Source organism: Acipenser ruthenus, chromosome 2 (genome assembly GCF_902713425.1).
Source record: "Acipenser ruthenus chromosome 2, fAciRut3.2 maternal haplotype, whole genome shotgun sequence".
In the NCBI taxonomy this organism is placed as follows: Eukaryota; Metazoa; Chordata; class Actinopteri; order Acipenseriformes; family Acipenseridae; genus Acipenser; species Acipenser ruthenus.
In genome coordinates this window covers 94,737,089-95,875,292 of record NC_081190.1, presented here as the reverse complement: position 1 = coordinate 95,875,292, position 1,138,204 = coordinate 94,737,089, and the positions used below count along the sequence as shown (strand labels likewise).

General features: G+C 38.2%; 2 protein-coding genes across 3 annotated transcripts; one reads left to right on the top strand and one right to left on the bottom strand.

Annotated features, from left to right (window-relative positions):
- Nucleotides 1-284,087: 284,087 nt before the first annotated feature.
- Nucleotides 284,088-804,379, top strand: LOC117409054 (catenin alpha-2). 2 transcript variants are annotated; one of them, XM_034014607.3, is made up of 18 exons: nt 284,088-284,267; nt 303,198-303,304; nt 380,434-380,629; nt 410,348-410,514; nt 416,837-416,956; nt 420,822-421,088; nt 467,393-467,596; nt 719,938-720,018; nt 729,077-729,229; nt 768,239-768,331; nt 772,417-772,573; nt 777,316-777,516; nt 782,852-783,003; nt 786,582-786,695; nt 788,833-789,014; nt 792,632-792,737; nt 796,888-797,022; nt 803,207-804,378. In XM_034014607.3, the coding sequence occupies exons 2-18, from the start codon at nt 303,203-303,205 to the stop codon at nt 803,492-803,494; spliced, it is 2,718 nt and encodes a 905-aa protein (XP_033870498.1). In that variant the 5' UTR covers nt 284,088-284,267; nt 303,198-303,202; the 3' UTR covers nt 803,495-804,378. The 2 variants fall into 2 exon arrangements, with proteins under 2 accessions (XP_033870498.1, XP_033870497.1); XM_034014606.3 differs by having other exon boundaries at nt 284,215-284,267; nt 792,629-792,737; nt 803,207-804,379.
- Nucleotides 662,695-669,895, bottom strand: LOC117409055 (leucine-rich repeat transmembrane neuronal protein 1-like). Its single transcript, XM_034014608.3, has one exon. It carries the CDS (start codon nt 668,989-668,991, stop codon nt 667,414-667,416), a length of 1,578 nt encoding a protein of 525 aa, XP_033870499.1. The 5' UTR covers nt 668,992-669,895; the 3' UTR covers nt 662,695-667,413.
- Nucleotides 804,380-1,138,204: the final 333,825 nt, after the last annotated feature.

Genomic DNA, 1,138,204 nt, shown 5'->3' with positions numbered 1-1,138,204 from the left:
TAAACGAATAGTTGATTGTTACATCATTAAACATGTAGTAAATTACATCACACATTAATAGATTTAAATAGAAATAAGTGAGTGTAGTTACCATGGCATCAAAAGCCTATAAGTACCTCCACTGTTTGTCTTCAAATACACTTTCCCTTGTTAAACTTAATGTTAAACATACCAAAATGGTTGGGATGTTGGCTCTTTTGAGCAACAACTATATACAGTATAAATAATATTGGATAGTGAGCTGTACAATACAAACTCATATCCACCAAAGGCTTAATGGTCACTCTGACCTTAAGTAGGTGAAAATCATCTTGCATCTAAAACAAACAACCTGATACAAAAATAAATAAATAAAATTTAAAAATCAGATATCTGTATAACATCAATATCAGGGTCTGCTATAAATATTTAATTAAACAAATTAATTAAAAAGAAAAAAACATAATAATAATAATAATAATAATAATAATAATAATAATAATAATAATAATAATAATAATCTCCACACACCAAATAGCGTGGAAGAAACATCAAACACTGCTGATGCAGCGGCTGTTCAAAAAGCATTTGGTCAAATTGGGCCACTGATGAAAGTTTAAACAGATTTGAGAACATTTGGTTTGTCCTGTGATTCTATTAATATGTTCAGAAATTAGTCTCAGTCATTGCAGCATTATTTATGAGAATCTCTTTTCACTTGACATTAAGTAGTGGGGTTCCAAAAAATATAGTGTTACACGTCTCCAGGTGTTGCTAAAATTGTTTTTTTCAAAATGGCCACTATTGCACTAATACTGTGAGGATTATTGCTCACATTGTCAAACAGGTAACACAGCAGTAACGATCCATGATGTGGCACGGAACAGAAAAGCCAGAGCACTTGTTGTTATGTTTTTTTTTTTTTTAGTCGCTCTTCCTGCAGTGATTTAGAGGCTTTAAAGTTATAACAGACTTTAAAGTTTTAAGTGTAAAAAGTTGTCAGGATGTTAACAATGAAAAGAAAAATCACAGGTGCGTTATTTAAACAGTTGTAGCAACACGTGGGGATGTGTAATGCTATATTTTTTGGAACCCCGCTACTTTTTAAAAGTGTTGCTGCAGGGCCTTACAAATGTTGTTTTCGGTTTCATACAAAAATAAGATTCATTGACACCTGCTCATAAATACCTCCCATAGGGTATCCTTCTGTGCACGAGAAAACCTTACAGTCGGTTTACATTCCCCAACAGTTTCTTCAGCAGGAATACAATCCTCCTCCCTCCTTGAAGCCTCGCCACTCTGTAAACTAACCAAGGATGAATGCTACAAATGTTATCACAAACTGTAATCTAATGAAAAGAAAAAGGCTCAACTATTTTTCATGTGCTATTTTTTGACTGCAGTGACATACATATGACACTTTTCCATTTCAAATGTGGTACTTGTATCTGGAGCTTTCATTTTACACTGACAACATGTTTACAATGTTTTTATAGTCTGTAAATGATGCTTAAAAATGTTGAATATAAATCCATTATACCAAATGATCGAGGTTTAGACATGTGCACCATTGAAACTATTAATAATAAGCTCATGGTATGTCTAGTTTTTAAAGAGTAATCATTTACAAATGTAATTCTAATTGTATCCAAGGGCTCTTCCCCCTTCCAGCTCGCTATTTATTCATTTGCAGTTTTTGCCTCACTTTTCCTCCCAGTCTCCCTCTGTGGTGGCAGGCGAAGCTCGCCAGCCAGCTGTGGAGGCTCGGCAGTGCCGGGCCTCACCTCCTCAAGGGCTTCTCTTAGTGAGAGTGAGGGGAACACAGGGCCAAATCCATACAAATCAGTTGAGTACAAAACCACACAAGCACAATCATATCTGACTCTTCACGCAAATTGTTCTATGGTGTTTCCAATCATTCAATGCGCATCTGGATTCTGTTTCTCCAATGCCAATGTAACAGGGCGGAGACTAGGCATGAACCGGCGACCCTATGCACCGCAAAAGAGCCGGACTCATCTGCATTCATGGTTTTAGAGCTTTTAATCTCATCTCACCGACAGAGGGCGACATAATCTGTAACGGCAGCGTATCACACAACAGTGCCCGTAACTCAAGCACATAATAAAAGAGACAGATTGGAGAAAGAACAAGCAGAGAAATCCTAGGGCAATCACAACTGAAACAGAATCAAAGCGTACAGCTCTCAGCATGGCAAGTATAAAAAAACACAGTACATTCTAAAGTCTTGTTTATTGCCATAGCTTAATATTGAAATAAGCATTCAAACAGCAAATTAGTCTTCAATTGAAGTGTTATGAGTTGGCCTCTTTTCAACATGGGCTGCGTGGATACATTTTTTTTTTGTTTTAATTGTTGGTGGGTATTTATTCAGCACAATGGCACCACTTAAAAGGAACATTTCTAAAATGTGCATTTGACTTTAATTAGCCTGTTCACACTTCCTAAATAATGCATGCATAATGCATGGCTGTGAATGAAGTGAGATTGTTTGCAGATTATTATTCAACAACTGGACACCGCTCCATTATTTTCTATATAGGTAGGCATTTCTGCTGGGCTGCGAGATGACACTAAATAATGACACTTGTTCTAAATCCACTGCTTGGTGATTAAATGCTCAAGCTCTTTGTTGATATTTTCTTCTTAACTGAAACTGGTCTTGGAACTGATGACAATGTTTGCTTGATCGCTTTACTGGGCGAGGAGGTAGACTTGCCACTATCTTCTGCACTGAACTTAGAATCAAACAGGAAATTGTTGAAGGTTATTCATCTTTTGACCATTGTTAACTTTAAAATAGCCAGGTACCTGTTTATATTGTAATTATATATCAAATCACACTCGCTATTTTTGACCAGATTTGGTTTTCTCTATATTGTTCTATATATAGTCTGTGTGAGAATTCAATTCATCTACGTTAAAAATCACCTTTTCTTTACAGCAAATTAGTTTTTAGGTACCGGTACTGTATGTTGCTGGACAATTAAAACAATTACTTTGTAATGAACAGAAATTAGAGTTAAGTGATATGAGCATTTTTTTTATAAGACCTTTATTCAACCACTAGATATATATCTCCAGTAGTTCCCGTGGTCGTAACAATGGTGGGTCTTAATACCATTCAAATGAATAAGTAACACGCTGCCCGAGTGTTCTACGACCTGTCTGAGGTGATAGTTGTTACAAAAGTCTCTTTTGAATTTCAGGGGTGGTGATAATAAGATCTGACTGCTTAGAACAATTGAAGATACCCTAGGAAGTTTTAACATCTCATTAACTTATTACCCATTACTGTTAACTACATTTGTTTCTCTGATTTTATGAAAACACGAAGGGAAATTGATGAGGTCTGCTTGTGCAGCTGATGAGTAAGGCAACACGACTGAACAGTATGTATTCTACAAACTAGTTATGGAATGCAGAATTACAAAATTAGGTTGTCACCTTTAGAAGGGATAAAAGACCAGAATGTTTGCTAATTGGTTAAAAGGTGCGAAGTAGCTAATTCAACATTTTGTAAGTTCAAGCAATAAACCCTAGTGGTAGCCTAGTGTGTGAACAACCTGTGTAATTGTCATGGTCATGTTTGATATATGCATTTTTACATTCACTCGGAGCATAGAGACAGGAATGCATATGTGGCGCCCCCTCTATAAGACTGCTGTTTTAACTATGTCACCCCTTAATTATACAAGGAGTAAGTGAAGCTCCAAATTAAAATATCTCATAGATTGTAACCCCTACTTGAGTCCCTTTCAACCAAATGAATGAGGAAAACATGCATGTGGTTTAAACCTTACCCAACATAGACAAGGTGTTATTTAACTACAACACAAATTCAGACAAAAGAGTAAAGAGAAATGTTTGCTTTCATAAAGGTATCTTCTTTACTAACTAACAGCAGTTATATGCTAAGGTAGGTTCAAACCTAAACAAAAGTAAGAATGGGTTATTATTATTATTACTATTATTTATTTCTTAGCAGATGCCCTTATCCAGGGCAACTTACAGTCGTAAACAAATACATTTCAAGAATCACAGTAATGCAAGTAATAATACAATTAAGAGCAAGATAAATACAATGATGAATACAATGACTTTGGTTCAAGCAAGTACAAGTGTGACAAAATACGATTCAATAATACAGCAGATAACAGTGTCAGTGACAGTTACATCAGGATAGGATTAAATACAAAATACTACTGATTAAATGTTAGCCTTTAGGCGTAATTCGGGGGATGCCGTAGAGGGCGCTCTCCCGCTTTGCGCTCCTTTTTTTCTTCTTATCCTATTTCCTTTTCTTTAGCCTGTCTTACCTTCCCTCCGTGGCATCCTGCCCGGTAGCGTCCGCGATCTCTTCCGGGTGGAAGCTGATCCCAGTTCAGCCTCATTTAGTATTTCCAGCCAATCGCACAATGCAGCGCTCGCCACGTCAATTATTAGGGCATGGCCAGCGCTGCTCCACGTATGTGTTATTGGCTGCCCCTCCTGTCTATCTCGCTCTCTTTTTCTACTTTAACCCAGCACTATTTCCGCTTCCTTGTCTGTGTTTGTTTTTTGTTGTTCGTTTCTTTTACTGCAAGCCGTTTCTGTGTCTGCGCTCGCAAGATAGTATCAGCTATTTTCCTACCTGCTCAGTCTGCGCCGTTCAAAACGCACCGTCATTCTCAACTTGGTCTGCGTTTTCATCAGAAAGACTGTTTCAATGTCACCGCTGCACTGCAACTGTTTTACACCGGCGCCTCACAGACCATGGTTACCACGGCAACGCCTCATCGAGTGACTCCTGGGAGTGGTAAGTTGCTACGGCGACCTGGCAGCTTTAACAGGCAATGAGAGCCTGTGCCACACGACTGCAATTTTCTGGCTCCTGCTGCAGCGCTTGCAACATGACAGCTTCAACTCACCGAATTGTGACATCTAAATACTACAGGCTCCTCTTCTAGACCTACGTTAACTTACTTATATCATCACTAACTGTTCTAAAGCAAATGCTTAATACATAGACAAGGATTGTAATCGCAATAACCAAATATATGCTACCCTGCTTCACTGAAGCCAATAGTTTCAATTCCAATAAAAACCTCTAGATGGCAGCATAACACCACAAGCTCTACATAATTTAAGATGATTTGCTATCGCTGCGAATCTGGCACTCTCCAAACCTTCTATCAATTCCTGCAGTTCGTTGTCTTTTTGAGGGATTCTCAGTACCCTCCTGCCTCAACCTCTTTTTCTACATATATTAACTTGAATTTTTTTTTTTTTTTTTTTTCAAATCCAAACTCCTCCCCTTGAGAACCTTGTCATGAAGCCATGCTTATCAGCTTTCTGAGATGTTAAGAATCCACCGTCACATTAATTTACAGCTTCCCTGCATCAGGCCATTCCTGCAACCTTCTTGTTCCTGGATTTGCACTTCCTTATTTGCCCCCAACTTCATCAAGGCACTTAATATAACTTTCAAAGTCCATTTCATTCAATTTGAGCTACCAGTCACATTCGGAAACTATGTGCTACGACTATCAACATTTCAGTCAAGCGTCCTCGTATCCCGCAATGGACAATACACTCTTAGACTGCTCCTGATCAAATCAATAGGTTTTGTAGCAGCCTCCGAGCAACGCATTCCTATCCTCTCAGGTTCTGCAGCGGCCTCAGATCTATGCATTCTTCATTTCTGCCCAAAGGCAGCCTCATCGCCGACATCATCTAAAAACGCCTTAACTCTCAAATACCAATTTTCACCGCATTCAGCAGCTCTCTGCTCTCTACAGCAGGCCACTGCAGACTACTGACAGCATTCCATCGTTTACCCCTCAGATCTCTGCCTGTTCAGCAGATCTTGCCTCTACTGTTAATATCTCCTCATTACAGCAAATCTCGGCTCCCTCTTCAGATCTGCTTCTATTGCAGCATACAAAAGTGGCTTTAGTTTACTGTTTAAATCTGCAACTGCTCTCCTCCAGAGCTTCCAACGCTCCAGCTTTCCTCCAATACCTGGATCTAAAATATATATATACACGGAGAGCTTGACTTCCTCAGCAATTTAGTCATATGTCCGCTCATCCTTTCAGATACTACAAGCTTTAATATATGGTACGAGACTGGAAATCTGTTTGATTTATGAATTAAGGAGTTCCACTATTTGGAGAATGATTGGAGTTGTGAAACCCAAATCTCTGATTTATGAGTTTACCTTTTCCATTCCAAACAGACAAGATGGTAGCAAACCACTGATCAATCCCGTATTAACTAACACAGGATGGTTGGCATCTCAGCTCTCTGCCTTAGTTTTAAAAAACATCTCAGCAGTCGATTTCATATATTTGTTCAGGTCCAGCTGCCACCTCAGCCCTCATCAAACTCTGCAACACCAACATCTGCCGTTCAACTAAATACAACACTCTCCAACCTTCTGCAATCTGCTCATCACTACATGGCCACACTCTTAGTCCCAGCGACCAAATCTTCATTTACCTCTGGATGGAAAACATTTACAACTTTCTGCACTCAAAATACATCCCATTCTGATTTAATGAACAGCGGATTGTAGCCTCCATCGCCCATGCAAGGGATTCTCTTCACTTAGCCCCCTCTACCGTTAAAGCCTACATCTCCAGAATTTAGTATTTCTGCCGCCTCATCTCCGTCCCTTCTTCAACACTTCTATCCATCCCATCAGTTTGCTTGACACTCGGAGAGATCCTCAAGAGCCCCCCCCCCCTCCCTGCTGCTCTCTCCTGGCTCCCTATATCAATAGACATTCTTCACTCTTTAATATCTACCCTCAGAAAAAGCTGCTCTGTCTATGCAATGACCTTACCTTGGAAGTACTATGTCTAACTGCTCTTGTGAAGCACTTCCTCTGCAGGATTCCTGAAGGAACAGAGTGCACCCTGTGAACTTACCGTGACAACACCTGTGATTTACCGGTTTTTAAAAAAAAAAAAAAAAAAAAAGCAAGAGTACCAAGACATCAAGGGGAATACAATGGATAGACTCTGACAGTTAAGCCATTTTCAACCATGAGGTCTTGTGAACCATTCCACGCACCCAGATACTGGACTTTGGCCAGCTGTAGTAATTTTACTACAGAACACTACACCTTGCAGTTAAAATAAAAATAAATAAATTAAAAAAAAAAAAAAAAAATCAGGACTTCTCAGGACTTCAATACAGACAGTTACATCAAGATCCAGAAGTTCTGCAACCTGGTCCCAGGAGCAGACCCCAACCCTCGTCTCGTACTACCTTTCAGCAAAACAATATTCAACTGAATAACTCTCTCTCCGGCCTCCTTCAATCACTACGTGGATTCATGGAGAACGCTCTCGCCCCATCTACCCGTTCCTCCTACTCGACTGCCTGGTCTTCATTTACTCACTTTTGCGAGTAAAAAAAATAAAATAAATAAATAATTTAAAAAAAAAAAAAAAAAAAAACCGGATCTCAAACCTCTTTCAACCTACAGCACCTCCTCGCCTTCATCACTCACCTCAGGCTGTCTCTATGTTTAGCCCCCTCCTCTATTTAGATGCTACCTAGCGGGCATTCAGTATCAATTTCGCCTCCAATCTTTCTCCTCTCGTCCGTTCTAGAGATAGCGGATCTCTAGAGAGAACGCTCAGAGGTATGGAGAAAAGCCTGCTCCCCTCCTCTCCATCAAGTTAATCAATCTCTACTGACCTTCTCCTTTGTCTCATCACTGCTCTCTGGCAAGGATGCTTCAACCTATTCAACGACATCGTCATGGAAACCCTGTGCCTGACCGTCGCCTTTGGATTTCTCCGCTGTGCAGAATTCTCAACTCCATCAATTTCCAACTTCCCAGCTCTAGGCCTCAAGTGCTCAGATCTCTCTCAAATCCCCGGAAACCACTATCCTCCTCATCAGATCTTCAAAAACGGTCCAATTAAGCCGAGGATTCAGTATCTTCTGTCAGATCCCCTCTTTGACAGCTCCAGATCTATACTTACGAGTCACTGGTTCTCATCCCGTTTATGCACCCTCTCGTCACGGATCGGACTTTCTTCTACTATTTTTCCCCCCATTCATTCTGGATCGGAGCAGCTGCCTCCGCGGCTAGCGCAGGTATCAACACTTTGATTAAGTCTATGGGGCGCTGGATCTCTTCAGCTGTGAACTTTTATATTAGATCATCCTCTGCAGACATCGCCACAGCTCACCAAGCACTTGTTAGCTTGCCCGGAGTGGGGGGCGCCCTCTCCGCCAGGCCCACCAGAGGTTTCCTCCCTGCAGGGGGGTTTTTCCTCTCCACAGTGCGGACGGCTTATAGGCATAGGTTGTCTACTAACATCTCTTGTCTTTTCTCTTTTCTTCTAGCTTTTGTTTATGTGTGCGGCTCTGCGATCTCTTTTCTATCCCACGGTGTGGTTCTTGCGGGGAGCCGGGGGTCCTCTTTTGGGGGGAAGTGAGTCTCACTCCCCCGGCTGTCCGGGTCGGCCTCTCGTCTCAACCACTGCCGCCCGGCTGTTCCTCGCCGGCCTGAGGGGACCCCCGGCCACATCCTATTCTTCTGCTGCTTATGCGCTAAGCCTTCCAGGCCTCAACCTTGCTGTCCCATCTCCTCTCGTGCCTCCACCTGCCGAGCGGGCCCCGACCGAGGGGGGGGGGGTTTCTCTGTTTTCGTCTCTCCTAAACGGACCCGAGACACTTTTTCCTAAGCTCTCCACGCCGCCCAGCTGCCAGCTTAGCTGCCTGAGGATGCTGCACTGAGTTGCGAAGGATCTGTCCTTTTGTCCTGTTCGTCCCCTTCCTGTCTCTTGCTCCACTAAACGCCCAGCAGCCAGAGGATGCTGCCTGACCCGTCGGGAGCGAGAGTCAGTTTGTTGTATGTTATATGTCTAAACTTTGCTCTCTCTCTCACTTTTACGTCACCCAGCAGTCGGAGGATGCTGCCTGACCTGGCGGAAAGTGTTTATATCTAATCCTTTGCTCTTCTCATGTCTCCCTCTCTACGTCGCCCAGCAGCCAGAGGATGCTGCCTGACCCGACGAGAAGGGAAAACTCTTCGTCCCCCCTATCTCGTCCTGCTATCAGTATCTAACCTCAATGTTACTAAGCACCATTCCCAAACTCCAGCCCTCAATCTCGCCATCCTTCAAACTCGTCTCACTCTTAAACTCTCAAATGTCTCACCCCTCTCAAGCCTCCTAAGCAACCGGAGAAATCCTCTCATCTGGTCTCATTCTTAATATCTCACTCCCAATTTCGCCTCCTCTCAAGCCCTCGTAGGCAACCAGTGAAATAACACTTGGCAGATTACAGTACTCTAAAGTACAGGATTAAATGCAGTAAAAAATAGGGGGCAGATAAGAGCAAGTAAAGTGCATTTAAGGAAGGGTGATATGTGTCCCAGGGGAAAAACAGAGGAGTTCTACAGGTGCTTTCTGAAGAGGTGAGTCTTGAGGAGGCACCGGAATGTGGTCAGGGACTGGGCAGTCCTGACATCTGTAGGAAGGTCATTCCACCACTGCGGGGCGAGGGTGGAGAAGGAGCGGGCTCTGGAGGCAGGGGAGCGTAGAGGAGGTAGAGCCAGTCTTCTAGTGCAGGCGGAACGGAGAGGTCGAGTGAGGGTGTAGGGAGAGATGAGGGTCTGGAGGTAGCTGGGTGCAGTCTGGTCAAGACATCTGTAGGCTAGTACAAGAGTCTTGAACTGGATGCGAGCGGTGATCGGGAGCCAGTGGAGTGAGCCGAGTAGTGGAGTTGCATGGGAGAAGCGAGGCAGAGAGAACACCAGGCGAGCAGCGGAGTTCTGGATGAGCTGGAGCGGACGGGTGGCGGACGCAGGGAGGCCAGCCAGGAGGGAGTTGCAGTAGTCTAGGCGGAAGAGTACCAAGGCCTGGACCAGGAGCTGGGTGGCGTAGTTGGTGAGGAAGGGTCGGATTCTTCGGATGTTGCTCAGGAAGAATCGGCAAGTGCGTGCCAGAGTGTTGGGTTGATAAGCACAATGAAGTCATGGCAGCCTCTCCCATATGCCACCGTCACGTGGAGAAGAACCTGCTACACATGTATATTGCTAATACAGCAGACACTGGGGTTAGTGATGAACCCAAGTACTATAGAAACTGCACTTCATTATGCAATTCTTGTTTCATTAACCTCTTCCTCGGATAAATATTGCTGCAGGACATTCAGATCTGTCCAACCTTCATCTTCCAAACCACCCATCACAAAGAAAACAATGTTTGTCTCCACAACTGTGGGTACTACAGCCTGGTAATCACCATCAAAACCAGTTCCTGATACAGTATCGGACCCCGCATTGAAGAACTTTTAAACAAGTAAATATGATAAATTAAGGGAAGGAGAAACCGTGCTCATTGCTCAAACTAATTCTGTTTTCTGTCCCCATGCTTCCATGCTGAGATATCTGGCCTCCAGACCCCGATCCGCATCTCCAGACCTGCTGTTTCTATGACCTTTCTTCATCAAACTATTCGTGCCATGTCTTCAGGATCGGAGTTGGAACCAGCTGTTTCAAGAAACATCTCGCCGCACCTGATCAAGTCACTGGGGCGATGGACTTCGGGGGTGTATGTACTGTACATATGGAAAAAATGATTCAGGCATTTAAAAAAATATATATATATATATATATATATTCTTCTAAAATCAATTTTAATATGAATACATATATATATATATATATATATATATATATATATATATATATATATATATATATATATACTGTATATATATATATATATTGTTTGAACCCGGAGGAAAGGTAACCCTCGGCCATGGATTCTCTAAGGTTTCCTCCTGCCTTTGGTTAGTAGGGTTTTTTCCTTACCTGAGTGCTGAGCGGTTTAATTTTGCAAGGTGAGGAGGATGAGACCAAACTCCATCTTATTATCACTAATAATCTAATTATGAGCACGCAGTTTATAGTACAAGGTTGGCTGGGCAGCGCTCTTGTGTTTAGTTTTTTTGGGGGTAGGTGGCTTAGCGCCACTCTCCTCAGCTGATGACATGTGGACATAACATCATTAGACCATTGCAGGCAAGAGATGGCCTTGTCCTTTTGGGGGAAGGTGGCCCAGAGTGCCACTGGTCCTGCCGCTGACATGACATCCATTCCATCACAATCAGCCAGCACATGGGGCAGTGGAACATGGCCCAGAATGCCACTTGTCCTGCTCGCTAGCACTAGCGTCATCAAGCAATAATTATCATCTCAGCCAGCCAGCACACGGGCAGCTCTAGAGCTCAATGGACAACGCCACGGGCCAAAAAAGTATGTTACGTTCTCTTGGTCCTTCTCTCAAAACACAATAAAGATTCGGTCAAATCAATCTTTGACAGATGTCTCCTTTCTGAACTAGCAGGCTAAATAATAGAAGTACCTGACTCTGTGACATGTATGCGAAAGAATGGAACTGTGAAACTAGGCTATGCAGAGGTATCGCCACGGATACAAAAGTGAGGGGGCCACAATGTTGGACAGAGCAGACCTATAACACAGAATAAATCACAAATCTGCATTATCACTCCGCTGCAGCAACACTCCTATAAACAGTAACCTTCAGTAAAAAAATAATAAATAATTACCTTTAGAGTTTTCCGATTAGGTCCCTCCGCTTCTACTTTTTTGATGCAAAGACGTTGCCAGTCTCTCTCCGGTCAAGGCTGGTACACCTGTCCTTGTGGGTATGGAGCACGGCAACGCTGTTTAGACTTTGAGCAGTAGTTGTGGCTCTCAGGTAGGTTTGCAACCTCCTTAAACCTCTCTGCAGAAGCTGATGATGCTGGAATAACAAGGGAAAGTCTGAGCAATTTTGCCACTTTGGAGTATAAACGGGTAGCAAGGCCAGGCTCATTTATTTCCTTTGCTATGTCATGCACTGAGTTGGCACTTTTTTCTCACATGAGTTCTGGCAAGACAGCTAGCTGGTTCTTCAGTCGTTCAGAATCTAAGTCACTTCCAAAATGAGAAGTCACTTCTTCAAATGCTGTGAATGACATATTGTTGGCAGTGTGGCAGAAAGCAATAGGCTCTCTACCTTCACATAGATTTCATAGGTATCCTGACCAAATCTTTCCTTAATTTGGTTGATTAATACATCTAAAATCTGAAAATAAGTTTGTCTATAGTAGTCTTCTAGGGTGCTGAAGCTGTAAGCTGTGTCAGAACTTGAATTCCTCTTTCTGGGAAGACGCCATTGCCGAGGAAGCTGAGGCTCATTTACTTCAAGCTGTCTTGTTTTGTTCATGCAGTCCTGCCACAGGGTAGCAAATTGTTCATCTGAACAAAGTGCAGACAAGACTTCAGAGGTTTTTGCTTCAGCAGCAAACAAATTGGGGTTTTGTAAAATGCAACTGAGTGTTTCTACTGGTTCAAAGGTAATCTTAGAAGCCATTAAGCCAAAAAAATTGGAAAGTTATCATTACCTCACAAAAACCATCTGCTTTTGTTCCACTTTCACTTCTGTCTGATGAGGCAATTGTTTCTAAAGTATTTCTTAAAGCTTTGTAATGGTGCAGAAGTGCAGCAACAGACTTGACACGTACTGCCCATCTTGTGGGAGACAGAGTTTTCAGTTTACCAAACCTCGCAGAATCTTTGCTGTTTTCAGCAGCATGGTCTTTTTGAGCTTGTTCAAAAACAGATCCACGTTTGGCAGACATATGAATGAAAGCTGATATATCCTTGGTGTACTCTATGGTATCTCCAGCCAGAGGTACGGAACGAGCAGCACAGTGTATAAAAAGAGCTTTTGGTTGCTCAGCTGCAATCTTCGCTGGCACACCACAAAGATGACCAACCATATTCGCAGCTCCATCATAGCATTGGCCTCGAAGGTTAAATTCAGATCAAAGTAAATTAACGCAACTTTTGTCATCTTTACAATGCTTGCAGAATAATTAGCAGCACACTCACAGAAGCGAAGGAAGTCTTCATGTATTTCAAAAGTATCTGAAATGTGGCAAATAAGTATTGCACTTTGTTCTTTCATTGAAGCATCTGTTGTCCCATCAACAATGAGGCTAAAGAATTCATTGCTTCTTATTTCAGCTGACACTTTGCTCAGAAGTTCTACAGACATAAAATTCAAAAGCTCATTTTGTATTTCATGAGAACAGAATGTTTCCCATCTCTGAAGCCAAGTTGCTGGAACTGGAACATTCTTTGCTCTTAGCTGAAGCAACTTCATAAAATTGCTGTCTTCGTCTGTGCAGCCTCTAATAGCTAAACCTTGCTCACCTAAGAAAAGCAATGTTTCCGTTACCTTCAAAAAAGCCTCCTGGGCAGTGGCTTGGTCTTTCTGTTTTGATGAATGTAAGTGATTAATTACAGAAGTCGACTGTGTATAATTAAGCCACTTTATTGCAGGTTCTTTGTGGCAGGCAGAAGCCTCATGTGTTCTAAACTTCTCTGGCCCTTTCTTACAGTTACAGAATCCTTTTGTGATGAAGGCGTCATTGGCACATTTTGAAAAATGCAGCATTTTAAGTCCATAACACATTTGACATGTGTGGCAAAACACTGTGTTAAGCACCAATCAAGCCAATTCCAAAATTCAAATCATGATGTCTAAAATGGTTGTTCCCTATTGCCTGTCTTTTGTTTCTGACCTGCCATGTTATGGGGTTGGTGGGGTTGTAATGTTAACATAAATTGTTGTTTAGAGCATAAAACCTCATCTCCTTCTGCAAATGTGCACAGATGCACACCGATGCTATCTTCTACTGTATTGTTTTCAAATGTGAGACTTTCATTGCATTCTTCTTGTCTGTCTGCATTTGCAGGAAACACTTCACTGCAGATGGCCTCAGAATTCTGACCCTGGTCATTGATGTTCTCTCTATTATCTTCCTGTGAAGTAGTACTGGCGCTCGCACTTGCAACTAATCTGCTGCTATTTGTGCTACAAACTTCAGTGCTCTTGTTGCTTTCACTGTCCAATGTGTGTACTGCCCTGTCTGTCCCTGTGCTTGACTCAGGTGCTGATAATCTAAAATCCAAAAGTAAACCTAAATGTAAGCATGTACTACTAGTCATTTTAACAAAGGCCTACATTTTAACATACTTCCCATTTCTATTTAACTCAAATATTTTTTATCATTGTATCTATTTATTTCATATTGAACCAATGCAATATTGATATTATGGAAGTGGTTAAAATGGACTAAAGGGTCAAATGCACTACTAAACGACATTAAAACCTACATTTTATTTGAACTCAGTACTTGTTTACTATACCACATGAGATAAGAAAGGTGTCCATTTACAGTCAATTTACTTTTGCTCCACTTGTGTAAAATAGACAAAAAACAGTAAATAAAAATAAATAAAACGTTAGTATGTCCATCAATGCAATACAACTTAAAAATGCTATTCTTGCAATGTGTCATTACTAACCTTTTAAGAAACTTGAATAGTGATGTTTGGCTCTTTGAAGTTGGGGCTGCTCTTTTCATTGTAGTTGTAAAATACAATACTGCAATCTATAATAATAACACTTTACTTGGACAGGAAAAAATTACAGTATTGCATTGCGCTTTTCAACAAAAAGAGTATAGCAAAATGCTATTCATATTTCAGACATGCACAGAAACACACAAATAATAACAGTTACCTCTAGTATACAAAGAGGTATTTTTTGACACACATTGCAAATGTAGTTGTACTAATTTTATTATTTAAAAAAAATAATGAACCGGTTTGCACATCAGTACATTTTGGAAACGATTTACACTAGCAGTGGAGCGGAATGTGAGTGGAGCTGGCTGCAGAATTAGAAGCACCGGAGAGGAGCGGACTGGGGAAACAAAAGCCTTGGAGTGAGCGGTTTCAAAGAAGAGAGCGAGGAGCGGCGTTTATGAACACTCCACTCCGCTCTGCAATGGAGACATCAAAACGGTTGTGCCTGTTAACGTGACAGTATTACCCTTTACAGACAAAAAAAAATAAAATCACGAAAGCATTTTTTAAATCCAACGGGTCTGTTGACTTAGTTCTAGTGATGTAATTTACCTGCTAGATAAACAGGTACACAGTTAAAAACTTTACACTCCAGCCTCGTTATTATTATTATTATTATTATTATTATTATTATTATTATTATTATTATTATTATTGCCTGCACAAGCCACTGTGTAAAAACCTGTAGGACCTGTTTACTTTGTGTAGCACTAACAGCTACAATAAGCCTCTGTGGTGATTGCTGACAGAAACTGTTATTTCGCATTTTTTTTCCAAAGTAAATAATGATTACGACTTTATAATTTGGGCTTCTGATTTTCAGTTTTAAGCGATAAAACCCAATAAAACACCCCAGATACAAAAAATAAATAAATCGGTGGATAGCCAATAAACACCGGAAAACATCGGAAATGGTTAATCAATTCACGTTGACTTTACCCTTTTCACATTAAAAAAAATAAAACCTACTACAAAAATAATAATAAATAAATTTCCCAGTGCTGCTCAATGTCCCGCCTTCCTGACTTGTATCTATCATTGATTAGTTCTGAATACTTTAAACCTGCCCCAACTACTGAGTGACAGCACATTCCTACATTTCTATTGGGGACTCCGCTTGCGAGATTTAAAACGAGATTACAATCAGGATGGAGGCTTGTTAGCGGGATTTAAAACTGTATTACAGTTAAGATACGGAGGATTTAAAACAGAATTGTGCCGAAATGTACAAAAATGCCTACACACAAAAACCCCTGAATAATGTGTCCGTGACCATAGGGATTTTACTGTGGAAGACAGCAAAGGAAAGAAGGTACAACTTAAGTGTGCAAGTACTGTCGAGTTACTATACATATTTTGACACACACAAAAAAAAAGTAACCGAAAACACAGATTTCATACAGTATATCAAAAACGAAAGCCCCGAAAAAAAACGATTTACATAAAACTCGAAAATAGCTAAAAATAAGCACAGAAAAATACAATTAATAAAACCCGAAAAACAGAAGCCCTATTTATAATTATCTAAATGTGCATGTGCATGTGTCAGGATCACCATTTCTAAATCCCATGAACTATATATCAAAATATATCTGTTACAACTCCAAACGATTTGTAATACGTTATCTAATCTGTTGTGATTGTTTGACGCGTATAACTACACAGACAGAGTCCAATCCTCCCCCTCTTACTGTCTCTGTGAGAGGGACCTTCCAAAGGCCATGAGCAAAAACCTCATTGACTTGTTTAAGATGGATTTGCACTGCAATGTACCTCAGTGTGGGAAAGCTGACAGAAAGTGTTTTTCTAGATTCCACAGAAAATAAGGTTTATGTGAATTACAAACACATGTATGTATATAGTTTTTTATTTATTGTATATAAATATATAATATAGTTATTTTATCTGGACAGCCCCGATTTTATCAGGACATCTGGTCACTCTAAAATGTCAGGGGGCGAAATCATATATTGGCCCCCCCAATTTGAAAAGTGAGGGGGCCGTGGCCCCCCTGAAGTTATGTGTGTTCTGTTGGCTACTAAAGAAAATGTGCTTGTACTTACAATCTGGACTGGACTCTCTATACTGCCTTCTGGCCTGTATTAACATTAAACCAGCCTACCGTCATTACATTGTCAGTCCACTAACACAGGTCTCTCTTTCTTTAAGAACAAGGGGGGGGGGGGGGGGGGGGGGAGGGAGGGACCCCAAGTCAGTCCAACAGACATCGCAGGCTGTCATTTTAATTTAGATTGCAGAGGCTCTATGAAATGGGCTGTTGATTAAATGTTGCAGCACAAGTTTATAAGAATCTGGTTACACATGTATTCTCCAATGCACAGCAGTAAGGCAGAGATTGAGCTGATTAGGATTTCAGGCTGGAAGAAATAGGTCTTTCAAACTCAATCTAATGAAGCAGGTTCCCAGGCATTTCTCTAAGGTATTATTCCCAGGAAACAGCATAGAAAATGTATTGAAGCTGGATCCATTGTTTATGTGTGGGTCATTAATATGCAGGTTTAATATGTAGGTTTTTAATGTCTTTATTTTTGTTGTGTGTTTTTATTAGTGAATCTGTTGTTTTTAAACTGCTGCTAGTTCTCCTGTGCACTGTGATCTGACGTTTGGGTTAAGCACTTTCCCCACAGAAGTCCCGCCTTACCTGCCAGTCCAGCCAATGATAGTCATGGGCTGACTATAAAAAGGGAGGAACAGGGACCAGAGGAGAGGAGAGGGAGGAGTGTAATGTTTGGAGAACCGTTATGCCCGCCTGCCGGTGGACCTGGTGACTGGGGTAATCCCGACAGAAACACACCAGACTTTACCAGGGTGGGTACATTCCCACCACGAGACGCTGGAGCGGGCATGCGGCACAGTGCGAGGGAACATGCAGCAGGAACGGGATGGCAAATATTACAAATACTACAATCGACGGACTCAGAACACCCCCTTACTAACAGGCGAGTGAGTCCTGGTAAGGAACTTCCGCCTCCGTGCAAGGGGTAAGTTGGCACCTCATTGGAACCCTAACCCCTCTGTAGTTGTTTAGGGTTACCATGTGGCTCCAGATTAAACGGACGCTGTGAGACAGAACGGGATTTCAGACTTGCCCCTAAATTGAAATAAATGAAGGTGTAAATGAACCATCCTTAGCTACAATTAAGAATGGTGCTTAAATACCCGCATGCGCGTCAAATAATTGTATTATACTAAGAATGAATTGCAGCCAGTCGCTATTTTTTTCTGTTTGTTAAAATTCAATCGGCCATATTATTCTGCAAATGCAATCGCATCATCATCTCGTTGCTCTATCGATAAATTAGCTATTTGTTCATTAAGATCTGATCAGAAGCAGCTGATCAGTGTGAATTGTTTGCTGCGCCCAAGCAATTCCACCACAGCAGGATTAATCTCAGCAAAGGTGGAGCTCAATTATACGTGAATTACTTTCAATTTAGGGGGAATTTTGAAATCCCGGTCTGACTCAAAGCGTCCGGTTAATCTGGAGCCATATGGTAACCCTAAGTTATTGCACTTTTAGGCATCGGTAGCCCCCTATATTGAGTGCGCCGGGAGCATTAAGAGGGACCGGAAAAGACAATCCACCTGAACAATTTAAGAGCTTGCCCATGGACTGCAAGTCCCCCCGAAACCCCTGAGAGACCCCCAGTACCCCAGCACCTCCAGTGATAGGAGTGCAGCCACCTGAAATAGTTGGTATGAGACTTTTCTTTATGCAAATGCGGCCGCTTGTAATTGCGCCCCCACCTGAGCCCGACCATATGTATGACGACATGCCCGCATTCGAGGGAGAGCCCGAAATTGTAGCCCCACTTGTTGAACCTCCACGGAGGTCTCAGCAGACCAAACTAGGTACAAGACCCGCCCCGCTATACAGATTAACTAGTACAGTTGTCGGGACGACAACGATTGAAGTGGGGGGGGGGGGGGGGGGAGTGTCACAAGTGATGGGCTTTTAATGTCTTTATTTTTGTTGTGTGTTTTTATTAGTGAATCTGTTGTTTTTAAACTGCTGCTAGTTCTCCTGTGCACTGTGACCTGACATTTGGGTTAAGCACTTTCCCCACAGTCCCGCCTTACCTACCAGTCCAGCCAACGATAGTCAAGGGCTGACTTTAAAAAGGGAGGAACAGGGACCAGAGGAGAGGAGTGCTTGGGAAAGAAGCACACAATGCAGTATTGGAAAAGTACAGCAACAAGGAGAACACTCTTGGGAGCAGTCTAAGGTTGACTGCAGGAACAAAGGAACGGGTTTGGAGTTTTGTTTTCTATTTGGGACTTTGTTGCAGTGGGACTTGCTTAGGATTTTTGGTTCTTGGATTTTGTGTTTTTTTGGGGGATTTTGTTTCATTATCACCTGCCACTGTTGGACTCTGTTCGAGCTACTTTTTCGTGTTAACAGGTTGGTGTAGAGAATTATTGACACTGAAGACATTTTTTTGGGGGGAGGGGGGGGGGGGTTATAAACAAATAGATTTTTATTTTAGGTAACTGCCTTGCTGTGTCTGGTTGGCACTCCTTGGACAATCCATTCCCCAGTAGAGTCAAGGTCATGGTCCCGGAAGATGGCCAAGGGTCTGAGGGTGAGAAGCGATAACATTATTTGCACTTTAATCATTTCCAGAACTGCTCTAACTTTAATATTTTTGTATTTTGCACTTACCTACGCTAAGTGTCCTCTTTGTAGTCATGCCAGGACACGCTCAATGTCCGCCAGCGTTCTACTTCCCGTTGTCCCAAGGTTCGAAGTCCAGTGCCGGTCTCCAGCATGCCATGTTAGGTTTCCAGGAACGGCGGCGAAAGAGAAAGGAGACACACGGGGTTTAAAGATAGGCTAAGGCGAAGTAACCAGAACCCCTGGGTAGAGTGTACATTTCCTGACAGCCATTTTCTTTGCCCCATTCCTTTCCAGGTTCATCGAAGGTGTTGGCCGGTTGGCGGTTGGAGGTCCGCGGTGGGTTCAGGCTGCGAGGGAAGCGGACGTTGGGTAGAGGGGTCTCTTGGGACCCCCTGGAGCTATCAGAGACTGATTCCTTCTTTCTGGCTTATCCGCCAGTAACCTTTCCTTTTTTTAGAGAGCTCCTTTTTTTTTTTTAAACTTGTTGCAGTGTGGTTTTTAGTATTCTATTTTAACCCTGTTGAGAAACAATAAAAATTGTTTTTACCTATCCAAGCATCCAGTGTGTGTATATTGGAACCCGGGGATAAAAAGAACCTGCATAGGGGAAATTACTATCTACTCGGTCATCAAGGTCCTTTTTCTGGCCAAACCCAAGGTGGTGTAGTCATTACAAATTCTACAAGCAGGTTTGCTATGGTTACCCTTGGTCACCCCACCCATGACACAGGCGTTCACTGACTCCTACTTTATTATTTTACAGATTTTATATAATAGAATATTGTTCAGAAAAGTGTGTTTGTTTATATAAATACATATTAAGTGGAATTCGGTTTTATAACTCAATTACAATTTTCCAGTTTTAATAACTTTAGTCAGTGATTAATTTTGGGACTGAAAACATTATACAAATATTTAAGTGAAAGAAAATATAAATGTGTTTTGGATTAAAATTGTCTGCACTATTCAAATTATGAAGAAAACATTTAGTGGTAATTATTATTATTGTTTCCAGACCTTTCTGAACTTGTTCCATGCTTACATTTTTTTTTTTTTGTAACAAAAACTGCATTCGCAAAAGCTAGTACACCCCAGGTTGATGCTAACTTTACAGCAGAGCTTAAACATTAAGCATAGGGGATTGCATATAACAACGAAATGTATAGAAAAATAACTCAATAACAAAGGTATATACTCCTGCTTTATATAAAAAACGAATCTGGCATTAGTCTTGTGCAAGACAAATTCATTTAATTTGAAAGTATATATTATGTACGGTACAATAATAGGCTGCAAAATACAATTTTTCCCCATAATTTCAGTAGTTCACAACTTGAGTGAGTAGAATTTATGTTTATGGCAGGGAACAAGAACTGAAGAGCATTGAACTCATTGTCAAAGCACCTTGACGTAATAATGATAATGATAATAATAATAATGTAATTTTAAGATACTTACTCGTTTAAACTAGACAGCAGTTGACTGGGTTCCTTTGGGACTTTGTCACACGCATAACTGAACCCAGGTTTCTTATTTACCCCTTTTCAGTGATTTGATTGACACAGAGCTGACAGAAATTTAAGCTGCCACCACCCCCATCACCACCTCCCCAGCTCAAATGATAACTGAAAACTTCATTCTCTGAATCATTGAGCATAATAATGGCTCCCAGGTGTACGCCTGACAGTTACAGCCTGTATGAAAATCATCTTCCATAGCACAGAAATGTTATCCTGAGGATTGGCTGTGACAGGTGGACTTTGGCCTAAGATGACTGCCTATGTAAATTTATGGGTAAAAAATGGAACTGGTCATTGTTATCAACAAAAATGCCCTGAAGATTCTGTTATTTTGCTTCAGTCTAGATTTAAATGTGGACCCCCTTACTCCTTCCCTCCCATGGCAGGGCTTACACCAGTAACGGTATACATTATTGTTTTCATTTTGTAACAATTCAAAAATAGTTATAGACTTACAAAATATGCCCCATACTCGACTACCATTTCCTCTGTATAGTAATGATTATGTTCAACAATACAGGGGTTCTGTACAATAATTACAATTACAATAATTATGTGGCTTATCTATTATTACATCACTTGCGGCGCACTTTTATTTTACAAAATGTCCACACAGAGCACAGAGGCAAATGCCAGCTAGATGCTGCTCTCAGTCTTTTCTCTAAACTAACTTAGCTCCTGTGTTGTAGCCTGTGTCCAGGTGCAATTGATCATCAATTAATCAATTACCACCTGGCCACATTCCACACATGTTTTTAGCAGGGATGGGGTTCTAACCCCAGACCTGCCATGTTTAACACTCTTTCTTCAAAAGAAAAACAAATATTTACAATAATTATATGTGGAGGGCCCCTGCTCTGTCATAGTCCTCACCTTGGCGGAATGTTCTGTCGTGTACAAAACAGGACTCCTAGTGTATTAATGTACCGCAAACACGCTACAGTAGTTTTCAATTGAACATAGTCTTTAATCGTCTAAAGTACCACTTCATTCCTTTTTAAACCAATGTGTTTGGAATTATTCAGAGCTGTTTTGTTGGAGGAAGTGTGTGACTCAATTTAAAGGAACAAACACACATTTCACAGTGAAATATGTCTTTTAGTTTAAATAAACAACACTGACATAATTTCAATAAATTGCTTATGGCTTATGTCAAGTAATCATGCATTTTCCCTGCAATTTTTGCATTACACTATGTATCGGTATCCAAGGAAGTTTGTTTGCACAGTGGGTATGAGGGGCCAAAGCAAAGTATTTCCTTTTATAAATATTATTTAGAAGTGGCTTTGCCCCAAGTAATGTGCATTTGGACATTTTAAGTACTGTAATTAGCTAATCACTTTTGCTATCAGATTTATTTATAATTCTTTATTTAAAAAATAATCTTACTAGAACTCTGTTGTTGAATGTGTTGGATGTGACATGACTTTCACTTTCAAACGTGTTATAATGGAAACCTATTCTCCACAGTGACGAATCATAGAAGACATAAGAACATAAGAACAATTTTGAACGAAAAAATTGATTGATCTCAAAACTTTGTCAAGTCGGGTCTTAAAGGATCCCAATGATTTGACATCAACAGCGTATCTAGGTGATAAATTCCATACCCCCACCACTCTCTGTGTAAATAAGTCTCTCCTACCTCTTACTAAGTCTGTCTCCACTTAACAAGCCAGTATCTTGTCCATATAAGTTATAACAATACCTGTAAGATGTATTGGACATTGCTGTGGTGTTTCCAATCTTCCCGGATCACTTGAAATAACTTTCAGTAATTTTTTGTCATTATGAACTGGTTCCAGCTTCCAATTGTTTCCTATCCTTGTCTTGGTTGCATTTACATTTTTGTGTAAGCTGCAGTCTTACCTGTCAAGTGCACCCAGATAATAGTCAGTACATGCACCTATTATTCTCACTCGAGAGTTCTCTTGAGCTAACTTTTACAGACAGTATCTGCTCAGTTTGTACTCGGATGCAGGTTGCCTGATACAGCAGAGTTATCTGGGATGGAAGAACTCAATGGCCTATCAGTTAGACATGTTTCATTCTTGTATTTTTAGACACCATTAAAACGTTATTTTTACATTTTCATAAAACACCTACTGCAATGGTAATTGCATACAGTAAATTAAATACCAAGATTGCTCTGGTTATGATTTGAGGTCAAAACCAATGTCCAGTTGTCATCTTGTGCCCTGTTGCTAACCCGAAGTCTTGTCATTCAGAACTGTCATTCTAGTGTAGGCTGTTTATTCATTTTTTATGCTACTGTAATGTGACTGTAATAATTGAAAAAAAGGACTTACAAAAACACGTCCTGGTTTTTGTGTTGAGCTGTAACTTTGTCAAATCCTTCAGATTTTTAAAGACCAATCAAGCTCCCTAATTCTTCTTTGTTTAAGGCTATATAGATTCAGTTTCTTCAATCAATCTTCGTAGCCCATTCCTAAGCCAGGGTGGGCAATTCCGGTCCAGGAGGACCGGTGTCCCTCCTAGTGTTTCTTCCAACTGACCAATTAAGCTTATAATAAGCACTTAATTGGTGCAATGAAGTAATTTAGGGCACAGTTGGAACAAAAACCAGGAGGAACATCGGCCCTCCAGGACTGGAATTGCTCACCCCTGCTTTAAGCCCTAGGATTAGTCTTATTGCTTTTGTTGGATCCATTCCATGGCCACAGTGTCATTTTGGTAATGTGGTGCCTTGTTGACTACTCCCACAAGTTTTGTGTCATCTGCAAATTATACAAGCTTGCTAATTATCCCACAATCTAAGTCACTGATGTAGATAAAAAACAGCAGGGGTTCATGTACGGGTGCCTGCACTGAGTATATGGCTCTAACTAGAGATTTCTCCTCTTACTACTCCTCCAGTGTTATTAAATGTTGGTGTTAAGAAACGTAAATGTTTTCATTTTAAACAGTACAAACCTCCCATAGTTCACATTTTTGAGGGACTGTGACTGATTTTACATCCAATATCCCTTCTTCCTCTTTATTTTAGTCCTGTACTCACTGGAATTGCAACCACTCTCTTCTACCCGTCGTACAATGAAATATTTTGATATGTGTTCATTAAAAAATGCCTTTAAGGTATTCAATTTGTTGCACATCATATACAGGTGTGATTTTCAATAATTGAAAAAGTAATAATGGTTCAATGACTAACCCCAGTGGGAAAACCCCAGCTTGATAAATGTGTGTTTAAAACTTGAAAGTGTAAAAAAAAAAAAAATAATAATAATAAAGTGAAATGAAAAATGACAGAAACAGACCTTAAACAGCTGGAACAATATGTTTGCTGTATTTTCTGTATTTTACTACTCCTGAATATATGCCTTTTAAGTAAAACAATATTGTTTTACAATATAACAGAATTGTAGTGACTGGTTATTCTATAGGATTTGCTTATTAGAAAAACACATTTTTCCTTAATTGCACGAATGTTCCCCTTTTTTGTGTATAAAGGGTTAAATGGCAAACAATATAAGTAGATAAAGATCTAGGCACAAAGCTAAATACAAGCATGAGTCTGACTTACAAGGCATACTCAGCAAAGCTTTTACATTCTTTCACTTGACAGAAAGTAATACTTTTTGGACTGTAATATCAGTGATTCAGAATAAAAAAACATAAAACAATTACCATTTCAATATGAAAAAAGTACATGTCTGCCAAGACATCAAACAAACTGCCTATCTAGTAGTGAAATTGTTGGTTGTGTGAATACTTCACCTATCATTAACTGAACTAACATCAGATGTTTAATTTGAATAAAAAACACAAATAAAAAAAAACATTTTGAATATAAAACATGACTGAAAATTACTTTGACCTGACAGGCATATGGAAAATAAGTGTGCATGACAAATGTTCAGAACATATGGTAATTTTTGACAAAGACCTCTAACATGCATCAGAAACTGGGGTTGGTAGACTTTATTAGCTCTGTCAAATTCCAGTTAATGTAAAGTGCACCGCAGTTTGTGTGCCTAGTGCTTGATTCATATTCCCAAACACATTTTTATAATACATTATATTGGATTCTATTGGATTAGCCTCATTTAAAATTTGATTTACACTGCACGCATGTGGTTGTGTGCTGATGTACAAATAGTAAGTTTGCTGCTGTACCGTATTTATTTATTTATTTACACAAGTGCATGTTTTTGCAAATCAATTATGCTGCTTGCTTACTTTAAGTTACAGAACAAAAATGCATGCATTTAATAGAAAATCCCATTTGTATCGTTCTAGCTCCATCTCCTTGTGTGATTATTGTCTCTACAATCACAGTATTATGAAAGCTACCACAACCAGACAGAAATGTGCTGTTAACAAATGAAAAGTGTTGTACAGTAGGCCAGATATAAAAATGTAGGATACAGATACCAAATGAGTTCTTCTGAACTACAGCAGGCAAACCAAAAGAAAGACCTTATTGTCAGCATCCAGGCATGAATGGAGCCAAGCAAAAGGCTACTGGAATGCTTGTTTACAGTATATAGCAAACAAAAGTGTAGCGTATATGTGGCAGGGCAAAAGCCCTAAGGTTGGCAGGGATGGGGTTAAATATTTCCCCTTAGGCTGGGCAGTAGCCTTCACTAAAGGTTCAAAATCACCAGACCAATGCTCACAACAACACTCAAACACCACCAAACAAAGGATTTCTCCCCTTTTATACATGTGGCCACTCCCCAATTAGCACTCGATTACCTAACTGGGGAATGGCCACACCTGTGATTGTTGGCAGGGACAGATTTAACCCCATCCCTGCCAACCTTACATTCCTACACACACACAATTTACATTAAGGGCTTTCACCATGCCACAGTATAACTCAAGGGATGTTGTATAATGCATGGTTGAGACGATACTTTGAAAACAGTTATCAGTTTTGGTCCCCACACTACAAAAAAAAAAAAAAAACTTGAGAGGATTCAGAGAAGAGTAACGTGACTCAAGGTTTATAGAAATGGGAGGCTATACGAGCAAGAGGCCATTTTGCATCAACTGTCAGACTGTGAAATAACCACTTACCCACATGCCAGATAACATGGCAGCCAACAAATAGAAGAGTTAGGGGAAACTTGATCAAAGTTATTAAATACTAAAAGAGATAAAAGAAAACCCCAGTCCCATTTTTAAAACATTTGGAAGCTTACTGGAGACAGATTAAGGACATACAGTGGGGCAGTATATGAAGTGGATTGCCAAGCCATGTTGTTGCTAGGATCCTCCAAGAGCCGTCTGGATGCTTTTCTAGGAAAAATGAGCTATTAGGAAACGGATAAGATTCAATGGGCTGAATGGCCTCCTCTGCTAGCAACTTCTATTATGTTCTTATAACTCTTTATTGATATTGTAACCATATGGTAACTGCTTATTTAGTGTTATTTAGTGTGCTTAGCCCATATTTGACATGTTAAAGCTTTATTGGACAGAATACAATGCATTTTGTTGTGATTGATCATAAACATACAGTATGAGTTTACAGACACCATTCTGTGCATCACGTTACTGGCTGAGTGACAGGACATGAACTGAAATTTTATTTTTTTATTCCATAAAGTTATGAGGGAGGGTGTTAACTGGATAACATTCCTGGTCTTATCATGAGATTGAGTTGATTAGAAATCTATTTGCAGAAAACAAAATAACTTCTTTGAAGTTCTCTGAATAACATATTATTTTCACTATGGGGGATAATTAAGGGTGTTCAGATCAAACCTTGGCAGTTTGTCACACAATTTCAAAACCGTTGATGTAGCCTGAACTAGATTTAAAAATATCTCCAAACAAAATATACAGATGTCTGCTTGCAGCTCCTATATATCCAATCAGTTTACTTAATTGGGTTTTAATATTAATGGGAAGTCTAATAGTTGTAAATCCAGTATAGTACACAGTGTTCATTGGCTATTTGTCCAGCAGAGATTGATTACCTGGAGAGGCTTGTGAGTGACCGCATGCATGTGACCTGAGTGCGGCCTTTCCAGCAGCCACTAATGCCTTTTCTCCATACTGTTTTCTGGTTTATTATTTGAATGTTTCTTGTGTTTTACCACACAGTATTACATGTGTGTGTTTAGAATATATGGTGTTGCAACTTTATGTTGACTCATCTTAAATACCTCTGACTACAGGTCTGGCTTGCTTACTGCAGGTCTCGTTTGAAAAGGCTGTTTCCCCTTTAGTATGCATGTGGAAGGGTGGTGGACAATTCACTGATGCACAGGAGACAGAACTTTATTTGTAATGCCGTTCAGGCGCACTGATTTATTTTAGTCCGCAGAGGGCGCTGTTGTCCGTGGCTTGAATACCAGAAACGGTAATCAGGTCCACAGGAATACCAACACAGGTAAACACAATGCGGGTGCACTCACAGGTGCTCTGAAAATGATAATAATTAATGACAAAAAAGTGAAAGAAAAAGGGAAAATAAAACACACTTATAAAACTATAAAATAAAAGTGCTGCTTACGCAGTCCCCGCGACTGCCGCTAAATTGGTCAGCTCGGGTCTCCGCCCTACGCTTCACTATACACTATACACGGGGGTGGCCAAGGTTCCCCTCTATTTACACCCCTCCCTTGGGTACGTAACAATTTATTTAAATTTTTAATTTGAATTATTCTTTATTTTCTTCCTCAGCCGTGCTTGCCTGTTTCGTTCTCTCACTCCAACCACTGGCGTTCCTGCCTGGTGTTTGTTTATACTGGCGTCCTCCGCCAGTGTCACTAAGTTTCTCCTGTCTATGGTCACCCAAATGCATGACCAAGTCCAGTACTTATGTGCTGAGCAATCCCCCAAGGCCCGCCTCATAGCCACTCAGAGAGCGGGAAAGCCAACCCACCCTCTTCCCCACCTCTCTGTGTCATCGCCATGACTGACAGGCGGATCTTATGAGACTGCTGCCCTCTTCCTGTGAACCACAGATACACCGGATAGTCAGCACAGATCTCCCCTGTTACAATGCACTATAATCTTGGGGAGCAACAGTAAACCTTCATCTCACAAACACAAGTTTGGGACCTAGGTCGACACGAATTCAATAAGGTTTGAAAGAGCATTCAAGCCTCTAGGTTAAAAAATAAAATGTTTTAATAACTCTTAAAGCTTTTGGGAGTCAGTGAGCTGTATTGTATTTTGCACATTCCAGGATAAAGACTTTGCAGTTATGCCAACAAACAATATATTACAGTAATTAATACTTAATTAAATAAGAGAAGACAGAAGCAACAGCCTGAAGCAGTTCACAATAGCACTCTGTTATGCTGAACAGCATTCCTCATGTGGCACAACCCAAGCTTAACAAGACAACCTAACACAAGATTACTGGAAATTTAATTCAAGGAAGACATATTGATTCCCCATCATTATGCAACTACTCCTGCTTTTGGACAAGGGCTGTCCTTCAGGATAAACGGTCATTCTTGGAAGAACTAAAGGCATGTGAGCACGCAGGGAACAAAGAGAGACAACTGTCAAATTGAAAGAGGAGGGAATTCTGAGTGACGTTTATACAGTAGAGGAGCAGGGGGATGAGAGAAGCTGGACTCAGCAGATGTAATGGAATCTTGAACTGTCATTTTTAATTACTGAATATCATACTGTTTATAATAAATGAATTGTTAAGCAATATAAAACAGATATATTCAGTGTCTCACACACCCTTAAAGGACACTGCTCTTTACATAATGTGATCTACTGTAACACTCCCCTACTCTCTTTGCCCAGTGACTCAAGAGATCTCATGAAGAAGATTTCGAGCAGTTAGGGCATTCAGCTAAACACATACCCCTTGAAGAAAATACTATTGCTATGTTTACGATTCACTTCACAAATAGATGTTGTTTCAGGAGGAAACTCTTTTAAATCGTCTATCCAGTATTTTCAATTGTAAATTTGTAAAATGTAAATTTAAAAGGCTATTTTTTGTTGTTTTGGAGTTGATTTGTTTAATTGAATTATTGTTTTCCAGACGGGCGCTCGATTGAGACTTGCTGCCTGCTAGGTTTGGTTGAGGGGAAGGGCAGCAAGTGATTGGCTGTGCTGGACCTCAGTCAGCAGGTGGGCGGGTCTTGATCAAGTGTCCGTCAGTTCAAAAGCATCCGCGGGAGATGGTTCGAGGCGACTGTAACACCATGCCAGAGGGGAGCGGCGTATACTCGGGAGGAGAGGGTCCGCTCTGCAGGAACGACCGCTACGCAACCCTGAGACTGCAAGCGGCGCTTGTGAAGGCAATGCCCAGCGAAGGCCGTATGAAGCAGCACGAGTCGTTGTATGAATACCGGCTCATGAGTAGGTTAGTTTAGAGCAGGGGTGCCCAATCCTGGTCCTGGAGGGCCAGTGTCCTCCTGGCTTTTGTTCCAACTGCCCCCTAAATACTTAATTGGACCAATCAAGCACTTATTAGAAGCTTAATTGGTCCAATTAAGCAATTTAGTGTACAGTTGGAACAAAAACCAGGAGGGACACCGGCCCTCCAGGACCAGGATTGGGCACCCCTGGTTTAGAGGATAGTGATCCCATGTGATGTATAGCGAGGGTTACGTAGTGTAGCCGGTTCCTGGAGCGGGACGCCTCGTTTTAAGGCTAGCGCTCGCCCTCTGGGGCACCTTTTATTTGTAGTTTTTGTACTGTGTTTTATTTTGCCTTTTGTACAGCTTGCTGTATGTGTCCTCTGTGCGTTACCATCGCTGGTAACGTCACATGACCACCTTTACTTTCTTTTCTGTTTGTGTTAAGAAATCCTGTGCGCCTGTGCCGGCGTTTCAAATCCACCTCCCAGTTGTCTCTCTGTGTTGTAAACCTCGGCTATCCACGCAAGTGACGTAAGACCCGGTCACAGTAGTATTAAAAACAAAACAAAAACAAAGCAAAATGTTGCATATATACTCACATGTCCCATCAGCGCCATTAGAACATTTAGAACAGCAAACAAATGTTTAAACGTCCTCACAATGAGTTATCTCTTGAAAGAAAATGTTCGCTTATCAAAAAAGATGCATGTTTACCAAAACCAACACAAATAGAGCTGAGTGAAAAATTCAAAATCACAAAGCAAACCGTTTCAAACATTCTGAAAAGAAAATACAGTATGTCTACAGTACTGTGGCAGAGTAGGGGGAGGAAAGATGTAGTCCAGGGATTTGCTGCAGGAGTGCATCCCCCAGAAGTGGAATCACCTGGCTCTAATTTAATGAGGGACACTTGCCTGAGATTTAGCAGACAGGTAAAAATTAGCAAGTCAAACTCTGTTTCACAGGTCTGTGTGTATAGGCTAAGGCCTGGGAAGCCTGTGGGGACAGGCCAACATAAAAAGGTGTTGTGATACTTAAAAGGTATATGTGTTTTGGTTACTGGTAACCTGCTAATTCAGATAAAGGTAATTACAGTACATGATTATTGCACTACATATATGAGATACGGTCCACAACACTTGATGTCTCTCAATTTACACCTTCAGAATCCACAATCCTGAGCACAGAACTGGAAGGCGACAGATTCAAACGCCTACAGTAAAATGTGTGATTGCAGTCTGGCCAGACTATTATTAATGAACGAGCTGAACTAAAAAAGATGGTATATTTCTATTTTGAGAAAGTTAACTCAATATAAAACGAGTTTACTATTTCATTGCATTGACATTGTTTACAATAGTATTATGAAGAATATAAGCTTTATATTTCACAAAACATTTTTTTGCAGAGCTATATATATATACATATATATATATATATATATATATATATATATATATATATATGTTGTGTTTGTTTGTATTTCTAGAAGGAGAATCCGCCCACTAATCAACATCTCCAAGCGCATAAAGGCTCCGCTGGGCTTTCATTCATGTAATTTCTTTTGCTCGGCCTCCTCCTCCCCTGCCCCTGCTTTGCAGCATGCCTTGTCCCTGGGTGGAGGCGGCCCACGCGCCACTTCCTATCTACAGCACTAGCCTACATGATGTCATTCGTGCACATGCTAACGGCCAGCATTGCAGGTAGTTGTGGAGCACCCAGGGACAAGGTCCCTGGCCAAATTTATTATCATCATTAATTTGTCTGTTCAAGTGCAATTCAATTCATTCACATTGTGGATTCTCCGTCCTGAATTACGTTATTATTTGCAACGTTGGTAGAAGCAGCTTTCTCAAGGGGAAAAAGAGAAGTGTACTTTAACAATCTGCAAGAAATAAGTAATTGTATGCAGGCATATTATTTATTTGAAGTTGTTTAAAGTGAATATGCAGGAATAATATTAGAAAATGCCTTGCTTTAATAAGAAAATATTTTTTCCAAGTTTGTAGCAAAAAGAACAAAAGTTACTGAACTACTAATTGTTTACAGATTGGATCGCTGTATACTCTTCTTACTGCTGCTTCAAGTGCATTTTATTCTTCTGACAAAATAAACTTTTTACAAATCAATATCTGGACTTGAGAGTTGTAACATAAACACTGAAAAAGCAACATGAACTTGTAATGCATATCCAGCTGGTGGCTGATGAATTAATAATACTGAGAGCAGCATAAGACCCATACTTACATCTCGACGACAAAGCCTTCTGCTTAGTCGAATGGTAAGACATTCGTCTTTGAACTGCATGGTTTGCTGTTTGCATCCAGCCCTTGCTTGTAGTCTTTAGTCCTTATTATTTTTTTTCTGTAAAACTATAGGAAACTAAGATGAAGAGACTAATACTTAAACAAAAAAAATATTTTTCAATGTCTCTCTTTGTTCAGTGCTGGATGATTAATCCATTTTTAATAAGCGATGACAAAAATCCACAGTAAACAAGACAGATGGATTAGGTTAAAAGTATCAACCTCTCCTTTATACGCTCAGAATGCTCTGATTAATTACATAGAAACTGCCTGGAGACAACAAAGTGCATCAGTGACTGACAGCAATATCAGTGTTTTAGTAAAGGAACAAAAAAATAACAAGAAATGCCAAGGTGCTTTAGAAAATAAATGCCAAAGTGCAATGAACAAATAAGAAATATCCAGCTGCTCCCCACAATATCTATGACCCTAAGCTTTGTACTGTATAATATATTTTCTGTTGCAAATACATGTAAATATTATGCTGATATTTATAAATTAGTATGCAATAGTTTCAGTAGTTTTAAAGATATAGATGAGCTGTATCTAGGGGCAGTATTGAAAATGCAGGTAACAAATGTAACAAAACTGTGTATTGAAATTACGCATTTCAAACTATTTTGTAGTATTTTGTTGTATTTTATGTTGAAATTATGTTGAAATTTCTCTAATTTCTAATTTCTCGTATTTTGTAATTTACATTTTGTAGTCCTCAACATACATTTTAAATAAACTTAAACTGACAATATTTTAATGTGGTAAAAAACATTTTACTTGTCTGTTTACAGTTACTATTCCATGTTTATTGTGCATTCAGTTTGTCCTGCTTTTTTTTTGTGGCCTTCAAGGCATTGTATCAAAAAAGTATGCGGTTCAATGAGACCTCTAGCCGTGCATTAAAACATTGTAATTTGTAATAGAGTAAACCCCAGCATGTAGTGATATTTGTGGTGTGACATATGTTTCCTTATTTAGCTCACTTATACAGCATGCTTACTCATGTATTGGTACACCTGAATATATAATCCTCCGATTCAAATCTATCAATTCTCAGCAATATGGGACAAACCTAACTCATCTATTTAGCTGAGCAAATATGTTGTAAAGAATTATGTTATGTGAGCCTGAAGGACTTATATATGTTTTCAGCAATCAGTACTTTTTTTTGCTCATTTTAATATTTCAAACGAAATTATGCATTCTGAAGTTTATCACTCTGCGACTGAGGTTTTGAAACAGAAGTGCATCTGTTTGCAAAAAAAGAGTTGTGTAAGGCCACAGGTACCCTTTATTTGTTTGTTGCGATTGAGTTTTATCTTTTAAATAAATGTTTAGCTTTTTTATATACTTGATTTTTAATATATGGGTCTAAAAATAAGAACTGTTCCAATTAATACATCTAATTGTAAAATGCGGACACCCCAGCACAGCACTTATACAGGATCCCTTAACCTCTCTTACTCATTATTTAGACCAGGCACACTATATTCAGACTTTTTCATTATTAATCTCTCAAGGGTTTCCTGCAGTTATTGTATTCTTTGCTTATTTGTATGGGTTATATATATTAATAGGAGCAAAACAGTTAAATATTCTACACAGGAAGTATGGAAGCGATGCTCTCCCTGGCCAAGAAGTGAGAGGGGGTGGTGCTCCCTGCCATCCCCACAGCACTACACCTCTGAAAGCGGCACTAAAATGAATGAAGTGCGTAATTGAAAAAACAAAACTGTCATTAGTCCTCATAGTCTATTCACACGTAAAACAAATGCATTTGTTTAGGTGTAGCCCATATTAAAAGGTGTAAATGAAATCACAAGCAATGATAACGGATGGATATTCAGGCAGACTGTACTCGCCAAGCATATGAAAGTCTCTCGTAGTGGCTCCACATTATGAAAGCAGCTGTAGATAAAGGCAGGAGCCCGCTTTATAAGGGGAACAGCTTGTTAAAAACAATTGAACACCGCTGAATGAATGATTACATCACTATATTTATGAGCTTCTGCACAATAATATTCTGATTTATAATTTACATGCATGTTAATGCCACGGCTCATTGTACCTGTGGTTAACTCGACACCTTGGATAAATAGCATCTCCGTGGGGTGTCGAGTTACATATACACACACATACACATACAAACACATCAGGGATGGAAATAAGACTCCTATTACGATTGCATAGCAGTATTCCAGATTTTACAACGCGCTTGATTAGCCCCAGTGTGAACAAGTTCGGGGTTTGTCTTATTAAACTTACACTGCTAAAACCAAGCAAGGATCAAACTGCTATGCAATGCCAGTCTTATTTCCATTCCTGATTGTGAAAGGGTTGTGGAGAATTTAAATGTGCTTGTAGTGTAATTGAGCTGAAAATAATATTTCATAACCAAAGGCGAAAGCAAAAGAGAAAATAAAACACAGTAATAAACCTACAAATAAAAGGTGCTGCTCCTGTCAGTATTTCATGGCTGCCGCTATTCAATGTGGCTCCGGTATTATTTGTGCATTGCTACTTCCTTGCTATAACTCTTGGGGTTGCCCAGACCTCCCCAGCTACTTCTACACGTCCCACTCGGGTATGTAATAATAAATCTAATTTATTTGGCAGCGGCTTTCTTCCCCAGCCACGCTTGCCTGCCCCTTTTCTTTCTCCAGACACTGGCGTTCTATTACGGTTTTTAATCCAGGGTTTGCTTTTGTTTGTCAACACAACTCCTGCTGTCCGTTCCTAAAAGGGCAAGACCGAGGAAATAGAAAAGGGTTTTTTTTATAGGTCTAGCAACCCCACTTTGTAAACAGGGTAGTAAGGTAAAGTTAACCACTATGATTAAATGACAATAGTGTAACGTGTTGCACAAGAGGCAGACAACAGCAGAGACACTTGGTTTCTTTTCAATCCTTTATTTGGACGCTCTCTCAGCACCCACCATAGTCCACAGCTCTGTCAGCAACACGGGATCCAGGAACAGTGACACAGTATGATGGACACAGACCCTTTTTGTAGACCTAGCTCCGCCCCCGTATGGAAATCAAGGTGCAGAGATTACACAAATCCCATTGGTCCTTGGCCATACACTTTGGACCAATGGAACACACACACAGACGAGACCAATCACAGGGGGAGACAGAGAACACAAACAAGCAGGCAGAGGTAAACACAGCGGCGTGGGAATACAGAACATAAGAAGAACATAAGAAAGTTTACAAATGAGAGGAGGCCATTCAGCCCATCTTGCTTGTTTGGTTGTTAGTAGCTTATTGATCCCAGAATCTCATCAAGCAGCTTCTTGAAGGATCCCAGGGTGTCAGCGTCAACAACACTACTGGGGAGTTGGTTCCAGACCCTCACAATTCTCTGTGTAAAAAAGTGCCTCCTACTTTCTGTTCTGAATGCCCTTTTATCTAATCTCCATTTGTGACCCCCGGGAAACACAATTACAGCGGGTAAACACATTAGAAACAGCGGGACAATCGGGAGGGAACAACAAACACTAGATCGCTACAATAGATAAAACATTTTATTATTAAAACAATGTGATTTGTGTCTATAATACATTAGCGAAATATTTTTTCTTATAAAATGTAGCTTTAATAACAGTTTTCTATATTTTACAATGTTATGGTATAGTATGGATGACATCACTGGTCAGGCTGTTGTAACCAGAGGCAGAGAATGCAGGTTTGTAAGCTCTGGTGCGCACGTTTAATAATACTAATAAATAAAACAGAACACTAAACATTAAACAGAACAAAACCACATTAACAAACGGCACACGGGCCAAAACAAAAGACAAGACGAGACAGCACGGAACACAAACAAGACGAGACAGCACAGAACACAGACAAGACGAGACAGCACGGAACACAGACAGGATGAGACAGCATGGAACACAGACAGGACGAGATAGCACAGAACACAGACAGGACGAGACAGCACGGAACACAGACAGGATGAGACAGCATGGAACACAGACAGGACGAGATAGCACAGAACACAGACAGGACGAGACAGCACGGAACACAGACAGGACGAGACAGCACGGAACACAGACAGGACACGTTTCATATGTACAGAACGCTATATCATTATTTTGTTGGTCATTTAAGTTTAGCAAATTGTCAATTGAAAGTACTTGATTGTTGTCGGTCTATCTCCTGCCTTAACAACTTTGTTTAGAACATATTTTATGCAAAGTATGTTAAAGTGACATGGTCTTAAAATCTAAATGTTATATTAATGTTTTATAAAATGGCTTGGGTAAATTAAATGCTGTGATTGGCTGAACAAGATCACATGATTGTGCAATAAGAATTGTCTTACACATGGCTAGGGGCGAATCACCTTTGATCTTAATCACCGTTTTGTTTTGACAAGGCCCACCAGTTTACTTCAGGTAGTTTACAAGCTTAATACCAGATTACTGGTAAGTTTGATCCAAATGTAGCATGTTCAGGGTCAGTATTCTCAACTCTTATGCTGCCCCGTGCTCATGTGCTCACTGGATCAGGAATCTTATCTATTTCTTTAAAACTGAAAAGTCAATGCTCAAACCCAAAGATTCTCTGAAAATTATTTATTTCTCCCCCTCCATAACATTCATTGCTTTTTAATCACAATTATTTTCTTTTAACTGATATTTATACCAGTCAGGTTTTGTTTTTTATAGACCGATTTACAGTATTTTCAAGGTTTTCGATAGATTAAAATGATTGAAATCTAGATTATTGTTTTCTTTATCCTGCTCACCTAATGGCTAAACAGCGGCAGGTACTGCTCATTAACTGTATATTAATCCAGCTGGGGGTTTGCCTATTTGTTATACTAATTTGCTGCTAAACTAGTGTGTGGTTCTACATAAACAGGGGTGTTGATATAATATTCATTTGAGGGGGTCTGAAAAAAAGAACAGTTGTTTATTTCTAAATAACCTCAAATGTGATTCCATTTCCCATTAAGAAATTATTGTATAATGCAATGGGGGGTATTGTATAATGCAATGGGGGTGAGCAGAAAAACCAAGTAGCCCTACTATAGCCAAACACTGTAGACAGTAAAATATGTGTAACAGTTGGGGTCTGGGCACAAACCTGTGACCTCACAGTATCTAAATCACAAGAGAAAAATATCAATTCTCCTGTTTTTTTTCAAGCTCAGAACCTATATCCTGGTCACAGATGCAGGGTTCAGCAGAATCAAAGTCAGTGCATCACACATCACTGCCCTACAACTTCAGCTATCATCAGCTGCTTCTGACAGAGTTCAGTACCAGACCAAGAATGTACTGTTAAAAGTTTTCCTTGCACCTCATAAACATATTTTAACGACTGCATACAGACTGACACACTCAGAAGTTCCAACTTGGAAAAAGGTAATCTGGGGATTATTTTTCTTTGATCCCTAGCCAACAATAGGACGGGGTTTCCTCCGGAGCCCATACGCTGCTGTGGGTGCTGCTGGATTTCGGACTTCGCTCAGAACGCTTTTCCATGCTTCTCGATCTATGGCAATGGCCTTGGCATCACAGGGGGTGGATCGCTGGTTTTTCAGGTCTTCTTCGATTTGTTTTGACCATGTCTTCTTGGGCGCTGCTCTTTGAACTTTCCGCTCTGTTGGACGTTTTCGCCAGAGAAGCTGGTACGGTGTCCTGGTGATGCTCATTCTGCAGATGTGCCCGAACCATCGCAGTCTTCTTAGTTGGACCGCTTCCACGACCGTTGGCTGGTGGTCGCATCTTATTCGGATGGTTTCATTTCAGTAGAGTCCATGTTTCTGACCCGTATAGGAGAATTGGCAGGATCAGCGTCCGGAAAAGGCGTATTTTGGTCTTAACGGAGATGTTGGCCCTTTTCCATAGGCACCACTTAAGCGAAACGAATGCCGCGATTGCTTGGCCGATTCTGCCGTGGACATCGGTTGAGGACGCAACTTTCTTCTCCTGCACCACGGATCCCAGGTACTTGAATTCCTGAACCTGTTCGATCTGGGCTCCGTCGAGGTGAACATTGGCCGGCGACTCATCCGTTGTCAAAACTGTGGTCTTGTCTGCGTTGATTTTGATGCCATACGGCTCGGCGACACGGACGATGCTATAAAGAATGTCAGTAGCTTCGGCGTCAGTATCGGTGAAGATCGCGCTGTCGTCGGCGAACATCAGAACGGTCACGTAGGTGTTCTCGTCGCACTGAACTCCACGCCTTCCCTCGAATGCTTTTCTCATGACAGCGTCAATCACTGTGTTGAAGAGCAGAGGAGAGGCAACATCCCCTTGGCAGACTCTGGTTTGGATGGGAAACTCCTCTGATAGTTCGTTCCATATCCGCACGCAACTGGTTAAGCCGTCGTATGACATTTTCAGGAGTCGAGTGATCTTGTCGAGGACATGCTCGGTCTCCAATGCCCTCCATAGGGCTGGCCAGTGGACACAGTCGAACGCAGACTTGAAGTCTATAAAGACGATAATGGTGCGCTTCCCACATCTAATCCTTTCTTCCATCAGTTGGCGAATGGCGAAGATTTGATCACAGCATCCACGGTTCGGCCTAAATCCCGCCTGTTCTTCTCGACTGGTCTGTTCACGATGTTTCTGCAGCCTGGATTGGATGATCTTCATAAAAGCTTTGCCGGTAATGGACAGGAGGCTGATGCCGCGGTAGTTTTTGCACTCCCGATTGTCGCCTTTCTTCAGTATTGGCACTATCATAGCTTTTTTCCAAGCAGATGGTATTCGTTCGGAGTGCAAGATGAGTGACAAGAGTGAGTGAAGTCGGTGCAGCAGGACATCTCCTCCCGCCTTGATCACCTCGGCGGTGACCTGATCGACACCGGGTGCCTTTCCGTTCTTCAGTGATCTGACTGCGGTTTTCACTTCGTCAGCTGTAGGTTCGTCGTCGAGGAATGGATTCGCTGGTGGGTCGATAGGCGGTGGCTCTGCCGGTGGTCCTTGAGGGGGATCGTGATTGTATAGTTCTTGGAAAAATTCTTACCACCGTTGCAGGCGTTCGCTGGGAGACCTCACATAGGTTCCATCCGCTTTCTTGATGTTGTCATTGGTCGACTTGGTCTTTCCACTCAGTCTCTTGAGCGTTTGGTACAGAGTCCGGTACTCGTGTCTGGATGCAGCTTCCTCGAGATCAGCTGCTACGTTATTCCAGTAGGCTTCTCATTCTGTCTTCATCATCTGCCGAACTTCTCGGTTCAGGTGCCGGTATTGCTCAAGATCTACGTGTTTGGCTCGCTTTCGCTTGTCCACCAGGTTCAGGCATTCGTCCAAGATCCACGGCTGCGTCCGGCGGCGGTTTGGTGGGCAGAGAGGAGCTGCACTTTCTAGGATTGCTTGTGATATCTGCTGTTCTTCGTCGTCCAGATCATCCGACTGAGCTAGCGCTGCAAATTTGTTGGAGAGGGCGATTTGGAATTCTCGCTTGATTGCTGGGTCCAATTCGGCTTGGCTGGTGGTGGTGCCTTGCGCTTCACCCGTTGGAGTCGCAGTTGCAGCTTGGCACAGACAAGATAGTGGTCAGATCCGCAGTCAGGTACCCTCATTGCACGGACGTCCTTTAGCGATGATCGAAAGCGGGAGCTGATCAGAAAATAATCCAAGACAGCCGTGTCCGTGTAGACCATTGTCGTTGTTTGTTCCCACGCCGAACCTGCCCAACGTCCCTTCCCATCCGGCCCTGTCCGTACCAACATGGGCATTGAAGTCGCTGGCAAGGATAACCAGATCACGTCCAGGGATCGTACCCAGCGCGTCTTGTAGCTGGGTGTAGAAGTCATCCTTCATGTCGTCAGGGCTGACGTCAGTGGGCGCATAGATGGAGACTATATGCGTCGTGACTGTGCCGTCGATGGTCAGGATTGCCAGACGGTTTGAGAATGGTTGGAAGGCTATCACGCTCGGGTCGTCCTGCTGTCGACCATGAACCCAACACCACCTTGTCTCTTATCTCCACCGGAATAGTATAATGTCATCGTTTCGTCGCTGTCTGGCACGCGGATGGTTGTAGTTCCGGAGCCAGTGAGTCGAAGTTCAGATAATGCAGCAATCGAAATTTTGCAATTCGTAAGTTCCCGGGCAATGATCTCTTTCTGCCCAACATGATGTCCTGTCAGTACGTTCCACGCAGCGAGTCGAATTTCCATTTTCGGCTTGATCGCTTTGATACTTCGGCCAGTAGTCCATTTCTCACCAGCACCCTGGGTCCCCAATGCTGGCGCATCGGCTGCCCTGGATGCGGTAGCATGAGTGCATGAATTTGATCCATTTTCCATTTGGTTTCTTGTCGGGTTTTACGGCCCCTTGGCGGGAGACCAACCCTCCTCCTTTCTCAGCCGGGCTTGGGACCGTCCATGGCGGAGTTAATCTGGGGATTACTTTTTATATCTTGCAGCCAGTAATGCTTCTCATCAGGATTTTGATTGCTTTAGATTTTCAAAAAGCAACATTAGTGTCGGGATTTCATTTAATTTTTGTCAGTCAATAAAATGATGTTGGCTTAGGAGCATCTTAACTTTTCATCATAACTCAGAAGAACAATTCATTTTCTGGGCTCAAGCATCCGTGAAGAATGTATTCCCTGGTGTGATTAAGGTTCTTCTGAGTAATTATAGGGCAATGGTCTGTCTTGATGTTAGGGAACTTCTTATAGTATATACTAAAATGAGCTTATATAAATGCAAACTTCACTGCAGGGAATGTCAAGCACAGTGACATTTATTTAGTGTTACATGGATAATGGATAGTCAAGCTGTTCACTAAATGTTGTCATTTGCCCATCTGAGATACTATTAATCTATTGATTAATTCAACCTTTTAGCATGCTAAAAGTTAAGCAAACAAGCAAAACTCACAGACTATGGAATAAAACATATATACAGTGCCTATAGTAAGTATTCACCCCCCTTTGACGTTTTCACAGTTTGTTGTGTTACAACCTGAAATCTTGATGCATTTAAATTGGATTTTTTTTTCCTTTGATTTACACAACCTACTCAACACTTCGAAGAGGCAAGAGAATTTTTATTGTGAAACAACAGTTCATGAAAAATAAAAAAAACTGAAATGTCTTGGTTAGATAAGTATTCACCCCCCTGAGTCAATACTTCATAGAACCACCTTTGGCAGCAAATACAGCTGTGAATCTTTTGGGGTAAGTCTCTACCAGGTTTGCACATCTGAATCGTGCAATATTCACCTGTTCTTCTTGGCAAAATTATTCAAGCTCTGTCAAGTTGGATGGGGATCGTTGGTGGACAGCAATCTTCAAGTCTTGCCACAGATTTTCAATCGGATTCAAGTCTGGGCTTTGACTGGGCCACTCTAGGACATTCACTTTCTTGTTTTTAAGCTACTCTTGTCACTTTGGCTGTGTGCTTGGGGTCATTGTCCTGCTGAAAGGTGAATCTCCGTCCCAGTCTTAGGTCTTTTGCAGACTGAAGCAGGTTTTCCTCAAGGATTTGCCTGTATTTAGCTCAATCATTTTTGCCCTCTACCCTGACAAGCTTCCCAGTCCCTGCCGATGAAAAGTATCCCCATTGCATGATGCTGCCACCATCATGCTTCACAGTAGGGATGGTGTTACCTGGGTGATGTGCTGTGTTGGGTTTGCGCCAGACAAAATGCTTTGTGATGTTTTGAAAGCTCCTTGGTCTTCATGGCAGTTTCTTTGCTTTGAATGCACTACCCAACTGTGGGACCTTACAGAGACAGGTGTATTTAATCTGAAATCATGTGAACCACTTTTATTGCACACAGACAGACTCCATTTAACTTATTGTGTGAATTCTGAAGGCAATTGGTTGCACCTGAGCTTATTTAGGAGTGTTATAGCAAAAGGAGTGAATACTTATCTAATGAAGACTTTTCAGGTTTTTATTTTTAATTGTTTTTTCACACCCCCATTTTTTCACACATTGAACGTGTTTAGGTTGTGTAAATCAAAGGAAAAAAAAAAATCCCATTCAAATGCATCGAGATTTCAGGTTGTAACACAACAAACTGAAAACGTCCAAGGAGGGTGAATACTTACTAAAGGCACTGTATGTGACTTGACTAACTGGTTCAGCAGGGGTGGCTTTACTTTTTGCTTACAATGACATTTGTGTTGAAAATGCTATGGGGCACATTATTGACCCAGGCCACCATCCTTAGCCATCTATTTAGATCTGCAACTGTTCAGATCTCTTCAATATCCTCTCTTTTAATCATGATATACTGAAGCATTAAGGCACAACAGGGGGGTGGGTTGTGATGATATAACCACACACTTAAGGTGTTATAAGGCACAACGTGAAGCAGAGTACCTCTATTCCTTAAGTGTGTGGTTATATCATGTCAACCCACCCCCTGGAGTGCCTTAATGCTATTATAAAACAATTATAAAATGATTAGATGTACTTACTTTTTTAATTAACACAGCACATTTAAAAACATCTTTCCAATAGTACTAAATATAACTACACACAAGAAAATAGTTCCAGTGAAAAGTAAACAACATTTTTTTTAAAGTGTTTTATTTTAATAAATGAACATCAGTTTATTAATAATTATAATACATATTTAATTAACTGTTTTTTTTAGTAAATTGCCAGATATTGTGCAGTTTGAAAAACTGCCAAAAGGGGAGCTGCGGGTGAAAGCTTTGTGCCTTGAGGGAATTAGTTTTATATATAGTGCTAAATTCTATAGCGCCGGAGCCCTGCCAAAACCTGTTAGATGTGACGTCACCATCGGGGTAAAGATGGCATATTTAAAACCTAATTTCCATTTCTGTGAGTCCATTTTAAATAAAGAAAATATATGCAGCACTAATTATTTGAGACTACTTACATTAGTAATACATTTATGTCGTGAATGTCCACACATCAGCACATGGGTACAGCAGACTTGGATCAGGCCCTGCGGATGTTAAAGCCGCTGGATTCGAAGGACCCTCGTTTTCAGCTGAAGCCGTTGCATTCAAAGGCATCTGTGTCTCGTTTCCAGTTGAATTTACTCCGGTATTGCTGGTGTCAGTGTCTTTGTCGTCTGCTGTTCCAGGACATTTCTTCTTGAAAAAGGTAGTAATAGTTTTTTGTTTAGCAGCCATTGCTGTTTTCTGTCCACCCACCACGATTCAACCGGCACTAGCAAAACCTTGTGACACAAACTGAAGGGTGATGCATTCATCCTGTTGAGGTCATGACGTACCTAGTGCGTCCAGGGTGCATTCAAAAGTGAATTTGAGGAACGTATTTTTGTGTTCTCTGACACTCTGTGAGAGTTTTTTTTAAGTATCACGGCTCAGCTCCGCCTTTGATGGCTTTTTAGGTGCCGGGTTGGCGCTCCGGCAGCACTACACCCCATATATAAGAACATAAGAACATAAGAAAGTTTACAAACGAGAGGAGGCCATTCAGCCCATCTTGCTCATTTGGTTGTTAGTAGCTTATTGGTCCCAGAATCTCATCAAGCAGCTTCTTGAAGGATCCCAGGATGTCAGCTTCAACAACTTACTGGGGAGTTGGTTCCAGACCTTCATAATTCTCTGTGTAAAAAAGTGCCTCCTATTTTCTGTTCTGAATGCCCCTTTATCTAATCTCCATTTGTGATCCCTGGTCCTTGTTTCTTTTTTCAGGTCAAAGAAGTCCCCTGGGTCAACATTGTCTATACCTTTTAGGATTTTGAATGTTTGAATCAGATCGCCGCGTAGTCTTCTTTGTTCAAGACTGAATAGATTCAATTCTTTTAGCCTGTCTGCATACGACATGCCTTTTAAGCCTGGGATAATTCTGGTTGCTCTTCTTTGCACTCTTTCTACAGCAGCAATATCCTTTTTGTAACGAGGTGACCAGAACTGAACACATTATTCTAGGTGAGATCTTACTAATGCATGGTAAAGTTTTAACATTACTTCCCTTGATTTAAATTCAACACTTTTCACTATATATCCGAGCATCTTGTTGGCCTTTTTTATAGCTTCCCCACATTGTCTAGATGCAGACATTTCTGAGTCAACATAAACTCCTAGGTCTTTTTCATAGATTCCATCTTCAATTTCAGTATCTCCCATATGATATTTATAATGCACACTTTTATTGCCTGCGTGCAGTACCTTACACTTTTCTCTATTAAATTTCATTTGCCATGTGTCTGCCCAGTTCTGAATGCTGTCTAGATCATTTTGAATGACCTTTGCTGCTGCAACAGTGTTTGCCACTCCTCCTATTTTTGTGTCGTCTGCAAATTTAACGAGTTTGTTTACTATACCAGAATCTAAATCATTAATGTAGATTAGGAATAGCAGAGGACCTAATACTGATCCCTGTGGTACACCACTGGTTACCTCGCTCCATTCTGAGGTTTCTCCTCTAATCAGTACTTTTTGTTTTCTACATGTTAACCACTCCCTAATCCATGTGCATGCATTTCCTTGAATCCCTACTGTTGTATGCTTTGCAATTATCCATTTTCATTGTTGCATCCTCAAAAAAGTCTAGTAGGTTAGTTAGACACGATCTCCCTTACCTAAAACCATGCTGACTGGCTCCCAGGATATTGTTACCATATAGGTAATTTTCCATTTTGGATCTTATTATAGTTTCCATAAGTTTACATATAATAGAAGTCAGGCTTATTGGTCTGTAGTTACCTGGTTCGATTTTGTCTCCCTTTTTGTGGATCGGTATTATGTTTGCTATTTTCCAGTCTGTCGGTAGAACCCGTGTCAAGAGACTGTTGCATGATCTTGGTTTAGCGGTTTGTAAATAACTTCTTTCATTTCTTTGAGTACTATTGGGAGGATCTCATCCAGCCCAGAGGATTTGTTTATTTTAAGAGCTCCTAGTCCCTTTAACACTTCTGCCTCTGTTATGCTAAAGATGCTTGTGTTTTGTGTTACGTGTGGGTGTTTAGAAACGGGATTGTTATTATTTCAGGACCAACCCGTGGATTAAAACAGAGCAATACACAGCACTGTATTGCCTGTTATCGTTGTTATTGTTTACTGTCTTTGTGTCATCAGGCCAATTGGAATACACATAAAATATTATTGCACCTGGATTATCGTTGACTGTCTGTTTCTTGATCACCGCTGCACTCTTGCACCTGCACACTGTTAACCACTTTGCCACAGTCTGACATAGATTACAATGTAATTCTAGATCTGACAAAGATATTAAATGTTATATGTAAGCCTCGTGGCTTGCAATGCACCCAGGGCATGGTGATATTAGGGTATATCGCACACCCTGAAGTGCTTTATTGCGCTTATAAAATGGGTTAGCTAACTAACTGAACTGACCACATGTCAGTTCCTGCTGGCATCAGTACAGCGCTGATAGCTACTGAGGTTTGTAATTTGAAAAGGGATTGAAAGCAGTCATAAAAATGGAACGTTTTTTAATTCGCAAAAAACGAACAAGATATGAAAATGAAGAGCTTTCTACTGAAGCCACCGATACAGCTCCCACTCAAAGTACAACAAGCAAGTCCCCAGCACTCTCTGATTCTGAGGACGTTTCGTGCCTGGCAGCAAGTCCTCACATTCAACCGACACAAGTAAGGCACACATGTGTGAGGAGTAGGCCTAATAAAAATACAGAAAATCTAACTCTGTCTGGGAAGATGAGTTTTTCTTTATCGAGTTAGAAAATAAACCCATCTGTCTGATTTGTCAGAAATCCGTGTCAGTATTGAAACGGAGCAATCTGGAAAGGCATTTTAAAACAATGCACTGCGATTATTCAGTCTGCTTTCCGATGGGATCTAGAATTAGAAAAGAGCAAGTAAAGAAACTGAAAACATCCCTGAATTACCAGGAGCAGTTATTAACTCAGGCAACTGGGCAGGAATCGGTTGTTACTGAAGCGTCTTTTCGAATTAATTGGATTTTACTCAAACATAAGAAAGCTTTGAGTGACACGGAAATCATAAAGGAGTGCTTCATTGAATCTGCTAAAATTCTTTAAGCTAACTTTCCAAACAATGAAAATATTGCACAGCTACTTGTATGGGTACGTTTTTCAAATCAGTCAGATGTGAAGGCCACACTCGGGGGCGAGATGTGAGAAACTGACAGATTTCTTTGATGATCATGTACGGTGTGAAAACCTAGTTTCAGTTTGTAGAGACAGAGCGCCTTCAATGACTGGATGTGAAAATGGTGCAGTGTTGCTGCTCAGAATAGCCAAAGGTGTTGGAAAGTTTATTTCATACCATTGCATAATTCACCAGCTCTGGTTGCAAAGATAAAAGAAGGGGAACTCTCTCAAGTCATGGATCTTGTGAAAACAGTAAACTACCTGCGTGCACGAGCCTTAAACCACCGCCTCTTCCGCGAGTTTCTCAGTCACTACGATGCAGAGTATAACTACATCATTCTGCACAGTGAGATTCGTTGGTTGTCTTGTGGACGTGTACTTGAGCGTTTTTTGTCTTTGCTTCCAGTAGTTCGGGATTTTTTAACCGAGCAAGGCAAAAACGAGGCAAAGTTTTCTGACACTTACAGGGCATTTAAACACCTTGAATTTCTCCCTGCAAGGAAAATGTAAAATGGTGAGTGACATGCTGCAGTGTGTGCTTTCCTTCCAAAGCAAAGTGGGGCTTTTGATCAGCGACTTGCAAAACGCAGAGTTCACACACCATTTCCCCAAATTTGCGTGCATCACCGCTGAACGACCTGAGATGAAGGATCACTACAGACCTGACATATTTGTGACGTACATGACTCAACTGAGGGAGAGGTTTGAAGCATGATTTGGTGACTTTTGCAATAGGAAGGTTTTGTTCCATTTTTTGCAAAATCCTTTTGTTGTACCAGTGAGAGCCACCTCTACTGAACTGGTGCAAATGGGGGCAGCAACTGCCAATTCTCTGAACTTTTGGAACTTCAAACTGACTTTGACATGCAAGTGATACATTCGACATGCTCTGTGCATGAATTCTGGTTTAAAGTACCTCAAGAAAAATACCCCACATTGGTATCCTGTGCTTTTAAGGGACTGTCCATGTTTGGTAGCACATATGTGTGTGAAGCCAGCTTTTCAGCAATTAACTCAATAAAGAACAAGCACCATAACAGACTGAGGCACGACCGCCTGCAACATTGTTTGTGCGCCGCAACCACCTCCTACGAACCACGTTATCAGAATATTACAAACAAGTTCACTCGTTTCCAAAGTTCCAATGAGTAAAGGTAAGTTAAAAAGTATTCCATGGGCTCCCGAGTGGCGCATCCAGTAAAAGCACTTGCTAGAGTGCAGGATGTGCTCTATAGCCTGGACGTCGCCGGTTCGAGTCCAGACTATTCCACAGCCGACCGTGGACGGGAGCTCCCAGGGGGCGGCGCTCAATTGGCTGAGCGTCGCCCGGGGGGAGGGAGGGTTAGGTCGGCCAGGGTGTCCTCGGCTCACCGCGCACCAGCGACCCTTGTAGTCTGGCCGGGCGCCTGCGGGCTTGCCTGTAAGCTGCCCAGAGCTGCGTTGTCCTCCGACGCTGTAGCTCTGAGGCGGCTGCACGGTGAGTTCGCAGTGTGTAAAGAAGCGGGCGGCTGATGGCACACGCTTCGGAGGACAGCATGTGTTCATCTTTGCCCCTCCCGAGTCAGCGCAGGGGTGGTAGCGGTGAGCTGAGCCTAAAAAATAATTGGGCATTTCAAATTGGGGAGAAAATAATAAAAACTAATTGGCAACGACTAAATTATTAAAAAAAAAAAAAAAGTATTCCATTTTTGGGCTCCCGAGTGGTGCATCCAGTAAAGGCGCTCCACGTGGAGTACAGGATGCGCTCTATAGTCTGGGCGTCGCAAGTTTGAGTCCAGACTATTCCACTCAGGACACTCAGTACTGCATTTCCAGCCCCGCCCCACCCCTTGTTCACTGTATTTTTCACATACCTCTTCATAGTCGTGAATACCGATAAATCATTTCCTGATCACTCGTTTTATCACCAAACTCCTCAATAAAGCGATCCAAGTCATTATTTTATTACTATAGCATCTAAAAAAGCTCTGCAAATGTCCGTAATATTCTTTGAGCGCTGGATGCAGAAGCAGCTATCTTGTTTGTTTATGTCCGTGTTATCTCTGTGGTGCCGGGGCTTTTTTTTGTTTGTTTTTTCGGCTTCTCTCGGCTCCTATCGGTCTCACTCGGCCATTGAATGGTTTTGTTGGCTTTTTCTGGAGAAAAAACGACTAGGGACCTGTGTTTTACGTCTTTTTGATGATGTTGGACAGGATCTTCTGTGGGAAGAACATCTCTGTGGAACTGAAAAAATGCTTCCATACCTGGTGGCTGCGGGACATTACAAATACGTGTCCTGTCTCCCACACTATTTGGAAGCTATGAAAAGATTACCAGTTGCAGTAGATGTTTACTCTGCATTCAAAGAGGGACACTTCATTGTGCACCAAACACCTGGAAAGTTCAATGGTGTATGGCGTGACATGGCACTTGAACAGACCTACAACTGTGATGCCAAGACCTGGATGTTTAATGGAATTATCAAAACCGTGCTGCTATGGAGAGTGATGACTGCCATTACAGGACAAATCAAGAAGATGGCACACATTGACCAATCCAGCAAAAAATATCATGAAGATTCACTATACCTAGCAGAGAAAGAATGTGATACCATCAGGCAAATAAAGACTGTGTGATCAACCCATTCATTTACAGTGGTACAGACTTGCTGAACATCTCTACAGGTCAAATAGCAGACTCTGTGGCCCTGGTAAGTGCTCGTGATAAGGGTCTTGCTGCACTGGCTAAAGCACAAGAAAATGGGAGCCAAAAGTAAAACTCCCAACATTTGCAACAAAAGTAAAAAAAAAGTGAGCATCTGCTGAAAAAGCAAAAAGAGTGTACGAGAAAGAGAGTGCCATTATCAGGAACCTCTACTTTCTTCAAGACATGAATGAGATGCAGAAAAAAAACAAGTCATGAATGGACAGCATATCCATATTTATTATTTGAACCAGATCTTGATTATGACCAGGATACTTTATGCGAAAAGGCAACAAACCTGATTATGTCGTTGGTCTCAAGATGTACCTAAAGGAAAGAGGAGGAATACCCAAATTTACCAATACCCAAATTATCTGAAGGGAGTGTTTTTGTTGTTGATGTCATGGCCTTTGTTCAACTCTATCAGCAATGTGGAAGCTGTACATTCTTTGACTTACAAAAGAACTACAGAAACAAATTGATCAGCATAAAGCCACATGTCACAATCACATGTGATTCCATCCCTTTTGTTGGAGGTCGTTATTATGTTAATCCAGCTAAATGCCTTAAAGTGAAGAACGGGGAGGACGTACCAAGGTTGGTAAAGGGCTTAGCAAAGAGTATGAACCAAATGATGCTCTGACTGGAGTTTATTTATTAAATCCAAAGAACAAAGCAAATCTTCTTACCTACAATGGTGTTGCATGGACGAGCCATAATGAAGAGATTCCTCCAGGTCTTCACATTGTCATTGGAGGTGTCCTAAAGTATCCTGGATGCATATTGATGCTATCTCATAAGGATGTAATACATTGACCAGAACTGTCATGCAGTTTGGATGTTTGCACATATTGCATACTGTGCTAGACATCATCATTATTACAGGACTGGTCTTCAAGCGACTGACACTGATGTAATAATGCTGTGTATATATTACTCTGTGCGAATCCTCACATCATTTCAACAGCTACAGCTGAGAAGTGTAAAATGGAGCGCTCCTTAGCACCTACATCCTTAGTGGTTATGACACAGTTAGCTATCCATACAAGAAAGGGGGGAAAAAAAGAGCACTGAAAATTTCAGATATGTGTGGTCGAATCTCATTGGAGCACAATGTACAGTACAAGAAAGAAATAGTGACTAAATAATTCGATTCTCATAACCTTCTACACATATGTCCCTATCTACTGAGGCATGACAAATAACAAAGCAACAAATAAAACCTCTTTATTTTAAAAATATATTTATAGGAATTATCTTTAATTTATAGAAAGGAACTACTGCAATGATATGGGATCCTGTTATCTCTGACTTATATTACCAGAACTCAGACTTGCACACAATGTGAGATATACAATAAAAAAGTGCCCATAACTTATTATATATAATAACATTATAAAGCTATATACTGTAGAGTAAATTAAATTAGGTGCATGAACAGTGAATATTTAATTTGTAAACCATTTTTCAATATTTTATTTTTAAAACATTTTTAAAACATTTGATCTTTGGATTATGCTATGCTTTATTTTTGTTTACAAAAGCTACCATTTCTAGTTAAAAATGTCTTTACAAATGCATCTTATTTAAAACAAGCACATATATAGTGCTCAAAAGAAGAATTTATGAAGCTATAAAGAGCTCTAATAAACATTTGGGAAAAATGGGTAAACGTCAGAAAAGGCCCAAAAAGTGTTCTATTTACTATACAAGTCTATGGAGTTTTATTGATATCTTGAAAACCATGTATATCTGTGATTTAAAACAAAGTTCAAATCAAAGAAAAGGTATTTGCCTGCAAAATAAGACTTTTTTTTTTTGATTTTCAATATTTTTTTTTATAAAAATTTTGACATAATTGAAATAGTGATTTTTATAATATTTTGCAACAGTTCCGACAGAGCTGGCCACTTGATTCTTATTCCTGAGGGTCTAAAGTTTAAAAATAAAACTGGATTGAGTATTGCAGACTGAGTCAGGTACATCAATTTTTAGACCACTTTTATCTGCCTGGATCCCTGGCTATTAAAAGACCAATTTTATAGAATTAGGACAGGTAAGTGGCGGAATCAAAGGTGATGTGTCTGTTGAAAGGTTGTGTGGGATTAACGTGTGGCTAACAGAACTCAGCTAACCAACCAAAGAGCAGAATTTTTCCAAGCAGTTTTATAATCAATTTCAACAAAACATGTTTGTCGGTATCTTGTAACATGAAAGCCACTAACTATGACCCATGCTGAACCATTTGTCAAATCGGATCTATAATTACAGGTACACAGATCAAATTATTTACCTATGCTATAAGCTCTAATGAAAAAAGGTTAATGTAGAAGTATAGTAAAACAATAAGATAACTATTCTCCATCTCATGCTGAGCTTATAAAGTGTTAGCACACAGATGAACATCAAGAATTGAGTTATTCTACGAGGTCATATTTGTACGTAGTGCACTTATATATATATATATATATTACTTATTCATCTGTTTCTGTCCAAGAGGAAAGCACTATTAGAGTGCATCTGAGGGCAGGAAACCTCTTCATTCTGCTAATACTCCTGGGCTAGCCTAAAAACAAACAAAGCAAGAGAAAACCTCAGGAGCCATCAGCAAACCAAAGCAGGGGTTTTATTGTTAAACTAAGATCCTAAATAATATAAAGTATATATATTTTTTGTAGGAGCACAGGTTACCTAAAAACCAAATTTTCATCTTAATTCCCTTGTGCAACAGTTAATGGTAGTTTAAAAAAGATATGCAATTATATTTTATTCATGACGAAATCACAGAACAGCCTTTTTTTCAATATTTGTTTTTATATTACTGTACTTACAGCATTATAAAATGTATGACAGCAAAACTGTCTCAGATGTGTTCTCACAGTGGTTCTCAAACTTTTTATATAGGTGACCCCTTTTACACAGCAAGCCTCTGAGTGTGACCCTCTTACTGAATGAGTGTCGACCACATTAGGCGACACGCTCTTGACTTTCTGCTGAAAGTCAGATCGAAAACCCATCTTTGCTGGAGCACCGTCGGTACATATACCACAAAGATTTTTCCACTCAATGCCATTGCTTTTGAGAAAGACATTCATCTTATTGAAAACATCTTGTGCTTTTGTGATTGTTTCAAATTCTTCATAGAGTTGGAATTCATCCTTAAAATTACCATTGTGAACTGTGCGCAGTTGCAACATCAGTAGTTTCATCGAGTTGCAGACTGAACATACCAAACACGGAATGTTTAATTTCATCCACAACTTGTTCCTTGATATCTTCAGACATCTCACATATCCTGTGTTTCACACTATCATTTGAGAGTGTATGAAGCTTTTTGGCATTGTCACTGCCAAGCATAAGTGACACAATGTCTTTTCATGATGGCAAGATAAGTGCCTCACCTAGTGTGCAGCTTCTTGGTACGAGCAATTCATTGAGACAGCATGACTTCCACAGCTGAGGATATTTGGTGCCGAAAACACCTGAATCAGGCCTGCCTTTCTTTCTCACTTCATCTTTACGTTTGAAGAAATCAAAATTTATTTTTTATGCTTAGGATGTCTGGTTTCAAGTTGACTCTACAATTTACTTGGTTTCATTGATTCAACTGACAAACCTTTGCAGCAAATGACACATTGTGTTTTTTCAATACCAGAGGTAATGGTGCTGTGTAAAGGTATTGTTACCGAGGGATTCTGGCAGTGCAGGAAGCAAACTGGAGTCTAAGGTTCAGTGATAAAGTGCAGTCTGTATTATTTAGCTGGTGCAGACAAAAGAACACAGAGCTCTGGAACAAAATAAAATAACTGAACAGAACAGGATAACAAGCTATCCTTAGACATTTTCTGAGGCTATCTATCCTCACCTTGCTCTCTCTCTCACTCTCTCTCTAGTAACAACCCCCTATATGGCAGAATGCAGCCTTTATATAACTTAGCCCTTGGTAGCTTCGCCTGTGGGCTAAACTAACATGGAGGATTAATGAAGACATTCCCCTAATGAAATACATATTAAAACACGGTACACAGTATACCTTTAAATCAGGGTACAACCAGCAGGCTTGAATCCTCTGGTTACCTTTTAAATGTTTTACCTTGAAAGGCACGTATCAGCCTAACCAAGTAAAACATTAGAAAAAATCCCCCCTCCTCACTGGAATCAATGGTACGCACTCACAAGGCTAAATACGCGCACTGACTTGTGCTCGCACCCCCAATCTAGTTCCGGCTAATGGCAGCTACAATGTTTACTCCTGGTAAGTTTCAGTTTCATTTTGCCTATTTTCAAACAGTTTTAATGGCCCGTTTCCCCACCAGAAGACCCCCACATTCCCATCTGAATACAGGTTAGTAAATATGTTATAAAATTGTCCAGGTTTACAGGCAGTTCATATTCCAAACAATATGGGTAATTTAGTGATGGTAATCGGCTCCTTCATCTGCTGGTAAAACTGCACTTAAGACTCCAGATACTTTATCTTTTTAGCGGTTTTAGCGGTAGAGGTTGCCATTATTTTCAGCGGTTTTAGAGGAGAACCAGCTCAGTGCACTGTCGCTGAAGATGTCGCTTTATTATAAATGCATTTTTTGTCAAGCAGAAACACTGTCGCTTCCCGGACGATTTCAGCGCTCTGATTGGTCTGCAGTTAATGCACTGCTTCAGCTGGTGTTGTCTCAGTAGGCGAGCTGACGCTCAACTCCAGCCAATAGTTATCAGCCCGTCAGCGGGTTGAACTTGAACTACATGGAAACAACATGCTTTGGGGCTTTAAACAAAACCAAACCTGCGCAATTCAGACAAACCTCAATGAAACTATAAGACCCAGAGTGCCGCATCAATGGAAGAATTGTGCGGTCATTATTTATGGTGTTTTCTTTCATACAAATCATAAAATAAACACCTCAATAGCAAGTCAGGTTGACAGGATTCTACCATCTACTAAAAAAGCGATTTCTGACTGAAGAAGAGGAAGAAGAATTAGTTTTCCAGTAAGAATTGGATACAGGATTTGTAAGAACTTTGAAGTAAATATATTGCTGTGCAAAAGTGTGTGTGGCGTAATTGTTTTTAAACAACATAGCCATTGCATATCTTGTATGATTTTTGCATGTGCTTGTGAACCCTGAGAACCCCTGTGTTATCATTAAGTTTTTTTTTTTTTTTGTATTCCCAAGGTGATCATGACCCATGATGCGGTAATAAAAATATAAAAACAGTACAGATTATTTTGAAAAATATTTAACCTCTGTACCACTGCAGGGTGTTCTGAATGTAAGAAAGGTGCTCGGACCTGGAAAAGAAACTAGGGAGATTGATAGCAGGTTGTGGCCTGCGGGAGGCTAGCGCATAAGTTGTGAAAGTATAGATGTGGCCGGGGGTCCCCTCTGACCAGTGAGGAACCGTTGGGGATGGCAGGGACTTGGGCAGGAGTCCGACCCTGTCGGTCAGTTGAGTGGGACTCACTTCCCCCCCAAAAGAAGGACCCCCAGCTCCCCGCAGAACCACACCATGTAGATAGGAAAGAGACTGCAGAGCCGCACACATAGATGATAGGAAAAGCTAGAGAGAGAAACAAAACAAAGAGAAGTTAGTATGATGGGCTATGGATTGGAGGCCATCCGCGCTGTGGAGAGGAAAAAAACCCTATTGCGAGGAAACCTCATGTTGTATTGTTTATTTCGGAAATAAATAGTACATAAAGTTGACTCTGCATTTTATTTATTTTTTACTTTTTTTCATTCTGCCATTGACGTTTCTTCGCAGTACACAGTGGACATAGACACATTTTCATAAAGTAATAAAGGTTTACTTGTGCCTTTTTGTAACTGAACAAGCAAATGGAAACTGAAATTTAACTTTAAACACTTCAAATAAAACAAATGTGGAAATGGCGTTGTAAAATGAAGGGGAAAAAACTCACCGTTTTGGTTCTCGTTTATTATATTCCACATAACAGAAAGTCACAACAAAAAATATATAATATATACAATCTATATAAAAATCACTACACAACATTTCCACTGTTTAATCAAGGCATTTCAGAGTGATATGCATGCCTTTTTTATCCCATGAGATGCTGACTCGCTCTAAAGCAGCACAACGCTTTTTTGACCCAGATGGCTTTCCATAGAGATCACTATCCATGCGCACGCCAAATCTGGTTGGTTTACTTTTTGTTCTCTAAAACTTTTAAATAGAGGCTCAAGAGCTGCTGTGTTGATCATGCGTTTATATATATATATATATATATATATATATATATATATATATATATATATATATATATTAAATCTTACATATCACAGCTCTTTCATTTGCCATGCAACTTCTGGTGAGACGGTAAGTAATTTCTAGCGAATACGAACATCTGATTTTTGTATCCGAATACATGTCAAAAAATATTTGTTCCAATATTCGGATATTTGTCCCAGCACTAATGTTTTATTATAATATTTTGATTGCACATTGATGCAGTTAGTGTTTTATATTTTTTGTATGTTATTTTATAAAAAAAAAAAATATATATATATATATACAGGTATATATCACTTGAAATCAGCTTCCCCCCTCGAATCTCTGTAATATTCCTGATTGGGTACTAACTGAATATATGTTATGTTTCAGCACAAATTATGATCAGTCTTTGTGTGACAGTCTGTCTGCCTGTGCATACCTGTGTGACTATGACATGTATATCATTATGACTTTGAAACAACTTTTATGTTATCAAATGAACTGTTGTACTGGATGGGCTAAGCTACAGTACTGTAGATGAGCAAAACAAGAATAATGTAACAGCTAAAATTATATGCTTTAATGATAGTACCTCATTGATACAGTAATAACAGTGCTGAAGTCATAGCTAATGCTCTAGATGTGACAAAACTACATTTAATAGGTTATACACAAGGCATGGTTTTATTTTTGTAAGGAATTATCTGGCTTTTAGTAGTGTAACAGAACTCAGCATCCATTAGAAGAGTCTCTCGAAAAAAGGGGCAGCTGTAATAGGCTTTTTGCTGCCCTTGGAGTGCTGTGTAAAGGCTGCATTAAAACAACAGTTATTATAATAACACAACTCCTGTTCCAGCTCAGCTATTTTGCAGTTAGATGACAGTTAAACTGTAGTCTAACCACACTCACATGTTCCACACTAAGGGTTTGATTTACAGAGATCTCTGGTTACGTTGGTGAGTTGGACATGGACCTACTTAGATGCTATAGATACATAGTGGGGGTGCATAGTGGTGCCTTGTGAATGTTGCCCAGCCAAAATAACGATATGTATGAGCACAAGCTGAACTAATAATAATAATAATAATAATAATAATAATAATCTTTATTTTTAATATAGCCCCTTTCACAATAAAAATTCCCTCAAAGCTATTCACATGAATAAAAAAAATTGACAAAAATGAATAAGAAAAAGCAAGAAAAACTAAAGAAAAAACACATAGAACAGTAAAACAAGGGGAAGAATAAAAGGAAAATAATTTTAGCATAAAAACTCTACATTATAAAAGTGTGTTTTTAATTTTGTTTTAAGAGCAGTGACTCTTGGTGTTTCCCTTACAGAGCTAGGCAGATCATTCCAGAGTTTTAGGGCCCTATTGTATCTGAATGCTCTACCACCTGTGTTTAAAAAAAAAAAAAAAAAAAAAGCGTGGAACGGTAAGCAACCTGGCATTCTGTGATCTGATTAGGTGTCTAGGAATATATGGTATTAATGCCTTATAAGTTAACAGCACCTTAAAATCTATCCTGAATCAGACTGGAAGCCAGTGCTGAGATGCTAGCACAGCAGTAATGTGATCTCGCCTCTTAGTCCTGCTTCAAATTCTAGATGCAGCATTTTGTATAACTTGCAGTCAAAATATAACATGGCTATGAATACCACAGAAAGGGCATTATAATAATCAATTCTAGAAGATATAAAAGCATGCACCAATCTCACAGTATCTAAGTGGGAAAGTTTACTTCTCAATTTGGCAATTTCTTATAGATGATAAAAAATATTTTTGTAATATTCCTGATGTGTCTCAAAAGAAAGATTTGGATCGAAGATCATTTCATCTGTAAGTTCATAAGAGAAGCCACCAAGGAGCAAATCAGACATACAGTCAGCACTCACATATCCTACCCCATACAATTTTGACTTCAGTGATGGTTACATGAGTGTGACCCATATCTGATTACTTAATTTTGGCCTGTTCCAACCCTCAAAGGACTGTGTTTTAAATAAGTAGGCTTCCATTTAGATGTACTGTAGTTGGTTTTGTTGATACAGTACTATTGGACTGTAATACAGTACATACTTTTAAATCTGGTACGTAGTGTAGCAGTATGTAAAATTCCCCATTAACGACCCAACAGTAAAATTAAATTAAAATGTTACCCATGCACAGAACTGCATAAGACGTAAAAGGGAATAAAATTTAGAAAAGATTAACAAAACAACACCAGTTTCCAGAATTAAAACTGCACCCAAAGTCAGTATTCAAAATTGCAGAATATAGAGCTTGATATGGCCCTAATCATGTTCAGTTCACTTCCAAATGAACATTCACAAAAGCAACTAAAGAGCACAGATTTAAAAAAAAAAAATGCATCACAGTATCTAAAACTGTTTAACGATTAACTTTTACATTATTGTAGCTTGTCTCGTTTGTTTTTCCTGCATTTTTGTCATGTGAAATTGGAGGTAGTGCTGTGTAACTGCACAATAAAGACAGACTGATTTGACATGTGAGAAAAACAAACAAACCAAAATAATGCGAGCTGTGAAGGATAAACAAGTACATTGTAACATTGAAGAGATGGGCTTTGTATCAGAAAACTGGTGACAGAGTAGGAAATTGTGTGTTACGGGTAAGTACATTAATTTGTTACATATATATATATATAATGGGGATTTATTTTATTCCTAATACAAGGGTGGTAAAATCCGACTGACATGTATCTGGGTAACAGATATCCAAGCGCTGACTGTATTACTTTGTTGTTTCTGAGATCCCAGAATCATCACTTCTGTTTTATCTGAGTTAAGCATTAAAAACATCAAACATCATTTTTTATTTATGTTAGCAAGACAGGTGTCACCCTGTTTCAGGGATAAATACTGTTGTGTATCATCAGCGTAACTATGAATAATATTGCCCAGAGGCAGCATATACAAAGAAAACAGAGTTAGGCCAATAACTGAGCCCTGTTGGACCTTGCATGTAACCTTCGACAAAAAATAGGTCTCCTGCTCTATTTTAACAAATTGCAACCTGTTCGAGAGATAGGATCGAAACTAAGACAGAACACAACCTAACAATCCTACCAGATTTTCAAGGTGATCAATTAAAACAGAATAATCAATAGTGTCAAACGCAGCACTTAAATCTAATAGAATAAGAACCGAAGGTGTGCCCGTGTCAGAGGATGACACCATATCATTAACCACTCTAATAAGTGCTGTCTCTGTGCTATGATAACAATGCATCATTAACCACTCTAATAAGTGCTGTCTCTGTGCTATGATAACAATGTATCATTAACCACTCTAATAAGTGCTGTCTCTGTGCTATGATAAGGCTGAAACCCAGACTGAAATTTTCATCTGTGTTATGAACTGCAAGAAGTTTGTTAAGTTGCTTGGCAACTACTTTTTCTAAAACGAGAAATGGAAGATTTGAAATAGGCCTGTAGTTATTAAGAACATTGTGATCTAAGGTAGATTTATTTAACAGTAGTTTTACTATTGCAGTCTTGAAAGAGTTAGGAACAATACATGATAAAAGGGAGCTAGTCACAATATTTAATGCTGTGGTATTTATTTTGGAGAATACTTCTTTAAAAAAGTGGAGTAGGGATAGGATCTAACACTCATGTAGTGGATTTCATCTTCTTAACTATATTAGCCAGATCCATTTGACTAATCGAAGTACAATGCTCAAAGATTTGGATTGGTGTAGTGCAACTGAAGGTACAAGTAGCATAGTTTGGTGACACATCTAAATTTGGTACGCTGTTGAATATCTGATTCCTAATGTAAGTGATTCATGAAGTCATTACAACTTACTGATAACAGAGTGTTTGATTGGACAGACTCTTGAGGATTGGTTAACTTAGCTGTAGACTGAAATAGAAATTTAGGATTATTCTTATTTGTTTCAATGAGATTTGAGTAATACGCTGATCTTGCTGAGGATAGTGCAACCCTGTATTTCAAAATATTATCTTTCCAAATTAAATAATGGACCTCAAGTCTAGTAGCGCTCTATCTACGTTCTAGTTTGCGACACATGCGTTTGTTCATACGTGTTGTGTCGTTAAAGCATGGGGAGAACATTTTTATACCCACTTTCTTAATTTTGTAAGGTGCAACAGTATCTTAGGAGTTTATTAGAATATCACTATAATTTTACACTAGCTCTTCAACCGATCCTGACTGAGTAAAAGATGAAGCGGACAATGCTTCCAAGAACTTGTCAGTAGGTGATGAATTGTGAGATTGAGTTTTAATGCATCGAGCCGAGAGTTTTACAGAACCGGGTATTAGTACTTAAAAATAATAGCAGAGTGATCTGAAACCGTAAGATCAATGATGACCAAGTTCTGAATGTTTAGGCCACAAGAGATAAGTAAATCTAGAGTATAGCTGTGAATGTGAGTAGGGCCAATAACATGTTGAGTGAATCCAAGGGACTCAAGCAATATCATAAAATGTCTTCCATGGGGATCTCATTCTACATCAACATGTACATTAAAATGCCCTAACACCACAATCTTATCATTAAAATTCCCTAACACCACAACCTTATCATTAAAATCCCCTAACACCACAATCTTATCATTAAAATCCCCTAACACCACAATCTTATCATTAAATCCCCTAACACCACAATCTTATCATTAAATCCCCTAACACCACAATCTTATCATTAAAATCCCCTAACACCACAATCTTATCATTAAAATCCCCTAACACCACAATCTTATCATTAAAATCCCCTAACACCACAATCTTATCATTAAAATCCCCTAACACCACAATCTTATCATTAAATCCCCTAACACCACAATCTTATCATTAAAATCCCCTAACACCACAATCTTATCATTAAAATCCCCTAACACCACAATCTTATCATTAAAATCCCCTAACACCACAATCTTATCATTAAAATCCCCTAACACCACAATCTTATCATTAAAATCCCCTAACACCACAATCTTATCATTAAAATCCCCTAACACCACAATCTTATCATTAAAATCCCCTAACACCACAACCTTATCATTAAAATCCCCTAACACCACAATCTTATCATGGTAAACAGCAAGTGTCGATAAAAGCTCACCAAATTCTGATAAATGAAAAAAGACAAATTAAGTCTTGGAGAACCATAGATAACTACAACCTGAATAGGAATTTGGCTACAAACCACAAACACTAACATTTCGAATGATGAATAACCGTCCATATTCTCATTGTTAAGAGCAAACTCCTGACCAAAAATGGCAGCAATACCACCGCCTCGTCCTCTAGGACATGTCTTATTGTAAAAAGAGAACCCATTCGGAGAAGCCTCTACTAGCGGGGCATTTTCATCCTGTTTCAACCACGTCTCAACCAAAGTAATAATATCTAAATTTGATTCCAAGATGAAGTCTTATCAGGACAGATTCATTACCCAGAGATTATTATATATTTAATAAAGCTAGATGAACAGTTGTCGATACAGTGCTACATAAATTGTCACAGAGTGACGCTATCTTGATTTTAATTAAATTCTCAGAATATGAGCCCTGGGAAGCAGCTGGAAATAGTCAGTGGGGGACAGACACTACCTGAATAAAACAATTCAATTGAATATGACACAGCAAGAAAAGCTTCCCTTCTTACGAACATTGTTTTGACTTCGAGCCTTTCATTTATGACAAAGTTAAATAAAGAATATATATATATATATATATATATATATATATATATATATATATATATATATATATAATTTTATTTATTTCTTAGCAGACGCCCTTAATCCAGGGTGATTTACAGTCGTAAACAAAAATACCTTTCAAGAATCACAGTACAAGTAATAATACAAGATAAATACAATGACTTTGGTTCTAGCAAGTACAAGTGTGACAAAATACGATTCAATAATGGAGCAGATAACAGTGTCAGTGATAGTTACATCAGGATATAATTAAATACAAAATACTACAGATTAAATAACACTTGTGACAGCTTACAGTACTGTAAAGTACAGGATTAAATGCAGTAAAATAGGGTGCAGATAAGAGCAAGTAAAGCGCATTTAAGGAAGAGTGATAAGTGTCCAGAGGGAAAAAAAGAGGAGTTCTACAGGTGCTTTCTGAAGTGGTGAGTCTTGAGGAGGCACCGGAAGGTGCTCAGGGACTGGGCAGTCCTGACATCTGTAGGAAGGTCATTCCACCACTGCGGGGTGAGGGTGGAGAAGGAGCGGGCTCTGGAGGCAGGGGAGCATATTTTACCATTTACAGAGTAGTGTTGTGTGTGTGTGTGTTTGTGTGTGTAGATCCCATTATGGGATCTCACTCTGGAGGGCTGGGGGGCTCTCAGCTGCTGACACGTGGTTAGCTGCTTGCCCGATACCGGCGTGTCGGTGGAGGAGTGCCTGCTGGCAGTGGGAGAGGTAGTCGGGTGTGACAATATAGTGTTGGAATCCCTGGTCAATTAACTAGTGGAGGAAGGTTTTTCTGTCAAAGGAGATTTTATTCAAGTATCCCCCTTAGTAACCCCTGTTACCAAGGTAATTATGTCTAATGTGCCGCCGTTTTTAAAAAATGAGAACTTGGAAAATGAACTTGCCCGATATGGCAAACTGGTGTCCCCAATTAAAAACATTCCTTTAGGGTATAAAAATACTAATGTAAAGCACGTCCTGTCTTTTCAGAGACAGGCGTTTTTACTGCTGAATAAGCCGGGGCAGGTGATTGATGTCGCTTGGAGCTTCAGTGTGGAAGGGACGGGCTGCGCTGCGTTTGTTAGCTCTGACACAATGCGGTGCTTTAACTGTGGGGAACAGGGACACCAGAGGAGAGCCTGCCTGAGGAAAAACAGGAATGAGGAAAGGCAGGAGCAGGGTACTGATGGCAGGGAGGAGACTGGGGATGTTGGGGGTGAACAGGAGGATGAGACTGCTTCCCCGTCACAGCAGCAGCCGGAGTCTGCAGAGACCAGGGAGCCGCCGAATGGGATGGAGCCGCCTACACCACAGCCGAGGCTGAAGAGACTCAGGCACGGTCCGTCACAAAATGAAGGTACTGAAAATGATGAGGCGTTTGTGATGGTAGCAAAAAAATAAATAAATAAATAAATAAAGAAGCTGCAGATCTGCCTAACAGCGAGCGGGGAACGGAGCAGAGCCCCGAGCCTGTGCTGGAGGGGAGCCTGCAGTCTCAAGCAGGGGTGTCTGTCCCTCCTGACATAGAGGGAGAGGGGAGCGGCACGGCGACAGGCTTAAAACCCGGCGCTGTGCAGTGCTCTTCTCTCTCTGAACCCCAGCAAGCCGAGGCAGAGGCATCGATGACGGCTGTGGCTGTGCTGAGAGGGGAAGAGGAGAGCGGCGCTGCAGAGGTGGAGAGAGTTGTGGAGCAGCTGGCAGCCGTTGACAACGGAGCAGACAGCGAGGACGGAGCAGAGGAAATGGAGGGGGAGCTCTCTGACTCCTTGCTTATCTCTGACATCCCCGATAGCCAACCCGTTAACGGGAAACAAATGTATATCTTAGATGAATTTAAACTGTTTATGGAGAGTACAAAAGGCAAAAGGGGGGTTGAAATTGAAAACTTCTTCCCAGATTTGAGATTATTCCTCCACTCAGCACATGAAAGGCAACATTAGAGGAATTTGACCAGCAAAAAAGGTACCGTCTTAAAAAATATGTTCAAATAATAAAGAAAAAGATTGCTAATGTTGCTAAACAATAATTTTAAAATGGATATTTCTATAATTTTTTTTATTGTTGCTTGTTTTACACTGTCAGTTTTATTTTTTCTAGCCACTATGGAAAAGTGCGTTTTTATTTATTTGAATGTGAATGGCTGCTGACAGTCTTTTAAAAGAGCACAGCTGTGTGAGTTTTTAGAGCAGAAGCGGTCGGGGGTTGCGCTGCTGCAGGAGACACACTCAGACAGGGAGGGGGTGGAGGGGGGCCGTGTGTGCTGAGCCACGGCTCAAGCACCAGTGCTGGAGTGGCAATTTTATTTAAGCCCAGCCTAGGAGCAGCAATTTTAGATATTGAAGAGATTGAAAAGGGGAGGTTACTAAAAATAAGAGCAAGGTTGGGTGGCACTGTATTTGTTTTTATTAATATTTATGCACCAAATAAGGGGAGAGAACGCATTTTAATTTTTACTAAATTAAAGCAAGCTCTTTTAAATATTGATAATGATGATGTGGTGGTGGTGGGAGGAGATTTTAACTGCACCATTGATTTTACAATGGATAGAAACAATGAGGAACCCATTCCCCAATCCACAAGTGAATTAGCTGCAGTTTTTCAGTTCAGTGGCCTGGTTGATGTCTGGAGGTGTATGCATCCTAATGCAAGACAGTACCACCTGGTCTCATTGTCGCTTACAACAAATATATAGAGCCAGGTTAGACCGCTTCTACACATCACACACTCATTTGAATAAATTCATTAAAGCCAACATCATCCCCAGTAGCCTCTCTGACCACCACTGCCTGTTAGTTACAGTAATACTTACCACTGACTCTCACAGCACCTCCTACTGGCATTTTAATTTAAAGTTGTTACAGGACACAATTTTTGTAAAGCAATTTAATGATTTCTGGAACATATGGAAAAAAGAAAAAACACATTATAAAAATATGATGCAGCGGTGAGAGAGCTGGAGTTTAAAATTCTCCAGTTAGAGAGCAGCCTGGACACAGACCACCAGGAGCAGACCCTGCAAACCCTGAGGAAGCAGAAACACATGCTGGGCAGTCTGCTGAAGGAAAGAGTGAAGGGGGCACTGGTGCGCTCTCGCTTCATTGAGCTTAAAGACATGGACACCCCCTCCAGTTTCTTTTTTGGCTTGGAGAGACAGAGAGCAGACAGCCGGCAGATGCACTGCATCCGAACGCCTCGCAGCAGGGAGCTGTACAGTCGGGAGGAGATCAGCAGAGAGGCAGTAAAATTCTATACTGAACTATACAGCAAAGAGCCACGTGACCAGAAGGATACGGTCCTGCTGCTCTAGGATTTGCCCACCCTGAGCAAGGAAGAACAGCACCAATTAGATAAGCTGCTAACATATCAGGAGCTGACCACTGCTGTTACACAGCTTTCAAATGGAAAAGCTCCTGCCATTGATGAAATGCCTGCTGAATTTTTTAAAAATTTCTGGACTGTGATCTGGACTGTGATTGGTAAGGACTTTTGCAGCTGCAGGAGGGCAGTAATCACACTACTGCCCAAAAAAGGAGACTTGTGCTTACTAAAAAGCTGGAGACCTGTTTCGCTTTTATGTTCTGATTTTAAAATAATTTCAAAATGTCTGGCCAATAGACTAAAAATGTGTATAGGAGCACATGGATCAAACTTACTGCATACCGGGACGTTCCATTTTTGATAATTTGTTTTTAATTCAAGACTTTTTATCAATGGCTAATACATGTGATTTGAATGTTGGGCTGGTTTTTTTAGATCAGGAGAAAGCGTTTGACAGGGTTGACCACACATACCTATTGGAAGCCTTTGGGTTTGGCCCTGTTTTTATTTCTTACATCCAACTTTTATATTTGAATGTTTTTAGCATTTTAAAGATTAACAATGGGCTGAGTCAGCCCTTCCCAGTGTGCAGGGGTATTAGGCAGGGCTGGATTTTGAATTTTTTAAACTCAGTAATAACCCGGAGGACGTCCAGGAGAGGTGGTGTGTAGGAGACGCCTTGTGTGCTGTGAGTGAGGAGGGGGAGCTCCAGTTTTTGTTCTAGTTTTTAATTTTATTTTTATTTTTTTATAGTGTTTTTATTAATTTTGGCTTTAATCTGTTTTTAACAGAAAGAAAACAGTGTTTTTTAATTTATTTTTTAATGATCCTTTTATTTTGTTTAAAATCTATTTTTAAGGAGAACATGATGTATTTTAGGATTTTTAAAATATTGATAAATCTTAATTTTGTTGTGTTTTACCTTTATTGAATTTTAATGGATTTTAATTGGAATTTTTAATAAAGGATCTTAAAAGTCAAGTCTCTCTCTCTCTCTCTCTCTCTCTCTCTCTCTCTCTCTCTCTCTCTCTCTCTCTCTCTCTCTCTCTCTCTCTCTCTCTCTCTCTCTCTCTCTCTCTCTCTCTCTCTCTCTCTCTCTCTCTCTCTCCTTGTACTCCTCTCCTTTTAGTGCTGTGACCCAGCCCTTTTATAGGTGGATGATTATGTCCGATTCTGAGCAGGTGTGGCTACTACACCCTGGGAACCTTGCATTGTGGGAATTGTAGTGTGCTGTGGGTGGCCATTTTGTGAATTGTAGTCCTTTCCCTGCTGCCATTTTGTGATGGTAGAAAGTGCACCCTTTGCTTTGTCACTATATATATATATATATATATATATATATATATATATATATATATATATATATATATATATATACACATATATTTCATTTATAATTTGTTTTTAAATAAAGTAAGAAATGTACTAACTAAAGACAGGACCTGAAATACACAATACTACTTTGTAGATAGGACAACATCCTGGTTATTATTACTGTTTTTTATTATTATTATTATTATTATTATTATTATTATTATTATTATTATTATTATTAATAATACTACTACGACAACTACGACTAATAATAATAATAATAATAATAATAACAATAATAAAACATCCTAAAATGAATGCAAACTGCGAGGGTACCATATTAACCTGATGTTGGTTTTGTATAGAAATGGTTAAGCTTCTTAAACAATATAAATCAGTAAAGTGAGTAATTCTGTTTTGCCTTATTACTTCACTATCACCTTAATTTACAACATACGGCTTGAAGGCTGGGACACACATATGCGGCACAATGCTGTTGGCTAACAGGCAGCCTTTTACCAGCAATGTTACTGAACAGCGATATAATACTGCAGTATCGCAGTGTTGCTGAGCGTTGCCGCTCAAATCAAATCCAGAGCGATTTTTTTTTTGTTTTTTTGTCGTCTGTGAATTTACCAATCACAGCCAAGCAGTGACAACATGTGCTTGACAGGAATATTCATGGATGACAAACTGTTGTTTATGGAGGTGTCCAAGCACCTTTGATCCTTCCCATCTCCTACAAGGATGCTTAGATAAAGGCATCTGGGAAGCCATAGCTGCAACAATTAGAAAGATGGGTCAGTATTTTATACATCACTCCTGATAAGCATCTTTCCTGTAGCCTATTTAGTAAATGGTAAACAATATTCAATATTCCCTCACATTATCAAATGATACTTTTTTTGATCATTTCTGTAGTTCACTACAATTTTGACTAAATAACTGGCTGAGAAGGTAAATATATTTTTTTAGCACTTCAGTGATAGTAGGCTACTTGCTGTTAGCAATGTATTGTATGTTTCTTTGCCAAGTTGATTGTTCTTTTCATACACTTGCATACAGATAACAGAAGAACAACTTTGATGAACAACCAGTGTTTTTATTTGACCAGACCATTATTTTAAGTCACTTTAGTTTCTATTAGCACATTTATTACCCAATCCACCTTTTCTGAGACTCACTTTAAGTTGGTATTAAAGCAGCAGGGAATCACATTTAAGGCAGAACTTGCTATGTTCAATTTAAAAACAGAACATTGGAGGATTCATAGACAAAGGGTTGAAGAGACATTACTGAGTATTGTCTGTGGCAAGAGATCACCTGTGATAAATGGATTGTGACAGTGGCAATTAAGGAGCAATCTGGTGTACAGTAGATATGAAATAGCAGAGTTATCTAAAGTATTTTATTAACCCTGTTGTTCAGATTCACTTCCTATAAGTTTCTGCCACCACACCATTGATACTTTTAAATCTCAGAAGCTTAAAACACCCCTGTGGTCTCAAAAAGAGCTTTCAGATTCATGTGTACATTTGGTACACCAGGGTGTAACCATCAATCTGTCCCCATGCAACACACATGTGGTATTTCTTTAATCTATTAGGGGCAGAGTGAAGTGGTATTTACTCTCCACAATGATTAAATCAATTGAATACAAACTCTTGGCCTAATCTTTTGCCGACCATCCCTTTTCATACCAGACTCAGAATTAATCATATAAATTGTTTTCCTGAAAACGTTACTGTTACCTGTCTTACTCCAGAAAAACTGTGCCTGTTCTGCAATACAGATCTAGCAAAACAGGATGTCATAATGTTCCTGATGGTGTGTTTTGATTAGCTTCTTGATGATTAATAACAAACTTAAAAGCCTCGCTCTAGTCTCTGGTGTCTACAGTGTGTAAGAGGTGCGGATGGATGAAATAACGTCTTCCTCTGGATGAGCAATGACATTCTAGACTTAATTTATGGTGCAAGTTTGTCACTTTAGACATTTCCTAATGCCTGAATTGTCCCTGCAGTTATTACCTGCAAGGATCTGACAAGGCTTTCCAAACTATTCCATTGTATAAGGTTTGTAGCTCTACTCTATAAATCTCAGACAACAGACATTAACCAATATCAAACATTTCTGATATTTTTGCAATTACTGTACTTCTACTAGTATACCATATTTGTGCACTGACAACATTAAAGTACAATCAAAGGTATTAGCCTTCATTATTAGAGAGCAATGATTTTAGAGCGCTCAGGGCTGGGTGAAATTTGCTTGTGGGTGGGAGGGAACAACCTTTAAGGACAGTTTGACGGGAATATGTATATACAGTAAACATGAAAACCTACATCTAGTACCATACTCGTTTTAACCATTCAGAAACAAACTTAATTACTAAAATTCAGATTAGTAGGACTCGAGTCCAGGACTTGGACTCGAGTCGCATTTTTTATTTTCTATTACACAAATAATATTACAGTTACTAAGAAACCTGTGCACATTAAAAACCCACCCAACAAAACATTATCCAATTAGCATTAGGTTAACCCTGTTGTTTTTGCAGCCAATCATAGTAAGAATAAGAAATTGAAAGCGAGGTAGGTTGCAGCGTACACCCCCCCCCCCCCCCAAATTCAACTGGCTGTAAAACACTCCTTCACACAAAACCAATTGCACCTATCACAGACTAAGTTATATCAGATATATCAGACTGATAGGACAGAAGGGCTGATTCATAGCAACAAAAAAAAAGTAATTTACCAAAATGAAAATGATTTATTATGGATTAGGGAAAAACACATTAACAATACGCTGTGCATCGTCAACCTAGAAATCTGTCTTGTGTGAACTTCATGTTTTTGTTCCATTATGAACATACACAAAGGGGAAATACCAGGGGTGGACGATTAACAGTGTTCGCTTGCTTGCGAAACCCCCAGTGTCTTATTAATGAATTGCGCTTTCCTTCTGGGTGATGTGCGTTTCATTTCCCCTTCTCACGTGACACTGGCACATCAACAATGCCATTCACCCCATCTGTTTAATGGGCTAAAGTCAGGCTGTGCTCGATCAGAAATGCGAGCACCCAAATCTGCCGTGCACATGTACAGTAGCAACCAACCATCAGCCAGGACTGTCTATGATTGGCTTAAAAATGTCTGGATGGAGCGCAGCCGGTTACGAACGGGGTGATCAGGTGTTCAGCGCGCATGTGCCAAGACAACAAAGGCTATAAATATGAGCAGCACGACTTCGTCCAGGTTTTCCCTCCAGATCTAGAGGTTTTTAATTTGTTTTCAGGGAAATCTAGAGGGACAGAAAGGGGCAGAGGTTTTTTTGAAAGGTAAACTTTTGTTTCAAAGGAATTTTTTTCTGCAAATTTTTACGTTTGCAAACATTCTTTACTAAGATGGCAGATGGCGAATAACACATGAATTGAATTGACTTGTGTGCCAACGGCACAAACAACGTTGCATATCACAGATGATGTGGCAAAACTTACAGCCAGGTTGCAGTCGATGGGCTAACGTGCAGATGTGTTAGCATGCACATTGCAAGGTGAAATCAAAGGACTAAGCCCCATAATAATCTTTCCCGCTCAGTCCCCGGACAATTGCTTAGCAACTCTTAACTATTATTATTAGTCTCCCAAGATGAATTGGCAGTGCTCAGAAACGTCATTTTTAGCACTCAAGAGAAGACAAAACCTGTGTTAGCTGAAAGCTTTTTCCTGGATCTGTTGATGCTATTGAAAGGGAATGGCAAGCCTTATCAAACCATGTATGTTGCACTTTGACACCCGATCTGGAGCCTGTTGAATTTTGGTTAGAGCTTTAAAGGAAACAGACGCTCTAGGGGAGCCAAGGTATGGGAATGTGTCTCGGCTGGCCCTCTTACTGAGCCTTCCTTTTTCAAATGCAGTTGTTGAACGGGCATTCTCACAATTTAATGTTGTCAAAACTAAGCACAGAAACAGACTTAATGTACCAACTACTGCTGCCGTCATGACAGTATGTTTTGGACTTTTGCACTGCAACCATGACTGCAGCAGTTTCACTCCTTCAGAAATGATGCTGCAGGATTTCAGAGCAGATGTTGTCTACCCACAAGAGAAAGAGGAAGACTGGCCTGAGGGCCTGTGATATACATTTGTAAACCACATGTATTATTACATTTATACCAATTTTATGCTCCATTTTATGTTACCTACAACCCAAGTTGAACTCAAGGCCTTCAACTATTTTGACATACACAACACTGCGAGCATAATGCTGTAAATGGTTTTCTTTTTTTTATCTTTTAACCCAATCATTTTCTTTTAACTAAATTAAAAATAATGTAACAACTGGAAATCCTGTTTAAAGCCTTATAAACTTTGACAATTACAATCTTTGAATACAATCTGGGCCAGGATCTTGATTTCTGCCTGAAGGAGCCACAACCATATGTGAACTGAGGCTGGCCGCCTAGACCCCACCCCCTCACCTGCATTTTGGCCACAGCCGCCACTGGGAAATACATAAACATAATATTTTTGCGTAAAAGAGAAAAGATACATGATCTGAAATCAAATGAACTGAAGCACAATCTCGTAAATGCATCATTGTATTAAACTTAATAAAAGTGCAAATTCAATGAAAGTGAAACATAACGTTTTTGTTTTGCAAAACAAATAATAAAAATAATACTAAATTTACTATTTAAGAACACAGATTTTACTGCAATTGAAGTCAAAGTAGATGCTATAGCCAGGGGTGAAAGTATCTTTAATTTCTTACCGCTGTCGTGTTATTTTCAGGAACACGTTAAAAAGTGGTACTCAGCGCACTGCGTTTCCTCGCACACGCTTAAACAACTTCCGCTAAGCAGGGAAGTGCCCATTCAAATACAGTACATTATGCTGTTTTCGGTCATTTACATATTTTTAAAATTTAATGTATCATATTTTCCAGTCTTTTACGTCATTTTTAATGTATTTTTCCACCATTAAGAAAATAGTATGCGCATATTTATTATATGCAATACATTGGGTCTTGTACATTTTTTTTTTTACTTGTGCAACTTTTGGTGGACTTCTCGTTAATTGTTTTTTCTTTTTAGAGAAATCAATTGTCTGTTGCCAGTTTAAGTTTGTAAAAAAATAATGTATAATTAATGGTAAATGTACCTCTTTAGACAATAGGAAAACACCCATCCGATCGCACTCAGATGTACCACTTTCTAACACTACAATGGCTCTGTAGTCCAGATCACGGCTTCTATCAAAGTAAAAAACAACATCCACAAACTTGAACTTAAAGCTTATCTATAAACTTCAGGTACATTCAAACAGTATTCCAATTCCAAAAGAAAAGATAGTTACAGACAAGTTGAAAAAGGCCTGAAATAGAATAATCTAGCTATAAAAAATAAATAAAATAATTTTTAGTAATTTTATTTTTTATTATTTATTTATTTTATTTTATTTTCTTTAAAATTGAGTCATTGCCAATTATTTTTTATTATTTTCTCCCCAGTTTGAAATGCCCAATTATTTTTTAGGCTCAGCTCACCGCTACCCGCCCCTGCGCTGACTCGGGAGGGCGAAGACGAACACACATTGTCCTCCGAAGCGTGTGCTTTTAGCCAACTGCTTTTTTTCACACAGCGGACAAACAAACAGGCAGGTAACACACACACAAAGCGAACAGTCAAGAGCCGGTCCCTCCTGGAAGTGCAGGAGTCCCATCCGGAGGTCGAGCTGACTGCCCGTACTGCGCAGGAAGTCCAGGCCCAGGATACAGGGGTCCTGGACGGCGGCGACCCACACAGGATGGTGGATGATCCGATCATCATTCCCCTCCCTTGCATCGGCGCCAGCTCCCTGATCACAGTCCGCAGCTGCACCGTCATTGGCTATAACTGGATGGGGCCCTGGGTGGCCTGTTGGAGGACATCTGGCCTTACCAGGGTGATGGTCGACTCTGTGTTGACCAGGGCAGTGCAGGGGATCCCCTCAATACAGATAGGGACATGACAGTAGTCCCCTACCATGGTTCTCCCCACCAGAACAACTAGTCCCAGCGGTCGCTGTCAGTTACTACTGGGGGGAGTGGAGCCCCACTCCCCCACCTGTACTGTTGGGCTGCCCTGGCGGTCAGTGGCTGAAGCAGCGGCACTTTGTAGGGCGACGAGTGGTATTTGTCCCAGTTGCCCACAGCCCCAGCACAGGCATGTGTGGGGACCGGCCGACCAGGGGTCCTGTGTGGACGTGGCCTTGGGCAAGGTTCGTCTGCCTCGTCGTCACAGTATATATGGCCATAATTCCTTTATTTATTAGTCAGTTTTTTTTCATGTTCCCTACATTTTGAAGTTTCATTGTACACTGTCAGATTTGAGCTGGCCAGGTAAAATACATTTTATAAACAATTTTTTTTTTTCTTTCTAGAAAGCATCTCATTTTTCTGTGATTTTCTGTTATCTGTGTTAAACAGGGTGAGTCTCAGACTTTTTTTATGGAAGCCTAGTGTGTGCACATTCATTTCATGTATGACATGTCCCTTTAACCTTTATAGTTAAAGAGTTATAGGCACAAATCTAACAACAGTAAAAAAAAAAAACAGGTAAAAGAACTATAGAAATATAATGCCCCTCTTTACATTAGCACTGTAATTTTCTTACACAGTTTAAAGCTGTGTGTGGCCACTATAAGGGTAGTGTTAACTGTAATGTTATTCCAACTGTTAGGGTAGTTCGCCTGACTGGCATGTTACTAACAGTTGTGATGGGTTTTATGTTCATCATAATTTCAAAATGGTATAAAGACATAAGAAAATGAACATTTTTAGAAGAAATCTGTGGTCACTTTGATATGAACATTTACCCAATGATCTGGCAAACAGGAGGCACTAAGCTCCTCAACTCTCTTAAAACTCTACAGTCAGTTTACCATCATGTCCGGACCTAACACAAAGCTAAATTAGTTCCTTAGCATATCACAATTATGTGTTCTGAAATTACAGGAAAGACTGAATCCAACAAGTTTTGCAAGCTCGGATGACAAAGATGTTGGCTGACCTGCAGATCAAATTGTCGTACTACTTCTACAGAAAATGAAAATGTACATTTTATCCTTGAGGCCAGGACTTCGATTAGCTTGTTTGGATATGCGAGTACGTTTCACACATTTCACTCTGCAGTCTTCCCCAGGGGAAAAGGGGTTTGTCATATAAACAGCTTTAGCCTTTTGATTAATGGTCCCTCCTGCAACAATGGTATTCCCACAATACCATTCATTACAGTCAAAGCAATGGCAGTGTTGCAGGGGCAGCATTGATCTGAATATTTTAATAATCTTCATATAATAATTCCTATTACCCCTGGTGAAGGCTGCCTAGAGATAAATCATTTAAATTATGACCAGGAAAATGTATACAGTATATCAAAATATAAATACACATATCAAAGTTTAAGTAGAAAGCATGGCTTTGTTTTGTTAACCAACAATTTTCTCTGCAGAAATATATTGCTTTCTTAAAAAAAGCTATTATTCCACCTACATGCAATCTGAATATTTGTCACCTGCTATTTAACCTATTACTGTATGCTTGTTCTGTATTACTTTCTATTGTTGTTTGTTCTTATTAGTGTTCTCACAGCTCTGCTCACTGAAGGTGAAACCAAAGCCTGTAGCTTCACTCTGAGGAAGCCCATAGTTTTCCTGCTATATCATAACCAGCTCTGTTATTATTCCCATTGTTTATGAGGCTCTCGTTAAATTGGGCATGGTCGCTGGTTCACGCCAATCCTTCCCTTCTGTTACATTTGTAAGTGCTTAACAGCATGGCATGGGCCGAAGTAAGAAACAAAATGAAGTTGTAGGTGTGAGTGAACTAGCAACATGAGCTGGGTGACTAAAGGCTTATGAAGAGATTTGTTTACAATTTTCAATTAAACTGCTTTTTATTTTTCCACCTGCTGTCTATGTCTCTCTATATTCTGAGCATTACAATTACATTTGTTCAGGTTTGTTTTGTTCTTTTCTTTCATTTCCAACTTATTTTCAAATAAGTTTTGGTCTTCTGTGGAAATCCTCAAATTGATTTATGCATTGAATTTTGGTCTGTCACATTGTGTTTTTTGTCACTTTTTCAGCTTCTGACAATGTTGTACAGTGGAGACAATCTCTTTCCCATTGTATTCATCCTGGATAAATGTTTAAACAAATAAATGTTAAATATATAAATATATGGAGAAGGAGTGACATTATGGTTTTGTAAAAACACAAGAATAATTGTGTAAAATGATGAAAGTTCCTCAAGTCATTTAACATCTTTAACCTAGAAACTTTTTCACTTCTTAAAGTCAGTTAAACTTGGTTTGAAAAGCAAATGTTTCTTTTTCAAAATCAGTTCTTGAAGCTTAGATAAATGCAATATAAAAAAAACTGAAAATCAGGGTAAAACTAAATAGTAACTAATCTGGTAACTTTATTACTTACAACTTATTATTTCAGCTTGACATGCACCCTGGCCAACATTATGCAGACATGAATAAAAAAGCAGTGTTGACAAAAATGTGTCCAGTCAATTAGTTCCAACTACTTTAGCCTTCGGTAAGGGCTGTACGCTTGCCAAACCACCCTTGTGCTGCACGTATGCCCATTGTTTTTCAAGTGCCTATATACAAGTAACACTGCAATTGGCTATATTTAATTGGTAACACATTGGCTGACTCTATAAAGTATCTATACATTTTTTTCATGGTTTAGTTGTTCTGTGCCCTTATCTTTCAACAATGTTTGCATCTTTCCCACTTATTCTGATTCCAATTATTAGTGGGTTTTTTGATAAGTTTGTGTTAAGGTGCTTTCACCTGAGTTCAGTAGCTACTCTTCCATTCTAGTTGCCTGCCATAGATATATGTTAACCAAGGCTAGATCTTCCTTTAGCTTTGTTGGCAATGCACTGCTGTGCACTAGGTGGTGCTGGTGTATATTTATATATTATTTATTTATAAGACACTTTGGCTGATCTAGCCTACATTACATACATCTATGGCAGGCGAACTGAAGAACAGATCTCGAAATCACAGCTAAGGCACTTTTACACAGACAGTACATTTATGCAACTGGCTCACAGAAGGTTGCCGCCCCACCTGTACCGAGATATCGACACTCTCCCCAGCGGTCAATGAGCTGTGGGATGCCTTGGGACTCCTGGTGCTGTATCAGGCCTGGGTCCATCCCAGTAGACCATTTCTACTGGGGGTGCTGTCGGTGTGATGTAGAGACCTACTGCTGATGCTGTGACATCTGCAGGAAGGGACCACAGGGGCAGTCACCACTGCAGCAGTACCAGCTGGGGCCCCTTTGGAGCACGTGACCCCTTTCTGAGATCGGAGAAGGGCAACCGGTTCGTATTGGTGGCCATGGACTATTTCACGAAATGGCCCGAGGCCTACGCCCTTCTGAGCCAAATCACTTCCATGGTGGCCGACACCCTCCTGGAGGGCATGTTCAGCCGGTTCAGTGTGCCCGAGGACCGCCATAGCGACCAGGAGCGGAGCTGTGCCGGCGGCTAGGTATTCATAAGATGGGCACCACACCATTACACCCCCAGAGCAACGGACTGGTGGAGTGTTTTAACTGGACCCTAACCACCCAACTCGTCATCTGGACAAGCCGGGACCAGCGTGACTGGGATCATCACCTACCCCTGGCGTTGCTCGCCTACCAGATGTTTCCTGCTGTCTCCTCTTGTTGGTGTTTCCTGCTGTATCGTCTTGTTTGTGTTCCATGCTGTCTCGTCCTGTCTGTTTATGTACCTCCCTGAGTGTTTTTTATAGTCATTTTGTTTTGGCCCTTGTGCCGTTTTGTTTGTTAATGTTGTTTTGTTCTGTTTAATGTTGAGTGTTTTGTTTTATTTATTAGTATTATTAAATGTGTACACCAGCCAGCTGGTTACAACAGCCTGACCAGTGACGTCATCCCTACCACAATATATTGTGGCACAGTAACCGAAGGGAAGTATGTTAGCTTACGGCTGAGTAAAGCATTATTCCCCTGTACATAAGGTGGCCAGATTTTTAAGTCTTAAACTGGGACAGTATAGAAGTATTGTGAATAAATTCCAGCTTCCAAGCTACGGAGAAGCTCTAGGGTTTTTATTTTCACTTTGGCAGTGTTTGAACTAATTTCATATTGAAAGTGAATGCAGAGACTCATGGTGTTATTCAGAGTGGAATATTTTACTTTCCAAAAACTTTGTTTTGTGAATAGATGGTCTTATTGTCTTGTAATTTCATTTCTACACAACAAGTATTGTTATTACACAGTAGCAATTAAATAATATCACATTCCAAGATTATATTATATTCCTGATCACTGCTGCAAATCTTGTCCCTTTTCTGCCTGTGACAGGCTGGCTCGCAGTGGTGAGGTGTGGTGACGTCACGGACCAGGAAGTAACTGAAACCAAAACAATGGATGGGCGGGTGAAGCTGAATGCTATGGCACTCAGCTGGATTTATTAGTAAACAAAACAAAATGAAAGATTTAAACAAACAACAAAACACAAAACAAAAAGGCGCGTTGGCCAAACAAATAAACAGCAACAAGTATATTAAATATAGCAATTATTTTTGCTCGCTCTCTCGTGTTCTCCCGTACTCTCCTCTACACTCCAACCCTGCAGCACGGACAGCTGCAGGTTCTTATACTCTGGCCGAGGGGTTAACTAGCTGTTAATTATCTTATTACCCCTCGGCCACAGTCTGCACGAGTTTGGTAAGGATGCATGACTGTCAGCTAGTTAAATAATCAGTAGCTGATCAGTCATGCATCCTCACGGGGTTTTTAAATATAAATATAAAAAACAATAACAAAAGATGCGGCGCTTTTATCCGCGCCGCAAACAAATACAAATAATAATAAATAAATACATAGGGGCGGGACACTCCGCCACACATGCCCCCCCTTGTGCGCAGCACACATGGCCTTTTCGGCCACCTCCCCCCTTATTCCCTAAAGTCCCGGCTAGCAGTCCCGGCGCAGGAACAGGGGCAGCAACGGGCCAAATGTGGCGGCCACGGTGGGATGTCCTCCTCCCACCCAAACAGCCGTAGCGTTCCGATGGCCCGCGCACAGGCCGGCTCCTCTGGCCAAAAAAATTTTGGGGGTGGTCTCCTGACCTCCCCCCCCTTCTTCATGGCTGGCAGTTGCCCTTCATGGGGCTCCAGCCACAGTATTTCCTGCCGCGAAAGTGCGGCTGGGGGAACTGGTCTTCTGACATCCCCCCCCCCCCCCTTCTTCATGGCCGGCAGCTGCCCTTCATGGGGCTCCAGCCACAGTATTTCCTGCCGTATGGCAGGACTGGTAGCGACCCCAGGCAAAACAGGACCCTCGGGAGGCGACGGCAGCAGCTGCAGACCCTCGGCAAGCAACCAGCAGGCATTCACCTTGTGCTGGTGGAGCTGGGAGCGGCAAGCAGTCCTCACACGGCGGTTGAGGCAGAACCAGCAGGCATTCACCCTCTGCTGGTGGAGGTGGCGGAGCCAGAGGCAACTCCTGCTGCTCTGCTCCTGGCGGTGGTGGAGACAGAGACAGCTTCTGCTGCTCTGCTCCTGGTGGTGGTGGAAACAGAGGCAGCTCCTGCTGCTCTGCTCCTGGTGGTGGTGGAGACAGAGACAGCTCCTGCTGCTCTGCTCCTGGTGGTGGTGGAGACAGAGGCAGCTCCTGCTGCTCTGCTCCTAGTGCTGGAGACAGTGGCGATGACTCCTCTCCCTCTGGCGCTGGAGACGGCAGCACTGGCTCCTCTCCCTCTGGTGTTGGAGATGACAACAATGGCTCCTCTCCCTTTGGCGTTGGAGACGGCAGCAATGGCTCCTCTCCCTCTGGCGCTGGAGTCGGCAGCAATGGCTCCTCTCCCTCTGGCGCTGGAGACGGCAGCAATGGCTCCTCTCCCTCTGGCGCTGGAGACGGCAGCAATGGCTCCTCTCCCTCTGGCGCTGGAAACAGCAGCGGGGCCCCTCCCATATCTGCAGCCAGGTAGTTGAGCACCATGGCTGCGATGTCTGGGAGGGATGCTGGGTGGTGTTTCTGTTCCCAGGCCTCCCAGCGCTCCCCATCTCTCGCCCACAGGAGGTTGATCACAGCAGGGAGGGCGTCCACGATATCCCTTTCAGGCTCCACCAGCCAGTCACAGATCCCCTCTGAGGAGAGTGGACCAGTCCGCCTCGGAGGATGCAGAGGCAGCTCCTGCTCCTTTCCCTCGGATGGTGGTGGTGGAGGTGAAACCAGCAGGTATTCTTCCCCTGCTAGTGGAGCCTTAGGCTGTGGACGCTCGGCCTCCCCCCTCTTGGGCTGTGGATGGACCGACCCCTCATCCTCCGGTTCTTGCTCTGGGCCATCCTCCTCCCACATGGGCGCAGGATGTTCAGGCTATTCCCTCACCTGCCATGGTTGCTCGGGTGCTACATGCCCAACCTCACCAACGGCGAAGCACCATTCCTCACCCCTCAGACAGGTGAGGCAGACGTCCAGCACAGCAGAGACCCGGCAGGACTTGCGACCAGCCCCGCGCTGTTGCACTTGCTGCTGCTGTTTCTTCCTTCTTCCCATTATTTAATTTGAGAGAAAAAAAAACCGAACAAACAAAAAAAAACACACTTTTCTTTCCTGGTCCGGCTCTTGGAGGCGTTGTTTTGTCCCACGCAGGACACCATATGTGACAGGCTGGCTCGCAGTGGTGAGGTGTGGTGACGTCACGGACCAGGAAGTAACTGAAACCAAAACAATGGATGGGCGGGTGAAGCTGAATGCTATGGCACTCAGCTGGATTTATTAGTAAACAAAACAAAATGAAAGATTTAAACAAACAACAAAACACAAAACAAAAAGGCGCGTTGGCCAAACAAATAAACAGCAACATTAAATATAGCAATTGTTTTTGCTTGCTCTCCCGTGTTCTCCCGTACTCTCCTCTACACTCCAACCCTGCAGCACGGACAGCTGCAGGTTCTTATACTCTGGCCGAGGGGTTAACTAGCTGTTAGTTATCTTATTACCCCTCGGCCACAGTCTGCACGCATTTGGTAAGGATGCATGACTGTCAGCTAGTTAAATAATCAGTAGCTGATCAGCCATGCATCCTCACAGGGTTTTTAAATATAAATATAAAAAACAATAACAAAAGACGCGGCGCTTTTATCTGCACCGCAAACAAATACAAATAATAATAAATAAATACATAGGGGCGGGACACGCCGCCACACTGCCTAAGAAACTGCATCTTCTCTCTTTGATTTCCACTTTCCATCTTACACTATCTCTATCTCTGCTATCCTCCAGTGTCCAATCTGCAAACCAGGCTTTTCCTGTATGAAAACATTACATATCTCAATATTTCTATTTATTAAATGGATACTTCATAGAATCATTTTTTTAAAGTATTTAGTTTCTTACCATTTACTATGAAATGGTATTTGTTCTGTATATTTTTTTCTATTGCAGTTTCTGCTTGGATCATTAGTGTGCCGTGATTAAGAGATACTAGCAATTCGTTTTCAGCTACTTTCTACTATTAAACTATTACTATTAAAGGTGATGAAATGTGTTAAATATCCCATCTTTTCACTGTGTGTAATAAATGAAGCCCACTAATCAGCTTTTTTTGTTTAGAAGCTGCACTGACTGCAGAAGCAGGAATTTCCTTCTGAAGTAGTTATTAAGTATGGTAAATAGTAATTCACGTAGGCAAACCCTTTAAGTTTCTCTGAATAATTGATTAATTTATTGCTAGTCTGGAGATGGTCACCAGTATAAAAGCCTGCAGATTTCCATGTTCGGGGTGGGTGTTCAGAGGAGTACTTGTTTTGTGTTCGAGATCTGTTTTGTTTAAATTTTTATTTTCGCTTGTGAGCACTGTTTTTTTGTTTAAATATTTAATTTATTTTTATTAATAAAAACAGCACTGCAGCGAGCTTCTCACCCACAGTACCTGTCTGTGTGTTCCGTCAGCTATCTGGTCTGGGGATGTCATCAACCCTCGGAAACCCTGTCACAACCTGTCATACAGTAAGAGAAATAAGTCGTTAAAGTAAGGTAAAAACGTCCTTCTCCTCCTCCTCCTTTTTCTCTCAACATATTTTTTGCAGACCCCAGGCACTTTATTCCATGCATATGTATATTACAGGACAGTTTAATGACAATGAACTTGTTTTGTCAACATGGAAATATACTAGGGAATGCGTTTATTTTTACGTCTGTATCATCTATATTTAACGATTTATTGATATTTTAAAATGGACTAGTCGCACGCATCGCACAAAAAAAACAACAACTTTTTTTAAGACCCCAAGGTGTTTAATAACAATTAACTTGTTTTGTCATCTTGGAAATATACTAGAGAACACACTTATTGTGACATCTATATCATTTATATTAAATTATTTATTTTTGTTTTAAAATTAAACATTTGCCTGTAATTTTTATATATATATATAAATATAAAAAAGGTCTGACATGCGTGGGATTTGATGAAACTATAACCTTCTGTTTGCACACATGTTGTGTTATTCTGTCAGTGCTACACGATTAGTTGAGACAAGCAGTATTTTGAAAGATGAAGTCAGCCAGCTGAGAATTCTCGGGAATTTGTTATGTTGGTAAAAGTAAAAAATTAATAAATATTGAAATTATTTATTTATTTATTTTTCACTAAAACTTCTTGACCAAGAGAGAAAGTCTGCTTCTAGTAATGGCACATGACATCAGTCAAGCAAAGAAGCTACCCAGAGCTTACTATCTCTAATAATTCAGCATCGTCCTGAAGGCACAGTGTATATAATGTCTAAATATTTTTTTCCCAGCATTCTGATGGTGTTAAAAGTTGTTTAACATTTCATTTCTACTGTAAAGGGTGTTCTTCATACCTTGGGACAGATGACATTGATTATGAGTGTAAAAACTGTAAACAAACAATAGAAAAGGCTGAACTCCTAAAAGAGGGGAGTTATTTTATTGTGTTTGACTTGCAGAACCAATTAAGAAATATGTTAGAAAATCCAGATGTTCAGACACATTTAACAGCAGACAATGTTAAAAAAGGTAGGCAAGGGACACAGTTTAAAAATCTACCACTGACTAATGATGAATTAACATTTACATGGAATACAGATGGTTTTTCAGTGGCGCTGACTTCTGTGGGAAAACCACCTGTATGCATGCGAAATCAAGTACTCGATATTCCTAGGCAGCGTGACATGTGAACACTGAATTATGCCTCCCGATTATCACGTTGCATCCATCAGTGCTAATTCCAAAGCATTTAGAAAACAACTGAAGCAAAGCAGTCAATGACCTGAAGCAAAGCAGTTGAAATGGCTTCATTGTTCTCACCTTCCAAATGCATCATCCCCAAAAAGGTTGAAAATATATTGTTCAATGGCTTGCTGAAGTAGCAGATAACTACACACAATTGCTTGTCAGTCGTAATGTCTGTTGTTTCATCTATTACAAGCGAATACCTGCCAATGTCTTTAAGTAAATCTTGTTGCATTTCCAGGCCAATTACTTTGTTGATGAGTGATGTGCATTTGGTTCTGTGTAGTTTCACATACTTTCCGCACAATTTTTCAGCTAATTCTCCAAGTATAGCAGGCAACGAAAGCAGCAATTTTCAGTTCCCTTACTTTCTGTGAAATGGTTTCTACTGGTCTGACTGCCGAAAACCTTTTAAAAAGAAAAAAATATAAAATACTCATTATTATTATAACATAAAAATATGCATAGTGATGGCATAACTTATAGTAGGCCACATTTCTGTTTCCAGTTGCGTGTGCATTTACACAGCAACTCGAGCTGTATTTTCTGGAACAAATACTCATAATACATCAATGCCTCGTACAGGTCCTATCCATTCTTTAATTCCGATCTCTTTTCCCAGGCTTTACTGTACTTCCCATATTTCACCCACTTATTTGCCATGTCTTTTTTTTGCTGTGTACATAACACACTGAACTGAAATTAAAACAAAGTCGAATGTCTAGCTGCAGATTAATGCATATATGCAATTGTTTTATCGCGGGTTGCGGACGGGAAGAGGAGGTCTAGCAGTGTCTGCTCAAACTCCACCCCTTTCACTGGGTTGTGACTTCTGATTTGACCTAATACACAATGGAAAGTGCTGAATGGCTTGTATAAAGCACAACAAAATAATGGGACAGTCCAATCAAAACATGCAATTTATACAGGTGCGTTGTTAAATTCACCGCTGCATGCACCTATGTAAAGCGGATTCACCAAACTGATGTTAAATTCACCAGGAGTTGCTCAACGAACTGTTTTTAAATTCACTGGTGCGTCACTGCTATAGCAGCGGATTCACTGGGGTTGAGAGTCGGTGAACTGCAGCAAAACCAAAATGGCCGCTCCCAATGTGGAAGTTTGTCTTGTACGGAGATATTATTATCAATGTAATTGTAGATTCCGAGACGCCATCTTTTGAAAATGGGTATGGAGTAGTTTCAATAAATATGTAAACATATTGATAAACAATATCACATTTGCCAATTTATCCAGAGTATCTGACTGAGCTGGTGATGTACAAGAAGGCGTGTATGTTATTTGTTCTTTTATACTTCAAACAAATATGTTACAAAGTTGTGAAAAGTGAAAACATATGATACTTGTTAGGTAGGAAATGTATTATATAGTACATAGTGCCAAATCAGAAGAGCAGAACCTCTTGAGTTACCTGATTATTAGTTCATTGAATCTGCTGACCCCAATAATTACTTGTAATGGACTTGAACCATAAGCAGATGCAAGCACTTGAATTGAATACTCCAGTGCCTCTGTCTTCCATATTTAATATTAGTGTTCATATATAGTAAGTACACAACAAAATGTAATGCCTGTTCAACCATGTTTACCTAGTCTGAACTCATTTGTGATAAATGTAGAAACATAAACCTGTCCTAAGAATAACAACAATGGTGAAAGCATTTGCCCCCAGTGGGATCTACATTGATTCAAAGTCTAATTATTCCAACTTTCATTAATTACAGTGACTCAAATTTACCTAATCAGTGCATGGAAGTTACTGGCACTGTGTGGTTTTGTACTGTTAACCATATATAGTACACAATCAGACCAGTAAATCAATACTATAAGAACAAAGGCAAAGGCACTCCAGGGTCATACTTCATTTTGCAAGAAACATACATTTCTGGAGATTTTTTTTTTAAATAAATAGAAACTGTGTGGTCAGCATGATGCAGTTAACACTACATTCATGATATTTGTACCCTGACATTCAGCTGTTTAAATGGTTGAAAACATTGTATGTAAAAAAATAAATAAAAAATAATCCTTTGTCTTTAATACTGCTCCATCCTTCTTTTCATCACTTAATTTTTAATTTCATCCTTATGAAATCTTTCCCAGATAGTACTGTAACTACTGCATATTGTCTGAAACCTAGCAGGTATTGTAAGGATGAGGCAGACGAACCTGGGGGGAGGTGCCACTTGTTACGAACATTCTCTCACGCACACAGCCAGCCCAGGTTATTAAGTTCGGGGTCCCCTTCACTCGGACAATGGGACTGCAGCCAATCACAGACATGCATTTGCAGGAGAGCCCCCATGGGGATTGATTGATTATGTGGGTGCACACAAAATGGAGGGGGGGATTTAAATCTGGCAGAGGGAGGGGCTGGATGGAGCGTGTGAGTTTGGAGCTGTGGGAGAGAACCTGTTTTTGTTGTATTACCAAGTCAGACACACAACCTTTTTATTTCCAGCTCAGATCAAAGTGAGATTTAACATTTGTTTAGTCCTTAGTGACCAATATGCTTAAATTAACAAAATAGTGACCAAAAAGAATTACTATTTTATAACTCGAAAAGCCATGTACAGTATGCTTGTTAAGTGATTTAGGTAGTAAAAGATAAAAAAGAAATAATAGCTGTATTTTATTTAATGCAAGAAAAGCAGCTGCTGTGAGAATGTTAAGTTGAAACAAGGTTAACTTTGTGACACGTTAGCAGTTTGACTGTTGGAATTAAAATTCTAATTTACATCTTGAAATGCACAACTTGAAAATATCAGGTGCATAACCTTTTTTTTTTTTTTTAAACAGAACAATTGCCAGTTTGGAACATGTTTCAATTGCATAAATCAAGAATACAAATTGAATGTACAAATGTTTTATGGCTGATGGATTTTTTAGTGGTTTGGAATTTAATTTGAACAACATGTTGAATAATAAGTCTTATCTAAGTGAAGCCAGTTCTTTTTTTTCTCCATCAGAACAAACAGTTGTTTATTTATATAAAAAAAAAGTACAGTATTTGTGTCTGTGTTAGTTTGTGTAATATATTTCACTTCCGAAGACAAGGTCTGCAGAAAGGAGGGAATGTGAGTTTATATATCTTTGATATGGAAAACAAATCCTCAATGAATACTGTTTAATTGTATATGTTTCAGAAAACAAAGCAAATGTCAGTCTCCACGATGCCAATGGGAAGGAGCTTGGATTTCTGCTACCCGTCAATACAATCTTAAGGAAATTTATATGCATTAAACCACAAAGGTTGAGTGACGTCAGCTATCAGCTTTGTTACAGTTTAAATCGTAAAGACAAGCTGCTCAGTTGCACTGATTAATTTAGCATTCTGATTATTCTTTACATTGATTGTAATATTTTACACTTTCCAAGTCTAAATACTGCAAGGTCCCTGGGTGCCAATTAAACAATAAATCAGGCTGGCATTTCCAGATTGAATTTTTAAAAGCTATTGCATAAAAACCAGAGAAGCAGATCTAATTCCCCTGTTCTCATGATAACACATGGAAAATAATACATTATAATTTAAACAGATAGCATAGATGTCACTCATCAAAAAACGAATGTACGTGCTTGTGACAGGGTGGATGAGAGGTCTGACGTCAGGCAGAAGCAGGAAGGTAAAAAATACTGACACCAGAGAGTACTGCAGGTAAAGGAAAGAATTGGCTGGCTGCCGTCTTTATTAACAAATACAAAAATAAATCAAAAGTTTAAACAAAAAGAAACTGTGCTCACAGAGCAAAATAAAAGGGTAAACAAAAACAAATCACGAACACAAGTAATAACAAAACCCAGGTCAGGCTGAGCAAATGCCTTCACTGTTCCTGGAGTTTTAAGGTTAGTTTCGTTTTTGCTCTTCAATCGCCGTCTCTCCGCTCTCGCTCTCTCCGCTCCTAACACCCATTCCTCGAGTGCTGAGAGCTGCAGACTTTTATATTCAGGTGACCATCTCCTGATTAGCAACAAAATTAATCACTTAACTAATTCGGGAGATGGCCACCTTCTGCACGAGTTTATCAATTATTGTGGATGGGGTTTCCCATCCACGCTACTAACCAAAATAATCGACTATGCCGTAAAAATACAAAATAATAAGCCCCGCGGCACTCGCCGTCATAGAAATACAAAACAATAAAACAAACAAACAATACAAAATAACACAGGGGCGGAGGGGGACCCCATTCTAGAATAAAATAAACAAAACAATGTACAGGGCACCTCGCCCTGTTACAGTGCTGTAAAATGATTCATGATGCATATTATAGTCGTCTCAGTCATTCATAGATTTCATAAAGTGTGTTTAACCATATTTATGCTAAATATTAACAGTTCCCATCCATTTTTATCAACAGGTATTTTCTTTAACGAGTCCTACCAGTAATACGCTGAAAAGACTGAAAAACACAAGATATGTTAAAGTTTTTTTAACACCAATGCATAATCTAAACCGCATGCATACATAGATAAATAACCATACATACACACATACACACACACATACATACATACATACACACATACATACATACATACATACATACATAATAATAATACTACGACTAATAATAAAAATGCAGCAATAAAAAGTTACATTAAAACCGACTAAGACAAGAAAGCCATTTTATAAAAGTAAGTTTTCTGTCTTGATCTAAAAACTGTAACGTTCCCAGCTTCCCTGACAAAGGCAAACAGAGCAGTCCATAATTCAGGAGCTCTACACGAAAAAGCCCTACCTCCCATGTTGCTTTTGTTGACCCTAGGAATAACCAGCAGCCGAGCATCCTGTGATCTCAGAGTGTGATTCGGAAGATACTTGGTCAGTAACTCCTGCAAATAACTAGGTGCTAATCCATTCAGGGCCTTATAAGTTAACCAAAATCTATATCAATTCTATAGTCCACAGGGGGCCAGTGCAAAGAGGCCAAAACAGGGGTAATATGTTCAATTTTTCTGTTGTCAAACATCCCCACATGTTGCTACACTAATATTTTAATAGGTGTTTTTTCACTGATTTAATGTAAATCACATATTTTTTCCTAGATTTAACCAAAAAAAAGTCCAGATTTAGATAAATACAACCGCGTTTATCATTATATAATTTGCTGTGATCAAAACAAACGTGTCACAGCACAATGGCAGGTTACATTGGCAGAAGAGAGCCATTTAACAGTACTGTAGAGGACTGGACAACATATGTAGAAAGGCTTGAGCAGTATTTTGAAGTAAACGAGATACCTGCTGAAAAAAAAGAGTGCAAGCTCTGTTAAGTTTGATGGGAGGAAAAACATACAGCTTGCTTCACAATTTAACAACATCAGATAAACCTGCTACCAAGACTTCAAGACTTAGTAAACATTTTGCGTGATCATTTCTCACCCACACCTCTGGTCATTGCAGAAAGGTTCCACTTTCACAAAAGGAATCAACAAGATGGAGAATTTCATGTTAATATCACAGACTTCATTTACAAATTTGCCCATGCATATAATTAAGGCTTGACATGCCTTGAAATGCATGGCTAATGAGCGGCGGAGCGCATTGCACAGCGGAGCACATTTTGGCGGTGCTAACTAGGCCTTAAGTTGCCTTAATGCCGTCACAAATGCTTGATACATGACCCCCAAAGTGCTGAGTCCAGTCAACTGTACACACTTTCCTCTTCAGAACTAGGGGTCCAGAGAAAGAAACGCAGTGAGAGTCAGTACAAGACTTACCGTATTCCTTCCAATTAAAGTCAAACTTTTTAAACCAAATTTGTCTTATCAAAAATGGCCTGCGTCTTAAACTCAAGTATAGTGATGCATGTATTAAAATCAGCAATAAAATACGTGACTGCCTGTGGCAGTGTGGAAAGCTGTGCCGAAACACAGGTGTGTGTGTGTGGGGGGGAATATTGGGTGGCAGGGAGGGAATTAAAATCCTCCCTGCAAAAATACATGAGAATGTCGCTGGAGCCAGGAATTGAATAAATGATAAATGATTACCATATTCCTTCGAATGTAAGACACAGCCCAAATTTCCCACACTCATAAAAAATCTAATAAAGATGCATTTACAAAAATGGCTGCTTCCAGACAGCTGCTGGAAGCAGCCATCTGCTGTCACACAGAGCATTACAGTTATGCGCTGCTTCTCATTTTCAGTTGTGATTATTCACACCTGTTTTTCTCCATTTTTGTGAACTGTGGTATTGCTTGGCAAGTAGAAAAATATGGGGGTCTGATTAAAACTGAGCCTAATAACGAAACGCTGCTGCTGTGGTAAACAGGAAGGCTTGCACGGAGCTGATCAGGAGGTCCTGATTGGCTGGGGGGCGTGCCCAGGGAGCCTACATCTGCTTAACGCAGCAGCGCCAGTTCGAGGCTACTGCACCACAGCCATAGCTACACAGGTGAGCACTGAGCAAAAGCTTGCTTTGTTTACATCGAGGAGGAGAGCATCCGCTCAGCAGGATAACTACTACGGAACCCTTCAATTGCCAGACACGTTGCTGTTTGTGTACTCGGGCAGTCACATCTTTTGTTGGTGATTTTAATACACGCATCACTATACTGTACTTAAATTCTTAAAATCGAAGGATTACGGTAATTAAGGCCAGCCACAGGTGTATAAATACGGTGCTCACAGGTGTTAGAGGAGTTAGAGCTATTGGAGTTAACCTTTTATTTTGGCCCTTGTGCCGTTTTGTTTGTTAATGTGTTTTGTGTAGTGTTTAGTGTCTGTTTTATAATGAAACGTGCACATTAGTGCTTGAAACCTGCAACTTCTGTGTCTGAGTCTTACCCCATCCCAAATGTATTAACCAGTTACTAAGGGGCGTTACTGAGTAAAGTAAGGGCATCTGCTAAGAAATAATTAATAATAATAATATTCGTGCAGTTGATTTTTATTTACAACAGTGTGGTTCTCAGGCAATGCCACCTAATTCATACTTGATAGAATTGTTTTCTTTAATTTTAAATAAGAATTTTCAGATTTGAGAATACATATTATCTCCAAATTCAGGGTGTAGCAATGGGTTCAGCAATGGTGCCCCATTATGCCAATTTATATATAGGCAAATTTAAACATAGTAATAACCCTTTTAAACCTTATTTAAAGTGATGGTTACATTAAATTGATGATATATTTTTTATATGGATTGGACCCAAAGATATTTTGAGGGAGTTTGAAAAATATGTCAATGATCTTAAACCCACACTTAAATTTACTTTGGAGATTAGTTCTAGTATGGTTACTTTTTTAGATGTTCGAGTTTTGAAGATGGGCCTTCACTTGACAACCACTTTGTACAGGAAACCTACGGATCGTAATAGTTTTCTAAATGTGTCTAGTTACCATCCTCCTCCATTGAAACGTAATTTGCCATATAGTCAATTTCTTAGATTAAGACGCATCTGTGACTGATGACGATTTTGCATTACAAGCTAAGGAAATGACAAACAGATTTTTGAAGAAAGGATATAAATATACTTGGGTCAATAAGACATTATCTAAATGCATGGCTCTTAATAGCGATCAGTTACACATCAGACTAGGAAAGATAAAAGTAAACATTCTATAACTTTTGTTTCTACTTATTAATATGATAAAAAAAAAACATAATACATACTCATTGGCACAAATTGTCAACCGATTCCAAAAACATTTGAGAAATGTATTTGTTAAAGCAGACACGTTTATTCCACCTTCTCATTTTTTAACAATTATTCTGCAAGGTAACTTTCCTTGTTACAATTGCGCGTGTTGCAATGCAATGATAAAAAGTGATACAATTACTCATCCTAAAACTAATAAACAATTTAAAGTAAGAGGTAGGATCACTTGTTTCTCTAAGTTTGTAGTCTATTTGTTGAAATGCCCTTGTGGTCGTTGCTATGTGGGCAAGACCATTAGGGAATTAAAAACAGTATAAGTGAACATAAAAGCGCTATTAGAAATAAGGACATACGATCACCTGTAGCTAGACATTTTAATGAACAACAACATAGTGTTTGCACTCTTAGATTTGAATTTGTTAATACCCCATGTCGGGGTGGAGATCGTAATAAACTTTTATTGCAAAGGGAAGCCTCTTGGATACATACTTTACAAACAGAATCACCTGGTGGTATGAATGAGGAACTGTTGTTCACACCATTTTTGTAATTTCTTTATCCATGAGAGTAACATCTTGCTTTCTGTTATGGATCTATTGGCTAGTTGTTTTTTATGTTTGAATAGATATTTTAACTGTTTTGGACCTACAGAGACTGAAATTGCTTGTTATAATTACTTGATGGATGTTATTGTATAATTGAAAGTTAATTGGATAATTAGTGTCTAATGCACTGGAATGTCTGTCCGGTGTGTGCGTTTTTTGAAATATTTGTACTGCACTGACAAAGGCCAGTGGTCGCAATGCGTCTGCATGAGCATGAATTCTCTTGCTCTATAGTTTCTATAAAAATAATTTTTTAATAATAAAGATAAAAGCTTGACAGCTGACATTTGGTGAGTGCTTGGCGTTTGACTATTTAATTATCTTATTAACCACTCAGCCATAGTCTGCACGAGTTTAATAATTCTGTGTGACTGTCAGCTAATTAAATAATCAGTAGCTGATCAATTCTATATTAAAAATAACAATAATGGCGGATGAATTTTCGCCCGTCCTTCAAAACATAATACGTAATAAAATACAAAACATAATATGCACAGGGGCGGGGGAGTACCCCGTCACACATCCCCCCCCTTGTGTGTAGCACACATGGCCTTAAAGGCCACCTCCCCCCTTAAAAACCCAGCAGTCCTGGTCATAGTCCTTACTGGGCCCACAGGCTGCAATGTTGTCGCACAAATGCCTACAGCAGGTTGAGGCACTCCAGCAGCAGAAAGGCTGCTTCCTCCGGACATTTGGCCTGCAAAGGCAAGGCTGACAGCGCAATTGCTGCTAGCGGCACAGGGCACTCCGGCAGCGGAACTGCTCCTGGTGGAGGTGGTCTCTTGACCTCCCCCCACCTCTTTGCAGCCGGCGGCTCCCTCCTACCGGGCCCCAGCCATAGAACCTCCCACAGCGAAACTGCTGCTTGTGCAAACAAAGCATCCCCGTGCAGTGTCGTGCAGGCATCCCAGGGCGGTGTCATGCCGGCATTGCCAGGCGATGGCGAACAGGCATCCCTAGGCAACGGCAAGCAGGTCTCCCCAGGGGAAGACGAACAGGCCTCCCCAGGCGACAGCAAACTGGCTTCCCCAGGCATTGCAGGCTCAGCAGCCCTAGGCGGTGCAGGCTCGGCAGCCCTAGGCGGTACAGGCTTTGCAGGCTCGGGCAGGAGTTGATCCTTGGGAGGCGATGGCGGGAGCAACAAGTTGTCTCCCTCTGGTGGTGGAGCCGGGGGCAGCAGGTATTCTCCCTCTGGCAGTGGAGGTGGGAGCTGCAGGTAGTCTCCCCCTAGCAGATGAGGCAGGAGCAGTAGGTCTTCCCATGGTGGCAGAGGTGGAAGCAGCAGGCAGTTTTCCCCTGGCGGTGGAGGCGAGAGCAGCGGGGGACTGGTGCGGCTCTCCCTCAGTCACGGGGAACCGATGCGGCTCTCCTTCGGTCGCTGGAGACTGGTGTGGCTCTCCCTCGGTCGCTGGGGACTGGTGTGGCTCTCCCTCGGTCGCTGGGGACTGGTGCAGTTCTCCTTCGGTCGCTGGGTGCTTGCTCTATAGTTTCTATAAAAAGGATTTTTAATAATAAAGATACAAGCTTGATAGCTGACATTTGGTGAGTGTTTGCCATTTGATTATTTTCATTATCTTATTGACCCCTCGGCCATAGTCTGCACGAGTTTAATAATTCTGTGTGACTGTCAGCTAATTAAATAATCAGTAGCTGATCACTCACGCATTCTCACAAGGTATTAAAAATAACAATAATGGTTGTCCTTCAAAAAATAATACGTAATAAAATACAAAACATAATATGCACAGGGCCTGCGGCCTACCTCATCACAGAGCCATAAATTGAATAAGTGATTAAATGATTAATTAAGACTCCAGCTACAGGTGTATAAATAGGGTGAACACGGGTGATACAGGGAGTTTGTGTTCAGAGGTGGAACGAGACGTGAGTCGTAAGACAAGAAAGTCAAATAATAGAAAGCAATTGCTACCCGTGCTGGGATACTATTTTTTGTTTTATGTCTGTGGTTGTCTGTTTGTTTTGGCCAACGTGCCTTTTGTTTTGTATAAGTGTTTTGTTCTATTTTGTTTAAACTTTTTATTTATTAATTAAACCACACAAGCAGTGCTTTCATTCATACCGCAGAGCTGTCTGTGTGTATGCTACTTCTAGGTCTGACGTCACCACAAGCCAACTTGTCACAGTCCCCAAGGGATGCAATGAAAAATGTTTTACCATTTCTGTTTAACATGACATACAGTGCCATATTAGTAAACTGTTTTCTTTCACTGGACTGGAGATCTGTCCTCTAAATCACTGCAGGAAGAGCAAATAAAAAAGCTTTAAAGACAAATTACAGGTAACTAGTTGTAGCAACACGTGGGGACATGTAATATTACATAATATATATTTTTTGGAACCCCGCTACTTACTCTTTAAAGCTCATTAAGTATACTCCCTTATTAAAATAGTGCAAATAGTATAATATAATGCTAACCAATTCAGTACACTTCAGTAACACTGTTACAATAAAGAAATAGAGAAACATTTCTTCCAGTATTGAAACTGGTGGTGAATTTTATAAGTGATGGGGAGGAGGAGGTTGCTTTTAAAACAATGACAGATTCACAATGAGCTTTGCAGAATAATCAAAACACCATGTGTTTCTCCACACATTTTTAAGCTAAATACATTCTGAAGGTCAAATTTTCAAATCCCACAACCAAGCCAATTAATTCTATACACCCAGAAACTCTACAGCGGTACTGGACTCTTAAACCAAGGCCAACCCTGTAGTTGTTTGTGTGAACTCAGGGGCTGGGTGGATTTGGCATGATAAGGGGATACGGCCCCTGACAATTTTGCCTCCCTCACCTTGACGTTGTCAACCCCAATGAAGGTTGTCAACTTCGCACTGACTGTATGACACCCTGCACACCAGGGCCATGATGGTAGGGCCATGATGTAGTGGTGTTACAATCTGAACTCCTGATGCTTACAAATGGAACGATTATAAGCAGTTGACCATATCCACTCTAGTGGTTTTGCCTTCAAAGAAAATGACTATTGGGCCGCATATGGAATGTATTATGGTTTGCTTCTGTTTTACTTCACTACAAAGCTGAGTCACAGATAATTGCATTTTTTAAGTAACTGAATGTCAATCAATTTATTGCCAAACAGGTTTGTCTTCCTGAAAACAAACAACATACCAGGCAATGCGGATCTTGCTGGTGAAACCAATGATATCCAGATGTTCTGTTCACAAATCTTTGTGCTTACAGGTTGTAATGTGTCCCATAGTTCAAAGAATAAAAGAGAAACATTGTATTATGCAATGTTATCTTTAAAATAATGTAATCAGTAAGTCTTTGCCTTCTACAATAGAAAGCAAATATTTAGCTTTTATTGGAATGCTAACTTAATTTGTTTTAAAATTTACAAGAAACTCATTACTTTGTGTTGCTATCCTCACTTTAAAAGGTGTGGGGGGGGGGGGGGGGGGGGCATAATGTCTGCCTCTATGAGACTGTGATTTTCTAAAGAGATTTTCCATTTACTAACTTACCGTTGCTGAAAGACAGCTCCACACCCCTTGTAGTCAGCTTAGTTTCCGAAATACAGGCAATCATTTTGTTTACAAAAAAAAAAAAATTGAAATAATTTGAAATACTCATTTTGGGCTCCATTTCAATTCCAGTGTGGCTGGCGCAATCCAATCACATCCAAAGGCTATATGCTGATATTATTCAGCTTAAAAGGCAGATAATTGCCTTCATAGAATTTTATCAGTGAGCTCTGCATCATCCCATTTTGTGTTTACGAGAAGGAACTACTTAACTCTGCATTCATGAATCTGTTTTATGTTAAGGGAGTGATAAATGCATTCAAACACATGTTCTTAGTTCTTGCAAGCTGATTGCAGACAGACCATTAATTGGTTCTTGACTCCAAAGCCAGTCAGTTCAGCTTTTTGATTGGGTCCTCTTTCAACTGTCTTTGCCAGCATTCTGATTGTTTCATACTGTCTTTTCTTCACACAGAGCTTATATAAGTGTAGAAAAGATGCACAACTGAGATGCCACTTTGCAGGCAGCGGAAGAAGAGTAGAGCAGAGGAGGGTCACCGCACATCATCATCATCATCATCAGAAGAACAAGAGCACAGGTTTCAAAAGTTAAATTATGTTTCAGTAAAATATAGTTGAAGAAAACTTGCCTCCCAAGGCACAATGTTCGAAAGAAGATTATACGGTTTTGATTACAAACACATATTTGTTTCAACAATCAATGTAAGAACCCACAGTAGTTAAATTAATATATTTCTTTTTATATATATTTGAAAAGTTTTTTGTTTTTTGTTTTTTTAAAGAAGTACCCAGTGCAAAGGAAAACATGTTAATCCATGCAGATATTCAGTAGAAAAAGATGAAAATGAAGAAAACTTGGAAACATTGTTTGATGAACTTCTACAACTTTTCAAAATATATTTGAGCTCCAACCTTTTGTTCTACAAACAATTTTAATTCATCTTTTCTGATGTCATATTCAGCTGAAACAGTCAAGATCAAATGAATCGGTCGGTGTCCTGTGAAGCTAATGGACAGTTATCTCTGTGGAATGCTGTTTCTCTTATCTCCATGAATCCTTACAATTAGTCAGAAAATGATGTTTGAAACACTGGTATGTCCAGTCCTTGTGTGCATGAGGTTTGTTCTGTGGGATGAGCCAAAAAACATTACAGCACAGGTCAGGGAACCACTTTAAGTAATGTTCATGTCAAGAACAGTGAGCTCTCTTAACTTAAAGGGAAAAAAAGTCAGTGGTAGAAATAAATTAATTCTTGTCATTGATCTAATGATTCTGGGCACTGTTCACAAACCTTTAAATAGACTAACTCCGGTCTAAAACAGTTTCCTAAACAATGTTAAACAGTAAGTTCCTTGTTTTTTATTTTTATTGGCATATTAGTTTATGTGTTAAGGTGAATTCACTTGAGTTCAGAGCTGAGCTTCTGTTCTAGTTGCTTGGCATAGACATACTATATACAACTAGGCTAGAGCAACAAAAAATGGCTTTGTAGAAGAACTGTACAGTGCACAGCTCTAATTGACAAAACAAAATACAGAAAGTTGATCCCAAGATGGGTCTGACTTATTTGTATCATGACTGATCTGACCTACACTACATAAGTCTATGGCAGGAAACTAGAATTGAAGAGCTTCTACTAAACTCAGGTCAAAGAAGCACCTAGTTGTTAAAGTCACTGGCTGCACCATATCATTATAAAGCTTAGCAATATAAGGCAGTGCCATAAACTTCAAGTTTAACCCAGTTTAAGATAAGAATGTGTAAGTGAAGAAATATAGAATATAAAAATTAAACTGCACTCCTCAGTCCTTTTGTTTAGTATACCAAACATTTTCATTTGAAATTGCACACGCTGTCAGCCAGACAGCCCTCGGGTACGGACGTTTAGTATAGACTACTGAATGTTGAACATTTCGGGATCCCATACATTGGTTTCATATGTTGTTTGTTTTTGTGGTCTCATGAAAAGCAAATAACATGTTTTCACAGCCAAATTTTCTCTTAACAAACTTGGTCTCAGGATCGAGGAGTATTAACTTTAAGGAATATTTATATAAGCAGCAAAGAAAAAAATGACTCCTAAAAAATAAGATGTATGAACAGGATGTCCAAATTTATTTTAGATTTTTGAATTTGCTGTTATAAATAAGCAAATGTTTTTTTTAAAAGAAACCTGATATTTACCCACATTAATAAGGTAATTATCCCTTACCTTCCATTGAAGGCTTTTAATGCTAAAAGAGGAACCAAAATGGTTGTGTTTGATAACCACTGAATCATCTCTCAATTATGTGTATGATGCATATGCAGCACACATCATTTCTCTTGTTAAAATGTTAGCATGTTTGTTCCAAGGAAAGCTTTTGATGCCAGTAACTTCAGAATACCTTATTGGGTTGATGTTTGGTGGGGGAAATTTCACAGCTTTTCAGTTAGTCTTTTGCGAGCACACATTGGTGTTATTTGCCATGTTAGGTGTTTGTTGTCATGCAGCTTATTGTATTTGCTAAACTTTTCAAGGCTGTAGTAGTAAACCAACTACAGTCTTCTGGATGTGTATATATGTTGTGATGATTTGCGTTCCTATCGCAGACTTTGCTTCAATCAGACACTCGACAACCAGATGCAAAGAAACGCCGTAGCATGTGTTTATTGTTTACACACTGAAAATAAAATAAAGAAAACAAAAACCTAACCCAGTCCCGGGTCCTAACTAAACAAATCGTTCCCTAACTAATGACGGGGCAGGCTAAGCCTGTTACCTCGTTTCCAAAACCCAAACCGTAATCCAAAATACCTTTCCAAAATGTCGTTAACCAGTTCTCACAATACGAATACTCTTTTTCCTTGTTTTCCTTGTTTTACTCTCCCACTCTCCCACTCTCCCACTCTTCCACTCTCCCACTCTCCCACTCTCCCACTCTCCCACTCTCCAACTCAGCTCCTACCATCACCCTCGTTCAAACACTCACCAAACAGACATTTTAAATGGTAACCAATTATATCATTAAACAATTGACATGTCATTAAATTGGATAATTAATTTGAACTGGAGCCAGCCTTGACTCCAGTAGCTTCCACCTGGTCCTAGTGTCCCCCAGGTATTGTCTCTGAACAATAATAAATATTTGTTTTAAACCATACTTTTCTTCATTTGTACTTTCCCTTATTTAACACACAGGTATTATTTACAAAGTGTATTCTTTAACCCATTCATTTTTGATCCCAAACACTTTTTATTAATTTTCTTTGTTTACCAACCAGTTGGTTTACGTTGCCTTTCACCTTTTTTGTTCGTTTCCTTTAACCAATCCCTCACAATGTGTATATATACTTTTATTGAAACCCTCGAAACAGAAAAGCAGTCTAAATAACAGTCTAAGTTAAATTATTTTAATTTAACAAATGATCAATGTCAGCAACTTTTGCAGCCTGCACACCAACTTTAGGGTAACTCAGACACCGTTAATAGGGCAAGGGGATGACGTCCCAGAACATCCTACTCTGGGCGAAGGAGGCTAACTGTGCAGTGCACATGACCACGCGAGTCGGAACGGAGGTCACAGAGCCTTTTCAAGCAACAGTTTGAAACCACTCACAGAGCCATTTTTATCAACTTTGTCAAGACATTAAGGAAAGGGAAATGTATCTGTTAACATGTTTTTAACGTGATAAACCACAGAGATGCAGTGTGGCCACCAAAAATGTTTGTTTGAGAATCACTGGCCTAAGTAAGTGTTACGTTGCAATTGACACCATGGGTTTCGCTAAGCACTTTCAACCATACAGACACCGGGAACTCGATAATACAGTGACAACACCCAGAGCTATGGCGTCGGAGGACAACGCAGCTCTGGGCAACTTACAGGCAAGCCCGCAGGCTCCTGGCCAGACTACAGGGGTCGCTGGTGCGTGGTGAGCCGAGAACACCCTGGCCGATCTAACCCTCGCTCCCCTGGGCAGCGCTCGGCCAATTGTGCGTCGCCCCCTGGGAGCTCCAGTCCTCGGTCGGCAAAGGAATAGCCTGGAGTCGAACCGATGACGTCCAGACTATAGAGCGCATCCTGCAGTCTACGCAAGTGCTTTTACTGGATGCGTCACTCGGGAGCCCTGACGACACTGTTTTTAAGGGGAGAGCCAATAAGACTCACCAGAACACATGTTTTTAAAATGTCAGTACATTGACATCATTGTCATTGCTATGCTCAAAACGCTATTTTTTCAAGTTCTTGAAAGTGCTTGGAGAAACACAATCATTCCTGCTAAAAATGGGCCAGCGTTGAATCTTTTAAAAATCGTAAAGTAAGAAAAATGAAGAGAAGCAGCCAGAAATCAATAGTAGATTTTTTTTAAACAATTGTTAAATAAGTAACTTGTATTGGTTAAACTATGTTTGAAATGTGAGTCTACACCTTTACAGGTTTGAATTAATGTGTGTTTGCATTTGGGTCCCTGTATATTGGTCTGAGTTTGAGCATTATGTAGGGGACACAGGAAGTGAGAATGAGAGAAATGTGAGTAATACTTGTAAACAGGACTAAACAGCTGCACTATCCCTTTTGCTCAGTATACATCCTCATACAGTGTGCTCTTGTTTGGGATTGGCGAAATTTAGCAGCGGTTGTTTGGAACAGAACATAAAATAGCACAGAGGGAATTAAACTGTCTAGTACTGCAAGACAGGTACATTCCATGCTCAATTATTCTTGAGGTAAAAATACACTTCTTACGGGAGTAAGTTATCAAGGAGGTTATGCACAATTACTTGTCCTATGTGGTTTTAAAAATAAAAATGTTTGGTTGATTATAAGTGCACGTTGTTATTGCCTTTTAGCTATCGAGAATAATGATAAAAAAAACAACTTTTAAATACCAATAACTCCATTTGCATGATGGCAGATGTTGGCAAATAAGTGATGTGTCTTTATTATAGGCTTTCCTACTGTTTTGTTGTTTGTGTATTGTATCCCCCACCACACAGGAAATTTAACAAATCGCACCCTGCATATCATTATGGTGCTTCTGAAACTAAATTATTCTTATTCCACACAAACAAAATAGAAATATTGTATTTGTAAGCTTTTAAGACTGTTAATTTAAAATGGTATTGGCAGCTACTGTCCAGTGATTTTTATCTTTCATTTTCTAGCAAATGCAAATATTGAAAATAATTTGTATTTATTGTTATTATTGAGAACAAATAATAAATTACCAGGTTGGTTTATTTCCAAAATCCCTTTAATTCCTTATCTTTCTCTCACAGCATGTTAATCCATTAAAAACACATGATATAAACAATGTCTGCATCCTGTCCTTTAGCGCTTTATTCTGTTTACCGTAAACATGGCAACAAAAATGCGCACAGAATAACCTTTTACCCATCGTACAGACGTGCTCAAATTTGTTGGTACCCTTACAGCTCATTGAAATAATGCTTCATTCCTCCTGAAAAGTGATGAAATTAAAAGCTATTTTATCATGTATACTTGCATGCCTTTGGTATGTCATAGAATAAAGCAAAGAAGCTGTGAAAAAAGATGAATTATTGCTTATTCTACAAAGATATTCTAAAATGGCCTGGACACATTTGTTGGTACCCCTTAGAAAAGATAATAAATAATTGGATTATATTGATATTTCAAACTAATTTGTTTCTTTAATTAGTATGACACATGTCTCCAATCTTGGAATCAGTCATTCAGCCTATTTAAATGGAGAAAAGTAGTCACTGTGCTGTTTGGTATCATTGTGTGCACCACACTGAACATGGACCAGAGAAAGCAAAGGAGAGAGTTGTCTGAGGAGATCAGAAAGAAAATAATAGACAAGCATGGTAAAGGTAAAGGCTACAAGACCATCTCCAAGCAGCTTGATGTTCCTGTGACAACAGTTGCAAATATTATTAAGAAGTTTAAGGTCCATGGAACTGTAGCCAACCTCCCTGGGCATGGCCGCAAGAGGAAAATCGACCCCAGATTGAACAGAAGGATAGTGCGAATGGTAGAAAAAGAACCAAGGATAACTGCCAAAGAGATACAAGCTGAACTCCAAGGTGAAGGTACGTCAGTTTCTGATCGCACCATCCGTCGCTTTTTGAGCGAAAGTGGGCTCCATGGAAGAAGACCCAGGAGGACTCCACTTTTGACAGAAAAACATAAAAAAGCCAGACTGGAATTTGCTAAAATGCATACTGACAAGCCACAATCCTTCTGGGAGAATGTCCTTTGGACAGATGAGTCAAAACTGGAGCTTTTTGGCAAGTCACATCAGTTCTATGTTCACAGACGAAAAAATGAAGCTTTCAAAGAAAAGAACACCATACCTACAGTGAAACATGGAGGAGGCTCGGTTATGTTTTGGGGCTGCTTTGCTGCGCCTGGCACAGGGTGCCTTGAATCTGTGCAGGGCATAATGAAATCTCAAGACTATCAAGGCATTCTGGAGCGAAACGTACTGCCTAGTGTCAGAAAGCTCTGTCTCAGTCGCAGGTCATGGGTCCTCCAACAGGATAATGACCCAAAACACACAGCTAAAAGCACCCAAGAATGGAGAAGAACAAAACATTGGACTATTCTGAAGTGGCCTTCTACGAGTCCTGATCTGAATCCTATCGAACATCTATGGAAAGAGCTGAAACTTGCAGTCTGGAGAAGGCACCCATCAAACCTGAGACAGCTGGAGCAGTTTGCTCAGGAAGAGTGGGCCAAACTACCTGTTAACAGGTGCAGAAGTCTCATTGAGAGCTACAGAAAACGTTTGATTGCAGTGATTGCCTCTAAAGGTTGTGCAACAAAATATTAGGTTAGCGGTCCCATCATTTTTGTCAATGCCATTTTCATTTGTTTTATTATTTACAACATTATGTTGAATAAAAAATCAAAAGCAAAGTCTGATTTCTATTAAATATGGAATAAACAATGGTGGATGCCAATTACTTTTGTCAGTTTCAAGTTATTTCAGAGAAAATTGTGCATTCTTCATTTTTTGTGGAGGGGTACCAACAAATTTGAGCACGTCTGTATGTATGGACCACACAAAGTGAGGCCAAATGATTACAATAAAATACCAGGGATGCCATTTAGGGGTGGCAGGGGGTAGGGCAGTCCCCCGTCCCCCGTCCCCCATCCCCCACCCGTGTTGCATACCACCTGTTCATTTTAGGAACAATACACATTAATGCAGACCTGTCAACTCTTGCTTATTTGCCAGGACACTTTTGGACACTTCTCCCAGACAACTCCTGGGACAGAGTCTCCAGTATTTTGCTCAAAACTCTGCTGTTAAACCCCTTTATGTCAGAAGACTTTTAATTTCTGCATGTATTGTCTGTGGTTACTGCAATCCCTGTCTGTACCTAGCAGGGTTTAGAACCAGAGGAGCCCTGTGGCAGGGATGCATTCGGTGTGTGAGGCAAGCTCACAAAGTTGGCTATCTATAGATAGATAGACAGACAGATAGACTGATGCAAATTTCAAACTCAAACATATTCTCACATAATCCTAAGCAATGTTGAAATAAGACATACTTCCTGTGAACTATGCAGGACTGATTTTACCGGTGGGAAGTCAGAGCATGAATGATGATATTAGTGGTAAGCACGAGAGATCACAAAAACACCAAAAAGCCAATGATGCTCAGTAAACCAGCGTGTCAGTAATATCTTTTGTTGCCAAAGAAAAAACGGAGCTCCAGAAAGTTACATAAGCAGAGACCTTTGCATGTTGTGACTAGTTTGGCAAATCTGTAGTAAAGTCAAAAAGTCAAAAAGTCACACAAATAGTGAAAACATTTCTATTACAATTCAGCATCAACGTTGCTTTAGAAATTCAGATTGATTGATAGTAAGTCGAGATATGTAGGGTACTCCTTGAAGTAACATGATATAAAATTGTGTATTTATTGGGAACAGAAATACAAGATAATTGGATTGAAATGCCAACAAGAAGAAGTGAGGAGATTTTTTTGTTTTGTTTTTATTATTATTATTATTATTAGAATTTTGCTTGTAAATTGTAATACAAGTGAGATGAGAAGGTACTTACAATAAGGTTACAGAGTGAACTGTTATCAGTCTAGAAAAATAACGCCACCTGTGGCCACAGCAGCAGCAGCAACCCTGCAGGACAGACTCGCAGAGTTCCAATATCCTTCACCACCTGGACAGAGCCTAGCAGAAGTGTTTGAAGATGAGCCAGATAAAGGCAGAAATTGAAGATAAACACTTTAAGTGTCATTCACAACTAGGCTAAATTTATCCAAACAGATCAGTATAAATATTGTTGTTATTATATCCTTATAGATAATGCGATTTTCTTCCCAAATAATGGGTTTACTTAGCATAAAACGGATAACAAACTTTATAAATATGTAAAAATCCATATGGGACAGAAAACAGTTCTAAATTAGGCTGCCAAAAATGTTTGTGAACCTTTTCAGCACAATATTACATTTCTTGCTCGTAAGTGCTTTTAAGTAAAACACTCATGATAGCAAAGATTTTTCTTTTTCATCTTTTTTTTTTTTTTAAATCTCCATCCAGCATCATTTATTTTATTACTTAAGTAATTAAGTACTTAAATAATTAAGCATGTCAGTAGGTGGGATATTTATATGCTGTTGGTGGATTTTATGAGATGAATATGGTTAAATAGCATACACTACAAGCAAATACCTTTCCTCGTCTTTTTTTTTTCTTTTTTTTTACTGTAAAAATACTAAACCAATACAATGGAAATTAGCAATTCAGATTCTTATAAACACTGCTTAGTCACAGAGTAGCAGATGCAGTAATTGCAGTAGTCTTTTTTCATCACCAGCAATTTAACTCTCTTATCTGTGTTTAATGAGATAACCTGGTAATGTTGTTAATTGGGAATTATTTTAGAAATAAAACTTAAATGGAAGGTGAAGTGACCTTTGAAGAAGAGATTTTATAATTGGGATCCGAGTGCTCATTCCATGTTTGTTTTCATCTCAATGGTTTACCCTCCTCAGGATTATAACTGTATGTTTTAAACATCAGTAGGCTAAACATATTGCATAAAACTGCCTGGTTTTCTGAGTCATTTCCTCCCTCTCTGTTTAAAGACTCCTTTGACCTGTCATTTAGGATAATTCATCAAGGCAGCCAATTTAGGCAGATTTCAGAAGAATATTGAAGCTGAAAAAAGATGGTAACACCAGAAAAAAAAAAAAAAAAAAACTTTAACTTTACTATTAAGTCAAAGGTGAAATTCCTTTTATGCATTCCTGATAACATTTAAACAAACCCTCTGAGATTATTTTACGTCTGTGTTTATCTTTTAGTAACAGTCCACAGTAAATGTCTGGAATTGTATAATTTGAACAGAAATATCTCCATAGACAGCTTAGGGGCACCTAGATGTCGTTTCTAGTTTTATCTAAATTATGAGTAAAAAACTATTGGAGACTGAAAGTGCGACTAAAAGAATATTACGTATGATATAAAAGGGCTTCTTCGAGTGGCTCGCCTGGTAAAAGCACAGCCGTGTGATGGGCAGGGTGAAGCGCAGGTAAGTGTCCTGGCTGAGCGAAGTCGCCAGTCTTCTCTGGGGATTCCAGAGGGAGCATTGCATTGGCTCTGGCACTTCTGTCAGTTAGTGTGACAAAATTATATTATATTAATATAAACCTTACAGGGTGCTGACATCCATGTTGTACTGTAAATATCTCCCTGATTTTACTTTAATGTTTAAATAATATTTGTGTTAACTGATGGCTTTTTTCTTCTGAACAATGGTTGTTTCCTATTACTAGCACACTACCAGTAAATCAATAATGGACTACAACAGGATTAAAAATCATATTTTTGGATAAACAACATCACTGAGTTAAACCGAACATTAAGGGGCTGTGTGAGGCGTGTGAGGTGTGTGAGTATTAATGGAATGTCCAGACAGCAATTTATGTGCAATCAAATATTTTTTTTTTATAATTATTATTTTTAGTAACACGATAAAAAAACAAAAAGAATGGCGTGAGGGAGGGGGTGCTGGAATAAATAACAAAAGAATGGAGGGTTTGTATTTTCCTCAGTCCTCTTCATGATATCCCGGACATGGAAGGGATAAAAACAAAAGAGACGTTATTACGTATTCCAAACACCGTGATAAAAACAAACAAACCAAAACAAATGATACAGTGTCTCCCTCAAGCCCAGTAACCCCGCCTATGCTTTCAAGGACTAACCCCGAACACAGTAGCACGTTCCCTTTAGTGTGCAAAGCCCCACCCTTGTAGTCAGTGGAACACCAATCCCAAACTGACAAGTGTCCTTACAACTCACTTGACTCGAGTGACCGGAATTTACATACTCGCACTTCCGCCCCTCACCAAGGTGACGCCCCTCATAAAGATGACTTTCGTCATGGTCACGAGACCGTGGTAAGTGAAGTCCTGAGTTAGCTTGATGCCTTCTACTGTCAGGAGGCTGAATTACAGACTGAATCCCCTTTGACTCATCACAGGCTGATATAAGGATAGGTGCAGTGTAAACAATTCAAAATCCAAATTTCCGAGTGGCCAGGCAATTATTTTGCACTGCGGCCTATGTAAGCTTAAGAGCAATGCAAATTACTCAACACACACAAATAATGTTGCACAAAAATCAAACCAAACAAAAAATATGTCAGAGGAAGGTCAGCAAAGTCCTTTTGGTGCACAGAAAATAAAATAAATGTTTTCTGAGGAGGAGCTGAGAGTCCTTACGGCTGAGGTCACTCAGCATGAACTTGAGTTATTTGGAAAAGCCTCAGTCAACATCAGTTATGCTACCGAAAAGGCCATAGGTCTATAGTGCTGTTGGTGTTACCAGGAGGACAGTCAACCAGGTGGTGAAGAGGTGGCAGGACCTAACAGGGCTAACAAAAGCAAAACTGATGATGGCAAAGTGCTAATTTGGTATCGGGTGCAGAACAGTGTGATAGAAGACGGCTGCAAATTGCCTCCATATGCGTAATTGAGGTTGTATCTGTAAATGCATATTTATTTTATGTTTTATTTTTTCCTCAAATTGAGGGTGGGAAATTTGTGCTGTGTCTTAAATTGAAAGGAATACAGTAGATACCTGAACTCTATCATCCTTGTGTTTCCTCTTCCACATAACAAAGGCATCCATCTTAATTAAGTACTTGATAAGCCATTCCGATTCTCAGCACTAACAACACGTCTTTTAACACTACACTGTGTCGCAAAAGTGTCTTACTGTATATTGAAATGATTGTGTTTCAAACTCACTGCTAATTTAATTTTTCATTTAACCTTTATTTTACCAGATAAGAAGATTGAGAAATCTGGTCAAGAGGTAAACATCACAGCAGCACAAAGCAAACAATACAACATAGAAAAAAAAAATAATAATAACACATTAACAAGTACAAACACATGCATCGGACAATAGTGAATTCAGATTCTGATTAAAAATATCCTCCGAAGGGCTCCTGAGTGGTGCATCCAGTAAAAGCACTCGCGTAGAGTGCAGGATGCACCCTATAGTCGGACGTTGCCTGTTCGCATCCAGGCTATTCCTTTGCAGACCGAAAACTGGAGCTCCCAGGGGGCGGCGCACAATTGGCCGAGCACTGCCCAGGGAGAGGGAGGGTTAGATTGGCAAGGGTGTCCTCGGCTCACCGCGCACCAGCAACCCCTGTGGTCTGACAAGGCCCCTGCGGGCTTGCCTGTAAGGTGCCCAGGGCTGCATTGTCCTCCGACACATTCTTCGGAGGACAGCGTGTGTTCATCTTCGCCCCTCCCGAGTCAGCACAGGGGTGGTAGCAGTGAGCTGAGCTAAACAAAATAATTGGACACTACTCAATTGGGGAGAAAATAACAAAAAACGAATTGGCAACTATTAAATTAAATTTAAACAAAAAAAAAAACATCCTCTGAAACAAAATTATGTAGTTTTAATTTGATTTGAAATTCATTCTAGTCATGAGCAGCCACAAACTGAAATGAATAACACCCAAAAAACAATCTAATAAATTAATCTGATCTTAAATTGTAAACTGAAGCAGAGAACTGTAATAGGTTGTGCAGATATAGTGGGGTTTTCCCAGTCAGGGTTCTATAAACTAAACTAAGCCAATGATCCAATCACCTAGTGTGCAATGAATGCCATTCAACCATAATATAAAGATTGCAGTGATGAGTAAGATAAGAAACAACAGTTATAAATCTTATAGCAGAATGGTATAAAGCATCAATCTTCCCCAATGCAGCTTTTGAGGCCATTTTATAATCCAGTATTGGAAGAACAGACATCTGGACTAGGGTATACCTAGAGGAACAAGTAAAACATGATTTACTGCGAAATAGAAAAACAATTCAAGATTTTACTTTAGACTGAACTTTATCAATATAGGTTTTAAAAGACAAAGCACTGTCCAGCCAAATACCTAAATATTTATAAACTACTACTTGCTCTAATTCAATCTTACTAGAAGCAAACACTTAGCAAACATTTAAGAGAACCTGTCATGTTTTATTTTCTGTTAAAATGCATAAGTTTTGTTTTATCAATGTTCAGCAAAAGACGCAAGTCATAAAAGGCCTGTTGAATTTTATCAAAGCTAAGTTGCAAATCAGACATTACTAATGGCAGAGTAGGACCAACTGAATACAAAACAGTGTCACCTGCATAAAGATGAATATGAGAGTTGTCTATTACCTGAGCAATATTATTCATATAAATTGAAAAAAGAGTAGGGCCCACTATCTAATTGGCTGCATTTTCACATGCATTACAGCATCTGTTGTCTGCTAAAGCCACTTAACTGTCAGCAGACAACAGGATGTCATAACATGGGTGAAGATGCAGCCAATTAACGGTAGTGGGCAGTGCCATTAGCAATGAGTTTAAAAAAAAAAAACACAAAAAAAATTCTATATACAGTAAGTCACTATGGGGGGATTTTCAAAAGTTTATAAATGATAACTGTTAATTAACAAATAGGTACATAGCATTGATTTAAGCATTTTCAAGTGCTCATTATGCTTATTTTGTTATTAAATAATCGTGCTAACGTGATTTCCGAAATTGTTGATTCATGGAATAATGTTAATATCTTAACGAGCTGTGCTTCTTGCGACTATTTCTTTTGTTTGCGTGGGAATTTAAAAGGAAATCCGTGTTAATTGTCATAATTTATCAGGAGTTCATTTGCACTTGCAAAAGGAGGGTTTTAATTAACGAAAAAGTATTTAACACCTTGAAACAGTATTTAAGTTATTTTGTGTTTAAAAAATGGAATAAACAAACTACAGTATGGCTTTGCTGGGAGTGGCAGCAGTAGTAGCAGCAAATGCAATTTTAGAGCTTGAGTGCGAGCCTGAGATTGACTGACCCCGGCTGCGATACCGACAATACAGAGAGAGGGTGTACAGGACCAGGTTAATTTCTTAGATTCACCAGATGACGATCTAAAAACTTGATTTCGTCTGGATAGAGCAACTATTGTCGACCACTGTCAGACTGAGGGAGGACCCTGAATTGCCCATGAAAAGGGTCCGTGTCGTACCCCCGCATATGAAGGTGGCAGCACTGTCCTTCGATGTCTCCGGGTCATTTCAAAGGTTCACAGGTGACTTGATAAAGAGGGTTAACGATTATATCAGTATCCCACTTAATCAGGAGCAGCTACACAATATTAAAAGGGAGTTTTATGACTGCTAGATTTCCCAGAGTGATGGGAGCCATCGATTGCACACACGTTGCACTCAAATCACTGCAGCACCATGCATATGTGAACAGGAAGGGGTTTCATTCACTAAGCGTGCAGGTGATTTGTGATGCATCCTATAACATCTGGAATGTATGTGCAAATTTCCTGTCATGACTTGCTTTTTGACACAATCCGTTGTATTTAATCATTTCAGATACCCATTACACCAGGTGGCATATTAGTAGGTCATTGTTGTAAGACTACCTAGATAATTAAATAGTTTAGCATTTTCTATACTTGTGGTTATGAATGAGATTTATTCACTTGTTTTAACCATTTGTAACCTTACAGAGTGTTTGTTGTATTGCTAAAATGACATACTGGTATTTGCACCCAGTGTAAGCTACTACCAAGAAATTATCAATGCAACTGTAGCCTATCTGAAATCTGGATACATACATTATATGACAACTGACCTCTACTTGTAGATTTTATTTGAATTATGCAAATACAAACCTAAGAGTAAATAATAAAATATTGGTATAGAAAACGGCATATTAGATATTACAATAAAGTTTCCTTAGGTGATTGCAGATTTGCAATGCGTCCTTGGCTTTTAACACCTGTGTCTAATCCACACACGAATGAAGAACAGGTGTACAAGGACATACAGATCCACTAGGAATGTAATAAAGCACACCTTGGGTTTACTAAAAATTAGGTTTTGGTGCCTCGACAAATCAGGTGGTGAGGTTCAATGTGACCCCCAAACCGCAGATCTTTGTAGCATGTTGTATCCAGGATGAAGAAGTGTCTGTCTCTTCTTGAACCATTGGAGCCTCCTCAGAATATTATTATAATGTTGAGTTTATTTATCACGGAGGTGAGCAAAGAGTACCAGAGAAAATTCATGATTAGAGGAAGTAACGAACAATTAATTATAAACAAACTGTGTATTGGGTTAGGGAGTTCTATTGTAATTTTAAAAGCTTAATAAATATATAATGAAGTGTTACACACATGATATACATGTATACTAAAATACATACAAAAGTAGATGTCAACATAAGAAAATAAATTCCAACCAAACCTACATTGATAGCTTAATCTAACACTGTACTTCTTGTTATAAGCTGTCAGACTCTGATATCTGTGTTAGTGCCATGAAAATGAGTTTGCTGAAGAACAGGACAGGAAATGTAACACATAAATCCAGGTACATTTGCTACGGATCACATTATCTGATTGTAGCTAGACCATTGGAGCGATTCTGAACAGTTGGAATGATTAGGGATTATCATTTCAAGGGAGGTGAGGTTAGAGGAGTTAGATTTGTACTGGCAGGGAGAAGCCAGAGGACAGGAACAAGAGGAGAGGATTACAGGGAAGAAAGGAAAGAAGTGTATGCAAACCTGGTCTGGAGTTGAAGCCTTCACATTCGATGCTTGAATAGAAGATTATGCAGCCGGTCCATGCAGGCCTGTCCTCGTGTGGACTACCACAGTTTAGACCACCAGCCCCAGATATTGATCGCAAGGAGCAGTGTATGCTTGGCTTAAGGCTCATATTTTTTATGGAAAGTCATCAAACAATGCACAAACAATATATTTTAAGAAGAAACTAAGAAACTAAAATATTTCACATTAGAGTGAGCTTTAAATGGAAGGATGACTGTGATGCTATGAAAACCGTGAACTCAATAACTGGGTGATTTAACCATTTCAAGACCTCCTTTTAGGTTTTATTTTTCTGATGCAGTTTTTTTTGTTTGTTTGTTTCAATGATTTTAGGCTTTAAACAATAATATCTAATTTCCACAAACTGTCCAATTATGGAATGATGAATCTTGAAGTTAATAACCTAGTCAGTATCAAGTTAAAACAAATACAGAAAGCATAACACAAGAGACATTGAACTGAGTCTGTTTATTGGGTCACACATAACATAGAGAGGTGCCAAAAATATTGTTTGTCAAAATATTTTAAAACACTTCTAATACTTCTGCCAAAAGTTTGGGTTCAAATGCTTTCACATGCATTTCTGTGTCGACACAGCATTTGTACTTGGAGTATGGCCACTTTGTGAGTGCCAAAAAAGCAGATGTGTAATTTACAGTTGTTAATTAAGTGTTTGAAATTGTACCTCAGGGGCCACATTTTTGATTATGGTGTTAAATAAAGTATAAACTGCAAATGAGCCCCCAAATATCGGCCCATTTAACTAATTTGACTTAATGGCAGTGGCTATAGGATTCCAACTCAGATGTTACGAATATCATCATTACCTGGTAATGTAATCGAATGTGCAATGCAAGAGCTACAGTGCAAGGTAGAATAGCATGGGTCCAGGAGTATTTGGAGCACCCCAAGTCTTCCCACTGTGGGTAACTTTTAAACATTTTTTTTAATGCTGTGAAGTGGATGTTATCTGTTTACAGGATAAGAGGTAAGTGAGTCTTTTTGACACTTAAAATACGGAACAGTGTCTTCCCTGACACGGTCCAAAACAATAATAACTAGAGTTGCCAGCAACTATAAGGATTCCAAGGTACTAGTGAAGCGTTAGAATATGTGTTCCATAGTAAACATGGCCTTTCTGCACTATCTAATGAGTAACAAGCCATTTGACCATTAGGAAAGATCAGAGGTCACAGGCTAACTATTTTATAGCGCAAACATGGGTTGCTATAAGTGTTCCATAGTAACTATGGCCCTGTGTGCACTCTATAAGGAGTTATAATCAAGTTTTGGATTTGTACTTTAGGAGAGGTCAGAGGTCACTGCATTGGACATATTTTCATAGAGCATGTATGGCAAACAAGTGGATAGATAGGAAAAAGAAAAAAAATACTACCATGAATTTGCACCATCCCTGTGGAATCTGTATTATTATTATTATTATTATTATTATTATTATTATTATTATTATTATTATTATTATTATTATTAAAACTTTGTACATATTACATGTATTATAGTTTGTAATAAATATTGTAGCAATCCGTGCAGTGTGTTTGTGTACTGTATTCCCTGCTGTCTATATGTGTTTATGTGCTGTGTGGTTATTCCTTCCCCGCTGTATTCCGCACTGCTTTGTTTACCTTTTGTGTGTGTATTCCCGTGTATAATGTAACCTGCCTGTTTGTTTCCCCAAGTCTGTTATGATTGGTTGTTATCTGTGTGTCCCCATTGGCTGTTGTTTGTCTGTGCCCATTGGTACTAGTGTGCAGCTGAGGGCCAATAGGATGTGCCAGAGCCCTATTTGAATAAAGGGGCAGGCTGAGCATATAAGAAGGCGCTTCAATGTCATTCTGTGGTTGTTTTGGTTTCGAATGCAGAGAAACTGACAGATTAGATGACTCTGGCGGGTGCAAGTTAGCATCCGAATAAAGAAAGATTGAACACTATGTTACACTATATATGCAGCCAAAAAAAAAATATATATATATATATATTTTTATTATTATCTGTGTAACGCTACAGAATGTATGTGGGACTTTTTTTTCATGTGTTTTTTTTTTTTTTTTTTTATGGCCAAATGAGGCAGGATGTTTTTTAAGACAACCTAAAAACTTAATGGAAACCCGGTTTAAGATTGTATGATATCAGTGAGTCGCGCAAGGCCAATTGGAACTCAAGCACAAACACTGAAATATACCCTCCTGTATTTTTATATTAATTAGGTTATTTGCGGGGCTCCCGAGTGGCGCATCCAGTAAAGGCGCTCCGCGCAGGATGTGCCCTATAGTCTGGAGATCGCAGGTTCGAATCCAGGCTATGTCACAGCCGACCGTGACCGGGAGTGCCTAGGGGGCAGCGCACAATTGGCTGAGCGCTGCCCGGGTAGGGCGGGCTTAGGTTGGCGTTGGCGCATCAGCGACCCCTGTGGCCGATAGGGCGCCTGTGGTTCTGCAGTGGAGCCGCCAGATCTGTGTTGTCCTCCGGCACTATAGGTCTGGTGGCATTGCTGTGGATCTGCAGTGCGAAAAATAATGGCTTGGCAGGAGCACGTTTTGGAGAACACGTGTTCCAGCCGCCGTTTCCAGAGTCGGCGGGGGGGTTGCGAGCGGTGAGCCGAGGATACAGATAATAATTGGGCATGCTAAATTGGGGAGAAAACCGGGGTAAAAAAAAAAATTGGCGACGACTAAATTTTCAAAAAAAAATAAAAATTATTTGCATTTGGAAAAATAATTTCTCAGGCTAAAAGAAAACTACATAGAAGCAGATATACAGACGTGCTCAAATTTGTTGGTACCCCTCCACAAAAAACGAAGAATGCACAATTTTCTCTGAAATAACTTGAAACTGACAAAAGTAATTGGCATCCACTATTGTTTATTCCATATTTAATAGAAATCAGACTTTGCTTTTGATTTTTTATTCAACATAATATTGTAAATAATAAAACAAATGAAAATGACATGGACAAAAATGATGGGACCGCTAACCTAATATTTTGTTGCACAACCTTTAGAGGCAATCACTGCAATCAAACGTTTTCTGTAGCTCTCAATGAGACTTCTGCACCTGTTAACAGGTAGTTTGGCCCACTCTTCCTGAGCAAACTGCTCCAGCTGTCTCAGGTTTGATGGGTGCCTTCTCCAGACTGCAAGTTTCAGCTCTTTCCATAGATGTTCGATAGGATTCAGATCAGGACTCGTAGAAGGCCACTTCAGAATAGTCCAATGTTTTGTTCTTCTCCATTCTTGGGTGCTTTTAGCTGTGTGTTTTGGGTCATTATCCTGTTGGAGGACCCATGACCTGCGACTGAGACAGAGCTTTCTGACACTGGGCAGTACGTTTCGCTCCAGAATGCCTTGATAGTCTTGAGATTTCATTGTGCCCTGCACAGATTCAAGGCACCCTGTGCCAGGCGCAGCAAAGCAGCCCCAAAACATAACCGAGCCTCCTCCATGTTTCACTGTAGGTATGGTGTTCTTTTCTTTGAAATCTTCATTTTTTCATCTGTGAACATAGAGCTGATGTGACTTGCCAAAAAGCTCCAGTTTTTACTCATCTGTCCAAAGGACATTCTCCCAGAAGGATTGTGGCTTGTCAATATGCATTTTAGCAAATTCCAGTCTGGCTTTTTTATGTTTTTCTTTCAAAAGTGGAGTCCTCCTTGGTCTTCTTCCATGGAGCCCACTTTCGCTCAAAAAGCGACTGATGGTGCGATCAGAAACTGACGTACCTTCACCTTGGAGTTCAGCTTGTATCTCTTTGGCAGTTATCCTTGGTTCTTTTTCTACCATTCGCACTATCCTTCTGTTCAATCTGGGGTCGATTTTCCTCTTGCGGCCGTGCCCAGGGAGGTTGCCTACAGTTCCATGGACCTTAAACGTCTTAATAATATTTGCAACTGTTGTCACAGGAACATCAAGCTGCTTGGAGATGGTCTTGTAGCCTTTACCTTTACCATGCTTGTCTGTTATTTTCTTTCTGATCTCCTCAGACAACTCTCTCCTTTGCTTTCTCTGGTCCATGTTCAGTGTGGTGCACACAATGATACCAAACAGCACAGTGACTACTTTTCTCCATTTAAATAGGCTGAATGACTGATTACAAGATTGGAGACATGTGTCATACTAATTAAAGAAACGAATTAGTTTGAAATATCACTATAATCCAATTATTTATTATCTTTTCTAAGGGGTACCAACAAATGTGTCCAGGCCATTTTAGAATATCTTTGTAGAATAAGCAATAATTCATCTCTTTTCACAGCTTCTTTGCTTTATTCTATGACATACCAAAGGCATGCAAGTATACATGATAAAATAGCTTTTAATTTCATCACTTTTCAGGAGGAATGAAGCATTGTTTCAATGAGCTGTAAGGGTACCAACAACTTTGAGCACGTCTGTATGGGATATGTTTCCAATTATTAATAACAGTCTCTTGGTAATTCCAAAAACCTGCAAGGGCATTTAGTTATCAAGCTCCTCCACTTTGGAACATATTTTGCTTTGAAATTACAGAACACCACCGTCCTTAGAAAACTGTAAGGTAATCCATTAGGCGAGATATAATTTGTTGCCATGACAAAGCAACTGTTGATATGACAACGAGGACATATTACTTATTTTTTCACATCGGCTAGGACTCAATTACTGAGATTAGCCAAATATATTTCCGTGACGTATATATCTCTCTGCCATGATTATGAACTACCGGTAAAAAAAATGTTGTTCCCAGTGAAAACAATTATTTAAATGTGTCATCAATTAACTGTTCGATGTGAAACAGATACCTGCAGGACACAAAGGGAAAATACCTCTTACTGTATAGAGCTTGCAATACTTTCATTGAAGAGGGGGATGCCTGAAGCATTTTGCAATTCTATGGAAAACCAACCTTTTACTATTACACCGGTAGTCATGTTAAAAACACCTATCCATAAAATAAACTGATTTAGTGTGAGTATACACTGTCATGCATTGTATCAATAAAATAAAGTTAGATACTCTAATTTCAATTAAATTCAAGCTTGTCGGAAATTGCTTTGTGAGACATTTTTGATAACACATACATGATAAATGAATAATTATGATGTTACTAATGTAACAGTCCTGTAAGACTGAATGTTTACGAATAGAAAGCGCTGCCCTTTTGTGACCAATGATCTTTTGTGTTTGCTGTTTTTTTTATTACATTTCCTTCTTATTAACAAGGCCATTCTTTATGGTGTAGTGTAGTAGTCCCAAGGTCAAGGCTGGTCAGTGACAAGAATAGCAAACCCAGACTCAGAAACTGCAGTTCAGGGCTTTTGCACACTTTCATTCTTTCACAAAACAAAAGGTTTACACACATCCAAATAAAACACTTCAAACAGCATCTAAGCTATGGCTATCTTTGTGCATAGACCGGGAGGACAACCTGCTGCTCCCAGTCTTCTCTCTCTCTTACTCTCCACACTTTTCAGGCTTGGTGTGAAAGGGTGCGAGTTGCCAAGGAGACTCAGAGACCAGGAAGTTGCAGTTAAGTGCTCACACGAGCCTGTTTATTTACAATTTACACACACAAAACAACAAACCGAGAACACCATCCACTGCACCATTCCTTCACCAACACAATTCAAACTAACACCTGTGATCACCCTGTTTACACGCCTGTGGCTGGAGCCTTAATAAATCATTTAAACATTTATTCAATGGACGACTCCAGCCACATTCCCACATGCGTTTGCAGGGAGGATTTTAACTCCTTCCCTGCCACCCAGTACTCCCCACATAAACACACCCGTGCACTGGCACAGCTTTCACCCTGCCGTGCTGCCACACATGGCAACACTTTCACTGAACTATCTCCTCTGCTGCTGCCACACAAACAAACATGTCTTTGTTTTTATAGCATGAGGCCAAGGGTTAATTGACGATCAATAAATAAATGACAACAGTCCACACTTTTCTAATCTATCCAATTAAAACTGTGTGGCTCTGCAAACTATGGCCATCTTGGCTCCAGGCTGTTTGCCCACTCTTGAGCCAAGATGGTTGCCAGCCACAATATAGTAGTTTTATACGGTTCACAAAATGACCATCGAACAATTAGACATAATGTAATAGAACTAATGGAAAGCAATATAAAACAATATGAAATGTACATCGACTCAGTGACCCATATTGAAAAAATGAAATCAAGTGATGGGAGTATAGATTCTTGGGCTACAGAGGCAGAAGTTATGGCAGCTGTAGACCTCCTAAATAGGCCCATACACGTATACATAGACTTAAGGAATAAGGACTGTTTTAAATACGAAGGCACAATAGAATATATTAAAAATAAGAACGATCCAATTAATCTTTTATACAACAATAACCATTTCTCAGTTATTGTATTTAAAGACAATGAAACCGGAAGAAAATCTGAATACTGTGGCATAATTAAGAAAGATAATCAAAATAAATCTAAAACAGTAAAAATAAACCAGGTTAAGGTAAATAATAAAATGCAAAATAGAGAGTTAAACATGAATAGGACAGAGAATTCAAAACAGAAAGATAGGAGACCCAAAGATAGACATGGTACCAAATACACAAAAGATAAGACAGAAGACATAGTATTCAATTTATCAAGTAAAACTTTAACCACATCCCAAAAAGCGGTACTGAGTAAAGGACTTAAATTTATACCGACTAAAAGATACATCGATAAAGATAAACTGGCCACTGAATTAAAGGAGTGGGAGAGACGCATGAGATTAGCAGAATATTTTTTCAATGAAAATATCTCGGATTCAGAGGGTAATTATGAACATGGGATTAAGGTTAATAGTACAAGCACATGGACTCCTCCGGATGGAAGAGATAAATGGTTAGATATGTATATTGAAGTAGTTAAACAAGAAATAATAGTAGGACTAAAGAAAAGATGTAAACTTAATTTAACCAATATTGAAGAACAAGCTATGACTGAGTTGTTAAATGATGATGATATAATGATAAGACCAGCAGATAAAGGCTCAGGAGTAGTGATAATGAACACAGATGACTATATGAAATCTGTAGAATGTGAATTAAATAATACATATACATATGAAGAAGTTAAAAGCAATAAGATCAATAAATCGGTAAAAGAGGTTAAGGAAATTGCGGAGAGACTATACAATAAAGGCATTATATCAAAAGAATTAAAAAAATACATGCAGCCACATAATGCAAGAACAGGCCTAGCAAGAGGAAATCCTAAAATGCACAAAGAAAATCACCCTATGCGAATGATAGTCAGTACAATTGATAATCCAACACACATAATAGCTGAAATAGCAGAAAAACAACTTAGGTCGCACGTTGAGAAATTACCAAGCTATGTTAAGGATACAACACAATTTTTAAAAAGACTTGAATCAATAAAACACAACCTTCCAGAGAATACAATTTTATTTTGCATGGATGTAAAATCCTTGTACCCAAGTGTCCCTCGTAAAGAAACTTTAGAAGCTTGTCAAAAAGCACTAGATAATAGACTAGATAAATCAATACCTACAGCAGAAAACAGTTATTTTACATTTGTTGATAAGAATTACAAACAAAACGATGGTACCGCAATAGGATCTAAATTAGGAATGCATTTTGCCAGTACATACATGGGGAAATGGGAAGAACAATTACTTAGAAAATCAGAAAGAGAACCTTTAGAATACATTCGGTTTGTAGATGATATTTTTGGGGTTTGGACACATGGAGAAGAATCTCTTTTCCAGTTTCATAAAATGGCAAATGAAATACACAGTAATATTAAGGTGGACCTTCGATGGACAAGGAAAGAAATAGAATTTTTAGATACCATAGTAAAACTTGAAGAAGGTTCAATTGAGACTGACCTCTTCTGTAAACCTACTGACATGCACCAGTATTTACACATGTCCTCTGCACATCCGATACACACTAAAAGGGCAATCCCAAAGGGTCTAGGAATAAGAATACGAAGAATATGCTCAAAAGAAAGTGACTATGTAAAACAAAGAACTGTATTAAAAACAAATCTTAAAAAAAGAGGATACAAAGAAAGAATTATAGAGACGGAGTTAAGAAAAGTGGATAAACTAAAAAGAGATGATCTACTAGATTATAAAAATAGAGATAAAAATGTCAAAAGAGTCCCATTAATAATGACTTACTCTAAACTTTTGCCCAATATTTCTAAGATAGTTTGGAAACACTTGCGGATTCTACATAATTCAGAAAAATTAAAAAAAGTATTTCTTAAGGCCCCAGTTGTAGCATTCAAAAGAGAAGCTAATTTAGGTTATATTTTAGTTCATAGTAAACATAAAAGAATAATTGACAAAATAGGTTCTACTAACATATGCACTAGTAGATGTAAAGTGTGTAAACACATAGACAAACGTAAAAATATAATTAAACATAAGAACACCACATATCCACTAAAAACTAATACCTACTGTAAAAATAGCAATGTTGTTTATGGAATAGCCTGTGAAAAATGTGATGAAATCAAATATGTTGGAGAGACTGGAACTACTTTATATAAAAGAATTCAGAACCACCTTTCGTTAATTAGAAATAAAAAAATGAATGAACCAATAGTACAGCACTTCACCAGTCAGGGACATGACATAAATGATGTAAAGTTTGTAGTATTAGAACAGCTCAAATTAGACAATGCGACATATAGAAGAATAAAAGAAAGTAAATGGATAAATAGATTGAACACGATTATGCCAGCGGGACTCAACAGAAAAGAATGAACTAATTAACTTCAATAAATATATAACATTTAAATAAATAAACAAAATTCATTCAAAAGTTGTGCATGCTGATGCGCTGGGGAGGCCAAATCTAGACTGATCCTCAGAACCAGCATTGCATGACATAATAAAAATATAAGTTTATATAAAGTAGTGTTAATTAGAATTAATACAGATTCAAAGATAGAAGTAAAAATGATGTCACAATATATAGAACACCATTACATCATGTAAGAATAAATCATGAATTTGAATGTAAACAATAACAAGTAGTTGTCATGCCGTCAAAAACCTATAAATACCTCCAATGTTTGGATTCAAACACAGGCTCCCTTGAGAAAGATATGTACAACATATCGAAACGTTGGGCAGCTGGCTCTTTGAGCTAAAATATATATATATATATATATATATATATATATATATATATATATATATATATATATATATATATATATATATTTTTTTTTACTTGTGCAGTGTCTCTGCCCTGCCACAATGGGTATTCAGATATAGTGGATTCTCATCTCACACTCATTCACTTCAATGGGGTACATTACATGACATCCAAAGTCCAAATCCAACCACTGATCAATATTCAATCTAATTTTTGTTGTTGTTGTAGGGGTCTATTTCATTGATTAACACAGTGGCAAATGCATTAACCTGGATTTTTTTTTTAGTTGCCATGCTGGATATATCAATATGTAACTCCTATGAGAATACACCCGTAGAACTAAAGACTGCTGGTGTTTAAATCTGCCCTGTTTAGATCATTAAAATGGACCTCATCCTGTTTCAAAGGAAACTATTTTTTTGGAACATGTCAAATTCAGCCCTTTGATTAATATCACCTACCTTATTCCAAGTAAGAGAATAAACAAAGAGAATTTCACATGTATTGTTTTTTATACAAGCAGTTTCAAGGTTAAATTACCTGGTTTGCCCTTACAAATAGAGGATTTCCATGCCACCTTATGTATGAAAATGTGGTAGAATCTCCCTGCTGCCTTGGATCTCTATCGCTCACTCCTCTCTTCATTCTCTTCTACATTCACCTCTGCCAAACGCCCCTACTTCCACTCTACCATTCAGTCTCCCACTAAAAATCCCTGTAAACTTTTCTCTACCTTCACCTCCCTCCTTAGCACCCCCTTCCACCTTCCTCTATCTTAGCTGATGACTTTGTCTCCTTCTTCTCCAAAATCACAGACATCTGTAAACTTCAGTACCTTGCCTCCTTCCCCACCCACCCCGTTCTCTGCTCACTCACTCCCCATCACCCTCTGCAACCCCTACTAATCTACCCTCCTTCTCCTCCTTCTCGCCCCTCTCAGACTCCGCTCCAGAGCCATACACCCACCACATGTGCCCTGGACCCTCTCCCCACTCACCTCTTCCAGGCTGCTGCCCCTGCTCTACTCCCTTTCATCTCCTCCCTTCTCAACACCTCTGTGCTCTCTGGTTTTTCCCCTCTGCTCTATCCTAATTCTCCTCAACCTCTCTGCTGCCTTTGACACAGTCTACCACTCTATTCTCCTGTCCTCCCTCGCTGACCTGGGACTCTCCGGCACTGCTCTTGCCTGGTTCTCCTCATACCTCTTTGTTCGCATGTACCGTGTGTCCTGGTGTAGCTCACTCTCCGCCTTTTTCGACAGGTGTCCCCCAAAGCTCAATCCTGGGACCCCTCCTGTTTTCTCTCTACACCTGCTCCCTAGGTCCCGTCATCTCCTCCCATGGCTTCTCGAATAATTTCTATGCTGATAATGCCCAGATCGTCCTCTCCTTTCCCCCATCTGACTCCAACATTTCCTCCCGTAATTCTACCTCTCTTGGCCATCTCCTCCTGGATGCACTTGTATTATCTTAAACTCAACCTCTCCAAATCAGACCTCCTTTTCTTTCACCCTCTTCCTCCCCCACCGCTGATCTCTCTATCTCTATTCCTCTTGAATCCACAACCCTCTCTCCCTCATCATCCACCAAGAACCTCGGTGTCAGCCTCGACCCCTCCATCTCCTACTCTCAGCACATCTCTACTCTGACATGCTCCTTTCGCTTCTTCCTCAGCAACATACACAGAATTCGCCCCTTCCTCATCGACTACTCCACAAAGCTCCTAGTTCAGGCCCTGGCACTGTCCTGCCTTGACTACTGCAACTCCCTCTAGCTCATTCAAAACTCGCCTTGTCTTTTCCCTTCCTCGTTTGCCCTAAAAAAGTCATTTTTTTCAAATCCACTTTTTGACCTGGATTATAAATGCAATAAGGCCCTTCGGGGTGTTGGAGGCACTCGACTTCGTCTCATGCCGCACAACACGGTGTCCATATGTTCGACTTATACGGAAACCTTGTTGGGCCTTATTGCCATGAAAAGCACTATACAAATAAAGTTTGATTTGATTAGAGCCTTTTACAGTGGACAAATAGAGAATCTGCACATTTATGGGCCCAAAAAAATGACAAAAAATAAATACAATAAAAAATAAACTCATCTACACAAGAAAATGAGTGGGAGATGCACCTTTACCACAGGACTTACAAATGAAAAAACATAGAAACAATACTAAATGCAGAAACAGCAAAGCGTTCAGCTATGTAAAATTATTTGTGTCAGTAAGCAAGTTTTCTCCTTTTTCTTAAGAATATACTGTATCAGCTATTTGTGATATATTCTACTTAAACTACAGAAATTACTACACATTATCTCTGGTGCCAAGGTCAAGTTGTGGGGACTGGCACCAAAACAGTTTACAAGGACTGGCACTTTTTGTGGGGTTTTAGTCCAAACCTTTTGTCCTTATTTTCTTTTTAAGTGTGACAGCAAGATAGGGATGGGATAATTAGTCTCATTAGGCATTGCAAGAGCTGGCATTTGTTTTTTTTAAGACAGATTATTCAGATGCCAGAAAGATAATCAAGTCTGAATTCAGAGCATTAGCAGTGCAGAAAAGTTGTATGACACAAAAATGACTAACCAGCAACGTACAGTGCTTCTTCAATATTCCACTATTTGACTTGGACATACTGTCATGAGTATTACTGCATTCAAATCAGTAGATTGTGCTCCCTTCTTGGAAACTTGTACAATGGTTCAGCACTTTTTTTTACTGACATCAATCTACACTAACTAATCATATAAAATAGTGACACCATAAAATCTACAGGGTTTATTTAGTCAATTTACTATGAAGTCACCAAAAGTTACTATGTGGGTTCTTGTGACATTCAACCTCACACTAATGAAGCACCAGCTCTTAAAGGCTATAGGAAGGGAAGTTAATTATTCCTTAGGGAGTAAATAAATAAAGTGCATTAGGCACACACGTATGATTTTCTCCACAACACTTATCAGGCCATTGCTCTTCAGCCAATAAAGTAATCATACCATTTGTCATTTAAACAGGCTAGAGTGTACACACATTTTTGAAACAGCTAAAGTGGTCCCTCCTGACTGCTTCCCTAATGCCTAGGGATAGTAACTAATACTACATGTGCTAGAGGTTGGCTTGAAGTATTTAATGAAGAAAACACATACTCACCCTTTGTGGATCTTCACAGATCCAGAAAAGTATCTGACAGAGAGTAAACTGTTCACTATGTCATTCTCTATAAAAAGGCCATATTAATTAAATGTAATTTTCAGTAAAACTATATATATATATATATATATATATATATATATATATATATATATATATATATATATATATATAATTCTCGCAAGACCCCTATTGTTTGAATGTGGATCTCAGTTTTTAAAAACCTTTGGGTAAGGTGAAGAATAGGAAATACAGGGAACGAAGGCCCACTTAATCATCCTGTATTGCACATGGGTAACTGTGTGGGGTCTGGAACACAGGCAGTGTATTGGTAGAGCAAACCAAGTGCTTCCATCAACAAAAACACCAGCGACACAGTAAGGGAATTGTTGATGTGTAAATGTGGATACAATGTGGATACAGTTAAAAATACAGGTACATTAAGTACAGGTGGCTACACTGTACTTGAACCTCTGTTAATACAAGAACATACAACAACATTATATAATCAGGAAATGTGTTAAATACCTGTTTTTAATGTATAGAGTTCCATACTTAGAATCCCAGATTTGTGTGCTAAGTGCTAGAAGTAAAATGGTACAGAGTAACTACAGTTAATGTACTTGTATTTTCAAATATACTTTAGAACAGAGTTGTCTACCTTTGTTGGTGAAAAGATCCATACTTATTACCAAGTTCATACTGCATAGAGCCATACAGAAGACTGCTTCACTAGTTTTCTGCTCATTAAATGCTGTATGCTTAAAAAATGCTGCATTTTATCTGAATATAGCGAAGACTGTCTGTGCAGTCTTTCTAACCGATTAATAGCCTTGAATGGGTTACATATTGTGAAGCTGAATGTGCCACAAAGTCCAGCTTTATAATAATACAAAGTGTGCATGAAGCCAAAACCTCCACCTTAAACCCTACAGAGTGTTCACCACAAAACTTATTGATCCACCATTATTTTATCATTTTATCTTCTATTCTAACAAAAAATGAGTTGGGTGTTAGGGCTGAGTTAAATTTAGTTTTTATAATTATTTCTACTGTGTTAAATTAACATTTAAGGGTTTAGCGTTAAGACATGTGATTATAAAATACACCACAATACTGCCAGTACAGAAAATTATGAGTGGTAGGCTAGAAATAACATGACAATTTGACTTGCTTATATTATGCTGTCAATGCCTTGGCTGCACTTTCTTTCCACTGAGTAATAGTCATCGGGTTGGAAAGAATATTCATTAAACAAATAAACTGCTCACCTTTCTGGAAAGATTCAGTAGCATTCCTAGACAGCCATATGAACCGAATATACTCAAATATGCACATGATGCTTTTTGTCCTACATCCCAATTTTATTCCATGAGTCTGGAAACATACTAAAGTTTTACCATATCATAACAGATTAAATCCGAGTTATCCAGCATTTATTTCCCATTGTTTATTTTTTTACTTTCCATTTGGATTTGTGGTTGAACATCCCAGCTGTCTGCCTGTGACTACATTTCCCATCATCCTCCTGCTCACTGGTAAATCCATCTCAGTTACATATGTGAGCAGGAGGATGATGGGAAATGTAGTTCTAAGAGGTCCATGCAAGTACATGTGAAGCCACCTTGAGGCAGAGAATGCAAGTTACAAGTTTAAAAAAGTGGTCAAAATGTAAAAAAATAAAATAAAATACAATAAAACAATACACACACCTTACGTAAACAGCTGTAGCAACACATGGGAACATGTAACACAATAAAATAAAAAGGTCCTTACGTACCCTTTAAGCATGATTGTGACTAGGAATTATGGTTCAACTTCCTGGTGTCTCGGCCTGATGAAATCTGTTAGGTAATTTTGTCTCAATAACAACAACAAAAAAGAAATAGATAAAAACGTCACCAGCCATTAGGGGTGGGTATTGGGAAAGAGGATCTATATTGCAATACTGAAGACAATATTGCGATATATTGGGATACATATTGGAATTGAATGCCGAATTATGCTGATGTTGACTTTTTGCTACCTAAATATAAACAGTGCTTTTTGTCATTTTTCTGGAATCTAAACTATTAGAATGTAACATGACAAATTAAACTCTCATATGAAACTTTTTTTTTTTTATCCTCGAAGTACATGTGCTCCCAATTTGAAAAACAGAAAAATTGATTATAACTGTAATGTTTAAATTTGTATTATAAATAATATATTTATTTTCATTTCATAATAAACATTTTTTTCAAAAGTGCATCCCATGACTGGCCATAAACACGGCTTTAAAGATGCTCTATATATTGGTCAGTGCAGAGACCCGGGGTTTGGAATAAACGACTGACCGTGCTTTTAAGATTTAATATATATTACAAAAGCATAAATAAGTGCTACACATTTATTTAAAATAAAAAAATACTGGTAATAATGTTATAAACTATGTATTTATGTGTCTACTTTTTTTTTTTTCCTCACAACTTACCGTACCAGAACTGCTGTTTTTTTTTCTTTTTTTTTTCTGATGAGAACAAATGCGTTCAGGGAAAGAAAAAAAAAAAGATATTCAGAATATTGTGTAAAATTACATTGTCCAGAACTGTCAGCAGATCTTTAAAAATAAATGTAAAAACTATTAAAATTGCACTGATAAATTGGTGTTTGTATAATTTGTAATTTTATTGGAGGCAGATCTCCAGAAAGACTGTGGTGATTGAAGTTCTGCGCTGATGATGACCTCATAATCGAAAGGAATAGAATAAAAATGCATGCTAAACATAGTCCAAAAATAACCCAACCACCAAAGACAACATTTACCCACTAGATGCTTTAAAAACAAGCCACATTTGGTTGGAAAAACGGCAGCACTGATCAAGGGGAGTAGCCTAAAAGTCGCATGCGAGATGCATGCATTACCTATTAAATGTTACCTCAAGTTCAATGTACAAATAAAATGTGAATTTGTATAATTTGTGTTAGAAAAATCAATATTGTAATTGGTGTTCCGGTACTTTAAGATGCAAGACTACACCGATATATGTAAGGTTGGTGGTACCGCCAGTATATTTGAATTCAACCTTGCATAAACAACATACCACAATGTTTGATGCTATACAGCCAACCCTTTTAGAGGTTTTTATTAGGAAATGATTCCACACATGTGACTTTGCTTTGCAGAATTTATGCAGCTCAAAATCTGTGTGCTTCTGCCATATTTTCTTTTGTATCAGCACAGCTCGCATTACGAATTCTCACAGGAAGTGATTATCTCGCGAGATAATAGCTGACATTTTCCAGTAGACGTTTCCCTGAATCAGTTTAACCAAAAATACAGATATTGTTCAAATACTGGTTATTGTATTGCCTGATGAATATTGCAATATACCGGTATATTGGTGTTATCGCGCACCCCTACTAGCCATCAATTAAAAGTAAATCGTTTATTATAGTTAGCTGCATCTTGTGCAGTGTCTCAAAAACATCTTCAGTCAGTAGCCATAATTTGGTTTTAACTTTCAAGTTTAGTTACAATACGTGGGCATTTCTTTCTCCTCTCTCAGTTTGTTAATTCTTCATTTACTATGTAAAGATGTGCAAAATCACAGCCCCCAGTAAAATACAGGTTATAAAATGCCTTACTTAACAGAGTGATTATATTTACAATAATGGAGACAATTAATTAATTCATTAAATAAAATAGAAAAGTTCAATTTGTAACAGTTTTCAATCAATCAAAGCACATATTACATTGCCAATTGAAAATATGAAACAGGCGTAGTTACAGAGAGTGTAACTATATTAAGTTATAACTTATCATTAAAGCACAGTGGAAAATAGGGGCCATAACATCTGTAAACCATCTCATTCAACATTTCATAATACACATAATTATATTACAAAGGTGACATGAAGAATATCTCCTTATAAGCCTAAATAGAAAGAAGGACTGGCTTTGGCATGTATGCTTTTTAAATGTACTGCCAACAGTTCTACAACAATTTTTGCATGTAACCATCTTGATTTTCACACAATGTCAATGGACTATTTACACACTGACTACCTGACAGCATGAATAAAATGGTCATTTTCCAGTGGCATGGTTAATTACAGTGTTTTATTGTTTTATTTTTAAATTTATCACAATTACCTCAGCAGATGTAGTTCCCTTGTTACATAAGCAAGCATTTTCTGTACTGGTTTTGATTTCCACTTCACTTGTAATAACACCGATCCTGTATATACATTACACTGTACCAGTATGGTTTGATTTCTCCTTTTTTGTTTATTATTTAAACCTTTTCAACAATTGTAAAATAGCATAGACATTTATGAAAACAGTAACATAATTGTAGGAAACCCTTATTGCAGTTGTTTCTATTTACTTACTAAAATCCACAAACCAAACATTCCAGGCCGGTTCAGTACCAGCCTGTTCCTGCCCCATTAAATTGATCTCCAAGTTTCTTGACAATATCTTCAAACCTCTTTTTGAATCACTGCCCTCCTATGGGAAAGACTACACATTTCCTACAAAAATTTGATGATTTCAGAGAACAGTGAATCCTATTCTTTTTACAATGGACATTAAAAGCCTCTACACCGTTATCCCCAGCAGTGAAGGTTTGATTGCAATAAAATACTTCCTTGATGAATGGATAGTGAAAGAACCCCCAACAGATATCCTTCTGAGACTGGCTGAACTTGTGCTCACTTTGAATTGTTTTTCTTTTAATGGAAACTTTTACACTCAATAGGGGGTGTCAGCATGGGAACTAAAATGGGACCACCATATGCCTGCCTTTTAGTGCAATCAGTTGAAAAAAGATTTTTACAGCAATACAATGAAAACAGCTGTATCTCAGATACATTGATGATATCTTTAGAATTTCAACAAACTCTTGTGAAGATTTGAAACAGCTCATCCTGTCATTAAGAAATGTCCACCTAGAGACTACATGGCTGTGACGTCAGATAATGAAAATGAACTGAAGGGCAATTTTTGACACGTTATTCTTTATTTGGATCTTCATTGATGGAATATAGAATTACTCAAGCATTGATGGCCATGCAGTGCCTATAACCTGCCCCAAGCCTGAGGCAAGGGCATGTAACGAAAGCTAATGTCATCTATAGGTAATGACCGCTCCAGGTGATATTAATGTTATTTATCAAATGTGTTTTTAGGTTACATTTTGGACTGGATTGCTTAGACTACATGAATGATTCTAAAGTACCGTTAGATTTTGTAGGGTGATTGCTCAAATCATAACCTGATTGGCTGAGACAATCAGTAACATTTATAAGTTACATCATGCTAGAATTTAAACAATCAAAAAGGAACCTCACCAGATATACCACTTTTGCAGAACAGAAATGTGGTTAATACAAACGATGTGCTCATGATTATTTCCCTGTGGTTACAGAAAGCAAAGCTATCTTGTATTTGCTCCCAACAAAATCAAGCCTTTATCCCAGATAAATTATGTGCCTGAAATACTGTGGCACAGTGTTATTATTTTACGACTCCAATAACATTGCTATTCTGATTTAAAATTGGTATTTACACAATCCTACCAATACGTGGTATATTTTACTTGAGATTCTCACAAACCCATACAGGATATACTCATATAAATGCTAACCAAATAACAGCTTTCTGTTTATTTGAGCAAAACTGTAATATAAAGAAGGCTTCAAATGAATACATTGCTATTATGTGTATGAACTGAGAGTTCAGAAATCAATTTTAAGTTTATCCCCCTTCAGACAGACCTCCCCCTTAAGTAATATCTGCGGTCAAAATATCGACTAGTACTGGGTACATTTTAAATAGGATTGAACCAGATGTGCGGCCAACTACAATTGTAATTATGTAATTCATAAATAATTTCAATTGCAATGTTATTGTATGTAATTGTAGTTGAACCTCGGCACACTTGCAACATTGTAATTGTAATTGTAGTTATACCATAATTGATCAATTACAGTTCAATTACACTCCTTTCCAAGCTTAATCATTCACATTTCTATGTTGTGTTTTAAATTGAGTGATCATTATTCTCGTATTTTCAACCGATTTTAGTGACCCCATTTGTTTGAAAAAATAAGTTATATAGTATTGTAACATTGCTGGGTTCCAGGATGAGTGGAGTCAGACAAGGTAAGTGCTTAAAAGCTTCAGCCCATATTTATTTAAACAATAAAATAAATATAAGCAAGGGAAGGGTACTGGGAGCAAACACAAAATAAAGTGGTGATTCGCTATTTATTTCTTTTCATTCCTTCTTTCCTTTTCCTCTTTACACTTATCTCTCACTTTCACTCTCTATCCTGTCACTCCTACCATTCACACCAAGGATGGAGGTTGAGGGCAATACGGCCCCTATTTATGCCCTCGCTCGACCCCTGCCCCCCACCAATCACTCACATCCCTTCATCCCTACACCCCGCCCTCCCGCTCCTCACAGTCAGTCACCCCCAACCGCATTTCCCCTACCCCTCAACCACTCACACAAGTTAACCCCTGAGGGACACCCAGAGATTGTCACAGTATGTTTTTTGATTTGTATCTGTGATTGCTTGGTTATTTAAAATAAGCAGAGTACACATATTAATGTGTGTAGTTTTATGTTACTTTTTAGTATAATTGTAAATATAATTGTAATTACTGCAGCATAATTGTAATTGTAATTTAACAAAATATCATTTTGCAGTTGTAATTTCAGCAAACAAGACTGCTGTAATTCTAATTCTATTTATTATATATAATTATAACTGACCCCAGGTCTCGATTGAACCCTAGATTGCATTTTGGTACCTATAGTATACATTACATGAACACACCTATAGTATACATTACATGAACACAAAGCACAAAAGGAATACAATGTGAAACAGATCAACGTGAGCGAGTTGTACTTATGGGGTCAATTTCAACGAAGATTTGGGGTTAGTACGCATCAAGCGTACTAAATTGCAGACTAGCTAGTATGATATTTTCCTCAGGATCATCCCCAGCTGTTAGTTCCAATTACACTTTTTTTATGACATGAGATCGTTTCTTTGAATTATTACAGTTAAGAACATAAGAAAGTTTACAAACGAGAGGAGGCCATTCGGCCCATCTTGCTCGTTTGGTTGTTAGTAGCTTATTGATCCCAGGATCTCATCAAGCAGCTTCTTGAAGGATCCCAGGGTGTCAGCTTCAACAACATTACAGGGGAGTTGGTTCCAGACTGTCACAATTCTGTGTGTAAAAAAGTGCCTCCTATTTTCTGTTCTTTTTTTATATATATAATTTAGTTGTTGCCAATTATTTTCATTATTTTCTCCCAATTTGATATGTCCAATTATTTTTTAGGCTCAGCTCACTGCTACCACCACTGTGCTGACTCAGGTGGGCCAAAACAAACACACAGTGTCCTTCGAAGCATGTGCCATCAGCCAACAGCTTTTTTTCACACTGCGGACTCACCACACAGCCACCCAAGAGCTACAGCGTCGGAGGACAACGCAGCTGTCGGGGTCGCTACAGGGGTCGCTGGTGCGTGGTGAGCCGAAGACACCCTGGCCGACCTTGCTGAATGCCCCTTTATCTAATCTCCATTTGTGACCCCTGGTCCCCTGGGTCGACATTGTCAATATATTTTAGAACTTTGAATGCTTAAATCATATCGCCGCATAGTCTTCTTTGTTGACTGTAAACTGAAAAGATTAAATTCTTTAGGCCTGTCTGCATATGACATGCTCTTCCTTGCACTCTTTCTAGAGTAGCAATATCCTTTTTGTAGCGAGGTGACCAGAACTGAACACAATATTCTAGGTGAGATCTTACTAATGCATTGTAAAGTTTTAACATTACTTCCCTTGATTTAAATTCAACACTTTTCACTATATATCCGAGCATCTTGTTGGTTTTTTTTATAGCTTCCCCACATTGTCTAGATGAAGACATTTCTGAGTCAACATAAACTCCTAGGTCTTTTTCATAGATTCCTTCTTCAATTTCAGTATCTACCATATGATATTTATAATGCACATTTTTATTGCCTGCGTGCAGTACCTTACACTTTTCTCTATTAAATTTCATTTGCCATGTGTCTGCCCAGTTCTGAATGCTGTCTAGATAATTTTGAATGACCTTTGCTGCTGCAACGGTGTTTGCCACTCCTCCTATTTTTGTGTTATCTGCAAAATTAACAAATTTTAACAAGTGCTCACTATACCAGAATCTAAGTCATTAATGTAGATTAGGAATAGCAGATGACCTAATACTGATCCTTCTGGTACTCCACTGGTTACCATTTTGAGGTTTCTCCTCTAATCAGTACTTTCTGTCTTCTATATGTTAACAATTCCCTAATCCATGTGCATGCATTTCCTTGAATCCCTACTGCGTTCCTTGTCAAAACCTTTCTGGAAATCTAAATAAACCATGTTGTATGCTTTGCAGTTATCCATTGTCAGTGTTGCATCCTCAAAAAAATCAAGCAGGTGAGTTAGACACAATCTCCCTTTCCTAAAACCATACTGACTGTCTCCCAGGAAACTGTTAACAAATAGGTAATTTTCCATTTTGTATCTCCCTTTTTGTGGATCGGTATTACGTTTGCAATTCTGCAGTCTGTCGGTACAACCCGTGTGTCAAGAGACTGTTGCATGATCTCGGTTAGCGGTTTGTAAATAACTTCTTTCATTTCTTTGACTAGTATTGGGAGGATCTCATCCGGCCCAGGGGATTTGTTTATTTTAAGAGCTCCTAGTCCCTTTAACACTTCTGCCTCTGTTATGCTAAAGTTATTTAAAACTGGACAGGAACAAGTCGACATGTGGGGCATGTTGCCTGTATCCTCCTTTGTAAAAACTTGTGAAAAGTAATCATTTAATATATTTGCTATTTTTTTCTCTTTATCTATGATTTTGCCATTTGTATCTGTTAGACATTTTACCTCCTCTTTGAATGTTCTCTTGCTGTTATAATATTGGAACATTTTTGGAATTGGTTTTAGCGTCCTTAGTAATGCTCATTTCTGTCTCTCTCTTGACCTTTTTAACTTCCTTTTTGACTTGTGTTTGCAGTTCCAAGTACCCTTTCTGTGTACTTTGTTCTTGGTCCCTTTTAAACGCTCTGTAAAGTGCCTTTTTTCTCTGAATATTTGTTTTAATTGATCTATTAAACCATTTGGGCATTTTTGTTTTAGATTTTGATTTGTCTACTTTTGGGATGTAATTGTTTTACGACTCTAGTACTACATTTAAAAAAAAAAAACAGCCATCCTTTTTCTGTGGATGTTTTCTCTATTTTACTCCAGTCTACTTCTGTTAGTCTCTGTTTCATACCTTCATAGTTTGCCTTCCTAAAATTATAAACCTTAGCTTCATCTGTTGTGCTCCCCACCGGGTTTTCCCATTTTATATGGGGGACTTTGAAATCCCCCATTAGTAGGGTGTCTCCTTTGCTGCATGCATTTTTAATATCATTGTATAACAGATTATTTTGCTTGGTGCCTGAATTTGGCGGTCTATAGCATGCCCCTATTATTATGCCCTTTGAATTTTTGTCCATTATTCTGACCCATATTGATCCTGCATTGTTTTTTTCTTCCAGATTTAACACCTGGGCTTCAAGACTATTTCTGATGTATAGCGCTACCCCTCCACCTCTTTTGTCCTGCCTGTCTTTCCTATACAGTGTATACCCACTAATATTATATTTGTTTCCATCAAGTTTCTGTTACATCTATCACATCGTAGTTACTTGTTAGTGCAGTAGCTTCAAGTTCTAACATTTTGTTTCTGAGACGTCTAGCATTTAGATAAATACATTTAATGGCTGTCTTACCTGAGTTGTTGCCCTTGTTTTGATGTAATCTCCCTTGTGTTTTTTTGTTGATTTCTTCCCCCTTCCTTCCTATGTGCACCACGTTTTCAGCCATGCGTTTAGATTAATTATTTCCAGCTGTCTATATGCTCCTTTGCAAGGTGCCGACAGTATCCCAGAAAATACCACAGTTTTGGTCTTGTCTTTTAATTTCCTTCCTAGCTCTCTGAATTTGTTTTGCAGGGATTTGCATGTTGTTCCTTTCGTTCTCTTGATATTGGTTTTGATCATCTAAATTTTGAAGTGGCTCATATTTGTTGGATGTTTTAACTTCTCGTGTTTGTGTTTGACGAAGTTTCTTTTTTACCCTGCTTCTGCCTACCTGATCCCAGCTGTTTTGACCCTCTTCTATCTCTCTGGTGGCTTTCAGTCTATTGGGGGTGCAGATTTCCAAGAATTGTGGGTGTACCAGCTCCTCAAGTTCCTGTTGCTGTCTTATTTCCTGCAGCTCCATTTCTAGCATACTTACTAGTTTCAGCAAGTCCTGGATCGTGCGGCACTTTACACACACTTGGGTTAGATCTGCTGGGTTTTCTCGGATTTTCCACATCATGCAGGTGTCACAGACTACTGGCTTGAAGGCCATGTTATTATTATTATTATTATTATTATTATTATTATTATTATTATTATTATTATTATTATTTGTAAATTTAAGTTTAGTTTCTGCAGTTGTCAATCTGCTTTCAAACTGCTTCTAACTGCTCTGCACATTTTAAACGATGCACTTCTCACACGATGTTGCTGGAAGAACTGCCTCGCTTTGTTGTGTTCTGTTGTGCTGGCAGCTCCGCCCCTTTCCCTTGTCTCAGAATAGCGCTGAATTTGAATCAGCTGCTCTCGGTTTTAGTTTGTGATCAGAAAAAGACATGCAGCTGTTAGAATTTAAGCTGCATTAATTTTCCAATTAATGTATTTTCTGATGAAAGCAATTCCAGGTTTAATTTTTCCTTACTGTCTAACTGCTCTGCACTTTTGTAGGAACAATTCAATAATTGATAATTGAATGTTTATCTGGGTTGATTAGTTCTCTAATTAATATCTTATTAATGGTATATAGATTAAGGATATGGCAAGTTTATTTTTAAATAAATTCTTCATACAACAATATGAGGTAGTTACTTCATCAAGTTTCACTAAAAGTTATTTCACACGCAAAGGGTGCAAACTAAATAATTAACAGTTAAATTCTATGTGAATGTGTTACAATTAATTCATTTAGCTCCATGAAAGGAAAATGCAACTGGAATTATACTCAGTGGTTCCTTGAAGCTTAGACTTTTGGTCTGCTGGCTTGGAAACTCAATCTGTTGAAGTGTCGTACAAAAACTCTCCTCTCAGCAACAAAGTCTTCAATCCTATATTGGATCAAACTTGACAGAATCAACAAACAGCTGCAACAAAGTCTTCAGTCCTCGATATAGGATCCACAATAGCGCTTGTCCGCTCTGACCTCTTCGCTGAATCTTTTGAGCTACACAGGTAGCAGGGCACAGTTTCTTTTGGATACTGTTGTTTTTTTATTATTATTATTTATTATTATTATTATTATTATTATTATTATTATTATTATTATTATTTATTTCTTAGCAGACGCCCTTATCCAGGGCGACTTACAATTGTTACAAGATATCACATTATTTTTACATACAATAAATTTTTTTTTTTTTACACATTATTTTTACATACAATTACCCATTTATACAGTTGTTTTTTTTACTGGAGCAATCTAGGTAAAGTACCTTGCTCAAGAGTACAGCAGCAGTTTCCCCCACCTGGGATTGAACCCACGACCCTCCGGTCAAGAATCCAGAGCCCTAACCACTACTCCACACTGCTGCCCCAGGTGTACAACAGACCAAGACTGGTTTGTCTGATAACAGTCTCTGTAAGTTTTATGGCAGTCCTCCAGCTGGGCCTCAGTCTCGTTGGTTGTTGTCGTTGACTCGCTTGCAGCTTGCTTCCTTGTCTTGGGTCAGTTTCAGGCAGAGTCCCTTCTTGGGTCAGTTTTTCAGCAGAGTCCCAGAGTTGCAGCTTTGCTTAGCAGAGTGACAGCACCTTGTTTAGCATTCAATGTGGAGTGCAAAATGTTTAGTTTTGCTTGGATATTTATAGTCTTTTTTACCTAAATAGCCACTTTCATGAGATCATTTGTGTTTCTTGTCTTTTTTTAAACTCACAGTCCTTTTATGTTTTAATGTCCTTTTCCACTGGGACATCACTAGTTTATGCCTTCCTTACGTCAAAATGATTGTTGTTGCTTGTGTGAATTATCTGTACATAATTCAACTGTCCGCTCAGCCTAATCCAGTCCAGACACAGGTCACCTAATCAGTAGGTCACATAGTTCAGTATGTCTGCAAGCCAGAATCCCCCTATTCAAGACACAGCAGTTTGCCCTGTTTCTCAAGACACACCGTTTCATTAATAAATCCAGTTACATTTCTAATACACGTTCATGTATTATTATCATATTCAGGGAATATGTCCCACATCATCCCCCCCTTTCGTTTGAGAACTTATTTCTGAAGTTCAGCAACGACAACATAAACCCCACATGGACTTGTATTATAACACATTCAAAATCACATTAACCCTTTTTAATGAAACTTGATACATTTCTTAGCATTTGCTAGATAGATATATGTATACATATCTTAACCCTAACAGTATGTGTATATCACACTAAGGTTTATATATATATATATATATATATATATATATATATATATATATATATATATATATATATCCTAAAAAGCTAGAGAGATAGAAGAAAAATAGAAAGATAGCACACATTGGGTTTATATCTGCTTTCATGCTTGTTACAGTGACCTTTTCCATTTTCACTCTGACCTGCTCCAATTGCAGGAGAACTATTCCCTTCCTGTTCATTACTCTCAGACTTTTCCTTTTTCACTAAGTGAATTGTCTTAGATCTAATTAACATCCACTAGAGGCAAAACCAGAAATATTACATCCATGGCTGTCCTTACCACCAGGTATTTTTGGACAATTAACCCCACTAATATGACCAAGGCAGTCACTAACCTAGACAATATGCTCAGAGTGAATATAACTCCAAACTCTGTCCTAGGGATAATCAAGTTGTCTCTGGGTCCCAGTCTCAAATCCGAGACTTGAAGGTCAGTTGGAGTTATGGTAATTTCCACTGTGTGGAGCTCCTTTTGATTCAAGAGCTGCTCTTGAAGGGATCCATTTGAAACTTGTGTCCTCTAAAGACATCTAATTTTTCAGCTTCTGCCTCGTGAAAATCAGTCTCCAAGTAATAAAGGGCTAACTCTTCAAATTGGCAATCGCCCTCCTCGGCACCATGAGTAACACAAGGTCTGTCGGTAGCTTAATAACTTCAACAGTATCATGCTGGTCATGTGACAAGGTCACGAGCCACTGAGCATTAGCTATTTCGGCTCAGGCTTTTGCCTCTCCCCTCGGCATTGTCACAGTAACTTTGCATTTCTCAGCAGTAGCATCTTTCCTCAAACCACACAATATCTGAGCCGCATCCCTAATAAAGGGTTCACTAGGGCAGAGCCAATAAATGTCCCGAATAGTGCTGCACATGTCTAAGTTAGGCACGGGTGGTGTGACTAACTGCACATGCTTATCACCTTGCCAGAATCCAACGTTTAAGACAGCTTTCAATCGATAGCCATTCACGGATTCCACCGCCGGCAAATTAACCAAAAAGTTGACTTCTCTTGCCCTTGTATCCACATATATTGGGACGGCACTTCCTAAACTGTACGCTAAATGCACTTGCAAGGGCTGTACAATTTCTTGTGTTGCTTGCTGTATGGCTGTGAGAGTCATCACGACATCCTGTTCTATGGGGAGAGAACAGGACCTGGCTTTGACTGATTCTCGCTAATATACTGTACTTGAATCCATTGACGGGGTTTAGTATAACTAACCTTTTCGTCCCCCCTTTCCAAGTATTCAGGACAAGGTCCCACAATGGGAAAGGTCAATTCAAAATCATAAAATGACTCACCCACGACCATGCCTACGTCCGTGTCATGTATGTCTCTAACCCTTGCATGCAGTATGCCTGATCTAAATTCAATCTGCACCCCTATCCTTACAAGATAGTCGGCTCTGACCACACAGTTTACTGGCAAGCCTCTGACCACATGCACATAATGCGTAAACATCCTATTTCCAATCCCAACACCAGTATCACTAATACATGTGCTGAGGACGGGGTGCTTACTGTGGAGGACATAATTTAACATCTCTCTTTTGTTTACCTGTACCAGCTGTGGGTTACTCTCCTGAATCTGATCAAACAGACACTCACTGACCAAAGTGTCCTCATACTGTGGAGTTACAACAGCATCAGCCACTTCAGTGGTTTCTACTTTCACACACGCACACATCCTGTCGGCTCTGAGGTCAAGAGAGACATGCATTTGCACTGAGCCTCCTTCGGCCCCCCAATCGCCTTCAGTCCTGTCAGCTATGGATGCTGGAGATATTAATTGCCCCTGCAGGGTCTTTCTGTTTGTTGTGGTTTTGGGGGGGGGAGGGTCTGCTTGAGCTGTTTTTCTATCAGGTCCACGGACTCTGCTCATATTGAAATCGAGGGCTGTAGGGGACCATCACAAACTACATTCAACACTGACTCTTCTCTTTTTATGCACCGTTTTTTTTTTTTTTTTTCAAACTTCCTACTTCACTTGCCAAACCCAGTTTCTTGTAGGATATTGGTTTCTTTACACTGGCCCACAACACTTTACAGCTGCAATCAATCAGGGGTCGCAGTCTCATCAATAGATCCACCCCAATCAACACGTTTTCTGCAGCTGCGCTTGTAATATACACAGGATGGGTAACTCTGAGTTTCCCAAACTCAAAATTATAGGAGGCTGTGTGGTCCAGTGGTTAAAGAAAAGGGCTTGCAACCAGGAGGTCCCCGGTTCAAATCCCACCTCAGCCACTGACTCATTGTGTGACCCTGAGCAAGTCACTTAACCTCCTTGTGCTCCGTCTTTCGGGTGAGACGTAGTTGTAAGTGACTCTTCAGCTGATGCATAGTTCACACATCCTAGTCTCTGTAAGTCGCCTTGGATAAAGGTGTCTGCTAAATAAACTAATAATAATAATAATAATAATAATACCCAGCTAATTCCAAGGGGGTGGATACAATCATTGGTATAGCTATGAAACTCCTTCTTGCTGGGTGTCAGTCTCACCTGTCTATTTCAGTCTCCTAATACCTGATTCAAATGATCAAACATCTCTTTAGTCATTAGTGTAGCATCCGCACCTACTGTAAATCCAGTAACGCCTCGCAAGTTACAGCTCCCTGCATCATAAATGGAAAATATGGTCGATTACCTTTGATTATGATATCTCCCAACTTTATTCCCGGTATTGTAACACCTACCAGGTCTGACACAGTATGCATTTCCATGCTTCCCACCTCACTTTCTGTTTCAGTGGCTCCTCTCTGCCTGACTGTATTAATCTGGGGAAGCTGTATTTGTTCCCCGTATAGTCTTGTGGTGGTAGCTGTTGGTGCTGTAGCCTGTGTGTTCTGTCTTGGGTAGTGCTGACACCCTTGTCACTTAGTAGTCAGCTGCTTCAAAGTTTCCTGTATCTGCTTAAGTGATTCCCTGAGTTCTTTAATCTCTGCTTTAGCCTGGGGGTTCTCTTCCTGATATGAAGTGTTTTTAAACTTACCCCCGTTATTTCTATTCTGAATTGTTACTGTAATAATTTTCAGACTGCTGGGGTCTGGTCTCCCTTACCTGGTACTGTTGTTTATTTGTTTATTAGCAGCTGGCAGTTCTGATCCCTCTATCTGCAGGAACGGCTCCTCACTTGCTACTGCATAAATCATATCTGCAGCTGCTGTGTCTTTCCTATGGAAACTCCCTATTTTATGGGACCAGATTTCTCGTGCCTTATCCACTATCACATCCATTCAGGACGCAGAGTTCACAACCAAAACTGGATAACTCTCCAATCACTGGATGCAAGCTATTCAAATACAACTGTCTAAACTGTACCATTTTATCAGGATCGTCACCTGGACCACATCCTGCTTCACGAGGATCTTCCTTTTCCCTACATTTCATGTTGTAAGCCCTAGTTAGAGCTACACCTGGGTTGGAAAAAGGGGAGTGTTTCTTTATTAACTCCTGATATCATTTTGTGTTTCCTCTGGTATTTACCCAAGCAGCATGCAGTAACTTTTGTTTAAGAAAAAAATTACTTTTGCTCCTCTCCTACAATTCCAGCCGATTTAACAAAACCTCTAGTTGTAGCGATGAAGTCTTCTATATGATTACCTTTTTTTCTCGGGTAGAACTGTGGAACTTTTACAGTCATGCTAAACAGTTTACTGAATGTAATTTTATACCCTAACTGCGTTCTGTGTGTGTCTCTTGCGTTCGGAAAGCCAGGTGTATTCGGGTGTTGGTCTCATGGAGACAGCACTGACAACTCAGGCTCCTCTGCGCATGTGTTGCGGATATCTCTGGGATATTGAAAACCCGGAGTGCGAGCCTGTGGGTTTCGGGGAGGCAGTGCTACACACTCAGCCTCCTCGGCATCAGCCTTAGTTCTATCCCAAGTGGCCATTGCTCTCTCATGTTCCAACTCTTCAATTCTATATTTTAATGCAGCCTTCTCACTGATCAAACCACTATTCACCTCATTATTCCTACACATTGCTTCATTAAGTTTTGTGTTACGCAGTTGACACCTATCCAGGCTAATCCTCAGATCTTGAATTTCGGCAGCTGTTTCGTCTCTAAGCTTAGCATGCTCTCGCCTCAAAGGCTGATTTTCTCCACTTACAGCCTGAAGCTCTCCAATCAAATCCTGATTTTTGCTCCTTAAAACCTGATATCTCTCCTGCACAACCTGACATTTGTCCTGTGCCAAGTCCAACCTCTTAATCAACAGGCATACTATAGTAGAAATTGCGCCGACAAGTCTCACAGCCTTAACTTTAAATTGCTGAAACACATTTTCCGGAGCCCTCCTGAGATTCAACTCTGTGGGAGAAATGACAGGATCCCCTGGTGTATCCTGTTTAACCACCTCTACCAAATATTCATATACAGTGCCTTGCGAAAGTATTCGGCCCCCTTGAACTTTGCGACCTTTTGCCACATTTCAGGCTTCAAACATAAAGATATGAAACTGTAATTTTTTGTGAAGAATCAACAAGTGGGACACAATCATGAAGTGGAACGAAATTTATTGGATATTTCAAACTTTTTTAACAAATAAAAAACTGAAAAATTGGGCGTGCAAAATTATTCAGCCCCTTTACTTTCAGTGCAGCAAACTCTCTCCAGAAGTTCAGTGAGGATCTCTGAATGATCCAATGTTGACCTAAATGACTAATGATGATAAATAGAATCCACCTGTGTGTAATCAAGTCTCCGTATAAATGCACCTGCACTGTGATAGTCTCAGAGGTCCGTTTAAAGCGCAGAGAGCATCATGAAGAACAAGGCACACACCAGGCAGGTCCGAGATACTGTTGTGGAGAAGTTTAAAGCCGGATTTGGATACAAAAAGATTTCCCAAGCTTTAAACATCCCAAGGAGCACTGTGCAAGCGATAATATTGAAATGGAAGGAGTATCAGACCACTGCAAATCTACCAAGACCTGGCCGTCCCTCTAAACTTTCAGCTCATACAAGGAGAAGACTGATCAGAGATGCAGCCAAGAGGCCCATGATCACTCTGGATGAACTGCAGAGATCTACAGCTGAGTTGGGAGACTCTGTCCATAGGACAACAATCAGTCGTATACTGCACAAATCTGGCCTTTATGGAAGAGTGGCAAGAAGAAAGCCATTTCTTAAAGATATCCATAAAAAGTGTCGTTTACAGTTTGCCACAAGCCACCTGGGAGACACACCAAACATGTGGAAGAAGGTGCTCTGGTCAGATGAAACCAAAATCGAACTTTTTGGCAACAATGCAAAACGTTATGTTTGGCGTAAAAGCAACACAGCTCATCACCCTGAACACACCATCCCCACTGTCAAACATGGTGGTGGCAGCATCATGGTTTGGGCCTGCTTTTCTTCAGCAGGGACAGGGAAGATGGTTAAAATTGATGGGAAGATGGATGGAGCCAAATACAGGACCATTCTGGAAGAAAACCTGATGGAGTCTGCAAAAGACCTGAGACTGGGACGGAGATTTGTCTTCCAACAAGACAATGATCCAAAACATAAAGCAAAATCTACAATGGAATGGTTCACAAATAAACATATCCAGGTGTTAGAATGGCCAAGTCAAAGTCCAGACCTGAATCCAATCGAGAATCTGTGGAAAGAACTGAAAACTGCTGTTCACAAATGCTCTCCATCCAACCTCACTGAGCTCGAGCTGTTTTGCAAGGAGGAATGGGCAAAAATTTCAGTCTCTCGATGTGCAAAACTGATAGAGACATACCCCAAGTGACTTACAGCTGTAATCGCAGCAAAAGGTGGCGCTACAAAGTATTAACTTAAGGGGGCTGAATAATTTTGCACGCCCAATTTTTCAGTTTTTTATTTGTTAAAAAAGTTTGAAATATCCAATAAATTTCGTTCCACTTCATGATTGTGTCCCACTTGTTGTTGATTCTTCACAAAAAATTACAGTTTCATATCTTTATGTTTGAAGCCTGAAATGTGGCAAAAGGTCGCAAAGTTCAAGGGGGCCGAATACTTTCGCAAGGCACTGTATCAAACTACAGACATGGATATACTTTCTAACTTGGTTTTAAGTCAAAATTATACAGCCCGCAGTTATACACCATTAAAAATACACAAGAAATCAAACAACACTGCGGCAATCATTATTTGATAAATGTGGTTTGCGGAAAGATTACTGCTCTGTGATTTTCTGTTCTAAAAAAGTTCTTTACAGCACTCTGGTTTTCGATTCCAACCCTGTTTGTTATATGCAATTGGAAGGGAAAAACAACTACTACAAATTAAATTCCAAGTTTAATTCTTTGTGTCTGTATGTTCATAAACCCAGCACTTACTGTGCTAAATCACTCTTATCATGTCGGGGGTCACCAATTAATGTAGGAACAATTCAATAATTGATCATTTAATGTTTATCTGGGTTGATTAGTTCTCTTATTAATAATATTTAATTGATGTGTTACAAAGATCGAGGATTTACTATGAACACACATACAGGCGCAGACACAAGGAATATTTAATCAATAGTAGTATTTTGTTAAGTACACAAATAATAAACAGAAATTAGAAAAGTCAAAAAGTAAATCTCTTAGTCTCTAAGCACAAAACACAATTCAAAAGCTCTCACTGCACTCATGCTGGCTAGCAGGCAATTGAAATATGACACCACCTGTCTCCTCACACACAAACAGCAGCTCGAGCAAGCTGTGACGTAGCTAGTAGCTTGCTCACATACACACACACCTACATACGAGCACAGCCTCAACTGAGAGGATGCAGACAATCTTAGTTATATATCACATTAAGCTTAATAATGGTATATAGATTAAGGATATGGCAAGTTTACTTTTAAAGAAATTCTTCATACAACAATATGAGGTAGACTGCTTATAGTTACTTCATCAAGTTTCACTAACAGTTATTTCACATGCAAAGGGCGCAAACTAAATAATTAACAGTCCAATTCTATGTGAATGTGTTACAATTAATTAAATTAGTTCCATGAAAGGAAAATGCAACTGGAATTATACTCAACGGTTCCTCGAAGCTTAGACTTTTGGTCTGCTGGCTTGAAGTGTCCAGTACAAAAACTCTCCTCTCAGCAACGAATCCTCTCAATCCTACATTGGATCAAACTCGGCAACAAAGCTTTCAGTTCTCGATAGAATCAACAAACAGCTGTAACAAAGTCTTCAGTCCTCGGCATAGTATCCACAACAGTGCCCATCCGCTCTGTCCTCTTCGCTGAATCTTTTAGCTACACAGGTAGCAGGGCACAGTTTCTTTTAGATACTGTGGTTTTAGGTGTATAACAGACCCAGACTGGTTAGTCTAATAACAGTCGCTGTAAGTTTTACGGCAGTCCTCCAGCTGGGCCTCAGTCTCGTTGCTTGTGGTCGTTGACTCGCTTGCTTCCTCGTCTTGGGTCCGTTTCCGGCAGAGTCCCGTCTTGGGTCAGTTTTTAGGCAAAGTCCCGGAGTTGCAGCTTTGCTTAGCAGAGTGACAGCACCTTGTTTAGTATTCGATGTGGAGTGCAAATGTTTAGTTTTGCTTGGAATTTATAGTCTTTTTCACTCTGCTAAATAGCCACTTTCATGAGGTCATTTGTGTATCTTGCCTTTTTTTAGAATCACAGTCCTTTGATGTTTTACTGTCCTTTTCCAGTGGGACATCACTAGTTTATGTCTTCCTTGCATCAAAATGATTGTTGTTGCACGTGTGAATTATCTGTACATAATTAAATTGTCCATTCAGCCTAATCCAGTTCAGACACAGGTCACCTAATAAGTAGGTCACATAGTTCAGTATGTCTGCAAGCCAGAGGCCCCCTTCTCAAGACACAGCAGTTTGCCCTGTTTCTCAAGACACACAGTTTCATTAATGAATCCAGTTACATGTATTATTATCATATTCAGGGAATATGTCCCACACTTTTAAAATGATGCACTTCTCACACGATGTCACCCCCACGCTGTCACTGGAAGAACTGCCTCGCTTTGTTGTGTTCTGTTGTGCTGGTAGCTCCGGCACTTGGTGATTAAGATTAATTTACAATATAGAAATACTGTACTCACATGTCACTATGAAAAGTGGTGATTTAGAACAACATGCGGTGCAACTATCTTGTTGCTGTTCTTCATCGGGCATGACGATGTGGCATTCACGAAGTGCCGCTATGTGAACAACACGGCAAATGGTGCTTTCGTGGATGTAATCAGTCCCCCCCCACCCCCCCAACCCCCCAACCCCCCAACCCCCCAAACATTCAAGAAGGATCCTGTGGCATAAAACTAGTTTGCAGCCATGGTTCCAGCAACTCTTTCAGTCTCCTGACTGCTGCCTTCTATAAACAATATCGCCTTTTAAACTCCTGTTCATTGTATTGTAACAAAAATGATTGTAAACAACGATAATATCTGGCAATCATTTGGCCAGACCGTACACTTCAAGCACATAAAACGTAACCGTAGTCACCCAACATCTTTGCACCTAACAAATTATGGGAACAATTGACACGTAGGCTAAAGATAATATCCACCTCCAAGATTTCAATTTAGCGACCTTGGAGTGATTAATAAAAGCATATCATTATCAGATTTTATTAAATTATATTTCATGCCTTATCAAAAATTAAAAGCTCTGCTAAATGTTATAAAAAATATTCAGTAGTCTATATATTTGATATAGGTTTTATTAATGGTTTCATTTCACAAATTTTGCTTTAATGAGGTTTCTCGTTTTAACTTCAGGTAGTACGGTAACTCGTCTACTTAGTCTAAGAATTGATGGTTTAATTTAGTACCATATATCAGGAACATCTAGGGGGCAGCAGTCATCATCTGGAGTTTGTTGCATTTGGGAACATTTTTAATACACACCTGGGGACTATCTGGAAGTTCTTGGTTCGTTGCAATTGATCCTACCTAGCGTACTAGTTTAGTATAGCGCTGAAGTACTAACCACTGGATCATCTGCAGCTTTTTGTTTGTTGCAATTGATCCATCGACACACTAATATGCTGGTTTGAAAATAAATACTATAGACGAGTATCAGGATAGCGTCAATAATGACAGAGACCAGAACGCTGCAGTTAAAATTGCTGGTGCACACATTTATTAACAAAATAAACACACAAACAAACACCGGATGAAATAAATGGGCACAAGGGCCAAAATAAAAGATAAAACAAAAACAATTCTGCTGTCAGGCTGGGCATTCGCCTTCACTGACCATTTTCTAATATTACAGGAACAAACACCACCTCCTACACAAAGGATTTTTACTATATACCATTCTCACATGTTTTCTGGCAGGGAGTTTAACCCCCTCCCTGCCAACCCTATATTCACACACAAATCTACAAATTTACATTTAGGGCTTTTACACTGCCATAAGACGGTTGAATAATAATATAAGATCACATGTTAACCTGAGAACAGTCACCCTTCAATTCAGGTTGCAGATAGCTGTGCCTATTGTAATGCACATCAGTAAAGAGCACTGTGACAGGGTCACCTCCACCGCTGGGTGTATTTTGGTTTATTGTATATAGTGTGGGTTATGCAGCATGGGTGATTTAAAATGTATGTTGGTATGTGGGCACGGGGATGTCACAATTAGTTCACATGCAGACTGTGTCGGGGCCAGACTGAATCAGAACAGAAAATAGGAGGCACTTTTTTACACAGAGAATTGTGAGGGTCTGGAACCAACTCCCCAGTAATGTTATTGAAGCTGATACCCTGGGATCCTTCAAGAAGCTGCTGAGATTCTGGGATCAATAAGCTACTAACAACCAAACGAGCAAGATGGGCTGAATGGTCTCCTCTCGTTTGTAAACTTTCTTATGTTCTTCTTATGTTTTTATGAATGATTAGCAATTGAGTCACAGCTATACTTAAGAGTCACAAATTTCTCACTCGGTGTTGAGTGTTCAGTGTGGAGAGAATGGGACAGAGAGTCGGGAAAACAATAATAAATAACAATTGCTACGCGTGCTGGTTTACACCAGCCTGCTACTTGTTAAAGGTCAATGTTTCTTAAGCCTGTTTCTTTTGGCTGTGTTTTTTGAGTGTTGTGTTTTGTTCAAACGGTTTGTTTTATAATAAATCTGTGCAGCAGTGCCTTCACTCAAAAAACTGTGTCTCTGCATTTCCTGGTCTGTGACGTCACCATACAAGCTATCCGTGACAAGCACATATTTAATTACTGAATGCCCATAAACCACATAATGAAAATATAATGAGCATGTCAATCCACACTCTTCATATATCATTATGTTTCCTGCATATGGGTTTGGCCATTCCCGGGTTTCCATCTACTAAATCCTTTGACTAAAGTCTTATGGTTCATATAATCCTTGCATAGGAAAATATTACATCAGTTGTTTATAATTTAATTTATTTTATGCTTTCACGTCAGCTGCACAAATATGTCAAAAAAATACTGTTCATTTTCTTTGGGTTTGCATAATTAAATTATTCTCAGGTTTATAGGCAACAGCAATTGTAACCTAAGAGAACACCCGAGAAGCATCAACCCAAAACCATATGCCTTTGTATGCACATGAGATGCACACATGAATCAAATAAATACAAGCCATTATCCAGTATAATCAGTAATTAATATCTATGAATTCACTGCACATGAGAACCTCAATGCTTAAGTACCAAAAGAGTCTCTAAAACTTTCTACATTGTACTGGCTTTTTTTCACTTGCTGTGATGACAGCATATTAAGCAGTTCTCTAAGGTTTTGTGTGTGTCAGAGATCCAAAATTTATAAAGAACCTTATTTCCAAAGAAGGTAAAAGATTTCGGGTTATTCACCATCCGCTCTTATTACAAATACAAACCACATACAGCCTCATATAACCTTTCTTTTTGTAATGGTAGGGTGGTCAAACAAAACTTTTGATTACAACAAACAAAATCTAAAATAGATTACATTTTGTTTTTAACTAACTTAAATATATCTGAAATCAAAATGCATCAAAAATGTGTTTTAATCATGTAAAGTTTAGTTTTAATCATGTAAAAATGTGTTTTAACGTCAGCCATCCAGGATTGGAGTTACGCCTTCTACTGACTTGGAGCCTTAATAACTTAAAAAAAAAAAAAAAAAAAATAGTGTATGTATACAAAAAGAAAAAAAAAAAAACTTCTTTAAGCTAGATGGTGGATCAAATGTATTTTTAGATTTCAACAAACAAATCTCAAAATAGGTTATTATCAATAGTTGTTACTTAAATTAAACACATCTAAAATTATAATGAAAAAAATAGGTTTTAAAATGTGTAAAAATGCTTTTTTCCTCACCAAATTCGACTACATTTCCTGCCAGCTGGCCATCTTGGATTTAAGTTTTGCACTCTACTGACTTGCTGGTTGTAACTAATCTTGGCTCTGGAGCAAAGAACATTCCAGAACACTGTATGAAAGCAGACCCAGGGTCATTACAATATTACAACTTTTCAAAGGGAGAATTCACTCCAAGCTAGATTGTGATTTTAAATTAAAAGATCTTTTTTTTCTTTACCCTACAGCCGGCCCCTAAAAACACATCTGTCACTCTGCTGGTGCTTCAGAGAGCAGAGAATGAGTTAAATTTCCACAGGGTTGTTTAGTGTATTGTTGTTAACTTGTCTTTTCTGGCCATTCATACTTCTTGTCATGAGTAAGCTGAGAAAACAAGGTCCACACAGCTTGCACAGGAGCCTGACCTTCAGTGCTCCCCAGCTGTTGTAGGTTTGCAGTTACTTACAGTAAAACATCTATTAAAGACCATCATTTCAACTGATTTTGCCCACTTCCAAAAACTGCACAGTTGTTGCTTTTGAAAAGATACCAATTTAGTTATAAATCTTCATATTTTAGATTTATTCATCTCTTAGAAAATTAGGCTTGGAAGACAAGCTATTAAGAAAAAAAGTGTAAGAATAAAGTTAGAATCTGCACAAATAGCCTAAGGACAAATCCTGTGCTCCGTACCCCACATAGCCAAGAATACAATATGGCCAGTCCTTGAATTGTCTCAGCAAATCAACTAATGTGTGCAAGGAACAGTAGCACACTGTGTTCGTTATGACCTTTAAAGGTTTGTTTTTTAAAGAATGTTGAGTCTGGCTGAAATGAAAGCCTTTTTAAAAAGTACAATATTATAATTGCAATGATCTCTACTGTAGACTGAGTATATACTATGGTATACTATTTTAGTAAAAAAAACAAAAAAAATCATTCTGAACTTGAATTTAGAGTTTGGAATGTAGAAGCTGAGATTACACAAATCCTTACCAAGGTCTGAAAGTAATTGTGTGACTGTAATGTAATCTTTCTGTACCCTTTGGTACCAAGTCATTATTAAACTAGTTTTAGAGTACTGTTTCTACCTGCAACTTTTAGTTTTATAAAAATGTAATGGTTTTTCTAAAATCATACATTAATTGTACTCGTAATTCTTTAAATACAGTCACTGCATTGATCCTGAGCAACTATTGGCAGCCATAAGTGATTAATTCAAATGCATGAGAGAATTAAAACTGAGCATTATTATTATTATTATTATTATTATTATTATTATTATTATTATTTATTTATTAGCAGGCGCCCTTATCCAGGGCGACTTACAGTCGTAAACAAAAATACATTTCAAGAATCACAGTACAAGTAATAATACAATTAGGAGCAAGATAAAAAATACAATGACTTTGGTTCTAGCAAGTACAAGTATAACAAAATACCATTCAATAACGGAGCAAATAACAGTGTCAGTGATAGTTACATCAGGATATAATTAAATACAAAATACTACAGATTAAATAACACTTGTGACAGATTACAGTACTCTAAAGTACAGGATTAAATGCAGTAAAATAGGGGGCAGATAAGAGCAAGTAAAGCACATTTAAGGAAAAGTGATAAGTGTCCAGAGGGAAAAAAAGAGGAGTTCTACAGGTTCTGTCTGAAGAGGTGAGTCTTGAGGAGGTGTCGGAAGGTGGTCAGGGACTGGGCAGTCCTGACATCTGTAGGAAGGTCATTCCACCACTGCGGAGCAAGGGTGGAGAAGGAGCGGGCTCTGGAGGCAGGGGAGCGTAAAGGAGGTAGAGCCAGTCTTCTAGTGCAGGCGGAGCGGAGAGGTCGAGTGGGGGTGTAGGGAGAGATGAGGGTCTGGAGGTAGCTGGGTAGCTGGGTGCAGTCTGGTCAAGGCATCTTTAGGCTAGTACAAGAGTCTTGAACTGGATGCGAGCAGTGATCGGTAGCCAGTGGAGTGAGCAGAGCAGTGGAGTTGCGTGGGAGAAGCGAGGCAGAGTGAACACCAGGCGAGCAGTGGAGTTCTGGATGAGCTGGAGTGGACAGGTGGCGGACGCAGGGAGGCCAGCCAGGAGGGAGTTGCAGTAGTCTAGGCGGGAGAGTACCAGGGCCTGGACCAGGAGCTGGGTGGCGTAGTTGGTGAGGAAGGGTTGGATTCTTTGTATGTTGCTCAGGAAGAATCAGCAAGTGTGTGCCAGAGTGGAGATGTGCTGGGAATAAGAAAGGCAGGGGTCCAGGGTGACTCCGAGGTTCTTAGCTGAGTAGGAGGGAGAGAGTATGGTAGATTCCAGAGGAACGGAGATAGAAAGATCAGAGGAGGGGAGGAGGAGGAGGGAAAGAAGAGGAGGTCAGATTTAGAGAGGTTAAGTTTGAGGTGATGCGAGTGCATCCAGGAGGAGATAGCAGACAGACAGGTAGAGATATGGGAGGTGATGGTGGAGTCAGAGGTGGGAAAGGAGAGGAAAATCTGAGCATCATCAGCATAGAAATGGTATGAGAAACCATAGAATGCGATGAGGGGGCCTAGGGAGCTGGTGTAGAGAGAGAACAGGAGAGGACCCAAGACTGACCCTTGGGGGACTCCTGTTGAGAGAGGGCGAGGTGTGGAGCATCACTCAGGTTTAACTTCCACTTCAGGAGTTCAGCTTCAAGTAAAATATTAATTTGGCTTTCTGTTATCTATAAAAGTTATGCACTGGGTCCAAAAATGTATAGCTAAATATTGGAACAGATACATTTCAACATTACCTAATCTGAATACCGGGAAAAGTAATTTGGCTTCTCAATTCTATGCATAACTTTTTAGGAATCTCACCTACAACAAGCAGTTATGATACTATGCTGTTAGAAAAATGTATGTTCCCTGATTACAAACACATAAAATAGTAAGGGGAAATTCAATTACATTTGAAGCTACTCTTTAATGTAGAATCAAAAATGTATCAATAACTAAATATAGTTTAAAGAAATATCACAGATAATTTAAATGGTGTTTAATATGGAATGCAATCTAAAGTTGTTCTTAATACCCGGGGATACAGTTCATACAGGTATACATTAAGTGCAGTTGTGGCCAAAAGTTTTGCAACAACTTTAGAATGAACTAATTTTGCATCATAAAGTAAAATGAAACCTGTTGAATAATGTTATGTTAAGATATTGAATTACATATCGCTTTGTAGATTTCCATATACTTAATGAAACACTGACACAAATAGAAAAATGTGACATTTTTAAATCTAAAATGAAATAATGTACTACTATTATGGCTTCCGGTAGGCTTTTGTGATATAATTTTGTAGTTTCTTTGATTACATGATGTTAAATAAAATATCTAAATCATGTTCACACATATATATATATATATATATATATATATATATATATATATATATATATATATATATATATAAAAAGAGAGAGAGAGAGAGAGAGAGAGAGTGAGAGAGAGGGGCTAACTTCACTATAATGAACCCCCATGGGCCCTGGAGAAATGTTTGTTATATCAGGGTGTTCACTATGATAGGGTTTGGCATTTTTCTGTATCAGAATAATGACAAAATGGCAAATTTGAATTGAATATCAATATATAGTACTGTGGCGGCGGCTTGCCATGGGTTCAGCGGGAAGAAAGAGACACTACAACAAGGGATTTCTTTGCCGTTCATTGCTGAATTGGATTGGTGCTTATAAGTGCCGTTGTTTTAGCTCGCAAATGATCTTAGTTCTTGCTGCTGTCACTCTCTCAGAGTCATCAGGCGGGAAAGAGTGGACCTGGTTCGAACCAGGCTGCAACAACTACAGAGACAGACAGACACAGAACACAGCAAAACAATTATTTACAACACAAATCCCGCACCCCAGCAGTTCTGCAGCACCAAAAAGTCCTATTCATAAGTCCTGCAGGACCCAACGCTACACTGCCCCCTGCTTAAACACCTCCCAGCCCGGAAAGAACCTGCTTCAGTCCAGTAGTGGGGGGTTTTGAGAGCGATGCAATATGGAGTCCCTCCTAGGTCTGGGTTCCCTTGGACTACTACCCCTCTCCACACAGCGAGGCAGAGGCTAGACAGAGCAGCCCCAACAGCAACCTCGGAACCTGGCTGTTGTTTGGAGAGAGCTGGACCTGCACGTACTCAGTGTTGTTGCTTGGCTGCTCACGGAGTTCGTAGTCCAGCTGGGTCTCGCTCACCTTGGCTGGAAGCTCCTCATTGCTGTTCGGCTGCTGCTGGGTCCTGTTGATGGCGGGGGCACACGCCGCCTCCGCACCTCCGGTCTCCACCATGCACTCGTCCGCGCCTTGCTGCTGGTCCAGCTCCGCTGTCTCTCACTCGAGTGCTTCTGTGACAGCTTCTCGCAGGGACATATGGGGAGTTCCAGCGAGGCGGTCACTTAATGTTTTAGGCGTTGTTCCCCACAAGAACTGTTGGCGGACAAGCTCATCGCGCTCTCTACAGCCGACCCCGGGATGACCTTTTCCTCAAGGTCCCACAGGAATTCCTCGACGGTCTGCTCCAGCTTCCTGTATTCACCCACAAACGCAAGCTGTCTCACCTTTTTCTTCAAATCTCCTTCTGAGGTCTCCATATTCAGCTTGCTTCTGACACCAGTGTGGCAGCAGCTTGCCATGGGTTCAGGGTGCTGGAAAGGGACGTTTATTGCTGAATTGGATTGGTGCTTATAATTGCAGTTGTTTTAGCTCGCAAATGATCTTAACTCTTGCTGCTGGCACTCTCTCAGCACACTCTCACCAACAGCACACAGGCTGCAGCTTATATATACAGTGCCGAGAAAAAGTTTGTTAACCCCTTAGGATATTCACATTTCACATATTTCAAACCTAAAATGTTATTATATCTTAATCTAAGTCCTAATAATAGATAAAGATAACCTGATTAAACAAATGACACAAAAACATGATACTTTTTCAACATTTATTTATCCACAAACGATTCAACATTCAATATCCATGTATGAAAAAGTATGTGAACCTTTAGATTCAGTAACTGGTGGCACCCCCTTGAGCAGCAATGACTTCAACTAAGCGTTTCCTTTAACTGTTGGTCAGTCTCTCACATCGGTTTTGAGGAATTTTGGCCTATTCCTCCTTACAGAACTGCTTCAACTCGGTGACATTTGAGGGCTTCCTTGCATGGACAGCTCGCTTCAGGTCCTGCCACAACATTTCGATGGGGTTTAGGTCCGGACATTGACTAGGCCATTCTAAAACGTGGAATTTCTTCTTCTGCAGCCATTCTTTTGTAGATCTGCTTGTATGTTTAGGATCATTGTCTTGCTGCATGACCCACTCTTGGTTCAGCTTCAGCTCACGGACGGATGGCCTGACATTCTTCTCTAGAATCTTATGAAACAATGCAGAATTCATGGTTGTGTCAATGATGGCAAGCCGTCCAGGTCCTGAGGCAGCAAAGCAGTCCCAAACCATCACACTCCCACCACCATGCTTGACGGTTTTCGCCAAACATAACGTTTCTCATTGAGGCCAAAAAGTTCTACCTTTGACTTGTCTGTCCAGAGAACATTGTTCCAGAAGTCTTGTGGATCATCTATGTGCTCTTTGGTGAACTTCAGATGGGCATCAGTGTTCTTTTTAGAGAGCAGTGGTTTCCTCCTGGCTATCCTTCCATGAACACCATTCTTATTCAGTCTTTTTCTGATAGTTGAGTCATGAACACTCACATTAGCCAAGGAGAGTGGCCTGCAGATCCTTGGATGTTACTCTGGGGTTCTTTGTGACTTCCTTGATGATTTTCCAGTTTGTTCATGGAGAGATTTTGTAGGACGGCCGCTCCTGGGTAGAGTGACTGTGGTCTTGAACTTTCTCCATTTGTAGACTATCTGTCTGACAGTGGATTGGTGGAGCCTCAAATCCTTAGAAATGGATTTGTAACCCTTTCTGGACTGATGAGCATCAATAACTGTTTTTCTGAGGTCCTCAGAGATTTCTTTTGATCGTGGCATGACGTGTTTCCACACACCTGTATGGTGAAGACCAAACTCACAAAGTTTATGATCTTTATATAGGGTGGGGCCTCCCAAACTCACCCCTGAAGATCTACCTAATTATTTAAACACCTGATTCTAATTATCCCCTTAATTGAGCTGATAAAACCAGGGGTTCACTTACTTTTTCACATACTCTGAATCTTAATTACTCATTGTTTGTCTAATTCATACATCATTTTGTTTCAAAAGACATGGAATTGGTTAATATAAATCCTATTGGATATTTAAGAAAACACTGTTTTTGATTCAAGAGGGCTATCATGGTAAAACTATGGAATTTCCATAATTATCATTGGGGTTCACAAACTTTTTCTCGGCACTGTAGAGTCAGCAGGTGGGAAAGACCGGACCTGGTTAGAACCAGGCTGCAACAGCTAAGGAGACAAACAGACACAGAACACAGCAATACAATTATTTACACAAATCCCGCCCCCCAGCAGTACAATGCAACACCAAAAAGTCCCATTCATAAGTCCTGGGGGACCCAACGCTACAGTACTTATATGAAGATTCCTTCACATTGTTTGAGAACATTGGGTTTGGTTCCAAAATCTGGCGTAAATCAAACATTCATAGAAACAAACATTGAAAAAAAAGCCATTTAAATTGCTTGTTTTAAAGCTTTGTGAATAAAGTACTTACAGTAGGTATGAGAAAGGATTTACAGTGCCCCTCCTTTATAACACTATTATTTGTGTTTTGCCTTACAATAAGAAAGCATGTGCTAGTGAATGGCATTATGGGGCAAATGGGAAGCATGGACATACCGTCTAATGATAAGCTGAAGCAGCAGAGAGCAACAGCAACTAGTTGTGATTGAGACAGAAAGATTCTGGTTGGGGATCTCAAGCACAACAGAAAGAAAGAAATGCTGATGTACGGGTAAGTAAGCTGGGTTGAGTTGAGTGGGGGACGGAGGGGGGTGATGCTGGGACGCCAGAATCACCGTCGAGCCCTCTTGAGGTGTCGTGGGCTAGTCGACGAAACACTGAGGATGGAAGCTGCCCACTTGAAGACCCCAGAGAAGTACCCTACTTAGCTCAATCCAGATGGTTGTCATGCTGATGCGCAGGGGAGACCGCACTGTGGTTATCCCCGGAGCCAGCATCGCAGCCGTTGTGTGATGATGCGCTGGGGAGGCAAAATAATCTGCTCCCTGGAGCCAGCATTACACTTCAGCCATCAACACCAGACAGAAGGATATCTACATCATCATATGGAAGGAAACACAAATGGATGGAGATACAGATGGATCACATTAGGTTACTGTAAAGCTACGTCTTAGTTGGTGCTTATCTTGGCGAGAGCCGAGTTCAAATCAGCATGAAGTTTTAACATCTACTCTCATGTAATGGAAATCATTTAGTGCTTTACCTCCACCAAGTAATGGGGATTTTCTATTGGCCCGGTTGATGGCTGAAGTGTAATGCTGTCTCCAGGGATCAGCCTATTTGCTGCCTCCTGGCGGACCAGCACACACAATGATGGCGATGCTGGCTCCAGGAATCAACCAAAGTGCTGCCTCCCTAGCGCCTCAGCACCTCACCTGGGTTGGATGGGGCACTTCTGAAGGGCTCATCAGGTGGGCACCTCCGGTCTTCTGTGTTTTCTCGACTCAGAGTCAAAGTATTTTATACCAGGGAGGGAGACTGGTGTCTCCAAGAACAGTATGCGCCCTGTAGTTATAGCTGTTATATGGCAAGTGTTTTGGCCCGTCCAAGTCAATTATGTGCTGCTTCTGTTAACTTGTCTCAAAACATTTGAAATCCTAATGAAAGTCAGATTTTCCACTTGTCATATAATGTTCAATACAGTCGACATACTGTGATTATTTTAATACTGTATGTGGTGTGATAAAATAATGCCTCATCTGGATTTAAACTATGATCATCAGCTGTTTAACAAGATTAGGTATTTTATCTAGGTTTTGCCATCTCATTTAAATGGCTTATCCCAGTGGAGACAGTAGTGCAGCACCACAAATTAAGCAAAGTGATGGTTCTGACAGAGAACTCACTTTAACCTTAGATCAAATCATGTAAATATCAAGCATATGCTACACACTTCCAATACCAAACTAAATTGCCAATCGAATAGCTAGTCAATTTACTACATCCCCACCATGGCACCACTTATCTGCAAGCTAATTTATGGGCAGGGGTACTTCGAAAGGCGAGGCCAAAGGCCAAATAATCTGGTATAAATCATGTACATCGTAGTAGTGTTGTCTAGTCTGTTTTCATAAATAATCTATAATCACCTGTTTTCTGACTGAACCATGTATTACAAGATGAACAAAAGCCTCATAAAAATGTCTGCCTATATATTAATCCCTCTCAGATGACATTGTAGGTCATTCCTTTTAATATTTTAACCTTGATGCAGATGCCAACAGGGCATTCTCTATAATTAAGATGTTGAACTGTAGGGGGCAATTTTCATATTTGAATTGCCGGTTTACTAGTATGCTCTTTCTTAATTGTGTTTCTGTTGTGCCTTTATCAGTATGAAATGAATATAGTGGTATGCATAAGAGCCATCTGATGAATGTACAGTGTGTATGTATGTATGTATGTATATATGTATGTATGTATGTATGTCGTCATTGTTAGTGAAATTATTGTTTAAAGTCTACTTCAGTAAAGAACAGGCACAAACAGGGGGTAACAACCATATTACATATATGTTCAATATATAAAGTTACCCAGATATGTGTAGATTTTGGAACAAAGAGAGACAGCACTGATCCTGACAACACAGTAGCACTGCAGACTTATAGGCTGTCAGTTGCAGCTAAAACTACTAGGAATTTTGAGGGTTATTTTCACCTTTTCTGAATGTTCTTATTGTCATTGTTATTTTGGATCTGAAAGCACTCTTAACTAACTGGGCCAGCTTAATATAATCTATATGGGTCTTCTATGAGAACAATGACATTTGTCTGTGTTTAAATCTTGCGTGCAATGAACTAAGCAAAGAAAAATAGAATTGCAACTCCATACCACGACTGAGGTAATTCGATTTTCTGTACAGCTGCAAAGCAAAAACACATTTTAAAATTAAAAGAAGACATTACAGCCACATTTTTGGAAGTGAAAACATAATACTGTGACCCTGGGCTAAACTTAATCCCCTTGCCCTACACTGGGACAAACTATTCATAATGAGAGAAAACCCCAGGGCCACTGAATGTGTTCACATGAGAATCCACAAGGCATTTGCCCATGTATAATATTTTAATATCTTAGTCATCCCTTTCTATGGTAGTTAGCTGAATTATGCTGTGGGAAACATAACATGAAAGACAAATAAAGAACATTTGTATCACTAGAGCTTGGTTAAAAAAATGTTCCACCAAGCTGTTATGCACATTGGTAGGAAATATATATATTTTTTTTCGTAGGATGGATTGCCCATTCAAAAATACTTTTGTGTTAATTTCAAGATGAGACAATTACCTATTTAAGGATACCAAGTAATTTAGTAATCAACATTGACTGAAGTTGACTGCGGTGTTCCACGGGGCTCTATTCTTGGTCCCTTGCTATTTTCTATATATATGCTACCGTTGGGTGACATTATCTGAAGACATGGAGTGAACTTCCATTGCTATGCAGATGATACTCAGCTGTACCTGTCTTTAAAGCCAGGAAATACTTCTGCTGGGGCGTTACTTGCTGCCTGCCTTGAAGATATCAAGTGCTGGATGTCTCAAAATTTTTTAATGTGGGATTGCATGAGTTTGACCCTAGCAGTCTCTCATCAAAACTTAAACTTGAAATGAAAAATTTGGGGGTCATTTTTGATCCTGAGCTATCATTTGAGACTCATATTAGGGAAGTTACTAAAGTATCATTTTATCATTTGAGAAATATAGCCAAACAGACCAATTATTTCCTTATCCGATGCTGAGAGACTAATGCATGCCTTTGTTTAATCAAGAATTGATTACTGTAATGCACTCCTCTCTGCTATCCCAAAACATGTGATGTCCCGCCTACAGTTCGTTCAGAATACTGCTGCTAGAATTCTGACTAAAACTAGGAAAGATGAACATATTACCCCTGTTCTAGCCTCCTTACACTGGCTCCCTGTACAACATAGATTGATTTTAAGATTTTACTATTAACCTATAAAGCCCTGAATGGATTAGCACCTAGCTATTTGCAGGAGCTACTGACTGCGTATTTTCCGAATCACTCTCTTAGATCACATGAAGTGGGGCTGCTGGTTATCCCTAGGGTCAGAAAAACTAAGACAGGAGGTAGAGCTTTTTTCTTTTAGAGCTCCTAAACTATGAAATCCTCTGCCTTCGTTCGTCAGTGAAGCTGGGACAGTTACAATATTTAAGTCTAGACTGAAAACATACTTTTATAAAATGGCATTTTTGAATCTTTTTTAAATCTGTTATTTTAATATGTTTTTATTTGTGGCAGATAATATGTCTGGGCACTTTTATTTGAATGTATAGTGTTTTTTGTTATGTACAGTGCTGTGTGATAATTCAGTATGAAAAGTGCTATATAAATAAATAAATAATTAATTAATTAAATAAATAAATAAATAAGCCAGTTACAGCTGGCCCTTATCATCCAGAAGTGTTACATAAATAGATACTTTTAAAGACTCCTATCAGAATTTATCACTGCCTAAAACATGGCACCTATTGTGACAAATCTCTGCAGTTTCCCATTTTTACTGTAGTGTGGGGAGGAGGGAGGTGATGAAGCTGCACATTTATAGTAGACATTAGTTTGAGGCTAAGAAATACTTTAAATATTGCATCATGCATTTAACTGCATTAGTTAAATAGACACGTGCTATCTGTCTATTGCCAGACAGCATGAATAATTTTTTACTTACGATGATGTATTACATAGTTAACGTTTAAGATGTTTAACTGGATTTGTTTATGAACTAAATGAGAATTAATTCAGTAAAAAAAAAAATGATGTTGATGTCTGTCTACTTTCCCATTTCCAAACTTGGTAATACTTTTCTTAATGTGTCTCCAAATGCTTAAAAAAAAAATAACTTACCTATAATTAAAATTAAATTATTTTGGATGCACAATAGCATGCCATCCTTTCAAGACAAAGATAAAGTCACATTTTCCTGATTTCTTGTAAAAATTTCTTCTTAATGGATGTTATAGTTTATGTGCCAAGTATGCCATTCTTGCCAGTAGTCAGTAGTGTTTAAAAAGGATTGATTGAATAAATAAGTAGGCTTATAATGCTTTAACATACTATGGACTTGCTAAGCTTAATGAAAGGTGACAGTGCCACACAGTATGCTTTGAGGTCATGTATTTGAAATGAGTCATGTATTATTGATGGGGTTTTTTTTCTGTCTTGCACTTTGCCAACGTCCACATGTTAATCTAAAATATCCTTCATATTATATTAATAGTAGATCTGTTTTATATTGCACATAAACTAGTTCTAGTAAGACAACATCTGAACAGCCAGTTCTTTTAGGGTTAGTGACACCCAACTTAAAGCATGTGGTCTAATTACCATGAAATGACTGACCATCCGAGAATTTGTTGAAAGGTATTGATGTTCCTGTGTAAAGGAACTAGGCCTACAGGTTACTAGTATGTGGTGCTATGTGAAGTCTGAAAACAAAAGACAATAATATGTGCAGTAAACCGGATTCTTTAAACATACCCAACTGTTTTTTTTTCCTTTTTTTAATTGACCTTCTCTTTATATATGGGAGAGCAGGGGACTTTTTTTTTTGTCAGACATGTAAGGATTTTCATGTGAAACACATTAACACGAAACAACAAACTGAAATCATTACTGACGGATTCTCTGAAAAAAAAGAATACAAAATTTAAAAAGTAATACAAATGGTGGCTCCAGTTAATTGATTGCTGCTTTCTTTTCTGATGCAATTTTTCAGAAAGTGAGGGACAAAATCTATGGGCTGGGGGCAGAGATACGATTGGGAAGTTAATGCAGGATTTCTTTAAGATATAAACATATTAAAGTGCAAAATTGCATACAGTATAACATGTTTGTTTTGTATCTAAAGCAGTCTTAATAGAACAATTTCTGTTAAGCAGAAGCAAATGTAAACATAGAAGTGCTTTGCGGGACAGTTTCTCTGAAAGAAAATGGTAAAGAAAAAATCCTACTCTGCATCCATTTTTAACTGTGAGCGCCATCTTAAAACAACTCCACTTGTCAGTATGTTGTTTAGCATTATGAGATGTGATCAATATTAAAATATGAAATTGCTTAAAGGTGGCACTCACATTAAGAAATGGATGCAAAGTTGGAACAAATACCTTAGAATGATAGACCCTTTTCTTTTAACAATAAACAACCTACCAAAACCACTGTTAGACACATAGACTTATACCTTAGATAACATACCGTGCTAGCAATTTAGAATCAGTGTAGGTCTGTATTTAATGAACTTTTCTGGCAGGTCATCTATTTGATCACTTCTTTCTGAGCAGGGTTTACAGAAGCCTGTGTTATCTTAGCAAAGTTAATTCAATAGATTCAGATCTGAGCTACTAAAATCAAGGGGGGAAATTCATATGGTTTCAAACAAACTGAGAGATGATTAATTAAATGCATTGCGTTTGAAGCCGGGAAAGCTGTAGTGCCTCTTTGTCAGCTGAAAAAGCCATACCTGCTGCTGTATACAGCTTGCAGCTGTTAAGTAGGAAAGAGTCTGTAAATAAGTAATAGTGGCATGAGCTAGTTTTGAAAGCACATTTATCAATATTTTTCTGTTTTTGCTATTACAGGTACGTAAAGAGTAAGTAGCAGGGTTCTGAAAAATATAGCGTTATACAGACGTGCTCAAATTTGTTGGTACCCCTCCACAAAAAACGAAGAATGCACAATTTTCTCTGAAATAACTTGAAACTGACAAAAGTAATTGGCATCCACCATTGTTTATTCCATATTTAATAGAAATCAGACTTTGCTTGTGATTTTTTATTCAACATAATATTGTAAATAATAAAACAAATGAAAATGGCATGGACAAAAATGATGGGACTGCTTACCTAATATTTTGTTGCACAACCTTTAGAGGCAATCACTGCAATCAAACGTTTTCTGTAGCTCTCAATGAGACTTCTGCACCTGTTAACAGGTAGTTTGGCCCACTCTTCCTGAGCAAACTGCTCCAGCCGTCTCAGGTTTGATGGGTGCCTTCTCCAGACTGCAAGTTTCAGCTCTTTCCATAGATGTTCGATAGGATTCAGATCAGGACTCGTAGAAGGCCACTTCAGAGTAGTCCAATGTTTTGTTCTTCTCCATTCTTGGGTGCTTTTAGCTGTGTGTTTTGGGTCATTATCCTGTTGGAGGACCCATGACCTGCGACTAAGCAAAGCAGCCCCAAAACATAACCGAGCCTCCTCCATGTTTCACTGTAGGTATGGTGTTCTTTTCTTTGAAAGCTTCATTTTTTCTTCTGTGAACATAGAGCTGATGTGACTTGCCAAAAAGCTCCAGTTTTGACTCATCTGTCCAAAGGACATTCTCCCAGAAGGATTGTGGCTTGTCAATATGCATTTTAGCAAATTCCAGTCTGGCTTTTTTATGTTTTTCTTTCAAAAGTGGAGTCCTCCTCGGTCTTCTTCCATGGAGCCTACTTTCGCTCAAAAAGCGACGGATGGTGCGATCAGAAACTGACGTACCTTCACCTTGGAGTTCAGCTTGTATCTCTTTGGCAGTTATCCTTGGTTCTTTTTCTACCATTCGCACTATCCTTCTGTTCAATCTGGGGTCGATTTTCCTCTTGCGGCCGTGCCCAGGGAGGTTGGCTACAGTCCCATGGACCTTAAACTTCTTAATAATATTTGCAACTGTTGTCACAGGAACATCAAGCTGCTTGGAGATGGTCTTGTAGCCTTTACCTTCACCATGCTTATCTATTATTTTCTTTCTGATCTCTTCAGACAACTCTCTCCTTTGCTTTCTCTGGTCCATGTTCAGTGTGGTGCACACAATGATACCAAACAGCACAGTGACTACTTTTCTCCATTTAAATAGGCTGAATGATGGATAACAAGATTGGAGACATGTGTGATACTAATTGAAGAAACTAATTAGTTTGAAATATCACTGTAATCCAATTATTTATTATCTTTTCTAAGGGGTACCAACAAATGTGTCCAGGTCATTTTAGAATATCTTTGTAGAATAAGCAATAATTCATCTCTTTTCACAGCTTCTCTGCTTTATTCTATGACATACCAAAGGCATGCAAGTATACATGATAAAATAGCTTTTAATTCCATTACTTTTCAGGAGGAATGAAGCATTATTTCAATGAGCTGTAAGGGTACCAACAAATTTGAGCATGTCTGTATATGTCCCCACGTATTGCTACAATTGTTTAAATAATGTACGTGTAATTTTTCTATTCATTGTTAACATCCTTAAAGTTGTATTTTGAAAAGTCTGTTTCAAAGCTTTTTTTTCAAAATGGCCGCTGTAGTGCACTGGGGTTTGAGATCTGTCCTCATGGAATCGTTATTGTTGTGTTACCTGTTTGACAATATGGTCAATAATCCTTACACTATCAGTGCACTAGAGTGGCCATTTTGAAAGAAAAAGCTTTGAAACAGCCTGTAGTGTTTTAGTGTTCAAAGTTGTCAACTTGTTAACCATAAAAAGAAAGAACCATAAAAGAATTACAGGGACATTGTTTAAACAGTTGTAGCAACAGGTGGGGACATGTAACTATATATTTTTGGAACCCCACTACTTACTCTTCAAAGTGATACTTAATATTGTCTGCATTTCATAATATTAAAGTGAGTGTAGTTTCAAATACAATTTTCCTATTTTTTTCTACTGTTCCCTTTTTGTCATGTTTCCATTGGTAATTACTTGTGTTTTTTAAGTATGTGTTAAAGTGTTGAGTCCAGTAGCTGCTTTCCACCTTTGGATGCCTACCATAGACATATGTTTGTAGGCTAGATAAGCCAAAGTGTCTTTATTTTAGTACGCGCCATCTAGTGTAAAGATGCGTATTGCTAGCAAAACAAATGAAAACCTACTCCAAGACTAATCAATGAAAACAGATATCTTGGTGGCCTATCTCTTAGTACTTCTATAAAGACACCTATAGTAAAGGCAGGGAACTACAACTGAAGAGCAGTACCATAGCCATTTGAGTAATTGCCATAATAACCATTGAGAATGATTGCAAATATATGGATGACTGATGGTAATGCAGACACACATTTGCTGTATTGTTATTTCAGTGAGTATGGTCTACTTAGGTCTCTCTTTGTATTAGTGCTTACACTCTGGAGATGCACCTGTGCTGGCCCTATGGGCACAAAGTGAATAAACTAAAATAGTAATTTCCTAAGGTTTTGTTTAGTCAGTAAAATGAAAAGGAAAGCATGAACATCTAGTCACATCATTAATCTTCTGCCGACTCCAGTTTGCTTGAGCTGATACCAGCAACATACAGCTGTTGAAGTGAAGAGGATTGTCCATGGGGCTATGAGTATGCTTTATTACATTGTGTATCTTTCTGGTGTCCGAAACCGCATTAAATGGACAATTCATCGCAGCTCCTATACTATTGTCTAACATGGTACTGAACAAAACAGAAAACTACTCACACAGATATGTAAATATGCAAGGGTTTATGGCATGCAATAAAGCATTTCAATTTCAATTACCATTGAGGTTACAAAGTTACAATGGTTCAAAGTAACTAATCCTACCTTCAAGTTATGTTACTTGTTTTATTGAATATTTTCTGAACTTCAAATGTAATTGTATCAGTAGAGCTGTAATAATTCTCATAGAGGCTGATGAGTTAATGACACTGACATCTAGCTTGCGAGACATGTGACTCTCTAAATTTGAAACTGTGACAAGATGGCTTCGTGGTGACGTCAGACGCGGAAGAGAATAGCGCACACAGACACAGACAGCACTGGGGTGTGAAAAGCGCTGCGGCGCATTTTAATTATAAATAAACAAAAGGTTTTAACAAAACAAAACATAAAATAAACGGCATGGTGACCAAAACAAACAGACAAACAAAACAAAGCAAGTATCGTGCTGGTGTATAATCAGCAAGCGCTTTCTTTCATTCATGTCTCTTTCCGCCTCTGAACACGCTCTTTTCCATCAGCCAAAACTGCAGGTTTTTATATTAATGTGGCTGTCCTCAAACTGACAATCAATTAGCAAGTCTGAAGACAGCCACAGTCTACAAAAGTATTTTCTAGCAGGGAAAGTTTTTTTTAACTCCTTCCCTGCCAAACAATAAACAATAACTAAACAATACAAATACAAAATAACACAAATACACACAGGGACGGGGTGTACACTGTCACAGCAACTAATCCTTGGGGACGGCGAGTGGTCGCATTGACAAGACTGAAGTTGAAACTTCCTGAACCTAGTTAAACATGCACTTGTGTTTACACTCAAAAACGATCTTTAATTAAGTAATGGATCTCCTCCTAGTGGCTGCTGAGTGAATAATACTGATGTCAGCATAAGACATGTACTTGCCTTGAGCTTGCTCTTTATTTGAATGAAAAGACATCTGTCTTTGAATCGTGAGGTTTGCAGTTCCAGTCCAGCCTTTGTCTCTCCGTTAAATTCATTGGGCTTAAATTCCAAGCCATTACAACAGACATTTTAATCTCCTGATAGGGGGAAACTAATGAATTAACCAGTGCAGTATATATATGATTGTTATTAATATTTGGGCAGTAGATATATGATTGTAATTAATATTTGGATGCTGTGGACAAATAAGTACCTATTATTTAGCTTACTACTGATTAGAAATGATCTAATCAAAGAACACATGTTTAAGAGTAACATGAGTGCTTTGAGGATGTGATGACAGAAACAGAAAATGCACCTAATAATGTGAATGCACCTAAGCTGATATCTACTTGGCAAATATTCAAAACCTCAGTGTTTCCAGCTCTCACTAAACAGCGACCTTTGAGCTTTTTATATACACCCGTCTTTATTAGTCAGGCCAGCATCTGGGAGTTTCCAACATTATTTAGTTTTTGTATTCTTTTGGTCAGAGCCAGAAATGGTGTTGGGAATGGTTTCTTTGTTGAGTTTTAGAGGAAAGGCCATGTTCCTTCAAAATCAGTTTTTTTGGACAAAAGTATTTTGTTTTACAGTAGGTCTGTTGAAGCTCAGTCACCACTGATTAACATCTGTTTAAACATCTTCAGGCTAATGGGCTTATGGGACTAAAGGTCAAAGCTGATAAAAACAATTTTGCACGAATGACGACTGCACTGGCTGACCCCACACATTTTAATAAATGCAAATAAATGCAGCACTTAATAAAAAAATGCATAAAAAAACACAGTATGGCAAAACATTACCAATAGAAACAAAATGAATTGAATAATGAATAAAATGAATTTAAAATAATACAATTACACACTGGAGCATACCGGTATTTTACTGTAAAGTTTATGGAACCCGCCCTTGAATAAGCACCACAGCTGTTTTTTTTAGCAATTTAAAATAAACGCTGCAGCGCTAATTCAAAGTAATATGGTATTTACATTCCCAAAGCATTGACCAAGGTCTGACTTGAAAAATTTGAAGTTCTGTTAGATCTGCGATGAGCCACTAACACCACATTGTGGTCATCTAGGTATTCAGGAAGTACAAGGCACATGACACACAACCACATAATTGTGCATGCATACACAGTAGCAGACTTAGCAGTTTGTCCAAGGAAGAGAGCTCTAAAGTAAAAGTTTCTGAAAGAAATAAGAACATGTATGATTCAGAACTGATTTCAGTCCTAACATTTCAAAAAGCACTTTGATTTTCATGGTCAAGGCAAGCACCTAAATGACTGTATGTCACTTTAGTTATTGTCTGTCTCGTTCTTGACATCATCTGTCACATTCTTGAGTGGTTGCTGGCTCCACAGTGCCCAACCCACCCCCTCATAAGATGCCCAATTAACGAGTGTCAACTCTAAGCCGATCACAGTGGTGAAAAATAGGCTAGATCATCATGAAGTGCTTATTGAGGTGCTAGGATTGAAATCGGGTCTGAATTATTCAGACAGCAGAGCCTCACATATCTAATCTATATTTTTACACTGGCTGAAAAAAGCAGTCCTTTTGTAACCATGGGTATTTTATTTGTTGTGCTGTTTAATGTATTGTTTACTGCGACTACATGAATGTGCTTGTTAAAGTGAAGACAAGTCCCTAGTTTTGAACCACTAAACATAATTTTCATTACGAATAATTGCAATATTTGGCCCGTGTTCACCAGACTGAAAGAGTTATTTTAATCTGTTTTTTTGAATGAAATACATTATAACATTTTACAACTTTGTTATTCTTTGACAAATCTAAAGATATGTTCAAGTGATAGCAACTATATCTCAAGTTGAGCTGAAAAAACTGTTTTCCACATGTTCTTTTTTCTTAGTTATTTTTTGTTGTGTATCTTATAACCCTCACATTAAAAAAGCAATGACACTTTATATTAAATGTCTATAATTATTGTATATTTACATATACATGTACACTTGCATATAATTGCATATAATTGACAAAATTATGATCAAGACTGGTACATATTCGTCTACATGATGTGGTAATTATGAGTGCCTTCTCTGACGGTATTTCAACATATATGGCAATAAATCATAGATACCAGGCTTATCCAGTTCCTTCGAAATGGACTTCCATATATTACCTTTCAAATCTGTATCTTTATAATTGTGATCATCTTTATCATAAAACTGGGTATTTTTCCATGGCAAGTATTATTGTTTCCTCCATCATTTTGGATACTGCTTCACCTTTCTGGACCACGTGCATTGAAGCTGTTCTCTGATTGGTAAATAGGATTCGATTCTATTCATTTAATCAACAAAAAAATTATTTTTATTAAATATCCTTCTACCTAAAGCTGAGCTAAGAAAATAGTTCCATATACAGTAACGTTTAAAAAAAATAAAACCAAAAATGCATTAATTAAAAAAAAGCGATTTATATATTGAACATTGCCATTGAAAGTGTAGCAGACCCTTCCTCAAAAAGACCAGCAACAGTATCAGGTGAGAATGTGTTTTTTTTTTTCAATCCAAGGTAGTAACAAGAGGTATCCATGCCAGATTTGTGCTTCCGCTTCACAGTGGCGAGAAAGACATTATTTGCATGGAATACCCGGTTACTTATCAAACTGACTTTGCAGTTTACGGTTGGACAATGTGGAGAATTACTGGGCCTGTGTTAAGAAACAATTTAAAACAATGCAGGACACAGCAGAAGAGATGATACCATCGTACCTGGACAAATTTATGTGGAGAGAAAGGTACGGCAGGAATTGTCGAGATGCATTTATAAATATTCTGCATCCGATCACACAGCTGTGCAGGGGCTGGGACCAGTAACAGCAGGCAGGCAGACCAACCAGAGGAGAAGGACAGATTGACCAGGAATAATGGCAGCAAAACATCCATTTAACCACCAAAGTCTCTTTTAAGAGTGACCCAAATATTTTGTAAAAAGCTGAAAGTTTACGATATATTTTAAACTATTATTTCAAAATGGGATACAGAAACACTGTAGTTCAGGGAGAAGGGGCAGAGAGTGATCACAATGTCGAGTTTTGAATTGATTTGAATACTAACCTTTGCTTTTTTCACTACTTTAATTAATCATTGTTGTCTGAGTCAGACTCATTCAATATCTCATGCACACTTCGGTTTCCCAAAAGGTCAACATTTACATAAATCTCATCAGTCATGTTTATTGCGATAAATTCCAACATGTCTGCCTTTTTTTTTTTGTTCTTCAGAATTCTAGTGGTGTATGGATATCTACCAGTGATTTGCCCCTTTATTAAAAGAAGTAGCGACCCATGGTGATAAGATATAATAGCAACACCCCATGTGACCTGTTTTGACCAATCAGGATAGAGCTTTTAAAATACCCATTTTATAATGAAATATATCATGCAAATAGATTTACACATTAAGTACATTATAACTATGCATAATAACATTGCAATTATATGTAAGTACACATGTATTTACCAAGTAACTACTATGTAAATACACAGTAATTTGAGACACAATGTCACAAGTGTTACCAAAAAAGCTACTTTGGGAGTTTGGGATAAATTAGGAAAATCTATTTTATTAAGCCATCAAAATCAAGGAACCCTTTACTGTACTGTACATCAAATGGAGACATTTTCAGTGTTCAGTATTAGTCCCATGTTAATGCATGTGCTGGCAACACACGTAGCATTGGTAGTCACAGCATCAGAAAAAAGTTCAAGAATGGAAATCAATCTTTCACTCTATAACTGTCCCCATAACAAAGCACAGACTTAGAGAGCCATCTGCATTAAAATCTTGCAGAACTCTCTGCCAAGCCACCACCCTCAGCTATGCATTACATGTGGAAAGGATTACAACTGTTAGTAGAATCATGAACATCTGTCATCAGCCCTGCAGTCAGCTGGTGAAGACAAATGGTGTTTTAATCAGAGATGCTTATTGGTTTCAGATGCAACTTGTAAAGGGCTTGTCATATTCTATGTTATTAATTTATGGATCGTAATCCTGCAACTTTAGGACACAAGAACTGTAGATTTACTACTCTCATTTCCTCTTCTATTGCTATTCAGATTTTTTTTTTTCAGAAGACGATTAACTTATAGCAAACCAGTAAAGCTCATGAATTTCCCAGGTTCCTCTGCTTGTAATTTCTGGGGTTAATTCACCCTAACCTAGACGGTAAGGTTTCAAAAGCTAACATTGCCAGCGTAGTATAATCGTTTGACTCCATGGTCCAGATGTACGATGGTCATTTCACCATTGCACCACTTTTGTGAAAGAAAAATAAAACTGTTAAGATTACTTAACTGGTACCAGACAGCATATTGAGTGTAAGCAAGCCTTTGAGTCTATAAATGATCATTTGTTTGTCTCATGTTTTGTAAGAACAATAGTTGCATATTACTTATATAAATGTATGTAGCTTTTGGCTTAAAGAAGACTTTAATAAATCTGGCCCCCTATCATCTTAAGAACATCAGAAAAGCTGATTGATGCCAAAACTTATTTCAGGGTCCCAATGATGACGATTCTACACCACCACCATTCTCTGTGTAACAAATGGTCTCCTGCCTTTCTGTCCTAAGTCTGTCTCCTGGTCACAGGATAATAGTAATATGTATATAGTAGGTGGTGACTGTAATTTATTCTTATTATAGTGATAGTTTCATTCACCCATCAGGATAAACTCTTATTTATAAGTATACATCAGTACTGAAAAGAAACATTAAAATATACACTGACAAAGCATATGTCCAAATGGATTACTATTAAGTTTATTTTTACAAACGACCATTATATATATATATATATATATATATATATATATATATATATATATATATATATATATATATATATATATATATATTTCTTTTTTGATTTTCGCTTTTTTTTTTTTTTTTTGCTTTGCTTAGTTGTTTGTCTTTGCTGTCAGTAATTATGCCACTTTCAAAGAGCTTCACTTGATGGACAACATCCTGTGAACATCCTTAACTGAATTATCTGGGGAAGAATTTTTCCCTGGTATATATATATATATATATATATATATATATATATATATATATATATATATAAAGATGCTTAATAATGTGAGCAAAATGTTAAAAAATGAAATGCTATTGAACATGCCTGAAAAGGCTTCTGCTGTGTAGGTGACATTAATTGAGTAACTGAGCGGAAATCAATACCTGGTAGTTAATTTACTCCGCTCTCATGTTAACATATGGAGACGAAAACAAGATTCATCATCATCAAGGAGAATTATTCAGCACCCTCCCCTTATTCTCGTAATAAACCTACAGTCTGAAACTCATGTCATCAAATATACTTCCATTGTTATTTCCGTTTTACTTGTCGTTGTGTGCAGATTCATTTTTAAACAAAACTGTTCGCAATTGTTTTGATATTTTTATCTGCATGTCTGCACCTCTGACTTTTTTATAGGGTTTGAGGCAAAAGTGTGTTTTTATTTTAACAAATAATACTGTGTGTTGTAGCAAACTAAGTAAAAGAACGCTGATGAATTTCCCTGTTTCCTCTGCTTGTAATTTCTGGGGTTAATTCACCAGCATTTTCTGATCTGAGCCAGAATTGGTGTTCCTGATAAAGGGCCTCAATGACTGATTGCTAAGCATTTCGGTTTAAAAGGAAGTCACCAGTGAGCATGAAAACTGTATGAAGAGGGTGAGATTACCCAAACCAAATTACAAATTTCACAGACCAAACACGGAAAGCACTGCATCAGCACATCAACCTACTAATATGTTGTTAAATATTCACTAGTTGACCAATTATTGACGAATAATTTGGAGAAAAAAAATATTCTTGATAATATGCAATATTATATATACTGTGAGCATTTCTGCAGTTTCTGCAAATTACAAAATCTCAAAAATATTGAAGCGGTACTAGACTATTCATCTTGTATCACAAGCAAACATGTCAGCATTCCGTACAGTGCTATATAGGCATTAAAGCACTTCATCACTGACATTTGTTTTTTTAATGTACCAAAGCTGTTTTCTCTTTTTGATGTTGTAAGGTATTTTGTGGTTGGGGAAATATATGCAGTAGTTACCAACATAAATGGATACAGGGTAGGTATGATGTTGTTTAGTTTTTGATAAAACAAATGATTACAAGATCTGGTCAAAGCATCGTTGACATTTCTCAAAGTGAATGTATTATAATGTCTCAGAGGAGACATCTTATTCATTGTGCATATGGAAAAGTCGTAATTGACTGCTCTCCTGTCAGTGTTGTTGATTTAGAGAATATATTTTTTGAAAACCAAAGTCCTTTTGGTCTAATGTTAATAAACCTTTAATTCTCCTCGGCTGATGCACTCATGGGACACCTTCATTTTACAGATTGACAAAATCAGATTTTCCATTGGAAGCTCTGGGCAGGGCAGTGTTATTGTATCAACCTTGTGGTATAGTAACGAGACCTTTCGAAGCAAGTGACTTTCAAACAAAATCATTAATGAACACATTTCTCGTTAAAAAGCTAAATTGTCGCAGGTCAACTACATCACTTCCTGTCTCAACGACTAGAAGGGGAGCTCATTAATCAAAATGCATGTTAATAAGATCAAGAAAAATGAAAGGAAGCATAATTCGCTGGCATGGAAACCACTAGCGTAGAGGGAGGCAGCTCTCCCACCAGCGAGCAGCAGCCAAATGAAAAAATAAAAAATACTGGGAATATCTATGTTGTGTATAATTTGTAAACTTAATTTAAAATTGCACATTTTGTCATGCAGAATGTACATTTATTTAGAACACTCACATATATAATGCTTGTTTATGATTATCTGGCGTGTGGGTAGATATCGGACAGCACCGTTTAAAAAAATAAATTAAAAATTAAACCCCACTAGTCATTTACTCTCATTCAGGGGGATATTTTGCCACAGCTTACTATATACAGCTCTTTTAATGTGCATTTTACAATCTTTATTTTGGTTAAAATACCGTAAGCCATCTATCTATATTGGTTGGAATTTATTTTCTTATGTTGACATCTACTTTTGTATGTATTTTAGTATGTACGATTGTAGGCTATAAATACATACGTTTCAAGTGCCATTGGTGTTTGTAGTTGTTAGTTATTAAGCTTTTAAAATATTAGAATTCCCTAACCCAATACACAATTTGTTTATAATTAATTGTTCAGTGACTTCCTCTAATCATACATTTTCTCTGTTACTCTTTGCTTGCCTCCATGATAAAAACATACAAGGAGGCTGTGTGGTCCAGTGGTTAAAGAAAAGGACTTGTAACCAGGTGGTCCCCGGTTCAAATCCCACCTCAGCCACTAATACATCATGTGACCCTGAGCAAGTCACTTAACCTCCTTGTGCTCCGTCTTTCGGGTGAGACGTAATTGTAAGTGACTCTGCAGCTGATGCATAGTTCACACACCCTATGTCGCCTAAGTCGCCTTGGATAAAGGCGTCTGCTAAATAAACAAATAATAATAATAAATAAATAAACTCAACATGATTAGAAGTAGCCACTGAACACTTACAGTATTATAAGAACATTTTATATGCATACAAACGTGTGAAGGTGAAAGTGTACATTGTACATAAAGTGTGGGGGGAGTCTGACAACATACAATATGCTCTTATTGTATTACTTGTATTGTAACACTTGAATGTATTTGCTTGCGATTGTAAGTCCCCCTGGATAAGGGCGTCTGCTAAGAAATAAATAATAATAATAATAATATCCATGTCAATGATCTCAATCACAGTCCTAGTGGATCTGTGTGCCCTTGTACACCTGTGCTTTGTTCTTGTGTGGATATGGCACAGGTGTTAAAAGCCAAGGACGCATTGCAAATCCACAATCACCTAAGGAAACTTTATTGTAATATCTAATATGCTGTTTTCTATACCAAGATTTCAGTTGTATAATTCAAATAAAATCTACACTAGATGTCAGCTGTCATATAATGTACGTATGCAGAATTCAAATAGGCTATAGTTGCATTGATAATTTCTTAGTAACATTACACTGGGTGCAAATAACGGAATATCATTTTAGCAATACAACAAACATTCCGTTAGGTTACAAATGGTTAAAATGAGTGAATAAATCTCATTCATAACCACAAGTACAGAAAAGGCAAAAATATTTTCATAACTACAAATATTGAATTATCGAGGTAGTCTGTAAGAAATTAATCATAGTCCTGTACACTCTCTCGTTGGCGTCACAGACGCAGTCTGTTAAATGTCTGCTTCATGGTGAGTTATATTCCCTTTTGTTAATTAAAACCCTCTTTTTCCAAGTGCAAATGAACTCCTGATAAATGATGACAATTTATTATTTATATATTTATTTATTTACTTACATTTTTATAGCACTTTTATACAAGGGTATCTCAAAGCACTGTACAAAACATGGCAAAGAGAATGATACATTAAGATAAAACCATACATTACCACTGTCAGATCATAAGACAGATTAATAACAGTGTAAAATAAATACATACATATAAATATACAGTAGGTGCCAATACAGACATACATATATACACCTTTGCATAATAGTACTACTACTACTACTAATAATAATAATAATAATGATGAAAATAATAATAATAATAATAATAATAATAATAATAATAATAATAATAATAATAATAATAATAATAACAATAATAAGATAAAATGCAATAATAGCACAATAAAATCTGCAATTAAATGTTACATTCAAACCCATTAAGATAAAAAGGCCAATTTATAATAATATGTTTTCAGTCTTGATTTAAAACTGTAATGGTATCTGCTTCCCTGACAAATACAGGCAGAGCATTCCATAATTTTGGTGCTCTACAGGAAAAAGCCCTATGTCGAATGATAGATGCATCTGCTTTTTTGGAGAACGATATATCGATAGTGAAAAATTAGGCATCGCCCCAGCCTTACTTTTATTCGTTCTGAATCTTGTTAGAGGTACCCAAGAATACTGTGGCTATTGACAAGCGATTGCTTAACATGCTGTCGTAGCCAGAAATCAGATAAAGTAATTCCACATAATTACCTCTATTTGAGCAATTGGTGCCTTCATCGTGTCCTCTGAATGCCAGTTCTTGCTTGCCGAGGTAAACAACAAAATCAATCAAGCGTTTTTTTCTTACTTGCTCATTGTGATGTATTGTATCCTTACGCTTCTGCTCATCCAGTTGAACATTAATCCGGGTTTTTCCAAAAGTTTTGAGTGTTACAGTGGCTCGCAAGTGACTTTGGGAACGCTCATGTTTTTGCGCTGACTTCGATAGACATCCTAGATTGCTGTAGCCAGTGCTGTTCCATATCGCCTTTTCTGTGCTGAACAAAAGTTCCAACAGTATATTTTTCTTTAATTGATAGCTACCGGTAAGCCACTGATACCTTTCATGATTTGAATGTTATAAGTGGCGAGTATATCCCTTCTCTTCCTGTGTCAGTTCGGGTATTTGTGGTGTATAGCTCCATTTATAACAATCTCCAATTTTTCGATGAAAGTTGTTCTTGAAAATTGATTCATAACTAAATCAACTACAGGGTCTCTGTTGTCTGATGACATTTTTTTTTAAAATTTGTAAAAAGCAATTCTAAATATTACTTTGAAGTTCTCAATATAATTCTCAATAACGGTCTCTATACCCTTACCCTAGCATATTTATGTCCTGCCTCTGCTCACTAATGATTGGACAGCTGCAAAACTAGGCCAGATCTTTGACTTTACCATTGGTTAAACTCACAAGACCTTCAACTGAAACTGAAAATATCTTCAACGTAGAGCCTTGCTGGCTGACCCAAGCCCGATGGGACCTGACAATAATCTTCTGTCCCATTCATATGCAAATCTTCATTCTGCTTCCTTCGAGCCCAGAATCAGTGTGTCCAATTCAAGCCGACGAGTCTCTAATCAGCCGAGATGGACAAAGAATGAATTGCCGGCCCCTTCCCAGTTCCGTTCCCCGTCTTCAGGATTAGCCCCATCGGAATAACGACCAGCAAAATATCGGGAAAAGCACCTAATTATCGATAGAGGCAGTTCCACTTCCAGTCTCAATGCCCTAATTCCCTACGATCAATTCTCCCTTCATTACATTACAGCTTCCAACGCTATTAAATCCATCAAAGCAACAGGCCAATGTGCCTGGCTTGCAAAGAGGATTTTTCAGGTGCTTTTAAGTGATTATTATTATTATTATTTATTTCTTAGCAGACACCCTTATCCAGGGCGACTTACAATCGTAAGCAAATACATTTCAAGTGTTACAATACAAGTAATACAATAAGAGCAAGGTGCCCATTCATATCTCCCTCCGCCACCTGTTTGGGATCTGCTGGGAAGATCCTTTTTCCTTATATCCCCCCCTTCGGACCCCCTTAAGCAATCTCCAATTTGCAATCCCTGTTTTATTCAGTAGGTGTCCCACTTTCTGAAGATAAAACCACATTCCCAGCAACCCGACTAGAATTCCTCGAAATCACCTGGGACAGCGTCAAATCTGATGCCAGCCTCCCACTCAACAAACGGGAGTGCTTTAACAATTTCCAAGTATCAAAATCAATCTCTAAACTCAACCTGTTATCCCCCCTCGGCCACTTCAATTCGCAGTATTCCCCATTATTCATATCGCGATTCTCGCTCTCACCTCAACTGCAAAACCTGGATTCTCACGTAAACATCTTCAGAAGCAAGAAAAGAAACTGTGACATTTCAAAATCTAACATGAGATACTACTATTATGGCTTACGGTAGACTTTTGCGATATCATTTTGTAGTTTCTTTAATTAAATGGTGTTAAAAGATCTAAATTATGTTCATGTAGTTTCTTTTTTTTTAATGATGTCTCAATCCTAAAATTGTAGGTGATGCAAAACTTTTAACCATAGCTGTAGATTTGATTGACATATGATATGTGTAATTAAGTTTTAATTAAGTGCCCCGTCCGGGTAGAGATGTGTTGTGTTGACCAAGTAAATACCACAATATGACTGGAATAAGTGTGCGCTAGCTCATACAATTTGTTCGGAAACTACTTCCATTGCATTTGTGCACATCATTTATCATACAGGGTACATTTTTAACCACCCCTATCAAACGTATTTTTTTTTGTTCACTTGCATAAATTAACCGAATTTCGCCTGTTTCCATCACAGTTGTCAAGCTTTTTTTATACGCATGACTTTAAGCACATAAAAAAAGTTTGATGGAAACATAGCTACAGACTACAGCAACGCCATACAGCTCAGCTCATACCACCATAGCCACGTTAGTTAAACATGTTCGAATGGCTTCGAAACGACTAAGGCTTAGATGGGCAAGTGCCTTGTCATTTTTCATGTCTGGCTACAGCCCTGCAGTGGCGTGCCGTCAGGACCTTCAAGGTATTCTCTGCTGACCAGACAGTGCCAAGTAAACCGTCAGTCAAATGACATTACGTTGCCTCACTCACTTGCATACAGTGTGCTTGCTTTTACTATGAAGCATACTACTCTAATTATTATTTGTTCATTTGTCTGACGCCTTTATCCAAGATGACTTACAGGGTTTACTAGAGGTTTTTAAGAGTCTAGGGGTTTCCTGAAGGGGGTGTGATCAGCCAATAAGAGATCTGCATTTCCCCCGCATAAGTCTAAAACAATGACCAGACGCTAGAAAAAAAACAGTTGAGGGTATCCTCCATTTCAGTTGAAGATCTTGAGTGAGTTTAACCAATAGGCGAGTCGAAGAATGTCCTTTTTTTTAGGCAGACGACCAATCAGGAGTGAGCAGAGGTGGGCCATAAATCTCCCAGGGTATTCGCTGCCTCACTTGAATGCCCTGCTTTAGCAAGCAATGGGAAAGTCAAAGCTCTAATAGCTGACCAATCATTAGCAACCCCAAAACATGAATATTCCTTGGTTAGCACTGTAGTTAGGAGGATACAATATTGCTTTTAAATATACATTGATAAATACAAATATCTTTACAACATCTAAGTATTTCGAATTTTATTTTACACTAAAATAAAAAAAATGTGAGAAACCGGAGACATCATAGTAAATTTGGTTACAAATCCTTTTTCAAGGAGAACTTTCTCTGAAAAATAGGAGATTGTTAAAAAAGGGAGATCCCTGAGCTGACACAGGAAGGGAAAGGATATACTCGGGGGATGGGGGGGGAGGGGGGTTGCGACGACTCTGCTACCCCAGTCCATTTTGTCACGGCACGCCACTAATACCTGTATACAGATATATTGGTGCTGCATCGATGATTCCATTGTGGCCAATTAGCACCTACTCTCAAATAGACGCTCCAAATAACCGCCCAGGTAAAGAGAAGATTGAGAAAATAAGCGAGCATATATGGTAGTATTTGCTTTTGCTTTTGCCGATGTAAATAAGATGTATTCTCTATGCAGCATGTGCAGCATGCAAAATAAACTATGGTGTCCTAAAAAAACATTGTATTGAATTATACTAACAGAGGACATAATACATGATTTCGGGCAGCAACCTATTTCTAGCACATGATTTTCACATTCAGAATTAAATACAAATTACTTATTTATGTAACATCGAAGTCATAACAAATTTGGCGCCTGATATTGTTATATACCAAGGACTGTAGCTTAGACCACTTTAATTTGTATTCTGACATGAAGTTCCAAGGCTTTCAGATTGCTTCAGTGATGAAATACAGACACTTCAGCTGACAGAACGATTTACTGTTTAAATTGCGACCTGTACTCACCACACTTCCAGATCTCTATGTCTGGGCTTTTTTTAGAACTGCAAATAAATGCAACTGTTACAAAAAATATATACCTGACAGCCCCCAGAACAAAGAAAAGCTGTTGTGCACAAAACGTCACTACAGGAGAGAGCAATCTGAGTGCAATTTCAGAAGTTTTTCTTCTTAATTGCTTTGCTTTATTCTTTCTTTGTTGCTAATGCAACTTGTAGAAGCAGACATGCAAGACAGAATCAAAGAACTGAACACACAAAGCTAATTGTGAATATTTAACCTGAAAGCTTATAGGCAAGTTAGAGCATAATACATACTAGACAGTGGAATATATATTTTAAAAAAAAAACATAAAAGAGATGGTTGAGTAATGAAGCTCTAGTGTTGTTTTTGTTGGAATATCATCTGAATTACACAGCAGGGACTGTCCTCAATATTTTTATTTATTATATATATATATATATATATATATATATATATATATATATATATATATATATAATGTATTATTAATAATAATAATAATAATAATAATAATAATAATAATAGTATTTGTTATTTAGCAGACGCCATTATCCAAGGCGACTTACAGAGACTAGGGTGTGTGAACTATGCATCAGCTGCAGAGTCACTTACAACTACGTCTCACCCAAAAGACGGTGCACAAGGAGGTTAGCACTTTGTGATGGTGGTCCACTATGAAAGGCACTATATAAAATAAAGATTGATTGATAAATGACTTCCTCAAGGTCAAGTCAGTGAGCGAGCCGGGATTTGAACCGGAGTCCTCCTGGTTACAAGCCTTTTTATTTAACCACTGGACCACACAGCCTCCTGTTGTTTTAAGTTATTGCTAATCTAATGCCAAAGGTAGCATATTTATATTGTGGGTGTGCATCTGGAACAAATTCTTTCACAATGACACATTTAAATGAATGATTTCAGCATGTCTGAGTAGTGCCTCTCATATGGCTCAATATTTTTTAGTACCAGCTGTGGAACATCTGCTCAAACTATATGAACCTATAACCAGGTCCAATAGATAATTGTGTAAATATTTGCCAAAAATTGCGGGGTATTGCTGAAAATTGTGCTAAGGGGCAAATTAATACTGTTATACAGCATTTTTTCAACTTCTTTTATTGATGCATACAAAGAGTCAAAACGTCAGACATTGTTGCAAAAAAGCAACTTTATTATTTTATTTTACAAAAAACAGAATACATTTTTAAAAGGTGCAAAGAAGCTGTATGTATGTATGTATGTACGTATGTATGCATGTACAAATGAATGAATGTAAAAAACCAACTTCAGTGTTGCATCTGAATACATTTTTGATAAAGACATTTTTTTTTTAACCATCTAAAAAGTGAAACAGATTAAAACTACATATAGTGGCATATGTTTCTTCAAAACGTAGATGCATTTGAAAGAATGCTTTTAAAAGTTAAAATTTGAATAGTACAGTGAAGTCTTCAGTGTTCAATATTGCATGCTACAGGAAAACAAAGAAGCTGTTGCTAGGCACTGACGGTTTCTAGGGTTACCTTTTTACGTCTACCTTAATCCAAAGGTATATAGGGAAACATGGACCCAGGAAGGGGCATGAATAAGTATTTGAAAGAAGCATGGCAGACAACAAGGAATGAAAGAAAAACAAGAAAAACTATTTACCTACAGCGAGAAATTAATAGCTAGCCTGGTGCCATTGTCAACGTGAATTAAAAGCATATTTTGAGCTAGAGGCTTGTAAGTCATCATCGCTTAACAAGGTAGGGATGTATTTATATACTTTATGCTGAAATAGTATATAAATATGAACATTTGCAGATGGTTGATAGGTTTTTTGGGGTGTACTGTTTATGGCAAAATCTGCAAAATAAATGCTGACACAATTTTCTATTGGCCCAGCCTTTAACTTTAAAACTCCGGGTTGAGGAGGTCAGTTGGTACAAATATTCTGATGTGTACACTTTTGATCATCTACACTTCAATACCAGTAGGTCACTTCTTTCTTTTCGTGATTTGTATTATACGCTGTTAAATCTTATATATATATATATATATATATATATATATATATATATATATATATATATATATATATATATTGGGAGGGGATTAAAACCTCTCTGCAGAAAAAACATGTGCGGAATGCACATTTGTCTTGTTTAATTGTTTTGTTAATTGTTTAATTGTTTTATTGATTAATCATTACCTGCACCTGGCTACTATTGAAAATTGGAGCCAGGTGCAGGGTATTTAAGGAGAGCAGTCAGTCTGCTCTGGGCGGCTGCTGAAGAGGGCAGAGGCCCGACTGTGCTGGTGTGTGGGTACAGCCGTAATTTGAAAAAGAAAAAGGTAGAGTGAAGCCTTTTTGTGTGTGCTGTTTTGTTTCTTTTTTGTACAGGTAAACCCTCACCGCGGTTCGTTGCCCCTTTAAAAACACCGACCCAACACACAGAAATGGATTTTTGAAGCGCGGTTGCGCAATTTTAAATAAACACAAAAACAAAAATAAACAAAACAAACACCTAGCTCTCTTTGAGCAATAACTAAAACAAAACAGGAACCCAAACTAACCAGGACAGCTAAGCTGTTTACCTGTACAAAAAAGAAACAAAACAGCACACACAAAAAGGCTTCACTCTACCTTTTTCTTTTTCAAATTACGGCTGTACCCACACACCAGCACAGCCGGGCCTCTGCCCTCTTCAGCAGCCGCCCAGAGCAGACTGACTGCTCTCCTTAAATACCCTGCACCTGGCTCCAATTTTCAATAGTAGCCAGGTGCAGGTAATGATTAATCAATAAAACAATTAACAAAACAATTAAACAAGACAAATGTGCATTCCGCACATGTTTTTTCTGCAGAGAGGTTTTAATCCCCTCCCTGCCATCTCACTATATATATATATATATATATATATATATATATATATATATATATATATATATATATAAATTGATATATATCAATCAAAGGTAGGACTTGATTCCAAGCAGAACAATTATGTAAAGTACAACTCACTTTTACATTCATCCTCAAGATCTACCAATAATACATGTCTTAAAATGCAAAAAAAAACAATCACACAACACTGAGGAACTGCATCGTAAGAAAGTAATAACAGTAAATTGCCTTAGAATTTAGTGATATACTGTAATTAATTTTAAGTTTTAAAAACAAACAAACAAATAAACAAAAAAAATGAAATAAAAGTTAAAATAACAGTGTATTAAGCTTTCTGGATAACTCAGGGTTTACAGGTAAGGTTTCAACAGCTTATACACAAGCTCCAAATGTATATTTTCTAAACTGACTGCTCTACCAATGTCTTTCCTCAAGTCAATTTTTAAATTATAAAAAAAGAAGCATCTGCACAGCGATTAACTTTTGTGCTCCTCACCAAGGGGGAAAAAGAGGGGGAAAAACATACTTAACTGTTAACTGGATGCCGGTTGTGTTGTCTTGTACTGTATTTGATTGAGTCTTGCGGTATGCTTTCAAAAGAGAACAAAGCACAGTGTCTGCACAATATTTTGTCAACCTTATCCTAAATGTGTTTCTGGGCAATACACTAGTGATGTTAGATATGTGGGTTACCCGTCACCTTGACTTTGGTACCAACTAATTACTATTTTTCAGTGTGCTTCGATGTTGAGAAGCAGCTGAACTTTAGAAGACATGATTCAGCCTGGCCATTAGCGGTTGCTCTGGTGCAACAATGTGGACAAACCTCAACCAATTTTCTCTTCTTTGCCCATGTAAGAGAAAAGTCCAATAATGTGCTTCTTACAAACCCCCACCACCCCAGAAAAATGTCTGCGTGCTACAGCCTATACTGTACTTCCCTGAATATGTTAATAATACATGAACTTGTATTGGAAATGTAACTGGATTAATTAATGAAACTGTGTGTCTTGAGAAACAGGGCAAACTGCTGTGCCTTGAGAAGAGGGCCTCTTTCATGCAGACATACTGAACTATGTGACCTACTGAACGAGGTGATCGGGGCTAGATGACGCCTGGCCTGGATTAGGCTGAACGGACAGTTGCATTATGTACAGATAATTCACACGTGCAACAATGTAGCAGGTCTTTATAAGAGCTAAATTTATGTTAATAATTTGACCACGCCACCTTGTGTTTATTGAGGACAAGAACCTTGTGTGGTTGGTTCCCACACAAACACTTTTATCTAGGAGAAACCAAGCAATCATACACCAAAAATAATCTTTACAAGTTTTTATTAGTAATAACTGTTTTAAAAATCTCAAGAACATTAATAATGTAAACCATATGATAATGCCACCTTCAGTTCCCAGTCTATAACAATTGTCTAGTATATATAGGGATGATACAATAAAACAAACTTTAAACCTATCAGTTTCTTGTAGTGAAGTTAATTAAACTAGTTACAACAGATTATATTATTACAGTTTGTATAAAATACTTGTATCTATCAGCTTCTTGGTGTAAAGTTATTTAACCAGTTTACAGCAGATCTGTTCTTTTTTTGATGTATTCAGAGTGGACAACAACATCAGCAATTGAATGGTCTCGTTACAAACTAGACTACATTTGTAAGGTGCACAGTACAAATCAAATTCCCCCCAATCTATTTAAAATAAATATATAAAACAGCTGCGTGCACACAAGAATAAATAGAATATAACAAATTCAACACAGAGGATTCCTTGCTGCAGGAGCGGGACAGCTATCAAATAAACCGCACAACGTTAACAATAACTAACAGGCTCACTGACTCGGGAACCCCAACACACTATACATCGTGTTGGAAATGATACACTCACGGTCAAACACAGCCTTCCCTGGTGTGCTACACAAAGTTATAAAGTATCTCCACGTTCCAGCTCCAATCTGAAGCAAGGAATCCCCTTTACAGGTAAGGGTCTCCCTATCACAATATTCTTCCACATTTATAAAGGCAGTAGATAACTGGCAGGGCGGGGCGATCGAGCAGCATGCCACTGGCTAAGCAACACGGGGTGTGTGTTGGGCAGAGACAGTCCTTCAGCCAATCGTAGTTTAGCTTGTATAGTTCCATAGAGGAAAGAGAGAAAGTAGTTTAGGGTGTGTCCAGTGAAAGCAAATACATCAAACCACACTCGTGATGAAAAATAAAGTGCTGTACAAAAAAAAAACACATTTGTATATGTAATCAATACACATTTATCAAAAATAATATGAGAAACACAATACACACATGAATTATAATAAAATAATAAGACCCTACTACAACAACAATCGTTTTGATGCAAGGCAGACATAAACTAGTGATGTTCCAGTGGAAAAGGACATTAATACATCAAAGGACTGGGAGTTTAAAGAGGTAAGATACACAAATTATCTCATGAAAGTGGCTGTTTAGCAGAGTGAAAATACTATAAATATCCAAGCAAAACTAAACATTTTGCACTCTGCATCGAATGCTAAACAAGGTGCTGTCACTCTGCTAAGCTGAAGCTGCAACTCCAGGACTCAAACGGACCCAAGAAGAGGAAGCAAGCTGCAAGCGAGTCAACAACCACAAGCAACGAGACTGAGGCCTGGTTGGAGGACTGCCGTGTAACTTACAGTGACTGTTATCAGACAACAAGTCTGGGTCTGCTGTACACCTAAAACCACAATATCCAAAAGAAACTGTGCCATGCTACCGGCATAGCCAAAAGATTCAGCGAAGAGGACAGAGCGGACGGGCACTGTTGTGGATACTATGCCGAGGACTGAAGACTTTGTTACAGCTGTTTGTTGATTCTATCGAGAACTGAAAGCTTTGTTGCCGAGTTTGATCCAATGTGAGACTGAAGACTTTGTTGCTGAGAGGAGAGCCTTTAGTACTGGACATTTCAACAGACTTGTTTTCAAACCAGCGGACCAAAAGTCTAAGCTTCAAGGAACCGTTAAGTATAATTCCAGTTGCATTTTCCTTTCATGGAACTAAATTAATTAATTGTAACACATTCACATAGAATTGAACTGTTAATTATTTAGTTTGCACCCTTTGCATGTGAAATACTGTTAGTGAAACTTGCTGAAGTAACTATAAGCAATCTACATCATATTGTTGTATGAAGAATTTCTTTAAAAGTAAACTTGCCATATCCTTAATCTTTATACCATTAATAAGATTAATGTGATATATAACTAAGATTGTCTGCATCATTTTAGTTTAGGCTGTGTGTGTGTGTGTGTGTGTGTGAGCAAGTTAATAGCTACGCTGTGCTTTATTTTGCTCTTATCTGCCCCCTATTTTACTGCATTTAATCCTGTACTTCAGAATACTGTAATCTGCCAAGTGTTTAACCTGTAGTACTTTGTATTTAATCACATCCTGATGTAACTATCACTATTTAATCATATCCTGATGTAACTATCACTATTATCTGCTGTATTATTGAATTGTGGTTTGTCACACTTGTACTTTGCTTGAACAAAAGTTATTGTATTTCTTGCTCTTATTGTATTACTTGTATTGTAACACTTGAAATGTATTTGCTTACGATTGTAAGTCGCCCTGGATAAGGGTGTCTGCTATGAAATAAATAAATAAATAATAATAATAATACATCACAGCTTGCTGAGGCTGATGAATATTTCAGTTGCCCCTGCTAGCTGCATGAATGCAGTGAAAGCTTTTGACTTGTGTTTTGTGCTTATAGACTAAGAGATTTACTTTCTGACTTTTCTAATTTTTGTTTAATATTTTTGTACTTAATAAAATACTACTACTGAGTAAACACTCCTTGTGTCTAGCATGTGTATGTGTGTTCATAGTAAATCCTCGATCTTTGTGACGCGTCAATTAAATATTATTAATAAGAGAACTAATCAACTCAGATAAACTCTAAATTATCAATTACACCGTGTAACAATTTTTTTTTTTTTTTGGTTCCTGGATATTAAGTGTTATTTCCTAATTGCTTATGCCTCAAAAGTATAGAAAATGGCTATTATTCCCCACAAACTTTGCTTTTGTGACCAGGACAGTGATATTTTGAAATTTACCTATTTTCCAGAACATTCCAGATAGATTCAGTGCTGAGTAAACTTGGAGTAACTTCTAGAACTTTCTAGAACTTTCCAGTAATATAAATAGTAGTATAAATACAGGGGCCTTAAGCCCACCAGTTCAGTTTAGTTCCAGCTGCCTAAGTGGATACATATCTGCATTTTTCTGAGATGGCATCAAGGTCATAGGAGACTTCAAAATGGTGGCATTCCTGATGGGTCTCCAAGGCGGTTTTACCAAGTTTCCCTGCTATCTTTGCCTTTGGGACAGCAGGGCAAGGCGCACTACCACAGGCGGGACTGGCCACAGCGGACCGAGTTCTCTGTGGGGAGGAACAACGACAAGTGGGAGCCACTGGTGGACCCCCGGAAGGTGCTGATGCCACCACTGCACATCAAATTGGGCCTTATGAAATAATTTGTCAGAGCTCTAGATAAGGAGTCGGCAGCCTTCAAGTACCTTCAAGACTTCTTCCCTAAGCTGTCTGAGGCAAAGGTCAAAGCCGGTGTCTTCGTCGGACCACAGATAAAGAAGATCCTGGAGTGCAATGAATTCCTCAAGAAGCTCACTAGTAAGGAGAAAGCGGCTTGGAACAGCTTTGTCGCAGTGGTTCGGGGCTTCCTGGGCAATCACAAGGCCGAAAACTATGTGGAGCTGGTTGAGACTGGTGAAGAACTACGGCACAATGGACTGTAGGATGTCCCTCAAAGTCCATATCCTTGATGCTCATCTTGATAAATTCAAGGAGAACATGGGAGCGTACTCGGAGGAGCAAGGCGAGCGCTTCCACCAGGATATACTGGACTTTGAACGTCGCTACCAAGGACAGTATAATGAGAACATGATGGGAGACTACATTTGGGGGCTGATTCGTGAAAGTGATTTACAGTATAATCGTAAATCTCGAAAAACTACTCACTTCTAAATCTTGTGTAGTCATTTTTGTATTACTTTAGTATAAATACATGTTAATTTGGATTCATATGTTGTTTTTTTCTGACTTTATGTGAACAAAAAGACACAAATTCACCCGTTTTCTCATTGGAAATAGGTAAATTTCAAAATATCACTGTCCTGGTCACAAAAGCAAAGTTTGTGGGGAATAATAGCCATTTTCTATACTTTTGAGGCATAAGCAATTAGGAAATAACACTTACTACCCAGGAACAAAAATTGTGTTACATAGTGTTATTGAATTGTTCCTACAGTATTTTTCTTATAGTAGAGTATATATGAGGTGCACATTATACAGGAAGATAGTGTTATGCAAAGAATGTTATACACAAGGTGCTTGCTATACACAAAAAATTATGGTACACTTCAGCATATGAATCTGGTTGAAGTTAGACATTACTCTGTCTTGCTGTAACTGGATAGTGTCAGGAATGAGACTCAGAGACCAGAAAGCTGCAGTTCAAAGTGCTGGTGCACACGTTTATTAACAAAACCAACACAGGAACAAAGCAACTGGCACAAGGGCCAAAATAAAAGGTTCACACAAAACAAAACAATTCGGCTACCAGATTGGGCATTTGCCTTCACTGACCATTTTCTCCAGTACACAGTAACTCACCAGCACTCCCCTCAAACACCAACCTCTAACAAATGATTTATCCTCCCTTATATCCCATGTAGTTTGAGCCTAATTAACCATCAATCATTCAATTAAGGCACCAGCCACATTCTCACGTGTATTCTGGCAGGGAGGATTTTAACCCCCTCCCTGCCAACCCTATATATATATATATATATATATAGACACACACACACACTATTTACATGGAGGGCTTTCGGTGCGCCACACTTGCTTACAGCAAAAAAGGCTTTTTAGCATTGACAGGGGTTCTGTTTAGATGATCTACAACATTGCTGGCTTGTGACTGTCTTTTTGAATCCCATGGCCCCAAATGCAATCACTTTTAACAGTGTATTTCACTGACTCCAAAATGCACTTCAGATGAATATATTTATAGATTGAATAATCTGCTAAAATTCACCAGAATCATATGGACTGTTAATGCTTGTCTCTACATTGCATTTGATAATTAAAACCATTTGTATAGGGAATACAATCCTAACAAATCCCCACAGTGGATGTTATCTGATTTTCAGAAGTGTGATAACAAGCATTTTAAATTACAAGATGCCTTTTGGCAAGTAGAAAAGCACTCTTTTGCCCATTTTATGCTCTACCGGCTACTCTGTTGATTTCCCCTAAGAAGGTTCCTGGAAGAAGTATGCATGTTTTAAATTTAAGTAACAGTAACAGACAGAGACGAGGAGCATCCCGCAGTCCTTGCAAGATTCTCAAGTGAATCTGTTCACTACTGTACAAAAGAATAAATACACGGGCAAGTGTTCTTTAAAACTCAGGAGGCAGTGTTGTCCAGTGGTTAAAGTCCAGGGCTTGTAACCAGAAGGTCTCCGGATTCAAATCCCACCCCTGCCACTGACTGACTCACTGTGTGACCTTGAGCAAGTCACTTAACCTTGGATGAGATGTTAAATCAATGTCCTATTGGAAGTGACTGCATATAATGCACAGTTCACAGCCTACCTCTGTAAAGTGCTTTGTGATGGTGGTCCACTATGAAAGGTGCTATATAAAAATAAAGATATTATCATTATAAGAACATACAAAAATCTACGAACAAGAGGAGGCCATTTAGCCCATCTAAGCTTGTCCAGTTCCTACTAGCTGATTGATCTCAGAACTTTTTCAAGTTGTGTCTTAACCCTTTAAGGTACAAGTGACATAATGTGCCCCACATATGCTAACCTTCTTATTTTTGCAATGATGTGCAAGAAACAGGGTTTAACCACTTCAACACCATGACGTACGCACATACGTCAAATGAAAACCTACTTACAGTACCATGCCGAACCTGCGCACATCAAGATTCCCATTCTATTCTATGATCGGTTTCCAGTCTACCTGTGGGCATTTAGAAGACTGAGATATATTGCGGGAAGCCATTCAGCTTTTACAAGTATGTATATATAGTGTTCTAAATTATTATTTTTTGTTTTATTATTAGTTTTACTTGTTTAGTTGTAGTTTATATAGTTTTTAGCAAAAGCTAAACATGGCAACGTACGTGGTCTTTCTATAATGAGCAACGGGAGTGAAGTTGGTTTGGAGAACAGTAATGCTGACTTATCACTCAGCGATGATGATGATGAAGAGGATGTGGAGCCAAGAACAGTACACACTGTACAAACAAAAGAGCTTGCAGCTACTTTACAGGTAAGCCAGCTGCAAATGGGAAGCTGTTTGGTTTGAAATGGCAGTGCTGTGACGAAATACTATCAAAACGCAGCACTGGGTACAGGCAATGCGGCAGCCAGATCCATCACAATGCCTGAGCAAAGCAGCTGTGTACACACATTTGTGACTATCACAAGGGATGCAGAGACTGCAACAAAGGTGCAGGGTCTGCTATGAAAATGAAAACAAAAGAAAAGACACAAGAAAAATGTGCAGTGGTTGCGAAGGCAACCCCGGGTTCTGTTGTATTGAACATTTCAATAAATGGCACAGAGCAAGTCGATAATGGCACACGTTTTGATGTTGTTTGATTTTTATTTGATAATTACTGTTTACTGATTATTATTGTTATTAGTGTTATTAGCAGCAGTTTTGTTTTCATTGTTCAAAAAAAGAAAAAATGTGTTATTATCTCTATATTGAATATAGGTATGTACTACACAGCAGTATAAAGGGTTAATGAAAAACACAGTTTAGGTCATTTATTTGTGTTTTATTCATCATATGTTAACATTTTATAGCAATTACAGGTTTGAAAACATTATTATTTTCTAAATCTGGTACCTGGGAAGGGGTTTCATTTTTACATCTGGAGTTGAAGTGGTTAAAATGTACTGACAGGTTGGATCTGGTCATCCAAATTGTCAGTTTCCTTGAGATAGTCACACTCAAATGTATTTTAAGAAGAAACCTTAAAGGGTTAAAGGACCCAAGTGATTCTGCCTCAACAACATGACTAGGTAGCCCATTCCCTAACCACTCTATGGGCCCAATTTTCATGATATGTCAAAGTAGTATCGCAAGCGCGAAGGTCGTTTGAACACGATTTTTGGAGCTCAAAGTCAGCCAAACTTGTTTTGCTCTGGAATGTGATTTTGGAGCCATGCTTTGCATCGTCTTTTAGGGCTAGCGTCAGTGTCGGAGTAACTTAACATTTCGTTGTGAAATTATTTTGATACACCGCAAAGCCGGTGTTGGGTACTGCGTTTGCATTTTGAAAGAGACATCTCAGGCAGGCTTGTTCGGAGAGCAGTCATCTGCGCCAGGGGTTGGAGGAAGAGAAACTTGACGAAACAAGAGAAGGAGAACGTAAAGACAAAGTGTAAGTATTGTGTTAGCGTGGCTGGCAGGTGGTAATAATAAACTCAGAAACCATGTTTTGAAAGTAAACAAAACAAAGGTTTATTGAACATACAACAAATCTGGTCAAAACCAAAACAAACTAGGGGTCTAACTAAACAATAAATGCTCTTTCTCTAATAAACGGGGTAGCTACGTTGTTTTCCTTATCAGGGATCCTAGTTTTCCGCAATAAAAAAAAAAATTCTCCAATCAAAAAAGAAAAAAAAAAAATCACGTTATTCTGCAATTAAAATAAAAGGCTAAAATAGAGTGCTCCCCCCCCCCGTCAGATTATAAGATACACAAACAGTACTATTGAATAACAACAGGAAGTATTTATTAGTACACTTTCAAATTCAAAGGAAGTTACAAGCTCACCAGCGTGCCATCAATCAATAATATAAACAAGCGTACCATTTTACTTTACATTACAAATACGTCTGTGTACTAATAATAAAAATCAAAAAATAGTATTTATATTAGTTTATCTCGAGTTAAACTTTGTCACCCGGATGGCTGTTGCCAAACTAATTGACACAATCTTTAGGGGTGATTTTTATCATTTTCGGCATCTTTAAACAGCTTGTTGAGTAGTAAAAACGCACAGAAGTAAATTGCAGCTAAGTTTCATGAATATGACGTGAGTGTGTCTCGTTCACCAGAAGCAGTTTTAAGTATGTTTACTAAATTTAAAGCAAAATTGCCTTTTTTTAATGATTATATATGATACGTGTATTGATTTGGTTATAAACAACCAAAAAAAGCCTTGCATGTTTTTTGCAAATGTAAAACAAAAAAATTACAGCATAGGAAATCCATGTTTTTCCACGTAATTCCATAGCAAACGGATTCCTAGGATCCCTGGTTATTATTATAGTCTTTTTGTTTTCCCACATGTACCGGCAGGGTTTTAATAGTTAAGTCAGTTACGTTAATTAGTATTATTATTATTTGTTTCTTAGCAGATGCCCTTATCCAGGGCGACTTACAATTGTTACAAGATATCACATTATTTTTACATACAATTACCCTTTTATACAGTTGGGTTTTTACTGGAGCAATCTAGGTAAAGTCCAGAGCCCTAACCACTACTCCACACATGTTACCCATTACCTGTTAAATTGACAATCATTCATTGGATAATTTCTTTAACCCTTTGTGGTCTTATGTTGGACCAGGTCCGACATTACAATTTTTCCTTTCTGGTCCGATGTCGGACCCTGTCCGACATCATGAGAAAGACGTCAAGCACAGGTCTCTAGTCGTTGTTTCTCTGGAAAAAGCCGAGAAAAGCTTTCAGTGGTCGAGTCAGGCCGATAGAAGCCGAAAAAAAAGGAGGCGGATCTGACCAATACGCATAATACCTTCACCACAGACATAATATGGACATAAACAAACAAGATAGTTGCTTCCACATCCATAAATAATATCACGGACATTTGCCAAGCTTTTTGAGATGTTATTGTAATAAAATAATGACTTGGATAGCATTATTGAGGAGTTTGGTGATAAAAACGAGTGATCAGGAGATGATTTATCAGTATGCATGACTATGAAGTGATATGTAAAAAATACAGCGAACAAGGAGTGGGGCAGGGCTGGAGATGCAGTACTGAGTGTCCTGTTGATATGCAGTGCCTTTTAAACCTGTTTTACTATGAATAAAATTACTTTTAAACAGCACGTGTACAATAAACAGTGTGTGTGAAAATAAATTGGACCTGACGTGCCTGACAGGTGCTGAATAAATGGACCGCAAAGGGTTAAGGGCAGGATTTTCAAAAAACAGTGTTATTGTATCAAACTCGTGGTATAGTAACAAGAGCTTTAGTAGCAAGTGATTTTCAAACGAAATGTAATCAGTCAGTTAATGCTTTGAAATGGAGTCGATGAGGTCGTTAATGAATGCATTTCTCATTAAAAAGCTTAACCCTTTGCGGTCCATTGTCGGGCCTGGTCCGACATGGCAATTATTCCTATCCGGTCCATTGTCGGACCCTGTCTGACATCATCAAAAAAACACAAACGGGTTTCTAGTCGTTTTTTCTCCGGAAAAAGCCGAGAAAACCATTCAATGGCCAAGTGGAAGCGACAGGAGCCGAGACAAGCCGAAAAAATATATAAATAAATAAATAAAGGCGTATCTCATGAATAGGCATACCTGCCCCTGGCATCCCTTATGGGTGGTCATAAGGAAACAAGCTGTCTGATACTGCATCAGCGCACAGAGACTATCACAGACATTTGCAGAGCTTTTTTGAGATGTTATAGTAATAAAATAATGACTTGGATCGCATTTTTCAGGCGTTTGGTGATAAAACGAGTGATCAGGAGATGATTGATCGGTATGTACGACTATTATTATTATTCTTATTATTTATTTCTTAGCATATGTGAAAGCTATAGCGAACGAAAGGGTGGGGTGGGGCTAGAGATGCCTAGTGAGTGCTTTGTTGATATGCAGGGCCTTTTAAACCCGTTTGACTGTGGGAAAAAAATACTTTTAAACAGCGCGTCTAAAATTAACTGCGCGTGTGAAAATAAATTGGACCTGATGCGCCTGACACGCACTTAATAACTTGACTGCAAAGGGTTAGAGATGTTGTTATATTGTATGCATTAGTGTATTGGGTGCCTTAGACTGCTTAAGGAACGTGATGTATCCACATTGCTTTATATAGTAGTAATGCTGTTAGTTTGCAAAGACACCAGACTGCCTGGACTGTCAGTAAGCTAGGATTCAAAGTAGATCTGCAATCACTCGAACCATTACTAATAAACTGAAGGAGTAAATATCTACTCTGATTTGTTAAACTTTGAATAACCAAGTATGTGTGATTATTCTTGATTAGCTGTTGTCTGGGAATGTGAAAATCTGTGAGCCAGTATGCGAACAAAGCACTATAGGAGTTTATCCAATGGATTTGTCTTCCTGTATGCCTCCCCTTATTCTACTAGAGAATTAAAGAAGTGCTCTAACATGACATTGGGGTATTGCACTGTTGTGTTTAAAGTTTGAGAAGACTGAAGGGTGTGCCAGCTTTTAAAAAAAAAAATCTTCCCCCTCATTAGCAGAACAACTTTCCTGCAAATCCTTTTTCATTCTTCTGAAGATTTCCAGACTTTATTTTCACTTTGATTCTGGTCCATTTATCCACCTACCACACTATTGATTCACTCCCTGTGGTATTATGAAAGTCACAAAGCCTTTTAAACCAAATTGTCATTAGAACTATTTTCTGAGAGCTCACCCAGTATTTCATCATAGATTTATTTGTAGTGCCCCATATGATTATAAAATTAAGATATTATAATCATATGGGGCACTACACATTCTGCTGTCTTAGAACTTAATTTCTAAATTTAAACCACAAACATTTTATTTTCGTTTGTAATGTTTTATCCAGACACCTTTAAGTAAAGTGGCCCATAAAGTAAAAATAAAATAGAATTGCACAAACAGCAAAAAGAGTCACAAAACGGTCACTTTCCATAAAGGTACTTCTGACTATACACAATGTATTCTGAGAGCTGAAGAGTTCCTTGGCACTAACAAGTTGACTTGGTACTCATCTCCTATTTTTAAAAATGTTCTGATGTGTGTTTAGGTTAATCGGCTACATTTTATAAACTGAAGGGATAACAGAATGCATTTGATATTGAGTCAGACACCTTTCTTCTTGAGCTGCTGAAAGGAACGACAGGCAAGTATTGGCAGGCTTCATACACCCAGCAATTTCAAGAATAAGACTTCCCTCAGCCAGAAATATGATTCAGTCTTTGTTTGAATGTCAGGTATTATTTTATGTTATATCACGTTATTGATTTTAATCACGTTGATTTACAGACTTAGTTTTAGGCTATGAGTGCAGACCAAAAAAAGAAGGACAAGGTTTTGGTTGTCAGTGTCTGAATTTTTGCTACTCTGGTAGTTCTCTTTGTCAGGCAATACTGGAGCCAGGACTTGGCAGGAAACATGTGCTGTAATTTAATTTAAGAGGTACAAGTCTAAATAAAGTAAACCTGACACTGATGGAATGCAAAACAAAATATGGTAATATATGGTAATACACTTAGAGCACATGGGGTATATTTTATACCCACTACAGACAAAGTGTTGCAGGTGGATAAAAACATCACTGTGCTAATTCCTATATAATTAATGCACATGACATGGCCCCTTTTTTTCAAAAATGGGGGGGCCAGGTCTTCATTTATTTAGCTATTTTTATACAAAATCATTACTAATTACATTACCAAAGAATCCTAAAATGAGATCAAGTACACAGAAAAAAAAACACTTTTAATGCTTGCTACCATGTTTGAAATGGTATGGATCTCAAGTGGAAAGAGCGCAATATGTAAAGGACATCTTTCTATTTTCAGATTATTTATCAACAAGTGAGTCGATATAGTATGTTCACTAAAGGTTATACCTCGTTTCCACTGCCTTTCCCTAGGTATAGCTGCTTGACTGAGTTCCAGTGTCATTTTTTCCGGTATAGCTGATTGAGGAAGTAGTGGTGCGTTGTAAAAGGTCACAATAGATTGCACCTCACCCAGGCATTATAAAACCAAATGACTACCTGTAAGGCTCAGTTTCATTGCTTTCTCAAATTGTACTTACAGATTCCCTTTTAAGAAAGATGAAGGCTTATAGAGCCCTTCCACTTTATCTTCAAGACTCCTTTTTTCACTTCTGTTACAAAAAACACCTAATTTATAATAATACTCTGGAGGCAGGGCTTATCATTTCTGTCACACTTTGTAGGTTCTTGAAGAAAAAACCTTTTTTTAAAATATATATATATATATATCATAGTAAATGATTTGTCTGCTTATTTTTGATGTTTTGTTTTTTTAATGAATTTAAAAAATATACCGTTGCCCGTTTTTTTGCATGGCTGGACTAAACAGCCTTCATCGTTCAAATCATGTAATTGCCCCTGCAACAGAACCTCTCCAAACGATTGCAAATACCGTAACATAATACGGAAATTGTATTAAATTGTATGGTAACACTTTATATTAAGGTGCTGCTTATTAATGTTTTATACATAACTATATAATAGATGCTTAATAACTATGTTATAGAGTGTTAATAATGTAGATGGTTTATAACCATGCAACAGCCATAGACAGAATTACAGTTTTATAAAGAGGACAGTTTCGAGCCACCTATTCTACTTTGGGATACTTAACCATGCACTAGCCATAGACGGAATTACGTTTTTATAAAGGGGACAGTTTTTAGCCACCTACTGTACTTTGGGATGTTTAAATGCAATTCCATCTATGGCTATTGCATGGTTATAAACCATCTATAATGCTTTATTAATACTCTATAACATAGTTATTAAGTATCTATTTTATTAAGTATATATTTATAAAACATTAATAAGCAGCACCTTCATATAAAGTGTTACCAATTGGATTAAAATGTAAATATTTAAATTACATTTTTATTTACTTACCCTTACAAAAGCAGAAATAGCAGTTTTTCAGCACTGTTGGGTTGTTTGTTCGGCATGTCAGCATTAGCGCTGGACATGGGCTGAACTTTAGGGGAGTGACTTCAGTTAAATACAAATGTAGCGATTTAGCAAACCATCAACAGTGTTAGCATTTGCATTTCAGTTGACAATGTGAAAACCAGGTCTAAACTGTGTGCAAATTACATGGTCGACTACAAATACCAATGAAACTACCAGGGAAGCAGGCAAAGGAGAGAAAAAAGAGAAATTAAACAAATATGGAGATTAATGTGCTACTTTGTACTGCGATTTTGAAACAATTGTAAGTCGTCCTGGATAAGGGCGTCTGCTAAGAAATTCATAATAATAATAATAATTTCTACATGGCTAGACAAAGAGAGGAGGAGGAGATGTCCCCAAATATTTAGAAGTGATCGGTCTTTTCTGAGCCTGTCTGACACAAAATGTATGCAGCAATTTTGCCTCTACAGACAAACAGTTTCAGGCTGACCTGGAAGGAGACATGCAGAGAGCACACTGTTTGTCTGTTGGCACTAAGGTACGCCCACCAACACAGAATAGGCACCTCTACGTAAATTGTAAGGGGACCTATTTTGTCAACGTGCAAGTAGTGTGTGATCTGTGATGCCAAAAACTCCGCTCATGACTTGTTTATCCTCGCTAATTTGCAGGTTAGCTGCGTTTCAGCGCTATGACAGAGTGACAGGCTGGTTGATAGGGGACAGCGGGTATCCACTGAAGCGGTGGCTACTGAGACTGCTGCTCAACCCCATGACCCCTGCCGAAGGTATAATCATACCTTTAAATGTGCTCGTACTGTAATTGAGCGAACATTTGGAATCCTCAAAACGTGATTCCGATGTTTGATGTCACTCCTCAGAAGATTAGCAATATCATCCTGGCTTCTTGCGTTTTACACAACATAGCTCTTTGTAATGGATGTTGAACTTACAGAGAAAAGATTACAGGGTTTGAGGGAAGCAGATGCTGAACTTGAAGCACCAGTGTTGGAGGTTGCAGATGCTGCAAGTGCCAGGCAGGTCAGACAAAGCCTTATAGGCAGGGGTTCACATAACTGGTACACAGGTATGGATGCAGACCAGTTAAAAAAAATGCAGACTTAGTTATTGGTGTTTAAGACGCAAATGCGTACCGTCACTATATTTTAACAGGAAAGCATTTATAATGAAGGCAGCGACAGTGCTCACAGTTCAAAGGTGAGCTATACATTCCTAACATGAAAACCTATACATGAAAACCTCATGTTCTAAATCCCCCCCCCCGTCACTCGCTTAGCAAGTGAAACAGAAAAAAAAATGTATGTAACTTAATTTTGCTTATAGATCCCTTTTTAAATTTCATATTCACTCTCCTCCTCCAAGCTGCTAAAAATAAAAGTAGCCTTGCTTGAGGGGCTTGGTCATCCTCTTCACTGGGCTGCTGGACATTTTAAAAATGTTTGTGCTTTTGTCTTCCTTCTTTTTTTTGGTTTCAAAATATCCTCCATTTGCTATCGCAGACGCACAGGTGCTCTTAAAGGGAATGTTGAATCCTTATTGGTTGTAACCTTACTCCCCCCACTGTGCTTTGATTGGCTGGGCGCATGATTCACTATTTGATGTGTGTTAGCCCATTCGTGAGACCCGACTTCTAAATCACGTTTTCGCAAACACAGTCATTTTTGTCCTAGTGATAGCAGCTGCACACATATTTGCTAAATAGGGCCCATACTGTGTTTTGTACCAAGTTGGGGTTGTGAATTATTTAAAACGAATTAGGAAATTAGTTTGGCATCTTATTATTATTATTATTTATTTCTTAGCAGATGCCTAAGAGTACATGAAATAGTCCATGTCTTTGAAAAAACATAAATAATCAGAGATAATTTCTCCAGACCATCATATGAAGAGAGGAGGTAAAATTCACTTTTAAATGACTGTTTGAGTTTCTTTTCTTGAAAGAGCTTTCAAACTCCCAAGAACAACCCTGGGGATGTGTGATTAATTTAAATCAGTCAAAGCTTGACATATTACATTAATTAAACAGGCTTTCACAAAGTTTGAATATTTTATTTTTATTAAACAAATCATTCAGCTTTGTAAGTTTAATCCGCACACATTATTGTCATTAACAGAGCAATGCAATCGAATAAAGTGTACCAACCAAACTATTCCCCCAAATGAGAGTAAATGTCTGATGGGATTTAAATGTCTTTTTTATTAATTTAAACCCTGCTTTCCCACACCCCAGAGGAAGGAACAGGAGATAGGTAGGATCTGTTTGTTGGTTTTAGTGTCTGGGTGTTACTTTCCTATACACAAATGTAACCAGGTGATGCTCTGATGTTTAAAGCCTTTACAGGGTAGGTTGATTGCAGGATAACACCAAAAAACGGATCCTACCCATTGCTGTTCCTTCAGAACATCTAGTACCTCTTCTATAGATCAATGACCCTGCAAGAATTCAATAATGTCATTCTCTTTGCTAGCTATCTCAAACAGGGCACCTACAGACAGGTTTCATACCAGATCACAGTACAGTATAGCCTACAGTAACGCATCACAAACAGTCAATTCAGGGGCACTTTTTTACACAGAGAATTGTGAGGGTCTGGAACCAACTCCCCAGTAATGTTGTTGAAGCCGACACCATGGGATCATTCAAGAAGCTTCTTGATGAGATTCTGGGATCAATAAGCTACTAACAACCAAACAAGCAAGATGGGCTGAATGGCCTCCTCTCATTTGTAAACTCTCGTTTGTAAACTTTCTTATGTTCTTAAAAAGTAAAAATTTCAAGATTAAAAGTCAAACTGTTATTTAATTTGTTTTTTTAAAGCCCTAGTACATTTCCGTATTTGAACCACCCTTTTTCATTTTCTATGTAATAACATAACTATTTATTTATTTGTTTATTGGTTCAAACTTAAATCGGCACCATACAGACATCAATGAACACAATAAATATGAAATATCTATGTGTTACTGTGGACTGCAGGAGATGCATTGGCATGGTGTTCTAAGCAATTCCTAAATATGATCTTTAAAACCAGAGAAACAAAGACTATCACATTCCATCTTCACACCATGATGGAAACATAATTCTCCCAAACATGTTCAAACCCTTGAAACATCCACATGAACAGAATCCCGAGAACATAAACTAGATAATAGTTTATGTTGATAATATCAATGAAAAAGCCTACGGTTCATAAGTGAAAGCCAGACTAGTTTTATGTACATATGACAATGATGTGTCAAAGGGAAACACTCTTTAACAAACCTGCCAGTAAATGGTAGACATAATATTCATATTTGACATTATGATTTGACAACAGAAATCAACATTTTAATTTTGCCATGACTCAAAATTATTTCAGCCTTGACCTTGTATTGCATTTGAGAGAGTGTGTATTTTTTATAGCACTGCTGTAATTAAATTGATTGCTGTATACTGCTTCCATTAAAGCAAGATTGGATAATCTGGCAGAGATTCCATTACATGTTGTGTGTTCCTATTAATGGCTTATTGATTAATTCATTGTGTGGGTCAGACAGAAGTTTTTCATTGCAACACATTCCTGGGGGAAACATTATCTTTGGGCCAAAGCTACATACAGGTATTCATTCAAATGATAATTATTTAATTGTTCTTTTTGTACTGTAGAAGAAAAATACAAACAAGCATATCCCTATTACATTGGCTATTGAAAAGAGGAAAGAAAACACATGGTAAAGATCTGGTGCACTATGCACTGGGATTCATTGGGGAATACACAGTGTGTGTGTAAAGCTAAAGGAATATTGTATACCCTTCAATTTGAGTAAAATTATATATATATATATATTTGGAACTGGACCGCAGTTATTTTGGACATGGAAAGAAGTTAAGCAGCACTGGAGCCTAAGCAATAAATACATTGAAGAGAAGCAGAAGGAAACAAAACGGCACAACTAATTGCAGTGAAGACTGTGTCACAGACAAGAAAGTTAAGTACTCTTTGCATTGTTCAGATGAAGAGAGTTACACGACTCCAGTACATATTGATTGTGAACAGAATAAATATACTTTTGGACTGGAAGACATCTTTATTGTATTATGAGCGCTGACGCATTGTAGTTTTGTCCCAAGGCTTGCCTTCTCTCTCCCTCCATTCAAGAAGAAGGATTGCAGGGAAGACGGACTGCTGTATTACCTGCAGACACCCAGATAAGTGAGGCTCTCACCTACTAGAGTTAAGTGTCAGTGGCTGGGTCGGAAGACTAATGCTCTTGTAGGGAGGGTCCGAATGCGGGGAGCGTTTGAATTGGCCCCGCTCAGAGTGAGACGGGGAGGGGAGAGCGAGTATTAAGGATGGATTCTTTTCATTTTTCCAGGATCGACGTCATGGAGGGAGGGAGGAAGCACCCCCTGGAGGCGGCTGTGGGATCTGGATGCAAAGTATTGGCAAGGAGCCAGAATTTTGTGGACAAATTGAAGTGCCTGCGTTATGGTGAAGACCACTTTGGAGAAGATTGTTTTTTGTCCTTTGAGGAATGAGACACTCTGCGGCCATTGAAGGTCAGGTGACATTATAATGGTATTGTGGACATAATTAATCTACCTTCTAAACAGTGTGGGACATTTTGAAATCCTCCGGTGGGAATGAACTATACTGTTTACTTACCAGAATACTTACTGTGTGGATATTAAATTATAGTATCCCTGGGAAAACCATTGCTGTTTTAAGGGGTATAAGTGTTCTTACATTTCTTTTTTTAAAAACTGTGTTCTGTTTTTGTGTTTGATATATTAAAGAACAACCATTTTACTCACCTGTCTGTGTGGTTCCTGGTGTGGTCCGGTGGTCTGTCTGAGATCCAAATAAACTGGGGGGTATAGAAGAGAAAGTTATTATAAATATATATACTTACCTGTAAAGTCACGGAAACCTAACCCCTGACACATACATGCACAGAACAGACGGGACATTTAGTATGTATTTCAGCACACTCCTGTGCCCAATGATTGTCTGTGCTTGAAATAAAAAATAAAAAAGTGAAGTCTGCTGTTATACAGATAAAACTTATTTTGTTTCTTAAATATAGGAACATTGGCCGGAAGACAGAAAAGGGAAATAAAACCTGGAATTGTATAACACATAACTTAAATGATTTAAATGCCGGGGTAATAAGTGTCAAGAAGTGCCAATTAATACTGTACAGTACTTGCCTTTGTACAAAAATAAGGTGTGCGTGTCAGTACATGCTTTACACTACTGTACCCCACCACACAAAAAGCCTTCTTTACGGCTACAACTATGCACTTGCCCATTGTCTGCACGTCTCCTGTCATTGTTCACTTAAACTGAATAGAAATTTGATTGAAACTCACTTGGTTTACTGTATACTGTTATTTTTGCCAAGTTTTAAAAAATTGAACAAGAAATTTGTTACTACAATTGAAGCTCAGCAAAAACATTTTTTTACAGGGGACAAATCAAAGATGTGGCAACTAGTCATTTTCAGAATTGGACTGGTGTATGAGAGGAATTTGAGACTGTGAAAAATGTATGTGGTTTGGGAAGAGATTGAAAAAAAATCTGCTTATTTGTCAGATGAAAAAAATAAGTATATATCATGCAGACACCTGAATATGTCAGGGGGTGGGCTGCCTAATTTACCAGGTTTAAAAATAATGTTTTTATAAATTATATATATATATATATATATATATATATATATATATATATATATATATATATATATATATAGTAGCATTTTCAGCTTTTTGGGACAAAGAGGCTGTGACGGAGTTGAAAGCTCAAGCCGTTTATTTTTGGAAGAAATAATCAATAAAATAAAATCATAAAGTCAGGGAAGGAAACTGGGAGTCGAAATTGAAAATAAAGATGATTAATGGTATTTGTCTTTCCTTACCTTACCCCCTTTTCTCTCTATCCCCCCCTAAACACAACCTTCTCTCACACTCTTGTCTCCCCAAATCCCCTGGTCTTTTCCGCGATTAAAAAATTCTTTAAACGCATATTAAATTGATACAAATTGAAAAAATGTGTCTTGGCAACCGAAGCGAGACTCACTGGTCGTCAGCAGTTTACATTCAAGGTCTTTCTATGATGAGCAATCTTTTTAATATTAACTAACAAAAAGTACCTTTTGGTAACAGAAAAAATAGCCAATGGTGTAATGTCCATTACTTCATCATATTATAGAAATTAATGAAAACTTAACAGCAGACGCGAGCACTTCATTTAAATTAGAGGTAGCAATTTTAATTGGGATGATACCTGCAAGCCAAAAACACTCAGTCTTTTAGGTATTGCAAAGAGAATCAACCCTTTTGACAGGATTATATTTGAAATTAAAAAAGCCAGTGTTGCATTTATTTAAGTTTTACTGCAGTAATAAACAGGGGTATTTATTTACAGGGAAACTGTAGAGTTTAAAAGTGAAAGAATTCAAAGTCAGTCTCAGACACGCAGTAAAATATTGGAAGGGCATTAGACCTTCATAGATAAGGATTAGTCTTTGGCACCTCAAAGCAGTGTTCGCTGTTGGCTCTTAAAAGTGGGATTTGTCTTTGCTGTGTATCAATCTAGAATGATGACCAACGGAAGGTGCTTTAAGAAAGACAGGAGTATGTACCTCATTATCTTATAAGAAAATAATGAGAGCTTAGTTATAAAAATTAGGGTGTAAGCTTTTTTTCTATTTGTAGAGATACCGGTCCGAGCCTGCTTATAGTGGGGTTTCATATTAATTAAAAAGTAACCTTGGCAGGTAAACAGGGTGCCTGAAACCTGCTTGCACAGGGGATTTTTAGAAACAGAGAGAGAGAGAGAGGTCAAGCTTAGTTCAAGAATTGAAAAGCAAACATGAGACTATTAGACTATAGCCTGGATTTAAATGGAAATAACTGAATCTGCAATTATAGACTTAGATGTGTGTCATTAACTCTCTAAACAATGCTTATCTGCTAAGAAATAAATAATAATAATAATAATAATAATAATAATAATAATAATAATAATAATAATAATAATAATAATAATAATAATATCCAATATTATTTTGTTAACACACATCTACGCATGAAACAAATCCAACCTACTGAAAATAATGTTTTTGATGTTAACAGGGAAATATATTTTAAACCCAGGTTGGAATAATTAAACAGAGTAGGTGTTATATATTTAAAAAAAAAAACATCTCTCTATATGTATTCTTTATATCTATCTATCTATCTATCTATCTCTCTCTCTCTCTCTCTCTCTCTCTCTCTCTCTCTCTCTCTCTCTCTCTCTCTCTCTCTCTCTCTCTCTCAAATTCAAATTGGCTTTATTGGCATGACAATAAAAATAATTGTGTTGCCAAAGCACATACATGGCATAACCAACTCAAATATACAGACAAAGATTTTATTTTTTTTTTAATACTAACAGTATCCCTCCTCCCTCTATATTAATACAGTAAACAGAATCCCTCCCTTCCCCTCTATATCAAACAGTACCCCCTTCCCCCTTCTATATTAAACAGAATCCCCCCTCCCTCCCTCTATTAAACAGAATCCCCCCTCCCTCAATTAAACAGAATCCCCCCCTCCCTCCCTCCCTCCCTCTATATTAAACAGAATCCCTCCCTCCCTCTCTCTTTTCTCTCTCTCTCTCTCTCTCTCTCTCTCTCTCTCTCTCTCTCTCTATATATATATATACTTGTATTGTATTCACTTGACTGCTGTATTAAGGAACTCCATGGTACTGAAAAAAACAACACCAGTTCAAAAGTTCACCTCACATGTTTTGGAAATGAGAAAGGGGTAGGACATAAGATCATATCCAATTAATTTTAAAGGAGTTACCGGTACTTTTTGAATATATTATTCACTTAAAAGATAAGGGTTGTAAAACAATCCAAATAATTAGATTTAATTGGGTCTTCTGATGTATTAAATGGATAAAAAAAATTATATAAAAGCTGAGTTAAAACCCCAGTCAAGTATCAGTCGACTTGCTAACTGCAAGTTGTATGGTCCATGCTCTGAGGATCTCTGAAAAAGCTGGTTGCTGTTTGGTTGTATTCAGAAGTCTGCCTTTGAGCACAGCTCTTGTTTTTACATTGCATTCTACAACTACACTTCCATATAGTGGAAGGTAAGAACAATTTTGAATGTATATATCATTTATATTGATGCATTGCTATAAGGTATAGGAATTATATTTTAGCTTTAGAGAGTGATATATTGTATGTTTTAGGATTTAGTGGTGGACGTCTTAGCTTTTTGCATGGCTAGCCTAAGGGTTAAACATATGATAACCATACTTGTATTGATGTCTTGAAGTATTAATGCTGTTAAACCTGTAAAGGCACTGGAAATGCCCAGATTGCCTATTAGTATGCAACCCCTTTGCTACTGCAGCCCTAAATCAGCTCAGGTGCAAATGATTTATATGAAAGGTCACAAAATTAGTGAAATGGTTTCAGCCTCTGTGTACTCAAAGTGGTTTAACTTGTAGATATTTTCCCTCAGGTATATAAAGACTTTCAAGCTGCAACTCACATAGTGATCCAACAAAGCAACCATGAAGACCAAGGAGCTTTTGAAACAAGTCAGGGATAAAGTGGTAGAGAGGCACAGAGCAGAAGAAGGGTACAAGGCGCTGATTATCCCTCTCAACACAGTGAAGTTCATCATTAAGAAGTGGAAGATGCATCATACCACCCAGACACTACCCAGATCAGGTCGCCCTCCCAAACTGAGCAGCCGGGCAAGAAGGAAACTGGTTTGGGGTGTCACTCTGAAGCCAAGAATGACCTTGAGAGATCTGCAAAGTTCTGCGTCTGAGATGGGAGTCAGTGTTCACCCATCAACAATAAGCCGGTCCCTACACAAAGCTGGCCTATATGGACGGGTGGCAATAAAGAAGCCATTACTCAAAAGGCCTCATCTTAAAGCGCTATGGAGTTTGCGCAAAAGCATGTAGATGATACTGCAGACATGTGGAAAAAGGTTTTATGGTCAGACGAGACAAAAATTGAACTTTTCAGTCTAAATTCCAAGTGTTACGACTGGCGCAAGCCCAACACTGCACATAACCCAGCCAACACCATTCCAACTGTCAAGCATGGTGGTGGCAGCATCATGTTATGGGGATGCTTCTCTTCAGCAGGGACTGGGAAGCTTGTCAGGATAGAGAGGAGAATGGATTGTACAAAGTACAGGCGAATCCTTGAGGAAAACCTGTTTGAGTCAGCCAAGACTCTGAAACTGGGGAGGAAATTTACATTTCAGCAGGACAATGTCCCATGGGATTTCATGGGAAAGTATTGTACTGTCATGGGGTTCCTATGGAATTTCATGGGAAAGTATTGTATTGTCATGGGGTTCTCATGGGATTTCATGGGAGAGTACTATATTTGCATGGGGTTCTCATGGGATTTTATGGGAAAGTATAGTATTGCCAGCTTTATTATCAGGCTTAAAATCTTCGTAAATGGGGGTTGGGGACATACACACATATAAAGGTGTGCTGCTTTTTATGCAAAAAATGAGAAAAAAGCAAGTCAACAAACTTAAAAAAAAAACATATTTACGATATATATGTGAAATGGATTTAATACACTGGGCTGATTTTTCACATAAAATGCAACATACCGTTTTAATTCTTACTGCAGAGGGTAATTGCTTCTCATAAACTTAAGTCTCCAATTACAGCACACCCTCGCTATAACACCCTTCATTATAACGAACATTTGGCTATAATGAACTAGGCCCCTGGATCCCAAATAAAAAAATAAAATAAAATAATAATAATAAAAACACGCACTGGCAACATCCCGGTCTGTACGCACGGGATGCCACCTCTGCAGTGAAGTCAACTCTTAAAAAGCACGCGCGGTGTAACTATGCCTAGAAGTAATGCATATAAAAATATATAGCCCATCAGTCTGACATCATAGTTTTAGTACTGTAAAACATGTATTGGTTAATTAGAGCTGCACATTGGAAAAGGTATAACTGATGGAATAGGCAATTGGGAATTTCCTTTGCAGCGACAAAATGACAATCACTTTTTATTACAATGTTAGCATGAGGAATACATTTACTCTGAAAAGCTTTGTACCAATGCAGATCTTTACCAGGCCACAGGAGAAAACCGTGCTGTGTCACCTGCATGTTAATTATTAGAGATGTCTTACTTTTTGAAAAGCTAAACCCTTGACCTTTTTACTGCCGCAGCAACAGAGAAGGCGATGCTGTGCCACGTCAAAATGATGACTTGACTTTTGAAACAGGTTGGTAAAAAAACATGCATTGGAGTTCCCTACCTTTCTTTTAAATTGGAATTGTTGGATTTTTTTTCTTTTTTTACTGTATGTTATTTATATTAAATATACAGTATTATCTATATTTGGCCAGTGCATTTCTCACAGCGTTTCGTTTGTTTTACTCTTATTGTATCGGTGTGTGGCAAAGTGGCTGCTGATTAGAAACAGGTGCAGAGGTGATGCAGTGCAGAAATAATCACACAACGAAAACTGTAATCCGGTTTGGAAAAAGGGGTTTCTTTTATTTGTAAACTACCGGTCTGGCGACCAAACAATAATCCTCCGGCAATACACACACTAATGTGTAAAACACATAAGGAAATGATGAAAATGGTTTGCAAACCAAATAATAATAACACGTTATCCGCCCCACAACAATACTAAACACGGTCACCAATCCGGGTGCGTGCAGTAGTGCTCGTGGTGGGTGATAATAATAGAACAGTGACCGTGGTGTAGTGTTGTTCCAGGTAGTTCTGGCCCAAGGCGACAGCTCCGGTGACGTTTTAGCCATCTAGTGAATTTACAAAACAAAAGACAATTACTAACAGTGCTACAGACAAACAAAACACCCACAAACTTTTTTTTCAATACTATACAAATGGGAAACTCTCCCGGTCCTTCCAGTTCCTTGTCATTTCTGAGCCAAGCGAAGGAAAAGATTTACAATCCTCTGTCCCCTTTATGTTATCACGCATGACCCCTTGGTAAACGAGTGCAGCTGTCTCTACTGTCTGCAGCTGCTATGTCGTTTCCTTTCTGGGTCAATACGTTCCTGCAATGGAGTCTCGCCTTCTTCCAGACTGACCGACTTCCCGGCCCGGGGAAAGAACTGTCAGGCCAGCCCGTCCAAAGACTTCCCCTTTCGCTGCTTAGCGCCCTCACAGGTCGGGAGGGAGATTTACAACCAAAACTCATTATATTTCTGTCACAGGGTGATACATTAAATATTCTACTGTTTTAAGTATTGTCCTGCCCTCCTTATACGTGTCTGTGTACAATTTGACAGGCTGCTAAATGCCTTCCCACATCAACGCGCTGGAGACTGATGTCAGTTTTGACTCCGATTTATTGACAGAGAAAGGGTGAAACTGAGAAATAAAAGACAATAATCACTAAGATTGTCTTAATATAACATAAGCTTGCTTATATTAATTACACAAAGAAATATAGCCTTGATATAACTACAGCACATTGTAACTAGAATGTAAATAGTACTGCATAGTAACAGCAATATGCATAAAGGAAAACTGCATGTAGTAATATAAATGTAAATTACAAAGTTAATTGCTCTATAATGCAACCATGAGCAACTATATGTTCACCAAACTAGCACTGACTTGATTAGAAATATAACAAAGTAAGCATACTAGCATGTATTGTTTAACTGTACCTACAGCAATGCTAACATATTAACACTGTAATACTTATCAATCTAAGTCATACTTTTAGAAAATAATCATTGATACTGCAAGTTAAATACTTAAGGAATACATACCGACGATGCTACCAAAGGCATAAACGTTTAAAGAATTGAGAAGGTAGAAGTACCGAACTGTCCAGACAATGAAAAACGTGTGTAACCTTCAATGAACTTCCAGATTTGTCACGTGACAACTAAGATCACATGATACGACTAGATAGCATATTTAAAATGGTCAGGGGGAGACAAAAACAACAGAAAGGTAAGTATAATAACATATATAACAGAACAACTATGTTGTGATTATTTGTACTACAGCCTATTAGTTGTTGCCCAGGAGACCTCAAAACAGCTTAATTTTCAGTGCTTACTAAGAAGCTTAACAGTTTATTTTGTTTTCTACACATTAAAGCATACAGGGTGTTATTGTAGATATTGTGTTCAAACACACCTTATTTTACTCTGTAATTTCTATTCAAACAGTCTTATCCTTAAAACACTCAATAATACATTTTGAGGTGTCGTGGGCTAGTCGACAAAACACAGAGGATGGAAGGTGCCCACTTGAAGACCCCAGAGATGTACCTTACTTAGCTCAATCCAGACGGTTGTCATGCTGATGCGCTGGGGAGACCGCACTATGGTTGATCCCCGGAGCCAGCATCGCAGCCGTTGTGTGTGCTGATGCGCTAGGGAGGCAATAAGCTGATCCCTGGAGCCAGCATTACACTTCAGCCATCAACACCAGACAGAAGGATATCTACATCATCATATGGAAGGAAGCGCAAATGGATGGAGACACATAAGGATCACATTAGTTTACTGTGAAGCTACGTCTTAGTTGGTGCTTATCTTGGCGAGAGGCAAGTTCAAATCAGCATGAGGTTTTAACATCTACTCTCATGTAATGGAAATCATGAGGTTAAACTAAGAAACTGTAAAAGAAGTCAACAAAATGAATGAAAGAAAAATTGTGAAAACAGACATAACCATAATGTTTTGGCACCTCAATGTATTGCCAATCCCTTTCTGAAGCATAAATATCTATTTGAAGCATAATGTCACACACTATAGATTTCTGATTGAAAATGAAATGACTCGTGGCCTCCAGAGGTTAATTTATTAACAGTATGTCTAGTTAAACTGACAATTGGTACGGACAATCGAAATCAGAATGTATAAAAGAAGCTGCAACCATGAAAAACATTTGGGTTTCCCACTGTTCCTAAGGATCTGGAGCTGTGGCCAAAACCACTTCTCTTCTATTGAATGGGCTTACCTGCACTTTGGTTTGTTTGCCTGTTATTCATACAGTACTTATTTTATTTTGTCTAAATGTTGCTCTAAACTATTCATTAAATATAATTTTCACTGTGGTCAATATCTCTCTAGTTTGGAAGCATATATTTTTGTCTCTTTCCCTAATGCACATATGTTAGGGAAAGAGATGTATAACTCTATACACTGTGCATGCATACATACATTTACACTGCATGTGGATAAGATGAATAATTAAAAACATGCTATAGAAGCATACATAACATGGGTTCTAGATTATCAAAGCTTTTCACTCTAAATTTTCAATGAAGTTTGGGGGCCTGTAAATTGCCTTAAGTTGCTTATTCTGTGTAATTGTTGTTATGTTTTTTTCCATAGAAAAAAATGTGCTAATGACGATTGAGTTCAGCCCTTAATGTCTTCTAACAACTCTTGTGAGTGACTGCAATCGGAAATGCTCCTCGTTAAAGAGAAAAGGCAATACAATAATTCATCTTAAATGATTGTTCTTGAAACATGACTTGTTGTCCTCAGTGGCACAACATATGAAAAACATAATGTAAATGTTTTCTGTTTATTGATGTTGTCAGTTGCTTTATTTAAGAAATGGGTCAAATATATTTATAGAGCAGCATATTGCGATGACAGAGACAATAAATGGTACTCCTCTATTATAAGAAGGAAGCAGATAATAAAATTAAGACAACTGTTCATATGTTTACAAGGTTTAACATTCCGGATGGTTTGCATAACTGACTTATAGTATATGTGATGTTGATGACATGGCATTCAAAAGTTTTTGGTGAAAAATATTTTTGGTAACATTAGAATTACTCACTATTTCTCATATTGGGAAACAAATGTAAATCGGCAACATTTATTGAGGTTGATTGTGGGGAAGTGTATTAGCATTGTACTGATGTCCATAGGGTTGAAGCATTGAACACTGAATCCAACACTGATATGCTTCCCAACCGCACTTCACTACTGCAATTGTATTCATTATCGCGTGCGATACTTGGCATATTATGGCGCGCACTAAATTTAGTGCTGCACACTATGGTAATCAGAATGAATATGTGATTTTTATTGTAATACATGCTGATGTATTTAAATGAGCATCCAGCTCAGAATAATAAGATGAGCTGTGTTTGCATGGTATTACTAAAGGACGCTAAATTTTAGTGCGCACATTAAAGTGATAATTTATTTATGGAAAGCAGACTTTAACCACTGACAGGCGCTCTATTTAAACCTCTTTTTCTGGCCTGAAAACTAGTTATGTGCAGTTCGATTCTTTTTACTGACTCGATTTGTTGGATTCATTCAGTATAGTGAATCAATTCAACATATTTGTTTGTTTGATTCGCTGATTCACTTTATATATATATATATATATATATATATATTACATATACATACATACATACATACACAGTGCCTTGCATAAGTATTCACCACCCTTGGACTTTTCCACATTTTGTAGTGTTACAACCTGGAATTAAAATGGATTTAATTAGGATTTTTTGTCACTGATCTACACAAAATAGTCCATAATGTCGAAGTGGGGAAAAAAATCTACATATTTTTCAAAATTATTTACAAATAAAAAACTGAAAAGTCTTGATTGCGTAAGTATTCACCCCCTTTGCTGTGACACCCCTAAATAAGCTCTGGTGCAACCAATTGCCTTCAGAAGTCACATAATTAGTTGAATGGAGTCCACCTGTATGCAATTAAAGTGTCACATGATCTCAGATTAAACACACCTGTTTCTGGAAGGCCCCAGAGTTTGTTAGAGAGCATATCTAAACAAACAGCATCATGAAGACCAAGGAGCTATCAAAACAAGTCCGGGATAAAGTTCTGGAGAAGCACCAATCAGGGTTGGGTTATAAAAAAATATCCCAAACTTTGAACATCCCCCGGAGCACCGTTAAATCCATTATTAAAAAATGGAAAGAATATGGCACAACCACGATTCTGCCTAGAGAAGGCCGTCCACCAAAACTCAGTGCTCAGGTAAGGAGGGCATTAGTCAGAGAAGCAACCAAGAGGCCAATGGTAACTCTGAAGGAGCTGGAGAGATCCACAGCTGAGATGGGAGAAACTGTCCATGGGACAACTATAACCCGGACGCTCCACAAAGCTGAGCTTTATGGAAAAGTGGAGAGCCATTGCTGAAAAAAAAACATATCAAATTCCATTTGGATTTTGCCAAAAGGCATGTGGGAGACACAGCAAACTTGTGGAAAAAGGTTCTCTGGTCTGATGAGACCAAAACTGAACTTTTTGGCCTTAGCGCAAAACGCTATGTGTGGCGCAAAGCCAACAACATCCCCATGGTGAAGCATGGTGGTGGCAGCATCATGTTATGGGGATGCTTTTCATCGTCAGAGACTGAAACTGGTCAGGATTGAGGGCAAGTTGGATGGAGCCAAATACAGGGAAATTCTAGAGGAAAACCTGTTTCAGTCTGCAAGAGACCTGGGACCGGAGCGAAGGTTCACCTTCCAGCAGGACAGTGACCCTAAACACACAGCCAAAGCTACACTGGAGTGGTTTAAAAACAAGAACCTGAATGTCTTAGAATGGCCCAGTCAAAGCCCAGACCTCAATCCGATTGAGAATCTGTGGCAAGACTTGAAAATTGCTGTTCACAAACGGTCCCCATCCAACTTGACAGAGCTTGAGCAATTTTGCCAAGAAGAATGGGCAAAAATTGCAGGATCCAGATGTGCAAAGTTGGTAGAGACTTACCCAAAAAGACTCACAGCTGTAATTGCTGCCAAAGGTGCTTCTACCAAGTATTGACTCAGGTGGGTGAATACTTATGCAACCAACAAATGTCTTTTTTTTTGTTTAACTTCACAATAAAAAATATTTTGCACCTTCAAATTGTTAAGTATGTTGTGTAAATCAAATGGTAAAAATCCCAATTAAATCCAGCCTGGAACTGCTACAGCTGTGTAAAAGTGTCTGTTATGCGTGGCGCTTGAGAAACAAAAGGAAAGGAAAACAAACAGGAGTCTGGTGGAAAGTACAACGGAGCAGGACGCGGTGAATAGAAGACAACTAACCGAGAGTAAGTTAGTTTGAACTTCATAAGTGACTCTTAAAATGTGTGTTTAAGGTTGGCTGAACGCTAAAGTCTGCCTCAGTGAACTAGGATTGACGTTGGTCTGTGAGACGAAGATTCCAAGCTCCCGTTTGCATTTGCTGCCTGGTCGTTTACGTCTGTTTCAGTCAGGAGAACATATGGATTTAGGAACAGCCATTTGTTACTAAGAAGCCTGAACCTAGTGAAACACTTTGTTGTTGTCCCTGCCTGTAAAAGGAAAACGCACCTGAACAAAAGACAACAAACCAACAGTGTTTTAAAAGTTTTTCTTTATCGGACTGTGATAACTAATACTGGCCAGCAGATGGCGCCAGAACCCTAAACAGGGAAAAGACAAAACAGAGACTTTGGACTGCATTGGTTACTTAACTGGGAATCCTGTGGGAAGAAAGGAATTAAACCTGGGAAACAAACTACTATAGAGCTGAATGAATAATTGACTGTGACTAATCTGTGTACAGTTTCAAATCTGTACGGGCGGTTTGGAATGCTGCAGACCTTAAAGATCAATGTGCTGGCGAAATTTGCCGGGGATGTTAAGTTCTATATGTGAGGTATGTGAGCTTGGATTAGCCAACCTCAGATCTTTAGTTAGCCTTGAAGAAGTATAAGATAGGGCCCTGATGAGTGGGCTAGGTTTTCTTTTCTTTTTACAATTGCTTGTTTGAATCGGGACTGTGCATTTACTAACTGGCCCAACCTGCGGGCCTCATTTGATTTGAAGTGGTTTTATTTTCTGTTTGATTTGCGGTCAATTATATATATATATATATATATAGCAGTAATTGCTGCAAAAGGTGCTTCAACCAAGTACTGACTTAAGGGGCTGAATACTTATGCAACCAGTACATTTAATTTTGTACATTTTCTTTGCGAGTTTTGCTGACATTTAACCTCCTCCTCATATAACAGTGTTCAGTGTAACCACTACAGCTTTGAATAAAAAAAAGTTTGTTTGAAAAACTGTGCATACATTATTTGTAATTCAACAAAATGTGACATTATTGGTAGGGAGTAAATACTTCTGCAAACCACTGTATGTATATATATATATATATATATATATATATATATATATATATATATATATATATATATATATTTTTTTTTTTTTTTTAATGTAAAAGAATCGCACCACTCACGGGTTCGTTGCCCCTTTAAAAACTGACCCAACACACAGGAATTGGAGGTTCAGCGCTTACACGCACTTTTAATAATACAAACAAAACAAAACACAAAACAAACACCTAGCTCTTTATGGGCACTAACTAAACTTACTGGAACACCCTGACTATAAGTAGGACGGCTAAGCTGTTTCCCCACCAAACACAACACCAGAAACAAAATGAAAACAGGTTTAAATTTCACGCTCCTTACCTCTCGACTGCTCGGAAGCAGAGCACCTCATCTGCCTCCTTCTACTCAGCAGCCTCGAACAAACTGACTGTTCCCCTTTTATACCCTGCACCTGGCTCTAATTTAATAATAAGCACCAGGTGCAGGGGATAATTATGCAATGAAACAATAAAGCAAAAACAATCAAACAATAATAAATACAATTAAACTAAACAAATGTGCCTTTCGCACATGTTTTCTTCCAGGGAGCATTTAACCCCCTCCCTGCTGTCTTACATATCCTCCCCCCCTTGTCTTTTCAAGACACCGGCCATTCGATGGCCACCTCCTCCCCTAAAACACAACCACCCACCCTCGAGTCCATCAATTTCCCTTTTCGCCGTCTTCCACGGGCGGACTAGAGGGTGGGCTGGTCCACGTTCCGGCCCCACCAGGTAGGGACCGCGCACCTGCGACGAGGGACCCCTCCGGTTTGTCAGGGGCGACCGGAGCGACAACCGGGGAACTGGAGGTTGCAGCAGCGGGCAGAGGTCTGCAGCTGGGGCCCGGTGTAGCGACGTCCAATCACCCAGGGGGAGCGAAGTAGTGACCAGGGGGAGCTCAAGCGATGTCTGGGAGCAGCGCAGCGACATCTTGGTGCTTGGGAGGAGCGGAGCAGGGAGCCAGGTGGAAAACTGTGACCGGTTCTGCAGACTCCTGGGCTCCAGGTCTAGTGTAGGGAGGTCCAGGCAAACCGGAAGGGTGTCCAGGAGCGAGGGGCGATGGATCGCACACAGCAGCGCCGGACTGGACTGGAGGGGTGGTGGTCGGTGCTGTGGTGGAGGCGGGCTCTTCACCTTCTTCCCCTCTAACTTGGGCCACAGCAGCTCCTCCCCCTCTGGCTCGGGCGGCAGCAGCTCCACCCCCTCTGGCTCTCGGGACGGCAGCTCCACCCCCTCTGGCTCTCGGGACGGCAGCTCCACCCCCTCTGGCTCTCGGGACGGCAGCTCCACCCCCTCTGGCTCTCGGGACGGCAGCTCCACCCCCTCTGGCTCTCGGGACGGCAGCTCCACCCCCTCTGGCTCGGGTGCTGGCCACACCATTTTCTCCAGCACCGGGTGTAGCACCAGCTCCAGCTGTGACATGGGGAACCCCAGATCCCCTGTAGGCAACCCCAACTCTTGCCTCCATTGCTGGTTGCGAGTCTCCGCCGTGGACTTTTCCAAAGTCCTTATCAGTTCCGCAATATCCATATACTGTATATATATATATATATATATGTATATATTTTGGGGTCGTAGGGGCGCCCACACTTTCTGACACCAAATGTAAAAGAATCGCACCACTCACGGGTTCGTTGCCCCTTTAAAAACTGACCCAACACACAGGAATTGGAGGTTCAGCACTTACACGCACTTTTAATAATACAAACAAAACAAAACACATGACAAACACCTAGCTCTTTATGGGCACTAACTAAACTTACTGGAACACCCTGACTATAAGTGGGACGGCTAAGCCGTTTCCCCACCAAACACAACACCAGAAACAAAATGAAAACAGGTTTAAATTTCACACTCCTTACCTCTCGACTGCTCAGAAGCAGAGCACCTCATCTGCCTCCTTCTACTCAGCAGCCTAGAACAAACTGACTGCTCCCCTTTTATACCCTGCACCTCGCTCTAATTTAATAATAAGCACCAGGTGCAGGGGATAATTAAGCAATGAAACAATAAAGCAAAAACAATCAAACAATAATAAATACAATTAAACTAAACAAATGTGCCTTTCACACATGTTTTCTTCCAGGGAGCATTTAACCCCCTCACTGCTGTCTTACGATATATATATATATATATATATATATATATATATACACACATTGTAATGTAAGTGAACATGTATATATATATAAAAAGTATGTAGGCCAATATACTCAAATATATTACTTTACACAAAACATATTACCCCCACTGTATGATTCCTAGTCAATAAGTATGCAGGCGCGGTTTCAATCAATTAAGGAACATATTACTTAATGTATTTTATGGTACAGAAATAGGCAGATATAACTAGAAGCAGCTTTCCTAGAATACTGACAAAAAAATCTCTATCACTAATGTAATATAATGGAGGAAATAGAAGAGTACCGTATTACTTCAATTTGGTTCCGCAGCGTCTATTTTAAATTGATCAAAATGACTGCGCCCTTAAACGAGGGCGGTGATTATACGAGGACGGCCTTTATTAATAATACTATGCTTTAAAAATGCTGCAATATTTTATTACAAGGCATTTTAGAAGCGGCGCTGTGAGAGGTTCCGATCTGCAGTACTATATACTCTTGTGTGTTTTGGGGGCTTGAATACAGTAGATTTACTGACAGTTAATGAGAGCCTATTAGGTGGGAGTTGGGAGGTCAGGGGAGTACTGTATCAGTGAATCAGGAGTGTGTATTGGTTGCTATGGGGCTGGACAAGAAGAGGAGAGAGAACGGTAGTTGAGTGTTATGCAGTTGTTTTTCTTAACAAAAAATATTACCTCTGAATATCGGTTTGATTTCTATTAAAACTAAAATATATCCTACTTGGTTATTTTTTTTTTCTCACTGTAATTTACCTGCTTGTTTGTAATTTCTCTGTAAGAGAAACTGAAACTAAATCTTCTCATAGATATTAAGCAAGTTGTTTTTATATGTAATTGTAGCTTCTCTACTGTTGTCAAAGAAACCTCGTACACAGTCAGTGGCGACAGCAACCTCAGCAGTAGACCAAACTGAAAGCACCAGAGTTTTAGTTTGCCCGGTAAAGCGCTGCTGTCTATGCTCTTCAATCCTTCCACTGCTTGTTGTCTAACTTCTCCCACAAGAACTGTGTCCTTTAGATCCCTGTCGTACCATCTCCCAAGACTTTTCACTGGCTTCTCAGACACTGTTGGTATTGCCTCACCATTAATGTAGAACCTTTTAACTACTACTTTACCTTTAATTATAGAGATGCTCCTTGATTTAGTGGGCTTGAATTGCATTCGTGCCCATTCAATGTTATTGGTTAATTTGCCCAATAACCGATTAGTGCAGGCTACTGTTGTAGTCATGGTTGTCATGTCATCCATGTATGCTCAAATTGGTGGTAGTCCAGAAGCCAAGCGTTCTCCTCCCACTACCCATTTTGATGCCCTAATAATTACTCCCATTGCCATGGTAAAAGCCAGTGGAGAAATGGTGCATCCTGCCATTATTCCAATTTCTAGGCATTGCCATGTAGTGCTGAATTCAGAAGTTGAAAAACTAAATTGCAAATCTCCAAAGTAGGCTTTCACAAAATTTGTTATTGTCATCGGTACACTGAAAAAATCAAATTCCGCCCAACCATATGCATTAGCTAAATCCAGGGAGCTCCTTCCTCTCCTTTTTATCTGATTGAATTTGTTGCCAGATCACACTGATGTGTTCTAAGCATCCTGGGAAACCTGGAATGTCCGCTTTTTTGTACTAAAGTGTCAATGAAGCAGTTCTTAATAGGTATGTTTACAATCTCTGAGCAATAATGCTGTAGAAAATCTTGCCTTCTACGTTTAATAGGGAAATAGGACGAAACTGATTGATGCTTGTAGAATCTTTTTCTTTTGGTATAAAGACTCCACCTGCTCGGCGCCATGCTCTTGGTACATGTTTTTCCCATGCCACTTTCATCAATTTCCACAGGATTTGTAGAACTCCTGAAGCACTCTTGTACACTCTGTACAGAACCCCATTAGGCCCTGGAGATGATGACGCCCTTGCTTTTTTCACAGCTTGCTCTACTTCTTTTCACTTAGGTGCACAGTCCTCCATTTGGTATTCTGGTGGATTGATAGGTGGGATGTCTGAAGGAATTGACCTAGGCTCCTGCCTTTTTTAATCTGTATGTGTTTCCTCCAAATATCTCTCCAGCTCAAACTTAGATGCTTTTAATGTGCCATTTTTCTCACTGGTGAATAAATTCTTTACAAATTTGAATGGGCCTTTATAAAAGTTAGTTCTCGCACGCTCCTTCTTTTTGTAGCATTTCCGTAGGCAATCAGCTCTGCGCAATGTTGCAAGCTTATCTTTTATGACCATTTGTAACAGATTGAGTCCCTCCTTCTGACTTTGTTCTGCTGTTCTCCATTGCTTCCTCAGCTGTCTCCTTTATCAAACTAAGCGTTCAATCTCCTGCTGCCGTCTAGACTTTCCAGGAATAGTTTGTACTTTTTCCTTCCTTTTTTCAACTCCAAACCTCTCGCTTCAATATGCATAGATGATGTCCCCAAATTTATCCAGCTTCTTTTCAACTGTTCCTTTCCAATGCAAAACAGAGATCCGTGTTTACTGTGTCCCACGCAGTTTTCTCACAAGCTCTTGGCCATTTAACTCCAGGCTTGTGCCCGTTGAGGTTCTTTTGCTGGTTTGTCTGACCGGTTCACAAGGATCATTAGGTTCATCACTAGATGTATCCATGCAGTTCTCCCCATGTCTATGACAGGGGTGCTGATATCCTGTAAACTGTTGTTTGCTTCCTATCGACTGACTTGACTGACTTTGTAAGAAGTACTGATCAATGCGAGGCCCTTGTCCCTTCTCCCTCAAGCATTTCATTCTCCCTTGATGAATCTTCAAACCCTTAACTGTTGTCGCCTTGCTCCAGCCACAGACACAAACCTGGAGTTCCATGTCTTTGCTAACTGCAGATCTTGAACTAGTCTTTTGTGAAGTACTCTCCATTCTCATATCTGTTTCCGTTCCTAAGTCGTTAACCGTGTTGTCCAACGTTGAGTCATCTTCCGCCCCCGCTCTCACAGACTCTAGTGGTAATTTTCTTTTTAATAACATGTGTGTACAGTAGTTTGTATTACACAATGGATTGAGGCTGCAGTCTCTTCGGGGGTGTCACATGTATATAGCCAGAGTTGTGCATTTCTTTATTTATTTTTTGAGCAGGGGTAGAAAAAAAATACCTTTACGTTTCTTTATTGAGAGCGGCGTTTATTCGAGGGCGGTGTCTATTAAAAAGCTGATATCTGTGTGAGACGTTAATTCGAGGGCAGCGTTAATTTGAAGTAATACGGTATTTTATTTCAATGGAAACCTCAAACAGTAAAAAAAGTATATAATGCTAAGTCTCAATATTTAACTTAAAAATTTTAACAGCACTGAAAAAAAACATACTGACAAGCTGTGAAAATGCAAAATAACAGTACCACCATGAAATGTACCTTTTCATGACTTCTGTCCGGACACTTGGCACTTCTATTCTGGCACACTTGATAACAATGCTCATTACGTGTTCAAATTCTGCAACTTTTCCCCATAATGCCTGTGTAAGAAAATTGGTACTTCTGCATTTCTTTCTTTAATTTTTTCCAGCACTCTGCTAGCCAGTCCATTATTTTGTCGAGTTATATATGGAACACTCTCTGTTGTAATCCCAGTTAGTTTCTTCTATGGTATTTCTGCACATTCCATGGCTTCTTAAAATTAAAAAAGTCATTCCCTGTGGTTGTGTTGTTCATGGCAGCCACAGCACTTTCATTTTTTCTTCTCATTTTTAGAAAAAACCTTTAGTTGAGACTCCATAGCTTCTTTCAGTAAACTCAAAATATGTTGCTTTGTTCAGTGTGTCATAGTGACGTTGTATGTAATAATCTTTCATAACTGCAACCGTTGCACTGCAGATCAGACATACTGCCTTGTCGTTTTCATAGTGGTACTGTTATTTTGCACTGTTATTATTGCAATTATCTGCACGTTAGGCTCACTACTTTATGTCAGCGCTAACTCCAAATTTAGTGCTCTTTCATTAATGAGGCCCAATGAGTCTACTGCATATGCTTGTGTATAAATGATGTCCAGTAATCTACACATAACATAACTTGTCCCATTTTATTTGGTCTTTCCACAGTTCATTGTTTCCCTTCCTGTGCCAGGAACACTTTGAGATGTTTATTCAAGCTTTAGCATACATTTCTGATTTGCTAAATAATTGAGTATATTAGGTTGCCAAAATACACAAACAAGATAATCTGGATATTTCATGCAAAGTTGTATACTGTTTATGATGATTTTTCATGAATGAATTTTCTAGTTTATATTTGTCCGGTTAATTAATGAAGTAAATTTCTGTTGTAATAGGTATGTGTTTATGGACAAACACTACTCATTAGGCCATTCTATGTGTAAAGCTTTACATATAAATATGATCATTAATATGCCAGCTTCTAACAAATATCTAACCCTGGGTACGCAGCCAAGTTTCTCCAACCATCCTGCTATGCAACTAGTAGGTTTTTGTCTATTTGTCTACTGGAAAAGGCTCTGGGAACTACATCTATGACTCCAGTCGCATCTAAACATTAAGCATCATCCCTCCCTCAAATCGACACATGGTGAGTATGCCTGGTATCTAGTCCTCATACTGCTCTATAAGAAGTTCTATATTTCTAAACCAGAGGTACCTGCTTGTGGCTCGTCCGGGTCGTTCCAGTCCAGGTCTTTGTTCAAACCGTGCCCATGATAATTTAATTGAATCACCCACTATTCGGTTCAATTTAATATGGTTGGAACAAGGTCCTGGACTGGAATAGAAAAGTGAGCACATCTAAAACCCAAACCTAGGGTGACTGTTTGGTTAAATTCAGGTTGTTTAACTTGAATGAAAATGTATTCTGGTACCTTTTATCTGTCTATTGTCTTTTACAAGAGGACTTCATGTACCAAAAAGCCTTTGCCAAACTGTCCCTGATGAACAATTTGTTTGCATTCCCTTCTTCATTTGAAGCATTCTCGCCACCCTTTCACTCTGTCAGCTAAACAGATATGCAAATACAATGTAACCCGCTTAATATCCCCATTACCGTGCAGTTATTTGGGGATATTATGCGGGTTGGGATATAAACAGGGTCTCATGTTATCCTATGGCGCCACCACGCAGTAGAAAGTAAGGGACATTTAGCACTCCCTATTCAGCCGTTTTACATATAAACAAAGAAAACTGAATATAATCCATATCTGTACGTCTTTTATTGCAATATTGTAGTAATATTACAGTACTGTAACATCAAATAGGTTTTTCTAAAGAATGTTTAATTAAACAATAGCATAAATTAATTATTTGTCTAGATAGCTCAAACAAACGCAAACAATTGCTGCATACTTTAATTAGCTAGCTGACATTATATCAGTGCAGGGGGAAACCAGACCAGTAAAACACTTACCGCACCATAAGCTTAAGTTTATTGCTGTAACGTAACATAATTACTGTAGCTAACAACTCAAACAACGCTATGTGTACACTCTAATAAAATCAGGAACAACAAAGCCAGCTCCCGATTTCGGTAGAGTTTACTAACAGTGGACCAATCAATTCTGAATTGTGTTCCTTCACAGAGACGTATCATTTCCTGTTTCTGAGTGTCTGTCAGATCTTTTCTTTTTCGAGTAGACATTTTTGCTTGCAGCTAGCTACGTACGGTACATCAGGCTAGTTATGTAGCCAAAGTCAGTTTAACCGACATTTTGAAGGCATGACTTCTGAAGTAACGCCCTTCCAGTACTGCTTTTTGATAGGGTTTACACAATGTTTAATAATCGAGGGATAGTATAATTGGTTAAATAATGTATTTAAAACGGTACACCTCATCTGCACAGATTTGGTAGACGACTCAAAAGGGGATAATAAGCGGGGTTCCTAGTGATATTAAAATGGTTTTAAAAAAAAAAACGTGATAATAAGCGGGTTGGGATATTAACCGAGGGGACATTAACCGGGTTACACTGTACCATTACCTGCAGCAGCATCTTATGATTGTCATAAGGCGCAAGGGGATTAGCAAAGAAAAACAATATTTAACTTTTTTTTTGTGCTTATTTCTTTACTTTGGTTTTACAGAACCGTACAGAAAAACCTATTATTGAAGCAGGGTATTTTTTTGCAAAGGATTATATATGTTTACTCACGCTAATAATTCCCTTTCAGTCCCAAAACAACATTATATATATATATATATATATATATATATATATATATATATATATATATATATATATATATATATATAATTTCAGTTGTATATTTATGTAAGTCATTACTCAAAGTGGCAGTATTAGGAGAATTTCACAAACACTTAAACCAAACCTTATACGTTGCCAAACTGTAAAGAACAGGGAAGGTACATTTTCGTTTGACTCACTCTTGTTCCCCCCCCCCCCCCCCCTCATCCAATGTGTTGTCATTTAGAGCCACCTAGAGGTATAAGATAACAATGCAGATTGATTCTTTAAACCAGGCATGGTCAGCTCCGGTCCTGGAGAGCCATTCTACTCCAGGTTTAAAAGGTATAATTAAGTAATTATGGGCTTTAGGATCCAGTTGAAGGTTTTTGAAAAAAAGGGGTCTAAATGGTGACAGGTGTGTTTGCATCACTGGTTCAGCACTGCTCTTCCATTGCATCATCCTCCTTCACCTATACTTTTGGCACACAAAAGAATTGTCTTTAGTAGTTTAACTACTACTGTACTTCTTACAAGTGCAAGCCTACTTAAGTTTTAAACTACTCTGATATCCCAGAATGGTGACAGGTGTACTTGTGGATTAGGGAGTCCAGACAAGACTGACCCCTAGGATCTTAATAATAATAATAATAATAATAATAATAATAATAATAATAATAATAATAATAATAATAATAATCTTTATTTTTATATAGCGCCTTTCATAGTGGACCACCATCACAAAGCGCTTTACAATATATGAGACTAGGGTGTGTGAACTATGCATCAGCTGCAGAGTCACTTACAACATCTCACCCGAAAGACGGAGAACAAGGAGGTTAAGTGACTTGCTCAAGGTCACACAGTGAGTTAGTGTCTGAGCTGGGATTTGACCCGGAGACCTCCTGATTACAAGCCTGTTTCTTTAACCACTGAACTCATTATTTTGCGTACATGTACAGGTAATGTACGCAAAGGGAACTATACAAAGTATACAATGACCCTTGGAAGCAAGCCTGGCTCTGTTGTTGATAAGATCTGGTGCTAATAAGCCCAAGTTACTGACTTTGCATCCAGTCTCTATCTGTGTATTAGGTTGCTTTGCCTCGCTCTGTCATTCTGTCCAAAGTCTGTGTGAGAACTGGTGGCGCCCGCTGGAAACCACCACTCCATATTATTTAACTGCTGTTAATCAATCATTTCAGATGACATCCTCCAGGGGTAAATACTGCAATAGAAGAGCCATACATCATATTAAACTTGCCATTTGCCCATCCCTGCTGGCTTTAGTAGTACAGTAGTAAGGTGCTCCCCCTTTATAGCGCTGTAGTCGGGAGCCGTAGTCACGTGACTGCTTTTTGTGATCCGCCTTTAAATGAAAATCAAAGTAAAATAGCATTATGAGGCAAATGGGAACCACATGCATGGCATCTTATAACTGGTTCTGTGTTATAAAGGAGGCACACAGCAGTGTATGTAATTGACTTACTTTTATTATTATTTGTTTATTTAGCAGGCACCTTTACCCAAGGACTAGGGTGTGTGAACTATGCATCAGCTGCAGAGTCACTTACAACAAAGTCTCACCCGAAAGAGAGAGCACAAGGAGGTTAAGTGACTTACTCAGGGTCACGCAGTGAGTGAGCTGGGTTTTGAACCGGGGACCTCCTGGTTACAAGCCCTTTTCTTTAACCAACGGACCACACAGCCTCCTTTTACATTAATGTAAGGAAGTTTGTTTCACTATACAGCTCTCCTTCATGACATCTTGTTATTTAAAACAGCAATTTACATTTCCTGTTGGTTCCTTTTTGCATTTAGTTTACTCAATACTTTTTTTAATTGATCAGTTAATCACACAATTTTATTGTCTATCCCTTCCATGTATGTGATGCACAAGCCCTGTGTCTGAGAGGTCTTGACAGATCAAGTTAACTGCAAGGTACTTCACGCAGGCAATAAATATGTGCATTATAAATGATCTAGACAGTATTCAGAACTGGGCAGACACACGGCAAATTATGTTTAATAGAGAAAAGTGTAAGGTACTGCAAGCAGGCAATAAAAATGTGCATTATAAATATCATATGGGAGATACTGAAATTGAAAAAGACCTAGGAGTTTATGTTGACTCAGAAATGTCTTCATCTAGACAATGTGGGGAAGCTATAAAAAAGGCCAACAAGATGCTCGGATATATAGTGAAAAGGGTTGAATTTAAATCAATGGAAATAATGTTAAAACTTTACAATGCATTACTAAGACCTAATCCAGAATAATGTGTTCAGTTCTGGTCACCTCGCTACAAAAAGGATATTGTTGCTCTAGAAAGAGTGCAAAGAAGAGCGACCAGAATTATTCTGGGTTTAAAAGGCATGTCATATGCAGACAGGCTTAAAGAATTGAATCTATTCAGTCTTGAACAAAGAAGACTACGCAGCGATCTCATTCAAGCATTCAAAATTCTAAAAGGTATTGACAGTGTCGACCCAGAGGACTTTTTCAACCTGAAAAAAGAAACACAGACCAGGGGTCACAAATGGAGATTAGATAAAGGGGCATTCAGAACAAAAAATAGGAGGCACTTTTTTACTCAGAGAATTGTGAAGGTTTGGAACCAACTCCCCTGTAATGTTGTTAAAGCTGACACCCTGGGATCCTTCAAGAAGCTGCTTGATGAGATTCTGGGATCAATAAGCTACTAACAACCAAACGTGCAAGATGGGCCAAATGGCCTCTTCTCGTTTGTAAACTTTCTTATGTTCTTAGTTTTTTAGGGACCCATTAACAAACTCACTGTTTCAGTGGGGAAGAAAGTTTGATTGGAGACTACCCAACAGAAAAAAAAGTCTTTAGATGTGGCAAGAAAGAAAGAATAATAAATTAAGATACAGAATGCATGTCATGATTTTTATAATATATTATATTATGCAAACTACTTTAATTAACAGAGATTTATTCATGAAGCCTTCCATAAATAGGTGGGCTTTTTTGTTGTTGTTCTAATATATTTACTCATGCACAAGCCTTAAGAAATCACTGCTATTTCCCTGACTGCTTAGTACAGATTCATTTATTGAGCAACACGTGCTTATAAAAGAAATCTACTTTTGCTGTAAAAGAGATTTGTTAAAAAATATTTGTCTGAATTAAAGAAAACAAACATGTTGGATAAATGAAAATATGTATTTTATTTTTATTTTTTATTTAAACAGTGTATGACCTAATATATAAAATAATAACTTGCTAATGGATCCAGCATGGTCGTTTGCAGTTGTATTGTTTTCTGTAATTGTGATGGATTATACTAATTATGAAGATGGATTTTTGAATTACTGCCTGACACGTAGGCTTAACAATTGATGTGAGTATTAGCTCTGCACAATCTTTTTAGTGTTTGACCCACGAACAGACTTGAGTCTTTTTACCTCAAAATTTTGATACTGTTCGCTTCAATCTGAGATAACGTCTATTAATTGTTTTATTTAAACTGGAGGGCCAGAAACAAAATTGCCAATGTGCATATTAAGTTAGGAGGCCTGTTTATTTTATTATATTTTGGAGGAAAAAAAATATGTTTTTTTGTTCCAATTGCATTTTAAATTATGCTAAGTTGTTTCCTAAAGCATCCACTAGATGTCATGTTGCTGTTATTTCAGATAGTTTGGAATATATAATGTACTCCCAGACATTTGTATCATGATACTATCTGTTTTGTTTAAGGTAGCTCATAATCACCTTTACTGGCTCTCTCAGCCTTTAGAAGCCCCAGAATCAATAATCTATTTTATACTTGCATCTTGTATGCAAAACAGCTGGGGGGTCAATATGTAAGTACTTCAGAAAATGTATTTTACTTACATACTAAGCTAATGCTGTACTTCACTGCTGCACACTACTTGATAAAACTATAGATGGTAAATCTGTTTTGTTGCCAATTTTCACTGATTTAATAAATAAATCTATCACTGAAGGAATTTTTCCAACTTTTAAAAATGTGCTGATTTCTCCTATTGTAAAAAAGCCAGGCCTTAACAAATTAGAATTTTCCAACCTTCGTCCTATCTCTCATTTACCTTTTTATAGCAAAGGTTCTTGAACGTGTGATTGGGTCCCAGCTTCAGGACTATCTGTCTTCTTCTGCTCTTCTAGGTTCTTTTCAGTCTGGTTTCCGCCCATTCCATGGTACTGAGAGGGCTCTGCTGTGTGTTGTTGGTGACCTTTTGAAGATCTTGGATGCTGGGGGTGCTGCGGTTCTCATCCTCCTTGATCTCTCAGCAGCCTTCGACACCGTTGATCATAGGATCTTACTTGACCGCCTGGAAAACCACTTTGGTATTACTGGTCTAGCTCTGTCTTTATTTAAGTATTTTTTTACCAACCATACCAGTAGGCTGTCAGTAGGGTCCAATGTGTCATCACTGTCATTGGTCAAATATGGGGTCCCCCAAGGATCCACTCTTTCTCCCATTTTATTCAATCTTTATATAGAGCCCCTGGGGGAGATCACTGAGGCATGTGGACTCCAGCATCACCAGTATGCTGATGACACACAGCTGTATGTGTGTGTCTCGGGCAATGTTGAGGAGGTGAGGGCTGGTCTGGAGGTTTTACTATTGGTATCGACAGCGACTCTCAAGAAGCTTGAGAATAATTTTATCCCTCTGAATATTAATGGATCCACACCTATTGTAGTTACTAAAGCTAGGAACTTAGGAATGATTATTGATAACCACCTTTCATTTATCCCCCAAATTAATCAGGTGGTTAGTTCCTCTACTTTTCTCTTGCTTAATTTAAAAGTTATTAAACCATTTTTGCCAGGTTCCCTTTTTCGGACAGTTGTACAAACTCTTGGGGGGTAGGGGGTGGGGGATGGGGGGTGTGGAGAGTGGGAAGTGGGGGTGAATAAGTAGGAGTGAGTGAGGACAGTAGCAAGGGGCTGCTGAGACCAGAGTTGCCAGGTCCGCAGTTTTCCTGCGGAATTGGGCTACTCGGAAAAGATGGCCGCAGGAAATATTTGGGATTCGCAGTAGCTAGTTTTTGGGCTACTTTTAACAGGTCTTTAGGTTTGGGCTAGATTTAATGTGTTTTAATAAAAGTGAATACACTTACAAAACTGTGCAGTGTGCATGACCATGTGAGTCAGAACGGAGGTCATGGACACATTTTAAGCAACAGTTTGAACCACTCAGAGCTATTTTTATCAACAGTGTGAATTTGTTAAGGAGGGAAAAAGAATGAAAAAAGTTGTGAATTAAAGCTGGCAGCCCATATGCTTGCCATTCCAGCACTCTCACAGTTGATCATTTGGGATGCATAGTTGGGGAGGCGGCACAGAAGGATATTAGACTTCACAGCAAAATGCTCAGCACTTATAAGATTGGTAATCAGGCCCTGTGACGGGGTGCCCACCCCTTGTGTGTATTTTATTTATGTATGTATGAATTTGTTATTATTATTATAATTATAATTATCATTATCATTATTATTATTATATAAATATATGTATTTGTGTGCGGACGGACGAAAGCCGTCCGACATTATTGTTTATTGTTTGAGACTTTGGCCCGTGTGCCCTTTTGTTTATTAGTGTGTTTTTGTTCAACTGTTTTGTTTATTAGATAAAACGCTGAGTGCCAACGTGCTCAGTTTCACTCTTTGTTTCTGCATTTCTTCCTGGTCCATGACATCACTACACGTCTGCGTACTGCAACCACTTTGCCACAGGCCCGTTATGCATCAAGAGCTGCTTCAAGATAACGGCAAAGAGCAGTACTCTCTAATAATGAATTAAAGTACAGATATAAGTGATTGTCTCCCGTATCAATTCGAGCCGCATGCCTCCAAATCAGAAGGTTCAAAATGGGAGAGACACTCCGACAACACCAATGAGGACGGACTAGTTGGACAGCAGATGTCTGCGGAGAATCGGCGTCCTGGCAACACGGAATGGTTAATAAAAACCCTTACCGGTACATTTAACATAGATTGATACTTAAAATATTTCATATTACCCATAATTGTATAGTTATGTCAGTCCTTTAGTTAACAATATTGATACATGAATTATTGATACTAGCAGAATAACCGAACACTGTGGATTGCTACTGGCATGTAACTCTCTATATACATATGCGCAGTATATTAAGGATGTGCACATTTTCAGTTGTTGTGATTATTACCCCTAATCATATTGCAGAGATGTCAAAGGCTATGATTTGGCCGTAGCAGCTACTTTTTTTTGGAGGTGCTGCTTCGGCACTATGTTGAAGGAGTATGTATAATACTACGATTTTTTATAAATAAATACATGATGGATACTCCCTGGACGTTTAGGAAATATTATTTCAATACCATGATTTTTTGTTGTTTATTTTTTTTAATGAATTAATGGTTCGTAATACTGTATTTTACCGACAGTTTATTGTGGCATTGACATACTAAAATCTCTAAGCCGAGTTGCTTAGTAACCAATTTAGAAACTGAAACTGCCACACAAATCTCTAAACAGTTGGTTTTATACTACCAAATTTATATAATACATCATTATGTAACACCCGTCTAAAAAAAAAAACAACTGGTGTTCTATCTATTTATTTTCTGTTTTTTACTCTATTTTATTTTTCAGCTGGCATGCTGTGCAGTGGGGGGGCGGGGGGGGGCGGGGGCGGGGGGGGGCGGGGGGGGGCGGGGGCGGGGGGGGGGGGGGGGGGTACTTTATCGCCTGGACACAGCCTGCTTGCCTGCTTACAGTCTGACCCTGAGTAAGTCACTTAACCTCCTTGTGCTCCTTCTTTTGGGTGAGATGTAATTGTAAGTGACTCTGCAGCTGATGCATAGTTCACACACCCTAGTCTCTGTAAGTTGCCTTGGATAAAGGAGTCTGCTAAATAAACAAATAATAATAATAATATTATGCGTGTGATTTTGTGCAATGTGTCTTGAATTGCTTTGCCAGATATTTCATTAATGTTAGTAGACATAATTAAAGAAAAGAGAAAAAGAAAATCTAACTAAATAAATTTTTGCATTTTAAATGTTGTGAACTGTATTTTGTGTTTGCATGCTTAACTCTTATGATATAAACTTCAAAGGTATAGTTTGAATAACATTGCTTTCTAAATTGCCTATAGAATTGCCATTCATATATTATTGTAACATATTAGTGCTTGGTGAAAAAAAAACATAAGTGAACTGATTATTTAATTTAATTACTACATTTTGTTTACTATTGTGTTATTGAAGGTAATTCACAACCAAGGTATTTCATTATTTTGGGTTTAAGCTGCTGAATTTGAGGTTGACCAGGTTTCTCTAGGTAATTGTAGTAATAGACATCTTAATTGGGTGTTTTGCATTATTTAGAGTGGGGGCGCTATACTTGTTTTATTTACTAAAAGTATGTTGTTTATGGAATTGCCATTAGGAGGTTTAGCGGACTTCACCATCTCAGTGCTACACCCAGGATCTCTACGCACCCTAGCGAGCCAGTTTGTTCTATCAGGAGTGTTAATTCCACATTTCTTACATCAGGCCCAGTTAGGCATGCATACTAGCTGTTGTTTAACTGTACTCTGCAGGCAGAGTGGCCACGGTGGGGTTACAGTTATATTACACATGGTGCTTATAAAGACCCTGTGCTTGCACTGTAATTTTTTTCTGAAAAAACATAAGCTAAAAACAAATTACTAGTAGTATACCGGTAGTGTTTAATGCAAAACCCTATAAACCCTAATTTTATACATGAATATGAAAATATCTGTACCTCCAAATAATAGCTGATCTCTGTTTTATCACGGGATGCGATGGGACGGGATTTTTTTTGACAGGACAGGATGGGACGGGAATTAAAAAAAAAAAGAAAAGTTACGGGATGGGAAAAATTTGAACAGGACAGGATGGGACAGGATTGGAAATGATTACTCTTTCATGGAATGGGATGGGACAGGATTGGAAATGATTACTCTTTCATGGGATGGGAATGGGACAGGAACATTTTTGACAGGACAGGATGGGACAGGATTGGAAATTATTACTCTTTCATGGGATAGGATGGGACAGGATTGGAAATGATTACTCTTTCATGGGATGGGACAGGATTGGAAATTATTACTCTTTAATGGGCTGGGATGGGACAGGATTGGAAATGATTACTCTTTCATGGGATGGGATGGGACAGGAACATTTTTGACAGGATGGGACAGGACTTAAGTTTCATTCCCTTGTCACTCTCTATTATAATTAGATGCACTTTTAAAACATCAAAATCTCAAAATAATGCAACATTCAGCATGACACCATACTTAATACTTTTAGATGTGTCGTGCATTTATACGCAGAGAAAATTAATTTACTTCCGTATTGGCTAGCCTGCGCAGTGAGGTATAGAAATATACTGAAGTATAGAAATATTTCTTGAGGTGGCTGATGATGACATGCAATAGTAAAACAATATAACAAGACCTTGTTTTTCTCCATGGATATTGTTAAGCAAAACTAAGTTAAAGTAAGTTATTGCTTTTCTTATCTGTTAACGTCTATATGTCTATACATTTCTGTGATAAAGAGAGAAAGGCTCGATGTTGTAAATCTCCCTCCCGATCAGAAAGGATGCTGTGTAAGGACGGTGGTAGGCTGCCTCCTAGATGGGCCTCCTTGACAGTAGGTGGAAACAGGAAGGTGACCATATTAGGGGGAGCGCGTAGTTGCAAGTACCCGGAAAGACTCTATTGCAATCAGCTGCGGGACGGCCCTGTATTGCAGAAATCATAGCGACGGGTTGATTGCAGGGAGGGCTTTGTGGGTACAAAGGGGAAGCAGCTACGTCAGTACGCCGCCTTGTGCTGATGAACGTAACCAGACGGCCGTAGCTTTTAGTGGTTTGTTTTGTTTTGCTACGTTTGTGTTTTGTGTTGCAGAGGAGGATTGAGCACCGTGGAGGTGGGGCTAAGGAACCCACAGACACACGGGAACACTTCCCTGCACTCTCACCACGGCCCGTTTCACCCTTGTGTGCACTGAGGACGCCAGATCAATGTGATCCACTGGGCTATTTCTGTTATTGTTTATTTTCGGGTCTGCAAAGCCTGCCGTGTACCCCCCGATTCCATTGTTGGTAGAGGCGCAGCTCTTTGTGCTTATTTATAAAATAAAAAGCACAGATTTTTGGGAGACATCCTGTTTGGACAATCACTTCTTTACCACCTACTACTTACACCTGACGACAGTGTCATATTGCAATGGTGTTATTATATTTTTCTGTGTTTGAAGGATTTAATTTCAGCCAGTTCGTATTATGCCAAGTGTCCACCTCTTTCAGGCAGAACTCCAATCTGGCCTTCATCTCCCCAACATCTCCTGAGACACGCACATAAAGCTGTGTGTCATCAGCATACTGGTGGTACTGCAGTCCACATGCCTCAACGATCTCTCCTAGGGGCTCTATATGCAGAGTAAATAAAACGGGGAAAGAGTAGACCCCGAAGGCACTCCATACTTGACCGACAACACTGATGATACATCAGACCCCACTGACAACCTGCTGGTACGGTTAGTAAGAAAAGAGTCATGATAACGCAGGACCACAGATACCAAAAACAGTTTTCCAGGTGATCAAGTAGGATGCCATGATCAACAGTGTCGAAAGCCGCTGATAGATCAAGAAGCATGAGCAGCCCCACCACCATCCATGATCTTCAGGAGGTCACCAACAACACACAGCAAGGTTGTCTCAGTCCCATGAAAGGGACAGAACACAGACTGAAAGTGACCTAACAAGTTAGAGGAAGACAGATAGTCTTGAAGCTGGGACCCTACCACACGCTCAAGGACTTTAGCAATAAAAGGTACAGTGCCTTGCGAAAGTATTCGGCCCCCTTGAACTTTGCGACCTTTTGCCACATTTCAGGCTTCAAACATAAAGATATGAAACTGTAATTTTTTGTGAAGAATCAACAACAAGTGGGACACAATCATGAAGTGGAACGAAATTTATTGGATATTTCAAACTTTTTTAACAAATAAAAAACTGAAAAATTGGGCGTGCAAAATTATTCAGCCCCCTTAAGTTAATACTTTGTAGCGCCACCTTTTGCTGCGATTACAGCTGTAAGTCGCTTGGGGTATGTCTCTATCAGTTTTGCACATCGAGAGACTGAAATTTTTGCCCATTCCTCCTTGCAAAACAGCTCGAGCTCAGTGAGGTTGGATGGAGAGCATTTGTGAACAGCAGTTTTCAGTTCTTTCCACAGATTCTCGATTGGATTCAGGTCTGGACTTTGACTTGGCCATTCTAACACCTGGATATGTTTATTTGTGAACCATTCCATTGTAGATTTTGCTTTATGTTTTGGATCATTGTCTTGTTGGAAGACAAATCTCCGTCCCAGTCTCAGGTCTTTTGCAGACTCCATCAGGTTTTCTTCCAGAATGGTCCTGTATTTGGCTCCATCCATCTTCCCATCAATTTTAACCATCTTCCCTGTCCCTGCTGAAGAAAAGCAGGCCCAAACCATGATGCTGCCACCACCATGTTTGACAGTGGGGATGGTGTGTTCAGGGTGATGAGCTGTGTTGCTTTTACGCCAAACATAACGTTTTGCATTGTTGCCAAAAAGTTCGATTTTGGTTTCATCTGACCAGAGCACCTTCTTCCACATGTTTGGTGTGTCTCCCAGGTGGCTTGTGGCAAACTGTAAACGACACTTTTTATGGATATCTTTAAGAAATGGCTTTCTTCTTGCCACTCTTCCATAAAGGCCAGATTTGTGCAGTATACGACTGATTGTTGTCCTATGGACAGAGTCTCCCACCTCAGCTGTAGATCTCTGCAGTTCATCCAGAGTGATCATGGGCCTCTTGGCTGCATCTCTGATCAGTCTTCTCCTTGTATGAGCTGAAAGTTTAGAGGGACGGCCAGGTCTTGGTAGATTTGCAGTGGTCTGATACTCCTTCCATTTCAATATTATCGCTTGCACAGTGCTCCTTGGGATGTTTAAAGCTTGGGAAATCTTTTTGTATCCAAATCCGGCTTTAAACTTCTCCACAACAGTATCTCGGACCTGCCTGGTGTGTTCCTTGTTCTTCATGATGCTCTCTGCGCTTTAAACGGACCTCTGAGACTATCACAGTGCAGGTGCATTTATACGGAGACTTGATTACACACAGGTGGATTCTATTTATCATCATTAGTCATTTAGGTCAACATTGGATCATTCAGAGATCCTCACTGAACTTCTGGAGAGAGTTTGCTGCACTGAAAGTAAAGGGGCTGAATAATTTTGCACGCCCAATTTTTCAGTTTTTTATTTGTTAAAAAAGTTTGAAATATCCAATAAATTTCGTTCCACTTCATGATTGTGTCCCACTTGTTGTTGATTCTTCACAAAAAATTACAGTTTCATATCTTTATGTTTGAAGCCTGAAATGTGGCAAAAGGTCGCAAAGTTCAAGGGGGCCGAATACTTTCGCAAGGCACTGTAGATGTGAGATAGGGTGAAGGTTACAGAATTCCAATTTATTAAGTCCTGGATTTTTTTACAGCAGGGAATATCAATGCATTCTTGAATGGAGTTGGAAATAATCCTTCCATAAAGGACTTGTTAATTAAATCCATCAAAATTGGGAGCAACACAGATTTAGCGCCTTTTATTAAAGTGGCGGGGACAAGGATCGAGATCACAGTGTGAAGGGTTGATAGCAACTAAAAAAAGGCTCCAACAAAGCGGATTTAATAAAGACCAGTTTAGCAGACCATTTTTACATTTAAGAATCTCTTTAAGTAATGGGCCCAACATGTCAGCTGATATACTGTCTCAAATCTTTACAACCTTCTCTATAAAGAAGTCTTGTATAGATTCACATAATTCTGGAGAACCTTCTGAAATGTAAAAATCATTATTTGTTTTGCTTAATTTTACTTATTTATAGCATCCTTAATCTTCCCAGAAAAATGGTAGTATTTTGCTTCTGCTATAGTTTTATCATTAGTTTTTTGTAGTGGTTTTAAGGCTTATTTTAATTCAGAGTTTTTACTTTTCCTCCATAAGCTTTCTATTTTTCAAAGCTCCCTCTTTTTATGTACTAGTTCTTGTGTATACCAAGGTTGATTAGGGTGGGATTTAGACAACACCCACCTCTTAGGGGCCATTTCATCAATTGTTGTAGCAAATGCAGTATTTAAATTTGTCATCAAAGATTCACAATTATCACCATTAAATAACTGAGTGTTCTTAATTAAGATCTCATTGAAAATAGTCTGGTCTAACACATTTTTTGGTCTGCAGAGCATTTTTCTAACTTGAGCTGTTTTGAACAATACGGTATGAAAAATTACTAAAACATTCACACAGTAATGATCTGTCCAGTGTATAGGGATAATGGAGGAAACCTTAGTTGGAAAACCTATAGAAAAAAATGTAATCTAGAGCATAACCTTCTTTATGTGTTGAACTAACCACAGATTGCTGGAATCCTAATAATTAAATTTCATTTAAAAAATACGGAGATGTGGGAGAGGGGTTTTTTATCAAGCCAAACATTAAAATTGCCCTTCACCAATAATTTGGGACAATTCACTATCCAAGGAGTCAAAAAATCAAAAAATGATTGTATAAAATTTGTGAGATTACCAGGAGGTCTATATACTATCATAATCCTCATAGAGAGGGGATGTTCTATTTGAATTTGTACCAACAGAGCTTCAAAGCATGGGGATTGAATCTCAGCCAAAGAAACATTGCCGGTGTTTTTTATAAACTCAAGCTACTCCACCACCTTTCTTACAAATTCTGTCTAAATGTATAATATCATCATTTGTCAGAAGAATTTTACAAATAGCTGCATCACTAGCTTGGTCAAACTAAGTTTCAGTAAGTCCCACAAAATCAGGATGGGAATCCACTAAAAGTTGGTTGAGCTGGTCACCATGTTTTTTTTTAGCTGATTGTATATTAATCAGCTGACCCGATATTTGGCTTACATTAGCAGAGGCAGTAGCAGTGGCAGATAGAGTATCACAATGTATTCAATTTGACTGATTAAGGACCTATCCTCTCCCCCGCATCGATGAGTCCCTGGACCTGGTAGCAGGGTCCAAGTGGTTCTCATCACTGGACCTCAAGAGTAGCTTCTGGCAGGTAGCCCTTGCACCTGTGGCAAGACCCAAGACCGTCTTTTCGATGGACTTTGGGCTGTGCAACGCCCTAGCGACCTTCAAATGGCTCATGGAAAAGGTTCTGGTCGATGTCCCCTCCTAAGAATGCCTCATCTACCTGGACGACCTGGTGATGCACGGAGCATCCTTCCAGGCCGCCCTCGACGCCCTGTTAGAGCAAGTGGTAGCAGCTGGACTCACACTGCACACGGACAAGTGCTGCTTCAGGAGGAGGGAAGTCACCCTCTTGGGCCACTGGGCTGGAGGAGAGGTGATAAGCACCGAGCAGTCCAAGTTGACTGCTGTTCGGGTGTGGCCCATCCCCACCGACCAATGGCGACTCTGAGGATTCCTGGGCCTGGCCTACTATCGCTGCTTCATCCGGGACTTCACCAGCATCGCTGCTCTCTTGTGCAAGGGAGAACCCTTTGAATGGACGGACGACCGTCAGGCTGCATTTGACACCCACCGGGAGGCGCTGACACAGTCCCTGGTGCTCTCCCCCTGAGCCTACTGGACACGGACGCCAGCAATGAGGGGATAGGAGCGGTGCTATCCCAGGAAGGGCCCGATGATGAGAGGGTGGTGGCCTACAACAGCCGGACCCTCAAGGCGGAGCGAAAGTACTGCGTGACCCAGAGGGAGCTACTAGCAGTGGTCGCAGCGGTCTGGCATTTCCGGCACTACCTGTGTGGCCTTCCTTTCACCATCTGGAAAGACCATGCAACGCTGCACCTTCTAGGAGCCAAAGGGACAGGTCAACTTCTGGATTGAGCAGCTCCAGCCCTTCTACTTCAAGATCCAGCACCACGCTGGGGCTCGCCAAAGAGTGGTGGCGTCAGCAGGGAGAGGATAATAACCTTCGGCCCGTCCAACAGTGGCTGGTAGACCAGTGGCAGCCCCCCTGGGAAGACGTGGCACTGCAGTCCCCAGAGACGAAGGGACTGTGGTTGCAGTGGTTTGGACTGGGCATTCGCACTGGGGTTCTGCAGCGCCAGTGGAAGGAGCCAGCTACAGGAGAGGTGAGGTGGCAGGTGGTGGTCCCCCAGGCAATGTGGGAGGACGTGCTGAAGGCCCACCACGGCACCCCCGGCACCGGGCACTTCGGGGTCACTAAAACCATGCACTTACATATCGGTCACACACCCCCCTCCAGCAGTCTTCCATCGGTGGATCCATGGAAAAGGTTGGGGTCGATACCTTGGGCCATTCCCCAGCTTGGACAAGTGGAACCGATACATCCTGGTAGCCCTCGACTACTTTACAAAGTGACCTGTAGCCTACGCGCTGCCCAACCAGGAGATGGCGACGGTGGTTGAAGCACTGCTGGAGGGGTTCTTGCATCATTCCTATACGTATCGTGAGTGTTAAGTGTTTTGCTTGTTTGTTGCTAACTGTCTGCGTTTGTCATTGTTAGACGGCTAACACGAACCCGGGAGCTGTCGCTACGAGCCAGCACCAAACCCGGACTACACTGCACCTGTAAAATATACTTGTTTCTTACACCACACCTGCACCAAGAGCACTCACTATTGGGAGAAGTGTCTGTATCTGTGTTGTGTGTCTTTGTGTTACTATTATTTCGGGACTGAACCCCGTGGTTTATACTCTGGCAATACACATTGTTGTGTAGAGCCAGCATTATTATTTAACGGTTTCAAGCAGATCAAGAGAATTAAAAGACTGTTTGAACCATGAACTTTGTGTCTGTCGTTGTTTGAAGCACTTGCATCACCACTACACCTGTGCACTGCAAACCACTTGTTCACAACTTCACGTTTTATAAAGTTGTAGTCGCTTGTTGCATGTGGGAGGTGTTTCCTCCATCTGTGGTTATTTATAAAACAGAATGTTTGGATGCTGCACTTTGATTGGCTGATAAGGGTTTTAAATTGTGCATAAATATAGCTTAATGCACAGCAGAACTTTTTTTGTCTAATTACAGTTCAATCAATACACAACGTATTAAACACCTGAGTATAGTTTTTATCACCTGGGTCTAGCACGTAACGGCTGCGTGTACTCTCATTTTAACTAGCTTCAGGTATTTGAGGTAAGTAGCTGGACAGGGCTACAATTTATTATTTTGATCCCGGCTGGGATAAAATAGTATTCTATTATTGTATTTATTGTTGGAAATTTAATCGTGTCTGATGGACTATTTTTTCTCCAAAGCGGAAGAATATACAATAAAATTGTTCGTCTTTTAAAAAAATATATAAAAAGTTTGTTTTTCCATGTATTATTGTGTCCATTTTATAAGTGGGATAACACACTTCAGGGCTTGTGGGTTGTGTTGCATTAACATATGGCTTTGTAGGTATGAAGGCACTCAGTATGTTCATGCAACACAACCCACACCCTGTTGTGTATTATCCCTTACTTATATGTAAACCACTTGTAATTGAGCAAATGGTGCCAGGGTAGGTGCCATGTGTGTGTGTGCATTGCCCAGTTTGATGGTCTTTTACCTGATTTCCCTCCATGTGTTCCATACATTGTCATTGACGTACGAGATTGAGTAAACCTCCTACTGGAGTTGGAATGACCCAAATGTTTGTCCAGGAACTTCTAAAGAAAAACATAATAAAAACAGAAGCCCAATTTCTCAGTAAACTTTTTATAGTTACCATATCCAATTGAATTTGAAAAAACAGCAAGTGTGTGCTCCAGTGCCCATCCATATTTGTAAACAGCCAATCATAACTCAGATGTAAAATAATAAGAAACTGCAAGCAGGCAAACATTTAATTTTACATTATGCCATGTTGCCATGCTGCAGGCTTGAAATAAGGGTAAGCTTTGTTTAAACCAGCTACTGGACTGGCTACTTCTCAGGATTAGGCATGTGTGGTTATATTTTACAAGTAAACTATCAAGTAAGACCATCAGAAGCAATAATCTCTTACATTAAAGAATTCAACCATAGCATATTGCCTTATCACAGGCACATCACCATCTATCTCAAGTGGAGAAATTTTATTATCTTGATTACAGTTCAACAACTTGTTCATAAAAAATGTTTTCTCAGCTAAAACGTTAATTATATAGTTCAATCACAACTAGGGCAGCCAATGAAGGCCTTCTTCAAGTCATCAACTGATCTGTCTTGTAACATTTCTAATGGGCTTCTGAAAGTGTTTAACAGATTATTCTCTTACATCTACACTACATGTTGATAGCTTACACAGCACCTGAAAGCATTACTTTAACACAAAAAACAAAGGTAAGCACTTTTAATGGTCTTTTAATCTTTAAATGAAAAAAGATAAACCTTGATAATGTTTGTGGAACAAATTTTTTTTTTTCTTCAGGAAGTAATTCTGACAAAAACAGGAACACCACATACATAAATGGTGCCTATAAGTATTGACATGAATTGTTAATCAATGTTAATCCTGCATAGTTTGCAATCAATGTTGATTTTGATTAAATGTTTTAAGACTGGGGTGAAAACATCAGGGTTTTGGTCCGTAGTCCATATCTCAAGTTTAGTATCCAAGCATGTTTTGCTGGATCAAGTACCATCACTTATACAATACATTATGGTGATTTTTTTTTTTTTGACAAATTTAACCCAATGGAACCTACTGTGGGATTTGACATGTTTTTCTTTGACCCACATGCTATATGTATCAGCAGAATGTAATTTGTAAGGGTTTCACACCACCTTGTGGTAACTCTAAGGCACGCTTTCCTCTGAAAAAGTTTGACTAAACTGTGTTATAAACTCTCAATACATTGTCATTGTTTTTAATAAAAATTCATGGAACAGAAGCATTTCAATTTAAATTGGAATTATGTGCTTGTGAAAAGGATATCCCCTTTGCTCGCAGAGAGCCGCCCTCATGGAGGTGAGACTGAACCAATCGGCCTCCAAGGCTGGGAAGCAAGCATTACTTCCTCCCCAAGGGGAAAGAATAGAGGATAAATCGAAGAGGTCTAGAAGTCTCCCTGGCTTACAAGGGTCACCTACTCTGATAGTGGTCAGGGCGGCCAGACTGCCAAGGATAGGTAGTGATCTTCACTTCCCTCACAAAAGAGAAAGAAATAAACATGCAAAGAGGGGGTCAGAGAGGGAGACTGACACAGATGAAAGCAGACACTTAGTAAATAGTACAGGGTTTCCCCTTGGCTCGTGGAGAGCCGCCCTCATGGACTGAACCGATTGGCCTTGTAGGTAAGAATATGTCTTCTTTCCTGAACAAAAACACTCAAACAATTTCTTCCAAGATAATAGTTTATTTTGTTTGTTTAATGATAGCACTACAGTGCACAAGACACTGGGTGCAGCTTTAGGCAAGGCAAAAATACACAGATTGTTTCGTTACATCCTCTTTTTATGTTGTTTGTTCAGAATACACCTCCCCCACATTTCCTGCAACAGAACTATACAACTTTTCCCATATATGGAGATGTTTATCAAGCATTATTTATATGTGTGCAAAGCATTATCCAATGTGTGCAAGGCCATCCTTATCTATATTGAGCATTGTGCCGGAGAGTCTGGGTCAGTGTCCACACCAAGAACATGTCCCGCCTTGACTACTGCAACTCCCTCCTGGCCGGCCTCCCTGCCTCTGCTACCTGTCTGCCCCAGCTCATCCAAAACTCTACTGCCCGCCTTATCTTTTGCCTTCCTCGTTTCTCCCATGCTACATCGCTGCTACGCTCCCTCCACTGGCTCCATAACGCAGCTCACATCCAATTCAAAACTCTTGTACTCGCCTATCGCTGTCTCGACCTTTCTGCTCCCTCCTATCTCCAATATTTCTCCATACACCCCCCCTCACACACTCCGCTCCTCTGCCGCCGGCAGATTAGCTGTACCCCCCCCCCCTCCACTCCCCTGCTTTCAGATCACCTCAACACTACTACCATCAGCACATGTTATGTTAGCACTCCAATGTATTTTTTTTCTGGTGGGTACTGAGCACAGCCCCCTCCAATTACCTTGTAAAATTACTGCATGTGTCACTCGGTGTCTCATCTAATATTTTCTGTGCTAAAGCGGAATTGTTGTACCAATTTACCTCAGACCATTCACATATTCCTAAATCTCTCCCTAACATTTCCCGGGTTCCTTTTGTACAGTCTTACCAAATATCTTTTATGTTTTCTTATTTAATAAAATGTCTAGGCAACGATTAAATCAATTACAAAATCCTGCACCAGCGTTCATATGCCCTGCAGCAACCAAGCAAAATTGTTGTTGTGACAGTTTAAATAGTCCTTAAACATCTATCCATTGACTACTTAGGTCGTTTATGCTTAACACCACTGTTACAAATTCCCATTTTACATTGTTAATATAGGTACATGGATCAGGTGCCATTACTATTCCATTTGGTGGCATGGGCCACATTTTAGGACACATTTTTTACACAATGTTGCTTCTTGGTCATTTACCATTCAAAACTACATTTACATTCCGGGTGTATTTACACAAATTTGGTTATGTGACGGGGTGCGTTGACAAGGAGACTCAGAGACTAGAAACGCTGATGTTCAAGCGCTTACGTGCATTTATTTACATTACACATACAAAACAAAAAAACACATAAAAACCACCACACCATTTCTTCACCATCACTACCTAAACTAACACCCGTCATCACCCGATTTATACTTGTTTATTTATTTCTTAGCAGATGCCCTTATCCAGGGAGACTTACAATTGTTACAAGATACCACATTATACAGATATCGCATTATTTTTTACATAAAATTACCCATTTATGCAGTTGGGTTTTTACTGGAGCAATCTAGGTAAAGTACCTTGCTCAAGGGTACAGCAGCAATGTCCCCCACCTGGGATTGAACCCATGACCCTCCGGTCAAGAGTTCAGAGCCCTAACCCCTACTCCACACTGCTGCCCCTATACCCCTGTGGCTGGCGCCTTAATGAATCATTTAATCACTTATTCAATTCACGGTTCCAGCTACATCTCCACATTGTTTTGCAGATTATTCATTGTACTGTCACCTTTTCTTTTGATTTAAAAAAAAAATGCAGGCGCTGCATATCTATTTTTCAGCTGCTATCATTGCTTAGTGTCTTCCGCGACCTGTTTTCAATGTGTATTGGGGTAACAATGAATTTCTTAGAAAAACGAGTGACTTGTATAGTAAGCAGAGTGCAGACAGACAGCCGAGCACTGTGAGCTGTCAAGGCTGATTGACGAGCTATTAGGAGGCTCATTGAAACAATAAAAATGTCAGAAGACCGCTCCCTTGAGGAATGCAGACTGATATACTCAAACTTCAATACATGGAGGCAAGTCCTGACTGATAAATACAAATAATAGTGCAATATTTAATTGTTATAATATGTTTTATATGTAGCAGTCAATTTGACCTCTCCTGGTCAGAATAGGTATGACTGTATTTTATCTCCCTAATTTTTGTAGCTACATGATTCTTCCTTTGTCAGGGTAATTAGTACATATATTTAGGAAAAGTCAGGAAAGCACAGCTCCGCATCTTAAACACATGCACCGCAATTTAAATTTAAATTCCAAAAAACTGTCAAAATGACCGCCTTGGTCATTCTAGTGTTAAAGCTTACTATCCAATCCATGCAACAAAAAATAAAATAAAACCATGTCTGGCTTCACTTATAATCATTACAGAATTACTACTACACTTCAATAATACATTTAAGTTTTCCTTAAATTGTTTTTAACAGAATAATATTTGTGTATAATTATATTATAAATATCTCTTAAATTCACCTGTGTCTTAAGAATCATAAAACTCACACACAAGCAAACAAACACTTAACATTCATTCATGAAAATATTTTTTATAAAATATTCCCGGGTACATATCTTAGTTTGTTACAGATTTCTATAGATTTTTAAAGCCTGACGCACACAGCCCGACTCAGACCGTCCCGACTCATCTCATCTCAACTGGCCGTACAGAGTTTGGATGAATCGTATCACTGTGCATGCCTTTAAAACCAAGATTATGCAGATTTCAGTCGGGATATCTTCAGATTTAAAGATTGAACATGTTGAATTCTTTTCAGACACAGTTTCGTTCAGATGTGATCAGTCTGTCTGTGTGCGGCGGTTGCCGACAAGACTGACTGAGACCGATTGGTCATAAGGATGTCAACAAATGGTGAAGCAGGTTTAAGTGACGTAGCTTGTCATGTAACTTGTCATACAAGATGGCGGAATATTGACAGCTTTAGTTCCACAGGTAAAAATACATTCTATAGTCTTGAATTGCTCCGAGTGTCCTGAATTAAAAAATACCAGATCACAAATCACAAGCCCCTAGATCCACACGCTGAGAAAAAAAACGCCAAAGTCAAATAAAAAAATCAACAGGTTGGATTTTATTTACCACAGGCTAAAGTGTAGTAGACAAGCTATACAAAAAGTCAAACACTGCCTGAAACGTTTGCACGGTGTAAATGGTCAATTAATGAATAAGCTCTTTTGGTTGCCTCATGGCGCTGTCTCCGTCGTCTAATCAGCATACGATGCTATTCATAATGTGAGGGTTGCTATGTTGGGCTAAGTTAATACAAACATGTGTACAGGGCAGTATTAATTACATTTTCATACATAGTAATCACCAGGATCTAGTTGTGATCCGTCTAATTCAGTCTTAGCAGTGTGCGACACCCAGTCGGGAAAAACTCAATTGTGACGTCAAACCAAAACTGAGCACAACTGATCGCAGAATCTGTGCATACTCAGATGAGATGAGTCGGGATGGCTTGAGTCAGGCTGTGTGCAGCAGGCTTAAGTAACATTTTTCTCTGTGTAAAAGTTTCATATGAGTAGTACAGTCACTCTAACAAACAGTGGTCTCTTTGTGCCTGCATCTAGAGTCCTGCATCCGGTCAGGTACCTGCTGGTGACCCGCAAAGCGGATCAGGTTCTGGTCGGTATGTGAACTTTTTCATGGTTTGCGGTTCGGGTGCGGGTCAGAAAATGTCATTTTCGGGTCAGGCTTGGGTCTGAATTTGAATCACCAAAGACATTTTCTGCCCTTTCAGCATTCTCGTCTGTAACTCTTTTCCACGTATTAGAAAGCAAATTCAAAATTAATTCAACGAAGAATCACCACAAATAAGAACTAACCACTTCCCCTTTATGGCCTGTCTCACTCTCTCAGTGTTCTACTTAAGCAGAGTAGCAACCATACACACGGGTAGATTTTCTAAGCCGACTAAGGACTTTATACGGGTGTAACTCAGCTTTTTAGACGTTTGGACGGGGGTCTAGTGTAAGAGCGATTTTTAAAAGCTTCTAAAATGTTCACCTGATGCACTTAGGCGTCTATTGTTGTCGAATGGCGTCTATTCTTTTGTGACCTCATTAACATTTGTATGTGTGATTTTCAGATTATGTAGATGTCGTAAAACAGTAGATGTCGAAAGTTACACCTGCTTTAACTGGGGGTAACTGACATCTAAGTCAATAAAACTGAATGTTTTAGTCCTCCAACGCACAATAGTGGATTTATTGGTAGAAGTGGTTACCATGCACAAAGAAGAGCTGATTATATATGCTGATTAAAAATGTTGGTAGTCTTTTATTTTTGTGTTATTAAAGTCTAAATAAAATATATAAATAGTGTATAGCGGACGTATGCAAAATCTATATATATATATATATATATATATATATATATATTAGATATAATTGTTTAACACCAGTTTTAAGCTATGTAATTTTTCACAATGAACTTAAGTTTTTAGTAATTACATTCACTCTGGGGTGCAGTCCAATTAATCAGTAGGAGATGTTGCAGTTCTTCTCAGTTACCAGCTGAGGGATATTGGGCTCCAGTGAAGTGGTGGCTACTCTAAGCACTGCATGCAGGTTATCATCTGTCAGCCTTGTCCTGAGGTGTGACTTGTTTAGCTTCATAAGGGAAAACACCTGTTCACAGATATAAGTGCTTCCAAACAAAGACAGTAATTTCAAAGCTTCTCTGCTAAGATTAGGAAACTGATTGTGGTCCAGTGATCGATAGAATTCTAGGAGAGGCAGGTCCCTGTGTTTGCTCTTCAGCGTAGTGGAACACTGCAGTTCAATAACTTCAAGCTGGAGATCGTCAGGTACACTTTCTGCATCAACAGATAAGGGATCCGCAGAGTTTAAAAGAGGCTTGCTCGTTCCTGAATTGCTCAAATCTGCTGGCAAACACCCCATGTAGTTCTTTCAAGACACTTGCATGGCCTTTCCAGTTGTATGTCTCTTCACGTGGAAAAGCTTGTTGACATGTTTCAAAGTGTGTCAGCTGCCCTTACTCGAGATGGTTTGTGAACAACTTTAATTTCATTTCAAACGAACACACTGCCTCAAACAAATCACAGATGAGATGCTGACTTCCTTGTAACTTTAGGTTTAAATCATTTAAATGTCCTGTGATATCAGTCAAAAAAGCCAGATCAGCAATCCAGTCGCTTTCTTCCATGATAGATGTGTCTCTTCCCTTCTCTTGCAGAAAATGTTTTATTTCTTTTCGCAGTGAAAAGAACCTCTTTAGGACATTGCCCCGGCTGCTATCTCACTTCAGTGTGATAAATGAGGTCATCGTAAGTGGAGCTGATATTCTCCAAAAAATATTGAAATTCACGGTGATTCAAAGATCACGAACGAATAAAGTTAACTGTGGATACAACAAAGTCCAGAATTTCTTTAAACTTCAGTTATTTTGCACACAAGGCCTCCTGGCGTATTATACAGTGATACTGCTTCAGCAGCGCAGCACGATCCCCGATGTGCTTTTTTAAACCACTGCCTAGGGGTTGAAGATTGTTATTTATTTATTTATTTATTTATTTATTTATTTATTTTAGTGATCACGTAATTGTTTAAAATCACACATTTCAAACTTAAAGTATAGTCTATTATGTTATGTATATTGTGTACTGTAAACATGTGGCTGTGGCTGCCTGCATCTTCTGCATCTGCATCTGTGGCATTACACATAAGAAGCAAAAAATCTATCCATCAACCAAAGATAAATTACTGAACTGGATCAACTTCCCCTAGCAGCTTTCTGTCTACTTTCATTTCATGGAGCCCTCGGGCAGGCATAACACACTTTGACTTACTAAATATTTTACCTACTGTATTTGTACCTCTTTTATATTTCACTCTGAAATATTCAAAATGTAGCACAGTACCAACATTGTCAAAGGTTTTTTTTGTTGTTGTTGTTAGGTTACCCAAATGCGCATTTGCTTTGTGACCCTACAGTATTTGCCTCATTTACAGTAGTTGAACCAACTGAAGCTGTATTACCATGCCTACTACCCTGTGCTGCAGACTTAACCATGTCAAGAAAGTAGGGTAGTATTAAAAAACAGCAATATTCATTGTATATAAATGATAACTTTGTATGATTGCCTGATTTGCTGCTGAAAAATATGCTAAAATATTACAGGTCAGATAAAAGGAATGTCAAGTTGGAAGTAATAAATACTGTAGTTAATTTACAGAGCTATCTTTACAGTATATTCTAGCCTCATAACAATTGTTAATTATATACAGACATGTTGCAGAGAGCAGGGATACTTGCCCTAGGCATCGAGTTTGCTCAGATTCAAACACTGAAAACTAAAAACATATTCATATTACTTTGTGTTATGGTTTTGTTGTTGTAGGAGGTTTGATGAACGTTTGGATTTTTTTCCGGTTTCTCACAAGCACATTCATAATAAATGTTTATATCGCACCTGCAGTCTTTTTAGATACAGATGTAAATGTTTGCTTCTAATTATTAAGTAATTATTTATGACTTGACCACAGTAGCCGGCTCCTTTATCATAACACAGCTAATATGTTAACCACAACAACATTTCCCTTGAAATTATGACTCAGCACCTTTAATGTTTCTGATGTACAGTAACTAATCACTGGCACTTTACCCATTTACTATTTCCAGGTCCCCAAGGCAACACACAGGACATACATTTAAATTGTGAACTTTTTGCTGCACATGTGTTATTCAGCAGCTAATGTAGTTATTAAGGGTAATAATAGCAGTGTCTGCAGTAGAGGTGGATATTGCATTTCTTGAATTATACATGAAGGTGTAGGAGTTTTTTAATATCAATACTGGGAATGTTCTCACATTATTCATTACAGTTCACCTTCTCCTAAAATGCCTTGCATGTTTACTGATGGAAATTAGCATTGTGACTCATTTTTTACTGTCTTGATTTCAATTAATTATAGATTAATTACATAGAATTTCCATTTGTATTTGTCAAATACATCCCAGGCCACTGGTTGTATTTCTTATATGATGAAAGTGAGGGTTTTTGAGGAGATGGAATAGCTACTAAGAAACAGTGAAGCCAAGAATATTCATTTTATTCTTGTACCCTTATCTGTAACCATATGTTGGGAATTCTAACCAATATATCACTTAAGTTTGATCCAGTATGTACCAAACTCTATGTTACATTATGTTTTATTATATGAAATAAATGATGCATTACCAGTACTTTTTTCTTTTCATTTTCTCCAACAACGGATGTCCATAAGTGTTTTTTTGGACTACGGTTTATGTGAAACAGTAATGGCAGTGACATTAATGTAAATATTGGCAGACGGCAATGTGTTCTTCACAAAATGTCAGCACTGGACTCTTGTCTGTTGCACTATGTAAGGAATAACCCACAATAGTGTGTTGATGAGGCTATTCAACCAACCAGGAAGCATTGAAAGAATAATCTTGCTGCACACTGGGGTGAGTTATTGTGCTTATAAAAGGCTCTGTGCTGTCAACTAATAATACATTTTGTAAGAAGCAACATGCAAGTCAAAAGGTCAACCTACCTGGTTAAAGAAAAATAATGAAGAATCTGAAAATGATAGGGTTGTTCACATACTGTACACACATGCATTATTTAGTATTAAGTAATAGGTCATTACTTATTAATGAAGCTTGTTTTGCAACTCTTAAACTTTTCTTCTTATATTTGTTAAGGCATGAAGGCTAAAATACACATAATTAGCTGTTCTACACACATGATTTAGAAAAATGAGTAATATTACCTTATGACATTTAACTAATAGGACCTATAAAGTGCTGTGAATGTGCAAGCTGACTAGCTCCACTGGTAAATGTCTTGACATTTGAGGATACTATCTCAGCCTTTACATGGATTGTTGGCTTGGATTTCATACTCGGAAATGGGCAATTTTAAAGTTGAACTTTACTGCCTAATAAATGTATTTCATAATCTTGAATTTATACATTGGAAAGTCAGAAAGGCAAGTGACTGAGCCAATGGGAAGCCAATGTCTGAGTGGAAAGATACAGCCAGTGCTGTTCAGTCTTTGGTAGAAGTCTGTATAGAGTACTTAAATGTCTTATCTAGCTGCTCATCAGAAATCCCCTCCAATCCATACAAATCCTAAAATGTCAACTGTAAAGATGTCCCTAGTTCAAATTAGCCAGTTTCACTATTCTTCTCAAACTCTAACTTATAATAAGGACTGACCAGAAAATCAATTAGCTGAACTCAAAACATTGCTTTATTGGGCAGTGTGACAGGACAGGTTCGTGGGTGACATCCCCAGACCAGGAAGTTGACAGTCACACAATTACTGTGGGTTGGAGCGCTCCTGCGCGTATTTATTCAAACAAAATAAATAAAAAACACTTAAATAAAATAACTCACAAAAACAGAAGTGTAAACAAAAACAAATCACAAACACTATACCTCCACCCAAAACAAGTACTGTGCTGGTCCTTTCAGCACACGTAGCAATTCTATTTCTTTCTTTTAATTTCTTTCTCAACAACAACATTTCATTTATATAGCACCCTTCATAACAAGTATCCCAGGGCACTTCACAGATGAAAAAAAGAGAGAGTTCTCCTGTCTCTCTTGTTCACGTACCTCCTCTCTGTACACCCACCCCGTCCAGCCAAAGCTGACGGTTTTTATACATGTGACCATCTCCAAATTAGCAATAAATTAATCAATATGGAGATGGCCACATTATGCACGAGACTTTTACTACGCGTGGTCGACAGACAATTTGTCAATAATTCATTAGCTGCCAACCACGCATTCTCACGAGATGTAGTCTGGCAGAGATGAGGCAAAAAAACATCTCCCCCTGCCAAACCTCATCAAACTACAGCAATAACATCACCAGTTCTTAAAGAATCCCATAATAACACATTTAAATAATAACAATACATTTAAATAATAATACATTTTTAGCAGGGCTCTATGTATTGACAATGTCGACCCAGGGGACTTTTTCGACCTGAAAAAAGAAACAAGGACCAGGGGTCACAAATGGAGATTAGATAAAGGGGCATTCAGAACAGAAAATAGGAGACACTTTTTTACACAGAGAATTGTGAGGGTGTGGAACCAACTCCCCAGTAATGTTGCTGAAGCTGACACCCTGGGATCCTTCAAGAAGCTGCTTGATGAGATTCTGGAATCAATAAGCTACTAACAACCAAATGAGTTTGTAAACGTTCTTATGTTCTTATGTTCTTATGCCCTGCCCCATTTTTACACGCAGGGCTCTTCTGTCTTGCTACAGGCAGGTATACCCGTTCAGTGTAGCTTAAAAGTCTTGAACACACCTCATAGAACAGAAAGAGAGAGACCCCCAATGCTCGCCTAGTTCTAAAAAAGTACTTTGGGTACGAACAAAAAAGCAGATGGCAATATTTTGTATGGATTACATTAAATTGCATTTAAATATATTTAAGCTACCAAGTGAAATCCAGTATCTAATTATAATGAGATATAAGCACAATATAGCTCAGCTGCCAGATAACTTACTGATGCAGTGAACAAATCCTCAGAACGTGTAACAAATAACAAGAAACATGAATAATACAGATGACTGAGAACAGCTTTAAACAGCCTTCAAAGCATTAGCTTTCTCACTGACCTTTAATGTTGTTTAGTACAGCTTTTCCTTTTTAACATATCTGTAGGAACAACACTGTACAGCACTAAATAATAAACAGGATAGAAAAGCATGACTAACAAAGTACTTTCTCTTTCCAGTAAATAAAACAAAGGGGACTCAACATGGAGGAGAGGGAAGCAGTATACTGTAGCCCAAGTACATAATGATAAGGGCAGCATGAAAAAAGCTAATATGGGTTGGCTAATGGATTTTAAAACCTTAGGGACTGCTCCTTCAATGCAATTCAGCTAGCGTGTGCAGGTTCACAGAATAGTCAGAGCTCAAGGCACTTTTCTTTGTGATCACAAGGCGTGACGTAACCAGTGTCAAGCATGAACACCTGAAATCCATTATTATAAAGGAACCAGCTCTGGAAGACAGCTAGTGTGCACCAGAGTAGGGTCCCAGAGCAGGGCTAACGCTGTTAACTCTGGACTGCTGATACTAAATGCAATTATAACAAGGTGCTTGTCATCACCTAACCCCTTTTTATAGATGGGGATCTCTGTTATAGACATATATGTCTGATTACATCACAGGCTTTGAAGCAGGTGTTTTGTACAAATAAAAAACTGTCAACCATAACTTCTGACACAATTTTTTGCCTGGTAATGCCGCCTCAATATTGTCGAAATGAGAAAAGCAAACTATGAAGGTATGAAACAGAGACTAACAGAAGTAGATTGGAGTAAAATAGAGAAAACATCCCACAGAAAAAGGATGGCTGTTTTTTTAAAAAAAATGTAGGCGCAAAACAATTACATCCCAAAAGTAAACAAATCTAAATCTAAAACTAAATGGCCAAAATGGTTTAATAGATCAATTTAAAAAAAATATTCAGCGAAAAAAGGCACTTTACAGAACATTTAAAAGGGACCAAAAACAAAGTACACAGAAAGAGTACTTGGAACTGCAAACACAAGTCAAAAAGAAGTTAGAAAGGCCAAGAGAGAGATAGAAATGAACATTGCTAAGGGGGCTAAAACCAATTCCAAAATGTTTTTCCAATATTATAACAGTAAGAGAACATTCAAAGAGGAGGTTAAATTTCTAAGAGATACAAATGGCAAAATCATAGACGAAGAAAAAAAAAATAGCAAATATATTAAATGATTACTTTTCACAAGTTTTTACAAAGGAGGATACGGACAACATGCCCCACATGTCGACCTGTTCCTATCCAGTTTTAAATAACTTTAGCATAACAGAGGCAGAAGGGTTAAAAGGACTAGGAGCTCTTAAAATAAACAAATCCCCTGGACCGGATGAGATCCTCCCAATAGTACTCAAAGAAATGAAAGAAGTTATTTACAAACCGTTAACCAAGATCATGCAACAGTCTCTTGACACAGGGGTTGTACCAACAGACTGGAGAATTGCAAATGTAATACTGATCCACAAAAAGGGAGACAAAATCGAACCAGGTAACTACAGACCAATAAGCCTGACTTCTATTATATGTAAACTTATGGAAACTATAATAAGATCCAAAATGGAAAATTACCTATATGGTAACAGTATCCTGGGAGCCAGTCAGCATGGTTTTAGGTAAGGGAGATCGTGTCTAACTAACCTGCTTGATTTTTTTGAGGATGCAACATCAACAATGGATAATTGCAAAGCATATGGTTTATTTAGATTTCCAGAAAGCATTTGACAAAGTCCCATATAAAAATTCTCAAACTGAACGCAGTAGGGATTCAAGGAAATGCATGCACATGGATTAGGGAGTGGTTAGAAAACAGAAGGTACTGACTAGAGGAGAAACCTCAAAATGGAGCGAGGTAACCAGTGGAGTACCACAAGGATCACTATTAGGTCCTCTGTCCTTCCTAATCTACATTAATGACTTAGATTCTAGTATAGTATGCAAACTTCTTAAATTTGCAGACAACACAAAAATAGTAGGAGTGGCAAACACTGTTGCAGCAGCAAAGGTCATTCAAAATGATCTAGACAGCATTCAGAACTGGGCAGACACATGGCTAATTACATTTTATAGAGAAAAGTGTAAGGTACTGCACGCAGGCAATAAAAATGTGCATTATAAATATCATTTGGGAGATACTGAAATTGAAGAAGGAATCTATGAAAAAGACCTAGGAGTTTATGTTGACTCAGAAATGTCTTCATCTAGACAATGTAGGGAAGCTATAAAAAAGATGCTCGGATATATTGTGAAAAGTGTTGAACTTCAATCAAGGGAAGTAATGTCCTATTTTGTGGGTTATGTGTGATTATCTGTTATTGTTTCTACTAAGATAATTATTTGCAATGCTTACTAACTATTTCAGCAAAAAAAAAACAACATAATTCTGAGAAGTCAAACATATTTGTTTAGTATGTTTTACTTGATTTGTCCAGTGCTTATTCATGAAAGGAGCTCTAGAATCTGAAATAGTTTTGTGTAGTTAAAAAACACAACATCATTTGGCAGATTTTAGTTTTGAAGTATAGAGCTGTTAAGAAACTGTAAGATGCTAAAGAAACACCATTCAAGCTACAGAAGAAATATAGCTTTGCAGCTTAGCAATGAAATTTAAAAACCTCTCACTGCTGTAATAATAAGCCTGTTCAGCAGGGAATGAAAGCCACTTCCATTAAAGGGTCATTATGAGGCCTGTGTTGGAAGTTCTGCTGACCTCAACTGAGCCCCTGATGGACAAGGATCTACTTCACAAAACCATTATCACAACTCGTAATTGATGGGAACGTTATCTGTCAATCAGTGAGAGGCAGGATACGGATTTGGCAGGAATGGAGAACATTACTACTTGGTGGCCCCCATAGGGAAGTCTCTCTAGGGAAGTGTTCATTCACAATGGCAAGGCATTTTCTGAAGCAGCTTTTATAGCTTTCACACACTGAGCGTTTTGCAGGGTTGACCCCTCTAAAGTGCTATAAAAAAGCTGACATACCATGTTTACACAAGGGATGTCACTGCGGCTTTAACATTACAGGGCTTGTCTGGCAACTTTGGTTCATCGTACATGAAAGATCCACTCTCTCGAGACTCAATATAACTTTCATATAATATAACTTACCACATTGTCAACCAAGGATTGTACATGGGGTTCAGCATTTGTTATATGGTGACACATGTAGACAAAGAGAATATTGAAGTTATCAGAAAATATAAATGAAACTAGAGCAGCACAGAAACTCGGAACTGAGGACACAGTTAGAAATGGAACAGGGATAGAATTAGGACAGATGGTACGACACACTTCTTTACACATAGAGGCACATTGAGGCTATGAAATGTGTTCCCCAACCATACTATTGATGGTGACTCATTAGGATCCTTTAGGACCCAACTTGACTGATCTATCAGCTACTAGGAACTGGGCGAGCATTGATGGCATGAATGGCCTTTTCTCATTTTCTTATGGTCTAATAAAAAGGATAAACAAATCTAGGCCTGAAACTTCTGGCTTTAGAAAGTACAGCAACATTATATTAAACAAACGTTACCATAGCTGTAAACATGCCATTACATGCTTGCTCGTTAATAAGTAATCTTATACTATTAGCTATAAGTAAACAGGAATGGTGATAATGTTCACTAACTGAATCTCTTCTGTGTTGTGGTCCTTGGTAAATTACATACAATTAAATCTATATTTCATGAATACTGGCGCCACAGATATCCCTGTGTTTATTTACTTTTTCAATGGCAGACATAAATAGAGTAATGTGCCATTCAGAGCTGACATTTCAAATGTACTTCGATAGAAAGTTTTCTGCGATAATGCAGTTTAGATCACAGAGTTACAGTGGCAAGAAGCATTTAAGGATGGAGGAGAGTGTCTTCGGGGGAAACCATTGGGAGATGTAAACAAACTAAAAGGCCAACAAGGTCTAATTTCTAATTATGTAGACAGAGTGACCAGAAGGGTACACTGTGCAGTAAACATGGTTGTGGGATAGTTTTAGGTTATATGTTTAATGCTGGAATTTTGTTCAGTGTCTCCAGGGAGATGTATACTCAGAGTCCTGGCTTTGTGATAGATTGGAGTCTTCTATAGCAGCAGTATAAGCAAAGGAGTCTGTTTAAAAACAGGGAAAGCTGAACAAGTGAGAACTGTAAAATGAAGAAAGCTTGCACTCAATAATGTATACTGTAAATAGTGAATTAGATATCAATATGTATATATTGTACAATATATAGATTGTTGTTGGATTCCTTAACAACAATCTAGAAATGTTTAATGAATATCAATTTGTGTATGAAATCCTTAAAAACTGACCATTATATATAAGCCACGAGTTAAAGCTTTGTAAATCAGACCCATTAGAAGATATACATATACAAATTCACATTTATGTCCTACTTTATTTGTAAGTAGTGTGATTTAAAATTCAAAACTATTTGGGAACTTTCTGTTTTTAATTTATACTGTTTGCCATATTCTGCAGTCACTCTGTTTTACAAAACCAGCTTCATATCTGGAACCATCTGCACAGGCAACAAACATTCTGTGTGTATTTCTTGATCATATCTGCTGGGGTACATTGGCATTTACTGAGGTTAAGCTGCTATTACAGCTGCCACCAATTAGAGCATACATGGATGACATTACAATCCTGACTACAACAGTAGACTGCACTAATCGGTTATTGGGCAAACTAATCAATAACATTGAATGGGCACAAATGCAGTTCAAGCCCACTAAGTCAAGAAGTATCTCTATAATTGAAGGTAAAGTAGTGGATAAGAGTTTCTACATTAACGGTGAGGCAGTACCAACAGTGTCTGAGAAGCCTGTGAAAAGTCCTGGGAGATGGTATGATGGGGACCTAAAGGAAACAGTTTGTGTGGGAGAAGTGAGACAACAAGCAGTGCAAGGGTTAAAGAGCATAGACAGCAGCGCTTTACCAGGCAAACTTAAACTCTGGTGCTTTCAGTTTGGTCTACTTCCATGACTTCTGTGGCCACTCACTGTGTAAGAGGTTTCCTTGACAACAGTAGAGAAGCTGGAAGCATTAATCAGTTCATATGTCAGGAAATACTTAGAAGTTCCAAGCTGCCTCAGCATAGTAGGACTGTATGGTAAAGGGATACTGCAGCTGCCAGTCTCAGCTCTAACCGAGGAGTTTAAGTGTGCCAATGTTCGATTGGAAATGACATTGGTAGAGTCACATGACAAATGTATGAGAGAGGCAGCACCTGTGTTGAAAACTGGAAGAAAGTGGGTGGCAAAGGAAGCTGTGGAAGATGCAAAGGCTGCTCATCTTATCAGTGAAATCATGGGACAAGTACAGCATGGAAGAGGAGGCATTGGTCTCAGTTCAGTTCCTGCTTCATGGCACAAAGCAGCCTCAGCTCAATGGAGGAAGCTGGTATTAAACGAGGTTTAAAAGCAGGAGGAGGTGCATAAAGGCAGTTTCCCAGGCCAAGCAGGGAGAATGGACGAAATGGGAAAGTGTAGAACAATGCAAGATCGGCTGGCGAGATCTGTGGACAATGGAACAGAGCAGGATCAGTTTCCTCATCAGGTCAACATATGATGTTATCCCATTACCACAGAACCTTAATCTATGGGTAGGAGAGGATCAGTGGTGTCCTTTGTGTTCATTGGCAGCTACATTAAGACATATTTTGATAGGATGTAAGGTCGGTCTTAGCCAAGGACGGTTTACTTGGCGTCATGACCAGGTGCTGAGATGTTTGGCCTTAGCATTGGAAGACAAAACACAGCATGACCAACAGGTTGCCACCAATTCCAGCAATATATGACACATGAAAAACAACATTCCTCCGTCCAAGGGAGCAACCTCCAAGAAAAGGTATTAAAACCAAAACTTGTCTAGGACAACTGGAAGCTGCTAGAGACTAGAAAATGCTGGCAGTTGTTGGATAACAGCTTATTTTCCCACCTAAGATGGCCACCACTAACCTCTGACCTGCTATTGTTTTATAGTCTGGATCAGCACGCCTCGTTCACCTGGTAGAGTTAACAGTACCATGGGAGGATGCTGTGGATGAGGCATATGAAAGGAAGAAACTTCAGTACGCTCAACTAGCTGCTGAAGTGGAACAGCGAGGATGGAAAGTCCAGGTTTACCCAGTGGAGGTTGGTTGTCGAGGGTTTGTGGCACATTCCGCAACCCAGTTTCTCAGAGACATCGGATTCAGTGCTCAAGAATTGCGACGCATAGTGAAGCAGCAGAGAGGAGCAGCAACTGGCTCTGGTTGAGACAAAATGATTTTGCTTGGGGATCTCAAACACAGTAGAAAAAAAATGTTGCCGTAAAGGAAGGTAAGTAAGCTGGGCTTAGCTGAATGGGGGACAGAGGTGGGTGATGCTGGGATGCCATATAGGGGGAGCAAGCCTCCACGGCAGGAGATCGTGTGCAGACTTGAACTTTAAGGGTTGCTGTAAGACTGTGAGGGACAGAGAGAGGCTGAGAGAAAGGGGCCTGAGCTGTGAAGCAGTGAAAGAATCCAAAAGCAAGTCTGAAGAGCGAGTGTGTTTGTGAGGAAAGAAGACAGCAGTGAGTGAGGGGGAGTGAGACGACAGTAAAATGAGAGAGTAGGCGATTTTGTTATTTTGACGTGAACTCCGGCCCAAACAGGGATTCGTTGTTTCATCGGTTTGCTTAAAAATAAACTGGTCATATATATACAGACGTGCTCAAATTTGTTGGTACCCTTACAGCTCATTGAAATAATGCTTCATTCCTCCTGAAAAGTGATTAAAATAAAAGCTATTTTATCATGTATACTTGCATGCCTTTGGTATGTCATAGAATAAAGCAAAGAAGCTGTGAAAAGAGATGAATTATTGCTTATTCTACAAACATATTTTAAAATGGCCTGGACACATTTGTTGGTACCCCTTAGAAAAGATAATAAATAATTGGATTATAGTGATATTTCAAACTAATTAGTTTCTTTAATTAGTATCACACATGTCTCCAATCTTGTAATCAGTCATTCAGCCTATTTAAATGGAGAAAAGTAGTCACTGTGCTGTTTGGTATCATTGTGTGCACCACACTGAACATGGACCAGAGAAAGCAAAGGAAAGAGTTGTCTGAGGAGATCAGAAAGAAAATAATAGACAAGCATGGTAAAGGTAAAGGCTACAAGACCATCTCCAAGCAGCTTGATGTTCCTGTGACAACAGTTGCAAATATTATTAAGAAGTTTAAGGTCCATGGAACTGTAGCCAACCTCCCTGGGTGCGGCCGCAAGAGGAAAATCGACCCCAGATTGAACAGAAGGATAGTGCGAATGGTAGAAAAAGAACCAAGGATAACTGCCAAAGAGATACAAGCTGAACTCCAAGGTGAAGGTACGTCAGTTTCTGATCGCACCATCCGTCGCTTTTTGAGCGAAAGTGGGCTTCATGGAAGAAGACCCAGGAGGACTCCACTTTTGAAAGAAAAACATAAAAAAGCCAGACTGGAATTTGCTAAAATGCATATTGACAAGCCACAATCCTTCTGGGAGAATGTCCTTTGGACAGATGAGTCAAAACTGGAGCTTTTTGGCAAGTCACATCAGCTCTATTTTCACAGACGAAAAAATGAAGCTTTCAAAGAAAAGAACACCATACCTACAGTGAAACATGGAGGAGGCTCGGTTATGTTTTGGGGCTGCTTTGCTGCGCCTGGCACAGGGTGCCTTGAATCTGTGCAGGGCACAATGAAATCTCAAGACTATCAAGGCATTCTGGAGCGAAACGTACTGCCCAGTGTCAGAAAGCTCTGTCTCAGTCGCAGGTCATGGGTCCTCCAACAGGATAATGACCCAAAACACACAGCTAAAAGCACCCAAGAATGGATAAGAACAAAACATTGGACTATTCTGAAGTGGCCTTCTATGAGTCCTGATTTGAATCCTATCGAACATCTATCGAAAGGGCTGAAACTTGAGGTCTGGAGAAGGCACCCATCAAACCTGAGACAGCTGGAGCAGTTTGCTCAGGAAGAGTGGGCCAAACTACCTGTTAACAGGTACAGAAGTCTCATTGAGAGCTACAGAAAACGTTTGATTGCAGTGATTGCCTCTAAAGGTTGTGCAACAAAATATTAGGTTAGCGGTCCCATCATTTTTGTCCATGCCATTTTCATTTGTTTTATTATTTACAATATTATGTTGAATAAAAAATCAAAAGCAAAGTCTGATTTCTATTAAATATGGAATAAACAATGGTGGATGCCAATGACTTTTGTCAGTTTCAAGTTATTTCAGAGAAAATTGTGCATTCTTCATTTTTTGTGGAGGGGTACCAACAAATTTGAGCACGTCTGTATATATATATATATACAGTGCCTTGCGAAAGTATTCGGCCCCCTTGAACTTTGCGACCTTTTGCCACATTTCAGGCTTCAAACATAAAGATATGAAACTGTAATTTTTTGTGAAGAATCAACAACAAGTGGGACACAATCATGAAGTGGAACGAAATTTATTGGATATTTCAAACTTTTTTAACAAATAAAAAACTGAAAAATTGGGCGTGCAAAATTATTCAGCCCCCTTAAGTTAATACTTTGTAGCGCCACCTTTTGCTGCGATTACAGCTGTAAGTCGCTTGGGGTATGTCTCTATCAGTTTTGCACATCGAGAGACTGAAATTTTTGCCCATTCCTCCTTGCAAAACAGCTCGAGCTCAGTGAGGTTGGATGGAGAGCATTTGTGAACAGCAGTTTTCAGTTCTTTCCACAGATTCTCGATTGGATTCAGGTCTGGACTTTGACTTGGCCATTCTAACACCTGGATATGTTTATTTGTGAACCATTCCATTGTAGATTTTGCTTTATGTTTTGGATCATTGTCTTGTTGGAAGACAAATCTCCGTCCCAGTCTCAGGTCTTTTGCAGACTCCATCAGGTTTTCTTCCAGAATGGTCCTGTATTTGGCTCCATCCATCTTCCCATCAATTTTAACCATCTTCCCTGTCCCTGCTGAAGAAAAGCAGGCCCAAACCATGATGCTGCCACCACCATGTTTGACAGTGGGGATGGTGTGTTCAGGGTGATGAGCTGTGTTGCTTTTACGCCAAACATAACGTTTTGCATTGTTGCCAAAAAGTTCGATTTTGGTTTCATCTGACCAGAGCACCTTCTTCCACATGTTTGGTGTGTCTCCCAGGTGGCTTGTGGCAAACTGTAAACGACACTTTTTATGGATATCTTTAAGAAATGGCTTTCTTCTTGCCACTCTTCCATAAAGGCCAGATTTGTGCAGTATACGACTGATTGTTGTCCTATGGACAGAGTCTCCCACCTCAGCTGTAGATCTCTGCAGTTCATCCAGAGTGATCATGGGCCTCTTGGCTGCATCTCTGATCAGTCTTCTCCTTGTATGAGCTGAAAGTTTAGAGGGACGGCCAGGTCTTGGTAGATTTGCAGTGGTCTGATACTCCTTCCATTTCAATATTATCGCTTGCACAGTGCTCCTTGGGATGTTTAAAGCTTGGGAAATCTTTTTGTATCCAAATCCGGCTTTAAACTTCTCCACAACAGTATCTCGGACCTGCCTGGTGTGTTCCTTGTTCTTCATGATGCTCTCTGCGCTTTAAACTGACCTCTGAGACTATCACAGTGCAGGTGCATTTATACGGAGACTTGATTACACACAGGTGGATTCTATTTATCATCATTAGTCATTTAGGTCAACATTGGATCATTCAGAGATCCTCACTGAACTTCTGGAGAGAGTTTGCTGCACTGAAAGTAAAGGGGCTGAATAATTTTGCACGCCCAATTTTTCAGTTTTTTATTTGTTAAAAAAGTTTGAAATATCCAATAAATTTTGTTCCACTTCATGATTGTGTCCCACTTGTTGTTGATTCTTCACAAAAAATTACAGTTTCATATCTTTATGTTTGAAGCCTGAAATGTGGCAAAAGGTCGCAAAGTTCAAGGGGGCCGAATACTTTCGCAAGGCACTGTATATATATATATATATATATATATATAATTCTTACATGGCTGGAGTGCCACAGCTGGGACTGTACATATTGAATATATGCCTTAAATACAATACGTAATTGAGTCATTGTAAACCACTGGAGACAAAAATACTGAAATAAACTCTGGGGTTCTTTTGAGGAATCCAGCTAATGGAAAGGTCCCTGTTAATTATTCCCTTAACTGAATATTAATTAGGCACCATTTGAAACAATCTATGATGCACTACTTATGGCGAGTGTAAAATTATGATTTTGCTTGTGGTTCTTACACTTATTAATCCATTCATTTAGTCTGAGGCACTAGTTTACAAGCGACTATGACAGTGGTTCCCAACCTGTGGTCCGCAGCCCACGTGTGGTGCGTGAGTAAACTCCAGGTGGTCCGCAAACAACTCCCAAACTTCAATTACCCAATTCTTGCAAAAAACTATTTCTACACAATCACAGGTTGTGCTAGTAATATTACAAAGCAACACAACAAACCGCTTTAACCGCATTATATATAATTATAAGATATGTATGTAGTCTGCATTTTTCCCCTTTATCTGTTTTCTTTTATTACAGGTGTGTTTATAAATTAATATTTATTACAGCTCCCTTTGATGCAATACCAAGCATCACCATTAACAGAAAAAGCTTTCTAATGTAAAATAAATACTAACTAAATAACTTAAACATTATGAAGGCACATTTGTCTTGTCAAAATTATAGACTTCTTTTCTTTAGCCAGCATTATGTATATTTATATATATATATATATATATATATATATATATATATATATATATAAATATATAGCATGCACATAAATGCAGTGCTTTCTAATCTGTGCTCATTCTACTGCTTGTGTTCATTGAACTTCAGGAAAAAAATAAAAGTAATCTGGCTGTCCCAGCCTTTTCGCTCAGCATAAAAGTAGCGAACTGCATTGAATATTCCAAACTCGGTTTGAATAACTAAAAGAAGAAAAAAAAAAACATTAAAACCAGTTTTAGTACTTTTCATTTTCAACAATATATGTGCTACAGTCTTGCCAGGTGCATAGGAATACAGTATACCATTATTTCAATATGTTTTTGGAGAGGGTAGCTGCACATAGTTACAGAAGTTAATGTGAAACAAAAAGAGGCTATATTTGTAGCTTGACTTGTGAACTATACAGTAGTATGAATGATCGATTTCAGCTCCATGTTATTATATGGGTTTATTCAGCCAGGTTTAATAAAAAGGAAATTCTATTAACATTACTTCTGGAAAATAATCTGTACAGTCTGTTCTTGACACTGTCATATTTAACCAAAATGCTATAAATCCTATCGACTGTGTGCCACCAATCATGTTTCAATTACACTTAACAGTCCACCAGAAGTGGTATGCAACATCCTGTACACTCTCCAATCATTTATTAATTTTTCAAATTGCTTCCTACCCACCTGTCTTTGTATTTCGGTGTTTTTTATATATACTGTACATCGAACGAAGTTTGGCAAATCAGTGAGTGCAATAAATTGTGTTAGAAATGGATGGATTAATTTGCTACACGAGGTAACGGTTGCGGGGACCAGCACAGATTTACACTGACTGGATCGTAGGATGACCCAGGCCCAAGTGCATTATTTGTCAAGAGGTTTTGTCAAACAAAACTCTTAAACCTGCTAAATTGAGATGTCATTTATCTACAAAGCATTCAGAATATGAATTTTTTAAAACAAAGTAAACAAAAGAAACAGGAACTTTGCCATCAGCAACTTTCAATGCGTAAAATGACAACATTCCTTGCTGACCTGGCAGTGATGATTCAAGCCCAGGCATCTCATTAAGTTAGGTAGGTTATATAAATACTTTACTTTCTACATGTACTCATACATGTACACATACAAATTAGTTTCAAAATGCTGTTGTGAAAAAATGCGTGGCAAGTGGTCCGTGGGAAAAATCCAAACACCAAGGTGGTCCCTACATTGAAAAAGGTTGGGAACCATTGGACTATGATATTCAAACAAGGAATATCCGTACAAACCAAGTACCTCTATTTTTTTACATTTTTAATCCACTCATACGGTATCAATGTAGTAAGATTTATTAGCAAGGATTGCTAATACCTCATCCATTCCTTCCTATCCAACAGGTGTGATGCAGTCATTTTTTTCAAAATGTTCAACAAATTTGTATGACATTCATTCCTGTAAAATTCATCACATCAGCCTTTTTTTTTCTTGCAGTACAGAAAATCCAATTGTACCTTCGCATACTCTTTCACCTTGCACCTCAGAACATGCCAGATCATAACATCTTCAGATCCAACCAAGAAAACGATTTGGGCGAAGACCACACAGTGTGGGTACAAATCTGAGTGATCAAAGAGGTTCTAGGTACCTATAACGGGCAGTGTTGTATGATGCACTGCTGTTAAAATCTCTATAACCAGGAATGCAGATGAGCCTGTGTGGTCTGCGTGGTCTGCCCTGTTACATACCCCAAGTACCCCGCCCCTCTTGTGCATTTATAAAGCTGTAGAGATGGTTATCATGAGGGCTATGTCTGCTTGCTTTACAATTAAAAATGTCTTTCTTCATAAGATATTGTGATGTTTTAAATATATTTCAGAATTTTATATCTCTTATACAAAGCTTTGGGACAATTGTGTCAATTTAAGTAAAAAAAGTTAGAATGTTCTATAGCATTGGGCTGATTCCCCTCCTGAACAGGACGTGTGCTAAAGGTTTGAGTTAACAGGGTGGTCACCTCAACGATTGGATATTGAACAAGAAGATGGGAGGGGAATCACCCATGATGTTTGTGTATAAATATGTGTTTTGTCTGTAATTTTTCCCTACAATGCCTATTTCTGATTTATCCAATTTACATGACAGATAAATGTTGACACAATGACACATTTATCATTTTGACAATTTGATGATTATATTGGAATTTCTTCAGTACACATAATTACAAGAACGCCAACTGATAAATTATCTACCTCAACCATATAATACAGCAATTCAGAACCCAGTGCTTGACCAACTTAATGATTTTCAACTGGATAGATAAAACATGAACTACAGCAAAATGCTTCAACAAATACACCTCTTCAACCATAACCAAACATACTCAATCATACTGTCACGTTTGTGCCTTATAAGGGTAGGCACAGGAAGTGCATTTCTCCTGGTGGGTTGTTAGATTATATATTTGTACTCTAGTGAAATGAGCTTAAACAACCCGATAAACCTTTTAAGAGGAACAAAAAAACAGACATGACAATAAATCAAATCAAATCAAATTTACATTTAATATAGCGCCCCACATGCACAAGGAGTGTCTCAGGGCACTTTACATAGTCAGCAAAGGAAAAAGCAAAAAACAAACACTTTGGTCTACAAAATCTACAAAAAATAAAATAAGAAAAACAGAAAAAAACAAAACTAGAATTTTAACTTAAAACCTGATCAAACAAAAATGTTTTTATATGTGTTTTAAAAAGAGAAAGAGAGTGGATGCTTCTGATGTGCCTCGGTAGGGAGTTCCATAGTGAGGGAGCGCGATCCATACGTGGCAGTTCGAACAGACGGTACACTATGTAGGTCAGCCTCCGCAGACCGCAGCATCTAACTAGTAACATGGCAAAGTATGAGATCAGAAAGATAGGGGGGTGCCAGGCCATGTAATGCTTTAAATGTAAGTAATACAATTATGTAATTTATTCTCTGAGTGACCGGTAACCAATGAAGATGGGACAAAATGGGAGTTATATGACAATGGGACTTTACATGATTCAGCACTCTAGCTGCCGGATTTTGGACTAATTGAAGCCTGGAAATATCATATTTTGGAAGCCCAGCCAGAAGGGTGTTGCAATAATCAAGCCTAGAGATAATGAAGCAATGGATCAAGGTCTCCACTGCAGACAGTTCCAAATAAGAGCGGACGCGTGCCATATTTCAAAGATGGGGAAAAAAGATTTACAAATGAATGTAATATGTGCACCAAAACATAATTCAGAATCGAATAAAACTCCCAGATTTTCAATGACAGGGCTAACAGTAAAGCAGCAATTTCCCAAGGTCACATTTAATAGAGAGAGAGAAAGCACGTTTTTATGAGCTCCAACACACATAACCTGAGTTTTGTTAACATTAGTATAAAAGAATAACAGCCTCCTTCAAAGACACTATATTTATTAAGAATACACACTCTCTTTGTTAAGAATACACACTCACAATTCAAAAGCATTTTAGTTTCAAACATAATCCTGTCCTTCAAGAGCGGAATCCTTTTTTAAAAGCTTATAGTAAGAGGACAGCAGCCTCATTTTGGAGATTATGTTTATTAAGAGTAGACACTCAATTTAAAAACATTCTGTTTTAAACACAGTCTTATCTTTCAAAAGTGCAATCCTATTAAAAGCTTAGAATTGTAAGAGGAGAGCAACCTCCTTTTGAGAGACTATGTTTATTAAGAGTCCAAGCTCTCAATTCAAAAACCTTCTTAGTTTAAAACATAGTCCTGTATTTCAGGCGCAATCTTTCTCTTTGAAGCTTAGTACCTTGTTATTCAGGCATACAAGACAATCTTATCCACCTATCTAAAACTAATAGTAATAGCATAGCAGACACATATATAAGACATCTATTTTTCGGACAGAGAATTTTGCTTCCCTCTTCTTGAGGAGTAATTAATTCAGAGCGGGCAGGTGATGTCAAGTAGGTGAGAGAGTTTTCAGGCAGAGTTTCAGTATGGGATTTCAAACTGCAAAGCTTGGGTTCATCAAGTCACAAGCTCAGATTGCGATTGAAGATTGCGAACAATTTAGTGGAGTTTGACTCCAGTATTTATTTCTGTCTGAAAGCTGCCAACTCGTCCTAATTGACGTCACTGCATTCTCCCATGCTATGTGGTTAAAATGTGCTGAAAGCTGATCTATCTATAATGCATTACTGAAATCTATTGCATTTAAGTGAAAATGCATATAATGAGGTAGCTTGGTTTATATGAGTAATATGCTTTTTCAACATTTTAACAAGAATAATAATTTTAGCAGACTGACATCTTAGTTTAAAATCCTGACTGGATCCTGCACCAGGTCAGTTTAGCAAAAAATACATTTTAAGGTAATTCTTCAAAAGAACATCACCAGACCAAACAGTCAAGCAACACCATGGTTTATCAGTTTACAAAAAGTTCAATGTCTTATTATTCTCAGAAAAAAACTGTTATTTGGAAAGCATGCAGGCCCCTTTTTAGTTTATAAAAAAAATTAAATGCGTGGTTATTCTTTTGAGTCAAGCTGGACCCCATCTTTTTCTGTCTTCTCTGACTGGGGTTTCATTCAGTCATTCAGTAAGGGGATTGAGCCTTGCTTCCCTTCTTTTCCAAGGCAGGTAGCAGAACTGGCCCTGGTGTCCAGAATGTAGCATCACAAGTATGCCGAACCAGTTCTGGCTGACCCCTGTAATGTATTAAAACTTCCTCTGTGTGCTTCCTACATGTTACATTCTGAGATTTCAATTGCTGCCCATTCTCCGTGAGTTTTGCACTTAAAACAAGTTACCCTCACTATTTATTTTCCCTCATGGATATAGATTGGTTCTCCTGAGCAGATTCTAGCATAAGCATGGTACCATCTAGGAAAACAGGCTGTACAATCTCCCTTTTTAACTGTGCCCTTTCTTTTCTGACATCTGTCACAATTACAATATTTTTGTCTCGGAGGGGGCCCTCATCTTGCTAGAACATATTACCCACAGGACAGTTATGAAAAGTCTTGTACCTATCCATTTCCATCTGTTCACACAAGTATATTATTCTGGGCACTCCCATGAGCTATTTTAATGCTCCTGACATAATGTTGTCTCACTTTCATGTCTCCAGAGTGCCACACTTTAGAATCATAATTACAGTCAGTTGGTATTTGCACCACTAAATTAGACAAAGAACCTGCCTGAACACCTGTGCCTATTTTGTATATTTTCCACATCTGACCAGGCCTAAGGATCTTAACTAGCTCCATTACAATACTGTAGATTCTAAGATAAAACTTGTAAGAAATTAAGTAGAAAAGTAGATGGTCTGTCTGTGTTATTATTTTAGGAAGACTTGGACAGTTGCACTTCCGTGGTCACTTCACCACAGCAGTGTCTTTCACCTCAGCATGCTGGGGTCACAGAATATGGTCAGTCAGTCAACAGGGTAAGCCGATAGTTGGTTAGTGACAAAGAATTGAAAAAGTGAGGACAGTTTTACTCTCCAGGTGAATTGACCATTGAGGTGCAAGAATACCTGAAAGCAAGGTTTACAAACAGAGTTTCTTTAACCTAGGATAATACTATATATATATATATATATATATATATATATATATATATATATATATATATATATATATATACACTACCGGTCAAAAGTTTTAGAACACCCCCATTTTTCCAGTTTTTATTGAAATTTAAGCAGTTCAGTCCAGTGAATAACCTGAAATGGTACAAAGGTAAGCGGTAGACTGCCAGAGGTTAAAAAAAAAAGTTTAGGTTACCAAAAACAGAAAAATAATGTACATTTCAGAGTTATACAAAAAGGCCTTTTTCAGGGAACAAGTAATGGGTTAACAACTTACAGCTGTTCTGCAGCAATGGAAGTAAATTAAGTCTTGAAAGTTGATGCTAACAATTCCTACAGGTGTCCCAACTTTTGTTGATTACTTACAAACCCTCTGTCTGTATAAAAGCAGTGTTGGAACAGACTGTGTTACTACACCCTCTTAAGCATTATTTGGACAGTATTGTACTGCAGGAAGTAGTATATTGCTCTCATAATGGCGAGAAAAAGGCAATTAACAAAGGAAGACCATTATAACCCTTAAAAGTGTAGGTCTTTCCTTTAGAGAAATTGCAAAGAAAGCCAAGGTGTCAGTGAGTACAGTTTCCTACACCATCAAAAGGCACTTGGAAACTGGAGGAAACTCTGACAGGAAGAGGTCTGGCAGACCCAAAGCCACAACAGAATCAGAAGACAAGTTTCTGAGAGTCAACAGCTTGCGTGATAGGCGGCTCACAGGACAACAGCTTCAAGCACAGCTTAACACTGGTCGAAGTAAGCAAGTCTCAGTTTCAACTGTGAAGAGAAGACTTCGAGCTGCAGGTTAGACAGGTCGAGTGGCAGTAAGAAAGCCATTGCTAAGATGGCAAAATAAGAAAAAGAGGCTTTCCTGGGCCATGAAGCACCGCCAGTGGACTACTGAAGACTGGAAGAAGGTCTTATGGACCGATGAATCAAAATTTGAAATCTTCGGTTCATCACGCAGGGTTTTTGTACGCCGTCGAGTAGGCGAAAGGATGGTTCCTCGGTGTGTGACACCAACTGTCAAACATGGAGGAGGAAGCGTGATGGTCTGGGGCTCTTTTGCTGGATCCAGAGTCGGCGACTTGCACAGAGTGAGTGGCACCCTGAACCAAAACTGCTACCACAGCATTTTGCAGCGCCATGCAATACCCTCTGGTATACACCTAGTTGGTCAGGGGTTCATCCTACAGCAAGATAATGACCCAAAACATACCTCCAGGCTATGTCAGAACTACCTTAGAAGAAAAGAACAAGACGGTAGGCTTCAAATCATGGAATGGCCAGCACAGTCTCCAGACTTAAACCCCATCGAGCTGGTTTGGGATGAACTGGACAGAAGGGTGAAAGCAAAGCAACCTACAAGTGCAAAACATTTGTGGGAACTTCTGCAACAGTGTTGGGAAGAACTTTCCGAACAATATTTGATTTCCATTGTAGAAAGAATGCCACGAGTGTGTTCGGCTGTTATATCTGCAAAAGGTGGCTACTTTGATGAGTCAAAAATTTAGATTCAATTTTGTTAAACAAAATGATTCCATGATTTCTTTTTTATCTCCAATTGTTTATTTGTTCTATGCTTTAATTTCAGAGTACATTGAGACATTAAACTGCGTAAATTTGAATAAAAACTGGAAAAATGGAGGTGTTCTAAAACTTTTGACCGGTAGTGTATATATATATATATATATAGTGAATATGTGCTTCTTTCTAAACTTTGGGCAGCCACAGTATGGTCTATAGTCATTAGCATTGTAAAATTTAGCTTAACTTATGGAGACTTTTCGAACAGCATCAATTAACATGTTTAAATTGCCTTCACACAATTAAATGTCCCAATGCTATTCAGAGATAGAAAACACAATAGTGTAGCTAATGGAACATGCAGATCTAGCTTGTGGCAAAGAAATCATTAACAAATTAGCATGTTTTCAGCAGCATTTTAAATTTGGACAACATTTAAGCTCCCATGATTTCTCTAGGGAATATGCTCTAGAAAAGAAAAACAATAGCTGTACCACTGTCTGCCAGAAAGATCTAGCCCACAGTTAGTTGTTTACTGCTATAGGACAATAACGACAGTATTCAGTTGAGGTTTATTTTAAAGTAAATACTTGTTCATGATGAATTCATGTTGATGCAGAGTTTAATATTGAAATAACTGTGGAATGCATTATTAATTAGAGCTAATTGCATTTGAATGCCATATGAAATTGTGTTTGTGTTAGTTCCTAAATAATTGGGGGTTAAAAAAAAACACTGTTATTGGATGTATTCATATATGGTAGAATTGTCTAAATACAAAAACACATTTTTAAGGCTGTCCTTTAGGGTTGAAGAAGTATGGAGTTTATATATATATATTTTAGCTCAAAGAGCCAGCTGCCCATAGACTTGACTAATTGGCTACTGTTGAAGACACTGAGAATAAATTAGCCATGGATAAATTATGATTTTTATTACAGTCTTAATATTATTACAATATACACTATACAAGTACAATTATTTTCCCCCCCGTTTTCTCCTGCAAATATGTTCCCTCACAGCAGCAATCCCACAACAGATCAGAAGAACTAAAGGTCAGTGGGTGTCCTTCGATTCCATGACCATGTCAATTGCCTCTTTACATCCAGGAGCTCTAGAGGATTACGGCAAGCTACTGGCCCCCAGAGGACAAAGGCCAACGGCAACTTCGCAGAGACAGGATACAAACCTACACTCCCCTGAGTTTATGACTCATCCTGCATCTCTGCCCCTTTACCATGTGATGTACTCAGAGAGCGAGTGCCTTTACATTCTGCTCTGTCTTTTAAGGTCTCATCCAAAAGACATAAAGCGTTTTTGTTTTATTCTTTTGGACCTACTTTGTTTTGTTTTCTTCTTTCTAGCAGATTGAATGTTTTGTAAAATGTAAATGTGAAAAAAAATTTGTATCACTGATATGCGCAGAAACAGTCCAGCAGTGAAATGACATTCAAGTTAAACAGTAAGCAGCTTCAAATGTGATTTGTCTCTATAAATGTGTAGATGGAGCTGGCAGAGTTTAAAGGTTATATTTTCACGTGATTTAAATGGAATGAGGAAGGCTGTTCAGTCCAAGCATTTAGGATTTTCTAGACAAGTTAAAGACAGGTAAAGGCACCACTGAGAATGGCCACTAAGAATGACCTCTTAGAATGGCCACTAAGAATGACCTCTCAGAATGGCCACTAAGGACCTCTCAGAATGACCTCTCAGAATGACCTCTCAGAATGACCACTCAGAATGAGTGCATAAATCATGAAATAGTAAAAAACAAAATGTATGTAAATCAAGAAAAAGAAAGGCTTCTAACTGAGTGCAGTAATCTTTTTTTGTATACAGACATAAACATTCAAGTATCCACTTCAGACGCAGAAGTGGATGAAATATATTTTTTAGATATTTATCTGTCGTTATCTCATTCACAGTGACAGCAATAACCGTGATACGATGTTTTAAGCAACCAGCAGCAGACAGCGATGAGAATGAAATGTTTAGTGGTAATGTTAATGATGCTGGCATTGATATTTAATTACATTTGTAATCAAGCCAGGATTAAGCCATCACTGCTGGGAAAGAACATTGTTGACTGTTTAATCAAGGTTTGATAGGAAGGCATCCCTGTGCTGTAATATATATTGTACACTGTAAGATTGTTTTGAATGTAGCTCAGTAGTTTTAAAGAGATATTCATTTATCTATAGCTTTCTTAAAGGATTGTATTACCTGATTTAGATACTATAGGCAATAGTAGCAGTGATTGTATCCATTGGTAGAATGGTATCACTCTGACAACAATGTCTAATTTTGTATACATAGCAGCAATCCATTGCAATACTATGGCACCATATGCATACCAGTATGTCACCACTGTTTTTTTTTTTTTTAAATTGCTGGTAATACTTAAAATTAGTATTACAATCATATTTTTCTGTTGTTTTAGTCTAAGGTTTGAAACATGAATTGAAAACTTTGGTCTTTTCTATTAAACCATACATCTACATTCCAACAGTAATTTTTGTTGCTTCCAGTACTGTGTTTTTTTGAAGGAGTCATTCAATTATATATTTTTTCTTATTCTTTACAGTACTGCACTGGAAATCTGCATCTCTACACAAATGTAAGTAGTCACAATTCAGACGTGTTGCTCTGTCCGCCTCCGTATGAATGTTTGGATGTATTTCTGACTCATTTCTTGCCTTCAAATCAAAGTTCTTTCTATAAAAGTCACATCTGCAGGACATAATGCATCTGTTTGTTGAAAACGGTTTATTATACTGTACAATTGTAAATGAATGAAAGTGTAGTTGAAGCACAGGCAAGCTAAATAAATCACAGAACTCTATGTTAAATCATGTTAGAAGCATGTAGTCTGGCCAGGCGCCTGCGGGCTTGCCTGTAAGCTGCCCAGAGCTGCGTTGTCCTCTGATGCTGTAGCTGTGAGGCGGCTGCACTGTGAGTCTGCAGAGTGTAAAGAAGCGGGTGGCTGACGGCACACGCTTCGGAGGACAGCGTGTGTTCATCTTCGCCCCTCCCGAGTCAGCGCAGGGGTGGTAGCAGTGAGCTGAGCCTAAAAATATTTGGGCATTTCAAATTGGGGAGAAAATAATAAAAACTAATTGGCAGGGGCTCCCGAGTGGCGCATCCCTATAGCAGGTTCGAATCCAGGCTATGTCACAGCCGATTGTGATCGGGAGTTCCTAGGGGGCGGCGCACAATTGGCCGAGCGGTGCCCGGGTAGGGAGGGCTTAGGTCGGCAGGGGAATCCACGGCTCACCGCGCATCAGCGACCCCTGTGGCCGATAGGGCGCCTGTGGTTCTGCAGTGGAGCTGCCAGTTCTGTGTTGTCCTCCGGCACTATAGGTCTGGTAGCATTGCTGTGGATCGGCAGTGTGAAAAATGACGGCTTGGCAGGAGCACGTTTCGGAGGACGCGTGCTCCAGCCGCCGTTTCCCGAGTCGGCGGGGGGGTTGCGAGCAGTGGGCCAAGGATACAAATAATGATTGGACATACTAAATTGGGGAGAAAACTGGGGTAAAAAAAAATTGGTGATGACTAAATTATTAAAAAAAAAACAAAACAAAAAAAAAAAAAAAAACTAATTGGCAACGACTAAATTAAAAAAAAAAAAAAAAAAAGAGTGTTGTTGGTGGCTTTGTCGGGATGGTGGTGATACTCCCTTGGTGTTAGAAGAGCATACACTTCAATCTTGTGTAAGACTTTTCTGAGATTTTGTGTGGGTTTAAACAATCGAGACCATAGATATCGTGTTTAACAAGGTGACTTAAATCAGGATCCAACAATATAGATGTTCAACAGTAACTCACTGGCTGTTCGGTCATTGCATAAACGTGAACACAGACAATAAGCCACTTGCTCTATTGCCGAGGGTGGAACTTCATTGTTACTAATACATTCCCTCCAGGAAACACTATCACAAACCCGTTGGTCCCATTTCACTACGTCCAAAAGTTCCTACTAGTTTATATATAAAGAACACATTTAGCAACTCTTATTTATTTACCTTTAAACATTGTACTTGTACTTGTTTAATTTTCAGTTGTTATCAATAAATGTTATTTAAAGTGTCTATTTATTTTAAATTCCACCCCTTGCTTAACCAAATATAACCTATAAATGTTACACTTGTTTGAAGATTTTCTGGAGATTCACCTGTTCCCCTATGAGTTAAACCATGGTCCCACCCATCAACTGTGAGGATGTACTTGAACAAGCCTTTAAAAATAGTTGTCTTGGGTCTCATTGGCACAATAGCATTCTCATGAGTCCCTCATCATCACTTTAGATCAGTATTCTACTTTATTTTCACTTACAGCCACCTCATCTCTACTAGTAAACATAAAAAAAAAAAAAAAAACATTACTATGTTGGTGCAGCAGCTTTGCAATTGAAGCGTTACTCAACAACCAATTTCTGAGGTTGACTGTCACTTTTCTATTCAACTATTTGACTGTTCGACTATTTAATACATACTTTGTTGAAAAGGGTGTGCAATGTGTTGTGTTAACGACAGGTGGCGATGTGGTGCACCTCATTATTGGCAGTAGGGATTTGGGAGATTGCTGGTATGCTAATTTGAGAGTTTGTGAAGGTTAAACTCTGCTATATCACCTATTTTTACCAATATATTTATGTCAAGACCTCTCTTCACTGAAACATTAGGAGACACAGCAAAATGCAAAGACCTCTAGTCAAAGGCACTGACAAGGTAAAAGATAAGACTCAATTTACTGTGTTGATGACCCGATGCCTGTTAATGATGAACCCCATACAGTGTACAATCCAAATTAAAGTATTATATACTTGTTTGGGAAAATATGATTGAGCGTATTTACCAACAGTACACTGTATAAATGTATAAAAAATAAACAGTTTAAATAAATATATACATTTGCCTGTGAAAACCTTATCCAATGCTTGGTTGGTGTTTGATCAACCAGGAATCTGTCCAAATGTGTGACTTCCAGGAGACATATGACATTTAAACTGGGCAGTGTTTTCTAGGAAGACAGATGGATATTCCCAAAGCAAAACTAATAAAAACTTCAAGAACAATAGACAGACTTTAAAACTCACTGGACCAGGTGTTCTTTATAAAAAAAAAAATATGTTGTATGGTAGAGTTTTGATTGTGGGGACTAATTTACCAGCACAGATTTTCCAATTAATCAAAAATGTTATTTACTGTTCTAATATACATGACACTGTGTTTCAGTTGGATGAACAAGATAGTGATAAATTATAAAGACAAGCCATCAATAGATGGAGCTGACTTCACTGTGTCATCTTTGATTGTTAAAAAAACAAAAAAAGTATCTCATCTGGAAACCTAAATTCTGTATACAGTATGTTTAACTGCAAATAACATGTAATTATACAAATATTATTACACTGTTTCATTAATTCAAAGTGTAAATAATTGTTTAGGGTTGGAGTTGTGTCCTTTCCTCATATTTCTAGAAGAGAACTTTAAGATAAACAAACCAACAGCTAATTTGAAGACCGCACTTTATGATTCCTTAGAAGCTTTGCATTGCTTCATTAGAACATACAGTAAAATAACAGAAATCTTTTTTTTATGATCTTCCTCCTGACCTGTGAGGGCACTAGGTAATGGGAACAGAGTACCCTGGACTAAAAGGCATGACAGTTTATTCCCTTGGGTAGGTGGAAGTTGGCCGGCTAGAAAAGGGATGGAGCTACGGTACCCGAACTCAATGATCCGGACGGGAAACGGCGTGGCATCCGCGGATTGGAGAAGCGGATGCGCTCGTTAACCAAGGGGTTATGAGAGAGGGTATAAAATAGGGGCGCACAGATGGGTGAGGCCATTGTAATTGAGCAGTTTTGCCATGTGGTCGGCGCCGAGACCCAAGCGTAGATACGGCGCCACAACCCCAACACCCTGGAACAGGCAGTGAAGCTCGCGGAGGACTTTGAGGATTCCTTGGCATCAGCCCAGTCTGGGCTACTCACCCCTCCAGCACAGCGAAGCATCCCAGCACCTCCTCCTCTATCTGCACCTCCACCCCCACCACCGGGACCGGTTCAACGACCTCCTAGATCGCCAGCCCCAATGGGCAACCTTGCCTCCCCTCCATGGAGACCAAGGTTGTCCCCCAGCTGGGGTAGAGGTGCTGCCCCGCCCCGTTGCCATACCAGCAGCGGGACAGATATCTAACCCCTGTGCCCTCCTGTTTTAGGTGCCACCAGCCGGGTCATCAGGCCAAGTCATGCCCATCTGCGATGGAGTGTGACGTGGCAGCATGCAATCTGGCATCAGAAGCGGGTAAGCAAGGGGAAAATGGTCGGGAGTGGCCTTGTATTGTTAATGTGATTTTGGGAAATGTGAAAACCCATGCATTAGTGGACACAGGGTGTGGTCAGACCTTAATTAGAATGTCTCTCTTGGGCGGTGTGTTGTGGCAGCCCCAAGGTCAGGTGGTTATCTCCTGTATCCATGGAGACACAGCAACATACCCCACAGTCAAAGTATATTTATCGGTCGGTCCGATAAAACGTCACCTGGTAGTTGGGGTGGCGGAAAGGCTACCACACCCAATAATTCTGGGTCGAGACTGATAAAACTATAGAGAATTGGTGAAATTAATGGCAGTGCCGACTGCACACGTACACGTGGCAAATAAAAATGAAAGGGAAATGATTGGTAATGTTTTCTCCTCTGTTCCGCCCAAGAAAAACAAATAGAGAGAAGGATGTGAAAATGGGAGGGAGCATTAATGAGACAAGGCTGGGGGCTGGTGGGAGCCTGCTACAATGGTAAAAATTGCCAGTCAAAGGGGGTCAGAATGCAGTGTGATTGAGAGGGTGAGGTTACTGGGCCATCAAGGGCAGATGTTACTCCCACCGCTCTCAATATACCGGACATTTGGCACTCAAGCGTGGACATAGTGTGGGGCCAAAATAACGACCCCTCACTAGTGCACACTTGGGGACAGGTCCAGTCTATTGAAGGTAAGGATGTTGAAGGCACTGGGGCGCTAGTATTTCCACATTTCATTATCAAGGGGCAATTACTGTATAGGGTAAACCTTGCCACGGGCACAGGACAGCCTGTAACACAATTATTTGTTCCCCCGTCTTGTCGACTGGAGGTCATGAGGCTGGCGCATGATATCCCTTTTGTGGGGCACCTCGGAGCTGTCAAGACAAGGGATCAAATATTGGCTCGATTTTATTGGGTAGGACTTCATAAAGATGTGTCGAAATATGTAGCCACATGCCCAGTGCACCCCACCGCTTTGGTCCCACTGCCGATTATTTCCACCCCCTTGGAACGCATCGCAATGGACATAGTCGGCCCTTTGCTACCTTCTGACTCCGGGTATACGCATGTATTAGTGGTGGTAGATTACGCAACACAATACCCAGAGGCAGTTGAGGTCCACTAGTGCTGCTGCGATAACCAAAGAACTAGTGCAGATTATGGCTAGAGTAGGGATCCCCAAGGAGATCTTGACTGATCATGGAACTAACTTCTTGTCTTATACGTTACAGCAAGTATACAAAATAATAAAAATTACGTCCCATCAGGACGTCTGTTTATCATCCACAGATGGACGGTTTGGTTGAACGCTTTAATCAGACCTTGAAGTCGATGCTGAGATGATTTGTAAATCAGGAGCAAAAACATTGGGTGTTGCTTCTTCCCTACCTCCTTTTTGCAGTGAGAGAGGTGCCGCAGAGTTCAACAGGGTTCTCCCCCTTCGAGCTCTTGTACGGCCGACAGCCTCGCGGCATTCTCGATCTGTTGAGAGAGGAGTGGGACAAGCACAAAGGCTCGTCCAAAAATGTTGTGCAGCATGTGCTCCTACTTAGAGATCGCCTAGATTTGGTCGGTCATTTGGCCCAGGACAATCTCAAATCTGCTCAGCACCGGCAACAGCAGCATTACAATAAAAATACATTAATTCAAATCTTTCGACCTGGAGACAAGGTAATGCTGCTGCTTCCCTCCTCAGAATCAAAACTATGTGCTAAATGGCAGGGGCCATATGAAGTGATTCGGGCTATAGGAAAGGTGAATTACGAAATTAGACAGGCCGATCGCCGTAATGAAAAATAAATTTATCCTTTAAGGGAGGCCTCATTTATAGCCCCAGGCAATGTAGAGGATGATTTGGGCCCAGAGTTAGAGACCTCTAGCACAAAGGACATTTCGATGGGGGAACAGTTACTTCCTGATCAGCAACATGAACTGTGTATGTTAATTGAGGAATTCAACAATGTTTTTTCTGACGTACCCAGTGGAAGTAACCTTGTTGAATATGCCATTGTTTCTCCCCCAGGTGTCACAGTGTGAGAGAAACCTTATCTGTGTTTGTGTTTTGTGTTTCGTGTGGGTGTAGTAAACTGGACTTTTGGTTGCAGGTCAAACCCAGGGATTACAAATACCGAGTGATACACGCCGCTGTATCACTCCATCATTTATTATTTACAGGCGTTTGCCTTAAGGCTCTGGACATTGTTATTAATTTTCAATAAACACCCTTGCACCTGGAAACCATTGTCTGTCTGTTTCTGCACTGCACGCACCTGTAATCACTCACCACTTTGCCACAATCATCCATAGCTACTAAATTTAGAAATACTAAATGAAACAAAAATCCAATGACAAATGTTTCAAGTAGTTTTTGTCATGACTTTGTCATTTAATTTTATATAGTATATATTTTTTTTTAATGTACCAGTACCACGGACTGCATTTACAATACAATAAAAAAATACACACAAAACCTGTTTTTATTTGCTATTAAATTTAAACACTCAAGAGTGAAGAAACTGTTTGGGTCAGCATTCAGGGTCAGCCAGTTCCTCCCATAACACGTTCTGCGTCCATTTATATTTTCTTGTTATTTGTTTAACCCAAATCAGACCCACTCTTTGCTTGTAAGCATCCTGGAATACTTCAGATTTGTAAAAACTAAATTCAATTTTGTGTTTGGTCCAAGGATTAATTCAAACTACTGAAAAACGTGTAACTATCTGCCTAAAGTTATATATATATATATATATATATATATATATATATATATATATATATATATATATATCATCCTGTGAGGCAGTCTACATCCATAACTTGACCAGACTGCACCCAGCTACCTCCAGACCCTCATCTCTCCCTACTCCCCACCCGACCTCTCCACTCCACCTGCACTAGAAGACTGGCTGTACCTCCTCTACGCTCCCCTGCCTCCAGAGCTTGCTCCTTCTCCACCCTCGCCCCGCATTGGTGGAACGACCTGCCTACGGATGTCAGGACTGCCCAGTTCCTGACCACCTTCAGGCGCCTCCTCAAGACACACCTCTTCAGACAATACCTGTAAAACTCAACTCTTCCCTTCTGGACAATATAGCACTTTGCCTTTAATGCACTTTAACTTGCACTTATCTCCTCCCTATTTACTGTATTTGATCCTGTACTTAACACAATCTGTAGTATTTTGTATTTCACCTGCACTAATATCTAACCCTGATGTAACTATCAACACTGTTATCTGCTCTTGAACTGCCCCGATATCAAATCATGCTGTAGGACTGAAGTCATTGTATTTTGTATCTTGCTCTTAACTGTACTGTAATTCTTTATGTATTTTTTGTATACAACTGTAAGTTGCCCTGGGTAAGGGCGTCTGCTAAGAAATAATAATAATAATAATAATAATAATAATAATAATAATAATAATAATAATAATAACAACTATACAGGCAGGCATTAGGTCCATGGTAGACTTGGGGGTAGCCTCCTGCCCACAAGTAAAATGGTGGTTTTGGCATCAAAGCCATAATTGTTGAGGGCAGAGGGTTTGATTGGCTTGGAATTTTCTTAACAAGCACTGTTTTGTTTACAGTGCCTTGCGAAAGTATTCGGCCCCCTTGAACTTTGCGACCTTTTGCCACATTTCAGGCTTCAAACATAAAGATATGAAACTGTAATGTTTTGTGAAGAATCAACAACAAGTGGGACACAATCATGAAGTGGAACGAAATTTATTGGATATTTCAAACTTTTTTAACAAATAAAAAACTGAAAAATTGGGCGTGCAAAATTATTCAGCCCCTTTACTTTCAGTGCAGCAAACTCTCTCCAGAAGTTCAGTGAGGATCTCTGAATGATCCAATGTTGACCTAAATGACTAATGATGATAAATAGAATCCACCTGTGTGTAATCAAGTCTCCGTATAAATGCACCTGCACTGTGATAGTCTCAGAGGTCCGTTTAAAGCGCAGAGAGCATCATGAAGAACAAGGAACACACCAGGCAGGTCCGAGATACTGTTGTGGAGAAGTTTAAAGCCGGATTTGGATACAAAAAGATTTCCCAAGCTTTAAACATCCCAAGGAGCACTGTGCAAGCGATAATATTGAAATGGAAGGAGTATCAGACCACTGCAAATCTACCAAGACCTGGCCGTCCCTCTAAACTTTCAGCTCATACAAGGAGAAGACTGATCAGAGATGCAGCCAAGAGGCCCATGATCACTCTGGATGAACTGCAGAGATCTACAGCTGAGGTGGGAGACTCTGTCCATAGGACAACAATCAGTCGTATACTGCACAAATCTGGCCTTTATGGAAGAGTGGCAAGAAGAAAGCCATTTCTTAAAGATATCCATAAAAAGTGTTGTTTACAGTTTGCCACAAGCCACCTGGGAGACACACCAAACATGTGGAAGAAGGTGCTCTGGTCAGATGAAACCAAAATCGAACTTTTTGGCAACAATGCAAAACGTTATGTTTGGCGTAAAAGCAACACAGCTCATCACCCTGAACACACCATCCCCACTGTCAAACATGGTGGTGGCAGCATCATGGTTTGGGCCTGCTTTTCTTCAGCAGGGACAGGGAAGATGGTTAAAATTGATGGGAAGATGGATGGAGCCAAATACAGGACCATTCTGGAAGAAAACCTGATGGAGTCTGCAAAAGACCTGAGACTGGGACGGAGATTTGTCTTCCAACAAGACAATGATCCAAAACATAAAGCAAAATCTACAATGGAATGGTTCACAAATAAACATATCCAGGTGTTAGAATGGCCAAGTCAAAGTCCAGACCTGAATCCAATCGAGAATCTGTGGAAAGAACTGAAAACTGCTGTTCACAAATGCTCTCCATCCAACCTCACTGAGCTCGAGCTGTTTTGCAAGGAGGAATGGGCAAAAATTTCAGTCTCTCGATGTGCAAAACTGATAGAGACATACCCCAAGCGACTTACAGCTGTAATCGCAGCAAAAGGTGGCGCTACAAAGTATTAACTTAAGGGGGCTGAATAATTTTGCACGCCCAATTTTTCAGTTTTTTATTTGTTAAAAAAGTTTGAAATATCCAATAAATTTCGTTCCACTTCATGATTGTGTCCCACTTGTTGTTGATTCTTCACAAAAAATTACAGTTTCATATCTTTATGTTTGAAGCCTGAAATGTGGCAAAAGGTCGCAAAGTTCAAGGGGGCCGAATACTTTCGCAAGGCACTGTATATAAAAACTGCATTGTAAAAATACCATACATTGAGGTTGGGGAGAACTTTATGAAGCTGTCACTGATGGATGGAGATTGACGTTCACTTGGCACGATAATACAAAAACAATATTTATTCAATAGGACTTATTAAATTATATTTAATTTACAAATCAACTGACAGTTAATTAAATAGCAAATATACAGTTGATAAGTGTCTATAATATGTTCATTCATTTTATATTTTGGAACAGCATTTATTATTTATTGGCTTTTTAAGTGTTTTCTATACATACAGAACATACAGATACCAACAAGATTCCAGTGCCTTCTGCCTGTTCTTGCTGTCAGCTGCTGCATGTGTGGAGAGACCAAAGAGATAACCCATCTTCTTCCTTCACCTTTGTTCGCCCTGCCTTAGCCTACATATGTGTGTACAAGAACACAGGTGAAAATTGAGAGTAAACGTTTTATTCATCAGCTACCATTCTTCCAAAGTTAAATCTAAACATGCCCTGCCAAAAAAGGGGATGGGTGGCAATTGACAAAGTGTCTGGACAGTGAATGGAATCACACGTTTCTGCTGCAATTATCTTTTTGTCCCTTCCACTGACCCAGTAGACAATGTTATTTTTATTTACTACATCCAGTCATTTCCTACTAAACCTATTAACCCTTTTAGTTTTGTCCAAAAACACAATTACAAAGAAACCCTGCTTATTATTAGATTAACGTTTTAAAATCTATTTTAAAATAAAATCAAAAAGCACTCTCCCTCCCTTATTTGTAATTCGAGCAGTCTCAGGGTGGATGGGTGATCCAATAGAGACTGTCATTGTGAATTTACTGTTATGCAGGTCAAATGAACAAACATTAAGACAATTTGTATGGTTACGTGTAATCTAATCTGTTTTATTATTGCTTCCTCTTATATATGCAGGTGTTTTTACAAAATTAAACATCACAATTATATGTTGCTACAGAACTAAGGGATACTAAATACAAAATGCAGGCCTGCTGTTTTTTCACATTTTGTAAATAAAAAGCTAAAAGGCTCGTTCAAAAGTAGCTACAAAGTAGCACTCAGATTAATTGGAGGAACAATGAAATTGTAATAATATTGTAAAATAAATACTTATTTTATAATTCTTGCTTCTTGAAAATGGAATTCATTACTATTAGGATGCATTAGAAAAATGTTATTTAATCTACATGGATAATGTAAGCTTCTATTATACAGTACAGTATGTATTACATCCATACTATTACCAGAGTACAGTTCTACTGCGACTGTAGCATCTTGTCTTGAATCTCTTTGAATAAATAAATAAATCACCTTTTGACCTCAAACAGCAAATGTGTCTTGGATCAAGGTGAGTAGCCTACAATGTCATATAAAATATCAACACATTCAATGATATAATATGGAGACACACACACACACACACACACACACACACACGCACAGAGGTTTGCAGAAGTATTCACCCCCTACCAATAATGTCACATTTTGTTGAATTACAAATAATGTATGCACAGTTTTTCAAACTAACTTTTTTTATTCAAAGCTGTAGTGGTTAAATTGAACACTGTTATATGAGGAGGAGGTTACATGTCAGCAAAACATGCAAATAAAATGTACAAAATGAAATTTACTGGTTGCATAAGTATTCAGCCCCTTAAGTCAGTACTTGGTAGAAGCACCTTTTGTGGCAATTACTGCTATGTCTTTTTGGATAGGTCTCTACTAGCTTTTCACTTTAGGATGGTGACATTTTTGCCCATTCTTCACGGGAAAATTGCTCCAGTTCTGATAAGTTTGTTGGGGATCATCGATGGACTGTAATCTTCAAGTCTCGCCATAAATTTTCGATTGGATTCAAGTCAGGACTTTGACTGGGCCACTCAAGAACATTCATTCTCTTCTTGTTCAACTACTCCAGCGTGGCTTTGGCTTTGTGCTTTGGGTCATTGTCCTGCTGAAATGTAAATTTCCTCCCCAGTTTCAGAGTCTTGGCTGACTCAAACAGGTTTTCCTCAAGGATTCGCCTGTACTTTGCACCATCCATTGTCCCCTCTATCCTGTCAAGCTTCCCAGTCCCTACTGGAGAGAAGCATCCCCATAAGCAGTTTTGGGCTTGCGCCAGACGTAACATTTGGAATTTAGACCGAAAAGTTAAATTTTTGTCTTGTCTGACCACAACCTTTTTCCACATGTCTGCAGTATCATCTACATGCTTTTTCGAAAATTCCATATGTTCTTTAAGATGATGCTTAATGGCTTCTTTCTTGAAACCGTACCATATGGGCCAGCTTTGTGTAGGGACCGGGAACTTTATCAACGTGGAGTAGTTTGTGTAGATTCTACATGTAAAGTCTAATTTGAAAGCATCGTGGAGTACGCACAGGTGCCAACAAAATATATAGTCATAAAAATGCCTTTCTATAAAAGTAGGTCTTTAAGCTAGATTTAAAAGCATTACGAGTGGCAGAATCCCTGATCTCTTTAGGAATGGTGTTCCAAAGTTTTAGGGCATAACAACAAAAAGCCCTGTCGCCCACAGAATGTAGGGGAACAGAGGGAACACATAACAATCCAAGATCAGTTGAGCGAAGATTGCATGAAGGGGTGTAGACTGATAAGAGATCAGATAAGTACTGTGGAGCCAAGCCATGTAAAGCCTTAAAAGTAAGAAGTAAAATTTTAAAATCAACACGAAGCCTGACAGGCAACCAGTGCAGGGACTCTAGAACAGGAGTGCATGTGACCTTGTCAGGATACGAGCTGCTGAGTTCTGAACATGTTGTAATTTGGACAGTGTGCTTTTGGAGACGCCTGCAAGCACAGCATTACAATAATCAATCCTCGAAAAAACAAATGCATGAATCAGCTTTTCAGCTACAGAAGCAGAAAGCATAGGTCGCACCCTAGCGATGTTTCTAAAAAATGATGCCTTAACAGTATTCTGCACATGAGGTTCAAAAGTTAATCCAGGATCAAAAATAACTCCCAAATTTCTCATTTTGGATCTAAACTCAAGCATAGTACCATCAACTGACAAGTTTACAGCATTGGTTTTACGTCACTGGTGGGCAGTGCCTAGCAACATAACCTCTGTATTGTCACAGTTAAGATGCAGACAGTTTTGTGACATCCAATTCCTAATAGAAGAAATACAATCAGCAAGCACAGAGGCAGCAACATCAACATCAGATTTAGTACGCACATACATTTGAGTGTCATCTGCATAAACATGATAATTCAGGCCATGTAATCTTAGTGTGTGACCAAGGGGAAACATGTAAATACTAACTAGTAGAGGGCCCAAAATTGAGCCTTGTGGGACACCAGATGTTACCAGCCCAACCTCAGAACTAAAACCGCCAAGAGAGACAAAGTGTTGACGCCCAGTAAGATAAGACTGAAACCATTTTATTGCAATGCCAGAAATGCCAAACAAACCTTCTAACCTATCAAGTAGGATAGCATGATTTAAAGTGTCGAATGCAGTACAAAGATCCAAAATAATTAAAACTGATAACGCACCTGAGTCAGCTTCCATAAGCTTTAGTGCGTGTAGCTCCCACAGTCGCTCACTTCAAATCAACTCTCAAGACCCACTTGTTCTCTCTTGCTTTCAATGCTCTTTAAGCCTGATTATTAGCTGCTGTCTAAATTGCTATTTCAGGTTTTTCACTCCATGTTATTCGTATAATTCTGTATGGCACACGCATCCGCAATATTTTGAATTCACATGCTAGCCTTTTTTTTACTGTTTGTATTTAATATACTATGCCCTATATTTAATGTATTATGCATTATTCCTCACTATTTTGTAAAGCGCTTTGTGATGGTCGCCCACTATAAAATAAATAAAAAGCGCTATATAAAATAAATATTGATTGCTTGATTGATTGTGTGGTAGTTAATCATTAAGTTGTATTTTATTAGTACAGTAAATATAGTTCTGTAAAACACTACACTGTTGGTCTTGTGCATATCAACACAAATCCACAGGAAACCTGACATTTTAAATGCTCCAATATAATAATAACATATTTATTTTTATATAGCGCCTTTCATAGTGGACCACCATCACAAAGTGCTTTACAGAAGTAGGCTGTAAACGGTGCATTATATGCAAAGTCACTTACAATTGGAAATTAATTAACATCTCATCCGCAAGATGGAGCACAAGGAAGTTAAGTTACTTGCTCAAGGTCAGTGGCAGAGGTTAGAGTTGAACCAGTGACCTTCTGGTTACAAGCCCTGAACTTTAACCAACTGCCTCCACAATGGTGATTTACTCTTTGTTTTGTTAATTATCATGACTTTGCTTCAAAAAGGTCTCTGCCTGCAAAAAACTACAGCCTACAACAATTTATTCCCAATTATTTGTTTGTGGATGGTTACATATTATCAATATAAAATGATGATGTGGAAGTGAATAACCTGGATGGAATTAGTGTTGCTTTCAGCTTTCATAAAGAAAGGAGAAGAGTAGGTGAAATATATCTGACTCCTCTTCCTGCATTATCTCTGTTCCCAGGTGTATACTGTATGATACATACTGCAAGCTTTATAGTAAACCCTAATGCTGAACATTCAGGATATACTGTACTTCCCATTTAAATGGCCTTGTAGGCATTGGTTTTCCCTCCAAAAATTGGAGCATCTAATATAAGTGTCAGTACCGTAATTCACATACAGTATTAACTACAGTGACATGTTTCCTTATTGAATTCCTCTTATTCGTATTATACCAATACTCTTACTTGACATTAATGCATCACAAACAAAAATGCAAACATTGAAAATAAATTATTAATTTAATAATGTATAAATTGAACTAGAAAATAGGAGAATGTCATGAAGCTGGCTGAATATGCACTGTTAATGACAGTAGTTTATAAAGCTAAAAGTCACTGGCTAAGGACATTATTGCCCGCTGGCCCCAGAGACATTTTTGTTTCCACTATAATGTGAAAACTCAAGTCAATATCTGTTTTTATTATGCTTGAATATGCTTGTGGAGTGAAGGATGCGCCCTATAGCCTGGAGATCGCAGGTTCAAATCAAGGCTATATCATTGCCGACCGTGACCATGGATTCCTAGGGGGTGGCACATAATTGGCAGAGGGCTGCCCGAGTAGAGAGGAATTAGGTCGGCAGGGCAATCCATGGTTCACTGCGCACCAGCGACCCCTGTGGCTGATAGGGCACCTGCGGATCTGCAGTGGAGCCATTCACATCTATGTTGTCCTCCGGCACTATCGGTCTGGTGGCTTCGCTGTGGATCCGCAGTGTGAAAAATGACGGATTGGCAGGAACACATTTCAGAGGACGAGTGTTTCAGCCTGTTTCCCGAGTTGCCGGGGGTTGCAGTGGCGACAACTACATTTATTTAAAAAAAAAAAGAAAAGAAAAAAAAAAAAAGAAAATGAAATGAAAACTAAAATAAATGATTATTTTACAAGGCACTACTAATAAAACAAAATGTACATAAGTGTATTTTTCTTGGAAAGCCAACAGATATTTTAATATTCTCATACATTGTATTATAGTTGCTGTGGATGCCAACAAAATAATACAAAAGCACACATTATGTACAGTTTAATTTAATTCAAATAATGAACAAATAAACAACAGCTTTTACAGTTTCACAGCATTATTCCTGCATGCTTATCTACAGTGGGTTTTGTCCACAGACTGGAAGTAGCAACACAACAGATGGTGGAAGTTTTCAGAGCTGGATGGAGTTGGGATCCATTCTGTAAGTGATAATCCAACAAAGTCATGGCTTTATATTAGGAAAAAACAGGCACTGAACCGTTTGTGTGCTACTTTTGTTATGCTCTGCACTGCAGAACAATAGCTTTTTGTTAAGTGTTACAGGATGAAATACAGGCAGGGAAAATACACTGACATGCATTTTCAGCAGAACCTAGAATAATAAAAAAAAGGTTTTCCAGTTATATATGTTTAAGCTTAATTAATGGGGATGTAACTTTATTAACAGTCACAGTATTATTATTGGCCATTTCTTATTGACCAGATTTGTTGGCTTGAACCCCCACTTGGTCCTATTTACAGCATGTCAGATACATCTTTCAGTAGCTTTTTAATCATTAAAGGTCTTTAACTAAAACAATGAACTGAGTGGGGCAGGCTGGGGGCAGGGTTACATAATAGCAGTTGGGAAGGTGGGTAAGGTGGGTAAGAATATATAGAAACTCCTGCTGTGACATAGTAACTTTATGAGCAGTGAATGTGGCACAGTGATTCTACTGTATGATTCTGCATGGTGTTTAAATTGAGATACATCATTCCTCAATGACTGATCACAGAGTCTGGTTCCTTGGGGGACGCTGGAAATATGCAGTGAAATCTGTTCTGTTCCTTACATCAATATTAAATAACACAGTTGCAAGTGCCAACTACTGCATTGGTCAAATTCACTAGCAACAGGGAGACACCGCTTTTATATGCTGATAATCAGTCAAGTGAGGGACAGCCCATTCAGATATTTATGGATGGCATGTGTTTCTGATTGTCCAATCCTATGCGTTGTATAAATAAGGTTGTAAGTCATAGATATATGCCTTGCCCCCATTCCTAGCATATACAGTATCATTAAAAGTATTCAAAGTAATTTGTGTACTACCTGTAAATCACTGTGCAAAGGCAAGCCAGAATTAAAATGTAGAAAAAAAACTAACTGTATATACTGACTGGATGAATCACTGGCTGTCTCCACCACATTCACTCAAACACAAGCAACAAGAAGGATTACTCAGTCATGAGTCTTGGCTTGGAACAATGTGTCAGTGAGTTTAATAATTTATTAACATGTCTGTTTTCAGGCAGCCTTGGCTGTCATAAAACAGGGTCAAAATGCTACTATACTCTTAAAAGGTCAAATTCAACACAGTAGATGCTAATTAAGTGTAATTATTCTCTTAGTGTTCAGAGTATGATTTTTTTTGTAACATTCATAAAATGTATCAATTGCTAATTAAGAAAAAAAACATATAATATAAAGCAATACATTGAAAAATAAAAATGAGTTGGTGTGAGACCAGGGGCACTGGAACTAGGGGTGCTGGGGGTGCTGCAGCACCCCAGGCTTTGCATGGCTTCCTTCATAGAGTCCTGCACGGGTCCAATTTTTACAACCCGCTTCTGACCAGGATCCTTTACTACAGGACCCGACCCAAACCCGCAACCCGCTGCAACACTGTCTTCTTACCCACGACCCGACCCGCTTTAATAAGTCCTGCAATCCGACCCGAAACTGCAAGTGTTTGTCCTTTACCTACTGCCTGCGTCGACTGACTCTCTCACATTAACACACCGATATCTACTGACTCTCTCACATTCACACACCGATATCTACTGACTCTCTCACATTCACACACAGATATCTACTGACTCTCTCACATTCACACACCGATATCTACTGACTCTCTCACATTCACACACAGATATCTACTGACTCTCTCACATTCACACACAGATATCTACTGACTCTCTCACATTCACACACAGATATCTACTGACTCTCTCACATTCACACACAGATATCGCTGCAATTCTCCATGGACTGAGTTTATACAATAGGCTACATTATACAGCGTGGTAGCTTTTTCTAGTGGTCTGAATATGTTTTAACATTGTAACATTAACTATCTCTACTTATTTACTATAAAATACCTGTATATTCCTTTCGTGTCACCAGTTGAAAGGCAGCTACACCTATGCTTTCGCAAAGATAATGCAGCTGTCGTACACAAAAACAAAATGACAAGCAAAGAATCCAGTCACATGTTCATTATTTTCATTCGCTATGATTTTAAAAGAATTCTACACTTCTGATTTACCTCTCGAACTATTATCCACTACATGATATAAACCCTGCTCTGTCTTTTGTTTCACATACATTTTTAATATCACCAAGCAGACGTGATAAAAGGATTCTTGCGACATATCAAACAAGCGGGAAAACAAACCAAGAACACTGCTTAGTCAGCTGACTCCTCTCTAATCGCCTCCTGCACTAAAACACATTTACCTTCTAATATGTTATTTGGGAAAGGGTTACAGTACGGTGAAAGGACAGAAAACATTTTTGGTGATTCAAATTCAGACCAGAGCCTGACCCCAAAAAATTAACATTCCAACCCGAACCCGACCTGCGGGTATCCATGCAAGTCCTCCTCACATCTATGACAGAGCCGCAGGGGCGGCAGTGTGGTGTAGTGGTTAGGGCTCTGGACTCTTGACCGGAGGGTTGTGGGTTCAATCCCAGGTGGGGGACACTGCTGCTGTACCCTTGAGTAAGGTACTTTACCTAGATTGCTCCAGTAAAAACCCAACTGTATAAATGGGTAATTGTATGTAAAAATAATGTGTAAAAAAAATATGTAATTGTATGTAAAAATAATGTGATATCTTGTAACAACTGTAAGTTGCCCTGGATAAGGGCATCTGCTAATAAATAAATAATAATAATATGACAGGGGTGCTGATATCCTGTGAACTGTGGTTTGCTTCCTGTCGCTGGATTTCATTCGACTGACTTCTGGAGTTTAAATGTTCAGTGTTAGTAGTTTAATCAGTTCAGTGTTTTATCTACCTTTACGTTTTTAAATAACCATATTATTGAGTTGAGCAGGCAGCTGGTCCGCCCTACAGAGTGAAATCACTCATTTGTTCTGCACTGGCGCTGGAGGGACACGATCTTTACTTGCAATGCTTTTAGGTGTTTTTTCATTTTTATTTAATTAGTTGAAGAACTCCTTTGTCATGTGAGTGCATTACCCTACGCCTCCACACCAGCAATTATTAATAAAAGCAAAAGCACATTATTATTATTATTATTATTATTATTATTATTATTATTATTATTATAAAAATGGAATACAGGAATTTAAAAAAATCAATCCCGAAATCCTAGGATTGGGAAAAGTGTGTTCACATCATACATCGAGTGCCCATCAACAAGCTTTAATGGTCTTACAGCTGATTAAAACAAACAGACCACTGCACTAAACGCTTTAACATGTAAGCATTTGCTAAAAGTCATTTTTGACTGCCTGATATAAATATCCCCTTTCTACTTTCAACAAATTAGCTTTTGGAAATGTTCACTTCAAAACAATGTGCTTATTCTGGCTGGATTCGATACTGCACAAGACACACATAGCATTTTGCATTGTCCCTGCTCAAGTGTTCAACGATAAAATTCAAGTTCAATTTAAAAAAAAACAAATTTGTTTTCTCTTACATGTTTGCATTTGTTTGAAGAAATTCATGACTTTTGTTGAAAATTGCTTTTTAAAATTTTGTTTTGAGCCTTAGTTTTGTTGTTCAAAAGCATAACCTGTTTTTGGACATAACATTTTTAGCTGGTGCATTTGCACCGGTGTTAACTAACAACATTTTATTTTGTTAGATTTTAACACCATTTTTCCATTTACAGTACTTCATCTAGAAATTAGAAAAGACCATTATTTTTTCCTGTTTTCATAGGTATATCATGACTACGGGTCTACTTAAATCGTTGATAATTTACATATTTTTCTCGGGTAGGTTATGCAATACAATTAGGATTTCGTTGACCTGTTTAAACATTAAATAAACCTAAGTAGATAATATTTCAGAGCATATAAAAGCCTAAAACAGACTGCTGTCATTTGTTGAAGGCAAACATGCTGTTGCTCCTGACATTCTGTCTGTGGTGTGTGCCCATACATTGCCCATACATTGTACAGAGTCAAAAGAAAGAAAACGTGGCAAAAAATCTAACTTTGTTAAAAAAGTAAGCGGCAGGCTGTTCGAAGAGAGGTGATTGTGCTGGATCATACCTGCAGTACTGATTTGACTTGGCTATAACCGACAGGAATACTTTTTGTCTGCTCTGAGTTTGTTTTCTGAAAGCTATTATTTGGTTTACGTTATGTTTAGCAGCCTCTCGTGTGATGTGTGATTCTGAAGCTAAATAGTGATCGATCATATTTTCTCCAAAGTTACATTACAAGATGTGCAAAAAGTTTATTTTGGAAATGTCTTGACACGATTCTCAGCTGAAATTCACTTTGCTTTTTTTGCTTTGTTGTCCATTTTTGGTATTTTACCTCCAAAGCTGAAAACTAGATTTTAGCAACCTAATTGACCAAAATAACAATGCAACACTGACTTTGTACCACCTCCTACTATACAGTACAGGTCACATAAATGCCAGTACAGACGTGCTGATAGATAGGCTGATTAAACCATTGTTGTCAGAAAACAAGAAAGTTAACCACTTTGGAGTATTTTTTTTTTTTATGTTATTTGTCTAAGGACGGTTCACTACCCTATCTACAGAATTAAGATATATTATTTATTATTTATTTCTTAGCAGACATAGATACATAGTTTGCATCGCTTGCGTTGTGGAGTAGTTCATTAGGTTTCTTTTCTTTTTCTCTCCATACTAGTCCGGTATGCATTGGCACCTAAAAGATGTGAATTTCACGGTGACACCTCAATTTCCCGATTTTCGTGAAATCCCGAATTAGGTAGACCCCTAATTATGACCCTAAATCAGATGGGGGTATGCGGTAGACTAGTAGACTACGTTACTTGGAAGGGGATACGGGGCACAACAAGTTTTTAAACCACTGCTCTAGACTTCTTTAAAGAGGTCACTGCAAGGGTGGACACAAAAAGAGCCTATGATATCATATACTTGGACAAAGTGCCACATGAAATACTAATCCTAAAGGAAGTACATGGATGTGGATACATAACCGGTTCAAACATGGGGAAACCTCTAGCTGGGGCCATGTACTCAGTATGGAGCTGCAGGGTTTAGTGCTTGGACCCCTGTTGTTTCTTATTTACATCAATGACATGATTTCCATTACACAAGAGTAGATGTTAAAACTTCATGCTGATTTAAACCCAGCTCTCGCCAAGATAAGCACCAACTAAGACGTAGCTTTACAGTAAACTAATGTGATCCATATGTGTCTCCATCCATTTGCGTTTCCTTCCATATGATGATGTAGATATCCTTCTGGCTGGTGTTAATGGCTGAAGTGTAATGCTGGCTCCAGGGATCAGCTTATTGCCTCCCTAGCGCATCAGCACACACAACAGCTGTGATGCTGGCTCCGGGGATCAACCACAGTGCGGTCTCCCCAGCACATCAGCATGACAACCGTCTGGATTGAGCTAAGTAGGGTACATCTCTGGGGTCTTCAAGTGGGCACCTTCCATCTTCAGTGTTTCGTCGACTAGCCCACGACACCTCAAGAGGGCTCGACGGTGATACAGCCCAGCTTAGTTACCCGTACATCAGCGTTTCTTTCTTTCTATTGTGCTTGAGCTCCCCAGCCAGAATCTTTCCGTCTCAACCACAGCCAGTTGCTGCTCCTCTCTGCTGCTTCAGATAAGTTCTTCACTGTGCGACGCAACTCTTGGCCACTGAATCCGATGTCTCTGAGAAACCAGGTTGTAGAGTGTGCCACAAATCCTCGACAACCCACCTCCTGGGTAAACCCGGACTCTCCATCCTCGCTGTTCTGCTTCAGTGGCTAGTTGAGCATACCGCAGTTTTTTCCTCTCATATGCCTCATCTACAGCATCCTCCCATGGCACTGTTAACTCTACCAGGTGAACAAGGCGTGTCTATCCAGACCACAAGACAACAGATTGGGGGATAATTAGCAAACTTGTCAAATTTACAGATAACACTAATGCCTCTTTTCCACTGTAGAACCGTCACACCGGGGCCGTTCCGAGCCACACCGGGGCCGTACCGAGCCACGCCGGGGCCGTACCAAGCCCTCGCGGTGCGGTTAAGAAGATCCTGGATTGTTTTTCCACTGCAGAGCCGAGCCGTGCTACTGACGTCACACGCAACGAAAGACAGTTGTTATTAATTAACTCAATTTGCCAAAAGATGCGCAAACAAATGGTGTTCAAAAATTAATAGACCAATGGTACAGTTGTATCTTGTTTCGCTATATAGTTCTGTTGAAGGGGACAAAAAGAATGTTTTAAAAATATGATTTGCCAAAAATATGTACTGGCTGATGCAACATAATGACGAAAATCCACACTTTCCTAACACATTTGTAACACAGAAAAGGGTTAAAAAGGTTTTCAAATGAACAAAATGTAAAGTATTTTCTTGATAATTTTGAATTAGCATAGCACTGTGTCTTGTACCAAATTATGCAAGTCAATTGGCAAAGTATAAAAATGTGATGGGTACCAAAAACTGGGCAACAATATGCCCTATTTTAATGACTGAAACAGATCCATAATGATACCCAAATCTCAAAATTAACATTACAGTATATGCAGTTGTCTACCTACACAATTCAACAGAGAGCACAATTGAATTTTGTAATTATAAAAAACAGTATTTTATCAGCCTACTAATAGTTTATGTCCCTTGCATGCTGTTTAACACAAGATGGAACAGGTGTAATTCTTTATTTTAAAATATCTCTAATTTCTATTACATTGCACCAGTGTCCTATTACTGTCCTTTAGGGCACACAAAAAAAAAAACAACACTATGATGAAACGAAATCAGACTTTCTGACACAGCCTTAGTATTACACACGCAAAATCTCTTCTTTGTTAGCTTCAGTGAAGCTTCTGTTGTTAGCAAAGCTGTTTCCATAACCACCACGGTCTCGCACACATGCTCATTTACTGCCGTTTGCTTTCTTTATCTCTCGCTCACTATTAAGCAACATGCACCTCAGATCAGTTCCATAGCATGCTATATCTTCTTACATTTGAGGCCCACTATTTGGAAATAATATGCAAAACAAACAAACAAAAAAGATCCCCACTGAATCTGTCATGTTGAATTCACACGGACGAAATTGCGCATGCAGGGTACCACCATATAGACAGGAGAGAGCGAACGACTAACACGACCTGAATCACTCGTCTCAGTATTTGGCAAGTACCCTTGTGCCAAAGCCGCACGTTTGCGCGTGCGCACTCGAGGTCTCTGTCTGTCGGCTGGGTTTTGTGGGAGGGGTCATTATTTGGCAGGGAGCAGAAAAGGAGGAAGCTATTTGATTTCTAGATTCCCACAGCAGCAGTGAAGTGGTGTGGATTCATTCATATTCACCGTATACAGAGCGGGTGTGAGTGTTTGAGAAGGTAAACCATACAGACCGGTGGAAAGCTGTGCTGGGGAAATAAACAGTGAAATTAAACACTTCAGCGATTTTTGGGGTTAGTAAATACAATAATTTGTTCTGTTTTTACACATTTGCATTTTGTTGAAAGATGCCCTGTCTTTGATTTTTATACTGGTGTTGTATTGTTTGTGTGGTCCCGTTATCCTCCTACATCTCTCATACGTCCGTCCCATTTGAATCATTAATCAGTCAATGTTCATGCGGGTTTTATTACACCTCCTTTGAATTCATATTTATTAATGCTGTATTTATAAGACGCTTTTTAAAAAATGTTTCTTTTAAATATGATATTCTTTTTTTTTTTTTTTTTTTTTTTTTAATCCCCATCATGTTTCTAGTGCTTCTGATTGTGCATCCCTTGTTAGGAATGATGTCTGATGTGGTGATGCGCCCCTTTATCTTTCTGTAATGTTACTCTATAGCATTTGATATGATTAAGGCTTGGATTGGTCGAGTGTTCTTAAAATTGTAGGAAATTGAAAATACTTACAATTTAGCTTTCAGCTGTTATAGGTTAAAGTACATTGTGTCATGCTTGTGGTTTAACACAGTACCGTATATAATAGGTGCCGTGCACTTGACTTGTCAAAGCAACTGGAACTGGAAACAAGTGCATTGATTTCGACAGTATGTGTGTGTGTGTGTGTTTGTGTGTGTGTGTGTGTGTGTGTGTGTGTGTGTGTGTGTGTGTGTATTATACAGTTTCTTTAAAAATCACAGCAATGTGGTGGCATAACACGAATGGAAACACACATGAATGTTTAACTATAGTACTCTTTGTGCAACGTTCAAGTTATTGATTAAGTGAGCGCGATCATCTTATAACCGGACAGTTTGGAATAATATTGGTGCAAGGTGTATAGAACTACTGTATGCTCAAACCATTGTACGTTTATTTTCCAAAAACAAACAAACAAACAAAACATAACGACTGGCGGTTTGTTTGTTTCTTTGTCTATTTCTTTCCATCAGCAATAAAAAAATACCCACAACAAAAGATAGATACATCCATACATCCATATTTATAATACATAAAATAATTACAACTATGTGATACTTACTACCTGGCTAAATATAAAATACAAGAGAGTTATTAATATATTTAGGAAAACTAAATAGTGAACTTCATTATTGGACTTACACTACAAGGTCATTTTGACAATTTTCAAAAAAAAACAAACAACTTCTCATTTGATGAAAACGTGCAGATAGCACTGTATATTTTAAAAAAGTAGTGTTTTAGCAATTTCTTTTTTTTTTTTAAATTTCCCTTTGTTACCACATAGACATCTCCCAATTAATCCCCTTGTTCATTGTTTGTGAATGCACATTTTGTAACTTGGTGTGCTTGTAGTTTTACAATGTAGATGATATTTGACAGTATGCAATGATTTACGTTTCAGTACATTCGATTTTATAAATGTTAGCATTGCACTTGTATGGGACAAGTCATGCTATTCATTTCTTGGCTTGAGACACAGTTGCTGAAAAACTGGGCACAAGCCAGACCCCCTTGTAACCAAAATGAACTGCAGAATTTATTCATCAATTATTCATCAATTATTACTGTATTATCCTATATAAATCGAGCAAATTACAGTATGCAATCTAATCTCGCATGATTTTTGTTCTAACTGTATTCTTATATTCATACACAAAATAATAATAATAATAATAATAATAATAATAATAATAATAATAATAATAATGTATGCTAAAAGTGAAATCAGATATCTTGGTTACATGTCAAGGAGTTCAATGCATTATGCAAATCCCACTGACAAAATCCCACTGACACAATGCTTGGCTCCAACTGAAGCAGCTGTCAACCAAGTTATCATTTCTGAAGTGCAATGTGGTCAGGCACATGTATACTGGAGGTCTCAGGAACAGTAGCCTCCAACAGTGCTCTTTTGCTGAGCTGCCATTGCCCTGGGGGTGACTGTAGGCTTTCAGAAAACGTTTACCCAAAAGATTTGTCCTATTTTACATGTAGAGTTTTATTTCTGATGTGCAAAATATTTTAATTTAGTGCTGGGACAAATATCTGAATATACAAATGAACATTTCTTTAGATGTATTCACTGGCAAAAAAACAAAAACATGTCAGTGTCTCCCAGACATTACATATGCCTAATTGATAGAAACCAGAAATAGGTGTTTTGCCCTGCACCGATCGACCACCTCGCCAGAATTTGCGTGAAGCATGCACTTAGATATATTGCACCAACACGCCTGTTCAGTGGGTTGATGCAAAAGCTTGTTAAAAAGCTCTCAGGAAACCATTGGTGACAGTTGTCAAAAGTTATTGTCAACCTGAATGCTGCACACTGTACAATATATAATGAAAAGGCTGATTTGATGTACAGTAGGGGCTCTGTCATCTTCACATACATTCACCATGGTCCACAATCACATACAGATGCACGGGAGCGTCTAGTGTGGCATTAATACCTTCCTGCCATGTAACATGGTGGCTACCGTGTGAGCCTGTGGTCATCAGTGGACATCTACCGTACATTTACTATCACTCAATCATACTGAACTTTATAAGGCAAAGGTTAAGCTACAATATACCCTGGCAGGATAAGCTAGAGCTGGATATTTTACTGGAGAATCATCCAGGATTGAATCAACCACATATCCATGGTTATACCAGGACTAGCCCTGCAGATAAGTGGGTGAAGTAATGCAGGTGGTTTTCCCTTGTACTGTGAAATTCAAATTTGTATATTTCTTAAAAGTTGCTTTCCCCTTCTCGAAAATAATTTCTGACTTTATTCTTTTATTGGAACGTATCATTTGTAATTGTTTTTCTTTTACTTAGTCAGGGAATCAAATCATATTTTCTTTATAATCAAATGAATAAACACTAATATAAAGGTTATATTGCTAGTTAATACTATTACAGCAAAACACCATGTTGCTGGTCTTACTTAGTACCACTGAAAGTCAGAAGCAATTTGTCTATAGCCTCCAGTGTATTCTACAAGGTACTGTAGTTCAGTAAGTGAATGTAAGCTAATTCTCAATACACCACACATTTCAAGTTCTATTCTTGCATGTTTAATGGTGTTTATGTTAATGTAAAAGACTCATTTTTGATTGATGGCTCAAACAAGAGCCTCTGCTCTTAATTTTTTATGTTCTCTTTCGTGAGGCATGCAGTTACATTTTTAATGTATTGGATTTTATTGCCACTGTGTAGAGAGTTTAATTGAATCTAAAGTTCTTCAGCCCAGTATATCATCATCACACTGTCTCCTAAACCAATCTCAAGAACGTTCTAGACAGGCTCCCTCACACAGAGAAAACACCTGCTTCATCTGTGCAGAGATAGTTACAGTATTTCTACCAGTTCATCACAATTCCTGCAGAAGTAAATAACATGTCAACAACAAATTGAATAAATCAAAACCTTTCTGATATTTCAAATTTTGTTTTTCAACCTTTTTGCTTCCTACCACCATTTTCGATATTTATTTCCCTCCCAATCACATCCTGACTGTCATTTTTGCTTCCTACCGGTCTCGGCTGCCGGCAAAGTTCCTACCTCACTAAACTTTTGCTTTGTTTCTTTCTTAGTCATGAATTGTGAAATGTTTCATAAAACAAATAAGGACTGACACTTTTGCCATATATCAGAAAATGATTACCCCTCGGGAAGGCAAAACTGACCTCCAGGGACAATATTGCCCTCAGCCTTTGGCTTTAGGCAATATAATTCCTGTCAGTCAGTATTGCTCTCGCTCAGGGGCAATAATTTTCTGATATGTGACTCAAAGGGCAGTCCATATCTGCCGTATATATATACCGGACTCTGCCGAGTCAATGCCCCAGTTTGAACGATCGCCCCACCTCAACGCTTAGCTAAAAGTCACATTTTTACCATTAATTTCAATTTTTTTTAAATAACCATGCGCAAATAATGCCTGAGGGGAAACATCGCAGCGCACATGAATGGAAAAAAAACTGCCTAGAAGTAGTTGCTCTGTGCATTGAATGATTCAGGGTTAGGGTTAGGGTCATCTTTGGTTCAGATAATGAAGACGTGGAGTTTGTCCATTTCGGATCAGATGATACAGACTCCGCAGTCTGATTGATTACGCTTTCCTGTTGTTACACTACATAGAAACTGTAAGAGCTTGTAACTCAGGCACAACTTTTTTTGTATTTAACATTTTAATACTATAGTGCTACTTTGGATGATAATTTATTATTTCATATTGTGTTTTCACACTGGATGTTGCAATTTCTTACTTGCAGAGATTATGTAAAGCCCTTTATTTTAGTGGACCATAAATTTCACGTGTTTATATATATTTAAAAATTAGTGACTTTTATTTTAGCGTTTTTCACCTGCAAATGTGATTTTTCCTGTGGGTTTGCACTAGACACTGCAACTTAAGGTTGAATGTTTGTTTTGTGAAAAGATTTGAAATGACAAAACAGTGGACATAATGCAACAGCTTTGAATTGTATTTCACCAGTCATTAAATATGTTAACTGCACTTCTTGATTCTTTATCGTGACTGTGTGCTGTGCTCTACCTTTGGATTTTAAGCATGCCTAATTGTAAGGGTAATCTATCGACTTAATTTAAAAAAATACTCCCTCTGCAATAATGTCTGTAATTTCGCCCCTGCCTGAGTCAACGCCCCCTCCACACTTTTGCCTTAATGACAACTTTACGCCCCGTGGGTTGACTCTGCAGACTCTGGTATATATATATATACATATACAGTGGCTCTCAAAAGTATTCACCCCCCTTGGACTTTTCCACATTGTTTTACAACATGGAATCAAAATGGATTTAATTAGGAGTTTTTGCCACTGATCAACACCAAAAAAGTCCATAATGTCAAAGTGAAAAATAAAATCTACAAATTGTTCTAAATTAATTACAAATATAAAACAGAAAATAATTGATTGCATAAGTATTCACCCCCTTTGCTATGATACACCTAAATAAGCTCTGGTGCAACCAATTGTCTTTAGAAGTCACATAATTAGTTGAATGGAGTCCACCTGTGTGCAATTAATTTCACATGATTTCAGGTTAAATACACCTGTCTCTGGGAGGTCCCACAGTTGGTTAGTACATTTCCTAACAAAAACTACATCATGAAGACGAAGGAACACTCAAAGCAAATCCGGAATAAGGTTCTTCAAAAGCACCAATCAGGGGTAGGATATAAGAACATTTCCAAGGCATTGAATATCCCCCGGAGCACAGTAAAGTCCATTATTAAGAAATGGAGAGAATATGGCACAACTGTGAATCTGTCTAGAACAGGCCGTCCTCAAAAACTGAGTATCCGGGTGAGAAGGGCACTAGTCAGGGAGGCCACCAAGAGGCCTATGGCCACTCTAAAGGAGTTACAGTCTTCCACGACTGAGCTGGGAGACACTGTGCATACGGCAACAATAGCCTGGGTGCTTCACAAAACTGGCCTTTATGGGAGAGTGGCTAAAAGAAAGCCATTGTTGAAAAAAACATCAAATCTCGGCCAGAGTTTGCCAGAAGGCGTGTGGGAGACTCTGAGAGAGTGGAAGAAGATTCTATGGTCTCATGAGACCAAAATAGAGCTTTTTGGCCTCAACGCTAAGCGCTATGTTTGGCGCAAGCCTAACACCGCACATCATCCTGAGAACACCATCCCTACTGTGAAACATGGTGGTGGCAGCATCATGCTATGGGGATGCTTCTCTGCGTCAAGGCCTGGAAAGCTTGTGAAGATAGAGGGCAAAATGGATGCAGCAAAGTACAGAGAAATCGTGGAGGAAAACCTGCTGAAGTCTGCAAGAGACCTGGGACTTGGGAGAAGATTCATCTTCCAGCAGGACAATGACCCCAAACATACAGCCAAAGCCACACTGGAGTGGCTTAAAAACAAAAAGGTCAATGTCCTGGAGTGGCCCAGTCAAAGCCCGGACCTCAATCCAATTGAGAATATGTGGAAAGAGTTGAAAATTGCTGTTCGCCAAAGGTCCCCATCCAACTTGACGGAGCTTGAGCAATTTTGCAAAGAAGAATGGGCAAAAATTGCAGTGTCCAGATGTGCAAAGCTGGTAGAGACTTATCCAAATAGACTCATGGCTGTAATTGCTGCCAAAGGTGCCTCTACCAAATATTGACTCAAGGGGGTGAATACTTATGCAATCAATTATTTTCTGTTTTGTATTTGTAATTAATTTAGAACAATTTGTAGATTTTATTTTCCACTTTGACATTATGGACTTTTTTTGTGTTGATCAGTGGCAAAAACTCCTAATTAAATCCATTTTGATTCCATGTTGTAACACAATAAAATGTAGAAAAGTCCAAGGGGGGGTGAATACTTTTGAGAGCCACTGTATATATATATATATATATATATATATATATATATATATATATATATATATATATATATATATAAAAAAAATTGCACCAGAGGTGTTAGTTTAGATATATATATTATAAAAAAATTGCACCAGAGGTGTTAGTTTAGATAGAAAGTTGGAGTTGAAGATTAGTGGTAAGCTGAAAAAGGTCAGATATATGGGAAGTCATCAACTACACAATATTGTAAAAAGTTTACTGTCAACAAATGTTGCCCATCTCTGTACATCTCAAGTACTGCAGGATTACAGTAAACCACTTCCTGAAAAAATCTTCTAAAGAACAGTATAGGGAAAAATAATCTCCCAAAGTGTAGGTTAAGCGTCGCCTTGCAAAGAGATTTTTTTTTCGAGATGCTCCTGCAGTGCCCTGATAAAATGTGTTGTGGGAAGTTTATAATCAAGGAATGAAGGTAGGAATATTTGAAGTTGAACTAGCCAATGGCCATGAAGGTCAGTGTCGTGGCCAATGGGAGGAGACACGCGTTGGAATCGCGATTCTGCCCATCACTTGAGACCTCGTCTGTCAACACCAAAATACATTAGAATGGTGCATTTCTGCTCCCTGTACTGTAGCGTAGGTCACATATGGCAGACAGCATTTACTCTAGACCTTAATTCAGTTAAAAAATAAAAACAAAACACAGTACATTTGACAAAACTGAAACCATACTAAGTAAAATACTATAATTCAAGGTCTAAATAACTCTCAAGTTCTTTGTTTCTCATTTTGTAACATTAACTTACTTTGAAAGTGTTTCAGTAAGCTTGTGAAGTTAAAAAATAAATAAATAAATAATACAAAAATAACATTTGCAAGCTGATTCAAGCCCTAAAGATTCCTTATAACTTGCATGTGCTCTGCTCCAGCATGTCACTACTTTTGTTAATGGGAATATACTGTAACTTCCTGAAAAAGATTGTTATATAAGATTGTATATTCATACAACACAGAAAACATTGAAGCGTACACTGTGCAAAAGCATGCTGTGCACACTACAAAAGTTTAAATTGTGTTGGAAAATAACATTATCTGTAATTTAGCAAATCAAGGCAGACTTTGTTTTCTGCTACTGATACTGAAATTACTAGCTATACTGCATAAGACCTAAAATAATAATAATAATAATAATAATAATAATAATAATAATAATAATAATAATAATAATAATAATGCTGGGATGAACATAGGATTTTTATGTTCGGATATTCACGCATAATTTAAATATTCGTTCGTTTTTCAAAAAGTAATGAAAGCCATTATATTGCTCAGAATGCAGGTAGAGACAGCATAGCAGCAGGGGCCGTGGCCTATGTGTGTGCCTGTGTTTTACAGCAAGACGTTACAGTAACATGTCATAGTAGAAAAATACCACAGGAGTAAAGAATACGTTGTTTAGGCCTTACTTTACCCCAGTGAATTAACTACAAAACAATGGATGCCAAATAGCAGTTCAAGTTAAACTTTGTTTTGTTTATTACTGAAATAAATAGTAAATAAAGTTGACACTGCATTTCAGAGGTCATGTTTACGCAGAATTCTGTGGTATATACGCAGAACATTTAAAACACAAAAAAGTAACAGCAGTGCGTTTCTAAAACAGATGTCAAAGAGAACAGAACCCCTTTCATCCCTATCCAATAATTTTGTTTATATTATGAAGTAGTTTTATGCAATGCAATGTGTAAAAATGCTTCCACTGCTCCCTGCTTCCTCTTTTGTTTTTTTTTAAAAAAGCAGCAAAGGTCTCAGTATCCCATATAGCACTGCGCACGTCCCTGGTATTAGAGTGACTCAGTGGGTGTGTTCACAGAGATCATTCTGCGTAGATTCTGTGCAGAATCTGACCAATTCAGCCAACCCATTGGCTAAATTGGTCAGATTTTGTACAGAATCTGCGCAGAATGATCTCCATGAACACACCCAGTAATCTTTATCAGAGCATCTTACCTGTTTACACTCAGCCAAGAATTTACGTGAGGACCATCTAAAACATGACAATTTCAATGGATGCTGCTGAGAATTATTAAGACTTTGATTTGGAAAGAGCACGAGTCATTTTTTGACTTGGGTGCTAAAAGGAAAATGTAAATAACTTTTAAAACAGCAAAACTGTAAATAGTTAAGATGTTGACAGCTACCCGCAGAGACATTGGTACATGTTCTACAACACTGATTTTTACATCGTGACCGGGGGGGTTGGGGGGGGGGATTTTCAGAAGAAATCGTTTCATGGTAAGCTTGCCTTTATGTTTGCTACCATTATTTATACTGTCTACTGTTTTGCATGTTAACTTCGTTAATGCACAGGAGCAATGGGGGACAATTTGGAGCAAAGATAAGAAAAGTGGAGCAGTGCAAAATTAGTTCATGAGCAAAACACTTGAAAATTGGTCTGTAAATCTTAGATGACACTTTAATTAGATAGCAGTATTCAAAATGTTCTGTGTCTGTTATAAAATGAATCATTAATATGTGACTTTTACTGGTAACCCTACTCAATTATTATTCATTCAAACTTACAACTTATCCATGGTGTACCGAATTCACTGTTGTCAAGACTTCTAGGTTCACTAATTGGATTTGGGGATGGAGTCATACGAAGAATGAAAAATGGTTTGACTGAAATTATGTTACTGTAAGTCAATGTTAGTGTAAATGCAGTCTTTATCTTTAATTTTGAAATGATAAAAAAAACACTTGTATTGACAAACCACTATATTAGATGACAACGTTTATATAACTGCATTAATCATTTTTTGCCAAGCTCATGTAATTGCTGTTTGCGAAAGCCTGAACACAGATATGAACTATGATCCCCAAGTGTTTGTTTTTACAATCAAATCAATATGTAATTTTATTTTTATTTATATGATATATCATTTTTTTAGGGACAGTATGTGAGCTGATTAATTTGATCTGTTTCTTGGTTCACAGCATATTAGCTCATAAGAAAAATAAGATGAGAAAAATGTAATATACTGAGAAATACTTCAAGCCTGGAAGCTAAAGTTTAACGAAGAACTGTAGGCCACAGCTGGATGTGTAGTCTATGTTGGTTCTACTGTAATTGACTGCTGTCTTGTCTCTTTTCTAGGCACAGCAATTTGTTTGCTTTTTGCTGACTTAAAAAGCAAGGCAATCTCTTTTGTGGTTGGCAGCCTCCTTGCCGTTTCAAGAGGAGATTGTTGGGCTTTACTGTGTACTGTATGCCAGCATATATTTACATCATGTGCTTTCAGACCTTTTCAAACTTCTCCTACAGGTCATTATCCAAGATAATGATGGCAATTATTACATTAGTAAATGCTTCCAAATAGTTTATTCTTAGGTTTTAAAAATAAATTATAGTTCTCTCGGGCTGCTACTATACAGTAGATAAAGACTGCTAACACTGAAACTGAAAATATGTAAGTTAGGAGGGGTCATTCCATCAGCAACAAATTGACATTGACGCAGTGTCAATCAGGACTGAGGGAATTTGCTCTGGCCCAATTGCTGTGACTGTGCAGTAAGTTACCTAATGAACGTCGTCCAATGTGCAGATTGTTTTCTATTGTAGACTGTAGATAGAAAACGAAGTTCTAGCAGCCCAAGTTTGATATTGGAAGGTGATAATTTTACAGCCTGGTACAGTCACTCCCAACTGCTTTTTTCTGTACAGTGTATTTTTTACTTGGAATTAAGTTAATATTGTAATAACATCACCACCAAACACAGTGCCACACCATGTTGGTTTGTTGGTTGAATATTGACTATTAAATCACTGTCAATACTTCTTACTGTACCTACTGTACCATAGTGATTCATTGACAAGGCTCAATGCTATATACAGTAGAGATCTGAGAAACGTTATGGTGGCCCCTCATTTATAGTACTGTACGCTGTATTTATTTTTATTTTTAGTATTTTTTTAAATAATTTATATGTTAATGATATATTTGAGAAGCATGTCCTTATCTTACTTCCTGACATGCTTACAAAAAGCATTCTCAATTGAAATGCTCTTGTAAGCTGGGTACACATAGATCAGACTATAAGGGAAGGTGAATGATTTAACCCGATGATATTCTGGCAGCCATGAGCCCTTTTATCTGGGTATTTGAATCCTTTAAAGCACTTTATACTTCTAATAACACATGCAAAATAATTTTCATAAACTTGTAGAATGAACCTTTTAATTTAAAAACAGTAATAACATAAAAACGAGGGGCTGCTCCGATTAACAGATTAATTGGACCGATTAAACAACTAAAGAGTTGATCGCAGATTTTTTAATTTTTTTACAATTTAATCGTGCAGAATTTAATTATATATGTAAAATAAAATCAACCAATAGAAGATCTGCATTTTCTCTGCGGCAGTCCAATCATAAGTGAGTGGAGGTGGGACCTAAACAGTTGAAGGTCTTGAGTAGGTTTAACCAATGTGAGAGTCAAAGATCTGCCTTGGTTTTGCAGTTGACCAATCATTAGTGAGCAGAGGCGGGACATAAATATGCTTGGGTAAGCGGTAAGAATAGCTGAATTTCGCATGATACTGCTAATATTATCGAGAGTTATTATTGAGAATTATATAGAGAACTTCAAAGTAATATTTAGAATTGCTTTTTACAAATTAAAAAATAAATGTCATCAGGCAACAGAGACATTGTAGTCGATTTGGTTACGAATCAATTTTCAAGAACATTCTCATAAAAATTGAAAAAAGGGAAGTATACATGATAAATACCCCGACGCAGGAAGGGAAGGGATATACTCGCCACTTCCAACATTGAAATTATTAAAGGTATCTGTGGCTTACCGGTAGCTGTCAATTAAACAAAATAATACTGCTGAAACTGTCTTTTGTTCAGTACAGAAAAGGCGATATGGAACAGCACTGACTACGGCAATCTAGGTTCCCTTTCAAGTAGGGAATATTAACCATTGCAGATAAGTGTATCTTTCTTCTCTATACCTATTATTAGTGCTTTTAGCCTGTTTTTAATGCTATATATTATATATTACAGAATCGCTGAAGTATAAAATTATTTTGAGCTATTTTTCTGTTGTTTTTAGTCAGTGCTAGGTTAGTCCCACCGTGGCCTTGTGTGCCGTGGGAATCCTGCGGCTCGATTAGCCGTTCTGCCCCGGGATCATTAGACAAATTCGCTCCTTCAGAGTATATAATATTTATTTTTCTAAATATGTATCGTATATTTATTACATTTAGATAAATATAAGAATATGTTGTGGACAGTATAGTTTTGTTTTCGTTCCACCAGTGCATTTATATGCTTTTCTCTGAAATTCTGAGCAGCTTGTAGGCGTTCCTACTAGGTTACTATAGGTCACTGTTTCGGTGCAGGCTGCTGCTGGTTTGGTGTTCGCACTGACTACGCAGTTTAGTCAGTGGCTGACTTGCATGTGAGCATCACTGCTAACTTGCCACTTGCAGTAACTGCAATTTATCGCCCCCAATCTCGCTTGCGAGTTTGAGGTTAATGCTTCAGTACTGAGCGTCTGCATCGAGAGTACTGTGTTGGCACTGAGAATCGGCACCGAGTACACGTGTAGGTACCGAGCATCGCATTGTGTGCCTCAGACCCGAACATGCGCAAAAGGCTCTGACAGCCATCACTTTGTGTGATATCTGTGCATCGTTCAAGAAACATACTCTCGAGAACTGTGTAGCACGTCACTCCAGGGAATGATCCCTCACGCCTGCGCAGCCCTCAACATCGCCGTGCTCCACCAGTGAAGCTGGCCCCCCTTCTCGTGGTCCTCTCCAGAGAGAGGGTAGGAGTTGAGCTAGGAAGAGCCCTATATCTAGCTCTACTGTTCCTCGCTGTCTTCCTACAGTTACCCCTCACCTTCCCTCTGCTCGAAAGAGGAGGAGAAAGAAAGCCCACCGATCACGTTCGGCAGGCAGGGGGCAGCAAGCAATCCTTGCAGAACTGCTGAGAGAGCGCTCAGCTCCACCGCCATTGCCAATAGTGTCACCAACCGCTCCGTCTGCACTCTTGCAGACAGTGACTGATGAGATAGATGACATGCTCTCTATCGCTGCCTCAGAGGAAGTGGATGATCAGCTGGTCCTCCCATCAGATGATGCGGAGTCTGACATGCCAGTGGCATAGGTCTCGCTTTCGCACAAGCTTGTGCCTTTAATGCAGCGGGTGACTGCAGAGTTACAGTTTCCCTGGCCTGCAGCGCAGACTGAAAGGCGCTCTGTTTATGATGAGCAGCCAACAGTTACCCCTGCTGCCCCTCCGGTCCACTTGTACGAGTTAGAGCCCACCTGGGAACAGAAAAGCAATATCCAGAGCTAACTGTGTTCGTAGACAAAAACATGGTGCATGTAAAAACATTTTGTCTGGAAATAATCCCAAAAAATCCTAGGCTGGAAACTAGAGGTAGGCAATAGATTTACTTCAAAAGCAATACTCCCATTGAATACTATCCCAGGGTATTAAATGTGAATAAAAATGTCAAGTTAATTGAGATTTGAACTGAAAAAGAAATATGTTAAGTGCTGGACTCATGAGCTGTAAGTGCTGTAACTAACTTATCTAACACATTTCAGTTTAATGAATAAGGATGAGATGATGAGGATCTAACAAAATTGAAAAAACGCTGTTAGCTGTTGGTTCCAGGCTTTCCGGAGAAGTTTTTATTTTTTACATAATCCATTAGTCTTTTTTTTCATTGCTGAGTGAGGCAGAAGAGAAATGGAAAAGCTGCCTCAAGTGTTTCTTTCATTTTATCCTATCCCCTAGTACTACCTACAGTACTGACATTGCAGTTTAGTCTGTGAAAGGTTGGGATTTCATGTCAAACTGCAATGATGACTTCTGTACAAAGCAGGTCGCAGAGATAGCCTTAGATAGATCACTGTTACTTTTATGCAACTGTTCAGAGGCCATGCTGAAGTTATTCTGCTTCCTGTGCAGTGATTATTTTAACTAGCTGATTCTTTACCAGTCTGGGATCCTTGTCAGCAGGGTAGCAGAGTCTCCAAAATCTTCAGGGCACAAAACTGACTCTAAACCTGCCGGAACCAAATAATAATACATTTATAATTAACAAAAGACAAAAGTTACAGGCCAGGATGCTGGTGATGATGCCGACGTGAGAATATTCCTGTTGGCTCCCAAAAAAGCTTCGGGTCCCGGAATCCTTCAGTGCACATTGTGTGCATGTGCACAACTGGTCAGCTGCCTTGCCTGTCAGTTTGAACCAGCTCTGTGTTTAAAAATGAAACAAGCAATTTTGTTGCTAGAGAACATTCATTTAGCAATTCAAGTAAAAAATACAGTTCAGTGGTACTCTGCACTTTAATTTAAAATTTACCTTAAGATACTGTGAGGCTGCTAAACGTGATGCCATTGTATGGTCTCTCCCACGCAACTCCACTGGCTCCTGATCACTACTCGCATCCAGTTCAAGACTCTTGTACTAGCCTACAGATGCCCTGACCAGACTGCACCCAGCTACCTCCAGACCCTCATCTCTCCCTACACCCCCACTCGACCTCTCCGCTCCGCCTGCACTAGAAGACTGGCTCTACCTCCTTTACGCTCCCCTGCCTCCAGAGCCCGCTCCTTCTCCACCCTCGTCCCGCAGTGGTGGAATGACCTTCCTACAGATGTCAGGACTGCCCAGTCCCTGACCAAATTCCGGCGCCTCCTCAAGACTCACCTCTTCAGAAAGCGCCTGTAGAACTACTCTGCTTTTCCCCCGGGACACTTATCACCCTTCCTTAAATGTATCTTATCTTATAAATGTATCTCTTATCTGCCCCCTATTTTACTGCATTTAATCATGTACTTTAGAGTACTGTAATCTGTCAAGTGTTATTTAATCCATAGTATTTTGTATTTATTTATATCCTGATGTAACTATCACTGACACTGTTATCTGCTGTATTATTGAATCATATTTTGTCACACTTGTACTTGCTAGAACCAAAGTCATTGTATTTATCTTGCTCTTAATTGTATTATTATTTGTACTGTGATTCTTGTAATGTAATTGTTTACGACTATAAGTCGCCCTGGATAAAGGCATCTGCTTAGAAATAAATAATAATAATAATAATAATAATAATAATAATAATAATAATAATAATAATAATAATAAGGTCCCAATGTCTTCTCCTCTTCTTGGTGTGTGTAATTATAATGGTATTTGGAGGGTGAGTGTGACTGTTCAGTGACGAAGGAGCACTGCATGCCAGAGTTTGTTTGTGTTTATGACTCTGCCTGATATGGGCAGAAAATATTTTTTTATTATAAGATGAGAGAACACACCAACTAAGCTTATAAAAGTGAGCGGCATACACAACATATGTAAAGGAATAATACTGTACATGTAACAGGGGTGTTCTGTTACTGGGTAGGTATCCACTGAAAGACAAGGTTTTATTCACAATTAAACAGGCAGGTGCAGTGGTAGGTGGTCGCAACTAGGGTACCAGCAATGGTAGTCCTAGGGCGGAACTACATTTACATAAGTGTAAACAGTTACAAAAAGTCCAAACAAAACACAGTGGGGAAAAAAGCTAACAAAACAAAAGGTGGCCAAACACAGGTTCTGTTCCCACAATAATGGAGGTCCCGCTCCAGGAACCTTCTCCCTAACATAAATCTAAATATACTTTTGTGAGATTAAAATTTCCCTAAATGAATCCCTATTTTAGACACTGGAACCCCGGTATACACACGGTCGTTACTTTGTCTGCTCACCCTGGATGTACACTCAGTCGTGTTGGATCGCCACAGATTTCACAGCCCATCCTCTTCTGTGAAGAACAAAGAAACTGGCTTTACAGCCCCACAGCTCCATGTGGACAGGGTTAATTGATAATCAATTAGTCAATCAATACTTGGCCACCTGCTGCTCATGGATTTCAATTAGGCAGGGAGGAAATTCTAACCTCCCAACACTGCCATATCTAGCACACACTTTATTAAAAAAACCCTTCAAAATAAACACATTTACAAACAAAACAAAAATACACTATTTACATGTGCTGTGTCCTTATACTCTCTTTAGTAATCATTCTGTTTATTGACTTCCTCAGTTGGAACTGTTGGCTGATTTGTGGCAATACTGAAAAACAGAAAATCAAAACAGTATCCTTAATTTATATGTGGTATTTGTTTGCCTCTAGCTTTTTCAATGACAGTGTTACTGTATATGAGTTTGTGCCTCCAGTATCCATATAAAGGAAGGTTGTTTGTTGGTGTGACCTATAGTGCATTTAAGTGCATGCTTTTTAAATATTTTACAATTCTTACAGTATACAGCAGCAAAGACCATAGAACCTTATAATCACCATTAACCTACTGTTCACTAAGGAAAGCCCACATTTTGAATACTGTATAAATAGTTACACTTCTTTTGGACTTGTTATTGAGAAGTAACATTTTTCATACACGTGCCATACATATAATAATGTTTCAGACCACTGTTACTGTACAAATAACAGGAAAACAGTCCTGCAGTTACAGTACATTAATATTTTAAGCCTATTAAACAATAACAATTTCTTCATAAATGTAGGTCTAATTCTTAAAATTCCCAGCTCCAAAGACATTCCCAGAGAAATGAGTTCTACTATTTTTACTCTTTATGATGTCACTTCCCAACATGTTTTCCAGACAGCTGAAGTACATGTCCAGCTGGCTGCATAGAAGAGCTGATTAGCTTGCCATCTCCATAGCAACCTCACTCCCTTGTGCTGCATTTAAATCAAAGTGAAATGAACATGCCATAGCAAGAACATCTCGAAGAATATAATTTGTTATGAATTAAATACAGTATTGGCAGAGGACTGTATTTGTATCTGTAGCAAAATGAACTGACACAGGCAAACATATTTTACTTCATTTTTTAACATTTTTATTTGCAAGAGAACAGATATTGCAAGAGATAAAATGCATGATTACCCATTACCGCAAGTATGAGTGTGGCAATTAGTTTCCATATTCTTGTCTTTTTGAACTCTTCAGTGTTTCTTTCCAGGTGTGTCAAGATGTTGACTTCAACCCTTCTTCAGAATTGAGGCAATAAGCAAAGACAGGCTGCATTCACACTGGGTCTGTTTCAAACAGACTCGGTCAGGGTCGTTTAGTTTGAAACAATATCAGTTTGCTTGCTGTTCACACATATCTGCGAGCAAAGGGACCAAGCTCGTTTGGATGTGAGCTAAAGTTCTGCAGGTCCTTTTCCATTTTTTTCAGGGCCGAGTTTGTGTTCACAATGCAGTTTGCAAGTGCACTTGGTTTGTTGATATGGTAACCACTCTGTGGGGTTCAGGGGGTGAGAGCCAGGGCTCCGCTCTGCCTATCTGCTTGTCAATCAATCTCCACTTCCTGTTTAAACCACAGACACAACTTCCTTCTTTGTTTAGTGTTTTGTTTTTTGGTCTCCGACCGCAAGACTGCCTAAGCACTTGGCTACTTGATTCTACGAATTGATTTTCTAATATAGATAACCTGCCATCTTACCCGTCTTCCTCGGACTCTGACTGAAAAATATTTGACACACTCTCTGAAGCTTTATGCTGGATCCTGCTCAACTGTATTCCTTTTCCACTCCACCTTCTCGATGACTTTTTTCTCATCTCTCCGCAGTAGATTCCTATGTCCACTCATCACCACCTGACATTTCTACAGAACACCAGTCCATAGCTAGCATGCCTAGAGTGGGGCTGCCCTCTCCGCTGGGACCACCAGAGGTTTTCCCCTAATAGAGTGCGTTTTTTCCTCTCCACTGAGGGGATGGCTTACACGTAGCCTCTTTCACTAACCCTTTCTCTCTTGTCGTCGTTTGTTTATTCTTATCTATATGTTATGCATCTGCACGCAGTCTTATTTGTCCTCACGGAGCAGGTTTTTCTGCAGGGAGCCACACTCTATTCTTTTGCAGTTTGTGCACTCAAACCTGAGGCTCTATTGCTTTCCACTTTTCTTTTTCTGTTCCAGGTACATGGAGGTCTGTGCCTCACCTTTACCAAGGGCAGCTCTCAGAGAGACAGGGAATCTTCTTTCTGTGTTTTTCTTTCCAGGCTTCAATGATGCCAGGGCCTTTCTGTCCTCTGAGGGTGCCGCTGCACCCGGTCCAGGTTTCTCCCCAGGACTTTTCAGCCAGACGGGCTGCACGGCAAAGTGGCTGTCGCCGCTTGGCTGATAAAACCCGATCCGCCCGTCTTGCAGATGCTACTGTGCCTTAACAATAAGGATTGATTGGGCTTCTAGCCAACTAGATCAGTTGCGCGTTGCTGGGTGAAAAAAAAGTCTTGGAACCACATGACAGTTTTCCCGGGATGTCTGGTAACCCTAATGTAGTTCCCCAAGACATTTTGTTTTTTGCTCTACTTGTTTCCTCAGAATATAAACAAAACTACATGCAAAATTTTTACTTCCTAGTCAGGTTACCTGTATAGTTTGTTTCCTATGTGCAAAAGGACAGAGTCCAGCAGTTGTTCACACTGACATATTAGCTAGTGAACCAGACTTGTGCGTTTCCTAAACGGACCCAGGCCACCTCTTTAGCTGGAGTCAGTACAGTTCATTTCCCAAGCAGACTTTGAACAGGTACAGTATGGACACTGAATATGACTTTATATTTCTGCTCGTTCATTATCAAGGTACTGTACACACAAATCCAAATCCCAAAGAACAACTGTCAAACAGTAGCATTAATTCCAATTAAATTACGGTTTAAATCTGTATCATTTGTAAAAGAAATGTGTACAAAGCAATAGTGAATGTACAAGGCCAGCAAACAAACTGATTGTGCTTTGTGTTCAAGCATACAATACTTTTTAGACAAACTGCAGTGGCATGTTGTTGTGTTATTTTTATTACATGTGCAAGCTGTTTTGTCTGAATGTAGGGGTTATTTGAGGATTATGCCCTTTATGTCTGAAGTAAATCTACCTTAAAATAAATAAGTATCATTAAACGAAGGCAAGTATCACTGCTGTTGTTTCAAGGGAACAGAATAAGATATTCTTAGGCTGTGGAGTGCTATAAACACCCCATGCTGAGTCTTAAAAATGGAATAGAAGGTTTATAAGTCGTGTGCACTGTGGCAAAACCTACAGTACGCAGCTTGATTGTTTTCTTGAAGAGTGGAAAGGGAGGAATAATTTTGACAACAAATGCCACACAAAGTACAATCTAAAGAGCTCAGGAATCAGACATTTTCTTAAAAAAACCAAAAAAAAACAGCTTTTAAAAAATGTTCTATCCTGAGTGCATTGGCTTATATTTCCTTAACTCATACAGTAAAATAGGCAATACTCATAAATAGAGAAATCTATTTTTTTGTCATCTCGACACACAATTTATATAGATCTTTTAAGAAACAGCCTACACTTTGCATCTTGGGTCTATATTTAGTGCAGAGTTGTGCCATAATGCGTCAAAGCAAACAGCATTGGGTTTAATGTTCAGTAATCTGTCTTTTTTGTATTATCTTTAGCGTTTTCTTGTCATACTCTTCACAGCCTCTTAAAGATAAGGGGTTGTAGCAATGCTTGGAGTACATGCCAGGATTTGACACTGTTTTTGTTTTTTATCCCCAGGCAACATGACTACTGCGACATCACCTATCCTGATGAAATGGGACCCAAAGAATTTAGAGATAAGAACTCTTACTGTAGAACGGCTTCTGGAGCCATTGGTCACACAGGTAAGAATATAATACTGTATACAGTGTCAGTTTTGCATTACTCTGTCCTGCTTTGAACAGTTGGGATGACAAAGTATATTACTAAATTGTCATTGTGGGCCTGTTTGTGTCCAAAGATGCTGTTGTCCATCTCTCGATATTATCCTCCATAAGGTTTTAAAGTATTTATATATTTATACTACAGTGTTACAGGGCTTACAGTTTGGCCCATCTAAGCTTGTCTGGTTCCTATCAGCTAAAAACATTGTCAAATTGGGTCTTAAAGGATCTGTCTCAACAACATGACTTGGTAGCCCAGTCCATACACCCACCACTCTCTGATTGTCAGTATAGTGGCTTCATGCCAACTAAATCTCCATGGGTGTATACGTTAGAGGAAAGAGGTCCCAGCCTTGGCAAACACGAGTACAGAATTATTATTATTATTATTATTATTATTATTATTATTATTATTATTATTAATATATTTTTTAGCAGATGCCCTTATCCAGGGCGACATACAATTGTTACAAGATATCACATTATTTTTACATACAATTACCCATTTATACAGTTGGGTTTTTACTAGAGCAATCTAGGTAAAGTACCTTGCTCAAGGGTACAGCAGCAGTGTCCCCCACCTGGGACCGAACCCACGATCATCCGGTCAAGAGTCCAGAGCATGGAGTCTAAGGCATGGACAATATTTGTACTGTATTCACAACCTTTGAAGCAATGTGCAAAGACAGAGAATAGGCATGTTTGTTTGTTGTCATCATGCTGGCTGAGTAACTAACAGTACTGAAAGAGTACTTTCAGTAATGATACAGTGGATAGCGACCATGGGCAGCTCCTTCAGTGCATGAGAGAAGTGAAATCTGATTCACTCACCTATACATAGACTAACACTGGTAATGAAGAGGTTTTTATAGTTTTATGTTGCAAAATAAGGTTTCTGTAGTTCATACAGTAGTGCTATTACTATAATGCAACATAGTCAGCATTACTGGACGTGGTTGTGCATTTTAGAAATCATTCTCTACTCAATATTCTTGTTCAAAGTTTTAATATATAAATGCAATGGAGACATATAGCCTATAGCACTTTTGAATTTCGCTTCAGTGTAAGAGCCTATATTCATAAATAGGCCACGATCTGGGGCCAGAAAATATTCTTAGAAAATGAGTTTTGTTGCAATGGTCTGGGGTCTTAAGTTTTCTATACATGTTTGGATAGTCAATATTATGCCTGAGCTTGTGTCAAAAGTTCTGCTTCAGATTTGTGCCAGTTTTTTGTCACAATGAGGTTAAAGTATGCATGGTAGGGTGAAAAAGTGCCTTTTTGGTGCCTCCTGCTATGTTTGGTCTCCACTAGCTTGGTGGCGTGATTGACATGTATACTGAATACAAATCCTGTAATTTTCAAGTCAGTAGTCCCACTAGACACAATTCTATAGAAATGTGAAAAATGCAGTTTTGCTAAAAACGATTAATTATGTCATTTTACAGTTACATAACTCAGCTAGTATTTAAGCTATTTGGCTAAAACTTGGTACATGGAAACTACATCACAAATACTCTGTGGATGCAATTATTGTACCCATCACTTTCCTGCAGACTGAAGAGGGCGCCACTGCAACTGCCCCAGGAGCCAGTCAGGGCAAATTTTATTATCTTTCAGGGATGGTGCCTCAGCCAGTAATTAGGGGTGTGTGAGTACATAATATGAATAAATTAAATAACTGATGTGCAGTGCAGGTTATGGATGGCCTGCAGGCTCATGTTGGTGCACAAAAATTAAATATTTTTATTTTTAACAATTAGTGCAAAGCAACAAAACATAAAAAACAAAATAGAACGATAAACAAAATGAACACGGGGAGAGGACTAAGATAATTTTACACTTCATCTTTAGGGGTATATCCCATTATATATAACATGGCCCACTGAAAACTAGTAGCAACATAAAACAGTCCCCACAGAGGGATAACAACAGGATCTGAACAAATAAATCACACATTGTTTTGAAAGTTAATTATTACCATAGGTGTAAAGAGGAGACAAAAAAACATTTAAAATGCTCCTAAAGATAATGACTTACATAACATTCCTTCCTAAAGTTATAACTGCGATTCGAAAGAAAAATATCGAATTTGGATTTTCTTATTTTAAAGTATTGACTCTCTCTCTCTCTCTCTCTCTCTCTCTCTCTATATATATATATATATATAAGGAAATAAATTAGGAGTGTTAATACCTTACAATGACTAGTTATTTTAACAACCCTATATATACTTATTTAAATAAGTAGTCAAACTCCCATCTGTTATTATTATTATTATTATTATTATTCATTTCTTAGCAGACGCCCTTATCCAGGGCGACTTACAATTGTTACAAGATATCACATTATACATTATTTCACATTATACAGTTATCACATTATTTTTACATACAATTGCCCATTTATACAGTTGGGTTTTTACTGGAGCAATCTAGGTAAAGTACCTTGCTCAAGGGTACAACAGCAGTGTCCCCCACTGGGGATTGAACCCACAACCCTCCGGTCAAGAGTCCAGTGCCCTAACCACTACTCCACACTGCTGCCCGCTGCTGCTGTTTGGAAGAAAGCAACAAAAAGTACCTGAAAATACCTGTATGTTGTCTAAATACACACATGTTGTTTGAATGTCTGAACATTTTACTATTTTAAGATTATTTGATATGTTTGTAATATTGTTGTCAGCAGTGGAAACCGGATGAATAATGACAAAACCCTCAGCATATGAACTCCCAATATCAATCAGATATTTTACAATTCCAATTTGTCAATTTTTTTAAAAGAACCATGGAATAAATCATTTTTTGTAATTGCTTAACATTTTTTGTATGTATCCTTGTTCCATGAACTATTGCCCTTTTATAGAAGTTGCTCATTTCTGATGCCAGATGCTTCAAGTAAATATGATTCTCGTGGTGAAGGAAACCTTGATTTAAGCCTGTGACAGGGTGGATGAGTGGTGACGTCAGGCCAGTTGCAGGAACAAAAATAAACAAAGGCAGTACTGCAGGGCAAAATGACGTAGCATGCACCGTTTATTTGAATAATACAAAAATAAATAAAAGGTTTCAACAAAAACAAACTTGTTCACAGAGCGAAAATAAAAAGGTAAACAAAAACAAGTCTCAAACACAAAACAAAACAAAATACAGGTCAGGCTGGGCAATTGCTGTCACTGTTCCTGTATTACTATTACTATTTGTCTCTCGCTCCTCGCTCGCTCTTGTTCCTCCTCTGAACACCCACCCCGAGTGCAGTGAGCTGCAGGCTTTTATTCAGATGGCCACCTCCCGATTAGCAACAATTACACAACTAATTAAACTCGGGAGATGGTCACCTTCTGCACAAGGTTTTTAAAATTACTGTGGATGGGGCTTCCCATCCACGCTATTAAGCAATACAAAAATAAACCCTCGGCTACGCCGTCAATACATTTTAAAATAAATACAAATAAACAATAACAAAACCTGTGGTGCTTCACCGTCATATAAATACACTTACAATAATAAATAAATCATAATACAAAACAATAAATTGCACCGGGGCGGAGGGGGAGACCCTGTTCTAAAAATAAACAAACAAATCAATGTACAGGGCACCTCGCCCTTTTACATATCCCCCTCCTTGTGCGAAGCACACATGGCCCTACGGCCACCTTTCCCCTCAGTCTCATAGTCCCGGAAGAGGGGAAAGCAAAATGTTTCTGGGGGTGGCCATGGTGGAATGTCCTCCACCCCCCACTTCTTCGTGGCTAGCAGCTCTCTCCTCCCTCCTTCCGCGAAAGTGCGGCTGGGGGAGCTGGTCTCCTGACCCCAGGCGAAGCAGGACCCTTGGCGACCCCAGGCGAAGCAGGACAGACAGGAACCCTAGGAGAAGCAAAAGACACAGCAGCTCCAGGCGAAGCGGAACCTTCAGCAACCCCAGGCGATGCGGAGCAGCAGGCAGCCCCAGGCGATCCGGAGCAGCAGGCAGCCCCAGGCGATCCAAATGTGGTATCCCTGAGCGGAGCGGGCGTGACCTCCCTGAGCGTTGCAAGGCAGGCATCCTTGGGCAGTGCAAGGCAGGCATCCCCAGTCGATGGCGAACTGGCATTCCCAGGCGATGGCGAACTGGCATCCTCAGGCAATGCACGACAGGGCAGTGGCAGTCCCTTGGGAGGCGACGGCGGCAGCGGACCCTTGGGAGGCGACTGCAAGAGGGGAGCAAGGATCAGCGGTGGTGCTTGGGTTGGCCCTCTTCTCAGCCACTGCGACCCGGCGATTTTCCCCCTTGCTCTGCTCAGCAGCCTATGCAAGGGCGGCTGCGGACCGCCAGCATTTTGTCCCCGTCCGTCCTGTCTTGAAGAGAGAGGCAGCTCCTGCTCCTCTCTCTCAGGTGGTGGTGGTGGGACCAGCAGGCACTCTTCCTCTGCTGGTGGAGGTGGGAGCGACAAGCAGTCCTCCCATGGCGGTGGAGGTGTAACCAGCAGGTACTCACTCTGCTGGTGGAGGTAGGAGCGGCACGTAGTCCTCCCACGGAGGAGGAGGCGGAATCAGCAGGTATTCTCCCTCTGCAGTCTGCAGCTCTTCCTCCTCATCCTCTTTCTTCCTCACCCCACACGAAATACTAAAAAAACTGCAGTACCCTCTTCTGCCTGCGCCCAGGAGGCGCTGTTGATACCATGCAGGACACCACGTGTGACAGGGAGGACGAGTGGTGACGTCAGGCCAGTTGCAGGAACAAAAACAAACAAAGGCAGTACTGTAGTTTCAAAAAGACATGGCGTGCACCGTTTATTTAAATAATACAAAAATAAATTAAAGGTTTTAACAAAAACAAACTTGCTCACAGAGCGAAAAATATAAAGGTAAACAAAAACAAGTCTTGAACACAAAACAAAACAAAATACAGGTCAAGCTGGGCAATTGCTGTCACTGTTCCTGTATTACTATTACTATTTCTCGCTCGCTCTCGTTCCTCCTTTTAAACCCACACCCGAGTGCAGACAGCTGCAGGCTTTTATTCAGGTGACCATCTCCCAATTAGCAACAATTACACAACTAATTAAACTCGGGAGATGGTCACCTTCTGCACAAGGTTTTTAAAATTACTGTGGATGGGGCTTCCCATCCACGCTATTAAACAATACAAAAATAAACCCTCGGCTACGCCGTCAATACATTTTAAAATAAATACAAATAAACAATAACAAAACCTGTGGCGCTTCACCGTCATATAAATACACTTACAATAATAAATAAATCATAATACAAAACAATAAATTGCACAGGGGTGGAGGGGGAGATCCTGTTCTAAAAATAAACAAACAAATCAATATACAGGGCACCTCGTCCTGTTACAGAGCCCAAAAGCAAAACACTTTTCTTTTGTTCTCGGATAACCTTTCAGCATTTCGTCAACAAAACATTTGCTGTGAGACATACCTTCTTTATATGCCAGTGTCATTAATTTAGGAATATTCTGATACATACAAAACTTTGAAAAAATGTGTTCAGGTATTCCTTGTGTTCCATGAAACAATTTCAGCAGCATTCCGTTATTTCCTTCAAGTGGAAATGTACTATAACACCAAATTGGACCCCAGTTTTTAACACATTTAGAGGCATGAAATAGAATATGCACATTATAGCTCATATGACATTTTCCATATAGTGCTTCAAAAAATATGATACATTTTTTAAAGCATATATCAACAGAATTTATTTCATTGTGAGAAATTGAGTCTTTGAGCAGTATATATGTTCCATGTACTAAAAGAACAAGGTGTTTCAAGCACTTAATACCCTTTAAGCAAGGTATTGCATAAAACAACAGAAAATGTTTGTATTCTGATGCTTTCCAGTAATATGAATTGATCGCGGCGCTCTTGTTAAATTGGCCTCAGAATGCTGTGGGATTTCCTGCAAGATTCCTTTACAGTAATCCTGCAGGACTTTTTTGTAAGGGCCCTGGACCCCAAGTAAAAAATAAAAAAAGATAATATAAATATGCTTTACGCACGGGATGCCACCTCTGCAGTGAAGTCAACTCTTAAAACGCACGCACGGTGTAATTATGCCCCTGAAACGAAAATAATTTTATGTTGCAACAAAGCTGGAAACTATATTAATCCTTTGAAAGAAGCAGTAACGCAGGCATATCTCTATCGTGAATATAGGTTGTCAAAAAGCACTCTGTTTTTTGGCTTGTGGCAAAGCAAAATTGATTAATGATGAACTTTTCATGTCAACTTTTCATGTCGGGTTGATTTGGAATAAAAACTCAGTTTGGGATTCTTGCATGTTGCATTAAGACTTTGAAATGATTCATGGCAGATTGATTTTGAATAAAAGTTCAGCTTCAATTTGTGATTTGTGCATTTTTTTGTACTGCATTTTAATTCTTCAACAAATAGGATAAAGCAAAGGCAGAATACTGCATACATGAGAAGATCAGGTACATGTCATTCTACTTTTATTCACAATCTCATCTCATTAACTTACTCCAACAGTTTATCCTTCATTTTGATTGTCCTTTCACTATAAAGAACCCCTCGATATAACAAACAAAAGGCTTGGACCTCAACAGGTTCGTTATAGTGAGGGTGTACTGTACTGTTGACTGACTATTTCCTAAATGTCAGTTAGACTTTAAAGCACGATTTTGTCTCCAGATCGAGCTTTGTCCTTGTGAATTTTATAATAGATAGGCCTAAGTATTTTAAGTATAATCAGTTTAGTGCAGTTACTGTAGTTTACTTATTATAAGATTAATTATTTTCGATCTCCACATACAGGTTTGAAATGTCCAGATCCTGAGATCATTTATCTTGTGATCTCAAGATAACACATTTTTGTTTTATTTGTTACCCTTGTCCTTAATGAGCCACTGTACCTGTTTGATTGTTAGATAACCACAGTAGAAGAGTGCATATTTAATGTGCAAAGGGGTTGATACAGTGATGCTTGTAAAACTCATAGACCCTTAATAGTAATTCCAAGCTTTGACATCAGCAAACCTTATAGTGTTCCAACATTATGTAAATTAGCTTGCTTCATGTCAGGGCAGCAGTGTGGAGTAGTGGTTAGGGCTCTGGACTCTTGACCGGAGGGTTGTGGGTTCAATCCCAGGTAGAGGACACTGCTGCTGTACCCTTGAGCAAGGTACTTTACCTAGATTGCTCCAGTAAAAAAAAAAAAAAAAAAAAAAAAAAAAAAACCTGTATAAATGGGTAATTGTATGGAAAAATAATGTGTAAAAATAATGTAATTGTATATAACAATAATGTGATATCTTGTAACTATTGTAGGTCGCTCTGGATAAGGGCGTCTGCTAAGAAATTAATAATAATAAAAAATAAAATAAAATGAGTTTTTAAACGCCATTCAATAGGCAATCAAATGTTTAATCTTGATCAGTGTTAAAAAGAATTGCTAGCAAAAGGCTTTGATCACCGAAGTAGGCCTACCTTTTCAAGTCTTAAGAAGATAATCCTTTTGAAAGGTACCCAAAAGTCATTATCTGCATTCATACATAGTAAGTACTGTAGGCACTAACACTAGGACACCAAAGTGCACATACAATAAACCTGGGGTGTATTACAATTTATAGTATTGGACATTTATAGTAGTATTGATAGTTATGCTATCTTGTTGTAATGTCAATGTGCCTACTGTTGCTTATGGCAGTTACACAGCCTGTCATTTATTACAGAGTGAAATGAAAATCATACTGCAGCTGGTCTCTTTGTACTGTAGCTCCCTGTGAACACTGGCTGCTACAGCAGACTGGCGATGTCTCAGGTGATTGCTGTGTCTGGCCATTTCAGATGATCCTTAGCTTCAGGTGACACCTGTCACACATCAAAGCCTTTTCTTGGCAGATGCTGTTTTATTTGCTGGAGTTTAGGTCTAGACAGTTTTTAACACACTAATGTGAGGTTTTTCCAGACACTTGTTTTTCCTGACATGGGGCCCGATTCAATTCACTTTTAGCTGAAGAAAATATAATTCATGAAATAAACACAACAACTGTGGATCCGGTTTTATTGTGATTCAATTAACACAGAATCAATGGCATACAAATGTATCTGTTTATTGCATGTACTGTATTTATATTTTCCTTAAATCCTTTCTATTTGTAAACATGTATACTTAATGCACCTGTTCACTCATTGATTGTGCCAGGATAACAAAGAAGCACAGTCTAGGATGTATCTCATGCAATGAAAACATGGCATAGATATTATAGACTAGTTCACAGTCAAGCACAATATATCAGATATAGTCCAAGTATGGGTATATGTACATCTTTAGGCACATTATGGTCCTTGATGTTCCACTACAACCTCCCAAGCAGAACTGAAAAGTTTGAAATTGGGTTAATATTCAATGAAATACTATAATTTGTCTACATATAAATTATCTCTATTGATTTGTAGAGTGTTCATGTGTGCAGACAGATTTAGCAGTTTTATTTTGTGCAATATTGTTTCACGGATTTGGAAAATATGCTCACAGGGTTAAGGAAAAAAGTATAAAGAAGTAGACAACTACAATGAAATGTGTCTGAGATCTGAAGTGATTATCTCTAATAATTTAAATGACTTTTTTGCTGAATACTGCATCTTTAATGTTCTGTCAGAGAAAGTGACTGTATCTGAATGCAAATAGACACAAAGGTCTTGGAAAGGTCATGTGGTTTTGTGCTTTTTTCATGTTCTGATTTAAAGTACAGTTACTCCTATTCAAGGTGAGAAAATGAGAAAGAAAAAAACCCTGTAAGGTGTGTATTTAAGCAAGCTTTGTAGGCATCAGAATAACTGTCATTTAAATTGCTGCGTAGCTCATATCAATAACAAATTCACTCTGATATCTAAATACACACATTAAGGTTATTATTCACTGGCCTTAGTGTACAATAGTCAATGTCACTCAAGTCTCACCCACAGTTGCAAACAACCATTTTTCTGAGCCTGACATTCATTTAGTAGTTTAGCATTCAGCATGCTATTTGACATTAAAAGCCAGGTTTTACTTCCATTTACCAAAGGCCGTATTCAGCTCAAATTGACTGTGTGGATGTACAATGGACTCACAGAAACCCACTGTTGAACAGGAATGAAGGAAGGTCATATTGGATGGCTGTAGTATTATTATTTGGTGTTGACTCCCCTTCGATGTAGTGCCGTAGCAGAACCTCCAAAATAGTAGCTGCTCTAGGGGACTGGATGTAAAATGCCTAATTCACTTAGCTATTATTATCCGTGTATTGTGTTTCTGCTAACCTGAGGGTTTGCAGCCATATCTTAATAGAATCACTGCCTGTAACACACAGAGGTTGAGGTACTAGATGTGATTCAAATTATGTGAAGATATTTTGGGCTCTTCAAAGATAGGACATCTTAATTTGTTGTTCTAATAGGATGTAATTACTGAACATATGTTGATAAATTGCACCTGTTATTCTAAATAGTCTTTTGCAACATCACATCACATTTTCTAATAGCACAGTCTTTTTTTTTTTGCAAAACAAATGACAGGGCGTGAGTTACAGTACTTCACGGAAAATGGTTTGTAAATGACTGCTGTGCACTTAGAAAATTATAATTCATATAATTGTTGTGTTTCTGTCTCAGCAATTATGATTAATTTGTTTGTTATTAATCAGACCTTGGGGTATTAAAACTACTGTGTTTTTTGTTGTTATTATTATTATTATTATTATTATTATTATTATTATTATTATTATTATCCACTGAGTTTGTCTTTTGAACAAATAAAAAAAATAAAAAAAAATATATATTTTTTTTTTACACAGAGGTGCTCCTGGATAACATTTCTTATTAGCCTTAGCCTGAGTCAGATGAAATTTTGAGAACAACTAGTTCATAAAACATTTTTTTTGTTCATTAAAAAAAAACTTTATTAAACAAGAAAACGTATTCATAACATGTTGTATAGCGAAAACATTTATAATCCCTCCCCTCGAAAATGATTGTTGTTTTTGGAGCAAAAGAACTCAAACCAGTATGCTTGATAGAAGGTCATCGGTTAGCCATAGATCCCTATTTTTCTGTATGTATGTGTGTTTCTGGATGTAGTGCTGTTTTTTCTTTAATGTGTATATAGTTTGGTAATTTTTTTTTGTTTGCTTTGTATTTCAACTCCGTATTTTGATATACAGTACGTTTGTACAGTTACACTTTCTATTATTACATTGTTATGTTGGTTAATTAAGTTCGCTTTAACTGAAAAACGTTTGGTGAAAATACAGATGTAATACCATTACTACAAAAAGCAACGTAAATGCTTTGAATTGAATGTACCGTAGAGTGTTTTGAGCTTGAGAGTGTTTTGAAAGTACGTAGTGTGTTGTTTTGAACGTACACTAAAAATAATCCCCAGAGTGTTTTATTTTTTTTGCGTGAGTGTTTTGAATGTTTTTTCTTAATGGAAACCGTGCATGCAGAAATAAATATATTAATTGACATTAATGATTTTTTTTTTAATTGACAATTTATATGCAGGAATAAATACATTCTTCAATGATATCTGCATTTAGGCTTCGGTAAATCTTAAGATTGACCAGATTCTGACTTTTGCCGTAACATTTAAAACAAATTCAACCTTGTTTAAGGGACTATTTTTTCTCCAAGGCGGAAGGATATATAATAAAATTGTTTGTTTTTTTGAAAAAATAAATAAATACTTGTTTGGTTAAATAAAATGTATAAATAATAATTGTCTGTTTTATGAGCATGACAACACACTCCAGGGCTTGTGCGTTGCGTTGCATTAACATACGGCTTTGTTGGTTGAACAACTACATGTTAATGCAACACAACGCACACCCTGTCGTGTGTTATCCCATAATACGCTAAAAAATAACAATTAAAAAGAAGAAAAAAAACTGCATTGTGAATTCTCTGAGATATAGGGCAAAATTCTGCATTTATTTAGAAATAATATTTTAGGAAAGAGTGACTCAATATTTAATACACAGAGGAGTCCCACATTACAGTGGGACCCCAAATTAAAGTTATTAACCTTATACAAGGAGAAACGTCAGTGTATTTTACAAGCTTTTAATTCATCAAGCCTGTGTTTACATAATTAGCATTTTTGGTCTTCTCGTGAATTTACCCTATAATTAAGGCTTCTGTTTTTCGGTTTTTATTAATTGTATTTTTCAGTATTTTTTTTTAGCTATTTTCAAGTTTTATGTAAATCGTTTTTTTTTCCTGGCTTTTGTTTTTGATATACTGTATGAAATTGTGTTTTTGGTTATTTTCCAAAATGCTTGAGCGTTTTTTTTCTGTCAAAATATGTATAGTAGTAACTCGACAGTACTTGCACACTTAAGTTGTACCATGGTCATGGGCACATTCTTCTGCAGTTTTTGTGTGTAGTCATTTTTGTACATTTCGCCAAAATTCTGTTTTAAATCCTCCGTATTTTAACTGTAATACAGCTTTAAATACCGCTAACAAACCGCCATTCCTGATTGTAATCTCGCTTTAAATCTCGCAAGCGGAGTCTCCAATAGAAATGTAGGAATGTGCTGTCACTCTGTAGTTGGGGCGGATTTAAAGTATTCAGAACGAATCAATCAGTGCCTTTACATGAGCAATATTCCGATATTTTTCGGAAAACTAATTCCGATATCAAAAGTCTTGTAAACACAGTTTTCGAAAAATGTATCGGAATATTCCGAAAGTCAGTTTTCGGGAAAACAGCACCTAGAAATTTCCAATTAAATTCCGAAAACTAACAAAATGTATATCATGTAAACACACTTTTCGGAAAACTTATTCCGATAGCGTACTGCACATGTGCAAACTTTGACCTTCATTCCTGCACGTGGTTTTCGAAAACAGAGAAAATAATAATAATCTGTAGTCAGTCTGCATGCATCCATTTGTCTAGTTAGGGATAAAGTAATACATTTGTTAAAGTCCGTATGTATTTGTTAATAGCCCATACTGAAGCAGCAAATGTTTTCCAGTTTTAAAATGAGGTAAGAATTTTAAATAATGTCTGCAAAAGAAACTGGTAATATAGAACAGGAAGAGCTGTTGGAAAGGTTGATTGCACATTTTGGGGAATCTGAATAGAGGTATAGGATAGTGATCTTTGAATTTAAGATCTGACATTTCGATAAAGCACTTGAGTTATTGAATTGGTCTCCTTTCTGTCGCAGAAATGTCCGATCTGTTCAAATCGTAATTAGGCTACTACAGTACTTTGCATGAGAAAATATCCTGCGTTTCCCAAAAACTTCAATCCATGTATACAGTTGAATTCTATTTAGATTTTTTCTATCGTTAATCATATAAAATAAGAAAAATGTTTTCTGATTCAGTTTTCAGTTGTGTGCAATGCTGTTCTGGCCTATTGTCAGAGAAAATATGGTAACCAGACCACTTGATTGTGAATAGCATATTATGATTTTATTAACCAAACAAATCAATTTAATAAACTACAGTATAACGGTATGTTTTTGTATTACAGTAGTCCGAAATCTCTGACAGAAAATCTCTGGAACTAAAAAAGCCAATTAACAATGTTTTTGTTTAAATAAAAATAGCATATTTGTGAACTGAATTGCATAGCAGTTTGAGGTACAGTATTCAAACTGGAAAAAACAAAACAAAAGCTGCAGTATAATATTCAGACAATTCTCAGCAAATATTGACTGGGAAAGGTTAAATCTCCTGAAAGCATGGTATTTTTTTGTAAACCTTACATTAACCTATTATTTACTCCCTACATATTCTCTTGGCCTTTTGCAAGTTACTCAAAGTACAGCCAAAGCTCCCAGTACTGGGTATTTTTAAAGGTAATTATGTTTCTTCATAGCTTTGTGCTGATGTCATTTGACATGAACGTCCATGCTGTTTCAATTCGTTTTTGCTGCAGCATACTTCAGTGTTCCCTAGCAACCTCATTTACCAGCTGTACCTGGCTCTATCGACCCCTGGGTAGTATTCCCACATGTGGAGTATGTTCAGAAAACATACAGTATGACAACAGATTTGAGTGATGATGATCTCCTGCTGAAGACACAGAAACTTTTACTTTGCCGCTATTTTTTTTATATACTTTAAAAATATACTTTAAATGCTCAAGATACAAATATTTTTAAAGTACAACTAGCATGTATTTTGTAATAGTATTTCATATTTGTTTTCTTTTTAAAAGTCCTTTTGTCAGACCCAACTCTGCCTTTCTTACAGCCTGCCCGATACTGCACTTCTGTAGCAGATCTGTCACTGTGTATCAGTTCCTTTGGCATCCTTCCTTCCATTGAAATTCGTCTTGGTGCTTTATCTCTGCCATCTTTTACTCACATGTGTTTTGGTCTTGCTCAAATCTGCAACCCCTATTCCATATACCCACTTTGTTCTGTAGGCCTGCTGTCATCTGTTGGTTTGGTTGGCAGTTGTGATTCTGGCTCCGCTCTTCAGTGTTATGCAACAACCAATAACACCGTGTAACAAATTATTATTTTTTTTTGGTTCCTGGGTAGTAAGTGTTATTTCCTAATTGCTTATGTCTCAAAAGTATAGAAAATGGCTATTATTCCCCACAAACTTTGCTTTTGTGACCAGGACAGTGATATTTTGAAATTTACCTATTTTCCAGAACATTCCAGATAGATTCAGTGCTGAGTAAACTTGGAGTAACTTCTAGAACTTTCTAGAACTTTCCAGAAAGTTTCCAGTAATATAAATAGTAGTATAAATACAGGCCTTAAGCCCACCAGTTCAGTTTAGTTCCAGCTGCCTAAGTGGATACATATCTGCATTTTTCTGAGATGGCATCAAGGTCATAGGAGACTTCAAAATGGTGGCATTCCTGATTGGTCTCCAAGGCAGTTTTACCAAGTTTCCCTGCTATCTTTGCCTCTGGGACAGCAGGGACACCAAGGCGCACTACCACAGGCGGGACTGGCCACAGCGGACCGAGTTCTCTGTGGGGAGGAACAACGTCAAGTGGTAGCCACTGGTGGACCCCCGGAAGGTGCTGATGCCACCACTGCACATCAAATTGGGCCTTATGAAACAATTTGTCAGAGCTCTAGATAAGGAGTCGGCAGCCTTCAAGCTGTCTGAGGCAAAGGTCAAAGCCGGTGTCTTCGTCGGACCACAGATAAAGAAGATCCTGGAGTGCAATGAATTCCCCAAGAAGCTCACTAGTAAGGAGAAAGCGGCTTGGAACAGCTTTGTCGCAGTGGTTCAGAGCTTCCTGGGCAATCACAAGGCCGAAAACTATGTGGAGCTGGTTGAGACTGGTGAAGAACTACGGCACAATGGGCTGTAGGATGTCCCTCAAAGTCCATATCCTTGATGCTCATCTTAATAAATTCAAGGAGAACGTGGGAGCGTACTCGGAGGAGCAAGGCGAGCGCTTCCACCAGGATATACTGGACTTTGAACGCCGCTACCAAGGACAGTATAACGAGAACATGATTTGTAGTCATTTTTGTATTACTTTAGTATAAATACATGTTAATTTGGATTCATATGTTGTTTTTTTCTGACTTTATGTGAACGAAAAGACACAAATTCGCCTGTTTTCTCATTGGAAATAGGTAAATTTCAAAATATCACTGTCCTGGTCACAAAAGCAAAGTTTGTGGGGAATAATAGCCATTTTCTATACTTTTGAGGCATAAGCAATTAGGAAATAACACTTACTACCCAGGAACAAAAATTGTGTTACTATCACACTAAGGCAGGTGTTCATTTCTGTTTCCTGGGATGTAAACTGTCACGCACGACCCCTCCCTCTCTTACTCTCAGCACATCTCTACTCTGGCATGCTCCTGTCACTTCTACCTCAGCAACATATGCAGAATTCACCCTTTTTTCACCTACACGCAGCTCCTAGTTCAGGCCCTGGTACTGACCCGCCTTGACTACTGCAACTCCTTTCTGGCCGGCCTCCGTGCCTCTGCTGTCCGTCCGCTCCAGCTCACCGAAAACTTTGCTGTCTGCATTGTCTTTTCCTTTTCTTGTTTCTCCCACGCTGCACTGCTGCTCTGCTCCCTCCACTGGCTCTCTATCGCTGCTCGCATCCAATTAAAAACTCTTGTACTCGTCTATCGCTGTCTCGACCTTTCTGCTCCCTCCTATCTCTAGACTTATTTCTCCCTACAACCCCTTTCACTCCCTCCGCTTCTCCGCCACCGGCAGATTAGCTGTACCCCGCTTCGCTCCCCCGCTTCCAGAGCCCGCTCCTTTTCCACCCTTGCCCCTCAGTGGTGGAACGACCTACCCACGGATATCAGGACTGCTCAGTCCCTGACCACCTTCCAGCACCTTCTCAAGACACACCTGTTCACACAACATCTGTAAACCTCATAACTCTAAACTATACTGTACTATATGGCACCCAGTTCCAGTACTTGCATCATTTTATACTTGCACTGAACTGCTCCATACTTTGCCGTATTCTACTACTGCTCTTAATTCTAACTATTTTCAGTATCTTGTACTTGATTTTACTCTTAAATGTATTCATATTCACATTTTTTATAATTGCTCTTACTTGAAGTCGTTCTTATCCATTTATCATACTTACTACATTCTCTTAATGGAATTTACTCTTATAAGCAAACATTTTTACTATAAGTTTAACTGCTCTTAGTCGAATCCACTCTTAAATGTAATTATTTACTGTATTCTTTTTTTATTTTTTTATTACTTTTTTTTTTAAATTTAGTCGTTGCCAATTAGTTTTTTTTTTTTATTATTTTCTCCCCAATTTGAAATGCCCAGTTATTTTTTAGGCTCAGCTCACCGCTACCACCCCTGCGCTGACTCGGGAGGGATGAAGATGAACACACGCTGTCCTCCGAAGCGTGTGCCGTCAGCCGCCCGCTTCTTTACACACTGCGAACTCACCGTGCAGCCGCCTCAGAGCTACAGCGTCGGAGGACAACGCAGCTCTGGGCAGCTTACAGGCAAGCCCGCAGGCGCCCGGCCAGACTACAGGGGTCGCTGGTGTGCGGTGAGCCGAGGACACCCTGGCCGACCTAACCCTCCCTCTCCCCAGGCGACGCTCGGCCAATTGAGCGCCGCCTCCTGGAAGCTCCCGTCCACGGTCAGCTGTGGAATAGCCTGGACTCGAACTTGTGACGTCTAGGCTATAGAGCGCATCCTGCACTCTAGCGAGTGCTTTTACTGGATGCGCCACTCGGGAGCCCATTTACTGTATTCTTTATTTCGCTCTTATTTGAAATGGTCTTACTTTCTACTGATTTTCCTGTACTTTATAACTGCTCTTATCTGTAATGTGATATTTTGTAATGTGATACTTTGTATTGTAATATTTTGTAACAGCTGTAAGTCACCCTGGATAAGAGTGTCTGCTAAGAAAGAAAGAAAGAAAGAAAGAAAGAAAGAAATAAATAATAAACTGATTTCAAATGACTGAAATGCACAATCACAGCAAGCAACAATGCACATTATAACAACTGAAATCCTCAAATTAAATTTTACTACCCATCAGTCCGATGTCATAAAGGAAATCCCCGATTCCTTTTAAAGATGATGCCATTCAGCAACCATGCTGGGTCATGCAGCAACTGTCATCTTTGATTCTTGCTGAGCTCCAAGTATTGATTGCTTGCGAAACATTCCTATACAGCCATTTCTCAGGGGAATGCTGTCTGACAGAGAGACTTCCTGCCCAGTTGTGACCTCCACTTTCTCACTTACTCCGTGTCTTTCTCTGTTTTTTGGAGAAAGCATTTTTTTCTGTCCCCCAGGGTCCCCTCCAGCTGGGAGCACAGATTAATGTCAATGAGCCTAATATGTCCGGACATTTATTATTGATGTACAGTCGTCTCACAACATAAAACAAGAATTCAAGCTTGCGTTCCGTTTTTTAAACTTTAAAATGTGTATCCCTTTCATCTTAAAATCATTGAAATCAAATAAACATAATTGTTAACTTTAAAGGGAAAACAACCTGCTGTCATGAACTGTCCTGCTTACAGTATGTTATAATAGACCTCCAAAACATCCGCACAGCATTCCTAACAAACATCATATTTTGTATATAGTCTACAACCAACGTTAAAACACACTGCCTACAGTATATGTAGTGAGATTTTCAGTATTTCACTGCTATAATATTAATTTCATTGTTTTGTCATTGTTTTTTCACCCTCTTGATAACCTAATCCAGACATTACCACAATCAACTTCACCAGTTTTAGTCGTTTACATGCTGAACAGCGAAGAACCGAAACTTCTCATACTATGAAAAGCAAATCTACGGATCATTATGTAAAAATCCTTTTTAAACAAAAATATTTGTCTATCTGACAAACTGAGATAATTTTGCTTAGTTCTTCCACTTAAAAAATGTACTATTACTTTTTACATAAAAAAGCTAAAAGTTTATTTTAAAATTTGTGTAAATTATAGCTTTTACTGTTAGCATCTTAGATTCCTGCAATTTAATGCATGCACTTTGTGATAATTGTAGGTATATGCATTCACTAAGTATATAATTTACCATAGCTAAATACATTGAATTCATATATTTCTTTATAATGATTTTAAAATACTGGAGTTATAGTGGTTAAAGTGCTGTCGCTGGGAGTGCAGGAGGAGTCACACAGTTTGGACGGTGCCAGTTCATGTCTGAGCTGTGCAAAGAGGCCGAACTTTGCTGCGGACTCCAAAGGGGACGTCACATTGGCTCTGATGCTTCCGGGGTGGGGGATGGGATACCGGCAAGGATTCCTTCTCCTCATCACGCAACAGCGAACCCTGGCCAGACACCAAGCACATTCAGAGTGGGTAAAAAGCAGGGCTGATCTCTGTTCTCCAGGATCGGTAGCCCACCCACCTCTGCTCTGGATTGCTTGGCATAAAAGCGAATCTGGCTTTAGGCATGTGAGATCAGAGGACACTCACACGCCCTCAGAATGTCTGTGCTGTGTGGGTGCTCGCTGCGGTGAGGAGAAAAAACATAATTGGACATTACAAATTGGGGGAAAAACCAATTAAAAAATAATAATTGGTCACTCTAAATGTATATAAAAAATAAAAATAAAAATACTGGAGTTTTTGCTGCCTATGCGCTGTTACAGCAGTTACAAGAAACCAACAATAATCTAGAATAGTTTCTTTCTCAGTCATGTTTCTTTATGGGAGCTGTCCAGTAAAAGTGAACAGTGCCACATTGTTTTAATTTCCCTTGACATTACACTGTACTATACCAACCACCCTGAGCAGCTCATCTGGTAAAGGAGCAGCTGCATGGTGTGCTAGGTTGAGTCACACTGTCAGGGGAGTGCAGGTTCAAGTCCTGGCTGTGTGAGGTTACCAATTTTCAGTTATTTAAACACACATCCACCAAAATCCTAAAAAAAACAATTTTCAGGGATTCATGATCATGTGTATTACTGTAATTATTCAATCATAAGCTCTATGATTTAATCACCAAGCATCCATTTCTTATTCTCCATCACAGTGGGGAAAAGAAAAAGAAAAAAAAAACAGATACAACAGTGCGGGTCAACTCCTATGTGTTAAGAAAATGTGAAGAAAGTTGCTTTTTGAGGCAATGTTTCATTGTTTTGTATTATTTTATTACTTCCCCCAATAGAACAAACAGTACAAGTACTGACAGAGACAATAACCCTCACATTTCATTACTCTGTAGATTGATAGTGACAGCAGCCTGTTCTTATAGTATCATCTCCTCTGTGATAACAGAAAACTGTTGTTTTAAAATAAGCCAGCAATTACCAATACATTGTCACTATGAACGGCTTAATTACAGAACAGAAGATTTAACAGTATTATAATATAACTCTCCCCCCCAGCTTGAATCTCACGAATGCTTTAAAGTACTAATTACTACCAAACCAAACCAGTGCCTGGGGCAAGATATTAACAATAAGGTTTTGGGATTTAATATTAAAACCAATGTGTGTTACTGTGCCTTTATATTAATAAATGAGAATGAAATGTACCATCTATTGCAGGGGTGGCCAAGCTTCCTGACCCTAGGAGCCGCATACCTTTTCATATGGCCGAGAGCCACAAGACAGAGACACAAACAATGCTAATATTTCTATACTAGCACTGTTTTAAACATTTATTAAATTCTCTCACATTATAACAGAATCTTGCACTTACTCTGTGCAGTAGTTGTTATCGCTTGATGGCATCAACATACACAAGAACAAGGGATAGAACACTGCAGAGCCTTACAGTTTCAGTGTATTTTTTTATTATACAGTTTATGTTTGTGTTTTTCCATTATTTCTGTTAATACTGTATGTATTACATACTTTAAATAAAATATAATCTGTTATATTGAAGCAAAATACGGTAACTGCCCTGGTTTCAACAAAAAAAAAAAAAACACATAACAAAGACACATTTTTGTAAGGATTCTTTTTGACAAGCTCTTCCCTCTTTGCTCAGTTTTAAAAAAACAAACAAAAAAAACCCCAGTTTTTTTTGTATGACTGCTACATGTCTGAAATACCTTTGAAAGCTTTGTGGATAGCAAATGCACTTTATTTATTTCAAAAGGGATTACATGTCTGCTCATGACGAGACTTAAGATACATAAATATAATATTAATTTTAGACCTTCAATATAAAATTTAAACATGGATTTTCTAGTCTCACGCTAACACTCCAATTTTATACAAAGATGAATTAATTTGAATAAGGACGTTGGCCACGAGCGATATTCCATGCCATACCACACCTGCTTGAGTTGTTGCATCAGCTCGCCTTGTAGTGTAAGCGGATGAGACACAGGTTTACCAATGTTTTCAGTGAAAGCAAGCTCTTCCTCCCATTCTGACTTAAAGCTTTGGTTTTCATCATCATACTTTTGTATATAACTCGTGGAGGGTTTACTCAATGCCATTGTCTTCACTAAACGAACGAGCATTTTATTCAAAATTATGAAATTGACTTTCAACTGCACAACAGGTGTTCTGAAAATCTGTGCAACCTAGAAGTCTGAGCTATTACGGATGTGTGATTCATTTTTTCCATTTCACTGGGAGCCACACTTGAACTGTGCCTAACATCATTAACAACTTTTGTTTAAACTGAAATAAGGGCTTCACTGAAATTGTATTTATGTATTTTGGAATTAAAAATTAATTAATTAATTGACACATACAGTCAACAGTAATACTGTTTTATGCCATGCTGTGAACTATCAGGTGGGGTTTGGAAGCTATGTGGGTTGTATTAATTGACGCTGTGAACAGGATAGCTTATGGGTGACGCCAAACCAGGAAGGGCAGAAACACAGTATGGTGAGGTCATGCGCTGGTGCGCAGATTTATTAGAAAGTAAATAATTAAACAAAACACTTATACACAAAACAAACGGCACGTTTGCCAAAATAAACAGACAAACCAAACAGTGAACAAACCCCAAACAAGTATTGTGCTGGTCCTTCCAACACGAGTAGCAACTGTTATTTCTTTTAAATATATTTTTCCTCTCTCTTTCTCCCGTTCTCCACTGCGAACACACCAACCCCGAGTGAGTGATTCGTGCCAAGACAGCTGTGCCGGGATTCAGTTGCTAATCATTCAATCTGGCCCCGACACAGTCTGCACGTGAACTAATTGTGCATTACCCGTGCCCAAATACAAATATACATTTTACATCACCCGTGCTACATAACTCAGACTATACCAAATAACCCAAACTACATCCAGGGGCGGAGGTACCCCGTCACACATGCATATAAAGTATGGTGATCTTGTGATCCCATAAAAAAAAATTTATTCAGTAAATGTTCCTGTTTGAGATTTTAAAATAAGCCTCTTGTCGTCCCCGGAGCAAGGCAGTCTTGAAGCCGTTTGTAAGATGAAAAGAGAATACAGCTATGCAGATGTAGTGTTGTATTAAAATAATAATAATAATAATACTGTTTTTGAGTCTGTGTTATAAATCAAAATGCCACTGTAAAAGCTTTCCCTGTGGGATGTGTCTGACTTAATATATAGTTCAGTCTACAAACATGAGATAGCACTTATTAGGTATTTTACTGTACATGGGCTGTTGTATGCACAACAATATTCAATTTGTACCAGATTTGCTACATCATGCACTGTTCATTCTCCAAATCTTATCTGTTCCCCATCTAAACTGCATGGTGCTAATTCCCGTGTCCTGACAATTCTATACTTTAGCAAGCATTTTTTTTTTTAAATGGTACAGTATACTGTATGGTTAACAAGGTTAAAGAAAGCTGTCTGTTTGCATGCATTACTTTTAGGTCATATTTTGTTTCTAACCTGTGAATGTTATGAAAGAGACATTTTTTTAATCTAGTTAATTTAAAAAAAAAAAAAAAAACAACAAAGCTGCACTTGCAAGAATACAAGCAGAAGCATATTAAATACTGCAATCCTGAAAGACCAATTTAAAAAAAAGGCACATCTGGGCCCCATACTGGGAGTTTGAGACCCCTGCACAACACAGTGACCTTCCTTCCCTGCTGCCCATTTCACTCAGCACTGCCTCCTTAAGTCTTGCTGCCTGCTGCTGTCTCCTGAATCGCGCTAATTTAGTGACCCCCAGCTGGAGTCGGGAACGTCCAATGTATACACGTTTATACATTTTAAAAAATGTATTTTAATTACTGCAGCCAACAGAAAAAACAAGTCAAAAATTATTGTACCAGGTTAATCTTTTTAAAGTTGTGATGATTTATACAGCACCTTTTTCTCTTAAACCATCAGATGTTTTCATTGTCACTGGCAACTCCCTGGCTGCAGATTTTACTGTTTTGTGCCACTTGTTCTTTGAGTTTTGTACAAAGCCCCCGTAGACCGTACTGTTTTGCACATGAATAAACCAAGACATTCAATCAGAACTTCCGTTCTGCCCAATCACCAGTGCCGAAAGCTGAGCCAACATTTTCTGTGGCTGAATTAAAACCATTGTGCAGTGCAGTTAAAATATAATATATTTAGTTTTGTGTGCCTTTGGGGTCTTTTTATGTTAGACAGTATTCTTTTCACACTAACTTTTAACTGTCTGTCAAGTGATGTTTTTTTTGTGCAGACCTGTATACAGTACAGGTCCAGGAAAGATAACCACTCCAACACTATAGCAGTTAACTAATATAGTATACTACAGTAATGTGTTTAATTAGCAATCCCAATGTAGCCTACAAAGTTGCTTAGTGCTGAAATGTGTGGTTTCATTATTTAATTTACTTGCAACAAGGTGGAATTTCTGTTCTGAGGACCATATAAAGGTGACCACCGGGCATGCACTTGTGGTAAATTCTTCGCCCCAAAAGAGTTAAAAACAGATGAGAAAAATGTTATGGAAATTCATAAAGTGTTCCTTTGAATGGATCATTAAAAAGACACAAGTACCGTAGTTAAATGTGTTGGTCCCATGTTAGTCCAATGTAGAATTCAGTAATCTGCAAGGATAGGTCCATCAGGTCAGAAATGTAGAGTAATTGTGAGTGCTTTTCTATTTACAACATCTCTTTTTCATTTTCTGAAAAGATAATTATTTTTTGGGCAGCATACACATACTTTCCAATCAAAGGAAAGTAAATATATTGCAATTAATTTTGTTAAATGCATACAGGCATTTAAGAGTTTACTAACAAACAGATTCAGTAAGAACTTCAAGAACTATGTTGAGTTTTCTGAGGACTGTACTTAGATTGTAGAGCTTTAAAGGGATGTGTATGTACTGTAACATTCGCTAGGACTGTGCCGGGCTGTAATCAGTGCTGTCACTATGTTAGTCTTGATTATCAGTAAACACTTCAAAAGGTTTTTGTTTTTTGTTTTTTTTTTACATTGTATTTATTTTAAAAATAGCCTAGTAAACTTGTACATTTACTTTTTTGTTTGTTTATAGGTGTTGGGTGTTTTGTAGGTGTTGGGAATTTCCACATTTAACATTTTAATGGTAACTGTCCAGAACCTAAGGAATGTACTGTCAAACCAATAATTAAAGGGAACATTTATTTGTACTGAAGTAACCAGAATTTACATCTCTTTACATAGTTTGGTAGGCCTGAATAAAGCAGCTAACACAGAATTTCTAAAGAATAATTAAATACCAGTTATTTGCCATCATTGCCATCCTTCTGTGGTCCATTGGTCCTTTGCACTATGCCCCCCATAGAAAATGCATTAAAGACCAATTCAAATTCTTAATCACCCCTAGTCTTAAGGACACAAATCAGAGCAAATCAAATGTTCAGGAACAGATGTTCATCATAGAGCAGAAAGCTCATCTAGTTGCAGGTGTTATTTGGTATTCACTGTATTGACCCATGTTGACAACACAGTACAAAGTTGAAGACCAACAACTTGTGTTTTATATTTCCCAAACATGGAACGTGCTACTTAGCTGATAGCATCTTGGTGTCTGTTTTGCAAATGTAAGAAAAATAACAGCTGCATTCATGGGAACCTTGCAGGCTTTAGTTGCAGTGATTTGTAATTACAGCATAAGGCACAGCTTTGTTTCTGTATTGACTGTATAAAGACATGGTTTTAATGGTTTCAGGCTATAACTTCCTTAACAAACCATGATGCCATTCTCCTAGGGAATGGGTTTAAAATATGTATGAGTAAGCAAAGAAAAAACCAACAAAAAACATTTCTTAGTCCTTTTGGTAAAACTACCGTGTTTGATTTGGGAAAATCATAGGTTGTCGCAACTGACGGTCATTGCACACAGTGGCACCAAGTGCAGAGTCTTAACCTCTCAATCCAGGAGAAGGTTGGTCTGTCTGGTTCAAAGTACAGAAGTATTGAAAGAGTAATGCATTGAACACTTCATTACTAATTTGTATGCATTCTGTATTATCTCTGTATTACTACAGGGGCTACAGATACCTCAGTTTTAATGCAATTTAATGTAATCTACTAGTAGCAAACAAGTCTGGTACACATAGTACATGATTGTATGTTCTGTATTATAGTGATGTTAAGCGCATGTGCCTACAGTATGTGCAGCAAAATTAGATTATGATTGGAAATAATAATTATTATTATTATTTATTTCTTAGCAGACGCCCTTATCCAGGGCAACTTACAATCGTAAGCAAATACATTTCAAGTGTTACAATACAAGTAATACAATAAGAGCAAGAAATACAATAACTTTTGTTTAAGCAAAGTACAAGTGTGACAAACCAAAATTCAATAATACAGCAGATAAGTGATAGTTACATCAGGATATGATTAAATAGTGATAGTTACATCAGGATGTGATTAAATACAAAGTACTACAGGTTAAACACTTGGCAGATTACAGTATTCTGAAGTACAGGATTAAATGCAGTAAAATAGGGGGCAGATAAGAGCAAAATAAAGCACATTTACATGAAGGGTGATAGTGTCCCAGGATACAAACAGAGGAGTTCTACAGGTGCTGTTTGAAGAGGTGAGTCTTAAGGAGGCGCCGGAATGTGGTCAGGGACTGGGCAGTCCTGACATCTGTAGGAAGGTCGTTCCACCACTGCAGAGCAAGGGTGGAGAAGGAGCGGGCTCTGGAGGCAGGGGAGCATAGCGGAGGTAGAGCTAGTCTTCTAGTGCAGGCGGAGCGGAGAGGTCGAGTGGGGGTGCAGGGAGAGATGAGGGTCTGGAGGTAGCTGGGTGCAGTCTGGTCAAGGCATCTGTAGGCTAGTACAAGAGTCTTGAACTGGATGCGAGCGGTGATCGGGAGCCAGTGGAGCGAGCGGAGTAGTGGAGTAGCGTGGGTGAAGCGAGGCAGAGAGAACACCAGGCGGGCAGCAGAGTTCTGGATGAGCTGGAGCGGACGGGTGGCGGACGCAGGGAGGCCAGCCAGGAGGGAGTTGCAGTAGTCTAGGCGGAAGAGTACCAGGGCCTGGACCAGGAGCTGGGTAACATAGTTGGTGAGGAAGGGTCGGATTCTTCGGATGTTGCTCAGGAAGAATCGGCAAGTGCGTGCCAGAGTGGAAATGTGCTGGGAATAAGAGAGGCAGGGGTCCAGGGTGACTCCAAGGTTCTTAGCGGAGGAAGAGGGAGAAAGTGTGGTAGATTCTAGAGGAACAGAGATAGAGAGATCAGAGGAGGGGAGGAGGAGGGAAAGAAAAGGAGGTCAGATTTAGAGAGGTTGAGTTTGAGGTGATGCGAGTGCATCCAGGAGGAAATAGCAGACAGACAGGTAGAGATACGGGAGGAGATGGTGGAGTCAGAGGTGGGGAAGGAGAGGAAAATCTGAGCATCATCAGCATAGAAATGGTATGAGAAACCATAGGATGCGATGAGGGGGCCCAGGGAGCGGGTGTAGAGAGAGAGGACCCAAGACTGACTCTTGGGGGACTCCAGTTAAGAGAGGGTGAGGTGTGGAGGTTGCTCCACGCCAGGTTACCTGGTAAGTGCGGTTGGAGAGGTAGGATGAGAACCAGGCCAGAGCAGTACCAGAGATCCCCAGGTCAGCAAGAGATGATAGTAGAATAGAGTGATCAACAGTGTCAAAGGCAGCAGAGAGGTCGAGGAGAATTAGGACAGAGGAGAGAGAGGCAGCTCGGGCACACTTAAGTGAGTTGGTGACAGACAGGAGGGCGGTTTCAGTGGAGTGAGCAGAGCGGAAGCCAGATTGGAGAGGGTCAAGCAGAGAGTGGTTGGACAGGAAAGCAGAGAGCTGGCGGTGTACAGTCCGCTCGAGGGTTTTGGAGAGGAAGGGTAGGAGGGAGACAGGATGGTAGATCTGGAGGGATGATTATAGCATAAAGACGGGTTGTGTTAACTTCTTGCATATTTTATATTTATAGGTTCAACTGACCCCAAATAATCCATAGTAAGGCAACTATGTTATTATTAGCTTTTGTAGGCATATATCTAAAGCACAGTGAAGCAAAATTGCACATGGACGATTTAACGTACATGCATACAAACTACAGTTTATCAATCTCTGATATTGCACGTACAAACTAAAGTCAGAGTGAAAGCCAAAAAAACAACTACTGTATTCCTTCGAATGTAAGATGCAGCCGAAAATTCCAAACATATGTTAACCTATATGTGAGTTTGGGGGGCGTGAGCTGGGCTCCTCCCAACCTTTTGATCTCCTATCATCAATGCAATCCACTTCCTATTTAAACCATTAGTCACAACGTATACTTCCGTCTTGTGTTTTTTCGTTTCCGGTTGTGAACCTAAGCGATAGCAAGACCCCCATCAATCTCTTTTAGACTAAAGAATTAAAGAAAGAAAAAAAATGAAATATGGAGTACTTACCACACTCCTCTTCCTCGGATCACTTCATGTCTGTATCAGAGCACTCTCCGACAGCTTCAACCCAGCCCACCACTCATTCCTCTATCAGGCGTCCCAGCAACATCTGAACAAGTGCCTCTCTCCTGAGCATCTGTACTTTAAGGACTGGACTTTCAACAAGCTCATAAAGACCCTCCTCAAAAACAGCAGTGAAATCCCAGCAGGGAGCAATCCCTTTTTATTTTCTATTGTGAATCCATCTCAGCAATTTGGATAAACGGGTGTCCAACATCGAGCAAGAGAAGCAAGGTTCCGCAATTTCAGTATTTTCCTCCGTTTCTGCCATAAACACAGCGGCTGCAGTAGCTGACGTCACTTCAGGTTATATACCAACCTCAGTCCCCACAGTAGAGCCTCCGGTCTACAACCTTGCATCTGCAACAGCATATGGTTCAGTCGTTTCAACCAGTGCTCGTCGTCACTCAGTATCCCTGCAGATCCGGCGCAGCATAATCATGGTTTCTCTATTAATAGCTACATCTGAATTTCTGGACCACAGAGTGGTGGATTGCGGGATTTATCAGTCACGCTGAAATCCAAAAACCCCAGATTACTGAAAAATCTAACCCTGGGGGAATTCGTCCTTGCCTTCGCTACCTACAGAGATGTGCTATGTTCAGCATACCCAAACCACAGATAAGAACTGGATTCTTACAAATTCTATATAGTGGAGCTATTTGTCAGATATGGAGGAACCATGTTTTTTGATTACCACAAATCATTTTCAGCAAAAGCATCAGCTATTTTGGCAACAGACAACCACATCATCGACTGGGCACAACCTGATTTAGACCTATTCAACAGGATTTTCAGCGGTCACAGAGCCAACCTTTGCAGGGTCTGCGGTTCCACTGGCCACTCCAGATCAGCTGTCTGCAACACTCTCTCTAACAGAATCTCGATCCCTAACTTCATCCATTGTTCAGCCCCACCCGAGCAATCTACATGAGAAGACAAATTTGGGCAAAGAATCACATACGCAGGAGGAAAGTAAATATGTAACAATATCAATTTCGGTATCTGCTCGATGAGACAATGCAAAAACATCCATATGTGCAGTTTCTCTGGGGATGCCCATTCAAAAGCCATCTGCCTAGTAGCTCCAAAGTGACTTTCCTCAACACTCATAGTCTCCACTCCCAAATAGTCTCTATTCCCAAATTGAAACATAAACTTCTGGATCATCCAGATAAAATATTCGTCAACTATTTACTTGAAGGACTAAAAAATGGGTTTTCAACCAGACAGTCAAATCCCTCCCTCCTCCTTTGAAAGCAAAGACACCATTCTGCACTCAAGAGCCCAAGACAGTACAATCTTATTCAAAAGGAGATTAAAAAAGTACATTACCATATCAGATGCAATTCATTCAATTAAATTGGCAGGTCGCAGCTCTTAGTTAGCAAACGCAGATATATCAGATGCATTTAAAGTAATGCCAATTCATCATTCTCTTTGACACCTGTTCGGAATATGCTGGGAAGATCTATGGGTCTATTTTTCTACGAAGTTAACTTTTGGCTGCTGCAGCAGCCCGAAAATATTTGATACTCTCTCATAGGCTTCATGCTGGATACTTCTCAATTCATATCATGTTCCATTTCTGCTCCACCTACTTAATGATTTTCTCTTGATACCTCCACCCTCAGATCCACCAGCAGAAGCGATCACCAGTCTTAAAAGTTTATTTTCAGAGGTTGGCGTTCATTCACTGGAATTTCTAGGATTCATTCTGGACACAGAAAAGTTTGAAGCCAGCCTCCCAGTATCTAAACTCGATATTATTGGTTCCCTTATCCAGAACTTTCAAATCAATAAAACAATCAGAAAACGTGCACTACTCTCGTTGCTGGGTCATTTTTAATTTTGCAATTCACATTATCCCTCTAGGTCGGACATTTATATCTTGATTACTCGTGCTTTCATCAACAGCAAAAAACTTGGAAATACATTAATATTTCATCAGAAGCTAGGAAAGACATTGAAATGTGGTCTGGTCTTTTACAGCATTGGAACAGCCTGTCCATGTTCCATGAAGATTTCAATATAGCACCGCACGATCTGGCTTTATTTACGGACGCTTCATTTACGGGATTCGGAGGTCAATTAAACAATCAATGGTTTTCTAGTGCATGGCAACTAGAAATCAAAAACCTATCACCGCATCTAAAATCTCTTCTTGAAATTTACCCAGTAGTTGCGGCAGCACATCTATGGGGTCATCTTTGGTCAAAGAAATCAATACTTTTCTTTTGTGATAACAAATCTACAGTTCATATTATCAATAAAGGCCGTTCCAGTTAAACTCCTATCATGCAATTACTGCGGCGATTAATATGGATTTCAGTATGAAATAATTTTCTAATCCAAGTGGGCATTTATAATAATGCAGCCGATGCACTTTCTCGTTTACAGATTTCCAGATTTCATCGTCTGGTCCCTACAGCTCTGCCAACCCAAGTAGCGACACCCCAGTTCAACCAGCTTATTTTCAACTGAACCCAATTATCAGCGAATGTATCAATACAGCACACGCATACATGGCAGCAACACTTGCCCCTTCCACCAGATCTTCTTATTCCACCGGCTGGACCACCTATTTGACTTTCCGCTCTCAAAGCAGGATTAATCTGACCCCATTCAACCAGGACTGGATTATGGCTTTTATAGGACACACAAATGACTCTTTACATCTTGCACCAGCTATAATCAACCACATCAGCAGCAAGAGCAAAGATTAACTAGCATCTAATTAAAAATATTGGGCGCTGGACCTCATCAGCAGTTGAATCATACATATGGTCTTCCCCATCTGAGATATCTTCTGCACGTCAGTCTATTGCTAGTATGTCCAGAGTGTTTTTTTTTCCTTTCCACTGAGCGGAGGGTCTTCACATAGTCAGTAGGGAGCCAGTTTCTAACCTTCTTTGTTATGTTAAATGTTTTCTTTCATGTTCTATCTTAAATATATGCATTGGCGGTTCTCTTGTTTGTCTTCACATATAGGAGTCTTTTGGGGGAGCCGGGAGTCCATTCTTTGGGGGGTTAGTGAGCTCACTTTCTCCAACCCATAGTTAAGCTCTGCTTCCTTTACCTCCATAGGAGGGTTCTCCATGAGTCAGAGGGGACCCCCAGCCAAACCTATCCTTTTAGCATCTCATGATCTATCACTACCCTTGCTATGCCATTTAGACAAAGGAATACTCAATTTTTTGCAATTAAATGCTGCAAACTCATCTGTTAAATTGACATGCTTGTAACAACAACAAATCACTCCTAGTCATCATCCTCTAAGTTGGATGAGACCTCTTTATTACCTGACATCTCCCAGGCAATTCCCGCTTCTTTGAAAATGGCTGCCTGTATGTCATGGATGATTCGAGATCAGGTGGTTTTGTTAATATTTTCCTGGGCAGTCAGTTACGTTCCTGTTTGTGTACTCGGGCAGTCACATCTTTTGTTGGCGATTTTAATACACGCATCACTACTCGAATTTAAGACGCAGGCCATTTTTGAAAAGAAAAAATGTATTGTTCTGTTATGAAATGTTCTAAAGCACATCAAGAATAATTTGATATTACACGACTGCAGTGCATTAGGTAGATCTTTGAGTATACTGAGCCATTAAATTACCTTTAAAGGTAGATTCTTACCAGTTTTCATATATATCAGTTTTTTATTTTTCTTAAAAATATTTCCCAACATAAAACCAATGTCACCTTACAATAATTGATTTTGAGTTTCAGTGTTTTAAAATAAAATATCAAACAGAACCAAATTTCAATGTACCATTTGTAATTCAGTAATATGAGAGAATTGGTCAGGGGTCTGAATACTTTTGCAAGGCACTGTATATATATATAATGCGAGTGTAATATGTACAACTATGACTATTAATACAACTATGACTATTAATATATATATATATATATATATATATATATATATATATATATATATATATATATATATTAATAGTCATAGTTGTATATGTTACACTCGCATTGTCAGGATTCGGTCAATGACCGACAAAAATAACTATTTCGCGATTTGAGCATTGAAAAATGATCAAAGAATGGAATGAAAGGTTATTTCGGTGTTTGAGCAAATTATTTTGTTCAAATTGCGAATGGAAAATATCAAACAAGCAAAGAACGAAACACAAAAGAAGAGACAGCTTCTTCGGTCTTTGAGTAAAGCGATATAATCAAATTGCGAAATGTAAAATACCATACAAGCAGAGAATGAAACACAAAAGAAGAGACAGCTTTTTTCGTATTTGAGTAAAGCGATATAACCAAATTGTAAAATATGCTTTGAGCAAATGCAGAGTTCCCGAACAGTTTTTAAAGATGCTGCTCAATCTGCGAAATCAATTTTGTGCTGGTTGTTAAAAATGTGCATCAAGTGAAATACAAACGTTTTAATAAAATATGTTTTTATTGAATGAACATAAAATCAGTAAATTATATTTATGAGATACACGTCATTGATTCATTATTTATGTATGTATTATATATGCAGGACGTTAACCCATTGAGACCGTGGCCCCATTTGCAAGGGGAGTTTAAATATCAAATGTTTGTAAATGTCAGCATCACTTTTATTCCCCTTTTAAAATTCATAGTACCCAACAGGAGCAGTCCAATTCTGCACCTGCAATTTATCTAGCACCGCTGTAGCATTTGTACTGATGTAGAAATGGCAGCAACCGTGATTGCATAGCCAGTTTGCATTTATCATCAAAATTCTGTCACAACAGTGAGTAATTTCCCTGTCAGTGTTGATGCAGATTTAACTTCCTTTCCTACATCTTTTTCCACATACACAAAATAATGTCAACTTGTTTTGCTAAGTTAGGGAATCCAGAACAAGTAATGCGGCAGCATTAAATGGGAACTTCTGAACTGCCACATGAATTTTTTCAAAGGCTTAGCAAACTGTGTATAGCTAATGTGACATCCTTTTCTTTCATTGGTGTGCTGTGGAATAGTAGGAACCTGAATAGAATAGTATTCTTCTTTTAAAAAAATCAAAACATACAAATTCTGTCTAGGAGCGGTTCGTCTGTTCGCATTCATGTCCTAATACATGCAATATATGGGAGGTTTCCCTGAGCCCTATTCTAGCACTACTCTCATGGTTCTTCACAAAATAAGTTTTGACACATTTTTCAGTTTCTATCAGAACACACTTTCATAGATTAACATTTTTTTTTTTAAATTGTAGTTATTCACGACTGAGCAAAGCATCCTCATTTAGTGAAAGACATTACAGGAACCACTTATTAAATACTCTAATTGAAAACAACCCAAAGTAATATCTTCATTGATGCTAGATGATATATTTTTGCTGTGGATAGATCCAGCTGTCACTGCTCATGATTAAATGTACACTATAATATGAAATCGTAAAAATCGTTCTATAAGACATACGTGTATTAGTCACACACCCTTTTTGGGCTTGTAATTTTTGAAAAATATATTTGTAATAAATGTGCATTTGTTTACACCGTTTCTTCATTGAACATACTAAACAAAAAAATAATGATTCATATTACAGTGCTCCCTCGCTATAAGGCTCTCTGTTATAACGTGCCTCGGATATAACACTTCTACAGCATGTCCCCCAATTCCCTACTATCTATACTAGTGATTCATGCAATATTTCTATAGTAAATACAGTACCGGTCAGTCTAACTTCCGTTTCTGTCTCTCCCTTTTGATTATTATTATTATTTGTTTATTTAGCAGACGCCTTTATCCAAGGCGACATACAGAGACTAGGGTGAGTGAACTATGCATCAGCTGCAGAGTCACTTACAACTACATCTCACCCGAAAGACGGAGCACAAGGAGGTTAAGTGACTTGCTCAGGGTCACACAATGAGTCAGTGGCTGAGGTGGGATTTGAACTGGGGACCTCCTGGTTACAAGCCCTTTTCATTAACTACTGGACCACACAGCCTCCTGGTATCTGAACTGAAGAAAAGCTGCACTGGCACTTTATAACACAGGCATCTTATTCAGTATTCGTTTTATAACTAAATAAATATTAGGCCTATTACATGGTTATCTTTCCTAATGCATTTACTTTTTTGCTGCGAGAGCAGCCACGCTCCAGCAGCCGAACCTGGCGAGCCCATTCCCTCTACCCGGTCTCCTTCTCGCACTTGGTTTGCTTGTCTGTCACTTCAAACTGAACTCCCGACCGCCATTTAGCCAGGCTATTTATAGTTTAAAAACTGCTAATTAAAATTATGTTACCTTTTTTGTTTTTTGTAAAAAAATATTGCGTTAATTACATGGTGCTTTATGCATGGTTAATTCACGGAAAGTTACATTTTTGCTTCACTATATGTGCATTATAGAGAGGGAGTTATTTTATTTTGTATTTCAGTCAGATGTGTGTTGTTATGTGTCCCGCGGCACCCCCCACCCCCTCCCCCGTTTATAATTCTTTTCGGTTATAACGCTCATATTGTGTGTCCCCCAAGACCTGCGTTATAGTGAGGGAGCACTGTAATTCCATCAAGAATATACAATTTTTACTGAAACTTTAAGATGGGTGTGAACCGTCAGCAAGAGAACGTCTAACCACAATGCAAAAGAGCTAGGCTCTTTTGCATTCATGCATTCATCTCACAGACAGGGGACAGGACAATTTTCCCAGCATTTGCTCGATCCTGTTTTTTTTGTTTTTCGTCATGTTTTTAATGACAGGCACGGTTTTGGGCAGGTACCACAAAATGCAGTTTGATGAGTACAAGTACATAATACTATGGATATTAAACATGTGAGTACACATGTGACAAGATGTGAATGGTGCAGTGAAATGACGCGTAATGTCCAAACAGGATTCTCCCAACAAAAGTCCTTCTTTTATTTTGAAGACAAATAATAATAATAATAATAATCCACCCTCTACTAACTATGGTATCGGGATAAAACAATGGCTTTCCAGTCTCTGGATAAACAAAAGAAAACACTCCTTGACCACAATCCTCCATGCACGAAACTGTGCTCCTTTCTTCCAGGGATCGTGGTGAGTGCGCTGTGCTGTGCTGTGCTGTGCTGTGAGGGGTGTGCTCTGGGGTTAGTGCTGGCTCCGCGGCTACAGCCTCCCGCTCCTACTGCTCCTCTACACAAAACACAAAAACAAACAGCACGTAATACAAACAAGACGACAAAACACAGCTCCGGCTGGTCGCTTATTTTCTCAGCACAAGGGGAGGTACTGACGTAGCTGCTTCCCCTCTGCAATCAACCCGTCGCCATGGTTTCTCCAATAGAGGGCCAGATACCACCGAGTTATCCTAGCGTTATTGTCCTTTATCCTGTGTAACCACCTTAAAGGAGCATGATCCAACAAGTAATGGGACGCATCGGTCTGAAGAATGAACTCTTTGCTGAAATCTGGTGAAATCAGAGCGGGAGCTTGACAGAGTCGCATCTTAATCAAATAAAATGCCTCCTGACACTGCCCTGTCCATTTAACTGTTTTTGGAGCAGCCTTTCGGGTGAGATCTGCCAGGGAGTTGACTATGGTGGTGTACTCGGGGATAAAACGGCTATAATAGCCAGCTAACCCCAGTAGTGATCTCACCTGTGACTTGGTTCTCGGGATCGCCATCTCCACCAGTGCCTGGACTTTGGAGGCGATCGGCCTCACCCGGCCATTACCCATAATGTAGCCAAGATATTGGGTGTCTTGTTTGCCAAATGCGCACTTGCCCAGCTTGGCTGTTAGCCCCGCCTCCCTCAGAGACTGTAGGACGGCTAAAAATCACCACATCATCAATGTATGAGGCGGCATACTGATGATGGGGAGCTAAGACCTGGTCCATCAGTCTCTGAAAGATGGCGGGAGCTCCATGCAACCCGAAGGGCATGGTCCGGAAATGGAACAAGCCATCTGGGGTAGAGAAAGCAGTTTTTTCTCTCGAGCTCTGAGTCAGTGGAATCTGCCAGTATCCCTTCGTCAGATCCAAGGTCGAGATTAACTGCACCTTACCCAGTCGGTAGAGGGGCTCATCCACCCGGGGCATTGGATATGCATCAAACTTGGAGATGGCATTAATCTTTCGAAAGTCCACACAAAACTGAGTGGAGCCGTCCTTTTTGCCCACCATCACGATAGGACTGCACCACTCGCTCCGGGAAGGTTCAATTACTCCAAGCTCGAGCATAGCCTCCACCTCCTTGCGAACAGGACCCCTGCGACTCTCCGGGATCTGGTATGGTCTCTCCTAGACCCTGACACCTGGTGAAGTAATAATAGCATGTGAAATAACATTAGTCCTGCTGGGCAAGTCAGAAAAAACATCATTAAACCTCTCCACTAACTGGTAGAGCTCCCGTTTCTGATCCGGAAGTAACTGTTCCCCTCATCGGAATATGAGTTGCAGCTGGTGGACTGACAGTGGGACTAAACTGTCACCAGCTACAAATAGGGCCTCCCTTTCATTCCAGGGTTTAGCAAATTAATATGATAAATTTCTGTCTTATTTTGGCGATCGGGTTGTCTAATTTCATAATTTACATTACCAATTCCCCGAATCACCTCATATGGCCCCTGCCACTTAGCATACAACTTAGATTCTGATGAGGGAAGTAGCAACAGTACTTTATCACCTGGCCGAAAAGTCTGAATACGTGCTTGTTTGTTGTACTGTTGCTCCTGGCGATGCTGAGCTAGTTTTAGGTTCTCTTGTGCCAAACGACCAACCAGTGCTAGGCGGTCTCTTAACATAATTACATATTTGACTATATTTTTGGAAGTTTTGTTTGCTCTTCCCACCCTTCCTTCACAAGATCAAGGATACCCCGAGGTTGCCTCCCGTACAGCAGCTCAAAGGGAGAAAACCCGGTCGAACTCTGAGGCACCTCTCTCACTGCAAACATTAGGTAAGGGAGGAGTTTAGCCCAATGTTTTTGCTCTTGGTTGACAAACCACTTCAGCATCTGTTTCAAGGTCTGATTAAAACGTTCCACCAAACCGTCAGTCTGCGGGTGATAAACGGATGTTCGGATCGACTTAATTTGTAACAAATTTATATAATTCTTTCAAACATTGTGACATGAAGTTCGTTCAGTGATCAGTGAGGATTTCTTTTGGAATCCCTACTCTTACAATAATCTGTACTAACTCTTTAGCAATTGGTGCAGCACTAGTGGATCTCAATGGTACTGCCTCTGGATATCTGGTCGTGTAGTCCACCACTACCAAAATGTGCGTATATCCAGAGTCAGGCTGGCTCAATGGACCCACTATGTCCATAGCAATGTGTTCAAAGGGAACTGAGATCAGGGGCAGTGGGACCAGCGGGGCCAGGCGAACCCGCCCCGCCTCTACTTGCTGGCATTCCGGGCATTCCGCCACATAGCGTTGAGAACAGCAGCAGCCTCCAGCAGTAATAATCTCTTCATGCACGGACAGCAGCGCGCAGGGGGCACAGTGCAGACAGCGCAGCCCAGCACAGCTCAGACAGCACAGCTCTAGGGTGTTCGCTCTCACGCTCATATTTTATTTATTTATTTATTTGTCTTTTTAGGGCTGCTGACCCTTGTGTACTGCCTTGCAGGGATTGTGTTCACCAATCTCAAATACCAGATCATATCCAGTCACATTGGAGAAGCGTATCATTTCCTCCCTGCTGCTGCAATGTGATTTGATGTGTGTGTGTGGCAGGGCGGAAGCAAGTATGATTTAGAGTAAAATGTGTGAGCCAATGGAACGTCGGGAAAATCAGTTAGCTACGCCCCCCCATGTGAAAGTACAATGCAGCGTTTGGAAAGACTGCTTGTAGAGTGATGTGAGGTGTCATTGATGTTGCACTGTGATCTTATTGTGCATGGATAACTTTTGCATTCGGCTACCCATAATAAATTGATCAATTTCAAACGGTGCATTAGATATGCATCACAAAGCTGACTCTATGAACTAAACTGAACAAATTCCAGAAAAGTTACTTTTATGCACAAGCGGGTGTCGCAGTCCAGAACTCAATGTCATAAATTTCGAGGAAGAAGTAACAATCTGACTACATTTACGTTCCTACCTTCGTGAATTTTGAGCATGGCGTTTATTGGAACAAGCACGTTCGGCAACATAGTGACTGGGCTGATAATCGCTGGTCTACCAGAAATGTAGAATTAAGGAACGCAGCAGAATGAAATTGAAAATGGATGTCATGCCCTAAGTCTGTGATTGGAGAGTCGAGTCCATAATGCGAAGGTAAGAGACACCACCAATAAGACCTGTGTGGATATGAAACCAAACAAAGAAACGACAAGGAAGCGTAGACAAGAGGGCTATTTAAAGGAACAATTTGATTATGTATGTGATTAGTGGGTGGATTCTACTTTCAGAAACACAACATAGTTTCCAAGGACAAGGCTGTACATACAGTTTGCTCAAGGTCAAAATATATACATTCCTTTTAAATTAAACAGATAACTATTGTAATGAAATTAGAATAATCTCTGATACTCTGCCTTCCAATTAAGATTTTGATTTATTCTAAAAGATGAAGCCTGAATACAATTGTGAGACTTACTAAGTCATGTTATCTTATATAAAGCAGCATGAAAGTGCATTCTTTTTTTAAGGGGTAGATGAACTAAAATGGGCCAGTCGCAGTGCAAACGTACCGCAATTTGCATTTTCGTTGTGACAATTTCCAAAATACACATTTTGTCATATATACTAAGAGAAAATATGTTAATGAAAAGAGCCGTAATATACTAATTTAAATATTTGTTGCGTCTTCTTACCTAGATCTCTTGCATTATACATTGCGAGAGTCGTGCGACATTGTTCAAATAAATAGCAGGAGTTGAGGTGTGGTTTGCTGCAGCAGAGGGTACCCGAAGGATAACGTCTATACATGCAAGGGTGCAAGAATCAAAATAAGTTTAGCACACTTTCTTTTTACTTGAGCCTACTGGTAACACGAAATAACATGCTGCTGCATTGTACACATTGGTGAAGACTTATATATTTTTTTATTTTTAACTTGGCTTAGTACCCTAGACCAGCGGTTCTCAAACTACGGGGCGCGCCTCCCAAGGGAGGCGTGGCAAGGTGTCAAAGGAGGCGCGAGCTGTGTGTCCTTTTTTTTTTTGAGAGGTTGGATGATTTGAAAAAAATTACAAATTATTATACATTTTAAATGTATTACATTTAAAAATAACTAAAATAAAATAACGCAAAAAGCTTTTGTTTAACGTGCTAATGTTCCTTAGCAACTGTGATACGTCACACGTACGTTGCGTGGTTCCCCCTACCCCACTAAATTTAAAAACAGTATCAGCAGCGCGCTTACAGTGAGAAACAACTTTAATGAGAAATGGATCGTTTTGTGACAAAGGGAGAAAAACGTACAACACAAACCAAAGTGACGGCAGCAGCGGAGGTTCCAGCAAAACACAGAAGCCGAAAATATGAGGAAGCATATTTAAAACTGGGCTTTACATGGAGCGGGTCCAGCGGTGCACCGAGGCCTCAAATGTGCGGCGAAATACAAGCAAACCACAGCATGCAGCTCTGCAAACTACACCGACATCTCGAAACACGACAACCCTACCTTAGGATCTAAACCTGTAAAGATTTCACAGGAAGCACACTGGGAAAACCAGAAATGTCCTAGAAATTTGTTTAGAAGGCTTGTAAGTACATCAGTGGCGTAGGTGGTTTTAGGGGTTTGATGGGATATTGCCAAGATTACTATTTAAATCAAGTACGTTTGATATATTAGTTTGGAAACGATGAGGAAATTCACAACAAACGCAACGTATACAGTATTTTTTTTGGTATCTCAGTCGTCATACCATGTCCTTGCTCACCTTTCTTTAACGCACCCCTAGCTTACCTGGGAAATAACTGGATCTAGCAGTGTCACCAATTTATGAATGTAAAAAAAACAAAACACAACCTCAATGCTGTAAAGACATACTGCAGGAAGAAACAGAGAAGCTGTTGGCAGAAGGAAATCCATGCAACAGATCTCTGAGGCCTCAAGGCCCCTTGGCTGCCAGGATCAAAAGTGCCAATGCTATCTGATGGTCACAGCTTGTTTAAAGATCAAAGAACTGACATTGCTGTGAAGCATGATGACTCTCTTACTGAATTGCCAGGAAATTAAAGCGATCAAGAAGAGACCTTCTTGAGCTACAATTGAACTAAAACATATCCTTAAACACATTAATTTAGTAGGTATTGCTCTTAAGAACTGCAGCTTGGTAGTGGAATTTTTTCCCCCCACTACTGTCCTCTTGTACAGTGACAGTAAAAAGCTAATTTCTTAAAGGACCTGCTCAACAGTCATATAATACTGTACAAGTAAGGATGTAGCAGTGCCATTTCCATTATATAAACATAAGCAATTTTTTCTTCCTATTATTTGCTTGCAGATTGATTAGTTTCATTCACTGTGAGCAGTGAGAAGTTGGAATTGGGCCGCATTGTGATTAACAGTAAATTGAAAGGCAGTCTTTGCCTGTTTTATTTCAATGGAGATCTCATCTCAATTTTCAAAGACTTTTCACTGAGGTCATGTGAAAAGTTTTCAAGGAAGGTCAGCTCTGTAGCAGCTTTCCCGTATCACTAATCACCAATCTTTGAAACAAAGCAGAACTCTTAATATAAATGAAGAGGCTATGCTCATGCTAGCTTGCATTTATATGCAGTACTTTGATTCTTAAGCACTACTCACAGCCTCATAGAATCTCCATTTCCAAAGTTTGGGTACAGTATTAATTAATCTGTGTCTCATAAGTATCTTTATAATCCTTTACAATGGCACATTTGCACATTCATTTTTAATTTTTCACAAGTTTTTCCCATGGTTACAACTGTGCATTTACCATGGTTTGCTATGTTTTTTTTTTTAAATACTTCACCATACCTCTCTGAGCTCTGCCATGCTTTCTCTATGCTTAATTACACTTTGCTATGTTTTTACTATGGTAAACCTTTACAAGGATATGCCTGCATAGTTCATAAAAACTTGAAGAAGTAAAGGATTATTGAATTTCCCTTCATCTACTCTTTTAGCCAGTACGGTATGTCTTAGCGCCAACATTTGCACCCCTAAAATAGCGCAAAATTTGCACCCCTGACAAACTACCATCACATCCCCCTGACTTTTCCAAGTGACGCTTTCTTTCTTGACACTGTTTCGATAAACAAACGTATGATGTACAGTATTGTCAGAATTCACACATACTCTTTATATATATATATATATATATATATATATATATATATATATATATATATATATATATATAAGAGTATATATAGAATATAAAATATATAGGACATAAAAGATATTTCTGACTCCTGTAAGTGGATTGTTCATGCACTGGGCTTGCAACGTATCCAGATGACTTTTAAACAATTGAGAAAATCACACAGACTCATTTAATTTGAAGTTTTAACGAATCAGAGCAGTATGCAAATGCTTTAAAAATTAGTTTGGTTGGTTGCACAGACCACCATAAATCCCAAGTAAAAAGCAGTCTGGGCAAGCCAGTGCTTTACAGGTTTAACAGCATTAGTACTTCAATACAGTAATACAAATATGATTATTATATACTGAACAAAAATATAAATGCAACATGCAACAATTTCAAAGATTTTACTGAGTTACAGTTCATATAAGGAAATCAGTCAACTGAAATAAATTCATTAGGCCCTAATCTATGGATTTCACATGACTGGGATACCTTAAACAAAAAGGTAGGGGCATGGATCAGAAAACCAGTCAGTATCTGGTGTGACCACCATTTGCCTCATGCAGCGCGACACATCTCCTTCGCATAGAGTTGATCAGGCTGTTGATTGTGGCCTGTGGAATGTTGTCCCACTCCTCTTCAATGGCTGTGCGAAGTTGCTCGATATTGGCGGGAACTGGAACACGCTGTCGTACATGTCAATCCAGAGCATCCCAAACATGCTCAATGGGTGACATGTCTGGTCAGTATGCAGGCCATGGAAGAACTGGGACATTTTCAGCTTCCAGGAATTGTGTACAGATCCTTGCGACATGGGGCTGTGCATTATCATGCTGAAACATGAGGTGATGGCGGTGGATGAATGGCACGACAATGGGCCTCAGGATCTCGTCACAGTGTCTGTGTGCATTCAAATTGCCATCGATAAAATGCAATTGTGTTCGTTGTCCGTAGCTTATGCCTGCCCATACCATAACCCCACTGCCACCATGGGGCACTCTGTTCACAACGTTGACATCAGCAAACCGCACACCCACACGATGCCATACACGCTGTCTGCCATCTGCCCGGTACAGTTGAAACCGGGATTCATCCGTGAAGAGCACACTTCTCCAGCATGCCAGTGGCCATCAAAGGTGAGCATTTGCCCGCTGAAGTCGGTTACGACGCTGAACTGCAGTCAGGTCAAGACCATGGTGAGGACGACGAGCACACAGATGAGCTTCCCTGAGATGGTTTCTGACAGTTTGTGCAGAAATTCTTCGGTTGTGAAAACCCACAGTTTCATCAGCTGTTCGAGTGGCTGGTCTCAGACAATCCCGCAGGTGAAGAAGCCGGATGTGGAGGTCCTGGGCTGGCGTGGTTACACGTGGTCTGCGGTTGTGAGGCTGGTTTGACGTACTGCCAAATTCTCTAAAACGACGTGGGAGGCGGCTTATGGTAGAGAAATGAACATCCAATTCTCTGGCAACAGCTCTGGTGGACATTCCTGCAGTCAGCATGCCAATTGCACGCTCCCACAAAACTTGAGACATCTGTGGCATTGTGTTGTGTGACAAAACTGCACATTTTTTAGTGGCCTTTTATTGTCCCCAGCACAAGGTGCACCTGTGTAATGATCATGCTGTTTAATCAGCTTCTTGATATGCCACACCTGTCAGGTGGATGGACTATCTTGGCAAAGGAGAAATGCTCACTAACAGGGATGTAAACAAATTTGTGCACAAAATTTGAGAGAAATAAGCTTTTTGTGCGTATGGAAAATTTCTGGGATCTTTTATTTCAGCTCATGAAACATGGGACCAACACTTTACATGTTGCGTTTATATTTTTGTTCAGTGTATATTTAGCCTTCAGGCTATGCATACATAAAGCTAAAAACGCCCACCGCAAAATTCTAGAACATTCTATATATATCACCCTCTTAAGACTAAAACATAATTTCTATACCTTATAGCAATGCATCAATATAAAAGAGACATACATTCATAATAGTTATTACCTTCCAAAATATATGGAAGTGTAGAATATAAGGACAGGAAAAATAAGAAACCAAAAAGCAATCAGTTTTTCAGAGACCCTCAGAGCATGGATCACATCAGCTTGTAGTTAGCATGTCGAGTGATATTGAATGGGGTCTTGCTTTGGGCTTATATAGGATTTTCCCTCCATTGAATACATCAGAAGTCCCAAGTAAATCTAATCATCACTCGGCCTTGACATTTCTTATCTTTAAGTTAATGATACATTCAAGAAGGACCTGGTCAACTCCTTTTTCAAAACTGATTGGGTATACACTTCTTGCCAAAAAATATTGGAACATGATTTCATTGCTCTCTTTTTCCAACTCCTTTTTCTAAAAAGTCAAGTGGACCAAAGTTTACAGAATCCTTGCTATAATATAATATAAGTATATGTGTGTATATGAGAGATGTTTTTAATATGTAACACCAGCTCTATTATATGTCCCTCTTAGCCACATATTATGTTACCTTTTCAGTGTGATGTCAATGGGCCAGTTTAACTTCATATACAAATATGTGTTAAGAAAGTATGGGACAAAGACTGCCTTTGAATAAGCATACAGTGGTCAGTTCAGTTATTTTCACTTAAATTTAAGCTATAATAAACATGTTAAGTATAACAGCCTTATTTAACTGTGCCATTCTTGGACTATGCCTGACCTTTCGCTCTGTTTCTAAAAGTTGCCTGCTCAAGCAGGATTCAGACACCCTGTTTTCTTGCCAAGACTATTGTTTTGATCAATATGAAACACAATTTTAAGCACTTCTCCAAATTCACCGCTTGAAGTCAGTTTTCTCCCAAAGAAAGTCGCTACTTATTAGATAAGAACTGATACTGGACACAGCTCCCCTAATTCGTGGATTGCTCGGTACGACTGCCAGATTTTCTTATCATAGAAAGACCTTGGATTCAAAACTGCGGACTACAAGTAAATCTCACTTTGACTGCCAAAAAGAACCTTCCATATCTAGCACCGCTCTGCTTGCAAGCAGATAATGGCAAGGCTATTTTTCTGTACGTTTTTTTTTTGTGTAATAAAATTATTGAATTCAGTTTACACTTTATTTGTCTAATATTCCAGCCTAACACTTCCTGTTTTTTATTGCAGTAAAACCTTTATATAAACTAAACATGTATATTCTTTCATTTAATGGATATTGTAATGTCTATTTGGAGAAAGAAACTGAACTAGTTCTTAAATTGAGTAAATGAAATGCTCACTCCTGCTTTTACTGTCTATTTGTATTACAATAGAGCCTTAACAAGCAAAAACACTTGTTAGTTTAAATATTATGTTTCTTATTAGATCAAAATACTTAAAACATATTATTTATTTTCAGAGAGTTTTGTCACGCTATTATTAGATCAGAATACTTTTTATTTAAAACCTCTATGCTTAGTAACAACACAATCAAATAAAATCAAATAGGTATTTTTAGTTTCAAATATTGTTCAGTCTAAAAAGGGTTACCCTTTAGTTTTTTTTACTAATTTGCAATATCTAGCCTTCGTGTTTAGTTCCACCATGTGCCTACTTCTTTCAAGGTTACAGTCTTCCACGTGCAATAGTCTGACCGGCTTCCAAAACTGTATGTGCACTAATGACAAAGGCACTTGTTCAGTTTTCTTAGTTCAAATCATTGTAACCTGTTCATAATTTGCTGCAATATTATTTATGCTGGTTTTATATTCTTTAAAACACAGTACAATTATTACAATATTCTGACAGTGTCAGTTAGTACTGAACTTCTTTAGTTTATAACTGTAATATGTAATTTCAACGATAATAATGTTATTTGTATAACAGTTTAACGTTAAATTATTTTATAACATGTATTTCTAATTCAGTTATTTCAGTATAACAGAGAAATGGTAATATTATTGTACTGAATTAAGTCTGATCCTTTCTCTGTTCATACAAAATCCAGTTGAAGCAGGTTTTAAGACATCCTAGCCTTTTGCCATTTTTTGGTGTTGATTAGTATGAGGCATTACCGTAAGCATTTTCTAATACTCTTACCTTCTGTTATCCGAAAGTAATGAAAGTAAAGTAATGAAAGAAATTGGCTACTTTTTCTCATAAAACGGGAATATGCTAACATGGCCTTATGATAAGAGCCTGCCAAGTATGACTCTTTCCAGCAGGTGCTTTCATAGACTGCACACAACAGCTATCCATTGTTTTCTACTGAGGTATACAGATCTTTATGAAAGGAACATATACAGTATTACCATAATTACTGACAAAGTGTATATCATATTACTTCAATCAATAAGGCCAGATTAAATCATCCAATCCATGTCTAATAACTCGGCACGTTCCCAACAGGATTCGAACTCTGCGCCAGGCGCAGCTCGGAATGGTTCTGCAAACACCATGACAGGCCTCTGCAGATGTGCTCAAAATATCTTCTAAAACACATTACAGTCATTACAATATTTGTTACTGTTTCACAAATATTAAATTTGTATCCAGAATTAGTGTAGACCTTTGGTATATATATAATTTTATTCGGGAATCCAAACTATAGTAAATGTACAAGAACTCTTAGAAGTAGGCAGCGATAGCTATCAGCTTGGTAGGGAGTTTGTAAGCCTTGATTGACAAAAAAGCACGTTGAACACTAAGAGGTACTGTACAGTAACCACGGTCAACTATTCTGCCCCTAACCCAAAGCAAGCTTATGCATTATACAGGGTCTAATGTAATGATGTGTGTAGAGCAGTTCTAAAAATAAAATCCACATAATTAAAAAAGCAGAACTGTCTGGTTTAACAATCTAAGCTTAGCAGGATAATTGAAAGCATTTATGCTTTTTTAACTAAAAAGGAGAGCATATGGTGGTATACTGTATGATAGTATAGGTTTGTTGTCTTTAAAAAACCAAAAAAAAACAAAAAACAACATCAATGCGATTTGAGCTTTTCTTGTTTTCAGCAAGGCCTGTGCTCACAAGCCGTCAGGTCACTGCTGTAGATTACCTTGCAGTCAATGAAAATGTATCCTTCAGGTGCAGGAACCACTAACAAATGCATTATTAACAACAAGGTCACTGTTTCAAAGCAAAACTCATAATGTAATTCTCACTAATGTGTTTGTATTTCAAAATATCTTGCATGTGGAGGGCTAATTAGAGAGCTCTTTCACTCCTGCCCTTTTCAGTGCAGCTACGTGTTCACTGAAAGTAGCTGCTCAATTATCCTTACTCCTGTTTCAAAAATGTGTTCTTTGGTTTAACTGGAGCATGGGTGCCCAATCCTGGTCCTGGAGGGTCGCTGTCCCTGCTGGTTTTTGTTCCAACTGTACCCTAAATTGCTTAATTGGACCAATTAAGCTTCTAATAAGTGTTTGATTGGTTAAATTAAGTAATTTAGGAGACAGTTGGAACAAAAGCCAGGAGGACACCAGCCCTCCAGGACCAGGATTGGGGACCCCTGAACTGGAGAGAGGCAACACATGTCTCTTTTTCTACATACAGTACAGGAAAAAGAATCATCCATTAGAAGACAAGCTAGAGATCAGAGACATTTTGATATTAGTTGAAGTTCTTTGATGCTGCTTGAACTTATGGCTCTAAATGGCACGTGTTGATGTAATGAACTGACACACTATGCTTGTTAAGCGACAGTTTTGTTCCGGGCTTCTCAATTTGAGAAATCCAGACAGTTGTAGGTTAATTTAAGCAATTGATCAGTTTCCTTGTTCAGATTTAGAAGTATATTCCTCCAGACATTCTGTTGAGGGAATTTGTTTCAAACATCAACTTCCACACATCTGTAATATAAAGATCTTTGAGACACTTAGATGCATTGTACTGATTGCTGTGCTTCAGATGCACATAGATTAAACTCATGTAGTGTCATTTCTGTGCAAGAAAAATGATAGACCATTAACACACAGCTGTACCACTGACAGACAAGACACAGAACAGTAATTTACCAGTTCAGGAACAGTACAGGTAATGGTGCAGTCACTTCCAGCTGCTCATCATTGTTCATGCTAGCAAAAAGAGATAATGGGAAGGTGGTCTACATTTTTAGGTTTGCTTGAAATGTACATAGTCCTGGGCCAATACTGGTACCATTATATATATTTGTCATTTTCCTTAATAAATAAAACATACAGTTTTGGACAAAAATAGATTCACCTATCACATGTAGTGCAACCTTTTTTGTATCCCTCACATAACTGGTTACTTTGAAATGGCATCTCTGTTTTATCTAAAATAAGAAACCAGTAAAACAATAATAATAAAAACCAGATCGGATTATGATGTCACAAGTGGTGTAGTTACCAGGCGTCTGGTGCGGTTCATGGGATTTCATGTATGGGATTTCATAATACAGTACAAATATGTTTATATTCTTCCATCTCAGCCAGCTAATCATACTTTGGTTCTTTGATGGGTTTTATTTGTTACATTGGAGTAAACTATTATTATTTAAATTTGCAGTTCCCAACAAGTTTTTTTTTTTTTTTTTACTTTTTGTCCATAATTCATACTTCCATGCACAGCACTTAATCGGAAGCCCAAAACTGTTTGCTTTCCAGTTTGATTACTTTACCTAATAATAGTTCCATTTGTATGGTAGATATGGTTTCCCTTCCCATATACTACTGCAGGATTATTTAAAGAACTGTGTTCAGTGGAGTGTGCTTTATCCCTTCTTAAAAGTAACTCCATTGTGAAGTGTTAGTCTTGTGTGTGCCTCTTGCCTAGAAAATTGAATTATGGCAGGCTAATGTGTAGCCAGAGGAACTTAACTTAGTTTGATGCTGATTCATTTTGAAGCAGTGTATATATTGTGTGACTGCTGGAGACAAAAGAGGTAGCATTGGTGCATTAGCTCAAGAGCTCATTGCCAACCATGAGCAGGAGTCTCCTGGTACAAGCACTACCAAGGGAACATAAGTTAGTCGACAACAACAGACTTTAATGGTGAAGGAAAAAAATGGAAGTGCATGATAAATGTGTAAGGCTCAGTGAATTTGCATTTCTGTGGGAAGGATAAAAGCATTTCAAATATCTCAGGGATTATTATAGGTTTGATTTATCAAACATTTGCTGTGGGCAAATATAGTAAATTGCATATTTTTGTGTCCAAAGGGGTAGATGTAAATATTAATAAAAAATATAGAAATACAACTGAATTATTTCCCTATTCATTTGCAACATATAGGGCTGGCAATGGAACGTGAAACAAGCAATGTGATTGGTCGAGCAAGGTTCCAGCTGTCCGTATATTGGATGGATACGGACGGTTGGAGCCTTGTCACGTATTTTAAATAACTGCATTGCCTCGCAGATTTTAAAGTATCGGTAGCCATCTTGCTTGGAGAACTGGAAGATAGCAAAACAAAAAAAATACCCTCCAAAAAATATTATAATAACAATATATTGCTGTTTTTATACTCACTCATCCTGAGTTTGTCACTTCAAATAATGTTTTTTAGTGGCTGACTGAAATCCGAGACGTCATTGAATTTATTTTTATTCCTCATGTCTGTTCTGCTCAAACAGTGTGTCTGCACTGAGTGAAAAAAAAACTCTGCCCCCGTTATATTTTTTCAATGGCAATGTGCACAATATCAAAAATAAAGGTGTACATTCTTTTACATGTTTTAATTAACTAACTTAACTCAGCTTAACTTAACTTAGTTTTTGCATTTTTTGCTCTCATGTACTGGCTACACGGTACTGAATTTCTGCACCAAACCGAGTAAGGTATATGTGGTCTGTGCTGAGGTAGGGCCTTTCGGAGGTTTGGTGAAAAAATTTGAAACGGTTCCTAAATTATTAATAATAAAAAGATAACAGGCTTGCATCCGGGACTTTTTGAAATCCTCTCAGCCAGGAATCCCACCCCTGAAGGAGTGTGCTTGTTAGACAAGCCGTTTGCTGATTGGGTCAAGCAAAACTGTGTGTAAGTGACGTCTGGACACTGTGGGATCTGTAGTTCTGGGGGAGCTTGTAAACAATGCAATCATGCGTTTGAACTACAACTCCCAGAATGCACACCAAACGGCTTGATAAGTGTTGTTTTGTTAAAACAACGTGACAGTACTTTCACAAACGCAGCAGAGCATCCAATTTTACTAGTCAGTAAAAACTAAAATAAAAAACGTGTCAGTCAGTAATACAAGGTGAATGAGAATTTAAATATATACTGTACACTGAGTCAGCGGAGTGCCACTTAATGTGAGGGCAGCAACTAATAACTTAGTGAAACGTTTAACCCCTTGCTATTAGACATACTAGGTACGTTCTCAAAAATGATCGTTCAGTGCTGCCTAAGTACCAGGTACGTCCTAATTATATATATATATATATATATATATATATACACATTCGACTTTTACAACTTTCTCTTGCTTTTGTGGATGAGGAAAAAAAAGTTACAAGAAATGGATATCTACAATTATTTATTTCAGCAATTTTTTTGCAAAACTACAAAAATGCTAATTCTAAAGTATTCATACCCTGACAAGGAAAATTAAATCAATAGTTAGTTGAGGCACCTTTAGCAACAATAACCTCTTTTAAACGATAAGGTTATTTGTCAATGAGCTTGATTCTTTAGTGATTTTTTTAAAATGCTTCTTCAACGCAAAAGTGTTCCAGTTCATTCAAATTCCGAGGACTTATCTTGTTTTCGAAAAAATAAAGTATAAATGCTGGCGCTACAGAGATGTTTCAGTCCATTTAATGAGACACGAGGAAAAGTTAGAAAACACTTCTTAGATGTTGACACTGCTGAAGAGTGAAGACAGTGGGTAATTGCTGCTTTATGTTCAGAGACACTTATTTTTAAGTCTCTTTTTGTTTGACCTATGTAAGCCAGTCCTTATGGACAGGTTAACATGTAAATTACTACTGTGGTATTAGAATTAATGAAGCCTTGAATTTTTGCCCGATCTTGGGTGATTAATAGTTTTAATATTTACAGTATTTCAGCAGTGGACACAGTGGCCACATTTTAAATGACCATCCGTGTAATTGCTTTGTCCACTTTTGGACTAAATAAATGAACCAATTTGTCTTTAATGATCTCTTTAAGCTTTGTACATTTTTTTTTTAAAGAAACCTTGAGCATTACAAGTTACCCATGTTTTTTTAAGAAATATTCTGAAAACTAAAGTGTAGGATCAAGGTTGACCAACTTCCAAATGTCAGTTCTATCACAGTTTGGGATTTATATGCAATCTGTGATATCGTTAAATTTATAGCTCTCTAGTTATTGCTGACAAATTGAGTATGTTGTTGTAGAATGGGCAGCTGGGTGCTTGCCAGTTGTATCGTACTTGAAAAACATGAATTTGAAACTATTAATTTACAGTCAAGTGAAATGTGTATTATAGTAAGCTGACACAGTGGAAAAAAAATAAATTCCCTTAGAGGTGATTGTAATTGTTTTTCCAAAGAACTGCTGGGAAACTTTCATTTCATAATTTTCTTGTTTTCTCAGACATAGTCGCATTCGTCATTCTTTAGAGGTGACAACATGCTACCTCTTTTACTTTTAAATATTTATTAGATTTTTTAAATTCATATTATTATTTTGTATATCATAACCAAACTCCCACATTTGAATTTGCATTATTACACTTCCTTGTTCTACAATGGCGAGACAATTGACTTTCATAGTTTAATATATTAGTAAATCAGATCTGAAAAGAAAATATTATGCTCAGAATAAAAGATCGTGGCCAGTTAGACAAGTGCAGGTCTGGGCTTCTACAAATTGTTCTCTTGAATTTTCCATTTTAAATGCTGAGCAATGCTTTCATTTTTTTTTTTTTTACAATCATCCATAACATTTAAACACTCATTAGTGTTAAATGTATAAGCACTTACTAAATTCAATGAGAAACATTTCTTCAGGAAGTTTTTTTCAATTACTTCAGGGTCTTTTTTTAACTTTAATTCAGGATATGAAAATATACAGTTAAAACCTATACTGTTGCACTCTTGGTCTGCTTGCATCAATACCATTAGGGTAAGTCTGAACTACAGCATATGAACCAGTTGCAACATTTAATCTACAGCATTCTCTTATATTCCAAATTGAACCCAAATACAAGCAAAAAAAACAAAAAAATAGGTAAGATCGTCAGCCAGTGGAGAGGGTGATTTCATTATTTTATTAAGATAATTTTATTATTATCACTCATCCTGTCATCTAACCATTTCTGTAAGCTTGCTCTTCCCATGCTCTGATAATCACAGATGACTCTCCAGCTATATGGTTCACTATAATTGCAGGGCTGTGAAACAGCATCAATTACAACAGATGTGCCGTACCTTCATTTTCAGACACAATGCTTTTCTGTTTTGGATCTCAACCGACACAATATTTCTTAGCCTAGAAAGGTAACAAGTCTTCATATTCTCTATATAAATGGAACACTTCTTTTTTATTTTTTAAAAAATCAAGATGCATGATACAGATAATTTGTTATGAAACATTTTCATGCTTGCTGTAGGGTATTGTAAACTGTATTTGCAAGTTTTCCTACCCATGTCTCAAACAGAACAAATTTAATATCCTTTTATTTTTTTTGAGAAAAGATCATTTCAGTGTAAAATTCTGATTAAACTGGACCGTCTATTTAAAAAATTACAAAATACACATTAAAAAACTAGCAGTATCTGTACAAAATCAATATACCTGAAAATTCAAGATACCTGAATAGTATGTTCAGAATAAAAGATGACCTTAGAAATATACATTATGAAAGCATTTTGATTTGTTTTGCATCTTTCGTGGAAAAACTAAACAAAGTGCCAAGGGTTTGATCACTTTCAATTATAAATGATCGCTAAGGGAGACTCTAATCTGAATAATGTGAATGAATGTATCTTGGTAATCAATAGAGAATCCATAAGGTATAGAAGCAGAACATAAAATAAACAATACAATTTCTTACTGAAGGGTATTATTATTGTTGTGTTGAGACCAGTACTGTAGCAGTAAAACTACTGCATCACTAGCAACCTACCATTCTCCTGTGCTGAATGGGCTACAGTATGGGTCTTATGCTTGATTCTGTGCCTCTTTCAGCAGTGGCTAGAGAAATAGGAAGAGTAGACTGTGAGCAGCTTTTCTCAGCAGAAGCTACTGTACACACTAGACATGGGTGTATATTAAAGCATTAAGGTACGAGAGGGCGTGGGTTACCGTGGATATTGTCGCTGCTTGGTGCGTTGTTAGGTTCGAGGCGTACCTGACAATATACACAGTAACCCACACCTTCAAGTACCTTAATGCTTTTATAAAATGGATTTAACGTAAATATAAATAAATACAAGAGAAATAGATAGTTTCTGAAGATTAAGAAATTTGAAGGATAACCTTCCGCAACAGAAAATAGTTCCTATAAACTATTGATACTCAGGTAAGATTTTTCTTTATTTGAGTTGCAATTTTGTGTTCATAGACATTAATTTGAATGTTGCCGTTAACTGTACAATTCTTAAAGTGCCTGTCAATTGTTGTAGAAGGGAGCATTGAAGTGCAGGAATGGGGGTTTGCTTTCATCTGATCTTATTTTTTTGTGTGGCAATGCTGTGGAGTTTTCCTCTGTCAAGATGTTGCTCCAGCGCTTTCGATTTTCTAATGACGGTCCTCAATAACTCTGCAAGGAGCTCTCCAATCTGTGACCGCTGACGGACATAATTTCTCTCGCTTGCAATCCAGCATTGGACAGTTTCTGTATTAAGGTACTGCGGATGCAATGATTGGTGTATATTTGTGTGGCGCTTGCCTTTCTGAATACCCTAGGCAACATTGTTGCTAGGTAATTCACTCCCATTGGCTCTAGCCCATACCATACACCGCGATAATTAAACATGTTTTGTTCTCCTTTGTTAGGGTGAAGATAAAAGGCAGGCAGATTTGCTGGAAGTTTTGACAAGTACTTCTCTAGTGATGCTACTGGACGCAAGCGTTTTCCGGGCTCTTCAAACATGAATCCGCGGTGACATTCTTTGTTCCGTTCATAGGGATTTTTGTGATTTCTTTTGTACTTTGGTTAAAGCTCACGGTGGCAAACTCCGTTTTCATCTGTTTTTATAACAAAAGAATCTGCCAGTAGTTGTCTGTTTCCTTCTTTTCCCCTGCGTCCAAAATGTAACTGCACATCAAACCAAACTTTACTCACAAGACCAACAGCTGTGTCAGGGTTGAGGGCTTCAGAATGTTTGATTATTTGAAAATCTCTTTCAGTTATTGCATGATGATGTTGTGTTTTATCCCGGCCTTCTCGTCTAAGTTTTTTAATTGTACCCACAAACACGTTGTTTGAACTTGTGAATTCTGTGTCGCTCATTAGACACCAGGATAAACTTAACGGGGGGTCATTTAAATGTCTGTTCAATCCTGCACGGAGCCCAACATAGCTGCTCATTCCGTATTGCTCGCCTTTACAGTTTCGGACTGTGCCATAAAAATTTCTAAGGATATTATTTAGCTCTTCTTTTGTTAGTTGTGTGAATTCAATATGTAATTTTATTTCAGACAGCCAGTCATTAAAGCATTTAACAGCCCAACTGGTTTGTTTGGTGGTATACATTTCATTTCTATGTTTTTTTCTAGCACATCGATGTTAGAGTTCTGTACCTCAGCGTGACGGCTTAACTTTTTCTTTTCTTTGCTTTCGGGAGACTTGCAAATGAGTCGATGCAGCTTCTATTTCTACCCATTTATTGATTGTCATCGGTGCAAACAGCTCAAAAGTGATGCCTTCAGTGGTATATTCCATGACTGACAGGTATTTTGACAGGTGTTTTTATTTATTTACTTTTTTTTATTACTGTTATTTCAATAGCCGCAGTGATAAAATAGTGCCACGGGTCTAGTGATTTACACAACAGTTACTATACTTGGATTATATCATGGTTTAGAACCACTGATTGGCCAATCAGCATGCAGCATTATAACAATCAGTTTTAACCAGCATTTGATGCTACACTTGCTTGGAGCCAGTGATTGTTCTTTTTATGTTGAACTTTGAAGTCTACCACCCCCCAGCAGATTGACCTACTGTCTAAATAAAATGACTTTGCTGTTTTAAAACCGTCACAATGTGATGCTGATGTAGTGTACTGTACTGTAAAGTAGTTCTGTACTGTGTGTCATTGAGTATATATTTAAAAGGATTCAAGCTCAGATTGAATGTAAATATTATGACATGGTATCAAGTGATATGGAGATAATCACTTTAAAAGACAGATTGTATGGACAGTACAGCATGCAGGATAGTTGATTGCTTGTCATAGATGGTCGTCAGTATTCTGTTGTGGATGATCCAAATCTTCAGAAGGCAATGTGCGTTTTGTCACATTAATAACTACTTGACAATCTAGTACCCTTGATGCTATTGCTCCAGCTAAGGTTCGAAATGTTTTTCTAAAAAAATACTCGCCATGGTTTAATGACGCCACTCAAAAACTTAAACGGGATGGTCGAAAATTAGAATGTAAATGGAGAGGTACTAAACTACATGTGAATGATCTTATATGGAAGGACCATCAAGTAAAGTATAGAGAGACTTTGGTAGTGGCCAGATCAGCATAAACTACTACTCAAACTTAATTGAAACTAACAAAAATAACCCTAGATATCTTTTTCTATTCTGAATAAACTAGTTAATCATCCGTGTAATCCTTCTGCTGCCACAGTCTCTTGCAATGACTTCATTGACTATTTCCATAGTAAAATTATAAACATCAGAAATCAAATTTCACAGATATCTTTGGTGATGAAAGACTTAACCCCAGTAGAACCTACCAGACCTATTCTGGTTATTTTTGATTCCTTCTCTCCGGTGACTTTAATAGGTTTAAATGATATAGCCATGCATATTAAACCTACTACCTGTATTCTTGATCATATTCCAACTAAATTATTGCAAGAAATATTCTGTTCTTGTAATACCTATATTCTTAATTTTATTAATGGTTCACTTTCTTCTGGGCTAGTTTTATCATCTCTTAAGGTAGCTGTCATAAAGCCAATAATCAAGAAACAGAACTTGGATCCAACAATTCTACATAAGTATAGGCCTATTTCAAATCCTCCCTTTCTTGCAAAGGTGTTAGAAAGGGTAGTTGTAAATCAACTGATGAAAGACTGGTTCAAGTCTTATCTTTCTGATAGATCTCAATTTGTTTTAATTGGGAATGAAAAATCTGCATTGTCTAAATTAGTTTGTGGTGTTCCACAGGGCTCTATTTTAGGTCCTTTATTATTTTCCATTTATATGCTCCCTCTGGGTGATAATATAAGAAAACTGAGTGAATTTCCATTTTTATGCAGATGACACCCAGCTGTATTTGTCTCTAAAACCTGGTAATGTCTTTTCTGGGACCAATATAGTATCTTGTCTTACTGACATTAAGGGCTTGATGTCTCAAAATGTCTTAATGTTGAATGCAGAAAAAAACGGAGGTTTTGTTAGTGGGTTCATCAAACCAGCTAGATAAGCCTGAATCATTTGGCCTGGATTTCAGCAGACTACCTTCTGAACCTATACTAGAAATGATAAATTTAGGTGTGATCTTTGACCCTACTCTTTTATTTGAGAAACATATCAAAACTTAGACCTATAATCTCTACATCTGATGCTGAAAGACTAGTACATGCCTTTGTATCCTCCAGAATTGATTATTGTAATGCGTTATTTTCTGGCATCCCAAAATGTTTATTGTCTCGTTTGCAACTGGTTCAAAATGCTGCTGCTAGAATCTAGACTAAAACCAGAAAAAGGGAATGTATCATCCCAGTGTTGGCTTCTTTGCATTGGCTTCCTGTAAATTTTAGAGTTGATTTTAAAATACTGTTATTAACTTATAAGGCCCTAAATAACTTGGCACCAACCTATTTAGGAGAACTGCTTACCCCATATATCCCCAATCGTAACCTTAGATCCCTGAATATGGGATTGCTGGTAATCCCTAAAATAATGTATGTTAAATGGGGAGGAGGGGCTTTTTGTTATAGAGCCCCCAAACTTTGGAATGAGCTACCAACACATGTGAGGGAAGCTGAGACTCGATCTGTTTTTAAAACCAGACTAAAAACATATTTGTTTGAGCTGGCATTTTTATAATATGTATATGTATGCATGTATATATCTGTTTTAGTTTTTATTGTTGTATCTGTTTGTATTTTATCTGCATTATTTATATATATATATATATATATATATATATATATATATATATATATATATATATATATATATATATATATATATTATTTAGTTACTGGTGTTTACATTATATATTTCTTAAACTTTTTTCATCTGACATGTTTGTTTGTTTGTTTGTTTTGTTTTTGTAAATTTGACTATTTTTGTCCTGTAAAGTGCTTTGAGATACACCTGTATGAAGGGCGCTATATAAATAAACTTTAATTTGATTTGATTTGAATCATTCTACTAAGTTCTGTTTCCATCAATACAGGTAAGATTTTTTGATTTGACACTTGATTTCCCAGATTTGATTATACAGGTTCTATAGTCAGTGGAGCTCCCAAGCTGAGGAAAATTTCAGATATACCTTAGTAACAAAAGGTTCAGATATACCCAAGGTGGATATTCCCTACACAGCCGATTTTTTGCAGCTGAATGATCTGTATTTTACTTACTTTTAATGATGGAAATACACTTAAAAGACTTACACACACTGTTAGAGATGTTGATAGATACATAGTAGAATTTAAAGTTGCCACCATTTATATCAATTGAATAGACTCCATGGTCTTCCACCAGAACAGTATTGTTAGAGCATGTCATTGCGTTGGAGAACAGTCACAACTATGCCATAATAGCGTTTGATCCTGGTGTGTAAATGTGGGAACTGGATGCTCGCTTAATGTATACAATAGTTTTTTTTTTTTTTTTAACAATTATTTCCAATTTTCTCCCAATTTTTGGAATGTCCAATTAGTTATTCAACCTGGCACACCGCTGCAACCCCTGAACTAACTCGGGAAAAACTTGCACTCACACTCACGTCCTCCGAAACGAGTGCTGTCAGCTGTCCACTTTATCCGCTCTGCAAGCCCGCCATACAGCCATATCAGAACTTACAGCATCAGAGGACCACACAGTTCTGTATTGTGTACAGGCCGGCCTGCAGGCACCCGACCAGCCACAGAAGTTGCTGGTGTGCGGTTAGCCAATGACTCCCTAGCCAACCTAACCCCTAACCCGCCCAGGCACTCCTTGGCCAATTGTGCGTTGCCCCCTGGGAACTCCTGTCCACGGTCAGCAGTGGCATAGCTTGGATTCAAACTGTCACTGGATTAAAGCTATAGGACGGAGTGCCTTTACCGGATGCGCCACTCAGGAGCCCATATATTTGTGTTGTTTTGATGGAAGTTTACAATGTAAAGTTGATCAGAGCACAATATGCTAACGAGACAATACACAACTCAAAACAGTTCACGATTATTAATGGGGCTGCAATACATTTCAGGTAGTTCAATGCCAAAGTGGCTAATAGAAAATTGCAGACTTGTGATGCATCGACAGCACTCCAGCCGGCTTGATTGACCTGACTTAGATAGATCAGTGATTGCAGGGTAATGGTGTCCCTTGTGTGTGTATATGAACAGAATGATACTGGGCTAAGCTGAAGTACCTCCAACAGAGACTGCAGTATTGGATAGGGAAAAAAGTGAACTGGAAATGGCAGACAGAAAATGGCTTCAGTTAGAGCAACTACAATATATATATATATATATATATATATATATATATATATATTAATATATATATATATATATATATATATATATATATATATATATATATATATATATATTGTGACGAACTTGCACCCACTCGGGTTCGTTGCCCCTTTAAAAATTGACCCAGACACAGAAATTGGAGGTTCAGCGCTTCCGCGCACTTTTAATAATACAAACAATAATCAAAATACAAAACAAACACCTAGCTCTTTACGAGCACTAACTAGACAAAACAGGAACCTAAACTATAAATCAGGACAGCTAAGCTGTTTACCTGGAACACAAAACAAAATCTTCAAAACAAAACAAACCACACAGGTTTACACTACCTTTCTTCTTCCTACACTTGTACACACAACCAAGCGGGCTCTCCACACAGCAGCTCAGAACAATTATTTAACAATAATTACCAGGTGCAGGGGATAATTAACAATTAACACAAATGTGCATTCGCACATGTTTTCTTCCATGCAGGGAGGATTAACCCCCTCCCTGCTGTGTTACAATATATATATATATATATATATATATACAGCTCTGGAAAAAATTAAGAGACCACTGCAAAATTATCAGTTTTTCTGGTTTTACTATTTATAGGTATGTGTTTGGGTAAAATGAACATTTTTGTTTTATTCTATAAACTACTGACAACATTTCTCCCAAATTCCAAATAAAAATATTGTCATTTAGAGCATTTATTTGCAGAAAATGACAACTGGTCAAAATAACAAAAAAGATGCAGTGTTGTCAGACCTTGAATAATGCAAAGAAAATAAGTTCATATTCATTTTTAAACAACACAATACTAATGTTTTAACTTAGGAAGAGTTCAGAAATCAATATTTGGTGGAATAACCCTGATTTTCAAGCACAGCTTTCATTGCGTCTTGGCATGACCACCAGATCAAGACCCTGTCATGGCCAGCCCAATCTCCAGACCTGAACCCCATTGAAAACCTCTGGAATGTGATCAAGAGGAAGATGGATGGTCACAAGCCATCAAACAAAGCCGAGCTGCTTGAATTTTTGCGCCAGGAGTGGCATAAAGTCACCCAACATCAATGTGAAAGACTGGTGGAGAGCATGCCAAGACGCATGAAAGCTGTGCTTGAAAATCAGGGTTATTCCACCAAATATTGATTTCTGAACTCTTCCTAAGTTAAAACATTAGTATTGTGTTGTTTAAAAATGAATATGAACTTATTTTCTTTGCATTATTCGAGGTCTGTCAACACTGCATCTTTTTTGTTATTTTGACCAGTTGTCATTTTCTGCAAATAAATGCTCTAAATGACAATATTTTTATTTGGAATTTGGGAGAAATGTTGTCAGTAGTTTATAGAATAAAACAAAAATGTTCATTTTACCCAAACACATACCTATAAATAGTAAAACCAGAAAAACTGATAATTTTGCAGTGGTCTCTTAATTTTTTCCAGAGCTGTATATATGTATTATGTACCAGATTATTACGTTTTTTTTAGTTAGCTGGTGAACACCCATACTACAGGGTATTCCCAGTGGCTAGTAAAAGCACAGCTTCTCGGAGTGCGTCATGGTAGCATGGTTAAAATCCTGCTCGAACTAAGCTGACGATCTTAACTGGGGATCCTCAAGGGATGCATCATTGGCCCTTGTATTTCATTGGGGTTATGGAGGAAAATCGACTGCTGATAGTTAGCCTCATATTGCTTCAGTGCCCTCTTCTAGCCCCCGTAACTTAGATTCGGCGGGTGAAAAGAGGCGATTGGCTTGAAAGGGGAAACAGAGGCTGCCCGTTGATCTTCACTTTTCCTGATCGGTAAGTGGGTTGCACATTCAATTTGGGCTGTTTAAATTTGGTTGAAAAACACGAGGGTAAAACTGACAAAATTATACAGTAATTATGTTTTTAAAAAATGTGTTGTTTTAAAGCATAAAATCTATTTCATTTTCTTATACACTATAACTGTTATTATTGTATTTCCTGCTTGTATTTTCTGTTTTAGCCATGTGAAGTGCTTGAGGCATTGCTTTTGTGAAAGGCTCTATATTAAATAAAGGTTAATTAATTAATTAATTAATTAATTAATTAATTAATTGATTGATTGATTGATTGAGATCTTTATACAGTATATTTATCATTAGCCAGCTGGGTTACCTGTAATATTTGCAAAGTATGTGAAATGGTCATGCCTGTAAATTGTGCCATGATAGGCAAGCCAACTGTTTCACCAGATGCTTGGCATATTGCAGAAGCATACTTCATTATGAACAGACCTTGGTTATGATTATATGGTTTTCAAGTCATCCGCAGATAACAATTTAGTAGAGCATCTGTAACAAAAAAAAAAACAAAAAACATCCCAACACATGTTTCTCTGTCTTCCTTTATTCCAAACATTTACTGCTTCAGTTGGTAAATATAGTTTTATACATAGCTTTACAAGATTTTCAAAAGGTCATAAATAATAACCAGTGTTAATCAACAAATCGGTATGTAGCATTGATTTTGGCATTTTCAAGCCGACGTTATGCCAATTTGGTTATTAAATAATTGTGCTAATGTGATTTCGGAAATGTTGAATTGTCAAATAATGTTACTGTCTTAATGAGCAGTTCTTTGTTTGCATGGAAATTTAAAAGGAAATCTGTGTTAATTGTCACAATTTATCAGGAGTTAATTTGCACTTGGAAAAGGAGGTTTTAATTAACAAAAGAGTATGTAACTCACCTTCAAATAGAATTATAACAGACAGCGGCTGTGATGCCAACGATACAGAGAGAGAGTACAGGAAGAGGGTTAATTTCTTACAGGCTACCAAGATAATTCAATATTTGTAGTTATGAAACTATTTAAGCCTTTTCTATGAATGAGATTTATTCACTTGTTTTAATCATTTGTAACCTTACGGAACGTTTGTTCTATTGCTAAAATTAAATACCGTTATTTGCACCTAGTGTATTGTTACAGAAATTATCAATGCAACTGTATCTGAACTCTGGGTACATACATTATATGACAACTGACCTGTACTGTAGATTATATTTGAATTATACAAATAAAAACCTCAGACTAAATAACAAAATTGTGGTATAGAAAACGGCATACTAGATATTACAATAAAGTCTCCTTGCCTAAACGTATTTGTAATGTTGTCAGACTCCCACCACGCTTTATGTACAATGTACACTTTCACCTTCACATGTTTGTATGCATATAAAATGTTCATATAATACTGTAAGTGTTCAGTGGCTGCTTCTAATCATGTTGAGTTTATTTATTGCAGAGGCTAACAAAGAGTAGCCTGCCAAAGAAAATGCATTCAGCATGATTAGAGGAATTCACCGAACAGTTATAAACAAATTGTGTATTGGATTAGGGAGTTCTATCGTAATTTTAAAAGCTTCATAAATATATAATGAAGTGTTACATACATGGTATACATGTATAATAAATAACAACTATAAGCACAAATGGCACTTCAAACATATTTATTTATAGCCTATAATCATACTACTAAAATACATACAAAAGTAGATGTCAGCATAAGAAAATTAATTCCAACCAAGCCTTTACAGATGGCTTACCCCTGCCCCATCCAAAAGAAAAAGTTTTGTATGTAATAATCTGTGCCGTCCGATTTTTACCCACAAGCCAGATTTATATGAAGTGTTCTAAATAAATGTACATTCTGGATGACACAACGCACAATTTTAAATGAAGTTATTATTATTATTATTATTATTTATTTCTTAGCAGACGCCCTTATCCAGGGCGACTTACAATCGTAAGCAAATACATTTCAAGTGTTACAATACAAGTAATACAAGTTCACAAATTATACACAAAATAGATATTCCCATTATTTTTATTTCCATTTGGCTGCTGCTCGCTGGAGGGAGAGCCGAAACTACACTAGTAGTTTCAATAACTTCGATTTATTCTTCAATTCATTTTTCTTATTCTCGTTAACATGCATTTTGATTAACGAGTTGTCCTGATCTAGTCGTTGGGACAGGAAGTGATGTACGTGACCTGTGACAATTAAGCTTTTTAACGAGAAATGCATTCATTACCTCATCGACTCAATTTCAGAGCATTAACGGATTGATTTTATTAAGAAATTTAGTTTGAAAATCACTTGCTACGTTAGCTGTTGTTACTATACAGCGAGTTCGATACAATAACACTGGTTTTTGAAAATCCCTCCTGGTACTTGTTAGTTATTGGTACAGGAACTTTGTTTAACTGCATTTTGCACTTGTATTTATTAATATATTTCATGGTTAAAAGGTTTTACATATGATTTGGCAGTGTACTTTGTGATATTTTGTTTAGTCTGGACTACTTCCATAAAATAGCTGACAGTGCCTGTAAATTGGGCCGTTTTGTCATACAGACCATGGCTCGGACAAAATCTTGTAGCTCCTCAATGGTAGAAGATAGCAGTTTTTAAAAAAATATTATTATTTTTTATTATATTTAATAATAATTTTGTTTGGGGGTGCTTATATATATATATATATATATATATATATATATATATATATATATATATATATATATATATATATATACATGCCACAACAAAATACATTATATCATTGGAAACAGCTAGGTAAGGCCTTTCTGTGGATATATTGGGTTTTAATTTGAAATCTGCAGTTCTGAAAAAAAAAAAAAAAAACTATGCCATGGCAAATATCTATAATTTCCATGCCTTATTCTCAGGAAATCTGTCACACTTGCACGTCCTAGGTTATTTCACATCAGTGTTTTTCTGGGTCAAACATTGTTGGTTAAAGACAGGAAAGAAGCAGTTGTGGGGACACTTTCAATTTCTAGGTGAAATGACCAAGCAAGTGCAATACTACCTGAAAGCATGGCTTACAATCAGAGAGTAGTGCAAGATGTCAAGCTTTTAAAATAACACATGTGAGAGCTACATTATATAATGAATGGAAGAGGAATTATTGTGTTAACTACACTCACTTTAATGGTCAATCCTAACTTGAACCTTTGTCCTGTTTTTTTTTGTTTTTTTTTAGCGTTGACCATTATCTATTTTTTAACATTAGCTGTGCATCCCTCTCAGTCCAAACTCTTCCCCCAACAGAAGGAAAAACTGCCAGAAACAAAATCTGCTGCCTCACAGTGATGGGTCACTAAATGTTTTACCGGTCACTACATAAAACTTCATCATCATTCGTATGACCCCTGTCCAATCTTAAAGCGATTTACATACATGTAATCAGCAGTCCAGATAAGCTGCTTATGTGTCGTTTTTACGCATTAAAAAATCCAAAATATACACTAAATGTAATGTAACAACACGCATAGCAATTTTACTGCACAGCTTGTCTGCCTCCCCTCCCACCTCCCCTAAAACTTCCACTAACAACTACATCTCCCAGAATACAATGTCTTAATGTATATAGGAAACAGTACACAAGAAAAACCAACCCAACAAACATTATCCAATCTCTGGCTAGCCCTGTTGTCTTTGCAGCCAATCACAGTAAGATTAAGAAGAAAATTGAAGATACACAGGTTGAAGTGTAAACACCCTATAATGTGTCACTGTTTTATAACTTATTAATGCATTTCCTTATTTTATTGATCTATATGGTTTTATATTGAAGTTTTAACATGTTCACCGAGTTTAAGAATTGAATGCTAAAATATAAGTAGCGTAATTAATTTGCAGTCAGTGTGATAAATCGGCGCCGCCTAATCAGGATACTGATAATCGGGATTGCTGCTTAAATGGGATACTGATAATCGGGATTTCTGCTTAAATGGGATACAACTCTGGGAGACGGTTTTTCCCAATGCTTTTTATCTCGTTTAATTGGGACGTCACTTCATTTAATTGGGATACAGTATTTTCAAATGATGAACGGAGATCGCTTTTCAGAGCAAGACAGGGTCACGTAGCACAGTGCAGTGAGTACTTGAGCATGCGATTATGCTGTGACTTGCGTAAATTGTGTAAACCTCATTGAACTGTTGAAGGAGCTGGTGGAGGCTGCTCTGGCAAAGAAAGTTGGTGTATCAACATCACAGGTGCCTCTCCTTGTGATAAGATGGGATTTCCTTGTTTTTCATTTCATGTAGAAATAAAATCAGTGAATCATTTTGTTTAGGAATAAAAAAACAACAATTGACTTGTATTCAAAGTGTATTTAACATTTAATCATAATGTGATGTAATTACATTATTTTTCTTTTCATTTATAAACAAAAAAGTGTGACTAAGGTCGTCTCAAATGCCTCTCGTTTAATTGAGACAGCTGCTTATTTGGGATATTTTTACTTCTCCCGAGGCATCCCGATAAAGCAACGCTGACTGTACCTCAAATAAAAAACAAAAAACAAAACACTGAACCTTGTAGAACACACGCATGGTTGTACACTAGTTCAAAGTAACATTGCAGTTAAAATTGTCTTTTTTAATGCCTACCCTATTACCATTACAGATTGTACAGTGTTTATTGAGATTACTTATGACTTCAATGTAATGTTGCATTTTACTCTCAGTGTTAACACTAGAGGTTAAGTTATTATTTATTATTATTTGTTTATTTAGCAGTCGCCTTTATCCAATTATGGAGAGAACAGAAAATGAAAGAAAATAGTATGTAACCATTTGTTTTCAAAAGTTGTCGAAATATTTTGTAAGTCACCTTTATGCAAGGAGGTTAAGTGACTTGCTCAGGATCACACAATGAGTTAGTGGCTGAGGTGGGATTTAACCACTGGGCCACACAGCCTCCTATAAGTTACTCCCAGACCCAACACCTTATCTGAAGCACTGCATGTAATTATGGAGAGAACAGAAAATGAAAGAAAATAGTATGTAACCATTTGTTTTCAAAAGTTGTCGAAATATTTTGTTATCTTTTAACATTCATATTTAACATTCATATTTCGCTTAATAATTTCAAATTTACACAATAGTTCTTATCAGAACTGAAAACTACAGTTATAATATCAGCACGAATTGAAGCATTTTGTACTTACATAAGACTAGACTAACATCGGCACAAAGGGAACACTTATAAAACACAAAGATAAACACTAGCTTTATGTTTCCAATGAATGCACCAGGCACAGTCAATCAGAATCAGTCAGGGGAACTAAAGGAGGGGGCGTGCATTGAATCAGCCTATCGGTGACTTGCTTTGTTAACAAGCATCCACTAAAACAGGAATTGCTGAATCACTCACTTCTTTGATTGCCTGTGCCTTTAAAGTGCATAGTCTAGATGCACACTCATTCGCTCTTGTTAGTGACAGTCAATGTTTCGAACTGCCCATTACAGACCTTTTGCTGCCAGTCAAACTGATGGCCAGCTTCAGTCTCTGCCTTTTCCCTGTCTCTAGTGCACCAGAAACTGTTGTAAGAATCTCCTGGGATGTCTCAGATGAAAGCTAAGGAAAAAGATGCTATAGCATATGGGAAAGGAGGCTTTGTGTCTTGCATCTGTGTAGATCGATTGGAATGATTGAAAACTCTCTGAATAATTTGGAGACTTTGATTTATTTATAAAATCCATGCACACACATGGGAATTCAGGGCAGTATCTCTGGCTAGAGAAGAATGAGACTACTTGTGGGTTTGAAATTTAACATTTCAGAATTACTGAGAAAAAAGTGTAATTTATTGATGCGACTTTTGCCAATTATTATTCAAAATTTTCTGGAATGGGAGGGGGGAGGGGGGAGGGGGGGGGGGGGGACGTAATGTTTTGTTTTTTTTCTCAGTAAACAAGAAATATTACCTTCCTGTAACTTTGTATACAATATGTGAAACGGAGACCTTTTCATATAATTTTTTTTTTTTTTCAGATTGTTATTATTGCCGTTTAACCCAAAGGTCAAAGGCCAAAAACGTTGTTAAGGGATACTGTGCTTTCAATGTCATTTATGGATTTCTCATGCAATTTCCAATAAAAAAAGACACTTAACACAAGTCTCTAACACAAGTAGTTTTTGAGTAAATGGTCAATTAATGGTTGGGCGGTCCAAAATTAAACACATTTTGACCCTTCTATAACGTTTGACCCCTTGACCCGATCAGGCTGAAAACATCATTTATTTTGTTTTTTGCCATGAACAACCTTAGCACTTCAGTATGTCTATAGAGGTGTTTTTTTTTGTTTGTTTTGTTTTGTTTTTACCAAAACAGTGTAAACTATACAATGTCTCATCCCCATCCCCAGGGTTATATTCAATGACAGCCATTTAACCACTTATGGATTAATGGGGTCTATTGGATTATTCTCAGCCACTGCAGAGCAATATGCTACCATCATAGTAATCATTAACTTTTGAACCTTGGTCTCATTATTGATTATTTGTATCAGTATTAAGGTCCTCTGCTGTTTATATCAATTGAATAGACAACATAATCTATTTAACCCATATGTACTGTATGTACTTTGAGACCATCTGTACTTGATACCCCCAAAATGAGTATGTGTCTGCTGCTAATGTATTGCTAATTATTTTTATATTTACTTTTGGAAGAAGTGGTGCACATTCTGTACTTGACCAACAGCCCACATGTTTGGAGGGAACATTTTCTCGGAAAGTTGAATGTGGTTAGTTAAGAAGTCGTCCTTGATTCATGGGGAATGCCACACAATATACGTTTCCGAGATACTGTATTACCACTTCAGTAATTATCTAAGTGTCTGGAGAAAAATCTCTGAGCTGTGGATGTGAATCTGAAATTGTGCTGAAAATGCAGGCAAGGATTTGTTCTGTTCTGCAGTGCACTACAAAACCTCTTTGCCTGATAATAGTCAATATGCCCGATCTAGAGACGTTTGAGTTTGTTCTGCAGCTCTTGTTTTATTGTTTTTGTTTGTTGTTTATTGTTTATATTTGATGCACATAGAAGCAACCTTTGCACTTTGAACATTTTATCCAGGTTCCATTAAATCCTTATTCGAGTTGTGTAATGAGGGTCATGACACAGTGTACAAGACTTTGCTGCTATATTATCACACAGCTGTAAAATAATTTTCATAATTTTTATGTTAACACATATTTGAGTTGCAGAAATGTTAAATATACATTTTCAAATTTCTGCAGCATTGACTTTAAAAGACCTCTAAAACAAGAACTGACTGTAAATGATATGCCCAATGTTTGATGCCTGGTGTTTTAAAAATGTACAGCACTGCTCTGAATGAACAAATCAGTTTATAGTTGCTTTGCCAATGCTCCAATACACCTTTTTTGTAATGGGTGCTTACAAAAGCTGCTCACTTATGAGCGGTAATTTGCTGTACTAAGCTGTACATTTCAGTATGAAGTTAAATGCATGTGATATGATAATGATGGGTGCAGAACCAATATAAAGTGCTACACATTTGAATCATTACAGTTTAACTCCTTTCTGTTATTTAGCTGTGATAAATGAGTTCCAATTTCAGTCAAATGTAATCTTTCAGCAAAACATCTGGTAAAGAAGAGTATGGCATATTATCACTATCAGTTTGATTATTTCAGCTATCAGACATATAGGTTATAGGATTAGTTTTAAAGTCTGAAGAAGTTTCCTTTTTTGTCAGTCTGAAAGTTTATTTGGTGATTTATTCATATTTGGATGAATTATCCTTGTGATTCCAACATCACTTGGCCACTTTGTGCATTGCTGTGGACAAGAAAAATAACCTTCCTAATCAAATTAAAAGACGACTTCCACCAACTGTTGTGTGAGAAAATGAATGCTTAGTTAAGAAGTCAAGTGTGATGCTAACGAGAGGTTAGGCAATGATTTTTTAAAAGCCTTGCTATTTTCCTCTTTTGTGGTTAAGCAATAACAATTCCAGAACAGTTTTCTCTGTCACCCAATGGGATAGTACTATTGCTTCACAACAAGAAGTGGCCTTAACATATAAAGTACAGTAACATCATAAAAAAAAAAGAAAATGATACACTTCCGATTCTTCTGTTGTAGGAAAACAAAACTACATACACAGATTAATATTGTCCATGTTCAGTCGTATCCAAGTTTGGAAAAAGAAAATAAATAGTCTAGCACCATTAAGAAAACTGCTGTGCAAAATCCATTATGTATAGCACAGAAGGAATGTTTGAACTGTATCAGTTTACAGGGCATGAAATTAAATGTCTTAAAGTAGTGAGTACTTTATTCCCTTCCTGAAAGCAGAGGACTTTTATGCAAATCACAGCGAGTTTTCATTTACAGTCTAACACAGTCAGATTTGTGAATAAGACACTGTGGTGGGTTATGGGAGGAAGTGACGTGACCCAGAAGTGATGGAGACAGGAAGCACGTAGTTGGGGTTGGATTTTATTTACAGCACACACAATAGTACAAAGTCTCGAGCAGTGGGTTTCCACACAGTTGCAGCGAACAAAAAAAACAAACCAACTGTTACCAGCTATGGTAAGCAGAGGCTTGCAATGAAAACAAATAATCCACACAGAACAGAAAGTGGCTTGGGCTCCCTCTCCCAAGCAGGATTAGTAGTTCCTGGAGATGCCAAGGATCACAGGGGGAAGTCCGGGCTCGGAGGCAGCCGGCCTGGGAATCCTCAGTCTCGGTATAAACACAACAAACAAGTAAACAAACTCAAAGAGCTCACGCAGCATGACCGTCTCAGTCCAGGATAGGGAGACCGAATGGCAGAACCCCACAGCCTAAATGGTGCCGAGCCCCACCCCTACAACCAGTGCACTGCCCCACCTCAGCCAATTGTCGACCGCAGCACAGCTGATTGCAATAATGGGGCTCGACCATGAGGTCTTTCTCCAAGTTAAGATGGCCGCCACCACTGCGGCTTCCGCCCCAACCATGACTCAGCCTTTCTCCTCGGTCTTGGTCCTTCCTGCACAGCGCTGCCAGTAGTCAGGAGGGCGAATTAAAAGCGGGACTCCTTTCACTCCTGTCACAGACACTGACCAATATTTTCTTTGGGGAAAACACAACAACACAAATACAGTACATGAGTTTCTAAAACTCTGCTTCTTGTAAGTCTTTATAACCCAGTTGGATAGGACCAACAGATAACAGAGTCACTTTGGTGCCTATATTTTCCTTTAGGGCACATCACATGCAAATTTCCCCCTCCATAGTAAATGTATTACATGGGCAAATTACCCATAGTCGAAAAGGTTCGGGTCAGATTTCATTTTATGAAAAAGTGTGTCCGGTTCGGTTTTATCTTCTGTCGGTATAGTTCGGTTTCAGTTTGGTTTCGGCTTGGGAAAATCATAACCGTTGCATCCTTACTGCTGTGATTTAAATAGGTTAGACTACAAGGTTGCATGACTGTTGGTTTGAACTACTGAACATTTTTAAATAAGCTATAACAGAAAGTATTACATCTACTCTTCTGATTTGGAGTACCCATCTTTACTGGCACAGTAATTGTCTTTGCTGGTGCTATCAAAATTATGTTATGGTTATGTTTTAGCAGAAGTTGATGACAGGTAAATAATTTGAGAATGCAAAAGGTGCAGTTGCCTAATTTTGAAGATTTTTCAGGGACGGACTGGAATTTGCTTGCGGACCACAGGTTAGGAACCTCTGATACAACTTGTTATCATTGGAGGCTTTGCGACCATCTGTACTTCTGTACTGTGTTGGTTGTTCCTAAAACATAAAAGTGGCATTGAAAACTACAGTAAATCTTCAATTGTAACCATTGTGTGTTGTTCGGGGGCAGCTGCAAGGGCTTCTCCTTCATTAACCAAGCAATATATCAATTAACCTCCCTATTTAAGCCCTGGGTCAAACACTCATTCTCTGTCTGTTTTTGTTGCGTTTGTTTATTGTCCCGCAGAACTGCAGACCCAACTAGTTGCTTTCACTTACATTGTTACATTTTCTGTGCTTTGGTTGTGAGAAAATTGATAGGAGCATTTTGCCCTAATTTGTTTAAATTTTATATGCATTTTTGTTTGGTATATGCATTATGCATTTATTTGTTTACATTATTATTATTACTATTATTATTATTATTATTATTATTATTATTATTATTATTATTATTATTATTAATTGTATTTTCTTTTTCTGTGTCATTTTCTGTGCTGGTCGTAAGACATTTGATAGGAGCGGTTCCCCTAGTTTTGTTTCAATTGATATGTGTTTGTTTGGTCAGTATTCGTGTAGGCTCTGCCCAGCTCTGTGTTCTGTTCTCGTTCTGGCTTCCAGTGATTCCCTGTGCAATTTTGGTAGTGGGTTGTCTTTCAAAGCTAGAAAATAAAAGGTCTGTTTCTACTGTCTGTCTGTTGTTTACCTCCACCTCTGGGTGGGCTCCAATGATGGTGGTGTATGCACATTGAATTATGGGATAGCACGATTGAATCATGGGACTGTTTGACCTATCATGCTTGCTGTGTGTTTTTGGGTGTACTTGTTTGTTCAATCCTGAGGCTGCCGGCTCAGCCCCACTGGCCCGTTCAGGCTCTAGAATTAGTAGCAATGCATTCATTCATATGAAAATATTTCATTACAGCCCTTTACGCTCACGACTGTGTTCGTTGTGTCTACATTAATTATGGAGTGACAATGCTCTGTTTCACACACCTCTGAGTGGGGTCCAATAATGGCACCTGTAGGGATATGGAGTATGGATACATGCATTGAATTCCTGTCGCCCCACAGGGCTCCGTCTCGTGCCAATCTCACAAAGCGTAGGCATTCCTTGTTAGTCGGGGTGACTGCTAGTCTTCTCAAATGTATCCCCTATCCCTCTCTTCATTTTCCCCTTGGGGGAAGTAACGCTTGCTTCCCAGCCTTGGAGGTCAATCGATTTCGGTCTCACCTCAGCGAGGGCGGCTCTCCGTGATCCAAGGGGAAAGCACGTTATCTCCCTAAAGTCCAAGTACATAGTTCCTATTTCTGAGTCCGAGTCTTATTCCTTGCAGCCCTTGCTCCTGTTCTATGAACAGAGACTTGTAGAAGTTTCTTCTTTGTATGCGTGTAAACTGTGTTGACGTGCCTTTTTCAAGTAGTTTTGTAGGTTAAGAACTCCCCTGGAAACAAGAATTTGTTCTCACTAGCCATTCCTCCCAGTAAACTTTTAATAATTTAATGAATAAGCAAACCAACGTCACACTGATTTAATTAGTCTTTTGGAAATGCATTGCGCTTGATTTATTTTGATTTACTTGCAGAGAGACTAACAAGTTGTGTGTCCTTTTTGATAAGATTTTAAAAACTTATTTTTCAACACAGGGTTATCAATATTCAGGTCTCACTGGGCAAATGTTGAACTCCCTTAAATGAAGGAGAGCAAATGCTCATTTGTTGTAATCATTTCTATATTGAGGTGCTCATGCACATCAAATGCAAATTGGCTATTTTAAAATAAAGTATTTTTAGATGGGGAGGCAGTGACATTGAATTCCATGTTTTCTTTTAGTTTTTTCCTTTCCAGTTGCTAAAAATCTTGTTAAGAGAAGAAATCGGAGCTAAGGGGAATCATATTACAATGGTCACTGAGGCGCTAAATCAGTGCATTCAAGTGAAAGGTTGGCATTATATTGAGACAGAAAGAACATTACATTACATTACAGCATTGCCTTCATCCACGGCTCTTGCTGTTCTTGAAACTTGTGATATGCTTTATTTCCTATTGTGCTGTTTTTTGGTACTTCTTTTGTCTTGGTTATCTGCACACCAAGCACTTAATCTAATTTACACGTTTGATGATCCAGTTTCTAGTTTTTACACAATTGTATAATTAAGTACCTGCAGTTGTAAAGGGTGTTAAAATAGCTGTACAGAGATAATGAAATGAATGTGGAGAAGAATTTGATAATTACTATGTAAAGCTCACAGCTCGTCTCGCCCTGGCAGTTTCTTAATTTGTGGTTATTATCCTCTACGATCACAATCTTGAAACTTTCATTGTGCTATCGACTTGGTTTCTTAAAACATACTAATATGATCTGGTACAAAATAACAAAATAAACAAATAAATACATAAAATAATGTTGCATCTTCATTTAATAAAAAATCTACATCAGAAGTTTACTGAGACCACATTTACTTCTGCTGCTTCTAAATATGTTAAGTTGAAACTGAATCTACTGCCCCATCATGCAGTACTAAAGCTGTGTTCTCCTGTTGCTAAATGTGATCATCCCCTTCTATGTGGATATATTTTTGTGATAAATAGAGGATATGTCATGAAAAACCAGTGATGGGCACCAATATCGATATTTTGATATGATATCGATATAGTTCGATATCGATAATAATTTCCATATCGCGATATCGTGGGATTTAAAAGAAAATACATACTTTTTATTGTTAATACTGCTAAAATACAAATGCAGTATAATCAAGTTTATGTTATATTAAGATACAATACACTCTATATATACCAATCATTGTGAGCCTGGTACACAAAGAAAAACCACACATTAAAGTACTATTTAACCATTTTATTCCACTGATTTGTGTTTAGGTACCAAACGCTACTTGCATGCAGCATTAAGTTTGGCACAATTCCCCGGCCGTAAAGTGTTGACGGGGTCGTGCCGAATTTTGCACCCTGCGTTATTTTGAGATATGCAAATGCGTCAGTGTTTCAGTTAGTTTTGGACGTGTGTTTACTTATGCTAATATTCATTTATTCATCGCCGTGAACTTCCGGTATTATAAGCGAGATTTACTTTTTAGACATCAAAACAGTATAGAAACATCAAAACACATCTCACAAATTCCTACATTACACCATGCTTAATACTTTTAAAGGTGTTGTGAGTCAGCATTTAGGCGCAGAGCAGCTTCAGATACAATGAATTACAGTGGCTAAAAAAACACCCAAAATCTGTGCGCAGTGAAGTATGGAAATATTATGGTTTTGAGGTGGATGGAACTTTATAAGATAACAAGACATCCGTGGGTGGATGTTACAAAGCAAAGCACCACTAAGTGAAAGTGCTTTTCATATATAAATATCTGTTAACGTCTGTGCTATGTTACTGTTTATAATTTAATGATTTGATATTGCAATTATATGATTATATTTCTCTGTGTTTTGGAAGACTTCGATATTATCAATATCGCTATCGAAATACATGCAACATATCAGTATAACATTTTCACATCATTGCCCACCACTATGAAAAAACCTTCACGTACTATTATAGGTATTTACGTCATGGGCAGGTGCAGCGATAACAAACAAGCCTTTGAGCGAGTTTGTTATCCTCCTGCCACACACTGCCCATAACATTAAAATTGTATGCAATGGTTTTTCATCACATATTTATGCCACGGATGTTTAGATTTCCTATGAATAAGATATGAGGCTGTAGCTACCATAACCCATTTGAAGATACTGTACAGTACGGTTATGCGTTACTTTTTATAAGGCAGTACAGAGCTTGTCTCTGGCGACAGGTGAGCTGGGTAAGTAGTTTGCTAAGCAATAGAATACATTTGCATTGCAGTATGACATACAGATAACTAATGGAAATGTATTATTAAAATGGACAGCAACATCAAAAGCCCTCATATGGAATTACAAGCAGAGAACATTAACTTTCTACAATACTTCATATAACAACTGTACCTTCAGAGTTATGGTCTGTAATATACAAACCATAGAGTCAGGTACTTTGAATGGAAACTAGACTGTGACTTTGGACTGTTAAGGGTTTTGAATGCCTCCAGGAGCTACAGCTATGGCCAAGTCTTGCATCACCTTATATAATTAATTAATTTTGTCTAATGAAACCTACTGAATATTGTTACGCTAACATATTGAATTACATACCGCTTTGTAGTTTTCAATATATTATTGATTTATTTATTTATTTATTATCAGACGCCCTTACCCAGGGCGACTTACAGTTGTATACAAAAAATACATATCAATAATTACAGTACAATTAAGAGCAAGATACAAAATACAGTGGCTTCAGTCCTAATAAGAGCAAATACAAAACACAGTACGATATGATATTGGGGCAGTTCAAGAGCAGATAACAGTGTTGATATTTACATCGGGGTTAGATACGAGTACAAGTGAAATACAAAATACTACATATTGAGTTAAGTGCAGGATTAAATAGGAAGCAGATAAGTGCAAGTTAAAGTGCATTAAAGGCAGAGTGCTATATTGTCCAGAAGGGAAGAGTTGTGTTTTACAGGTGTTGTCTGAAGAGGTGTGTCTTGAGGAGGCACCAGAAGGTGGTCAGAGACTGGGCAGTCCTGACATCCATAGGAAGGTCGTTCCACCACTGTGGAGCAAGGGTGGATAAGGAGCGGGCTCTGGAGGCAGGGGAGCGTAGAGGAGGTACAGCCAGTCTTATAGTGCAGGCAGAGTGGGGAGGTCGGGTGGGGATGTAGGGAGAGATGAGGGTCTGGAGGTAGCTGGGTGCACGCTGGTCAAGGCATCGGTAGGCGAGTACAAGAGTCTTGAACTGGATGCGAGCGGTGATCGGGAGCCAGTGGAGTGAGCGGAGCAGTGGAGTAGCGTGGGAGAAGCGAGGCAGAAAGAACACCAGGCAAGCAGCGGAGTTCTGGGTGAGCTGGAGCGGACGGGTGGCGGACACAAGGAGGCCGACCAGGAGGGAGTTGCTGTAGGCTAGGCGGGAGAGTTGGTGAGAAGGGTCAGATTCTTCGTATGTTGCTCCTCAGGAAGAAACGGCGGGTGCGTGCTAGAGTGGAGGTGTGCTGGGAGTAGGAGAGGCAGGGTTCCAGGGTTACTCCGAGGTTCTTGCCTGAGGAGGAGGGAGAGAATGCGGTAGATTCCAGAGGAATGGAGATAGAGAGGTCAGAGGAGGGGGAAGATGAGGAGGGGAAGAAAAGGGGGTCAGATTTAGAGAGGTTGAGTTTGAGGTGATGCGAGTGCATCCAGGAGGAGATAGCAGACAGACAGGTAGAGATACGGGAGGGGATGGTGGGGTCAGAGGGGGGGAAGGAGAGGAAGGTTTGAGCATCATCAGCATAGAAATGGTATGAGAAACCGTAGGATTCGATGAGGGGGCCAAGGGAGCGGGTGTAGAGAGAGAACAGGAGAGGACCCAAGACTGATCCTTGGGGGACTCCTGTTGAGAAAGGGTGAGGTGTGGAGGTTGAGCTGCACCAGGTTACCTGATAGGTGTGGTCGGAGAGGTAGGAGAACCAGGCCAGAGCAGTGCCAGAGATTCCCAGGTCAGCGAGAGAGGATAGGAGAATAGAGTGATCGACAGTGTCAAAGGCAGCAGAGAGATTAAGGAGAATTAGAACAGAGGAGAGAGAGGCAGCATGGGCAGAGTTTAGCGAGTTAGTGACAGACAGGAGAGCAGTTTCAGTGAAGTGAGCAGAGTGGAAACCAGATTGGAGAGGGTCGAGCAGAGAGTGGTTAGACACCTAACTAATATATATAACGAAAAACTAACAAACAAAAAAAAAATGTGGCAAAGCTAACATGAAATACTGTACTACTAATATGGCTTCCGGTAGACTTTTGCGATATCATTTTGTAGTTTTGTGTGTTAAATAAAATATCTAAATTATGTTCACATATATATATATATATATATATATATATATATATATATATATATATATATTTTTTTTTTTTTTAATTATATCTCAATCCTAAAATTCGAGGTGATGCAAAACCTTTGGCCATAGCTGTACAGTATGAATCTCTGGTTACACAAAACAACATGTATAACGCCAACATTTGAAATATATCACAACAAAACATATCCATGGCATTATCTTTTGTGTATGACTTTGAAAGAAAGGTAATTCTTAATAGTTTAAGTAAACCACAAAGTATACGTCACTTAACCTCCTTGTGCTCCGTCTTTCGGGTGAGATATTGTTGTAAGTGACTCTGCAGCTGATGCGTAGTTCACACACCCTAGTCTCTGTAAGTCGCCTTGGATAAAGGCGTCTGCTAAATAAACAAATAATATTAATAATAATAATAATAATAATAATAATAATAATAATAATAATAATAATAATAATAATAATAATAATAATAGGCCAATTATTTCCCAAAGCCCATACTGAACAGCATGTATATACTGATTGAATCCGAGTCAGTGGTTAATAGTAGAGCTCAATGTAATGAGTAAAAAATAACAAGCTGAGGCACATAGACCTTGGTGCAGTCCCAGTGTAGGAAATGAAATGTTGCAAATTAAAGGCACATTTTTGGAGTTTTTATTTTGATGTTAAGTATGAAAAACTTTAAGGCATCTTGACTAATGTATCATGACTAATGTATCATTCTTTTTAAAACTTTTGGCAGCCTTACTGGTCTGCTAAAAAATCAAAAAACAAACAAACATAGAATAGCTTACTGTGGAACTGAAACAGTTCAGCTAGAGAATGTATTTCGCTTTTTTATTTGGCTGGGTACATTTTAAAAGTACACCTGAGATGGCAGCAGTCATGCTTGATGGAGGCATTATTGTCAAATTTGGTAGTAACTGGCCAGATTGTCCTCTGTAAAAGTGTGGTTAATTTCCCTGCTGACATACATTTGGACGCTATTGTGTTACAACAATGCAGTGAATAAACAGGCATACCATATAGGGGTAATATGTACATGTTTTTCCCTGCTTGTTTTAATAGAATGGGTTAGTGTGCCTGTGGCAGGCTGGCTGGATGGTGTGATGTCACAGACCCGGAAGAAGACAGAGACAGACAGCTCTGGGGTATGAATGAAGGCGCTGCTTGCACGTTTTATTAATAATAAATAAAAGGTTTAAACAGAAACAAAACAGTTTCATGAAACAAAAGATGCGATGGCCAAAATAAACAGACAAACAAAACACTAACAACAAACCAGTATTGTGCTGGTAGTTATTATTTTACCTCCTAACTCTCTACTCCTGTTCTCCCCTCCTGAACACTCCAAAACCCTGTTAAGCCAAAGCTGCAAATCTTTTATATTGTGGCCAAGGGGTTACCTTTACTTCTCAACCACATTCAGCACGGGTTTTATCAAATACGTGGTCAACAGCCAGCACTTGCTGTTGACCACACATTCTTGCAATTTTTATGTGAATGGGGCATTTTAACTCCATCCAGGCTGTAAACAATAATAAAACGGCATGTTTTTACAAAATTTAACAATACATTTAAATAATACAACAAATACAAAAATAACACAAAACATAATATGCACAGGGGCGGGGAGTACCCCGTCACAGTGCCCACAATGAGGAGTGATAACATTTTACTAAAACTCTTAATATATAGACCAAGGGAAAATAGCTCAAAATTAAATCTGTTAAGAACAAAATGATGGATTCTGCCACTCAAGTTTACCATTGTAAACAAAATTGCATTTTCTGCGCCCCATTTGTAGTGGGAATACATCAGCATTTTTTTGTATCCAAATATTAATGAAAACGCTTCACATCTGCCCTAAATTTGGCTAGTGATGCATAAAGTTTATTTTGTCACTTTTACTTTTCAGTTGAGAATTTCTGTGAGAGGTGTACATTTTGCAAGTCAGAAGGCAAATTAGCAGACACTTGTAAGAACTGCTTTGATGTATTTAGAGTGAGAGTAACAGGGATTGAGAGGATTTTAAAATATAGCTTCACCATCAGCAACTAAGGTAAAAGGGTGAAATGAATGAGACTGATAAGAGGGCATACTGTATATTTATTTTGGTGAACTTAGAATGTGTATAAAATACCATTAACTAATGCATTCTTCTTGTTATTACAGTAATAGGTCTCTTTTGTGTCTGTAGGTCATTCATTTGTAACTTGTTCGGGCAGCTATAGGAAGGCTGGGGGTGTACGATTAAATAAAATGAATATGGACTGGACAGAGATCTTTTCTTTATCATTATGTTTTAATGCATCTGGGTCTATAGCTGTTGTGACACATCCTCTGGAGCCAAATGCTGCAGGAAGTTCCATGTTTCTAGAAGCCTCCACACATTAACCTATTATTAACCTGATGTGATAAGTTTACCTGAAACCTTTAACTTAATCCTAACCTTCACTGTCAGATTGCAAGTTCTTGGAGCATTTAATATCCAATGAATCAGTAAGCTGTGTTTTTGGCTTCATGTGATTTGCAAACCTTAGTCTCAGAGACAATTTCGCTTGCATAAAATATAATTCCATTAAAAAGACTCATTTTACAGATTTAATAAGAAATCAGTTTTTTGAATAGTTAATTCACTTTATATGTGGCTGTCTGAAGATGCCTTTGGGTCTGCGTTAAAAAAAATTACTGATGTGGTTGCATTCCTGGAAGGGCTGGTGGAACTGCAAAAGGCAGGCTCTGACAACAAAGAACAATGATGATAGTTATAGTGGGTGTTTAATATATTTTTTCAAACCACATTTTACCTACCCCAGTTTGTCATTGGTGTCTACCAGAGAGAGGTTTTAAGAAGGTGTTATTGGACTGACAGACTGAAAACACCAAATCCCAGCTTATGCATTTGTACTGTAGTTCTCTGTCCAATGTTAAACCGTGCTGTAGTACTCTACCGGTCCATGATCTAACACAAACCTCTGCTTCTGACTGGGTTCTGCTCAATGGTGCCTCTAATCGCTTTAGAAGACACTTTCAGGTTCATCTGCATAAGTCAATGCTTGTGTCACTGTAACAACACAAGCAGACAGGATACAAGAGGGAAACGGAAACTGCTTTGCAATTATTTTTTAAGACTTTCAATTTCTGATGACACTGCTACTGTAAATATGCTAAACTAGATTGTCAGCTGAATCTTTGCTCTAGATTGTGCTGCAGTAGGAGGGTCATGCAGTAGATGGTGACTGTTAAACTCAGCAAGCTATGACTTATGAGTTTTATTCGTATTTTATCTTGCAGGTTACTACCCTGGTGAACACTAGTAACAAGGGCCCTTCTAGCAAAAAGAAGGGACGCTCCAAGAAGGCCCATGTTCTGGCTGCTTCTGTGGAACAGGCCACTCAGAACTTCCTGGAAAAAGGAGAGCAGATTGCCAAAGAGAGCAAGGACCTGAAAGAGGAGCTTATGGCTGCTGTGGAGGATGTTCGCAAACAAGGTACAGTATTTGTGCCCCTGTAATAAAGTGTCATTGCCCCTTATCTATGCACCTATAATTAGAAATCACTTTGACACTAACCAGAAGCTAAGCACTCTACCCATTTCACCAAAAAAGAAGCACCGTATAGCTGGTATAACCCTCCATTCAAATTTAGTACATGGAGTCGTCACATTACTGGGCTGCCAGCAAATATAACACTGATTTTCAGTATATCGGCAGAACTTGGACAGCTGAGGTTTTAAATTTAAAAGTTAGAAATTAAGGGATTTAATGAATAAATCGTATGGTTGGAATTAGAAACTATTTCACATTTTTCCTGAAAAATGCTGAAATGTAAAATACAGAATTGTACACTTGGGACAGAAGAAAAATCAATGTTACTGATTTCTTTAGCTGGCAACCAAAGTGAGCAGTTTATTCTATTAAAAATGTGTTGCATACGACAATTGTCAATCTCAAATTGTACTATTGGTGTCTTCAACACATTCTTAATTGATCCGACCCAATAGCTTTTGCACTTTTAAGAGTTGGAAGCAAAAAAAAAAAAGTGCCGAAAAACATATTTCAAATTCAATATACCAGCAAGTGGCTTAGCCCCATTTATAGTTTTACCTAAGATCCTTGTGAGGTTTTAATATGTTTTTTTTTCCACTCATCAGGGCCTATAGTTATTATTCATGCATGAGTAAATGCACTTTAGAATTGTTGCACACATAATTAAATCCTAATTTATCAATTTTGCGTAAGTAAGCATTTCAAAGTAATAGGTGTTAATAAATCTGTGTACCACTAAAGTTGTTTGCACATGGAAGTCTGCATTTAAAACACACCTACATAGTCATATATGGTAAATGTAGCCATCTGTCACTGCTCCATTTTCTAGGCGAGTACCCACACTGCTGTTTTGACTAAAACAAATTGTGGGTTCTACCTGGCCATTTAGCCACATTTAGTCGATGGAGACGGGCATCAGATATCACCTGCACATGAAGAGAATGGCACTGTTTACTGTTCATGGAAATGAATTCACTCTTGGTGCTTTAATTGCTGCATGAGTACAGTCTACAGCAGGGGTCTCCAACCCTGGTCCTGGGGAGTCCCTATCCTGCAGGTTTTATAGGTGTCTTTGCATCATCAGTGGCTAAAGATCTGAACACCTGTTAATCTTGACTAATTAAGCCAATAATTGGTTCAATTAAGTAACTGAGAGCTCGGTTGGAACCAAAACCAGGAGATCCAGTAGCTCTACAGGACCATATACACACCGAGTGTATAAAACATTAGGAAGACCTTCCCAATATTGAGTTGCGCCCCCTTTTGCCCTCAGACCAGCCTCAATTCGTTGGGGCATGGACTCTACAAGGTGTCGAAAGCGTTCCACAGGGATGCTGGCCCATGTTGACTCCAATGCTTCCCACAGGTGTGTCAAGTTGGCTGGTAGTGGATCTCTACTCCGAATAGCTCGTTCATCTCATCCCACAGATGCTCAATTGGATTGAGATCTGATGACTGGGCAGGCCACTGCAGTAAGCTGAATTCACTGTCATGTTCATGGAACCATTTCTTGACAATCCTAGCCTTGTGGCATGGGGCATTATCCTGCTGAAAAAATCCATTAGCAGATGGATACACTGCTGCCATGAAGGGATGCACCTGATTGGCAATGATGTTCAGATATCCTGTGGCATTCAAACGTTGCTCCACTTTTATCAAGGGGACCAATATATGCCATGAAAACACACCCCACACCACCACCACTAGCCTGCAATGTTGACATGTGGCATGATGGATGCATGTACTCATGTGGTTTTCTCCATACCATACCCTAGTCCTCCCATCAGCGTGATGTTTTCGTTCCTTAGCCCACTGCAACCGCAGTTTTTTGTGTTTTGCTGAAAGAAGTGGAACTCTGTTAGGTCATCGGCTGCCATACCCCATTTGTGTCAAGGTACGACGAGTTGTGCATTCTTTTATGGGTCTTTCAGCACCAATGTTGTACTGGACTGTCAGTTGACTAACTGTAGCCCGTCTGTTGTTCTGCACAATTTGTGTCAGCCTCCTTTGGCCTCTTTCATCAATGACCCGTTTTCGACCACTGGCCTGCCGTTGGCTGGATGCCCTTTGGGTGGTGGACCATCCTTGATACACACGGTAAACTGTTGAGTGTGAAAAACCCAGCAGTGTTGCAGTTCTTGACACACTCAAACCGGCGCCCCTGGCACCTACTACCATACCCCGTTCAAAGGCACGTAAATCTTTTGTCTTGCCCATTTACCCTCTGAATGGCACACATACACAATCCATGTCTCAATTGTGTCAAGGCTTAAAAAGTCCTTCTTTAACCTGTCTCCCCTTCATTTACACTGATTGAAGTGGATTTAACAGGTTACATCAATAAGGGATCATAGCTTTCACCTGGATTCACCTCGTCAGTCTATTTCATGTGTATATATATATCACCTGGATTCACCTCGTCAGTCTATTTCAGTGTATATATATATATATATATATATATATATATATATATGAACATAATTTAGATATTTTATATAACATCATGTAATCAAAGAACATAAGAATTTATATCGCAAAAGTCTACCAGAAACCATAATAGTAGTACTGTGTTTTATGTTAGATTTTGAAATGTCACATTTTTCAATTTGTCAGTTTTTTTTTTTAATATATGGAAAACTACAAAGCGGTATGCAATTCAATATGTTAACATAACATTATTCAGCAGGTTTCATTCGACTTTATGAAGCAAAATTAGTTAATTCTACAGGGTGATGCAAAACATTTGGCCATAGCTGGATAGCATCGATCGTATTGTGGAACCCAGCAATTTAATAAACTCCCTTTTTACTGCAATCTGCTGTTCTTCTTGAATATGTGCAGGAATAGGATGAGTATGCTTGATTGGTCTGTGCAACCTAGGAACCAACATCTCGCATTTTCATTCTCTCGATGCACTTTAACCTTGGCTGCCGTGTCCGATGTACATTGTCAGGTTCTGCTGCTGTGTATTATTATTATTATTATTTATTTCTTAGCAGACGCCCTTATCCAGGGCGACTTACAATCGCAAGCAAATACAAATACATTCAAGTGTTACAATACAATTCATACAATAAGAGCAAGAAATACAATAATATTTTCAAGTGTGACAAACCACAATTCAATAATACAGCAGATAATAGTGAAAGTTACATCAGGATATGATTAAATAGTGATAGTTACATCAGGATATGATTAAGTACAAAATACTACAGGTTAAACACTTGGCAGATTACAATATTCTGAAGTACAGGATTAAATGCAGTAAAATAGGGGGCAGATAAGAGCAAAATAAAGCATATTTAATTGAAGGGTGATAGTGTCCCAGGATACAACAGAGGAGTTCTACAGGTGCTGTTTGAAGAGGTGAGTCTTAAGGAGGCGCCGGAATGTGGTCAGGGACTGGGCAGTCCTGACATCTGTAGGAAGGTCGTTCCACCACTGCGGAGCAAGGGTGGAGAAGGAGCGGGCTCGGGAGGCAGGGGAGCGTATCGGAGGTAGAGCCAGTCTTCTAGTGTAGGCGGAGCGGAGAGGTCGAGTGGGGGTGTAGGGAGAGATGAGGGTCTGGAGGTAGCTGGGTGCAGTCTGGTCAAGGCATCTGTAGGCTAGTACAAGAGTCTTGAACTGGATGCGAGCGGTGATCGGGAGCCAGTGGAGCGAGCGGAGTAGTGGAGTAGCGTGGGCAAAGCGAGGTAGAGAGAACACCAGGCGAGCAGCAGAGTTCTGGATGAGCTGGAGTGGACGGGTGGCGGATGCAGGGAGGCCAGCCAGGAGGGAGTTGCAGTAGTCTAGGCGGGAGAGTACCAGGGCCTGGACCAGGAGCTGGGTAGCATAGTTGGTGAGGAAGGGTCGGATTCTTCGGATGTGTAGTAACTCTGATACTACTGTAACATGTTTAGAAGTAACAATGTTATTGGAGTCATGCAGACACTGATTTGTTATGCTGTAGCATGTTCCATTCAATTCCAGATGTTTTTTATATTGTTCTGGAGGAATATGTCACTATTATTTGAATGATTATGCCCTCTAATCCCTGCAAGGAAGTTGGGAGTCAAAATCTTCAAGTCTAAAGTCTGTACTCCATAGTGGCACAGGGTGTCATGACCTATGAGATTTGGTGAAACAGAAGTGATTTGTGCAGTCTTGGGTATTAAGCATCAGCAAAACAAGAACCTACTGTGAAATCTTTGTGACTGAAACTGGCTTGCAAAAGAGAGATGCAGCTTTTCTATGGTACGTTATTATTTGCAGACTTCATTGATCCGCCACGTGAGGAAAAGCTTCTATAGTGTTTGCTTTCAGATATTTCAAATTGTTGTCCAACCCTTGACTGTAAGTGTAAATGTGTCCAAAAAACCCAACAACTTTCCATTCTTGAAACCCCCACTTATTTGTTTTTCAGATTTCAAATTAAAGAATGCTTATCTGAATGATGAGTGGGTGAGAAAGCTATGGTGAATGAGAAGGTGCTGCTGTAATTCTTATAGTTCAGAGTGGTCTATTCATGATTTAATGTTAAATCAATGTTTATAGTATTATGGTTAAATGTGGAATCTGTATAACTCAATATGAATACTGTAATTAATTCCTATATTAAAGAATTTAATTTATTGACACTTATTATGTTACCAAACATATTTTCTTTTTGTTTTATGCAAATTAAGAGTATGCATAATATTTTAGAACTCTGGCATAGATGAATAATGTTAAAACACGCAACTAACTAATTGCAAAAAAGCCCTGCAGTGTACATGGTAGGCCTGCACATCTAATGCAGGAGCTGTTCTCGCCAGCACATGATCAATCATGGTTTATCTGGCTGCTATTATTAGAAGTACAAGTGATTTTGTGATTTCCTCTTTTGGTCAAAACAGAGCGGTAGGAAAGACCCCTGAACAATGATTACCAGCCAGTAATCAATCTTAAACTGAAAGAGGAAATTGGCTGACTAAACCATACTTCAGGGCTCTATGTTTAGATTTTAACTATTGGCCCCTTGGGCCACTGAGCTGCTGTTTTTACTAGCCCAGATGTAATTTGATCTGGCCCAATACATTTATACATTTGTTCATGATGGTTTTTATTTTCAGTATGTTTCTAACTGTGTATGGTAACCAAAGAGAGCCCATGTCTCAAAAGAAAGTGGCTAAACAAAGCCTTTCAGTATATGTTACTTCATCCATTTAACATGCACACATTTGTGTGCTTGTCAGAAAATGAAAATACTATTAAGATTTGAAAATGTATGTTGTACAAATGATACTCAATTTTTTCATAAGCAAACATGCAACCCAGCTGTTACCATATGGTCACAGCAACGCTGAAACTGAATTATAATAATCCTAATTAGGGGTGGGTCAGTGTAGTCGAATACAGGATTACACGAAAATAAAAAAAATTAAATAAATAAATATTCGAATAGCATATTACATATTCAAGTATACACAAAAAAGCCTTATACATTAGCTACTAGTAGAAGCAAACGCGTCTTTCTTTTATATATTTTTTAATGCTTAACAAGTGTTATGTCAGTCTTAAACCTGTTGTTATTTGCATATTAAACATAAGGACCCTAATTAATTATGCAATGCTTGTAATAGCAACATTCTACAGTAATCGTATTCTGTTTGAAATTGTTGCCAATTCTGTTGGCTTTTTTTTTAGATAATGTTAACAGATCCCTGCTTGAGTTCCTCTGTAATGACTGTACACAGCAGCTTCTGCAGCTGTTGCTAGCCAGTCGTAAAACAGCTTCCGGGAGTATGGCACCGGCGAACTTTGAATGTGTGAACTGAAATAAAACAATGTATATAGCAAGCACTAAAAGTAGTAATCCAAACTTGGGTAACATCAAAATTAGAAAGGTAATTTAACGTTATGAATATAAAGACATACTAAATGTTAAGCAGAACAACACAGTGACCAATATGAAAAGGCAAGATACGTGGAGTTATTTCTTTAACTCTGGACTGCATTTCTGTGAATGGATGGAGTAACGTCAACATTTGCACTGACCATTAAAAGTACAATCAGGTACCTTGTTTTGAATTATTTACAGGTTATTGAATAAGCAAAGTAACTTGACTTAGATTCATCTGATGTCAGTACTTGATGGCTAGTTGTATTATTATTATTATTATTATTTATTTCTTAGCAGACGCCCTTATCCAGGGCGACTTACAATCGTAAGCAAAAACATTTCAAGCGTTATAATACAAGTAATACAATAAGAGCAAGAAATACAATAACTTTTGTTCAAGTAAAGTACAAGTTTGACAAACCACAATTCAATAATACAGCAGGTAATAGTGATAGTTACATCAGGATATGATTAAATAGTGATAGTTACATCAGGATGTGATTAAATACAAAGTACTACAGGTTAAAAACTTGGCAGATTACAGTATTCTGAAGTACAGGATTAAATGCAGTAAAATAGGGGGCAGATAAGAGCAAAATATAGCACATTTACATGAAGGGTGATAGTGTCCCAGGATACAAACAGAGGAGTTCTACAGGTGCTCTTTGAAGAGGTGAGTCTTAAGGAGGCGCCGGAATGTGGTCAGGGACTAGGCAGTCCTGACATCTGTAGGAAGGTCATTCCACCACTGCGGAGCAAGGGTGGAGAAGGAGTGGGCTTTGGAGGCAGGGGAGCGTAGCGGTGGTAGAGCTAGTCTTCTAGTGCAGGCGGAGCGGAGAGGTCGAGTGGGGGTGTAGGGAGAGATGAGGGTCTGGAGGTAGCTGGGTGCAGACTGGTCAAGGCATCTGTAGGCTAGTACAAGAGTCTTGAACTGGATGCGAGCGGTGATCGGGAGCCAGTGGAGCGAGCAGAGTAGTGGAGTAGCGTGGGCGAAGCGAGGCAGAGAGAACACCAGGCGGGCAGCAGAGTTCTGGATGAGCTGGAGCGGACGGGTGGCGGACGCAGGGAGGCCAGCCAGGAGGGAGTTGCAGTAGTCTAGGCGGGAGAGTACCAGGGCCTGGACCAGGAGCTGGGTAGCATAGTTGGTGAGGAAGGGTCGGATTCTTCGGATGTTGCTCAGGAAGAATCGGCAAGTGCGTGCCAGAGTGGAGATGTGCTGGGAATAAGAGAGGCAGGGGTCCAGGGTGACTCCAAGGTTCTTAGCTGAGGAAGAGGGAGAGAGTGTGGTAGATTCCAGAGGAACAGAGATGGAGAGATCAGAGGAGGGGGAGGAGGAGGGAAAGAAAAGGAGGTCAGATTTAGAGAGGTTGAGTTTGAGGTGATGCGAGTGCATCCAGGAGGAAATGGCAGACAGACAGGTAGAGATACGGGAGGAGATGGTGGAGTCAGAGGTGGGGAAGGAGAGGAAAATCTGAGCATCATCAGCATAGAAATGGTATGAGAAACCATAGGATGCGATGAGGGGGCCCAGGGAGCGGGTGTAGAGAGAGAACAGGAGAGGACCCAAGACTGACCCTTGGGGGACTCCAGTAATTAGTAATGATAAACTATTGTAATGTTGGAATGTATTTTCTGTTTTGGCCAGGTTACAATATTTACACTATTAAGATTATTTTATAAATATTATTTGTTAGAATTAAACAGATGTAGAATATTTAGGTTGCTATATGATGTGTTATTCTATTCTGAATACACTACAGCAAAAAAATTTTATTTGGTGATTTGCGCAATATTATGCTACTGTTGCTTTAATTGAAAGAGATACACGCTGTGGCGTTGCTGCTCTTTGAGTTCTGTATTTTAATTCAGTAAACAAAAGGAAAAACTTGTGCCTGAGGAAATAGGGTATTGAACAAAGAAATCCCATCTTAGACATTGTTTGTACACTTTGTGAACCCGGCTAAACTTTACCGGCCTTCACTGTTATGCTGTCTGCTTGTACACACACATTTGCCTTTTACTCTTGGGTAGCGTAAGGGACCAGAGTTCAGGTAATCAAATACACAAAAATGTTGCACCCTGCGTATTCAAATAGGAAACTATTCGAAATTTCCACCCCTAATCGTAATAATAAACCCTATTAAAACAATATTCATAATACAAAAATAATAACAATCCTTCTCAGAGCGTTGTCGCTTGTGTAGCCTCTCCCAAGTCAGCGCCAATCTTGCTGAGTGAAACCAACGAGCCCTGGAAAGATTGTGAATAGCATTTTTGACCTGACCACATTGGATCCCAAATCAAAAAGTCAGACAATTTGATCGCGTATCTGGGCATCCATCGGGACATCTTACTGTGAGACTGGATATGATGTAAACAAAATGTTGAATTCACAACAAATAAAGCTGCTGTTTTATCTGCAAGTCTGGTATACTGGCGCCAAACAAGGCAGAACATTACTTTTCTTTCATTGTCATAATGGAGCGAGGTGAAGCTTCCATTCTAAATGTTCGTCTTCATTTTTTAAAAAAAATAATTTCTTTATGATTTATTGATTTCAGCGATTTCCTTTTGGCTTATTGGTTGCTTAGTAAAAGATTTGCAATGTCACAAGAATGAGTACCAACACAGCACTTTAGTCTCAGATTCTGACTGTACAAGAAATATGACGTGTGGTGGGAAAGTGCTTCATAACTACAGGCCAAACTGCGATCTCTACCGGCCCGGGGCCGTCGAGTCATGGTTAATGTCGAACCCTGGCCAATATTACTTTCAAAGTAATTCCTGAATACAAAGTTGCAATTTGTATTTTATTATTGTAGAGTATACATTCATCATGTACATTTATCTTAAAATATATTGAAAATACAGTACTTTTGAGCAAAATGTGACCTTTAAGCAGGGCCGGATTTAAGGGGGGGCAACTGGGACATTTGTCCAGGGCCCTGCGCTGCAGAGGAGGCCCACGGCCCAGCTTGAAATAAATACACAGGTAAAAATTGCTATTTTACAGTTTAAAATCCAATCCACTTGCCCCGTGATAAACACTTGCGTCTCTTACTGGTCACGTGCATGCTGGAGGACAGTGAGAGAGAGCGAGAGAGAGTGTGAGAGAAAAAAATTGAAAAACTTAGGTTCAGCGAAACGAAAAAAACAAAAGGAAAAGCAAGCAAGTAAAAAATGCCTGCTGGAATCAAATTTCGGTTTTAAATCCTATAAAAATGAAGTAACGACAACAAATGAACCTGAACAACTGGTCAACAAGATAATAACGGGCCTGAAGAATAAGAAAGTACTGTAGTACAGAACAAGGAATCGGACCCAGTCTGCCCACATCGCCAATTAACGATCAAGGTAACTTCAATCTGCCTTTCGCTTTAACCCACAGACTTGTGGAATAACATTGTGGAGAGATTCGACATAACTAGCAAATCCATTCAAGCAGAAAACATCGAACTCTCAGTGGAAGTTGAATTACTTGAATCTCTGAAAAAAATTCCGGATGAGATTCGTGATAATTTTGATGATTTTGAAAACTGTGCAATGGAAACTGCAGTGCTGAAGAAATATCGAGACGAAGAGTGACGGCAGAGACGACCACCCAGTGCTCTGCAGGATCACGATTGCCCCAGTGGAACTAAAGTTTTACTACCAGGGCAGAGACAGATTTCGTGTCCATATTTTCCTAAAGATTCTGGATACTCTTTCAACAGATTGGCTTGCACCAAAAGCTTATGTTGCTGTGCATAACTTGTTTGGCTTCCTTACCGACTTTAGGAACATGTCAGATTATGACATCAAAAACAAAGCTGCTACACTCGTGCAAACCTATCCTTCAGATCTGGACGAATATTTCCCATCAGAAATGCTCCGGTTTACTGAATTTGTTTCAAGCAAGGACAAGAAAACAGTGTTTGATCAACTTCAACATATCTTCTATTCTCCACGTTTCTGAATGTCACCACTGCTCTGCGCATTTACCTATCCTGAATGTGCACTAACTGTTCTGGAGAACGATCATTCTCGTTCATTGGTGTGACGGTGCCGCGTCCGTCCCATGTGAACTGTGTATGGAATGATATCGGGATGCTGAAATATTTATTTACAACTCGATTGAACTTGGACTATTTGTTGTAACCCGGCAACGATGAAAGAAATAAATACCGTTGTTGAGATGGGGACAGCATGGTTTCATTCTGTACTAATGTATTGTATTGTGTGGTAAAAAAATAAAAAAATAAAAAAAAGTACTTACCTTTGTATGGTGAAGGGCCGTGATATACGGGGTAATGATGGTGGTGATGGAGGGGAAAAGAAAACAGGCCAGAACGGAAAGGTTAAGTTAAAAACATAAATAAATAAATAATGCGTGCTGAATGCAGTTTAATCTCCCAGCAAACGGGAAAAGGTGCACATTTTTCCGCTTGCCGTGCGATCAGCATTAGCACACGCAAAGATTAAATAAATGTACGGTATATTTGCACATATTATCTTGCTGTTAGTTGCACGGAGAATTGTTGTGGTGTTTTAAAATTAACTATTTTAATAAAGAGTAACTTAAAGGAAAAAAAAAAGATTAGAAATACTTACCATTCAGCAGGAGGGTGGAGATAGAAGGCGCCATTTTGTGGGCGGAGACTAATATAACTTCGGGTTACCAAAAGTGATGTAATGCGGGCACTTTGAGTTTTATTTACCGCATTGCTGTTAATAGCCGGACCCTTGGATGCACCCAGTGGTAGCAGGGGGGAGTAGTTATTATGTAAACTAAGCCACATGCTATTCAGTTATGGGTTTGGGCAATAATTTCTGCAAGATTTGAATTTTAATGTTTATACTAGTTATTGATATTTAATGATAAAGTATATTTTGTATGGTAACTTATGAATGGGGTTTTAGTAATCTTGGTTGAGTCCCAGGGGAGGAGTTACAGATGGGTGGCTCTATAAAGGGATTCAGTTGGAGAGAGGAGGGGGGATAGCTGGTATCAGGTACAGCGTATAATGCTGGAGGTAATAGTTTTTAGCCTACTAAAAGAAGTTTGGTTTGTTTAACTATTTTTTTTTATATGTTAAAGAAAACAAAATAAGTTAGTTATTTTTGGTGGAGTTTGTTTGTTGCACTTGGCCACTTTATTTCAAATAAAGTTTGGACAAATCCTCTATCAACTCAACTTGTCTGTCTACCTTTTTCTGCCGTTCTGCACTACACCATAATGATCACTCGACCAACCCTACAAATGGTGGCAGCGGTGGGATGTTCCAGTGATTGGTAGCAGAAAGTATATGGCACGAAAAGACTACAGAAGGCAAGTTAAAGTGGGAGAACGGCAGCAGTCAGTAGAATGCCAGCGAAACGGCGCCAACTAGAGGAGACAGCGGCAGAGGAGACTGGGGAAGTGGAGATGGCTGCAGCCCAGGTGACCACAGAGTCTGAGGACCCAAGGCCAGTTTCAGCCACCAGTCGGGAGCCAGGAATGGCAGAGCTCGCTGGAATGTTTAACACATACCTCCAAGCTCAGGAGAGGAGAGAGGAGCGTATGGAAAGAGAAGAAGCAAGACAAGAACAAAGATGGAAGATCATACAGCATCAGTTTGGGCAGCTGCAAGCGGAGGTGGCGAGAGGTCTTCAAAGGGAGCATGAGGAAACAGGCAGCAGAGACAACACTTCCGGAGATTCGGAACATGTTACAGAGCCATGGAGAGGTCCAAAATTGGAAGATAAAGATGACATTGAGCAGTTTTTGACCACCTTTGAAAGAGTAGCCACTGCTTGTTTGTGGGATAAAGGAAACTGGGCCATACGTTTAGTTGCATTACTCACAGGAAAGGCTCGTAGTGCTTTTGTAGCCATGAATATTGAAGACACCACGGACTATGATAAAGTGAAAAAGGCAATCTTAAAAAAATATGAGATTAACTCCGACACTTACAGACAGCGGTTCCGGTCTGCAGAAATATTGAAAGGAGACACCAAAGGAGCTCTATGTGCGATTGGAAGAGCAGTATAAGAAGTGGATACAGCCAGAGAAACATACCAAAGAGGAGATAGGAGAGCTAATAATCTTGGAACAGTTTCTACGTATGATTAATACCGAAGTGAGGATCTGGATTAAAGAACATGATCCAGCAACAGCTCGGGAGGCAGCGCGGCTAGCAGAAGTGTTTGTATCAGCTCGGAGAGGATATAAGATCTATTCCTACGCCCGTGGGTCGAGCTCTACAGGACCGGGTAAGTCTGAGGGACCGGGACAGGGTGTTGGTCAATTTAGTAAAATTAATACATATCCCATGCAAAGTGGTAAAGTTGATAAGAAAATAATATGTTATAATTCTGGAAAAGAAGGACATATTAAGCCAAGTTGCCCGTTAAGAAAAGAAAAGCCATCAAATGTTAGTTATGTGCCCAGACCTAGTGAGGAGGGAGATAGGAGAAGGGGGTTGGAACAGATAACTGAGATAGCCTTGAATGGAAAGAAGGTACACGCTATGTTAGATACCGGAAGCTCCCAGACACTGGTGAAGGAAGGATTAGTTTCTGGTGATTGTTTCAATGATGGGGCTGCTCTAGGAATTAGGTGTGTGCATGGGGACGTAAAAGGTTACCCTACAGCTGATGTTTATTTAGGTATAGAGGGACAAACTTTTTTAGTCACTGTGGGTATAGTGAAGGAACTGCCATATCAAGTTTTGTTGGGCCAGGATATTCCTATTCTTGGGAAGCTGGTGCAACAGGTCCAGCCCTGTAATGTAGTGGTTACACGGTCTAAAAGTAGGCGGTTAGAACCAGGAAGTACGTCATTGCAAGACATGCCATTCTTTCATGCAGAGTTGGAGTACTAGGGTACGGAAGAGCAAAAGACAGCAGAGAACTGAAAAATTAAAATATGCCATAAAAAACAGGCAGTTGGAGTTACCTAAGGAGCATATGGCAGGGGATGATTTTGAAGTACCCACTAATTTGGGAGAGTTACAGAAAGCAGATAGTACTTTGCAGTCTCTCTTTGACCAAGTGGAGAAGGGAGGTAAGGAGAACACTGGGTGGAGGGGAGAATGTTATGTACTAGACAAGGGTTTGTTGTATAGACAGTCAGAGGAGGGGTCTCAGTTAGTTATACCACTGGAACTGAGAAATAGGATTTTATCTTTAGGACATACCATTCCATGGGCAGGCCATTTGGGTACACAAAAAACTTTAGCTCGAATTGCGCACAGATTTTTTTGGCCAGGCTTGTGCAAGGAGGTAGGAGATTATATACGTTCATGTCCAGAATGTCAGGTAGCTTATGGAGTGGGGAAAGCTAGTAAAGCACCACTAATATCTTTACCTGTAATTGAGGTTCCTTTTGAAAGGGTGGCTATGGATGTGGTTGGCCCTTTAGAAAGGAGTCGGTCAGGTAACCGGTTTATGTTAGTAATTTGTGATTATTCTACTCGTTATCCTGAGGTTTTCCCTTTGAAAAATGTGAAGGCAAGACAGGTGGCATCTGTACTGTTGCAGCTGTTTTCCAGGGTAGGCATACCACGAGAGATATTAACAGAGCAAGGTACTAATTTTAGATCTGATTTGCTCAAACAAGTTTACCATTTGCTGGGGATTAAAGCAATTAAGACCACCCCTTACCATCCTCAGACCGATGGCCTGGTATTATTATTATTATTATTATTATTTATTTCTTAGCAGACGCCCTTATCCAGGGCGACTTACAATCGTAAGCAAAAAAGACCTGGTAGAAAGGTTTAATCGAACACTGAAGAGCATGCTGGGAAAATTTGTGAGAGATACTGGTTCCGACTGGGATCAATGGTTACCATACTTATTATTTGCTTATCGTGAAGTCCCTCAGGCATCTACTGGTTTCTCCCCTTTTGAGTTGCTGTTTGGCAGGCAGGTGAGGGGTCCCTTGGATGTCTTGAAAGAGGAATGGGAGTCGCCCCAAGACAATCGTCTGAATGTTGCCTCCTATGTTCTGAAGATGAGGGATCACCTTGAAAAGATGTCTGCTTTGGCTCGAGAAAACTTGAAAGAGGCACAGAGAAGGCAGAAGACCTGGTATGATAAAAAGGCCAGATCACGGTCATTTGTTACGGGACAGCAGGTTTTGCTCTTGTTGCCTAATAAAGAGAGCAAACTGCTAGCCCAATGGCAGGGACCGTTTACAGTGCTGGAGAAGAGAGGGCCAGTCAACTACCTAATTGAAATGCCTGACCGTCGGAAGAAAGAACAAGTGTTTCACATCAACTTGTTAAAAGAATGGATTCCCAGAAATGAAGTAAGCCTAAACCTTTTTATTAGAGCTGTGGAAGATGAGGAGGAGCAGGAAGAGATGTACTTTCCCACCACCAATCAGAATGTGAGTTGGGATTTGACTCATCTGACCCTAAAGCAGCAAGAGGAGATCAAGTCTTGTCTAATCACAGATGTTTTCCAAGAGAAACCAGGTTATACACAGTTGGTGCAACATCAGATCCAGCTGAAGGAGATGAATCCAACTCGACAGTGGCACTATCGAGTACCAGAGAAGCTTCTGTCTGTATTAAAAACAGAAGTGGAGATCATGTTGTCCTTGGGAGTCATTGAGGAATCTGCTAGTGAGTGGAGCAGTCCCATTGTCTTAGTTCCGAAAAAAGATGGCAGTATGCGTTTCTGCATCGATTTTAGGAAGGTCAATGCCAGTACCAAATTCGATCCTTATCCTATGCCAAGGGTTGATGAAATGGTGGAGAAGATTGGGAAAGCAAAATACATCAGTACTTTGGATCTCTGTAAAGGTTATTGGCAGGTTCCCATGGCACCGGAATCCAAGGAGATCACTGCATTTCGAACACCCTTTGGTCACTACCAATTCAAAGTGATGCCTTTTGGTTTACAGGGTGCTCCGGCCACATTCCAAAGGCTGATGAATTTGGTACTGAAGGGAGATGACCGATTCGCTGCAGCCTATCTGGATGACATCGTTATATATAGCCAGACATGGGAAGAACATCTACAACACCTTACAGCTGTGATCCAAAAACTCCATCAAGCTGGACTAACTGTCAACCCTCAAAAATGTGTCTTTGCCAAGAAAACAACTAAGTACCTGGGTTATTATCTGGGTAATGGCAAGATTCGACCTCAGGTGGAAAAGGTTGAGTCTATTCGACAATGTTTACCACCTGAAACCAAGAAGCAAGTGCGCTCCTTTCTGGGTCTCATTGGGTGGTATCGAAGATTCATTCCTAACTTTTCATCCAAAGCAGTAGCTTTAACTGAGTTAATCAAAAAAGCTAGTCCTAATAAAGTTAGGTGGACGAAGGACTGTGAAAATGCTTTCCAGCAGTTAAAAGAAGCTTTGTGCAAAGATCCGGTGCTGCAGAGCCCAGATTTTAACCAACCATTTCTTGTCCAGACGGATGCATCTGGGTTGGGACTGGGGGCTGTTCTTTTACAGGGTGAAGGGGAAACCCGGAAGCCTGTTCTATATATCAGCAGGAAGTTGTTTCCCCGGGAGATAAACTACTCCACTGTAGAAAAGGAGTGTTTGGGAATCAAGTGGGCCGTAGATTCCCTGAGGTACTATTTGTTGGGCCGTCATTACCAAATAGAGACTGATCATCGTGCTTTACAGTGGTTTGGGCGAATGAAGGATTCGAATGCCCGGATCACCCGATGGTACCTGAGCCTACAGCCATTCTCATTTGAGGTGGTTTACAAAGCTGGGAAGCAGAATGTTACTGCAGATTACCTCTCTCGAATTCCAGAGAAACCTGAGAAAGGTTAAAGGGGGGGTGCCGCGTCCGTCCCATGTGAACTGTGTATGGAATGATATCGGGATGCTGAAATATTTATTTACAACTCGATTGAACTTGGACTATTTGTTGTAACCCGGCAACGATGAAAGAAATAAATACCGTTGTTGAGATGGGGACAGCATGGTTTCATTCTGCACTAATGTATTGTATTGTGTGATAAAAAAAAAAAAAAAAAAAAAAAAAGGTACTTACCTTTGTATGGTGAAGGGCCGTGATATACGGGGTAATGATGGTGGTGATGGAGGGGAAAAGAAAACAGGCCAGAACGGAAAGGTTAAGTTAAAAACACAAATAAATAAATAATGCGTGCTGAATGCAGTTTAATCTCCCAGCAAACGGGAAAAGGTGCACATTTTTCCGCTTGCCGTGCGATCAGCATTAGCACACGCAAAGATTAAATAAATGTACGGTATATTTGCACATATTATCTTGCTGTTAGTTGCACGGAGGATTGTTGTGGTGTTTTAAAATTAACTATTTTAATAAAGAGTAACTTAAAGGAGAAAAAAAAGATTAGAAATACTTACCATTCAGCAGGAGGGTGGAGATAGAAGGCGCCATTTTGTGGGCGGAGACTAATATAACTTCGGGTTACCAAAAGTGATGTAATGCGGGCACTTTGAGTTTTATTTACCGTATTGCTGTTAATAGCCGGACCCTTGGATTCACCCAGTAGTAGCAGGGGGGAGTAGTTATTATGTAAACTAAGCCACATGCTATTCAGTTATGGGTTTGGGCAATAATTTCTGCAAGATTTGAATTTTAATGTTTATACTAGTTATTGATATTTAATGATAAAGTATATTTTGTATGGTAACTTATGAATGGGGTTTTAGTAATCTTGGTTGAGTCCCAGGGGAGGAGTTACAGATGGGTGGCTCTATAAAGGGATTCAGTTGGAGAGAGGAGGGGGGATAGCTGGTATCAGGTACAGCGTATAATGCTGGAGGTAATAGCTTTTAGCCTACTAAAAGAAGTTTGGTTTGTTTAACTATTTTTTTTTGTATGTTAAAGAAAACAAAATAAGTTAGTTATTTTTGGTGGAGTTTGTTTGTTGCACTTGGCCACTTTATTTCAAATAAAGTTTGGACAAATCCTCTATCGACTCAACTTGTCTGTCTACCTTTTTCTGCCGTTCTGCACTACACCATAATGATCACTCGACCAACCCTACAAATTGACTCATTAAAAATTAACTGAGAGCCACCATGAACCAGGATCACCTAAACAGCCTTGCCATCATGTCCACGGAATGTGATATACTCAGAAAACTGGATTTTACTGACATTATTAGAGACTGCACAGATGAAATCGAGAAGATTAATTTAAGGTAAGTGTATGATTTAATTAATCTGTGATGTAAGGTTTATTTAGAACAGAGGTGATTAGGAAAATCTAAATAACGTGCTGTTTAGTTTTAAGACAGATTGTGGTATTGAGCACTTACTAACATTTTAATATTCCTAACAATGTCTTTTTAAAATATTCTTTTCATATACTGAGCATTTAAAAAAAAAAAACTTACCACTTATATTTGAGCATCAAAAGAAACATATCACTTATATTTGGATAAAATTCTCTAGATGTGATCGAACAATGAAAAACTGTTTTAGAGCAGGTGCTGATTAACAATTGACATCACGAATATGCTGCAAAATGACCTGTCGATCTTGGGCAGGTGTTGTGACTCTTGGTCTCCCAGTTCGTGGCCTGTCATTGACAGAGTGTGTCTGGTTATACCGTCTCACCAGGTTTGAAATTGCTGGCTGTGAGCACCCAAGACGGCGAACCACAGTACGCTGCCCTAGTCCAGCCTCAGATTTTCTTTATTGCTTTTATTCAAGCTTCAACAGCTGAAATCAATCTATATCCAGTGTCCAATCAACTGTCTCACTAATTAGGTGATTAAGTGCATATGCTTCAGTCATAGTCACTCAAGCGTGTCATGGTCAAGGAAGATAGATCGAGTGATTAAAAAGAAACCAAAACCATTTTGTCAATGTCCATCATTTATATACCTTATTTTTTTTTCGAAAATAAATGTGTTATAATAGTGATACGTTTCTTTTGATACTCGGTATATTAATCCAGTTATTAAAAGTTGTGTATAGTCACTAGATGGTGCGGTGTAATGTCAAGTCTTTTATAGTTAATTGTTTCATGAATGTATTGCGCGTTTGGTATTCACGTTAAAACAATGGAGTGGGTATTTGAATCTGGTGTCAGTCATATTTTCCTTCAACATTGTCTTTTAAATTGTTATAACAGTATAAAAGGGGGGGGGGGGGGCTGTTCTGATTCCTTGTCCAGGGGCCCATGATACCAAAATCCGGCCCTGCCTTTAAGCTCTAGACACTGAAAACAAACTGTACTGACTTCTATCTGTATGTCTTATATGTCGAGGCTCATTGGTTAATATACTTAAATTACATTTCCCTTTTGCAATGTCTATCAATAGATCAATGTATCAGAGGTTTAGTGCTGCACCTCATTTCATAAAGCCAGTGCTGTGCGTGGTACCTCCCAAGACTTCCACACGTCTGGCAACTGGCAGAAAAAAAGTTAAAAAATGCGTTGCAGCTCGACCACTAATTACTGCTGTTTCATCTAGAGCAGAAGCTGCTTTGTCTTGGGTTTCCAGCCATTGTTTTGAGGGATGGGGATTTGCCTGTACAAGTGGATATATCTTACTTCTTTGGAACTTGCAGATTACACATTTTTAGCTGAGAGACGGTCTGCCATTTGCTTGGAAATTTTGCATTGCCTTCAGCCAGCGATCAATTTTTATAACATGCTACTTACTTCTATAGATCGTGCTGTCTGTTTTACAATTCTACTCGGAAATGTTGACTTTGCATTTGCATCAAAATAGGGCCCCCTATGTTTCTTGAAATGACTGTAGTTTGTATCTACCTATATTAAAATGGGTTTTTATTAATCATCATAGTTACTACTTTACCTGCAAATGCCTTAACTCAAAAGAAGTTGGTTTTAATGTTTTGAAGTCAAACAGAGCTAAATGTTTAGCTATCCTAGAGAAAGTATGCCTCTTAGATGTCCATGATCTTTCTTCTGCAATCATGAATTAGACTGTAAGATATGTGAGTGTCCTTCGCTCCAGTAATTAAAAATAAAATATCTTGCACACAGTTATGAGTTTTCTTTTATCACTCGTACTGTAGACAACAATGTCAGTTATTGAATTAAATGTATGTATTTGCTTACGATTGTAAATCGCCCTGGATAAGGGCGTCTGCTAAGAAATAAATAATAATAATAATAATAATAATAATAATAATAATAATAATAATAATAATAAAAAGTAACGACTGTGCTTGAATGAATTATTGATGAGGGGCAGTACTTAACATAATAAGTAATTTATATTTGTAAAATGACAGCTAAAGGGTATGCAGCACTGTGGCAAAGTGGTAATGACGTGCAGGTGAGTGCAGTGCAGAAGAATCACACAGACAAACGTTGGTACAGGTGCAAGGGTGTTTATTTAAATTAATAAATGTCCAGAGCCTCAAGGCAAAATCTGTAACTAATAATAATGCTGGAAGTGATACAGCGGCGTGTATCACTTCTCGTTATAATCCTACGGGTTTGACCCGCAACCCCAAAGTCCCGTTCCGACACCCACACTAAACACAAACACAAAGACAGTGCGTGATTTAAGTGCTAAAAGGTGCAAAACAAAAGACAGTTCCAGTAGTGAAAAGGTGAGTGGTGAAGTCCGGGTTTGTCGCTGGCCTGCGGCTGCAGCTCCGGATCGTGCTCAGTAATCTTTAGTGAGACAACAACACACAAGACACACAGTGTTAGAACACAGACACAAAACACTCACGGTCGATCTCACAAACGGGCTCCTTCTTGGTCATATAATTTAACCATATGCAAAGGAACAGATCACTCAAGCCATGCCCCCTATTTATACCCTTGCCCATGACCCCGAGGTTAACGAGCGCATCCGCTCCTCCAGTCCTCGGATGCCACGCCGCTTACCGTCTGGGTCACTGAGCTCGGGTGCCATAGCTCCGCCCCCTTCCGAACTGACCGACTTCCATCTACCCTACGGAATAAATTGTCGTGCCATTTCATTAAGGGTACTCTGTTCCTCGTACACCGTGCTCTCACAGGTCGAAAGGGAGATCTAACACTAAGACTCATTCGATCTCTGTCACATATCCCACCGCTCAGAGTGGAGCCGAAGGAACACTCGGCTAAACCTACCTTTCCCATTACTCCCCCCTCCCGGGAAAAATAATCCGCATTTTGGTGGTCTTTCCCTGCACGGTGTACCATATGGTACATGAAGGGCTGCAATGCCAGATACCACCGAGTTATCCGGGCATTGCTGTCCTTCATTGTGCTTAACCACTTGAGTGGGGCGTGGTCAGTGACAAGATCAAATGAGTGTCCCAGCAGGTAATATCTTAAAGAGTGAGTAGCCCATTTAATGGCCAAACACTCTTTTTCGACGACGGAGTAGTTGCGCTCCCGAGGGAGCATTTTTTTACTTATGTACAGAACAGGGTGTTCTACTCCGCCTACCATTTGAGACAGGACTGCACCCAAGCCGACATCCGAAGCATCGGTGTGGAGGATGAATCTCTTAGTGAAGTCTGGCGTGATGAGAGCAGGGGCCTGGCAAAGTCTCTGCTTAACAGTATTAAACGCCCCCTGACATTCTTCTGACCATTTAATTGAATTTGGTGCGCTCTTTTTGGTGAGGTCAACTAAGGGATTAACCACTGTGGCATACTCGGGGATAAAGCGGCGGTAATAACCGGCTAACCCCAGTAGCGACCGCACTTGAGCCTTGGTTTTGGGGATTGCCGCGTCTACCAAGGCCTGGACCTTGGAGACAACGGGTTTCACCCTGCCATTCCCCATTACAAACCCCAAATATTGCGTTTCTTTTTTGGCAAACGCACATTTTCGCAAGTTAGCCGTCAGCCGGGCTGCCCTTAGAGACTGAAGGACGGCTGTGATCCTAGCCAAATGCTCTCGCCAGGTGGAGCTGTAAATGACCACATCATCAATATACGCTGCCGCATATTCACGATGTGGGTGTAAAACCTGGTCCATCAGTCTCTGGAAGGCAGCAGGCGCACCATGTAACCCAAACGGCATGGTTGTAAAATGAAACAGCCCCTCTGGTGTTGAAAATGCGGTTTTCTCTCTAGAACTACGAGTTAACGGGATCTGCCAATATCCCTTCGTCAGATCCAGAGTGGAGATGAACCTCGCCGTCCCCAGTCTATCTAGGAGTTCGTCGACCCGAGGCATGGGATACGCATCAAACTTGGCAATAGCGTTTACCTTGCGGAAATCAACGCAGAAGCGGTTGGTGCCGTCCTTTTTGGCCACTATCACAATTGGACTGCACCACTCGCTCCTGGAAGGCTCAATCACCCCAAGTTCGAGCATGTCCCATACCTCTTTGCGAACGCCACTCCGTCGACTTTCCGGGATCCGGTAAGGTCTCTCTCGCACTGTGACACCTGGGGGAGAGATAATGTCATATTCAGCGAGGTTAGTTCTACCGGGCGTGTTAGAAAAAACATCGCTAAATTCCTCAATTAACCTACGTAGTTCACGTTGCTGATCAGGAAGTAACTGTTCCCCCATCGAAATGTTCTTTGTGCTAGAGGGTTCTAGCTCGGGCCCTAAATCATCCTCTATATTGCCTGGGGCTATAAATAACACCTCTCTTGCCTGCCAGGGCTTTAATAAATTTATATGATAAATTTCTTTTTTGTTACGGCGATCGGGCTGTTTAATTTCGTAATTCACCTTTCCTATAGCCCGAATCACCTCATATGGCCCTTGCCATTTAGCACATAGTTTGGATTCCGCTGAGGGAAGTAGCAGCATTACTTTGTCTCCAGGTCGAAAAGTTCGGATTAATGCATTTTGATTGTAATGCTGCTGTTGTCGATGCTGAGCCGATCTGAGATTGTCTTGGGCCAAACGACCGACCAAATCTAGGCGATCTCTCAGTAGGAGCACATGCTGCACTACATTTTTGGACGAGCCTTTGTGCTCCTCCCACCCCTCTCTCAACAGATCGAGAATGCCGCGAGGCTGTCGGCCGTACAAGAGCTCGAAGGGGGAGAACCCTGTCGAACTCTGCGGCACCTCTCTCACCGCAAAAAGGAGGTAGGGAAGAAGCGATGCCCAATGTTTTTGCTCCTGATTCACAAATCGTCTCAGCATCGCCTTTAGAGTCTGATTAAAACGTTCCACCAAACCGTCCGTCTGTGGATGGTAAACCGACGTTCTGATGGGACGTATTTTTAGTAATTTATATACCTGCTGTAGCGTATTTGACAAGAAATTAGTTCCATGATCAGTCAATATCTCGTTGGGGATCCCTACTCTTGCCATAATCTGCACTAGTTCTTTGGCTATCGCAGCAGCACTAGTGGACCTCAATGGAACTGCCTCTGGGTATCGCGTTGCGTAATCTACCACCACTAATATATGCGTATACCCGGAGTCAGAAGGTAGCAAAGGGCCGACTATGTCCACTGCGATGCGTTCAAAGGGGGTGGAAATAATCGGCAGTGGGACCAAAGGGGCGGGGCGCACTCGACCCGGCGCTACTCTCTGGCAGTCTGGGCATGTGGCTACATATTTCGACACTTCCTTATAAAGACCTGGCCAAAAGAATCGAGCCAATATCCGTTCCCTTGTCTTGTCAACTCCGAGGTGCCCCGCAAAAGGGATATCATGCGCCAGCCTCATGACCTCCAGCCGACAAGACGGGGGGACCAATAATTGTGTTACAGGATGTCCTGTGCCCGCGGCCAGGTTTACCCTATATAGTAATTGCCCCTTGATAATGAAGTGTGGAAATACTAGTGCCCCAGCGCCTTCAACATCCTTACCTTCAATGGACCGGACCTGTCCCCGAATGTGCACCAGTGATGGGTCATTGTCCTGCTCCCACACTAGGTTCACATTCGAGTGCCACATGTCCGGTATATTGAGCGGGGCGGGAGTAACATCTGCCCTTGATGGCCCAGTAACCTCGCCCTCTCGGTCACACTGCGTTCCGACCCCCTTCGACTGACGTTTTTCACCGTTATAACAGGCTCCCACCAGCCCCCAGCCTTGTCTCATTAACGCTCCCTCCCATTTCCGCAGCCTTCTCTCTTTGTTTGTTTTTTTCGGCCGGAACAGGGAAGAGAACATTTCCGCTTGAAAGGGAAAAACATTACCAATCATTTCCCCTTCTACTTTTTCTGCCACATTTGCGTGTATGGCCGGGACTGCCCTTAATTTCAATAAATCTTTATAGTTGGGCCAGTCCCGACCCAGAATAATGGGATGTGGTAACCTTTCCGCTACCCCAACTACCAGGGAACGTTTCATCGGACCGACCGATAAATATGCTTTTACTGTGGGGTATGTTGCCGTGTCTCCATGGATACAGGAGATCGCCACCTGACCTTGTGGCTGCCACACCATACCGCCTAAGAGAGATGCTCTAATTAAGGTCTGACCACACCCTGTGTCCACTAATGCATGGGTTTTCACATTTCCAAAAATCACCTTAACAATACAAGGCCCCTCCCGACCATTTTTCCCTCGCTTACCCGCTTCAGATGCCAGATTACAGACGGCCACGTCACACTCCATCGCAGATGGGCATGACCTAGCCTGATGTCCCGGCTGGCGGCACCTAAAACAGGTAGGGGGAAAGGAGGGCACAGTATTAAATGGTCTGTCCCGCTGCTGGTATGGCAACGGGGCAGGGGCAGCACCTCTACCCCAGCTGGGGGCCAACCTTGGTCTCCATGAAGAGGAGGCAAGGTCGCCCATTGGGGTTGGTGCTCTTGGAGGTCGTTGAACCGGTCCTGGTGGTGGGGCTGATGGAGCAGAGAGAGGAGGTGGGGCTCGGCCGCTCCGTTGAGGTGGGGTGAGTAGCCCGGTCTGGGCGGATACCAGGGAGTCCTCGAAGTCCTCAGCGAGCTTGACTGCCTGTTCCAGGGTGTCGGGGTTGTGGCGCCGTATCCATCCTTGGGTCTCGGCGCCGACCACATGACAAAACTGCTCAATGACGATGGCCTCCCCCATCTGGGCAGTTGTTTTTAGCGCCGGGGTGAGCCAGTGTATCATGTGGTCACAGAGCTTCTGCGCGACCACCCTGGGGCGTACGTTCGGGGACCTCCTGTACTCCCTGAACCTCACTCGGTGCGTTTCCTCCGTAATGTTAAGACGGCGGAGAATAGCCAGCTTTACCAGGTCATATTGAGCGGCGTCGTCATCCCCCATCGCCTGGTAGGCTGCCTGCGCTTCCCCAATCAGGCAGGGTCCCAGCTGGCTTGCCCAGAACTGTCGGGGCCATGACGCGGTGGTAGCCAGCCGCTCAAATGCCACCAGGTATGCCTCTGGATCATCATCCGCCGTCATTTTCTGCGTCCGTGCTTTGGGCGCTCTGGAGCTGCATTCTGCTGATGCTGTGGGAGGTATTGCCAGCCCGACCCTCTCGATCAGCGCAGTGTACCTCTCCTCTCTCCGTCTTTCCTCCACCTCCCGTCTGCTGTCCAGCTGCTCCAGCAGCGCCGACAGTGTTGCGTAGTCCATCCCTCTTCTGACACCACGTGTGGCAAAGTGGTAATGACGTGCAGGTGAGTGCAGTGCAGAAGAATCACACAGACAAACGTTGGTACAGGTGCAAGGGTGTTTATTTAAATTAATAAATGTCCAGAGCCTCAAGGCAAAATCTGTAACTAATAATAATGCTGGAAGTGATACAGCGGCGTGTATCACTTCTCGTTATAATCCTACGGGTTTGACCCGCAACCCCAAAGTCCCGTTCCGACACCCACACTAAACACAAACACAAAGACAGTGCGTGATTTAAGTGCTAAAAGGTGCAAAACAAAAGACAGTTCCAGTAGTGAAAAGGTGAGTGGTGAAGTCCGGGTTTGTCGCTGGCCTGCGGCTGCAGCTCCGGATCGTGCTCAGTAATCTTTAGTGAGACAACAACACACAAGACACACAGTGTTAGAACACAGACACAAAACACTCACGGTCGATCTCACAAACGGGCTCCTTCTTGGTCATATAATTTAACCATATGCAAAGGAACAGATCACTCAAGCCATGCCCCCTATTTATACCCTTGCCCATGACCCCGAGGTTAACGAGCGCATCCGCTCCTCCAGTCCTCGGATGCCACGCCGCTTACCGTCTGGGTCACTGAGCTCGGGTGCCATAGCTCCGCCCCCTTCCGAACTGACCGACTTCCATCTACCCTACGGAATAAATTGTCGTGCCATTTCATTAAGGGTACTCTGTTCCTCGTACACCGTGCTCTCACAGGTCGAAAGGGAGATCTAACACTAAGACTCATTCGATCTCTGTCACAAGCACTTACTATGAAAAAATGTTTTTGTGGTGTTTTTAAGTAATATTAAATCAGCTTTTATAAAGAGGGCGACTCAAGATAAATATTGTTTCTTAAGCTTATTACAAAATACAAATAAAAAGTTGTTTAAATCCATAACCAGTCAGAGTAACAATCAAGAGAAAAACTATGCAGACAATAACAGCAGTGTGTTTCTAAAATGCAGATGTAAAAGACAAAATGTCCCTTTTTCATCCCTATCCAATAATTTTGTTTATATTACAAAGTAGTTTCATGCAATGCAACATATATAAATGGTTCCATTGCTCCCTGCATCCTCTTTAAAAAAAGAAAGGGAAAAAAAATAATAATCTGCAGAGGTCCTATGTATTGTAGCAGCAAAACAGGGTTTCAGCTGTTCAGAGGGCAGACCAGCAAACACTGTCGTTTACATGAGGATCATCTAAAACATGACAAGACTTTGATTTGGAAAGAGAAGTATTTTTTTGACTTGGGTGCAAAAAGAAAAATGTAATAACTTTTAAACAGCAAAACTGTAAATAGTTCTGATGTTGACAGCTACCCACAGAGACATTGGTACATTCCTTTCGTGCCTCCAGTTGAAAGGGAGCTACACTTGTGCTTTCGCAGAGATGTACCAGTTTTGTGGCTGTCGTACACAAAAGCATAATGACAGCAACGAAACATTATTATTTTCATTCGCTATGATTCCATAAGAATTCCACACTTGCGATTTACCTCTTGCACTATTATCCACTACATGATATAAACCCTGCGCTATCTTTTGTTTCACCTCGTCCACAGACATTTTTTATATCACCAAGCAGACATGATAAAAAGATCTTGTATCAAACAAGCGGCAATACAAACCTAGAACACTGTTTAGTCATCTGATCGCCTCCTGCTTTAGTGCAGGAAATACTGGTATATTTACCTTCTAATACAGTGCCTTGCGAAAGTATTCGGCCCCCTTGAACTTTGCGACCTTTTGCCACATTTCAGGCTTCAAACATAAAGATATGAAACTGTAATTTTTTGTGAAGAATCAACAACAAGTGGGACACAATCATGAAGTGGAACGAAATTTATTGGATATTTCAAACTTTTTTAACAAATAAAAAACTGAAAAATTGGGCGTGCAAAATTATTCAGCCCCCTTAAGTTAATACTTTGTAGCGCCACCTTTTGCTGCGATTACAGCTGTAAGTCGCTTGGGGTATGTCTCTATCAGTTTTGCACATCGAGAGACTGAAATTTTTGCCCATTCCTCCTTGCAAAACAGCTCGAGCTCAGTGAGGTTGGATGGAGAGAATTTGTGAACAGCAGTTTTCAGTTCTTTCCACAGATTCTCGATTGGATTCAGGTCTGGACTTTGACTTGGCCATTCTAACACCTGGATATGTTTATTTGTGAACCATTCCATTGTAGATTTTGCTTTATGTTTTGGATCATTGTCTTGTTGGACGACAAATCTCCGTCCCAGTCTCAGGTCTTTTGCAGACTCCATCAGGTTTTCTTCCAGAATGGTCCTGTATTTGGCTCCATCCATCTTCCCATCAATTTTAACCATCTTCCCTGTCCCTGCTGAAGAAAAGCAGGCCCAAACCATGATGCTGCCACCACCATGTTTGACAGTGGGGATGGTGTGTTCAGGGTGATGAGCTGTGTTGCTTTTACGCCAAACATAACGTTTTGCATTGTTGCCAAAAAGTTCGATTTTGGTTTCATCTGACCAGAGCACCTTCTTCCACATGTTTGGTGTGTCTCCCAGGTGGCTTGTGGCAAACTGTAAACGACACTTTTTATGGATATCTTTAAGAAATGGCTTTCTTCTTGCCACTCTTCCTAAAGGCCAGATTTGTGCAGTATACGACTGATTGTTGTCCTATGGACAGAGTCTCCCACCTCAGCTGTAGATCTCTGCAGTTCATCCAGAGTGATCATGGGCCTCTTGGCTGCATCTCTGATCAGTCTTCTCCTTGTATGAGCTGAAAGTTTAGAGGGACGGCCAGGTCTTGGTAGATTTGCAGTGGTCTGATACTCCTTCCATTTCAATATTATCGCTTGCACAGTGCTCCTTGGGATGTTTAAAGCTTGGGAAATCTTTTTGTATCCAAATCCGGCTTTAAACTTCTCCACAACAGTATCTCGGACCTGCCTGGTGTGTTCCTTGTTCTTCATGATGCTCTCTGCACTTTAAACGGACCTCTGAGACTATCACAGTGCAGGTGCATTTATACGGAGACTTGATTACACACAGGTGGATTCTATTTATCATCATTAGTCATTTAGGTCAACATTGGATCATTCAGAGATCCTCACTGAACTTCTGGAGAGAGTTTGCTGCACTGAAAGTAAAGGGGCTGAATAATTTTGCACGCCCAATTTTTCAGTTTTTTATTTGTTAAAAAAGTTTGAAATATCCAATAAATTTCGTTCCACTTCATGATTGTGTCCCACTTGTTGTTGATTCTTCACAAAAAATTACAGTTTCATATCTTTATGTTTGAAGCCTGAAATGTGGCAAAAGGTCGCAAAGTTCAAGGGGGCCGAATACTTTCGCAAGGCACTGTACATTATTTGGGAAAGGGTTACAGACGAGTTTGCTCAACGGACAGAAAACATTTTTGGTGATTCCAATTCAGACCCAAGCTGACCTGAAAATGTTTTTTTTTTGAGCCGCACCCGAACAGCAAACCACGAAAAAGTTCACATTCTGATCCGAACCCGACCCGATGCAGGACTTTAAACAGGGACTTCTAAATGTGTTTTTCAAGATGTATTTATGGCATAATGCAAGGCAATCACAGAGTGTAGATGATCTGGGGAAAGAAAATAGGGGAACTATATATATATATATATATATATATATATATATATATACACCAGCACCGTACATTTGGCTTTTAGTCTTGCACAAACTTTTGTTTAAATGGCACTGCAAGCTAAATCACTAGTTCTCCCACTGGAGGCTTTTTTGAACAATTTGATCTCAGCTTAGGTCACAGGTGAAATTAAACGACAACCGCTACACAATTTAGGAATCATTCAGCATGATTTGGTACAATCTGTACGTTCTGCTTGAGAGAAACACACAACTAGGAGGCATCTTTGTGCTTACATAGCAACTATCTAAAAATAAATCCCTGAGTATAAATAATAATAATAATAATAATAATAATAATAATAATAATAATAATAATAATAATAATAATAATAATAATAATAAAAGGTAACAAACAATAAAAAAAAAATAGTAATAGAAAAAAAGAAAAAATGCTGTATTTTTAAATTGATTTGTCAATATTGATTAGTTTCATAAACAACTGTGGGGTTTATTCAATTTATCCAAACTGCCATTGTTTAAATATTAAAATAGGAACAAACATGGCACTTAACTTACTTTTAAAGACACAAATACACTACAGAAACTCACGCAAACTGTTGGTTTGCACACAGTCCCATTCTTTTAATGTTGGTTTAAATGAAGGCCACCGTTTAGGTCAAATGAATAGGCTCCAGTTTGTTTTGTGATGTATTTAAAATATTCTATATCATGTCCACACATCTGTGTCTTTTGATAAATAAATAAATAATAAAATAAGATAATAATATAATAAGATAAACAATAAATAAATAAATAAATAAATAAATAAATAAATAAATGCATAATCCATTAAATACACTGGAAAGTGCATAATACATGATAGTAACATAATACATGAAAAAGTAGCAGCAACACAGCAGCTAATAGCAGATATCAGGCTTGAAGAGCATGGAAAGCAAGAGAGAACAGGTGGGTCTTGAGAGTTGATTTAAAGCGAGCGACGGTGGGAGCATCACGCACCAAAGCTGGGAGAGAGTTCCAAAGAGTCAGAGCTGTGAAGCTAAACGAGCGTTCTCCAAGTGTGGTGTACTTTTGCTTGGGGATAGCAAGCAGGCCCGAGTTGGAGGACCTCAGCTTGCAGGCACGGACATAGCGGGTCAGCAAGTTGAGGAGGTACTCGGGACCTGTGTGGTGAAGGGCATTGTAGGTGAGCAGGAGAGTTTTGAAAATAATCCTGAACTTTACAGGTAGCCAGTGCAGCTGGGCAAGACAGGGGGTAAAGTGATCATGTTTTTTACATCTGGTAAGGATCCTGGCAGCGGCATTCTGAACTAGCACAAGTCGGTTTATGGTGCATGCCGGGAGACCACCATATAGAGAGTTGCAGTAGTCGAGTCGAGAGGAGACAAATGCATGACAAAGTATCTCCGCATCTGGGAGGGAAAGGTAGGGACGGACTCTGGAGATGTTTTGAAGATGGTAGCAGGAAGATTTGACCATGGAGGAGATGTGGGCATCAAAGGAGAGGTTGCTGTCAAGAAGTACACCAAGGCTTCGTACTCTGGGGGAAGGCAGCAGCAGACAGTTTCCGAGGTTCAGGGCAGCTATATTTAGATTCTTAAGTTGAGTTTTAGATCCTACTAGAAGGAGTTCAGATTTGCTAGTGTTCAGCTGAAGAAAATTGCATCAACAGTGAAATGTCTGATAAATACTGAGTTTACAAATGTTCCAAAGTAAGGACAAACCATACAGTATATTTCTTTAATCAATGTTTGACTTTCTTTTGAATCAGGTGAATCAATGCGGGTGGCCTCTTCTGAGTTTGCTGATGACCCCTGCTCCTCTGTGAAGCGTGGTACAATGGTGCGAACTGCCCGGGCCCTGCTTTCTGCTGTCACTCGCCTGCTTATTCTGGCAGACATGGCTGACGTCATAAGACTACTTGCTCACCTTAAAATTGTAAGTGTTTTTCTCCTTCTGTTTTACCTTTTATTGTGACTTTTCTTAAGTGATGTGGCTTTCTTCAAGGAGTAGTGCCCACTGTGGTTTTTAAAAGTAGCTGTTACCTTATAAGATTCACATATTAGTATTTAGTATTTTTTTTACATTTTTGCTTTGCTTCCCTCAAGCTATAGCAGAGATTTCTGGTCACGTCACTTTTGCTATAGGTCTTTTAGTTCTTAGAGTGACTGTATGGCAAGAAGACTGGCATGTGAAACTACCTTGCAAACAAGGTGTAGTTTCTGATGAAGTTGAGCTCACAGAAGGGAAATACATAAAATAATATATATTAAAATAAAACTAATCATGACTTTGGAACACTATTCTTTATGGCAATTTTGTCTTACATGTGTACAGTATTTACCGGACATTTCACTATTGATGCAATATAAAGCCAAATAGTAAACATCAATCCTAGCCCACTTTGCTCTCAGCACAGCTCAGTAATCATGGCCCATGCACTGGTCCTCACATGTGTGGACATTCAAATGAAGACACCTCTGGGGAATGCTTAAAGCAATTGAGTGATGGTCCAGGAATAAGCAAGATGTCAACCAAACCAAAAAATTACATAAAAACACAACACTGCATGCAGGGCAATAAACATGCAGGGCACTGTCCATGCAATCATTTATAACAGCTGTTTTTAGTTTTCAGGCATTGAATTGTAAACATGAATTAACATTTTGGTGGGCTTCTTTGATAGAGCCTCAAAACAATTAATTTGTGGATTGCTTCTTAGGTTCACATGTTTTTTGATTGTTTGGGATACCAAAAATAGAAACGGGTCAATATGATATAAATTATTTTTTTTATTTTAAAGAGGTGCTAGTATTGCATTTCTCCTTTAAAGAGATTATAGTTTTTAAACCTGCAGGGCCATGGCTTCTTGTAATGAAATGCTGTGGAAAATGACTTCAAACAGAAATCAGTTTATGTGTTTTATAAACCACATTAAATATAGAGCAGGTGAATTACTTTGTCCTCAGGCAAACTGAGAAGTCATGAAACTGTGGTTTCATAGTTAGTGCTAACAGTGCACACGGTGGTATGGTTTTGAAAGAGTATTTTTCAATGCCCTGTATGCACTGTGATATATATATATATATATATATATATATATATATATATATATATATATATATATATAATATATATGTAGGTTTTATATTTACAGGAATCGAAATTAACACCCACCAACCTGCCAAACATGGGTTAATTTGGTCTGTGGCGGGTAAATTTCACACACTTATACACCACAGTGGCAGGTACGTTTTTGTACACTTAACACTTTGAATGTAAGCGGTGCGAATTTGTGACAGACTGCTATACCTTTAAACAGAAGCTGTTAGCTAAAACAACAAGAAACTTGAAAAAATTATGTCGCCACAATAGAACCACGACTTCTGCTTTCGATTGGTCTATTATTTTATATATGCTGCCATTTAAGTTTTTATTTTAGCAACCAAACAAAACAGAGAAGGAGGCGGTGCTTTCGCTGTGAAGTGATTATTATTATTATTATTATTTATTTCTTAGCAGACGCCCTTATCCAGGGCGACTTACAATCGTAAGCAAAAACATTTCAAGCGTTACAATACAAGTAATACATAGAACTAGTTTTCCGTACAGTCCGTCAGCATCTCTCTCATTTAAGAACTGAGGTTAGTTTACAGTTAGTAATACACTGCTGTTGGTCTTCTATTTGCCGACCAAGATAGTGAGCCTGAAAAGTTGTGATCCTTAGGACAGTTTAGCTGGCGAGATAGGAAGAGACGAGGTAGGAAAGAGGAAAAAACAGCAGCAAAAAAAAAAAAAAAGCTAACAAAAAAACGGTATTGTATATAAGTGTAATCATATTTGTTCTGTCTGTCGGTGAATCGTGTAAGAAGCCAGCTCACACCCTCGGAGACAGCCTCCTATTTGGGAGTGCATCTGGATTCCAAGTCCATGCTGTCCACTCTGTCGAAGGACAGCGTGCAGAGAATAGACGCTTGCATGAAGCTTTTTCAGCTCAGCTAAAAGCTTACAGTAGTGACGTTTAAGAGGCTTCTGGGCTTGATGGCAGCAGCTTTCTAGACCCTTCCTTTGCTTCTTCTGCATATGCATGCTCTCCAAGCCTGGTTCAACAGCAGGGTTTTTCAGCCCGCATTGAGCCCAGACTGCCTATTAACTGTGTCTCGGCACTGTCCGCAGGCGCTATCCTGGTGGACGCAGCCTGCTCACCTGCGCTTAGGTGTAGCAGTGGGCAGCGTTATCACCACGAATGCGGCCAGCCTCGGCTGGGGTGTCGTGTGGAACGGCAGAGGAGCTCAAGGAGTATGGGAACCCCTGTGGCAGGGTCACCATATAAGTGTGGCAGCAGTGTGGAGTAGTGGTTAGGGCTCTGGACTCCTGACCAGAGGGTTGTGGGTTCAATCCCCAGTGGGGGACACTGCTGTTGTACCCTTGAGCAAGGTACTTTACCTAGATTGCTCCAGTAAAAACCCAACTGTATAAATGGGTAATTGTATGTAAAAAATAATGTGTAAAAAAATAATGTGATATCTTGTAACAATTGTAAGTCGCCCTGGATAAGGGCGTCTGCTAAGAAATAAATAATAATAATAATAATAAATTACATCTGCCTGGGGTGATGTATTGGGTGGTGGACCTCCTTTCAAGGGGAGTCCCCAGTGCCTCAGAATGGAGGATTCACACGGAGGTGCTGAACCTCATTTGGCAACGGTTTGGGAGAGCACAGGTGGACCTGTTGGCCTCCCAAGAATCAACCCATTGTCCCATCTGGTCTCCATAACAGGAACTTGGGACCCGCTGGCAATAGAGGCAGCAGATCAGGCAGGACCGGGCCAGGGTTCAACTAGTAACCCCTTATTGGCCGAGGAGATTGTGGTTTTCAACCCTGATACATCTCCAGAGCAGCCAGTCATGGAGCTTGCTGAAACGCCACAACCTGCTCAGGCAGGCTTGGGGGACATTGTGGCATCCCGACCCATTTAGCTGTCTGCGGTTATCTAATAGGGTCATAGAGACCCTACAGAATGCCAGAGCAGCGCCCATGCATGCCCAGTATGGGTACAAGTGGGGCGATTTTCAAATGTGGTGCCTGCCCAAAGATTTTGACCCCACGACTTGTCCCATGGCAGTTATACTGCAATTTTTACACCTCTTTGGTGAGGGGAAATCCCCCTCTACATTAAAGGTCTATTTGGCAGCCATTTTGGCTTGCCATACTAAGATTGATTCAGTCTCCCTAGGAGCTAATTTCCTGGCGGGGCAATTTTTAAAGGTTGCTCTGCGTCTCAGGGCGCCTATGAAGGACATTGTATCTCGTTGGAGGCTTAATGTGGTCCTTTGAGCCCTTGCATTCAGCAGAGCTGAAATATTTGTCTATGAAGGCTGCTTTTTTGCTTGCAATAACAAAATGCAAGCATTTTCGATTGCAAAAGCCTGCTTAATTTTTGCAGAGGCCAGGGCGAAAATTATGCTTTGCACTAATCCTGCTTTTTTTCTGAAAAACATCTCGGCATTCCACATTAACCAGATGGTGGAGCTTGAGGCTTTTCATCCATCTCCTTTCCAGTCTGACAAGGAGCGGCAGCTCCATACGCTTTGTCCAGTGCAGGCTTTAGCGTATTATGTGGACAGAACTCAGAGTTGAAGGCAGTCTTTTATGGGGCTAAGAGGCTGTGAAAATGGATCACAGACAGTCAAGACTGCCTATGAGCGAGCCAACTTGCCCCCTCGAGAAAAGCTCACTGCCTATTCCACAGTGTGGTGTGGGCTACTCCCCATACTTTTACGTGGTTCTATCGGCTGACTGTCTTGGGTACACAAACCCCTGGTTTTGGAATGAGTGTGTTAAGGGCGGCCTCAGGGTCAACCCTTACAGCACAAACATAGAGGTGAGTTCTCCCTCAATTCTTTAGCCCCATCTACTTGTACTGGGGTTCCTAATGGTAATGCCCAAGGTAGCCTTAGCTTAGCCTTGTGGCATTCTGGCTGGTCTGCAATATTGCCTTGCGACAGCTTTGGTATTCATACCCATTAGGTAATGGTTACATTTTGTAGTATCAGAATGGGTCATAATATCATTCTGTTTATGAAATTAACAGAATTGTAATATACAGAGGGGGGTCCTAAGCCATTCTCTGTGTCTACTTGGTTTCTTGTCACAAACTCCTACACTGACAAAGAATGATTTTAAAAAGTGTCGTAAACTAAATACTGGACAAGTGGTTTATCTTCCCCAGCGCGGAATAAATCCTGTGGAGCCGGCAGTGTCTTTCAAAAGGTAAAATCAGACAGTTTTGAATGCCTTGACACTACTGAGAGAGGACAGGACACTGTTTTACCCCCAGCCGACAGGGGGTAAAACAGTGGACCAATTAGGAACACTGGGACGTCTTGGAACGAGAACAACCAATGGGAAACACCCCACGTGGACTCAGGCTCAGCCCAAAATAAACAAACTATCCAATCACAGGGGTGAAGAGAGAATTACAAAAACACAGGCAGAACTTTCAAACAGCGCTCTTGACACTAAACCCAAGGCTCTTGGCACACAAACAAGTCTCTGAACTTTGACAATCTGAAGACCCAGCCTGCGACCAGCCTGAACAGAGATACCATTTTCAGAAACTCTGATAGAAAATAACTACTCTAGTGTGTGCCTTGGTGTGGGAGTCTGCAGCGTAAAATCCTAAAAGTACGTGTAATCAAACCTTAGCCCCGATTGATCACCAGAGAAAGAGTTGGATGAATATTTGAAGTCGACAGAGATTGAAATATAGTCAATCTATTGAGCTAGCAGTGCTGGAGTTTGCGGTGGAATATCCCTGACATAACCGGATGAAGAGTGCACATATTGGTGGAGGATTTTCTGTTTCAGTGGAATACCTAAATAGTTAATGACTCTTGTTTTTGCAAAGACATTTGTTTCGTACCCTGAAGTGGAGACAAAACACAAGGAAGGCAGACCCCGAAACCTGGACCTGTCCTTGCCAGCAGGAGAGACCTCGAGCACCTGTATTGTTGTAGACACGGATCCACTGGAGGAGGCAGCAAGGAGCCTGTTAAGTATTCAACATGTAGTTTAATCCTCTTATGAACTCGAGAATAAGCAAACCTTAAAGTAAAATTAGCGTTTTGTTTTAGGTAGAATGTAAGAAAAGTATTATTGCTTTCAATTCATGCTTTGAGTTAATGAACACTATAGTAATTGTTTGTTGTATGTGATTTATACAAATTGATGTGGGTTTAACAAGGCAATTATCATTCTGCGTTTGCTAGAACCCAAATTTAGCTGTCTTGATAATAGATAATTCTCGATAGGTTGTCTGGACGCAAACAGTGTCTTTATCTCGCAAGAGTGAGAATTGCCTTCTGAACCTAAACATATATATTACACTGATTTAACGATGCTTTGATTATCAAATATTGACAAAAGTAAATATTTGTGTTACTAACAAAACCCCTGTTAAGACTAACCTTCATCTTAAATAACTGTCAGGAATGTGGTTGTAACCTTTAAGGGAATCTCCCATAGATTGCATTGGATTGCTAATCAACTATCAGGAGTGGGGTGGTGTTGTTCATATTTTCTTTTCTGTACTACTTAGTTTAGTTAATTTTTCCTTTCTGTATTACTTTAGTTTAGTTGTTGCGTCTTTATTATTTTTCCTTTATTTAGTTTTATTTCTAATAAAACTGTTCCTTTGTATTCACTAGAAGTGTTGTCCAGTCTGATTATTTCAACAGAGGTGGGTTCTATATGATTTTGAATTCAAATAAGGTATTATATGATGACAACTTAAACTAGTCCAAATAAAAAATACCTTGCACATTACAATTTCGTACTTGACAGGGAACGTTAGGTTATTGTCATAACCCTGGAATAGAAATGTAACCATTAACCTTCAAGGTCGCTGCGTTATTATTGCAGCAGTCTTGGAGGAAAAATGATGACCATGTTTGTGTCAGCAGTCCTTTTATGCCCTAGTAGGCGGGCGTGACTGTGTCACAGGCACTGTGTGCAGCTTTGGCATATCTATTCAGGTTTTCATGGTCTTTAAGGATAAATACCCATTAGGTAATGGTTACATTTCTGTTTCAGGTAACCAGGGTTATGATAATAACCTAACATTCTGTAACATTCCAAAAAAATATAAAAACTTGGTACAAAATAGCTGTGGGGATACTCGTTACTGGGAATAGCACATTATTTGGAGGTGAAATCTATTGAGAGCTTTCTTTTCCTCTGTGTGTTTAACCAAAATAGGTGGAAGAAGCCCTTGAGGCTGTTAAGAATGCCACCAACGAGCAGGACTTGGCCAACCGCTTCAAGGAGTTTGGAAAGGAAATGGTGAAACTGAACTACGTAGCCGCCAGAAGACAACAGGTGAGGTTTGACATACAGTCTCTCTCATGACCTCTGTTAGCCCATTCTAGTGGGACAATTCATTCATGCCCCGTTTTTTCCACTAGCCACGTCTAGGTGCACCTCTGCTGGACCGTCCAGCTGAGGTGTACCTAAAAATGTCTGCCTGCGTTTCCACTGCATTTTCTCAGGTACAACTAACCTAGGAAGTATTTGCGCAACGCCAGGCATCCCAATATGTTGCCCATTAGCTCAAAGTATTTTTATTATTATTATTATTATTTATTTCTTAGCAGACGCCCTTATCCAGGGCGACTTACAATCGTAAGCAAAAACATTTCAAGCGTTACAATACAAGTAATACAATAAGAGCAAGAAATACAATAACTTTTGTTCAAATAAAGTACAAGTTTGACAAACCACAATTCAATAATACAGCAGGTAATAGTGATAGTTACATCAGGATATGATTAAATGGTGATAGTTACATCAGGATGTGATTAAATACAAAGTACTACAGGTTAAAAACTTGGCAGATTACAGTATTCTGAAGTACAGGATTAAATGCAGTAAAATAGGGGCTGATAAGAGCAAAATAGAGCACATTTACATGAAGGGTGATAGTGTCCCAGGATACAAACAGAGGAGTTCTACAGGTGCTCTTTGAAGAGGTGAGTCTTAAGGAGGCGCCGGAATGTGGTCAGGGACTGGGCAGTCCTGACATCTGTAGGAAGGTCATTCCACCACTGCGGAGCAAGGGTGGAGAAGGAGCGGGCTTTGGAGGCAGGGGAGCGTAGCGGTGGTAGAGCTAGTCTTCTAGTGCAGGCGGAGCGGAGAGGTCGAGTGGGGGTGTAGGGAGAGATGAGGGTCTGGAGGTAGCTGGGTGCAGACTGGTCAAGGCATCTGTAGGCTAGTACAAGAGTCTTGAACTGGATGCGAGCGGTGATCGGGAGCCAGTGGAGCGAGCGGAGTAGTGGAGTAGCGTGGGCGAAGCGAGGCAGAGAGAACACTAGGTGGGCAGCAGAGTTCTGGATGAGCTGGAGCGGACGGGTGGCGGACGCAGGGAGGCCAGCCAGGAGGGAGTTGCAGTAGTCTAGGCGGGAGAGTACCAGGGCCTGGACCAGGAGCTGGGTAGCATAGTTGGTGAGGAAGGGTCGGATTCTTCGGATGTTGCTCAGGAAGAATCGGCAAGTGCGTGCCAGAGTGGAAATGTGCTGGGAATAAGAGAGGCAGGGGTCCAGGGTGACTCCAAGGTTCTTAGCTGAGGAAGAGGGAGAGAGTGTGGTAGATTCCAGAGGAACAGAGATGGAGAGATCAGAGGAGGGGGAGGAGGAGGGAAAGAAAAGGAGGTCAGATTTAGAGAGGTTGAGTTTGAGGTGATGCGAGTGCATCCAGGAGGAAATAGCAGACAGACAGGTAGAGATACGGGAGGAGATGGTGGAGTCAGAGGTGGGGAAGGAGAGGAAAATCTGAGCATCATCAGCATAGAAATGGTATGAGAAACCATAGGATGCGATGAGGGGGCCCAGGGAGCGGGTGTAGAGAGAGAACAGGAGAGGACCCAAGACTGACCCTTGGGGGACTCCAGTTAAGAGAGGGTGAGGTGTGGAGGTTGCTCCACGCCAGGTTACCTGGTAAGTGCGGTTGGAGAGGTAGGAGGAGAACCAGGCCAGAGCAGTGCCAGAGATCCCCAGGTCAGCAAGAGATGATAGTAGAATAGAGTGATCAACAGTGTCAAAGGCAGCAGAGAGGTCGAGGAGAATTAGGACAGAGGAGAGAGAGGCAGCTCGGGCACATTTAAGTGAGTTGGTGACAGACAGGAGGGCGGTTTCAGTAGAGTGAGCAGAGCGGAAGCCAGATTGGAGAGGGCCAAGCAGAGAGTGGTTGGACAGGAAAGCAGAGAGCTGGCGGTGTACAGTCCGCTCGAGGGTTTTGGAGAGGAAGGGTAGGAGGGAGACAGGACGGCAGCTCTGGAGGGAGGTGGGGTCGAGGGTAGGTTTTTTGAGGAGGGGAGTGATCGAGGCTTTTTTGAAGGCAGAGGGGAAGATACCAGAAAGTAGAGAGGTGTTGAGGAGGGAGGAGATGAAGGGGAGTAGAAAGTTTTTCTGCTGTTGCCACTTTTGTTGTTGGTGTCCTTGACTTTTTTTTATTTTGTCACGACACTGGATTGCCGTCCTTTCAATTTGTCTGCAATTTTGTCAAAAACTTTAAGATTTCGCACTGCACCTAATAACTGCTCCTGAATAGGACTTTCTGACCAAATATTCAAAAGTGCTTTAATTTCCTCCGCATCCCAAGGTAAAGAAATATTTTATTTTCTCACAGCTCTTAACTCGCTAGTGACCGCCTTTGTTTTAGTGAAATCCAAAAACACACTGACATTGCGTAACATGCTACGTAATGATACTTCTGTCTGGACCAGTTGGGACTTGTCAGGTATGAGATATGAAACTGTACCTTCTCAGACCGGTTTGGAACATGCTGAGGTGCCCTGGACTCAGACGGACTCACTGAGGTGCACCTAAAAGTGGCTAGTGGAAACAAGGCATCAGATAGCTGTTTTAGAGGCTACGTGAAATGGCTTGCACTCAGAGGGAACTTTGGTCCAAGTAGAAAAAAAAGATGTTATTCTTTCCTTTTTGAGAAGCTCTAAGTATAGCAGATATATAACCCCACCGTACGATAAGATGACCTAATTTTAGCCAATTCTGAAATCATTATGGACAGCAGTGTGAAGTAGTGGTTAGGGCTCTGGACTCTTGACCAGAGGGTCGTTGATTCAGTCCAAGGTGTGGGACACTGCTGCTGTACCCTTGAGCAAGGTACTTTACCTAGATTGCTCCAGTAAAAACCCAACTGTATAAATGGGTAATTTTATGTAAAAATAATGTGATATCTTGTAACAATTGTAAGTCGCCTTGGATAAAGGCATTTGCTAAGAAATAAATAATAATAATAATTATGTAAATGTCATACAGTGCTAAGGTTGTCAGGATGTAGTTGCACTGTATCACCACTAGGATAGAGTAGGGTATGGAGAATGAAGAGAACAGACTCTTTGGGTACAGTTCAAATAGGTATCTGTCACATTTATTTATCCAACAGGTTTACAGAGGTACAGTTCTCAGTACACAGCACACTCGAATCCACAGAATAGGCAACAATGTATTTAACAATAAACAACACTCTGTGTTGTTTAAAACCAAACCTAGCTCCCTTGGAACATTAAACTAGACTTTACCGGGGGACTCTCGTCTTCCTATCTTCCCTATCTTATAATTTGATAGGGAAAATGACCAGACCTTCTAGAATTAATCCTAGCTTGAATTTGAGGATAGTTCGTCAGAAATTAAAAAGTATCTTTTAGGCCTATATGTGCTGTAGCAGTGTATACAGAAGTCTGTCATGACTGCTCTGTAGATTAAATACTCTCTAAGCCTTTAAAATAATAATAATAATAATAATAATAATAATAATAATAATAATAATAATAATAATAATAATAATACAGTATACTCAATCTTATTAATGTATTAATCTGTGAAGCTACTCTAATAGAGCTGTGCACCTACCTGCACTCAAGTGTAACAGATTAATTGACCCGTATGACTAATATCTAATCACAATGAGAAATACCTCTTTTTAAAGAAAAAAATATCATTACCTGGGTTGTATCATTTATAACAAAAAATAAAGTGTATTTTATTTAATTTGTTTAACTTATCTTGAAATGTCACAGTGTCTCACTGGGTAATTATACTATCATTAAAACCATTCCCCTTTTAAGGTTTGCACATTTGATTAAAATTATAATGCTGTTACACTGTCAAACCCCGCACCTTTCTCTGCACCTTTAACCAAGACAGTATTTGTTTCTTTTTTCCAGGAGTTGAAGGATCCTCAATGCAGGGATGAGATGGCAGCAGCACGAGGGGCCCTGAAAAAGAATGCCACCATGCTGTACACTGCATCTCAGGCTTTCCTTCGCCACCCTGATGTAGCCGCCACCAGGGCCAACCGGGACTATGTATTTAAGCAGGTGCAGGAGGCCATCGCTGGCATCTCCAACGCTGCCCAGGCCTCCTCCCCCACGGATGAGAAGCATGGCCATGCAGGCATCGGTGAACTGGCAGCAGCTCTGAACGAGTTTGATGTAAGTGGGAATGTCTATTTGCTCACTCCTGTATTTATAGTCAATGAAGCAAAGTGGTGGTTCAGACAGTCAACTCACTTTTAATAAGTCAATCAAATCCAGCTTATTAAGTGTTGATAACCAGACAATCGAAATAGCAGTACCTTATCGCTGACAACATATATGATCGTCAGGGAAGGGATTCAAATCTTACCTGATCCATTACCTCCCTGCTACAAGTTAGTTTGCTTCCTCCTCCCCAGCCTCCTCCTGTTTTTTGGCTTTGTCTAAGGGGGAGGGCAGCTATCCTGTTCTCTTCCCATGGCTTTCCTACAGTCAGCCTCTCCACTTATCAGCAGAAAAATTTATGGGAAGGGGTTCCCTGAGGCGAGGCCAAAGATGTTTTATATGTTAAATGTGCTATCCAAGAACATATAATATGCATAAATGTGTTATCGTGTCTAATCTGTAATAAATATTTTATCTATCGTATGAGTACCTGACTGAACTTACATTCTGGAGTCTCGCTGTTTTGTTGTAGTTACTCCAGGGTTACACTAGCCCTGCACCCAGTTCTTGTTTGGCTGAAATGACTGTGGGCCAGGAATCTGAGCTGCTGCTCAATCTGATCTGAAATGATTAGTTATCACAGCATGAAGTGGTCTCATCTGAGTCTGTAGGTTAACTATTAGGAGTTGTTCATGCAAGTAAGGGGAAGAAACTTTTTTTTCAAATACCTAGTTCATTTAAAGTAATGCACCTATTTAAAAGAAGTTCTGAAACCCAGAAGATGGTGCAATGATGTTTCTAATCCTGTACTCACTTTAAAAATGAGGTCTGCCAGTGGCAAACTCATCATGCTCACTGAGGTTTACCTAAAATTACATGCAAATAGTTAGGTGGTTAGATTTGTCTTCTCTCCTTTCTTCTTCTTAGTATATAATATTTGCACATAGACTTTTTTTTTGGACAATGCTTATGCAGAGATGTTTGTGTTCTCTGTGAACATTTATCTTGAATTTACCCACCAATGTACCATGACCTAGTTTGGACTGCAATACTTATAGTAAGCTAGTTTCTTTTATATATTATATTATCTCTTTGATCCAAGAGGTGAAAAAAAAAATAACAGCAAAAGAATCTTAATAAAAGAACAAAAAAGTTTTCATGTAACATAATGAAAATTATTCAAGAGCATCTTTTATGTGGCATGAGTGTAATGAAAGAGAGACATCTAGAGGCCTAATCCAGTATTGCAGTCATATATTGTTTTTTGTGTGGTATGGGTTTTTTATGAGTTGTGCAGACATCTATTTTGTGTGTAACATCAGTGCTTTTTCAGCCTGTTTTAGGTTACGATGATTATCTTATCTGTGTTTCAATCGGTTGCATGTGTTGTAGCTCACTTTGTGATTGATTTATGTATGTATTATTCAAAAGCCCTTCTGTTGAAAACAACATGGAGAAAATAAAACAGTTAGGTATCTACTAACATACATTAATCAAAATTGTATTTCTGATTAATGAGAAAATAGTACACTTGTTGACAAAGTACTTAACATACATGTGTATCTCAGATTTCTTCACATTTCTAAACCCCTGTTTTCAAAACAGGAGAGAGCGAGAGAAAATGGTGCATGGAGTAGTGTGTGATATGAGAATTGAATGCACTCCCGAGGGGTTTATCAAAGCAACACGTGTAGTGGAGCTCGTCATGCTGTATTCAAATAGCATGACAGTCTGCGACTGTGCACTGTCATCAGCTCATACTGATTTAATTTTGTTTGCACCCCATAATGCACTGCGCACCAACCAAGGCAGGCAGGCTAGCCTTTTCAGTGGGTCCTAGTGCCACCCAAAGTACAGGCTTGTGGTATATAAATACATAAATAAATAATCAATGGCATATTTTCTCAAATGAATAAATTGATACCTGGGTAGAAAAATTGGACCGGGTCGTGTCGGGTATTTTAAAACCAGTTCTCTGGTGCTGACCTCTAATGTTACATTCATATAGTCTCGCAGCATGACCTACTGGGAAACCCACTGCATATATATATATCCAAGTACACATGCCCAGACATGAAATTTATCATTATTTTGTATTGAAGCAGGCACAACATACACACAAAGCAACATTATTTTTCTTATATGTCACAATTGCAGTACTTTTTAAAAATGGCATTCTTGTATCCAATTAATTTGCAGAAATGTTAATGCATCAATCATCTGTAGCAACAGGGTGGTTCTGCATGTGGAAACATGCACTTTCGTCCACTAGATGGTACTGTTTGCAAATGTTTAAATCTTCCATATTCCTATTTAAAATGTCATCTTAGTATGGGTTAGAAATACCAGATTTATATAAACTAATGTAATCTTTTTGTTGTTTAGATTCACTCTGTATAATTTTGTAGGCATAGGTGAAGAAAGACGGGCCACGCTCTTTACTTGGTACAGAAAGACGGGCCAATTTAAAACTGTACCACGTTCTTTCGATTAAGGTTAAGGTTAGGGTGATTTAAATCTTAAGCTCAGTATTCAAATTCTCTCAGCTGGCCCATCGCTGAAAAGCCTGGCCATCTTTCTACACTTGTGCCATTTTGTATTTCAGTCACTAAATTCTGGTGCCTTTTTTAACTCAGAAGTTTAAAGCACAGCTGTTATGACTGAAATAAAAAAAAATCATACAAAGTGAAACGCACCATGTTCCTTCATATCAGTGCTAAACAGCAAGCAGCTTCAAATTACATTTTAACAGTTTTAGTTTTACATCCTCTTCTCTTTTAATGGTATTTGCAAGTAGATCAGAAACTGCAGAAACAGTTTTGAAAAGATCACATCCTCATGGAAGTTGCCAGAATGTCTAGTTTCTCTTGGAATCCCTCATTAACACTCCAATAAATACATTGACGCTCCACTTTCTAAAATCAAAACAGCTTCACTGAGTGGCCATGGTATGCTGCTGGTAGTCATGGAGATAGTCTTTCTGACATTTACCAGAACAACGAGCTGGGCTTTTTAAAGCACTTTCTCAGGTCATACGAATTACTTGCAAATTTATACAAGGGCAGCAGTGTGGAGTAGTGGTTAGGGCTCTGGACTCTTGACCGGAGGGTTGTGGATTCAATCCCAGTTGGGGGGACACTGCTGCTGTACCCTTGAGCAAGGTACTTTACCTAGATTGCTCCAGTAAAAACCCAACTGTATAAATGGGTAATTGTATGTAATGTGTTATCTTGTAACAACTGTAAGTCGCCCTGGATAAGGTTGTCTGCTAAGAAATACATAATAATAAAAAATACAAGGAAAATGTCATGACAGAGCAATTTTCTACCAGAAGATATTGAACGCTCAAAGGACTCGAGTGGCTCTTTAATGGAGTGTTATCTGGAATTGGGGCTTGAAGACAAGGGTTTAATAAAAATGTACTTTGTATTGATGGAAGTGACTTTTTATAAACAAGTGTGTACAGTATACTGTACAGAGCAACTGAGACTGTGTATAATTTATTATTATCCCCTCGCCATCAGGTATAAAGTAGAGATGCTTGTCTATCCATAGGTATCTATATACTGTGATGAAACATGGCATGGACAATTATTTTTTGTTACTGCCTCCTTGCGGACAGGGAGGGACTCATTAGCAAGCGCCATGCAGCACTGGGTAGGAATAAGCATGTCAGCTGTACTTGATCTCTTTCTACGGGGGTAGTAAGGTTTGCTCCCAACCCATCAGCCTACACAGACCCCCCCACCCCCCAGGGAGCAATTGTCTTTTTTTCTTGCCTTGGACACAAGCACCTTAAAGAATAACTGTATTCTGAGACGGCACCGGAATGGCTATAGGTTTATTCCATGCTGAAAGTCTAAAAAAGATTTAAAGATTCAATTTAATGTTTTTCAAGAGTAGATTGTGAAGGGGTTTAAACACTGTTTCATTTTTGGCAACCAGCCTGGGCTACCTATTTGAAATGAGTTATGCTAGTTTGTCTACCTCCCAATAAACAGACAAAAAACAAAAAACAAAACAAAACAAAAAAAACACAAACAATAATCATTTCAGGGAAGCAAAAAATAATTATGTAGTGCATAGGGGCAAAACAGCTGCCAAATTCCACCCATTCAGTGGTTGCTCAATTATCTAGCTATATGGTGTTCGTAAAGTGGTTTGAGATTATGTGTAGATGACAGGTGCCATCTAAATGCAAGGTCCATTACCATTCCTGTAGAAAAGAGCATGGCTAGATGGAGAATGGAGAGAAAGGGCAATACTTAATAGGGGCGAGATAAGAAGGTCATGGGAATAAAGAAGCAATCAATTGAAAAGTGACAAGAAGGGAGCAATTAAAGGTAAGTTAAAAAAAATGTTTTGAAGCGGTGTGAAAAGAGGATAATAGCCACTGTATAATAATACAATACAAATGTGAGTCTACAGTAATAACAGAAAAAGAAGGACATTATATACAGCTCTGGAAAAAATTAAGAGACCACTGCAAAATTATCAGTTTCTCTGGTTTTACTATTTATAGGTATGTGTTTGGGTAAAATGAACATTTTTGTTTTATTCTATAAACTACTGACAACATTTCTCCCAAATTCCAAATAAAAATATTGTCATTTAGAACATTTATTTGCAGAAAATGACAACTGGTTAAAATAACAAAAAAGATGCAGTGTTGTCAGACCTCGAATAATGCAAAGAAAATAAGTTCATATTCATTTTTAAACAACACAATACTAATGTTTTAACTTAGGAAGAGTTCAGAAATCAATATTCAGAAACCAATTTTCAGCTTTGCCCAACACCTGGTCATCTAATGGTTAGACGGAGACCTGGAGAGGCCTACAAGCCACAGTGTCTCGCACCCACTGTGAAATGTGGTGGAGGATCAGTGATGATCTGGGGGTGCTTCAGCAAGGCTGGAATCGGGCAGCTTTGGCATGAATCAAGCCAAGTACAAGGTTGTCCTGGAAGATCAGGCTTATTCCACCAAATATTGATTTCTGAACTCTTCCTAAGTTAAAACATTAGTATTGTGTTGTTTAAAAATGAATATGAACTTATTTTCTTTGCATTATTCGAGGTCTGACAACACTGCATCTTTTTTGTTATTTTGACCAGTTGTCATTTTCTGCAAATAAATGCTCTAAATGACAATATTTTTATTTGGAATTTGGGAGAAATGTTGTCAGTAGTTTATAGAATAAAACAAAAATGTTCATTTTACCCAAACACATACCTATAAATAGTAAAACCAGAGAAACTGATAATTTTGCAGTGGTCTCTTAATTTTTTCCAGAGCTGTATATACCTGTGTGTGTATATATATATATATATATATATATATATATATATATATATATATATATATATATATATATATATATATGGTTTAATGTTAGTGGATGGTGGCCACACAAACTTGCATGTGAATTCACAGAAACTGAAAATGCACTATGTTATGTTTTTCCCAGTCTGTAAAGTAGGCTCAACAGTTATATATTACAGACTGGCTAATGAGATAATACACAACTACTTTGTGTGGACAAGGTGAGTCCAAATTAACTCTCTTCACAAAATAATAATGATTTAAGAGTTGATGCGGTCTGCAACTTTGGTTAAAAAATTCTCACCTTGTGCTATATCTGGTCCAATTGATTCAAGTGTATCTAATCTTCAGGATTATAAGTGATCTTTCAATTCAAAATTAGTAATTAAATGGGTAACATGTAGCAGAAAGAATGTAACATAGAACAAACTAGGTTAAGCATATATTGAAACTGATATAGCGAAAGAGATATAATACATAACAAAACAATCAATGCATATTCTGAAATGTGTAGTACGTAGAACAGAATGGATATACCATCTAGTACAATGTATAGAACATATAACAGAATGGGTATACTATATAGCAGAATATATATATAGCATGTACTGAAACATATAGGATAATTGATACAGGATATAACAAGAAATATACAGCATATAATAGAGTGGATACAATAAATAGCAATATGGATATAAAATGCAGCAGAATCGGTATAGAAAATTGGGTATCAGGTAGCACAGTGGATATAATATATACCAAAATATACCATACAGTGAAATTGTTATACCATGTTGTGGAAGGGTGGTGGGCAATTCACTGACACACACGGGAGACAGAAGGTTTACTTGAAAACACAGCACTGGTGCCCAGTTTTATTTTTATATGCAGGTAGTGGACAAAAAAATGAAAACACCATTGTAAAGTCACTTAATAGGCGTTGGGCCAGTATGGTGTCTCGCTCTGTGGAATTCTCGGCGGACCGTTTTTGATGAAACTGGCTGCTCGCGCCCCAGGTTGAAATTTGCAGTCAATTGATCTGCAGTTGCTTGCCTGTTTTGCCTTGCACTTCAAATTAATGCACGGATATCACGATCTTGGAGTATGCGCTTCCACCCACTGTTGCCCTTTGCTGATGATGTCTTTCCCTCGGAGTTCCATGCCGACATCACCTTAGACACCGTTGCTCGTGAAACATCAGCAAGTTGAGCTGTCTTGGTCACTGAAGCTCCTGCCAAACGCGCCCCAACAATCACCCCTCTTTCAAAGTCACTGAATAGGGTTACCATGTGGCTCCAGATTAACCGGACGCTGTGAGACAGAACGGGATTTCAAACTTGCCCCTAAATTGAAATAAATGAATGTGTAAATGAACCATCCTTAGCTACAGTTAATAATGGTGCTTAAATACCTGCATGTATTATACTAAGAATGAATTGCAGCCAGTCGCTATTTTTTCTGTTTGTTAAAATTCAATCACCCATATTATTCTTCAAATACAATCAAAGCATCATCATCTCGTTGCTCTATCGATAGATTAGCTATTCGTTCATTAAGATCTGATCAGAAGCAGCTGATCAGTGTGACTTCTTTGCTGCGCCCAAGCAATTCCACCACAGCAGGATTAATCTCAGCAAAGATGGAGCTCATTTATACATGAATTACTTTCAGTTTAATGGGAATTTTTAAAATCCCGGTCTGTCTCAAAGCGTCCGGTTAATCTGGAGCCATATGGTAACCCTATCACTGAGGTCTCTTGCAGCCATGCTAGCCATAATTATAGGCAACCAGGCCTGTCCAGCATTTTTATACATGACCCTAAGCATGCTGGGATGTTATTTGCTTAATTAACGCATGAGCCACACCTGTGTGGAAGCCCTTGCTTTCAATATACTTGGTGTCCCTCATTTACCCAGGTGTTTACATTTTTTTGTCCACTACCTGTATATATTCTTTTAGTCCACAGAGGGCACTGTTGTTTGTGGCCTGAATACCGTCAACGGTAAACAAGACCACAGAAATACCAATACTGGGAAACAGTTAAATGCTGACACACACACAGGTGCTCTGAAATAATAAATAACAAAAGGCGAAAGATAAGGGAAAATAAAACACAGTAATAAAACGCAGTGCCCCCACTGCCGCTAAGCCGGTCAGCTCAGGTCTCCGTCCTCCGCTGTTATGCACTATACACTGGGGTGGCCAAGGTTCCCCTTCTACTTATACACTTCCCCTCGGGTATGTAACAATTTATTTTCTACATTATTTTCTTTCTCTAGTCTTGTTGTCTTCCGCAGCCGTGCTTGCCTATTTTGGTCGCTCGCTCCAACCACTGGCGTTCCTGCCTGGTCTGTGTTTACACTGGCCTTCTCAGCCAGCGTCTTTGGGTATTCCCAATCACGGCCACCCGAATGCATAACAAAGCGCAGTATTTATGGGCCGAGCAATCCCCCAAGGCCCGCCTCTCAGCCACTCAGAGAGAGGGAAACCCAACACCCTCTTCCCCACCTCTCCGTGTCATCGCCATGACTGACATGCAGATCTTACAAGGCTTCTGCCCTCTTCCTGCAGAACCACGCATGCGCCAGATAGTCAGCACAGACCTCCCCCCCCCGTTACACATGTAACAAAACAGTCAGTGAATATAATATATAGTAAAAATAAATATAGAATATAGTGAAATGGATAGAGCTAGAAGAATTAATGTAAAATATTTTCAATTAATGGAAAACAAAAGATCTTCCAAAGCTTTTTTTCCTGCACTGGCAGAAAATCCAAGTGCTATCAAATAAAAATGTCTTATTTCATTATTTACCGTCCTCGATATCGAAGTCGGGAAACATGGTCCGTCGCTGGCCGTTAAGATTTGGGTAGACAAAAGGTTTCTGTCGCTTGCTAATTTTATGCAGACTGTAAACAAACGTCAGTCAGCAACAAACTGAGTTCTCGTCTACTCTGAGACGCTGCAACTTTGGTTAAAAAATTAAAATGTGTAAGTGACACATCAGGTACTTAGGCACATGACAAAAGTGATATATACAAGAGTGTAGTACATCTTGACAAAGCTGATATTTTTCTGTTTCCCATTGTGTTATATTCATTTTCCTACATGTCGTAACCATTCTGTTTTATATTATAGTTATTGTATTTTATTGTAGTTCATGTTCATTTTTTTATATTTATTTCACTGTATGGTATATGCATTTAATGATATTCTAAATGTAACAGGATGGAGGCTGGGTACGAACCGGCGACCACACGCACAAGTGAGCGTCTTAATCACAATGCACAGAGCTTTTAACATCATCTCATCTCACTGACACGGGACAGAATCTGTAATGGCAGTGCATCACACAACACTGCCCATTACATATATCCATTTTTGCTGTATGTTGTATTCATTTTGTTATACTTTATATCAGTTTTTCATTATATTATATAAAGTCCACTCCATGCTATACACAGTGTGATATATGTCTTATCCATTCAACTACACATATTTATACTTGAGCAATAATAGCTAATAGGTATTTGACACTCTGTGAATATTATTAAAAATGTAATTAATTTGTGACATATCATCTTTTATAGTAAGCATTTTGTAGCTTTAAAAATAATTGCGTTATATTTTAAAAAACATAATTAGGCTTCCAGGCCTTAGGACTGAGAAGCCTATTGTTATTGCTGGGATTATTATTAGGCTTCCAGGCCCATAGGGCTGGGAAGACTATTGTTATTGCTGTTTATTATTATTATTATTATTTTTTGTTTTTCTTTCCGTCAAAAGTTGCTCGAAAACTCACCAGATTCAGTAGGTTGCTAGATGCTTATGGGAAGATGGAAAATGCTAAATGTCATAAATCACATGGTTTGGCCACCATATTTGATTGAAAAAAAACATTTTGCCTAAATGTAAAAATTCGTCTTTCGAAAACGACTTATTGCAGAGTGCTGAAAGTTGATATAGTTATTGAGGGACAGGCCAAGATTAACTGGTGTTTGTAAGAAGCTGATAGGTTGTGTGGTATGGCGGCCATGCTGCATGACGTCAAAATCACACGGTACAGATGTCATAATCACAAACTACAAAGATCTTCTCCCAAACCGCTAGTCCGATTGAAACAAACCCAATGGCACATATTATCGTAGTGTGGTTGTCTTTAAAGGGTGTTAAAGGGAAGTTGCTACAATAAAAAACATGGCGACCATGTTGGATGACATCATCAACATACAAAACTGGCTAATAACTCCTTATAGAGTGCAGGCAGGGCCATGGTTACTATGGAACACATATAGTAACCAATGTATGCTCTATCAAAAAATGCCATTGCCCGTGACCTTTGACCTCTCCTAAAGGTCAAATGTAAAACTGGCTTATAACTCCTTGTAAAGTGCAGATAGGGCCATGGTTACTATGTAACACATATAGTAACTCATGTATGCTCTATAAAAAATGTAATTGCCCGTGACCTTTGACCTCTCCTAAAGGTCAAATGTAATACTGGCTAATAACTCCTTATAGAGTGCAGATAGGGTCATGGTTACTATGGAACACATATATAGAAACCCATGTATGCTGTATCAAAAAATGTCATTGCCCATGACCTTTGACCTCTCCTAAAGGTCAAATGTAAAACTGGCTTATAACTCATAATAGAGTGCACATAGGGTCATGGTTACTATGTAAAAAAATGCCATTCTGCACTATTTGCTAAAGTGTTTGGTACTGGTACTGCATTCTGCACTATTTGCTAAAGTGTTTGGTACTGGTACTGGCATTCTGCACTATTTGCTAAAGTGTTTGGTACTTACTGGTACTGGTACTGGAAGCCTTAAAGTTGGTGGCAACTCTAGTTTAAATATTATTTCCATAAAATGGTCTTTAAGTTTTATATTTTCCCAAAATCTTTCTTGGTTGTTGCATTATTGTAAGTATGTGTCTCAAAGAAATGTGAGATTAGAAATTTTGACTAATCTCACAAGGATCTTCTACTCTTACAGAGTTTAAAAATAACATTGCATATGCTAAAAGATTTAAAGTTTACGAGCAGTATGCTAGGAATGGGATTTCAAATTTAATATTTTCAATTTAATTTAGGTTTAAGTAGGACAGGGGCTTTTGGAATATTTAATGAGAATGATTATAAGAGCTATACAATTTTATCCCAACAGGCTCTGTGATTGAAAGTCTTGACTACATTATCTTTCAAAAGAAAAAGATACTGGACTACTGAAAATGTACTTGTGTTGGCTTATTATAGTATACAGTGGTATAAATACTAAAGTATGAGGTAGTCAGTCTGGTACTTTCCAAGGCTGCTTTAGAAAAGAAAACCCAAATGAGGGGCAACAATGTTACCACGTAGGGTAAAAAGAACATAAAGTAACTTCAGATCGAAAGGAGCCCATTCAATGGTAATACACTTGTTTAGTCTCCCAAATGGGGACCCCAGTTGATCCCAATGACTCAGCAGCTTAGTAACCCGTTCCATAAACTCACTAAACATTATACAAGAATACTTAAATTAAGCCTCCCCTCACCCATTTTTTGTTCTAGTCTAAATCAGTTCAACATATCCACATAGCTCATTTAGCCAAGGAGATTAGTCAAGTTGTTCTTTTCATAGGACTCTCTCCAAAGGTCCTTTTTGTAATGTTGAGACAAACGTTGAATGTAGTATTCGAAGTGTGGTTTGACCAGTGTGTTATACAAGCTTGTAATAACGTTCCTTGATCTATACATTGTTACCCTTTTTTATTTTGACTCCCTATACCGCACAGGCACTTTAAGCAACAACTATCCAAGATTTTTTTGTATTGGGCCTGTTAAGTTTAGTACCACCCATTAGGTATTTTAATACTACATTAGTGTCGCTGGTGTGCAACAATTTACCCTTATTAACATTACGTTTCAAGGGCCCATAGCTGACACCCATCTGGTTTATTGAATTACATGTATAAATACTCACATTTGTGTCTATAGCTGACAGAATATTAAACAGTAGAATTCATCACTCTCACAAGGACACACAACAATTCTTGATAGGTGGGCATCCTTCAAATTGGTTCGAAATGTGTTTTTTGTCCAACGCTGCATAAATGTAAAACAGAAGATTTATTGTCAATATACTGTTCTATGTTTCTTTCAAACCTTGACCTACAGCCACACGTGTGTGTACGTGTGTGTGTGTGTGTGTGTGTGTGTGTGTGTGTGTGTGTGTGTGTGTGCGTGTATATATATATATATATAGAGAAAGAGAGAGAGACATATATAGACACATTTTTCTTAGGGTGCATGACATTAATGAAGATGCTTATTTTTAATCAGTAGCCCACAACAAAATAGGCTTATTTCACAGTTTTAAACACAATTTCCTTTAATGGGTTTCAACTGATAAAATAACTGCAGAACCCCATAGTTTGTTTATCAAACATCTATATGTTCAATCTGGCTTTGTAGCATCGCAATGGACTGTTTTTCAAACTGCTAACTGTGCAGTCATTGTACTGACCTTTTTATGTTATAAGATTTACAGGCAGTTATTTGGACTTCTTGTCAAAACGCTTATATACGGTAAATATTTTTTTACAAAATGCCTTTTTAGTACCGGTACTACTTTTTTATTACTAGGAATGCATGCAGTAAATTGTAATTGTTTGCTTTATGTAAACCTTATTTGCAGTGTTGTAAAGGTCTCCACACACCGGGCGCAATGTGATTTGTTCTGTGATAAAATTGTACTTTCGCTGTGACACTACCTTTCACACCAGTGGCGACAGGTCCACGTTATGGGATCGGCGACTCTCCTCTGATTGTATCATCAGCTGGAAAAAATAACATGTATGATAGTCCTGTTATACAGCTAATAAAAATGTAGAATACATAATAGCTTTTCAGAATACTTATTTCAGTAAAGGTAAACGAATCATACACACCAGCTATATCCAGTTCCCTGGAAATGGACTGCCAGATGTTCTCCCTCATTGCCGTGTCTTTAGACTTTTTGTGTCCTTTATTGTACAGCTCCGGGGTATTTTGATACCAGTGTTCCTCATTGGTCAGTTCCCTAGCTGCCGTGCGACAAAATCGCAAAAAATAGACACAAATCCCTTTTTTTTTTTGCATCGCTTCAGTGTCGCCTGTCGCATTGCAGGCAGTGTGAATAGCTTGTATCAAAAATACATGTTTCATTATTTTTGTCGTGGTACTTCTGGGTTTGTTTGTTTGGTTGGTTCCATGTTTCTTTGTCACAAATGATGTTGATCACATGTATAAGGCATGCATTCATTGTGAGACGTGAGATTGTGAAAACTATAAACTTATGCATCAATGCATGCCTTATACATGTGATCAACATCACTTATTACAAAGGAACATGGAATACATGTGGGTAATTAATTCCACATGAATAAACAATTAATTACTTCAGAGCATAAGGTGTTATTTTTGTGGTATTCAGCCAGAATTCATTATGAATTTGCGGCCATTATTTTAAAGTGTTACCAAAATATTTATTATTAAATGGTGTAAATAATAAGCAGAATGCAAACTGGATGTAAAATGCATGTAAGAGAAGATGGTTTTGTAAAAATAGATTTGTACAGAACAGTTAAATGATACTAGTTCCCATGTTGCTTATTATTCATTTTAGAGCCACATGACATACAGTATCACCTATTATCGCTTTTCATCATAACTAGAAAAAATTATCTACAGAAAGAATGTGAGTCAGAGGAAACAAGAAGACAGTGTATAGCGCACTGTTTATGTCAGACTGCATACAGCAAGGTACAAAAAAAAGGAAGGAAAATGAATATGCTGCAAACCATGAAAGTTCCCAGTTTCACGAGTGAAACCAAATGTTTTTGTTTTTTTCATGGTGAGTCATAAAACGCAGTGGTGATCAGCAGATATGGCTATAAACAATCTGAACATCACTGCACTTGAGGACTCTTTAGTTGTTTTAGAGTTATAGAACATTGGAATTTGGCTTTCACTTTCCAATTTTCTAAATACATTTCCACCACTGTTTAGATAATTAAAATTGGTCTCTCCATGTCCAAATGTTAGAAATATCTAATTGGTAACCTGTAATGACTGTATTTATGTTTGTACAAAGATGTAAGGGTTCTAATTTAATGGTTTAAATGACAGGTGTTTTTTTATTAAGTGTAAATCAATTGAATAGACCCCCATTTCACATACTGTATCCTAATTATCTCTAATCTCTGATTACGTTACCTGAATTGACATTGATTTGTCCAAGATTAATGTTAATCAGGGTATGTGAATCCCACTGTTAAGGGTCAATCAAACAGTTGTAGAATAATATTGCTTTCTCAACATTTTGAGGACTGCTTTAAATAAACAGACCTTTTTTTAAACACAAATAATACATAAAGGTTAAAATTATTTTTCTTGCTGTATTCTGACAAGACCAAGCAAATACTGTATGTGTGGTGGGTGGGTATAGTGTTGAAATAACTGTGAACCACTAGGGGGCACTGTTACATTGTTAATTGGACCCCTTTCTCTTATTCGTTCTCTTTGTTGTCAAATTACCCTATAGAAGTAGAACAGTTATTTTTATAGCCCATTTAAACTGTGCTTATAGCTTGCCTTCACTCTAAGAGGTATTCTGTCCTTTTGCAATGGATGTATAAACAAATAAAACACAACAAAACACCCACTTGCGACCTGAGTACAGAGATAAAGAATATTCAGTTTCTATTTCAATTATTGAAATCTCATTTCTAATATGGTCCTGGAGGAATTTACTTTGCTTGAATATATTGAATTAAAGCAAATTGTATTATTACATCTAAACAAAAAATATGTATATTTTAATTAAAATGAAACATTTCCTTAACGATGTGTGTCTTGTGTTAAACATTCAAAACCATATTACTATTCCAAACTAAAATTTAAATCAGTCTATCTGTCTGCACTGCCATATATTTTTAAACATGAATTCTAAAGAGTGCACCGTTTCCTCTTAGATAGTTTTGCATTTGTGCATGCTGTCTAAAACCCATTAAAAGGCACAGAGGTTAAGTTAGGTGGTAAGGGTGAATACAGTGTAGGTGTGAGTTTAAAATTAGCACTGTAGGGGAGGTTAAGTAGAAAAATATTTGAATTGAAAAACAACAGAGACCAGAATTAGCTAGTAGCAGATCTCATAGCTACTGCTGAATATTATATATGAGGTAGCCAGCATAATACAGTAAGCCTGTTGAGGTTGAGCATGTGTTAACACTGCAGAGAAGTTCCTGAGGGGATTCATATACTGCATGAGATTTTAACCCTTGTAATTATGATAATGAGGGTCTCAATGAGTGCATCAGTCTATTTGGTGGCCACACTTGCAGAGTACAGAGCACGCAAATACAAACTCCCTCAATTCAGCTATGAGGTGAAGGATGACCTGCAGAGTGAGACGATAACGCTTTAGAACCGCATCCTCTGGCATCCCAAACAAAGTGACCCTGGGATTGAATATGCTGGGTCTTCTTCATCTTGCCCTTCTCCTCCGAATGTGTTCCTCTCTCTCCTCAACAAGAGCCAAGTGTTGCTGCATCAGGAAGTGTACCACAGGAGCCACCCTGAAGCCAATGCCAGGTCTCTGCAGTTGTGTGCTTTTATACAGCTCTTAGTTACTCCTACAATGGTTTGCACCTTGTAAGAAGAGGTGTCAAGTTTTTGGAGGGTTCAGCAATTGTCTAAGTGCAAGGCAAAATCCTTATATCACATTACAATGTTTGCGCCCGCTTAGTATCCAGATCCAGCCCAATTCCATACTCTTTTCTTCATCTGAATGTATTTCAATATAATTGTAATGGATTAACGATGGCAAAGTGCAAATTCCTTGAATAGTGGAATTTGTATGTACATTTCAGTGAAAAAAAAACCTATGACATTAGGGCCAGTGCTCACTGACATGAACGTAGCGAAGCAATCAACGCAGAATGCTAATTGTGTATACAGCATGGGCGCTTATTAACTGGGCACTGATATGAATAAGGACAGGCAATCGAGACTGGCCGCAAGTACATACGGTAATACCCATTTTACTATACTAGGAAAGACTGCCACCAAGCCACAGCAGCAATACAATGCAATTCTGTTTACGCAACTTAAACTCCAGGCACTAGACTGTATGCAAAGTTAGAGCATACTAAAGAACTGTAGTTTAAGAACCTTAACCAGAGATGTAGTGTAAAGCACTTTAGATGCTAATGCCTACACATTTTAGTCACATTGCCAACTGTTAGATTTCCCACAGATATTGCAGCAGAATTATTAAAATAAGCTGTTACGAACTTGTGAAGAGTATTACATTGAGCTTGAGGAAGTAAATCCACATTTAAATGTGGAATATTGGATTTTTGATTGGAATGTAGAAAGTATATATTTTATATGTAGCAAAAATAAGTGCAGTGCCCTTTTCTTATCAGAGGGATCAGTGCTGTTATAATGTGCTATGAAGTGAAAATTAAAGTGGAAATGGCTGATATGTTGTGCAAAAGCATATTTCTTACCCCGAAGTACTTTGGAAAATTCAGAGATATGTTTGCCACTTAGTTTAAGTTGTGACAAGTCATTTATTTTCACCTGAAGTAAGCATTTCAGTCATGGATTATATACTTTATCTGATTTATGCAAAAGTGCATTTGACAGAAACAACATGATTTTAATAGTCTACAGTGTTTAAGACTGTTTAATTGATGATGACATATGAGTGCAGCTTAGTTGGTAAAATATAGGAAATAATTGATTGGTTAAAATCTTTCATTCAACAAGTAATAATATTATAGACGATCAGTGTCCCTGCATGATGTATTATCAGCATGAGCAGCAGTGAAAGGGCCACCACCCTGGAGGAGGCTACAAGCCAGGAATACTGATAATGAGCAGACGCTCACCTTACAATACAATACAGTTTTCATTTATATGCTGCCTTTTATAACGATCATCCCTCTGCATTAAACCTAGTACGACAGCTAGTGATTAGGGAGAAAGCCTAGAGAAAATGCCAGGCTTAAAGGGCAACTTGGTATGTGAATTAAACTTCAAAAGTTATTGTAACTTATATATTCTTCTTGTTGTTTAAATTCACTTTGTAATGTTTCAGACATCTCGTTCGGGTGACGTTTTAAAATTCAGAAGTCTCAGAATCATGTCTAACCTCAGGTACACCAGAATGTAACCATTACTTTGGGGCATAGGTGAGATTTGGGTTTAAAGTGTGTGTGTTTGGGGCAAATGGGTGGGTGGGCAAAACAAATTCACAGCTACTGAAACTGAACTGCTTTTTTCACTTGTCTTTTTTCAATTTGATAATCCTCTGCACCCACTAGAACCAAGCATTGTATTAACAGTGATAGGCCTACTAGCATTCATTCCAACAAAAGTCTCACAGTTTAATTATTATTATTATTATTTGTTTATTCAGCAGACGCCTTTATCCAAGGCGACTTACAGAGACTAGGGTGTGTGAACTATGCATAAGCTCCAGAGTCACTTACAACTACGTCTCACCCGAAAGACGGAGCACAAGGAGGTGAAGTGACTTGCTCAGGGTCACACAATGAGTCAGTGGCTGAGGTGGGATTTGAACTGGGGACCTCCTGGTTACAAGCCCTTTTTTTTAACCACTGGACCACACAGCCTCCAATTAGGTAGTTGCATATAAACTAATGTATTTTGAAACAATCATTATACCGCTTGTGGATTAAAACTGATGAGGGGTTCTGGGTTGACATCGTACAAAACTCTTAATAAATTAAGCTCTAATAAAAAATGATGCTTACAACGCATGTCTGTGGTTACACAAACTGTTTTACTGCTTCAGTTATATTATAATAATAAGTATTAACACGGTAACATTAAAATACCTATAAAAATGCATACCGTTGTTCAGAATCAATTTGGAGAGCACAGCCTCCATCAACTGACATGTCTTCGATTAGTCTTTACTTTGCACAGTATTATTCAATAGCGGGACACACTCATTTATTTGTGGAACCTCGTTACCTAGCATTATCTTCAACGATGTTCACACTGAGACAGGTAAACATCAGCTTCTCACCAGTTGTATAGGGCTGCTTTGCTTTTGCAATACGAAGCGATGCTAAAGAATGTTTGAGCAAAACTTTCTTTTTTTATCTTTACCACCCCAACGCAGTCAAAGTAGCTAGATGCTTTGATGATGTTTCTGATAGGCTTTCTAATAATATTACACATCATATTTGTGGTCAAGTCCATTGCAAAAGGGGAGTGGTGGATTGTTAAACAAAAATCTCTATAAAAAGAAAAATCTAGTGATCGTTTTGCTTTTTTATTTAATACTGTCCTTTACATTGCTGTACAAATATATTTGTATGCATTAACTATACCCTGTTCAGAGACTCACCTTGGGACCTTTTGCAACCCGCAGTTTGGGAACCACTGCTCTGCATCACTACTATCACTGTCAATAGTGATTCTCACGCGTTTTGTAAAATACGAATCTAAAGTATACGTTTAGCCATTTATAATTTACAGTACAGTAAGGCACAATCTTGATTAGTATCACACAAAAATGCAGTTTAAAAGGTGATAACAATTGAGGAATTAGTTCTTAAATTGATGTTGCAGCTTTGCCCCTCGAACACATTTATGTTGTAGGAGTGTGCGGGGGGGGCGGGGGGGCGGGGGGGGCGGGGTTGCAGGTTAATGGTTAATGAGGCCACATGGGTGGTTTGGTTTGATTTGAAATGTAACCAGGATGTGAAGGCTAAAACATAACATGATACAGAGTGAATATAAAAAAAGTAGACCCATACTAAGTTGTTTTTTAAATCCTATATCCTCTATCTCAGGGGTCTCCAACCCTGTCCTGGAGAGCTAGTGTGGCTACTGGTTTTTGTTTCAACCAATCTCTCAGTTACTTAACTGAACCAATTATTGGCTTAATTAGTCAAGATTAACAGGTGTTCCAGATCTTTAGCCACTGATGATGTAAGACACCTATAAAACCTGCTGGATAGGGGCTCTCAAGGACCAGAGTTGGAGACCCCTGCTCTATCTAATACTCTATTAGTGATATACTGTATACTCCTTCACTTATTGCATGAAGAGCTCTGTTCCGTGCAACACATCCCTGGATCTGACACACAGTCTACTGCGTGATCCTGTGTCCCTGTCTGTTTGTTCTGTGGGCATGACAAATTACCCCAAGGTAGCGTCCCCTTTAGAGTTTTAATGCACGGAATGACGTTGGTGGAGTTTGTCCCTGATCTATTGCTGCATGCAGTGCATTGTCATATATCTTGCAAGGTCACATTCATTATATACAATATGAGCTCTTTTTTATTTCTGTATTTTAAATTGAGATTATGAATTTTGATAGGATATGTTTTTATCTGAATGAATTTTTTATCATATTGATATATATTTTATTATTATTATTATTATTATTATTATTATTATTATTATTATTATTATTATTATTATTATTATGAAAAATAAACTGAATAATTCAAAAGCATTGCTTGTCATGAATCATCTAATTTAGACAAGAATAATCTTATTGATAATAATGTAGACACAAAGTATTTACAAATTTGCTACAATTTTTCCCCAAAAGGTAACCATTTTACATATTGCATCCATTTAACATATCGGTCTATTTAAATTGAGAGTAGTAACATGATTTACATTACACAAGAGTAGATGTTAAAACTTCATGCTTATTTGAACTCGGCTCTCGCCAAGATAAGCACCAACTAAGACGTAGCTTTAAAGTAAACTAATGTGATCCATAGGTTTCTCCATCCATTTGCGCTTCCTTCCATATGATGATGTAGATATCCTTCTGTCTGGTGTTGATGGCTGAAGTGTAATGCTGGCTCCAGGGATCCAGCTTATTTTGCCTCCCTAGCGCATCAGCACACACATCGGCTGCGATGCTGGCTCCGGGGATCAACCACAGTGCGGTCTCCCGAGCGCATCAGCATGACAACCATCTGGATTGAGCTAAGTAGGGTACATCTCTGGGGTCTTCAAGTGGGCACCTTCAATCCTCTGTGTTTTCGTCGACTAGCCCACGACACCTCAAGAGGGCTCGACGGTGATTCTGGCGTCCCAGAATCACCCCCCTCTGTCCCCCACTCAACTCAGCCCAGCTTACTTACCTGTACATCAGCGTTTTTCTTTCTATTGTGCTTGAGCTCCCCAGCCAGAATCTTTCTGTCTCAACCACAGCCAGTTGCTGCTCCTCTCTGCTGCTTCAGATAAGTTCTTCACTGTGCGATGCAACTCTTGGCCACTGAATCCGACGTCTCTGAGAAACCGGGTTGTAGAGTGTGCCACAAATCCTCGACAACCCACTTCCACTGGGTAAACCCGGACTCTCCATCCTCGCTGTTCCGCTTCAGTGGCTAGTTGAGCATACCGCAGTTTCTTCCTCTCATACGCCTCATCTACAGCATCCTCCCATGGCACTGTTAACTCTACCAGGTGAACAAGGCGTGCTGATCCAGACCACAAGACAATATCTGGTCGAAGGTTAGTGGTGGCAATCTCAGGTGGAAAAATAAGCCATTGACCAACATCTGCCAGCATTTTCCAGTCTCTAGCAGCTTCCAGTTGTCCTGGGCAAGGATTGGTTTTAACACCTTTTCTTGGTGGTTGCTCTCCTGGGTGGAGGAATGTTGTCTTTTGTGTGTAATGTTTTGATGGAACAGGTGGCAACTTATTGGTCATGTTACGCTTGTCTTCCAATGCTAAGGCCAAACATTGCAGCACCTGGTCATGACGCCAAGTAAACCGTCCTTGGCTAAGAGCCACCTTACATCCTGTCAAAATGTGCCTTAATGTTGCAGGTGATGAACACAAAGGACACGAGGGATCCTCTCCTACCCAGAGGTTTAGGTTCTGTGGTGATGGGAGAACATCATATGTTGACCTGATGAGGAAACTGATCCTGCTCTGTTCCATTGACCATAGGTCTTGCCAGCCAATCTTGCGTTGTTCCACACTCTCCCATCTCATCCATTCTCCCTGCTTGGCCTGGGAAATGGCCTTTATACCTCATCCTCTTTTGCACCTCGTTGACTACCATCTTCCTCCGTTGAGCTGGGGCTGCCTTGTGCCATGTAGGAGGAGCTGAACTGAGACCAAGACCCCCTCTTTCATGCTGAACTTGCCCCATGATATCACCGATTCAAAGGGCAGCCTTTGCATCCTCCACAGCTTTCTTTGCTACCCACTTTCTTCCAGTTTTCAGCAGAGGTGCTGCCTCCCTTACACATTTGTCGCGTGACTCTACTAATGTAATTTCCAGTCTGACCTTGGCGCACTTAAACTCCTCGGTTAAAGCGGATGCTGGTAGCTGCAGTATTCCTTTACCATAAAGTCCCACTCTACTGAGGCAGCGTGGAACTCCCAACCATTTCCTGATGTATGAACTGATTAAGGCTTCCAGCTTCTCTACTGTGGTCAAAGAAACCTCATACACAGTCAGTGGCCACAGCAACCTCGGCAGTAGACCAAATTGAAAGCACCAGAGTTTTAGTTTGCCTGGTAAAGCACTGCTGTCTATGCTCTTCAACCCTTCCACTGCTTGTTGTCTAACTTCTCCCACACGAACTGTGTCCTTTAGATCCCCGTCGTACCATCTCCCAAGACTCTTCACTGGCTTCTCAGACACTGTTGGTATTGCCTCACCGTTAATGAAGAACGTTTTATCTACTACTTTACCTTTAATTATGGAGATGCTCCTTGATTTAGTGGGCTTGAATTGCATTCGTGCCCATTCAATGTTATTGGTTAATTTGCCCAATAATCGATTAGTGCAGGCTACTGTTGTAGTCATGGTTGTCATGTCATCCATGTATGCTCAAATTGGTGGTAGTCGCATTCCAGAAGCCAACCCATTTTGATGCCCTAATGATTACTTTTATTGCCATGGTAAAAGCCAGTGGAGAAATGGTGCATCCTGCCATTATTCCAACTTCTAGGCATTGCCATGTAGTGCTGAATTCTGAAGTTGAAAAACTAAATTGCAAATCTCCAAAGTAGGCTTTCACTAAATTTGTTATTGTCATCGGTACACTGAAAAAATTAAATACTACCCAAAGAAGTTAATGTGGCACTGAACCATATGCATTAGCCAAATCCAGGAATGTCACATGGAGCTCCTTCCTCTCCTTTTTAGCTGATTGAATTTGTTGCCAGATCACATTGATGTGTTCTAAGCATCCTGGGAAACCTGGAATGCCCGCTGTTTGTATTGAAGTGTCAATGAAGCAGTTCTTTAATAGGTAAGTTGACAATCTCTGAACAATAATGCTGAAGAAAATCTTACCTTCTACGTTTAATAGGGAAATAGGGCGAAACTGACTGATGCTTGTAGAATCTTTTTCTTTAGGTATAAAGACTCCACCTCCTCGGTGCCATGCTCTTGTACAACCTGTTTTTCCCATGCCACTTTCATCAATTTCCACAGGATTCGTAGAACTCCTAAAACACTCTTGTGCACTCTGGACGGAACTCCATTAGGCCCTGGTGACGATGAAGCCCTTGCTTTTTTCACAGCTTGATCTACTTTTTTCCACTTAGGTGCACAGTCCTCCATTTGGTATTCTGGTGGATTGATAGGTGGGATGTCTGAAGGAATTGACATAGGCTCCTGCCTTTTTGAATCTGTATGTGTTTCCTCCAAATATCTCTCTAGCTCAAACTTAGATGCTTTTAGTGTGCCATTCTTCTCACTGGTGAATAACTACTTTACAAATTTGAATGGGTCTTTATAAAAGTTAGTTCTCGCACGCTCCTTCTTTTTGTAGCATTTCCGTAGGCACTCAGCTCTGCGCAATGTTGCAAGCTTATCTTTTATGACCCTTTTGTAAAAGATTGAGTCCCTCCTTCTGACTTTGTTCTGCTCCTCTCCATTGCTTCCTCAGCTGTCGTCTTTCTCTAACTAAGCATTCAATCTCCTGCTGCCGTCTAGACTTTCCAGGAATAGTTTGTACTTTTTCAACTCCAAACCTCTCGCTTCCATATGCGTAGATGATGTCTCCAAATATTTCCAGCTTCTTTTCAACTGTTCCACTTAACCTTTCCAATGCAAAGCAGAGATCTGTGTTTACTGTGTCCCATACAGTTTTCTAACAAGCTCTTGGCCATTTAACTCCAGGTTTGTGCCCTTCGAGGTTCTTTTCTCTCTTATGCTGGTTTGTCTGACCGGGTTCACAAGGATCATTAGGTTCATCACTAACTGTGTCCATGCAAGTCCTCCTCACGTCTATGACAGGGGTGCTGATATCCTGCAAACTGTGGTTTGCTTCCTGTCGCTGGATTTTATTCGACTGACTTGACTGACTTCTTAAGAAGTACTGACCAGTGCGAGGCCCTTGTCCCTCAATCATTTCATTCTCCCTTGATGAATCTTCAAACCCCTGACCGTTGTCGCCTTGCTCCAGCCGCAGACACAAACCTGGAGTTCCATGTCTTTGCTAACTGCAGATCTTGAACTAGTCTTTTGTGAAGTACTCTCCATACTCATATCCGTTTCCGTTCCTAAGTTGTTAACCGTGTTGTCCAACGTTGTCATCTTCCGCTACTATTTTCCATTAGCATGTCCCTTTAGGAGGTAGAAATAAAGGTCAGCTTTGCTAAATCAAATAAATTAAATGTATCGAACCTGCAGCATCTAAAATATTAAGCGTCCCTGTATGTTTTTGTAAAGCTGCTGTTACCACTGCTGGTTTCAGCATTAGCCTTTTCAGATACAGACCACATTTTCAGGTTTTTGGAAACTGTGCAGTAATCTGTACAGCAAAATGTACAGTAATTTTACACTTCAATTTCAACTGAAGCCTAGCATAGCATCAATATTATGGTCATGTGACTTTCCTGATGATATGTTGGCCATGCATTTCACAAAGCCGTCACCAACTCACTGTCACAACTTTATATCTTAGAACTTGCCATTGACATCTAGACCATTGACCTTTGTATTTCAGAAAACATTTGAGTTTAGATTTTGTATTTGTTACATTAAACAGTTACCTTTGGAAAATGTGGTAGTAACTTTGAATTTTGGATACTACTGGATTTAAAATAATAGGCCCTAGTCACAAAACTTTAACTTGTAAGTTATTTTTTCGAATGTTTTGAGTAATAGGAATACAGTTTGATATTCATTAAATTGTTACAGACTGGTGATGGCTTTTAGTCTACCAAAACTATTACAGTCATGCTGTATACTCCCTACAACACATCTCAAATGCTAGTTGCTACAGTACATACTTTCAAAATTTAAAAAAAATATTTTTATTCTAGAATGATTTAGTTATTGCTAACATGGTGATTGCATTTCCAACAACAATGTGATTTTCCACAAATTATGTTTGTTGCGGATCTAAATACTATAGACCATTGTCACAAGGCTGGCTGAGTGGTGACACGTCAGACCCGGAAGAAACACACAGACAGATGGTGGTGATGAGTAATGCTGAGTGCAATGGTGGCACTCAGCGTTTATTAAACGAAATAAAAGGTTGAACAAACAGAAAACAGGACACGGCACTTTACGCCAAAATAAAAAGACAAACAAAACGCACTAACACACAAAACAAGCGGACGAACGTTAAACAAGTACCGTGCTGGCACTTCCAGCACGCTGTAGCAATTGTTATTTCACCTTCACTGTATTTCTCCTTTCTCTCTCTCCCGTTCTCCACTCTCGAACACCCAACCCCGAGTGAATGAAACGTGCATCTATATATGCAGTTGTACCGAGACTCGACTGCTAATCAATCATTCAATTGGAGTCGAGGTACAACTGCACGTGAATCAATAAAGTGCAATTCCCCGTGCTCACATATTACATTTTAACCAGCACGTGAAGTGATCTGTGCCATCCTCGTGCCTAAATACAAATATACATTTTTAAATACACGTGAAACACAGACCCGTTTATATCCTGTGTACCAATCTCTATACACCAACATTAACACACGCAACATACAACACAGAAATGCACACAGGGGTGGAGCACATTGCCACAACCATGTTCATAATTCTAAAGCTAAAATGACAATGCTAACTTTTATCATCACAATCTTTTATCAAAGCATTTTGTGTCAATGGCTTATTTCGTCTGCCCCTTACTGGACAGGGTTAAAACAGCAAGTGAGACGCTACTTCATGAAGGCATTTATCAGCCCGCATTATAACAAATCACCCTCATTCTCAATGCTTTTATGGCATAATACATGTTAAGTAGACAATTTAAAAGTATATTTATATATTTTTAAATTACTGTAGAAGGCTTAGTTATCAGAAAACTACACTATTGTGTGAATATTGTCGGGTAAACCTTCTCTAACCAAAAGTGTGCAAAGAATAAAGCCACCAAAAACAGAAACTATACTGATATGTTAAAGTATCTAGTGAACCCCTTTAGTTGTCGATGTGCTGCAGAAAATGAGCTTTGCTGCTGCTAACTCCTCGGGTTTCTCTGCCTTAGAAACACAAACACACACACACACACACACAATAATTTGTATGTTTAAAACTTGTTTTCCATTTCAGTACCTTCCACTGCTACTCTTGCTTAATTTATTATTCCATCTTTGTCCTTACCTAAGGATTACACTGCTGGTGATACAATAACTCTGGTGTTGTACTAGATATTGAAGATACCTATTGTACTAGGTATTAGGTTGGATCCAAATAATATAAGAAGTACAATCCTAGTTCAGTAATCAAAAAGTTTTTCATTGTTGTATGTTTGAAAAAAAATGTTTTGCTCCAAAAGTAATGTTATTATCAAGTTATAGGTTGTAAGATCAACTTTGGTTTAGATCTACAAAATAGGCTCCTGTGGATGTCTCAAAAAAGTATTTGCATCTTTGAAAAATACAGGGATTTTAGGGAAGTAGTAATGCAAAATTCACTTTTTTTATGGTGCAGTACAAAATTATAAGTGATGTATGACAGTAAAGCAATGTAGAATGATGTGTTAATAAAGCAATAAGGCATGAGAGGGCATGGGATGTGCTGGAAATTGTCACTTTTTGGTGCGTTGTTAGCGATGAGGCGCAGTTGAGTGCCTACAACCACTCAAGAAGTGACAATATCCAGCACAACCCATGCCCTCAAATGCCTTATTTGCTTTTATAAATTTAATAAGCATTTTATAAAAAAAAAAAAAAGATAGTTTCTAAAGATGTAACTTTCCATAACAGAAAATAGTCCATATGAACTAAAAATAATATTCTGGTATTTGCATTTTTTTAAAATTGTTTTTCTTTCAATAAATACAATTAATAAAGACTTAAATAACCATAAAATGAACCTGCTTAGTTGTGTTTCAGTTCATTTGTCTTTATAGACATTCATTTGAATGTTGCCGATAGTGGCACAATTTAGAGTCCTGCGCGGGTCCGATTTTTACAACCCGCTTCCGACCCGGACCCATTACTACAGGACACGACCCGAACCCGCAACCCACTGCAGCACCGTCTTCTTACCCATGACCCAACCCAACCCGTTTTAATAAGACCTGCAATCCGACCCGAAACTGCAAGTGTTTATCCTTTACCTACTGCCTGCGCCGACTGACTCTCTCACATTCACATACAGATATCTACTGACTCTCTCACATTCACACAGAGATATCTACTGACTCTCTCACATTCACACACAGATATCTACTGACTCTCTCACATTCACACACAGATATCTACTGACTCTCTCATATTCACACACAGATATCGCTGCAATTCTCCATGGATTGAGTTTATACAATAGGCTATTATACAGCGTGGTAGCTTTTTCTAGTGGTCTGAATATATTTTAACATCGTAACATTAACTCTCTCTACTTTACTATAAAATACTTGTCTATTCCTTTCGTGCCACCAGTTGAAAGGGAGCTACACCTGGGCTTTCACAGGGAGTTTTGAGGCTGTCGTTTACAAAAACATAATGACAGGTTTTACAAACAATGAATCCAGTTACATGTTTATTACTTTAATTCACCGATTCAAAAATAATTCCACACTTGTGATTTACCTCTCAAACTATTATCCACTACATTATATGAACCCTGCGCTATCTTTTGTTTCACCTCGTCCACAGGCATTTTTAATATCACCAAGCAGACGTGATAAAAAAGATCTTGTGACGTATCAAACAAGCAAGAACAACACTGCTTAGTCAGCTGACTCCTCTCTAATCGCCTCCTGCTTTAGTGCTGGAAATACCAGTACATTTACATAATACATTATTTGTTAAGGGGTTACAGACGAGTATGCTGAAAGGACAGAAAACGTTTTAGGTGATTCAAATTCAGACCCGAAAATTATTTTTTTTGACCCACAGCCGAACCGCAAACCACGAAAAAGTTTACATTCCGACCCGAACCCGACCTGCTTTTGTGGTTCACCCGCGGGCCCCGCGGGTACCTGACCCGATGCAGGACTGTAGCACAGTTATTGAAGTACCTGTCAATTGCTGCAGAAGGAGGCATTGAAGTGGAGGAAGAGGTGTTGCTTTTATTTAATTTGTTTATTTGGTGATGGCGTAGAGTGTTCCTCTGACAAGATGTTGCTCCAGTGATTTATATTTTCTAGCAAGTGGACCCAGTAACTTTGCAGGGAGGTCTCAGATCGTGACCGCTGACAGACATAATTTATCTTGCTTGATTAGTGTACATTTTTGAGGTGTCTGCCTTCCTGCATATTCTGGTTAACATGTTGCCAGGTAATTCACTCATATTGGCTCCAGCATATACAATTCAGCGCAAGAGTGTAGGTACTTTGTTTTGCTTTGTTGGGATGAAGATACAAGGCAGGTGGCTTTTCCAGAGGTTTTAATAAGTACTTATCCAGTGAAGCTGCAGGGCACAAGCGATTTCCAGGCTCTTCAAACATATAATCCGCAGTGATATTCTTTGTTCTGTTTGTAGGGATATTTGTGATTTTTTGTCCTATCATTAAATGTCATGATGTCTTACTTAGCTCAGTTTTCATCTGTTTTTATAATAAAAGAATCCACTCTTAGTTGTCTGTTTCCTTCTTTTTCCCAGTGTCCGAAATCTAACTTTACATCAAACCAAACATTACTAACAAGACCAGTAGCTGTTCGGAGTTTAGGGCATCAGAATGTCAAATTATTAATTGACCAATCAGCTTGCAGCATTCTACTACTCCATTATATAAAGTATAGCAATGCAAAATCGGACATGTCAGAAAAAAGCAAACATTTCAGTATGAAGGCATCTACATTTTTAAGAGAAGGTCCTCTCTGCATATTCAAATGAAGTACACATCATGCATTTCACAACTGGCTTGTGCCAGTGTTGCATTGTGTCCCAAATTTTTATTTAGCCTAGAACATTAATCTATTCAGCCTAGAACAAAGAATAATTAGGGGTGACTTGATTTAAGTAATTCAAATCTTGACAAAGTTAATCCTAGCAACTTTAAACAGTACCAAAACCAGGACGAGAGGACACAGTTGGAAATTAACTGGCGACAGACTAAGGACATATGGTAGGAGACACTTCCTTAAACAGAGGGAGGTGTCGGTATGGAATGGGTTATTATTGGAATCCCTTAAGACTTGACAAGAGATCAACCAGCCACCATGAACTGGACAAATATTGATGGGCCAAATGGCATACACTCGTTGGTAAATTTGATATTCTTATGTTGTGGCCTGCTCCGCCAACACATATGATTTCTTCCAGAACCACACATATTTCTGCTGGCTTACACAAGTTATGATGATGATGATGATGTTGATATTGATGATAATAAAGCTAAAATGTGTCTTATCTGAAATGTGAATTGTCATTCAGGTAACTCAGAGAAGCACTTTTTCATGACTGATTGTCATTTAGTGTTCAACAGAGACGAAACTGAAAGTAATTTATTTAGGCATTTGAAATTGGAAGAGTAGAAGGCGGCCAAAATTGGTCCTTCCAGCACCCCTGTGTACCCTGTGGCCAAACCGCGGCTCGCTGGGCACACTTGACGCACACTTTGCGGCTCGAATTAACTGAAAGAATAATAAACAAAAAATAAATACGAGGGTCTTATTTGTGTTGTTACAAAACTTTATAATGATAACGAAAAAAGCCAGAGGGAGCACACTGCATATCAGAAATCTCAGACCACAGTTAACGTATGCACTCCTTCTCACTCACTGGTTCCGCTCCCTATCTACCCCTACCTCCCCTTCCCTATTTCCACCTACCCAACCTCCCTCCCCACCCCCACCCCCCCCCAAACAATCCAACAATTGTCAACGTGAACCAAATTACCCTGAGGGGACTTGCTGTGAGCCAAACCACCTTGCAAACAGGAAAAATAAACTGCAAATTGAACAACCGTACACAGCATGCATATAATCTAGTAGCCCATGTATTCAATGTTTAGGTAACTAATTGGAGTACAGATTGTCACCAACTATAACATCAACGTCACATAAATGAATAAAGACATAATGACTAGATTAATGTCAAGAAACAGCAAGTGGAAATGTGCAAACCTGATAGGTCACTGTCAATCATAAAAGGAGCAAAATGTTTCCACTTCCATACCGTGAAGGTACAACAAATAGTAATCGAGAGCAAAGTTAATCCATCGATACCAACGTTCCATCTGGGCAAAGGTATGTGAAGCACAGGGTCCTGCACTCAGAGGGATCAATAGCCCCCGTCGTAGCCTTAAAACGTTGAGCAAAGGAAAAATCAAGCAGTAATGAAAGACAGATGCTCCCCTCCATGATTAACCTTCAAAACATACACAAAGAAATTGTCCACTCCCTGGGAGCAAAGCTTCGCTCTCACTTCAACAAAGGCCCTCCTCTTCGTGGTGGTGACAGCAGAGTAATCCACATAAAAAGGGAGTTTTTGCCCCTGTACGATGACCGGAGAGGATTTTCGAGCAGCCTGGAGGAGTCGTTGTCGATCAGTGTAACGATCATGGTAAATATCATGGTGCAGGTTTATTGGAATCCCGAGGGCCACCTGCATATACGCAATGCGCTCTATTTACCTCCAGAAAAGGGTGGTCATCAGAGGAATTCAGGGTCAGATACCAATGCAGAATTTTCTGCTGAAGAAAGTGGATGGGGTCATCGCCTTCAGCCCCTTCAGGAAGCCCCACCAGTCTGACGTTACAGCGACAATTTATGTACTCAAAGACCACCATCTTATCCTGCATAGCATCAATACGAGTTGTTTCATAGAGGAAGCAATATCAAAAACCTCCTGTTTAAGAGCATTGAGGATAGCAACTGTTTCAGTTATATTTCAAATCACAGGCCGCAAAGTTGCGCCAATTGCTTCCTGAACTGATCCACGGAAAGTGCGTGCAACCTCTGCCAAGTGGACGTCCCAATCATCAGGGCCCAGTGACCTCTTGTGACGGTGTCTGTCACTTGCGTGGCTATGCCTATGAGTGAGTGGAGAGACATGTAGGATTGGTGTGTTTGTCACGCCCCACAGGCGCGCAGGATTTATTAACACGTAAGAGAACGAAAGTAAACAAACAGGCCATGTGACGTTACCAGCGATGGTAACGCACAGAGGACACATACAGCAAACTTTACAAAAGCAAAATAAAACAGTACAAAAACTACAAATAAAAGGTACCATAAAAATGACTAGCGCTACTCCCCTAAACAGGAGGTCCCGCTGGACTACACTTCTCTCTGTACTGCAGGCTTTTGTTGCCTGAAACTAAGTTCCGTTCCTACCCCACCCCGGTATACACATGACCGCCGGCGGTTACAGTGAATGCTGGAACCCTGACCCTGGTTAACCCATGCAGTCGTCAGCAGTCTCCAGTTCGCTCCAGCGGGATTCCAGACCTCTGTAGCGCAGTGTCTCATGGCCTTGCAGCAGCATGGTGAGTGTGGCGATGTCCATGTCCCAGTTCTTGACACCACGTGTGAACCTGTGGGTTGCAGGGCGTGAAAGGTGATGCAGGTGCTCCAGACAACGACAAACACAAAGTTCATGGTTCAAGTTCTTTTATTTTCTTTTTGGGTCTCCTTGACCGTTTAAATAATAATACTCGCTCTACCCATAATAATTACTTATAATAATAACAAACACAGACATGAAACACAAACACAGACACGTCTCCGGACTCTCAGTGCAGGTGCGGTGCAGTCCGGGTGTTTTGCTGGCGTAAAGCGTCAGTTCCCAGATCAACGATAAACATACACAGTTTAAGAATAAGCAACACTTCACTCACAGTTTAATCGTCCTTGTTTCCTCCCATTAACCACAACAAAGGAGCAGATTATGGCGTCATGCCCCCCCTAAAGTACCCTAAGCATCGCCCACTCCGATAGCTAGTCAATCATGTATCCTCCAATTCATGACTGCAACTTCACTCACCGTACTAGGGCGAGGCCTCCTGGTACCGTGACGTGGCCCCCTTCCTGAATGGCCGGCTTCCGACTGCCCCTGGAATGAAGTGCCCAACCATTCAGTACGAGGCACACATTTCCTGTTGTACAGTGCCCTCACAGGTCAAGAGGGAGATTGTTGATTCGGATTCATTCGCTCTCTGTCACACCTCTTCATACTCTTTTTCTCCGATGTGGATTTAGGGGAAGCAACAGGTCCCTTGCATGAAGTAGCCATCCAAAAATGTAAGTAAACAATTTTTATATAAAAAATAATCAAAAAATAATATAAAGAGCGTAAGTTGTTCAATTATAAATTAAATAGTGAAGTGGCCGCAGGAACTCTATCAGCAAGCAGCCATCTCAGTGGTAAGGTCACGTGATCCCGTGCATGCATACTTCGATCACCTTGAAAGCCGGAAGTGTGGTTGAGTCAGTTTGATCATTTTGAATTAAGTGCTTGTTCGTTTTGTGGAGACAATGAATGGCACTGAGTAAAACCTCCATGAGTAATACACAAAAGTATGAGGCTTTAAGCCAGAATGGGAGAAAGAGTTTGCTTTCACTGAAAACAGATGTAAACATCTGTGTCTCATCTGCAACAAATCGCTTACACACTAGGCAAGCAACCAACATCTATGAAACAAATCACAACAAATTGTCATCTGAACATCCTCCTGGATCAGACTTGAAGAGAAACAAACTAGCCTCTTTAAAAGCACGACTCAGCAGTCAGCAGATGCTCCTTTCTGCATTCAGTAAAGAAGCTGATGCTCAAGCGAGTTTTGTTATGGCATGGAATATCGCCCGTGCCAAATGCCCTTATTCAGATTAATTAATCTTTTTATAAAATTGGAGTGGGCGCTAGAGTAGATAATGCATGTTTAAATGTTGTATTGCAGGTCTAAAATTCATATTATATTTACGTATCTTATGTCTCGGCATGAGCAGCTACTGTAATCCCTTTCAAAATACAATGCATGTGTCGTCCACAAAGCGCTCAAAATATGGAGCAGTCATGAAAACCCAGCATTCAGATCTTCAAGGGAAGAGCTTGTCAAAAAGAATCCTTACAAAAATGTGTCTTTTTATGTGGTGTTTTTGGTGAAATCAGGGCAGTTGTATTTTGCTTTATAATAACTGAATATATTATATTTAAAGTACTTAGTACATACAGTATAAATAGAAATACAGTTGGTGCTGCTCTATCGGGACGACTCGAGAGATGTAAAAATATCATAAGCATTTGCGACGACCTTAGTCACACTTATATTATGAATACTGTACATGTTAAAATACATTATTTAAAATATGAGTCAATTGTTTTTTTGTATTCCTAAACAAAATTAATTGCTGTTTCTTATTTTGTAAATGAAACAAAATGAAAAATAAACAAATCACATTTTATCACAAGACTTTCTTTGCCACAGCAGCCTGAAACCACAGGAAACCAGCTCCTTCAAGAGTTCAACGTGGTTTACGCAGTTTAAGCAAGTCGCAGCATAATCACGTACTCAGGAACTCATTGCACTGTGCTGCATGAACCTGTTGCACTGAAAAGTGATCTCCGTTCATCATTTGAAAATACTGTATCCCAATTAATGTATTTTGCTGCCATCAAGAGTAATTGCAAGATTTTGCTTTAATGTTGGAGAGAATTAAAAAAAATATTTAAAACCATGGTAGTATTTAAAATTTCTTGCTCGCAAACATTTTATGTTTTACATTTGTACCTTGCGGCTCTCGGCCATATGAAAATTTTAATATGCGACTCGTACGGTCAGGAAGTTTGGCCACCCCTGCCCTATACAATAGTGTGTTGCAACAAAGTTCACTAACTTTGCATCTCTCCCAAATGAAAACAACTTTTGCTCTTGGATTTTCATGGTTCAGATCCGATATATTTTATTTGCAGCATAGAGTTATTTAAAGTTTTCTGGTTACAAGAAACATAAAATTGTTGATTTTGCTTAGAAGTTTTCACAGATCCCTTGCTGGTTTCCACAGTTCCAGGGTACTGAGCCGGCTGTTAAGCTTTTAAAATGTAATAAATTACTTACCCTTAAACAGAACTGCAAGCTAGATTCCATTGAGTAGTTTCTGTTTTATTAAACTCTGGTGTATATGATGTTTGCGAAGGCTTCTTGAATTTAAAGTAACTCACCTGATATATACATGACTGATCATAGATTAAATGCTTCCCTTTGACTCTCTTATTTAGCTGGATATAACTGGAGAGTGAAAAGGCCTGGGGAGAACCCTGAGTATATTTATTCAGTTATTGTTTATGGGGCTGACCATAAACAATAACTAAATAAATATAAATGGGGTTTTCCCCAGGCCTCTTCAGCCAGGCGGGCCGCATGGCAAAGTGGCTGCCGTCACCCGGCTGAAGAAACCCGATCCACCCGTCTTAAACCCCATCCACCCGTCTTGCAGATGCTACTGTGCCTTTAGCAATACAGATTGATTGCGCTTCTAGCGGACTAGAGCCCTTGTGTGTTTTTGGGTGAAAAAAATAAATACATCTTGGAAAAACATGACAGCTGTGTTACGTCTTGACACAACATTTAACCAATCAGAGAGTTGAAGGGGCGGGTTTTCTGTATTAAGCACTTTGAGAGGCTAAAACGTCAAAATGACTGCAAAAAAAATAAGCGATTATTTTCAAAGCAAAAATAGTGACAATGAAGGCAGGGTTTTCAAAATAAGCCAGCAATTGGCGTTCAGTCAATTTTTTGTCATATTATTGTACTGTAAGGTTATATATAGTACATAATAGCTATACCTATGCACCAAAAAAAAGCATATTCCTTTTATTGTGAAAGATATTGGGGTTTCATGTATAGATTATGTATGCCTTTCAGAAGAACGGCATGATTGGATATCAGCTGAACACTTGTCAGTTGACATACAAATGCTTAAGTGCAGAAGTGCTGGATTATTACACACCGATTTCATGCAACAGTTATGATGGTGACCAAACGTGTGTGAGTACTGTTGTGTAAAAAAAAAAAAATGGTTAAAATGAACAGATGCATTCAAAAAATGTAGAACAGCGAAAAACAAAAATGGATGTGCATTAACAAAATGCCCTGAAAACTTAACATAAAGAAAGCAATTTAAATGAAAGAATAAGCTCAATAATTAAGCTAAAAAGGAAGTGAAAAACATTTTTGTTGTGAACTCCAATAAACCTACAGACGTGCTCAAATTTGTTGGTACCCCTCCACAAAAAACGAAGAATGCACAATTTTCTCTGAAATAACTTGAAACTGACAAAAGTAATTGGCATCCACCATTGTTTATTCCATATGTAATAGAAATCAGACTTTGCTTTTGATTTTTTATTCAACATAATATTGTAAATAATAAAACAAATGAAAATGGCATGGACAAAAATGATGGGACCGCTAACCTAATATTTTGTTGCACAACCTTTAGAGGTAATCACTGCAATCAAACGTTTTCTGTAGCTCTCAATGAGACTTCTGCACCTGTTAACAGGTAGTTTGGCCCACTCTTCCTCATCAAACTGCTCCAACTGTCTCAGGTTTGATGGGTGCCTTCTCCAGACTGCAAGTTTCAACTCTTTCCATAGATGTTCAATAGGATTCAGATCAGGACTCATAGAAGGCCACTTCAGAATAGTCCAATGTTTTGTTCTTATGCATTCTTGGGTGCTTTTAGCTGTGTGTTTTGGGTCATTATCCTGTTGGAGGACCCATGACCTGCGACTGAGACAGAGCTTTCTGACACTGGGCAGTACGTTTCGCTCCAGAATGCCTTGATAGTCTTGAGATTTCATTGTGCCCTACACAGATTCAAGGCACCCTGTGCCAGGCGCAGCAAAGCAGCCCCAAAACATAACCGAGCCTCCTCCATGTTTCGCTGTAGGTATGGTGTTCTTTTCTTTGAAATCTTCATTTTTTCATCTGTGAACATAGAGCTGATGTGACTTGCCAAAAAGCTCCAGTTTTGACTCATCTGTCCAAAGGACATTCTCCCAGAAGGATTGTGGCTTGTCAATATGCATTTTAGCAAATTCCAGTCTGGCTTTTTTATGTTTTTCTTTCAAAAGTGGAGTCCTCCTGGGTTTTCTTCCATGGAGCCCACTTTCGCTCAAAAAGCGACGGATGGTGCGATCAGAAACTGATGTACCTTCACCTTGGAGTTCAGCTTGTATCTCTTTGGCAGTTATCCTTGGTTCTTTTTCTACCATTCGCACTATCCTTCTGTTCACTCTGGGGTCAATTTTCCTCTTGCGGCCGCGCCCAGGGAGGCTGGCTACAGTTCCATGGACCTTAAACTTCTTAATAATATTTGCAACTGTTGTCACAGGAACATCAAGCTGCTTGGAGATGGTCTTGTAGCCTTTACCTTTACCATGCTTGTCTATTATTTTCTTTCTGATCTCCTCAGACAAATCTCTCCTTTGCTTTCTGTGGTCCATGTTCAGTGTGGTGCACACAATGATACCAAACAGCACAGTGACTACTTTTCTCCATTTAAATAGGCTGAATGACTGACTACAAGATTAGAGACATGTGTGATACTAATTAAAGAAACTAATTAGTTTGAAATATCATTATAATCCAATTATTTATTATCTTTTCTAAGGGGTACCAACAAATGTGTCCAGGCCATTTTAGAATATCTTTGTAGAATAAGCAATAATTCATCTCTTTTCACAGCTTCTTTGCTTTATTCTATGACATACCAAAGGCATGCAAGTATACATGATAAAATAGCTTTTAATTTCATCACATTTCAGGAGGAATGAAGCATTATTTCAATGAGCTGTAAGGGTACCAACAAATTTGAGCACGTCTGTATGTTATCTTTCTCCAGTCAAATCATAGAGTGCCGGTAAGCACGGTAATTTTCCATAATAAAAAATTGTAATGAAAAAGAAAATGTAGAACATATAAAAGAGGAAACAGATATAGTCAACGAAAGTTATTCAAATTATTTGTCGTATTATATATTTAAGTTAAGGCAAGTTTATTTTTCCGTTAAAAGTGCTCCCGGCTATAATGTTCTGCTGTCCGGCTGTACAGAATTCCTGGGGAGAAGCCTCATACAGGAAGCACTGGTTGACAGTCATGGAATAATGGCAGGGCATAAATAATACTGCAATGTTCGAATACGATAAATGGATAAGAACGATTTCAAATAAGAGCAATTAAAAAATATATATATATCTGAATACTGATACCTATAACAGTAAAATCAAGTACAAGATACAGGAAATAGTTATAATTAAGAGCAGTAGTAGAATACGGCAAAGTATGGAGCAGTTCAGTGCAAGTACAAGATGACGCAAGTACTGGTACAATTGGGTGCCATATAGACCAGTATAGTTGAGAGTTGTAAGGTTTACAGAAGCTGTCTGACAGGTGAGTCTTGAGGAGGCGCCAGAAGGTGGTCAGGTACAGCTAATCTGCTGGTGGCGGAGGGGGCGAGAGTGGGTATAGGGAGAAATAAGAGTCTGGAGATAGGAGGGAGCAGAAAGGTCGAGATAGTGATAGGCTAGTACAAGAGTTTTGAATTGGATGCAAGCAGTGGTAGGGATCCAGTGGAGGGAACAGAGCAGCGGTGTAGTGTGGGAGAAACAACATTTAGGTGAGAGTAAATACAATGAACAACCCACTATTGTACTGGGGAAGTATAAGGATGAACATACAGTACAATACTCCTCAACAGGTTGTAATGAATGACCCCTGACGGTCGGATAGGCATATTGTATGTGTGCATAAAGACACTGACTACAAACCCACTAGGGGGGATTCCCCTTTAGTGAAACTGTAGTGTGTCTGCCTTTAGTACTGAGGGATGGATTAATTTGAATAGAGTAAAAAAAAATAATAATCTGTGAACAACAACACTTATAAAAAATAATACATTATTATATGAGCTTTTTTTTAAAAAAGAAATTTAATTTACCTCTTTAAAAAAAAAAAATGTAATTGCTTATTTACCCAAACAGTATTTCTGAGACATGCGAGGCAGGTGAATCGCCCCCATTTTATTGGTAACATCAGTCAAGATTACAACAAGTTAGAAAATGACATAGCAAATCTGTATTGGTTATTTGGTATGAAGTATGTCTTCTGGGCCCATATGTTTACTGTAACTTGTTACCTTATCTATTATGTTGAAATGAGACGGCTTGTAACGTTTCTGTGCTCCACGGCTGGTATTTTATAATTGAAAAAGATTACCTTAGTTTTGTATCTGCCAACAGTAGGTCAAAAAAACCCAGGTTGGGGCAGTTCTGCCAGTATAAATCTACTGTCTTAAACTACCTTGAATTAAGAGACTCAATTTAAATTCTAATTTAAGCTTGGAAAAATCAGCATGGTACAGTTTGACTTTAGTTTGACAATATTGTATTTAATAAAAGGGTTTAACTATGAATTGTGTTGAGATTTGTAGTACCTCACTGTGGAATTCATTACTTTACACAACACTCCAGATAAGCTGAGTAATGGGTGTTTTATGCATTGAAAAAATATGAATTACGTATGATATTTAAATTGAATGTGTAACAAATATGCAAAGCCATTATGCTGCACAGCTTGAATTCACATGTTAAATAGATCCCTTTAAATAAATGTTCATGTTCAAAATATGTTCTTACAGATTAGCACAATGTATGGTGAGTTAGAGGGGGTTCAGTAGGTATGAATTGGCCTAGGGAGCTGAACCGCTCTAAAGACATATTTTACCTTCTAAAAACTCAGAGGAATAGCATGTAATAGTTGCAGTGCTTGTTTTTCACACCAACTCATTTTGTGCATTTGTTCTGTCGTATTAAAAATTAACAGGAGCCTGCTATCTATCCCAGTGGGAGCTCCTTTGGCAGATGTTACTGTCTATAACTGAGCCCTCAGCTCTGAAGTTTTAAAATCTGAATAGTATGCAAGATTTATTCTTAATGCACTGTGGTACAGATTCCATTAAAGCACATGCCGTGTACACTATTCACATTTTCTTAGATCTTCTCAGTACAGCAGCTAATAACTGATTCTCTCATTTTCTATAAATATATATATACAGAGAGAGAGAGAGAGAGAGAGAGAGAAAGAGAAAAAATGTTATGAAAAACCATGACATGCAGTATTTATGTCACGGGCAGACAGCAATAATAAACGAGCCTTCGGGCAAGTTTGTTATCCTTCTGCTTCTCCCCTCCCATGACATTAATCCTGTATGTCATGGTTTTTCATGAGATATTAAATTTACATTTTCTATAAGTAAGAATAGTGTAGCTACCCAAACTAAGTTAAAGGTACTGTACTGTGATCTATTACTTTATACAAGACAGTACAGAGCTTGTCCCTAATGACAGATAAGCTGGTGATAGAGGAGTATACTTTTCATACACACTGTTTTGGAAAGTCTTTCAAATTCCTCATCCCAGTGACAATTTGAATACAAGTTTATTTATATCTTCAAATATTTGGTATTTTGTAAATCTTGATTAGTAGACCTAAGGCTTGTTGGCAGAGTTCATTGCATTCTCATTGCATTTTGACCAACATTGTTCCTCAGGAGCTCAAAGAAAAGGGCAGGAGAGTAACACATATACTTGCAGGGGAAAGCAGATTACATGACAAGGTAGCACATACAAATGTCAACTGTCACTTGTTCTTTTCTTTAGACATAAAAAAATGTACAATGCCTGTGTATTTTGCATTGGGTGTAGGTCACTTTGGCCTGTTGGGCAGTAAGAAAGTGAGATCAGATTATATCTGTTTTACAGTATGATGTTGACCAAGACTATTTACAACATTACAAGCATTAAACCCTGACAAATAGTGGATGGAGTCAATGTACCTACTTTCCATTTCAGGAGTAGGGATGATTTCCATGGGTTTATTAAAGAAGTACTTATGTTTGGGATGTGAAGTGTAATTGTTTTGACATATAACTTTGAGATATCTAATATTGAATAACTTGTTCATATTTGGTGGTCCTGAGTGAATATGTATCTTACCTGATATCATTTTAGAATCTATGTTGTATTCATTCAAATCCAACGATAAAATGACCAGGCGAATCTGTTCCAAATTGTGCTGGGTTGTGCAGCATATGCGGAACTTGATCTAAATAAAGTAATTCTCTGATATCTAGTATTAAACATAGGTTTTAATATACAGTACTGTGCAAAAGTTTTAGGCAGGTGTGAAAAAATGCTGTAAAGTAAGAATGAAAAATAGACATGTTAATAGATTATATTTATCAATTAACTAAATGCAAAGTGAGTGAACAGAAGAAAAATCTAAATCAAATCCATATTTGGTGTGACCACCCTTTGCCTTCAAAACAGCATCAATTCTTCTAGGGACACTTGCACAAAGTCAGGGATTTTGTAGGCATATAGTCAGGTGTATGATTAAACAATTATACCAAACAGGTGCTAATGATCATCAATTCAATATGTAGGTTGAAACACAATCATTAACTGAAACAGAAACAGCTGTGTAGGAGGAATAAAACTGGGTGAGGAACAGCCAAACTCAGCTAACAAGGTGAGGTTGCTGGAGACAGTTTACTGTCAAAAGTCATACACCATGGCAAGACTGAGCACAGCAACAAGACACAAGGTAGTTATACTGCATCAGCAAGGTCTCTCCCAGGCAGAAATTTCAAGGCAGACAGGGGTTTCCAGATGTGCTGTCCAAGCTCTTTTGAAGAAGCACAAAGAAAGGGCAACGTTGAGGACCGTAGACGCAGTGGTCGGCCAAGGAAACTTACTGCAGCAGATGAAAGACACATCATGCTTAGTTCCCTTCGCAATCGGAAGATGTCCATCAGTGCCATCAGCTCAGAATTGGCAGAAAACAGTGGGACCCTGGTACACCCATCTACTGTCCGGAGAAGTCTGGTCAGAAGTGGCCTTCATGGAAGACTTGTGGCCAAAAAGCCATACCTCCGACGTGGAAACAAGGCCAAGCGACTCAACTATGCACGAAAACACAGGAACTGGGGTGCAGAAAAATGGCAGCAGGTGCTCTGGACTGATGAGTCAAAATTTGAAATATTTGGCTGTAGCAGAAGGCAGTTTGTTCGCCGAAGGGCTGGAGAGCGGTACACAAATGAGTGTCTGCAGGCAACAGTGAAGCATGGTGGAGGTTCCTTGCAAGTTTGGGGCTGCATTTCTGCAAATGGAGTTGGGGATCTTGTCAGAATTAATGGTCTCCTCAATGCTGAGAAGTACAGGCAGATACTTATCCATCATGCAATACCATCAGAGAGGCATCCGATTGGCCCCAAATTTATTCTGCAGCATGACAACGACCCCAGACATACAGCGAAAGTCATTAAGAACTATCTTCAGCGTAAAGAAGAACAATGAGTCCTGGAAGTGATGGTATGGCCCCCACAGAGCCCTGATCTCAACATCATCGAGTCTGTCTGGGATTATTATTATTATTATTATTTATTTCTTAGCAGACGCCCTTATCCAGGGCGACTTACAATTGTTACAAGATATCACATTATACAGATATCACATTATTTTACATACAATTACCCATTTTTACAGTTGGGTTTTTACTGGAGCAATCTAGGTAAAGTACCTTGCTCAAGGGTACAGCAGCAGTGTCCCCCACTGGGGATTGAACCCACAACCCTCCGGTCAAGAGTCCAGAGCTCTAACCACTACTCCACACTGCTGCCCTGAATTACATGAAGAGAGAGAAGCAACTGAGGCTGCCTAAATCCACAGAAGAACTGTGGTTAGTTCTCCAAGATGTTTGGGCCAACCTACCTGCCGAGTTCCTTCAAAAACTGTGTGCAAGTGTACCTAGAAGAATTGATGCTGTTTTGAAGGCAAAGGGTGGTCACACCAAATATTTTTCTTCTGTTCACTCACTTTGCATTTTGTTAATTGATAAATATAAACTATTAACATGTCTATTTTTGAAAGCATTCTTACTTTATAGCATTTTTTCACACCTGCCTAAAACTTTTGCACAGTACTGTATATTTTTCTCCAAACATTGTGCTTGTTATATAAACTTATATAAAGTACATGAATGCTTATAGAGTGCTATGGTTATTTTACCCATGAGAATAGCCATAAACAATGCATTCCACCATCTTCAGGGGCTCGTTGGTTATTCAATCAATCAATCAATCCATCTTTACTGTATATAGCGCCTTTCATAGTGGACCACCATCACGCAGCAATCCTCATTCATGGGATTACTACAGTTCTCTATGAACGTTCATGGAAGTGCAGTCACTTTCGTTTAACAAACATTTACTATTTTGCTATTTTTAAAGACTTTTTTATCATCATTTTTTTTTTTTTTTTTTAATCTAGTGTAATAATGCCAAAATAATACCGGACAGGAAGTAATGATAGGACTGTTTGTTGATGTCTCCTTGTGCCCAGAGGTTAAGTGATTACGGCAGAGTTGTATTACTGTTGATAAGAGGCAGCTGAATAGCATTGCTATTGCCTTCTAAGAGATTGCAACCGTATTACCTGATAAACCAAGTTATCTACTGCTAAACAATTCCTTTGGCTGACAGTTTGGGAAGTTAGCTATCTTCCAAATGATTCTTTATCTTACTGGTAAAATAAATAATCTCATTCTTCTAAAATGATTAGTCTTTGAAAATATTTATAATGTATTTAAACCAAAAATTGAATGTCAGCTTTTTACTTTATCTAAAATCCAAAAAATTATTTCTATGGGTTGAATCTTGCTGTGATTGTTAAGTTAGAATGTTGAGTAAGAATAGCGTGTTATTGTCATGGCGCATGTGTGATGTTAATAAGAGTCAACACAGATGTAATTATAAAAAGAAATCGAACAATATTTAGGGTTCCTGTTCAACGTTGATGGCTCACTAATACTTCATGTATTCATTTTTGGCTCCCCTTGTATCAGTGCTTTTTGTTGATCTGCACTTTCACTGCTAATTTCTGAAACCAGATCAGACGGCCGCTTCAGTTTATGGAAGCACTAAGAGTACCCATACATTTTGTGTATAGCAGGGTTTAAAACTTGTTTGAATGTCATTCAAATAATAAGAGCCAGAAACTGGAGAGAGCCATGATGATTAATGCCATGATGAGTAGTGGTTAGGGCTCTGGACTCTTGACCGGAGGGTTGTGGGTTCAATCCCCAGTGGGGGACACTGCTGTTGTACCCTTGAGCAAGGTACTTTACCTAGATTGCTCCAGTAAAAACCCAACTGTATAAATGGGTAATTGTATGTAAAATAATGTGATATCTGTATAATGTGTATAATTAATAATAATAATAATAATAATAATAATAATAATAATAATAATAATAATAATAATAATAATAATAAAGGCGAAAGAAAAAGGGAAAATAAAACACAGTAATAAAACTACAAACAAAAAGTGCTGCTTACGCAGTGCCCCCACTGCCGCTAAGCCGGTCAGAACGGGCCTCCGTCCTACGCTCAATTACCCTCTATACACTGGGATGGCCGGAGTTCCCCGTACAACTAAGCACGTCCCCTCGGGTGCGTGGTGATTTCTGTTATTTCTTTTCTCGTTAAATTATTTTAAGGCCGGCTGTTTTTCTCAGCCAGTTTTGCCTCGTTTTATTTTAAAACTGACGTCTTTCGTCAGTGTCACTGGGTATTCCCCAAACACGGCCACCCGAGCGCCCAACCAAACCAGATCTTATGGGCCGAGCAGTCTCCCAAGGCCCGCCCCTCAGCCACTCAGAGAGAGGGAAAGCACACACACCCTCTTCCCCACCTCTCCGTGTCATCGCCATGACCGACAGGCGGATCCCACGAGACTGCTGCCCTCTACCTGCAGTAATACGGATGTGCCAGACAGTCAGTCCAGATCTCCCCTGTTACAGTGTGTTACAATATTATTTATTATTATTATTTATTTCTTAGCAGACACCCTTATCCAGGGCAACTTACAATTGTTACAAGATATCACATTATTTTTTACATACAATTACCCATTTATACAGTTGGGTTTTTACTAGAGCAATCTAGGTAAAGTATCTTACTCAAGGGTACAGCAGCAGTGTCCCCCACCTGGGATTGAACCCACGACCCTGCGGTCAAGAGGCCCTAACCACTACTCCACACTGCTGCTTATATGTGTATAACAGTAAACTATGAAGTATTTCCTGCTTTGTGCCCTGTGCAGTCATTCCTCTGAAAATGCTTTACTTACCATTCACACTGAGATCTAAAGGAGCCTGCTTGCAGTAGGAGGGGAGGCCAGTAATAAGAATTGTGCTAATTGAGAATTGTTCCCAGAACTTTCTGCAGTATAAACCCAGCTTGTATCTGAATCTATTATGTTTAAACCATCAAAACAAAACAAAACAAAACAAAACAAAAAACACTTTACTATTTAATGGATTACAACTCATCCTGTGAAATGAATTACAAATACTCAGTAGTAGCTGTAGGTAGCAAATCACAAGATTACACATGGTTTTTGCATTAGAGACTCTCCATAGGGTCTATTATGAAAAAAAAAAGTGTCAACGCTAACTTTGTGACAGAAAAAAAAATGAAACAGTATAAAACAAGCACAACACAATTTATTTTGCTATGGGTAGCAGTTTGATTATAGTTTGTTTTCTTTTTTTACCATTAAATGATTAGATTTGCTTTGCACTTGCTTCATAATGGGGTCTTAAGTTCCACAGCATGTCAAGTAAATAAACGCATTGTTCCATTATTCCATTGGGCTCATATGCTCTGAAACCAAAACAGTAAAATGGTCCAAGTTCACCAACACCTAACGATTTTAAAAAGCTGTGAGCCCAGAATACCAATGAAAAACATGATTGCCATGTACTGAAAGAGAAACATGATGATTGAAGTGAAAATAATTCAAGGCCCTACTATTATACACACTTCTGTTCTTTTCAAAATTACACCATCTGGACCACATAATAGTCTTTAATGCAACTGTTATAGCACCGTGGCAAAAGTAGTCTAGACAGTAGGTAAATTCATTTTTAATCGTACACATATTTCACCATTGTTCTTACCCCGTTCAACTATCTTTGAAGACAACCCTGTCTGTAAAACTGTGCCATTCTTTTACTACAAAAAATAGGTTATATAAAAGCAGCCTTTACAGACATTTTATCTTCTTACCTTTCACATTTGACAAACAGCCTTGCACTTTAGAGGATTATTCAAGCTATTTTAGACTCACTTATTCACCTACATGGTCGAGGGAGCTTTACTTTTTACACCTCACACACTTCTGTTTAAGTTGAAGCAGGATGAACTGTAGGAGCTGTCATATTATAGTTTTTTTCTATCATAGTATCATGGTGAAATACAGTACCTTGCTTACCTCTGCCTAACAGACCAGTTTCACTAAGCATTCGCTAGCAATAAACCACCACAGTAGGCTTCAAATTATGTGTTAAGGTTATTTTACCTGAGTTAGTAGCTGCTGCTCTTCAGTTCAAGCTGCCTGCCATAAATATGGCTAGATTAATAAAAGTACATTTGAATGAGGTCTGCGAAAGATCAGGTAGATCATTTCTGAGGTGGTGGTCTTAAAATAGACCACTGTGTGTAGAAGCTGTTTCAGCACCACAGTAGTTGCTTTTTTAATATATATATATATACATATACTGTATATATATATATATATATATATATATATATATATATATATATATATATATATATATATATATTTTGAAAGAAGAATGAAATTAATTTGTTTACTTAGCAGATGCCTTTATCCAAGGCGACTTACAGAGACTGCAGAGTCAGCATCAACTGCAGAGTCACTTACAATTACGTCTCACCCAAAAGACAGAGCACAAGGAGGTTAAGTGACTTGCTCAGGGTCACACAATGAGTCAGTGGCTGAGGTGGGATTTGAACTGGGGACCTCCTGGTTACAAGCCTTTTTCTTTAACCACTGGACCACACAGCCTCCTTGGAAAAAAAAGGAATCAAGCCCATGGCATTTTAGCAGATTTTGATATGATAAAATGGCTTCTTAAGCAGAAACTTCTGACTTGAACCCATTAGTGCAAGTACATGTTATCTCAGGTTATCTTGTCTTCAACTAAGTGGCTTAAATTGTTGGTGAAGGACTCATGAGTGAAATATCGATCTCCTCCGAGCAGCACCTTATTTATGGTTCCCAGTCAGAGCAAGTTAACGTCTGTACAGTAACAGAATGTAAGGAACTCCAACAAGACTTCTCACATACTTGCACTTGCACTGACGGCTTCATATATCAGTGCCTGAAGAAGATTCTGAATTTGAACAGCACTGTTGTATATCCTTTTTTTTCAACAATACAACCACAAGATGAATGTATTACTTTATATTCGGCAATGGCGTGTTTCAGTTCTTCTGTAAGGGTGTCTTTCAAACATAGATTTGCTTAACGTTTTTGCTGTTTTGATGTTACACTGTATGTCCAAAGTTCCTATTTCAAGAAGCTGCTTGGATAAAGAGCTTTATATACTGGCACAAGCACAATGAGCTGCTATAATGTTACCAATAAAAAGAGCAGCCTCTGCATGAATTCAGCATTTAAAAGTATAGTAGTGAAAGTACTGCAGTGAATACGTTATTTAAATTGTACAGTCATAAAATATAACATTGCAGTCATCAATATGGTAATTTGTTCATACAGACCTCATAAAATGTATATTTTGTAGCAACTTAAACAATAAAACTGGGTTATCTTATTCTGCATTCAGCCCTTAAAAGCTTCATAAAACTCATGGCTGTAACTCTCTTGTCCTAAAACTATCCTTGAAGGTCATTTTCTCTTCGCCTCTGGCTACTGTTGCTTAACGTTTTCAGAAACCATCTGCTGCAATAATTGCTGTCAGATTTAAATAGCTTAAAAATATATATGCTCCTGTTTTGTTTTGATTTGCAGTGTTTCCCACTGCTAACTTTCAATAGTGTGCATGCCATCTGTGTCAGGGTAGCGTTGAGGTCAAGGTAAGCGGCACGAATAGCAGTTAGATCACTTTTTAATGCAGTTTCATTTAACAACAAATTAATAAAAATAAGTAAACAAAAATACAAATAAAAAATCACCTGAAATAAAGCACCCAAGTTAAAACTATCACAGTGCTGAATCATCCAGAGCACAACCTGCTTCTCTTCGATGTGTCCTAAACAAGAGCCCTGTAACAAAGGGTCTGGCTCCTACTTATATATATATATATATATATATATATATATATATATATATATATATATATATATATATATATATATATATATATATATATACTGTATAGTCAAACTTAGATTGGCAATCAGTTATGCAATTTGAGACTGACCACATTCCACACATAGATTCTTCAGGGATGATATTTTAACCCCATCTCTGCCAAACTCAACCCTGCCACACATCATTATTATTATGATGATAACTATTCTAGGCATCTGTAAATTGCAGAAGTAGCAACAAAGTTATAAAGTATTGTAACTCAGTCGAGCAAATTCAAGTGCAAAAAAGAGATGTACTGTACCAATGGCCAATGTTAAATGAATTCAGCAGTTCTTAATTTAAAAATATGTTTCTTTTCTTTTTCAGAACAAGATCATTTTAGATCCGCTGACCTTCAGTGAAGCGCGCTTCAGGCCGTCCCTGGAGGAGCGCTTGGAGAGTATCATCAGTGGAGCAGCGCTGATGGCAGACTCCTCGTGCACACGTGACGACCGGCGGGAGAGAATTGTGGCCGAGTGTAATGCTGTGCGACAGGCCCTGCAGGATTTGCTAAGCGAGTACATGAATAATGTAAGTCGCAATTTTATCTGCAATAGAAGCGGGTTCCTTTTTGCTACTTTTAAAGACTGCCTTGAGCAAGCCTTGCTATTAAACACAACCCAATACTTAGATAACAGCAAGCATATTGTCATATTTTAATATATATATTTTTTCTTGAACATCTTTTTTTTTCCTTTTCTTAAATATGTTTACTGTTACTGAATAAGCCGTGTGTGTATGTATTGGAAGAAAGTATTCATTTGAAAATGAAAATTGCTTGGTCAAACCACACTGCACTATGTAGTCACTGCCTTTTCAATAATGTATTGGCAAGAATGATAAGGTTATAACAAAGTATTTAAAAAATGATATTGGCAAGATGAAATATTTAACAGTGGAAGTGAGCAGCTAATATTGTGTAACCAGTTCATATCTTGAATTATATCTAGTATTTTTAATTAACTTCCAGCTACTTGGTTTATGGGTAGGCCAGGGGCATATTTTTTTTTTTTTATTTGCTTCATGATGACTTCAGTAAAAGTAAAAAAAAAGCGTTCAATTTAAATATTTAGGTCTCTGTAACAAGCAGTACTGTATGATGCACTGCCGATATGGATTTTGACCCCTGTTGGTGTGATCATAGTGGTTAAGACACTTGCTTGTGGTGTGCTTGGTCTCAAGGTTTTCTCCCATCCTCCATCCAGGTTTACATCTGTGTAAAGGTTTGTAATGTGTTTGTCATAAAATAGAAATATGTTACAAATTTCCTTGGGAACTTTAGTTTTAAAGTTAAATGTTTTAAAAAAAGATAATTTGGTTACTTTACTTGGACTGAGTGAGTAATATTTAATATTAGAGATGTTTGTTCTTTAAAACAAGTTTCAAACTCATTAAAAAAACGCCAGGTTGATATATTACAAAGTTATCTTCCCTATAAATCACAATGCATGTTCAGAGAATACTAATGAAGCCTCCCAAGTATTAATAATAGAAAAGATGTTATTCGGGACTCTCGCAATATGTCTAATATTTAAAGCAATTAGAACCTTATGGTTGCTTTGGCAGCAATTTATAACATGGGATCTTTGACTACACCCAGCTGGAACACTAACATTTAACATTTTACCATGCAATCTTCAAATCTGATGGATGGCAGAACTGGAAATAATTACTATTATTAAAACACCTTGGTCCATATTTTAAGTGTGCTTCCTCAATTAACTCCTATTTTTGGAAAAGAGAAAAGAAGCATGTTAATGTTACAAAATAAAAAAAGAAAAAGCACATTGGGAAAAAATAGGAGATAGTTAAAGACTTTATTAACAGTATCTTTTGTTTTGTTTTGTTTTGTTACCATACAAGCAGTGTTTAGGCTCATACTGTAGTCCTGTGGAAGTGAACTCTTGTCGAACTTGGAACATTGACAATTGATTTGTTTGAAAGTAGATCAATATTGGCTAAATCCTGGCAGCTGTCAAGGACTTTCCAAATCCAGTTTGAAAGTTATTCCAAACCTCACAGATTCCCCACCATGCATTGCTGTAAGTGTTATGCTTTGTCATACACATGTCATGTTGCCAGCAAGTTAGATTTTAGTTTTACTGTGAATAGCACCAGGAATAGTTATCAATTGACCATAAATATACCTAACTCCTCCAGGCCTCTCTATTGCCTTCATATTGTATTTGTTGAGGTAGAACTTGTTTTGTTTTGGCCTGTAGGATGATGTTCATGGCCAGTTAATGAACTAAATAATTACAGTATCTGTAGCAATACAATATTTGACTTAGTGACTGAGCAGAATTTTACAAGTTAAAATGGTACTTGGAGAACCCTGTGAATGTTATGATGATTTGTGATTCGAAGCTTGGTGATGACTGTTTTATACATTGAAATTGAACCATTTATTACAAGATATATAGTAGCGGCTCCTGACTTTAATAAGTGGGGAGACTAAAATATATATATTTATATTTATATATATATATATATATACAGTGCCTTGCGAAAGTATTCGGCCCCCTTGAACTTTGCGACCTTTTGCCACATTTCAGGCTTCAAACATAAAGATATGAAACTGTAATTTTTTGTGAAGAATCAACAACAAGTGGGACACAATCATGAAGTGGAACAAAATTTATTGGATATTTCAAACTTTTTTAACAAATAAAAAACTGAAAAATTGGGCGTGCAAAATTATTCAGCCCCTTTACTTTCAGTGCAGCAAACTCTCTCCAGAAGTTCAGTGAGGATCTCTGAATGATCCAATGTTGACCTAAATGACTAATGATGATAAATAGAATCCACCTGTGTGTAATCAAGTCTCCGTATAAATGCACCTGCACTGTGATAGTCTCAGAGGTCCGTTTAAAGCGCAGAGAGCATCATGAAGAACAAGGAACACACCAGGCAGGTCCGAGATACTGTTGTGGAGAAGTTTAAAGCCGGATTTGGATACAAAAAGATTTCCCAAGCTTTAAACATCCCAAGGAGCACTGTGCAAGCGATAATATTGAAATGGAAGGAGTATCAGACCACTGCAAATCTACCAAGACCTGGCCGTCCCTCTAAACTTTCAGCTCATACAAGGAGAAGACTGATCAGAGATGCAGCCAAGAGGCCCATGATCACTCTGGATGAACTGCAGAGATCTACAGCTGAGGTGGGAGACTCTGTCCATAGGACAACAATCAGTCGTATACTGCACAAATCTGGCCTTTATGGAAGAGTGGCAAGAAGAAAGCCATTTCTTAAAGATATCCATAAAAAGTGTCGTTTACAGTTTGCCACAAGCCACCTGGGAGACACACCAAACATGTGGAAGAAGGTGCTCTGGTCAGATGAAACCAAAATCGAACTTTTTGGCAACAATGCAAAACGTTATGTTTGGCGTAAAAGCAACACAGCTCATCACCCTGAACACACCATCCCCACTGTCAAACATGGTGGTGGCAGCATCATGGTTTGGGCCTGCTTTTCTTCAGCAGGGACAGGGAAGATGGTTAAAATTGATGGGAAGATGGATGGAGCCAAATACAGGACCATTCTGGAAGAAAACCTGATGGAGTCTGCAAAAGACCTGAGACTGGGACGGAGATTTGTCTTCCAACAAGACAATGATCCAAAACATAAAGCAAAATCTACAATGGAATGGTTCACAAATAAACATATCCAGGTGTTAGAATGGCCAAGTCAAAGTCCAGACCTGAATCCAATCGAGAATCTGTGGAAAGAACTGAAAACTGCTGTTCACAAATGCTCTCCATCCAACCTCACTGAGCTCGAGCTGTTTTGCAAGGCGGAATGGGCAAACATTTCAGTCTCTCGATGTGCAAAACTGATAGAGACATACCCCAAGCGACTTACAGCTGTAATCGCAGCAAAAGGTGGCGCTACAAAGTATTAACTTAAGGGGGCTGAATAATTTTGCACGCCCAATTTTTCAGTTTTTTATTTGTTAAAAAAGTTTGAAATATCCAATAAATTTCGTTCCACTTCATGATTGTGTCCCACTTGTTGTTGATTCTTCACAAAAAATTACAGATATGAACTTTATGTTTGAAGCCTGAAATGTGGCAAAAGGTCGCAAAGTTCAAGGGGGCCGAATACTTTCGCAAGGCACTGTATATATATATATATATATATATATATATATATATATATATATATATATATATTATACTTTTTATTATACGCAATAAAACGTTGCCCATTTCAAAAGGTACTTTGTAATTTAATAAGAAATGTAATACATTAATATAGTTTAAGCAGCACATAAGGCAAGCAACTGAATATAACAAAAAACATCGTAGACTTACTTGATTGATGAATCTTGAGTGATATCATTTGTAGAACAAAAATATTTTTACAACCCGTGGAAGATTTTTTAAATCACTTTAGCCCACAGATTTCCACTGGGAAGATGAAAAGCCGGTTTGAAAAACCAAACAGTTGAAAGCGAGGAAAATGACGTATGAATTAAAAAAAAATCTACAACGTACTCTACAACTATGGAAATCGAAACTTAAGCGAGTAGCCACACATGACCCATAACCTGCTTTGCAACAAGCACGTCAAGATCAAGTCTAATTATGAGTGGTAGAGGCTAGCCGCAAGCTTGCATCGTGTAGCCAATACAAACACATTAAAACTTGACAGATAGGTGATTACAGATTGAAGACACACAGAATTTCACCCATTTTGAGGCTACATTAGCTAATAGCAATACAGTAGACCTTGGAAAGCATGCCGTAGGGTAAGCCTCTTTTTACTTTTACAAAATTACATGTAGGCTTAGCCTCCATAGCCTCTTATGACAAGCCTCTGTGCAAAAGTTTTAGACATTTTGCATTTTTCTACTCTGATGCATAAGGAAACTAAAACTTTGTGTTCAATGCAAATACATTATGAAAAAGAAAATCTTACTCAAATAACCAAATTCATACACAATATACCTTGATATAAACTAATAGGGAGTATGTCCACCCTTTACCTTCAAAAACACTGAAATTCTTCTAGGGACACTTTCAAATAATTGTGTTATAAACTCTTGTGGGATGTTGCTCCACGCTTCTTTGTAGACCTTACAGAGATCATCTAAGTTGCTGGGGTTCTTTTTTACTTTTTCTTTGTCCAAATAGACCCATACAGCTTAAATGATATTGAGAGCTGGGCTTTCAGGGAACCATTCCATGCCTTGAAGGACTCCAGCTTCCTCTTTCTTTTTCAAATAGGTTTTAATTATACCAGCTGAGTGTTTTGGATCATTATCTTTTTCTTTGTCCAAATAGTCCCATACAGCTTCAATGATATTGAGATCTGGGCTTTGAGGGGGCCATTCCATGTGCGGAAGGACTCCAGCTTCCTCTTTATTTTGCAAATACGTTTTAATTATTCCAGCTGAGTGTTTTGGATAATTATCTTTTTCTTTGTCCAAATAGTGCCATACAGCTTCAATGATATTGAGATCTGGGCTTTGAGGGGGCCATTCCATGCGTTAAAGGACTCCAGTGTCCTCTTTATTTTGCAAATAAATTTTAATTATTCCACCTGAGTGTCTTGGATAATTATCTTGCTGTAAGATGAAGCTTGGACCAATCTAAGTCTTGCACCACTGGGGATAGCATGGCGGATTAACATTTGTTTGTACCTGCTGCAGTCAATATACCAATAATTGTCAGCAATTTTCCAACACCACTTGAGGACATGAACCCCTAAACTTGAGTTGAACCTCCTCCATGCTTAACTGTTGGCTTCAAGCAAGGCTCTGTTTGTCGTCTCACATACTGTCTTCAATTAGATCCAAATAAATGCACCTTTGACCATTGTTCCACAATCCAATTTCTGTGTTATTGTGCATATTTTAGCCTTTTAGTCGTGTTGCCCTTTCTTAACAGAATTTTTCTTACTGCAACGCATCCTTTAAGTCCTGATTTCAAAAGTGACCTTCGTACTGTTGATGGATGGACAACGACACCTCAGCGGTCTGCCAGTTCTGTTGTCAATTCAATGCTTGTCTTCTTTCTATTCCTTAAGGATATTATCTTCAAGTATTGCTCATCCTTGTTAGACAGCTTTCTGGGTCTTCCAGTCCTGGGTTTGTCAATTACAGATGATGTTTCTCTGTACTTGTTGAATATGCTTTAGATATCGCATCTTGAAAATCTAGTGATGCAAGCTATTTCACTAAATGTTTATACAGAAACACAATTCTATGGCGATCTTCTACTGACATTTTAGCCATTTTGTTTTAAGCTAACAGTTAATCCTGATAGATCCGTATTCTGCAGTACGAAAAGTGGGCTTTTAGCTTTATGGATGTGTAGAGCGGAACACCTGATGTTAATGACAAGGAACACCTGAAAATGAGTCATCAATTACATTTGATTGGTAAATGTGATGGATTAGCTACTACAACACTTCATAATGGCTGCTTATGTATAGTTTACTTTGAGTTGTTGGGATCACAAGTTTTTGAAGAGTCTGATAAATGTGCATTAAAGATTGCTAAATGACAAGCTTGGTTTCTTCTCACCCAAACTAAGCTGTATTAATAACAATCAAAGTTATTATAATAGAAAACACTAGTGGAGGCTCTGAATAAATTGTTGATGCTCATAACATCCATATATTGTAACTCCTGAATGTGTCTAAGACTTTTGCACAGCAGTATATATATATATATATATATATATATATATATATATATATATATATATATATATATACAGTACTGTGCAAAAGTTTTAGGCAGGTGTGAAAAAATGCTGTAAAGTAAGAATGCTTTCAAAAATAGACATGTTAATAGTTTATATTTATCAATTAACAAAATGCAAAGTGAGTGAACAGAAGAAAAATCTACATCAAATCAATATTTGGTGTGACCACCCTTTGCCTTCAAAACAGCATCAATTCTTCTAGGTACACTTGCACACAGTTTTTGAAGGAACTCGGCAGGTAGGTTGGCCCAAACATCTTGGAGAACTAACCACAGTTCTTCTGTGGATTTAGGCAGCCTCAGTTGTTTCTCTCTCTTCATGTAATCCCAGACAGACTCGATGATGTTGAGATCAGGGCTCTGTGGGGGCCATACCATCACTTCCAGGACTCCTTGTTCTTCTTTACGCTGAAGATAGTTCTTAATGACTTTCGCTGTATGTTTGGGGTCGTTGTCATGCTGCAGAATAAATTTGGGGCCAATCAGATGCCTCCCTGATGGTATTGCATGATGGATAAGTATCTGCCTGTACTTCTCAGCATTAAGGAGACCATTAATTCTGACCATATCCACAACTCCATTTGCAGAAATGCAGCCCCAAACTTGCAAGGAACCTCCACCATGCTTCACTGTTGCCTGCAGACACTCACTCATTCATAAATGGGATTTTTTTTCAGCCCTTTGGCGAACAAACTGCCTTCTGCTACAGCCAAATATTTCAAATTTTGACTCATCTGTCCAGAGCACCTGCTGCCATTTTTCTGCACCCCAGTTCCTGTGTTTTCGTGCATAGCTGATTCGCTTGGCCTTGTTTCCACGTCGGAAGTATGGCTTTTTGGCCACAAGTCTCCCATGAAGGCCACTTCTGACCAGACTTCTCCGGACAGTAGATGGGTGTACCAGGGTCCCACTGTTTTCTGCCAATTCTGAGCTGATGGCACTGCTGGACATCTTCTGATTGCGAAGGGAACTAAGCATGATGTGTCTTTCATCTGCTGCAGTAAGTTTCCTTGGCCGACCACTGCGTCTACGGTCCTCAACGTTGCCCGTTTCTTTGTGCTTCTTCAAAAGAGCTTGGACAGCACATCTGGAAACCCCTGTCTGCCTTGAAATTTCTGCCTGGGAGACACCTTGCTGATGCAGTATAACTACCTTGTGTCTTGTTGCTGTGCTCAGTCTTGCCATGGTGTATGACTTTTGACAGTAAACTGTCTTCAGCAACCTCACCTTGTTAGCTGAGTTTGGCTGTTCCTCACCCAGTTTTATTCCTCCTACACAGCTGTTTCTGTTTCAGTTAATGATTGTGTTTCAACCTACATATTGAATTGATGATCATTAGCACCTGTTTGGTATAATTGTTTAATCATACACCTGACTATATGCCTACAAAATCCCTGACTTTGTGCAAGTGTACCTAGAAGAATTGATGCTGTTTTGAAGGCAAAGGGTGGTCACACCAAATATGGATTTGATTTAGATTTTTCTTCTGTTCACTCACTTTGCATTTAGTTAATTGATAAATATAATCTATTAACATGTCTATTTTTGAAAGCATTCTTACTTTACAGCATTTTTTCACACCTGCCTAAAACTTTTGCACAGTACTGTATATATATATATATATATATATATATATATATATATATATATATATATATATATATATATATATATATATATATATATAATGAAATCTTGATGCATGTAAATGGGATTTTTTTTCATTTGATTTACGCAACCTACTCAACACTTTCAATGTGTGAAAAAATGGGGGTGGAGGGGCGGTGAATAAACAAATCAATTAAAAATAAAAACCTGAAAAGTCTTTATTAGATAAGTATTCACCCCCTTTGCTATGACACTCCTTAATAAGCTCAGGTGCAACCAATTGCCTTTAGAATTCACACAATAAGTAAAATGGAGACCATCTGTGTGCAATAAAAGTGGTTCACATGCTTTCCGATTCAATACACCTGTCTCTGTAAGGTCCCACAGTTGGGTAGTGCATTCAAAGCAAAGATACTACCATGAAGACCAAGGAGCTTTCAAAACAACTCTGGGATAAAGTTGTGGAAAGGTACAGATCAAGGGAGGGGTATAAAAATATTTCGAAGGCATTGAATATCCCTTGGAGCACAGTCAAGTCGATCATTAAGAAGTGGAAGGTATACGGCACCACCCAGAATCTGCTTAGAGCAGGCCATCCTCCCAAACTGAGCAGCCGGGTAAGAGGGGCAAGCCACCAAGAGGCCAATGACAACTCTGAAAGACCTACAGCGTTCCATGGCTTTTTTATGCTTCTACTTCAGAAGCCATGGTGACAGTAAGTATAACCCTTCCCATCACACATTTTAGTGTTTTAAAGCCAAAGAAACAAGATTTAATGTTGCTGATTCTGTAAATGAATATGCTACAAACATGTAATGTTATATCAACATGTTAATGACATTTTATTGTACATTTTCTTATATTAATATAACAGTGTTTTACATTTTTTTCTTGTCATATACCCGTGGGCTTCGCATTCTGTTTACTGAGGCAGACTAAGTAAGACATTGGAAGAGAAACGAGGCATTGAATTAAGGAGTCTAACAAGAGCAATGACTTTCTATTTAAACATGAGTCCATAATATTTTACAAAATTGACTAAATAAGTAGTATTTAATATTAATGTTCCATTTTCAGTTAGGGTTAATTATATATATATATATATATATATATATATATATATATATATATATATATATATATATATAATGTTTCTATTTGTAACCTTATCATAGTGTGCTTATATCAAGTACATATCGGCTATCTAACTACAGCGAATACAATAGTGCACCTCTCCAATTAATCAACCTCCTAACTGCATTTTGCACAGACAGCAGAGCTAATACCCACAGCTTAAAATAAACTGTAGCTGTAAATTATTGCGATATAATTTAGTGAGAAAGTACAGAAGATTGTGCGTGGAGAGACTGCAATGTAGGAGACGAACTGTAGATGATACATTGCATTCAGTTAATTTCATAACCTTTTGCAGACCCCCTGAGGTGTATGCATACCGTTTACTGTAAGTATATATATATATATATATATATATATATATATATATATATATATATATATATATATATATATATATACAGATATATATATATATATATATATATATATATATATATATATATATATATATATATATATATATATATATATATATATATTATTTTTTTTAATTGGGCATCTGAGGTTTTTTCTTAATTAAAAGGAATGCACCCATCTTCTCAAACCTTTCTGAGCTTCTTTCCATCATTTATTATTGTCATTAACTATATTGCCAATTTCACAAGGATTTGAGTAGCTAGGGTCTTCTAAAGTGATCTAATTAAACTGGTGGGAGGGTTGCTTTAGATCTATATTTGTCCTGGAGTAAGTTGCTAGCATATACTTCACAGCCAACTAGTTTACTGGTAATTCAAATAAAAATTAAATTGCTTTCAACTGTTATTATTATAGCTAACTGTAGGAATCTAACATGCACAGTTTATCTGCCTTTGTGGTTCTTCACAAACTTAAACCAAATACCACTTGCCTCTTTTTCCATTTATTTTTACGTTTTTATTTCTAAATATAAGGTCCTCTGAGCATGAAATAATGTTGTAATAAAATATTACTTGAAAAAAAGCCACAAGAAAAGTCACTGCTATAAATGAGAACATTAAGGCCTATTTAGAATACTGGTCTTAAATGAAACTGCAATACTATGAACTCTGGGGTCACGCAAGAGCTCTGAATCAAGTGATGTAGAGTTTCAGCATGTCGTTTTTTTTTTTTTTTTTAATCGTTCACGCTCCTCTTTTAGAAAGGTGCCGCTGAACTTCACAAGGTTAATCAATGTGGTAGTTGGCAATAAATTAGGTTCAAGTGACAGCAAAAGGTCCATATCTGTCCTAATCCCTGTGATCAGTGATTGGTGACAGCAGCCCGACTCCTGGATCACTGCTGAATCATCAGGACTGGCTGATTTAGTTACGGCAGTCTGGACAGGACAATCTATCAATTGATCTACACTGTAATGCATTACTGGCTCGAGTGAGAGGAGCTGGGGGAAGCAAGATTTTGTGCAAGTTGTAAACAGGATTTAGAGAGTTGGATAGTGGGGTTTAATCTTGCAGTTAGTGAAATGTGGCACATAATAGTGTGCAGCTATTTAAAAGAAACATGCCCCCATTCTTTAGTGCACTGAAGGATAACACAATAGCTTAATTAAGGTCCAAGGTAGTTATCAAGGTTACTCAATTGATTGAGTAAATTATACAATTTTTTTTCCTCTTTTTCGTATAGAGTAATTACCAATGCATTCAGTTTGAATGAATTGTTTTTTTCATAAGAGGTGGTTTACAAAGGCATCCTAGAAGGATGGTACCCTAGCTGAAACACATAATGAAACAGTAATGTAACACTGCCTACACAGGAACACACAATCTATAGTTAAAGCAAGCCAGACTCAAAGCAAATCTGTTACATGGTGTACTAATGTCATCTTTAAACAAAATGGTCTAGGGAGAGGAGCCAGTCTGAATTCCTGCAGGAGATGGTTTCACAAACAAGCTGTCTAGTAAAGACAGCGATCTTTGGCTGGGATTTCTTTACAATTTGGGCATGTTGCATAGAATATGAAATACTGTTGATGGTGCTGGGGAGGGTGCCAGCTCACTCAAAGATATCTCTTAAAAGCTGTCTCTCTGGGCTATCATTTAGTGTAGCTAAAACAGGTCTCAACTATTAAGCTCAGCCAGGCCACTTTACTGCAACTCAATAGTGCTAATGAATAATGACCACAATAATTTAGATTTAATTTAGAATAAATATGAATTGGTTCAAACGTAATACAACAAACATTTATACCAAGCAGTCATGGACAGATCGAGCCACTGTAACAATGGGGTATGTTTGTAAACCTGCTCTATTTCATCTCTTAATATAGAGTTAAAGGGCGGCAGTAGTATTGAGTTGTCTGGTTAGTGAGGGGGTTGATTTGGCCTTGTGGCTCCCTAAGGAGACCACCCCCCACCACACCGCCCTCTATAGGTGAACGATAAAGAGGCCCCATTGCCACAACGCCTGAATTTATATAAGCTTCTAAATAACGCTTGATCTGTATTCTCGTTTACTGCGTAAGTAAAAACAACTGTAAATACATATTTGATATGACTCAACCAGTGTGCCACGATGGATACTGTTAAAACAATGGACAGGGCTTTAAATAGAAGCAGCTGAAAGAGACAATCCACAGTACACAACTGTTCAGCAATTCTAAATGAAAGACGTTAAGGATAAGTAATTGTGGCAAAGTGGTAATGACGTGCAGGTGAGTGCAGTGCAGAAGAATCACACAGACAGACGTTGGTACAGGTGCAAGGGTGTTTATTTATTTTTGTAAATGTCCAGAGCCTCAAGGCAAAACCTGTAAATGATAATAGTGCTGGAAGTGATACAGCGGCGTGTATCACTTCTAATTTATAATCCCGCGGGTTTGACCCGCAACCCCAAAGTCCAGTTCCGACACCCACACTAAACACGAACACAAAAGACAGTGCGTGATTCAAGTGCTAAAAGGTGCAAACACAAAGACAGTTGGTAGTGAAAGGTGAGTGGTGAAGTCCGGGTTTTTCGCTGGCCTGCGGCTGCAGCTCCGGATCGTGCTCAGTAATCCTCTGTGACAAATAACACACAAGACACACAGTGTTAATACACAGACACAGAACACTCACGGTTTCCTCACAGTACGGGCTCCTTCTCGGTTATTAAACTTAACCATATGCAAAGGAACAGATCACTCAAGCCATGCCCCCTATTTATACCCTCGCCCATGACCCCGAGGTTAACGAGCGCATCCGCTCCTCCAGTCCTCGGATGCCACGCCGCTTACCGTCTGGGTCACTGAGCTCGGGTGCCATGGCTCCGCCCCCTTCCGAACTGACCGACTTCCATCTACCCTACGGAATAAATTGTCGTGCCATTTCATTAAGGGTACTCTGTTCCTCGTATACCGTGCTCTCACAGGTCGAGAGGGAGATCTAACACTAAGACTCATTCGATCTCTGTCACAGTAATATATATACATATATATATACATACATACATACATACATACATATGTATGTATGTGTGTGTGTATATATATATATATATATATATATATATATATATATATATAATGTATAGTGCCTTGCATAAGTATTCACCCCCTTTGGACTTTTCCACATTTTGTAGTGTTACAACCTGGAATTAAAATGGATTTAATTAGGATTTTTTGTCACTGATCTACACAAAATAGTACATAATGTCGAAGTGGGGAAAAAAATCTACATGTTTACAAATAAGTCTTAATTGCATAAGTATTCACCCCCTTTGCTGTGACACCCCTAAATAAGCTCTGGTGCAACCAATTGCCTTCAGAAGTCACATAATTAGTTGAATGGAGTCCACCTGTATGCAATTAAAGTGTCACATGATCTCAGATTAAATACACCTGTTTCTGGAAGGCCCCAGAGTTTGTTAGAGAGCATATCTAAACAAACAGCATCATGAAGACCAAGGAGCTATCAAAACAAGTCCGAGATAAAGTTCTGGAGAAGCACCAATCAGGGTTGGGTTATAAAAAAATATCCCAAACTTTGAACATCCCCCAGAGCACCGTTAAATCCATTATTAAAAAATGGAAGAATATGGCACAACCACGACTCTGCCTAGAGAAGGCTGTCCATCAAAACTCAGTGACCAGGTAAGGAGGGCATTAGTCAGAGAAGCAACCAAGATGCCAATGGTAACTCTGAAGGAGCTGGAGAGATCCACAGCTGAGATGGGAGAAACCATCCATGGGACAACTATAACCCGGACGCTCCACAAAGCTGGGCTTTATGGAAGAGTGGCGAGAAGAAAGCCATTGCTGAAAAAAACCCATATCAAATCCCTGTTGGATTTTGCCAAAAGGCATGTGGGAGACATAGCAAACATGTGGAAAAAGGTTCTCTGGTCTGATGAGACCAAAATTGAACTTTTTGGCCTCAGCGCAAAACGCTATATGTGGCGCAAAGCCAACACTGCTCATCACCCTGAGAACACCATCCCCACGGTGAAGCATGGTGGTGGCAGCATCATGTTATGGGGATGCTTTTCATCGGCAGAGACTGAAACTGGTCAGGATTGAGGACAAGATGGATGGAGCCAAATACAGGTAAATTCTAAAGGAAAACCTGTTTCAGTCTGCAAGAGACTTGGGACTAGGGCGGAGGTTCACCTTTCAGCAGGACACTGATCCTAAACACACAGCCAAAGCTACACTGGAGTGGTTTAAAAACAAGATCCTGAATGTCTTAGAATGGCCCAGTCAAAGCCCAGACCTCAATCCAATTGAGAATCTGTGGCAAGACTTGAAAATTGCTGTTCACCAACGGTCCCCATCCAACTTGACAGAGCTTGAGCAATATTGCCAAGAAGAATGGGCAAAAATTGCAGGATCCAGATGTGCAAAGCTGGTAGAGACTTACCAGGGGCTTCTACCAAGTATTGACTCAGGGAGGTGAATACTTATGCAACCAACAAATGTCTTTTTTTTTTGTTTAATTAACTTTTGTGTCACAATAAAAAATATTTTGCACCTTCAAAGTGTTAAGTATGTTGTGTAAATCAAATGGTAAAAATCCCAATTAAATCAGTTTTAATTCCAGGTTGTAACACTACAAAATGTGGAAAAGTCCAAGGGGGGTGAATACTTATGCAAGGCACTGTATATATATATATATACATACACACACACAGTGGTGGAATTGGGAACCCTAGGTGGATGCTTATTGCTGACTGAAGTGAAAATGCTAGGGGTCGAGACACCCCAATTTAAGGTTTGTGAAGTGCTTATAAGAGGTACTTCTTTATAACGTCCCTTTAATACAAAGCAATGAAAAGTTTAAAAGGCAAAGTAGTAAATATGTAAATTAAGAAAAATTTTAAATAATCATTTTGTTTTAAATTTCTAATGTAGAACATTTATAGAAAAAAAAACATATTTTCTTTATACAAATACAGCTGATCAAAGTGCTTAACATTTTCACTTGTTAAACAAGGCAGTCTAAAATACCATTTTTAGATCGCAGTCTCATTTGAAAGGTACCTGACTCAGTACAAGGTTTTAAGGTGTTTTTTTTTTAAGAAAACAATGGTGAAAATCTTTTTCTAATAGTGATAGTGCCCTCTCGATGATGGCTCTACCGTGTGATAGTTGACCTTGACTTTCGTTATCACCCTCGCCTTCGGCTCGGGACACATAACTCCTGTAGCAGTCAACTATCACACGGTAGAGCCATCGTTGACGGGCACTATTGCTTAATTAAACACCATGGTTTTAAAAGAACATCATTAAAAAATATATTTTATTTAGTCAAGAGAAAAAGATATACAGTAATTTGTGCTTGTGGCCGTGTGCCCCGCCCCTGTGCGTATCTTTGTGTTTCATGTTGTCTGTTATATGTGGATATAGCGGTGCACAGGATATAAATGGGTCTGTGTAGCACAAGTGATTTAAAATGTATAGTTGTATTTAGGCATGGGGATTGCACAATCACTTCACATGCAGATAAAGTATGTAATAGTATGTGAGCACAGGGAGTGCACAGATTAGTTCACGTGCTGGGATTCAAGTGAATAATTAATTAGTAATTGAATCCCGGCACAACTGTATATATAGGTGCACGTTTCACTCACTGAGAGAGAGAGAGAGAGAGAGAGAGAGAGAGAGAGAGAGAGAGAGAGAGAGAGAGAACGAACGAGAACAGTTTGCCCAGTGACAACCAGCAGCAGCTCATCTACGCCAGTTTCAGTTAATGGCGGCTTTGAAGGCGAAGCTTGGTATTGCATCAAAAGGAGCTGTAATATATAAATATATATATAGTTACAAATTATTTAGATGTCATAGTTCTGTTGGAGACATGGTGTCATGCAGAGGTGCCCACGCACTGCCCCTTAGGCTACAGGGAGGAAATAGTGCCCTCTAGTAAACGTAGCTGGTCTGCACGAGTGTCAATTTTGATACAGCAACATTTGCAGCGCAAATACACTCAACGTCATTAATTTATTATTAACATAACGCATGTAATGCAGTGTATTGTATTTCTATTTTTATGTACTTGAGTGATACAAAATTCGAATCATAGTTTTTGTAAAACCTGGGAATTTTTCGATTAAAAATCAGATTAAACCGAAAACGAAGCGGCTTGAGAATAATATATCCTGTGAAAAAATGTTTTACCTCACAATATATGTACACATTTACAACAAATTAAATTTTTAATTAAGAATGACAGTAAAAACATGGGTTAAAACTATAGTTGTGCACAACGCATGTCTACGATTACTTCTGGAACACCGTCCAGGTCTGATTTTCACTCCTACAAAGGTCTCTCTAATGGTTTTCAACACTGTATCTTGGCTGGCATGCTACAATAAATAAAACTCGTAATATGAGATTAAAATGTATCCATGGCTCTTTGGCTCAAGTTCTTGAAATACAGCAGGTGTATAAGGAGGGAGTCTGTCTGTTCTGCATGTTTGTTTGTAGTCAGCAATAAAACCCTTGATTTGCACACATGTGTTCCTTATTTGCTATGTAAACATCCAGCTCACGCTACTTGGTTCGTAGGGTTTGTGGCTGCTTTCATAGTGTGTTCTGCATCATGGCTAACGGTTTTGACAAGATTGCAGAATTATGAAGAGATGAGTGTCACATAAAGAATAAGTCATTGAAAAGTGCATATCACTTTAGCTTTAATTAAAGTAGTGAGTTACCTATTCAGTATTGTGGAGGCGACAAGAAGTGATTCCTGGCATTGCTAGCCATTACTAATCAAGAAGTTGAATTGTGATTTGAAAACAAGACTACTGAGAACAGAAGTGTTTAAAAAAGATGGAGAACAATTTTATTACACACATTGTCATAGAAAACCAGTTGTTTGTTTAGTTCACAACAGCTAATAATACAGTATGCTGAAGAATATCGACAACTTAAATTCTGCTCTTTCCCTTAGATTCAACCAGAGTGCGACCAAATTATATATATATCTATATATATATATATATATATATATATATATATATATATATATATATATATATATTATATATATATATATAGATAGATAGATAGATAGATAGCTATATATATATATATATATATATATATATATATATATATATATATATATATATATATATATATATATTCATTAATTTGTTCTTCATTTTAGCTGCCTCCAGTAATCAGGAAAATAAAATAATCTTCTAAATGCTGTCTGTAGTTCTCCTTTATTACTATCTATTATTAACTTTATTACTAAGATAGAAAAAAATGATATACATCAGATTACTGGGATCCTTCTTTTGAGTCATGCAGTATTTCTGCTCCATAAATATACAGCAGATGGCGCTTAAATTCACTTGACAGTACATTAGTAGATTCAGACATGAATCCAAACCTTGAGAAAACTGTAAATTGTATATTAAAGCAACTGTTTATCAGATAATATCCACATCCTTAAGGACTATAGGAGGCCAGGAGTCTTTACAGACTGTGCATGAAGGTCCCCATTTTGAAGGAGGGCCCTAAATTAAGTTGCATATTTTTTGACATGGACCATTACATTTGATTGCAGTATTTCTATTCCAAAAACAATTACAAATGTCAGATTCAATCATTATATCACTTTCATCATATAAAAAGGCAGGCTGCTCATTAATGTGTTGTGCGTACCAATTAAGGCATTCAGAATCACCTTACCTTCCAACAGAATACTCTGTAGCATACTTTTCATTAATGCACTTTACAACATGCCTGTCGGATCTGCAGCCAAATAGCATTCCAAATTGAGGTGATCAGACAAAACTAGAGCTTAATTGGGTTTTTAGGCTAAGTCGAATTAGTAGATAAGATAGAATTAACCAGAGACATATTAATGTAATAAAGCTCTTAGTTTTTGCAACCTATTACATTAGTGGGCAGTGCATCCCTAGCACTGATATTGGATTGAATTGAAGAATATAATATGGTTGACATTGATAGGTAGATCAAGCTATGAAAGCAAATGTAATTGCATTACCTTGAGGGACATAAACCCAAATACCAGGCTCTAATTGTATTAGCTGTAGCATATGTTAGTGTTATAAATGCAGAATGAACTTCACTTTTCTGAGCCAATGGAATCACTCAGGAATTTACCGTTACTGTTTGCACAATAGGAGTGGATGTTATTTGCTGAAACAGAAAAGTATACACATTTGTTATAAGCCGCACAATAAAACAGAAAGGTTCATTAGTTTAGGATGACCCTATTGTACATTATACATTGTTATTATTTTTTTATTTAGCAGATACCTTTATCCAAGATGAGGGTGTGTGAACTATGCATCAGCTGCAAAGTCACAACAACGTCTCACCCGAAAGCACAAGGAGGTTAAGTGACTTGCTCAGGGTCACACAATCAGTCAGTGAGTGAGCCAGGATTTGAACTGGTGCCTCCAGGTTACAAGCCCTTTTCTTTAACCACTGGACCACACAGCCATAGTGGTCATTTCATAGTCTACATAGTGGTCATGTCCTAGCTAATGAGCCATTTAGCCAGATGGCAGACCCCACACTTGTCTGACCACATTAGCATTATTTAGCTCTGTAGGCAAACCAGTTATCTTTCTGCTGAAGTGGCCTAAAAAAAAAAATCAGTAAGTCTGTTATTCACTAGCTGTTATTTATGTGTAAAATAGTTTATAAAACTATGCCTATTGTATTCCATCGAGGGCTTCTGTGGCATTATAAACCCAAGAGGGAAAATTACACAGGTCCCTGAAGTCCATAATTTATTTGTTTAATAATATATGGCTTGAAGTGTGAAAATAAATGAGAAACACATGGATTGTGGTTATAAACTGTAAATTAATTTTATCAATGTTTGTTTATGATTCGCACACCGAGTATAATTTCCTACAGTGAATTGGGATTTTGTGATATCATAACTATGATTAACATTGGACCAGGGAGTGTTTGCGCTGGCCAAGTGTATAAACATGTATGCAAAAATAACATCATTCTAATCACATTTTTCATTTAATTATAATTTGAGATGATCAAGCATGCAAAAGGCATTGGTTGAATGACCCATTTGTATTGTAACAGCCAGTTGATTGCCAATGTTTTTAATATGCATTTTCTGTTATTTGCAGTGCTGTACGTGACTTGGTGCACATTGTTGTCTATTTTTAAAAATGAAATCATTACTTGTGTAAAAGATTTCACTTTTATTTTGCTGCATTGCTTCTTGCCATATTGTATTCATTTGCCTGTTCCATCTTTATTTGAGGGGATATAAATGACCACTTTCATTTGTGTTTCACAAGTACTGTGTTGTGTTATTGTTCTCCCTCTGCTTCTGCACCTTCTTTATTCATGACCTTTTTCTTATTGTATCCATTGTTGGTTCCCTTTCAAGTATGAAATGTAACCATTACCGTACAAGTATTTACCTAAAGACCCGAAACCTGAATATTGTATACAAAAGCTGCTTCACGAACGTGACACATTCGTGGCCCGCCCCAGAGGGCACAAAGGCACTGCGCTCACAGATCTCAGCGCCATTTTTCCTTTCAAGACTGACCTGATCGGAGAGCCTTGTTCAGATAAGTACATTGTTGCTTCTATCTGTATATATTTCGCATTTATTGTGTTTTTACACAAAATATATGTGATATTTAACTAATCGCTTTAATAGTTTTTACTATTTACACGTATTGTGTGCACTACAGCCTGTTGCTTGTTACATCCCGCTGCGGCCTTGGGGTATGAGATGTTTTATATTACTTATGTAATTGTATATTAACTGTGTTTTGTTGAGAGATTTTTCTCTTGTGTTTTCTGTGGGTAGGAACCTGGCTGTGCTGGTAGCTGCACACAGGCAGCTTTGGCTTTCACAGGCACACGTGCCTGACGGGGACAAGGCACCACTGTTAAATGCCCGGATTACACCAGGGCATACGTTTGGTCCCGTGGTGGACGAGATGCTGCAGCGCTCTCACTGCTAGTTGGCCTGCTTCCCAAGCGGTCACCGCCAGTACATAAACCAGCGGCAAACTGGCGCCCTTGGCCCCAGCAGCCCCAAAGACCGACACAGCCAGAGGTGATGTTCAGAACCGGCTTGCGGCTGCTTGCCGCAGAGGCTTTAAAAGGTTCCGCAGCCCGGCACTGAAACAGAAGACGCGGGCCAAGGCACAGGCTGAGCAGCAGCCCTAGGAGTTTGTTGCCACAGACCCAGGGCCCCTTATCAGGGAACCATCTGGAGTATTGGCATCAATGCACCACGGACATCTGGGTGCTACTAACGTTCAGACCGGCTGTTCTCTGCAATTCAAACACGGTCCCCCTCCCTTTCGGGGCCTGACTACTTCACAGACCCGCAAGATGCCACTGTGGTGTCTCAGGAGGTAGCAGTTCTGCTGCAAAAACAGGCTATTTGCATGATAGACCCCCTCGTGGGAGGAGGGGTTCTACTTTAGGTACTTCCTAGTTCCAAAGTGCGGTGGTGGCCTCAGACCAATCCTCGACCTCAGACAGGTCAACTTGTATCTGAGGTTCAAAATGTTGACCATGCAACAGCTGTTGCAGTCAATCAGGCAGGCCAGGCAACTGGTTCATGGTGGACCTCAAAGACGCCTATTTTCACATCCCCATAAAACCAAAACACAGGAAGTACCTGCGGTTCACCTTTCAGGGAATAGCGTACAAGTTCCATGTCGTGCCATTTGGCCTCTCTAGCTCCCCATTCCTTCAAAAAGTGCATGGAAGATATCCTGGCCCCATTGAGACTCAAAGGCATCAGAGTGCTCAGTTATCTGGACAACTGGCTCATTTGTGCCCAGTCTCCAGCACAGTGAGAGGACCACAAGGAACTTGTCACCAACCAACTTCAATGGTTAGGCCTTACAGTGAATCATGCGAAGAGCCAGCGCATGCCTTCTCAGAGAGCCTCCTATCTAGGAGTGTGCTTGGACTCCGGGTCCATGCTGTCCACTCTGTCGGATGGCAGAGTGCAGAGAATAGCCATCTGTTTGGAGCTCTTTCAGCTCAACAGAGCGCTTACGGTAGTAACATTCCAAAAACTTCTGGTCTTGATGTCAGCAGCTTCCCAGATCCTTCCATTGGGTCTTAAGCACATACGACCTCTGCAGGCTTGGTTCAACAGCGGGGTTTTTCAGCCAGTGTTGAACCATGACCGCCTACTGACAGTGTCTCATCACTGTCTAAAGGCACTCTCTTGGTGGAAACAGCCGGCCCATCTACGCCTCAGTGTAGCGCTGGGCAGTGTCACCAGAAAAGAGGTCATCACCACGTCCACCCTGGGCTTGGGCGCTGTGTGGAATGGCCAGGTTCGAGGGAGACATGTGCTTGTCCATACAGACAATACAAAGTGTGGTGGCTTACATCAACCACCAGGGCAACCTTAGGTTGCCCAGTATCCATTGTGTGGCCCGCAAGCTTTTGCTCTGAGCACACAAGAACTCTCAGTGCGGGCAGTACATCTGCCCGGGGTTACAAATTGGGCGACGGACCTCCTCTCAAGGAGAGTCCCCAGCAGCTAATTTGGAGAGCAGAGCTAGATCTCTTTGCCTCCCAGTAATCTACCCACTGTCCCCTGTGGTTCTCCATAATAGGAGGCGGGGACCCGCTGGCAATAGATGCCTTGGCCACCGCTCGGAAAAGCTCACAGGCCATTCTACCAGGGGTCAGACGATTTCATGGGCTTTGTTCCAGGGTGCATCTGTCCAGGACATATGCCTTGCAGCGGTGTGGGCTTCTCCTCATACTTTTTCTAGGTTCTACCGATTGAATGTTGTAGATCTGCATAAACCTGGTTTCGGCACTAGAGTGCTGAGGTCGGCTTCCCAGTCTACCCTCACAACAGAACATTAGGTGAGTTTTCATCTTATGTTTCTTCCAGTTATTGCTGGATTCTGATTAACAAGCACAAGGTGGTTTCAGCTTAGCTTTGTAGCTCAGTGATATACTACCATGTCCTTGTGACAGCTTGGGTATACTCACCCATTTTGTAATGGTTAATATTCCCTACTATCATAACCCTGGTTCCCTGAAATAGGAATGTTAACCATTAACTTCGGGATCGCGGAGTTCATGGTTGCTATTCTCGAAAGAAAATTACATTGTTGTCAGTGTGCGTAGCTCCGTTATGCTCTCAGGACCGGAGCAGCAGCCACATCACACTGCTATGATGAGAAGTCTTTGGTAAGTTTCAGGTTTGGGTGTCTTAAAGGGAAACACCTATTTGTAATGGTTAATATTCCTATTTCAGGGAACCTAACGTTTTTAACCCTGATGCAGCTCCTGAGCGGCCAGCCATGGAGAACATAAGAACATTAGAATGGTTACAAACGAGAGGAGGCCATTTGACCAAATTTGCTTGTTTGGTTGTTGTAGCTTATTAATCTCAGAATCTTATCAAGCAGCTTCTTGAAGGATCCCAGGGTGTCAGCTTCAACAACATTGTGTCAGCTTCAACAACGTTACTGGGGAGTTGGTTCCAGGCTCCCACAATTCTCTGTGTAAAAAAGCACCTCCTATTTTCTGTTTTGAATGCCCCTTTATCTAATCTCGATTTGTATAATATGTCTATCCGTTTTAAGTGTTATTTATTTTTTTAACACCTCTAGTTGTCATAATGGCAGTCACAGATCAGGAACACTGGGATCAATTCAAGCCTAGGTTATCATAAAACTGAATTGAAATAGTATAATAAAGCAGAGTTTTTTTTACAACTTTTGTGACCCCAATCGCAGTGCCATTGCAAAGTACAAAAAATGACATTTTAAATGTGAAATATTGATTTATTTCTTGTGGTACACACATATATGCACACAAACATACACCTTTCAGAATTTCAAAAATAAATGCGTGGATTATGTTCCTATGGAACTGAGGTACTGTATACTGTTTTCATTTGTACACTTTTGTTAGATAGGATTGTAGTTATTAAATAGTATAGTATGGTTGAATGTTATTGTGCTGCATATTTCCTCCGAAATGTAACATACTTGTAGGGTTATCACTTTTGACACTGTTCCTGTGAGAGATAAGTTTTGTACCAGACTGATATAGAATAATAGAAATAGTTAAACATAGCTAGTCTGAAACAAAATGTTGTAAACAAACATTTTTATTGAGTGTGATAGGGTCCTGGCATACTTGCCTCCGGTAGCCGAGGAGAACACAGACGAGACTGAGGTAGAGAGATTGACGTTGATACGCCGACACAGGCGCACAGGATTTAATCAATAAACATAAACAAAAAGTAAACAATAATGTCATGTGACGCTACCAGCGATGGTAGCGCACAAAGGACGATACACGACTGTACAAACACTCAAAATAAAACACAATACAACAAACTATAAATCAAAGGTGCCGTGAAAACGGCAGGCCTTGCAGCAGCCCCGATCACAGTGATCTCTATGTTTTTATACCAACGCTCTGCCGAGACACACCCACCTGCCTGCTGGAACAGCTCATTGCTTTCAGCTGCTGCTCCACGCAGACAGGTAATCGTCCCCGGCGGAGCGCCACAGCAGTTAAACAATTAATGAAATCAATTTACAACAAATAATGCAAAAATATACAATAAAACTACATATTTCCCCATGTGTAGGGCTTCCGCCCTGCCACATTGAGACACACAGTTAAAAAAGTAGCAAATGATTTGGAGTAAAGTTGCCATTGAAATTAAAGAACAATTAGGATAAACAAGGAAACTGACAGATTTAAGGACAGAGTTACACTTCCTTACACAGGGATTTGTGAGAGTACGGATTGGATTACTAATCCATGTTGTCACAGTGAAATCCTTGTGATTAGACCAAGATTAATCAACTACTAGGAGCCAGATGAGCATTGATGAAAACTGCCCATTTTCTACTTATGTTCTTAATTGCAGAAACACAGTGACCGCATTTTGATGAGCTTCAATGCTGTGGAGTGGTACAGTATCTGGCTGGTTATTTTGTCTGGCTGAAATCACATTTCTAATGCATTTCTAGGGCTTGACTTTTTGAGGATTAACTGCCATTGATTATATGTAAACCTGTAGGGATATTTTATTAGGTTTGCATTTGGATTATTTTCCCAGTACTATATGATCCTGGAACCATTTAAAACAAATACATTTTCTTGTTTTCTTTTTAAATTCATTATTTGATTTACTGTAGATTTTTTTTTTAATTACAGTGAGATGGCCTTAAGTAATTTAGTTTCTTGCAGGGATAGCTGTTTCTCTAGTTAATGTTAATATATTATTCACTATATGAATTGGTCATTGAGGGCAAGCTGCATGGAGGGCAAATAAGAAGCTAATTAAAATAATTTATTAAACAAGAACATCTTGGTACAGTGCCTTGCGAAAGTATTCGGCCCCCTTGAACTTTGCGACCTTTTGCCACATTTCAGGCTTCAAACATAAAGATATGAAACTGTAATTTTTTGTGAAGAATCAACAACAAGTGGGACACAATCATGAAGTGGAACGAAATTTATTGGATATTTCAAACTTTTTTAACAAATAAAAAACTGAAAAATTATTCAGCCCCCTCAAGTTAATACTTTGTAGCGCCACCTTTTGCTGCGATTACAGCTGTAAGTCGCTTGGGGTATGTCTCTATCAGTTTTGCACATCGAGAGACTGAAATTTTTGCCCATTCCTCCTTGCAAAACAGCTCGAGCTCAGTGAGGTTGGATGGAGAGCATTTGTGAACAGCAGTTTTCAGTTCTTTCCACAGATTCTCGATTGGATTCAGGTCTGGACTTTGACTTGGCCATTCTAACACCTGGATATGTTTATTTGTGAACCATTCCATTGTAGATTTTGCTTTGTTTTGGATCATTGTCTTGTTGGAAGACAAATCTCCGTCCCAGTCTCAGGTCTTTTGCAGACTCCATCAGGTTTTCTTCCAGAATGGTCCTGTATTTGGCTCCATCCATCTTCCCATCAATTTTAACCATCTTCCCTGTCCCTGCTGAAGAAAAGCAGGCCCAAACCATGATGCTGCCACCACCATGTTTGACAGTGGGGATGGTGTGTTCAGGGTGATGAGCTGTGTTGCTTTTACGCCAAACATAACGTTTTGCATTGTTGCCAAAAAGTTCGATTTTGGTTTCATCTGACCAGAGCACCTTCTTCCACATGTTTGGTGTGTCTCCCAGGTGGCTTGTGGCAAACTGTAAACAACACTTTTTATGGATATCTTTAAGAAATGGCTTTCTTCTTGCCACTCTTCCATAAAGGCCAGATTTGTGCAGTATACGACTGATTGTTGTCCTATGGACAGAGTCTCCCACCTCAGCTGTAGATCTCTGCAGTTCATCCAGAGTGATCATGGGCCTCTTGGCTGCATCTCTGATCAGTCTTCTCCTTGTATGAGCTGAAAGTTTAGAGGGACGGCCAGGTCTTGGTAGATTTGCAGTGGTCTGATACTCCTTCCATTTCAATATTATCGCTTGCACAGTGCTCCTTGGGATGTTTAAAGCTTGGGAAATCTTTTTGTATCCAAATCCGGCTTTAAACTTCTCCACAACAGTATCTCGGACCTGCCTGGTGTGTTCCTTGTTCTTCATGATGCTCTCTGCGCTTTAAACGGACCTCTGAGACTATCACAGTGCAGGTGCATTTAAACGGAGACTTGATTACACACAGGTGGATTCTATTTATCATCATTAGTCATTTAGGTCAACATTGGATCATTCAGAGATCCTCACTGAACTTCTGGAGAGAGTTTGCTGCACTGAAAGTAAAGGGGCTGAATAATTTTGCACGCCCAATTTTTCAGTTTTTTATTTGTTAAAAAAGTTTGAAATATCCAATAAATTTCGTTCCACTTCATGATTGTGTCCCACTTGTTGTTGATTCTTCACAAAAAATTACAGTTTCATATCTTTATGTTTGAAGCCTGAAATGTGGCAAAAGGTCGCAAAGTTCAAGGGGGCCGAATACTTTCGCAAGGCACTGTACATCACACATTAGCTAAAGATGTGATTTCCACATTGCTGAATGCTTACCTCTGTCTCAAAGGCATGTTGCTTATTGTCAAGTGTAATCTGACTAAGTTTACAGTGTTATTGTATTTATTACTGTTGATGTGGACTAAAATGGGATATGTAATTAGCAATTGTCTATATTAGCAAGATATATTAGAAACATGTTTTGATGGTTTGCCAAGCTCAATGTGAAGTTGTCAGCTCTGTCGCACGTGCGTGTTTCTGCATTTATCAGAATTTAAAAATCATATTTTAACAAGTACAAAATCTAATCAACCGGTTATCACAATCTTTTTAAAAAAGTTTCAGAAAAAATATTTCTTCTGTAATTCAATAATCAAGGTTTTTGTTTTTGTTCTCTAACCAACCTATTCTGGGGAAAAGAAAAGAAAAGAATATATATATATATATATATATATATATATATATATATATATATATATATATATATATATATATTATTATTATTTATTTCTTAGCAGACGCCCTTATCCAGGGCGACTTACAATCGCAAGCAAATACAAATACATTCAAGTGTTACAATATAAGTCATACAATAAGAACAAGAAATACAATAATTCTCAAGTGTGACAAACCACAATTCAATAATACAGCAGATAATAGTGAAAGTTACATCAGGATATGATTAAATAGTGATAGTTACATCAGGATATGATTAAGTACAAAATACTACAGATTAAACACTTGGCAGATTACAATATTCTGAGGTACAGGATTAAATGAAGGGTGATAGTGTCCCAGGATACAACAGAGGAGTTCTACAGGTGCTGTTTGAAGAGGTGAGTCTTAAGGAGGCGCCGGAATGTGGTCAGGGACTGGGCAGTCCTGACATCTGTAGGAAGGTCGTTCCACCACTGCGGAGCAAGGGTGGAGAAGGAGCGGGCTCGGGAGGCAGGGGAGCGTAGCGGAGGTAGAGCCAGTCTTCTAGTGCAGGCGGAGCGGAGAGGTCGAGTGGGGGTGTAGGGAGAGATGAGGGTCTGGAGGTAGCTGGGTGCAGTCTGATCAAGGCATCTGTAGGCATATATACAGTAGTGGTGCAATCGGCACCCTAATTTCATATTTGATTATTGTATAGACATTTATCAATGATAATCAATGCATTGACATTTTATTTTTCAAAGTAAAGAACAAACATTAGTTTGTTTTTTTAACAGAAGATCCAATAACTAAAAACACCATTGTGCACAATAATTAAAAAAAAGGCACAACTTATATTCAAATTACAACACTTCTTTTTATAAAAAAAGAAATACAAAGGACTTGAGTTTTTAACAAATGAAAAGAATATGCGTGTGTCTGCATCAGATGTCCCTTTAACATTATAATAGTAATACAAAATACTATATTTTAACAGAACTAATTTATATCTGAACTATGGTTGAACTAACATGTTGTTAACATGTTATGTCCAAAAGCAAAACAAAACATTTGAATTAATTTCACAAATCCTGAGTAATTTAACTATCATACTAAATGTAGCTTCTTTTTATATAATATTGTCATATAATCCAAACACAACATACTTTGAAACAAAAGAAGGTAATCTGTAGATTTAATAGATTTAAAACAAACAAAAAAAGTATTGCCTTCATTTTTAAATCAAGAAAACATGACTACAATAGGCCTACTTCTGATTTGGCTTGTCCAACACAAATGTAGAGGCCTAAACTGTGTATCCTAGCAACGCGTTAATCTACCGTACTTGCACTAAAAGAAGCACTCTCACACACTCAAGGTTTTAATGCTAACTGGCAAAAGGAGACTTCAAACTGGGTTCTAATTTGATGCATTGATTCACCAATGTGTAATCGAAGCTCGGCAAATTTAACCCTTTGAGTAGTATGAACGTACCGGTACGTTCGCTGCTGTCTGGTCCCCAAGGAGTACGAACGTACCGGTACGTTCTGCAACTTTAAACTTGAATTACTGAGCCTACAAAACCCTTGATCACATAATATTGTAACACTAGGTTTCTGTAACACCTTGTATTTGTCTCTTGCGCCCTCTGCCAGATGTTGACTGAATTGCATATAATTATCCCAGTCACAAAAATATCAACAGTGTTTGTAAACCGGCGAAAATCGCTCAGTGAGAAAGATGTATTGGTAATAACACTGAATTCAGATTCCAATTTAAATTCAAATACATACAATTCTTCCACTGAATCAGATGTCAGCAAGTGTGTCAGTGAAGACATAAGCGAAGAATATTTACCATCAACATCAAGTGACAGTGATGAGGTGGCGCCCATCTCTGTGCGTTGCTCCATGCTTCAGGAGTATCATACGCTGAAGCATTAGACACTCCCACTCCCTCCGCCTCCACAACCTGTTTACCCGGATATGATTTATTCATGTCGCTCTCTCTCTCGCCCCTTTTGTTTTGTTGTTCGACCCCATTGTTTATTGTTTATTGCCTACATGTTATTTTTTAGTCAAAACCTTTCCCTATGACTAAATAAAAAGTATTTATTTGTTTTATTTACAGTAAAAATTATTTGTCTGTATTTCGTCAGTATTCATTACACACATACAAACATATAGCTTTCAGCTTGTTTGTATGCGGTACTCGTAATAATCAAGCGCATGCATAAGACAGAAAAAAAAAAAACCTCACTCCCGTAGGTCCAGCAATGCATTTTAGAACTCACTACTCAAAGGGTTAAGGACAGATGATCACTAATATATATTTTCTGGAATATATATATTCCAGAAAATTAAGTTGCTAGTAACTTTCATTCTCAAATATTCCATTCTCAGTTCAGGTCAGTTTCTAAAATGCACAGTTAGCACTCACATATCCGACCCTATAAAATTTTGACTTCAGTGATGGTTAAAAGAGTGTGACGCATATCTGATTATTTCATTTTGGCCTATTTAACCCTTGTCCGTTTTTCAGGGAACACAAAAAAGATACAATATCAAAAATACATAGCTGAAAGGACTGTGTTTTAAAATAAGTAGGCTTCCATTTAGATGTACAATAGTTGTTTTTGTTGGTACAATACTATATTTTCAGCAGAAAAAAAGTATTTTAATTGAGAACAATATGATTCTGAAAATATCACTTGCCAAAAGAGATGACTGGACACGTGGACTGTAATACAGGACATACTTTTAAATCTGGTATGTATTGTAGCAGTATGTAAAATTCAGCAGTATGTAATCAGATAAACTGTAATATTTTAGAGATGGGTTTTATATCAGAAAACTGGTGATGTGAGTTGGAAATCGCGTGTGGTGGGTAAGTTAATTTGTTATATGTATATAATGGGAATTGATTTTATTCTTAATACAAGGATGGTAAAATGCGACTGACGTGTATGTGAGTGATGTATATAAGGCAACAACTTCAATTAATACACAATACATCTACATGTATCTGAAATTGTACTGTGTTGAGAAATCTTTTCTCAGGAAAAAATAACAACTCCCAACTGTATTTCATTGCCTGTTAAGTTAACTGTACCCTCTCTTTCTCTGCAACCTCAAATTGCATACTGTGCCATCCAACACAGTTCACCAAATAAACATGACAAAACAGTAAGAAACATGACTGTATTTGGAATACAGTACAAGATTCAACGGCTGTCGGTGTGCATCCTTCAGTACCGTCAAGTCTTTCATTATACGTGGAGAGAAAATGATTTCACACTCTACTGATTGTATATCCCATTTCTGTCTATCACCTGTATGATTTACTGAGGAATTGTATGTATTAACAGTTTTCAAGATACAGACCCTATAGTGAAAAAAGTGGAGTCAACCAGGGGTAAAAACCAAGCTAAAAAAAAAAACACATTTCACAGATAATGATCGGGACATAGTGTGCCTTCATTTAGTAGATATGTACATTTGTTAGAATTTTATTTAAATATTTAGTGTACTGGAAAACTGCTCAACTGATTTTAAATAATTTGTTTTTCAATTCAGAATAATTTTTTCTGGTTTCAGCTAACATCCACTTGAAATGAATGAAAATTACCTTTCAAAAACATGTTTATAGATTTAGACACTTTTCAAAAATTATTTATTTATGTATGTATGTATGTATGTATGTATGTATTGTAAAGTAGCGGGTTATGAGAAACAGCAGGGAGGGGGTTAAAACCTCCCTGCTATAGAAATGCACTGTTTGATTTGTGTTGCTTTATTGTTTAATTGTTTTATTATTAATTATCATCCGCACCTGGGCGTTATTGGAAATTAGGCCCAGGTGCGGGGTTTAAAAGGAGAACAGGCAGTCTGCTCGATGCGGCTGAATGGAAGGAGGCAGAAAGGAGTGCGCTGCTTCGTGGCAGTCCCGAGAGAAAGGTACAGTGCAAACCTGTGTGGTTAAGTTTTGTGGAACAGGGAAACGGCTTAGCCGTCCTGTGATAGTTAGGTTCCTGCGTGTGTAGTTAGTGCTCAGAAAGAGCTAGGTGTTTATTTTGTGTGTTTTGTTTTACGTTTGTGTTTATTAAAAAAATAGCGCGTGAGCGCTAAAAAAAAATCAATTTGAGTGTCCTGGGTCGTGTTTTTAAAGGGGCAACGAACCTGAGTGGGTGAGTCCGTTTACAGTATGTATGTATGTATGTATTATCAAATGTTTTCAAACTGTAAATGCAGTGTTTCATTTATTTTAATTCGACTCTAAACTGTCCAATTCCAATGAGACTCTTGCATCTTGATTTTTACAATCCAATCAGGCCAACTATTCAACTTTTTTTATTGGACGTGAAAAACATGGATGGGTTCAAGGCCGCAGTCTGTTTAGCAACTGCTCCTGTGCGCGTCCTCCGATCTCATAAGCCTAAAGCCAGAATCGATTTAATGCCGAGCAATCCAGAGCAGAGGTGGGCGGTCTACCGATCCCGGAGAACAGAGTTTAGTCCTGCTTCTTATCAACTCTGAATATGCTTGGTGTCTGGCCAGTAGGGTTTGCTGTTGTGCAATGAGGGGAAGGAGTCCCTGCTGGTTTCCTATCCCCACCTCTGGGAGCGTTAGAGCCAATGTGATGCCCCCTTTGGAGTCCCCAGCAAAGTTCGGTCTCTGTGCACAGCCTGGACGTGAACCGGCGCCGTCTAAGCTGTGTGACTCATCCTGCGCTCCCAGCGGCAGCGCTTTAACTGGATCTCTGGGACCCCACTTTTAAGGAATTCTTGGGGTACTTATTGAGCCCTCCAGATTTATGCGGGATGTGAAACAAAAACAAAAACAGCGTATCAGTCGCTCTAGATTTGTGAACACAGGGGGAGGGGGGAGCTAGACTTGTAGATGGCTGAAACAGACAATGACAATGAATAATTTAGCCATGGAAGGTAATCTGTTTTAGGCTGAATGCATTAACATTTAGCAGTCGCATACAGGTGTTTGGATAGTTTATATGCAGGCACAGCATTGGTAGTCATTAGGTGAGGTGTAGGCATTCGATCTCGCCGGAACAGTCTTACATAATATTCTTTGGAGTCACTTTTTTTTTCTGGAAATTGGAAAAGGTGTACAGAGAGCATGCTGTGTCCTTGGCTGGGATCCGTTTATTAATGTCTTGAACACCACAGGTTTTTAAATTAATTACATTCCTCTGTGCACTGCCTGCCTATATGTTTTGCTAATCTAAGTGGCTGGGGAGGAGAGGGAAGTTGGTGGTCTGACACTTGGGCTGTAATTGTTAAACATTCATTGCAGGAAGTGTCCCTGAGAGGAAGATGACACCAGGTAGTAGGGAGAGAGTGAGGGATAGAGAGAGAGCTAATAGCTTGGAAAAAATAAAACACCATCAGTGATTTCTCTTTTTTTTCTCTCCTGTACCTATAATTTCACTACTCATATATCAGCATTTTAATGGATTGGTGTACATTTTTGTGCCTTTTTGGACAGGAGGTAAATCACAAATGATATGGAAATCTCATGGACTTCTGGTAAAATGACGTGTGATGGGAAAGCACAGGACCGTGCAAAGTAGTGTTTTAAAGATAGGTATGGGTCTGTTTAAATGATGTAAACATCTATGGGTCTAACCACCACCCCTTTTAACTCTAGTCCATATTCTCCCAAATGTGAAAATCTCATGTGATTATGATCAAATTCTAAAGTGTGGAGTAGTGGTTAGGGCTCTGGACTCTTGACCGGAGGGTTGTGGGTTCAATCCCCAGTGAGGGACACTGCTGTTGTACCCTTGAGCAAGGTACTTTACCTAGATTGCTCCAGTAAAAACCCAACTGTATAAATGGGTAATTGTATGTAAAAATAATGTGATATCTGTATAATGTGAAATAATGTATAATGTGATATGTTGTAACAATTGTAAGTCGCCCTGGATAAGGGTGTCTGCTAAGAAATAAATAATAATAATAATAATAAAAGGGTAGGGTTTTAAAGTGGTTCTTATTAAATTATCTAAACAGTCACTCCTGCATCACTAAATCCTAAAAAATAATAATAATATAATAAAAAAAATGATCACAGCTCATTTGAGGGTCTGTATTTGATTTATTTTGATCCTTGCAAATTGACACAAGGGCTTCAGTGTTTATACACAAATTAATCACAGTATGCTGTTAAATCCCTAGATTATTGGTAATATGAGTTGCACAGATGCAATTAGCATATATGTGTTTGCTGTTGTAAAACTACTTCAAAATGTTTATACCTGTTAGAAAGTTTTACTGTTAGAAAATAACTACTTTATTAAAACTTTTGTTATTCTCAGATTAGGGGCCCTGGTAAGTCATTAAGATAAGGCAAATGTCTCATGGCCCGGGGGTCAGAGATTTCATCAGTCCAAATCAATACTGGAAGTTGGTACACGGAGGACTAAGTGTTTCATCTCTTGATTATGCTGCTGGTTGGGAGTACACCTGCTATTGGGACACTTGGTTAGTGATTTAAGGGGATAACAAAGATTTTCCTATTCAAGCTTTTAAGGATGTATGTTTTTTATTTGTTTTTATTTTGTTGTAGTGTAGTGGGATTTGTAAGTGTAGGGGATTCTGGGACGCTTCCTGTTTCCTCGGCAGGAAGGATACCTCTTTTTCTCCTTGTGGGTAATTTACATCAGCATACTGGAGTTAGTTTGTAAAATGGTTCTGGCTGTGCAACAGTGTGCTGATGTCTGTCTGCTATACTTGGTTTCGTTTGCAGGAGACGAGACAAAAATAAACTCTGGTGTACGTGAGTCTGAGTCAGAGTGATTGTGGTCTGGGTCAAACAAATAATAATACACAACACAACGCAGAGTAAGCAAAAACAACAGGTTGTTTTATTCACAGTAATTCATACAAACCAAAACCGATATTTAGGAGGAGACGCAGCCTAGCTGCCCATTACGTAACCGTGTGGTCCTGCATGCACTGTTGTTTTAATAAGGGTTACATAAGCAATACTAAGCAGTGTCTAAAGGGAGTCTGTTCCTTTAAATTCAGACCTCCATGCAAAAAGAACAAATAGGATATTTAGATTTAGAGGTGAATTTAGAGAATATTGTGAGAGTTTTAATAAACACCTAAACAAAACTAAAATCTCAAATAATGTAGTGCTTATGATAGGTTTGTTCACATATAAAGAAATTTGCACAGATATTGCACTGCACGCTTGGTGTTTACTAGCAGCATTATACCATACATCATTTTCTACAGAGTAACTTGCCTGAAAAAAAAAAGAAAAAAAGAAAATAGTAGTTGAATGTGGTTACAATGCACAATTGCGGCAAATCTTTACTTCCTAAAATAAGTGTTCTGTCCTAAAAAGGAGCCTTGCATTGTATTCTTAATACAAAGTAAAAATAGTAGTATTAGGCCTACAGTGTCAAAATGTATTTTAGTAGGCCCAAAATAAATCGTGACAGTGTAAATACCTTTCATTTCCATTTTTTTTTTTTTTTTTTGGTGCCATTTAACTCATCAAAAGCTTTTCAAAATATACATCTTTTTATGCTTTATAAACCTTGTGCATGCTGGTTACAGTTTCTATGGTAACTGTAGCTATGATGCAAGGGCACAGAGAGGCAGTAAGAGAATGTGCTCTAAATTAACATCAATGGGGCCCGACTACCGTATACAACTGAAAAGAGTGGAACTGGGGCTTGTCGCCTGCTGCGCTCTAGGGGGAGTGTGAGAAGCACAAGAGCCCTCTGTTTTCATAGTTCAAAGCAATCCATAGTTTCCCTATTTATGAAAAAAGTTGACAAATTTGGTTTTTGAAGACAGAGTTGAGTTTGATCATTTGTTTTATAACACAATAAGAAAACCAAAAGTGTAAAAAAATTCTCACAGCCAACACACATTTGGTCTTTCTTTAACCCTTTGCATTTTGACCAGTTTACTGGACAGTCAATAAGGTCGTCCAAACAGTGTTGATAGTAAGATGTTTTTAAATACCTTTCTCATTCTGATCATCTTATTGTATCTTTCTTTTTCTTTTTCATTATTATTTTTGCACTACTTATACTATAGGTATACTAACTGATAATTCAAAATGGTTTTACAGCATGCAACATATTTACCTGTTTAGAATTATTTGCATTCAGCCAATGATTGAAGCACAACTATCATTGGCAGGGAAGGCTACATTTTACAGATCATGTATACAATATTGCTGTTGAATCACATTCTACTAGTCATTGTTATACTTGTTGACAGAAAAAACAGTTAAAAAAAAATGTCAAGTCAAGAAAGCTTAAATTAACCTACCTGAAATGGATATACCCTTATGTTTGTCCATTATGTGTGACCTTATGCGTGTTACTTGTTAAGATCATATTTTTTTATTTTATTTCATTTGTTAGGACTGTTGTGCTTAAAATGTAGTTTACGGTCACTTTTTACACACTTGAGCATCCAAACGGCAACGCAGACTCTAAATATTGTATTGATTTTGAAATACTTATTTTCTTTGTGTTGCACTGCGGTAGAGTAAAATGTCATTATACCCTATGGAGCCATAATAACCGACTGATAGAAACAAAATTCAGCTGAGTTTCTGTAATAAAGAAATAACTACAGCTGGGAATAGGGCATAAACTACTTTTTCATGGTTTAGGAGATTAATTTACAGAAGATTGTACAATATTGCAATGCTTAATAGGTGGATGACCTTTTAAAAAATGTTTTATTGTTATTTCAATAGACTACAGTTTAAAAAAAAAGAAAGCTGGTGTTGTGTCTTACAGTGATGTACAGATTTTCCTCTTGTGGAATAAAAGTCATTGGCGTTGATGTGATGTGGTTTTGTTTGCTGTGCAGAGTAATAAATCTCATTCCGAATTTAACATCCATACATCTGCACAACTAAAATCAATTCATTTCTTTTTATTCTTCTCCAAGCCTTGCTGAAGCCAGGGTTTGGTCTATTATCACAAAAACGGAATTAAATATAACCTAGTTAGGACTAGTGTGTGTGTATGTGTGTGTGTGTGTGTGTGTGTGTGTGTGTGTGTGTGGTTTCTCTGTGATAGAAAGAACATTGGGTGTGTATGGGAATTGTAAACTTGGTTGCTTTTCTGCAGGAGAATCCGCTCCTAACCAACACGTCATCAGCAAGTGCATAAAGGCTCTGTGTGTTATTCTCTCATGTCGCTTGTTTTGTTTCGGCCACTCAGTCAAGCGGTATATAATGTGGTGCTGGTGTTCTCTCATTTACAAACTGATGCAAACAATAAAACAAACAAGTCAGCAAACAAATCATGTTTAGACTTCTTGTATATATTCAATTTAATTTCAAGATATTCAAACATGCACCTATCAAGAATAAAAAATAATAATGTAGCCGTAAAAAAAGCAACAAGTGTGCATAAAAATATGAAAATACAAGTCTTGGTCTTTTCAATTATCTAAATTCCTGCAGAAAAGAGTCCAGGCTGTGTTGTGCACTCTGTTCACTCTGAATTGTGAAAATAACGTGTCACATGACTTGTTTACATCTACAGGGGGTGGGGTGTTGAAATTTGACTTGCCGTGATGAAAGCTCAGTTCAGAACTATTGGACAGCAAATACTAAACAAAGACATAATTTGATATTCGAATGACATTTTTTTAGACTGGTTTCACATTGCAGATGGACATCAGTATTACTGTCTTGCTCATTACTTTTTATGGTTACTGGGGAAAACAGTGAGGTGTGGTTTCCTGGAACATTGTGCTTGGAGCCATCCAATCCTTAGTCTGGATTCCTGGACTGTAAATAAAATGTTGCATTAATTTTCCTGATCCCCAGAGAGGGTTAAAAGAAAGCCTGTACAGCAGCTTTCACAAGCTGCAAAAAAAGCTACAGTAAATAGGCTGTCTGATAAGGCTAGTATCTGAAATTGAATGCTGTGGTCTGAGAAAGTCATTGCATTTATTATGAAAATGTGTGAGTGCCAGCTTTATCTGGCTAAAGAGGGTTTCGACATTTAGCAAGGTGTATGAAGCACATCTACAAGTGGAGGCGGGAAGCTGCTAACAACTGCTAAATCTGCTGAATGTCTCAGCTGTCAATTAATGACATTATTAGAGTTTAAAAACTGTTCATTAAAATGACAAAAAAGAAAATGCAGATTATGGTCAAAAGAAAAATATTGCTAATTAACTGATACTGAGTTATAATATCCCTGATGATAGCTAAAAGTAAGAAGAGATTGTCCATAATTGCTTTTATAAATTGAAATTATGTATTCTTCATTCTTTGTAGATCTTATAAATTAAATTATTTTCTAAATCAGCAAGATCTCGTACAGAGTAGCCTGAACTTACATAGCTAAGAGTCATTACAATTTTAATTAAATAGATTTCTTTCAAGAAATTACATTTATTTAAAGTAATGACAAGCAATTTATTTAAATGTCTTAATTATATTACAACTGCATATTTACTAAAACTGCGATCCAAGTTTATTTGATTTTTGTGATGTGCATAAGTGTATACTATAAAAAATTGTATACATACTAGTGACAGGGAGGACCCTGTTGCTTGTTCTTGCGTGGATGTGTGCCGGTGGGATGTGTAACAGGAGACATGTTGCTAGGCAACCAATTGAGCAGGTAGGCTCGCCTGGGACTGAGCTGATCGGGAGGTCCAGATTGGCTAGGGGGCGTGCCCGGGGAGCCGGGCGCATCTCAAAAAGCGTCTGCGCAACAGCTTGAGGCAACTGCACCGCAATGCTACACAGACAACACTGACAACACTCCGCAGGGTAACTACTACGGAACCCTTCAACTGCACAACGGTGCCTGTGAAGGCTCAGTTCAGCCAGGACCGTCGGTAAGACCTGGTGTCGCTGGGAGGAGGGACTTCGGGAGTAACAGCAGTAGGCTAATTTAGGGGATTTGATCCCAACAACAGTATAGGGATGGTTTTGTAGTGTAGTAGCTTCCTGGAGTCGGACTTCTCTTTAGGACTAGCACTCACCTTGTGTGGCAAACTTTTATTTTTAGCTTTGTTTTGTTTTCTTTATTAAGTCTGACACTAGGGCTATCATTGCTGGTACTCTAGTGGCAGAACTTGTGTTGTTATTAAATCTGCGTGCCTGTGTGGCGTGTCAACACTTAATGCTCTTTGTCTGACTCATTATTATTCAGTGAAGACCCACGCAGGTAACATCCCTGTTACAATACCTTTACATGCCTTCTTTTAAATGTCACTGTGTTCGTTTTTTAAACATTTTTTTTTTCTTTCTCTTTGTCTTCAAGGATTATAGTAGTATACATTTTACAGGAGGCCAAACCCTATCCCATGAAACATTGTTTTATATATATCTTTTAGAAGTATTAAATGAAAATTGATCAGAAGGCATTTGTCAACATAATACTGAATTTAGGTTTGCACGTGTGATCTGGAAATGGTGAATCTATACACTTAAACAAGACTGCTAAAAATGGGACATCTTGGAGGAAAGAGTTACTTCATTGCCTTTTTATTATCTCATTTTATTGGGACACTAAGAACACATGACAGCTTGGGATTGCAAGAGCAGTATGAAATAAATGTAATACCTGTATCATGCTACAGTTCATGATGATATGATGGAACACTTAATAAAAAACAGATATGCAGTAATGTCAAGTGACGCACTTCAGTTCATTTTAGCAGCATTTCATGCTAATTCGATGGCATGGATAGGTCTTCCTACTGCAAACAACAATGATAATTCATACTCTTTGTTAATGTTAGGTCTGCTCTGAATATTTCAAGCTAGTGCCACAACACAATCAGTCATGCAGAGTTGAAAAAAAATAGAACAAGTACCGGTACAGTAGAGCCAAACAGTTTGAGTTCACCATCTCCTCCCATGCCTCTCCTTGTCTCCTCAAACAATTACTTGTAGTACTTACAGTTCAGCTTAGCTTAGATTCACTGTAAGGTACTGTAAATAAATGTGTATTCTATAAAAATGGCCTGTGAAATAAATAGCATATTGCAAGTGTTTGAAACACCTCCAAGGTAGTTTATGGCTACTGAGTAATAGTGGCTGTCATTTGATTGAGACTCCTCATAACTCAGGCTTGTGTGGTAAACCTACCATCCACTGGCAACATTGCTGAGTCCCTTATAAACCTGCATTAAAATAATACCGTACTACAGATGATATTGAAGGTGACATTTTATTCTTCAGGGTGTCATCATTTTTTTTTTTAGCAGTTTTTTTATTAAATTACTGATCAGAAATTAGATTCCTGCAAGGGTCCAGTTTGCATTTGCAATCTTTCATCGCACAGTTATCATTATTTATGAAGCACTGAAAACAACTGAAAACTACCCTTCAGGTTTTCTCTGGAGTTTTGCGTAATGTATAGTTGTAACAGGGGTGTTCAGTTGCTGTGTGGGTATCTGCTGAGAGACGAGAGAGACACAGAGGGTTTGACGTTGAAACGCCACTCAGAAGTCCAGGTTTTATTGAGAATCACAGGCAGTTGCAGTGGTTGGAGGCCGCCACTATGGTATCAGCAATGGTAGTCTTAGTGCGGAAGGATATACACAAACACAGTGTACATTACAAAAATACAAAAAGGCAAAACAAAACACAATAGAGAAAAAACAGCTGCAAAAAGGTGGCCAAGCTCGGGCGCTGCTCCCACTAAAAGGGAGGTCCCACACCAGGATATATATATATATATATATATATATATATATATATGGCTCTAAATTGGCAACAAAAACGCCAAGGCCAAAAGGGTCTTCAGTTCAATACAGAGGGCACCAAGGCCACTAAACTTTAGTCAAGGCCAAAGTGTAGGATGTTGTGTCATTTTGCTTCGGATTATTATTTGTTTATTTAACAGACGCCTTTATCCAAGGCGACTTACAGAGATTAGGGTGTGTGAACTATGCATCAGCTGCAGAGTCACTTACAATTACGTCTCACCCGAAAGACGGAGCACAAGGAGGTTAAGTGACTTGCTCAGGGTCACACAATGAGTCAGTGGCTGAGGTGGGATTTGAACCGGGGACCTCTTGGTTACAAGCCCTTTTTCTTTAACCATCAGACCACACAGCCTCCTGTATATATAACGTCTCCGCCAGATCTGCAATACCTGTTGTTCATTTTCATTTTATACCTCCAAGTTTATTTTGAATTAATGAGTCGTAAGATAAATTTGTTGAAACAGTATTCACTACTAACGACATGACACCCCACTAATGACATTTGATAAACAATTTGGGCAAGAGCAGTAAAACACATTATTAACCAACCATTTATCTTATATTTATCTTGCTCTTAATTGTATTATTACTTGTACTGTGATTCTTCAAATGTATTTTTATTTACGACTGTAAGTCGCCCTGGTCAAGGGCGTCTGCTAAGAAATAAATAATAATAACAATAATAATAATAATAATAATAATAATAATAATAATAATAATAATAATAATGATAATAATAATAGTAATAATAATAACCAGGCACAAGGTATTTTTCTTCACTACAGCAGCTTAGATTCACTCGTGTACCAGTTCTCTGTGCATGGAAACCACATTTTCACAAAATTTCACTTGTAATCTTCAAAAACAGCAGGAGTACTTTACGCATAGTTAATTTACATAACAACATAAGAAAGTTTACAAATGAGAGGAGACCATTCGGCCCATCTTGCTTGTTTGGTTGTTAGTAACTTATTGATCCCAGAATCTCATCAAACAGCTTCTTGAAGGATCCCAGGGTGTCAGCTTCAAAAACACTACTGGGGAGTTGGTTCCAGATCCTCACAATTCTCTGTGTAAAAAAGAGCCTCCTATTTTCTGTTCTGAATGCCCCTTTATCTAATCTCCGTTTGTGACCCCAATTCTATTAAATGTATGTCTTTCAGTTTTCAAAATACAAATTTTTCTCCATTTTTGATAATCTTTTTGTATATAGAGACATATAATTAAATCAATGTATTTTAAAATTCTATGTTATGTAAGTATTATAATTTAGATATTAAATATGATATTTAGTATGATAAAAATTTTCAGTTAGTTAATCGTATGTCAAAATAATCTTATGGTGATAATTAGTTTAACTGAAACAGTACTGAAACAGTTTTTTCCACATAACTCTCATAATCATTTACAAGCGTACTGTAATCTAGAGCAAATAATTAGAATTTAGAGTTGTCAATAATGGATATGAGTGAAAATTGATGAGTAGATTAATAATTATTAACAGGTATAAAATAGTTATAGTAATTAGGCTGCTAACTGCTTTCAATTTTCAATCAATATAAAACGTCACCAGGTTCATAATTCTTTATATACGTTATAGTCCCCACTTAGACAGTATTGAGCGACACAAGTCCCCACTTGTGTAGTACAGAACGATGCTCACACACTGCTCTGTGTGTTTGTGCAACACAAATATATAACAGAAGCACAATAGTGCTACTGTAGTAAGAAAAGAAGATATTATAGTTAATTAGTAATGGACACTTAGACCAATTGCATGTTTTATTGGTGTTCTTGTTTTGCTATTTTTATTAATTGATAACAATAATAATAATTATTATTATTATGATAATAGATTAAATAATGCAGCATAAATGTAAAAAGCAGTCCACTTCAAATGAATATGACTAAGTGAAAGATGCAGCATTAATTAGTCTTACTTATTTTATTGATGGCATGATTGTTACTGAAACAACGTGATTGATGCTGCATTGTTTAATGTGAGGATTAAAAAAAAAAAAAAGTTAAACAAATGCTTCCATCATAGAATTTTACATTTAAACTACATTTGCTATGAAAAGAGTCTTCCATAGTACGGCTGCACTCAGCATCAAAATAACCACCTAATTTTTAAGACTAATTAAGTGAAGCAGGTCATTCTGCAAATACCTCAGTGAGCTGGTTTCCCAGCTGGCTCAGGCTCTCAGCCACCAACATCAAAGGCGCAGTGTGTGAACCACATGTGTGTGTAAGTCACTGCACTACCACCACCAGCCTACAGGGGCAGCACTGAGAAAAAAAATGTACACACTTGGGGACCCCCCAGGTCCCCACTTAATCATTTAAAAAAAAACTTCACTAGGGGGGTCTAGGCATCATTTTAAGTTGATTTAAAGGCTTTGCCAAGGAGGGACTTGGATTTGGTCCCCACTTGGCTACCGAGTCCTCACTTGGTGGATGTGTAACAACACCTAAGTCCCCACTCAGATAGGTAGATGAGAACACACACACACACACACACACACACACACACACAGAAGTGAATGGGTGAATGTCACAGAAACATACTGTAAGGCTTGCAAATTTACAATAGGGTTTCAGTTGGTATTAGTATCCTTACCTGGCATGCCTCGTTTATCAGCGAAGTGTGGGGAGATTTTAAAAGATGTTTTCATCATTTTCCATTGTCAAGATGATGTATTCCCTCATATCCTGGTACTACGAAAGGGCTTGAGTTGCACTTATTTTGCAGTGTGTGCACACAGGAATGAATACAGCTAGACTGAGTAAACATTGTAAATACTGTATTGGGATCCATGTTTTTTAGTATGAAGACATTAAAAATGTTTTTTTTTTTTTTACATTTTGTAATTTTATGTGACTGAATTATTTAACAGCCATCTAAGCTATGCAGCCCTTCTCTTCCTAGCCATAAATAATACAAGTCTGTTTTATTGTTTTATTTTCTATTACCTAATCAACACAGAGTGAATGGGGGACAGACTCTTATGTTGCTGAATGTCATTTTAAATTAATTCAATCGTTTGTCAAAATAAATGCTGAGAGAGGTTTTTTTTTTCTGTTAGTCCCATTTAGATTTAGAAACTTTCTAAATGTGTCTTAGTTGTTTTGTTTAGTATTGTTTTTTTTCTTTTGAGGTAAAAATATTTGTAACATGAATTTATGGGCGATTGCTAGTCATGACAAATCACAGTAGCACTTGTCAATGCCCCCCCCCCCCCCCCCCCTAAAGTTTTTAAAACAGAAGAAAAAGATATGAGGATATTATTATATCTTGTTTATTTAAATACAAAAGTTCAGTTCACAGTTGTTTTGTTTTTTGTTTTGTTTTTTCTGAATAAGACTATTATAGAATTGTGTGTACTGGTGGTTTTGTACAGTGCAAATAAGTACATTTTTCTTTGCAGCATTCTAATTCTATATAAAAGAAAATATGAAATGTAGCAATGCCAAAATATTCGTTGGAGACGCTATAGTTTTAAAAACTATTAAACTTGGATTTTAACAGTGATTATCCAAAAACCGAGAAGACAAGAGTGCTTGCATACATAAAGTTTTGTCTGATAAGAACATAAGAAAGTTTACAAATGAGAGGAGGCCATTCAGCCCATCTTGCTCATTTGGTTGTTAGTAGCTTATTGATCCTAGAATCTCATCAAGCAGCTTCTTGAAGGATCCCAGGGTGTCAGCTTCAACAACATTACTGGGGAGTTGGTTCCAGACCCTCACAATTCTCTGTGTAAAAAAGTGCCTCCTATTTTCTGTTCAGAATGCCCCTTTATCTAATCTCCATTTGTGACCCCTGGTACTTGTTTCTTTTTTCAGGTCGAAAAAGTCCCCTGGGTCGACATTGTCAATACCTTTTAGAATTTTGAATGCTTGAATCAGATCACCACGTAGTCTTCTTTGTTCAAGACTAAATAGATTCAGTTCTTTTAGCCTGTCTGCATACGACATGCCTTTTAAACCCGGGATAATTCTGGTTGCTCTTCTTTGCACTCTTTCTACAGCAGCAATATCCTTTTTGTAATGAGGTGACCAGAACTGAACACAATATTCTAGATGAGGTCTTACTAATGCATTGTAAAGTTTTAACATTACTTCCCTTGATTTAAATTCAACACTTTTCACAATATATCCAAGTATCTTGTTGGCCTTTTTTATAGCTTCCCCACATTGTCTAGATGAAGACATTTCTGAGTCAACATAAACTCCTAGGTCTTTTTCAAAGATTCCTTCTTCAATTTCAGTATCTCTCATATTATATTTATAATGCACATTTTTATTGCCTGCGTGCAGTACCTTACACTTTTCTCTATTAAATGTAATTTGCCATGTGTCTGCCCAGTTCTGAATGCTGTCTAGATAATTTTGAATGACCTTTGCTGTTGCAACAGTGTTTGCCATTCCTCCTATTTTTGTGTCGTCTGCAAATTTAACAAGTTTGCTTAATATGCCAGAATCTAAATCATTAATGTAGATTAGGAATAGCAGAGGACCTAATACTGATCCCTGTGGTACACCACTGGTTACCTCGTTCCATTTTGAGGTTTCTCCTCTAATCAGTACTTTCTGTTTTCTACATTTTAACCACTCCATAATCCATGTGCATGTATTTCCTTGAATCCCTACTGCGTTCAGTTTGAGAATTAATCTTTTATATGGGACTTTGTCAAAAGCTTTCTGGAAATCTAAATAAACCATGTTGTATGCTTTGCAATTATCCATTGTCGATGTTGCATCCTCAAAAAAATCAAGCAGGTTAGTTAGACACGATCTCCCTTTCCTAAAACCATGCTGACTGTCTCCCAGGATACTGTTACCATATAGGTAATTTTCCATTTTGGATCTTATTATGATTTCCATAAGTTTACATATAATAGCAGCAGTGTGGAGTAGTGGTTAGGGCTCTGGACTCTTGACCAGAGGGTTGTGGGTTCAATCCCCAGTGGGGGACTGTGGCAAAGTGCCCCCCCCCCGTGTATGTTATATGTTACGTGTTGTGTGTAAATGTTGGTGTATAGGCATTGGTACACGGGATATAAGCGATCTGTGTTTCACGTGTGTGTAAATTGTATATTTGTAGTTAGGCACGGGGATGGCACATCACATCACGTACAAGTAAAAAGTAATAGTATGTGAGCACGGGGAATTGCACTTTAATTAATTCACGTGCAGTTGTACCGAGATTCCAATTGAATGATTGACTAGCAATCGAATCTCGGTACAACTGCATAAAAGATGCATGTTTTCACTCACTGGGGGTTGGTGTTCGGTGAGTGGAGAACGGGTTAGGAGACGGAGGGTATTGTAAAAGTAATAATAGTAAAAGAAGCTCACCGTGTTTGTCTGTGTAGTCCGTGTTGTTTGTCTCTTTATTTTGGCTCAAGTGCCGTGTCCTGTTTTGTGTTCTGTTTGTTAAACCTTTTTATTTTGTTAATAAACGCTGAGTGCAGCCATTGCACTCAGCTCATCATCACCACCGTCTCTGTCTGTGTGTTTCTCTCTCTGGTCTGAGTTCCTCCCTGCAGCCATCTTTGTCACAGGGACACTGCTGTTGTACCCTTGAGCAAGGTACTTTACCTAGATTGCTCCAGTAAAAACCCAACTGTAAAAATGGGTAATTGTATGTAAAATAATGTGATATCTGTATAATGTGAAATAATGTATAATGTGATATCTTGTAACAATTGTAAGTCGCCCTGGATAAGGGCGTCTGCTAAGAAATAAATAATAATAATAATAATAATAATAATAATAATAGAAGAGGTCCTTGTCCCTTTAACACTTATGCCTTTGTTATGCTAAAACAGGATAGGAACAGGTCAACATGTGGGGCATGTTGTCCATAACCTCCTTTGTAAAAACTTTTTGAAAAGTTATCATTTAATATATTTGCTATTTTTTTTTTCTTCGTGTATGATTTTGCCATTTGTATCTCAGGCATTTAACATCCTCTTTGAATGTTCTCTTGCTGTTATAATATCGGAAAAAACATTTTAGAATTGATTTTAGCCCCCTTAGCAATGTTAATTTCTATCTCTCTCTTGGCCTTTCTAACTTCCTTTTTGACTTGTGTTTGCAGTTCCAAGTACTCTTTCTGTGTGCTTTGTTTTTGGTCCCTTTTAAACGCTCTGTAAAGTTTTTTCGCTGATTTTTTTAAAAAATTGATCTATTAAACCATTTTGGCCATTTTGTTTTAGATTTAGATTTGTCTACTTTTGGGATGTACTTGTTTTGCGCCTCTAGTACTACATTTTTAAAAACAGCCATCCTTTTTCTGTGGATGTTTTCTCTATTTTTCTCCAATCTAATTCTGTTAGTCTGTTTTATACCTTCATAGTTTGCTTTTCTAAAATTGTAAACCTTAGCTTTAGTGGGGCTTTAACTTTTGGGGTTTTAAGCTCAGAGCAGCTGATTCAAATTCACATTCAGCAATAAAATGAGCTTAAGTGGGTTGAGCAGATGGAGAGAGTTTAGCTGCATGAGTTGTCAGCACATCATAACCTATGTGTAGTTCAGAGGGTTGCAACTCGAGCTATTCAGCTGACCAGTCGATTTGATAGGCTGTTTGGCTGTGTTTTGGCTTAAAGCCATGAATATGCATTTTACTTCTATTATTGTGATTGGCCAGCTGCGAGGCTCCTTGCAAACTACAGCCCTAAGAATTCGACACAACCCTCAACTCAGCTACCAGTGTCAATCAAGCACTGTCTGAAATAAACCACAAAGTATCCTACTTACTTCAAATGCAAAAGGCAAATGTTTCTAAATATACCAGAACAGATATTTAGGGTTTGTGGTTTTCGGGTTTTATTTCTGTGTGCTCTGCCTGCCTTTAAAATTGTAATTAGCATTATTAAATCAGCTCAGTTTCTTAATTCAATCATGGAAAAATGATAATGACAAAATAAGCTCAACTATTTTTCTACCTATACATTATTAAAATGCACTGCTTGGCTACGGCCTTGCTGCAGTCTTAATAATTAGTCTTCTGTGGTTTCAGATGACAAAATACTTAACAATGCTACATGCAAAGCTGTTACTTCAAGCATTTTAAAGATGAGAAAGACAAGGGCATCAAAAGCCACACAGGTCCGGGGAAAATATATTGTCTTGATATGATTAATTACATATTTGAGAGAGATTCTAAATGCAGTCCATTTACAACTAGAAAAAGGGCGCTCTAGTAGATAAGATAATGGACTAATTTTACACATAAGATGTTCGTTATCTGCATCCTGGTTTTAAAGTCAAAATGAATGTTAAATACATACATTTCAATATTTTGAATTATAATAAAGTAATAAAAAGGGCTAGGCATTCATTCATTCTGGGTAATGTCCTGACAAAGATATCTGCATTGTATCTTTATAAAGCACTGGTCCTAGTGAACTAGTGTATGGTAAGTGATCTCAACAGTACTTTTCCAAGGTGATGAATTGGCTAATTTGTCATCTCCTTCCTCACTATTTGTAATATGTTTTCTAATAAGATATGAACTATCTTTCGTTGTACAGAAAAACTCACAGCGTGTGTATTTCATGCTTATTTGAACTGATGTCTGTCTTCAGCCGATAGGTCCCATTTTTTGTCCTCTATAATTGGGCCAGTTTAATTGAAGCTGAGGTTTTAGGACGCTGTAACTTAATTTCCAGAATATAAGTTGCATGACTGAGCAGCCTTGGTGTACGTGTTTATGATACACTTCTCATATAACAGGCACCAAATAACAAAATACAACAGTTATATACTATATACTTTATACTGAACGCCTATATTGCACATGTGAATTTATTAAGTATGTGACATGAAGATGTCTGAGCCATGAGAACCAGCAAGCGATAGTACCTGATAAACATGGCACAGTTAGAGCCCAACATGGAAACACGGTACATGATATCTCATTTAAAAGAAATAAAAATCAGTGCAGGGCAGGCACATACAGTCCACACAATTCCATAGCAAGCGCAAGATTATAGTGAAAATTGTATAGGAGGCTAGTTTTGTCAAATAAAATAAAGGTTTGTTGTAGATTGATACAAAATCAATACAGTTATGGTGTTAACAACGTAAAGTGTGACAGGCAGACTGAAATAGTTAAATGAAATGTATAATTACAATTTTAGTAAGATTTAACATACTAGATACTGTACAGCTATGGCCAATGTAGTCAGTCTGTAGTGGAAATCTATGTATGCCTCCTTTCTTGCACAAAAAAGACTTAACAAGTTCCTCCAAGATTATTTATTTATTTATTTATTTATTTTTAGAGTTTGTTTAATAGTTGAACTACAGTGCGCAACGCACCGGGTACGACTTCAGGCAAAAAGCAAAAATACAAAGACTGCTTTGTTACAGCCTCTTTTTAAGATGTTCATGTAGAATACACCCGCCCACATTTCTTACAACAGAACTATAAAACACGTTCCATATATGGCGTTGTTTTTTCACAAGCATCATCTTATTGCAGGCCATCCTTATCTATAAGAGACCTTTCAATTCAAAATTAGTAATTAAGTGGGTAACATGTAGCAGAAAAAATGTAACATAGAACAAACTAGGTTAAGCATATATTGAAACTGATATAGCGAAAGAGATATAATACATAACAAAACAATCAATGCATATTCTGAAATGTGTAGTACATAGAACAGAATGGATATACCATCTAGTACAATGTATAGAACATATAACAGAATGGGTATACTATATAGCAGAATATATATATAGCATGTACTGAAACATATAGGATAATTGATACAGGATATAACAAGAAATATACAGCATATAATAGAGTGGATACAATAAATAGCAATATGGATATAAAATGCAGCAGAATCGGTATAGAAAATTGGGTATCAGGTAGCACAGTGGATATAATATATACCAAAATATACCATACAGTGAAATTGTAAACGGGGTATTAACCACAATTTGTGTCAGTGTTTTTCTACTTGTGTTTTTCCCACTCCAATTGTCAATATTCTCTTTCGTATAATATAGCTTCCTATCCCCGCTATTAATTGTGTAGTTGACCTGTATACAGAACACATGACAAGGTGGCTGGAATTGCACATCTTCAGCACCTAAATGAGTATACATAGAATTTATACAGTAAGTATTATTTCCAATAATCCTTATATCATTATATTGTGTTTTACTTGCCCAATTGAATAAAGGGACTCAAAATTAGTTTGGTTAGTGGCATTCTTCCATCCACATCCCAGATATGATTTTAATCTATCATCTGGACACATAATTACAGTTAGCCCCATATTACATCCCTCTAAGCTTTCAACCTCTAGTTTTTGTGCCCCATTATGTATTATCATGCTGTGTCTTCTGTGAACTTCATATAGTATGGAATGTTTCAGAACCTTGAAGTAGCTTGAAGTAGCTCCCCTATACCTCGCCCTGAAGCCTGTCTGCAACCTGGCATGTGTACACTGTATTGGTGAGTGAAAAATCTGTCAGGCCACTGTCAGTGACAATTCAAAATCTAACATGAAATACTGTACTACTATTATGGTTTCCAGTAGACTTTTGCAATATTATAATATATATTATGTTCATATATTTTTCTTTCTAAATGATGTCTCAATCCTAAAATTCTAGGTGATGCAACACTGTTGGCCATAGCTGTACTTTATAGAACAGTGATTATATCAATGTAGCAGTTTAAATATAGATTAATTATATTGATAGGAATGGACCGAATGTGTATTTTAATATAAATTAAGTGGAGCAACAGCTAGAAATGTTGTCCAATAGTCAAAATAAAGGTGTTATTTTAAATGTGTCTGCACATCAACAGTACGTAGAACAAACAAATACATAAATACATAAATACATATCCCGCTATATTGTCACGCACCAGTGTTACATATTTTAGATGATTAATGATTTTTTCAAAGAGAAGCACATACCACTAACTAACAATGTGACATAAAGATATTGTAAAACAGAATTTAATTTGGTATAAACACTATATTATTATACCCCCAGTACTGATAAAAGTAATCATAAAAAATGTTGCATAAGCTGGGGGATTCACAGGACAAAATAAGCATTTAACAGTACTTTGGTGAAGATTGGTATAATTGGTGCCCACCCTCTGTGTATTTATTATTATTATTATTATTATGACTGTGTTTTAGTTATACATGTGTGACTGGCGAAAAGCCTGTATTATTATTGTTTGCGGCACGGATGAAAAGCTGCCACCATTATTTGTTATTGTTTTATTGTTTTAGAATAGCTCGTAAAGATGCGTGACTAATCACCTACTAAGTGTATAATTAGCTGACAGTCACGCATCTTATTAAACCCATGCAAAATGTGACCAAGGGATAATAAGATAATTGTTAGCTAGTTAATCCCTCGGTCACCAATATAAAAGACCTGCAGCTTTGGCTGCATGGGTAAGTGTTCACAGTGGAGAATGAGAGTGGATACAGGAGGTAAAATAAATTGATTTAGATAAAGATAACAACTGCTATGTATGCTGGTTTGACAACCAGCATACAACTTGTTGCTGTTTATTGTTTATTTGTTTGGCCAATGTGCCTTTTGTTTTGTTTAGTTTTGTTTAAATCTTTTATTTGTTATTTAATATATACTGAGTACAGCCATTGCGACTCAGTTTCACCCCATATCCTGTATCCTTGCATTCATTTCTGGTCTGACGTCACCCCTACAGCCAGCCTGTTCACAGGCAGTTATTGTATTCAACCAGTATACTGTGACAGATGGACAGACAGGCAAGCAGATAGTCGGACGTGATCAGCGTATAAGGTTTCCCATAATCAAAATAATAAAATCACTTCAAGGTTACTTTCAGCAAAGCGATTACTTTCCACCCTGCTATTAAACTCAACCACAATATGATGTGAAGCTGTTCCTTTTTTTAATTACACATTCCTAATAGAAATACACATATTTACTGTATATTTATTATTTTCAAAAGTCCCACTGTTTTTTTTTTTTTTTACAAAGGTGTCCCCCAAACTCTTCCATCCAATGACAATGTATGTGGCCTTCTATGTTCTTGAAACAAAATAAAATTAGAATTGAAAAATAGATTAATTTTAGTGGGGGAGGCAAATCCTGTGCCAGCTGAATCGACAGTTCTTAAATTAATCAACAGTTTATTAAATCAATTACAGTTCACTGCTTTATGTTAAATACGCTTTTTGTTTCCCTCTGAAGACTCATTTCTTTAATCAGCCTTAGAATAGCAAAGGCATGATTTCTGATGTTGCCCCGAGGTGACATTTTTACAAGTTAGTTTTATTGATTGCATTAATTGTTTTTTAGATGTATAATTAAAAACGTCTTGTTAACAGTTTTTTTTTTATGCAAGGCTCTATAGAAGCTGGGTTTTTACTCTCAGCCACATGGGCTGTAAGCCTCGTCACTCCCTGACTCTGCCTCTATCTTTCTCTGTTTGATACTACAGTATTTTAGGTATGCTCTAAAGTTAGATATGCTTTACAGTACATCTACATCTTGGTCATATATCTGGATTTCTGTGTCCTCTGCAAAAAGGTATAAAAGAATCCAGATATCCTTTTACATTTTTTTTTGCTTGGATTCAGCAGCTTTCAAGCAATTACTGGAGAATGTAATACTTTTTAAATTTAAAACATTAGTTTTAGCTTGGGTTTCTGTAACTTCAATACTGATGCATCCCTTAAGTCTCCAAATAGTTTAATTTCTAATTTCAGTGCAGTGCAATTGTTCCAGGGAGGTTGTTACCTTCAGGAGCTCATGCAGTCCAGTTCATCCCATATATACTAATTAGATTGAGGTCAGGGCACTTTGTGGGTCATGGCAGATGTGTGGGTTCTGGTTCATGTTATTTTGACCACTCACACACAATTGTGGCTCAGTGAATAGTCACATTGTCAACTTGAAAAACACATCATTCATCAGAGATTGATTGGCAACGATACTCAGACCATGTCATCGGAAGAATTTGGCCTTTTTTACCTGTCAGTTGTCAAAAGAATGCCAGTCCAGTGGGTATATGCATTTACTTGTGCACATTCCTAGAACAATCTCATGAATATTCAAATGGAGATTTGTAGAGGGAAAGAATGCATACAAATTATGACAAACATAATGTAGTTTTTGTTTTTAGACCTAAAAAAGAATCCCTTCAAGCTTTGAAATGTTACATGCATCACAGTGTATATTTTGTTCCTTTGTAGTGAAGAACAAAACAAACAAAAAATAGAATCAAAAGTTAAATTTTGAGCAGAATGGTTTGTGGTGACATCAGGCCAGGAAGTAGAGTTTTGTGAGTGAAGGTGCTGCTGTGCAGATTTATTGTAAAATAAATTATTTAAACAGACAACTCTTTCTAAAAGAAAACAGCATGGTGGCCAAAACAGACAGACAAAACACAAAACAAAGCGATCACTAAATCAAACAAGTATCGTGCTGGTTTAAAGCCAGCATGAGTAGCAATTATTTATATTTATTTGTTTAGTTCTTACTGTCTTGCTGTCTCATTCCACTTCTGAGCACCCAGCCCTGAGATTCGTGCCTCTATATATACAGCTGTGCCGGGACTCAATTGCTAATTCACGGGGCGTGAGCAAGGCCCCCGAGGTGATGTTTAAGTACGTGGAGTTAGTAACAGATGAAACACGTGAAGAGAAGGGCTCCGCCTCTTCGAACACCCAACATATAGAATGGGGGTTCCGTGATTGAGGAGACCTGACAAACAGGAGGGGGGGTCATCGTCTCTGAGATGACCGAACATACGAAGAGGGGTCACCGTCTCTGCGATGACCTGACATACGAAGAGGTTCGCGAACCAGAAAGAAAAACATTGATTAGTAATATTAACACATAAGAGAGGTTCCGGCTCTTCAATGGCCCAACATATGCAGTAGAGGGTCATCGCCTTTGAGGAGACCCGACAAACAAGAGGGGTTCCACCGCTTGGGGGCCCTCACATAAATAGAGGCTGGTACATTTGAAGAAGAGCCGTGGATTTTAGGTGTGGTTTTTGATTTCTAGATTCATGTTTCTCTCTCGTTTACCCTTTTTTTGTTAGGACATGTTGTTGTGGTTGTTCCACCCCGTTGTTTATTGTTTATTGCCTACCTGGTATTTTTAGTGAAAACCTTTCCCTATGACAAAATAAAAATATATATTTTTTTGTTTTATTTATTTACGGTAAAAATTATTTGTCTGTATTTCATCAGTATTCATTACATACATACAAACATATAGCTTTCAGCTTGTTTGTACACTGTAATAACCAAGTGCATGCAAAAAAAACAACTCAGCAGGGCATTTTAGAACTCACTACTCAAAGGGTTAAATGAAGCGTCCGTAAATAAAGCCAGGTCATGAGTTACTGAAATGGAATCATCATAGAATATAGACAGGCTGTTCCAATTCCAATGAGAGCTGACCAAATTGTAATGTCTTTTCTAGCTTCTGATGAAATATTAATGTAGAAATCCAAGTTCTTGCTGTTGATGAAAGAGCAAATAAATCGATAGATAAAATATCCGACCTTGGGGAAAATAAGACTTATAAATTAAAATGGTCCAGCAAAGAGAGTGGTGTGCATTTCTTGATCATATTACTTATCTGAAAGTTCTGAACAGGGGAACAAATATGGTCGAGTTTAGATACAGGGGGCTTGCTTAAAACATTCAGTGCCAGTATGATTCCTAGAAATTGCAGTGGCTACATATTGTTTCCATCACTAGATCTTGAGCGATTAAAGTATTTAAGAACAGTAAAAATGGCAAACAAGGAGAGGTAGATGAATGGCTCTTAAAGATCCTACGCAGGCAAAGACGAACAGCTGGAATGGAGTGTAGTGTTGCAGAAGGAACGGATATCACATAATACTGATGTTGGATTCTAAATAAGTAGGCTTTGATAGTGAAAGAGTCCTTGGTATGAACAATAAAAAGCGAGAATCCAATCTTGATTGAAAGGGGTTGAGGAAATCCTATTTTAGTTCAGAAATTGTTGAGCAAAGTACACCAGCCGGTAAGATGATCTAGTTTATCAATATCCAGAAACTCTGTTGTCATCACCGGATTCAGTCCCATTGTGGGACTGAGCCTGCAGTGCTCTGTAACTTATATTGCTAGTATTTTGAGCATTTGTACCAGCCATTTTCATAAATGTTTATTTGTGATCTCGACATAACAGTTTAAAATATCAAGATAGTGAGATAATTTATATGGTAATCTCAATAAAACAATTTAAATTTTCTTTTAAATTTTCCTTATCTCAGGGGTGTGCAATTCATATCGCCCAACGCGCAGGACAACAAGATTTGCCGTTATACTTTGCCCATCGGACAAGTAGTTTTTATTGATTAATTTTTCCTATGTTCGTGCTATTGCTAGAAAAATACTCTGTATATTTCTAGAGAGCTATGCAAGTTTCTGAAAACTGAATTGCGGAAGTCTAGCACCTACACAAACATTTAAAAAAGTGTTTATGTCCCACCCCTATCACTTCTGATTGGCTGTCTGTGAAAGAAGATGATCTTCTTTTGGTTACAAAGGAACCCAAGAGAAAGCCTCTGGCAACTCACAGACTAGGCTACTCTTTTAAATTTAAGGTATTATTTACGTTTTTTTGTAAATTAGCAAATAAGGGATACTGCTTTCTTAATAAATGAACCTGACATTTAAATGCTACAAAAAAAAAAAAAAAAACCCACCACCATAGTCGTTAAGGTATTAGCGGATTAGAAAAAATGGTGTTGTGTAATTTATAACACTTTGTGGTTAATGTACTTGTTGGAATGTTTAAAAAAAAAAAAAAAACGTAAAGCTTACTGTTTAGAAGCATTTCAAGACCAACTTTCCCTGGCAAAAAATGTAAGGATTTTTTTTTCTTTCGATTTTTAGTGTTGCTAACCTAGTTTGCTATTTACCATATTTACATATTTTTTTTTTTTATTTAAACGCAATATTAAAAAAAAAAAAAAATTAACAGACGCGATATTATTTATTTATTGGACATGAACAATCCATCGATTTGTGAAGCTATTAAAACGTGAAGATTTGTTTATAATGATAGAAATTAAATGCTTATATATGAGATTACCTGTATAATATATAGTAGAGGGAGACTGAGAGAAAAAATGACACCAAAGTTTGGTGCTTCTTTCATTTGTTTGGTGTGCAAGGTAATCAAACATGCAATCTTCAGGTGTGAAAAAGTTATTGCCCCCCCCCCTAGTTAACTCAACCTAATTAAAGGGATAATTAGGGTCAGCTGTTTGAGTACTTTGGTTAACAACCAGGCCTGATTTGGGCCAGCCCTGCCCAATATAAATCTGACTAACTTTGGTCCTTGAAGTTGTCAGCACACAGGTTCTAGAGGCACATCATGCCACGAACAAAAGAAATTCCTGAAGACCTCCGGAAAAAAGTTGTTGATGCCTATCAGTCTGGAAAGGGTTACAAAGCCATTTCTAAGGCTCTGCGGCTCCACCGAACCAGAGTCAGAGCCATATTGTCCAAATGGAGAAAGTTTGGGACAGAAGTGAATCTTCCCAGGAGTGGCCATCCTGCCAAAATCTCTCCAAGAGCAAGGCGTAAAATCGTCCAGGAAGTCACAAAGAACCCTAGAACAACATCCAGGGATCTGCAGGCCTCTCTCGCCTTGGCTAAGATCAGTGTTCATGACTCCTCCATCAGAAAGACACTGGGCACAAATGGGATTCATAAGAACGTAAGAACATAAGAAAGTTTACAAACGAGAGGAGGCCATTCAGCCCATCTTGCTCGTTTGGTTGTTAGTAGCTTATTGTCCTAGAATCTCATCAAGCAGCTTCTTGAAGGATCCCAGGGTGTCAGCTTCAACAACATTACTGGGGAGTTGGTTCCAGACCCTCACAATTCTCTGTGTAAAAAAGTGCCTCCTATTTTCTGTTCTGAATGCCCCTTTATCTAATCTCCATTTGTGACCCCTGGTCCTTGTTTCTTTTTTCAGGTCAAAAAAGTCCCCTGGATCGACATTGTCTATACCTTTTAGGATTTTGAATGTTTGAATCAGATGGCCGCATAGTCTTCTTTGTTCAAGACTGAATAGATTCAATTCTTTTAGCCTGTCTGCATACGACATGCCTTTTAAACCCGGGATAATTCTGGTTGCTCTTCTTTGCACTCTTTCTACAGCAGCAATATCCTTTTTGTAACGAGGTGACCAGAACTGAACACAGTATTCTAGATTAGGTCTTACTAATGCATTGTAAAGTTTTAACATTACTTCCTTTGATTTAAATTCAACACTTCTCACAATATATCCGAGCATCTTGTTGGCCTTTTTTATAGCTTCCCCACATTGTCTAGATGAAGACATTTCTGAGTCAACATAAACTCCTAGGTCTTTTTCATAGTTCCCTTCTTCAATTTCAGTATCTCCCATATGATATTTATAATGCACATTTTTATTGCCTGCATGCAATACTTTACACTTTTCTCTATTAAAGGTCATTTGCCATGTGTCTGCCCAGTTCTGAATGCTGTCTAGATAATTTTGAATGACCTTTGCTGCTGCAACAGTGTTTGCCACTCCTCCTATGTTTGTGTCGTCTGCAAATTTAACAAGTTTGCTTACTATACCAGAATCTAAATCATTAATGTAGATTAGGAATAGCAGAGGACCTAATACTGATCCCTGTGGTTCACCACTGGTTACCTCACTCCATTTCGAGGTTTCTCCTCTAATCAGTACTTTCTGTTTTCTACATGTTAACCACTCCCTAATCCATGTGCATGCATTTCCTTGAATCCCTACTGCATTCAGTTTGAGAATTAATCTTTTATGCGGGACTTTGTCAAAAGCTTATAAATAAACCATGTTGTATGCTTTGCAATTATCGATTGTCAATGTTGCATCCTCAAAAAAGTCAAGCAGGTTAGTTAGACACGATCTCCCTTTCCTAAAACCATGCTGACTGTCTCCCAGGATATTGTTACCATATAGGTAATTTTCCATTTTGGATCTTATTATAGTTTCCATAAGTTTACATATAATAGAAGTCAGGCTTATTGGTCTGTAGTTACCTGGTTCGGTTTTGTCTCCCTTTTTGTGGATCGGTATCACGTTTGCTATATTCCAGTCTGTCGGTACAACCCCTGTGTCAAGAGACTGTTGCATGATCTTGGTTAGCGGTTTGTAAATAGCTTCTTTCATTTCTTTGAGTTCTATTGGGAGGATCTCATCCGGCCCAGGGGATTTGTTTATTATAAGAGCTCCTAGTCTCTTTAACACTTCTGCCTCTGTTATGCTAAAGTTATTTAAAATTGGATAGGAACAGCTACTCATGGCAGAGTAGCAAGGCGGAAACCATTGCCCACTAAGAAGAACATGAATGCTCATCTCAAGTTTGCCAAAAAGCAACTGGATGATCCTCAAGAGTTCTGGAACAATGTTCTATGGACAGATGAGTCAAAAGTGGAACTTTTTGGCCGACATGGGCCCCGTTATGTCTGGCGAAAACCAAACACTGCATTCCACAGTAAGAACCTCATACCAACGGTCAAGCATGGTGGTGGTAGTGTCATGGTTTGGGGATGCTTTGCTGCATCATGACCTGGACGCCTTGCCATCATTGAAGGAACCATGAATTCTGCTCTGTATCAGAGAATTCTACAGGAGAATGTCAGGCCATCCGTCCGTGAGCTGAAGCTGAAGCGCAGCTGGGTCATGCAGCAAGACAATGATCCAAAACACACAAGCAAGTCTACATCAGAATGGTTGAAGAACAAGAAATTTAAAGTTTTAGAATGGCCTAGTCAAAGTCCAGACCTAAACCCCATTGAGATGTTGTGGCAAGACCTGAAACAAGCAGTTCATGCTCGAAAACCCACAAATGTCACTGAGTTGAAGCAGTTCTGCATGTGGGCCAAAATTCCTCCGCGGTGCTGTGAGAGACTAATCAATAACTACAGGAAGCGTTTGGTTGCAGTTATTGCTGCTAAAGGTGGCGTAACCAGTTATTGAGTCTAAGGGGGCGATTACTTTTTCACACGGGGGCATTGGGTGTTGCATAACTTTCTTTAATAAATAAATGAAATATGTATCACATTTTTGTGTTATTTGTTCACTCGGGGTGCCTTTTATCTAATATTAGGTTTTGGTTGAAGATCTGATAACATTCAGTGTCAAAAATATGCAAAAATGCAGAAAATCAGACAGGGGGCAAATACTTTTTCACTGCACTGTATATTCCAGTGATATTCACATTCCCCTATCTAGCGTCATACTGTTGAATATATCCAATCTACTTATTATTATAAATTATACTTACAAAATTCATTTAAAATTATTTATTATTTTTTATTATATCCGATCCACTTATTTCCCAGCCTAAGCTCATGGACGTTAGAAACAATGGAACCCTATATCGGTATTCATATGCCGTATACTCAACCTGCATACAAAAAGAGCTTTGAGAGAGGTAAACTGAAAAGCATTGTAACCCTGTGCCAATTCAGGGAAATGATAATCAAGGGACCTCACTGATGGGTTGATGTGAACATCTTGGTTAAAATGTTTTTACCTCTTTCGATGCAGGCAACTAGGATATAAATTGTAATCTGCATGGTGGTGGCAGGTATTGATGTACTTTCTCAAACTGGAAAATAGGGCCTGTGAGTAAGACAGTGCAGCAGTAATTGAGTTTAGCTGAGGCTTACAAAGAAGACAATAATATAATTTGCCTAGAGATTGATATTATACCCAAAGCTTCCAAGTACAAAATGGAAACAAGTTTTCGTCAGTAGCATATAAAATATGTTGTGACTGCAGACTGTATTGAAACAAGAGTCTTTGATCGATCTTGGCTTCCCTCTCTGCTTGGCTGGTGCAGCAGACCTCAGATAAAAATAAAACTTGACCTTCCTCTTGAAGAAAAATTAAATATGTTAGAACCACAAAAATGAAATCCCATGAATAAAATTGAACAGAATCAAATAAAACAATAATTATAACAAACTAGGTGTCTGATGTACATGTAGCAGTTTATTAATTCCACTCCCTAGCACTCAGGATCACATTGAGGAACTGGCTCAGGTGGTGGCTACTTCTTAAGATCGTAAATTCATATCTTGCAATGGTAGTGGTCTAATAGGTGCTCTCTTCACATTGATGTGAATTGTTGCATCTTGATTGCACACACTGTTTACAGTTGATGTTGCCTGTGTTGGCTTGAGTAATTTCCTTCAGGGGTGCAGGGAAATTAGAGCACTGAAACCACACGGTGTCCAGATGATCACAAGCATCTTACTGACTGGATTCCTCTGCCTTAGCTAGGGGCTCGACTGTGTTCGGTGCCAGTCAGAATATATTTATATACACCACAGCCAGTCAGTATATGTTTATATATATATAGTTGAGAGAGGATACAAATGGAGTTTAAAAAGTATAATGCGAAGAAAGTTAGTTCACAGAGTAGGATTGCCTAGGGGCATTTTTAAGCAGATATTCACATTAAGCATGCTTGTGTTTATACTGACAGAAAAGAGATCTCAACTGTCTTATGTCTGATTACATTAATTGATACAATAGCTTAATTGAGAATATTAGGCAGTGAATAAAGGCAATGTTAAATTAACCATTTTTGTTTAAGCCCATCTATTCAGAAAGGATGAATACATATAATAAACCATAAGCACAATTGTTTGACATTATGGAGGCTGTGTGGTCCAGTGGTTAAAGAAAAGGTCTTGTAACCAGGAGGTCCCCGGTTCAAATCCCACCTCAGCCACTGACTCATTGTGTGACCCTGAGCAAGTCACTTAAACGCCTTGTGTTCCGTCTTTCGGGTGAGACGTAATTGTAAGTGACTCTGCAGCTGATGCATAGTTCACACACCCTAGTCTCTGTAAGTCGCCTTGGATAAAGGCGTCTGCTAAATAAACAAATAATAATAATAATAATAATAATAATAATAATAATAATAATAATGAACTATTAATAAAGTAATAGGTCATGTGCGTGATTTGTATTACCATATACCTGGTTAAAATGGTATTTAAAAATAAAAAAAGCATTGAAGGCTAGATGAATTGGATTCATAAATGTCTCACAATTATAAATCTAATAATAAAGAACACATGAATTACAGAACCAAGGACAGGATGACTGGTGCTTTCTGTTTGCCCTCTAAACCCTCTTAAAGCCACTCAGTACCAATACGTGTCCATATACAGCAGTCATCACTGTTTCTTCCATTGTTCATGAACACCAACAACATCACTCAAATAACTTGTGTTCATTTTCACAAAACATCCTGATAAATTTAGAAATGTATTCAGATAAATCTAGAAATGTTTTTTTACTTTGTTCTATTCTGCGGTAATGATGGAATGTTTTTTTTTTTAATTAGTTTAATTTCATACAATATATTAATCAAAAGCTGTAGGGTGTCGTGAGTTATCTCATGGCAGTGGAGCAGTCTGATTGATGTTGTTGTATAATATAGCACAATCCACCAGGTTTGCAGCTGTGGATCGGATTTTGTATAATTTCTCAATTGAACTAAACCAGAATATGGAAAAGGCAGACTGGATCTGATCTAGAACAATTTCATAAGTGATCTGTTCCAAATAGAAGAGTAGCCATTACAGTAATTCCAGAGATTAAATGGTCCCATTTACAATGCTATCCCATAATATATGCTGTTAGCAATGTTTTTCATTACTAGCTTAACCTCAAAAATTGCTAAAGTTCTTAATGATCCATAAGCAATTCTGTCTGCACTGACGGATAGAAAGATTGTTTTTACAGCACAGGCATTATCTCTGCTACAGTTAACTTGCAGAGATTTCCATTAAATGAGAGTAGGTGTTAAAACTTCATGCTGATATTGGACTCAGCTCTCACCAAGATAAGCACCAACTAAGACATAGCTTCTTTTACGGTAAACTAATGTGATCCATCTGTGTTTCCTTCCAACTGATGGTGTATACCTACTTCTGCCTGGTGTTGATTGCTGAAGTGTAATGCTGGCTCCAGGGATCAGCCTATTTTGCCTCCCTGGCGCATCAACACACACAACAGCTGCAATGTTGGCTCCAGGGATCAACCACTGTGTGGCCTCCCTAGTGCATCAGCATGACAACCGTCTTGACTGAGCTGAGTAGGGTTCTTCTCTGGGGTCTTCAAGTGGGCACCTTCCATCCTTGGTGTTTTGTTGACTAGCCCATGACACCTTAAGAGGGCTCAGCAGTGGTTCTGGCATCCCAGCATCACCACCTTCCATCCCCCACTCAGCTAAGCTTACTTACCTTCCTTTACATCGATGTTGCTTCCTTTCTATGATGCTTGATGTCCCCAACCATAATCTTTTCATCTCAACCAGAGCCAGTTGCTGCTCCTCTCTGCTGCTTCAGATCAGTTCTTCACTATGCGTCGCAACTCTTGACCACTGAATCCAATGTCTCTGAGAAACCGGGTTGTGGAGTGTACCACAAATCCTCGACAACCCACCTCCACTGGGTAAACCTGGACTGTGGAGTCCAGGTTTACCCAGTGGAGGTGCTTTTGCACCTCGTTGACTACCAGCTTCCTCCGTTGAGCTGGTGCTGCTTTGTGCCATGTAGGAGGAGCTGAACTGAGACCAATGACTCCTCTTCCATGCTGTACTTGCTGCATGATATCACTGATACGCAGGGCAGCCTTTGCATCTTCCACAGCTTCCTTTGCCGCCCACTTTCTTCCAGTTTTCAACACAGGTGCTGCCTCCCTCACACATTCGTCATGTGACTCTACCAATGTCATTTCCAATCACTGGCAGATACAGTATCCCTTTACCATACAGTCCCACTCTGCAGAGGCAGCGTGGAACTCCTAACCATTTCCTGACGTATGAACTGATTAACGCTTCCAGCTTCTCTACTGTTGTTAAGGAAACCTCATACAGAAGCCACAGAAGTCTTGGCAGTAGACCAAACTGAAAACACCATAAGTTTGCCTGGTAAATCGCTGCTGTCTATGAAATAATAGGTTTCTATGGGACAAAACTAAAGACAATATCACCTGAACCAGTACCAAACCGACTCGGTACTGACCCAGTGCTAAAGCCACCAAACCAACCAGGTACTGTCCCAGTACCGACCCAATGTTAAAGCCACTGAACCGGTACCAAACCGACCCAGTGTCCCCAACTGTCTCCCCAGTTCCATGATTGCAGCACGCTTGATGGAAATACGCTGAGATGTGTGAGCGCAGCTCTTCTGATCCCTTGGGGGCAGTAGGAACTGCATCACAGGCCTGGTGAGCAGCTTTGGTATACAACATTCAGGATCGGGTCTTTAGGAGGCAAATACCCCATTTCAGGGAACCACGGTTATTATAATAATCTAATGTTTATCCTTGAAACAGATTATGGCATGTTTAATTCTAAAGCATTGTGAATGTGTCAGCCTGATAATTTACACTATATCTATTAAGATAATACTACTGCATACTGTAAATACAGATATCACTTGTTTAAGGCAGACCTTTTTAGGGCAGTGAAGCCATGGCCCTATAATGCCTTTCCATTACCACTTGAATTCTCATTATAATTCAGGACACAAATAGCACCTTTATAACTAGTTTTTTAAAAGGTGACCACTGCATATATACAGTTGTTTTTTGTTAACTGACAGCAATATAAAACTGTTCCCCTTTTAACAGCGTGAAGCAATCACAAATGTATCATAATGTGGAGAGTAAAATGTTTCACATCATTGTGGGATTTTTTCACATTTTTTATAGTGTGCAAGTGCACTGCAAAATGCCTGTTTTTCTCATATGAATATTACCCTATAACCTCTTTAGGCTCAATGGTAGCCGTTTAGGGAATTAGAGACACTGGCATGTTTAGCAGAGCATTCAAAGCAGCAGCTATAGACAGGGGAAGGAGATACTTTGTCCTAGAGCAGAAGTACCACATGAGATTTGTCAAACCTGGCATGTCAGACCTGTCCTCATAAATCACTGAATTTCTATTACCCTACCTGTCAGAAATTTCAGATCTTTATGGTGTGACACATGGTCTGCCGAACATGATCTGAACTGAACCCAACTCATGACTTGTGGGATATACCATGCTAAGCTATTGCAAAAAATACAATAAAAAATAATATCAAATCTAAAGTTGGATGGCCTATTTAGAGGAGTATGCTCCTCACCCCCCCTTGATGATAAAAATAAGCATTGTCTAGTTGGTAAACTTCCAGCACCCTATTTACAAAACGATTGCTTATTTAAAGCCTGTTTTGACTAGTGAAATAAAGTTTGATATTCAGGAAACGATAATGTCTGATGATAATCAATCAAACATTATTTAATCCATCAAGATAGTCTTTGAACATTGTATCTCACAAATTAAAGATTTATGAAGAGAGTCATAGTATCTAGCCATAAGATCTCATCCCTTATTTCCTTCAAGCCCACAACATTTTAAAAAAATGCAGTAAGCAAATAAATATGAGGAGAGAAACACATTTTTTTAAGCAACTTTTTTTTGTAAATGTGTGTTTTTTTTTTTATTTAGTAGACATATTGAAATAGCCAGTTGTATTATTTTAGGCTCAGCTCACTGCTACCACCCCTGCGCTAACATGGGAGTGTCGAAGACAAACACACGCTGTCCTCTGAAATGTGTGCTGTCAGCCAACCACTTCTTTTCACTCTGCAGGCCCACCGTGCAGCCACCTCAGAGCTACAGCGTCGGAGGACAACGCAGCTCTGGGCAGCTTACAGGCAAGCCTGCAGGTGCCCGGCCAGTCTCCTGGGGTTCGCTGGTGCGCCGAGGACACCCTGGCCGACCTAAGCCCTCCCCGCCCGGGCGACACTCGGCCAATTATGCGCCGCCCCTTGGGAACTCTCGTCCACAGTCGGCAATGGAATAGCCTGGACTTGAACCAGCGACCTCCAGGCTATAGGGCGCATCCTGCACTCCACGCGGAGCGCCTTAACCGGATGTGCCACTCGGGAGTCCCGTTTTTGTAAATGTTATTTGCAATGATATGGAACTTTATATGAATGTTGTTCTTTTCTAAATATATATCCTTTTCAAACAATTTATTTTTTAGTTGTTTTCTGCTCTCAGAAATGTCACAGCACTGTTCCCTGATAGATCAAATCATTCTCTGTTGCAAACCAGGTTTCACTTGTCTGATAACGACAGAAAAAGCACAATGGGGGAACATGTATCAAGATCGACCGATGCAATACTAAATTGATGGAGTGTAAAGTAGCGCTCAAAATGGAAAAAGAGCCTCCCCTCCAAATGGGCTACCTCATTTGAATAATAGATTAGGTTATTTGGAGAGGCAATGACCCGTGTTGACTAAGTGTCTTGACTTTATATTATTATTATTATTATTATTATTATTATTATTATATGACATATAAAACCAAATATGCATAATGAAAAGGATATAATGAACCAAGTTTATTATACAACACATACAAACAATTGTACATAATGAAATAGATGGTATCGAGCTATACTTTCATCCTCAGGGAGATCAGAAAGGGTAATGCAGACCCTAAGTACTCTCCCTTCTTCTGAGTACTCTCCCTCTGTTCCTGGGTTGTTCAGGAAGGTTAGGAGTCAGCACTCTCTGTCATAAGAAATGTCCATGAAAATTCACAATATCACAAATTTCACGTAAATCGTGTATTTGACTGCCTACTGTGAAAAATATGCATTTTATTTTCCTTACAGTATGTTACATTACTGTACTCTTCACCTCCCCTGTTAATGTCATACTTTTATCAAGTAGAAGCAGCGCTACAATTTGCCCATGCATATAATTAAGGCTTGACACACATTAAAATGCATGGCTAATGAGCGGCGGAGAGCATTGCACAGCGGAGCGCATTTTGGCGGTGCTAACTAGGCCTTAACTTGGCAAAAGTGCCATGATACATACGGGGCAGTTTTAAGGCCGGCGTAAACTCGGCACCAAGGGGTAATGCCGTCGCAAACACTTGATACATAAACCCCCAATGCTTCCTATTTTTTTAATGGAAAAATCTTGCCTTGTATAAGATCAAACAATTCCATGTTAGATGCTCAGAGAGTGCAATTTTTCATTTTTTTTTTTTTTTTAACTATTCAATTTGTACCAAGTTGGATGTTGGACATTGGTCCAGTTCATATTATCTTTCAATTAGATAGTGAAGTTACAATTAATTAATAGACAATAATACCAACCACACAAAACAATACATATACAAATTACAGCATATAGGAAATTTGTTTTACTATATAAACCAATAAATAAATAAACAAATGAATAAATAAATACTGCCCCACATTAAGCTTGTTGTAATTAATTTTAGCTGGGACTCAAATGCAAGCATGCATATTTGGCAAAAAAGCCAGTACCTGCAGTTTTTAATCAAAGCTACAGTGCATGTTCTCTCTGTCATATCTAACATTAGTTTATTTAGCAGATGCCTTTATCCAAGGCGACTTACAGAGACTAGGGTGTGTGAACTATGCATCATCTTCTGTGTCACTTACAATTACGTCATGACTACACACAATTAACTTAATGGTCGTTCAAAGAAACATGTATTGACTAATGATAATCTGTGTTTTGCAAAGTAAAACTTTCCCCTTCAGCAATTAAATATGTTGAAAAGCAGCAGGTAGCTTCTTTGTAGGTCAGAATCAGTGTGCTTGTGGGTATTGTTAAGCTAAAAGCTTTGAGCCATCAACACCACACACACCTGGTCCTCCTGCATTGATTTATAGTTTAGGGCTTTTGGTAGAGCTCTTGCCTGACACCTTCTACAATACTGTACATCATGCTCTTCAAATCCTCTTAGTGAGTAAGGGGAGCATTTTTGTGCAGATTCTTAAATTTGAAGCTATAAAAAGAACAAAAAAGAAGTGCGTTAGAGACACATCTGGTCATTGTGTATATTGTAACAAAGCAGGAGATCACTGCTGTCTTACCCTAGTTGTGTACTAACCCGATATACTCTGCTTATCCTTTATAACTTTTTAGCTTCAACATTTAAAAGTGTTTGCAAATTGTCATAGGAGTTACTAGGGTTGTCAAAAATACCGATACTTTGATACTACCGCGATACCAAATTTCAAAAACGGTTCTGATCTTCATTAATTATGGGACACCACACACTCCAGGTGTAAACTACAACGAAACAGCCAGAATTCAGAAGTAAAAGGTTAACATGGGAGGCACACAAGCTCAGCGCCCCGCTTTCTTAGAAAAAGAGAACAGCAGGAGTGATGAAGTATTTCGTTTATGAAGCAAATGAGCAGGGCAAAGCAAAATATCCATCCAAGCCCATATGCAAACGGTGCTTTAAGACGGTACGACAAAAAGAGGCAACACCTCAAATTTAGCGAAGCATTTGACGGACAAGCACCCAGACCTCTTCAAATAATTCAGACAGGTTAGCGACAGCGTAGATTATTGAATGAATGCATCACATATATAAATTAAAAATACATGTCCTCAAAGAAAACGATGGGGGAAATGTGAAATTAAGAAAGCAAGCTAGCTAACTTAGAGCTAATGTGTACGGTGTTGTGCTCTACGTTGGAGTGATAGATAGTATTTGTCTGCTTTCACATTAATGTTACAGATAACCAGCGAGCAAGCAAGTTAGCTACGCTAATACATCGGTAGCTTTGCTAGTTAGCTCATTTCTTTAAACAAGCAATATATATATATATATATATATATATATATATATATATATATATATATATATATATATATATATATAAATTACATTGAAATAGCAGAATGGCTTGAAGAAACACGTCATGGGAACGCATGAAAAAAAGTATTTTTGCACCTCTCAGCCGCCATGCAGGAACGGGATTTCAACTGTAAAACAGCGCTGCCACTTCACTTGCTATCTGCTGTTCGCCTGGGGGAAAACGACTCTTGTTATCTGTCAATGTATCAAACACACTTCACAGATTTCTCCCTGAGGTTAGTCTCGCTTTATTGAGGTCACCCCCGGGCTCGGCCTTCGAAGACGTAGTACACGAGAGCAGTATATCATAGGCGCATATGGCTGTCACTCTTAGAAAGGGGCGGACTGTGGCTTTCTAATTATACCAAATTTGGGCATCTACGTCGGTGAGAATCTGACCTGACTGCTCACGCTGTGTGAGAGCACTGGATGGAGCAGACGCGCAGGATAGCAAAGAACACATTGCAAAACAAAATAAAATAAGATTGCGTTTCCCTTGTTTTTGATCATTTTCTTTACTGTTATATATTATTTTGCATTTCTTGCGTTTTCTGTAGTTTTGTTATAAATGGCTGTAACTTTTGTTCTGGTGTTCCAATTTTAATTATTTCATTTTAGACATGTACCCAAGACCTTGAAGTTTGATTGTAAAATACATTTTTTTCTACTCAGAGCACTGAAAAAAAAAAAAATTATTAACAACAAATGTTCTTTTTTTCTCAAAAGCATATTTTATTTTCATCCTGCCATTCATTAGTTTTTTGTTTATTATTATTTATTTCTTAGCAGCCGGCTTACAATTATTACAAGATATCATTATTTTTACATACAATTACCCATTTATACAGTTGGGTTTTTAGTGGATCAATGTAGGTAAAGTACCTTGCTCAAGGGTACAGCAGCAGTGTCCCCCACCTGAGATTGAACCCACAACCCTCCGGTCAAGAGTCCAGAGCCCTAACCACTACTCCACAGTGCTGCCCTACATTTCTGCACTAAATTTAGTGGGTATCGAATCAAACAATGGATTTTTTTTATTTTCTGAACCCCCAGTTTGTGCTGATTTATTCCACATATTGTACTCACCTGAAACCCCTATAGTCACAGTTATAAGCACAAATATAATAACAGTAAAAACTTGAGAACTTTTCTCTATCAGTAATGTACAGAGCACTCACCTGAATCACTTAATAAAAATCTCAAATTCATCCACTTTGTAGTTTTACTTCATCCTCTGTTTCACTACCAAAACCAAGCAGAACTATTAAAGGGCCAGTCAATCATAGTCCTACACAAAACATTTTCTTAAGTGATAATATGCAAATTACGTTTACTGCACCTGCACTGTTTGACCTAGAGTCAAGATTGTTTACCTTTATTAAAGGAATGTTCTCTTATTTTGCATGTTCAGATTTTTTATTTTTTTTTGCCGTGGTATTGAAGAGGTATCGAGTATCGTGAAACTGAACTGGTATCGTATCAAAGTTAAAAATTCTGGTATCGTGACAACCCTAGGAGTTACTGGGAGTAGGTATGCATTATCTGGATGTACCTGAGTTTTTATTTGTATAGCATTACTTGTGTAAACTCTTCTTTAATTATTTATTTATTTAGGATTTTAAAAATTGTCAGAATAAATACGTAACAACTTGTTTCTAGAATGTCCCAAGGACATTTTGAAACAGGTGTTTATTAGGCTAATTTGCTACTCCAATAAACAGGTGAAATAAACAGTTGCTTTTTTTTTTGTTCTGATTGCTGCGCTCCACAATGCTGTCAGCTTCTCTTAGCCTCTGCGGAGAACAGCAGTCAGCACAAAAATCAAGCAGCCATTTCTGCATTTTAATTCACTCAGCTTTCTGCTTTGAAAAACTTAATTCTTTCAATCATTTTGGTTCAAAGATGTTGACTGAGTTGATCAAGCATGTCTAGCACAACATTGCTGTATCCATGGGCCCCTGTGATGAACGAGGATACATGTAGTCAGGCCTAATGTTTTTTTTTTTTGTATTTTATATTTTGGATCTGTGTTGTTAGGATGGTAGCTTTGAGAACAGTTGGCTTTCCCAGTTATGTGGGAACAAACAAAAAAAAGGAGGGCAGTTATTCTCTCCCAAAATGTTTTGATTGATGATATTGTATTCAGCACACTGCTGGAGGACTACTGGCACTTCCAGCAAGTCTTGTTATGTCTCCATTTTACTTCACAAAGCCTGTCTGTGTTCTCTGTCTAAATTGAGTAGCAGTAACCTTTGTGCGGACTACTAACTTGTTCCCATGGTTCACTAGAAATGTCATATGCAAGCTTGTTCTTCCATTTAATTTTGAGTGAAACGAGTGACAGTGATTATTTTGTAACAGGCAGACAATTGATGGATTTGTCCTTGTAGCATGAGTTGTAATGCATTTTACACATAAATAAAAAAAGAGATACGAAGTGTTCTCTTTGAGTTGTTTTCTTATAAAATGAATTTTCTATTGTATGTGGTCCATAGAATCACAGTGCTTTAGCGTAGAACAACTTGTAACATTATCAACTTGTAACACTATCAACTTGTAACACTATTTTGTTTTGTTTAATCCATTATTGTGTGTTTAACTATCTTATTGCTCCCTATATGAACCCTTTTTAATTTGTCTGGGTTTAGATATTTCTTATATAAAACTCTTTATTATCCCCCAGTGACATTGATACAACACCTGTTATTCATTGAATGAGAACACGGGGATGTGAGAAGGTTCAATTTCATCTTATTTATACATATTTCATGGTTACAGTTTCCCTTGTTCCGGTACATTTAATAAATGGCTTATCCAATGCACTGTTATTGGCATTGTAACCAAGCGTGTCTTTGTAATTGCTTCTTTGTGATACAGTATTTTCCTTCTAGATAAGAGAGGTATCACACGCAGCATTGCTGTTACATTAAAGTTGTAAAAGGCAGATTGTTGTATGTACTGTATTAATGACATGCATTGGTTACTGTAGTGCACCACATTCGGGAACTACTTCCATTGTCCTTGCTAATATGGCAAGAATTACTTAATTAGGTCAAATTCCGCATTTACTTGTTAACAAGTGTGTTTTTAATCCCTGCATCAAAGGATATTTAAGTAATCTGTTTGGAACATGTGTGAACCATATCACCACAGATCATTCAAGCTAACTTTACTACCTATAGTGTTGTTCTCCTCCCTCTGTCGTTCTGTAATTAAATTATTCAAACGTGACTAACAACCAATAGTAATAATAATAATTAATAAAAACAACAATCATAATCATAATAATGGTTCAGCTTTGAGTAAATCACAATTGCAACCATTCTTGTTAGACATCTTTTCAGTAATTTGTTTTGCAATCTCATAAGAATGTAAATTCTATTCGGAAGTAGAGATTAAAGCGCTTGTTCGGAAATAGCTGTCTAACACGTTACAATCAAGGGGCACACTGTCATCTTAAACTGGTACATCTGTCTGGCAAACGTTTTTTAACCCTGGATTGAATTTAGTGTGTGTCTCCTACTGTGGTAGTACCAGACTGTATATAACTGAAACCACTTGATAGATAGTCAGAGGGTAATAGACTTCTCTCATCCTAACTGATAAGTCATTACTGGCACTTACGTTAGATAAATCAGACTTTGTTCCAGGCCGCAGTGTTTTTTTTTCACCCTGGTCAGCCTTGTCCTAAGGTTTGATAGATAAAAAAGTTAAGGAAGAAGTTGGCAAAATGATTCTAAAGTTGATGTTTGCTGGACAGTTCAACGGTAATGGATGTGGTTCCTTGGTTCTGGAAAGAAGTTATATGGCAGGATTAATCATCATCATCATCATTGTCATCATCATCAACTATGTAAAACAAGGGTGTCCAAGCACAGTCTTGGAGGGCCATTCCACTCCAGGCTTAACAGGTAAACTTAGATAATTAACTACTTTAGGATCTAGAAGGAGGTTTAATTGGTTCAATTAAATAATTTAGAACAGGGCTGGAACAAAGACCAGGACTGGAAAGTCCAATTTTGTCCACCCTTGCTATAAAACAAAACAAAAAAAACCCTGCTTATTCTGAAATGTATCAATATGCAGTCTACGTTCCCGCTAGCCGCTAGCCACTCGCCACGTCGCCACGTCGCCACAAGTACAAGTCACACTTGTACTTTGCTTGAACAAAAGTTATTGTATTTGTTGCTCTTATTGTATTACTTGTATTGTAACACTTGAAATGTATTTGCTTACAATTGTAAGTCGCCCTGGATAAGGGAGTCTGCTAAGAAATAATAATAATAATAATAATAATAATAATAATAATAATAATAATAATAATAATAATAATCTAAATGTTTTCCTGTGTGGCTCAATTAATTTTCAAAATTACCTGGGAGAGTAGCTGTGCCCTCTACTAGAGGGTTGGCTATATCTTGGGCCTTACTGTCCAATATATGTAAGGCGACTAACTGGGCTACGCTGCATACATTCTCCAGGTTCTACCGCTTGAATGTGGTAGATCCATCCTTGCCTTCAATAGGCATGAGGGTCCTTGAGGTTGCATGATCGCACCCTTAACCTAAGGTTAAGCGGTTCTGATGTGTCCCTAGTATGCTGCCGTTCCTTCTCCCTCGCGATGGCTCTGGTATACATTTCCCATACGTAATGTTGTTGGTGGTTATCTTCGAATTGAAAGGGAAAGTTAGGTTACTTACCGTAACCCTGGTTCCCTGAAAGAGAATCACTTGCCCTCATGGGTTAGATGCAAAAAGAGAAATGGCTTCCGCGGTATGACGGTTTTAATCCCTCGGTAGGCGGGACCGAGGGCGTTATCCCAGGAAGGGGCATATCGGCAGCTGTGGTATAGAGAGCTCAGAAAATAACTACCAATAGGCAGGCATTTCCCATACGTAATGTTGTTGGTGGTCATCTTCTCTTTCAGGGAACCAGGGTTACGGTAAGTAATCTAACGTTCTCCTTATATAGGTTCTGTCTTTTTCTTTTCTTTTACTTTTTTTTTTTTTTTTGTCACCTTGTGCTCCAAATGTAGTTACTGTTTCATGCCTAGAACTACCAAAAACCGTGTAACAAGATTTTGACCCTAAGGTGTTTGAATCAGGTCATTGGCTATTGCTGACTTCTGATGTCACCCCTGCTTTTAAGCAGCAGGTAAATTGCAAAGTTAACTGACTAGTTTATTTATTTATTTTTTTTCTTACTATGATTTTGCTTTTAAACTGGAACAGAGAAAAGGAGAGTATTGCATTGTAGAAGCATGGCAGCTGGGCTATGCAAGAAGCAGATAATGTGCACAACAGATCGATAGAAACAAACATAATGGACATTGATGATACCTGCCCTTTAAAATAAGAGTATGTACCAAACCTGACAGCTAAACTGGGATTATTACCTTATTACCTGGGTGTCAATTACCTATTTGATAATTCAAACAAGCCTATTGTTAAAATAAATCAGAATCAGTCTTTAGTAAATGACACTTACATTGTCAATCAAAAGTTAAAATACAAAGTAAATGTCATGTTTTGTTTAATACAACTGATGAATATTATGAGTGAAGAATTACTGGAAAAAATGAATAAATATAAAAATAAAAAAATGAATTTTTAAATGTATAATTACATTTAGCTGTTAGTTACCAAATGCCCTCTCTAGAAAAAAATATAATATTTTGAAACTCGCATCTGCACACATGATATTTGATGGTTGTAATATTTGATGGATTGATGGTTGTTTTTATTTAGCATTTGGCCATTAGAATCTATGTTTGTCAGTTTCTCCCAAGGTCACATAATAATGACACCATTTGAGTTTCAGGATCAGTTCTGTACTGTGTATCTTTTCAGTCACAGCATGTTTCCCCAATAGGAATATGTATGCCCTCCTTTATAAAAAAGATGTTTGTGAAACTGTGTACCTACATTAGGCTCTTGGAGTACAGTGTACTGATAAACAGATCTGTAGCAGAGCTCACCTTTCTGGACCAGCAGTCCTGAAAACAGAAGCAATGTCCTTTCATATCATTTAATGTGCAAGACGGACAGAGTTTAGAACAAATGTGTAGGCCAGAGGTTTATTGTGCTTACAGATCACTGTAAGAGAGCTGCAGAGTTTCTCATACCGGTATGGATTGAGTTGTCTTGAAGTCCATAGTTCATAAAAGAACACAACCTCAATTGCAAGCCACAGCAATGAATGCCCACATCAGTAAAATGCAAAACAAATGTGGGTATTTGTTATCAGTAATATCTATAAAGACTACTTGCTGAGTTGGGTAAATCAGTAGGTTTGGCTGTATTTTGTGCATGAAATACTTTTAATAATAGCAGTTTTTTATGTGAATATTATGCAAATAGTATAACAATTCACTCAACATATTTCTCATATTTGTTTCGAGTCAACTGGTTTCTTCATTGACACATAATGAAACCTGTTAATTGTCCAACAGGTTTCACTCGTCTACATATACATGACATGTGAAATAATTTTTTTTTTTTAAAAACACCTTTCCTGTTCCATGAACAGCAGGTGAGAACTTGAAACATTTGCGAGCTACTGTAAATCAATGTCAGTACATTATGTATATAAGCAAAAATGCTACCCTCTTCCTTAATTAGAGGAGAGAGAGAGAGAATTTTGAATTTTAAAATCCCTTTATTGAACAACACAAAAAAGAACAATAAGACATTAAAGTAACTTAAATAAAACTAGTAAAATTCTAGCACTGGTCATAATAAACAAGAATAAAACACAGATAAATAACCAAAACATTCTAAAAATAGCACAAAAAACCCAAACATTTTTAAAAATTATAAATCACCCACTGCACACCCCATCCTCAATATACCACCTCATCATAAAATTATCCATGTCATTCATCATACTGTAATAAGAAAAATCAACTTTTACCCTGGTTACAACCAGAACTCTAAAAACACACAGGGCACCATCTATACCAGTGCTAGATAGTCTGTTCTTACGGGATTTAAAAATCGCGAGCTTTGCTTGACCCAGGAGAAAATTAATCAGGGCACACCGATGACGATATTTAAAAGAATACTTAATACATAAAATTAATAACTCTTTAGTAAAAAGCAGGCCTTCTAGAAAAATAAAAAAAGGCCGGAGTCGTGGGCAGTCTGTGAAACGGTGGAACACAGTTTCCATGGCGAGGCAGAAGGGGCACTGCTCCCCCACACCTGGGTTAACTCGGCTCAGCCAGCGGTTCGTGGCGACACTCGCCACTGCAGGTCCCCGGAGTGCTTGGGCAGAGGCAGTTTGTACGCACCCTCCAGGATGGCAGCACAGACTCCTCCATCGCCAGGTGAGCCCTCCACTTGGTGTCAGTCAGATCTTTAAGTCTGAGATAATGCCAGCTCATCCAGGGATAACAGCATCCCGGGTCGCTCCCCCTCCTCCTGCCCCCTCTGGCAGCAAAGAAGAGAGCAGCGCAGAGGGGAAATCAGGCTCACGCTCCCGGGCCTGCCTCTCCGAGAAACACCCTCTCTATCATGCGCACCGAGCACCTATCTGGTCACTGTGCACCACAGTACCCATACACTCCCTAAGACAGACGACCAGAGCTTTGGAGAAGACCTTATAGTCACAGCACAGCAACGACACAGGACACCAGTTCTTCAGCTCACAGAAGTCTCCTTTTTTGGGTAGTAAAGTCAGTACTGCCCTGCGGCAGCTCAGAGGCAGCTCTCCCTATGCCACACATTCATTCAGCACCAGGTACAGATCATTTCCAATGCAACTTCAGAAATGTTTATAGAATTCAGCCAGCAACCCATCCAGCCCAGGTGCTGTTCCATTGGAGAGCTGTGTGATGGTGGTTGTGAGTTCCTCCAGTGTGATAACCATGTCCAGGCCACGGCTTTCCTCCTCACCCAGGCGAGGGAGACCTTCCAACAGCCGCTCCGTCCCCTGCTGGTCGCAGCCCTCAGCCTGGTACAGACCTGAATATAATTTCACCACAGCCTGATGAAGCTCCGCAGGGCTGGAGAACTCTCTCCCCCAGGGCAGCCTCAGTGTAAGCATTTGTTTTCTTTCAGCTTCTTTCTTCTCCTAGCTGAAGAAGGTCGTGGGGGCGTCCATGTCCCTTAATTCCACAAATCTTGCTCTTACAAGGGACCCCTTGACCTTCTCCTCCAGCAGGCTGCCCAGGCGCTGTTTCCTCTCTTTCAAGCTGTGATAAGTCCCCTCCATGCTCTAACCACCCAGCTCTCTCTCAATCTCTAAAATCTCATTCTGTAGCTTACTGGCCACTGCATTCAACTCACTAATGACGTTCTGGGTGAATTGCTGGCAGAAAATTTTAATTTGGATTTTCCCCACATCCCACCACTGTCTCAAATTAGAAAAGCATCTCTTTTCTTTTCTCCATTTATTCCAAAATAGTTTGAATATTTCTTTAAACTGTGTGTCTTGTTAAAGTGCCAATAGGATTTGGAGTGCTGTGCAGTGGGTAAACACAAAACAGCTGTGATGAGGTGATGATCAGATAGAGACGTGGGATGAATACTGCTGCCAATAATTCTATTAAGGTGGTGCTTTTGGGTATAAAATCTGTCTAACTGTGCTCCAGACAATTGACCATTATTTACTTTTAAGTATATTGTTTAGATTAATTATGTAAGTTTCTCCAGACATCAGCTAAATCAAATTTTGTCAGCACGCTAGCCAGCTTTCTCGCAGATTGAGGATTGGGTTCATTGTGATTTCTGTCATAATTAAAATCCAGCGTACAGTTAAAATCCCCTCCCACCAAAATAAAATGCTCTGGATCACACTTCTCTAAAACCTGGTTGAGCTTTTTTTTAAAAATAAAACCCTGTATTTGCAAAAATTAGGAGCATATATATTAAAAATATCAATAAAAACACCATTTAATGTTAATTCAATTTTTAAAAGCCTCCCTTGTACAACCTCCTCTACAGACACCACGTCTACTCCTAGCCCCGGAGAGAATAAAACTGCCAGCCCCGTACTAACATTAGAGCCGTGACTTAAAATCGCCTTCCCCTTCCACTCTGACAGTGTGCTTCATTGCTGCTGTCAGAGTGGGTTTCCTGCAATAAAATACAATTGGCTTTTTTAAACTCAATAAAATTAAATAATTAGGCTCTCTTAAAATCATCACGGCAACCGTTTAAAGAACTCAATAAAAACGTATCCATGAAGGAAGAAAAATAAAATGACAATAAATAAATACAATAAATAAGGGTAAAAGCTTCAAAATTAAAAACCTTTTGATTGCTCAACCATTTTTCTATCAGTGCTTACAAATTTTTTCAAACAAAACCTCTTTTTCCTGTCAAACTCCTCTAAACTTGCTTTTCTTAACAGTAGATTAGCAGAGACTAAAAACAATTTCAAGTAAGGAAAGAAAAGTGGAATTTCAACTCCCCTTTCACCCTTTGTGCTATTCATAAAATTAATAAACTGTTCTAGTGAATACAGTTTTTTTTGGGGGGGGGGGATTTTGGAGAGAATCGAGGTGTCAGAGAGCTCTCCGTCCTCATCCTCGTCTTCTCCCATGAACGCCTCTCTTTCCTCGGCCAAATCCTCCTCTCTTGCTCCCGACTCATTTCCGTGAGGACTCTGCTGAAGGCAGGGCTATTGTGTCACTGGATGTTAGTCCAGCGCTGCCGCTAGCCTCCTTCCATGTGCGGAGAAGCTCTGCAGCCTCGGCCTGATCACCGCCTTCGCAGCTGCTCGCCCCCAACCCAGACTCTCTCACTCATCGCGGTCAGGCACACACCTGAACCCGTGTCTCCGTGTCAGTCCCTCTATCCCGCCGGAATGCGAGCCCATCTCAGACTACACACACCAACTTATTATTATTATTATTATTATTATTTATTTCTTAGCAGACGCCCTTATCCAGGGCGACTTACAGTTGTTACAAGATATCACATTATACAGATATCACATTATTTTTACATATTATTACCCATTTATACAGTTGGGTTTTTACTGGAGCAATCTAGGTAAAGTACCTTGCTCAAGGGTACAACAGCAGTTCCCCCCATTGGGGATTGAACCCACAACCCTCCGGTCAAGAGTCCAGAGCCCTAACCACTACTCCACACTGCTGCCCACAACTTACACACAACTTAGCCTCTCAAACGGCAAGGCCAATTGATTGATTGATATCTAAATAAATAAATAAATAAATAAATAAATCAAAATATAAAAGCTATAAATAAAGTTTTTTTAAAAAGAAAAAAATTCCTTTAAATTAAGCGTGTACAAGTAGTAAAACCAAGACTGTAAGAACAGACCTGCACTATTCAAACACACCGCTCTCAGCTCGCAAGCCTCTCCCACAATCCCACAATCCAGAGAGAGAGAGAGAGAGAGAGAGAGAGAGAGAGAGAGAGAGAGAGAGAGAGAGAGAGAGAGAGAGAGAGAGAGAGAGAGAGAGAGAGAGAGAGAGAGAGAGAGAGAGAGAGAGGGGCGTGACTGGAAACGCAAGAAATATTTCCATCAATAGTAAACTGAAGGAGTGTAATCATTCCTGAGGTTACCAGGTGATACTGCTCAATTATTTCATTTATGCAACACGTTCAATTTCAATGTGTAGCTTTATTTATTATGCAGCTTTAGAATGGATAGATGTTGTAAACTTTTGCAACAAAACCAAGATGTGCTGTATTTTAACTTTTAACCATAGGACAGAAATTCCCTCTAAATCAATTGTTACATGGTTTGTAACAAACAAAAGAAATGCAAATGAAATGGATGGATAACATATTCTTTCTGTTTAATTGTCTTTCATGCAGAATGAAAATTACTTTTCATTCTCTTCTATGACCCTCGTTTAACACAGTTTTACAGGACCTTGGAGGCTTCAAGTTCAGCGAATCAGAAAGACTTACATCTCATTGCAGACCATGCTGATTTGCTTTAACAGTCAGTTTTACTAGCTTTTCTATATATGATTGATTGTTTTGTTTCTTAACATATTAACATGTTAAATAGCAAGCCTGTGTAACATGTTGTACAGTTTTATTTATGTTTCAATAAATACATTATGGTGTTGTGTGTGCACCTCAAAAAACACAGAAAACAAGAAAACAAAAGAGCCCAAAGAAATGGAGCAGTGTGCTCTGTCCTGGTGGCCCCTCATTCCAATACCTCCTGTTTAAGGTCTGTGTGAGGTTTGAGTTATCAACATTAATCTCTTGCAGCTGAAAATCAGTCCTCAGTAAGACACCACCACCAGAGTTACCTTTAGTAAAATGCAGAGAGATTTGAAAACAGTCTAGGAGTGAAGAGTCTACCCTGTACATAGATAGAATGGAACATGTTTAGGGTACATCAAAAGGGGCTGAATAAAGGTTTAGCAGTGTTGCCATTGGCTGCATCAGGTGATCACTTTTTTGTAAGCTTCCACCTATGTAGCAACTACATCAACTAAACACTTCTTCCTCATCCCTCGTTAGTGTCAGACAGGAAAAGTGTCACAGACACTGTTTCAATTTTTAATTCAAGTTTCTAAACCAGTCACAACAATGGGTAGGTGATGCAGTATTTAACTTTTTTATTTTATTTTTATTTCAAATGTAACACTTTGTCTTAGCATTATAAACTTTACAAGTCACCATGATTATCACCATGGCCATCGGTTAAAAATAACACACAAGTGTTGCATTATTTGTGAATAGATAATATACAGTAACATGTCTATCATTTTCAAATGAAGTCCATAGTAAGATGAAAAATGTTGTTCCATTGATGTACTGCCTCTGTGGTTTAGGGAAATTGAAGGCTTTTGAATTAAATTAAACAAAAACAAGGAATTTATCTCTGCCAGAATTTGACCTACATGTATATTGGGATTTGTCCTGGGCACTGAGGTTAACAACCGTGCTCTGCTACAAAACAGCACCATGGGATGTAGAGTGTCAAAAGTAGACAGGACATCAATTTATCTTCTTATACAAAGGACAGGGACTCCAACAGGGCACTCTGCTTAAACATTGCTCTGGGGCATTGGTTAAGTTCTGGCCTGAAGGACCTCTACAGAGCTACGTTCAGCGCTGCATACAGCAGCTGGTCCTGACCTGGCTAAACTTTCACCAGAATCAAACTCAATACGTCTGACGGCCATGACGATAAGTTTTCAGTGAGTATGTAAAGTTTATAAATGCTGAAACATATTAGAATCAGTGTTTCATTTTTCAAATTTGGCATGCTTCTTGCACATTGTTGATACTTATTTCAAGTATATAAACAGGATGATGCATGGTCTTTTAAAACCATTGTTTTATTACTATTTTCATGAATCCCCCAAAGTACAAAAGACATGTACCCTTCATTTATGTAAATAGCTTTAGCTGCATGCTCTTACTGCAGAGTTCTGCAGTAAGAGCATGCAGAGAAAACTCATCGAGCTGATGCCGTTCCTCTAATTAGCAGTGTGACCTTTGCATGACAGTTTGTTAAAGCAGCTTTCAAATTCAATACAACTGACATTTCTAAAGAGATCAATATAATTTGTGTTGAATACATTATACTAATGACGATTTCACACGAATCATTACTGGACCACAGTACTATTTTAGGATATCCTTCAGGGGATTTTTTTTGGTTAATCCACCGCCACTGTCGCTTTATCAATAGGTCACCTTTATTTCCTATGGCAAAATGTAACTCTGCTTTTCACTTTGGCTGCCATATTGTGGTCATGTCTTTTATTCATTTTCTGCAAGGAAAAAAATAACAAAAAACAATTACATTTCTGAAAAAAAAAAAAAAAAATTAAAAATAATAATAATAATAATAATAATAATAATAACTGCTGGGGCAGCAGTGTGGAGTAGTGGTTAGGGCTCTGGACTCTTGACTGGAGGGTCATAGGTTCAATCCCCAGTGGGGGACACTGCTGTTGTACCCTTGAGCAAGGTACTTTACCTAGATTGCTTTAGTAAAAACCCAACTGTATAAATGGGTAATTGTATGTAAAAATAATGTGATATCTGTATAATGTGAAATAATGTATAATGTGATATCTTGTAACAGTTGTAAGTCGCCCTGGATAAGGGCGTCTGCTAAGAAATAAATAATAATAATAATAATTTAAAAACAGCCCTTAAATTAAATGACTAGTGTGTTATTTTATTATGTGCATTTTTCCTTTATGAAAATTCGAATGATGATTTATGGTAAATAGCCCAACAACTTCAAATTTAGTACACATAATTTGGTTTAATAAAATTTAGGTGCACTTTTTTATTTTTTTGTTAACAAAATCCTCTGTGCACACGCTGCCAAAATGGAACTGATATTAGCACAGAAGTGATTCTGGACATGACTGCAGTGTCAACAAACACAAGGTGCATGAAAAGACCAAGCAAGCTTCTGTTTGGTTTGACGAGCTCTCTACTTGCATGTCTTCTTTAAAACGCTGCAGGGCACGGTGCTTGGTGGCAGTTTGCATTGTAGTAACACTTTATTTGAAAAACAAATGTGCAGGGTTAGAAATAGGGCTTGTGAATTAATATTCACACTTTAAAACGAATCAAGCAGCTTCACAACAGCTTGCAGAAGTCACGAAGAGGCGCTTTCACATTGTTGACATGGTTTAAGACTAGAACTTAATTTGCAAAGTAATGTAGGCACTTTAATAATGAGCTAGTACTAAAAATTGTTTCTGTAATTTACAACAGTAATCATTATGCTAACATTTCTCACAGTTCTGGCCTCTTTCATAACAGAAGCGATATGAAGTCTATTATTATTATTATTATTTTAGATTAGTGTTACTGCCGTCATGACTCAAGTGGTTACCAACACCTGCTCTGGTTAAGACATCAAATAATTTTCTAATATTAAAATAGCTGAATTACTCTGTTTTTTGCTGTTTAAATTGCATAATTAAATACTGAACATTAATGAAAAATAAATTAGAATATTGATCATTTATGTATCTTGAAGTTAGTTGGATGGGGGTGGGGGGGATTAAGTATACCTACACAAGGGTTTGGAGTTATTACATTTATGGAAGTTAGGATAGTTGAACTTTATTTAAGAAATGTTGATATAGATTTCTGTCTAGACTCACAGAACTGACCACAAAGAAAAGGAGTAAAATGGTTTTATGGCTCACAGATGTCACAAGAAATATTTTACCTCTCTCCTTCAAACAATATTTAATTTTACCTTATAGCTTTCACATTTTGATTGCAACAAGACTGAATTTCACATTTAGATCAAGAGCTTGATATTGGAAGTCCCTTGCCAAGCCCACACTTGAATCATCTAAAATGAAAACATGGGTTTAAACATGATACATTCTTTCAGCATTGCACATTTGTACAGTATACAGGTCTATGTAAGACTGTGGCGGAGTGTCCCGCCCCTATGTATTTATTTATTATTATTTGTATTTGTTTGCGGCGTGGATAAAAGCGCTGCGTCTTTTGTTGTTGTTTTTTATATTTAAAACCCCATGAGGATGCGTGGCTGATCAGCTACTGATTATTTAACTAGCTGACAGTCACGCATCCTTACCAAACGTGTGCAGACTGTGGCCGAGCGGTAATAAGATAATTAACAGCTAGTTAACCCCTCGGCCAGAGTATAAGAATCTGCAGCTGTCCGTGCTGCGGGTGCGTTGAGTATAGAGATGAGAGTACGGGAGAGCGGAGAGAGAGAGCGAGGAGAATATAACGAACAATTGCTATATAATAAGATATACTTGTTTCTGTTTATTCGTTTGGCCCTCGTGCCCTTTTGTTTTTATGTTTTGGTATGTGTTTAAATCTTTTGTTTTGTATTATTATTTATTAAATCCAGCTGACCGCCGTTGCGTTCAGTTTCACCCGCCCATCCATTGTTTTGGTTCAGTTACTTCCTGGTCTGTGACGTCACCACATCTCACCACTGCAAGCCATCCTGCCACAAAGACAGATACACCAAAAATTGCAGACCAGTAACAAATCTAATAGACTTAAATGCATATCAAGGCCTGTTATTTATTTTTCAGTCTTTCTGTAAATTAATTAATTCAACATCAAAAAGTTTGTAGTTTCTTTTCAAATTCATTATTGATGGCTCTACTGTATTTAGGGTAAAGGTACATTTTCTGAAAAGAATACAATAATTGTAATGCTATAAAACTAGCAAAAAACTACTTAGAGCCATCATTTAACTGCTTCTATCCATTAAATTAGCTTAGCCTTTGCATATACAGCCCTATTAAGACTATTTATGTATTTAAGCTCTGCCGTTTTGAATGCCTGTACACACCCCAGCACCTGTGTAGCGGTAGCTAAAAGATTAGCTGCATTACTATGTGTTTAAAATGAAAGGGACTGCGCATTTAAGGATCCTCCCGGCTCCACCCCCTAGAGTGCAGAGGTCATCTTACCAGCACAAAAGGAATGTGTGTGTGAGTGCACGCTCTCTTCCTGATTCAGCAGACAAGCAGTGCAGAGCAGTGCAGGAGAGCTAGTCACAGAGACCAGGTGAAACAAACCAACTCAGCTAAAGTTTATCAAACACCCCAAAAGGAAGCTAGGAAGGTTCCAGTGACAGTGTTAGCCGGCAGGGAAGTCCAGGAGCCACAGCTTAAGCAGTCGGGTAACTAAATAAACCAGGAGTTGAGAAAGACAGTTTGCTTTATTTAAGAAGGTCTTAAACTAAAACGTTCAATGAGCTCATGGACTGTTGTGACTGCGAATTAACCGCGTTCTACACTGGAAGAAGGCTAAATCTGGACTTCGTGAAATTACAGAGACTAAACTGATTTTATTTAAAGTTATATGCTTATTTGCAAACATTTTGTGTTGTTGTGTAAAGCATAGGAAACATTAAGAAATAATTATCAGGGGCAGCTGCAAGAAGGGAACAGTCTAAACAAGTGAAACTCTGAATGTAATTTCTCTTTCAATGATAAGGCTTACTGGGGATATCAGTGCACTGAATAGGTTAGTGGGATTTTATGGGGTTAATGTCTCATGGAATGTAACTAAGTGTAAACCTGTGACTCCCAGTTTCTGCTCTGAACCAACACACACACAGACAAATGAACTGTTTATTTGGTGTTAACTCCTTGATTTATTATTAAGTAAGCCACTTAATAATCAAAGTAACGGGGTTAAGTTAATAAAGAATAAATAGAATAACACACCTGATGTCATTATAGGTTAATGATAATAGAGAATATTGACATAGACAGGGAGGTGTTACACCTGTACTTAATGTATATATTTGAAATACTGTGTGATTCACTTGACATGTAATGACCTAGTTAAAAAAAAAAAAAAAGTACCACTGTTACTTTGTCATAAGATATCAAGGAAAAACAAACAGGAAAGCATCTAGTATTTCCCAGAGGGACCTTTCAGTTACCATTAGCACAAGTGAGTTATTGGGGAAAAAAGGAAATTAAAATGTACATCCTCATGAGGTGACAATGCAGCAAAGCAGTACATTAACATTGCATCACTGATCACTAATATGTATCCATGAAAAAACAGCACCAGTCTTTTTAAACATATCCATTGCTTTAGATGTCAATAATAAACACATTTATTAAAAAAAAAAAAACAAGAAAAAAAAACAAGACTGCTCTGTATTCCGTAAATAAAGCAAGGGAATTAAAGGATACTTTGTGATTGTTCATGGAGCACTGTAGTTATTCCACGAATGAGGACGTCTGGATAATAAACAAGCTTGCAAAGGGGGCAGGTGGATTATTCACCAACGTTCTCTTAAGTGTGATAAACGCAGCACTCCATGAATGATCATGGAGCAGCAGTCTGTTTATATAACAAGAACAAACAGCTGAATTTGGAGAATTCATTTCCTTAGAATAGAATTATAATACCCGTTTGGTTTTTGAAAGCATGTTCAGCAGTATTTAATCTTTTCAGAGTTCATGGAAGCTGTTTAACTTGTATCCACTCTGGCTAAGGACATGTGCAAGAGATGATGCTTTTTGGCACAAAACCGACTCCATGTCATTATTTAAAAAAAAAAAAAAAAAAAAATCTGTTTTCTTTATGACTTGACATTATATTGTTAATATGAAGTGAATATATATAGGCAGTATAAAACATTACAAAAAAAATAAATAAAATCACACAAACAAACTCTGACAGCTCAATGGTAATATACTCTGGGAATGTAGTTTATTGCCCACTGTTAATCACACATTAAAAACTACAAATCCCATACCCCAATTTCACTGATTTATCAGTGCGATGGCTACTCGTTTCCAGACAGTCTGAAAACCTGTCAAACCAAGGTGAGGAAAATAACACATTATTTTCATGTGATTGGAGAAGTTTAAAAAGAAAACCGCAATGAACAAAATTCAGATGTGTCGACGTCTTTAAAAAGAATGGTAGCAGAAAGTGAAATGGTTAATTTAAAATCCTTTTGTAAAGCATTCCAATAATCTGCTGCAGGTCACAAGCTGTGTATCACTACTACACATACTGCACTAGTTGCAACTTTCAGACATTCTTTTATATCTTAACAAATATCAAATTATACAGACTGAGAAGCACAAACTGATATAATCTGCATGCTGCCAGATGAGAACTTGGCTAGAGAGAAAAAAAAATAAACATAGTTGGTCATCAGCATAAGTCTCACATAAACACACAAACCATGACAGCATTGAAAGCAGTTTATAACCGTTTACTCCTTTAGCAGGGGAAACAGTCATCCCGCGAGGATCAAATGCTTAAAGCACGGCACCTTAATTGAGATTATATGTGAGAGGAAATGACCCACAGCAAATAGGCTGCAGCTGCGCTTTCATTTAGCAGTTCGTGTTTGATGTTTATGCCAGAGATGTTACCTTGTTAAGATTTATTGGATCTTCTACATAAATAGTCTAGGAAGGACTGGGAAATAAAACTGTCAATTTGTAGCAGCTCATAAACTAATGAATATTTGAATAATGAATATAAGAAATGCAGAATCCATTTTATTTCCTTCCCTACAGAGGCATGAGGCACAATTCAACTAATAAATAGCAGACATGGTTTCAGGGTAACAAGCTGCATTCTGAAACATTCACAATTAAATTCTTGCAGCCATTCAATGTCTGCTTGTTTCCTGTGGGATGACACATGCTATTCTATATATATTTTTTTTTTTTTCCATGTTAAAGCAATTGCTGCTGCTCTGTACATTCTTAGGATTAAAATTAGTATAAAGCGAAGACTTTTAACATTCACTTACAAATGAGGGTGGCACAGTCTGCTGATTGAACAGCAATCCATGACTAAAGCAAGGGGTGAAAGGGGGCATTTCATCCCTTGTCTTATGTCAAGAGACAGACTGACAATTGGGCCAGATCAGGGATGGCATCGAAAGACTACTGTACTGGAGTAATAGCAAATTTAACAGTGATTGGTTGATTTCCCATACTGTACACGAGTTATACTGGAATAAATAGCCCATTGTGTGTCCAAAACAACAACAACTACAAAAAAAGTTAAATAAAACCAGAAACTTTACTACTGCCAGAGTGTCCAAAATATGTTATTATTGAGATGAAACCAGACTGCATCACATGTACCACACATACTTACAGGCTCTATTCTAATCTCAGTAACACCCTTTTTATATAGTGAATGTCAGATTACAATGCAGACCGTGTCATATGGTAAAATGTGGCATTTTAAAAGAAAATCCACTTTGCAAATGCTTTGTCTTTGATCCGTGTGCTGCCTTAGAGATAATCTCAAATGCAAAAGACCACAGAGACATTGCGAATACAGTATATTTCAAAATTCTAATTCTTTAATCCACATGCTGAAATTTGCCAATGAATGCTAAAGCCTGCCTGCCTTTATATTTAGATGTACAGAGGCTGCTATTACAAACCCTTTTTTGTGGTAATTTAGGGCAAACTTATATTGACTCATTAAAGTCAAAGGAAATAATAAATACAGATGTTGTTAGGTCGAAATTAAAAGATAGATCATCTCAGGATTTTAACATTTCAAACCGCTATGTCATGATCACGACAAAGCAGTGGTTCTCGCAGGGAACTCACTTTAACCTTAGATCAAATCACGTAAACCACAAGCATATTTAGGCGCTTCCAATAACAGATCAAATTGTTAGTCGAAAAGCTAGTACGGTATCTGATTTGTTTGTCGCATGCGTTTTCTGAGTGAAATCTGCAAACAGTAAATTGTATCTTGTAATCTGAATGTAACCATTTTTTCTTTTTCTTTTTATTTTAACCATGTCCTCAATGAGACACCGAACAATTTGTCTGCAAGTATTGCAACTTTTATTTCTTTTAGTTTACAACGATAGCTGGTTTGTAATAAAATGTATACATTCAAAATAGTCCTTAAATAAACAGTTTACTTTGTTTGTGGTGCAAACATTAGTGTGCACATAGGTACACTGCTTTTTTGTTTTTTGTTGTTTAGTCTTTTCAAGGGGACTCTGTTTTCTTCTATAACCATTTGATTAGATAATTTATTTTGCAAGATAATTTTTTATATTAATGATCCCAGTTTACTGTGTTTTAAACGAGACTACTGACATCTTGTTCTTTGTCTTTTTTCTTTTGGAGTATCTGTCCTGATTAACTTGCCCTGCGATGGACTGGCGTCCACTGACAGTCCTGCCTTGCGCTCTGTGTCTGCCGGGTTAGGCTCCTGCTCACCGCTACCCTCTATAGGGTTAAGCCATTACACATAATGGATGGATGGATGTCCTGATTAACTTTCATTTTAGACTGAGCTGTTTGCAAAGATGTTTTAATAATCCTGGATGCGTCATCAGAGAATTATAACCTGTGACCTAATGTTTCAGGGGTTTTAAGTAAACAGAATATTGTAATACATTTTTTATAACATCAATCTGCATATGAATAACCTTTCCGTTACACAAATGATCTCATGAATAGCTTAATACATTACCGGTCATGAACCCACATACTGCCACTTTCCTCTCTCAGTGGTACTGGTGAGTCTGGTACATCGCTTGCATTTTCATCATGTCAACAAGGTTATGCAAAAACCTTCAGTTAATGTATTATAAATACCTTGATTATTTTTTTTTTCTTAATTCACAATATTGCATTGGACTGAAATGTGAATAATGTTGTTTTCAACCAACAATAGGTCTAAAAGGTAACATTGCAAATCTGTAACATTTTAATGCAGAATTGAATATTGTAGTAAAAGGACCACTTCTGAAATTCACCTGTAAGGATATACTTAGCAGTACTGATTTTTATTTTGGTGATCTAATCATTGCTATTGTAGGTAAATTGCATGGTGTTATAGTATTTAATTTGTCATTGTGTTAGATGATATACATAATTCTGAAAAGTCAAACATAAGATATGTATTCATAAAAGAAGCTTAGTTTTAAAAACATTGTTAAATATTTCAACACTAATTGTAGTTATCAATGATACTACCAGATTTGAAAGTATGCACTTTGGACGATTCTTGCCAGTTTTATACCATTAACATTGTTTTATTCCTTTAAGAAAAAAAAATCCCCTTGCCCCTTGACTTCTCATTGTCCAAGTTAGTGTCCCATTAATATTACTGGATGTATACAATGAGTGCTGATCCATTTATAGGGTGCATTATGAAGATTACATGGATACTACTTCCAGCAAGTTGAGCTTCAAACCCATTATATTGAATCATAAAATGATTCTTTGGCTGAAAATATTACAATGGATAAAGAAATAAACAAACAAAAAAATCAATGCAATACATGATGTACAGTTAATCATTATTAACTTTATTATAGGTTCATGGAAAAAAAATTACCAAGTACAGCAATTCCTAATGACAGCTCTTTGGACCGTATAAGTCGATGAATTTCAAGTTCAACCATCTATGCTAAACAAGGCTAAATTGCTAAGAGCACTGACTGTATTTTAGTGCCTGAATGTGCTAGGAAGAAATTAAAAGCCTCCAGCATACCATCAAACCTCATCCTTCAATCCAGAATAAAGTGCCCATTACTAGTGACGGGTTTATTTAGTCATCAAGAAATAACTAAATGCATGGGGCTGTTATAATTGCTGTTTCAAGCCCTCTGTAAAGTAGTTTCTACTTTATGACAGAGCACTTGCCTTCGTTGTGTCAGATGACTTCATGTAGACACACAGAAAACACTCTATAAATATAAGAGTACCATCTAGTGTATATCAGCATTTATACAATAATACTACTACGACTACGACTACTACGACTACTACTACTAATAATAATAATAATAATAATAATAATAATAATAATAATAATAATAATAATAATAATAATAATAATAATAATAATGAGCAACATAGCAATTCAACCTATAGTACCAGGTATGTTTTTAGAACATATACTCAGTGGTCAGTGGTCAGACTAGTGGTTCTCAAACTGGGGGGTGCGACCTCACAGGGGTGCAGAATGTATCCTGGGGGAGTGTGAGAAGGTTCAGGATATTTTTTTAAAATATATATATATTAACTTTAAGCAAATCTTACTGCTGACACCTCCTGGCATGTCAAAATTTCTAGATGGCACTGTGTATATTTGGACGAAGTCCGTTCCAATCCGGTGATGTACGTTGTATATCGGCTTACTCTGTGGTGTGCACATTACTAAGCATTGAACACAATCGGTAAACTATTGTTTGCAGTGTTAAGTTTGCTCTTATTACAATGGATTGGTGGCTAGTTCATGCAAAAGAAAAAAAACACAACAGCAGTGACATACTGCAGCAGGGCGATTGCCCTGCACATGGGGAAATTAGTGTTGGTGTAATTTATATGTGGAAATGGGTTTATTGTGTGTCTTTTTGGAGTTGTTATGTTTGCTTAATTGATTGTTTACATACAGGCACTCGATTGAGACTTGCTGCCTGCTAAGCTTGGTTGAGAGGAAGGCCAGCAAGTGATTGGCTGTGCCGTTCCTCAATCAGCAGGTGGGCGGGTCTCGACTGAGTGTCCGTCAGCATGAAAACATCCGATGGGAATCGCTCTGGGCGACTGCAAAGCCATGCTACACAGAGGGGAGCTGCATACACATGAGGAGAGCGTCAGATTCTGCAGCTGATTTCCTTAGCTTCTGCTGCTCAACCCAATTGATAGTCAGCATTGAAAATTCAACTGATTAGCATGGGACAACAATGAAATAGATATGCTTAGATAGTCCTAAAGGCTCATGGTTTTTTACAATATAACTCTTCATGTAAGAACAAGGTTGTTATCCAGGGATTGGATGAGGTTTTTCATCCATGCAACTGAATATGTATGAATGAGGCTCACTTTTGAGCCTCATTCTGAGATCTTAGTTTCTACTATATTTAGGTAAAATAAGTATTTGTAGCAATATTGTTTACATTGTTGTGTAATTAATAGCTTTTTCTGAGTTTAATTAGGAAACAGAATTCTCTCAAAATAAGTTCAAAGGGACATCATGCGATCAAAAATAAAACCCGGAAACTTCAAGCCCTATATATAAACAATAGTGTACTTCAGAGACTACGTGTCAGATGATTTAAGAAACAATGGCAAAGTTTACAACAGGAAAAGGGGAATGGTACGCTATTGGCGTACCTTTGTAACACAGTGCAATTTCGGATTTACAGTCGCCACTGCTTAGAACGAGTTTGTTTGTGTTAATGTGATTCGCCCACAAGAAGCGATAGACGTTATAAATTCCCACACAGTAACCTGACATTCAAAATGTCCCCCAATCACCAGTACAGTAAACAAAACAAACACGTGTGTATGCAGTTAAAAATCTTTATTAAGACACGCATTACACTAATAAAAAAAATATTAAAACCTATGAAGAACTCTGTGATACGCATCTGAGCGGTCTTTTTTTGCAAGTATGGATGGCAAACTTTGTCTAAAAAAATCACAATTCGGCTCTATATCCGGATGCTGAGTTTACACAAAATATACGACGTGCTTAACACGGTATAAACGATGCTTTGTTATTGAAATCAATGGGAATGGCAAATGGCAAACGCTATTTGCCCGATATAGACGGCTGCCCGCAATAACCTTGGATGGTGTAAGTGGTGGATACTGTACCTGCTTTTTTTTTTTACAACAAAACGGTCTGTGGCCTGAGGTGGGCGTCATTGTATTTTAACTGAGGTGGGGCTATGATAAAATGATTTAATGAAATACATTTGAGACATATGGTATAGTATTATAAATACAACTTAAACTTATGAAACTTATTGTTAATCATAAGCAAAACAGCACAGCATGACCTGCACCTCTAAGACAAGTTGGGGATTTTGGAATGAGACCTATTTGTGTTTTTGGTGCAATTGTATGAAGAATTATTCTTGCTGTCCCTACCATATGATGAAGTGAATGGTATGGCATGCTGTTTATCAAGCCAAAACGTCCAGTAACCCCCCTTTGGGCCACAACACTTTTTATCGCGCTCTTCATAAAAAAAAAAAAAAAAAAAGATGTATGTGACTAAATATTGCATTACTGGAATACAGCATACCATTCTGGCTTGCTGAAAGTCATTGTAAACATAGCCACTGACTCAAATGAAGGTAATCATTCTTTTTAACACATAACGATTGAGAAGAAACTATCCTTTGTTCATGAAGATTTTTGGATTGCTGACCCTGACAATCTGTTTTTATTACATTCTGTTTTACCAGTTAACCTTTTTCATAAAGGACTGAAAATCTGACTTTGCATTGCATTGTTAAGAACTTGCATAATATTGAGCAATCATTAATCTTTTCTAATTTGCTTTCACACAACAAACCTTGGGGCCCATTCTGATGAAATGAATGCAATCGCAAATACAAGTCAATCGTGTCTGCGCCACAGGGAGTGGCTTCTCCAAAAGTGTGATTCTGATGTAATTAAAAACTCAGTGCAAGCGCATTTAGTGGCGCACTGACAGCGACTGCTGACAGGGCATTTTGTTAATGCATGACTATTTTTTTTTTTCGCTGTTCTACATTTTTCTACACAACAGTACTCACACACGTTTGGTCACCATCATAACTGTTGCATGACATCGGAATGTAATAATCCAGCACTTCAGCATTTGGATATAAGATAACAAGTGTTCATCTGATATCCCATACAGCCTTTATACATGAACCCGCAATATCTCTCACAAGCACCTGGGTACATATTTTTACGATAACGCAACACACAGAATACGTGTGTTTTTTTGGTGCATATGTATAGCTGGTATGTACTACTTACAGTACAATAATACGACAACAAAAAAAAGGACTGAATGATAATACCTGAAAATAATCTTAATATTTTTAATAAAGTAGGTGGTGGATTGCGCCGATCACCGGCTTATTTTGAAAACCCTGCATTCATTGTCACTATTTTTGCTTTGAAAATAATCGGCTGCAAATGCCCGGGGGAAACCCTGTGCAAGGCTCCAATTCTGAATGTAGAAGTGGCGATCATGTTGAGCTGCAGTAGCATAGAGTAAGACCAGCACAAGTCAGAACAGCAAGTGGTAGGTCATTCGCTGAGAGAATACGAAAACCACGCTTCACGACACAGGAGACTGCTATATTAATATCTGTTAACATTCATTCGTCCATGTGATGGGGTGCCAGCCCGCCTCTATAATTTGTGTTATTATTATCATTTTTACTGTTGTTTTCATTATGGTTTTGATTATAATTCTTGTTTGTTTTGGATCGGCAGGGAGGGGGTTAAATTCCTCCCTGCCAAATACATGTGAGAATGTGGCTGGAGCCTTAATTAGTTAATTGTTAATTATTGATTAATTGGGCTCCAGCCACAGACCATAAAAGCCAGGAGAAATCCTTTGTCTGGGTGGAGTGGTTTGGTTTGGAGAGACACAGAGTAAGTGTTACCAAAGACAGACAGACAGACAGACAGACAGACAGACAGACAGACAGACAGACAGTGTATATAGATACTTGTTTAATTTGATTTTTTTTTTCCCGGTGTTTTGTTGGAAACCTTTCTTTTGTCTCTCTCTCTCTCTCTCTCTCTCTCTCTCTCTCTCTCTCTCTCTCTCTCTCTCTCTCTCTCTCTCTTTCTTTCTCTCTCTCTCTCTCGTCTGAGCATCTGAGCTGCTCCTGCAGCGGCACACATGCACTGAGAAGCCAGCGACAGAGACTGCCCCTGTCATAGTGCCCATCTGATGCTATCTGCCAGTTTGCCAAGTAACCGATTGGTACAGGCTAGCGTTGTAGTCATGGTGGTCATGTCATCCTTATATGTTCTAAGTGGTGGCAGCCGTATGCCAGAAGCCAACCGTTCTCCTCCCACTACCAATTTTGAGGCCCTAATAAATTGAGAATTGGGGCAACTTGCCAAGATTCCAACTTTGAGAAACTGCCAAGTAGTGTTAAACTGGAGTTGAAAAACAGAACTGCAAGTCCCCGAAGTAGGGTTTCCTTAACCCTGTTATAGTACTGGATACACTGAATAACTCAAATGCAGTCTGAAGGCGCTTATGTGGCACTGAACCATATGCATGAGCTACCTTCATCAACCTCCACAAGCTTCTTAAAACCCCAGGTGCACTTTTAAACTCGGTATGGTACACCATTGGGCTCAGGCGATTATTTAGCCCTTGCTTCCCTAACGGCTTGCTCCACCTCCTTCCACTTAGAAGCAGAATCCTCCATTTGGTATTCTGGTGGATTAATAGGTGGAATATCAGAGGAAATCTAGGATCAGTGTAAGTTTCTTAAAGATATATTTTCAACTCAGGCTTAGTTGCTGTAAGTATAACATTCTTTTCGCAGTTGAATAAGTTCTTCACATGATCTTTATAAAAGCTGGTTCTTGCATTCTCCTTCTTTTTACAGGGCTTTCCTTTAGAGATCTCCTTCAGATTTTCTTCAGCCCTCCTCTACTGCTTTCTTAGTTGCCTCCTTTCTCTAACCAGCCGTTCAGTCTCCAGCTGCCGTCTAGACTTTCCCACAATCATAGTTACTTGTTGCTATCTTTTTAGAATACACTGAAGAATTGAGTTATGTTGACGACAGCAACAAAAAATCACATAATATGCTTTAGGGTTTATGGTCATGCTGAGCTAGACAGACTTCTCTTTAGGATCTCAACATCAGCTAAACACTTGTGTCCCTTGATAGCTTACTTTCTAAAAATCATTCACAATAAAAGGGTATGAGAACCACATCACAAAACATTGAACTCTCTCACCCTTGGACTTCTTGAATTGTTGTTTTTGGTTTTGTGTAAACACATTGTATACATAGCAACATAACAGATTGGAATCAGCTATCTTATACCTTAATCTTTGTTTTGTGTAATTATGTACTCATTATTATACAAGGATGTAAAATAAAGACTCCCATTACCTAGCAGTTTGAACTATTTTGTCTGATCCTTTGTGTCATATGACCACTGTAAAGCCTGGAATAGATCAAAATGAAATAGATGAGGATAGTGTAAACTGTACTTCTTACACCCCACTGCATTTGACCTAAAATCTAACCATGGCCTTAATTCTCATCAAATGTTATGGTGCCACCATAGCTGTACTTTATAATGGTTATTGCACTATGTCACAAAGACGGCCGGAGTGGGTGGTGTCAGACCAGAGCCAGGAAGTAACACACAGAGACTTGGAGTTTTGGTTAAGCTGAGCGCGTGATCGCGCTCAGCATTTAATCATTAAACAGAACAGAAAAACAAAAGGTTTGAACCAAAAACACGGGACACTGCACTTGCGCCCAAAATAAATAGACAAACAAAAACGGACAGACACTAACAAACAGGGACGAACAAACACGGTGAGCACAAACAACTAATATTATTATTCTTTATCTTTCTATTTTATTCTACCTCTCCACACCCGTTCTCCACTCACCGAACACCAACCCCGAGTGAAAGAAATGTGCATCTATATATACTGTTGTGCTGGGATTCAATTACTAATTAATTATTCACTTGAATCCCAGCACGTTAATTAATTAAAGTGCAATTCCCCGTGCTCACATATTATTACTTTTTACTTGCACGTGATGTGATGTGCCATCCCCGTGCCTAAATACAAATATACAATTTACACACACGTGAAACACAGACCCGCTTATATCCCGTGTACCAATGCCTATACCGCAACATTTACACACAACACGTAACATATAACATACACAGGGGGGGGGGGCACTTTGCCACACACTACCATAATTTAAATTGAATCCATAACCTTTTCTGATACATGGCAGCATTTACAGTGAACCGCAGCAAGGTCATTGACTATTTTAACATTATTTGTCTTGTTTCCTTAAGTTATCTTAAGTTATTTTTTTTATCTTGAATGTAATAGTGATTGGTCTGCCCCAATACTTGTGGGAGCTATGAATAAAACCTAGTGCATTACCAGTAAGTCTGTTCTTCCACCAAATTAAATTAAATAAAGACTTGAGTACTATTAAGCAACACAAGCAAGACGAGTAAAAACATTTCATTTCTTTTTATGTGCGAGTGTGTGTTTAAACTCTGCACATACAGTAGATATCTTAGACCTTTAAGATTATGGTACTTGGAAAGTGGGGAAAAAATATGAATAATACAGCAGTAATAACAAGAAAAATGACAATATGGGTCGACTACAGTTTTAATATCTATATTATTAAAAGCATTTCCATTTAATTGCACTGTTGGAATACATTATGCTTCTAAGGTACTTTTGGAAGACGTTATACCAGGGGTTCCCAATTTTTTTTTTACCTGCGGCCTACCTGTTCAGCTTTTTTTTTTTTCATATGTTTAAACCTGTAACATTATAAATAAACCTAATCTAAACTGTCCTTTATTCATTTGAATAAATATTGTAAAAGATGGAAATTTTAGTAAATAAAATAAATTGCAAAAACTAAACAGATGTTTTTATCAAACCTTTAAATTAGGTTCTTTGTATAATTGAACATTTTAGAAATGCAGTTATTTTTCTTGGTCATCAAACAAGAAAGTGCATGTCTCTTATTATTCCCAATCATAAATACCTGAACAGGAATCACTTTTGAGTAAAACCAGTACAATGTGCACAAAAACATAACTCTTAAATCCTAATTTCTGAACACTGTGTAACTAAAACATCCAATCTTACCCTCTCATGCGGAACTGTCATCCACAAAAAAGATGAATGCGCACAATATAGGAAACGAGAGTCCTGCATAAGTTACTTTTTTTGCCACTACTCTGTACAACCAAATACAACTTCCAAAATCACATTCAGTTGGCTTGCAACACCCCCCCCCCCAAAAAGATTATTATTATTATTATTATTATTATTATTATTATTATTATTATTATTATTATTATTATTATTTTCCAACAAAACATATTCTAGCGTTATTTTAAGATGACTGTGAATGAGCCAGTAATCAATAAAATAGCAGTGTATCCAAACATTTTAATAAATCAATTACCGGTATGTAAGATTTATCAGTTTGATTAAGAACTTGATTTAGTTGACATTGAAACATATATCAAAGTACTCAATATTTTAAATGTTAATAGCTAATTACTCACAATAACGTATTCATCATAGCATCAATTTAATTTTTAAATTAATGTTATCAAGTACAAAAGTTAGTATGAAAACGTTTCTACAAAAGTAAAAAATCATTCCAGCACCTCAAAACTAAGCTCACGGTACAAATGCATTCAAACTCCTGTAGCTGCCTTTTTTGTTCTTTGTACTTTGCAAAACGTATTCTTTGGAAGCAGATTCGACATAATGTAATTAATTTTATTAATACTGGACACTTTTTACATCTGCCAGCACGGCGATCACATGACCTTAACATTGCCATATTGTCAAAGCTCTCGCTCTACATCCCGCCTACAGGTAGGCAATCTGTTAGCTCAGATTTGTGAATTTCTGCTTTGATTGACAGTCCACCAATACTCCCTTGCTACACATTATTTTACTACAGTTACAGCTGCCGCGACCCCTGCTTTAAGTTAACACTATAGAAAAAAATACATAGATTGTCATCGCTCCTGCGGTCCACCCGGGACTGTGTCGCGACCCACCTCTGGGCCGCGGACCACAGTTTGGGAACCCCTGCTTTATGCTATTAAAATAATTAACATTTTGTAAGATATCATTTCGTACAGTTAGATAACCAAATAACCCACCATCATTCATAAACTATTATGAAACTATATTTACCGAGTTGGGTGTTTTTTTCTGCTTTATACTAAACATATTCCATTATAATTGGATCTCTGTGTATGTACTCATTTTAATGTATGTACACACAGTAAAGTATTACTCATTATACTTCTTGTGTATGATCTTATCCTGCTAGATTAAAGTGGACATCTTTACATAAAAAGGCTGTCTTTTTCTCCTGGGGATTGTACTACGTGTAGTATGTGCAGATGTTTTAATTTCACTTATGCTTCACAAGGTAGCCTTTGGGGAAAACCACACATCAGGATTATTCCGAAAAGCAAATGTATTAAAGTAGATTAATTTAGAAAAGATCCTGACATGTCAGAACTTCAACAATTTTGCAAGCTTGAGCAAAGGGCAAAGATACAAGGAATGTTTAAATACAAACCAATAAGGGTTAGAAAAACTATATAGCAGCAGAATAAAAAAAACAGTTTACAGTGAAAGAAACTCAATCCGATCAGCCACTCCAGAAGCACAATTATACAACCGAGAGGAACAGCAACAACTCGAAGGGTGGCAGTGGGTAGGTTTTTGGGGAAACACATGTACACTGTGAATCTGTATGCAACAGATCAGTCCAGCAATGCTTTCTGAAGGGTAACAAGCTTTCGCAGAATCAAACAACAATCAAGACATTTAGACGAGAAGGCCTATAAAATAAAAATGTGCATCCAGGTTACAAAATGGTAATCAGAAAGCCATAGTTAAGAGAATATGATGTATGTCTTCTCCTTTATTAGGAACATCTGTAACTGAAATGGTATTATAACCGTACAGGTTCTATGACATAAGGGGTCCTATTGATACTCTGATGCATTGCATTTCAGGCTTAACATTTTGCTTAATCGGTTACACCTACAGTACGCCTGTAGTTTTAAGGATATCTTTTTAAGCTTAGTAAAGCCTGAAATGGCTTAATCTGCAATGTAATGGGAGTCTTACTGTACATGTTAACCTGCTTTTTAATGAGGGAATACTACACACAATTCCAAAAATACAACATGCATTGTTTCCCTGTTCTGTGGCAGTGTTCAATCAAACCTTTAGGGGCGCTATTGAATATGTTACGTTTTTATTCTCTTTAATATTCTACCTTGAAATTGTTTCCAAAGAATTTGTTTAAATGTGTTATGTGAAATCTCACCCATAGTAACATCCTCCCGTTAAAGCTTTATATATGACAATGCATTTGCACCAAAGCTAATGCAGAATTATCAAGGAATTGCCAATAATCAGATTGTTTTTTTTCATGAAATGTATGTGTATATATATATATATATATATATATATATATATATATATATATATATATATATATATATATATATATATATATATATATACATACACACACACACACACACACACACACACATATATTATTGTAACCGAGCTTCACTCACTCCTGTTCGTTCACCCCTTTAAAAACAAGACCCACCACACAAAACTTGATGTTGTAGCACTTATGCACACATTTAATAATACACAAATAAACAAAAACAAAATAAATACCTTGCTCCTTCGGAGCACTAGCTAAACACACAAACAGCCCTGTCTAGCCCGGTACAGCTAAGCTCTTTAAATCATCTGTGGGGGTTTTATTCCCCATGAAACAAGTATAGGCAGTTGGCGCTGATTTACAATTATCTGCTAACTGCTAAAACAATTAAAACAATACAATAAACAAACCACTTAACCCACATATGCACGTGTTTTTGGCAGGGAGGATTTTAACCCCATCCCTGCTCTGTTACTATATATATATATATATATATATATATATATATATATATATATATATATATATATATATATATAGTGCAGTCCATTTATAAGAATCACATCCGCCCTGGATGATTTGATTCTTTAAGCGGTTGATTCTTAAAAGCGGAACAATATGGTTACAATTAGCAAAAGCTTGCCTCCTCGCATCAGCAGTATACATACAGTATACAAAGTAAATAGTGCTCAGTCACCGAGGACAATACCCCAAAACAAGTCCTCGTGGATAAGCAACTTGTTATCTGATCACGATTATGTTTAGTCAAGGCTGCAGAATCCTATTTTACTACAGTATACATGAGGCAATCGTCTTGTGAGAGTGCCTAGTTTAAGGTGTTATGTGTAATAGCCTTTGAATTAAAATTACATTACAGTACTGTATTGAACTGTCATGACTACCACTGAATTTAAGCATCTGTGGCTTACTTATTTTCTATTGCGATGCAAATCACACAGTTTTCCACTAAGTAGAGAGGCAACCAATCAGTCTCACTTTTTTTACAAAACAGTACTGTATCAGTTGTGAACGAATCGCTGTCGGTGAAAAGAAGGTGTTCTTTTAAACGAATTTCCTGTTCCTTTAGCCGGCGCATTTACAATGGGAAAAATCCATATCACCATAAGGGTGTTCCCTTAGGCGAAGTGTTCTCTCTTAGGAGGTGTTCCTATATGAGGAGACTACTGTATAGGAATTATTTTGTCCCAGTGTTTTTGATCACTATATGCGGTTGATTCTTATCAGCGATTCTTATAAACAGAATGCGTTGTATTTTGTATTGCAAACAACAAGCAACATTTTTTATTAACTTTTTAAAAACAAAACCTGTATGTGTACTGAGTGTCAAAGGATTGTACGATAAAAGTAAAAAATGCATTTAGTTAACACTGTAGGATAATTCATATTTCAAAGAGCACTAACTTCTTTGTTGCAGTGCATTATTAAGATAATAACTTTTTTGCAGGTGTTTCACAGATAGCACTGGTGTTTGTAAGTCTTGTAAGAATCAACTGAGAAGATTTAGCAGGTACAATGTGCTTATTGAGCGCAGCTGGGACTAAAAGCAGGGAATCTGCATTTGTATTACCAAATTATTGAGAGCCCTGTACCCTTCCCCTGTCATTCTGTCAAAAGCAGTATACAGGCTAGTCAATTTGAAGCTTAAAATACATTAATTATATTCTACAGCAGTGGTTCGATATGCCTTCATAATTCAAATAGATTGTATATTACTGAGCATGGCAAAATAACTAATGGGATATAACTAATGGTAGGTGTGTTTCTAGAGCAGATGTTACTGCAGTGACTAGCACTTCAACAGTTTCTAGCCTACATAGACCACATCTACATAGCACACATAATTCCATTGGAAAATAATGGAATACCCACCAGAAAAGCAGGAGCGATAAATGTATCAACCATAGAGTCAGCAAAAAGCACAGTTGTGAAGCAAAATGAAAACTAGAGGTATGAGATACAGGTATTAAATGTGCCAAAATATTTTTATTTCATCTGCTGCCCATGGAGGGCACCCAATGGTGAACATTTAGACTTCCTTAAATACTGTATATGCTCAATATTGTGCCCGGGTGCTTCTTTTCTCAATCTCCTCTTTACCTGGGCAATTATTTGGATAAGAGCGTCTATTTGAGAGTAGGCGCTAATTGACCGCTTTGGAATATTCGATGCATCAAATAGTGGCTCAGACAAGCCTTAGTCACAGATTTCGCATTTGATCTAAATACCATCAAATTCTGTGAATGTTTAGGCTACAACAGGCTATAAGATTAACGTATAGGAACTGACCAGAACAGGGATACACACAATGAGTTTATACCTATCTGCTGTTCACTCTTTTTTTTCTTCAAATAATGCAACTTGTCAATACATTTCAGTGAAAAAAAACACAATGTGGTATTCTCTGTTTTGTTATTAAAAGCACAGTATGCACTATAACATAACTTATGCATCATAATACAGTCCTGTAACATTTCAACAAGGGTTAGTGGACTGAAAATGTGTCAGTAATCTTAACACAAATTGCAGGAGAACGATGACGATAGATTAAATAGATTCCCCTCCAAAAGCTTTTTACTTTCAAGCTTTTTATGCATTTTAAATAAATGAAGTATTACGTGGCATGATTAAAGTGAAACACTGTCGTTGTGGTAAAATTAAGGAAACCGCCGGAAGCTTGTCTGTGAGCTGCAAATGAAGTGGAAGTGGAGGAATAACAGAGATAATTAAATAGAAAAATATTGCCTCTGTAATGCTGTATAATGAAATAAATAACTGTTTGCTTATGTTTGTACATATGCTACTGACACAAAATTTATCAAGTGGGGGGTACTTAATTCCCCAAATGCTTTTTCCTTTGAGCTTAAACCCTGTAGCACCTGTTGTTTTCACAATGAAAAGGAAAAGCTGAAATGTGGACTTTTTTTTTTTACATACTGTATACGTCAATAATACTTCATGAATGAGCTTGAGCCCTATATTCCATCACCTGTTTCAACAGTAACTAGTCTACAGTGATCGTCTGCTATTAAAAATCTGCATCTCTTAATAATAGAGGAACATTTTGTTTTTAACTTGTCGTTATACTGCTGAATTAATCACCCTACAGAGGTAAAAAGATCCCTGGATCTGATCATCCAGTATAGACCAGGCCTCAAAAAGTTACATATGGTTTTATTCATACAATTTTAATTACAATTATAAACTGATATTATCTGCTGTAAATGCCATTTAAATTCTTGCTACAGCCAGGCTTCTTTCCCTCTCTTTTGTGAAAAGGGAGATTAAAAAGATTTAAAAGAAAAAAAAAGAAAAAATGAAATGGCTAATGTTTTAGGCTATTATCAACACTAGTCGCTAAACCTTATGATATCACTGAGAACGGTTTCCACAATATTTTCTCCATCATTTAGTGTACATTACAAGATTCATCTTTGACTAATATCACTTCCACTGGGAAACCTGGGCCATTGGGTACATACTCTTATGTCTCAACTGAAATGACTCATCAAACAGCAGATGGTAGTTTAATGTAAGGCTGAATAAGTTCAAGAATTAATAATAGATTGGACAGGGAAAAAATGCAGGTTGTTTTTATATACCTTGATTTATATAATACCCCATCTAATATTTTCTTTTTTTTATATTTTCTTAATATTTGTTTCATCTACAGACAAACAATCTCTCCCCCTTATTACCACTGTCATCTTGTGAACTAAACTGCATCATCCTGCCACTAATGCAGAGACAGGAAGTGATGAATGTCACCTACAAAATACAATCTAGCTCAAAGAAACAAAACAAAAAAGTCTGCAATACTTGTGGGTACTTGATGACCAGGGTTGAAAAACAATAATATGGAATACTGTGGTTCCACGAGTTATGATAACCGCAAAGGCCACTAAGAAAGTGAAGGAGTCATTTAAAATCTACGTGGTAGCTTAAGTCAAAGTATTGTATTTCTGGACTTTTTTAGAAGCACAATTATTGCAGTGACCAAACATGAACATGACTGGGCTAATGTTTAAGCACTTTGATACCTTCATAGCATTGCATTTTGTTACAACTGGAATTCTGAAGCAATTAAGTGAAATGCAGGCTTCGTGCTGCTGTGTGTTTTTTTTTTTTTACATAGACAAGACGTGTAATCTCTCTTTTTAAAACTGTAAGCTTTTGAAAACATGCTACTCTGATTATTATTCATTAAAGGTTTAGATGCTGGTGTAGCAGCAATAGCTTTCTCCTTTTGTCACAGAAAGTGTAATGTTGTCAGACGTGGTCATCACATAACACTGTTATACAAATCTGTGATTGATGCTTATACATTTTTGAGAATGCATTTCCCTCTCTTTACTGATATTGCTCTGGGCTTAGGAGCCTGTGCCACTGTAATGCTATTTAGCCTGTGAAAATATTTTGTAATTGTGGGTGTCTTTGTCAGGGTTTGGTTGTCTAGAGGGTTTAAACTGACAGAGCTATGGAACGTGGGGCTGTTTCACTTAGTTTGTGACTGGAGTCCTCAGGGACCCCTTTTTTGCTTTGCAGATGGCAAGCATTTAGGCAAGATCAGCTTTGGTAAAATTAGATATAGCTGAATTTATACAGTTGTAGTCAAAAGTTTACATACCCCAATGGAAATTTATAATTTCTAGAAATTTCTGGAAAACAAAGAATTTTAGGAGAAATCTTTTATAGCAAAAGTTTTGCTTTTGTGGATGAGGAAAAAGTTACAAGAAATAGATGTCTCCAATTATTTATTTCAGCAATTTTCTTGCAAAACTCCAAAAATGCAAATTCAAAAGTATTCATAACCTGACAAGGAAAATGAAATTAATAACTGGTTGAGTTTTCACTGCGTCACTTTGTTTCTTGTGCAGAATCCACAATACCAGGGAAAGGTCGACTTTTATACTGTTTCTGCCTGAAAAATCTTTTTTTAGAATAGATCATGGTAACTAATCTACACAGGAACACAACAGAGAAGCACACAGAACATATTATTGTAAGATAAGTAATAAGTACAAAATAAATAAAAGAAACAGGGATATACAGTGCCTATAGAAAGTCTACACCACCTTGAACTTTTTTCACATTTTGTTGTGTCAGTGCCTCAGAGTTTCATGCATTTAAATGAGGATTTGTTTCCACTTATCTACACACAATACTCCACACTGTTAAGGGGAAAAAAGTTTTTATTGAGAAAAAATATATATAAAAAATGCAAAACTGAAAGATCATAATTGGATAAGTCTCCACCCCCCTGAGTTAATACTTGGTGGAAGCCACATGGCTACAGAATCTCCCGAGTGTTTTTTTGGATACTTCAAACAGGATTCAAGGTGGGCTTTCTTGAGTAATGGCTTCCTTCTTGCCACCCTACCATATAGGCCAGATTTGTGGAGTGCTTGGGATATTGTTGTCTATGCACGCTTTGACCAGTCTTGGCCATAAAAGCTTGTAGCTCTTGCAAAGTTGCCATTGGCCTCTTGGTAGCCTCTCTGATCATTCTCCTTCTTGCTCGGTCATCCAGTTTGGAGGGATGGCCTGATCTAGGCAGGGTATTGGTGGTGAGTTCCAAGGGATATTCAAGGCCTTTGACATTTTTTATACCCATCCCCTGATCTGTGCCTTTCAACAACTTTGTCCCGGAGTTCTTTTGAAAGCGCCTTGGTGCTCATGGTTGAGTCTTTGCTTTGAAATGCACTACCCAGCAGAGGGAACCTACAGGAAATGCTGAATTTATCCTGAAATCATGTGAATCACTACAATTTAACACAGGTGGAGGTCACTTAACTTGGTGTGTGATTTTGAAGTCGATTGGTTACACCTGAGCTAATTTAATATTGTAGCATAGCCAGGTCTTGTTGTAGGTGAGTACCCAGGGTCTGGAAAATATGGGGATGATTTCAGAGAATACTATGGAGATTAAAATGGCCAAGTACATCATTAGTAGTCATAGTGCCTGTTACATAATAGATTTGAGGGATATTTTAGCCTCTATTGTGCATTGTTTGACTTAAACCTTTTTGTATCATTTTCTTTTCATAGCACAGTTGTTTTTTATACATTTTTTGTAACATCATCCCTTTTTTAGGATATCTTGAAACAAAACTCTCTCTCGACAGGAGTTACTGTATAGTGTAATATTGCTTAATGCTTGTCATTTAAGGTTTAACTTAAGTGATAGTACAGTACATGTTTGAGTGATACAAGCAAAGGGTACAAAGCATTCAGTATTTTCAGCTTCTTTGTTTATGGTGAATTGGCTATAACTGATCAGTTATTTTTAAGGCTTATTTTGTATTTATAAATGTATAGTGTACCAAAATGTACACTTTTTTTAAAGTATTTAGTCATTGGCACTCACATTGTCTCAATTTTTAAAATGTTTACACCCGGCTGTGCTTATGAATACCTGCACTTTTTTGTTGAGAATATATATATATATATATATATATATATATATATATAATATATATATATATATATATATATATATATATATATATATATATATATATATATATATATATACATACATACATACATAGTTTCAGCAAAATCAGTTGCAATGTTTCTGCTGCTAATCATTCAAAAGATCCCAAGAAGTAGTCTGTATATTGCCATCCTGCTGCTTCAATACAAAACTGGCTGTGGCCCCCAATGCATCCTAACACATTTAATACCAGTACTTTGGGACTGTATTTAATAGTGTATTGACACAAGAGTTCAAGGGAGATAATGTAAGGCTCATCATTTATACAATAATTCCCAAAGGTCTAATGTCACTTGCCTTGTTTGACAAGGTCACTTGACCCTTGTGATGATCAGCGTCCATCTGTGAGATCCATTTATAGCTGTCCTCATGGCCTCCTACCTTCCCTACAACAGTCAGTAAATGGTATAGTAATAGATCCGTCTAAAACAGTTCTGTCAAGCTTTTTAACATGAGGCTTTTACAAATATTCACCAGTTTAACTCAAACCCCAAGTGCAATTTAGAGTATGTGCTGGCTTTGCATAAATCCTCAACTTATTGACTTTATTAGCACATGTATAAAGCAGTTTCTGATGTCCCTTGTGTACTCTGGTCTTTCAGTGTGTAATTAATACCTAAGCTGCTTGGAGCACAAAATTACCCATGTTACATTACAGAAATAATGGACTGCTTTTCTAGTTTAAGTTTTTTATTTTAATAAGTAGTTAATACTGAGGCACTTCAAATAGCTCAGGGCAGTGGGAATATCGTACCTTGATTCAGTCTTTTCAAATAACGAAGACAGAATAACTAAAACAGAGGTCAGACAACCATTGGCAAACTCTGATCTCAACATGGTCTCATTTGAAGTGCTTTTTAAAACCCAAAAAGTAACGACTAAAGCTAAGGTTTACAATTTTAAAAAGGCAAACTATGAAGGAATGAAACACAGACTAACTGAAGTAGATTGGAGTAAAATAGAGAAAACATCCACAGAGAAAGGATGGCTGTTTTTCAAAAGAATTGTAGTACTATGGGCACAAAGCAAATACATCCCAAAAGTAGACAAATCTAAATCTAAAACAAAATGGCCAAAATGGTTTAATAGATCAATTAAAAAATATATATTCAGAGAAAAAAAGGCACTTTACAGAGCGTTTAAAATGGACCAAGGACAAAGTACACAGAAAGAGTACTTGAAACTGCAAGTGCAAGTCAAAAAGGAAGTTAGAAAGGCCAAGAGAGAAATAGAAATGAACATTGCCAAGGGGGCTAAAACCAATTCCAAAACGTTTTTTCCAATATTATAACAGCAAAAGAATATTCAAGGAGGAAGTAAAATGTCTAAGAGATACAAGTGGCATTGGAGGATACGGACAACATGCCCCACATGTCACCCTGTCCCTATCCAGTTTTAAATAACTTTAGCAAAACAGAGGCAGAAGTGTTAAAGGGATAAACAGATCCCCTGGCCGGATGATATCCTTCACTAAGATCATGCAACAGTCTCTTGAGACAGGGGTTGTACCGACAGACTGGAGAACCAGTGGAGTACCACAGGGATCAGTATTAGGTCCTCTGCTATTCATAATCTACATTAATAACTTAGATTCTGGTATAGTTGTTAAATTTGCAGATGGCACAAAAATAGGAGGAGTGGCAAACACTGTTGCAGCAGCAAAGGTCATTCAAAATTATCTAGACAGTATTCAGAACTGGGCAGACACATGGCAAATGACATTTAATAAATAAAGGTGTAAGGTACTGCATGCAGGCAATAAAAATGTCCATTATAAATACCATATGGGAGACACTAAAATTGAAGAAGGAATCTATGAAAAAGACCTAGGAGTTTATGTTGACTCAGAAATGTCTTCACCTAGGCAGTGTAGGGAAGCAATAAAAAAGGTCAACAAAATGCTCGGATATATAGTGAAAAGTGTTGAATTTAAATCAAGGGAAGTAATGCTAAAACTTCACAATGCATTAGTAAGACCTCATCTAGAATATTATGTTCAGTTCTGGTCACCTCGCTACAAAAAGGATATTGTTGCTCTAGAAAGAGTGCAAAGAAGAGCGACCAGAATTACTCTGGGTTTAAAAGGCATGTCATATGCAGACAGGCTAAAAGAATTGAATCTATTCAGTCTTGAACAAAGAAGACTACGCGGCGATCTGATTCAAGCATTCAAAATTCTATTAGGTATGACAATGTCGACCCAGGAGACTTTTTTGACCTGAAAAAAGAAACGATGATGCTGAGATCTGTGAGCGCAGTCCTCTCGGGAGTGGGCATGACTGAATTACAGGCTGGCTGAACAGGTATAGAATATTCAGGTTTCGTGGTCTTTAGGAGGTAAACACCCATTAGGTACATTTCTTTTTCAGGGAACCAGAGTTATGATAATAACCTAAAGTTTTAACCACCCCTTTGTAATGCTAATGTAATGAGTGTGTGTGTGTGTGTGAGCACGAGCGCTGAGCGTAGGTGGCTTTTGCAGCTTGGTAGCGTATTTGTCAATCTGTTGTGTGTGCTCTGAGCATCTGTGGATATAGATATAGTATTTGCTTTTTTAGTTAAAAAAGGCCAACAGTTTAAATGTAATAATTTTCATGTATAACTAATTGATAGCCTGAGTTTTATTTTTTAATTAGTATCCTATAATGTGTGTTCTCTACAATTTCTCTATACCTGTTTCAGTTTACTTCATTCTTCACCAGCCCCACTAAGTGTTCCAGCAAAAATGCATTAATCAACCCCCTTGAAATTTCTGAAGGGAAGTTTTTTAAAAGTAACTTGTAGGGGTGTGAAGCGACTATATTTTCCAGTTGAAACTTGGATTGTTTCCCACAATTGCTGAGGAGTGAACATTACAGCTGAATACACTAGTAGTTATCTGTCAAACCATTTCATTTAAACCAATAGAGAAGGGTTATACGCATCATACACATGGGAGGGTCATACGCAAAAAACACTCTATCATATAATAATAGACGTATCCCCTCAACTCAACACCACATGACAGTAAACATAGACACAATGAAGCGTTCTTACCTTTATATACCGGTAAGTTAGTGATCAGCAGATGTGTCAGCCGCACGGAGAGCACAGCGTGTGGTTTTCACTAACTCTACTGTGCAGAATACATTTTTAATTTTTTTCCCCATGTGTAAATATCGGGACTTCCTATGCATCGGGACGCGGGACATTTGCTAGGAAATATATAGGAACTGTTGGCATGTATACTGTTTTGAAAATGAGGAACTGCTACATTTAAAAGATTCATGCAACATGTTACACTAACAGGTTTGTTCATAAATTTTGAAGAAATCAACTAAGAAGTAATAACAGAATAAGGGTGTGAACTGGTGCGAGTGTGGTAAACAGAGTGAATGTCCAGACAGTATTGTACTCCCAAAACTGGGCGATGGTATCGGGGGGAACATGGCTGGCTTGCAGGCCGAAACAAAAACAATAACAACAGCAGCAATTTACAATCCACAATCCGGTGCACGAAATTGTGCTCTCCACTTCAGCGGGGTGGTGGTGAGTGCTGGTGTCATGAGGTTCAATAGGTTGGGCTGGCTCCGTGGCTGCAGGCCCTGGCTCTGTCATCCTCCTATGTGAGACACAAAAACAAACATATAACAAACAACACAAACATGCAATGCTCCGGCCATATGTTACGTTTCAGCGCAAAGGGCGGTACTCACGCAGCTGCATCCCCTTTGTACTGCCCAACTCCTCCCTGCAATCAGCTCTGTGACCCAGTGTAACCAGCTTGCAGCTGATCGCATGGGAATTGCTTCGAGTATGCACAGCTACGTGCTTCCTCCAAGATGGCCAACTGCCTGTTTCCGCCCACCGTCGAGTCGACACAGCAACCTTTCTGGTCGGGAGGGAGATTTACAACATCGATTTTTTCTCTCTTTATCACAAAGGGATATCAACCATATCAATATATATATATATATATATATATATATATATATATATATATATATATATATATATATATATATATATATAATTAGGGGTGGTACATAGAGCCATTATCGGTATCTGTATTCGTGCCTATGCTATTAGTATTCATATTTGTATTCGTCAAACCGGAAGTGGGCGGGGTGGGCAGAAGTTGTTTAAAACTTGTTTTTTTTACATTTATTTACACTAAAAATGTCCTGAATGACAAAACAATGCAAGACACATGCAAACTTCACTTATACTGTGTATAATATATACTGTGCAATATATATATATATATATATATATATATATATATATATATATAGCTCAAAGAGCCGGCTGCCCAACGTTTTGATATGTTGTACATATCTTTCTCAAGGGAGCATGTACTTTGTAGCATGTGCAGTACACAGTACTTGCTACCAGAAGCAGCTGTCTGTACTGTATTAAAAAAATATATAAAACAGTGCGAGTCAAGACTCAAACCGGTCCGCTGGTCCTGGACCAGGGATGGTAGCACTGTTTTGTACCACAATACCACCTTTAAACTGAGTCTGAAAGGTGATGAACCAAGGTTGAACCGTGCAGACAGTAAAATGAACCAAGATGAACCGATCGGTTCACAGCCGCACGGTGCCTGAGCACTAGTACTGTACTGTGCAGTACCTTGCAAGGCAGTGGGTGGTTACATTGTGGGAGAAAACTTCAAAACAATTGATTACTGTTAATTATGTTTAATTTTCATAATAAAAAACTCAATTTTGATTTTCAACTTTAAACAAAGCTAGCAGCCTCAGAGAGAACACAAGTAGCCAACTAAAGGTTGTTCGGTCCCAGGGAAGGGGCGACGGAGCCGGCGGCTTTGCGCGGAGCACAAGGCCGCTGAGGGATTTAATGAAAACCACAGCTGAGTGCACAATACGTGTAAATAGCAATTACTATAATCACGTAAATATAAATTGCATTAATAGCGTTACACAAGCGAATAAGCAGATAAAAGTATATTCAACACTTATCTGTTCATAGACTCTCTCGTCTCAGGTCGGATGAAAGGAAAAATGATGATGAGATCTGTGTGTGCAGTCTATGCCCTCGGGGGCGAGCATGACTGCGTCACAGGCTCTGATGAGCAGTCTTTGTTATATCTATTCAGGTTACAGTGTCTTTAAGGAAAATACCTGTGAGATAATGGTTACATTTCGTACTTGATAGGGAACTTTTATGATTCATTCTTTTATACATTAAAATCCCCAGTATTTGCTGGAGCTATGGTGGTATTTTATGGTGCTCTATAGAAGGATTTATTGTACTGTATATTTTAGAGGCAGCATTTTTTTTTTTTTCTAAAACTGGAAAATAGTGGGAATGAACTTGAAGTAGTTTATCACAGGCTTGAGAAATTATTGTCTGCTTCATAGCTGAGTTATATTATGCTCCCTAAATGGGAATTTCACAAATAAATAATATGAAGAAAAACATGAAGTGCCAATATTGGAAGTACTGCTTTTAAAAGTGCTTGCGTTCACAAATAAAAAGTAATGTATTAAAAAGGAATACAGTGTTAAGCAGTAAGTTGGAGTGGACAGGTTGTCAACAGTATGGTGACTATTTAAAAAAAAAAAAAAAAGTTTTATTTTCTCAAACAAACCAAGTTTGCAATGCTTTACATTTTACTTAGTCTCTAAGCATCTGGAAAATAATTAAACCCAAGACCAAGAGGAAAGATGTAGAAACTCAAGCCAACCAAGTTGAGTCAGTGCTTGGAAATTCTGGCCTGTGATTGGTTAAAACCTCATCATAGGAGCAAAAATAGATTGAACTATTGCCCTAACATCCTTACACCACCGGGCAGTAGTCTACGTCTGACATGTGATTGATTTACATCACTGTCAGTCCCGCCCCTTTTCAAAGGAACGCCCTCCACCTCCACTTCTAACAGCAAGAGAAAATGACTTAACTTTTGTGACAACAGAAAATGAATTACAAAACGTACTACAAAAGAAAGAAAAAAAAACTTTGATAACTATGCAGTATGAACTTCAAAAACATTTTCTGTTATTTATTTATTCTATTCGGTTATTTACTTATGCTGTATCAGCTGTATTTAAACAAAATACTGTACATCCATACATATTTGCAACCAAAATATTTGCCGAATCACACCCACAAAACATAAATGTTGGCGACCTGTTGCACTGGTAGTAGTATATGACTTCATTATATGTACAGCACTAATATATTCGTGCCAAAAATGTTTACTTTTTTTCCATACGTGAAAAACATAATAAAAGGCTTGCAAATATTTATGGCTTTACAGTATATAATATAATATTTACTATCCAACCTTGCCTCTCATTATTTTGACTGACTCATATATTAAATATGTACTGCAGACTCAGCTCATAGTGCGGTTCCAGGCATTATAGCTCCCTGTCGGTAACAATAGTCTTCCCTTGGGGCAATCATTTTCCACTATGGCCTTCCTCTCCAGTCCATAGGTACTTATATATATATATATATATATATATATATATATATATATATATATATATATATATATATACACCACAAGAGAGGTATATCTAGAGCGGTTTATATTTTTGTTATCCCACTGGGATAACATGAGTGGGATACATGCTTACCGGGAAATGTATCGAATGTGTCTCTGCTTACATTCGATACTTCTATAGTTTAAACAATACTGCCACCTATGCATGTTTTATAACAACTTTAAAATGGGCATAGGTGCAGAAAGATGGGTCACTCGCTTTACCTGGTGCTGAAAGACGGGCCAAAAGTACATTCAAAAGTATGACATTCTTTTGAACAAATGAAGCGTTCTCTTTGAGATGTTGCTTGTTCTTGAGACCATGGCATTGTACCACACCACTTACAATTTATCCTCCAGTGTGCTCTGTTTTCATAAATCGCCTCCAATGCAGTGAAGGTTTTGACTGTGAGTGAGATCGTCTCTGACACTCTAAAGGTAATAGATATATTGAGTGTTGAAAAAACGAAATGGCTTGCCATAAATGTGATTCGTCTATGGTTCTAACCCTATGGTCCTAACTTCTATGGTCCTAACCCTAACCCTAATATTAAGGTAGGTGTGTGTATTGGAATTACAAACTGGTTTAAATCATAAACTCAGTATTCAAATTCTCTCAGCTGGCCCATTGTTGAAAAGCCTGACCCGTCTTTTTATACCTATGCCTTAAAATGTCTGAAATAATTTCAGATTTCTACTGTTTTGATTTGGACTCCAATTTCCTTTAGAACGAGTTTATTCAAAAAATGCCAGTTACCTATCTGCCTGCCTCTGAGTTATCCAAACAGCCTGTAGCCCTTTCATTAATACAGGTGTCACATCAAATTATGCTGCCTATCAAATGTGCCTGTTTGTGTACTGCACATGCACAGGCTATTTTCACCCAGCACTATGCATGCCCAGATTTTTTTTTTTCCCTTAAGACTGAAGAAGCTCATCAAAAATTGCCACCTATTTTTTTTTGGATGAGAAAGTACATGTTTTGTAGTTATATTTTACTCCACATGTAATTATTAGTTTTATATTAAATACAGACAGCTGGTGTTAACTAACGGTAAAGTATACTATAGAGCTAGGTATAAGTAATCCTTATGTATACCTTTGTAAAAAAAAAGTTTATAACTACAGATTACATTTTGGTACAGGGATCAAATTTTAACAAGGTAGCAAAATTTGACGCTTATACATGTCATATTTTGCTACTGGGAGCAAATTTTGACGAAGAAGCAAAGATTGACGTTACACCAGTAACCATAGGAAACAACAGAGTTTAATCAAGAAATGCTGGTTACCAATCTGACTGCGTTTGACTTATCTGAGCAGCATGTAGCCCCTTCATTAAAACCGGTAAAAGTAGGAAACAACAGAGAGGATGTAAACTGACAGACTGAGCTCAAGGTTCTATCTAAAGATGGTTGTGAAGATGCCATAAACAGGGTTTGAAATGAATCCGCCTGAAAACCTTGTCTGTTGACAATGAAAGTAAAGATAAGGTAAAATAATCCCTGAATTAATTGATTTAATATAAACAATGTACACATTTTATTGCTATTTATTTAAAATATATACTTTAAACATAAAAACATAATGGAAGGTTATTTCGGTCTTTGAGAATTATTTTGATCAAATTGCGAAATGGAAAATATCAAACAAGCAAAGAGCAAAACACAAAAGAAGATCCAGCTTCGGTCTTTGAGTAAAGCAATATACTCAAATTGCGAAATGTGCTTTAAGCAAATGCACAGTCCCGAACAGATTGTAAAGATGCTGCTCAATCTACAATTAGCAGTTAACTGTGGGGTGTTAAAAATGGGCATCAAGTGAAATACAAACTTTTTAATACTTTTTTTTTATTGAATGAACATAAAATCAGTAAATTATATTTATAAGATACACGTCATTGTACGTCAGTTGAGACCGTAGCCTCATTTGCAAGGGGGTTGTGGTAAGTAATTTAGGAGGATAGTGATCTCAAACATTAAACTCCAAGCGAGTTTGAAGTAACATTCGTAATGTTCTCGCCTTGTTATTTAGAAAATACAGTTTTAGAGAAGAAAACAAACAATTGAAAATTGATTGTTTTTTTCATATTATAAGACTACTGCATACACAGTATTTAAATTGCAAAATCAAATATCAATCCATGTTTGCTTAATCACTGTTTTTAAGCAAAAGAAAGACAGTATGCTTCTTAAATGGTTACTATTCTCATAAATCAAAGGAGGTTTGAACTACCACTTTTTAGAAAACAGGTTTTGCAGCACCAGACGGTGCTGCTCCAGTGAAATAAAGATGTAGACTCCTTTTTTTACAGCAATACGCCCTTCTTAAAGGTTTTAATTTGAGGTGATGACAACATTTTCAAAAGAAACCATATTGAGAGCTCCACTGGGCTACTGAGTCTCATTTTAAAATACTGTTTTCATTGTTTAGATAATAACAGCCAGGTAAAATTAAAGTAGTTCAATCAAATTAGATACATAAAAAGAAACCATAATGAGAGCTAATTTTTTTTAAAAAATCACAATTTAGATTTAGAAACATACAAATCACTTGTTTTTGCAAGGCTTGCTGCTGTGGCATTTAGAATTACAATGAACGCCCATACGCACACAGAAGCGCTTTGTTTGACAAAAATGAAGCCTTGCATAGCCCCAGAACCAGCTGCTGCTGCTGTATGAGGAAAAAAAGTTTTCTTTGGGTACTTTGAACACATTAGGAATAAACTATCAGACAACTGAAATTCAATTCGACTGTAAAGGCGCTCCAGAGATCCTCCAGCAGACCGAAGACTGAAGAAGCTGTCTTCTTTTAAGTTTCACTCTTTGCTTGTTTGATATTTTCCATTTTGCAACTTGATCAAAATAATTTGCTCAAAGACTGAAATAACTTTTCAATTTGTTCTTTGATAATTTGTAAATGCTCAAATCGTGAAATGGTTATTTTTTTCAGTGATTGACCAATATATGTGTGTGTGTGTGTGTGTGTGTGTGTGTGTGTGTATGTGTGTGTATACAGTCTAACTTTTTAGAACGTATTATTATTATTATTATTATTATTATTATTATTATTATTATTATTATTATTATTATTATTATTTTCCAACAAAACATATTCTAGCGTTATTTTAAGACGACTGTGAACAAGCCAGTAATCAGTAAAATAGCAGTGTATCCAAACATTTTAATAAATCAATTATTGGTATGTTACAATATTTATCAGTTTGATTAATAACTTGATGTAGTTAATATTGAAACATATATCACAGTACTCAATATTTTAAATGTTAAAAGCTAATTACTCACAACAACGTATTAATCTTAGTATCAATTACATTTTTGAATTAATGTTATCAAGTGCAAAAGTTAGTTGAAAACGTTTCTACAAAAGGAAAAAAATCATTCCAGCACCTCAAAGCTGAGCCCACGGTACAAATGCATTCAAACTCCTGTAGCTGCCTTTTTTGTTATTTATACTTTGCAAAACATATTCTTTGGAAGTGGATTCGACATAATGTAATTAATTTTATTAATACTGAACACACTTTTTACATCTGCCAGCAGAGCGATCACATGACCTTAACACTGCCCTATTGTCAGAGCTCTCGCTCTACATCCCGCCTACAGGTAGGCAATCTGTTAGCTCTGATTTGTGAATTTCTGCTTTCGCCAATACTCCCTTGCTATACATTATTTTACTACAGTTACAGCTGCCACCGGCCCCTGCTTTTCGCTATTAATAGAAAAAAATACATAGAATGTCATCGCTCCCGCGGTCCACCCCTGTTCTAGCCAATCTGGAAGGAATTGAATCTTCAGCTGCTCTGCGTGTAAATGCTGACTCACGACACCTCTAAAAGTATTAAGTACGGTGTCATGCCAAATTTTTGTAATCACAAGTTATATAATTATGCCTTGGGTAGAATAACGTTACAATACCAGTAGATGTTTGTATTTATTTATTTTGGAAATGAGGTGTATCTCTCAATTATTATTATTATTAATATTATTTAGTAATTTGTCTGACTTTACTGAAGATGACTTAGAAGTATGAATCATAATTTGTGCAAAATAGTTAATTATAGATATGATTAATTTTTCCCATCGTTCACCTTAGTGAGTCATTCAAAAAGAACGATTCGTTCGCGAACTACACATCACTAGGGAGGACAGTGCATCCACCGACGAAGTGCCCGGAGCAGGTGCAGTTTGGATGGAGGCTCAGTTCAAGAAAAAGCAAACTTATAACCCCTGGCTTGTCATGCAAAATTCAAAGCTGGGCTGTACAACATGCAAAAAGGTAGGGAGCTTGGGTCCGGAAAAGACTGGAGAGATGAAACTAGCAAAAGAGTGTGTGGAATGTACAGTAACGTCCTCTGCCTCCGACGTCAAAAAAAACAACAAAGAGCCCTCAGAAAAAAGGTTTTTGAACATGCCCGAACCAAGGCCCAATTAGCGACAGCAAGCATTGTAGACAAGGCTAAAGATGACACCTTAACACAGGTTATAGTTACATTGTCTGGCTACACTGTGTTTGTCACTTTTTTTCTTGTGCGTTCCGGTACCTCAGAGCCCCCCGGAACACCCCCCCTCTCGCGCTCACTATGTGTTCCGGGACCTCCCGATTTACAAATTAAGCACTGATCAATATAAAACAAACTTGGTTATACTGCATTTCTATTAGCATTTTTGGAGTTTTGCAAAAAAACAATTGCTGAAATAAGTAATTGTAGACATCTACTTCTTGTAACTTTTTCCCTCATCCACAAAACCAAAACTTTTGCTACTAAAATTCTTTGTTTTCGAGAAATTCCTGAAATTATAATTTTCCATTGGGGTATGTAAACTTTTGACTACAACTACATATATATATATATATATATATATATATATATATATATATATATATATATATATATATATATATATATATATTCTTTACCCTAATTGTAAAAGGAAAATATAACTGACAGTAGGACCTTTTTAAAGAACTTTAATCAAATAATCAAATGAAGCTTCTGAAGTACTGGGATATGCATGATTACTGTTGGGTGGTGAAGAAATTATGATCCTCATTTGAAGTAACAGAAATTGTCAGCAGAGGGGCATCAAGTGCTAATTTCTTTCCTTCAAATTAGAGAAATCTTAATGAATGAAGAAAGGTTCAGTCCACTCTCAAAAGTTTTCTTTTTTTCCACACTTGACAGCCTTCCCTATTTTCTGTCATTTTACAAAATGCCTTTTTTTCGTTTATAGTGCAGCTTTCTCCAGTGCTGGGAAAACGACCAGCAATTGATATGCATTTAAACTGTACTTGACATCTGAGATTTTAAAAGCTTTTAGAGTGGATGTTAAACAGGGTATATTTTGTCTTCCTATGCACTCAAATCATCTGTCTGCATTAACAATAAAACAGTAGTACTGAGACGCTGTGATGCTCTAATGAGAATGAGAACTGCATAATACTTTTTGAGCTTGCTTTTCATGCAAAGCCCAAGTCTTTTATTTTTCTGTTTCAATAGAAAATAGGAAATAGTAATCTTATTATGTTTCATACATTGGCTTTGGAGACATATTATTTGATGATAAAGTAAAATACTGTTTGATGGGATAACTTCTAAAAGACAGAACTGTAGAGGTATGTCTTCTAAAAGACGGCAGACTTTTTTAATCTAATTGCATGAATGACAGAAACACAATGGAGAAAGTCATAGTGACAGGCTGAGTCCTTAGCGACATGAGTTCAGCTCTATGCTGCTTCTGATTTCATGTGCAAATGGAAGAAGACTTTGTTGTTTTTACACTAGGTTCACAGGGAGGGAACAGGGGTGCGAGAAGAAGGGAGTGTTTTGCAACTTGGGATTCGAGGCTCGGCCTCTAAAGCAGGGGAGAGAGAGAGAAAAGGACAGTCCGGACTCCAACCGAGAGAGCCTTCCCTATGGAGTCGAGGCTGGCCCTATCGGCCTCCGGGGCCCTGAAAACACAGAGTCCTCTGACTTCTCAGAGAGTCGTTATAGGCTCGGCCTCGCAACTGGGTCCCAGTTAGCGACAGGGTTCTACCCTCGGAGGACGGAACGGCTCATACGAAGCCTTGACATAAGGAAAAAAAGAGAACACAAATAATTGTTAGTTACGGGACTCAAGCACTAAGAGTATGAGGGCCACGTCCCAGGAGGATAAAGGAGGCAGAAAGACAGAGCCTTCTTTCATGAAGCAAGATATAGCACATGAGCTGTGAATGAATAGTGTGGCCGGTGGTCCCTTCTGACCGCACAAAGAACCTGTGGAGTCATGGGAACTCTAGGTTGGGGAAGTGAGAATCACTAGCCCCCCAGAGGGGACTGACACAGAGGCACACGGCATATGAAAAAAGTGAGGAGGAGGAGGAAAAAAGCTAACGCAAGAGATTAACTTCTTTTTCTGGAATATGATGAGATCCCAGAATCAACACAGAGATACTAGTTGGAACAAAAGACCATGTGTATCTCCACCTGATGCTGGTGAAAACTTAGAAAATGAAGGAAACTATAGAAAAACTAATTCCCAATATATTGCAATATATTTCATTTCCATAAGGGGAGTCGTCCTGATAAAGCGGAGCTGACTGTACTGCAAACATTTCCATGTTATTCACGTTCTACATTTGATAACACTACTGTATACAGTCAACACCCATATATAAACCTCTTATTAATCCATCGCTCTGATTTAGCCATCGGTCAGCACTGTAACAGATTAATTATTTTATAAAATACACCCGTTTTCTGAATCCATATGTAGGTTTGATGTTTTTGTTTTGAATGTGTTTTCACTGCTTTTTGAAATACCATTTAAACACAGTGCAGAATTGTACTGTGGATGTTGTTTTACAGTACTGTAACTTAAATTGCAGTATGTTATTGTAAATGTAATGTGTGTTTTTTTATTATTTTATTACATTTTCATACAAAACGTGCTTTTAATCATTAATGGTGGATATTATTTATTTATTTTTCTGGTTCAGCATCACAATCTAGTGGACGTTTCATAAAACCATCACTGTCATTTAACCGTTGGGGGAACTTGTGACAGGTCGGATACACTAGTGTTGACTGTATCTTTTAAACAGAATCCTCTGATCTGAACATCGTAGGACTCAATTATGCACCTTTGTAAGGATCTTACCCTAGGGGCTTTAAGTCGTTCTTTATTTTGAGGCAGCAGATTTATTTCCAAGGATTTCTCCTCTAATCCTGCTTTAAGAAACACTGTTATAACCTCTGCTGCTAAAGATGTATATTGCAGTATAATACTAGACTGATTTTTTCCCCCCTATGGATATGAAACATCACAGTTATCTTAACTAATATATTCCTCCTGATTAGATTTACTTGGTATATCATTTTTCTTTTCAGTCATTATATCCTTGAGCCTTTTTAAAACACAGAAGTTTAAAGCACCCATGTGGCCTAGGAAAGGTTTTTGCAACATACTTATCAAATATTCACTTCATAATACATGTGAGCGGGTATTTAACTAAAAGTATAAAGAAGCCTCTATGGGTTTCATTACTGTTCTTTGAGATGGAAATCTAGCTTTGAAATAGTAACACAATAAACAAACAAAAAATAATAACTATGTGAAACGCCACAATAAGGGTATTTGCTCACCCTGAGTGGCAGACTTACAATATCACACTAAATATGCCCTTCAAAAACTGCCATAGCCCCCACTTAGCCCCAAAACCACCCAAAAAGACCACCCATATTTTGTTATTAGCATACTAGCACTCCTCCAAATTCCTGTTGACAATGATGGGACACACTGGACTGCCACCCTTGAATGTACACTCAATATCTAATTAAACAGATCATCGTTTTTATGTATTTTTCTTTTTCTTACTCGTATTTGTTGAACAATTGTAAGACTTTGTTGAACAAAGCCAAAGCCTAACCTAATGTCTAGCAGAGAAGATTGGAAGTAGGACTAAATGCTCCTTTACTTTTTAAAAGAACGGGCAAGAAAAAACCTAAACTGCTTATAGTCTGTAAATTGTGTAAATAAATAAGTTAATTAAAACATGGATATTAAACTGCTCCTTGTACTGAGAATGAATGAGTCAGGCATGCTACTTCTTTTAATATAGGCCCTGTCCACACTATGCCTTTAAACCGTATTAGTTGCCTTAAACCGGCTTAAAAGTGCTAAATACAGTACACAGCGTTACACTACACAGCGTTTAATATGGTACTTGAGAACTGGACTCGAGACCACCTCAGGGATAGTCTCGAGTCCAGTTCTAAATTAGATTGCATCAGGTAGTGCGGTTTGGCAAAAGTGTGGACAATCATGGGGTTTCCATGCGGGGCAATTTACAAGTGAAATGGCGATGCGCGTGCACATTTGGGAGAATTACTTGTGTAAATCAGGTTTGTGGCCGAATAAATGGCCAAAGAGAGAGATAGGGTAAATCTCATTTACTCGTGTAAATGACGAAACACATGCCCAGTTTCGCATGGAAACCCGTATTTCACATGTAAATGTGAATGAGTTTATTGCAAGGGAGCAGGTCAGTTGTTACTGTGGATTCCAAGACGGCAGAAAGTAAGTGGCTGATGGGCGGTTTTATGGTTAGCAGTGGTGTAGTTCACCTTAATGATAATTTGTTTTATTATTATTTTTTTGCTGTGTCTGGCCTGTCATGTTGTATAACTTGTGGGTTTACAGTTCTGTATAAAACCACTTACCATGAACTGCGTTATGCCCTTGTTAAAGCAGCTGTTTGAGAATACCCTTGCTATAAAAACTACGCTAAAGTTAAACACGAAGAGCAAGTGAGCTGCTTAAATGTCTAACTGAATTAATTCCTCTGCTTTTTTTGATCCCAGCTATGTCCAAAGACAACGTGTGTCCACTCTCCACGTTAATAAATATAGTTTGTGAACTGGATGTCATGAGACAGCTTGATCACCCAAAACAGAGCAACAACATCCAACAAGTTGTTGATGCCCTCTCAGAACTTGCAAATTAAAATTGCAAATTAACGTATTGATTGTTTTTTATTTGTTTGCATCATTAATATTTAACACAACAGTAAATCCAACACAACTTAAAAGAAAGAAGAAAATCTCTGACAGCACGAGCCTCCTCAGATCCCTGCTGTCCAATTGAAACTGGCGGCTGAGGTAATCTTCACAATTACCAAGTCCGCTTATAATAAGCGGGATTGGACTTGTTTTTTTAGAGAGGCAGGTTGGAATTTGCATAAACACCCATACTCTAACATGGGTTGTGCTTGTTTTGGGATTGTTTTGAAAGGCAGTGCCGCTTTTATTTCTTGTGAGACTTGGCAACACTGGTAACCTTCCCCACCTCACAGACAGCCACTGATTCCTGAACACCTCATTTTGTTGTTGACAAGAGTTTGTGCAGGATACAGCAGGCAGTGGCAATTTTGGGAACAAACTAATGATGCACCAGTCTGTTTCATCAGTATCCGCCACCTCCCTTTCAAGTGCCCACTACCCGTATTTGCCCAAGCATGGTGTTAAATGCTTCCTCAGCAGCTGTCAGCTGTTCGGATGGGTAGTGTACGCAGCATCACCCGATCCCCTATATGCTGTATTGCCTGAATGAAAGGGAAATATATATAACGTCTCAGCCATGGTGATCTACAATACCTTTTGGTCAATTTGGTCAAGTTCATTTTTAATTAATGAGTCGTAAGATAAATTAGTTGAAACAATATTCACTACTAATGACATGACACCCCACTAATGACATTTGAAAAACAAATTTATTTACAGCAGCTTAGATTCACTCGTGTACCAGTTCTTTGTGCATGGAAACCACATTTTCACAAAATGTCACTAGTAATCTTCAAAAACAGCACAAGTACATTACGCATAGCTAATTTACATATCAACCCCCACCTTTCCCATTCATTTGAGTGACGTCGGGTGAAAAGCCCAGTTTACTCGAGTAAAATAAACTGAGTGAATGGAAACCCAAAAAAGCATTTTACACAAGACATTTTTCTCAAGCAAATGTCTCAAGCTAAAAAAAAACATGCATGGGAACACCACCACTGAAATACCAAACTACATTTTTTGTGTATCCTCCAATATCCCAGAATGCTTTCTGATATGTTTTGGCGCGTGGAAATTATAAATACAGTACTCAGGCACCTGAAGGAGTTGAGAATGACTACCAGTACTGCTGTACCATATACAATTTGTGAGGCTTGTAGTAAAATGGTGGATCACGTGATCAGATGCCAAAATCAAGGCACATTGATATCTGGAGTGATGAAATCGGTCAAGCAGAACTTCAGAGTTCAAAACGAAATGCACACATTATGATAAAATATACCTTGTGTTTTTAAGAAACAAAGCCATAACATTCATGCTAAGAAGCACTATATCTTCCATGGGAACGGGCTCCATATTTGCAAGGTTGTAAACAGTGCATGGTGGGATACTATCATATTAAGTCCCACAGTGCATTGCGCTGCTAGGAACTGTAACCAAACAATTTTAATAGTGTTTGTACGCATTAAACCCGACTAAACGTGAAATGGTACTTCAGTGTGGACACTTTGAGCTGGATTAATTTAAACATTTTTGAGTGTGGTTCTCGAGATCGGTTATGTAGTGTAGACAGGGCCATAGATACATACAGCAATTAACAATAGGGCTTTTGTACAGCTTCTAAGATGTCTTTCATTTTATTTTTTGAAGTCCTACTAGTACTATGGCACTGATGTTGTGGGAGTGCCAGTAATTATTTTATAAAAGGATTTTTTTTCTTTTTATATTTCATTGATGTTGGAATGTTTAACTATATTCCCTTGTATTTCCATCCAAACAACAGACTAATGCACAGTACAGGCATATTTTTCCAGGGTCAGATTTTCAAAGGACAATACAACAGAAAGCCATATGGAACAGATGCCTGCTGATGCCAAATACATTACCTGCACCTGTCTTGACTGTTGTTTGCCTACCATTGTCAGTACATATGCTGCAAGTACAGCAGAAACTGCTCTGATATGCATACAGGGCATTAATCTTTAGCAGGCCAGTTTTACAAATCACCTTTTTTCATTCTTTTCTTTCTTCTTTGTTTTCGTTGACTAAAATGGCAGGCACACAGTAGATGTTTTTATGTGAATTCATTCACTGCCTGGCAGTAAAATACTGTATGTAGTGGGAAAATGGAAAACAGAAAGCTTTCAATAGAAAGGTTAATAGTTCACATTACGATATACGTACAGCTATGGCCAACAGTTTTGCATCACCTAGAATTTTAGGATTGAGACATAATTACAAAAAAAAAAAAAAAAAACAACTACATGAACATAATTTAGATCTTTTATTCATCATGTAATCAAAGAAATTACAAAATGATATCGCAAAAGTCTACCAAAGCCATAATAGTAGTACACTATTTCATGTTAGATTTCGAAATGTCACATTTTCTTTTTTTTTTTTGTAAGTATTTGTGACACTTTATGAAGCACATTTTGTCAATTCAATAGGATGATGCAAAACCTGGTTACATACTGTGACATTGTTTATGTTACTTTACAAATATATATGTACAAAATTATTATTTTACAAAATTTGAAATACTGTATGTATATATTAGTTTGATTATACTGAGTCGCCGCTATTTGTTTTGCTGCTTGTCCGGAATGTATTGCTGAAGTTGTGTTGGGGAGTCGGACAGTTTTGGAGGGACACACTGGAAGACTCGAGATTCTTCTTGCATGGTTTTGAACTGGTCTAGGCGTGGAGCAGCGGTGCCTGATCGCTGTTTTATTATACAAGGTTTCGTATAGTATTTGTATCTGCAACTCAGCCTTAAATAAACAAGTGCACGGAATAATAAAAGTGTCAAGCGTCCTGTTTCACAAGCTGGTTTAAGGGCTTACAATACTAATTCAACTTCCAATATTGATGGGCTCATTTAATCAAAAATGTTGTTGTTTGATCTGTGCAAATGGTCTATAAACCTGCTTTTAAATAGTTTGTTAATTAAAGAAGCATTTGAAAGCAGAATTGAACCTATACACTTCTTTAATGCTGTAAGTATGTGTTTCAATGTTCACAGTGGCAACAGGCATGCAGCCACAGTCCACTATCTGCAGTACTTTGTAATGCGTAATGTATTCATGGTCTGATGTTCAGAAACTGGGAAAGGTTGTATGTACACAGCCTGTTTATCTGGGACCGTGAAGGTATTTAGGAACCTTCAAAGTCATTTCCTGGAGCGCTTGCCAGTACCTTTTGTGCCTTATTACTCTGCAGAGACATGGTGACAGGTAGAACATTCCCAAGAGGCACCTGATGAATCACAGAGCTTGTGCTCTCCTCCTAAAGTCACAAATAAGTATGGTAAAGTACCTGATGGGAGCATCTGTGTTCCTCAAAGACAATCTTCCCAGCAACAGTTACTGATTTGTTCACTGAATTGGTACCAGATTTTCATTATTTTTTGAGTAAATACCATTACTGACAGCATCTGTAACACCAAGATAACACATCTTTTCTTTAAGGAAGCCATGCAGTGATATCATTTTATTTGCAAAGCTATTGCTTGCTCTGTTAATTGTATTTGTTTCTCCCACAATAGACAGGTACATGAATGTATTAACATGTGCAGACTGAAATTTTTAGAAGGCTGGCAATCTACCACCTTCAGTGTCTGAATTGTTGAGTGAATATTAAATGTATTGTCAGTCAGTATTTGTTCCAAGCTTCAATTATCCATATTTTAAATGTGAAAACAATATGTTCACAGTATAGCCACAGCTAAACCTCAATTACAGCACCCTACATGCCAGTGTCATGAATATGACAAAATAAACGTTTCCAATACAATTAAAGTTGTATTAAAGTCCACAAAACTTCCAAGAAAAGGCTCGCTCTAAAACAAAAAAGACAATCCTGTTGGTGAGATGATTGCAAAAGAAAATAAACAGTTCAAACAGGATTCATAACACAAAACAAACAAAAAAACATGCAAACCAACTGGACTGTCAACCATGTCCAGCCCGCGAGTGAGTAGTTTTGCCTGGCTTTTCACCAGGTCTCCAACCTTTGGGCAGAACTTCAAGCCATGGCATGTTCGTATATCCCGAAGTCCAGACTCTAGCCGTCCAGGTAGAGTATTGTGTGGTCATGTTATCTCATACTAATTGAATACTTGGACTCATGAATGTGGTAAATCAATTTCTATTGCAAATTGTAAAAACGAATCATGTTACTTCAGCTGGGAACAACAGTGTGTTGGATCTTATGACTGGATACATCTCTGTATCATCATCGCTGAGCACCTTTTCTCCTTCTGAAGTGGAGATTTTATAATCCCAATAAGACACTTCAAGGTATGCATAATTAATAGAGTTGACCTTGTGTGTTGTGTTGCTTATTCAGTATATGCATGCATGCATACATACATATATACAAGAGAAGGTGGAGAAGAGAAAGAAATATTTAATAAAAATTGCATCACATTTTAGAGTTTACATATCATCCTTTCAGGGCAGGCATGGTCCCTTAAAATAGATGGAGGACTATAAAAACGGAACTCTTTATTTATTCTCACAGCACTTGTCCTTGAAATCATAAACTCTCCTCATACGGTTGTTGGGTACCGATGCAGATCTGAGGGATGCCAACCATTCACTTCTCAATCAGAAGTAGTTTTATCTAGGATAAAAAGCCATAGAAACCTGTGTCTAATTTGCTGTCAAGATCATTAACTTTTCAGCTGATTAGAAAAAGTGGCTTATACTTTTAATATGGGACACGCACATGGTTCAAGTATGTATACTTCTGAGACCTAATATGAGTTGTTCCCAAAATATTTATGCACAACTGTTAGCAAATATTATTGATTCAATGAAGTACGCTATTCATATTTAAGTTTATAGTAATTATTGTTTTTATTTGTTTGTTAGAACTCCAAATGTGTTCACGTTGTGTAATTGTGATACATTAGACGGGGCTAACATTTGTGTTCATGTTAGCCTCAAGTAATTTGAATTAAGCACTTAATAAACATGTATAACTTACCAGATCATGCAATTTAAAGGTGTAGTTGTAGTCCATAATAGTATTCAAAATAATTAAAAAATGTTGTTACCCTTTTAGTTTTGCTTTCTACACTATAATGTAGTTTGGGGCAGTCCTTTGCAAAATGTTTTTTTTTTTTTTTTGTAGTGTACACAGAGCTGCCCAGGTCCTAAAAGTGCCCTGCTCCAAAGAGGGCTCTCTGATGGCTTTGGTCTGTTTTTGCTGTACTGTGAACGCAGTGGTCCCTGAGATTTGCCGCGTATACTCGTGGGCAATGCCCCCATTGTCAGCAACACAGGCACAAACAACAGCAACAGGATGTTGCGATTGTTACTCGGACAGCAGAACCAAAAAATATCTTTGACAGAACGCTAAGAGACAGAGGCAGATGATTCCAAAATACAAACTGGCATTTATATGTGTGCTACAATATGAAAAGACATTTAATAATTCATGTGGGATAAATGTGAAACAAGCCTAGTTGCCACAAAATGTTACTGTCAGAAGTATTATTTTTCACACACATCTACAAACGTAACCTGTGATTACATTTTGATACATATCAATATGAGGAAATGTCTGGTTTTGTGGGTACCTCTACTTTAAATTTAAACAAATCATTACAGTAAAGTCACTAAGAAAATGAAAGGATTCCTTCACGGGATGAATACAGTCCTCTGTTTAAAAATAACATGCTTTTAGACCTGCACATAGCGCTTGTTTACTGATATGGCACTAACAATTATACAATTTCAAAAATAAAGCTTGCGTAAGTTTAATCAATTTAAATGTATAGCCTTTATTTTCCAAAGTTTGTCATTGTAAGTCCTGTGATGTGAATAGGGTTACCAGCCATCCCGGGAAAACCGGTCGGAAAGTAAAATTGTAAAATCGTCCCGGTTTTGCTATTGTATTTCCATTTTTTTAAAAGTACAAACAGTCTCAGTGTGCTCAGCAAGTTAACAGGAGAGTAATTAATTAGGTTGTTTAAAATAAAATAAACAATCTTAAGCATTATGTATTTAATAATTCTGATTATATCTATATCACGTGTTTAAACGGTAATAGCTGATCTATTTTTTCTAATCAGTTTTTTTGTACATGTAATATGTTTTGATAAATGACAATAGAAAGAAAATGAGTTGTTATGATCGGCAATAAATACACCCAATATTTAATTTTGAAATTATGATTATGTTGCTATGTACTATTATTTTAACAGTGCCACTAAATTGAAGTAAAAAAATCTAACATTCCAATTTTCACAGTGGATATCTGGTAACCCTAGATATGAATATATGTATAAGCACGAGCTCCAGGTCCAAAACGACTTTACTTTTAAACAAATCACTGTATTCATCCCCAAGCAGGAAATCTTTTGATTTATGAAAGGCTTTATTTTTTAAATTCTCTCATTTATTTGATGTTACCGTGATGCATTGTATACGGTAAATAAACTTGAGTTCTGGGGGGAGAACGTAAACAATTGAAAGTTGCAGATGTTTATTTTAGCGATTAAATTAATCAGTTCGCTTTTGTTGAATAGCAAAAATAAGTATTTTTCATAGGTAAACAAATAAACGGTAATTGTTTACATTTACATATAAAGGCCGGTAATTCTTTCATTGAAAGTGCCGCTGCTGTTTTATCATTTTGGTTGTTGTTTAACTATATGTACGTGTACATAATATTGATTGTAACAACATTTTGGCTTTTGTTGTTGTGTGTTTACTTTTATATAAGACATATTTAACCTATACAATTGTCATTCACAATAAAATGTTAGGGTTTTGGTGCTGCTGGTGGGCAAAATAAATGCGTAGGGCACTATTTGGCAGGAAGTTAATTTCTACTCTTGCTTCATTTGCCAGTACGTTTACTATGGGGTTGACTATTTGGCAGATGCATATATCCTGTGATGACATAATGTCGAGCAGGGCCTGTTGCTCTGTCATGAATAACAAAATGGGACATCTGGACTTAAATATATATTAAATGTTTTTAGTGATTTGTTGGTGTGTTTTTTGTATTATTCAAAATGCCTAAGTTTGGGAGAGCCTTGTTGAATAACAATCATGTTGTTGGATAATGATCACAATGCACATCGAATGCGACCATTAAAGTTTTTATACCTTACATGTTGATGTAAATAAAGCATTATTTTCAATACCCAAGAAATATATTTATCCATCTTGAATAGAACAATTTTAAAAAAATACGTCTCCACCTAAAGCTTTACTGTGTCGCCATGTAAAACATGTACTTTAAATAAAAGGAGCTGAAGCATAGTTCACACACCCTAGTCTCTGTAAGTCGCCTTGGATAAAGGCGTCTGCTAAATAAACAAAATAAACGTATAAAAATCGTTGTCAGACTGATGTGTAAATGTATACAATACCACTTGTTTCTTTAAATGTCCCATATGTTTTTGATGCTTCATTCCATTTTTGATGGCAAAATGAAATCTTAATTAGCATGGAATAACCACACTGAAGTAGAAACACACGAGTGACACAAATGACAGGCTTTTTGTTGATGTAAACACTTCCGTCTCTGTCAAGGGAAGTAATGTTAAAACTTTACAATGCATTAGTAAGACCTCACCTAGAATATTGTGTTCAATTCTGGTCACCTCGTTACAAAAAGGATATTGTTGCTCTAGAAAGAGTGCAAAGAAAAGCAACCAGCATTATCCCGGGTTTAAAAGGCATGTCGTATGCAGACAGGCTAAAAGAATTGAATCTATTCAGTCTTGAACAAGTGCAGTGGGATTAGGTAAACATGGTTTTTAATCAAACCCACATATTAAAATTGTCCTTTTTCATTACTATTCTCCCAGCTCTTTCTGCAACTGTTCCACGGAAAGCAACATGTAAATTCCAAACTTTTCCAGTCCTAAGGTAAACAGTTTTGAATTGAGCCAGATCCTTGGAGAGAGATTTAGCTTTAAACAGAAACAGGTGGAGGAGACACAGGCATTCCATCACAGCCAAGCAAGCTCCTGTGTGGTACGTACAGATTAGCTTTTCTATGGTAATGCAAGCGATTTCCTTCCTTTACAGCCTGTGTTTTATGTTATTAAATGACAAGCTGCTATGTGTCATTGAATAATGCATCCGTGAAAGCTTTCTAAATCTTTTTGCATACGATTTCTTAAATGGGGAAAGACTTTGAGAAACAGACCTGACTTAATTTATAACTAAAAAGGATATTTGGCGAAAGAACAAGGCACAATAAAATATGAACCGCTCAAGGTGGTTTTTTTTCTGTTCTCAGAAAGGTTGATGACGATACAGCTGCTGCCGGTACAGTAGATCCTAGAAAATGTTAATAATTTATATATGTTGCTTGGTGGGAAATACATCAGTGTTACGGGAGTGAGTCTTTGAAGCTGCAATTGCCATTTCCTCTTCCAGCTATTTAGTACTATTTTACAGAGCACATGGTTCAAAAGCATTTGCTCTAGTTTGTGTTAAGAGAAAGCTGTCAGGTACCTTTATTATAATCTAGGTTAGCCTAGAATTGCATGGACTGACTGTGCAAATTGGTTTTGGTAAATACTAAATTGGTATAGGTGAACAAATTACAGATTTCAATCAGGAATATATTTTTTTTAGCTATCCAGATTTCAAAGTAATTCTGTTCAGCAACACACTCAAATATATGAATCCTTATACAGTACACACACTAAAACTGTTCTTTTGAGGCACACTGTATGAATATATCTCTTGTCATTCAATATGAGTTAAAGCAGTACTGTGCAAAAACAACACAGAGAGAACACAACTTTTTCAACAATGTTCTAATATATATATATATATATATATATATATATATATATATAATCTAAACACATTACTGGCTGGTAATATATATATATATATATATATATATATATATATATATATATATATATATATATATATATATATATATTGTGGTAGACCAGAGGGAAATTAGGGGTAAAAGGGCTACAATGCCACGGGACTGAGCTAGGAAGAGGTTTCCCTGGCTCAAGATAATGAACGTCACCTGCCTGTGATAACCAGGCAGGTATTTAAACAGCATTTATAGTGAGGGAATTTCATTTAGTTTAGTTAGTACTCCAGGTGGGAGTTAGGTTTTTGTTTTGTTTATTTTGTTATTGTAAATAATAAAAACCTGCAATTCTGTGTCTGGGTCTGTGTATATAAAAAGGTGAAAACGAGCCTCAGCCGCAAGGCCGTGTTATTATATATATATATATATATATATATATATATATATATATATATATATATATATATATATATATATATATATACAGTGCCTTGCATAAGTATTCACCCCCCTTGGACTTTTCCACATTTTGTAGTGTTACAACCTGGAATTAAAATGGATTTAATTAGGATTTTTTGTCACTGATCTACACAAAATAGTCCATAATGTCGAAGTGAGGAAAAAAATCTACATATTTTTCAAAATTATTTACAAATAAAAAACTGAAAAGTCTTGATTGCATAAGTATTCACCCCTTTTGCTGTGACACCCCTAAATAAGCTCTGGTGCAACCCATTGCCTTCAGAAGTCACTTAATTAGTTGAATGGAGTCCACCTGTGTGCAATTAAAGTGTCACATGATCTCAGATTAAATACACCTGTTTCTGGAAGGCCCCAGAGTTTGTTAGAGAGCATATCTAAACAAACAGCATCATGAAGACCAAGGAGCTATCAAAAGAAGTCCGGGATAAAGTTCTGGAGAAGCACTAATCAGGGTTGTGTTATAAAAAAAATATCCCAAACTTTGAACATCCCCCGGAGCACCGTTAAATCCATTATTAAAAAATGGAAAGAATATGGCACAACCGCGACTCTGTCTAGAGAAGGCCGTACACCAAAACTCAGTGACCAGGTAAGGAGGGCATTAGTCAGAGAAGCAACCAAGAGGCCAATGGTAACTCTGAAGGAGCTGGAGAGATCCACAGCTGAGATGGCAGAAACCGTCCATGGGACAACTATAACCCGGACGCTCCACAAAACTGGGCTTTATGGAAGAGTGGCGAGAAGAAAGCCATTGCTGAAAAAAACCCATATCAAATCCTGTTTGGATTTTGCCAAAAGGCATGTGGGAGACACAGCAAACATGTGGAAAAAGGTTCTCTGGTCTGATGAGACCAAAATTGAACTTTTTGGCCTTAGTGCAAAACACTATGTGTGGCGCAAAGCCAACACTGCTCATCACTCTGAGAACACCATCCCCACGGTGAAGCATGGTGGTGGCAGCATCATGTTATGGGGATGCTTTTCATCGGCAGGGACTGGGAAACTGGTCGGGAATGCGGGCAAGATGGATGGAGCCAAATACAGGGAAATTCTAGAGGAAAACCTGTTTCTGTCTGCAAGAGATCTGGGACTGAGGCGGAGGTTCACCTTCCAGCAGGACAATGACCCTAAACACACAGCCAAAGCTACACTGGAGTGGTTTAAAAACAAGAACCTGAATGTCTTAGAATGGCCCAGTCAAAGCCCAGACCTCAATCCGATTGAGAATCTGTGGCAAGACTTGAAAATTGCTGTTCACCAATGGTCCCCATCCAGCTTGACAGAGCTTGAGCAACTTTGCCAAGAAGAATGGGCAAAAATTGCAGGATCCAGATGTGCAAAGCTGGTAGAGACTTACCCAAAAAGACTCACAGCTATAATTGCTGCCAAAGGTACTTCTACCAAGTATTGACTCAGTGGGGTGAATACTTATGCAACCAACAAATGTCTTTTTTTTTGTTTAATTAACTTTTGTGTCAGAATAAAAAATATTTTGCACCGTCAAAGTGTTAAGTATGTTGTGTAAATCAAATGGTAAAAATCCCAATTAAATCCATTTTAATTCCAGGTTGTAACACTACAAAATGTGGAAAAGTCCAAGGGGGATGAATACTTATGCAAGGCACTGTGTGTATAATATATATATATAGTAATTAAAATAAACAATACATATTGTAGATATGTGAGCTCTGTTGTGGAACGTGCCTTCATTAACTACAGTAATAATAATAATTCCAGATCTCTGTACGTTTTATCAACTAATGTATGAAATTGTGTTCCTACTGTATGAACAAAATGAAGGAAAAGGCCATTTTCATATGAACACCTTTTTATTCAATGTCTTCTACAAAACAAGTAAGCATTAACGCACGACAGGGTGTGCTTTAGTTATGAATAACACCCTGGGTGTCCAGCTATTCATAACTACCGTACACCTTGAAGTGTGTTATTGCTCTTATAAAGCGGGCAAATTTATAAGCAACACAATCATGGCCCATATGAATAAAAGATGGCGGTAATTTCCGACCATTAAAAAAATGACCGGACCGTATTTAACATGTGATTTATAAACTACTGCCTGGTTATTTTACCTGCCCGTGACGGGTTTAGATGTGATTTACCATCGCTGATTGTTATAGAGAGATTTTATCTAATCAATTGTCAGATGTAAGTAAATGAGCTGTGTCCCCTACTTAAGACGTCTGTTTACACCGTCACGTTATGGCTACGGAACATGTCTGGAAACAGAAAGGTTGTCCAAAATATCGAGATGTGAGGTTTAAAAAAAATAAATAAATAATAGAAATTGCAAACAGGTGCTGGATGTGAGTACAAGGTTAGTAATTGTAATAATAGTACAAGGTTAGGTTAGTACGCTTTTTGATTAAAAAAATTATGACATGTACATGCCTTCCTGAAAAAGAACTATAGTGAAAAAAAAAGATCCTCTAATCTTAGCACACATTTCCATTCCTGTCCATAAAAAAGTAAGGCACTAGAGCATCAGCAAGCTCCAGTTATTTTTTTCATATGTTTAAAACTTTTGTTTGTATGACAAGTGGCACGCACAGAAAGACAGCATTGCACAGTTGCATTAAAATACAATTCTTTGTTATTTGTGACTGTATTCCCACTGTTTGCAAATGTCTGCACAATGCATTCAAATACAATACATCTACATTTCTCACACAGTACACCATACCATACAAAAAGCTTATTTTAAACTAACAGAAACACAGCTAGATTGAAAAATCCCGCCTGTCACAAAATACTACTCGGTTTTATAGTGCAATTGGATTAGAAAATGCTACATATTCTTTGCAATTAATTTGTAGTTACTAAAATATAACTCGTTGAACTAACTGTGGAACTGCCGAACTATACCAGAAAAACAAGAATACAGTCCTGTATGATCAGAATATGTATTTTTCAATATACAGCTATGGCCAAAAGTTTTGCTATGTAATTCAGTATGTTAACATAACATAACAGCAGGTTTCTTTCGACTTAATGAAGTAAAATTAGTTCATTCTATAAGGTGATGCATAATTGTAAATAGTAAACACACGTGTGTTGTCTTGTAATAAAATATAATTGACTTTGAAATGACTTGAGCTGCCTCTCTCGGTAGATGGAATGCTATGAAAAATATTTAAAGCCAGGTCCTAGCTTTCTGCGCACGGACAATAATCAATATAGGAATGTTTTTTTGTTTTTGTTTTTGTTTTTTTTTACCTGCAAAAACTCACAAACATCGGAATCCAAATCATGCACAGTTTGTAATGTTCATTATACGGAAACAGCCTTGTTTTTTAGCAGTTCAACTCTCCAGTTGTTCTCGTTCTCCCAGTTGAGTAATTGTGTTCCTGCTAAGTTGATACCTTCTGGGAGGATCAGCCCACACAAGCACACAAAGCCTGCCATTTTCTCCACTTAGAACAATGAATAGGCTACAAACCAGATTTGTATGTTTTCCAACCAGTAGCCTATCCTGTTTCAGAAGTGTTAACAATGCAATTCCATGTCTGTGTTACAAATAACAAAATACTTAAATGACCTAATTTTTACATAATTAAACAAACCATTTTTTTGTTGTTTTTATTATTATTATTTTTTATTGTTATTGACTTAAATACATATTCCTAAACACAGATATTATGCTGGGAAATGATACCGTTAAGACTCATCTCCTTCTCTGCCTGGTTGCTTCACTTTTCAACTATCATGTTTACAAACGCCGATGTAAAAGATAGTTTATTACATTAGGTCAAAAAAAAAAGACTGGAGAATGCTTGGTTCACTTTGCTGCAACATGTCTTAATGTTTTTTAAGGTAAACCTTCCAGACAAAGGGGAAAGTTAAATCTTTCTTTTTAACACTGAAAAATGGAGGCATTTTATTTATCTTGGTCCTATATCTAATGATATAACGTGGCTAAGTATTTCTGTACCAGATCTCACATATTTCCCTGCTATTCACTGCAAACTTTCAGCTTATTCATGACATGTTTTTGGGGTCTATTGGTCTTAGAAAATCTACTGGTCTCCTGGTCAAAGAAAATCCCACAATGGAACTCATAATGTGTTCATTGCTTCATAGAATGTCAGTTACAGGTTAAGAGCTTTTTAATGACTTTCCACAACAAAGACGACAGCCACATCCCTATATCTTTCGCAAATATAGAAACCACATAATTGTTCTGTATCAGTAGATAAGGAACTGATTTTCTTTGAGACCTATTAAAAATATGATCTTCACTCCATATTCAAAAGCTGTCCCTTTAGTTATTATATATGAGATTTGTGAACAATGGCCTTTCTCAATTAATGCTTTCTGCTCTGCCAGTTGTTCATTAGATGTGTTTTGATGTGACTAGTAGTCAGAGATGTAATGACTCGAGTCACTGACTCAACTCGAGTCGCAATTTGCGGTGACTCGACTCGAATCATTGTCATCAGATGACTAGACTCAATTCCCTGCAAGAAAAGACTTGACTCACCTCGAGTCCCTGCTCAACAGACTCGACTCGACTCCCAGCTCAAAAGTCTCCACTTGACTCGAGTCATGGTCTTCATGATAAAATAAATTACACAATCAGTTTTGTTTTAAATAACCGCAGCCCTTCTTCTGATGCATACACACCCTGCCTCTTTATGAGTGAGACAACATAGAGAAGATAGAGAAGAGCGTCAGCAGCATGGAAGGTAAATCAAGAGTAAGTGCGGTCGTCGAGTTCACAAGAACTATGGAGTAGACAGGGAGAGAAATAAGCAGTCTGCATCCTCCCAGCACTGAGAAATGACAAACTAACTAAAATAACTGAAATCGTTTTTTTTTAAATGTTGTTATTATTCTTATTATTATGGACGGCACGCTGGCGTAGTGGTTAGCGCTGCTGCCTCACAGTGCCAGGGTCCTGGGTTCGAATCCGGCCTAGGGTACTGTCTGCGTGGAGTTTGCATGTTTTCCCCGTGTTCGCGTGGGTTAATTTGGTTAAAAACGTTTTGCTTTTTTAAAGAATACATTAATAAAAAATGAAAATGGGCAGACCAGATCACAGCAGCATGATTTTGGGAATAGGCACAGTCAACACTGCTAGATGAAAGGAGGTTGAGTACAGAACTGCATTGTTTTCAATGCATTTTTAAGAAGTGGTCTGTGGATTTTGTCATAGTGGGTGAACAGATCAATTATTACAACGGTAAAAAAAAATTTGGTTGTTTGCGCTGCTGGGGTATTTTGCATGTTTTTATGAAACAGCAGCTACAATACCAGTATTTTACATTTAGTAGGGTTATTCAAAATACAATTGACCTCTTAGTATTACTGTATGTTTGTGGATTTTAACTACATTGGTAATTTTATTTAGACAAACAACTGGAATTTTATTGTGCTAAGTATAGGTGGTTAAAGGGTTTATGGTGCGATGTGTTTGCTATTTTTTAAAATGTATTAGAGAACAACCCTTTTTTTAACTGAAAATAACAAAATACTTATTTTTTAATATGTATTATTATGCTAAACTCTTAGCCTTTCAAGATACATTTCTTTCTGTAGTATTAAGCAAATGAGGTTGAGTTTATTGATTTTGAACATATATGTGCGAGTATGCAATGGTTTTAAAACTGATTTTGCCTCAGTTGCATTACTTGGACTGTTTCCCCTTGTAACTGCTATGTTTTAAGGCCTAGAAGCAAGATCTATACATCAAATATCAAATTAAATGCCACACAATTTCCTTTAATATTGTTAAGGTATCTGAATAAAACTGTCAGGGAGTTTCACTGTTGAAATCGACTTGTCTCAAGTCTTTACACCCTGTGAGTCGACTTGACTCGAGTCCCAATTTTTGTGACTCAATTACAACACTGCTAGTAGTCCTCATTTGCCCTACAATGGATTTTCAAGAATATACTTAACACTTAGACCAGTCTTTTTTTTTGTTATTTTGCCAAGTGTTTCCTGTTTTAATCAATACCAAACCAATATAGTCAATTTCAAACAGAGGATGCCAGTAACAAAGAGTTCTGCAATCTAAAGCCTACCTCCCTGACATTATTTAAAGTTCCAGAAAATGTGAAAGCGTATGTGTGACTCAGAGAGCTAGAGGATCCCATTTAGTGCAATAGGGATTTCCAGCAATAATAATTTAGCGTGCAAGTATCTTTCTCCCTTCTCCTCACCACTAGAATTTAATTATGACTGCTTCAGGTCTGTTGATTTTAGACTTGCTTCTGGTGCGAGCACACCCCAGTGGGGGCTGACTAATGCATGGCTAAGCATGTCGTTCACGATTAATACCTTCCATCTGGTAGGTAAAAACAAACTGCACACCTCAGATATGGAAAACTCCACAAAATATCCGACTGTAAAACTGTAAGACCTCTTATTCTGATTAATCTTTGTATTTATGAAAAAAGAAAAACAATCCTTACATCTGAAGTACCTTTCAGTTGTCAGTGTGTGTGTTTTTTTTTAATGTATGCTATTGTTTTTGATTGTTTTTTACCAAACACTACTTAAAGTTTACCACAGTATTTTTGCACTTTTCCCATATTTACTAGTTTTCCCAGGTTTTACACATTATTAAATTACCTTGATGGATTTTACTATGGAAAAACTTTTATAAGGATAGTCTCTTCTAAAAATAATTAAACATTAAAAATGATTAAATAAAATCAGTATCTAACAATCACAGAGGTCTAATTAAAAAGCAAGGCCCTACAGTTTACTGTAATACTCCGACAGGTGCGTTTTTACATTTAAATTAGATTTACTTATACATAATATTATTTACTATTTAGCTTTTTTTTTTATTGAAGTCAAGGCTTTGCAATTAGTGTCACAGTTCTGTTTCATATTTCCCCTTGACTTTATGGTCGTGTTCCCTGCAATTAAGACAAGACTGCTCATGTGTATAGTTTCACCTTATATATTTAATTAATAAAAGACACATACATCAACAAGTAGTATGAGTGCATGCTGATGAGTTTGTATTGTTTATTAAAAACTGTTCCAGACTGCTGTCTCATTTCAGAAGGACTTTTTTTTTTTATTTACTTTTCTCAACATTTTCTTTATTAAGATTTTTGTTTTGGCCAATGTACAGAAAAAGACAAAACAGAAAAAGAAAAATACTGACAACCAACATTAAATAAGAGATTATGTAAACTCCCAGCAAAATAAAATAGACATAGAAAATATATGCATGCTTATAGATACAGTATACAGTACATATCCATATACAAGCACATACATAAAAAAAAAAAATTAAAAAAAAAAAAAAACACAACACAAGATTTAAAATAATACTACTAAGACTAATACTAAAATAGGCATGAGTTCTAGCCTTTAAGAGATTCCAGACTTATACCCTTAGCCTCCTCCAGGCCATACCTCATAGACCATTTGATAGAGACTGAGCTTTTTGATCGCCTAAATACAGTTAACCATCTTTATACCGTCAGGTAAGGGGGCATAAATGGGCAATAAGCGAGGGTGGCATTATAGTGAGGTAAAAAAAAAACCACACACAACCTTCTATGTTTACAATAAATTCAAACGTTTTAATTTTTTTGTTATACAATTATAGTATCTCCAGGCCATTTTAATAAAACATTAATCTTTTTTTTTTTTATTACAGTACTAGTTCTTAACACAACAGTAGGTATACTAGTGGCGTTTTATCATATGTTCCCATCTGTATGAAACATACATGGTTTCTTTTGAGGAACAGTTTATACTTAAAATAAATTAATACAAAAAATAAAACACTCATTTAATTTCAAATCACCTAACAACAATTCCATAAAAACAAAAAAAGCATAGTTTATTTATTTATTTATTTATTTATTTATTTATTTATTTATTATTTATTATTATTATTATTATTTTTTTTTTTTTACTGTACTGTCATTTGAACTTTACTGTTTGTGACAGGACTGTAAGCCTGCTGAATATTATCCCCCATTGAATGATGCCATCTATTTATTTCACAAAGCAATTTAAGCTCAACCTCATTCTTTTTTAAGCAGTTAAAAAAAAAAAACATTGAATATCAAACACTTTTTTAAAATGAAAAGTAAAAAAAAAATATTTTGCTGTTTACAAAACTGATGCTTTAGTTTAAGTCAGCCTTGGACAAGGCTTAATTCATCTTATTTCAACTAAGTGGTGTTATATGAAGTATATGTATAATGTTAAATTGCATCTCTTGTGCTTTATTAGAAGCCAGACAACTAGAGAGATTAGACCAAATATTATCCCAGTCCTCTTTTTCTAAAGTTAAGCCAAGATCACTTTCCCATATTGATTTGGTCTTTAACGTATTTTCCTTGTCAGATATGGAGAGAGCCTTATAGAGTCAAGCAGTAACCTTATTCATGTATTTATTTTCTTTAAAAATCTGTTCCACAGGAGAAATAGAAAAAAAAAACCCAGGGAATAACCTCAGTTTTGTGGATATAAAACTGCGTAATTGTAAATATCTGAAAAATATCTGATTGGTCAGGACATCATATTTATGTCTTATTTGTTCAAAAGACATTAGTACATTGTCATGGACAACATCTCCTACACAATTAATTCCTTTCTCAGACCAAAGGGAAAACCCTGCATCACTAAAACCCGGAGGAAAATCATGATTGAAATGTATAGGAGTCAAAAGTGATACATTTTCCTCCTGTCCTTCCAATTTCTTGGCTATTCTCCAAATCTTTAATGTATTTTGAAGAAGAAAGTTCCCTTTCACTTTACTTGTAACCCATTTCTGTGAAATACAATAAATTATGGAGAGGGAAAGGAGTTATAGGCTCAGATTCAGTATCTAACCATGTGGACTCAGGGTCCTCTCTAAACCATTCCAGAATAAATCTAAATAGTGTTGCAAGTTGGTAGCATCTAATATTAGGGACCGCTAGGCCACCCAAACCCAAGGGCAGTTGTAAACACGACAGCCTTAGCCTGGGTCTTCCATTTTTCCATAGAAAAGACGACAGAGCACTATTTAATTCTGTAACTGCATTTCTAGGTAAGATTATAGGAATCATTTGAAAAGGATACAATAATCTAGGCAAAATGTTCATTTTAAATAAATGCATCCGACCCAACCAAGTCAGATTAGTCCAACGAGCAAGGTCCTCTTTAATACGGCAAATTAAAGGGATAACATTATATACGGTGGGGAGAGATGGAGATGGCGGATACCCAAATACACAAAACCAGATGGGGACCAATGGAAAGGGGACAAGACATAATTAATTTTATAACCTGAAAAACTGCCAAATATGTTTTGATACTTATTACACTAGCAATGGATGATTCAGGGTTACTTAAATAAAGCAGAATATCGTCTGCATATAAATACATTTTATTATGTCTCTTCTTTGTCTGAATGCCTTTTACCTCAGGATCAGTTTTGATTGCTTCATCGAGAGGTTCAATTGCAAGAGCAAACAAAAGCAGTGATAGAGGGCAACCTTGCCTTGTCCCCCTTCCAAGGGAAAAGTTTGGTGAGCGGGTTCCATTAGTCAAGACAGAAGCTACTGAAGCTGTATACAGAAGATTTAATGCAATTCATCGCTAAACCGAATTTGGAGAGCGTATAAAACAAATAAGGCTATTCTATCCTATCAAAAGCCTTCTCTGCATCAAGTCACACCACTAGAGCTTGAGCACCTTGATTCTTAGAGTACTGGATAAGATTTAGTAATCTTCTTATATTGTTACAGGAGTTATAGCCTACTATAAACCCCATTTGATCAGTTGAAATAATAAAAGGTAAAACACATTACAATCATCTTGCTAATATTTTGGCCAGTAGCTTCCGATCCACATTTAAAAGTGAAATCGGACGGTATGATGAGCATTCATCTGCAGGTTTATCCTTTTTTAATATCAAAGAGATATTTGCTTCCATCATGGTATTGGGGAGCGTACATTGATCAAAGGAATGGACAAGCATTTTATATAGTGGATTAATTAGGGTATTTTTTAATTTTCTGTAAAATTCTGAAGAGAAACCATCCGGCCCAGGAGCTTTATTACTCTGTAACTTGTGTATAGCAGCTGAAACTTCGTCTAGCAGTAGTGGTTTATTTAGGAGCTCTTTTTGTTGGGCTGAAGCTTGTGGTAGATTAAGATTAGACAGGAAGACCTCCATTGCCAGACAAGACTATGAATCTACTTCAGAATCATATAGTAACTTATAAAAAGAGTAAAATATAGAAGTAATATCTTTATTATGAAACATTCTTTGAATCTGAAATTTATCTGAAATTATAATATTTCCTATGGAGCAGGAAAGTATATTTTGTAAGGACTTCTTAGGGGTCAAGAAATAATCTATTCTTGAAGAAGATTTATGTACACTGGAAAAAAAAGTATATTCTCTCTCCGTAGGATGCAGGGTTCTCCAACTATCCACCAAGCCTATTTCGTCACAGCAGTCTAGTAAAGAACGATCATGGGCAGAGTTTACAGTTACTTTATGAGATTTATCTAGTTTAAGATTAAGACATCAATTAAAATCTCCTGCGACAACTGAAGAATCCACCAGTCTGCAAACAGAGAAAAAATATGTGTATGGAAGTCATTAGAATGTACTGGGGTGCATATACATTCATGAAGGAGATATATTACCCAAAAGGTAGCCCGCTTCCCATTATGTATCTACCCATTTTATCTGCCTTTATCTCTGTTAAAGGAAGGGTTTTATGGATTAATATAGCAACTTCATCTGCGTTTGCTGTTAAATAAAGCCAAGAATACCTGGCCTACCCAATCCCTCTTCAGTTTTAAGTGTTCCTTTCCAGACAGGTCAGTTTCCTGGAGTAAAGCTACATGAACCCTTTCTTTCTTAAGGAAACTTAATATCCTTTTCCGTTTAACTGGATAATGAATTCCCTTTACAGTTGAAGTACATATTTTAATCGAAGATGAAGCCTTGTTGAGTCAGTAAGCAAATTCTTATTTTTTAAAAAAATAAACTCAGCAACGAGATAATACTAATCTGTGGCCTGGAACTGCATATTACTAAAAATAGTTCAAGTGATAAACACAAACCATTAAACATACCAAAAAAGAAAAACTAAAATGAAAAAAAACCCCTGCCAAAGCAAATTATAAAGAATGAAACCAGAATAAGTAAACAGGGCGAATATTGTGAAGCAAAGCTTGTGAAAAAAAGAAAAACAAACACTTTATAATAAACGTCTTGCTTCAAGTGACCAGCTTCCCAATCCCTATAGTACAACCAAAATATAACCAAATAACAGCATTAAAAAATATTGATGATAATAATAATAATAAAATAAATTGAAAAAAAAATCATTATCGATACACAGTCAAAGTCTGGCTATATAAAAGTAACTTTCTTAAGTACAATAGAAAATACCTCGTTTGGTGTATGTTAACATTTCCCCTAAATGAAGTGCCACAGAGTCCCCCTGTCAGTGTCATTTATCTCAACAAAGAAATTTAAATAAGAATAAATTAAATGCATATGAGAGTCTTTGTAGTCACAATCCAGAGTCTCTCGTATATTAAATAAACGCTTGCATGTTCGTATTTCTTCAAAAGTTCTTAAAAACATAAATACATAGCACTTCTTTCGAAATTTTAGCCACTAAATCATCGACATTGGCCTGCTCCATGTTCTGAAGCCTTTCAGACTGATACGCACTGTTCTGTTTGTTTTTTCTTAGCAATTTCCTTGGGCCAGACTTAGAAGAGTATGAACTGTTGCACATTGAAGTATCTTATAATGACTTAAATTAACGTAATACCGTACGTCTTAAGCAGGATACCTTAAAGAATACACTAAGTTGGACCGAGAGCTGGGGAGCAAAGCAAAAGCACTCCAATTCCGCCATGTGCATCACGTGACCCCCCTTTTTTGTTTACTTTGATTGGGACAAAACAAAATAATATTTACATGGTAAACAAGTACACTGTTCTATTTGTAAGCTGCAGTTGATGTATTTTGTTCCAATACATTATATCGGCGTACTGTATTCCCTCGAAATTAAGATGCAGCCCAAATTTCACACCCTCAATTTGACGGAAAAATAACACATCAAATAAAGATGCATTTACAAAGATACAACCTCAGTTATGCATATAAGAGCCATTTGTACAAATAAATACTCTTTTTTATTAAATGCTACAAACACATCTGTTAGGCATATTGGAAAAGCATATTGTATATTGGTAAAGTAATACCTGTAACAACAACAAATATATCCTAGTCATCATCCTCTGAGTTGGAGGGGACCTCTTTACATCTCCCAAACAATTCCCGCTTCTTTGAAAATGGCTGCCTGTAAGTCATGGATGATTCGAGATCGGGCAATAATGTTTTTGCTTGTCTTTTCTCGGGCTGACAGTCATGTTCCTGTTTGTGTACTCAGGCAGACACACATCACTAAACTCGAAAAAAATGGTTTAAATTCAAAGGAATACGGTATTTGCAATTCACGGGGGTGGGAACCAGGCAACCTGTTGTGACATCGCCTGACTTCTCGGAGAGCCTCCCACATTTAGGACCAAGCCCTCAGCAGGACGAGGTCCACGTCATGGTGAAGTCACCGCCACAGATACGTGAGAACCGCATCGTGGTGAGGCAACTTCCAAGGCTGGGCGTACAGCACCCTCAGAGACAGAGTTAGTAAAGATTGAAAAGATATAAAAAAGGGGTCCCGGTCTCTTGGGGGAGCCGACATACGGAAGAGGGGTCCCCGTCTCTTGGAGGGCCCCATGCATAAATAGTGTTTCGAGAACCTGAAAGGAAGTAAGAAACGGGAACTCTGGCTCAGAGAGCTGCCCTCAATGAGGTGAATTATAGACTTCCAAAGCTGGAACGGAGACGCACCCCCAGAGAACCTAAAATGAGGAGAGCCTTGTGTTATGAAGGAAGAGCTCCTACAGCGAGGTTTAGCAAGAATAAGCTTAGCTCCTCAGAGTGCAAGGGTAGTGATGGATCATGAGATTCTAAAAGGTTGGGTTTGGCCAGGGTTATCCTCTGACTCGTGGAGAACCCTCCTTGCAGAGGTAAAGGAAGCAGAACTTAACCAAGGGTTGGAGAAGGTGAGATAACTAACCCACCAAAGGATGGACCCCCGGCTCCCAGCTTAACTGCTATCTGTGCAGACAAACAAAAGAAACCGCAAATGCATATACAAATAAAAAAGGCACAACACGAAACAAGAAAGTTAGTAACTGTCTCCCCACTAATTATGTGAAGACCCTCCCTCAGTGGAAAGGAAAAAACCCTTTCTTTTTATGGGTAAACTTTTGGTGGCCCCGGTGGAAGGGTCGTCCCCACTCCGGACATACTAGCAATAGACTGTTGTGCAGAAGATATCTCAGATGTGGAATAATGTATGTATAATTCAACTGCTATGTATAATTCAAATATTTTTAATTAGATGCAGGTTAATCTGTATAATACTATAATACATTCACAGTGTTTTAAAAGTCAGAGCACAGCAAATGTGGTTCAACTCATCACTGCAGTGTAATTGTACTCTGACTAGTGGAAAGCTCAGGAGAGTAAGACAGGTAGCTTTCGAGTTAAGGTGGGAGAAAGCAGTAACGATAGAATTATGGGTAATCCGGATATGCAGATTTCAGCAGCAGTGAATGTATTTACTTACTCTCCTGATCATACATATATATATATATATATATATATATATATATATATATATATATATATATATAATTACACATACATATACATACATACATACATATATACAGTAGTCTCCGCATATAGGAACACCTCTCCTAAGAGAACACCCTTTTGGTGAAACAGATTTTTCCCATTGTAAATGCTCCGGCTAAAGGAACAGGAACTTCGCTTAAAAGAACACCTTCTTGGCACCGATAGCGATTAGTTCATAACGGATACTGTACTGTTTTGTAACCTGATAACTCATCATCATCAAACTTAAATTAAAATGGTTTATTCAGACTGAGGCACACTGACTGGTTTATTAAATCTTTCCAGAACCGCCGTCATATCATTGGCTCTTTTTGTATGCTACAAAATGGCATGTATACAAAACGGCAAAATGCACCTCTGTTTGTCTTGCTACAAAAAGTTGGATGTTGTTCGCGCTCTTGAAACAAACACAATCAGGCACAAGTCGCCAAGCAATTTGGTGTTTCCCATTGTCGATGAGTTGCTTTACCATTCTGTTAAGTAATGTGCATGTCTTGCATATTGCTGCTGCATTTTTTAATGTGTATAGGGGTGCTGTGTTATTTAAGTTTGACAGTTTATTAACATTAGTTTGTTCATTTATTATAATAATTTATTAACATACACAGACTTATTCAGTTCATTGCATATGATGCACGTGCTTCATGACAAGTAATGCTTATTTCCAATCATCAGTGAGCGGAGGCCGGACATAAACAGTTGATGGTCTTTAGGTTTAACCAATGGGAGAGCCAAAGATCTGCCCCTTGTTATGCAGGTGCTAATATTATAGAGACAGTTATTGAGAACTTCAAAGTAATATTTAGAATTGCTTTTTACAAATTAAAAAAAAAATGTCATCAGACAACATAGTCGATTTGGTTACAAATCCATTTTCAAGAAGAACTCTCAGAAAAATTGGAGGTTGTTAAAAAATGGAGGTATACACTACAAATACCCAAACTGACACAGGAAGGATATACTCGCCACTTCCAACATTCAAATTATGAAAGGTATCTGTGACTTACCGGTAGCTGTCAATTAAAAAAATTATACTGCTGGAATTGTCTTTTGTTCAGTACAGAAAAGGTGATATGGAACAGCACTGGCTACAGCAATCTAGGATGTCTAACGAAGTCAGCACAAAAACATGAGTGTTCCCAAAGTCACTTGTGAGCCACTGTTGCACTCAGAACGGATTTATGTTTAACTGGATGACCAGAAGCGTAGGGATACAATACATCATAATGGTCAAGTAAGAAAAAATCATGAGGTTCTTAAACGCTTGATTGATTCTGTTGTTTACCTTTGGCAAGCAAGCACTGGCATTCAGAGGGCATGATGAAGGTACCATTTCCTCAAATAGAAGTAATTATGTGAAATTACAGCAAATAATTACATTTAAGAGGTAATTCGACTAAGAGCAGTAAACTTATAGTAAAACTGTTTTGCTTATAAGAGTAAAATCCATTTAGAGTATGTAATAAGTACTATAAATGGATAAGAACGATTTCAAGTAAGAGCAATTACAAAAAACGTGAGCACAGATACCTTTAAGAGTAAAATCAATAGCTATAGCAATAGGCGAGTACAAGAATTTTGAATTGGATACGAGCGGCGATAGGGAGCCATTGGAGGGAGTGGAGCGGCGGTATAGCATGGGAGAAACAAGGAAGGGAAAAGACATACAAGAAAAAAGACATGCATACACTATATATATATATATATATATATATAAGAATGTTTGATACAATGAACACATGGAGTATTTTATTTTCTTTCACTGGAAATCAACATTCTGCAGGTACTTTGGTTCTATTATTTTGAGATCAAAGTTGCTCCAGATATCCATTCTTACTTTAAACAATTTATTATGCTTTCTGAACAGATGAACAGTGTTGTTGTCAAATGCAGCTAGGATAAAACACATTTCAGCTTCAAACACTTCTTAAAATTGTACAAATATTGCATACTAAAAGCAGTCGTGAAGACTGGCATCTATCCCACACTGTGTCAGTATACATTTGTAAATCAATCTTACAAGAAGGGCAAGGTCCTTTCTACACCGACTTGCAGGTTGGAAATACGAATTGATTCAACGTGGACTGTCAGACACGCTTGTGTCCGATGCAAGGGTGATTTGTTTCACCGTCGCTCACATTTAGCAAGCTGCTGTTTATTACAAGATTTAAACAGGCAGGTTGCTGTCATCAAAACGGCAGAGTTTCCCTTTTTTTCACAAAGCTGGCTGCTAACAATTGATTAGAGTTTTATATATATATATATATATATATATATATATATATATATATATATATATATATATATATATATATCTGTCTCATGTCAATTTGCACAGTAACCTTTCTTCTCTTTTTTATTTTCCTTTTTCTGTATTCTGGAAAAGGCAGATAAAAGGCCTTTTTTCATTCTTTCTTTAATGGCTTGTAAACCATACTTGCCAAGGGTCTAGTATCTAAACGGACAGTCCAGAGTATTGAAATAGTTACACTGAAAGCAGCTATCCCTGTAATATTTTCATATCCTGTATGGTAATATATATTTGGTTTCTAGTATTTCCCAGATACAGCCTCTAGGATAAATGTGCACTGTAATTGTACATGTGTTTTCCCATGGGTATACTATGCATTTACAGTAGTTTACCATGGTTTACTTTTGATTTTGTTTTTTGTTGAACCATACCTCTGGGTTGAAACATTCAAGCAAGCAAATATAAACTGAAAAAGGTCCAGGGTAAATAGTCAAACAGCTACAACTTCCAACCACTCTGTGTGAACAGCCTCTGTCCCTTAACAAATGGTTAAAGACTTAATTCTGACCATACTTGTATTCCTGCTTAGAAGCATCACAGTTATTAATCAAAGTTGAATAAAGAGTCAAAACACAAGTGTTAAAGATCAATGAACTTGTTCTGCATCAAGCTGACTTCATATCATTATGAAATTATGTTAATGTGTTCATCCTAGCAGCACACTTTGTATTTTTAGGACCACTGGAGAAAGGGCAGCACATTACCCTTTTCTGAGAGAATAAATTAGACAAATGGATGGATGGACAAATAGAAAGACAAAAAGGGACTTATAGAAAGACTGAGGTATGAAAAAATGTATTCATAATTTTAAACATTTTAAACTTTTTGATGGAAATATTAAGTAAATGCAATGGAGAGAATTTAGAATTGTGTAGATCAGAGTGTGTGCCAACTATGTAAAGTTGTCTAATTCATTTCCTCACTTCTATGGTATGATCACAGACATGAAGAAACATCAGATTCTCTCATTTCTCTCTAAGCTTTCCTGACTTTGTTAAGAGCATGGTTTCACTTTAGCTGGTCTAAATCACTACTACAGTGGATCTTGTAAAATAGAATAGCAATAGCTTTATGAAAAACACCTTCACCGTAAAGAACTTTAAATCTTAAACACCGGCTAAATTGTGTAAACTGTAAATTATATGCTGTATGTTGTGCATTCCACTTAATCTGTACACCGTACACACTTGAGTGGAATAAGGATCCCTTGGAAATTAAAGATAAGCATGAGAAACAATAATAGGTTAAATTGACCTTATTTCAAGAACAAAAATTAAACAGTACTGTAAAACGCAGTAGTTATTTTGATCAGTTTAATTTTCTGTAGATTTAAGTAATATATCAAGAACTATTGTGTGTATATGTATGCAACAAGGCCTGACAGGGTGTCCTTATACATTGTATATACGGACGCCTCGGGCATTGTGCGGCACGAGACGAAGTCGAGTGCCTCCAATCACAAGAAGTCTGTATATTGGATGTATACGGACACCCTGAAGGGCCTTATTACATTTATAATCCAGGTAATACAGTGGATTTGAAGAAAACAATAAAAAAGCATAAATCATGTTTAGGGCAACAGAATATTTTTTTTTATTAAATATCCATATGCCAATAAAGTAGTCCCATTTATAACTTTGAACTACACACTAAGTTAAGCTGAGTAATTTAATTACACATGCAAAAGAAAGTACATCTTTATTTTTGATATTGTGTCCATTGCCATTTAAAAGATACACCAGGGGGCGGAGTTGAGACGACACTGAGTATTTTTTTTTCTGTCAGTGCATGCAGACACTGTTTGAGCAGAACAGATGGGAGGAATAAAAATAAATTCAACAACGTCTCGGATTTCAGTAATGTCTGTGTCAGAGAGGGGTGGATAATGTGCAAAACTGTATTTTGTGTTTTTCTGTAGTGTTTACAAACCACTAAAAATACATTATCTGAAATGACAAAGTCGGGGTGAGTGAGTATAAAAAGAGTAAAAAAAAAGTATTTTTTTCTGTTTTTCAGTTCATTTAATTGTTCTTCATCTAAATCGGCATGTCTGCTTACTACTTTGGGGATTTTTCTTTTGATAATTGGTCACTCAGTTGTATAGTTACAGCTGTACATCTGTAACTGTAAACAAATGACTACCAGTACTTTAAATTCTGTGAGGCAGCACAGTGAGTTTGAATATGTGACAAGGCTCCAACTGTCAGTATCGTTCCAATATACGTACAGCTGGAACCTTGCTCGACCAATCACATTGCTTGTTTCACGTTCCACTGTCAACCCTGGTAGTGTGTGTGTGTATATATATATATATATATATATATATATATATATATATATATATATATACAGTACTGTGCAAAAGTTTTAGGCAGGTGTGAAAAAATGCTGTAAAGTAAGAATGCTTTCAAAAATAGACATGTCAATAGTTTATATTTATCAATTAACAAAATGCAAAGTGAGTGAACAGAAGAAAAATCTACATCAAATCAATATTTGGTGTGACCACTCTTTGCCTTCAAAACAGCATCAATTCTTCTAGGTACACTTGCACACAGTTTTTGAAGGAACTCGGCAGGTAGGTTGGCCCAAACATCTTGGAGAACTAACCACAGTTCTTCTGTGGATTTAGGCAGCCTCAGTTGCTTCTCTCTCTTCATGTAATCCCAGACAGACTCGATGATGCTGAGATCAGGGCTCTGTGGGGGCCATACCATCACTTCCAGGACTCCTTGTTCTTCTTTACGCTGAAGATAGTTCTTAATGACTTTCGCTGTATGTTTGGGGTCGTTGTCATGCTGCAGAATAAATTTGGGGCGAATCAGATGCCTCCCTGATGGTATTGCATGATGGATAAGTATCTGCCTGTACTTCTCAGCATTGAGGGAACCATTAATTCTGACCGAATCCCCAACTCCATTTGCAGAAATGCAGCCCCAAACTTGCAAGGAACCTCCACCATGCTTCACTGTTGCCTGCAGACACTCATTCGTGTACCACTCTCCAGCCCTTCGGCGAACAAACTGCCTTCTGCTACAGCCAAATATTTCAAATTTTGACTCATCAGTCCTGCACCCCAGTTCCTGTGTTTTCGTGCATAGTTGAGTCGCTTGGCCTTGTTTCCACGTCGGAGGTATGGCTTTTTGGCCGCAAGTCTTCCATGAAGGCCACTTCTGACCAGACTTCTCCGGACAGTAGATGGGTTTACCAGGGTCCCACTGTTTTCTGCCAATTCTGAGCTGATGGCACTGCTGGACATCTTCCGATTGCGAAGGGAAGTAAGCATGATGTGTCTTTCATCTGCTGCAGTAAGTTTCCTTGGCCGACCACTGCGTCTACGGTCCTCAACGTTGCCCGTTTCTTTGTGCTTCTTCAAAAGAGCTTGGACAGCACATCTGGAAACCCTTGTCTGCCTTGAAATTTCTGCCTGGGAGAGACCTTGCTGATGCAGTATAACTACCTTGTGTCTTGTTGCTGTGCTCAGTCTTGCCATGGTGTATGACTTTTGACAGTAAACTGTCTTCAGCAACCTCACCTTGTTAGCTGAGTTTGGCTGTTCCTCACCCAGTTTTATTCCTCCTACACAGCTGTTTCTGTTTCAGTTAATGATTGTGCTTCAACCTACATATTGAATTGATGATCATTAGCACCTGTTTGGTATAATTGTTTAATCATACACCTGACTATATGCCTACAAAATCCCTGACTTTGTGCAAGTGTACCTAGAAGAATTGATGCTGTTTTGAAGGCAAAGGGTGGTCACACCAAATATGGATTTGATTTAGATTTTTCTTCTGTTCACTCACTTTGCATTTAGTTAATTGATAAATATAATCTATTAGCATGTCTATTTTTGAAAGCATTCTTACTTTACAGCATTTTTTCACACCTGCCTAAAACTTTTGCACAGTACTGTAAGATATGCACAAGAACATAGAAATTGAACTATGGAACAATGGTCAAAGGTGCTTTGGACTGTTGATGGATGAACAATGACACCTGTGCCTTCTGCCAGTTATTTTGTTAATTCAACGCTTGTCTTCTTTCTATTCCTTAAGGATATTATCTTCAAATATTGCTCATCCTTGTTAGACAGCTTTTTGGGTCTTCCAATTACAGATGTTTCTCTGTACTTCTTGATTATGCTTTGGATATCACAGCTTGAAAATCGAGTGATGCGAGCTATTTCTCTCAATGTTTTTCCTTCTTTATGCAAGTCAAGGTTGTTATAAAAGTAGAAAATACTAGTGGAGACTTTGAGTAAATTGTTGATGCTCATAATGTATCAGAGCAGAAAAGTGCAATATTTCTAAGACTTTTGCACAGCGGTGTATATATTTATAAGGGCTGGCAATGGAACGTGAAACAAGCAATGTGATTGGTCGAGCAAGGTTCCAAATGTCTGCGTATTGGATGGATACGGACAGTTGGAGCCTTGTCACATATTCTAAAGTATTGGACAGTAGCCATCTTGCTTGTACAGCTGTAACTATGAAACTGAGTGACCAATTACCTGCAAAAAATCCCAAAGTAGAAAGTAGACATGCCGATTTGGATGAAGAACAATCAAATGATCTGGAAGATAGCAACAACAACAACAAAAAAAGTCTTTATACTCATAAATATATACACACATACACACATACACACACCGTGAATGGATATGCACTGTACATTTTAATAAGAGGCTCAATAAGGTGGTCAGGCTGACTGGCTTGAATTTTCCTATTTTCTGTGTGCTGTCTGAGAAATCAATTATGGTTGCAAGATATGTAGTGGATAATTCACTACAGCTGCCCAATTACCAGTCCACAGGACTCAAAATCCTCTTTTATTGCTAAACATCTACAGCAGAGTACGCCAGGGACACGTAACTACTCTTTATTATTGGCTTTTGACAGAAATGTAATCATGGGTACTGCATGCTAAGAGAGTTACCGACTTTGATCTGTCAGAGGAGATTATTTTAAATCATTGGTATTACCTCGTCCTGCTGGACATTTGCACTCCCATTTTAATTGCTTCATGTGTGATGAAAAATTATGAAAGAAACAATTTTCGTAGATAAATAAATGCATGTTTAAATAATGCTATTCCTGTAACTGGGTGCAGCAATCTAAAAGAGGCAAAAAGTAACAACAAAAAAAAATTTTCAGGTGGTTAATTAGATTTTTGTTCAGGCAAATCACTTCTTTGACAAAAAATAAATGCTCCTGCCTGTATTTCAAACTGCTCATTCCATGCATTCACTTCAATAGTTGTGTCCTGCAGTCTCAAGTTTATTGGTGGAGCACAGAGACTCTCTCTTTTCAAACTCTGCTTCTAAACTCTGGAATCAGTTCCAGTAGGGTCTCATGTGCAGTCTATCAATATTAACTTGAAGACTCTTTAGGCCTGTGTATTTTAATGCTATAGTGTAGGTTTGTCTTTATTTTTATGGGAAGCTGACCTGTGTATAGACTTAACTTGATTGATATTATACTTGGTCTAAAATTATACTGGTTCAGTGGCATGAGAAGTTTACTGCATTTGCGGTCTAACACTGACATATATTCTATGAGGTGTCTGTGATGAATTGAGTGTGTCACATACCCAAATCAGTTGTGAACAGATGCCATTTGACAGGAGATACATATTCGACAGCCTTGTCAACTAAAGTGCAGTCGTCTCCAGTGGTTTGATTACACTATGTAACACAATTTTTGTTCCTGGGTAGTAAGTGTTATTTCCTAATTGCTTATGCCTCAAAAGTATAGAAAATGGCTATTATCCCCCACAAACTTTGCTTTTGTGACCAGGACAGTGATATTTTGAAATTTACCTATTTCCAATGAGAAAACAGGCGAATTTGTGTCTTTTCGTTCACATAAAGTCAGAAAAAAACAACATATGAATCCAATGAACATGTATTTATTCGCACATTCGCAGTAGCCAATGAAATCATAGGATATGCAAACTTAGAAACGTGATTGGCTGTTATGTCAAGTCCCAGAAAAAATGCTGTCTGATGGTTGACAGAGAATTTCATTGACAGAGGTTTTCCATGACTCGAAATTCAAGTGACGGCGGACACAAAATACAAATGATACCTGATACAAATAATGGCTGACATAAAAAACATATGAAGGATGACAGAAAAAATGATTGAGAAATGACGACTGATCGCCAAACTAAATGATCCATGACAAAGAAATTCCTGATAACTGATGCTGAGACGTGAGAAATGACGATGTCCTAATATGGACACCGTATAGGTTAAAAGGGGAAGTTTCACCAAAGGCAGTAAATATTATGTTGTGTTAACTGCTTTTAAGAGGTCCATCATTCTTCCATCCTTGGAATATTATTAAAAATGTATGTCAGCAAGATGAATTTCTTTGTGGACTATCAACACATTTTGAGGTCATGCAATTTGGTTAATGGTGTTGGACCACACAAGTGGCCAATTGACTTTATAGCCCTGTTGGTTTGTCACAATAAATAATATAATACATTGGACACTGTGCGTCTGCTAGGCATAGAGATGTTTTTGTGTCTTATTTCCATCTGTCCCATAAAAAACTCAATCTCAATCTCATTCCAATATCAAACTGGGGCTGCCTTCATTCAATATGCAGTCTACAGTACAATCTAATCTGTTGTTATGTTACAAAGGTACTTAATATATATATATATATATATATATATATATATATATATATATATATATATATATATATATATATATATATTTGTGTAATTCTCATTTATAAATCCCCTCAATTAAAAGTATAAGTAACTGATATATCTCCGTTCTGCTGTTTTTTCCCCCTCTCAGCCCAAGGTTTCACTTATAACAGTTTATCATTGTAAAAGCATAGCAAAATATAATGAAGCAGTGAAAGCATTGTAAAGCATAGGTAAGCATTGTAAACCTTAGAAAGGTATGGAAGAAAACATGGCAAACCAACTGTTGTAAATGCTGTTTACAGCATAACCATGGATAAAACATGGGAACATTGCTAAATTGCTGTGCAAATTTACTGTAGAAAACAGTTATAACACATTGGATGCTCGTTAGGTAACATGTGCATTCCTAACTGGGGCTGAGGGAGTATCAATAAAAAACTGTTTGGTCTGCTTCAAATTGCTATGAAAGTGACCTTATTTCAAATTGCTTTCAACTCTGTAACAGTGACTGATGGAAACATGGTGCCTTAGCATTCATGTGACAGTTTCAGTTTTATCAGCTGCAGTAATGGTCCATACCCATAATGTTCACCAAAGGGGTTGCATCTTTTTGTTATAAATTATTTCAAAAACACTGCTGGCAAATATGTAGTGCTCAATTCACTGTGTGAGTAATGAAACCCATCCAGAACACCTTGCAGAGCTGAAGAATTCTGTCCAGAGACAGGGACCTGAATTAATTAAAGTTAAGAGCAACATCTTGTTAGAAGGAAAGGCAGGCTGATCACCTCTCTTGAGTTAAGATTCGGCAATCCCCACTAGAAATCGACATGCTTGGCATCTTTAACATTGCTGAATGATAACAAGGAGGAGGCAAGTGATTTAGTAACCCAGGTAACAAGCACAGCGAGCTTCAGAACAGAATGACAAGGTTATGTATAAAATACATTAAAAAAAAATCAAAAGCATTGAGTTTAAAATACTATTATGGAAAACACAATTGTAACATTGGGTATACTTTCGTTATAAGCGCTTTATCATCCTTTCTTGTGTTACCTGTCTGCGTCATGGGTGTCAAGTCTCAAGGTTTACCCGTCACCATGAAGAGGTGTACATTACCATTATATATTTCCTTAGCTGTTACGCAAACTCCCTCCTTACTACAGATAGAATTGCCTTGTTGTCTGAGACTGACAGTTTGTCTGCGCAAGCCTTCTATGTTTCTGTACACAACACGTCATTACTCGGACAGAGTCAAAGGAGAGGCTGTCAGACTGTCACTGTCTTGTTCACGCAGAAATTACCACAGAAATAAGAGAAATGGACATCAATGAGAATTTAATTATTAAAGTAAAAAAATATAATGTTTTTTGTGATGCCAGTGTCGGTGGTTATAAAGACAATAAAAAGAAAGACGCCATATGGTAAGAAATAACAGCAATTGGAAATGTCAATCTCTGTTTATTTCACCTTAATTTTAGTCAAAATGACGGGGAGCGCTACACACTGGTTTCGTATTTCTGAAAAATGACGCTTCTTTGTTTTAATAATGTTGACCTATAATAATAACCACATTCACACACAAACTGAAGATTTTATTAAAACTGAAAATCATTAAAAAAATATATATTAAACTAATTCTCAGTATTTACAAAGAAATATGTGTAGATGTATTCTTTTTGAATAATTTACATGTTAAACCCGATCACATATAAACATTCACTGTTAAATGTAATGTTTTTAGTGAGTGGTGTACCCACTGACTAGCTACAGTTATTTTTTTTTGTATTTATTTTTATTTTTTTTATGTACTCTTGCTGTATTCGTGTCGTTTGCTTCGCTCCCGGTGTGCATAGCCCTTAAGTCTAGGTCAGTGGCGTACCTGTCAGCCATGTGCAAAAATCTTGCACCAGTCCGTCACCAGCACCCCCCCCCCCCCCCCCCAAAAAAAAAACAAGGTATAGTAGTCTAGGTTAAGGTTTTCTAGCAATCCCAGCAGGGGTCTCACTGGTGTGAACACTTAGGGGTTGACATGTCTGCTGCGTGGTCCCCAAATCATTCATAGGTCCATGTGACTTTGTTCTCCAAGGTTTGGATCAACCACTGTGTCTATTTCTATCCAGTCAATTGCACATTTGGTGAAAAAAAAATTCAAAAGCCTCAACCCCTCATTCATTATAGTAACCTAATGCATGGTTCAATAATAGTATGATCAAATGGACCACTAGACGTTTACATGAGTGTCATCCTCGGCAGTGTATTTCAGTATTCAGGCAGGCGAAGCTCACTGAGGTATATAATGGCATGTAGAGTGGTTAGAGTATAATCTAATAGACTTCTTAAGATTAATGATTAGCATGCTTGTTTTTCTAATATTGAGATGAGAATGCACTACAAAGCACCTCCCTGGTGGTTATGTATAATCTATAAAGGGCAGCAAAGCCTGGAAGACAGAAACATCTACAAGACAAGCAGAAATGTGGAAATGTGCTTTGTACTTGTTTTCTACTTGTCAGTGCTGTCGTTAATCTGTTCCTCAAAAGCATTACATTCCTTAGGAAACAAACAAACCAAAAAGACATCAACACTGCTTCCTCTTCAGACAAGAAGAAACATGTGCGCCTCATGATAATACAGTAGTTTATTCAGTATATGGACCTGGGAAGAGCCTCACCCCCTTGTTAGCTAGTGTCTTGAGGGTTAAAACCTTGAAAAAACTGCTCTTGAAGGGGCACTGGATACTTTCAAGAGAAACCCCTTGGTATATTGTATTACCATCAAAAGCTTGACCCTGAATCCTTAAATACTGCTGTTGGCTCAATCTTTTGATATAGGGCTTGTGGAAGGGTGGTGGGCAATTCACTGACACACAGGAGACTAAGCTTTATTTGTAACGCCGCTCAGGTGCACTGATTTATTTTTACCTGCAGAGGGTGTCCATGGCGTGAATACTGCCAACAGTAATCAGGACCACAGGGTTACCAATACGGTAGACAGTCCAGTGCACATATGAGTGCTCAAAATAATAATGAAAACAAAACACTACTAACAAAACTACAAAATAAAGGTGCAGCGTTTCCCCGACCATCGCTACCCGCACGGTCTGGGTCTCCATCCTACACTCCACCATTCCCTCAGACTACGGTCTATACTTTTGGGCCTACCCATGGTTTCTCCGCTGCCCCAATATTTATTATATTATATAATATTATATTTTATTTTGTTTTGTTTTGTTTTCGTTCTCCGGCCGTTCTTGGTCAGGCAATAGAGCTTTCGCTCGCTCGTTTGTCGTCCTATAGGGACCGACCTGAGGGAACAACCGAGTTATTTTATAGGCCCAGCAATCACCCAAGGCCCGCCTCCCAACCATTCAGAGAGAGGGAGAGACCACACACCCTCGTCCCACCTCTCTGTGTCATTGCCATGACTGACAGGCGGATCTTACAGGTTGCTGCCCTCTTCCTGCAGAACCATGCATGCGCCAAACAGTCAGCCCAGATCTCCCTTGTTACAGGGCTCCATAGAGGTCCATTATTCATTGTGTCTATTGGCCACCTCCAAGACAGGTTATGACAACTTGTGCTATTTTGGAAATTACTGAAAGTAAATAGAGTGTACCAAATGGATGAGGAGTTTAGGTTTGGGGGGGGGGGGGGGGGGTATGGGGGAGAGGGTTTCTCACTGGTTGCACCCTGCTGTTATAACTTATATGGCAAAATGTGTAGGTTTGATATGAGCCTTAACATCAGAGAGGTTCAAATTGGTCATTAGTGATGAATAGCCCTGCTGTTTTTTTTTTATTTTGCGAATCCCCCCACCATGCTAATGCCCGTTTGTGCCATTCTGCAATCTATTTTATTTTGAAGAGGAAAGCACAACATTTTAAATTATGCCCAACTTGTGGTGGCACATCCAGGCCATGAATGTGATTTCACCTATAGAATACAATCATATTCAGTATACGTTTATGGTGGTACACTAGGACCCTGGGGATCGAGGCAGCAGCATTTTCAAAATGTCCACAGGAACCGTCAACGCATTAACAAAGGTAAGGCGTCTCCTAATAAACAAATAATAATAATACTACACAAAGACTGAAGAAACTGTCTTTGCTTCTATGTTTTATTGTTTTCCTGTTCATTTCGCAAAGTGTAAATAGCTTTGTACAAAGACCAATAATTCACTCAAACACCGAAAAAACATTTCATTTCGGTCTTTCCAAATTTGGTCATGTTTAAATCGCGAAATGGTTATTTTTTTTTCGGTCAGTGTCAGAAATCGCTGATTGAGTGTAACATAGACACCTCGAATGGGTTTAGTGAAAGGGCTGCAGAGTAGAGAGTGACACGGGAATGAAACTTCAGTCGTGTCCCATCCTGTCCTGTCAAGAATGTTCCTGTCCCATCCCATCCCATGAAAGAGTCATCATTTCCTTTAACTAAAGGACTGTCATAACTATACAATTATGGGTAATATAAAATATTAGTATGTCTATGTTAAATGTACCGGTAAGGGTTTTTAATAACCATTCCGTGTTGCCAGGACACTGATTCTCCGCAGACATCTGCTGTCCTGGTCCGTCCGCGTTGGTGTTCTCGGAGTCTCTCTCCGAGTTTGAAACTTCTGATTCAGAGGCATACTACTTGAATTGATACGGGAGACAATCCCTGTTTTCTCTCTCTACATCAGATCAATCACTGCATAATTCAATTTCATAAGAGGTGTCTGAAACTGATCAAATTAGCCTACTCTCACTTTCACTGTCGCTGTCATCCACACTGGCAGATGCAAGGAGCCTCAGGTCACAGTCTCCTGGCCCCACACCAGGAAATGGAGATCGCTCGCTGTGTATTTCCAGGTATTATTTGATTCATTGTAGCACGATTAAACATAATTTGGTCAAAGTAATGTGATTATACAGTATGTTCTAGTGAGACCTGTTAATATTATTTTGTGTGTTTATGGTTTGTCTGCTGGTGGCAGAGTAGTCCTGTTCCTTCCTATTCCCAGAAACTTAAATCCCGTTCTTGTCCATCCTGAGAGGTTTATTTTATTTTTTATTTCCCGGTCCCGCCTGTTCCCGTGAGCTTCACTCCTGTACCATCCCATCCCGCACAATTTCACACCATTCTTTTCACGTACCGCGGGAGTCCCGTCTTCGTGTCACTCTCTACTGCAGAGTACTGTTCTAATTAAGGAGATAATAGTAAGTCTGGTTTGGAACCCTGTGATGCATGAATTCACATTCGCCTAATTCTGTCAAACTTTTTGATTGTATTTGTCAACTAAGGTCATATACATTTATGGCAGTCCAGATGTTGCTTTATGAATAGAACATTATTATACTAAAGCCATAAACAATTTCTGGTGTTATATTCATTCTCCCTTTCACTCATCATTGTCTTCAAACCCATTAAGTCCTGTCGAAAGAATACATTTCTATAAAAAAAAAGGTAAAAATTAGTATTTAGTGCTAGTTTTATTCCTCTGCCTTAAAAAAAACGCTATCTGACTGTAGTCTGGCACTTCTTGGTTCAGTAATATGAAAACTAAAAGTAGTTTCCTTATCCTCTGTTGTACATAGTTATCTTTTTTCATAAACTTGTCTTTGGTGTAGTGCTACCAGTTTGCTTAACCACTTTAAGCATGCAAATAGGATATCCGCTCTTTCATCTGGGCAGACAGTAAACATTTTGATCTATTAAGGCACTGTGGAACAATGTATCAAAACACAGACGTGTAGAAAATGCACTCAAATGGTGCCATTGATGCGACAGGTAGATTAAACATGCTTGCCTGTGGTGCCACCATTATTTAATTACAGTCACCAATTCACAGGATTTGTTGCCTAATCTGCCTGTGTTTACTTCAACACACATGGAGGATGAATGAGAGGAATGGCAATGCATCAAAGTATTTCATAGATAATGTACTGCCATCCGTCTTTCTGCTGTGACCAAAGGGACAATCAGAAACTCTTAGCAGGCAATCCCAAAGCCCGTTCTACTTGGACAGAGACAGGATCATCTAAAAAATGAGTCAACTACTGATGAGACAGGCAAGAAAAAGTGAGTAAATAAATAAATAAACACAAAAAAATGTCAAGGGTTTAAAAAACAACAAATGCATTCTATCACCATTTATTTTTTATTATATAGCTCATCAATAACCATACTACCACCAGGACTACTATGACTACTAAATAATAATAATAATAATAATAATAATAATAATAATAATAACAGAATATAGCATCCCCCCCCCACACCCCCCACACACACACAGACCTCCCAGCATTTATTGTTGCATTATTCCAATAAGAATCGACACTCCTCTATGTAGTCTGTCTAGTCTAGTCACAGTAGTATGTTTTTGTACTCCTGGCCAAAGACGCAGGCAGCCGTTACCAAGTAGCGTCCACTTTCTGTCTGCAGTTGCCTCTAAAATTCTGAATGATTCTCTGCATGCCAAGTCAGTGCAGAGTTGATCTGGCTTTGTAGAGGCCATTAGTTTTGGTTGGTATACAGCATGACAAGAAGTTAAGCGGCATGCTGGGAAATGGTCTATACTGAACACAAATTGAAGAGATCAATCATTTCCGACCATATCGACGGCTATTGATGTCACTGGGTATCAGAGTTTAATGACACTTTTGACAATGATTACTGATGACACTGAAAAGCAGCTTACACTGTTGACTGTAGTTCTTCCTCAACTGTATCCAGCTTTTATTTTCAAGCTCTCACAGCAGACAATTGCGGGGTAAATGGCAGTTTTCCATTATTATTATTTGTTTATTTAGCAGACGCCTTTATCCAAGGCGACTTACAGAGACTAGGGTGTGTGAACTACGCATCAGCTGCAGAGTCACTTACAATTACATCTCACCCGAAAGACGGAGCACAAGGAGGTTAAGTGACTTGCTCAGGGTCACACAATGAGTCAGTGGCAGAGGTGGGATTTGAACCGAGGACCTTCTGGTTACAAGCCCTTTTCTTAAACCACTGGACCACACCAAATTATATATCTGAAGAACAGCCAGATCAAGTCAGAATCCAACTCCACCAAACCTGTCTGGCCAGAATTATGTATTATTTGCCATATATTATGCATGGCAGAACATATTATTTTAAAAGCCTTGGTAGTGTCTTCAAGTCAAGCTCCAGGCATCTAGTTTATTCATTCATAAATTGAATTGCTTTTGCTACAAAGCCCTTTAAAAACATAGTATCTTTTACGTATGTTTTAAATACAGTATACACTATAGTGAGTCAGTAGGTGCAGCATTCACCAAGGGTTGTTAGCTGATTTTTAATCCATCAGGTTGTTTTTGTTTATTAATCACTAAACATATCTCCTAAAGCTTTGCCTTGATTTGATAATACACAAGGAGCAAAACATGAAAAGGTTAACAAAACATTTTAAAAAAATTTGGAGCACACACCTATCATATACAACATGCTTTCTCTGAGAGGGAGATCCTTTATGTATGTCCCAGCAACAGTGCAATTGTGGGTTGCACACACTGACATAAAATCACTTTTAATTGTACTTGGAGAGCTCCATAGTTGTTGGATGCCACAGTAAAAAAAAGGTAATCATATGAACTATGTTACAAGTACTATACTTAAGTGGATAATATTTAGTAAGTTCATGACAGTCGAAAATGGCTTTTGTTGGACGATGTTACAGCACTTTAGTTCAACATGCAACAGAATTACTTTTACCTTCTGTGAAGTTATTGGTGTTGTCCCACTGATTCATTCATTGAATGAGCCATTGTGGTGTATGGGTTATTTGATGATCATTCTTAAAGTACCAGCATAACTTCACACTCCATTCAATTGCTAAATGTTTCTACTTACACTGCCACTTGTAGTCTGATGCACACGTATTAAATACCTTTTTTGTTTGTTTGTTTGTTTTTTGTTTTCCTTGAAAAATTCCAATATTATCATTCATTTTTTTGCAAGTCTTTTCTGCCTCATCACTTGCTTAAAATAACGCACAGCTATTCCCATCACATGTATGCTTAGGAAATGTTCCTTCAAAGGAAAATGCACCTGTGGTGTTTGGCTGTTGAACGCTTGCATTCAGCAGACCCCCAAAGACATTTCAGATTTTGTTTGGTCTCGTCTAGACCCCAAACAAACATAAATCTGCAGTTTAGAATGTACACAGGATTTGTCACACTGCCGGGGTGTGAGGAAAAAGCTGTTTGCTTTCCTTGACCCCCCGACGTGAATTCATTACTTGAGAAGATTGTTTGGTTTAGGCCAACAGAGGCTGGTAAAGAGATTATTTCATGTTATGAAACTTACTGTGTCTATTGAGCAAAACATGTTTTACAGTCTTCACTCTACACCGTGACGTACAGAATTTATTTTTAAATGGTTGCACCCCCCCCAGACACATAATATAATCAAATATACGATGGTTGAAATTTTCTTCACAAAATAATAAAATACATCATTCTTTTCTAATCTACCACGGATCCGGAATGAAGGCAGTGTGTTGTGATTGCTCGCGCTCAGAGTCTCAAGGCATCAGCGGCATTCATTCATTTTTGATTGATAGTGCATTGTTGTCCAGTCAAAGGGAGTCAAAGGGAAATGTCGGATATGTTTGCCACAGCAGGTGGAAAACAGAAGAAATTAAAGACAGCGAGACAACAAGGAGGGATTCACTTGCTGAAAAAAACTATTAATATTGCTTATACCCAGGTACAATAATTCATGCTTTAAAGAAAAGGTACCATAGATTTGAAAACGAGATTTAGGCTCATGTGTAGGGGTTGTGCTGTGTGTTTTCCGGTTTCAATTTGACCCTATTTCGATTTTAGATTCTTGTAATTTCTTTGAATTATGGTTTTCTTTAAAAAATATATATATACAATTCACAGCCCATCCTTTGGGGTAAATTAAACTATCAATAGTGTTTGGTATTGCCGTTCTCGCAGAATATAATTTAAGTACAAAAAAAGTATGATGCCACATTGTACTAGTTTTAGAAATGTACCGGACAGACAAATAGGTGGAGGGGACCCACTGGCGATAGACGCCTTGGCACATCATCAGCGGCCGAGGCAACTGTTATATGCCTTCCCACCGCTCACCTTGTTCCCACTGTGTCTGGAGAAAAATCAGGCAGGACCGGGCCAAGATGCACCTAGTAGCCCCTTATTGGCCCAGGAGACTCTGGTTTAAACCCTGATGCAGCTCCTGATCGGCCAGCTGCAGAGACTGCCCAAGTGCCGTGACCTACTCAGTCAGGCAAGGGGGACCTTATGCGATTCTGACCCATCGAGTCTGGAGCTCTGGGTCTGGCCCCTGAACGGCTGCATTTGAGCCATCTGGGTCTGTCCAATAGGGTTATTGACACCTTACAAAATGCCAGAGCAGCGTCCACGCGTTCCCAGTATGGGTACAAGTGGCGCGTCTTACAGACCTGGTGTCCGCCTTGTGGGTTCGACCCCACGACTTGTCCCATGGCAGTAATACTGCAATTTTTGCAGGACCTGTCTAATGAAGGGAAATCCCCCTTTACATTAAAGGTCTATCTGGCAGCCATTCAGGTTGTGGATCCTTGAAACCCTGGTTTTGGAACTAGAGTGTTAAGGGCAACTTCTAAGTCGACCCTTACAACATAGGCATAGAGGCTAGTTTCTCCCTCAGTTTTTTTAGCCCTAACTATTTGTTACTGGGGTTCCGAATGGTAACGCACAAGGCAGCTTTGGCTTAGCCTTGTAGCTATTTGTTTAATGTAGCAGTATATAACTGTGAAATGTTTACTTAACTGGCTTAAGCCTTTACCCACTTTTAAAACACAAAAGTTTTAGTGAAAACAATGACCATAATGTTACACACTTTCTTACTATAAAATGAGACTTAGTGGAACAACATTTTCAAGTTTGTTATAAACCAGTGTCTTGCTTAAAACAATACTTGCATTGCACATTTTGTATAATTTATTACAAGAATAGGAATGATTTTGACAAAGTGTAGCACGCTATCTCGTTGTAAACAGGTCCAATTACTGCCTGTTTTTTCTTCATGATGCTATTTGGAACAGAGAATGTTCAATGTTGACACAACTTTGCCCCCCCCCCCCCCCCAAAATCTTTCTGAAACAATGCCCCTGCTTCTTATGATGCCTAATTATAAACTCTCAGCCTCTTAGTCAAATCCATCATTTACTGAATCATGAAATAATGAGAACAGAAAGAACAGATTTAGAATGAAATGTACCAGAAGAGAGCCTTATTGCTCTTCACATCTAAAAAAAACATGATCTTAATCTAATGTGATTTACACAATTATATTGGGTAGTCGGTGTTATCAGTTATTTTGTCAAATTATATTTTCACATTATAAAACATGGATATATATATATATATATATATATATATATATATATATATATATATATATATATATATATATATATATATATATATAATTAAACAGAACAAGTACTGTACTGATATCTTACAAACATGGCAGCAGATTGTTCATTAACACTAGCCTTTTCACAAATAAATAAATAAATACATAAATAAGTGTTGAGGTATATGTAAAATGAGAACAGACTGCAGTGAAATCTGCTTCCCAAGATAAGATATTCGTGGGTCAATGGTAATTCCTCCTTGCAGAATAGGAAAGGGCTGTAATTAGCAAATAAATAAGAAAAAAAAAACTGAAATACAATAATTGGCTCAATTTATGTTCCATTTCAAATGGTCAGTCGAAAGTTTGAAAATGTAATGTTCAAGTAGTGCAATAATGTAGTAGGAACAACTGAATGACCTGGATTTAACCCTTTGCGGTCCATTTATTTTTTATCATAGTAAAACAGGTTTAAAAAGCACTGCATATCAACAGGACACTCAGTACTGCGTCTCCAGTCCCGCCCCACCCCTTGTTCGCTGTATTTTTAACATACCTCTTCACAATAATTTATATATTTAAAAATTGCCCAAAGTTGGGTTTGTTATAGTTATTGTAGCTGAACCTTCTTATACTGTAAGCTTAACGATGTGTTCTTAAATGACTCTGAAAACAAGAAAAAATTACAAATGATTTGTGAGAAGAAAATAAAATAAAATCTATGTGCCGGTGGTATCAGTAAAAATGAATAACTCTTTCTCAGAGAATAACAACTGGTTCTAAATTAAATGGACATTTTCTGATTGGCCATTAAATGATGATAAATGGTCTTCTCTAAGAGATCCCATGTGAGAAATTACATTCAGTGTTCTGGATGAGCCTACAAAGTAATATGTACTATGGGAAGTATACATTATTTTTTAGTTTTTGTCTTTGTTAAATCGAATATAATAAAGTATACGCTAAATACTAAGGGGTAGATGGGCCAGTCGCAGTGCAAACATACCGCAGTTTGTATATTCGTTGTGACAATTTGCAAAGTATACATTTTGTATTATATAATAAGACAAAATCTGTTAATGAAAAGAGCCGCAATATACTAATTTAAATATTTGTGGCGAGATCTCTAGCATTAATAGGAAGCGGTGTGGTTAAAGTGGTTAAAGTCCAGGTCACCGGTTCAAATCCCACCTCTGCCACTGACTGTGTGACCCTGAACAAGTCACTTAACCTCCTTGTGCGGATGAGATGTTAAATCAATGTCCTATTGTAAGTGACTGCATACAATGTGCAGTTCACAGCCTACCTCTGTAAAGCACTTTGTGAAAGGCGCTATATAAAAATAAATCCATCCATCAACAATCCAAAGCACCTTTGACCATTGTTCCATAGACCTATTTCTGTGCTCCTGTGCATATTTTAGCCTTTTAGTCTTGTTCCCCTTTCTTAACAGAGGTATTCTTACTGCAACACATCCTTTAAGTCCTGATTTCAAGAGTGACCTTCGTACTGGTGATTTGATGGACAGCGACACCTGTGCCTTCTGCCAGTTCTGTTGTCAATTCAATATATATATATATATATATATATATATATATATATATATATATATATATATTAGCTCAAAGAGTCAGTTATTGAACCATCCATGTGTTGTTTCAGCATGCTAAGGCTAGCACTCATATGGATAGCGTGACAGTAAAGCATTAGTGTAGTCACGGTGAAGCAGGGCCTTTCTAGTCCTATTCAACTTTTTTCCCCTTAAATGATCTTCTTTGTCACCGACAGAGCTTTACTTTTTTTAATTTTTAAACAAAATTAGTTAACATGCGGCAGTCAAAAAATGTCCAGATTAATTCAAGAGTAAAAAAAATATATATATTAACATTATTATTTTTGTAAAAAAAAAAAAAAAAAAGGTTTAAATGTTCTTTGACCTATACTGTGCAAATACAACTATAATGAATCAAAGACTTTGGTTTACTACACCGTGATGATTGTTAAGAAAAGGAACTTCTTTTAATTCATTGCATTAAAAGAGTTCCAAATTGTTCCAGTGAACCTGAAGCCATGTGGTCATCCAAGTCGATGTTGAGTCAACGTCAAGCTAATGGGCTATTTCTAATTTTAAAACTATGTTCTTTTTAGTACTACAGTATGTACAGTATATATTAGGATCACACTGTTTTTAACCAACTCATAACCTGTTTTTTCCATTGTGTTTATTCAGTGATGTTAATAAGGTGAAGAAGCAGGATCAATAAATCAATCTTGAGGGGGATAAAGGATTAATGTAGTTACAGGTAGCGTTATTAATGATCCACATAGAGCACCCCTCTATAATGGGGTCCCCTATGCTTCCGTTGCTGATTGTGCACCGTATAACACTTGTTAAGATGATCTGTCTTACTGAAGCCTGTAGATGACAAAAAGCAGATAATTTAAGTAAAGGCAACAATAAATCAATCTCTTTTTTTTAGCCATGTTAGCCATGTAAAATGCAATACCATATTACTACAGTATAACAGGCTAACTGTAACATTAAAACCTTAGAAGCTGTTTGTATTCAGTTATATTTGGTGCAATTACTTGTGTACTGTATATTCATTATTCAGTTCAGAAAATTCTGTTTTAGTAGTGATCTAGGTGGTGCAGTACATCACTTGCAGAACAAGTGTTTCTTGCAGAAACCATTCAGCTATAAAATATGAAAACTAAATGTAAAAACTATACATTTACTGCTCCGACATAAATTACATTTTTCTTTTAATACTTAAGTTGTACATTTTTTTTTAAATAAAAGGCTTGAATTGTACTTGTTTTGCTTGACATGCTGGCACTTTTTAATTCACTCCCCTGGTGTAACACTTTTAAAAAATGTAGTGGTATCGAATCTGACTACAGCGTTCATGCATCAGTTGTAATAACAGTATGGGGTGTATCTATTCCAACGTTTTAATATCTTCTGAGCTCTCAGCACTTCTCACACTGTTCATTTATTTTATTCTGTTTGGTGTATGGAAATTGTGCTTCTTGTTGTTTTACGACTTTCCTGCCTGATTGAATCTCCTGCACTCCCATTGTATTCAATATTGTAAGTAAAGCTTCAAACAGTGGATTGTGGAGAGCATTTGCGTTTTGACTGCAGGGTGGCAGAGATTATATATCTTTACAAACAACAACAAAGGGGATCAAGGTGAAGCTGTGAATCAAATAATGTAACTCCACCTGTTGATTCTTTAACTTTTCACATCAGGCTGGCGCTAGTTTAATCCTTTCACTCTGGCACTGATGAAAAACTATTTATATGGTGGTCATGAGCTTTGTTCATCTTTAAAACCACTTTCCGTCTGTTTCCCTGGTTAAAGCGAAATATAGTGCAGGTTTCTTATGATATTATGCCCCATACAGTTTGAAAAAATGTTTTTGTATATTCATTTATCCATTTATTTATAATTATCATTGCTGTTTTCCATCCTTTTCCACAGGTAGCAGGTGCATGTTGGCAAACACAGGTTACAGAAAGGAAGCTTGTGTTCCTACTGTAACAACCATTAGGGAATGTGTTAAAACAACAAGGTGATCATTCTGATCAAATAGCATGCACAGAATGCATGCTAAATTACGGAAATGATATTTTAGTGTAAAATACGATTGTATGTGGGACACTGCTGATTTAAAAGGTAAAAGGATGTCTTCCCAGTGTAGTAATCATGTGTGGTAATCTGATCAGGGATTTTGCTTTAAAATACTGTATGATGTCTTCCTTCTGTTAATCACCAACATGAAAGATTTCTTTAAACAACAGTAGTTGAAGGTTCTGTTTCATCATACTGTCTCCAAAAGAACTATGTGTAATAGAGTGCAAGAGGCTCGGATTATATGCTTATGAAATAATCCAAGGATTGTTTTGTTATTTATATTTCATTGCTGAGTTTAGCGAGTAGTAAATACTGTATACGTACAATACAATTTAAAAAATAATCTTAAATGAGACCTTAATCATTTTTCACATGTTTGTAGATTTTTCCCCGACAGGAAATAGAAGTTTGCAAAATGTAAAGTTGTACAACAACGATAACATAACTGAGAGCAGAGAGTTATGTCACAATTACATTTGTCTGGATCTCAAAATATCAAAATGCGTACCGTATATCATTTATAGAGATCATTTATAGAAAGGATACATTTGATAAAAAAAAAAACCTTGTCCTTAATGAGCCACCACAAAGATGTTTTATCACCTGCAGAAACAGCCACATCTTTATGACAGTCCTGTAATTCTTTCTGAAAGAGCAATACGAATAATTTTTAACCAGTATTGTTCTGTAAATCAGAGGCTTTGTACAGGACACCGCAGAGCTCTACTACACTGAAATCCACAGGCATTTTCACCACCTCACACACAGTGCTTTTGTAAAAGCAAACGATTATAGAACCAAATTGTCTGTTCGGGCTTTACATGAACCGATCTTATGAAAAAAGTTCTATCTGAAACTGATCTGAGACCTGCTCTCCAGTAGGTGTGAGTGGAACCGGTCTCAAAACTATCTGTGGGTTAGTCTGAACAGTCAGAACAGTCTGGAATCAATCTCAGTTGGTTTGTTTCAGCAGTTTAGTGGAATAGCTTGGTGTCTGTTTTGCTGTGGTGGCGCCCCCCATGCAAATACAGACATGCATTGTTTATCCTAGAATCATGATAACAGAAGCATTGAGCACCAAACAAGTTGTTTACAGCTTGTTATTAAAACTAAGCAACCTCTGCTCTATGTGAAAAGACAACATCAAATCTGATGTTATGCTTTTCATAAAAAAAGGGAAAACTGTTATAAACTAAATAACAACTGGATGTGCCAAAAGGACCTGAATGTTTAGAGATCTAGCGTACCCTAGTGCATTAGCAAAAATGTTACACATCTCCTTTAATGCTGGTGTAGGGATTAATAAAAGGCAGGAAAAAACTCAAATTAAAATTAAATTAAAACGTGAGAATATAGTCATTTGAACAGTATTTTTGTATATATGTTATCCCTGTGTGTTATCTTTCAAACAAAATGTAATCTGTGTGAGGTCAAACTTAAACCATCCAGTCTTTTTACATTTGATTATTATTATTATTATTTGTATTATTATTTTATTCTTCAAACACTTTGGCATAGAAGAATTCAGTTATTGTAAAATCAATCAGTGTATTAATTTATATTATGTATTTAACCAAGAATGACTAATTGAGAACAGGTTCTGATTTTCAGTGAATGACAATCGTGGTTTCCACATTGTGCATTATTTGATAGTTTACTAGTCAGGGAGGGAGCACCGTTTTTATTGACTTATATTGTAATTTATCAGTTATACTAAGGTAACAGTTCAACTCTTCTACAAAAGAGCTTCATGGGATCTTTAATGTCCGCAGAGTAGACAGGACCTCTCTTTAAAGAGTAGGTGGCCTAAAATATCAGTTAAATTGTTTTCTTTTTACCTTACTACCTTATTTCCCTTACTATTTGCATTGTTTGCAGTCATTCTGGGTGGTTCTGTGTTCTGTTGCTCAAAATTTATCTCTAAATTTGCCGTTACCTGGCTTTGACCTTGTTTTGAGCTTGTCTAGAGCATGGGAAGGACTGGCACTTCCTCATTCCGTTCCTCATTTCATTTAATTTGTGTGACAATGTGATTTTTAAACTGCACCCCCCCCCCCCCCTCCCCATATACTTACAAACACCATACAATAGTAAATATGTAAATAAATGTAAATAACCAATTCCAATGATATTTGTAACTATGAACTCTTTAACATCTCATCTGACATTAAACCAATTTCCTGTCTCATCAATACATACAGATCATTCAGGCATTACACAAAGTACAGCTCTAAACAGTTAAACTGCAATGCATGTGCTTTTTAAGAAGATGACCATAAAAATGTTGTAAATCCCACTAAGCAACACAATTGTAGACTTACCCACCTCATCTGCAATAAAAACAGAAGCCAAAGAAACGCTTTTCGCCCACATTGTTCTTCCAATACTGCTGCCATGGGCTGCTGTCTCCCCAGTAAAACTACCTGAGTGTACTGTAAAGCATAAACATTACATGCCACTTCATAAGAGAGTCCTTGGTTGATGTTATAATACAAACTAAAGCCAAGAATGTAAATGATCACATGATCAAATGCTTTTATTGTTTGTGTATTATAGTTCATGTTATTGTGCAAGCAATGTCTAGGCTACAGTACAACAAGATGTATCCTACTTTTTTAATATACATCACTGTGATTCACATTTAAACAAATAATGTGTACTAGATTTCTATATAGACTAAGCTCCAAAACAACATTGATGCACTTCAAAAGACAGGTAGCTAGCACCACCAGTCTTTCTCCATCTTCTTCTGTCCCAAAACTGATATATTGTAATGCATATATTTTACATTTCTATGTAACAAATTATTTCAGTACATACATTGGTAAGTGCCAGGGGATGAACAGATATGTATAAATGCACTTGAATTAGTGGATTATGGGGGTGTTACTGTACTTTGCATTAAATAGATTTAATCAATATTGTTATGGTCTGTGGCCCCAAAAGAACATAAGAACATAGGAAAGTTTACGAACGAGAGGAGGCCATTCGGCCCATCTTGCTCGTTTGGTTGTTAATAGTTTATTGATTCCAGAATCTCATCAAGCAGCTTCTTGAAGGATCCCAGGGTGTCAGCTTCAACAACATTACAGGGGAGTTGGTTCCAGACCCTCAATTCTCTGTGTAAAAAAGTGCCTCCTATTTTCTGTTCTGAATGCCCCTTTATCTAATCTCCATTTGTGACCCCTGGTCCTTGTTTCTTTTTTCAGGTCGAAAAAGTCCCCTGGGTCGACATTGTCAATACCTTTTAGAATTTTGAATGCTTGAATCAGATCACCGCGTAGTCTTATTTGTTCAAGACTGAATAGATTCAATTCTTTAAGCCTGTCTGCATATGACATGCCTTTTAAACCCAGAATAGTTCTAGTTCTTCTTTGCACTCTTTCTAGAGCAGCAATATCCTTTTTGTAGCGAGGTGACCAGAACTGAACACAATATTCTAGATTAGGTCTTACTAATACATTGTAAAGTTTTAACATTACTTCCCTTGATTAAAATTCAACACTTCTCACTATATAACCGAGCATCTTGTTGGCCTTTTTTATAGTTTCTCCACATTGTCTGGATGAAGACATTTCTGAGTCAACATAAACTCCTAGGTCTTTTTCATAGATTTCTTCTTCAATTTCACTATCTCCCATATGATATTTGTAATACACATTTTATTACCTGCGTGCAGTACCTTACACTTTTCTCTATTAAATGTAATTTGCCATGTGTCTGCCCAGTTCTGAATACTGTCTGAATGACCTTTGCTGCAACAATGTTTGCCACTCCAACTATTTTTGTGTCGTCCGCAAATTTAACAAGTTTGCTTTCTATACCAGAATCTAAATCATTAATGTAGATTAGGAATAGCTGAGGACCTAATACTGATCCCTGTGGTACACCACTGGTTACCTCGCTCCATTTTGAGGTTTCTCCTCTAATCAGTACTTTCTGTTTTCTACATGTTAACCACTCCCTAATCCATGTGCATGCATTTCCTTGAATCCCTACTGCGTTCAGTTTGAGAATTAATCTTTTTTTATGCGGGACTTTGTCAAAAGCTTTCTGGAAATCTATATAAACCATGTCATATTCTTTGCAATTATTCATTGTCAATGTTGCATCCTCAAAAAAGTCAAGCAGGTTAGTGACACGATCTCCCTTTCCTAAAACCATGCTGACTGTCTCCCAGGATACTGTTACCATATAGGTAATTTTCCATTTTGGATCTTATAGTTTCCATAAGTTTACATAGAATAGAAGTCAGGCTTATGGGTCTGTAGTTACCTGGTTCGGTTTTGTCTCCCTTTTTGTGGATCGGTATTACGTTTGCAATTCTCCAGTCTGTCGGTACAACCCCTGTGTCAAAAAACCGTTGCATGATCTTAGTGGTTTGTTAATAACATCTTTCATTTCTTTGAGTACTATTGGGAGGATCTCATCCGGCCCAGGGGATTTGTTTATTTTAAGAGCTCCTAGTCCCTTTAACACTTCTGCCTCTGTTATGCTAAAGTTATGTAAAACTGGTTAGGAACAGGTCATGTGGGGCATGTTGCCCCCATCCTCCTTTGTAAAAACTTGTGAAAAGTAATCATTTAATATATTTGCTATTTTTTTCTCTATGATTTTGCCATTTGTATCTCTTAGACATTTTATCTCCTCTTTGAATGTTCTCTTGCTGTTGTAATATTGGAAACACTTTTTGGAACTGGTTTTAGCCCCCTTAGCAATGCTCATTTGTATCTCTCACTTGGCCTTTCTAACTTCCTTTTTGACTTGTGTTTGCCGTTCCAAGTACTCTTTCAGTGTACTTTGTTCTTGGTCCTTTTTAAATGTTCTGTAAAGTGCCTATTTTCTCTGAATATTTTTTTTAATTGATCTATTAAACCATTTTAGCCATTTTGTTTTAGATTTGTCTACTTTTGGGATGTAATTGTTTTGCGCCTCTAGTACTACATTTTTATAAAAACAGCCATTCTATTTCCGTGGATATTTTCTCTATTTTACTCCAATCTACTTCTGTTAGTCTCTGTTTCATTCCTTCATAGTTTGCCTTTCTAAAATTGTAAACTTTAGCTTTAGTCATTACTTTTGGGGTTTTAAAAAGCATTTAAAATGAGACCATGTTGTGGTCTGAGTTTGCCAATGGTTCTCTGACCTTTGTTTTAGTTATTCTGCCTTCGTTATTTGAAAAGACTAAATCAAAGCATGCCTCCCCTCTAGTCAGTCCACTGACAAATTGCATTAGGAAGCAGTCATTTCCACCATTTCAATTTCGTCTGTAGTGCTTCCCATTTTATATGGGGGAAGTTGAAATCCCCCATTAATATGGCTTCTCTTTTGCTACACGCATTGTATAACAGATTATTTTGCTTGGTGTCTGAATTTGGCGGTCTATAGCATGCCCCTATTATTATGCCCTTTGATCTGCATGTGTTGGGCAAAAGTACATTGTAGGCAGTCTCAGCATACACAGAAAATTACTTAACACCATGAAGCTTAAGACATATTCATGCTGAGACAGGAAGCATATTCCATATGCACACAAAGTTAGGGAACAGGTCTGATGTAGCCTGATTAAAAAGTGTAACTTATCTTAATTCTAATTACATTTGACAAGCCAGTCAGTCTCCCAAGGGCTGTTTTTGTATTAAATGTGTCCTGTGCTGCTTATTTGTGCCTATCTAATAGATCAAGTATGACAGGGCCATATCGGAGTGGGATATTTTTCTTTACAATACATTTTTTTGTTTGCTTAATGGATCCTTATAAATACGGCCATGCAAGGATTAAGTAACAATTTCATATTAATGCAGATTTTCAGATTTTCTGTCAGAGCTGACCTGTATTCTTAAAAAGCTTAGGACATTATGTATTGAGTGATACTTGTTCATGCAGTAGTGGTTAGGGCTCTGGACTCTTGACTGGAAGGTCATGGGTTCAATCCCTAGTAGGGGACACTGCTGCTGTACCCTTGAGCAAGGTACTTTACCTAGATTGCTCCAATAAAAACCCAACTGTATAAATGATTAATTGTATGTAAAAATAATGTGATATCTTGTAACAATTGTAAGTCGCCCTGGATAAGGGCGTCTGCTAATAAATAAATAAATAATAATAATAATAATAATAATAATAATAATAATTTACTCATGGATTTTACTACAGGAATCAAATGAAATTAAAGGCTTAAGAAATGGATCATGTACAATATAAGAGGCAATAGAAACAACAGTCATGGACTTGACTTTCAGCAGAAGCTGCTTTACACACCTCAACAACAGCCAGAATGGTGCTGAAGTCACTGCAGTGAACCCAGCATCTGTGTTGCTTTAGTCAAATACAATCATCTCTGTTCTCTGTCAGTGTGTGGTTTCAATGTTTAATCAAGGACTCCTTCAGTGTTTAGTTGCTTTTAAACTTGATCTGAAAACATCCACTGTGAATTGCATCAACCAATGATGGAAGAAGGATGATGTTGGTAAAGTGCCATTGATCATTTGCTGCCAGCTGTTAGTTGGCAAGAAGTTCGCCCAACAGCAAGCTTGTAACAAGGACAAAAAAGCTCTTCTAGCAGGGGGTCATCTGGGAGAGCAAGGCAAAGATGTCCAACATGGGAGCAATAGATAATGGGCTAGCTGATGATGCAAGAAATTAGGTTGCTCAGGAACAACAGATGTCTGTCCAAACCCCCACACACTTAACTTTAAGCATTATGTTGTGCTGTGACACAAATGAAGACAACATCATTAATTACCTTTATGTCTTTTTATAGTTTTTTTTATAGGTTGTTTCTTTTATATTCTAATTTAGGTGGTTTATCTGCTGTTTGTTACCCTCAATTGCTTGTTACCTTAAACCTAAATAAAACAAGCTAGAGGGATTGGACTTGAGTGTACAAACTAATGCAAATAAATGATTAGGGCAATCCCAGCAGGTTATGGAGCTTCCTTCTAAATGTTATGGGTTAAGTAATTATGTGGTTTCCGTAATGCAAGGAAATTTGATTTTATAAGGGTTTGTGCTGTGCGACACTGATGTTAAAGCTGATGATCCTTGGATTCCTAAATGATCCCTAGAAATACAAGCATGTTTTTTTTACCTTTTTTGTTGTTGTTAATAAAGATATTGAGGCAGACATAGTTAAAACCCCCTTACCAAATGTGTGTATTTTTTTTTTTTTGACATTTTAAATACACTGCACAGATTTGTTAGCGGTTTACCTGACAACAGCCTGAACTGTGAAATGAAAGCACAAAGCGGGAAACAGAAGATGTTTTACAATAAATCACATGGAACAATTTGCTTTTAGACGTGACCATAGCTGTGCCAGGAGCATCTTGTGGTCGCTTGGGTTTGACATGTGTCTCCCTACAAAACCAATCAATCACACAGGCATTTCTCTTGAAGCCTGTTGTCATCTGTTAAATTAGCATAATTATTTTTTGCATTCCATGCTTTACAGTCGTTTAGAAGAGGTTGTTCTGGGTCATTGAAACCAATGGTTTTGTACTTGTTAGGTCAAATCTACAAGCTAATACACAGATAGACAGTACTAATAATTTCCTTTGTACTATATGTGTAGAGAAACATACTCATTTCTTTAGTCATTTTTAATTTAGCATATTATTACATTCACTTGGCTGAATCGTTTATAAGTTTCAAATGGGCTTTCCAGTACACCCTGCTGATTCAATTAATCCCCCTTGAAATGCTAATGAAAATGTGTCATACTGCCCAAATAGTTTTGCCAGCACTGTCACTGATTTGTGTACTTGTTCTGTATCAGATAACATTCCTGGGGTCAAACTTTGACACTATGCAAGAAACAAATCAAACTTCATTTTGCTTTGATCATTCCCAGAATGTGTTTCCGGTTTGTGTCACTGCCGAAATACTTTCATGGCACAAAATAAAAATGGCTGATCCAGGCTGACAGAAAGGGGTTCCATAAATTCACATTAAAGCTGAAACTGGTGATGGATTCACTGCACATACACAAATCACTGGCAGTCTAAATTGAAAACAATGGTGATTCATTGAAGTCTCAGTGCACTCAAATCACTATGTCTGGTTCTCTTCAATGAATAAGAAAAAAAAAAGAATGTGGCCCCTGTATTGCTGCATTTCAGAATAAATTACTAATTGAATTAATGGCTTTCAACAGCCTAAGGCTTAACTAAAACAAAACATGATGCAAGCAAAGATAATACTAAATCAGATGCAAGAAATGTCTCTTTCCAGCTTACAAATGTTCCACTATGTGTGCAGTTAATTGAATGGTAGAGCATTAAAATTGCAAATTCATATGAATTCCAATTTCAGAAGAGTAACATCTTGCCACTGTATGTTTTCTAGCAGCAGTGTGCAGCATTCTAATGAAACAAATGTGGACAGTGAATCAGGTCATATTGTGACCAAAATTCAGGTTTTCACCCCTGTCCTTGCACACCCCTCTATCTTACAATTCCACTGGACTTTATATAAATTTGCAGCCATTGTTTAAACTGTCACCATTTCAACATACAGGTGTTACAATTTTGATTATTTGTTTATTTAGCAGACGCCTTCATCCAAGGCAACTTACAGAGACTAGGGTGTGTGAACTATGCATCAGCTGCAGAGTCACTTACAATTACGTCTCACCCGAAAGACAGAACACAAGGAGGTTAAGTGACTTGCTCAGGGTCACACAATGAGTCAGTGGCTGAGGTGGGATTTGAACCGGGGACTTCCTGGTTACAAGCCCTTTTCTTTAACCACTGGACAACACATACAATGAGTTTGCAGATTCAAGCAATAACATTAATTAAAAGTTTAAAATTAAAATTTTATTTAGATATATAATGCCTTTCACACAAACTGTCCCAAAGCGCTTTACAGTGCAATAAAATCAACAACAAGAATATGGTATAATTGAACACAAGGTACAGAAAAATGACTAAGGGTGATAAAACAGGGGTAAAATAACAGTTATTAAACAACAACTCAATAATCAAAAGCAGCAAAAATACAGTGAAAGAAAAACATACCGTCTAATTAATAAAAAGCGGAGTAAAATTACAATATTAATCAGGATTTAAAAGCTGATAAAAAAAAAAGAGTTTTTAGCCTTGATTTAAAAACATTAAGTGACTCTGCTTCTCTAATGTCGGCGATGTATTGCACAATCTTGGTGCATTTTATACAGTAGCTAAAAGCTCTTTCGCCCTTTCTCTTTGTCAGTCTTTGGAATAGCTAGAAGGCCAGAATTGGCTGACCTTCGAGCATGGATAGGTGCCTATGGGGACAAGAGCTCTTTTACGTAATCAGGAGCCAGACCCTGGCAGCGCTTATAAATCAGCAGCAATTTTTTTAAATCAATCCTAAAACGTATTGGAAGCCAATGAAGTGCAGCCAACACTGGAGTTATGTGGTCAGTTTTCTTTGTTCTACTTAGCAATCTAGCAGCTGCATTTTGAACAAGCTACAAACGGAATAAGGCATGATTTGGTAGCCCAGATAACAGAGCATTGCAGTAATCCAGTCTAGATAAAACAAATGCATGAAATAGCTTCTCAGCGTTGGGCAATGATGAAAAGACCACATCTTGGCAATATTATGTAAATTATAAAAAATAAATTGTAAATCCCAGGTTTCTGGCCTTGGATGTTATATTTGAATTATATTTATCTAAATGTATTTTTATGTGAATTGCAAATTCCTTCTTTCCTTGTGTTTCTTTTATTCCTTTACCGCTGTTATTTTAACTTTTAATTCAGAAGAGTACATTTCCCAAATAGTATTTTTTTTTAAATACACTTTCGCGGAATCTTTTTTATAAAACAATACTTTTTTTTGTTTTTGTTTCGCTTAGTATCCAGTTTAATCAGAATTCAATCAGGGTATTAGCATTTACAACTCACACACACACAATAAAAACTGCACTTCAAATCAAATTGACCGGTAGCATTTCCCTAAAGTGCATGCTTGTTTTTGTTACTGTTGTGATGAGCCCGAGTGATTTAACTGCTAGAAATGTGTCGGTACTAGAGACCCATACAAGTTTATCAACTTACGCATGCTACTTTGAAGGGGCAGGTTAGTTTCTCCTAAACAAATTACCCTCATCCAATTTAATGACCTCAGAACAGTTTGCCTGCTGTCAGGAGCTGGCTGATATATATTTTAAACTGGTTTGCACCTATCTTGTGATTATTATTATTATTATTATTATTATTATTATTATTATTATTATTATTATTATTATTATTTTATTTATATCTTAGCAGATGCCCTTATCCAGGGCAACCACAGTTTAAAATCAAATGAGAGAAAATAAAAAATACAGCAAAGAATTATGTTTGAGAGCGATTACAACTAAGAGCAGTTAAACTTAAAAATACTTGGTTATAAGAGTAAATTCCATTAAGAGCAAGTAGTAAGTACAATAAATGGATATAAGAACGATTTCAAATAAGAGCAAACACAAAAAATGTGAATGCGGTTACCTTTAAAAGTAAAATCAAGTACAAGATACAGAAAATATAATTATGATTGAGAGCAGTAGTAGAATACAGCAAAGTGTGGAGCAGTTAAGTGCAAGAACAAGATGATACAAGTTTTGATACAATTGGGTGCCATATAGTCCAGTATAGACAAGAGTTGTGAGGTTTAGAGATGCTGTCTGAACAGGTGTGTCTTGAGGAGGCACCAAAAGGTGGTCAGGGTAGGTAGTCCTGATATCCATGGGTAGGTCACTCCACCACTGAGGGGCAAGGGTGTAGAAGGAGCGGGATCTGGAAGCGGGGGAGCGGAGGGGTGGTAGAGCTAATCTGCCAGTGGCAGAGGGACGACAGGGGGTGTAGGGAGAAATAATAGTCTGGAGGTAGGAGTGGCCAAAAAGGTTGAGGCAGCGATAAGCAATTGGATGCGAGCGCTGATAGGGAGCCAGTGGAGGGAGCAGAGCAGCAGAGTAGCGTGGGAGAAGTGAGGAAGGGAAAAGACAAGGCGAGCAGCAGAGTTTTGAATGAGCTGGAGCGGACAGATAGGAAGCAGGGAGGCCAGCCAGGAGGGAGTTGATGTTCTATTGCAGATATAAGGGACTATTTTAGCTACAGTAATTTAGTTGACAAGATAAAATGTAATTGAACAAGTAAAAACCTAACAATTCAGGTAAAGTTAATATCATCTCTTGCAAAGATTACTGCAGTTGAGGTTCATTAGAATGATTTCTGAGGCTGAAGCAGCTGTCATTGCTAATGATTAAGAATATACTGTTTTTAAATGGAAAATTGATAACTGATGTTTATTTATTTATTTATTTTAGTTCTGAAAACGGAAATGTTCATGAATTTTTCCACAACATCGTGTTTTAATTTTCCAGAAAATAGTATTTGATGGTAATATTACAAAGTGAAATGGATCTGAAATTGAGGAAGGAGACTTGGAGGCAGGAAGCTGCAGTTTAATGTGCGGTTATGCACGTTTATTTACAAAAACAGAAGCCAAACACAGACAGAAACAAAATAAAGTTTTAAAGAAAATAAATCATTTAAACAAACGCTCCTTAATATACCTCTCCCTGTTACGGCTGGCCATGCGTCTTTTCTGAACCCTTTCTGTCAAACAAAGGATTTGGTTCCCCTTATATACCATGTGGCTAGGGCTTTATTGACCATCAATTAGACACTCAGGAGCAAACCACATTCAACACGTGGATTGTTAAATATTAAAGCTTGTCTGACACACGTGACAAGTAAAAAAACAACAACAAAAAAAACAAATGAAATAAGTATGCACAGTAAATTATTTTTAAGGTAATGCATAGTTCTGATGTGAAAGTGTTACAAATCACTAACAACCCAGTGACAGTTCCCTCTGCAAGAGTGTGAGCCCAATGTTGACAGTCCGTATTTGTTCAGCTTATGAAGTTACAAATGGAAGTTCATTGATGTGTAATATCATCACTGTAAATATAAATAACAAAATAGTTCACTAGCTAGCTGTTGGCACCCTAATTGTGAGATTCTAAGACTAGCCTTTAATATAGACATAACTAACCTAAACAAATTGAGCTACTTAATGACTTATAATGGACAGTAAACTGACAGTCCAGTGGCTCAGCACAGTTGAAACGATTACAAGCTGGTGATGTACTGTAAGACGCTTGTCTGTCTGTCGGGTGTTTTTCCTTTTTTGTATGGGTAATTGGTCCATCTCCTGGGTGGAAAATTAACTGCAAAGCACTTTGATCTTCTGCTCTCTATCCTGTACCTTCTACTGATCTGGAACAAGCATACACACTGGCTGTGAACGTGAGCCTGCCATACCAGATCTCAGCTCCCCAGCAGGAGTCACTGTACATCACTACAGCGATCAATGTCGGTGACATCCTATATTGTGTATGCAATAGGCATTTTGTCTTGACAGGCTAGGATATTGAAATGTGTTGGGTAATTAAAAATACATTTTTCAGCATACATATATTTTTAAATAAGTAATTATTGTTCACGATTGCTATTTTTTTTTAAACAGCAATGAGCTCGTTTCAGTTTCCACATGAATACTGCTTTCCTACAATTTAGTTTTCTATGAATTCTTCTGTGATTGTTTTTTTTCTCTATCTTTTGTAGCCGCCTCTGATTCATATCAATGTGAGGTAACCGTACTCAAGTGCAAAACTATGAGTCACCGCTAGTTTAATGACATCTAGAGCTGAAGAATTCAAACCATCTGTAGTAATGACACACTATGTAGTAAAAAAAAAAAAGTGGTCTAGCTGTGTCACTTTTTTATGCAATTATTTCTAATAGGTTTAGCCATTAAGTGTCAAGTGCAACCATTTTCAGTGTCCAAAGCAACTGGGATTTGCTTCAATTTTGTTTTATTCTTGGGGTCTGTGAAAAACATGGGTGCTGATTTTTTTCGTCTCTCGTTCGAAAGATCAATAAGATATGGTATGTCAATGAAGGAGTCCAACCCTCCTTTTTTCGTAGGTGATATAAAGTTGGTTAATATGCATTTGTTTTATTTAAAGTTTTATTCAATTAAAATATATTATTACACCCTTGTTGTCATTGTAGCAAACAGTGACTAAAAGAGCAATAAGGTAGTCATTGGCGTTTATAGGTTAGAGTAATACAGTGAAACTGGCAATATTTGAAAGAACAGGAAATGCGTTTAATGTTTGCTCATTAAACTGTATTGTGACCTTCATGATTGAAATGGCAGGCCAAAGGCCACTCAAATAACTTCAGCATATAATTCTACCTGTGGAGTTCATCATCTGCAGACAAATGCAGGTTCATTTTAAATATTTCATAAGGCACTAATATAGACTCCTACCAATTTTGTTTTGGGTGAATTAATCACATTTGTGAACTATTGATTTGCGAAATAATGAGGGAGCAGGGTAAATGTTAATACTTTATCATCTTAAAATTAATTTCTCTGACGGAAATGCAATCGAAGACAGCCATTTCTAACTTTTTCCAAGCACAATATCCACCTGCAGCAAGTATTATAATTTTAGAACTTTGTAATAAACCCAGCCAAAATGCCATAGGAAATGAAGTTTGTACAAGCAGTGCTGTTGAACACATTAGATGTGTCATTACCATTCATTCTCATCCTTCAGTTGAACTAAAATAGCTGCACTTGCTTTTGCTATTTAAAGATATTGAAGTAGAAGGTTATAGCAAAATGATTTACAGATAGTAATTGCATTTCAAGGCTTATCCATTTCCATAAATGAGATCACAAATGTAATCTATAATGGGGCTTAACACAACAGTGTCAATATTTGCATCCTTACTTGCTGAGAATTCAAATAACCTCTTCTATTACAGCCTCCACTTTGTGCACATAAACTGTAGTTGAAACTTCTGCAGGTTTAGTTGACATAGCCCTTTTTAAAATATGCTGAAGAATGTGTGCAAACATCTCCTTTAACACCATAAAAACTAAGACAAACCTTGCTGAAAGTCATCGGAATGTCACTCAAAAGTGAAAGAAAATACTGCTGTCATTATTTTTTCAAGTAAGAACATATGGTAACTCTGTGTCTCCCGTTACAGGTAAACAGATTAAGATATGCTGTGGATTTATATGTATGTTTGTATGCAACAACTTTTGAGTTTGTTTGTGAAAGAAAAGTATGAACCTGCACACGTACTGGTACCTTTGAAAGCTGCATTGTTGCACATTCACAAACTAAATTGCTGTAAAACGTGTCCCAATTTCCAATTGTTTTCACTTTTCCTCAGGGACTGCCACATTACAACACACTTCACAACCCTCTGACAAATTGTTGTAGTAACCACTGAACCCTGTTTCAGGCTGTGTTGACAGCAGGATCGTTTTTCATAATATTTTCCACAGGAAGTAAAAAATATATATATTGAATTATTTATGCAGTAGATATTTGCATTGTCATGTAACAAAAATATGTTATTCCCAGCTTCCAAAACAACTGCTTGACTCCCAATACCATAATACAGGGCCAGGAGTTCCCAGGGGGCATTGCACAGCTGGTTTAGGGCAGAATGCCAAACAGTCATTTTTAAAACTTTTAATTACAAGCCTTTGGATGCACAGAATCAAAAGACAATATTTGTGAATCTCTTTGGAAACACATATTTACTTTCTATTCTGCAAATAATCAAAAATAGTCTGCACTGTAAATGTTTATCACGTTACCATTTACTTCCCATCTCAGCATAATTATGTGTGCCATTAAAAATGTTTGCAATATCAAAAACCTTAAGATACAAATATAATAATTAACAATGATAAACTTTGTATTAAAGCCAAAATAAAAAAGATCCAAAGATTTAATTTTAAATGTCTAGGGATAAGTTAAATTTGAACACAGTTATAAGTATTTTAATTAATTATCGTATCTTAATAAAAGAAGGATCAAAGGTTCCCAATTTAATGTAAATAAATGTAATTAAAACACAAAGATTCTAGTTTAACGTAATAATATATACCTTTTTGGTTCATAGAAGATGATTTCCATTCCATTACATATCAATGCTTTAGGTACCAGACAAAATGAAATGAGAAAATCTTTAAAAGTAAAAATTATATTTGTTTATTTAGAAATTACAAAATTCTACAGAAATGTCAGAACTGGCATTCAAAGTATATTCAACACATTTAATCAGAAACATGTACACAGAATTAATTTAATTAAATAAACTGTATAGTCACCATATGTTCTGTAAGAGGAAAGATCTAACCTAAATTGTGAGACAAAAATAAATCACACGAAGAACATTATTTTCCAATCTTTTTTAGAATAAAGTTGAATAAAGCGATGTTCTTTGTCCTTCCAAGCAAGGTGTTTTAGTAAAATTTCATAGCAGTTTTGAAGAATATAATGTGAAGAAATGTGTCCAAGTATTTGTCTTTCAGTATATACAGAATTCCTTTTTATTCCAGCAATTACTTGTTTTATTTATAGTTTGTTGACAGTTTTACTAATGTTAATAGCAAAGTAATTATCCCAGACTTGCTATTTAACAGTTGGTTTCAGCAATGTTCAGTAAACCAAGTCCTTGGTTTGTTGTATAAAAGTTATTTTTCCTTGAAATGTTCCAGTTGAAGTTGCTTTCAATTAGATTCAGAGTTTTGTATATCATGAAGTTGCAGTGCAGACATAACATATTTGGTAATTTTCAAGGAGAGAGCTTGATTAGAGATTTTCGGAACAGAGTTTTTAAGAGAGGCAGGTTTTTTTTTAAGGAGAGAGCTTTTTTTTTTACATGAGAGAAAGAGTACGAGTTAATTATAAATCACCATTCTAAACCAACTGCAAACAAGTGCCAGTCCTTGTATCACATTCTAGGCATGCGCAGTCTTTCACAGATGTGAGATTAATTTGGAAATTAAAACAAATTAACTTTCAAAGAAACATAATATTTTATTATCTGTTGAATGTTAGTTAAGGTTTTCTGAAGAAATGCCCTATCTTCACATACAAAATATATGTGCATTCTAATATATGTGCATTCTAATTTTGAAGTTTATTACCATTTATCCGCCATGATCAAGCTCTTCAGCAACGTCACCCACATGTACAGCGCTAATGATAGTGGCTACAGGAAAGCGAAAGTGAGGTGTGCTAATGTAAGTGCATACAGCACTAATACCCAGTATCTTTCTAAACAAGGGATTTAGGGGAGCTCCCTAAGCTGAATCTCAAAACAATAATTGTGTGAATATAGTAATTGTTGCAGCTGTGTATAATGGTATTTAAAACAGGATTCATTTATCTGACTTTTTACATATCCGCCCTGACTCTGGTCCCACTGCAGTCGGATATGCAACAGACTACTGTATAAGAGTTCACAAGAATATCCTTAATTTTAATGTTTTAAATATGCTTTGTCCAACATTAAATCTTTAAAGCATCAGTTCAACACAACGTCCATCTTCCACCAGATGGCGCAGTTACTCTATATCCAAGCATATTTCAATAGACATAAACATTCCTTTGAAGTAGCTGTCTGTTGATGGCGCTCAAGATGAGAAATTTAACTGATTAAAATCAGTCCCTTTTGTTTACCAAAGTGTGAGTTCTGGCCTATTATTGTCTTTGAAGTAGAACATTGAATGAAAGTATAAACAATTGTTTGTTTGAAGCTTGGTCCATCTGTTGGAGGTCATCCACAGTTTGAAAGCAATGGGTGCTTTTGTGCTGCGAATAGCATAGTCTGTGATGCTCTTGGAAAGAATAAATGACATTTGTTTTTGTGACACTTTTGCGTGGGTATGCCTATGAGTGACTGGAGAGACACGCAGGATTGGTGTGTTTGTCACGCCCCACAGGCGCACAGGATTTATTAACACACAAGAAAACAAAAAGTTAACAAGCAGGTCATGTGACGTTACCAGTGATGGTAACGCACAGAGGACACATACAGCAAGCTGTATAAAAGCAAAATAAAACAGTACAAAAACTATAAATAAAAGGTGCCGTAAAAATGGCTAGCGCTACTCCCCTAAACAGGAGGTCCCGCTGGAATACACTTCTCTCTATACTGCAGGCTTTTGATGCCCGAAACTAAGCTCTCTTCCTACCCCGGCCCCGGTATACACACGACCTCTGGTGGTTGCAGTTTCTTCTAGCGTGAATGCTGGAACCCTGACCCTGGTTAACCCATGCAGTCGTCAGCAGTCTCCAGTTCTCTCCAGCGGGATTCCAGACCTCCGTAGCGCAGAGTCTGATGGCCTTGCAGCAGCCTCGACCAATCTCGGCCAGATGTTTTTAAGGAAGCAGACACTCAGTTGGGACACGCCCACCTACTGGTCAGGGATTAGCAGAACCAATCGCTTACTGCCTTTCCCCTCAACTAAACACAGCAGGCAGCAAGTCCCAACCAAGCACCCGCTAGCAAATAATTATTTAATTAAAACACAATTCCAAATAAAAACTCAAACAAACACATTTTCACGTGCAGGGGTCCCCTGCCTCTGAGCTAAAACTTACAAAGCGGCTCTAACGTTCTTCACACATTATTGCCTTGTTCAGTCTATTAGAATCAAATATATGAATTCAGAATAGGATAGTTTGGTTAGCCACAAAATCTGCACACAAACTACAGTGTATACCCTTTTGGGACTTTCATGCATCGTTTTTACTATTTATTTATTTATTATTTATTTCTTAACAGACGCCCTTATCCAGGGCGACTTACTGCAGGTGTTTCTTTAGTAGGGGATGAAGATGAGCAGCTTTAATTGTATACTTAGCAAAATTAACTGACTTGTTTTTAAAGTTGAAAATAAGACCCAGATTTTATTATAAATGTTAGTAAATATTCATTAGTCCTTGTGACAGAGAGTGAATGAATCCGAGTCAACAATCTCCCTCCCAACCTGTGAGGGCGCTGTATAACAGGAACAGTGTGCCCTGGACTGGATGGTTTGGCAGTTCATTCCAGGGTCAGTTGGAAGTCGGCCATCCAGAAAGGAGGCGGGGTCACAATACCAGAAGTCATCGCCTTAATACCGTGTATTTCACCACTTACACTGAGAGCACTCACGTTGGACTGTGATCGTGTGTGTATAAGTGTCACGGGATTATTGTTGTTATTATTTCAGGACTGAAATCCCAGTGGGGTTTTGGCTGGGCAACTACACATGGGTGTGTATTGCCAGCCTTATTATTTATAAAGCAAAAATAAAGCTTTCATTAACTGTGGAAATGTGTTAGGTCGTTATTCTACTGCACTGCATCAGCACGACACCTGAGCACTGCAAACCACTTTGCCACAGTGCTGTAATTTGAAAAACTTAAACCAAAATGTTGAATTTTCTAGAGAATAATTTGCCATGCATGAAGAAGGGTTTTTGATTTACAGGTTACAAAAGGCTGCCTGTGGCTGTTCATGCACAGCATATGACATAATTAATATATAGAACGGGTAACATTGAAGCAGTGACAAAAACTAGGAAAGTTATTCAGTGTTTTATGAGAGAGTGCACCCAAGTGAATGCATTGGCTCAGGTTTATTCCATTTGTATTACTGTTAGATGTTTTAGCAACATTTTCACAAAAAACATAAGAACAAAATACATTCATATACTTAATTTATATGAAAAACATATGAATTTCTGCTGCCTTATTCATATTTAAGACACACTCTATTGTAGCTCTGTGTCAAAGTGGTAATTAGTAGCAGGTGTATTGCAGGCGTGGTGCGGATGCAGTAATCCCAAGAACAAACAGACAACAAAGTACGGGTGAAATGGTTGGTTTAATGATTGTTAATCCAATGGTCTGATGACCAGCCAGCAAATAATAATGAGCTGGCAATACACAACAATGTGTATTGCACAGTAGTAAAAAGGGTTGCAGTCCCGTAAACAATAAGCACAGTACTAACACACACAATTAGACACACACACACACACGATCACAAGTCCAAAGTGAGTGCTCTCAGTGCTTGTGGTGAAGTACAATATAATACGTGCTATAGTTGTAAAACAAGTGGTGATAACAATGTTAATCGTGACTGTAGTGCAGTGTTGATCTGGTTTTGTGCGGCCATTGGCGACAGCTCCGGATTTGTGTTTAGCCGTCTAGTGCTATATAATAAAAACACAGACAGTTACTAAACAGACAAAATAAACAAAACGCTCATGAACTTTTTCTTTTTTAAAGTTTGGGAAATCTCCCGGTCCTTCCAGTTCCGTCCTTCTCTGAACCAAGCGAAGGTAAACGATTGCAGCTGACTCTATTGCGTGCAGCTGCTACCTCGTTTACCTTCTTCCAGGCTGACCAACTTCCCGACCCAGGAAATGAACTGTCAGGCCAGCCCGTCCAAAGCCTTTCCCTTTCACTACTTAGCGCCCTCACAGGTCGGGAGGGAGATTTACAACCAAAACTTATATTTCTGGCACAGGCTCCCATTAATCTGTTACTGAACTATCATACCTGCAATTGTGCTTATACTTTGCCGTTTAACCAGAGTTTTAATACAATTTTAATCATGTTTTCCTGATAAATATAAATGTCTATACCACGCTTCAAACTTGTTTGGAGAATCCTTGTTGTTAGGTCATTGACTGTGATTTCTGATTTCAGAAAAAAGTAACATTTTGTTAGCCCTTCCTGCTCTGTAGTAAAAGCACGCTTATGAATAAAATGCAGAAAGAAGATTGCATCCAAGATTTTGATATTAATATTCATGCATTTGCTTATCTTTCTGTCACTGTATTGGTTTGCCAACTCCCCCCCCCCCCCCCCCCATATAATAAGGAAATGGATACTAGTCTACCCAGACTCTGCTAAACATGGGAGCTTCTTTTCTCCCTGTGCCTGACCCTTGACTGCCAATCTCGGTAAAGGAAAATAGTTTCTGGATTGCCTGGGGATGCAGGGATGTAAATCAAGCTGAGGTTTGGTTTAAACTGCTACCGTGAATGCCGGAGTCAGTCAAAAAGCCTGATAACTGAGATATAGAATTATCATCAATATAGAATGTGTGATGATAGCGACCTATTTAGAGCGGTGAACACAGGGAATAGCATTTTCTTCTCTCAATTCAGTCAGTAATGCTTGACCATGGATTGAGGTTGGAGGTGATAGTCATATGCATGAAGACACGCTATCAATCGCTCCTTGTTTTTACTCTCTTGCTAGTTTAATACTTTGCTGGAGGTTAAGAGGAAGTGCACAAAAAGTATCTGAGGAGAACAGAGTAGCTATTGTATATTTAATATCCAGAAGTCTGTTTAGACTCTGAAGACGGCACCGCTCTGCTTTTCATGCACCTGTTTAGTTTTCTTGTGTTGTCCCTCCCTCCAGCTCCTTCCCACTCCATCCTTTGTGGTCACCAGAGAAATGCTTTATCACAAGGTTAAAGGGACGAATGAATTATCTGGAATTAAAGATTGGTATTGCACACTCAGAAGTAAAACAATCTTCTATTGATAAATTTGATAGTTCATGGAAATTATCTTTTTTTTTAATGCGCCTGATACCACTGAAGAATTATGTGGCTGCATGACACTGGGTTTTGAAATTAAATGTATTTCATTTTAATTTTGTGAAATGATTAAAGTTATTGAATTACATTCAATTTAATTAAATGGCTTTTATGATTTAATATTTGTGCAAGGGAGACGGGATGGCGATTAAAAGTATGATTGAATGATGAATTGTATTCATAATTGTTGTAGATAACAGCCCAGTGTCTCAGGAGACAAAAAGGAGAAAGCCATCTCTCTGATGGCTTAGTGATTATAAAACCAGTAAACAGAGCATTCTATTTGTCTTTTCTTTTTATTCTTTGATTTAAGAGGCTTTCAAGAGGCTTCACTTTTAAACCCTATAGATGTATTTATATAGTTTGTTTCACATTTAATCCATTTATCTTTGTATTTTATATTTTATTTTCATTAAACATTAAACTGCACTAGAATATTTTAAATTGTAGAGCAGTGTCACACGTTGCAGAAGAACTGTCCCTTTCTCTATTAATCACCATCATATGAAACACTCATTTATAGTCTTCTCATGCATGTGTGATTGATTTTTAAAACATTGCTTTATTGTACATGGGATGGTTCCATCATATTTTAGGACATTTTATCACTGCATCTGTGTCTGGCTGCACACACAAGTGCCTCTGATATTAGGTTATTTAGTGGTATCCATTGAAGTTGCAGAATATACAAAGGTCTTAAACAGCTATGCACCTCACTTGTAAAATACTCTGCTTAAAAATGTTCTTCAACTTCGACTGTATTCTAAATTTCTAAATCTAAAAATGTAATGTGTTTCTTTGCCAAAGCTTACTGTTAATAACGAGCGCATATAACGGGCCTTGAGTTGCTAATTAGTTACAGAAATACTGTATATTGTATTGTATAATACCAGACCTGCAAAATTCTAAAATTCTGTTTTCTGGGGTACACCGCTCCCAATACTTTATTTATTTGTTTATTTATTTTTAAATAAAGGCTACTTATTTGATCTTTTTGGTAAGAAACTATATCTGTGCAATAATTGTAGATAAAACATTCCATATTGGAAGCCACACAGTTACAATTATGAATGGATCACAGAGTTATCACTGACATAAGCCCAATAAAGGTGTTGTTATGTTGTTTTCTTTCTGATTTAGTTCCTGAGAAGAATAGTCATCGCAGTTATTATTTTGAGGTGTACTTGCCGCTCACTGTGTGTTATTCCTCTGGCTTCGCCCTGCCCAGGCATAGTTCACCATCCTTCCATCTTATTGTTTACTGTAAAACCTTGATATCCTGTGAGTTAAGAACAGGCTTAATGTAAAGCTTGTCTTAACATTGTCTTTATTACACTGGCCAGAGACCCACACTTACAACTGCATTGTCATATTTTCTACATTTTCTTTAAATTCTCAAATTAATAATCGATACCCGGGTAGTAAAGAGTCAGGTCAGGTCGGGTAATTTATATATATATATATATATATATATATATATATATATATATATATATATATATATATATATATATATATATATATTACTTTATGAGACTCACTGCATGTGATCTTTGGGGAATGTACAAGGTTTTTTGGACACAAAGATCATATTTTAAAATGTAAAGCTCAGTAATTCCCTTGTAAAGAAGGCCAAGTCTGCCACACACCACACTCTTGATGGGACACAGAGAACATCAGTTATTGTGGCACGGACATCTGCATTGACACCAAGCTTTAGGATAGAAAATGCATGAAAGGTTTCAATACATTATATCCAGACTTCAATCATTATTTGTTTTTTAATGTTACATGCCCTTTGAGACTGCCTTCTGTTTGCAAAAGTCACACATTCAAAAACCATTGGTTAAAACAGTTAACAGCTATGAAAGTTTGAAACCAGATCAACTGCAGAATACAGCAGATATATTATAGGAACTGTGACATATTGAAGTTAATGTACAACTGCAACTTGACAATCTGTGCCCCGTTAAAAATCAGGGATCGAAAACCTTTTAGCAGAAGACACAAACTCAGGTTTACTGGAGGGGAAGATTGCTTTGGGAAAAAAGGATGAAATGAAGAAGTACCAAAGCAACGGTAGATAAATCCTTTGGTGTTCAGTCTCATTCTCTGTGTTAACATTTTCCAATATTTACCATAGCCAAAGTTATTCTGTCAACAGTGCTGTCAGTGGAAAAGTCGGGCTACAAAGAGTAATTAAACATTTTACTTGGGAGAACTTGTTCGCTCCTTTTCCTACTTCTCTCTGTAGATAAGCCCTTATACTGTAAGGCCTTCTATACTGTTTCTGATATTAGGATTTTAATAAAACACCGCTTTTTACCTTAAAGGCTAAAGGATTTTCTTTTATTACAATTCAAAACATTGTCACTGCCCATGTTTTTTTTTTTTTTGTGGAAGATATTTTTCTTCTTTGTTTATATTGTATTCTTCAGTTTGGAATATGCAGCGATTTCAAAGGCAATGCTATCGATGAAAAGTTGCTGCTGCCTCTAAATACCTACAGTAATCCCTTCATGTTCTCTATTTCAAATTCACTTCAATCAAGTCTTCAGGAAAAGTACTGGGATGCAACAGTTTAAATTGTATGTTGTAATTGAAATATATCTATACATTTAACACTAGAAGCCCCGCGGCAGTCATTTTGGTAGTTTTTGGTTTTAAAATGTAATTTTCTTCAGTCGTGTAACACATATGGGGCTGTGCGTTCGTGTATCTTTCTGTCCGTATGTATTAAATATTCTCACAAAGCATGAAACGTGGAAGTGCAGAAATAAAGGAGATATATTACATTTTACCTAAAAGCCCTGGGAGCAGTCACATTGACGGCCACACAGAAAACAATTGTATTTTGATTATACAGAACGGTATTGTACTTTATTATTTTTATTTATCAGTTTGCCATGTGTTTAGCTGTAATCAGATTAGTCTCTACTCTGCCTGAATGAATGACTGACAGTCTATTGTTTTCAATCAGCCTTTTGAAGGCTGGCGCCTGCTTGCCAGCTGCACTGCTTTGGTCAGTCAAATCGGGACCAGTGAAAATAAATACCAGAGACCTAGTAGTTTTACAACGCAACAAAATATTGAGTTGATGTTTTGGATCAGATGGCACGGAAGTTCCAACTGTTTCTCCTTTCGTTATACTATTTACAGTGTTTTGAATACAGCTGTCAGAAAGACGGCTGCGGGGCTTCTAGGTATATCTCTGGTCCTTCTAGTGTTAATAATATATTCAGTGCATATTTATACTGCAAGCGTGGGTATATCTAGCGTGGGATACATTTTTCTATAAGTGGAATAACATGCTGTGAACAGGCTGGCTGGTGGTTACGTCAGGCCAGGAAATGCAGGACACAGAGTGGTGAGTGAAATATGCTGGTGTGCAGATTTAATAATAAATAAACGGTTTAAACAAACAAAACGAAACACTTTTGTAAAGCAAAACGGCAAGGTGGCCAAAACGAACAAACAGATACAGAACAAGTACCGTGCTGTTTCCACTCCAACACGCGTAGCAATTGTTATGATTTTAATTATTATTTTTCCTTCTGTCTGCCGTTCTTTGTGCCTGAACACACCAACCACATGTGCGTGAAACACTCACTCTTTTATGCAGCTGTGCCGAGACTCGATTGCTAATCAATCACTCAATTGAATCTCGGCACAGTCTGCACGTGGACTAATTGTGCACTCCCCATGCCCCCATACAAATACCCATTTTAATCTGCGCGTGAAGTGATTGTGCAATCCCTGTGCCTAAATACAAATATACATTTTAAATCACCTGTGCTACAGAACCCACACTGTGTGCACCACTACATACATACATATAAACATAAAATACACACAGGGGTGGGGCACCCCACCACACGTGTAATTCAGGACAGAGCTACGCTTCAGCAGTTTAAACAATACTGCCACGGATACATGTTTTATACAACGTTTTTTTACAACTTTAAAATGTCTGAAATAATTTCAGATTTCTATTGTTGTTTTGATTTGGACCCCGATTTTCCAAGTTTAGTCAAGAAATGTCAGTGTGATTTGCCCAGACAGCCTTTATCCCCTTCATTATCACCGGTAACAGTAGGAAACAACAGAGTCTGCAAATTGACAGACTGAGCTCAAGATTCTATCTTAAAAGACGGTTGTGAAAAGGCCATAACCAGTGTTAAATTAGTTAATCAAATTAATTAATTTAATATAAAAAATGTAAACATGTTATTGCTATTTATTTTACATATATACTTGTGGTATAAACTTAGGAGGGCCCTTGCATAAAGGCAAATAACAACTGTATTCCATGAACGATCATTCAATACCCTCTCTCTCTCTCTCTCTCTCTCTCTCTCTCTCTCTCTCTCTCTCTCTCGTTCTCTCTTTCTCTCTCTCTCTCTATATATATATATAAAGAGAGAGAGAGAAAGAGATAGATATAGATATAGATATAGCGTGTGAGTTTGGAGGCTTGCATGGTGATAGCATTGTGTGATTGTGTACATGTGGGAGTGATTGATTGATTGTTTTATTTGTCTGATTGTGTAAGTGACTGGGAGAAAAGTGGCTAGGTGGGGATTGAATAATTGTCAATCAACCCTATCTATGTGGTATAAAAGGGAGAAAAAGAGTGTTTGTTTAGAAAGAGTGTAGGAGAAGAGTGAAAGCCTGTGTGGCATGAGTGTATTTGAAACCTATAGTTTGTACTTTTGTTTAAGTTTTTTAATAAAACCACTTTCTTTTGTTCCTGAAAACCAAACCTTGTACTGAAAACTGCACTAGACAGCACAATGTCACTATATATATATATATATATATATATATATATATATATATATATATATATATATATATATATATATATATATATAATACAATGAAAGGGGGTAGTACAGATTAAAGATAGTAAGAGGTAAGGAAATATGTGTATGTGTAAACTTTTTGCTCTTAACTTTAGAACACCTTAGTACAAGGGTATTTGAGGGTACTATAATCTAGGGCATAGCAACCAACTTTGATAAGAACCACACAAAACAAACAGTAAAGTATAAATGTTCCATCTCTGAGCTGAAATGTTGCACTCAACCAAAGATGCAATTTAAGAAAAGTAAACCTGTTCAAACACGACTGTATTCCTGTACCATTGCAGTCATGTGCTATGACCAGCCTGTGAAAACTTCACAAATTTACTGTATGATCCAGCCCTTCACTGCAAACTGATGAGATTATCAAATACCAGTTATTGGACATGCCAGTGGACAAGCTATCGTTGTAGAAAACTGTGGCTTTTGAAACATATTTTTGTGTACTTTGCGTTATTATGTGAATGTTTATGGAATTCAACAACTGTCCAAATAGATTACAAAATGAGATCCAGTAAATAATTTATATTCACACTGTACTGTTAAATACACAGTTTTTATTTCACCACTTGTATAAAAGCTCCACTACACATCATGCTTCTAAACTGGTATATAGTGAAAAGTTATAATTTTAAGTGAATATTGTTGACATAAAATAAAGCATATGAAATTAATTTACTTTTCTAAAAACTTTTGTACATTTTACAAAAATGTCAAATATTTGTTTTATAAAGTGTTTCTGCTGTACTTGCTGTACAGCAGGTGAATGATGAGCAAGCAGTCCCAAAAGCTCTAAGAAGCTACAATAATACCGACATCACTTATCTGCTGTGTGAAAAAGGACCTTCCATGCTCCTGTATTAAGGATGTCAAGTTTGGTAAATTACCAAAAAGTGATAAAAGAATGAATGAACCTGGAGTCCAAGGTTAAAAGAAAAAACAAGTCTGGAGACTGATGTAAGAATGAAAAATGATGGTTTTGTTAAAACAAATCAACAAAAAAGTTTTTAACCAAATGTTCAAAGTGTGAGCCGGACATGATGTGACAGAGTTAAAAAGAATGAAATATTGTTTAACGTTCAGTTGCGTTCTCTGCAGCCACCCACCGAATTGCAGTTTTTGTCTCACCGGTGCAAGATAAATGTTACGTTGTTTCATTAATTTCTTATAGCGCCGCTTCCCTTAGTCAATTTGTGTGACAGATTATGTTTGAACCTTTCCCCTAAGCAAACCTCTCTGCATTAAGAAAATCCCATAGTTCAGTTGGCAATTTCAAATGCAGGAAGCCATTGCGTAACTAACTGTAAACAAATAACCAAACCTTTGCCTTTGTTAGTTATGCTTGATGGATTTTATGCTCAAGTGAACTGTTTTCTCTGTCTTATTTAGAGCCGTTCAGCGGGTAGGGATGGTACTGAGAGACCTAAAAGATTGTTTTCTTTGCAGCCCCTATTAAACCATTTTAATGGTAAAACAAATTGCATTTAAGTATCATTGCTCCCAGATTTGTTTTAAAAATGTTGTGATTGTTTTAATGGTAGCTTGAGGAAAGTGAACCCGGCTGGTAAGTTGTAAAGTGAATTCAGGGATCAACACGTCAGTAAATAAAGCTCACTGAGGAGCAGGACATGAAGCAGCAGGGTACTCATGTACAGTAGCTTTCTATTTACAGTATGTGTGGTAGATTTCTTTTTTTTATTTAGCTTTAAGCATATAAAAACTCAAGAGAATTTGAGTTCCAAAAAAACTTTTATAGGACCATGTAGCTGGGCGATTGCCCTGCACGTGTGTATTTAGTGTTGGTATAATTTGTATGGGGAAATGGGTTTATTGTGTATCGTTTTAGAGCTGATTTGTGTGATTACATTATTGTTTACAGACGGGCGCTCGATTGAGACTTGCTGTCTGCTAGGCTTGGTTCAGGGGAAGGGCAGCAAGTGATTGGCTGTGCTGGACCTCAATCAGCAGGTGTCTGTCAGTTTAAAAACATTCGCGGGAGATGGCTTGGGGCGGTTGCTTGTGAAGGCAATGCCCAGCCAAGGCCGTATAAAGCAGCAGGAGTCGTTGTATGAATACCGGCTCATCAGTAGGTTAGTTTAGGGGATAGTGATCCCATGTGATATATAGCAAGGGTTACATAGTGTAGCCGGTTCCTGGAGTGGGACACCTCGTTTTAAGGCTAGTGCGCACCCTCTGGGGCACCTTTTATTTGTAATTTTTGTACTGTGTTTTATTTTGTATTTTTGTACAGCTTGATGTATGTGTCCTTGGTGTGTTACCATGGCTGGTAACGTCACATGACCATATTTACTTTTGTTTCTGTTTTGTATTAATAAATCCTGCTCGCCTGTGCCGGCGTTTCACCCTGTCACAGACCAGAAAAAGACAGGGCTTTAACCCTTTCCGGTCCATTGTCGGACTGAGTCCGACATTGCAATTATTCCTCACAGGTCCTTTGTCGGACTGGGTCCGACATCATTATAGCAACGCAAAAAACGGGTTTCTAGTCATTTTTTCTCCGGAAAAAGCCGAGAAAACCATTCAATTGCCGAGTGGGAGCGACAAGAGCCGAGACAAATCGAAAAAAAAAAAAAAAAGGCGTATCTCATGAATAGTCATACATGGTATCTGGTATCAGATAACGGGGCGGGTCGTAAGTAAACAAATTGGCTGACTGAATCAGCGCACAGAAAACACGGACATTTGCAGAGCTTTTTTGAGATGTTATAGTAATAAAACAATGACTTGGATCGCATTATTGAGGAGTTTGGTGATAAAACGAGTGATCCGGAGATGATCGATCGGTATGTACGACTATTATTATTATTATTATTTATTTCTTACATAGGTGAACGCTATAGCAAACGAAAGGGTGGGGCGGGGCTGGAGATGCCTAGTGAGTGCTTTGTTGATATGCAGGGCCATTTAAACCCGTTTGACAGTGGAAAAAAATACTTTTAAACAGCGCGTCTAAAATTAACTGCGCGTGTGAAAATTAATTAGACCTGACGTGCGATTAATAAATGGACCGCAAAGGGTTAATATGTGAAAGATTAAAGAATACTGAAGAGATGTTTTTAAACATGTAAGGAGACAATTACAAATGCAGGTATGGGCTCCTGAGTGGCGCATCCGGTAAAGGCACTCCACATGGCATGCAGGATGCGCCCTATAGCCTGGAGGTCGCTGGTTCGAGTCCAGGCTGTTCCACTGCTGATTGTGGATGGGAGTTCTCAGGTGGCGCCACACAATTGGCCGTGCGCCGCCCAGGTGGGGGAAGGATTAGGTCGACCAGGGTGTCCTCGGCTCACTGCACACCAGCGACCCCTGTTGACTGGCCGGGTGCCTGTGGGCCTGCCTGTAATTTGCTCAGACCTGCGTGGTCCTCTGACACTGTAGCTCTGAGGTGGCTGCATGGCGGGCCTGCAGAGTGAAAAGCATGTTTTGGAGGACGCGTGTGTCTGTCTTCGTCGTTCCTGAGTCAGGGGCTGGCAGCATTTCAAATTGGGGGTAAAATCTGAAAAATAATTGGTGATTCCAAATTTAATTTCACCTTTCTAACATTATTTAATGTATGGACTTCTAACAAAATTAGTTGTTTAGACTTTACATTGTGTCGCTAATTACTGTGTATTTACATAGTAATTACTTAGTAAATACATGTGTGTACTTACACATAACTACAGTGTTATTATGCATAGTAAAAATGCATAATGTTAATGTTTTTTGCATGATATAACCCAAACCCTAATTCTAAACCAAACCAAACCCCAACCCTTTTCTGATACACTTGTGTAATTACATATATTGTGCAAAAAATCTTACATGTTAAGTATATTTTAACTATGAATAACATTGTAAATGTGTGTACACACACATGTATTTACTAAGTAACAACTATGCAAATAACACAGCAATTAGAGACACTTAATGTAAAGTTTTACCCAAAATGATATGATCAGGAAAATAGCTTTGTGAAATACATGTTGCGAATGTACTGTACTGTATAATATAGAGCTCCATCGTAACTTGTAAAGAATTGTGTGCTAAGTGCATGTAGGAAATATCATTAACTTTTGCGGTCCATTGTCGGACCCTGTCCGACATCATCAAAAAAACGCAAAAAAACGGGTTTCTAGTCGTTTTTTCTCCGGAAAAAGCCAAGAAAGCCATTCAGTGGCCGAGTGGGAGCGACAGAAAAAAAATAAAAATAAATAAATAAATAAAAAATAGGCCTATCTCATGATTAGTCATACATGCCGCTGGCATCCCATATGGGCGGTCATAAGGAAACAAGCTGAATGGTACTGTATCAGCGCACAGAGACTATCATGGATATTTGCAGAGCTTTTTTGAGATGTTACAGTAATAAAATAATGACTTGGATTGCATTATTGAGGAGTTTGGTGATAAAACGAGTGATCAGGAGATGATCGATCGGTATGTACGACTATTATTATTATTATTATTATTATTTATTTATTAGCATATGTGAAAGCGATAGTGAACGAAAGGGTGGGGCGGGGCTGGAGATGCCTAGTGAGTGCTTTGTTGATATGTAGGGCCTTTTAAACCCGTTTGACTGTGAAAAAAAACTTTTAAACAGCGCGTCTAAAATTAACTGCGCGTGTGAAAATAAATTGGACCTGACGCGCCTGACGCACATTTAATAAATGGACTGCAAAGGGTTAAACGGTAACAGTGTAACTACATAAATGTACCTGTATTTTGAAGTGTATCCCACTAGTCACAATAAATCCCTTAGAAACCCTTAAAAATGTGGAGTATAGAAGGTCCTTTAGCAGGTTCGCAAAAAAGAAATGTTGACTAGGGGTATAAAATAAAGTATAGCCCTTTGAAAGGGTTTGTTTTCAGATAAGATTTATTATTATATTATTTTAATATTCGCAGTAAGCATGCTCATTTCCATGCCAACAACAAGCACCCACGGTCACTCTTCTAGCAAAATCCATCAATTCTGTTGATCAATCAATGATCTATTGTGGTAATGCCGAAGGGACAAACACGAATAACATAGGGGCAATTTGGTGCACAGGGGAGAACATCAATAAACATAACTGAAATGCATTTAGGCTTAGAAACCCACTGAACAGTCATGTATAATGAAGTCAGACTTCACACAGCACCAACATTTAACCCCCAGTTTAAAAGCTGTGTAATTACACTGTTAACAGCAATTTTTATGCAAGGCATCCTAGGGTGCCAGCAGGGATAATGCAAGGATCCATTCTCTTTGTTGGAGAACTTTAAGCAAGAAGAACTACAGTTGTCTAAATCTCTGTGTCACTGTCTAGACGCCATTCATAAATCAATAGTCAGTCCATACAGTGTGTTTACTGGTGTAGTGATGCTTTATGAATACAAACATCGACCTGTATTTTGCAATGTATCCAATAGACATGCACAGTATCCTTTCTAATTCGTTTTTAAATTTCAATATTATGTTTGGTTTCAGTCTTGACTTAAAATTGCAGGGGTCCCGGTTTCATGTGTAGGGAAGCAGGCATTTCCTCTCACTCATTGTCGTATTAATCTGCCAAGCTAAAGAGCACCCTCTGCTGCACCAGTTGCTAGTCTGGTCTAAATCTGCTTGGCTTTGGAATTGCTTTGTGGCAAACATACCTGTTCAGCCTTTTACAATCATGGTATCATAACAGATTGGAATATGTGAAAAATTCAGCTTCCTGTGTTCTCACATTTTAATACCCTTCAGTGTGAATGATGTGGCTTCAAGCGTGCATTTGCATGCCTCTTAGAATATGGAATGATTCTCAGAATCCAAAATTGCAATCTGCCATGAATATTATATTCACTCACCCTGTACTTTACTGGCTTTTTTTTTTCTTTTCTTGGAGGGCTCTTATGATTGCAGTTTTAAAAACAGTAGTTTCCATATTTTTCAAGTAATCTTTATAGGTTCACTCCTCCCCACACCCCCTCAGTCATCTCATTCATCACTTTGTTGCTTTCACTGTTCAGATGACTTACATTTTTTTTAAGCCAGTGCAGTATAATTTAAATATGGGAAATTCTTTACTGAAACCTCACAAAAAGATTTTTTTATAATAAAACCATTTTCAATTTAATTAAAAAAAAACAACAAAAAAAATAACCATACAGGTTTAGTAGATTATAATGCAACAGCAAACTACAGCACCATATAACAGTACTACCATAACATATCATCACAGACTGTTTGATTGTGGGTACAAACATAATCAGTAAAGGAAAAAATGATAGACAATTATAGTGTCAAGTGCTTTTACACATTAGTTATTTCACACAATATAAAAAATAATTCTTAAGTCTATGTTTAGAAAACTTCATAAATGATTAATGTATATAGTCTCTGTTTATCAATCATTTATATTAGAAATGGGTAGAATCTTGAATCACAGCCTGATTTAAATACTATCATATGTGATTGTTCATTTGTAATATTAATTAAAACGAGGAGGTCTTTATATTAACCAAGCAATAATTTCCAGTAATGACTATTGTTATCAGCTATTACTAATGCAGCCAAATAAACTATGTACGTCATATAATTTCATGCAGATTTTAACTTTGTGTATGTTTTTTTTTTAATAATTTCTTTATTAATATTGGTAACTGTGTAATTACCATACCTGATGTAATCAATTGTGTTAGAATTACTTGGTAACTATTGTAATTGTAACTACTTAGTAATTGGTGTTAAAATGGAAGGAAGTGCCATCGCCAGATACCTGTAGCAGTAGTACCCATGTAATAATTACAACGTTATACCACATAGTCCAATGATTGATTTGCAACCAATTCAATAGGTAGCAGTCATGTGTCCCTGCTTCTAAAGCTGAAGCAGTCTGTTTTGGGTACATATAATTCATGCAAAATACAGCAGAACCCAGTCCGATGCAGAGTTCATCACCGGGACAGTGTAGAAGCGGTGATAAATTCAGCTCCCAGAAAAAAAAACCAAAAAAAAACACATGAACCAAGAGCATTTTAAGAGACCACTAACACCCTCAGTGTAAGTGTCCTTTTTGTGAAGCTGCTGGCAGAATACAACTTTATAGGTTCATGCTGTCTAGCTAGCATTCATACAGCTATGGTCAAACGTTTTTTATCACTAGAATTTTATGATTGAGACATCATTTAAAAAAAAAATATGAACATAATTTTAGATTTTTTTTATCTAACATCATGTAATAAAAGAAAATATAAAATGATATTGCAAAAGTCTATCGGAAGCCATAATAGTAGTACAAATCTTAAAATTGTTGTCAGTTTTCCGTAAAGTATATGGAAAACTACAAAGCGGAATGTAATTCAATATGTTAACGTAACATTATTCAATAGGTTTCATTAGACTTTATGAAACAAAATTAGTTAAATCTATGTAGAGAGTGATGCAAAACTTTTGACCATAGCTGTACAACTCGGGTCACATGAAATTTCAATTATATACCCACTGTCAAATCAACCTTTATTTTGCAGATTACATTAATATGCACTGATTACTTCAATATCAAGAGATTTTGGGGTCTATTTTAATCTAAACAGCATCAGGTCTGAATACAGTATAACCACCCTTCAATTCCTCCTTGTGTTTTTCCTCCAGAGGTAATTTATTAGCCCCTCATTAACTTGACAAAATACAATACAGCCAACGATGGCACTAGAGCAGGTTTACAGGTTTCTGGGCAGCAGTATTTAGATCTTGTTAAATTAGACCCCATAAATACAAACAATGCAATGTATTAGTGATTGTCATATTATACGAAAATGTAAGTGTCAATTTATACAGGTGGCACCGCTTTATCAGGACACCTTGGGAGAAGTAAAAAGATCCCGAATAAGCGGCTGTCCCAATTAAACAAGAGGCATTTGAGACGACCTTAGTCACGCTTTTTTGTTTCTAAATGAAAAGAAAAAGAATAAAATCATATCACATTATGATTACATGCTAAATACATGATTTAAAATGAGTCAATTTTTTTTGTTTTTATTCCTAAACAAAATGAATTGCTGTTTTTTATTTCTACATGAAATGAAAAAGAATGACATCACATCTTATCACAAGGCGAGGCACCTGCGATGTTGACATGCCAATTTTCTTTGCAACAGCAGCCTGAGAAACCACAGGAACTCAAGAGTTCAATGTGGTTTTAAGCAATTTACGCTAGTCTCAGCGTAATCACGTACTCACTTCACTGTGTTAGGAGAACCTGTCTTGCTCTGAAAAGCGATCTCTGTTAATCATTTGAAAAATACTGTATCCCAATTAAACTAAGTGACTTTCCAATTAAACAACATAAATAACATTGGGAAGAACCAACTCCCAGAGTTGTATCCCATTTAAGCTGAAATTCCGATTATCAGTACCCTGATTAGGCGGCACCGACTGTACTAAAATGATTACTTGATGATTTTAGTAATTTGTGCACACTTTCCACTGTAAAAATCCCTTACCTATACCATTCAAGATGTACATTAAAATGTAAAAAGATAAGTCCCAATGACTGTATGTCAGTATATGGGACTGAATGTCATTGGGGCATTATAGAAATAAATAGTTTATTGTACTGGGCAGAAAACTTTAAGTAATATTGACCGATTTTGTCTAGAAATTGGATTTATTTTAACTGTAGAAGGGATCCTGAAGTACTGTATTTTGTTACTGAACCCATTCCTACAGTTTGGTACTGGCTGAAGAAGTGTAAATGAGAATAAGTACTTCTAATTCTCTTGTTCTGTATGTATTCACACAATACAGAAATGATATTTGAAACTTGCGGGATCTTTTCATATTGTAGACTGTAAAAAAAAACTTAAATGATGCACATGAGGACATGTGTTATACAAGAATGAACAACTGTGAAAGGGGTTGATAGATTACTATATGAAACAGAGAATGAGCTGTAAATCACTCAGATTCAGCTCAAACAACAGCATACCATAGCAAGTATTTGTCTCAGGCCCTATTGCTGTGCGATGTTATGATGTTTTTCAACCCCAAAATATTAATTGTGTGTTATTATTATATTAGATTTTTGCTGAGTGTAAAAACCAACAAACCTTGTCTCACATTTTCCAGTTCGATCTTCTTGATTATCACATACAGTAGAATGATATACATCTGCTTGTACAAATATTGACCCTGTGCCTTTTGTTTGTCATTTTTACTAATTGCCCAATTTACAGTATAAGTTTAACATTTTCAATACCTAGTCCCCACCCTTCAATATAGTTTTATTAGACCTATTAAATTGTGTATATTCTGCATTACTTTAATGTTATTAATTAAATACTGATAATTAAATTATCAACACGCACGCATGTACACACACACGCACACGCACACGCACACACACAAATCCACAGATGTAATAAAGGAATTTGTTTTGTAAGGGGTTACAAATCCTATACTAGCCATTGAAACAGGTTGAGTGGTGGTTGATGCATACACTGAAGTGGTTTTAGAGTAATTCCTCTGTTGTTTACTGGAGTAACCAGTTGTGTGTTTGGAATGCAGGATGCCAAGTAGTGCTGCAGCATTGCACCCAATAATTCAGTGTTAAAACAGACCCTACACACAACAGTTGAAAGCTGGGTTGCTTTATCTTCTGTTGCTGATATAAAAACACTAGAGCGCAGCCTACACTGTTTCTTACTGCCACCAGTTCTAATATGTAACGTATTAATACATCAACCAAAACAGAGACACAAAACACACAAACAACCCTTTATATATCTTTGCAGTACAACATGTGCAAAATCGCATGATAATTAAAGCATTGAGAAAATCCATAAGCAACATTGCTCTATAGCTTTGCTATTGGTTCTGAATTTATGTGTGCCTTTTTCTAGCATTAGGCAAAATAGATTTTAAGCCCAGATAACAAGATGTAATATCCATTATCTGCCTTCATTGATTGCACTGTTTTGTTTTGTTTTCTCTTGCCGTGAGGAGGCAGCTTATATTAGCGTAAACCTGATTATGTGACACAATCATGACATTACTAAATTTCAAGATGAGCATCTTCGCTTTTGTAGATTACATGCTCTTCTGTTTGAGGTGTAATTGGGAGGAAATTGATTCACCACTTGTTCTTTAAATTATGTACTCAATTCATTATATGGGTACATCTCATTTCATTTACAAAGATAAGTAGAATATCAAAATGTGATGCACTATATCCCCCCAACATTTTTAGATTGTAGTTGCACATATGGCAATGTATTGCAGTTAAAAAGGCTTAAATCAAGGGCAGTAAGAAAGTAATTTACCAGCCTTCCATTTCAAAGGCAGTATTTCATAATGGTGGAAATAATAGGTGCTCATATATGTTAAAAACTTCTAAAGACTAGGATACTGTAAATAACATTTTATTTAAACATTTTAGTTTACAAAAGAAATAGGATAGCTTGCATCTTTGTTGACTTATGCATGTCTGCTTAACAGATTTTACACAGAAGGGTTACCATAATAACAATTCTGATCAGCTGTCCGTTGATGTTCAAATATCCTGAAGTTGAAAGACACATTAAAGCTCAAATATTCATTTTTGTTTTGTGGGAAACCAACAAACAAACAAACAAACTGCACAGCCCCACTCACGTCAAGTCAACAGGTCACTCAGAAGCTGTTTTGGGAACAGTAAATCCATAATCAGTCTCTGTTGGTCCTACGCAGTGCAGTGCAAAGTATGTTCATTTTAATTCCAGCATCGCGTCACACTTCACACTCTCTTGATGGCTGCTGGTGACAGGAGCAAGATCCGTACTCATTAATGATGACCAGAGCACCCTCGATGTGGTTTGGTTTGTAATCTACATAGTACTCCTGGGCAGACGTGGCAGCCATTTGCTGCATGGTCTGTTTCTGCTTCTGCTTGCGGCGTTGTGTGGTGAAGCATTGCCTCAGGTGTCGCAGGCTGGCAGGAAAGCACTTCCAGGAAACATACAACATCAACACAATAATGAGGAAGGAGAAAATGAGCGCCATTGTCCCTGTGACCACCTTATGGATGTGCATAGTGTTTTCAAGATTCTCATTAACCATTGTCACTGTAAATGAATTAGTCACCAGTTCCCCTTCTATATCCTGCACGTTGTAAGGTGTTATGGTGGGTCCTCCATCACTATAAACATCTTCCTTGTCCTTGGTTGCTGTGTATGTATCTGTATAGGCTATGGCATCTATTGGATCTTCACAGAGCTGGAATGCATAGACAGCATCTAGAACATCCTCACCCTGTGTGTACTCAGGGGTAGCACACAGTAAAGTATTATCATGCTGGCCCTGGAAGTTGCTTAGCCAGGATGCCAGGGAACAAACATTCCTGCCACAGTCCCATATGTTCCCAGACAGGCTGATGCTGGTGAGGGATGTCCAGGAATCTAAGATTCTTTGATCAATGTAGGTTAGCCTGTTGGAATCCAGTTGCAGGGATTTTAGGTTAGGCACAGCTTCAAAAACGTGAGGTTCAATATATTCAATCTTGTTCCCTGAAAAGTCAATTTTTTCTAGAAAATTCCATGTCCAGTCTAGCGTGTTAACCACGATGGTTGCTTTATTTCTATGCATGTAGAGGGCTCTCAGGGAGATAAGTCTGGGGAAGTGGGCGAGGTTGACTTTCACCAGTTCATTGTGCTCAAGGTGCAGCTCAGTAAGCTTAAACAATCCTGCAAAAGAGTTCCGAGCCAGGCTTTGCAGCTGGTTGTAGCTTAAATCTAGAAACTGCATGCTACGGCAATCTTGGAAAATCCTCACTGGCACAAACTTGAGTGTGTTATACCGCAAGTGTAAAGTGGTTAGCTTCCTAAGGCCATGGAAAAGGTCTGGCTCCAATACCTGTAGGTTATTGTAAGATAAATCCACATTACGCAGGTTGGGCATGGGGCTGAAAGTGGTGTTGGGGAGGGTCTCAATCTTGTTAGAGCTGAGAATGAGCTCTTTCACCCTGCGCAGCCTCTGGAAAGCATTCTCCTCCACAGTGAAGATGCGATTGTGATCCAGATAGAGCCATGTCAGCTGCATTAACCCCACAAAGTGTCCGTCACGCAGCTCTGAAAGGCTGTTGTACCGCAGAGACAAGCCCATGATACCCGAGAGGTTGCGAGGTATCTCTGTCAGATTCAAAGACTCGCAGTATAATAGCCTGCCATCGCACCGGCACAGCTTCGGACACACACTCTCCACAACTGGAAACATTTTTAAAAAGATGCCCAGTGTGCACAGTATCAATCCTGGGGGCTTTCTTAGCAGCCACTTTAGGTAGAAACCAATAAAAAGGAAATCCATTAGCATGAATATTCCTAGATATAGCAGAGAAAAAGTCCATTGAATCTTTGAAATTCTACATCATTTTTATAAACTCCCATCCAAAATGCTTTCTGTTTTTCGGCAAGGAGGAGTCCTGCCACAACAACACAATTAAAGAATGAATAGTAATAAAAGGCAAATTACTTTGTTCATGTCAGATACCAGAGAGAAAGAGGAGAGGACATAAAAAGCTTTCTTCATGAACCAATTGTATATGAAAGGATTTCTTACTCACCCATTCCAGAGACACAAGCTCTATTCAGCTGCTCTCTTTGTGGGTCTAATTATGTGCGAATCTGAAAAAGACCCCACTGTGGTACAAATTCAGTCCCCTTTTCAGTTCACACACAAATCTGGCAAGAGTACAATGTCTTAGTTCTCTTCAGTTGAAAGAGCCAGAAAGAGGATTCCAAGTAGGTTTCAGCTGACTTGTAGAAACTGCAAGTTTCCCTGGTTGTATGCATGAGCTTTATCCTCTCTCTCCTGTCTCTATGCAGTGAACGCTGTGATGATCAGAGGGGGGGAAAAAGTCCTCAAAACTCTTTTTGCGAATGACTCCTCACAAATTACTGTCCATCACTTGCAGTGACCAGTGACCAGGGCGACCTTAAATCCTCGGAGACAGCTCGCTATTCATTCAGTGACTGGCTGTGAATGCAGCGAGGATTCCTTCTTTTCTTTTCTTTTTTGTGTTTCAGCCCCGTTCTACATTTTTTATTCTTTCTAATAGCTTATTCACTTTACTGGGAGGTGATGCTGAGAAGCAAAGCCGGCTTCTTGAAATAAAGGCTCTCCTCCCTTTACAGCAGAGTTGTGCGCTGGCAGTGCATGCAGAAGCACCTTGTGTTCACTGAGTGTCGTAAGCCACTCACGATTCAGGCAGGGCTGCTGTGTGCTCTTTCTCTCTCTCTCTCACTCCCACTCGCTCTTTCTCTCCCCCTCAGACATTGGCAGATTGGAAAGGGGTTGGGCATAAAACCTTGGTTTTAATGAAGCAGTGAGCTAATGCATGCTATTTTTTAATGAAATCAAACATGTTATCTCCCTTCTCCATTCTTGCAGTTAGAATACTGTTTCCTCATTTAGCTGGAAGTTTTAAATGCATTGGTTGTCCTATACAGCAATCTATATATATATATATATATGTATTTAACCTTTGATACGTGTAAAAAATAGCTTGTCTTTAAATTATAGAGCAAACCTAATGCCTAAATATTGATGTACTTAATGTGTGCTAGAGAAACATTTTGAATTAACTTTTGAATCCGTTATCATAGCTACAGCAAGGTACCCTAGAGGCACTGCATCAGTTGTAGACACAGTTTAAAGTCTTTTTAAGGCTGGTGCAGACATAAAAGCCACATTCTAAATTACTCTGTTTAAGACATTGTTTTCCTTATGCAAACACATTTAGTACTGTTAAAAAAAAACTATTACTAGAGTATGGGTGGCTTACAGATATGGCAGGAAATGCTATGCATCACCCAGTAATGACACTTAGCAGATAGCAACAGTAGAGCGAGGTAACGAGAATATCATAGTTGACACTTTCCATCCATATATATATATATATATATATATATATATATATATATATATACATACTGTATATATATACATACACTACCGGTTCCAGTTTTTATTGAAATTTACGTAGTTTAATGTCTCAATGTACTCTGAAATTATAGCATAGAACAAATAAACAATTGGACATAAAAAAAGAAATCATGGAATCGTTTTGTTTAACAAAATTTAATCTAAATTTTTGACTCATCAAAGTAGCCACCTTTTGCAGATATAACAGCCGAAAACACTGGCATTCTTTCTACAATGGAAATCAAATATTGTTCGGAAAGTTCTTCCCAACACTGTTGCAGAAGTTCCCACAAATGTGTTGCACTTGTAGGTTGCTTTGCTTTCACCCTTCTGTCCAGTTCATCCCAAACCAGCTTGATGGGGTTTAAGTCTGGAGACTGTGCTGGCCATTCCATGATTTGAAACCTACCGTCTTGTTCTTTTCTTCTAAGGTACAGTACTGTGCAAAAGTTTTAGGCAGGTGTGAAAAAATGCTGGAAAGTAAGAATGCTTTCAAAAATAGGCATGTTAATAGTTTATATTTATCAAATAACAAAATGCAAAGTGAGTGAACAGAAGAAAAATCTACATCAAATCAATATTTGGTGTGACCACCCTTTGCCTTCAAAACAGCATTCTTCTACGTACACTTGCACACAGTTTTTGAAGGAACTTGGCAGGTAGGTTGGCCCAAACATCTTGGAGAACTAACCACAGTTCATCTGTGGATTTAGGCAGCCTCAGTTGCTTCTCTCTCTTCATGTAATCCCAGACAGACTCGATGATGTTGAGATCAGGGCTCTGTGGGGGCCATTATTATTATTATTTTATTATTATTTATTTCTTAGCAGACGCCCTTATCCAGGGCGACTTACAATCGTAAGCAAATACATTTCAAGTGTTACAATACAAGTAATACAATAAGAGCAAGAAATACAATAACTTTTGTTCAAGCAAAGTACAAGTGTGACAAACCACAATTCAGTAATACAGCAGATAATAGTGATAGTTACATCAGGATATGATTAAATAGTGATAGTTACATCAGGATGTGATTAAATACAAAGTACTACAGGTTAAACACTTGGCAGATTACAGTATTCTGAAGTACAGGATTAAATGCAGTAAAATAGGGGCAGATAAGAGCAAAATAAAGCACATTTACATGAAGGGTGATAGTGTCCCAGGATACAAACAGAGGAGTTCTACAGGTGCTCTTTGAAGAGGTGAGTCTTGAGGAGGCGCCAGAATGTGGTCAGGGACTGGGCAGTCCTGACATCTGTAGGAAGGTCATTCCACCACTGCGGAGCAAGGGTGGAGAAGGAGCGGGCTCTGGAGGCAGGGGAGCGTAGCGGAGGTAGAGCTAGTCTTCTAGTGCAGGCGGAGCGGAGAGGTCGAGTGGGGGTGTAGGGAGAGATGAGGGTCTGGAGGTAGCTGGGTGCAGTCTGGTCAAGGCATCTGTAGGCTAGTACAAGAGTCTTGAACTGGATGCGAGCGGTGATCGGGAGCCAGTGGAGCGAGCGGAGTAGTGGAGTAGCGTGGGCGAAGTGAGGCAGAGAGAACACCAGGCAGGCAGCAGAGTTCTGGATGAGCTGGAGCGGACGGGTGGCGGACGCAGGGAGGCCAGCCAGGAGGGAGTTGCAGTAGTCTAGGCGGGAGAGTACCAGGGCCTGGACCAGGAGCTGGGTAGCATAGTTGGTGAGGAAGGGTCGGATTCTTCGGATGTTGCTCAGGAAGAATCGGCAAGTGCGTGCCAGAGTGGAGATGTGCTGGGAATAAGAGAGGCAGGGGTCCAGGGTGACTCCAAGGTTCTTAGCTGAGGAAGAGGGAGAGAGTGTGGTAGATTCCATCACTTCCAGGACTCCTTGTTTTTCTTTATGCTGAAGATAGTTCTTAATGACTTTCGCTGTATGTTTGGGGTCGTTGTCATGCTGCAGAATAAATTTGGGGCCAATCAGATGCCTCCCTGATGGTATTGCATGATGGATAAGTATCTGCCTGTACTTCTCAGCATTGAGGAGACCATTAATTCTGACCGAATCCCCAACTCCATTTGCAGAAATGCAGCCCCAAACTTGCAAGGAACCTCCACCATGCTTCACTGCTGCCTGCAGACACTCATTCGTGTACTGCTCTCCAGCCCTTCGGCAAACAAACTGCCTTCTGCTACAGCCAAATATTTCAAATTTTGACTCATCAGTCCAGAGCACCTGCTGCCATTTTTCTGCACCCCAGTTCCTGTGTTTTCGTGCATAGTTGAGTCGCTTGGCCTTGTTTCCACGTCGGAGGTATGGCTTTTTGGCCGCAAGTCTTCCATGAAGGCCACTTCTGACCAGACTTCTCTGGACAGTAGATGGGTGTACCAGGGTCCCACTGTTTTCTGCCAATTCTGAGCTGATGGCACTGCTGGACATCTTACGATTGTGAAGGGAACTAAGCATGATGTGTCTTTCATCTGCTGCAGTAAGTTTCCTTGGCCGACCACTGCGTCTACGGTCCTCAACGTTGCCCGTTTCTTTGTGCTTCTTCAAAAGAGCTTGGACAGCACATCTGGAAACCCCTGTCTGCCTTGAAATTTCTGCCTGGGAGAGACCTTGCTGATGCAGTATAACTACCTTGTGTCTTGTTGCTGTGCTCAGTCTTGCCATGGTGTATGACTTTTGACAGTAAACTGTCTTCAGCAACCTCACCTTGTTAGCTGAGTTTGGCTGTTCCTCACCCAGTTTTATTCCTCCTACACAGCTGTTTCTGTTTCAGTTAATGATTGTGTTTCAACCTACATATTGAATTGATGATCATTAGCACCTGTTTGGTATAATTGTTTAATCATACACCTGACTATATGCCTACACACCAAATATGGATTTGATTTAGATTTTTCTTCTGTTCACTCACTTTGCATTTAGTTAATTGATAAATATAATCTATTAACATGTCTATTTTTGAAAGCATTCTTACTTTACAGCATTTTTTCACACCTGCCTAAAACTTTTGCACAGTACTGTAGTTCTGACATAGCCTGGAGGTATGTTTTGGGTCATTATCTTGCTGTAGGATGAACCCCTGACCAAATAGGCGTATACCAGAGGGTATTGCATGGCGCTGCAAAATGCTGTGGTAGCAGTTTTGGTTCAGGGTGTCACTCACTCTGTGCAAGTCGCCGACTCTGGATCCAGCAAAAGAGCCCCAGACCATCACGCTTCCTCCTCCATGTTTGACAGTTGGTGTCACACACCGAGGAACCATCCTTTCGCCTACTCGACGGCGTACAAAAACCCTGCGTGATGAACCGAAGATTTCAAATTTTGATTCATCGGTCCATAAGACCTTCTTCCAGTCTTCAGTAGTCCACTGGCGGTGCTTCATGGCCCAGGCACGCCTCTTTTTCTTATTTTGCCATCTTAGCAATGGCTTTCTTACTGCCACTCAACCTGTCAAACCTGCAGCTCGAAGTCTTCTCTTCACAGTTGAAACTGAGACTTGCTTACTTCGACCAGTGTTAAGCTGTGCTTGAAGCTGTTGTCCTGTGAGCCGCCTATCACGCAAGCTGTTGACTCTCAGAAACTTGTCTTGTGATTCTGTTGTGGCTTTGGGTCTGCCAGACCTCTTCCTGTCAGAGTTTCCTCCAGTTTCCAAGTGCCTTTTGATGGTGTAGGAAACTGTACTCACTGACACCTTGGCTTTCTTTGCAATTTCTCTAAAGGAAAGACCTACACTTTTAAGGGTTGTAATGGTCTGTCTGTCTTCCTTTGTTAATTGCCTTTTTCTCGCCATTATGCGAGAAATATACTACTTCCTGCAGTACAATACTGTCCAAATAATGCTTAAGAGGGTGTAGTAACACAGTCTGTCCCAACACTGCCTTTATACAGACAGAGGGTTTGTAAGTAATCAACAAAAGTTGGGACACCTGTAGGAATTGTTAGCATCAACTTTCAAGGCTTAATTTACTTCCATTGCTGCAGAACAGCTGTAAGTTGTTAACCCATTACTTGTTCCCTGAAAAAGGCCTTTTTGTATAACTCTGAAATGTACATTATTTTTTTAGTTTTTGGTAACCTAAACTTTTTTTTTTAACCTCTGGCAGTTTACCACTTACCTTTGTACCATTTCAGGTTATTCACTGGTCTTGAACTGCTTAAATTTCAATAAAAACTGGAAAAATGGGGGTGTTCTAAAACTTTTGACCGGTAGTGGATATATTTATTTATATATATATATATATATATATATATATATATATATATATATTATAGATATATATATATATCATCTTCAGTCTTTTTCAATCCACTGCTGGATGAAGGCCTCCCCAAGATTCCTCCACTAAAGTCTGTCTGCTGCGTCCCTCATCCATGTTGCTCCAGCTTGTTTCCTAATTTCATCTTGCCATCTTCCTGGAGGTCTTCTTCTTGGTCGCTTTATATCTCCTTGGTCCAGCAATGGTCTGTTCTTCTTGCTACATGTCTGGCCCACTGCCATTTCCTTTTTTTCGCTCTTATAATAACATGCGCTCTTATCTATTCCTTCCTTTTCTTGTTATTCCCAGTATGCAGCTTTCCATACTCCATTGAGTCGTTTGTAATTTTTGAGTCATTTTTGCATTGAGGGTCCAGGTTTCGCATCCATAAGTTAGCACTGGCAGCACACATTGGTCGAAGACTTTTCTCTTGAGGCATAAGGGTAGTTTCCCTTTCAGAACCATGCTTAATCTTCCAAAGGCACTCCAGCCCATTTTTGCTCTTCTGTTTATTTTGCACATTTGGTTCTCCGTTGCCAAAACTAACTGTCCAAACTATACATAGTTACTGACTTCTTCAAGCTTGATCCCATTGACTTCAATTGCCTGTGGAGTGGTATATTTATTGAACATGACTTGAGTCTTCATCTGGTTAATTTTCAAGCCCGCTTTGATGCTAGCCTTGTGTAGTTCTTGTGTTCTTGTCTGTAATTCTTCTAGGCATGTTGTAAATATGTGGATGTCGTCAGCAAATCGTAGGTGATTCAAATAGGCTTCATGGATCTTCAGCCCTTTATTTTCCCAGCCTAGTGTTTTGAAAATGTCTTCTAGAGTGGCTGTGAAGAACTTTGGGGAAATTGTATCTCCTTTTTTAATCTTGATTTTGTTTTTATGGAGTCTTACTGTGGATGTTGCATTCTTGTATATGGTATAATTGCCCATATATATATATATATATATATATATATATATATATATATATATATATATATATATATATTGTGAGACAGCAGGGAGGGGGTTAAAGCCTCTCTGCAGAAAAAACATGTGCGGAATGCACATTTGTATTGTTTAATTGTTTTGTTAATTGTCTTTTGTTAATTGTTTTATTATTAATCATTACCTGCACCTGGCTACTATTGAAAATTGGAGCCAGGTGCAGGGTTTAAAAGGAGAGCAGTCAGTCTGCTCTGGGTGGCTGCTGAAGAGGGTAGAAGCCCGACTGTGCTGGTGTGTGGGTACAGCCATAAAATTAAGGAAAAAAAAGGTAGAGTGAAGCCTTTGTTTTGTGTGTGCTGTGCTGTTCTGTTTATTTTTAGTTACAGGTAAACAGCTTAGCTGTCCTGTCTTTTAGTTTAGGTTCCTGTTTTGTTTTAGTTATTGCTCAAAGAAGAGCTAGGTGTTTGTTTTGTTTATTTATTTATTTTTTTTGTCTCATTAAAAATAGCGCAACCACGCTAAAAAAAACAATTTCTGTGTGTTGGGTCAGTGTTTTAAAGGGGCAACGAACCGCGGTGAGTGCGATTCTATTACAATATATATATATATATATATATATATATATATATAATTTATTTTATAGCTCAAAGAGCCAGCTGCTCAACATTTCGATATGTTGTACATATTGTACATACTGTGTATATTAAAGTTGCTGTCACATTTTCTGGATAAAAACCCCACTGTTGAAGGATTATGCATGGTACAAATGAGTTCAAAGAGCCAACTTCCCAATACAACCAGTTTATTCACAAATAACTATGTAAACTTTAAATTGCTCCTGTTCGCACGCGTTGTAACCAATCAACATGAAACTTGGCAGGTATCATCCCGTGTAGATTACAGTTCAGATGCAAAAAAAAAAAAATTGTGTTCCTGCGTCAACCAAGATGGCGGCCTGACGCATTATTAGGAAAAACCTTTCAAAATCTTCTTGGGAATTCAAATAAGGAAAAATTGTGCTCTTTTGTAAAACTACCAGAAATATTTTAATTGTATTTTCAATTGGTGTATATATATACAGTGCCTTGCAAAAGTATTCAGACCCCTGACCAATTCTCTCATATTACTGAATTACAAATGGTACATTGAAATGTCGTTCTGTTTGATATTTTATTTTAAAACACTGAAACTCAAAATCAATTATTGTAAGGTGACATTGGTTTTATGTTGGGAAATATTTTTAAGAAATAAAAAAATGAAATATCTTGCTTGCATAAGTATTCAACCCCTGTCCTGTGGAAGCTCCCAGTTTACACCGTTTACAATTACCTTACCATTGGCCTCCACCTGTGAACCATTAAAGTTGCTGTCACATTTTCTGGATAAAAACCCCACTGTTGAAGGATCATTGGTCAGGCTGTGAATCTGAAGGAAAATGAAGACCAAAGAGCATTCTATAGAAGTTAGAGATAAAGTAATATAAATGCATAGATTAGGGAAAGGGTACAAAATAATATCCAAGTGTTTGGATATCCCAGTGAGTACAGTTGGGTCAATAATCAGGAAGTGAAAGCTGCATCACACCACCCAGGCACTGCCAAGAAAAGGCCGTCCCTCAAAACTCAGCGCTCAAACAAGAAGGAGACTTGTGAGAGAAGCCACAGAGAGGCCAACAATCACTTTGAAGGAGCTACAGAGTTCAGTGGCTGGGAGTGGAGTAATGGTGCACCAGTCAACCATATCAAGAGCTCTGCATAACACTGGCCTGTATGGGAGGGTGGCAAGAAAGAAGCCGTTAGTCAAAAAGTACCATATGAAAGCACGTCTGGAGTTCGCCAGAAAGCATGAGAGTGACCCAGCTGTGATGTGGGAAAAGGTTTTGTGGTCAGATGAGACCAAGATAGAGCTTTTTGGCCAATACTCAAAGCGCTATGTGTGGTGCAAACCTAACACTGCCCATGCCTCAAGACACACCATCCCTACAGTGAAGTATGGTGGTGGCAGCATCATGCTGTGGGAATGCTTCTCATCAGCAGAGACTGGGCATCTTGTTAAAATTGAAGGAAGAATGGATGAAGCAAAATACAGGGAAATACTGCAAGAGAACCTGCTTCGGTCCGCTAAAAAAACTGAAGCTTGGGAGGAAATTCACCTTTCAGCAGGACAATCACCCCAAGCACAAGACCAAAGCAACATTGGAGTGGCTCAAGAACAAAAAGGTGAATGTCCTACAGTGGCCCAGTCAAAGTCCTGATCTCAATCCCATTGAGAATCTGTGGCACTATTTGAAAATTGCGGTCCACAAGCGGCGTCCAACCAACCTGAACAACCTGGAGCAAATCTGTCAAGAAGAATGGGCCAAAATCACTCCGACACTGTGCAAAGCTGGTACATACTTACCCCAAAAGACTTAAAGCTGTTATTGCAGCGAAAGGTGGCTCTACCAAATATTAATGTGTGGGGGTTGAATACTTATGCAAACAAGATATTTCAGTTTTTTATTTTTCTTAAAAATATTTCCCAACATAAAACCAATGTCACCTGATTTGATTTTGATTTTGAGTTTCAGTATTTTAAAATAAAATATCAAACAGAATGAAATTTCAATGTACCATTTGTAATTCAGTAATACGAGAGAATTGGTCAGGGGTCTGAATACTTTTGCAAGGCACTGTATATATACAGTATATTTAAATGTAGTTATTTAAATGTATTATTTTTCATTATTGCTGTACCAATGTGGACAAATTAAATAATTCAGCTAGTGAGTTTGATTTCTCCTTGTCAAACCAAACCTTGCCCTTTTACTGTTGTCTCTAATTTCCAAGAGCATTGAACTATGACACAGCGTTATATGAACAGAACACATATTTTTCCTTTTTAAAGGCCATATATCCAGTAATGTTAAAACAGCTCACGAATGGTGCTGTGTGAGCTTTGAATATATTATTCTGTTACTTATTGGCCAGGAGTCTTAAGGTCTAAAATAGCTCTTGCAATAAAATGTTCTGTTACTTTCATTAGAAATATTAAGGAAAGCTATTGAATATGTTGTGTCTGCCATTAGAATATACAAGCATCCCTCTTTAGTCTAGCACTGGGTTTATGAATGAAAGCATATTAAGAAGTAAAGTATGACTCTATTATATTGTACAGTATATTGCTTTTTGTTTAAAATTGAACATGTACATTTCTGCTATTGCTCAATGGATTATGCCATGTGCAATATACTGTATGTGTCCTTTAAAATATGCATGTGAAATTAAAAATAAATTAAACAATTAAAATTCAATACATGCAAAACTTTTTGCCAAGCTACCATTAATTACATAATTGATCTAATGCTAAATAACAGCCTTCATTAAGAAATAGTAAAGCAATACTCTTTGATTTAAATACAATTAGTGGGAGGGCTCCGTGAATCAATACTTCACCAATTTGGGTTACCAATCTTATGTCATTATTTTAATAATTATGTTTAAGATTTGGAGATTAAGATATATGTATCTCATTTGTGGAGAGGTGCTGAATAATTTATATTGGTAAAATCGTGTTAAATCAAAATTTAGCAAACTAATGAAAAGCGTTTACAATTTAAATTTATTTTTAAAGAGGGCTGATTGTATTTCTTTACCAGACTCTCTATAGCTTTAATAGATGGTTTCACCATTAGCTCATCAGTTTTACAATTTTGACTTTTACAAGTTTAGCTGTAGTAGACACACATGTTCCTGATGGACGAAGATTTGGGCCTAATATTCTCCAAAACCCTGTCTGCTTTTCAGATTATACAAATTCCATCACATTCAATGAAAGGGGCTTGAACTACACTGCCATCTTCAGAGTCACATTTTCATTAGAATACGTCAATAGAAAGTTTCAAAACTCTTTTTAAAAATGCATACAGTCAAACCTGCTCATGCGATTACCTTTATTTAGCGACCACCTGGTCTAAGTGACCACTTTAAATTCCTCCCAATGATATTTGTGCTTTTATTTAACTGTATTAAGCGACCACGTGTCTAACGCCACCATCGACCACAATTCTCTTACCCAGCAATGGACTCAAACCTGTATTATGCACCTTTACACATGGCTGTTGTTATAAGAAAAATATGGTTGTAAATGGCACGTCCTAAATTCAAAGGAATATGGTAACCATTTTAGCTGTCTTTTATCAAACAACAGTGCTCTCTTGTAAAGGAAGAGTGAAAATGTGGAGAAACAAAAGCTCCTCCTTAGACAGAATTAAAGTTATTAAACTTGACAGTAAGTGCCAGAAAAACTGATGAAAAATTCAGCACTAGAAAGATGCAGATACAGCATTTTAAAACGGAAAGAACTAAAGCTTGAAGTTTTAGTGTTTTTTTTTTGTTCACGTGACCGTGTTTTGAGCTGATTCAATATCTTAATTAAAATGTTAATTAATAAACAAAGTCACTTCCTGATTCACTTGCTGATTCTGTTTCACCTTCATTATTCGAACACAAGAGCAAAAAATGACATTAATCACTTCCCCCAGATGCTACTTTAACTTGCATTTTGTTCTTGCATTTGCCTGGGAACTAGGTAGCTTCTAGTATGTCTGTTTTGTGTTGTGTTCTTTCCTGCTAATTTAACAGAATGTTCTCATAATACTGTATGTATATATATATATATATATATATATATATATATATATATATATATATATATATATATATATAGTATTTATTGTTTTATATTAACTCATCTAACCGCTCGGCGGAGAGGAAAAACCCTGCCTTTGTGGGAGGAAACTTGGTCCTGGCGGAGAGATGGCCCCCACTCTGGGCATGCTAGCAATACTTGTTGAGTGGAAATAATATCAAGGAGAGAACAGTGAATGTAAGAATCCACTGCTGATGTAGGACTGATTGATTTTAACTTTGGCTGCTGATTGGGGAGTAAGAACGGCTTTAGAATGAGCTGAGACAGTATATTGCAACTGTATGAATTTAGTTGAAAACCAAATCGCTGTATGGAGGAATGGGTGGAGAAAAGTTGAGCTGAGGGAGCCGGACGTCTGAATTGCACGATCTGTAAACGAGAAAGAGCATCAGCAGTGTTATTAGTGATACCTGGAAGTTGCATAATTATAGGGGAAGAGGAACAGCCTTTATTGATATTAACAGTAGATTGATTATCACAAAAGATTAAGATAGATTATTCTGCCAAAATGAGCCCCAAAGACAGGCTGCAACGACAACAGGGAATACTTCAATTAAGCCATGGATTTAAGCTCAGGGGGAGGATTTTTGATTTCTGGGGGCCAGACATCTGATTAAGAGAATACCACAACGATAGAAGAAGCATGCATATGGCGTGAGAGGTCATGGGGGGCAGCATTGAAGTCATCGTAAAACAGAGAAAGGCTGTTCCAGTACTATAGGATCTGCAAGGAACCAATGAGAGAGCGAATGTGTTCCAATTTTTTCGGGAGGCAGTCGGGCTTTAAATCAAATAGTATCCAAAGTTATTCCTAGGAACTCAAGAGTGTGAACTGAACAGATAGTTTTCCCCTCTGAGAGCAGCGGGAGAGGCGAGCGCTGCAGCTGGTGCTGTACTGATGAGGATGCAATGGATACCGGTTCCAAACAAGTGATCCTGTTATCAAGTGCATCAGATACTATAGGAATGGAGGTGGATAGAGGATGAATGAGTTGGTTGATATCGTTAAAAATCTGATAACGCAAATGGATGGATCAGATGAAATTGAAAGCTGAGGGGTTGTATATGCTGAATCGGAGGCGAGTGAAGCTTGCAAAGTAGAGGGGGCGGCATGTGAACTGACTAGTTTGGATCTCTGCTCAGTCTTTTGAGCAGGACAGACAGACTAGTCTGATATGGAATTGCAATATGAAACAAATAAAGCAGCCTGATTTTCACCCTGCTTCAATGGGGAATCCTTTTTGAAAAGGCTTTCAGGAGTTTGTCGATGGTCCAATCCTTGTAAAAAAGTTGCGCTGGAGAATCGTCCTCAGGTTTAATGCGTTTAGCGTGGCGAAGAGAAATGACAGTGGGCACAACTGGATAAGCATGGATTGAAGCAGCAGCATTGTCATATGGAGGAGAAGCAGTATGGGTGGATTTCTTTGAAAGTTTTTTTTTTTTTTTTTCGGTGGATTATTTGTTGAAGGTAGATAGCCAGAAAGAGAGAGCCTCGGGTGAGTAGTCATTTTATACTGATTAAAGTCAAAGTTTTTGTTTTAAGATTGGGTCTGCAAGTCTGCGTGGTAACCCAAACTGAAAAGCAAGATGAAAATTAGAAAGTGGGCTACAGTTTAAATAGGGTGACTGACAGATATTTTAGCGGGATGATACAGGGGAGGAGTTCCGGTTCCAGCCCCCCGAAATACACAAAGGTTCTACTAATTGTTTTGTTTCTTTAAAAAAAAAAAAAAAAAAAAACAGGAATTTGATTTCACATCAAGTTGACAGAACCAGGTAACCTTTAGTGTGCATTCTACATCTGTAAACAAGCAAATTAATGATAATTACAATGTCCTTGCAGTAAAACAAAAAAAGCGATTATTAATATGTGTATTAATAATCAAAAATGATTAATTCGCCTACATCATTTAATAATTGTTCATGTTTGTATCATAACACTAAGGCTTTTTTATTACTCATAAATTATTTGTAAACTCTGTGCTGTTTCTTCCGTATCAGTCAAACAGAGGCCACTCAGGACAGATGATTAATTATAGTCTTATTAAAAATCCATTATTTAAATAAAACATTGAATTAAAGAAGTGCTTCATAAAATGCTTTTACAGCAAAGTTAATGGGCCGCCAAGATCATTGATGCAAGAGGACCATGGTATTTGCAAAATGTTACATGATAGGTTCTTGAACAGAAACACATTTTTAGTATACAAAGGAAAAGTCTTTATCTAACAATTATCAACTGTCATGGTCAGGTATCTCCAGCAGATGGCAACTACTGTAGATTCTTTTCTATCTGTGCATCTCAAGCGAAGCAAGGAAGCATTTCAGAAATGATAAGGAGAAAGGCAAAGGCCATTGTGTTATAATATTGTGATCATGGACAGTGTCTGTTGGGAACAGGGCTGTGGTGACAGGAACACAGTATACAGTAACCTTTAACATTCTTCACAACACAGTGGTTTTGTATTGTGCCTTTCAAGCGCCCAAGTTAAATGTGGATATTGCTTTCCAAGGCCTCATTAAGAAGAAATGTCAGGAGCGATAACAAAAAAATGCCTGTTGGCAACTAAAATATTTTAATTGCACAACTCTACGGTATGTGCATAGTCTCTCTGATGTGTCTTGTTTTTATAGTTAGGTCTCTGAGGAGTTTAGAGAATATTTACCTCAATAATAATCTCCACACAAAAAAGAGGAACTCAATAAAACATCAGCTTCATCGCATCCCCCTTTAGGAGTAGCGGCAGAACTGTCACATGAAATGTCAGCCTACTTTTACAGCATATGGAAAATAAAGCTTCTAAACACTCTTAATAAAGTGACTGTTACCAAGTAAAACATGGATGTTTATGGCTGTAGTTTTAGGCAGTAGATTTTCTTTTTTTTAATATGGTGATTTATATTAATTCTGAGCAACTGAGTTACTTTTAACTTAATCCATCTTTTTAGACAAGCCGCTGGTTAAGCCGCAATAAAAAAAGAAAATAGCCATTATATATGGCATTGTACCAAACAGTTGAAAGAATGAATGGAATATTTGAGATGTTTTGTTCATAGGATAATGGAATAGGCCTCTGCTGATATGAGGAACCTTTTGTATTGTTTCAGAATACACACTTAATCACGCTTGAGAAATATGACCCGAGGGAAGACTATTGTTCCCAAAGCCGCAAGCTGAGGGCATTGCACCCTGGAGGTAACAATAGTCTTCCCTAAGGGCATTTCATTTTCCACTATGAGCTGAGTCTGCAGTACATATGTAATATATTTAATATAAGGTTGGATAGTAAATATGACTTTATATATTTTGTTTAAATATAGCTGATACAGCATAAGAAAAAAAAAAATACAACTTTATTTTGTTTAAATATATCTGATACTGCATAGTAAATAAATATTGACTTATATAGTTTGTTTAAATATAGCTGATACAGCATAAGTAAATAAATAAATAACAGAAAATGTTTTTGAAGTTCATACCATATAGTTAAAGTTTTTCTCTGTCTCCATCTGATTTGCAACTGCTGCATATTCCAGTTTATATCCCAGCCGTTATATTTGTTTTCGTCGAGTTGAATTTGTTTGAATTTTAGAAAGTCAGTGACGTTTTAATCACCATTTTAGTGTCTGGAGCATCTTTCCTTTGTAGTATATTTTTAAATTCATTGTTCAGTGTAAATCGGTATTCAGCCATCTTCTCTTGTGAAGACCGCAGGGAGAAAGGCGTTCCTGTGAAAAGGGGCAGGATTGACAGTGATCTGAACCAATCACATGACAGATGGAGACTATGGACCGGTGGTGTAAGGATGTGAGGGCAATAGTTAAATCTATTTTTCCTCCTATGATGAGGTTTTAACCAATCACAGGCTGGGATTCCCAATGACTGATTCATATATATATTTGTGGGATGGTTCAATGTTATGGAACTAATGCTGTCAGGAAACAAAAGGAATGTGAACTTATTTTCAAACTAGGCACTTTGGAGCCATTTGGAATGAACATTCTATTCTGAGGTCATCATCATCATCATCATCATCATCAACATTCTGGAATTTTGTTTAAAAGACTACTTGTTTGTTTTTTATCAACTTCTTAAAGCACTGTTTTTTTGTATTCAGCTGATGAAGGACTTGTAGTCCGAAACGTCCTGATAATTGATTTGTAATCAATTATTCTGCCTTTTTAAGTACCTGAAATATCCTTTTCTCTTTTTTCTTTTTTCTTATATATATATATATATATATATATATATATATATATATATATATATATATATATATATATAGTGCCTGTCGCTTACTTTCTCAATCTTCACTTAGGTGCTAACTGGCTTACATGGACAAAAGCACTTCTACAGTTTTGAAAAAAAAAAGTAAGCACAGTGAAGTAAACTTGTTATTTTTCAAGAAATCATCCACAGCTATTTTTTTTATTTTTTTCGTTTTTGTAACACTGCAGTTAAACCTCTTTTCAAACCATATATAAATGAAATTAAGATATCTTCAAAAGGGTTTATTTACAGCTATCTCATATTTATTTAAAGATGTCTGGAAATGATTTACAGATATATCTAAATATTTCAAGATATCTTAAAAGGCAATTGGCGTTAAAGTGATTAAAACCCAACAGCCTTTTTAAAGGCTCCCACAGCATTAAAAGAGAGTAATTTCCCTGACAGTCATGTCGTGGTATTTACAAATAGCTATAACACTCCTGCATAAGTAAAAATACAGGATTGCACTTAAATAGTTAATGCACACAACACATGCAATCAGCTTTACGTTTAGATTTTTTTCTCTCTCTCATTCGCTTGTATGACGCAACAGAGCACTTTATACTTGTACAGCTATGTTGTTACATTTTACGTAGCTGCAGTGTGGGATTCTAGCTAAACTCACTGTTTTGTTATTAAAAGCGCTGTATGTTGTTTATTTATGTTGTAAGCCCATTTGAAATTAATATTTAATGCATTTTAACTTATTTGTCATAACGCAGCTCTGTAACACTTCAACAATACAGTCAACACTCACATATCCGACCCTATAAAATGTTGACTTCGGTGATGATTAAACGAGTGTGACGCATATCTGATTATTTCATTTTGGGCCGTTCCAACCCTTGTCCGTTTTTTCAGAGAAAACAAAAAAGATACAATGTTAAAAATACGTAGCTGAAAGGACGGTGTTTAGATTCACCGTAATAGTTTTGTTGGTACAGTACTATATTTTCAACAGAAGTAGTATTTATATTCAGAACGATATGATTCTGAAAATATACTTGCCAAAAGAGACGACACGTGGACACACATACTGTAGCAGGGAGGCAGCTGATTTGCAAGGCAATGTGGGTGGGGACCTGATTATGTACAGGAAGGGCATGTTTGTAAACTGTGTTATTGTTGTTCAGATCCGTTAGCGTTCTCTGTGTGTTTTGGTGCTTGTGTGACAGAGCTGACAGACTGCCTGTGTGTGAATGTGTCAGTAAAGGGGGTGGGAACAGGTCTGACATGACCAGTCAGGGATAGGGAGTGTTGGACCAATGAGTGAGGAAGGGGGAGGGACTTGGGGGTGTGTGTGGAGATGACAGTCTGAAAGAGAGACGCGTGACCTGACGGAGGGAGAATTGAGAGAGTTGAGAGAAGAGGTTGAGTCTGTGAGTGAGAGGAGAGGAATGAGAGCCATATACTGTGTGTGTGTATATATATATATATATATATATATATATATATATATATATAATGAGGATTGATTTTATTCTTAATACAAGGGTAGTAAAACGCGAGTGACGTGTATCTGGGAAACGGATATCCGAGTGCTGACTGTAGTTATGGGACTAAAAATGCTTCAGTAAATCTTAACACAGGTTGCAGGAAGGCAGGAGGGGTGACTCACTCCCTTGCTCTCATTCAGATTAGTCGATTATTTAAATAGCTTTTTCTCCCACCAGCTTTTTATGCATTTTAAATAAATTAGGTATTACATGATATGGTTCAAATGAAACACTGTCATAATGTAAAATTAAGGACACTGTGGGCAACTTGGCTGTTAGCTGTAAACAAAGAGAATGGAATAGAAAACAATTTTTGTATTGCTGTGAAACGAACGCTTTTTCTTCAGAGCTTTAACCCTCTGCTAGTACCTGTTGTTTTCACCATGAAACTGGAAAGCTGAAACATTTGACTTGTAAGTAACTTGTAAGATATTGAAAATATGAAGGGGGGGGGGTGGGGGGGGGGGGTGGCGCTTATTAACCTTTTGCCAAGGATCCTTATGTCGTGGGGGGGGGGGCGGCGTCCAGCAGCAGCGGCAGCAGCAGCAGCAGCCTAGTGTAGTGTGAGAAAAACAACCCTGATACTGTATTTTCAGCCATATAAAACATAACCCAGATTTGCTTGAAATAACTGTTATTACATCACAAAACAGGCTTGTATAAGTTAGACATTGCAGGGTTTTGTTTTTGGGTGGATACATTCATATGCTATGTAGGTTACAGGAGGGACGGACGTGAGTCAGAATTTGAATCATACTGCAACACTGGATGGTTTTTACTCTAGCGTGAAATTGTGAATAGACTGGAGAAAAGTTTTTTTTTAGTCATCTATATGCAGTTTTTAACATTTTGTATGCACAAGTAGCGTGACGAGTTCAGTGTGAAAAGTTCAGTGCTTTAATACAAGTTGTTGTACAAGTTATGATAAGTAAAGGGTTTTTTCTGGAAACAGTATAGCCTGTTTGGTAATATTTTAACGTAACAAATGTAAATTTGTCTGTATCTATAGTAGCCAAACCTGCTGTAATTATTAAGGATACAGCAAAAGCTGGCATTCACCAGAAAACATACCAATTAATATTATTTATTTATGTATGTATGTATTTTTGACTAAACCACATCTTTCTTTGGCATATTGAAGAAGATGTTTCTGTTGCTTCTAGCCACCTGTTATCAAATAAAATGCTTCATCTCTACAAGGGTACACCGTTTTTCAAGTGCTGCATTTAATCGATTAATACAGAAGCCTGCCGCAGACCTACTACAACCTTGCATCTCTTTTCAGTCCTGAAGTAGGCATAGGCATGGGGTTAAAGCACGACATGGCGAGCATACCCAGATCTGTGTGTTTAACTACAGGCCACAGGAGTGTGGCTTTGAAAATGGAGCATTACAGTAATAATGTAAATCCTTCTTGTTACACATTTGGGAAACATCGATTTCTCAGATTAAGATAGGATGGGTGCTAGCTTGCATTGTCATGATCTTATATTTATTTGAAAATCAGCTCTACACTTAACAAACTGTTTATCCTCTCTGCCTCCTTAAATATTTAAGCAGTTAATTAAAGCAGACAATTCTGTTCAATTCCCTACCCCTCTTCACATGGGGTCCATGATTCACTACATAGAAACTGCTGGGTAGCTGCTGGCTTCACCAGGAGCAATGCCTGTCAGTATACACCCACTACAAGCTGCTAGTCATGTACTAGGCAATCCAGGATCCATGGGGGAAAAAATATGACCATATTTCCCCCTCTGATTTGAGGATATATCACCTTATGGCCAACTAGTGTGGTAGAACGGAAAAAACACCCACACTTACTATTTAAGGAGACATTTCATGGAAAATGTCAGCTTTCATAGAAGCCTACTTGGATAAAAAGGGAACTTGGATTGAACCTGTGAATTTACACAGAAAGTCACCACATGGCCCATTAGCAGGCCAGAGGTTTAACATTAATAAGAAAGATAATTTTGCCTTAAGACTGTGTGCAGTTCCTTGATCACTTGAGAATTGCATTGAACGTAATTGGTAAGCAGTGCAATGTTGTTTCGTCGGAATTACATAAACTACATGGAAGGTCCAAACTGTTTTTAAAGTTTACAATCACAGGACATGTTCCAATAGTAAAGTTTTATAGCAAAAGCATAGCTCGCAGTATATAAAACTCAGCAAGGACTGTGTTTGCTTGTTTGAAAATAAAAATAAACCAAGATGTTGTTATTTTGTAGTTAGAGTCGGTTTTATGTAGTGCTGGGACAAACTTAGACTTATGCAGAGACAAAAACTGAATGTGTCCGTATTTGTTTACGTAACACAGTATATTTGACTGTATCGAAACATATCAGTTAAAAGACAATAATGCATATGTAACCCTTATTTACCAGCCCTCCCATACTTACTGCTCTAACTCGGTGCTTTAAATCTATGCTGGTGAACAATTTCAGAATAATTAATACTAAAGGGGTTAGTATAACAGCTGATGAGGTTTAACAATAATTCAGTTCTAGGAAAATGGGCAGCTCAGAGACTGCTTGCAGTACTGGGCTGTCAGTCAAATCTTCTATGCTGGATCCTGGTGAATGGCCCCACCCCCTCGGGTTATTCTGAGTTGTGGAAATGGAGTGTAGGAATAAATCTAGGGACTCAACAAATAAACAATTCAGGAGGTGCATTTGTTGACCTACTTTTCCAACACATTAACACACATTGTGAGCATAATGTTTGCCGATTTTTATTACAGGACAGGCAAGCACTATATTCAACTGTTGTTAATAGACTTGCGGGTCTGCTTATCAGTGACTGTGCAAGCTGGGAGGACCTTGCTTTCCCAGCATGTACAGGGCAAAAAGTATGAATGACCAGAATGGGCAGGTTACCAGCAATACACTAAATCACCCGCTTTAATATCCTTGTACTAGCAGCCTGTAAAAATAACAAATCAAACTAAAATACCTTTGTTACACATAAATTACATCTGAAACAAGTAACAGTCTATTGCTACAAAGATTGTCCATCTCTTTTATTTCCAGATGGAGTACTCAGTTTATTTTACTTTACTAATTATGTTTTTTTACTAATTCAAAAGGCAAGAATATTATCTGTTTGAGTTTTTAAATTTTAAAGAACATTCAATCATTCAAACATAAAAAAAACACGTTTGTGTCTCAGCACTGTTTGTTTTTTTTGTTTTGTTTTTTTTAATCAATAAGACATCCTAGGGGGGATTTAAAAAAAACAGTGTTATTGTATCGAACTCGCGGTATAGTAACGAGTAGCAAGTATCAAGTGCTTTTCAAACAAAATTTGTTAATAAAATCAATCCGTTATGCTTTCAAATTGAGTCGATGAGGTCGTTAATGAACACATTTCTTGTTAGAAAACTTAACTGTTGCAGGTCACGTACATCACTTCTTGTCTCAACGATTAGATAAGGGGAACTCATTAATCAAAGTGCATGTTAACGAGATCAAGAAAAATGAATGGAAGCAGAATTCGCTGTTATGGAAACTACTAGCATACAGGGAGACGGCTCCCACCAGCGAGCAGCAGCCAAATGGAAATAAAAAATAATGGGAATATCGTTATAATACATTTTGTGTATAATTTATAAACTTCATTTAAAATTGTGCATTTTGTCATCAAGAATGTACATTTATTTAGAACACTTCACATGTAAAATGTTGATTTACAATTATCTGGCATGCGTCATTTACCCTCATTCAGGGGAATATTTTGCCACAGCTTACTATATACAACTCTTTTAATGTGCATTTTGCAGTCTTTTTTTGGTTTAAAATAAATTGCATAAGCCATCGATGTAGGCTTGGCTGGAATTTTCTTTCTTATGTTGACATCTACTTTTGTATGTATTTTAATTAGGGCTGTCACTCGATTAAAAATTTTGATTGGTTCATTTATAGGCATTAGTTGATTAATTGGTCAATTAATCACACATTTTTAATAAAGGTAACAATCTTATAACGGCTGTCCTGCATAGTAATACTAAAAATTCAATAGGATCTACCAATGGGAGTTTGGTCTATTTAAAAGCATTTTTATTATATTTATTTTAGTAAATGTAACACATTTTCACAGAACAACCGTTCTTTCAGACCACTGTCAGTCACATACCTGAAAACACAAGACAGCTGAGCTGCGTTTCCATCGTCGGTTGTTTAATCTACCATTACAGCTTCGTACGTGGCTTTCTGTACTTGTGCTTTTATTCGTTCTGAATTTTGTTAGAGGTACCCGGGAATACCGTGGCTATTGACAAGCGATTGCTTAACATGCTGTCGTAGCCAGAAATCAGAGAAAGTAATTCCACATAATTACCTCTATTTGAGGAATTGGGGCCTTCCTTCCTCATGCCCTCTGAATCCCAATTCTTGCTTGCCAAGGTAAACAACAGAATCAATCAAGTGTTTAAGAACCTGACAATTTTTCTTACTTGTGAAGTGTTGTATCCCTACGCTTCTGCTCATCCAGTTGAACATCAATCCAGGTTTGTCCAGATGTTTTCAGTGTTACAGTGCAAGTGACCTTGGGAACACTATTTTTTTTTTGTTTGTGCTGACTTCGATAAACATCCTAGATTGCTGTAGCCAGTGCTGTTCCATATCACCTTTTTTGTACTGAACAAAAGACCAGCAGTATAATTTTAAATGCATCAGATCTTCCATTCTGAATTTTATAAGCACAAAATGTTGTGACATGCATTAAATACAGTAAGTAAATCAAAGCTAATAAAGCAAGATATCACAGTTATTGATGGGCGATAGTACCGGTACCAACGGTATACCGCAATACAGAAATGTTGCGGTTCTAGTATCTGCACTCTGTGGAGCTAAGGTATTACCGTGACAGACGGTACTACTGTGGAGACGATACTGCCATGATTCATTGCGCGGTTTGACAAAGAGAAGCATTAAGGAGCGAAATAGCCCAATACTCCTGAAAAAAAGCAGTTCACATGCAGACACACACATACTCTCTCTCTCTCCCTCTCTCTCTCAGAGAAGATTTGCAGTGTATGTTCAGTTCTGACACTATTTTATAAGTGAAAACTTTGTACTAATGCAGCAGCTTACAGTAGTAAGTCTAGCCCACATTTTTTTTTATTCTGAGTATGAGATTTTTATCTTCCTACGTGTATGAAACTATTACCATCACAGAAAATAAAAGTTAGCAGCTAGAACACCTAAAACTGCATCTTCCACGCAAAAGCAGGGAACCCTTCCAGCTGCATTTGACAGACAACAGAAGTATGATTCCCGGTCAAAGTAAGCACAAATCTTAAACAGAGCAGTGGCTGAGTTTATCTGCTTGGATCAGATGCCTTTGTACACCGTTGAAAAGAATGGATTCAGAAACCTACTGGCCAAACTCAACTGCAAGTATGATCTTCCTAGTCACAAGTTCTTCACAAATACAGAGATTCCAAGACTTTATGATGAAACAAAGGAAGCAGTAAGTGCACAGTTATTGGGAATACCTTTTTACTCATGCACTATTGACCTCTGGACAAGCACAGCCACAGATGCAAACATGTCAGTAACTGTCCAGTTCATTTCAGAGAGCTGGGAAATGCAAACCTGGTGCATAGGTTGGGTTGGGATGAACAAAGATCATACTGCTGAGGGCCTGAAGGAAGCTGTTAATTACATTTCACACTGTGATGTGTAAAGCCAGTCCCGAAATAATAATAACACACACTATACACAGACACGGTCACGAATCCCAACAGTGTGCTCCTTGTGTAAGTGGTGAATTAGACAGTAACAGTGAAACAGTAGTGCAGTGCAGTCCGGGGTTGATGCTGGCTGAATAGCGACAGCTTCCATAGTTAGTCTTCTATGAAATGATAAGGGTGACAATTAATAGACAGACAGATACAACACGACAAAAACTCATGGTTACTTTCGGCTTTTACCGTCCTTTACAGGTCTTTCACAACCAAAACAAAGGAACATATAGCTCGGCCACATCCCTTTGGTAGCGAGTGCAATCACATCTCCTCCAATCCATGACTGACACATTGCCTACCGCAGTAAGGCTGACTTCTAGTATTGTGGCTTCGCCCCCTCTTTGGATGGCTGACTTCCGACTGACCCTGGAATGAACTGTCAAACCATCCAGTCTGGGGCACACTGTTCATGTTACACTGTGCCCTCACAGGTCGGGAGGGAGATTGTTGACTCGGATTCATTCGCTCTCTGTCACAGTATATCATCGTAATTACTTGTTAGTGCAGTAGCTTTGAGTTCTAACATTTTGTTTTGGAGACTTCAAACATTGATAAATACATTTAATGCCTATCTTACCTGAGTTGCTGCCCTTGTTTTGAAATAGTCTCCTTTCTGTTTTTTTTTTGTTGATTTATCCCCCCTTCCTTTCTAGTTTAAATGCTTCTGAACCTCCTCCTTTCTCCGAGTAGATTGGTTCCCTTTTTATTTAAGTGCAGTCCGTCCCGCCTATATAGATAGTTCTTGTTGTAGAATGTGGTCCAATGTTCAAGGAAGGTGAAGCCTTCCTGTGTGCACCACGATATCAGCCATGCATTTCGATTATTTATTTCCAGCTGTCCGTATTGTCCTTTGCAAGGTGCCGGCAGTATCCCAGAAAATACCACAGTTTTGGTCTTGTCTTTTAATTTTCTTTAAAAAATTCCAATGTTGCTTGTACCGGACGCTTGGACGACTACTGGGTTGTCTTTTGTTCATTCTAGAAGCCTGTCCACGTTCCCAGTGATGTGCGTGACAAAGGCTCCCAGAAGGCAGCACACTGTTGTTGTAAGGGGGTCCAGACTGCGCAATTAACTTGCTGTGTTTCTCAATATGGAGTACCCGACAACCATGACCTCCCTTTGTTTTGCTGCCTAGCCAGCACCATTTATGTGGTCCTGGATGTTGTTCCTTTCGTTCTCTTGATGCTGGTTTTGATCATCTAAATTTGGAAGTGGGTCAAATTTGTTTGATGTTTTGATTTCTGGTGGTTGTGTTTGACTATGTTTCTTTTTTTCCCTGTCTCTGCCTATCTGAACCCAGCTGTTTCTCCCTGGTGGCTTTCTGTCTGTTAGGGGTGCAAACTTCGAAGAATTTCGGGCGTGTTAGCAGCTCAAAGTCCTGTTGCTCTGTCATTTCGTGCAGCTCCATTTCTAGCATACTTACTCGTTGAAGCAAGTCCTGGATCTTGTAGCACTTTACACACACTTGGTTTAGCTCTGCTGGGTTTTCTTGGATTTCCCACATCATGCAGGTGTTACAGATTACTGCTTGAAGGCTGTTATTTTTTTTTGTAAGTTTAGTTTCTGCAGCTGTCAAACTGCTTTCAAACTGCTTCTAAACTGCTCTGTACTTTTACACGAAGCACTTCTCCCACATTGCCACTCTCCATGCTGTCACTGTTTGGACTGCCTTGGTTTTGTGTCTGTGTCTGTGTCTGTGCCTATGCATGCTTTGTTAGCACCACCCCCCTTGTCTCAAATGGAGTTTGAATGTGAAAGTAATCAGCTGGCCTGGGTATCAGCTTGTTATCAGAAAAAGACACACAGCTGTTAGAATTTAAGCTGCAGTAATTTCCCAATTTACTTTATTTTCAGATTTAAAGCAGTTAAAGATGAAATATCTCTTTATTGCTTCTAAACTGCTCTGTACTTTTGTATGAAGCTCTTCTCTCACATTGCCATTCTCCACGCTGACGCTGTTTGGATTAAGTGGAGGGAAACATTCCACTGTTTCTTCTATTCTTCCTTTAACATGGAAGATTTTCTCATATCTAACAGCTCTTGATACAGACAGCAACCTGGCCATTTAAATGAAGGAAAAAATAACTCATTATTTAAAACAGGTATGAGGACAAGGAGGACTTACAAAACATTTGCAAATTTGCAACTTATACTTTTGTTTCAAATCAAAAAGAGGTCAAGGAAGAGCTTTTGCAGCAGGGTGAAAATCACATAAGTGACTCAAATCTACCTATGGAGACAGACAACCCTGATGAAAATACAAATGTGCCAGACAACAAGAGAAAAAAAAAACTTGACTTGAAAAGGCTGCTATCCACTGTAAGGCCGTGGGTTACCTTCGGTTCCCGGGGATCCGTAGCGTGGACAAATGAAACAGGCCAGGCGCTTGATCTTGCTTACAGTCTCTGACAGGGTTTTATTAAACAGCGACTCCGATATACAGGCTCAGCAATAGTGGAAACACACAACGTAATTGGCCAGCAGACAATATAGAAACTGTGATACGACTACAGTTAGAAAATAATAAAAGTAACGGGATGCAGTCGGGATTTATCTGCTCTCTACCACGTCTCCCGCACAACCCCCCAACTCCTCCTTTTTCTCCCAGCATTCTCCCTCCTCTCTCTAGCTACGGGAGCTGTTAAGGTACAAAATAATATACGCACACTAACAAAATACTGTAATTACTGCTAGCTTCATTATAACGGCTCACACCACCATGAAGTTGCAGAAAAATCATCTGTCCTTCCGAACGGATGTTTAGCACATTAGGAATCATCTGTAGTCCCAGATGCAGCAAACTGAAACAAGAAAATGTGGATATGCTTGTGTTTCAACAAAAAATACCACTAGGAAACAACTTGAGACCATGTCAAAGTAAAACAGATAAGATGAGATCCAAATTTGTTGCTTAAACTGTTTTCAGTTTTAATGAAACCTCACTGATTTTATTTAATTTTTTTTTTTCACACTGGAGCCTAGTTGATAACTTTCTGTAGATTATGTACTTCTATATTCTTGAAGATTTGCTGACAATTATTTAAAATTTTAAATGATTTGCTAGTTCACCTAACTGCAAAATTAATTTATTTTTATTATTATTGTTATTTAACACCAGAAGTGCAAACCCGGCCAATTTGACCGTTTTTGGTTTTAAAATTGTAATTACTTTGTGTTCCGGAATGTAATGCGCATGCCTGTTTGTGACTTTTCCTAAATATATGTATTAGATATAGTGACGGCGTTTGAGCCGCATATTCGCAAGACATTGATAATTATAAGCATGTTTACCTAGAAGCGCCAAGACGGTCAAATTTAACCGGTTATTTCAATACATATTAATTTATCGAATGTAGCCTGTAATCCTGCCTGTCCTTTTCAATACAATCAGTCCCGTGATCAAGTGGCATCTACCTGTCTACATTCTCTGAGTGCTTGAAAAACATGCTTCTCTGAGTCATAGGTACCCCCCTGTGTATAGCTTTGCAGGTCCATTCTTACAACTATACTGATATTGAGTGGGCATACTGAGAGTGATACACCAAAAATAAAAATGGCTTAGAGACGGAGAATGACCAGGGAGCGTGTTCTAGAAATGCTACACGCTGTGGATGAAGATGACTCTGATGCAGGGGTCATCAGTGACACTGAGCGACAGTGAGGACAGCGCTACAGACTTGCCAGCAGCCCTACCTGTAACAGGACCAACCAAGCACATATGGATCAGAAAAGGGCAGAGACAGATGCCCCTTCTAGAAGTGCTACAGCCGCTGCACCCACACACAAGAGGAAACAATGCCAGGTTGCAAAATGCAACGACAACAAAACTTTGGATGTCTGCGGCGGTTGTGGAAGGGCAGTGTGTGGTAAATGCTCAGGGAAAGTGGAGAAGCGTGTATTGTGTGTGGACTGTACAGGTTAGAAAGCTGCCAGGTATGTAGGCTAAATAAATATATTATGCAAATAGTTTATTGTATTATAGGTATTTATGTTTTGAAGTAATGCATTATATACTATTTTTAAAAAAAAGATCCTTTGATGTTATTTTTACAAACAAATACAATGTTTATACAATTTCGTATGTACAGAGACCGATTACAAAATAGTTACTAGTGAAATGTTTATTTTATTTATGTTTTATTCAAGCTTTTCTTGTTTTGTACTGCTTTTTTTGAAAAAAAATATTTTATGTTTTGTTTTACATTTCGAATGTTTGATTTGATGTTCTTAAATAAAACTTTTGAGTTTTATACTATTGTTTGTCTTTCATTATCATATTACAGCTGTTTAAAAAGCTACTGGTTAAAATGACCGTTTTGGCGCTTCTAGGTAGTTCGAAATTCCGGCGCTTAAAATGTGTTAAAACATTTTATGATTTGTCATAATGGAATATGGTGCAAAAGATTCAAATGAGTAAACGTATTACAACTAACAGGAACTCCTAGTTTTTTTTTTTTTATTTTCATTACTGTTCTGCTTAACATGTTTCTCTTCTGGTGGTATAGCGATAGTATCGAGTATCGTGACACTAGAATTGGTACCGGTATCGTGGAGCAACATTTTGGTATCGCCCACCACTACCACCACTAATCGCAGTAAAAGCAAAGTTTATTAAAGCATTGTGAACATTTCCCTTTTACATGGGAGTTGACCAGATACAGTAGCTTTTCTGCAATCTAATAAAAGTTCAGACTTTTATGATTCCACACATAAATGGCCTGTAATCGTGTCCCACACGAAGCAGTGTTGTATATCTAACAAATGAATAAACGTATAACTATTATGTGGGGGAAAACAGACCTATATAAAGTTAAAAAAAAAATAGCCTTGTCTTTGAAAAATATAAACAACATAAGGAGAAAATATATACAAAACCTTTTCCATTTTTTAAATGTGTTCCTTGTTATTGTCCATCTGTTTGCTTTATATACTAGCACGTTATGCCCACACTAATTTTATCAGTAATTTCTTTAATAGCCCCGCTGTGAAAAGAGTTGTGCTACATAGCAGGATAGAAAACATCCCCTGCAGGGTGTTCTTTTATTTTATTATTATTATAATTTATTATTATTATTATTTTTTTTTTTTTTACGGTAGTAATTTGTGGCTCTTCGCCAGACTAAGATGCAGACTCTTTGCCTTGAAGCTAAACATTCAATACATTACAGTTTCATTAAACTGATGTAGAATATATTGGTGCCTGAGATAGGATAAATTAAATGACATTCAGTTGTGATATCTACCAGTACGTGTTCAGTTGAAGACCATGTTTTTCGGAGAACAGTTTAGATATAAAAAACTGTTTAATTCCCTCACCATTAAAAATCCCTATAGAAATGTCAATACTAATCCAACAAGCTAACATTCAGATGTTATAAGCCTTGCAAGCTTTCGAAGAAACAAATATTCAAGCAAGAAGACATATAAAAACAGTCATACCGCATACATGCTGTAATTAGGAAAACCAAAGGAACTGCTTTCTGTCTGTTGACAAATGTACTGTATTGCAGTACATGCAGCAGTGCCTTTAAAATATTTCATCGAAACTGTTTGGCATGAAGTGGTATATGTCAGATAAGGCTTATACCTTTCACCATCTGTACAGGAAATCCAGAAATTACAGTTGCCCAAGTCTGTATGTTTTTCCCATTCCACAAATTAATTATGAACAAGCTGGCTGGGTCTGAATTTTATTGTTGATTGCTTTTGGCTTGTTAGTCCTTTCCTGAAATGACAGATCTTTGACTTGGAGTTCCTTATTAATGATAACAGACACAGGAGATGTTCCTCTCTCATATCTTTTAAATTGAAATGTATGTTTTTTGCCATAGTACAATGTGATAATTATTCAACAGTTATTTAGAGTAAATATTGCAGTTGCCCCTATTGTAGCGTCTGCGCCAGTTTAATTCTCCTCCACTGTAATTGTGCTTCACTTAAAATTAATTAAACTGCCAAGTAGCTGGAATTGATATCATTTAACACATTGATCTAAAGAGGAGATGGATGTTCGAGGAGAACAAAAACGTACCATTGTTGCAGCACTTTTTGATTCGCTGAGCTTTGCAGTCTCTATTGTTTAATTTCCCTTTCCTTATCTACGAACAGGGGTGTTCATATAACAGTAACACGTCTAAATCTTATGTACACTTTGAATTCACGCTTTTATCCAATTAAGAAGTCTATTATCCAGCAAGGGTGAAATTAATTACTGTCCATAATGCTGTGAAATGCAGAGCTTAACAGTAGCTTTGTCAGGATGGTAAGTTTCACTTTTTCACTGTGAAAGCCAACGTTTAATAGGCTCAATAACAATAAGATTCATATTAAGTACGGGCACTGTAAAATATGTATCTTACATCTTGGATAGTACAATTGACAGTTAACATTTTTCAGAATGAGATAAAATAACAAAGAAACAAGAGAAACTGTCAACAAAATGTTCTTTACTTAACTAGACTGTTACTTTACTATACAGTACGGCACTTTACCTGTATGTCACAAAAATAATGTACTGTGTTACATTTTGCAAGACATGACCCCTTAAATAATAATAGGAGATGTATCAGTAACATATATTGTAATTGTAATCAGTGGCAATCTGATTGCAGTATTGATTTATTTATTTATTTATTTATTTATCATTTGATAGTCTTTTGGAAAGAAGTCATAGTATCAATTGAGTCTGTGGTGAGAAAACTATATAATGTACTTGCATTCCCATGAGCGTAATATACTGTATACATGTTCAAATGATTATTCGCGATACTGTTTATTTTTATGATTGTTCTAATCATGCTTTTCCTACTGTACATGTACAGCATTATGGAACACAGACATGGTAATTCAGTCAATATTGTGAATGAATGTTCGGAAATTCTAGCTCTGCTCACATAGACAGCAGAAGAGCAGCAACAACTATTCTGAATGTAAATGCAATTCTTGAAATGTGGCAAAGGTGTTTATTATTTGTAGCTTTATTTTTGGCATAATACCCAATTACATTGTGAGTGAGTGAGACAATATAGCGTATCATTTCTGATCTTTATAGCTCTCTCGGCTATGCTTAATGATGCCCATTGTAGCTGACAAAGGTAGATCACACTGCTGCAGAAGCATTTGAGGACAGGGGCATGGAGAAAATTCACTCTAGAAAAAGTCATTGTAAAGAAAACCCTATGAAAAATAAAGATTTATAAGGGTCTATACTTCACAAAGCTAATGAATCGGTTTGCTAAAAGGGACTATATGAAAGCTAAATGATGATGACCGTGCTACTATTGCTGATGATGATAAGTGTTACTGTAGTGTTTGACTTTGAATTTGAGGAGAAAAAACCTAATCTCTTGGGTGTTTGCAGTGATGATGGAAAAAAGACAAAGACTGAAATGTGGATATACTTAAAACACGTGGCACCGTGTTTCTTTACATGGCCAAACTGTTAACTTCTTCAACACTGATTTGACATTATGGTTACATACGTCATCTTGTTGGATGTTTGAGGCTTATAATTAAAAGCGTGTATACAGTTTCACACTGATGAAGGAATGAAGCAGTCAGCTTTATACCCGAAAAACACCCCCAAAACCCGCCACTGAATATGGCATTATCATTTGCAAGCCTATTCATCATGGATAATTATTATTTTGTACTGTATATGACACCACAGCCAAACAATGTTCAGCCATGTTCAAATGTTCATTATAAGACCGTTGTCTTCACCCTTCTATTCCTTAAGGGACTATCAACATAATTGTCAAAAATGTATTTAGCAAATACTGTACAGTGGAATATGGAATGTATGTTAAATTGCATTATGTGGTACTTTTGTTTGAGTTACATAACATGTATTTGTTTTTATATATTGTGACAAAGCACAACTCACTCGGGTTCGTGCCCCTTTAAAAATACGACCCAGAACAATGAAATGGAGTTTTAAGCGCTAGTGCGCTATTTTTAATAAACACAAAAGTAAACAAAACACACAAAATACAAAAGCAAAATAAACACCTAGCTCCTCTTGGAGCACTAACTCAACTGGATTTTTCCCTTACTAATACGCAGGACGGCTAAACCGTTTACCTGCCCCACACACAAAAACCACGCTGGCTTAACACAGTACTTACTCACGACTGCTCGGAAGCAGAGCACCTCTCTTCTGCTTCCTTCTACTCAGCAGCCTAGAGCAGACTGACTGTTCTCCTTATAAACCCTGCACCTGGCTCCAATTTTCAATAGTAGCCAGGTGCAGGTAATGATCAATCAATAAAACAATTAAACAACACAAAAGTGTGCCTTCCGCACATGTTTTTCCTGCAGAGAGGTTTTAACCCCCTCCCTGCTGTCTCACACATCCCCCCCCATGTCTTTTCAAGACACCGGCCATACCACGGCCACCTCCCTCCACCCTTAAAAGACCACCCAGCCTCAAGTCCAGCAATGTCCATTGCCGCCCTCTTCCACGGGCGGGCTTGAGGATGGGTCGGTCCTTCCGGCGCTGCCAGGAAGGGTCCGCAAACCGGCGACACGGGACCCCACCGGGCTAACAGGGCCGACCGAAGCGTAGGCCGGGGCACTGGAGGATGCCGCAGTGGACACAGGTCTTCCCCTGGGAACTGGCGCAGTGATGTCCGATCACCCAGGGGGAGCGAAGCAGCTAACAGGGGGAGCAACAGCGACGTCTGGCAGCAGCCCAGCGACGTCTGGGTGCTCGGGGAGAGCGGAGCAGGTAACCAGGGGCAGAGCTGTGGCCAGTGCTGCAGACTCCTGGGCTCCAGGTCCAGCACAGGGAGGTCCAGGAAGACCGGCAGGGTGTCCAGGAGCAAGGGGTGAGGGACTGGACGCAGCGGCGCCGAACTGGACTGTAGGGGTGGTGGTCGGGGCTGTGGTGGAGGTATGCTTTTCACCTCCTCCCCTCTGGGCTCCGGAAGCGGCGGCTCCTCCCCTCTGGGCTCCGGAAGCGGCGGCTGCTCCCCTCTGGGCTCCGGAAGCGGCGGCTCCTCCCCTCTGGGCTCCGGAAGCGGCGGCTCCTCCCCTCTGGGCTCCGGAAGCGGCGGCTCCTCCCCTCTGGGCTCCGGAAGCGGCGGCTCCTCCCCTCTGGGCTCCGGAAGCGGCGGCTCCTCCCCTCTGGGCTCCGGAAGCGGCGGCTCCTCCCCTCTGGGCTCTGGAAGCGGCGGCTCCTCCCCTCTGGGCTCTGGAGCTGGAGTCAGCGGTGTACCTCTTGCTTGCTCCCACTTTTGGAGTAGCAGGTCTAGCTCTGTCGGCTCCGGATCCGGTAGCCCCCACTCCTGTCTCCACTTCTTTGTCTGCTCTTTCTGAGCAGCGGTGTTGCGATTGATCATTGCGATCAATTCTTTAAAATCCATTTTCTGGGTCGTAGGGGTGCCCACACACTCTGCCCGCATTCTCCACCATATGTGACAAAGCACAACTCACTCGGGTTCGTGCCCCTTTAAAAATACGACCCAGAACAATGAAATGGAGTTTTAAGCGCTAGTGCGCTATTTTTAATAAACACAAAAGTAAACAAAACACACAAAATACAAAAGCAAAATAAACACCTAGCTCCTCTTGGAGCACTAACTCAACTGGATTTTTCCCTTACTAATACGCAGGACGGCTAAACCGTTTACCTGCCCCACACACAAAAACCACGCTGGCTTAACACAGTACTTACTCACGACTGCTCGGAAGCAGAGCACCTCTCTTCTGCTTCCTTCTACTCAGCAGCCTAGAGCAGACTGACTGTTCTCCTTATAAACCCTGCACCTGGCTCCAATTTTCAATAGTAGCCAGGTGCAGGTAATGATCAATCAATAAAACAATTAAACAACACAAAAGTGTGCCTTCCGCACATGTTTTTCCTGCAGAGAGGTTTTAACCCCCTCCCTGCTGTCTCACAATATATACAGTGCCTTGAAAAAGTCTTCACACCTTTGAACATTTTTCACATTCTGCTGCCTAAAAAATACAATTCAAAATGGATTAAAGTAGGAGTTTGTTTCACTGATCTACACAACATCATCTACACTTTCAACGTGAAAGAACAATTATAGAAATATTCAAAAAGTAATTAAAAACAAAAAACCAAAAAGTTTGCATTTGCATAAGTCTTCACACCCTTTGTCATAGCAAACCCAAATTAGCTCAGGTACAACAAATTGCCTTAACAAGGCACATAATAAGTTAAATAGAGCCCACCTGTGTCCAATCACAGTAGTTCAACTGATTCAAATACTCCTGGATGAAGAATCAAGCTGTTTCTGTTGTATGTGAATTTGAAGCAAATGGCAAAACATGCCGAACAAGGAGCTGCCAAAAGAACTCTGGGATAAAGTTATTGAAAGGTACAGATTGGGGGAAGGGTAAAGTAACTTTCGATGTCTTTGAATATCCCTTGGGGCACTGTCAGGTCCATCATTGTAAAGTGGAAACAGTTTGGCACCACCAAGACACTGCCTCGATCAGGCCGTCCCTCCAAAGTCAGTAGCCGTGGCTTAAGGAAACTGCTGAGGGAGGTCACTGTGAGGCCTAAGATTACTTTAAAAGAACTACAGAGGTCTGTGGCTGAGATTGGGGAAAATGTTCACTGTTCAACAACTTCAAGAGTACTCCACAAACATGGCCTGTATGGGAGGGTGGCAAGAAGGAAGCCACTGCTGAAAAAGCCATATGATGTGCCGCATAGCTTTTGCAAAGAAACACTTAGGGGACACTGCACGCATGTGGGAGAAGGTTTTGTGGTCTGATGAGACCAAAGTGGAACTTTTTGGTCTCAATGCTAAGCGATATGTGTGGCGTAAACCAAACACGGCACATCACCCTGCTAACACCATCCCTACAGTAAAGCATGGTGGTGGCAGCATTATGTTTTGGGGATGCTTTGCAGCAGCGGGGACAGGGAGACTTGTGAAGATCGAGGGGAAGATGGATGGTGCAAAGTACAGGCAGATCCTGGAGGAAAACCTATTCCAGTCTGCCTGGGACTGGAGAGAAGATTCACCTTTCAGCAAGACAATGATCCTAAGCACAAAGCAAAAGCAACAATGGAGTGGCTCAGCAAGATGAAAGTGAATGTCCTCAAGTGGCCTAGTCAAAGCCCAGACCTGAATCCTATAGAAAATCTGTGGCAAGACTTGAAGACTGCAGTCCACAGACGATCCCCAGCCAACTTGAAAGAGCTTGAGCTATTCTGCCAAGAAGAATGGGCAAAAACTGCACCATCCCACTGTGCTAAGTTGGTAGACACTTATCCAACACGACTCATGGCTGTTATTGCTGCAAAAGGGGCTTGCACCAAGTATTGACTCAAGGGGTGTGAAGACTTATGCAATCAAGACTTTTTGTTTTATTATTTTTAATTACTTTTTGAATATTTCTATAATTGTTCTTTCACGTTGAAAGTGTAGATGATGTTGTGTAGATCAGTATATATATATATATATTCATCCTTTTATACAGTCTGCAAAATAAATTAACACTTGAAAGCTAATTGATGCATGACCACACAACGATTTAACGGAGAAAAATGTAATTTATAAAAGTCATTTAAGTGGAATGGTTTACAATATTTAGAGATGAGCGAGGCTTTGGGGGATCAGAAAATAGATTGATCATGGAAACTAGTTTTACTAATGAATTGCTTGGGGAGGACAAGATAATTGCAATACACTGAAAATGTTAAATTAACCATAGAAATGCAAGTTATTCAAATGTGTAGTTGTGAATGTCGTAGAAATGGAGGAGAATGTTTAACTGATTTTTTTTTTATTTCATTTTCTGCTGTTTACAAAATATCTGACAAGCATTCAAACCCCACAGACCCAGTGAAAGTGTTCATAAAGGTCATATTCACAACATAACCATTTCTGAAAGTGTTTAATTTTCCTAGAACACAAAAAATATTCAGTAGAGAAAAAAAAGAAAATAGCACCTTTACTTTCTAATGCAGCTTTGTGAATCTTAACTAAATTTGGTAGCATAAGCACTCACTGTACATTATAGATCAAACACAATTATAACAAAATGTCAAAATGGTTATCTTTGATTTATAATAACGATTAGGTATTCAGTATCTATGGGAACAGCTGTGTAAATAATGAAGGCCAAGTCCATATTACACTCATACAAGTCCTAAAAGGAATGCCATACATACTGGGAGCTATTTTCAAAGGAGATCCGCTGGAGGATAGTGTTATAGTGTTTTCTAAAGCAGCAGAAAACACTTTGGGAATCTATCCGCTAGTTTGGTTCATTATTTATTCTGATGCTTTCTATTTGGTGGAATATATAATGATCTAAGAATCTGTGTCTATTTTCCAAAGATCACAGTGATAGATCATTTAAAACTTCCACCAGGTTTGCTTTCCGCCTGCTTTAGAATGGTCAATACGACTATCCACCAGGATGGTGTCAGCACTTCAGATCATAGGCGCAACTACCGTGCCCCCACTTTACTTTTTCAGGCACCCTTTATGTCCCCCTCATAATTCAGGATGTCCCATTTTCATGGGAAAATTGCTGACATGAACCTGTGTCGATTATTATTATTATTATTATTATTATTATTATTATTATTATTTTATAAACTGTACATACATTTGTCCAGGCTGTGAAAAATATCCAACGATATGAATAAGTGGTCAACCTTTCAGTTTTCACCTTCTTATTTACAATGCAGCCTCTCACTGCTTGAGACTGTTCATAATATATACTGTTAACACTGACTTTCAGACACAGGTGTACATAAAGCACTAATATGCATTGGGTAAAAAAAACTGTATTTTGTTGTTCAATATTACAGATTGTCTTAACAGTACGTGATATATATCATGCTTGTTTGTTTTATGTTGTCCTCAGTTAAACAAGTGGTTCTGATATGAATGACACAATCAGTTTGCCCTTTTTTACCTTTACAGACAGTATAGTTTGCACTTGCATTTTGCATTTTTCCGCTGTCTTGGGAAAGGTTTATATAGCATTGTTAACACATTTGAACCAGAATCATTTTTTGGGTGGATTACACCGCTTAAATGTTAATTACTTATGCATTTAAAGCTCCCTATGAACCGTACAAAATTATGCGATCCTCCGGCAGGTTCAATGGAGGATCACTTTAAAAAATAGGAGGATATTTTTTAACGGATTAACAGGTGGAAAATATTTGAAGATTTTGCAATTTCCACAAAAGAATGAAGCCTCTTTTGAAAACCATTATCTTTTATGCGATTCTATCCCCTACATGGTTCTTTTATAACAAACATATTATTTTCACTTTTAAAATAATATCTGGTGCCATACTAGGTTAAAGAAAGCTCTGTCTTGCCCTTCCTAGGTTTTATATTATTGAAATTGTCCCCATTCCTTCAACGCCTTAGTTTTGGTAAATAACTAACCTGCTGCTTTCCCTAATGACAGACATGCATAGCAATCACTGACATACTTTGAAGACAGTGTACTGGTGAAGTGACCTCGGGATTTTTATTGCATGAGAGTAGCTGTTATTTACTTCATGCTAATATTGGACTCGGCTATCACAAAGATAACATAAGATAATAATAGTTTTGGGAACCAATCAAGTAGCTTTGCTGTAATATATGAGCCCTCAGCGCTTTTCCTCCAGGTAATGTGGGTTTCCTGTTAGCCCATTGTTGATGTCTGAAGTGTAATGCTGGCTCCAGGGATCAGCCTGGCAGACCAGCACACATAATGACGGTGATGTTGGCTCCAGGGATCAACCACAGTGTGGCCTCCCTAGCGCCTCAGCATGAAAACTCTCTGGAATGGGCTGGGTGGAGCACTTTGCAGGGATCATCAGATGGGCACTTCCAGTCTTCGGTTTCGTCGACTAACTCTCAACCCCTTGTGATGGCTCAACAGTAATGCTGGCGTTCCATTCTGTTGAGACCTTAGCCATCCATTCCTTTTGATTGATGTTAAATTCATCCGTCACCTCTCTTTTGAGGTCCCCAATTTGCCGCTTAGTAGTCAAATAAGTACTGCCAAGGTAAATAAAAGGTTGTCTATGCTGCTGTGCCATTGTAACAAAAAGACAGTTTAAAAATAATTCCATTGTTCTGTTAAGTGTGTTTCAGCATTTTACCACCAAATAACATTACATTATTGATATAATCTAAGAGAAAACACTGCAGATTTCAGGGTGGAAAAGCCTTTACAAGCAAGGGAGTTCATGAATCTGTGGATCATCAGTTTCAGACACAGTGCTGTCAAATACCAATCACTTAAAAATACATACATATTAAGTTATTTTACATTGTAAGATGATGATTTCTAAAATATATTCATAAAAGGGCCAAGAAACGCTGCCATTGATGAGTCATGACTTTCCAAAATGAAATAGAAAAAAAAGTTTGTAACAGTATTACTACAACTAGAAAGCATTGTTCAGGAAACACTCGTGGACAGTTTAACACAGATATCTGTTTTGCATTCTGCCCTTTAACCCTATTCCACCTACGAGGAATGATCATATTTGGGTGTGAATATATGACAACTTTGTGTTAGCGCTTGTAGTTTGGTAACTGTAAATCAGAAATTAAAACCCAATATATCAACAGAAATGCATTAAGTAGACCTTTCCAATTATATAATATGTTTGGTTAAGGGGTGTGTTATAATGGCTGTAACGTCAGACACAAGTTAATCATCCTTGTAGTTAAAAAAAAAAAAAAAAAATTATATATATATATATGTCCCACCCACCCCAGCCCTAAACCAATCACATGGAGGCATTCACCGTAGTCATGGCTATGACTCAATAAAAAAGAAAAAAAACAAGATTGCTGTTTGGACGGCTGAGATATGATGCGTTTTGTAATTAACATCATAGTATCGAAATTTTAGCATGTCGGCAGCAAAGGGTTAAGACAAGGACATTACTGATACATCCCTGTGTGTCAATCCGACCCCTCAACATTCAAATCACATTGCCTGTATTAAAGCCAGAGAATAAAGACAAGACCACATAATCCTTGATATATTGTGAAAGCTAGCTGTTGTTAAAAATAGCTGTATTCCTTTATTTCCTGGGAGGTATAAAGTGTGCTCAAGACAGGGTGTAATACATTAGAACGTGAAAATAAAAAAGCAGTGTTATTCTCTTTTCCACCAAGCACAATGTCAAACTGTTGACTGTTTTCATTTTGTTTCATTACTGAGCTTTTTTCACACAAACAACACCTTTAACTCACGGTTATTTTAAAGCCCGTTTTCATTAATTAAATTAGGCTTGGTATTCATGAAATCTTTCCTTTCTTTATCAAGAAAGGGTTTGGAGTTTTTTTTCTTTCTTTCTTGTCTTTCAAAAACGCTCTCTAACCTTAGACTTGAGAGAATATATACAAACACAAAAGACAAAAGGCACAGCAGACCTCTCCACTGGATGAACAACCTGGTACCTTCCCGTCTAAAGACTTTCTGTAGACAGGGAATCATCATGACGCTGTGCCAAGCAGGAAATAATATGTGTGATCTCTTATAACCAGAGGAAAAAGAAGGTCATGTTAATGTTAGGATATTAATCTGTTCACACTTGAGTTCGAATTTAAGATCAGCAGTTTTCTTGTTGTGTGCCTATAACCATATGTAGCGTTACATACAGTACTACTACTGTATATTTGTTAGAAATATACCTGTACATTTATTTTTCCTACTGTATTTTTTCATTATACTATGCATTTACCACGATTTTCCATTTTACCATACTTGTCTATGATTTACCATGCTTTTACTACATGTATTACACTTTAATGTGCTTTTATGATGGTATACCAGTGAGGCATGATATCTTTAGGATTGTTTCAGCCCCTGCTGAAACAAGGAAACAAGGCACCATTTTAGAATTTGTCTTTTTTTTTTGGTTCAGTTCCTATGTTACTTAACTGCAGCTTTCGTGCTTGTAACAAAAAAAATTAACTGCACAGAGAAGAAGCACATTCATTCATCCTGATGAAAAATCCATAAGTATTAACACAGGCACTGGGTGCACGAGATGCAGGAGCTATAGTGTAATGCTGCAGCCTGTGCTGCTGCAGCTCTTATGTCTAAAGGTTTTAGCTGTTATCAGAAAAAGTGTCAGCCTCCATTATTTCCAATCAGCCCCTCACCGATCGTGGGTTACAAATATGCTTCTGCACATTTGATTTCGATTATGAACTGTTCTGTGGGATATTTTCCCTTCCCTGCAGCAAATCCATGGGCTAATGGGAAACAATAATGTTTATAGTTCAGTGGTGCCAAATAAATTTGAAGTGACAGTAACTGTTTGCCTTTAGGCCCAACCAGAAAAAAATAACAATGTAAAGGCGATCTAAATTTAGTTTTTGATTTATGTTTGTCAGATATGTTTGTGCTTTTTACCCTGTAAGAAGGAACTAGGCCCCTGAATCTTATTTGCTGTATCACAGACATATATATATCTTCCAGGATTATTAAAACAAAAACAAAAAACAGATGCCACCAGTCAGCGGTCTGGATACAGATTTAAAAGCACAATTTGCATTTTGTTGGTGTGCAGTTTTTGTTGCAGTCGTACCGGATAGCTTGATCCCTGCCATTGAAGTTTATATAATTGACATTTTCTTAACCATTCCGGCACAAATTGACTCCTCAAGGTAACGTTTCTGAGTATTCCAATGTTTTGTAATATAGAGGTGTTTGCCAAGTTAGAATTTTCAAGTGGTACAGTCTCAGGTGTCAAAATGTGTGCACTTTTGTATGATAAAAGGATGTCTTCATGTTTTTTTTTTACACCATCTTGGAAAGCATGCCCATATGTTCTTCTACACATAATGAAGAGTTTGATTAAAGCAGCTCTAACCTTATTCTAGCAATATTTCCAAATATCTTTTAAATTAATGTATGGTTGTGTTTTAAATGTACAGTACATAGCCCAGTTAAGAATCTAAATCAGACTGGTTGGACTGAGTCATCTAGTACCTGATGTATGGTGATTATTCCGGAGCAATGGGGTAAGATCTACACCTCTCTTAGCAAATGCCACCATTAGAGTGGCGCTCAGAGGAAAACGTACAGTAGTAAGAGCTACAGAACAAATCAGATTTGAGATTTTAGGAAGACTTAACTTCCTCGAGTGACAGCTAAACAGTTATGCTAAGAGAGTGTACTAAAGGACTATGCTGTGCAAAAATGAGTACAGCATTAACATGGATGTCAAGTCTCAAGGTTTACCATGAAGAGGTGTACATTACCATTCTATATTCCTGTAGTTGCTACGCAAACTCCCCCCTTACTCCAAAGATAGAATTGCCTTGTTGTCTCAAGCCTTCTATGTTTCTGTACACAACACGTCATTACTCGAACAGAGTCAAAGGAGAGGCTGTCAGACTGTCACTGTCTCATTCACACAGAAATTACCACAGAAATAAAAGACAAATGGACATCAATGAGAATTTAGTTATTAAAGTAAAAAAATATAATGTTCTTTATGATGGCAGTGTCAGTGGTTATAAAGACAATAAAAAGAAAAACACTGTATGGTAAGAAATAACAGAACAATTGGAAATTGATGGTATGTCTATCGCTCTTTATTTCACCTTAATTTTAGTCAAAGTGACAGGGAGCGCCACACATTGGTTTCGTATTTATGTATAATGACGCTTTTTTGTTTTAATAATGTTGACCAATAATAATAATCACATTCACACACTAACTGAAGATTTTATTAAAACTGAAAATCAATTTAAAAAGTATATTAAACTAATTTTCTCAGTATTTACAAAGAAATATGTGTAGATGTATTTTTATTAACATGTAAAATACTTTACATTATTTTACATGTTAAAAAAAACATGTTAAACCCGATCACATATAAACATTCACTGTTAAATGTCATTTTTTTAGTGTGTGGTGTACACAGACTATTTATTTATTTTATTTCGTCTCCACAAAAGGAGCAAAAGCAGACAGTATATTCTTTTCATGACTAGCTACAGTTTTTTTTTTGTTTGTTTGTTTTTTAATGTACTCGTGCTGTATTTGTTTTGTTTACTTCGCTCCTGGTGTGCATAGCCCTTAAGTCTAGTGGCTGTCAGCCATGTGCAAAAATCTTGATCCATCACCAGCAAACCCCCCCACACACACACACACAACAAAAGTGTAGTGGTCTATGTTAAGGTTTTTCATCAATCCCAAGGTTTTTCAGTTTTTCACTTGTATGAACACTTAGGGGTTAACATGTCTGTAATAGCAACGTGTTTCAGTACGTGCATAGCGATTTCTGTTGAGTTTTCAAGTAGCCTAAAATTGCATGTAGATGAATGCAGTTTTCATTATTGCTTGTGCATTTAAATATGTTATAAACTGATGGTTCTGTGATTTCATATTGAATTTCAGTAAAATAATGAATGTAGCATAATGCATTCTGTTAATGGTAAAGTAATATTTTATGTAAGGACTGGGAATCACCAACCCACTTAAGTTTAATCTCCATTTAAGTGTATGAATATTTCTGGAAAATCGGTTATACAAGTAAGTGTGTTACACTTAGTAATAATAATTCACGAGGCAGGAGCCAGTCCTACGTAAAGGGACTACTAGAATAAAGAGACTAAGTGCTTGTGACTTTAGCAACAGAATAAGGGTTTCCCCTTGACTGCTCGGAGAACTGCCCTTGCTGACGTGAGGCCGAACTGGGAAGCGAGGTAACTTCCCCCAAGGGGAAACTAAGGAAGGATAAAGTATGAACTAAGGTATCCCTGGCTTATTGAGACGTCTAATTGAGAGAGGTCAGACTCGGCTGATGCTGCGAGGCTGCATGGAGAGCCTCGCGGTCTATGCAGGGAGAACAAAAGCGCTGGATAAGAGAATAAAGAAATAAACATATTAAAGAGGGCCAGGGCTCGAAAGACTGGCAGGGGTGAAAATGAATAGATATATGCAATAGAATGGAAAATGAAATGTAGTTAGAAAAGCTTTGGCCGGGGGGTCCCCTCTGACCAGCGGAAACCTTGTTGGCCTCTAAGTTTGGGAAGTGAGCATCGCTTGTCCCCAAAAGAGGACCCCTGGCTCACCACAACTGCTCCACCAATGGAAAGAAGAGAGAAAATTGTGTAAGTTAGAAATGTTAGTCAGTGATTAATTTCATTTTTCAAATACTTATTATTATTATTATTTATTTCTTAGCAGATGCCCTTAACCAGGGCGACTTTGGTTACAAGTTATCACATTATTTTTACATACAATTACCCATTTATACAGTTGAGGTAAAGTACCTTGCTCAAGGGTACAGCAGCAGTGTCCCCCACCTGGGATTGAACCCACGACCCTCCGATCAAGAATCCAGAGCCCTAACCACTACTCCACACTGCTGCTTAACTGCTCGGAGGAGAGGAAAAACAGCTGATCTGTTTTAGAAATGCAAAGAAAGGGGAGATAGTGAGAGTCAGGAATGAGAGAGAGAGGTCACAGGAATAAAGGCCCAGGGATGGAAAACTTGAGGGGGAGGGGACAGCAAACTCAGAACAGCGAAGAAAACCAAACAATGCAGAAAGACAAAGGGATTCCATGACTGGATCATCAAAAAGAGAAAAGCAACCTTGGTGCAGAATTGAGATGAGGCAATAGAGAATATCTGAAGTGATAGGGAGACAGGAAGGAGAAGGAGGAGGGTACATTTTTGCCATTCCCCTAAACAGAAGGCAAACAGCAGGGATATATGAGAGAGGAGGACAGAAATTGCACAATAGGCAATAATGGTATTGAATTCCAGCTAGATAAGTTTTGATAGTTCCCAGGGAGAGATGCAGCTTGTCTTTTGTATGAATGAGAAAAGAAAGAATGAAATCCTAGTTGAAAGGAGAAGGGTATGTGATGTTGCTTACAGAAGGTTTTGAAAGTGGACCAGCCGGTTGAATAGGAGGAGTGGGTAGAAGGAGCGAGGGCATCGGCCACATAATCTTGAGCTGAAGTCAGGAGATTGGAAATGGATGAATTTATTTGAAAACCAGTTTGCTGAATGGAGGAATGGGTAGAGGGAAAGGTTGAGCTGAGGGAGCCAGATGTCTGAATTGAGCAATCTAAAAGTAAGGTGTGAAGTGAGAGGTCATGGGGGGGCAGAAATGAAGTTATCGGAAAACAGAGAAAGGCCGTTCCAGTTCTGTAGGAGAGAGGGCCACATCCTAATGTCTTTCTGGGCATCAGCTTGAGGAATGATGCAAATTACAAAATGAAAATGTCCCAGGAGTGAAAGTTTCTGTTTAGAAATGGAATGGTCGATCTCAAAGGATTGACTGAGAGAGAGCGAATGCATTCCAGTTTATCAGGAGGCAGTCAGGCCTCAAATGTGTCCAATGTTATTCCTAGGAACTCAAGAGAGTGAACTGGACCAATAGTTTTCTCCTCTGAGAGGGGGACCTGAGTTCTAAGAGTGCTTCAGCTGCAGGGGCTGATGGGGGAGATACAAGGAGAAAGTCGTCCAATAAGTGTAGCAGAAAGAGGATGTGATTAATATAGTAGAATCCAGCAGAGGGCTTTGGAGAGGGAATCAAAGATCATAGGGCTGCTGCGGCATCCAAAAGTTAGTTTTGTGGCAATGTAAAATTGCCCTCTCTAACAGATACCAAAAAGATGATGGCGAGAAGGGAGTACAGGCATGACTTTTAAGGCATCGGAAGTGTCTGCTTTAGCTAACCAGGAACCCCGTCCAGATATTTTGATGGAATGGATAGCATCAGATATGGTGATGTAATGAAGAGAAAACTGATCTATTACAAGCAATAGAGGGAGAAGGGATAGATTTTAAACCAGTAGAAAAAACATTAGAAAGGCCATAAATGAGATAATTAACAAATAAACGATCAGATTGATATTGAAGGGCATCTGATAGAGCCGGGATGTTGATGGGGTAGAGGCGATTGGTAATGATGAATGTTATTTAGATAAAAGGGGGCAGATGGAACATGAATGAGCATCGCCACAGAAACTGCACGTGTAAAAAATGGCATCCTTTGGAAATGCAGAATGAGGAATTTAAATTATTGCGCAGCTGTCTGCCGCATGAATATTTGATGGGTCTTCCATGAGAATCTTTGCTTGTTGAAAAAGCAGGCAGAGCTGAAGAATGAATAGGAGAAACTGCAGATGCACGATTCCTGAAGAAAGGAGTTCTTGAAGGATAATTTGAGGAGGCTGCTTTTGGACACAGGGAGGTAGAATGGGCGGTGGAAGCACAAACTCCACAAGCGTTAGCACGGAGACCACTGAAGAATCTATTAAAGAGATCAGGATCAGATTCAGACCAGCCAATCAGTGTACTGTCCCACTGTTAACCGAGAAGTTGCTTTGGCTGAAAAAGCTTTCTGATACTCATAAAAAATGGTACCACCGTATCTGACTGATCAACAGTGTTAAATAAATATGAGTCCAGTTCCTGTCGTCGTTGAGAATAAATTCCACAAAGGACATTATGAAAAACAGAAAATGCAAGCACAAATTCTTCAAGAGTAAATTTTTTACACAGCTGAGGATCCCGAGATTTAAGAGTAACAGACACATCTCCACAGTCAACTACTCTGTGATCCAGAAATTCTGAGGTTGCAATAAGTATTGAAACCAAATTAACGTCTTTACCTTCAATAATATTGCGTCTCAGTTGAAAGAGAGAGAGTTGCGATGAACTACTGGAGCAGAAGAGGATCCTGAACTAGAGGCGGTTGCTAGAGTGAAGATTGGCAGCTCAAGAGCAGGTGTAGGCATGGCTGAAGCCGCGGGAGAGACGAGCGCTGCTGCTGGTGCCACTGATGAGGAAGTAATGGCTGCCGGTTCCAAGTGAGTGATCCTGCTATTTAGCGTATACAGGTGATCAGATACTGTAGAAATTGAGGTGGAAAGAGGATGAATGAGTTGCTTGATATCGTTAAAAATCTGATAACGCAAATCGTAGGAAGGATCAGATGGAATTGGAAACCGAGGAGATGTAATCGCGGGATCTGAAGCGAGCGAAGCTTTCACAGCAGGAGCAGAGTGTGAACTAACAAGTTTGGATCTCTGGTGTGACTTTTGAGGGGGGAAAACAGGCTCGGCCAATGTGGAATTGCAATGGGCAATCCTTTTTTGGAAAGAGCTTTCAGGAGTTTGTCGATGGGCCAATCCTTGTAAAAAAGTTGCACTGGAGAATCATCCTGAGGTTTAATGTGGCGAGGAGGAATGGGAGCAGGCACAGCTGGATGAGCAGAGGTTGAAGCAGCAGGATCAGCGGAGGCTGGATGGAAATCTTAAACAGCATTGCCAGATAGAGGGGAAGCAGGACGGGTGGATTTCTTTGAGAATTATTTTGGTGGATTATTTGTTGAAGGAAATGAGCCAGAAGGAGAGATAAAATCTTTACTGGATGAAAACAAAAGCTGGGTAGTCATTTTTAAACAGATTGAAAAAAAGTTTTTTGTTGTAAGTTTCAGCCTGCAAATCTGTGTGGTAAACACAAACTGAAAAGGAAGACAAGAATTAGGGAGTTGGCTACAGTTTAAATAGGACCTGACAGGTCATTTAGGGTGACTGACAGGTATTTTAGCAGATGACACGAGGGAGGAGCCCCAGCTCCAGACACCCTAAATACAAAAAGGTTCTACTAATAATAATAATTATGATAACAAAATCCACAAGGGCAAAAACATACTTACATTATTAGTACATACATGTGCATTATTAGCACAGTACCTGCCCAAAATCACGATAAAAGGAAGAGAGGAAGAAACGTCAAGAGGTGTTTTTGCTGGACTGATACGTTGACCGATGTCTTCCAGCTCAGAGCAATTCTTCCAGCAATTGTGCGGTTTGGTTACAAGGACCACAAATAATTAATTTGTAACAAGACTACAACAGTTTTGCAAGAAAACAACAGTTATTACAGAGACAGCAGGAACAACATCAAACTTCACAAGGCACATTTTTTACTTCATGTTCAGATTGATCTTAAAAATAACTGTGCTGTATTGCAGAAACAAGTTTACACCTCACACATTGCATAACTGTGTTTTGCATCAAATAGGTTGGTAAAATGATTAGAAAAATGGTATCTGTATACACACACATATGAGTTGAGCAGGCTACAGTGGTGGTCACTACTGTTGTATATTATAGTCTACATTTTCTCACACAGCAGCCTTTTTAATTTTCCCTCTGATTTCAATTTTTCAATTGAATTCAACAGATTCAAACAGATACAAATCTAAGTCACGCTGTTTGAAAAGTTGTTTTAAACTATTGTTAGGTGGGTACTACTCAGAGAAAGCTAGAATTGTATAAACTATGATTTGGGGAGGATTTGTACCAAGTTACTGGGTACTCTAATGCTAGATCCCTTCACATTTGATATACAAATTCGCCTCAGGAAGAGCCCTTACTCACTAATTGAATTAATGCACTTCTATCAATTCCTGTTTGCCAATATTCAGTAAGAATATAATTTATTGTGAATCAATTGAATTTACTACAAAATATGCTCACCAATGAATAATACACATGAACTTAAAATTGTGGCTACATTATAACCAGTAAGATTCATGGTAAAATTGAATTTTATTATTATTATTTGTATTATTATATATTAGAAATTGCGATTGCTGAAGCAGGTGATACAGATGACCAGGCAGAGGTGAATACCCAGCTCAGTCCCATCCCTGAGGATAAACAACCATCACCACCAGCGAAATGTCCCAGGTTGCTGGCTCGTTATCAAAGCCACAAGAAACGCAGCAGCAGTGGAGATCAGATCAGTGTGAACACCCACATGGCACAGTACCTTGGAGATCATCCAGGATTTTGTACAGATTGACCAAGTTGTACTTCTGTGTTGGGCTGATAACTGCCAGAAGTTCCCAAAACTTCACCCTTTGGCTGTTACGGTTTTGTCAGACCCTGCATCTACTGCATGTTTTTTTTTTTTTTTGTTACTTATGGGTAAAACATGTTTTTGATCATAAATATATATTTTTCCCAATACTTAACGATAGGAATTATAGCGCAGCAGCACTATGCATAATTAGTACTGCTTTGTAGGATGCTAGGTCCTTATGTTACTCATTTCTTCTCCATAGGCTGTAATGTTCAATATGCCTGTAGTTTCTTTTGACCTGCTGAGGTGCAGGCCTCTGAAGTGTTAACCACTTGAAATTCTGTTCTCAAAGTTATTCCCTTATCTATCCAGATTCTCTAGTTTATCAAGTACTGCTGATGCAAGCATAGGTCGGCATATAATTTCAATATTGGAGTCATTTGACAGTGTTAAATGCATTGCAATTAGTTTTCTCTTGGGTAATTTCCATTCCTTTCGCCAGATATTCAAAACAATTAGATGCTTAAAACAGCCATGCTTAGTATGCAGTTTTAAGTACCTATTTGTTTTGACGTTAGGGCCCCTTACCCTTTTCTCACTTCATGTTTTCTGTTTGGGAGTGTTTGAGCATCTTCCTTGGTTTCAGCAATAACAACTATACAATGTGCAAATTATACATCTGTTGTTTACTTTAATGCCCAGATTTGAACATTTCTCAAAGGCCTCAGTCACAGTGCTTTCCATATAAAAATTCAACAGATCTGGCGACAACAGATAATCTTTTTGTACTCTTATCTTATCGTGGTCATAAGAACATAAGAACGTTTACAAACGAGAGGAGGCCATTCAGCCCATCTTGCTCGTTTGGTTGTTAGTAGCTTATTGATCCCAGGATCTCATCAAGCAGCTTCTTGAATGATCCCAAGGTGTCAGCTTCAACAACATTACTGGGGAGTTGGTTCCAGACCCTCACAACTCTCTGTGTAAAAAAGTGCCTCCTATTTTCTGTTCTGAATGCCCCTGTATCTAATCTCCATTTGTGACCCCTGGTCGTTGTTTCTTTTTTCAGGTCAAAAAAGCCCCCTGGGTCGACATTGTCTATACCTTTTAGGATTTTGAATGCTTGAATCAGATCACCGCGTAGTCTTCTTTGTTCAAGACTGAATAGATTCAATTCTTTTAGCCTGTCTGCATACAACATGCCTTTTAAACCCAGGATAATTCTGGTTGCTCTTCTTTGCACTCTTTCTAGAGCAGCAATATCCTTTTTGTAACGAGGTGACCAGAACTGAACACAATATTCTAGGTGAGGTCTTACTAGTGCATTGTAAAGTTTTAACATTACTTCCCTTGATTTAAATTCAACACTTCTCACAATATATCCAATCTTGTTGGTCTTTTTTATGAACCATTCTGTAAAATTACTTCCATACATATTTATTTGTTTACACAGATATTTATATTTTGAATTTAGTATCCTTTAGTAGAAGTAGTGGTAATAATAATAATAATAATAATAATAATAATAATAATAATAATAATAATAATAATAATAATAATAATAACTAGAGTTGCCAGCATCTATAAGGCTTCCAAGGTACTAGTGAAGCGTTAGAATATGTGTTCCATAGTAAACATGGCCTTTCTGCACTATCTAATGAGTAACAAGCCATTTGACCATTAGGAAAGATCAGAGGTCACAGGCTAACTATTTTATAGAGCAAACATGGGTTGCTATAAGTGTTCCATAGTAACTATGGCCCTATGTGCACTCTATAAGTTATAATCAAGTTTTGCATTTCAACTTTAGGAGAGGTCAGAGGTCACTGGCATGGATATATTTCATAGAGCATGTATTGCTTACTATGTCTTACATAGTAACCATGACCCTATCTGCACTCTCTACGGATTTATAAGCAGTACTGGTCCATGCTGGCCATCTTGGATTGACGAAAACCTACCATTTGAATAACTTTTGATGCTCTCATGTTTAATAAGATCCCTGGAAAATTTCAGCTCAATCGGTCCAGCGGTCCTGGAGGAGTTGCATTTTAAAGCTAAAATGTAGAAATAAAAAATGGAGGCTACGTGTCACATCATGTGATATGTGTAATTGCACACCCCTCCTCAACATATGTGAGAAGTTTGAGGGCAATAGCAGCAATGGTTTTTGTTGTTTTAGTGTCTTCTAAATTAGTTACCAAAAATACAAAACCCAATATGGCTGCCAAACCATTTGCTCCATTTTTTTTCAGGGTCAACTAGCCATAGTCATGTACCACCATACCAAACTGCGAGCGATTTCGTGCAGTGGTTTTCGTTTTATGGGCTGTTAAAGTCCTTGGCAGACGATAAGAAATAACAATAGTGATATCCTATCATGAAAGGTCAAAGGTCACAGGCAATGGCTGTTTTTGATAGAACACATATGGGTTCCTATATGTGTTCCATTGTAACAGTGACCCTATCTGCATTCTATAAGGAGTTATCGACTACTTTCAATTTTGACCTCTGATGTCATAAACATGGCCGTCATTGACGAAAACTTTTTCTTTGAATAACTTTTAAAGATTGACCATTCATAAACATGTACAGCAAGTTTCAGAGCTCCAGCATAAGCGGTTTAGGAGGAGAAGAGTTTTGAAAATGACCACAATTTTGCAAAAATCCAACATGGCTGCCAAACCATGTGACCTACGTGCTCCATTTTGCTTCAGGGTCAACTTCCCATAGGTATCTACCAACGGTTTTCATTTTATGGGCTATTAAAGATTTACCATTCCAAGCAGCCATTCTGATTGGAATTCTAATAATAATAATCTTTTGAAGAACAATAGGTTTCCAGCCATTCTGCTTGGAAGCCTAATAATAACTGACGGTACAAAAGGGGGCATAGAGAAGTGATCTGTTCCTTGTTATGGTTAAGCTGAACCGGAAGGAAAAACGTGAATTATTATCATGAGTGTTTTGTTTGTTTATTGTCGTGTCTAAAGAATATACTGTTTGTTATTATTAGACGGCTGAACATGATCCGGAGCTGTCGCCAAAGGCCAGCACTTACCCAGACATCACTACACTTTGTTTCACGAATAACTGTATTTACACCACAAGCATTTTAGCACGCACTGTGGACTTGTGTTTGTGGTTTGAGTTATACGTGTGGGTGTTTAAGATCGGGACTATTATTTCGGGACCAACCCGTGGATTAAAACAGAGCAATACACGCCGCTGTATTGCCTGTTAACATTGTTATTATTTAGTGTCTTTGGGTCATGAGACCAATTGGATTATAAAATAAAATATCATTGCACCTGATTATTGTTGTCTGTCTGTTCATTGATCACTACTGCATTCCTGCACCTGCACACAGTTAACCACTTTGCCACATACATATACTGCAAAACTTTTTCGACCATCAAACTTCTATACCTTGGTCAAAATAAATAAATAAATACAATAAAATAAAATAAAATTAAATAAAATTTAAAAAAAAATAAAAAACATAATAATCTGCTTGCCTACCAATGTTCTTTGTTTTCTTGTCAGAAATTATATCAAGTGACTTCCCAAAAAACACTGCTTCATTGTGTTTCGCTTTGGGCATGGCTCAGTCATTTGGTTGATTTCACATTGTTGTTTCTGTGAACTTTTTGTTTTAATAAATGTATTTATTTATTGCCTTCAAAATACAACTGTATGATCAAGCACTTTTCTATTTTTTTCCCATTTCATTTCTTCTTCTCATCTCTATCTTGCTTTGGGACAGGTCCTTTTGAGAAGTGAGCTTGCATTTATAAAGAGTTTCCAGCTTAAACGACATATCCAAGATATGATACTGGAAGCCTCAAAACAAAGATTTATGTAACACCATTCATGTAACAGTTATTTAACAAGGCACGTTACAGTACAGCAGTCTCATTTAAACTTTCTCCTTTGTCATTACCAGGAAGCAGGATTGTACCCACTGTTTATCCAAGCTCTCTCTCACTGACTGAGCAGAACTATACCAGCCAGTCCAGGACAATCTAAAAGGGACATGATTAGTACAATTTATTCCAGGAGCACTGGACAGGTCTTGAAGTAATAATTACATGACTCAATGTACAGCTTTTTTTCTTACAAAAATTAAACTGTCTGCTATTTGTTTTTATTTTTCAGACTGGCCGAAAGGAAAAAGGAGACCCACTTAACACCGCCATTGATAAGATGACCAAAAAAACAAGAGACCTACGAAGACAGGTACAGTAGTAATACATTTTGCCCTAAGTCTTTTAAAATTGTTATCAGTGCTTTTACTTTAAATGTCAGCCTTCAGGCAACATTCAGGGGGTGTCGGAGAGGGTCCCTCTCTCACTACGATCTCCATTTCCTACTTCAATCCTGTTTCAATCCAGTCCTGCCGCGTGCTCTGTATGAGACCAGCCGCACATAGTTCTGGGTAGCAAGGTTCTGCCTCCGGTCTGGAAACCTGATTCCCAAGCTTACGCCCCGCCGATACGTCAGTCTCGGGTGGGCAGAACAGGAGCTTCTCCTTGGCTATCATATCTGTCAATCTATATTCTCCTATATAAGCACGACTCTGCAACTGATTCGCCTTTTGACCGGCTGAGCTATTTATAATTTAAATAAGCGGAAATAACATCTCCTATACCAGAATAACATCTCTGAAGAATTACCACAATGGATTCTGATCTTTCATCAAACAAATCCAAGGATATACAGTCTGGGCAGCTATCTCCAGCAATCAAAATCGCGCCCAGGTTCGTATCATATCCTCTGCCATCACCACCAAGCCATGGCTTGGCGTCCTCCCGACCAAAGGGAAAAAGACCCAGGCAAGTACCGGTTCCAGTGCAAAACAGCTGCTTTTCAAAGACTGGCCGGTTGCAAGAATGCTGAAGGCTTTCTTCGACTCTGGGACCCAAATCCCCCCCAATGCTGACCGTGACACTTTATTTATGTTGCTCTGCAACATCCAGGATGCAGAGCCCATCTTTCCACCTGCTAAGCGCTGCCTGTTTCAATACAAACTGCAGATTCCTGCACATATGTAACTTTTGCGGCGACGCCCACTCCCAGATTATCTGTCCCCTGCAGCACAACAAATTACTTGCCACATTGACAGTACGCACAGCTATCAACATAGAGACACTCACTGAAGCTGTCCTCTCTCACCCTGACCAGCAATTCACCCAGCACCTCATAGACAGGTTACAAAACGGATTCCATACCAGCATTACCTTCTTCCTATACCTGCAAAAATCTCAGATCCGCCACATCGGATCCACAAACTGTCTCCACACTCATCAAAGCAGAAACTGATAAGGGCTTCATGGCTGGGCCTTTCCCGTCTCCACCTTTTCCAGAATACTGTATCAACCCTATCAGGAAAGAAATATCTGATTATTGATTTATCAGCTCCTCACGGCCAATCCACCAGCAGCATCAACTCACTTATCCCTCACGACCAGTTTTCACTGCAGTACACTCCTCTATCAGATGCCATCAAATGCACAAAAATAGCAGGGCATGGGGCATGGCTAGCAAAAGCAGACATCACAGACGCCTTTAAAGTCATGCCCATTCATCCCTTCTGAGACATTTATTCGGGATTTTCTGGCAAGACTCATTCTACTTTCCTACTTTTTTTAGGGCTGCTTATTACAATGCCAGAGTCAAAATAAAACAGCATTTAAATCAAAATATTGTGTATTTCCTAGAAAAAATTACCTTGAAAATATTGAATAACATCGGTAAAATTCAGAATAAACCGCAAACGCGGAACACTGTGTATACTGTACAGGATCCTCCATATAAATCATCCTGTTAATCAACCAATGTAACATTGCACAGCTTTCCTGTGGCATTTACGAGATCCCCTAACATATCACGTAGACACTTACAGTAGGTAATGCATTTTATTGGATGGAAATACAATGTTTCTGCAGAAATGTACTTAACCCATTTCTACCAAAGTCATACATCATGAATGTTATTTTAGTTTGCAATTGTCTTTTTATTCCAATGCTAATATCCTACCTTCTTTTGTTCCAGTATACTTGACTAATATTTGGAGAGCAGTGAACTTTTTTGATATGTGCATTATATTTATTTGTAAAAACAGTTTGCTGATTCACAAGGCCAGGCATTTTTAATCCTCTTAAGACATTTATTTTATTATCTATCACAGTGATACATTCTACGACATGTTTATTACTGTGCGTCTTGATTTTTATGGTACTCTAAGGTGGATTAACGGAAATGAAAAGTGTTTAATAGTCTTGATTTACTCTTGCAAATCTGCAGCAATTTCATTTTCCCGGTAATTTTAACCATCACTTTTAGTTTATTCAATACATAATATTTACTGGTGCATATATGGCCCCATATTTAAAAACAGATATCTTACCTGTTTTCACAGCTCCAAACTGTCTCTAGAATTACCATTAAAAGCTTTCTGAAATGTCTCAGATTCGCAGTGGACTCTCACAAAACCAATCATGCACATTATAGTTATAAGTAGACGTTACATTTCAGGTAGATTCCATTTACAGAAATCTATCTCACCTTTCTGCTGTTTTTTTTTCAGCTCTAGAGAATAACACGATTATTTTTTTTTTAAAGCTGCAAATGTAGAGTATGATCCGTTCAAAGTTTTGAACTGAGCTTTTATTGTTTTTGTTTTTAGTTTTTTGCTTGCTTGCTTGTTTTTTTTGCTGGATTCTGTAGAATTTGTTCTTATTTTTTTTTTATCAACTTTTTTTTAACACTCTTTTCGAGCAAGTGCTTGGCTGTGGTCAGACCCTCAACATTTCTCCGTATGCAAAATATTTTTCAACACAATCTCAATTGTTATGATATTTTCATTTACACATCATGAATCAGCTGGTAAAAAAACAAAAAGATAAAATATTTCTCTTACAAGCATCACTGTGTTTCCAGATCCTTCTCCCTCTGGCAACTGTAGATATTTCTTGGTACACAATTACTCTCATATGCCAAATGCTCTTTCTCCAGAATGCTTCCAAGTAAAAGTTGAGAAATGCTCTTTGTAACTAAACTGGTGTGATGCAGATATAATATTATGTATTTCCCTGGGAGGTGATGAATAACATAACATATTTACCTCTGCTATTACTTCAGAAGTTCTACTAGGGTAGTGGATGTATGTTGCTTACGTGTCTTGTTTTGTTTCAACCTCTGTCTTTCAATTACAAAGTAACACCATTCATCTAAAAAGGCTTAAAGAGAGTACTGCCACCAAGGTCCTTGGTGTAATAAGCTCACTTCTGCATAGGAAATGTGTTCTCTTGGAGAAATTGGCTTTTCCTGCTAATTAACCTAGTGTGTTAGATCAAAACTTTGGAAGTGATAGAAGAGGTCACAAGGCTACACAGCCCATGCTAATGTTTGCATAATTATATTAACAAGACATGATAGCACAGGGGCCTTTGGTCTATTTTATATATATTATATATATATATATATATTTAGAGATGCTTCTAATGGTATTGGGTTTACTATTAATACACTAAAGCTGCAAGTAGCAGACAAGGACTAGAGCTACTTTCCTCCTTCATGGGTTGCAAGTCATAATTTTCTTTAATTACATTCAAACGAATGTGATTCCATCTCTGTGTAGGTTAGAAGCCCTGGAATTCTGAGGTCTAGCTATAATGGTTCAGAGGCATGTTCAAAAAGTCTACCACACAATTCCTTACTATGCATACTTCTGGCAGATAATCTTGTGAACCTTCATCTATTTACAGTGCCTTGATTGTATTAATATCTTCATTGTGTCTTTGAAACAATGGCATCTGTGAAAGTGCCCTCTATTTAGCTGCCTTTTCTAAAGACATCAAGAGAAAAAAAAAATCATAAAAATAGCTTTCCAGCTGTTATTAGCGTTGATGAATAGCACTAATTGTGAAAAATAGGCTGACAGTGCTGAGCTAATATCCTTACATTTCTTGCCTCATGCAATTAGTATTCCCCTGCCACACATCCATTTAAACTGTTTGAAATGTGCCATGTGTTCATACCCTTGTCATCCCATTAAACAAATGGTTCTGTCAAGCCATCCCTCATAGCGTCTCTTGATTGATAACTGAATTTGAGGTCTCTCTTAGAAGTTTACCTTTAGACACCATGCATAACAATTGTTTAAAATCTGTCTAAGCGCTACAGAATCAAAGGTTCATCTTGGGCATTTTAATGTTTCTGATTTATGAATTCATGTGGTTAATAAGAAGTCAAATAAAATGTGGCCGGTGGATATCTGGCACATGCTCTGCAAGATATTCCTGCATTCCCCCAACCTGTTTTACGTAGCCTTGGGGCGAATATTATTTGGTACTGGAATTAAGTCAAGAATACCTTGTCGCCAGAACTCACTGTTGTAATGTTGTAATTTAAAATGAAGAAGTTGCGAATTTCTTCATTCATTTGTGAGTAAAAATAAAGTCAGTCGAAGTCTTGGTTGCAAAGTTACAACAGAGATTCTTTTAATATGGTAGAGAAAATTAGGAACTATGTCCCTCCAAGCACGGAAAAGACACAAGTTAACAAACAGCACATTACTTGGATTATTATACTCTTTTTCCCCATGACATATTTTTTTTCTTTAACCCAGTCAGACGAAAACAAGTTTCTTTTAGTTACAGTTATACAAATCTCTTCTCAGCCCTTGAAGTATCTGGCTTTGTCCAGATCCCCCTAAAGGGGCTAGCTTTTATGACCCCCTCATAAACCAGCTGTATTTTCTAATCAAAACCTGTTTATATGTAGTTTACTATTTGGGAAGATGTTTATCAATAGGTTTGTAGCTCCGATACAAAACAGTGGTCTCCCCAAAAGGCAAACATCTTTCATGTTAGGGCTGGACATCAAATGACTTGTTTTTACAATATTGTCCTGTTGGGCTTTTGTTCTAAAGACAAAAGCCAGGATACAATCAGCTTCCCAGGTTCTTACCAGAATTCAGGCGACTAAAAGATGTTAATCAGATCCCTAGTCTCATTAGAAATGTAACCAGAACCTATGCTCAGTTTGTGAGTTGTACTCTAACAATTCATTTATCTCTAAATAAAATGTTCAAACACTCACCACATAAAAGTCATGCTATGTTAACTTCAATTGGGCTGGACTTCTTGTTGGATCAAAAAGTTAACCGGATGTGTTTTAGGTTGTTGAACAATCGGCTGTAGAAATTCTAGCAACAAATGTGGAGCCAGCTAACAGAATGCAGGTGCTGTCTTTCTTAGAAACCTTTTTTAAAGTTCAGATCATGATGCCTTTCAGAACAGAACGTCATAAAAGGAACATACCAAAAAGTGCTATTATAAACTTAACAGATTTTCTTGGCCAATGAAGTGGCATATAGAGTGCAGTCATTATTTCACAAGTAGATGCCCTTTTTTAAACAGCAACATAAGTTCCAAGCAGACCAAGTGATCCAGACCAAAATATAAATTAAAAAAACACATTTAAAAAATATCTTCATGTACAAAACCTAGGGGTAGGTTTATTAAAGTGTTGCGCTTGTCGCAATAGTTGCAAACCAGTTGCAAAAAAGTCAGAAGTCTTGGGTGAAATGTACTAAACAGGTGCAATGCTATGTGTGACTTTTTAGGGATTGCTTTACAGCAGCAGTTTTTCTTTGTGGTTCAACCTCAGATGAATATGTAGTTATAGGCGTTCCTGCATAAATTCGCAAAAAGGGGGTGCAAGGTGCAGACAATTGCCACACTTACAATTACCTCAATTTTTAAAGAACTTTTGAAAGCATCTTTTAAACAGTCGCAATTGTTGCTGGCATTTCCTAGTCCGCTTTTTCTTGTGTGTTGCCAGTTGTGCTCTATGCATTTTTGAGGTGAACAGCGAAATACCTATTTTTCCCTAAAACCAGACAGCAATAGACTGCACACATGTGCCGCTAACCCCTTCAGCTCATTTTGTTCATCTGTATAGGAATAGGAAACACACCTATTTTATTAATGTGCAGGTGGTTTGTAATTGTGCACAATTTAGCACTGCACCCCTGACTAACTTAAATACTAACAGTATACATTTAGCTTATCGGCTACTCATGATAATACAAATTTGTGGTATAATGCAAAATTTGTTGCTAGTCCCTTGAAATTCATATTAATGAGAACTGACTGTCCTCCTGTAAGTACTATAACTTGTCAATGCGGCGCCATGATCTGTTTTGTGTTAATTGTCTAGGCTGCCAAGTTAATAATAATAATAATAATAATAATAATAATAATAATAATAATAATAATAATTAGCTAAAATCATTTAGTTTCAATTTAAAATATTTTTTTATTTGCATTACACCAATGTGTGTAATGCAGCAGCATGATTTATTTTGTGTTACCATCATTTTACTACTGCACTGTATACTGTATAGGCGTACTATACAGATTTATATTTTTTTCATAACCTAATGTGTAGCCTACCCAAAACACATTAGTGTTATTTCAGCGCAATGATTTATACATTTAAAATACATTGAGCACTATAAATGTATGTGTTTGTGTGATTTTTAGGTTGTTTTTTTTAACCCGACACCTCCTAATGTCAGACAAACATATCCGGTTTAGCAAGGGGCTACTCCTGTATGATTATGAAAAGCTTTTTGCTAGAAACACATTTTTCATTTGGGGGTTATCCTTCGGGTACCCTCTGCAGCAGTAAACCACAACTCAACTCCCGCTAACTATTTGAACAATTTCACATGACTCTCGCAATGTATAATGCTACAGATCTCACTAAGAAGACACAACTATTTAAATTAGTATATTGCGGCTGTCTTCATTAACATATTTTCTCTTTGCACATACAACAACATTTTCACTTTGTTCAAGTGTCGCAACGAAAATGTAAATTGCTGTATGTTTGCACTGCGACTGGACCATCTTAGTACCCTTTTGTCTTTCTTGATTTAAAAAATAAATACATAAAAAACAGTGATTTTTTTTTTATCCTATTTTTTATATATAATAGCAATAACAACAGCTATGTTTTTCAGAATTACCTGTGACTCTCTTCATCTTCACAATATAATGTTATGAAATCAAAAATCAATAAATGAAACATCGCAAAGTTAGTTACTGTAACTAGCAGACAAATTAAAAGGCGTTATCTCTGTAGGTGCCTGAGGTACTGTATTTACTGTATAGTGCTTCCTTTACAAATAACCTTGCTGGGTTACGTACATCTCGGGAAATTCCTCATTGTTTGAAACTCATTACACAGCTGTAGATACTGTTTTTTCCCCGCTGTGAAACATCTAAAACTGTAGAGGCATACGTTATTAAGCGGTCTTTGCTGAAATAAGCCCCTCTGGAAATAGTATGTTGTAAATATGAAATATTTATTATGTTATTAATATGCTGGTTAACCAAGATGGGTAAAATAACATGGCTGTGGACTTTAATGAGTTGTGTGCGAGGTGCTTGTCCAAGCAATGTTGTTAGGAATGAATCATGTTTAGGTAGGAAAAGATGTAAGTCATCAGCTAACTTGACTGAGGCAGAAGGAGACTAGAGCACTAAGTTGCCATAGAAAATAGTTTTACTTTGGCTGACCCATCTTACACACTTTGATACTCTTACTGACTCACAAGAGTAATTATTATTGAAATATTTCCTTATATAATTCCATTGTGTTTGTTTGTTTCATTTGTTTTTAAATTCTTGCTTTATATGCATATATACATGCACGCCTTTCATCGGTACATGACATTGAAGAGTTTAATAGTTTGCATAACATTACAGGCAATTGGCAGGAAGCATCTCAGTAACAGTTTTACCAGACATCTGGTTTTATGTTGGAACAGGTGCTTAAGCTTTTCTTTGAAGATCATGTGGCCCTCATCTTATTTACTCTTGCAAAGATATTTATCTTTCAAGCTTTGTTGAGTATATGTCCTGTATTAATTTTGTTATAGAGTTTTTGTGTGCATTATAATTAAACTATATTAACAGCGTTGCAATTTACTAGTGCTAACTCACCATCTGGTCAGTCAGTTTGAAAAACATATTTTCTTTGACAGTCTATCATCACTGCAGTTTATAAGGAAAGGTTTGGATCACGTAAATAATGTAGCTGATCCGGGGTTATGCCTCTATTTCTATTAAGAACTTTGTCAGAAAGGTCGATCCAGGATTTTAGTGTAAGCTCTGCATCAGCAAATGGAAATATTTATTTATCTTATTTCTTATTATACAAGGCATGTACCATAAAAGTTTAATAAAATGGGATTTTAAAACCCAACCTGGCTACTCCATTATGTTTTGAATTCTCAGCCCCACCATTCATCAGTCGATGGATAACTGTTTTAAAGTCATGTCGTCAGACTATTCAGCAAATGTCTACTCTTCATCAGTAAAAGGCATTTCCCAAAATGTTTGTCTACTTGATTCACAGCTAGTTTCACATACCCTCATTAGCACTAATCTTGGACTACATAATGTTACCTTAATTCAAGATTTGTGTTAATATCGGGGTCTGTGAAACCAGCCCTCAGTTACCCACTTGTGTGAGTAGTGCCCTATTCAAAAAGCTTTAAGTGTTAGTTTTGTGTTTTTTTTATATTCACGAAATTTCTGTTGGTTTGCTCTACTGTAAAATTACACACTAGATTTGTTAACCATAATTTTCACGAAACACAAACAATTAATTAACAGTGAGTATGTTATTAAATGTTTTTATTGAAATACTGGAAGCCCCTCTGCAAATGTTTTTAAATGAAACAGTTATACTTATGTTATTAATATGTTGGTTTACCTAGATGAGGAAAATAATATGACAGTGAACTTATTCTTTTGTGTGTGGGAAGCTTGTCCGAATAATGCAGAACTAAATATTTGCACTTAGGAAAAAAGCATTAATTGATAATCTCTTGAAAATAAAATAAAAACAAAATAAGCACCTACAGAATATAAAGTATAAAAAAAGTATGCTCATAATATCAGTATACAGTACTGGATACAATACAACATAGCGTTAAATCATAAAGTATTCCATGTTCCATTTTAATATTAAGTTACCTCTATGTAATTGAAGAATTCTTACTGATTCAACAATTGACGCTATTTTACTTGAAACATTTCTGTGACATCACAATTTGTTCTTCTTTGAATATCATCTTTTAAACATTGTTCCTTGTTTATTGTGCTGTGCAATTTATGTTTTAACTAGTCAGGTTGTATGTCCGTTACGAGGACATACAAAAGCGTTGACTTCGGTATCTCAGTAATCCTTTTTTTATATATATATCTTCTTGCAGCTGCGAAAGGCAGTGATGGACCACATCTCTGATTCCTTCTTGGAGACAAACGTTCCCCTGCTGGTGCTGATTGAGGCTGCCAAAAGTGGCAATGAAAAGGAGGTCAAAGAATATGCCCAAGTCTTCCGTGAGCATGCCAACAAGCTTGTGGAGGTAAGCTGCCTGATGCATTATCTGTGAGCAATTCACAAAAAGTTTGCAGATGCAATCTAAATGCAGATAGTGTATGCATTCTCAAACTTTACAAAAGAAGAATGCAGTGGTATGCCTGGTATTAAATCAAATGCTGACAAACTATCTGTAAAAAGGATCAAATACGTGCAAGTGTAACAGATACACACATGTAGTGCTGGCAGCTTTTGTATTCATGTGTATGTATATATAGTTTATATCAGCACTCTCCTGCCTTATGCTGTAAGGGGAGCTCCAGCTGTACTGAAGTGATGTAAAGCATTCATCATGCCAGTTTTCAGTAAACTCAAACCATGAGAGTTTAAAAAAAAACAAAAATGTATAGTTTCATTAATCAAGCCCCTTGAAGCCACAGCTCATTTTTAGATTATGATAAGAAAATGAAAAGAGTCTTTAATGAAAGATCTCCTATTGCTCAGCAGATACTGGAGGATTCTAAAATGTATAGGAACAAAAATAATTATACGTGTTATGGACAATGAAAATCCCAAGCAATAAGAAAAAAGTCACCCGCAGTATTTATTTATTTATTTATTTATTTATTTATTTATTTTATTTACATTTATATAGCACCTTTCATCACGCTTTACAACATTTTACAATATTATACAAAATTTGAAAGGCAAAGATAATTCCTACTAAACTGTTCAAAACCATACACAGTCAGTGCTAAAATTATGGTAAAAAAACAATTTTATCATAATGGGTTTTCAATGCTGTTTTAAAAGTAGAAATATTCCCTCCTTTTTTGACTGAAGATGGTAGAGCATTCCACAACACTGGGGCTTTACAAAATAAGTCCCTCCCTCCCGCACCATCTTTATTCACTCTCGGAACAATCAACAGCCCCACATCCTGCGATCTTAAGAGTACGACTTGAATTGTAAGGGGTCAACAATTCCTGTAAATAACTTGGTGCTAATCTATTTATGGCTTTATAAGTTAAAAGCACAATCTTATAATCAATTCTAAGATGCACAGGGAGCCAGTGCAAAGAAGCTAAGACAGGGGTAATATGCTCATTTTTTGTGGTTTTAGTTAGAATTCTGGTGGCAGTGTTTTAAACTAGCTGCAAACGAGACATCACACATTTAGGAATACCAGAAAACAGAGCGAGCATTACAATAATCTATTCTGGATGAAACAAAAGCATGCATTAGCTTTTCAGAGTCAGGTACAGAGAGAATGGGTCTAAGTTTGGCTATATTACTCAATTCCTCAAACTTTAGTATTTTTTTAATATGAGACTCGAATGATAAATTTGGATCAAAAGTGACCCCCAAATTCCTCATTTCTAGTTTTAGATTTGATGAAAAACTGCTGAACCCTAACTCCTGTAAGTCAATGCTTTTTATTTGGTTCTGACTGCCCAAAAACCTCTGTTTTGTCTGAATTCAACATTTAAAAAAATTGAGACATTCAGCACTTTATATCAGCAAGGCATGCAATTAATAGCACACAAGTAGAGGGGTTGCCTGGATTTACAGACAAGTACAGTTGTGTATCATTGGCGTAACAATGGAAGCTAACTCCATGTCTGCGAATAATGATCTATAAAGAAAATAACAAGAGGCCTAAAATAGAACCCTGAGGAGCACCGCAGATAACTTCCGATAATACAGATTTATTCTCCCCAATGGAATACTGGAATCTATTGGAAAGATATGATCTAAACCATGATAGGACAGCACCTGAGAGACCTACCAAGCTTCCAAGATGATTCAATAAAATTAAGTGGTCAACAGTATCAAATGCAGCACTTAGAGTATCTTGGAGGGAAATCCAGAGTCAGAGCTTATCAACAGATCATTTGATACTCTGACAAAGGCTGTCCCAGTGGTATATGCAGCTCCAAATCCAGACTGGAAGTTCTCATACATGCTGTTGGTAGCTAAAAAACTTTGTACTTGGTTTACAAGAATCAGCTCAAGAACCTTTGGTAAAAATGGCATATTGGACTAAATTTCCAATCTGCCAAGCTAAACAAGCTAAAAGGGACAATATGTTGTGTTGTGTTGTGCTTCCAGCAACATGTTTGAATGGTATCCTTCCATGTTGAGAAGGGGTGGGGGGTTGATATGTTATCCTCACTGCAGTTCACCAGCACTCTTAGTAAAATAAATCATCCCTCTCTATTGAAATATATATTTCTGATAAATAAACTAATCAGTACCATTTCGTGTTTAACTAATATTGCATTGGCCTTCAGGTTTCTGTATAAGCTTGAAGAATGCCACTAAATATTATCACACAGCGTGTGCATTAAGGCATGTTCTGGACACCTGCAGATAGATGGATGGCTGTTGAAACGAGTCTATTTGTGATGACCCAGACCATTGGGTAGCATGAGCTTGCTTCAGTGGAATTATTGGCCTCCTAGGAAATCTTGAATCCTGATGGCTTGGGGGTTAAGGGAATGGATACATCCTGGCTGTGAAATTATCAGGCTACTCTATAAGGCATTTTTTCTCAATTTTTTCACGTAAAACAAAAAAACATAAATCTTTTTATTGAGACAGATTACACCAACTGATATAGACTGTTGAGCCGCAATAATTTCAGGAAGGCTAATAGACACATAGAACCCTATTAGTTCAAACTTAGCAGATGGCTATCAGAATTTGAGATACATCTTCCAATGTGTCAAAAATCCCCTTGGTAAGAGCAATCACGGTTGGCAGGTATGTATTAGCCTGTAGTTTATGGTGATTAAAATGTGATATAGTACAGGTAAATCAATAGCATTACAGGGCTGAGTAATAATTTGTGGTGAAGGAAAGCAAAGAGCAGCAGTTTTATTTTGGTTTCATAGACATTTTATCAATTAGTAATACAGAAGAATTATGCATCATAACCTCAAACATCAGGTCATTCTTTCTTGAGCATTATTGTTTATTTAGTATTTCTAACTACATTTTTATCTGTAAAAATAAATATATGATTTATGTCTAATTTGTAATTACAATACATTACTGCAAGGCAGACCTGTAGGGTTGTGAAAAATGTGTTAACCAAAAATTATTCAATGAACCAGATACTAAAATAGTTCATAAATAAACACAAAACTGAATATGTATGGTCTCTACTAGAACAGTGTGCTTTACATATTTCACGCAGCAATTTGGTACCCCTTTGCTGTTAATGCTGACGAATAAAGATAAAAATCCCTGCATTAAAACCAGATAACTTGATGCTTATGGACTGCAAGATTTCTAACTGGAGAAAAATGCAATGTTTTTGATTCAATTTTGTGTAAATTCTTAGTACTCTACTGACTGTTTATGACTTTGTGTTTAGGTAATTTGAGGAGGTGCACCCAGTTAACACTGACGTCCTCAAAGTTTTTGTAAATGTAGAATTTGTGGAATATCGAATTATCAGATGCATTACTTTTGCTGCATGGGTATATACTGTACTTTAAACCTGGCTAGATTTTCAAAGGTGTTTACTTCAAATCGCTAGAGCACATCGGTTTTTTTTCTTATTATTTATGAGAGGAAACAATAAAATTTTACGCTAATAGGACACAATGTAATACTATTTTACATCCCCTAACGTGGAATATCTGCATTGTTTTATTTGGTTTGGTTAAACTTTATTGGGGTTACTACTCCTTTGTGAAAAATCATGCTTATGATAATTTAGAGTAACTGAGAATCAAAACCTGTGCTTTTAATTATTGAACCTGCTACTTTCTTCCTCCAGTCTTCTGAGAAATCACATCAGATGGGGCTGTAATTTTGACATACCTCTACCTTTTTAATGTTAAAAGCGAAAGAAAAAAAAAGAGATCAGTGTACTTGGATCCCCATTCGGTTGGCAATCATTTGGAGAGCCCTTTAGGCATATTTAGTAGGTGAAATGCACTTATGCTATATTTCAGACTTTTTTTTTTTTTACCTTAAATTGCTTCTAATAGAGATAAGCTTAGCTTACAATAATAGGATCAACATGTTACAAGTGAAACGTGCTTTGGCAGCTACAGAGACCTCAAGCACCTTCCAGGGATTCTTGTCATGTGTCTCAAGATACAACACCAAGGGGTACATGTACTAAGATAGGCCAGTCACAGAGTGCACAACACCAAGGGGTACATGAACCATGATGGGCCAGTGGCAGAGAAAAAGTACTAAGAAAGAATATATGAATGAAGAGAGCCGCAATATATTAATTTAAATATTATTTGCGTCATCTATTGCGAGAGTCGTGTGACATTTTTTTAAATTGTGGCAGCTGAGTTGTGGTTTGCTGCAGCAGAGGGTGCCCAAAGGATAACGTCTATACAGGGAAGGGTGCAAGGATCAAAATAAGTTTTTGTTAAATGTAAACGTCATCTGTACAATGCATTCTGTTCCGTCTTCATTTTATATATATATAAAATGAAAGGCAGTTTAATCCCATCAGATTCTATAGTGGGGCCCCAACCTTCACCCCCCCAAAAGCTTTTCATAATCATACAGTAGGCCCTCGCTAAACTGGACATGTTTGTCCAACATAAGGAGGTGTCAGGTTTAAAAACAATACAATAAAATCGCACACACATACATTTACAGTTCTCAATATATTTTGAATATAAATCATTGCACTGAAATAACACTAATGTGTTTTGGGTAGGCTACACATTACAATATGTAAAAATATACATGTGTATAGTAGGCCTATACAGTATACAGTACAGTAGTAAAATCAAATGAATACCTAGCTCACTTTTTTGTGCTCCAGCCTACTGGTAACACAAAATAAATCATTCTGCTTAATGCGAATAAAAGATTATTTTAAATTGAAACTAAATGATTTTTGTTTTATTTTAATTATTATTATTTTTAACTTGGTCTATTTAGTAGCCAAGACAATTAACATACAATAGATGATGGTCCTATACAGATGCTCAGAATGAGCTGGAGGGGTTAGTGGCACATGTGTGCAGTCTATTGCTCCCAACACGCTGGGAAAACCAGAAATGTCATAGAAATTAGTTTTCAAGGCTTGTAAGTACACCCTGACTTTAGTGAAAATTAGATACTTGGGTGTTTGTCTCAAAAATAGATTGAGCACAACTGGCAAAAAAAAAAGCGGACTGGGAAATGCCAGCAACAATTGCAACTGTTTTAAACATGCTTTCAAAAGTTCTTGGGGGCTCCCGAGTGGCGCATCCAGTAAAGGCGCTCCTCGTGGAGTGCAGGATATGCTCTATAGTCTGGACGTCGCGAGTTCGAGTCCAGGCTATTCCTTTGCCGACCGAGGACGGGAGCTTCCAGGGTTAGATCGGCCAGGGTGTCCTCGGCTCACCACGTACCAGCGACCCCTGTAGTCTGGCCGGGCGCCTGCTGGCTTGCCTGTAAGCTGCCCAGAGCTGCGTTGTCCTCCGACGCTGTAGCTTTTGGGTGGCTGCATGGTGAGTCTGCAGTGTGAAAAAAAGCGGTCGGCTGACGGCACACACTTCGGAGGACAACATAATTGGCAATTCCAAATTGGGAGAAAATAATAAAAATAATTGGCAACTACTAAATGTATATAAAAAAAAATAATAATAAAAATAAAAAAGTTCTTAACAAATTGATGCAATTGTAAGTGTCACAATTGCCCAATGCTAACAGCGTTGCATTTGTTTAGTATATTTCATGCTACACTTCCGACTGGTATGCATGTGGTTTGCAACAATTGCGACAGATGCAACACTTCCGTTTGATTGGAATATCAGCATTTGTGCTGATGTGTAATTGTGCCAGAAAGTGACACCTGTTCAGTCACTGGAATTGATGATACAGTAAACCTGCAGCATGTGATTACAGACGCAAGTGTAGAATTCAGGCTCACAGTGGTGTGGAAATGACCAAATTAAAGAATTTTACTGCATGGTTTAAAATGATGTGTGAAGGTACCAATGATCATTGGCAAGGAACGTGTCCAAAGTTGTTATATAGGAAGACAGAAAGCAATAGTGAGTGCATAGAAATCGATTGAATAAAAAATAAATATCTTGTCTAGCAAGTCTATTTTACAGTTGTTTCTGCACACTTTAAATTATTATTATTTATTTCTTAGCAGACGCCCTTATCCAGGGCGACTTACAATTGTTACAAGAATCACATTATACATTATTTCACATTATACAAATATCACATTATTTTTACATACAATTACCCATTTATACAGCTGGGTTTTTACTGGAGCAATCTAGGTAAAGTACCTTGCTCAAGGGTACAACAGCAGTGTCCTCCACTGGGGATTGAACCCACAACCCTCTGGTCAAGAGTCCAGAGCCCTAACCACTACTCCACACTGCTGCCCCAAATGACATAAACATAGCTTGGCTTATAGGATTTTAATGGTCATTTGATAAACATATATATATATATATATATATATAGCTCAAAGAGCCAGCTGCCCAATGTTTCGATATGTTGTACACATCTTTCTCAAAGAAGCCTGTCTGTCTATATATATATATATATATATATATATATATATATATATGTAGTAAGTATGGACTGGAGAAGAGGACTATAGTTGAAAATTATTGACCTGAGGGAAGACTATTGTTACCGACAGGGGGCTATAATGCCCGAAGCCACAGATAAGAATAGTCTTCTCGAGTATGCAGCACACATTTAAAATATGAATCAGTCAAGAAAATAAGTGAGGCAAGGTTGGATATTACGTCTGACTTTACTTATATTTGTTTAAATATAGCTGATACAGCATAAGTAAATAAATATATAAAATCAATAAATATCGGAAAATGTTTTTGAAGTTCATACTGTACAGTTAGTAAAGTTTTTCTCTGTCTCCATCTGGTTTGCAGACTGCTGCATAACCCCGTTTATATCCCGCTCGTCATATTTGTTTTCGTCGAGTTTAATTTGTTTGAATTTCAGAAAGTCAGAAAACTGACTTTTTGTTTTCTTATCAAATATTCAAATGCTTGGTAAATGTTATATTCTTAAAAGTGGAATACACTGCGGTTCCTTTTTTAAAAAAAGGAACACATATAAAAACAATAATAACCTCCACCCTTAAGATTCCTGGTCTCTTTTCAAAATATTTTTTCCGTTTTAAACAGTTCATTTACAGTGGCTTTTGTTTATCATTGTTTACCAGGTTGAGAATAACTTACCCAAATAAATTGCCTGTCTCTCAATTTTTATTGCATATTATAATTTAAATAATAATAAACATTCAAGCTGTTTTCTGTAAATTGAAGCAATACACACGTAAAAGTCAAAAGAAAAGCAATTCTCAATGTGTCATAGGCAGTTATTCTTTTCTGTTTTTGTTTCCGTTCTAAACAAGCATTTTTTATTATAGTTAAGTACAGATCAGTAATTAGAACTGAACACTCCTCTGAACAGAGTCTGGTCCCAACCAGTTTGAAGTTGAATCCCAGGATAACCGCAGATTCTCCAGAGCCGTCAAAAATTCAACTGTGGCTTGTATTCCTGTAGGTTGTCAAAATCAACCTTTTTAATACTACAGTATATTGTGGGTATACTTGCTTTTTATTTTATACCTGATAAAATAGATAAATGAATACAAGCAGATTTACAGCAAAAGAGGGACATGGGATCTAATAGAAAACATAATATAGTGAAACAAATGTAACAAGGCGGAGGCGGGGAGCAAACTGACCACAGTACACACCGTAAGCGTTCGTCCTAACCACAGTGCAAAAGAGCTGGGCTTGTCTGCATTTATGGTTTTAAGGCTTTTAACATCATCTCATCTCACCAATGGGACAATCCGTAAGTGTGTCACAGAACACTTCCTGTTACACATGGCTGAACTAAAAAAAAGACAAAAAGGTGTTCACAGTGAAGAGAGAGAAGATAGAACGCGCCTGGGCAAATAAGGCAGGATAGGAACTAAGTGAAACATAGGTATCAGAAAGAGAAGACATTTCTCGTCTCACTCATCACAATTGTGTTGCCAAAGCCAGCAATTGGGAGCACTGTGGTTAAGTTGCAATGGTTTTTCTGTATGTGTTGTAAAAACCCTACAGTAGCTCTTCTCAGGTAGTAAAGCAGCTCTCAGGCTAGGGGGGAGATATAGATTGCAGCACAGTGAAGTGTTAAAAGAGCTTGCAGGTTAGGTTAGATTCAAGATCAGTAAAGTGTAAAAAAAAAAAAGGAATGCAAAAATGAGGGCATCACTTCGAATCACTGTGGTGGAAAGTGGGTTAATTCTACAGGGGATTGTTGTCTGAGCAGCTTTGTAAATACAGGCAACAAGGTGTGTTCCCAGAGGAGGTAACTCATGCAAACCTGTGAGGAAACTGTTAGAGGTGGTGAACAAATAATTAAACAGCCGGGTGATACATAAACCACACAAGAGAAGGCAGCCATCAAACAGTGGGTAATGGTCTCAGTACTGTCACACAAGCACATTAATTGTTGTGCTTAAAAAATGACCCAGATGATATATTAAAATAACTAGTGTAATTAGGCTCATGCACTCTGGATCTGTGCAGTTCAGCTGTGACAACTGAATAGGTGGGAATCCTTTTCAGCCACAGTGTTTGGTTTGCCCCTGCCAAGTTTAAAAGCATGTACAATAGATAGTCAGCGCAGGTGCACTAATATAAATTGGGATATAAACTGATTCATCTACATTATGTAGTAAAGCCATTAAGACATTCACCCTGTTATTTTAATCAAAGAGCGGCATTAGCCTGTCTTAACATTTCTACTTGTAATGTTTTGTACCATACTTGGTTTTCTTTAATGCAGTATTTACCAAATGTCAGTGATTTTAATATATCTGCCAAGCAGTAGCTTATTTGTCTTTTATGCTTTCTCAATGAGAACTTTCTTTTCTTAAACTAGTGATGTACTGTATGAATGTCCTCCTGGAATGCTATGCTGTCGGAGAATTTTTATTTTTACACTTGCAAAAACCTTTTTTTTTGGTTGTTTTATTACTAGTACACAGACGTATTTGTAATGTGTAAAGTAAAATGGTAGGCTTACATTTGTTTATTATTGATTGATGGCACTCTGATGAGTTTGTGGAACTTCCTTCGAATTTGAAATTGTACCAATTAATGCTTCATGTAAAAACTAACTGTTATTCAATAGTACTGTTTGCGGATCTTATAATGTGATGCGGGGGGCACTCTGCATTTTAACTGATCAGTTTTGGATATGGCTGGGATCGGTTTTAGATATTCTTGTGAAATCAGCTCTTGTCCACTAATAAAGGCTTGAGCATAATACCACAATTTGCTGTTTGCAGATCAGTATTAGTCCGTCACTGATTTAAAAAAAAAACAAATAAAAAGTTAAATCTGAATGTTGTGATGGGTTGCTTTCTGTAACTAAATGGATAGAGAACTGCTCTCTGAATTCTGTTTCCCTTTCAAGTCGAAAATAACCATCAAGGTATGAGATATTGCCGTCAGGCAGTAGGGATTGGCTGAGCTTTATAACAAAGCTGCCGATAAGCCTCTGCGCAAGCTGCCGTGTAAGCCCGCCTCCCTGGGAGCTTCCTATACGCAGTGCGCTGAGACTCATTTCCTCTTTTGTCTTCAGCATCGGTAGCGGTAGGTAATAGAGCTTAACTGACTGTACTCACTAAGCTTAGGCTTGAGAAGCTGGTTTTTTGCCCCTTCTCCGAGTTTATTTCAGTTATACTCTTCGGAGTAATTATTATTTTTTGTGAAATTGGTTTATATATTGTATATTTTCTATATTATACTTATATATTCCTTCACGCTTTGCTTCGGCATCGCGTTTTTGTTTACTTTCGTGGTCTTCGTCTTTCCTGTGTTAATTGTTAATAATTATTTTTAATTATTATTGTTGTGTTTTGGGTTTTTTGTAATAAATTGTATTATATTGTATATATATTTTGTGAAGGACGCGCGTTGCGTTGGCCTTGGCCGCGCACGCATTTGCAGCCCCGGTCTTGCCTTGGCTAGACCACGTGTGTGGAGCCTGCACTGCAGTCTCTCATATATTACCTCTGCGGTGTGTTTTACCAACGGCGTGGTAGCTATACTGTGCCCCAGTCACACAATCACTACATAGTGTAGCCGCAGCGTCCCCAAAAAACAAAACATTTTTCCCATTCACTGTACAGAGGAAGACGACCACAAACAACAAATCCCCAGCACCAACAGGTAGGTATTGCACAGCACCCCAGACACTATACCAGCACTTAGTGTCTCCGCTCTGCGGGTCAGCTGACACCTAGGCGTCTGTGCTAGCGTTCTACGCCCGGTACTCACGCTCCGGCGCTCAGCTCTCCGGCGCTCAGCTCTCCGGCGCTCAGCTCTCCAACATTTTTGGTGTCAGCGCTTCGGCGCTTGGTGCAGAGCTTCGGCGCTTTGTGCAGCGCTTCAGCGCTTGGTGCTTAGCACGTCCGCGCTTGGGGACTTGGTTCGCACGCACCTTCGGTGCTCGACGCATGGCGCTCGACGCACGGCGCTCGACGCTCGGTGCTCGGTGCTGGACGCTCGACGCACGCACCTTCGGTGCTCAGCGCTCGACGCTAGGTGCTCGACGCTCGGTGCTTGACGCTCGGTGCTTGACGCTTCGGCGCTCGGTGCTCGACGCTCGGTGCTCGACGCACGCACCTTCTGAACAGGACGTGGAGCCGGAGCTAATGGATACCAACGACCCTATGTGGTCGTTGGTTGAGAGAGCAACCTGCCACCTGGGTGTGGAGTGGCCTTTGGTAGAGCAACCGCGGCGCTCTCTATTTGAGTCGCTCTCAGCTCAGCCCCTTCAATCAAGGATGCTCCCGGCATTCCCTGATTTCATAAAGGAGGTGCAATCCACCTGGGGGACTCCGGCCTCTGCCCCGGCGACATCTCGCAAGGCTTCGGCCTTTAACATGCAGGGGGCAACGGAAGCTGGGTTGGCGTCCTTCCCACCGGTGGACGCTGCGTTCGCCACGTTGGTCAGGGCTGACAAAGGACCCTGCATGTCCCAACAAGCAATGCAGGATCACAGAGGTACACCTCAAAAAGGGGTACTCTGCGGCTACAAAGGTGGTCAGGCTATCTAATGTAGCCAGCCTGCTCACTGTCTACCAGGCGGCGCTCATTAAGGACCTACCTGAGTGCCCATCCGTGGCCCTCAGAGCTGAATTGGGGACGGTCAATCAGTTGCTGGTGAAGCTTGCCCAGCTGAATGCGCGGGCTCAGGGCAGGAGCATTGTGTCTCTGGTGGTGGCCAGAAGTCAGCTCTGGCTCTCGCAGGCGAGAGTGCAGGAGCCTGATAAGGCCCCATTACTGGATGCTCCTATTACGCCGGGGCACACGTTTGGCCCAGCTGTTGAGGAAATGCTGCAGCGTTCTGCTAAAGCCTGGGATGCATCACAGCAGATGGCAAGGATGTGGCCACATAAGCCTTTTCAGCCTAGACGTCCACAGGAGCACCAGCCACGCCCAGGGGGCACTAAGACCTCTCCCTCAAGTACAGCAGCGCGCGGCCAGCCTCCATTTGTAAGACCGCAGCGCACAGGGTGGCGCCCTAGAGTAAGTGGCAGGCCACACCCTCGTGGCTCTGGCCAGGCCCCTCATGAACGAGTGCAGCCAAAACAGCCCTGAGAACTCCAGGCAGCTGTTAACCCGCCCCTATACTGTTCCACAGCTCCAGTTCTGGCAACATTGCACCGACGACATCTGGGTGCACAAAACTATACTCACCGGGTACACCCTTCAGTTCCGGTTAACCCCCACCCTCGGGGAGTGGTGGTAACTGCAGTGAAGGACTCGGTTCAATCCTCAGCTCTGAATGTGGAAATACAGGCATTGCTCAGGAAGCGTGCCATAAGTAGACCCTGCTCTGATCGACCAGGGGTTCTATTCCAAATACTTCCTGGTGCCCAAGAAGGACGGCGGGCTCCGTCCTATTTTAGATCTGTGAGTACTGAACAAATACCTGCGGGTGTTATCGTTCAGGATGCTTACGCACAGGCACATTATCCAGTCAGTCCGACAAGGTGACTGGTTCACCACCATGGACCTGACATGCGTACTTTCACGTTCTCATCTGCCCGGGTCACAGGAAGCATCTGCGTTTCGCATTTCAGAGCAGGGTATACGAGTTTTGTGTCCTTCTATTCGGCCTGTCACTAGCTCCTCAAACCTTTTCGAAATGTATGGATGCCATTCTAGCTCCTTTGCGGGCTCGAGGCGTCCGACTGCTGAACTATCTGGACGACTGGCTCGTCTGCGCGCAGTCGAAGGAGCAGTTGGCACAGCACACAGTGATGGTTATAGACCATCTTCAGTGGCTAGGTCTGAAGGTCAATTCAGAAAAGAGCCGCCTCGTGCCGAGCCAACAGACCAAATTCTTGGGTCTGCGTCTGGGCTCAGTGTCCATGGAAGCAACCCTGTCGACACAAAGAGTTGCCTCGATGGAGCGGTGTCTCTCTCTATTCAGGTTGAGAGAAACAGTCAGCATGGAGCTGTGTCAGCGCATGCTGGGGTTGATGGCTGCCGCCTCACAAGCCCTTCCTTTGGGCTTACTACACCAGAGACCTCTGCAGGCCTGGTTCAATGCCTTCGCATTGCATCCACAGAGAGACAAACACCGCAGGTTGAGCGTATCCCGAACCTGCTGGGAAGCGCTACGCTGGTGGAAAGCTCCATCGAACATCCGCCAGGGCGTACGCTTGGGTCCCATCTTCCGGAGGGAAGTCATCATGACCGACGCTTCCAACTAAGATTGGGGAGCAGTCTGGAACGGGACAGGGACCCGTGGAGTGTGGTCAGGACCCTGGAGGTCAGCCCATATCAATGCTCTGGAACTCAGAGCGGTGGACCTCGCCCTTCAGCACTTCTTGCCAGTGCTTCTAGGCAAGCACGTGTTAGTGCGTTCAGACAACACCAGCGTTGTGGCGTATATCAATCGCCAGGGTGGCTTGCGTCCCCCGGTCTTCACCGGATGGTAACACGGATGTTGCTATGGGCACAACCATGTTTAACCTCTCTGTGTGCGGTCCACCTACCGGGCAGAGTCAATTACGCAGCGGATCTCCTATCCAGAGGAGGCCCTCTTGCGGGCGAATGGCGTCTTCACCCTCAGGTGGTAGAGTGCATCTGGGAATGGTTCGGCACAGCGCAAGTAGATCTCTTCACTTCGCGAGAGACCACGCACTGCCCCCTATGGAGTTGATGCACTGGCTCACGAATGGCCACCAGGGCTCCTATATGCATTTCCACCGATTCCGATGCTCCCCGCCTTCTTAGAGAAAGTCAGGGTAGAGCAAGCGACAGTGATTCTGATCGCTCCTCGGTGGCCTTGGAGAATATGGTTCCCGAGTCTGGTGCAGTTGTTGCACGGTCGCCCGAGGGAGCTCCCTCTGCGAGCGGACCTGTTGTCCCAAGCCCAAGGAGGGCTATGGCACCCGAACCCCAAGCTCATGCAGCTATGGGCTTGGCCCCTGAATGGGAGCACCTGTCAGCCTTAGGGCTTTTGACGGCGGTGATCTCGACCATTCAGAGTGCCAGAGCGCCCTCTACTAGGTTGCAATATACGTATAAATGGCAGTTGTTTCAAGGTTGGTGTCTGGCTGAGGGCCATGACCCAATATCCTGCCCTATGGCAGTGATATTACAGTTTCTACAGAAACTGTTAGATGAAGGGAAATCTCCCTCTACACTTAAGGTGTATTTAGCCGCCATATCGGCTTGCCATGTACGCATTGACGGTGTATCACCAGGTTGTCATTTTCTAGCATCTCAATTCCTTAAAGGCGCAAGACGCTTGCAACCATCAAGGACGACGTGGTGCTAGAAGCCCTTACGAAGGCATCGTTCGAGCCTCTCCACAGTGTGGATATGAAGCTCGTGTCTATAAAAAACGCGTTTTTGCTATCAGTGGTATCAGCCAAACACGTGAGCGAGTTACATGCACTATCAGTGCATTCATCATGTACTCGTTTTGCAGGAGGCGGTTCTAAAGTCTCCATGCGTCCAAATCCGGCCTTTTTAGCCAAGGTCATATCCCCGTTTCATATGAACCAACCAGTCAAGTTGATGTCATTCCATCCTCCTCCTTTTTCTTCCCCAGAGGAAGAACGGTTACACATGCTCTGCCCCGTGCGGGCATTGAGTTGTTATATTGACCGTACAATGACTGTGAGGCAAACAGAACAGTTGTTCATATGCCATGGTTCTAGGACTTTGGGTCAGCCGTTGTCTAAACAACGCCTTTCCCATTGGCCAGTGGATGCTATTAAATTAGCATATGAATCTGCAGGCCTTCCGCCACCAGGGCAGTTGAAGGCGCATTCCACTAGGGGTATGGCGACATCCTGGGCCCTCTTTAGAGGGGTGCTGGTGTCTGACATTTGCGCTGCAGCCAGTTGGGCTACACCGCATACTTTTACTAGGTTCTACCGTTTAAATGTACTGGAATCCTCTGCTCCGTCATTTGGAGCATCCGTGTTACACTCTATGACGCCCTAGTTGGCGGTCATATTGAGCATTGTCACGATATGGTGTAGATGTATTGCATATGAGTAGATGTATTGCCTACGCAGTTGCGTTATGACGTAAGTCTGTCCTACTGCCGAGAATCCTCCCTCGCGACGGCTTGGGTACACTGTTTCCATACCTTGATGGTTATTTTCGACTTGAAAGGGAACGATCGGTTGCAGATGCAACCCCGGTTCCCTGAAAGAGAAAATAACCATCAAGCCGCGAGGTCGCTCCGGAAGCTTTCTCGGCCTGAAGAACAAAAGGGCAGCTTTGCTATAAAGCTCAGCCAATCCCTACTGCCTAACGGCAATATCTCATACCTTGATGGTTATTTTCTCTTTCAGGGAACCGGGGTTGCATCCGCAACCTATCGTTATTCTGAATAATTAAAAAGGATTACTGTGACTGGGTAGCATTGGCAATGAGACTGCAGTTTAAGCGCTCATGTGCATTTTAATCATAATACAATACAAAAACAACCACACCTCTGCACCACACCTTCACCATCACTCCCTCTAACACCGATGATCACCCTTTTATTCACGTGTGGCTCCAGCTACATTACTACATGTGTTTTTGCAAGGAGAAATGTAACCCCCTTCTCCTGTCACCCATTATTCCCCACACACTATCCCGGCAGAGCTTCTGCCCTACCACAAATACTCATACTCTATAGTACGGATTACTGTCCTTTCTTTACTAATTTCATTGATCTGAAGTTGACAATCGTAAATCTTTTTATAGAATAGTTTTGCTTTAAGAAGCATGTGTTTTTTACCCACTGGTAACGCTGAGGCAGTGTTGCCAGTGTGTGTATTGGCTGACACGTATTGTATTACTGGAAACAAAAAGTGCAGGACAACATGAATCATACAATCAACATAATCATGTTGACAATGATTTAACACAAAATACAAAAATATTTACTCTAACATGTTCTTTCAAAACTGCACATCTGAGACCTATAAAGCAAATGGAAATGCACAACAGTTAAGATTTATGAAATTATCTTGTTACCTACAATCCCGTTAAAACCAAGATACTTGTTTGTGTATACTTGATGCAAATGGTGATTCTTGTGAACATTGAAGCTATACTGTGTATTAAGTTAACTTTTTTGACAAATCTCATAGGCAAAAAAGCATTAGAGGTGATGTGGGCCATCATTGTGAAGTTATTAAGTCCTTTAGAAATTAGTTCCATTAATCTTACTTTATTTGCCTATAAGGTATATAAGGTAGTGATTTGTGCTTGTTTAAAAAAAAAAAAGAGAGAGAGAGAGAGAAACAGCCTCATGGCAGAAGAAATTCCATCAATCCTTATTAAGCACAATAGATTATCTCTGCTAATCAGGGAAGGGCTTTTATACCAGGGTGCAAATGTGAAATAAAACAAATCACCAATCCTTTTCTGGTTTCTGATTAATTAACGCAATGGACAGAAACTTAGGAGCAGTGATTACATATGAGATAGCTTATTAAATATGAACTGTAATTTATTGTAGGTCAAGTCATCTTGTAAAATATTATCACCATTTTCAGCAGGGTAATTTCCTGCAGAGTCAGACAAGTTTTGCAGTACTATATCCATGTTTTATAGACTGCTTTCAATTTCTAATGAGACAATTTTGGATATTAAATCCTTGGTAATTGCAGACACTACCATGTACCTCTAACCTGCTTTATGATTTGAAGATGTTGGATATCAGGTAGATCTTTGAGAATTCAAAGATGCCATTCCTCCCATGACAGGAGTGGATTTTTTGGGGATCTTGTCACTTTCTAATTTTCTCTGCCTGTACTTTAGATTGTTATCCACAAGCAGCACCTGCAACAGCAGTATTGCTCTGCACACTGTGTGTTGGTAGATATAGGTCCAAATCATCACAAGGCATGTTTTGAACTTGTGAGCTTTTAGTATGTCGCAAAGCAAGTGTGCTCTCTACTGATCTCTACTGAACACCTTATGCTTATGATACTAACTCATGAAAATACCATCAAATTCTTATGACTAAATCTCAGCCTTGCACAGATTTAAAATGATTCTTCAACACACAATACGTGGGTTCATAACTTGAAAGCTACTATGAAAGGACAATATGTTGTACCTGGTGTAGTATGCAAAATGTACAATTCCTTCTGGTATTGAGAGACAAAGATTCTTAGAATATACTGTTGCTGGGATGTGTCCACACTCAAACTTCAAATGTCTTTCTTCCTGTGGTTTCAGAATAAATAAAGCATTTTTTAAATGTGCCAAAATTTGGGGCATTTCAAACTGTATTCCAGTGGAAAGTTGCTGCCTTGCAAACATTTAAGCTCAAATGCTGATATAATGCCAGTACAAAAAGATGTTTTCATACTGTTTTGATTATCCATAGTTCAACATATTGGAATAGCATGCATTACTTGGAGAATATTTGTCTTGAGCCGAATGTTGCAGAAAAGGATAATTTGAAGTCTAGAAACCAGGGACAAATTATCTCACAAAATCAACAACACAAACATACACATTACGTGCCATTAGAATTTTTTCAGATGGTACTCCTTCCTTGCCCTGTCTCTGTTTTGCAAAAGAAGAAAGGTCCCAGATTATAATTGTACTCCATGTCAAATTTAGCATTTCTTGATGTGCAACAATAATTTAATCCTGATTAGTGTGATCGTTTTTAAAATTTCAAAATGCAAATAATTACAACGGCTGCAGACAAGGACTTAGTAAGCAGATGAGCCTATTTACCTATTCATCCTAATGGATTTTTGCCCTGAGAAATGGAAAATGTGTGTAATCTTGCCAATGGCCTTTTCCTGATATGAGAGAACCAAGTCATTAGGTAGATCTGTACAGCAAATGAATTGCAGCTGAGCATATCCTAATTAAGGCTTGCATTTGAGAAGGAATTTCGTAATTTATAGTAGTCATTTATCAGGGTTGTTTCCCCTGATTTGGGCTAATTATTCAGGTTAATCTGATAATGCTTGCCTTAATACAGTGCACTTTAGAAAATGAATGTGCAAGCTTACCTTTTTCACCTAATTCTTATTTTAGATATGTACCTGTATGTGTGTTTTATCTGAACAAACAAGAGACAGACATTTCATAAAAATCAGCCATCCTTGTTTGTATGGCAGGGAAGTAAATGAGTGTGTTCTGTTGAACCAAACTATTAATTGCCATAGAGATAATATGCAAAACCTCCTTAGCCTGGTGCTAATCATTTATATCAATTATATTACTGTGTACTATACTGTGTGCATGCTAAAAGGCCTCTGCAGTCTAAAATTAATTTTGTGTTAATGTAGTTGTTTTTTTGTCATTTTAAATATGTCTTTGTATTTTATCTCCATCTATATTTTTAAACAGCATGCTGATACAGTATGAAGAGTTACAATTATGAAGAATGTTATCAAAAGGCAAAAACATGCACATAGTACAATAGCAAAAACTTTACAGTCTTCCAAATTTGAACAGATGTCCAGGGTAAGTCATACAGTCAAGGGAACATGGGTTCATATGCTGATCTTCACATTAACTCTAGTGCTCCCACGGGTTAGGGAGGCTGTTTTATCTAATCGTGCTAAAGCATCTCCTGCTGGCCCAGTGCCCATTGAGCTCAAGCGGACACCTGCAAGGCTGGCCTTTGTTATCCAGGGGCCAGCACCCGCTGTCGAGCTCCTGAGTTCTCCACAGCTATTGTGGGGAGTTGTTTTTCTTCCCCCGGTATGTAAATACGGTAACATTTTTTTTAATATGGGAGGATAATCAATTACGAGAGCCAAAGGGTAGGGGCATTTAGTCCATTTAGGATGCCATGCTGTGCCAGAGCTCAGATATGGTCACCCTTATTACACTAATACACAACATTAAGGCTGTAACATTTTGACAACCATTATAAATGGATGCTTGTCATTCTGCATGTGCAGTGGGGCAATGTCATTAAAGATCCAGATTGCTTTTCCAGGAAGTGTCCCTATGAGAAACAACATAAGGGTTAAAGTTCATAGTACAAAATTAGACATTGCCAAATAAAATTAGTGACATAGTAGCGTTGGGGGAAAAAAGTCAATATAATTTTTTATTATATTTTATAGACATTTAGGGCCCTATTGTCATATGTTACTAGGGGTTTAAGCGTGTTTTTTGTTGTTTAGGCGGGTGACTTGTGTGTGTGCGATTTTTGAATGTGGAATTTTAGGTGTTTCTAGGGATTTAGTCGGTTAAATTCGTCCTTCTAGTTTAAGTTATTCATGGCTAGTTAAAATTAGCTGAGATAACCCTACGGGCGATTTCTGAAGTATTTACAAGTCTTATAATTAGGCTTTTAGGACTTTTCAAGTTACACCTGCTTCTACTTGGTGTAACTTTAGTCGCTATCCTTTTGAAAGCGATATTTTGTTTTGAATTGGTTGCAGTGCAGGCAGAGAGAAGGAGAATAATGAGGAGGGGGAGGTATCCTTTTGTTAGATTATACAGACCCTGTATTAGTTTTTTGGACCTAACAGATAGGCTTATTAGTCGTTTTCAACTAAATACACAAGCAATATTGGATTTATGTGAGGAGTTATCAGAGGATAAACAGCTTTGCCGTTCCTGTGGCAGTGAAGATAACCACTGCCCTGGTAACATTCTATGCTGCAGGGGGCTTTCTAAGTATGGAGGATATTTTATGCCAAAATGAAAATAACAAATAAATAAATGAAAACGTAAATAAATATATAAATATATAAATAAATGTCATATATTTTGACATTTATTCATTCATTTATTTATTTATTTTTCATTTTGGCATAAAATATCCTCCATATCAAAGATCAGTCTGAGGCAACTCGGGTGTAAGCCAGTCTACCATGTCTGAAGTGACTGCACGTGAATAAACAGATATGCTTTCCGAAAACTACACAGTCACAGAAAACAAAAGAATCATTTTATACAATAGCGGGGATTTTATCCCATCCTCTTTTTTTGCATGGTCACAGGATCTGTTGATCATTTGCCTTGCGAGAAGATTTTATATAAATGGAGAACTGCATCAACAAGTATTTCTACTTCCTCAGATGAAAAATGTTGATATTCTGCCTAGTAAATGAGCATGTTAGTGACTACAGGTTTCAAAAAATCACACCTACATTGACACGTCTAAATCCAATGTAGGAGAGAATTTAGTCTTCTAGACAAGCATATGTGATTTAGATGCTTTAACCCCTAATCAAACATGTAGGGCGGATTGCACCAACGGGGGGATTCAATAAATCTCAGTTTAGTGGTAAACTAGGGTTAGTTGATCTGGAGTTATCTTTTAATCACAGTTACATTCCACCACAAAAATTTAAACCAGGATTAGTAAATCTTGGATTAAGCAGGTAATCCTAGATTTATGATTACCAATCCATAATTATTTGTATACACAGTATTTAGTAAATGTAAAAGCAAATGTAAACAAAGAGTTCAAGCATAAGAAAACATTACATTATAATCATTTTACTCATTACATACTATTTCTCTGCTGTTTTAAATGAATTACCAAAAAGGTGATCACTAGGGTGATCAAAATGAAAAAATGGGACACCTGCCATTTTTAATGAAGGGGTGTGTGTGTGTGTATATTTACATATTTTATACCATATATTTAATAACAGTATTTAAAAATTAAATATCAACTTATCAACGTTGAATACTTCTTAATATCGTTTTCACTTCAGTATCCAATTATAAAATATTTTCTACATAATGTATAAAAAAAAAAACTCCTGTTGAATCATTTGCACTTTTTCTAATCCACATGTATGACCGTTATAACCCATTCCTCTCTGAATTTACGCAAGTGCTTACTGTTTTTCTTTGGTGGAGTATCACTATCACTATCACTTCAACTTTTAGTCAGCCATTTCGCATAAACAAAGAAAACACTAAAATTAAAATATTGTATGAATTGTATTGTGTATGCTGTCGCCAAAGCAGATCAGTGTCAGGCTCCTGGAACATGTGATGTGAGTGTAAAAAGTCACATGATAGTGTGATTATATAGTTTTATGTCTTAGATTGGCTATCCAATGTGTCAATCATTCTGGGGCTGTGTAAGGCATTGCAAAATGATGTGGCAGGGGTGGAGCTTTGCTCCAAACAGATATACTATGGTTTGACTGGTGCTAAACTGTAAGATTGCACGGTGTCTAGGAATCCGGGACAAATTCTGTCCCGGAGGCATGTAGTCCGGGACCGGGACTTAGTCTTAACATTTAGGTACTGTCCCATCCAATTAGGGACGGGTGGTCACCCTGAGCCCCACATGCAGCCTGCGGCTTTCCTACAACCCTTAACCAGATCTCTGGTTATGCCGACTGGGTTGTCCTGCATTCATGCTGAATATCAATTAACTGTAAGAACAGCTTTGTTTTACTTTGCATAAAAATATTTATTTTAGTGCAAAAGTGTTTATAGGCTTAGAGCCCTGTGAATTTATTTTTATTTATTTTTGAATAATTTTTCATTTTATTTTTCACAAATTTCATTTTATTACAGCTACACATTAGTAAAACAACTAAAATAGATGTATACCAATGATAGTATATTAAACCTCATGTTTTAACTACATTCTGTACATATTTTTTATTTTAAACATTATCCTTATTTTTTTTGACAAACAGACCTCACACAGAAAAATAATTTAGTCACCATAATTTCTCATCAGCAACAGTAATGGAAATGTACAGTCCCCCACTCTTTTTAATTAACTGCCTATTTACAATAATACTGCCCATTCCCTCTATAAAAATACAATAAGATAAAATTATATATACAGTGCCTTGCGAAAGTATTCGGCCCCCTTGAACTTTGCGACCTTTTGCCACATTTCAGGCTTCAAACATAAAGATATGAAACTGTAATTTTTTGTGAAGAATCAACAACAAGTGGGACACAATCATGAAGTGGAACGAAATTTATTGGATATTTCAAACTTTTTTAACAAATAAAAAACTGAAAAATTGGGCGTGCAAAATTATTCAGCCCCTTTACTTTCAGTGCAGCAAACTCTCTCCAGAAGTTCAGTGAGGATCTCTGAATGATCCAATGTTGACCTAAATGACTAATGATGATAAATAGAATCCACCTGTGTGTAATCAAGTCTCCGTATAAATGCACCTGCACTGTGATAGTCTCAGAGGTCCGTTTAAAGCGCAGAGAGCATCATGAAGAACAAGGAACACACCAGGCAGGTCCGAGATACTGTTGTGGAGAAGTTTAAAGCCGGATTTGGATACAAAAAGATTTCCCAAGCTTTAAACATCCCAAGGAGCACTGTGCAAGCGATAATATTGAAATGGAAGGAGTATCAGACCACTGCAAATCTACCAAGACCTGGCCGTCCCTCTAAACTTTCAGCTCATACAAGGAGAAGACTGATCAGAGATGCAGCCAAGAGGCCCATGATCACTCTGGATGAACTGCAGAGATCTACAGCTGAGGTGGGAGACTCTGTCCATAGGACAACAATCAGTCGTATACTGCACAAATCTGGCCTTTATGGAAGAGTGGCAAGAAGAAAGCCATTTCTTAAAGATATCCATAAAAAGTGTCGTTTACAGTTTGCCACAAGCCACCTGGGAGACACACCAAACATGTGGAAGAAGGTGCTCTGGTCAGATGAAACCAAAATCGAACTTTTTGGCAACAATGCAAAACGTTATGTATGGCGTAAAAGCAACACAGCTCATCACCCTGAACACACCATCCCCACTGTCAAACATGGTCGTGGCAGCATCATGGTTTGGGCCTGCTTTTCTTCAGCAGGGACACGGAAGATGGTTAAAATTGATGGGAAGATGGATGGAGCCAAATACAGGACCATTCTGGAAGAAAACCTGATGGAGTCTGCAAAAGACCTGAGACTGGGACGGAGATTTGTCTTCCAACAAGACAATGATCCAAAACATAAAGCAAAATCTACAATGGAATGGTTCACAAATAAACATGTCCAGGTGTTAGAATGGCCAAGTCAAAGTCCAGACCTGAATCCAATCGAGAATCTGTGGAAAGAACTGAAAACTGCTGTTCACAAATGCTCTCCATCCAACCTCACTGAGCTCGAGCTGTTTTGCAAGGAGGAATGGGCAAAAATTTCAGTCTCTCGATGTGCAAAACTGATAGAGACATACCCCAAGCGACTTACAGCTGTAATCGCAGCAAAAGGTGGCGCTACAAAGTATTAACTTAAGGGGGCTGAATAATTTTGCACGCCCAATTTTTCAGTTTTTTATTTGTTAAAAAAGTTTGAAATATCCAATAAATTTCGTTCCACTTCATGATTGTGTCCCACTTGTTGTTGATTCTTCACAAAAAATTACAGTTTCATATCTTTATGTTTGAAGCCTGAAATGTGGCAAAAGGTCGCAAAGTTCAAGGGGGCCGAATACTTTCGCAAGGCACTGTATATATATATATATATATATATATATATATATATATATTTTTTTTTTTTTTTTTTTTACACTACCCTACTATTGTGGGGTTGTCATAATAATTGCACATACAGCAATCTACCCATTAAATAAAAAAAACAAAAAAACAATAGGAATTCTATTTCAATCCCATTGCACTGATGCAGGGCTCCAGTATACAAAACAAGCTTGGGGTTTTCAGTATTTAAATACTAAGCAAAGCAGATTCATTCATTCAAATTCATTCAAAACCAAAACAGCATTTGCTCCAGTGCAAAGTCTGCAGCACTTGAAATAAAACAGAATTAGCATACTAATACAAAATATAAGCAAACAAGCCATATTTTCCCCAAAAAGAATACACAGCTAATGCTTAATGACGGTATCTTTCCAGCCAACAGTTGCAAAAAAATCTGCACATCATTATTTTTTTACCATCAGCTGCATACATCCCCTCTTTGCAGTGCTGTTTAATTGTTGTGCGCAGTTTAGGCATTTTAGAAACAAACATCTCTTCTTTTCCATTTGAATTCCCAAACGACTCGCTCCAAATTATATATCTGTGCAAATGCTAGTCATAGCTTCCGTTTCCCTTCAGCCCGTGTCTATGGTAACGGCTTGACAACTACGATTGCAAGTATTTATTTAAAGTATTTTTTTGTATAAACCTCCCAATTTGTTTGCTTTACAGTGATTTTTCATTTTATTTCATTTTATATTTGCATTTACTTTATTTCATGCTATTTCGTATTTATGAAAAACTGTAATTATGATGTTTCAGGCAAAAAAGCTACAAAGTTACGCAAAGTATTGATTTAGTTGAGACGATACATTTGGAATGAGCATTAATTTAAGGCCACTAAACTTAGTTAAGTTATCTACACCTGTACATGCAGGGGTTAATTTGTAAACAAAAAGGTACAGATTCTTAATTAAGGAAGAGGGGTAGTATTTCTTATACTATATTCTGCTGACCTTGATTTACAGTAGCTTCCATATATGCACTTCAAGTTCTCATCTGCTTGTGGGCTTCATGCCTTATTGCTGGTGTTGGTAACAGCCCTCACTACACCTGCCTAAATAAAAGAAACCATAACTGTAGTCACGTATGAAAATAGGGCCCATACTACATAATCCAGTAACCAAGCACACAGTACCAAATAACTAAACCCACTGTAACCTAATGTTGTCATTTACAAAAGAAAAACATCATTGATAAATGATGATTGGCTCACATACTCTTGTACATCTCTTCGCAACCAAACAAATTAAAACACGATGTCACACCTCGTTGTACATAAATAACTAACTAACTAACTAAATAAATAAAACAAGTAAGGTACTGTAAAAATGACAACTCAAATGAGCTGTCAGTTTCTAAAGGTTATTGCAATAAAATCTTACTCAGTCTTCAAATTAACTTTGTGACCCTGTGTGACCGAGATGCTGCTGAGTGGCGTGTGTGGTGACGTTACGGACCAGGAAGTACCAGAAACAAAACAGTGGATGGGCGGGTGAAGCTGAACGCTACTGCGGTCAGCGTATTTATTAAATAATAAAACAAAACAAAAGATTTAAACAAACAACAAAACCAAAGGGCACGTTGGCCAAACAAATAAACAAACAAATAAGCGTGCTGGTTTTAGCACCAGCACGATACTTAGCAGTTGTTTTTAATCTTTCTCTCTCCTTGCTCTCTCCGCTCCCCGTACTCTCCTCTGTACACTCTCTCCGCAGCACGGACACCTGCAGGTTCTTATACTCTGGCCGAGGGGTTAACTAGCTGTTAATTATCTTATTACCCCTTGGCCACAGTCTGCACGAGTTTAGTAAGGATGCGTGACTGTCAGCTAGTTAAATAATCAGTAGCTGATCAGCCACGCATCCTCACAAGGTTTTTAATTTATAAAAACAAACAACAAATACGCGGCACTTTGATCTGCGCCGCAAACAAAAATACAAATAATAATAAATATATATATATAGGGGCGGGACACTCCGCTACACCCTGTTACAGAATGTCAACCCAATTTGTAATGCTTATGGCAACACCCCCCAAACAAAGACAAAATAATAACATTATAATAAAATAAATAACTCCACTTCAGTAAAACCTATGTAATCCAGCCCCTCTAAGTACTGTCATTTTGTATATTTCTCTCTACAATCCAGAACCTGTCTCTTGTAATCCGACATCGAGCACACTGTTTAATCCGGCACAATTGTCCGGTCCAAAGGGATGCCGGATTGTACAGGTTTTACTGTAGTACCAGTAACCTTTCCTTATGATTATTTTTACATCAGAAGCACTGTTTTATGCAATACAATTGTTGCACAACATAAGACAAGTCAGTTCTTGACTGAGCCCTGAAGTGTTAATGAGATAATGTATGGACTGGGAAATACACCAGGAGTGTAACTGCTCTCACAAGAGAGCCTGGCACATTTAAACACTGGTTGAGACCTGGGGCTAGAGTGTGAAGTATACAGACTTGCATTGCCTCCAGCACATTTGAAACCCTGGTACACAATAATAATGCAACTTAAAAGCAGATCAATAAAATGTGTTTATATATATATAGTCATTGATTATGGTTCTGCATTCCCGGAAACATGATTTCTTTATATATGCTGGGATTTAGAAATATAATTAAAAAGCCATGAGGATGTGCCAGATGAAAGATATAATAAGGAGGTTTTCAAATAGTAAACAAGTAATGTTCTAGCACAGTAACATTATCGATTCAAAGTTTAAAAATTTTGCATTTGGAACATTAGTCTTATAAGAAAATAATATATAGTACTATAGTTAACAAAAGAAACCAGGAGGTTGTATATTATTTTTTAAAACATTTCTAATAGGATTATTTATATTTAGAAATACTAAAAGAAAGTACATTCAATGGCAAACATTTAGACTATAAGTCTTTCACAATGTCAAGTTTTAGTTGAGACGTTTGTCATTTAATATACTATGCTCCTTTTAGTATTTCTAAATTTACCAGTGCCATATATTTTCTAGTTAAGGAAGAAATACCTAATTGTGCTATGAATCGTTGCTCTGACTGAATTGGGTGGAGCAGGTCTAGCAGAAACAAATGGCACATGTATTGTTTAATCTGCCACGTGAATACCTTTCGTATTTTGATTTTCTCATCAAAAGTTCCAAGCAGCATTTGCAGTTATAGTATATTTTATTCTGAGAACTGGTAATGAGTCAATGTGTTGGCTCCAGCATTGATAGTGAGCAGGACTTCTCTAATTATCCAGTGTGTTCTCTCTGCAGGCATTCTGTAACTGCACCCCATGCTATCACTCCCTTCACTAGCTCCTCAGTTGCTTTCCTAATCATGCCATTTGTTTTGCCTGGCTGGGTGTTACATTGTTTGGATCCATCTTATATCTGCAGTTGTTTGAAGCAGGAGGAATATTTATTTTCTTGAGCTCCAAGCTACATGCCTGAGGCTCAAAAGTATAGCATATTGTACGTTTGGAAATATTATATGAAATATAGCATTTAATCAATCAATGCACAACGAAAGTGTACGTGACCTCACACACAGTGGAGTGATCACAGTATGGGTAGTTCATAATGATCAAGCCTCAACAGCTGATGAAATCAGAAGGTTTTAGAAGATGACTAATATTTTTGGATCTGTATATTGTATTAAAGATAAATAGATTTCCCCCTTTATTGTGACAGAACTATCATTTGCATACTGTGGGCATATCAAATGAAAAAGTCTCTTAAATATGATGACCTGGGGTCTCTGTAAAGCACTTTGTGATGGTGGTCCACTATGAAAGACGCTATATAAAAAAATATATTATTATTATTATTATTATTATTATTATTATTATTATTATTATTATTATTATTATTATTTTAATTATTTAAACTGTGGCAGATCTAACAAGGTCCAAAAAATAGGAAAACCTCAGGCAGGATTAATATAGAGTTAAAGAGCGGCACTATTTAGGTCCCATTGAGAGACATGTGGATGACTTTTAGTTTGAACACCATTGTTCTGCCCTCGAGTGTGCACTGTGTATTGATCTGCCTCATCAGCAAGCGCTTACGAAGGGGCTGTAAGTCTGTGTGCTGGGACATACCGTGGGATACAGGAACAGGACACAAATTGAGAACTGTATATGCTACCATTGTTCTAATTACTGTTCCTTCCGGCGGATTATATATATATAAAATATATATATATATATATATATATATATATATTTTTTTTTTTTACACTACCCTACTATTGTGGGGTTCTCATAATAATTGCACATACAGCAATCTACCCATTAAATAAAAAATAAAAAAAAACAATAGGAATTCTATTTCAATCCCATTGCACTGATGCAGGGCTCCAGTATACAAAACAAGCTTGGGGTTTTCAGTATTTAAACACTAAGCAAAGCAGATTCATTCATTCAAATTCATTCAAAACCAAAACAGCATTTGCTCCAGTGCAAAGTCTGCAGCACTTGAAATAAAACAGAATTAGCATACTAATACAAAATATAAGCAAACAAGCCATATTTTCCCCAAAAAGAATAAACAGCTAATGCTTAATGACGGTATCTTTCCAGCCAACAGTTGCAAAAAAATCTGCACATCATTATTTCAGCTGCATACACCCCCTCTTTGCAGTGCTGTTTAATTGTTGTGCGCAGTTTAGGCATTTTAGAAACAAACATCTCTTCTTTTCCATTTGAATCCCCAAACGACTCGCTCCAAATTATATATCTGTGCAAATGCTAGTCATAGCTTCCGTTTCCCTTCAGCCCGTGTCTATGGTAACGGCTTGACAACTACGATTGCAAGTATTTATTTAAAGTATTTTTTTTGTATAAACCTCCCAATTTGTTTGCTTTACAGTGATTTTTCATTTTATTTCATTTTATATTTGCATTTACTTTATTTCATGCTATTTCGTATTTATGAAAAACTGTAATTATGATGTTTCAGGCAAAAAAGCTACAAAGTTACGCAAAGTATTGATTTAGTTGAGACGATACATTTGGAATGAGCATTAATTTAAGGCCACTAAACTTAGTTAAGTTATCTACACCTGTACATGCAGGGGTTAATTTGTAAACAAAAAGGTACAGATTCTCAATTAAGGAAGAGGGGTAGTATTTCTTATACTATATTCTGCTGACCTTGATTTACAGTAGCTTCCATATATGCACTTCAAGTTCTCATCTGCTTGTGGGCTTCATGCCTTATTGCTGCTGTCGGTAACAGCCCTCACTACACCTGCCTAAATAAAAGAAACCATAACTGTAGTCACGTATGAAAATAGGGCCCATACTACATAATCCAGTAACCAAGCACACAGTACCAAATAACTAAACCCACTGTAACCTAATGTTGTCATTTACAAAAGAAAAACATATTGGCTCACATATTTAAGAGAAAAAGTCTCTTAAATATGATGACCTGGGGTCTCTGTAAAGCACTTTGTGATGGTGGTCCACTATGAAAGACGCTATATAAAAAAATATATTATTGTTATTATTATTATTATTATTATTATTATTATTATTATTATTATTATTATTATTATTATTTTAATTATTTAAACTGTGGCAGATCTAACAAGGTCCAAAAAATAGGAAAACCTCAGGCAGGATTAATATAGAGTTAAAGAGCGGCACTATTTAGGTCCCATTGAGAGACATGTGGATGACTTTTTGTTTGAACACCATTGTTCTGCCCTCGAGTGTGCACTGTGTATTGATCTGCCTCATCAGCAAGCGCTTACGAAGGGGCTGTAAGTCTGTGTGCTGGGACATAACGTGGGATACAGGAACAGGACACAAATTGAGAACTGTATATGCTACCATTGTTCTAATTACTGTTCCTTCCGGCGGATTCCGGGTAGTTGGAGCCTCCGTCCTCCACCTACCAATGTTTCTAGTTCCCGGCTGTGGGAACCACCTACCTGCGTTCCTGGTGCTCTCCAGCAGAGGGAGTCCCGACCGTCACTTACCTGCACCCCTGGTGCTCTCCAGCAGAGGGAGTCCTGACCACCACTTACCTGCACCCCTGGTGCTCTCCAGCAGAGGGAGCCCCGACCGTCACTTACCTGCACCCCTGGTGCTCTCGAGCAGAGGGAGTCCCAACCACCACTTACCTGCGTTCCTGGTACTCTCCAGCAGAGGGAGCCCCGATCGTCACTTACCTGCACCCCTGGTGCTCTCCAGCAGAGGGAGTCCTGACCACCACTTACCAGCACCCCTGGTGCTCTCCAGCAGCAGGAGCCCCGACCGTCACTTACCTGCACCTCTGGTGCTCTCCAGTAGAGGAAGCCCGCCCACCACTTACCAGCACTCTTGATGTCCACCAGTTGAGGGAAACCAACACCCATTACTTTCCTGTGTTACGGGCGACCTCCAGGCAGAGGCGCCAACTTCCGGGACTTACCTGAGCACCTGTTACTTCTTGTTTAATAACGACAATCAATTGTAAATATTGTAAATAAAAGTTATTCACTTTGTAAATGAGTGCGTACGTCACTATCTGTCAAGAAAAGGTACACCCTAGAGCAGGGGTGGGCAATTCCGGTCCTGGAGGGCCGGTGTCCCTCCTGGCTTTTGTGTCAACTGTGCTCTAAATGACTTAATTAGACCAATAATCGGTAATAATTGGTCCAATTAAGTAATTTAGGGCAAAGTTGGAACAAAAGCCAGGAGGGTCACCGGCCCTCCAGGACCGGAATTGCCCACCCCTGCCCTAGAGGCACAACACCACTCACTCGTGTCACTAATAGATATATATATATATATATATATATATATATATATATATATATATACACACACACACACACAGAGACACACACACACACAGTATTTGTTCTTGTTCAAGCATCATGGTACAAAAAGTCATATTGGATAGATAATAACTTTGGCGACATAATCTACTGGTATAAAGACTGACCTACTCTATATTTGAGTGTCTCGAGATTTTTAATATTATACAGTGCATTATAATGTGGTTGTCAATAGTCATGCACTACAGTAGATGGGAAATAGCATTATGGGGAAAATGGGAGCAATATACTGTAAATTGAGGATCAGCGCTATAAAGAGGTGGATTATAATGAGGGAGCATTGTAATTAGATCAGTACTGTTACAGTATGTACAGTATTTGCATGGTATTTTAATTTCAAGATAGTAGCTTGTAGAGGTCTTCACGGGTCAAAATTAATCAACCCAACCACAAACCGACAATTATTTACCCGGATCCGACCCAAAAAAAACAGTGGAACGCTTTTCCTTTCCCCAGCTTAGTATATGCACTGACTAGATACAGTATTAAAGAAGTGTTTTTTCCAGTCAACCTGGAAATCTGGCTGAACTACAGACAGTGTTTATTCCATCATGAACCTACACAGAGGACTGTAAAATGAAATATGTAATATGTTTGTGGAAAAGATAAAAAGATAAATACATTATCTGAAAATCAAATGAACTGAAGAACGATCTTGTAAATGCGTGATTTTATTACAAACTTAACACAAGAGCAAATGGAATTGAGATGTAAAATGTGTGTTTTGCAAAACTTGTTTTCCTTCTTTGTCCACAATAACAACAAATGATTCCCACACCGCAGGCTTGCATTTTTCTGTGAGCTTTTCTTCATGGAATTCGTTTTTTTAAAGTTTTTCTTTAACGTCCATCATAAACAAATCCATTGCTCCGACTTTTAAGAATTATCTAAAAAACACCTTCGATATGGGTCACGTGTCTGCTGCTGCGCTCTGCAGGCCATGTCATGTGCTACTGGGGGAAGCCAATCTATGCAACATGAATTATAAACAATGATTTTTAGTACCAAAGAGAGCCTCTTTAATAGTAATCGACAGTCTGTGTATTACTGAGTAAACAAAATAGGACCCGACCCGACCTGACCCGAGTGTTGCGTGACAATTTTGCACCCAAAAACCTGTTCGGTACGGGTCAGGTTTCGGGTCCTCGGGCCTGGGTAGACCCGTGAAGACCTCTAGTACATTGTCATGAACTTTAACCCCTTAAGGTACACAAGGAATTGAACGGTTGTTTAAACGGTTTCTTCTTAAAATACATTTGAGAGTGACTCAAGTATCATGAGTAAACTGACAATATGGATGATCAGACCCAACCTGTCAGTAGATTTTACAAAAATGAGCAAGTTAGCATCATTGTTTTTGTGGGACACATATGTCCATTGTACCTTAAAGGGTTAAAACCATTTGAGGATGATTTAAGATGGTTCAAGAAGCATTGGCTGCAATTAGTAACTTTTGTTTTTTTCTTGAAAACGACACATTTAGTAGTTAATTTACATTATTTTAAAAGGGATTAGATTGAAATTAATTCTACAATGTATTTTTCTTTTTACCATAATAAAAAAGGTCAGGGTGTTAAGTTGTGACAAATCCTCACCTTTAATAGTCCTCAGATCTATCAATCAAGAGTGTTGACCGTATGATTCCTTGGGTAACATGCAAGAGTAATTTGTTTTTGCATTCACATTTTCTCATGATTTCTTTATTTACTATGTACTGCATTGATATCTAATTGTCCCGGAGTGGGGGCCATCATCCTGCCAGGACCACCAGAGGTTTCCTCACAAAGGAAGAATAGTCTTTTGGGGGCAAGTGACGCTCACTTCCCAACCGTAGAGGCCCAGCCTCGCTGGCCTTGTCCTCTGCCAGGAAGGTTCTCCACAAGCCAGAGTGGACCCTCGGCCAAATCTATCCTATTTGGTTTTCTCGTTCTCTGCCCACTCTAGGTTCCCCCTGGGGGAGGTAATGCTTGCTTCCCAGCCTTGGAGGCCGATTGTTTCGGTCTCACTTCAAGGGTGGCTCTTGGCAAGCCAAGGGGAAACCCTGTCCTCTTTTATAAGTCACAAAGCTTTTCTCTCCTATTTCAATTCCTGAGGTTCCTCCTCTACGCAGCCCTTGCTCCTGTTCCATGAATAAAGAACAACTATAGTATGGTCTGCCCATTTACTCTGAATTAATATAAGCCTACATTAGATGCCAAACTATACATTTTGGATCCCAATTGTGCCTCTGTCTCCAGCATCAGTAAATTGATTAAAAAAGGCCCTTTTATTTTGACATCCTCATATTAAAGATACATTTTCATAAACAAATTACAAATCACATCTTAATAGGCCATAGAAAGCTGTGTTTGCAAGCCTTACTTGAGGTATTTTAACCTGAAGTGTGAAAGCCTCTATCTTTACCCATCCAGGTGTTTCCCCTAAACAACTAACATGTTATGTTGCCAGTGACAAGCTTTGACCCTGAATACAAAGCTGGGGTTATATATGCTAGGAAGTGATTAAGGCTGAAAAGTGAGACATGTAAGATGAAAGCTTTTTTTTAACCTAGCATGGTACCATGGTACCAGATATCTTTTTTTTTTTTTTAAATGAAAATAAATGTTTGCTGGAACATGCACTTTTTTAAAGCTTTAACCCTTTCCGGTCCAATGTCAGACCCTGTCCGACATCATCAAAAAGACGTAAAAAATAGGTCTTTACTTTTAAACAGCGTGTCTAAAATAAACTGCGCATGTGAAAATAAACTGGACCTGATGTGCCTGAGACGCACTGAATAAATGGACCGCTAAGGTTTAAATAGCAAACAGAAGTGAGGCGGCAGTAAGATGTTTCTCTTTATATGCGCAGAGTGGGGTACTACTCTCCTCTGAATAACATCCAAACTGCTTTCTCTAGATTTACCAAATGTATTTTTAGTTTACTAGATGGAAGTTAGTGTGGTCTATTTTTTCTTAAAATGCCTTATTTCAATCAATCAATCTTTATTTTATATAGCGCCTTTCATAGTGGACCACTATCACAAAGCGCTTTACAAGTTACAGTAAAAACAAAAAGCATAATACATGAAATACAGTAAAAAAAATGCATTAAATGCAGTGAAATACATAATACATGAAATAGTGAAAAACATTTGTCATAGAACCCTCAGTGATCATACTTACAACACACAGTTGCACATTTCCACACATTACACGTTTCTAAACAGAGATCCCTCTGCTTTCAAGTAGGGGCTAATTACTAACAATTAACAATCATCAATTCATTATCACACCAATAATTCTAACACTCAGTACCGGTACCATCCCCTGGTGGTCAATGCCCTTCTTACCCGCTGGTCAGTTTGGGAGGACGGCCTGCTCTAAGCAGATTCTGGGTGGTGCCGTATACCTTCCACTTCTTAATGATCGACTTGACTGTGCTCCAAGGGATATTCAATGCCTTTGATATCTTTTTATACTCCTCCCTTGATCTGTACCTTTCCACAACTTTATCCCGGAGTTGTTTTGAAAGATCCTTGGTCTTCATGGTAGTATCTTTGCTTTGAATGCACTACCCAACTGTGGGACCTTATAGAGACAGGTGTATTTAATCTGAAATCATGTGAACCACTTGTATTGCACACAGATGAACTCCATTTAATTTATTGTGTGAATTCTGAAGGCAATTGGTTGCACCTGAGCGTATTTAGGAGTGTCATAGCAAAGGGGGTGAATACTTATCTAATGAAGGTGAATACTTATCTAATGAAGATGTCATTAGATAAACTGTGAAAATGTCCAAGGAGGGTGAATACTTACTATAGCCACTGTGTGTGTGTGTGTGTGTGTGTGTGTGTGTGTGTGTGTGTATATATATATATATATATATATATATATATATATATATATATATATATATATAATTCAGGCATAATTATTTTTTTCTTCAGTGAGGCATTCAAGACAAGTTTTAAATGACAGTGGAATTAAAATAGATAATATGAAGAACAGATGGATCAGGACAAATAAAGTGATGTGTAGCAGTCTAGGGAACAGATTGATACCACAAAGACAGACCAGAAAATGCTGGGGAACAGAGGAGGGAACGTGTTTTCAACTATGAAGAATGTATAACTAGTAGCATTGCCGCTGGGTGCAATTAACAAAACAAAAAGTCTCAAGGGTTTGTATTTTTTGTATTATGTTGTGTTATTGTTGTTTTCTTTTCAAAGTGGGGATTGGAAACGTTTCACCAGATGAAGGTCTTATCCTTGCATTTCCCCTGAGCGAGATTTAAAGTTTAAGTGGTGCATTATGCCAACACTTAGCAATACACATTTAGGCTCTCCACTGAGAGACCGCCTTTGGAGTATCAGGGAATTGTGAGAGGCAACAATGTTTGTAAGTTAACATCCAAAAGCAGTTTACATAGCTTCCTTTTCTAGGGCTTGTTACCAGGACCCTGTGTGTGACCCTTAGCAAGTCACTTAACCTCCTTGTGCTCCGTCCTTCGGATGAAATGTAAAAATGAGGTTCTATTGTAAGTACTTTTCCAGCAGCACCCCCTAGTCTCTGTAAGTCGCTTTGGATAAGAACGCCTGCTAAATGACTAAATCATCATCATCATCATAATAATAATGTTTTATTCATTGACGTGTATTCACTTTTCATGCTTTAACTTCCTTACCACCAACCATTTTTGACTGTTGTAGTCTCACACAAACCAGGCAACAATAATATAATGTTATACTCTCCAAAGCCTCTTACATTTGCACCTTACCAAATTTCATCCAGATTAATGGCTTATATGCATTAGCTAGTTGTATTTCTGGCACAGGTGAGCAGACAGGATGTATAAAAATAGACATTTCAAGAGGTAGAGAGGTTTGGCTTACAGCTTCTTGCTAATGTTATATTATAACTTTTTAGGTAAACCTGGATCACATTGGGAATCTGTGAGATTCATAAACAAGTGAAATATATGAAACAGTTGACTTTGAAAAGGAAAAAAAGCATATACAGTAATCTGTCACATATCCGCCCTAACCTCTTATCCGCCACGACAAAGCTCTTGATCAAGGTCACCGTGTACAGTGCTAATGCAAAATGGCTACAGGAAAGCAAAAGCGAGTTGTGCTAATGTAAGTGTATATAGCACTAATACCCTGTATCTTTCTAAACAATGGTTTCAGGGGAGCTCCCCAATAAAAGCTGAATCTCAAAACAATAATTGTGTGAATATAGTAATTGTTACAGCTGTGTATAATGGTATTTAAAACAGGATTAATGTACCCGACTTTACATAACCTCCCTTACTCTGGTCCCACCACAGTCGGATATGCGGCAGACTACTGTATTACTATCCACCATTGTTAATGCATACGTACAGTACACTTATATCTAGAGAACCGCTTGACCCAATTGTAATGAAGCTTTCTAAGGACTTTCTTTGGCACAAGTTTCTGACTGTATAATAAAGGCTGTTTGTCTGCTTGCCCAACCATCTGTCTGTTTGTATTTTAAATGTACTTATTTACAAATGCATCCTGTTGATGTTAGTCATGGTAATCTACTTTTTTATGTCACTGAGAGTTGGTAATGTGGTATTTACTGCCATGGCTAAGGGTAAATGTCACTGACACGCTTAGTTTTGTGGTCACTGTATGATTACAAAAACAAACATGGGGGGATTTCTTAACTTCAGAACTAACTACAATTTAGATTTCTGCTAGTTTTATAAGTTACAATATTAATTAGTATCCCACTGTGTTATAAACTATAGGCCATGTTTGTATAAGAGGTCAGCTTCTACTTTGGAAGTCTGTATTTTGAGGAAGGGAAGCACTGGTAGTATGTCAGTCTCTTCTGTTGGCACTCTCAAAAATTATTATTATCATTTATTTCTTAGCAGACGCCCTTATCCAGGGCAACTTGCAATTGTTACAAGATATCACATATTATTTTTACATACAATTACCCATTTATACAGTTGGGTTTTTACTGGAGCAATCTAGGCAAAGTACTTTGCTCAAGGGTACAGCAGCAACGTCCTCCACCTGGGATTGAACCAACGACCCTCCAGTCAAGAGTCCAGAGCCCTAACCACTACTCCACACTGCTGCCCTATGTTTGATGATAGTAGCTATAAGCCTTGCTGCAACATCAGATGAGGAGGCCTTCTTAAGTCATGATGTGCTATACAGTAAAACATCACTAATCCAAGGGTTAGCAATTTATATTTCTTAACCTTATGTGTTTTAAAATAGAGATATGAAACTTTGGAGAAATCCCTACTGTGTTGCTGCAGCTGACAGTCACTACTTTTGGCCTGAGGTTAAAAGAGCTTTCTTGTTCTCTCAGGCATACCCTGAATCCCCAGTAGTGATAATAGTCAATAAGCGTGCAAGGTTAGCTAGGCAATACAGTTTGACATTGACAGCTGAGAAATATGGACACATTTGGGGGTGAAAAATCTGTTCATTTTTATGACTTTAAGCTCCAAAAGTATAATTTGCTATTCTGATTAAAAGAGTTTCAATTTCAGTTTTCCCTAAGGGTTGTCGGGGTAGATATTTCGGACATTTCAGAGAAAGCAATAAGTCTTCCAAAGGCACCGTCAAGCAAGCAGTGTGGCATAAAGGTCCGCTGTGGCTTGCTTGATAAAGCATGTCTTATCAAGGTCCCTTCAACTCAAGCCAGAGATGATCCTGTCCTTTTTTAAGTCAATCTCGAGGTTAAAAATGAATGCATAGATCCTCAATCGTTTTTCTCCCTTCCTTCCAGTACAAAGTAGGAGATACAATACCTTTAGGGCGAAGGCCACAATAAAGAGCAGCAACCTTGCATACAGTGTATTTTTTTCAAAGGGCCCTCATTGGTCTTGCAAGGGAATTCCAATTTTGGTTTTAATGTTTTGCTGGAGCCTATAGTGACCCAATTTTATTTTAATTGTGGGGTAGCAGTAGTTCATTGTACAAGTGGGTTCTTAACATTTCCACAATGATGGCTGCACGAAAGATGAACTTTAAAGTTTGATGACATAAAAACAACAACTAAGAAGTGCACTTATATGATCTTCACGCACTGAAATTGCACTAACCTCAATGTCATTGTGTAAAACACGTATGATGCTTTTTGAAAACAACTAGAAATTCACAGGCTTCGAAGCCAAACTTTTTTGAGCTACAAAAAAACAAGTCAAATTGTTGTCTAAAATAGTAGTTTTTAACCGTTAGTATTACTGTATACAAAATTAATTTATGGTAAACAAGATACTTACCATTGCAATACCAATTATAACACTGACAGACAAATACCACGGCCAATTAACTTACTAAAGACTCAACTTTCACTTTCTAAACAGCTTCCACTTCTCCAGAAACAGGTGAAGAGTCGGAGACTGTGCTGGGGTGCCAGGGGGAGTGGCCTCAATCGTTACTTCTGTTGCGTTGTGGGCTTTTTGTATTTGAGTTTTTTGATTTGTATTTTTGTTCTTTTTATTTTATTTGTTTTTTGATTTGTATTTGTGTTTTCGCACTTCAGGGCCACTATAATATCATAATAAAAGTATTATTAATGATCATCATCATCATAGTAAAACAACTAAACCTTTGAAAGCTGTCAGACGAACTTACAATCAGCATCTATATATGTTATTAAGGCAAGGTTCATTTAAAATACTTTTTTTTTTTTATCTAACCAGAAAGAATCAATGTGCCTTTTTCAATCTAAGGATGGAGTTATCCCCTAGGGAAGATGGCAAGTCAATCTTGTTTTTTTTTTTTATATATATAAATAAACAGGAGGCTCACACTCACTCCTTCAAGTTATACAGGAAGGCAATTGCATTATGAAAGTTGGCAGTTCCCAGGAGGATCAGTCTGGAAGATGCACATTTACCAGGGAGAGAAAACACCAGTAGATGTTCTTTGTAGGTCAGCTTTATATTCTCATGAGTGCTCTCCTCCCCAGGTGTTGACAAGAGGATTTATCTCCAGGCCAGGCATACCAGGAATAGATCCTTAGCATCTTGTGTGAACACAAAATGATTTTATTGTGGCAGGTGACTGGTCACAGAAAAGTATTTTAGTTCTTGCCTCTTCAGGTAGTTTTTTTATCACAAGATGGCCAAGGCTGATGGTTTCCTCTTCTCCGACCCATATCATTGAGGGTATTTTGTTGAGGTTTTTTGTGAAGATATCTGCTTAATCAGACTGGTAGAAGATGCTTTCTATATCTATGCAAAGAACAACCAGAAGATTTTTATGATGAGATGATTGAGAAACTATCTAGACATCAGGAAGATAAATACTGTTTTTTTTATTTATTTGTATTTTTTTGTTTGTTTCCTATCATGTGATTCCCTCAGAACATTATTAATATTGGCATTTTGTTTTTTAATACTTGTGCACAGACTGCTCATTTTTAATCATAGAGTAGAAATTACATAAATAAATAAATAAATAAATAAATAAATATGTTATGAGCCTAGCATTAAAAAGACTTTTTTTTCTGTCTAATTAAAATGTAATTGTTTTATGAAAGGCGTAAAATGCATGTTCATGTTGCAGAAGTCGTAAGAAACAACTGAAGAATACTCAAATGTCTCTAAATGAGTTACTTTTATTGTACTAAAGATGCTTCAAGTAGTTCTGCAGACTGGATGGATGTGTTCAATTTTTCTGTAGTAGGTTTGGAAGGACACTTTGAGGCTCACCCTGTGAGAAAACAGCTAGCGAGTTTACAAAGCTGGGCTGACTGGACATTACATTTTGGACACTGTCCAGATCTGATGCTTAAAAAGAGTTAGATAGTAGAGTTGCCTAGATGCACACCCACCATGCTAACTTGTGTTAAGGGTTTTAGCAAACCAGTGCACACACAAACAAGGGTCCACATTATTGCATAATAATCATACAGTACTTAAATCAAGAGTTTATCAGATTACAACCAAATGCAACCCAAAATGTCTACAGGAGGCTATAAGTTTGGTGCAGAGTGGTGTAAAATCAAGGCAGTTATGTTCATCATGTAGAGTGTGACAAATAAAGAGAAATCCAGAAATATATTTTAGAGTTTGTACCACAGCCCCATATTTTTCTACAATTTTGACTTTAAATATGTATATGAAGCCATTCAGTTACTAATTGCATACAAGTGCATATAAGATAGTAAGCTATTATCCTACTTTTTGCTGCCTGTTATTTGTTTATTCTTTGTTGCAGATAAGATAGGACGTGTGAAGTGCCACTTTTTTCAATTTGTGCTGTTTTGAATTACAGGTTGCAAACCTCGCCTGCTCAATATCCAATAACGAAGAAGGCGTGAAGCTGGTCCGTATGGCAGCCACCCAGATTGATAGCCTGTGTCCTCAGGTAAGAAACATTTATGTTGTCTAAAGCATATTCTACATAAAAAAATAGAATACCAGGGTGTTGTCTAAATCATAACCTTGGTTTCTGTATACTTTATGCTATCAGGACATAAAAAGCACAACTATATTAATCGTCGATGTGGCAAAAAAAAAAAAAAACGAATAGTAGCAAGCCTAGTTAAAAACTATGAAAACATATATATCAAAGATTCCTGACAATTTGAAATGAAAGTTCAATATGTTGGGAAGTTGCATACAAAATGTCAGCCCAATAGAACAAAAAACAACCAAAATACTAGTGTGCGAACATTGTTAATGTTTTTCAGATTTTTTCAGAACATAAATCAGCTGCTCATTTTCATTGATTTTCATTGAGATAGGTGGCAGTGCACCACTGTGGGGTGCGTTAATCATTTATTATTATTTTCCATTCATGGTTTGGCGGCCTCGTCTTTTGGGGGGAGGTGGCCCATAGCCACTTCCTATCTGCAGCACAGGGATGCATGTAACTATTCATGTTTTTCCAGCCGGCCTCGCGCAGGTAGCCGTTGAGCACCCACGGACGAGGCCTCCGGCCAAATTTATCATTTACTCGGGCCCTGAGCGCCCATCACAATCATCGGGCCCTGAGCGCCCATCACAGTTCATTAAATCATCTGCAATTGCAATCAATGAATCATTCATTCATTGCAGATTCTCTGTGCTAAAATAACTACAGTGCGCACCCTTTATAACGCTATAGTGGGGAGCCATAGTTACAAAACTGTGCTATTTGTGTTCCGCCTTATAATGAGTATAAAAGGGCTACTGTAATGGCATTACGGAGCAAATGGGAGCCACAACCCTAATGTGGTATAACCGATTCCGCACTATAACGAGGCGTGTTATAACGGGTGAGCACTGTATATACTTATGTGTTTTGTAAAGGGTAAAAACCCTATTTGTTGTGCCATTTAGAAAAACAGTGTCTGTCATCAATTATACACAGAGGCACACCACTGCTTTTACACTTCCAAGGTGTTTTTATGTTCTTCCCTTCTGTTTTTCTGCAAGAAGCACAGTACTGTCTCCCTTGTGTTGCCTTGTATTGTGAAGCAGTCTCACATAACTCTGGCAAGTGATGTTGTCTGCATGGGATGCAGTTCATCTGCCAGTTCAAAAACCAAAGCTCACTGTAACATCTTTTGGGTATCTGGCTGTTTCCCAAATTGCTCACAGATCTGTTTGTGTAGAATGAAGCTAGTTACAGTAGCAATATCAATAAAATGAAACAACAATGTTTTATAACATGTTTTTGTAACATTGTAGTACCATGCTTGTGTGTGTGTTATCACAAAAGAAATCAATCTGAATGGCTGTAGTTCCTCATTTCATCCAGCTTGGACCTGGAGTGCACAGGGTGTAAACCTTGGCTGAGTGGGAGCAGTCATTGTCCTGTTTATCTCACCATCTGTTTATCTCTGTCTCCTGCTGTGCCTGGGCTCATCAGTCTGCCACGCCCTCTGTAAAACTGGTCCAACAGGTATTTGCGCACTGCCTGGGGCTATAGTTGTGCATGGAAACTCTTCTACGTTTCACAGAGGGCAGTTTCCACTCTGCGTTTACAATTATATGTGTAAAACAATCACATTTAGATAACTTATTACAAATAATTTGGTGCTGTAACAGATATATATATATATATATACATGTCACACATACAACATATTTAAATAACAGTATACACATAATAATACAAAACCAGCAATTTTAAAGTTACATTAAAACCCACTAAGATAAGAAAGCCATTTTATAAAATTGTGTTTTTAGTCTTGACTTGAAAACTGTAACGGTCCCAGCTTCCCTGATAAAGACAGAGTATTCTATAATTTTGGAGTTCTACAAGAAAAAGCCCTACCTCCAGTGTTGCTTTTGTTGACTCTAGGAATAACCAGCAGCCCCACATCTTTGATCTCAGAGTGTGGTTTGGAAGATACAGTCAGTAAGTAGGTGCTAATCCATTCAGGGCCTTGTAAGTTAACAGCAAAATCTTAAAATCAATTCTATATTTCACAGGGAGCCAGTGTAAAGAGGCCAGGGGTAATATGTTCTCTTTTCCCGGTTTTAGTCAGAATTCTAGCGACGGTATTCTGAACAAGCTGCAAGCGGGATACCACACGTTTTGGGACACCAGAAAAAAAGTGCATTACAATAATTAATTCTAGATCAAACAAAGGCATTCATTCATTCTCTCGGCATCAGATACGGAAATAATTGGTCTAAGTTTGGCTATATTTCTCAAATGGTAAAATGATACTTTAGGAACTTCCCTATTACGAGTCTCAAATGACATATCAGGATCAAAGATAACCCCCAGACTCTTAATTTCTATTTTAAGTTTTGATGAGAGACTGCAAGGGTCGAGCGCATGTAGTCCCACATTTCCTTTTTGTTGGTTCTGTGAGCCCACTAGGACAACCTCTGTTTTATCTGAATTCAACATTAGAAAATTCTGTGATATCCAGTGCTTGGTGTCTGTACGGCAAGTAGCTAATAACACCTAGGCAGAATAAATTCCTGGCTTTAGGGACAAATATAGCTGGGTATCATCAGCATAGCAATGGAAGTTCACTCCGTGTCTGCGGATAATGTCACCTAATGGTAGCATATATAATGAAAACAACAAGGGACCTAGAATGGAGCCTTGTGGAACACCACAGACAACTTCTGATAACGCAGATTTTACCTCCCCAATAGAGACTAACTGAAACCTATCAGAAAGAAAAGATCTGAACCAGGATAGGACAAGGCCAGACAGTCCAACTGTGCTTTCAAGACGATTCGGTAGGATGGATTCTGGAAAAAAGAATAGTTAGGCGGAGAAGCCTCGATCAGGGAAACATTGTCATTCAGTCCAAGCCAAGTTTCAGTTAAAGAGAGAATATCAATGTTGTAATCCTGCATAAAATCACTAATTAATGGAACCTTATTAGACAGAGATTTGACATCAAATAAACCTATCAAGAGCATGTGATTGAGCAGGGGTAATAAGAATCTGACAAAGGTTACTGTAGCACACACGGTTTACTCTGTTTACTCAGCGGGTAGTGGGAATGGCAGGATACTTTAACCTGAATTTGACATGCCTCTTTAGATTCTCTCCCATCCCCAGTTCCTAGTTTAAATACCTTGCAAGGTGATGTTCGATGTTATCAGCTAGCCTGCTTGCCCCTGACCTATTTAGGTGCTTACAATATGTTGATTTACCTCGTATTAGCATTACCTTTATCACTACCAAAATTGGAATATTGAAATTATAATGCTATACTATAGATTTAGAAAGTAAGCTACTGCTTCCAGCCACCTTATCACTTTTTGTGTGGTCTGTCAGACTAATATCTGTGGTGTGGCCTTGCTGCCTGTTTCTCATGGTACCTGCTTCACATTAGCACACCCAATTAATGAAAAAAAAAACCACAGAAGCAAAGAGCAAAAAGATCTTTAGCACAATGTTGGGTACTAATGATACAGTTATTACGGTTATTGATCTTAATCCTTGATCATCACTCATATTAACATTAGAGTAACATCAAAATTGTTGATCACCCTACTAAACACAATAAGTACATTAGTCCCCAGAATGATAAAAGTGAACTTTATACTAAGGCCATACAGTACACAGTATACAGTACTTTGTGGTACAAATGGTCCTGTGCAGGGCTGAGAGCTGCCCTGGTATATTACAGAACAAAACATGACAAACAATTAACATACTGCCAAACATTCACATGTAACATGCTGATAAATGTACAAAATTGCAATGCAGTTGTCTTAAATAATGATTTTCTTGTCAACAGAAAATAATTAGCTTCTGTGGGACTTGTTTTTACCTTGGTTTTCTGAATCCTGTTTAAATATTTATATGAAGCAGTGGTTGGTTTGTGTTTTGGTTGACATTTTTACATAAAAAAGAAGCTTTGCTTGTAAGTGCTGTCTGTTGCCAAGGTAACAGTTAAAGAGCTGTGTAAAGCGAGCATAAACAGGCTTGCTTTAAAGTTTGAGATATCTACAGTACTAACCTGTCTTTCAATGATGCCTCTGTTCTAGGTAATTAATGCTGCCCTCACCCTGGCTGCTAGGCCTCAGAGTAAGGTGGCTCAGGACAATATGGATGTCTTCAAAGATCAGTGGGAGAAGCAAGTCAGAGTTCTGACTGAGGCTGTGGATGACATCACGTCTGTAGATGACTTCTTGTCCGTCTCAGGTAATTGCCTATCAAAAAAAAAAAAAAGTATTACTGTATATTAATATATTTTTATATACAGTATATACAGTATATATACTATATATATATACTTTCCAGTCTTATTCTATGTTTAGTCAGATTTATTTTTGCGTTGTTCATATAGTCTTATAAAACTCATAACATAACACAGTTAATGTGTCTTTTGTATTTATTTATTAATGTTGACAATAATGAATATAGCTAACATTAATTAATACTTTATGAAGTCATCTGCATTTAAAAGAGTGCTTTTCCTGGATTGCCTTGTAGCAAGTTCATTAGTTCCTATACAACATTCATTAAAGTATTAAAGCCTGAAATAAAACTATAAAATGCCAATTTAGTCACCATATCTAATCCACTTTTTGTTATTATTTTCAAAACCTTACTTGATTCTCCTGACTTTTTTGGTATTATTATTATTATTATTATTATTATTATTATTATTATTATTATTATTATTATTATTATTATTTATTTATTTATTTATTTGGCAGACGCCTTTATCCAAGGCGATTTACAGGTGTTACAGGCAATACAGGGTTACAATGCAAAATCAGTATTTAAATAAATATAGTATAGTTTACAGTAAGTGCAAATTATACTAGAAAAACACAATATGAAGTTAGGCGTACAATCATGTATATCTACAATGACATACTAGCAGTGTAATAATGCAAGGATAGGGCATCAGCTGAGGATCCAGTAACGTGGTGCTTAGGTCATGCAAGTACAGTACATAGTAGGAGGGGTAGATTAAGAGATCTACAAGTGCAGTCTAAACAGGTGTCTTGAGTAGGTGGTGGAAGGCAGTGAGACGGAGCAGTCCTGAAGTTCTCCAGTAGCTGGTTCCACCACAGAGGGGCTAGGGAAGAGAAGGAGCAGGCAGAGGAGGATGGAGAGTGGAGGGAAGGCATGACAAGTTGGCCAGTTGAGGAAGAGCGGAGAGGACAGGAAGGGGTGTAGAGAGACACGAGTGATTGGAGGTAAGAGTGAGCAGTGTGGGCAAGAACAAGGGTCTTGAATTGAATGCGAGCAGAGATAGGTAGCCAATGGAGGGTTCGAAGTAGAGGGGTAGCATGAGAATAGCGGGGTTAGGAGAATACAAAATGAGCAGCAGAATTGTTTAATGAGATGAAGGGGGTGGATAGCAGAAGCAGGGAGACCAGCAAGGAGAGAGTTAGAGTAGTCCAGTCTGGAGAGTACAAGAGCTTGGACCAGGAGTTGAGTGGAATAAATAGTGAGAAAAGGACGGATTCGGTAGACGTTGCTAAGAAAGAAGCGGCAAGTGTGTGTCAGGGAAGAGATGTGTTGAGAGGAGAGAGAGGGATCAAGAATAACACCTAGGTTTTTAGCAGAAGGAGATGGAAAGGTAGATGGAGACTCAGGTGGAGAGGTCAGAGAAGAGGAAGCAGAAGGAAGGTAGAGGAGGTCAGATTTAGAGAGGTTGAGTTTGAGGTGGTGTAAATGCATCCAAGTTGAGATAGCTGAGAGGCATTCTGAGATGTAGGAGTCAGAGGGAAAGGAGAAGAATATATGGGGCATCATCTGCTTAAAGATCGTAGGAGAAGCCAAGAGAGTGCCTTGCGAGCAGGTGTAGTGAGAACAGGAGGGGTCCCAGGGTAGATCCTTGAGGTGCACCTGTATAGAGGGAGTGAGGAAAAGAGAGAGAGCCATGCCAGGAAACCTGGAAGAAACAGTTAGAGAGATAGGAGGAAAAAGACAAGAGCAGTGCCTAAGATCCCCAGGTCAGAGAATAGGAGAGGAGAATAGCATGATCATTTGTGTCAAAGGCAGAAGAGAGGTCAAGGAGAATTAGACCCGATGGCAGCACGAGCAGCAGAGAGTGTCAGTTAGAGAGGACAGCAGTTTCCATGGAGTGTGCAGGATGGAAACTGGATTGAAGTGGGTCAAGCAGAGGCTACTTGGTGAGGAAGGATGCCAGCTGGCGGTGGAGAGAGATGATAGTTCTGGGTGGAAGAAGGGTCAAGAAAAGGTTTCTTAAGAATATGGGTGATGTGAGCAGAGGAGGATTGGGGAGGGGTGGGGGTTTGAGGAGGGAGGAAAAGGTGGAGAAAGGTCAGCACCGGTTGTTAGTGGAGGACAGGATGATAGACTGATAGTAGGAGTGTTTGGCAGAGGTGAGGGCTGTTGAGAAGGAGGAGAGGAGGGAGCGGTAGTGGTCTAAATTAGAGGGTAGCTTGGATCTCTTATGTCTCTGCTCAGTAGTGCGCATCTTATTACGGGATGAGCGGAGTGTAGAGGATTGCCAGGGCTGGGAAGGGAAGGAGCGAACAAGGTGGGAAATAATCGGACAGAAGGAGTCGAGAGTAGCGTTGAGAGAAGAAGAGTCATGGTGTCAGCTGAAACCTGGTAGAATAAGAGCAGAAAAAGTAAATGTGGTTGGGGAAAGGAGTGGAGATTGTGGCAAAAAGAGAGAGGAGGGGTAGAAATGGATTGGAGAGAGGGTAGAAGAAGTGAAAAGGAGATTAAGAAGTGGTCCGAGAATGAGAGGGGGATTGTAGAGGAAGGAGGAGAGCAGTTTCTGGATAAAATCAAGCCCAGTTGGTGGCCAGCTTTGTGAGTAGGAGGTGAGTGGGAGAGTTGAAGAGAGAAAGAATCAAGAAGAGGGAGGAAGCCAGCAGAGTGAGATATGAATGTTAAAATCGCCTAACAGGATGATTTGAATAAAGGTGGTGATAGAAGAGAGGAAGAAGTCAAGCTCGTCAAGGAAGTGAGTAGGGGGACCAGGGGAGGCGATAGAGAACAATAACAAGCAGGTGTCAAAGATAATGCAGTTGAATGGCGTGAAACTCAAATGTGCTGACAGAGAAGAGAGAGCAGAGGGAATCGAGAAGTCCCAGGATGGAGAGAGTAAAATCCAGTTCCCCCGCGAGAATGGACATAGAGAGAGGAAAGAGCAGATGGGGTAGCAGTGTTCTCTGGGGTGATACATGTGTCTGTTAGAGCCAGAAAGTCAAGAGATAGATGGGAGGCGTAGGCAGAGATGAAGTCAGCCTTGTTGCAGGCTGACTGGCAGTTCCAGAGGGCACCAGAGAGAGATAGCAGGAGGAAGCAGAGGATGGTAGCAGAGGTAGAAAGATCAGGTTGGAAAGGTTAGAGAAGTGTTGATTAGTCAATTTAATCTACATATTATATTTTCTGCTGCACCTTTTGCTTTAAACGGCCTCTGAGCATCTGCATTCTACAATATGTCTGTTTAAGCTTTTTCTTCCATGTTCTTGAAGGCATTTACATTATACTTTGTTAACTAACTTTGTGGATTTAGAAGTATTATCTTAAATCCATTAAGCTGCCCATAGTACCCAAGCGCTCTCGGTACTTCGCAATAGCAGCTATTAACATCTAATGCATGCACACCTGCAGCTATAACCACTTAAGATGGTCTAAGGAAAGGCTTTAAAAATAACAGATATACTTTTTCAATTTTCTCACCAATCATTATTTAAAATGTAAAGTAAATTACCAACAATTCCAACAATTCATTTTGTATGCATTCTGGACCCCAAATCAAAGGTCAAAATTCAGTACAATGCATTTTAAGAAGACCAATATATATTACAATACATGTTCTTAACCAGTAATTGCGGTCTGACAAATATGACTGTTCATTGAATTTAGTTTTGTGGACGTACCTAATTTGTTTTTGCATACACATGAAAAGAAAAACACAAATAATTGTCAAAAAATAATAAATACGTCCGCTTTGTTTTAGTCTTGTACGGCTTTCAGACAAAAATCGAATATTTTCTTTGAAACAAAACAAAAAAAAAAAGATGTTTTCTGGAAAAATATGATGATATAATGAATTATACGCACTCGTGAGTAAGTGCCAGTCAGCACACTGATTTCCTACAAGAAATCAGTTTTTAGGAATTAAAAAATGTTCTTTATGTCTGTGTGCCTCCATAGTTACTCTGTGTTTTAGAAACAGTGTTAGCCCATTCAGTCCATAATTTTTGACCACTTTTTACCCTTACAGTCAGCATATTTCATGTTGACATCGTAGGATTTTTGAGAACTGCCTGCTGTAGAGTGCTATTTTTTCCAGTGATTTGTTTTGATATACGTTATATGATCACTCATTGTGATCACTTCAGCTTTCTCTGCTGGCACATGCATGATCAAGGACGTTTTTCTAAACAGAATGAGGTTTAAAAAACATTTGGAAGCAAACTTTCCTCTGGATGCTGACATCTTCACACGCAGAAGTGCAGTAAATGACGCAAAACATATGCAAATTAGCAAAATGGTAATGATTTGTCATACACACGTGACCTTTCCTTAGCTCTACCTTAAGGGAAGAAGGAACAGAAAACTCAAGGAAGAAGATAATACATTTACATTTTTAATGTCATATTGATTTAAACAGCGCTGCTTTATATTAGACGTCAATATAGTTTTGTTAAAATAGTTCTGTCCCGGGGTTCCCGAGTGGCACCCCTGGTAGGAGTGTATCCACGTGGTGTGCAGGGCGAGTCATACAACGCAGGTTTGCGTCCTGGCTGTGCGAAGTAGGCCGGTCTTCTCTGGGTACTCCGAAGGGAGCGCTACATTGGCCCAGATTATAATTGGACACACTAAATAAAAAAATAGTTTTTTACTCAATTTGACATCATTGCATGTGTGATTGCCCTTAATTGACTGCTGAAGTAATTTAGCCCTGTTTTGTGAATGTTACTTCTTTTATTTCCCTCTAGAAAATCACATCCTTGAAGACGTGAACAAGTGTGTCATTGCTCTCCAGGAGGGGGATGTTGACACTCTGGATCGAACTGCTGGTGCAATCCGTGGTCGTGCTGCCAGAGTTGTTCACATCATCAATGCTGAGATGGAAAACTACGAGCCCGGAGTTTACACTGAGAGAGTTTTGGAGGCCATTAAACTACTTTCTGAAACCGGTGAGCAAGGCTAGCTTATGTAATAATGCTGGTTATGAGTAGCTCTTTATACATGGATGGTCACAGATACTGTAATCGATAAGCCAGACGTCAAAAGGAATGTTTTAAGGAAGTTCTAAAATTTGATTTAATAAGTATACTTTTCCATTCAAGATGGTTTTCAATCCTGGTTCTCAAGTACACCAAACCAATCATGGTTATACAAACACTATTAGATAAATAAAAAATTTATTCAAATGTGTATGAAAAAAAAATAGGAAAGAGATATCAATGTACAATGAAATCAAGTAATATTTTCATCACCCTTGTTAAGTTTTATTATCATACTACTCAAAACAATATTGATCATTTGTCATCTTTTTTAAGCAAATAGATTTATATAATTTTGAATTATAGTAAACGTGGAGAAGAACCAGTTTATTCCATTTAATATACAGGTAACTGAGATAAATCTACTCTTAAAATGATGATAGTCTGTACTTGTGAGAGAATCAGAGTTTTGTTTGGAAGAGAAAAAAACAAGCTGATTATTATAATACGTAATTCTGAATTCACAGCCTGGGTCCAGCTGTCATGCATACCAGATGGCCAAAACAGCATCAAAGCAGCTAAAATGTATGCATAATTATTTAAATACAACAAATTAAAATATGCAATTAAATGTGTTTTTGGATATAATACTAATGACAAATAATAACCACTTATTGCTACAATTATATTGTATTCCACTGAAGTTCAGTTACATAGACAGTCAATACATACATTTATTTGCATCTACTATTAGACTGCCATTCAAGAATTGTGCCCATATTCAACATGCATTATCAAGACTAATATGGGTATGTAGTTTCCTACTGTAACAACTATTTAAATGTAGACATGTGGAGTAAAAATAGAGCATGTGCTAACTTTCAACTTTCAACTTTCAATAGACATACCTTGCCTCCTATTTCACTTAAAAAAAACAAAAAAACAAACAAAAAACGTTTATATTGATGGGTCGTGTGTTTATAACATGGCAAGTGCTTAAGTGTATGAATAGTGTACTCACAAACTGTGGAGTACCTAAATATTTGACTATGCAGAAGGTTTCATTTGCTGTGTACTTCCAGATGGATTCCAAGATGTTCACAAGATTTATAGAATAAGAAAAGTCAAATAAGTCATCATGTTCATTTTTTTGTATCCATTATTCAAGTCAGAGGAAAAGAATTGCTCACTACCATCAGCAACTCGACTCATTACCAGTCGTGAGATCATTTCAATATTTCTATTTAATACCCTTCAATTCCCAAAAGCCTATTTTACGCTGTCCCAGTAAGTGGATTAACATTTTGAAAATGGAAAAAGAATGTAGTAATACCTTTCTTATTTGCCTTAATGTTACTGCTGCCTAATAAATGACAGGTTTAAGTACATTTACATTTTACCTGCTAATGAAATGTGCCTCTGTACTTTTAGTATGTAGTTATAAAAAGCATATCCATGCCAAAAAGCTAAGCAAAATGTTACATTAATGAACTAAAAAATGTAATGGATCAGTTATTTTCATTATAAATTGTGCTAATAGGAATTATGTAGCTGTGATCTATAATTAGAGTACAACAGAATATTTATGTGTGTTTTTATAACAATATTATGACAGAAGAAGGCCCTTGGAGATTTACTTTACTTTTTCTTTTTTCCTCGATCATCTTGCATGAATGGAGAAAGGAAGTTTTATATTAAGTTAGGAATAGGCTATGTAGCAATATAGCTACATTTTACTACAAGATTAAATGAATGCAGTGACATGCTCCAGCACTCCAGCACACTCACAATCATCTGTTCTGTTAATAATCCATAGAAAAATAATACTGTTCATTACATTAGTAACACCAAACACATCTCTTCACCATCCTTGACTATTCACTCTTGTCCCGAGTACAAAATTAAATGTCTTTGTGAATTATTTCTAATTGAACCTTTGAACACGGAACGCGGAACAGGAGACAGGTTGCTAGGCAACCAATTGAGTAGTTAGGCTCACCTGGCGCTGAGCTGATCGGGAGGGGTTTGGGGGGGGGGGGGGAGGCAACTCCATGGCCATAGCCATACAGACGGGCTGTGTTGACATCAAGGATGGAGAGAACTACTAAACGAAACCCTTCCACTCCAAGATGGTGCTCGTGAAGGCATTGTTCAGCCGACTTTAAAGACATCTTGCATTTCGAACCGGTGGAGTCCAGTAGTGTTTCTGAAAGCTTCTTGCCCTTTTCCAACCAATCGATCACAGTTTGTTGTTTATATGCCCTGTTTTAATCATGTTCTTAATTTTAGCAATTTACTAGGCTACTTGTATCTGTTGTTGGCTTTACTTTCATCCAGTAAGTATAATGTCATTTTTTTTTTAACGGGTCTCTTTGGATAATGCAATTCCTAGCATCACACTAAATTGGTTATGATCTGGGACATGTAAGACATATCAGAATGTACGGCATAACGGTGTCTGTATAGTAAGGGACTTCTGTACTTCAGGTGCTGGTCGCAGGTGAGAGGTTAAGAAAACCTACATTCGCTCCCCAGTAACTCACAGTATTAAAAGAAGACGTTCTTGTCAACTGTTTGGAAATATAAGGTTCTGTGGCTGAAAAAATTGGGCTTTTGCGAATGGTACTGTAAAAAGGGAGATCATATACTGGCTGAAGAGTTGGCAAGGTGAATGTCATATTGTAAACAAAACTGTGGGGTCTTCTCACTCTTCTGGATCATGTTCCAACATATCTCCCTCCTCTTGATGTACAGTCCACACAAGCACACCGAAGCCTGGCATTTTCTTAGAGCAATGAATAGGCTACATTTATATGTTTTCCAGTTAGCAATGCAACAATGCAATTTAATGTATGTGTTACAAATAACAAAATACTCAAATTATGTAATTATTGGATAATTAAACATAAGACATTTTTTATTATTACTATCAGCATAAATACATGTTCCTATATGCAGATATTATGCTAGGAAATGATACCGTTAAGACACATCTCATTCTCCGCCTGGTCTGAGGCACGTGTTAATTATAATGTCAGTAAGGGGCAATTAACAGCACAATACAGATTTATGAATCAGATTAATAATATGCTAATGAGAAACTTGGTCTCTAGAGGTACGTTATTCTAACGTCGTGATGAGTGATGTTTTTTGACGGTAAAAGCATCACCCGATGAAATACTGTCATGTTAAACACTATTACTGGCACGCTAGTGGAGACTGTAAGTTTTATGCATATGGGCCACTAAGTCATAAAAAATGAGATATGCTTACACTGTCTTAAGAGACAATGTTGAAGATAAATGCGATCATGAATGACCATTTAAGCAACTGAATTCATCTATAAAAATAAATGCTGAAATAATGAAATCCGTAGATTTTTTTGTTATTGTTGATGTCTGTTCATATTTTTTTTAACAAAAGCAGGTCTGCTACATTGTACTACATAAAGAAAAGCTCAGTGTTTAAAAGTGTGTCCCAGTGCTGGGAGTGTTTATAAGTCTGAAATTCCTCTTTTTAATTAATGAATTGCATGTTGTGGGAGATAGCATCTGTGGGTGACGGAGACAAAGTACACAAACTGGAAGTCCAACAAAAATAAGTGTGGTTTTAAGCGGATTTTCTTTATTCTCGGTTTGTGACCATTTAAACAAGGCGCTTTAATGGAAGGGCCAAATAAAAATATAAACAACAACAAAAAGTTCACTTGTCTCTCTATCTTCTATATTGCCGCCCTCAAGATCCTTTTAGTATATTTGCGAGTCATCCTATATTTGCGAAGGAAACTAGGCGCAGGTAGCCATGTGTCTGAATTCTCCCCGAGTTCACTCGGCAGGTTCCGGAACAGTCCCGTTTCCACAGCTACCAGTCAGGCACTGTCGTGTAAACCAAACAGGTTAGTTTCCAAAATTTATACCTCTCCTCTATCCTTACCTCCCCAGCATGACTAACTCCCTCAACCACACATTCCCCTTATATACCACAAACCCCATCCGCTGAATCAGTCATGCACCTATCGCTAGGGTACAATGACTCATCAACATAGTGTTTAAAGCACACGTGCGGTTTTACCTCGCCCAAGTTGGCCGCCCCAACCGGACAGTAGACTTAAGGTCCTCGCCATCTTGGAGAGGGTGGGAGTTAACGTACACCACGCCACTCCTGGTCGAGAGGCCACGCTTCACCCCTGAACAAGGGAGAATACTTTACAGTTCTGGATTTGCATCTAGGCTGTGTACATTCAATAACACTATACAACAGTCTATGTAATGATAATTTGACGATAAAGACACAGGAGGCTGTGTGGTCCAGTGGTTAAAGAAAAGGGCTTGTAACCAGGAGGTCCCTGGTTCAAATCCCACCTCAGCCACTGACTCATTGTGTGACCCTGAGCAAGTCACTTAACCTCCTTGTGCTCCGTCTTTCGGGTGAGACATAGCTGTAAGTGACTCTGCAGCTGAAGCATAGTTCACACACCCTAGTCTCTGTAAGTCGCCTTGGATAAAGGCATCTGCTAAATAAACAAATAATAATAATAATAATGTGACTCCTGAAAAAGACTTTATATAGGTTTCAGAACATTTTATTCACAGATTTGTGACTTTCTCCACAGTAAGCCATGCGCATGGTTGTGCATGTTCACCTTTATCTCAGTTGTGACAATGAAGTCAGCTCCTTGATAAAACATCAGTGGCTTATGTAGACTCTTACTTTACCAATTAAGTATAAAAAGAAACCAAAAAAAAAACATAAGGTGTTACTGAGAAAACCCATAGAACACCAATCAATTTGAATTGTTAATAATGCAATCATAGTTTTGTGTCTTCCAAGACACCGACCTGTTAATAAGTGTATGCATTAGCTATAGAGAATTAATGTGATCATTCTGGTACCTCACAGAAATTCTCTAATGAGAATGTCAACAGATTACCGTGAGTGCTCACAATTAAAATGACTTTCACTGCTTCTGACTGTTGAAATGTGATTCTGCTGTTTTGTGTGTTTGATTGCTTTGTGAAATTGACAAGGTGAAACAGTTAATTGCATATTGAAGTGAGTAATCCATGCATCAATGATATTTCTTTTGACAATTTAATTTTGTGGTTCAAAGGTGTAAATGACAGAAAGGACCTTTTGAAATTAATTCAGACTGACAAGGTGCATGTACTTAGTCAAAGCCTGAGCTTGGAAAATATAGTAGCTGTTTATAATATTTCTACATCAATGTATTTATGCCTGAGGGCATGAAAAACAAACTTTGAAGGATATCTGTAATCCTCTTTTTTGGCTTTCTCTGTGTATCTAGTTATGCCACGTTTTGCTGAACAAGTGGAGGTTGCAATCGAAGCATTGAGCACAAATCCCCCGCAGCCGTTTGAAGAGAATGAATTCATTGATGCTTCCCGCTTGGTTTACGATGGAGTTCGAGACATCAGGAAAGCTGTTTTGATGATAAGGGTATGTTGGTCAGCTGTCAAATTTGTGAAAGTGGTTGGGTTTTGCTTACTTCCTGTGGTAAGTTTTTTTTTATAGTAACTTACGTTAACATAACTATATTAGGAGGCTGTGTGGTCCAGTGGTTAAAGAAAAGGGCTTGTAACCAGGAGGTCCCCGGTTCAAATCCCACCTTAGCCACTGACTCATTGTGTGACCCTGAGCAAGTCACTTAACCTCCTTGTGCTCCGTCTTTCAGGTGAGATGTAGTTGTAAGTGACTCTGCAGCTGATGCATAGTTCACACACCCAGCCTCTGTAAGTTGACTTGGATAAAGGCGCCTGCTAAATAAACAAATAATAAATATATATATATATATATATATATATATATATATATATATATATATACTGTATATAGTGCCGTGAAAAAGTATTTGCCCCCTGTCTGCATTTTTGCATATTTTTGACACTGAATGTTATCAGATCTTCAACCAAAACCTAATATTAAATAAAAGGGACCCTGAGTGAACAAATAACACAAACATTTGATACATATTTCATTTATTTATAAAAGAAAGTTATGCAACACCCAATGCCCCCGTGTGAAAAAGTAATCGCCCCCTTAGACTCAATAACTGGTTACACCAACTTTAGCAGCAATAACTGCAACCAGACACTTCCTGTAGTTATTGATTAGTCTCTCACAGCGCCGTGGAGGAATTTAGGCCCAAAAATTAATTAATATGAATACTAAATGTATTTTTGTACCTTGACATGTATTATTTATGATATTGACTTGAAAAAAAATGTGTATGTCTCTATTCAGTGACAACTTGCACAATATTACTTTGTTTTACCTTGCAATGCTTTCAATTGTTATAATATGCTAAGCAAATGTTGTTGTCATCAAAGTAAATGAATAGTTCTCAGAGTTGAATGTTACTTGGTTAAAGCTTTAACTGTATAGAACTGATATAAGCTGTTTACCAGCAATAATTTGCAATGATAAGATAACTGAATGCTACAAAAACAGTTTTTGGTAGATTAAACATAGTGTTCCGCGTTTCCGGTTTATTTCAAATTTGTCTGAAAAAATTACAGGATTTTCTTTTAACTGGATGTTGGTTTTTACTGATTTATACCTGATCTACTATTCAATATTATCCTGGTACTATTTTCTAGGAAATACACAATAATTTGATTAAAATGCTGTTTTATTTTGACTCCGACATTGTAATAAGCAGCCCTACACTGTATCCTAGGATACAGCAGATGCTTAGACGTCAAAAGATCAAATAACGTTCAACTGTGGTTCTCTTGTCACTTCACAAACACATTATCACCTGATCATGTTGGCTAATCAAAGTCTGATTATTATGGCAATTGCTGGGCGTAGTAACTACTAGCTTGATCAAAATCGAAATCGAAATACTTTCACAAAAATATAATATTTCTAGTGGATGAGGAATGGGGAGAAAATGTAAATCAGTTTATGAATACTCAAAAGAAAATTAATGTTTCAAAGTATACAAAAAGCAAAAATAGCAGAAGTGGTCCAGGTGAGGCAGAGGACGCATAGCGTTGTAAATACTGCTGCATTGAGGTACATGTTTGCGCTGACAACAAAGGAATATACTGAAAAATAAGCGAGACATTAAACTAAAACAAGAAAGTGAACAGAGACCAGCAATCCACGTATGCGGCTTTTACACACGCTTTAATAAAGAAAGCGCAGAATGACTGTGTTAATGAGTTTGTCAGAGTGCTGTGCTTTGCTGGATAGCTACTGTTTATTGCAGAGGTATGTATTGGTGACTTTGTGCGACAGTACTGTCTGTTCATCAGCTAAAACACTACCTAACGTCAACAATCTTAATCATAAATATTTGACAGAAAATGGTAAACTTACATGGAATGCATTGATGGAAATATTAAACCTAATAAGAAACCAGACCTGCTACACATCAGATTCCACATGTAAAGTGTATTTACTGAGATTCCCCCGTGATTTTTACAGATGTTTCAATTAAAAACAATTTTTTACCAATTTGATCCCTATTTTATATAAGTAGAATAAACTCCGAAAAATTCCCGGAAAATTTTTTTAAAGATAAAAACTGAAAATGCAGAACACTAATTAAACAGAGTGAATAACGATCTAATTGCATTGTAATAACAGAATTGAACTAGAGACGAGATGAGATAAGCCATGAATGTTACAGTTATAAACACAGTATCAAGCATTGATTAAGAAACATTTTACACCAAATAGTATTTCCATAGATCAAAACTTTTAACAGTGAATAACTTCATATAGACATTATAGCACAGACCAAAGTAATTGTGTTTAAATCAGCCAATGTTACAGATTAAAGATTAATCCTATGAATAACTTTGAAATGATATTGTACTGATTCAAAAGTTAAACAAATAATCCATTAGGAAGGCAAACGTCTTCCTTAAAGATAAAAGAGGAAACAAATATATACAGTTTAATTTTGAACACGGTAATAAAAATAATAATTTGCCATATTGATGTAGTTTTTTCATAAGTATATTTTTTAAATAAGTACATTTACGCCAGACACCCACAGAGAATAGGAACACAGTCTTGGTGTGTCTTGGCTCATTTAGCTCTGCTGTTTGGTGCAGGGTGAGTTATGCAAGCACGGTTTTGAATCCTACTCATGCCAAATTACTGATCTTGGCTGGGGATCCATAAAATGCATTGGCATTCTTTTGTGCTCCTGTGAGGTTAGGGCAGAATATCACATGAGACTGGTTTGCCTCATGATGCTCCAACAACCACTACTGGTCAGAAGCCTGACAAGGCAAACACTTATCAGGCTGGACTCTTGCCTCCTGGATCCAAGTTGGTAACATCTATTGCCTATGGTACAAAAACTCTTGTTGATCATCATTTCGCCATTTGCTCATTAAATGTGTTGGGCATTTCAAATTGAGATGAAAAATTGGGGTGTGCAATAAATTGCATTTACTGGCACACAAAATCTAATTAAGATCAGAAAATACATCACAACACCTCATCTTTTCAAATGCAATAACGGTTGATCAATTTTCTCATTCCTGCAGAAGTAATTCTTCCATTCATATAATATTCTTTTAAAGTCAAGTTTACATGAATACTTAATTTGTGCATGCTGTATTTGAAAGAAAATGAAGTAAGCTTGAGTGCAAGCTAAATAACATACAATTAATGTTTGGTGGTGGTGAGATAATTGTATATTTGAGTATATGTACAAATCAGAAAGTGATAACATTTGATATTGTATGTAATACTGTATAGAGAAGATTTGGCAAAGATATGGCAAAGGACCTAGATACCTTTTTCAGTTACACAGATGCATGAAAAAGTGACTTTTTATTAGTGATAGTAACTCATACCTTTCTTAAATGTGTGGCATGGAACCCTGTAACACAAAATTATTGAATTGCATTGTTTTTGTGTTATGGTGAAGGAAATGTCTTAAATGATTAGCTTGTGTCTTTAACATCCTATCATGATGTTTACTTTTATCTTCTGCAAAATGTTTGAAAACATTTTGACACATAGATTGTTGATTGTTTTTCTCTCTCTAGACCCCTGAAGAGTTGGAGGATGATTCTGACTTTGAACAGGAAGACTATGATGCACGCAGCAGAACAAGTGTTCAGACTGAGGATGATCAGCTTATTGCTGGACAGAGTGCCAGAGTGAGTCTGAAATCCTGCATAATATGACAAGCTATATACTCTTTTGTAACGTCCCTTGTATTCCAGTAGCTATCCTGGTTTATATTGGGGATTAGTCGTACAGAACAACACGCTCTCATTATTAACACACATATAATAAACAAGTTGTCCCTGCTAGAATATGTGTAAAGTGAACGACTGAAAACAGTTGAAAAAGTGTTTGAGAAGAAAACTTTCTCTTATTAAAATAAAAGTACTTCTAGGCTGCAGGTGCATCATTATAAAGGAAACAAATGAACAGTTAAAAAGGCAACATGGGATGCCATTCTTATTTAGATTGTTACTATGCATAACTAATAAGGAGATTGGTCATCACTGCTGGGAGGCAGGACCAATGCTGAATGCTGAATTCAATGTTTTGCATGCCAACTACTGTAGCTGCACTTTGGTCAGCTCTTCAAAACTGTGCGATCTATTCAATTGATCTAAATTTTGGCATATCTAATATAGATACCCATTGCTTTTGCTAGATTTAAATTAATACATACTTGAATTATTTCATAAACTGCAGAAACTTTTGCAGTAACATAGTGTGCTATATGATGACATTATTTTTAATTTATAAAAAAAAAAAAAAAAAAAACCTCAGGCTACTGAATACTTTTTTGGAAAAAGAATTACCGGTAGGTGAAATAAAATTATTCAGCTCCCATATTGATAGACCAACCACCTCCATAAAGCAGGCCTGTTTATTTTAAATGAAACAAATTAAAGTGATTTCAAGATGCTCTTCTCTGGAAGAAAAAAAAATACAGGAAAGCCATTTAATCCTTGAAGACGTAGAAAAGCTGTCCATGGTATTGGCATGCAGTGTACAGGAAGGATTTGCTGCAGTATTGGGCACCAGAGGCCTGCTCTTGTTATTATCAGTGAGAGGGAAAGGGGATTTGTGGATAAGTGAATTCTGAAAAGCCTTACCTAGCACATATTTTTTTGACATACCAATCAGCTCTGTTTACCAGAAGGCTTTTTTTTCTGTCTTTCTCTGGTTATATAAATTACAAGTGTACACTTGTTTTCTTGTTTTGCTTTTCATAAGGCCCAGTAGGGGTTTGAGTTTGAACTCTTTACTCTTCCATAACAGTTTGAAAGGTGAGGTAAAACAAAAAACAGAATCATCAAATCTGTTCTTTTACATCCACAGTGTGTTTTTTACTGGTTACATATTTTAACTGAATAAATGCAATATAAAAGACCAAACCATATATCTCTACCCATGCCTATCCCCTCCTTCATCTCACCTCATATCCTCAAGTCTCATCCAACAAAGAAAAAGTTAATAACAGCGGGCCACCATATCTTGTACTGCTTGTTTATAAGTTTTTTCAAAAGTAAATTATCCATACAGAAAATGTATATTATTTGTCTTAAAATAGGTTGACTGGACCTCTGACAACCCCTGAATAAATAAATATGATAAATATAAAGTATTAAAAAAAAAACTGGTGCGGCTGGCTTTTGTCTATCTTATCCAAAATGCGCGATTGAAATCAGTGAAAAGTACATTTCAATAAGTTATGTTCCTTTAATTGCAATTATTTCTGCTTTATTTCTTTAAGATATAATTTATGATGTATTATACAAAGTGACTATGAACCCTGGTCATATTGCCCCAAAATGATATTGAAGAAAATTAGTATGTATTTAGTATAAAATAAATGTATGCTTTTATCTAATCATGTGTACTTTATATACTGTTTCTTAAATATTCAGCAACTTTTTATGCTGAATTCTAATTGTAGGATAAAAATAATATCTTTTAATAGAAACGTATACGAATACACATGGGGATACCATATAAGCTAGAATCACCAATCCCTTTAAGTCTAACAGTATAGTGGATTCTATTATAAGAAATATAAAAAATAGCATTTTAAACTATTTACTATTCAAAATCGCTACATCTTTAACACTCTTGACATGCTTTGAATAGCCTGAAATAGGGCAGCTGATAAGAGGAAGAAGCCCTCGCAATTAAAGATTTACCAATTAATTTCCTTTTTAAAAAAAGAATGTTATAAAAGGAATGAGGGCTTTGTACCATATTCTATGTTCTGCTTCTAACAGCATTCTCCTTTGCTTTCTCTCATGATAACAGGCTATTATGGCTCAACTGCCTCAAGAAGAGAAAGCTAAAATTGCAGAGCAGGTGGAGAGCTTCCGCCAGGAGAAGTGCAAGCTGGATGCTGAAGTGGCCAAGTGGGATGACAATGGCAATGACATCATTGTCCTGGCTAAACAGATGTGTATGATCATGATGGAAATGACAGACTTTACCAGGTAAATATACAGCACAGCAATAATCCAATAATCCTGCAGGTTAAGTAGTTCCATACGTCATACTTTTCATTAACTTGTACTGTAGGTCTGACAGGTGCAGTTTGGAAAGAAGCATATGGTATAAAAAAAACATTAAAAAAAAAAATCATGAGGGATACCTTGCTACTGATGGTAGTGTATTGCTTTGTACTTCTAACATAGGTTGTATAAATAACATTTCCTGGGTGTCTGTTCACTAGTTCACTTTTCCACTGTCTAATTTGCATGACAACATTAGGCAAATGGCATCCACATGGAAATGTAGCTTAACTTTTCCCTAATGTCCTCCTTGAGACAAATTGTGACCATAATCAACAGGTAAAGTGTTAACTTTACCTGTTGATTAGGGCAGCAGGGCAGCAGTGTGGAGTGGTGGTTAGGGCTCTGGACTCTTGACCGGAGGGTTGTGGGTTCAATCCCCCGTGGGGGACACTGCTGTTGTACTCTTGAGCAAGGTACTTTACCTAGATTGCTCCAGTAAAAACCCAACTGTATAAATGGGTAATTGTATGTAAAAATAATGTGATATCTGTATAATGTGAAATAATGTATAATGTGATATCTTCTAACAATTGTAAGTCGCCCTGGATAAGGGCGTCTGCTAAGAAATAAATAATAATAATAATAACACATATCAGAAGTCTTTAGAGAGTCAGGGTCTCATGGCAGCCAACCTGGTGCCTCCACTTGCCTGGTTTTCACAGTAGCCGGCTGAAGTTATTTTATAGTCAGTATTTTCTTTGTATCCCATACATGTTTGGATTTTGCAGTCTTACCTCGGAATGGTGGGGATAGGAATTCAAGACAATTCCGTCCCGGAGGCATTTAGTCTGGGGCCGGGACTTGATCTTTACATTTAGGCACAGTCCCGTCCAATTAGGGACAGGTGGTCACCCTACTGTTACTGTGTGTTTTTGTGTCTGTCAACCACAGACCGTTGTATATTTTTTGGCATGCCTATACTGGAGTAAAATTACATTTTTTAAATTAAATTTAACAATTCTAGGAGTTTTTTTTTTTTTTTCTCTCATCCTGGTTGTTGCTGTTATAGGTTTTGTTCGGAAGAGCAGTTGGTAACCTTTGAATTCACTCAACTAACATAGCTTACGTATACTTTTTTTTTCTCTCATCTTCTCAGAGACACATAGAAACCTACCTAAGGATTACATTTTAATTATGGCACAGCTATCCTTATAGCGGCCTTTAAAAAGTGCCAAATAACCAAACTTTTTAAAACGGTGTGCCATTCATTAAAATTGTATCTTGTAGGGCTAGTTGTTTAATCACAAGGATGAGCTGACATACTGTGGTAGTCTTAGAAGTCTGAAGGAAACACGGTACATGACAAGTTAACATTTACAGCACTGCAACATGAATTATAGAAAGGGTACTTCTTTAAGAACCTTTCAGACTGCAAGCAACACAATGAGACACAATATTGAAAACATTTATCTCCCTGGGAAAGCTCCAAAGAACTGCTGAACAACCAACAACTGTGTTATATGACAAAGGTCACATCATCTACCATAAAAATTGATGGATCTTAATTAGGGGAAGAACGATACTTGCAAAGTAACATACAGGACACGATAAAATAATATTGTAGTTCATGTGATGGTCTACTTTATATGATGTCTTATAAGATAAACTGATCTTTAATGGATTCATGCAAACTAAAAATAATAATATTTATCCATCATTAGAGAATTGTTTGGTGGACTTGCCTCTGTATCACCATTCATCTAAATATGGTCATCCATATCATTCCTGCTTGTTTTTCCCTCGGGATATTTACCATTTTCTTAACATCACTGAGATCTAGATGAGAAAGTTTTAGATTAATAAAATGAGGTCACTGATTTAATGGAGAACACATAGTTTATCCTATAAATTGCTGGATTTTGAAAAAAATGATTTATTTCTTAAGTTTCTTTTGTATTATTATTATTATTGGTTTGGGGTTGATGGTGATGACAGTGTTGTCATAGATTGTCACAGTTTGTGTATAGTATTATTATTGTCATTGCTTCGGTGTTGCCTTTAGTGTAGGGTGGTGTGTTTCTACATTGGTTTTGTGTCGCTCAATAAACGGCTTTAAAGCATTATTTATTGGACTTGTTGGGTTAACATGCTCTTCCAGCGTTACCTTTCTTTTCACTGTCTGCATCTCACTTTGTTTTTGCAATCCACCCCGCAGCGATTGTTTTCATCACAGTCCTTCTGCTCTCCCAGGGTAATTAATATTTGACAATCAGCTTCCTACCTGACTCCTTGCACTGGAACATAAACCAAAGCTGATCTATGAGCTCATAGTTAACGGCAGCTTTTATTGTCGTTGTAAGGTTTAAAATAAACATGTAATATTGTATTCTGTGTACAGATATGAGTTTGAAAGGAGTCCACTGTTAGCCTGCCTTTAGGGTGTTTGAGAGTTTCCTATTAAATGGGTTTGAAGGGGACCAATGCTGAGCTGAGGAAAGGGTTTCTATTGTAGAGATTAATTATATGTGAGAGTGCTGTGTCAGCTTATGTGAAACACATGTAAACCAAAACCAGATGTTAGAGTTTGGAATTCAACTCTAACATCTGCCAAATGAAATGCAAAACTATATAAGCTTAGGGGAGACTGTATTTCAGTGAATGTGCTCGGGTGAAATGGACCGCCGGACCGGTTCTGAAAGGGTGTGCCCAGTTGAAGGTAATTAAACAAAGAGTCAAAATTACTACTTTTAATTTTGGCCAGTATTCATATTTCTCTCTTAGCATCACTTTCTGATAGTTTGTATAGCTCTGGTCAAAAGTTTAGCATCACTTTAGTTTTAGGATTGAGACATAATTTAAAAACAATCTATATGAACATAATTTAGATCTTTTTTAACACCATGTAATCAAAGAAACTACAAAATAATATTGCAAAAGTCTACTGGAAGCCATAATAGTAGTACAGTATTTTATGATAGATTTCAGAATGTCACTTTTTTTAATTTTTGTCAGTTTTTCATAAAGTATATGGAAAACTACAAAGCGGTATGTAATTCAATACGTAACATTATTTAGCAGGTCTCATTTGACTTTATAAAGCAAAATGAGTCAATTCTATAGGGTGAGTCAACACTTTGGCCATGGCTGAAACAGCAGAGTTAAATGGTGCTTGTTGGGCATAGTGTGAGAGGAGAGACAGCCCCAATGCTACGTCACATTCCCAAAGCTACGTCACTTCCCTCATGGTATAAATTCCCCGATTATTTGTCAGCCAACAACAGCGGTGTTAGTATCAATATCCTAAAACCCAGCCATCTCCCACTTTTATAGCTGCTCTTAGGCTCATATATGTGATTGTCTCGGATTGCCCTAAAATATCTATTGGCTAATCGCCTCACTAAGCCTAGCAGGCAAGAGGCCAAATATTGTATAAATATACTGTTGGCATTTCCATGTATTTCATTATCCATTGTATTTACAGCTGTTCAACTAAAATCATGTTCAGCTAAATACATCCGTTAAGGTATCCAAAAGGGTTAAAGAAATGTTTCCTAGTTTACTGATGCATTACACTAATTTCCTTTGGACTGTTGCAGAGGCAAGGGTCCGTTGAAGAACTCATCTGATGTAATTAATGCAGCCAAGAAGATTGCTGAAGCTGGCTCCAGGATGGACAAACTCGCTCGCGCTGTTGCTGATCAGGTATTGCCATGGTTACAGTTTGACATCACAGCCCTGGCATGCTGCAACCTTTTTGCATTATGTAGAATTATCTGACACTTGCCTGTCTAAACTTACCATTCCGCTATCCAGATGGAACACATCACATGGTTAAAGGCAAATGGGGCTGTGCTTAATATCATTTAGTTTGAACAAGGTGTGCATTTATAATTTGTAAAGTACTTTCCAAACCTGCTGACAGAAGGATTTAAAAGCCTAATCAATCAGCACAGCCCATTGGAAATAAACCACAGGGGAAACAACATGAATTCCGTTATCAATGCAGTCTGTTTTCTGAGCTGGATCTGAGTTCCTGCTAGGGCAAGGGATGCCGTTATGAGATTCATGATTTAATTAAGAAAACTGAATTACATACATTACTTATGCGAGATATGTTTGCTCCTAGAGTATGAAGTAAAACTGTAATAAACATTGTTTCTTAACCAAAACATTTGTCATGTTATGGTTACAAAATGGGAAACAAACAACTTAAGAATTGCTGAAGGGACCTTGAATTATATCACTTTGTTGTTTGGTTCTAGCTTTGCAAAATTAACTGGTGTTTTGACTCCTTTTCAAATATATAAGTTAAATGCAAATAAAATAAAATACAAATAAAGAAAAGAAGGGGCAAATGCATCAGTAATTGCAGGTCTTAGCCCCCATATTTAATGTTTAGCTGTAGCCATGATCATAATGCACATTTCTAAAATATTATAAGAAATGTAGTTTCCACTTAAAACTGCAATTTAATTCTCTTGAACTATGTATTCCTATTTTGTTCAGACATATTGCATTTTTCTGTAATACATTATTACTTGCATGCTTCCTACAGGGTCAGTTGAAATAACCTTCAAATATCCGAATCAGGTTTAGTATTGGAGCATTAATTTTGACCGGTTTTGCTGTTTAGAGCTCGGGTCATGCAACATAAGAGTTAAACCCTGCATCCAGCAGAGCTGACTTCTGTAATATTTAGACTCCAACCAGCTGCACATCTTGTAATCCGTCTCCATTTCAGGCAGTTTGTATTTGAAGGACACTACATCTCTCTGTTGTTCGATCATTATTGAGCACAGTTCCCTAAGGTAGCATTTACAAGTAAATGCTCTGTAGGGTCCCTTGCCAGTGTCAATAGTTCATGAAGACAGTACCACTGCTTGCATTGGAACTACATTCTCCATAATTTGTTTTTCTCTCCTTGCTTGATTACCTTTTATTCGAGGCACATACACATATAATGACAGTACCACCAATGGAAATTAAACTTCTCAAACTGTTTGCAGGGGATTTGGGTGGAGTACTATATCTACAATTTTAGTGCCACATGCTGGGTCTTTACATGGAGGCTAACAGATTGTTTATCTGCTGTAATTAAAAACTTGGAGAATGGCATGCTCCGGTCCTGAAGGTGTGTGTAGAAAATATGGATTTGACATTTTCTTCAGGAGAAAAACTAGCGTACTCCTTCTGTAAAAAAAGTATTTTCTTACAGTAGTTAATTCATAATGATTAGTGACTTAAGTATACAGCCATTTATATTGATTTTTGTATATAGATTTTTTTTTATTTGATCAGTTGTAGAATGGAGCGTCCAAGATTTCTAAATTTGATGGTGCTTTACTTTTAAATTGCCTTCAGTTATCTTTTACAGTTAATCGTTTGAGAGTGCATTAAAAGAACATCAATTGCTTTATCGATAGATAGATAGGCTACATCTAAATACTGTAATACAGTCAGCACTCAGATATCCCTTACCCAGATACACGTCAGTCACATTTTACTGCCCTTGTATTACGAATAAAATCAATCCCCATTATATATATATAATAAATGAATGCACTTGCCCGTCACACGCGATTACCGACTCTGTCACAATTTTCTGATACAATGCCCATCACTTCAATTACAATTTATCTTAATATCCGTCACAGCCTGTTTTTTTATTTATTTATTTTTTAATTCTCTCTAATGCCAAATCATTCTGTCTTATATTGTGCAGTTACACAGCGCTTCCTCCAGTTTCACCTGAAAAAATTTTACATACCATTACAATACGTATCGGATTTAAAAGTATGTGCTGTATTACAGTTAACACGTTGTCTCTTTAGTTTTGGCAAGTGATATTTTCAGAATCATATCGTTCTGAAAATCATATTGTACTTCTGTAAAAATATAGTACTGTACCAACAAATCCAATACAGTACATCTAAATGGAAGCCTACTTATTTTAAAACAGTCCTTTCAGATATGTATTTTTGATATTGTCCGTTTTTCAGAGAATACAAAAAAGATAGAAGGGTTGGAACGGGCCAAAATGAAATAATCAGATATGCGTCACAAGCATTTAACTGTCACAGTCAAAATTTTTGTAGGGTCGGATATGCGAGTGCTGACTGTAATAAATACTCAGTAAATCATAAAATTCAAGCTCACCTACAGAAAGCTGTTTTACAAAGTGCACCAGGTACCCCTTTCAATGTAGTTATACCATTCATTACTATATGACCTATGTGTCATCTCCACACCCATTGCCCTGGAGAGACAGAGGAAAAGAAACCATCTTTAGTAATAGTTCACATTTTGATTTTACAAAGAGCCTTCAAAAGCCATCCTGACATGAGTTCTACATAGATGTGAAGTTTTTCAAAACAAGTTCCATTGGCAAGGTCAAATGTGTTTAATAAAAAGAAAATAATTCTGATATAGTGTGAAACAAAAATTTTACCTTGCACCCAGGTGTCGGGTGGACGGATCTCTCCTAAACTAAAATATTCCCTTTGCAATAAAATGAAAAACAACAACTGAGTAGAGTGATGTGTGAAATCAGATCCAAGCCACTCTGATTTGGATCATGTCTGTTTAATTCTGATGCCTGAGGGGGCTCAGGATTAAATGCAAGACGATTCCTCGATCCCCTGCTTTTTGAATTAAATAAATACACAGTTGCTTTAGATCATAAGAGATGCAAGCTGACAGTCTGCATCCTGCCACTGCTGTCTCCTGAGGGATTATATTAAATGGTCCTGTATAATCAAGGTTCCTAACAACACTGAAAACTCGCACACTGGCAATTAACCTGCGAAGATAGCCTATATCCTAAGGCTCTAGCCTCCCAAGCCCTCTGCAGCAATATGTCAGTTGTTGCTTTGAACCACAGCCCAAATTTGATGAATAATTAAATGTCAATAAATAATTCAGCTTTTTTTATACTGATCACATTTTAGTTGCCAATATAATAGGCTCTTTTAGTGATGCCGATGAAGTCCCCACTATACCGTTTTCACCCTGCCATATGTAAAATGACTTCAATGTGGAATTTGATTTATCTGCTTATCAATCTTAAGGTTTCATAAATGAATAATCATCATCAAGGTGACAGACTGACAAAACCGGTGATGCTAAGTCAATTTTAAGGTTTAAAAGAAACCTTAAATAATTTGTGTTGGAAAGCAAACATTCTACAAGTTAACCATGTATAATTGAATAATAATAATAATAATAATAATAATAATAATAATAATAATAATAATAATAATAATAATAATAATCAAGGATTTTAAAATGTATTTTCTTACCTCTTATTATTTTATAGTATGTTACTGCTTTTACTGGACTATTATTGTATTTTGCCTCTAGGGTTTGATTCCCTTTTTAGGAGCTGGATTTCCTGCTAAAGAATTCCAACAATTAAAATAGTTAATTTCTCCTCAACATACTTTGGGGATACTTCAGCCTGTGCTGCTGAAAATGCAACACTACAAACAGAATACTTTATCTACTTTCCCACTCTAGCTCTAAATATGGACTAATTAGCACAATTAACTTGTTTTCTTATGTTTGAATAAGGATCTTTCAATACTGTACATCTAAGACTGCATTGAAACACATGGATATGTCTTAAATATGTTGATTCAACCTCGTAAAATTATAATAGAATCCATCCCATGGAAAAAGAAGGCTGCACCAGCTAGCAGTGTAGAAAACTGGTTGCTTATACCTTGGCTTCTTTGACTTTAAATGTATTCAAGCTGCTGGAGACTTCCTGTGAGAGGATTCTATTATCTGTGTTTTTGTACAGCAAGGCAACTATCCTAAAACAATTAGTAAACTTTTTTTTTTTTTTTTTTAGTGCCCTGATTCTGCCTGCAAACAGGACCTGCTGGCCTATCTGCAGCGCATTGCTCTCTACTGCCATCAACTGAACATCTGCAGCAAAGTCAAGGCTGAGGTCCAAAACTTGGGAGGGGAACTGATTGTGTCTGGGGTAAGTTACTGATGTAGCATCTCTATAAAGCACTCCTGGATCCTCATGTTACAGCGGTTTTCAAACTTGTTGTGCTGAAGCCCCCTAACTATGTTGGTTTCAATTTGCATGACCATCAACAGAGAATGGGAATTAAGTCACATATTTTAAGACATTTAACACTTTAAATAACGGATAAAGTTGGTTTAAAACAAGGAGAAAAAAGAAACATTTTATAGTAAACACTATTTAAGGCCTTTAAAAAACATAATGTATGCATGTATTGTTTTAGAGAAACTGAAATTATTTGTTAGATATTTCACATTCCAGCTGTGTACTGGCACTGTTAGAGAAGCAGATTGATTGGAGGGCCATTAAGGAAAGCCAGGCTACCTGGAAGCTCAGCAGGCTTAGCAGCTGGTTGATAACCAGGGGGCTGGGCCTTGAACACCAGTTAGGTCACACATGTCATTTTAATGGAATAAAATAACAAGTAAAATGAACCAAAGAGTTGACCTCCACCTGACTGAGCATAATCTGTTCATTTAATGACTGAGAAAGTATGGATTTACATTGTTCACAGCTAACAGTTACATGCATTTGTAATAGCCTTCCCATGTCACCTGTGGTCCCTGTTATTAACAATGTGCTTTATTAATAAATATAGCAGTAGAGGTCTTGTTTTCTGGTACTCTGTATTTGCTATCTTGTTAACTGGCGATTCCCTGAACATTTTAGTTTTATTTATTTATGTGTACTCAAAAATGGGCGAGTTCCCTCTGTTGTCTTTTTGTCACATATGCTACAGTTCTATCATACTTTTTGCTAGGTTTTTGTTGTTGTATACCCCAATTTATCAAACTGTATTTTGACTCTTGTATTGACAGATCTAGTTTAACAGTTTACAACCATATATTATTTGATTATGATTTTACTCATAGATAAACTGCACTGTTACTGTTATACTTTTGACCTCTTCTATTGCCCATGTTTCTTCTGTTTGTCTACTGCTTTACATTTACATAAAAACATAATAAATTGTACCAATGAAAGCAGGCCATTAGACCCATCAGTGCTAACCCAGTTGCTAGTAGCTGGTTAAAAACTTTCAAGGGGGTCTTAAATGATCCCAATGATTAAGTATCAGCAACATGGCTAGGTAACCTATTCCATACTGTCTCCATTCTCTGTCTCCCACCCTCTGATCCAAGTGTGTCTACTAAATTTTCACCTGTGTCCACTGGTCCTGGTTTCTGTTTTGCCCTTAAAATATTTGTCAGAGTTAACTATTAAGTTAATTCTTCTTTGTTCTAGGCTACATAATTCAGTTCCGACAGTTATCAAAACGTAATTTCAATTCTGGTCCAAGTCCCTCTATCCTTATCCATATAGACTGCATCAGATAATCTGAATGGGATCAGACAGTGAAATCTCTTATGACTCTCAGAGTTAGAGGCACACATGAGAAAGAAGCATCCTTTAAAAAATAGAAATGACATCTTATTGCTTTTGGGTAATTTCTAGATCCCATTCCTTTGACTTTTAAATTCATTTTTTAAAGAAATAAAACTGCTTAGTTATCCATGATACAAGTGAAAATGTAAATTGTTGCTAAGGTGTCATCAATTACAGCAAGCATATACAGTGCTCCCACCCCCCAAAAGCATACATAAAAATGCTAACATCAGAAGCAGGACCTATGTTTTCAAAATGTAATTGCTCACCATAGTCAAAGTGAAAATAGGCACTTTTGACTATTATTATTATTATTATTATTATTATTATTATTATTATTATTATTATGTGTTTATTTAGACGACGCCTTTATTCAAGGTAACTTACAGAAACTAGGGTGTGTGAACTGTGCATCAGCTGCAGAGTCACAACAACGTCTCACTCGAAAGACGGAACACAAGGAGGTTAAGTGACTTGCTCAAGGTCACACAGTGAGTGAGCCGGGATTTGATGCCCTTTTCTTTAACCACCAGACCACACAGCCTCCTATCCCATGCTGTACACAAACATGTAGGAATTGCAGAATTTGAGCACCGGTTCAATATGTGATAATAATCTTCTTTTCTCTATGGCTCGTAAAAAGATCATAATCTGTAACTTAATTGGCTAATGAATATACAAAGAGGTAAAACATTATTATTATTCTGTGAGTCTGACCCCCCCACCATTTTTCATTCCTGTATTGATCACTGTCCGTGCGCAGAAGACAGTTAGTACTTAGCTTTACATATCTGTTTTCATAGCAGTTCATCTACTGTGAGAAGCAGCTCAAGTCATTTTAAGGTAAATTATACATTATATTTTCCCCCAACATGTACATGCTTAATATTTATATTAAAAAATGTCAAATGGGACTGCATAGGTTCAATAGATTGTATTTCAGAAACTACAAACAAATTGGAAGAAATCCAATTTTTAAATAAAACTGAGTATTACTGCATGACTAGCTGTATTTTTTTATTTTTGGTTTGAAAGCATCTTTTTTGTATGGTACAGTGTACTGTATGAGAAACTGATTTTAGACATATATATTTGAATGAATTGTGCACGTATTTGCAAAACTTGAACTTCTGCAGACACATTTTTTGCCTTTTTAGAGACATCCATTTTCTTGTTTACAGTGTGTAGTATTTTAAATTCCCGCCTAGATTGCATATAGTCACATGACATAATCACTGCAGCACTATGTGCATGGTGAATAGTATACGCAGGCACACAGCAGAGCTGTTCAGTTTCGTTAATGTGATTTGTTTGTATGAAATACAAATAATTATGAAATAATGTATTTTTTATTTCTTAAGAATATTGTAAAAATCGCGGTATTGGGCTAATTTCACGATTTCTGCACAGCCCATGAAATCGCGATTTACACAGGACCTTAGTCCAAAAGCAAGCAGTGTCCTCCTTTTTAAGACGTTTTCCTGGTTTAAAATACAAATGCCCTCATTGGAACGCAACCAGAAAATACAGCATATTTTTTATGTATATTAAATAAAGTGATTTATACAGTCTGTGTTTGTGAAAGACAGTGTTTTCACTTCAATAAATTATGCATCGCAACCCCATCAGATGTGATAGGCTACAATATAAAGGTGAAAACTGAAAAGGGTAAACCTTCATATTGTTGGATAAAAAAAAAAAAAAAGGTGTTATGAATTAAGTAATTTTCCAGAGCCTTTGGGCATTTCATTATACGGTATATAAAACAATGAAAACGTTAGCCTGTGCTGTGTTACTGAGGCATAGGCACTGTGAGGTGTATGATAGTCAGTGACAGTAGTACAGACAATTTACCCCTGACAAATGTGAATTGCAACCAGGATCCATGAAACATGTCTATATTAATAAAATACAAATACCAAAATAAAATGTTGATTTTAGGTAATAAATAAGTGGCGGAGTGGCACCCCACTCCTAAATAAAGTATCAGTGGTCGGTCCACTCAGGCTGAGTCTACTGTATATCCCTGTGACAAACCCGGGGTGAGCTTGCCACATGCAGGACCGTCTTCACTTGTCTTTTGTGTAAAAGGAACAGTACTCCACACAAGCACAGGTAGTTTTTCAACAGGCCAGGCCTGTATGTTTATTTTAAACTCCAAAAGAAAAATAAACAAAACCAAAAACCTAACGCCTTCCAGGAGTACTAACTAAACTGTTGCAGGTCTAATCTATACCGGACAGCTAAGCTGTTTCCCAATCAAAAAAAAAAAAAAAAAAAACCAACAACAAAAACAACAACAACATTTATTGTTTAGAAGTGGACCACAAACACTGCCCCTTTCCTCTCTGGTTCCAGCTCCCTGGTAGTTCTAATAGAGCCCTGAGCTTTCCTTTTATAGGATGTCGCTGCTCCCAATTATCATCAATTGTTCAATTAAGGAGCAGCCACATTCTCACACATTTTTGGCAGGGACAGGAATTAACCCCATCCCTGCCAACCACCACCAAACACACAAAAACACCACAATATTTACTAGCTCGGCCACTATCCCATTCAGAATTAGTCAAATTAGTTGTTTACACTCTTTTGGTGGTACTTATAACATTGTTTTTGACATAGCATGCTGGAATGTAGGTCTTACAATAGTTGATCAAATGCACTGAGGTCCGAGGAAATTAATAAAGTTGCAAAACTTTGTGTACTGCACACATCTTTATGAATTCAGGTGCGTGCTAATGCAATACATCATTCGAGTGGAGTTTTTAGATTTAAAAAAAAAAAAAATGGATATTTTTGGTTTCCGATAGTTTTACAATACACCAGTAACATCTAACCAGGCTCCCTGCATTTGACAGCTGCACTTTGTACATTGCTGTCTGCATGACAGATGAGGGAGCAATCCATGTGTATCTTTGTGTACTGAATACATCATTATAAATGCAGTTATTTGCGAATCCAATAAATAATCTGAAAGGATGAACTTTTTACAGTATACAGCTTTTAAGACCTCTCCCAACAATGTACAGGCATGAATCTATATTTTTTAGAGCAGCCCTGAAGATAATGTGGGCATGTTCCACATGTTGCACAGCTATATTAGTTATTGTTTATTTTAAAATATAATAAATATATGTAACATAGAAAATTGTTTGGAAAAAGTCTGTTTTTTCTCTTACTCACTCCTTTACCAGGTGCTGTTCCCTTTCCGTAATAGCGCCTACGTTTTAAATAAACCGTCATTTTGAGAGGCAGTTGCCCCAGTATGCGCAATTGCTCAAGGCTAAAATGCAAATGAGGCCACACCCTGAAAGTTATGCTGATAATGCAGAAGGAAAAGTACGGAGCAAGGCATGTCACCTAATTCGCATTACACAGCAATGGCAGTTTGCTCCTGTGTGATCGATTGCCCCATCATTTAAATCAGGCCCATGGAGTTTCAAAAACTTTTTCACTTTTATACAGTAAGAATGTACTTTGATATACCATTGTAAAAGCACAGCCAGGTGTAGTAAAGTATGGTAAACACATATGAGGACAACATTTGATAATATGTACTTTTTATAATAAGTCCCACTGACAAAAAACGTTTGATTTGTAGTTTCTAATTTTTCAGTAGTTATTTCATGAGCAGTCAACAGAATAGCCTTGGAAATGTTGGAAATATGTGATGTATATATTAGGGCTAGAATCAGAATATATAGACCATTACAATGCCTGAAATGCTCACAACCAACCAATGTATTGTTTTGGATGTCAACATTTAGGATTTATTGGGTAGTGTGCCCTGATGGATACACAGGAGTGGCATTTCTCTGCTGTTTTCATTGCAATCCTTTTGAAAACCATAATGTGTTTCCTAGAAAGATTTTGCTGCCCTGGGTTGTATTGCTTGAATTCTCATCTATTTGACTGCTAATAGTTTCTGCTCCTCTTACCTTCAATTTAATAATTGCAAATTACAGCTTTTGGCAAAATCCTTTCAGAAATCCTCTTCATCAGGGCAAGCACCATTGTCCACCACAAGCAGTATTGGTGGCTGTACCAGACTTTGTTTTATGTCTGTATCTTGTCTAATGTATTTGGTTTTTTGTAATGTTTTTGCTGTGCTTGCTAAAGGAGCTACAAGCAGTGCGACCTCAATCCTCTACCACAAAGTTTAATTAAATCAAAATTATAAAGAGTCATTTGTGTAGAGGATTAATAGAAATACCAAGAAGACAGAACTGGTCTTAGGTCTCATCTCCATCTTCTAAGAGCTTACTCATGCTTTGGAAGCAGTTCATAGGTTTTTACATCTAATGCAAAATGGTTGGTATTGTTTAGTAAATACATTTTATTTCCTGTTAGGAATCAATTATCATTTATTCTTTTCACATCCGTAATCCCCGGGTTTCTTCAGAGAATTAAGCCCAAGGTTGTTGTTGTTTTCTTGTTTATCTTTTTTTGTAAGTTGGAAATAGAGGTCATTAAGTCAGCCGATTTCATTTCTCCAGGGAAACTTGTGTTATAGATTTTAAATAGCAGTTAAACAAAACAGAGAAAAGGAAATCCAGGACCCCAGTGGATTTTAATTGTGAGAGTGCTCTATGTTCAAAACATGTCATGGGGAGTGTGTATAGAATTTTAAATGACTAAATCATTTCTCTGTCTGCATACATTACTGTATCAGGTCTGAATTATTAATAGAACATTGGGCATGTGTTTCTCTGATGTTTAACTCCTTGTACACTACTTTATATTTCCATAGCTGGACAGTGCAACATCTCTAATCCAGGCAGCCAAGAACCTGATGAATGCTGTTGTCCTGACCGTTAAGGCTTCCTACGTAGCATCAACAAAATACCAAAAGGTATACGGTACAGCTGCCGTGAACTCGCCAGTTGTCTCCTGGAGGATGAAAGCCCCTGAAAAGAAACCTTTAGTTAAGCGAGAGAAGCCAGAGGAATGCCAAACCAGGGTCAGAAGGGGATCCCAGAAAAAGCACATCTCCCCTGTACAGGCACTCAGCGAGTTTAAGGCCATGGATTCGTATTGATTGTTTAAAGATGCAACATGCAAAGGCTTGAAACCTATTCCTTTCGAAGGCATACCTGCCAACTCAGATACATCTGGCATGAAACTAACGATGCACTACTTTATGATACACGCATGTATTTTGTGTATTGAGAAGATAATGCTTTAACTCTGGATTATCTGGGAAGCTTTGGACAGTAATTCCACAAGTATAATTTATTATGTTAAACGTGATAGGTTGCTGAGGCAGGAGCCTTTGCAGTTAGAACCAAACCGGGAAATGTTGTTAAAATGTTATATATATACATTCAAAGCAATGTAATGTTTGCTAGACTCAATAAGTTGGCAGGTATGTCAAACAAAACTGGACCCACAACATAAAGGTATAAAGGCTTCATTTACTGAGAAAATAATAATAATAATAATAATAATAATAATAATAATAATAATAATAATAATAATAATAATAATTATTATTATTATTATTATTATTATTATTATTGGCTGATCATGTAAACAACAGTTTGACAAAAAGTCAGCCCTAGAACTTTAAATATATACAGTCAACGATGAATGGATTTTGAAAGTCTGATAAACCTTGTAACCTTATCAGTATTTTTGGTTTTAATATTTAACTGTAGTGCTATGATGACTAATTGAACATGTTCACAAAATAGTCATAGTCAAATAGTCTTTACTTGTACCCATTAATCCTGTATGCAGCACAATATGGTTACTGACATTTGCCTTTTAAATGGTTTGTTTATTATCATAATAACTCTAGATATTGCAGTCTGGTGGATTATTGTGTAGAACTAAATGATAAGTAAGAGTAGATGTATGGCTGGCTTGGAACAACGGTGTCTAACATGCCTTTGTATCCATAATTCTCAAATAAACCCTTTAACTTGACTGTGAGCTTTCATTTTACTCTGTCTCTTATTTCTGTCTGTGATAAGTCAATGGAGATTTAAATAGACTTTATACAATCAATCAATCTTTATGTTATATAGCACCTTTCATAGTGGACCACCATCACAAAGCTCTTTACAAGATGCAGTAACAACAAGAAAATCCATAATACTTTAAATACAGAAAAATGCATAATACATGATACAGTTTATTTACTTGCAATTTCACAAATTCATTGAATAAAGAAAATCTATTTTTTGTTCAAATTATTTTTGGAAGAATAACTGTGAAGGAGTGTGGTGTACATTGGGAAATGTACAGTGGTAGCCAAAACCAGCTATGAAAATGTCAAAATATGGTGCGGTACTTCCTGTGATAAAACTGTTGTCAATGCGACAGGCAGTTCAGTTAACCTGCCCTGCATCTTCTGCACGCTAGAGGGCTTTATCTGACTAGAAACTGGTTTGTCACAATACTACTGAAATACAATGTTTCACCAGCAGGTGTCTGTGGCAGGGCAGAAGCCCTGCTGATGTAAATGGTGTGTGTTGGGGAATGTAATGTTGGCAGCAGTGTTTTTTTAGTTAACCGTAACAATAACGAAAATGTCTATTAACAAACATAAATCATAGTAACTATAACTAGAACCGTTAATTGTAACTATAACTATAACTAAAAAAATAAGTAAAATGATAACGATAACTAAAAAAAAAAAAAAAAACATGTTGTTATAGTTAGGCTTGCTACTTTTCGATTGTAACATATTCATGAGAGCCAGCAATTTCGGACAGCACTTTGGCGATAAAGAGCTCTTGTCAGGCCAAGTGATTACATCGATCGTAGAAATAATAACACGTATGTGTTGAGGAGGGGTGTTTCTAAACAGATCCAGGTGAATCTTGCTAAACAATTCAATCATTTTCAAAAGGGAAATGAATAGGAAATGAAGAAGACTTTCCATTATAGAGATAGGATAAAAGTCACCACCGGAACTCTTTGGATTCCCATGATGCACTGCATCGGAGGGAAGGAGTTGACTATCTTCTGTATATGGAAGATCTTTGCTGAGACTGAGACTATCTGTTGGACAATTTTGTGCCATTTTCCCGCATGCAGTCACTCCTTCCCTTCTATCAACAATGCAAGGTGCTGGACGCATGCGCTGTTAAATACCCATCGATTGTTCCCCCAATCAACAGCGTGTTCTGTGACCACTGTGATGTATTTTTGAGAGTGATTTCACGCTCTATCCAACTTGTAATTTTGTGAGTTGTACTCGTAGCTTTTCTTGAGTCATACTCGTAACTTTTCTTTTTACGCATATGAATATTTTTGACAGTGATCTCCCTCCATATAATAATAACTAAATAATAACTACAATTATATTTAGTTAACTGTAATATTAACTATAACTAAAATTAAACTAATAACTATAACTAACTATAACTAAAATTAAAAATGCATAACTATAACTATAATGATAACTAAAAAAAAAAACATAACTAAAAAAACCTCTGGTTGGCAGTTTATTTTGTTCCTGTTCTTGTGTTTGTTTTGTTAATAAACGTGCACACCAGCGCTTAAACTGCAGCTTTCTGTCTCTGGATCTCTTTCGTGCCAGTAACAGCTTGGGCTGTGATGCTACCATGTCACATGGGGTTTTAGAGGTGAGATACTGCCCCTTGTGACCCAGAGCAGGACTGCAGTTTAAAAAAAAATGGATAATTAAATCTGCTGGAACCCTGACGCACCCCAAACCTAGGTGGATGGAGGACTGGAGGGCCTCCTCGGTGGTCTTGAGGATCAAGGTTGGTGCCTTGCGTGCGGGGATTTTGGGCACAAGGTGGTATGCTGCCCCCCTCCAAGCTGCCTGCCCTAAGGCTGGAGAAGACCAAACTGCCTGCCCCAAAATGAAAGAAGTGGAGGTGAGACCATTCCTGGAGGCAAGGAAAGGAGCCGTTGCCATTTCAAGCGCCAGAGAGGGAGGTGCTTCCTGCCCGAGTGCCAGGGAGGGAGCCGATGTCATCCCGAGAGCCAAAGGTGGAGGAACCTCAGCCATCTCCAGTGCCAAAGGGGGAGGAGCCGTTGCTGTTTCCAATGCAAAAGGGGGAGGGGCCGATGCTGTCTCCAGAACCAGAAGAGGAGGGGCCTCTGCCATCTCCAGTGCCAAAGGGGGAGGGGCTGCTGTCATCCAGAGCCAAAAGGGGAGGAGCCGTTGTCGTCTCCAGTGCAAAAGGGGGAGTAGCTGCTGCTGTCTCCAGAACCGGAAGGGGAGGAGCCTTTGCCGTCTCCAGTGCCAAAGGGGGAGGGGCTGCTGTCATCCAGAGCCAAAAGGGGAGGAGCCATTGTGGTCTCCAGTGCAAAAGGGGGAGTAGCTGCTGCTGTCTCCAGAACCGGAAGGGGAGGAGCCTCTGCTGTCTCCAGTGCCAAAGGGGGAGGAGCCGCTGTCATCTTCAGAGCCAGAAGGGAAGGAGCATCTCCCGGCTCCAGAGTCAGCAAGGCAACCTCAACGGCCGTTACACACTGCTGCTGAGGGGAGCATGGAGAAAGCTAGGCGCATGTCCACGTACAGCGGGCTTAGCACCCACGCTGCTGCCGGTGTCACTGCCGGAGTGCCCAGCAACGCAGCTGCCAGCATCGCCACTGCCAGAGTGCGCCACACATCCGCCACCGCCGGAGTGCCCAGTGTCCAGCGCCACTGCCTGCATTGCCACTGCTGGAGGGCCACGCGCCACTGCCAGCGTTAAATGGACACCTCCTCACAGAAGCCCAGGGGCACCTAGGGGGTTAAACGGGCACCCCCTTACAGAAGCCCAAGAGTAACCACAAGCGTTAAACGGGTGCTGTGTGCTGTGATTTTTGTATCTGTAGTGAAGGCTAATGCCCAGCATACAAGTGATTTATTCTTTTGTTTGAACATTTTATTTTGTTCCTGTTTTTGTGCGTGTTTTGTTAATAAATGTGCACACCAGCGCTTAATCTGCAGCTTTCTGTCTCTGGCCTCTTTTCTGCCGGTAACAGCCTGGGCCATGACACAGCCCTGTCACAGTGTCACACGCTACAGCTTGTGAATACCGAAAGAGCAAAGCTTACACTGAGTTAAAGTCATTTGTATACTGTACTGTACGATTGCAGTAACAGCTCCAATGTGCCGAAGCCTACAGTATATCACGATGTGAAGCAATGCTTTCGCTGAGGAGATGGATAAATGCAGCATGCTTCAGCCCAAATGATAGATAATAGTTATGATGATATTATATAAATGAACCATAGAGGCTGAGTCAGTGGGTGCTCTGGGTCTTGCGCATACATGGGAAAAATTGAACAATAATCTATTCGGCTATTTTGCCTAATAGTAAATACTTCTCATCCGATGTTACATTTCTTGTGTATTTACAACATATATACACTGGTTGTAAATACACGTTCATCATTTATTTTCACTTACCATGCAAGACCAAGAAGTAATGAATGGGTTTCTTGTCAACAACACATTTCCCAAGGGTGACAAAAGTCGACAACGTACAGTAAGAATTACAATTCAGGACTAGTGAGTATAGTAATTAAGTACATGTAATGTATTATTTTGTTTATCTAGTTTTACTATTGTATGAAATTCATTGTGCTGGCAGTGCTGCCAGATTTGTTTTGCAACACCGCCACTAAATTTTGGAATTTTGGAAGTAACCTGCCAAAAACCAGCACTTACATTTATAAACTAAATATAGATTACAAAAGCATAAATAAGTGCTACACATTTATTTAAAATAATAAAATAACACAGGTAAATATTGTTCTAAACTATTTATTTATTTATTTATCTACTTTGCTTTTTTCTCTCACAATTTACAGTGCAAGCACTGATGTTATTTATCCGAGGAGATCAAATGCAGTAGATCCAGGAATTTATTTTTATTATTATTTGGAATGTAGTTAAATTGTCAGAGGATACAGTCTTTAAAAATAAATTTAAAAACAAAGACAATTCTAAATGTACTGCTAGTTCTTAAATTGGTGATGAATAAAAAATAACTTTGTATCTCTCCTTATTTCACAATCAAACAAGAACCCCTGTCAAATGCATACGAGTGTCAATCATGTGTAAGAATCCCCATATTAACCAGTCCTGAGGAAAGATGCAGGCGGGTTCACCATTTTGTATGCCTTGAAACACAGCCCTAACTATGGCTAAAAAGTAGTGGAGTTGATGTAAAGGCCATGTTGTTTATTTTGTAAAAAGTTAAGGTATTCATTCTTGTGTACACTTTTTTCAGATATTTTTATTCACAGTACATGCTTTTATATGTGTGTTTATTCGATTTGTCAAATAATCCTTCTATCCAGGCACTGAAAGGTAGATAAGAAAAACGATCACAGATTGTTTAACCCCATACCATACTAATCACCATGTTTGCTACACCAAGGTATGACTATGGATATGTGGATCTTCTTCCATTCATTGTGTCAACCACTCCAAAACATTTCCCTCCCCCAGTGTGAATCAACTGATCAAGTTAAATTGCTTTAGCTACTGTACATGTGGACTCCAAAAAAAAAAAAAAAAAAAGTGAAACCTCTTAAACTATACCACACAATTATTCAGTCACTATAGTCTATATTAAAAACAGTTATTTTCATATATTTTTTTTTAATAAATCAAAATGCTAACATAACAAATGCAGCCGGGACAGGGCACTAAATCAATGAGAAACTATACCACAGGATTAACAAAGTATGAACGCTTATATAATGATAATTATTTTTAATATGTATATTACAGAGAGGGAGTAATCGTGTGGTCTAGTTTTTATACTTTTTATTACCTCATTACCCCATTCCCTACCTGCATGATATTGTAGGGTAATGACAACTGATAATTCTTAATTAATAAAATAAAACACTTCCTTATGTGGAAATCAGTTTCAGATACAAGATGATAACTTTCTTGAAATTGTAGGTATTCATTGGTTTAAATGGGTTCAGTGGCGTAACTTTGGTTTCAAAAGTGGAGGGGGCAGTTTCTGTAGGTGGGGCATGTAGTAATACAATTTTAAATAAACGTTCATTGCATTCATATTTAGGCTTTTGCAGTAGTTCAGAGGACAGGAGGGGGTACTTCACACCCACTGTACGACCATAACATCCCAATGTTGAAAACATTGTATTTATACTTGTAAGCACTTTTTATACAGCCTGCTATATTGATTTTTAGTTCAGTAACTGTTTTTTTTTCTAATACTCGCACACTGCGTATCACAAAATGACATGAAGATCAAAAAAAGTCCAAAGCAGAAATATATGTAATCTTATTCACACTCACATGTGCAAAAAAAAGTGAATACAGTGCTCAAAAATGCTAAAATGCAAACGTTTCAGCAGCCTCCGCTGCTATCATCAGTGCACAATACTAAACACATGTTTACAACTTGTATAGTCTCAAATCATTTGTATTAATATATATATATATATATATATATATATATATATATATATATATATATATATATATGAATCCAATTGGTAATTAGACTGGCAACGGCAATCAGACCATTTGGACAAACTAATTAAGTCCATTACATTTCAAAGCACAATACAGATTAGCATTTTTTTTTTTCTTAAAAGTCAAAAGACATTGATCAGCAGCAGTCCGTCTGTTACATAGACCCAAGTCCATAGCAATATATGTTAAATGCTGAAAAATATATATATGGCAAAAACACAAATAAATAAGCTTCAGATTCAAATACAAGATAAGTTAAGTTATTACATAATAAAATCATTCAATTAATTACAAACAAAATTATTTAATGAACACATTGGCTTGATGCAAATCCCCAGTTAATAATTGCAAGCTTTATACATGTACAAATGCAGTGTGTGTACCTCACAATTCCATATATCACCTGTCGCTAGACAGGAATAAATTCAAATAAAGCATGACAGGCCCAAATCCTCATTCATCATCCCCTTAGGAAATAATGTACCTAATGTAAATATCCAAACGGCTTCTCTCTGTAATATTTTAGTGTCACAATCTCCACCTCTACGATGGGGTAAAATTCTTTCTAAACCAAAAAACTTTAAAATCAGAAAGAGAATGTTGTACCTTTTCTAAATGCCGAAAATAGAAGACGTTACATCTTTTCTTCGGATAGAGCTTTTATGTTCACTCACCCGTATACAAAAAGAGAGTTTTGTTTGAATGAGCGTAAACAATAAATTGACGTAAGCTTAGTCTTAAAGTCCTCAGGGCTCCCTGCTATTTTGTTTAATGCATTTTTTTGCTCCCTTTTGACACCTGCTGGCAGGACTAATGAAGTGCTGCCGATTCAATGGGAGCCATAAAAAAAAAAACAGGACTGCAAAGCTGTGTCGTTTTTGCGTTATCACTCTGCGACAGTATCGTGACAGGTGACTGGTTTTGGCTACCACTGTATTTATTTACATCCAGATAATTAAAAGCCCTCCTGCCATCCTTAATTAATTCTTACTGGTTTAATACAAACTTACACATTGCATTCAATGGAGAAGCAATCCTTAATCCTGGTCAAATATTTGTATTTTATATTAATAATCTGAGACGTGCTACAACATACAACTAAATCATGTATAATACAATATTCAGAATTCAAAAACACACAAAAAAAACTGCCCACTGAAGTGCTTGGCAGGTAAGATTACTGGGATCAAAGTGTTAGCTAAATCCATGTTAAGCGACTTCAGACAACAATAACTTTATACTGTTGTTTGATTCTAGTTTTGGAAAATCTTTTTTCTGACTGTAGTAAATGTCTTTAACAAGATCAGTGGTATTTTCAGAGGAGACACCCAAGAGTTTAGAATGATTTTATCAGTTGTCATTTTAGATTTTAGAAATTGGCCCTTTTTGGACGATGGTGGTAAGGCAGCCCTCCCTTTTTACCAGACTGTGTGCCCAGATGGCATGCTAATGTGAGGGAGCTGGTATACCAAGGAACATGGAGACATCAAGTCAGTTCTTGAAAGGTAACCAAGGGAGAAGCAAGGACTCACTCAACAGATGTTGTTGAACCACTGTTATCCTGCACAAAGTTCTGCTAAAATGTGTTACTAAAATTCACTCCACTCTGATGCTCCTAATAAAGTAGAAACAAAGGAAGCTGAATATATATATATTTTTTTTACTCTGGCTTTACATCACCATAAGAAGGAAAACTGGCTTTGGTCCACCCACTCCTCCAGAGTTCAGAGTCTTTGCTCTCTGCTGTGTGAGCCAACAGCAGCAGTCAAGAGACAGCACCATCTCAATGCAGATACACTGTTTCCCTAGCATCTCTAATACCCCTGACCTGGTGCTTGCTGTCATAGCATTGAGTCATTATGTGCTCGTTATATGCTGTAGCTTTTGGTACAATTTGTAAATGCACCTTGCAGCTCTGCCCTGTCCTTCTGCTCTCATTAGCATAAGGAAATGCATGCAGTGCAGAAAGAAAAAAACATCAGGGTGCACTGAAACTTCATTCCGCCTGAGGAATATTAAGGGATATCAAGCTGCAATCAGTGAGGTCAAACTGCTAAACTACTGGTCGTACACTAATATTTGTGGTTGAAGTGTATTTTTCTCCATATTATTATTATTATTATTATTATTATTATTATTATTATTATTATTATTATTATTTATTTCTTAGCAGACACCCTTATCCAGGGCGACTTACAATTGTTACATAACATTATTTTTACATACAATTACATTATTTTTTACACATTATTTTTACATACAATTACCCATTTATACAGTTGGGTTTTTACTGGAGCAATCTAGGTAAAGTACCTTGCTCAAGGGTACAGCAGCAGTGTCCCCACCTGGGATTGAACCCACGACCCTCCGGTCAAGAGTCCAGAGCCCTAACCACTACTCCACACTGCTGATGAACCTTGCTCTGCTGCATTAATTTTCTATTGTCTATGCTGGATGGTGAACAGCCAACTGAGAGAGCCTCTTTGGTAGGTGACCTTCTGAATTACCTGCAGTGGGGCAGTTACAGGACTTAACCCTATATATATATATCTTATGTGCCCTAAGGGAAGCATAGTCCTGTAGGTCATATTGCAGAACAGATTGGTATTCTCAGTAATTAGTTTAAGTCTTGAATGCGTAGACACTGGCTATTGCCAATTAATCAAGATAATTTACTGAGTATGCAAATAGGGAGACACAGGTTATCACCAATGAATCAAGATAACCTACTCAAAGTTTGGTTGACACAGGAATCGGTGCTTGACACCTTAATTTCAAACTGTCTCAGCCCTGAGAAACTCAGCCCAATCAGAAACTCTGTGGCCTCCCTTTGTTCCTGACCACTTTAAAGCCAAGAGTTTTATCAATTAAAACTTGGTCCTTGCAAGATGACTGCCAAGTTGTAGTAAGGTGTACTACTACTCAAGGGGCCCCTTCAAAATGGCAGCAAAACTACCAAGTTGGTGTGCCACACACTCTGGTTCCCTTAAGAAGTCCTGCTGTAAGTAAAATGAAACTGTACAAACAAACCTGTTTGTTTGTCCTTTATGTTTGTTTCACATGTACTGTTTTGCTGTGCCACGCCATGAGCTAACAAGGGGAGGGGGGAGTGTTGGCTGCCTGTCTGTCCAGGCTCACCAATCCTGGACATGCATTTGCACCCCCAGAATGCTGGTGGGAGATTGGGGTCCAAATGGCATGCCCAGTATTGGTGAGCCTGGACAGACAGGCAGCCAACACTCCCCCCTCCCCTTGAGCACAGGGAGAAGAGTTGGAAAGTGTGTGCGTGACAGACAGACAGGAAGAGAGAGAGACAGAGTGTATGGCAGAACTGGAGGTTGCCCGAGTGAGAGTGACAAAGAGATAGGTTCAGTTATTTGATTTTACTTGCCGTGATTCACAGCAGATAGTGGTCGGTATTTGTTACCATGTAAAAAAAAAAAGATAAAAAAAAAAGACTTGTTGAATCGTCCTACCTGTGCGGTCTGCTTTATTTTACACGCAACACTACAATATTATAGTGGAGCGGTATTATAGGGTTGAGTTGAGTGCTCAATGTTAAACCCCTAACTTTGCACTAATAACATTGGCGTGGTTTGTCGGAATTGCCCACAGATTTGCATGTTCCATTGACTTGCAATGTTGTGAAAGAGTGGAGAGTTCCCTTTTTTGCCCCTATACTTAACGTTTTTTTTTTTTTTTTTTTTGTATGTTTGTTGCTGTCATGTACAGGATACATGGTACTGAATTTCTGCACCAAACCGAATAAGATGGTCTGTACTGAGGTAGGGCCAATTAAAATAATAATAACATGTCAAGTGAGTAAGGTGAATGAATATTTAAATATACACTGTGCACAGAGACTGCAGAGCGCCACTTAATTTGAGAGCAACAATAAATGACTTAGTGAAACATTTAATATAACGACAATCATGTTAAATAGGAAACTAAAATATATATCTTCTTAGAGAGGTTTACAATACCTGGTTATTTTGGAATGGAATGAAAGTGAAAACACTCACCCAGACAGCATGTTAAATGCCAAACTTTCTAATGTGTTTGTATTTCTCTGTGCAAACAAGAACAAGATCAAAGATATTTTTTAAATTGAGTGTCTTGGGAACATCCCTATGTGTGTGCCTGCAGCACAGACCTCTAAGGCGAGTCGAGTGAGGAATATGACAGGGTCAGTGTAACTTTTCTTCGGTTCTGTTAAAACTGAAACCTTTCTTTTGCATGACTTTTACAAATTGTTATATATATATATATATATATATATATATATATATATATATATATATATATAGATTATAGTGCTAGGGCAAATATCCAAATGAATATTTTTGTAATGTTTTACTATTTGAAGTACAAAATTGTGTTAGCCAGAAATTACAAATCGGACATCATAACATTTAAACATTTAACGTGGCTACGGTAAATGTGCTTAAATTTAATTTAAACCTCTAGAAACTTTGGAAATAGCAATCCTAGTACTCTCCAATGCTATTCTAAAAGATTATTTTATTTTTATTTTTATTATTAACATACACAGTATAATAATCACATTAGGCGTCCCATTTAATATTTTTTCACAGTGCTAAAAATGGTTAGTGTGTAGAATTATTTTTTTTATTATTACCTTGTGCTGTTTATAAAGCTTTTACATGTATTTCAGTATTTAGTCACATAAAAGCACACAGGTGTTTGCAGTATGAGCAATCACAAAAGTAATACAAATTATATCGCATACAAACATTTTAGTGAAACATATCTTACACACAATACAGTAAGACTTTTGATATGGTTATTTAATTGTCTTAGTTTTTCAAATGATTGTGATAATACTGCAGTATGACCTTTAAGAACTTTGTCGCATGCAGAGGCGCTAGATTTAAAAAAAAAAAATGAGCTCTCAGGGTGATGATAAATGGCTGTCTGAGGTAAGAATCTTTTCTATTCAAAGCTTCGTTTTGATGCAATTGATAGAAAATTATATATAACAACAAGACCATAAAGTGCTTGAAAATATGTGTGGTGAATAGTGTGTGTGGTGAATAGTATACCGGTTTCCAGATTAAAACACTTTTCATCAGTTAAATACTTTACATTTGGAAATTGCCTCATATTAAGAAAAGTGTTAAGGGATAGCAGAGTGTATTTTATAACAAAAAAAAAAAAAAATGCACGAGTTGCCCTCTCTTACTAGACACAGTTTGTTGTGACATTTTCAGTGAAGATGCAGTTTAAGATTACATTTAATAGAATTACTTTGTAACTGCTGTTTAACACCAACAAAAGCAGTAAACACAGTTGAACTGTAGCCTGTAGTAGAATCACATTATAACTACAGATTAACACCAGACTGCAATAAAATGACATTGTAACTGCAGTTTAACACTAGATGGTAATAAAATAGTGTTGCAATTTCAGTTTTATACCAGACTGTAATAATCATTGTAACTGCAGTTTAACATTACATTTAATGGAATCACTTTAAAAAAGTTCTAACTTTAGTGAAGAATGAGCAATATGTTAAATCCTTGCACTCAATTATAAATATATATATATATATTGTGATATAGCGGGTGGTGAGAGACGGCAGGGAGGGGGTTAAAACCTCCCTGCAAAGAAAAAGAAAGAAAAAAACATGTGAAAATGCACCTTTTTGTTTGATTTGTGTTGTTTTATTGTTTCATTTGATTTTCTAATTGATTTCTTAATTGTCTTATTGTTTTGTTTAATTGTTTAATTGTTTTATTATGAATTATCTTCCGCACCTGGGCGCTATTGGAAATTAGGCCCAGGTGCGGGGTTTAAAAGGAGAGCAGGCAGTCTGCTCAGGGCTGCTAAGGAGAAGGAGGCAGAAAGGAGTGCTCTGCTTCCTGGCAGTCCCGAGGAAAAGGTATAGTGCAAACCTGTGTGGTTAAGTTTTTGTGGAACAGGGAAATGGCTTAGCCGTCCTGTGATAGTTAGGTTCCTGCGTGTGTAGTTAGTGCTCAGGAAGAGCTAGGTGTTTATTTTGTGTGCTTTGTTTTACTTTTGTGTTTATTAAAAAAATAGCACAACCGCACTGAAAAAAATCAATTTGAGTGTCCTGGGTCGTACTTTTAAAGGGGCAACGAACCCGAGTGGGTGAGACCTTTTACATATGGTGGCAGAGAGTGTGGGCGCCCCTAAGACCCAGAGAAAATGGATTTACTACAGCTAATTGAGCAGATCACGAAGAATGCCGTTGCTCAGGGAGAGCAACTTAGGAGATGGGAGAGAGAGATGGGGTTGGCACCGCGGAAGAGACAGGAGTGGGAGCCAACCGGTTACTCCTGGAATGGGAGCAGGCTAGTGTAGCTCCGCAGGCTCCAGAGCCCAGAGGGGAGGAGCTGCCGCTGCCAGAGCCCAGAGGGGAGGAGCTGCCGCTGCCAGAGCCCAGAGGGGAGGAGCTGCCGCTGCCAGAGCCCAGAGGGGAGGAGCTGCCGCTGCCAGAGCCCAGAAGGGAGGAGCTGCCGCTGCCAGAGCCAGAGGGGGAGGAGCTGCCGCTACCAGAGCCCAGAGGGGAGGAGCTGCCGTTGACAGAACCCAGAGGGGAGGAGCCGCTGCTTCTGGAGCCCGGGGAGGAGGGGGAACGCATACCTCCACCACAGCCCCGACCACCACCCCTACGGTCCAGTCCGGCGCTGCTGCGTCCAGTCCCTCACTCCTTGCTCCAGGACACCCGGCCGGTCTTCCTGGACCTTCCTGCGCTGGACCTAGAGCCCAGGAGTCTGCAGCACTGGCCACAGCTTTGCCCCTGGTTCCCTGCTCCGCTCTCCCCGAGCACTCAGACGTCGCTGGGCTGCTGCCAGACGTCGCTGTCACTCCCCCTGTTCGCTGCTTCACTTCCCCTGGGTGATCGGACATCACTGCGCCGGTTCCCAGGGGAAGATCTCTGTCCACTGCTGCATCCTCCAGTGCCACGGTCTACGCTCCGGTCGCCCCTGTTGAGCCGTTGGGTCCCCTTGTCGCCGGTGCGTGGTCCCTACCTGGCTGAGCCGGGACGTGGACCGATCCACCCTCAAGCCTGCCCGTGGAAGAGGGCAAGAAAGGACATTTATGGACTTGAGGGTGGGTGGTTGTGTTTTAGGGGAGGAGGTGGCCGTCTCGTGGCCTGTGTCTTGTAAAGACAAGAGGGGAGGTGTGTGATATAGCGGGTGGTGAGAGACGGCAGGGAGGGGGTTAAAACCTCCCTGCAAAGAAAAAGAAAAAAAAAACATGTGAAAATGCACCTTTTTGTTTGATTTGTGTTGTTTTATTGTTTCATTTGATTTTCTAATTGATTTCTTAATTGTCTTATTGTTTTGTTTAATTGTTTTATTATGAATTATCTTCCGCACCTGGGCGCTATTGGAAATTAGGCCCAGGTGCGGGGTTTAAAAGGAGAGCAGGCAGTCTGCTCAGGGCTGCTAAGGAGAAGGAGGCAGAAAGGAGTGCTCTGCTTCCTGGCAGTCCCGAGGAAAAGGTATAGTGCAAACCTGTGTGGTTAAGTTTTTGTGGAACAGGGAAACGGCTTAGCCGTCCTGTGATAGTTAGGTTTCTGCGTGTGTAGTTAGTGCTCAGGAAGAGCTAGGTGTTTATTTTGTGTGCTTTGTTTTACTTTTGTGTTTATTAAAAAAATAGCGCAACCGCACTGAAAAAAATCCATTTGAGTGTCCTGGGTCGTACTTTTAAAGGGGCAACGAACCCGAGTGGGTGAGACCTTTTACAATATATATATATATATATATATATATATATATTTACATTTTTCATGTTCATGATTTTTTGTTTGTTTTTGTTTTATTGTTAATGAAGATTGCATTATAAATGTTTAAATAATAGAGGATAAATAAAGAGCTTTTATGGACAAAACATACAAGGCATTTTGAGACCTTGTGAAATTAACCTCATGTCTTGTCCATTGAAACCTGTTTAAACTGACATAAAGGGCTACTACGTTATGTTAAGTCACTTATGTTGTCGTGGGCTAGTCGACAAAACACAGAGGATGGAAGCTGCCCACTTGAAGACCCCAGAGATGTACCCTACTTAGCTCAATCCAGATGGTTGTCATGCTGATGCGCTGGGGAGGCCACACTATGGTTGATCCCCAGAGCCAGCATCGCAGCCTTTGTGTGTGCTGATGCGCTAGGGAGGCAATAAGCTGATCCCAGGAGCCAGCATTACACTTCAGCCATCAACACCAGACAGAAGGATATCTACATCATCATATGGAAGGAAGCGCAAATGGATGGAGACACATATGGATCACATTAGTTTACTGTGAAGCTACGTCTTAGTTGGTGCTTATCTTGGTGAGAGCCAGGTTTAAATCAGCATGAAGTTTTAACATCTACTCTCATGTAATGGAAATCATTAGTGTGAACCCACCTTAAGAGACAATTCATTTCTCACCTTAAAGTGATGCATCATAGATTTCATGTAGATACAAACGATCAACATTGTTTTACTTTGTTGCTAAAATTAGAGAGTTTGCACTCTTTGCATTGTATGGAACACCTCCACAGAAGTGGTGTAGTTTATAATAAAACCCCTCAAAAAACAAGAAAATTCATTGCAAAAAACTACATTAATGCAACACTTAGGGTTGAACCCATCCCCATTCCCACCCCCACACAAGCAGCCAAAGGAACCAGACAACACAAGCAAAATAGTAAATGCAACTCTTTCCAGATGACACACAAGACATCCATCATCATGGTCCACCGGCGCTGTAGCAATGGATATACAGTACATGTACAACACATACACACCCACTTCAGGCTGCAGAACCATATCAACTTTACAAAAATAGAACTATATTTGCATGCACTTTTGAAGTAATTGACATGTCTCAATGCACTATTGTCATTTTCTAGCATTTCAAAGCATTTGAATAACCATACAGGTTGGCTGGTAGGGAGCCTGCTACGGGGCTTAAGGCTCATTCTACCAGATATACTGTTGCCTCAATGGCTGCTTCCAGGGACATTCCTATCCAGAAATCTGCAGGGCTGCTACCCAGGAGTCAGCACACACCTGTACCTCCCATTACCATATGGAGAAAAGTGTAAAGTACTGCACGCAGGCAATAAGAATGTGCATTATAAATATCATATGGGAGATACTGAAATATGAAAAAGACCTAGGAGTTTATGTTGACTCGGAAATGTCTTCATCTAGACAATGTGGGGAAGCTATAAAAAAGGCCAACAAGATGCTTGGATATATTGTGAGAAGTGTTGAATTTAAATCAAGGGAAGTAATGTTTAAACTTTACAATGCATTAGTAAGACCTCACCTAGAATATTGTGTTCAGTTCTGGTCACCTCGCTACAAAAAGGATATTGCTGCTCTTGAAAGAGGTCAAACAAGAGCAACCAGAATTATCCTGGGTTTAAAAGGCATGTCATATGCAGACAGGCTAAAAGAATTGAATCTATTCAGTCTTGAACAAAGAAGACTACGCGGCGATCTGATTCAAACATTCAAAATCCTAAAAGGTATAGACAATGTCGACCCAGGGGATTTCTTTGACCTGAAAAAAGAAACAAGGACCAGGGGTCACAAATGGAGATTAGATAAAGGGGCATTCAGAACAGAAAATAGGAGGCACTTTTTTACACAGAGAATTGTGAGGGTCTGGAACCAGCTCCCCAGTAATGTTGTTGAAGCTGATACCCTGGGATCCTTCAAGAAGCTGCTTGATGAGATTCTGGGATCAATAAGCTACTAACAACCAAACGAGCAAGATTGGCCGAATAACCTCCTCTCGTTTGTAAACTTTCTTATGTTCTTCTTATGTTCTTATATCAACCTGGAGTTACGCTGGGATGTTTGTCTCTGCAGTCTCTTTTTCCTAAATAGGGGGTGTGAGAACTGCTAGGAGTCTTCCATAAGTCTGGATAGTGTACCTTATCCATGTCCCTAGAAATGAGGGTTACTTATATGTAACCATAGTTCTAGGAGTGGCATATGATGCACATCAAACAACCCACCGACCTCCCCTGGCACATGGCACACCGATTCTTGCTTCAAGCATATGAGATCTGACCTCACAGGCTTGTGCCAAGGAGGATAACACCGGTAGGAGGAGCAAACTTAAAGACCTTCAGGCCAGAATTAAAGGGAAAAGGAATATTATCTACATGTCGTTCAGGCCTCTCTGAAGCAGTCGACCCACCATTTGATGTCAGGGCACAGAGCTAGACCCCATCTTGCCCCATGGTGAGAATCCTGGATTACCTCTGGTCCCTCGCACTCGGGCCTACGGTTGACGGCCCTCTTAGTGCACTTGGCAGCCACATCTTCATACCAGACGTGGGCTGTTGTGTACATGTATATCCCATTGCTACAGCACTGGTGGACCATGATGTTGCATGTCAGTTGTGTTATCTATAAAGAGTTGCATGTTCTATGTCTTACCTGATGACGGTAGTCTGCGGTTATTTGAGTTGTCTGGTTGCTTTGGCTGCTTGTGTGGGCGTGGGAATAGTGAGTTAAAAACCCTAACGCCACATTTCTTTGCTTTTGTTGCGATAAGTTCAAACCTAACTGCTGTATTAACATAGTTTTTTGCAATGAATATATATATATATAGTAACGACGGGTCCCGAGGCAGGCTGGAGAGAGGGGCAGGGTCAGCGTGCTGACTGATCGTCACCAACCAAGAAGTGGGCTCCCCGCGGATCGGGTGCGTGGTCAGCGCGCTGGAGTGAACGGGAGAACCCAGCCTGTACTTTTCCACCAAGCGTGGTTACCTGCAGTCAGGCTGGGGCCCCTATGGATCTATGGATCCCTGAGCTGGGGAATTTCCCCACAGCTGCCAGCCTGGGACTTTCCAGCCTGGGACTTTCCAGCCAGGTGAGGTATCTAGCTCCGGATTGGCTGGAGTGGGCACTGCTTCCCTCCAGCTCCCCTATAAAAGGGAGTGGGAGCTGGATACCAGGGTTGAATTGAAAAGAAGACGAAGCTGTGGACACGACTGGAATGTGACTTGTTAGAGAAATAAAAATTAATTTAGCCATTGAGAACTTGCCTTGTGTTTTCCTTCTTGACATCGCTACAATATATACAGTGCTCCCTCACTATAAGGCTCTCGGTTATACGTGCCTCGGATATAACGCTCCTACAGCATACCCCCCAATTCCCTATACTAATATTTCTACAGTAAATACTGTACCAGTGTTGTTCAAACTGTAAACAACTTCTCAGTCTAACTTCTGTTTCTGTCTGTCCCTTTTGATACAGTATCTGAACTGAAGAAAAGCTGCGCTGGCACTTTATAACATAGACATCTTATTGAGCATATGTTTTATAACTAAATAAATATTAGGCCTATTACGTGGTTATCTTTCCTAATGCATTTATTTTTTGCTGCGAGAGGAGCTGCAGCTTTCTCTGGGAGACGAGACGTTTCAGCTTCACTTGAGCCCCACTCTGGCAGCCGAACTTGGGGCGAGTCCAGTCCCTCTTCCCCTCTCCCGACCCGCTCTCCTTCTCACACTTGATTTGTCTGTCGCTTCAAACTGAACTCCCAACCACTGTTCAGTCAGGCTATATATAGTTTAAAAACTGCTAATTAAAATGATCTGCAAGTGTGAATGTTACCTTTTTTATTGTAAAAAATATAGCGTTGATTACATGGTGCTTTATGCATGGTTAATTCACGGAAAGCTAAATTTTTGCTTCACTATATGTGCATTATAGAGAGTTATTTTATTTTGAATTTTAGTCAGATGTGTGTTGTTATGTGTCCTGCAGTGTCCCCCATCCCCTCCCCTGTTTATCCGTTGCATCCTTGAACACTTCAGCCAATCTGACTGCTGCGTCCAGCGTGGTGGGATGGTGACGGCTGACCCAGTTCTGCGTGTCTGGCCCCAGCACCTTTATAAACTGTTCGATGGCGATCAGTTCTGTTATTTTCTCTGCATCATTGGTGCTGGGGCAGAGCCACTGGGTCGCGTGATCCACCAGTTGTTGCACCACCACATGAGGTCGCAGTCCTGAGGGACGCTGGTATTCCCGGAACCGGCGACGGTGTGTCTCCTTGGTGATGTCTAGCTGCTGGAGAATGGCCTGCTTCACCCGATCAAATTAAGGCCAACTTCATTAGTTAAGACTTGGTAGCCTGCCTGGGCTTTCCCGATCAAATTGGGGCCCAACTGGGTAGCCCACCACTCCCGAGGCCAATGTGCTGCAGTTGCCTGCCTCTCAAACGCTACCAGATAGGCCTCGGGATCATCCTCCAACAACATCTTTACTACCTTTGCCTTCGGTAAGGACACTGTTGGTCCCATCGCCGGTTCTCTCCCCAGATTGGCTTCCAGGAACATGGCGTGCATCCGCTCCATCATGGTCACCATTCCCTCCTTGTGTCTTCACTCATGTGCCTCCAACATCGCTCCCAATGCGGCCGCGTCCATCCTTTATCCCACTTCTGGTCACCAACTGTGACAGGTGCGAGTGGTGTGGTGAACAAAGTGAAGGTCCAAACAATATTGTACTCCCAAAAACTTCTGCGTTTATTAAAGGCAACAGAAAAGGACCGCCCTTCTACCAGGGATGGTATCGGGCGGGAACACGGCTGGCTTGCAGGCCACAAAAAAAAACAGCAGGTAATCCCCAATCCACAATCCCATGCACAAAATTGTGCTCTTCAATCAGCAGGGTGGTGGTGAGTGCTGGTGTCGTGAGGTGAGGGTAGCACGTAATAAAAACAAACACTCCAGCCGTAGCTTACGTTCTCAGCGCAAGGCAGCATACTGACGTATTTGCTTCCCCTTTGTACCCACAAACTCCTCCCTGCAATCAACCCGTCGCCATGGTTTCTCCAGTAGAGGGCCATCCCGCAGCTGATTGCAATGGAGTCCTTCTGGGTACGTGCAACTACGTGCTCCCCCTAATATGGTCACCTTCCGGTTTCCACCTACTGTCAAGGAGGCCCATCTAGGAGGCAGCATACCACCATCCTTACACAGTGCCCTTTCTGGTCTAGAGGGAGATTTACAACATTGATCCTTTCTCTCTTTATCACAATATAACAGAATTAAAATAGGTCAAATGAAGACAGAACAGAATGCATTAAACAGATTGCGTTTACATTTAACAAAAACAATGTTATTTTGATTCTTGCACCCTTGCATGTATAGACGTTATCCTTTGGGCACCCTCTATTGTAGCAAACAACAACTCAACTCCCGCTATTTTATTTGAAAAAATGTCGCACCACTCTCGCTAGAGATCTCACTGAGATGACACAAATAATATTTAAATTAGTATATTGCGGCTGTCTTCATTAACATATTTTTTCTTAGTACATATGTGCACTTTTCGAATTGTCGTAACGAAAATGCAAATTGCGGTATGTTTGCGCTGCGACTGACCCATCTTATCTACCCCATAATCTTGTAGTTCTATTTGCTGTTCAGGATGTCCAACTGACAGTATAAAGACACAAATACACATAAACATGGGTTGCACAGTAGAGGGTGTATTTATTTCAGCACACAAAGTAAATGTTTCAAAAACTGAAAATAAAAGGCTAACCCTCATTCAGGGCACTAACTCAGTGTGATTCCCTGGCTATCCAATTGTGTTTGGTTAAACCTAAACACAATTCAAAATTAATAAACACATAGTTTATTTAACCACAAGAGTTCACAGTCCAACTGTATCCAACCTGGAGAAACATTGTCAGTTGGTGGATCTTCACACAGAAGATTAGTAAGGTAAGGTTTGAAAGTCCAGTACTCAAAAACTTGTGTTGCTTTGCTGTCTTTACAAAGAGACTTATTATTTTCTGTATCCACAGGAATTCACTGGCTAGTCAGTTTGTCAGCCATTTCAGGACAAATTGGGGTATTGCAGGTAAATATTCTTTCTTTCTAGTTTGATGACTACTGTTGGCGAAATCCTGTAATGTGTTTCAGCGGCCCCAACACGGTACTTTGACTTTTGGTAAGGAACAATAAAACAATTTAATACTCCAGTCATGTGTCTCATTTCCTTGTGTGGTACTTAACCATATGCCCATTATACAATGCAATTTTTATATTACACTGGATTAGGTCTTCAAGCTCCTTCCCGTTGTGCCCAAACACACAGTCCTTTGGCACATTGCAGCATTTATCTCTTCTCTTCAATTGTCCACGCATGCACACAACAGGGTAATGAACAACACAACTTTTAATAGGGAACTGGCGTCAGCTAAGTAACACACAGTTTACTTTTCTTTTATTGTTTGTTGTGTTTTCACTCACAGTGTCCTTTCTGTACTAAGGCTCCCCACGTTTGCAAGTTTTTCCTGTTGCTTCAGGTTTCCAGTGCTATCCACGTTTTTTAATCCACAGCGCTACACACAGTTTGCACTGTCTTTATGAATTCAACCTGATATTTCACACAGCTGTTATACTCCATCTGCACTCTGTACACTCCTCCTTTTGCCTGTTCTACACTTCTTTAAATCCCTGATCTTTCCTGTTGTACCAGGTCAGCTGATCCCCTGAATAATGGGTAGTGTCGTTTTTTGTATATGCAATTTATTTTTTACTTAAAAACCACGATGTTTAACCATTTTAATTTGATGCACACCTTTTTAGCACCTAATACCAACACTGTGCATGTGGTGTTTATATTTCTAAAACATCTTACACTGTTGTGACAATGCAGTTTAGATATCGCCAGGGTAAAGGAGCCGCCGTGGATGGAATATGCCCAGTGCTTGCAGGACCACCTGGACAGCACTCATGCCTTTGCCAGAGAATAGCTTCAAGCCGCCAGTGTCCGACAGCAGCAGAACTACGACCTGCGGGAGAAAGGACACCACTTTCAGCCTGCGGAGTTGGTGTGGGTTTACAGCCCCCGTCGAAAGAAGGGGCGGTCTTCCAAACTGGACACTCCCTGGATGGGACCATGTACCTTGCTGCAACGAATGGGTGAGGTGGTCTACCGGGGGCAACTCTGCATCCGTAACTGAAAGGTTGTTCTCTACTGTGACCGCCTCGCCTCTTATCACGGGCCGGAGCCCTCAGCGAGACCCCCTTCACCAGCAGTCACCCCACCAAGTACCACGCCACCGACTTCCCCTGGTTTAACAACGGCACCACAGACCCCCACCACCCATTCGGGACCTGCAAGGGACTCTCCCCAAGGTGAGGCGCAGCTGCAATGACGCCTCCACCCGCCTGCTTGGTACAGGGACAACCAAACCTTGCTGGTTCCGAGCGCATTGCGCAACAGTCACTTGGGGGGCCAAGGGGTTGTTCTTGAGTTCAAAGACCTCATTGTATCGCTCGCCGGCTGCATCCTGACCGTGTTTCCACTGCCACTGCCGCCGACAGCGGTTACATGTAAAATCTGGAGCGGATCGCAGCGATGCCAGCGGGACTAGTGTAGCTCTAACCGTTGAGCTAGACTCTCAGGCATTGCGCCCTGTGAACTTTTTAGGGACAAAAAGCAACTAAGGTGGTGGCAATGTAGCGATCTGTGTACTGTAATTCCTGCTGTGAATATGGGTTTGTGTGCTGTGCTTTATTCCCTGTAATCCGCTTGCCTGCTTGTCTTTCCCTGGTCTGTTACAATTGGTTGTATCCGTCTGTCCCCATTGGTTGTTGTCTGTCTGTGCCCATTGGTCCTAGTGTGCGGCTGAGGACCAATAGGATGTGCGTGAGTCCGGTACCCTGATCTGCATAAAGGGTGGGGCTAAAGGTATAAAAAGGGCTGGACCCGGTCATGTGGATGTCAGTGTAACCTGAGAAGCTGACAGAGCTGTGGAATCTGGTGAATAAAAGATTGAAAAGAAAGCAAGTGTCTCTCTCAGTTTTCTGCCTCCTGCAAAACACTACAATACTGTGTCGCCTGCAGTACTAGAGAATATCTTAAAATATGGAATCAAATATTTCACTAATGGAGAATTGCATTAAAGAATGCGATCCTAAATGTTTAGTTCTTGTTTTGTGTATGTTACACTATGAAGGAGTTTCCATCGTAATTGCATGCAATTTACAGTTTTACATCTATAGAAGTTGCTTTGACAAATTATTATTGTTGTGTCATTGTTTAATGTAATATTGTTTGTGCAATTGTTTTTATGAACTATTGCCTACTTAATATGGGTATGTTGATATTTTGCATTATTTGCTGTTTTTATTTTAGGAACATATTATTAGATTGAATGCATGTTTAATAAAATCCTTCATTTTAAAATAGATTCCTGGTAAATCATATGCCCATGTAACAACCTTGATTTATGAACTTTAAATTGAATAGATTGTGGTCTATTTTTTTTTTGTAACGCGTAAATCTGCTATCGTTTTCAGAGAGCAATACTGAAAACAGGTTCATACATAATAATAAAACATGGTTATTGTTTTAAGAAAATATTAACTGCCTACTATACCACCCATAGTCCCCTCCCCACCCCCACAATTATAAAGCAGACACTTAATAAATGCTTCACATAAAAAAAAAACATAATTACTCGTGCTACTTATAATAATAAAGCTACCTTACTTACCAGGCCAATTAGTATTATTATTCACAGTGCCATTTACGGATCATTAAGACGTCAGTATCACCTAACATGACTTTGAGAAAATAGCATTGACTTGGGGAATATCCTTTACAGTAGACTTTCATCAACAGAACTCAACCTTGTTGTTGTTAATTGATCAATAATAATACTTCAAAACACATGCATTAATATGAACTATTATTTCATTAATATCTCCTCTTGTGTCCTTGTAACCTGTGATCATATATATGGTACTTTGAAGCACGGTACAGCTTGTCCATACCAAGAAGGACAAGAAAAGAATTCAGTCTCCTGCTGATGATTGTCTAGCAAACTATCTTACAGTGCTTTTCTTTCAAAAAGTCTGTATAATTGTATCTATGATAATGTACAAACAAAACTATATCACATCTTTGTTTAAGCTTGTTTTATTTAACTTATGTTAGAAAGTACAAGAGTATTACATTTTGTAAAAATCTGCTTATCACTGATTTCTTTGCCTCACTTGCTCATACTGTAGGTAAATCCATCTGCACCAATGCGTTTCTACTTAAATGATACTTGTAAACCAAGGACATTAGGCTTCTACTGATTGTTTCATTGTTTGCAATTATTGCTCAAATATTGTGATTTTAATTAATTAATTAATTAATTAATTAATTAATTAATTAATTATTTTATACTGTAAGTCTGTGATGCGATGCTCTGACTTTGACTTCAGGAGCTGCTGATCAGTTTTCTGCAGTATTTCCAGCATAAGAACATAAAAAATGCCAAACAAGAGACGGTTATTAAGCACATCTAAGTGTGTCTGGTCCTGGTAGCTGATTGATCTCAAAACTGTACAAAATTGTTTTTTTTTGGCTATTCTCATAAATAACCACAGCACTCAAAAAAAGAAGTATGATTAAACATATATTGAAAAGCTGAATTCTGAGGATTACTTTCTGCTTAGCAATGCAATGGTGCAATTTCAGTTTGTCTTATGTCATCGTGCATCATTTATATATGGACATTAATTGTGTCACTTACTCCACCAGAGCAAATGAGGCATAGTAAATTCTACTCCAATATCGAGCCATCATGTCCAGGTTCAATTTGCACTTATATTGCTCTGCTGCCAATGGAAATGAACAGGACAGATTTCAAATTAGATCCCGGTGGCATGTGGAAACCAGGCATAGACCTAACGGAGTGTTAGACCTATGGTCAATGGAACAGAGCAGGATCAGTTTCCTCATCAGGTCAACATATGATGTTCTCCCATCACCACAGAACCTAAACCTCTGGGTAGGAGAGGATCCCTCATGTCCTTTGTGTTCATCACCTGCAACATTAAGGCACATTTTGACAGGATGTAAGGTGGCTCTTAGCCAAGGATGGTTTACTTGGCGCCATGACCAAGTGCTGCGATGTTTGGCCTTAGCATTGGAAGACAAGCGTAACGTGACCAGTAATTTGCCACCAGTTCCATCAAAACTTTACCCACAAAAGACAACATTCCTCCGCCCAGGAGAGCAACCGCCAGGAAGAGGTGTTAAAAGCAATCCTCGCCCAGGGCAACTGGAAGCTGCTAGAGACTGGAAAATGCTGGCAGATGTTGGTCAACGGCTTGTTTTTCCACCTGAGATTGCCACCACTAACCTTCGACCAGATATTGTCTTGTAGTCTGGATCAGCACGCCTTGTTCACCTGGCAGAGTTAATAGTGCCATGGGAGGATGCTGTAGATGAGGCGTATGAGTGGAAGAAACTGCGGTATGCTCAACTAGCCGCTGAAGTGGAACAGTGAGGATGGAGAGTCCGGGTTTACCCAGTGGTCGGGTTGTCGAGGATTTGTGGCACACTCTACAACCCGGTTTCCCAGAGACGTCGGATTCAGTGGCTAAGAGTTGCGTCGCACAACTTATCTGAAGCAGCAGAGAGGAGCAGCAACTGGCTGTGGTTGAGACGGAACGATTCTTGTTGGGGACATCAAGCACAATAGAAAGAAAGAAACGCTGATGTACAGGTAAGTAAGCTGGGCTGAGATGAGTGGGGGACAGAGGGGGTTGATGCTGGGATGCCAGAAGTACCGTCGAGCCCTCTTGAGGTGTCGTGGGCCAGCCAGCATCTCAGCCATTGTGTGTGCTGATGCGCTAGGGAGGCAAATAAGCTGATCCCTGGAGCCAGCATTACACTTCAGCCATTAACACCAGACAGAAGGATATCTACATCATCAGATGGAAGGAAACGCAGATGGATGAAGACACAGATGGATCACATTAGTTTACTGTAAAGCTACATCTTAGTTGGTGCTTATCTTGGCGAGAGCCAAGTTCAAATCAGCATGAAGTTTTAACATTGACTCTCATGTAATGGAAATAATAACTTTAGTAGACTGCCTTATCCAGGGTGACTTGCAGTTGTTAAAAAATATCCCATTACCAAATAGCACATTATAGATAAGAGCAGTTATAAAATACAATAAAGTCAGTAGTAAGAGCAAAATCCAATACGAGATATTAAATACAGTAAATAATTATGTTTGCGAGCGATTTCGACAAAGAGCAGTTAAACTTATAGTAAAAATATCTGCTTATACAAGTAAATTCCATTAAGAGCAAAAAGTAAGTAAAATACATGGATAAGAGCGATTTCAAATACGAGTAATTACAAAAAACGTGAACACGGTTACCTTTATCAGTAAAATCAAGTACAAGATACAGAAAATATAATTATAGTTGAGAGCAGTAGTAGAATACAGCAAAGTGTGGAGAAGTTAAGTGCAAGTACAAGATGATGCAAGTGTTGATACAACTGGGTGCCATATAGTCCACTATAGTCGAGAGTTGTGAGGTTTACAGATGCTGTCTGGAATGCTCTCCTTTCGAGCTGCAGGCTGTAAACAATCAGATGTTTCGCCTTACATAATGTAGCTGCATCTTTTCATGCAATTATAGGACTTGTTTGCCTGATTACCCCGACACAACCGAAACAATAATGTCATATTTCTAAATGAAATAGTTAGCATGATTTTCTCCATTTAAACCAAGGTTCTGATCTAAACCAAAATGCTCCAGGATCTCGACCAAATGAGACCTATATTTTTTCCCATTACTTCTCCAAGTTACCATACATCTCTGTTAGAGACATTTAACTCTTCCTATACGCTCAAATGATGTGTCTACTTTTAAAATCCCTAAAATTGGCCAACATGCCTTTGTATATCCGGTATCCCATCTTTGGAATTCATTGCTTCAAACATAAAAACAGCCTCTTGACAATACCTTTATAAATCAGTTGTGTATATATATATATATATATATATATATATATATATATATATATATATATATATATATAGATAGATAGATAGATAGATAGATAGATAGATAGATAGTGTGAGGAATTGGTTAAAAAAAAAAACAGAATGTGGTAGGACCACATAAACTAACTGGATGGTGAACAAACAAATTAAATAATATGGAATGGTTGGTAAGTTACAAACTAGGTGTTAATTACTTTGTTTCCCATATTTGAGTCTGGGTTAATAGAAATACGTGTTGGTGTGCAAAGACCATACATGGGGCATTAGGACCCAGTAGAGGTTATTAGAGTCAGGACTAACTCCAGGTGAAGTCAATTACATGGGGTAATTGACAATGGTTAAAAGGGTGTGCGTGTGTGTGTTACACTGAGTGTGATGGTAGGAGTTGGGTTGGAGAGTGGGAGAGTGAACGAATTAGGACCGAGACCAGGTTAGGTTTTGTTTTCTTTATTTTCTTTTCAGTGTTTAAAAATAATAAACACACACTACGGCGTTCTCTTGCATCTGGTTGTCAAGTGTCTGTTTGAGGAAAAACCTGTGACAAGAAGGCAAATCATCATATATATATATATATATATATATATATATATATATATATATATATATATATATATATATATATATATATGATTTTTTTTAACAATAATTTCATTTTCCAGTTTTTCTTCCCAATTGTGGAATGTCCAATTATTATTCAATCTGGCTCACTGCTGCAACCTTCGAGCTAACTCTGGAGAGACGAAGATAAGCGCTTGCGTCCTCCGAAATAAGTGCTGTCAGCCGTCCACTTTTTTTCGCTCTGCAAGCCTGCCATGCAGCCATATTCAGAACTTACAGTGTCGGAGGACCACCCGAATTGCATACAGGCTGGCCTGCAGGCACCTGGCCAGCCACAGGGGTCGCTGGTGTGCGGTGAACCAAGGACTCCCCAGCCAACCTAACCCCTACCCCACCTGGGCAGCGTTTGGCCAATTGTACACTGCCCCCTGAGAACTCCTGTCCATGGTCAGCAATGGCATAGCTTGGATTCAAATTGACAATCTCCAAGCGGAGTGTCTTTACCGGAAGCGCCACTGAGGGAGACCCATAAATATTTATTTTTAAATCTGACCAGGGTTGCAAATCCTGTAAATACTGTCTCTGACCAGTATCATGTAAATTGTTTATAATTTACCTTTTATGCGAACTACCAACAAATATATTCATTTAAAGTAACTGAAAGATAAATTAGTGGAGAAACTGAAAGACTAAGTAGTGGGTTTTTGAATAGTATAGCGTTACACGTTCCCATGTGTTGCTACAACTGTTTAAATAACTTACCTGTAATTTTTCTTTTCATTGTTAACATCCTGACAACTTTTTAATTTAAAATCTGTTTCAAAGCTCTTTTCAAAATTTCCGCTCTAGTGCAGTGATAGTGTAAGGATTATTGCCCACATTGTCAACCAGGAAACACATCAATAACGATCCATGATGTAGTACAGAAAAGATAAACGTACAACATCAAAGTAAAATGCTAAATAAATTAGTTTAAGGAGGTAACACTGTCTCAGCTAAAAAAACATTGTGTACAAACACAGGCTACAAATGAGATGACTGATGCTGTTACTTAATTGGGCAGCAGTCAAGTGAAGCTAGTGTTACTACAGTATAGTACAGTATTTTGGCAGAAGAAAGTGCTTTATTATTTTTCCTTTACATTAAGCTTAATGTATTTACATGGGGATGCTACAGTGTACAAAAGTTGGGACTCGGGCTGAATGTATATTGGAAAACCTGCTTTTTAAACACAAGGCTTGTGGTCCCTCAGAGACAGTCCTATCTTCCTTAAAAATGAACGATGACTCACTCACTAGAATCCATGTTTCATTCAAACTAAGGAATATTCTTATTCTAAACACATATGCTGTGCTTTTATCTTTATAAAGAGGTGAATATGAAATACAATTGGGCTTTCTCAAATCAACATGACAATAATAACACAGGGAGCCTTGCTGTCACTGATCTTTTCTCACTCAACAAAGTGATTGTCCTTCATTGCTTACACCTACCTGTGTATCTCCAAAGGGCCCACACATTTTCACCTGGAGGACTAACTGTTGACAGACATACTGCATTGGCTTGACCTCATCTTGTCATGTTCCAGAAGATGGTACATGTCTGCCAGCAGTAGGTGACTGCTACACGAATACATGCTAGAACCTGTCTAATTGAAAAATAACAAATCTACTTTTAAATGACAGAACAAGGACACTTGATTGTAATGTGAAAATACAGCCGGGTGAGATAACAGTTTGATGCTATTACTGCCACTGTGTGAAGACTAAACATTGCTGCAGGGGTTCTCTCTTAAATCTTGGATCCGTACCAACTGTGAAGCATCACATTGAACTTTTGGACAAGGGAATAGCCAATTCATCTTGATAGCAGATATCAGTTGACTACAGGACATTTCTCATCCAGATAGTTTTATATTGTTGAGTTTTTTTTTCCTTCAATTTAGATAGAAATACATTACAATCAATTCTCATTATTACGAATTTCAAGGGATCAGCAAAAAACTATTATATTGTCAGTAATCTGTATTATCAGGAGTCTAAGCCAAGTGCATCCTGTCAGTTTTTATTGAAGTTACAGACTTTAAATTGTACTTAACATTCATTGTATTTGTGATATTTGCCCACTATTATCCTGCAAGACCCACTCTAACAAAACTGCCATGTGTCTATAAATAAACAGATTAACTGTACACAAGTCTCCACTAAGGAATACTGTTGTAGGATATGCAATATTACTGTATACCACAGTGTGACATGCCAAAGACAATAGATGAAGCTGATTGTGAACATCATACATAAGCACAAATAAGGGGGTATATTATTATTATCTTTCAATGTCACTTATAAATTTAAAGCACACAAATAGTTCATTGGAGCTGTTTTGTTCACTTGAGTAGCGTTATTAAATGATAATGATCAAAATAAATGTTTTGTTTAATCTTGTGCTGCAAGGACAACAAGAGTTTACTTTCCCAAAATAGAAAATTCTGACAGCACAGCAGCAGTTCAGCCCAGCATTGTTAACTGAATCACAATTGATTGTGCAGAGCATACAAACAGACCTTTAGCACGACAAACAAACTGTAAAGGAACAGAAAATAACACATATACTACATCTATTACAACACAAATTGAGTTGTCAAACTTGACATGGCACTTCTGAGTGTAGAACACATCAATATTCCAAAAATTCTGAATTTGTAGGGATGGAGACAAGGGTTTACCTGTCTATTGCATCTCAGGTATCTGTATCACAAACAGATGAGCAGAGTAATGCATTATTTTTTTTTTGGTAATGTTTTTTTTCTGAATTTAATTGAAAACTAATCACACACTGCTGTAGAGAATACTATAAGAACTGCTTAAAAATAATAATAAGTACATTAACATGGGATTAACCCTTTAAATACCCTGTATGCAACATAATTACCTGAAAAAAGAAACAAGGACTATGGGTCACAAATGGAGATTAGATAAAGGGGCATTCAGAACAGAAAATAGGTGGCACTTTTTTACACAGAGAATTGTGAGGGTCTGGAATTAACTCCCCAGTAATGTTGTTGAAACTGACACCCTGGGATCCTTCAAGAAGCTGCTTGATGAGATTCTGGGATCAATAAGCTACTAACAACCAAATGAGCAAGATGGACCGAATGGCCACCTCTCGTTTGTAAATGTTCTTATGTTCTTCGTATGTTCTATTATAACTAAATTGCAATAAAGTATCAGTGTCTCAATGTTAACAGTTGCATTTAAAGTAGTGCTAACTGAAGTTTTAATATCCATTTTCTTCCAGTGTTACAGTATAGTTCAAAATAACCCCAAAGGTCTAGCTGCAATCAATCAAAGATATGTTTTTACAGGTAAAATCAAGAGGACTCATTTTATAAACATGGGCTTATTCGGCAACAACCTTCAAAAAACAATGTACACCCTACTCATATATAGACCTTTAACCAATTGCATACTCTGAGAAACTGCTGACCAAATAAAAATACAAAGGCATGAATGCCAAGCAAGCACATAAATATGTCACATAAAATAATGGCCTTGATTTTAAATGAGTAGTGCCACTGCACACTGGATGTACTGTAGGATGCAATGGGCTTGTGCCACCCATACTGGAATAAAAAAGAGCTGAATGTCCTATAAGTGTAGTCCTTGAAATCAGTCCAAACCAACAAAAACCTAATTAAGACACTGACATTCATTTTCTCCCATATGTCAAGAGCCTGTACTCTTGTCAGATAGTGTATGCATTCCGTTCTTGTTTTTCTTTTGTGTGCATGAATCACCAAATGACAGAAATACCTTATTTAATCAGAAAAACATTTTCAAGGAGAATTGAGTTTTTTTTTTTTAGTGCCCAATTATTTTAGCCCCAATTTTTTCCCCATTTAGAATGTCCAATTATTATTTCCCCTCACCACAGCAATTTCCCACACAGCTCAGGAGAACTGAAGGTTCAGTGGTTGTCCTCTGCTCCCATGACCAAGCCAGCTTCCTGTTCTGCACTCAGGCAATTGAGAGCGGATGTCAGCAAGCTACCAGCCTCTGGCGGACAAAAGCCAGCCATGTTGGTGTTCGCCTGAACTCACTAGATGCCTGGCCGGTAGAGTCCGCTGTAGTGTGATGAGGAGAAACAGTCCCTTTTGGTTTTGTTGCCTCCCTAACCCGCAGGAGCATCAGAGCCAATGCGTCATTCCCTCCGGAATCCCCAGTGAAGACCGGTGACTTCGCACCGCCAGGACGTGAACCTGCACTTCCCTGACTATGACTAACCCTCAATTTAATGAAGAAAGTTTAAAAGTGTTTTGAGGGGGACAGAGAAAGCTAATTTAGATTGCTCTGCCCTTAACCTATTGCATGCCACTTCTTACTGATCAAGCTCTCTCTCCTCTTCAGTGCACTTTGGAGTGATACTGTGACAGGGCTAAGGCCCAGCACGTGTAAATAGTATGTTTTTTGGGGTTTGTAAATACAATTTGTATAATTTGAAAATATAGTTTGTGTTAGATATGGCAGTGTTGGGAGGTTAGAACCCCCTCCCTGCCTACCTAATTGAAATCCATGAGCAGCATGTGGCCAGGTGTTGATTATAAATTAACTAATTGATTATCAATTAACCCTGGCCACATGCCTTTAAAAAGGGTCTGAAAAGCCAGTCCTTGGTTCTGTGCTTGTGTTTACCAGCTGAAAGCCTCTTGACTGTGTGTACAAGGGTGAGTGAACCAAATACGTGAAAACAGTGTGTTGAACTGGGGTCATGAGTGCAACCTGTGTGTTCAACCGGGATCCTTGGTATTTAGAAAAGGTATTAATTTAAGGCAGGGGTGTCAAACTCGTTTTGTTTGGCGGGCCTGATCCGATACCCTGGCGTTTGGCGTGGGTCGAGTGACAGTTATAAAAATACAAAGACGAACCAAAACCTCAGAATTATTGTATTTAACAAAAAGGATACATAGTATATTTACATTCCCCTACAGTCACCTCTTAGAACACGTGTGCAAACATGCATCCAACGAGTTCCTTCACATGAGCAACACAAATTGTCATGTTACTGTGATTGCTGTCAATCGCCGACCATGTGGGTGAGACAGCAGTGCGTCAGCTGGTTCGAGTAGATAACACCAGTGACACCAGAAAAAGGTTCTGTAGTTATAAGTGTCATCATGTCCTTATCTGTGAAGAGCATGGTGGATCAAGAGGGCTGTGTGTTTCAAGAGAAATGGGGAATTTCACATTTCTTTGTGGACATGAATGGAAAGTCAATGTGCTTAATTTGTAAACAACATGTGTCTGTTGTGAAATAATACAACATTGAAAGACACTATGAAGCAAACCATGGCAAGAAATATGATACATATACAGGAAAGTTACATGAAGATAAATCCTTGAAAAGCAGAAATCGATGCTTACTAGTGCTTGTAGCATAAGTGATGCTACTTGACTTTTCTGAGGATGCAACATTGAAAATGGATAACTGCAAAGCATACGACATGGTTTTTTTTAGATTTCCAGAAAGCTTTTGACAAAGTCCTGCATAAAAGATTAATTCTCAAACTGAACGCAGTAGGGATTCAAGGAAATGCATGCACATGGATTAGGGAGTGGTTAACAGGTAGAAAACAGAAAGTACTGATTAGAGGAGAAACTTCAAAATGGAGCGAGGTAACTAGTGGAGTACCACAGGGATCAGTATTAGGTCCTCTGCTATTCCTAATCTACATTAATGATTTAGATTCTTGTATAGTAAGCAAACTCATTAAATTTGCAGACGACACAAAAATAGGAGGAGTGGCAAATACTGTTGAAGCAGCAAAGGTCATTCAAAATGATCTAGACAGCATTCAGAATTGGGCAGACACATGGCAAATTAAATTTAATAGAGAAAAGTGTAAAGTATTGCATGCGGGCAATAAAAATGTGCATTATAAATATCATATGGGAGATAGTGAAATTGAAGAAGGGAACTATGAAAAAGACCTAGGAGTTTATGTTGACTCAGAAATGTCTTCATCTAGACAATGTGGGGAAGCTATAAAAAAGGTTAACAAGATGCTCGGATATATTGTGAGAAGTGTTGAATTTAAATCAAGGGAAGTAATGTTAAAACCCTACAATGCATTAGTAAGACCTCACCTAGAATATTGTGTTCAGTTCTGGTCACCTCGTTACAAAAAGGATATTGCTGCTCTAGAAAGAGTGCAAAGAAGAGCAACCAGAATTATCCTGGGTTTAAAAGGCATGTCGTATGCAGACAGGCTAAAAGAATTGAATCTATTCAGTCTTGAACAAAGAAGACTACGCGGCGATCTGATTCAAACATTCAAAATCCTAAAAGGTATAGACAATGTCGACCCAGGGGACTTCTTTGACCTGAAAAAAGAAACAAGGACCAGGGGTCACAAATGGAGATCAGATAAAGGGGCATTCAGAACAGAAAATAGGCGGCACTTTTTTACACAGAGAATTGTGAGGGTCTGGAACCAACTCTCCAGTAATGTTGTTGAAGCTGACACCCTGGGATCCTTCAAGAAGCTGCTTGATGAGATTCTGGGATCAATAAGCTACTAACAAACAAACGAGCAAGATGGGCTGAATGGCCTCCTCTCGTTTGTAAACTTTCTTATGTTCTTATGTTCTTATGTTCTTATGTTAAGACAAGCTATGTGCTTGCTCACAAAATAGGTGTTTCTTCAAAACCATTTTCTGAGTTTTTGAATAAATGCTACTAAAAGCTGCTGAAATAGTGTGTCCTGAGAAGCGACAAGCTTTCTCCATCATGATTATCAACAAATCAAAATGTATTCTCAACTTAACTCGATACTCAAGATATCCTCAGCCCAGTCATTTGCTCCAGATGTTGATGCAAATGAAAATTAAAATGTTGATTACTATACAGAGTAATTTCTTTTGCAAGTATGACCTGTATGAATGTTGCAGACAGAAACAAACCCTGATTGACTCGCTTCTTATATATATATATATATATATATATATATATATATATATATATATATATATATATATATATATATATATATATATATATATACTGTATATATAGTAGCTGTGTTAAGAATCCAAGTGTACAACTTTTATCTTCCAAAATAGATCGCTATTTTATTTAGCAAATAGAGTTAACGTGTGGGGCTGATCTTAGCTGACAGTCAGGAAGCTCCAGGAGAGCACCCCCCACTGCTGTGACAATGGCAACCAGGTGACAAGCAAGGGAAAGCGAGCAGCAACTCCAGCAGAGTAAATCCTGCCGCCAGCCTCTGCGACAATATTATTATTATTATTTATTTCTTAGCAGACGCGGGGCAAGGCATTGCATAACAAGACAAGAAGCCATCTTCAATCCACAGCCATCCACTTCACAAGTTAAAAAACTAGAAACACCTTGTCAAAGTGATATGAAGAAGCATGAAATATATTATTATTATTTATTTCTTAGCAGATGCCCTTATCCAGGGCGACTTACAATTGTTACAAGATATCACATTATTTTTACATACAATACCCATTTATACAGTTGGGTTTTTACTGGAGCAATCTAGGTAAAGTACCTTGCTCAAGGCTACAACAGCAGTGTCCCCCACTGGGGATTGAACCCACAACCCTCCGGTCAAGAGTCCAGAACCCTAACCACTACTCCACACTGCTGCCCTATACAGATAAAACAAGTTCTGCCTTACACAGACATATTTTTTTAGCCTTCAAGAACATGTTAAAAAAAACCCGTTAGTTTGGATATTTGTCCCAGCACTAATTTTTTTGCCTTTTTTTTTTTTTTTTACCTGTATCATATTGACTAAAAAAAATGGTATTCTGTGGGCTGGATGACATCGCTGTATGTTTGACACTCCTGATTTAAGTGTTTTAGAGAGAAGGTTCCTAGAGTGGGACTTCCATTATAGTGGGAGTAGCGCTGAGCCATTGTTTGGCAAACTTTTATTTTTAACTGTGTTTTGTTTTGCCTTTTTGTATTTATAATTTTCATGTACATTTGTTTAAACAGTGCTTCCAATGGGACTTGCACTGCAATAAACAGGTGCTTCTAACAGTCATGTTGAATTGTTTTTATCTTCTGCTTGTTCCCAGGCATGTAACATGAATATTTAGCATCACAACAGAAGAAAATATATGTATAACAGGAGGCCATTCAGCCCATGAAAACTCATCTGGTTCCTAGTAGCTGTCTCCAATTATTTTCCAAATGTGTCCCCTGGTCCTGGTTTGTGCTGTGCTATGCCTAACATATTGACTAGGGTGAACTTTGTCAACTTCTTTTAAGATTTTAAAGATTTCAACTACCTCTTAATGCTTTATTGTTATAGGGTGAATAGAATCAGAACCTTTGACCTTAACTCATTACCAGGGATCCTAGGAATCTGTTTGCTGTGGATGATGCAGAAAAACCAGGATTTTCTATGCTGTCGGATAATTTTTCATTTTACACTTGAGGCAGGGCAAAAAACATACTTTTTTTGTTTGTTTGATAACCAAATCAATACACTTATCATACATAATCATCAACACAGGCAATGTTACTTTAAATTGACATACGTGTTCAATAAAACTGCTTCCAGTGTACAGAGGTCAAGGTTGAACGAGGCGCCAGCCGTGCATTGTTGTTACAGAACAAGCTGTTTAAAGATATCAAATGATAAAAATCACCCTTAAAGATCTGGCCAATGAATTTGACAATAGCCATCCAGATGACAAAGACTAACTTGGAGATAAACTAATATAAATACTGTAATCTCTGGCTAAGAGAACACCCCTCGGGAAGCAAGCAAAGTCTTCTTATATCCAAAGTGTTCTAAAAGACACAGTCATGACACACTTGCAACGTGCACCAACATATGAAATGAACTGAATAAGTAAAATGAAAGCAATAGGCAAGTGTATATTAATAAACTATAATAATAAAGTAACAGACAAACTAACGTAAATAAACTAACTGTCAAACTAAATTAACACAGCACCCCTACACATGTTAAAAATGTGCTTAATGTGCTTAGCCATATGGGGGGACGACACACTCTATTTTAGCTTTTTATTTGAATTGCGGAATAATGCAGATTTTTATTTTATTTTATTATCGGATAACTTTTTTTTTTTTTGCAGAAAAATAGGTTCCCTGTTCATTACTATAAACCATACACAATTCCATATTTTGTGAGTATAGGGTAAAATACTCTCTCTTTATATATATATATATATATATATATATATATATATATATATATATATATATATATATATATATAATATTATATAGTACTGCTTTTGTATATGGTTGTTCTAAATTTGTTGTTCAGTGCTTATAGGCTTAACACTATATTTGTATTTAAATTTTACACTTTTCCCACGCTTATACTGTGAATTTACACACAACATATTTAACTGTGCTTTCTATAATGCTTAACCACACTTCTGTAAGATTCACCACACTATGCTGTTCTACGTATGGTTTTCTTTTTACTATACTTTACATGGTAAAGGCAGTCTGTTTTATAAGGGTTCTGATATACTGTTTAACTGTTGTATTTTCACTGGGAGGCCTACAAAAAAACAGGCACATCTGTTGGTAGAGGAACACAATCTGAATTTAAATATGGTAATAATCCTTAAAATGTTCAGCCTGCTCTAAAAATGTATTTACCCTGCAGGAAGTATCAACATTATTCACTATTATGAATGAAAAGTACTTTAAAGATTTCCCATGGGAAATTATTTCCCATCATTTTCTTTAGGCCATAGACTAACACAATACCCAGAGGCTGGATTATGACATTTTCTACAGCTAGTGTTCATTAAACAGTGCTGTGAATCAGATGTGCATACAACCCCCCAACTGAGTATAAGATTAATGGTAAAAGTTATGTATTTAAAAGCATTGTAAATAAGTGCATTTCAAGTGGGACAGTGTTCACTATTTTAGATGATGTCAGTATAAATTACATGTGATGTTAAATACAACACAATGACCCACACAGGCAGGGGAACGCGTTTAAGCGCTATAGCGCATATTTAATAAACACACCAAAAGAAAAGGCAGCAAACAAAACAAACGGGAACACAAAACAAAAGGGCTTGATGGCCAAAACAAAGGTACAGATATATATAATTACTCGGGATCTAGATCTAGATCTAGAAGGGGGAGAAACAGCCTTTCCGGAGTGTTGATATCAGGGAATATAAGATGTCAATTGATATGGGTAGGCGGGAGGTGGATTCTTGAGAATCCCTCGGATAGTTAGACGAACTGCAGGATGGATAGGATTGTTGGAGAAGGTACCAACATTAGAAATAATATTTACTGTCCCAGCAGATTCCGAACAAGTGACGTGGGGAGGGGTAGACGGGCATGATTTTAAAAGCGTCTGATATGTCAGCTTTGGCTAGGCATGAGCCTTGGCCTGGTATTTTGATAGATTTAATGGCGCCTAATATTTTAATGTAATGAAGAGATAATTGGTCATGAGGAATGAGAGAGTTTATGCTGCTTGTGAGGCTTCCATAAGGTGCTGATAGACCGATGATAAGGCGTTTCTTGCCTGAGTATTTGGCAATGGAGCCGCTGCAGCAAAAGAGAAAGAAGCTGCAGGATGAGACGTATCTCGAGAGCAGGTAGGAAAAATCATTTCTTGTCCAGAATCGTCCAAGTCGGACGAGAGAACAAGGCGACGCGGTTTAGGCATTTTTTTTCTTTCAGAAGAAAATAAGGCACAATTGAAGAGTCTACACGTTTGCTACAAAGCAAAAACACAAGACGGGAAGTGCGTAAGATTGTAGCTTAAAAAGACAATTAGTAATGACAGACATTCATTAGGCAGCCCCAACTCCCGCCCCCTGAATCTTAAAAAATGCAGCAGCAAATCTAGATTAATTACGAATACCTGTACAGGAGCAATATTCAAGACATGCACAAAATTATTTACAGAATGGTGAAGCATCTCACTAAAACAGAAAACACCAAATTGCTCAGTGACTTATGCTGATTCAAGTTTTTTTCAGGAGCTCAAACAATTTCCAGCTTTTTGTAAAAAAAAGAAACAGCGGTGAATTTCACATTTGTTTACATGCCATTTTGTTGCGATGAGGTGCAGTAGTGGAAATCAGAGTACAAAACGAGGCAATGATATGATGGCTGTTCTGGAAAGATTGAATAAACCAATCAGTGTGCCTCAAGACACTCTCGTGATGACAAGCCGCGTTTTTTCAGTTCCAGAGTTTAATTTCAGTTTCAGTTTTTGGGGGGTTCAAAGATCAACATTCAGTTTCTATTTAGTTAGTATTTCAATCGATTTCATCATTTCAGTTTCAGTTAATATCTAGTTTCAAAGATTTTTATTTAGTTTTCAATAATCATTTACTTTTACTTCCAGTTGACTAGTTTAAGAACTTAAGTTACACACTTTGTTACAGAACTGAGGTCATGTCTCAAAAAAAACCCCATAAATTCAACAATTCATCCACATTTCTCCATGCATTTTGGAAAGTCATCAGAGACTTCAGAATGTTTTGATTCAGTTTAAAAAATACCCTGGTTTCAAGAGTACACCCAACTCTGTTTCTTTTTCTTGATGTAAGGCCCCCACAAACAGAAGACTTGAAGATTTAAGTTGCCTTCCTCAGGCTTTTGCAGACCACACAAACCTTCTGACTGAACAATAATACAGTACAGGTAAGACATTAAAGTTACTTTCATTTCTGTTTACACTACATTCTTTAGCCTTTGGCCTCGCCTTTGAAGGTACCCCTGCTCATAAATTTGCTTGCAGATAAGTGAAGAGGCTGACCATAGGGAAGCCATTGCCAGGGGGCAGGATAGCTGCCCTCCCCTGTTAAATGAAGCAAAAAAGCTGGTGGAGGCTGGGGAGGAGGAGTCGAACTCTGGCACACATCGGAGATGTAAATCCTTTCCTCATTGATCATTGGAAGTATTGTTTATCAAAGTACAAATAAGATACTAGCTATTTGTTTGACAATTTGATCTAGTATTGGAAGTGCCTAACATATACTTGATGTTTTGATCTAAGGTTAAAGTGAATTTTCTGTCAGAACCACCGCTTTGCTTAATTGTCTTGTAAATGTAGAGAATGTTGCTTTCTTATTAGAGCCTTTATTGATTGTTGTGATGTGTGGAATTAAACAGAAAATACATTTCATGTAATAGGCAAAGACATATGACATTAATATGGGATTGTTCTACCGGGACCCATGTTATTATTCTAACTGGTTTAGTACGATACATTTTATTGATTTTTGTTTTAAAGTAGGTCATAACAGAGCTGTCGGCTCTGCAAATGGCACATAATGGGTGAAGACCTTGACCCCTGATGGCCATTAGTTGTAATAGCATTTCATAATTGTTGTGTGCCCCAGCAGCCTATGTAATTGACAATTTAATTTAATGGTACTAGCATAACTTCCCAGATGAAGAAGCCATGACTGTTCAGTTACTTAACTGTAGAAAAAGACAGAGGTTACACCAAACACCAGTATGTGGTACTGTTGTTGCTATAAGTATGGAAAGGTCTTTACAGTAAGTGCAAATAATACTACTAAAATACAATATGAAATAGGATGCAACAAGTTAGGATTACAACAAGTTATATTATTACAATGGCATATTAGTAGTGCAATAGTGCAAGGATATCTAAAGTGCAGTCTAAACAGGTGGGTCTTAAGTAGGCGGCAGAAGGCAGTGATAAACGGAGCAGTCCTGAAGTCCTGTGGTAGCTGGTCCCACCACAGAGGAGCTAGGCAAGAGAAGAAGCGGGCACGGGAGCATGGAAAGTGGAGGAAAGGCATGATCAGTCTTCCCGTAGAGGAGCCAGAGGGGGTGTAGGGAGACACGAGGGAGTACGTTCTTGAATTGAATGTGAGCAGAGATAGGTAGCCAGTGGAAGGTGCGAAGCAGAGAGGTAGCATGAGAGTAGCAAGATTGGGAGAATACAAGATGAGCCAAAACAGGGAGAAAGCAAGGAGAGAATTACAGTCGTCCAATCTGCTCGATTTTCGTTTCATCACCACAAAACCTTTGACCAGATATTTATTTATTTATTTCAAAATATGCATGTGTGACTGTGACGGGGTGCACCTGCCCCTATGTTTATTATTATTATTATTATTATTATTATTATTATTATTTAAATGTATAGTGTGAAGAACCTGTTTTATATTATTGTTGTTTTGTTTGGCAGGGAAGGAAACCTTCCCTGCCGGAAATACTCATGTGGAATATGGCTCTCTTCAAATTGGCTAATTATTTGTCAGTTTGAGGACAGCCACATCAATATAAACAGCAGCTATGCGCTGGAAGGGGTTTGTACGAGTTAGGAGAGAGAGAGAGAGAGAGAGAGAGAGAGAGAGAGAGAGAGAGAGAGAGAGAGAGAGAGAGAGAGAGAGAGAGAGAGAGAATAAAACAATTGCTATCCAGCTGGCTGCATTCTGGCCCTTATTTGTTTTATTTGTCTGTGTTTATTATTAGTTTTGGCCAACGTGCCCTTTGTTTTGTGTTTAGTGTTTTGTGTTTAATTTAATAAAAATGAGTGCATTGGCGACTCACCCCGCAATACTTTGCCTGTGTATTTACTGGTCTGAAGTCACCCACCAAGCCTTCCTGTCACAGAAATCAACCTGCACATACATACAATATTGTATTTAATTTTTTTTACCACTGAAACCTCACATTTATTTAAATTATATGAGTTAAAAGTGCTGATGCTAAAACTACAAAACCACCATACTGTAGGTTTTAAAAAGCAGATTACATTATCTATTTTTAACACATGGCTTTGTTTGGGTTTGTGTGTAATATTGATTTATTTTTTTTTGTCCTTTAAAGAAACGTGGTAATTCACAAAATTCTGACTCATCTCAAGAAGAATACTGACTCTTGTGCCTCTTCAGTGCTCATCCATTTGGGTATTACAGCAACCTCTAATACCATTGATCACTGTATCCTGAAGAATTGAAAACAGCCATGAAAATCTGCCATAGCACTAGGGTGGACCAAGACTTATAACCCAGTGATATTCCACTGTTATGTTCCCGAAATCATTGTCTGATAACTTCCAAAATCCTTTAGAAAGCATCTACTGTAAAAGCATATTTACAAGACATATTCAGAATACTCAAAGAGAATACCAGATATCTAAATCATTGGTGGTGTTACAATAATTACTCTATGTCTGATTTACAATGTTGCTGTTGTTGCAGTGTAAAGCCTAGCTTGCCTGAAAGGGCAGAAGAGTACTGCCACTCAACCTACAGTCTTGTCTATTCTTGAGCATTAAAAAAAATTGACGCTTTAAATTGACGTTTTTTGTTGCCTACATGTCTTTACATAAGTAAATGCATTTGCCTTATTAGTCTTTAAAAATATTCAGATTGAATCACGAATAAAAAAAAATAATCGTACAAACAGTTAAGAAGATTTAACTGATATTTTAAAAAATTCGAACATGTGTTTTGTAAGTTTTTTTTTTTTTTTTCTACTACAACAACATTGCATTAACGTTGGAATTACAGTTCGGAATGACAGCTTCTGGTTAGGAAAGGAGCATGAGATGACAACCGAACACTGGTTCTGAAGAGAAAAATCTAGTCATCGGGGAGAAAAAATGGAAACAAAAATGATAATACCATATTTTACATTGTTTAACAAATCTATTTGTAGTATGTGTTAACAGTGCGCGCTTCCATGACCCACCTTTGGACCTTTTGTGACCCAAAGATTGGGAACCACTGATCTTCATCACTTCTTGGGAGACTGGCATTCTGTTTCTTTATCTGCCATATTTTAAAAGGTGTAAGGTTGGGTGGTTGGGGGCAGATGCGGCTCTAGTTCCTTTCCGATGGTAGGGGCCAGGAAAGCTGTTGTGTGGGCCACCATAACAGTGATATAGATTTACTCAAGCTATGAACCAATATACCAATTCCTGTTAGCATAGATTAAGCAATGCAAAAATGCTTTACCTAATTTAAGAATAAATATACACACCTTGTTTATTATTTGTGTTATGAAGTAAGAAATTTGCATTTTGAACTGTAACAAGAATTGAATCATTTCACCAGAAGTATTTATAGCTACATACTATTAATGCATAGTATGCGCATTTACAGCTACACTACAGTTCTCAATCGAGAATTCTTCACATGTTTTAATGTGTCGACTGATTTATCACCTCATGAGCAGAGCACATATCAACAAATTGTGATTGAAGAACAGCATTTGCTGGCTTTAAAATACCAAGAATATGGATAGGGTTTCTGATTTTTGGTTTTAACTGAAAAAACCCGATAAAACACCCCCGATACAAAAAAATTAAATCGGTGGACAGCCAATAAATACTGGAAAACACCAGAAAAACTGTGGAAATGGTTAATCTATTCACGCTGACTTTACCCTTTTCCTATTAAAAAAAAATAAAACTTACTACAAAAATAATAATAAATATATTTCCCAGTGCTGCTGGGCAATGTCCCGCCTTCCTGACTTGTATCTATCATTGATTTGTTCTGAATACTTTAAACCCGCCCCAACTATTGAGTGACAGCACATTCCTACATTTCTATTAAAACAAGATTACAATCAGGATGGTGGCTTGTTAGCGGGATTTAAAGCTGTATTACATATAGTTAAAATACGGAGGATTTAAAACAGAATTGTGGCAAAATGTACAAAAATGCCTACACAGAAGAAACGCAGAAGAATGTGCCCGTGACCATAGGGACTTCGTTGTGGAAGATAGCAAAGGAAAGAAGGTACAACTTAAGTGTGCAAGTACTGTCGAGTTACTATGCATATTTTGACACAAAAAAACGCTCAAGCATTTTGGACAGTAACCGAAAACACTCATTTCATACAGTATATAAAAAAGGAATGCCCCACAAAAAAATGATTTACATAAGAAAATAGAAAACATTTAGAAAATAGCTAAAAATAAGCACCGAAAAATACAATTAATAAAACCTGAAAAACAGAAGCCCTAAATATGGACTACAAACTTTCCAAGAACAAAGAAATTCTGTCTCTTAAGCTGAGAAAAAAGTTGTTTCTGTACAACTGTACAAGTCTTTGGAAGCAATATCATCCTTTTTTATTTGGAAGCAATATCATCCTTTTTTGAGACTTCTGACAGTATATCAAGTATAAGATCCTGATTATCAACAACACATTTGGCCATTTCAAAATGGCTTGTCCAGCGAATTTCCAGCAATCTCTTTACTGAAGGGCCATTGTACCTTTGAGTAATGTAGTGGCGCAATGAAAGAATGCATAGAGAGAATTACAAAGATCAAAAACTCACTTTGCACATGGTTCACTTTGAAATGCATGCACTACTATTAAGTGCAGCTGATGGTTGAAACAGTGTATGTATGGTATGTGCCTTCCTAGTTTTCTTTGCAGCAAAGCCTGCACACCTCCATTAACCCCACTCATCACAGGTGCACCATTGTAGCACTGGCTGATGATGTTGTCAGCATTAAAGCCTACTTCAGAGAGGCGTTTTAGTATCTGAGCTGCAATGTATTCTGCATCCAACTGATATAATTCAAGCAAGCCAATCAGGTGTTCCTCAGGTATAGAATCACTTATAAATCTTACCATGATGGGCAGATTTTCTACATTGTACTTATCTCGTGTCCTATCACTTTTGATACCGTAACCACTAGATTTAGAATGATTTGTCTTTGATTTGATTACGTACCATTTTACTGAATGTCTCTATCACCTCATTGTGTATATCTTTGGATGTATACTTTGCATTCTGTGGTGTAGTCTTCACTATCTCTGCTAATGTAGAGGGCATTCAAAAAGCTTTATGAAAAGCCCACTTGTAAAACAGTCCACATCCATTTTACCAGTAGTCCCACGAAGGGGGAGTTCATTTTATTAGTTTATTTAGCAGACACCTTTATCCAAGGCGACTTACAGAGACTAGGGTGTGTGAACTATGCATCAGCTGCAGAGTCACTTACAACTACGTCTCACCCGAAAGACGGAGCACAAGGAGGTTAACTGACTTGCTCAGGGTCACACAATGAGTCAGTGGCACAGGTGGGATTTGAACCGGGGACCTCCTGGTTACAAGCCCTTTTCTTTAACCACTAGACCACACAGCCTCCATAAGTTCATTGATAAGAAGAAAATGCGCTATCTCGCCAATGCTTTTAACAAAGTACCTGTTTTTCTCCACTTGTTTGGGGCCTAACAGAGAACCAATGGTTTCTCCTGTTGCCTGTCTCTGTTTAAACTCACTCCAAATGGCAACAGCTTGTAAATGCTTGTGAAAACCTGTTTCCATTTTCCATTGTTAAATCCATGTACTGTAAACACCCTGTCATTTATCCCTGTCATTTATTGCCCCGGAAATGCAACAAGGAAAATCTCTTGTTACAGAATACTCAAGCCAGGGATGCATTTTATACCAACTAGCGTTAAAGTTGACATGGATAGATTTTAAAGCAGGCTGACTTGGATTATCTTTATTAAGATCAGCAGCAGCAGTTGCACTAGAACTAGAAGCAACAGCAGATTTTAGTTTACTTTCCTCCATTTCATTTTGTGACAGACTTTCATTATTGGTGCAGAGGTTCTTTTTGTCTAACAAGAAACTGATCCATTGTGATGCAGAACTACGGTAAGATGGGGGCCCTGTGTCAGTAAATAAAACTATATGCAAATCATTGATATAACTAAATAAAATGAATGGATGGCAAAAAATATGTCTTTCCTTAGCAGTAAAGATTGATAATTTCAACTGTTGTTCAGAACAGCACTGATCTCAATTTACTAACCTTTTTCACTCTCTGTTAACTTTTCTTAACTACAGTACTTCTCTCTCTCTAATGACTTCTTTAACCAGATGTGTCTAGCATGTCAGTCAGAAAAACTATTTGTAAATATTGGTGGCAGGTTGAAAAATGTATTGGATAAGCTCAGAAAATTAAACAAGGAAGATAACATACACTTTTGGCCCACCCAAGTTCACTCTCTTTAGCAGTTTACATTATTATTATTTTTTTTTAAAACTGCTAAGGATTTTTTTTTTTTTAAACTGCTAAGGAGCGTGAACTTGGGTGGGACAAAGGGACATTTGATGGTGCAGGGCCCACCCCAGCACCCCTCTAGTGCCGGCACTGGGTGGGTGCAAGTGTCCCTGTTTATGATCCTGCCTATAACTGACCTCACAACCAGACTGGTCTTGGTATTTAATTTACTGTATATAATTACATTGAGGCTCTCCAGTGGAATCCCCAGGGAAAGAGGAAAATTGGGAGACCAAGAAACACCTGGCGGAGAGACACAGTAGCAGAGATGTAGGCAGCAGGCTACACATGGTAACAACTGATGGTGCCATGTGGTGGAGAGGTGTTGTAGATGGCCTGTGTTCCTCGATGGAATGAATGGCTTAACTAACTAACTAACTAACTAATATAATTACTGTTGCAGTGAGCAGTGAGCAATTTACAAACATTTTAAAACTATGTTTTAATGGTGTCTAAAAATATAAAAGTAAAATATGTCAAAAGCGATAGGCCATTAATTTCATTCATCCCAGATGGCACTGCTGCATGGGACGCCAGGCAGACCGTATCCTAGCTACCTGAGCAGCGCCTGTAAAAGTTAGTTTGCAGAAATTCTTGAGTTAGAGACTTTTATCGTGGGGCACCATGCCAAGAAGAATGATGACACTAATTCCAGGACTGAAGCCAAAAAAGTAAACTAACTTTAAAACTTCTATCTAGCATGCAAATCCTGATGTATTAAATTAATCAAACACGTCTTGAGCTGATTAACTCAATTTCATGAATTCTGGAAAACAAAGATGACCATGCAACAGCTTCATTGATCATCTGTACCGTGTGCTGCCAGTGGGTGACCCACCAAATAAGTCATTTCTTATTGATTGGTAAGAAATAATAAAAAAAGACACCAAACGATTTCAGTTATTTTAGACACAGTTTACTTTAGTTTGGCATTTCTCAGTACTGGCAGGATGCAGACTGCTTATTTCTCTCCCTGTCTACTCCATAGTTCTTGTGAACTCGACGACCACACTTACTCTTGATTTACCTTCCGTGCTGCTGACGCTGTTCTCTCTGGCTCAATGTTGTCACGTGTTCCTCTCACTCAAAGAGACAGGGTGTGTATGCATCAGAAGAAGGGCTGCTAGTGTTGCCACCTCTCCGGGTTTGACCCAGACAGTCCGGGAATTGGCATCTGTGTACGGGTGGCATGAATTAACAAGCCCAGACTCCCTAATGTCCAGTTTTAAGTGAAACGCATAGGAAACACCAACTTTCCTTTTAATATTTTCTTTGATGTGCATTAGTTGCTTAAACAATTTCCACTATTTTATTAGAAATGTACTGTTTAGTACTGATCTGTACATTCTACTTTGTCAACTAACAACTAACATATCCATGTGATGTAAACAATCCAATTGAGGGGTTGCTGTCACGTGACCCCAGCAGGCTACACCGCCACAGTGGCGGTCAAAACAACCATGGCGGCTAATTCAAAAACGGTATCTTCCACAGCAAAATGTATGTATTTGCAACCACAGAGCACACTTCTTAACTCCAGTCACAGGAATTAGAAAGATATAATGATAAGTGCCAGATACTTGGAATTTGTGACCCCTACTGTGCACCCCCGGTCAGCGAGCACACTTTTACGGGATTTTCCCAAGTTTCTTTTTTCCTTTTAAGAAAACGTACTTACATATTACCAATTAAGAAAATATATTTTTTCAATAGTTTATTTTAAAATACAGTACTAATATGAATTACATACAGTATTTCTATGTTTGTATATAAAAGTTTAACAGCTTTCGTTAAATGGACTCACAATTAAAACAATGTGCATGACATATTTGGTATAGAAGAGTATCATAACTTTGTATGGGGATAAAAAAAAAAAAAAAGTTTGTTCTACAAAGGGCCAGTAACTGGAATCTGGAGATTTTTTGTTCCTGTAAAATAACGATTTCTGTCCAGTTTTCAAGTAGCTTAAAATTGCAGGTAGATGAATGCAGTTTGCATTATTGTTTGTGCATTTAAATATGTTATAATTGATGATGGTTCCGTGATTTCATATTGAAGGTCAGTAAAATAATTAATGTAGCATAATGCATTCTGTTAACTGGTAAGTAATATTTTATGTAAGGACTGGGAATCACCAACCCACTTAAATGTAATCTCCATTTAAGTCTATAAATATTTAAGAAAAATCGGTTATTATTATTATTATTATTATTATTATTATTATGTGTAGCATGCATAACTGTATAACCGATTTTTCAGACATTTATATGAAATCACGGAACCATCAATTTATATTGTAGTGAATTAGGTATACAATTTATTTAAATATAAATTAGTCTCTAGGCGCCCTGTTTAAGAACGTTCAAATGTTAATAACTGAGACATACCATAATAGTTTGGTGGGATCATGTAGAACTCGGATTACCTTAGACAATAACCAACATTCACACAACTTGTCAGAAATATAAAACAATAGTTTATTTAAGAATAAAAAGGGGTGCACAACTAATCTAATATTACAAGTTTATTGGTTAGAGATATGCAAGAATAGTATACAGTTCATTGATCTCATAGTCAAACGATTACAATGACCATAACATCATTAGCATACATGGTTAATATACTCATATTAAATATGGCTTATCACACAAAGTGTCTACTTTGCATTAGTAGTTCCAATATCCGTTTCTCATTGTAATCGATCATGTCAATATGCACGAGAATGAATTCAACTTCCCATTCAGAACTGAATCCAACATTTCAGTACCTAATTTAGCAAATTAGTTTTACCGTGTTAAAGTTTAGACATGATCTACCAAACTAATAATATGTTATCAACCTCAGTTGATTATATATTCAAATCAACTCAGAAATGGAGCAATGATCAAATTCTCTGCATTTAGGAGGCAACTCCTTTGAGTTGCACATTTCAACAAACAAAATACATTTCTTACACACTCTAAAACAGAAAGTTATATTCTATTCCTAGAACAGTTTATCTATCAACTTGATAGCATTTACTACAGTTACTGTCTCGAGTCATAACGTATCTAATATTAGATGTTGAATACTTATCGATTTCCATATAAAGAAGTCAATCTGTGTTGATGTACACTGCAGCTCTTTGAATCTGAAGTTACAATGAAGACAGTACTTTGCTGTATGTATTGTATTGCATAGGCTCTCAATAAACAAATAGTTATTTTTAAATGGAGATCAGCTTGTTGATCTCCAAGTCTTGCAGAATTATAGTTGTTGTTCAGTTGTTTTCCAACTGGAAATAGTTCAGTTGATCAGACGTAACTCAGTTCAGATAATGTGTTGCAACTGAAGAGTTATGTAGTTCATAGAGGTGTTCTTGTTGCAATTCTTCTATACAGCTAGTACATGATCTTAGATCCAGCTGTTGGCTATGCATGCTTCCGTTTACTGTTTCAGTCTCTCGTAGGGCAAAGAGCTATGGCTCTCTTCAAAACTGATTTTAGCCACTCTTCAGAACATTGGTTCTTCCTTACCTTCTGTGAATTCGAGCACTAATGTTCCCATGATTCAGAAACTTTCTTCAGAGCAGTTTAGCTTCCATTTCGTTCCTCTGAACTCCAAGCCACTTCTAGTTGGTGGAGCTCACTTCTTTCTCTTGCCTGGAGCGCTGTTCCTTCTGTGGGACACACTTCTAGTGTGGGGAGCTCATGGGAAGTTCTCTCATGGGGTAAACTCAAGCATGGGCAAACTCAAGCACTCTCATGGGCAAACTCCAAACTTTCTATATGCTATTATAGAAATTAACAGTGCAGTTGTCGATTAATATGGGATTCATACATTGTCTTATGTTTGAGTTTGTTCCAGCTGAAAAATGTAGTTAGCAGTGGTGCTGTAGTAAAGGGAGAGAAAAATAACAGAGCCGAACAGAACATTCAATTAACATGACAGAAAATAATTTCTGCCTTGATCAGGTGCTGTAATAAGGGGACATATATGCAGGAGCATATATGTCCCCTTATTGTAATAAGATAATTAACTAGTTAATCCCTCGGCCAGAGTATATAAACCTGCAGCTCTCTGCACTCAGGGAAGGGTAGAGAGGAGAGTACGGGAGAGCGGAGAGAGAGAGCACGAGAGCATATAAAATTAACAATTGCTATATTTAAAAAAATATACTTGTTTCTATTTGTTTGGCCATCGCGCCTTTTTGTTTTGTGTTTTGTTTAAATCTTTTGTTTGTTAATAAATACGCTGAATGCAATTGTATTCAGCTTCACCCGCCCATCCACTGTTGTTTGGTTTCTGTACTTCCTGGTCCGTGACGTCACCACTGCAAGCCAACCTGCAACAGGGGAAAAAAAATAGTAATTTGCGTATTCCACATAAGGTGTCTGCATTCCGCAAGGGCAGCATTCTGATGTAGAAAATGTGAATTATGAATTTATTTTTTCACTTCATGCACTTTAAAAAAAAAAAAAAAAAAAATGTTTTTTTAATGCATATAAAAAAACATATATATGAATAATTCACTTTACTTATTTTTCCCCTCACATGTTTGGCTTTCTAGATTGTGGATTTGCTGTGGATTTGGGTAAACTTCAGCAATTATCACCATTGCACACAACTGTAAATCAGTGTGGGGATGAAGACCTGGAAATGCACTTTAATATTAAAGCCAGAGAACATGCCATTGAAATGCCACAGAATACTAACCAGGCACTTCACATGTACATGACTTTATGTGGATTATAAAATGTTTTGCTTTGTAGCAGTGCACTGACCTATGATTTTAATCCACTGATTTCTTAAAGAATGCCAGTTTGTTCTAGAGACTCCTGATGAGCAGTGTTGTTGTTAGTTCCAGTGTTTTGTAGTTCTACAAAAATGTGTTACATGACAGCTTACATGGCAAACAAAATTATGCTTCGGCAGTAACCAGAAATGGGATTAGGGGAACTAATCCATTTTAAATTGTGAGGGCTTGATTTTTTTTTAACACTCGCAAAAATATAAACTGACAATTTGTATTTATTTACCACTTTAAGAGTATTATTTAGCAAATAACCCATTAAGAACTTACCGTATATTAATTGCATAAGACGGAATGAAACTGAAGCGCCTCAAAAGATCCGTCCCCACCACAGAATTCTATTTCCGCCACGGAATCCTACTATTTCCACCACGGAATCCTACTATTTCCGCTATGGAATGCTACTATTTCCGCCACGGGTTTTCTAAATGTTGCTGTTGTTTTCTCTGGGATGCATCGGTGTTTTCTCTGGTATGCATCGGTGTTTCCTCTGAGATGCTGCTCACGTTTTTCAAATGTCACCACCCCCTTCTCTCCCCCGTTTGCTGCAACGCCTCGTTTTTTGAATGCTGCTGACGTTTTTCAAATGTTACCACCCCCTTTCAATCCCCTGGTTACTGCAACACCTTGTTAATGATTTGCTTTACGTTTGCACTTCTTGGCTTCCGTACTATACACCTTCAGGACTTCATTATTCATCCACCCTCCCATGACACCTTCAAGTAATATAATGTTGGTGTGTGTGCATCATTACACATTCTACACCCTTGCTACCTCATTTTCATTTTTCCTTCCTGTATCCAAAGCCACTGACTTGGTGTTTAATGATACGGTATGACATTTGTTTGCATTGCCTCCAAATTATATATTTGTCCAATTTTTTAATCAAAGGCAATTAAGTATTCCAGGAAGCAACCTCACATAAAAAAGAGTTAAAAACAATGGTTTGCTGTTTTTATTTATGTATTTTTTTTTTTTAATTTAGTGTGCCTAATTAATTTACCTGTTATTTTCTCCCCAGTTTAGAAGGTCCAAATGGGCATCCTTCAATCCCATGACCAAGCCAATTGCCTTTTTCAAGGAGGATGTCTGTGAGCTACTGGCCCCTGGAAGACAAAGGACAGTCCTGCATGTGTCTGCTTGAGCTGACCCGGAGCCAAGCCATTGGGGTCTTCTGTAGCCAATGCAACCCTTCCTCTGGAATCTCCAGCAAATACACAAATGCTGACTGTATGACTCAACCTGCACAAAATGCGGCTGTGCCTTTACCAGGTGAGCAACAACAATGGGAAACAAATTTGTTAATCAAAGCTTTAGTTATTATTTTGTGAATGTTGATAATTCCGAGGTCATAAAATGTATTTAAAAGCCTTAGTTGTCACTCCTTTTGAGATTAAAGTGCTTCTCCTCATGAATGGTTAATGTTTACATAATGTATGCATATTTTAGACTGATGGATTTTGCTTGTAAATTGGAGATACATTTACTAATGGTACAGTATACAAATCTTTGATATTATTCCATTTCACTATAACCCCAAAAGTTCAGACCACATTCATATCAGCTTGTCAGTAATACGTAGAAGTTAGAAGAGAAAGCTGACTTGTTTCCCCATAAGTTCAGAGGCGCATAAAAACACATTTTAAAAGTAACTCTTTGTGACAGAGAGCGAATGAATCCTAGTCAAAAATCTCCCTCCCGACCTGTGAGGGCGCTGTATAACAGGAACAGTGTGCCCCGTACTGGATGGTTTGGCAGTTCATTCCAGGGTCAGTCAGAAGCCGACCACCCAGGAAGGGGGCAGAGTCACAATACCAGAAGTCATTGCCTTAATACGGTAAGTGATGTGTCAGTCATGGATTGGAGGATATGTGATTGCACTAGCTATTGAAGGGGGCGTGACCAAAGGTATTTCAGGGGATGTGACTAAGCAGTCTGTTCCTTTGTTATGGTTACTGCAAGGACCTGTAAAGAGGACTAAGTGTAAACGTACCGTGAGTGTTTCGTGTTTTGTTTGTTTGTTGTTTTAACTGTTGTTATTTGTCATTGTTAGACGGCTTACACTAACCGGGAGCTGTCACTAGAAGCCAGCACCAAACCCGGACTACACTGCACCACTGTTTCACGATCATTGTCTTGCACCACACCTGCACAAAGAGCACTCACTGTCTGGAGAAGTGACTGTGTCTCTGTTGTGTGTTATTATTATTAGTGTCTTATTATTTCAGGACTGAAACTCTTGTTTTGCACGGAGCGATACACATGGCTGTGTAGAGCCCGTGCTTATTATTTGAGTGTTGTTGACACGCAACCCAGCCAAATAAAGAGCTGTTTAATTGTGAACTGTCTTGTGTCATTTCTAGAGCACTGCATCACTACTGCACCTGCCCACTGCAAACCACATGTTCACACTCCTGCAGAGCCTTATAGAAACTTCAATCTTGCGTTGATATGGCATATTACATTGCATTGTAAATTATAGGCTTATATGTGTGAAATCATATGATGTTATTATTTCCACTGTAAAATAAATATATAACCTCAGTAGGTTGCCCTGACAAAATTAATAGATTAAATGAAAACTGTCCAGAGAAACCCTACAGGAACAATATAATGTCATAGAAAATCTTAATGCTACAGTTTCGTGTAAATCAGTGTGCTTCTGAAAATTGGGTTGAAAATACCCTTTTATCTGAGAAATTCCAGCTACTGTTGGTAAGCTGGTGATCAGCAGTTTAGTCAGGAAAGCTCCTGCGATAGAAATAACAACATTTATTAAAGCTTAGACAACAAATACTTGTTATACATATTTTCATTACATCTTTTGGCCTCACCCTTCGAGGTACCCCTGAGGGCAAGGGGACAGGATAGCTGCCCTGCCCCTTAGACAAAGCTTTAAAACAGAAGGAGACTGGGGAGGAGGAGGCGAACTCTGATGTACGGGGACAAATGGATTGAGGTAAGATATAAAGCCCTTTATAGCTGATCATCGGTCATGTTCTTCATCGAATGATGAATGAGATGCCAGGCATTTGACTGACAAATGTTTTGGTAATGAGGATGTTTAATAGGCTTGATGTTTACAATTTTAAGCTAGCTTAAAAGTGAGTTCCCTGCCTGAACAACCACTTTGCTAAATGATTTGGGAATTTGAACATACATCTACTTTTTTTTTTAATCAGATGACCAGCTGAAATATAAAGGTCCCAGCGTGGGTAATCTTCTTCTTGGAATTGCGGGGCACATCATTAGCAGGTTCACTGAAGCATGATGGGATTTCTATTAAACTATGCCAAATTCACTTCTTCCTGTGGGCCCACAGTCAGTACTGGCAACTCAGCAGGACCAGGATAAGATAGCTCCTGCCTTTACCTGATGATCCATTGGGATTTTTTTTTTCCTCAAACCGAATGACCTGTTGAAAATCAGGACTACCACATTTGCTGCAGTCCTCTTATTAGCATAAAGCAGCCCTGGTAAAATATTTAAAACCAAAACAGTCTTTCCAAAGTATTTTAGGTGGGGTGTGGCAGAGTGGTTGCAGTGCACAGGTGTGTGTTGATGTCAAAGAACCTGGAAGTAGGACAAAACAAAATGTACGGGGCTGAAACTGAGGTACACTGGCGCTCAGCGTTTTATTAATTAAACAAAATACACAAAACAAAATGGCACAAGGGCCAAAACAGACACACACGGAACAAAAGTATATGCAAGTATATATTACTATAGCAATTGTTATATCTTATTCACAGACACGTCTTGTCTCTCCTCCAACACGCTCTACTCATTAGCGGGCAGTGGGTCTTTTATATCAGTGGCTGGAGCCTTAACTACCGATTAATAAATTACCTCATTAAGGCTTCAGCCACATTCCCACAGGTTTTATTAGGATGGGGAATTTACCCCCATCCATGCTCGCTACATTTTATAAGACCGGCTTTTTCGCCGGTCTCCAATAATAATAATAATATGGACGGACGGCTTCATCCGCCCGCATACAAATACATATATATATATTTTAGCTCAAAGAGCCAGCTGCCCAACGTTTCGATATGTTGTACATATCTTTCTCAAGGGAGCCTGTGTTTGAATCCAAACATTGGAGGTATTTATAGGTTTTTGACGGCATGACAACTTCTTGTTATTGTTTACATTCAAATCCATGATTTATTCTTACATGATGTAATGGTGTTCTATATATTGTGACATCATTTTTACTTCTATCTTTGAATCTGTATTAATTCTAATTAACACTACTTTATATAAACTTATATTTTTATTATATCATGCAATGCTGGCTCTGAGGATCAGTCTAGATTTGGCCTCCCCAGCGCATCAGCATGCACAACTTTTGAATGAATTTTGTTTATTTATTTAAATGTTTTATATTTATTGAAGTTAATTAGTTCATTCTCTTCTGTTGAGTCCCGCTAGCATAATTGTGTTAAGTCTATTTATCCATTTACTTTCTTTTATTCTTCTATATGTCGCATTGTCTAATTTGAGCTGTTCTAATACTACAAACTTTACATCATTTATGTCATGTCCTTGACTGGTGAAGTGCTGTACTATTGATTCATTCATTTTTTTTTTATTTCTAATTAATGAAAGGTAGTTCTGAATTCTTTTATAAAAAGTAGTTCCAGTCTCTCCAACATATTTGATTTCATCACATTTTTCACAGGCTATTCCATAAACAACATTGCTATTTTTACAGTAGGTATTAGTTTTTAGTGGATATGTGGTGTTCTTATGTTTAATTATATTTTTACTTTTGTCTATGTATTTACACACTTTACATTTACTGGTGCACATGTTCGTAGAACCTATTTTGTCAATTATTCTTTTATAGTTACTGTGAACTAAAATATCACCTAAATTAGCTTCTCTTTTGAATGCTACAACTGGGGCCTTAAGAAATACTTTTTTAAATTTTTCTGAATTATGTAGAATCCGCAAGTGTTTCCAAACTATCTTAGAAATATTGGGCAAAAGTTTAGAGTAAGTCATTACTAATGGTACTCTTTTGACCTTTTTATCTCTATTTTTATAATCTAGTAGATCATCTCTTTTTAGTTTATCCACTTTCCTTAACTCCATCTCTATAATTCTTTATTTGTATCCTCTTTCTTTAAGATTTGTTTTTAATACAGTTCTTTGTTTTACATAGTCACTTTCTTTTGAGCATATTCTTCGTATTCTTATTCCTAGACCCTTTGGGATTGCCCTTTTAGTGTGTATCGGATGTGCAGAGGACATGTGTAAATATTAATGCATGTCAGTAGGTTTACAGAAGAGGTCAGTCTCAATTGAACCTTCTTCAAGTTTTACTATGGTATCTAAAAATTATATTTCTTTCCTTGTCCACCAAAAGCACGGGTTCCACAAAGCAAGGCAATTTCTCAAGAGTCCCGTGTGACCATATATATATATATATATATATATATATATATATATATATATATATAAATAATAATAATAATAATAATACTACAAATACAAATATTATAATATTATATAAATAATATATACATAAATATGCACAAGGGGTAGGGGGGGCACCCCGTCATATGGGGCTTTACATGTCTACTTATACATGATTAGTTAGTTCTTAATCACACGGCTCAATAATGATGATTTTTTAAGTGTTATGAAATAGAAAGCAGTCTATATAAAAAAAAATGAGTTCATGTTTAATTAAATATATTCCAAGGCCTCCACCTATTTTCTTAACCTGTCAAAACCCCAGCCCCTCACAGACAATTTCCACCTGGGGGGCTGTGCCCTTAAATAAATCACAATATCTTCCAAAGTATAGACAGCACAGGCATGGTTCAGGGCTTGAATTCAAGGTAACCCCTTGGGCATCAAGACTAGAACCTCAGGTGTGATAAAAGTCTTACTCAGTACCACACTGGAAGGAGATATCCAGAAAAAATACATAAAAAAAACAACAAACGCTTTTCATTTTTTTATGTTCTATAGTCATCTTTTCAACTTGTAGCATATGAAAAGAGCCAGATTTTTTTTCAGTGCTTCACCAACATGTCTACTATACTGGGTAAAAATTTGGAACTGTTTGAACAAAGGGATCAAATTCTATAGGAGTTTTTACAAAGCTAAGCCCAAGGGTCCCCAAACCTCTCCAAAAATAAACATTGTGTAAATCTTTATGTCAATTGATACACTAAGTTCTAAAAGGGATGTTATCTTCTGGCACCTCACATGCTATCCATTGCCACATGCATTTGCCTTTGAAAGGCTTTTTTTCCCCCCCTTATCTCATTCAAGAGGTGGGCGTGTTTGTTTGCACATCGATTACTCTGTGATGGATTGGGCTACAAACAAAGTACAAGTATGAATGGAAAGCTTGTGACCTCCCCTACAACGTGATCAGGGAGACTTTGCCGTCATCAAGGTTGTAAGACCAGAGCAGCAAAACGCAAGCTAGTCGATTGCTTTTGTTTTGAATGCATGGGGGTACTAGACACATTGCGAATGGGATATCTCAGCGGTGAAATGACGGATTCGAAAAATTCCTGGTTTTGTAATAATATTAAAAATGAGATATGAAATATAATTTTTACGTGCAGTTCCGTGTTCCGCCCGCGGGACTAGAGGGCGTAGTTAAAGAGAATGCATGGAATAATAAGATATCCTTCAACCTAGATATTAATACTTCCAAATGCAGTGGAAAAGTACAAAGTGTTTACAAAAGCTGGTTCACGCTTTTATTTCCACACACATTGATTATTGTAATGGTCTGGAGTGTCTGGCATGGTCCTTCAGAGACTCCAGCTGGTACAGAATTCAGCAGCTCAGGTTTTAACTAGAACTGCTGGAGCTGAGCATATAACCCCAGTCCTGGCCTCCCTCCATTGGCTGCCAGTGAGGTTCAGGGTCGCTTTTAAGATTTTACTTCTTACCTACAGGACACTTAATGATTTTGCTCCTAAATATCTGAAAGACCTCTTGCATGTTTATGTCCTCTCTCGTGCCCTGCGTTCAGCTGATTTAAATCTTTGAGTGGTTCCTAAAGCTAGGCGGCGGTCGATGGGTGACTGGGCTTTCTCTTGTTCTGCCCTGTGCCTATGGAACTCGCTGCCACTCACTGTAAGAGAGGCCCCTTCGCTTGATGTTTTTAAATCTTGCCTAAAGATGTACTTTTATACTAAAGCTTTTTATATTCTTTTTTTATTGTATTGGTGTTGATTTTATTTTGGTTTTGCTGGGTTTGTTGTATTGTTACTGTTGTACAACTTGAGATCTCTTGAAAGGCGCTTTATAAATGTAATAAATTATTATTATTTATTATTATTATTATTATTATTATTATTATTATTATTATTATTATTATTATTATTATTATCATCAGTACAATGCCGTACATCTCCTGGCTTAGTGACTGTCTGCAAAATCCCATACTCTCGGTTTCATTATTTTGTATTAATAACATCACACACATCATTGATGATTTACCCAGTAATCAAACAATCAGACATGGCATTTAGTTACAGATGTACACATTAGGGGATACTTGATAAGGATACCTGTTTTAACATTTTACTTGGCACACCCCTCCCTTTGTCTGGTCACTTAAAGCAGGAAATGGAATAAACTGACTGTTGATAGTATCAGTGAAAAGGATATGAAAAGAAGAAAAATGAGTGATGGGCAAATATCGATATTTTTATATGATATCAATATTGTTTGATATTGATAATCATTTCCATATTACAATATTTTAAAATGTTTACTTTATCAATAACTTTGTCGAAGAAACTTGAGATCTTTTGGTGAAAACGTGGGGTTCCCATGAAATATACACACACCAGGGTGTTTAACGCCCTTGGCTTAGCCTCGGGGCTAATCACCACCCAGGCGTGCATATATTTCATGGAAACCACATGGCCCATCGTGGTTTATACCTTATGTAGCGTGCACGGGGGAAGGCAGCAGTACGGCTGGTAGGTGACTTAATCACACACAGGGACATAAGCCCGATATACGCTCCTTGCAAGGGAGCCGGCTCTTTTGTACAGCGGTATCGGCGCTATGCTTCAGTGCGAGAGGACCCGGGTTCGCGCCCGCCCTCTGCCTGTGTGTGGATTTCCTCGCTCTGTGTGATGCGCCTGCCTGTGGGAACCGAGAACGCTACACTTACATAGATGCATTTAAATTATGAGTTGAGTAACGCAGCTAAGGTTCTGCTATATAGTACTTCAGTTGAGAAAATAATTTAAATGCCATTGAAAATATTATCTCTTCAGTCTACTCTGTAGTTTACATGAATAAAGAATGCTCACTTTTTTATGTGTGCAAGTTGAAAAAGTATTTTCAGTTTCATAAACAGATGTGTTCCTCATTTTGAAGCTTATTTACATTTAAAAAAAAAATCAAAACAAGTTTTATAATACTCCCCCCACCTGGAAGGTTGGCAACCTGGGGTTGGATCTATATCACTCACTTCCTACAATGTGGTACCTCCCTGGTGACTTATGTAATTTACAGCAGTTTTGTTGTCAGATTAAAATTATGATTAACGTCCTTTAAAACAGTGCTTTGAAATGTTGATTTGCTTCTGAGACAGATTGAGGTTTTAGAAGTTAACCTTTTGATCATCTCATGGAATGCTTTACAATATTCTATTGTGCTGTATTTATTGGTAAATGAATGTGCTACAAGCAAGGTTTTCTTGGAAAGTGCTTCTTAGAGCACTTCTTTCTTGCACCTTGATTGCTCTCAAAGTTTTTAGTGATTATACAATCCTTTATACATGATAACATTAAGGAAGTCATTATAAGTCTCTCCATTTTATTGTAGTATTATACTGCAAACAAGACAATTTAGTGTAGTAAAATGCAGTAAACTGGTGGTTGGGGTATTATGGTTATGGTTAGAAATTGATAAGAAAGTTGTCTTAAAAAAGGGAAAAATACATCCATCCATTCATCCATCCATTATCTGTAACCCCTTAATCCTATAGAGGGTCGTGGTGAACCGGAGCCTAACCCAGCAGACACAGGGCGCAAGGCAGGACTACACCCTGGATGGGACGCCAATCCATCGCAGGGTAGCTAAGGGGCAATTTAAAGAGGCCAATCCACCTAGCCAGCATGTCTTTGGACTGTCGGAGGAAACCGAAGTACCCAGAGAAAACTCACGCGAACACGGGGAGAACATGCAAACACCACACAGACAGACCCCTGAGGCCAGAATTGAACCCAGGACCCTGGAGCTGTCATAGGGCGCCTGCGGGTCTGCAGTGGAGCCATTCAGATTTGTGTTGTCCTCCGGCACTATATGTCGGATGGTTTCGCTGTAGATCTGCAGTGAGAAAAATTATGGCTTTGTAGGAACACGTTTCAGAAGACACGTGTTTCAGAGGATGCGTGTTTCAGAGGACACATGTTTCAGCCTCCATTTCCCGAGTCGCCAGGGGGGTTGCAGCGGTGAACCGTGTGACCATATATATATATATATATATATATATATATATATATATATATATATAAATAATAATAATACTACAAATACAAATATTATAATATTATATAAATAATATATACATAGATATGCACAAGGGGTAGGGGGTAGGAACACGTTTCAAAAGACACGTGTTTCAGAGGACGCATGTTTCAGAGGACGCATGTTTCAGCCTCCATTTCCCGAGTCGCCGGGGGGTTGCAGCGGTGAACCAGGATTAATAATAACACAATTGGCGATTCCAAATTGGGGAGAAAACTGGGGTAAAAATCATTGGCAACGACTAAATTAAAAAAAAAGGTAAGTAGTCTATAGATAGCTAGATAGATAGATTCTGTAGATAGATAGATAAACAAACGTACAATCAAGTAAAGGCAAGGCTTAAAGTGCTACACAGAAATCCTCCTCAATAGTTCCAAACAAAAAATGAAGCTTTTTTCTTTTAATCACAAATACTGATGCTGCACTGCAGCCCTTGGTCAAGTTTGCATAGCACTTCATGTTTCTAATGAAGTATACTAATTCTCATTTACAGTTTGTCTCATTTCTCATTCCCAAGGGAGGTTCTTCTGCAAATACTATTGGAGCTTAAGCCATAACCTGTGATGGTGTTTTAATTGCAGTGTTTATAATTGTTTATTTTCAGGCCACTACATGGGCTGCTTTCCACTAAACATGAATCACCCTCCTTGATGCTCTGACCAATGGTCTATAATTATCCTCAATTATGACAGTCTGTAAGGTAATACAGTAACTAATGCAGTACATGCTCACAGCCAAATATGAAAATAGTGACTAATAATGCCACCTAGGGACTCAGCCTTGAAGATTAAAACATTTGAAGGAGATCACAAATCTATTCACATTGCTGTCCAGTAGGATGGTGGGCACTGCATTGGCCATTGTGATAACTTGGACAGGAAAATTACTTGGGCTTTTCATATTACTGTACATTAAATACTGTAGCTGTTAAGAGATTCTTGTATGTAAAAACACTTCAGGGTACACTTGATAAAGAGATGCTTGGATCGACTTTAAATCTGTTGTTTCATTGGGCTTAACTGAAAATAAAAATTAGATTATAAAAAAAAACATCTTTGTTTTAATAAAGACCATTTCATTGAACAATTGGAAATCCTAAATCCTTTAACTTTATTAATTAAATTCAAATTAGGCTACTGACTACAGATGCTTGCATTGTTCCCTCCAAATGAATTGCAAACAAATCAGAAGTCTTCGGTGAAATGTACTAAACAAGCACAATGCTATTTGCAACTTTTTAGGGAATGCTTTGCGGCAGCAGTTTCTGTTTGTGGTTCAAGTGTAGATGAATATGTAATTATGGGCGTTCCTGAATAAATTCGCAAAAATGGGGCGGGGATAGTGCAAATGTTCTCAAATATTATAATGAGATGCACAAAAGTTGCAGGCAATTGCAACACTTACAATTGCATCAATCTGTTAAGAACTTTTGAAAGCGTGTTTTAAACAGTCGCAATTGTTGCTGGCATTTCCCAGTCCGCTTTTTGTCTTGCGTTGCCAGTTGTGCTCAATGCATTTTTGAGGCAAACAGCCAAATACTTATTTTTCCCTAAAAGCAGGGTGCACTTACAATAAATTTATATATATATATATATATATATATATATATATATATATATATATATATATATACATACATACAAGCCTGTTGTATCCCTACTGGACCTAGAAAAGAACCTTACTGAAAACATGCAGTATAGAAAGGGTTAAGTGGCAAGTGCAACAGACACAACGGGCTTCTCTCTGAAAACACTGAAGTCTGAGAGATGGGTATAACCTCAGAGAGATGGGTATAACATTTTTGGGGGAGATTATTACAACACGATCATACTGAAGTGGGCTTCTAGCACCGCGATCGTGTAACACGATATAAAAATGCAATTCATTTTAATGACTTACAGGGCCACCGTACTTTGCAGTACACGCTTCAAACACATCATTTTCTATGGAAGGGACTGCCATTCACTTCCTGATATTTATTTTTTTTGGGTGACGAAAGTTTTGGCAGCACGGAGAGAAAAGACATCACAGCCTGCTTCAGAGAAACTTATAAGAAAGGTAAGAAAGACATGGAAAAACGCTGTACATCCGATGTATTTGACATAGTCATATTAGAAGATTTATTCTGTCTCATGTGTTTTAATATATATATATATATATATATATATATATATATATACATATATATATATATATATATATATATATATATATATGTTTTTACAACATGTATAAATATCAAGAAACAAGTGTGAATCTGTCTTTACAAAAGAATAAGGGCAGCAGAGACATTGAATAAACACTTTAGGACTTCAGCAGGAGACGAGTCTAAAATCAGTGTGCAGTTGTGTGTCTGGTTACTGTTGTTATTGTAAAATCGCAAACACTGCAAGAAAGTCACTCCAGTTTAAGTGGACCAAGGCCGGTTATTCAAACCCTTGAATTAATGGCTTAAGATGGAGCCCTTGAAAGAGGCTTTACTAATACTATTTTATCGTGGTCTGTACTGTCCAATGAACAAGTATTGAGCTACATATGACTTACTGACTACCAAAATATGTCGGGCTTAGAGGCGAATTGTCCCATTTAAGAATGTGTATGGGTTTGAACAGAATACAAGGACAAACGATTGCCTTTGGTAGAAACAATAGATTTGTTTGTGTCAAAAGATTGAGGAAATGGTGGCTACAAGTAAACAGTGATCATTGTATTGCTTGAATAATAAACAGTAAGGGATTACGGGAAGGTATTTTAATTAGAAAATGCAGTGTACACTGCCAAGGCAATAATATCCATTAAATATACTAAGTGGGCTCCAATGACACCAGGGTTTTAAATAATACTGGATGGAAAAGAAGCAGTTCATATTTCATTTATTTGTTTTTTTAAATCTTGCACTGTATGGTCAGATAGTGCTGTCATAAAGAGCTATGAAATATCACTAAAAGATTTCACACCAGAAAATAGACCTTGAAAGAAAAGCTTTTAAACATTGGGATGCTAAATCAAGGTTTCCTGTTCTAATTTGGTTATTTTTGACTTGCCTGAACCCTCCATGCTACAAATGTAGCTCTGTGCATCTGTTCAAGTCAACAGTGATTTGTTTGTTATGGGTCCCATGGCAACATGATTGACTGGGATTGGTTCAAGTTCGTAGTGTGGCGAGGAATATCAGATGATGTTGCTGCTTATCTATAGATCCTGGATCAACATCTGAATTAGCCAGTTACCATGCAGTTCACATCTTCACAACAATGTTATAATCCACATTGTTCAAGTATTTTGAGCAACTTGCCCACATATGTTGTGCACTCAAGGTTAAATGTGTTGGTGGAAATGCAATTTATTTTTTATTGCAGTTGGGAGGAAATTTGGGTGTTGCCTGTCCTACAGAAAATATCATAGTTTTTGTTATTTTGTACTTTTCAAAAATAAGGATCGTAGTATAACTAACCTTGTGTCCCCCAAATTGTTCTAAGAAGCTATAAATCTTCATTTAATATAGAAAACATTCAAACTTTCTGTGTAAACAGTTGTTTATCTAAGTTTTAAACTTCAGTTCGGGAGGAAGCATTGGCCACACCCACATGCACATTACCTATCACCTATCAGTGAACCGTAGTACAACATCCAGTTGAAGTGGTTTACAATTACATCTATTGAAAAAAAAAAAGGACATTTATTAAAATGCTATTGCCTTTAAGATTTTTAGTTCTGTTTACTATGTGGCAAAGTAGGGGGATGAAAGGTATAGTCCTTGAGGTTCATGACTACACCCCCCAGAAGGCCATGGGAGTAAGCCAGGATGAATTACACCTGGCACTGATTTAATTAAGTACACCTACCAGGTATTTAAACAGGTCTGTAAGGTGTGGTCAGGGTCTGCATTAAGGCTAAGGCCTGAGAAGAGACCTGTGTGATCAGACCTGGAACAGTACTGTGTATAACGGCTTAGCTGTCCGGTACTATAAGTTTACAAATTGAAAAGTTTAGTTTAAGCACTCCTGGAAGGAGTTAGGCTTTTGTTTTGTGAACAAATAAATATACAGACTCCACCCTGTTTGCAAACTGTCTGTGGTCCAGTGTTCTTTTATAGAAGACAGTGAGACATGGTCCTGGAAAGTGGCAAAGCTAACTAAACTTTTAAAGCATTAATTTGCTCTGTACCAAATGAAAAAATAAATATGCCAATGTCTTGCCTTGACTGAATTATAAACAAACTGAATACAATGCAATGTTTGTCCTACTAAGCTCAACCAGCCTAGATGACTAATGCTGTGTGGTAGAGTACTGTATAAGGGCATTGCAAAACCACCCCACACAACCTATTATATATGGTATGGTAACATTATTTATGTTGAGAAAAGAAAAAAAAAAAAAAACACTTGTATTTTCCAGCAGTGAGGCTAATTCAAATATAATTTACCTTAACAAGCTGAAATGTTTGTTTTTAAAGTTTGGACGGATAAAATGAAATATCCTAAAGAAAAGTAGCCAATGAAATCATAGGATATGCAAACTTAGAAACGTGATTGGCTGTTACGTTAAGTCCCAGAAAAAATGCTGTCTGATGGTTGACAGAGAATTTCATTGATAGAGGTTTTCCATGACTCGAAATTTGAGTGACAGAGATTTTCCGTGACTTGAAATTCGAGCGAAGGCGGACACAAAATACAAATGATACCTGATACAAATAATGGCTGACATAAAAAACACATGAAGGATGACAGAAAAAATGATTGAGAAATGACGACTGATCGCCAAACTAAATGATCCATGACAAAGAAATTCCTGATAACTGACGCTGAGACGTGAGAAATGACGATGTCCTAATATGGACACCGTACATAGGGCCTTTACTACATTTCTCAATTTTTCTCTGTTTTGAGCTGTATGCTTTGTCTCCCCTAGGACATGCTGATGGACTTGAGCTCGGCTTCCAGCATTCTTAGCCATGTTATGGCTGTGAAACACCTTGAATAGTATTTAATTTATTTGCATCATGACAGAACCTTTCGAAAACAGCTATCTATATTTCTCTTTGTATTCTAGATATTGTTGTTTACTCCAGCAATCAACAGAATTAATACTTGTGGGGGAATTTCTTTGCTCTTGTCCAGCTATTGAAGATCCTGACTGATGATAAGGTTGCTGATTTAGTTTGGGCTTGGTGCCGACTTCTTTTTGTAGGTCTGATGTTTTTGTTTTGTCCAAACTGTCAGAATCGTCACTCTGTGATTGCTCAGTCTCAGATTGCTTTGGGTCTGTGTACATTCCGGCCAATCGTTTTTGCATTCTAAATCGTAAATCGGAAAACCAGAAAACGAATCGTTTTTCTATTTCGGTTTTTCATAAAAACGAAAATCGAGCCGTTTTTCATTTTCCAATTTCTGAGTTTAAAATACAAAAAACTGATTCAGGCTTGTTTTCCCATTTTTCATATTGCTTTTTGCAACGAAGTATTCGAAATGGAATAATTTGTAATACAAAAATAAATAATAGACCATTTAAAAAAAAAAAAAAGTACTGAGGCGTGCTCTACTCGTATCGAATGTGTCTCGGTGTTATGACGTTTTCTGCATCAATACATTGATATCTATATCTATGGATGCACCCCCCAAGTGAAACAAATTGGGTACCCGTGAAAGGGGAGCTCTAAACATACGTGAGCGCCCTGGACAAATGTGCTATGATAATATAATCCAATTAAGTTTATAAAGTTAATTTATAAAGCCGGATATAAAAATAAGAACCGTACGTGGATTTTTCCCCCCTTGTGTGTGAAGGCTTATTATTTTTAGTATTATTATAATGCACTGTACCTGAGTGATACAAGGATGATTATTATATTAACTTAACGTAGACCTATGGCTGTATTGTAATACAGTACTTTGTAACAACTGCTAAATTAATTAATAATGTTGGTAAACAGACAGAACACTTCCACGACAATAAGCACAGGTGCAAAATTTTTGCATCGTCATGACAGCGGGACACAGAGAGCTGGCCGTGTCTGACCTTTTTTTTAAAAGGTCTTGAAGGAGCTAAATAATTAAGATATTAAATGTTGCAGAGTGTTTTCATGCTGTAGTGGGGGTTCTTTTGTAACAGAATATGGTGAAGTTTCGCATTGTATCGCAGTTACTTTTTTTGTAAGAGCTGCAGACCGCAGGGAGAGAGGAATTCTTATGTTCTTATGTTCAGATTGTTAGCATCTTACAGAGCTTGCCATAGGATCACTAAAAGTGGCTGACACGCTTGGTTAGTATATCTATCATTGTTTAAGTGTGTACCTGTTAGATACGCATTAACAGATTTCCTGTGAAGTGCTGTCTCTCCAGACATCTGCTTGAATAAAGACTACCTTCTTTATCACCGATTCTTGGAGATTGATTTCATTTTTCGTCCCAACAGTCTATTTTTGTATTACAGATTATTCTATTTTGAATATTTTGTTGCAATTAAAAGCAATATTAAAAATGGGAAAACAAGCCTGAATCAGTTTTTGTATTTTAAACTCGGAATGTACACTGACCGCTTTGGCTGGCCTAGCTAGATGGCTTTTTTCATTTTGATGTCAAAAGCCAATTAGCAGGTAGAAAGCAAGTATTAAACAGTTTTATAATTTGTGATAAAATCAAGTCATTGTTGTGCGTTTATGTCTATGTGTCCGATGGGAAGATACTTAACTTTCAACAGTGAAGACAGACAGTAAAGAAAGACTGCTTTACACACTCAGAACGGCAGGCTAACCAAATGTATGTACACTAAAAATATATGGGAATATGTTATGAATATTTAATTTTGAAACTAGTACACAAAAATAAAACAGACGGAATTCAACACGAAACATGGTTTGACTGGTACCATTTCCAACACACAATGCTTCATAAAATTTGTGTGTACAACAACCTACAGTGAAATCCTTCTGGAGAACAAGGGCATAACCTGAGGTGAAACATACTCGTGCTAGGCAGAGACACTAAAGTCAAACATTTATATAATTTTTTCCCCCCTAGATTTTTTATTTTTATTTTGCCAATATGCCATTCCTTATTACAACGCCCCACTTTAACCACTGTCCAAGGGGGGCAATCAAGCACTTTCAAGGACTTTTCTAAAAATAAAAAAAAACATTGATTTTCCAATACTTTAATTTTATTAAATAAAATTCAAGCACTTTTCAGGATTTCAGGGACCTGTATGAACACTGATATTTATACTACATATGAAGTGAAAGCATGCGAAAATGAAAACAATAAAATCCAATAGAAGTCACAGGCTACAACAAATAAATAACAAAAAGAGAAAGAAAAGAAACACATACATAAATAAACAAATGAATAAAATAAACAAAGTAAACAAAATCCTACCTGAATCATCAGTCACCGTGGATGTGGATGGTGAAAAGAATGATGTGATCGTCTTAAGTTTCATTCTTTTTTTTTCTTCAGATGAGACATGATGAACACCTGCTTGCTTCGTCTACTGTTCAAGCTGCAAGCTGTTGAAACACATTTCCCAAACTCTGTCCATGTACATTGTTGCTGCATGAGTGCAAGCTTATTAGATCATGCAGTGCAATGCAGAATTTTGTTTGCTTGACGGTGGGCAGAGTTTTGCACGTACAGTTCGTGTGTAACTTTTTTTTTTTTAGTACAACATAGTTTGTTCCGCTCTACAAAATTAGCAGATCACTGTTTTTTACTGGTACAAGATGAGACACGAAAAGAAGAAATATTACATAATCACAGTAAAATTAAGCTTGGAAACTGGGGGGTATGATTGCATATGTCATCCCCCTGACCAAAAAGTGTGGGATATATATACCCCCCCCCCCCCACCCCGATTTACACCCATGGGTTATATCATGCAAAAAAAATTACATATGAAGTACAGTGTAACTATGCTTAATAACACCGGAATAATGTGTAAGTACACAAGTATTTACTAAGCAACTACTATGTACATACACAGTAATTATAGATACTTAATGTAAAATGTTACCCTTTCAAAATATGAGAGAATAATATACTACACTATACCAGGACCTTCAGATTACAGTAATGTACATCTCATTTACATTATATTATTATTATTATTATTTATTTCTTAGCAGACACCCTTATCCAGGACGACTTACAATTGTTACAAGATATTACATTTTTACATACGGTTACCCATTTATACAGTTGGGTTTTTACTGGAGCAATCTAGGTAAAGTACCTTGCTCAAGGGTACAGCAGCAGTGTCGCCCACCTGGGATTGAACCCACAACCCTCCGGTTAAGGGGCCAGAGCCCTAACCACTACTCCACACTGTTGTTATAAACACATAAGATCACATTTTTAGGTGTGTGTGGGTGCTCACGCTTCAACACTGCTTATTGTTTATCACGTTTCTGGTTCACCACAGAATCTCATATTAACTGAGGAAAACATCTGAATTCTTGCAAAGGAAATACAACTCAACAAAAAAACAGAGGTATGGGGATTGGTCTCTGTAAATAAGGAATAGTTTACAGTTATGGGATTGGGTCATGTAGAAAAAAATTGCACAGAATGGCTCACTCTTGATTAAGAATGAGTCCCCCTCCCCATTCTGCAAAATTGTAAAGTGTGAGAGAGCAGTGCACTTTTTTAATTTATTTGTTGCATGTATGATACTGGGCTACTTTTTCAGATTTTCTGTCAGTTAATTAACTCGAGCTCGAAAGCAGCCTGTTTGAGAACGGTATCGAGCTTTTGAAGTTAAGACTCTATCCTGTTCGTGGGTAAAACACTAAAAATCCTGTGCAACTCCAGTCACAACCCTAAGTTGCAAGACCTTTAACATTCCACATATGTGTTGCAGTCTGGTTACTCTCCAGTTCTAAGGTTCAGTATGAACCTCTACTGACACCCTGTGCATTGGAAATTAAGAGTTAATTTTTGCCCTCTGAGTGTGTATGGATACACCTTATATTGCGCCTTTTAAACCCTGATAAATCTCTGCTTCAGCCATTTGCACCATCATGTAATTACCAGCTAACTGCTCCAGGCCTTAAATACTGCACCACTTATCATAAGATTCATGTCCTTTTTTGAAAGCGGTAGCAGAACACATGTAACAGGAGTGAGCTGGTTCATTAAACAGGACAAAGGAAAAGCATTTGGAGGAGAAATCAGTTTAATTGCTGGCTTTACACACTTTTGTCATTTCAAGCAAACTTAAAAGTCACCTCACCTTAATAGTCTTCTAACAAACAGCAAAGCTTTTGGCTTCTGCATTATCACATGGGATACAAGTGTCTACCCTCTCCCTCTGGAGTTTCTCCATGAACTAAGGAGCTTGTCTCCCTTCTCTCCTTATCAGTTATCCCATTTAACCTGACCACTTTCCCACATGGCTTTGCAGGTATTAACACGTTCCCACCCAAAACTGTTCTCAAACAATAAATACATCAGGCAAGGCCTTTCAGTAGATGTGCCTGTTACAAAACATAATATTTTACAAAAAATGCAATATTCTTTGTTTGGTGGTGTGCCAGTGTAAGGGATTCGATTTACCCTTAAAATAATCTTCTTCTGGTAAAGTCAATCAAAAAGAGTTTACTCAGGAATCAAAAATGCTAACAAGAACAAAGCAAATCAAATGTGATACAACAGTGATCTCACACACAGGCCTTAGTGGATGGTGTTCTGAGGTGGCATCAGGGTAGATGTTATTTTCTGAGCCAAGCTGAGCTTTCATGGCATCAGTGATGTTGGCTTTTTTCTGAGCTGGCATGGCACAGAGATGTTACTTTCTGAGCTGCCATCAGTGTAGATGTTATTGAGCTTACCAAAGAAATTACTTCATACAACATAGATATACAGATAGCTTATGTAATTTCCTTGACCAAATTTGGTCTTATTTCCCTAGCATGGACACAGCACATTAAAAGTTAACTATAATAAGGTATAATAAGATCCAAAATGGAGAATTACCTATATGGTAACAATATCCTGGGAGATAGTCAGCATGGTTTTAGGAAAGGGAGATCGTGTCTAACTAACCTGCTTGATTTTTTCAACAATGGATAATTGCAAAGCATACAACATGGTTTATTTAGATTTCCAGAAAGCTTTTGACAAATTCTCAAACTGAACGCAGTAGGGAGTCAAGGAAATGCATGCACATGGATTAGGGAGTGGTTAACATGTAGAAAACAGAAAGTACTGATTAGAGGAGAAACCTCAAAATGGAGCGAGGTAACTAGTGGAGTACCACAGGGATCAGTATTAGGTCTTCTGCTATTCCTAATCTACATTAATGATTTATATTCTGGTATAGTAAGCAAACTTGTTAAATTTGCAGACGACACAAAAATAGGAGTGGCAAACACTGTTGCAGCAGCAAAGGTCATTCAAAATGATCTAGACAGCATTGAGAACTGGGCAGACACATGTCAAATGACATTTAATAGAGAAAAGTGTAAAGTACTGCATGCAGGCAATAAAAATGTGCATTATAAATATCATATGGGAGATACTGAAATTGAAGAAGAAATCTATGAAAAAGACTTATGTTGACTCAGAAATGTCTTCATCAAGGGGAAGCTATAAAAAAGGCCAACAAGATGCTCGGATATATTGTGTTGGCACACTGAAGAAGGCACTAGCTGGAATATTTGTCTACTTGACTTAGTTTAGTATTACCTTAAAACACAAAGCTAAGAAACAAGGACATATTGAGGGTTTCTGTTAAACTGATGAATTTCAAGGACACGTTTACTAATCTGAAAGTAGTTTTTATTGAATATTTGGAGAGTGGTCAAAGGTTATTCTTAAACACAGTCAAAGCATTCAATAAAACAATATTTGCTCCTCAGATTAACAAAATGCTAATTCAGTAAGTTTAATAAGCAACAAAAATCAGGAAAGCATTGAATTCACGATTAGAATTGTTTATGATACATTATAAAATCCGCTATAGACTTTTAATAGCATGACTTCTGATAATATGTTCAGGTACTAAACTCCATATCCAAACATCTGTGGCTACAAAATACATTACTAACCACAGACAATAAAAATATAGAGATTAATGTTAACCCTTTGCAGTCCATTTATTAAGTGCGCGTCAGGCGCGTCAGGTCCAATTTATTTTCACACGCGCAGTTAATTTTAGACGTGCTGTTTAAAAGTATTTTTTTTTTCACAGTCAAACGGGTTTAAAAGGCCCTGCATATCAACAAAGCACTCACTAGGCATCTCCAGCCCCGCCCCACCCTTTCGTTCGCTATCGCTTTCACATATGCTAAGAAATAAATAATAATAATAATAATAGTCGTACATACCGATCAATCATCTCCTGATCACTCATTTTATCACCAAACTCATCAATAATGCAATCCAAGTCATTATTTTATTACTATAACATCTCAAAAAAGCTCTGCAAAAGTCAGTGATAGTCTCTGTGTGCTGATACAGTAACAGCCAGCTTGTTTCCTTATGACTGCCCATATGGGATGCCAGGGGCAGGTATGACTATTCATGAGATATGCCTTTTTTTTTATCTGCTTGTCTCGGCTCCTGTAGCTCCCACTCGGCAATTGAATGGTTTTCTCGGCTTTTTCCGGAGAAAAAACGACTAGAAACCAGTTTTTTGCATTTTTTTGATGATGTTTGGACAGGGTCTGACAATGGACCGGATAGGAATAATTGCAGTGTCGGACCAGGTGCTACAATGGACTGCAAAGGGTTAAAACTGTGTGTATAGCACCACTGTGTTGAGAGGGGAAGAATGAGAAATTAACGGTAACACTTTATTAAGGTACTGCGTATTAATGTTTTATAAATGTTTTATGAATATATAATAGATGCTTAATAATTATGTTATAAAGTGTTACTAAAGCATTACAGATGGTTTAAACCATGCAATAGCCATAGACGGATTTACAGTTTTATAAAGGGGGCAGTTTTTAGCCACCTATTCTACTTTGGGATGTTTAAACGTAATTCCATCTATGGCTATTGCATGGTTATAAACCATCTATAATGATTTATTAAAACTCTATAACATAGTTATTATGCATATATTGTATATTTATGAAACATTAATAAGCACCACCTTAATATAAAGTGTTACTAAATTAACAATATAAGATTATCTAAGGAGTGTAGCGGAAGTTTGAATAGAAAGTCCAGCAAAGATTGAAACAAGAAAACAAAATGCATTTATTTTTACAAAATAACAGTGTACCCCACAATAGTCTGACTGATACAAAGACAAAAATCATATAAGGGGGGTTGTATACTGTATATTGAGAAAAAACCATCCCTGAACAACTTTTGACAAAAAATAAATAAATAACTAAAATAAAAATTACCATGGCATCTAAAGTGTGAATTAAGAATGGCCCATAAACAAACAAAAAAAATGACATTGATTTTTATGTTTTTTGTCATGTTAAGAGGAGATATTAACATTTAGAAGATGTTTTTTTGTTTTGTTTACAACCTTCAATTATGCACCGCACCAATACTGTAGTATCGTTGACATATATAAAACAGCACCAGAAGGCTTTTTACCACAATGCCTAATCTCATCATCATAATACTGTTGTTTGATAATCTGTATCTCTGGAGCAGCAAAATACAGCATTATAGGTATTTCCCAGTGTTGAATTCTCTCACATATATTGAAGAACAATAAACAGGGGGGACAGATCATGCAGAATAAAGAACAAATATTACAAATATTAGTATAACACATTTATTAAAATCTATGGATAAGCCGACATTCTGAATGGAAGAAAACAATTTGCCTTAATCAATATTAAGCTTTTAACAGAGTAAACATGCCATCTAGGAAAGTTCCTGATTTTGTAGGTTTCATGAGCATAGCACTGCATCAATATTTAACAAATAGATACATACAGTACATAGAGAGTTGTGGAAGTAATAATGGAGATAACTGCAAACTGCCTGGGCTACAGAGCAAACACACAACTTCTGCTCTGATATAGTCAGGCTGTGTTGATGGACTAGTAGGACTTATACCATGAAATCGGACCACTGCCTGTATGCAGCATCCCCAAGCGATTTTATAACCTACCTCTTCATACATACATATATGCATAATTGCATAAATGCATACATACGATTTTGGAGTTAAGATAATGCATGAGAAAACACTTGGGAATCAAGACTAATGAAGCTTCAGAAAGGATGGCAAAGATTTTCAATTAAACAAAAAACAGAGGCACCAGGAATGATGACATGGGAGGTAGAATGAATTTTCTAGAGTGACAGTGGAGAATGAGACATTACAACAGGTATGCTTCAGCTACAAATTCTCTTCCTCTAAGTATGGTGGTTGGGTGATAATGACACCTATAAATAACTGGATTCAGTCTTGCGAGGGCTAGGTTATTTAATGGGAATTTAATAAACGGAAAAGGAAAGACACCACAAAGAATCACAATAGCAGTAAGGCATAAAGTACACAAATAGATCAACAAGAAAAAGCCTTCCATGAATTTATCTCCAAAGTAAACTTTTGCCCCACACCTGTTGTACGTTTATTTCACATTACACCCATATAACTGCTTCCAAAGAAAACAGCTTATATTGTCTTGACTTCTCAAAGACACTTATAATTTAGCTTTGTTAGCCGCATTGCTTATAATGAATAGGCCACTATGATAACACAGTTAATATACAGTGATTCAGCTCAGGCTGCTTGCTTTATGTCAGCTGCACCCACCCGTGGGGTTGGACAAAATAAGGCTGAGTCCAGAATATTATTGCTGTGGTGTATTCTATAGAAAGTCAAATCTAATGAACCCAAGCAGTTAATCTACCATGCAAGTGAGTTATGTCCCGCTATCTGAATGCAGCTAATGTTGGTCATCTTTCAATAAAACCTGCATGATCATACTTTCAAAATGACTTTATTGGCTGACAGCAATTGTTGAATGCTGTTTATAGGGCAGTAAAAATGATGCGTCTGTTAATAACACACAATGATAATTTGTCCACTATATTGTCAAGCATTTTCATTATCGAAAGTGATCAAAAGAGAAGGTGTCTGAGAGAAAGTATTGGGATCCTGACTTGATTACAACATATTTTAAAATGGCAACACTTTAAAGCAAAAACCCCAATATAGTAAACAAAGATGCTACCGATCTATATTATTATTGTTCAATATGTACTTGTTTTTTTTCTGTTTGACTTTAAATAAAAGATGTTCTATGAATAAAATGAACTGATTCTAATTGTACAAGCAAATATATTCCTGATTTGTATCTAACCTGGGACACAATTACCTGTCTACACATTTTGTTTTCTTACCACTTTAAAAACCTTTCTGGGAACTGATTTCAGGTGGAGAAATACTAGAGTATATTTTTACAGTCCTATAAAGGTATCATTTTGTTGTGTCTTATGTGGTAAAGTAACTGATTAAGAATGCAAATATGATGCATGTGCTGTAAAATATGAGGTAACCGTCCATCTGTCTGCATGTTAATCTTATTATTTTTTTAAGTACAAATAGTGGATGTAGGTCATGCTAACCTACTGTTTTTATGTTATTGATAGCACTATTTTTTTGTATTTACAGCCATGGCTGGGGGAAGAATGTGACTGACATGCTTGATACCCAAAATGTGGTCCTAAATGTAGACAAACTAGTCAACAAGGTATGATACGTAAGGCTGTAGTAATCCGACACTAATCACATTCTATTGTAATGTAAACATGAGCATTATTGTGGGGCATTGCATCTTTTAAGATCTAATATTATATTTGAACCTTCATAGTCTTGTACATGCATTCTTTTTAAATAATAAACAATTTTCCCTTACCTGAAAACATTTTTGTGCTGTGTTTTGCTGAGAGACCTGACTCCTTGTTGGGTTACCTGGGCGAATCCTTCTTGCATTTTCAATTTACATTCCAGAAATAAAATTAGAAGTAACCTGTCATAAAATGTCAGTGGAGGAGAATGAAATCGTTTTTGTTGTAAAATAACTAGTAACAATATAAGGCCTTAAAATCATGTTTGTTATAAACATTTGCAAATTAATTTTAAGGAGGTGCTGTGAAAGAAACTTTGTCCCAACACCAAAGTTTTCTTTTAGTTTTTGTAAATAAAGTTTGTTCAAAGTTTTTGTTAAATATGTCAGGGAATGGCAGTATCCCAGAAAATACCACAGTTTTGGTCTTGTCTTTTAATTTCCTTCCTAGCTCTCTGAATTTGTTTTGCAGGGATCTTGGCCTGTCTCTTCCAATATTGTTTGTACCGATGTGGACGACTACTACTGGGTCGTCTCCTGTTCATTCTAGGAGTCTGTCCACGTTCTCAGTGATGTTCGTAACAGAGGCTCCTGGAAGGCAGCACACTGTTGTAGTGAGAGGGTCCAAACTGCGAACTGAACTTGCTGTGTTTCTCAATATGGAGTCCCCAACAATCATGACCTCCCTTCTTTTTGCTGCCTGGCCAGTCCTGGATGTTGTTCCTTTCGTTCTCTTGATGTTGGTTTTGGTCATCGAAATTTTGAAGTGGCTCAAATTTGTTGGATGTTTGGATTTCTGGTGGCTGTGTTTGACAAAGTTTCTTTTTTTCCCTGCTTCTGCCTATCTGAACCCAGACTGTCAGCCGCAAATCCGATCCACACATCTGCACCCCCCACCGCCTCTTATGACAGGGACAAATACGGACGACCTGTTAAGTTTGCTGGAGAAAGACAGATTTGTAACAACTTTAACAGGTTGATCTGTTTTAACTCCAACTGCAGATTCGTGCACGTATGCAATTTCTGCGGTGACGTGCACTCCAGGATCATCTGCTCTCTGCAAAGGAAAAAATGACAGTCTGCACTGACAGTTCCCACACCCATCAACACAGACGCTCACACTGAAGCTCTCCACTCGCACCCCAACCAGAAGTTCACACAGCACCTAATAAACAGGCTACAACACGGCTTCCACATAGGTATCACCAGCCTCCCTGCTTCCTCCTTCATTTGCAAAAACCTCAGATCCGCCACTTCAGAACCACAAGCCGCCTCCACCCTCATTCAAAAAGAAATCGAAAAGGGCTTTATGGCTGGTCCCTTCCCCTCCCCACCTTTCCTGGAATAAAGAATCAACCCAATTCGCATAGCTACACGAAAAATATCAGAGAAGAAGCGCCTGATAATCTTGTAATCTTGCTAAGAAATTAATAATAATAATGATAATAATAATAATAATAATAATAATAATAATAATAATAATAATAATCGATCTCTCAGCTCCTCTCAGTCAATCCACCTGCAGCATTAATGAACTAATTCCCCACGAACAGTTCTAACTACAATACATCACTCTATCAGACACCATTGAATTCATAAAAACAGCAGGGCACTGCGCATGTCTGGCAAAAGCCGATATCACAGATGCATTTAAAGTGATGCCCATCCATCCCTCTCTAAGACACTGTCACAGGGTGGCTTTGTGACCAGAAAGGAATACACAGAGAGGGCAGTGGTGATGAGTGAAACTGAGTCGCGGCAGCGCTCAGTGTTTAATAAACAAAATAAAAAAGGTTTAAACAAAACAGAAGACAGGACACGGCACTTTACGCCAAAATAAATAGACAAACAAAATGGATTAACATTAACAAACGGTGGACGGACAGACACACAAACACAGTGAGTTTAAATAAACAAACATTTACTTTTTCCTTAGTTTTACTATTTAGTTTCTCCTTCTCCACACTCGTTCTCCACTCACCGAACACCCAACCCCGAGTGAGTAAAACGTGCATCTATATATACTGTTGTGCCGGGATTCAATTACCAATTAATTATTCACTTGAAACCCAGCACGTGAATTAATTATGTGCAACCTCGTGCTCACATATTAAATACTTTAAATGCACGTGAAGTGGCCATCCTCGTGCCTAAATACAACTATACATTTTAAATCACACGTGAAACACAGACCCGTTTATATCCCGTGTACCAATGCCTATAGACCAACATTAACACACGCAACATACAACATATAACACACAAATGCACACAGGGGCGGGGCACATTGCCACAGACACCTATTCAGAATTTCCTGGCACAGCACATATCAGTTTTCAACACAATTAACCTTCGGCTGAGACAGCAGCCCCAAAATATTCGATTCACTTTCGAAAGCACTCTGCTGGATCCTGTTAAATTAATACCATGTACCATTTCTCTTACACCTCCTGGATGATTTCCTCCTCATATCTCCAGTATTGGAGCATCCAGCTCAAGCTGTCTCACAACTAAAAATGCTGTTCTTCACCCTGAGCGTTCCACTCTGAGGTGAAAACCACTGGACCCACCAACTGCCTCGAAATCCTTGGAATTACCCTTGACACAATCAAGTTTGAGGCCCGCCTCCCCCCCCCCCCCCAACAAATTGGAGCATCTGTGCCAGCTCTTCAAGACTTTCCAAAAAGCAAAACCAATCAAAAACAAAGAACTCCTCTCTCTCCTCGGACACTTCAGTTATGTGATACGCATCATCCCCCAAAGCAGGACCATCATGTCACCTCTCCTAGCCCTCTCTACAACCACACAAAATCTCAACGCCTCCATCCATATCCCCGCAGAAGCCTGGAGGGACATAGAGATGTGAAAACTGGAACGCTCTATCACTATTTTACGATGACCTCATAGCAGCTCCTGACCTCAGCCTGGCTACAGACGCTTCACACACAGGATTCGGTGGTCTCTTCGGCTCCCAATAGTTCTTTGGCTCATGGTCACAGGAGACTCAATCACTCCCACCTCAGCAAAAATCATCACCCTTGCTTTAACTATACCCCATTGTCGTGGCCGCCTCTCTATGGGGTCATCTATGGCCCCAGAAATCAATTTTGTTTTTCAGTGACAATACATCCACTGTGCACATAATCAATAAAGGGTTCTTCTCTTCCCCTATAATCATGCAACTACTCGGATGCCTAGTCTGGATATCAGTAGCAAATAACTTTATTATTCAAGTTCACCACATACCGGGCATCCTCAATAATGCTGCCAATGCTTTGCCCTGTTTTCAGATTCGGAAATTCCACAACCTGGTTCCAGCAGCAGATCCGTCACCAGTCCAAGTACCTCCCCCCCGTCAGCTGTCTAACATTCTGATGAGCTCAACTCTATCCTGCTAGCATTTATAGTCTATCTCAGACATTCTTAAACTGGCTCCATCATCAATCCGGTCATACATCTCCGGCATCCAGTACCAGTACCTCCTCAAGTCCATTTCATGTCCTCCCTTGCTTTCAATTTCAGGAGTATGCTCAGAGGGATGGAAAAGAGCCTGCATCCATCCTCTCCAACTAGACAGCCGATAACGTTGGACATTCTCTCCAAACTGATCAATACATTGCGAAGTGGCTGCTTCAACCCAGCTGATGACCTCACGATGGAAACACTATGCTTAACACTAGAAGGACCAGAGAACATTTATTTTACAAATCAAAACAAGAAAATGTAAATAAATAAACATCTGAACAGACATCGGTTTACAACATACATATTTATAAAACTGAAACGATAGCAATACATTTTTAACTTTTCAACAGCAATTGGTTTATTATCAGATGAGCAAAAGCAACTGAACAACGTAGATAAATAAACTTAAAAAAACATTTTACATTTTACAGAAGCACACAGCACAGGAAGTTATAAAAAAATATATTTTTCTTTTTTTCAACAAAAGGGTATTCCTTTACCTTGAGTCTAAGGCTGTTCACAATCAACACAGATAATGTGCTTCTCCACGCCGCCTTTCTGCACAGGGCACAGCTGTCCGAAGTTTTATTTTTATTACACTTGCCAACGTGGTATTGGTTGCCAGCTTCAGCTGTGGGTACACGCATGGCAGTCTCTCTCTGTTCCAAATGCTTCTTGCAAAGTTCCTGTGCTAACTGTAAAAATATAAAAAGAGCTTGGTAAATTCTTCTCTGTGCATTCTTTGTAAAGTACCCAGGAGTTGATGGCTGCTAGGTCCAATACATTGTAAAACACCTGAACAGACCACCGTTTGGAGCCAGCTTTCATGGAATACTTTCATGTCATCTGATCCAAAACATCAACTCCATATTTTGTTGCGTTGTAAAACTCCACAGTCTCCAGTATTTATTTTCACTAGTCCCGATGCTAATTGACCGACCAAAGCAGCGCAGCTGGTAAGTAGGCGCTAGCTTTCAAAAGGCTGATTGAAAACAATAGACTGTCAGTCATTCACTCAGGCAGAGAGTAGAGACTAATCTGATTACAGCTAAACACACTGCAGACTGGTAAATAAAAATAATAAAGTAGAATACCGTTCTGTATAATCAAAATACAATCGTTTTCTGTGTGGCTGTCAATGTGACTGCTCCCGGGGCTTTTAGGTATAATGTAATATATCTCCTTTATTTCTGCACTCCCGTGTTTCATGCTTTGTGAGAATATTTAATACATACGGACAGAAAGGTACACAAACGCACAGCCCCATATGTGTTACACAACCGGAGAAAATTACATTTTAAAACCAAAACTGCCAAAATGACCGCCGCGGGGCTTCTAGTGTTAGCAACATTTTTCGGCTTCATGTGATGCGCCGAGTTCACAGTTTTCCATCTTTAGGCATTTGTCACTCTGACTTGTCACTGGTCCCTGACAGCCACTTCCTTCTATATCTCTGAATATCCAAGACTGATCAACTCCGGTAAGGGCAGTTTATTCAAGTTTCAAAAATTGACACTACATTATGCCCGTTTTCATCCCTATCTAAATATCTAGCCACAAGGAACTATGCTCTCCCATCAGACCTGCTGTTCACAGATATATCCAGGACAATTATCCCGAGACACTGGTTTTCCTCTCATCCATCTGTACTCACCTTAAGGGCAGGCTTGCCCCCTCAATTCTATACACCACACTCCTTCCGGATAGGAGCAGCTACCTCGGCAGCAAGCGCAGGAGTAAACCAGCACCTTTTCAAGAACATGGGGTATTGATCTTCAGCAGCTGTAGAGACTTACATCAGAACATCTCCCTCAGACATTGCAGTAGCCCAGCAATTAATTGTTAGCATGCCCGGAGTAGGGGTGCCCTCTATGCCAGGTCCACCAGAGGTTTTCCCCCATTTTAAAAGTTAAAGAATGTTTTTTTTTCCTCTCCACAGTGCAGACGGCCTCCAATCCATAGTCGTTTTACTGACCTTTTATGTTGTCATTTCCAACTTTTATTCTATGTGTGCAGCAAGCAGTCTTTTCTTCACGGCGAGGTTTGCGGAAGCTGGGGGTCCTATCTTTGGGAGGGCAGTGAAGCCCACTTCCCCTGCCTCAGGGGGGTGGGGGGAGCAGGACTCTCTTTGGATATCTCACCTGTCAATCTATACTCTCCTATAAAAGCTTGATCACAACTACCTGGTTTTGTCTTGCGTTTGTCTTATCCTCCTCCTCCCTGCTCCTCCACTTCCTTATATACTGCAAAGCAAATGCACAGGGCTCCCTCTTGGGGGGCAGTGAAGCTCACTCCCCCTGCCTCGGGTTCTGGCCGCACTGCCCATATGCCAATATGGCAGAGGCTCTAACAGGAAGCCAGAGTGGACCTGTACTTTCACCTGTACTTTCGCAGCTCTTGCACTTTGCCTCTACATAAGCTCTATCCTAATCCTGTCTCTACTAGCCAAGCTCAACTCTCGCAGCTCTGGCCTCTAACTGTCTTCTTATTCTCAGGTCCCTTTGGGGCTCATGACCCGTTATTTGATAAGTGCAAAGATGTTAGGCGACTACGGTTACGTTTTGTATGCTTTGATTTGTAAGCTTCTTGCTGTGTAACTGTTGGTCTGTTGATTTTCAATAAAGGCTTTATTGGTATTACACCTGCGAATTCTCTTTCTGAAAAGTACAGTTATTGGTTCTGAAGATGTGCGAGCCCGTTTCCCTTCTGGTGCAGATGCTAACGCTGCCTCAGTGGATGAGCAGCAGACGGAGGGACGGTTTCCACCAGGGACCAGGGACACGAGGGAATTGTGCTCCACAGCCTCGCCTCCCCACTCCTGAATCACCTACAGTAAAGTGTAGAAAAATCTATGCAGAACTCAACCCAAATATTTTACTAAAAATATGGCAATATGTATTATTTACGGATGATTAGTGCACTTTATAAACAGTTGAAATTACCATCACATCTTGATCTGTTTAGAGGGTGCACTAAGCATCAGTAAGTAATACTGCATGGTCATTTGTATAATATTTGGGTTGCGCTCTAATTATTTTGATAACCTGCCAGCACGCTCAATCTTCCACCATTGGACTGTTTTGTATAGATTATAGATCTAATACATGTAGATATGAGACGATTTGAAAAATATTTGGAATGATTAAATTGGAATTGTCACAGGGTATTTCCTCTTCACACCGCGTGTCTCTCTACACCTGTGAAAAACGGCCCGTTCATGTAACACTACTATTTAGCCAATATGCTGCCTGAACTGCAGTGAATCTTGCCTGGTGTTCCTGGGACATGTATCAACCCCAATTCTATCACTATCAATAGCTCCTTCAATTGAGGCAAGTAAATTGGGCATAAAGGATGTAATTAGGCTGTATATCATGGGGCAAAGGATGGTCAGATGCTCTGTTCAATTGCTGTTGGCATTCTCGACAAAATAAAGTTTCTGCTCTGTCGAGTAATTCTGTGCACGACTGCCAGCCATGACTTTCTTATGAATACAATGAATATTACACCTTTATATACCTGGGTGACTCGATTTCATATCCGATAACATTTACAGCTTTGATAAATTCTTGTTCTGATTTATGGCCTTTGCTTATAATTATGTGGATAAATACATTTTGTATATACCATGCAAAACTATTAGTCTAATTAAAATGTATTATACTTATTTTTACATAACATGTTTATGTTTTTTTTATTGTTATTTTTTTACAGAAAAAAGTGCAAATGCTTAATCACATAAATCCTTTGAACAATAACGAACTGGAATCAACTGGTTTGTGAGGGCACCCTCCACTTGAGGTTTGGAGATAGTCTTAATCCTCTGCTGCATACTTAACCTGAGGATCAGCTGATCTCCAACTTGTTTGTTCATTGCAATTGGAACTAACTTAATCAGCAGTTGGGGATGATCGTAACAGCTAGTCCGCAACTTAGTATGTTTGATGCGTACTAACTCTGAATGTTCGTTGCAATTGACCCATTGAGTATATTCATCCCAGATGACTGCTGTAAGGCAGACTGTATTGTGTCAAGGGAGCAAGAAGGGAACTCTTGAATGAGAATAGTAGGTGCATCCACTTTTATCGTGGGGCACCTGCTACTACATGACTGGAAAGAATGAAGACACTAAATGTAAACATACAGAGTTGAACGAAACGTCATAATGCCAAAAAATTACTGAAAGTTATTGCAAGGGATCTAGGAAGATAGGAAACTGGAGAGCAAGAGCCAATGCTTCTTACAGGTACTGTTATATACTGTAGATGTGATACTGGCCCTTTAAGAAAAAATATGTATTTTGAGTTAAGTGGTTTACTACTTTGAATTTGTGTCTACTAATAAATATTTCTGACTATAGATTACCCTTTGTGAAAAATAATACTGTCTGCTAGGCATAGCTCTATTATTTAGAAAACCATCATTCCGTTTAATCAATAACTGCCCATACTTCATTTCTTCTGGCAATCTTCCACAGATTGCTTTATTTTCAATTACTGACTCTGCAATTGCAACGCCCTCTATGAACATAAATTAGATTTTGATTAAAATTGGGCTGGGATTCTGACAAGTGTGAAGGTTAATACCATCATAATACACAGATTGGCCAAGACATTATAGGATATCCATAATAGCAACAAAGAATAGCTACCAGTGCATTGATTGTCTGTAAACAGCTGTGTCTTGTCCAGTGATGAAGGATTCTGTGTTTTTGTCCACTGTAGTAAATGTGTTGCTTGTCACAATACAGTTCCTGAAAGCTCAATCCATCATGACCTGCTTACATCTGGGGTGATTTTCTGCAAATGTTGCCAATCCAAAAACATCAAGGAGACTGTCTTAATAAATATGTTGCCTGGGTGTCACCCCTTGTGAAGTTAATGAGATCCTTTGCTTTCTCACGAGTGTTGCTGAATAGTTGCACACAATTGTCACTCAGTTCATACAGGTCTAGTGAATCACATGACACATACTGTAAATGTGCATAGATCGCAAACTAGGGTATTTTCTAGGGACCAGTCAGTATATAAATGTCAGAAAATTGAAAATTGTTTGGGGTATGTGACAGGAACAGGGATATTGACCATAGCTTATCTGTTGCAACAACTGGACACTGCTTTACTACTACTTTCTTAAATAATTCAACTGTTCCATTCCATTATTACACAGTAACATAATTGTAAAAAGCTTATCTGACACAAACAAACACACAACCAGTACATAACACTTGTTCTGAATCCACTGTCTACTGATGAAATGCTTCACAAAGCCCTGCTCTCAAAATAATAATAATTTCAGTGGACTTCAATGATTGTTTCAGACAAATAAGGGTAAATAAAAATAAAACACTTTAAAAAGTTGTAGTATAAAAGTGATAATGGCATTGTGGCATATTACAAAGTAATAATAGTAACAATGCTATAAGCAACAGCAATGCCATTATCCCTTAAATATAATAGTGATAATGGTACTGATGTGGCACTTAGTCTAATGCCAAGTCTACATCAAATTGGGTTGTTCCACTACCAAAATGGGTTTGGCATTGGTTCCATCTGCAGACTACAACAGAATTAACAAGACGTTAGTTAAATGTCAACGACACATATGTATCATACTTGAGTAAAATTCCACTTTATAAATCACCTACCTAATGTCCCTGGTAGTATAATTGGCATACACTAAAATAATAATGTAGGGTGTCATTGGTAATGGAGGCCCATTTGGTCCATGAAAGCCGTTTGATAAAACAGATTTCTGCCAACCTTCAAGGTGTTACTGATGCAGGATTTCCTCTTAAAACACCTCAGTAATATCATAATCCAGTGAACATACTGGATTATAAATTGTCCCTCATAAAAATATACTGTGATCATTTTTGTTATAAAAAACAGTTTTTTTTTCATTTATAAGATTCATTTGTTGTTTGCTTTTATTAGATTCAGTGTGAAATTATGTGTGCAATGTATTAGATATAATTAACAAACTTTTGTAAATCCAAATGTAGTTCTACTTTTACCTCAAGTATTTCTAAGATTGATGTCCTAGCTCTCAGAAAATCTGGACAGTAAAAGGCAGTACCTACAAGCATACAAGCAATGTTTCATGACTCCTTTTGCATATGATGTGGAACAGGGCCATTATTGTCATCCCTCATTAACTTCTGTGCTTTATTATGTACAGGGGTTGGATAAAAATGACACCTACCAAAACACTGTCAATAGGAACCAGAACACCGTTTTGATATGATACATATTTATGGAAAGATGCAGTATGTCTTTATTGCTCAGATATTACTGGAGTAAGCTGCTGTACTGGGACTGTGCTAAGAAGTGACTGTAATAAAAATTAAATTGTACAGGTGTAATTGTACAGGTGTAATAGGAAGGTGTAAGGTTTTATACAGTTATATGTACCCTTAAAAAGGTAAGAAATAGGAAATCATTGAAACTATTTGTCTGTGCCTGATGCTCTGGGTTTTAGCTTGAATACTATACAGATATGATTAGAAACACACTGTTACCTTTGCTAGGCCTCAGTGGAAAGTGCAGGAGTTGTTCTTGGTGTCCGGAACCTTCTGTTATGTATCCTGTGCTTAGTGTACCTTTTTGTTATCTAGTTTCTGCTGACCTTGAGGGAAAGCAGATGTTTACTGTCAGTGCACTTGAAATATGCTTGCTTTGTCTTACACCATGCATCATGCTAATGTTTTGTTTTATTTAGGCAATTTCAAGTTTTTAAAATTATTATTATTATTACAGTAGAACCTCATTTATCCACACCCATTCATCTGCGGCTCCCTGATGAGTTTTATCTCTGAAATACACTACATTATTGCCAATGTAGACTTAATGCTTGTGGTGCGCACACACACACACACACACACACATACACACACACACACACACATAAAGACGTGGAGGTTTAAAGCAAAAACAGGTAGTTTTAACATTTATAGCAGGACAGATCCCTGCTTGTAAATAATATAGTGTTCATGTGTGTTTTGGTGGTGGTTGGCAGGGATGAGGTTAATCCCTAGCCCTGCCAAATACATGTGAGAATGTGGCTGTTCCCAAATAAGATAATTGGTGTTAACTGAGAACAGCCACAGAGTATAAAAAGAGAGCTTGAAGCTCCATTAGGGAGAGGACTGCCAGGGAGATAATTGTGTGCGTGTGCGTGTGCGTGTGCTCATATTTCTATATTTGTGGGGACATTGACATGACTGCACACCAACACCATGGGGACACCATGGCTTGATGTCGCTGTCTGTACTCACCCCTATTAATGCTTATCACCTGTTCCCTCCCTGTCTTGCAGATCAGGCATTCCATTTTTGGTACAGAAATGGGATTACAACCATTCAGGACCTATACAAAGACGACATTTTTAAGTAATTTGAACAGCTTGTAAATAAGTTTAATTTACCGCAGTCCCATTTTTTTCGATACCTGCAAGTTAGGCACTTCGTACATAATCAATTCACTTAATTTCCTTCACTTCCTCCAAAAACTGACACAGATTCTATACTTGGAATTCTACCAACTAACAGGGGTCTGATATCCCAAATTTATTCTACTACTTTTCTTTTACTTTGCCCATCCCAGTCTGTATTAAAAACTCTGTGGGAGCAAGATTTGGGCCTAACTTTACAAGATGTCCAGTGGAAGGCTATTCTATCTCGGGTGCACTCCTCATCTGTATGTGCCAGACATGGGCTTATACAATTTAAGATCATACACCGTATCCATATGTCTAAAGCTAAGCTGGCTAGGATCTTTCCAGATTTGGACCCGACGTGTGACAGGTGCAAGCAGGCCCCTGCCACTCATACATATGTTTGGGACATGTCCCAGGTTGGTTACCTTCTGGTCTTCTGTAATTGAGACTTTCTCTCAGATTACACATCTTAAAATGAATCCTATGCCACTCATTGCACTTTTTGGTGTCCCATCAGATAAAGTCCCATTGTCCAAAATTAAGTCTAATTGCCTAGCCTTTGCCACTCTCCTGGCGAGACACCTTATACACCCACCCTTTGCTATATCGCCCCTCGCTATGCTGTGGATTTGAATATATTGTGGTCCTGGAGTTGACTCCCAATGTTTATTGTCTAACTGCGTATGCCTTAGCTGCAATATACATAGGCACTTTGAATTACGTTTTATTTTGTACTGCACATCACAAACAGCAATATACAAAACAATTAAAAACAAAGCATTAATATCGTACTGTTATCATATATACACGTATTGCACAATAACACACGTGTGTGTGTGAGTGTGCGTGTGCCTGTGCCTGTGCCTGTGCCAGTGCGTGTGTGTGTGTGCGTGCGTGCGTGTACAAGGAGGACTGTGTGTCGAAGAAAAAAAAGGTATTGTGTGTTTATACCTTAAGTAAATGTGTGTGAACAGTAAACAGCTTAGCTCCCTGGTGTGATTCAATGTAAAAGTTTTTGTTGGGGAAAGGACTTAGTCGTCTCCACCCTTCAGTTAAGAAAAGCTGTGTTTAGTCTAGGTCTCCAAGTAGAGTTAGGTTTGTGTTTCGTGTTTTGTTTATTTTTATTATTGTAAATAATAAAAAATGCACAAAAGTGCTTTAAAAAGTCCTGTTCTGTGTCTGGGTCTGCTTTTAAAGGGTGCAAACGAACCTTGTACTAGGAAGATCTTTCACATATTGGAGCAGAAATTAGAAATTAACAAAAGGTTTAAAAAAAAAAAAAAAAAAAAAAAAAAAGCTATAAAAAAAACCTGCTCTGGAGTTAAGAACATAAGAACATAAGAAAGTTTACAAACAAGAGGAGGCCATTCGGCCCATCTTGCTCGTTTGGTTGTTAGTAGCTTTTTGATCCCAGAATCTCATCAAGAAGCTTCTTGAAGGATCCCAGGGTGTCAGCTTCAACAACATTACTGGTGAGTTGGGGGGACAACTGTTAAAGATATCAGGAGCAATGACAAGCTGAACGATTTTGTAGAAAAGCTTACAGCAGCTGGGCCAACTGAGAAGAAAGCAAGACATGGCAAAGTACTGCGAACATCAAAGGATGATGATGCGCTGGACACTGCAGTCTACATGTGGTTTGTTGAGGAGCGTTCACAAGGCATGTCAGTATCGGGTCCAATAATTCAACAGAAAGCAGTGCATCTGGGCTTGTTAATGTATGGTGTGTATCATGATTTTAAAGCAAGCCAAGGCTGGCTGCACAGATTCAAGAACAGGCATGGCATTCATCAACCCTATGCAGAGTGAACGTTTGTCTGGTGATATGGTGAGTCCTGGTGCGTTCACAGAGCAATTTGAGGATTTAGTAAATACTTATTTCTTGGTATGAACAGCAGAAGGATGCCGAATCTGTAAAATGTGTTCTCCTGAGGCAGTTACTTAGTGAAGCCCAGCAAACATATTTTGCCTCGCTGAAACAAGATTATGATGGACTTTCTCAAGGTTCAAAAGACGAGAGTGAGTTGTTTAAAAAAGCTGTTATTGAAAAAAAAACACTTCTGTTGGTATGTATTTTTTTTTTTAAATGTAAGTGAAGTTAAAATTACACAGCAGGCTTGTTTATTTATTATTATTATTATTATTATTATTATTATTATTATTATTATTATTATTATTATTTATTTCTTAGCAGACGCCCTTATCCAGGGCGACTTACAAATGTTACAAGATATCACATTATTTTACAAACAATTACATTATTTTTACATACAATTACCCATTTATACAGTTGGGTTTTTACTGGAGCAATCTAGGTAAAGTACCTTGCTCAAGGGTACAGCAGCAGTGTTCCCTACCTGGGATTGAACCCACAACCCTCAGTCAAGAGTCCAGAGCCCAGTTAGTTGTTAGTAAAAAAAAAAGATAGAATTGTATTTTTTGTTTGAAAGACGAACCGGCAGAGGAGTTGCATGATGAGGGGAGATGAAGAACAGCCTTTATTAATGTGTAGAATGGATTGATTGTCACAGAAGAAAAGTGACAATGATAGGAAATAGCTTATTTATCCAATGTAACGACCATATACAGTGCCTTGCAAAAGTATTCAGACCCCTGACCAATTCTCTCATATTACTGAATTACAAATGGTACATTGAAATTTCGTTCTGTTTGATATTTTATTTTAAAACACTGAAACTCAAAATCAATTATTGTAAGGTGACATTGGTTTTATGTTGGGAAATATTTTTAAGAAAAATAAAAAACTGAAATATCTTGCTTGCATAAGTATTCAACCCCCACACATTCATATTTGGCAGAGCCACCTTTCGCTGCAATAACAGCTTTAAGTCTTTTGGGATAAGTATGTACCAGCTTTGTACACGGTGTCAGAGTGATTTTGGCCCATTCTTCTTGGCAGATATGCTTCAGGTTGTTCAGGTTGGTTGGACGACGCTCGTGGACCGCAATTTTCAAATAGTGCCACAGATTCTCAATGGGATTGAGATCAGGACTTTGACTGGGCCACTGTAGGACATTCACCTTTTTGTTCTTGAGCCACTCCAATGTTACTTTGGCCTTGTGCTTGGGATCATTGTCCTGCTGAAATGTGAATTTCCTCCCAAGCTTCAGTTTTTTAGCGGACTGAAGCAGGTTCTCTTGCAGTATTTCCCTGTATTTTGCTCCATCCATTCTTCCTTCAATTTTAACAAGATGCCCAGTCCCTGCTGATGAGAAGCATCCCCACATCATGATGCTGCCACCACCATACTTCACTGTAGGGATGGCGTGTCTTGAGGCATGGGCAGTGTTAGGTTTGCGCTACACATAGCGCTTTGAGTTTTGGCCAAAAAGCTCTATCTTGGTCTCATCTGACCACAAAACCTTTTCCCACATCGCAGCTGGGTCACTCTCATGCTTTCTGGCTCCAGACGTGCTTTCAGATGGTACTTTTTGAGTAACGGCTTTTTTCTTGCCACCCTCCCATACAGGCCAGTGTTATGCAGAGCTCTTGATATGGTTGACTGGTGCACCATTACTCCACTCCCAGCCACTGAACTCTGTAGCTCCTTCAAAGTAATTGTTGGCCTCTCTGTGGCTTCTCTCACAAGTCTCCTTCTTGTTTGAGCACTGCGTTTTGAGGGACAGCCTTTTCTTGGCAGTGCCTGGGTGGTGTGATGCAGCTTCCACTTCCTGATTATTGATCCAACTGTGCTCAGTGGTATATCCAAACACTTGGATATTATTTTGTACCCTTTCCCTAATCTATGCATTTGTATTACTTTATCGCTAACTTCTGTAGACTGCTCTTTGGTCTTCATTTTCCTTCAGATTCACAGCCTGACCAATGATCCTTCAACAGTGGGGGTTTTATCCAGAAAATGTGACAGCAACTTTAATGGTTCACAAGTGGAGGCCAATGGTAAGGTAATTGTGTCCTCGTTAGGGCAATTTCTTTCATCGGTGTAAACTGGGAGCTTCCACAGCACAGGGGTTGAATACTTATGCCAGCAAGATATTTCAGTTTTTTATTTTTCTTAAAAATATTTCCCAACATAAAACCAATGTCACCTTACAATAATTGATTTTGAGTTTCAGTGTGTTAAAATAAAATATCAAACAGACCGAAATTTCAATGTACCATTTGTAATTCAGTAATATGAGAGAATTGGTCAGGGGTCTGAATACTTTTGCAAGGCACTGTATATGGGAGTAGCTCCTGGGTTTGTTAGGGATGGGAACAACAGGTTGTGCCCCGTCCCTGCAATGATACAGCTATTGCTTGGGTGCTGGTTTGGTGTATTTTGTGTTGTTTATTTTGTTTGTTTACAGTAAGCCACTGGGGATCCTGATCAACCATACATTTTGAACTTTAAAAATGTCTCTATAATAACCTTGATTTGATGAATGTCAGTAAGTGCCATGGTCTGAAGAACCCTGTATTGTGTTATTGTAAATTGATTCAAGTTGACATTTCTGTAACACCTACAGTTTGTGGAAGTATGGTGCCAACAGTAAAGAGAGATGGTGGCTCTTTGACATTCTGGATGTCTTGATTACACTGAAGAGTAAACAGCATATTATGGAATATACTCCATTGCTGATATCCAAAATGGGTTGCTTCAAAACAAACCCATATATCAGTAGCAGTTTACCAGAAGTACACAGCCCATGTAGCGTAAAATGCAATCTGTTTTTCATGTTTATGGTTGACCAACCTCATGTTGAGTTTTGTCGCAGAGGGATTTCTGGTTTTTTTTGTCCATTGTGAATCACTGGCATGTTTTGTATTCAGTCAGCTTCCTCTTTCACAAGCTTACAGGTGACTTGAGCACCCATAGCCTGAAGAAATGGTAAATAAAACTTGACAAAAAAGAAGTTAAGTTAATAATACATTGAAAATGCATTATACATAATATTTATGCAGTTGCAGACAGCACCTTATGTTTTTTTTTTTTTTAATAGACCATCTATAAAAGGAAAGCCAGTCAGCAGCAATTATCACATTGCCTTACCATCTGTGATTTTACATTTAATGGTCAGAGCAGCAGAAAGTAATTGGTTGGGCATACATGAGATAATGATGTTCCAGTTTTATGTCTACGAATTATAACTTTTCAGCTAGATGTTTTTTGTGAACAAAAAAAAAGAAAAAAAACATCCTACATGGCACAGCATAATGTGGATAATTTTATAATGGAGTTTAACAAATGATAAATTAAGATATATACATACCATTTTTACTGTTTCCCCTGTGGGTGGGGCGTGGCTGGGCGGTAGGGGGGGATAACATTTACTTAAGGTAATAATGCATTAGAATTGGCAGTCTAAATTATCGTGAGTTTCTTGAGTCTCACCAGGAGATGGGAGATTACGCCTCTACAGCGGGAGTCTCCCAACGAAATTGGGAGACTTGGCAGGTATGCTATCATCAGCACTAACAAAGACACATTTACTCAATCACTGCTTCATTTATCCTGTAAACAAGTATTGTCCCAGTTAAGTAAATATGAAGTGACTGTAATGAGTCAGAAGTAAAGTAGCAACTTTTAATAGATTTAACTCCTATATGTATATAATAAAGTACTCTATATCACATGGTATATAATCCATAACTTCTAACACTCAATCATACACTCTGTAGACAAACTAGTCCAGTGGACTTGTTTGGTTGTTTGGTTCATTAAACACTTCCATTTTAACATGATCGATGCTTTTACAGATACCTGAGCTTAATTTGAACCCTTTGTGGCCCTATGTCGGACCTGGTCCAACACTGCAATTTTCCCTTTCCGGTCCAATGTCGGACTCTGTCCGACATTATCAAAAAGACGTAAAAAACAGGTCTCTAGTTGTTTTTTCTCCGGAAAAAGCCGAGAAAACCATTCAATGGCCGAGTGAGACTGATAGGAGCCGAGAGAAGCCGAAAAAAAAGGGGGTGTATCTCATGAATACAGATGGCCCCGACACCACATAGACAACACAGACATAAACAAACAAGATAGCTGCTTCTGCATCCAGTGCTCAAAGAATATCACAGACATTTGCAGAGCTTTTTTTAGATGTTATAGTAATAAAATAATGACTTGGATCGCGTTACTGAGGAGTTTGGTGATAAAACGAGTGATCAAGAGAGGATTACGGTATGCACTACTATGTAGAGGTATGTGAAAAATACAGCGAACAAGGTGTGGGGCGTGGCTGGAGATGCTGGACTGAGTGTCCTGTTGATAATCAGTGCCTTTTAAATCTGGTTTACTGTGAGAAAAATTACTTTTAAACAGCGTGTGAAAATAAATTGGACCTGATGCTCCTGAGACGCGCTGAATAAATGGACCGCTAAGGGTTAATGTGAAAGTTATTGTCTTACTGAATGTTAGATTTTGTATTAAATGGAACTAATCATTTTTGTGATTATTTGATTTAAAGGAAAAAGTCTAAAAGGCTAAGACCTAAGGGTCCGTGTTAAAGTATATCAGATTTTTTCAAGTGGCCTGATATCTAATGAGTTGTGGAGCCACAAGTTAGTTATACAGCTTTCTGGTCTGGGAACGTCACTACTCGGCCAACCTGTCACAGTTAGTTATACAGTCCTTTACTCGCATAAAAAGAAAGTCTGACCGATCACTGAGACTTGTTATGTATTCTGTTTATACACCAGGGCACTATATTCGTTTTACAGTTTGGTGATTTATTTTTTATATAAATGCTTGACAAAGTCAGTTTAAATGTCATTCTGAATTCTAAGTTCCAAAAGCAAAGTGAACCTGTGAAAAGCATGTCCTCTGCTGCCATCCAAGGTGTACAATATGCAGCCCGAATCATGAAGTTTACGGGTTGAGTCCAAAAACCAATTCAAATACTATAATTAAAATACCTGTCAGTCACCCTTTAATTACCTGTCAGTCACCCTATTTAAACTGTAGCCAGCTTCATAATTCTCATCTTGCTTTTCAGTTTGGGTTACCACACAGACTTGCAGACCCAATCTTAAAACAAACCTTTTCAATCGGTTTAAAATGACTACTCACCCAAGGCAGCTTTCATTTTCATCTGAAAAATGTTTTGGCTTCCTTCAACAAATATAATCCTCCGAAAAAAACAACCTTTCAAAGAAATCCACCCATGCTGCTTCTCCTCCATTTGACAATGCTGCTGCTTCAACCTCTGCTTATCCAGCTGTGCCCGCTGCCATTCCCCTTCGCCTCTGTAAAAAATGCATCAAACCTCATTCTCCAGTGCAATTTTTTTTACAAGGATTGGTCAATCGACAAACTCTTGAAAGCTCTTTTCAAAAAAGGATTGCCCATTGAAGCAGGGAGCAATTGGACTGCTTTATTTGTTTCATATTGCAATTCCATATCGGCCAAGCCTGTCTTTCCTCCTCAAAAGTCACAGCAGAGATCCAAACTTGTCAGTTCATTGCAAGTTTTACTCGCCTATGATTTAGAGGCTACAACCCCTCCATTTTCAATTTCATCTGATTCTTCCACCGGTTTGCATTATCAGATTTTTAATGATATGAAGCAACTCATTCATCCTCTTTCCACCACAATTTCTACAGTATCTGATTGCATGGATGCACTAGATAGCAGGATCACTCGCTTGTAACCAGCAGCCAATTCTTTCTCATCAGTGGCACCAGCGCTTGTCTCTCCCACTGCCTCAGCCACGCCTGCACCTACTCTCAAGTTGCCAATCTTCACTCTAGCAACCACCTCTAGTTCAGGATCCTCTTCTGCTCCAGTAGTTCATCGCAACTCTCTCGCTCTCCTCAACTGAGATGCAATATTATTGAAGGTAAAGACGTTTACTTCGTCTCTATTCTTAATGCAGAGGGTAGTTGACTGTGGAGATATGTCTGTTACTCTAAAATCTTGGGATCCTCGACTGTGCAAAAAGTACTCTTACATTTTCTGTTTTTCGAGATGTGCTTTGTGAAGTTTACGCTCACCGACGACAAGAACTAGACTCATATTTATTTAACTTTGTTGATCTCTCGGTCAGATACAGTGATACCATTTTTTATGAGTATCATAAAGCTTTTTCAGCCAAAGCAGCTTCTCGGTTAGCATTGGAACAATACACTGATTGGCTGGTCTCAATCTGATCCTGATCTCTTTAATAGATTCTTCAGTGGTCTCTGTGTTAACGCTTGTGGAGTTTGTGCTTCCACCTCCCATTCTACCTCTCTGTGTCCAAAAGTAGCCTGCTCTTCAGTATCCTCATCAGCCTCAAATTATTCTTGCACTGCTCTTGACAATTCCTTTTTTTTAGGAATCATGCATCTGCAGTTTTTCCTATCCATTGTTCTGCTCCGCCTGTTTTTTCAACAAGCAAAGATTCTCATGGAGGACCCATAAAATAATCTGGTGGCAGACAGCTGTGCAATAATTTCAATTCCTCATTCTGCATTTCCAAAGAATGCAATTTCTTACATATGTGCAGTTTTTGTGGCAATACTCATTCATCATTACTAATTGCCCCTACCCCCATCAACATCCCAGCTCTATCAGATGCTTTTCAGTATCACCCTGATCATTTTTTTTTTGTGTGTTAATTAAATTAATTTTCGGATGCCGCAGCAGCTCTAAGATCTTTGATTCCCTCCCCAAAGCCCTCTGCTGGATTCTACTCAATATTAATCACATCCCCTTTCTGCTGGACTTATGGGACGACTTTCTCCTCATGTCCTACATCAGCCCCTCCAGCTGAAGCACTCTTAGAACTCAGGTCTCTCTTCTCAGCAGTCAGTGTCCCCCTCTCAGAGGAGAAAACCATCTCTCCACTCTCTCGAGTTCCTAGGAATAACTTTGGATACTATTCGATTTGAAGCCCGACTGCCTCCTGATTAAACTGGAATGCATTCATGCTCTCATTCAATCCTTTGAGATCAACCACTCAGTTTCTAAAACGAACATTCTTTCACTCCTGGGACATTTCAATTTTGCAATTCGCATCATTCCTCAAGAGGACATTTATTGCTTGTCTCTCGCTCTCTCTACAACAGCTAAAAATCTCAACTCTCATGATTTCCATTACACGAGAGTAGATGTTAAAACTTCATGCTGATTTGAACTCGGCTCTCGCCAAGATAAGCACCAACTAAGACGTAGCTTTACAGTAAACTAATGTGATCCATATGTGTCTCCATCCATTTACGTTTCCTTCCATATGATGATGTAGATATCCTTCTGTCTGGTGTTAATGGCTGAAGTGTAATGCTGGCTCCAGGGATCAGCTTATTTTGCCTCCCTGGCGCATCAGCACACACAACGGCTGCGATGCTGGCTCCGGGGATCAACCAAAGTGCGGCCTCCCCAGCGCATCAGCATGACAACCGTCTGGATTGAGCTAAGTAGGGTACATCTCTGGGGTTTTCAAGTGGGCACCTTCCATCCTCAGTGTTTCGTCGACTAGCCCACGACACCTCAAGAGGGCTCGACGGTGATTCTGGCGTCCCAGCATCACCCCCCTCCGTCCCCCACTCAACTCAGCCCAGCTTACTTACCTGTCCCCAGCCAGAATCTTTCCGTCTCAACCACAGCCAGTTGCTGCTCCTCTCTGCTGCTTCAGATAAGTTCTTCACTGTGCGACGCAACTCTTGGCCACTGAATCCGACGTCTCTGAGAAACCGGGTTGTAGAGTGTGCCACAAATCCTCGACAACCCACTTCCACTGGGTAAACCCGAACTCTCCATCCTCGCTGTTCCGCTTCAGTGGCTAGTTGAGCATACCGCAGTTTCTTCCTCTCATACGCCTCATCTACAGCATCCTCCCATGGCACTGTTAACTCTACCAGGTGAACAAGGCGTGCTGATCCAGACCACAAGACAATATCTGGTCGAAGGTTAGTGGTGGCAATCTCAGGTGGAAAAATAAGCCGTTGACCAACATCTGCCAGCATATTCCAGTCTCTAGCAGCTTCCAGTTGTCCTGGGCGAGGATTGGTTTTAACACCTTTTCTTGGTGGTTGCTCTCCTGGGCGGAGGAATGTTGTCTTTTGTGTGTAATGTTTTGATGGAACAGGTGGCAACTTATTGGTCATGTTACGCTTGTCTTCCAATGCTAAGGCCAAACATCGCAGCACCTCGTCATGGCGCCAAGTAAACCGTCCTTGGCTAAGAGCCACCTTACATCCTGTCAAAATGTGCCTTAATGTTGCAGGTGTTGAACACAAAGGACATGAGGGATCCTCTCCTACCCAGAGGTTTAGGTTCTGTGGTGATGGGAGAACATCATATGTTGACCTGATGAGGAAACTGATCCTGCTCTGTTCCATTGACCATAGGTCTTGCCAGCCAATCTTGCGTTGTTCCACACTCTCCCATCTCATCCATTCTCCCTGTTTGGCCTGGGAAATGGCCTTTATACACCTCATCCTCTCCTCCTGCTTTTGCACCTCATTGACTACCAGCTTCCTCCTTTGAGCTGGGGCCGCCTTGTGCCATGTAGGAGGAGTTGAACTGAAACCAAGACCCCCTCTTCCATGCTGAACTTGCCCCATGATATCACCAATTCGAAGGGCAGCCTTTGCATCTTCCACAGCTTTCTTTGCCGCCCACTTTCTTCCAGTTTTCAACACAGGTGCTGCCTCCCTTACGCATTTATCGCGTGACTCTACTAATGTCATTTCCAGTCTGACCTTGGCGCACTTAAACTCCTCGGTTAGAGCAGAGACTGGTAGCTGCAGTATTCCTTTACCATAAAGTCCCACTCTGCTGAGGCAGCGTGGAACTCCCAACCATTTCCTGATGTATGAACTGATTAAAGCTTCCAGCTTCTCTACTGTTGTCAAAGAAACCTCGTACACAGTCAGTGGCCACAGCAACCTCGGCAGTAGACCAAACTGAAAGCACCAGAGTTTTAGTTTACCTGGTAGAGCGCAGCTGTCTATGCTCTTCAACCCTTCCACTGCTTGTTGTCTAACTTCTCCCACACGAACTGTGTCCTTTAGATCCCCGTCGTACCATCTCCCAAGACTCTTCACTGGCTTCTCAGACACTGTTGGTATTGCCTCACCATTAATGAAGAATGTTTTATCTACTACTTTGCCTTTAATTATAGAGATGCTCCTTGATTTAGTGGGCTTGAATTGCATTCGTGCCCATTCAATGTTATTGGTTAATTTGCCCAATAATCGATTAGTGCAGGCTACTGTTGTAGTCATGGTTGTCATGTCATCCATGTATGCTCGAATTGGTGGTAGTCGCATTCCAGAAGCCAAGCGCTCTCCTCCTACTACCCATTTTGATGCCCTAATGATTACTTCCATTGCCATGGTAAAAGCCAGTGGAGAAATGGTGCATCCTGCCATTATTCCAACCTCTAGGCATTGCCATGTAGTGCTGAATTCTGAAGTTGAAAAACTGAATTGTAAATCTCCAAAATAGGCTTTCACTAAATTTGTTATTGTCATCGGTACACTGAAAAAATCAAATGCTGCCCAAAGTAGTTCATGTGGCACTGAACCATATGCATTAGCCAAATCCAGGAATGTCACATGGAGCTCCTTCCTCTCCTTTTTAGCTGATTGAATTTGTTGCCAGATCACATTGATGTGTTCTAAGCAACCTGGGAAACCTGGAATGCCCGCTTTTTGTATTGAAGTGTCAATGAAGCAGTTCTTTAATAGGTAAGCTGACAATCTCTGAGCAATAATGCTGAAGAAAATCTTGCCTTCTACGTTTAATAGGGAAATGGGACGAAACTGACTGATGCTTGTAGAATCTTTTTCTTTAGGTATAAAGACTCCACCTGCTCGGCGCCATGCTCTTGGTACAACCTGTTTTTCCCATGCCACTTTCATCAATTTCCACAGAATTCGTAGAACTCCTGAAGCACTCTTGTACACTCTGTACGGAACTCCATTAGGCCCTGGAGATGATGAAGCCCTTGCTTTTTTCACAGCTTGCTCTATTTCTTTCCACTTAGGTGCACAGTCCTCCATTTGGTATTCTGGTGGATTGATAGGTGGGATGTCTGACGGAATTGACATAGGCTCCTGCCTTTTTGAATCTGTATGTGTTTCCTCCAAATATCTCTCCAGCTCAACCTTAGATGCTTTTAGTGTGCCATTCTTCTCACTGGTGAATAACTTCTTTACAAATTTGAATGGGTCTTTATAAAAGTTAGCTCTCGCACGCTCCTTCTTTTTGTAGCGTTTCCGTAGGCGCTCAGCTCTGCGCAATGTTGCAAGCTTATCTTTTATGACCCTTTGTAAGAGATTGAGTCCCTCCTTCTGACTTTGTTCTGCTCTTCTCCATTGGTTCCTCAGCTGTCTCCTTTCTCTAACTAAGCGTTCAATCTCCTGCTGCCGTCTAGACTTTCCAGGAATAGTTTGTACTTTTTCCTTCCTTTTTTCAACTCCAAACCTCTCACTTCCATATGCGTAGATGATGTCCCCAAATTTATCCAGCTTCTTTTCAACTGTTCCACTTAACCCTTTGCGGTCCATTGTCGGACTGGGTCCGACATTGCAATTATTCCTCACAGGTCCTTTGTCGGACTGGGTCCGACATCATTATAGCAACGCAATAAACGGGTGTTTAGTCGTTTTTTCTCCGGAAAAAGCCGAGAAAACCATTCAATTGCCGAGTGGTAGCGACAGGAGCCGAGACAAGTCGGAAAAAAAAAAAAAAAAAAAAAAAAAGGCGTATTTCATGAATAGTCATACATGGTATCAGGTATCAGATAATGGGCGTCCATAATAAACAAGCTGGCTAAGTGCGTCAGCGCACTGAGACTATCATGGACATTTGCAGAGCTTTTTTCAGATGTTATAGTAATAAAATAATGACTTGGATCGCATTATTGAGGAGTTTGGTGATAAAACGAGTGATCTGGAGATGATCGATCGGTATGTACGACTATTATTATTATTATTATTTATTTCTTACACAGCTGAACGCTATAGCAAACAAAAGGCTGGGGAGGGGCTGGAGATGCCTAGTGTGTGCTTTGTTGATATGCTGGGCCATTTAAACCCGTTTGACTGTGAAAAAAAATACTTTTAAACAGCGCGTATAAAATTAACTGCGCGTGTGAAAATTAATTAGACCTGGCGTGCCTGACGCGCGATTAATAAATGGACCGCAAAGGGTTAATCTTTCCAATGCAACGCAGAGATCTGTGTTTACTGTGTCCCATGCAGTTTTCTCACAAGCTCTTGGCCATTTAACTCCAGGCTTGTGCCCGTTGAGGTTCTTTTCTCTCTTATGCTGGTTTGTCTGACCGGGTTCACAAGGATCATTAGGTTCATCACTAACTGTGTCCATGCAAGTCCTCCTCACATCTATGACAGGGGTGCTGATATCCTGCGAACTGTGGTTTGCTTCCTGTCGCTGGATTTCATTCGACTGACTTGACTGACTTCGTAAGAAGTATTGATCAATGCGAGGCCCTTGTCCCTTCTCCCTCAAGCATTTCATTCTCCCTTGATGAATCTTCAAACCCCTGACCGTTGTCGCCTTGCTCCAGCCGCAGACACAAACCTGGAGTTCCATGTCTTTGTTAACTGCAGATCTTGAACTAGTCTTTTGTGAAGTACTCTCCATACTCATATCCGTTTCCGTTCCTAAGTCGTTAACCGTGTTGTCCAACGTTGAGTCATCTTCCGCCCCCGCTCTCGCAGACTCTAGGGGTATTTTTCTCTTTAATTTCTTAGAAGCCTTGGGCGGGTGTCTCCAGCATCCTGTAAACACAGAGCTGGATACTGCCGACAAGGGTAGCTAACCCTTACCAGCCCCAATGGGGTCTCTTTCCTCCTGTCAGCTGTCTCTCCAGGCTGTCACAAGGTCTTTCCCTTGTTGCCAGCTGCACTATTCACAGCAGTCACTGGACGTATCCAGATCTTCATGATTTCCATTACACGAGAGTAGATGTTAAAACTTCATGCTGATTTGAACTCGGCTCTCGCCAAGATAAGCACCAACTAAGACGTAGCTTTACAGTAAACTAATGTGATCCATATGTGTCTCCATCCATTTACGTTTCCTTCCATATGATGATGTAGATATCCTTCTGTCTGGTGTTAATGGCTGAAGTGTAATGCTGGCTCCAGGGATCAGCTTATTTTGCCTCCCTGGCGCATCAGCACACACAACGGCTGCGATGCTGGCTCCGGGGATCAACCAAAGTGCGGCCTCCCCAGCGCATCAGCATGACAACCGTCTGGATTGAGCTAAGTAGGGTACATCTCTGGGGTTTTCAAGTGGGCACCTTCCATCCTCAGTGTTTCGTCGACTAGCCCAATATTAATATTACAGCTGAAGCTCGGAAAGACATTAGGATGTGGCCCTCTCTCCTACAGCACTGGAACGGCCTTTCTCTGTTTACCGATGACTTCATTTCTGCCCCCCATGACCTCTCACTTCATATGGATGCTTCTTCTATCGGTTTTGGTGGAATTTTTCTTAATCAATGGTTCTCAGATGTTTGGTTTCCAGAAATCAAAAATCTTCCTCCTCAGCTTAAATCTACAGCCTTACTTGAGGTATTCCCTATTGTCGTTGCAGCCTATCTTTGGGGCCCAATTTGGCGAATAAATCTATCTTAATCTTTTGTGATAATCAATCTACTGTTCATATTATTAATAAAGGCTGTTCCTCTTCCACTCTAATTATGCAACTTCTTCACCAGCTGGATTTCAGTATCAGTGGTTTTATTTAGAAGCCCAACACCTTCCAGGTATCACTAATAACACTGCTGATGCTCTTTCTCATTTACAGATTGCTCATTTCAGACGCCTGGCTCCTTCAGTTCAACCTTTTCCTCTACCCATTCCTCCATTCCGCAAACTGGTTTTCAACTAAATTCATACATTTGCAATCATCTGTCTTCAGCTCATTTCTAAAGCAGGTCTTCCTCTGCAATTGTATTCTCCCATTCATTCTGTGTAGGTTCTACAACATCAGCCTTTATAAGACAGTCAAACATGGTGTACTTAGAACATACATGTCTAAAAAATATATCACAATTTAAGTGGAACATATAACTTTTCCTTGTGATTTAATTTTATATAACAATGGAAATCAACACAATCATTTATTTGTTTTAAAATGGTCCCCTCAGGTAAATTAGGTTCTGCTGTTTCATAAGCTAGCACATCATCTGACAATCTTGTAGTTTTAAATAACTTGAGTTTGAAAAATGGCTGAGACATATTTACAATATGGATATCTACTACAAGTCCAAATATAGACAGTTGACCATCCACATCAGCAAAAGTAAGTGTCCAGTAATAAATGTAAAGTCACTGAGGGTTAAGTGTTTCACAGAGTATTTATTTGCAGAATCATTAACCACGATTTAAACTTATCCTTAACATATTCCAGTTTTGATAGAGCAAATCTAAAATAAGGAAAATGGGGATGGCCTTCAGCTTCATCATAAACATTACTAAAACACTCTGCTCTCGTACAGCCAAAGAGTTGCAAGATTTCTGAGATTTTGCTGTGGTGCAAGGTGTTTAAAAAACGGGTGTTTTGCTTCCATTGTCATACGTGAATACCTTACTGCAGGTCCTATATTTTCAGATGATCCTCTATTAGCAGCTTTAAATTGCTCAATGTCCCCAAGGACAAAATGTAAGAAAACAAACTGATAAAAGGAGTATTACACTCTTTCCCTAGATGAAGTAAAATTAAAAAAAAAAAACACTTTCATTAAAACTGCCATTTGACCTGCATTTTGTTTAAGCTTATTGTCATATGAAGAGTAGAACATTGAATTTCAGCTGGCTTGTCTCGAACATCGAAAATTGTATATCGTCACATTTAATTGATCTAAGGTAAACTTGTTCTGTTCCAGTATATATGTTTTGAAAACTGCTTAACACTATTGTAAAATGCAACAGTCTCTGGCTTTCATTTAGCATCAGTCCTGATGGTCACTGATCTGTGCAGAGAGCTTAGAATACGCACATTTTTTTTCATTTTTTTGCACCTTCACACTCAGGGTGCCACAGTCGTTCTGCCTGAGAAATGTAGTGTAAATAATAATAATATATGACATGTAGAACGACTTTCATCAGTGTTTCAAGCACTCAAAAGGATTATAATACGTTCTTTCACAATGACTTTGATTTTATTACAAAGTCCAGACTAAATTGTCAGCTATATTGTATTGATTTCAATATGCCGCATAAACTGCGGGTCTGGCGGTTGAAGAAGCAAGTGCTTATAAATTATTCATTTTTACGATTCTGCAGCTGAAACACTGTATGGGTATTTAATTCATGTGGCAGCATGTTAGTAATGTCAGATCCAGGTAATTCACATAAAATACTACGTTTGTTAATTCCATATAAAGTACAAAGATTAGTTTTTAAATATTCTGTATCTGCCCTATCAATTTTATTACATTGATCCAAGTATAACTCCATGGTACTCATATGATACTTATCACTAGAAAATAAATGTTGCATCTCATTCCTTGTTATGTTACAGTAATATGCCACCCCCACACCCTCTTTAAAACCTCCAATGGATTGCTGGTGTGTCCCCAGCCCTGCAAACTCCTCCACAGAACAAACCATCTAATTCCTCTCTTTTAAGAGTTATTCCATTTTCATTTCCTCAATGAAAGGTTTTAGAACTGTATGTATGCCATATCTCTCTGTATGTTCCTTTTTTGCAAATTGACATTAATTTTATAGCAGGCAACTTGAACCTGTATTTGGCATTCATATTGACAATGGTGTAATAAAACAATCCAACCTTATGAACAGTGGCTTTAGTTCCTAATGGATTGCATAATTCGACATCATCATAGTAAATCATAAAAGTAATGCAGTGTTGCCTATTAAGAACATCACTGCTTTTATAAAACATACCATCATACACATCCATTAAAAATCCATCTCCACACACTTTTGCTGATGGTGATACCGTAGTGAGAATCTTTGGATTTGATAACAACTGTTCAAGACTTTTTGCCACTGGAATATATATGAAAATATAGATGCTATTTTTACTTTCAATTCTGTACTTGGCCCCACACTTTCTTCTAATTATTCTTTCTCCAAGAATTCTTTCTTGTGGAGCAAAATACAGAAGTCGTTCTAATGTATTTGTCCTGTAAATAAGCACTATCCAATTTATCAAAAGGGTCAATACCTTCTTTCAACATTTCATCAGCTGTGTGACAAGTGTCATCATATATTTCAGGAGCATGTTCCAGAGTTTTTTCTTCAAGTTTCCTTTTGTAGGGGTTGAAAGATGTTCTTATTAGGGTACAGGGGTGTGCAATTAAAAAAATAATAAAAACTTCTTGTCCAAGGGACAAAATGCTAGAAAAAATCTACTTGCCCTCCCCGTTGCACAAAACACATAAAAAAGTTAGAATATAACTTGTAGGATTTTGGTTTTATTTAACAGTGAACACAATCAATCAATTAGTGATTAACAGGGGCGAATCTAGCCTTGTAGCTTGACTGGTTCACTAAATTCTTCAAGATACACAAAAGGTTCCTGTGACCTCAACAAATGCATAAAATACTTTAAGGAAATGTTCCTTTCAGTGCAGTTTGGAATACATTGCTAGTAAATTTAAGTAACATACTAAGATTACAACTATAATAAGCAATACCTGGAGTTATTCAAATACAAAAAATAGCTTCTGCCTGCTTTTTCCACTCTTTCTCTATATGCTGAATTCAGCTCCTGATGTACAGGTGTTTTAGTTTGTTACATCACAGATACGAAATCATTGCCAACTGTTATTGCTGCTTTGTGGAATTCTGATTTTCTTGACGTTCTTTCAGTTTTGTAACTGCTGAAGCCTAGACTTTTAAAGGACGTGAGTAACCAGTCAAGTTTCTATGCATTTTTTACTGTTTTTCTACCAAAATGCATGCAATATTTACAGTAGGCTCCATCAAAGTCTGCAGACAAAATATGTTTTTTTCTTTTGTTTATTTCCACCTTCTGCACAGGTATTATTTCTATCATTTTCAGAAATTATAAATATATTCAGTATTTGATTATTAATTAGACAATTTTTATTGTAGGTCGGTTGCAAAAACCTTCAGCAAATTCACTAATGCACCTCAACATTTATTATGCAGTAAATGACTTTCCAGTATTCTATGCTTTACCTTTAACTGGATAACAGATGAGAAACGACCTGTATTCAAATGAAAGGTAATAAACGTTAAGGAGCTAGTTTTTGCTGTCCAATTACAATTGATTATTATGAACTTTTAGAAATGTACTTATTATTTATGTTTCACTCTTCTTGAAAAGCATCATTTTTTTTCTTTCTTTCAGATGCCAAGGCCCTGGTTGTTTTGAACAGCTGGCCACAATTAATATAAAGTGATAAAAAATGCAGAAGCCACTTTTAAAAGAGTTGCAGGTCTAAACTAGATATTGCTTTTTTAAAGAATTTGTTCCCGCAGGCTAACTATATAACTTTTTTGTTTGTTTATTTTTTCTTGGTGGAGTGTTACCTCACAAACTTATACGGTGAACAAATGTTTTTATCGTTACTGTTATTTTATGTAAATTGCCTTAAAAACACTCGGGTACTGCTACACTGTCTGTTTACCATCTTGCTGAAGAAGGATTTATATGTATAATATGTCCTAATTAAATATATTTTCATACATTGTTTAAAAACTTTTTTGTGTATATGTTTCTTTTCCTGTTAATTGTATTTACCTTATTCCTGTACACACCAGTGTCTACCATATATATATATATAATCCAGGGTTGGGAATGGAACGTGAAACAAGCAATGTGATTGGTCGAGCAAGGTTCCAGCTGTAAGTATATTGGAAGGATACGGACAGTTGGAGCCTTGTCACATATTCTAAATTACTGCTCTGCCTCACAGAATATACAGTATATATATATATATATATATATATATATATATATATATATATATATACAGTATTAAAATAGGTAAAATGAAGATGGAACAGACAGAATTGTACAGATGACGTTTACATTTAACAAAAAAACGTTATTTTGTTTCTTGCACCCTTGCATGTATAGATGTTATCCTTCTGGCACTCTCTGCTGCAGCAAACACAACTCAACTCTTTTTATTTGAACAACGTCACACGACTCTCGCAATAGATAATGCTAGATCTCAGTAAGAAGATGCAAAAAAAATATTTAAATGAGTATATTGCGTCTCTCTTCAGTAAACATGTTTTCTCTTAGTACATACAACAAAATGTTTACTTTGCTAAGTGTCGCACCGAAAATGCAAATTGTGGTATGTTTGCCGTGCGACTGACCCATCTTAGTACACCTACCCCTATGTGTTGCAATGGAGCTCCCTGCTCCCTTTTTTATCTGTAATGTATTAAGCCATCAACTTGACTTTTTGGTTTGATTGTACAATCCATGCTGTGCAAAGATAATGTGAGGTGTGAATACCGTCTTTAAATTACTGTTTTTGATTTGTACTTTACTGCATGGCTTGCCTTTGGAAGCACAGCAGGAAGATGAAAGCTACTTTTGTTTGTTTTACTCAAGCATGCAATGGTAGCGTTCCATAGCTAGAAATATTCTGTCCCATGAGATGAACTTTGAGAACAGCAGTACTTCACTGTGTTACACAACACAAGTAATTAATCGAATGTGCAAATGTAAATATGTCTCATTATAGCAAGACTTTTGGGAAATATGGTACGTAAAGAAAATGGTCAATTAACTTAAAAAAAAAAAAAAAAATCAAAGCACCCAAAAACACCATCTAAAAAGACCCTGGTAATTGCTAAAATAAACACAGAAAAAATAAATAAACACTGCCAAAATTATAATTGACCTGCTAAACACACAAGAAACCTCAATACTTGAGACTTTACAGTTTACAGTGAATAGTGAAAGTCTAAACCTTTAATAAAGTTAACTTTACAATGAAACAGAAAAAATAACAAATATCAAAAAACATAACACAAACATACCAGGGAAATAAACACGCTCTAAATACTATTCTAGTTAAATTCAAGTGAATAATTTATCACACTTCTAAACTTCAAACTTTTGATAAAAATACACTGCATTGTAATGCATTTTACATGTTTTGTTTTCTATTTAGCATTAAAACAGTGACCAAACTGTCAAACTGTCAAACAATCAATAGTAAGCAGCAACAAATAATATATTTTCTCAACAATAACAGTCAGTGCTCAGTGGCCCCACACACATAATCAGGTTGACACTGGCTGGGGAGAAGCCTGTGTTAAGCCGCCCTCTTCCACTTTGAAATATCTATTTGTAAGTAGTGTGTAATTAGTCTTGGTGTATTAATTAGCGCTCAGGCTTTCCGGTGAGTATTGGCAAATCAAATATGAACTTATTATCAACCAAGTAGCTTTAAATTGAATTGCCTCAGTTTCCCTGTGCATTTGTATGGTGTTTGCAGTCATTCAGAGTTATTCTAATTTCAATTATTAAAATACTGTTTATGTATAAATAAGTCTGAGGTTAGGACCTAGTCTTCAGTTTTAGTTGCCTGTCATAAATATATCTAACCTAGGCTAGATCAGCCTAAGCGTGTTTACAAAATTAAGAGCCAGCTGCATCTAGTATTCTGCCACTTTGAAAATAATATAGAATTCGTAGAACCACTGGGGTCAAGTGATCATAACATGGTTGAAAAATTAAATTATGTGGGATTACAGGCAAAAGGCTGCACAAACTAAAATGCATAATTTCAGAAAGGCTAACTTTGAAGGGATGCGACAGGAACAGAGAGAAATAGACTGGGCAGGGAAGTTGGAGGATATGACAGTTGAAGTCCAGTGGAACAGATTTAAAGCTATAATGCAAGACATGCAGGGCAGGTATATAGCTAAAAGATTTTAACAAGCAGTCAACAAGATAGTTAAACGGAACAATAAAAAATAAACTTAGAAAAAAAATATGGCTGTATGTGATCTACATGAAAGACAGAAGATCAAAAAATTAGAAAGGATATAGGAGTATGCTTGAACAGCTCAAAATGGATGTTAGGAAGGCTAAAAAAGATCTAAAAACAAATATTCCCCGTGATGCTAATCATAATCCTAAAAAAAATCTTCCAATATTTTAATAATAAAATAATTGTGAAAGAGGAGTGTAGCAGGGCTGGAGCCATGCACATAAGGAGGGGGCTTCTGTAATTGTTTATTGTAAATACGAGTGTTGTGATTGTATAAATAAGAACGGGATTAGTTTTAATGAGGAACCTGATGCCCTGTGTCTAGCAGCCTATCTGCTGTGTTTAGTTGCAGGAATGAGCAGTGTGTGTATGTTTACCAGCTACCAGCTCCTAATCAGCAGGTGGGTGTGGTGCAGCAGAGCAAGAATAAAAGGGTCCCTATACTGATCAAGGCTGCTGTAAGCCGTAGGAGTCAGAGTGCTGCTGCTGCCGAAGCATCGGTCCATCTGTGCTGCTGAATGACTGGATTCATGAAGCAAACACCTCTAACGGCGATCGTGTGTATACTCTGAGGTCGGGAGGTGGTCGGGGTTTGTTCCATGAGACGGAAGCTGCAATGCACCAACAATCGTGTGTATTTCTGAGTTTGGAATTGAACTGCCCGAGGAACAGGGAGTTCGTTTTCGGATAGTAGATCCCACCCAGTATACCAGACAGGTGTGGAAGCGGGACCTCCATTTGTTAGTGGAGTAGCGCTTTTTTGGTTATAGGTTTTAGTACAGTGTTTATTTTGCCTTTTGTACGACGGGCCGTATGTCCTATATGAGATACCATTGCTGGTAGCGTCATGTGGGGTTCTTGTACGTGAATATAAATAAACCTGGGCTCCTGTGGGGCGTGTCAATCCCAACCTTCTGTCTCTGTCTCCTGTCAATCAAGCAGCGAACACGCATCCACATCCTCCAGAGAATTAAAGCATACAAATCACGTCTCCTATCATCACCTGTAGCCAGACCCCTGTTACAAGGAGGTTACAGTATTAAGGGATGAATATGATAACAAGCTTTATGAGGACTGCAAAATACCTGATGTATTAAATAAATATTTTTGTAATGTTTTCACCAGAGAGGATACAAATAATATGCCGCCAGGTCTTGAAGATTTTATCATCAGTGAAGTAGAGATGTTAAAAATACTAAATCATCTGGCCTAGATATGATTTATCCAAGGGTGCTTAAGGAAACAAGGGTAGAAATAAGTAGACTACTGGCTACTATCATGAATAGTTCTATAGAAACAGGTGAGGTCCCTAAAGACTGGAAGCTTTCAAATGTTGTGCTATTATTTAAAAAGGGGGATAAGACAGACCCAAGTAATTATAGACTTATTAGTTTAACTTCAGTATCTTGAAAAATGATAGAAGTAATATTTAAGTCAGTGGAGTTTTACGTCATGAACCGAAAGCGAGGGCGCTAACGAAAGTCAAAGTCAACTATAAAACGGTAGTGCCTTCATCAAAAGGGCACTATCGCTATTAGAAAACATTTTTTCTCTTTATTTCCTCTAAAAAAACACTTTAAAGTCTACATTTACCTTGAACTTGTTTATGATTCATTCGGTACCTATCCGCTGAGAAAAGTTTTAGGAAAATAGTCCCAAAAATGTTCTTAAGGGTGACAGAAAAAAATACTTTATTAAACAAATAACTTTTTTACTTGTCAGAGCTGCTTATAGCTTATCAGAACAGTGCCATATATCTGAATGGAGCAATATTACTGAGCTGTCTGTGGTGTTGTTGAAAGATGCTGCTCCAGTCGAGCGGACAGGCTGTGATTGGCTGACTCGGCAGTTGCAGGTACAGGATTGATAGCTTTCATCCGTGGAAAGTACTGACTGTCTGGTTTTGGTGGATAATAAAAAAATTAGAACAATTGTATCTTTGTTTAGTATTTACTGTCCAAGTATAGTTGCTTAAAAATACAGCTAAACTAAAAAAGTCAGTATTTGCGCAGATTGGTTTTAAATTTCATTCACAGGTAATGCGATGACATTCCAGCAAGCATCTACTGTGTATGAATGCCCGCTATAGTTGGAAGCTGATTAGCTGTATCATTTTCTAATAAGAGGTAAGCTTGAAGACTATTTACACAGCAAATATATTATAGGGGATAGCCAGCATGGGTTCAGAAGGGAGGTCATGCTTGACTAACCTACTAGACTTTTTTTTAGGTTGTTACAGCTAACGTAGATGATGGCAATGCTTATGATATAATTTATCTTGATTTTCAAAAAGCCTTGTCATTCAATCAAATCCATTCAAAACCAAAACAGCATTTTGCTCCAGTGCACCACTTGAAATAAAACAAAGAATTAGCATACTAATACAAAATACAGGTGAACCCATTTTATGTCACCTCGCAGAATATCATAACCTGTTTATTATCACGATTTTTGAAAACCCACACGCCATGCACTATAGGTTCTTTGAGAAATTACCTCTCTTAATATCATCTCACCAACCTGCTTATTGTCACGTTTTGAGCACCCTGGCAAATACTGCGTGGTCGGGCTTTACTAAGTAACCAGGATGTAATTAATTTCCAACGCAACTAACAACTAATAGTCATCTCAGCTGATAAACTGACATTTTGTGCAGCTTGTCAAATGCTGTGTGGGCGGTCTTAACGGGATGCAGTTCAGTTACAAAACACCAACGTCACCAAATTTTAACATAGTAAGTCACAAATGCACAAACAAAACAAAAAAATAAATAACACCAAGTATTGATAGCTGTCATCAGTCGACAATTCATGCCTTTTTTAGATAATGACACAAATTGTTTTGTTCGAGTTAATGATACTGTAGCGTTTCGCAGGCAGGCAGAAAGGACAAAGACGACATGTTTGGTTACTGTTCTTCATATCCTTTTTATTTAAGCACACACCACTGGCGGACACTCTCACGAGCACCCAAACCAGAGTCGACCGCTCCGTTACAGCACCCAGTCCCGAGTCCACAGCTGGGTCAGGAAACAATACAGTATTTAAATACAAAAACCAGCTTTCATAACATCAACAACAATTGGCCTTTTTAGAAGTAGCTCCACCCCTTTATTCTAATCGGGTGCCGGAGCTTACACTCATCCCATTGGTCCTCAGCCACACACTAGGACCAATGGGCACAGACAAACAACAGCCAATTACAGGGGAGACACAGACAGCACCACGTGCGCAGGTTATGTTTACACATTCAGTGCGTGTACATGAGCATAAGAATTCTGATATTTTTCGTAAAACTAAGTTTTCGGAAAATGTATCGGAATAGGTCAGTTTTCAGAAAACAGCACCTAGAAATTTCCGATTCAATTCCGAAAATGAACCAAATGTATATCATGTAAACGCACTTTTCGGAAAACTTATTCTGATAGCGTACTGCACATGTGCAAACTTTGACCTTCATTCCTGCACGTGGTTTTAGAAAACAGAGAAAATGATAATATGTAGTCAGTCTGCATGGATCCATTTGCTCTGTTGAATCGTATTTTGTCATATACTTGTACTTACTAGAACCGAAGTCATTGTATTTTATCTTGCTCTTAATTGTACTAATACTTGCACTGTGATTCTTGAAATGTATTTTTGTTTACAACTGTAAGTTGCCCTGGATAAGGGCGTCTGCTAAGAAATTAATAATAATAATAATAATAATAATAATAATAATAATAATAATAATAATAATAATAATAATAAGTTAGGGATAAAGTAATAGTTGTCCGTATGTATTTTTTTAATAGCCCATACTGAAGCAGCACATGTTTTCCAGCGTTAAAATTACGTGATAATTTAAAATAATATCTGCAAAAGAAACTGGTAATATAGAACAGGATGAGCTGTTGGAAAGGCTGATTGCACATTGTGGGGAATCTGAAAAGAGGTATAGGATAATAATCTTTAAATTTAAGACCTGACGCTTCGATAAAGCACTTGTTATTGGATTGGTCTCCGTTCTATTGCAGAGAAAATGTCCGGTCTGTTCAAATCGTACTTAGGCTACTACAGTACTTTGCATGCGAAAATATCCTGCGTTTTCCGAAAACTTCAATCCATGTATACAGTTGAATTCTAATTAGATTTTCTATCATTAATCATGTAAACACAGAAAAGTGACGTTTTAAGAAAATCAGTTTTCTGATTCAGTTTTCCGAAAACATTAGTTTTCGGAAAACACTTTGTCATGGAAACGTACTGATAGACACAGAGACAGGGTTATACAAGCAAACAGCAGGATATACAGAGCAGGAAGGGAACATAATACAATGGGAATTACAGTACACAACCACAGTAGAAACAGTAGGAATACAGTGCAAAAACACAATTACACGGAACGTATTTGTCCTGTAGTAAACTATATGCATTTCTTTAAATGTAAAGAATGACTAAATGTACACATTATTTTGTCAACATCAGCTGCATACAGAAGCTATGACTAGCACTTGCACAGATGGATAATTTGGAGCGAGTTGTTTGGAAATTAAAATTGTGATGGAAGAGAAGCGACGTTGTTTAATTGTTATGCGCGGTTTAGGCATTTTTCTCTTCCATCACAATTTTAATTCCCAAACTACTGGCTCCAAAAGATACATCTGCGCAAGTGCTAGTCTGAGTTTCCGTTTCCCTTCAGACCGTGTCTATGGTAATGGCTGCACCTTGAGAACTACGATTGCAAGTATTTACTTAAAGTAATTTTTGTATAAACCTCTCAATTTAAAAATGTCATTCTATGTTTGCTTTATAATGATTTTTGGTTGTATTTCTTTTGATATTTGCATTTAGTTTTATTTTGTTTTATATGTTATATTTCGTTTTATTTCGTGTTATTTTGTATTTGCAAAAAACACGGGGGTTACTTATAAATTAAAATCAGAAGGAATGCCTGTAATTGGATACAGAACATGTAATTGGATACAGAACTGGTTAAAAAACAGAAAGCAGAGAGTAATTGTGAGAGGTGCAAAATCAGATTGGGGGGGATGTACTTATTGGGGTACCACAAGGGTCTGTACTTGGACCCTTACTGTTTCTCATTTATATAAATCAGTTGGACCAAGATACACATTGCAAGATAGTCACATTTGTAGATGATACCAAGCTTGGGGGAGTAGTGGGCTCTAAATCCACAGCCCAGCTAATTCAACGGGACCTTCTCTGTAACTGGGACAACTTGTGGCAAATTCATGTTAGGAAATGTAATGTATTGCATATTGGGCGTAAAAATCCATGTTATGTATACAATGAATGGGATGGAAATAGGGGATGAGGATTTTGAAAAGTATCTTGGGGCTATAGTTATCATTAAAAGTATCTCGCCAATGTGCTGTAATTAAAAAGGCAAATAGAATGTTAGGCTAAAAAAATGTGGAATAGAAGTCTGGAAAGGTTATGCTAAAATTATACAATGCCCTAGTTAGACCCCACCTAGAATAAAGTGTGCAGTTTTGGTCACGTCACTACAAACAATACATCATTGCACTCAAGAAGATACAGAGAAGGGCAACTAGGCTGATCCTAGGACTTAATGAAGTGGGCTATGAGGAAGGTTAAAATAATTCAATCTTTTCAGCCTAGAAAAAAGGAAAGAGGGGATGGAAAGAGGGGGCTTAATTGAAGTCTTTATAATCATAAATGGTATAGATAAACTTAACCCAAGACACCACTTCAAATTTAACACCGAGAGAACAAGAGGTGGAAGCTGAGTAAAAGTAAGTTTAGAACAGAAGCTAGGAAGCACTTTTTTACACAGCATTATAAATGCATGGAATACTATACCAGATGAAGTAGTAGGATTTAAAACACTGGTAACATTTAAAAAAAAAAAGACTTGATTCTGTGCTTTTAAATTAGTTCCCCCCAGTAGGGGGAAATGATGTGCTAACAAGGGAGTCTTTATTGGCTGAATGGCCTTTTCTTGTTCTCAAACTTTTCTTATGCTCTTAAGTGCAAGTGCACTAGACAGTGCTGGTGCCTAAAGACACTGGTTGATCTAGCATGGATTATGGCAGGCAACTATAAATGGAGATTAGCTCTGGAACTCCTTGTCAAAGCACCTTATTGCTGAATAATTGAGTAATCACAATATTGTAGCAGAGAAGCAGTCTGAGAATGACCAACTAAGACTTTGGCTCAGGGAGGGATTGGGGATATGTACTGTAAATAGCGTGATTGTGTAATGTGTTGTCCGAGAGTCGCCGTCCTTAGTGTTGTTATGTAATAGTGGGTCTGTGCTGTGTGTCTGCAAATCTGTGAGTGCTTGGGGTCAGCTGCGATTGGTCCTCTGTGGCTGGAGAATGAATCGACTGATTTGCATGAGAGTGTGTAAATGTGACCAATGGTGTGCGAGCGTGGCATATAAATGTGAGTGAGTAAGCAGTGTGAGTGTAGGTGTTAGTGTTGGGTGACTGAGAGAAATTGATTGCAAGAAGAGAACTTCTGAAAGAGCGTGCTGAACCCAAATAAATAGCAGTTCTCACTGCTCCTTGAATTGACTACTGACTCTTGTCTCCTCATTCCTCCGCCACTGAGAACCCACAACACGCCACCGCCACAATATGTACTATGAACAACATCATGAAACAGGAACAGTAAAAAGTAATTTGAAACTACTTGTTCTTTAAATGGAAAAGGGATATAAGTAAGGAGTCTGTTAAACAGAAGACAAGTAGGCTGTAGGAACAACAAAGTTACCTAGATGCACAATAAGTACAGAATTTGTAAACCACTGTAAAACCTTGTTGCTTGTCTGATTTCAGTCTGATTCTGACTGTACTGGACACATTACCACAATGGACGGCATTGGCTGCTTTCAAAATATAAATGTCTTCATCCTGGAAAAGAAATAAAATACAGAAGCCACTATATTCCTTGTTCAGTGCTTGGACCAATATCTCACCTACCATGGTCTGCCTGAGGCGTATTATTCATCACTTTCACTTTTGAGTGAGTTACAGCTCACAAGATGAATGTAGAGATTACAACTGGGGATCACAACTGCAGGGAACTTATTAAAAGAAATGTTCAAGGCTTTGTGAATTTGGCATCCGTTTTGATCCTGACCCTGTGGTTTATGTACTAGACATTTTATGCTTTGAAGCAAGCAAGAGACAACAATTTAAGAAGCCAGCAAAATAGTTTCACGAAAAAAATAATTAAAAAAGGCATAGCTGTAGACAGGGCACTCACATAAAGCTAAATAAGGAAAATTTTGGAAAGAAACAAAGATGGGGTAAATTGTATGGTAACAAAACACAATTGTTTAGTTTTGCATAGGCCTGTACTTTTTGTGAAACTTTAAAAACAATAAATAAAATAAAAGTAATAAAAAAATAAACATACAGGTAGTGGATGCAAACAAAAAAATTGTAGAGTTATAATAAAATGACCTGTATTTGTGCATGATATCACTTACAGACACTGTGTACAAATGGGTTCATTTAGAACAATAAAATAAAATCTACAATCCCTTCTTCCCAACCATTTTTCATTTATGTATGGATTAATTTATTTTTAAACAAAAAAAATAATGTTAGGTTATTATTAAGGGTGGGCAATGATATGAAAATGGTATATCGATATTGTGCACGTATTTCAATATCAATATCGATAATATCGAAGTCTTCCAAAACACAGAAATATAATAACACAATTGCAATATCAAACATATATAGACGTTAACTGACATTTACATATGAAAAGCAATAACTTACTTTAACTTAGTGGGGTTTTGATTCACAATATCCATGGAGAAAAACAAGGTTTTGTTATATAGTTTTACTATTCCATCATCAGCCACCTCAAAACCAAAATATTTCTATACTTCACTGCGCACAGACTTTGCCAATCTGAAAGTAATTGAATTGTCAGCTGCTCTGCATGTACATCATGCTGACTCATAAAACTGAATGTCATGCCAAATTTTGCATTATTTCGAGATATGTTTTGATATTTTAAAAGTACATCTCTTTTATAATACCGAAAGTTCACATTTTAAAAATATAATAATAATAGAGTGCATTAATGCAGCATTCAAATAACATAGCTACCACTGTGACTATGAAGTTTAACATTACATTTAAATCGATATATATTTATTTGTATCTATCTTTTTAAAAACTTGTAATTAGTTTCAGCATTGCTCTATTATTATTATTATTTATTTCTTAGCAGACGCCCTTATCCAGGGCGACTTACAATTGTTACAAGATATCACATTATTTTTACATACAATTACCCATTTATACAGTTGGGTTTTTACTGGAGCAATCTAGGTAAAGTACCTTGCTCAAGGGTACAGCAGCAGTGTTCCCCACCTGGGATTAAACCCACAACCCTCCGGTCAAGAGTCCAGAGCCCTACTATAATAACAAAGTACAGTACGTCTCATATTTTTTGCCAAAGCCAAAACGAGAAATAAATAACTCCAGCCGGAGCTATTCTTCTTGAAGGATGTACCAGGTCGTCTCCTGTTCGTTCTAGGAGCCTGTCTACGTTCTCAGTGATGTGCGTGACAAAGACTCCTGGAAGGCACACTGTTGTTGTAAGGGGGTCCAGACTGCGCACTGAACTTGCTGTGTTTCTCAATATGGAGTCCTCAACAATCATGAACTCTCTTTTTTTGCTGCCTGGCAGGACTGTTTATGTGTTTCTGGATGTTGTACCTTTCATTCTCTTGATGTTGGCTATGACCTTCTAAATTTTGAAGTCGTCAAATTTGTTTGATGTTTTGATTTCCGGTGGTTGTGTTTGACTACGTTTCTTTTTTTCCCTGTCTCTACCTACCTGAATCCAGCTGTTTCGACCCTATTCCACAAGCTGGTTAATAACTTCCTTGCCCATATTAGGAGTTTCTTTGTTTCAAACTCTGTTCAGCTGCACCAAAGGACCTCAATAGGCCATTTCAAATTGTATCTCCTTCAGTCTTTAGACTTAATAAGAGCTCCCATCTACAGTATACTTGTTCCCATAAAACTCTAGCTGTGCTATTCTTAATTGGAAATGCTTATATCCATATCTAGCCAAAAGAATGTCTGCTTAATTTTGTCTTAGGTTTTTTTCAGAGCCCCACCCCCCCTTGTTATCTGTATGGCTATTAGAAGTATTCATTTTTCTATAACAGGAAAAAAGTCAGATAGCTTTTCGAATAGAGATTTGTTTCACCTTTTTACAGGTTTATGAAATTCACAAAACCTCTACTGTGAGTGAGTGCTGCTTCCCTTTTATTGATCACAAATAGGATGTATTTGCTTCTCTGTTGGCAAAACAATATCTCTAATTGCTTATGTGGCCTTCACAGGAAAGTAATGCTTCATATATTTTTTCTTATTAATAATTGTCAATTGACCATGCAGCTCGGGTGCTCAGTGAAGACGCACTGGCAGCCAATTGATTTTGTGCCAGCACTTAGACTTTGTAAACGATTGTAAGTTAAGCCTGTTCTGTTCAAATGTTTATTTATTCACGCCATTTTGACTATAGTATGTCTGTGTATAAACGCATAGCTTCGGCTGCGTACATGCACTTTGTTAGGTAGGCAATATAAACCCATTTACTAAAAAGAAAAATGGATAGTTATTTACATTGTTTCAGTTGTTGTACAGTTTTGTATGTACATGATATAATGCACCTGTATATACACAAATTTGGCTTTGTAAACGATTGTAAATTAAACCCATTCTGTTAAAATGTATATAAACAAATTTCTGTTCAAATGTCCTTTTATTTACAATGTTTCAGTTGTGTTGATGCCTTATATGACGTTCCTGAATAAAACTATGACTTATATTCAATTGTTTGTCCTTTCATTATAATATTTATGTTGTTTTTAATACGCCAGTCAAATTGACCGGTCATGGTTGTTCTAGGTATGCTTATAAACACGGTCGTTCTAGTGTTAAATATATCTTAGCAAGATCTCTTGCATTGCATTGTGAAAGGCAGTTTAATCCCAGCAGATTCTATAGTGGGGCCCCCACTTACACCCCCAAATAAAAAAAATGTGTTTCTATTAAAAAGCTTTTTATAGTCATACAGTTCCCCCTTGTTAAAACGGACATGTTTGTTCGAATCCAGGCTATGTCACTGCCGACCGTGACCGGGGGTCCTATGGGGCAGTGCACAATTGTCAGAGCGCCGGGTAGGGAGGGATTAGGTAGGCAGGGTAATCCACGGTTCACCGTGCACCAGCGACCCCTGTGGATGATAGGGTGCCTGCGGGCCTGCAGTGGAGCCATTCAGATCTGTGTTGTCCTCCGGCACTATAGGTCTGGTGGCTTCGCTGTGGATCCACGTTGTGAAAAATGATGTTGGCAGGAACATGTTTTGGAGGACACGTGTTTCAGCCTCCGTTTCTCGAGTCGCTGGGGGGTTGCAGCGCTGAACCGGGATAAAAATAATAATTGGGCATTCCACATTGGGGAGAAAACCGGGGTAAAAACCATTGGCGATGACTAACATTTAAAAAAAAAAAAGTATAAATCATTGAACTGAAATAACACTAATGTGTTTTGGGTAGCTACACATTACATTATGTAAAAATATATAAATCTGTACAGTAGGCCTATACAGTATACAGTACAGCAGTAAAATCAAGTGAATACCTAGGGCACTTTCTTTTTACTTTAGACTGTTTGCTACTGGTAACACAAAATAAATAATAGTGCTGCATTGTACACATTGGTGTACAATGTGAATAAAAGTATTTTAAATTGAAACTAAATGATTTTAGCATTTTTTTAAATTATTATTATTATTAACTTGGCCTACTTAGTAGCCTCGACAATTAATACAAAATAGATGCTGGGTTTGAGGCGGATTATAATCCCATTCCTCCTCTGATTTTAAAAGTGCAGGCACTCTATATCCTAAAGCTGCTACCACTGCTTGGTGTGTGTGCAGCTCTGCGATTTTTGCCTTGCACTGTGTATGATACACTTTTTCTTTGTTATCAGCAGCCTGTGAGCTTAAAGCTTGAATGGCTCCCTATGCATCACTGAATTGTTCCTTCAGCTGAGCTGTGTGCCTTTTAAGTTCATCATTCTCTTGTTCAGTCAATTTGTTATCAAAACCACACAACACTGCAGTTCTTCTGCTCCCAACACTGGCAAATCTTTGCCCTGACCTTCAGCTTTCTTTTTCAGTTCATCACATCTATCAGTCCAAACTTTAATTTATGCGCCTTGCTTGCGTTACTTTTATCCTGGTTTTTCTCAACGTACGGGTTGAGACTGCTTATAACAGCCTGCACTCAATCATCTATGCCCTTTGCTCGGGCCACCTTTTTTTTAAATGCCAATTGATGCTGCCTCTGAGAGATTATTTTTTAGTCCATCAGTAACATCTTTACCATAATCTTGTAACTGGTTATTTTGTTGTTTAAGTTGAAGCGCATTCTCTTCACATGAAGTTAACTTATTTATCTGCACTTTGTGACTTCAAGCCCAGCAGTGCGGTAGCTACTTTTCCTTTTTTCTCAAATTGGAGCTGAACCCAATCGCTCTGATTGTTTCTTGGCTCCACGCCCAAAAGAAGACGTAATATAGAAGAAGAAAAACTACAGTAAGATATATTCTCTATCCCCGTACTTAGGACCTCGACACAACTAATGCCAACAATCTTATTCCTTTCCTTTCTCCTCCCTTTTCCAACTGTGCTGAGTTACCAGTGTAGGGATGAAAAATTAATTCAATCTCCAAGAGTCGAAGATAAAGAAGGTAGTTTTATTCAAGCTGATATCTGGAGAGACAACACGTCACAGGGAGTCTGCCATGAAGTTACAAGGTACAGCTTTTTATAGTAATGCACAAACAAGACAAAATAGTGTGTATGTGCAGCAGGATTCACACCCTCCCTCGACAGGAGTTCCGCTGCCCAGTTCACCACTCCGGGAAGATGCGTCGCCCATAGGGACAGCAGGTTCCATTGTGCCCAAATCAGGAGCCGAAATGCGATGCGATGCAACCCCGGGGACCGGAGACCGCCTTGGTGGTTGACATACGCCACCACTGAGGTGTTGTCTGTTCGGACCAGCACATGCTTCCCGTGCAACACTGGAAGGGAGTGCTGGAGAGCCAGGAAAACAGCCTGCAGCTCCAGCATATTTATGTGCAGGGCTGTGACACAGACTCCTCTGTCTTCCCAGACCGCCCCCCAGTAGGCGTCTGTCGTCACCATTTGTTAACAAATGTCATTAACACTTGCGAGTTAACGCCATCGCATCCTCCACCATCATAAGGCAATGGAGCACATGTGAGACACTGAGCCGACGGTGTCTGTAGCGCTTGGGGTGTAAGCAGTACGCATTGAGCGATGCTTGGCGTGGGCGCAATGCGTAATAGACCCAGCTCAATGGCGGATATGGCTGCGGCCATCAGACCCAACCATTTTTGGAACTGCACCAAGGGAACCTTCGATCCCTGTTAAAACAGGGAAAGGCAACCCTGAATAGCAGCTACTCTGTTGTCTGACAGGTATGTGTGCATCATACTGGAGTCCATCTGGAGCCCCAAGTACGTTGTGCACTGCACCGGTATAAGACGACTCTTTGCATTGTTGATGGTGAGGCCCAGCCTCGCCAGATGCTGCGTCACAATCGGCGTGTGGGCCACTGCTCCCTCTCACGACTGAGCACAAATCAGCCATCCAATGAAGCAAGTCAGATGGCTTGCTTCAAAATACTCTGCGCTGATGCCGGTAGGTCCCAAGAGACGCGTACCTTCTCCATAAAATCAGTGAACGGTGGGAATGGCTGTGCTGTGGGAGCTACTGCCTGTGTCTGAAACACGAACCGGCGGGGTTCTGCCGTTGTCGTCCTGGGGATCTGCAAAAAAATTGCAGCTCCCCATTAATGCTGGCATGGAGCTGGGCAATGGCAGTAAACTAGTCTCCGAGGCAATCTCGGAGCTAATTTCCTCCTCTGTCGACGGTGCCGGCTCCTTCTCTTCCTCCACCTCCGTGGGGAAGGAGTCTTCATCCCAGGAGGCTGCTAAAAGAAAGCATGTCCTTCTCCGCCATCAAGGGCTGTGGCTCCGGCTCGACTTGGGCTTCCATGGGAGATACCCAGGGGCTGAATCTGGTGCAGGCGGTAGCGGGGCCTCTACCGGTGCCGCAGGAGCTTGCTGCCTGGACAGCAGCTCAAGGTCCTGAGCCATCTGCTCCTTAAGATAAATGATGTCCCTCACCTGCTTTGAGCACTTCACCCTTCTCCCCTGGGGGGAGGGGGAGCGACTGCAAGATCTCATCACAGGAGCCTGAGGAGCAGGGGATCTCCTGCGAGGGGCTCTGTGAGAGCTGGAGGAGTGGGGATGGGGCTCCGAGGGCTGCTGATGGCTCTGCCGAGGGAGACTGAACGTCTAGCTCCATGGCCCTTCTGAGATTATTGCGGCATTTTGGACCCCTGGGCACCGCAAGCAGAGCTTGTGTTTGTCACTGGGCGGTATATTCGCCTTGCAGGACGTGTAGGTGTGAAATGGAATGCTTGTCATGGTTGTTGAGTGCGCTGAGCACTGTTTGCGCCAATTGGCCTGCGTGCACCAGAGTGCTATGCTCACGAGTGCACCAAGCAGTGTACACCCTGAGCACACCAAGCACCGAGTGCACTGAGCACCGAGCGCACCGAGTGCAGCTAGCTGGGGTGCTATCGTACCAAGGGCACTGAGCACTGAGCGTACCGGGTGCACCAAGCACTGTGTGCACTGAATGCACCGAGGTGCTATGCACTGAATACCGTGCACACCGAGTGCACTAAGCACTGAGCGCACCAGGTGCACAGGATGCACGGAGGCGCTATGCACTGAGTACACTAAGCACCGAGCGCACCGGATGCACCAAGGCGCTATGCGCCGAGTACCATGCACGTCGAGTGCACTAAGCACTGAGCGCACCGAATGCACCAAGGCACTATGCGCCGAGTACCATGCACGTCGAGTGCACTAAGCACTGAGCGCACCGAATGCACCAAGGTGCTATGCGTGTCAAGTGCACTAAGCACCGTGTGCACCGTGTGCACCTATACGCACCGAGGACACCGAGCACCATGCACAACAGGTGCAGTAAGCACTGAGCGCACTGTCGGACACCGAGTGCACTGGGCAACACGTGCACTGAGCACTGTGTGCACCGAGGTACCGAAGCATCGGTGCCTACCCTAACCCCGTGTAGTCACACGCCTGGTCAGCGCGCAGTGTATACCAGGGGACACACAGGCCGAAGCCGCAGTAGGCGAATCTGTGGACGGAATACAATGCAGTATATACAATTACAACAATATTACAGGGGAGCACACTGCTGTTGTTGTTGTTGTTTTCTTTTTTCTTTTCTTTTTTTGAAGGCTCGGCGCACCGAGGTGGGCGGACCGGGGCAGCTGAAGGGGTCTACTCTCCAATGGGTCTGGAAAAATACAGACCATGGAGGACAAAGCCTGCTGTTGATTTATTAATTAATTAATTAATTTATTTATTTATTTATTTACCTAGCTACTGCACAACGCAGGCAAGCAGGATACCGCGTGTGCACTGCAGATGTGCCAGCAAGGGTATTTAGTCAACAACAATAACAATATATTTTTATATATTTATTAAAACTGCCACTCGGCAGCCAGCTGAGTCGCTCGGCAGCAGGGGTAAGGCAGAGCCTAGCCCCGGTGGAGGACGTGCTCCCACACGAGTGAAAGGCTGTAAAAAACAACAACACTCCTTTAAATTAATACTACAAAGGCAGTCAACTCACGTTCCACAGGTAGGAAAGCAGCAGCCTGCAACACAATCACACGCAGGTTGCTGAGGAAGAAAGAAAGAAAAAGTCTAAATCACTGATTCCGTGAAAGCGGCAAGCCAGCTTTCAGCCTGAAGCGCAAGGGAACTGCAGTAGAATCAAAGCTCTTTTTCACAATACGCTCAGATACCAACACAGAGGGTCTTACCTTACCATCTAGAGAGTCAAAAAGAGAAATGGCTTCCTCAGTATGATGGTTTTAACCCCTCAGTAGGCATATCCCATACCTAATATTGTTGGTGGTCATCTTCGAATTGAAAGGGAACCACACATTTTCAGAAACTTTTTCGGAAACTTTTTTAGAAGCTAACAACACCTGGTGTAATTAAGAGTTACGGAAAATGTGATAGCCCATTTTAAAAACATGTTTTTTGTTTCTTTCCAAAAAATGTCATGTTTATATGGTCTGCATTCTTTTTTTGTGTCTGTTAATCAAGCAATACTACCCTAAATACTCTAAAATCCATAGTGTACCCTTTGGTATCTTTTCATAGAAAACAATCTGTAGCTACTGTAGGTTTAATATAATTGCACCCCTAATTACCATACCTGTTTTCTGTTCACTGAATCAACAACCCTGTATATGTTTGCAGTACTGAATAAATCATTCATATTTAGTGTAGAGGAACTACTTATGGAAGTCCCAGTCACCATGTAGGAAAAAAAAAAAATAGCTGGAGGTATCGGAACATCCCATGAGGATTCTGTAACAGTTCTGTAGTTCAGTGCAATCAGGACTGGTAGTTGGTACACTTGTGACAGAAATAGTGGGTCTAAAAGATGGAATGAAATTGCACCTGAAGCAAGATCCCACTTACAATATGTTTCAAAGGTGAACAGCATCTGTTAAGAGATTCTGTAGTACACAATGTGATAGAGACCAACAGATACTCAGTCTGCCTGTCTGTGACTACCAGAACTGAAGTCTACATTACATTTTGCCTACTGGCCAACTTAACCAGATTCTAAAAGCTGAAGGGTTGTATCCTGATGGCTACTCTGTCTTACAGTAGATTATGTGTAACTGAAGTTGCTGATTATTAGGCACAGAAAAGAATCCCATTCATCTTTCTACACAAAGCCAACAGTGCTGTCAGAGACCTTCTCCAGATTAAACAGGAGTGTTAAATTCCACAGCCCTGTATAATGCATCTCTTATCTAAAAGGGCTAATAGCATTGGCATATTAATTAGTTTCCTGTCTGTGGAATGAACTATTTTTGACACTCTTTATGATATCTAACTTAACTATGACCTGTCGTTTAGAAGAAGCAATGTATGCAATGCACTTTTATTGGGAGCCAAAGGTTTAACAGATATTACTATATTCATTCACCCACTCAGTATTAACCCTTTGCGGTCCATTTATTAAGTGCGTGTCAGGCACGCCAGGTCTAATTAATTTTCACACGCGCAGTTAATTTTAGACGCGCTGTTTAAAAGTATTTTTTTCACAGTCAAACGGGTTTAAATGGCCCTGCATATCAACAAAGCACTCACTAAGCATCTCCAGCCCCGCCCTTTTGTTTGGTATAGCGTTCACCTATGTAAGAAATAAATAATAATAATAATAATAATAATAGTCGTACATACCGATCGATCATCTCCGGATCACTCGTTTTATCACCAAACTCCTCAATAATGCGATCCAAGTCATTATTTTATTACTATAACATCTCAAAAAAGCTCTGCAAATGTCCGTGTTTTCTGTGCGCTGATTCAGTCAGCCAACTTGTTTACTTCAGACCGCCCCCGTTATCTGATACCTGATACCATGTATGACTAATCATGAGATATGCCCTTTTTTTTCGACTTGTCTCGGCTCCTGTCGCTCCCACTCGGCAATTGAATGGTTTTCTCGGCTTTTTCCGGAGAAAAAACGACTAAACACCCGTTTATTGCGTTGCTATAATGATGTCGGACCCAGTCCGACAAAGGACCTGTGAGGAATAATTGCAATGTCGGACCCACTCCGACAATGGACCGCAAAGGGTTTTAAACAGAGGTAATGTATTCTCCAGGGAGCTCTTGTCAAGGGAGTTAAGTTCTCTGTGAGAAGCATGAATGTGTACACTGCAGTACAATCATGTTGTTGCATACGTTGCAAAGCATGGTTGGGAGACAGTCAAACAAACATTTAATGAAGGAAATAGACTAGTGCCCTCAATCCTGTTCGTAGGGGATCCTGATATCATCAGGCTGTCAGTATTGGAAAGCTCTATAAAAAAAAAAAAAAAAAAAAAAACACAGGCAACATTAACAATATAAAGACCTGCCATTGTATAAAATGATTATAGCTAACAAAATAATTCCATATTTTATTTCAACGGAAAGCACATCCATTCACTATTTAGATCTTAAATGTGAAGTTTTGAAAGAAATACATTTTCATAAAAAAAATATGAGTTTTCATTTTAAAACATGATACTTGGTTCTACAGTACACTAGGTTAAATATAGCCAAACAATATATGAAAAAAGCTGGTCATCTCCACACTCATTATGATTTGTGTGGGTGGAGAAAGTAACTCTACCAGCTCGAGGTGGAAACTTGATACTTTTGTTATTACGGAGAGAAGCATACTGGATATTTGCCCTCCAAACATTAGAACCAATTGGTCGTAATGGAGGAGTACGTTTGTGTCCTTTAATATGAAATCTTTGATTTAAGTCAGATATGTCAGTTACATTATGCTGAAGTATCTTTATTGGCTTAGTTTACATGCACTAGAAAATCGACTCTAGAGTCATGACTGTGTGACGTTGTCATGCGACTACACCGTGAAACAGCAAAAAGACATCTGTTTGGGTCAATCGCTTTCTTAAAAATAGCTATAAAAACCCAGCTATTTGTTGGTACAAATAGCTGGTACCTACTAAAGGGTAGATTTAGATTTAGGTACCTACTAGCCTCCTTACCCCTAAATCTACCCTTTACCCCTAAACCTAATGTCTACAACTAACGTAATCTCTACCCCTAAACCTAATCTCTACCCCTAAAACTAACTGTGTTACTATTAAACTAATTTACTATTATTTCAACACCGCTTCTTTAGTACCCTCTAACGGCTACAACATCCAACGTCCATTAAAGCAGTTGATCGGGACCTACTCTACCTGTTGGGAGGCTATTAGGTACCTACTGGCCCATTCCTATGGGATGATTTTCGTTGATAACGTCTCATTCAATCGACTGATTCTAATCAGATTGGGTGATAGTATAATCATAAAAACACTGCGTCAGAATCTGACCGCACGGTACTTGTGCTACAGTTTTGGTTAGAAGTGAGCTTGTCAAGTGGATATCCTGCCTCACAAACTCTGCCTGTCAGTAAGCTGCTGTACATACAGCTGAATGATCTTTACACTGCCATGGAGAAAAGGAAATTTGACACTTTTTTGTTGCATTATTTTCCTGCACTCACTTTAAGTAAGAAAAAATCGTGAGGTCTTAATGCATGGTTTCATCATAACAGTTTTTGAGTTATTTTAAATAATGACATATAGTAACAACAAAATACATGTATTATTCTAGATTTGATTTGCGTGTGAAAGTTTATTTAAACCTATGAATGTGTGTCGTTAATTTTGTTTTAAAATTATGAATGCAACAATCAAGCAATAATCCATTTTAGATTTCAAACGGTTTACTTCTAGTGTCTCTTTAGCTGTATTTATATAATTATTCTGTAGTCGCATGTTTTGTTAATTGATATTGAAAGCGTCTAGACTTTAAGTGTTTATATTTTTCCGTTTTTAAAAGATACACGTTCATCCTCTGTTACACCACCGTGAAATCTACCATTTAAATAGCTGATGCCATGAATTCTGAGAATTTGAGCCCGTGGAATGTAGAAAAATAGAACATGAATTTGGTAGGGCCCTAGACGACTGATCTGTTGTAAGTAATGGTCACTGTATACATAACTTTATGAAAGATGAGACGTGTTCAGTTTTGTAATAATGCTAGATTATAAAAAAAATGAATTTAACATTTTATTTGGGATATTAACCCTATACACGCGTGCTACATTGTATTGGGCCCAGTTGACTGTTCTAAAATTAAAAGGATAAGAGTTCAAATAATTTGTAACCAATGTTATGGATCAGAGCATGGTATATTACTGACCGGTACTTGCAGCATACTAGTAACCTATAGTCTTGTATGACAGACATATTCCGTATATTTTAAATAACTTACAGTATGCACAATATGTTAAGCAAAATTTAGTTGTGATTGTGTTATAAAATTAAGATGATAAAAGTGTTCAAATCATTTGAAACCAATGTTCAAAAGTGTTTAGAGCATGTTTTTACTTTCTTCTGAAACAATTGAGTTACCCTGAGTACCTTGATCCAATTTTGTAACCCTAGGGGTACACATGTGTAACACAAAGTTTGAAAAATAAAGTTAATGATGTGATGTTCATCCCCCTCTTATCATATGCTCTAGAGTCTCAATGACATAGAATTTCTAAAGGGAAGATAACCTTTCATGTTGCACAAATGTTGCAGGCACTTGAAGTTCATACTCCATGCATGGTAACGCTGTGAATGAGGACGGACACAAAGCATGAAAAGAGCCCAAAAATTACAATTGTGTTAACATTTTATGCATTGTCACAGATGGTTCTGGCACGTCTCTTTTGTGCTATAAGTCATAAATCCTTTTGCATGGAAGGCCTCGGTTGCAAAGTTTCTATAATGAGTGATCTATTACATATAAGAAATATCTCTTGGTACAAGTGTGGGGGAGCCATAGCATAGAACCATTGTATGCCACACGTCTGAGAAAATGCTTACAAAAGAGTCTTCTATTAATGATGGATGACCTTAAGCAGGTGGTTCAGAACTTGCCTGAACAGGAGTTTTGCAAGAGAAAAACAGAGAGAGGTCACGTTTAAAGCACTGAATGGCTAAAATGAGACTGTTATATTTTGACTATGTTCCTGATAGACTGAATTTAAGTGAGAATGCTTGGATATATAGTGGCCTGCTTAAGAAGTTTGCTATGAGCCTTCTACCAGCCCCTATCCAATATGTTTTAGTTAATTGTTAAACCACATCTATACATGTAATGAAACCAACCAAATAAGGAGGATGTCTTTTGATGTTAAAAGGGACATATATATATATAATCCAATGCTATATATCTGCATTTAAAGAGAAACTTACTCATGATCTCTTGGAGTTCAAGTTTTGGTAGAGATGGTTTGCAATTATTATTACCAAACTGACTTGAAACTTAGACCCTGTCACAATGTGCCCTGCCATGTAATCAGTGGTGTAAAGGCCATGCAAAAGATCATTTTTGAACTTCTAAGCATTATGTTTGGCACACCGGGCTAAAAGTTCTTGCTGTATAAACTGTAAGAGAAGAAAAATATCCCTTTTACTTCACATGTTTTGGCATGCAAAATAAAACATGAAAAACACAAAGTAAATGGACAAATACTGTAAGTGTGTATAGGCCTGCAGTTATCCAGAGCTCCCTAAATGCTGAAAAGTTTACCAAGATGTTAAGCAGCTGGTTAACATCTCGAACTCTGCAGCTCATCCAGAACTCTGCTGCCCGCCTGGTGTTCTCTCTGCCTCGCTTCGCCCACACTACTCCGCTCGCTCCACTGGCTCCTGATCACCGCTCGCATCCAGTTCAAGACTCTTGTACTAGCCTACAGATGCCTTGACCAGACTGCACCCAGCTACCTCCAGACCCTCATCTCTCCCTACACCCCCACTCGACCTCTCCACTCCGCCTGCACTAGAAGACTAGCTCTACCTCCGCTACGCTCCCCTGCCTCCAGAGCCCGCTCCTTCTCCACCCTTGCTCCGCAGTGGTGGAATGACCTTCCTACAGATGTCAGGACTGCCCAGTCCCTGACCACATTCCGGCGCCTCCTTAAGACTCACCTCTTCAAACAGCACCTGTAGAACTCCTCTGTTTGTATCCTGGGACACTATCACCCTTCATGTAAATGTGCTTTATTTTGCTCTTATCTGCCCCCTATTTTACTGCATTTAATCCTGTACTTCAGAATACTGTAATCTACCTATTATCACTATTATCTGCTGTGTTATTGAATTGTGGTTTGTCACACTTCTACTTTGCTTGAACAAAAGTTATTGTATTTCTTGCTCTTATTGTATTACTTGTATTGTAACACTTGAAATGTATTTGCTTACGATTGTAAGTCGCCCTGGATAAGGGCATCTGCTAAGAAATAAATAATAATAATAATAATAATAATAATAATAATAATAATAATAATTAAAAAGTACTTACAGCAATATCAACAATTCTGGACAGTGTTGTTGTAGTACAGTACTTGCTGTTTTGCATTCTTCTGTATTCTGCAAAAAAACAGTTGAAGAAGCTGGCACACTTTTCTTCCCAGTCCAAAACATTTCTTGCAGCTTCTCAGAAGATGTTGTCATCATAACGTCTTGTGGCAGCCTGTCTTTTGTCATAGCCTGCATCTCATGTCCCAGCTGAGTAGAACGGCAGAGGAGCCTTTCCAATGTGTCGACAGCACTAAAAAGATTACAATAGTGAAATTAAGATAAATAGTATAGAATTACAAAGCTACTGTTGCCTTTTTTTTATTCTTAAAATGAAATACCCACCATAAACTTGGCTTACACAAAAATGGAAAAAGGGATTTATATAAAACATGACATACCTTCTAAAACTCTCAAAGCTTCCCGCAAATTCTTGTTTTCCTCCAGTAACTTTGTATTTTCAGTTTTGAATTGTTTAATTTCTTCATTCTCCCTTGATGGGGGCTCTTTCATATGTTCCTACAAACATTATAATAAAAGGTTAGAAATTCTAACTTTATATAAAACACTTATTTTGCATGTATAACACAACATGGAAAAAAAACGACATCCCGGGCATATACTGTATATACAGTATCTTATACCTCCATGGCTAGTGAGCCTAATCACACTTATTAATCACTAAATACACTAAATAAGTTCTAATAAGTTTGCAATTTTATTAATATAAAAGTTCAATAGGAACTATAGGTCACAGTTTACAATAACGATTGCAAATTCTGGAATGAATAAAGGCCCTTGGCTTCAACTCAGTCCTAATCACCACCCTAGGCGTGGTATATATGCCTGCACCCCACAGCTTGTCATGATTTATACCTTACATATATTATAGTAACAAACATATTACAAACCTTTTGCAACTTCAGTTTTTTTAGAATTTCTGCTGAGCTTCTGTTTGATTTGTTTTTGCTGTTTTGGTTTTGTTTTAAATGCTTGTGGTTCCTAGGCCAAACATAATAATATATTTTAGTAACTGTTATAAATAAGTTTGAATAATAGATATATTAATTGACTTAATGTGATTTATGGTAATACTCTATGCTGAAAATAATAGTGTAAGATTAATATTGGCCTTCCCTGTCTTTTAACATGTTTTATCTAGTTGCAAGCAACTTCCTAAATTATTACAGATTATGTACATTCATTACACATTGAAAACACTAGAATATTTCATTTTGCCCCCCAGTGTATATATTAGAAATATACAATTGCAAGTATCCAAAGGTAATTAACAATAAGTATATGTACATTGGTTTACATTGGCGTACTGTTTCATTTACATAATTAGCCAGTTCTGTTTATTTTTTGTTTTAATGTATTTACATACACATAAAAAGCATACTGTACCTCTTCCATATCTGACAAATCTGAGTTTGAAAGAAAAGATGACACTCTAATCTTCCTTTTACCTTTACCACACTCTGGACTTGACACCTCCACACCTTGGAGAAACCTCACCATCTTTTCAGCCAGCTTTTTTCTGTTTTCTAAAAAAATAAATAAAACAAACTAGTTTAAAAATTATGCAAAACTTCTGCTCCATAAATATTTTCAGTAATTTGTTTAACAATAAATTGTTTTATCCACAAATTCCATAATATAGTGATAGTCAATTTTAGACAAGAAATCAAATTGAATAAATTGCAACCAGTGACATGAATGAAAGATAGGTAGGCCTAAGCATTGTCTCCAGCTAAATACAGTTCTTTATCCATTGCATGACTGAGTGTAGCCACTTACCACTAATGGCAATGATCTTTGCTGATCATTTAATTATATTCTTTCCTTTTGGCCAGTTGACAAGGTAGGTCTTGAAATGCTCAGCTATTTTGGGAGTCGAGCCTTGAGTATCCTCAATCCATGCAACCTCCCCAATGTCAGTTACATTTTCGTTGAAAAAATCTAAAAGCGCAAACATGTTAAAAACGTCCACCTAAATGACATTGAATAAACTTAATTAGTAATTTTTTATTTCAAAGTGGTATTTTACACAAGATTAATTTAATGAATTAAGTAAACAGATTAGGCTTGGACCAAATTAAAACTTTGACCCACCCACTAATCACAATTATACACCCAGTAGGTTGCCTCTGTTGTAGAAACAATAGTCAGAACCAGATTTGTAATTTGCTTTTAGCAAGTGGGTCAAAGTTTTGATTTGGTCCAGGTCCTAGTCCTAATAAACATAAAATAATGACATTACTTTTTAGTATTTTGTTTTTATATTGATAGGTTAAACTATAGATTTTATTTATTTTTTACATATTGTATATTTTCCTTTTACATGCTCAGTAACCCAGGTACTTTTACAAAATGTTACATTAAGGACTGTTGAGTTTAATGTAATAACCAGTATCACGTCTTTCTTAAGCTTGCACAAGTTTAAATGATAATAAAAAAAATAAAATAATAAACTAAGTTTATATACGTTTCTTATCAATACATACATACTGTGTCCTTACCTCGTTTATTTATTATCAATACATGCATGTAACTGGCTAGTCACTTCGTTTTTCGTTTTTTTTATGGAATAAAAATAAGACATAGGCTTCAGTCAACCCTATTTGCTACGTAGCCTACATAATGTAAAACTTTCCCACACGATATTCTTTAGTAAGTTGAATTTAATATTTTTCGTTTTCCAGCTGCTTAATAGTTCAGCTTGAGTAAGTATCCGACTGCCCCCATAATATTGCCGCAGATTACATTGTTACATGTTATATTGTGTAGGCATTCCCTTGTGAAAAAGTAGTAAGTAGTAAAGTTATACTAAAAGTATAATGGGTCCAAAAAAAAAGTACAAGTAGTATGCTATTAGTAAAGGAAGCCTACCTGTAAATTGTATTGCAGGTATATTATACACAGTAGCAGTTTGTAAGCCTCAAAGAAATGGCTCGCTGGAAAGCTATTCAAATGTTTATGATGTTTATATTGCCTTTTGTTTTTTTGAGTGAGGGCTTAAACTAATATATATACTGTATATATATATATATATATATATATATATATATATATATATATATATATATATATATATATATACTGTATATATATATATATATATATATATATATATATATATACTGTATATACACACACACACACACACACACACATATATATATATTTTAAAAAAGTCGAGAATAAGGAAAATAAAATATCTTACCTACTGTTTACCTCAGCCCAACGGACAAAACGTCTGAGTAGGACACTCAAGATCAGACGATAGGTGTGGAAGCTTAGAGCATGCCCTTAGCACAAGCTGCTTATAGAGGGAGAGGGAGACCGTTAAATAATGTAAGTGTAGTATCAAACAAAATGTCAACAAGTAGGAAAAAATACAAACGTTACCTTTCTAACTTTGAAGCGGAAGTGCCGGAATCCACAAAAAGATATATCCATATATAATATATAATTTATTACAAAGATACTGTTCACAGTGTTACCAACAGTCAACCAACACTACCTTCGACAACCAACCTGAAGCTTCATGTAATGAATATTCAGAAGAAACAGGCTTGCTTGTGTATAACGAAGATGATGAACATCTCTTTTATGGAGAATTTGAAAGTGAAATTGAGCAACCTACTTTGGAGGTAAGATATACATGATAATAAAAATGACTTGAGTTTTTTTTTTTTTTAATTACTGCATCTTTTTGTATAAATGCCTTTATTATTATTATTTTTATTTTTTAGGAAGGACAGAATGTGTTTATAGATGCACACGATGGAGATTTTGATGACAACCAACAAAACAACCTACAAAATGTAAGCAATATTTTTAGTTTTTTTTTTAGATATTCAAGTTTCATAAGACATAATACATGCAATATTTTTTTACTTTAAAGAAATATTTGTGTTGCCTCTACGAGGTTAATCCTTTTCTGAAATGAGGTGTTTAGGATATTTAAAAAGGAAAAACATAATAATAAAAAATATTTTTTGATTAGAGCAATTTTAAGAGTTAAGTTTAACTAGTTATAATAATCATATTAGTTTGAGTAATTCTCAGAATTTGCTATATTTACTAATTAATGCTAAACTATGCTTGATTTATCCAGGAATGCCTTTTTGATTCAACATCTTTTGAAGGATCAAAAATCACAAAAGGACAGTTGCTTGCAATGTTGATGGCCCATACACTGAAACATCACGTGTCTGGCGTCGCATTAAAAAACATATTGGAGTTGAATGTAATCGCACGAGGTTGTGTGCCCAAATCTGTGTGGTTTCTTCACAAAACCTTCTTTAACTTAGTGAAAAAAGCCAAAATACATTACTATTGCCCAGAATGTCTTTTCTACCTAGGCAAGAATCCACTAGCTAAGTGTAGTGAGTGCAATAGTGTAGTAAGTCAGAAGCAGTGTCTAAAAGATAGTAACTTCTTTTTGGTAATGCCTTTATCTGTGCAAATTAAAAATCTTCTTCAGCAGCCTGACATTCAGAATACACTAAGGTCACATTTTAGTTCTGATGGCCTGACAAGTGACATTGACACAGGAAAACAGTATAGAAACCTCAACCTATCTGCATTTACTGAAAACCCTGACAATGTTACACTTTCTTTTAATTGTGATGGCAGTCCTGTTTTCAAGTCCTCACGTTACTCCATATGGCCCATTCTTTGTACTATCAATGAGCTCCCATTGAAAGAAAGGCACGAGAATGTTATTCTACATACATTGTGGTTTGGTTCTAAGAAACCTCACATTGACACCTATTTTGCTCCTTTTATAGAAGACATTAGGCAGTGTTATATAGCTGGTATAGAATGGCAGGACCAGTATGGCATGCAGCACACAACTAATGTGTGTCCCCTGATCTGTGTATGTAATGCAGTGGCGCGTGCTATGGTGCAAAATTTTAAACAATATAATGGTGCTTATGGTTGTGGCTTTTGTCTGCAAAGGGGAGAGGTTGTACCTCGAGGAAATGGTTATGCACGAGTCTATTCTCTTGAAAATGATATGGCACCTCTCAGAACAAAAGAGCAAACAATACATTATGCAGAGGAAGTCTGTGTTCAAGGTAATGGGCAATCTGAAATGGAAGTTGCCATTCCCCTTCTGTTGCTCCCTGAATTTGACATTATTTAGGGTTTTGTTCCTGATTACATGCACTCTGTATGCTTAGGTGTAGTTAGGCAATTCACTAATCTGTGGTTTGATACCAAGAATGCAAATCAAGATTTCCATTTAATATCTAGAGACATGCAACTCATTGATGCACAACTACTGAAACTCAGACCTCCCAATGGAGTTCGTCGTAACCCAAGACCATTGTCTGACAAAGCTTACTGGAAGGCATCCAGGCATCCATGCTGTTTTCTCCTGTGGTCCTTAGGGGTTTACTAAATAGTACTTTTTACAGGCATTGGATGCTATCAGTAAATGTGATATACATCCTACTGTCACCATATGTTACTGAGGAACAAATGAACTGTGCTGAGAAATGTTTGGTAAAATTTGTTGTACAAATTTCTGAAATTTATGGCAAAGAACACTGCTCTTACAATGCTCATCTGCTTACTCATTTGACAGATAGTGTGAGACAGTGGGGACTATTGTGGGCTAATTCAGCTTTTGTTTACGAGGACACCAATGGCAAATTGCTAAACCTTTTCTCAGGCACACAATCTGTTCCTTTTCTATGCTGCTCAATAAATAATGAGATATAGCTGACAAACATTTGACAATGCTCCTGATGTCGTTCGAGACCTGTTCTGCAGAATGACAAGTAGTCAGCCACATATAAAAAAATCCATGCACATGAAGAGAGATGTTGTTACCCTCAGCAAATGCAACAAAAGACCTTTACTGAATGAAGAAAGAGTAGCATTAGAAAAGTGTGGTCAAATAAACAAATTAAGAATAGATGGATCAAGTGTTAGTGTGTATAAGCGATGTATAATCGCAAACAAACTGTACATCACCTCTGTTATCGTTGTCCCAAGTGAAGAAGCTTCTTGCTCTTTAGAGATGCTTGTTTTTTACAAAAAGCTTAAAAGATTGAGATACCAGGGAACAATTTATGACAATTATGCAGAATTAAATCTTGTCAGTTTCATGACAAATGTTGTTGACTGTGATGAACTTGCAGCTTGTAGACCAGAAGATATCAAAGCAAAATGTATCCTTGTACCACACAAACACGGAGTGTTCGCGATAAAAGTTACAAAATTTGAATTAGACTAAAGACTGACCGTGAATCATTTATTGGACTGACTGTATCACTAATCGACTTAGTTCCCCTGTTTTGCATCACGTGCATGACGACTAACAAGTTTCTTGATGCCGTACTTGTAAAAACGTTTTGGTTGTTGTGTAATGTATGGCCAAATTTTAGGCTTTAGACACCATCTTTCAGGGGTTCATGGTGGTGAAAATCCGATCGGGCAAGATTGAGACTGTAGGGGGCTATGTGGTAGAGGTTAAAAGTGCATGCTGTTCAAGCCTTCTATGGTTTTGCATTAGCGAGAGCACACAATGCTTGGATGACGATCTATGCTTTGAATGGCCTGCATTTTGAACCTCTACCACAGTAGTGTCAACCCTGGTCCTGGTCCAGCATACACAGGGGTCCTGCTCTACCACATCCCCCCCCTACAGTCCGGATCCTAATGATTTTCACCACCTTGCCCCAGACAGATGGTGTGCAAGACCTAAAATTTGACAGAGAACGCAGTACAAATTGCCATTACACAGCAACCAAAAAGTATGGTATCAAGAAACATGTTATTTGTTGTTATGCATATACAGGATGTCCCAAAAGTCACGCACCATATGTAATAACTTGACAAATAATGTTTATTACTAGATTCAAATAAGAATGTATATTATGAAATACTTGACAAATGTTTTTTGTTTATTGTTACTAAACTATTGTTTATTGTTTTTATTTTATGTACCTTTAATAGTTGTATTGTATTGCACATTAGGAATACTTCTGCAATTAATAAATTTGTACTAACTGATAAAAAAAACTTTATGCTGGTTACATTGAATAGGGACAATGTTTTTTTTTTTTTTTTAATAATAATAATGTATGTATATTTATGTGTAACTAGTTGTATGGCATGCATATTTTTCTATGACAAGTCACATATACTACTAGAGGACCAAAGAATAAAGGCTATCATACATCATAAAACCACCTAGAGATAGTAAAATATATAATACTAGTGTACTATAATATTTGTTGTAGCACTGTAGGACTTACTATAGTACATCACAAGGTACTATAGTAGATACTATAATATTCTATAGAATTCTACAGACTACTATAGGTACTATAGTGTTTTTTATAGTATTCTATAGATTATTTTCATATGGGAGAAGTCAAAAGGCATGGGTAAAAGTACTGGATAATGAATAATGAATAATGAATAATGAATGAATGGCACTGTTTTGGATTTACTACAACCGACTTCCTGGTTGTTACGAACGTAGAAATGAGTGGACAGACTTCAGCACGCAAGGTAAAAAAACCTTTATTAGTGATTGCCAAAATCCTGCATCCCCAAAAAACACGTTTAATAAAAAGTACAGGTATCAGTTGGCTCCCAAAAATTAAACTGAGTATTGTTCCTTCCTAAATACATGAAATAATAACAGTTCGTAACAGTGTGGACAGACACTGATATGAACGTAGCATATTTTTTAAAAACGGATCTAGAATATAGAATCGCTTGCTACAGTGGTAAAAACAAACACTCTAACGATAATAGGTTTCCAGATTAGAATAATCAATTGAATTAGACATAAATGTGAAAATATTGTTTATAAACACTCTGTAAGTCATCATGTTTTGTCATGTTATGTTTGGATCTCGTTTGAGAGGGATAGTATACACTTCCATGTCCAGATAAAATTTCTTCAACTTAGTTTTTTCAGACAAAGTTATCAACACTAGGTCTCCAGTGTGTGTTTTATCTAATTTTAATATTTAATCTCAAAGAAATCAAGCTGCAACTTGTCAATTTACTCAGACATTGACACATGTGTAAAGTTGCCATTAGCATGGAAATGCCCATTTACTATGTAACTACTGTGTACATACACAGTACTTAGAGACACTTAATGTAAAGTGTTACCAAATCTACTACCAGGTGATGTGTATGTCCATACACTTATAACGTATTACAAGCTCCTATTTTATTTTTTTCAATATTTTTTACTTGGAACACATCAAAGGGTTTTGTGGATCACCTTAATTAAATAAGTGACTCAGGATTTTAGTGGAGGAGCAACCTTTTTTGTTGTGTACTATTAAGTACTGCAGGGCATTTGCAGGAATAACAGGTGAACAGTTCTCGGTTAAATACAAGCGTGGCAAAGTGGTATGTAGTGCGCAGGTGTAGAGGTGATGCAGTGCTCCAACAATAACACACAGACAGCGTTCACAGTGCAAACAGTTATTTTATTTTTATTTTTCCCAGTTTTGCACAGTTCAGTATTAGAGCTGGCAACTACACAGCAATGTAAAGTTTGCACAGCGAAATAATACTGGGTTTCAGTCCTGAAACAATAATAAACAAAGACAATGTCCATGCACAGCTCAGCGTCCTTTCGTTGTGCTCCCCTGCTGGTGGTGAATACACAGTGATTAGTGACTTGGTGCAGTAGTAATTCAGGTTTTAATGCTGGCTTGACAGCTGGTGTTTAACTGTCTAATAATTAGAAATAAGCACTCACGGTTATCTTATCTCTGTACTCCTTTTACAGGTCCGTCCGTAACCATAACAAAGGAACAGATTGCTCGGCCACACACCATGATATACCTTCAGTCACGCCCCCTTTGGTACCGAGTGTAATCACGTCTCCTCAAATCCACGACTGACACATCGCCTACCGCAGTAAGGTGCTGACTTCTAGTATTGTGGCTTTGCCCCCTTTTTGGATGGCCGACTTCTGACAGACCCTGGAATGAACTGTCAAAGCTTGCAGTCCGGGGCACACTGTTCCTGTCGGGAGGGAGATTGTTGACTCGGATTTATTCACTCTCTGTCACAACCAGATAGAGAGATTTTTTTGAGAAAATGATTACATCATAAAAATTAAGCATCTTAAAAAGCTAAAAGAAATACATATAAAAAAACAGAGCTGTTAAGAAACCATTATTTAAGCCTCAAGAATAACTTTCATTAAACTTAACAACCTGCTTGCATTATTATATTAAACTTTTATCATAATGGAAAACAGGGAAGTAAGCTGAACCTCATTTTAAAAGGGTGATTGCTCACTGCTGACTAATTGAATTCACAACTGGTAAGTGCTTGTAGTCAGCTCACTGTCCGGCCTGTCATATTAGAGCTATGTACGCTTCATTGTTTTATTGCATATAAAAGTGAGTGAAAAAGAAATTGTTTCCTGACCTGCACACATAAAGAAACAGGTCATAATGTACACGGCTAGCGTGTGTCCAATAGTTAACAGCAAATGGAACCTTTATTAAAGCTTAAAAGCGTTTTGATTTTTTAAGATTGTCTTTCTCTGATAGATGCATTAGTTAAATACAGTTACATACTAATATACTTTAAGCATAGTACAATAACCAGGACCAGAGAACACAGTTGGAAATTAAGTGGCGATAGATTTAAGACAGAGGGAAGAAGACACTTCTTCACAGAGAGTAGTAAGGGTATGAAATGGGCTGCCTCTTCATGTAGTTGAGGCAGAATCACTTGGATCATTTAAGACCTCTGGCCCAAAGTCAGCATCAGCTTGTTGGGTGGTAACACTCTCTTTCCATTTTTTAAGTAAATTAATAAGATAAATTTGAAACTTTTCTGCTTGTCTGGCTGAAATATTTTGTAATTGGAAGGACCCACTTTTCGTAAGGTCCTTGCCGTCTGACCAGCAACTTGCTTTCAGTTGAAGTAAGTAAGACCGATACATGTCTCTGAATATGCCGAATTCTAACATTTTTATTATACTGGCCCCCACTCCCACACGTTCTAAACGTACCCTCATTTGTAACACATACTCAATTAACCCTTTCAGGACCAAGATTTCAATGGGATGCTCCCGCAGGACCATGCGTTTTTTGGCCGCATTTGACTCTCTTCCTATGAAAATTCACTACAAATCTTTTTTTTACAGTAGCATCTTGGAAATTTGTCCTTTTTTCAGAACACTCAGGAACATTATAAAGTACTTCAGAAACCATACAAACTTTTTTCAACCAATATATATATTGATTTCCATTACACGAGAGTAGATGTTAAAACTTCATGCTGATTTGAACTCGGCTCTCGCCAAGATAAGCACCAACTAAGACGTAGCTTTACAGTAAACTAATGTGATCCATATGTGTCTCCATCCATTTACGTTTCCTTCCATATGATGATGTAGATATCCTTCTGTCTGGTGTTAATGGCTGAAGTGTAATGCTGGCTCCAGGGATCAGCTTATTTTGCCTCCCTGGCGCATCAGCACACACTGGCGCATCAGCACTTAATGTTAAGTATTTTTTATTATGTACAAAAATGTGTTATTCTATGACCTGAGGGACCTTGCAATACTTCCTGTTGAAAAGTTTTGTTGAAAAATGTTGATGTTTGGGCAAATTACAAACCTGAGTGATTGCAATGACATAATACACATTTATTCTAAGGGTCTTTACAAGCAATAATGGACACTACTCTCGATTATTTTGTCATTCATTCCATTATTATCAGTAATAAGGGAAAAAAAACCTTTCCTGATAAATTTAGTTTATGAAATAGTATCTGCTTATAGCCACTCATTTCCTGATATCTATAAATGTTATAAAAATGTATATATATATATATATATATATATATATATATATATATAAGTTTGAGAAAAAGGAAAACTGCTGTGTACCAAAATGATCAATAAGAAAAAAGAAAAAAAGAGAAAAGGATATTTCAGGTACTTAAAAAGGTAGAATAATTGATTACAAATCAATTATCAGGACGTTTCGGACTACAAGTCCTTCATCGGCTGAATATATTAGTGACAAATTCGCTGGGTGTGGCAAACGTGCACACATGAAACTCTAGTGGTATTGGTAACAAAGAGTCTCTGATACAACAATTGTTTTTAATTAGGATGGTACCTGTTGCAAGTTTACAAAATGTTTTCCAAAGGCAGGACGGTAAATCAGGCAAAGGTCGGGACACATAAACAGGTTCTCAGGACAATTCCAGGGTCAGGCAAAAATACAGGCAGTCAAACAATCCAGGTCAATTCACAGGTAATCAATCACAAACAAAAGCACAAAACACTTACGAAACTCTCTCTAATGTATATATATATATATATATATATAATTCAGGGCTGGCAATGGAACGTGAAACAAGCAATGTGATTGGTTGAGCGAGGTTCCAGCTGTCCGTATATCGGATGGATACGGACAGTTGGAGCCTTGTCACATATTCTGTATCACTGTGCTGCCTCACAGAATTTCAAGTATCGGACGATAGCCATCTTGCTTTTACAATTACAGATATACAGCTGTAACTATGAAACTGAGTGATCAATTAATTTGAGGTGTTTGTTTCTGTTTTTCACAGTGTCTTTGTGTTTTGTACATTCCGTATTAATGGAAATGGCTCTTCTCCCTTCATATTTAAGGGAAAATGCATTCAGCCGTAAATTCATCAACTTTGCGAAGCCATTTTTTATACTGTGGGTCCTTATGCCAGTCGTCAGTGTAAGTACAATAGTACTTTTTCCTTTTCACAATACCTTCGCAGCGGCTGTGTTTTGAAGAGCCCTTGCGAGATCATCCATTTTGAAAAACAGATCTGTCCCTTATGAAAGTGTAAAACGTTGTTCTCGCGAGCCAGAGTTACTTTACAGTAGCTAGATAACGTTGCAGCACCAGTACACCAGTATGATGTTTAAGCATGAGCTGCCTTGACAATTCAAACACCAGATGGAGCCTGGACTGTAATGTATGAAACTAGCAAGAAGATGATAAATCTGATTCACTGTTCAATATTAATTTTGAAATTTCCTTTGATTTTCCTGCCGGGTTGCACATAGCAGTGTCTGGGAGATTCATCTTTAATTCCTGGAGACCAGGACAATCCTGGAGGGTTGGCAACCCTATCCATAGTGTCCTAAATCACAACTTAGAAACATAGTGTGTTTGCATAAAAAAGGGATTTTAGTTGTGTTTTGCTAAATAAAGCAGCAATTAGAAATCATGCATACATTAACTATATTCAAGTGAAGCATAGCTGAATGTGAAGGCTGTGTTTTAGCCCCCAATCCTGTTGTTTTCCATCTGGTATTGTCTGTAAACTCTATGCTCTACAGAATTAAAACAATGGGATATGCTTAGGAGAACAGGTGGCTGATATATAGATAGATAAGTGAAACCTTTAGTTGTTTAGATTTGTTTCATTTTTTTTTTTATTTAAAGGTAAATCTTTTCTCTCCTCTTGCCATTTTGTGTTAAGGTGCTATTCTGGTCCAGTTGCCTGACACAGACATCTGTAATCCAGGCTAAATCATAGTATCTTTTTATAAGAGCCCGTGCCATCTAGTGCACAAATGTATATTGCCAGAAAAACGAAAATAAACCTGATCCTCAGTACCTGTTGAGTAGTTGCCACTGGCTCTTGCTCCTATAAAGGAGCTTTGGCTTTTCTAGTCTGGGTAACAGATATTATTATTATTATTATTATTAGTTATTTAGCAAATGTTTTTATCCAAAGTGACTTACAGAAATTAAATAAAATATAACAATATATCAATTATAGTCTTAAATTAAAATAAAATAGAAAAAGGAAAATAAAGATACAGAGAGAAATGGCAGATGGAAGACATAGCAGATATATAAAAACAAATGAAGAGTTATAAATATTTAAAATACACAACTAACTGACTAATAAAATAACACAAAACAAACAGCCCCAGAACAGCCAGTGTCCTTTCCCGATGTCCTTACACGATTGCCGCACGCGCTGCCGCTTACACCGGCAGGGAAGATGAATCTTTAGCAATCCTTAATCGGAGGCAATAGAAACAGGTGTGTGATGGACACAGGTGAAAACAACAAAGTCCAGATATCTATGGAAGGCATCTACTGAAGACCAGAAGAGCAGCTCCTACCTCAGGTCAAAGCACCTTAAAACTGAAAATATTAAATATTAGCCCTTAAGATACACAAAGAATTGAACAGTTTATTTTTAAATGCATTTGAGAGTGACTTAAATGACTCTTAGTAAAAACATACTAATGGTGTTTTCCACTCTTTTGTGTAAACAGTTACTTAATTGGTATGGACATGTTACACTGGCTAGTTTGACTTACTTAAGAAATAAATTTAACCTTTAGACAGGAGCGGTAGTTGGCTATTTGAAGTTAGTCACCTAGGTGACATAAAAATCTATACTAAACTAAGAGTTGCCTCTGCTTAGTGGAAATTGACAAATAGATCAATACGGAGAGAAATAAGAAGGTAATTACTGTCCATGGGACTGTCCTGCTTGTGTGCATAAGTCGGGAGGTAGAAGACCTCTGGTAAAGCATTATTCCATACACAATTTTCCATGATTTCATTTTTATTTTTTTTACTTTACTGATAAACATGTTCCCATATATTCAGGTTATTTTCTTTATTATTTAGATAAATGTAGTGTGTCCAATTATTTTGCAGAGAAGATCATCAACTTTGCACAGCCAAGACCAAACATGAGCTCACCTGACTGCATGACTCAACCTGCAAGCCATGCGGTTGTGCTTTTACTAGGTGACTGTGGCAGGATGGCTGCAGTGGTGACGTCACACCCGGAAGAAGACGCAAACACACAGCAGCTGCGGGTTAAAACCAAGACGCGAAAGCGCCCGGTTTCTTTATTAAATAATAATGAAAAATAAAGGCGTTAAACAAAACACACAAAACAAATGGGCACAAGGGCCAAACAAAACAGTAAACAAACACAAACGGGACGAAACGGACAAACAAGTATCGTGCTGAACCAATAGCAATTGTTATGTTTCCTATCTCCTCGTACCTCCTCTCTGTACACCCAACCCCGACTGAGTGACAATGTGCGTCTTTTATGCAGTTGTACCGAGACTCGATTGCTAATCAATCATTCAATTAGAATCTCGGTACAACTGCACATGGATTAATTACGTGTCCTTCCCCGTGCTCACATAGTATTACATTTTATTCAGCACGTGAAGTGATATGCAACCCTCGTGGCTAAATACAAATATACATTCTATCACTCGTGCTACGTAGACCCATTTATATCCCGTGTACCAATGACTATACACCAACATTTAACACACTACATGCAACATATAAACAAACAATACACACAAGGCGGGGTCACACTGCCACAGTGACCCACATTGGGGGTTATGTTCAAAGCTTTTTACGCCATAAAACACCCCAATAGATACTTAATTGAATTTAAATGTGAATAAAGGTGTGGCAGGTAAGCCAATGGTCAGACTGGTAAAAGCAAAAGTCAGACAAAACAAGAGTAGATTTAAGCGCATTCGTGCACTTTTGGTTCACCCAAAAACAAGAAAACACTTGCAGTCTGCAGGCTCTTTTTAAAGGGATGATACAGCTCTTCCTGATATAGATACAAAAATATACCATAACACTTATGTCTATGTCAGCACAGCATCTCATACAACCTGTTCTTACAGCCTAACAACTATTGTTGTGTTTTCTATAGCCTTTTACATCCACCTAGAATAGTTTGCCAAATTAATTAATTGATTGGCTCATTGGCCAATTAATTCAGGCCCCGTTTCCCCCATTCCCAAAACATTCTCACATGGCTAGAGCTAGAGATCAATTTTCAAGCAAGGATTGAGAATTTTTACCCTATCGCCTGCCAAACCACAACAAACTAAATGAATAATAATGCAACAGGGGCACCGCAACCTGTCACAAAAGATAAAACCCCTGTTTGAGGAGGATGCATTAGTTATACAGGATATAATAATCTTTCAAAATAATCTCAGCGCAATAACCATACTGATCTGTGTTAGCCATTTGTTTCGGATGGTTTCCCTTTGCCTGTTATTGGCTAACATGGCAGAATCCTACTTTTTTTAGACTAGTTTTATGTAGCCTCAAAATGGACCCTGATTCTGTATTTATACCACAAACTTACGCTAGCTGTTGCAATAATGTTTTTCAGTGAGCAATAAGTGACAGCATAAACATTTTACATGCTTTTGTTCATATGCTATGTTCCCCATGTGCACTTATTGCGATGGAAATGGTGATTGTTAAGGCTCTAGAAAAAAAAAATCCATGCTGATAAGATGCTGTTATCTTTGTAATTTTGTGTCATGTAGTGAACATTGCACTTTGTCATGGAAAAAGCTGTTAAAATAAAAAAAAATGAAAAAAAATCTTTGGCACAAATCTTTGCCAGATTTATCAAGGTCTTTACAACTCTATGCAATTTGTTAATGCAACAAAACAAGTAACACACAACTGTCAAAGTAAGTTCTTGGCTACAAGTTCTGTTGCAATAACAGTTTGATTTAAGTTCTGTGGTGTAACGACATTGATAAATCTGACTCATCAGCTCAAACAATCTAGTAATTGACAATTTTTGTATTAAAATCCTGCAATATGTGTAAGCTGTCTTGTCATTTGATGCTGTTTCTATAGCCATTCTAGCGAAAACACCACTACCGGTTCCCCTATTAAATAATAATAATCACTTAAAGTGATTACATGCAAGTGTACATATTCACATAATTTATGTTTTGACTCAGGAGATCCATTAAAAACACAGCTTAGGCATTCAAACCAAGCCTCATATGGGTACGTCTGGTTCAATATTGCAATCAAAAAGGTTGATAGGAATGGCCTATGCACAATGCAAAATGAAAGTAGTTTCTTTAGCTTAGTAAATAAAATTCCAGTGAGATCAAGTGAGGCTTTTGAATATCTTTTACCCCATCTCATCGTTTTTCATCTGACTAATCATTTTCTGATTGCCAAAAGAGATTTTAAAGCCCACAACAATACCTCAGAGAATGTCTGCCCACTCCCTGCAAGGTCCAGCTGTCTAAAAGGATGTCAATTAATTTGAATGCTTCAATCATCAAAGTTTGTATGTGTCTGTGGATGTTCTGAAAAGATTTCTATAATTTGGTTTGAGGAGTGGCCAATTGGTTGACCTGTGCTGCCCTTATCGGTGGCTACAAAGCAGTTGCACTGAGATGCTGCAGAGAACCAGACAAATAAAAATGGGGCAGTAGCAACAACAACAGCAAGTAGATCTTTTGCCTGGATTAAAGCAACAGCACCATGATTGCCATGTTATTTTTAGACAGAGACATTTTATTGTTGGCAGTATAGGCTAGTCATTCGTCTGCTGCCTCAATGAGAACCCACATTGCTGCCTATGCCCATTGTCCCTAATAAGGTTAATCATATGAGCATTTTAACTCTGTAAAAAACAGGGATATAATACATTTAAAAAGGTACAACATAAACTATATGTGCTTAATGATGTTGCCAGCAGAGAAGTTTCAGCATAAACTTAGTATCATCTTGTGGCAAAGTGGCTGCTGATTAGAAACAGGTGCAGATGCAGTGCAGAAATAATCACACAGAAGGAAACTGTAATCAGTTTGGAAAAGGGGTTATTTTAATTATAAACTCCCGGTCTGGCGACCAAACAATAAACCTCCGGCAATACACACCAATTTGTAAAGCACGGAGGAAACAATAATAAATGGATTGCAGTCCAAATAATAAAGACATGTTATATGCCCCACAATAATACAAAACACGGTCACCAGTCTGAGTGCGTGCAGTAGTGCTCGTGGTGGGTGATAATAATAGAACAGTGACCGTGGTGTAGTGTTGTTCTGGGTAGTGCTGACCCAAGGCAACAGCTCCAGAGACGTGTTAGCCATCTAATGAATTTACAAACAAAAGACAATTACTAACAACGACAAAACAAACAAAACACTCACAAACTCTTTTCAGTTTTTAAAGGGCTTTCTCCCGGTCCTTCCAATTCCTTGATTTCTGAACCAAGCGAAGGAAAAGATTTGCGATTCTCCGTCCCCTTTATGCTATCATGCATGACCCCTTGGTAAACTAGTGAAGCTGTCTCTACTGTCTGCAGCTGCTACGTCGTTTACCTTATAGATCAATACATTCCTGCAAAAGAGTCTCGCCTTCTTCCAGACTGACCGACTTCCCGGCCCGGTGAAAGAATTGCCTGGCTAGCCCGTCCTAAGACTTCTCCTTTCGCTGCTTAGCGCCCTCACAGGTTGGGAGGGAGATTTACAACCAAAGCTCATTGTATTTCTGTCACACATCTGCAAAAAGAAAGCTGGATGCTTGGCTAGATAGCTTTTTAGAATGTATTGAATCTCTTATGGTTTGCCATGCATTACTAAAAATTGGTTTGAAGTGTCTTGGAGGCCTGTGGCCCATGATAGTGGGAGTAACTTCAAATATTTTAATATCATTGTTTATTAGATCTGCAATTGTAATCGACATGTGAGAAGCTGAGCAGTCACAGTGACATACATCGAATAAATGCTGGAAAAACATACCAGTGCCATTTCATGACATGACCAAAAGGAAATAATTGCTTTAGCAAGCATTGGAATTGAATTTGGCAACAGTAAAACATTCCAGATTGGGATATTTATTTTCAGCAATGACTCAGAGGTTATCTAAAAGTGAATGGGGTCTACAAGTCCCATGCTGTTCTGCAAGAGTGTTTATAGTTTGGTGCAGTGATTCCTGAAACTGCCAGATATTTTACTTCCTTCTCAAAGTGGCACTCTCTGGAGAGTCTGCCCAACAAAATGTTCATGGATCACAATGTGTAAAGGACCTTCTTTCATTTACCCATTGCAATGTGTTTTTATAGAAAAAGTCCCTATCATAAAGAATTGATATATGGTTAATTTTTACGGTATCTGCCTTTTATCATAGTTTATTGAGATCATCAAAACAACAATACTTACAAGTATTTAGCGTGAAACTAAAAGGAAGATGAATGATTCTGAGACTCTTACAGTGCCAGTTTTAATTTACAGCAGTACCGATCTGTGCATACATGAAATCTGCCATTTCCTTAAGAATTTGAAAAAATATTATCTTTTGGTGGTGTATTTAACAATCATTGAAAAATATTTTGACAAGATGGAAATAAGAAATTGCTTCAGGACATTTAAATCTATTTATAACACTAATAGAATATTGACAAGTTGGGTGTGACCAAATAAACCAATTGGGAGAAAACAAGGGTTGGTGCTTAAAAGTCTGCTTCAAGGATTATGTTTGGCATTATGATTCACTAATTCATTTTCATAGTCCCCACTGTAGACTATGTGCCCCCTAATTCCTGGCACTTAAATGAGATGCACCCTTCCACAATGCACCAGCAACATTTTGAGTTTTCTAATTAATGTCAGCATCCAATAACCGCAACCCTTTGCTCCCCTGAGACGAATGAGTGAAATTACTGATTAAACAGACTCTGTTCCATGGTAGAGAAGGAATATGGAGATAAATACTGTATAGTAATTAAATGAAATTCCAATGAATACATTATCTAAGTGTGTACACTTACTATGTTTGTATCTTGAGTTGTCTTATATGTACAAATATTACAGTTTTTATATCATTGACGCGTCTGTTTATTTTAAATATATATTTTTCAATTACATTTTGCCATTATGTTTTCAGGCTGTAGCCTCGCCCCTTGTGCTCTATGCTCAATTATGAACTCTCTCGGTTTTGTGATATAGAGGGCAAATTTTGACTGAAATGTCAGAGGTGAGATGAGGTTAAAAGCTCTATAACCAAACATGCACAGTTCTTTTTCATAGTGGTTTAGTCGCTTGCTTGTAGTGTGTTAGGTCTCAGGCTATAAACGTCTTCAATTTAGAATGTACTACAGTACTAAGTCAGAGTTCTAACTGAAACCATGACACTAAAAAGAGAATTAACTACATTTAAGATTGAGTCATGTAAATAGACATGTAGAAGAATTATGTATTAGCCAAACCATTCAGTGTCTCTGCTCCCCTTGTATGAGGAAGCTCAAAACAGCTCAGTTTAGCCCTGAGAGTGCTGACTTGTTCCTGAGGTTTAGATCGGAATTTAAAGGGTATAAAACAACATTAGAATTATACACAAAGGCATGAGTGTTAGTGCCTCTGTAGAGTTCTATAAGACAAAACTTTTTGAAAGAGTGTCGTAAACCCAAATAGAAGCACTTTTTGCTTTTATCTTTGATCATTCTTTGTTCTACAAATTTCTACAGATACAACATCCTGCACTCAAAATAATATAACACATACAGAAACAGGGAATGGGTGATAGACTCCTCTCATGACTGGAGCACAGGATACTAACTGAGGCCTCGGGGCAATAGCAGAGATAGAAAATCTATTCACACAATGACTTCCCATTGGATCTACCTGACCTGGTGCATACGTACATTAAGACCATCTTTCTAATTCTAAAAACAAATCTGCAGTGCTCCAGCAAAAGCGCTGAATAAAATAACACCAAATGCATACATTTATTTTGAGACTGGTACTATATATAGTGATTAAATAAGGGCCTAATGGAAAACAAATTATTTGGAAACACTTTAGGATGTGTTATGAATAGGGTTCCAGACGTCCATCGTCTGGTTTTCCATCAAAAATCTTTAAAAAGTCCCGGTTTTTAGCCACTTCCTGAAATTGACATGACAACTGGTTTTTAGAGGACGATTGCATTTTAGTTTTTTAAAAGAATGTTATCACATAACATGTGTTGATTCAGTTATGATATTTCTAAAATAAACTAAGTAAAAATTAGTACAATAGCTGACCTTGTTTTTTTTTCCTTTCAAAATTGACAAACTAAAGATGTTTTTATCCTGTGGAAGGGTGGGGGTATTCACTGACACGGGAGACAGAAGATGGAACTTAAAAACTCTGTACAGGTGCCCAGTTTTATTTATTTTCTTTTTTATTTATTTTAGCCCGCAGAGGGCGCTGTTGTCTGTGGCCTGTATACCGGCAACGGTAATCAGGACCACAGGTTACCAACACTGGTATATTCAGGCGCGCTCACAGGTGCTCAAAAATAATAATGAAAACCAAAGGCGAAATGAAAAGGGAAAATAAAACACAGTAATAAAACTACAAAACAAAAGTGCTGCTTACTCAGTGCCCCCACTGCCACTATGCTGGTCAGCTCGGGTCTCAATCCTACGCTTCGCTGTGTACCATACACTGGGGTGGCCAAGGTTCCCCTATCACTACACACGTCCCCTAGGGTACTTAACCATATAGTTTAATAAATAGTTTATTTAAGGCTGGCTGTCTTCCTCAGCCATGCTTGCCTGATTTTATTATCTCGCTCTCAGTGTTTGTTTACGCTCGCCTCCTCAGCTAGCGTCACTGGGTTTCCCCCGGTCATGGCCACCCGAATTCACAACCAAGTAGTTCTTATGGGCCGAGCGACCTCCCAAGGCCCGCCTCTCAACCACTCACTGAGACGGAAAGCCAACACACCTTCCTCCCAACCTCTCTGTGTCATTGACATGATTGACAGGCAGATCTTAGGAGGCTGCTAGCTCCTCCCTGCAGAACCATGCATGCGCCAGATAGTCAGCACAGATCTCCTCCCCCCGTTACATATCCTTAAACTAAAGTGTGACCAGTTCATTCAGCACATGCCATTTAAAGGTTTCCATACAGTGTAGGAAATACAAGGAGGACTGAACAGAGGTCTTAGAACAGTTAAGAATGATCTTGATGCTTTAAGCATTTCATTGTTTTACAGAAAGCCAATGTGTGATATTGGTGGTCACTATATAAATAGGCAATATTGATTTAACATTAACAAGCAATAGAAACTGCTTGCCTGTGGTTTTTAGCCTTTACCTGTTTAATTATAACTGCTATGTGTAATTTGCTGTATGTGCATGCAGATCAGCATGAACTGACTGCAGACATTTATAACATATAGCTTTACTCATTTGTAATGTTTGCTTCCAAGAGTTTTTTGCTTTGCGCTGTATGCATAAGAGAAGCCTTTTTTTGTAGTCAAGTTTATTTGATGGTGTTAGGATTCACAAAAATAGATATCTTTATATGAAATATATTTAGCCCCGTGGTTATTTCTCCCAATATTAGACACTTGGGATAGTGTAGAAGAAAGCACACTGAAAGCACTTTGGTTGTGAATAAGATGACTACAATGTTTTGTAATAAACATAGGCAAATAAAACCCTTACCTGTAACAAAGACCTGACTCACCTTGGAACCCAAAAAGGTTTGCAGCATCATAAATGCCATTGCAGTATTTTAATATATTGAGGGTAGCTTTAAAATAAATGCATTGACAACCCCTTAAACCCCAGAGAAGCTGGAGGAGTAGTTATTACTGTCTTGAATCATTAAAACCAACTTTGACAACCACCTTGTTTTCAGAGAGGTCTCAGCTTTCATCTGATGTCAAAGAGGAAAGTGTCTCAATGAACTGAGGTAATCTATAATGTCAGCCAGTCAATGTACATTAAGAATTACAGACTGCCCTTTTCTTCTTGTTGCTCCGCCAGTCAGTTAAGTGGCTGTGTTACAGTCTGGCTCCACAGATCAGTTTAAACAAGACTGTCTCACTTTGTTGAGGGTAGTTAAGACCTCTGTGACCTGTGTTTGAATTGCATGCAAAACCCTCTAGATGTGTGCTGATTGATCCAGATCATCTTGGATTCAGGTTAGCACCTTTGGGTTGGTGTTTTTTTATAGTGCAGATACCAGTAAAATTATTCCTGCCCAGACCAAACATACATAGGGATGTGTATAACATTGTTAAATAAGAATATACATTTTATCAAGAAACAAAAATACATGGATTTTGTATCAAGGGAGTGCTAGTCATGATTACTTTGAATACCATGCATACAAGTATTCAAATATTTTGTTACTAAACAGTTCACCACAAAATGTTGTCAGTGGTTGCAAGTTTGTGGAAAATATTCACCAGATGTTTACTGTAAATTTGTAGCAAATGTACCACACCAGTTTGCCAGAAGGTGTATATTTTGGTAAGAGCTGTTCTGTTCTTTTCCTAATTCTGAAATTATATATTTTTCTTCTTCTCAGAAACTCTTAAGTGATGTAAATTCAATGACTGGATCATGCTTACTTCTTTGAGGTATTGATGAGCTTGGTGCTTATATATTTGTTCATTACTCCTGCATCTGTAGAAGAGAAGGAAGCTACACAAGGCCAGGTCAGCAGGGTGGACCGTGACAAAGTGACACACTTTCACCCTGGGGACTGCCTGCAAATAAAGCAGAGGCTTGGGAGGTAGAGGTTTTTGTTTCAGTTTAAAGGATTAAAGTCCTTCTGGATACAAATTAAATGATGGACATATAATGCAGGTTAGTCTGCGGCAACAGGGTCTACTACAGCAGAAGAAGATGGTTCTAGAATATTGTTGACTTTCATTGTTTTAACCTCAGCCTGTAGGTTTGTGAATTCAATTTGTAGTAGATAAACACAAAAATGCAGTATTACTGATAAGTGAATTACCAACCAGATAAACAATAAAATGCTAATAATTGCAAGCAAGAAAATTATAATTATATCAATACCCCACCATGCCTTCACCCTGGAATTATACCAAACCTGCCACATTGAGTAATTTGCTATTGGATGAAGGCATTGTGGAAAGAGAATGGGATTGGGATTTTCAGCAAATAACAAATGGACAGCTGTCACCAGCAAGTGTCTGGACCACATATTTTGTCATGTGGCAAATATACATAAGATATTAATGTCTGCTGAGTTTGATTACCCTGGCTTACTATGGACTAGGGTACTCCTCAGGATGGTGCAAGGTACATAGATTTGCGATATCATTTTTGTAGTTTCTTTGATTACATGATGTTAAATAAAATGTCTAAATTATGTTCATATAGATTTGTTTTCTTAAATGATGTCTCAATCCTAAAATTCTAAGTGATGCAAAACTTTTGGCATAGCTGTACATTTTGGGTCAGGTAATGAGGTTATGATATGCAAGTTCAAGGCAACTTGGCTCAGTTAGGTTTGTCATTACTCAATCAGAAACTAACATGCCTTTTATTGTAAATATTCCTATAGATTGAATTTGCAGGTGAAGATAGCTTAAATTTCCTTTTGTGTCACCAGTTGAAGTGGGGGGTTGTAACTTAAGCATCAGGGTTTGTGAAGCTCTGACACAAGACACACATTTATGTTTCAGCACTTATTAAAATTCAAAAGGTTTCAGGTTTCAGGCTTTGGGTTCATGAAACTTAATAAAACCTCAATTAATGCATGTTGAGTTTCAAGTAAAATGTTATATGGTGGAATTATCTATTGCTAAGGTACTAAACAGTTTTCTTGAGAACACATATATCACCGAATCAATTTTGATTTGTGAAAATAACCTGAAAATACATGATTTTATTAAGCCATAAGAAAAGAGAAATCAAGCATTGAGAAAGATCCAATAAAAATGCTGATGGTTTAGGAGGCACACAATCAAAAGTCATTACATAACTTCTAAATCTAAATCTAAAAAAAAAACATAAACACAAATAAATAAATACATATCCTCATTGATCAGATTCACCAGATTGCTTCAGACTACTTTGTTTTGAACTTCATGACAAGCAGTGTAAGTTTCTTTTTGTATTGAGTCTGGTCAACCTAATACATGGAGATCATGACTTGCCCTTGTGTGGAATCAGGATTTCAATCGTTTTTAACACTTGGAGCTCAGTTTTGTATGAAGTTTTGGGTTATGAAAATTCCTATCTCTGAATTATGGATAAATGTCCCACAACAAATTAATATTAGCTTTTCCAGTCCCCTCAATTTATTTTTATTATTATTATTATTATTATTATTATTATTAGCAGACGCCCTTATCCAGGGCGACTCACAGTCGTAAACAATTTTTTTTTCTTATGTTATGCAACATAACAGTTTGAGCATATTTGCAAGATGTGTACTGTATGTATCTGTGGGTACTGCAGGCAAATGAACTGATGCCAATTGCCCTTTTCATAACAGCATGTGCTTGTGCTTCTGACAAATTAATGAGTGGCTGAAACTGCCTCATTAACATCCAAACACTGCTCATGAAAATGTGAAATATTCTTTGATAGTTTACAGTATCAGGGACCCAACAAATCCATTAAGGGGTTATGTTGTATTTGTAAATACAGTACTGTTCTTGTAGTATATGTGTAATGCTGACTTCAACTAACACGTGGCTCTGTTTACTTGCACACATCGATTACTCTTCAATGGATTAGGCTACAAACAAGTCATATTATGATTGGACACCTTGTTACCTCCCATACATTTCACCATCAACAGATAGTTGTAAGGCCAGAGCAGCAAAACGCACAGCTAGTTGATCAAAGTTGTTGTTGAACTGTGAAGTACTAGACACATTGTGAAGGGGATATCTCAGCGGTGAAATGGCGAATTCTGAAAATTCCTTCGCTGTTTGATGGTAGGAAAACAAAGTTTTTGATATTGAGTCAGCTTTTTTTGGTCTTTTGCTCCTGTAATAATATTACAGATGATTTATGATTATATAATGTGTAATTGCAGTACCATGTTCCGCCCGCAGGACAAGGCGGCGCTGAAAGGTTAAAACCCACTAAGATAAGAAAGCCATTTTCTAAAAGTGCGTTTTTAGTCTTGACTTGAAAACTGTAATGATCCCAGCTTCCCTGACAAATGAAGGCAGAGCATGCCATCATTTTGGCACTCTACAAGAAAAAGCCATCAGCCCTGCATCTCAGTGTCAGTAACTCCTGCAAGTAACTAGGTGCTAATCCATTCAGGGCCTTGTAAGTTAACAGCAAAATCTTAAAATCAATTCTATACTGCACAGGCGTAGTTGTCCATCCATCACCAGTCCAAAGTACCTTGTTTGACAGCTTTTTGGGTCTTCCAGTCCTGGGTTTGTCAATTACAGATGATATTTCTCTGTACTTGTTGATGATGCTTTGGATACCACACCTTGAAAATCGAGTGATGTGAGCTACTCAATGTTTTTCCTTCTTTATTCAAGTCAAGGTTGTTGTAATGGTAGAGAACACTAGTGGAGGCTTTGAGTAAATTGTTGATGCTCATAACGCAACATGTCTAAGACTTTTACACAGCAGTGTGTGTGTGTGTATATATATATATATATATATATATATATATATATATATATATATATATGGAGTGGGTTTCCATTTCAGTACTGACGACACTCAGTGTTACTCGAGTGTGCCTGTGAAGCTTGAGACTGACTCAACGGTTTTCAAAGTGTATATGTGCAACATTTTTACAGTAACTTCGACAACAAGTACATTTTTTAGCTCATATTTTAGTTGCCATGGTTCCTTTCAGACCGAGGCCTTGTATCTTCAAGGTTTGATGCAGAACAATTGATTCAAGGACTTATCTTGAACAGATTATTCTTTTTTGCACTTTTTGTTTGATTTAATGCCATTAGTTACTCATCCTATTAAATGTGATCTTGCTTAAATGCATAGATTTAAAATGATCAAATAAATCAATCATTCCGAAAACAGGCTGAGTGAGGAAAATGCATAGTTGGTCTTGACATTTACAAGTATTTTCCATCAGTGTCACACATTATTTCCCCTATCTGTGTGGTTTTTGAAAGGGCAAATGTTGTAAGCCAATGTCGTGGCAGCTATGGAACTTTGGTAACAAAACTGAGATGTTCTTTTTGCATGATATATGTAAGTACACAATTGTATCAGAAAAGGGCTAGGGTTAGGTTTAGAGTTAAGGTTAGGGTGGTTAGGGTTAGGTTTAGAGTTTAAACTGACTGAATATTAGAAATAACATTTCAACAAAACAATAAAGCACTTTGGTTTCTGTTTTCTGTAACTTGGTCAATTGCAGCTAATTAAAACCAAATGTGCACAGGATTATAAAAAAGATTCCTTTGGCATGCTACATCAGGCAGAGAAAATCAGTCATATTGAAAATGTAGAGTCATTTTAAAAAAGTTAATCGATTTCAGATATGACCGAGTTTTATTAAAATTAATACAGTAATTCAAATTCAAGCAGCAGAGTAAGAAATTAAGAAATTACATGTGGTAAGCAGCAGCTTCACTGGGAGTAGCAGCGAGGTGGAAATGAAAATGGCATTTTAATGAAAACAACCACATGGTATAATTTTATTATCCTCCATAGATATGCCACTGCATAATTAAACCTTAACAGGTGCAAAAGTCTGATAGATTCAACTTAAACAGAAAAAAAACTAATTTTACCCCAGCAATTTCTTAGGACTTAACTGAACTTTTATAAGATGTTTTCTTTGTAAATTTGAACTTTAGATTGCCAATACACACACATCAGTTGCAGTTTTGATTAAATAGCAGAGTTTATAAAAGACTATAAATGCAATGAAAGCAGTTTATACCAATAATTATATAATTATAAGACACATAAATGTATACAAAATATACAAACAGGGCGTACTTGTAAGGTTAACAATGGTGTTGACTATAGGCAGGGGCGGTTCTGCCATAAGGCTTGAGGGAGGGGGGGGGGGCTTAAGACCCCCTCCCCCCACACTATTTTATGCCCATCACACATATTGTATAGGTAGCTGGCACAATTTTTAAAGTGACAGCAGTAATAGTACTTTGCATAATGATTGAAAATGCAGAAACAAATAATTTTGGACAGTTTCTTTTCTTACAATAGGATAGAATGAAGGTAGCTGTCACAAGTGACCCTCAAACCCCTCTCTTGTATACGGTATTGGCTCCTTTTGATTGGAAAGTTTATGCAGCCAAAGTAATTGGCAAACTGGATATTGTGTTCAAAAGACCATTGGAATAAAAGTAACTGTTAAGGTCAATAATATTATTGTAAAGCTCTATTCTGGTTTAGAAAATGTTAAAAAAGCTACAAACAGAAACATTATTGCAGAAATCTGTGTTAGCCTAAATGAGAGATTCAGTAAATTATGAAACACTGACATAATATAGTAACCTTGATGGGGCCTCTTGGAATGCACATGCAGCTGAGTTTCTTATCAGCAGTTGCAACTTGGAACAGGGGAACTTCTCATGTTTTATTCTTATCTTGTGGGAGTACCAGGATTTTCATGGTAAAAAAAAAATGTTTTAACAACTGAGGCAAAACTTCTTGACAGAACAGGTGCTCCAATTTAAGGGCCCCTTGCTTTTATATTGTTTATCTTAACAAGTGAGAGGAACTCCATGATACAAGAAACACATATTATTAGCTTTAGAGAAAACCTCACATATCCTTACCTTAGAAATGTAGGAGAAAGCCTGGCACTGCAAACCAGATGTTTAGGTTAAGCCTTCTGATGCACTGAGAGAAAAAGTCATATAAATAAGGGAGCACAATTACAATTAGTTATCACCCAAGCTTGGTACCACAAAGCCTCACTGGTCCATCTTTTGAAGACCTCTCTGCGAAACTGACTGCAGGTGCTGTATTTAGAGCCTCTGGTTTGAACAACTGTCCTTTCTTTGCTCTGTTTTATATTTTAATACACACTTCTCTGTGGAGGGTAAACATTATCTTGAATTTAAATCTCACCTGTATTGAAGCATGATGCTATAGGATAGGATTATTATTAGCTTTAGAGATGTTGTTATATTGTATGCATTGGTGTGAATGGGTGCCTTAGACTTCCTGAGGTGCATAATGTAACCATATTGATTTATATATTATTAATGCTGTTAGTTTGCAAAGACACTAGACTACCTGGATTGTCTATGAGCTAGGATTCGAAGTAGATCCGCGATCACTCGATCTATTTAAGTGTTAATAAACCAGAGTAAATATATACTGATTTGTTAAACTTTGAATAACCGAGTCTGTGCGATTATTCTTGATTAACTGTTGTCTTTGTATGTGAAAATCTGTGAGCCAATAAACGAACAATGCACTATTGCAGTTTATGCAATTGATTTGTTCTCCTGTTTGCCTCCCTTTATTCTATTAGAGAATTAACCCTTTCAGTACCAAGCATTTTTCAGTGGGATGCTCCCCTAGGGCCAGGTGTTTTTTGGCTGTATTTGACTCTCTTGCTATAAAAATTCACTAAAAATCTATTTTTTATAGTAGCATCTTGGAAATGGTGTCCTTTTTTCAGAACACTCTGGGGAACATTATAAAGTAATAATAACTTGTTGTTTTTTCAACACAATATTCCTTTTCTTTTTTTTAAGTATTTTATATTATATATCCTGCTTAGAGATACATGTAAAAAAACACGTTATTCTATGACCCGAGGGATCTTCCAATGCTTACAATACAACTTTTTGCTGAAAAATATAATACACATTTATTCTCAGGGTCTTATAAGCAATAATTGACACTACTCTCGATTATTTGCTTAAAATAAATATTTGTAAATAAAATAATAGTTATTCATTACATTATTATCAGTAATAAGGAAAAAAAAATGTGCCTGATGCATTTGGTTCATGAAATAGTATCTGCTTATGTCCACTTGTTTCTTGATATTTATAAAAGTTGTAAAACATATACTATATATATATATATATATATATATATATATATATATTAAAACACATGAGACAGAATACATGTTCTAATATAATTATATAATTAATATAATTAAGTCAAATACATCAGATTTAGTGTGTCCACTTTTGTATTAGCTCTAAACAAGTTCGAAAAGATGTTTTGTTTCTACTCTTGCCTCTGTGGGCTGCTGTAAACTACTGTCTCCGTCCTTTAGATACTAAATGCCCCTCTCAGTGACGTCCCACAAAATAAAATAACTATCAGGAAGTGAACGTCAGTCCCTCTCCTATCCAATGATATATGTTTCAAGCCTGTACTGCTTTAACAGATCACCATTGTATCAGAATTGTATCAGATAATTGTTAGGTTTACGGTTAGGATTAGGGCAATATCGTGCACAAAGATTTACACATTAAGTACATTGTAATATAATACCATTGTAATTATGTGTAAGTCACATGTATTTACTAAGTAACTACTATGTACTTCTATGTAGTTTTGCACAGCCAGGGTGAGAACCTGCACTCCCCTGACTGTATGAGACACCCTGTATGAGGTCTTAACTCGTAATTTTGTATTCCAGCTTAAATTTACATCCTCAATTCTGCCATGGAACTAAGTAGCTACTCCTTTGCTGTCTGTATCTGTTAGAATGCATACACCTGTCAAGTAGCAATAGTACAGTACATACAATAAAAACTATGTCCACAAAAAATAAGGTTTATAATTTTAGTGATGGTTATTAAGATCTGCCACTGGTAAGATCATTAAATTAGATCCTACTGACTTGGTTATCACCCAGGAGGTCAGCCATAACCACCCTACAGTACTGCATGTTCATGTTTTTTTTTTCAATCCCCTTACAGGAGACCTCCACCTTGACACTCAACCACCTCCATTAAGTATTCTCAAAGTTTTTCTGAGTTTCTTTTCTTTCCTTTCTTCGTGCCCTTATGTCATTTTGGTTTAGTTTATATCAAGTCAAATGTCCCCTTACTCAACATATAGCACTTTACTGTACTTCAGGTAGTTTGCATTTGCTTACTTAAAAAAAGCACCATCATAAAAAATAATACAAGCATTTAAAAAAAAACAAAAAAAAAACATGAAGTTTATTAGAGAGTATGGCCCAGATATTCAAAGTCTCGCAAAAATGTGTGCTTTTGCACAAAAATTAATATTTCCCAACCCTTCAAAAAATAGTTGCAAGAACAGAATCACATTTTTACTTTAGAAGTGTTTATTTTTCATTAAAAACGTTATTAAAATTCTTTATTAAAATGAATTTTCAGCGTTCATATTGAAGCTTGTTGTGTACTACTCTGCGACGGTTGGCCGATGTGGTGACATCAGGCCAGAGGCATGAAGAAAAACAAAGGAAAAGGCATTGCAGCATCGTTTATTTTTAAAAATAAATAAAATATTCAAACAAAAACACTTGCTCACAGAGCAAAATAAAGTCTTTAAACAAAACACACACACAACACCAAACACACAGGTCAGGCTGGGCAGATCGCTTTCACTGATCCTATGTTGATTTTTTTTTCTTTTCCTTTTTCTCCTCGCTCACTCTCTCTCGTTCACTCCTCTGAACACCCACCCAGAGTGCAGAGAGCTGCAGGCTTATATGCAGGTGATTTTAACAAAATAATTACAAACACTTAAACAATAATTCAATAAACAGCACCAGCCACATTCTCACGAGATGTCTGGCAGATAGCATCTGCCAGACCACATCCAAACCAAACAATAACAAAGAAAACATTGTATATTTAAATAACACAACATCCATTCAAATCAACAATAACACTCGGCATTCACTGTCCTTTATATACATAATAATAATAATAATAATAATAATAATAATAATAATAATAATACAACAAAACAAATACAAAATAAACTGCACAGGGGCAGAGGGGTACCCCATTCTAAAATAAACAATACAAAAACAAAACACCATATTTTATGGCAGTGCTTCTCTCCTGCTGCCCTGCTACATACACATTAAAGCAATCCAAGTAGGAATTTGCTTGAGACGTTTTTCAAGTCAAGTAAGCTTATTTGTGTATAAATAATTACAATAGTTTAATCTTACTTTAAAAGCACCCACCTGCATGTAATTAAACTGTTTGCTTATACTCTCCCTGCTGTTCTGCACACTGTCAGCCCTTGTTAAAGATATAAATAATGTACCCGATCCGAAGTAAGTGTAAAGCCTGACAGAATATTAAAGTAAAAAATATAAATATTTTAAAACTAGCAAGAAATGACTTGTTGCACTAGGAGCAGTTACATTATTGTTTTACATTATTGTTTTGCCCTCTAACTCAATTGACTTTCTGCATGAGGTATTAATTATGTGCATTCAAAATTCTAAAAGGTATTGACAATGTCGACCCAGGGGACTTTTTCGACCTGAAAAAAGAAACAAGGACCAGGGGTCACAAATGGAGATTAGATAAAAGGGGCATTCAGAACAGAAAATAGGAGGCACTTTTTTACACAGAGAATTGTGAGGGTCTGGAACCAGCTCCTCAGTAATGCTGTTGAAGCTGACACCCTGGGATCCTTCAAGAAGCTGCTTGATGAGATTCTGGGATCAATAAGCTACTACCAAACGAGCAAGATGGGCCGAATGGCTTCCTCTTGTTTGTAAACTTTCTTATGTTCTTAAGTCTTTCATTATGTGTATGTCTTTTATAGATAAGTTGTTTTTAATCATTATGTTTACATTGTGTGTGAAAGTGTTGTTTATAGTCATTTTAATGTGCTTACTACTTCAGTTGCTTTAATATGCTTTTATATTAAGTTTCTATACAGTATTGTGTATGTTTTTAGTTCCTTTCATTTCCCATCGGCAAAACCAGCTATGTGCAGTTTTGCATAGCGTAACATGGCTCAAAGTCACAGATGGGGGAAGGTGAATTAAGACAAAATGGATGTGCCCCGCTCAGTGTAGCACATGGCGGATCATACGGTCAGAGAGCACCGCCCCCTTCCCCACAGAGGAAGTATGTGGTCGGCTTGCTGTGTGTAATGAGCGACTACCTCAGTTATTAGACAGAAACCAGTCGGCTTGAAGGAGAGTCAACAATTGTTTACAAAGGTATAAATATCAAACATTGTGAAGTTTTGTCAGTCTTTTCATCTCTTTCGAATTGACTCCATGGATAGCCGTGTTTTCTGATACAAACATATGCACTGAGCTGTACTGAGGCTTTGTATGGAGTCAGTTTGAATACATGCTTATGATTGTATTAGAGGTATACCTTTCTTGTATATAAAGTGTTTTTGAATAAAAAAATATTTGTCAGCTTATTTTTTTTCACTACACAATGGACCATATTTAGAAGCAAGCACTAAGACCATTTTAAAATCCCCATCGATATGCATGAAAATTGATGTGTGTTGTCGGATTGACAGGCTCAACAAACCCTGTGAATGGGGTAATATTTGGTGAAATACTTTGAGATACAGCGTGGTGATAAAAACAGCTGTTTAAAAAAAAAAAATTGAAAAATTAAGACGCTTTTGTATACACCTGTATCTCAAAAAGTACTGCTAATTAAGGAACCACTATTGGCATACACATAGTCCAGGGAGTGTAGATGTGCAACAGGGTATTTATATTTTCGGGGGGGGGGGGTCCTTGTTTTACCGAAATTGAACAAAAAAAGATAACGGTCTGACGTCACTTCTATCTGACATCAGTGCTTGGTAGCGTTGCTTTCGACCGTTCCATTTCACTGAATAGGGAGACATTGAATAACCTATAGTTCAGCACACACGGGTCAGATCTGTGTTTCTGTCTGGATAAAACTGGTAATCAGTGATAATAATTAGTGTTTGTGCCTTCAGTACTGGGAAAACTAATAATAATGTGTACATTTAGGAAATACGTTTCACAGGGAGAACCCCTCACTTTATGATACGGTAGGGAGTTCATCGAAACTGTCAGTGTTCCATTCCACACACACACTCACACAGTGTCAGCGGTCAGAGAAACGAACAAGTGAAATAGAGATTGCAGTGGCACTTTACAGTATTACCCTGTATGCTGGGTTGTATTGTTGCTCAGGGATGGCGGGGCTCCAGTGATAATTTAATGTAAAATTAAAGTCTGTACGTTGCTGCTGCTTGAATAGAGTGAACGTACAAAAAAAAAAACGTTCATGACTAAAGGGGGAAACCAAGAGGTGCTGTGGCTCAGCCCTGGAGAGCCTTGGCACAAATTAAGCACTAGTTAAATAATAACATGTAAACCTCGGATAAAAGCGTCTTCCAAATGGATAAAAAATAATAAAGACTACAATGTATTTGTTATGACACCTCCTACTTTAAACTCCAATTGCTTTTTGTTTATTGAAGATTGTTGTTACTGGGTTTGTGATTATTTGTTTCTATCAAAGTTATAATTTGCTTTGTTAAACTAATGATCTGACTGACAGCTTTACATGGCCCGGCTTGAACAAAACTCTTGTTCGTCGAGGAACACATTGATTCACATAAAATAAATACATACTGCCTGCTCTCCAGTCCCCACCTCTCCAGCCTCAGGTACAGCCGTTGCTGCTTCCACCTCTTCAGTCTCCAAGGCAGCCGTTGCTGTTGCCACATCTGCAGCCTCAGGTACAGCCATTACTGTCCCCACCTCTCCAGCCTCAGGTACAGCCGTTACTGTCCCCCACCTCTCCAGCCTCAGGTACAGCCGTTACTGTCCCCCACCTCTCCAGCCTCAGGTACAGCCATTACTGTCCCCCACCTCTCCAGCCTCAGGTACAGCCGTTACTGTCCCCACCTCTCCAGCCTCAGGTACAGCCGTTGCTGCTTCCACCTCTTCAGTCTCCAAGGCAGCCATTGCTGTCGCCACATCTGCAGGGATTAACAACATTTGATTTTGCCTCAATAAACCTGGCTTTAAAATAAAATATTTACATACTTGTTGTTGGTTGTTTGATTTTCCAAGATGCCTTCTGCAAAACTATGTAAATTCAATGGCAAAAACTGCGATAAAGTAACGTTAAGGTTTGTTTGCAAATGTACAAAAGGTTAGGAAATTGAAAGTTAAGGTAGCCACGTAACCTTAACTCTGCACCCTTATGTGTATGTTTCCTGTTACACTTGACATCACATATGACATCATCAATGGCATGGGCAATGACATCACTAAGCACATGACAAATTCTCTTCCGAAGCATTTGCTTCAGAGTGAAGTTTTTTTTTTTTTATATAGTAAAAAAGTGCTTTTGACATGGCAAGTATTTTGAGCTGCCTTACTTGGGGAATAATTACCTTCTAAAGAACAGTACTTGCTTTTCTTTGTTTAACACTTTCTTTTAATAAACTACATGTGTGAATTCTATGTGTAGCACTGTACAGAGACTTGCATGTATTTGTATTTAATGCGTGCTCAGTAAGTACATACTGTACATTTTATGCTGAAACATCTGCTAATTTTGTAGGTTGCAATTACTGAAACCGTAACTTCACAACAGCAAGGTTTGCTTGGTTTCTTGGCGCTTCTTAATTGTAATAAATAAATAAATAAATAAGTAAATAAATAAACATTTGCTTCTCTGTGCTCACCAGTTTGTCCCCCTTCTGTTTAACAAAGTTAGGCGCCTATGATTGACACAAAATTATTTGACCATTGCTTCTGACATTGATTAAAACACGGAATTGTTGTGCTGCTTTTAGAATGAAACACTCACCTATAGATACCAAAACTGACTCGTGTTTCTGAATAAGAAAGGTTACTGGTCCAGAGCTTATCTATAAAAGTGAGTAGAATTTAGATTTTTGTTATTATACAGTTAAATAAATTGTTAATGCAAAAACTTTATTTTTTACAGTTGGTTATTAGTTATCAACATAGAAAATGATGTCAAACTCAGAAAAACTGTATGAACCCTGTATGTACAATATCTGATTGAGTTAAGAACAGTGGCGCATGGTTAGCGCTGCTGCCTCACAGCTCCAGGGTCATGGGTTCGATTCAGGCCTCAGGGGGAGTGTGGAGTTTGCATGTTCTCCTCGTGTTTGCGTGGGTTTTTTCTTTCACCCGTGTGTATATATATATCACATATATTTATGTTTTAAGTGCATAATACATATCTAAATACTATATAGTACACATACATTTAGTCTCTTCAGATCTGTAGACTTGTGTAATGTTTTTCAGTACTGGATACATCGAAATAATAATAATAATAACTAGAGTTGTCAGCAACTTTATGGCTTCCAGTACCAGTACCAGTACCAAACACTTTAGTAAATAGTGCAGAATGCCAGTACCAAACACTTTAGTAAATAGTGCAGAATGCCAGTACCAGTACCAAACATTTTAGCAAATAGTGTAAAATACCAGTACTAGTACCAGTACCAAACACTTTAGCAAATAGTGCAGAATGCCAGTACCTGTACCAAACACTTTAGCAAATAGTGCAGAATGCCAGTACCTGTACCAAACACTTTAGCAAATAGTGTATAATGCCATTTTTACAAAGTAACCATGACCCTATTAGCACTCTCTCAGGAGTTAAAAGCCAGTTTTACATTTGACCTTTAGGAAAAGTCAGAGGTCACGGGCAATTACATTTTTTGATACAGCATACATGGGTTACTATATGTGTTCCATGGTGACCATGACCCTATCTGCACTCTATAAGGAGTTATTAGCCACTATGTAGCCACTTCCCTTTAACACCCTTTAAAGACAACCACACTACGATCATATGTGCCATTGGGTTTGTTTCAATCGGACTAGCAGTTTGGGAGAAGAAGATCTTTGTAGTTTGTGATTATGATGTCTGTACCGTGCAATTTTGACGTCATGCAGCATGGCCGCCATACCACACAACCTATCAGCTTCTTACTAACACCAGTTAATCTTGGACTATCCCTCAACAACTATATCAACTTTCAGCACTCTGCAATAAGTCACTTTGGAAAGACGAATTTTTACATTTAGGCAAAATGTTTTTTTCAATCCAATATGGCGGCCAAACCATGTGACTTAAGACAAAAGTATCTACCAACCTACCAAATCTGGTGAGTTTTTGAGCCACTCTGGCAGAAAGAAAAATAATAATAATAAGAAGAATCCCAGTAATAATAACAGGCTTCCCAGCCTATGGCCTGGAAGCCTAATAATCCTAACAATTACAATCTCAGTTTGAGAGTTATGTAAAATGTGCTTCATGCTGTGGGATTCTTTTGGCCATATTCCGCTGTTGCTGTTGTTGTTGTTGTTGTTAATGTAATGTTGTACTTGTATTGATTCAGGGCGATGCAAGGGTTCCAATAATGGAGGTTTTATTTTCTCAATCGGAATGCACAAAACAAAAGTATAGGCAAGGGGTCAATTGTAACAAACTGAAAGGAGCGTACTAACAAGGGAAGATCTCGTGGTTAGTACAGAGGACAGTACTAAACTAGTGTGCAACAAACCCAAAGTAACTGCTGTTGCCCTCTAGAGGTTACTAAAACACAATTAAGTGTCCAGCAATTTTTGTAGACGAAAGACTTGTGGTATCGTACTAACTGGAAAAATTATGAAAAATCCCAAAATGTATTGGCAACTTTTATGAAACTGAACTATTCATAACCAAATATTATTTAACATTTTCTGAAAAAAAACCCCACACGTGTCAAAATGTTTGCAACAAAACCAGTGTCATCCTTATTTAACTTATTCAACTTAACATATGCCTGTTTTATATATAAATAAAGAATAAATAATTCCAGTACGACTTTCCAGTGTCTCTACTTTCAGCCTCTTTCAAGGGAAGACAGTATTAAATCTGCTTACAAGTGTATTCATGCACTTGTGTGCTGCAGAATTGCTGTTGAATCCTTTTGGCCATCCTCCACAGTTTCAATGACATCTTTTATACACTCTATCAAATAAAGATTTTGCTCCATTGTATAATTTTGCACACGACTACTGGCCATGATTGCCTTCCTATAGATGTATTGAGAAATTAAGCTTTTATCGGCTATACCTGAAATATGTAATTAGCATTTCTGATTCAATTTGACACCTTTAATAGTTTATAATACACCTTTGGTCCTATAAACTAATGTATTTGTTTTGGGTGTAAATTAAATAATGATGACTAATACAAGTTTTGTTTATCCTCTGATGCAGCTTCATTAATTTTCGTGGTGTTTTAAGAAAAGTAGATTATACATGTGAATTTGGTTTAAGAAAATGGGAAAATACTCTCATCCAAAATTATTAAATAGACACACGTTAATAAAGGTTTTATACATAGGCGCCGAGTTTTCAAATTCCCGGGGGGGGGGGGGCTGAGTTACTTAACCCTAAACCTACCCCCCCCCCCACCAAGCGACTGCTGTCAGATAAAATCACACACATAAAAAAAATAATAATAATAAATAAAAAAGTAACATACAGTACTTACCATGATGTAAGATCTTAATTTTCAATGTTGAAAGTCGCTCGCCTGGCTGCTGATCGCTGGATAAATTCATTTGCCACTGCGTTGAGATCCACCTCCATTGAAAATTGTTTGTGACCATGCAGTAAGGTCACATGGTTCAGTCTGGCTTGTCCCATGGTAAATCGAAGGTAGGTCTTAATCCTTCGAAAGGTTGAGAATGACCTTTCCGATGTGCAAGAGGAGACTGGGATCGTAAGTGCAATCTTAATCAGTTTGACCAGCTCCGGCAGTAGTGCTCGCAAATGTCTGCCTTGCTCACAGCTCAGCAGTTTTACTGCATCCTCAAATGTTGACAGGTGAACGCCACGTTCTTTTGCAAAGTCAATGAGCATATCACGATGTAGTTGCAGTCGGGCAGCGTCAAAGTCAGCCTTATAGAACTCTGCAATGTGATTGCTGTCACATGACCCAGTGACAAACTTTTCAATGCTTGTCATGTGTTCCCACACATCAGACTTGAACCTATTGCACAGTGCAGTTGTAACACAGTCTATAACACTGTGGTCCCTTCGTTGGTAGAGTTCTTCAGGAGACTGAAATGAATGCGATACAGATCCATCATCAAACCGCCGAGGTACCTTTCTATGTCTTGGAAGAGTGGGGCTATCCAAATCCAACAATTCTGCCTCCCGAATGGCTTTCTCCCAGAACTGATTGAATCCGTTGCGGAGTTGACTTATACTGCATTTAAGCGAATGAACAGTTATCTCTGCTTGATGGAACTATATGTCCCTACTCTGCAAGGCAGTATTGGCCGTTTCGACATGTGAAAAAATGAGTAAAAGCAACTGGAGAGTGAAGTATGTGTCAAACTTTCGGAGATGTGCAGAGAATCCACTTGTTTTCCCTTCAGCTTCACTTTTATCGTTAATTGATAGATCTTCAAGAAACTCAGTTAATTCACTGTAGTTGGAGACCACTGACTGCAGTGAAGATGCTCGGAGTGTCCAACTTGTTGGACAAAATGGGTGTAGACTCACTTTGTCTTGCTCCCCTGTCTGAAACCTTTCAAAGCAAGCAAGTCATTTTGGAGAATTCTTCACAAAGTTAATCAGATCACGAATTACTGTCATCAAATTTCGACAAATGTCAACAATTTGTAGTACGTCTTGCACCACTAAGTTCAGACTGTGTGCTAAACAGTGCACATATAAAGCACAAGGCTCCTCTTGCTGTACTAGTGCCTGTAACCCCGGGTGCTTTCCGGCAACATTAGCAGCTCAATCTTAACACTGTCCTCGTCCTGATCGAGGTACTGTCGGGACGCCATTTGTCCCGATTTTTAGAGTAATTGCATTGCATCTATGCGGCTATCCAATCACGTTAACCTGCAGTCATATGATGCAGTATGTGTCAAGTGTTTTTCTTGGTGCGTGCGCCTGTGTGTCCTGTTTTACTGGTGAAGTGTCATGATGGCTAGTGTTGTTGACGAGCCTGTCACTAAAAAGCAAAAAAGACAAGTACCAAACACAGTGGGGGAAAAAAATGGATTCAATCATATGTCCATGGTCAAGTCATCCAATTAGGAATAGGGTTATAATTAGGATTTCACAGACATTTCACTGACCTGTGTCACAAAGACGGCCGGAGTGGGTGGCGTCAGACCAGAAGCAGGGAGTAAACAGACAGAGACTTGGGGTTTTGGTGGAGCTGAGCGAATGGTTTCGCTCAGCATTTAATAAAACAGCACAGAAAATAAAAGGTTTGAACAGACAAAAACACGGGACACGGCACTACACGCCAAAATAAAAAGACAAACAAAACGTACTAAACACTTAACAAACGGTGCACGGAGAGACAAACACGGTGAGTACAAACACTTCTAGATATTATTTTTACTACTTTTACTACTTTTACGTTCTCCTTCTCTCTCACCCGTTCTCCACTCTCGAACACCCAACCTCGACTGAGTGAAAATGTGCATCTATATATACTGTTGTGCTGGGATTCAATTACTAATTAATTATTCACTTGAATCCCAGCACGTGAATTAATTCTGTGCAACCCCGTGCTCACATATTACATTTAACCAGCACGTGAAGTGATTTGTGCTCTCCTCGTGCCTAAATACAAATCTACACTTTAAATACACGTGAAACACAGACCCGTTTATATCCCGTGTACCAATGACTATACACCAACATTTACACACGCACGCATACATACATACACAGAACACACAAATGCACACAGGGGCGGGGCACTTTGCCACACCTGTTTAAATATTAAATACACCTAATATTTCAGAGCACTATAAAGCCTAAGAATAGTGGTACTTGCTTCCTTACTAAAACAGAGTGCTGTCATTTGTTAAAAGGCAAGCATGCAACATCGCCCAACAGTTGCTGCCGACATCTGGCATTCTTTAATAATTCTTTAAGTCCATATATGCAGCATGTTCATTGTCATGTTATTTGTCCTATCCAGGAATTTATTTTATCAGTACTGAGTCAAAACAAAGAAAACGTTACTATTCGGGTCTAAAATTCTAACTGCGTTTGAAAAATTAAACAGCAGGTTGTTTGAACCGAGGTAGTTGTGATTAAATTGTACCTGTAGTGATGATTTAACTTGGGTAAAACTAACACAGGAATACTTTTTTTTGTCTGCGCTGACTTTCCAGTTTGTTTTCTGAAAGCTGTTGTTTGTTTTACGTTCTGTTCAGCAGCCTCTGTAGTAGCCTTTTGTTTAATGTGTGATTCTGAAGTTATAGCGATCAATCGTATTTTCTTTGTCACATTACAAGATGGGCAAAACAATTACCTCCATCTGCATGTACAGTTTATGTGGGAAATGTCTTGACATGATCCTCAGCCAAAATATACTTTGCTTGTTTTGCTTTGTCGTCCATTTTTTGTATTTTACATCTAATGCTGAAAACTAGATTTTAGCAACCTAAATCAAAAAAATGCAGCACTGACTGTCCCACCTGCTACACACAGTACAGCAGGTCACTGAAAAGCCAGTGCAGACGCACTGATAGGCTAATTAAAACATTGTTGTCATCTGAACAGTAAACAAGAAAGTTAACCACTTTGGAGTATTTATATGTCTCTAAGTTTTTGTTTTTGCCTAAGTGCAATGCACACAGTAAGGTGAAGGAATAAAAAAGCCTATCTACAGAAGAAAGATACGTAGTTTGCATCACTTGCGTTGTGCAGTAGTTCACAAGGTTTCTTTCCTCCCCTCTCCAACTGAAAGTGTCTCGATTTTTCACTCTTGCTATCTGGTCACCCAGAGAGAGAAAATACTAAATATAATCCGCTATGTACTTTTTCTAATGAAAAGTAAAATGCCCAAACCAGGGACCGGCTCACCACCTCTTTACCACGAACACTATCTTGTACAGGTGCCAATACCGGTGAGCGCCTGTGGCAAAGTGGTTAATTGTGTACAGGTGCAGGTGATTAAAGAACAAACAGACAATTGTAATCCAGGTGAAAAGGTTTGTTTTTATTAGTTGTTTTTGTCCAGTGCCTGACGGCGAAACAAACAGTAAATAATAATGATGGTAAGTAATACAGCGGTGTGTATTACTTACATTTATAATCCCCCAAGCTGGTCCCGAAATAAAAGTCCTGTTCTTGTATCCCCACATTAAACACAAAACACATACACAAGTCCGGTTAGTGCATGAATTAGTGATTGTGGTGCAGTACAGTTTTACAGTGGTACAAGTGAAGTGCTGTTCCGGGTTTGTGCTGGCCTCTGGTGACAGCTCCGGATCGTGTTAGCCGTCTAGTGAATACACTCAATGATAGACAGTACAAACAAACACTCACAATTTATTTCACCAACAGTACGGGTCCTTCCAGGTCAATGACACAACCAAAACAAAGGAACAGATAACATTGCTTCGACCCCTATTTATACCGTCACTCATGACCCCTTGGTAAACGATTGCAGCTGCTTTTTATGAGCTCCAAACCACTCTTTTAACTACATCGGCTAAACTGTTTACCGGTCACACATTTACTTCGGGTACACACACACAATACCTTCTGCACTTTTCACACCGCACTCCTTGGCTGAAGGCAGTATTTCGCCTTGTTACCAGCTCCCTGACAGTCCTCTCTAATGGAGCTTCAAGCTCTCTTTTTATACTTTGTGGCTGTTCCCAATTAACACCAATTATCTCATTTGGGAACAGTCACATTCTCACATATATTTGGCAGGGATATGAACTAACCCCATCCCTGCCAGCCACCACCAAAATACCTGACACCAAACACTTTTTTCTTTCTTTATTTATTTTTTTTACAGACCGGGCTCTGCCCTCCCACAATATATACATATATACATGTAAGGTATAAACCATGTGCATTTCCCATTAAATATACGCACTCCTGGGTGGATTAGGAATTTTGTCATGGAATTTTTATGATGTGGTGCGTATTGATATATACAGTGTGAAGCAGCTCATTAGTATGCAAGCTGTGCATATGCGTTATTTTTGCAGCATGGTCATATGATGCTGTTCAACCAATCAGAGGTTGTTATTTTTCCAAGTCGTTTTATTACAGCCTTGGGAGGGACGCTATCCGGCCACAATGACAAATACTATTCCTTCTGCGGTTTAATAATAGGTTTACAGTGGAGTTTCAAAACAGCGAGAACAATGAAGATGTCTTTTGTAAATGTTCTAGGGTGTATCTGTCTGAACTTGTGGTTGCATGCATGTATTAACCCACTTTGAATTAAAATAAATAGTATAAGGCCCTGTCCACACTGCATAACCGATTACGAGAACTGTACTCAACAATGTTTCAATTAATACAGTTCAAAGCATCCACACTAAAGTACCGTTTCATGTTTAGTCCTGCTTAATGCATACAACCACTATTAAAATTGTTCAGTTACAGTTCTTAGCAGCCCAATGGACTGTGGGACTTAATATGACATTATTGCACCGTGCACTGTATTTTATGTTTACAGCCAGGCAAATATGGAGCCCGTGCCCACAGAAGACATTGCGCTTCTTCGCATGAATGTTATGGCTTTGTTTCTTAAAAACACAAGGTATATTTTATCATAATGTGTGCGTTTCGTTTTGACATCTGAAGTTCTGCTTGACCGATTTCATTGCTCCAGATATCAATGTGCCTTGATTTCGGCATCTGATCACATTGCTCCATGATCCACCATTTTACAACAAACCTCAGAAATGTATACGTTTTCACTCTGAATGTAATATCAAGCTGTTGCAGTTGACTTCACCCCAAATGTTTTATAATACCTATTTAAAGTAAATCCACACTACTGCACATTCTTTGAATTCAATTTCACTTCTACAGAATATATTTTGTAAAGGGTCTGCATCATTAACCTACAGTAAGTGAAAGATGCATCATATATTAAATCTATATGAAAACATGTATGCTGCATCAAAAACAATAATACATCTATTTTTATACTTAATAAAAACATTTAGCATTTCTTTCCTTTTCATAGCTTCTTATTTAAGCACTTCAAACTGCTTTGCGTTCCTTTGCTCTGTGTAAGTGAAATGAAAATATGCTTCAAGGAACTCTGTATCTCCAAGGTCCATGCTTCAAAGGCCATGTCTACAAATATTTGGTGAGAGGAAATAAAAAGTAGAAGACCTTGATAAATCCGTTCCATTTTGTCAAAACTTAAAGTGTTCATTTCCATTCCCCTGGAGAGCAAAAAGCAGCATGTATCCTTGAATACTAGTCCAACAGTCAGCTTTTCTACTCAGAACAAAAATGTGCATTTCTGCTTCTTCTCCTAACATCAAAGCTGTGTGGCCAAGTTGATTAACAGACCCTTTGTTCTCCAGCTAGGATGTTCTTTACATTGTATACATTTGAATTAATATATATAATAATAACAGTTTGCTCAGTGTGCACGCGACAGATGTCATGTACAGTTATCACATATGCCGTGCACAAAAGGTCAGGTATTATTGGAGGCCAACTGCTTTTCAAAAATGCATCACCTAAATCTGACTCTCAACAAGAATTGCTATAACATAGGCATTTAGGCTTCTGATGTATATCTGTAGAAGAAAAACATTAATTTAATTGTTTGCCTGATTTACGCAGGATATTATTATAAATCTCTAGGTGGGTATTTTACATATGATGTATGAGGGTCATATATTTTAATTGTGAGTTTACAGCTTTGGCAAAAAGTGTTGCATCACCCTATAGAATGAACATACTTTGCTTCATAAAGTCGAATGAAACCTGCTGAATAATGTTACCCTAACATACTGAATTACATACCACTTTGTAGTGTTCCATATACTTAATGAAAAACTGACACAAATTGTAAAATGTGACATTTAGAAATCTAACATGAAATTCTGTACTATTATGGCTTCCGGTAGATTATTTTGTAGTTTCTTTGATTACATGTTGTTAAATAAAAGATGCAAATTATGTTCACATTTATATACACTATATGCCAGTTATTAGCAACCCTGATAACGACAACTCGCTTATTAACAACATTTTCACAGGAACCAATCCCATCCCATAGACTTTAATGTTAATGGGTTTTGGATATTAGCAACTGTCTGCCGCTTAATGACAATTTTTTGGATGGGGACCTTTGGTGAACAGCAATTTTCAACTCTTTCCACATATTCTCAGTTGGATTGAGGCTTTGACTGGGCCACTCCAGGACATTGTTTTTAAGCCACTCCAGTGTGGCTTTGGCTGTATATTTGGGGTCTTTGTCCTGCTGGAAGATGAATCTTCTCCCAAGTCCCAGGTCTCTTGCAGACTTCAGCAGGTTTTCCTCCAGGAATTCACTGTACTTTGCTGCATCCATTTTGCCCTCTATCTTCACAAGCTTTCCAGGCCCTGACACAGAGAAGCATCCCCATAGCATGATACTGCCACCACCATGCTTCTCGGTAGGGATGGTGTTCTCAGGATGATGTGCGGTGTTAGGCTTGCGCCAAACATAGCGCTTAGCGTTAAGGCCAAAAAGCTCTATTTTGGTCTCATCAGACCATAGAATCTTCTTCCACTTGGTCTCAGAGATTTAATGTTTGTTTTTTTCAACAATGGCTTTCTTTTTGCCACTCTCCCATAAAGGCCAGTTTTGTGAAGCACCCGGGCTATTGTTGCCATATGCACAGTGTCTCCCAGCTCAGCCGTGGAAGACTGTAACTCCTTTAGAGTTGCCATAGGCCTCTTGGTGGCATCCCTGACTAGTGCCCTTCTCGCCTGGATAATCAGTTTTTGAGGACAGTCTGTTCTAGACAGATTCACAGTTGTGCCATATTCTCTCCATTTCTTAATAATTGACTTTACTGTGCTCCGGGGGATATTCAATGCCTTGGAAATGTTCTATATCCTACCCCTGATTGGTGCTTTTGAAGAACCTTATTCAACTAATGATGTGACTTCTAAAGACAATTGGTTGCACCAGAGCTTATTTAGGTGTGTCATAGCAAAGGGGGTGAATACTTATGCAATCAATTATTTTCTGTTTTATATTTGTAATTAATGTAGAACAATTTGTAGATTTTATTTTTCACTTTGACATTATGGACTTTTTTTGTGTGGATCAGTGGCAAAAACTCCTAATTAAATCCATTTTGGTTCCATGTTGTAACACAATAAAATGTGGAAAAGTCCAAGGGGGTGAATACTTTTGAGAGCCACAGTATGTGAGGGGTCAAGTTAAATTTCAAGCAAATATGAAAAGAAATGACGCTGGATTTAGGATTTAGAACACAATCCAGTATGTTTGCTATTGCTTACAGTTACCATTTGTCTTCCATTTCTGGAAAATGTTTTCTAATGATATCCTTATTGATGAAGTGTTGCTGTCATTTTTTCACCACTGCCATGATAACAGCTCTGTTTATTCATTCTGAAAACCTTGAAAAGTAATGCTCACTGATCCAAGGAGACTCCAGGTCCAGAAGCCATTTCTCATAGCGATCAATCTTTCTCACAAACAACGTGTATTTGAACAGCCTCTGAAAGGCAAAGCAATAAGAGCATTAGTGATCAAGAGGTTAGACGTCCCACCTGTCAAGGTCCAGTGGTGCCAGGAGCATAGAACATGGCCGTTTGCCAAAAAGGTACTCTGGGAGCTTTATGACAACTTTTGAGCAGGAAACGTAACCCACGGCCCGTTTATCATCTGACTGCAGCCCGGTGTATTAATTCTATTTCACTTATGAATATATCATAAACATATTTTTAAACTTTGTTGACTTGTTTTTTCTTATTTTTCACATGAAAAGCAGCACCCGTTTTAATTCGTACTGCAGAGGGTAATTAGTTTTCATCAACTTAAGTCTCCAACTAATTTCATGTCTTCATCTCCGTTCTCAAATGCACAAACCCGCTGCATTGAAAGAAGCCATTCTCAACATAAGAGGCTTGTTGCATGGGTGAAAGTGGCCAATGATCATTTTGACTGAAACTCCTGGGATAAAACCAGTCTTTTGGCCAGAGGTCTGGGGGCTGCCTAGACCCCCAAAAGCTCTGGGGTTGTACATGCTCTCAGATGCATTCTGAGTCATTCTGTACCACTTTCAGAAGCAATTCAACATGACTAGAAAAAAAATCAGAAATTACTTCACTTACAACTTGTCATTTCACCAGATGGACCAACCTGATAAATCACAAATGAGGCTAGTTAACAAACAGTTTTGAAATGCAGTGTTTCCTCCAGGACTTACTGCTTGCGGGTCAATTTGGCCCCGTACCAAAATTTTAGGGAACATTTTCTTTAGTGAGGTGATTAATATGTTTATGATTTAGAATTCAACACAATGACAATATTTGTATACATGCCAACAGAGTTTACTGACCTTGTGTTTCTGAAGAACAACAACAAATAAAAATGCAAACACAAAGTTTTCATTTAGTATTCAGTCAGTAAGAATTATGTCTTAACATTATAATAAAAAAAAAACTGGTAGAAACAAGGTGTCCCTGCATTACACAAGTCACTTTTTTGCAGCTGTTGTGCAGAAGATCCTTCTTTCCTTTCCATTTCTGAACTTTTCCAGAGCCTTCCCATAATAAAACTCCTTCCAGTGAGGGCCCTCAACTCTTATGACAAGGAGGGGATTCAGTCTGTCACTTGCCAGTCTATTCCTGAGGGCTGTCTTCAACACATTTTGAGCCCTGAAACCCCTCTCCAACAAGACTTGGGACACACATATAATACAATTAAAAAATTGTTTATGGTTTTATATGCTCCAAAAAGATTTAAGAAAAAACAACAACTAAATTACCATGCAATGTATTGTTAATATGTGAAGTAACATTATTAGAAAAAAATAATTAGCGTTAGAATAAATAAATAAATAAATAAAATGCCATGCATCATAGTAATGGCTTCCTTCTTGCCACCCTACCATACAGGCCATATTTGTGGAGTGCTTGGGATATTGTTGTCACATGCACACTTTGACCAGTCTTGGCCATAAAAGCCTGTCGCTCTTGCAAAGTTGCCATTGGCCTCTTGGTAGCCTCTCTGATCAGTCTCCTTTTTGCTCGGTCATCCAGGGTCTTGGTGGTGCCATACACCTTCCACTTCTTAATAATCGTCTTGACCGTGCTCCAAGGGATATTCAATGCTTTTGATATTTTTTTATACCCATCCCCTGATCTGTACCTATGGTTGAGTCTTTGCTTTGAAATGCACTACCCAGCAGGGGGAACCTATATGAACTGTTGAATTTATCCTGAAATCATGTGAATCACTACAATTTAACACAGGTGGAGGCCACTTAACTTGCTGTGTGATTTTGAAGGCAATTGGTTACATCTGAGCTAATTTAGGATTGCTATTACAAGGGGGGTGGACACTTATCCAACCAAGCTATTTCAGTTTTTATTTTTAATTAATTTTCTAGAAATTTCTAGAATATTTTTTCACTTGGAAGTTGGGAAGTAGGATGTGTAGATAAATGAAAAAAAATGTAATGCATTTTAATTCCAGGCTATAAGGCAACAAAAGGTGAAAATTTTGAAAGGGGGTGTATATTGTGGCAGTAATATAAGGGCGCTATATAATTATAGGACGTTAGGGTGCAGAACCTCCAGAATAGAATCCGACCCTATAAAATTCAATGACGGTTAAATTAGTGTGACGTATATCTGCTTATTTCATTTTGTCCCGTTCCTACCCTTATTTGTTTTTTTAGGGAACACAAAAAAGATACAATGTCAAAAATACATAGCTAAAAGGACTGTTCAGTGTGGAGTAGTGGTTAGGGCTCTGGACTCTTGACCGGAGGGTTATGGGTTCAATCCCAGGTGGGGGACTGCTCCATGAGCAAGGTACTTTACCTAGATTGCTCCAGTAAAAACCCAACTGTATAAATGGGTAATTGTATGTAAAAATAATGTGATCTCTTGTAACAATTGTAAGTCGCATCTGATAAGGGCATCTGCTAAGAAATAAATAATAATAAAATAAGGAGGCTTCCATTTAGATGGACTATAGTTGGTACAGTACTATATTTTCAACAGAAGAAGTATTTTAATTCAGAACAATATGATTCTGAAAATATTATTTGCCAAGAGACGACTGACATGTGGACTGTAATACAGTACATACTTTTAAATCCGGTACGTATTGTAGCATAACAGTATGGAGGCTGTGTGGTCCAGTGGTTAAAGAAACGGGCTTATAACCAGGAGATCCCCGGTTCAAATCCCACCTCAGCCACTGACTCATTGTGTGACCCTTAGCAAGTCACTTAACCTCCTTGTGCTCTGTCTTTTGAGTGAGACGTAATTGTAAGTGACTCTGCAGCTGATGCGTAGTTCACACACCCGTTTCTGTAAGTCGCCTTGGATATAGGAATCTGCTAAATAAACAAATAATAATAATAGTATGTAAAACTTCCCATTAACGAGCCAACAGCAAAATTAAATCAAAATGTTACCCATGCACATAACTGCGTAAAACGTAAAAGGCAATGCAATTTAGCAAAAAAAATTTAAAAAAAACCTGTGTTTCCAAAATTAAAACAGTATCCAAAGTCAGTATTCAGAATTGCAGAATACAGTGCTTGATAAGGCCATAATATCACAGTTCACTTACAAATGAAAATGCACAAAAGCAACTAAAGATAACAGATAAAAAATAATGCATCACAGTATCTAAAACTGTTCAATGATTCACTTTTACATCTAAGACGAAACAAGCCGACTGGCGGAAGTTCAGACCGAGCACAACAACAAATTGATTAAAAAGAAAAGGTATTTTTTAGTAGCGGGAAAAAACTTGGGCAGAACCCCGAACAGTACAAGCAGGTCGAGGGGACGGGTGAGTGTAGGCCCGGGCTGTGCGGATAGCGACGATCAGGGTAACGCTGCCGAGTGTAGCACCTTTATTTTGTAGTTTTATTATTGTGTTTTATTTTCCCTTTTTCTTTCACCTTTTGTTTTCATTATTCTTTTGAGCACCTGTTGGTGCAAAACATTGGACTGTACCTGTATTGGTATTACTGTGGACCTGACTACCATTGTCGGTATTCAGGCCACAGACAACAGCGCCCTCTGTGGGCTAAAGTGAAAATAAAGCCAAAAGAAAAAAGAAAATAATAAAATTGGGCACCAGTGCGGTGATGCAAATAAACCTTCTGTCTCTCATGTGTGTCAGTGAATTACCCACCACCTTTCCACAGTCATCCACATATCTTATGTATTGGAATGGTTTCTTGTCAAATTTACTCAATAACATCTCCTCCCACTTGCCCATATACATGCTTGCAAAATGCATCCCTAATTTTGAGCCTATTGCTGTGCCATCATTCTGTTTGTAACTTCTATTTCCAAATATAAAATAACTATTTTCTAAATTTTGATCATATTTAATATTTCTTCCATATCATGTTCTTATCTTCTCTATTTTCCAGCGCCTCTTTACATGCTTCTAAAGTTTCATGACTGGGAACACTGGGGTACAGGGATTTTACATCCATGCAAAATAAAATGGTATTCTCTGGAACTTTAACCTTTATATTATTAATCCTTTTCAGAAAATATGTTGTATCTTTAACATAGCTAGGTAAGCTTTCAACATGTGGCTGCAGCTGCCTTACAGCTGTTTCCACAATAACATATGTCGAGTTGTCAATTGTGCTAACGATCATTTGCATTTCTTTGTGGATTTTTGGGTTACCTCTAACCAAACCTGTTCTTGGATTTTGCTGAAACATGTCATTTTTTTAATTCTTTCAATACAAACCCATTTTTATATGATCTATCTGCCAAAATTCTCACTTCTTTTATTATTCCTATGTATATTGCAGCAGTGGGTTAAACTCTGATTATTCTGCTATAAATATGAGGTTAAACTACTTTTCTGAATATGCGGCCAATGATAAAAGTTTGGTTGCACACAAACTTTGCTTTAGAGTGCTAGGGTTCCTTTAGTGATCTGGGCTGAATGCTATCATTCCACCGAAAGGAAGGGTAACAGCAGGATATTACCTCATGGCCCATTCCATTTTACAATAGTGATGCTTCTATACCTGTTGAACAATTTGAGCACTTTGCAGGCATGTTGAACAGTGCAGGCTTCCTGTGGTGCCTCGACATCGTATTGGCAGTGTTAAGGCAGGTTTTTCTAATATCCTGTCCAAATTCTGAACTTTAATGTACTTCTTGTGCTTTGAGCATCATGCCCTAAATGTAATCATGCTTTGATAGGGAAATCCATAAATAAATGTCAGGTTTTCATTAAAACGCTGTTTCTTAACTGACTGTGCTAAACTGTATTGACCCGGAAGGGAAACGACGTAGCAGCTGCAGACAGTAGCGACAGCTTCACTCGTTTACCAAGGGGTCATGCGTGATAGCATAAAGGGGACGGAGAATCGCAATCTACTCCTTCGCTTCATTTTGAGTGAGAGCGAAACTGGAAGGACCTGGAGAAACCCAAAAATATAAAAAAATGATTTGTGAGTGTTTTTGTTTGTTTGTTACTGTAGTAATTGTCTTTTGTTTTGTAAATCACTAGACAGCTAACACGTATCCGGAGCTGTCGCTTGGGCCAGCACTACCTGAAACAACAACACCACAGTCACTGTATAATTATCACCCACCACGAGCACTACTGCACGCACCGAGGACTGGTGACCGTGTTAGTATATTGTGGGACGGATATTCGTGTTTATTGTTTGGGACTGTAACCCTGTTGTTATGTACTCCGTGCACTACACATTGTTGTGTATTGCTGGAGATTATTTTTTGGTCACCAGACCTGGATACAATTAAAAACTGTTCCAAACTGTTCCAAACTGGATTATATTATACCCCTGCACCTGCACGTACCACTTACCACTTTGCCACAGTCCCATATCATGCAAGAATTTTGGCTCAAAGCACCACTTAATAATTGCGCAACAAAGTTGGTACTGCAAATTAATTAATTTATTATTATTATTATTATTATTATTATTATTATTATTATTATTATTATTATTACTATTTATTTTATTCTAGTTGCAGCTAGAACGTGAATAAACACTATATTATTTCATGAAATCTACAGTCACTCCAGGTACATCTTAGCCCTTTTCAGCCTTAGGCGCAGGATGTTCCCTCATTATCGTGTCATAGTAGTTATTTGTATTGAGAATGCATACAAACAAAACTGACCTGTCAGGTGCTATCTGTGGATATCTCACTACCTCGCCTTGTTATGATCTTGGTAACCATTCTGAATCATTACAAACACTCTTGAGTACACCATCATTAGTGTATGATATAGAAGAAGATGGAGTCAACACCTGAAAGGTCACAATAACATTAAATAATTTCTTAAAACCAGGGGGAAAAAATATAAATACTGGCCTCTAAGACAGCTGAGAGGCATATAGAAATGGGGAAAAAGAGAAAAAGGTAATTTATTAGAGCAATAGAACTCATAACCATCCAGAAGGATAGAAAACATTTTCAAATTGCAAAGCAGAGTAACACTGCTCTAACTGCTATTTCATGCCTGTGGGGTGAGACAAGGTAATGGTATCTAGGCTTGAATAAAACACTGGTCCAGAGGGAGAAAATCTATTTCTAAAGTGGTAAGACATGTGCTTGGGGATAGCAAGTTCCCCAGTTCATATGTGTTACAGGCCGCTTAGGAGGTCCTAATGTTGCATGTTCATCTGTTGTTGACAGATGTATCAGATTATAGGTATCTTGCTAACTATATGTCAGGTCTCATGTTGCTATCATCTCTAATGTTACTCTCAGAAAATAATTGATCTGACAGCACAGAACTCATCATGTCACATCTTTAATCAAAGCTATGCATTATCCTCACTTTCTAATATGTACAGCGATACCACCCTTATTAGAAGGCATTACTGTCTGGTAGTTAACCACGGTTGGCAGGTTAGAGTCTGAGCCTTAGGAGTTTTATTGAGATTAAAAAGTGGTAAACAGTACATTTATTATTTCTAATTAAAAAATGTATTTACCATATTTTGCTTTCCTTATGTTCTGAATGTTCCATGGTCATTTACCTAGCAGTTTGCATACAAATCCTGATCACTAGTACTGACACATATTCAGTAATCTCCTTTTACTTGATAACAGCTTAAGAGATCAATTTCAACTGCTCAATACATGACGGCTGTCTTCTGTTCAAAACAAGTAACAAAACAAAAATCATGAAAATCAAGACACTGTACCAATCCAGGCATAATACAAGGTAATAACAGAAGAAGGGGATTAATTCACATACTTGGGCAGCATTGTTGACACAACAGGTGGTACAGGTACAGATGTTAAAACAAGAATCGGCAAAGCTAGGGCAACCTTCATCATGCTAAACAAGATCTGGAAATCGAGAGACATTTAAGCAACTACAAAACTCTGCATATTCAATTCCAATGTAAAAGCGGTACTGTTATATGGTGCAGAGACCTGGAGAACAACTAAGCCATGCTCAGCAAGATCTAAACATATGTAAACAGATGCCTGCGAAGAGTACTCGGAATATGGTGGCCAGAAACAATATCAATCGAAGAACTATAGCAGAGAGTAAAAGAAAATCAATGAAATAGCAGATCAGAAAAAGAAAGTGGGGATAAATCGGAACACACATTGAGGAAACCAGCAACCAACATCACACAGCAGGCTCTCCAGTGGAATCCCCAGGGAAAGAGTTAAAAATGAAACATCTGCAAGAAACAGCTGGCAGAGAGACACAGTAGCAGAGATGGAGGCAGCAGGCTACACATGGAAACAATAGATGGTGCTGCCCAAAGTCGAGTGTGGTGGAGAGGTGTTGTAGATGGCCTGTGTTCCTCGATGGAATGAATGGCTTAACTAACTAACTAACTAACTAGCTATGGTTTCCACCCCAGTGGTAACACATTTATTCAAAATCAACATTTATTGAAATAAATAATACAGTATGGGCACGACTATATATATAAATATCACTGTCCTGATCACAAAAGCAAAGTTTGTGGGGAATAATAGCCATTTTCTATACTTTTGAGGCATAAGCAATTAGGAAATAACACTTACTACCCAGGAACAAAAATTGTGTTACATAGTAATTTAGTTGTACATCTCACATACAGTATGTCATCATTTTATAACCACTGTATCTCATTTTGACTTGAGCACAGATTCAGGTGTGGCCAGTGTCCTTCAGTTTTACCCTCATTTTGAAGTAAAATGAGCAGCATAAAAAAAGAACATTCTGAAAGGTACATCCATATCTGGAAACACATCAGACAGGTGAGTAGTTGATTGGACCTTGTTACCTTGCAGACATTCACAACTGTAACACGTTGGTGCGTTCTGTCACCATATCATCTCACAGAGGACATGTCTGATTGATTAGACGGAGAGGAATTTTTGTCAGGTTCAGCTCTTAAGATGATTCTTGTATAATACATTTTCCTCTGGCCCATGACTCTTGTCAGATGCTGCATTACTGTGAAGCATGAATGCAACAGATTTGCGATTATGTACATTTTAAACCCCAGTGTGCTGTCCATTCCAAGAAGCTCCCACCTGCACTGGGAACAAGAAGCCACTTTAAAATATGGCTGTTCTGCAATAGATATTTGGATAACACATAACAAATAACAAACTGGCTTGTATATATATAAAAAATAGCGTATTGTAGGTTATATTGACAATAAAAGCATGTATTGTAACAAGCCGTCAAAATGACTACTTTTGGAGGTTCTAGGTAGAAGTGCTTATAACTTTTTTATTTTTGAGTTTCTGACTTTCAAACGCTGCCAGGGTATTTAATACATGTATTTAGGAAAAGCCAAGAACAGACAACCGCAGATCTTTAACACACGCAGAGTAATTTAAATTTTAGAACTGAAAACCGTCAAAATGATTACCGTGGTGGTTCTAGTGTTAACCAAGCGTGGTGCCATATACCATATTTAAAATAAATTGTGCTTCTTTTAAAAGTGGACATTTGCGAATGATATAAGTCATGTAAGTGAACAGCAGGTAAGATACTGTATGTGAAATTACTTTTGTTAGCTACAATCACTTTAACAGACGGCATCCTTCAAGATGGCCAACTCGCTTTTTAATCAATCTGTAACAACTGACTGTAATGACAGTAACTGACAAAGCACAGCTTACCTCTGACTCACTAAACATATCATACAAATTAAAAACATGATTATAATTTTCATAAAGATGACTTGAAATTGTATGCATTGAAAGGTTTTTCACAGACTCAAAACACATTTTGGAAATCATAAATTACCAGGCTGTTGCCATTGCAGAAACACATTTATCTTACAAAAGAAATCCCATTATGTTGTCATTTCTTGTTTCACTCACTTAAGTGGTATTACCTTGAGATTAAAGTTTCCTGACAAGAATGAATAAAGATTGTGATTAATAAGATAGAACTTGGAATGGTCCAAACGACTTGAAGCTGATAGATTAGACAACAGTTTTCTGTACATTTTAATTCCCAAATTTTCTATTTGTTAATTTGGAATATGACAGCACTAGCGTGGGACCTTCATTACACACCCATCCCACCTTGTGCTTGCATGACTTTATTCATTATTCAAAGCTCAAATTGCAAGGTAAAGAGCGATAAAGAAACACTTTATTGAGTCTTTCCTCCAATAAAATGTTGAGTTCTTGTGTAACTCTAAAATACAACATATAAGAGGTTGTGGCAGGGTGGAAGCCTGCTGGTGTAAATAGTGGCATAATGTAAGTTTGGCAGGGATGGAGTGGTTAGATCTATCCCTGCCAACAATAACAGGTGTGGCCATTCCCCAATTAGGTAATTAGAGCGAAGACCTTGTCCAAATCTCTCTCAGTGGCTACTAGAGGCTCTGGCCTGGTTCTCCTCCTACCTCTCCGACCACACCGTATCCTATGGTTTCTCATGCTGTTGATGCTCAGATCTTCCCCCCTCTTACCCCACCATCCCCTCCAGTATCTCTACCTGTCTGTCTGCTATCGCCTCTTGGATGCACTCGCATCACCTCAAACTCAACCTCTCTAAATCTGACCTCCTTTTCTTCCCCTCCTCATCTTCCCCCTCCTCTGATCTCTCTATCTCCATTCCTCTGGAATCTACCATGCTCTCTCAATCCTCCTCTGCCAAGAACCTCAGAGTAACCCTGGACCCCTGTCTCTCCTACTCCCAGCACGTCTCCACTCTAGCACGCACCTGACGATTCTTCCTGATCAACATACAAAGAATCCGACCCCTCCTCACCAACTACTCCATGCAACTCCTCGTCCAGGCCCTGGTACTCTCCCGCCTAGACTACTGCAACTCCCTCCTGGCCGGCCTCCCTGCGTCCGCCACCCGTCTGCTCCAGCTCATCCAGAACTCCGCTGCTCGTCTGGTGTTCTCTCTGCCTTGCTTCTCCCACGCTACTCCACTGCTCTTCTCACTCCACTGGCTCCCAATCACTGCTAGCATCCAGTTCAAGACTACCGCCTACCGATGCCTTGACCAGAGTGCACCCAGCTACCTCCAGACCCTCATCTCTCCCTACACCCCCACCCAACCTCTCCACTCCGCCTGCACTAGAATGACTGGCTGTACCTCCTCTATGCTCCCCTGCCTCCAGAGCCTGCTCCTTCTCCACCCTTGCCCGCAGTGGATGTCAGGACTGCCCAGTCCCTGACCACCTTCCGGCACCTCCTCAAGACACACCTCTTCAGACAACACCTGTAAAACTCAACTCTTCCCTTCTGGACAATATAGCACTCTGCCTTTAATGCACTTTAACTTGCACTTATCTGCTCCCTATTTTACTGTATTTAATCCTGCACTTAATCCAATATGTAGTATTTTGTATTTCACTTGCACTCGTATCTAACCCTGACGTAAATATCAACACTGTTATCTGCTCTTGAATTGCCCCGATATCAAATCGTACTGTGTTTTGTATTTGCTCTTATTAGGACTGAAGTCATTGTATTTTGAATCGTGCTCTTAATTGTACTGTAATTCTTGATATGTATTTTATTTTGTATAGAACTATAAGTCGCCCTGGGTAAGGGTGTCTGCTAATAAATAAATAAATAAATAAATAAATAATTATAGAGTGCATATTGGGGAATGGCCACCTGTATATAAAGGGAGAGAAAAACCCTTTGTTTGGAGGTAGTTTAAGAGAAAAAGCTGAGTAGCAAGCAGTGCGCTCAGTAATCACACCGAGATGCCGCACATGTCAACCTGTTCCTATCCAGTTTTAAATAACTTTTGTATAACAGAGGCAGAAGTGTTAAAGGGACTAGGAACTCTTAAAATAAACAAATCCCCTGGTCTGGATGAGATCCTCCCAATAGTATTCAAACAAATGAAAGAAGTTATTTACAAACCGCTAACTAAGATCATGCAACAGTCTTTTGAGACAGGGGTTGTACCAACAGACTGGAGAATTGCAAACATAATACCGATCCACAAAAAAGGAGACAAAACCGAACCAGGTAACTACAGACCAATAAGCCTGACTTCTATTATATGTAAACTTATGGAAACTATAATAAGATCCAAAATGGAAAATTACCTATATGGTAACAATATCCTGGGAGACAGTCAGCATGGTTTTAGGAAAGGGAGATCGTGTCTAACTAACCTGCTTGACTTTTTTGAGGATGCAACATTGACAATGGATAATTACAAAGCATACGACATGGTTTATTTAGATTTCCAGAAAGCTTTTGACAAAGTCCCGCATAAAAGATTAATTCTCAAACTGAAAACAGTAGGGATTCAAGGAAATGCATGCACATGGATTAGGGAGTGGTTAACATGTAGAAAACAGAAAGAATTGATTAGAGGAGCAAGGTAACCAGTGGAGTACCACAGGGATCAGTATTGGGTCCTCTGCTATTCCTAATCTACATTAATGACTTAGATTCTGGTATTGTAATCAAACACAAAAATAGGAGGAGCGGCAAGCACCGTTGCAGCAGCAAAGGTCATTCAAAATGATCTAGACAGCATTCAGAACTGGGCAGACATATGGCAAATGTTTGCAAACATTTAATACAGAAAAGTGTAAGGTACTGCTAGCAGGAAATAAAAATGTCCATTATAAATACCATGTGGGATTAATCCTTCTTCAGTTTTATCTGAATGATGTCCTTTGTGGGGGGTGGTTTTTGTGGGGGGTGTTTTTTGTGGAGGGTGGTGTGGGTGGTGGGGGGGGAGATGAAAATGTTAAACTTGAGGAATTATTGTATCATATTTATATTTTTTGTATTCTCTCCATTAAACATTCTGAAATTGAAGAAAGAATCTATAAAAAAGATCTAGGAGTTTATGTTGACTCAGAAATGTCTTCATCTAGGCAATGAGGGGAAGCTATAAAAAAGGCCAACAAGATGCTCGGATATATTGTGAAAAGTGTTGAATTTAAATCAAGGGAAGTAATGTTAAAACTTTACAATGCATTAGTAAGACCTCATCTAGAATATTGTGTTCAGTTCTGGTCACCTCGTTACAAAAAGGATATTGCTGCCCTAGAAAGCGTGCAAAGAAGAGCGACTAGAATTATCTCAGGTTTAAAAGGCATGTCGTATGCAGACAGGCTTAAAGAATTGAATCCATTCAGTCTTGAAGCTATAAAAAAGCCAACAAAATACTCAGATATAATGCTCGGAGTGCAAAGAAGAATGACCAGAATTATTCAGGGTTTAGCGCTTTGCGGTCCTATGTCGGACCTGGTCCGACATTGCAATTTTCCCTTTCCGGTCCAACATCATCAAAAAGACGTAAAAAACAGGGCGTATCTGAGGAATACACAAGCCCTGGCACCACATAGATAACATGGATATAAACAAACAAGATAGCTGCTTCTGCATCCAGCATTATTGAGGAGTTTGGTGATAAAACGAGTGATCAGGAGATGATTTATCGGTATGCACTATGAAGAGGTATGTGAAAAATACAGCGAACAAGGGACGGGGCGGGGCTGGAGATGCAGTACTGAGTGTCCTGTTGATATGCAGTGTATTTTAAACCTGTTTTACTGTTAAAAAAATACTTTTAAACAGAGTGTCTAAAATAAACTGCGCGTGTGAAAATAAATTGGACCTGACGGATCTGAGACACGCTGAATAAATGGGCCACTAAGGGTTAAAAGTCATGTCATATGCAGACAGGCTAAAATAATTTAATCTATTCAATCTCGGTGATCTGATTCAAGCATTCAACATTCTAAAGGTTATTGACAATGTCGACCCAGGGGGCCTTTTCGTCCTGAAAAAAGAAACAAGGACCAGGGGTCACAAATGGAGATTAGATAAAGTGGAATTCAGAATAGAGGCACTTTTTTTACACAGAGAATTGTGGGAATCTGGAACCAACTCCCCAGTAATGTTGTTGAAGCTGACACCCTGTGATCCTTCAAGACGCTGCTTGATGAGATTCTGGGATCAATAAGCTACTAACAACTAAATGAGCAAGATGGCCAAATGGCCTCCTCTTGTTTGTAACCTTTCTTACGTTCTTAACAAACAGTGCTTGAGTCCTGCTGGAACGCACCGGAACAGAGTTCCGGCACTTTTTTTGGTAGCCGGAACACGGTTCTGGCACTTTTTGGAACCTTTATGACAATAAATATAAATCTTTTTTCTAGCAAACTATGTTTGAATTTGACCACACACATGTGAAAATGTAGCAAAGAATACCGCTGTCGCCTCGTTCTGGACGTTGCGACAGGAAATCCACGCTGTCTGAGCGTGGTCACGGACTCACGTCAACCGCCAACCTCTCTGGGTGCTCATTTTTTTCTCTTGATTTGTATCTACATATCTGTAATGTCTGATAAAAAGTGTAATGGGAAACTGTCCTACTTTTCTGTCATTAACAAGAAGCCTATAAACAACTTTGACAGGTAAGTTAAATTTCCATATCAGTGTACAATACTGAATTTGTTAATAATAAATAAATAAAAACAGCAGAGATGTAACAGTATATCTATATATATATATATATATATATATAGAGAGAGAGAGAGAGAGAGAGAGAGAGAGAGAGAGAGAGATAGATAGATATTTTAGATGTTATGTATTTCTTTAATTGTGACATTAAAACATATATATATATATATATATATATATTTCAAAACAGACTAATATAAATATTGTGTGCTTAAATTAATAACAAATAAATAAAAAATAAAAGTCAATACAGATGCATTTAACAACGGCCCATAAACATCAGAGGAGCTGACAGCTTAAATAAATGTAAACTATTAAAGTCTATTAAAACCCCATCTCTTCAGTATAGTATAACTTGCAACTGAATGAGGTGAACAGAGCATCTGTTTTTACTGCTATTTCTTGATTTCAGAAATTTGTCTTAACTACTATAACACAAATTCTTAACACTTTTACAATTATATATTATTTATTTATATAAATTATATAAAGCTTAGGGATCATTGTATCTATGTATATTCTCTCCATCTTATGTACATTAAATTTTTTGTAAACCTCTCTGAGAGACCTTTATTGATGTGATGAATTGATTGATTTAAATAAATATTGTAAAAAAAACCTAGAGATCGAACAAATAATTAAATAGATGGTTAAACATGGTTAAAACTTAAATGCAATGTATATTTAAGAATAGTTAAGAAATTACTTACCTACTTGTCTTTCCTATGTACCATATAAAGTCATAGCTTTGAGAGCAATATGGGACTGTGCTCAAAAAATAGCATTTTTCATAATAATTACATGCTGTCTACCAAGCTTTCTCTATATCCCATAACCCTTTGCACACAGTGTGACTGAAGTAAAGGCGGAGTCGAGTTTCTTGGTATATAGAATATCTTTGACTAAGGCCCCATCCATACTACATAACCGATCTCGAGAACCGTACTAAAAAACATTTTAATTAATCGAGCTCAAAGCCTCCACACTAAAGTACCGTTTCATGTTTAGTCATGGCTTAATGCGTACAAACACTGTTAAAATAGTCTGATTACAGTTCCTAACAGTGCAATGTACTGTATGACTTAATACGATAGTATCCCACCGTGCACTGTCTGTTTACAACCCGGCAAATATGGAGCCCGTGCCCACGGAAGCCATTGCGCTGCTTAGCATGAACATTATGGGTTTGTTTCTTAAGCGATGGAGAAGGCAGCAACGGTCTCACTATAGGCAAGCTTTGCATAGGCTCCTGCACTGGTTAGATATTCTTTCAAAGCCTGCTTCTTGCATGCAATTATACATTTTATCATAAATGTGTGCATTTCATTGTAAACTCTGAAGTTCTCTTTGAACGATTTCATCACTACAGATATCAATAAGTGCCTTGATTTCGGCATCTGATCACATCGCTCCATAATCGCCAATTTTACAAGCATTTTACAGCATCGCGCCTCTGCCGGAGTGCCCAGCACCGCTGCTCCTGCTGGAGTGCCTTGTGCCGCTGCCAGCTTCGCCACCGCTGGAGGGCCCAGCACTGCTGCCAGCGTTGGGGCCACCTTTGTAAGAGCCCCGACAGGGGAAAGGTCACTCGGGCTTAGGGGGTTAAACGGGCACCTCCGCACAGAAGCCCAGGATTCACCAAGGGGGTTAAACGGGCAACCCCTTATAATAGCCCTGGGGTAACCGTGGGGATTGAACGAGCACCCCCTTACAGAAGACTTAGGATCACCTCGGCCGAAGGAGGTGAGGGGACCATCTCCACCACAGTGCCAACCACCACCCCTAATCACCTGGAGCTGATGGGTCAGAGCCCTCGACCCGGGCTCCCAGACACCCGGCATTTGTGTCCGGACCTTTGGTCACTGGGCCTAGCTCCCGGGTCGCTGCATCACCAGGCACAGTCAGTCTTTGCTCCCCCTTGTGGTCCAAATGTCTCTCCACAGTCGCCACAGGGGAGGTATGTGGCAGGGTGGAAGCCCTGCCAGTGTAATGTGTGTGTGGGGAATATTGGGTTGGCAGGGAAGGGGTTAAATTCCTCCATGCCAGAATACATGTGGCTGGAGCCTTAACTGAATGATTAATGATTAATTAGGCTCCAGCCACATAGCATATGGGAAAGGAGAAATCCTTTGTCTGGGGTTGAGAGTTTTGGAGAGTGGATAAACTGTGTGTTTTTGTAAATGTGTGCAGACTGTATTAGTGACAGCTAAATGCCCATCCTAAGCAGTACTGGTTTTGTTTTTAACTGTTTATTTTGGCCCTTGTGCTGTGTTTGTTTTGTGAGTTTTAGTAATAAATGCGCAACAGAGCTTTAAACTACAGCTTCTTGTGTCTGAGTCTCTAGTCCTGCTGGTAACAAGCCTTGCCAGTGGCGCTACCTTGTCACACTGTGTTGTCCAGTAAAAAAAAAAAAATCACTGCCACATTGTTTTAAGCATATTAATGATGCAGATATTTTTCACACATTCATTTAATTTGTTTACAAACTATTCTATCAGGGATGCTGTTCACCTTACATTGTTATTTTTGTTCGCAAAAAAAAATCTAGTTTTGCTGTGGTTTAGCATAAATACCCAATATATGTTCATTAAAACCAGACCAATCTCTTAGAACCTTTTATTAGATGCTTGTTATACAGTAAAAGTGACTTACACTGTGAAAGCAATATATTTCAGGAGTAAAGCATGGTTATATTTACAAAAAACATAGGTAGCACGCTATGATATTAATGCTATTATTCCTGCAAAAAAACCCCAAAAACAGGAGTTAAGGAAGTGTATTTCTGTCTCAGTAAGATGATGATTCTTCAATCTGTTCCTGGAATTTGATGCATTTTGACCAATGAAATGATGTTAATTGAACCAAATTGACACTGGTCTACCCCCTCCAGGCATTCCACCCTTGGAATGTGCATCTCCAAAATCTAAAAAACTACAGTACAATGACTTTATGATGAGATCAAAATTCTAGAAATAGAATGCTCACTCTTGGTACCAAAAGTCAATATTATCCAAATTGGATAAACATTGGCACAAATACAAATGAACTTGATTTGTATTGAATTTCAAGGAAAAATTATTGAAACAGAAGTAAGACTTTCACAGTTCACAGATGCTATGATGAGGTTGTCTGTGTAATGTAATAGCTGCAGATAACAGATATTCTTTTTGTAATTACTTTTTTATGGACTCAGACAGGAATGTCACAATGAACAAGAATATCATCAGTAAGTCTTTATTTACTAAAATCCAGTGCAAAATAACATATTAGGTACATTGTATATGTTTTTATGTCTGTGCTGTATTATCAAAGTATCACATCAAATTTGTTATTTTCCTATCTGTAAGGGTATTAGTCCTGAAGACATGCCTTATTAGCCTGCGACAGTGGCAGGGTGAAAGCCCTGCCAGTGCATGTGTGTGAGTTGGTGTGGGGAATATTGGGTGGACAGGGTTAAATTTATCCCTGTCAAAACATGTGGGGATGTGGCTGGAGCCGACAATTGAATAAGTGATTAGTAAGTGAGCTACTATAGTAATGTTCACAAATGTACTATTGGAGGGAAAAATTACTTTTACAGTAGGTTGCGCCAAAGAACTAGCATTGTTAGTTTGTGACTAATCTTGTATTGGATGGAGAGGCTCAGTGACGCCCACAGGGGGTGGACAACCGGGGGACCCAGTCTGGCCGATAATCTTTTTACAGCTGAGAGGAAAAATGAATGCCGGTTTTCGCATCCAAGAATGTGTGGTTGTTGTCCGCATGCTTTTACTTAAAAGGAATAACAGCAATGACATTAAAATAATCTTGTCTCGGGGGATTGGGGCAGTTTGAGGGACTTACTTAAAAAACCTGTCCCAGACCCAAAAATTTCTGTGGGCAGCACTGGAGAGGCTAACTTCCAATTGCTGAATGCTAATTGTACTGCTTGTCTGTATAACTTGTTTGAAACATGTGCACACTTTGAGATCCCTTTCTCAAAAATCAATTTTTATAGGGACAACTGCTAATGGCTTGGTTTATGTATTTATTTTGTTCATATATGCTTCCTTTTAAATATTACTCTAAGGACTTAAGTTTCTGAACATTTTATTTAAACATATCTAAACACCAACATGCATACTTATAAAAGGGGACCGTTGTGAATAAAAAAACATCTTGAACAGTGCCTGTGAGTTTCTTATAGTCTATTAAATCCTTAAAAGTTAGTAAAATGTCATTTAGCTTTTAAATCAAATTTGGTCAGCTGCTTGTCAAGTATGCTGAAATAAAAAAAAATAATAATGCCATAGTTAAATATAAGCACTACTGACTTTCATATCCATATTGGATTCTTGTTAACCCAGGGCCATTTTACAACTTCATGAAAAAAAAAGTTGAAATTGAAAATGGTATCCCAAGGGTCTCTATTTCTTTTCTCATGAAGAGAGAATTGATGGAAGTCTCAGCTCTAAGAGATTGTTAGAGGTTGAATCCAAATACAACACAGTGCATGTGAACACAAGCACAGATAACAAGGCAATCATATTTATACAAACAAATAGAGCTCCTCCAGGTTATTGTGGAAGGTTAGCAGATTAAGAAGCAGAGAGATTCCCTCAGGGACCATTTCAAAAGCAGTTCATTTGGCAGGGACAAAACACCAGAAGGGTCTCTTCACATGAAGTAAATCTATCGTATATATATATATATATATATATATATATATATATATATATATATTTTTTTTTTTTTATTCTACCATATTTTAGAAGAGCAACTTGGCAAACTTGTTCCCCTTTTTTCGCATTCTGCCTTTTGTTTTAGCTTCCACTTCTAGAGAATATAATCCCAATCATAAATTATTAATCCTATCTGAACCTGTGAGCACTTTATGTCTCACGATGCTCCTTGGGTTCAGTGGAGCACTCACTTACAGAGTTATTTTTCATTTAAAATACTGATATTTTGGTAACACTGAAATAGTGTCAAAATATAAATAGGAACAATGGGAGTTTATGTACAGTGCCTTGTGAAAGTATTCGGCCCCCTTGAACTTTGCGACCATTTCAGGCTTCAAACATAAAGATATGAAACTGTAATGTTTTGTGAAGAATCAACAACAAGTGGGACACAATCATGAAGTGGAACGAAATTTATTGGATATTTCAAACTTTTTTAACAAATAAAAAACTGAAAAATTGGGCGTGCAAAATTATTCAGCCCCCTTAAGTTAATACTTTGTAGCGCCACCTTTTGCTGCGATTACAGCTGTAAGTCGCTTGGGGTATGTCTCTATCAGTTTTGCACATTGAGAGACTGAAATTTTTGCCCATTCCTCCTTGCAAAACAGCTCGAGCTCAGTGAGGTTGGATGGAGAGCATTTGTGAACAGCAGTTTTCAGTTCTTTCCACAGATTCTCGATTGGATTCAGGTCTGGACTTTGACTTGGCCATTCTAACACCTGGATATGTTTATTTGTGAACCATTCCATTGTAGATTTTGCTTTATGTTTTGGATCATTGTCTTGTTGGAAGACAAATCTCCGTCCCAGTCTCAGGTCTTTTGCAGACTCCATCAGGTTTTCTTCCAGAATGGTCCTGTATTTGGCTCCACCCATCTTCCCATCAATTTTAACCATCTTCCCTGTCCCTGCTGAAGAAAAGCAGGCCCAAACCATGATGCTGCCACCACCATGTTTGACAGTGGGGATGGTGTGTTCAGGGTGATGAGCTGTGTTGCTTTTACGCCAAACATAACGTTTTGCATTGTTGCCAAAAAGTTCGATTTTGGTTTCATCTGACCAGAGCACCTTCTTCCACATGTTTGGTGTGTCTCCCAGGTGGCTTGTGGCAAACTGTAAACGACACTTTTTATGGATATCTTTAAGAAATGGCTTTCTTCTTGCCACTCTTCCATAAAGGCCAGATTTGTGCAGTATATGACTGATTGTTGTCCTGTGTTGTCCTTGTTGTCCTATCTCCACAACAGTATCTCGGACCTGCCTGGTGTGTTCCTTGTTCTTCATGATGCTCTCTGCGCTTTAAACGGACCTCTGAGACTATCACAGTGCAGGTGCATTTATACGGAGACTTGATTACACACAGGTGGATTCTATTTATCATCATTAGTCATTTAGGTCAACATTGGATCATTCAGAGATCCTCACTGAACTTCTGGAGAGAGTTTGCTGCACTGACAGTAAAGGGGCTGAATAATTTTGCACGCCCAATTTTTCAGTTTTTTATTTGTTAAAAAAGTTTGAAATATCCAATAAATTTCGTTCCACTTCATGATTGTGTCCCACTTGTTGTTGATTCTTCACAAAAAATTACAGTTTCATATCTTTATGTTTGAAGCCTGAAATGTGGCAAAAGGTCACAAAGTTCAAGGGGGCCGAATACTTTCGCAAGGCACTGTATGTGACAATAAATCATAATATCTGTTTGACCATGACAGAAAGGTTTATGGAGGCCCTTTCTCTTTATAGGACCTTGGTTGGTCATTAAGGCTTTGCCTTCATCATGTACACTGTGCTTTAAATCTTACTAATGTGTTCCCTAAAGAATTGTTGTAGAAATATTGCTCGCTCTGGATAACCAGATAGTGTTTTTATTTTTCTACACATGGTGCTTTTTTCATTCCATCTCCATGACTCTACATTCTCTGGATTCAAACCATTCAAATCCTTTAAATGTTTTTTGAATGGATCTGCTGTGGCCCGCATTGCACTACATATAGAAAGAAAGCTGCAGGATTCTGTTTGTAGCATAATGTAGTCATTTTTTGCACAATTGGGGGTTTGTGTTTATCGTGCTGTGAAAATTAGATTTTTTCATTTAAGTGCCAATTATATACTTCATTTTATAAATGCAACTTGCAATGCTGCCCTTTGTTTTGTAACCATTGGGTGTTCTTCAGGGAGCAGGAGCAGGGGCTCCTCCCTAATTAATCCAGCCAATTTATCAATTAACATAAGAACATAAGAAAGCTTACAAATGAGAGGAGGCCATTCGGCCCATCTTGCTCGTTTGGTTGTTAGTAGCTTATTGATCCCAGAATCTCATCAAGCAGCTTCTTGAAGGATCCCAGGGAGTCAGCTTCAACAACATTACAGGGGAGTTGGTTCCAGACCCTCACAATTCTCTGTGTAAAAAAGTGCCTCCTATTTTCTGTTCTGAATGCCCCTTTATCTAATCTCCATTTGTGACCCCTGGTCCTTGTTTCTTTTTTCAGGTCGAAAAAGTCCCTTGGGTCGACATTGTCAATACCTTTTAGGATTTTGAATGCTTGGATCAGATCGTCGCTTAGTCTTCTTTGTTCTAGACTGAATAGATTCAATTATTTTAGCCTGTCTGCATACAACATGACTTTTAAACCCAGGATAATTCTGGTCGCTCTTCTTAATAAGATAATATCAACCAAATGAGCAAGATGGGCCAAATGGCCTCCTCTCATTTGTAAACTTTCTTATGCTCTTATGTTCTTATGTTCTTATGTACTAACACGTTAGTGAAAACATATGAATCCCATACGTGCAACATGCTATTTTATTTCTCTTTTACAGTTAATTGATTTTTGTGTCCACATTGGGTTTTAATTAACATGGCAAGGGACTGTTGATTGAGCAAGGGATTCTCTCTAAATAGAGGAATGGCTATAATTGTCAATAATTTCAATATAATTTTGTACAAACCAGCAGATTTTCTATTGAATTAATTTGAAGAAAGCATCAACATAGGATATATTCAATGCTGACTTATATAGGTGTTATTTAAAATATGTGCTTAGTCATGATTAATGTTCATGTAGGGGACACTTAATTAAGCAGGGTTGCACAAATTCGATCCTTGTGGTATGCAGTCCTCTCAGGTTTATATGTATCATTGAATAATTAACTTCTGGAAGGAGGTTAAATTAGTTCAGGTAAGCAATTTGAAGTCTAGGTGGAACAAAAACCAGGAGGGCTCCTGAACTCCAGGTCTGGAATTGTGCACCCTTGTTATAAAATGTTACTGAAGAAGTAATCCCGGTGACATAACAGACAGAAACTGAAGAACTAACAGTGTTTATTTTTAACAGTTGAAGAAGAAGGGTTGAGAATAAAACAGTTTGTTTTTAAGAATTCATTTTAAACTATTCATTTTTTTATTAAATTGTTTGGGGGCAGGGGCGGTGCTGGGAAAACTGCATATGCCTGTATTATTACTAAGAATTGGAATATAAAATTCACGTGGCTCTTTTAGAAGGGGGACTTGGATGATTTCCACGTCATTCAAGAGCCTCTGTTTTCTGAGGGCCATCAGTTTAAACTGCCTAACATCCCACGGAGGGCATGTGGCTGTCATTTCTTACAAAATGCATGTTGCTTATTGTTTTTTGTAAGAGCACTTATTATTCTGCTCTTTCACAAATTTCTCCTTTAAATCTGCAGGCCGTTGTTGTTTGTTTTGGTATTGACAGTGTCTTGTTGTGTTCATGTACTGGTGGTAGAGTTTGTTTATTTTAAATTGAGGTTAGGAGTTTAATCATAAACCTTATTATACAAGGGTCTCGCACCACCACCTATTCTTATTTTACACGGGTCTCGTGCCACCATCGTGTTTAATAAGACTGTAAAACACAGAAGTGTATTGGAAAATTATCGTTTACCATGTATAGTAATAATAATAATACTAATACTGCTACTATTATTATTTGTTTATTTAGCAGACGCCTTTATCCAAGGTGACTTACAGAGACTAGGGTGTGTGAACTATGCATCAGCTGCAGTCACTTACAACTACGTCTCACCTGAAAGACGGAGCACAAGGAGGTTAAGTGACTTGCTCATGGTCACACAATGAGTCAATAAGGTGGGATTTGAACTGGGGACCTCCTGGTTATAAGCCCTTTTCTTTAACTACTGGACCACACAGCCTCCTCCACCTACTACTACTACTACTAATAATAACAATTAAAATAATAATAATAATAATAACCAATTTGTAAGGCAGGCAGAATGTGAGTTGATTGTATCACAATTTAATTAATATATGTTCCTCAGAGCCTGCTAGATGACAGTTTAGTTTCCATTATGAAAGTGTTAACATTGAAAATCAGACTTCTTCATTTCAGATTTTTAAAAGCTGTTCAAGACAGTTGAGTTGAAATGTTATTATGTTGGGCAAAAGATTTAAAAAAAGCTTTCTTATAGTAAATTAGCTTTGTAACATGGTAGGGGACTGTAACAGGGGGATTCGTTACATGTCTGGGTCGTCATTGAATACTAATGAGGCAGACACAGAGCATTGGGTGTTGATACGCCTCACAACACAAGTGCTGACACTAGGATACCAGCAATGGTAGCCCTAGTGTCACATTTAATAAAGAAAACAAAACAAAATAAAGCTAAAAATAAAAGTTTGCCACACAAGACGTCCCGCTCCAGGAACCTACTACACTACGAAACCCTCTATACTGTTTGGGATCAACATCCCCTAAACTAACCTACTGCTGTTGCTCCCGAAGTCCTGGCATCCCAGCGACACCGGGTTGTTGTGACAGTCCTGGCTGCGCAGAGCCTTCACAAGCAACGTCTTGCACTTGAAGGGTTCTGAGGACGCTCTCCTCCTCAATGTCAACAAAGTGCCTGTCTGTGTAGTATGGCGGTGCAGTCGCCTTGAGCTGTGGTGCAGATGCTTTCGGAGCTCCACGCAGCCTCTCCAGGCACGCCCTCCAGCCAATCTGGACCTCCTGATCAGCTGCTCAAATAGTTGCCTAGCAACACGTCTCCTGTTCTGCGTCCCAGCTGCGCACATTTGCACAAGAACCAGCAACAGGGCTCTCCCTGTCACAGACATTAAATTATTATGTTAGATTAGTTAATACATTGCTAGGATGTTTAAGATTAGTTAATATATTGCTAGGATGCATAATCAAAAGATGATAAATAATGGAGGTACCTTGTACAGTTTCTTACTGTATAAACACAGTCATAAAACCAGACTTTTCATTACCATGTCAGTCCCCTCTCTTCTAAAATTAATAGCCACAGTAGTTGTCTACACCATAATTTGGAATAAGACTAAGTCTTCTCTTTCTGATTTTATTGGAAACAAGGCGGCAGAATAACATATTCTTGTTAAAACTGTAAAAGGAAACTTTAGGACATTGTGAGGACATGTGTTGAATATCTTTATTGAACTTTTATAAATACGCTCCTATACTGTTTTCTCCAGCAACACTGGTCATATACGCACACCTTACCAATCTGTTCAAGCACATTTTAAATATTGAGAAAGATAAATCAGCATCAACAACATGGCTAAATGACATTCCATATCTACATCTACCTTGTGTCCTTAGTTGGCTGCCACTTAATTTCCAATTGTGTCCTCTGGTTCTGGTTTCTATGCTGAGCTTAAAGTCCACAGATAAAAGGTTTCACCAATATCTACAGTATTTAGAAAACTATAACATGTAAAACCTGCTCCTTTCAAAATGTAACATAGCAAAAGATTGCAAAGTGTAATAAAGCATAGTTAAATATTGATTGATGTTTTGCAGTAAAATGGGTGTTTCCATTGCTGACCACAACAGCCCTGGCCGGCCGCGGCTGTTTTTTTCTGGCCTGCTTTGCTTTATCGTACCTGATGTGGCCAGACTGCTGACACAGGAAGTACGTCATCACGTAGCAGGGAGGCGTGTGCTTGTATATGAAGCAGACAGGGGAACAGAAAAACATTTAACCCCTTGCAATGGCTGCCGTAGAACAAAATTGTGGTGGCATGTTACATTTATCAGCATAGGTTATAGCATTTGTTAACACTGCATTGTTGTTTTTACGTTTAGCAACGTTCATTTTTTAGGTTTTAAATGTTAAAGTGAACACAATAAATCAAATGAAGCAAAATAAATAAAATAATAAACTTACCACACTGGCTTTGTAGCAGCAAATTAAATCATCATCACTATCTTCCGATGCAGAGCTATCAGAATCACTTTCAATCTGTCTTCTTTTTGGTTTGGAAAATAGGGTCTTGAGAATGCTGTCTACAATCATGTATAGCACGAAATTGCTGCATACATGGCTTGGGCAGTTTTTTTTCTGAACTTTTACTACTACGGGTTTCTGTGAAACGCAGCACAATACATTCCCACAATCCCCCAGTTACCTGATGATGCAAGACGAGAACTTCTGAATTTGGCCACAGAAACACGTTTCTGTTGGCCTGGGCCAGTCAGGGCCGGCCAGCACCAGCCTGAACCGCAGTGGAAACGAGGCATAGAGGACTAGTGCTTTTCTCAGTATTGGCACACTACTAAATCGTTAGATTCATCTGCAACTAAGAAACATGTACCTAACTACAAACATGTGACAGCAGCATGAGGAACATGAAGGAGCTGGCCGTGTTTTCATGGTCCATAGAAAAGCTAGAGGAGATATCTAGTTATATACAGTATAGGCATATATATTCAATAACGACTGGCAAGAAGGTTCTTAATGGTAACAATTGACCTTAAAGCCAAGGGCACTTGTTACTCAGGCAGGTCATTAAATACTAGTTAAGACCTGAAACAAGGGCCATTAAAGCTTTATCAACTGTTTTATTCTCTTTGATTTTTCTTTTTTTTTTTTAGGTTCTCTCCATATCACTGTCTATTCCACACTCATTCTTTCAGTTTTTCCTGACTTAAAGCATCCTCCGTGCCAGTAATACACTTGGTTGCATTTTATGTAGTAATGGCTTACAATTGGGTCACAATCCAGCACAATTAAATCGTGAGCCAATGATTATAGGCTTAAGAAAACATATTAAAGCAGAGCAACCATTTAAATGCACAGCCTTGTCAATTCTGAGCTGTTAATACCAGTGTCAATGGGCTACTTCATATTTTCATAATTATTGAGCCAATACAACCAAGGTGCTTATTAAGGTTGGGATTAATACATGACTGCAGTTGATACACCCAATGCAATTTTATAAAAAAAATACACACAGGATTTTAAACAGCTCTGAGTAAGCAAGGTAAGAAGCACATTTTGCTTAATCAGTGACTCTGCCTCACACGTCAGTTTTTAATGTAATCATAAACTATGCAAAAGGAAACCTTTGAACTGTGTTTATGCAGATAGTCTTGATGGGAAGTGACAGGGCTGGAAATGGGACTAATTACATTCCTGGTACCAAAGCATTATTAAACATTCTTAATGTCAGGTATAATGCAGAACACTGACAATTCCTGCCTCCCTGCTGCACTCTAAGTGATCAATTAAAGGACTGGCAACAGGTATCTCATTTTCATCTAGTATGATTCTAAGGTAATCTGATTGCTGTGTTACAGTCACCCATGGATGGCTTTTTGATGCTCACCGGTATGTTAATAATGCATAACAGCAGGAGGTCGAGCGTCCATGTTTTGGTCAGCATTTATACTTCCAGTTCTGTATGATTATCTGTATTAAAATGTATATATTTTCCAAAAGCAATGATTGGTGGAATGTGTCTCCACTGTTACATACTACATAGATAATTTGACAGATTATATAGCATGTTGGTGCTAGCTTTCTATCTGAAATGATAAATGCACGTTGACGGAATTGGGTCTAGGTTCCTTTTTTTATGAGTGGCTGGCCTAAGTAAAAAAAAAAATTCTATGACAAGCTTTATTCCGAAACATGAAGCAATACAGTGACAGCAAAAAACTTTCAGACATTACACTTAATATGAGGCATTTCCCTGTAGTTGAGGACTCTATTCACAGAACTTTTTTTTTCAAAAAGGAGTGTTTGTAAACATTCTCTTTTATTAAACAGTGCTTAGAAAAACAAGTAGTAAGCCTCATTGACACTATGCATTGTATTGTAAAATAGCAGGTCTTGCTATGACTAATGTAAAAAAACAAACACTGTTCGATTGATGTTTTTCTTTTTTTTTAAAGGGAAGTGGAGTGCAGGTAATAAAATAGTTTACCCTAGTTTTATCATACCAAAAGTTATTTACAAGACTGAAACCAATGGAACAAAACTAAGAGCAGTCTAATAATTCTTGTGGTTAGATAGAATATACTTGTAAAATTGAGGCAAAGACAGCACATAAGATTTTAATAAATGTGCACAAGGTGGATGTCATCTAAAAAATAATAATAACTTGGCACAAACCAAGATTTTAAGTGAAAGAAAAAATTATGCAGCCAGGCAGTTGCTTGACAGACTACTGTGCTGGTTTATATGTCTTTGACCTTGAAGGTGTAGTGGCCCATGTAGCTTAAAGGGCTGCTCAACACCATACTTGATTTCAAGAAACACATAATTTTCCCTTTGCAGTACCCTGTGTTGAATAAAGTGGAATGGATAGTCTTGAATGGGGCCCCTGGGCTATCTGAGTGTCCCTAGCATCTACTATATTTTCCATCTACTGTACCTCTGAACCTTGAATGCACTCTAAAACGTTTTCAGTATATCTACAGCAGGAATCCAGAACCTTTTTCTGGTGCATTTCACAGATTTGGAAAAATGTAATTATTCCTAAACAAAGTACAAATGTACAGGACACACTGTTCACTTTTTATATTTATTTTTAAATGTGAAGACCAGTTTCAAATACTAAGTAAATCTGACCTACTGTCTCCATTAAAATGATAGTATTTGCCCTTACCAACAGGAAGTAAGTTGCATGCTTATTTTAATATTATGACTCCAAATAGCCTGACAAGGACTTACATTGAACAACAATGACAACACTATCTCCAGAACAAGAAAAATCACTACAAAATAACAACATTTGTTTCTTATATTTTGCCTATGCAATTCTAAGAAACTCGCAGACGTTGTTTGGCTGCGCAGGCGGGTTCAGAATTGTTTACATTGCTGTATAGTTGAAATTTAAAGCAGGACGTTTTTACATTGTTACATTAAAGAAAAATTATTGTGCCGGAACTGTTAGTTACTTTGTAAGCTGTATTTACAGCTTACAATTAAAATAATTCTGCTAAACTGGTTAAAATGGCAGCATACAAAGGTATTAGAAGAAGCCATAGTAAACCTGGAGGAATACACAGGGAACCTGCCAAATCTGGATGAAAATAAGTGTGTAAGTGAGACAACAGATATACAGCTATGGCCAAAAATCTTGCACCACCTAGAATTTTATGACTGAAAAACTGTATGAACATAATTTAGATATTTTATTTAACATCATGAAATCAAATCTACAAAATGATATGGCAAAAGTCTACCAGAAGCCATAATGGCAGTACAGTATTTCATGTTAGATTTCGAAATGTCACATTTTTCAATTTGTGTCAGTTTTTCATTAAGTATATGGAAAACTACAAAGCGGTGTGTATTTCAATATGTTACCATAACATTATTCAGCAGGTTTTATTTGACTTTGTGAAGCAAAATTAGATAATTATATAGGGTGATGCAAAACTTTTGGCCATAGCTGTACATTTGGAAAGTGCAAACAGCAATGCGTTTTTTGATTGTACTACAAGAATTTTTAGTGCAAACTCTTTAAGCGTGTTCGATGACGACCTAGAATAAAAAGATTTGTTTTAATTCTTTCAGAAGTAAGGTTTTGTATTATTATTATTTTTTTTTTTATTTCTGGACAATGTCAAGTAAAATATCTGTAAGATGCTTTAAATTGAGATGCAATCTGCTTCTGTGTGCAGGGCAGTCTATTATTATTGAGCATGGTAGTTGCATTGGTCTGTTTACATTGCTGCTGCTTTCTATCAGTACAGTGTAAGGCATTATTCATAGTTATTGTAAAATATATTAGCAGGCTATAATGGGGGCACTGGCGTGACTGACATAAAAAGTTAACATATAAGAACATAAGAAAGTTTACAAATGAGAGGAGGCCATTCAGCCCATCTTGCTCGTTTGGTTGTTAGTAGCTTATTGATCCCAGAATTTCATCAAGCAGCTTCTTGAAGGATCCCAGGGTGTCAGCTTTAACAACATTACTGGGGAGTTGGTTCCAGACCCTCACAATTCTCTGTGTAAAAAAGTGCCTCCTATTTTCTGTTCTGAATGCCTCTTTATCTAATCTCTATTTGTGACCCCTGGTCCTTGTTTCTTTTTTCAGGTCAAAAAAGTCCCCTGGATCGACATTGTCAATACCTTTTAGAATTTTGAATGCTTGAATCAGATCACCGCATAGTCTTCTTTGTTCAAGACTGAATATATTCAATTCTTTTAGCCTGTCTACATACGACATGCCTTTTAAACCTGGGATAATTCTGGTCGCTCTTCTTTGCACTCTTTCTAAAGCAGCAATATCCTTTTTGTAACGAGGTGACTAGAACTGAACACAATATTCTAGGTGAGGTCTTGCTAATGCATTGTAAAGTTTTAACATTACTTCCCTTGATTTAAATTCAACACTTCTCATAATATATCCGAGCATCTTGTTGGTCTTTTTCATAGATCCCTTCTTCAATTTCAGTATCTCCCAAATGATATTTATAATGCACATTTTTATTGCCTGCGTGCAATACTTTACACTTTTCTCTATTAAATGTCATTTGCCATGTGTCTGCCCAGTTCTGAATGCTGTCTAGATCATTTTGAATAAGCTTTGCTGCTGCAACAGTGTTTGCCACTCCTCCTATTTTTGTGTCATCTGCAAATTTAACAAGTTTGCTTACTATACCAGAATCTAAATCATTAATGTAGATTAGGAATAGCAGAGGACCTAATATTGATCCCTGTGGTAATCCACTGGTTACCTCGCTCTATTTTGAGGTTTTTCCTCTAATCAGTACTTTCTGTTTTCTACACGTTAACCATTCCCTAATCCATGTGCATGCATTTCCTTGAATCCCTACTGCGTTCAGTTTGAGAATTAATCTTTTATGCAGGACTTTGTCAAAAGCTTTCTGGAAATCTAATTAAACCATGTTGTATGCTTTGCAATTATCCATTGTCGATGTTGCATCCTCAAAAAAATCAAGCAGGTTAGTTAGACACGATCTCCCTTTCCTAAAACCATGCTGACTGTCTTCCAGGATATTGTTACCATATGTGAATCTCTAACAGTATATATTTATCTGTGGATGTGCTACGTAAATCAGAGTAACTGCCTGTGTTGTATTGATCTTCATAATTACATCTGTAAAGTGTTTAAAAGGCACATAACTTATGTAACATGCAGTGTTGTGTGCTACACTGCAGTTACGGATTCTGTCCCCTCTGGGTGAGATGTGGTTTTTTGCATAGTGATTAAGACGCTCGCTTGCAGTGTGTTGGGTCGCTGGTTCACGCCCAGTCTCCGCCATGTTACACTTGGAATAGTTAATTCAATAGCAATTAAGACAAAGGATGCTGTGTATTGTACATTGCACTCACTTTTCAAGAAACTGTAGTTAATCGTTCACAATTTCTACAAAATGCAGGGCGTTCAGTAAGTTTTACTGTTGTCTTTATCTTACAGGACTTTACCTTGTTTTCCTGTTGTGAAGCCACTGACCTGTACAGCACAAGCTTATCAAACAGTCTGAAAGTGATGGCTTATGTACTGATATTATGTCACCAACCAATACTGTTAAAAAGGTGATGTCTGTCATCACATGTCATGTGTTAGAAGGTAGAAATGCTAGCCTCCAGACACTCAGGGGACGTGTTATAGATAAAAGCCAGCCCGTTCAATGTTTTGTTCTTTTTTTTATTTACCTCCAGGACTTCTGCCTGTGCCAGCTGCAAAACCAAAGTAAGAATAATGCACTGAAATGCATCTTTACTATTCAAGATAGGACTGTGGATATTTTTCAATGTCCTGAAGTGACACTGGAAGATATTCCTTTATAGATATATTTAAAAGAAAATAAGTTTAGTTCCATTTTCTGTGATATGAATAATATTCATATCTGTTGGTTCAGGAGTAATAATATTCATATCTGTTGGTTTAAGAGTAACAGTATTCATATCTGTTTTGCCAAAGTTTACACATAATTCAGTTACTAAAGGAGAGGGATCTATATACAGTTAGTTTGGAGTTATTATAAAGAGTGAAAATGCACTAAATGGTTTATCATTTCTTTCCATTTTTGTAGCGTAAGGGAACAACAGTTTTTTGAAGTTGGGCTTAACAAAATAAAAAAAAATAATAATAAAAAAAAGCCAGGCAGTTCTAGACATGATTTATTGTTTAAAATGTACTTCCTCCTTTACAACTCAGGGGTCAGTCTTGTACTGAAGTTGTATGCACTTCCTACGCGTATGCATGAGAGTGTACCGAAACTCGATAAAAGCATATTTTCAGGACCATTTTTGAAGAGCATTTATTTACACAATCATACAGAACAGACATCAACAACAGAACCTAAATGATACAGGTTTCCTGCAGGGTCACATTGAAGCATTCTATTATTTTTATTACTCTTTTAATCTGTGTAGGGAAGCATCATGTGATGATGATGTCATTGCACCAAGTGAAGAATAATCACCAGTCATCATTCAAAATAACCATATATTTATGTTTGTAAACTATGATTTGGAAATACTAAAACCAGACACCTTATAAAAGCCAGTAACCTAACCCTAATTGTTAATATAGCATTGGTAGGATAACATGTCCTTTGACCAGCCTTTCTGTCTTGCTTTTATACTTGACAAAGTGAAATGGGATTGTCCCTCAGGTGTCCATGTGAAGAAAATGATGAAAAGTGTAATTGTTTGGTAGATTTGTGAAGTGGTAACCAATAAAATAATACAAAAAATATGGTCTTATAACTAGGGGTCTACTTAAATCATGGAAAATTTACATATTTTTCAAGGCTAGGTTAAGGAATAAAATTAGGATTTCGCGGACCTGTTGAAACTTCAGAGCACTATAAAAGCCTAAAAGCAGTGGTACTTGCTTCCTTACTAAAACGGAGTGTTGTCATTTGTTAAAGACAAGCATGCAACATGCCCCCAGCAGTTGCTGCCATCTCTGTCTGTGTTGTGAAGACTTGCCTATACACTGAGACTGCACGTTCTGCAGTCACTGAATTGGTTTGGAAGTGTAAGGCAAAGCTTTGCCAAGTTATACAGATGCGGAAATTGATTAGAAACAGTCCCACACCTCGGTTACCCAAGGGCATCTGGCATTCTTTAATAAAGGCCATATATGCAACACATTCGTTGTCATGTTGTTTGTCCCATCCAGGAATTTATTTTGTTAGTGCAGAGTCAAAAGAAAGATAACATGCCAATTTGGGTCTAAAATTCTAACTGCGTTTAAAAAGTTAGCAGCAGGTTGTTTGAAGCAAGGTTTACCTAGGTGCAATGCACACAGGACACCGAAGGAATAATAAAAAAAAGCCTATCTACAGAATTAAGGCTGGTTTATACTCCATCGTTCGACTGTCGCGAATTAGGTAGACCCCTACTTATAGCAGATTTTCTGAATTATGAGTTCATTGTGTTGTGATTTTTATTTGTAGAAAATAACTGGCTTTGCAAAAATAGATTGATTTATCATTGAATACATTGAGTTTGCTTTCTTTCTTTTCATCTTTTTTCACTCCTCCTTGGTCTACATTTCATATGATTACTCACATACAGTACAAAAAATGGCTTTGCATGACTGTGACAGTCTGGCTCGCAGTGGTGAGGTGGATGACGTCACGGACCAGGAAGTAACTGACACCAAAACAGTGGATGGGCGGGTGAAGCTGAATGCTCGTGCACTCAGCGTATTTAATAAACAAAACAAAAGATTTAAACAAAACAACAAAACAAAAGGGCACGAGGGCCAAACGAATCAACAAACAAACAAGTAAGTGTCGTGCTGGACAATCCAGCACGTTTTAGCAATTGTTTTTCGAATGTTGCTCGCTCTCTCCGCTCCCCGTACTCTCCTCTGTACACCCAACAACCTCGAGTGCAGAGAGCTGCAGGTTTATATACTCTGGCCAAGGGATTAACTAGTTGTTAATTATCTTATTATCCCTCGGCTAGAGTCTGCACGCGTTTGGTAAGGATGCATGACTGTCAGCTAGTTAAATAATCAGTAGCTGATCAGCCATGCATCCTCACAGGGTTTTTAAATATAATAATAAAAGACGCAGCGCTTATACCCGCGCCGCAAACAAAAATACAAATAATAATACATAGGGGCGGGACACTCCGCCACAATGACATACATATTTAAAGAAATAAAATAGAATTTCAGGTTTCATAAAAAAAAAAAAAATGCTGTCTGCTTTGTGGATAGCTCGGTACTGAAAATGTATTCACAAACTACTGTATAGTGTTCTATGCAATTGGATCAAAGGTATTCTTTATGTATACAAATCTGACAGTCGTATCACATAGATACGTCTTTCAAAATGACTTTTATGAGGTTTAAAATAACACTAATGAATGGATGACACTTAGAGATGGGCAATGCAAATGGATGCATACTGACATCAGAATTAAAGAGCTGTAGATTGTTGTAAGGCTGTTAACAAAACTGTTCCTGTTATTATTGTACCTTGTCTCCTTAGTTACGATAAATATACACAGCTTTCGTGGGTGAACCACATATGATTTCAGTGCTGATGGTTATCCCTTAAGAGGGCTTTGGCTAAATTGGTAATTGGTAATTGAGTCTAACAATATTAAGCCCGTATGACCTCAAAAGTTAGGAGGCTGTGTGGTCCAGTGGTTAAAGTAAAGGGCTTGTAACCAGGAGGTCCTCGGTTCAAATCCCACCTCAGCCACTGACTCATTGTGTGACCCTTAGCAAGTCACTTAACCTCCTTGTGCTCCATCTTTCGGGTGAGACGTAGTTGTAAGTGACTCTGCAGCTGATGCATAGTTCACACACCCTAGTCTCTGTAAGTCGTCTTGGATAAAGGTGTCTGCTAAATAAACAAATAATAATAATGATTTCTGCCACTAAAATACAGTGTATTGAGTAATTTGGGATTAAAGGCATATGGCATCTGAGACTTGATTTAACTTGCATAACATGATCTGTGTAAACCTATCATGTAATGGATTAGCAATGCCTGTTTTTATGATGCAGACAAGCCACAGTCCTCCTTGGCTTTCTAAAGTAATACGAGAGGCTACTTGATGCTGCAAACTCATTAATCAAAACTCATAAACAATTGGAATCAGTATAAAGGTATAAATAACTGTTGCAGCCACTGTAAGCAGTGTGGAGTATTGGTTAGGGCTCTGGACTCTTGTATCACCCACCTGGGTTCAATCCCAGGTGGGTGATACTGCTGTTGTACCCTTGAGCAAGGTACTTTACCTAGATTGCTCCAGTAAAAACCCAACTGTATAAATAGGTAATTGTATGTAAAAATAATGTGATATCTTGTAACAATTGTATGTCGCCCTGGATAAGGGCGTCTGCTAAGAAATAAATAATAATAGATGGCAAGCATTATCACTTTCAAAATATTGAATAACAATACATTGTTAAAGAAAATCATTGTGGGTCGTTAATAAAAAAAATGATGATGGATGTTTAAGGGAACTGATTTTAACCACGATGAATACCTTTTAAACTTTTTTTTCAAAACCAATTTCATAAGGCAAAGAAAAAAAAAATTCAATCAAAAACACAAAGTAGATCTAGATTAGAAGGTGTTTATTAAATTAACTCATGATTAAAGTTTTCTGCCCGAGAGACTAGTTCAGCATACATATATCGAATGAAATAACTATCTAAACTACCTCTGGATAGTACATGAAAAACACTACCAAATGTAAAGGTAACTTGTGTCAGTCACTGCATATTAACCTACTAAATATTTATTTTATTTACCATATTTCAGTGAGCTGTTACTACTTAGTGATGTTTATTTGTATTCTTTTGTGCTGAATTTTGGTAATTTGGTTCAGCAGTAAGAGCAGAGATATGAAAACCAACTCCAGTTTTCGATATATACAGCCATTAGTAAAATGAGACAAACAAAATGAATCTCTTCCAAACAAAAACAGCTTAAGAAAGAAGGAAAGAAACATAGAATATATAAAATAATAATAGGTGATAATACAAAAATATGTCTCTCATTTGTTTCATCTTGTCAGTAAAAATAAATAAAAATGGGGGTGGTTTTGAACCAATTTCTCTCTGAAGCATAGCAGCATAAACTGCACTGACATAACTATGAATGCAGCATTTTCTACAACAGCGCATCACAGTTTACACAAACAAAATGAAACTATCTCAGCCAAACAAAAACAGCTTAAGAACTATAGAATATATAAAATAATAATATGTGTCAGAATATTACCACACAAAATATATCTCGTTAGTTTTGAACTAGCAATGCACTGCTGACGTTATTTTCCTTGGAATGAACGAATAACAAAACAGTAAGTCATTTAAAGCAGGAGCGTAGTGGCAACTTATATTAAAGTTATACTTTATACCATCTGCATTTTTCTAATGTTTAATTTCTTACGTGTTTAATATCCTAATAATGTGGGTTCAGTAGCAAAAACATGCTTCTGAAAAGACTCCCTAGGCCTATTTTTGTGGTGAGGTGGAGGAGCATATTGTGCACTGAAACCTGTACAACATTGATAGACTTCACCTCTAGTGTGTACTTTGAGGTTTTAGATTTCCATTTGGATTTTGTGCAGCTACAGATTTTGGTGTGTGACAGATGATTGACAGCAGTGTACAAGAGGGGCTGACAGGTGTCATCTTTCTTGGAACATTATGATCTTTTTTTAAACCTATTATAGCAATATGGCATATGAACATTGTTTCAGTAGTGTGCTAATTATCTAAGTGATAAGTATCATTGCTTATGCATGCATCATGGTGCCTTGTGAAGGAGATTGACTCTGGAGCCACCCTGCCGGCTGTCTGGTAATTCCATGTGCCAAATAAAAAAAATGGAAAACCATACTACAATGCTTTGTTTAGGAGGAAAAAAAAGCCCAGTTATACCAGAAATGATATGTCCCAAGTAACACCTACTAGTGAACATTCATGATATATAGACAAGCTGTATTTGCTGTTGTGCCATAATTAAAGCATTTTTTTTTTTTTATTAAAGTTTGTGTGTGTGAGATATGGATGTTATATCTATTATATCTAAAATGTGCTTTCCTAAGGGCAACAGACATGACCCTCTTTAATATTTTGTCATATAAGATTTTTTTTTTATTAATAAGCTTCTGTACTGTGTCAGGTAGTATTCTGGTTTTTGTTTGCATTGTTTTTGTCAAATAAACAATAGGTCTACTTTGGGTTTATATAAATACATCACTTATATTACAACATATTGGCAGTGTTCAAAAAATAATAATCCACAGATGCACTCCCATTTGGTTTGAAAGCTTTTACGCTTCATCAAGCTGAGATTAAGGCTTGTTTCTCCTGCAACTTTAACCTCCACTTCCCCAACCTCCACTTGCAGGCAGACTTGGTGGGGGCAAATGTGTGGCTTTGTCACAGTGCACCCTACTGCCCTGCCTCGTCAGATCAGTTCCTGTTTCACAGAGCGGAGGCTTCTTTTGCCCCCTGAGATACGGGACGATCTAAAAGCATTAACATTACCCCAAAAAAGTAACCATGATCCAGACATTGAATCAGGAGTTAATTAAGCATATCGGTATGACAAAAATATACATACCAAATTCTGTACAGGACACAAAATAATTCTTGACTTGAATATATGTACTTATGTACTTAGGCCCACATTTGGAATCTCAAGACTGACTTAACATTCATATCCCCCTAAGAGTCCATCAAAAAGGATCAAATATAGAATAAAAAAAGATATAAAGCGGTGATATTGCTGTGATTTTTATATAAAAAAAAACCAATGTACTAGCTTTAATTTGCTTAATTTGCATAATGATACCAGTTGCAGATTGCCTTTTTGGTATGCTTAGGTATGCTTGCTAATAAGATGTTTTATTGAAACTTACACACATGCTTCAACCTCTCAAATGGTATCTTGTAAGCGTCTCTATTAATAATTCTTCAACTGAATAGGGTAATTATTGCAAGTACTGTATCATATATTTAGATCAACATTCTCAAAGGCATGAAGATTTAATGCACATAATAAATCTTAAGTGAGATCTGCCCTTAATATAGAAGTCCCCAATGCCCTCACAGTGTGATTACTACTACTGTGCTGAATTGCCCTTTTTATAGATTCTCATTCATTTGGAATACTAATTTACACACATTACAGTGTAATGATAAAAAAGCAGGACTGCAGTATTATAAGTAGATACACATAGGCCAGTCTTGACCCCCAGCCTGCTCATAATTAAACGATTGATCATAAATAATCAGCTTTATTACAACCTGTCAAGATGACACACAATCCAGGACTGCCATTAAAGTTCATACAAATGCATTGAATATGACTTAAATTGCAAGCATCCATTATGCAGCATAGAAGTAATAAAATAAAATAAAAATAAAACACAAACTTACGATTTAACATGTTATATATCAGGAACCTGTAACATTAATGACAAACTTTGTTTTATTATGAAGTTCGTATATATCAGAAACAAGTAATTCAGCATGATCTTTTTTTTTTTTCAGAAAACATAAAAATGAATGATGTTGATTGAAATGAAATGACGTCATCCAGTTCCTGTCCATTGGTTTAGAAGTAAGGACTAACTGGTCTGTATCATGATAGCCTTAAGGTTTTCAAAGAAGGGATTATTCTGTATGTTTGAAGCTACTGTTTTATCATAGAAACTTACGAAATGAGAAAATCAAATCACATCACAAGGTTAATACACACACAGCATGGTAGAACAGAGCGCCAGGTGTTGTTGCCTCTTCTGACTGCAGACTACATTTCGTACCTTTTTAATAATGAAGAAATTGTTTGTTTTTTTTACAAAAATAATGAAATATAAAAGTAATAGCCTGAACTCTTTAAAAAATGCACCTCAGCATGTTTAAAAAGAACATATCTCATAGCTATTTTAAGATCGTGAGATAGCCTTACATGTGATTAAAACGATTAACTTAATGTTGATACCAAATTAAGTCTTGTCTGATTCAAGAAACGGGAGTAATTCTTCCTTTAACTGCACATGCTATTCTCTGGGGTGCATTGGCCCATTTTGTCTTCCAAAGGTTGCAAAAAAATTTTCAACTACCAAAATCTCACCAGTTGCTTACTGGTAGAATACATTTTTGAGAGTTGAGGGAGAACATTTTCTGATTTTGGTAGCCAATATTTTTATGAGACAGTACATCTATGTGTGTATAATACATTACTCTCCAGCTCTGTATTTGATAACTGCATCCTTTATAGTATCCTGCTTATTACCTGCTATAGTACATCATTGAAACAAATTGATTTTATAATTGTTTTCACCTTCAGGGAGTTGCAATAAGGCATGCCTTTCATATACTGTATCGGCTACCGCGTGCAGTGCCTGTTGACTTGCATAGAATGCTGACAGTTACTTCTAAAATCATTGATTTAGAATGAGCATTTGTTTGTGTATAACACATTAGTTTCTAGCACTGTGTTTGATTACTGCATTATTTACAATACTCTGCACATGATCTCCTACAGTACATTAAAAAAAGACGTATTTGATATACTTGGCTACCACTATTGTGCAAGCCCTGTTAACTTGTAGGATCACTTCCAGAGAAAGGCGACAGGCAGTAAATGTGCCCTCATCTACAGGCCTTTGAAACTTCGATAACAACGCTATTTGGATTGGCATTCTTTTTCTTTTTCATTTTTTGAGGGTTGTTTTCTTTCTGTCTTCTACTTTATGTATACAAGATGGAATCTGCTTTTTCTTTTTTTCTTTTTATTGATCATTTTCATTATATACAGATCACAAATTCAATATACCACACTTACACAAGTGGATCCATTTAACCACAGAATTAGTAAGCAATAAGGCATGATAGGGTGTGGGATACACTCTAATATCCACGTGCCCCGGGTGCGTTATAAAACACTAAATAAAAAAAATTAAAAAAAACATGTTTTAATTAACAAAAAAGTAATTTTTATTAAATATCCTTCTGCCTCTGACCTAAAAAGTAGTCCCTGCATTAATTAAAAAATATTATTACTTTAACAAACATTGAACTGCTTAAAAACAAGAAGCTCTATTTATAGATGTTAAATTGAACACTGCCATTGAAATTGCAGCTTTGACGATTTACAGGCCCTTTTTTTAGATGTTCATTCTAAACAGTAGGTGGCGCTGCAGCAAGCGATTTCGAGTAACATGGTTTTTGATTCAGTATTGTTCTTGTCGTTATCTGAGGAAGTGCAGCAGGACAATCACACAGACCTTCTTTGCCACGTCTGGCCGTATTTAGTTGCACATCAAAACAAACCTTTCTCACAAGACCTGCGGCAGTGTCAGGTGACAGCGTTGGGGAAGAATATATATATATATTATCGTCCTTTGTGATCCGGGAGTAGTGACAGGAGGTGTCCATGCCAGATTTGCAGTACCGTTTCACAGTGGCAACAAATATGTTTGCATTTTGAAATACTCAGTGAATATTAGGACACCTAATGCCCAGGCAGTTGACTTCTGTGTATTTTTTTTTTTTTCCTTTTCTTTTTCTATGTCCAGAAGCTGTGCTTTGTAAGTTCGATGCCTAGTAGTATTACTTTTTTTTCACCACTTGAATAAGTGTTGGTGTCTGATTCAGACTCATCCAAAATCTCATCTAGAGTTTGGTTTCCCAAAAGATCAAAATTGATATACCTCATCAGTCATCTTTGTTGCGAATTTAAATATGGCTACCGTTTTTGTTTTCAAAATTATATATTAAATGTGGTGTCATGTTTATTAATATAAATTTAAATATGGCTACTTTTTTTAATTCTAGTGGCGTATGGATATCTACAAGTGATTCGACCCTTTTTGGAAAAAAAAAAAAATTTCAACCCATGGGAATATGCTATAATATTCACACCCTTATGTGACCCGTTTTGACCAATCAGGATAGAGTATTTAAAAGACCCATTTTATAATTACAAATGAAGCAAAATGTGGATTCTACATCAGTAGCCAAAGGGAAAAATCCAGATGTGGAATTGTACTAACCTAATAATTATTTCAGACATACTGTATATATATATTTTTCTAATAAAAATAAGAAATGGTAGTCATGCTGTATTACAGCATAAAAGTGAATGTTTAATTAAATGTAAGCAAAATTATGTCATGCATGTAAATGTAAAAGCTTTATAATGTGGATTCAGGGAAAACTCAACCAAGCTTGAATGGGTTGAAGGCATATGAGTAAAAACGTTTAAACTTTAATTTAAAAGGAAATGTAAACTTTCTTCACAATTGGAACAGCAAAATCCCATTATACTAGGGGTGTGCCAGCACTCGTATTTACCTAAATAAGAAAAGTTGCCCCTCCATCACCATTACAATTGAGTACCAAGCAATGGCAATTCACTTTAAACCGATTGTAAGCAACTTTTTCTCATCCTTGGCACTGATATTTTTAGTGCCATACTGCTGTACCAAGACCACAAACCAGAGGTCGGCAACTTGTCCATACTTGTCCACGTGTGTCTGTGGCAAAAGTCATCCGTGGCAGTGACTACGTCTAACATGCACAGAATTGTATATAACTTCCGTTTTGTTTGTCCGTGGCCAAGTTTTGGTGCCGACCCCTGCCATAAACTAACAATGAAAATATGTTGCAAAAACTATCAAATGCAGCTGATTCATCACATAAATGTGACATTTCCTTAAACCTAACTCAAGCCTCCGCTGTGGAAACTGGGTATTTCTTTGTCGAGACAGATATTACATACTTCCCACAATTCACTGCAGAAATATGACGCATTTCTAAGGAAAGTGAAATAGGTTCTATGTTAAATAATGCTGCCAGATTGTTATTGTTTAATACTCAAATATTGTGTAAACAAGGGAAACTGAGGGACAGTATTGTTTAAGTTGAGTGTTTAATTAATATCTAACAACTTCAAATTTCTTAAAGGTAATTACTGGGGAAATATGAGTCTGGGCACAACCCTATTGTATACTAGTTTGTATAGCCCTGAGGTTGTGATGTTGACATCTTTGACCAGCCATTTCACAATTCAGTGCTCAAAATCAGCTGAAATCATAAAAGAAAAAAAAAATTCTCAAAACAAAAAAAAAGCCTTACTGAAAACTTGCAGTATAGAAAGGGTTACGTCTCAAGTGAATTTGGGGATTGCAGGGTATGTGAGGCTGGCTTCGCCTCTCTCTCCTCATCTTAATGCAAACCAAGAGCAGCCAGTTGGTTTCACAGACCCGGATTAGCACTAATCTTGGACTACCCGATGTTATCTTAGGTAAGGGGGTCCAAGATTAGTGCTAATTAGAGTCTGTGAAACAATATGTTATTTGCAACAGTACATTTTACAGAAATAGATGTGCACTGGCAACGGTTGATTATAGTTCCTGGAAATACAGAAACACCCGGCATACTGCATATCAGGAAACATTGTTCCTGGAAAAAAAATGTTTACATGTCTCACCTGCCTGTTTGCTTCCAGTGAAGTGCAGCTGATTAAAATGGTTTTATTTTCAATTTAAATTTTGGAAGAACATCTAATTTAAAAGTGTTCATATACACAAGACAATAACAAAAACATGTGCATTGAAGTCTGTAATAAACCTTTTTTTTCAGTAACAAACAAGTCTGATCCATGGTGGGGAAAAGGTGGCATTTTATTGATTTTGAGACTTCAGAATCACGTGTATCAATTTTCTCTTTGCTCTGCACATTTAAAATAAAAACGCCCCATTAACTTTTAGAAAGGAATAGAAAATGACACTGGGAGAATTGTTTTTGTGTCCTGTGGGCTTTTGATACAACCTCTGATTTACTCCTCCTCTTAGTTGATGTGTTCACTTGCAATGCATCTAATCTCATTGATTTGAAAATATATCCTGCTGTCTACCTTCTAAACATCTGCAACAGATTGTATAATTAATTCTAATTAAACTCTAGAAAATAATCAGCAAGATGAGATGAAATTCTGTTTTTTTAAGGTCTTCATGTATTATAAAAGTCAATCAGCAATAGTAATAGTTTTATACATTAAAGGTTTAAAACCAGTTTACACAAGTGTTTAGTTATAAAGTAAGTAATTTGCATATCTTAATATTTGTGGCATTTGGAAAACATTTATTCTATAGACATATCATCAACCAACACCCAGTCAGGACTTGAATTGGCTCTACTACTACGTTCCAGTTTATATTTGCTCTTTAAGGGGTTGGTTTGATCAACCTTTTTGCCTGCATGTTGTCCCGTTTTCAACACACAGACGACACTGATGCTCAGAAGACTTTTATTAGTCAAGAGAAAATGTAAACATGTCAGAGAAAACCAAATTTGATTTGGCTCTTGTAAAATCTTATCTAAATCTTATTATTATTTATTTCTTAGCAGACGCCCTTATCCAGGGCGACTTACTATTGTTACAGGATATCACATTATTTTTACATACAATTACATTATTTTTTACACATTTTTTACATACAATTACCCATTTATACAGTTGGGTTTTTACTGGAGCAATCTAGGTGAAGTACAGCAGCAGTGTCCCCACCTGGGATTGAACCCACGACCCAAGAGTCTAGAGCCCTAACCACTACTCCACACTGCAAAAACACATGGGAATGTGGCTGGAGCCGTGAATTGAATAAGTGATTAATTAAGGCTCCAGCCACAGGTATATAAATAGGGTGATACAAGGTTGGTGTGTTCAGAGTCGGGAGGTGAAGTAGAACTAAGACAAACAATTGCTATGTGTGCTGGTTCTAAACCAGCACAATACATGTTTAATTTAATATTTGTTCTGTGTCTGTTTGGGCCATCATGCCATTTATTTTGTTTTTTGTGAAAGTGTTATTGTTCACACCTTTTGTTTTGCTCATTTATTATTAAATCTGCACACCAGCATATTTCATTCACCATTCGTGTCCTGCATTTCCTGGCCTGACGTTACCACACGAGCCATCGTGTCACACAGAGTCTGATCACTTTCTGGTGATTTCCAGGGCTTTGTCTGCTATGATAAAGTTAACTGTCAAGGATACCCCTTATATGTTTTATAGTTTGTAAAGCCATAGGGTTTGTATCAGGGAATTCTGGTTCTTTGCTTGCCATGCGTTCTGTAAGCTGAATGTATTACATTCAATTATGTTCCCCTTGCCATCTGACTAAACCTGGCCCAAGACATGATTGGTGATTCCACATTAAGGTATCATTAGGTGTGGCCTTCTTACCCTTTTTTTTATTTAAATATAAATAACTATCAGGTCACTGAGATCAATCTATGGAATCACTGTACTTTGTAAGAATGATATTAAAAATATCCAGTTTGTACTATCCCCTTCTGGTCAATATAGCACTCTGCCTTTATTGCAATTTAACTTGCACTTACCTGTTCCCTATTTTACTGTATTTAATCCTGCACTTAACCCAATCTATACTAATTTGTATTTCACGTGCACTCGTATCTAACCCTGATGTAACTATCAACACTGTTATCTGCTCTTGAATTGCTCCGATATCAAATCACACTGTATTTTGTATTTGCTCTTATTAGGACTGAAGTCATTGTATTTTGTATCTTGCTCTTAATTGTACTGTAATTCTTGATATGTATTTTTTGTATGCAACTGGAGGTCACCCTGGGTAAGGGCATCTGCTAAGACAAATAATAATTAAAGATGGCTGTTTGAATAAGGGAAATGTATTAAAGTGAAGTTACAGCAACTCAGGAAACCTGGAAAAGTCTAGATAGCACATACGGAAAATGAGTATGCCCTTCAGCAGAGTGCACTGTTTGTCAGGCAGGGATACTCATGGAATGCCTTCTTAGACAGAAAATCTAATAGCTGACTGACTATAAGATTACAGTAGATGCCAGGAGAGCTGAGTTTGCAGGAGGCTGATATCGATGTGTGGTTATCCCAACCTTCATGTCTTCTGGGACTGGTGTGTAGAGCTTCAAATTTTAAATTGCTATACAGCATGGCCATAGCTCAGTCTTGAAGATCAGAAATAGATTGCTGGAAGGTTTTTGCTGTTGGAGTTAAACAGTAGTTTCCTTCTGTTGTTGAAGACAAGTTTATATTTCAGGTTTTCTGGTTCCTGTGTTGGAATTGATGGGGTATATATCTGATTCAAAGGGCAGCAAACATGAGAGGTGATGAACTCTGCCCAATTCTACAGGAGAAAGCAACAGCAATCTCATCATCAGATAGGCGGCCCAATAACAGATAAACCAGATATAGGAATATCTACACATACTGAGTGCATGAACCTCATGGTCTCCACATTTCTGTATCGAATTATTGTGACTGAAGCATTGAGTTCTTTCCACAGTTGCCTGGAAGTTGACATTGTCATCAGCTTTGTCCCCTTGTGAAGACTTAATGACACGTTCTGAAATCAACTAAGCTATCCTATGATGAGTACACTGTTACTTCAGACTGTATGTGGTGGTCATTTGCTTTGTTTATTCATTAACATTTTCATTTGCACATGTAAAACAAAAGTTGCAGTGTCTATGCAGCAAAATACATTTTTTATTAATGTTTAATTAATAAGTTCAAGTATGTGGTCAGAAGATATGGGTCAGATACATTTTGGAAATACTTATTTAACAAGTCCAGTTGAAGTGTATTGGGCAAATTACTGGTATAACAGATATTGAACATTTGCACATGTCCAAACATATGTATTCTTCTCACAAAACCATGCTTATACCCATCCCTGTTTCAAACCAAAGTAATTGAACTTATGTAAACAGCAGGCGCAACAAACAACATAGGGGCTGCAAAAGTCTTTATTAATAACCTATATGCTTCTAATAAGCTCTTAATTAATGAAAATTAAACCTTCACTTAAGAACAGGGGCTGCAAAACTCTTTACTAGTGACCAACACCCTCCCAGAGTTGGAAACAAAGTCCAACTCTGGGATAGAGTGTTATCTATGCATGGTCCACTTTGTTTTGCTGCTTTATTGCCAAGGTATTAATCATATACGAGCAGCTAGTAGGACCTACGATGGTCAAGAACAGTCTTTACTTCAGTATAATGCACTGTTAGTAAGGCATGTTTGAGAATAAGCATAAGTACCTAACAAACCCTTATTAGGAGGTTATCCATGATGTATTATGTGCTAATTAGTCACAAATAAGTACATAATAAATGCCTAATATGTCGTGCTTAAAATGGTGTTACCAAAATGAAATTAGATAATATACAATATAGAAGAATAAAATAAAATAAATGGATAGACAGAATAGCTATCATGATGCTTGAAGGTTTAAATAGAAAGGAACAGTAGATCGTTACATCATTAGCTACATAGTGAATGACTTCACAAAGACTAGATTTAAAGGCATCAAAACGCCTATAAATACCTCCAATGTTTTTGAAACACACTTTTCCTAAACAAAGGTATGTTAAACATACCGAAATGTTGGGAAGTTGGTTCTTTGAGCTAAAACTTTTTAAATATATATATATATATATATATATATATATATATATATATATATAATCAAGAAATCTGTAACTATGTTGCCATCAACAAGACGAACAAATTTCTGTGCGCACCGAGTACTGTGGAGAGCGAGTACCGTGAGCACTACGTGCACCATGTACCGTGCGGCACCGTGCATTTATGCACTAACACTGTAGCAGAGGGCACGAGCACCGTGTGCACCTTGCGTACCGTGCACTGTGCACACCGAGTACCGAGAGCACTACGTGCACTCGTGTGGCACCATGCGTTCCTGCACTGGCGCTGTAGCACTGGACACCGTGTGCCATGTGCAATGTGCACTGTGCGCACCGAGATACCGAAGTACTGCACAACGCAAGTGACGCAAACTACGCATCTTCCTTCTGCAGATAGCCCTTTTTTATTCCTTCGCCGTCCCGTGTGCATTGTACTTAAGCAAAAAACAAACAAACAAAAAAAAGTCCACAAATAACATTTACACAAAAAAAATATCCAAACGGTTAATGTTTTTATTTACTATTCAAATGACAAAGTTTTAATCAGCCTATCAGTGCTTTTATGTGATCTGTACTGTGCAGGAGGGGGCAGGACAAAGTTGGTGCTGCATTGTTTTGATTTAGGTTGCTAAAATCTTGTTTTCAGCATTGGAGGTAAAATAGTAGAAATGGATGACAAAAAAAGCAAAGTATATTTCAACTGATGATGTTTTGCATAAATATGTCTGGAGAAAATACGATCAATTGCTATTTAGCTTCAGAATCACACATTAAACAAAAGGCTACTACAGAGGCTGCTGAACAGAATGTAAAATAAACAGCTTTCAGAAACCAAACTGGAAAGTCAGTCCAGACAAAAAGTATTCCTGTCTGCTGTTAAATCAGTACTAAAATGATCCAGCACAGCCACCTTGCTTCAACCTGCTTCTTGCTTTTTTTCACAGTTGGAATTTTAGACCCCAATAACCACGTTCTCTATGCTTTGACTCAAATAATATGACAACGAACGTGCTGCATACATTTATTGAAGTATGCAAGCCTTTATTAAAGTATGCGAGATGCCCTTGTGTAACCGAGTTTTTGGGCTGTTTCTAATCGATTTCCACATCTGTATAACTTGGCAAAGCTTTGCCTTAACTTCCAGCCAAATCAGTGGATGCAGAACGTGCAGTCTCAATGTATGGGCTAGTCAACTGCTGGGGGATGCTGCATGTTGCCTTTTAACAAATGACAGCACTCTGTTTTAGTAAGGAAGCAAGTACCACTATTAGACTTTAGGCTTCATAGTGTTCTGAAATACTGTCTACTTAGGTTTATTTAATGTTTAAACAGGTCCGCAAAATGTCCGCGAAATCCTAATTTTATTCCGCAACACCCCCGTGAAAAATACGTGAATTTACCACGATTTAAGTAGACCCCTATTTATAATGAGATGCAAACTCTGATCTCTCCTATAATGAGCAGTAATTTATGCTGATGGTAAACTTGCAGTGAAATTACGATAGTTGTGAAAAAGAACTGCTTAATACATCACACGCAGAAATTCTACAAAGGACGGCAAAGTACATGCAGCATTTAAGCAGCAATTATTTCCGATTAATTCTTGAAAAAAATTGGTATTTTGTGAATGTGCATCACAAGTACATTGTTTACCATTTACTGTATATTTAAATAAAATATGACATAAACTGATGGTTCTGTCTTTTCATATTCAAGTAAAACAATTAACTGCTGGCCTGAATTAAGTGAAGCCCCAAAGAAACGTCAGATACTTAGGACTGTAGCATTATGCATTTTGTTAGTGGTACAGTAAAAATGTATAAGAAGAATTGGGATCATAGATCACCAACCCAATTGAGTGGATATGTTTAAGTGTATAAATATTCATGAAAAATTGGCATACCCTGCCCTTCATTCTCAAGGGGTTTTCCTTCTAAACTTTTAAAAACCGTAAATACATTGGACAGAAAATCTGTGTAATTATTGTAGTTAAGCTATCTTTATTCTGGTAAAGAGGTGCCATATTCTAAAAATCTAAAAGACAGAAATTAACTTAAAAAGGGTGATATATTGTAGGAGCAGATCAATAAAGTATACCAGGGGTGAGTGTTATCAAAAATGAATTTACAGTCTAGGACTGTATGTTGTTTTTTTTTTTTTGATGGTGTGAAAAGCACTCTATGAGAATCTGTGTGTGCTTCTGATTCAACACGTATAGGGCAGCAGTGTGGAGTAGTGGTTAGGGCTCTGGACTCTTGACCGGAGGGTCGTGGGTTCAATCCCTGGTGGGGACACTGCTGCTGTATCCTTGAGCAAGGTACTTTACCTAGAGTGCTCCAGTAAAAACCCAACTGTATAAATGGGTAATTGTATGTACAAATAATGTGGTATCTTGTAACTATTGTAAGTCGCCCTGGATAAGGGCGTCAGCTAAGAAATAAATAATGATAATAATAATAATTCCAAGGGTGTATGGCATATGCAGTTATTACATGTGCAGGCAAATTTATTATTTGTGTTTTACATTCACAGGCCTTATATCCTTATAAAAAACATTTTTTGCCCAGTTACTGCTTCAAGCTGATAATATCACCATATGCAAGCAATGCATGTAAATGTTTTTGATAGATTAGAATTGTTCTGGGAACGAGCTTAACACAGAAACTACTATTCCATCAATATTTGGGTCAAAGTTGCAGTTTGGCTATAGAACTTTTTTATTGCCTTCATCAATACTTCACAGCTGAAGATAACTTTTCGCCTTCGGCCTTCTTTGTCCTTGACCATACTCACCTCTTTCAAGTTTGGATCGATTGTTGAGCAGAGATATCTAAATTCTTGAATGATCTGTTGATCAGTTAAGGTATCCAAGATATGCACATTTTCTACAGTCACTGGTCCACCATGCTTTCCAAATTCAATAGCTCTCTTGGCAATTAACTGATTTTGTTTCAGTTTTGCCTTGTGCCTAACATCTGAAGCTGATTGTTTCATTGTTTCCACCATAGAATTGAATTCTTCAAACAAAGCCTTTGCTTTTTAATCTTTTCTTGTTTTGGGAAAGAAACTTTTTTCTTCTTTCTTCATTTGATAGGTCCTTCCATGAATCTTGATTGAAAAGATCATTTTGTTTAATGATTTGACATTTCTGTAGTGTTTCAACAGGAGCTTTTCCTCCTGACACCGATCCTGTTGTCTAATCTTGCCATCTCTGATTCACATCCTAAATTGGTAAGAGGAACATACTTCATTTTATTGAACGTTTCTTCTGAGAAAAACTCTCTGATCCTTTGAGTTTTCTGCATTGCTGCTCACCATCACTCACTTCTTATGGAAATGTCATTTTAGTGTGTTCTGACAATACCTTGAGTTTGGTTTCCTAGAAGGCCTTTACTCCTTTCCAGCTCCTGTCCACACACGTACATTCATTCTCATCATTGATCTCCTCATCACAAAACAAACATACAGGAGTAACTCCAATCTTCACATCAATACCAAGGAGATTTAACAAGGGAGTGACAAGAAGCTCTTGAAAGTAGGAAACTACTTTCGAGCACAAGATGACCCATGGAGATGTGACATAGGAGAAGACACAAGCATAAAGTGTGTTGCTCAGAATATTAAGCTCTTCATTCATGAACTATTGGAGGATTTCTGAAAACTCCAAGCTGCTCAGCTGCGTGGCCCTGCCTTTCAAGGGTATTGTTTGGCCAGCCATTTGATGAAATTTCTGTGTTGACTATAACTGAGCTTTGTATGACTTCCAAAAAATATCTTGCAGATGGCTATCTGTGCTAAGCAGGAGACACTGGTTGTAGAATTACCTTTGTGAGCTAGTATCAACACGCTTTATTGACAACTGAGTGATTGACAGAGAAGGAGAGAGTGTGCATCAGGTAGCTGCTTTAATAAAACTGTTGAACTGTAATCCGTCTGCCTCCAGCTCATTTCTTTAAATAGGAGTTTGTTTATTACCACATCTGAACTCCAACATTACATTATGAATCTAATATTACCAATGTATTTTTCAACATTGATTACCCAAGGTCATTTTGTGATAATTATTCTGTTAAGCATGTATCAATGCTGGGATAGAAATATTTCGGGGGAGGTAGGACATTGGTATTGAGTCAAAATGAAAAATGAAAAACAGATGTCGTCAATCAATTTTTTAGCCAAAAATACATATATCTAGCTGGTGATCAGTTGTTTTTATTCATAGAGCATCCGGCCTATTATAACATTTGCTGGTTCTATGTATTTTTTTTTTAAAGCTACTTTGGATATATAGACACATTTATTATCCAGAATAATGGAACATTTTATTATGCTTCCAATTTAGAATAAATAATTAAATATGTTGGAGGGGAAAATGAAAAAGAAGGATTTTGATATTGATTAAGCCAGAGGAGACAATACAGCAAAGCTCTGAAAAGCTGTTAAATAGATGGAAAAGATCATAGGCTTTCAGAAGACCAGGCAGAACAATTGTACAGCAGTAAAATAATGACGTGGAGTGTGCCTGAAGCTTGCTCATCAATTACTGAGTGAAGCCGTATTCACCATGATTAACATTTAAAGAATTTTGGAATAGGTTACAAGAGAACCGGCTGGTTTGATAACAGTAAAGGCAAAAGTGTGTGGGCAAATGTCCTCTCTCAGGCACAATCATTTCTTTCCCTAAGAAAATGTGTAAAAACTAGGGCTGTCACTTGATTAAATGATTAAATGTTGATAGGTTAATTTATGGGCATTAGTTGATTAATCGGTAGGTCCGTGCACATTTTTAATAAAAGTAACGATCATATATAGGCGATCCTGCATAGTAACACTTAAATCAATAGAATCTAAAAACACACACACACACACACACACACACATATATATATATATATATATATATATATATATATATATATATATATATATATATATATATATATATATCTATGCCCAATGGGAATTTGGTCTTTTAAATAATAATAAAAAAAAAAAAAACATTTGTATTATTATTTTAATTTTAGTAAATGTAACAAATGTTACCTTTCTGTCCTATTACCCTAATAAAACAGATTTAGGGAGCTGATAACAAGCCCCAGGAGCCACAGCAGTACAGTTACACGTACTGTTTAACCACTCTGGGGTAACCCCAAAACAGCAAAATTATTAGCAATGCACAAACACGGAAACAAAAAACACTCAGAGGTTTATAACTAAATCAACAGTTTATTATGGTGGTCAGGATAAATGCGCCACGCTGGATTTTACCACAGTGTTCACAACAGCTCTGATGACAATGCACATGAGTAACTTTACAGACATACGTTTGGCAATCATTTAAATCAACGTAGATAAACATTCCAGTTCCAAATACATATATACATCCACAGCACACTATCAGCAATCCTTGAACCCCTTTTTATACAAACTTAAAACCACAGTGTCCCACCACTTCCAGGGAGAGAGAGCACAGGCTTCAAATCAGCACTTCCCTAATATAGCTGCATGTATTTCTCTGTCTACCCAGAATGTACGATTCAATTGTGCAAAAATGTATCTGCGATCAAATCTTTAGTTGATTTATTGGTCCGATCGGAACAGCCCTAGTAAAAATACACCATACTTGGCTGCCCATCTTTTGCCAGAACTGGAGGAAGTACTGACAGTTGTCCAGGCAATTCAAAGTAGCAGCATACCGAGAAAATTGTTAAAAACAGAAGGCAGGCATTATCAGCAGAGTTGACTGGCATGTCTGTATACTTTATTAGGAGCACCCCTCAGTTCTAGAATGTGTAACCTTTTGTACAAATTCCTGCTAAAATACAGTGAAGAAGACATCTGGCAGCACATCATTCCAATTGTGTGGAAAATAATATGGTAGTCAAGATTTTTTTTACTTTAAATGGGCTTCAGCATTTTTATTTTACCTCCAGTGAGTTGGCTGGATGCATAGAAGATAATTTTTTTGATTTGTATATAGAGCACTTATATGCGCAATGGTTTGGGTTTTTCAGTCATTCAGGGTTATTATGAAAACTGGTGGTCACCATTTCCTGTCTATTCTAATGATCTAAACAGTGCCAGATTGAAATACTACAGCTGTTGAACTCCTTACCCCTGCTGAGTTTTCTCCGCCAAAAAAGGTTATACTTAACACACTTAACATTGCTACTGTGCATACAATAAAAATACAGCAAAATGAATACATTTTAAAATCAAATGAATAAATTCCAGGATGGCGGTATTAAGTTCTGCCACTATTTATATCATTAAAATAGACCCACAGGTATTTGTTCTGTTAAATAATTTAGAACCTCGTTGGAATAAATATCTGAATTGGAAAGGCTCAAGAGGAAATAAAAAATGTAAAATTGATCCTGATAATGTAAACCCACTTAATGGTACTACACTTTAAAAGTAGGTTTAAAAAATATATTCCATTCAATCAAAAATTAAATTATTGTTCAGCCTTTTGTGAAAACTGCTCAAACTGGCAAACTGAGTGTCACCTGCTGTGTCTCTAATTACTGTGTATTTACATAGTAGTTACTTACACATCATTACAATGTTATTATGCATAGTTACAATGTACTTAATGACATAACCCTAACCCTTTTCTAATACAATTAAGTACTTACATACAGTATATTGTACAATGGGATTCAAACATTAAATACATTGTAGATATGCATAATAACACATGTATTTACTACAGACTATGTAAATACACAATAATTAGAGACACATAATGTAAAGTTTTGCCTCCTTTTGTTATATTACACTTTGGATAAGTGTAAATATACCATAACATGTTAAGTTAAAACTTTTTGGAAAACTAATACACCCACTGGGATAAGTTGCAGCTGGATGTTCCCTTTCAATTCAAAGACGACCACCAACAATACTTTTGGGATATGCCTGCCACAGGTCAGGTATTCACTGAGCATTTTATGTCAGAGCTGCCGATAGGTCCCTCCGGGGAGTGACATCCTCAGTCCCGCCTCCCGAGAGATCAAATAGTCACTCCACAGAGCTCAATTCCTCTTGTGCATCGATCCCACGTAGGCGTACGATGCGACCTAGCAGGTTGGTGGCCATCTTCTCTTTCAGTGAACCAGGGTTACATCTGTAAAATCTAAAATAACGTTAGGGTTATTTTCAGCAAAAATGAACATGAAAAAGTATTAATGCGTGATCATTCAATAACATTGCTGTGTCTATCATTGTTCATCAACATTTCATAGCTGAACTCTTCAATCAACTGTTCCAGAAATGTGTTTATGGAATTATTTGTTAAACTGATCAATACTTTTGATGAGTATCCATGTGCTGTACACAAATGTTCCTTTTGATTCATAAAGTCATGAAATCATGAAATCCATCTTATCTTACAATATATATAGGACTGAACTTTATGGTACCAATTTAACAACACACCAGACACCAAACCTAGGCCTGTATGCATAAAACTTACTATCTCCTTTATCGTGCCAGTAATACCGTTTAACATGACAATATTTCATCGGGGGATGCATAAACGCTATTTACCATCAGAAAACTTCATTCATCGTGACGTTAGAATAACATGCCCTTAGAGACCAACTTTCTCATTATTCGTTTGATTCATAAATCTGTTTTGTGCTGTTAATTGACCCTCACCGGTATCATAATTAACACGTGCCTCAGACCAGGCGAAGAATGAGATGTGTCTAACGGTATCATTTCCTAGCATAATTTCTGCATTTAGGAACATGTATTTAAGCCAAAATAAATAATAATAATAATAATAATAATAATAATAATAATAATAATAATAATAATAATAATAATAATAATAATAATAATACATTAAATTGCATTGTTAACTCGTCTGAACAGGACAGGCTGCTACTGGTTGGAAAACATAAAATACGTTTGTAGTCTATTTGCTCTGAGAAAATGCCAGGCTTTGGTGTGCTTGTGTGGACTGTACATCAAGAGGAAGGAGATATCTTGGAATATGATCATACCAGAAGAGTGAGAAGCCCGGAGATTTGAGCTGCAACATGCTCTGTATTACTCTCATGATGTGATTCATAGCAAGTATCGATTTAATAGCACAATTATTCATCTTTTTGGAAAACTATCATGTACTGTAGAGTCTGTAGAACTGCTAGAAACAAGGCTGCCCCCGTATTGATGCGTATTAACTCAGTGCATGGTTAGGATTCTAATGTTGGCGAGTTTTATTTTTAGCTAATAGGCTACTTAGCTTTACATCTTTTTCAAAGCATTCCATCTATTGATAGAGGCAGCTCAAGTCATTTTAAAGTAAATTATATTTTACGCCCCTCAACACGTGTGTTTTACAGCCATGACCAAATGTTTTGCGTCACCCTATAAAATGAACACATTTTGCTTCATAAAGTCGATTAAAACATACTGAATAATGTTACGCTAACACATTGAATTACATACTGCTTTGCAGTTTTCCATATACTTAAAAACTGACAAATTGAACAATGTGACATTTTGAAATCTATCATGAAATACTGTACTACTATAATGGCTTCCGATAGACTTTTGCAATATCATTTTGTAGTTTCTTTGATTACATGATGTTTAATAAAGAGATGTACATGATGCTCATATATATTTTTTAATTGTCTCAATGCTAAAATTCTAGGTGATGCAAAACTTTTGGCCATAGCTTTATATAGAAAAATATATATTTGTGGAAATGGGATTGTAAGTTAGTTCAAGAACTACAAATAAATTGCGAAAAAAAATATGTAGTTTTCTAATCCAATTTCGCTATGAAGCCGAGTAGTATTGTGTGACGTGCCGGATTTTTCAATCTAGCTGTATTTATTTATTTTAGTTTAAAAGAAGCTTTTTGTACGGTAAGGTGTACTGTATTAGAAACAGATTTGAGATATTATAATATGCATTGTATTTGAATGAATTGTGCAGCTATTTGCAAACTGAAGGAATACAGTAACAAATAAGAGCATATTCGATTTTTCTGCCATTTAACAATTACTTATATTTTAATATAGCTGTGCGGTGCAGTCTTTCTTTGCCATTTGTCATTCAAACAAAAGTTTTAAACATAATATTATGAGAAAACTAACCGGAGCTTGGTGACGCTCTTGTGCCTTCTGTACTTTCTTGTGCACTGCAAAGGAAACGTGTGCTAACATGAGAGGGTCCAAAAGTAAAATATCATGAGCTGTGACAACACATTACATTTTTGGTGGTTACACTTCTTTTTCAGGAAGGCATGTACATATAAGCTATACAATTTTTTTTTTTTTATCAAAATGCATATACAGCACCTACCCTAAAGCTCTCAATTGCATCCAGCAACTGGCTATACAATTATTATTATTTTTAAAACTGACATCTCAATATTTCAGACAACCTTCCTGTTTCCAGACATGTTACGTGACGATGTAAACAGACACAGTGTAAAGGAATATCCTCTAGAAAGAGTCCTGAGGGCATCAGATGATTCGAGGGCATTTGCCATTTGCTCCCACCTTTCACTTCCAGAGCTTGGCAACTCTACGAAATCAAGCCAACCTGTCCCTAACCAAACCCCAACCTTAACCTTAAGCAACCCCTGCCCACCTAACCTCATACCCAATACCTACCCCTAAACCTAACCATTAAGAATCATCTGATGCCCTCAGGACACTTTCTAAAGGATATTCCTGTGTGCTGCGTAAACAGACGGTGTATGCCATTCACATCTTAAGTAGGGGACACGGCTCATTTGTATACCTCTGACAATTGGTTACATAAAATATCTTGGTAACTATCCATGATGGAAAATCACATCTAAAACCATTACCTGCAAAATAACCAGCCTGTAGTTTTAAAAAATAACGTTTAAATACTGCCCGTAATTTTTTTTAATGATCAGAAATTACCGCCAACTTTTGTGAATATGCGCCCTAACGTGGAAAAAATTAACACAAACATGTATGATGATATGCATCTTTGAATACCTAAATAACTATAAAACAAGTCAAGCTGTGTATTAAAAAGTTATTTGCACCAATATGGAATAATGGACAGCAGTATATACCTAAACCAGTATATAAATTATAGTATTGCTGTATATCTAGACAATTCTAACTAATGAAGCCAATCCACCGTTAGAGTAATCTTAATTAGGTGTGACATACATCTTAAACACTAATTTAAAATGTATCCTCCTAGACATTCTTACTTTTGTGAGTGCTGTGTGAAGAATAACTTCAGAAAATCAGCATAAACGTCTTTCAGTACAAGACACTGCAAAACATGAAAGCTTTTGAAATTTTGTTCTTTAATTCGGCCATGTACAGTACCTGAGTTTTTCAGTGTAAACTACTGAATAGGAACCACCCTCAAAAAATAGTTTCTTCTGTAAGTAATGTGTAGATAATAGTGATCGATAAGGCAGCCTTTTCTAACCTTACCATGTAAATCCATTCAGTTTGTGTTAGGATGAATCCCTACAGAGCTCTAATTTAAAAGATTAAAGCGAATCTTATTGGCACTCTGATGGAGGTCATCCATCAACTGACATCACTCCATATCTTACCTGTTTATAGAGGCTAATAAACTATATAGCATGTTGCAGCTTAATTTACACACAACCTGGAAACATTGCACTCCCCCAAAACAGAATTTTATATCATATGTTTTAGGGGAGAGCAGGGCTTGCTGTCACACTAAGGGAATAGATGTTGTGGGAGACATGAGTCACGAATAATGAAAAAGTAACCAATTGTGTTAAGCATAGGTCTGTCCGGCAAGGAGAAAAAATGCTTTGCAGCCCTCACTTTCATCCTAGTGCTTTCGTGCTCATCTCAAAGGATGTAAGGATATGCGCAAAGTGGTTTGCGGGTGCAAAACCCCCATAATGCTGCCATAAATCGTGTTTTGCAACCGTGAAGTCTAATTTTACCAGTGCAAAATAATTGCCTAGCCTTAATGAAATTTGAATTTTGCATTTGCAATTATTTGCACTGCGCCTTGGGTGACCAACCATCCCGCATTGTGTGGGACAGTCCCGAAATTGGATGCTTTGTCCCGCATCCCACTAAAATAAGAAAACATCAAACAATGTTAAATTTAAACCAATAATTTCATCTTTGTGTCCAATGATAGTGATAAGGACCTGACTACTCAACAACACATTATGTCAAGCTGTTACAGGAATAAGAAGGGAACAGCTACAAGACACAGGCTGCACTGTGTGGGAAACAGTGCAGCCTGCGTCCCAGGGGACTTTTTTGACCTGAAAAAATAAACAAGGACCAGGGGTCACAAATGGAGATAAAGGGGCATTCACGACAGAAAATAGGAGGTACTTTTTTACACAAAGAATTGTGAGGGTCTGGAACCAACTCCCCAGTAATGTTGTTGAAGCTGACACCCTGGGATCCTTCAAGAAGCTGCTTGATGAGATTCTGGGATAAATAAGCTACTAACAACCAAACGAGCAAGATGAGCCGAATGGCCTCCTCTCGTTTGTAAACTTTCTTATGTTCTTATGTAAATAGTACTGAATCGTTTTTTTCAGTTTCTGAGGAACGTTCCTTTTTCCTGTTGATTTGTATGAGTTTTATTTATCTCCAAGCTGAAACGCGTTGCCACACTTTTTACGTTTTTCTCAACATGGCGTTTATCTCAACATGGAAACTCGTGCTTTATAATAATTATAGAGACACTAAAGCCAAATTATTTTTTGCTCGAAACTAAAGAGTTGTGGGAAAGCCTAGTTGTTTTGTAGCAGTATAACATTATATTAGTTATTTTCCCCTCCTAGATATTTTTGCTTTTGTCAGCATGTCATACCATCTGTTTTTTTTTTTTTCTTGGTATGCATACTGGTATATACCGCCCCACTTTAACAACTGCAATTGTAGTGTATGTGGTTAAACTATGTAGTTCAATTGCAATTGCACTAGGAAGGAAAGTGTTAAGTTCTTTCAGTTACATAACATTGATAATACTGTGTAAGTGCACAACAGTTCATTGCTGTAATGGGTTTCCATCAGTAGCATTTAGTACTTGTGGATCATTATTTGTGAGTGTTGAGTAATTTGCATTGCTGTTAAGCTTACATAGGGCACAGTGCAAATTAATTGCCTGGCCACAATGCAATTTGAATTTTGCATTCGCAATTATTTGCACTGTGCCTAGGGTGACGAACCGTCCCGCATTGTGCGGGACAGTCCCTAAATTGAAGTTAACACTTTCCTTCCTAGCGCACTTGCAATTGAACTACATATACTTACTTCACCCCCTTGCTGTTTTCAGATGCTGCACTCTCTATTCATTAGATAACAATATTTGGTTTTGAAATATTAAAAACAAGACTCAGAGAGAGCTGGGACAATATTGCCTTCCCTGGCAGCTCCAGAAAAAGTTGCCATTTACAATTGAACCCTCGCCATTCTGTGATAAAAAAAAAAAAACAGGATTTCAGCCTATACTGTATTACAGTACTGTACAGTGCAATTACATTTTTTTATGACAAAGATTTTCACTACAGCAACCAGCATGTGACCTTTTAGTTGCCTTATAATGCATGATGCAAATTACAGCTTTGTACATCTTCCAGCTTCCAAGTAAAATAACTGCCACTTTTTTCGCAATTAAATTTGATACTTATGACATTCCAGTCATCAGTTAGCTGTTTGAATATTGTATTTTCTTGTCAGCTGGCATCAAATTAATTATAATTAAAAGTATGAATGTCAGTTATTATGACACTGTAAACAACATGATTTTACAGGAAAAGTCCATTATTTTGGTAATTCACATCATTTAAAATGGCCCCGTTTAAAAACAACGCTCCTCTTAAACTCTGGAGAGCAAACTTACCTTTCCTGGGGGTATCCAGATCTCACAATACAAAATAGTCAAAAATAACACACTGTTGATGCTGTTTAATAGCTAACTTGTTATTATCTGGCAGCCTATAAGCCACTAAGGCTGCATGAAAAGTACTTGTATTAATTATCAACAGTTTCACTTTATTACAGAATATACACAGTTAGAATTGTTCCCCACATACATCCACAGTGTATATTTATTTGTAATTGCTATCTTGGTAGCCAGCTCTTATTTTCAGTTAATGTAAAGAGATGTACTATCCCTAATGAGTCCTGGATTTCTGTCATGCACAGTATAAGAACTGTTTGCTCCTTCTACCCACACTCCTACTGAAGAATTACGTTCCGAAAGAATATAAAAAATACACCTAAAACAATTTTATTTGCATTTGAATGTAAATGCATATTTAACAGCTTGTTATATTCAGTAATTTACATGAATTAATAATATTGACTAGGGTTATTAATAATAATAATAATAATAATAATAATAATAATAATAATAATAATAATAATAATTGATCTACCTAATTCACGATTTTGTGGATTTCACGAAAATCAGGAAATGTAGGGGTCACTGTGAAATTCACCTCCTCAGGGGCAAATGCATACTGGAGATAAAAAAAAAATTCAAAAAGAACTATTGATTTACGTGAACTACTGCACACTGCAAGCAACGCAAACTATGTATGTTAATTGATAGGTTTCTTTAATTTTTTGTATCCCTTCACAGTCCAGTGTGCATTGCACTTAAGCAAATTAATAATAACGTCCTTTGGCAAATACAATTAAAAAAAATACTCCAAAGCAGTTAACCTTCTTATTTACTGTTCACATGACAACAATATTTAAATCAGCCTATCAGTGCATCTGTACTGGCTTTTTTCTGACCTGTACTGTACAGTAGCAGGTGGGCCAAAGTCAGTTTTGCATTGTTATTTTGGTCAATTAGGTTGCTAAAATCTAGTTTTCAGCATTGGAGGTAAAATACCAAAAATGGAAGATAAAGCAAAAAAAGCAAAGTATATTTCGGCTGAGGATCGTGTCAAGAAATTTCCCAAAGAAACTTTATATGCAGATGGAGGTAAATTGTTTTGCACATCTTAATGTACCATAATGTCATACTTGTACTTGCTAGAACCAAAGTCATTGTATTTATCTTGCTCTTAATTGTATTATTACTTGTACTGTGATTCTTGAAATGTATTTTTGTTTACGATTGTAAGTCGCCCTGGATAAGGGCGTCTGCTAAGAAATAAATAATAATAATAATGTGATTTTGCGTTTTTCAGAAAAAATAAGATCGGTCGCCATTTAGCTTCAGAATCACACATTATGAAAGGGTACTAGAGGCTTCTAAACAGAACGTAAAACAAACAAAAGCTTTCAGAAAACAAACTTGAATATCCGCGCAGACAAAAGGTATTCCTGTCGGTTGCAGCCAAGTTAAATCAGTACTACAGATACGATCTAGCAAAGCCTTCTCGCTTCAAACAAACTGCTACTTACTTTTTAAATGAAGTTAGAATTTTAGAGCCGAATCAGGCATGTTTTCTTTCTTTTGTCTCGACACTAATAAAATAAATTCCTGGATGGGACAAACAACATGTCAACGAACATACTGCATATATGGCAGATGCTCTTGGGTAACTGATTTACACATCTGTATTGACCAAGCATTGCCTTACAATTCCAACCAATTCAGTGGATATCAATGTATGGGCTTCTTCACACAAGTCTTCACACCACAGAGACAGAGAATGTCGGCAGCAACTGCAGGGGGATGTTGCATGCTTTCCTTTTAACAAATGACACAGCACTCTGTTTTACTTAGGTAAGCAAGTACCACTATTTTTAGGCTTTTATAGTGCTCTGAAATATTATCTACGTAGGTTTATTTAATGTTTAAACAGGTTCGCGAAATATCCGCAAAATCTTAATTTTATTCCATAACCTACTGTGACAGAAAGACAATGATTCTTGGTGGCAAATCTCCCTCCTGACCTGTGAGGGCGCTAAGTAACGGGAGTACCCTGGACTACTTGGCCTGACACTTTGTTCCGAGGGTTAAAAGGAAGTCGGTCATTTAGAAAAGGGGCGGGGCTTCGGTACACTAACTCATTGACCCGGAAGGGAAATTATGTGGCAGTGTCGATTTGAAGGAGCGGCTACAATCGTTTACCAAGGGGTCATGAGTGACAGTATAAGTAGGGGTCAAATCAAAGTAATCTGTTCCTTCGTTTTGGTTAATATAAAGTGACCTGTGTTGCGAAATAATCGTGAGTGTTTTTGTTACTTGTTATCACTAGACAGCCATCACGTTCTGGAGCTGTCGTCAGAGACCAGCACAAACCTGGAACAGCACTGTATTTGTACCACAATCACTAATTCATGCACTAAAAGGACTTGTGTATGTGTTTTGAGTTTAATGTGGGGATACAATAATGGAACTATTATTTCGGGACCAGCCTGGGGATTATAAACGTAAGCAATACACGCCGCTGTATTACTTACAAGCATTATTATTTACTGTTTGTATTGCCATCAGACAATGGACAAAAACAAATAAAAACAAACCTTTGCGCCGGGATTAGAATTGTCTGTCCTTTCTTTGATCACCTGCACCTGCACACTATTAACCACTTTGCCACACCTACCCAGGAAAAATATTTAAATTATCTGCCATTTAAGTAGACCCCTAATAATAATGAATAACTGGTTAATTTATGCATCCTGCTATATTGGTTGTCGACAGGGCATAACTCCAAACCAGGTGCAGTTTAGCTGTGCTCTGATAAATGTCATGATTGTCTTTAAAGCTTAGTCTTTAAGTCCATATTGCCCCCTGCTGTTTTACTTTATACATTTTCCATACTTTATGCATTGTCCCTAGGAGGACTAATACAGTGCAGTTGATTCAAAGCTGGTAAAAAAAAAACAACCTGCTGATATGTTTGCGTTACTACATTGGAACAGACTTGTGACAGGTAAATAGCTGGCCGTGGCCAGCACTTGTCTTGTACACACACTAACAGAAAAAAAGAAATGTGTTGTAATTGATTACAGTGTGCAGTGTACAGACCTCTTCACTGTAACATGGTTTACAGCTGTTCCCACGAGCATGGGATTGTGGCAGAGTGTCTGCTGGGATGAACAGGTGCAGTGGTGATGCAGTGCAGAAATAATCACAAGTGAAAAACTGTAATCCAATTTGGAAATGTTATTTTTATTTTTACACAAATCCTGGTCTGGCGACCAAACAATAATCCTCTGGCAATACACCCCTGGTGTAAAGCTCGGCAGGAAAATAATAATGATTTGTAAACAAAACAAATAATAACACGTTATCCGCTCCCACAATACTACTAACACAATCACCAGTCTGGGTGTGTGCAGTAGTGCTCAAGGTGGGTAATACCAATAAACAGTGACTGTGGTGTTGTTGTTCCGGGTAGTGCTGGCCCAAGGCGACAGCTCCGGAGACGTGTTAGCCGTCTAGTGAATTTACAAACAAAAGACAATGACTAACAGTGCTACAAACAAACAAAACACTCACGAATACTTTTCAATTATTTTTGGGAACTCTCCCAGTCCTTCCAGTTCCGTGCTTCTCTGAACCAAGCGAAGGAAAAGATTTATGATTCTCCGGCTCCTTTATGCCATTCCGCATGACCCCTTGGTAAACAATTGCAGCTGTCTTTACTGTCTGCAGCTGCTACCTCGTTTCTCTTCTGGGTCAAAACGTTCCTGCAATGGAGTCTCCCCTTCTTCCAGGCTGACCGACTTCCCATACCAGGGAAAGAACTGTCAGGCCAGCCCGTCCAAAGCCTTTCCCTTTCGCTGCTTAGTGCCCTCACAGGTCGGGAGGGAGATTTATAACCAAAACTCATTGTATTTCTGTCACAGAGATATATTACAAAGCCATCAAAATTCAAAAGAAAATAGTAATGTTTTCTTGGAAAGGGACATTTTCTGAAGCCCAATGCTTTTCATTTCAATTATAAGTGAGCTCACTGCTGGTTCAGTCTGTTGACGCAATTCCCAAAGCCAGAACTGGATATTTTATACTACAGCTGTAGAATTTATAAAATGTCTTTATTGCCTCTACCATGATTTGTTTTTATTTTGTTTTCTTTTAAGAGAGATAACAAACTGCATGTCAGTTTATAATATAATTATATCATGCAAAAAGATTCACAGATTAAGTATGCATAATAACATTCTAATTATCTGTATACATGTATTTACTAAGTAATGAAGTAAGTTTACTAAGTAACTACTGTATAAATACACAGTAATTAGAGAAACTTAATGTAATTATAAAAGTCAAATACATCAGATTTACAGTGTTTCCCCTTTTTTTATTCGCTCTAAGCAAGTTCCTGTGATGTTTTGTTTCTGCTTTTGTTTCTGTGGGCTGCTGTAAACTGTCTCCTCCCTTTAGACACTAAATGCCCCTCTCAGTGATGTCACATGAAAAAAAAATCAGGAAGTGAACGTCAGTCCCTCCCCTATCCATTGATGTGTGTTTCAAGCCTGTACTGTAAAAATCAAAGTGCTTTTTTTTATCATGTTTACGCGATCACAGTCCTATAAGCCCGCTTCAGTTTGATTGTATTAACACGATCCCAGTCCTAAAGGGTTAACAAGTTTGCTTACCATACCAGACTCTAAGTCATTAATGTAGATTAGGAAGAGCAGATGACCTAATGCTGATCCCTGTGGTACTCCACTTGTTACCTTGCTCCATTTTGAGGTTTCTCCTCTAATCAGTACTATGTTTTCTTCTTGTTAACCACTCCCTAATCCATGTGCATGCATTTCCTTGAATCCCTACTGTGTTCAGTTTGAGAATTGATCTTTTATGTGGGACTTTGTCAAAAGCTTTCTGGAAATCTAAATAAACCATGTCATATGCTTTGCAATTATCCATTGTCGATGTTGCATCCTCAAAAAAATCAAGCAGGTTAGTTAGACACGATCTCCCTTTCCTAAAACCATGCTGACTGTCTCTCAGGATATGTTCGGTTTTGTCTCCCTTTTTGTGGATCCTTATTACGTTTGCAATTCTCCAGTCTATCGGTACAACCCCTGTGTCAAGTTAGCAGTTTGTAAATAACTTCTTTCATTTCTTTAAGTACTATTATGAGGATCTCATCCGGCCAGGGGATTTGTTTATTTTAAGGGCTCCTAGTCCCTTTAACACTTCTGCCTGTTATGCTAAAGTTATTTAAAACTGGATAGGAACAGTTCGACATGTGGGGCATGTTGTCTGTGTTCTCCTTTGTAAAAACCTGTGAAAAGTAATCATTTAATATATTTGCTATTTTTTTTCTCTTCATCTATGATTTTGCCATTTGTATCTCTTAGACATTTCACTTCCTCCTTGAATGTTGTTCTGCTGTTATAATATTGGATACACTTTTTGGAATTGGTTGTAGCCCCCTTAGTAATGCTAATTTCTATCTCTCTCTTGGCCTTTCTAACTTCCTTTTTGACTTGTGTTTGCAGTTCCAAGTACTCTTTCTGTGTACTTTGTTCTTGGTCCCTTTTAAACGCTCTGTAAAGTGCCTTTTTTCACTGAATATTTTTTTTTTAATTGATGTATTAAACCATTTTGGCCATTTTGTTTTAGATTTGTTTACTTTTGGGATGTAATTGTTTTGCGCCTTTAGTACTACATTTTTGAAAAATAGCCACCCTTTTTCTGTGGATGTTTTCTCTATTTTACTCCAATGTACTTCTGTTAGTATCTAAATAAATATGTATTACTTGTCTTGACACACCTGCATCAACATATTAAATTAACTGAATAAGTAAAAGAAAAGCAATAGGCAAGTGTATTGTGACAGGGTTAAGGAAGATGGAGGGTGGAAAAACTGGCTTCCCGACAGACGGAGGCGCTAGCCTGACCGACTGATGCGACCTCAACAAGACGGCGCATACAGTCGTTATAGAGTCCACTTAAGATGGCCATCTTGAGGAGGTTGGCTACACAGGTGTACTGAGTTCCTGCTAAGTTAAGACCGAGGTTTCAACAATAGCTGATTGACGAGCGACTGGCTGTGGCTGATTAACAAAGCAGGGCTTGGTATATATAAGGGAACTGTGTAGAGTCTGTGTAGAGTCTGTTGGTTAGGTCGGGGAGAGTTTGGTGCGGGAGTGAGTGACACAGGGACTGAAAGTAAACAAAACACAGAGGTTTTGAACATTGAATCTTGCCTTTCTCAGCAGGACTAAGACACTGCCGTGGACACACAAACCAAATGGGATTCACTGTATGGACCCGGAGCAGCAGCAACCTGAATAGACAAGAGGCAAAGAGCAGAAGAACTGCGGGGCAGCATTATATATACCTATGTGCATTGATTCCCTATCACCATTGTAAATACCACTATACTGTATATACGTTTGCACTATATAAACCACTTGTGTTGCACTGAACAACTGGACTGTTGTGATTCTTGTTGGTATACTCCCTACACCTCACCACATGTATGTTAATAAGCTACAATAATAAAGTAACAGACTAACATTGATAAACAAACTGTCAAACTAAATTAACACAGCACCCCTACACATGTTAAAAAATGCAGCAGCAACATACAAGACATGCACATTATTTACCTGAATGGTGAAGCAACTCACCAGAACGGGAAATACCAAATTGCTCTGCGACTTGAGTCTGGTTTAGGTTTTTTTTAAGAGCTCGGACAACTTTTTGTTGGAAGAGAAACAGCGGCGCATTTTGCCGTTTGTTTACATGTCATTTCATTGCGTTGAGGTGCACTCTTGGAAATCAGAATACAAAACGAGTAAATGATATGACGGTGGTTCTGGAAAGATTTAAGAAACCAATCAGTGTGCCTCAACACACTCTCACGATGACAAGTCGCTTGTGAAAAGACTGAATAAACCATTTTAATTTAAACTTGATGATAATGAGTTATCAAGTTACAAAACAGCACTGTATCCGTTGTGAACGAATTGCTATTGGTGCCAAGAAGGTGTTCTTTTAAGTGAAGTTCCTGTTCCTTTAGCCGGAGCATTTATAATGGGAAAAATCAGTTTCACCACCAGGGTGTTCTTAGACACCCTGTTCTGACAGATCTAGTTAACTGAAGCAGTGCTAGAATGCTCTCATTTACCAGCGCAAGAGAAAAACACTTAATGAATATTGTGCACAATACCCTGGCCAATGGCTGAAGTCTCTGCGGCAGGATGAAGCGGGCCTGTCTGCCTTGCCTTCCGGTGACTGTCCGGCTGTGCTGAAGCACGAGAGGGGGAGCTCTGACTCCAAATTATAAGTGCAAGTTAGTTCTGTTCAACTAGCTAATGTTTTGTTATGTGCATATTATTTTTATTTGTAAATTTATGCTATAAAGGTCTGTGTAATACACTTTTATATGCTGCGTTTACTATGGTTTATTTGAGACAATTTTAAATGTATAGCTCAGCTGTGACCAAACGTAATTTCAATTAGAATGTTGGCAACCATGTTTCATGTTGAATATGATAAAAGGGGTTTCGCTAAATGAGACGTTTTTCAATGGCATAAAAAGTCTGTTTTTCTTTTTAAAGCATAAAGGTCGATTTCACCCATTCTGTGCTTGAATTGAAAAATAAAGATTGAAAAAAAAACAGTGTAAACTAATGTAAGACCCCCATTGAAACAACAGGGAATAGATATATTGGCAAGTCACTATCTTTAAGATAACCATTCTTGAAGTGGACATACATACAACACATTTTTTAATTCAGTTTTCAAGGAAATACCTGATGTATGGGTCTCAAAGGGTTATATAACTCCATGTACATTTGGTGAAGACTTTTTCATGCTCCCAGTCATAACATATCTTCATAAAAAAAAAAAAAATCCTTCCCTATTTTCACTTGATTATCATTATAATAATATGTCTGCATTCATTAGGCTTAACTAATTGTGTTCTTTGCCCCGCAGATACTATTGTTTCTGTCAATAAGCCATCTGTTAGTGGGGTTTAGACTTCACCGCAGGCTGTTTTTATTACCCTGCAAGCATTTTATGCACAACAAAAGTTGTTATACACCCACACAAAATTTGTTAAGGAAACAGGGATAAGAGGAGTTTTGATTTAAAATTCTAAAATTACATTTTAATGCGTGTTGTTTTGGACAGATGGAGATTTTGGAGAAACTTTATTATATTCAATAGCATTTTTTTTATTATTATTATTATTTCCAGTTATCATAGTTAATGGTAACGTGTTTCCATTTGGTCTCTACTAAAACCTCCATTCAGTGTTGAAGTTCATTAATAAAGCTGTGGATGAATGTGTGGTGTTGTGTGGTGGAAGATTAGCTCCAGAGGTTTCCTCCCTGGCAGGGTTTTCCTCTCTCCACTTGGTCATATTTTTTCTTTAATCAAAGCACATGTCTAAACATTCAGGATGCACTCTGGTTACAATAAATCAAACTGAAAATAACATACTTTTCAGGGTACTCATGTATGACAGATGCTTCCTGGTCACTTCTTGATTTTACATCAGTTTTATACCCAATATCAAGTAGAACATAATTCACAGTGAGTTATCTGCAGCAAACATTCAATTAAATTAAATTATGTATTTATTTATTTTGATCTCTGGCTACATTTGAATAAAATGCAAAATTGTATGGCAAGTGACTGATGTTTTTATTTAAAAGTAGAGAAAATATATTTACTGGTAATACAATATTTACATGCAAGGTCTAAGAAAATGACACCTAGATTTACTATAAAATAATTGAAATCTAGCTTGAACAGTTTTGCTGGTACTGTAAATGAAAAATGTAATTAGATCTGCTTGTTGTTTACACAGACATACTTGAAAGGTTAATAACTGCAGTATTATTAATGTACCAGAGATTCCAGTACAGGTCAAGCTTTTTAACTTAACACTATCGTTTTAGTCCCAGTGTCACACTGGTGTTAAAGCATGTGATCATTCAAGACTCTATATTTACAAGCTGTAACTAGCAAGATAAAGCAGAGACCTTGAGGCAGGTTGTCATATCAATTTCCACTTTAGTTTATGTTTGTAAACTACATGCCTAGTTTTCAAAACTTGGTCATTACATCATTTTTAGCCTGTTTTTTACTACCCAATTAAAAATGACCAATCCAGATGGTGGCTCACAATGCCATCCACTTACCTCGAGGGAGAAGAAAGCTTTTCTCCCTAACCTGCAGAAGTGCAAAAGCTAAATCAGAGTACCTGTGTACCCCAAGCTTACACGTCCAGGACTGATTTGAAACCGCAAGTTACTGATTGTGTCACTCACCAGAACTTCAATTTAAAAGCTATTCAAAGTTAAAATTTGAAGTTGTATTTTACTTGGCAAATATATCTATATAAGTAGTCTATTTAAATATGCAAGCATGCATTTTTAGTTGCAGGGCTTTATTATCAGTATACATATATATATATATATATATATATATATATATATATATATATATATATATATATATATACACACAGTGCCTATAGAAAGTCTACACCCCCTTGAACTTTTTTTTCACATTTTGTTGTGTCAATGCCTCAGAGTTTCATGCATTTAAATGAGGATTTTTTTTCCACTTATCTACACACCATACTCCACACTGTTAAGGGGAAAAAGTTTTTATTGAGAAAAAAATGATATATTAAAAATAAAAAACCTAAAGATCATAATTGGATAAGTCTCCACCCCCCTGAGTTAATACTTGGTGGAAGCACCTTTGGCAGCAATTACAGCTGTGAGTCTGTTGGGATAGGTCTCTACCAACTTTGCACACCTAGATTTGGCAATATTTGACCATTCTTCTTTACAAAACTGTTCAAGCTCTGTCAAGTTCCTTGGGGAGCGTTGATGGACAGCAATCTTCAAGTCATGCCACAAATTTTCGATTGGATTTAGGTCGGTGCTCTGACTGGGCCACTCAAGGACATTTACCTTTTTGTTCCTTAGCCACTCCAGTGTAGCTTTGGCTGTGTGCTATGGGTCGTTGTCATGCTGAAAGATGAACTTCCATCTCAGTTTCAGCTTTCTTGCAGAGGGCAGCAGGTTCTCCTCAAGGACTTCTCTGTACTTTGCTCCATTCATTTTCCCTTCTACCCTGACAAGTGCCCCAGTCCCTGCCGATGAGAAACATCCCCATAACATGATGGTGCCACCACCATGCTTCACAGTAGGGATGGTGTTCTTTGGGTGATGCACTGTGTTGGGTTTGCGCCAATCATAACGCTTTGCATTTAGGCCAAAAAGTTCCATTTTAGTTTCGTCAGACCACAAAACTTTTTGCCACATGGCTACACAATCTCCTGAGTGGTTTTTTTTGCATACTTCAAACGGGATTCAAGGTGGGCTTTCTTGAGTAATGGCTTCCTTCTTGCCACCCTACCATACAGGCCAGATTTGTGGAGTGCTTGGGATATTGTTGTCACATGCACACTTTGACCAGTCTTGGCCATAAAAGCCTGTAGCTCTTGCAAATTTGCCATTGGCCTCTTGGTAGCCTCTCTGATCAGTCTCCTTCTTGCTCGGTCATCCAGTTTGGAGGGACGGCCTGATCTAGGCAGGGTCTTGGTGGTGCCATACACCTTCCACTTCTTAATAATCATCTTGACCGTGTTCCAAGGGATATTCAAGGCCTTTGATATTTTTTTATACCCATCCCCTGATCTGTGCCTTTCAACAACTTTGTCCCGGAGTTCTTTTGAAAGCACCTTGGTGCTCATGGTTGAGTCTTTGCTTTGAAATGCACCACCCAGCAGAGGGAACCTACAGGAACTGCTGCACTTTCTATAGTCTATATATATATATATATATATATATATATATATATATATAATATATATATATATATATATATATATATATATATATATATATATCTCTGGAAAAAATTAAGAGACCTGTGATGGGGTGCTAGCTCACCCCTATAAATTTGTGTTTTGTTATTGTTGTTATTTTTACTGTTTTCATTATGTTTTTGTGATTCTTGGTTTGTTTTGGATTGGCAGGGAGGGGGTTAAATTCCTCCCTGTAAAATACATGTGAGAATGTGGCTGGAGCCTTAAGTGTTTAATTGTTAATTATTAGTTAATTGGGCTCCAGCCACAGACTATAAAAGGCAGGTGAAACCCTTTGTGTGGAGGGTTTTTGGGTGAGTTTGTTTGTTGGTGTGCTGTTTGGTATTTTTTGAGAAAGAAACTGTAGTGAAGGCTAATGCCCAGCCTACATTTCTGTATTTTGTTTAAACCTTTTGTTTGGGCCCTTGTGCCTATTTATTTGTTTATTTTTGTTTAATAAAGATCATTATTTTGCCCCTTCCACTGTCTCTGAGCCTCAAACCTCTGTCATCCTGCCACAAGACCACTGCATAATTATCAGTTTCTCTGGTTTTACTATTTATAGGTATGTGTTTGGGTAAAATGAACATTTTTGTTTTATTCTATAAACTACTGACAACATTTCTCCCAAATTCCAAATAAAAATATTGTCATTTAGAGCATTTATTTGCAGAAAATGACAACTGGTCAAAATAACAAAAAAGATGCAGTGTTGTCAGACCTCAAATAATGCAAAGAAAATAAGTTCATATTCATTTTTAAACAACACAATACTAATGTTTTAACTTAGGAAGAGTTCAGAAATCAATATTTGGTGGAATAACCCTGATTTTCAAGCACAGCTTTCATGCGTCTTGGCATACTCTCCGCCAGTCTTTCACATTGATGTTGGGTGACTTTATGCCACTCCTGGCGCAAAAATTCAAGCAGCTCGGCTTTGTTTGATGGCTTGTGACCATCCATCTTCCTCTTGATCACATTCCAGAGGTTTTCAATGGGGTTCTGGTCTGGAGATTGGGCTGGCCATGACAGGGTCTTGATCTGGTGGTCCTCCATCCACACCTTGATTGACCTGGCTGTGTGGCATGGAGCATTGTCCTGCTGGAAAAACCAATCCTCAGAGTTGGGGAACATTTTCATGCATCCTTCACAAAGACAAAGCTGCCCGATTCCAGCCTTGCTGAAGCACCCCCAGATGAGTCCAATTTTCAGCTTTGCCCAACATCTGGTCGTCTAATGGTTAGACGGAGACCTGGAGAGGCCTACAAGCCACAGTGTCTCGCACCCACTGTGAAATGTGGTGGAGGATCGGTGATGATCTGGGGGTGCTTCAGCAAGGCTGGAATCGGGCAGCTTTGGCATGAATCAAGCCAAGTACAAGGTTGTCCTGGAAGAAAACTTGCTTCCTTCTGCTCTGACAATGTTCCCCAACTCTGAGGATTGGGTTTTCCAGCAGGACAATGCTCCATGCCACACAGCCAGGTCAATCAAGGTGTGGATGGAGGACCACCAGATCAAGACCCTGTCATGGCCAGCCCAATCTCCAGACCTGAACCCCATTGAAAACCTCTGGAATGTGATCAAGAGGAAGTTGGATGGTCACAAGCCATCAAACAAAGCCGAGCTGCTTGAATTTTTGCGCCAGGAGTGGCATAAAGTCACCCAACATCAATGTGAAAGACTGGTGGAGAGCATGCCAAGACACATCGAAGCTGTGCTTGAAAATCAGGGTTATTCCACCAAATATTGATTTCTGAACTCTTCCTAAGTTAAAACATTAGTATTGTGTTGTTTAGAAATTAATATGAACTTATTTTCTTTGCATTATTCGAGGTCTGACAACACTGCATCTTTTTTGTTATTTTGACCAGTTGTCATTTTCTGCAAATAAATGCTCTATATGACAATATTTTTATTTGGAATTTGGGAGAAATGTTGTCAGTAGTTTATAGAATAAAACAAAAATGTTCATTTTACCCAAACACATACCTATAAATAGTAAAACCAGAGCAACTGATAATTATGTAGTGGTCTCTTAATTTTTTCCAGAGCTGTATATATATCTATATATCTATATATCTATATCTATATATATATATAGAGAGAGAGAGAGAGAGAGAGAGAGAGAGAGAGAGAGAGAGTAGTATTATTTCCACACTATAATTGTGATAACCATGATATTTCCTTGTGGACTTGAAAAGTGTAAATCTTTTAATAGATATATTTTATTTCAAGACGTTGATATTACTGTATGTTTATGCACTCCAGAGTCTATGACGCAGTGAATGCCAGTGAGAGTGAAGCACTGGTGCTACAGGTTGTACTGGCTAATTTAGATAGCAATCATTTTATTAGTTTTTATTTAACCTTATTTATTTGTGGAGATGGAAAACACATGCATGGGGTCAGCACAAACCCATGAGTGTTATCAGATGTCAAAAGCCTTTAAATTGTTCTTACATAATTACAAAAATATAAAACACTACAATGCAGGTCACAGGCATCAATGGAAATATTGACATTGCTGATTATGAGTTTCCTTACAGATAGAAATGTGTCTTGTTTAGAGGGTCACTAAATTCCTTTAGTATAACCTCTGTGGCCTTCTTTACTGATGCACTTCCAGTCTTAATTACATATGTAGTTAATCAAACGTTTTAATTAATATCATTATATCTCATCATTTACCCTAGAGCTTTGAACTAAAACACCATTTTCAGCTTGTACTATTTAACATTTATATTACCTCTCATGATGTAACCATCTCTTAGCCCTCTCCTTTATAATTGAATCAATTAAGTAATAGGGCAGAGTATTGAGATGGAACCTTTTTTTCTCAATGGTAATGCAGGGATATCTTACTCATCGGTAATTAAAATGTGCTACATGGTGGATTAAGGATTCACATGCATGATGAATAGCTATCTTTTGGGCATGCATATGGTTTTTTGGTTCTTTAATTTAATATCGCTGCATTAAAATAATATAATTACTCCTATATATTGACTTTTTGATGTATGTTGTATTATCCATCTAAAGGCTGATGTACACATAAAAGATGAAGGCACAGATATATTAATCAAAAAACATCATTGTCATTCCGCTAAAGCTGTTGGTGTGGAAATCCTATCCAAAAAAACAAAACAGACCTTACATCATAATTACAATTACAATGCATTAGTAAGACCTCACCTAGAATATTGTGTTCAGTTCTGGTCACCTCTTTACAAAAAGGATATTGCTGCTCTAGAAAGAGTGCAAAGAAGAGCAACCAGAATTATCCCGGGTTTAAAAGGCATGTCATATGCAGACATGCTAAAAGAATTGAATCTATTCAGTCTTGAACAAAGAAGTTTGGTGATCTGATTCAAGCATTCAAAATCCTAAAAGGAATAGACAATGTCGACCCAGGGGACTTTTTTGACCTGAAAAAAGAAACAAGGACCAGCGGTCGGAAATGGAGATTAGATAAAGGGGCATTCAGAACAGAAAATATGAGGCACTTTTTTTACACAGAGAATTGTGAGGGTCTGGAACCAACTCCCCAGTAATGTTGTTGAAGCTGCTGACACCCTGGGATCCTTCAAGAAGCTGCTTGATGAGATTCTGGGATCAATAAGCTACTAACAACCAAACGAGCAAGATGGGCTGAATGGCCTGCTCTCGTTTGTAAACTTTCTTATGTTCTTATGTTCTTAATTATAATATAAAATGAACTTGGATATATAGGTACTATACAACAATTGCATGTAGTTACATTGCAGTTATCATTTATTGATATGTACTACATGTACTGCGCACACAATTATGTAATTGTGAGGATGGAACTTAATGCATTAACAACATGTAAGTTTTAAACTTCAAAGACTGCACCCCTCGTACACATTATGCCACCTGTAATAAAAAAAGACAGATGATTCCAAGTCATAGGTGTCTGTGGCAGAGCAGGTGTGTGTGTGTGTGTGTGTGTGTGTGTGTGTGTGTTTGGTGGCTGGTATTGTTTGTGAGAGTGTGTGTGACCATTACAGCATAATCGTATGGTTATCAAGATATATGAAGTTGAAAAAATTGAATGTGGTATTTTTTGCTTCAAGGCTTTTATCAGGCACTTCAAAGTTCAGGTAGCACAGTCAGAAAATCATAGTTTCCATCCTATTAACCTTATGCAGATCTTGTTGCATTACTGCTGGGTAGCTTTACCAGAGAAAGTATTTCATAATAATAATCATCATCATCAAATAAATATTCCTGCACAACACACATTCAAATAAATAACTGGCTGCAAGAATCTTCTAAGACATTCAGTCTTTTTGTTACAGCCCTACATTTAGTATGATGTGTGTAAAGATTCTGAGGGTTCCTGAGTGGAATTTTTTAAATACTGTGCCCTATTTAATGTGCTTTTACCTGAGTTCAGGAGTTGCTCTTTAATTCCAGTTTCCTAACATAAATACTGTCTGTAACCTTGTCTAGATCTGCCAGCTCCATTTAGTGATCTAACACTTTAGTTTTGCCAGCAATATAGTGCTGTACAGTAGATGGTGCAGGTGCTTACTACCACGGTAGGAATCGCATGCTCCAACCCCCACGCTGGAGGTTATAGCCCGATGCTAAGATATTGCATGGCAGCAATTGTGAATTTTCTGAAACCTTTGAATGCGCAGCACTTCATTATTCCTGCTACCAGGTGGCAGAAGAAAATGAAAAAAAAAAACATTTAAACAACAGCAGGGACCAGTGTGGCCTTCCAGTCAAAATTTTTGGAAGGCACAACTCCAAACAGGGAGCAGCTACAAAACATAGACAGGAAATCAGGAAGTTTTTTTTTTTTTTTTAACCACAGCATTAAGTTTCATTGAATGTTATTTTTGGTTTCTGCAAGAAATCTGTTGCTGAAGTAGAATACATTAACTTAGCTTTATATAAGTAAACCTGAATATACAAACAGCAGAAAAAAAGGAACAGAATGGAATGCCAGCATCACTGTCGAGCCTTCACAAGGTGTTGTGGGCTAGTCGACGAAACACCGAAGACGGGAGATGCCTACCTGATGATCCCTGTGAAGTGCCCCACCCAGCCCATTCCAGACAGTTGCCATGCTGATGTGCCAGGGAGGCAGTAAATAGGATGATCCCTGGAGCCAGCATAACACTTCAGCCATCAACACAGAGCCAATAGGAAATCAACGTTACCTGGCAGGGGAAAAGCTCTGAAGACATATATTACACCAAATCTGTGTCTTGGTTGGTCCCAACCAGTACTATCTAATTTTATTGTGGTGAAAGCCAAGTCCAGTATTGGCATGAAGTATATAACAGCTACTCTCATGTAATAAAAATCACAAAACAATTCTTTATCCATTAGACATGCACATTACTTTGAGATAATAGTATGCTAACCTTTTCAGCCTGTAATATAAATATTGACATTGAAAATAAGCTAACCTTATTTGTGATGGATATAAACTGAACAAGGAATCCTTAATGTAAAAAAATGAGTTTTTTTTTTTTTTTTTATGATGTAGTGGTTGTTCCTAGTTCTGACATATCTGAAAATGTCCTAATAATGGCAATTTCAGTCATAAGATTAAAATGAGGCATGGTCAGATTCTAAACAAAGCGGTCTTTGAAGTTTCCATCTATCTTTGAAATAAAATACTTAAAAAAATAATCACGCCATCCACAATGCATTTAGTAGGTTAACATATTCAGGTGTCATTAGATGTAAGAACATTCTATATCAAACAGACTTAAGCTGGTAATATTTTGATTACTTCCTAAAAGTGGCCAATTTTATATATGTTATTCTGTGTTTATGATGTGGAGGGACATTTATACTTCAATAGTATATCTTATTTTCATAGTGATTTTATTCTTTGCTGTAACATTGCTGAAGAGGTTGATCATGGCGGGTAAAAGGCTAGGGTGGATATGTGACGTGCAGATACGCAATGTATTATTGTATTTATAAATATTGTACAACCTTGCAAATAGTGATTAATGCAAAGATTAAACTGGTAATATATATATACACACACTTCAATGGAAAGATTATATTCCATACATTATTCCACACATAAATACGGTTGAGCTACAGGGATATAATCCCTGATATATGCCCTTAGAATCTTTGTAACCACATCACAAAAACAAATCAAACAAGATCACTCTATCAGCTGTTAACAAAATGTCGTTTGAGGTACATTTCAACCTTTTTAATAAGATGTCAATTCATGAATGGCTAAATCAAAACATCCCGGAAAATACGAGCACCTAAAAGTGCTACAGAAACACTTTTGTGTACACTCATTTTATAGAGAAGATCGTTGTTACGGAGGATATATTTATAGAATGTTCATTTTAGAGTGCTTATGTGGAAGAATACGTAAAAAAAGAAAAACCTAAATAAATTCAGTTAAAATCAATAGAAATTATAGATAATTGTGCTGTAACATTGAAGTACATTGGGCATTACCAGGTATTATACGACCGTTTGGTTGTAATAGCACCCTTGACTTCGTCTCGGGCCCCATTACCCAAACGGTTGTATAATGCCTGGTAATGCCCTCTTTGTCGGGTCTTATTGCTTACATATATGCCACAGGATAGGCAACACCAATTCAAAGCAGGTGCAAAGCTTTAAACAGGACACATACATTATTTCAATCACTAGATAATGAGGGAGCAGACATAATTGTAAGTTACTGTTTCCTTAGCAGGCAACATTTAGACAACTTGACTGAAGAATTAAATCAACACAATATTTTATATACAGTAGTAAGTTTTAATAAATAAACTTATTAAAACCTATGATAACTAGAATTACTTCACTTCTGAGAATTACATAAATATGTTAATCCCCTTTGTGGATCTTAATTAATGACCTGAACAAACATTGTAGCTCTATGCTTTTTTGATTAAGTGTACGATATATGATGATATTTGTGTAGTTGTGTAAAATAACATACGTATAGTGAATACATTAACTAATTGTAACAGACATTGGACTATGTTTGGTCCTTTACTAATTACAATCTAAGGAGAATGTTCTGTGCTCCTGCTGGTTAATAAGTTTATTCAGCTATGATTAGTACACAGCTCTTAAAGCATTCCTCTGGCAAACTGGCAGATAAAATCAGAACTGTTCAGGGCTGACTACATTATGCACTAAATAGTATATGTACTTACAGCATTATTAAACATTAATTATTTATGTAAAATGCCAAAGCATTTCCTTTCAAATGTCAAATGAATTTAACATTATAAACTTCCTACCATCAGATCCCTGTCTTGTATGATATAAAATACTATATGCACTGCATTCTTGAAACATTCCATTAACTACGATTTCCCTTATTTCAATAATATTTCATCAACTAACAAAGACAGCGTTTACATGGACAAGTCATGACAGTTTTCCTCACAATGTTTTTGCCGTACTTTTCAGGAAATGCATTGCTATGCTGTTCTGATTTAGGAAAGAAGTCAGCTGTACTGATGCAGATTACTCAATTCATAGTAATTTAGGGGAGGGGATATTTAAATGTCTGAGTCTGCCCAGTAATTAGGAAAATAAAGACTGAATATTGTGAGGGGAGCTTCATGCGTTGCAATGAAGATTTTAAAAAAATAACAAGAGGAAAGAATTAACTTGTTGTCGTGCAAATTCCGAATTATCACAAATTACTTGTTTGTGTCTCTTTACCTTTCCAACACACACACACACACACAAAGAGAACACGCAGTCCAGTGGCCACGCCCCCCTGTTCGTGCCACAGTTATGACTGAGGTCTCAGCTATCAGTCTCACGCACAGGAACACCCAGAGAGTGTGAGCAGAGCAGTGCGAGCCAATTATATATGGAGCGGGGGAGTGGAGCTGGGTAGTTGCTGGAGCGGACATTTCCAGCCCACTCCTTTACAGCACTGAGAAGAACTGAGCATGGTTTTATTCTTCTTAAATATATGTTCGGCCATGGAGTTTGCACAAAAGGTGACAAATACAGATGCAGTCACTTTACAGTATTTTACATCATGCCTGTGCATGGCAACCATTCATTTTCGAGTTTCAAACCACAATTAGGCACTTTTATGTTATGCAGACTTAAGAATTGCCTTTTAAAAAAGCTTTTATTTTTCTTTTATATTCAATGTGATTGACGTGGCAGTTTATAATTCATTATGATATATATTCTCCCGATTGTGGAGCTGCATTTGTGCTATATAAAAATGTGAGAAACGTGTGTGTCCATCTGTCTGCGGTTATTGTTTGTATACAGTTCTACGATTATGCACCAGACAGCGCTGTGAACACAGTTTATATTTTCTGCACGCTTAAGGATAGTTCATACACTAGTACAGGGTGGTCCGTCAGCCCCATTGATTCACTCATATGTGTTCGTGGGTTGCTTTCAGCTCCCTATGAGATATTTGAATACAAACAACCTGTATAAAGCTAATTTGATACGAGTCATATGCAAAGTTTGAAATGTACACATTTTTTCAGTACCAGACAATAATAATGAGAAAGCGTCTTCGAATTGAATTAGATAACTTCTCTGAGGACTTTATGTCGGCTTGTTTCTTTGCTGGTCATAGCTGGGATTTTTTATTTTTTTTACTTGGGTCAAGGTATGCGATTATAATAAGGATGATTAAATAGTATTCCTTTCTGAATGTACAGTACATCTTTTCATCTGCAATCGACAACACGATGGGGGAAAAACAGCTAGCTTATTTATTTACTTATTATTATATATCTTTTTTAATACCATGTGAGCGGAGCGTGCCTATTTTGTCTGGAACGGGGCAGTGAAGCTGGAATCACAAGGAGTGGAGCGGAATGAAAGAGCAGAGCAGAGCAAAAGAAAGAGCGGAGGATATTATGAGCGGTGAACGGAATTGTCACCACTTCGCTCCGCTCACATTCTCTGAACACAACACAGACGCTCGCCGTTAAAATATATTGTCTTTAACCCAGGATTTGCACATCACAGGAGAGTAGAAGTGAGTAAACTCTGTATCCCTTATATGAGAAGTGGGTGAAAGATATATTGATGAAATTCAAAGTGGGTAAACGCCATTTACCTGCGTATACCCTTGACTACACCACTGTATGTATATATATATATATATATATATATATATATATATATATATATATATATATATATATATATACACTGCTTGCAAAAGTCCAAAAGGTTAGGAAATTGCAAGTTAAGGTAGCCACCCAAAGATAACTCTGCACCCTTATGTGTATGTTTCCTGTTACATATGACATCAGCAATGACATTCCAGCACATGACATATTTTCCCCGAAGACTGACCATGCGGACACACCACTGCGATATAGTCCTTGTGATTGGTAACATGTTCAGTATCAGCATTAGCATTCCTACAATGTTTGCTGTCAATGTGTGCTTTAACAAACAACATAATTCCTTGTACTGAGAAATGTGTAATTCATGCTGAGGTATGTAGTGATGAGTATTAGATTTTTGGAAAGGAATACCTGAAAACAAATGGAACATTCAATATGTCAAACCCTACATGTATGTTAACACTTTCCATTACATTTCACTGAAAATGCACCAGTGAAAGGGTAAAGGAATCTACTATAGTACTGTATGGTATACTGCTGCTACATGTATGCTGTGGTACACAAAGCAGTGTTTTATGTCTCTTGTAAGCATACCATCCACGCATTACAATCCACCTCTTGTTTATATACTTCATTAAGTACTGTTAAATTTTCACAATGGTGAACTGCAGAAATCTGCAATTGTAACTAAACATTTTAATGTCATAATTGGCTTCTAGCATAACAGTATGTTAGGAAGCATTCATAGTCAACTGTAAAGTTTGAAAGAAGAATAGTTAATCACAGTGCAAACATACACATGCTGCATAAAATGCAGTGACTTCTTAAACAGTGCAGTTCATAGAAGAAAGCCAATGTTGCAGATTCCAGATACAGAAAATATTGTTTGTATGAATATGGCTTGTTTAACATTAGTTCCAGTAATACACTCCCTAATTAATTCTATAACACTACTGTATTCTCAGTTTGTTGGTATTACTTAATATTAGTGACAGCAAACATTGTGAGAATGCTAATGCCGTTACTAAACATGTTACCAATCACAAGGACTGATTTCCTAGTGTTATGTCCGCATGTGATGTCAAGTTTGATGGGAAACATACACATAAGGGTGCAGAGTTAAGGTTGCATGGCTCCCTTAACTTTCAATTTCATAACCTTTTGGACTTTTGCAACTAAACCTTAACGTTACTTTAACAAAGTTTTTGCCACTGAATTTCCATTGTTTTGCTGAAGACATCCTGTAAAATCAAACAACCACATCTGCCACATAATGCAGTGGTGAAAACACAACTTGAGACACTAAATAGCAATGAAGAAAGAGACAGACTTATTGACGCCAAATCAAATGTAAAAAATGTTAATCCCTGCCCCTGAGGCTGGAGAGGTGGGGACAGCAATGGCTGTCCTTGAGGCTGGAGAGGTGGGGACAGCAGCGACTGTACCTGAGGCTGGAGAGGTGGGGACAGCAATGACTGTACCTGAGGCTGGAGAGGTGGGGACAGCAGCGACTGTCCCTGAGGCTGGAGAGGTGGGGACAGCAATGACTGTACCTGAGGCTGGAGAGGTGGGGACAGCAGCGACTGTCCCTGAAGCTGGAGAGGTGGGGACAGCAATGACTGTACCTGAGGCTGGAGAGGTGGGGACAAATTTGAACAGTACTGCTGAGGACAGTTATTCTTCATGTTGTATGACTCTGTCCACTCTCTCTAGAAAGATCATGTACAAATCGTGCAGGTTTTTAGGCAGTCGGATGTGTTGTGTGCATTGCATATCATTACATTTAAACCATTGCTCATCTTTTCGTACCCAGGCAACATAGTAACCATGGCTGATGGTTTTCCCTTTCTGGAACACAATTGCCTGAGTTGAAAATGTGTTCCTATGAATTACAACTATGTCATGCTTGATTGCAGTATCATATATATAAACAATATGGGGGATAATTAATTCCATATTTTAATTTTAAAATGGCGCTGTATAAATCAGGTGATACGGAGCAGTATGTTTATTTTCTAACTCAGCACAAATGACATTTCAAATAAGTAATTTTTGGTAGGAATAAACATATAAAATGTCTTCATGTCTTTACAAAATCATTTTCATTTTGGAATGTTCTTTTAAAAACTGTAGACAGGAGCATGTTATCTCTTGTTGTCTAGCACTTATATCTTGTTGTCAACCAACATTTTGTTATTATTAAACTTCGCTAAATGTGGACATCAGTACGTACCTCTGAAAGAAATCTGTACTATAACCGTGTCATTGTTTGCAATCGCTGTACTAGCTACATGCTAGAGGTTGATTCCCCACCAGTTTAATTTAATCTTAATTGTATAATAAGTAACAATATACAGAGGGTCACTTTAATTTTTCACATTTTATTATTTAAAAGCACAGAGAAGTTAACAGTTGTAATACCGACAGCAACATGGATTTGTTTGTGGAATGGAACTCCCGACCATACCATAACAACAAAAGTGAAAGGGGGAAAATGAAAATCGTATTTCCTAAATTAACAACTTATTATTAGTTTCCTCAGTGTTGAAGGCACAAAAACAAAAAACATTATCACTGATTACCAGTTTTAATCCAGTCAGAAACACAGTTGTGACCCGTGTGTGCTGAACTATATATTCCATGTCTCCCAATTCAGTGTAATGGAAAAGTCTCAGGTCACTCTGCCTAGCATCAGACAGCAGTAACGTTAGACCGTTATCTTTGGAGTTCAATTTCTGTAAAACTAGGACCCCTAAACTCTAAAACCCCTAAACACCTCTAAAACCCCAGTGCTATGTGTATGCCGAGCGTGGTTTCTTAATTTGGTATACTTTTTGAGATACAGGTGTATAAAAAAGCATCTGAGTCATTTCTAAAAAAAAAAAAAAACCTGAAAAACAGCTGTTTTTTTCACCACTGTGTATCTCAAAAAATGTTCAACCAAATGTTAGGGTTTGTTGAGCCTGCCAATCTGACCACACATAAAGATGTTCATGCATATTCAAGTGGCTTTGTGTTCCCTCAGTCAACAGCTTCCTCAGGTCAAGAAGGTGTAGGTAACAGGCTGCCTCTCCGCTGATACAGGCCACTACCGAACAGGTTTGATACCTTGTGTTTTCAATCACAGGAACCTTAATATAGCAATGTTAATGCAGCTGTACAACGGACATTTTGTCAAATCATATTTTGAATGATGCTTTTTCATGAAAAACATTCTACTCACTAAGCACAGTTTCATTATTTTGTAATGTTTCAATGTGTTATTCAGTATACAAGAATCTAACATCATCCAAAGTCTTTATCACTGACCCAGATCATTCATTCTCACTCATCTCTTTGCCACTTGTTTTCTACAAGCTCAGGAAAAAACATTATTTTGTTTAAATTATGCATTTAATTTTAGATCAAATTGTATGCAAAACAGTAAAGGATAAATAAGAAATGTATTGTAACTGTACACTGGTATGAACTTGACAGTGCTTCAGTAGTTCAACGTAACTGGAACTTTCTATATCAATCTCAATAGCCTAATAAGAAAAAAAACAAAACAAAACATTACAAGCACTTTCTTCACAGTACAGCCACAATGGAGAAAAAAAATCACTTCTTAATTACTGAAATGAAAATAGCTAAACAGAGATACAAGCACTTTGTCCATGACCAAAAAGATTGCAACAATACTGTGCCTTTAGTTTTACAAGCTGCTTGGTGGAGTACCAATATTCTAGTCTTGTTTTCAAGGTCCCACAAGATAAACAAAAAAAATCAAATAGACACATGAAAAGCAATGGCATGATACAGAGCTGTGGTTTCAAATCATATCTGTATGACTGAAAGAAAGAAAGGCTTTTTTGACATTAATTATGAAACAGATCCATAAGAAAATTCATGCCAAGTGAATTTTCAAATTATCACCAGTAACCCAACAAAGCATCTTTGTAAACAGTACTAACACTTGAATAGCTAAGAGAGGCTGGTTGTGTTACTGTATATTAATGGAACTGCCAAATGTGGCATTTAAAATAGCATGTGATTGTCAATTTCAAAGATGCCTTTCATCAAGAGGCATGTCTCTGTGGAAATGCTGTGTACTGAAATCGTCATGCTGTATTTTAGTGCAGCATTTCAGATTTCAGATTATTAATGTGGGCCTAAGTGATCACTTTATTATTTATTGTACAAGAACAATTGTTAGTGCTCCAATTAATCAACATCATGTGGTCAAGATACTTTAAGAAAGTATTGCTATCAAATTGTGACTGGGATAAGGTATTACAATGCACTGATGTCAATAAAGCATGGTCCATTTTTAAATGTACTTTTCGAAAGATAAGTGATAATATCGCACCTGTAAAGGAAATTTGTTTAAAAAATAGAACTTAGCAATGGATGAATAATGAGATCCTAGAGAATATTAGATTTAGAGATCAACTCCTAAATACTTTTAAAAAATTAAGTTAAATTAAAGTGTACTCTGACTTTTGCAAATTGAGGAATAAAGTTCAAAGAGATTTTATAAAGGCAGCATCTGATTATTTTAGTGATCACATTATTAAAAACAAGAATAATTTTAAAAAGTAGCAAGAACTGCAAAGCCTAGGTTACAGTGAGACATCTAAAAATCAATCTAATGTGGTTTTGGAAACTGATGGTGAACTTTGTTATGATTCTAACAAGGTGGCTAATGTTTTTAAAAAAAATGAGTTGTGATAAATAGTTTTAAATTACAACCTGTATGTGATAGTTTTATATGTGAACAACTTTGTGGTCTGAACTCTTGTAAAAGCACTGGGCTAGATAACATTCCTGTTAGATTTTTGAACGATGGTGCCAGTGAACTAAAGTTTCCTATTACATTCATTGTAAACTTATCTATTACCACAAATATTGTACCTGACGATTTCAAACTAGCAAGAGTTAGATCTCTCTTTAAGAAGAACAAAAGAGAGGGACTTGGAAATTGCAGACCTGTTAATATGCTCTCATCAGTATCCAAAACATTAGAAAGAGCATTGTATATTCAATAGAAAGTTATTTAATAGTTAACAAAATATTGTACAAGTTTCAATCAGGATTCAGAGGAGGATTTTCTACAGATTATATTGATCTGAAATTGACAAAGGTAACTATACAGGCATGGCACTTATAGATCTACAAAAGGCTTTTGACATAACATTTTATGTGAGAAACTAGAAGCAATGGGTGTAGGGTCGATTATGTGGTTCAAATCGTATCTTAGCAACAGGAAACAGTTAGTCAATGTCAATGGCATTGAATCAATGTTTATGAATATTTATTGTGGAGTACCACAGGGAAGTATTTTAGGCCCTTTGTTGTTCTTATGTTACATTAATGACATGCCAATAAGTGTTAAATGCAAGCTTCTGCTTTATGCTGATGGTAGTGTTATATTAGTATCAGGAAAAGATCCAAAAGAAATTGGCAAAATTATTAAGCTCTGAATTAGAATCATGTAGTCAATGGCTTACAGACAATAAACTATCATTGCATTTGGGAAAGACTGATGCTATCCTTTTTAGAAGGAAAACACACTGTGAACTTTGTCGTGTCATGCAATAATGTGTACATAGAAAGAAAAAGCTATGTTAAATATCTTGGCGTTATCCTGGATGAAACAATGGCAAGTGATTCTATAGCACATGAAATTATAAAGAAAAGTAACTCTCGTCTAAAATTTTTGTATAGGCAAGCTGTTTTTTTTTTTAATGGAAAATTAAAAAATGGTCTGTCAAGCTTTAATTCAATGCCATTTTAACTACTCTTGTTCATCTTGGTATTCAGGCCTTACCCAAAAACTGAAGAATAAGTTACAAGTGGCACAAAATAAAGTAATTCGCTTTATAAAATTCAGGGACTCTAGGTCACATATTGGACAGAAATAATTAATTAGTAGTGGACTCAATGTCAACAACAGAGTCAATCAGTTAAAACTAAATCATGTTTTCACACTTCATAATAATTTATCAAGGTTAGTAGAACAACATAGTTATTCTACTAGGAATAGTAATTATAACTTTTTTGTGCCAATGGTAAATAGCTCTGCTATGGATACTCATAATTTAAAGATATTTGGGCCTGCTGTGTAACTGAGTGAACTCATGGCAAATTAAATGTACATTGAGTGTCATATACATATTAAGACATTTAAAATTCCCTATCTATGTAGAAAATATGGCTATTGTTATGGAGGGTTTTCAAATACTTTTATACATTTCTTTTAGTATTACTAAAATTGATCATATATATACTGTGTCAGCTTTAGAAACAATAGGATCAATCAGTAAAAGCTGATCAAGGGCCAATTGCACAGGGCTTCCCAAACATTCTTGGCTCAAGGCTCCCACACCCACAGATTCCAAGAAATTGAGTACCTTACTTTCATTGCAAACAACATGTTGCCTTTCTCTTTTTTATATATATATATATATATATATATATATATATATATATATATATATATATATATATATATATATATATATATACAGACGTGATCAAAATTGTTGGTACCCCTCCACAAAAAATGAAGAATGCACAATTTTCTCTGAAATAACTTGAAACTGACAAAAGTAATTGGCATCCACCATTGTTTATTCCATATTTAATAGAAATCAGACTTTGCTTTTGATTTTTTATTCAACATAATATTGTAAATAGTAAAACAAATGAAAATGGCATGGACAAAAATGATGGGACCGCTAACCTAATATTTTGTTGCACAACCTATAGAGGCAATCACTGCAATCAAACGTTTTCTGTAGCTCTCAATGAGACTTCTGCACCTGATAACAGGTAGTTTGGCCCACTCTTCCTGAGCAAACTGCTCCAGCTGTCTCAGGTTTGATGGGTGCCTTCTCCAGACTGCAAGTTTCAGCTCTTTCCATAGATGTTCGATAGGATTCAGATCAGGACTCATAGAAGGCCACTTCAGAATAGTCCAGTGTTTTGTTCTTATCCATTCTTGGGTGCTTTTAGCTGTGTGTTTTGGGTCATTATCCTGTTGGAGGACCCATGACCTGCGACTGAGACAGAGCTTTCTGACACTGGGCAGTACGTTTCGCTCCAGAATGCCTTGATAGTCTTGAGATTTCATTGTTCCCTGCACAGATTCAAGGCACCCTGTGCCAGGCGCTGCAAAGCAGCCCCAAAACATAACCGAGCCTCCTCCATGTTTCAGTGTAGGTATGGTGTTCTTTTCTTTGAAAGCTTCATCTTTTCGTCTGTGAACATAGAGCTGATGTGACTTGCCAAAAAGCTCCAGTTTTGACATATCTGTCCAAAGGACATTCTCCCAGAAGGATTGCAGCTTGTCAATATGCATTTTAGCAAATTCCAGTCTGGCTTTTTTATGTTTTCTTTCAAAAGTGGAGTCCTCCTGGGTCTTCTTCCATGGAGCCCACTTTCGCTCAAAAAGCGACGGATGGTGCGATCAGAAACTGACGTACCTTCACCTTGGAGTTCAGCTTGTATCTCTTTGGCAGTTATCCTTGGTTCTTTTTCTACCATTCGCACTATCCTTCTGTTCACTCTGGGGTCGATTTTCCTCTTGCGGCCGCGCCCAGGGAGGTTGGCTACAGTTCCATGGACCTTAAACTTCTTAATAATATTTGCAACTGTTGTCACAGGAACATCAAGCTGCTTGGAGATGGTCTTGTAGCCTTTACCTTTACCATGCTTGTCTATTATTTTCTTTCTGATCTCCTCAGACAACTCTCAACTTTGCTGTCTCTGGTCCATGTTCAGTGTGGTGCACACAATGATACCAAACAGCACAGTGACTACTTTTCTCCATTTAAATAGGCTGAATGACTGATTACAAGATTGGAGACATGTGTGATACTAATTAAAGAAACCAATTAGTTTGAAATATCACTATAATCCAATTATTTATTATCTTTTCTAAGGGGTACCAACAAATGTGTCCAGGCCATTTTAGAATATCTTTGTAGAATAAGCAATAATTCATCTCTTTTCACAGCTTCTTTGCTTTATTCTATGACATACCAAAGGCATGCAAGCATACATGATTGTGATGGAGAGCGAATGAATCTGAATCAACAATCTCCCTCTCGACCGGTGAGGGCACTGTACAACAGGAACTGCGGGCTTCATACTGAATGGTTGGGCAGTTCATTCCGGGGACAGTCAGAAGCCGGCCATTCAGGAAGAGGGCGGCGTTACGGTACCTGGAGTCATCGCCCTAGTACGGTGAGCGAAGTTTCAGTCATGAATTGGAGGAGACGTGATTGAACTAGCTATCGGAGGGGGTGGGGCTTAGGGTACTTTAGGGGGACGTGATGCCGTAATCGCTTCCTTTGTTGTGGTTAATGGGAGGAGACAAGGACGGAACCTTGAATGAAGTGTGGTTCCATTGATAAACTGTTGTGTTTGTTTTGCCAGATGACTGATTCGAAGCCGGAGCTGCAGCGAGAAGCCAGCCCGGACCTGACCGCACCTGCACCAGAGCACACAGTCTGGAGACGTGTGGTTGTGACTGTATTTCTTGTTTTGTGTTGGAATTATTATTTCGGGACTGCAACCCCCTTTTGTTTTGTCGCTGGCAATACCCATTGCTGGGTAGAGCCAGCTTTATTATTATTTGAGTCCAGTTTTCGCTGGCAATACCCATTGCTGGGTAGAGCCAGCTTTATTATTTGAATCCTCGTCAAGGAACATTAAAGAAACCTGACCTGTGAACTTTGTGTTTGTCCTTTGTTGGAGCACCTGGAATCACCTGTACACCGGAGCACTACAAACCACATTGCCACAATGATAAAATAGCTTTTAATTTCATCACTTTTCAGGAGGAATGAAGCATTATTTCAATGAGCTGTAAGGGTACCAACAAATTTGAGCACGTCTGTATATATATATATATATATATATATATATATATATATATATATATATATATATGCACAGTAATGTGAGAAACATTTACAGTGCAGACTATTTTGGATTATTCATAACAACTTTGCCGAATAGAAAGTGGATATGTGTGTTTCCAAAGAGATTCTCAAAGTCTTTTTATTCTGTGCATCCAAAGACTTGTAATTAGACATTTTAAGAATTTCTGTTTGGTATTCTGTCCTAAATCAGCAGTTTGTCAGTCCCAAACTGTTGTGACGTAAATTATATATAAAATAAACAGGGAAAAAAACTGTTAAACAGATTATTCTGCCTTTTATTGCAACTGTGGTACCATTCAGTAGAGTGATACTTGAGTAGATGAAACCTCCAGACAGAAGGGGGGCAGTTTTTTTAAAAAAAGGTTGAAAACCACTGGTCAGTCGTCATTCATTTCAGCTTAAATATTTTCAAAACAGCATAGATGTAATCGATTCAATCTGAGATAACATATTTCCTTCAAATGTGCTGTTTTGTTCAGAGTAGCAAGTATTTAATGTTTGGAATTCTTCTGAGTAAGTGTATCCAAATAAACTTCAGTAAGTAGCACTGTTATGTGTTCATTCTAGCTACCAGTCATTTTAAATAATACGAATAATGGTCAATTTAGATGAGTGTTTTCATTTTATTTATTCAAAATTAATTTACACAAATCTAACAAATATAGCAATCTGCGCAATATCTGGAGGTTCATGAGTAAACTGTTTTCATCTCAATTGTTATTGATAAAACTGGAACTGAAAGGACAGTAACTTTCTAATACATATGAAATAATGTAGTAAACAGTTCTGAGAATCCCCTACCTCCTCCCACAGTATATTTATTTAAAATCAGTCTTGTGACACACTTAAACACCATCTTGTGACACCCTTGAAGTGAAGAAATATGACCTGAACCACCTTCTGTGATTTTAGGATTGAGACATAATAAAAACCAAAAAACTATATGAACACAATTTATATATATATACAGTGCCTTGCGAAAGTATTCGGCTCCCTTGAACTTTGCGACCTTTTGCCACATTTCAGGCTTCAAACATAAAGATATGAAACTGTAATTTTTTGTGAAGAATCAACAACAAGTGGGACACAATCATGAAGTGGAACGAAATTTACTGGATATTTCAAACTTTTTTAACAAATAAAAAACTGAAAAATTGGGCGTGCAAAATTATTCAGCCCCCTTAAGTTAATACTTTGTAGCGCCACCTTTTGCTGCGATTACAGCTGTAAGTCGCTTGGGGTATGTCTCTATCAGTTTTGCACATCGAGAGACTGAAATTTTTGCCCATTCCTCCTTGCAAAACAGCTCGAGCTCAGTGAGGTTGGATGGAGAGCATTTGTGAACAGCAGTTTTCAGTTCTTTCCACAGATTCTCGATTGGATTCAGGTCTGGACTTTGACTTGGCCATTCTAACACCTGGACATGTTTATTTGTGAACCATTCCATTGTAGATTTTGCTTTATGTTTTGGATCATTGTCTTGTTGGAAGACAAATCTCCGTCCCAGTCTCAGGTCTTTTGCAGACTCCATCAGGTTTTCTTCCAGAATGGTCCTGTATTTGGCTCCATCCATCTTCCCATCAATTTTAACCATCTTCCCTGTCCCTGCTGAAGAAAAGCAGGCCCAAACCATGATGCTGCCACCACCATGTTTGACAGTGGGGATGGTGTGTTCAGGGTGATGAGCTGTGTTGCTTTTACGCCAAACATAACGTTTTGCATTGTTGCCAAAAAGTTCGATTTTGGTTTCATCTGACCAGAGCACCTTCTTCCACATGTTTGGTGTGTCTCCCAGGTGGCTTGTGGTAAACTGTAAACGACACTTTTTATGGATATCTTTAAGAAATGGCTTTCTTCTTGCCACTCTTCCATAAAGGCCAGATTTGTGCAGTATACGACTGATTGTTGTCCTATGGACAGAGTCTCCCACCTCAGCTGTAGATCTCTGCAGTTCATCCAGAGTGATCATGGGCCTCTTGGCTGCATCTCTGATCAGTCTTCTCCTTGTATGAGCTGAAAGTTTAGAGGGACGGCCAGGTCTTGGTAGATTTGCAGTGGTCTGATACTCCTTCCATTTCAATATTATCGCTTGCACAGTGCTCCTTGGGATGTTTAAAGCTTGGGAAATCTTTTTGTATCCAAATCCGGCTTTAAACTTCTCCACAACAGTATCTCGGACCTGCCTGGTGTGTTCCTTGTTCTTCATGATGCTCTCTGCGCTTTAAACGGACTGAGACTATCACAGTGCAGGTGCATTTATACGGAGACTTGATTACACACAGGTGGATTCTATTTATCATCATTAGTCATTTAGGTCAACATTGGATCATTCTGACATCCTCACTGTACTTCTGGAGAGAGTTTGCTGCACTGAAAGTAAAGGGGCTGAATAATTTTGCACGCCCAATTTTTCAGTTTTTTATTTGTTAAAAAAGTTTGAAATATCCAATAAATTTCGTTCCACTTCATGATTGTGTCCCACTTGTTGTTGATTCTTCACAAAAAATTACAGTTTCATATCTTTATGTTTAAAGGCTTACCGCTTCCCTGCTAACAAACACACACACACACAAACAAACAAACAGGGTCCTGCAACAGTCTAAATCCCGGGTTTTAATATATATATATATATATATATATATATATATATATATATATATAGAGAGAGAGAGAGAGAGAGAGAGAGAGAGAGAGACCACCAGTTTTTGTTTATAATAAATGTTGTAAACTGTAAATAAATAACACAGAATCCAAGGAAGTTTATACACACTTCTATTGTTTCGTACTTGTTTTGTAACATTAACAGACAGTTTGTTTTTATTTTCAGAAAAAAAAAATACAGGCAAGTATGGGAGTTTTATAAGTACTGTATGTCCAAGTTTCAACTTAAATGTGTTTAAATACGGTAATGTAAAAACAACAATAAAACAAAATCACAGTGTTGTAGGTTTTCTTTTTAATTCACGATAACATGTGTTGATACTGTTGCTAAGATTTATAACTTGTTCTATAATGCTTTACTAATACATAACACACCGTATTTAATGTGTTAATAATGTGTTTATAATGTGTTAATAGCATATTTATAAATTACACTGTCATATAAAGCATTACCCATTTGGTAAATACAAATCATATGCATTTCAGCATTTTACAATTCAGGCAAATAACAATGCAGTACTCCCTGTGGGTCCCCAGCTAAGATCAGCAACATGGCGCAGGTAGAAATCAAACCCCACATGAATCACCCAGCACTCCAAATGATAGTTAGTTTACTAGGTGAGCTCATTTTAACACTTTTTTTTGTTTAAATTTCTGGACTAATATAGCAGTCACTGCACATGTTTGCATGTTTTATCTTGAGACAGTGTTTTCTTATTTTTTTGTACACTAGCATCGGTGACAATGTGTGTATATCACATCTATGTACATACCTTAACTCTTTCAATACAGCAGACATGTATACAGGTTGAGAAAATATAATTTCACTCTAAACTACATAAACTAATATATGAATATAAATATTAAAGGTAGGCACATGTACCTAAAAACTGTGGTACCCATTGAGACCGAGTCTCTTTTTACTACCCTGCTTGCAATTAACCATTCAATCTGGGATGATTTTTTGTAGTTATCTCACAATTTGAGTACTGCATATATGAAGAACGGACAGGTATGTGTACTATATACAATAGTAAACTATACATTTTTCACAATGGGTACCTACCTGCCTCAATATTTTCCAAGAACATGGATCTATTATATACAAATGAGTCCATTCTACAGTACACTTGGCTTTGTTATGTAACTTTCATCCCCCTCAATTGCAATATTAAAAAGAAAATCCGCAGCATCTTGAATCAGTGCTATTGCAGTGGAATTCAGACATTTTGTTTTCTGGGTGACATCATCACAGTAAGAGGAATTGACACTTGAGGCGATCATTATTTATTTTTCTTTTTTCACATAATGTTTACATAGATGCTTTGTAAAAATCGATCGGTTCAATAAATGCCAAAATGGTGACATAGTACAGCACTAGATTTAGACAGAACCATTACAATTTGACTAGTAGAAGGATGATGGTGCTTAACACAAGAATAAATCGATTATTCTCCCAGAGCTTGCCTTGAAGACCCTGCTATAAAAAATAAATAAAATACAACTTTTAAAAGGCTATCTTGGTTCTAAGTATCTGAGAGAGATACATTTTTACCTGGCTGCAATTATTTATACATGTTTACAGCCTGCTGTATACTGCTTTGGGCAGCTTGAGTGTGTTATTTTTGTATTGATTACCACTGCTGCTATTATGTAGGGAACAATAGCTGACAAGTTGAATTTGTCTTCTTTATTCTTGTACCTGCTGGATTCATTTTTGGACTATTTCAGCACACTGAGAGGGTAGATGTACTAAAGTGTTGTGCCTGTCGCAGTAGTCGCAAACGAGTTGGTAGTCGAGGGTGAAATGTACTAAACAAGCGCAATGCTGTTAGCGACTTTTTAGGGTATGCTTTACGGCAGCAGTTTTTCTTTACGGTTCAGCCTTAGATGAATATGTAATTATGGGCGTTCCTGCATACATTTGCAAATTAACCTTCAATACTAAAGCCACTTAAGACAAGGGTCAGGCCCTAAACTACGGAAAAAAAATGTAACGGTGGATATCAATTATGATATAATCAAGGAAACACTGAATATAGATGAAGGAATCCAGACCCAGTCTGATATGTGTAGAAAAAAGCTACTCATATCAACTGCCCATTGATTCCAAGTTCAGGTACCTACTAAGATGCGTTCTTTTTCATGGGTGGTACTTGTGAACCTTTAATGAACAGCAATCGTTTTCCAACATCAGTAAGGCGCAGCATGACCATTTCAACCACTTTAGCTGTAAAGGGAGGGAGACAAGGGCAATCATTGGAACAGATTGCTGATTGAGAGTGGTGTCTAAAACAGTGTTCAAAGCAATTGTAACATAGCATTAGAATACATTTTACACATTGGTGAAGATGGAAATCTGGCATACATTTATTTCAGTGTACTGTCAGTGTATGTATTGCTTTGTTGTGTAATGACTTTACAAATGACAGGACCTGTAGAACCAATAGAACCGGAAGGATGCTTATCTTTACTGTTGACTACATGGGATACCGGGTATTTGACTGACTTGGCAATAAACCTACTAATAATTCTTAACTTTGTGGATTGCCTTTACAATGGACCTTGTGTCATGTTTGGACCCATGAAAAAACTAAAGCTCTATATATTTGTCAGGACTTAAGCCTCGTGCTGCTGTAACTGTCTTTCATCTTCCTTGACACAATAGTAAAAAATATACATTCCTCAGTGGACTAGCTCGGTACAGTATTTTAATAAATAAACACCTCCATCCCCATTCATTGCTCACCCTATATAACCTTAAAGCCTTTGCCCCATTGACAAATGATGGCCTAGATCATTAATCTATTAACATCCAGTGCAGGTTGGATTCTGAGGTTTCGTAAGTATGGTACTGGAAGTAGTAGACATGAAACAGGAATGGTGAGAGAGAGAGAGAGAGAGAGAGAGAGAGAGAGAGAGAGAGAGAGAGGGAGGCTGATAGTTCAATCCTTTTACATTGTACTCCGACAGCCAAGTCATTTAAAATTATGTACAGCTATGACCAGTTTTGCAACACCTAGAAACTATATGAACGCAATTTATATATTTTATTTAATATCATGTAATCAAAGAAACAACACAAATGATATTGCAAAAGTCTACCAGAAGCCATAATAGTAGTACAGTATTTCATGTTAGATTTTGAAATGTCACATTTTTAAATTGTTGGCCGTTTCTTGTTAAGTATATGGAAAAATACAAAGCAGTATGTAATTCAATATGCTAATGTACCATTATTCAGTGGGTTTCATTCGACTTTGTGAAGCAAAATGTGTTAAATCTACAGGGTGATGCAAAACTTTTGGCCATTCCTAATAAACTAGTTTAGATTTTTTAAAGACAAAGGGAAAATCCTATGATTCCATCCATGCTACTCTTTTAATGAGTTTTGGTTCAAATTGTAGCCTGTCAGGGGTATATGTACTAAGAGGGGCCATGAGCAGCACAAGCATAACACAATTTCCATTTTCATTGCGACAATTCACAAAGTTTACATTTTGTTGTATGTACTAAGAGAAAATGTGTTAATGAAGAGAGACGCAGTATACAAATTTAAATATTTGTAGCAAGATCTAGATCTAGCATTGTGAGAGTTGTGTGACATGTTTTGGAATAAATAATAAAAGGCAGTTTAATCCCATCAGATTCTAAGGTGGGGCCCCCACCATCACCCCCAAATGAAAAATGTGTTTCTATCAAAAAGCTTTACATAATCATAAAGTAGCACCTCGCTAAACCACATATGTTTGTCTGATATTAAAAATACTGTGGTTTGAACTTGCAACATGACGTTCTTAAAGAGCACACGACCTTAGCCCGCTGCGCCACTGCGCAGTTGTTGAAATGCATTCATTTCAGCTTTGATTTCCTGTCTGAAAATTTCTAGTTTCCTGTTTGTTAGGGTAGATACCATAGAATGGAATTGCACACAAGAGTGGCATGTAGCTTCCTTGTCTAAATCTCTGATCTCTGATAAATTGTAGTTCCTCGTTTAATTAAAAAATAAATAAAGGAATTATTTATTTGGTAGAAATAAATAAATGATTTAAATAAATGCATAGAGGAATAAATACATTTAGAAATAAATATTTTTAAATAAATAAATGTATACGTGAATACATGTTTATATTATAAATGTATAAATACATTAATAAATAGCAAGCTAGAAAACTAGAATTAATAAATAGCAAGCTAGAAAACATATTAATTGATTTGGCTGATGTGTTTATGCACAGTTTATACACCTATATAAAAAGTACAAGTTTCATGTAAAAAAAAAAAAAAAAAAAGCAAGTTGCCTAAAATTAATAGCGCATCAAAGAAAGTCACCGAGGTTGAAACATATCATGGTAGCTACTGAGTCAAAATTTACATTGTAACGTTTAAAACAATCTTTTAAATTGTAACAAACAAGGGTCATTTAAATGTGTTGGCTGAAAAAAGTAACAAGCAGACAAAACTGATTAAAACTAAACAAGTCTGAATGACAAATTAGGCAACATTGTCGAGTTTTAATGCAAGTGACAAAACCGTTTTTCTTTACACACACTAAATTATATATGACGCGCACACACAAAAACACAGACAGACAGACACACACACACATGCGCTCGGGTGCACGCACACACACAGACAGACAGACAGACACACACATGCACGCACACACACACACGGAAATGTCTAAGAAAGAAATTTGTTTAGAAATGTTCCAACTAGCCCAATTCGTCCTTTCTTTGAATTGTTTCTCCTTTAATGGAGACTTTTATAAACAAGTTAGAGGTGTCAGTATGGGGAAAAAAATGGGGCCCTCTTATTATGGGATGGGTCGAAAATAAAGTTTTTCAACAGTACAAGGGACATACACCAATGTTATATCTTAGATACATTGACAACATATTTGGCATCTCAGATAACACTAATGAAGATTTAATGGATTTCATACATTTTATTGACCAGTTTCTTCCAGCTCTAAAGTATACATGGAACATTTCTAAACAAATTTCTTTCTTAGACATTTCCATCATGGTTTCTAATTGTACCATCAATACTACAATTTTCTAGTAATTAAAAGACTACTTGTTTGTTTGTTTTTTATCAACTTCTTAAAGCCGATGAAGGACTTGTAGTCTGAAACGTCCTGATAATTGTTTTGTAATCAATTATTCTACCTTTAAAATGATCCTACCTGAAATATCATTTTCTTTTTTTCTTTTATATATATATATACATTTTTATTACTATCGTGCCGTTATAGTAACAGTGACAGACAGTTTCTTGTTTAAACCTGATTTTGAGGGGTATGTTTTCTAGGCCGATTCAAAACCGTTCAGGACGCCATTTGGCACGCTTGGTGTCCGTGTCACTGAGAATTTAAGGTTACAGAATGACGTAATAATTAGTTTTTACAAATTATTTAGACAATTTTTTGTGCTCAAATAACTACAAGACGGCTGCAAATTTAACGACCTTCTTTGGTAGGCTGGTAGAACTCGTTAACGAGGAGTGCCTTTTTGTGGAACCGACACAATCGATCAAGTAATTACCAATATATTTGGGCTTTTCTTCGCGCATGCGTGGTTAGTTTTTTCATAACTATGAAAATACTCCTGCGCACTTTGGTCAAATGTTAGAACACTCGGTCGCCCATCTTGTTAACTGATGTCTGAGCCGAGCTGAGGAGTGATCCAGAGTGTATAACTGTAGGCCGGAGACCAGCTACGCAGTACCTCTCTTACAAAGCAAGGGCTGCATTAAAAAAAATAATAATAACAAACTACAAACATGTAATTCAAATACTGTAATAGACTCATCAATTGTTTATCCTAGTGTAAGCAGAAATATAAAGCTGAACAACGTATAGCAGCAACGCGTATTTATGGTAATAGATGAACCGCATTTATTATGTTTTATTTGTATAATTTAAGAGAAATCGGTAACTTATTTTTGTAATATTGCATAAGCCTTGTTGCTTTTGGTAGGGTGAATTAGTCTAAAAAGTAAAGTTGTTTACTTATTGCATTATTTGACAGGATGTTACTTCCTGCTTTGCTGTTGTTATCGAGACGAGACAGACACAACCCCCTTTTTACCACCAGCTACCCAATTTTGTTTAAGAAAACTTGATATCCCATGTGGCACTGCACTGCACACGTTAAGGTCACAAACACATTAGCTGCTGTTTACAGTTAAACAGCGATCATGAGCAAATAAAAAAAAAAAGTTTAATCAAACTTTAGGTAGTCAAATGTTAGTGATGCAAATAATGTAGTGCCACACAGTAGTACAACTGTTGAGACTTAAATTGACAGCACGGAGGCAAATGCGAATGCAGCTTATTTCAATTATACAGTAGTATGCAAAAAAAAAAAAAAAAACCCTTTTCAGTACACGTGGCTGTAAAATAAGTGCATTATTAAATGTGAAAAGAAAATGTTTATGGTAAGATTGACTTCTATTCTACTTCTACCAGTATTTACACTGTGTAGTGTTTTGCATGTTAACTTTATTTCCTGGTATGTGTGTGTCACAAAGACGGCCAGAGTGGGTGGCGTCAGACCGGAAGCAGGAAGGAATACAGAGACAGTGGTTGTGATGAGCTGAGTGCAATGGCTGCACTCAGCGTTTATTAACAAATAAAAGGGTTGTAAACAGACAAAAACACTGGACACGGCACTTGACGCCAAAAGAAACATATAAACAAAACGACTAAACACTTAACAAACGGTGCACGGAGACAAACAAACACGGTGAGAACAAACACTTATCTTTACTATCTTTCTAATGATTTTAACTCTCCTCTCTCTCTCACCCGTTCTCCTCTTCCGAACACCCAACCACGACTGAGTGAAAATGTGCATCTATATATACTGTTGTGCTGGGATTCAACTACTAATTAATCATTCACTTGAATCCCAGCACGTGAATTAATTCTGTGCAACCCCGTGCTCACATATTACATTTAACCAGCACGTGAAGTGATTTGTGCTCTCCTCGTGCCTAAATACAAATCTACACTTTAAATATACGTGAAACACAGACCCGTTTATATCCCGTGTACCAATCTATACACCAACATTAACACACACACGCACGCAACATACAACACAGATCACACAAATGCACACAGGGGCGGGGCACTTTGCCACATATACCCCCCCTTGTGCGCAGCACACATGGCCTCAACGGCCACCTCCCCCCTTAAAAACCCAGCAGTCCAGAACAAAGTCTCGGGCTGGGAAGGGAGGCTTCAGTGGGCCCTTGGCTGGCAATGCTGTCAGCACCCCTGCCGGTAGTGGCACGGCTGACAGCCTGTTGGTCCCATCCTGCAGCGAAAAAGCTGCGGGGCAGGTGGTCCCCCGACCTCCCCCTTCTTCGTAGCCGGCAGCTCCCTCCTGTGGGGCTCCGGCCACAAGAACTCCTGCAGCGAAACTGCTGCTGGGGAAAGTGGTCTCCAGACCTCGTCCCCCTTCTTCGTGGCCGGCAGCTCCCCTTTCTGGGGCTCCGGCCACCGTACTCCCTGCGGAGGTACGGGCAGCAGAGGCAGCTCCTGCTCCTCTGCTCCGGGCGGTGGCGGAGGCAGAGGCAGCTCCAGCTCCTCTGCTCCTGGCGGTGGTGGAGGCAGAGGCAGCTCCAGCTCCTCTGCTCCTGGAGGTGGTGGAGGCAGAGGCAGCTCCAGCTCCTCTGCTCCTGGCGGTGGTGGAGGCAGAGGCAGCTCCAGCTCCTCTGCTCCTGGAGGTGGTGGAGGCAGAGGCAGCTCCTGCTCCTCTGCTCCTGGAGGTGGTGGAGGCAGAGGCAGCTCCTGCTCCTCTGCTCCTGGAGGTGGTGGAGGCAGAGGCAGCTCCTGCTCCTCTGCTCCTGGAAGTGGTGGAGGCAGAGGCAGCTCCTGCTCCTCTGCTCCTGGCGGTGGTGGAGGAAGAGGCAGCTCCTGCTCCTCTGCTCCTAGTGGAGGAAGCGGTGGAGGTGGCGGAGGCAGAGGCAGCTCCTGCTCCTCTGCTCCTGGTGGTGGTGGAGGCAGAGGCAGCTCCTGCTCCTCTGCTCCTAGTGGAGGAAGCGGTGGAGGTGGCGGAGGCAGAGGCAGCTCCTCTGCTCCTGGCGGCGCTGGCTCCCTCCGCTGTGGCGGCTGGGCTGGTGCGCGCCGTGCTGCCTTCAGCAGCATGAATAGAGGCTGCTGGGGGACACCAGCCTCCTGCCCCTCTCCCCCCCAAAAATTTCCAGGGGGTTGGGCCTGTAACTCCTCCCCTTCCGGCCCTTGGGGCTGAACCAGCAGGCATTTTCCCTCTGCTGGTGGCTTGGGTCCCAGGGCTGTGGAAGCCCCGACTTGCCTCCCTTTGGGCTGTGGACGCACCGACTCCTCCCTTTTGGGCTGTGGACGCACCGACTCCTCCCTTTTGGGCTGTGGACGCACCGACTCCTCCCTTTTGGGCTGTGGACGCACCGACTCCCCCCTCTTGGGCTGTGGACGTTCGGGCTCCCCCCACTCAGGCGTAGGACGTTCGGGCTCCCCCCACTCAGGCGTAGGACGTTCGGGCTCCTCCCACTCAGGCGTAGGACGTTCGGGCTCCTCCCACTCAGGCGTAGGACGTTCGGGCTCCTCCCACTCAGGCGTAGGACGTTCGGGCTCCTCCCACTCAGGCGTAGGACGTTCGGGCTCCTCCCACTCAGGCGTAGGACGTTCAGGCTCCTCCCGCTTGGTCTGTGGACGCTCAGGCTCCTCCCCATAGCTGCGGAAGGGACAGTGGGCGAACAGGTGATCCTGGTCGCAGAGGAGGCACCCCGGCGATGGCTTGTTACATCGCCGTGGATGCCTGGCCCTTAGGCGGCACTCCTCCTCCCTGTCCTTCACCTCTTTATCCGGTTCCTCCTCCTCCTCACCTTGGAAGGGGCAGATCGCCACCGTGTGTCCGTAGACTCCACAGGCCATGCACCAGCCTTGGTCCTCGAGGCCCCCGAGGAGGTCCTCCAGGTCCCGGCAGCCGTCTCTCCAGCCTTCCATTTTCACTTTTTTTTTTTTTTGAAACCAGTCCTGTGGGTTTTTTTTTTTTTTTTTTTTTTTTTTTAAACACAAAACCCCCTCTCCTGGTCTGACGCTTGGAGGCGCTGTTATCCCACGATGACACCACGTGTCACAAAGACGGCCAGAGTGGGTGGCGTCAGACCGGAAGCAGGAAGGAATACAGAGACAGTGGTTGTGATGAGCTGAGTGCAATGGCTGCACTCAGCGTTTATTAACAAATAAAAGGGTTGTAAACAGACAAAAACACTGGACACGGCACTTGACGCCAAAAGAAACATATAAACAAAACGACTAAACACTTAACAAACGGTGCACGGAGACAAACAAACACGGTGAGAACAAACACTTATCTTTACTATCTTTCTAATGATTTTAACTCTCCTCTCTCTCTCACCCGTTCTCCTCTTCCGAACACCCAACCACGACTGAGTGAAAATGTGCATCTATATATACTGTTGTGCTGGGATTCAACTACTAATTAATCATTCACTTGAATCCCAGCACGTGAATTAATTCAGTGCAACCCCGTGCTCACATATTACATTTAACCAGCACGTGAAGTGATTTGTGCTCTCCTCGTGCCTAAATACAAATCTACACTTTAAATATACGTGAAACACAGACCCGTTTATATCCCGTGTACCAATCTATACACCAACATTAACACACACACGCACGCAACATACAACACAGATCACACAAATGCACACAGGGGCGGGGCACTTTGCCACAGTGGTTTAGTTCATCTTACATACAAAGATTAACATAGTCCAATCAATTATATATTTTTATACTAATATTCCAGCAACCCACTGACCTGCCCAGTAGTGGTGACTACCTATGCTGTTTGAAGTGAACCCACCTACTGTACCAGTTAAGCAGTGTGTGCTGGAAAGCCTTGTCAGAACATGGATGAAGAAATGTAACTTTCACAGACGGCAGCAGTCAGGTTTTGCTCCACTGTTGCTCCATCTGCATAGATTAAACTGCACAAAACTTGATTGGATTCATAAATAAAGATAATACTCCTGCCTCATTTGAAAGTCCACATGTTCTCTGGTAAAGGAACCATTAAAAATTCATTTTTTTCTTTGCATATTTAACTCTTGTGTTATATAGGGATTTTTGCATAATTCCGCTACGGTGTAATCATAGCTAAACAGATGTTTACTAGCAGCAGGAGAGATTCTGTGGGTTATGAGGTACAGACATGGTCCAGTGAATTCTCTATTTTTACAGCTAGTTTCTGGTCAGGGTTGCCAGTTCCACTTAAAACTAGTGGAATTGGGCTTGCCTGTGCAGGCACTCACTTACAATTTTCCTTCATATTTTTGGCTTTTTTTTGTTTCTGGTCGCTTATGTCAAAAGTAAAAAAAACGTAACCAATGTTTGTGAACGATACGTTTTCAGTATAAAACATGACACGCTGTCAAAATGAAAACATGTTAGTATTGGGTATAACCTCCCTGAGCATTAACACAATCCTGCCAGTGTTGACGCATACACCTGATCAGCCTCTGGATAGATGTTGTGGGATGTTCTGCCTCTCTTCCTGTGCAGCTGCAGCCAGCTGGTGAAGGTTGGCTGGTTGCAGTTGTCTCCTGTGGATGGCACTGGCGATTTGGTCCCACACATGTTCTGTTGGACTCAGGTCAGCAGAAAAAGCTGGCCACAGCAAGACCTCGACATTGTTTTCTTGAAGTTGTGCAATTATAATCCTGTCGCAAGCATTAATACCCTGTATCTTTCTAAACAAGAGATTTAGGGGAGCTCCCCAATAAAAGCTGAATCTCAAAACAATAATTGTGTAAATATAGTAATTGTTACAGCTGTACCTCCCTTTTTGTTGAATATGACCCTATGCTTAGTAGATAAACTTATTTTTTGAAAAAAAAGATTTTCTGTAACCCCAGGGATGTACTAAGTTTGCAATCAAGGGATATTTTAAGTCCTCAGCTTTTAAATGTTCCTTAAAAGTTAATTGCTTAGTTTAATCATTGTGTCTCCTGGAGGCTGCTATGCTGATACCATATAATATTCCTGTCACCAGCGACTCCAGGGAATATTAATTCCGCTGTTTGGCTGTGCTGTTTTGAATATGTGGATTATATATTAACTTTAACTCAGAGTGAACAATTATGTTGAAAATATTGCACCAATGCCATAAGCAACATCAAATGCGCACTAAATTATTTATATGTTGAATGAGTGAAAAACCTAATTCTAAGAATCACTGTTAAAACGGTATATCTCATATAGGCTTAGACTTTCAAACATCACAACATCATGTCAAGTTAAGGATGACAACAGTAACTAACAGTCCATGGCTGTCCATTTTCAATGGATTTAGGATGCCATTTGTTCTTCAATACAGCTATTCTGCTTCGACACAGGCGCTTTCCTCATTTTCCTTTCTTTTTAGTTTTTCTGCTTGTGAATTTGTGCTTCTGAAAGCCAAGGACAAGGGCATTGGATATGTTTAATCTCAGCTGGAGACAATTTGCACAAAAAAATAAAAAAGCTATAATGTGTGGTGGGTTAGTGAGGATGACTCATTTCCTATCAAACCTGTACTTAAGACTACATCTAGCAAACAAAATAATTCCAGTAAATGTAATATATCTAATATGTATTACCAGCACTTTGTAGGTCTCACGTTTTCCTATATGAAAGGTATACATTATGTTAAATGTGCATTTGATTTTTAATGGTATTTTTTTGCATAGCATTTATAAACAATAATATTGGTGAACATATTGTGGTGAACCACGGTTCCCGCAAGCAGGAGCTTCTCACAGGCGGAGGTCGGACGCGAACCCGGGACCTCCCGCTTTGAAGCATAGCGCCGATACTGCTGTACAAAAGAATGGATTCATATTTTCAGTTATGATAACTCCTCAGTAAAAAAAAAATAATAATTACCCTCCACTTTGACGTGTGACTTTTTTTTAAAATTTTTCTTTTTTTTATTTAAGAAATATTGCTAAACTAAGACATACTCTTTCGCTGCAGGATGCTGAGAGACTGATGCATGCTTTTATAACATCTAAGATTGATTATTGCAATTGTCTTTTCTCTGGTATTTCAAGTTGTGTTTTATCTCAATTGCAGCTTGTGCAAATGCTGCTGTCAGAGTTTAAACTAGAACAAAGAAGTAGGAACACACTGTGTAAGCAGCCTTACATTGGCTTCCTGTACAGTTTAGCATTGATTTTAAAGCTTTAAATGGCCTTGCTACCCTATATGTAAAATATTTGCTGACTCCATATGTCCCTAATCGCTCTCTTAGATCACAGGGCTGTTTACTTAGCATTCCATGGACAGAGAAAGAAGGCAGATGGCAGGGCGTTTAGCTTTAGAGCACCAAAGTTGTAGAATGATCTGCCATGATTTGTAAAGGAAGCACCATCGCTTGCTGCTTTTAAATTAAGATTGAAAAACACATTTCTATAATTTGGTATATGTACTTTGAAGGTAAGATTTTATCAACCTATGTTATACTACTTATTTTTGTCGCTGCTTTTCAAAGTAATCATTTTTCAAATTACTTTACTGTGTGTAATTTAAAGGGGCATTTTATAATTTTTTACTATTTCTTCAAATTGTTTTGTATGTTCCTGATTCTTATTTTTATTTTTTTTATCTGTAAAGTGCTTAGAGACGATTTATTGCGAAAGGGGCTATATAAGAAATAAAGATTGATTCTGTTCCTGCCAACAATCACAAGTGTGGCCATTCTTCAGTTAGGTAACTGAGTGCTAATTGGAGAATGGCCACCTGTATAAAGGGGGAAGAAAATACTTTATTGTGGCCCTCGTGCCACAGTTTGATTGTTCCTGTGTTTTGTGTTTGTTAATAAATGTGTGCAACAGCGCTTCACTGCAGCTTCTGTCTCTGAATCTCTAATTCAGCGCTTCACTGCAGCTTCTGGCTTTGAGTCTCTAATTCAGCGCTTCACTGCAGCTTCTGTCTCTGAGTCTCTGATTCAGCACTTCACTGCAGCTTTTGTCTCTGAGTCTCTAATTCAGCGCTTCACTGCAGCTTCTGTCTCTGAGTCTCTAATTCCTGCCGGTAACAGCTTAGGCCGCGACTCAACTCTGTCACACCTGCTCAACCCAATTTTCTTCCCTGGAGACCTGAAAAAAAGGCAAAAGCCCCAAAGAAGAGATTATAAAATGACCACACATACCTTTTGTAAAGGCCACTTAAAAGGTTTATAGGACATTGTTTGTGCATTAATTTAGCAAAAAAACACATTGAAACATATTGAAATGTGATATACCAGTACCAAGATGTATTACGGTAGATGAGTAAAAAGAAATCAAAGATAATACATAATTAAATTATGCAACTGAAAGAGGAAGCGAAACACCTTTTAGTGTAAAATGATCAATTATCATACCACCCTTTTACAGTTTGTCTCAGTTGCTAAAGCACAATTCTGGATACTCATAAAAAAAATATCAAAACATTTAACTCAAATACCAAAACATTTCGCACATTTAAAATTAAGAAATTATGTAAAATCTATTCACACATCTTGAAAAACATAATGTTAATATTAATACATCAAACAAAAAGTTATATAGCATTTAACCTCATACAAAATAAAATGTAGCAGTTTAATATATATATATATATATATATATATATATATATATATATATATATATATATATACAGTGCCTTGCGAAAGTATTCGGCCCCCTTGAACTTTGCGACCTTTTGCCACATTTCAGGCTTCAAACATAAAGATATGAAACTGTAATTTTTTGTGAAGAATCAACAACAAGTGGGACACAATCATGAAGTGGAACGAAATTTATTGGATATTTCAAACTTTTTTAACAAATAAAAAACTGAAAAATTGGGCGTGCAAAATTATTCAGCCCCCTTAAGTTAATACTTTGTAGCGCCACCTTTTGCTGCGATTACAGCTGTAAGTCGCTTGGGGTATGTCTCTATCAGTTTTGCACATCGAGAGACTGAAATTTTTGCCCATTCCTCCTTGCAAAACAGCTCGAGCTCAGTGAGGTTGGATGGAGAGCATTTGTGAACAGCAGTTTTCAGTTCTTTCCACAGATTCTTGATTGGATTCAGGTCTGGACTTTGACTTGGCCATTCTAACACCTGGATATGTTTATTTGTGAACCATTCCATTGTAGATTTTGCTTTATGTTTTGGATCATTGTCTTGTTGGAAGACAAATCTCCGTCCCAGTCTCAGGTCTTTTGCAGACTCCATCAGGTTTTCTTCCAGAATGGTCCTGTATTTGGCTCCATCCATCTTCCCATCAATTTTAACCATCTTCCCTGTCCCTGCTGAAGAAAAGCAGGCCCAAACCATGATGCTGCCACCACCATGTTTGACAGTGGGGATGGTGTGTTCAGGGTGATGAGCTGTGTTGCTTTTACGCCAAACATAACGTTTTGCATTTTTGCCAAAAAGTTCGATTTTGGTTTCATCTGACCAGAGCACCTTCTTCCACATGTTTGGTGTGTCTCTCAGGTGGCTTGTGGCAAACTGTAAACGACACTTTTTATGGATATCTTTAAGAAATGGCTTTCTTCTTGCCACTCTTCCATAAAGGCCAGATTTGTGCAGTATACGACTGATTGTTGTCCTATGGACAGAGTCTCCCACCTCAGCTGTAGATCTCTGCAGTTCATCCAGAGTGATCATGGGCCTCTTGGCTGCATCTCTGATCAGTCTTCTCCTTGTATGAGCTGAAAGTTTAGAGGGACGGCCAGGTCTTGGTAGATTTGCAGTGGTCTGATACTCCTTCCATTTCAATATTATCGCTTGCACAGTGCTCCTTGGGATGTTTAAAGCTTGGGAAATCTTTTTGTATCCAAATCCGGCTTCAAACTTCTCCACAACAGTATCTCGGACCTGCCTGGTGTGTTCCTTGTTCTTCATGATGCTCTCTGCGCTTTAAACGGACCTCTGAGACTATCACAGTGCAGGTGCATTTATACGGAGACTTGATTACACACAGGTGGATTCTATTTATCATCATTAGTCATTTAGGTCAACATTGGATCATTCAGAGATCCTCACTGAACTTCTGGAGAGAGTTTGCTGCACTGAAAGTAAAGGGGCTGAATAATTTTGCACGCCCAATTTTTCAGTTTTTTATTTGTTAAAAAAGTTTGAAATATCCAATAAATTTCGTTCCACTTCATGATTGTGTCCCACTTGTTGTTGATTCTTCACAAAAAATTACAGTTTCATATCTTTATGTTTGAAGCCTGAAATGTGGCAAAAGGTCGCAAAGTTCAAGGGGGCCGAATACTTTCGCAAGGCACTGTATATATATATATATATATATATATATATACATACACATACACACATATATATAGTGAACAGGATGGCTGCAGGGGTGACGTCAGACCAGAAACAAAAACCACAAGAAGTAATGGCAGGGCTAAACTGAGACGCTATGGCGCCAAGTACTTTTATTAAATAAAAATAAAGATTTGAAACAAAACACAAAACAAAAAGGCACGTTGGAGAAACAAACAAACAAACAACAAACAATAACAAGTAATAACAAACTGCAGGTCTTTTATATTCTGGCCGAGGGGTTAACTAGCTATTAATTATGTTATTACCCCTCGGCCACAGCCTGGACAAGTTTAATAAGGATGCGTGACTGTCAGCCAGATAAACAATCAGTAGCTGACAGTCACACATTCCCATGAGGCATTTAAAAACATAAACAAGAAATGGCAGATGGCACCTCGATCGTCCTGCCGAACAATACCAAACACAACTTTTCGCTGTCATATATAATATAAATCATAATAATACAAATAAATCAATCAGTCAAAACTTAAAAACATATGAATTAACATAACAGTATCAGCAAAACTTTCAATCATTTATTTTTTTGGAGTTAATACCATTTTTTTAATTAAAAAAAGAACAAAAGGCATTAATGTGAAAGACTGTATTAACTATTAAGTAAATCTAGTATACAATGAGATCATTCAGTATTATTTCCACTGAGTCTATCGTCTCTCTCTCTGGCCACGGCGACGTGTATCTGGGTAACGGATATCCAAGTACTGACTGTATAAGTCGCCGGGTGATGACTTCACACATATGCCCACCTCTCCACATCAGCCATAATTTCAGATACACAATAGCACTGTAGGTATATTATGCAATTGCCAAGAATCAACACTTTATTTATTTAAACAAATGGCCCACACCTGAAAACTCAATCAGCACTACTTAATAAACATTTTTCTCATGGTAGTCATGTATAGGAGGCCTATATAAAAGGAAAAGCTAAGGTTTTGATTGATACAGTAATCATTCAGATAAGAAACAGATGTATTAGTAATTAAATTGTATTCACAGAATCAGAGGGTGTGTTCAAAGTTTTGCTGTGTGTGTGTGTGTTAACTAGTGAAGTGTGTGATCAGTTTTGCAAATGTGTTGCAGTTTAGGTATTTAACTTACATGTTTTAGTATTTGTGTCAAGGGTTTTGATTTATGTATTTTACTTTTTGAGAAAAACTGAAAGAAAAATCAGCTGCCAACACCCATATTGCTGCCAAAAAACATGTTTAGCTGGCGTAAGGTGGGACTTTAAGCATTCACTAAAAACACAATGTATGTAAAGAATGTTTTTCACCTGGCGTTCTGCACCTGCTATGAAATTAGCACTTTGTCATCATCATTAATCCATTTAAATGATATTGAATGACAGAAAAGAGCATGGATTTGGGTGGGGATCTGTGCCCGGTTGCATAACACATCTCAAATATTTCACTCAAGTGTGACACTTATGTGTATTTTTTCACTTAGCTAAGAGAAAAACTTAAGGGTGTTGCACAAAACATCTTAACCACTCTCCTTAACTAAGGGAAAACACTTGTGTGCCTGGAATCTTTAAAAAATTCAACCAATAGGCGAATAGCTTACTGTACTCAGTAAATCCTGTCTCCACGGCAACGTTTGGGCAGTTAAGTAGAACTACAGTATGGCTGATAAAAAAAGAAACCCTGGACGGAGGAGGAAAAAATAATACTCATGGAGGAATATAATAAAAGAAAGCAAATAATAACTGTGTCCAAATCATCCAGTCTGGGTCACACTGTTCCCTTTGCACAGCGCCCTCACAGGTGGGGAGGGAGATTTATAACCAAGATTCATTCTTTCTTTGTCACACCCCCTGTCATTTTCTCCCCCTTCCTTTTTTAGGAGGAGGGCCACCACCTCCAGAACTGACAGCAACAACCCAGTTGCTGGTTAATATAATGGGAGTGAACTCCCTCGTTTTAAGCAGGATTCCTGGTGGTATGGAAAGCGAGATACCATTTAATGAAGGTAACAACGAAGAACTATGGTGAGAACTAACATACAATCGAAACATGTACAGTATATTACAAGTGTAATCAATAAATAAACAAACAATACTGTAAGGCAATGGTATAGGGTCGTTATTTTTAGTGTTTAATATTTCACTACAAACTATATCAATTTAATCCCATACTATTTAATTTTTAAATTTGCGGTTGGCAAGGCGACATTGTTACACTGTATGTTAGCAGTCATTTATTATGTTACAGGGAGATCAGGAAAGAGACAAAGATGGCGGACAAAGCAGAACTGAAAACATCAAGAGAAGAAATTACTAATCTTCAAAAGGAAGTTTTAATCTTAGAGGCAGAAAATTAAATTAAAAATATAAAAACTTGAAATTGAAAAAAGTAATTAAAATCTGCAATCTATCATTCTAAATGAAAAAATAAAACACATTAATTACAAGTGGGAAACTGTCAATTGGCACCCCAAATGCACCTGAGCAATAATGCGTTTCAGTAAAGCAATGAATGATGTTTCTCATCCTCCTGTGATTAAAAATACAATTTAAAACTTCAGTAATATTTATTTTATTAATTATCTTAAAACAGTGTTTTTTAATCAGTTAACATGCAAAACATAACATGGGTTTATGAACTATTGTTTACTTTTTAAATAAAAATGTTAATTACAAAAAAAAAACTCTTTGTGTTTATTTATCAGATCGAAACATGAAAAGAAGGCTAAAATACACACTCTTAAAATAAATTCTACACAAAATATGTGTTAATATTACTGACACATTTTGTGTAGCTTTTTGCATGGTCTATGTAGGATACTGTGTCTCTCCTAAATATTCCAATGTGGTGCCTGTGTTTCTCCAAATATTCCAACACAGTGCCTGTGTTAAAATGAACACAAAATGTGTTGTCCTTAATCACACTCAGTAATGTGTAAAAAAAAACCAACACATTATGAGTTTCTTTTAACACATTTATCTTTTGGCTATAATGGATAACGAGCAATTAATAAAAAAAAGTTCTGTCTCTTTAAATGTCTGCAATGCTAGAATTAGATTTACAACCACAAACAAGAATTCACTTCTGAACAATGGAATAATGCTGTGGATTTCCAAAAAGTCGCTGGATTTTCCAGTTTAGATTTGAATCATTATGGCTGTTGTCTTACATGCTGTTATTAGTCTGCAGGCTCATCCTGGACTTGCATGGAGCTCCGAATGAAGGCAGTGAAAACATCTCTTCAGGTGACCAAAGAACCTTTCTATGATCACATGTGTTTTGGCATGAGAGGAGTTGAAATTCTCCTATAATGATATTATTATTTATTTGCTTAACATAAACCCATGCAGTGGTTACAGAGTATTACAATACAGATAAGTGCAAGTACAAAAAATGTAAATATAATTACAAGTAAGAGCAAATACAATAGTTAAAATTACATAAATACAAGTTGTGCCAATACGTGCAAAACAGATAAATGCATGAACAAAAAAGCAATATAGTAACAATATATAGAATGAATGTGTAAATACATTAATATGTAGCTGTATTAATTAAAATAACTTGAAAGTTATCTGAGAAGGATTTGAAGGGTTAAGAAATGGTGTCATCAGTCAGGTGGAGGCAAGGGTAACCACTGTCCCCTAGCAGAAGTCCCCTGTATCTCCCTTCTTCAAAATCTCTGCCGATCTTGCTCTCTTTTAAAATTCTCGCATCATGGGTACTCCGAGGCCAAGAGGCAGCGATATTGGTAATTAGGCAGGATGGATCGCAAATGCATTGTACGTCAATTGAATGGTAATTTGTTCTGTTAACGTAGGTTTCCTCGAATTCATGTGGTGCCTGTATTCTGATGTGGATGTCACCTATAACGCCTGCAATCCTGGGAAATCCAGCGACTGTGTGGAAATCCACAGCATAGTCCTTTTGCATGTCGTTATTCAGAAAGTGGATGCAATTAGGAACCTTGTGAACTATTCTGCTAACAGTAGATTTGTGTATATGGAATATGTCTCCAACAACAGCTTGGAAGCTACCAGTTGCGAAAAAACAAAGTGCTACCAGTATCTGCAGAACAGGGAGCAAGGCGTGTGGTTGTAAATCTGCTTCCAGCATTGCAAACATTTGAAAGACAGAACTTCGGTCAAATCAATAGTTTTTTTATTAAGTGCTTGTCATCCATTATATCCAAAGGATTTTCTCTGTCTCTTAAAAACCTTCTGTGAAGTGTGGCCCTGTTCTCTTCAGTTTCCAAAAAATTCCGACTCAATGAACATTTAAGTATTTCCACTTAATTTTCCCCTAAAGTCGTTTTGTACAACGGTGAACTAACTTAAGGGAAATACTTAAGTACATTGGTAATTGGTCTCACCTACATGGCACAAAGCAGCCCCAGCTCAATGGAGGAAGCTGGTATTCAATGAGGTGCAAAAGCAGGAGTAGAGGATGAGGTGCGTAAAGGCAGTTTCCCAGGCCAAGCAGGGAGAATGGACGAGATGGGAGAGTGTGGAACAACGCAATATCGGCTGGCGAGATTTATGGACAATGGAACAGAGCAGGATCAGTTTCCTCATCAGGTCAACATATGATGTTCTCCCATCACCACAGAACCTTAATCTATGGGTAGGAGAGGATCCATGGTGTCCTTTGTGTTCATTGGCAGCTACATTAAGACACATTTTGACAGGATATAAGGTGGGTCTTAGCCAAGGACGGTTTACTTGGCGTCATGACCAGGTGCTGCAATGTTTGGCCTTAGCATTGGAAGACAAGCGCAGAATGACCAACAGGTTGCCACCAATTTCAGCAATATACAACACACAATGAACAACATGGCGTATGAAATGAAGAAACTTCGGTACACTCAACTAGCTGCTGAAGTGGAACAGCGAGGATGGAGAGTCCAGGTTTACCCAGTGGAGGTGGGTTGTTGAGGATTTCTGGCACACTCCACAACCCAGTTTCTCAGAGACATTGGATTCAGTGGTCAAGAGTTGTGACACATAGTGAAGAACTTATCTGAAACAGCAGAGAGGAGCAGCAACTGGCTGTGGTTGAGATGAAAATATTCTGGTTGGGGACCTCAAGCACATTAGAAAGAAAGCAACGGCAATGTAAAGGAAGGCAAGTAAGCTGGGCTTAGCTGAGTGGGGGGCGGAGGGGGGTGATGCTGGGACGCCAGTATCACTGTTGAGCCCTCTTAAGGTGTCATGGGGATGGAAGGGACACACTTGAAGACCCCAGAGAAGTACCCTACTCAGCTCAGTCCAGGCGGTTGTCATGCTGATGCGCTACGGAGGCCGCACTGTGATTGATCCCTGGAGCCAGCATTGTAGCCGTTGTGTGTGCTGATGCAATAGGGAGGCAAAAAAGGCGGATCCCTGGAGCCAGCATTACTCTTCAGCCATCAACACCAGACAGAAGGATATATACGTCATCAGATGGAAGGAAACGCAAATGGATCACATTAGTTTACAGTAAAATAAACTATGTCTTAGTTGGTGCTTATCTTGGTGAGACCTGAGTTCAATATCAGCATGAAGTTTTAACACCTACTCTCATGTAATGGAAATCTTGATTAATTAAAATAACCCCTTGTCTTAAAAAATAACAGTTTTCTACCAAATATGTACAGTATCTATGCTGAGCTCTGGTGTAGTTTTTCTTATTAACATGGGTTTTATTTTATTTTAGTTACTTTGTTTATTTTTTAAATTGAGATAATATCAAACAACACTGCGTTTTAATGTGTATTAAATTTCACTACATTGATGTATTCATTTACTTATGGATAAGAAGTCCATTGTCATGACATTTCTGTTCAAAAGCTTTAGGCATGTTTGCACTGCAGTTCTCTACAAAAACTGTTATGGCTTTTGAAAAACATTTTCTTTTATCCTGTTTTCCCATAGGCAAAAGGACTAATTCACTTTACATATAAATTAAACTTGATGGAATGTATCCCCCATTATGAATCGTTAAGTTACAGCAACAAAGTGGATTACTTGACTGTGGTCATCAAAAACGCTTAATGATGTCTTAGCCAAAAAGATTATGGACCCAATCTTTTTAGCCCCTGTTTTGACAAGGAAATATACATATGTGTGTATTTAATTACTTTTTCTGTGCTTGCCTGAACTTACTATTGTAATCAGTTCTAGGAATGGAGGGCTTACGGTTCCTTTGGTGATCCTTGTGAGATCTGTTGACCAGAGGGAAATTAGACTTAGAAGGCAGTTAGGCTGTGTTGGGGATGCATTAAAGATAGGGTATTGAGCTGTTTAAATCATTAGACAAAGATCAGTGCTGGCAAAAAAAAAAAAAAGGTAAATGGCAACACTGGTGATTCCTTTGAGGTAATTGAGCAATAGAATAGAAAAAAATTACCTCTAATTATTACATTTCCCAAAGGTAAAACAGAAGTGTTTAAGAATTAGAGATCGGGCATACTTACTGATCTCCAAATTGCTTTGGTGAAATAGCATCTGAAACAAAAACACATTGGAAATGTGAAAAAACACAAGCCGAGTTTCAATAAACCATTGGGGCAACCTTGCCCAGCACAAACCAAATAGGCACAACTGTAAAACCAATGGGGGTCAAGGTTGCCCCAATTGTTTATACTAACTTTGCTTGTGTTTTTCAGGCACCATAAAAGCGCATCGAACTTCCATCAAAATCACAAGCCAAGTTAGTAGAAACAATTGGGACAACCTTGACCCCCACCACTTTTACATTTGTGCCTGTTTGCTTGGTGCTGGCTAAGGTTGCCCCAGTGGTTTCTTGAAACTTGGCTTGTGTTTTTGACATCTCCACTTTAAATTGATGGGCACTTCTCATAACTTGGCGTATATATAACTGTGAACTGGCTGGCTGTAGGGGTGACGTCAGGCCAGAAAGAAACACACAGACAGTACTGGCAGGTGAAACTGAGAAGCTGCGGCGCTCAGTGCGTTTCATAACACACAGGAAATAAAAGCTTGAACAAAACAGAACACGACACTTGAGGCCAAAATAAATAGACAAACAAAACAGACAGTGGACGAACAGGCAAACAAGTACAGTGCTGGTGCTTCCAGCACGTTGTAGCAATTATTTCTTACTTTTTTATTCTCCTCTCCACTCAAGATCACACAACCCCGAGTGAGTGAAATGTGCATCTGTAATACTGTTGTGCCCGGATTCAATTACCAATTAATTATTCACTTGAATCCCAGCACGTGAACTCATTTGTGCAATCCCGTGCTCACACACTTGATCTGCACGTGAAGTGATTATGCAATCCCTGTGCCTAAATACAACTATATATTTTAAATCACTCATGCTACACAGACCCATTTATATTCCGTGCACCAATACCTATACACCAACATTAACATACCAGACGCAACACATAACTCTCACATGGGCGGGGCACACTGCCACAATAACCCTGAACAGTTCTGATTTTATCTATCAGAGAAATGCTTAAATAGCTGTGACCAAACTTTGTCCAGTATTCTGTTGACATTAGTTAAGTTATTCACTATGTTTATACTGTTTTATCCAACTAAGCTTGAGTACAGAAAGCTAGGGCCATTCCTGCCTTAGAGTACGGTAATAGTGCTCTAATGTGTAAGTCTGACTATTCCCTGCCAAGGTTATTAGGGCAATGAATAATCAAGTGTAATTTTTTGGTAAAAAGCCTCCTGAGGAAGCCGCAGCACCCCACTACCCCTTTCTGCTAGTTTTATACAGTGTTCAAAGTGATATTGGCATATTGACAGTTTTATTGTATGCTGTAACAATATACTGCAGTGCGTTATTCCATACCATTACCTAGAACGGCAGTAAAACAGGTAATAGCATTGTTTTGTTTGTCCCAGAATCTTCAAGCAGCTGTTTTGCAAGTGTATACATTATTATTATTTATTTCTTAGCAGACACCCTTATCCAGGGCGACTTACAATTGTTACAAGATATCACATTATTTTTTACATACAATTACCCATTTATACAGTTGGGTTTTTACTGGAGCAATCTAGGCAAAGTACCTTGCTCAAGGGTACAGCAGCAGTGTCCCCCACCTGGGATTGAACCCACGACCCTCCAGAGTCCAGAGCCCTAACCACTACTCCACACTGCTGTCCGACATCAAAGCAATTGAAGTATCTACGTATCTATATTATATATTTAACTAAAATGTGTACATTTTGAAATATTAAAATACGCATTGAAGTACACACACTCACACAAAAAAAAAACGCTATTTCGCTGGGTTTACATGCACATGAAAATCGACTCTAAAATGTTCCTACAAATTCCCCTGAGTAGGCCATCGAGAGGGGCGCAGTCATTATTTCACTCGTACAAACCGTACTCTGGAGGGTGGTTGTTGGCTCTTTTGATAAAAAATAAATAAATTATGACACATATCTGGAACAGAATATAGACATGACATCCTTCTAATTAGTGTTCTGTGCTAATTTTTTCTCCTAGGCATCAAATTACACTCATCTCTCTAATTTCAATCTCAGTCGAATAGCACATGGGATGTTGGGTGAAATGAAAATAGCATACATGCCAACAGTCTCTATATGGTTGGGACAGTCCTGATTTCCTAGCAAATGTCCAGCGTCCTGATGCATAGGAAGAAAGTCCTGATATTTACACACAGAAAAATAATCATTTATTCTGCACAGTAGAGTTAGTGAAAACCACACGCTGTGCACTTCATGCGGCTGACGTTTACCGGTATACAAAGGTAAGAACGCTTCATTGTGTATATTTTTACTGTAATGATGGTTGCGTTGAGTTGGGGGGGATACGTCTATTATATGATAAAGAGTGTTTTTTGCGTATGACTCCCATGTGTATGATGCGTATTATTTAGCAAATCAATAATTTAGAATGTCAGCTGTATTTTACTGTTGGGAGCAGGATACTTAATTTAGTTATATAACAGATAGCTAAAGTATATGCCTTTATTAATATGTAATCAATGTAGGGCGTAACAAAAGGAACCAATAGAAATACAGTTGATGCATGGGAAGCACATTTTATCCTCTAAAGGCATCAGTTCATATTAAAAAACAAGTTTTAATACAGCAACAACGTGTGCTTGTTTTCCAACATGTATACATTTTACCATCACCATATTGCACATCAGTTCCTTGGTACTCTTGAATGTTACAGAAATTCAGAGTTGTTTAAGATATGAGTTGAATAGATAAAAATAATTCACTCTTTCCAGTGAAATTTAAACTGTAGATTATTTTCTTACCGATTCAACACCGAGTTGTTTATGCCACGTTAACATTTCTTCCTAATTGATACTTGTTTGATAATGAGATTCAATTGATTGTTAATTTGGTTTTTGTTCTTTTGATGCTTTGTTCAAACAGTTAAAATGTTTGCCACTAATTTTGTGGGAATTTTATGATGAGTTACTCTGGGTTTGAGTTTAAAATCCCACTAACACAGACAAAAGTGTCTGTTGTAAGAGAGGATAGTAGCAAGGACTATGTTTTAGATGTAGAACATGAAAGTGTCATTAGAGTAATAAAAATGCAAAAAACTAAGGAATGTGAGCCAGGAACAGAGAGTAAAATTATTGATCGTTTTGCTGAATCTAAAATGGGTGAAGACCTAAATATTATTGCCAGCAATCGGTTTTCGAGAAATACGTCCGGTGAGTGGCGGCCTTCCATTGCTATGGTAACTTGTCATGTTGGGGCATTACTGTTTTCAGCTGTTAAAGGGGGTTCCATGAATAATCTGTATCCTGGTATGAAATGTTATAAAATCTGTGAGGCCAAAGATATATATCTGACATCCAGGGCCAGATTTTGGTATCATCGCAGAGTAATTAAATCAGCCTTACCTTAAATTAATCTTCTCGATTTTATCTGTACAAAGTCTCTAATAAATCCAGTTTTCTGAGTATATCACATTCCATGGACATGATGGCAAGGCTGTTTAGGCGATCCTGGTTCATGGTGGCTCTCAGTTCATTCTTAATGAGTCCCATGCGCGAGAATGATCCTTCTCCAGAACAGTTAGTGTTAGTGCACATAAAGGATAGGTGAATGCGGAGAGCATTGGTGACATTCGTAAATGTGGTAATCACTTGAGAATTCAGGATAAGTTGAAGGTGGTCAAACGCTGTTCTCTTGTCCTTGCTAGAAACAAATTTAGTAAACCGGAGCAAAACCGATGTTTTGTGCTTGAATGGATTTACTAGTTTTGTCGAATCTCTCCAGAATGTTATTCCACAAGTCTGTGAGTTAAAGTGAAAGGCAGTTTCAAAATAATCTCACCTTCCAGCAGTGCTACAAAGCCAGCAGCAAGATTAAAGATTTTTGGTTTTGTGTGTCAACAGAAAAATACATGGGTTTGGTATCTTCTAGGCTAAAAATACTGTCAACCTGTATGAAGCAACATTTTCTGTGATGATCGTTGTTAAAAGCAAGCTGCGTAATCGACTAAAATGCGACAGGTTGGAACACTGTATTAGATCACCATTATTATCTTTTCAACCCAACTTCAAGTGCCTTGTTGAGAAAATCATCTGTTTTGTAGTTTTTGTATGAAGCACCTGGTATTTAATGCATTCTATTTAAATAGTACAATATTCTGCAGTCAAACAGTTAAAATGAAATCTTTTTTTTATGGCAAGTCATTATACAGCTTGAGAAAGCCAAATGTATGCCCCCAGACAAATGTCTTTGAGGATTATTGCTCTAGTTTGAAACACAATGTGTGTAACATATCTATAATGTACTATTGTTGTCTAGCCTGTTTTAGTAAATAATCTATTGCATGACTTTCCTGATTGAAGTTACAAGAGTTTTCTTGTTCAGTAAAGTTTGAAACACATTGATTTAGTTGTAGGGCCGATACATTTGTTTGATACTTTTTTATATAGAGAGGATGGGGAAAACAGCTTTTACACATTTATACTACATTATTTATGTCTACAATGCAGTAGGGTCTTGAGCAGTATTCTACTGTATATCAAATAGGAATTCATTCTTGGGTTATCATTTAAATACAGTGTGTTCGAAGTCCATTGTGTGGGATATACACATTCTTTTAAGCTTTTGTAGGTACCGGTATCTTCAAAGGTTGTTAAAAAAAAATTGACAAAACAGATAGAATACGGGTCTCTAAAAATGAATAGACTGCTTTTTTTTAGCTTTAAAAGGTCAGCTGTATGAAAAGAAATCCATATGTAGAAATTAAAAGCATGTAGAAATGTCACAGAATAACAACACAACACATTATTCATAACAAGTATACAGTGGAAAATGGATAAATGTCAATTCACATCTGACACAGACCTTGTGAAATATACTGTTATATCCATACAGGGACTGAGAAGGGTGTAACAAAATGCAATTGTGCATTTTTTGTTTCCCTGCCATCAGTAAGGTGTATACAGATTTTCAAATCAATATTAACGTGTCATTCAGTAAAATAGTTCCAAACCCTCATAGAAATAAACATCGATCCATACCACTAACTTTATTAGAAAACAGAAAACAAGAACATTAAGTGTCAACTGTCCCTGGGATTATATTTGATTTTATTTAAGTGAAAATAAAAAGATTGGTACTACTAAAACATATCACATAAGCCAATTTAAATTTTAGGTTGTAAACACATCAGTATCCTTCTGAAATAGTTTTTCAAGAAAATATGATGTCGTATGCCAGAGGTTTTCCTTCATCATCTATTATTCATGCCAACTGTTCTCTATTTCAGGAATTGTATTAATCATTTGAAAGATCTGAGAATTATAGAATTAGATATAAGCATTTAAAAAATATGATTAGGTAGACTAATATCAAATGGGTGGGACTGACTAAGGTTCGGAGGGCTGCAAAGGGGTGCTTTATGATTATGCATTACAAAAAGTTGCATAGCTTTATTGACCGAGTTGGTGAAGAAATGCAACAGGACAGGAATGCATTTTTCAAGAAAATCTGTTTACTATATGTCTGATTAATCTAAGTACCAGGTATATGTATACCGTATATGGCTGCCTATGAGCGGAAAGCAGCTTGTAACTTACAGCAACCTCGTTTTTTATACTATATAGTTAAATAATTAAACAGTACAGCTACTGGTACATGGAAAATACGAGATTTGGGTCCACAGGAAATTTGATGCATTTGCTGGGTCTCGCCCATGGTAGTTAGGTAACATTTAATTGTTTGCAAAGATGTTCTTGTTTCATGTTTCTCTGTCCTCAGTTGGTAAACATCTTTCTGGTTGGTTTTCTAGTTCATTAATTTTGTGTGCAGTTTATTTAGGTTTTGTAAAATCTGATACAAGCTAAACTATCTTATACAAAGAAATTTCAGATGTATCACATCAATATTAGGTTATACTATATATTCTATATATTATTAAAATGCAACTCAAGATTAGACGGTCATCCTCTTAAAGTATGGCTATAATGAGCATCAGCTACATTTATGTTGAACTGCAAGCAACTTAAGGGCCAACTGGTGTTATAGATGTGTATTAAAGATCGTTTATATGCTTCAGAAAGACAAATTCATAAGATATTTTACCACCTTTAATGGCATCTTGCTGAGCTAAATAACTTAAACTGGCATTGCTTTTCCCATTATCATCTATGGATAAAATATTTTATGAACACTTGTCCAATTTCTCAGTTTGAATCCTTTTTTCTATGTTGTAACCAAATGAAAATTTGACTTAGTTTTATATAAGCTTTCAAGTTTCCCATTCCTGTTTTGGTTCATTGGGGACTGTAACTGGTGCCTGTATGTTTTTTTTGAAGACAACAGGTTATGTTGTGCTACCATAATTCAGTAATATTAGTCACTTACCATTTTTAGAAAAAAATATATTTTATATAATTCATGTTAAGATGAAGTATCCTCGATTCAGCAGGGTGGGTAATTTACATATTTCAACAACGCTGATTGCATAGTTTATTATGTTAGTATTTAGAAGTTATTTTGGTGGTGTCACGACCCAACATTGTGGCAGAAATCCACTTCAAGGAAACTATGTAATCTCCAAAATGTTAGTTGAGTGCAGTTGATGTGTATGAGTATGCCAAGCTTTGACAACAGATTCAAGGACAAAAAAAACAAATTTAAATTGAGTAATATTACTACAAAAATGGTAGTAAATCAATAAAACCCAATGCACTGAAAGAGGCTAGTAAAATGCCAGTTATATCTCTGGTCTGCTTTTACAAACGCTACCAGTGGCCAAAAAGCAATTGTAGACAGAAGCTGATTACGTGCAGGAATAAGATGTGTGCGCTTGGTTGGTCTGTGCAACCTAGGACTCAACATCTTGCAAAATTCCATTAGGACTGACTTTGGAAAGTAGTATCTTGCGAAAGGTTCTTCTGCATTTTCTGCAAATAAGTTGTATTGACCACAAAACACTCTCTCTTGCTGAAAAGCAGCATTAGAAAGGTCTTTCAAAAGTGCGAGATCAGCCATTTTCAAATTATGTTTTGATGTATTACCGTATGTGAAATTTTGGAAATGTTTTTTTTTTCTTAAAAGCCTACACACTTCTCATGTTATATATCTTCTGTAATTACCAGTGCACAGCTGAAATAAGGGAGTCAAAAACATTCTCATGCAACCTTCTGTGTTGATAAATCACATACTTTCTGTTTTAATGTGCTTGCACATGATTTAGAAGGGAATACTTGCACACACACAAATGAAAAATATAGGCCCAGGCTCATAACAAAAAAAACCTTTTACCCTCCCTGAATATAAGTGACGCTATGCACACATATGCTTACACTCAGTAAGGCAGGTTCCTTTTTTACTAATAACTGTATAAACACTTCAGCATACTGTTAGGGTTAGTATGCATTTCAATCAATAACACAATTCCATTTTAGTGTACATTACTATCAATTCATGTGATTGGATAGGTCTCACCAACCGGTATACACAGTCCAATCCTTCGGTCTGTCTGACTTTGTCAATTTGGCTGCAGTCAATTTGTGAGAAAATAAGTCACAAGAACAATGTAACAGGTGGAGTCTGGGTGCCAACACCAACCTTGTCAGAAGTATCCATGACAGTATTCTAGTCTGTTACACAAGATATTGTATTTATTTTACATATACAATGTATTCATTCATAATATACTCAAAAGGGGCCATAGTATGCAAGAGTCCTTACATTCCTTCTGAATTATTTTGTATTATTATTTTTATTAACACAAGAGATGCAGTTGGTCCATTAATAATAGCCTTCAGACTGGCTGCTTTAAGTGACATTTAATCAGGATGTTAGGTTCAAGTTGTGTTTGTTTTCAAACAAGCTTACTGGGTCAGAATTACCAATCCATTTGCTGTGCAATAGATTTTGCCCTGTGGCATCATGTGGTATTTATTTATTTATTTATTTTTACTTTTTGCTCTCAAATGTAACATGTTTGTCTCAAAATATCAAAATTGATCTACCTATAAATCTGCAGGGATAAACCACGACTATTTTTTTTTTTACAGCGTGAGGGAATCGCTCCTTAGAGCATCAATCTACTCATTGTTTTCTTGGGATTACCCCAAACAAGAGGTAGATGCCCTGGTACTGTTAAACTCTATAACTGTTTTACTGTAGAATCATGTCAAATGATCTTCTTTTAAATCTTAATAAATCTATATTTTTAAATAATCCTGAAATTCTTCTCTGTGCATTCTTTGTGAAGTACCCAGGAGTTGATGGCTGCTAGGTCCAATACATTGTAAAACACCTGAACAGGCCACCGTCAGGAGCCAACTTTCACGGAATACTTGAAATACGTGCCATCAGATCCAAAACATCAACTCCATATTTTGTTGCGTTGTAAAACTCCACGGTCTCTGTATTTTTCTTTCACTAGTTCCAATGGTAATTGACTGATGAAGTTTGCTGAGCAGTACATTTTTCGATGGCTTGCATTTGTAAATGGTTCTAATTACAGCTAAACACATTGCATAGTGGTAAATAAAAATAATAAAGTAGAATACCGTTCTGAATAATCAAAATACAATTGTTTTCTGTGTGGCCGTCAATGTGACTGCTCCCGGGGCTTTTAGGTATAATGTAATATATCTCCTTTATTTCTGCACTCCCGCGTTTGATGCTCTGTGAGAATGTGTAATAAATACACACAGAAAGGTATATGAATGCACAGCCCCATATGTGTTACACAAGTGGAGAAAATAACACTTTAAAACCAGAACCCACCAAAATGACCACACAGGGCTTCTAGTGTTAAACCTGGAGTGGATTTCCTCTGCAAGGCTGGAATTGGACATCTCTGCTATAGAATGATCAGAATAAAAAAAAACCCAATGTACATCCCCTTTTTATATTTGGGATTTAGTTTGAATTTGTATTTGCGTCTAAGAAATCTGTGTTGTTTGCTGTACACAAAATGTTCATGACTGTTGCTAAGGAAAAGTACATGAACAATGGCTCAAAATATCCATAGCCAAATGAAATTGTATAAATTCCTGATCTGTAGTCTGGATTCATGTTTGTGCACACCCCTTGGTTAGTTCTATATAAGAAGAGTAAAATTGTAATGTACCGTTACTCTAAATAACGCATTGAAGTGTTTTTTTTTTAATTAAAAAATAAATAATTAAAACTATGATGCCTTATTTATGTTTAATTACAAGTTAATTACAACAACGCTGATGATGCCCAGATCTTCCTCTCCTTTCCCCCCTCTGACTCCGACATCTCCTCCTGTGTCTCTACCTGCCTCTCAGCCATCTCCTCCTGGATGCACTAGCATCATCTTAAACTCAGCCTCTCCAAATCAGACCTCCTTTTCTTCCCCCTCTTCCTCTCCCACTGCTAATCTCTCTATCTCTGTTCCTCTTGAATCCACCACCCTCTCTCCCTCCTACTCAACCCCTCCCTCTCCTACTCTCAGCACATCTCTACTCTGGCACGCTCCTGTCGCTTTTTCCTCAGCACCATATGCAAATTCGCCCCATCCTCACTAACAACTCCATGCAGCTCCTAGTTCAGGCCCTGGTACAGTCCCATCTTGACTAATGCAACTCCCTCCTAGCCGGCCTCCCTGCCTCTTCTACCCAGCTCATCCAAAACTCTGCTGCCTGCCTTGTCTTTTCCCTACCTCCACTGGCTCCCTATCGCCGCTTGCATCCAATTCCAAACTCTTGTACTTGCCTATTGCTGCCTCAACCTTTCCTATTTTCAGACTATTATTTATCCCTACACCCCCTCTCACCCCCTCCGCTCCTCCACCACCGGTAGATTAGCTGTAACTCCCCTCTACTCCCCCACTTCCAGAGCCCACTCCTTCTCCACCCTTGCCCCTCAGTGGTGGAACGACCTACCCACGGATATCAGGACTGTCCCTGACCAGCTCCTCAAGACACACCTGTTCAGACAGCACCTGTAAACATCACAACTCTAGACCATACTGGACTACATGTCACCCATACTGCCCATATTTTGCTGTATCCTATTACTGCTCTTAATTATAACTATTTTATGTATTTTGTACTTGGTTTTACTCTTAAAGGTATCTGCATTCACATTTTTTGTAATTGCTCTTATTTGAAATCCATTTATCACACTAACTACGTGCTCTTAATGGAATTGACTCTTATAAGCAAATATTTTTGCTATAAGCAGGGCCGGTGCTAGCCACCCGCGGACCCTGTCCCTGCGGGGGGGCCCCGAGGTCGAGGGGCCCCCTGGGCACTAGATTGAAGTTTTTTTAATTTTTTTTAATACAGTACATACACAAAATAGATAATAGCGTGTGTACGGTTCTTGCATTAGGGCACCCTTGAAGCTGAGCTTAGTTTTATATATTGACATGCAGCACACCATAGGTTTTGAAATATGCAAAAAAAAAAAAAATGATATTAAATCATACACATACAGTATATTTGTTTTGTGATTTAAACATAGGGCTGGTTTCACAGAACGTGATTTGCATTAGTTCTAGCTATCTAAATTAACATTAAGTAGTCCAAGATTACTGCTCATCAGTGTCTCTAAAACCTTAATTATTGTATTTAAGTTATTAAGTGTGTTAGGATCATCACATATGATCTATCTTTTAATGCAACATGCTGAATAATACATTGAGTTTTTTGTGTGCTTTATGAATTGTTTGTATTAATCAGGTATGTGTGTCTCTGGGTGCTTATATGTGTACAGTATTAGCATGATTTTCAAAAGGGGCAAAGTAAGAACTAGTTTTTGTAATGCTTTTTAAAGCTGATTAATGAAACCTAATCACTTTATTTCAATATTTTAAAGGTTATAAAAGTGGATACACAGTGCGATTTATATAACTTATTTGAAAGCTACTTCTTCAGTGACCAAATCAGATTTTAAATCACTTTTAGATCTAGGCCTCCCTCTTATTTTGCCCCTTTTAAAAATCAAGCTGTATGTGTGCATATAATATATTACCACATTCTTAGAAACATCAGCAGGTTTTCCATTTTTATTAAGTTTTCTACTGATAACAGATAAAGAGATAAACTACAACTTACAAAGAAAACATGATCTAAGTTTTTTTTTTCACCTATTCTTGTAGTCAATCATGGAGCGTCATAGAAGCTATGCATCAGGTGCTTCCAAAAGAAAGAAAAACCTTAAAGAGAAAGAGGAAGCCAGGAAACAGCAGAGAGCAATGGAGAAATTTCTTTTCTCTAAAAATTTACAGTGTAGTGGAAGACAAAGTGAAGTTGAAGGGAGTGTGTGTGTGAAGGAGAAAGCAGTGAAGGCCAGTCAGCACCACACAATCTAATAGCCACATTAGACACAGATCCTGGAATGTGGCTAACAAAATTTGATGACAAGACACGAGTAGATCTGGTTAGGCAGGGCCCACATCAATTAGAAAACGTCAGTTTTCCAGTTGATTCCTCCCACTACAATCATCATTTTACACCCAAGAAATATTATAGAAAGATGCCTAATGGAGAAAGAGTACGTCACACCTGGCCATTGTATTCTATCAGAGAAGATGCTTTATTCTGTTTTTTGTTGCAGGTTGTTTAGTAGCTCAGAGCATCATTTGACTTCAGCAGGGTTTAGAGCATGGCATGACATGGCAAAACACTTGAAATTTCATGAGACATCTTTGGAGCACACGAAATGCATGGAGAAGTGGTAGGAGCTTAAAGTTAAATACAACAAGACCATTGATCAAGAAGAGCAAGCCCAATTATCAGAAAGAACAGTACTGGCATAACATTTTAGAACGTCTGCTTGCTTTTGTTCAATTCTTGGCACAGCGTTGTTTGGCATTTCGTGGTACACGTGAAAAATTGTATGAATATGATAATGGCAACTTTCTAGCTCAGGTTGAGCTTCTAGCAAAGTTTGACCCTTTGATGCAAGAGCATGTATGCCAGATCAGAAGCAAAGAACTGCACTGTCACAACCTTGGAAAGGACATTCAAAATGAGTTGATACAGCTGATGAGCAGCAAGGTGGTTGAGGAAATCATCAACAGGATCAAGATGGCCAAGTACTATGCAGTCATTTTAGACTGTACTCCTGACATAAACCATGTTGAAATTATGTCAACTGTTTTCCGCATTGTCCATATTGAGGATGGCAGAGTGAGCATCAAGGAATATTTTCTTGGTTTTCTGAATGCAGAAGTGACAACTGGCTTGGGTCTAACTGAGGCACTTCTTAGTTTCTTTAGACAAAAAGGAATCCCCCTGGCTGACTCCAGGCTATAAAAATGGCAGCAACATGAAAGGACAGCACAGTGGTGTCCAAGCACGTGTGCTTAACATTAATCCCAGAGCTTTTTTTGTTCCCTGCAGCTGCCGTAGCCTAAACTTGGTTATCAGTGATGCTGCAAAATCTTCAGTAGCAGCAAAATTATTCTTTGGCTACCTTCAACGCATATACAGTATGTTCTGTTAGCAGCCTCAACTCAATGATTGAGCATTCTGTGTTCTCATGTCCAAATCACAGCCAAGCCACGCTCTGATACTAGATGGGAGGCAAGAATAGACAGTGTTAAAGCTGTACAGTATCAGATTAAAAGGGTGTGTGCTGCTTTGCGAGAAGTTGCAGCTACAGATAAAGATCCAGTCACCTGTTCAGAAGTGGAATCCATTACAAAAGAATTGGAATCCTTTCAGTTCCTTGTGTGTTTAGTTGTGTGGCACAAAGTCTTATCTGAGGTAAGCAAAATCAGCAGCTCATGCAAGATCCAGACATGCACATCAATGGTGCTGTTCTGTTACTAGATAGTGTGCAAACTGTGCTAATAAATTACAGACAAAGTGGTTTTGAACAGGCAAATCTCAGATGCTAGTGAATTAGCTGACAAACTCAAAGTATGTAAAGAGCTTCCCCAGCCCAGAGTCAGGAGAGCCAGGGTGAGGCAATCTCAGATCCCAAACAAAAACTAAAAGTAGAGTTTTTTAACCGGTTATTAGATGCAACACTGTCCCAGCTGAATGAATGATTCAATCAACTGAAAGACCACAGCAACACATTTGGATTTCTCTATACCCTAACATCGCTAGCCAATGAAAATGAAAAAGACATCCAGAAGAGCTGCATGGACTTGCAGCTTGCCTTGCAAGACAGAAATAACAACAGCAGATCTGATGTTGATGGAACTGATTCGACAACTGAGCTCTACAACCTTCTACCAAAGAAGTGCACTTCTTTAGGAGCCCTGGAGTTTATTGTAGATAACAGCTTGTCTGAGGTGTTCCCAGACATGTGCATTGCTTTAAGGGTCTGTGACAGAAATACAATTATTCTCGGTGGTAAATCTCCCTCTCGACCTGTGAGGGCGCTAAGCAGCGAGAACAGAGTTCCTTGGACAGGCTGGTCTGACAGTTCTTTCCGAGGGTTCAAGGGTAGTCGGTCCCCCAGGACAGGGGGGACGAGACTCCGTTGCAATAACACATTGACCCGGAAGGGAAACAATGTGGCAGCCACAGATTGTAGAGGCGGTTGCACTCGTTTACCAAGGGGTCATGTGTGACAGCATAAAAGGGGACTGAGAATCATAATCTGTTCCTTCGCTTTGGTTTTTGCTGACTGTGAGAGACCCCTTGTACGAGAAAGCAGTATCGTGGGTGTTTCTTGTTTGTTTGTCTGTGTGTAATCATCTTGTTTTATACACCACAATAGACGGCTAACACGATTCCGGAGCTGTTGCCGAGGTCCAGCACTAAAACCAGAATAGCACCACTACTGTCACAACTATAACCAGTATCACCCACCATGAGCACTACCTCACTCACCCAGGACTGGTGACCGTGTGTGTATAATTGTGGGGCGGATAGGTGTTGGGTTATTATTATTGTTTGGGTCTGCAAACCCATTATTGTTTATTATTGTTGTTATCGGTCACCAGACCTGGATACAAAACAAAATAACAAAGCACTATTTTCCAAACCAGATTAAACCTCTCTGTCTGTTTTATTACCGCACTGCATCACCCCTGCACCTACATCCACTCAGCCACTTTGTCACAGGGTCTTACTGACTTTGCCTTATAGTTTAGCTACAGCTGAGCGCAGCTTCTCAGAATTGAAACTAATCAAGACTTAGTTTTGATCAAACATGAGCCTTGAATGGCTAAATGGCCTTGCAGAAATCTCAATTGAACGGGACATCTGCCAGTCCATCAACTATTCAACAATCATTTATGAATTTGCAGTCCGCAAAGCTAGGAAGGTCCACTTTTAAACAGTGTGTGGTGTTGCTGGTGGTGGGGGGGGGGGGGTGGCGGGGAGAGGCTTTGCAGGGGGCTCCAAAATTGCTATAACTATAAATATGTCCTCCCATATTTTAATATTAATCAGGCAATCTGCATTTGGATTTTTCTCCCTAAACATCAAGACCTCTTGTGCACTGTCCTGATTAAACATTAAAAAAGGCAACAAGATTCTGTGGACGATACATAATTGTAGAGTGACCTGAATTCCTGAGCTACAATTACAGCCTTAACTGACTTGCTGGCTTTATAAAACACTTTGCACACCGTGGAAAGGGCCCTGCTAACATAATTAGTTGTCAAATGTTACCCATATGAATGGTTAGGATTCTTTTCAGCATGTCTGCTAAGAGTTCTTTAGTGGTACTAAAACAAATAATTGAAATCTTGATCTAGTTTTAAGGGCCAGGTTATTGTAAGTGACAACATAAAAAAAAGAATACATTTACTTTAATAAATACATATTGCCAGCACAGGTAGAGTAATTATCCCTAACAGCTGGAATGCTATACATCCTGTTTTAGCCACTCAAAAGGGTGTCTAGAAGATTGATCATATTTCCTCCAGCCATGCTTAGTTTGTCTTTCTTTTGCCCTGCTAGGTAAAACCTAAAGGAAACCACGTGTATCTTGCTATGCCAGCGAGATAACAGATTATCTGCAAAAAGTCCTCCAGAAATGAATATATTCTGTTTAGAAAATGCCTTGACTGGAATGTCCCGGAAGGCTGTTTATAATTGAAAGGTTTTGCAGAAAACCGTTTTGCAAAACTCAGTTTGACCTGTTCATCAGAATCAACTGTATTTCCTGTACTTAAAACTACTTATGCTGCTGACTTTTCTCCTTTAGTGTTTTTTATAGCATGCTTCTTCTGCTGGAAATTGCCGGTAAGTTATGGACATGGTGGAAATAATCTGAAAGGAGAAGTTTTCTTTCACAAAAGTAAATTATTGTGACATAATTGTTTTTTTTCCACTAATCAAATGGGCGTTTAATGGATCTCCACCTAGTGGCTGATGAATTAATAATACTGACATCAACATAAGCCATGTTCTTACCTCTCGGCTACAGAGCTTGTTCTTTAGCTGAATGTTAAGATGTTCAGCTTTGAACAGTAAGGTTACCAGTTTGTGTCTAGCCTTTAACACTGTGTTAAATTCAATGGGCTGAGATCCCAAGCCATCACAGTGTCCTTTTAGCATTGAAGACATTGGTACCTTCACATATTAGGAGGCTGTGTGGTCCAGTGGTTAAAGAAAAGGGCTTATAACCAGGAGGTCCCCAGTTCAAATCCCACCTCAGCCACTGTGACAGGGGAAGTGGGATCCTGTCAATTAACCTCCCTGTGCTCCGTCTTTCGGGTGAGACGTAATTGTAAGTGACTCTGCAGCTGATGCATAGTTCACACACCCTAGTCTCTGTAAGTCGCCTTGGATAAAGGCGTCTGCTAAATAAACAAATAATAATAATAATATTGCATATAGAACAATCTATGTTCAAGTTATACAAACGATTTCAGATTTTTGCTTCAACATATTCAAAGTGTAAAAAACAGCAACAGTCAATCCAATTTAGTATTAGGTTTTTTTGGGCTACAATCCTGGTCCAATATTATAACACTTTTGGGAATATATGCTGTGTTAAATTGAAAGGTGATGTGCTAATATACTGTACTAGTTCCCTATTGGTAAACAGCATCACACATATACACTTCTCTAAGCCTGCAGTTTTCAATATTTCTTTTTTCAATTTGCACCCTGCACTGCATCTCACATACTGTGTTTTTTTGTACTTTCATCTTAAGATGATTTTCTGTGAGAATGAAAAAACAGACCAGCTGCTCCAAGTGCCAAATCTGAAATGTGTTCAATATGCCTTTTCAACTGATATGTCTGCTAAGTTAGTAGCCTGCGGCATTGTTCATTTCGGCACTCCTCTTTATTTATTTTAAAATATCACACTAGCTGTATCAGTCAATCAGAAATTGTGTGTCAAACCCCAGAATTACCCTTTTACAAAACTGCTGTAATTTTCATAATCTTTAATTGATTAACAGCTGTTTAACTCATCGACTGCCTCTACCAATATTCTTTTTTAAGACCTAAAAGTTTTCTAATGTAAACAAAACAAAACTATGAGCAGTTACGATTCATATATAATTTCACACCTATTGTATTAAATAAACATACACATATTATGTCTACTTTAAAATAAAGTTCTACATTACTAACTAGTATTCACACTTTGGTTATGCTTTGATTATGCGTCTCTCATTGTTTATGGCTTGATTGATTAAGTCATCTGTCACTCAAATTAAGTAGACATGGAACAGTGAAATGGCAGCTAGATCAACTAATGAAAACTGTAAATAATGGCTTTAATTAATTTCATCCCCTCAGAACCACTTTCAGTCAATCGTAGAAGTGTGTTTACATAAAAAATGCAAGAGAGTTGAGCTGAACGGAGAGAATGGCTGCATGATTTTTATGCTGCACAATTGTGAATCCCTTGCTCAATTAGCAGTCCCGGTACAGTTTAGTTAAAACATTCTGGGTTAATCTGGTACAGTACATTCCGTGGCAGTCAAATGGTTAAACAATAATCTCTGAGAAATGTTCTTTCGTGATAGTTAAATTAACTACAAACTTAACCCATCTGTGTTAAAGATTTTCTGTTCTATATATCAAATATTTTTTTTTTAAAAAATAGCATTAGTTTATTTGAAAAACATATAATTATTTTACTTGGATAATAATTAAGCAATCCACTGGTTTGATTTACTAATAGTTTATTGTGTTTAGAAAAATACTGCAAAATATATGGCAGCAATACTTTTCACCAGACAAGAAAATAAAACATACATTTTGACCCAAGAGCAAGTGCTCATGAAAGTTGCAATGGCTTGCTGATGAAAGCAATCATGTGTCCTGTCAAAAAATGAAGATTAAGGGGCATCTCATTTTCAGCAGTTAAAAAAAATGGTCCTGTCATTTATATTGGTGGTAGCTCAAACTTCCAAAATAAAGGCATGCAATAGGAATTCAGAGCTGAATTTCACTGCAGTCATTGGAAACAAATAATATTTACTGAAGTGACATGCAAAGAAATACAAATAAAAACCCTAGAACAAGCACACCACTGTGTAACGAGAGTTCAGAAGTGCTAACTGGCTATCAAAGAAAACCCTGAATCTAATGTTAAATACCCGATACCCTAAACTCCAGAATGACCACTACCGATGAGATGTTCATATGTGGTTTCAGAAATGCAGTCTTGCATGACAGATGCATTGATTGAGAACAGAGGGCAGGATTTTCAAAAGGTCGTAAATGATAACTCCAGTGTTAATTAAGAAAAATCGGTATATAGCATTCATTTTGGCATTTTCAAAGTGGTCGTTATGCCTATTTCGTTTTTAAATAATTGTCCTAATGTGATTTCCGAAATTATGTTGATTTACAAAATAATGTTAATATCTTAACGTGCTGTGCTTCTTGCAACTATTTATTTTGTTTGCATGGGAATTTAAAAGCAAATCCATGTTAATTGACAATTTATCAGGAGTTAATTTGCACTTGGAAAAGGAGGGTTTTAATGAACTAAACAGTATATAACTCACCTTGAAACAGAAATTCAACAGACCGCGGCTGACGATACAGAGAGAGAGAGAGAGACGGAGTGAGAGAGATGGAGAGAGAGAGAGAGAGAGAGAGAGAGAGAGAGAGAGAGAGAGAGAGAGAGAGTGAGTACAGGACCAGAGTTAATAATTCAATATTTTTGTATTTTCTATACTTGTGGTTAAAATGAGATTTATTCAGTTGTTTTAACCATTTACAACCTTACGGAGTGAGCGTTTGTTGTATTGCTAAATTGATATACCGTTATTTGCACAAAGTTTAATTATACTAACAAGAAATGATCAATGCAACTGTAGCGTACTGTATTTGAATTCTGCATACGTACATTGTATGACAGCTGACCTCTACTGTAGATTTTATTTGAATTATAAAACTGAAATCTTGGTATAGGAAACAGCATATTAGTTACAATAAAGTTTCCTTAGGTGATTGCAGATTTGCAATGCATCCTTGGCTTTTAACACCTTTGTCTATCCACACAAGAACGAAGAACAGGTGTACAAGGGCACACAGATCCACTAGGAATGTGATTGAAATCATTGACATGGATTTTGTTTGTTGTCAAACTCCCCCCACACTTTATGTACAATGTACACTTTTACCTTCACACGTTTGTATGCATATAAAATGTTCTTATAATACTGTAAGTGTTCGGTGGCTACTAATCATGTTTAGTTTATTTATCATGGAGGCGAGCAAAGAGTACCAGAGAAAATGGATGATTAGAAGATTCACTGAACAATTAATTATTGGGTTAGGGAGTTCTATCATAATTTTAAAAGCTTAATAAATATATAATGAAGTGCTACATACATGGTATACATGTATAATAAATAACTAACAACTACAAACACCAATGGCACTTGAAACATATGTATTTATAGCCTACAATCGTACATACAAAAATACATACAAAAGTAGATGTCATCATAAGAAAATAAATTCCAACCAATATGGCTTACAGTATTTTTTTTTAACCAAACAAAAGACTGCAAAATGCACATTAAAAGAGTTGTATATAGTAAGCTGTGGCAAAATATCCCCTCAAAAGAGGGTAATTGACTAGTTGGGTTTAATTTCACCGTGTAACAAGTTTTTTTTTTTTTTTGTTCCTGGGTAGTAAGTGTTATTTCCTAATTGCTTATGCCTCAAAAGTATAGAAAATGGCTATTATTCCCCACAAACTTTGCTTTTGTGACCAGGACAGTGATGTTTTGAAATTTACCTATTTCCAATGAGAAAATGGGCGAATTTGTGTCTTTTCGTTCACATAAAGTCAGAAAAAAACAACATATGAATCCAAATTAACATGTATTTATACTAAAGTAATACAAAAATGACTACAAAAGATTTAGAAGTGAGTAGTTTTTCGAGATTTACGATTATACTGTAAATCACTTTCACGAATCAGCCCCCAAATGTAGTCTCCCATCATGTTCTCGTTATACTGTCCTTGGTAGCGGCGTTCAAAGTCCAGTATATCCTGGTGGAAGCGCTCACCTTGCTCCTCCGAGTACGCTCCCATGTTCTCCTTGAATTTATCAAGATGAGCATCAAGGATATGGACTTTGAGGGACATCCTACAGCCCATTGTGCCATAGTTCTTCACCAGAGTCCCAACCAGCTCCACATAGTTTTCGGCCTTGTGATTGCCCAGGAAGCCCCGAACCACTGCGACAAAGCTGTTCCAAGCCGCTTTCTCCTTACTAGTGAGCTTCTTGGGGAATTCATTGCACTCCAGGATCTTCTTTATCTGTGGTCCGACGAAGACACCGGCTTTGACCTTTGCCTCAGACAGCTTAGGGAAGAAGTCTTGAAGGTACTTGAAAGCTGCCGACTCCTTATCTAGAGCTCTGACAAATTGTTTCATAAGGCCCAATTTGATGTGCAGTGGTGGCATCAGCACCTTCCGGGTGTCCCAGCCGTACTCATCATACTTCAAGGCGTCCAGCAAGGTCTTGATGCTGTTGTAATCCTCTTTGAGGTGCACCGAGTGAGCCAGGGGAAGAGACGGGTACTTGTTACCATTATGGAGCAGCATGGCTTTGAGGCTCCTGGATGAGCTGTCAATGAAGGACAGTATAACGAGAACATGATGGGAGACTACATTTGGGGGCTGATTCGTGAAAGTGATTTACAGTATAATCGTAAATCTCGAAAAACTACTCACTTCTAAATCTTTTGTAGTCATTTTTGTATTACTTTAGTATAATTACATGTTAATTTGGATTCATATGTTGTTTTTTTCTGACTTTATGTGAACGAAAAGACTCAAATTTGCCCGTTTTCTCATTGGAAATAGGTAAATTTCAAAATATCACTGTCCTGGTCACAAAAGCAAAGTTTGTGGGGAATAATAGCCATTTTCTATACTTTTGAGGCATAAGCAATTAAGAAATAACACTTACTACCCAGGAACAAAAATTGTGTTACATAGTGTTTTTATTTATTTATTTATTTTATCTGTGCCATCCAATTTTTACCCACACGCCAGATAATCATAAATCAGCATTTTATAAGAACATAAGCTCATTTGGTTGTTATTGATCCCAGAATCTCATCAAGCAACTTCTTGAATGATCCCAGGGTGTCAGCTTCACATTACTGGAGAGCTGGTTCCACACCCTCACAATTTTCTGTGTAAAAAAGTGTCTCCTATTTTCTGTTCTGAATGCCCCTTTATGTAATGTCCATTTGTGACAATACTGTTTAGAATTCTGAATGCTTGAATCAGATCACCGCATAGTCTTCTTTGTTCAAGACTGAATAGATTCAATTCTTTAAGCCTGTCTGCATATGACATGCCTTTTAAACCCAGAATAATTCTGATCGCTCTTCTTTGTACTGTTTCTAGAGAAGCAATATACTTGTTGTAGCGAACTGAACACAATATTCTAGATGAGGTCTTACTAATGCATTGTAAAGTTTTATCATTACTTCCCTTGATTTAAATTCAACACTTTTCACTATATATCCGAGCATCTTGTTGGCCTTTTTTATAGCTTCCCCACATTGTCTTGATGAAGACACATCTGAGTTAACATAAACTCCTAGGTCTTTTTCATAGTTCCCTTCTTCAATTTCAGTATCTCCCATATGATATTTATAATGCACATGTTTATTGTCTGCGTGCAGTACTTTACACTTTTCTCTATTAAATGTCACTTCCCATGTGTCTGCCCAGTTCTGAATGCTGTCTAGATCATTTCGAATGGCATTTGCTGCTGCAATGGTGTTTGCCACTCCTCCTATTTTTGTGTCATCTGCAAATTTAACATGTTTGCTTACTATACCAGAATCTAAGTCATTAATGTAGATTAGGAAGAGCAGAGGACCTAATACTGATCCCTGTGGTACTCCACCTTGCTCTATCTTGGTTAGCAGTTTGTAAATAACTTATTTCATTTCTTTGAGTACTATTGGGAGGATCTCATCTGGCCCAGGGGACTTGTTTATTTTAAGAGCTCCTAGTCCCTTTAACACTTCTGTCTCTGTTATACTAAAGTCATTTAAAACTGGATAGGAACAGGTCGACATGAGCCAATATCCTCCTTGTGAAAAGTAATCATTTAATATATTTGTTATTTTTTTCATTTCATCTATGATTTAGTCATGTGTATCTCTTAGACATTTTACCTCCTCTTTGAATGTTCTCTTGCTATTATAATATTGGAAAAAAAATTTGGAATTGGTTTTAGCCCCTTTAGCAATGCTTATTTCTATCTCTCTATCTTGGCCTTACTAACTTCTTTTTGACTTGTGCTTGCAGTTCCAAGTACTCTTTCTGTGTACTTTGTTCTTGTTCCCTTTTATATGTGAAGTGTTCTAAATAAATGTATATTCTGCATGACAAAATGCACATTTTTAAATGAAGTTTACAAATTATACACAAAATAGATATTCCCATTATTTTTTATTTCCATTTGGCTGCTGCTCGCTGGTGGGAGCCGTCTCCCTGTACGCTAGTAGTTTCCATAACAGCGAATTCTGCTTCCATTCATTTTTCGTGATCTCATTAACATGCATTTTGATTTCTTAAGAGTTCCCCTTATCTGGTCATTGAGACAGGAAGTGATGTAGGTAACCTGCGACAATTAAGCTTTTTAACGAGAAATGCGTTCATTAGCTACCTCATCTACTCAATTTCAAAGCATTAACGGATTGATTTAATTAACACATTTTGTTTGAAAATCACTTGCTATTAAAGCTCTCGTTACTGACAGCAGAGTGGAGTAGTGGTTAGGGCTCTGGATTCTTGACTGGAGGGTTGTGGGTTCAGTTCCTGGTGGGGGACACTGCTGCTGTACCCTTGAGCAAGGTACTTTACCTAGATTGCTCCAGAAAAACCCAACTGTATAAATGGGTAATTTTATGTAAAAATAATGTGATATCTTGTAACAATTGTAAGTCGCCCTGGATAAGGGCGTCTGTTAAGAAATTAATAATAATAATAATAATAATAATAATAATAATAATAATAATAATATAATACAAGTCTGATACAATAACACTGTTTTTTGAAAATCCCGCCCAGCGAGTCCAGAATTTGTGTGTATCTTAATTATTATTATTTAGTATCATATGTGATTAAAAATGCTAATTCATTTTGAGTAAATAGAAATGCAGCAGGGATTTAATTTTTATACATGTTTTAAAAGTCGTATGAGGCTTTGAGAAATGCAAGTGCTATTTGACTACACTAACATGTATGTCTGTCATAGGTTTATAGCAATTAGCATCACATTCCATTTCTTTTTTTTAATGTTCCTTTGCCATTTTAAAATGCTTGCAATATATTCTGAGTGGATCATATTGCAATTACTCTAGTGCTACTATAGTTTGAACTGGCTGCTTGAGTTACTGGTATATGTTGCATAGTCTAGATCAGCCAAAGCATCTTTAGCATAATCTAATGCACTGCTGAGCATTGCCAAAAATACAAAATTTAACTAGGTCAAAGGTAGCTGATCACTATATGGTGCTAGTGCCTATTTTTTTATCTGGCCTTTGTTTCATGGGTAACACTTTATATTAAGGTGCTGTTTTTTTAATATCTTATAAATATATAATATATGCTTAATAACTATGTTATAGAGTGTTAATAAAGCATTATATATGGTTTATAACCATGCAATAGCCATATACGGAATTATGTTTAAACATCCCAAAGTACAATCGATGGCTAAAAACTGCCCCCTTTATAAAACTGTAATTCTGTCTATGGCTATTGCATTGTTATAAACCATCTATAATGTATTATTAACACATTATAACAGTTATTAAGCATCTATCACATATTTATAAAACATTTATAAAACTTTAATAAGCAACACCTTAATATGAAGTGTTACCCCCAAAAAATGTACCAAAAAAGTATTAATAACACTTATGACCAAAAGGACATTTCTAGGCCTTTTTTCATTTGCAGTGTCAGTTGCTCTTTTACACATTGGCTACTGTTGTTTTGGTATGCTGTTCTCTTTTTTGTTTCAATATTTTATCACTTACATGAAAAACCTTTATCTATCTTTTTTGTATTTCCTCTAGTTTCTACTAAATAAACCATGTTGTATAAAACAATTGCAGCAGCTAGAACAAGTGAGCATGAGAATGCTGCGAGGCTTGTTCAAATATTGATTCTGCATGGATTTGATCAAACGGGTTCTTATTCTGGATATTGCATACAACTTTTTTGTTGAATAGTGAATTATTTTCCAGTTTCATTGTTGACCCACTTGCTAACCCTTTGGCATGATTTTAATATGTTCGTAAAATGCAAGCACAACGCCACAGTATTTATTTATTTTTATTAATTTTAAATCAGTGGCTAAATTGGTTTACAGACCGTTTCAATTAAATAGTTAATCTCTCTCTCTCCCCTATCTGATAAAACACAACATCAAAAGTATAGGCACTGCATTAGATGCCAATGTTTAATCACCTATTTAATAAGATATTCTATAAAAAAAAATAATTAAAAAAAAAAAAAAACCTTATCCAGGCATAGAATTGTGTCATTAGAATGGTACAGTAACAAATACATCTCCTCATCCTTATCAAACAGTTTGGCTGACTCTTTTTTGATGTGTATTTGTGTACTCTTGAATATTTATAAAGTGGAACAGTACAAGTATGTATGCACATAGACAGTGCCTGCATCTCCTTGCTCTTTTCTACAGTGTGATAATTCCATGTACAGTTACCAATATCCTTTCTAATTTTGTTTTAAGAAGCTTAACGTGGCCATGAGCCCTGAAGTAAAAGCTGTTGCTATATTTGACATCATTTCCTGTTTTAGCACAGGGGTTATTGAATGCATGTTTATGCAACTACAAACACATTGCATTTTGGAGGCATAGAACAAAATGTGGCTGCACATAAAAATCAGTCAAGTTGAATGTAATTATCTATAAGCGAAACAACACATTTATAAACAAAGAACAAATGCTGCAACTTAATTTAACTATACTTCAGTGTAAATTGATCTGTGGCATAGATTGAAAAGTGAATCAGAAATGCACATACAAGTACATTTTCAACAATATGCAGAAAGATATTAACCTTTATGCATATTGATGACTTGATCTTAGTGAAACATTTATGTATGTAAATGACATAGCTTTGGAGGTGACAAAGAAAAGACACATCTAGGCCTACAGAAAAAAAACTATTCGTTCCATGCACTAAACACAAGACACAAAACGTTTCTATTGCACATTCTCAAGAAACAAAATAATAATGAATGGCTTTGTGTGGCAGGGTGCCCGCCCCTGTACGTATTTTGTGTTATATGTTGTGTGTGGTGTGTTAATGTTGGTGTCTATATATTGGTGCACGGGATATAAATTGGGCTATGTAGCAGGAGTGTTGCAATATGTATTTAGGCACGGGGATTGCACAATCACTTCACGTGCAGATAAAGTATGTAATAGTATGTGAGCACAGGGAGTGCACAAATTAGTTAACATGCTGGGATACAAGTGAATGATTAATTAGTAATTGTATAAATAGGTGCACGTTAGTGGAGAACAGGAGAGAGAGAGGAGAAAGAATTAAAATACTTTTCCCTCTGCAAAAAGTACTATTATAAAATAGCAATTTTAAAAATGTGCTTTACTTCCCACTGATTCTACTACTACAGCTGGACTCTAATGTTAAGCGGACACGAATACGCACGCGCGTCCTTAAATGTGTGTGTTATGGGGGAACGTGTGCAAGCTGAGTACACACGCGTCCATAACTGCACATTATGAGGAAATACGTTCAGTTTGTGAATGTCCATGACAGAAAGTGAAAAGGCAGAACATTGATAAGCAGAAATCAATATTTTGGAGATGATTATTGTAGGGGCCAGTGCCCCTGCTTGCCCTCCCTTGCGCACACCCCTGTGCTTAGTTGAGTTAAACAGCCGAATTTCAAATGCCAGTAATTACTACTGTATGTGTGCATGAGTGCATGAGTGGTTTTTAAATGTTGATCTGAGGAAAAAGCATCTTGTTTCAAGGTTGTTGATTTTTTTTTTTTCTAGGAAATTATTTAATACTGCTTGGTGTTATGGTTGCAGCATGCTACACTGGGCATAGACTAATGCCACAGTATTTTGTGGTATTATTAAATGTTGTATGCCTAAAATATTTACATCTGTTACTTTGCCTCCAACTACAATGCCTGAAGTAACATGTTACCAGGGAGAAAGCAGTTAATGTGTGAGGTCCAATTTTAATTCCACTGTTTACCTGGAAACAGTAACATCTCCAAGGTGTACCAGAGGTATCAACAGATTGTTTGATATACTCACAGGTAGCAAGTGCAATTGACTATGCTAACTACTAATTATTGCACTGTCCACAATCATGATACATGATGCACAAATTATGTATGATGCACAAATGTACTCTCGGGTCTGTTCCAGAAAATACCCACCGGTAAAGACATCAACTGTGTCTTTCATGTAATTTCTTTAATCATTCATCTGCACAATTTATCTGCTTAGTGACACTTCAAATCTGCTGCTGCATTAATGAGTATTGCAGAAAAGTGGAATATCAAAACAAAACACTTGTACTAAATGTACATACATTCACATGCAGATTTAGTTGGAGAATATGCATTACGTCATTAAAGCTACAGTGGCAGTGAATTAAAGAGTAAGTAGCAGGGTTATGAAAAATATAACGTTACATGTCCGCACATGTTGCTAAAACGTTAATTACCGTAACCCTGGTTACCTGAAAGAGAAGACGACCACCAACCAATATGTTTGGGATATGCCTGCCTTAGGTAGGTGTACGCTGAGCATTTTATGTTAGAGCTGCCGATAGGCCCCTCCGTGGAGTGACGTCCTCAGTCCCGCCTGTCGAGGGAATAAATAGTCACTCCGCGGAGCCCACTTCCTCTTTTGCATCAAACCTGTGAACACGAACGATGCGACCTCACAAGGTTTGGTGGTCGTCTTCTCTCTCAGGGAACCATGGTTACAGTAAGTAACCTAACGGCCCCTTTCAATTTGAAGATGACCACCAACCAATACTTTTGGGAAAAGTATACCAGAGCCGTCGCTAGGGAGCATGAGCGGACAGCATACAAGGGTCGCCTAGCTACCACCAACTAGTGTTGGTGGTGTACGCGTGCAACCTCAGGGACCCTTGTGCCTAATGAAGGCGTAGAGGGATCTATCACATTGATTCGGTAGAACCTGGTGAATGAATGCGGAGTAGCCCAGCTAGCCGCAGTACAGATGTCAGTCAATGATGCACCTCAAAAGAGCGCCCATGACTTGTCCACACCTCTGGTTGTGCGTGGCCACCCTCCCAGGTGGAGGTAGGCCAGCATTATTATACGCTGTTGATACTGTGTCCACAATCCAGTGGGACAGTCACTGCACACTGGGCGCTGAAGCTGGACGATCCAAGGAGGAGCATACCTCCTCCATGAAATCCTAGAACGCTGGGAAGGGCTGAGGGCGGGGAAGCCGCAGCCTGTGTCCTGAACACTATTATGGTGCATCCTCACTACTAAAACTAAATGTGCTATAGAAAAAGCCCCAGTCAGTGTGCTTGTGTACTGTGTAGGTCCCAAGGAACTACAAAGATAATTTACATAATTACTGCATAGGAAGAACAAACAGGAATCAAGTCTAGGCTCCTGGGGGATGTTTTAAAAGTGATGTCAACCATCGCTGCTTCTTGATTGCTGCCTGGGGGTCATCAAAATGCTACTACACAGGATCCACAGCAACCCTTAATATGTTCTCTTGAATAATAAGTTACCATGGTGACCACACTCAAAAAAGCAACACAATATCATGTTTGCTTGTGCTTAATTGTTTTATATACAGACGTGCTCAAATTTGTTGGTACCCCTCCACAAAAAACGAAGAATGCACAATTTTCTCTGAAATAACTTGAAACTGACAAAAGTAATTGGCATCCACCATTGTTTATTCCATATTTAACAGAAATTAGACTTTGCTTTTGATTTTTTATTCAACATAATATTGTAATTAAGAAAACAAATGAAAATGGCATGGACAAAAATGATGGGACCGCTAACCTAATATTTTGTTGCACAACCTTAGAGGCAATCACTGCAATCAAACGTTTTCTGTAGCTCTCAATGAGACTTCTGCACCTGTTAACAGGTAGTTTGACCCACTCTTCCTGAGCAAACTGCTCCAGCTGTCTCAGGTTTGATGGGTGCCTTCTCCAGACTGCAAGTTTCAGCTCTTTCCATAGATCTTCAATAAGATTCAGATCAGGACTCATAGAAGGCCACTTCAGAATAGTCCAATGTTTTGTTCTTATCCATTCTTGGGTGCTTTTAGCTGCATGTTTTGGGTCATTATCCTGTTGGAGGACCCATGACCTGCGACTGAGACAGAGCTTTCTGACACTGGGCAGTACGTTTCGCTCCAGTATGCCTTGATAGTCTTGAGATTTCATTGTGCCCTGCACAGATTCAAGGCACCTTGTGCCGGGCGCAGCAAAGCAGCCCCAAAACATAACCAAGCCTCCTCCATGTTTCACTGTAGGTATGGTGTTCTTTTCTTTGAAAGCTTCATTTTTTCGTCTGTGAACATAGAGCTGATGTGACTTGCCAAAAAGCTCCAGTTTTGACTCATCTGTCCAAAGGACATTCTCCCAGAAGGATTGTGGCTTGTCAATATGCATTTTAGCAAATTCCAGTCTAGCTTTTTTATGTTTTTCTTTCAAAAGTGGAGTCCTCCTGGGTCTTCTTCCATGGAGCCCACTTTCGCTCAAAAAGCAACGGATGGTGCGATCAGAAACTGATGTACCTTCACCTTGGAGTTCAGCTTGTATCTCTTTGGCAGTTATCCTTGGTTCTTTTTCTACCATTCGCACTATCCTTCTGTTCAATCTGGGGTCGATTTTCCTCTTGCAGCCTCGCCCAGGGAGGTTGGCTACAGTTTCATGGACCTTAAACTTCTTAATAATATTTGCAACTGTTGTCACAGGAACATCAAGCTGCTTGGAGATGGTCTTGTAGCCTTTACCTTTACCATGCTTGTCTATTATTTGCTTTCTGATCTCCTCAGACAACTCTCGACTTTGCTTTCTCTGGTCCATGTTCAGTGTGGTTCACGCAATGATACCAAACAGCACAGTGACTACTTTTCTCCATTTAAATAGGCTGAATGACTGATTACAAGATTGGAGACATGTGTGATACTAATTAAAGAAACTAATTAGTTTGAAATATCACTATATTCCAATTATTTATTATCTTTTCTAAGGGGTACCAACAAATGTGTCCAGGCCATTTTAGAATATCTTTGTAGAATAAGCAATAATTAATCTCTTTTCACAGCTTCTTTGCTTTATTCTATGACATACCAAAGACATGCAAGTATACATGATAAAATAGCTTTTAACGTCATCACTTTTCAGGAGGAATGAAGCATTATTTCAATGAGCTGTAAGGGTACCAACAAATTTGAGCACATCCGTATGTGTGCTTACAAAATTAAGAGATGGTTTAAATCTAAAATTGCACTGCAGTATCAAGTTTTTTTTTTTATTACTATTTACAATAGCATGTGCATGGATGTTTCTGCACAGTTCTAAATCGTGGGCAAGTTTTGGTAATCTTAAATATCAAATGGTTGATATTGTAGCAATCCTGGGGGGGGCGGAGAATCAGGATAGTGTAAATGGTGTGTGTATGCATGCAGGGGGTTGCATTGTGTGTGTGCGTATGTGTGTGCAGGGGGTTGCATGGTGTGTGTGTGTGTGTGTGTGTGTGTGTGTGTGTGTGTGTGTGTGTGTGTGTGTGTGTGTGCAGGGAGTTGCATGGTTGCATGAAAGACCTAGGGGCTGGGGGCTGAGTAAGGGGCACAGGGAGTGACGGGATACAAGGGGGGGGGGGGGTGGAAAAGACCGGGAGACTAGGGGAAGACAAGAAAAAGAGAGGAGGGTGTGTTTAGGGGAGATAGAGAGATAAAGGGGTAGGGTAAAGAAAGACCAATCATTTTATTTCATTTTCGACTCCCAGTTACCTTTTATTTTATTGATTAGTTGGGTTAAAAATAAATAGCTTGAGCCTTCAACTCCATCACAGCCTCAGTCTCATCTTTGTCCCAAGAACCTGAAAATGCTACAGCATTCTCAAATACTGTAAAATTTAAATTTCTAATGTGCAATACACCCATTGGTGTGCCATATAAACTCTCAGAATATAATTTTGGCAGGATAAAATTTGTGCATTCAAAATATAAATGCCTACATTGTTTTATTTTACAGTATTTATTTTTTAAATGTGGTAATCTTAGCTTCAATAGGAACTTTGCCTGTTACACAATTGATCCCACTGTGCAGGAGAAATGAGAGTTTTCTATGTCTGATGGTAATAATTATTATCTCACAACAAGTATGGCCTACATTTTGACAAGCAAAGGGCTTGATTGCTTAAAAGTGAAAACTTGTTTAACACAGAAACTTATGTATGCCTAAAAATTTATTGTAAAACCTTCAGGAAAATGATGTAGACTAAAGCCTGATTCTCATGGGACTAAAAATCAGCACATTTTTACTGAAATTTAGTCCCGTGCCAACCGTCCATTTCTTTTTATCCTAGGTAATTCTCAGAGGTTCTCTGATTTTTTTAACAGAACATCGGGATCTTTTGGAAAATTTCAAACTCAGGAAATCCTGTGTCTTTTTAGTTTTATGCGAATTGACCATGTCACTGTCATGTTAGAATTTCCTGGGTATTCACCTCAAAGCAATACCAGCCTTCACAATAAACCACAGTGCCGTAACTAGAGCAGGGCGGCAGTAATAATTTATTTTACAGTTCTCAATGTTTTGGCTTGTCAGCTGTCAGCGCCCCCTAGCATTGTCTGAAGATCGCATGCGCCTCTACACGAGAAAGGGGAATGTATCACTTCCTTAGCTACCATCTTAACAACTACTAACCTGATTCTACACAAACCATGCGAAGTGAGAAACTTAACAATAACAATATGATAATAAAGAAGTTTAACAATAACAATATGGTAATAAAGAAGTTTAACAATAACAAAATGGTAATAAAGAAGTTTAACAATATGGTAATAAAGAAGTTTAACAATAACAATATGGTAATAAAGAAGTTTAACAATAACAATATGGTAATAAAGAAGTTTAATAATAACAAAATGGTAATAAAGAAGTTTAACAATAACAAAATGTTGGTTGACAACAAGACATAAATGATAACATGCTCCTGTTTACAGTTTTTAAAAGAATATTCAGAAATGAACATGGTTTTGTAAAGACATGAATGCATTTTATACGTTTATTACTACCAAAAATTACTTATTTGGAATGTCATTTGTGCGGAGTTAGAAAATAAACATACTGCTTGGTATCACCAGATTCATATAGGGCCATTTTAAAATTCAAACACAGAATTAATTATCCCCCATATTATTAGTTTATTAAAATGATATGATATTGCAATTAATACAGCACTTGCCAATTTCAAGCATGACAGAGTTGTAATTGATAGAAAAACATTTTAAACTCTGGCAATTGTGTTACACAAAGAGAAAACCATCAGCAATGGTCACTATGTTGCCTGGGTGTGAAAAGATGAGCAATGGTTTCAAGAAATTGATACCCAATGCACACAACACAGCAGAGACTGTCTAAAAACCTGCATGATTCTTACATGATCTTTCTAGAGACTGTGTACAAAGCCACACAACATGAGAATAACTGCCCTCAGCAGTACTGTTCAGAGTTGTCCCCACCTCTCCAGCCTCAGGGGCAGGGATTAACATTTTTCACATTTGATTTGGCTTCAATAAATCTGGTGCGTGTCTCTTTCTTCTGTACTATTTAGTGTCTCAAGTTTTCTTTTCACCACTACATTATTTGGCAGATGTGGTTGTTTGATTTTCCAGGATGCCTTCTGCAAAACAATGTTAAGGTTTGGTTGCAAAAGTCCAAAAGGTTAGGAAATTGCAAGTTAAGGTAGCCATGCAACCTTAACTCTGCACCCTTAAGTGTATGTTTCCAGTCACATTTGACATCACTTATGACATCGGCAATGACATCACCAAGCACATGACAAATTCTCCCCGGAGACTGGATATATGAACATAACACTGGGAAATCAGTCCTTGTGATTGGTAACATGTTCAGTAACTGCATTAGATTTCCCAGTGTTATGTCCATATGTCCAGTCTCCGGGGAGAATTTGTCATGTGCTTAGTGATCTCATTGCCGATGTCATATGTGATGGAAAACATACACATAAGGGTTCAGAGTTAAGGTTACATGGCTACCTTAACTTGCAATTTCCTAACCTTTTGGACTTTTGCAACCAAACCTTAACGTTATTTTAATGAAGCTTTTGCCATTGAATATAATATTAAAATTGGCAATCTGTCCTGAGATTTTCTCCAGTTCAGTAAAATGCTACAATTGTGCATAACCAAATCGGGGACAGGCGAAAATACAAAACATTATTGGCAACTTTGATTAACATAACATCATCTTTCATTTAGAGTTTACCAATTTTCGTTGATGAAAACTAATCCACGTCTGGGAGGTTACTAGATACCCTCTCCTTTTGAAATTATGGTATTGTTACATTATGAAAATAAGCATTATCCATTTCTAGAAGCAAAAAAAAATATAACCTTATAGCCATTTAAAAATATTTTAGAAAAATATCACCATAGCATGTATTATTCAATTGTGGTTTTCTTTCTCATTAATGTGTCCCTGAGCAATTTACATCAGGTGTGTCACACACAGTTTTGGTTACAAAACTGTGTGTGTGTGGGTGGGGGTGGGGGTGGGGGTGGGGGTGGGTGTGTGGGGGAGGCAGTTTTTGTAGCTGAGGTATAATAATAAAATAAAAAATAAACATTAATTTCATTTAGATGTGTGTGGTGTCTTGCTGTGTACTTGCAGAGAATGAGACAGACATCACGCTATACAAGTTTACTGAGAGTATGACATAAGTACAAATGCAGATATGTTGTTGGTTCAGTATCAGTATGGAGAATGACCCCTGTGAGCAGGATTGCCAACTATTTTTACAAAAACCCGCCCAATCACGAGGGTAGGTTGTGACATCACAATCACCTCTGATGTTGTTCCCAATTGTAACAAATAGCAACTACACTATTTGCCAGTTGTAACTTTTTTGTGTTTTATGTGCTTAATTACCAGAGATCCTAGGAATCTGTTTGCGGAAAAACACAGATTTTCTATGCTGTCGGAGGCTTTTTAGTTTTTTTTTTTTTGTTTGATTAAAAATCAATACACATATCATATATAATTAACACAGACAATTTTGCTTTAAAATTTAGTAAACATACTTGTTCATAAAACTGCTTCTAGCAAACGAGGCACACTGTCTGAGTCACACTCATGTTGAAACGTAGCTGCAGTTTACTTTGGTATCCAGTGCGTTTTTTCTACTCAACAAGCTGTGTAAAGATGCCAAAAACTATAACAATCACCCCAAAATATCAGGTCAATGAGTTTGGCAATAGCCATCCAGGTGACAAAGACTAACGCGAGATAAACTAATATAAATACATTGTTTTGGTTTTAAATTTTTGGTACATAAACCTATTTGTAATGTTTAACATAAAATGGTACGTTTGTTTATATTATTGATTGATGGCACTCTGGTGAGCTTGTAAATTCCTTCGAATTTGAAAGTGTACCAATAAATACTAACTGTTTTTCAATAGTACTGTTTGTGTATCTTATAACGTGACGCTGGGGGGCACTCAATTTTAGGTTTTTATTTTAAATGTGGAACAACACAGATTTGTATTTTATTTTTTATCTGAGAATTATTATTTTTTTTTTATTAATGCGGAAAACTAGAATCTCTGATAATTACTAAACAAACATTCAGCTGAAATGAGAATTAATCAATCATTATTTTTCTTCAATCAAGTAAACCTCTTGAGAACAAATTCTCATTTGCAATAACGCCTGTTACCAGACTGTGCCTTTTAGAAAGTGCTACATTTGTAGCCAAAAGTCATACGCTACCCATAATGGAATGCATGTCATAGCCACAGATATCGATACGTGTTATTGTTACAATGTTTAGCAACAGTGATGTAAACACTAAGGGTTGTTTATCATCTAGCTTAGTATTTTTCTTAAATATTGTTAATACTGTAGTGTGCACGGGGGAAGGCAGCAGCAGAGCTGGTAGGTGACGTAATCACACATGAAGACATACGCCCGATATATGCTCCTTGCAAAGGAGCCGGCTCTTTTGTACAGCAGTATCGGCGCTATGCTTTAGTGCAAGAGGTCCCGGGTTCGCGCCTGCCCTCCGCCTGTGTGTGGATTGCCTCGCTCTGTGTGATGCGCCTGCCTGCGGGAACTGAGGTATGCTACAATTCTTTAAAACTATTCAAAATACAGTATATCCAAATGTAATACCAGCACAAATGCCCAAAACTAGCCCAAAAATTAGGCACCCGCTCAAAGCCATTTTTTCACGCACAATACAAAAAATACAACCCAATTGGGTGTGAACCCGCACAATCTAGCAACACAGCCTATAGGTAGTGCTGGAATACTATACTTCCGTACAGCTACATGCATGTGAACACTACAATGGGTGCCAGTGGAGACCGATGTACTGATTAGTTGTAATACAAATAAATTGTTGACAAATAAGTTTTAACCCTTTGCGGACCAGGTCCAACATTAAAAGGTTTCCTTTCCGGTCCGTCATCAAAACGACATCAGTCACAGGTCCCTAGTAATTTTTTTTTTTCAGGACAAAGCCAAGAAAACCTTTCAATGGCTGAGAGAGGCCAAGAGAAGGCCAAGCAAAGTGATTTCATTCTTTTTCTTTTCATTTAGAATCAATAAAGTGTGACTAAGGTAGTCTCAAATGCCTCTCGTTTAATTGGGACAGCTGCTATTCGGGATATTTTTACTTTTCCCAAGGTGTCCTGATAAAGCGGCGCTGACTGTATATTAAACAGTGGATCTGAGATTTCCTTTAACCTTAAAAATTCTTAAATAGAGTATTCTTTTATGTAGTTGACCTTTTTCTGCTTGATGAAAGACAATCTCTGTTCCAGTCACACCCTCTGAATGTTGTCTGTCAAGGCAGCGGTAATACAGTAACCCCAACAGGTATAGCAACCAGTCTTCAGTTTGAATGACAGGTTGTAGAAATCAAACAACTGGATGCATATTGATTACTCTGAATAAACTTTACGAACACACTGTGAACAAGTTACTTACTGCGGGTGAATCACGTTAACACAAATGCACCCGTTCTAAGCGGTGGCAACTGTATATGTAATTAGACAGCATAGCAGGGGAGAGCCCTGCGTATAGATATGTGGCAGGGGAGAGCCCTTCTGATAAAGGTATTGTTATGGGTTGAAAAATAATGGTTTATTGTTATGATTTGAATGTATTGTTTATTTTGCAAAAGAAAAGTATTGCTATAGTTTCATGTGGTTTGGCAGGGGCGATGTTTGGAGCTTGTCTCTACCACACTACATCCTGTGAGAATGCGTGGTCGGCAGCTAATGGTTAATTGACAAATTGGCTGTCAACCACGCATATTAAAAGTCTTGTGCAGAATGTGGCCATCTCCGAATTGATTACATTTTTGCTAATTCAGATATGGTCATGTGTATATAAACTTTTCTTTGCCTGTGTTCGGGGTGGGTGTTCAGAGAGAAGGAACGGGAGAGAGAGCGAAGGAGAAAGATTAAGAAAGAATTAACAATTGCTACTCATGCTGGAAGGACCAGCAGGGTACTTGTTTGGGGGAATTATTTGGACGAGACTTGTTTTAGTTTGAACTTTTTATTTTGGCTCTGAGCTGTGTTTTTGTTTTTTGATTTATTTTATTTGAATAAATACGCACCCAGCGCTTCAACCCTCAGTACTTGTTTGTCTGTGTCAGCTTCCTGGTCTGGGGACGTCACCATTTGACCCGTCCTGTCACAGACAGATTCTGAATATATTGACAGCATGGATACAGATACAGTATATTTGCTGCAGTTGGAAAGGTATGTTTGGTCTGTTTCAATGACAATCATCATTGTAGTATAACAGCAACTGATGGTGTTATTCATGACATTTATCATCACCATTCCTCTGTATCATTGTATAAACTCAGAAAAACAACTAATGGTGCATTTATACATTCATTATAAGAATGCAGATAAGAATATGTTATGCTCCATTACTCTTTATGATAAACACTTTTGCATTTTTTTATGTTTGAATTGTTTGTTTAATTTCAAGAAATCTCATTATAACCACCAAGCATTATCATGCTGTTGGGTTGGATGTGCAGAGAATAAGTGTGTGCAGAGAACCCATTACCTGTACACATAACTGTACTTGTACTCAGCTAAACCAATACGTCTACTCAAAGATGTCATCAGAAGTATGCAGGACTAAAACCAGAAGTACTGTTAAAATATCTCTTGCCCTGATTTCATCCAGAAAGTGACCAGAGTGGTTTAATCTTGATGAGCATGACTTCTTATTTGGTATGATCATATTATTTTATGGGATGTCTGTGAAGGGGCGGTGATTCATGTGCACAACTGAAGTGGAGACCACTTTGACCAGATTGCAAATCTACAAGTTTCAATACTATTCTCAAAACAACAGGCTGTTTTTAGGCTTCTTGTTAATGACAGAAAAGTAGAACAGTATCCCATTACGTTTGTTAGACATTACTATCAGTGGTGTAGTGGTAAATGAAAGTTTGGTGGAGTTGAGCAGATAGATTGAACAAATAAACATGAACAGATTGTTATTGCCCACCCACCATTGTCTTATATCCAATGAGAACGCAGAGAGGATGACCACAGCGCGAGTTTGCTGTTTCAACATCCAGAACGAGGTGACGGCGATATTCTTTGATACACTACAGTAGTTCTGAAACTCAAGGACTACCCCTTTCCTCCCCCTACTCTGCCACAATATATATTGCTATTCAAATATAGAAGTATTGCAAATATATAAGTACTCTTGATTATGATTGCTTGACTCATGGGTAGGCAACTTGTGTCCTTCCAGTTCAGGTCTATAATTATTACATTAAATGAACCATATTGCTGACCAGGTTCTAAAAGTCTCAATTAATTATACCTATTAAACAAAAGTGGAATGGCTACATGACAAACGTTGTCTACCTCTGGATTAACTGTAGAATTCTTCTCTGACCTTTTTCTCTCCTTGGGCCAGCAAGGACATTGCATCCCATTGACTTCAATTGCAAAAAATGTCATATGAAAAAGCAGAAGAATGCATACTCATAATGAAAATATCACAAAATGAAATGAACGGTGTTCAATTGGATAATGTAAAAAGCTGAAATAATTTTCTGATGGTTTTAAATTTAAGCTCCATTGTATATTCTTTATATAACATAAGGGATCTGCTACATAAAGGGAATGTGATTGACTTTACTATTGTTCATCACTTGCCAATAAATCATAGTTTCTGGTCTGTTCTTCTGAATGAACTATTGTAAAGTGGCATGTGATATATTACTGTTTATATTGTGTAGTTGCCAAAGTGATGTGAAAAAATGGAAATTATTATATTTGCTGATGGAGAAGCCAGTTCATATATAACAAAATGATATGCATCTTGGAAGACGTTATAGTCATGCATTTAATAAAGTCTTTAGAAGCAGGATTATGTATGAAAACATGTCTATAATAGAATATCATCTTGTTAAACATCATGTTAACCTTTGGAGCACTGAAAGACAAATGATTGACTTTGGCAAGAAATCAACGCTTTGCAATCTGAGACACCAACCAGAATAAGACGTTGTAACAAATTATAGTAGGTTGCAAATCTACCCTTATAAAAATATTATCATTTACTATAATAGCTTACACTACATAAACAATGTACTGAAGTAATTTGCTATAAAATGCATTTGTATATACTGTATTATACTTTCATTTTTTGCAGTATATAAGTCTAACCAATGCTGTACAGTTGCCAGAGAGAAAGGTTGTAGAGCTACCTTGAGATCAGCCGTCTCAGTGGTCCCAGACCATCATACAGCACAACAAAACCAGCAGAACTGGATAACAAGCCATGTAAGGGATGCTGCTGACCACTGGTTTACTGTAGAAACCGCTGACCACTGGTTTACTGTGGAAATCAGGTGTAAAAGAATATAAGAACTCAAGCAGCACAATTAAAGGACCATGATTAACAAAAACAAAATCACTAAAGTTGAGCCTTGAGTCCTTGTTAATACAGAGTCTCTGCTCACAGAATATTGGGTGTAATTATCCCAAGTGTTGTTGTCTTAAAAGTGACCTATTTCATACTTTTGTCTTATTTCTTCAAAGTTTCTATTTTCCCCGCTAAAGTTACAGGTATCAATAATGAACAAATGATTTAAAGACAGTCCCATCTTATTCCAGCATGGGTTGTCAGTTATCCCACAGACACATGTAAGGCTGCAACTATTCAAGTCAAAATAGTTAAATAAATATTATAGTGATTAACAGGGATGCTAGGAATCTGTTTGCTGTGGAATAACACAGATTTTCTATGGTTTTGGAGAATTTTTGTTTTACACTTAGGCCAGGGCAAAAAACATGCAAGGCTTTTTTGTTTGTTTGATAACCAGATCAATGCACTTATATATAACCATCGACACAGACAATTTTGCTTTAAATTTAGTAAACATGTTCAATAAAACTGCTTCTATTTTTCTGGGTTTTATTATTACTACACAGAAGTATTTGTAATGTTTAATGTAGAGTACTTCATTAATCATTTACAACAATTACACACATTTACACAATACGATTTACAATATATACACAAAACCCACTCTTCATGTGCAGGGCTCCTGCCTTGCTACATCCCCAAATAAAAAATGTGTTTCTATCAAAAAGCTTTTCATAATTATACAGTAGCCCCTGGCTAAACCGGATATGTTTAAAAAACATACACTAACGTCGCATAGCCATACGTTATTGTGCTCAGTGTATTTTAAATGTATAAATCATTGTGCTGAAATAACACCAATATGTTTTGGGTAGGCTACACATTATGAAAAAATATATAAATCTGTACAGTACCGTAGTCAAATCAAATGAACGCCTAGCGCACTTTTTTACTATAGCCATAGGCTATCGGTATGGTAAAAAATAAATGATTTTAGCATTTTTTAAAATGATTATTATTATTATTATTATTATTATTATTATTATTATATAACTTGGCAGCCTGCATGATTAACACAAAATAGGTCATGGTTGCGCACTGACAAGCTATGATACAGGAGGACAGTCAATTTTCGTTAATACGAATTTCAAGGGACCAGCAACAAATGTTGCATTATACCACTAATTTGTATCATCATGAGTAGCCTATAAGCCAAATGTATGCTGTCTGTTTTTTTTTAAAGTTAGTCAGTGGTGCAGTGCTAAATTGTGTAGAACTACAAGCACATTAGCAGGGCTCTACGTTTATATTTTTAACTACTGGCCTCTTGGGCCACTGAGCTAGTATTTTTACTGGCCCAATGACGGTTTTTATTTTCAGTATGTTTCTAACTGTGTGTGGTAACCAAAGAGAGCCCACGTCTCAAAAGAAAGTGGCTAAAGGAAGCCTTTCAATATACGTTACTTCAGCCATTAAACATGCACACATTTGTGTGCTTGTCGGAAAATGAAAATACTGTATTCAAGATTTGAAAATGTATGTGTACAAATGATACTCATTTTTTCACAAGCAAACCTGTAACCAAGCTTTTACCATAGTCACAGCAACGCTAAAACTGAATTATAATAATCCTAATTAGGGATGAGTCAGTGTAGTCAAATACACGATTACACGAAAATTAAAACAAAAAAAAAAACACTATTTCAATAGCATATTACATATTCGAGTACACAAAAAAAAACTACATTAGCTACAAGTAGAAGCAAACGTATCTCTTATTTTTTTAATGCTGACGCTTAACACATGTTATGTCAGTCTTAAACCCCTTGTTATTTGCATATTAAACGTACGGACCCTAATTAATTATGCAATGCTTGTATTAGCAACATTCTACAGTAATCGTATTCTGTTTGAAAATGTTGCCAATTTGATTGCCTTGTTTTTAGCTAATGTTAACAGATCCCTGCATGAGTTCCGCTGTAATGACTGTACACAGCAGCTTCTGCAGCTGTTGCTAGCCAGTCGTGAAACAGCTTCCGGCAGTATGGCACCGGCGAACTTTGAATGTGTGAACTGAAATAAAATAATGTATATAGCAAGCGCTAAAAATAGTAATCCAAACTTGGGTAACATCAAAATTAGAAAGGTAATTTAATGTTATGAATATAAAGACATACTAAATGTTAAGCAGAACAACGCAGTGACCAATATGAAAAGGCAAGATAGGTGGAGTTGGAAAGGAGTTATTTTTTAACTCTGGACTGCTCTCAGCATCTACTACTAACTTTCTGTGAATAGATGGAGTAACGTCAGCGTTTGCACTGACCATTAAAAGAAAGTGCAACCAGGTACCCTTGTTTTGAATTATTTACAGGTTATTGAATAAACAAAGTAACTTGACTTAGATTCCTCTGATGTCAGTACTTGATGGCAGGTTGTAATTAGTAACGTTGGAATGTATTTTCTATTGTTTGTCCAGGTTACAATATTTACACTATTAAGATTATTTTATAAATATTATTTGTTAGAATTAAACAGATGTAGAATATTTAGGTTTCTATATGATAGGTGTTATTGTATTCTGAATACACTACAGCAACAATTATTATTTGGTGGTTTGCATACCGTGTTTTAATTCAGTAAACAAAAGGAAAAGGGGTAATAGGTATTTTAAGAAGAAACCTCGATTTGGACATTGTTTGTACACTTTGTGAACCCAGCTAAACTTTACTGGCTTACACTGTTATGCTGTCTGCTTGTACACACGCATTTGCCTTTTATTTTTGGTAGCGTAGGGACCAGAGTTTGAGTAATCGAATATACAAAAAAGATGCACGCTGTGTATTTAAATAGGAAACTATTCAAAATTCCCATCCCTAATCCTAATAATAAACACTATTAAAACAATGTTCATTATACAAAATAATAACAATCCTTCTCAGAGCGTTGTCGCTTGTGTAGCCTCTCCCAAGTCAGCGCCAATCTTGCTGAGTGATACCAACGATCCCTGGAAAGATTGTGAATAGCATTTTTGACCTGACCACATTGGATCCCAAATCAAAAAATTAGACAATTCGATCGCGTATCTGGGTATCCATCAGGACATCTTACTGTGAGACTGGATATGATGTAAACAAAATGTTGAATTCACAACAAATAATGCTGCTGTTTTATCTGCAAGTCTGGGAAACTGACGTCAAACAAGGCAGAACGTTACTTTTTTTTCACTGTCATAATGAAGCGAGGTGAAGCCTCCACTCTAAATGTTCGTCTTCCTTTTTTTCCATAATTACTTTCTTTATGGTTTATTGATTTCAGAGCTTTCCTTTTGGCTTATTGGTTGCTTAGTTGTAGAAAACCCGATTTGTAAAAGATTTGCCATGTCGCGGTAATAAGTACCATCAACACAGCACTTCGGTACGTAGTCTCAGATTCTGACTGTACAACAAATATGACATGTGGCGAGAGTTAGGATTAGTTTGTAGTTATGTTTTTTTTTTTTTTAAATTTAATTAATTTTCAGCTTTTTGGCACACTGGCCCATTTTCCTGGATTCATGAAACGGAAGCCATGTGCACTATATATATATATATATATATTATACTAGTTAAATGTAACCGGCCCATTTGGGCCTGTGGTGCTTCATAACTACCGGCCAAACTGCGACCTCTACCAGCCCCGGGCTGCCGGGCCTGGTTAATGTCGAACCCTGATTAATAGAATAGGTGTGTTTCCTATTCAGATGCTCAGAATTGCTGGAAGGGTTAGCGGCATATGTCTATTGCTTCCAACACGTTGGGGAAAACAGAAATGTCAGAAATGTGTCTTCAGGGCTTGTAAATACAAACTTCTTTTAGGGAAAAATAGGCATTTGTCTGTTCGCCTCCAAAACTGCATTGAGCACAACTGGCAATGCACAAGAAAAGGCGGACTGGGAAATGCCAGCAACAATTGCGACTGTTTAAAACATGGTTTCAAAAGTTCTTAAAAAATGTATACAGTGTAAGTGTCGCAATTGTCTGCAGCTTTCGTACATCTCATTATAATATTTGAGAACCCTGATTTGCCTGATCTCCACCCCCTATTTGTGAATGTGTGCACGAATGCCCTTAATTACATATCATCTACGATTGAACCGCAAACAAAAACTGCACACTTTAGTAAACCTACCATTTAGTCTTTTTTTATATATATATTTTTTTTTTTCTTTTTTTTTTTAAATTTAGTCATCACCAATTTTTTTACCCCGGTTTTCTCCCTAATTTAGTATGCCCAATTATTATCTGTATCCTCGGCTCACCGCTCGCAACCCCCCCACCGACTCGGGAAACGGCGGCTGGAACACGCGTCCTCCGAAACGTGCTCCTGCCAAGCCGTCATTTTTCACACTGCAGATCCACAGCAATGCCACCAGACCTATAGTGCCGGAGGACAACACAGATCTGGCAGCTCCACTGCAGAACCACAGGCGCCCTATCGGTCACAGGGGTCACTGATGGGTCACTGCCAACCTAAGCCCTCCCTACCCGGGCAGCGCTCAGCCAATGGTGCGCCGCCCCCTAGGAACTCCCGGTCATGGTCGGCTGTGACATAGATTTGAACCTGCAATCTCCAGGCTATAGGGCACATCCTGCACTCCGCGTAGAGCGCCTTTACTGGATGCACCACTCGGGAGCCCCCTACCCCTTAGTCTTTAAATTCAACACTAGTTATCTAAAATAATATACACCCACCCCTTGTTATATCGCCCCTCGCTATACTGCGGATTCGGATATATCGCGGTCCTGTAGTTGGCTCCCCATTTTTACTGTCTAACTGCGTATGCCTTAGCTGCAATATACATAGGCATTTAGAATTACTGTTTGTTATATTTAGTACTGCACATCACAAACAACAATATACAAAACAATTAAAAACAAAGCATTAATATTGTACGGTTATCATATACACATGTATTGCACAATAACACAAAGCAAATTAAATATCTGCTTGCTGAAGCGGTTTTTATTTTAGCCAATGAGGTGTTCACATGTGGCATCAATGCACTAGTTAAAGTCATAAGGCAGTGACGTCAGCTCCCTAGCAACAAGCCTCCTATGTTGTTGTTGGTAGTGGATTCTTTCAATGCAGTGGTTTGTGCATTTGAGAAAGTAGAGGAAGACTCATGAAATTAATTGGAGACTGAAGTTGATGAGAAGCAATTACCCTCCGCTGTACGAATTAAAACGATGTGCTGCTTTTTATATGAAAAATGAGAAAAAGCAGGTTGCGTTGAGGCTTTATACTGGACCCTGACGCCCCAGATAAAACGAGGGAGTGGTTGTACAGTATTTATTTGTTTTTCTATGGGTCTCTCACTATATCACGACCCTCGATATATAGCGGATTTATATTGGACCACAACACCCGCAATATAGAGTGGGTGGTGTACTAAAGTTGCAATCGAGAGATAGTTTTGTGTTTTTTTTATTTTTATTAAGGGGCATGTGTTGCATGCTCTGAGGGGAGTTGAGGGTTGCAGTAGTTTCTCCGCCAATCCACGGTTGCCACATCGCTTCCCTTCTGTGGCGATGACTTGGTGTACTGTAGCTCTGCCCCCTTTCTAGATGGCCGACTTCCACCTTTCCTTTGGAATTAATTGTCAGACCATCCAGTCCGAGGCACTGTTCCCTTTACACAGCGCCCTCACAGGTCGGGAAGGAGATTTATAACCAAGATTCATTCTTTCTCTGTCACATCCACCCATAGAGACAAGGCGGAAAGGAACAGAGAGTAGAGGAGCGAAGAGAATGACCCAGAGTGTATGGTAACAGGCAGCTAGGCAAGACAGGGCTAATGTGCTGTCTTAGTTTAGTTTCTGTTAGGAGGTGGGCAGAAATGAGTCATGAAATGGTAGAATCGGGAAGGCCTATAGAGAAACAGTTACAATAATGAATCCCTGAAGAGACAAAAGTGTGAAACAGGATCTCTGCAACCTTTTGAGAAAGCATGGGTCGAAGTCAAAACAGAGCTCAGGGTCAAAGATAACCAAGATTCCTTGCTGCAGATTTAAGTTCAATTGATTGTCATCAAAGGACGATGAAAAAGAAGAGGATATTCTCAAGTATGTTTTGGATTATGAAGGGTCTTCTGTGTCTCAATCACATTCAAAGACTACAATAATATATGTTTTAATAGTCTCTCATGTATAGCACTATAGTTTTACAGTTTACTTTTGGACTGAAGTTGAAGAGTTAAGAACCGCTCTTTATTGGTTCATTGGGGTTTTCTATGGGACTATAGAATGTGTCACTTATTGTGATTGATTATTGCTCGTTTAGCTTCTTGGATACAAGTTTTCAGCATAGCTCTTAATTTAGCTGTCTCAGCAGTATCTAATTTGCTTCATGGTATACAGTTCATCAAATCATCAAGAATTGGTGTCTTGGTAGAGGTTAATAGAAAACTAAAGAGTTTGATTAAAGTGTTTTACAGATTGTATTTTTTTTTTGCATTCTGATTTTGGGGGGAAAAAATAGTTTCGACCTTGACTCATTTCTTATTCTCTTGCTGACAGCACAATGCTTTCACTTCCTCTAGGTAATTTGGCAGTAGCTTAAATGCCAGATCTGATTTAATCCTTTCTATATCAGCACCAACATTCATTAAAAAAAACTGTCTGCCTAATAGGCTCATTTAACAAACCTTTCTACCTTTTTGTAAAACAATTTATTATGTAAGACTCAAGTCTCTTTCACCACTTAACTCATATCAATATCCGTGTCCTTCTCTGTCGACAGAATATTTCCTATGAAACCTAAATATATATTTCCTATTATAGATACATGGATTCAAATAAGAGGTCTGCAGGTTTGCACAAAGACCAGGAAATGAATACTAAACCCTGTAATGGCCATTTATGTATCACATATGATAGAATGCTTTGCCACCCCTCTGTTATTATATTTTTTAATCCAGCCTCACAAAACAGAATTTTTCAGATGCAGTACATTGCCGAACACACAATGTACAAGAATTGTACAAGAATCGGGCATTACAGGGTTAATTATAATCTAAGACACAACCGGTTTACATTCCATGATCTCCTAGCAACCACAGCAGTTTTGAAGATATGTATTGTTGCAGAGTTTGAAACTAAATGAATTCTCTCACAGTATTTGTCATTTTCACATCAATAAAACCAAGTCTGAGTAAATTATAGAAACACATTTTATTGGAACTACAGTACCTTAGTGTTTACTTGATGTTATTGGTCCTGCCTTACATTGAAATTAGATTTATGTACAGTCATTTTTTTTTTTACTTGTCATCTACAGTAGTGGTTCTGTCTCATTATTAAATTGATCTGAATGTGGACCCAAATATTTCTGCTGATCCTCACATACAGACCGACCAGTTATAAAGCAGGTGTGTTAAGATTAGCAGCGTTATTTTGAAATTACCCTGGCCAGTCACTTGCTAGCCTTTCAACTCCGCAGGAATCAGGATGACCCCCCACTCTAATAAGGTGATTTCATGCATAATAAAATTGCATATAATAGCTGGATTGTCGGATATTGAGGCAGAGGGGATGGTGAATCATTTTACAGAGGAAAACATTTGTGAAGTAATGAAAAAAAATAAATCACCTGGCACAAATGGAGATGTGTCCTCTGGTGGGGGAGGGATGCATTAAGATCTCTCTTTACACTAATGCAATTATTTTACATATCAGAGAACCTTCCGCTTCTATTCATGTACTCAAACATTTTAGAGAGGTCATGGGCTATGAAGTAAATTAATCCAAGTCTGAAGCAATGATGTCTGTGGAATGGCCTTCTGAATTAAATACCTCTTACCTCTTACCTTTGCTTGATAGTTTCAGTCACTACGTATCCCCGTGCCTATGGCTATTTTTAAAATACTGGACAAATCAATTTCAAGATTTATATGGCAGGGTAACACACCTTGTGTAAGATAAAACATTTTGCAAACTCCTGATAAAGAGGGCTTGAATCTATGAACCGTAAAGTGGCACTATTGAGCTGCCCAATAAAAATTTATAGCCACCTGACTACAATATAATATGGATGTGTGTCTCCCCATTTCTTTGGAAGCATTACAGTTTTTGAAAATTAAGAATACAAAAGATAAGTACTAACATAGATAACTGAGCTTCACTTTGAAAACATGGACTGAGGTTAAAAATAAATTGTTGCAAATGACAGGCAAGATAGTTTTTTGCCCTTATAATATTTTGCAGTAGACAGGAGGCAAGTAACACATTTGATTGAATGGAAAAAAGAGAGTTGGAACTAAGCACAATCATTACAGATAAGTCCAGGGAACAAATATGTATAATGGACCATAGAGTGACAAATGCCATATTATGGAAAGAAAACAATAATGAGATTCTTTAGAACACACATAAAAATAAGAGAAATATTATAGAAAGATTTCCAAGCATACGCATATAATTTGGGAATGCCCTAAAATAGTACAATGTTTTAGAGGTTTTTCAGCAGATTCAGGCAATGTACAGCTATGGCCAAAAGTTTAGCATTACCCTATAGAATTAACACATTTTGCTTCATAAAGTTGAATGAAACCTGCTGAATAATGTAACATTAACATATTGATTTACATATCGCTTTGTAGTACTATAATTACTTCCGGTAGACTTTTGCGATATTATTGTGTAGTTTCTTTGATTACATGAAGTTAGATAAAAGATTAAAATGATGTTCATATAGTTTTTATTTTAAATTATGTCTCAATCCTAAAATTGTAGGTGATGCAAAACTTTTGGCTATAGCTGTAGAACTCTGGATGCATTTTGAATCCAAGAATTGTGGGAAGTAACACATTTAGTTTTACACCCCACTACCGCCTGCGTATTTATTACAGTTGTTGTTCTTTTTAGCCCATCCCTGTCACAACAAGTCACCCTAACAAGTGTATTCTATTACATATGTCCACATAAATTCCTGATGGATGAGTAGCAATGTCTTTGCACACTGCCGACCTTCTGAAAGCCATTTTCTTTATGTAGAAAGAGAGTAGTGCATGATTGACATCATTTAAAACACATTTTCTTTATGTAGAAAGAGAGTAGTGCATGATTGACATTATTTTAAACACATTGCCAAATGTTTATCGGTTTAACAAAAATAAAAAAATAAAAAATTCTAAATAGGTCTTTGGAGGTGTTTTTTTTTTTTCCAGTTACTATCGGTTAAAACAGAAAACTTCAAGCCCTACATGTAAGTAAGTGAAATGGAAACAATCACTTTTGAAGTGCTATATTCTGAAATTGAATTCCATTTCTGTGTAAATACAAGAGTAACTTAACAATTTAAGCGTGTTGAGTGAGTAATTCTATATGCATGATGCTTGAGTGAGTAAAGAGTTACAGTTGTATACTTGAAATATTTATTTTGCATGTTACCAAACTGTCTTCAAACTTTGTCTTTGAATAATTTAAGAATAATGGAATTTTATTTTAGTATGGGCTCCTAGTTGTTCTACTGTGTATTTGAATATTAAAACTGTCTTGTGATAGCAGCCTGAAGCTTGGTGCTTATATTACATTGTGCAGTGTATGTGTGGCTGCTGTAAACAATGCCTGCCTGATTTTAAGGTATAATTGTAAATAAATAAATTATGATCAATTCCATATCTTGTGGTCCCTGTGTGTGGTTATAGCTCAAGCGCTACTATTTATTAATTCATATGAGCTCTCTTTTCCTGTTTATAGGTACAGGATCTCTCACTTCTATATAATAAAGCAGTGTGGCATAGTCACACTACATCTTGTACAGCTGCCTTCCTGGGAGGTGTTATATTCCTGTAAGAGGTACAAAACAAATTTCATGTTTTGATAAAACAAACATTGTCTGTACAAGAATTTATTATATAAATAATGTAATTAGTTGAGAAAAACATGTTCATTAACTAATCAGATTTACAATTATTTTTTCATATCATGGATCTTGAAAGTGACTCTTCCTTTTTAATTTTGTATTTGTAACCCTAGCATGTAGACCTTAGGTAACTAAATTAAAAGGTAATAATGTGTTTCTGTTGTGATGTTTGATCTAGGTTTCTATTCTGATGGGTAACTTTCTTTTCTGACACATACATTTGAATTAATGGAAATAATTTGAAAGCATAGATTTACTGCCTTGTTTGTCCTATTTAACTTTTAAGTAATTTTAAAGATCATTGGTCAATAAAGGCCATAACCTAGTGGCAATTGCCTCATTTTTATCTTTGATAAATCCCATCTCATGAAACAACGTGGTTCATTTGATATTAATGAAAGCACAGTGCTCCCATGTTTAAAAGCTTTTAAAACCAGTTAAAAAGTGGCAGCATCATGCCCCCCTTTTGCACCATAATGCCACAGCACTGGGGTCTATGCAATGTTTAAATATTTATTATTCACTGGTGCTAGACATTTAGCCTAAAAGTTGTGGAAACATTTATCATTGAATGTATGTTTCTTACAAAATGAAGCTCTTTTCAGTGTTTTTATAGTTATTTGTGCAATATCTACAGCATAACAAGATCCTTTCTATATAAGAACAAACACAGATACATACAAAACCTCTCACAAAGACTTAATTACATTTCCTTCCGTGTTTCTTTTTTTTTGTTAAAGACAAATACAAACACGGTTAGATATCTTGGTTTTCAGAAACTCCCCTTATTTTAATGACTTAACATGGCTGTATTTCATTTCACCACAGTTTTAATTAATTGAAAAGACCCCACAGTGTTTTAACTGTGGCTCCCAGCGACTGTGTTATAAAGATGGAGCACAGCATTAGGCTTCACAGACGAGCTGTTTGGTTTGTACAAACGGGTTTATACCAAAAACAACTTACTTCTGATTTTAAATATTGTGGACATATTTGGTTTATAATTAATAAGGATTAAAAGAAAAATCAATAACATCCTGGAATTTTGACACCACTTTACATGGAGTGTCTATAATGACTGTATTTATATAGTAGTTAAATAGTAAATACATGTTTCCTAACATATAATTACAATGTTATTATGCATAGTTACAATGCGTGTACATCTTTTTGCACGATATATGTCTGTACATAATTTATCAGAAAAGGGTTAGGTTTAGAGTTAGGGATAGGGTTAGTATTAGGGCTATATCATACACATAATGTACACATTAAGTGTATTATAACTATGTATAATAACATTGTACTTATGTGTAAGTATACATGTACTTACTAAGTAACTACTATGTAAATACACAGTAATGAGAGAAACTTAATGTCAAGTGTTACCATTTAATCAGCCCTATGTATCTGGAATGTATCCGTAAAGTGTAATCTAGGATGTTGGAAAGATATTTAAATAGTGGTCATATAAGAGTGTTGTGCCCATGACACCAAGTGACATAACCTGTAGTAGTAGAGGACCTAAAGACATGACAATCGACTACTCTAATTATTAAGTTTGTCAAACACAAGAAAGAGACAGCTTGTTTAGGCATGAATAATGGGCTACAAAGAGAAAAATATTACAAGCATTTATGAGTAAATCAGTATTGCTTAATTGTACTCCAGGTCTGTGTGGATATTCATTTTCATGCTGTGAATATTCATGATACAAATAACACCACAGTAGGGGAGCATGATGTTGACATTGTTTTATGGAATTCATAACGAGACAAAACAGGCCTGTGTATATTGTGTTTCAGTGGTAAAGGGTAAAGGAGCCTCATTATGAAAATGACTAACGATTAACATAATCTTGCCATTTGCTTGTCAAGGGTTTCCTATTATGATGAACATAAAATAAATAAGAATACATACTCAAGAAAGTATATATATATATATATATATATATATATATATATATATATACACACACACACACACACACACTGTTGTGCAAAAGATTTCAAAATTTTGCACATTTGGAGTTGGGGGGGGGGGGGGGGGGGTGTTATACTACCATAGAATCAACCTGTGCCATGTCATGTATATATTTTAAATAAAAAAAATAAAAAAAGTTTTTTTTTTGTTTTTTTTTCTTCTCATGCCCCCCATAGGGTTCGCACCCTCCTGTTGAGAACCACTGGGTAAATGTAATGGATTAGCTACTACGACACTTCATATTAGCTGCTCATGTATAGTTTACTTTGAGTTGTTGTGATCACAAGTTTTTGAAGAGTCTGATCAATGTGAATTAAAGGTTGCTAAATGACAAGCTTGGTTTCTTCTCACCCAAAGTAAGCTGTATTAATAACAGTCAAAGTTGTTATAACAGTGGAAAACACTAGTGGAGAGTTGGCTGGTAGAGATCGCAGTTTGGCCGGTAATTATTAAGCACTAATAATTTTAGTTTCGAAAACTGAGCACCGTCCGCCCCTCCCCGCTCCAGCTCGTGTTATCCAGAGGCAAAACTTGAATTTCTTCATTCACCATCTCGACATCAAAGCGTTGTATAGCGTAAGGCGTAAGCTGTATTGAAAGAAATGTCTCGAAACCCCTGTGCTGTTTTATGTTTTTTTTTTAAATGCCCAGACGACCAAAAAAAAAAGTTGCATGCAAACTGAGGAAGCGACTCGTATCATGGAGGCATAACCAATCTCTGGGGTCACTTGATAGGCGTAAGTTCATATTATTATTAGTATTATTAATTGTTTTAGTAGTAGTAAAATTTGACTGATAACCTGCTTGGAACAGTGACTGTTAAATAAAACTTTGTCCACTGCAGTTGGTGCTGCTGCAATGCAAGTTTACTGTATGTATCTCAAGCTGGCTCAGTTACGTGTAAATAAACAATGTGTATTTTTATTTTTATTTAAATTAGAACAACATGATTACTGTTCTATATAACGTATTTTTAAACTCCATGTGAATTCCATTTATATGGATTTCCTGTAAAATAATAGGATTATTGGTGACATCACCAATCAATTATGTCAATGAGTATCATCTAAGGTTTGAACCCTCATTCGGTAATGTGTTCCGAACCTTCGAAGGTCAAAATGTACCCTTCGTTGTAGCCCTAGATGACAGTGAAACAAATGTCAGTTTTTTGTTCTGGAGTTCAGCATTTAGTTGCCCTCATATCCAGTCTCACACTAATAGTTTGCAAGATAGCAAGTGTTTGTCTGCTGCTGTGACTGCAGCGAAAAAAGATGCACCGATGGATACTCTGATACGCGCATGGAAGCTGGACAACGGGATCGAATTGTCTAATGTTTAGATTTGGGATACAATGTGTTCAGGTCAAAAATGCCATTCACAATCTTTATAGGACTCGTTCGTATCAGAAGTAAGACTGGTGCTGACTTGAGAGAGGCTACAAGCGACAGCGATCTGAGAATGATTATTTTTATTATGATTATTGTTTGAATAGTGTTTATTAGGAGTAGTATAAATCTGTTAACCTTTTAGCGTTGCTGTTACCATGGTAACAATTTGGTTGCGGGTTTGCTTGTAAAAAAAACAAAAAAAAAACACAAGTATCATATACATACATTTTCAAATCTTGAGTATTTTCATTTTCTCATAAGCACGCCAATGTGTGCAGATTAAATAGCTGAAATAATACAAGAGCATATTGAAAGGCTTCACTTAGCCACTTTTTTATTATTTGAGACGTGGACTCTCTTTGGTTACCGTACACATTACTAAACATATGGAAAAGAAAAACCATCATGAAATAATATGCATGCAAGCTAAATGTAGAGCCCTGAAAGGGGTATTTTAAATACTCTATCCTGATTGGTCAAAACAGGTTACATGGGGGTGTTGCTATTACAGCATATCATCATGGTATGGGCATTTTAAAAAAGGGGCAAATCACAGGTAGAAACTATACGGCACTAGTATTTTAAAGAAAAAAAAATGGCAGACATATTGGAATTTATCGCAAAATGGAAACTCGGTTGCTTTTCTGCAGGAGAATCCGCCCCTAACCAACACGTCATCAGTTACACTCTCATGTCGCTTCTTTTGTTTCGGCCACTCAGTCAAGCGCTGGGAAGCCGAAATGGGAGTCGACCGCTTAGAGCCATAGATTCCCTGAGGTTTCCCCCTAAAAATACGTGAGTAGGGTTTTTTTTCTTTACCTGAGTGCTGAGCGGTTCGTATTTAGTTCTGCGGGGTGCGTGATCAGGCTGGAGAGGCTGGGCTATTTCCCCCAG

Bases quoted from the DNA above. Each gene is read 5' to 3' on its own strand.
- LOC117409054 (XM_034014606.3), top strand. From the start codon at position 303,203: ATGACTACTGCGACATCACCTATCCTGATGAAATGGGACCCAAAGAAT. The intron at 421,089-467,392 runs GTAAGTGGGAAT...TTTCTTTTTCAG, and splicing joins CAGCTCTGAACGAGTTTGAT to AACAAGATCATTTTAGATCC. The intron at 792,738-796,887 runs GTATTGCCATGG...TTTTTTTTTTAG, and splicing joins CTCGCGCTGTTGCTGATCAG to TGCCCTGATTCTGCCTGCAA.
- LOC117409055 (XM_034014608.3), bottom strand. From the start codon at position 668,991: ATGCTAATGGATTTCCTTTTTATTGGTTTCTACCTAAAGTGGCTGCTA.